Below are 1056212 nucleotides of genomic sequence, written 5' to 3' on the forward strand. Positions count from 1 at the left end.
TTCATGGCTACAGACACGTGAGAAATGGCTAACAGACACATGAAAAAATGTTCATCATCACTAGCCATCAGGGAAATTCAAATCAAAACCACATTGACATACCACCTTACACCAGTTAGAATGGCCAAAATGCACAAGACAGTAAACAACAAGTGTTGGAGGGGATGTGGAGAAAGGGGAACCCTCTTACACTGTTGGTGGGAATGCAACTTGGAGCAGCCACTTTGGAAAACAGTGTGGAGATTCCTTAAGAAATTAAAAATAGAGGGGCACCTGGGTAGCTCAGTGGGTTGAGCCTCTGCCTTCGGCTCAGGTCATGATCTTAGGGTCCTGGGATGGAGCCCTGCATCAGGCTCTCTGCTTAGCAGGGAGTCTGCTTCCTCCTCTCTCTCTGCCTGCTGCTCTGCCTACTTGTGATCTTTCTCTGTCAAATAAATAAATAAAATCTTAAAAAAAAAAAAAGAAATTCAAAATAGAGCTACCCTCTGATCCTGCAATTGCACTACTGGGTATTTATCCCAAAGATACCCCAACATTCATACCAGCAATGGCCACAGTCACCAAACTGTGGAAAGAGCTAAGATGCCCTTCAATAGACAAATGGATAAAGAAGATATGGTCCATAAATACAGTGGAGTATTATACCTCCATTAGAAAGGATGAATACCCAACTTTTGTATCAACATGGACGGGACTGGAGGAGATTATGCTGAGTGAAATAAGTCAAGCAGAGAGACTCAATTATCATATGGTTTCACTTACCTGTGGAGCATAAGGAGAAGGAGAGGAGAAAGGAGTTGGGGGAAATCGGAGTGGGGAAATGATCCATGACAGACTGTGGACTCTGAGAAACAAACTGTGGGTTTTGGAGGGGAGGGGTTTGGGGGGTTAGGGGGTTGGGAGGGCCTGGTGGTGGGTATTAAGGAGGACACGTATTGCATGGAGCACAGGGTGTGGTGCATAAACAATGAATCTTGGAACACTGAAAAAATAAATTAAATAAGTAAAATAAATTTTAAAAATAAAATAAACAAACAAACAAATAAATGTGTTATCTGGGAAGACTTTCTAAAAAAAAAAAAGTTGCTGGAAGAACATACTTTTAGAATATAAAACAATCTGGGATGCCTGGGTGGCTCAGTTGGTTGGGTATCTGCCTTCAGCTCAGGTCATGATCCCAGGGCCCAGGGATCAAGTCCTGCATCCAATTCCCTGCTCAGCAAGGAGCTTGCTTCTCCCTCTGCCTGTTCTGCCTGCCACTCCCCCTGTTTGCATGCTCTTTCTCTCTCTGACAAATAAATAAATAAAATCTTTTAAAAAATAAAATAATATAAAACAATCCCTCCCGGGGCGCCTGGGTGGCTCAGTGGGTTGAGGCCTCTGCCTTCGGCTCAGGTCATGATCCCAGGGTCCTGGGATCGAGCCCCGCATCGGGCTCTCTGCTCAGCGGGAAGCCTGCTTCTCCCTCTCTCTCTCTCTGCCTGCCTCTCTGCCTACTTGTGATTTCTGTCTGTCAAATAAATAAATAAAATCTTTAAAAAAAAAACAAAAAACAAAAAACAATCCCTCCCAACACTATATTGACTAACCTTTCTAAACCACATGTTCCTTACTTTCCCATTTTGCTGCAGGATGGCCCCACACAAGCAGTGGTTTTAGGACTGGTGCTTGGAAGTCACTGTGCTAGAATAAAATGTTCAAAGTGATAAAATTCTGTGCTTCTTGTATCCCATCTTCTCCTCTAGTCCACTCCACACTTGGCATCCAACCAACTTGTTAAATGAACCAATGAATAAATAGACAGATATACATTTCTTCTGGAGTCCAATGAAGAGCTGAGCCTAAGTCTTTTGCAGTTAATTAAAGGGAAGCAATAGGGAAGGCTGAAGATGGGCCAGGCCCATTGTAGGTTTGGGAACAGAGAAGAGAGCTGAGAATCTGTTCTCCACCTCTCCTCTCCCATGTTCCCTGATTTACTGTTCAGTTATCTTACCGAAGCCAGACATATGTGTCTAAAGTTGAACCTTGCTGGAGGGGATAGCCTCAGAGCTATCAGGGTTTAGTTTATTCTGCAGGCCCTGAAAGTGGTGGCACAGCAGGTGGGTCTCTCTCTTCTGCAATAAACAGCTGGCAAATCCACAGAAGGGTTGATGCCCTTTTTCTATTTCATTTTGATTTCATCTTAGAAGATGTGTGTTTCACAAGAAACAACACATGCTGGCAAGGATGCAGAGAAAGGGGAACTCTCTTGCACTGTTGGTGGGAATGCAAACTGGGGCAACCACTGTGGAAAACAGTATGGAGGTTCCTCAAAAAGTTAAAATAGCTACCCTACAACCCAGCAACTACACTGCTAGGTATTGGCCCAAAGAATACAAAAATACTAATTTTAAGGGATACATGCATCTTAATAGTTACAGCAGCATTATTATCAACAATAGCCAAACTATGGTAAGAGTCCAAATTCCATCAACAGCTGAATGGATAAAGAAGATGTGGATAAAGAGATACAATGGAATATTACTCAGCCATCAAAAAGAAAGAAATCTTGCCATTTGCAATGACAGGGATAGAGCTAGAGAGTATAATACTAAGCAAAATAAGTCAGTCAGAGAAAGATAAACACCATATGATTTCACTCGTGTGATAAATTCAAGAAACAAAACAAACGGGGGCGCCTGGGTGGCTCAGTGGGTTAAAGCCTCTGCCTTCAGCTCAGGTCATGATCTCAGGGTCCTGGGATCGAGCCCCGCATCAGGCTCTCTGCTCAGCGGAGAGCCTGCTTCCCTCTCTCTCTCTCTCTGCCTGCCTCTCTGCCTACTTGTGATCTCTGTCTGTCAAATAAATAAATAAAATCTTTAAAAAAAAAAAAAAGAAACAAAACAAACGAACATGGGGTGGGGGGAGAGGTAAACCAAGAGAAACTTTTAACTATAGGAACAAACCAATGATTACCAGAGGAGAGGTGGGTAGGGGTTGAGTGAAATAGGTGATGGGAATTAAGGAGGGCATTTGGATGAGAATAAAGTGTTGTAGGTAAGTGTTCAATCACTCAGTTCTATACCTGAAACTAGTATTACATTGTATTGTAAACCAAATGGAATTTAAATAAAAGCTTAAGAAAATAAAAAGAGGGACGCCTGGGTGGCTCAGTTGGTTAAGCAGCTGCCTTCGGCTCAGGTCATGATCCCAGCGTCCTGGGATCGAGTCCCACATTGGGCTCCTTGTTCTGTGGGGAGCCTGCTTCTCCCTCTGCCTCTGCCTGCCACTCTGTCTGCCTGTGCTCGCGCTCTCTCTCTCTCTGACAAATAAATAAATAAAAATCTTAAAAAAAAAAAAAAGAAAAGAAAAAGAACTGGCAGGTAACAAATGGGACATGGGAGAATAGGACAGGGGAGGCAGGGAGGAGAATGCAGAAACAAAATGAATCAGATTTGTTTGGGGTTTTTGTTTTTGTTTTTGTTTTTTACTACACCTGTGTTTTATTTCAAAATGCATTTTCTATACATTATTTTTAACTTCTGCAGCAGTAAATCACTTTGGGCTTAACTTTTTTTTTTTTTTAAGATTGATTAATTGATTTGACAGAGAGAGAAAGAACAAAGCAGGGGGAGAGTGGCAGGCAGAGGGAAAAGCAGGCTCCCCGCTGAGCAGGGAGCCTGATGCAGGACTTGACTCCAGAACCATGACCCCAGCCAAAGGCAGATGCTCAACCAATTGAGCCACCCAGGCGTCCCAGGCTTGATTTACCATCTTACACAAATGAAAATAACAGAACAGGGACACCTGGGTGGCTCAGTTGGTTAAGCAGCTGCCTTCGGCTCAGGTCATGATCCCAGCGTCCTGGGATCGAGTCCCACATCGGGCTCCTTGCTTGGCGGGGAGCCTGCTTCTCCCTCTGCCTCTGCCTGCCATTCTGTCTGCCTGTGCTTGCTCTCTCTCCCTCTCTCTCTGACAAATAAATAAATTAAAAAAAAAATAACAGAACAAAACTCACAATTTTTACCATTACAAAAAAAAAAAAAAAAAGAAAAAGCAAATGCTTCTCAGAACTTGGAGGGAGAGAATGAAGGGGGGAATCCATTCCTTTACACAAGAGCCCACTCCTCCAGCAGTTAAAACTTTCCTCTCTGGGGTGATACTTAACTCCTCTCACATCTGCCTCTAGCCCTGCTTCCTAGGGTCAAGCCCCTAGGTGCCCTGCATGGCCAGCCTGCCTAAGCCAGTTTACACATCTCCTCCTCACTTCTTCTGCCTTGTCATTCTGTTAGCATGGGGTACCAGTCTGCAAAATGATATTTTTTTAATGATGCCTAAATTTTTTTAAATTTTCACTTTGAAATAATTCAGACTTATAAAAACGTACAAAGTAGCACCAAAAATTACCAATCAAGCTTTATCAGCTGACCCCAAAGATATTATCCCACTGACGTCTTTGTCACCCAGGATACCAGGGTATATTTGGCTGCCATGTTTCCTTAGTCTCCTTTATTTGAGACAGCTCCCGAGCCTTCCCTTGCCCTTTGTGTCCTTGACACTTCTGAAGAACGCTAGCCAGTTGTTCTGTAGACTGCCCATGCTTCCTCAAGATGAATCCACATTGTACAATTTGGGCACGAGTATGTCCTTACAGGAGAAGATGTTGTGCCGGTTCCTCCATTCTTCCCACCCAGACTTAGGTTATTTCAATCTGGGGTTGGGGAAGATGTTTTGCTCTTATGTTGGGGAACCAAGCAATGGATGGGATATGTGTAGCAAGAAGGAATGCACTCAGTTCTGCAAATGAGGGGTCAAGGTGCTGCAGACCTGTTCACATGGAGATAAACAGCAGGACCTGGGCAATTGGGACTTGCCTGTCGTTCAGAATATATTTGAAGCAGTTCTTCAGTTCTTGCCTGGAAATTTGTATTTTGTATTTGTTTTATCCCCTCCTTGCACTCTCTTCTTATTTCCCTAAAATCAGTCAGTTCGTTAAGAACAAAGCTAGAGACTATGATTCTAACTCATTAGATCACAATATGCTATTACCCAGAAATAGTCTTTTCTCATGGCAAACATTTCCTTTGCAAGAAGAGAAATTAAGGATTTTTTTTTAATGGAATTAATGTAGACTAATTCACTCCAAAATAAAATAGCGTTTTGGTGCTTGCTAAACCTCCAGGCCCTGGATCAGACATTCCCTATATGAACTGTTATTTTTATAAAATCCAACTCTTACTGATAAAAGATAATCTTATCTCAGAATATAGATGCATTTGATATGTGGAAATAATTATTGGCACCAAAAATGTTGGCAGCATTTCCTCTCACCAGCTGGTGGGAGAGACAAAAAAAACAACAACAAAAAACCACTTAAATGGATGATTTATGGGTAAAGTAAAACTGAAATTCTAATTATTTAAAACAAAAAATGTGGATTTCTTTTTTCTAATTATGAAATATATATTTATTATAAAAATCAGTATAAAATATGACAAAGTAAAAAAACTCTAACGCTCTACCACTTAGAAATAAGTACTATCAGGGTTTTTTTGTATTTCCTTACATGCATTTTTAATGGAAATACATTAAAGTTTATTTATATGTGTGTTTATATACATTTAAATATGCTTATATAGGGATGTCTGGGTGGCTCAGTGGGTTAAAGCCTCTGCCTTTGGCTCAGGTCATGATCTCAGGGTCCTGGGATGAAGTCCCACATCCGGTTCTCTGCTCAGCAGGGAGCCTGCTTCTCCCTCCTCCTCTGCCTGCCTCTCTGCCTACTTGTGATCTCTCTGTCAAATAAATAAATAAATCTTTTTTAAAAATATGCTTATATATAAATATATATAAACACAATCACATTGCATAAACTCTTTTGAGCCTATAATGTTTTAATAATTATAATTTATTTGTACTCATTCTTTGTTTTGCGCTGTTCACATATGGAAAAGGGAGACTGAATGGTTGAGCAGTGTTAAAGGGAGTGACTTATTTTTACCTTTGTGACATCCTTTTCTTTTTAAGATTTACTTATTTGAGAGAACACACGTATCTTTGGGAGAGGGCAGGAGAGGGAGGGAATCTCAAGTAGACTCCCTGTTGAGTGTGGCGTCAGATGCAGGGTTCGACAGAGGGTTCAATCTCATGACCCTGAGACCTTGACCTAAGCTGAAATCACCAGTCGGACATTTAACCAACTGAGCCACCCCGGTGACCCTCTATGTGACATCATTTTAGCTAGGCACACCAATACCGTGTACATGTATTACGTGAGTAATGAGAAACAAAAACTATTCAAAATCAGAACACAGACTACATTTTTAACTTTTAACAACGCACACTTAAACTGTCTGATTAATAATTTTTCAGCCCATACAGAACCCAGACACGTTGGCCAAAAGTCAAAGTCTAAGGCTGCACTTGGCAATACTGCAGTAAAGTACAGCTGGTTTCTCTTATCTGAAACTCTGAACATGAAGGAAAATAAATTTCCCCACAGGCTTTTTAATGGCCATTAGCTGAAATATTGTCCTAAACAGAATTTTTACTTTTGGATTCAAGTCTCTTTATCTTCTGACTTTTGTTACTTCAGAGAAAACTTGCCCATGCCCCTCTTATCTTTGGGAAATGAACTCCATGGTTCTTTATAGGCAGGGCCACTGATGGGGAGGGTGACACTATGATTTGTTATCCAAATAAGTACACTTCTACTGGGGGGCGGGTGCTAAAATTATTCAGGGATAACAAGGGTAAACCAGATCCATCCCATATGAAGTACCTTGAATAATCATTCTACTTACAAGGCTTTTCAACTACTGTGATTTTTAGGGGACAGGTTTTTTTAATTTCAGTATTTTGGGTTTTTTTTTTAAGATTTTATTTATTTATTTGACAGGGACAGATCACAAGTAGGCAGAGAGGCAGGCAGAGAGAGAGAGAGAGAGAGAGAGAAGCAGGCTCCCCGCTGAGCAGAGAGCCCAATGCGGGACTCGATCCCAGGACCCTGAGATCATGACCTGAGCCGAAGGGAGCGGCTTAACCCACTGAGCCACCCAGGTGCCCCGAATTTCAGTATTTTTGAAACAACAACTAGATGCTGTAGGAAGCAGAAAAAAATGTATGACCCATGATCTGGGCCCTCAAGAAGATTACCAGGAACTTGGGAAGACAGGAGCAGTGACAATGAAGGACATAATATGGGAAATGTCAAGGCCAGTCACAACAACTAACACCAAATATTGCTTTCTTAGTGCCCTGCAAATGTTTCACATTATTTATTTTTCTGCATAACATTCAAGTGAAATTAAATATTACTCACCTTGGGTTGAAGCTGAAAAAAAGTCATAGGATTCTCCCAAAGTCACAAACTAGTAAAAGACTGAGACTAAACCAAAAAATTCTAACATGACCCTAGGTTAATCCTCAGTATCTGCCACTTGTATATATGATATACTATATGGATAAGCAACAATTTGGTTTTAGGGGATAGTCAATATTAGCTTAGCATTTTATACTACATGTGTGTAAGAATAGACAGACATATAGATTAAGAAGTGGAGACTAAGGAAGTCAAGGATGTATGCCAAAGTCAGAAGAATAAGTCAGATGACAGAGGCCATTAAGAAGGCAAGTGCCTGGCTGACTCAGTCAAAAAACCATGTAACTCTTTGGTCTTGGAGTCATGAGCTCAAGCCCCCCATTAGGTGTAGAGATGACTATAAAAAATAAATAAACTATAAAATTAAAAGAAAGAAAAGAAGGCATGAAGAAAAAAAAAAAAGGCGGCATGTAGTTACATGTCTCGATCCACAAATTACTAGGCCTTGCAAAAGAGAAGGGGCACTTCCAAGGGAGGCAACAATCTGACATGGTCAAACTGTCAATCATTCAAGTTTGAGTTGCAGTATGAGTTGCAGTATCAGCACATAATAGGACTGTATCATAAAAGAAAAATCAGATACCAAGATCTGTATGTAGAGAGAAATGTGCTGAGACTATTAAATAAGAATCAACACTGAGTGAACCGGAGTAACAGTGATGCTAATAAAGGGAGAGCAAGCAAGCAAAACAAGTATTTCCTAATGATAAAGGGGCTTGAAAGTGTTGGAAAAGACATCTCCAAACATATATGCCTGAGAAAATGCTAGTAAGTAAAGAAATATGGAGGAGCCCTGGGAAAGCCAGCTTATCACTCAGGTAAATAAAGTATATTAATTTAAAAAAGAAGAAGAAGAGACCTCATTTTACCTTAATCACCTCTTTAAAGACCATATTTCCAAATACAGTCACATCCCAAGGATTTTACACCCTTCCTTCCCAAGGAAGTTGGGAGTTAGGATTTCAACATTTGAATTTTGGAAGGACATAATTCAGCCCATCACAGGAAGAGATGGTGGAGGCAGGGATGTTGGGGGCGGTTTGTGGCTATTTTAATTTTACTCTTATGTAAATTGCAGTGAGATTAGATTATTGAAGTAGAATTACTTAGGAAGCAGTTGGAGATACCCAACAGAATTTACATTCTAAAAGATATTAGATAAAGCTTTAAGACTATGTATTTAGCATGTAATAGCAAGATACCATGCTGTACACTGTACAATTTGTAAAAATGAAGAATATAGTCTTACTCTCAAAAATGTACAATATAGTGAGAAATACACACACACACACACACACACACACACACACACCCCTATCACTTGGTCCTCCCCTAAGATGGGACAAATAAGTACCAAGGGTGTCTTTTAAAGGAAGTCACTTCTTGGGGGGCCTGGGTGGCTCAGTGGGTTAAGCCTCTGCCTTCGGCTCAGGTCATGATCTCAGGGTCCTGGGATGGAGTCCCACATCAGGCTCTCTGCTCAGTGGGGAGCCTGCTTCCTCCTCTCTCTTTGCCTGCCTCTCTGCCTGCTTGTGATTTCTGTCTGTCAAATAAATAAATAAAATCTTTTAAAAAAAATAAAGGAAGGAAGTCACATCAGATGGTGAAAAGGAACAAGCGGAGGGTCTAGGAATGAGGCTTGGGATAGTCTCGTCTATCATTAGTGGTGGCTTTTGCCAGTACTTGATGTTTTCCTTGGATAATCTATGAGGACCAAGTGACTTAACCGAGTACTTGAGAACTGATCATAAATCATTTAGTGTTGGCTTTGAGCAAAGCCAGTAACTGTTGGATCAGACTCAGGGTTTAAACTGGTCAAGATCATGCAGACACTGAGTTTTATTACTTTTTTAAAACATAAGGAGAAACACCTGCAGACCACTTGTAACTATCTTAGGGAAGGGGCGCCTGGGTGGCTCAGTCCATTAAGCATCTGCCTTCCTTTGGCTCACGTCATGATGCCAGGGTCCTGGGATGAGCCCCACGTCAGACCCCCAGCTCAGTGAGGAGCCTCCTTCTCCCTCTCCCTCTGCTGCTCCCCCTGCTTGTGCACTCATTCTCACTCAAATAAATAAATAAAATCTAAAAAAAAAAAAAAAAACCTATCTTAGGGAGTGAGGATTCATTGGAAGTAGTGCTGGAAGCTGCTGCCATATGCAGGCTATGCTGTGGGTTCTTAAAAGTTCCATCTGTGAGGAAAAGCAAAATAGAGTTTTATACATAAAATGGTACAAACATGTAAAAAGTTATGTACCAAATATACTCATATATTGGCCACAGTTACCTCTGTGAGGTGAAGTTAAAGGTTGTTTTTTTTTAAAGGTTGTTTTTATGTTTTCATTTTACACCCTTCTATAACCTCCAGATTTTCTTCAGTGAGAATTTTTAAATCTCATAAGACAAAATAAAAAAATTAAAGAAAAAAGTAAAGAAACAAAACCCCTTTTTTTTTTTTTTAAAGATTTTATTTATTTATTTGACAGAGAGAAATCACAAGTAGGCAGAGAGGCAGGCAGAGAGAGAGAGGAGGAAGCAGGCTTCCCGCTGAGCAGAAAGCCCGACTCGGGGCTCGAACCCAGGACCTGGGATCATGACCTGAGCCGAAGGCAGCGGCTTAACCCACTGAGCCACCCAGGCGCCCCAACAAAACCCCTTTTAAATGCTTACTGCCTTGGGGCACCTGGGTGGCTCAGTGGCCTCTGCCTTCAGCTCAGGTCATGGTCTCAGGGTCCTGGGATAGAGCCCCATATCGGGCTCTCTACTCAGCGGGGAGCCTGCTTTCCCCTCTCTCTCTGTCTGTCTCTCTGCCTACTTGTGATCTCTCTTTCTGTGTCAAATAAATAAATAAAATCTTTTTTAAAAAATTAAAATTAAAAAAAAAAAAAATGCTCACTGCCTTCCTTACTCCGGATCCCTCGATGTCTCTGTGGAACGCTGAGGGTGCCATCCAGACTTCTCAGCATGGCAGATTAGGGGCCTCTGACGTCTGGGCTCTGCCCTCCTCTGCAACCTCATCTCTTGCCTCCTTCCCTTCTGGTCATCCGGAACCACTTACAGGCCCCTAGCCTACCTCGTCCATGTAGGATGTCCTCAATGTGGAGAACCCTTTCCCAAATCCTCCCCTGGTTTAGGGCTACTCACTCCCCTGGCATTCAGCTCAGGACTTCCCTGCCATTCACTCAACCCATACAGCCAGAGTACCATACATTGCCTGCTTTAAGCATTTATTTTCCATTGATCTGTCTCACTCCCTTGTCTGTGAGCTCCGTGAGGACAAGAACTCTGTTATTTTCTACCTTGGATCCTAGCACAGTGCTGGCACAGAGTAGGGCCTCGGACCTTTTCTGAATGACACGAATTCCATTCACTACATTCATTATGTGCCCTCCTGCCCAGAGCAACCCACCCTCTGCTAAGCCCCTATATGCAAAGAGAAACATGCAGTTCTCCAAAAAGGGGGTGGCTTGGGGTGCCTGGGTGGCTCAGTGGGTTAAGCCTCTGGTTTCGGCTCAGCTCATGATGTCAGGGTCCTGGGATGGAGCCCCGCATCAGGCTCTCTGCTCAGCAGGGGGTCTGTTCCCACTCCTCCCCACCACCCCCCCTTGCTGCCTGCCTCTCTGCCTACTTGTAATCTCTGTCAAAAAATAAAATCTTTCGGGGCGCCTGGGTGGCTCAGTGGGTTAAGCCGCTGCCTTCCGCTCGGGTCGTGATCTCAGAGTCCTGGGATCGAGCCCCGAATCCGCCTCTCTGCTCAGCAGGGAGCCTGCTTCCTCCTCTCTCTCTGCCTGCCTCTCTGCCTGCTTGTGATCTCTCTGTCAAATAAATAAATAAAATCTTTAAAACAAAAAAATAAATAAATAAATAAATAAAATCTTTTAAAAAATAAAATAAAATCTTTAAAAAAAAAAAAAGGGGGTGGGGGGGTGCATCCTACCTGGTGTGGACTGATCCAGCAGTCCTGAATTCCTGGAAATTCTCCCCAGGGCACTGCACTTACTGACCCACAAAAGTTCAAAAAACGGTGAGAGCAACTTCCCTAGTAATACCTTAGGCTATTTCCCCGACAGCGTAAAAGCAATCTACCCGTGTGGGAATTGAAAAAGGGCGAAGCAGGGATTTCCTACTCCTCCCACACCGAGGGAATGCAGTTTCCAGAAGTTTAAAAAGAGAGGGACCAGTCAAGTAAGCAGTAAAAATTTTCCAAATCTAATGTGTGGCTTCCACCCTATAAAACCTTTACAGGCTCAAGTTCCTCTTAGGACTTAGAGACATGATTTTATTTTATTCTATTTATTTAAAAGATTGTACTTATTTATTTGACACGAAGAAAGAAACAGCAAGAGAGGGAACACAAGCAGGGGGAGTGGGAGAGGGGGAAGCAGGCTCCCTGCTGAGCAGAGAGCCCAATGCCGGCCTCGATCCCAGGACCCTGGGTTCATGACATGAGCTGAAGGCAGATAATTAACAACTGAGCCACCCAGGCGCCCCTGGAGACATGATTTTTTTTTTTTAAAGATTTTATTTATTTATTTGACAGAGAGAGATCACAAGTAGACAGAGAGGCAGGCAGAGAGAGAGAGAGAGAGGGAAGCAGGCTCCCTGCCGAGCAGAGAGCCCGATGCGGGCCTCGATCCCAGAACCCTGAGATCATGACCTGAGCCGAAGGCAGCGGCTCAACCCACTGAGCCACCCAGGCGCCCTGGAGACATGATTTTAAAGCCAAACCTCTAGTACCATGCCCTCAGTGAGCTGGGCTTAGGTTTCACAGACCATAATTTCACCCCTCTGAATAGCTGAACAAACACCATAAGCAGTCACAAGCAAGTGCCTTTAATGGATGTTCAGGCCATGCTCCTAGGGTCTGGCACAGTGCCCGGCACATACCAGGCAAGCAGTAAGCACAAAACTAATCACTCAATGAATACATACTGTCTTTGTGTTCTTATTTGCTTCATTGTATCAATGTCATTATCACTCGGGGAGGGGGAAAATATTCCATAGAGTTCCAGAACAATGCTGAGGTAAGAGGTCTCCTCGTGTGTATCGCGGTTCATAACTAGGCCCCCTCTCCAACCGCTGCACACCCTTTCCCACCTCCTTCATGGATCCCTTCTCGGCTGAAGCCACTCCCTCACCCACAGCTCCTCTTTTCCCTATAGTCCCCTTCAAACCTCAGAAAACTCAGAGAGGAAAATAAGAACACAGACACATTTCATCCATATATAGTATTATGTCTCTCAGAATGTCAGATATTTATGTTATTGTCAACAAGACATTTTGAAGACAGCTCTTGTCAAAACAATAAGGTTACAAATTAGAGTATAAAGAATTTATAAAATCTTTTTTTCATTTTATCTTTTCTTTTCAGTGTTCCAATATTTTTGATACAATAGCTTATTATTCAAAATAAGACAGTATTGAGGCAATGGAATGAATTTCTAATAATGACACACTGGTGCTAGGAGAGCAGACAACAGAGTAAGGGGACAGGTTTAGAGAACAGACTCTTCCCAGTGTCCTAGAACACAGAGATCCACCTTAGATACGGTCCACAGGCAGAATCTTTCATTCACGCGGGTAACCCACACTGACTTCGAATTCCCGTCATAGTCCCAAGACCATCAACTCCAAGGCCAAGAAGAAGCCGACTCCCAACACTCCCCACCACTTCTGTTCCCAAGGTCACTTGTGCGTTCCTCCAACACTGAGCTGCAAATGTCTCAGTGCGTATGTGGCTCTCCCCAAGCTTCTTGAAGGCAAAGATTCACTCTGTAGCCCCAGCATCCTGCAGAGGGTACCATCTGGGAAGTGTTCAGTGCATATCTGTAGGATGAATAAACCCCTCTCCTTCCCTGGGTGCCTTGCTGGGAAGTTCCACACAAACGGGTTGGACACAGAAAGACTCTGCTTGCCAGAGACCTGGACTCCATGAAGGCAGATTTTTGGCTGTTTTGTCCACTGCTGTGCCCTTGATCAGTGCGGAGCACATACAGTAAACAATATATTTTGATAAATGAATGAATTAATCTGCTCCATTTGAAAGGGTGCTTTCCTGTCCTATTTCACCTGATGTTATTAGCAGTCACACAATCCAACCTCAGAATTATCGTCTCAGGGGCTCCTGGGTGGCTCAGTGGGTTGAGCCTCTGCCTTTGGCTCAGGTCATGGTCTGAGGGTCCTGGGATTGAGCCCCACATTGGGCGCTCTGCTCAGCAGGGAGCCTGCTTCCCCTCTTTCTCTGCCTGCCTCTCTGCCTACTTGTGATCTCTTTTTCTGTCAAACAAATAAATAAAATTAAAAAAAAGGAATCATCCTCTCAGTATTCCTTTTTGTACTATGTCTCTGTGGAGGTGACTTTTTTTTTTTTTTTTTAGGTTTTATTTATTTAAGTAATCTCTACACCCAATGTAGGGCTGGAACTCACGACCCCAAGATCAAGAGTCACGTGCTCTTCCAAGCGAGCCAGCCAGGTGCCCTGAGGGCGGTAACCAGTTGCCTACAATCATATATCTCCTGGAACTCACTAGCCAGCCAGTTCCCATTCCTGCTCCTCAGTAGTCTTCTCCCCCTCTACCTCTTCCTCTCCTGTTCTCCCTTTTGGTTCTCCTCCTCCTCATCTTCCCCACCTTCTCCCATTCTTCTTTTAATCATTTGAGACAAGCAAAAAAAGTATATGGTGATGATCATGTCTCCACCACCATCCAGCTCACCAAGCACAATATTATAGTTATAACTAAGGTCCCTGTATATGTGTCCCCAACCCATGCTCTTCCCTTAAAGTAACTACTATCCTTCACTCTTACAACATATATCTCTATGTGTGTATGTATGTATACATATATACAGTATTGTTTGACACTTTTTTTAACTTTTTATTCATTATATCATACTCAAGTATACCACTACTGAGACTTGCTTGTTTTCATTTGGAAACATGGAGCTCTAGTTCCTTATCGCTGCTGTGTTACAGAGTATTCCATTGTATAAACGTATCACAGTTGATTCAATCATTCTGTGATGAATTGATGTGTGGATGGTTTTCAGTGTTTACTGTTATGACAACTGCTGCTATGGGCATTTATGTTCCCTTTTAGGCAAGGGTGAAGGAGGATTCCATTTGGTCCTTGGGGATAAAGTCCAGGGTGCTTTTTCATGAGGACCCCAGCAGAGCTAGCCACCTCAGATCCAGGACCTAAGTAGCTCAGGAGCAGGAACTATATTGGGTTGGCAGTGAGAGCGAGGAAGAACACATTAAAATTACCATCTTTCCAGAACCTCAGCCCTCCGTCCAAAACCTGACTTTGTAATAGCACCACACTGTCCTGATAGAAGATGCTCCTCTAGCTGCCTGGCAGTCCAAGAGCAGGACTGGAGAAAGCAATATCTGGATTGATCCAGGACCATATTAAATGTTAGAACCAAAAAGCAGAACATACATAATATTTTTAAATTGTGCCTGGGGGGTGGGGCACCTGGTAGGCTCAATCGGTAAAGCATGAGATTCTTGATCTTGGGGTTGTGAGTTCCAGTCCCACACTGGGTACAGATATTACTTTAAAAAAAAAAATAAGAAGATGATAGATAGATAGATAGATACAGATAGATGATAGATAAATCGTGCCTGAGGTAATCTGAAACCATCAGCATGTCCTTTTCTTTTTTTTTTTTATTTTTTTTTTAAGATTTTATTTATTTATTTGTCAGAGAGAGATCACAAGTAGACGGAGAGGCAGGCAGAGAGAGAGAGAGAGAGGGAAGCAGGCTTCTTGCTGAGCAGAGAGCCCGATGTGAGACTCAATCCCAGGACCCCGAGATCATGACCTGAGCCGAAGGCAGCGGCTTAACCCACTGAGCCACCCAGGCGCCCAGCATGTCCTTTTCATTCTAGCCTTGCTTCCTTGCCTCAGCAATTGGCATTTCATTCTGCTTACCTTTTTCCCCTTCTTTCCCCCAAATCATTGCTTTTACAGAGTTACCAAACCACATCTTATCCATTTTGGAGATGATATTGAAAGACTGTACAAATGTGGAAAAATAGATTCTTCACAATGTTGGTGGCCAAAAGACATGATAATATAAATAAGATCTTCATAAATGTCCCAGAACCCAGTGTATTACAATTATTCTTTTTTTTTTAAGATTTTATTTTATTTATTTGAGAGAGAGAGAGATATCACAAGTAAGCGGAGAGGCAGACAGAGAGAGAGAGAGGAGGAAGCAGGCTCCCCGCTGAGCAGAGAGCCCAATGCGGGGCTCTATCCCAGGACCCTGAGATCATGACCTGAGCCGAAGGCAGCGGCTTAACCCACTGAGCCACCCAGGTGCCCCTATTACAATTATTCTTAAAGCTCAATAGAAAAAAATAGTGAATGAAATTCGCTTTCCTACAATGTTAACCTTGACTCTGAGGTAGCATTTCTTTCACCCTTTGTGCACAGACATTTTGATATCACATTATATATATATATATATATATATATATATATATATATATATTTTTTTTTTTTAAGATTTATTTATTTGCCAGAGAGAGAAAGAGAGCAAGCAGGCAGAGAGACAGGCAGAGGCAGTGAGAGAAGCAGGTTCCTGCCGAGCACGGAGCCCCATGCGGGACTCGATCCCAGGATGCTGGGATCATGACCCGAGCCGAAGGCAGCGGCTTAACCCACTGAGCCACCCAGGCGTCCCTCACATTATATTTTTTAAAAGCCATGGTATCTCAATATATGAAAACTTCATGTCCTGAGGCTCAAATCGTAGATATGTTCTGCCTTTTGGTTCTAACATTTAATATCTTTATATCCTACTAAATAGAGGTCACGGGGGCGCCTGGGTGGCTCAGTGGGTTAAGCCTCTGCCTTCGGCTCAGGTCCTGATCTCAGGCTGCTGGTATCGAGCCCCGCATCGGGCTCACTGCTCTGCAGGGAGCCTGCTTCCTCCTCTCTCTCTCTCTGCCTGCCTCTCTGCCTGCTTGTGATCTCTGTCTGTCAAATAAATAAATAAAAATCTTTAAAAATAAATAGGTAGAAAGATAGATAGATAGAAAGATAGATAGTCACGAATTCCATACAGTAATGTGAGCACCACCTAGTGGGCACTCTGGCTACATTCCTGATTTGAAGGAAACCCTAATAGTTTCTCCAGACCAAGGAGGAATGTGAGCCAGCAAGTGCCCCCACCCACTGAAGTGGCAATTTACATAATTCATACAACCTTTCATCCGCCCCCAACACTTCAAAAATTGTTCATAGGGCTATTCTAAATCTCACTGAAATTGCAAAGCCAGAAACAAGAGTGGTTATCCTCTTTTTTTTTTTTAATTTTATTTATTTATTCGACAGACAGAGATCACAAGTAGGCAGAGAGGCAGGCAAAGAGAGAGAGAGAGGAGGAAGCAGGCTCCCTGCGGAGCAGAGAGCCTGATGCAGGGCTCAATCCCAGGACCCTGGGATCACAACCGGAGCCAAAGGCAGAGGCTTTAACCCACTGAGCCACCCAGGTGCCCCAAGAGCTGTTATTCTCTTAAAGCCCAAACAACACTGCAGAGCCGAAAACCATTTTGCTCCTCCTTCCGTATGCTCAACTCCTATAACTCAACAGCCCCTCTTCACACCACACCTAATTCTGTGTGTCTCTCAGATCTTTTCTATGATACAGTTCAACATAATCTCCCTTTCTGCATTTTTCAGTGGCTGGGCTTCCTATTTGTTTTCATTTCTAGCCTTTTTTTTTTTTTTTAGATTTTATTTATTTATTTGACAGACAGAGATCACAAGTAGGCAGAGAGGCAGGGCGGGGGGGGGGGGGGGGGGGGGAACCAGGCTCCCTGCTGAGCAGAGAGCCCTATGCGGGGCTGATCCCAGGACCCTGGGATCATGACCTGAGCCGAAGGCAGAGGCTTTAACCCACTGAGCCACCTAGGCGCCCCTATTTCTAGCCTTTAATTCACAACCTTCTCATGCTCAATTTTTTTAATCACCTCTGGTTGCCTAAGCTATTATTGATTCAAACAGCATATTCCAGTCTAATTAAAGAGAGTAGCTAATAATCAGTGCTTTAAACAATTAGCAAGCCATTTTTATTAGTATCATATCAAAGGTAATTCAAAAACATTCAGTGCCCATTAAAATAAATAAGAAATTAAATTCTTAATGTAAGAAATAAATTTTTTTTCTTCAGAATTTTATTTATTTGTTAGAGAGAGAGAGAACACGCAGAGAGAGCAGCAGGCAGAGGGAGAGCGAGAAGCAGGTAAGGAGCCCGACGCGGGGCTTGATCCCAGGACCCTGGGATCATGACCCAAGCTGAAGGCAGAGGCTTAACCGACTGAGCCACCCAGGCGCCCTATAGGAGGGATTCTTATATCATGGTGAAAAAGCAGTGACTGTCAAGGTTTCTGCCATTAATGAGTCTATAATGGTGTGAAAGAAACCTATCAGATATGTTAAAATAAGAAAACAGAGACCAGGGGCGCCTGGGTGGCTCAGTGGGTTAAGCCGCTGCCTTCCGCTCAGGTCGTGATCTCGGGGTCCTAGGATCAAGTCCCGCATCAGGCTCTCTGCTCAGCAGGGAACCTGCTTCCTCCTCTCTCTCTGCCTGCCTCTCTGCCTACCTGTGATCTCTCTGTCAAATAAATAAATAAAATCTTAAAAAAAAAAAAACAAAACAGAGACCAGCGTTGAAAATTCCACGAGCAGACAAAACCAGCGTAGTCATATTAACAAAGCTTAACTTAGTGTATTTTTCAAGACTAAACTGACCTGAGCCATTTCTTGTTTATACCATTGGAAAGCACAAGCAAAACTTAAACCTGTTTCCCAAGGTCGATATGAGGTATTCACTTACCAATGTCCTGCCATTTAAGAAAATTCTAATATTGGGGGGTACCTTGGTGCCTCAGCTGGTTAAGCATCTGCCTTCGGATTAAGTCATCATTCCAGAGTCCTGGGATCAATACCCGGCTTAGCAGGAAGTCTGCTTCTCTGCCCTTCCCCTGGCTCCTGCTCTCTCTCTCTCTCAACTAAATAAAAAAATCTTTAAAAAAAGGAAGGAAGGAAGTTAGGAAGGAAGGGAGGGAAGGAGAGAGAAAGAGAGAGGGAGGGAGGGAGAGAGGAAAGAAAAAAAGTTACCTGGGTGGCTCAGTTGCGGGGTTGGGGAAAAACTAAAGATCCCAATCCACATGATTATCATGAGAATTAAATGAGATAATGTACTGACCTTCACAAGCAGTCCATAATACTTTTCAGACAGCTTGAATACAAACTTTCATTTACCTCTCTGTAGTTTCCTCCCACTGACCCTGCTTTTACCTGAATTTCTGCCTTTCGGTTTCCAGGTATACAAAGACCCAAAGCCTCCAACTTCTGACCTAACACCTTCTGACCCACTACTTAACTAAAATTTCATTTCTCCAGCTGAAGTCTCTGTATTTCTGCCAAGCAAGGTTTATAGCAATGCTTCCCAAACTTTTTCATGTGGTTAAAAACTCAGAGAAAGTGAAAGGTGCCTGGGTGGCTCAGATGGTTAAACATCTGCCTTTGGCTCAGGTCATGACCCCAGGGTCCTGGGATCAAGTCCCAGATTGGGCTCCCTGCTAAGCAGGGAGCCTGCTTCTCCCTCTCCCTCTCCCTCTGCTGCTCTCCTTGCTTATGCTCTCTCCATTCTGTCAAATAAGTAAATAAAATCTTTTAAAATAAATTGATGGTAAGTGATAAGATATGTACAGTTTTGAGCTAAATGGAGGACCTTGCTTAAAGCCAACATGTTCTGAAATCTCTCAGAGGGTTGAGTGGGATTGAGCCCCCTCCCCCACTACAGTGATGGGCTTATCAATCACCCTTAATGACACTCCTTTCTTGCCAGTCTTAACTTTCCCACTCCTTGATCATGCTTGCTGGGGTCATGTCCCAAAGAAACTATTTGCACCCAAATTCTTATCACATTGTAGTAGATAATATTTTTTAAATTGGCAAAATAGTAGTAAAAATAATATCCAAGCAAAGTGAGCCTTTGTGCATCAAGCTCTGCTCCAAAGCAACTATCAACCAGTAAGGTAAAACCATGTCTTGATTAATTCATGAGGGTAGTGGCTTAAATTCTGTAATTCACTTTGCATCTGGAAGCACTGTATTTTTTTGCAGATTTGTATCAGGACACTTGTCTTTCATGGCTAAGGAGCTACGCCACAAAACATTTAATGACTTCCAAAGTCACATCTTTATCAGTAAATATCAGTAAAAGTGAAAAATATCTAGATTTACTGAGCATTTAATATATGTGAGGCCCCATGTTTAGTATTTTGTACCATTCCACTAATCAATGCAACAGCTTTATGTTGTTTTCACCTTCCACAAATGCAAAAATTGAGGCTTAAAGAGATTGGTTCCAAAGTGGCACCAATCAAAACTTTGGGAGAAATTTTTGAATTAGCAATGAAGAGAAGTTGTGGCAGAATAAACTACTTTTATCCTGTAAGATATTATTTTAATAAAGTCAACCTATACCCTCAACTAAAGTGAAAGATCGGGGCAAGTAACCAAATAATTCAATGCAATTTATGAGGAACATTTTTTCTTTCAAAGAATTTACTTTTAAGTAATCTACTTAATCTACTCCCACTGTGGGCCTTGAACTTACAACCCCGAGACTGAGAGTCACATGTTCTACCAACTGAATCAGCCAGGCACCCCTATGTGGAACATTTCTGGGGTGAATCATCTACGTAGTTGAATCAAATCTGTGCTCTATGTTATATGCTTCAATAACTTCAGACTTTTCTACACAAATGGTCACTGTGGTCAGTCCCCATAAGCAACCATGGCTGCAAAAATTGTCACAGTGATTACTAGATTAGGTAGAACTGAAAGTTCTGATTTTTAGGACTGACATTACTGACATTTAAGTGAAATGAGTTCTTTATCCTTGACTTTGTAAGGTCTTCTGGGTTTGTTTTCTACAGAGATGGAATTTGCACCAAAAGCTAAATACATCAAAATAGTCCTGAGCATATGGCCAAGTTTTTGTGTTGAGATGTTCATCTGCCCACATGAAACCGCTGTTGTCTTCCAAGAAAACTCTGGTTCCTGGGTTTATTTATACTGACCACATTAAGCTATTTGATATTTAAAGTAAAATGGAAATTCTGATCCATTCTACTCAAAAAATCTGCAAATTGCAGATTTTGTTTTGTGGTATCTCATTTATTTAAGCTCCTTATAACAGTCCTGAGCCTGCAAATTAGTTAGGTTTCTGGCCGTTCCTTTTTTTTTTATTCTCCTTTTCTTATAATTTAAAAATCAAAATATGCGACTTAATTCTACTTTTCTAAGAGTGGACAAGAAGCCCATTTCCTGTTCATGATGAGCTGACCATATTCTGACAGGACACTAAGGAAGAATTGGATGACATACTGGCAGGACAAAGTCAACTGGAAAAAAAAAAAGTATACTCGTATTAGGAAAATGAGTCAGTGTTTAGGAACCAACTGCATTCAGCAGAAAAAATTTGCTCCAAATGAGCAAATTGAAAATGCTTCAAGAGAAGCTGCATAATGAATATATCTGGAGCTGTCAGGCACAAAATGCTTCATAAAGAATTCTGTTTAATTGCAATGATATCAATTTCTGGAACATCTCTAGAATAAATTGATAGATTTTCAAAAAGTAGAATACATATGGGGCACCTGGATACCTCAGTCATCAAGGGTCCTACTCTTGTTTTCGTTTTTGTTTTAAGATGAGTGTACTTTTTTTAAAAAAAGATTTTATTTATTTGAGAGAGAGAGCACAAGCAGGGGGAGCAGCCCCAGGAGAGGGAGAAGCAGACTCCCTGCTGAGCAGGGGAGCTTGATCCCAGGATCCTGAGATCATGACAAGAGCTGAAGACAGACGCTTTACTGACTAAGCTACCCAGGCACCCCTGACTCTTGGTTTCAGCTCAGGTCATGATCTCAGGGTCATGAGGTCAGGGTCATGAGCCCCACGTAGGGCTCCCTGATAACCACAGAGTCTGCTGGAAATTCTTTCCCCCCTCCTCTTCCTCCAGCTCTGCTCCACCACACTCCCCCCACAACCTCCCACGGCTCAGGCTCTCTCTAAAATGAATAAACAAAATCTTAAAAAAAAAAAAAAAAAAAACACCTAGAATACATAAATCAAATCACTAATGCATTCAGGACTTTTCTTTGGAACAGCAAAGTCTGCATGCCTAAATGTGTTCTAGTAAGGGGTCGAATGTCTACCCTAAACCAAAGTCACACACAAAAAATTTCTTGGAGGAATAAAATTACAACAGGACATGCCAATACAGCAAACGAGTAACAGATGCATCAGAGAGAATTTATATTAAAGAATCTGAAAAGGATCACCAAAAAAAATCAAGATTTCCCTTCCTTTTTAGCTTAGTTAAAGTCATATTATCCCTTTCCTCCCCAGTAAAAGATGAAGAAAGAAAAGGTTAACACCCAAAACTTGCTGACCTTGAAAATGCTGCAAAATGGCCTGAACATTTATTTGCCCAGATGGCTTAGTAAAGAGGCCAACTCAGGTCTTTACCAGAGATTAAGTTGCTTCTCATGATCACCAGGTCAAATGCTGAGCCAAGACCATTAAGATTGTAGCTGGCATTATTCACAGTGGCATTTGAGAGCATTTACAGCATTGTACAGCTTACAACTGCTTTTGTATACACTAATCACATTATCCTCACAACAATCCTATCGAGCAGGTGATGCGCATTACTTACTTTCCCATTTTATAAAACAGACCAGAGTCCCAGTCTCCAGATAGCCCAGCTTTCTCTCTTCCACTTATTAGTCTCAATCCTTAAATTCTGCATCCTTGAAAGATTTCGAGTGTTTTAACAAGCTCAGATCACCCCTTGCCATGTTAGTATAAAAAACACTGCCTCTGTTCACTGATTTACTCAATGACAAGAAGATGGGGCTGGCTCCGTCAATATATTCTGTGAAATAATCAGTTGGGTATTTAAGATGATGAGCACTCTAGAACCCATGAAAAAGAAAATCAATGTAATAAATCAGGGGACCAAAATAAAGGCCCATCACTCCCCTGATGACAACCAGTTACCAGGCCAGAAAATTAGCAAATGAAACCCATGGCTAGGGCCATCATCACAAATGTACTAAAGAGGGCTCTAGGCACCACATCGCCCTGCACAGCAGGAAACATTAAAATACTTCCATAGCAACTGTAACTAAGGACATCATCAGGATGCTGAAAATGCAAAAGAAGGAAAAAAAAAAGAGAGAGACAGACACATACACAGGACAAACAAGATTGTTTCCCTGGTAGAGTGAAGACCACTATTCACTCTCCGAAAACATAAATATTTCACCACCTGAGGCAGGCAGAAACCATCCTCTTGATCCATATTCTCTCAAGGAAAGATATCAGCCAAAGGGCCAAAAACACAAGAAACTCAAAACTGCACATACTGAGCAGGCAGCGGCGTGCTCAGGTCTAATGGACTGGTTGTGAGTCAGGAAAGAAACCCAAGCATTTAGGAACTACCAAACCTATTATGGCCAGGCAGGTACTGGCAGGAACACAAAAGTGAATCAGAAATACATTCTTGGGGGGCCTGAGTAGCTCAGTCGGTTAAGCGCGTCTGCTTTCAGCTCAGGTCTTGACCCCAGGGGTCCTGATCAGCAGGGAGTCTGCTTCTCCCTCTCCTGGGGCTGCACTCCCTGGTTATGTGCTCTCTCTCTCCATCAAATAAGTAAAATCTTGGGGAAAAAAAAGAAAAGAAAAGAAAAAGAAAGAAATACATTCTGTCCTTGGACTGTTCAATGTTGTGAGGGGAGATAAAAGAAAAATTGCAATACAGGCTCAGGTCATGAACCCAGGGTCCTGGGATCAAGTCCCAAATCAGGCTCCCTGCCCCATCTGCTTCTCTCCCTCCCTCTGCTTCCCACTCCTCCTGTTTTTGTTCTCTCTCTCACGCTCTCTCAAATAAGTAATATCTTTAATTTAAAAAATTATTACACAATCAACTAGAATGTAAGACATAAAAAAATGAAAATTGGTATTAGAGTTCAGATTATTGGAGGATGTTGTGGATTGAATTGTGTCCCCCCAAAATTGGTATGTTGAAATCCTAACCCCCAGGACTTCAGAATGTGATTTTTTGGAACTAGGGTCTTTGCAAATATCATCAAGTTAAAATGAGGTCATCAGGGTGGGGCCTAATCCACTAGGGCTGATGTCCTTCAGAGAGAGCTCTTGTAAAAACCAAGGCAAACCAAGAAGGTAGGAGCAGACAGCAGTGACGCAGCCACAGGCCAAGAGACATACATGGAGGTTTGCCGAGAGCCATCAGAAGCTGCGAAGGGGCAAGGAGGCATTCTTTCCGGTAGCCAACAGAAATGGGATGGCTCTGCTGACAACTGGATTTCAGAACAGTGAGGGAGAAATTTCTTTTGTTATAAACCGCTCTGGTTTTTGCTACTTTGTAACCACAGCCCTAGGAAAGAATGCAGAGGGAGAGAGGACTTCATACTAAACAGATTACAGCAGGCTTCTTGCAAGCAATGTATCTAAATGCAACCTTGAAGAACTGTAGTATAGGATTGGTAGGAAATGGGGTTTCCTATTTATATGATAATAGTGTGGACCCTTTATTGAGACTCCTTTCTGTACCAGTTTTATACTGGGAATGATTTCTGTGTAACTGGCGTAGACACTGGCTCATCAAGGACCCACACACACCTCCCCTCCCTAACTGACCCTCACTGTTTCATCCCACAATGGTTGCTGTGTACAGAAGCTTCAGTTTAGTAAATGGAAAAGGAAGGAGGGCTTGGGGTTTGGCGAAAGATGGTGGAAGTGAGGGAGAGAAAGAGGGTAGAGATGGCAAAGCATCTATTCCCCTTCTAGCCTGGCCATGATCTCCCTCCAGAAGAGACGGCAGAAACAAGTTCCAGAACCTTCTCTGAGTTGTTTTGTTCTCATGTGAAACTAGGTGAGAAACTAGTCAAAGAAACTCTGAGAGGCTCTATATGTTTGGGACTGAGACAGCTCAGAGGCAAGGGAACGCCATTCTCCCGTCCTCTCCACATGGAGGCCTCCCAGGGACTAGACCCTTTGGGAGCACTGAGGGTCAACAACTCCGGCATGGACAGTATTCTGATGATGGACAGTGGCCCTGGGAAAACGTCGGCTTTGGCAAAGTATCGGCTTTGGCAAAGCCTCAGCAATAGCCTTGCAAGCAAATGCTGGACATGTGGGAGCAAAAGCCCGTGGCAACTGCAAAAGAAAGATAGGTTAGCGTGGGAATTTCTTTGAGAACTTCTAGAAATAACTGAAGATACTCTGAATGGAATGAATTTCTTCCAGTCAAATAGGATGGGGATCCACACCACAAAAATTGGAATATAAAAAGAATGTGAGGTAAATACCCAGTAGTGCAATTGCTGGGTCGTAGGGTAGCTCTATTTTCAACTTTCTGAGAAAACTCCACACTGTTTATCCCAAAGATATAGATGTAGTGATCCAAAGGGGAACCTGCACCCCAATGTTTATAGTAATATCCACAATAGCCAAACTATGGAAAGAGTCCAGATGTCCATTGACAGATGAATGAATAAAGATGTAGTGTGTGGTCACACACACACACACACACACACAGGAATACCTACTCCTCCATCAAAAAGAATGAAATCTTACCATTTGCAATGACGTGGATGGAACTAGAGGGAATTACGCTAAGTGAAATAAGTCAGAGAAAGACAATTATCATATGATCTCACTCATGTGGAACTTAAGAAACAAAACAGAGGATCATAGCAGAAGAGAGGAAAAAATAAAAGATGAAATCAGAGAGGGAAAAAAAAACTTGAGACTTTTTTGTAAAGATTTTTATTTATTTATTTATTTCAGAGAAAGTGAATGAGAGACTGAGAACACAAGTGGGGTGAAGGGCAGAGGCAGAAGCGGACTCCTCACTGAGCAGGAAGCCTGATGTGGGACTCAATCCCAAGCCCTTGGGATCTTGATCTGAGCCAAAGGCAGATGCTTAACCAAATGAGCCACCCAGGCACCCCCAAAGGAGACTCTTAATTACAGGAAACAAACTGAGAGTTGCCAGAGAGGAGAGGAGAAGGGGGATGGGGTAACTGTGTGATGGACAGTGGGAAGCGTATGTGATGTAATGAGCACTGGGTATTATAGAAGACTGATGAATCACTGATCTCTACCTCTGAAACCAATAATACATTATATGTTAATTAACTGAATTTAATTTTTTTAAAGATTTATTTATTTATTTGACAGACAGATCACAAGTAGGCAGAGAGGCAGGCAGAGAGAGAGGAAGCGAAGCAGGCTCCCTGCTGAGCAGAGAGCCCGACTCGGGGCTCGATCCCAGGACCCTGGGATCATGACCTGAGCCAAAGGCAGAGGCTTTAACCCACTGAGCTACCCAGGCGCCCCAACTGAATTTAATTTTTAAAAAATGTTAAAAAGAAAAGAATGTGAGAACTTGTTCAGTGACAGTAGGCTTATGAGGCCTGGAACATACCAGTCAGGCACAGATTTTATTTAATCCAACTGACAGCCATCATTATCCCCATCTTGCAGGCAAGAAAACTGAGGCTCAGTTAAATAACTTCCCCAGTCAGTAACCCAGTCGGTATGCAACAGAGTCAAAAATAAAACCATGTCTGTCAAAGAGGCCAGGCTTTTCCCACTAGGCCACACTGCTGATCTAAACAGAGGGGAGGGGCGCCTGGGTGGCTCAGTGGGTTGAGCCGCTGCCTTCAGCTCGGGTCATGATCTCGGAGTCCTGGGATCGAGCCCCGCATCGGGCTCTCTGCTCTCCCGGGGAGCCTGCTTCCTCCTCTCTCTCTGCCTGCCTCTCTGCCTGCTTGTGATCTCTCTGTCAAATAAAATAAATAAATAAATAAAAAATAAATAAATAAACAGAGGGGGAAAGCAAAACACTTGCAAGGAGTTGGAAAATGAATACAGTAGGTCAGGGTATCAGCCAGGATCTTGGCAGGAAACAGAACACAATTGTTCAAATGAAGAGACGTTCATAAAGATACAACTGAGCTAGCTATGGGCAGAACAAAGAGACTCAACAGGGGATAATAAGACACCCAGAAGCCACTGCACCCCCGATCAGTCCTAGTGAGCCTGGAAGCCGTGCAGAAGAGGCCCGCCAGCGGGATCTCCAACAGGGAGAGAGTGGCAAGGGTAGTGGAGGGAGGGCGGGGGTTGTCAGAGAATAATCCGACCTCGCCCCTCCCAATCTCTTGCCTGTGTCCCCTACCACTGCGCAGAACTGGAAACCGGCTGCCAAAGGAGCCTGGATGAGGCCAGTGTCAGGACCAGAGACTCAGAAGCAGCAGAGAAGGAAAACGTTTCCATGGAGAGAAGGCAAGTTGAGGACATAGACTCCTCTGGGCCTGCTTGGATCCACTCCTTGCCCTCCTCTGCCGTCTTCTGTATCACTGAGGATTTTCTTTCCCAGCTTCCTTGCTCTCTGGTTTTGGCCTCAGTTCAGCCAACAGGAGGCTCTGAAGGAATACTGGGAGCAGACAGGGAGAAGCCCGGCCATTTCTCCCCATCTCTTCCTGCTCCAGGCACTGTCTGTGGCAGCGACCCTCTCATCTTCGGACCCAGCTCTCACAGCAAGCCCTGCTGCGGTTCCAGCTTCTGCGTGGTGACCCTAGATCCTACAGCCTCTTCATCTTTAGGCAGTGGTAGGAGCAGGGATGGTGTACTGTCCCACTCTAGGCTCCTCAGTCCTGTCATCTCCCATGTATCCAGTTCCTTGTACTAAATTCTGTTCTTAAAATATAAGGAACTGGGGGACACCTGAGTGGCTCAGTGGGTTAAGCCTCTGCCTTCGGCTCAGGTCATGATCTCAGGGTCCTGGGATCGAGCCCCGCATCGGGCTCTCTGTTCAACAGGGAGCCTGCTTTTCCCTCTCTCTGCCTGCCTCTCTGCCTACTTGTGATCTCTGTCAAATAAATAAATAAAATCTTTAAAAAAATAAATAAGGAAAAAAAAATAATAATAAATAAATAAATAAGGAATTAGGATGCCTGGGTGGCTCAGTCGGTTAACCATCTGCCTTTGGCTCAGGTCATGATCTCAGGGACCTGGGATCAAGACCCACCTCAGCCTCCCTGCTCAGCGGGGAGTGTGCTTCTCCCTCTCCTCTGTCCTCCCCCCTCACTCTGGCTCATGCTCACCTTCTCTCTCTTTCTCTCTCCCCCAAATAAATAAAATATTTTAAAAAATAAAATATCAAAAATATTTCCTAGACCCTACTACAGGAAACACACATCAGAAAACCTCAACCTTCCCACAGGAAACAGCAGGAAAATGAATATAAACACGACTTGTAGATCACAAGTATTGATTATGCTTTTGTTGCACTATCACTGATCTGAGTCTGTTTCTCCCTCTTCCTGGGGCCTCCAGCCAGTCAACCACCAGCGTTCTGATCTGCTCTCTGGCCCTGCCGGCCCTTCTTCAGACCCCCAAAGATGACAGCCAGCCACGTAACCAATATTCTATTAGAACTCTTCATTTCCTGGGGCCCCAGAGGGCTCAGTCTGTTAAATGTCTGACTCTTGAGCTCAGCCCAGGTCTTGATCTCAGGGTCCTGTGTTCACGCCCTGCACTGGGACAACAACAACAACAAAACCCTCTTAATTTCCTCACTGAATTGCCCTTCTGTACTATGTTATTAAGACCCATCCCTGTCGCACCTGGGTGGCTCAGTCAGTTAACCATCTGCCCTCCGCTCAGGTCATGATCCCAGAGTCCTGGGATGGAATCCCAGTGTCAGGCTCCCACTCTCCCTCTCCTCCCCGCTCATTATCTCTCTCTCAAATAAATAAATAAAATCTTGGGGAAAAAATACCCATCTCTGAGTAGAGCAAATTCTCTACTTTCTCAGTTCCTGCTTTTTCTGCAGAAACACTGTGTAGCCAGATGTTTCTTCTGTTGGGATATGCATGTGCTCTGTTCAGTATATCCATAGCGTCCATTTCCACTCATCTCATGCCCATACCTTTCCCTGGAGTCCCTCAAACTCACTAAGGTTCCCATCAGTTTAAAACTGATGCAAAGGAGGGGCGCCTGGGTGGCTCAGTGGGTTGAGCCGCTGCCTTCGGCTCAGGTCATGATCCCAGGTCCTGGGTTCGAGCCCCACATCGGGCTTTCTGCTCAGCAGGGAGCCTGCTTCCTCCTCTCTCTCTGCCTGCCTCTCTGCCTACTTGTGATTTCTCTCTGTCAAATAAATAAATAAAATCTTAAAAAAAAAATAAAATAAAAATAAAACTGATGCAAAGGAAATCTACTAAGAACCAGGGACCGAAAATAAATTTATGACAACATGCCATAATTTCACACATGGAATTGTTTTTAAGATAGGGAAGGGGTTGGGGCGCCTGGGTGGCTCAGTGGGTTAAAGCCTCTGCCTTCAGCTAGGTCATGATCTCAGGGTCCTGGGATTGAGCCCCACATCGGGCTCTCTGTTCAGTAGGGAGCCTGCTTCTTCTTCCTCCTCTCTCTCTCTCTCTCTCTCTCTCTCTCTCTCTCTCTCGGTCTGCCTCTCCGCATACTTGTGATCTCTGTCTGATAAATAAATAAATAAATAAATAAATAAACAAACAAACAAACAAACTAAAAAAAAAAGATAGGGAAGGGGTTTATTTATAAAAATGAAATAAACTGCTGACATATAAAATCCTGACATGGATGAAAATCAATGTTATTAAGACATTTATCCATAAAAAAAACTCACTGCATTTTTACCTTTAGAATACTGAACTTCCGGGGCGCCTGGGTGGCTCAGTGGGTTAAAGCCTCTGCCTTCGGCTCAGGTCACGATCCCAGGGTCCTGGGATCGAGCCCCGCATCGGGCTCTCTGCTAGGCAGGAGGCCTGCTTCCTCCTCTCTCTCTGCCTACCTCTCTGACTACTTGTGATCTCTGTCTATCAAATAAATAAATAAAATCTTTAAAAAAAAAAAGAATACTGAACTTCCACCAAAAACTTGGAATGTTATTCAATCTACAAAATTTCCATTTGGGGGCACCTGGGTGGCTCAGTGGGTTAAGCCTCTGCCTTCGGCTCAGGTCATGATCTCAGGGTCCTGGGATCGAGCCCCGCATCGGGCTCTCTGCTCAGCAGGGAGCCTGCTTCCTCCTCTCTCTCTGCCTGCCTCTCTGCCTGCTTGTGATCTCTCTGTCAAATAAATAAATAAAATCTTAAAAAAAAAAAAAATTTCCATTTGCCCACAACTCTTCAGGATCACCAGCCTTTGCAAACTCAGTTCCATCTCAAAAACAACTCTAGGGGCGCCTGGGTGGCTCAGTAGGTTAAGCCTTTGCCTTGGGCTCAGGTCATGATCTCAGGGTCCTAGGATGGAGCTCTGCATTGGGCTCTCTGCTCAGCAGGGAGCCTGTTTCCCCCCTCTCTCTGCCTGCCTCTGCCTACTTGTGATCACTCTGTCAAATCAGTAAGTAAAATCTTTTTTTTAAAAAAATAGTTCAAGGTCCAGTATTAATGGTTTAAGTACACATTAGTCATTTCAGACAGGGATTGTTTTCTCCAGTACATACTTTTGTTCTACTCTGGGAATAAGTTCAGTCTAGTTGTTACATGCAAAGGTGTGGTAAATGGCACTGTTGATCCCAGATTTCCTATATTCTATGCATACGGTTTCCCACTGTCTTTGAAAATCCTCCCGTGTTGAAGGTTAGATATGCAAGTGGTTAACTACTGAGGAGTGCTCTTGGAAACAGCACTTTTAACAGAGTAAGGGAAGCAAGACGGGGTAAGGGAGAAAAAGGGACCAAGTCAGTTGCAGCCAAGGCCTCAGCCAAACCCACGGGAGGCTCAGGAAGCTGGCATGGCCCTTGGGAAATGTTTCGAATTGAGGAGAGGGGTTGGGTCTCTGTACTGTCACACCTGACCAGTGAATGCATGTGGGTGGCCTACGGGGGCACCCTTGAACCAAACAGTTCCCGGCAGGCAGTGGGGATGGGAGACCCGAGCTGAGGGTGGAAGTGGGAAGATAGGAGTGTTAGGGGGCCTTAGATACGAGGCATCCTCAGCAATAAATATTCCTAGCACCTGAGGGAAAGAGTTCTGAAGTGGGATCAGGAGGTACACCACAGCATCTACTCTATCCCACTGAAGTAGAGTGTGTCTCTTTGCTTCCTGACCTTGGGCTCAGCCTGGTGACTTACCTTGGCTAACTGAACGAGGCAGAAGTGACTATACCAATCTCAATCTCTTAAGTTGGCCTTAAGAGACCTTGCATTTTTCCAATTTCCTTCTTATCCATGTCCAGGCTAACCTGCTGGTCTCAGGAGGAAGATGAGAGAGGCACACAGAGCAGAACCATCCCAGCCAGCCACCCAGGCAAGCCAAACTTAAACACCCAAGATGGCCTGCATACACTATAGAAATGAGTGCTTGCTTCTGTAGGATGTGCTTTGTTTCGCATCGATAGCAAGTCAATGTAACAGAAACAGACTCCGACCCATCCGTCGTCAATATAACAGACTCCGAACCATCCATCCGTCAGATCTGGTTCAGTATCTGATACTTTGATGATTAACTTAATGTATCAACTTGACTGGCTACAGGGTACCCACATTAAACATTACTTCTGGATGTGTCTGCAAGCGTAGCGTATTTCCGGAAGAGATTAGCATTTGAATCCGACTCTGTAAAGCCGACTGCCCCGCCCCAATGTGAGCAGTCACCATTCAATCTATGGAAGGCCTGAATGAAACAAAAGGCAGAGGAGGAAGGATATACATACCTCCCACTTGTTCTGTTTTCTCTGGAACACCCTGACCAATGCACTGACCTCCCTGTGACTGGAACAACCCCAATCTTTTCTTGCACGCTTCAAGCTCACCCTTGATAGAGACACAGTATCTGCTCTCTAATGTTGCTGTGTTTAGCATGGTACACAGCAACTCAGAAGCACTCGATCACTGTAAAACGTAGCCAGTATTCGTATGCTTTAACTGTAGGTGCAAAAATCACGAGCCTAGAAGATGTTTGTGGGTGAAGGAGGGTAGCAAGGGAAGGTGCCGTTCCTACTGCTCTCCAAACCCCTAGGCTGCGCGTACCCTGCCCTCTGCCCTTTAAATATTTAGGTTCTGGCAGTGGAGAAGGGGGCAGAGCTGAGCCCAGCCATGTCAATGGGGAATTGCAGGATCTGCCCTCCGATTCCTGGACTGTCAAGCCAAAGATGCTATCAGGTAGAAGAGGCAAGACAGGGCACCTGGGTGGCTCAGTGGTTAAGCCTCTGCCTTCGGCTCGGGTCATGATCTCAACGTCCTGAGATGGAGCCCCGCATCGGGCTCTCTGTTCAGCGGGGAGTCTGCTTCCCCCTCTTTCTGCCTGCCTCTCTGCCTACTTGTGATCTCTGTGTCGAATAAATAAAATCTTTAAAAATAAATAAATAAATAAATAAAATGGAAGAGGCAAGAGAGAAGAGAGTACAGGTGCCTTCTAGTCCTATACTGGTCTTTTCTTGGGGCTTCCAAGCTCTGGAGCCTTCTTCTCCATGCAGAACATGGTGGTCTGTTACACCAGGAAGAGCCTACGGGGCCCTTATGGGGTAGCCACTCCAAATGTTGCTGTAGGCAGGGAGTTTGTGCTCACTGAAATTCAACTGCCAGGTTTTGGCAGGGTGCTTTACTCTTCCGTCTTCCTTTTTAAACTGACAAGGAAAAATAAAGTGCAGAAATAATGTTAACCAAATAAAGAGACGCTATGATTTTTTTTAAAACCTCATCTGCGTCAGAAAATTCTTCCCCCAATGAGCCATAACCAGATGAGACTGCACATTTCCTAAGTCTTACAAGAGCAAGCTTTAATTACAGACTTCATGTTTTATGACCAGCTGAGTCCAAGCCAGTCCCAAAGGGAGCTGAGCCCAAAATTCCTCACATCTATGCCCCCAAAATCTTAACTATCAGCTTGCTCTTCCCAACCATGAGGTTATTTCATTTTAAACACAAGTGAAACTGAGACTCATTTCCCTTCATTTCCCAAATTCCTTAAACAGCTACCTTTGTTTTTAATGGTGCTGCAAAAAAGGGAAGGAGAAAAGAAAACAGCACATTCCAGAAACATTACGAAAGACCAACAGAAAAGAAGCAAGTGCAGCCCACTGAAGCGAATCCTGGGGAAGGGCTTCTAGAACTCTGGCACCAAGACACCTTAACAAAAAGAGGAGAACAAAAGAATTGCCCTGGGGGACACCTGGAAGCATAAATAAAAATGAAAAGAGCTAACATTAATGAGAGTTCACTCTGTTCCAGCCACTGCTCTGACATTTAACACGCGGTCATCATTTATTCCCATGATAACCCTATAAGGCAGGTGATCCTATTATTCCCATTTTATAGATCAGGAAATGGAGACTCAAAGAGGTTAAGCCACTTGCCCAAGGACACACAGCTAGAAAAAGGTGGAGGTGGGACTCAAAGTCTTGCTCTAAAACCTGTAAGTTTCAACCACAAGTGGCCATCAGTAGTCTACCACCAGCTTGAAATGTCATTAAAGTTTCACTATAAAATGCATGTGGGTATTTCATTCTATTCAGTAATATCTTCACATTTAAGATAAAAATTTCTTTCAAAGATTTTCATTGACCTTTTTTCTATGTCCTACTTTTCTTCAAGCAAATCTTCAACCACGTTTGATGCTCCAGGAAGGCAGACAGTATTTGGAGTGGCAGGGTCAGGGTGAGAAGCACTGGCTGGCCTAGGGCAGCTCCCTTGCCCAAGGAAAATAAAAAAATTTTTATTGTATCAGTCAGAATTAATTTGTCCAATTATAAGAGAGAGGGTTAACTGCTTCCCCAGTGTCAAGGCACCTGATTCTAAAGGGTTGTGGGTAAAATGGATCAAACAAAACAGATTAACTGAGTCATTTAGCAGAAAACAAGACAAACACATCAGTGTGATAGATGAAGTTCACCATGGCTAAACTCCAAATAAGCATAAGGCCTGACATAAGGCAGAGCATCTTACGAGCAGGATATTTTTAGCTTGGACTGAGATATAAAGATATGTGAGAGAGAAAGGGGGAGGAAATGTGTGTGTGTGTGTGTGTGTGTGTGTGTGTGTGTGTGTGTGTGTGTGTGTGTGTAAGTGGGGGAGAAAAAATTTGGGAGAAGGAGCAAAAAGTCTGCTTTTGTTAGAAAAGATAATGAACTTGGGGTGTCTGCATGGCTCAGGTGGAAGAGCATGCAACTCTTGATCTTGGGGTCATGAGTTTCAGCCCCACATGGGGGGGGTAGAAATTATGAAAATAAATTTTTTAAAACTTAGACCAAAAAAAAAGACAAGATAATGCAATTTAATGGGGAAAGAAGTACAGGAATTAGAGTCAATGCAACCATGAATGAAAGAGAGCATTATATGTGATAATCATAGTGAAACTTATTTTATCAAATCTAAGACACCACCAATGATAAGATTCACTCTTTTTTCCTTTTTTTTTTTTTAATTTATTTACTTGACAGAGAGAGAGAGAGCACAAGAAGGCAGAGGAGAGGGAGAAGCAGACTTCCGGCTGAGCAAGAAGCCTGATGTGGGATTTGATCCCAGAACCCCAGGATCTTGACCTGAGCCGAAGGCAGACGCCCAACAACTGAGCCACCCAGATGCCCCTCACTCACTCTTGAAATCGGTATGATACCATATGTGAGCTAACTAGAATTTAAATAAAAATTTGAAAGTTAAAAAAGATTTAAAAAAAGATTAAAAACTTTAACTAAAAAAAGTTTTAAGGGGCGCCTGGGTGGCTCAGTGGGTTAAGCCGCTGCCTTCGGCTCAGGTCATGATCTCAGGGTCCTGGGATCGAGTCCCGCATCGGGCTCTCTGCTCAGCAGGGAGCCTGCTTCCCTCTCTCTCTCTCTCTCTCTCTGCCTGCCTCTCCATCTACTTGTGATCTCTCTCTGTCAAATAAATAAATAAAATCTTTAAAAAAAAAAAGTTTTAAAAAAAGATTCATTCAACTATTCTTTTAAAATGTCATCTGAGAACTGATGAACTGCAATAATTTCTTTGAGTCCCATTTGCAAAACAAAGGTAACACCTACTACAGCCTTGCAGGGCAATGGTGAGGGATAAATGAGGGGACATACGCCTGACATCCGGTAGGGCCTCAGGAAATATAAGTATTATTTCTATTACTTTTTGCCAAAAACAACCTTCTTCGCCAAAATATTTTTATTTTTACTGCAAAAGTTTACATTGTAAAGGGGAGCATTTACCTAACTACAAATGAAAACAATATGCCGATGGATAAAGCAAGACAGTATTTATCCTCCCCAGATTTTTCCATATTTACACAACAAATATATGTGCATACTGATGCAACACATAGGTGATCGATTGCTTTTTGAAATTTATTCATCTGAGAAGCACCTCGGTGGCTCAGTCGGTTGGGCGGCAGACTCGTGATTTCAGCAGAGGTGATCTCAGCAGAGGTCGTGATCACAGGGTCCCGGGATGGAGCCTGCTATCCCGCCCTGCGCTCAGAAGGGAGTCTGCTTGAGGATTCTCTCCCTTTTCTTCTGTCCCTCCCCCTGCTCAGATACACTCTCTCTTCCTAAAATAAATAAATAAATCTTTAAAAATAAATAAAAAAATATTCATTTGAGCACCCTGAAGGTTTTTCACACCACATAATGGACAGAGAATCATCCTAAAGGAGACACAACTTATTAATTCTCTTTCTAAAACCTGCTAGGTTCTATCAGTGAAACTAATATAAATTACATCATCCTTATACTTAAAGACCATTAGAGTCTAGTGGTGTCTGATTCCTAATTGTATCCTCCATGACAGACCTGAAGATTTTTTTCCGATCAACATTAACTAGATGTACTCTCTACATGGTCATGGATTTCTGTATTACACTTCTAACAATAGTGCAATTCTTCTTGTTTCTATCTTATCACCTCAGCCAGTGCCCTGAAAAACAGAAATGACAGGTTGTGGCAATGACAACGGCACTGGTCACTGGAAAGATAAGATAGCAAATAAATTGAGAGTCATTCTCATGATCGATGGTGGGTTCCAGGCTGTAGAGAGACCGGCTAGAAGCTAAGCAAGGAATCAAAGATGAATTAAATAAAGGAATCAGGGTGATCAAGCTCTCCTTGTGTTCAAAGAGTCAGGGGAGTAGCAGGGAGAGGCAAGAACTCTGTGCAGGAGTTAGGGTTACAGAGAAGAAAGGTACAAATCACATCGTATGTGGTGGAAAAGGTCAGAAGAGTGACAAGCTTCAAGCTGTAACTCTCCAAGTGGGTAACAGCAATGAGATTTAAGAGATGAAGGGAAAATCTGTGGACCTGAGGAGGTAAAGACATTCTGGAAGCTCGGATGCTGGAGGGTCCCACAGATGCTGACAGTCCTCAGACAACCTCAGGAGCTAGAGTAGCGGGAAGACAGTAGAGCATATGTCATGGGAAAACTCGTTTTCCTCCTTCTGTGAGGAAAACCCAGCTCCTCCCTGTGTTTCTTTTCTATGAGTCTCCTTTACTTTTGCCCAGAACACTTCACTTCTGGTCACTTCTGGATGTATGGAGGTTTTCCTCCATAACCAAGCAATTCTCCGGGACAAGAGCTGGGTATCTTACAATTTACTCAGTTCTATCCAGAAATAGGGTCACATCCCACAGCTGAAGGCCTCCGTCTCACAGGACTGCCCCCCACCTGCAAAACACACATGTCAGATGCCAGCTACAAGCCCAAGTTATCACCTGGGCTTCTGACAAACTGGCTATAGACTAGAGGTTCCAAAGACCCCCATTTTGGGTTTAATTTGCTAGAACAGCTCACAGAACTCTGGTAAACTTAGGTTTACCAGTTTATTAAAGGATATGCCAAAGGATACAGATGAAGAGTCAGATGAAGAGAAACATAGGGTGAGAAGGTCTGGTAGCATTCCTACTGCAGGAGCTTCAGTCCCCCAGAGTCGAGGTATGTCACCAGGTGTTGAAGTGTGACCCCCTGGAAGCTCCCTGAACCCCATACCACAGGGATGTTACAGATGCTTCCTCATGTAAGCATGATCCATTATTTACTGTTTCTAACCCCTCTTCCCCTCTCTGGAGGAGGGGGGGGTCCTGAAAATTTTAACGTTGAGTTGATCTTTCTGGGGACCATCCCCCATCTTGGGAGCCATCCAGGAGCTCACCCAGAGTAAAGTCAATAGAACAGAAGATGCTCTTAGTGCTCTTATTGTTTAGGAATTTACAAGGGTTTTAGGAGACCTATGCCAGAGATGGAGGTCACAGACAAATATTAGAACAAGAGATGCTCCTAGTGTTCTTATCATTTAGGAAATTACAAGGGTTATAGGAGCTCCAGGGTCAGAGACCAATACATATTTTTTCCATTATCTCAGTGCCATAAGATCTTCTGAGTGTGTGTGTACGGGGTGACTGGAATGTTAGTAGACAAGAGCTACAAGAGAGTGCACAGTAGAGTGTAATGTCAAGGGGATCAAAGGAAGATGAACACTTTCACCAGAGTGAGAGAGTCACAATTTCCAACAGTGATTCTCAGAGTGTAGGTCCTAGACCAGCCATACAGGCACCACCCATGAAACTTTTAGAAATGCAAACTCCAGGCTCCCCTTCAGACCTACTGAATCAGAAACAGAGAATGGGCTCAGAAATCTGCGTTTTAACAGGCCCTATGAGTGACACTGGGGCTTGCTAGAGTTTGACCACTACTGGTTCACAAGGTGCCACAAAGCTGAACGACAGGTCCGCACCTGCCCATTAACCATCACAACCGTTTCTTTTATTATTATCATGTTATGTTAGTCACCATACAGTACATCATTAGTTTTTGATGTGTGTTCCGTGATTTGTTGTTTGCATATAGCACCCAGTGCTCCATGCAGTCCGTGCCCTCCTGAATACCCACCACCAGAAGAAACCCTCCTCCCGCTCCCCCTCCCCTCTGAAACCCTCAGTTTGTTTCCCATACAACCGTTCCTTTGGTCATCTGTGCTGTTTAGATTTCAGTGAAAGCCACAACCTAGAGGGAGCATTATGGAGAAAAGCTGGAGGTAAAGAGTTTATTTACAAGGGAACAAGGTTTCCTGAGGCAGCCCTGAATGTGGACTCTCCTCCTTCCTATCCTAAGCCCTAGCGTGGGCTCAGCCATCCTGACAGAAATTGGGGACAGGAGTATATAAAGGGGCAACATGAATTAATAACTGTAACAGCAGTATCTTTAATAATTATAATATAATACATAACTATATTATATACACACAATAATATTAATAATTACATATAATTAGTAACTATTAATCTGGTTGCAATCATAAAACCCAGCAGGAAGATAAGCTCCATGGTCTCCCGGTGCTGAATGTGGAGCAAATGTTTGCACACTCACAGTTATCAGATGGAGCAGATGTGGCCACACAGACTAACAATTCTTCAGTTTATCCTTAAACTACAAATCAGTCCAGCAGCCTATCGACCAGCCCACAGTGCCCAAAAAGCACTTAAGTTCATGTAGTTAAAAACTCTCTGATGTAAACCCGAAGTCTTATACTCATAGTCTCCTTCTTTGCTGGGATATGAGCCCCTCCCAAAACCACCACCGAGATCATTCTCTCACTACACCACAGGTGGCTTCAGCCCTAAACACACAGGTTACTTCACCCCTAACTACTGTTTACTTCATTTGCATGTTGTTTCTCTGAGGAGACTGAGGAGGGGATCCCGAAATCCAGACACCTGGGAGCACGCCTGAGGAGTTCAATCATAGTTGGACCCTCTCCTCTCCTGACTAAACTTCAGCTTTGTTCTTGGCTCTCTGCACTCGAGTCACAGAAAGGGAAACACTAGACAACCTCATCCTCTTCGTCTGGTCTCTTACTTCCAGTGTGCCCCTTGAAGTAACCGATCTCACATATTCTATTTCTAGTAACTACTAAAACAAATACATTTCTTCAACAAAAGAGATTGCCTTTCTGATCGGGACGACCCAGAGCAGACAAAGCAGGAAGGTGGGATAAGGCAGGCGTCCATCATGAGACGTGCTGGTAACGAAGAGGTACCGAGTTGCCATGGGAATGCCAGTTTATTGTTTATTGATTAATTTACTTAGGAGTGTCAGTACGGTTGTGGTTAAAGCAAGAACTTGGAAACTTGGACTCAAGTTCCAGAATTAGATAAGCTAGTCATTAGCGGTGTGATTGTAGAAATAACAGGCTCATGGGCCTATTATTATTCAACATAATAGTAAAGATTAAATTATAATGCATATAAATGTGCCTAGGGGAGTTCCCTGGACTCGGTGAACCTCAATAAATGGTAGCCTGGAGCTTGCATTTCTTTTTTTAATATTTTATTTTTAAGTAATCTCTACACCCAATGTGGGGCTTGAACTCACAACCCTGAGATCAAGAGTCACATGCTCCACCAACAGAGCCAGCCCAGCACCCAAGGAGTTTGCCCTTCTTATGAATAAACTACACCATCCCTTGGAACAATTAAAAAACAATGCACGATACAGAAGCAAATAATAATTGAATACTTCTTGCCTTCTATAAACATAAAAATATTCCTGAGGAGAGACATATTACTAAATCTTTGAATAGGATTCAGGGAAGAACATAGTTAGCACTATGTTGTGATGAACCTAAAGGGAGAAGACATGATCTTCACCCTCTGTGGGACAAGACATGGAATTTTTTTTTTTTAAGATTTTATTTATTTATTTGACAGAGAGAGAGATCACAAGTAGATAGAGAGGCAGGCAGAGAGAGAGGGAAGCAGGCTCCCTGCTGAGCAGACAGCCTGATGCAGGACTCGATCCCAGGACCCTGAGATCATGACCTGAGCCGAAGGCAGCGGCTTAACCCACTGAGCCACCCAGGTGCCCCTAGAATTTTTTTTAAGACTTAACTTTTTTAAGAAGAGTTATAGGTTGATAGGCCACCTGAATGGCTTTGTAGGTTAAACATCTGACTCTTGACTGCTGCTCAGGTCATGATCTCAGAGTCATGGGATCAAGCCCCACACTGGGCTCCAGAACTGAGTGCAGAGCCTGCTAGTCCCTATCCCTCGGCTCCTCCCCACCATCCCTTCCCCAAATCAATCAATCAATAAATACTTTTTTTAAAAAAATTTTTAGGTGTACAACAAAATTGAGAGGTAGGTACAGATATTTCCAGTATACTCTCTTCCCCTGTGCATGCATGGCCTTGCCCATTACCAATCTCACTCACTAGAATGACACATTCTTTACCAACAGCGAACCTACATAGATACCTCACAACTACTTAAAGTCTGTAGCCTACTTTATTTTTTTTTAAAGATTTTATTTATTTATTTATTTGACAGACAGAGATCATAAGCAGGCAGAGAGGCAGGCAGAGAGAGAGGAGGAAGCAGGCTCCCTGCTGAGCAGAGAGCCCAATGCGGGGCTCGATCCCAGGACCCTGAGATCATGACCTGAGCCGAAGGCTGCGGCTTAACCCACTGAGCCACCCAGGCGCCCCTGTAGCCTACTTTAGAGTTAGCTCACTCTTGGTGTTGTCCATTCTATGGATTTAGACAAAAGCATAATGACATGTATCCATTATTAAAATATCATACAGAAGATTCTCACTGTCCTAAGACATTATCTATGCTCTGCCTATTCCTAAGAAATTATCTATGCTCTGCCTATTCCTATTTCCCTTTTCTGATTCCCAGCCACCACTGATCTTTTTGTTGTCGCCATGGTTATGTCTTTTCCAGAATTTTCTATAGTTGGAACCATATACTATGTAACCTTTTCACAGTGGCTTCTTGCACTTAGTAATATGCATTTAAGTTTCATGATTTTTCATGGCTTGATAGTTCATTTCTTCCTAGCACCACTGTGTGGATGTACCATAATTTACCCATCACCTACTTAAGGTCAACTTGGTTGCTTCCAAGTTTTGGCAATTATGTATAAAACTTCTATAAACATTTATAAGCAGGTTTTTGTCCAGACATACATGTTCAACTCCTTTGGGTAAAAACCAAGAAACACAACAGTTGGTTTCTATGTTAAGAGTATGTTTAGTGGGGCGCCTGGGTGGCTCAGTGGGTTAAGCCGCTGCCTTCGGCTCAGGTCATGATCTCGGAGTCCTGGGATCGAGCCCCGCATCGGGCTCTCTGCTCTCTCGGGGAGCCTGCTTCCTCCTCTCTCTCTGCCTGCCTCTCTGCCTGCTTGTGATCTCTCTGTCAAAAAAAAAAAAAAAAAAAAAAAGAGTATGTTTAGTTTTGTAAGACATTCCCCAGTGTCTTCCATGATGGCTATACCATTTTATATTCCCACCAGCAATGGATGAGATTTCCTGTTGCTTCACATCTTTGCCAGTATTTAGAGTTACAAATGTTCTAGATTTTGACCCTTGTAATAGCATCTCATGGTTGTTTTAATTTGCAGTTCCCTGATGACCTATAACATGGAACATCTTTCCATGTGCTTATTTGCCACCTGTATATCTTCTTTGGTGACATGTCTGTTAAAGCCATTGGCCCTTTTTAATTGAGCTGTTTGTTTTATTACTGCTGAGTTTTGAGTTCTTTGTATATTTTGGATAATAGTCTTTTTTCAGATGTGTCTTTTGCAAATATTTTCTCCCACTCTGTGGCTTGTCTTCTAATTCTCTTGATAATGTCTTTCACAGAGCAGACATTTTTAACTTTAATCAAGCCCAATTTCTCAATTATTAATTTCATGGCTTGTGCCTTTGATGTTTTATTTTTAAAAGCATCACTATACCTAAGGCCATCTAGGTATTTTCCTAGGTTATCTTCTAGGGGTTTATAATTCCACATTTTACATTTAGGATTCATCTTGAGTTAATTTTTGTGAAGGCTGTAAGGCAAGACATGGAATTTTAAAAGCTAAAGATTCATGCTATTCAACTGTATAAGAAAGTTAAGGGTCACTTCATTGGGTGGATTAAGTCATGTAGGATTTGGACCCCAGGAATAATTATTAAGGGGTGGCATTAATTAAGGGGTGGCATTCCTAGTGGAGGTGAAATTTGAAGGAAGTTTCTAATTGAAATGTTAGGAGGGAAGTTGATGAGCTAGTAAAAATAACCTGAATTGCAGGAACTCCAAAAAACAGATCATGTTTACTCTGAAAAGAATGAAGCTCAGGAGAAAGAAGAATGAGTATTTTCTTCAAATATGTGAAGATCTACCTTATGAAGTAAAAATGGCTCCCTGAATAACACCTAGTTGGGTGGTATCTGCCTGGCTCATTTCCCCTTCTGTGTAAATCCACGAAAATAACCATAGCACCATAGTTTGAAGGTTGGTTATGTCCTTAGTTCAGTTGACCTTACCCAAGAAAGCATCTAATCCAAGCTGGGCATTCAAGATTCTCTCTTCTGGAAATTTGAGATGGGTCCAGTAGAAGAGTTGAACACCTAGGAGATGACCGACCCACTAAATGGAGATGACCCGAACTCCTGACTGCTTGCAGCGGAGCACTCCCTTGCCAAAATGCATTAGACTGTGAGCCAGCAAGAAAGAAGCCTTTACTGGGGCACCTGGGTGACCCAGTTAACCAACACCCTTTGGCTCAGGTCATGGTTTCAGCGTCCCGGATCCCCCAGCCCCACATTGGGCTCTCTGCTCTGCAGGGAGTCTGCTTCTCCCTCTCTCTCTGTGCACTCTCTCCCTCACGGTCTCTCAAATAAAGAAATAAGCATTTTTTAAAAAGAAGAAGAAAAGAAAAAGAAAGAAGCTTTTATTGTGTTAGGCCACTAATATTTAGGGGTTGTAACCACGGTTCACCTACCTTGACTAACATAGTAAGCTAGACTAGATCACCCAAAAAATATCCCTTCAAATCTTAGATTCCTTAATGAAAGTTAAGATTTTTAAAAATCTAATCTATAGGGGCGCCTGGGTGGCTCAGTGGGTTAAGCCGCTGCCTTCAGCTCAGGTCATGATCTCGGAGTCCTGGGATCAAGTCCCGCATCGGGCTCTCTGCTCTCTCGGGGAGCCTGCTTCCTCCTCTCTCTCTGCCTGCCTCTCTGCCTGCTTGTGATCTCTCTGTCAAATAAATAAATAAAATCTTTAAAAAAAAAAAATCTAATCTATAGATGACATGCAAGATGGATCCAAGGGAAAGAGAAAATGGAAGCAGAGAGATTAGTTATAAATCTAACACAAAAATTAAGAATCTAAAAAATCACATCACTGTCATGAGAGGCTTTCCTTGACTCCTCGATCTAAATTAGATCTCCCTCCCCATTATTATCTTTCATCCTCCCCTGAATTTTTTCTTCCATAGTATTTACTACAAATTACTATTTAACTTGCAATTACAGGTCTCTGTAGGTGTTTATTTAAAGTCAATCTGTCTCCCTGGATTATAAGCATCATGAGGAAAGTGACCATGTCTCTCTTCACTTCACTTTTTTTTTTAAGATTTTATTTATTTATTTGACACACAGAGAGAGAGAGAGGGAACATAAGCAGGGGGAGTGGGAGAGGGAGAAGCAGAATCCCCCTGAGCAGAGAGCCCAAAACGGGGCAATCCCAGGACGCCAGGATCATGACCTGAGCTGAAGGCAGACACCTAACAACTCAGCCACCCAGGTGCCCCTCACTTCACTTTTTATACCCAAATCCCAACATAGTAAATGTCAATAAATATTTACTGATTTAAGTATCTGATTAAGTCCCAGATATCTAATCTGAAACATTGGAGAAATGTTCCACAGTGTCTGAGTCAGCATTCACATACTGAAGAAACAGCAATATTTGTACAGTCAAATAATTAAACACTTAGGGAATATCAACTGTCTGGTGCAGTGAGCAGCACACCAGAGTAGGTCAATCAACAAATACTAGTTCCATTCCTTCAATTCTCAAGACTTATGCCCCAAACCACCACATGAACCATCTGCCCCAGTGGAACTTACAATGAACTTGGGGACTTGGGGGCACCTGGGTGGCTCAGTCATTAAGCGTCTGCCTTCAGCTCAGGTCTTTCTCAGGGTCCTGGGATCGAGCCCAGCATCAGGCTCCCTGCTGACGGGAAGTCTGCTTCTCCCTCTCCCACTCCCCCTGCTTCTGTTCCCTCTCTCGTGTCTCTGTCAAATAAATAAATAAAATATTTTTTAAAAAAAGAAAAGAAAGGGCTGCCTGGGTGGCTCAGTGGGTTAAGCCTCTGCCTTCGGCTCGAGTCGTGATCTCGGGGTGCTGGGATCAAGTCCCACATCGGGCTCTCTGCTAGGCGGGGAGCCTGCTTCCTCCTCTCTCTCTCTCTCTCTCTACTTGTGATCTCTCTCTCTGTCAAATAAATAAAATCTTAAAAAAAAAAAAAAAAAGAAAGATGGACTTGTAGACACTGGTCTTCCTAATAACAGGGAGGATGTAATAACAGCAGGATGTAATAACTTCCCGAGTGTCAGGCCCATAATAGAGCGACACTCCTCAACGGTAACCAATAGTCCTTTTAAAGCCCCTTGGTCTAGGTTCTCAAACTCAGCATGCCACCTCCAGTCTTGGCCCAACCTTGTGGCTGCAAGACTTTGGCCAGCATATTAACCTGGGTGGGTACACCTGATCACTCATTAGAGAACCTCTATCCCATCTCGGCAAACATGACCCTCCTCTGACCAGACAGACTTGTGCTATTTTTTTAAGATTTATTTATTTATTTGACACAGAGAGAAGTCACAAGGAAGCAGAGGCAGGCAGAGAGAGAGGGGGAAGTAGGCTCCCCTCTCAGTAGAGAGCCCAATCCGGGGCTTGATCCCAGAACCCTGAGATCATGACCCAAGCTGAAGGCAGAGGCTTAACCTACTGAGCCACCCAGGTGCCCCAATTTGTGCTATTTTTTTTTAATTTTTTTTTTAAGATTTTATTTATTTATTTGACAGAGAGAGATCACAAGAAGGCAGAGAGGCAGGCAGAGGGAGAAAGGGAGAAGCAGGCCCCCCGCCGAGCAGAGAGTCCGATGCGGGGCTCGATCCCAGGACCCTGGGATCATGACCTGAGCCGAAGGCAGAAGCTCAACCCACTGAGCCACCCAGGTGCCCCGCAATTTGTGCTATTCTTACTCTCAGTTTAAGACAGTCTAGCTTCTAGACAAGCTGCCCAACTAGAAAAGGACTCCTTTCTTCCACAGATGACCCATTTTTCGTAAGAAAGGATAATTGCTCAGCAAATACATGGGGAAAATGGGCTCTTTGGAAAAGCAGAAGAGGAAAGGAAAAGACAGTTTAGATTTCCCCCAGAATATTTCATTCCTTACAAAATATTTCCCAAAATCCAGGCATGTCACACCCAACCTGTAAATGTTTTGAGAGGACAATTTTTCAAAAATTTGTTGCCATCATATTCCAGCCTTTCAGATTCGCATTTCATAATTGTCCTTTGATCACTGTTGACAGAGTCTGTTTTCCAGTATATTACCGCTGGCTTGAAAAAAGTAGGCGAGGCGAGTGGTAGCCATCAGTTCCACAAGAACAACGTGCTGAGCAAATTGACATAAACGTTATTTGATGAATTCTGGTATTTTCTAAGTAATAACTTCAGGATATTGAACAGAAATCACTAACCCATTGTGAGGCATCTTTTGAAATACTGTATTCCATCTCAAATGGCTAGTAAATGAAAGTTAAAGGAGTACAAGATTGAACCTCACACTGCAAGCTAAGGACAATTAGGTAAGTTAATAGGTGTGATTTATCTCTCTCTATGGATAGCAAAATGAATTTGAAAAGTGCTTTGTAACCCAAAGAGCTTGGCTCCAGTTCAAACTGCTCCTACCATCTGTTTCTGATGTTAATTTGCTGAGTCCCTGGGTACTACTCTCTCCTGACCAACTCTCTGCAGTTACAGTTCCAGCCGTGTGTAACTACACCGGGGTCCATATGGTTCTGCCATGGGAGGTACGATCCACGATTTGGATAGGCCACTTGACATGTAGGATTTACACAGTACAGGATTTTACGTACATTTCTGAATTCTCCGCTTGGTCTCATTCTGACCCTTGGCCCCTGTAATGGATCCAATTATTTTTTGGTTAAATTCAGAATTCCCAAGCATAAATTGAATGACATACTATGTTGACTTAATGTTAACGCACCCAATATCTTGGTGGGTTTTTTTTGTTTTTTTTGTTTTGTTTTGTTTTGTTTGTTTTGTTTTGTTTTGTTTGTTTTTGTTTTGTTTTGTTTTTTGTTTTTTTAGAGGGGGTAGATGGGGAGGGGCAGGGAGTGGAAGAGGGAGAGGGAGACTCTTAAGCAGGCTCCACATCCAGCACGGAGATCAAGACCTGAGCCAAATTCAAGACCTGGCCTGACCCAGTGAGCCACTCAGGCACCCCCTGCTTTTTCTTTTTTTTTTTTTTTTTTTAAGATTTTATTTATTTATTTGACAGAGAGAGATCACAAATAGACAGAGAGGCAGGCAGAGAGAGAGAGAGGGAAGCAGGCTCCCTGCTGAGCAGAGAGCCCGATGTGGGACTCGATCCCAGGACCCTGAGATCATGACCCGAGCCGAAGGCAGCGGCTTAACCCACTGAGCCACCCAGGCGCCGCCCCCCCTGCTTTTTCTTTAATCTCTCTATTCTCTAAAAATTTCAGAAATAATCTCATGCTCACCCACTAGCTAGGGCTACAAATACATCCAAAGTGACAGGATTTATTTTTTAAAAGCTCAAATAGAGGCTTCCATGGCTAGGAAAAATCCTTTCAGTCACACAGAAAGGACTTAGGTTTCTAGGCCATGTCCAAAGAAAAGCCCCAAGATTCTTTAAATCACTACTTAAAAAATTTTAGTATCCGGGGCGCCTGGGTGGCTCAGTGGGTTAAAGCCTCTGCCTTTAGCTCAGGTCATGATCCCAGGGTCCTGGGATCGAGTCCCGCATCGGGCTCTCTGCTCAGCGGAGAGCTTGCTTCCACCTCTCTCTCTGCCCGCCTCTCTGCCTACTTGTGATCTCTGTCAAATAAATAAATAAAATCTTAAAAAAAAAAGTTTTAAAAATAAAAAAAAAAAAATTTTAGTATCCAAATGACATCCTAAGATATAATTTTGATAGTCCTGTGAAACACTCTCTCATACAGACCAACAGCATAGCTAACGTTTTCATTTCATCCGCAGCAGCTAAAAATGAGAATTTATGCTATTCCAGCAGATCTTGCTAGGTCTCATTGGTTTCATTGACATTTATATGGTGCTCAAAATATACCAAAAATAATTCTGCTCTGAATAAGCCTCAATTCTAACACTGTCATTTATTTCATAATACTTTTCTATCTTCCTTCAAAGCTTACTCACTGATGGATATTATTAAGCACTTTTCATATTCCTAACAGTATGTGTGGTATGAAACACAGCCTTGAAATCTGACAGGCCCTAAAACTCATTACACTCTATCCAAGCCATAGAAGCTATGGATAATCTTTCTCCCCCCACCCTTTTTTTAAATTAACATAAAATGAAGCAGTGGATAATCTTATGCAACTCAATCAATGTCATTCCTGGATGTGATGGCAGAGAAGGAGGGCTGGCTTAAAAAGGGCTTTACTTTTCCAGCAAAGTGGGAGAGATGATGAATACCCTAGGTCCAGGCGAGCAAGAACTCCTATCCAGGGATGTCAACCAGATAAGAAGGAGCACATGATCATAAAAGCTGATGCAAAAAACTAGCAGGTGAGAGAATCAGTAGGAATAGTCACCTGGGTACACACCTGCCTAGCACTCCTTGCAGTGGGGAGCTGCCCCTTCCTGTTGCAGCCTAACAGTCCCTGCCAAGGCTTCTTCTCTCGCCATCTGCCACCTGGGCACAGTTATGGATTCTGAAACAGACTGCATAAATCACAGTGCTCATACATTAGGGTTAACTGTGTCCCTGACTTCTGGGCTGGGCTTCCGGACACCAACCTATCTTGAACTCCTGCTTCTACCCCATCGTAAGAACAAGGTATCAGACAGGTGAGTAGAGACTAGAGAGGGGGAGTTGTAGGTAAGATGTGGGCCAGAAGAGGACTGAGCCAGTCCCTTCTTCACATCGAAGCCTCTCTCCATCTGTATCTCATCAACAGCTGAGGAAGCCAAGAAACCAGCAAACCTAGAATAGTATTATTTCTGCTAAAGGAGCCATGTTCTCCTGGCCTCCCGGAGAGAGGAAATCAAATGATTTTTTTTGTTTTTCACTTGAAGATGTAAGAAGTTATAGGAACAACAACAAAAAACTATATATATAGGAACAGAAAGGGTTGATGCCTTTAAAACACAGACCAAGAAAACTCGTACTGAAATAAATTTCCAGGCCCAAGATGGAGCGGCTCCTGTCAGGATGCAGTGTCAGGAAATGGCCACTTAAACAACTTCCGTGTCCCTGTAAATGCTCCTCTTAAGCAGAAGCGCAGGATATCCAGTCAGCCAATCCCCAAACCCAAGCCACGCCTTGGACCTTCTCACCCCCAACAAGGGTGCCTACGTGGCTCCACCCAACCAGATATTTTTATCTGTCTCTTTCTTCTATATTCTATAAAAGCTTCTAGTCTTCTGCCCTATTTGGCAGCGCCCCAACGAAGACTGTCCACTCCATTAAGTGTCAAACCAAGTTTGTTTGTATCACCAAATTTGTCTTCTTTAACCATTGTTTAAGCTGTCACTCATAAATGACCTAGAGAACAAGTAACACGGTTTTCTGTACCACAATTTAACACTGACACAAGTAACGAGGGAAAAGAAGGCATAGAAAATAAAAACTTATTTCTAAAGCAATTAAGATTTTTTATAGTATTATATAGATAAAGAGACAAATATAGATGTGACACAGTAAGTGAGCAACCCCTACAATGGTAGGACTCTTCAGACACCTCAGACACAAAACCAGTACTAGATTTTGTATGTTTTCTATGACACTAGCAATAATATTCCCGTCTTTCTCAATAGTTTGAAAATTATAATTAGGAATGAAAAATTCAATGTTCTGGAGTACCTGGGTGGCTCAGTCAAACACCTGCCTACAGCTCAGGTCATGATCCCGGGGGGTCCTGGGACGGAGCCCCGCGTCAGGGTCCCTGCTCAGCGAGGAGTCTGCTTCTCCTTCTGCCTGCCCCTCCCCCTGCTTGTGCTCTCTCCCTCTCTGTCAAATAAATAAATAAATAATCTTTAAAAATTTCAATGTTCAGTTCCACTACATCCTGTAAAACAGAAACAGTCCTGTCCCACCATTTATATAGTATCTGGTACCTGAGACGCACTCTCCTGTGCCCCTGCCCCCACTCCCCTCACCACCACTGTGTGCATGTGAGCAGCAGGAAAGAGAGAAACTGGGCAGCATGCAACTGTAAGCTCAGCCCCCAGCCCCCACCCCCACCCCCCCATGTATGGCCCGCAGCACAAAGTCAAGGCAAGAGACCAGGCATCCTGGTGACTGGTGTGCACCTATGTGCCTCAGGGTTCCAAAGTGATGAGAGGAGGGCCATGGCAAAGGTAGTAGCAGAAGCACCAAGGGAAAGAGGAAGAAGGAAGAAGAGTGGCTCCACTTGGGGACAGTGCTAGGACCCATGGTGGGAGGGTATCAGCCATTACATCCCCCAAACCAGTCCATCCTCTGAGCGGTTCCTCAGGAACTGGGGGCACAAGTATTAGCTCTCTGATCTGAGGCTCTGGAACAGGAACTGCCAGAGCTCAGGTAGTAAATTTTGTAATTATTACAAAGTGAAAGCATACACATAGATTTTGTGGGCTCCTGGATGCAATTCCAGTGTTGGGGGGGGGTGCTTGCCCTACGCCACCAAGCTTGGTCTTGCAAGACTGTCGCCCACGTCTAACACACAAACACTTCAGATGTCTGCAGCCAGCGCGGGTTGTTACCTGTCCATCTGACCCACTAGCTGTACATCAGAGGGTCCCACAGCCCCTATCTCAGGTTTGATTAATTTGCTAGAGTGGCTCACAGAACCCAGAGAAACATTTTACTTACCAGATCACTGGTTTGTTATAAAAGGAGGTATCTGAGGAACAGCCAGATGGAGGAGCTGCGTGGGGTGAGGTACTGGGGCGCAGAGCTTCCGCGCCCTCTCCAGTCGCGCCACTCCCCCAGCACTACCCCCTTTTCACCAACCGGGTAGCTCTCTGAGCCCCCCATTTTGGCTTTTATGGACGCTTCCTGGCACAGGCCTAACAGATTAAAACACTGGCCCTTGCTGACCAATTAACACCCCAGTCTCCTCCCTTTCCAGAGGGCACGAGGTGGAGCTGGAAGTTCTAACCCTAATTGCAGGTTGGTGCCTCGGGCAACTCAGCCCCTCCCCCTCAGTGGTGCCTCAGTAATATACCAAGTCACCTCAGTAATATACCAAGAGACACCTTTGTTTTCCTCGGGGCTTAGGAAATTCCAAGGGTGGAGCACCTGGCTGGCTCAGTCTATCTCACTGCTGTGAGTTCAAGTCCACCACCTGTTGGGTGTGGAGCCTATTTAAAAAAAAAAAAAAGTAAATTCCAAGTGTTTTAGGAGCTCTGTGCCTGGAATAAGGACAAAGACGAAACATATTACTCATTATAAATCATGATACCACACACAGGCATGAGAATCATGAAGTCTAGATGGACTAAAGTTCATGTTTCTGATGAGGTAGCAGGAGGCTAGCTGAGGACAAAGAAAAAGCTGGCACCTTGCACCCCCTCTCCACCCACTCCCCTCAGTAATATGTGTGACATTCCTCAGGCACCTCTGGCTGAAAACAAACAGTTAACTTGCAGAGATCACAGTCCTGCAAGACAGGAGTCTCCCTTGGTTTACCAATGTCCTAGAGATTTACAACAAAGAAGCTATCTAACAATAGCACAATTTCCAGAGACAAATAACTCAGTTCCTCAAGCCCCAAATAAAGTTAAATTTCTTCTAAACCCAAATCTCACTAACAAGGACACGTGATAGGAGAAATGTGACACTTTATCTCTAGATCTCCAAGATAGTGTCGAGAATCATTCCCAAGCATATGGCCCACTGATATACATCTAAAGGGTCTCACAAGAAGATTTTTACTACTAGTAATGAATAACATTTCTCCCAACAATAACTAGCCCCTCAAGGTCCTGGAGACCTTGCTTCCAAAATTCCTTAGAGACTAACATCACCCGTTTTGTCCTCACCTACCCAACTCCTGTGTATATAATCAGCCACTCCTCAGGATAACAGCGCAGCATCTCCGTCTGCCCACGGGTCCTGTCCCCATGCTCTAATAATCCACCTTTTTGCACCAAAGATGTCTTAAGAATTCTTTCTTAGGGGCGCCTGGGTGGCTCAGTGGGTTAAAGCCTCTGCCTTCGGCTCAGGTCATGATCCCAGGGTCCTGGGATCGAGCCCCACATCGGGCTCTCTGCTCTGCAGGGAGCCTGCTTCCTCCTCTCTCTACCTGCCTCTCTGCCTACTTGTGATCTCTGTCTGTCAAATAAATAAATAAAATCTTTAAAAAAAAAAAAAAATTCTTTCTTAGCCGTCGGCTCCGAACCTCACCCCACTGAACCTCACCTAGGTTCAAGAATTTCATCATTTCGAGGTGCCTGGGTGGCTCAGTGGGTTAAAGCCTCTGCTTTATATAAATAAAATCTTAAAAAAAAATCATTTCAATGTAGTTCATCAGAGGGACACCTGGCTGGCTCAGGGAGGAGAGAATGGGACTCCATCTGCAGACTGAGTTTGAACACTACCTGGGATGCAGAGATTACTTCAAGATAAAATAAAATTTGAAAAGATAATGATCGATCAGAAATGTATCCTAATGTGGGGCGCCTGGGTGGCTCAGTGGGTTAAGGCCGCTGCCTTCGGCTCAGGTCATGATCCCAGGGTCCTGGGATCGAGCCCCGCATCGGTCTCTCTGCTCAGCAGGGAGCCTGCTTCCCTTCCTCTCTCTCTCTCTGCCTGCCTCTCTGCCTACTTGCGATCTCTGTCTGTCAAATAAATAAATAAATAAATCTTTAAAAAAAAAAAAAGAAAGAAAGAAATGTATCCTAATGTGTCACAGCCTATAAAATACTTTTTTCAAGATTTATTTGAGAGAGAAGAACTGCCATGTTGTTGTTTATGCAGTAAAACTTAAATTGACTCTGCACCCCTTCCCCCAGGGGATTTACTTACAAATAAGTTCTGGAAACCAGATCCAGGTAACAAAGCCCAGATACAAGGGTGGTTCAGGCCAGGTGGAGGTATTTAATCAGTGGGGGCACATACTGTCTCCTAGCTACCAAGGAGTATGGGCCCTGCCCTTTGGGCACCTTTTGGCGCCAATTCTAACCAAGGTGATAGGCTGGTTCAAATGTCTACTAGGGTAAATTGTAATTCAATTGGTCACCTAGCATCACTGTACAGCCTTCTCTGTGTGTGACAATTTCAATGGCCACCTGTGTGTGGCCAGGCCCAACCACATGGTCTTTGCTCTATAAAAGTTAGTCTGGAAAGTAGGGAGGGGTTGTCCTCTCTGTAAGGGGCGGCCCCGACCGGTCTATTGGACGGTCGGTTTGATTTTTTTTTTTAAAGATTTTATTTATTTATTTGACAGAGATCACAAGTAGGCAGAGAGACAGGCAGAGAGACAGGGAAGCAGGCTCCCCGCTGAGCAGAGAGCCCAATATGGGGCTCGATCCTAGGACCCTGAGATCATGACCTGAGCCAAAGGCAGAGGCTTCAACCCACTCAGCCACCCCAGTTGGTTTGATTCTTGATGCTTGGCGTGAAATAAAGCTTTGCTTGACCTTCACTTTGTATCAGTCTCACTCCTTTGACCATGGACCCATTATTGGGGGACCCAACATTGGGGACCCAACACTAGGATCAAGCCCTGTGTCAGGCTCCCTGCTCAGCCAGGTTCTTCCTCTCCCTACTGCCTGTGTTCCCTCTCACTATCTCCTCTCTCTCTCAAATAAATAAAATCTTAAAAAAAAAAAGTCAGGGGCTCCAGCAAGCCACCCAGGTGCCCTAATGCTCTTAAGAACTCCAGTAACAGTTGCATCAGCAGATCTCAAAATTTTAAATTATAAAAATATGAGTGATCTTGCATTTGCCAAGTGTGACTGGCATTACTTCCAATAAAGTTGCTAGAAGTATAGATTTTAATGATTTTAATAAATATATTGGTGGGGTCCCTGATCAAAGGAGCAAGACTGATACAAAGCAAAGGTCAAGCAAAGCTTTATTTTGTGCCAGCACCGAAAATCAAACCGATCAGCCGGGACCGTCTGTTAGGGAGAGAGCAACGACGCCCAGCTTCACAGACTAGCTTTTTTCTTTTTCTTTTTTTTTTTTAAGATTTTATTTTATTTATTTGACAGACAGAGATCACAAGTAGACAGAGAGGCAGGCAGAGAGAGAGGAAGGGAAGCAGGTTCCCTGCTTCACAGAGAGCCCGATGTGGGGCTCGATCCCAGGACTCTGGGATCATGACCTGAGCCAAAGGCAGAGGCTTTAACCTGCTGAGCCACCCAGGCGCCCCCACAGACTAGCTTTTATGGGTGAGCCTGGCTAATGAGATTGTCTCTACCTGGCCTGACTCATCCTTGCATTCTGGGCTCTGTTATCTCCACCTGACCTGACCTGTCCTTGAATTTGGGCTCTAATATCAGGGATTGGCCGACCATATTTTACTGGTTTCCCAGACTTGCTCTTAAGTAAGTTGCCCTGGGGGGTAGGGGATGGGCAGGGTCAGTTTAAATTTTACTGCATAAACAACAAAATGGCTGTTTAACCGAGATGGAGTCACTCTGGCTAAGGAGGCCCCTACAATATTTGCATAAAAATGAGTGAGAAAAGCCTTATGAGCAATCAAGATAGCACATTAATCAAATATTATGTATTGCATTAATAAAATTATGACATCAAAAATATTATTTAGAAATTTGTGGTTATGTTGTTACTCACTTATCACTATTTTCCCAGTCACTTTTCATAAGCAATAAAAGCTTTTTTTTTTAAAGGAAAAAGTTTCATGTTTTAGTTCCTTTAATGCCACATTTTCCTTGCTCTTAGCACAAGGGATTCCACAGTTTCATTTTGCGCTGGGCCCTGCCAGTTACGTAGCCAGCCTGGAGGAAGAATTAAACCAAAGAATTGGACCTTTCACAATTTAATTTTCCACATCCCAGAACTAAGGGAGTAACTTTTTTTTTTTTAAAGAGATGGAGCCAAAAAGCCTTCATAGTGTCTCTAAAGTTACATCAGAAGAATGGACTTAAACACCCACTCTGCTTATTCATAATTCCATTTTTAGTGACCTTACTCATATCTCTGGTTTTAAAAAAAAACACAAACTAGGAACAGCTGGGTGGCTCAGTCAGTTAAGCATCCAACTCTGGATTACAGCTTAGGTAGTGATCTCAGGGTCCTGAGACTGAGCCCTGCTTTGGGCTCTGCACGCGTTAGGGAGTCTCTCCCTCTGCCCCTTTCCCTGCTCTCTCTCCCTCTCTAAAATAAATAAACAAATCTTTAAAAAAAAACAAAAAACTACAAACTAATATTCAAAATATGAAAAATAATCCAAGACAATTATGCTTTGGCTTCCAAAGATATTACTACATTTAATTGTTTAATTCAACAAAGTATTTACTCAGTGTCACTCTCAAAAATGTGTGAAATAAAAGGTAAAGTTAAAAATTAGTTAGGAGGGGCGCCTGGGTGGCTCAGTGGGTTAAAGCCTCTGCCTTTGGCTCAGGTCATGATCCCAGTGTCCTGGGATCGAGCCCCACATCGGGCTCTCTGCTCTGCAGGGAGCCTGCTTCCTCTTCCTCTCTCTCTCTCTGCCTGCCTCTCTGCCTACTTGTGATCTCTGTCTGTCAAATAAATAAATAAAATCTTAAAAAAAAAAATTAGTTAGGAGGGGGCTCTTGGGTGGCTCAGTGGTGGCTAGTGGGGGAAGCAGGCTCCCCTCTGGGCAAAGAGCCCAATGTGGGGCTCAATCCCAGGACCTTGAGATCATGACCTGAGCTGAAGGCAGAGGCTTAACCCACTGAGCCACCCAGGCACCCCAATAAATAAAATCTTAAAAAAAGAAAATTTGGAGGCATTCTTGGATGGCTCAGTTGGTAGGGCATGTGATTCTTGATCTTGGGGTTGTGAGTTCCAGTCCCACATTGGATCTAGAACTTACTCAAAAATAAATAAATACTTGGATGTAGAGGTCAAGATTTAGGATGGTATATGAGATATTTAGATATGAGAAACCACAGGAGTTTCTACTTTAATTTTCTTAACTTTTTTTTTTTTTTAAAGATTTTATTTATTATTTGACAGAGAAAGACACAGTGAGAGAGGGAACACAAGCAGGGGGAGTGGGAGAAGGAGAAGCAGGCTTCCTGCTGAGCAGGGAGCCAGATGCGGGGCTCCATCCCAGGATCCTGGGATCATGACCTGAACTGAAGGCAAACACTTAATAACTGAGCCACCCAGGGCTCAGTGGGAGAGGGAAAAGCAGGCTTCCCACCAAGCAGGAACGCTGATATGGGGCTCAATCCCAGGAGCCTGAGCTCATGACCTGAGCTGAAGGCAGACGTCCAACGACTGAGCCACCCACACGCCCCAAGCATCCAAGTCTTGATTTCAGCTGAGGTCATGAGCTCAGGGTCCTGGGATGGAGCCCCATGGAGCTCTCTGCTCATTAGGAGTCGGTTTATCTCTCCCTTTCCTTCCTTCCGCCACTCCCCCCTACACACCTCCCCCACTCTCTCTCAAATAAATCTTTAAATTGGGCGCCTGGGTGGCTCAGTGGGTTAAGCCGCTGCCTTCGGCTCAGGTCATGATCTCAGGGTCCTGGGATCGAGTCCCGCATCGGGCTCTCTGCTCAGTGGGGAGCCTGCTTCCTCCTCTCTCTCTCTCTCTTTCTGCCTGCCTCTCCATCTACTTGTGATCTCTCTGTCAAATAAATAAATAATATCGTTTAAAAAAATAATAATATGGGGCGCCTGGGTGGCTCAGTGGGTTAAGCCGCTGCCTTCGGCTCGGGTCATGATCTCAGAGTCCTGGGATCGAGTCCCGCATTGGGCTCTCTGCTCAGCGGGGAGCCTGCTTCCTCCTGTCTCTCTGCCTGCCTCTCTGCCTGCTTGTGATCTCTCTCTGTCAAATAAATAAATAAAAATAAATAAAATCTTTAAAAAATAATAATAATAATAATAAAATAAATCTTTAAATTAAGCACTGTGATTTCTAGGATCCAACCTAAAAAAGGAAAGAGAATAATTATCAACACTTCTTTGAAGGTATGGTAGATAATTAGTTTCAAATTTGTAGTAGCAAGAATTGGCACTGAATAATTGTTCCTTGGATCTCCTATTACTTAGTTCATTTACTGGTACTTGAAAGTTAAGAAGGGGCACCTGGATGGCTCAATCGTTAAGCGTCTGCCGTTGGCTCAGGTCATGATCCCAGGTTACTCAGATAGAACCCCGCATCGGGCTCCATGCTCAGAGGGAAGCCTGCTTCTCCTTCTCCCACTATCCCTGCTTGTGTTCCCTCTCTTGGTATGTCGCTCTCTGTCAAATAAATAAATAAAATCTTTGGGAAAAAAAAAAAAAGATAGATGTTTAACTGACTGAGCCACCCAGGTGCCCCTGCAGTGCTTAATTTAAAGTTCTATCATTGAGGGGTGCCTGGCTGGCTCAGTGGGTTAAAGCCTCTGTCTTTGGCTCAGGTCATGGTCTCAGGGTCCTGGGATCGAGCCCCACATCGGGCTCTCTGCTCAGCGGGGAGCCTGCTTCTTCCTATTTGCCTGCTTCTCTGCCTGCTTGTGATCTCCTGCTGTCAAATAAATAAAATCTTTTAAAAAATAAATAAAGTTCTATCATGGTCATCCCATTAGTTTGATATAATTACTGCTCCCTTTTGTTTTTTGTTTCCATTTTTGTTTTAATGGTGTTAATCTGTATATGACATGAAGCTTAGATGTATATAGAGGGACTAATTTCTTCATCACTTCCTGACCACAGTGGTTGGACAAGGTGAGTCAACCTGAGCCAACCAAATGTTCTCTACTGTGAGTATGAATCCGGAGAGATTTTAAAAAGTTTGAAGTGCGGAACAAGGATGTGGCATTGTTCAATATGGTTGTTTACAAAAACAAGGTGGGGGTGGGGGTGGCTTGGTTGACTAAACGCCTGCCTACGGCTCAGGTCATGATCCCAGGGTCCTCAGATGGAATCTGCTTCTCCCGCTCCCTTTGCCCTTCCCCCGACTCATGCTCTCTGTATCTCAATAAATGAAATCTTTAAAAAAATTTTTTTTTAAGATTTTATTTATTTATTTGACAGAGAAAGATCACAAGTAGACAGAGAGGCAGGCAGAGAGAGAGAGAGAGAGGGAAGCAGGCTCCCCGCCAAGCAGAGAGCCGGACGCAGGACTCGATCCTAGGACCCTGAGATCATGACCTGAGCCGAAGGCAGCGGCCCAACCCACTGAGCCATCCAGGCGCCCCTTAAAAAAATTTTTTTAAACCTTTTAGAAAAAAGAAAAAGGCGCAAAAGAGCTAACAAAAGGACACACTAATCTCTGATGTTGTTTGTCTTTCCATTTCGGGAAGATTATCATCATGTCTAGTCACCAGATAAGCCGCCATAAACTGATGGGCTAGATTTTGCCGTCTAAACGTAAACTGTGAACAATACTCTGAAAATATTCAATGACAGAATCAATAACTTGTTATTAGCATTAACAACTAGCAAACAAAAATGCTATTATTATGACCAAAATAAGGATAGTCATTGGGAGATTTGCTTTCTGATGCCTGAACACTCTTCCATTTGAAAAAGAAAAGCTCATTTGTTATTACTTATATTTTTCCCCCTAAATCAAAAGTTGATTCATGGCAGTAAGGAACACTGTACTTACCTAAATGAAATGCACAAGAGAACTAATTTTCTGAAGATGTCTTCTTTGTTTTTTGCATTTGAATGATTTGAGATCTGGAGACTTGCTGACCCTGGAGAAATTGCCCTTCCCAGGGCTAGCCAATCCCTAGAGATAGTAAGTCTACAGTCTGCCCCTCAAGCTAACCTTTCAAAGTGCAAAGCAACCAGTCCAGGGCCCTCATCCCCAACTCCCTCCCCTAACAGCTCCCACACTCAGGGCTATGATCCACCCACCCTAATTGCCCCAGGGCCAGCTACCACACAATGAAGGACAGCTCCTGTGTACCAGCACCCACTGAAATTCTTGAAACTAACAAATCCTACACCTGCTTACCCTGCCCAGCCTGTTTCTTCCCGTAGAAACCACAATAAGGGATCTTGATCACATTTTCCTCCTACTCCGTCTGCCTCCTGACTGACACTGCTGCTTCCTGGTTCCCCCACCCCTGGTGGCATAGCATGCCCCTTCCTCTTAGAGGGATCTATGAGTGTAACAAACTATTTTCTATGGCGTTCATCTCCTAATCTATTGGCCTAGCCATACCTACATAATATTAAAACCTATATTCTACAGGCACCTGGATGGCTCAATAGGTCTGCCTTTAGCTCAGGTCCTGATCCCAGAGTCCAGGGATCAGGATGGAGCTCTGCGTGCTCAGGGGGGAGTCTGTCACTTCCTTTCCCGTCCACCTGCTCATGCTCTCTCTCGCTCTCTCACTCTCTCTCTTTTTCTCAAATAAATAAAATCTTTTAATAAACTAAAACCTATATTCTAAAACATTTCTGAAAATGTCCACTGTGATTTCTCATTACTTAATAGGATATTAGAGTTGCGGGCACTATAAATAAGTAATCGAGTTCAATCTGGCTCACCTATTCATTATATTCCAAGGCAAACAAGGGCACTGATTAAGTTTAATAATATGATACAAGGTGGCCTTTGGTTTTCATCTGTCATGGCATGCTTTCCTGCTAAATCCAGATGTGGCCCCAGGACCTCCTGACTGGAACACTCCAGACAGTTTCTATCAGAGAAATCTGTCTTAAAGAGATGAACCTATTTACCACCTATGGACCAGCCCTGCTAGAAGGAAGGCCCAGAGGAGACACAGGACTTCTTTCCACTACTTTAGTCCCCTTTGTGGTATGTCTACATCTCCTTCCTCCTCCTTCATAAAGCAGGGTATGTGGTGGGGAAGAGAAAGTTAATGAAGAAAAATAGATTTGGGGGCGCCTGGGTGGCTCAGTGGGTTAAAGCCTCTGCCTTCGGCTCCGGTCATGATCCCAGGGTCCTGGGATTGAGCCCTGCATCAGGCTCTCTGCTCTGAGCCTGCTTCCTCCTCTCTCTCTGCCTACCTCTCTGCCTACTTGTGATCTCTGTCAAATAAATAAATAAAATCTTTAAAAAAAAAAAAAAGAAAAAAGAAAAATAGATTTTTACTGTTATTTCTCTTTAGGTTCCATGGTACATGAAGCTTAATATTTCAATATCTAAGTATATAATTATAGATTGTTTAAAAAAAAAACAACATTCAACTGAGTTTTTTAATTTTTTCAATTTTATTGAAATATAATTGACATATCCAAATCTTTTCTTCTTTTAAGTAAACTGTATGCCCAACATGGGACTCAAACTCGTGACCCCAAGATCAAGAGTCACATGCTCTACCAACTGAGCCAGCCAGGTGCCCCAACTGAATGATTCATGAATCAAGCAGCATCCAATTTGTAGAGAGAAAGGAGCTCCAAAGAGCTGTACAAAATGAAAGACTTTCATAGGCAGAAGGGAGCAGGGAAAAGGAAGTTATCCTAGGCAAAGAAGCAGATTGGTTATTGCAAGATTACCTTTCTTTAGGGGGTGGCAGGGGTCTGTCAGGCAGATTATGTAACTCGTGCTGATTAGGCGATTCCTGAGTGACTGATTTAAGATTGCATTTCTGGAGCTGAAACTGTAAGTCAAGGTTTGGTGACATGGGGCTTAGCATAAATGATGTCATTTGGAGTCTGTTGTCTTGTTTTTAACAATATAATGTGCATGTACTACATTTAAAGTTAGAAAAAATTTAAAAAATAAAATAAAATAAATCTGTTTATTACATAACATGAAGACTTGATAAGCTATTAAAGAATGCAGTCATGGGGTGCCTGGGTAGCTCTGTCAGTAAGCCTCTGCCTTCGGCTCAGGTCATGATCGCAGGGTTCTGGGATCGAGCCCCACATTGGGCTCCCTCCTCAGCAGGAAGCCTGCTTCTCCCTCTTCCACTTCCCCTGGTTGTGTTCCCTCTCTCACTGTGTCTCTCTCTGTCAAATGAATAAATAAAATCTTTAAAAAAAAAAAAAGAAGAATTCAGCCATAACACAATACACACACATTTTTTACAGTATGGTTCTGTGAATGTATTTTCTCTTCCTTATGGTTTTCTCAATAACATTTTCTTTCCTTTCTTACTTTAAGAATACAGTATATAATACATCTAGCATACAAAATCTGTGTTAACTGTTTTTTATCGGAAGGCCTCTGGTCAACAGTAAGCTCTTAGTAGTTAAGTTTTGGGGGAGTCAAAACGTGGATTTTCTACTGCATGTAGGGTTGGCACCCCAATCTGCATATTATTGAAGGATCAACTATATTCGTGGAGATTCATCTACTATGTGCTAGGCCCCTTACCATACTGGGATAAAACTGTGAGCCACAAAAGATGTTTCTTCTTAGGGTACTTACAGTCTAGTGGGTGAGAATAATAAAATAAAAGGATTATACAAATACATGTAAAATGCAACCTCAAAAAACACTTAGAAGAAAAGAATATAATGGGGAAGATTAGGGAAGTCAAGAAAGGTTTTCTTAGGTGATTGAGGTATCTGTGTTTCCCATTATATTAGCTAGATTCAAATGATATAGAAAGGAATAGCTTGTGACTCTACCACTGGGTGCCTCATTGTGCACCATCAGTTTTAAAACAGAGAGGTTTTTTTTTTTTAAGATTATTTATTTATTTATTTATTTGACAGACAGAGATCACAAGTAGGCAGAGAAGCAGGCAGAAAGGGGGCGGGAAGCAGGCTCCCTGCTGAGCAGAGAGCCCGATGCGGGGTCGATCCCAGGATCCCGGGATCATGACCTGATCCGAAGACAGAGGCTTTAACCCACTGAGCCACCCAGGTGCCCCTAAAACAGAGTTTTTAAAAAAGATTTTATTTATTTATTTGAGAGAGAGCTGAGCTAGAGAGAGGCATGAGTCGGGCGGGGGCAGAGGAAGAGTTTGAAGCAGACTCCCCACTGAGCAAGGAGCCCAACTCAGGGCTCAATCCCAAGATCCTGAGATCATGACCTGAGCCAAAGTCAGACAATCAACTGACTAAGCTCCCCTGGCACCCTTAAAATAGAATTTAACCTCTTCATTTGGTGCTAATACTTTGTTAACGTACTTTCTTAATCTTTATCTTGGGGAACCAGCACCATTCCTTTCCACATCCTTCATCCCTGTTCCCCACTTGTTCATAGCATTCTATTCTGCACTCAGTTCTCTCTACAGACACCACCATGACACACACACACACTCCTTCTCCTCTCCCCACCACAGTTCCTTTTCCTGCTCCCCAGTCAATTAATAAGGGGAAAATATTCAGTAGTGAATGACCACTACCATTTGCATTTTTATCACCATTTGCATTTTCAGAGCATATGTAATACTAACATTTGGAAAGTGTAAAAATGTGAAATGGTGAACTAGAGACTGCAGATGAGAGCAGGCTGAACATTAAGGAACCTTCTAAGAACTTCTGTTTTATAGATGGTTAGCCTTGGTAGATGGTATTTGGTTGATACCAACTGGGAGACATGGGTTTTGGAACGAATGATATCATATTGTTTAAGAATATCTATGAGAGGGCGCCTGGGTGGCTCAGTGGGTTAAGCTGCTGCCTTCGGCTCAGGTCATGATCTCAGGGTCCTGGGATCGAGTCCCACATCGGGCTCTCTGCTCCGCAAGAAGCCTGCTTCCCTCTCTCTCTCTCTGCCTGCCTCTCTGTCTACTTGTGATCTCTCTCTGTCAAATTAATAAAATCTTTAAAAAAAAAAAAAAAGAATATCTATGAGATTCATAACAGATATTTAAAACAGAATTTCTAGAAAGTTCTTTTCCATGAGAAATCATTTCTAAAACAAAACTCAAGGCAAACATGACTGTGAGATTGCCTGCAATCACTTCAGATACAAATACAGATCAGATTACATCATTGCTAAATTACAATGTAAAGAGCCTGGGCTTCTCGGGGCTCTAAATAAAGTCTGGCTGGCAACTTGGTTAAACACACACATGTGTACACACACAAACAGGCACATGGTTTGTTACTAATCTTCCTCTGAGAGTTAAGAAAATACACACCCTAAGATGTCATACAGTAAGAACTTTACAGTTGTTTATACCATATTAGGAAAAAAGCTTATGCTATGATTAACTAGCATGTTTTTCCTTTTCATCTGGTAACCATCATATTGGTTTAGGAAAACATGAAACAATTTAAGTCAATTGTAAGTTATTTGATTTCCATGTTGTAGCTACCCAACTATAATTCTTTTCAGATGTGATTAGAAGTAACCTAATTTATACTATAATAATTCCCTCAAGGAATAGTTTTTAGTAAACAAACAAAAAAATCAAAACATCTCACTTTTTTATTTGTTAACACAATATAGTATTATAATTTAATGGCAGGACATTTTTAACACTTTTATTAGAGGCTTTACTATATTTTGACATGAAGGAAGTTTGAGGTACTTTCATTTAGAGATACTAGAAGAAAGAAATCATTATTTATTGAGCATTTATGAGGTGCCAGACTGTGCTCAGGACAATTAACATGTCAGACCTCATTTAATTAGCATGAACACTGTACCAAACCAAATGAAGAACCAGTTATTGTCAATACTATTATTACTTTTAAAATTTTATTTATTTTTTTTAAGATTTTATTTATTTGACAGCTACACAGCAAGAGAGGGAGAACACAAGCAGAGGGAGTGGGAGGGGGAGAAGCAGGCCTCCCACCAAGCAGGGAGCCCAATACAGTGCTCGATCCCAGGACCCTGGGATCATGACCCAAGCAGAAGGCAGCCGATTAACGACTGAGCCACCCAGGCACCCCACTATTACTACTTTTTTAAAAAAGATTTTATTTATTTATGAGAGTGAGAGAGAGCAGGGGTGAGGAGCAGAGGGACAAGCAGACTCCACACTGAGCACTGAGCCCCACTAGGGACTCAATCTCAGGATCCCGAGATCATGACCTGAGCTAAAATCAAGAGTTTAACGCTCAGCTGACGAAGATACCCAGGCACCCGCTATTATTATTTTTTTTAAGACAAAATTTTCTACTTTTTAAAAAATTTTAGACAGAGTTTGCATGTGCAAACGTGGGGGGTAAGACAGAGGGAAAAAGAGAGAGAACTCCAAGCAGGCTCTGCCCAGCAAGGGGCCTGAAGCAGGGCTCAATCCCATGACCTGGAGATCATGACTCCAGCCACATCAAGGCACCCAGGTGCCCCTGTTAATACTATTCTAAGTTTCCGGCCCCCATCGGGCTCCCTGCCCAGCAGGGAGCTTCCCCAATCCCTCTTGCCTGCCGCTCTGCCTACTTGTACTCTCTCTGTCAAATAAATAAATAAAATCTTTTTTTTTTAAAATATTTTATTTATTTATTTGACAGACAGAGATCACAAGTAGACAGAGAGGCAGGCAGAGAGAGAGAGGGAAGCAGGCTCCCCGCTGAGCAGAGAGCCCGATGCGGGACTCGATCCCAGGACCCCGAGATCATGACCCGAGCCGAAGGCAGCGGCTTAACCACTGAGCCACCCAGGCGCCCCTAAATAAATAAAATCTTTAAAAAAAACACTAGTCTGTTTCCAAGAATTCTTTTTTGTTCTCATAATTTTCCTTTTTTTATTCATCTGTTGTTTCACGGGTGTGTTAGTTTTGTACTATGTCTCTGTCAATGTCAATGAGCTTTTGTGTGTGGTTTTCTGTTTTTAACTTTTATTCACCCTCTTAGTTTCTGCTTTCTCCAAGCTCTAGCTCGCCCTTGGATTTTGTCGCTGTCTGTGACATTGGAGACCTTGTTCACGTATGGGGCTCCTTGACAATGCATTCCCATTTAAGAGTGGGCCATTCAAACCTGACTTCAGGCTGTGTGTGCATGAGCGGCCCTTTGTCAACTAGAGGGCTTTACTACAGAGGGATCTGGTTGAGGGGATTTTTGGGGAGATCCTTGGTTATCATATTTTGAGGCCTTTTCTTTTGGGCTTCTTAGATATCCAGAGAAAGCATGCCCAGTGTTGTAAGTGAGGGCTCTAAGCCTGCTTGCCACTGACCTTGGAGCTGAGTGGATCTAGAGTTTCTCCCTCCAGTGTGTAGACTTGCACTGGCTGCTCTTGTTTTCAGTGTGGTAGCCTCCTCTCAGCTGGGCCTTATACTCCCTCTGGTCCACGTTAATTCAGAAAGCAAACAAAAATCTGCTCGAGTGGGAGAGGGGCAGTGGACCAGCTGTACATGGTGATAGGCAAGGGGGGTTGTAGGGAGATAGCAAAGGCCATCCGGAGTATCTAAATGCTTCTTTTTTTCTTTCTTTCTTAAGATTTTATTTATCTATTTGACAGAGAGAGATCACAAGTAGGCAAAGAGGCAGGCAGAAAGTGGGGGGGCAGGCTCCCCGCTAAGCAGAGAGCCTGATGCGGGGCTCGATCCCAGGACCCTGGGATCATGACCTGAGCTAAAGGCAGAGGCTTTAACCCACTGAACCACCCAGGCGCCCCTACCTGAGTGCTTCTTATAAACACTTTCAAACAATCCTCCTGCTTTACCTTTCTTTTTCAGAAATTCCTGGTTTTTTAAAGTTTAGGTCTTATTATTATTTAGACCAGGAGATAACTGTCATTGAAACGGTAGTTTGTTATTCACCATTTCCAGAATGAAGCCTGCCACGCCACAGAGAGCCACAGGGGAAGCACAAGGGTTGGGCAGATGACAGAGGGAGCCAGGGAGAAACAGCCTTTACAGCAATTTCGTAAGAAGACTGGGAGTGGCCGGGTAAGCAGGCAAAGGATTGGCTAGTTTAAATAATCTCAGCGGGCTCTGGAGCATAGGAGCTGTCCTTAAGTGTCCATACCTGGCCTGGGATGATTGGGGCAGTAGAATATTGACTCAGAATGTAAGAACCCCTTGGAAATGGTGGGGAGAGGAGCCCTGGGAGGGGCTGTCTTCCCACTATCAGTAAAGCCTCAGATGTCAAAACATCAGTTTGAAAAAGTTATGCTTCATACACTTGGCAGTGCCAATTTCTGAGCCTCTGGGAGGTCTGTGAGGCAATATGGCTCCCTTCTGGGTTCCTCCTCTTCCTGTAGATGGTTCTTCTTTTCTGGACATAATATGATTGTGACAAGTGAGGACTTATCCCAATCCATCCACTCTTCAGCTTCCAGAACTTTTTGTTGTTGTTCTCTCCCTGATGCCTGTTTAAACATCCTGTAAGGTCATTTTAATGGAATTTGGAGAGGTAGGGGAGTTGAATGCTTGCATTCAATCCACCATCTTCAACAGATAATCACAAAGTAAGTACCAATACTTTTCCCTCTCACTTTGAAAGAAGGGAGTATTTAACCACTAGACTCCACCTCACCCCACACCTGCCCAAAACAGGATATATACAAGGCCATATAACTATCTTAAAATATTTGAAGGGCTACTGCATAGAAGAAAGAATAAACTTAGCTTGAGCTCCTCCAGAGTCCATAATGAAGAACAATGAATAGACGTTTTGGAAAGATATTTTAGCTCAATAGAAGAAAAAATAATATTAGAGCAGTTTAAAAATGTAATCTGCTGCCTCATGAAATGAAGAGCTTTCCATCATGAAACACATGTATTCACTCACAAGCCTCTATCAAGTGCCCATTACAACCAACACAGTTCCCCCTGATCTCAAGCTGCTCATGGTCTAATGGAAGGGCTGTAATGTCTGAACCTAAAGATTCCTGAAATTCCAGGTCTTCCTGTTATACTTACCATAGAATTTCTATTTCTCTTTTGGAGCACTTACAATTCCTTGCTTAATGTCTGTCTTCTCTTTGGTCTCTGAGCTCCAATAAGGGCAAGAACTGTGTCTTTATTGATCATTACTTTACCACTTAGATTTAGGATGGTGCCTGATACATTACAGGTGCTCTGAAGCGCATGAAAATTTAAATAACAGATTAAGGAGTGGTATGATATAAATATAATCATGTCACTAGAGGAGAATTCTAGAAGTAGAATTAAGTGAGGACACTTAATTTAGCCTGGGATGATAAGGGAGGACTTCCTGAGGGGAGATGTCACTGAAACGAACCTTAAAGAACATTAAAGAGATAGTAAGGTGGGGCGCTGGGTGACTCAGTTGGTTAAGCATTTGCGTTTGGCTGGGGTCATGATCCTGGGGTCCTGGGATAGAGTTCTGTGTCAGGCTCCCTGCTCAATGGACAGCCTGCTTCTCCCTTTCCCCCTGCTCCTCACCACCCCCATAAAGCTCCCCCCACCCCACTCACATGCATGCTCTGGACTCTCTCTCAAATAAATAAATAAAATCTCTTTTTTAAAAAAGTAAGGCAAGGGACGCCTGGGTGGCTCAGTTGGTTAAGCAGCTGCCTTCGGCTCAGGTCATGATCCTAGCGTCCTGGGATCGAGTCCCACGTCAGGCTCCTTGCTTGGCAGGGAGCCTGCTTCTCCCTCTGCCTCTGTCTGCCTGTGCTCGCTCACTCTCTCTCCCTCTGTCTCTGACAAATAAATAAATAAAATATCTTAAAAATAAATAAATAAATAAATAAATAAATAAATAATTTAAAAGTAAGGCAAGAAAGGAGAGTAAGAGAATTCTAGAAGAAACAGAATGATCAAAGTCCCAGAGATTTTAATGACATGATGCAGTCCGTGAACTATAACCTATTCTCTATAGCAGATTAACAAGGAGCACATTGAGGGATATAGAGTGAAGACCAGAGAGCAAGATCAAGGCAAGGTCATACTAACGAGTTTGACAGAATGGCAATGAATATTATGCAAGCCTCTGAAGCAGAAGATTTTATGATTTAATTTAGAAAGATCATTCTGGCAGCAATGTGCAGGATGTATGAGAGATGGAGGTAGAGGCAAGGAGACCAGTTGGAAATGTGGAAGGTAGAACAAAACTAGAACATGAACACAATTCTGCCAAATTCTTTGCCACTTTATAACAAAGATGGCCTTTCCTCTGGTTTCCAATAACAGGTTCCTCATTCCTGTCTGAGACCTCACCAGAACGGCCTTCACCATCCATATTCCTTTCCAAATTACTTGGGTATTCTGTAATTGGATGGAAGCCTCTTCTCCAGCTCTCCTCATTTCTTTGAGTTCTCACCAGAATCAACCTTAGTGGTTCATTCCCAGCAACACGGGGTTTTCTCTCATGCACCTCACAAAAAAACTTTCTCTGCCCATTACCCAATTTCAAAGCCACTTTCACATTTTTATGTATCTGTTACAGCAGCATCCCACTTCTCAGTACCCATTTTCTGTCTTAGTTCTTTGGGGCTGCTCTATGAAAACACCATAGAATCCAGAGGATGAATGGCTTATAAACAACAGATATTTAATTCTCACAGTTCCGGGGGCTGGGAAGTTCAAGATCAAGGCACCAGTAGGTTTGGTGTCCAGTGAGAACCTGCTTCCTGGTTCACGGACAGGCACCTTTTGCTGTGTCCTCACATGGCAGAAAGGACAAGTGAGCACTCTGGAGTCCCCTTTATAAGGGAACAAATCTCATTCATGAGGAGCCTGCTCTCATGACCCAGTCACCTATCACAGGCCCTACCTCCTAATACATCACACAGGAGATGAGGATTTCAACGTATGAATGTGAGGGTGGAGAGGAGCGGACACAAACGATCAGTCATAGTCCGCCATCTATTAGTCAAAAATAGAATCCAACATATCTCTTGCCATGCTATCTGTTCCCTGTTATTATTCATGGAATTATTCTTCACTACAAACCCACAGACTTCTCCAGTGTTATTTCCTGACTCTCATCATTAGCAGACACTCACTGCTCATGCCTTCACCTCCTAGCGCAGTACGATCTGGTTCAGGATGACGGTTTAGCTCACTTCCTTCCGTGCGAACCACTGGCACTAACTCAGCTCATGTCAATAGATGGGCTCTGCACGTTGTTACAGTTTTTTTTTTTTTTTAAGATTATTTATTTATTTATTTGACAGAGAGAGAGATCACAAGTAGACGGAGAGGCAGGCAGAGAGAGAGAGAGAGGGAAGCAGGCTTCCTGCTGAGCAGAGAGCCCGATGCGGGACTCGATCCCAGGACCCTGAGATCATGACCCGAGCCGAAGGCAGCGGCTTAACCCACTGAGCCACCCAGGCGCCCCAACGTTGTTACAGTTTAAAGTTTGATATTTTTTATCACCTAGGCACACAAAATATAGTTGTTTTTTTTTTTAAAGATTTTATTTATTTATTTGACAGAGAGATCACAAGCAGGCAGAGAGGCAGGCAGAGAGAGAGGAGGAAGCAGGCTCCCTGCTGAGCAGAGAGCCCGATGCGGGGCTCGATCCCAGGTCTCTGAGATCATGACCTGAGCAGAAGGCAGTGGCTTAAACCACTGAGCCACCCAGGCGCCCCCAAAATATAGTTTTGATCAAAGAAAATAGCTTCTTTCAAGGTCTAAGCATGACTGGTTTAAAAAAAACGATGTTATTATTTACAGTGTTTGGTATGCAGAAGGCAGTCAACAACTATATGATACATGAAAGGACGTTTCAGGTCAGGAAATCAATACAAAAGGCCCAAGATGGCAAACTGTGGGTATGTTCTAGAAATGGTAACAGTCAAAATACCGGATACAAGAAAGCCCACAGGAAGAAGGTGAGCTAGAGTGAAACGCTGGGGAGACTTTACAATTAGCACCTGAGCATTCACAGAACCATTAAGATTTGGTTATAATCAAATATCTGCTCAGGAAAGATAAATTCCATTTCAGGTGGGTGTTTTCAAATGTCACTGAAATGACCAGTAGAATATAAACATAGCAAAAATTCTGTTTCAGAGATGGAAAAAGGGAAGGTGTAGGCCAGAGCAAATTTCTACAAGACAAAGTGCAATCAAGACCAGAGTGGTGGTGGGGGGAGGGTGAGTAATGAGCAGCCTGAAATTCAATAAATGAAAAAACAAAAGCCTGCTTGGGAAATAAGGAATGGTGTCCATGACAGAACCCAACCCCCCACACGGTGGTAGCAGGGCCCCAGGTCTGTCTGCCAGAGGAGCAGCTCATTCAGCTTGCCCTTGGGAAGAGGAGCACATAGGAGACTGAAGCAGTAAAGCTCTAAAAGGACTGGTGCCTGTTGCCAGGGTGACTGTGGGAAGGTGGGGGTGGGCGTGGGGCAGTACCAAGGAACAGATCTTGAGAAGCAACAGACTGTCACCATCAGTGAAATTCTCTGACAGCTTCCTCCCTACTTCAAACAAACTGTTTATACTTGAAATCTTGCAAAATCCCCAAAGAAAATACGATCTTTTACGCCTTCTTTAAGACCAAAAGATTTGGGGCGCCTGGGTGGCTCAGTGGGTTAAGCCTCTGCCTTCGGCTCAGGTCATGATCTCAGGGTCCTGGGATCGAGCCCCGCATCGGGCTCTCTGCTCAGCAGGGAGCCTGCTTCCCTCCCTCTCTCTCTGCCTGCCTCTCTGTCTACTTGTGATCTCTCTCTGTCAAATAAATAAATAAAATCTTTAAAAAAAAAAAAAGACCAAAAGATTTGCCCAAGGATCCAGATAATCTCCAACACAACTTACTTGAAATCCCAATACTGGACCAATGTAGATATTCTGTTAGGATGAACCACTAGAGAAGTTAACAAATTTCAGGGGCGCCTGGGTGGCTCAGTGGGTTAAGCCGCTGCCTTCGGCTCGGGTCATGATCTCAGGGTCCTGGGATCGAGTCCCGCATCGGGCTCTCTGCTCAGCAGGGAGCCTGCTTCCCTCCCTCTCTCTCTGCCTGCCTCTCTGTCTACTTGTGATCTCTCTCTGTCAAATTAATAAAATCTTTAAAAAAAAAAAAAAAAGAAGTTAACAAATTTCAAAGTTTACTGGCAAACACACACACACACACTTGAGTAAATCAAGTGACACTATGATGTTCCTAAACAGGAAGACTCAGTATGACAAAGATGACAATTCACTCCAAAATAATCTATATTTGTGCACCCCCAACCAAAATCCTAAAGGTTTTGTGTGAAGCATTCCATCAGATTTTCCTCTACTCTCTGAAGACCCGCACTCCTTCCTCAGGAAAGGAATTAGGAGCAAGCCCTACATGGCCTCCTTTGATCTGGTTCTATATATACCATGTGGGAGAAATTCCTTGAAGTTTGTGCCATGTGGATGGTATCTTCATATCCCAGTATTAATGCAAGTTGTTTTATTTATCAATTGATATGTAATACACAACTCCAAAATTTAGCAACTTAAAGCAATAATCATTTTTGCAACTTGGGCGGGGCTCAGTGGGGCAGCTTTTCTTTGCTTCATATGCCCTAGTGAAGTTGGTTTGAATGAGGCTGGGGGATCTATTTCCAAGATGGCTCCAGGTTGGCACTGGCTGACACATGGGAGCTCAGCTGGGACTGCTAGCTGGGGCCCTATATCTTTTGCTACAGGGGCCTTTCTACTTGAGTCAACTTTCTTCAGAGAATGACCACTAGGTTTCAGAAGGAGGAAGCAGAGGCTTATTAATGCCTGGGTTCCGAGATCCCAGAATGTTACTTCTCTGCAATTAGCTGTAGCAGTTATAGGCCCACATCAGATTCAAGAGGAGTCATAAGCTCTCTCTCCTGATGGAAGTAGCTGCATGCAGGTACAGGGAAAGGCAGAACTATCTGGGGGCCATCTTTGGAGACTATCTACTACTCAGGTTGTTCCTTGATTTTATATTCCATTGGCCATTTGGTCAGTTTCCATAAAGGATATCCAAATATTAGTGCTTAAGCCATCACCCTTCTTAGAAGTAGTTCTGAATAATAATTAATTTAAATATAATCATCAAAGCAGCATCATTAAAGCAGCATTTCCCAGAAAAGATTTTTCCAATAATCTTCATTATCTAATAATAAAAACATATTTAATTTTTATTGAGGCACAATTTACAGTGAAATATACAGATGTTAAGTGTATAATTCAATGTTTAACATACCCATATAGCTGTGTATGTACACATACATATGCAAATGCATAGCTGTCTACCACATACCCATATCAAGATCTATCTGCCTTACCCAAGAATATTCTCTGTGCCTTTTTCTTGTCAATGCATTTTCCCAGAGGCAACCACTGTTCTGATTGTTTTAGATTTGCCTACTCTAGAACTTCATATAAATGAAATTATATAGTACATACTCTTTTGTGTTAGACTTCTTTCATTCAGAATTAAGTTTTGGGGACTCATGTTTTATATATTAATAATCTGTTCCTTTTGGGGCACCTGGGTGGCTCAGTGGGTTAAGATTCTGCCTTTGGCTTGGGTCATGGTCTCAGGGTCCTGGGATCAAGCCCCACGTCGGGCTCTCTGCTCAGTAGGGAGCCTGCTTCCCCCCCCTCTCTCTCTGCTTGCCTCTCTGCCTACTTGTGATCTCTCTTTCTGTTAAATAAATAAATAAATCTTAAAAAAATTTTTTTAAAAAATCTGTTCCCTTTAATTATTAGTATTTCGTTTTATGACTATACTATAATTTGCGTAAATATTCATGTGTTGGTATGGGACACCTAAGTGGCTCAGTTGGTTAAGCCGCTGCCTTCAGCTCTGGTCATGATCCCAAGGTCCTGGGATCGAGTCCCGCATCGGGCTCCTTGCTCGGCAGGGAGCCTGCTTCTCTTGCTGCCTCTGCCTGCCTCTCTGCCTGCTTGTGTGTACTCTGTCTCTCTATCTCTGGCAAATAAATAAAATCTTAAAAAAAAAAATATTCATGCGTTGGTAGATATTTGGGGTGTTTCCAGTTTGGGGCTATTTTTATTTTATTTTTTTAAAGATTTTTATTTACTTATTTGGGGGGTGGTGACAGCACGGGGCGGAGTGGGGGGAGGAGCCAGGAAGAGGGGCATAGAGAGAAGAAGACTCCCTGCTGAGCAGGGAGCCCATCTGAGCCCAAGGTAGAGGCTTAACCAATTGAGCCACCCAGGCACAGTTTGGGGCAATTTTAAAGCTGCTATGAATATTCTTATACAATTCTTTTCATACACATAAGACTTTATTTCTCTTTGGTAAATACTCAGAAGTGAAATTTCTGGGTGAAACAGATGATGCATCTTTAATTTTACTAGAAATTGCCAAGGTTTCCAAAGTGATTGAACCAGAGTTCCCGTTACTCCACATCTATACAAATATTTTACTTTGTTAGTCTTTAAACTATATATCACAGCTATAAGTCCTTCGTGAGATAGGATTATACAAATACATTCTCCCAATATATGGCTTATCCATTAATTTTCTTAACTATGTCTTTTGTTGAGCAGAAGTTTTAATTTTTATTATGTACAACTTATTAATTTTTCTTTTACAATTAACACTTTCTGGGTCCTAAGATATACTTGCTTAACCTAAGGTCGTGAAGATATTTCCTGTTTTCTTCTAGAAGCCTTAGTTTTAGCTTTTATTGATTAGGTTAATAATCTACCACAAATTATTTTTTGAGGATAATATGAGGTAAGGCCTGAGATTCAAAATATCTAGTTATTCCAACACACTGTGCTTTTCCCCATAGAACTGTTATGAAGTCTTCGTTAAAAATCACTTAACCTGGGGCACCTGGGTGGCTCAGTTAGTTAAGTGTCTGTCTTTGGCTCAGGTCACAATCCCAGAGTCCTGGGACCTAGCCCCTGCATCAGGCTCCCTGCTCGGCGGGAAGTCTTCTTCTCCCTTTTCCACTCCCCCTGCTTGTGTTCCCTCTGTCAAATAAATAAAATCGTTTTTTTTTTTAAGATTTTATTTATTTGACAAACAGAGACCACAAGTAGGCAGAGAGGCAGGCAGAGAGAGAGGGGGAAGCAGGCTCCCTGCAGAGCGGAGAGCCCGACTCAGGGCTCGACTCAGGGCTCGATCCCAGGACCCTGGGATCATGACCTGAGCCGAATGGAGAGGCTTTAACCCACTGAGCCACCCAGGCACCCCAGTAAATAAAAATCTTAAAAAAAAAAAAAAAAATCACTTGACCATGTTTGCATGGGTGTATTTCTGGATTCTAGACTGTTTCAATGATCTGTGTGTCTTGCTAACTGTACCGATATGGAGTCTTAGAATCACAGAGTCTCAGTTCTTCAACTCTGTTCTTTTTCAAAACTGTTCCGGCTAACCTAGGTTCATCACATAGCTTTTAGATAAACTTAAAACTTTTTTCCAAAAAAAAAAAAAAACCTGCTGGGATTTTGATTAGAATTGTACTGAATCTATAGATCAATTTAGAAAGAGCTGACAACAAAACAATACTGAGTTTTCCAATCATGTACATAATACCTCCATTCATTTAAATCTCCTTTCCTTCAGCAATAAGTATCACACATTTAAATTTTAAGTGTTTGTTTATAATCTGCTCTAACTCATGTAATTTATAAACCTGTATAAAAGCCATACTAGGAAATTTCAAGATTGGTATGACATGTTGTTTTTTTCTTACAGTCTAATAGAAGAGCAAATTATTCTCATAATTTTGAAAGTAGAAAAATTTGAGTAACATTTTAATTAGAAGAGATGAAATATATACACATTTAATAACACAAAGACAGAATATAAGACTTATAGAGGAGTCACACATACTACAATAAAGCAAACTCAGCCTTTGATTTCTCTTAAACAATTAAAAAAATAGGGGCGCCTGGGCAGCTCAGTGGGTTAAAGCCTCTGCCTTCGGCTCAGGTCATGATCCCAGGTCCTGGGATGGAGCCCGGCATCTGGCTCTCTGCTCAGCGGGGAGCCTGCTTCCTCCTCTCTCTCTCTCTCTGCCTGCCTCTCCGCCTACTGTGATCTCTTGTCTGTCAAATAAATAAATAAAATCTTAAAAAAAAAAAAACAATTAAAAAAATAGAAATGTAGGGCGCCTGGGTGGCTCAGTGGGGTTAAAGCCTCTGCCTTCGGCTCAGGTCATGATCCCAGAGTCCTGGGATGGAGCCCCAAATCAGGCTCTCTGCTCAGCGGGGAGCCTGCTTCCTCCTCTCTCTCTGCCTGCCTCTCTGCCTACTTGTGACCTCTGTCAGATAAATAAATAAAAATCTTAAAAAAAAAATAGAAATGTATATTTAAGTGAATCTACCACCTAAATATATGAAAAACTGAATTCCAAGAGATAGAAGAATTAGGAAAATAAAAAACCTTTTTATGACAACTTTTGCATCCAAGTTGGCATTCAGCATGGATAACAATCTTTTTTTTTTTTTTTTTTTTTAAGATTTTAAAGTAATCTCTGCACTCAATGTGGGGCTCAAATTTACAATCCCGATATTGAGAGTTGCACGCTCCACCAAGTAAGCCAACCATGCACCCCTACTTTTTTTACTTAACATTTTCATTTATGGAAATTGCTTAACTTACTTCATTAAAATGATTGCAGCATTTAATAATCATAATAACCAAGCCAAATCCTTCAACTTTGGTCTTTTACTTTGATGAAAAATGGCTGGCCAGGATTCCCTTTACATAGCCTTTTATAATGTACTTGATAGCGGTTAACCTATTCTTTTCTTTATGTACATAATCCCAATCCAAAAGCTTTTCTTCACATTTTTAATTATTTAATTTTTAGGACAAAACTACCAAACATATACCAAAATATGATTAAATTAGTCTTTTAGGATACTTCCCTCCCCATAATTTCATATGAGAAATTAGACTTTGAGTGAAAAATAGTTATTCTTTATTATTTTAATTCTGTCTTTAAAACAATGCATCAAGAAATCAATATTATAATAGAACATTTATAAGCTTAAAATGTTCTTAGCAGTAGTTAATTCCTCCATAAAATATAACTGCATATATAAAGCAGTATCAAATTCACTCATATATATTAGACTGTAAAGTATAATGGAAGATAGCACATCTTTTTATGTCTGGGCTATATAAACATAATAGTTACAAAATGGGAAAGAAAATTGCTTTGTTGCTATTGAATATGTGACTTTGACAAACTTAGATCTTCATTCTCCTCCTCTTTTGAAAAAAAGGGAGGGAATAACAATACTCACCCATTTTTGTAAAGATTAAATTAATGTTTGCAAGGTACCCTGTATAGTTCTCACCTGATAATAGGTACTAAATTAATGGCAACACATTTCATCTCATGGCACTAATTAAGATAAAATATAGTTGATCCTTGAACAACACAGGGCTTAGGGGCACCGACCCCTGCACAGTGGAAAATACAAGTATAACTTTTGATTCACCCAAAACTGAACTACAAATAGCCTATGGGTGACTGATGACATAGCTGTCCACTAACAAATATTTTGTACGTTGTCTGTATTATATACCGTATTATTATAAAGTAAGCCAGAGAAAAGAAAATGTTAAGAAAACCATAAGGAAGAGAAAATACATTTTCAGTACTGTAAAAAATCCGCATGTAAGTGGACCTACATGGTTCAAATTGGCCTTGTTCAAGGGTCAACCGCATATTGCCTTATCTGGGCTACTCTATAAGCTGTGTAATTCACTGGGCCGACTGAGAGGAAAGGAGGGCTGAGGAACCCTGCAATTCGGCAGTTATTCCACAGCTCTCTGTCTGTATACTAAAAACCAGCCAGCTTGTACAAAAGTACAGAAGAGCACAAACAACATCCCGTCGTCTTCCACAGTGTTTTCTTTAGTATCCATTATTCACTACAAACTAACTATCCATTATTCACTACAAAGGTCATTTAAAAGAATTAAGGGTTTGGGGAGGCCATTTAATGTGAATGTTGGAGGTTTTAGAATTAAATTGAGAAAGTATTTAACATATCACTTGTGACTGATTTTCAGACCTACTTAGTTATGTAAAATGACCAATTATGGTTAGGCCTAAAATACACAAGTGCAAATAAAAATTCAAATGTGTAAAAAAAGATCTCTCTTCGGTTCCTATAAAAAGAAAAAAGGACAAAACTAAATACATACAATTATATTACAAATATCAGGAAACTTCTACCATCAACAGTGATTATCTTTTTCCTATAGAAAAGTAACAATCTTTTCCCCACACACATTTAATTAATATGAAACAGAACTACAACATATTACATGATTTTCTGGGGGGGCTACTAAAGACCACAAAATGATTTACCACGAAATATGTTTTGTGCAAAAATTAAAGAGACTGTATTTGAACAGAGCAGAACAGGAAAGAGGAATCATTAACAGGTACCCATTGTTAGGAATGGAGTTGTATCCCCGCAACACCTATCCCACTGCCAGCAATGGGAGTGGAGACAACGATGACAAAAATTAACATTTTACATTACTTTAAAGTAGATAGATGCCAGATTATTTCAATATTATGAAGAGCAAATATTCATTCTTGACCATTTAGCAAGGACATGCACCAGGAAATTCTATTATCTTCTCAACATTAACCTGGACAGAGGGATGGGGATGGTACAGATGGAAGACTTAAAAAGAGAGAGACAGAGAAAACACACAGAGGAAATACACACAACATTATGCATTTAGTACAAATAACGAAAAACGACTTTCATGACACATCTTCCAAGAAAAGATATTTTTACATGTCTTGAAATCCTATAAAAACCAGATATATCACAAGGGGTTAAAAACAAAGTCACTGATGAATGATAATCACTTATTAGCAGAGTTCATGCAATTAATTATCTTAGTTGGAAAGCTACTGTCCCAAGTCAAAAAATGTATGCTCTGCCACATGATGACATATGAAAATCAGTTCTTAAAAGAAATTATTTTGCATTCGGTACTGACAGAACTCTTGAGAAGGGGCTATATAAACTGAAATTTATAGAAATTTTTAAGTGATAATCTTAAAATACCATACAAAAATGTGTAAATGAAAAGATGCTTTAGAGTTGCAGGGCATTATAAAATCCGTAATGCAGATTAAGATAAAAGAACTTCCCTTCTTCATTTAAAAAAATTGTTAGCATAATCTTACAAGTTCCAAACTGCATTTTCAGTCAGCAGCAAAAGGTGCCAGATGCACCAGCACACTTCACAGGCCCCAGGAATGACCGAGGGGGCACTTGACCTTCAGAAGGGTGCGGCCAGCACAAGCTCCCCATTGCTCATGGGTGCACACAGGAAAAAGTTTGCAACATGTCTCACCTGGGAGATACTCTAAGCATTCAAACATTTATACTCCTCTTTTATCTACCCTGTCAGAGAGGAAAACTGCTTTTTAAAGATATAAACAATATAAATTCTGATAGTAAAGCACTGTAAAAATTAGGTATGATATTTTTGGCACAAAGCACTTTTAAAATCTGAGCTCATTTTGCAAAATATATGTCTGGAATTTCTTATTTGAAAATAAAAGCTTTCAACATACACACAATGTGTAAATGATTGTATGAATTAACGAATTAGATTCTAGGTTTCCTTAAATACTGAATATCCCTTCAGTATACTTCAGTACCAGATATCTGCATGCAGACCTCCACATTCCACGCCATACAGATATTGCACAAGTAACATTGCCAAAATACAAACTCATGCAGTCTGCCAAGACTTAGGATTTACCTTTCAATATTATTTTTTTGTACGTATTTGACTTCAGTACCCCTTTCCAGAAAAGCTGTATAACCAATTTCGGAAATACAATGCTTGCTATCTTTCCTGGACAATACATCCTGTACCAATACATTCAGGCATTCCACTTATGTTTTCCAGCACTTAAAATTCAGCAAAACCTGTTTGGGACATTTCTTATAGCATTCCTTCAAAAACAGGAGAAGCGTCGTCTGATGTAAAAGAATTAAAATGAGTCCACAAGGCAGTAATTTTTCCACCAAAGATCTCGCTCCATCTGAAAAGCACTGCAGAACAATATTTAAGTCTGTCAACTTTCACAGAGCCATTAGGTGCAAAGTCTGCTAAAAAAAAAAAAATCTTGTAACATACCATGACAGCTGGATGTGTTTCTTACTGAATTGCACAATATAATTCAACTCTTTTTCCTCCCTAAAGTGTTTTAGGGTATGCTACAGCTGCTAAAAGGATTTCTGTTTTTCTTGGTCCTCTGTTTGTTGGGTCTAAGATTGATGACATCTCCACCATTAAGAGTACCTGAATTCTGACCCGAATGACTTCCAGTAGATGTATTAAAGACACCTGTATAAATTGAGGGAAAACAGACAGAGTGATACTGATAGAGCTCAGGGTTACCAATTACAGATGGTACATGCAGCATCTTAGTAAATCAGTAATATTTTCCATATTTATATTTTCAAGCTTTTGTTTTCATTTAATATATTTTCAAAAAATTTTTTAAAGTAAACTCTAAACCCCCACCTTTTTAAGTAAACATGGGCTCAAACTCACAACCCTGAGATCAGGAGTTGCATGTTCTACCAACTAAGCCAGTCAGATGCCCCACATTGGATTTATTTTTACCAGCAAATATACATTGCTTGTCAAAGTTCAAAGGGTATACAAAAGGGATTAAAGGCTCCCTTTCAAGGGCACCTGGGTGGTTCAGTCATCAAGCATCTGCCTTCAGGTCAGGTCATGATCCTAGGGCCCTGGGATCAAGCCCCACATTGGGTTCCCCACTCAGCAGGAAGCCTGCTTCTCCCTCTCCCACTCCCCTTGCTTGTGTTCCCTTTCTCGCTATGTCTCTGCCTGTCATATAAATAAATAAAATCGTTTAAAAAAATAATAAATAAAAAATAAAGTCTCCCTTTCAAATCACCGGTTTACCTTCCCTAAAGCATGCATGTGTTATCACTTTTCCCACGTATCCCTCCAGAGATATTTTATGCATATTTAAGTAAAAAGGCATAAGCATTCCTTTTCCTCCCTTAATTACCAAAATGGTGATTAACTGTACACACTGTTCTGCATCTTTTCACTAACAATCTATTTCTGAAATTTGGAATCAGTAAATATGATAATTTTTTAAAAAGATTTTATTTATTTGACAGATCACAAGTAGGCAGAGAGGCAGGTAGAGAGGAAGAAGCAGGCTCCCCACCGAGCGGAGAGCCCAATGTGGGGCTCGATCTCAGGACCCTGGGATCATGACCTGAGCAGAAGGCAGAGGCTTTAACCCACTGAGCCACCAGGCGCCCCTACAGTTTCATTCTGAACTGTAATCTCTATAATCTCTAGATTATAGATTAAAGTTAAACTATAATCTTTATAAATCTATCATCTTAAACTATAATCATAAACTATAATCTCTAATTTATAAACTACTTATCATCCATGATACACCAAAGTCTGGCCCAGAGACACGGTCAGCAATACGAAGACGACGAAGAGCAATTCCTGCCCCCAAGAAGTTTGTACTCTCATCAGTGAGATGAGCTGATACACAAATAAGAAATGCGAGATACTCTACCTTAAGTGTCATCAAAGAGACCCAAGAGCCCACAGATGGTTCTAAGGAAGGACCAATTACAGCTACTGTATGAGAAAGGACAAACTGATAAGGAAAGGTATAATGGGACAGCCGGCAGCGCAACGGACTCAGATCTCTCTCAGAAGAAAAGCAGAGTGGCCATGGCTCTCGCTAGATATACAGTGAGCAAAGAAAGCTTTCTAGACAGTCCTTGAGTAATGAATAGTTCTTTGGCAGGGATGGGAAAGAGAGAGGTCATTCTCTCTCTAAGCAAAAAGGAAGAAAACAGTCCTAGAATGTTTAAGAAACAGCAAGACCTCTAGCAGAACTGGAAAACGGGGTCCATGTATAATAGTGGGGCATCAGGCCACACAGAATAGACAATACTGTCTTTAGATCTCAGAATGAAGAAAGCTGCATTTAATATTCTCCACAATATGAATCTATCAAAGGGCTTTACTCAGTGAACTGGAAGAGACAATAATGGAGCCCAGAAGATAAGACCAGACAGAAGCTTATTACAACTGTCCTATTTTGTTTCACAGAGCATTTGAGGTGTCTGATGATAAGAACATATGCAATAAAAATGGCAAAATAACAACGAAGAAGAAGCCAGAACCAAGGGGGAAGGGGAGTTAAAAGAGGTCAAGAAAATAATGTACATGATTACATGTATGTGAAGTCTCTAAGAGACTACAGAGAAGCTTTAGAAACAGAAAATATGGATCTCAACTTCCTGGAAGCCAAAGCAAAGAGCAAGACATGGTGAGTCCTTGTTACAGAGAAGACAACATACTTAGTCTTCAGGAATGTTAGACTTTGTAGGCATTATTTATTTAAAGATTTTACTTAGTTTATTTGAGAGAGAGAGAAATATGAAAGAGAGTCTGTGAGCTGGGGGAAGGGGTAGAAGGAGAAACAAACGCCCTGCTGAGCAGTGAAACCCAATGCAAGAGTCAATCCCAGGACATCATGCCCTGAGCCAAAGGCAGACACTAACCAACTGAGCTACCAAGTGCCTCTTTGTAGGCATCTAACATTACAAAAACAAAACAAAACAGAACAAAAGCCTGTAAAGTGTATGGAGACAGTACAAGTATTCCTCAGAAAAACAAGTGTTAAGACCTCCAGATCTTTATATATAAAGTCTTATCTCTGCTCTCTTTTTTTTTTTTTTAAAGATTTTATTTATTTCACAGAGAGAGAGATCACAAGTAGGCAGAGAAGCAGGCAGAGAGAGGAGGAAGCAGGCAGACAGAGGGGGAAGCAGGCTCCCTGCTGAGCCGAGAGCCAGACATGGGGCTCGATCCCAGGACCCTGAGACCATGACCCGAGCCGAAGGCAGGGCTTAAACCACTGAGCCACCCAGGCGCCCCTATCTCTGCTCTCTTAATACATAAAACAGATTTAGAAAATTTAATGGTTAAAAAAATATTTTAACTCAATATACCTTCTAATATGAGACCTGATACTAAGTTTTAATAATTGCTGATCTAATACTTTCTTTTTTTCTTTTTTCTTTTTTTAAAAGATTTTATTTATTTACTTGACAGAGAGAGACCAAGCAGGCAGAGAGGCAGGCAGAGAGAGAGAAAGGAGGAAGCAGGCTCCCTGCCAAGCAGAGAGCCCGATGCGGGACTCGAACCCAGGACCTGGGATCATGACCTGAGCCGAAGGCAGCGGCTCAACCCACTGAGCCACCCAGGCGCCCCAATCATATGACTCTTGATCTCAGCTCAGGTCTTGATCTCAGGGTTTTGTGTTCAAGCTCAGCACTGGGCTCTACGTTGGGCATGGGACCTACTTAAAAATTTAAGAGATGGTTAAAAAAATAAATAAATATGACAATAATGAATGGAAAATTTATGTAAACATGGGATTAAAATTTCTTGGGTACTTACCAATTTTGTTACTACTTGAATGCATTAATTCTGGATCCTCAGCTATTTGCTGTTTGAGTTTTTGAAGGTATTTTTCAGCCAAATATTTAAAAACTAGAATAAAAACAAAAATCTTACCAGGTCAGTATAATTTACGCATGTAAAATCTGTTATTTCATATCAGTCACTGTCTATTGTATACTTTCTAAAAACATTTATTTGTTTTTGAAATATCTGTATTTTTTCATTCATCCTTACTAAACACATTAAAATTAAATTTGAAGTATACGATCTAGTTGAAAAAATTCAACTTTTAAAAATTATTTGAGCAGGGGCTCCTGGGTGGCTCAGTTGGTTAAGCATCTGCCTTCATCTCAGGTTATGATCCCAGGCTCCTGGGATTGAGCCCCACATCAGGGTTCCTGCTCTTCAGGAAGCCTGTTTCTCCCTCTCCCTCTGCCTGCCACCCCCCCTGCTTGTGCTCTTTTTCTGTCAAAAAAGTAAATAAAATCTTAAAATTATTTGAGCAATACCTAAGTACAATGGTCATAATAAATATATATGGCATTTTAGTAGCAAAGAAATAAAATAATACTTGCAGTTATTACTTTTAGGTACTTGAATAGGGATCCACATTCAGAACACTACACTAACTCAGTCTTGAAAAGTTGTCTCCTTTTTAAAAAAGATTTTATTTATTTTTGAGAGAGAGAGAGAGAGAGAGAGAAAGAGAGAGAATGCATGCATGAGCATGAGCCGGGGAGTGTGGTAGGGCAGAGGGACAGAGGCAGATGCCGACTCCCTGCTGAGCAGGGAGCCCAACGTGGCACTCGATCCCAGGACCATGGATCATGACCTGAGCCAAAAACAGATGCTTAACCTACTGAGCCATCCAGACGCCCAAGATATCTCCTTCCTTTAGGTGAAAAAAACTACCTAGAAGACACTTGAGTAATAATCAAGTTGCAATCTAATAAAAGTAGCAGTTCTAGAACGAGAAAAATAATCGCCTTCTTCTACTGTCAATTTATTAAACTGGGAAATATTACTAAACAAATTAAGGTCAGGCTGCCTGGCTGGCTCAGTGAGTAGAGCATGGGACTCTTAATCTAGGGGTCATAAGTTTGAGCCCCACGCTGGGGACAAAGATTACTTAAACAAAGCAAACCAAAGAAACCCCCCCCAAAAATGAGGGGTGCCTGGGTGGCTTAGTTGGTTGGGCACCCACCTCCTGGTTTTGGCTGAGGTCATTATCTCACGGGTTATGGACTGAACCCCACACTGGGTCTGCACTTAGCAGGGAGTCTGGTTGATAATACCCTCTGCCCCTCCCCTGCTCTCTCTCTCAATAAATAACTCTTTTTTAAAGACACACACACCAACAAATTAAGGTCATTGTAAACATCTAATGGAATATCCTCTACAAAGGAGTTCTCAAACAAGTCAGTAACTTGAAAAGGTATGCATGAAAAACACATGCATGCATACACACTCATATAGATACAGTTATATTTTTAAAGATAAAAAACAAAACGAAACCCACTAAAGTTTTTCTATAGGGAGTAACAAGTATTCAGAGCCATTGGTAATTAGTTAAGGACTCTAAGAAAGGAGCATCATGTCTCTAAATTTTACTTGATTGTTGACAAGAAAATTCTATTCTTATTACATATATGATTTCTGGAAACCACAATAGAAAAAACATAAGTAGAATAAAACAAACTTTCTGCTATTAATTTTTTTTAAAGGCAGTTTACCTTCAGTCACATTTAGATCTTCTTTCACTGACGTTCTGTAGAATCTTAGCTTTAACTTTTTTGCCAGTGCCTCAGCTTCCTCACTATATATTGATTAAAAGAAAAAAAAAGGCACTTATAGAGGTACTTTCTGATAGCCTGTTTTAAAAGATCATTTTTATTACATTTACTGAATACAGCTTGCAGGTGGGGGGTGTCAGACCTTCCAGCCCAGTTGAAAGCTATGTTCACAGTGCTGAGACAGGATTTTTAGTTTTCAGTATTCTTGGGGGATAAACACCACTATACTGTCATTTCTATAGTCATTGAAGTCAAGCCTTAAAATGGCTAAATATCTCTTTTCTTTATATAATACTTAAGTTAACTTGCTTTCTTGTTTTTAAAAACATTTGAATTTAATTGCACTCTGAAAACCCTATGCTGCATTCCTTATTTTACTCATACTGGCTATGAAACTACTTTGCTGCCAAAACCCAAGTCATCATATTAACAACTGTGTCTACGAGAGCATACTCCTAATTTTAGTTTTATTATGACTCCTGATCTGAGTCCACAGTTTTACTAAGACTGTGGTAGCTCTGCTCTAAAATTGTTCCCGAAGGGGGCGCCTGCGTAGGTCAGTTGGTTGGGCAACTGCCTTCAGCTCAGATCATGATCCTGGAGTCCTGGGGAGTCTGCTTCTCCCTCTGACCTTCCCCCTTCTCATGCTCGCTTGCTCTCTCTCTCTCTCTCATTCTCTCAAATAAATTTTTTTTAAAAAGTCTTTAAAATCGTTCCCGATGATTCCACCCTACCCCTACCTTCCTCCTGGTTTTCAATCCTTGTGTAGCCTTTCCTACACTGTAATCAAGGTTAGTCTGTGTGATCAATAATACACAGAAGGGATAGTATCTGACTTCTGAAATGAGGTCATAAGAGACATTATGGCTTCTGCTTTGTAGTCTTGAATCCCCTGACCGGGGGAAGCTGGCTGCCATGCTGTGCCGACACTCAAGCAGCCCCAGGGAGAGGCCCGCATGGCAAGGAACTAAGTCCTTCTGACAACAGCCAAGTGAGGGAGCCATCCCAGAAGTGGATCCTCCAGCCCCAGTCGAGGTTGCCACGACTAAAGTCCTGGGCAACATCGCGACTGCAAGTTCACGAAAAACCGGAACCAGAACCACCTGGCTAATCCACTCTCAAATCCCTGACCCACAGAAACTGAAATGATAAATTGTTGTTGTTTTAAGCCACTAAGTTTTGGGTCCATTGGTTATACAACAGATAACTAATATTAAGAACATACAAACAAGATAAAAACCAAAGACTTTTCAAAGCTAGCAAATACAGATAGAAATTATTCAGATGCTCTGTTCACAAATTTGAATAGTATTTCTGAATATACAAAACAATATGAATCTGAACTACTTATCCCTTTAAACTCATCAACATAGATTAGCTACTTGCTCTAGATATTAAAACATACAGGGATTTTTTCTTAACATTCTTATTAAATCTAGATTTGCTTTAACATCAAGAGCTGGATTTGTGGTATAAGACCTAAAACTGGAATTCTAAAAGAGCCTTCAAAATTCATTTCCTGGGGCGCCTGGGTGGCTCAGTGGGTTAGGCCTCTGCCTTCAGCTCAGGTCATGATCTCAGGGTCCTGGGATCGAGCCCCGCATCGGGCTTTCTGCTCAGCGGTGAGCCTGCTTCCTTCTCTCTCTGCCTGCCTCTCTGTCTACTTGTGATCTCTCTCTCTGTCAAATAAATAAATAAAATCTTTAAAAAAAAAAAAATTCATTTCCTGTAATTTTCTCTACTTATGATTTCATATGAACTTTTTTTTAACCCAAACCAATCACCTAGAACAGCTCACAGAAAATTTAAATTTAAGGCAGTCTCTATAAAGGGTTTCCTAAAATTTTTAAATCCACACAAAAATTAAAACAGGTTTTAACTTTACAGAATTACCACCTCCCCCTCAAAAGTTGACATCTTACTTCTTTATACAAGAATCATCCAAGAGGTCAATCTTGTTTTGCACAAGCACAGTTGGTATATCTCCAACTTCAGCTACTACTTTCTCTCTCCAACTGGAAATTGCTTCAAAAGATTCCCTGTCTGTGGTAGAAAATACAAGCACACAAGCCTGGGCTCCTGTAAGGTCACAAAATAAGAATGTTATTTACATTAATGAAGCAATTCTATATAGGATGAGGGCAACTTTTACCTATTCAAACGATTTTATTTTTAATTGAAGTGTAACTAAGATACAATGTTATATTAGTTTTAGGTTTATCGAAACCATTTTTATGTAAATGAATATTGAGCTCACCTTTGCAGCACTGTGCTTATGTTTTAACATACAAATTCTATTTTCTAATTCCAAGAACCAGTGGTTCTTAAAATTGTGTACATTCTTATTAACTATACATTCTAATTAAGTAATTGTTAAATAAAAGCTTGGAAGAAAAAAAAACTGGACATATTCTTTTTGGAACACCATGAAATAATGATATTGAATATTATAAAAGCAAGAAAGAAGCGTGCCTGGGTGGCTTAGTGGGTTAAGGCCTCTGACTTCAGCTCAGGTCATGATCTCAGGGTCCTGGGATGGAGCCCCATATGGGGCTCTCTGCTCGGCAGGGAACCTGCTTCCCCCCCCCCCCCGCCTGCTTCTCTGCCTACTTGTGATCTCTCTCTCTCTCTCTGTCAAATAAATAAATGAAATCTTAAAAAAAAAAAAAAGGCAAGAGAGAATGGTAAGCTAAGTAAGAATGACAAGCTATTGTCAAGTTCTTCCTATTACTATCTACCATTTGCTTCTGAATTTCTTTCAGCACAAATTTAAGAAAAATCTGAGAAAAATCATAATTTTCTCATTCTATTTACTTAAAAAAAAAACTTTAGGGGCGCCTAGGTGGCTCAGTGGGTTAAGCCGCTGCCTTCGGCTCAAGTCATGATCTCAGGGTCCTGGGATCGAGTCCCACATCGGGCTCTCTGCTCAGCAAGAAGCCTGCTTCCCTCTCTCTCTCTCTCTCTGCCTGCCTCTCCGTCTACTTGTGATCTCTCTCTGTCAAATAAATAAATAAAATCTTTAAAAAAAAAAACTTTATTATTTTATTTTAGTAGCAGAATACCAGTGATGTTAATGAGCATAATTTAATAATCAGTGCCAGAAGGTAAAAAAAGTAAAATAAATATATATATATTTAAAATAGAGGAAAAGGTTTAATTTCATTTTTTATCCTGTTTGACTGCATAATTCCTATTACTCAATGACTATATTGTAATTTCCATGCTGAATGACAATATTTTAACTTTCAATTACCACATTAAGTGGCAACCTTCTGAAAGAAGCCCTTTTATTTTAAGTAGGCTCCACACCCAATGTGGGGCTTGAACTCACAACCCTGAGATCAGGAGTCGCACTGACTAAACCAGCCAGGCACCCCTGAAAGTTCTTTTATAAATGATTAGATGTTACATTAATCAGGCAGCATGGTGACTAAAGCAGATACACAGGCAACAAGAGAAAATCACCCTGGGATCAAGAGGATTTTCTGGAATCAAGGCACCTTTTCTTTTTTTTTTTTTAAAGACTTTATTTATTTATTTGACAGAGAGATCACAAGCAGGCAGAGAGGCAGGCAGAGAGAGAGGAGGAAGCAGGCTCCCTGCTGAGCAGAGAGCCCGATGCGGGGCTCCATCCCAGGACCCCGAGATCATGACCTGAGGCGAAGCAGCGGCTTAACCCACTGAGCCACCCAGGCGCCCCTCAAGGCACCTTTTCTTACTGTTACTCTTTCCTTCCAGATCCCTCAGGCATCAGACTTTCCTAATAAGACTGGGCTGCCTAAGACACTCTATGGCCGAAAAAGGTCTGTGTACCACCAAAGGGAATATTGTAGTAGAAAGCAAAAGAGCATGAAAGAGAAAAACCATCAATTCATTATTACTGTAAAAGCAGAGGCTTCATATGGGAAAACCTTCCCTACTCTAAAACAGGTTTTTAAACCAAAGACTACATTAATTACAAAAATTGTCTAAATTAATATAAAAATGGGGCAGGGGACAAGGTACAACACAGAGAGAAGCACCCTAACACTTTCCATGAATTTAAGGAGAAATAAAACTGACAAGGGATGCCTGGGTGGCTCAGTGGGTTGAATGTCAGACTCTTGATTTTGGCTCAGGTCATGATCTCAGGGTCGTGAGATAGAGCCTCATGTCTGGCTCTATACTGGGCATGGAGCCTGCTTAAGATTCTCTCTCTCTCCCTCACCTCTTTCTCTCTCTCAAAAAAACAAAACAAAATAACCCCCAACACTGACAAGATCACACTAGATACTAGTAAGTAAATTTATATTTACTTGAACTCTAATATTTACTTAAACTATATATAAAATAAATAAAACATTATTTCATTACACTTTGACTAAGAAACTTTTTTTTTTAAGATTTTATTATTATTATTTTTTTAAAGATTTTATTTAGGGGCACCTGGTGGCTCAGTGGGTTAAAGCCTCTGCCTTCGGCTCAGGTCATGATCTCGGGGTCCTGGGATGGAGCCCCGCATCGGGCTCTCTGCTCAGCAGGGAGCCTGCTTCCCCCCTCTCTCTCCCTGCCTCTCTGCCTACTTGTGATCTCTGTCTGTCAAATAAATAAATAAAACTTTTTAAAAAAATAAATAAATAAATAAATAAGGATTTTATTTATTTACTATTATTTATTATAAAACTCTATTAGCTTTAAACCTAGAATTTTAGGGCACCTGGGCGGCTCAGATGGTTAAGCATTTGTTTCAGCTCACGTCATGATTCCAAGGTCCTGGGATCCAGTCCTGCATCTGGCTTCCTGCTCAGTGGGGAGCCTGCTTCTCCCTCTCCCTCTATTGCTCCTCCTGCTTGTGCTCCTTCACACTCTCTCTCAAATAAATAAATAAATAAACAAACAAACAAACAAACAAAACCTAGAATTTTATATCCAGTCAATAGTTCCTTGAGGGCCCATTAGGGTATTTGCAGGGATACAAAGTCTTTAAAAAAAGACAAAGACACTTTAAAAAAAAAATAAAAAACAAGAAACTCTTAGAGGAAGTATACTTTAACAATAATGTATAAAAAAGCTGAGCAGTTGGTGCCAGAGATATGGGCAGCAAGAATGATTAACTCAGAAAAGCAAAATGTTGTTTAAGAAATTCTTTCTTTCCGGGACGCCTGGGTGGCTCAGTTGGTTAAGCAGCTGCCTTCGGCTCAGGTCATGATCCCAGCGTCCTGGGATCGAGTCCCACATCGGGCTCCTTGCTTGGCGGGGAGCCTGCTTCTCCCTCTGCCTCTGCCTGCCATTCTGTCTGCCTGTGCTCGCTCGCTCTCTCTCCTCTCTCTCTGACAAATAAATAAAATCTTAAAAAAAAAAAAAAAGAAATTCTTTCTTTCTAAGATTTCATTTCTAAGTAATCTCTACACCCAACACGGGGCTCAAACTCACAACCCCGAGCTCAAGAGTGACATGCTCTAGGGACTGAGCCAGTCAGGAGCCCCAAAATGTTGTTTAAAAAAATGAATAAACCAACAGATAAAAGAAAAAGTATGTCCATAACAACCCCAGAATTATTTAGTGGGAGACTGAGTGGGGAGAGACCAAAGGAAAGTGGAAAAGTACTTAAGTGCCAGTCTAAAGAGAAGGGAGATGTACTGTTACATATGTTTAAGCAATCAAGGGAGGTAAACACAAATATGGGTAGAGACACCTGAATTTCACCATAGCTGTGGACAGTTCCTGCCTGTTGTTAATATTCTCAAAGCATATGCTGCAGGTGGCACTCAGCATTTTTTGTTGTTGTTATTTTCAGATTTTATTTATTTGAGAGAGAGAGAGTGCAAGCATGAGTGCAGGCAGGGGCAAAGGGAGTGGGAGAAGCAGGGAGCCTGATACAAGGCTCGATCCCAGGACCCCGACATCACGGCCTGAGCCGAAGTCAGATGCTTAGCCGGCTGAGCCACCCAGGGACCCCACACCAGTTTTTCTGAACCTGAGTTTTTTCTGATGCTTCAGAAAGATTCTTGGGCTAGCCCATCCTAAGGGAAACTGATAGCTCTGGGGAGAATTTGAAAGTATGGAAGATGGGATAAAACCTCAGCATCACTTTGGTGGGACTATCTTGAGGCATGGCTACATGGTTCCTCACAGGGACTGATTCTCCAATTGCCTACAGTAATAATTAGCTCATTAGTGCTCCCTTCATAGGTTTTTCTCCATTTTCTCCCCAGTCTCTCACTTCTCCCTGGGATCACCTACCAAATAAACCAGCCCCACCAAGTTGTGCCAAGAACTGTTTTGTGGATTACTTTTGCAGATAACAATAATTCTGAGAAATGATGGACAACTTGTTTTAATTTCCTCTAACTGAATATTATCATCCATACATATAAATACTCTGTGAAATTGTGATGCATTATGGTTCTTTTCTGCTTAGGAACCTCCCTCCTCCCCCCACCAAAAGAGCCCAGTTATATACTTTAAAAAGTTAAAGACCCTTTACACAAAATTTTGACTGAGATGACAATAAAACAGATGACAAATACCAGATTCCAAGTAAGTGTGGAAAGATCATTCTTTGCAGAATTTACAAAGGAAATGCCCATAAATCCATTATACAACTTTGGAACTCCCTCACAGGCACTTCAAGAATTTTTTTTTTTTAAGAATTGAGAAGAAGGGGAAAGGATTTCATTAAGAGGAAGTGCTGGCCACACTAACTCTTCTCTTTCTCTTGTTTTAAAGATTTTATTCACTTATTTATTTGAGAGAGAGAGAGAGAGAGAAAGAGTGAGCAGGGGGTGGAGGGGAAGAGTAGAGGGAGAGGGATAAGAAGACTCCCCGCTGAGCAGGGAGCCCACATGGGGCTCTATCCCATGACCCTGAGATCATGACCTGAAATCAACAGTCAGAAACTTAACCAACTGAGCTATCCAGGTGACCCCTTTCTTTCTCCCTTAAGGTGGGGTGCTATGGAGGAGAGTACTATCATTACCTCCTTCATCTTAATCTAGAAGGAATGGACTTTAGCAAGACTACTTAAGTAGCCTGGGATGTGTTCCTGGCAGTTGGGGGCACTCTGGACTGATGGTGCCTTGATTCAAGCCTGAGGAAGATGCAGTGGCTGGGAACAACAGCAAAAAGGCAAGACCAACAAAAAGAAAAGAGCTGCCTTTGGGAGTAACTGTGCTCCTGTCGATAGCAAGACAAAGAATGCACAGGAATTTCATATGGAAAGAGGTGAACCACATCTCAGAGATAACCTAGCATGGGGTCATTTTTAACTCATGTCCCATAGGACTGCTTATTGGATGATAGGAGTTTAGCATAGAGGGTAGAGGTGGAACGCAACTCCTGCAAAAGGCAGCAAGGAGGAAAAGAAACTGCAAGAATCAAGCATACAGGGGCGTCTGGCTCAGTGGGTTAAGGCTCTGCCTTCAGCTCAGGTCATGATCTCAGGGTCCTGGGATCGAGCCCCGCATCAAGCCACGCATCGGGCTCTCTGCTCAGTGGGAAGCCTGCTTCCGCCTCTCTCCCTGCCTGCCTCTCTGCATACTTGTGATCTCTCTCTCTCTCTCTGTCAAATAAATAAATAAAATCTTTAAAAAAAAATCAAGTATACATGTATGTCCCCAAAATGGGAACCTTGGAGGAATCCAGGACAATCCCTAGAGAAAGAATCATCTTGGAACACCTGCCACCTGGGGGGCCCCAAAATCAAATAATAGCACTTGCAAGAGTGCTCCTGTCTGGGACGACTGGCTAGCTTAGCAGATCAGACTATGACTTTTGATTTCGGGGTTGTGAGTTTGAATCTTATGTTGGGCAAAAAAATTACTTAAAAAGAAAAAGAAAAAGAAAAAAAAAAAAAAAGAGTGCTTAGGTCTCCCAATTCCATTTTCCCCTGGGCATGACTGCAGAGAAGGAAGACACATCTCTAGCAAGTCAAAGAAAAGTGAGAGGAAGGAAGCAACCAAAATTCTCTTCCCAGAGTGCAGATACTAACTGGCCTATTAAAACCCCAAGGAAGATAAGAGATTTAATGCTAAATTATATTTGTAGTTTTGATTAATACACAAGACTGGCTATTCTAACCACCAAAATGGGATAATGTTTATGACCAGAAATAACTATGAGGCAGTTGTAAAAACTACTTAAGAGTGACCAGAGTTGGGCGCCTGGGTGGCTCAGTGGGTTAAGCTGCTGCCTTCGGCTGGGGTCATGATCTCAGGGTCCTGGGATCGAGCCCCGCATCGGGCTCTCTGCTCAGCAGGGAGCCTGCTTCCTCCTCTCTCTCTGCCTGCCTCTCTGCCTGCTTGTGATCTCTCTCTGTCAAATAAATAAATAAAATCTTAAAAAAAAAAAAGTTTCCTTCTATTTATGAGCATAATCTCAGATAATAGGTCTCAAGTTTATAACTTCATTTCCCCATATTGTCAGTCAAAACCATTTTTTCTTTTCTTTTTTTTTTTTTTTAAAGATTTTATTTATTTATTTGACAGAGAGAAATCACAAGTAGGCAGAGAGGCAGGCAGAGAGAGAGGGGGAAGCAGGCTCCCCACCGAGCGGAAAGCCCGATGTGGGGCTTGAACCCAGGACCTGGGATCATGACCTGAGCCGAAGGCAGCGGCTTAACCCACTGAGCCACCCAGGCGCCCCAAAACCATTTTTTTCTTAGAAACAAATCACAGTAAAAAAACTATAATGAAAATGTTTTATACTGTACATAACTTTCTGTACTAAGTATGGTGTCTACTGTCTAGGTAGACTTCTTAAGAATTTAAGAGGAGTCACTTGGGGTCCCATAAGGGTTTCTAACATGATCTGCGCTCTGTTCTTTACAATGTCATGCTTCAACATGTCTCACTATACAATTAATGCAGTATTCTAAGAATATAACGGTGCCTTTAAACAATGGTTTTTTTTTTTTAAGATTTTCTTTATTCATTTGACAGAGAGAGAGAGATCACAAGTAGACAGAGAGAGAGCGGGAAGCAGGTTCCCTGCTGAGCAGAGAGCCTGATGCAGGGCTTGCTTGATCCCAGGACCCTGAGATCATGACCTGAGCCAATGGCAAAGGCTTAACCTACTGAGCCACAAGGGCGCCCCTAAACAATGGTTTTTTTTATATGTAGGTCTTTTAAATGAATTATAATAAAATTTTTCTTAAATATAAATTTTTAGGGGCGCCTGGGTGGCTCAGTGGGTTAGGCCGCTGCCTTCGGTTCAGGTCATGATCTCAGGGTCCTGGGATCGAGTCCCACATCGGGCTCTCTGCTCAGCAAGAAGCCTGCTTCCCTCTCTCTCTCTCTCTCTCTCTGCCTTCCTCTCCGTCTACTTGTGATCTCTCTCTGTCAAATAAATAAATAAATAAAATCTTTAAAAATATATATATATAAATTTTTAAAAATTTTATGTATTTTGAATAACACATTTCTAGGACATAAATCATTAAGTCCTAATTTTATAAGGCATGGTGTTTCCATCAATAAATCGGTATCTTAATGCATTCTTCCCAGCCGTTACATTCTGTTCCTAGTCTTCGTTTCTATTTAATTATATTATCATATTTGAATCTATACTAGTAGCAGATGATTACCCTGTTGCCTAGCTGGCATCCAATTACCCTCCCTCCCTGAGAACACCTCTCCCTCACAGTAGCCATAAGGTTTAGGCAGGATGAACCCACCCTCTTCTCTAGGAGAGAAGGCCCTAAGGGCACCAAGCCAATTAGGGTAATCACATTCCTCTACTTAAAGTGATCCGCTCCAGCGTGATCTCATCAGATAAAAGCTCAGCACTTTTGATCCATTGTTGTGGGAATTAACCCCTACCCCCAAGGATATGAACAAAGCATGTGGCTTCCATTGCTGTTGGTACCAATCTTGCCACCAAGAGGAAACTCAGCATGAGGAACCCCACACAGGGAGTGTGGCAAATCAGGAGAATCAAAGAGGTTGGAGTAAGAACAAACTATAACTAAAAGCTACGCTACTTCCACTTTTCTTCGTACTTTAAGTTACTTTGAGGTTGCTTTTCTCTTCTCAGCAACCAAAGCATTCTGGTGAATCCCAAAGGAAAGCATATAAGAATATTCAATATGTCATTTCCCAAATTTACATATAATTGTCACTGTTTATTACTTAATTCATTTTGGGATGTGATGTTTATTCTTATAACTTAGAAAAAGAAGCTGAAACTTAAGACGTGTCTCAGCATCCCATGCTCTTTGCCATTTTAACATTGTTGACTAAAAAAAATTACATTTTAGAGAGGGTGGTGGGGTTATTGACATTGGGGAGGGTATAAGATATGGTGAGTGCTGTGAAATGCGTAAGCCAGATGATTCACAGACCTGTACCCCTGGGGCAAATAATACATTATATGTTAATAAAAATAATTAATTTTAAAAATTACATTTAAGATTTTTTCTTTTTTTAACATACAATGTATCATTTATTTCAGGGTACAGGTCTGTGATTCATCAGTCTAACATAATACACAGTGCTCACCATCAAACATACCCTCTTAAGAAAAGCTATTAAGAGATAATCTATTTATATCCTTAAGATCACTTTTAAGTTAAAACATTAAGTGTACGGAGGCTCCTGGCTCAGTCAGTTAACCATCTGCTTGGACTCAGGTCATGAGCCTGCTTCTCCCTCTCCCTCTGTGCTCTCTTCCTCTGTCTCTCAAATAAATAAATAACATCTTTAAAAATAAAATAAAATGTTAAGTGTAGGGAAACCAAAGCTGTTTGACGCCTTGTAGCCCAAATGAAACAAAGCAGAAAAAAATTTAAATAGCACCCACAGTAAATTAAGATAAGACAAGTAAATACTAGCAATTATGGGTCCTTTTTTAAGATTCTGACAAAGAATGCTTTTTACAGACATTGTACACACCTAAAAAGTACTAAACAAGAAGCATACAACAAGCCAGATGAGTCAAATTTTAAAAATTAAAAGATAATAATGTTGAACATCCATAGTCTCATGGGATAAAACTTAAGAAAGCATTAATTCCTCAACTACAAAATATTTTTAGCTACCTGGTCTGTTGTTTTTTTTTCTTAAACCAAGGATCCAAGTGATTTACTTAACAGTACAGTTCCAACATTTTCTCTTTTCTATTTACGTGCAAATCAAATGATTTTTGACATTTAACAAGTTTTGCCTTTTTTCAAGTTAAACTTTATTTTGGGATAATTATAGACTAACACAGTTTTGCTTTTATAGATTAGAGATACACATGGCAAATACATTTTCCAAAAATAACCACACTGGTTAAAAAGTAATACTGCCATTCGAATTGTCAAAAGCTTAAAAACCAAGAACCCAAGGGCATCTGCTCATTCAGTTGGTTAAGCATCTGCCTTTGGCTCAGATTGTGATCTCAGGGTCCTGGGATGGAGCCCCACTGGGCTCCTTGCTCAGTAGGAATCTGCTTGTCCCTCTCCCTCAGCCCCTCCCCCCTGTTCTTTCCCTCTTTTTCTCAAATGAATAAATAAAATCTTAAAAAAAAAAAAAAAAAAAAGGAAGAACCCAATCTGTCTCTTTTCCTTACAAAAGAACATATATTTCATAATGAGAATTTAGAGAAAAAAGCTAGGTAAAAACGATGAAAATGTCATGTACTCCTACTACTTTTTTTATATTTCCACTAGGGGTTTTGTTTGTTTGTTTTCTTTCCATGTGAATGGGGTGAGGGGATGTGGTGGTAATAACCCCACTAAGAAAATACAAATAATTTTTTTTTAAGATTTTATTTATTTATTTGACAGAGATCACAAGTAGGCGGAGAGGCAGGCGGTGGGGGCGGGGGGAGCAGGCTCCCTGCTGAGCACAAAGCCTGATTCAGGGTTCTATCCCAGGACCCTGGGATCATGAACCAAGCTGAAGGCAGAGGCTTTAACCCACTGAGCCACCCAGGCACCCCGAAAATACAAATAATTTTTAATCAAGAATTAACTTTAGGGCACCTGAGTGGCTCAGCCGGTTAAGTATCTGCCTTCGGCTGGAGTAATGATTGATTGCAGGGTCCTGGGATGGAGCCCACATCGGGACCCCTGCTCAATGGGAAACCTGCTCCTCCCTCTCCTCCCAACTTGTGCATTCTCCTGCTCTCAAATAAATAATCTCAAAAATTTTTTTTAAATAAAATTTAAGAATTAACTTTGATTTCCAGGCCTGTTAATCAATAGTGTCAATGCTCATGAAATTAATGATTTGATAAAAACGCCATCTAATCTAAGAGCTTTGAGCCATAAGAACATAATTCCTGCCTCACACCATGTTACAGGTGCTCGACATCCAAACTAACATCCAGAGGAGAGCAACTACTGCCCCAGGAAGCCTTAAGGGACACAGTAAACAGAATGAGAAGTAGTGGTAGCATTGTTAGAATGAGACCTGAGAGGCACACCTCTCTTCTCAAGAAACAGAATGTCTTCTTAGAGGAGGCAGTGGAAGTCAGGTTTCTCTGATTCCAAGAAAGACAACTTCTTTGGTTGTTTATATGTTAGTGTAATTATATTTTCATTAGACCTCTGTGGCCATTATTACAAGTTCCTCACATTTTCTAAAGTGGTAAAAAACAATCTATATATGCAAGTGTCAATAGTTTCTAAGGCCACATCGGACTATATGGAGCCTTTGGTTACTTTGTTCTCATTACAATCACCATTAGCAATAAGGCAAAGAAACACTGAAAATGCTGTCATAAATTCCAAAAGAAAAGGACAAAATTTTATAGGAAAATGTTAATGGAAACTTCGGGTTCCATTTAGAAATTTCAGCTTTCCTTAAGGAATTTAACCCCGCATTTTAGACTCGTCAGTGCTACAGATGGGGTTCCTTCCTTTCGCATGTATCTCACACATCCCTGAACTCTTATAGCACCAAGATGGCTTTATCCACGCAATTTCATGCATCTTAACAAAGTGTCATCTTATTTGCAAGGACTTTACTATTTCATACCAGTTTCCACTCTCTGACCATAGAGTCATCTCCATGTGGTCAGAGGTAGGCACTGAACAGTTTCTAACTGATTAGAACTGGGAATGCCTATGTGAGTCATGTAATTCCAAGGCAGATAAGAACTATCCATGGTAGAAAGTATTATTCACCACTCAACATGATCATTAGGGGAATAATGATGACCTAAGAGGTTTTTAAAAATACTGTGAAATTAATTCAAGTCTTCTTAATAAGAAACTCTTCTATGTGGAATTAAAAAAAAAGTGAAGTTCTTTGTTTGGCCAAAAGAATATGCCCAAATAAATGAACCCCACAATTTACCTCGATAGTAGGCTTTTGTTATTGCATCAAATTCCTCTTGACCTGCTGTATCCCACAACATTAGTCTGACATCTTCATCATTGACTCTGAAACAAGAGATGAATTTATTGCATATGTAAAGAAAACATCTTTAGTCACATAGCTTTGTGCATATTTCTATTTTTCAAATCTGAAGGTTTTAAAACTGCATTGCTGGTTTTCACCTTAAAAAGTCTGAGTGCTTTTAAATGCTGATACCACCACCAGTAGTGAAACTAAAGGGGGAAAAAAACATTCCCCCAAAGCTATAACTTCATACATGATTTAAATTTACCTGTCCTGTTTTCTCCTTTAACAACAGTCACAGACAGTGGTGGCCTGATGACCAGCAGCACTGGGAAGAGGATTCTCTTAGGTTAGTACTTGCTCCCTTCTTGCTATAACATTCTAATGGGTCCCGGATAAGAATAAGAAAGGAAAGAAACAAAAAAAGGAATTTAAAAAGGAAGGAAGGGAGGGAGAGAGGTAAGGAAAAAAGAAGAAGCTTGGTTGTCCTACAACTTAAAAATTTACTCTTCTTTTGCCGTAAGTGCATTGTCTGGTTCACGGTGGTTATGTTCTATAAAATCACTGCAAACACTGAATTATCAAATACTGAAACACTGCTCCTAGCGGAAATACAGAGTTAGGTTCCCGTGACCCCTAGTTACATTTTCACCTAACAAATCAATGCACAACCTTGGTTTTTTTGTGGTTCTGTTTGAAGATAACTTATTTAATACATACTGTTAATTCATTAACATTGAACTCAAGGCCAAAAGCACTATAATTCATGTGTAAATGAAGTGTACCTAGAATATATATTTACTATAAGGCACATCATAGCCTTCTTGTACTTAGGAAACCTAGACAGTACTATGCTTGGGGACATTTTAAACAGCGACATCATCAACAAGAAGTAAAAAAAAGTGGCACAAAAACAGAGATGAGAAATCACTGGTTTATAGTGTGAGAGATGAAAAAAGAAGGAAGAGGGTCGCCTTGTTCAATCTAAGTTGAGAATGTGCATGTAGCGTAGCAAATATTTGCTGCTCTGTGCATATCCACAAACGACTACCAAAGCACTAGGAGTATTGACTCTGGGGTTACAAACAGATTTTAGCAAGTAGATCGGTTGCAAATATGGAACCTATAAATAATGAGAACCAATAGTACACTTAAAGTATAAATATGGAATCTACAAATAATGATCAACTATATATTTAAAATATTAATTTGGTTCAGATAACAAATACAAAAATGAACACACCATGGCTTAAAATGAGTCCTCTTAAAATATCTGAGAAAGGAAGTAAACAGAAGTATTTTTAAAAGATGGCAATAGCGGGGGCGCCTGGCTCAGTGGGTTAAAGCCTCTGCCTTTGGCTCAGGTCATGATCCCGGGGTCCTGGGATTGAGCTCCCAGGCTCCGCAGGGAGCCTGCTTCCTGCCTCCTCTCTCTCTGCCTGCTTCTCTGCCTACTTGTGATCTCTGTTAAATAAATAAAATCTTAAAAAAAAAAAAAGATGGCAATAGAATACAAATTAGAAATTGAACAATCTTTAAAACAATGAACACAACTATCTTTAATGCTAATGTCTAGGCTAGTCAGATTTATTTAATGTTACTTATTTCTTTAATACCTGTCAGTTTGTCCTACATTTCAAATATGTTTGGGGTGTGAAAGAATAGGCAAAATGAGTGAAGGGGACTGGGAGACACAGGCTTCCAGTTACGTAATGAATAAGTCACAAGAATAAAAGGTACAGGGAATACAGCCAATGACACTGTAAGAGCATTATATGGGGACAGATACACTTGCGGTGAACACAGCATAACCTATAGAGAGAACTTGAATCATTCTACTGTATACCTGAAACTAATGTTAACATTGTGTGTCAACTATAATGAAATGAAATGAAATATCTTTAAAAGTTCTCAGGACTAGGGGCGCCTGGGTGGCTCAGTGGGTTAAGCCTCTGCCTTCGACTTGGGTCATGATCTGAGGGTCCTGGGATTGAGCCCCACAGCGGGCTCTCTGCTCAGCACGGATCCTGCTTCCTCCTCTCTCTCTGCCTGCCTTTCTGCCTACTTGTGATCTCTCTCTCTGTGTATCAAATAAATAAATAAAATCTTTTTTAAAAAAAAGTTCTCAGAACTAAAAACAAAAATTGTTACTTTTTTTTTTTTTAAGATTTTATTTACTTGACAGAGAGAGAGTGAGCACAAGCAAGAGGAGTGACAAGGAGAGGGAGAGGGAGAAGCAGACTTCCTGCTGAGGTCTGGGTGGCTCAGTTGTTAAGTGTCTGCCTTTAGCTCAGGTCATGATCCCAGGGTCCTGGGATGGAGCCCCACATAGGGCTCCCTGCTCAGTGGGAAGCCTGCTTCTCCCTCTCCCACTCCCCGGGCTTCTGTTCCCTCTCTCGCTGTGTCTCTCTCTGTCAAAAAATTAAATAAAATCTTTTTTTAAATAATTAATTAATTAATTAATTTAAAAAACATAGTCTTAGGATGCTACAATAGTCGAAAACTGTTCCAAGAGACAGATAAGTGTCCTTACAGATAAAGCAGGCAGGCCTTATGTCACTGCACTTCGCTTTACTGTGCTTCATAGAGACGGTGTGTTTTACAAATTGCGGGTTTATGACAACTCTGCCTTCAGCAATTCTATCAGCACCATTTTTCCAACAGCATTTGCTCATTTTGTGTCTCTGTGCCACCTTTTGGTAATTCTTGCAATATTTCAAACTTTTTCATTATTATATTTGTTATGGTGATCTCTGTGAGTGATCTTTCATGTTACTATTATAATTGTCCTGGGGTTCCACAGACGATGGACAACTAAGTGGACCAATGTCATGTGTGCGCTCACTGTTCTACCAAGCAGCCCTTCCTCCATCTCCCTCCCTTTTCTTGGGTCTCCCTATTCCCAGAGACATAGAAATATTGAAATTAAGGCAACTAATAGCCCTACAGTGGCCTCTCTCACTTTAAATCAAAAGCTAGAAATGATTCAGTACAGTGAGAAAAGCATGTTGAAAGCTGAGATAAGCTGAAACCTAGGCCTCTTGTGCCAGCTGGCCAAGTTGTGAATGCAAAGGAAAAGGTCTTGAAGGGGCGCCTGGGTGGCTCAGTGGGTTAAGCCGCTGCCTTCGGCTCAGGTCATGATCTCAGGGTCCTGGGATCGAGTCCCGCATCGGGCTCTCCGCTCATCGGAGAACCTGCTTCCTCCTCTCTCTCTCTCTCTCTCTCTCTCTCTGCCTGCCTCTCTGCCTACTTGTGATCTCTCTCTGTGAAATAAATAAATAAAATCTTTAAAAAAAAAAAAAAAAAAAAAAAAGAAAATGCTACTTCAGGGGCACCCGGCTGGTTCAGTCAGTAGAGCACAGGACTCTTGATCTCAGGGTTGTGAGTTCGAGCCCTAAGTTGGGCGCAGAGATGACTTTAATAAACAAACAAAGAAACAAACAAACAAATTAACGTGCTATTCCAGTGAACACACAGATGATATGAGAGCAATACGGCCTCATTGCTATACGGAGGAAGTTTTGGTGATCTGGAGAGAAGACAAAACCAGCCACACATTCCCTTAAACCAAAGCTTCATCCAGAGAAAGGTCCTAACTCTCCTCAGTTCTCTGAAGGCTGAGAGAGGTGAGGAAGCTGCAGAAGAAAAGTCTGAAGCTGGCAGACAAGGGTTCATGAAGTTGAAGGAAAGATGAGGCCCCTGTAACTTAAAAGTATAAGGTGAAGGAGCAGGTGCCAACAGAGAAGCTGCAGCAGGTTACCCAGAAGCTCTGGCTGAGAGAATTCCTGGAGGTGCTGCCCTAAGCCACAGCATTTCAGTGTGGAGGAAAGAGCCTTCTGTTGGAAGGAGATGCCATTAAGGATGTTCAGAGCTAGAGAGAAGTCAGTGTCTGGCTTCACAGCTTCGAAGGACAGGTTGGCTCCCTTGTTAGGGCCTAATGCCACCGGTAACTTTAAGTTGAAGCCAATGCTTATCTACCATTCTGAAAATTCTAGGGCCTTTAAGAATTATGCTAAATTTACTACTCACATCTGTTTACCTGATGGTTTACTAAATTTTTTTTAAAGATTTTATTTCATTTATTTGAGAGAGAGAGAGCATGAGAGGAGAGAGGTCAGTGAAAGAAGCAGACTCCCTGCCAAGCAAGGAGCCGGATGTGAGACTCGATCTGGGACTCCAGGATCATGACCTGAGCAGAGAGCAGATGCTTACCTAACTGAGCCATCCAGGCACCCGGTTTACTGAATATTTTAAGCCCACTGTTGAGACCTACTGATGAGAACAAACGTTACTCCAAAATCTGACTGCTCATTGACAATGGACTGGTCACCTAAGACCTCTATGGAGATGTACAATGAAAGAAGGTTGTTTTCATGTCTGCTAATACAGCATCCATTCTGTGTCCCATGGATCAAGAAGTAATTTTGACTTTCAAGCCTTACTATTTAAGAAATACATTGTGTAAGATTATCGCTGCCACAGACAGTGATTCCTCTGATGTGTCTGGGTAAAGAAAATTGAAAGCTTTATAGGAAAGATTCAACATTCTGGATGGCATTAAGAACATTTGTGATTCGGGGCACCTGGGTGGTTCAGCAGATTAAGCGACTACCTTTGGCTCAGATCATGATCCCAGGGTCCTGGGATTAAGCCCCCCACATAGGGCTCCTTGTCCAGCAGGGAGCCTGCTTCTCCCTCTCCCTCTCCCTGCTACTCCACCTGTTTGTGTTCTCTTTCTCTCTGTCAAATACATAAATAAGAATTCTTTAAAAAAAAAAATTGTGATTAACTGGAAGAGGTCAAATATCAACATCAATAAGACTTTGGAAGAAGTAGATTCCAGGGGCACCTGGGTGGCTCAGTGGGTTAAAGCCTCTGCCTTCGGCTCAGGTCATGATCCCAGGGTCCTGGGATCGAGCCCCACATCAGGCTCTCTGCTCTGCAGTGAGCCTGCTTTCTCCTCCCTCCCTCTCTCTCTCTCTCTCTGCCTGCCTCTCTGCCTAGTTGTGATCTCTGTCAAATAAATAAATAAAATCTTAAAAAAAAAAAAAAGAAGTAGATTCCTACTCTCATGGATGAGTTTGTGGGGTTCAGGACTTCCATGGAGGAAGTAACTGCAGAAGGGTGGAAACAGCAAGAGAACTGGAATTAGAAGTGGAGACTGAAGATGTGACTGACTGCTTTGATCTTGTGATAAAACTGAACAGATGAAGAGTTCCTTACTATGAAAGAACAAAGAAAGTGGTTTCTTGGCATGGAATCTGCTCCTGGTGAAGATGCTATGCAGACTGTTGAAATGACAACAAAGGATTTAGATTATTAAATAAACTGAATTGATTAAGTAGCAGAGCATTTGAGGGAATTTTTTTGAGTTTTAAATTTTAATTCCAGTATAGCTAGCATACAGTGTTACATTAGTTTCAGGTATACAATATAGTGATGCAGTAGGGTTTAAGAACCGACTTCAATTTTGAATGAAATTCTACCATGGGTAAAATGTCCTCAAACAGCATCATGTGCTACAGAGAAATCATTCCTGAAAGGCAGAGTGAATCGATGAGACAAACTTCACTGTTGCCTTATATTATATACATATATTTTTAAAGATTTTATTTATTTATTTGACAGAGATCACAAGTAGGCAGGGAGAGGGGAAAGCGGGCTCCCTGCTGGGCAGAGAGCCCAATGCGGGGCTCGATCCCAGAACCCTGAGATCATGACCTAAGCCGAAGGCAGAGGCTTTAACCCACTGAGCCACTCAGGTGCCCTCTTGTCTTATATTAAAAAATCACCACAGCCACCCTCACCTTTAGCAGCCACCACCCTGATCAGTTAGCAGCCATCAACATCAAGGCAAGACCCTCACCAGCAAAAAGATTAAGGCTTGGTGAAAGATCAGAGGATGGTTAGCATTTTTAAGCAAGAAAGTATTTTTTTTTTTTTTAAGATTTTATTTATTTATTTGACAGAGAGATCACAGCAGGCAGAGAGGCAGGCAGAGAGAGAGGAGGAAGCAGGCTCCCCACCGAGCAGAGAGCCCGATGCGGGGCTCGATCCCAGGTCTCTGAGATCATGACCTGAGCCGAAGGCAGCAGCTTAACCCACTGAGCCACCCAGGCGCCCCTAGCAAGAAAGTATTTTTAAATGAAGGCATATACATTATTTTTTTAGACGTAACTAACACACCTAACAGACTACAGTACAATGTAAACATAACTTTTACATGCACTGAGAAAACAAAAAATTCATTTGACTTGCTTTATTGTGGTGGTCTGGAACTGAACCTGCAAAATGTCCAAGTTGAGCTTGTAGTGGACAGAAATCTCATTAGAGTCAAGTATCAGTTTGTGTTTAAGAAGTAAGGTAGGGGCCACCGATAAATATAAAACAGATACAAGACAGGAAGGGTAGGGAGGGGCATATGAAAAAAGGAGGGAAAATGAGGAAGGGAAAATAGATGAAAGGTGAGAAAAAGAGGGATAAAGATACATTGTGTTAACTAACTAGAATTTAAATACAAACTTCAGGGTGCCTGGGTGGCTCAGTGGGTTAAGCCTCTGCCTTCAGCTCAGGTCGTGATCTCAGGGTCCTGGGATCGAGACCCGCATCGGGCTCTCTGCTCGGCGGGGAGCCTGCTTCCCCTCTCTATCTCTGTCTGCCTACTTGTGACCTCTCTCTCTGTCAAATGAATAAATGAAATCTTAAAAAAAAAAAAACAAAACTTCAAACATTAAAGAGAAAGGAAAAAGGAAAAAAAAAACAATACACATAGGACTGAGTATTTGAAAACCACCACCAACTATCTCATTAGCCATTGCCACCAGACTGGATCCTAACTTTGGGCTGTACTGAGTTCACAAATCAAAACTGAGGGGATAAAATGGCCAAGTACATACTGGATTTGTCGCTCCAAAAAATCAACTCCAATGGTTTTCTTGTAGTCTTTTGTAAAAATGCCTTTGCAATATCGCTGAATCATACTTGATTTTCCAACTGCTCCATTCCCTACAACCACCATCTTGATGGCCACTTCCATATCTTCCTCCAACATTTTTTCAGTTGAAAAGGTTTCTGAGCCAACTTTAATTCCAGGTGATCAGATCTTCTCAAATCTGTGGTTTAAAATGAAATTATTTTTCATAACATAAAAATTATATAAAATAATTTTAAAGGTTGATTTACGTATCTGAGAGACAGAGAGTGTGTGAGCAGGGGGAGGGGCAAAGGGAGAGGGACAGAATCTCAAGGAGACTTTGCTGAGTGCAGAGCCTGACGTGGGGCTAGATCCCAGGACCCCGAAATCATGACCTAAGCTGAAACCAAGAGTCAGATGCTTAACTAACTAAGCCACCCAGACACCCCAAAAATTGTACAAAATAAGCTATAATTGCTTTATGAAGAATAACTATAGTGCATTGCAAGAATTTTTCCATGATGGAGGTCCCCCTACCACCCTGTTTAGATCATGTAAGTTTGTTGAAAGGAGGAACAATAATATCATTCATTTCTGAATCCTAAATAATTGCACACAACACATGACACCCAGGTATTAATAAATGTCTAGATTACATAGTTCTATCTTTCAGTGAGACTAATACTAAGACTGCAGTGTTAGAGTTGAGGTTTGATGTAAAGTTGCCACTTACTAGTTCTGGGCTAAGTAAAGTTACTGGCTAATCTCTTTAAGCTTCAGTTTACTGAGGATACTTACCTCAGAAGATTGTTGATCAATGGTACATATAAAGCACTTAGCACAGTGAAAATTAAGTATTCAAAAAATGGTAGTTTTAAAAAAAAGGTAGTTTAGTTTTATACAACATTGTAAATCCTCCATAGTTACCACCACATGGGCAATAAATACAAAATCTAAGCAAATTGCTTGTTTGACCTCAGAGGTAATAATTAATATCCCTAGAAAAGAACCCCAAAGAAAAATTGTGTGTAATAATATACAACTGTGTGACAGCACTTGACTCTTACAGTGCTTTACTGTTCAGGTTACAATGACTCCTTTACAAATAATCTTACATCACATATTCTTTCTTTAGTTTCAGACTAGTTACAGTTACTCATATAATGAAAGTAATATAATGCGTACTGTTTGCACTTAAGATTTAAAAGAAGAGAAAGTCAATTTCTTCATATGTCTTAGGAAAATTACTAGTTAAGTTCCTGACTACTATTATATGTTATATTATTATATTCCAACTCCCTTAACTGAAAATCCATCTACACAACCACTACACAAAACAAGTCTGAAACAGGAAGAACATTCCTCCCCACTCCCCATGGAGTTTCAGTAATTGTCCCTAGTGCTTCACAAACTTGCATAATCATAAGAATCATCAAGGAAGATTTGTTAAAGTATAGGTTCTAGGTCTCCACCTCAAACATAATTAAATGATGTAAAAAAAAATAGAGTAACAGAATAAAAAGAATGTGGTAGGAGCAAAAATACAGGTAAATACAGGGGCGCCTGGGTGGCTCAGTGGGTTAAAGCCTCTGCCTTCAGCTCAGGTCATGATCTCAGGGTCCTGGGATCGAGCCCCGAATCGGGCTCTCTCCTCAGCAGGGAGCCTGCTTCCTCCTCTCTCTCTCTCTCTCTGCCTACTTGTGATCTCTACCTGTCAAATAAATAAATAAATAAAAATCTTTAAAAAAAAAAAAAGAGGTAAATACAATAGATTTCTCTTGAGCATTCTAAATTATGTCTGACTCAAACACAACTGTGTGATTTTCAGTATGTGTAAAGAAAATATTTAACATAATTAATTATAAATGGGAGAGGACAAAGTAATGTAAAGGGAGGTAAGAGTTCTAGGCTTCCCTTGAACTGGTAAAATGTTGACACCAACAGACTGTGGTAAATTATATATATGTAGTATACATAGTATAATACCCAGAGTAACTACTAAAGAAGTTATACAAGAGGGGCACCCGGGTGGCTCAGTTAGTTAAATGTTCGCTTTTGGCTCAGGTCATGCTCTCAGGGTCCTAGGATCAAGCTCCTTGCATCTGGCTCTGAGCTCAGCGAAGAGCCTTGTTCTCCCTCTTCCTCTGCCCCTCCCCCCAACTCATGTGCTTGACCTCTTTCTCTCAAATAAATAAAATAAATCTTTAAAAAATAAAAGAAGTTACACAGGAGAGATACTCAAAAATACAATAAAACAAAATGAAAGTCTAATACACAATAAAACTATCAGAATCTAATATATATACATATATATATATATATATATATATATAATATAAAAACAGCAGAATATACGTTTCCTTTTAAAGATTTATTTATTTATTGAGAAACAGAAGGAGTGTGAGCAAAGGGAGGGGCAGAGAGAGAGGGAGAAAGAATCTCAAGCAGACTCTGCATGGAGCCTGTCTCCGGGCTTGAACTCAGAATCTTCAGATCATGACCTAAGCCAAAATCAAGAGCCAGACACTCAACTGACTGAGCCACCTAGGCATCCCAGAATATACTTCTTTTCAAGTACCCATTAAATATATACCAAGATAAAACAGATTCTAGGCCATAAAACAAAACTCAACAAACTTAAAATAATGGGACCACAAAGTAATCAAACTAGAAATCAGTAACAGATAACAGAAAAATCTGCAAACACTTGCAAACTAAAAACACAGACTTCTAAAGAACCTGTGGGCCAAAGAAAGAAGCTCAAAAGACTTTTTTTTTTCAAAATAATCAAACTGAATTAAAATGAAAATATAAAATGTGAAATTTGTGGAGAATAGCTAATGTAGGGCTGAGAGGGAAAATTTATAGCACTTAATGTTCACCGTGGAAAAAGAAGTTGTTTCAAATCAGTAATTTAAACTCTCACCTCAAGAAACTAGAAAAAAAGAGCAAATAAACCCAAGCAAAGGATGGAAATAACAAAAGTAAGCAGAATCAATGAAACTGAAAACAGAAAAACAGGGAAAATTAAACAAAAAAACCACTTTCTTTAAAGATTAAAAAAAAAAAAAAAAACTGACCAACACAGCAAAAAATAAGAGAGAGAGAGGTAAGATACAAATCACCAGTATTAGGAATAAACTTAGGAATGTCACTGTGGACTTTGAAGACTCAAAAGGATAATGTAAGGGGCACCAGGGTGGCTCAGTGGGTTAAAACCTCTGCCTTCAGCTCAGGTCATGATCCCAGCGTCCTGGGATCGAGCCCCACATCAGGTTCTCTCCTCAGCGGGGAGCCTGCTTCCCCCCACCCCTCTCTGCCTGCCTCCCTGCCTACTTATGATCTCTGTCTGTCAAATAAATAAATAAATCTTAAAAAAAAAAAAAAAGGATAATGTAACAACTCTACACACATAAATTTGACAACTTAAGGAAGCCTGGGTGGCTCAGTCCATTAAGCATCTCACTCTTGATTTTGGCTCAGGTCATGATCTCAGGGTCATGAGATAAAGCCCTGCATAGGGGTTTAAGATTCTCTTTCTCCCTCTCCCTATGCCCTTCCCCCTCTTAAAAAAATTGACAACTTAGCTGAAATGGACCAATTCCTTAAGAAGCATTAACTACCACAACTCATTCAATATGAAATCAATGATTTGAACAGTCCTATAACTATAAAGGAAATTGAACCTGTAACTTAAAAACTCAAAGAGGGGCGCCTGGTCGCTCAGTGGGTTAAAGCCTCTGCCTTCAGCTCAGGTCATGATCCCAGGGTCCTGGGGTGAAGCCCTGCATCGGGCTCTCTGCTCAGCGGGGAGCCTGCTTCCTCCTCTCTCTCTGCTTGCCTCTCTGCCTATGTGTGATCTGTCTGTCAAATAAATAAATAAAACCTTTAAAAAATAAATAAATAAAAATTTTAAAAAATAAAAACTCAAAGAGAACTCTCCAGGCTCAGGTGACTTCACTAGAGAATTTTACCAAACTTTTCAAGAATGGATACCAATGATATACATTCTCTTCCAGAATATAGAATAGAAAGGAATACTTTCCAACTTATTTTATAAAGTCAGTATTATTTTGATACCAACATCACACAAAAACAGTACCAAAAAACAAAAACAACTGGACAAAGACACACAAAAGTCCTCAACAAAATATCAGCAAATCAAATCTAGGAATATATAAAAAGAATAGCTAGGACCAAAAAAAAAAAAAAAGAATTATAATTAAGACCAAGTAGGCTTTATTCTGGGAATGCAAGGCTGGTTCAATACTAAAAAAAAAAATCAGTCGATGTAATCTACCAAATTAACAAAGTAAAAAAGAAAGATCTCACCACCCTATCAACAGAAACAGAGGAAATATATAACAAGATTCAACATCCATTTGTCAGAAAAATAGTAAGCAAACTAGAAACAGAAAAAGACTTCTTCAGCCTCATGAATGTCATTTAAAAACTCCACAGCTAACATTATACTCAACTCTGAAAGCCTGAACGCCTTTTTTCCCCCCTCAGGTAAACTCTACGTACAACAGGGGGCTCAAACTCAGGACCCTGAGAGCAACTTTTGCAGGCTCTACTGACTGAGCCAGCCAGGCACCCCTGAAAGCCTGACTGCTTTAAACCCTTAGACTGAGAACAAGGTAAGTATGCTCACTCTCCCTACTCCTATTCATCATACACAAAAGTCCTAGACAGAAACTAGGTGACAAAAAATAAGTAAAACTCTTAGAAGAGAAAGACTAAATAAAACTGTCCCTATTCACAAATCACACGAATGTCTTTACAGAAAACTCCAAAGAATTAAAAAAAAAAATCCTAAAACTAATAAATGAGTTTAGCAAGGACACAGGATACAAGAGCAACACACAGCACTGAACTGTATTTCTATACCCTAACAATGTACAATTTTTCAATTTACATTGTTATTTCTTAAATTTGTTTTATTTATTTAAGTAGTCTCTACACCCAACATGGGACTGGAAATCACAACCCCAAGATCAAGAGTCTCATGCTGTTCCAACCGAACCAGCCAGGCATCCCTGAAAACAAAATTTTTAAGTGACATTTATAAAAGTTCCCCCCAAATTAAATACTTTGGTGTAAATTTAACAAAACATGTATAGGACGGGCCTATATATTGAAAACTATAAAACACTAATGAAACAAAGTCCTACATAAATGAAAAGATGTGCATGTTCACAGATCAGAACACTCAACAAAGTAAAAACAGCACTTCTCCCCAAATTGATCCACGGTTTAATCCAATTCCAAAGCACCAGCAGGATTTTCTGCAGTTGATTCTAAATGTTCTTTCTCTTTACGTTTCTAAACGTTATTTGGAAAGGCAAATAAACTAGAACAGCTAACACAATCTTTAAAAATAACAAAATCTGGGTGCCTGGGTGGCTTCAGGGGGTTAAAGCCTCTCTGTCTTCAGCTCAGGTCATGATCCCAGAGTCCTGGGATCGAGTCCCACATCGGACTCTTTGCTCCGTGGGGAGCCTGCTTCTTCCTCTCTCTCTGCCTGCCTTCCTCTCTGCCTACTTGTGATCTCTGTCTGTCAAATAAATAAATAAAATCTTAAAAAATATATATATAAAGAACAAAATCGGAGGAAATCATACTGGCCACTTTTAAGACACCATAAAACTATACAAGTCAAGAAAGTGTGATACTGGTAAAGAGAAAGATATATAAATCAACGGAACAGAACAGAGGGCCCAAAAATAGACCCACACAAATTCAGCCAAATGATTTTTGACAAAAGGTACAAAAACAATTCAATGAAGAAAAGACTGTTTTCAACAAATGATGGTAGAAAATAGGACATTCATATGTAAAAAAGTAAACATTTACTTAAACCTCATACCTTGTACAAATAATTTAAAATGGATCACAGATCTAAAAGTAAAACTATAAAAAAAATAATAATAATAAAAGTAAAACTGTAGGGATACCTGGATGGCTCCGTCGATAGAATCTGCCACCTGATCTAATGAGTTCAAGCCTCATGTTGGGTATAGAGTTTACTTAAAAATAAAATCTCAGGGGCGCCTGGGTGGCTCAGTGGGTTAAGCCGCTGCCTTCGGCTCAGGTCATGATCCCAGGTCCTGGGTTCGAGCCCCACATCGGGCTTTCTGCTTAGCAGGGAGCCTGCTTCCTCCTCTCCCTCTGCCTGCCTCTCTGCTTACTTGTGATTTCTGTCAAATAAATAAATAAAATCTTTAAAAAAAAAAATTTTAAAAATAAATAAATAAATAAATAAAATCTCAGAGGCACCTGGGTGGCTCAGTCAGTTAAATACCTGCCTTTGGCTCAGGTCATGATCTCAGAGCCCTGGAACCCAGCCTGGGGTGGGACTCCCTGCTTAGCGGGAAGTCTGCTTCTCCCTCTCCCCTTGCTTCTCCCCTGCCCACACCCCACCCTCCACGCTGTGCTCAGGTACTCTGTCTCTCAAATAAATAAATAAAATCTTTAAAAAATAAAATAATAAAAAATAAAACGATAATTTTTAGAAGAAATATTTTACAAGGTGAAAATGTTGACCTGGCATTAGGCAGAGTTCTTAGACATCCAAAAAAATTTCCACAAGAGGAAAAACTGATAAATTAGACTTCACAAAAATTAAAAACATTTGCTCTGTGAATGATACTGTTAAAAGAATGAAAAGACAAGCTACAGACTGTGAGAAAGTATTTGCAAAGCACGTATCTACCAAACAACTTGTATCTGGAACATATGAAGAACCCTCAAAACTCAACATAAGAAAAAAAGAAACCCATAAGAAAGCTAAGAACCCATTTGAGAAATGGGCACTAAATACTCTTGCCCAGAGACTCATCAAAGATTATATATGCCAAAATAAGCACATGAAAAGATATTCAAAATCATTTGTCATTAGTTAAAGACACACTAAAACCATGGGATACCACTATATGCCTATGAGATGGCTAAATTTAAAATTACTGACAATACTAAGTGCATACAAGAATGTGGAACAATGGGTACTCTCCAATGGTGCCTGTAAGAATGCACAATACTAACAGCCACTCTGGAAACCAGCATGACAGTTCCTTATAAAGTTAAACATCCTTTTTATGACCCTGCAATCCCACTCCTAGCAATACCCTCCAGAAAGGAAAACTTGTGTTCACACAAAAACCTGTACACGAATGATTATAGCAGCTCTATTCATAATCACCAAGACTGAAAACACTTCAAATCTCCTTCAGTGGGTGGATGTATGAACAAACTGTGGAACGTCCATCTAATGGAACACTACTTAGCAATAAAAAAAGAAGAGGGGCGCCTGGGTGGCTCAGTGGGTTAAAGCCTCTGCCTTCAGCTCAGGTCATGATCCCAGGGTCCTGGGATCGAGCCCCACATCGGGCTCTCTGCTCAGCGGGGAGCCCGCTTCCTCCTCTCTCTCTCTCTGCCTGCCTCACTGCCTACCTGTGATCTCTATCTGTCAAATTTAAAAAAAAAAAATCTTAAAAAAAAAAAAAAAGAAGAAGAAACGCTTGATACATGCAACAGCTTGGAGGAATCCTAAAGGCATTGCGCTGAGTGAAAGAAGTCAGCATCAAAAGGTTACATATTGTATGATTCCACTTATGTGACATCTGGAAAAGTTTAGTAATTGCCAAAGGTTAGGGGTAAGGGAAGAATATAAAAGGATAGCATAAATGGGGGGGGGGGGGGCGGTTTAGAACTGTTCTATGCCCAGATTGTCGTGGTGACAGCACTAATCTAAAATTCACAGAACTGCACACCCCTTAAAAAGACAATTTTACCATATAATTTTAAAAATAAAATTTAAGGGCGCCTGGGTGGCTCAGTGGGTTAAGCCGCTGCCTTCGGCTCAGGTCATGATCTCAGGGTCCTGGGATCCAGTCCCACATCGGGCTCTCTGCTCAGCAGGAAGCCTGCTTCCCTCTCTCTCTCTCTCTGCCTGCCTCTCCGTCTACTTGTGATCTCTCTCTGACAAATAAATAAATAAAATCTAAAAAATAAATAAATAAATAAAAATTTAAAAAAAATAAAATTTAAAAGAAGAGAAGAGCAATCAGATTTTAACACAGCCAGTCTGGTGATTATCAATTACTACTGCTCTATAGACATAAAGCACTCTATCAAAACAGCTAAGTTCGGGGCGCCTGGGTGGCTCAGTGGGTTAAGCCTCTGCCTTCATTCAGCTCAGGTCATGATCTCAGGGTCCTAGGATCGAGCCCCACATTGGGCTCTCTGCTCAGCAGGGAGCCTGCTTCCCCTTCTCTCTCTGCCTGCCTCCTTGTGATCTCTCTCTCTCTGTGTCAAATAAATAAATAAAATCTTAAAAAAAAAACAGCTAAGTTCTTAGAAAATAAGATAATCCTGAGTATAATAATTAAAAAGCTTACAGCAATGCTTTGCATAAATACTCTTTTCTAAATACCGTTTTTCCCAAATTTAATTTTAAAAAAGTTTTCCAACAAATGCAGTCTAATAAATTAGAAAATGTACTTAAGTACAGGTACGACTGTGTTTATAACACTGAAAAGCTTGTTAGGTTCGATGAAATTACCTAGACAACATTAGGAGTTATACAAAGCCTCAAGAACCGACCCTTTCAGACTCTTTAATGCGCTCGCACACACCCTCAAGTTCTTACGTCTGGGAGCTCCTCGACTCCTCTGTTCTCCGAGTTAAGTAATTCTGTGGCAACCAGTGTCAATGAAATAGTGCAGTCTGGCTCATTCATATTCTAGCAGTCTGAGCAAGAAACTAGGGAAGGGTGGGGCCGAGGGTAAGGAGGGGGCCCCGCCGCAGGAAGGAGGGGGTTCTAAAAGCCAGAGCAGAGCTTGAGACCCCACTTCCGATCAAACCGAACGCGGCACTTGACTCCCCTTGCTGGTGACGGCCCCGGCCTGGGTCGCCCCCTACCCATGTGGGCGCTGGGAGAAGGCGAGAAGCTGGGTGCTCCGCCAAGCTGGAGGCCAGCGCCTCGCCCCCGCTGCGTCTCGCTCCTTCCCGCCCAAGGGGCAATTCCAGGGACGCATACCCTGGGAGCCCGCGCCGCTGGGCGCTGAGAGCGGAGGCCGGGTAGGTACTGCCGCCCACCTCCTCCAGCAGGAACTTGGGCACGGCGCTCTGCGGCTGGGGAGCGGGCGCTCAGCGGCCAGGGCCGGGGGGATGGGAGCCCGGGCCTAGAGGCCCCTGCCCCCCACACCCCTCTACAGTCCCCGGGGTACGGCACATCCCGGGACCCCAGGGAGAAGCGGGTCCTTCCTCAGCCGAGCGGGGGGAGCCCTCAGCCGCTGGACAGAGCGAGTGAGATCAGCGCCGCTGTCCGGAGTGCAAGCCGCTACTCACCGTACCCCGCCGGCCGCGGACCCGCTGCCCTGCGCGACCAGCTCCTCCTGGTCGCGGCGCAACCGCTGCCGCCGCCGCCGCCTCCTCCTCCTCCCAGGGCGCCAGCAACCCCGGCGGGGCCGCCCGGCTGGCTCGCGCCCTCCTTCGCTCTTTTAAGAATGACTATGATTTTTTTTTTAACGAACTTTATTGGCAGCCGGGGCTTGGAACAAGCGCCTTTGCAGCAACTCCGGCAAGGGTGGTGGGCCGGGGAGACTCGACTCCCCACATCTGTGGACCCGCCGCTCTGCGGAGCATGCGCTGGGCTTGGTCTGCGCATGCTCCGCGGGGACCGGGTCCCCCGCCCCGCTCCACCCCTGTTCTGGCTGGCGCCCCACAGGGCGGCTCTTTCGCTTTCCCTATCCCTCCCGGGACCAGCGGCAGTGGGGAGACCGGCGGCTGGCGGGAGCGCCCGGATCGTGGACCCTAGTAAAAAAACTGGCAGACGAAGGTCCGCCTAAGTTTCGCCTACTAAGTGACCGGACTTCCAGAGTACTCAAAGGACCTGCTCCGCCTTGGACACACACCTCATTTTCTTCACCCGATGACATCCAAGGGGTAGAGTGAGCGAAAGTGCTGAGCAAAACCGAGGACGCACTCACAGTCAACACCCTGCGACTGGACAAAGTAGATGTCTTAGATGGTTAACAATTCAGAGAACCAAACCAACAACTAAAAGGTCCCCCCAAAAGCAATCTAAACTTTGCTTGAATTGTTTTTTATTTCAAAATACAGGGCGCCTGGGTGGCTCAGGGGGTTAAGCCGCTGCCTTCGGCTCAGGTCATGATCTCGGAGTCCTGGGATCAAGCCCCACATTGGGCTCTCTGCTCTGCAGGGAGTCTGCTTCTCCCTCTCTCTCTGTGCACTCTCTCCCTCACGGTCTCTCAAATAAAGAAATAAGCATTTTTTAAAAAGAAGAAGAAAAGAAAAAGAAAGAAGCTTTTATTGTGTTAGGCCACTAATATTTAGGGGTTGTAACCACGGTTCACCTACCTTGACTAACATAGTAAGCTAGACTAGATCACCCAAAAAATATCCCTTCAAATCTTAGATTCCTTAATGAAAGTTAAGATTTTTAAAAATCTAATCTATAGGGGCGCCTGGGTGGCTCAGTGGGTTAAGCCGCTGCCTTCAGCTCAGGTCATGATCTCGGAGTCCTGGGATCAAGTCCCGCATCAGGCTCTCTGCTCTCTCGGGGAGCCTGCTTCCTCCTCTCTCTCTGCCTGCCTCTCTGCCTGCTTGTGATCTCTCTGTCAAAAAAAAAAAACAAAACAACAAAAAAAAACTTTACAAAATACAATAGAAAAGGGAATAAAGGAAGACACCAAGTGTTGGAAAAATACTCCCAAGTGAAGTAGGAAATGTTGGGGTTTGGAGCCTATGGCTAAGAAAGAATTATGTGCAAAAAGGTGGTTTTATTAAAGCTTGGGCACAGGAGTGGGCAGAAAGAGCTACACTAGGATCATGAGGAGTGACCCATTATATACTTTCAATTTGGGAGGGGGTTAGGGGTAGTAAGTCTCCAAGGAATTTTGGAAGCAAGGTTTTTAGGACCTTGAGGGGGTTAGCAGTTGTTAGGAAAATGTCATTTATTACCATCTAATAAAACCTCAGTCATCATGAGACCCTTCAGTTGTGTATCAGTAGGCTACATGGTTGAAGGATGGTTGTCAACATGTATTTTGGGGGATAAAGATAAAGGAAGTGTCCAAAGGAATCTTTATATATTAAAGTAGACTTACAGGATCCTGGCAGGAAGGGGAGGTCAGGACAATGTTAAGCTAAGATGGCCTTTTGCCCTGAGCAAAGCATTAACATAAAGGCAGCTGAGTTCCTAGTGGAATGTCACTCTGCCTGTCTCAAGGACTTGTCAGTGAGTTCTAAGTAGTAAGAAAATTTAATTTTTTATTTTGCCTTTGTTTCCCACACCACAAGGATGTGGAGTAACTGAATTCATCTACTCTGCTTTTGGAATGTAAGCTAGAACAACTCCTTTCAGTTTGGTTCTGGGGCACCTGGGTGGCTCAGTGGGTTAAAGCCTCTGCCTTCAGCTCAGGTCATGATCCCAGGGTCCTGGGATCGAGCCCCACATCGAGCTCTCTGTTCAACAGGGAGCCTGCTTCCTCCTCTCTCTCTGCCTGCCTCTCTGCCTACTTGTGATCTGTCTGTCAAATAAATAAATAAAATCTTTTTATTTATTTTATTTATTTTTTTTAAGATTTTATTTATTTTTCAGAGTGAGCACAGGCAGACAGAGTGGCAGGCAGAGGCATATGGAGAAGCAGGCTCCCGCTGAGCAAGGAGCCCGATGTGGGACTCGATCCCAGGACACTGGGATCATGACCTGAGCCGAAGGCAGCTGCTTAACCAACTGAGCCACCCAGGCGTCCCTAAAATCTTTTTTTTTTTTTTTAAATTTATTCATGGACAGAGAGAGATCACAAGTAGGTAGAGAAGCAGGCAGAGAGAGAGAGAGGAGGAAGCAGGCTCCCTGCTGAGCAGAGAGCCCGATGCGGAACTTGATCCCAGGACACTGAGATCATGACCTGAGCTGAAGGCAGAGGCTTAACCCACTGAGCCACCCAGGCGTCCCAATAAATAAAATCTTAAAAAAAAAAAAAATCAGTTTGGTTCTGAAAGGGTCCATAGACAAAAGGACGAGACTGATACAAAGCGAAGGTCAAGCAAAGATTTGTTTCGCGTCAAGCATCGAGAATCAAACTGACCGGCCAGGGCCGTCTCTTGCAAAGAGGCGACCCCTCCCAGTCTCACAGACTAATTTTTATGGAGTAAGGCCATGTGGTTGAGCCTGGCACACACAGGTGGCCAATTGAATTACAGTCTACCCCATTATAGTCATCTAATTCAGCCTATGACCTTGGCTAGAATTGGCGCCTTTGTCTGATGCCCAAAAGGCGGGGGCTCACACTCCCTGGCGGGTAATACCTGCGCTTTTACTTGATTGGACGTCTCCACCTGGCCGAATACGGCCTTGGCGGGTAGGGAGGTATTACGTGCGCTTTCCCTTGATTGGACGTTTCCATCTGGCCGGACACGTCCTTGAATCTGGACTCCGTTATCGGGGACTATTTGGCCGTATTTCAGCAATTCTGTTTCTAAGCGCTTTCCTCTTGGGGGAAGGGGCAGGTTCAATCTAAGTTTACTGCATAAACAACAAAATGGCTCACTCTGGCTAAGTAGGCCCTTACAGTTCTATCTATCAAAGTAGCCTACCCTGTGACCCAGCAAGCAGTTTCACCTCTACAAATCCAGCCAGGAGAAATGAGGACTTAACGGTGCACCAACAAACAGGAATGTTCACAGCTGCATTTTTTTTTAAACAGCTCCCAAATGAAAATAACCAAAAGACCATAAACAACAGAATGAATTAATAACTTCAGTGTTCATAATAATGGAATACTATGCAACAATGAGAAGCCTGACCTAAAACAAACAACATGAAATGGCTTAACTGCGGAAATGTAAATTTGAGCATAGAAAGTAAGGTCCAGGGCACCTGGGTGGCTTAGCTGGTCGAGTAGCCTGCTCACAATTTTGGCTCAGTTCTCAGTCTCAGGGTCCTGGGATCAGGCTCTGAGCACAGTGGGGAGTCTGCTTCAGAATATTCTCTCCCTCTCCCTCTGCCCCTCTTCCCTGCAGATAGCAGGCATGCATGTACTCTCCAAAATAAATCAAAGAAAGGAAAGAAGGAAGAAGGAAGGAGAAAAAAGAAAGGAAGGAGGAAGAAAGGAAGGGAGAGAGAGAGAAAATAAGGCTCACAAAGTACCTACTGACTAAGTCCATTTCAGCACAAAAACAGGAAAAGTTATCTGCTAAAATTTGGGATAATGGTTACCTTGGCAGAAAAGGAATAGTGACTGGGTGAGGAATTCGAAGGTGTTAGTAAGGCTCCCTCTGTTGATCTTGGCCCTGGTTACACATGTGTATTCATTTGTGAAAATTCACCAAACTGTACTCTTATATGTAGATTTTTCTGTGGGTGAATTATAGTTCATGTGCAGTAGTTTATAGAATTAAAACTTTTTAAATTTTAGGGTCTCCTGGGTGGCTGAGTCAGTTGAGCATCTGCCTTTGGCTCAGGTCATGATCCCAGGGTCCTGGGATCAAGCCCCACTTTGGGCTCCCTGTTCAGTGGGGAGCCTGCTTCTCCCTCTCCCTTTGCCCCCCCCCCTTGTGTTCTCTCACACTCTGTTCTCTCTCAGTTAAATAAAACACCTTAAATATAATAAAAAGTTTAATTTTTAATTTGTTTTACCATATAATTGCAATACAGTTTTATAAATGTAAACACAGCGATTATCAACAACAAATTTAGTGTCAAGTAGCCAATGGATTTATTTCCATGATTTGGTTGGTAGTCTCTTTAATTTGAGTAATGTACTCACCCCAATTAAAAGAAAAGGAAAAAAAAAAAAGAAAAGGAAAAAACCAATTAAGAAATGGGCAAATGGGGGTGCCTAGGTGGCTCAGTGGGTTAAGCCTCTGCCTTCAGCTTGGGTCATGATCTCAGGGTCCTGGGATCGAGCCCAGCAACAGGCTCTCTGCTCCACAGGGAGCCTGTTTCCCCCTCTCTCTGCCTGCCTCTCTGCCTACTTGTGATCTCTCTCTCTCTCTCTGTCAAATAAATAAATAAATAAATAAAATCTTTAAAAATAAAATAAAACAAAATAAAAAAAGAAATGGGCAAGCGGACTTAAATACACATTTCTCCAAAGAAGATGTACAAATGGCTAATAAGTACATGAAAATAAGCTCAATATCACTCATTACTAGTAAAATGCAAATCAAAACCACAATGAGATACTATTTCACACCCACTAGAATCGCTGCTTTAAAACAAAACAAAACAAATAAAATAATACGTGTTGGCAAGAATGGTGAGAAATTGGGGGGTGGGAGGGATGGGGTGGCTGGGTGATGGACATTGGGGAGGATATGTGTTGTGGTGAGCACAGGGTGTTATTTAAGACTGATGAATCACAGACCTGTACCCCTGAAACACATAATACATTATATGTTAATTTTTAAAAAATAGTTTTGAAACAAAAAACAAATTTAAAGAGCTTTAAGGGGCACCTGGGTGGCTCAGTAGTTTAAAGCCTCTACCTTCAGCTCAGGTCATGATCTCAGGGTCCTGGGATCAAGCCCCGCATCGGGCTCTCTGCTTGGTGGGGAGCCTGCGTCCTCCTCTCTCTCTCTCTGCCTGCCTCTCTGCCTACTTGTGATCTCTGTCTGTCAAGTAAATAAATAAAATCTTTTAAAAAATAAAAATAGGGGCGCCTGGGTGGCTCAGTGGGTTAAGCCGCTGCCTTCGGCTCAGGTCCATGATCCCAGGTCCTGGGTTCGAGCCCCGCATCGGGCTTTCTGCTCAGCAGGGAGCCTGCTTCCTCCTCTCTCTCTGCCTGCCTCTCTGCTTACTTGTGATTTCTCTCTGTCAAATAAATAAATAAATAAAATCTTTTAAAAAATAAAATAAAATAAAATAAAGAGCTTTAAAACAACCAACAAACAATGGTGAGAAATCTTAACCCCTGTGCACCGTCAGTAGGAATGTAAAATGGTACCGCTATTATGGAAAACAGTATGGCAATCCCTCACAAAATTAAAAATAGAATTACCGTATGATGCAGCAACTCTACCTCTGAGTATATACTCAAACGAACTGAAAACAAGGAGTCAGAGAGGTTTGTACAACTATGTCCATATCAACATTATTGACAATAACCAAAAGGTGGGAGCAACTGAAATATGCACCAACAGATGAACTGATAAACAAAATGTCATATAAACACAATGAAATGGAGCGCCTGGCTGGCTCAGAAGGAAAAGCATGCAACTTTTGATCTGGGGGTTGGGAGTTTGAGCCCCATGTTGGGTGTGGAGATTAAAAAGAAAACAAACAAACAAAAAAAAACTAAGCTAAAAAAACAACAAACATATAATGAAATATTATTCAGCCTCAAAAAGGAATGAAATTCTGACACATAGTACATCATGGATAAAGGTACCTAAAGTAGTCAAATTCATAGATAGTGGTTGCCAAAGGCAGAGGAAAGGAGAGAATGGGGAGTTAGTATTTAATGGGTACAGAGTTTCCATTTTGCAGGATGAAAAATGTTCCGGAGAAGGACGGTGGCCATAGTTGCACGGCAATGTGAATGTGCTTAATGCTCCTGAAACTGTATCCTTAAAAATGGTCAAAAACGTTGAATTTTATGTTAAGTATATCTTACAATTTTTTTAATGGAAGAAAAGAAAAAGAAAATTCTAATGGTAGCAGAGAATGAATGTGAGGATTCAAATCAGAGAAAAACTTCTTGAAGGTCTTTTCCATATCCATGGGATTTTGGACAATCTACTGCAATTAAGCCTACCTTTTATTTGACTCAAGGATATACCCAAGGACACAGTAGAGACTGTAGGGCTTCTTTCAGTGACATAATGAAAGCCTACAGGGAAAAAAATGCCACGGTGGGTAGCAAAAATGGCAATGAAATTAGTCTGAAGGAGTTGGTTTTTTGTTTTGTTTTTGTTTATGGTTTTTATAATGATTTATTTATTTATTTATTTGAGAAAGAGAGAGAGCATGTGCGTGTGAGCTGGGGATGGGGGGAGAAGCTGTGAGGGAGAGAGACAGACAGACAGAGAATGTCCTGCAGACTCCCTATTGGGTGTGGAGCCCATGCAAGGCTCCATCTTGGGACCTTGAGATCATGACCTGAGCTGGAATTAAGAACTGGATGTTTAACTGACTGAGCCACCCAGGCACCCCAGTCTGAAAGACTTTGAAAGAAATTTTACCTGCTGTTGTCTAGAAATGAGTTATACAAAACTATTTAGGGGAAACACTGTAAAAAAGTTATTTAATAAAAAAAAAAATTAAGTAATCAGTACGCCCAAGGTGGGGCTGGAACTCACAATGTCAATCAAGGTCAGGAGCTTCATGTTCTACTACTGAGCTAGCCAGATACCCCTGAACGTTATATTTTTAAGTCATTTACTGATTGTTCAAATTTAGTACCTTCACTGACCCAGCAAAAAGTATCCGTTGTCCTTTGCTAATTTTTCCACTGTGTCTGACTCTAACGAGCTACAAACTTTTTAGAGATCATGAACTGTAGATGAGTGAAAAGAAAAACATTAAAGAAAAATTACATACATGAACAAAATAACCAGTGTATAAAAGGGGCCCTAATTTAAACTGGAGAGTCAGAGAGACCTTTCCAACAAAGTAATATTTCATCAGTTATCTGAAGGATAAATGTGTTAGCTGGCTAAAGAATGGGCAGAAAAGGTGCCCCTGGGTGGCTCAGTGGGTTAAAGCCTCTGCTTTCGGCTCAGGTCATGATCCCAGTGTCCTGGGATCCAGCCCTGCATCAGGCTCTCTGCTCAGCCAGGAGCCTGCTTCCTCCTCTCTCTGCCAGCCTCTCTGCCTACTTGTGATCTCTCTCTGTCAAATAAATAGGTAATTAAAAAAAAAAAAAGCAGATGGATTCGGTTTTAGTTTTGGAGGTAGATTCCATGGGACTTGGCTATGAAACAGGGACAAGAGGGGATGTCAGGAATGATTCACAGGTTTTTTGAATGACCACGGAGATTCTGGCTCCTAATTCCAGTGGATGGGGTTTTTCCCACCAAGCAATTCTTGGACACTAGCTGGGTGTCCTACAATGTAACTCAGTTTTGACACTTTCCATCTAGAGATAGCCCAAGATTCCACAGGTTAAGGGTTCAGTCCTACGAGATAGTCTTCCACCCCCCCACACACACACCTCAGAGGCTAGTCACAAGCTCAGGTTATCACCTGTGCTTCTGACCAACCCATTACAGATTAGAAGTTCTAATGATCTCTTCCTCGGTTTTGATTAATTTGCTAGAGCAGCTCACAGAACTTAGAGAAACATTTTACCTAACTAGATTACCAGTTTATTATAAAAGAATATAACTCAGAAACAGCCAGATGAAAGAGATGGGTAGGGAAAGAGCAAGGAGCTTCATGCCCTCTCTGGGCATCCACTCTCCCCACATCTCCATTGCTTCATCTACCCAAAAGTTCTCTGGCCCAGTCCTCTTGGGTTTTTGTGGAGGCTTCATTACATAGGCATGATTGATTAAACCATTGGCCATTCGTGACTGAGTTAACCTCCAAGCCCTCTCCCCTCCCAGAGGTAATGGTGGGGGGGTTCTGGGGAGCAGGAGGTGAGACTTGAATTTCCAACCCTCTAATCACCTGGTTGGTTCTGCTGGCAACCAGCTCTCCCTCCTTAGGCAGCAAGCAAAATCCACCTCATTAACATAACAAGAGACACCTCTGCCACTCTTAACATTTAGGATATTCCAAAGGTTTTAGGAACTCTATGCCAGGAATAGGAACAAAGACCAAACATATACTTCTTATACATCACAATATCGCATGAACTTGCTGATAGTGGTCACTATGGTACTACCTGTAATCCCTAGCCAATGTGAGTTAGGGAATATAGTCCAAGTTTCTAGATTTCCTTTTTTGGTTGTCATCAGTTGTTCTTGTCTCATGTGGACTAGTCTGTACCATCATATATACTTTTGGGTTTAGGGTGCTTATCAATTATTAGAACATAAAAAAAACTTTTTTTTTTTTTTTTTTTCTGTTCTTCACTGCCAGGTCATTCTTGTATATAAATGTGCTTTTGTTGAAATAGTGTGCTGAGAGAAGTCCTCTCTGAAAGGGGTGTACTATTTGGGCAACTTTCTGATTCCTAGTGTCCTTCCTAGTACAGCTATTGATACATTTGTTTAGACATCCTTCCAATGATCTGGCTGTTACTGCATTTTTTTTAAAGATTTTATTTATTTATTTGACACAGAGAGATCACAAGTAGGCAGAGAGGGAGGCAGAGATAGAGAGAGGGGGAAGCAGGCTCCCCGCTGAGCAGAAAGCCCGATTCGGGACTCGATCCCAGGACCCTGGGATCATGACCTGAGCCGAAGGCAGAGGCTTAACCCACTGAGCCACTCAGGTGCTCCAGTTACTGCATTTCTAAGAGCTTAGTCACAGTCACCATGTTGTTACCCACTCTTTGATTTAAATTCTTAAAATAAGGACGGAATATATAAATAACCCTACATTTAGAAGCAAATGAGATGGATATTATTAAATTTTCAGCTTGTAATTCCCACATCACATAGATAGTATATATTCAGAAGCCACACCCAACGTGGGGCTCAAACTCACAACCCAAGATCAAGAGTCACATGTTCTACTGACTGAGCCAGCCAGGAGCCCCTGGACTTTTCTTATTAGTTGTAGGAGTTCTTTATATGATATTAACCCTTCATCAGAAGGTTTGTAAATATTTTCTCTCATTCTGTAGGTTGTGTTTTCATTTTGTTTATTGTTTCTTTTGCTATACAGAAGGTTTTTAGGTTTTTAGTTTGATATAGTCAGAGATTGTCTTATTCTTTCTTGGTAAATACTTGTCTCAAAAACTCACTGTGAGGGGCACCTGAGTGGCTCAGTCAGCTAAGCGTCTCCCTTCGGCTCAGGTCATGATCCCAGGGTCCTGGGATGGAGCTCCACATCAGGCTTCTTGCTCAGCGGGAAGTCTGCTTCTCTCTCTCCCTCTGCCTGCTGCTCACCCTACTTGTGGTCTCTCTCTGTCTATTAAATAAATAAATAAAATCTTCAAAAAACAAAAGAAAAAAATCCTTACCTTGAACTACAAATAATGATGCAAAAGACAAATAACAAATTAAGAAAAAGTACTCTCAACATTTGACAGATAAATGGCTAATTTCTTTAATATACAAAGAACTCTTACACATCACTAAACCAAAGACCATCAACTGCATAGAAATATGTGCAAAGGTGACAGAGTCAGATACTGGAAAGAAATACAGTAGTCAACTGCCATGAAAGTATATTAATATGTACAATTAAGGAGCTGCAAATTAAACAATAATGATATAATTTTTCTTGTATCTAACTGACAAAATTTAACAGGTTAATAATACTTAAAGTAAATAAAGTTGTGGATGAACAGATATAATATAGTTATTCCCTGCTTTTCACAAGTTTCCATTATGCCACCTAGCTTGTATGGAAGACCTACATTAGCACGTGTTTTCACTAACCAAAAAAATCCAAAGAGGATTTTTGCTTTAACAAAAAAAAAGAGAGAGAGAGAGAAAGAGAAAAAAACAAAACAAAACAAAACAAAACATCTAGCGTTTGTTTTGCAGTGGGCCATTACAGCCCAGCAGCAGACTTGGGGAGCAGAGAGAATGGCCCTGCCAGGCTCCTTCCCTGAGAACCACACCCAGCATCTCAGCATAACCTGCCATAGCTCTGAACTGTGTCTGTGAGCCTCTGTGCTCTATCTCACTTTGTTTTGGGCATCTCTTGACAAGATGTGTTCTAAGAGATCAGAAAAGCCTAAGAGAAGTTATTTTGGGAGGTTATTCTGGGGGGGGTCTGAGGTTGATAAAAAGTTTTTCCATGTACATTAATGGTAATTGCTTCTTTGCTTTATGCCATTTCTGCTTAAGAAAGTTTCATTGGACTGCTCTACTCTCAGGAGAGGGGGAAGCCTCATACGTTGTTGGAAGAGAAATGAAATCAATCTTTTTAGAGAGTGATCTGACAAGATTTATCGAAATAGTGAGCTTGTACTTCCCTGTGTAAAAATTTACACCATATTCTATGAGTCCTTAATAATACAAGTACAATGAACTCAATTACTCCAGAATTTAAGGTCAAATGAATATAAAGTCTGTGGCCCCAGCAAGGTATTTATGCTTTTCTCTCTAACCCAAGTTATAGCTGGTTCCTTCTAAACATATCGGCTAGCTTCGCCATTATGAAGCCTACAGAGATTCAGAAATTCTGCTATTTAGAAAATGATAGTATGTCTTGAATTTCCTCCTAAAATATTTCTCCCTGCTGGGACATTATTCAAATGGGGCAGAAAGAATACGGGACAAAACAAGTGTTGTTGCAAGGATAATGAACTGATATTGAAAGGTCCCCCAATAATGGGTCCGTGATTAAAGGAGCAAGAATGATACGAAGCGAAGCTTAAGCAAAGCTTTATTTCGCGCCAAGCATCGAGAATCAAACCGAACGTTCAGGGCCGTGCCTCTTACAGAGAGGGTGACCCCTCTCTGCTTCACAGACTAGTCTTTAAGGATAAAGGCCATGTAGTTGGGCCTGGCCACGCACAAGTGGCCAATGAGATTGTAACACAGAGAAAGCTACACAGTCATGCTAGGTCACACAAAAGCGACCAACTGAATTACAATTTACCCTATAGTAGACTCTTGAACTAGCCTATCACCTTGGTAAGAATTGGCGCCCAAAAGGCTCCCAAAGGGCGGGGCCCATACTCCTTGGTAACTAGGGAGACAGCATGTGCCCCCCCCACTGATTGGATACCTCCACCTGGCCTGTCCCACCCTTGTATTTGGGCTTTGTTACCTGGGACTGGTTTCCGGGACTTGTTTTTAAGTAAGTCCCCTGGGGGGAAGGGGGGCAGGGACAGTTTAAGTTTTACTGCATAAACAACAAAATGACTGTTTAATCCAAGATGGAATCGCTCTGGCTAAATAGGCCCTTACAGTATGATTATAGAGATACCTGTGGGTGGTTTGAGGTGGTTTCTGGGCCACATGGTGGGTCCAGATTCTACTCCTCAGATTTGTATGCTTAAGAATTAAATTTAAAAAAGAAGAAGAAGAAGAAGAAGAAGAAGAGGGCACCTGGGTGGCTCAGTGGGTTAAAGCCTCTGCCTTCAGCTCAGGTCATGATCCCAGGGTTCTGGGATCAAGCCCCAGGTCGGGCTCTCTGCTCAGCAGGGAGTCTGCTTCCCTTCCTCTCTCTCTCTGCCTCTCTGCCTACTTGTGATCTCTGTCTGTCGAATAAATAAATAAAATCTTTAAAAAAAAGAATTAAATTTTACCAGCTCTCTCAAAGGATAATTAGGGACTGGGAAACCAATCATCTTCCAACCTATATCCACAAAACAGAATGCTAGTTTCATAACTCACAGTAGACTATATACCAAGGGTGGTAAACAGACCTGACATCACACACCACTATCTCTTGCTTAAAAATAGCAGAAGCCTCCATCTTACCTTCCCACCTTTCTCGTTTGACTTTCCTGTTTTTCTTTCTTGTGGGTAGGTGCATTTAGAAGACCAATTTACAAGTCTGAAGGCTGCTGAGCAAGCACAAAGTTAAAGCAATGAAAACTAGATGCTTTTGTGGTTTTTTTTTTTTTAAGATTTTATTTATTTGACAGAGAGAGATCACAAGTAGACAGAGAGGCAGGCAGAGAGAGAGAGAGGGAAGCAGGCTCCCTGCTGAGCAGAGAGCCCGATGCGGGACTCGATTCCAGGACCCCGAGATCATGACCCGAGCCGAAGGCAGCGGCTTAACCCACTGAGCCACACAGGCGCCCAACTAGATGCTTTTGGAAGGAAATTCTAGCACTGAAGAGAATCAGTGAACTGACCTTCCACATTTTAAAGGAATTTCTTTCTAAAAAGCTGGGCCATAAGTCAATAATCAGAACACCTTTTCTCTTCTCAGTGAAGGAGAAATACAGGCACAGATACACTTGAATTGCAGGGGTCCACTGAGAGAGAGAGAGAGAGAGAGAGAGAGAGATTTTTTTAAATAAATACAGTACTGCACTTTAAGTGTAGTTTCTCTTCCTTATGATTTTCTTAATACCATTTTCTTTGGCTTACCTTATTATAATAATACGATATATAATACATATATAATACAAGACATATGTTAATCAACTGCTTATGTTTTCAGGAAGGCTTCTGGTCAACCGTAGGTTATCAGTAGTTAAGTTTTTGGGGAGTCAAAGGTTATATATGGATTTTCAGCTGCACAGGGCTCAGCACCCCTAACCCCCACTGAGAAAGAACCAACTGTCACCTCAACTGCCTCTATTTGACCTTAATCCTTACTCTCTGATTGTTTCATTCTGACTTATCTTTTTTTTTTAAGTTTATTTACTTATTTATTTAAGTAATCTCTACACCCAACATGGGATTTAAACTCACAAACTGGAGATCAAGACATGCATGCTTTCCTGAATGAGCTAGCCAGGTGTCCCTCTGGCTTATGTTTTAACTCAGGCAAAAGACCCAGGAGTCGAAGCATCCTGGGATGGGAACCAGAACTACCCCTCAAGCAATAAGGACTGCCTGATGCCAGCAAGACCCCTCATGATTGACCTCCAGACAATGATCGACCTGACCTTTCCTGCCCACCCGCAGGTACCTACTGACCTTTGTCCCACATTTTCCTTATATAAAAATAGAAGTGTTTTCAGAACTTTGACGACAGTTTTTGGAACACTAGTCCACTGTCTTCCTGGTGTTGACCTCACTGAAATCAATTCTTCTCGTTTCCCCACCACTTGTCTCTCTGCCTTTGGATTTTGTCCTTGGTGAGTGGCTGAACCTGGCCTGTTTGAGACCCTGGGAGCCAGGCGCTCTTGCTCCTCTGCACCCCAGTTATACAGTTGTACAAGGCTCAACTGCAGTTAAATAAAATCAGGCTCAATGATTGCCTTTTATCTGCCCAAAATTGATAGTGCATATGCATTTTTTTCAAAATAAAGTAAAACACTACTGAAAAGAGGGTGAACACCTCTGTTCATCATGGAATGAAGTTAGGTGCTTGTTTCAAAAGCTGGTAATGTGTTCCATGAAAGGGGGTTTATGCAAAATGACTCCAAAGGCAAAAGGAGCAGTAAGTCTGAAGAAAAAGGCTGGCAAGTCCAGTTGACAAGAAACGGTTTACGAAGGGGCTTAAGGACAGAAGCGTGTCTTTGGCAGTAAGACAAGGAGATTTCTGCAACCCCATCTCCTTTTTTTTTTTTTCTTTAAGATTTTATTTATTTATTTGACAGACAGAGAGAGAGAGATCACAAGGAGGCAGAGAGGCAGAGGAAGAGAGAAAGGGGGAAGCAGGCTCCCTGCTGAGCAGAGAACACAATGGGGGCTCCATCCCAGGACCCTGAGACCATGACCTGAGCCGAAGGCAGAAGCTTAACCCACTGAGCCACCCAGGCACCCCCAACCTATCTCCTTTAAGACATGTTTTTATAGCCTGGAGGTTGGGGAGTACACACTGCGGGGGAGGGGCTACCTAGGAGGACTACGCAGGAGGTGAACATTAGGAATAAGTGTCACAGTCAGACCTCCAGGGCAGATCAAAGACATTTTGCCCCGAGGGTGTACTTAAGGGTGTGGTTAACGAAAGGAAAGAATAGTGGGGTTTGGGGTGGGGTGGATTGCTATGTCCACAGAGGCTTCAGGTCACAGAATGCAATGCTTAGAAAGAACTCTCAATAATGTACTTCATTGTGTCTATGACTTTCAAAGACTGGGCTCTTTTCCGAAGACCTTAGAATGGGGAATTGGCCTCAGGACCTAATGTTTCACTTAAAGTGAATGACTTTAATGTAAAATATTGTTAACTTTTCCAAACCTTTGAAACAGTTGCTGGTAACTTGCTGAGGGGCTCCCAGCTATAGATACAGATACTATATCATCAGGGTATCTGTTTCTCTGAAAATAAAATGACTTGCTAGGTAAAAATTTGTCCCACATTGTGCAGTCATCTAATTAACAGGTCACTTTATTCAGTTTTTTAAAAAAGATTTTATTTATTTATTTGAGAGAGAGAGAGACAGTAGGAGAGAGCATGAGAGGGGAGAAGTTCAGAGGGAGAAACAGACTCCCCATGAGGCTGGGAGCCTGATGTGGGACTCGGTTCCCAGACTCTGGGATCATGAGGCAGTTGCTTAACCAACTGAGCCACTCAGGTGCCCCAATTTATTCAGTTTTAACTGTTAAAAATATAATGTGTACTATTGTAATGCTTTAGGATTTACCCTAAAATACATAAGCCTATTATACAAGTGAATTCATTTGCTAATAAAGAATATTTAGGGGGCGCCTGGGTGGCTCAGCGGGTTAAGCCACTGCCTTCGGCTCGGGTCATGACCTCAGGGTCCTGGGATCGAGTCCCGCATCGGGCTCTCTGCTCAGCAAGAAGCCTGCTTCCCTCTCTCTCTCTGCCTGCCTCTCTGTCTACTTGTGATCTCTCTCTGTCAAATAAATAAATAAAATCTTTAAAAAAAAAAAAAGAATATATAGGGGAATCTGTGTGGCTCAGTCTGTTAAGTGGCTGCATTCAGCTGGGGTCATGATCTCATGTTCCTGGGATGGAGCCCGACCGTGGGCTCCCTGCTCAGAGAGGGTCTGCTTCTCCCTCTCTCTCTCTGCTGCTCTCCCTGATCGTGCTCTCTTGCTCATGCACGCACGCTCTCTCTCTCTTAATAAATAAAATCTTTAAAAAAAAATTTGAAACCACAGTGGACTGTGAAATGTCTAATCACCTAACTCCTAGAGAACTGTAGGATTTGGCTGTGATAACTTTTATTAGATGGTGCTCCTTTTCTTCTCTCCCTTGAAATAACTATGATAGGATGTTGGTAAATAGTCTTTTAAAAATAAAAATTTGGGGGGGTCTCATGGGCGACTCAATTTGTTGAGTGTCCAACTCTTGGTTTCAGCTCAGGTCATGCATGGTCTTAGGGTCATGAGATCAAGCCACATGTCAGGCTCCATGCTCAGTGCTGAGTGGGCTTGAGAGTCTCTCCCTCTGCCCTTCTTCCCACTTGTATGCATACACACTCTCTCTCTAAAATAAATAAACTCTTGAAAAATTAAGATAAAAAACTTTGGATTAAAAGGAAAACCAAACTTCTGTATTTTTGTTACCACTAAATAATGCTTTTGTAAATTTGAATGGAAAACCACCTGTATGTATTGCTATTGGGTTGCAGTTATGTCCTCAAGCTTAATTTAAAATATACTACTTAATAAAAATTTCATGAAAGATGAATTCCAATAATCAAAAAATAAATACATTTCAAAGCTAGAATTTGGTGTAATTTATATCAACAGTGTGGAAAATAGTAAATAGTAATAGTAAATAGTAAATAGTAAATAGTAAAAGGTATAATGTAACTTCTTTAAACTTTGAAACATCTTATGAATATTTCATGTTTTAGATACTCTGCCAATATTTAGCATACTGGTTTTATTGATAGTGGATATTTAATGCAATTTAGTAGCACTGTGGTTTAAATAATTTTGTCTTGGAAACAAAGTTTCTTTTCTAATTCTATTATTTATGTATGTATGTAGGTCCCACACCCCAGCATGAAGGTTAGGGTGGGGCTTGAGCTCACAACCCTGAGATCAAGACCTGAGCTGAGACCAGGAGTTGAATGCTTAACTAAATGAATCACCCAGGAGCGCCTGGGTGGTTCAGTCGGTTAAGCGGCTGCCTTTGGCTCAGGTCATGATCCCAAGGTTCTGGGATCGAGTCCCACATCGGGTTCCCTGCTCAGTGGAGAGCCTCTTTCTCCCTCTCCCTGACTCTCTGCCTACTTGTGTTCTACCTGTCTGTCAAGTAAATAAATAAAATCTTTTTTTTTTTTTTAAAGATTTTATTTATTTATTTGACAGACAGAGATCACAAGTAGGCAGAGAGACAGGCAGAGAGAGAGGAGGAAGCAGGCTCCCTGCTGAGCAGAAAGCCCGATGTGGGGCTCGAACCCAGGACCTGGGATCATGACCTGAGCCGAAGGCAGCGGCTTAACCCACTGAGCCACCCAGGCGCCCCTAAATAAATAAAATCTTAAAATAAAAAAAAGTAAATGAATCACCCAGGACCCGTCTATCTTGAAGGAAAGTTTTTCCATTTTGAGTAAATAATAAATTTACTTTGCCTTGTACAAAATAACTATAGAATTAAAAAAAATTTTTTTTTAAGACTTTGTTCATTTGACAGAGAGAGAGAGAGGCAGGCAGAGGCAGAGGAAGAAGCAAATTCCTGGCTGAGCAGGGAGGCCAAGGCGGGAATTGATCCTAGCACGCCTGGACCATGACCTGAGCTGAAGGCAGATGCTTAACTGACTCAACCACCCAGGTGCCCCCCCTTCCAAATTCTTTTAAAGCAATCCTTACGCCCAATATGAGGCTCGAACTCACAACGCTGAGATCAAGAGTTGGATGCTCCACCAACTGAGCCAGCCAGGTGCCCCCTGTCCAGATTTATTTAACAAAGTGTTTTCTGTGAGAGCCGCCATGCTAAGCACCTTGCATACTGCATCTCATTTAAAGTTCTAACTCACAGGAGCATTATCATTCCAACTTTACAGCTGGGGGAGGTCAGGGGTGTTCTTGGGGCCCTCGCCTGATAAGAGCTAGAGTTGGGAGCTCACCAGGTATTTCTTTCTTTCTTTTTTTTTTAACGATTTTATTTATTTGACAGACAGATCACAAGTAGGCAGAGAGGCAGGCAGAGAGAGAGAGGAGGAAGCACACTCCCTGCTGAGCAGAGAGCCCGATGCGGGGCTCGATCCCAGGACCCTGGGATCACGACCCGAGCCGAAGGCAGAGGCCTTAACCCACTGAGCCACCCAGGCGCCCCTCACCAGGTATTTCTGCAGCAAAGCTTAAAGCGGCTGCATGTGTTCTGTCCTAGGGCTGTGCCATCTTTAGACCCGAGGTCTGGTGATTACATTTAGAGATGTATTTATAATACTGCGTGGATCCAAATTCTAGGTCAGTTTTCCAGTGCCAGGTTTTTCAATATTTTCTGACAGCCTTTGTCGAATTCCTGCACAAATTGTGTCCAATTTAGTTGCATATTAAAGCTGGACTAGATACTGAAATTGGCCCTCACCAAACAGCTGTTAGTGAATGCCATCGTGATTCGAATGCCAACTGTATGCAAGTGAAATATGCTTGCTACAATACTTAGTTTAGTTGTTTTTGTTTGTTTGTTTGTTTTGTTTTTTAAAATTTGTTAAGTTTTTAAGTAAGCTCATTACCCGGCATGGGGCTTGAACTCACAAACCTGAGTTCAAGAGTTGCATGCTTTATTGACTGAGTCAGCCAGGTGCCGCCAATACTTAGTGGTTTGAGTTGGATAATTGAAGATCGGTGTGGCCCAATTCAAATTGCTTACTCTTTGGTCATGACTGAAAACTGAAGAATGTGGTCGTGTCCCTAAACAGAGGTCCATTTCATTTGCTTGCTTGTTCTGAGTAGACACAAACAAGTTCAAGCTCACTACTGTCCTTGTTGCCTTTTCTCTTCCAAAATTCTCAGCTTTTGCTTTCGTTTTTGTCTTTGAATAATTGCAAAATCCAGCCTTCAAAAATAGCATTATCACATATGTGCGCTCCAAATGTATCAGCATTTGTCACAGTCAGTCATTTGAAAGGGACACATGCATGGGTATTTGCTACTTAAAAATCATCACATGTAATTGTTTGCTGGATCCTTAACCCTATTACTTTCAGAGGTTGTTAAATTCTTTCATGCTTTGCAATTTTAAAGTGTTGAAGCAGAGTTCTCTAATTAGTTGATCATCTCTTTAGGGTGAATTCTGAGCATTTTGAGTCTGAGTGCTAGCTGCCTCGATACGGAGGCTCCAGTCTGCACTCATCCCATTCCCATTCCTCTGCAGAATAGCTCACTCGGCTAATGGCTAACGTATCCCTGAAGGATGGCATTTATTCCCGTGGAAGACAGTATGAAGAGTGCCCCCTAGAGGATGCAGTACTCTTCGCAACACCAGGAAAGAAGCACAGGGGCAAGGCCCAGGTCACACTCACTACAGTTAGCTCTCTTCCTTCCTTCCTAGCCCTCTGAAAGCTTTCAGGATTTTTTTCCTTCATCTTTTGTTTTTTTTTTTTTTTTTTAATGTCAAGGGTTCCTACATTAAAATACGAGGAGGGTCAATTCTACATTTGTCAGATTTACATGGGCAGCATTGCCATTCTGTCCTCAGTTGATGCTCGTTGAATGTTCTGTCAACTCTTTGGCAGGTCCTGCCAGCTGAAGAAAAGAGCCAGGGTGGGAATGGGGACATTGTCCTGGGAAGCAGTTCTCATGAGGGACAGCAGCAGGGCTACCCTAAGATCATATGCTCCGTTCTAGAAATAGGGTATGAAATTGGAATGGGGCTCTTAGGGAACATGTGACTAAAAGACAAATAATATACTCCGAATTCCATTATAGTCCCAAATTATTATCTATCTAAAAGAAGACAGATGAAAGTAAAGTGTGACTTTTGGTAGTTCCATCATTTAAAAAGAAATTAATTTTTTTTTTTTTTTTTTTTTTAGTATTTATTTATCTGAGGGATGGGGGTAGAGAAAGTGAGCAGGGAAGGGGCAGAGGGAGAGGGAGAGAGAACCTTAAGCAGACAGTGCTGAGCTCAGAGCCAAGGTGCGGCTCCATCTCATGACCCTGAGGTCATGACCTGGTCTGAAAACAAGATTCGGGGGTGCCTGGGTGGCTCAGTGGGTTAAATCTGCCTTCGGCTCTGGTCATGATCCCAGGGTCCTGGGATCGAGCCCCGCATCGGGCTCTCTGCTCGGCAGGGAGACTGCTTCCCTTCCTCTCTCTCTGCCTACCTCTCTGCCTACTTGTGATCTCTGTCAAATAAATAAATAAAATCTTAAAAAAAAAAAAAAAAGAAGAGAAGATTCATATGCTCAACTGTCTGAGCCACGCAGGGGGCCCACTTCCATTCTTATAATAAATAAAAATGTTAAGAATCAACACATTCAGGTCCCTGCTCCTTGATCCCCTTGGCTGTAGGCTAGGGACTGAGGCAGCTTGGAGATGGTAGGTCACAGCTCTTCAGGTCAGTGAGAAAGAATGGCCTCCAATAAAACTCCATTGCAAAAAATGGGAGAACAATGTGAAGAGTACAAAAGTTGAGGAGGTAGAGCCCAAATAGTTTGTGGTAGAAAATGTCCTAGGCTGGGGAGCCTGGGTGGGTCATTCGGCTAAGCAGCTGCCTTGGGCTCAGGTCATGATCCCAGGGTCCTGGGATGGAGCCCCATGTTGGGCTCCCTGCTCCACAGGGAGTCTGCTTCTCCTTCTTCTCCTCCCTGCTAGACTCTCTCTCTAATAATTAAATAAAATCTTAAAAAAAAAAAAAAGGAAGAAAGAAAATGTCCTAGGCTAACATAGAGTGAATGGGAGAGGGGAATATTTCCCAGGGTGGAAGGGATTTAAAGATGCTGACAGTCCTTGAGAACCTGAAGAAAACTTAATTGTTGCTTCTTAATTTTCAAGAAGCTGATAAAGATGGCACAAAAAGAAAACCTTTATCTGACAGTGAACCTGATGATAGCAAATGAGAGTCAACTGACAAATTAAGAGGCTTTGCCAGTTATCAATGAGAATGACTATTTCCCATGAAATGGAAAGATTTAGATGAGGCAGACTTAGCAATGGTAATCAAAACCATAATGTTCTCAGATTGTAATTGCTTTTTATGAAGAGAGACTAATTTGACATTTTTGCCCAGAAAATGAAGCTCAATATTGTTTGCATTGAGAGATCTAAATATATAAAGCCAATCTGGATCTTGACTTTTCTTCCCCCCAGTGTGAAAGAATACCTACATTCTCATGAAGACTGAATTTGATATATTCATTTTTGAAGTAGTATTTGAGGAGCAGTTGAGGTTTCTGTGTATCAACAGCACTAGTTACTTCAAACAAAAGTGTTCTATAGTTGCTTCATGCATCACAGATAAAAGAATAATCCATACATTGTTCAATCTTTTTTTTTTTTTTAAAGATTTTATTTATTTGAGAGAGAGAGAGACAGTGAGAGAGAGCATGAGAGGGGAGGAGGTCAGAGGGAGAAGCAGACTCCCCATGGAGCTGGAAGCCTGATGCGGGACTCGATCCCAGGACTCTGGGATCATGACCTGAGCAGAAGGCAGTCACTTAACCAACTGAGCCACCCAGGGGCCCTACATTGGTCAATCTTGCTAGGAAATGAAATGCAAACAAAATTAAGGTGTTTCATATCTAATGTTAGAAAAATAATGCTCAACTCTGGAAAGCTTCTAGTGAAACAGCTACATTTTAATTACTAAAGACAGTACAAATTGACGTAACTCTCATACAAAAAAATTTGGATATATGTCAGGCCATGAAAATGCATATAACCTTTGACCCTGTAAATCCCACTACTGGGAATTTATACAAAGAAAATCAAAAACAAAAGAAAGAAGGAAAAAAGTCTCTGTATATAAATATGTTGTAGGAATAAGCAACAAATTGGAAACAACCTAAATGTCTAGTAAGGGGAGTGGGGAAGTAAATTATACAACTATACAGAAGAGGTTTTAAAGTTGACAACTAGACTTTATAGCAGCATTTTTTTAAAAAGGCAAGTTACAACATTGTACTTCCGTAATGATTAAAAATTTAGAGAAATGATGTATTTGGAAAAAGATGAAGTGGACATATAGTTGTTCACAGTGATAACATTAGATGTGAATTCTCTCACATTTTATGTCATGTTTTCATATATATCAAGAAATATATTCATATTATCAGATGCATAAATCTGAAATTCAAAATAATTTGATAAAGATGTCCAAAAAAGTGCTTTATGAAAAGGATGATATTGGGAAAGATTCTTATTTTGTGATTCCTTTTGTCCTTCTGAACACACTACTTAGCTAATAGTAGATGAGTGGTAAGTTTGCGTGCTGCTTAAGGTCAAGGATTTCTAGTTAACCAAATGCCCCATGTGCCCAAGTGTCTCCATGCCAGACAAAGCCCAGGAAAGAACAAGAATGCTTTCGGTCCTGGCTGGGCAGTTACTCTCTCCTATATAGTAAATATTCATCCACAGTATAGTAAAAAATATATATTATATATATTAGGTGCTAGAGCCTAATACAAGACAAGAATTCAATCTAAAAACTTCTAGAAAGATAATTAAAATATTTCTAGTTTTAATTGTGTTATTCACAAAACTGATGACACTGGAGTATTTTCCTCATGTGAAACAACAATCGGTATCAAATGTTATACCTAACACAAAGAACTAATGTTTAATCATTTTCATGTCATTATTTGTGAGTGCTCCTCTGTTTCAAAACTAATTAAATTTGCCTTCTGCATTTTGTTGCAGAGTTTTGGAACCAGCTCCTTTGGAATGCTCTAACAGCTTGATGGCCTTGTCAGAGCTTTCAATATTTCTAAGCAGAGTCGCTAATCTTCTCTTAATTTTCTTCTGATCTTCAAGAGCACAGCCGATTACTATGGACTGAAACTTCTGGTCAACAGGCCCAGGTGGCACCTCGGATGAACAGGCACTGTATAGTGACATCAAGTGACTCTTGGCATTTCCCAGATCATCCAGAAACTTACTGACCACCTCATCAATGATCCTGGTGGCATGCTTTAGGGATTCTTGCTGCTGGGGGTTCCTAATTGTTTCTACTGAAACTTCAACGGTGAGGGTTCGTCCCATCAAACGGTTGGCCGTCAGATTTAATTCTTCTCTTTCCCCTAAACGTAGAAAGTTTGAAACAGCCATCAATATAAGACAGAAACTTACCTATGTTGAGAACACTAAAGGCACTTTTTTGTGGCTAAAGCTATTTTCTGTAAGTGCCTCGGCTATGAAATTTTTAAAGGTAAAAGTCAAAATTATATCACATAAGATTAACTGATGAACCGTATTATATTACAGAGAGAGGTTGCAGAATACCTTTCCCTGATGGTCTTTCTTTTTTTATTTTTATTTTTTGAGAGAGAGAGAGAGAGGGAGGGAGAGGGAGAGGGAGGGAGGAAGGGAGGGGGAGGGAGTATGCACACCTGCAAGCAGGCAGGGGAGGGGCAGAGGGAGAGGGAGAGGGAGAGAGAGAATCTCAAGCAGGCTTCATGTTCAGCCTGTGAGCTCAGTCCCATGTGAGACATGGAGACTGATCTCACAACCCCGAGATCGTGACCTGAGCCAAAATCAAGAGTTGGATGCTTAACCGACTGAGCCACCCGGGACCCCTCCCTAAGTCTTTATGCGTGGGATACCAGATGACTTCTCTAGTAGTCACATTTGAAAAAGTTTGGGCAGGTGTGTGCATCTGTAACTGGGATGGAGTTTAAGTCTTAACATAGAGTGAATATTGCACCTGACCAGGGTTTTGTGCTGGTTAGAGAAGACATCAGACATGATGGATGTCTCATTAAGGAGGTGCATGTAGGGGAGGAAAAATAATTTCCCCTGTACCTTTCTGAGTTCTTGGTTGAGAAACCCTGTAATAAAAAGATTAACAAGAAGAAAAGCAGAAGCTTATGGATGTGTATATTTCACATATACATGGGAGATTTTCAAGGACCCTGAGATGGCCCACCTCCCTGAGACGGATGGCCCAAGCCACTACCTTTCTAAAAACCATGTTCATCTAAGGACTAAGACGTTGAGGGAGGCCTTCCCCTCCTGAGTGAGGTTACTGGGAAAAGCAGGATAAATCAGGGTTAAGGTTGTTTTGCAGATTCAGGAGGTGCTCTCTGCAGAGATAAGAGTTTCTTGGATTTACAGTCATCCTTCTCTTCCTGGTACACAGAGGGAGGCACATTTACAAATGGAAATATCCTTTATACATTTGAACTTCCCTTATAAAAGAATAACTTCTACTCTGTTTCCAGAGCTTCTCCTGCGTCTGCAGCTTCTCAAAAATAATCAGCTTGAAATAATTCTTATGCCAAAAAGCCATACTTTGGGGTGGCATATTTTGCATGTGAATCAAATACAAGCCCCAATTTTGGCTGAGCAAACTTAGCCATGAGAGTGGAGAAACAGCTGGCCTCAGAATTAGGCACTGACTTCATCCTTGCCAGGGAAATTTAAGCAGGCCAGTGGTGTAAGTCTTGGCCAGCACAGAGAGGCAATGTGGGAAAAGGGATCCATATTTCATTATTTATATGAAAAAGTCAGCAACCTCCTCTTTGTCCTAGTTCTGTAACTGTCTTCCTAATTCATCACTCTTTGGCCAGGACGGTGAACAGACTGCTAGATCTTGACCCTGCTGTGTATGTCTAACAGTTTAGGGCCTGGAGTTAGATGAACGGCCCACTCATGGCACCAGCCGCTGGCCCCTCAGCTTGTCTTGGGAGGCGCCGGAGCAACCAGGTTGGGAAGAACACTGCCAGTGAGAGGAAACCACAAGTGCCCTGTTCCTCCATGGGCCGTCATGCTTTTCATATAGAAATGATAGCATGTTTTTATATTAATGGGGTTTTACTGGGCCCATAATTTCTTTCCTCTGCATTTTCTCTCCTTCCTCTCCTTAAATTACACCCCAACCCCTCTCTTTTTGTCTTCTCTGCTTTTACAGCTTCTATAGTCCAGTAACTTCTGAGGAAGTGAAGTTAGGAATGTGAACCTGCGGTCAAAGGCATCGCCTTTTACTGCTTGGGGCCACCTCTCCCAGAGGTTGGAGGCTTTTTTTTTTTTTTTAATTTAAATTTTTATTTTTTATAAACATATATTTTTATCCCCAGAGGTACAGGTCTGTGTATTGCCAGATTTACACACTTCACAGCACTCACCATAGCACATACCCTCCCCAGTGTCCATAACCCCACCCCCTTAGAGACCTTTTTGACTATTTCCAACCATGCCCTTGAAGGAGGGGCAGGCCAGAAGGTGCCCTTTGGGTAAGTGGCTCCTGTAATAAGCCAACAGCTGCAGCTGCTGTCCACGCTCATGGGAAATGCTGAAGCCAACTGTACAAATTCCTCATGTTAAGCGAAAATGGACCTAAACCCCATAAAGGAATGGAAAAGATGAGCTCCCTTCTGTGGAAACGCTCTCACCGTCGCTGATCTGCCTCATGTCCTGGCTATTTTGGATGCTGTGGATCATTTCCAGGAGGATTTCTTTCTCTTGCTCAACAGCAGTTGCTGCTTCTCTCAAAGCTTCCACCCTATGCGAATTGGGAAAACAAGTTACCACATGGAAGTTCACTTTTCCTCATCTCATTTGCTCCAACAGTTTAAAGATCACTAGAAATACTTTCCAAAAATTCTTTATCCCTCTTTAAAATTAAAAAAAAAAAATTGTCATTTTATTTTTTAAAGACTTTTATTTTTTTATTTATTGACAGACAGATCACAAGTAGGCAGAGAGGCAGGCAGAGAGAGAGGGAGAAGCAGGCTCCCCGCAGAGCAGAGAGCCCTATGCGGGGCTCGATCCCAGGACCCTGAGATCATGACCAGAGCTGAAGGCAGAGGCTTTAACCCACTGAGCCACCCAAGCGCCCCTCTGCTGTTTTAAATCCCCTGACCCCACTCCCACTTTCCTCCCCGCTCGTATGGCAATCATTCTATTCAGTGTTTCTCTATTTTGTATTTGTTCTTAACAATATCTATATTTGTGTTTTCATCTATTTTCAACTTATATCTCATTGTTTCTTTTTTCACTCAGCATTATATTGTTAGGAACCATCCAGCTTCCTAGCTAAAGATCTAATCAGTCACTTCTGATTACTGCATAGCCTTCCATGAACATTCACCTGATTTTACCTCCGCTCTCCCAGTGGAAACACTCACTTTGTCTCCTCATTTTTCATCACCACAGAAAACAAAACAAAACAAAACAAAACAAAACAAAACAAAACAAAAAACAAAGCAAAAATGCTTCAGCGAATACATGTCCCTTATGGACTTCAAAAAGAATCTCCTTACAATAGACCCCAGGGCAGAAGTGCTAAGACACAAGGTATGTGCACCCTCAATTTAACTCAGTGCTACCACGGCTTTCCAGAATGGCTAGACTAGACCATTGTCAGGAAGCAAGCATTCTCACCCTCCTCCTTAAAGTCCCCTTAGCTGGACTAAGAATCAAATTGATATGAGACAAATTAACAGAAGAAAATAAAACTTAATAGTGTACATATGGGGAATCCACATAGACATGGAAATTCCAAAGACAGGCAAAATGAGGTATATGTTATTTTAAATGAAGGAGAAGGGGGTACGGGTTAGGGTTACACTTCACAGGGTGATAAGAGCAGATGTTTGGTAATTAGATGTTTGCCCTGCCACACAGATGAGCCACTCGGATAAAATTTATCTTTGCTTATAACCTTTATTCTGGGAAAGACCCCTAATTTAGATTCTTCTGTGTGGTTCAGGGAGGGGCAGAAATTTCTTGTGAGTCTGCAGGCTCTCAAGTGCCTTCAGCTCTAAATAACCTACACGCCAAAGTGGCACGTTCTCGGCGGGGGGTGGGCCCTATCCTGAACTCCTTCGAAATATTCCCAGCAGCAAAGCATAGGAATCCCTGTGTCCCCACAGCCCCATCAATACTCAGCATTTTCCAACTTTCTATTTGTTGCCAGTCTACTAAAGTACACAGTGATATGTTCATACTTAATTTGCATTGTCTCTCATTACTAATAATTTTGGACGTCTCTTCGTATTTTTGTTAACCTGTTCATAGCCTTTGCCTGTTTTGTTTTCCCCTTCTTCAAATAGGGGTTATTGTCCTCCTGTTGGTTTGCGTACTCAAGGAATTAATCCCATGTTAGTTATAGACATTATAATCATCTTTTCTTTAACTTTAACTTTTTTTTTTTTAACTTTTCTTTAACTTTATTGCTTTACCTTTTCATATTTATGTCTTAGTCCATCTAGAATCCACCTGTTTGTGTTTAGGTAATGATTTTGTTTTATTTTCTCCAAATAATGAACCATTTTTCCCCAACATTATATCCACCCCAAATCCATCTTTCCTCCAATGATTTATAGACTGTCTGCTCAGAAATCTCCATTCTATCTGCTAGTATATTTGACTCTTCTTACACCAACACCCATTTTATTTTTTTTTTTTATTTTTTTTTTTTTTTAAAGATTTTATTTATTTATTTGACAGAGAGAAATCACAAGTAGGCAGAGAGGCAGGCAGAGAGAGAGGAGGAAGCAGGCTCCCTGCTGAGCAGAAAGCCCGATGTGGGGCTCGAACCCAGGACCTGGGATCATGACCTGAGCCGAAGGCAGCGGCCTAACCCACTGAGCCACCCAGGCGCCCCCCAACACCCATTTTAAAAAAATAGCAATAGCCTTGTAATATGCCTTAATATTGGTAGAACCAGCCCTCAAATCTTTAAAGATAACTTAGCTATTTAGACTTTTAATTCTCCATATTAACTCCTGAGTAAGTTGGGTTTGTCAAAGAAATGGGGTAAATCTGGCATCTTTAGAATATTGTCATTCTATTCAAGGGCATTATAATGTCTCTCCATATATTCGGATCATCTTCTATATTCTTTATTAGAGTTTGAAGTATTCTTTGAAGTATTCTTTTTTTTTTTTTAAAGATTTTATTTATTTGAGAGAGAGACAGTGAGAGAGAGCACGAGCGAAGAGAAGGTCAGAGAGAGAAGCAGACTCCCCGTGGAGCTGGGAGCCCCATGCGGGACTCGATCCAAGGACTCCAGGATCATGACCTGAGCCGAAGGCAGTCGTCCAACCAACTGAGCCACCCAGGCGTCCCTGAAGTATTCTTAAGAGTAGTATTTGTGGACTCTTTTGAGTGCTATGTTTGTGGATATTGTTCTTGTAAGTAATACATTTATTATTTTTTTAAAATGCTTTTTAAAAGCAATCTTTATATCCAATGTGGGGCTCAAACTCATGACCCCAAGATCAAAAGTCACATGCTCTTCAGATTGTCAGCCAGGTGCCCCACGAATAATATATTTTAAATTATAATTTCTCACTGGTTATTGCTGATTAGAGAAATGCTGTTTTTGTAAGGTTCATCTTGTAACTGGTAATGGATTTATTTACTAACTTTAATGATTTGTCTTTTAATTCTGATTCTTCTAGATTTTTTTTTAAAGATTTTATTTATTGATTTGTCAGAGAGACAGAGAGCACAAGCACACAAACAGGGGGAGCAACAGGCAGAAGGAGAAGCAGGCTCCCCGCTGAGTAAGGAGCCCCATGTGGAACTCCATCCCAGACCCTGGGATCATGACCCGAGCTGAAGGCAGACGCTTAACCTACTGAGCCACCCAGGTGTCCCTGATTCTTCTAGATTGATGATCATATCATCTATCAAAATTAGAGTTTTAATCTCTTTCTTTGTATTATTGACTAAAGTCCTCTTACTTTATTAAACAGTGGTGATGAGAGAGAACATCTTTTTCTTTTCCTGAATTTAAAGGAAACACCCCTGTAGGTTTTTGGTATAAAGCCCATATCAAACTATAGAAGCACTACTTTCCCTAATTCCCCAAAGTGTAAACACACATGCACTTACTACACATTCACGTGAACACGTCCAGTCACTAAAGAAAAGTCTGTGGAATCATGAGAGAAAGAGAAAAGAAAATCCTGTATATTTAAAGTGCTTTGTTTTCAGGGCACTTCTTGTTATACGTTACCCCGTATGTAAGTTGCCAACTTTTGCAAAATGAACAGAGACAGACTTATTCTGTGTTGAGACGGCCTTAGAAACATGAGATCATGGAAGATCTAATCCTGACTGCTGCTGTAAGTTGGCAAGGAAGGAGCAACTTCACTAATGTTTGAGCACATGTCCATTCCATTTAAGGCGTCCCTACCCACCCCAACCACACATCTGCCTTTTCCCCAACAGCCATCCACCTGTTATACCCCAAAATAGTACTGAGAGTCCACAAAGTCACAGGGTCTCTCTGTTCATCAAGATACTAAATATATGTTGAACTTTGGTCTATAAGGGCTAGTAAAAGCAAAGAGCTGGTAAGATTCTTACATGACAAATGTGGCTGGAAAACACTATAAAAAAGGTGGTTTTTTTTTTTGTTGTTGTTTTTTTAAGATTTTATCTATTCATTTGACAGAAAGAGACACAGCGACCGAGAGAGAGAGAGAACATAAGTGGCAGGGAGTGGGGTTGAGGGAGAAACAGACTTCCTGGTGAACAGGGAGCCTGACACAGGGCTCCATCCCAGGACCCTGGGACCAAGACCCGAGCTGAAGGCAGATGCCTAATGACTGAGCCACCCAGAACAGTCTTCTGTAAAATAGCAACAATACAACAGCAGGCCCACTTCCAGCACCATCCATTATGTGCTTACACATTTTACATTAGCAAACTCTCAGACAAACTAGGGCCCAGTACAACTCAGAAAGAGACTGAGTTGGCACTAATATGAAATATTTATGCTAAAAACACAAACCATGACTCTAGTGTTTAGATGACACAGATGAATCATGTGATTGGTAAATGAGAGGATGCTGAAAGAAGAGATGAATTTTTCAAGACTCATTGGAGTTTGTACTCAAATGTACAATGATAGAGAATCTAATATTACTCAAAAAAGGAAGGCTTCATTTACAACATGTTATAACAGTAAGTTCAGGGAGTTGTTAACAAGAAAATGGTTTAAAAGAGGACACTCTAGGAAAAAAAATAAGTCTATCACAGAAGGAAGACATTTTGCTATTAAATGAGGCCAAATACAGAATTCATCAGATGGAAATTTTGAGTCTTGTGGTTTTTTGTTTTTTTGTTTTGTTTGTTTTCCCCCAATACTAGAAATTGCCAGGGTATTTTCCCTGTGAAAAACAGATTTCATCTTTTATGGAACTTCTCATATACATTTTTATGTATACCTTTTTCATCTCATAGCAAAGATAAAATGCCATTCTTCAGAATGTAAAGATTTCAAGGGTTTGTTTTTTTGGCTCCATTGACATTTGCTGTTACCTCTAGCTGAACCTAGATCTCTACTTAGTTTATTTAAGTAATATCTGTACTGTTTCTCAGCCACTGAGATCTTTAAATTCATCTCACATATAAATCTGTCTACAACCTTTCCATTTAGTTCTAGAAAATTGTTAACCATAGTATCTTCGAATATTTCCTGTCCTCCATTCTATTATTTTCTTCTGGAACTCTGGTTAGACAAGGTTGGACAACCTCACCTTAGCCTTCATGTTTTTTTAACACCTCATTTGACAACAATTCTCTTGGCGTTAGAAGGGTGGTTATGTTTTTACTAACTGATCCTAGAAGAGCTACATTTCCAAAATTGGTTAAGTATTTCTCCTCATAACAAGGCTGGGCTGAGTTGTACTCCTGGAAAACTCTCTGCCTGCAACTGCAATGAAGCCGGCTTTGACAAAAAGAAATTTTAGTCAGAAAATTCTTATGAGGGCAAAAGTGAAGTGTACACATTCTCAGCTAGTCTTCGGGTCTCCCACACCTCACAAGTCTCTGCAGCCTAGCAATCAAAAGGACACATTGTTGGGGCGCCTGGGTGGCTCAGTGGGTTAAAGCCTCTGCCTTCAGCTCAGGTCATGATCCCAGTGTCCTGGGATCGAGCCCCGCATCAGGCTCTTTGCTCAGAGGGAGCCTGCTTCCTCCTTTCTCTCTGCCTGCCTCTTTGCCTAGTTGTGATTTGTCTGTCAAATAAATAAATAAAATCTTTAAAAAAAAAAAAAAAGGACACATTGTTGAGAGAAGTAGAGGCCTGAGAGCAACTTCACCAGACTGAGGTACTGCGGATCCATCAGCTAACAGCAGGCAGTGAAGCTGTGATGACTCTTCCATCATGCTGTTCAAACTAACTCTGCCACTCACTGGCTGTGTAACCTTGAGCAGTTAAGTTCTCATTGCCTCAATTTCCTTACTTAGGAAAAAGGGATAATGAAAGGGTGGTTTGTGACTGAAGGAAAGCAGGTTAAGAGTTCAACACAATGGGGTGCCTGGGTGGCTCAGTGGGTTAAGCCTCTGCCTTCAGCTCAGGTCATGATCTCAGGGTCCTGGGATCAAGCCCTGCAGGCACCCCCCCTGCTCAGCAGAGGGTCTGCTTCCCCCTTCCCCTCTGCCTGCCTCTCTGCCAAATAAATAAATAAAATCTTTAAAAAAAAATTTAACACAATGACTAACAGCGCTGACTAAAACAATTATATTTATGAGTTGACACGTGTGGTGTGTCTACAATTGGTGCTGGCAAACAGCTTTGTGGTATTTATGACACACTTACCATTACAAACTCAGGCTTATAAATAATAAGAATTTGTACTTTCATAAAAAGGAACGGAACAGGCAAATGCTCCTATCATGAATTTATTTGAAAAAAAAAAAAAAAAAAAATTTTTTTTTTTTTTTTTTTAAAGTAGGCTCCACATCCAGTGTGGTACTTGAACTCATGACCCTAAGATGAACACCTAAGCTGAAATTAAGAGTCAGATGCTTAACCAACTGTTTTCAGGGACTCCTGAAAACATAATTTCTAAAACAAATTCTAAAAATCATAGTCCCACCTCATATTTAATATTTTTATACCCAAGAAACAAGAGTTGGTGAGGATGAGGGAAAAAAAAGGAACCCTCGGGACGCCTGGGTGGCTCAGTTGGTTAAGCAGCTGCCTTCGGCTCAGGTCATGATCCCAGCGTCCTGGGATCGAGTCCCACATCGGGCTCCTTGCTTGGTGGGGAGCCTGCTTCTCCCTCTGCCTCTGCCTGCCATTCTGTCTGCCTGTGCTCGCTTGCTCTCCCCTCTCTCTGACAAATAAATAAAATCTTTAAAAAACAACAACAACAAAAAAAAAGGAACCCTCAATGCTCTGTTGGTGGAAATGCACACTGGTGTAGCCACCATGGAAAACAGTATGGAGCTTCCTCAAAAAATTAAAAATGGGGGCACCTGGATGGCTCAGTTGGTGGAGTGTGTAACACTTGATCTTGGGTTTGTGGGTTTGAGCCCCATGCTGGGTGCAGAGATTACTTAAAAATAAAATCTTTAAAAAATTAAAAATTGAACTACCCTATAATACCCAAAGAATATAAAAACACAAATTAGAAAGGATATATGTACCTTTGTGATTACTGCAGAATTATTATGGAAGCAGCCCAAGTGTCCATTGATACACAGAATATTATTCAGCCATAAAAAAGAATGAAATTTTGCCATTTGCAACAACATGGATGGAGCTTGAGAGTATAAGGCTAAGCAATGTTAGTCAGTCAGAGAAAGATAAATTACATATGGTTTCACTCATATATGGCATTTTAAACTTTTTTTTTTTTTTAAAGATTTTATTTATTTATTTGACAGAGAGATCACAAGCAGGCAGAGAGAGAGGAGGAAGCAGGCTCCCCGCCGAGCAGAGAGCCCGATTCGGGGCCCGATCCCAGGACCCTGAGATCATGACCTGAGCCGAAGGCAGCGGCTTAACCCACTGAGCCACCCAGGCGCCCCTTAAACTTTTTTTTTTAAAGATTATTTATTTATTTACTTATTTGACAGACAGAGATCACAAGTAGACAGAGAGGCAGGCAGAGAGAGAGGAAGGGAAGCAGGCTCCCTGCTGAGCAGAGAGCCCGATGCGGGGCTCGATCCTAGGATCCTCGGAGCACGACCTGAGCCGAAGGCAGAGGCTTTAACCCACTGAGCCACCCAGGCGCCCCCATATATGGCATTTTAAAGAAACAAAACAAATTAACAAAAATGGGGAGAGAAGAGACAAGCCAAAAAACCAGACTTAATTATAGAGAATAAATGGGCAGTTACTAGAGGGGAGGAATGTAGGGCGATGGGTGAAATAGGTGAAGGGGATTAAGAATACACTTACTTTTTTTTTTTTTTTTAAGTGATCGCTATACCCAATATGGGGCTAGAACTTACAACCCCCACATCATGAGTGACATGCTCTGAGTCAGCCAGATACCCCAAGAACACACTTATCTTGATGAGCACTGAGTAATGTAGATAATTGCTGAATCACTATATTGTACACCTGAAACTAATATAACACCAGATGTTAACTATATTGGAATTAAAATAAAGAATTAAAGTAAAAAAAAAAAAAATACTCTTGTGGGATTCCTGGGTGGCTCAGCTCATTGAGTGCCTGACTCTAGATTTTGGCTCAGGTCATGATCTCAGAGTCCTGGGATTGAGACCTATATCAGGCTCTGCACTCAGAGGAGAGTCTTCTAGTCTTTTACAGGATTCTCTCTCTCTCTCACTCTGCCCCTCCCTCTGTGCTTTCTCTTTCATAAATAAATAAATCTTTAAAAAAAAATACTCTTTTATCTAAAGAATGTTACAACGATCACTTATATTCTAGGCAATATAAGATTTTTGAATAAGTTTTCCTAATCATCAGCAAAATATTAAAATACATTCACCACTGAGACCCTTTAATATAAAAATGGAGCTGGTGTTTAATGGGACTGGCGTTAAGAGCTACTCATCACTACTGTGGCCTCAGGCAGGCCACACAATCCCTCTGGACCTCAGTTCCTTCATTTCTAAAGAGATAACATACATGTGCCCTCCTCTACCTCAAAAGATTTTGTAAGGTTCAAATGACAATGTATATGAGAAATGGTCTTTTAAATTATAGGCTGTTGCTCAATATTAACTATGATGCTACTTGTTTTGTGACTCCTGAGACACTGGCACACCCTAAGAAACTTTAAGCAACAGGAAACTTTTGGCCAAATGATCCCTGTCACTCCCGGCCCCAACCTTTCATTCTCTGGCTGCTGAGGAAGTCACAGCAGATGGCTGATAGCAGGCGGAAGGAGCTACAATATGACCAGTTTGGGGAAATTGGTGAACAATCAATCTCCCAATCCTATCATCTTCCCCTCAGCCATCCTTCACAACCCATCTCCCAAACATCTTCGTTACCATCCAGAGCCTTCTAGGAGCCACTCAGTACTTGGCACTCAGTAGGTGTTTGATATTTACTGAATTTGAGAACCAATTTAAATGGAATTTTTGGGGCACCTGGCTGGCTCAGATGGTGGGAGCATGTGACTCTTGGGTTGTAAGTTTAAGCCCCATGTTGGCTGTAGAGATTACTCAAAAATAAAATCTTTAATGGAGAGGAGAAGGGAGTTGAGGGAAATTGGAAGGGGAGGTGAACCATGAGAGACTATGGACTCTGAAAAACGATCTGAGAATTTTGAAGGGGTGGGGGGTGGGAGGTTGGGGGCACCAGGTGGTGGGTATTGTAGAGGGCACGGATTGCATGGAGCACTGGGTGTGGTGCAAAAATAATGAATACTGTTATGCTGAAAAAAATAAAAAATTTAAAAAAAATAAAAAAAATAAAATAAAATCTTTAAAAAAATAAAGTAAATAAGTAAATAAATGGAATTTTCACATCTTCCAGTAAAATCATACATTCATCCATATATGATTCCTACATTTTGAAATATTATAAGCAGGAAGAGTTGGGGATCCCTGGGTAAAGAAAGATACAAATAGCTTTCTTGACATAAGAGTCATTTTAGGCCCCCAGCCATTTGGTGAAAGAATGAGAACAGTCACCACAAGGCCAGAAGACAGCCTCATCATATTCAGAAGTGAAGACAGACTACTTGATACACACTCTGATTATCTCTGTATGTTTTAAACCGCTTTGAGCACTCAGATACCAGACCCACTGGAGCCAGAGAATTGATGATGCTGATCCTTCCCGGCCCTCATGACTCTGGCTTGGACTTAGTCACCCCAGCTCCATGCTGTATTCCCCACTGTGTAAGCATCTTCATGAATATGTATGCACCCTCAGTTAAAACTTCCCCATTTTTGTCGTTCTGGGAGACGCTTCTTTGGGAATGATTCCCCCATGTTCTCCTTTACTTGTTGCAAGTAAAACCCTTCCTTTTCCTATTCTTTGGTTTGGCTGTGTCTTTTGGCTTGACACCCACCAAGAGGCAAAACTTGGTAACAATAAGACACATCTAACTTTAAGAGAATATAGGTGTAATATATCAAGCAGTACAGCCAGTCTTCCTGGGTTCTAGGCTGGGGGATCTTGGACAAGTCATTTAACTTTCTATGCCTCAATTTCCCATTTGGAGAATGGAGGTGATAGTAACTTCCACAAAGGAATGGGGCATGGTGAAGAATCAGTGCTCATTTAATCAATCAATGTTAGCATGTATTATTTATAAATTATGGTAATGGCTAAAAAACTAATAGTAATAAGCAAGGTGTCTTGAGCCTCTGATGAATGCAAAAATCAGACATCATTTAGAATTGGTCAAAAAACTGGGAGAGAGGGGTGCCTGGGTGGCTCAGTCAGTTAAGTGTTGTGAGATTGAGCCCCATATGGGGTTCAGTGCTGAGTGGGCTTGAGAATCTTTCCCCTCCCTCTCACTCCCCCTCTGCTCCTCCTACTCCCACCCTCCCCCACTCCGCTTTCTCGCTCTCTCAAATAAAAATAAAATCTTAAAAAAAAAAACAACAAAAAACTGGAAGAGAAAGGAATCACCTTTTTAGGAGGAAACAAGAAAGCAGATGAGGTGGAGTCAAGAAAGAGAAAAGTGTTAGAAACAAATGGAATTCCTTCAATGACACGTAGAATGCTGCCAAACATTTTAAAGCATTTAAAAATCACGTACACCAGTAGTTCATATTCTAGGTAATAAAGCACTTAGCAATTCTGTCTTCAGTTTCATATGGAAGGAGTTCTACCCCAATTGACAAAATTAATATAGTTGGGAACTACATGTAAACTTTTAAGTATTAAACTACAGTGTTTTATTCTACCTAAATCACTGCTTTAGTGGTCATCCTTAATATGAAATTAAACTATTAGAGCAAAATTACGTAGATGTTTCTTTTACAAATAAATCTTCTAGGCATAATGCTAGTTTTTAACAACGTGGTGCTCTGTGACGCTGCCCATCTGTGTCGTTTCAAAGGAACTTTAATGGATCATCATTAGCATTTTTCTTTATTTTTACTACGTTCTAAAACACTTCTTTTGATGGTGTATCACTTTTTTTTTTCCAAAGGAAGGAACAAAGCTTACAGAAGTCTAAAATTACTAGAGAAGTCCTTGAAATCAGTAATTAGCACACTTTAATCAGTCTTTCCTCCTCAGCTCAAGGGTTAATTAAGCAACTTATAATTTAATCACTCTTACACAGTAATCAATTCACTTCACGTTAATCAAACATTAGCATATACGAATACTCAAAACCAGAGGGTTTCTTTTTAAAGATGAGTACCTGACTTTGTGCCTACCACACATGAGGTATTAATTCAAGTTTGAGAATGACTCAGCTTGAAGAAGGGAGGGGCACTGTCCTCCTCATTCCTTTCAGAAAAAAATCTTTCCTGACTAGCGGGGAGAGAGCCCCGAAATGGTTGAGAACACACCCTCAAAGTTCGAAATATCTGGGGAGATGTGTGACTTACTTGGAATGCTGCTACATAAAAAGAAATATTATTCGTCAGAGGGACTCTACTGATTTTCAGTCTTGTTGCACTTTCTCTGGGGAGTAATGCATCAAGCTCAACCATGGGGAAGCATTACTTTTCTCTTGTTCCATCTGTCTCATTCTGAGCAGAACCCTAGAATGTGGTTTTGGCTCAGGTTTCTCTAACATCCATGAAATCATGGTGCCTGGAGAATTTCTCATCTTCTGACCCTTTTCTCAGGGTAATAATAATAATAATAAATGCCTCAACTGCTGAGATATGCTGTGATTCTTTAGGCACTTTCCTGGCAAATAAACACCTCCACTTGTTTTGGTATATAAATTGAGGGAGATAAAGACACACATGCACTCTTTCTTAAAATTTCTGGCTTACATATTTCTTTGCTCCCCCAGAACCTGGTGAAAACTGTGGGGGGGGGACCCGCTGTAGTTTCAGGGGGTTGTGGGGCCTTAGTAAGATTTTCATTTAACGACATCTGCACACAATCTACACAGTGACTTTGGTGATACATTTACAGGGAGTACATAAAAGTTTTCATACGCGGGGCACCTGGGTGGCTCAGTGGGTTAAAGCCTCTGCTTTCGGCTCAGGTCATGATCCCAGGTCCTGGGTTCCAGCCCCGCATCGGGCTTTCTGCTCAGCAGGGAGCCTGCTTCCTCCTCTCTCTCTGCCTGCCTCTCTGCCTGCTTGTGATTTCTGTCTGTCAAATAAATTAAAAAAAAAAAAAAAAAGTTTTCATACGCTGTTAAGGGAAACAAGTATTTCTAAAATTTATTATACACTATTTAAAAACTGCATACAACCGTAACTCTATATATTATTTAATAAAATCTTATCCAGTAAAGAGTGGGGGGAAAACCTGCCTATCTTACGCTTTCAGGCCAGTGACTAGCACTTTCAAGAAGGTGTCTTCTATGGAAGGAGATACACAGTAAATACTGAGAAACTAACAGAAAGGGTTAATACAGCATGCCGGGTTTTAGGGGAAAATGGAAGCTGCAGGGTCTTATTCCACCAAGCACCCAGCCACCGTTCACGCCGCAGTCCCTCCATCTGTCCTACTCGTCCCTAATCCTTGCTATCGGAGGAATCCTGGATTTATTTTTTGCTCTGCTGTTTTGAGGAAACTTACCACTCACCTCGAGGACCACTAAATTGCTGGCGCTCTTAAAAATGCCTAATAGGAAGAAGAAAGAAAAAAAAAAAAAAACACCTCTGGGAAGACCACATTCTGGCACTCAGAAAATTCTAGAAGTTCTGCAGACCCGAGTGTCACAGTCTTTAACCTCAAATAACGTCACCGTAACTTTTACCTTCTCTGATTTTTTCTCCGTTTCCAAAGGCTCAGGTCTAGTAGTGAGAATGTGGCCACCAATAATATGCTCACAGGTTTTTGTTTAAATCGAATGCGCTTTCTCACGGTCGGAGAGGAAAATCCACCCACAGCCAGACAAAACTGCACCACCTCCGCGGAGAGGAAATCTCCGGCAAGCAACTTCTCCGGCTGCAGCCCCCCGGGAACCGTGCCGGGCTGGCCCGCCGCGCACGGCCTCCGCCCGCGAACCGCTCACCTGAGCTCCAGCTGGTCCATGCTCTCCAGCAGGCGGCTGGAGCGGTCGGCCATGGAGGAGGAGCGGCAGAAGCGCCCCTCGTTGGCTTTCGCGTTGATCTTCGCCTGAGCCATCTGAGCCTCCTAGGCGGGTCAGCCAAGAGGTCACCGGCCTCTCCGGCGGCGACGAGTGGAGAGTCCGGCGGCTGCAGGCGTCGCCGTCACCGCGCGGGGCGCCCGCCTCCCTCTGACGCCCGCGGAGGGCGGCCCGGGAGGACGCGCCGACAAGGCCGCCGCCGCCGCCGCCGCGTGGCCAAACAAGGGCAGGCGCGCCGCCCGCCAGGCTCGGGGCTACCGTGCCTGGCAGGGAGCAGCTGCGGCTGCGGCAGGGAGCTTGCTGGCTGCTGGGCCTCGCGGATAGGCCGCCAGGGGCCCCAGGGCCAGTGGAGAAAAGCCCGGCGGCCTCCGAGGTACCTGGAGGGGTGGACGCGGGAAGGTGAGGACCTAATGTGATCGCTGGATCTTAGTCTCCCGACTCTGGACCAACCCAGTGCCCAGTGCCCAGTGGAGACCATCTACCGCCCCCCCCACCCCCCGCCTCGGGCAGAACAGCCCCCTACCCCTGTGAGCCCTCGACTCTGCAGCCTGAATGTAGCCAGCTCCCCATACACGAAGGTACCTAACGGTAGGCTGTGGTTATTTTTTTAATTTAATTTTATTTTTTAATTTGGCAGAGAGATCACAAGTAGGCAAACAGGTAGGCAGAGAGAGAGAGGGGGAAGCAGGCTCCCCGCAGAGCAGAGAGCCCGATGCGGGGCTCTATCTCAGGACCCCGAGATCATGACCTGAGCAGAAGGCAGAGGCTTTAACCCACTGAGCCACCCAGGCGCCCCGGTAGGCTGTGGTTATTACTCAGTGACGACTTCACTTATTTTCTCCCACTGCCCATAATCCACGGCAAAACCAAAGGCATTAAAAAATCTGTCGATGGGGGAGAAAAGTTTCCTTTATGGCACAGGTAACATTCAAGTACAGCTCCTTGAAGTCTGTACTTGCCTGATCCTGTCTTGTTGCCAGCCCCTTTCCTGAGGTGGAAATAATGAAAGCCTGGACACCACCACTGAGGCTTACAGGGGAAGGAAAGCTATCCTACCTTTCTCTTTCACACCCAATTTATTTAAATCTCCTGTTAATTAAAAAACATGTGGCAAGTCACTAGGGCAGATAATATAAAGGTCAGTAAAAGCGGTACAGGATTGGGAGTACAGATTTAAGTACTTAGAAACTTGTGCTTTGCTCTCATGTCATTATAGCCATGAGCCTCATAGTGCAGGGATGAGAATGTACAGGGCACATAAAATGACAGATAATAACAGTTTAAAGCTGAATCATAACCTTTCATCTGAGATCAAAGCCATTTAAATACTTGAACAGAGATGAGTTTGGATTCCAGTTCCCTCTGAACTTAATCTACATACTAATAAACTATTTTTGTAGGGGATTATTTGACCTCATTAAATATATTTTGTCGTCATCACGACACAGACTTGGAATCCAAAGACATGTTGTGAATGGTTTGAAAGTCTGTCATGTAATTTTAGAATCATCCTGGACTCTTTCTCTCTCCAGTCCTATAGATGCTACCCCTAAGTAAATCCCTTCAGCTCTACTTCTAAAATATACTAGGGTTCTTCTCCCCAGTTCCACTGTTAACACTCTGGTCCCAACACCATCAATTTTCACCTGGCTACTGCTCCACCTTCCTATCTGGTCTTTCTCCTTCTACTCTTGCATCTGGTGCGTATATTCTCAATATAGTAACTACAGATAATCCTTCCAAAACAGCCAAGATCACACCACTCAGTCTCAGAAACACAATCTTTCCCTTCTCTATTTGCCTACATTAGTTACCAACATTGGATATACTTATAATAGTGGATAACACTCTATCCAACCCTCTCTCCCCGTGTCGTGTGTTCCATAAAGGAATGTGAGCTTTGCTTTGCTCACTGGTATATCCCCAGTGCTTAGAACAGTCACTGGCACATGGTTAAGTACTCAATAAATACTTTGTGAGGGAGTGAATGAATGAATAAATGAATGATGTAATGAAAAGATAATCTTTATCAATGTTGGAAACATTTACTTTTGATAATAATCCATTTACCTTTCTGTAATATCATCCACTGATTACCTTAGTGTCCAAATTAAGTTCAAATTATGAAATAATTTTAAAATGATTTTTAATTGCTTAACGAGTAGAAATACAATCAGTGACAATTATTAATGAAAACAGTAAACAACCCAATTATTGTCTTTTTTAAGGGTAATGATGAAATATCCCTTTAGTGTCATATAAAAAACTTCATTTACTCTCTACCATACACACCACAAAAGCTTAACAGAACATCAGTGTATATCACACATGTGTGAGGTACCTCTAGCAAAGAGGTGTTGATTTCTCCTTCCCACATCTGCTTCACCCCTCTTCTTTCTGGATCACCCTTTCTCTGCTCCTCACTATTGAGCAAGATCTTGGAGATGTCTGTAAGGTCCAGCTCATGACTACCTCCTAAAATCCTGCCTGATGACTTTAACATACAAATTAAAAGTACAATGTGGTCGTTTTGGAAAAATGGTAAATTCTCAACCAACAGGTCTGTCTACTTAAAAAAAAAATGCAAGCAGGTAGGACAGAACTGACATCGTAAGAAATAAAAAAACAAACTGGTTTCCAATGTGGATTGGAAAGATTATAGTAATAGAACAAACAGTAATGCTATTTCACACTAAAATATCAAGTTGCAGAGAAAGAAAATTCTAGCCATGATTTTTTTTTTTGTCTTAAAGACAAATTCATATTTATAGAAAAATTTAAGTCTGGTATGTAATTACTACTTAAAATCTTTAGGGAAGACTTTGTGCACATGCACAAAGATAGTATGGCAAGCCCTTCTTCGTCTTCTATTTATGTAATGTTTTTTATTCTTCACAATGGAGCCTGACCATTTAAAAACTAAATGTGTAATACCAAATGTAGGAAGCTGACGGTTTAATTAATAATTAAAATGAAGACACTTCCAATGAAATAAAAATTTTAAAGGTTAAGGAAGATTACTCCTGAGTAGACCATCAACATTATTTTTTGGAAGAATATTATGTTTACACAAATATATATAAAAAAGGACTGTTGTTATTAAAAATACATTTAATTCTATGCAAACATTTTGACATCATTCCCTTTAAACTATAGATAATACAAGTCACATGAAAGTCTAAGCAGGTAAAAGGAATGGAAAAGGTTTCAATAATTTCAAAGAAATTAGGGTTTTTTGTTTTGTTTTGTTTTTAATTACAGCAATGTGGTGCTCCAGTTACAGCAGGATAATACAGCTGAGGGAAACCCACAAAGAACATTGTCCAGTAAAAGTTTTTAATCTGTTTCCATGATCAGTTTCCATTACTCTCTTCTAATAATCATAAACAAAGATCTCAAAGGTATTCTATATTAGTGTCACATAAGAAACAGAATTTACAGAAAAACTGAGCTAAGACAGCTTTATTTATATTCATTTTCACTCCTAAAAAAATAAACTAGAATCATCTGTACAGTACAAATAAAATTAAACAACTAATGCTATTTGGGAAACATATAAACAATAGTCAAGAGCCTCTCTATTTTTTAGTTCTTTTAACCTAAATATATAAATTCAAAGTTAACTGGAAAACTGTGATAACTATATTAGAATACATGATTTGTATCTGCATTAACATGTATTCTATTCTTCTGTACATCTTGCAAAATAGCACAAAAATACAAAGCAAATATCAGATGCAAAAGCAAAAAAAACATGTTTCCAAATATATTTGTACCAACAGATTTCTGGTCTCCTTTAGAAAACAAACTCAAGAATTGATTATCCTGAGTCTCTTCAAGGCCACTTGATGTTGTGTGGTAATAACTTTACAATTACATTTCCTCAAGACTTCTTCTAATAGCTTCTTCTAATTCCACATCTGCATTAACAAAACAGAGAATTTTAATATTTAGGGCAGAAAACTAATAAACATGCTTTATGTAAATCTCATCAACTACATCTGTCTTTTCAAGAAAGGAAGGAAATACAAAGTTGAGAAACCTAGGATGACTTGGCAGTTTCTTCATTAAAGTTGAGTGTTTCAAAATAATGAGAATCTGGATATAACCTCAGATTGAATTATAATATGAGCTTACTAAGGAACTTGCAAGTTATTTCCAGTTAGGGACAAAAGTCAACAAACTTTTGATATCACTGACAATCACTTAAGGCAATGCATATAAGGCTTAAAGTAGAAATAGAGAGGCAAAAGCATGAAATGCCAAAATCTCACAGGCATTAAAAATTTCTTCTTAAGCTTTCTAGCATCTCAGGTAAAGAGTGAAACTCATAGCTATATAATGTCTTGAGAAGCATATAATATATGCATTCATTTAACAAATATTTATCGCATGCCCACTGTATACCAGGCAAAGGAATACAATAGTAAACAAGAATGACATTCTTGGGTTTACAAGTGGTTTCTCCATTTCCTGGCCTTCACCAGCTTCTCACACCAGATTTATTTCATCCCATCCAGTCCAAAGTCTCTCAGAGGCTCCTTGGTTCACGGGTACCAGTGATTTCTCTAAGATGCAGCTACACCTTCCTCTCAGCTGGGATACTGTGTTATGTTTCTGTAATTTAAAATACTACAGGCTAGTATACACTGTATGTTAAATTAAAGCTAGATTCTAGGTCAGGGAGTTGCCCTAAGATGAATTCTAGGGATGAGGAAACACAAAGAAAAGCCAAGATGCTCTTAGCAAAGAAAAACAAGATGATAAGACTTGTAAAAAATACGAAAACTTATTTATAAAGTTATAATAATTAAGACTGTAGTATCAGTTTCTAGAAGATAATACAAGGGAATAGCTTTATGACCTTAGTGTAGGGAAATATTTATTAAACAGAATTTTAAAAAATATTATGGAAAACTGGTAATTTGTAATCTATTAAAATTACTTTTATCCATTAAGAGACACCATTAAATGAGTAAAAAGGCAAGACATACAGTGGGAGAAAATATCTGCAGTACATGAACTTGTACCCCGAAAGAACTAAAAAATTTTCCACGCCCAAAAATCAGTTAAAAAAATCCAAAAGAGGGCGCCTGGGTGGCTCAGTGGGTTGAGCCGCTGCCTGCGGCTCGGGTCATGATCTCGGGGTCCGGGGATCGAGTCCCGCGTCGGGCTCTCTGCTTGGCAGGGAGTCTGCTTCCCTTCCTCTCTCTCTGCCTGCCTCTCTGCCTGCTTGTGATCTCTGTCAAATAAATAAATATAATCTTTAAAAAAAAAAAAATCCAAAAGAGGGGCTGCCTGGGTGGCTCAGTGGGTTAAGCCTCTGCCTTCAGCTCAGGTCATGATCTCAGGGTCCTGGGATTGAGTCCCACATCGGGCTCTCTGCTAGGCAGGAAGCCTGCTTCCTCCTCTCTCTCTCTCTCTCTACTTGTGATCTCTCTCTGTCAAATAAATAAAATCTTAAAAAAAAAAAATCCAAAAGAAACTGTTAAGAATTTTGAAAAGGCACAGATGTAATGGTCAATAAGCCTTATTCATCAGAAAAACATAAATTAAAACCACACACAAAAAATAACCGTATATACCCATCACTAGCTAAAATTAAAAGACTAATTTAAATGACTGGTGAAAATGTAAATCAATAGGAACTCACATATACTACTGGGACCAAGAAAAAAACTGGCAAAACCACTTTGAAAGAACAATTTGGCATTACCTACTAAACTTGAACATGAGTAAGCCCACTCCTAGGTATATATTCTCAGAAATATGCATATATGTTCATTAAGAGATATGTATGAGAATGTTCACAGTAGCATTATCTACAATAGACAAAAAGTACAAAGCAAATGTCTATAAATAATAGATGAATTGTGTAGGTATTAGAAATGAAGAAACCAAAGCTACATGCTAACATCTGGATGAATCTATAAAACAATGTTGTTTAAAAGGCATCCAGGGGTGTCTGGGTGGCACAGTTGGTTAAGTGTCCAACTCTTGGTTTCAGCTCAGGTCATGATCTCAGGGCCTCAAGACGGAGCCCCATGGTGGGCTCCGTGCTCAGCATGGAGTCTGCCTGGAACTGTCTCTCTTGGTCTCTCTCAAATAAATAATCTTAAAAAAAAAAAAAGGCATCCAGACATAAAAGAATACAGACCATTCTCGTGCTTTCCAATATGATAGATACTGACTCTATGTGGCTATTTATATTTAAATCAATAAAAATTAAGATTCAAGATTTAGTTTTTCAGTTAAGCCACATTCAAGTGCTTAACAGTTATACATGACTATTAGCAACCAGGTACAGATACAAAATTATTTTCATCATGACAGAAAATTCTTCTGGACAGTGATGAGTCTGTATGATTCAATTTAAATAAAATTCAAAATCAAGCACTATTAAACTAGTATTTCAATACATGATAGTGGCCACTGACAATCGGGAAGGAGTGTAGGGGAAGTAACTGGAAGAGGGAGTGAGGGGGATACTTCTAAGGTACTGGTTGTTATGGTTGAATTATGTTCCCCCCAAAACATATGTCCAAATCCCTATTACCTATGAATGTGATCTAATCTGAAAAGAGGGTCTTTGAAGGTGTAATCCATTTAAGATGAGGTCACTAGGTTGAGCCCTAATCCAACACAACTGGTGTCCCTATAAGAAAGAAATGCCATGTAAGACACACAGGTAGAAGAAGAAGATGGTCACATGATGATGGAGGCAGAGATTAGAGTGTTACATCTATAAGCCAAGGAGTGCATATGATTGTCTGTTAATAACTAAAAGCTAGGAGAGGGAAAATGGCCCTACAGACAAGAAAACTTCAGTTTTCTAATCTCTAAACACATGAGACAGTAAATTTCTGTTGTTTTGAGCCATCTAGTTTGTAGCATGTAATTATGGGAGCCCTAGCAAATTAATGTGTTGGTGATGTCCTATTTCTTTAACCTGAGGGATGGTTACCAGCTTTGTGAGATGTTTTGTACAACTTTTGTGTGCGTTATACAATACACATATGCACATATAGAACTAAACACTGGAGAATACCAGCATATAAATTGGGAGGAAGAGGATCAAGTAAAGTATTCTAGAGTCCTTTTATTGTTGCATAAAGGCAGACATTTTGGAGGTATATATAAGTCTTTAAATTATATTTTAAAAATGTGGTAAAGGGGCACCTGGGTGGCTCAGTGGATTAAATCCTCTGCCTTCGGCTCAAGTCATGATCCCCATATATATATGCCAATATAACCACAAAACCTGGAAACTAAGTATACAACTTACAAACCAATTAAAAGAATTAAAAGAAAAAACTAAAAATAAAATAACAGAAATGCATAAAAAAATACTGTCTATAGTGAACTTCTAGGAATTAAATTTGGCAATTAAAAGATGATAAAAACAGGGATGCCTGGGTGGCTCAGTTGGTTGGACGACTGCTTTCGGCTTGGGTCATGATCCCGGACTCCCGGGATCGAATCCTGCATCGGGCTCCCAGCTCCACGGGGAGTCTGCTTCTCCCTCTGACCTTCTCCTCGCTCATGCTCTCTCTCACTGCCTCTCTTTCAAATAAATAAATAAAATCTTAAAAAAAAAAGATGATAAAACAAAAACCAATTAAATAGTTCCACTTCTAATAATAGTGTAACTTATATTGGATTAACCCTCCAAATGGACAACAATTATAAACTATTTTATGGCACTGGAGAGCAACAAAAATTAGGTAGAGACAGGACAGAAGCTGATCACCAAAAGAAACAAACTGCACAGGGTTCAATGTGCAGGTTTATGGTTTTGTTGCGTCAGGGCATTCATCAATCCTTTTGGGAAGATAACAGAACTTCATGCAGAAAACCAAACTCTGTGGCTTAAGGCATCATAGACAGAGTTTGTTATCAGTCATAGCCGCTAGAAAGTGAAGCTTGGGGAGGGGAGATTTTGAAAGAAAGGTATCCCAGAAGGAACAACAAAGTAATAGAAGACAGGATTTTCCAAATCTACAAACTCTTAGTGGACTTCTGAATTGTGCATACAAAGGAGAGGATCTAAGATTCTCAATGAAAAACAACAGCTGGGAAGTAAAAGGAGTAAGCAATTTTAGTTGTTGCCTGCTGTGGAGAGGCAGAGTTTGGAGTATAGGTCTAGCAAGGTAACTGCTGAAAACAAAAACAAAAACAAAACATTCCTCAGATAAAAATAACAGAATCAAAAGAATCTGTAATATATATCCACAACATCCATATACATCAAAAAAGGAAAAAGTAACTAAACCGTCAAGAGGAAGACCAGGCAATTGAAACTAACCCCCAAGATTAACAAGCTGTTGGAATTAGCAGAAAACAATTTTATTTATTTTTAATTTTTTAAAAAGATTTTATTTATTTATTTGACAGGCAGAGATCACAAGTTAGGCAGAGAGGCAGGCAGAGAGAGAGAGGGGGAAGCAGGCTCCCTGCCGAGCAGAGAGCCCGATGTGGGGCTCGATCCCAGGACTCTGGGATCATGACTAGAGCCGAAGGCAGAGGCTTTAACCCACTGAGCCACCCAGACACCCCAATTTTATTTTTTATTTTTTTTTAAGGTTTTATTTATTTATTTGACAGAGAGAGTGACAAAACACAAGTAGGCAGAGAGGCAGGCAGAGAGAGAGAGGAGGAAGCAGACTCCCCGCTGAGCAGAGAGCCTGATGTGAGGCTCGATCCAGGACCCTGAGATCATGACCTGAGCCGAAGGCAGAGGCTTTAACCCACTGAGCCACCCAGGTGCCCCAGCAGAAAACAATTTTAGAAAAATTACGTTTTCATAGATTTAAGGATGAATGGATAAGAAATCTCAACAGAGACATCAATCTGTTTTTAAAAAAACAACTCAATGAAAATTCTAGAACTGAGAAATATATTTGAACTGGAAAATTCACTCAGCTCAACAATGGAGAAGCAAGGGGAAAAAAATTAGTAAACTTGATGGCTGAACAACAGAAATTATTGAACAAGGGGGCGCCTGAGTGGCTCAGTTGGTTAAGTCTGATTTTGGCTCAAGTCCTGATCTCAGGGTCCTTCGATGGAGCCCTGCATCGGGATCCATGCTCAGTGGGGAGTCTGCTTGTCCCTCTGCCCCTGCTCCATTTGTGCTCTCTCTCCCAAATAAATGAACCTTAAAAAAATAATAATCCAGGGCGCCTGGGTGGCTCAGTGGGTTAAAGCCGCTGCCTTCGGCTCAGGTCATGATCTCAGGGTCCTGGGATCGAGTCCCGCATCGGGCTCTCTGCTCAGCAAGAAGCCTGCTTCCCTCTCTCTCTCTGCCTGCCTCTCCGTCTACTTGTGATCTCTCTCTGTCAAATAAATAAAAAAATAAAAAAAAAATAATAATCCAACAGAGAAAGAAGATTGGAAGAAAATGAACACACCTCTGGATAAATTTAAGAGACCTAACATATTATAACTAGAGTAAAAAAAGAAAAGAACAGAGACCAAGTGGGGCAGAAAATTGTGAAGAAATAATGGGTGGAAATTTCTAAAATTGGGGAAACAGGGGTGCCTGGCTGGCTGAGTCAGTGGAGCACTTGGCTCTTAATCTTGGGGTTGTGAGTTCAAGCCTGATGCTGGGTATAGATATTACTTAAAAACATCTTTAATATTGGGGGGGAACATAATTACAAGGAGCTAAGAAAACTCCAAGGAGGATATAAATACAAAGATAACTACATCTAGGGGGATTATCGAGAACTGCTTAAATCCAAGGACGAAGTAGAAATACTGAAAGGAGCAACAGGAAAAAAATGACACATTACATACAGGGAAACAATAGTACAAATTATGGTGACTTCTCATGACAAATAATGGAGGCCAGAAGATAATGGAATGACACCTCAAAGTGCCGAAAGGAAAAAATATTTGTCAACTAGAATTTTTTTTTTTTAAAGATTTTATTTTTTTATTTGCCAGAGAGAGAGCAAGAGAGTGTGAGAGCTCAAGCAGGGGAAGTGGCAGACAGAGGGAGAAGCAGGCTCCCTGGGAGGGACTCGATCCCCAGGACCCTGGGATCATGACCCAAGCCAAAGGCAGATGCCTAACCGGCTGAGCCACCTAAGCGTCCCGTCAACTAGAATTCTAATGCTAGAGAAAACATTCTTCAAAATTCAAGGAAAAATAAAGATTATCTTCATATAAGCAAAAAAGAATATACATCACTAGCAAAATGTGTATCACAAAAAAAATTTAAAAAAAAAAATCCTTTTGGCTGAAGGAAGAAAAATGACACTAGAGGGAAACTCTAATCTATTGGAAAGAATGAAGTTTACTGAAAATGGCGCTGTGAATAAATATAAAAGGATATGTGCTTTTTCTTTTCTTTCTTTAAAATTCATAGCACTGGGGCGCCTGGGTGGCTCAATGGGTTAAGCCTCTGCCTTTGGCTAAGGTCATGATCTCATCGTCCTGGGATGGAGGTCTCCATCAGGCTCTCTGCTCAGCAGGAAGCCTGCTTCCCCTCCCCCATCTGCCTGCCTACTTGTGATCTCTCTTTCTGTCAAATAAATATAATAAAATTTTTTAAAAAAATAAAATAAAATAAAATTCACAGTCCTGTTTAAAGTAAAAAAAAACATTTTCTGGTAGAATTTATAATACATGTAGATGTAATACAAACGGCAACTATAGTAGAGAGACTTGGGGCAGGACATAAACTAACCTATGGCATTGGAAGGTTTCTACATTTTTTTTTTTAAGATTTTATTTATTTATTTGTCAGAGAGAGAGCACAAGCAGGCAGAGTGGCAGGCACAGGCAGAGAGAGAAGCACGCTCCCCGCTGGACAAGGAGCCCAATGCGGGACTCAATCCCAGAACCTTGGGACCACAATCCCAGCCGAAGGCAGTGGCTTAACCGACTGAGCCACCCAGGTGTCCCAGAAGGTTCCTACATTTTAGATAGAGTGGAGTATAGTAGCACTCAATACACTATAAAAAGCAAAAACTATACACTGTAATCTAGAGCAACCATAAAAATTAATACAAAGGGCTAAAAGCCCATAGACCTATTAAAAGCAAAAACTGGGATGCATAGTGGCTCAGTAGGTTAAGCATCTGCCTTTGGCTCAGGTCATGATCCCAGGAGTCCTGGGATTGAACCCACGTTAGGCTCCTTGCTCAGCACGGAGCCTACTTTTCCCTCTGCTGCTCCTCCTGCTTGTGCTCTCTCCCTCCCTCTCTTTCAATCTTAAAGAATAATAAATACACAAACAAATAAGATAGTAAAAACTAAATACACACAATACAGTAAAATATAGTACTATAATAATCCAAATGAAGGTACGAAAGTAGGAACTAAAAGATAAAAGAGGGGACAAAGAAAAAACAAAATGGCAGACAAGAATTCAACCATGTGGGTGCCTGGGTGGCTCAGTGGGTTAAGCCGCTGCCTTCAGCTGAGGTCATGATCTCAGGGTCCTGGGATCGAGTCCCGCATCGGGCTCTCTGCTCAGCAGGGATCCTGCTTCCCTCTCTCTCTCTGCCTGCCTCTCCATCTACTTGTGATCTCTGTCAAATAACTAAATAAAATCTTAAAAAAAAAAAAAAGAATTCAACCATGTATGAAATTACATTAAGTATTAAGAGACTAAATAATCCATTCTTTAAAAGTAGAGATTGTTACAGTAAATCAAAAAGTAAGATCAAACTTCATGGTGTCTATAAGAAATATACCTCTCCCTCTCCCAATGCCTCTTACCTCCACCCATATGCTCACTCTTTCTCAAAAATAAATAAAATCTTTAAAAAGAAATTTCATGATTAAAGGTGTTACCAGAGATAACATCTCATAATAACAAATGTGTCAATTCATTAGGAAGACACATCAGAAATACAAAACAGAATTTTCCAATTAAAAACAGAACTTCAAAATATAAAAGTATAAACAGAATTAAAGAGAAATATAATCCACAATCACTGATGAAGAATTCATTATCCCTACTACAATACCTGATAGATCAACTAGATTAAAATAAATGAGTACAGATAAAGATTTGATATCAACCACCTTGGCATAATTGACATTTATAAAGTATTCTACACAATAAACACAGAAAACACATTCTTTTCAAGTGAATATGTAATGTTTACCAAGACAGACTACATGTTGGCTGATAAAAATCTCAATAAATTTAAAAAGATTAAAGTTTTACAGAGTACATTCTCTTACCATAACAGAATTAAATTAGAAATGAATAATAAGACATTCAAATATTTGGAAACTACACAACATACTCCTAAAGAGCCAACAGGTGAAAGAAGGAAATCCAAGGAAAATTAAAATATTTCAAATTGAAATATCTTTCGCTTTCAAACAGCAAAAATACAAGATGTGAAAATTCATGGAACCTGGTAAAAGTAGAGGACTGACAAAGTTGTCTGTGGGCCAAACCCAGGCCAAAGACAATTTTTGTAAATAGTTTTATTGGACATATCCACAAGCATTTGTTTATATGTTGTGTATGGCTGTTTTCACACTATAAGCTTAAGCTGAGTAACTGTAACAGAGACAATGTGAACTACAAAGTCTAAAATACTTACCACCCAGTTTTACAGGAAAAGCCTGTTGACCCTGGCTTAGAGGGAAATTTACACCTTTAAATGTTTATAAATGTATAAATTTAAACCTTTAAATTTAAATTTAATGTATTTTCTCTTCCTTATGGTTTTCTTAATATTTTTATCTGTAGATTACTTTATTGTAAGAATACAGTATGTAACACATATAACATACAAAATATGTATTGACTATTTTTTAAAAGAATAATTTGAGAGAGAGAGAGAGGGAAAGCAAGCGCATGCACAAGTAGGGGGAGGGGCAGAGAAAGAGGGAGAGGCAGACTGTCCCCTAAGCAGAGAGCCTGCCGTGGAGCTCAATTCCAGGACCTCAAGATCATGAGCTGAGCTGCAGGCAGATACTTAACCAACTGAGCCACCTAAATGCCTGTGTATTGACTATTTTTTGTTTTATTTACTGTTTGTTTATTTTTAGAGAGAGAAAGAGTGAGCATATGTGAACTGGGGGAAGGGCAGAGGAAGAGAAATCAAAACAGACTCTGAGCTGAGTGTAGAGCCCAATGCAGGGCTCAATCCCAGAACCCTAAGCTCATGACCTGAGCCAAAATCAAGAGTTGGACACTTAATCAGCTGAGCCACCCAGGTGCCCCTACAAAATATGTATTAATAAACAATTTGTTATTGGAGGCTTCTAGTCAATAGTGGGCTATTAGTAATTAAGTTTTTAATTACTGTGGGTGCGTCAGTGTCCCAACCCCATGCTGTTTAAAGGTCAACTATAGTTTGGAAAAGTAAACAAAAGGACAACTGTAGCCTTCAACAAAACCACAGTCTGGGGAAGAGAGAGAATATGATTTCCAGAGGTACTACAGTATTTGCACACCCAGTTTTCAACAACAAAACACAAAGAATACAAAGAAACAGGAACGTATGGCCCATTTAAAGGGGAAAAAAACGAGTTAAACTGTCCCTGAGAAAACCTAGACATTGGACTTACTAGACTAAGACTTTAAACCAACTGTTTTATTTATTTATTTTTTTTAAAGATTTTATTTATTTATTTGAGAGAGAGACAGTGAGAGAGATCATGAGTGAGGAGAAGGTCAGAGAGAGAAGCAGACTCCCCGTGGAGCTGGGAGCCCGATGCGGGACTCGATCCCGGGACTCCAGGATCATGACCTGAGCCGAAGGCAGTCGTCCAACCAACTGAGCCACCCAGGTGTCCCCCAACTGTTTTAAATATGTCATTTTTTTCTTAAAATATTTTATTTATATATTTCTAAATTTATTTTATTTATTGTATTTATTTATTTTATCTATTTATTTATTTTTAAAGATTTATTTATTTATTTGACAGAGATCACAAGTAGGCAGAGAGGCAGGCAGAGAGAGAGGAAGGGAAGCAGGTTCCCCGCTGAGCAGAGAGCCTGATGAGGGGCTTGATCCCGGGACTCTGGGATCATGACCTGAGCCAAAGGCAGAGGCTTTAACCCACTGAGCCACCCAGGCTGTTTTATATATCTATCTATCTATCTATCTAGATAGATAGATAGATAGATAGATAGATATTTTTTTTAATATCTTCTAAGAGCTAAAGTAAACCACAGACAAAGAACTAAAGGAAACCAGGAAAACAATGTGTGAACAAAATGAGAATATCAATAAAGAGACAGAAATTATGAAAAGCCACCAAATAGAAATTCTGGAGCTGAAAAGTACAACTAAAATCAAGAATTCATTACGGGAGTTTAACAAATTTAAACAAACAGAAGAAAGAATCAGCAAACTTGAAGACAGGACAAGTTATCCAGTTTGAAGATAAGAAAGAAAAATGGAAAAAAGCAAGAAGTTAAAGAACTGGTGGAGTACCATCAAATGCAGTAAGATATACATTATGGGAGTCCAGAAGAAGAAGAAAGGGACAGAATGAATATTTTAAGAAATAATGGTCAATAAATGTCCCAAATTTGATGAAAGATATGAATATACACATCTAAGAAGCTCAACAAACTCCAGGAAGAAACTGAAAGTGATCCACGCTGAGACACATTACAGTCAGCATCAAAAGCCAAAAATAACAAAAGAAGCAAGAGAGAAGCAACTCATCATGTGTAAGAGATTCTCAGTAAGATTAATAGCTTATTTTTCATCAAAGCAGACACCAGAAGGCAGTGAGATGACATAGTTAAAGAGCTGAAAAAAACCCTTGTAAATCAAGAATTCTACGTCCAGCAAAATCAGTCTTCAAGAATGGAGAAATGAAGACCTCCCCAGATAAACAAAAGTAAGGGAGAGTCTGTTACTAGTCTTGCCTTTTAAGAAATGCTAAACGAATCCTCAGGTTGAAATGAAAGAACATTAGACAATAACTGAAAGCTATATGAAGAAATAAATAGGGCGCCTGGATGGCTCAGTGGGTTAAGCCTCTGCCTTCAGCTCAGGTCATGATCTCAGGGTCCTGGGATCGAGTCCCGCATCGGGCTCTCTGCTCTGCAGGGAGCCTGCTTCCTCCTCCTCCCTCTCTCTGCCTGCCTCTCTGTCTACTTGTGATCTCTGTCAAATAAATAAATAAAATCTTTTAAAAAAAATAAATAGGGACGCCTGGGTGGCTCAGTTGGTTAAGCAGCTGCCTTCGGCTCAGGTCATGATCCCAGCGTCCTGGGATCGAGTCCCGCATCGGGCTCCTTGCTCGTCAGGGAACCTGCTTCTCCCTCTGCCTCTGCCTGCCATTCTGTCTGCCTGTGCTCGCTCTCTCTCCCTCGCTCTCTCTGACAAATAAATAAATAAAATCTTAAAAAAAAAAAATAAAAAAATAAAATAAATAAATAAATAATATTTGTGGGAATTTTGTCTGCCTTAATTTCACTCTCTTTGAAAGAGAGGTAATTACAGTAGAATAAGAAAGAACTCAATAGGGGCACCTGGGTGGCTCAGTGGGTTAAAGCCTCTGCCTTCGGCTCAGGTCATGATCCCAGGGTCCTGGGATCAAGCCCCGCATCGGGCTCTCTGCTCAGCAGGGAGCCTGCTTCCCTTCCCCTCTCTCTGTCTGTCTCTCTGCCTACTTGTGATCTCTGTCAAATAAATAAATAAAAAATCTTAAAAAAAAAAAAAAAGAAAGAACTCAATAATAGGAATTAGAATACTTACACATGATTCATGCCCCATCATTTTAAGATTATGAATCTGGAGGCAAACTACTTAAGGTTTAGAAGACTTGTTATGATTAGAGTTTTCTCTTACCCTGTCTTTGTTCTTTAAACTGGCAACAATATGTTTTACTATTTATAAGATTAAGTATAAGATGACTGCTATTATCTGAAGAAACTCTTAGGCAAATGACTGACATTTATAGAAAGAGGGTTTTGAAATGGCAACCACCCACATAATGCTGGTCTTTTTTCTTTTTTAGTGGATTGAGTGAAGATACCTCTAAGTAGCCATTCTCCAGAACAGTCCTTAGATGCAGATAACAGTGAATAATAGTAATGATGATGATTAAAATAACAATAACAGCAGCAGCAACCAATACATATACTGTTTACCATGTACCAAATTATTCTAGTAAGACAGGTATACTAATATTCCAAGTTTTTATTTTATTTTATTTTATTTTTTTAAAGATTTTATTTATTTATTTGACAGACAGAGATCACAAGTAGGCAGAGAGGCAGGCAGATAGAGAGAGGAGGAAGCAGGCTCCCTGCTGAGCAGAGAGCCCGATGCGGGGCTCGATCCCAGGACCCTGGGACCATGACCTGAGCCAAGGGCAGAGGCTTTAACGCACTGAGCCACCCAGGTGCCCCAATTCCAAGTTTTTAAAATGAAGAAGCTGACACACAGTGAAGTTAAAGGACTTGACCAACATTACATAACTCATAAGTAGCAGAGCTGAGTTTTAACCAAGACAGTCTGAGTCCAAAGTCTGCACTCTATATCACCACACTATGTGTCCTCTATTTCCCCTGTCCAGTATACAAAATAGATTACAGAGGATCTTTATGATTGGCATGGGTAGTCAGTATTAATCTACAGAGAAAAAAAAAAAGAATGAAACAAATCATGGTGGTGGGAGGGGAGGGGATATAAGGGAAGTAACCATTCCTCAAGGCAAGAGTCACAAACAGATTTATCCTGCCTTTTGCTACCATTTGTCAGGCATTTACGTGTTGTGTTGGAAAGGAAAGAATGAAAAGAGACTTCAGTTATTTAGCTTTACAACCAGGGCCCGGCAGAATGGCTTCTGCAAAGAAGGGTGGCGAGAAGAGCCGTTGTGCCATTGATGAGGTAGTGACCAGAGAATACACCATTGACATTCAGAATTGCATCAACGGAGTGTTTTAAGAAGCGTGCCCCCTGGGCACTCAAAGAGATCCAGAAATTTGCCATGAAGGAGATGGGAACTCCAGATGTGCATATTGACACCTGGCTCAACAAAGATGTCTGGGCCAAAGGAATAAGGAATGTTCCATACCATATCCATATGCGGTTATCCAGAAAATGTAATGAGGATAAGATTCACCAAACAAGCTCTACACACTGTCACCTATGAACCTGTCACCAATTTCAAAAATCTACAGTTAATATGGATGAGAACTAATCACTGATTGTCAAATAAAGGTATAAAACTGGAAAAAAAATTAACACTTTTTTGAGTTTTGCTATTAGGTTTGGACTAAAATATCACTTTGCTTTCATACTGTAGGGTCAATAAAATACCCACTCTTCTCCCAGCCAAATTGCCTCTATCTTAATTTCTCTGATTCAGCTATAGAGAGGTGGGTCCTGGTAGCTCTAACATGTTCCGAGTTTGTTACAAGTTTACTCTTCAACAAACAATTATTTAGAGCCAAACACTAGGTGCTAAGTGCTATTGAAATGAAAACAACAACAAATATAATCTTACTTCTAAAGGAGATAAGACGAAAAATTTTAAATCTACTTGATATGGTATAGAGGGAGCCTTATGAATGCAGTAGTTAACTCTCTCTAAGATTGTAAATCTAGTACTGACCACCCAAAAATGTCTACAAAATGTCAGTTCTCTATGGTTCAACCTAAGAGATGATATTTGAGCTAGTTCTTACTGGGTGAAAGGGGAAAAAGAAGGGCATCAGAGGAACTGTGGAGGAGTCCTATCCCTTAACTTAACGTGGAACACTGTGTGTTTCTCAAACTTATTTATATAAAGCATCCAAAAAATAAAGCACACATCTAACACTCTGGTTTCTCATACCTCATAATAACTAGTTAAAAGTTTAGAGAATCTTTTCTTGAATTCTTTATAGTAATCCTTTTGCCAATCTAAAGAATCACCAAAATGCAGAAACTTCAAATGATAAAATAACCATAGATAACAAAATGTTAGAAACTCTGGTGCACATTGCATTATACTTATCTCAGATTTCCTGGGTTAGCTAGGAACCATAAAAACTGTGAAGGCTTCTAAGAGTGGTTATTTAAAAGTTATGATTTTGTGTGGCACCTTCCATGGGATTAGTCATGAGTGGCAAATAAAGGTTGCCAAGTCTACTACTTAGATGCTCAATGGTATTTAACTTTTAGTGGCCTTGATAAACTTTTAGTGGCCTTGATAGGGGGCAGGCTATTTATTTATTTATTTAGATTTTATTTACTAAGAGAAAGTGTGTGAGCATGAGCAGGAGAGACAGAGGGTGAAACAGACTCCCTGCCCAGTAGCCAGCCCAACACAAGACTCGATCCCACAACCCTGTGATCACGGCCTGAGCTAAAGACAGCCACTTAGGAAGGCAGATGCTTAACCGATGGAGCCACCCAGGTGCCTCCCCACCCCCCCCCCCTTTTTTTTTTTAACTCACAAAAGTTCTTTCACTTGTTTAACTCATCATTATGTGGCTGCTAAGCAGTGAGCTAGATCTTGAAAAACCATGTTGGGAAAACAAGTTGGTCAAAAAACTTGCTTCCAATTAGGCTGCAGATTTACTGCCAACTTTCTTTAACCACTGAATTTTGGCTATAAGAAAGAAAGATTAGAGTTTTCTACTTCATTGAGTGGATGAATAAATTTCACTGCCAGATTCAAATTCCCAAACTCCTAATAACACAAGGCTTTAGTATGCTCTTAATTAAACTAATTACATTATGTGAGCGATCAAGCAAATACACAGAAAATGAATCAGCTGGGCCATTTTGTCTATGCTTGTTAAGCTACATTTTCCTCCCTATTTTCTAGTCTCCCCATTCCCACTCTCAAATCTCCAACAACAAATACATTATTGGAATGTGTATTAAGGTTTCTATTGTTGTTCTTTAATGTTAAAGGTGCCAGTATAATGGTTTCAATTCTTCAGTGAAACTTAAACTAGTCTCTAAAATCATTTTGTTTTTCCCCATGGTTATTAAAAAGCAGTCTGTTATGCAAAAACCAAAGTGAATAAATGGGCATACAACATAATCAAATAGTGGTACAGCCAGGAAATGACTTGATGTGAGGTTAAGACAAAAGTTCTTTTTAACCTTTGGAAGAAAATAGCTTTTCTTTTAAGAAGGAACAAAAAAATTAATTTATAGAAACAGCCCATTAATATTCACATATAAGTGCTTGTTTTCATAATTCTACCACTTAACTTTTAATATTCCTAATTTAATACTACTCAAAATAAAGAAAAATTTGGAAACCAAAACCTTTTCCTGGCCCAGGTTTTGCAAACTTTTTCTGGAAAGGGTCAGGAAATGTTTTAGGCTTTGCCTCTAACTCATCTTATACGGGAAAATGCAAACTCTCCTTTAAACAAGGAAACAATGTTTTTGAAATTCTGGGGTAGGAGGGAGTAGGTGAAGATGAAGAGCAGGTGAAGAGGCAAGACAGGGAGCAATTAAAAAACACACAGATATAATCAAAGAGAAAAAGGATTAACTTCATTAGGTTACCTTCTGTGGATCTCAATTCTTCTTCTATTGAAGTATTTTTTATACCCAGGTTATCATCACTGTCACATTCTGTAAGGCAGAATCAATAAATGCAAATGTATTTCTGAAAAAGTTATTGTGCCCTAACTTACTTATTCTCAAACAATATTTTTGATGACTTCATCCATACCCAAGCTTACTAATTACAATTCATTAGTATTATACCATTTTCCTTGTAGGTTTGCTTTTTAAAAATGCTTACCAAATACTACTTAAAACAAGGGGGGGGAGCTAATAAAATAAGTCAATTCAATTTTAGCTCTATATTCAAACTATTTGAAAAATTCATTTTAGCACACTGTTGATGAAATTCAAAATTCTATTATTTAAAAAAACTGGAAATTAAGAAAAGCTAGTTTACTTGTTTAAATCTAGCAAATAAATTCCAAAGTTTAATTTGCATGAAATCATCTTAGAAATTTTTAAGAACGGTAAGATAAAACTCTTATTTTGAAAATCATGCATTCATTGCTATAGAGACCACAGGTTTATTTTTTTTATTATTTTTTTTTAAAGATTTTTTATTTATTTATTTGACAGAGAGAGATCACAAGTAGACGGAGAGGCAGGCAGAGAGAGAGAGAGAGGGAAGCAGGCTTCTTGCTGAGCAGAGAGCCCGATGCGGGACTCGATCCCAGGACCCTGAGATCATGACCTGAGCCGAAGGCAGCGGCTTAACCCACTGAGCCACCCAGGCGCCCGAGACCACAGGTTTAAATTAGCAATGCCTCTTTGTGGCACAAACTCACTCACCTGACATCTTATATACTTTCATATTGAAAGACCTAAGTCTATAAAAACAACATTGACTGACCAGGTATTGCAAAATTCACTTAAAAATTTGAATCAGTGACCAAATATTGGATTTATCACTTTAACTACATTTAAATCAATATATACACCATAGTAAGTGATCAGGGTTTAAAAAACTGAATATAAGTCATATGGACATATTTGATTCTGTGGAACATATGTAAAAATTCAAATATACATTTAAAAATTAAAGATTTTTTAAGTGTTTAATGAATGAAAACCACTATATTTCGTTTATATTTCTTTGCTGCAAAAATTTGTTTTAAGTCATCTTTTTGCCTTTTTGGTTTTTTGTTTTTGTTTTTTATAATGTTATCTAAACCTATGAATTCAAGTATTTCAAGCAATGTTTTAGGGAAATAAAACATTGCGCTAACAATTTGAAGAACAACAAAGTAAGCCTTAAAACATTAGGAATAGGGGGAGGGGAAAAAAACAAAAACAAAAACAAAAAACATTAGGAATAAAGTGAAAGTACCCAAGGTTTCTGTTATAATTCAAAGTTAGTGCCAGTCAAAAGCAGCATGTCTTAACTGGACTAAACAGTTCATCATTGCATACAAGGCTAAGGCAAAACTGTAGGTTTGAATCACAAAGATCAGCATGATTTTCAGTTGCAAAAATTAAGAAAGGTTTCTTTTCCCTCAAACAGTAGCCCCCTGTAGAACAGAGAAAATCAAGAATATTCTTTCCTATTTTCATTACTTTAAAAAGAATCATATCATATAGATTTTCAGGATGGGGCCCAAAGTGACAACCTATAGATAGTATCATTAACAGGCTGAAGAAACAACAGGCAGACAGACTTTTAAAATTAAGTTCAACAATTATTTTATATAATGCCTCCTGGACAGAGCATGATGCTACTTCAATCGGCCATATTTTCACAGCATAGCTAATCTTTTATATTCGGTATTAAAGATGGCCTTAAAAATTTGTGTAATTGGTATGGCTCTACGGATACCAACCATACTTAAGGCTTCCTTCCACCCATTCATTCCAAAATGAAGACATAAAGTAAAGAGATTTGACAAAGTCCTAGGTCCCGTCATGTCAAGGGAAAAAAAAATTCTCTTAAAGTATAGTAAAATCTGTTTTCAGTTTGAATTCACTAACTCATAACAGCCTCTGTTCAAGTTCATCCTTGCAATACCAAAGAAAAAATACTCTAGGTAAGTTAATACTTTACATAAAGCTGCAAGGAAGATGTTTAACTACTACAGAATAAAAGCAACTTTTTTGCTTCTCTGCCTACTTGTGATCTCTGCCTGTCAAATAAATAAATAAAATCTTAAAAAAAAAGCAACTTTTTAAAAACACACAAAACTGTGTTTTTAAAAAGAAAATTTTACATAAATCAAGTCAACGTTCTTCAACTAAGTTAGAAGATCTGGCTAAGTTCTGTTGTATTTAAGCACCCACAGAATTTTTCATGTAAGCAATTGTCACCAATGATCTCGTAAAAAATGGTAATGTAGAAATTCAGTCACAGAAAAGTGGGGCTGAGATAGGGGCTTCTTTTATTATGAGATGAAAGAGAATTTACTTCATAGTGCTGACAACTTTCCTTACCTATGTTTAATATAGAATCAGCAATATCAGAACCCATAATCAAATCTTTTTATTTTCTGCCCCTCCCATGCATCTTTAAATGTTATTTAAAAGACAAACAAAAATCCAATTTTTATATTTGGTATCTTTATACAAACTCTGCAATGTGATTACACTGCAGCAAAAAGTCTCTCATATTTCTCAAGGAAATGGTTAGAATCAATGATTCACATTCTCTACATCATAAAATCAGACACTTTTGTCAGTAAAAGCCTCAGCCTTAGCAGAAAATACTGATAAAAAGAAAAATACTTGCAGATAACTTATTTTAACCTTTCTGGACCTCTGCTCCCTCATCTATGAAATGGGATAACCTAACACATCCTACCTCAAAGTGTTGCAAAGAGAAATAATGTGAAAGTTATTCTTTAAACATGTTTTTAAACATCTTCAAATACTACAAATATAAAAAGTAGCTAGCATAGTGGCTGGCACATTATAGGCCTTCAATAAAGATTAGTTCCTTTTGGGGAGTCTGGGTGGCTCAGTCGGTTAAGGGTCTAACTCTTGATTTTGGCTCAGGTCATGATCTCAGGGTTGTGTGATGGGAGCTCTGCCTCGCCTCTGACTCAGCGCTGGGCATGGAGTCTGCTTTAGATTTTCTCTCTCCCTCTGCCCCTCCCCCTTCCCTCTTTTTTTAAAAAAAAGTTTCCCTTTTATTTTTTGATCTTTTTAAAAGTAGGCTCCACGCCCAACCTGGAGCCCAACGCACGGCCTAAAATCATGACCCTGAGATCAAGACCTGAGCTGAAATTGAGCTGGATGCTTAACCAACTGAGCCACCCAGGAGCACCCCCGTCTCATCTTAAAAATACTCTAAGATTTTATTTATTTATTAAAGAGAGAGAGGGAAAGAGGGAGAGAGGGTGTGAGAGCATGCAGGGGGTAGGGGTAGGAACAGAAGGGAAGGAGACGGACAAGCAGACTCCATACTTAGGCACCAACTTGGGGCTGGATTCCATGATCCTGAGATTATGGCCTGAACCAAAACCAGGAGTTGGTAGTTCAACCAACTGAGCCACTTGGGCACCTCTCTTCTTTAAAACATTTTAAGTGACAAGTTATATCCACATCTTTGGAATATGACTCTTGAGTTAGAATGAACATATATATTTGTGAATAAAATGTAAAAGGTCCAAAAGAAAAACTCTACCTGGCTCCTCTGATTAGAATTACTAGAAAGTATCTTGACAAGTTTTAAAACGGGGAGATGTACACTATAAAACAGAAGTAATGAAGAATAAGGGGGCCAAATGTGTAAATTAAGGACAAATTAATAGATGTTTTAATATTTCTGCAGGGATTTATACATTTATCATAGTTGTAATAAAAATGCTCATGCTGGAATCCTGATGCTTAGGAGGAGAGAGAATTTTTATAAGTCAAGAGCCATGACACATTCAATCTCAAACTCAGTCTAAAGGCTTACTTTGCTGCAGAAAGTAAATGATTTATCCTAAGTCAGAGATCTAAAAAAAGCACCAGTAGTAAAGCTACTTGGCTGTTCCCTCCATGCCAAGCAAAAAAGTAATACCTTATGGCCAACTGACTGGACATTCATATATAGAATTAGCCACTCTGAATCTTTTTATCTTTACTGAGATAAACACCTCCTGAAAAAAACCTTCAAATTAACTGAAAAACTGGCAATGACTAAAAATAAGATATCACATAATCACTGATTCTCAGTGATTCCTCCTTGTTTATATAGGAAGCACTAGTTTAATATCACCTTCTGGTCCTAATAATGGAAAATTTCTGAAAAGTTAGCAAAAAATAAGAGGTTCAGGGACGCCTGGGTGGCTCAGTCAGTTAAGCATCTGCCCTCAGCTCGGGTCGTGATCCCAAAGTGCTGGGATCAAGTCCCATGTCTAGCTTCTTGCTCAGTGGGGAGCCTGCTTTTCCCTCTGCCTACTGCTCCCCCTGCTTGTGCACACGCTCTGACAAATAAATAAAATCTTTTAAAAATTAAAAAAAAAAAAGAAGAGGTTCAAACTTCTATCATTTGTCTATGCTATTGAGATTTAAAAAAACTGGAAAATCAGCAGACTGTCTCTAAATCAATGATTAATGTAAGAGAACTTCTCACTGGATGTTACTTACAGTATGAACTTTTGTAATATCATAAAGAGAGTTTTGTGGTATGGTTTGGTAATTAGGAGCCTTGGGACTACAAGTTGCATGTGATATTGTATATACATGTCCATTTTTGAGGAAAGAAGCATAGAAAGTTTTTGTCAGATTCTCAAAAAGGTCCACTAATTCACACTCCAAACCACACAGCCTTAGGAAACTGGTTGTTAGATATTCTATCTAAGATAGGAACACTGTGCTAATAAGCTAAAAGGAAGGAGTTATTCTGGCATTCTTACAGAAACAATGTGTATTTGTGGACATTGAGAAATCTTCTAAGTCCCAAAATATATCAAGTATCATTTCTAAAAAAACACTATTATTCTACTATTTACAAAGCCATTTGTTAGTAAAGTGATGGAATAAAGTCATCCGAAGACTGCTCTTTGATTTTCTGGTTACAAAGTTCACAACTAGGCAATCTGATGTCTTTTTTTTTTTTTTTTTTTTAAGATTTTATTTATTTACTTGACAGAGAGATCACAAGTAGGCAGAGAGGCAGGCAGAGGCGGGAGGTGGGGTGGGGTGGTAGGAAGCAGGATCCCTGCTGAGCAGAGAGCCCAAATGACCTGAGCCGAAGGCAGAGGCTTAACCCATTGAGCCACCCAGGGGCCCCAGCAATCTGATATCTTTAAGTCTTCCATGAGGAAAAAAAAAAATTGTCTTAAACTGAATCTGAACATACTGTGATTCAGTAAGACTTATTTTTTTGAATTTTAGAATTAGTTACAAAAGCATCTTCAAATCTAGGTGTAAATGAAATATCATAATTTAAGGACTGTACCCATCTCTGGCACTTAGTTTTGATAATTCTCATTACTTTAAGAAATGTAGTGGCTATAGCACATGAAAAGATGCTCAACATCACTAATCATTAGGGAAATGGAAATGAAAATCACAATGAGATACCACTTCACACCATTAGGATAGCTATCATCAAAAACAAACAAAACAGGGGCGCCTGGGTGGCTCAGTCGTTAAGTGTCTGCCTTCTGCTCAGGTCATGATCCCAAGATCCTGGGATCGAGTCCTGTGTTGGGCTCCCTGCTCAGTGGGAAGCCTGCTTCTCCCTCTCCCACTCCCCCTGCTTCTGTTCCCTCTCTCACTGTGTCTCTCTCTGTCAAAAAAATAAAATCTTAAACAACCAAACAAAACCTAGAAAATAACAAGTGTTAGCAGAGTGTTTTTCTACATCTTTGCTAGAACCCTTGTACACTCTTGGTAGAGTGTACAAGGTAGGGTACATCCCTACACTCTTGGTAGGGATGTAAAATGATACAGTCTCTATGGAAAACAGTGTAGAAATTCCTCAAAAAATTAAAAATAGAACTGGCTTATGATCCAGCTATTCCACTTCTGGGTATATACTCAAAAGATACAAAAGCAGGGTCTCGAAGAGATATTTATACACCTATATTCATAGCAGCATTATTCACAAGAGCTAAAAACATGGGTATAATGCCAAGTACCCATCGAGGAATAAATGGATAAGCAAAATAGAGTCTATACATATAATGGACTTTTATTCAGCCTTTTTAAAAAGGAAGGAAATTCTGACCTTTGCTAGAACATGGATGAATCTTGAGGACATTATGCTAAGTGAAACAGGCCAGCCAGAAAGAGATAAGTGCTGTATGATTTCATCTGTATGAAGTACTTAGTCAAATTTCTATAGAATGGTGTTTTTCCAGGCGTAAAGAAAATGGTAGTGGAGAATTACTGTATAATGGATATAAAGTTTCAGTTTTGCAAGATGAAAAGAGCTCTGAAAATGGATATGGTGATGGCTGCACAAAATGTAAATGTAGGTAACAGCACTGAAATACATACTTCAGAATGGTTAATTAAGATGGTAAATCTTATGTTCTGTATATTTTACCACAATAAAAACTATTGGAAAGAAAAACTAAGGAAAAAAAAAAGTAGTGGCTTGGAAAACCTTCTTACAGTAGTAATAATAAAAATAGCTACTACTTATTGAGCACCCACAGTACTTTTACATGCTGTGCTAGATACCTTATACATATCACTAATTCTTACAACTTTATAGATATAAAAAGTGAGGGTCTGAAAAAGTTGACTAACTTGCCTGAAATCACACAGTGAAGAAGCAGCAAAGTTAGCCTTGAACCCAAAGCCCATGCCCTTCCTTATGTACTGTACGACCTCTGCATTTCACAAAAATTCAGAATAAGGTACACAGGTGTCCCCCAAAAGCAATAAATTCAAAAGAGCACTGAATATGAATGAATAATTAAAAAAACACCTAGTGTACAGGGGTACTCAGAGGGGAACAATCAGTATGTAACAATAACCTGTATCTTACCTCCAACTCTAATGTACCCATACAGACCTACTTATATGCATCTCTCATTCCAAATAAAATTGGTAAGAGAAGCAAATCCATAATAGGTTTCACAGTGACAATTACAAAAGAGATGTTCCCCAAAGCAGCAGCATAGGAGATGGAAAAAAGGGTTGGCCTTGGGTGGCAAAGATAAAAATTTAAGTATTTTACAGGATATTAAGTAGATGTTGTTAAGGATGGGGAGAGGATGTCAAAAGAGTAAAAGAAAAAGGGATTAAAAAATAAAAAGCAACAACCAAAGATAAGCAAATAGATGACAACAAAAATTACAGAATAGGAAGATAAAATTCAGTACTAAGGCATGATATAAATATGCAAAACAGAGTCAATTTTCCTTTAAAGAGCAGAGTTGGCCTAGTAGATTAATGAGTCCTAATTTTGCAGAAGTATATTCATCTACTGTAATTCAGTGATGACAGTGAAATTCTTCAGAATGGGTTTTCAATCAAATTGTGGCTCCAAAAATGCTCAAAGAAAAAAAAGCTAGGAGGAGAGTTGGAAAACTTAGAGCATGTAGTAAAAATGCCCAAAACAGATTTTCATTGATGTCATTCATCAATATCTCCAAATCTTAGCCATGGCTGCAAACCATGAGGATACTTAAAAATTTGTTTTCTTCTACCCACATTTATTTCAGAAATTATGAAAAAAACTCATCTGAATCCCTAGAATTACATCCTTTCTTAGATACTTGCTAGTGAAACTGAACATAAGCATACCCTTTCACTGAACAATATCAGAAAGTCAGAGAAGAGAGTGTAAATCCAGAGAATAGGACAGGAGGTACCTACTCCTCCCAAGGAATTAAAGATCTCTCAGGACTTCATTTTTGTTCCTGTCAACCTCTTAAAATCATCTTTTTTTTTTTTTGGCCATATTATTATTTATTGCTTTCTAGTTTCACCTATAAGCAATTAGCTTTCTGAAAAAGTGAAGATGAGCTTGGTATTTTTTTTTTTTTTAAGATTTTATTTATTTATTTGACAGAGAGAGAGATCATAAGTAGACAGAGAGGCAGGCAGAGAGAGGGGAAGGGAAGCAGGCTCCCTGCTGAGCGGAGAGCCCGATGCGGGACTCGATCCCAGGACCCTGAGATCATGACCTGAGCCGAAGGCAGCGGCTTAACCCACTGAGCCACCCAGGCGCCCGGTATTTTTTTTTTTTTTTAGATTTTATTTATTTGTCAGAGAGAGAGAGGAGAGAGAGCGAGCACAGGCAGACAGAATGGCAGGCAGAGGCAGAGGGAGAAGCAGGTTCCCTGACGAGCAAGGAGCCCGACGTGGGACTCGATCCCAGGATGCTGGGATCATGACCTGAGCCGAAGGCAGCTGCTTAACCAACTGAGCCACCCAGGCGTCCCGAGCTTGGTATTTTACAAGCAGTGAAAATCTGGATTCTGAGCTTTGCAAAATTGCACTAATGTATTTCAAATCACAAACATATATTTTATATACATGAATACAGATTTTATCTAATAGGTCAGAAAAGGCTCCAGAGGGGTGCCTGAGTGGCTCAGTGGATTGGGCCTCTGCCTTCTGTTCAGGTCATGATCCCAGGGTCCTGGGATCGAGCCCCGCATCGGGCTCTCTGCTCAGTGGGGAGCCTGCTCCCCCCCCTCTGCCTGCCTCTCTGCCTACTTATGATCTCTCTCTCTCTCTGTCAAATAAATAAATAAAATCTTAAAAAAAAAAAGGCTCCAGAAAATTCTAAATCCTAAAGAATAAGAGAAAAAGGGGGCGCCTGGGTGGCTCAGTGGGTTGGGCCTCTGCCTTCGGCTCGGGTCATGATCTCGGGGTCCTGGGATCGGGCCCCACATCGGGCTCTCTGCTCAGTGGTGAGCCTGCTTCCCCCTCTCTCTACCTGCCTCTCAGCCTACTTGTGATCTCTCTCTCTGTCAAATAGATAAATAAAATCTTTAAAAAAAAAAAAAAAGAATACGAGAAAAGGAAAAAATAAGTGAGAGAGTAGTATGAGAGCACGATGCTTTAGTGAGCAGCCAATAGTTCACTAGTGGACAGCAGTTTATTGGTTTCTCTCAGCAGTGAAGTCTCCTCCTCTTGGGCGGTTTGCACTGTGACTGCAGCTGCGTACCTTTGGTGGTATCAGATATGCTATTTAACAAGGCACACATCATATCTCCCTCTAAATGGTGAGGGTTTAGTATATGTGCTGGCCTCTGGGTCTTCTTAAATTGATTCTCTAGCTCCAGAAAACCTTGATCTCCTGAGAGGATGGTGAAAGGGATTTGCTTGGGTAGTTGTTCATCTAGACGGCCAGCCTAAGGTGGAATAAAATACATGTGTTGACAGAAATCAGTACTTGAGGTTTAAATTAAGTTACATCTATTTCAGAATGAACACATAGCTAAAAAGGCGTATTTACTTATTTTAAGATTTTATTACTTTTCTAAAATGAATCTGTATACCCAGTGTGGGGCTCAAACTCAACCCTGAGATCAAGTGTTGCATGCTCCACTGATTGAGCCAGCCAAGCACCCCGACAAAGGTATATTTAGCTTGTGTTCTAGCTCCCACCAAAGTATAAAGATCTCCCTCATAAATAAATGAAATATGCAATGTTTAATCAAATGTAGCCATCAATATCAATGCCAGATATTTTATGTGCCACCAAGAAAGAAAAAAAAAAAAAAGCCAAACATAAACCTGGAATGCTATAAGAGCTACACACTTAATCTAAGGGTAAATAAGAAATAAATTTGCCATAGAGAAAGGGTAAGCAAGGTAATTTGCATAACTCAATCTCAGCACTGATAAAGGGAAAAGGAAATGTCTTATGGTTTAAAATGTAAGCAGCAGCTAACAAGTTTGCAGAGGGGGCACCTGGCTGCTCAGTCAGTAGAGCATGTGACTTTTGGCCTTGGAGTCATGACTTAGAGCCCCATGTTGGGTATAGAGATTACTTAAATAAATAAAAAACTTAAGGGGGTGCCTGAATTGCTCAGCTGGTTAAGGGTTCAACTCTTGGTTTCGGCTCAGGTCATGACCTCAGGGTTGTGAGACAGCTCCACAATGGGCTTGAAGCCTGCTTAAGATTCTCTTTCCCACCCTCTCCACTTGCCCCTCCCTACTCTCTAAACAAACAAAAAAACAAACTTTTAAAAACATACACAAAAATACCAAAAACCAAATTTGCTGAGTAAATTCATGCTATCAGTGTGACACATAAACCCTTAAGCAGATAATTTAATTTAAAATGGGTCTAAGGTTAGTAGCTTCTCTAGGTAACTGGCAGAGAGAGAAGCAAATGCAAACCGCATCTAGGCCAATGGTGATTGTTAAGGTGCCTCCCAATTTCAGAGATGTTAAAATGTGAAAGTATCTTAGCATACATCAAGTATAATGTCATCTCTTGATCATCATTCTATAAATAGTTAAGGGTCTACAATGAGTAGCTGACAGTCTGCTAGGAATTGGGGAAAAGCAATAAATAAGTATAGTATGAGTCCCTCCCCTCACTGTCATAGGTAGAACCTGATGTAGAAGGTTTTATGCAAAAATATAGCACCAAAATATGCTCTATAGCATCATTATGATCCAAGTAGAAAAGATATTCCAAATGGGTCAAAAGTTCACATTAGATTTTGTATAAAACAATCACTCACATGCATACAGATGGCAAAATCAGCAGCATCTTTTCTTTTACTACAACGAGGATGAAGGAAGAAGCATCCAATCCTATTCAGGTAATTATAGATCTTACAGTTGTGTGGAGGCTTCCAATTGGTGTTTCCTCCTATTATTTTTAGAAAAGGCAAATATGATAGTCAAACAAACAAGAAGAACAGAATACTAGATACAACTGAAAGCTCAATCATGAAAAAACACACATTAGAAAAAAAAATAGAAAAAAAAAATACATTAGAGAAAACTTTTTCTAGAGAGTAAATTCTAGATTAGAATGCAGAACTCAATTCGAGTATGGGTATCACCATTTTGTTGCTTTACAATCTTGGCAAAGTAGGATGACTTCAATCTGCCTATTCATCTGGAAACACATAGGTGTATAAGTGAGAATCAAAAGTAGTGTGTGTGAAAAGTCTCTGGTGTAATTCTATAAAACCATATTAATGGTTTTTTAACAAATATGTCAGGGCTACTCAGTGGATAGAAATTATGGGCAATCAGCAAAGCTAAATTTACTAAAAGACTGTACTGGGTAACTTTATCCAGGTCAGTACATTCCTATCTTAAATTCAATCCTCCTCTTTATATGTTGTTCCCTATCAAACATGAAGTTTATTGGATGTTCACTATACCGACTTCCTGTAAATCAAAGAAGTCTCTCTCCCTGTTTGGTCAACAGTTTGTAAAGAGATATTTAGATGAATGAATAGTAAGGATGAACTGAAGAGGCAGTTATGACATGTTGAAAATCATACTAGTTCTGTAGCCATGAGGCCCAATCAAGTTCAAAGGCTAACTCTACTATTTATTAGTTTTATACTTTGGAAAAAAATAAACTTTTCAGCATACTTCCTTATATTTTAAAAGGGAGATAAATATAATAATCAGTAAGCATGGATTAATACCAAGCATAGTACCTGGCACATTGCCAGTGTTAAATAAAGGCTTTTTCAATATGTATCTATGGAGTCACAAAATTTAGGTCACCAAAGAGAGTTCACAGTGACCACAGAGAAATGTGGAAAGAAAAATATTCCAGCAGAGTAGCTATAATGCAAAGTGACAATATTCTAACTATGCCTGTATGTTTTAATCACGGAGGTTCAAGAGCAGTCCTTTAAATGTGAAACATACTCTAAAGGAAAAAAGAGGAGAGGGTGTCATCTCAAATGTTTTCTTTATCAACCATACCTTGAAAACCCCAAATAAATGTTCCTTGGTTAAGATGCCCTGGTAGATGACCAAAAAAGTTTGACCAGTTATCAAAGTCTACAAAGACTATATGAGTCATGGTTCGCAGATAATCCAAATCTGGAAGCTCAACGACTTCTTCATCTGAGAAGATAGAAACATTAACCTGAATTTGTTAAGAATTAACTAAAAACATTTTAATTGCTTAAGTCTAAAGATATTAGAGAGGGGCGCCTGGGTAGCTCAGTGGGTTAAAGCCTCTGTCTTCGGCTCAGGTCATGATCCCAGGGTCCTGAGATCGAGCCTCACATCGGGCTCTCTGCTCAGCAGAGAGCCTGCTTCCCCCTCTCTCTCTGCCTGCCTCTCTGCCCACTTGTGATCTCTGTCTGTCAAATAAATAAAATCTTAAAAAAAAAAAAAGATATTAGAGAATATACAAAAATGTTAATCTTGAAAATTATTAATTTCTAAACCTTTTCATGAAGTCCAAACTTGTACATGACATGGTATAGTAACACCAGATAAAAAGTATTCTGAACATTTCAAAAATTTTATTATTCTTTCTATATATAAATGCCATTGACCCTAAAGCCTGCCTTTCTTTCTCTGATTTTTTAAATTTTTTTAATTTATTTTTTTTTTAAGATTTTTTATTTATTTATTTGACAGAGAGAGATCACAAGCAGGCAGAGAGGCAGGCAGAGAGAGAGGAGGAAGCAGGCTCCCTGCTGAGCAGAGAGCCCAATGTGGGGCTCGATCTCAGGACCCTGAGATCATGACCTGAGCCTAAGGCAGCGGCTTAACCCATTGAGCCACCCAGGTGCCCCTCTCTGATTTTTTAAAAAAAGACATATTTATTCAGTGTCATGATCAGACTATCACATTTAGCAATTAACAGCATGGGTATAAAAAAAAAAATCTGTATTAAAATCCTTTGTTGGAATGCTTTACCCTTTCCATAGAACAAAAACTATAATAACCTGTTATACAATCAGTCACAAATACAGTCCTCAAGTTTTTTGCCCATACACATGAGAATTGTCTAGAACATGTCCTCTTGGGGTGCTTGGGTGGCTCAGTCGTTAAGTGTCTGTCTTGGGTTCAGATCATGATCCCAGGGTCCTGGGATCAAGCTCTGCATCGGGCTCCCTGCTCAGCAGGAAGCCTTTTTCTGCCTCTCCCACTCCCCCTGCTTGTGTTTCTTCTCTCACTGTGTCTCTATCAAATAAATAAAATCTTTTGAAAATAAAAATAATGTACTGGAGAGGCGCCTGGGTTGCTCAGTCGGTTAAGCATCTCCCTTCGGATCAGGTCACAAACCAAGAGTCCTGGGACAGAGTCCTGCAAGAGGCTCCTTGCTCAGCAGGGAGCCTGCTTTTAACTCTGCCTGCTGCTCCCCCTGCTTGTGCTTGCTCTGTCTCTCTCTCTCTCTGATAACTTACTAAGTAAATAAATAAATAAATAAATAAAATCTTAAAAAAAAAATGTATTGGAAGAACTAAAAGACAAAATTTTGAGATTAAATAACCAAAAACTTGTACCATCCATCAAAATAAAATTTCAAGGTTATCTGAAGAATGTCTCGTCCCCTGCCGCCCCGGCTAGAAGTTTGTTCTCTTCCCAATCTAGACTGATTTATTAGTAACCTGTTAAATGAAATAACCAACAACCCTGCTACCATAAAGTGGTGCATAAGAGGTCCTGGTAGCATACCAGCACTTCCCACCATAAACAGATCTTTTTCTTGGTTCTCTTGCATTCTTTCCTCTTCTACCATTTTCTAACTCTTGTTCTCCATCCCTTTCACTTCCTTCATACTTTTCTATTTTATAAGGCCTTGAAGTTTCAACTGGTTAGCAATGCAAACCTTAATATTTTAAATTATTATTATTTTTTTTAAAGATTTTATTTATTTATTTGAGAGAGAGACAGTGAGAGAGAGCATGAGCGAGGAGAAGGTCAGAGGGAGAAGCAGACTCCCCATGGAGCTGGGAGCCGGATGCGGGACTCGATCCCGGGACTCCGGGACCACGACCCGAGCCGAAGGCAGTCGTCCAACCAACCGAGCCACCCAGGCGTCCCTTTAAATTATTTTTTAAAATGACTAGGTTTTACTCTGCCTTAACAGAGACTCCCTCAAATATACTACCGTTATCCCCTCTCATTTCTAAGCCACCCATTTTCTTTTATGTTTTCTTAATATTCTTAGTAATTGTAGGGGCCCCTGGCTAGCTCAGTTGGTGGAGCATGTGACTCTTAATCTCAGGGTTATGAATTTGAGCCTCATGTTGGGTGTAGAAAGTACTTAAAAATTAAAAAAAAAAAAAATTCTTAGTAACTGTAGATTTAGATACTACAATCATTACCAAACACAGATCAACATAATTTCCCAAAAAGTAATTGGAAAAACAAAAGCACAAGAGAACATAAAAACAGTGTAACCACTGCTTTATTGTCTGAAGTAGAGCTGAATGGGTCAGTAGCAGCTCATATAATCATTTCTTACATAAAGTATGCCACGACTAAAGATGATACTGAGATCTACACATGCTATAGAGCAAGACTACATAAACTCAGTAGTTCATAAAAACAGTTAATAAAAAATTTTAGGGGTGCCTGGTGGTACAGCTTAAGTATCCGACTGTTGGTTTTGGCTAAGGTCGTGATCTCAGGGTCGTGAGATCAAGCCCCAAGTCGGGCTCTGTGCTGAGCATGGAGTTTACTTAACTTTCTCTTTCTCCCTCTCTGCCCCTCCCACTCATGCGTGCTCTCGTTCTCTAAAATAAATAAATCTTAAAAAAAATATTTTGGCTAAAATTTTCATATATCACCACTTTCCGTGCTATATATTATATAATTTACAAGGACCTAATATTTGTTTAAAAGAATATACACTTAAAATTATACTTCTAAACAAAATTAAAACATTATACTCTACTGGACTTACTTAGTCTTATCACCTGGTGCAAGAAGTAAAGTCTAGAGTAAGTACAAAGGAATCTATACCCCAATTTTCTCCCTGGTTTCTTGCTACCATTTGTAACTCTTCTTCTTCTTTTTAAAAATATTTTATTTATTTATTTGAGACAGAGAGAGAGAGAGCGCACAAGCAGGGGAAGCAGCAGGCAGAGGGAGAGGGAAGGCAGACTCTTCTGAGCAGGGAGCCCGGACGCAAGGCTTGATCCCAGAACCCTGGGACCAAGGCCTAACCCACCAAGCCACCCAGACACCCCTGTAACTCTACTTCTAATTGCCATTTAACTCTAAGTAATAGTTTTGCTTCCAAGAAAATCCTAAAAAATATATACAAATTCTGAAGTGATCTTTAAGATTTCTCATAGAATAAGGCCAAAATATGAGGATGTGGAGGAAAAGGAATCCTTATACACTGTGGGTGGGAATGCAAACTGGTACAGCCACTGTGGAAAACACTATGGAGATTCCTTGAAAAATTAAAAACAGCGTTACCATATAATCCAATAATTCTACTCCTCAGTAGTTACCCAAAGAATACAAAAATATAAATTCAAAAAGATATACACATCCCCCCTTTGTTAAATGCAGCATTATTTAAATAGCCAAATTATGGACAGAACCCAAGTGTCCACTGATAAATGAATGGATAAAGAAGATATGGTATGTATATGCATTATGTGTGTGTGTGTGTGTGTGTAAACAGAATATTACTCAGCCATAAAAAGTAATGAAATCTTGCCACTTTCAATAACATGGATGGATCTAGAGGGTATAATGTTAGAAAAACAAATACCATAGGATTCAGTCATGTGGAATTTAAGATATAAAGGAAAAAAAGGAAAACAAAAAACCAGATTCTTGGGGCGCCTGGGTGGCTCAGTTGTTAAGCGTCTGCCTCTGGCTCAGGTCATGATCCCAGAGTCCTGGGACCGAGCCCTCATCGGACTTCCTGCTCTGCAGGAAACCTGCTTCTCCCTCTCCCACTCCCTCTGCTTATGTCCCCTTTCTCACTGTGTCTCTCTCTGTCAAATAAATAAATAAATCTTAAACAAAACAAAACAAAAAAACAGATTCTTAAATATAGAGAACTGGTGATTACCAGGGGAATATACACTTAAAATTATACTTCTAAACAAAATTGGTGGATGGGGGTATGGATGAAATAGGTGAAGGGCTTAAGTGTACACTTTATTGGGGTGCTCAGTGGGTTAAGCCTCTCCTTTCAGTTCAGGTCATGATCTCAGGGTCCTGGGATCAAGTCCTACATTGGGCTCCCTGCTCAGCAGGGAGCCTGCTTCCTCCCTTTCTCTGCCTGCCTCTCTGCCTACTTGTGATCTCTGCCTGTCAAATAAATAAAATCTTAAAAAAAAAAAAGTACACTTTATCATAGTAAGCACTGACTACTACATAGAATTGGCGAATCATTAATACTGTACACCTGAAACTAATATGTTAACTACAGTGAAATAAACATTTTTTAAAATAAAATAAAAGGGCGCCTGGGTGGGTCAATGGGTTAAAACCTCTGCCTTCGGCTCAGGTCATGATCTCAGAGTCCTGGGATCGAGCCCCGCATCGGGCTCTCTGCTCAGCAGGGAGCCTGCTTCCTCCTCTCTCTGCCTACTTGTGGTCTCTCTCTCTCTCTCAAATAAATAAATAAAATCTTAAAAAAAAAGTAATAAAATAAAATAAAAAAAGAATTAGCCACAACAAATGAATAAAGTCAAAAAAGGAACAAAAAGAATTCACTTGATTTATCTTTTTTTTTTTAAAGATTTTATTTATTTATTTGACAGAGAGACAGAGATCACAAGTATCAGAGAGGCAGAGAGAGGGAGGGGGAAGCAGGCTCCCCGCCGAGCAGAGAGCCCAATGTGGGGCTCGATCCCAGGACTCTGGGATCATGACCAGAGCCGAAGGCAGACACTTAACCAACTGAGCCACCCAGGAGCCCCTTGATTTATCTTTTTAATGAACCTAAATCTAAATGATAAGAAACTAAATGTTCAGGATAACTTTCAAATCTTTCAGAAAGACTATCAATTTCCTTCATCTCTCAAAATTCCCATGCATTTTGTGAAAGAAAATGTTATCTTGAACACATATTGTTTAAATCTAATAAACAGTCGGGGCACCTAGGTAGCTCAGTCAGTTAAGTGTCTGCCTTCAGGTTCAGGTCATGATCCCAGGGTCCTGGGATCAAGCCCTCCATCTGGCTCCCTGCTTGGCAGAAAGCCTGCTTTTCTCCCTCTTCCACTCTCCCTGCTTGTGGTCCCTCTCCCACTGTCTCTCTGTCAAATAAATATAATTTTACAAAAAAAAAAAAAGCTAATATATACTCTTTGTCCCCTTAAGTTTAGTTGAATATTTATTTATTTTTAAAATTTATTTATTTACTTATTTTTAAAAGATTTTATTTATTTGACAGAGAGAGACACAGCGAGAGAGGGAACACAAGCAGGGGGAGTGGGAGACAGAGAGGGAGAAGCAGGCTCCCTGCTGAGCAGAGAGCCCAACGCGGGATTCGATCCCAGGACCCTGGCATCATGACCTGAGCCAAAGGCAGACGCTTAACTGACTGAGCCACTCAGGCGCCCCTAGTTGAATATTTAAATAAGAATATTCATTAATGCTTACGAATCACATCCATAAAAAGTGTACACAGCACAGTAATTAACTGATCATCCTACCATGTTTCTTACTTCAAAACTGAATCATTATTAGCTTTCACAAAAATGATGGCTACAGTACATGTATGTTTCTCTACCAACATGTGAAACTTGCATAGACATTAGAGTTAAAAAGCCATACCTATATTCTGACAGCTTAGGTCATTCTCAGCTCCTTTCTCCATGTCTGAGTTTTTCGGATAGCTTACTGTCTGTTTCAGTTTTCTCTCTGTACGTGAGGTACTAGCAGCAAACTTGTACAGGCTTGTTTTCTCAGATCCAAAGTGAGCCACACTGGGTTTCCGTAAAAAGCAGTGTTTTCTATGGAAGTGCTGTTGAGCACTCTCAGGATCATGAAATGCTTTAGTGCAGGTGCCACACTTGATCACATACTGCTGCTCCTCTTCCTCCTCACTGTTTTCTTCTCTGTGCACTTGATGGATATGAGTATTAATATCAGCTACGCTCTGTGCTGTTGCTGAACACAAGCTGCAGCGAAACCACAGTTTACCTTTATCCAACATGGTTTGGAGACATCTACTATAATCCTCCTTTCTGTTGACTTTACAGATGTAACTCTCACGGCAACCACAGGTTAACAAGTTACTGGTCTCTATTACTGGAAAATCATTCTCAGTTTTAATCGAAGTTTCAGCTTTTTCAGGCAGAAACACATAATCTATGCTGTGGTGCTCCTTATAATGACTTAAAAATGCTTCTTCCACATTAAAGATAAGATCACAAAGCCCACAAAAGTACTTAACCTTTATTTCATTGTTATGTTCATCTTGGCAATGGCGGTATAGTGTTTCTACCTTGTGAAAAGTCTTTTTGCAATGGGCACAGCTATATCTATGAAACTGGTGACTTGCTAAAGACATGCAATGCTGTTTTACACATTCTTGGGAATCAAACATATCTTCACAAATTCGGCACTGCCATTTACCCCTTGGAGGACTGTTTGCTGGAGAATGATCAATAATAGTAATAGTTGAAGAAGGATTCTTAGCAGTCACATTACTCACCATTGTTGCAGAAGATGATGGCAAAGTTTCACCTTCTACTTCATCAGTCTCGTAAAAATATCTGTGTCCATTATGAAATTCAGTCACATGTGCCATGATAGTCTCTTTTCTTGTTAACTCCTTTTTGCATGTCCGACACCAGAAAAGAAAGTTATTTAAATGTGCCCCACCATGAATCCGGCTCATATGTAAACGGATGACCCCTGAATCTTCACACACCTTTCCACAGACCACGCACTTATAACACATTGTGTTTGCTGAGAAAACATGCTTTTCCACTGCATCTTCACTTGGGAATTGTTGATGACATTCACAAAACCAAGTTTTTACAACTGACTTTTCTTTCTGAACACAAACCATACCTTCATGGCTTCTACCTTCTAAATTCATCTTCTTTTTTGGAACAGTGGTACAATCTTGTGAGCTTGATTCTTGAATAGACATAGTTCTTTTAAGTGATGAAAATTTTGAATGATCTAGCAACAGATGCAAGTCAGAAGAAGGTTTGTTCCCTTCACTGCTGTGGCAATAAAGTAAGACTGATTCTTCCATTGAGGTAATGACTCGGACTTTGTGCCCTGAATTCTGCTTGTGATTTCGGGTACTGGTTTCATCCATAAAGACTTGGTTGCAATTTGGACAATAACCTCGTAATAGGAATTTTTCTGCAACTTGGGCAATGCTCTTCTCAGCTACAGCTACAGGACCAGCATTTCGACAACGAACTCTAAATTGGATAAAAAAAAAAACAACACACTCTTTTGTAAGTACTTCTTCATTTTTTTTTTTTAAAGATTTTATTTATTTATTTGACAGAGTGAAATCACAAGTATGCAGAGAGGCAGGCAGAGAGAGAGGAGGAAGCAGGCTCCCCGCTGAGCAGAAAGCCCGATGTGGGGCTCGAACCCAGGACCTGGGATCATGACCCGAGCCGAAGGCAGCGGCTTAACCCACTGAGCCACCCAGGCGCCCCTCGTAAGTACTTCTAAATACAGTAACTCTACTTTTTACAGGAATTATAAACAATGTATACATAAAACACTAGAAGATATTTTTCAATAAAAATGCAGATAATAGGGGCGCCTGGGTGGCTCAGTGGGTTAAAGCCTCTGCCTTCGGCTCAGGTCATGATCCCAGGGGCCTGGGATTGAGCCCCGAGTCAGGCTCTCTGCTCAGTGGGGAGCCTGCTTCTTCCTCTCTCTCTCTCTCTGCCTGCTTCTCTGCCTACTTGTGATCTGTCTGTCAAATAAATAAATAAAACCTTAAAAAAAAAAAAGAAGAAAGGTATGTCTTTTAAAAAAATGCAGATAATAGAATAATTTCATCTCAAAATACTTGAGTATTACCTGTGTTTTGCCTGTTTCTAATCCACATACAGAATAGTAAAACTAAAATCAAAAGATTAAAAAAATTCACACAAATATTTGGAAAATGAATCTCTAACTCTTTAGACGTTAAGCAACAAATTTCTTTCTTTCTTTTTTTTTTTTTTAAGAATTTATTTATTTATTTGACAGAGAGATCACAAGTAGTCAGAGAGGCAGGCAGAGAGAGAGAGGAGGAAGCAGGTTCTCCGCAGAGCAGAGCCCAATGTGGGACTCGATCCCAGGACTCTGAGATCATGACCTGAGTCAAAGGCAGAGGCTTAACCCACTGAACTACCCAGGTGCCCCAAGCAACAAATTTCTAATAAACCTATGGGTCAAAGAAGAAATTAAAAGGTAAAATTTTTTAAATGAATGAAAATGAAAACAACTTATCAAAATCTGAGGGTAAAGCAATGCTTAGAGGCAAATTTATAACTTTAAATGTTTATATAGAAAAAGAAGGGGGTGCCTGGGTAGCCCAGTGGGTTAAGCCTCTGCCTTCGACTTGGGTTGTAATCTCAGAGTTCTGGGATCGAGTCCTGCACCAGGCATTTGGAATCGAGTCCTGCATCTCTCTGCCTACTTGTGATCTCTGTATGTCAAGGGAATAAATAAAGTCTTTAAAAAAAAATGGTATAACAGGAAAAACAGAGACCTAAAAGACATAGCACCTAAACAGAAAATATGTACAGATTTTGTTTGGATCACGATTCCAACAAATCAAATGTAAAATGTAAAACTTCATGAGATAATAAGGGCAATTTGATAACTGACTAGTTTTTGATGCTATTAAAAATACCAGTTTTTTAAGGTGTGGTAACAGTATTATAGGATTAAAAAAAAAAAGAGTCCCTACCATTTATAGTTACATATTGAAGTATTAACAGATATAATGACATGATTTACTATGAAATAATAATTTGCAGGGGGTGACAATATAAAGAAAAACAACTGTCATGTGTTGATTATTACTAAAGCTAGTTTTGAAAGGTACACTGGGGATTATACATTGCTTGATAATTTCCATTGTAAAGCCAATGATTATTTGCTAAATTTGGCCTTTCAAAGAAACTTAATCTTTCATATGTATATGATACTTTCCATTCTGGCTGACTTAAAGCCAAGGTTCTATTTTAACCCACTCCTCCCCCAGTATACATACTACTCACGCAGCACACAGAAAAAAACAGGCATAGAACCGTTCTTTTACATTCACAGCAATATCAACATATCCACTTTTTCCACACCTTTAACTTCTCTCATTATGCTAAATTTGATTAATTTCCAGACTAATGTACATTCTCGTTTTTATCTATTTATTTATTTTATTTATTTTTAAGATTTTATTTAGTCATTTGACAGACAGAGATCACAAGTAGGCAGAGAGGCAGGCAGAGAGAGAAGGGGAAGCAGGCTCCCCGCTGAGCAGAGAGTCCGATGCGGGGCTTGATCCCAGGACTCCGGGATCATGACCTGAGCCGAAGGCAGAGGCTTTAACCACTGAGCCACCCAGGCGCCCCTACATTCTCTTTTTTTTTTTTTTTAAAGATTTTATTTATTTATTTGACAGAGATCACAAGTAGACAGAGAAGCAGGCAGAGAGAGAGAGAGGGAAGCAGGCTCCCCGCCGAGCAGAGAGCCCGATGCGGGACTCGATCCCAGGACCCTGAGATCATGACCTGAGCCGAAGGCAGCGGCTTAACCCACTGAGCCACCCAGGTGCCCCCAACATTCTCGTTTTTAAAAAGCAAAGAAACATGGAATAGAAAAATATCTGTTGAATCTTCCCTCTGGTAAAGATTATTGGGCAGGATTCCCTTACAGCCAGACTAAACCTATACAAACCTGAAATGGGCAGTGAGCTCCATGTGGGAACGTAGTGTCTGGTGGCAGGCCACACACTTAACTTGAAATGGGACATCTTTGCATAGAGAGATCAGAAGTTTCTTTGCAAAAGATGGAAATAATATTGGATGTGCTATTCCCTGGTCATCTGAAAGACAAAATAAACTATAACTTGCAAAGATTTGAGTAGACAGCAACCCAACCTTCCTCCCCTCTGCTTTTCTCAATATTGGTTGGCATTAGTAAAAGATTGTTATTTATATGATAAAAATCCAAGGGAAGCAATTTTCTAGCCATAAGTACAAAAGATGCTGAACTCATACTCAAAATCTGAGTCTTAAATGCAGAGTAACACCCAACTTCCCAGTTATTATGGATATATAAAAACATCATCCTAAATAAGTATTTTCTTCCCAAGTTTTTCTTCATTCCTCAAGGTAAGTAAATCTTATTATTAGGTGCAGACCAATACTGAGAATTTGTCTTGAAAAATAAAAATTAAGACCGCCTTTCACTTTCATGTTTTCAATCTAATGTGAGGTTAAGTTTTCTCAAGAATTATCTGAGAAGTATGGCAATCAGCAAAGATTAAAGTAGTTCAATAATTTTCAGAAGAGAGTATTAACATACCACCCAGTTTAAAATTCTGACGGAAATGATTCTTTCCAGACATATGCTTCAAACACCCATCCTTGCTGCTAAAAAGAAGGAAGCAATTTGGACACGCAAAACACTGAATAATCTGAGGAAGAAGGCTGTTTTTATGTTCATCATCTGCAGCTTCCTAAAATACAAGGCAAAGCTGTATTATAGACAACTAAAATCAATATTCAATTTTTTAAAATCAACTTTTAAAATTTCTTATTTCTTTGGAATATTCTGTATCAGGTTTTAACATAAAAACTTTTCTTCCCTGAGTGTGAACTATGGAATTTTTATCATACATGAGGTTCCATATGTGAATTAAAACTTTTTTTCTTAAAAACAAATCTTGACCATCTTTGTGACAATATATATACATTTACTTTCTATATGTTTTTCCTTTTTTAATATATACATCTATATTATGTTTTTTTTCCCCCAAAGATTTTATTTATTTATTTGTCAGAGAGAGCGAGGGAGAGAGAGCGAGCACAGGCAGACAGACTGGCAGGCAGAGGCAGAGGGAGAAGCAGGTTCCCCGACGAGCAAGGAGCCCGATGCGGGACTCGATCCCTGGACGCTGGGATCATGACCTGAGCCGAAGGCAGCTGCTTAACCAACTGAGCCACCCAGGCGTCCCATACATCTATATTATGTTAATGGATAAATGTTTTCTTTTTCTAAAAAAATATTTTATTTATTTATTTGACAGAGAGAGAGAGATCACAAGTAGGCAGAGAGGCAGGCAGAGAGAGGGGTGGGGAAGCATGCTCCTTGCCCATCAGAGAAGCCCAATGTGGGGCTCAACCCCAGGACCCTGAGCCAAAGGCAGAGGCTTAACCCACCGAGCCACCCAGGCACCCCGATAAATATTTTCATATCACATACACTTCTTCCATTTTGCTTTATTCTCTCTACTCTGCAGTATAACCTATGTTTATATATTCTTCCATAAATGTCTCCATGCTTAATAATTTCCAAAAATATATAGAAATAAACATATAGGGTCTGACATTGTTTTACCACACGTGGTCATCTTATAGACTCTTCTGCCTCTTAGTTTCTCTTATTCCACAACACCTAAGGGAAATCCCTAAAAATCAACTGGCATATCTCTAATTCATTCTTCTCAATGGTTGCAAACTACTTCAGTTACTAAGACTTAGTCAACTATTCATTTCCAGGCCTTTCTCTCCTTGCTACTATAAACAATGGTATTGTAACCATCCTTAAATACATATCCTTATTTATAGGTGTATTTTTCTCATTATTCAGAGTGGCCCTATTGGGTTAAAAGGTTTAGTACTTGAATATTAAAGGACACCATAGGATTGTTTTTCAAAAAGGCTCTATCAATTTACATATTCCCTAGCAGTGTGTGTAAGCCTGGCACAATAGCACTATAGATAGTTTTTTTTTCATTTTTGCAGTCTGACAGATATTGTGATACTCATTGTTACTTTAACTTTTATTTCCTACTAGTGAGTTTGAGTACTTAATTCATACAATTCTGTGGATATTCCATATTTTGTGGATTGCTTCTTCATAACCTTTTGCTTGATGTTTCAATCGTTTTTATTTTCTCCTCTTCTGGTTGACCTGTATCTTTTCTTCATTAACAAAAGTAACTGTGCCATGCACCATTTTGCAAATATTTTTCAAATATCTATTACTTTTGTATGTGGTCATTTAAAAATTTTGATGTAGTCAATACTCGAGCCCCACATTGGGGGTAAAGTTTACTGAAAAAAAAAATTTTTTTTTTTAAATATTTTTATTTATTTGACAGATCACAAGTAGGCAGAGAGGCAGGCAGAGAGAGAGAGGAGGAGGAGGCAGGCTCCCTGCTGAGCAGAGAGCCCGACGTGAGGCTCGATCCCAGGACCCTGGGATCATGACCCGAGCCGAAGGCAGAGGGTTTACCCACTGAGCCACCCAGGCGCCCCTGAAAAAAATTTTTTAAAAATATTTTTAGTTTTGAAATAGAGGAACCTCTTAACTAAGTTTGGATACTTTTTTACACACTAGGCTCGAATTCATACCCCAAGATTAAGAGTCATGTGCTCTACAGACTGAGCCAACCTGGTGCCCCAAGACTGAAAGTATTTTAAAATATATATTTATATGTATACATATATGTGTATGTGTGTGTGTGCTTGTATATAAATATAATTTAACATCTTGTTAATGGTCTTAAGAATAATAGCCTTAAAAGTTGTATTGTGTCTTCTTAAACGCACTATCATTAACATTAGGGATATAGAAATATTATATATGGGATGCCTGGGTGGCTCAGTGGGTTAAGCGTCTCCCTTCAGCTCAGGTCATGATCACAGGGTCCTGGGATGGAGTCCTGCATTGGGGTCCTTGCTCAGTAGGGAGCCTGCTTCCCCCTCTGCCTGCTGCTCCCCCTGTTTGCGCTCTCTCTGACAAATAAATCTTGAAAAAAAAAAAAAAAAAAGAATAAGAATTTTACATATATATTGAGTGCATGTGAAGCACCACATTAGGGTTCAAAATCTAATAATCCCATGAAGTATTATTTTCATTATTTACAAATGAGAAAACTAAAATTTAGTTTCCCTCCAATCAAGTAAGATAAAACTACCGTTCAGACACAGCCTTATATGTTGGTTATAAATTCTTTGCTCTTTCCACTACTCCCTACACCATGCAGAAGATAACATTCAAGAAGATACTTTGCATTCCAATGAGAAGGTAAATGAGAGCACTAAAGGGATTTCCTAAACACAAATTTATACAAATGTCCCTTACTTGAAGAACGTCAACAAAATAATTTTTAGTTCAATTATAAGTCATAAATGGATTCAATATAAAGCTTGTTTAAAGTGTTTGCTCAATAGAACAAGAACGTGATTCTACATAAAATTTAAATGAAATATACCTATTGCAAAAGTATAGCATATTTCCTTGTACAAACTAGGGGAAGGAGTGGGAAGCAGAATGTCTCATAAGTTAAAGTACTCAATTCCTTTCTACCATTATATTTCTGATTACATTAAAATAAAATACACTATATACATTTGTATACATAAAATAAGTTAAACCACAATAAGATATTATTTCATATCCACTAGGATGGCTGTTTTAAAAGTCACATAATAAGTGTTGTTAAGATGTGGAGAAATTAGAACCTGTTGGGTTGGTGGCTTCGGGAATGCAGGAGGAACAACAGAAATGACCGCTGGGGCCACCATCTTCCAGGCCCCTCTACCCCCCTTCCTTAACCCTTGACTCTCCCACCAAAAGGATGTATGCCCAGGTCACATCTCCATAGGTAACCCGATACCTATGCAGGAAACAAAAGTATCAGGACCACCCTCCGCCCCATACCCTCTGATCACCAAATATCTTACCATGTATGGCTGTGAACCCATGCCCTGCCTTAGCCTGATAAAAGACCCCACAGACTCCCTCCCAGCTCGACTTCCCCGACTCCCCTTGCCAGAGTCGTGGAACCTCCGCTCTCCGCAGTCCTGGAACCTCGCCTGAGAGTGCCCACCTCCACCTGGCGCGACTTTCCTGGATCCCCTTCTCTTGGGCCCTGAAACTTCGCCAGAGTGTGCCTTTAATAAATCTTGCCTTGCGCCTACCTCGCCTGGCGTTGTGTTTACCTCGCCTGCAAAACTTTACAGAACCCACATATATTGCTGGTAAGAAAATAAAATGGTAGTGTGTTGGATAACAATTTGGCAGTTCTTCAAACAAATATAATTACCATATGACCCCAAAACCTAAGTATTTTTTTTTTAAATATTTTATTTATTTATTTGACAGAGAGAAATCACAAGTAGGCAGAGAGGCAGGCAGAGAGAGAGGAGGAAGCAAGCTCCCTGCTGAGCAGAAAGCCCAATGTGGGGCTCGAACCCAGGACCTGGGATCATGACCTGAGCTGAAGGCAGCGGCTTAACCCACTGAGCCACCCAGGCGCCCCCAAAACCTAAGTATTGAAGGCATATGTCCACATGAAGGCCTGTGCATTTATTTTTAGCAGCATTATTCTTTTTTTTAAACCTTTTTTTTTTTTAAGATTTTATTTATTTATTTGACAGAGAGAGATCACAAGTAGGTAGAGAGGCAGTCAGAGAGAGAAAGACAGAAGCAGGCTCCCCACTGAGCAGAGAGTCTGAGACGGCAGCTGGTCCCAGAACCCTGAGACTATGACCTGAGCCGAAGGCAGAGGTTCAACCCACTGGGCCACCCAGGCACCCCTAGCATTATTCACAATAGCCCAAAAGTAGAAATAACCCAAGTATCCACCAACTGATGAATTGATAAACAAAAAGTGGCATATTTCCAAACAATGGAGGATTACTTGGAAATAAAAAGGAATGAAGTACTGAGGTATGCTACAACACAGATGAAACTTGGGGCACCTGGGTGGCTCGGTTAAGCGTCTGCCTTTGGCTCAGATCATGATCCCAGGGTCCTGGGAAAAGAGCCCGCATTGCGCTCCCTGTTTGGTGGGGAGTCTGCTTCTCTCTCTGCACCTCCCCCTGCTTGTGCTCTTACTCTCCCTCTCCCTCCCTCAAATGAATAAATATATTTAAAAAAATGGATAGGGCAAGTGGGTGGCTCAGTCTTTAAGCGTCTGCCTTCGATTCAGGTCATGATCCGGGGGGGTCCTGGGATCGAGTCCTACATCTGGCTCCCTGCTCAACAGGGAGACTGTTTCTCCCTCCCCTTTCTCACCGTCTCTGTCAATTAAATAAGTAAAATCTTAAAAAAAAAAAAAAAGATGAACCTTGACAAAATTATGGCAAATGAAAGAATCTTCTCACAAAAGGCCACATATTCTAGAATTCCATTTATATGAAATACCCAGAAAAGGCAAAACTATAGAGACAGATTGCCTAGGGTAGGGAGGAGAGGCTAACAAAAGGGAAAAAATCACTTTCAATGATCGAATGGCCTAGGAACAGAATGAGAGGTTATACCTATTGACCCACAAGTGACACTGGGGCACACTGGAGCTTACAATATGATCTCCACCACCTCCACACCTCCACCACCACCAAAAAGGGAGGAAAGCAGGAAGCTATCTAGTGGTATACCCATTAAATGGCTTTAATATCAAAATCAAATAGACACTTGTTACGCAAAGCACGACTTAAGAACCAGCAGCACGGGCATCAACTGTAAGCTTGTTAGGTATCTTGAATCTAAAGTCCCCTCTCAGATCTAGTGTAAGAACTTATATTTTAACAAGATACCAAGGCGATTTGTGTGTAAAGCTTAAGCAGCACTGATTGAGACAGAAGAAACTAAAGATGAAAGGGAACGCAGAGGGTAGCAAGGCAAAAATGCAAACTGTGATAATTTCCGGCTCTTTCACTGAAGGATGCCAGCCTTACAAAATGGAATTCATAGGTATACAATCGTCTAGTGACCTCTTCTGGCTGATTTAAGGTAGGCAATTATAATCTAATGCAGACCAGTTTCCTTTAGAGTTCCTGTGATGGACTCTCCAAAGAATAAATAAGGAGAATTTAATAAGAGCTATGTTAGGTCCTAAGTGCTTTATATAGTGGTATACTTTCTCTCATCAATCTCACATGTAACTATAATGATTCCATTTTAGAGACGAAGACATGCAGATGTTGAGTAACTTCTAGAGTACATACAGCTAAGAAAAGTGACAGTAGAAACCAAAGCTTTTGTTCTATTTTACCATCAACCTTCCCAGAAAGCTAAACATCATAAATTTACTTCCTGGAGACAAAGTAAAACAGCACGAAATGAGTGACTCCCAGAAAAAAAAGAAAAAATGAAATTTGGGAAAACACAAATGAAAGAATTAATTTAAAGGTTAAAATGCCTATTCAGATTTACTAAAGATAAAAAGCTAAATATGCTCATTAAAATGAACAAAACACTAATGACCTGGAAAAGGAAAACACACCCTGAAGACTCTTGTTTTGAAAAAAGGTAGAATATTAGTGACCACCTGAAAACACCAAAAAAGATGATCTTTTTCTTTTCTCTTCTCAAACCTTTGTCACAATAGAAATCCCTATCATTTCTTTTGGCTTTACTTTAAGGTCTTTATTCTAAATGCCAATACCTAGGCAAAGCCTTTTTTTCATCTCAAAGTTAAATTACTACAAAAGTCACCTAAACTGGTCATCTTTCTACACCTATGAATCCACCCTGAACACTGCTACCATTCTAATACCACTCCATCTCTTTGGTATCCCTAAAAAAGGGAACTAATTGATTTTAGAATTAAGAATCTTTCTAGCTCTAAAGGTATAAAGCATTATTTTCATCATATCATTGTCCTACAGCAGTAACCTCTTGCCGATATCAAGGTTACCACTTGTGTTGGGAGTCCCCTAGACCATCCCCAGGTTTGATGGCTTGCTAGGGTTCACAACACTCAGCACATAGCTGTACTCACAGCTGTGATTTATTATAGGTTTTTAGCGACCAAGATATTTAAACTGGTATTTTTTTTTTTTTTAAGATTTTATTTATTTGACAGAGAGAGATACAGCGAGATAGGAACATGAGCAGAGGAACTGGGGGAGGGAAAGCAGGCTTCCCACCAAGTAGGGAGCCTGATGCGAGGCTCGATCCCAGGACCCTGGGATCATGACCTGAGCTGAAGACAGACGCTTAACAACTGAGCCACCCAGGCACCCCAAAACTGGTTTTGTGTTTAGTAACAGAAAAATTGAAACAATTAATACATCTAATAGGAAACTAAATGAACTATAATATTGTCAAACAGTAGAATGTTATTGATTTAAAATGTATGCACTGATTCAACAAATATTTAAGCATTCATGTTCACAACACACTGCTTTTCTTATGTAAAAATTCAGATACTTTATCTTATATAAAATATTTATAAATGTTTTTGGTGTAGTCATAAATCATACTGTTTTCCTAAGTTTACTTTCTGCTGCTTCATTATTAGTGTATAGAAATGCAACAGACTTCTATACATTGATTTTGTATCTTGCTACTTTACTGAATTCATTTATCAGTTCTAGCAGCTTTTGGTAGTCTTTAGGGTTTTCTGTATTCAAGTGTCATGTGATCTGCAAATCGTGAAAAGTTTTATTTCCTCCTTACCAATTTGGATCCTTTTTATTTATTTTTTGTTGTTGTTGCCTAATTGCTGTGGCTAGGACTTCCGGTATTATGAAGAATAAAAGTGGTCAGAGTGGACATTCTTGTCTTGCTCCTGACCTTAGAGAAAAAGCTCTCAGTTTTTCACTACTGAATATGATGTTAGCTGTGGGTTTCTCATATATGACCTTTATTATGTTGAAGTTAAGTTCCATCTAGACCTACACCGTTAAGGGTTTTTATCATGAATGGATGTTGTACTGTCAAGTGCTTTTTCTGCAACTACTGAAATGATCATGTTTTTTATACCTTCTCTTACTGATATGTTGATTGTTTTGAAAAAACTGAACCAACTGCACCAAAAACAATAAATACCTAGGAATAAACGTAACCAAAAAGCTGAAAGACCTGTACTCTGAAAACTATAAAACACTGATGAAAGAAATTCAAGATAATATAAAGAAATGAAGACATTACTATATGCTCATGGATTGGAAGAACAAAAATTGTTAAAATTTTCTGTACTATCCAAAGCATTTACAAATTTAATGCAATTCCTACCAAAATAACAACAGCATTTTTCACAGAACTAGAAAAAAACAATCTTAATAATTTGTATGGAACCATAAATGACTCTGAATAGTCAAAGCACTCTTGAAAAAGAAAAGCAAAATTAGAGGTATCACAATTCCAGACTTCAAGTTATATTACAAAGGTACAGTAATCAAAACAGTGTGGTACTGGCATTAAATCAGACACATCGATCAATGGAACAGAATAGAAAATCCAAAAATAAACCCACAATTATATGGCCTTCAACAAAGGAGAAATGAATTTCCAGTGGGAAAAAGAGTTTCTTCAACAAATGGTGTTGGGGGCGCCTGGGTGGCTCAGTGGGTTAAGCCTCTGCCTTCGGCTCAGGTCATGATCTCAGGGTCCTGGGATCGAGGCCCGCATCGGGCTCTCTGCTCAGCGGGGAGCCTGTTTTCTCCTCTCTCTCTCTATGCCTGCCTCTCTGCATACTTGTGATCTCTCTCTCTGTTTCAAATAAATAAATAAAATCTTTAAAAAAACAAAAAAAAAAACAAAAAAAAACAAATGGTGTTGGGAAAACTGGATGGCTACATGCAAAAAGAACGGAACTGGACCACTTTCTTTCACCATACATATAAATAAAATCAATATGGATTAAAGACCTAAATGTGAGGGTGGCTCAGTGGGCTAAAGCCTCTGCCTTCAGCTCAGGTCATGACCCCAGTGTCCTGGGATTGAGCCCCGCATCGGGCTCTCTGCTTGGCGGGGAGCTTGCTTCCCCCTCTCTCTCCCTGCCTCTCTGCCTACTTGTGATCTCCATCTGTCAAATAAATAGATAAAATCTTAAAAAAAAAAAAAAAAGAAAAGAAAAAAAGAAAGACCTAAATGTGAGACCTGAAACCATAAAAATCCTTGAAGAGAGCACAGGCAGTAATCTGACATCAGCCATAGCAACATTTTTCTAGATGTATCTCCTAAGGCAAGGGAAATAAAAACAGAAATAAACTAGTGGGACTTCATCAAAATAAAGTTTCTGCATAGCGAAAGAAACAATCAACAAAACTCAAAGGCAACCTACTAAGTGGGAGAAGACATTTGCAAAGGACATATCTGATAAAGGGTTAGTATCCAAAAATATATAAAGAACATATACAACTCAATGGCCAAAAAACCAATCATCCAATTAAAAAGTGGGCAGAAAACATAAATAGACATTTCTCCAAAGAAGACATCCAGATGGTCAACAAGCGCATGAAAAGATGCTCAACATCACTCATCATCAGGGAAATGCAAATCAAAACTACAATGAGAGATCACCTTACATCTGCCAGAATGGCTAAAATCAAAAACAAAAGAAATAAGAAGTATTAGAGTGGATGTGGAAAAAAAGGAACACTTGAGCACTATTCGTAGATAAGCAAACTGGTGCAGCCACTGTGGAGAACAGCATAGAGGTTCCTCAAAAAGTTAAAAATAGAACTACTCTAAGACCCAGTAACTGCACTACTGGCTATTTACCTAAAGAACAAAAACACTGATTCAAAGGGATACTGAACACCTATATTTATAGTAGCACTATTATAAGAGCCCAATAAGAGCCCTGATTGATGAATAAAGAAGATGTGGAATATAATGGAATATTACTTGGCCCTCAGAAAGGATGAAATCTTGCCATTTGTAACAACATGGATGGAGCTAGAGAGTATACTGCTAAGCAATATAGTCAGAGAAAGACAAATACCATATGATTTCATTCATATGTGGAATTTAAGAAACAAAACAAATGAGCAAAGGGAAAAAGAGTGTGAAACCAAGAGAGAACAAACTGTTGGTTACCAGAGGGGAGGTGGGTCTGGAGATGGGTGAAATAGGTGATGAGGATTAAAGAGTGGATGTGTCATGATAACACCGAGTAATTAAAATAAAAACTTAAAAAAATTTTTTCCACAGTGAACATATTAACAATTAACATTCTGTAATGTTAATAAGTCATTAAAGATATTTCAAATATGATAAACAGTTATTACAGAACTGTATATTACACAGATTTGCATATGCCATGAATCAACTTGTATCCCTTGAGATTTAATACTTAATGAAAGTTACATAAAAGAGCCTTTTTTTAAATACTAGAGTTCTTAATACTACCATTTATAAAAGAATTATTACTTACTACATGGCTCCAACATTTCAACAGGCAATGAAAGGCAGAGGACTTAATATCAAGGTTCTAGTTCTCATTATGAGCATCTTGAACAAGGTTAATTCCACAGAGCAACTCCATCAAGGGAAGGGTTTCTATGATAATCTTTAGGACTGCTGTTATTCACTAATCAAGTTTACCTGTCCACAAACATTTAATGTTCCAAATCATTTTATTCTCCTTAAACAATCATAATTTTGAACCTTATATGTATCATTGGTTATTTGTGATTACAGGTGATTGTAGGTGATTAAAAGCAGCAAGGAAACACCTATATCGAATCCCATGGGTCTCTAGAAAAAAAAATACCTACTCTTAATTTAGGACATGCTCTTCTTACCTTAGCAAAGAGGTGATCCCTATATTGCTGTTGAGTAACAAAATTTTTGTAACATACTACACAAGCAAAGGAATTGATGAATGGTCCATGTAATGTAATTGTTGGATCACATGGAGAGTGATCAAACCTACTCAGCAAAAGAGAGGTAACATTAGAAAAGTCCACATTTTAGGAGCTTAATTTTTAAGCATTTATTCAATTGTATACACACACACACACACACACACACACACACACACTCTTTCTTTCTCTCAGAAATTTACACTTTTCTACTGAAATATCAAATAATGTTCTTCATCTTCAAGAAATAATAAATGGCTCCTTGATACCATGTAATTCCTTCAAACAGTGATCAATAGTTAGCTCAAGATTTCATAAAAGTACCCAACATCCAATAAAATGGATGAAATAAATAAAATGTACCCAAGATCCAATCAAATAGTAAAATTCCAGTTTGAAAATTATAGAGCCATCACCTTTTCCTTTTTACCTTATTTACCACAAAATTCACAAATAGTTGTAAATGAACCAATGGAATAATAATCTCATGTCAAGATTTCTGGAACACACCTGTTTCTTAAAAATGGCTTTTAATCTCTTTAATGTTCATTTTAATCATTTACTAAGTATCTGCCATTTTACAATTGAAGCCTTTTAAAAATACTTTAGATACAGTATGCTACCCAGTTATTTGCAGAATGCTGAAGCTCTCTCTAGGAGCCTTTATAGTACTTTAATGCCTAAGTAGGGTGAGATGGCTGGAAATGGTAATGGCTAAGGGTCCCCAAGCTCCCAACTCCTATCTTTAAACTATCTGAAAGAGAAACTATGAAGGTAAAAATGTTTAATGCCTTTAATATTGCCTTCCCTTGATATTTACTTTCTCAAGCTCTACTATTCAAAAATTCAGTAAATTAGTAAGGTGGTTTCATAAATGGAATTATTTGTTATGAATTTTGCTACCTTTGGTTTGCCTTTAACATTTGTTTTATAACACCGTATTAGCTTTCTTTAGGCTAGATCAAATATCTCTAAGTGCTTTATGTCTCTTGAAATTTGTATTTATGGGGTGGATTTCTCTAAAACGGATTCAACTGCGTATTAGAGTAAAAAATCTGTTCAGAATTTTATGAGACATATTAAGAATAAATACATATTTAAAGGCTACATGCCTTGAAAGACAGAATATCACTAGAAAAAAAATCTGACTTTAAACCTTGTAAGAAACCTAGCTGTATCATAAAAGCACAAAACAATTTGAGTTTGGAATATAAAGCTATGATCACAATGGCACAATTGTATCATGCTTTCATTTTATGCAATCACTTTGTAACTCATTTGCTCTTCCGCATCCACTGTTCTATCATACTCACCTTTTCAAATGTCCTAAGAGAAGGTGCCCGTTATCAAATTCCTTGTTACAGTGCATTATGGGACATAAAATTGGTTTTCCAGACACCCGCATTTGGCCTCCTCTTCGGAATGAACTTTTTGTTCCAGAATTAATTGTTCCTGTTTTGAGTCCTGTATCATTGGAATACAAATTCTTATGTTCCTACTTCAGATACTTGTACTTTTGGACTGGTAATCAAAATTATGACAAAACAGGGGTGCCTGGGTGGCTCAGTCACTCAGCATCTGCCTTCGGCTCGGGTTGTGATCCCAGGATCCTGGGATCGAGCCCCCCATCAGGCTCCTGGCTGGGCGGGAAACCTGCTTCTCCCTCTCCCACTTCCCCTGCTTGTGTTCCCTCTCTTGCTGTGTCTCTTCCTGTCAAATAAATACATAAATTCTTAAAAAAAATTATGACAAAACAAAAAAATTATGATATAGCATCAACTGGGTGATTCTAATTGCAATTAAGTGTTTTCTTTCTTATAAAAGATATTATCACCTAAATATAAACAGGTGTTTGGGAAAGTAAAGCTGTTAACATTTTTAAAGTTTTTTTTGTTTTTTTTTTTTTTTTTGTGAGGAAAAGAGAGAGAGGAGAGAGCGCTCTAGTGAGCTGGGGAGGTTGGGGGGAAGTAAGGGGTTGGAGACGAAGAGTAAGGGAGAATCTTTTTTTTCTTTTTTTCTTTTTTTAGTATTTTATTTACTTATTTGACAGAGAGATCACAAGAAAGCTGTTAACATCTTTAAGTAACATTCTCTTGAGAGAAAAAAATGTGTTTCTTTAAGTTCAATAGCTAACAAATGTCAAAGATCAAATACTGATTAGAAAATCAGTTGCTCTACAGAATCACTACCTCCCTTTTCATTTATATAAACTGGTAAAGATCTTCTCATTCTTTTTTCTCTTTTAACTATCTTAAACATATTAGAAAGTTTAGCTATATTATAAAAGATCTGAGTTCCCTGAAAATTGTTAAAAATGCAACTAGGAAAGGTGGGGAAGAGTGGAGAGTTCAGGGAGGCAAGGAGAGTAAGAGTGGTACTTTCTGAAAAAACCAGGCGTTAATCAATTAGTTCCAACCTGGATATCAAGTAATGCAGGTCTCAGCGATAAATTTATAGAACACAAACCAGAGATTTACTTACTGTAATCTTTCTCTTTTCTACTTATTCTATTTTATCCCTTTTCTTTTTCTCCTTTCAAAGTCTGCCCATCATTACTTTTTCTTTTTCCTCTCCCTTGTTTAAGAAAGCAAACTCTGCACCTACCATAGGGCTGTACAACCCTAAGATCAAGAGTCACATGCTCAGGGCACCTGGGTGGCTCAGTGGGTTGGGGCCTCTGCCTTCGGCTCGGGTCATGGTCTCGGGGTCCTGGGATCGGACCCTGCATCGGGCTCTCTCTTCGTGCTTCCCCCTGTCTCTCTGCCTGCCTCTCTGCCTACTTGTGATCTCTCTCTCTGTTGGGTGGATGAATAGGATCTTAAAAAAAAAAAAAAAAAAAAGAGTCACATGCTCTATGGAATGAGCCAGCCAGGCACCTCTTTCACTAATTTTTTTTAATTAATCTCTCTTTATCCTGGACCATTCTTCATCCCCTTTATTTCTTTATAGTCTTCATCTTTTTTTTTTTAAATTTTTTTAAAAATTTTATTTATTTGACAGAGAGAGAGAGATCACAAGTAGGCAGAGAGGCAGGCAGAGAGAGAGGAGGAAGCAGGCTCACTTCTGAGCAGAGAGCCCGATGTGGGGCTCGATCCCAGGACCCTGAGATCACGACCTGAGCCGAAGGCAGAGGCTTAACCCACTGAGCCACCCAGGTGCCCCTATAGTCTTCATCTTAAAGTGACACAACTCTCTGGCCAAATTTTGTTCCAGGGAAACCCCTAATGCATGATATATGATGTAAAATTTACAGTTACATTATATAAACCATGAAATTTAAAACTGCCAGGATTCTGTTTATCAGGCAGTTATATACAGACAGTTTGATTACTGACTCCATTATATTATTATTATTATTTCTTGTGGATTGTTTCAATGCCTTGAATATTTCATACAACAGAAAACTGGGTATTTATCTTTATGGCAGTTTCTACAAAGCCCCTAAGGATTTAAATAGGATGGATCATTATTCTTTTTTTTTTTTTTAAAGATTTTATTTATTTATTTGACAGAGATCACAAGTAGGCAGAGGCAGGCAGAGAGAGGAGGAAGCAGGTTTCCTGCTGAGCAGAGAGCCCGATGTAGGGCTCGATCCCAGGACCCTGGGATCATGACCCGAGCCGAAGGCAGAGGCTTTAACCCACTGAGCCACCCAGGCGCCCCGGATCATTATTCTTTTAACATCATCTAATTTTAAGATCTTCAAATGATTATTATATAAATTTAAGGTTTCAGCTGTTTTTCTGCCGTTTTAGTTCTTGGCTGGGGGTGGGGTGGGGGTGGGGAAGGCCTCCATTAAAAGCTGCCAAAATGCTTATAAATATGTTCTGCCAACAAACAATGAACAGCATAGCATTAAACATATATTTTTTTAAAGATTTTATTTATTTATTTGACAGAGATCACAAGCAGGCAGAGAGAGAGGGGGGAAGCAGGCTCCCTGCTGAGCAGAGAGCCCGATGTGGGGCTCGAACCCAGGACCCTGGGATCATGACCTTAGCCGAAGGCAGAGGCTTTAACCCACTGAGCCACCCAGGCGCCCCGCATTAATCACATTTTAATCTTAAAGAAGAATTAAATGACAATACACCTTTTCTGTCCTTAATTTTTTAATGTAGTCAAAATAATGAAAGTTTTTTTTACTGTTCATTTACATTCTAGCTATTGCCCATTAAGACTTTTATTTAGCCAAATAAAGGCTCTAGATAAAAATAAAATTGGAGAAAACAATCAAATGAAAGAAAATAACTTTTTCCCATGGAAAGGCAAAATACAGAGATTTTTTTTTTCCAAAGATTTTATTTGTTTATTTGACAGAGAGAGATCACAAGTAGACAGAGAAGCAGGCAGAGAGAGAGAGAGGGAAGCAGGCTCCCTGCTGAGCAGAGAGCCCGATGCGGGACTCGATCCCAAGACCCTGAGATCATGACCTGAGCTGAAGGCAGCGGCTTAACCCACTGAGCCACCCAGGCGCCCAAAATACAGAGATTTAAATAGCCCTTTTCCTTCAATAGTATAGAGAGTGTTGTTTTTAAGTTACTAAATAAATATTCAAATGTATGCAAACTGGCCTAACTATAAAGGTCTACAAAAGATGAATTTCAGGGGGCTGGGTGGCTCAGTGGGTTAAGCCTCTGCCTTTGGTTCAGGTCATGATCTCAGGGTCCTGGGATGGAGCTCCGCATCAGGCTCTCTCTCTGCTGCCTACTTATAATCTATCTCTGTCAAATAAATAAATAAATAAATAATCTTTAAAAAAAAAAAAAAAGATAAATTTCAGTAGTATAATTATAAATAAAGTACTTCTAACCAAAGAGCTGAGTCACAATACTGGATAGATTTAAAAAGTTCCTTAATGCTACTTAGAAGTAGAACCTCACTTTTTATAACTGAAGAGAACAATGGCTCATCTCTGTTTCCCCAGCTATATACCTTAGTCAAACATCCCAGCACTCTCTAAAACTAATTTATGAAATAGAACCATACCAAATATAGCCCAATGCTAAAGCAGCTATTCTAGCAATAGATCCTAAACTTCAGTTTTATAGTGCTGTTGCAGGGAACAAGCAAAAAACTAAAACAATCACATAAAAAGAGCATACTAGACACCTTAACTCCAGGCTCAAGCTTATCAGCCACCAACGAATCAGGTGTGTCCTGAAGATATATAAAATACCAGGTTTTGTCAAGAATCATAAAGACAGGGGCGCCTGGGTGGCTCAGTGGGTTAAAGCCTCTGCCTTCGGCTCGGGTCATGATCTCAGGGTCCTGGGATCGAGCCCCGCATCGGGCTCTCTGCTCTGCGAGGAGCCTGCTTCCCTCTCTCTCTGCCTGCCTCTCTGCCTACTTGTGATCTCTGTCAAGTGAATAAATAAAATCTTTAAAAAAAAAAAAAAGAATCATAAAGACAGGGTGGCTCAGTTGGTTAAGCATCTGCCTTTGGCTCAGGTCAGGATCTCAGAGGCTCAAGCTAGGATAGAGCCCTGCATGGGGCTCCCTGCTCAGCAGGGAGTCTTGCTTCTCCCTCTCACTCTCCCTCTGTGCCCTTTCCCTCCCTCTCAAATAAAATAATACTAAAAAAAAAAACAACAACATAAAGACTAGCTAAATGAGTCATTTGTTCCGACTTGACTAGATAAATCATAAACAGATGCTCATGAATTCATTTTACAGTGATTAAAATATTTTGCCAATCTGGAGGCCAAGGATCAGGCCTAAGGGGTCTAGACAGGACTTGAGGGTGTTAAGTCACATGAGATAAACTATTTGTAGAAGAGATCTTAGAGCTAATAAAGTCTTACAGTTCTACTCCATTTTCCTATCAAAATTACCTAGGAATCTTCTCAAAACTACAGATACCCTAGAATTATTCCTGGAGATGAGGCCCAGGTATATATTTAAAAGCTCCCATGTGATTCTGATGCAGCTGAATTAAGTCATTAACTTCTTCTGAGAACAGAAGGCATCTCAAGAGGGAGTTTTCTTTTAAATACGAGCCTTAACAAGAACACCCGAGGAGACAAAACCATTTACCATAATTTCTAAGTACCTTTTGCTAAAGTAGATCTTGAATGCCAAACAATTCTTTTGATTAGTTGAATGACAGTTACATTTGGAACCCAAGTTTTAGGCTTCTTTTCTGTGTTCATACATAAATGTTTATAGCCCATCTTGGGTAATATTCAAACATTTATTGAGTATGTCTAAGCTGAGCACTCTTCTTAGGCATTTACACAAAAAAAGGATTAAAAAACCTTGGTCTCTGTCTCCACAGAGTATGTAGTCTGATTGCAGAGACATACAAACCTATTAATCCAACATAATGGGAAAAACTGTTTCACAGAACTTTGGAATTATCTTCTCAGTGGTAATCAGACTCAAAGAAAACCCCTCTGAAAACTTATTTAAGATTTTATTTATTTGACAGAGAGAGGCACAGTGAGAGAGGAAACACAAGCAGGGACAGTAGGAGAGGGAGAAGCAGGCTTCCCACTAATCAGGGAGCCCAATGTGGGGCTCGGTCGCAGGACCCTGCGATCATGACCTGAGCCAAAGGCAGAGGCTTAACCCACTGAGCCATCCACGTGCCCCTGAAAACTTTATTTTTAAAGATTTACTTATTCATTTGCAAGAGAGAGAATACAAGTTGGGGGGAGGGGCAGAGGGAGAGAGAATCCTCAAGCCAACTTCCTGCTGAGCATGGAGCCTGATGTGGAGCTTGATCCTGGGACCCAGACCTGAACTGAAATCAAGAGTCAGATGCTTTAACCACAGAGCTACCTAGGCGTCCCTGAAAACTAGCTTTAAAACAACAAGCTATCTATTCAAGTTCAGCAACGCTTGGGCAGATATTTCTAATGACTTTTTGCAATTAAATGTTCTGCTGGATTAAATCCTCAGCTGAGGCTTCTATGGATATCCTAAGCCTTTTAAATGCTCAGTGTTTCTTTCTTGTACAAGATAGGCAAGAAAAGCTGCCATGGTAGGAGTGTCCTACTGGCTCTTAAAAATTCCAACAAAAAAAACAAAAAAATTCCACCAAATTACCTGGTGTGGGGAAAATGTTCCATAGTGACTCTTTTTTTTTTTTTTTTAAGATTTTATTTATTTATTTGACAGACAGAGATCACAAGTAGGCAGAGAGGCAGGTGGGGTGGGGGGGAAGCAGGCTCCCTGCTGAGCAGAGAGCCCAATGCGGTGCTCGATCCCAGAACCCTGGGATCATGACCTGAGCCAAAGGCAGAGGTTTTAACCCACTGAGCCACCCAGGCGCCCCTCCATAGTGACTCTTTTGGGAATCTCAGGTCTGCAGAGTTAGTGAAGAAGCTACCCAATACTTTAGACACCTCCATGTGGACATGTCCTTATAAAATATCTACACAGGCAATACTGATAAAATAAGTAAACACTAATCCTTTAGATCTCATCTTAAATTCCATTTCATTAGAGCAGTTTTCCTGACCGAAAATAAACCCAAAGACACATGCACTATTTCATGTAATAACTATGAAATAACACAAATAAATTAATGAGCAACATCTAATGAGGTTATCAAGGATGATTATAGGTCATCAAGGATGACCTATTATATTTAAAATATACTTCTGTCAATGTGGGAAGACAACTGATAAAGTAGGCCATTACTAAGTATCACTGAAACTAAATTTTAATACTTTATATACTTATTTGCAACTGGATAATACAGATGTAACCCCTTAAGGCTTTAGAGAAGCTCAGTAACCTTAGTGTTCCACTCTCATCTCTAAAGAGTACCTGGCATTTTTAGCCACTGGTCCACACACAGTCTTGCTGCTTCTGTATCAGAATGTCCTCGAATAAATTCCAATTCTTGTAACCCATGAGCATGCTGAAAATCGATTTTTTCCTAAAGGTATTAAGAAGAAAATCAATTAACCTATGATTACTAACCTGATTTCCTTGAGAAAAGGATTTTAACACATCAGCGATCAGAAAATATTGATTATCCTTTATGCCTGTAACTCCACATCTAGACATCTATCCCAAATAGATAAGTCAAAACAAAAGTTCATACTCTGAAATGTTGATCCCAATGTAATCTATATTTGCACAAAGTTCACTATAACTACATCTCCAACAATGGGGTACTATTTAATTATGCATATACATTTCATGAAGTCGATTAGAAACACTAACCAAACTTTCAATGAAGCAGAAATATACTTTTTGTATCAAGTAGGTCACCAAATAGTATTAAACAAATGAGGCCAAATATAAATAAAGATTTATTTCAAGCTACATGTGACTGTATCTGCAGAGAGGGAACAAAGGCTGAAAATACAAAAAAAATCAATGATTATCTCTGGGAGTAAAAATATGAATGATGATTTTCATTTTTAAACTTTTATACATTCTTTTTGAAGTTTCCACATACAGTATGAAGTATACAGAAGCCTATTAAATATTTGTTCAGTGAACAGTATTAATAAGAGCAGATTTCATTAGTACTTAGTATGGGCTGGTATAAAGCATTTATCACCATCTAGATCTAGGGTTGGCCAACTTTTTCCATAAAGGGTCAGTCAGTAAATATTTTAGGTTTTGCAGCTCAACTCTATTGCAACTACTCAACTCTGCATGAAAGCAGCCACAGATAACATGTAAACAAATGGGCATTGCTATGTTCCAATAAAATTTTATTTACAAAAACAGCCAGTAGGCCAATGCCAACCTTGAAACTAGACTTATGCTTTAGACTGTTAGTCTTTAAGTTCTTCTATATATTATTTATAAATCTATTTTCATAATCTCTAATCATGTTGTATCTAACAATTAAAACTTATTAACCACTTACCCCATGCCAGACATGATTCTAAAACCATTTTAGATTTCATTCTTACAATAACTCTATGAAATAGGTAGTATTATTGTTTGCATTTTAGGATGGGAAAACTGAGGTACAGAAAGGTCAAACAAATTGTCTAAGGATAAATAAAAATGTCAAGATTTAGACTCTCACAACTTGATTCTAGATCCATGCACTTAACCAGTACACCATATTGCACCTCAACAAGATTTTGTTCTATCTATCTATCTATCTATCTATTTATTTATTTATTTATTTGACAGACAGACAGACAGACAGAGATCACAGGCAGGCAGAGAGGCAGGCAGAGAGAGAGGAAGGGAAGCAGGCTCCCCGCTGAGCAGAGAGCCCGATGCGGGACTCGATCCCAGGACCCTGAGATCATGACCTGAGCCGAAGGCAGCGGCTCAACCCACTGAGCCACCCAGGCGCCCAAGATTTTGTTCTTAAAAGAAATCACAGTCACAAATTGTAGATTTACAAGATATAGGCCAGAATAATGAATGGCCTAGTTAGCAATGCAACAGGGTCTTCTACTAGAAATGGTAAGGAGGGGGCGCCTGGGTGGCTCAGTGGGTTAAGCCTCTGCCTTCGGCTCAGGTCATGATCTCAGGGTCCTGGGATCGAGTCCCGCATCGGGCTCTCTGCTCAGTGGGGAGCCTGCTTTCCTCTCTCTCTCTGCCTGTCTCTCTGCCTATTTGTGATGTCTGTCAAATAAATAAATAAAATCTTAAAAAAAAAATGGTAAGGAGGGGAACAGGGAGATTCAAGATTTCAATCCAAAATAAATCTACACAATATTGTTCAAAGTACAGGCATAGAATACTCATTCTCAAAAATGTTAACAAGCATTATATATATTTTTAAAATTCTCTATAACCAAATTAAGTATATAAATACTGGTTTTAATACAACATTTTAAAAGTTCCTTTAGTGCAGGACTTCCAAAGCCTTGGAGTGTTAATATGCATATAATAAATATGCAGTATCTCACAAATCATCAAATACTTTTTTATTTAAAGCACATCCTACAGTAGTGTTCCAAATTACATGTTTGGAGAAGCTAGTTTATCCAAAGAAAGCAATATGACAAGAATCTGGTAGACTCTAAAGACATTTCCTAATGTACAAAATTAAACCACTTATCAAAGTTACTTATAAAATCTATCACAATAAAAATTAAAAAAAAAAAAAAAGATTTATCTATTTGACTGTGAGAGACAGCGAAGAGTGGGAACAAAAACAGGAGTGGGAAAGGGAGAAGCAGGCTTCCCACTGAGCAGGGAGCCTGACGTGGGGCTTGGTCCGGAACCCTGGGATCATGACCTGAGCTGAAGGCAGACGCTTAACAACTAAGCCATCCAGGCCCCCCGCAATAAAAACTCTTAAATTAATATAATTAAGATCAAATACTACTCCATGCCAGCTAATAGCTTATTTATCTTAAAGAACTGCCAAAAATTAAAAATAAAGTTTTTTTTTTTAAAGGTTTTTATTTATTTGACACAGAGATAGAGAGTACAAGTAGGCAGAGCAGCAGGCAGAGGGAGAGGAAGAAGCAGGCTCTCTCCTGAGCAGGGAGCCTGATGTAGGGCTCGATCCCAGGACCCTGGGATCATGACCTGAACTGAAGGAAGCAGCTTAACCTACTGAGCCACCCAGGTGCCCCAAATAAACAGGTTTTAAAAAATGTTCTCTGGCATTTTTTACAACAGAATTTGAACTCTGTGCCCATAATAGTCAATGCTCAAAAAACACTTATTGGCTGAAGTCATCCCCAAATTAGCCACCCTTTTCCTTTGTTACACAAAGCTTCTTCCACAAATGTGAGGCATATAACCCTTCTTGCAAGTCATCTTAACGCCTAGGGTATCAATAAGCAAAGCTGGTAGCTGGTCAACTAGTCAACACAACATTATCTCTGAAAGTGATTTATCCAGTGAAGAGGGCTTTTGTTGTTGTTTGTTTAATTTTAAGTAGGCTCTGTACCCAACAGGGCTTGAACTCATGACCCTGAGATCAAGAGTCGCATGCTCTACTGACTAGCCAGCCAGGTGCCCCATATCCAATGAAGATTTTAATAAATTTTCTTTCTTTCATTAAAACCACTCCATCACAAAAGATACAAGATTCACCTTAACAGTAATACATCAATAATTCACAAAGGCCTAAGAATAGTTAGAAGATATTTTCTACTATCCAGTTTTAGTCAGAGTCATCAGCCATTAGAATTCCTCAACAATCATTTTTATTTTAGTTTCATTATCTTCCTTTCTGGACAGTTTGTTTCATTTTTCTTTTCTGTCATCTAGTTTTAAAAAATAAGTTATCCATACAGGAAACCAAATTTTAAAAAATCATGAATGGATAGCAAGCAATGAACTAAGATATCTATTAGTTGGTTTTTCCCTAGTGAAATCTAGATATATATTTATTCTTTACAATTGGTTAAACAAGATTTTCAGAATTTCAAAAAACTTTCTTCAATGCTGAAATAAAGTCATTACTAGAATGAATGAGGACTTACATGGAGGAAGCTGAAACCACCCTGAGAAAAGTCCCAGTTACCATAGTGCCTGTAAGATGCTTTCTTATCTGAACTCACTACAGATGTTTTATTATCTATGTGGAACACTGCCTGGAAAAAGAAGCTAGCATCATTCAGGAAATCTGTGGAAAAGGACAGCTTGTGAACCATCCCTCTCTCAAAGAGATTTTCCCCATAAACAATACACTTAACATAGTTTGGGGAAAGAATCATCCTTAAAATTGAATAGTATTTCTGCCAGTAAAGAAATAATCCTATTTTTTATATTTTTATGCATTAAGCATTTTATTTTAATTTTTTTTTTAAGATTTTATTTATTTATTTGACAGACAGAGATCACAAGTAGACAGAGAGGCAGGCAGAGAGAGAGGAGGAAGCAGGCTCCCCACTGAGCAGAGAGCCCGATGTGGGGCTCGATCCCAGTACCCTGAGATCATGACCCGGGCCAAAGGCAGCGGCTTAACCCACTGAGCCACCCAGGCACCCCTGCATTAAGCATTTTAAACATACAACTAGAATACTATGCTCTCATTTAATTGGTATTACATTATAAAGTCCCCAAACAAATCTAATTCTAAATGTAAAGAATATTCATTTATTCTATACAGGATTAGGAGATACTAAAACAGAGGCTATAGAAATATATGAACTCCTCTATGATAACCACTGGACAAGGAATCAAAACAGAGATGTTAAAATAAAAAAATCATAGTACTTAACTTGGAAGATCATCTCCAACTCTGTCCCTTTAAGATTAAAACCCAAAGTCTATAAAAGATAAGGACCTGCTGAAATCCAAACAGCTGCTGGCAGAGCCATGATTTCAATTTCGATTTTTTTTTTTCAAGTAAGTTTTACACCAAATGTGGGGCTTGATCTCAGGAGCCTAAGATTAACATTGGCATGCTCTAGTGACTGAGCCAGGCACCCCTCAATTTCCATTTTTAAACTCCTAGGATGGGGTGCCTGGGTGGCTCAGTGGGTTAAAGCCTCTGCCTTCAGCTCGGGTCATGATCCCAGGGTCCTGGGATCAAGCCCCACATTGGGCTCTCTACTCAGTGGGGAGGCTGCTTCCCCCTCTTTCTCTCTCTGCCTACTTGTGATCTCTGTCAAATAAATAAATAAAATCTAAAAAAAAAAAACAAAAAACCCCACAAACCTCCTAGGATGAAGGTTATTTACCCAACTCATCAACTTTCTACTCCTAATAAACATCTGTCAGTAATGAGGGATATTGCTTTTTCACTTTTATTTATTTTTTTTAAAGATTTTATTTATTTATTTGACAGGGATCACAAGTAGGCAGAGAAGCAGGCAGAGAGAGAGATGGAAGCAGGCTCCCCGCTGAGCAGAGAGCCCGATGTGGGGCTCGATCCCAGGACCCTGGGATCATGACCTGAGCCGAAGGCAGAGGCTTCAACCCACTGAGCCACCCAGGCGCCCCTGCTTTTTCATTTTTATTTTATAAAAAAAAATCTTTTTAAGTAAACTTTATCCCCACCGTGGGGCTCAAACTCACGACCCCCAGGTCAAGAGCCACGTGTTCTACTGACTGAACCAGCCAGATGCCCCAGTACTAAGAGATTCTTTAAGTAACTGGTCTGGGGCCTTCTAAAGCAAGTGAAGAAAAAGATTTATATCATCAGAGATTCTAAATTAGGCTTCATTTTCCACATAGCAGCTCTTCTACAAACCTGATTCAAATTTCTTCCTTTTAGTAACAGGTTTAATCTGAAGGAGCAGGCTGAAGTTTGAGAAAGTGGCCTCAATCTATTCGGTAGAAAATGACCATTTAACAGCTTATGTCTACAAAAGCACGAATAAACTCTTGTGATACAGAAACCAGAAACCCTGCTATAAAGAAATCCCATGATTTTTAATTCCCTAAAATAAAGTCCACTCAATTTTATTTTTTCTCCTGTATTCATATATGATTAGAATCTAACAAACTAGAGAGAGAGATACAAAAAACTATCATGAAGTACTAAAGTGATGAGGTATCCAGAGTCCATGCTGAACTTGGATTCAATTATATATTATATATATATTTTATATATATATATATATAAAATATATATTATATATTTTGTTGATGACAAATTTGTTACAGTTTTATTATAAGCAATTACATGATTTTGTAAAACACCAATTAAAATAGCCACATACCCTGAATGCTCTATTCTTCTCTTCCTTCTGCTGTTTCTCCACTTCAACATGGCGGGCTAGACGAGCCAGAGTTAAAGCAACTTTATCCTTCTGATGGTCAATATAGTCTTTATGCTTAACATCCTATAATTAAAAAACAATTTTCATTTCTTTTAAATAGCAAAATTAGTTTTGGGATAATGAATTCATTTACCAAAGAGTTATTGTACTAAGGAACCATTTGCCTTTTTTCCCCTTAAGTTTATTTATTTATTTAAGTAACCTCTACCCCCAGTGTGGGGCTCAATCATGACCCTGAGATTAAGAGTCACATGCTCTTCTGGCTGAGCCAGCCGGGTGCCCCAAGGACCGTTTACTTTTATTATCAGCAAATTTCTAAGAAGGTGCCTTATGTATTTTATGCTTTATGTGGTATTTTGTAGGTCAGCCAATTATCCACCAGCATCTGTGGTTTTCAAAAAGTTAGATAAACTAACTGCTAAGACAATTTATCATTTTTATTTACTTTACAATCATCTGAATACCAAAGAGTTTGGTGTTGCTTTGCTCTGAGTCTATAAAATAATGCCATTAAGCCATTAGTCCCCCGCTTAAAGGTCTAACAGTACTGGTTCTGGTTTTTCAGCAATGCCACCAACAATACCACCCTGAACGTGCCTGATCTTATCTGATCTTGAAAGCTAAGCAGGATTGGGCCTGGTTAGAACTTGGATGGGAGAAAATGATGTAAAAAAATAGATCTAACTTTCAGTTTCTGGTCCATCTTGTAAGGAGCTTATAAGTTGCTACTCCATCCTGACAAAAAGCTGAAAAAACCCTAAAGTCAACAACTCTTATTAGATCTCGTTCTTAGACCAGAAAAGTGAGGTGACAGTGTAAACCAGTGCTCCAAAAGAGAGAGAGAGGATCATAAGTTAATGGAGCAGAAACCCATGAGTGGAAACTTCAGCAGGAAGCAGTACTGAGTAAAAAACTTGAACTATAACTGATGAATTGCTGGACGCTCAGTGGGAGAAGTCTGAGTTAAAAACCACAAGATGACCCAGTCATGAAGAGCCCTCATACTTTTGTGAGTTTATCTCCCATAGTTCTACCAGGTTCTCACAGTAAAAACTAGAGAAAAATCCTCATGCTTCCAGGAGGGGGAAAGGAAAAGTAAGCATTTTTAAATATTCCAGAGCATTCTGTTCTTAACAAGGCGTGCCCTTAACAAAAACCATTTTACCAGAACCTACCCTGTAGGAATTTTATCAGAGCCTAACCAACCTGGGAGAATGTAAATAAACGATTCCAAGCCACTCTAGCTATCCTTCCCACTTAAAACAAGGGATTGAAAAGCAGTGCTTAAGGTCACAGTCCAGGGGCATAAGCTCAACAAGACTGAGACTTAATCAGAGGACTACAGAGTGCTACCACTTCCAAGTACCTTACCACTACTTTGTAAAGTCCCATTTACCACAGCCTCTTTTACCTAATACATCATGTCTACCTTTCAACCAAAACTTACAAGGAATACTAAAAGGCAAAAGAAACACAGTTTGAAGAGTCAGAGCAAGCACAGAAAGGCAGACATGACAGGGATGTTGGATTCCGATCAGAAATTCAAAACAATTGATTAACATGCTAAGGGCTCTAATAGAAAAAGTAGACAACGTGAAAGAACACATGTGTTATGCAAGTAAGAGATGGAAATCCTAAGAAAGAACCAAAAAGAAATGTTAGAGATCAAAAACACTAAAACAAAAATGAAGAATGCCTTTGATAGCCTCATTAGTAGACTTCACACTGCTGAGGAAAGAATCTCTATGCTTGAGAATATGTCAACAGAACCTTCCAAAACTGAAAAAAATAACAAAATGATTGAAAAAACATAAGATGGAATATCTAGGAACCGTTATAAAAAATGTTACATATGGGGCACCTGGGTGGATCAGTGGCCTCTGCCTTCACCTAGGGTCATGATCTCAGGGTCCTGGGATAGAGCCCCGCATTGGGCTCTGCTCAGCAGCGAGCCTGCTTCCTCCTCTCTCCCTCTCTGTCTGCTTCTCTGCCTACTTGTGATCTCTGTCAAATAAATAAATAAAATCTTAAAAAAAAAAAAAAGATTCTCTCTCCCTCTACCCTTCTTCCCTCCCTACCCCTCAAAGCTATGAAAAGACATGGAGGAAACTTAAATACATATTACTAAATGAAAGGAGTTGATCTGAAAAGTTCACATACTGCAGGATATCAACTAAATGACATTCTGGAAAAGCAAAACTATGGGGACAATAAAAAAGATCAGTTGTTGTCCAGGGCTGGGGAGAGGGAGACATGAGTAGAGCAGAGTACAGAAGATTTTTAGGTCAGTAAAGTTATTCTGCATGATATATGTCCACTATAAAGGTGGACACCTGGGGCACTTGGGTGGCTGAGTTGGTTAAGCATCTGCCTTTGACTCAGGTCATGATTCCAGGGTTCTGGGAGGGACCCCACATCAGGATCCCTGCATAGCAAGAAGCCTGCTTCTCCCTCTCCCTCTGCCTCCCGTCCTGCCTACTTGTGTGCTCTCACTCTGGCAAATAAGTAAATAAAATCTCTTTTAAAAAAAAAAGTGGGTACCTGTCATAAATTTGTTCAAACCCAAAGAATGTAGAACACATCAATAGTGAACCCTAATGTAAACTATGAACTTAGGGTGATAATGATGTATCACCGTATGCTCACTGAATATAACAAACGTACCATTATGTTGGGGGATATTGATAACGGAGGAAGTTATGCATGTGTAGGGGCAGGAAGTATACCAGAAATATCTGTACCTTCCTGTTTTACTATAAATCTAAAACTTCTCTAAACAATAGTCTATTAAACAATTAAACAACAGTCTAGTAAAAATTTTTCCTCTAGAAAGACTGGGTTACTACCTAAATTAACACTCTTTAGGCAACTCATGTTTGTACAACCCAAATTTTATCTACAGTGGGACAGAATTGCATCCACCATGTCAAACATCAGGTGTGATTTTCCAAGTACAAAGAAGTTATATTGTTGTGACTATATATAAAAAGGCCAAAATGGTATTTTCAGTATAAGGCTACATCTTTGGAATAAAGAATACTCACAGAATTACTCTGGGTAAAAGCAGTTCCAACTCACTTTCTGACTACTTGGTCAGCCTACATCATACCCTTGTACCAGATAATAGATGACATTCTCCTAACTTTAAAATAATTCTTTTATAAGTCACAGGACAATGCAGCTTACTAGAAATGAGTTACAAAAAGCTATTTATCTGAGCTTCAATCCTTTACCTTTTTTTTTTTTTTAAGATTTTATTTATTTTTGACAGACAGAGATCACAAGTAGGCAGAGAGGCAGGCAGAGAGAGAGAAGAGAAAGCAGGCTCCCTAAGGAGTGGAGAGCCCGATGTGGGGTTCGATCCCAGGACCCTGGGATCATGACCTGAGCCGAAGGCAGAGGCTTTAACCCACAGAGCCACTCAGGCGCCCTCCTTTACCTGTCTTAAAAGGAAATTAAATGTACTCCTTGGGAAGACAAAAATATTATCTATTTCAAATGTAGGTGCTAAGTTGAAAAGGAAATTTAGAGTAGATCCTAAAAGAATCTTCAAATTTAAGGAAATTAATAATATTTAAACATGGGCTTATAGTACGTTAGTTTTCCTGACACAAATAGATTTTTTAGGTTTTAAACTCTAGTGAAAGTCATGCTTGGAATGCAAAGTAAACCAAGGTCATAATAACGCATGAGGCAGACAAGGTATAAATTAGGGTTTACCTATAAAAATATGTTGTTGGGGGCGCCTGGGTGGCTCAGTGGGTTGAGCCCCTGCCTTCGGCTCAGGTCATGATCTCAGGGTCCTGGGATCGAGCCCCACATCGGGCTCTCTGCTTTGCGGGGAGCCTGTTTCCTACCTGCCTCTATGCCTACTTGTGATCTCTATTTCTGTCAAATAAATAAATAAAATCTTTAAAAAAAAAAATGTTGTTGGATCACAATAATGTGAATATTCTGGGGGTTGAAAGGTGGCCATGTTCTGGATCAACTAAAGTAAACCTAATCCAGGAAGAACTACCCTTGAATTTATGGCTCCACTATCATTTTACTTTTTCCTAGGCCACCACAAAATAACCATTCTGAAATACTTCTGAAGTTATACTTATTCCAGAAGACATTACATAGTGTTTATTTTTCTTAAAGTTTCCTTTAAAACACAATTAATGGTTCATTGTTTTACATTATAAATTATAAATATGCTCTGGACACAAAACTAAATGAAAACTGAAGTTTGAAACACAGATTATATATTCAATGGGAAAACTTTTTAGTAATCCACTTGTCACAAAATTTAAGTACAAACTTTCATTTTTAAAGATTTTATTTATTGGAGATGAGTCAAGATGGTGGAGAGGTAGCAGGCTGAGGCACTGGGTAGCAGGAGATCAGCTAGATAGCTTATCAAACCATTCTGAACACCTAAAAATCCAACAGGAGATGGAAGAGAAGAAGAGCAGCAACTCTAGAAACAGAAAACCAACCATTTTCTGAAATGTAGGACTGGTGGAGAAGTGAATCCAAAGTGATGGGAAGATAGACTGTGGAGGGAGGGGCCAGCTCCCGGAAAGTAGCAGAGCAATGGAGCACAAAATCAGAACTTTTAAAAGTCTGCTCCACTGAGGGACATCGCTCCAGAGCCTAAGCCGGGGTGAAGCCCATGCGATGACAGCGTGGTCATAGGTCCCACAGGGGCACAGAAGGATCGGGGGTGTCTAGTGTTGCAGTGCTCCCAGAGAGTAGAGCAGGGAAGCCGGCTACAGAGACAGAGCCGAGGAGTGAGCTCTCAATTCAGGGTTACCTTAAATTGTAAACCGAGAAACAGACCACTGATCTGTGAGCAGGGACCCCACAAGATCCGTGGAGACCCCCGCCGGAAGAGTGGAGGGATCTATGGGGTTTGGAGACTCCAGGCGGGGCTGTGTGCCAGACTTGGTCACAGGCTGGGTGAGCTAGGAGCGCAACCAGAAGCCAGGGAGACAGGAGTGATTGAGCGCTTTTCTCCAAGGGCGCACTGAGGAGTAGGGCCCGAGCTCTTGGCTCTAACAGGCTGGAGACTGGGAGGCCACCATTTTCATTCCCGTCCTCCGGAACTCTACGGAAGGCGTTCAGGGAACAAAAGCTCCCGAAAGCTAACCCAAGCGGATTACTTAGCCTGGCCCCTGGTAAGGGTGCTGCAATTCCTCCTCCGGCAAAGATACTTGTGAATCACTACAACATGGCCCTACCCCAGAAGATCAGCAAGAAATCCAGCCAAGACCAAGTTCACTTACCAAGGAGAACAGCAGAATTCCAGAGGAAGAAAAAGAGAAGCATGGGATTCATGGCTTTCACCCCATGATTCTTTAATCTTGCAAAGTTAATTAATTTTTTTAATTTTATTTTTTTCTTATGCTAAAATTTTTTTTAACTTTTACTCTTTCCTCTTTTAACGTTTTTTAACTAGTTTATCTTAACAATACCTCTCATAAAAAATTTTTTTTGAACCTTCATTATTATAGTCATATTTTATACTTCATTGTATCTCACTTTATCTTTTGTATACACATAGGGTTTTTTCTTCTAAAAAAATCGGATACAACTTCTTCTAATAGATCAAATATACCGTAAATCTAGCACAGTGCTTTGTTCTAGTCTCCAGCCTGAGCAAATTCTCTTCAATTTCTTTTTCTTTATTCTCCCAACCAACTTATCAATGACTTTTTTAGAAATTAAAAAAATTTTTTTTTCATCTTTATAATCATATCCCATCCCTTCATCGTGTTTACCCCATATATGTTTTTAATTCTTTAAAATTTGGGGAGGTAGTTTCTTCTAAGAGACCAAAATACTCTCAAAATTAAGTGGGTGACCCTGTTCTATTCACCAGTTTAATATATATATATTTTTTAAAATATTTTTTGTTTTCTTTTTTTAAATTTTTTTCCCCCTGAACTTCTTTTTACCCCCTTTCTTCCCTGCACGACTTGGGGTCTCTTCTGATTTGGTTAAAGCACATTTTCCTGGGGTCTTTGCCACCCTTTTAGTATTTTATTCGCTCCTTCATATATTCTTATCTGGATAAAATGACAAGGTGGAAAAACTCACCACAAAAAAGGGAACAAGAGGCAGTACCAAAGGCTAGGGACCTAATCAATATGGGCACTGGTAATATGTCAGATCTAGAGTTCAGAATGATGATTCTCAAGGTGCTAGCCAGGCTCGAAAAAGTCATGGAACATATTAGAGAAACCCTGTCTGCAGAAATAAAAGAACTAAAATCTAACCAAGTTGAAATAAAAAAAGCTATTAATGAGGTGCAATAAAAAATGGAGGCTGTTAAAGCAAGGATAAATGAGGCAGAAGAAAGAATTAGTGATATAGAAGCCCAAATAACGAAGAATAAAGAAGCTGAGCAAAAGAGAGATAAACAACTACTGGGCCACTAGGGGAGAATTCAAGAGATAAGCAATACCGTAAGATGAAACATTAGAATACTTGGGATTCCAGAAGAAGAAGAAAGAGAGAGGGGAGCAGAAGTATACTGGAGAGAATTATTGTAGAGAATTTCCCTAATACGGCAAAGGGAACAAGCATCAAAATCCAGGAGGTGCAGAGAAACCCTCTCAAAATCAGTAAGAATAGATCCACACCCCGTCATCTAACAGTAAATTTACAACTCTTAGCAACAAGGAGAAAAATCCTGAAAGCAACCCAGGACAAGAAGTCTGTAACATACAAGGGTAAAAATATTAGCTTGGCAGAAGACTTATCCACAGAGACCTGGCAGGCCAGAAAGAACTGGCATGATATATTCAGAGCACTAAACGAGAAAAACATGCAGCCAAGAATACTATATCCAGCTAGGCTATCACTGAAAATAGAAGGAGAGGTAAAAAGCTTCCAGGACTAACAAAAATGGAAAGAATTTGCAATCACCAAACCAGCACTACAGGAAATATTGAAAGGGGTCCTCTAAGCAAAGAGAGAGCCAAAAAGTAGTAGATCAGCAAGGAACAGAGACAATATACAGTAATAGTCATCTTACAGGCAATACAATGGCACTAAATTCATATCTCTCAATAGTTACCCTGGATGTAAATGGGCTAAATGCCCCCAATCAAAAGACAAAGGGTATCAGAATAGATAAAAAAACAAAACCCATCAATATGCTGTCTACAAGAAACTCATTTTAGACCCAAAGACACCTCCAGATTAAAAGTTAAATTAAAATTTAAAAAGTTAAATTAAAATTAAAACAATTTACCATGCTAATGGACATCAAAAGAAAGCTGGGGTGGCAATCCTTATATCAGATCAATTAGATTTTAAGCCAAAGACTATAGTAAGAGATGAGGAAGGACACTATATCATACTCAAAGGGTCTGTCCAACAAGAAGAGCTAACAATTTTAAATATCTATGCCCCTAACATGGGAGCAGCCAACTATATAAACCAATTAATAACAAAATCAAAGAAACACATCGACAATAATACAGTAATAGTAGGGGACTTTAACACTCCCCTCACTGAAATGGACAGATCATCCATGCAAAAGATCAATAAGGAAATAAAGGCCTTAAATGACACACTGGACCAGATGGACATCACAGATATATTCAGAACATTCCATCCCAAAGCAAAAGAATACACATTCTTCTCTAGCACACATGGAACATTCTCCAGAATAAATCACATCCTGGATCATAAATCAGGTCTCAACTGGTACCAAAAGACTGGGATCATTCCATGCATATTTTCAGACCACAATGCTCTGAAGCCAGAACTCAATCACAAGAGGAAAGAACCCAAATACATGGAGACCAAAGAGCATCCTTCTAAAGAATGAATGGGTCAACCAGGAAGTTAAAGAAGAATTGAAAAAATTCATTGAAAAAAATGATAATGAAAACACAATAGTTCAAAATCTGTGGGACACAGCAAAGGCAGTCCTGAGAGGAAAATATATAATGATACAAGCCTTTCTCAAGAAACAAGAAAGGTCTCAAATACACAACCTAACCCTACACCTAAAAGAGCTGGAGAAAGAACAACAAAGAAAGTCTAAACCCAGCAGGAGAAGAGAAATCGTAAAGATCAGAGCAGAAATCAATGAAATAGAAACCAAAAAAGCAATAGAACAAATCAACCAAACAAGGCTGGTTCTTTGAAAGAATTAATAAGATTGATAAACCCCTCGCCAGACTTATCAAAAAGAAAAGAGAAAGGACCCAAATAAATAAAATCATGAATGAAAGAGGAGAGATCACAACCAACACCAAAGAAGTACAAACAATTATAAGAACATATTATGAGCAACTATATGCCGGCAAATTTGACAATGTGGGAGAAATGGATGCATTCCTAGAGACATATAAACTACCAAAACTGAACCAGGAAGAAATAAAAAACCTGAACAGACTCATAACCAGTAAGGAGACTGAAGCAGTCATCAAAACTCTCCCAACAAACAAGAGCCCAGGGCCAGACGGCTTCCCAGGGGAATTCTACCAAACATTTAAAGAAGAATTAATACCTATTCCCCTGAAACTGTTCCAAAAAATAGAAATGGAAGGAAAATGTCCAAACTCATTTTATGAGGCCAGCATTACCTTGATCCCAAAACCAGACAAGGATCCAACCACAAAAGAGAATTACAGACCAATATCTTTGATGAACACAGATGTGAAAAATTCTTACCAAAATGCCAGCCAAAAGGATCCAACAGTACATTAAAAGGATTATTCACCACAAGCAAGTGGGATTTATTCTAGGGCTGTAAGGCTGAATCAACATCCACAAATCAATCAATGTGATATAATACATTAATAAAAGAAAGAACAAAAACCATATGATACTCTCAATAAATGCTGAAAAAGCATTTGACAAAGCACAGCATCCTTTCCTCATCAAAACTCTTCAAAATATAGGGAGAGAGGGTACATACCTCAATATCATCAAAGCAATCTATGAAAAACCCACCACGAATATCATTCTCAGGGGAGAAAAACTGAGTGCTTTTCCCCTAAGGTCAGGAACACAGCAGGGATGTCCATTATCACCACTGCTATTCAACACAGTACTAGAAGTCCTAGCATCAGCAATCAGACAACAAAAAGAAATTAAAGGCATCCAAACGGGCAAAGAAGAAGTCAAACTCTCACTCTTTGTAGATGATATGATCCTATATGTGGAAAACCCAAAAGACTCCACTCCAAATCTGCTAGAACTTGCACAGGAATTCAGTAAAGTGTCAGGATATAAAATCAAGGCACAGAAATCAGTTGCATTTCACTACACCAACAACAAGACAGAAGAAAGAGAAATTAAGGAATTGCTCCCATTTACAATTGCACCCAAAACCATAAGATACCTAGGAATTAACCTAACCAAAGAGGCAAAGAATCTGTACTCAGAAAACTATAAAGTACTCATGAAAGAAATTGAGGAAGACACAAAGAAATTGAAAAATGTTCCATGCTCATGGATTGGAAGAACAAATATTGTGAAAATGTCTATACTACCTAAAGCAATCTACACATTTAATGCAATCCCTATCAAAATCCCATCCATTTTTTTCAAAGAAATGGAACAAATAATCCTAAAATTTATATGGAACCAGAAAAGACCTCAAATAGCCCAAGGAATATTGAAAAAGAAAGCCAAAGTTCATGGCATCACAATTCCAGACTTCAAGCTCTATTACATAGCTATCATCATCAAGACAGTATGGTACTGGCACAAAAACACACACATTCCATAGATCAATGGAATAGAATAGAGGAGCCAGAAATAGACCCTCAACTCTATGGTCAACTAATCTTCGACAAAGCAGGAAAGAATGTCCAATGAAAAAAAGACGGTCTCTTCAACAAATGGTGTTGGGAAAATTGGATTGCCATATGCAAAACAATAAAACTGGACCATTTCTTTACACCACACATGAAAATAGACTCAAAATGGATGAAGGACCTCAATGTGAGAAAGGAATCCATTAAAATCCTTGAGGAGAACACAGGCAACAACCTCTTCGACCTCAGCCACAGCAACTCCTTCCTATGAACATTGCCAAAGGCAAGGGAAGCAAGGGCAAAAGTGAACTTATTGGGACTTCATCAAGATCAAAAGCTTTTGCACAGCAAAGGAAACAGTCAACAAAACCAAAAGACAACTGACAGAATGAGAGAAGATATTTGCAAACAACATATCAGATAAGGGGCTAGTATCCAAAATCTATAAAGAACTTATCAAACTCAACAGCCATAGAACAAATAATCAAAAAATGGGCAGAAGACATGAACAGACATTTCTACAAAGAAAACATCCAGATGGCCAACAGACACATGAAAAAGTGCTCCACATCACTCGGCATCAGGCAAATACAAATCAAAACCACAATGAGATACCACCTCACACCAGTCAGAATGGCTAAAATTAACAAGTCAGGAAATGACAGATGCTGGCAAGGATGCGGAAAAAGGGGAACCTTCCTACACTGTTGGTGGGAATGCAAGCTGGTGCAACCACTGTGGAAAACAGCATGGAGATTCCTCAAAAAGTTGAAAATAGAGCTACCCTACGACCCAGCAATAGCACTACTGGGTATTTACCCTAAAAATATAAACGTAGTGATCCGAAGGGGCACGTGCACCTGAATGTTTATAGCAGCAATGTCCACAATAGCCAAACTATAGAAAGAACCTAGATGTCCATCAACAGATGAATGGATAAAGAAGTGGTATATATATACAATGAAATACTATGCAGCCATCAAAAGAAATGAAATTTTGCCATTTGCGACGATGTGGATGGAACTAGAGGGTATTATGCTTAGTGAAATAAGTCAATCGGAGAAAGACAACTATCATATGATCTCCCTGATATGCGGAAATGGAGATGCAATATTTGGGGTTTTGGGGGTAGGAAAAGAAAAAATGAAACAAGATGGGATTCAGGAGGGAGACAAACCATAAGAGACTCTTAATCTTACAAAACAAACTTGAGGGTTGCTGGGGGGGGCAGGTGGGTAGGGAGAGGATGGTGGGATTATGGACACTGGGGAGGGTATGTGCTATGGTGAGTGCTGTGAAGTGTGTAAACCAGGCGATTCACAGGCCTGTAACCCTGGGGCTAATAATACATTATATGTTAATAAAAAAATTAAAATATATTTTAAAATTTTAAAAGAAGATTTTAGGGGCGCCTGAGTCGCTCAGTGGGTTACAGCCTCTGCGTTCGGCTTGGGTCGTGCTCCCAGGGTCCTTGGATTGAGCCCTGCATCGGGCTCTCTGCTTGGCGGGGAGCCTCCTTCCCTTCCTCTCTCTCTGCCTGCCTCTCTGCCTACCTGTGATCTCTATCAAATAAATAAATTAAATTTTAAAAAAAAGATTTCATTTATTTATTAGAGAGATAGGGTGTGTGCATGGGGAGGGAGGGGCAGAGGGAGAAGCCGACTCACTGCTGAGCAGGGAGACCAATGTGGGGCTGGATCCCAGGACCCTGGGATCATGACCTGAGCCAAAGGCAGACACTTAACCAAATGAGCCACCCAGGCACCCCTTATGTATGAACTTTACTCCCTTCAAACTATACTCCTGGACTTGGAAGGTAAATTATTTAACCCTTTAATCAGCATTTAAACATTTGTTTAGATCTCTTCAACTTCACTCTAAAATTAATCTCTAGCCCTAGAACATTACTCTTTGGTAGTCAAATAAGCAAAACCTATTAATACTACCGTTTGTTAAAATTATTTTCCTCATATTTAGCTATCAGTAGGCCATGTTATTTTTAATTAATACTATGTGGTTATGTTAATAAAAAAGATTACTTCTGTGATTCCCAACTAATTCTGATATATTTAACATCTGTCATGACTCCAAAGAGCTCAAAAGACCTAAAGCTCTGATACTGAATTCAAAAAGACATTCAAAATTAAGTTTGGTCTCCTTCTCTTCCTCCACAGGGAAAGTTTCTATTTTCTTCTTTTTTTTTTTTAAAGATCTTATTTATTTATTTAACAGAGAGAGATCACAAGTAGGCAGAGAGGGAGGCAGAGAGAGAGGGGGAAGCAGGCTCCCCGCTAAGCAGACAGTACGACGCAGGACTCGATTCCAGGACCCTGAGATCATGACCTGGACAGAAGGCAGAGGCTTAACCCACTGAGCCACCCAGACACCCCTCCATTTTCTTCTTAAAACCAAAACGAAAACGAAAACCAAACAACCAATCCAAAACACCCCTCTGGCTACCTATATAGAAAGCACATAATTAGAAAGAATCTGCTAGGAGTAGATAAAAAGGTATGAATGGTAGATCTAGAGAAATAAAGAACTTCAGCTTTGAAATGTCTACCATTTATGAGAAAAATGAAATATTTAAAATAAGAAGAAAAAGTCTTCCCCCTAAAATGGGGAAAAACTAATTATATGAGGCAGGGGATGATACTCATAATTATTTTTCATCACAACTTAGGTTTTTGGGTCAAGATTGCTAGTGAATGCCAGGCACGATTAATGGGTTATTTATGAACACTCACTCTCTCCAGAAGTCGAATCTCTTGGATTTCCATTGTGAGTGATCCAAGATGAGGGGGCAGCCTCTAGATCTTACTAAATTACATACTTCTGTGATTCTGAGCAAACACATACACACTGGAAAACAGAGACCACAGATATTGAAATACACACTAGGATTTTACCTACTAGGTCACAGAAGACCTTATTTTTACATAGAAGTATAATAGGTAATTCAAAGAATCAGTATGTTCAGAAACAAATTTTAACTTATCAGAAAGCAAGGGGGAAAACACTCATTGCAGGACATCTTGTTATTGATCCAACTGCAAAACCAAAGCTATAGGGTAGATGAAAGTGTGTTAAATGTTTCCTGTAGAATTACGATGAAAAGGGGATACCATAGTCTTAGGTTTGGGAGTTTTGCGCTATTCCATTAGTGTTAAAATACTGAAATGTAATTTAATGTGAAATCACAAAATTCTAGGACTGTTCTTCTTAGGTTAGATTTGCCAATCTTCCCCAAAGCCTGTAGTATTAATAAGCATTTAGGTCCTTAGAGCTTTTCTGAGGTCAGACTTTCAGACTGTAAATTCTCAAGCTAGAAGTGGAATTGGCTCTCAGTATAAAAATGGTAAGAACAGGGGCACCTGGGTGGCTCAGTGGGTTAAAGCCTCTGCCTTCAGCTCAGGTCATGATCCCAGGGTCCTGGGATAGAGCCCTGCATCGGGCTCTCTGCTCCACGGGGAGCCTGCTTCCCCCTGTCTCTCTGCCTGCCTCTCTGCCTACTTGCGATCTCTGTCTGTGAAATAAATAAATAAAATCTTTTTAAAAAATGGTAAGAATAAAATGTTAGCAGCTATAGGATTTCCAGTCATTCTTCTTAAAGCACATGCTTGGGTCACCGCGGATTAGCCTCCATATTAGATACTATTAAAGAATACTATTGAGGGGGCGCCTGGGTGGCTCAGTGGGTTAAGCCGCTGCCTTCGGCTCAGGTCATGATCTCGGAGTCCTGGGATCGAGTCCTGCATCGGGCTCTCTGCTCAGCAGGGAGCCTGCTTCCTCCTGTCTCTCTGCCTGCCTCTCTGCCTGCTTGTGATCTCTCTCTGTCAAATAAATAAATAAAATCTTTAAAAAAAAAAAAAAAAGAATACTATTGAGTCCACAGTGATAGCAAATGATCTGCAAGAAAATGCTATCTACTCATTTATTTTGGGGGCGAAGAATAGGAACGTCTTAAAGATACTGGGAGGGGAGAGTCTGTTTACCTCTATTTTAGATCACTCCCTGCATCAGTTTTTCTTCCATAACCCCTCCCCTCCTACTGGGAAAGTTGAGTGGGATCTTCATAGAATTAAGGAGAAAGTTGTGAAGTCAGAAAAACATTAAAAGGAAAATTCTAATTCAGTAACTATGAAAAATTTAAAAAAATGGTTTAAAAAATTTTTTTTAAATAATATGGTTAAGGGGCGCCTAGGTGGCTCAGTGGGTTAAAGCCTCTGCCTTTGGCTCAGGTCATGATCCCAGGGTCCTGGGATTGAGCCCCGCATAGGCTCTCTGCTCGGCAGGGAGCCTGCTTCCTCCTCCCTCTCTCTCTGCCTGCCTCCCTGCCTACTTGCGATCTCTATTTGTCAAATTAAATAAATAAAATCTTTTAAAAAATAATAATAATATGGTTAAAACAACACAGCCTGACACATAAAAAATCTGTGATCAGGAGTTGGAAGGTTATAAAAATGAGGGTGACATGGAGCTCAGAAAGAAAAGCTGTTCCAGAACCTCAGAAGGCTAATATGGCCACTCTCTATGATCCTGTCTGTGCTCACCCTGGATATTATGACTTCTTATATTCACCAATTTATTTACATTTTGAAAAAAAGATTTTATTTATTTATCTGAGAGAGAGAGAGAGAGAGAGAAATACAGTGTGAGCACAGGTGGAGGAGAGGGGCAGAGGGAAAGGAAGAAGCAGACTCTCCACTGGAAGCCCAACATGGGGAATCAATCCCAGGACCCTGAGCAGAAGGCAGCTGCTTAACCAACTGAGCCTCCCAGGTGCCTTATTCTTAATTTTTTTAAATGCAAAACTTGGGCTGTACAAAGCAAATCTGGGTTGTCTCCTAGAAATGGCAGTCATATAAGAATACTGGTTAGGGGCGCCTGGGTGGCTCAGTGGGTTAAAGCCTCTACCTTCGGCTCAGGTCATGATCTCAGGGTCCTCGGATCGAGCCCCACATCAGGCCCCCTGCTCAGCAGGGAGCCTGCTTCCTCCCCCCTCCCACCTGCCTCTCTGCCTACTTGTGATCTCTCTGTCAAATAAATAAATAAAATCTTTAAAAAAAAAGAATACTGGTTAAATCTGAGTACACACACCCGTGGAAGTTAAGCATGTATAGGCATACCTCATTATACTGTGCTTTGCAGATACGGTGTTGGGTTTTTTTGTTTTGTTTTGTTTTTTTTAAACAAATTGAAGGTCTGTGGCAACCCTGCATCCAGCAAGTCTATTGGTGCAATTTTTCCAACAGCATTTGCTCACTTCAGGCCTGTGTCACATTTTGGTAATTGAGAAATTTCAAAAAATTTTCATTATCGTTGTACTTGTTGCAGCAATCTGTGATCTTTGATGTTAATATTATAATTGATTTGGGGGTGCCATGAACTGCACTCATATAAGACTGCATAAACACTGTGTTCTGATGGCTCCATTCACTGTTCATTCCTTTGTCTCACTCCCCTTTCCTTAGGCCACCCTATTTCCTGAGTTATAAATATTGGAATTAGGGTAATCAATAACCTGAGGATGGCCTCTAAGTGTTCAGGTGAAAGGAAGAGCTGCACATTTATCATTTTACAAGCTGGAAATGATTAAGCTTAGTGGGAAAAACACACTGAAAACCATGGTAGGCTGGAAGCAAGGCCCCTTGGGCCAAACAGTCAAGTTTTGAATGCAAAGGAAAAGTTCTTGAAGGAAAGTACAAGTGCTACTCTAGTGAATACATGAATGATAGAAAGTAAAACAGCCTTACTGCTGATATGAAGACAGTTTTAGTGGTTTAGACAGCTCAAACCAGCTACAACATTCTGTTAAGCCAAAGCCCAATCCAGAACAAAACCCTAACTCTTCAATTCTGTGACAGCTGAGAGAATAAGGAAATAGAGAATAAGGAAAAAGAGAAGTTTGAGGCTAGCAGAGGTTGATTAATGAGGCTTAGCAAAAGCTGCCTCATAATATCAAAGTACAAGATGAAGCAGCAGAAGATGATGTAGAAGCTACAGCAGGTTACCCAGAAGCTCTAGCTGAGAAAATTAATGAAGGTGGCTGGCTGCACTAAGCCACAGAATTTCAATATGGATGAAACAGCCTTCTATTGGAAAGGAGATGCTATCTAGGACTTTCATAGCTAGAGAAGTCAATGCCTGTTTTCAAAATTTACAAGGACAGCCTGATTCTCTTGTCAGGGGCCAACGCAGCTGGTGACTTTTTAAGTTGGAACCAATGCTCGTTGACCATTCTGAAAATTCTAGGTCCCTTAAGAATTATGCTAACTCAACTCAGCCTCTGCTCTATAAATGGAGTAAGGCCAAAATAAGAGCACATCTGTTTACATGATGGTTCACTGAATATTTTAAGCCCACTTTTGAGACCTACTGCTCAGAACAAACATTCCTTCAAAATCTGACTTCTCGTAGACAATGGACTGGTCACCCAATGGAGATGGAGATGTACAATGAGAAAAGGTTGTTTTCATGTCTGCTAACACAACATTCATTCCGCAGGCCAAGGATCAAGGAAAAACTTCAACTCTCAAGTCTTAATATTTATGAAGTACATTCTGTTAGAATGTAAGCTGCCATAGACAGTGATTATTCTGATAGATCTGAGCAAAGAAAACTGAAAACCTTCCAGAAAGGATTTACCATTCTAGATGCCGCTAAGAACATTCAGGATTCATGGAAAGAGGTTAAAGCATCAACATTAATGGAGTTTGAAAATAGTTGATTCCAACCTCATGATGACTTTGAGGGGTTCAAGACTCCCATGGAGGAAATAACTGTAGATGTGGTAGAAATAGCAAGAGAACTGGAATTAGAAGTAGAGCCTAAGATGTGACTAAATTGCTGAAACCTCATGACAAAATTTGAACAGATGAGGAACTGCTTCTTATGGATGAGCAAAGAGGTTTCTTGAGATAGAATCTACTCATTGTGAGGATGCTGTGAAGATTGTTGAAGTGACAACAAAGGATTTAGAACACAACTATGCTAGAGAAATCATTCCTGAAAGCTACAGTTCATTGATGTGGTAAACTTCACTACTGGTTTTTTTTTTTTTTTAAAGATTTTATTTATTTATTTGACAGAGAGAGATCACAAGAAGGCAGAGAGGCAGGCAGAGAGAGAGGAAGGGAAGCAGGCTCCCTGCTGAGCAGAGAGCCCGACGTGGGACTCGATCCCAGGACCCTGAGATCATGACCTGAGCCGAAGGCAGCGGCTTAACCCACCGAGCCACCCAGGTGCCCCTCACTACTGTTTTATATTAAGAAATTGCCACAGCCACCCCAACTTTCTGCAACCACCAACCTGGTCAGTCAGAAGCCATCAATATTAAGGCAAGACCCTCCACTAGCAAAAAGGTTAAGACTCACCAAAAACTCAGATGATAGTTAGCATTTTTTAGAATAAAGTATTTTTAAATTAAGGTATGTATTTTTTTCTAGCCATAATACTCCTACACACTTAATATTTATATTATTGCAGTGGTCTGGAACCAAACCCACAATATCTCCAAGGTATGCCTATACAGGAGAAAGCAAGAATTCTTTGTTCTTGAGGACAAAATGTTTAAGTTTTTTTTTTTTTTTTTAATGTTTAAGTTTTAATGTGGTATGGTAGAGTTATAGCAAAAATTCCAAGTCTAGAAGTAGGAAGAGGGCAGGAAAGGAAGAGGGCTTTCTTAAGAGATCTAATCTGGAATGATGGAATTCAATGGGTCAACAGAACTGGGGGCAAAGGGAAAAGGAAAGCATGGCAAAGGATTCCATTATTTTGTCAAGTAAGGGCATTTTTAAAGGAACTAATATCAACGATTACCATCATTTCTAAAGAATAAGGCACAGTAATACCCCAAGGTAATACTTTAAAATTTCCCTTAATAGTCTCATTTTAAACAAATTTAGATCTTTTTAAAAAAAATATTTGTTTATTTATTTGAGTGAGAGAGAGAGAGAGAGAAAATGAGAGAGGTCAGTGGGAGCAGCAGACTCCCTGCCCAACAGGAAGCCCGATGTGGGACTCAATCCCAGGACTCCAGGATAATGACCTGAGCTAAAGGCAGTCGCTTAACCAACTGCGCCACCCAGGCCCCCTAAACAAATTTAGCTTTATGAAATACTAGCTGCACTACCCTGATTTTTCTCTTTGCTACAGACTGATAATACCTCAAACTTGAAATCAGTTCAGCTGAGAGAGCGTGCTGAATCCTAACCACTAGACCACCAGGGAAGTTGAAATCAGTTCAGTTGAACTTAAAATTGGTTCTGACCATAAACTCAAAATCCAGATCATAAAAGAACATCAGAAGTTACATTCAGGGGTGCCTGGGTGGCTCAGTGGGTTGGGCCTCTCCGTTTGGCTTGGGTCATGGTCTCAGGGTCCTCGGATCGAGCCACACATCAGGCTCTCTGCTCAGCGGGGAGCCTACTCCCCCCCCCCCCCCCGCCTACCTCTCTGCCTATTTGTGATCTCTGTCCGTCAAATAAATAAATATAATCTTTTAAAAAAGTCACATTCAATGCAAATTCCACCATTCAGACAAAATTTTCACCAACGTAATACTTTCATTTACTAATCAAGTTTAGTGAGCTAACAAATATTTCCTTAGAAACTATTAGAATTTCTAACATTAATGTGAAACTCATCTACTTTCTGTGTGAACTGTAAAATAAATCATAACGGTATCAACAAATTAATGAAAAAATGGCACAAAATACCACTAATCAATGAAGCTATAATCTGTCTATATTTCAATGTTTTCTTTCCCTCACTAATATTTAAGTGAAAATAATATCATCTTTTATTAAAACATATAAGTAAAACCTAGAAGGCTAGAAATCAAAATGTTAACAATAGTTTCTCTCTGGAGAATTTTAATTTCCATTTCCTAGTATTTCTACAATTAGCATACACAATAAAATTTTTTAACAAAATTTCAGATTTTAACCAACAAGATGGTATAAAGACAAAAAGTATTGAGGACCTCACTCTTTTGTTTCGAAATAATGGATTTGGTTTAAATCAATCCCTTACAAAATGTAAGTTTAACATTTATCCTTCATAAAGGTAGATGGAAATTTTGTATCTAGAAGGAACATAATCTGTTAGTAAACTGTACTTAACGTTTTTTTCCCCTCCAATTTCTCTCTAGAAATCCAATGACTAAGCTACATTATTTTCCAAACTTAACAGAAAAAGATATTAATCATAACTAAGGCAAGTCATATTCAGTTCAAGAACCCTAAATAAATATGGGGAAAATATATTTTACACAGTTTTGATGTCAAACATCATTACTATTTTAAAGTGTTTTTTTGTTTGTTTGTTTTAATTTGACATATAGATCACAAGTAGGCAGAGAGGCAGGCATAAAGAGCAAGGGGAAGCAGGCTCCCCGCTGAGCAGAGAGCGGATGCAGGCCCTATCCCAGGACTCTGAGACCATGACTCAGCCAAAGGCAGAGGCTTACTATTTTAAAGCAAAAAGCATTTAGCTAAAACACACTTAAAATTTAGTATTTTTCTTTAAATACCTATATGCTTAAAACAAACTGCAAAGTACACGTACTCATTTGTATTTTTAAGTGTACTTAAATTATTAAAAGTACAATTAGGCAAATTAAAAATTGAAACTTGAAAATATTAGCTTATTCAGCTATACCTGACTTTCCTCTTTTCCTGTTTGGGACATAAGAATAGAAAGCAAGATTCTTAACTTTTCCAGTGGCCAAGGTAATTTCGCAATGTTTAATGTATTTATTTGCATGGAAGCTAATAATGTCCCAAAAATAAATTTTTACAAGAACTTGAATTTTGGGGCACCTGGGTGGCTCAGTGGGCTAAGCCTCTGCCTTTGGTTCCAGTCATGATCTCAGGGTCCTGGGATAGAGCCCCGCATTAGTCTTTCTGCTTAGCAGGGAGCCTGCTTCTCCCTCTTCCTCTGCCTGCCTTCTCTGCCTACTTGTGATCTCTGTCAAATAAACTTTTAAAAACCTTAAAAAAAAAAAAAACCAAAAAACCAAACTTGAATTTCATAGGTGGGCTTTCTTTTAGAAGTCACCTACAAATGCCTGTTTCTTGAACCATTCACTCTCATCCTACAGTGTATTATGGTTTAAAAAGCCAAGTGCCATATACTTGACAACTCCCCTTTGGCAGTTAAGAACTGGGCTTGGTACTGAATGCTGAGAAAATGGGCTCTAATCTGTTTAACAAAGTTTTTTAGGTCCATGAATAAATTTCTTTCAAATATTAAATATAGGCAGATCTTTCATTTCACCCTTCATTCACCTGCTCACCCAAAAGCTGAGCTTCTTAAGGTCACTTCTCGACTGCCATAACTAGCTAAATCAGTTTTCTAAAAATATTTGCCAAGATCAGGTCAAAGGAAATGCAAAATTAAAGGAATAATTCTGCTTTTTTTTTTTTTAAAGATTTTATTTATTTATTTGACAGAGAGAGATCACAAGTAGACGGAGAGGCAGGCAGAGAGAGAGAGAGAGGGAAGCAGGCTCCCTGCTGAGCAGAGAACCCGATGCGGGACTCGATCCCAGGACCCTGAGATCATGACCTGAGCCGAAGGCAGCGGCTTAACCCACTGAGCCACCCAGGCGCCCTAATTCTGCTTTTTTAAAACAATTTCTAGAAACACAATACTGAAAAAGGCAGGGTTTCACAAATGAAATTATTTTACAATAGCTTGTGGCATTATACCACTGAGCCTTTTTATAATAAGCAACTGATTTTTTATTTTAAAATCACTACTAATCTCTAAGAAGCACTTTAGTTTTTGAGTAACAATCAAATTTGGCGTTATACAAAATTACTTTTTTTTTTAAAGATTTTATTTATTTATTTATTTATTAAAATATTTTATTTATTTATTTGAGAGAGAGACAGTGAGAGAGAGCATGAGCGAGGAGAAGGTCAGAGGGAGAAGCAGACTCCCCATGGAGCTGGGAGCCCGATGCGGGACTCGATCCCGGGACTCCGGGATCATGACCTGAGCCGAAGGCAGTTGTCCAACCAACTGAGCCACCCAGGCGTCCCTAAAGATTTTATTTATTTATTTGACAGAGAGAGATCACAAGTAGACGGAGAGGCAGGCAGAAAGAGAGAGAGAGAGAGAGGGAAGCAGACTCCCTGCTGAGCAGAGAGCCCGATGCGGGACTCGATCCCAGGACCCTGAGACCATGACCTGAGCCGAAGGCAGCGGCTCAACCCACTGAGCCACCCAGGCACCCCCAAAATTACTTTTTAAATGGAAGTATGAATATAGTCAAAGGATCTTCCCCATGAAATGGACTCTCACTTCTGTACAGGGTGATATAAGCTAGGAGAAAACACTCCGCGAAAAGAGTTATCCAGAGAAGTGATCACAACAACCCAGTTCCCTATCTGACTCACCAAAAGCACTTTTCTGGCTACAGAAAAGCCAGTAATAAGGAAAGATTAATTTTGTAGGAGGCAGAGGGGGAGGGATAGCAAGAGGGGATATAGAGAATAATCCAAGGCAGAGGTTTATTTGCTGTTGTTATAGTATTTCCCTGAAAATCAGCTGACACTAGTGAGCAGGGCGTCCAATGGAGATTATTCTGGCCATTATCCTTATCTTCTGTGTAAAGAAGGGAACCCAAGTTTAAAGAAAGCTCAAAGGAGCAACCAACTGTGATAGTGGAATGAATTAACTTTGTAAATCATTAATCATAGCTATCCATCTAACCAGTGCTTTTGGTTTGAATATAATTCCTGAAACAACTGCTTTATTCCACACAAACTCAAATTTCAAAGCCTGTTTATTTATTATTGTCCATCATAAAGCTGTGGCGCATATTTTGCTCTGAAGTTTGCCCTCCCAGAAGTTCTGTTTATCAGAAACCCCTTCTGCCCAACTCATGGCTCAAACCACAACCCAAAATAACATTTTGAAAAGCAACAATTTTTCTTAACTATTTTATATTCAAATACAGAGAGAGCAGAAGGGATAAACACAGCAAAGCAGTACAATATTTATTTACCATCTCCAGCAGCAAAGCTTTGGAACCAGGAAACAACCCTTTTGTACAAAGCAACCATCTTCCCACCCCCAACTGGTTATTGTTTACAAATACAAAGTACACATAACATCTGCTTTATATGGCAAACTTAAAAAACATACATATAGATATACCCCATTCTGTAAAGAACTTTACTCAGTTAAGAAGACTAGTACCACCAAACCTGTTAAATAAGATTCTTCTTCCTGTATTGTCTTTTGGGTAAACTGCCAGTATCTATACACTTATAAAAATCCCCTCCTAGGAAGAATGACTTTGATTCTCCTTCAGTACAGGACCATAAAAAAACCAAAACCACAACAGAACAAAACCACATCTGGAACTTGAGAATTTTTAAGTATCTCTGAAGTTGCAAGGGGAGCTGCAATTTAACCCTGAGTGCCACTGCTATAACTCTGGCACAGCAAGAAAAAGGAATGAATTATGAAAAGAAAAGAGAAAGGTGAAAGTGGCAACAAAACCAAAAAAAGAAACTAAACTCCACAGGGAAAACAAACAGGAAATTGACAAAATGTGTTTTGAGTGCTGCTGGAGATACCACTGGCACAAGGTTCACAGGTCTTTCTTCAATACAACATCTCCAAACTCCAATGAAGCAACATTTTTAGAAATATCTTCATTTCCCCCAAGTCTACCCTCAAATTATCTGTAACCCAATGTACAGGGAAATGAACCACATTTAGCTACACTGAGAACACAATGTCAATAGGAGGTCCTGAAGTATGCAACTGTATACCCATAATGGTTTTGTCACAGTCCACTTCAGTGCCATCATCCTGTTCATCTTCAAAGTTGTTCTCTATTAGTGTCTCAGTTCTTTTTCACTGCTTGAGCTGTCTCTGGGACTAGAGGTACACTGACTGAAAAGCCTTCCTTTGGCTCAGCTCAGGGAAGAAAAAGAATTGCTCTAGCTGACCACAGGGGACTATGGTACAAAGCGAACTCTGGACAGACTACTTCTATGACCTTACACATAACATCTACACAAACTTGGTACATTTTGAATAGATAGGAACCAATACATTTTGGTGGGTAATTAATCCTCTTTCTTCAACTTAATATCTACCAACTGTCCCCCATAAAGTCTGTTCCTTACAATTCTGAAACCAGACACAACGTTCCCCATGCTTTTGTATGCACTGAGTCATCTAAATGCCTGGCTCCTGATACCCTTCTGGTCCAACTAGCTCTTCAATCATGTTGCAAGCCTCAGCTCAAGTATTTGCTAAGAAAATCTTCCCTGATCCCTCTAGAATGGCCCTCTGTTTTGTTCCAACTTCACTGCAGGCATTCCTCTAAACAGAACAGTTACATTGTATTGGTATTTCTTTCTCTAAGAGAATATACCATCTTTTATTAACTCCAGGTTCCTCCACACCTTCCTCAGTGCCTGCCTGTACATAGGTACTGAAAACTATGATAGAAGATTGTTGCCAACATAGACACAAAGTGACAAAACAGGATCCATCAAAAATCATATACACATTCCTACATAACCTAGCTCTTCATTCTACATTCTCTTTATTTCCTTACTGTTTATAATGAGCATTTGTTAGCCTGCACTTGAGAAAAGAGACTATTTTATTTTAAATACATCTTTCAATGACTTAATCCATTGATGAGCTTGTAATATAGCTTAACAGTTGAGCCTTAAAAACTGTAAACAAAGGGAACATGATCTGATGACATGAACCTACTACATGCTATTAAATACACATATTAAAATGTATCTGTATTTATATCCAATACCATTCCACAGTTATAATATATCTATGTGTGTAGAAAAAGCACACTATGAAAGAAAAGAAACCTGTACTGGGCTTTTGAAATTTCAAAGTATTCCCAGGCTTACCTCATTTGAGAATAGGAAAACTGAGGCTCAGAAAGTAGTGACTTGCTAATACTCAGATCAAGGTCTTAGAATTTAAATACCATGTGCTCTGCACCATACCACCTTCCTTCCTACCCAGTATCCTAAAGAATCTGGAAAAAAAAACCTTAAGCGTGTATCTGAAACAAAACGGTGTAACAAAAAAAGGTAGAAGAAAAAGAAAAAAACAAGCAAAAATTGACTAAAATGATTACTGCTGAAAAAGAACAGAATATGTGAAACAAGTCCATGACCATACATAAGAACTGTCTTAGTCCCACACAGTGAAATCTCAAGGGGAAAACAAGAGTTTCTGATCTGACAAGCGAAATGACCAAGAATTAGTTAATGTAAGACATCAAGTACTGAGGAATAAGAATATAGCCATAAACACAAAATTTAGGGAAGAAAAAGATTAGTATAGGTCAAATTAGCTTGTCAGAGAAGTTAAGACTTGAATTGAGCCTTGAAAAATATGAAGAGGCAGCCTAGTAAAATGCTAAACTGAGACTGTGGAGGAATAGTTAATATTCAAAAGCTAGGCTCCACCATTTGAGCAATATGCTTAATGTTTCATTTTTTCTTCTGCAAAATAAGGGTGAATTTCTTCCTCAAGAGTAACTTGTAAATTTTAGCACACAGTGTAGTAAATGTGAGCTCTATAAATGAAAACTCTGTCCTCCACTTGCTTGCCAGGCAGGAAGACAACCCTTAGGCCCAAGACTATAAAGGTGCTTCCAAGATCTCAAAATATATTCTTGCTAAAAGTAAACAGGGGTTGTTATAAGGCATTAGACAAAGACCAACTTGCATGCAACTCTTGCTAAGAATCTAAATGAGGCTAGTTAAACACTGACTATACTTGAACCAAGGAAAAAAGGGTTTCACACCTAACGGCAGGATGTTTAATGTAATTAAATATGTTAAAAAAGAAATGGAACTGAAAATTTGAGACTGTTCAAGTGACTTGGAAAATGCTTCCCCCCAATCACCCACATCATGTTGCCCTAGTAACTAAAAGTGGTACAAATAAAGGAACCACAAACGTAGGGTACTAGTGTTAAATGCACACTAAGTAGTGCGAAACATAGCTATCACAGATAAAAATGTGAGTTGACAAAAGGTCTAATTGTAGTGCTCAAAATTGAATAACATGACAGAGCTACTCTTACAGGCAATGAGAGAAAAGAGAAGGCATAGGATACATAGCTGACAGGAAATAAAGCGTATGAATATAGGTCTTATAAAGAGACTACTAACAGAATTCATAACATTTGAAGCATTTATGATCAAAGGAGAGTTTAAAATACAACTAGATATAAAGCATTTACTTTCACTGCTACCAAGGAATATACTTAGAAATATTAGAAAACTCAATACAAGTTGAGAGATCTCCAGAGTCCTAAAAGAAAATAAAGTACAGACAACCTGAGAATTCTTGTTGAATTCTTAACAAGGCATCAGAAAATCCGAGAGATCATTTGAAATAGACAGTTATCTCAATAAAATAGGTAAAGCCCTTAAGACTTAGAGAAAACTGGTTAATTTTAAGATACAGTTTATGTCAGAGCTATTCTATAACTTCATGGTGATGGGCTTAGAATTTTTATGAGAAGATGCAATTAACCGTAAACCATATGTAGTAATACATTTGTGTGAAACTATGCAAAATGAGAAAAATAAGACTACCATTAAATAAGAAAGCATTAAAAACTGACTGAAGTTCAATAGCCAGGAAATAATAGTTCCAGAGACTGAACTGGCTGCTTTTTTAAAAAAAGGACAAAAGAGAAAACTAGAAAATCTCTTACAATAATTCTGAAGGCATTTGTATTTAAATACACAAATACAAAGCCACATCAAAATCCTGGCTAGTATTTACTGGTAGAATAAAAAATATAATCTACATCAAAGATACTAAGGGAAGATCAGACATCCTTCTAGAAAGAGGTGTTACATTAAGGGGAAGAAAAGATCAATGTAAAGAATGAAGTAACTAATATAACATCAAAAGGAAACGGTTGGACTGTGATCACTTCCAGATACATCCCACCAGAAGCAAACATAATTTCCACTAAAAGATATCTCAATGGTACCAAACATACTATAAAAAAGTTTCATTACTATAAAGTCAAGCAAATGAAACACAAAGTAGTATAAAAATATTATCCCACTAATCAACAGGAGAAAAAAGATTTAATAAAACAATATTCTTGGGGCGCCTGGTGGCTCAGGGGGTTGAGCCTCTGCCTTTGGCTCAGGTCCTGATCCCCAGGGTCCTGGAATCGAGTCCCGCATCCCGGCTCTCTGCTTGCCAGGGAGCCTGCTTCCTCCTCTCTCTCTGTCTGCCTCTCTGCCTACTTGTGATTTCTGTCTGTCAAATAAATAAATAATCTTTAAAAAAACAACAACAACAACAACAATATTCTCATCATTCATCGAGGAAGGGAAATTCCTTAAAAGAATATTTTAATGGCTTACAAAACTCATTATTTTTGGAAAATAACTAAAAGATTTGCATTCAATAATGATCATCATCAGTAAATAATAACTTCCACCTGTATATTTTCTTAAGTGAAAGAAGAATTGATTGGTTTCTGTATCCACAAAATAACTATATAGAATGGACCTGGCCAACTGAAATGACATGCATATATCACAATCAATTACTGGACTAGCCACTAACATTAAGAATGGTAAATTTCAAAAGACAAGGAAACCTAAAACAGTGCAAGTCTGGGCAAATATGTCTCACATTAAAAAAAAAAAAGTTTTCAGTTATTGCATTTTTAAACTATTTCTACAAAGATCTAGTCCATAATTTCTAACCTTCATCAGAATCCCAATAAATTATATCCTCAACAGTGAATGTGGCATTTAACTCTGTTCATCCATGGCATTTAACTCTATCCAGTTTTGTAGCTAGAAGGGATTCTGGATTGTGTCTGTTCCAACCTCCTCATTTTTAGTACCTGAGAGGTTATCCTGATGTACTACTGGGCCCTTAAGGACATTATCAATCAGGTCACTTAGGTATCATTCAGGAAATTATTAGTATAGTACTAACGTAATATACTAAATAGTATCCAAGTATCCCAAAAGAGTTTATGTTCCCCTCAAAATGTCATTTTAAGGGCCAAGTAATCAAAATGGAATTACAAAGAAGCTGCCACGCAGTTAAAAAAAAAAAAAGTTTAAATGCAATTACACTAATAAGGAAGCTGTCACTAAAAAGAAAAGATAAAGTGTCAGCAAATTTACTGCTTTTCCTAATGTCCTTGTTTCTTCTTACCAAGTAAACACATCCACTTATCAAATATAAGTTGTGCTACCATGGCTTAGAACAAGGTCAGTCTGAGACAAATGACTCAATCAGAAAACCTAGAACCTGCAGATAGAAAACAAAGCTGCCTTAATGCTCAGAAACTGAGCCAATCCCTAATAACTAAAAAGAACTACTGTGAAGTTATTTAAATAAAGGGGGAGGGTCATACTCTACAACCTTCTGAAATGGATTGACAGTGCTATAAAGAAAAATTAACATTCAGAAGGAGAGTACATTTAGATAGTGCAATTGTACAGATGATGAATAAACTACAAGATTAAAAAAATCACTATACAGAACTCATAAATATAAGCAACATATGCAAGACATCAAAATGTTAAGTTTTAAACAATAGGGTGAAATTTAAAAAGGCACTTCATATAACAAATGGAAACAATTTCTCTGTACACAGAAACTGCAAGAAATCATAGTCTTCACATATATTTTATGTCTAGTGGAGAAATAACACTTTGAAGAAAAAGGATCATTAGACGCATCCCCACTGAGAATATCAAATCATTAAATTTGCAATTATCCCAAAGCGTCCCAGAAAATCTAGAGATATTTAAACATCTAAGGTTTGCCCAATGGAGAATTCTGTGGCAGGCACAATATGAAAACTTATGTAATTTTGAGTTCCATATGCTTTTGGGGTTGTCTCCCTACATCAGGGCCCCATTTTTAGTTTTATAACACCACCACCATTCAAGTATGCCAGAGAAAGATTTTAAAGTAAACAAACAGGTTAAGAATGTTTCTTCTGCAATCAAGAGACTGATTAATCTATAGCTAAAAGCTGTTCCCATTCTACCGCATTCTGACAGTCCCGACTGAACTGACAAATCCCCTTCAGAAGTTATCTACGGATCAACAATTTGATGATTCCTCAATACCTCTCCACTTTTAGAAAAATTCTCTGGAGATGCTTGAGTTTATCAATCAGAGAATAGTAAAGTAATGTTACTTTAACACTGAGTAACACAAATAACACAAGAGGAAGAGAAGAGCAATGCTGTTTTATAAATATTTAAGGAGGAGCTATACAATGTAAATACAGCTTATACTAGTGAACCGTACACTTAAAAATGTTTAAGGTGGTGAATTTTGTTTTTTCTGACCACAATTAAAAACAAAAAAATCTAAAAGGAGGAGCATATTAAGTGGAAATGCCAAAGTAGTTTCAAAGAATTATGTCTTCAAGCATCATTTTGGTTTGGATTTTGGAAAATAAGAGTACCTCAAAAATCATCACATTTGTAACCCCAGTATCTAATTCAGGGAAAGAAAGGGGAGAAATGGAAAAGTGGGAACAGTCTAAAGTAGCCTTAGCTAACTGGGTATAACTGTGCAGCCACATAGAGCAGTTCCAAGGTCTCTCTCTAGTAGTTCATCTGTGACTAGTCTTTTCATAAAAGAAACTACAGTGCCATGTCAAGGGCACATGAGACTGCCTGACAGATACAATATATATTGTCAACTATAAAAATCTAAATGATTTTTTTAGACCCTTGTTTCTTTACAGGTAGTTAATCAATAATCTTCTGGAGTTTAATATGAAAGAGTTTCTACATCACTGGCATGGACCTAAAAAAGGTAGAAGTAAAACACTGGAAAATATACAAAAATAAAGGTAAATGTTTGCAAGATGATATCCTATATCAAGCCTGTTTTTTAGGCTTAATTTACAAATAGGACCAACATAGTACTCTGAAATTACTGACAAAATAAAATAGCTTCTTCTAAGTAGGTATGTTTACATCTTCAACCTCTAGCACAAATAGGGAGAGGAAGAAAATAGTAAAAAGGGTGCTGAAAATAGTTACAGTGGAAGGGGAATGAGCTTCAACCATCAAAAAGTGGGGCACTAGGGAAATGTCAATCACCACTTGCATAAGAACTATGGCAAGAAATAGAAACCACATGAATCCTAAAACAGTGTTATATTCCATTAACAGTAGAATCAAAATATTTTGATCAAGCAGATGAAATAAATGCAGATGTATGACAAACCAAGTTACAAAATTTTATATCTGTTGATAAAAAAATTTTTTTGGCTGCTAAGCAAATAATACTAGGTGATGTATTCAGACCCCTCAAACTTGACACTTTCTCCATTTCTGAAGTCATGCTGCAAAATCGAGGATCTAAGGGTTGATATACTGCACAGCCACTGCCTTGAGATTTTAAAAAGATACTGTGAGATATACAATTGAGGTATCTGCTGCCAGTTCCAGAACTGTGAAGAACTATTAATGGAACCAACTGGGAGCAAAAAGATAGTCGTCTCTACTGATGAGTCCGACTAGATTAAGGGACCAGTAAACGAAGAACATGTCATTGAAGTCTTGATTTCAGACTTTAAGAAATCTCTAATGGATATCATCATTTAAATAAATATCCAGAAACAGAGCTGTGTGAGATGTTCTCTTTACGACATCCACAGTAATACTGAACACTTAAGGATTCTTAGTATCATCTAGTTTGATGGCATCCCTCTTTATTGCAATAAGAGGACCAGATTGTCAGGCATGTTTGGAATTCTCTTAAAAGAGTTCAGATTTGCATGCCTGGACGGTATAACATCCTTTATATCCAGGACACTAATGTATGTATCTTTTTTGTGATGGATTATCAAGCTCAAGAAAGTCAACTATTTAGAAGGTAGCTTTGTTTAAGGTCATCTTGCTGAAAAGCCCAGAATATCTTGAGAGAACACCATGCCTCGGTCTCACATCTTCTTTATATTTGAGAGCTTGCCAGGTCAGAGACTTAGGTGTGATGATAAAGAATTCTCTCACATGTAGCTCTGAATGGTAATGACACGGCAGCCATCAGTCTCGATAAAGATAGTTACTGTGAAAATTTCTAGAGATGTTACAGGCAGGAAAGTCTTTTTCCAGTTGGTGTCCACAGTAGACCTGTAACATCTAGCCATTCCACTGAAACGAACTGGATTTGGCAAAATTTGATTTGTATTCCAGTTCTTGACATACAACTTCATGATTGATTCTGAAGTCTGAGAGAGCTTGAGAGTAGTATGGACTCTTGGTAAATTGATCATCCTGACATAAACACAGTAAAACTGAATTGTCATTTTGTGAAGATCTGACAAGCTGAAGCCTGAACAAGGAAGCATTGATGACCTAAAATTAAGGATCTAACAGTAGGTTATTTCCAGACCCCAAATCAGCTAGTCCTCAGTTTATCAGTAGGATTTTCCTGAGGAACAGATCTTTATATTTTTCTTTACTCACAAGAGGATTCAGATTCCTGAGTACCCTCATCTGAACTTATTTTGGACCAGAAATAATAGGTAAACCTTTGTCCAACCCTACGTAGGTGAAAGTCTCTATTGCTCACTTGGCCAGTAAGACATGAGTCTTTATTATATATTCCATTTGAAAAGTCTAGAATTTAAATGTTAGCTGTGATAATTCCAGACATGCATCAGTTTCTGACGTGACCTCCTACCTGTATGAGTGGGAGTAGCAGGTAAAATAGGATCTTGGATGACTATGCTGCTGAACACAAACAGGCTATTAATTCTTGTACCCGTGGCGTTCTGGAGATTCTCCCTTTTTTCTGTATCTATAAGGATGGTTGCGAGGTTTGTACCAATCTCCTTTGGAATATCCTCTATTGTGATAATGTGCTTTCTGATCATGACTGTAAAAGTATCGATGTTGGTTATAGTATTTGTTGTGGTCTCTATAGTCATTTTCTTTAATACTGTTTTCTTCTGCAACAACAGCATTCACATCTTGTCCAAAGAGGGAAGTACCATCAAAGGGCAAGTGTGAGATCTTCTCCTGGGTTTTCTTAGTGAGAGATGTAAGTCGGAGCCAGGCTTGTCTTCTGTAGTCTATTGCCATTGCCATAACTCTGACTACGGAATCCATTATGTCTCTAGTAGTACAAAGCTGCCAAAGTCCGGCATCCATACCATCAGATATTATACATCTTGCTTTTCCACGATCAAACTCTGGGTCATGAACCAGATCCTCCATATCTTCCCAGAGTTTACGCTGATATTGAGTCATATAGGCCATGTAGCTAGCAGCTCGGGCTGCAATGGAAGCAGCATGGTAGAATCTACAACCCATGACCTCCATTTCTTTTGAGGTAGAATCTAGAGGAGATGTTGTGCTTCCTCTTTTGCTGTGCTCTAATGCTTCTACAATAGGGCCCTCAGCTGGTGGATTTGGTTGGAAAGGAGAGGTATCCTTGGCCACAGGATATACCCTGTGCCCCATGAAGGAAGAAGGATGGCAATCAGCAGGGTCTTTAAAAACCTCAGTGGTGGCAATTCTCAGAAGAGGATGTAATGGAGGAACCAAACGTTTCTTAGAGGTCACACAATCAGGTTTCCCTTCACATGATTCTGCTTCAGATTGTAATGTTACTCTCTTTATAACACCTCTCTGTTCCATTCTTTTCAAAAGACCTGTGAAACTAGACTGACTGGGGTCAGTTGGCTGCCCTTTGTCATCAGCTGAGGGGGATTTGCAGTCAGTTTCTTCATCAACTGTGGATAAATTTTCATCCTTAGAGGTGGAGATGTCCCATGGCACTGAGGAGTTCTCACTTGGCCTAGAATGATGAAATCTAAAACAGCTCCTAGACTGCAAATCACGTATCACTCGGGACATCTCAGCCACTTGTGTCTGAAGATAAAGGATGGCATCCTGTCCATGCTGTGAAGCTGAAGAAGACTCTATAGGTAAATCCTCCTTGACCTCTGAAGAGGCCAAAGATTCTTGGGGGACCAGAACTGGAGATGAAGGCAGAGTCTGAAAATTTTGTGATGGTTTAAATGTCTCTGTCTCAGAGATCTTAATATCTGAATTATTTTGATCATTTTTCTGGTTCTCCAATGGGTTCTCAACAGAAGAAGGTTGAGAAACTATCCTTTGTGGACTGCTGGTACAACTCCCAGAGGAGGAGCTGCTGTCTCCAATGGGAAGAGGAACACTGCAGCTAGAGCACATTTCTGGGCGATGATTCTCAGAGGATGGCACCTTAGACTCAGGCATTCTCTGGGTTATCCACATGAACAAGAAAACCAAGGAAGAAAAAAAAATGCTTTTAATATGTTAACTTTCAAGTGCAGAGATGCATGTCCAGTAAGTAGAACTCAATTTTTAAAATTATTATAACAACAATGAAAGATGCAATCCACTACAGATCAGCAAGGGGATCAGAGAAGTCAAATCCACAAGGTTTCTACACAAAAACCTAATACCAACTATGGCTATTAATGTGGCACTCTGTCTACGAAAAAAAAAAAGTGAAAACAAGCCCAGTTCAAGTGGTGCCATCCTGGCCTGCTGCTTGGTCTCATGCTAGAATAAGAAGAGGTGGTGAGACTATTGTTGATTAACAATCTTTTTAAAAAAATCCCATTCAATGTATGTAAGCCAACAAGTAAAAGCTAAAAAACAGAGAACTCAAGTTCCACTGAGAACAAAAAATATTTCTAAAAGTTCCCATTGCAGAGTCACTTTTAAGCCCCTTTAAAATTTTCTCCTGTTCACTCTCCAAGAATAACAAAACTTCCCAGTTGCATAGTCCTACTTTATTGTTTGTAGTTTCCAGGAGCTTATTTACATATGTGTTACCTCATTTTGTCCTCACAACAACCCTGTGAGGTAGGTATTACCCTTATTTGATAAAGAAACTAAGGTTAAAGGTTTCTTAATTTATCCAAAATCACAGAATTAATAAGGAGCAAAGCTCAGATTAAAACCTACATATATTGATTCCACGTCCAAGTCTCAATCCCCTGTATCATAGAGAAAGTTTTCTGGCCATGTTGAGAAGAGCCAGGAGTTCTCTAACCCATCAAGAAAATAGCCCATTAATAGAAATTTGGGCTAAGACAAATGAAAGACAAGATTGCTACAAAGGGCTCAGCTAGTTTGATTCTCAGAGTAAGGGAAATATTGGTTTAAGGGTCAAACCCACAACCAAAAAATCACAGGTAAGAGACAAAAACTCTAAATATGTGAGTGATAGATGAGGTTAAAAGGAGTGACGACTGAAGTACCATGCCACCTAAACCCTTTCCCACATTCCATTTCCTAAAAGGTCTTCACATAGCCTTCCTTCCAATGTAAAACAAACTTTCTGTGGCCACGTGGTTCTGGAAGAAAAGAATCCAGTTATACATGGCACTTGAGGAGAGATGGGAAAGGAGAAGGGGAGAAGGGCACAAGGAGCCAAAAAGCTTGCTGTTTTTATTCCATTTTCCTTTTATCAGATACCATCTTCAAGGCTTAGAACTTTCCTGTGTTGTGTTATCCTTTCACATCCTCACTGAAAGAAAAGAAACAAAACTGGAAGTAGGAGATATTTTGGGCCAAGGACTCAATGGACACCTTTTGTGGTTCACTCTACAGAAACGGGCCATTCTCTAAAGTACTATAGATCCTAAAAACAACCATCATTGACTTGATAACGCTCTTTAGACAATGCCTCTTAAATGACAGAAGTGAAAGAAATGCAAATCAAATATAATGTACTTACATCACTATGAGAGGTGCTAGGCTCTTCATCATCACTGCTGACCAGATCAATGTATTCAAGAACAGGTCTTAATGGTCCTTCCTATGAAAGAATTGAGCAAATTGACAAGTCATGTACAGTTATTCAAACTAAACTGGTCGTTCAAAACAATCACTTTTTTCTTGGGATTGGCAAAAATTCCTCCAAACAAGAAGTCTACGGTTGGAGAAAGTAATCAGAACACAGAAAAATATTCAGATACACAAATAAGAAACAGTAAGATCTGAGAGTTTAAAACCTTGGTAGAATATTAGGACAACGGTGATCCTTTGAGGAAAGGATTAAATAATAATAAAGGAACACTGCTACAAGGATACAAATAGCAGACAGTATGATTCAATGCTTTTTAGATGGGATGAGTATTAATTATCTGTTAGATAACCAAGCTCAAAAACATGCAGTTCTTTGACTAACAGCTCAGCTTTATCTCTCACTCCTATAGTCAAACATCAAACCTGATTCTTCATCCTGTTTCCAACCATACTGACTGCATCACAGACTAAGCCTTGAATGCTTGGTCTAAAAATGCCCAGATTTTATTCTACAAGCAAAAGGGAATAAAAACACAGATAGGAAAAACATGAGAGCTGTGCTTTAAATAGATTAATCACACAGACAAGTATGGAGAGTGGGGAAAGCAGGATGATTAATCAATCCAATAACACAAAACTAAAATAATGGCAAAGAGAATAGTGTTGTGGTACACACTCAAGAGAATACATGGGTATTAAAAAAAAAAAAAAAAAAAGACTGGCTATGAAAAACAGCCCCCTCGCCAAATAAAACAAAACCCCAACAATAACAAGGAATTAATTAAGTCCTTAAAGTTTCAAACCTGGGAACTAGAAGGATACTAATGCCATCAGAATAATCTGGAATACAGAAATGGGATGCTGACATTCTTTTAGACATAATGGGTTGATGTAACAGTGGTACACAAAGGTAACTTGGCAGATAGCTGGGAATCCAGGGCTATAATCTGGATGTATGAACACAGCCAGATAAACAGATTTGGGACTAAAGACTAAACTGAAACTGTGATAGAGCCAACAAAGAAAGCAAGGAGGAGAAAAAAGAGATTGAAGAAGGTTCTTGAGAAAATACAGAATTTAGGACTCAGGAAGAACCGCTAAGCAGGAAATCAGGGATTAGAGAAGAATCAGGAATACATAAATTCAAAGCAGCTAGAGAAAACCTCAACAAAAAGTTTTCAATGCTAATGTGGCTCAAAATGCTGACAATCAAAAAAACTGCCACTGAATTTGACAACAAGATTTTTAAAAAACACCTGAGAGCAACTTTTAATAAAGTAGCAAGCATACAGAAGCAAGGCTCTAAAAAATTAAGTAGAAAATGAAGCAATAGGGGCACCTGGCTGGCTCAGCCGGCAGAGCATGCAACCTCATCTTAGGGTTGTGAGTTCCGGCCCCACACTGTGTGCAGAGATTACTAAAAATAAAATGTTAAAAAAGAAAAAGAAAGAGAGACAGTAAAGGCCATGAGTCAAGAATATTCTTTTTAAAAATCTAGTATGTTATGAACAAGAGTAAGGAACACAGGAGGCGAAGTCAGCTAAGGGAAAGATTTCTTAAGATGCAGAAAGCTGACTGTTGGCAAACAGTGTAAAAACTAGCAGAAAAAGACTACAGTCAGGAAACAAAAGCTAAGATCTAGTTAAAGATCCTCTTCCTGAGAAGAGGCATCCAGTCTCAAAGATAACTTGTTTCTCTCTTAGGCTACAACTTCTCCCCAAGCAGAAAACTGCTATCCTTTAGGACAGGTTTTATCAAGCCACTAGGATAAAACCAGAGAGCAGAACTCCTGGGCAGGAATCATGTAATGAACAATTAAGATTTTCACCTGAGCTGTAAAAATGGAAGTTTAAAAGAAGGGGAAAACAGGGACAGAGTATTTTCCAATTATGGTCAACAGAGATCAATTACCTACTTTAAGACTAAAATCAACCAGAGCTATGGTCAATATCATACATTCAATCCAAAAAGAAAGTGGAAGAAATAAAAATATGGTAGCTTAGGGGCGCCTGGGTGGCTCAGTGGGTTAAGCCGCTGCCTTCGGCTCGGGTCATGATCCCAGGTCCTGGGTTCGAGCCCCGCGTCGGGCTTTCTGCTCGGCGGGGAGCCTGCTTCCTCCTCTCTCTCTGCCTGCCTCTCTGCTTACTTGTGATTTCTCTCTGTCAAATAAATAAATAAAATCTTAAAAAAAAAAAAATATGGTAGCTTCTCCTGTTCATAAATCACCTTTAGTTTTCGTCTCTTCAAGAAATGTGCATTTGAGGGGTACCTGGGTGGCTCAGTGGGTTAAAGCCTCTGCCTTCGGCTCAGGTCATGATCCCAGGATCCTGGGATGGAGCCCTGCATCAGGCTCTCGGCTAGGTGGGGAGCCTGCTTCCCCCTCTCTCTGCCTGCCTCTCTGCCTACTCGTGATCTCTGTCAAATAAATAAATAAAATCTTAAAAAAAAAAAAAAAAAGAAATGTGCGTTTGAAACTCTTATTATGTCCATAGAACAGTACATCAAGAAAGTCTCCAGGTTATCAGAAATACACAGAGACAGAAGCAGAGAAAGCTTCCATGAAGAGATAGGGGAAAAGGGAGAAAAAAGGTAACAGAATACAAAACAAAAAGAATGGGAAATAATAAACAAACGAGAAAACCCCCCCCTTGAAAAAAACAAAAGAAAACAGAATAAGGAAAACGGTCACAAATGGGCTTTAAAAATAGCTGCAGGAATAGTAGAAAGGAGGGCGCCTGGGTGGCTCAGTGGGTTAAGCCACTACCTTCAGCTCAGGTCATGATCTCAGGGTCCTGGGATCAAGTCCCGCATCGGGCTCTCTGCTCAGCAGGGAGCCTGCTTCCCTCTCTCTCTCTCTCTGCCTGCCTCTGTCTACTGTGATCTCTCTCTGTCAAATAAATAAATAAAATCTTTAAAAAAAAAAAAAAGAAAGAAAAGAAATAGTAGAAAAGATAAGAACAGGGAATGATGACAGAAGACTATTAGAAACTTACTATAGGGGTGAACCATTAGACCACTAGACCATATGCAACCAACCATTTCTGAACTGCAGAAGAACAGTAGCTTTATATGATTCACACTAATTAAAAGAATAAAAAGAATCAAGACAGAAAATTCAAAAATGAGAAAAAGCGGAAGAGTATTTAAAATACTTATTCACTCAACAATACTTGTGAAGTTATAAGTGAAAGAGTGGTAAAAGATGACAACACGTATTTGAGACCACCGAAAAGGCAGAGGCTGATTTAAAAAGCTAAGAGAAGTAATCCCAAAGGAATATATTACTTATAAGCAAACACTCTACACTTCAGCTAATTTTCATATTGAATATGGGAAAAGTTCCACCATAATGACTTAAAGAACTAAAACATTTTAGTATTCCATTTATTTTACTATTAATAACATTTATCACTGAGCCCTATATAGGCACTGTGCTGAACTTTTCAACACTATTTCATTTAATCTCCAATTACAAGGTGAAATAGTGTATTGTTGCTATTATTCCACTTAACAAATGAGAAAACTAAGTGAGGTACACCTGATTCTCTATATACTTAACTGGCTGTGTGGTCATAATAATTCTGAGGCTAAGTTCAAAGTATACATACTACTATTGGGGGGGGGGGGCTGGGTGGCTCAGTTGATTAGGAGTCTGCTTTCAGCTCAGGTCCTGATCCCAGGGTCCTGCCAAGCCCCCCACTGGGCTCTCCAGGGAGCCTGTTTCTCCCTCTCCCTCTGCCTGATGCTCCCCCTGCTTACATGCTCTTTGTCAAATAAATAAAATCTTTAAAAACAAAACAAAACAAATTTTTTTAAAAAGATTTTTAAGAAATCCCTACATCCAACATGGGGCTCAAACTCACACCCCCAAGATCAAGAGTCACATGCTCTACTAACTGAGCCAGCCAGGCAACCCTACATACTACTTTTATATATCAATGTCTTATTACCTAAGTTTCTGAGAAATACTCTGTATTCCTTCAATGAGACTTCTCACTATTGTACCCACCTCTGAATAATTCGTAACACTAACCAAAAAATAATTTATTAATATCCCCAAAAGAATGTTAATTATATAAATGTCAAACACGATTTCTTAAAATGTTTATAATGATGCTTATGTTCTTAACACGTATAAATGCATATAGTTTTGCAATTAAAGGTGTTTTATTTGAAGCTGCTCCATCCATCAAACAGTAAACCATCACTCTCATCCCTTTTGTACCAATATCAAAATCAAAGGATGATACTCCCCAAGACCATACAATTAGGGCCAGGAGCACAAGTACAAGCAAAGTAATTTAGGAACAGAGCTGAATTAATATTTTCAGTTAAATAAAATTTTTTAGGGGCGCCTGGGTGGCTGAGTGGATTAAGCCTCTGCCTTTGGCTCAGGTCATGATCTCAAGAGTCCTGGGATCAGACCCTGCATGGGCTCTCTGCTCAACAGGGAGCCTGCTTCCCTCCATCTCTCACTCTCTGCCTACTTGTGATCTCTGTCAAATAAATAAATAAAATCTTAAAAAAAAAAAATTTTTAATGACACAAAAAGCTTTCATTCCTGTTATCAGGAAAATGATTTTCATATAAAGTCAGATACCAATTAACTGCTACAGTTGACCTTTGACGAACATCAGGGTTATGGGCTCTGACCTTCCCTCCCACCACACAGAATTGTAAATCTACATATAGCTTTTGATTCCCCCAAAATATAACTACTAAAAGCCTACACTTGACTGGAAGCCTTATCAATAACATAAACAGTTGAGTAACACATATTTTGCATGTTGTATGTATTATATACTGTATTCTTATAATAAAGCCAAACAAAATCATAAGGAAAATACATTTACAGTACTGTAAAAAAATCTTATCTGCATATAAGACCCATGCAATTCAAATTTGTGTTGCTCGAGGGTCAAGCCTAAATGGAAAATAATGTCAATACACTAAGACACAGTCTACAAGAAATGTAGTTTACCCCAGTCTAAAAGAAAAAACTACGGATATGAGCATAGATGCACAACTCTAACCTAAAACCTTAAATATAATGCATGTGCTTTTTTTTTAATATATTTCCATATATAGAAGTTAGGGATATAATTTACTTCTGTAGTCCTGCCCAGTTCAAACATTTTGAATGATTCCCAACTGACTACTTTAAGTTCAAATTTAGTCTATAGTTCAAGATCTACACTATCCAGCCCACCCTTTCCTCTTCTACTTAAAAAATTTTTATCCTCCAGAATTACACATAATCCTCTGCTTTCCCAATTTGATGTCTTCCCTTATTTCTTTTCAAAATGCTCTTTTAAATACAAATACTACAGGGGCGCCTGGGTGGCTCAGTGGTTAAGCCGCTGCCTTTGGCTCAGGTCATGATCCCAGGTCCTGGGTTCGAGCCCCGCATCGGGCTTTCTGCTCAGCAGGGAGCCTGCTTCCTCCTCTCTCTCTGCCTGCCTCTCTGCCTACTTGTGATTTCTCTCTGTCAAATAAATAAATAAAATCTTTAAAAAAAATAAAAAAATACAAATACTACATGTTATTTATGCCAAAAGTCTATTTTTTTTAATAGCACCATGTACTTTTATAAAAGAACTACTTTCTAATAGAACTATTTACACAGTTTTCATCACCTATCTTATCACCCACACTGAAATATGGACACTTATAGGTAGGACGTATTCCAATTAACTCTGCAGTTTCTAGAGTACTTGCTTCATGACTTTGCATATCAAAAACTGCAACATTATTTTCATTTATTGACCTATAGGCCCAAGACATCCAGCCAGAAGATACCTTGGTATTTTTGCTCATGACCCCTTTCTACTGTAAAGTATTACCATTCACATACGTGCTTCTGAAGTTACTTATGAAATTATACTTTTTCCTCACTATTTCTACATGCTCAATGATTTCACATCATACCAATAACCTTGGCTGAAACCTAAATCTCATGTGTTATTACCAAGATTACAATAGGTTGCCTCAGCAGTTTTCACACCTTTGTATCTCAAGTAGAACGGTGAAAATGTCATCAGCTCTTAGCTAAAATAGTTTTGTGGGAACAAATTAAAATATCTGCAGTTTCAAAGACAAAAAGATGGTGCCTGAATAAGGAATTAGACAAGTATTCTCGCTCTCGGAAAGCTTGTGTTCACACTACTTCACTTTAACAAATAACCTACATTAGTACCCATTTTCACTTACTGAAGGAAATTTTTTAAAAAAAATATTTTATTTATTTGACAGACAGAGATCACAAGTAGGAGGGGGTTAGGGGTAGCAGGCTCCCTACCGAGCACAGAACCCAATGTGGGGCTGGATCCCAGGACCCTGGGATCACGACCCCAGCAGAAGGCAGAGGCTTTAACCCACTTAGCCACCCAGGCGCCCCTAAAGGAAATCTTAAGAGGATTTTTTGCTTATACAAAAAAAGGTAAAAAGCCAAACTACTGCACAGTGCTTGTCTCAATGCAAGCCATTATAGAGGTAGCATGCACCCTAAGTAGCAAGAGTAGCACAGCCAAGCTCCTTCCCTGGGAGGTAAACTCAGCATCTCACTGCCACAGCTTTGAATTATCTGCAAGTACCTGTACAGTATCTTGATTTATTTTGTGCAACTGTTAGCAAGATGTCCTAAGGTAGCAAAACAGCCTAAAAGAGGTTATTTTTTTGGTCTGGAAATGCTAAAAATTTTCCCATATAAATTAATGGTAATTACTACTACACTTTATGCCATCTTAGTTTATGAAAGATTTCATAGGTTTCAAAGGTTTCTACTTTACATTAGTGGGGTGTGGGACGAGGGGTGGGTGGAGACATATCTATATTACTAAACTAAACAGAAAATGAGAGCAAAATCTTTTTTTTTTTTAAAGGTTTTTATTCTTTTTTTTTTTTTTTTTTAAAGATTTTATTTATTTATTTGACAGAGAGAAATCACAAGTAGGCAGAGAGGCAGGCAGAGAGAGAGGAGGAAGCAGGCTCCCCGCTGAGCAGAAAGCCCGATGTGGGGCCTGAACCCAGGACCTGGGATCATGACCTGAGCCGAAGGCAGGGGCTTAACCCACTGAGCCACCCAGGCGCCCCGAGAGCAAAATCTTTAAATAAGTTTCTGTTACGGTAACATATTCATTTGAGGTTACTGACTTTGCAAAATCAAAGAGCACACTTACAAACAGGGAGGTTCTCTATACATACATTTCAACAAAATTTAAACGAAAGAACTCATTTTTGCACCTCCACATCTGTATTGCTTTCCTTTAGCATGCTATTTGGTTCCAGACTTTGTATTTTGCAAACCACATAAACACTGCTGTGCCACCATGTGGATTAAAGATGGGAAAATTAGATTAATGAGCATGAACTAAGAAATTCAAACCAGAGTAAATCAAAAAGTCACGCCATTAATACCATTTTTGTATCTGAAGAAATCTTATGCAGAGAACAATGTTATTGTTACTGGATAAGCATTACCCAAAGGAGTCAAGTATAAGATCAGCTTACAGAAAGAAGTAGAAGGCTCTGTCTCTGAATTTATTTTGAAACAGAATTAAGGTTTCATTAATTATCATTTAAGTGTTATCACTAAATTTGTAGAAGAAATGTTATTAATAGGTTTCTTCTAGTATTGTAATTGTACTTATTACATATAATTTACATCTTCATTTCCACTATCAGAACTTTGAACCTTTATTTGCCAAACCCTAGGGAAAAATAGAAGATGTTGGATCTAGATGAATATACAAGACATTGACTGTATTATTTTTTATTCTTCATGCAAAGATATATAGATCCTCTACATATAAAATTTAAATTAAAAGACATTTTAAAAACAATTAAGAATATTTTAAACTTCAGCTTAGTACCTCACTAAGCTTGTTAATCACAAGTTATAATTTTTCATTCCACCAGTACCAAAAAAAGTGTTTTCAAATCTTATTAATTCTATCTGTAATTCTCAAGCAAAGCCCATAGTTTAGAAAGTATATACTTCCTTTATTTGCACAAAATATAAAAATAAATATTCTCCAAATATACCAATATTCAGAAACCTGAAATATTTGCCTAAGGAGCATGGAATGCCATTACCAACATACTTTAGTCCACAGTAAAGAAGGAGAAGGATACAATCCGATTCACCCGCATCCCGGGAATCCTTGTAAGTTTAAAATGAGGACAGAGAACACGTGAAGCTAATATAACAGTGAATGTTAACTATACTGGAATTGAAATAAAAGGACAAAGCACAGTAAACGCTGGCAATGGTGAGGAAAGCCCCCCCCCCAAATCATGTAAAAGACTCCTATAGAAATCCATTAAACTGCAATATGACAATGGATCACCACAATGGCCCTAATGCTCGGGTATGTAGAGGATACCATTTAATAACCACCTTTACAAACTGCCCCAAATCAATAAACACAAATACACATCCAACACTCTATTAAAGAAAAATTATACAACTTTGACAGCAAACCTCAACTAATCACTGGTTTGTAGAAGTTTCTGGCTAGCTACCACTTTAAACAGACCCTTTGCAAAACTTTAGTTTTGGGTGAAAACCATCCCCCAATACATCATGACCCCAGGTCCCCTAAACCAAGGCTTTACAAAGCATGGCTCAGAGTCACATGTCCTTTTGTTTGTTCCAAAGTGAAGATTCCTGGGTCCCACCTTCAAATTCTGATTCAGCAGCTGTGGTGTGAGGCCCAGATATCTGCACTTACACATCCTAATGCTCAGAGACCACTGTCCCAAAGGGAAGACAGTCAAAACCACGTGTGTTCCTGGTGATGCAGGGTCTTCATTATGAACGTCAACTCCTGCATTATGCTGTAACGTGGTGATCTCAGAGGTTGGAGAAGTCTTCAAGCTACCTGCCTTCGCCTTACGAAGCTCCAGAACGCTCCCACTTTGCTTGCAACCCTTCTTGCTTTCTCCTGTCCCTTCCCTCTAACCTGCAGGTCGTGTTTCAAAGGACACTCTTGCCCTGCTTCCAAACACACTCTTAAGAGCGCACGACTTTGCCCACAGGAAGTATAAAGTGGCGCTAATGAAGGCATAAGAAGCGTGATTCCATGTGCAACATGTCCTTTCGGGCACAGTCTTTGTGGTGGCCCCTGCAGGTGCTCAGAGACCCCTTTCGGTAAATTTCCTCATCCTGTGCCATACTCCCCAGTGCCCAGTACCTGCGAGACATCCACACCCAGCTGCTGAATGACGAACGGACAGGCGAGGTATCAGCATCACAGAACGGCTTACCGCGCATAGGTTTGGGATTCTAGGAAACACCCGAATTTCGTTGCTACTTACACTGACAAACTGAATGTCATCTTCATTTTCATCCGGTGTTGCCTCAGATGCCTCAGGCCCAGCTGGAGGGACAGACTCTATCATCTATAAAAATAAGCCAGAATATGCTTATCTACATACAGCCACGTACCTGGAGGAAGAGATTCTTCCCAAAAAGAACGAAAAAGGAAGAGCTCCGTAAGACACACAGCAAGCTCTCGAGGAAACCGAACTGAGCACAACTGCAGGCAAATCCCACCAAGAACAGGACTCGATGGAGTCGGGCTCTGCCTCTGCAGACGTGGAGCCATCCACAGGGAGGGACGCCGAAAACGACTTATCAGACCCTGCGAATTCCCCCAATCTCCTCAAGGAGGAGGGAGGCACGCACACCGCCGAGGGGCGAGCCTGTCTCAAAATGTCGCTCTCGCGGCCCGAGCAGCGGCAACAGGGACCTCCGTGGCCGGCGCACAGGGCCGGGGGCGGCCGGGCGGCCATTGTTACTGCTGGTTCCCCGCTCACACCCGCACCAGGCCCGAACGCCGAGCTCGGCCCGAGACGCGGACACTGTCGGCCGCCGCGGCGGCGGGCGCCGCGCACCAGGCCTCACTCTCAACAAAACACAAAGCCCTTCCCGGCTCGCCTGAGAATGCCGCCGCCCGACGCTCGCCCACTCACCTCCGACCCCGGGTCTCCCATTTCTCCGACGGCCTAACTGACAGCACCACCGCTCCTGCGGTCCCCGCCGCCGCCGCCGTCGCTGCCGTCCCCGCTGCCGCCGCCGCCGCCGCCACGACTTCCCTTCCCGCCCAGCACCGCTTTGCGCCGCCGTGACCCGCCCCTGCGTGAGCGCCGACGCCGCCGACGCCGCCGACGCCACCGACGCCGCGGGCGGAAAGAGGTGCGAAACCGCTTCAAAAGGAGGAGCGACCGGCTCTGGGCCGCTATCCCTCGGAGCCTCTGTCTCTCAATCAGGGCCTGCCTTCCCCGGGCCGCGCGGGAAGCCGGGAGTTGTAGTTCTCGTTGTTCCTGTGAGTGTCCGATTTCGGTGGAAAAGAGAGGAAAAGGACTCCAAAGTATGGCGCATGCGTTTTACGGGGCTGAGGTCAGCTGCAGCTTTGCAGAGCCGTGGGCAGCCAGGGTTCTGTATTATAGTGAAGGGCAGGAACGGGGTTGTGTGGAGGATTTGGAATTGGATATTGTGTGGGTGTGGAAGCGAAGCTCAGCGGTATGTTTTGGCCGTAAATGCGGATGATAGGGACCAAATTCTCATCGTCTTCCTTTTTTTTGTTTTTTTTGTTTTTGTTTTTGTTTTTGTAGCGGGCCTGGAATGAGGAGGCTTAGTTCAATTTTGTGATAAGGAAAGAAATAGAACGTGTCCTTATGTTACCCACCTAGCTTCATTATCTGAGATAGTATGTATTAATACACCTGAGAAGAAAAATTGAAGACCAGACCGCCAGTCACCGGTTGTCCTGAAGAAAACTGGCGAAGCAAGGGAGTCCAGGGCCCAAGACGACACTGGGCCAAGGCCTCACTATCACTAAGCCCTACACTAGTGAAAATAACGTGCTGTTTAAGGATAGTCTCAAATACTACTTTACTAAAATAGCTTACCTTTTATCAGTGTTCACAGCCAAAAAGCACTCTATAAAAATAGTTCACTCATATTCACCTGTGTGGCTTTCTCACTCTGTTGTCTTACCAAAAAGATCTGGCCTTCCCCCCCCCCCCACACCAACAGTTTTGAAAAGGACCTTTTAAGCTGGAAAATTCTTTTAAATCTTATGAGCTTGTTTTTGCCTGTCTATATGCAAATCTACCATTTGAGTGTTTATGCCTATAGTAATTTTCCTTAATACTTGGTATTTCATGCATTTCCAGCAAGTGCTTTATGATTTCATTTGCTTTTCCACCTAAGTTTGAGAATTCTAGGAGCAAACTGAGAATGAGAGACCAGTTACAGGTAGGAGTTAATTGGTAAAACTCTTGGAAAACAAACTTTGTGTGGCTGGAGCCCCCAAATACTCATACTCTTCAATTCAGTCGTCATTGCAAGCTTTTTAAGGACACACATTAATCTGTAGGAAATTTTTTATGCAAATTATTATTTATCACAGATTTTTCTGTAGTAGAAAAATAGGAAAACATTTGAATGTCTAGTGATTGGGAAATGAAATGGTTAAGAGATGGTATGTACTCTATACTCTTGAGTGTTTTTATTTCCATTGAAAATGTTTAGCTAAAATTACTAAAATCCTGTTTTTCAAAAATGCAAGATAATATGATCAGAACGATGTCAAACCACCAAGCCATGCTGAAATAGAAAAACCAGCTATACAATAATAGTAATTTTCTTTGGGTAGGTGAGCCTACCTAATTTTCGTTGGGTAGGTTCATAAGAAAATCCTGTGAAACCCACTAACAGAGTATTAGAGACATGTCTATAGTTACCACAAAACCAGGTTTATTTACCTCTGTGTAGCAAAGGAGAAAAAAAACATACAGCTTAGGAGTCTCTCAGTTTGAGGAAATTAAGAGATTGGGATGGGTGATATTAAGGCCCATGAATAAAGGAGGAAACTGGTTAGATTAGAAAGAAGTAGAGTTGTTTGCTGATTAGTTCAGGGTTCAAAATGGAGACTTTTTAAGTACATGGAAATTTTTTGTGTGACTGAAGAGATTTTTTTTTTTTAGGGCCATGGATCCATTATTTTGCTTTATAAATTAAGACTGTGAAGAGAGGGACGCCTGGGTGGCTCAGTGGGTTAAGCCGTTGCCTTCGGCTCAGGTCATGATCCCAGCGTCCTGGGATCGAGTCCCGCATCGGGCTCCTTGCTCGGCAGCGAGCCTGCTTCTCCCTCTGCCTCTGCCTGCCACTCTGTCTGCCTGTGCTCACTCTCGCTTCTCTCTCTATGACAAATAAATAAATAAAATCTTTAAAAAAAAAAAAAAAGACTGTGAAGAGAGCCCATCACTGGACTTGATATCTCCTCTAATTTAGTTCCTAGACTGTGTCCTAAGTAACATCATAATAGATTTCTAGATATACGTCAGTGATACTATGTTGATACTACTCTTTCAACTCACCATGTAACAGAGATGTATAGGCTTTGACTTTAGTTTTGTTTTCATTAGTTTTCTATTGACTTGCTTTTTTTTTGTTCAATGTTTATTCATAGAACCATCTGTCTGAACATTGGCTGCACAGCAGCAGCATTTAAGATTCTGGAGACCTGGTTCATTACTAAGAGAATGCCACCAAGAGGCAATTTAATGCATCAGAAGGGCTCAAACCCTCAATGAGAATTATCTAATATTGTCATAAATCTACAAAAAGGGGGAAAGAGCACGAACCTGTAATTTACTTAAGGAGAATTCAACTTCGGCAAAAGATTTCATATACACACAGCACCAAATCTTAATATGCTTTAGCAAAAGTACAAATACATCCAATGCAATTCTATTATTAAGAACCATATTTGGTTTAGATTAAATGCTCTGGTTTTAAGACCTGGCAACTGGAATAGCCTCTTCAACAATTTCTAATAAAGAAATTGATTTATAGGCATTTATTCCAAAACAATATTCTTCAGGGAAGAAGATGGTTCTTAGGATAATATGGAACCAGTTGACATGATCATTTTCTGGGAGTTATGGGAGCAGAACAAAAAGCATTTGGTTCTGAAAGAGTATAAAAGACTAACCCATAGGTCTATAAGTGCATTTTCATTGCACATAAGGAAAAGAAGCCTGTTGGAGGGGACAGATGCGGGTGGTTAATTTCTGCGGTTAGATCAGAAGTGCAAGCCTCTTTTCATATTAGAGCATGCTGTAATAAATACTTTAGAATATCAACATTTTCTCCTTCAACCAATGATATATTTGCCTGTATGAGTAAACTGGAGAGTAGTTTTTAGTGCCGTTATTACACATTTTGAGTAATTTTCAAAACTTCCTTTGCCCTTTCTAGAAAAACTTTGAGAATTATCATTTACTGTATTTGCATTGTAGTAACATTATTTGTCCATGAAAAGCCACTGAACAAAACTTTTGAGGTTCAGCTTGTAGTGGGTCACAAGAGGTTATTTATTTATTTATATTAACATATAATGTATTATTTGCCCCAGGGGTACAGGTCTGTGAATTGTCAGACTTACACATTTCACAGGATTCACCATATCACATACCCTCCCCAATGTCCATAATCGAACTACCCTCTCCATACTCTACCTCCCTCCAGCAACCTTCAGTTTGTTTTGTGAGATTAAGAGTCTCTTATGGTTTGTCTCTCTCCCGATCCCATCTTGTTTTACTTTTTCCTTCCCTACCCCTCAAACCCCACACCATGCCTCTCGAATTCCTCATATCAGGGAGATCATATGATAATTGTCTTTCTCTGATTGACTTATTTTGCTCAGCATTATACCCTCTAGTTCCATCTACATCGTTGCAAATGTCAAAATTTCATTTCTTTTGATGGCTGCATAGTATTCCATTGTATATATGTATACCACATCTTCTTTACCCATTCATCTGTTGATGGGCATCTAGCTCTTTCCATAGTTTGGCTATTGTGGACATTGCTGCTATGAACATTCAGGTGCACGTGCCCCTTCGGATCACTACATCGGTATCCTTAGGGTAAATACCCAGTAGTGTGATTGCTGGGTCATAGGGTAGCTCTATTCTCAATTTCTTGAGGAACATCCATGCTGTTTTCCGGAGTGGCTGCATCAGCCTGCATTCACACCAACAGTGTAGGCAGGTTCCCCTTCTCCACAACCTCGCCAACATCTGTCATTTCTTGACTTGTTAATTTTAGCCATTCTGACTGGTGTCAGGTGGTATCTCACTGTGGTTTTGATTTGTATTAACCTGATGCTGAATGATGTGGAGAACTTTTTCATGTGTCTGTTGCCCACCTGGATGTCTTCTTTGCAGAAATGTCCGTTCATGTCCTCTGCCCATTTCTTGATTGGATTATTTGTTCTATGGCTGTTAAGTTTGATAAGTTCTTTATAGATTTTTGGACACTAGCTCTTTATCTGATATGTCATTTGTGAATATCTTCTCCATTCTGTCAGTTGTCTTTTGGTTTTGTTGACTGTTTCCTTTGCTGTGCAAAAGCTTTTGAATTTGATGAAGTCCCAAAAGTTCATTTTTGCCTTTGCAATCTTGCCTTTGATGATGTTTCTAGGAAGAAGTTGCTGTGGCTGAGGTCGAAGAGGTTGCTGTCTGTGTTCTCCTCAAGGATTTGGATGGATTCCTCTCTCACATTGCAGTCTTTCATCCATTTTGAGTCTATTTTTGTGTGTGGTATAAGGAAATGGTCCAGTTTCATTGTTCTGCATATGGCGGTCCAATTTCCCCAACACCATTTGTTGAAGAGAAGGTCTTTTTTCCATTGGACATTCCTTCCTGCTTAGTCAACCTTAAAGTTGAGGGTCTATTTCTGGGCTCTCTATTCTGTTCCATTGATCTATGTGTCTGTTTTTGTGCCAGTACCATACTGTCTTAAAGATTAAAGCTTTGTAATAGAGCTTGAAGTCCGGAATTGTGATGCCACGAACTTTGGCTTTCTTTTTCAACATTCCTTTGGCTATTCAGGGCCTTTTCTGGTTCCATATAAATTTTAGGGTTATTTATTCCATTTTTTTGAAAAAATTGATGGTATTTTGATAGGGATTGCATTAAATGTGTAGATTGCTTTAGGTAGCATAGACAATTTTCACAATATTTGTTCTTCCAATCCACGAGCATGGAACGTTTTTCCATTTCTTTGTGTCTTCCTCAATTTCTTTCATGAGTACTTTATAGTTTTCTGAGTACAGATCCTTTGCCTCTTTGGTTAGGTTTATTCCTAGGTATCTTATGGTTTTGGGTGCAATTGTAAATGGGAGCAACTCCTTAATTTCTCTTTCTTCTGTCTTGTTGGTGTAGAGAAATGCAACTGATTTCTGTGCATTGATTTCATATCCTGACACTTTACTGAATTCCTGTATGAGATCTAGCAATTTTGGAGTGAAGTCTTTTGGGTTTTCCACATAAAGTTTCATATCATCTGTAAAGAGTGAGAGTTTGACTTCTTCTTTGCTGATTCAGATGGATTTTATATATATTTTTTGGTTGTCTGATTGCTGAGGCTAGGACTTCTAGTACTATGTTAAATAGCAGTGGTGATAGTGGACATCTGTGCTGTGTTCCTGACATTAGAGGTAAAGTTCTCAGGTTTTCCCCATTGAGAATGGTATTTTCCGTGGGTTTTTCATAGATGGCTCTGATGATATTGAGGTATGTACCCTCTATCGCTCCACTCTGAAGAGTTATGATCAAGAAAGGATGCTGTACTTTGTCAAATGCTTTTTCAGCATCTATTGAGAGTATCATATGGTTCTTGTTCTTTCTTTTATTAATGTATTGTATCACATGGATTGATTTGCAGACGTTGAACCAGTGTTGCAGCCCAGGAATAAATCCCACTAGGTCATGGTGAATAATCGCTTTAATGTACCGTTGGATCCTACTCGCTAGTATTTTGGTGAGAATTTTCACATCTGTGTTCATCAAGGATATTGGTTTGTAATTCTCCTTTTTTTTTTTTTTTAAGATTTTACTTATTCACTGACATACAGAGATCACAAGTAGGCAGAGAGGCAGGCAGAGAGAGAGAGGAGGAAGCAGGCTCCTTGCTGAGCAGAGAGCCTGATGTGGGGCTTGATCCCAGGACCCTGAGATCATGACCTGAGCCAAAGACAGGGGCTTAACCCACTGAACCACAGGTGCCCTGTAATTCTCTTTTTTGATGGGATCTTTGTCTGGTTTTGGGATCAAGGTAATGCTGGCCTCATAAAATGAGTTTGGATGTTTTCCTTCCATTTCTATTTTTTGGAACAGTTTCAGGGGAATAGGTATTAATTCTTCTTTAAATGTTTGGTAGAATTCCCCTGGGAAGCCGTCTGGCCCTGGGCTCTTGTTTGTTGGGAGAGTTTTGATGACTGCTTCAGTCTCCTTACTGGTTATGGGTCTGTTCGGGTTTTTTATTTCTTCCTGGTTCAGTTTTGGTAGTTTATATGTCTCTAGGAATGCATCCATTTCTTCCAGATTGTCGAATTTGCTGGCGTAGAGTTGCTCATAATATGTTCTTATAATTGTTTGTACTTCTTTGGTGTTGGTTTTGATCGCTCCACTTTCATTCATGATTTTATTTATTTGGGTCTTTTCTCTTTTCTTTTTGATAAGTCTGGCGAGGGGTTTATCAATCTTATTAATTCTTTCAAAGAACCAGCTCCTAGTTTTGTTGATTTGTTCTACTGTTCTTTTGGTTTCTATTTCATTGATTTCTGCTCTGATCTTCATTATTTCTCTTCTCCTGATGGGTTTAGGTATTCTTTGCTGTTCTTCTTCCAGCTCCTTTAGGTGTAGGGTTAGGTTGTGTACTTGAGACCTTTCTTGTTTCTTGAGAAAAGCTTGTATTGCTCTATACTTTCCTCTCAGGAACGCCTTTGCTGTGTCCCACAATTTTTGAACGGTTGTGTTTTAATTTCCATTTGTTTCCATGAATTTTTTCAATTCTTCTCTAATTTCCTGCTTGACCCATTCATTCATTCTCTAGTAGGATGCTCTTTAGCCTCCATGTATTTGAGTTCTTTCCAACTTTCCTCTTGTGATTGAGTTCTGGCTTCAGAGCATTGTGGTCTGAAAATATGCATGGAATTATCCCAATCTTTTGGTACCAGTTGAGACCTGATTTATGATCCAGAATGTGATCTATTCTGGGGAATGTTCCACGTGCACTATAGAAAAATATGTATTCTGTTGCTTTCGGATGTAACGTTCAGAATACAGAGGGTTTAACGTCCTCTACTATTATTATATTATAGTCAATGTGTTTCTTTGATTTTGTTATTAATTGGTTTATAGAATTGGCTGCTCCTATGTTAGGGGCATAGATATTTAAAATTGTTAGCTCTTCTTGTTGGACAGATCCTTCAAGTAAGATATAGTGTCCTTCCTCATCTCTTAGTATAGTCTTTGGCTTAAAATCTACTCAGTCTGATATAAGGATTGCCACCCCAGCTTTTGATGTCAATTAGCATGGTAAGTTGTTTTCCACCACCTCACTTTAAATCTGTAGGTGTCTTTGGGTCTAAAATGAGTTTCTTGTAGACAGCATATCGATGGTCTTTTTTTTTTTTTAATTCATTTTGATACTCTGTGTCTTTTGATTGGGGCATTTAGCCCATTTATATTCGGGGTAACTATTGAAAAGATAGGAATTTAGTGCCATTGTATTGCCTATAAGGTGACTGTTACTGTATATTGTCTTTGGTCCTTTCTGGTCTACTATTTTTAGGCTCTCTCTTTGCTTAGAGGACCGATTCCCTTTCAATATTTCCTGTAGGGTTGGTTTGGTGTTTGCAAATTCTTTTAATTTTTGTTTGTCCTGGAAACTTTTTATCTTTCCTTCTACTTTCAATGACAGCCTCGCTGGATATAGTATCTTGGCTGCATATTTTTCTCGTTTAATGCTCTGAATATATCATGGCAGTCCTTTCTGGCCTGCCAGGTCTGTGGATAAGTCTGCTGCCAATCTAATATTTTTACCACTGTATGTTACAGACTTCTTTTCCCGGGCTGCTTTCAGGATTTTCTCTTTGTCACTAAGACCTGTAAGTTTTACTATTAGATGACAGGGTGTGGACCTCTTTTTATTGATTTTATTGGGGGAGTTCTCTGTGTCTCCTGGATTTTTGTGCTTATTTCTTTTGCCAAATTAGGGAAATTTTCTACTACAATTTGCTCCAATATACCTTCTGCCCCCCCCTTTCTTCTTCTTCTGGAATCCCAATTATTCTAATATTGTTTCATCTTATGGTATCACTTATCTCTCAAATTCTCCCCTCTTGGTCCAGTAGTTGTCTGTCTCTTTTTTGCTCAGGTTCTTTATTCCAGAGTTTGTGTGTGTGTGTGTGTGTGTGTGTGTGTGTGTTTTAACATTTTTAAAAAAGATTTATTTATTTATTTGACAGAGATCACAAGTAGGCAGAGAGACAGGCAGAGAGAGAGGAAGGGAAGCAGGCTCCCTGCTGAGCCGAGAGCCCGATGTGGGGCTCAATTCTAGGACCCTGGGATCATGACCTGAGCCAAAGGCAGAGGCTTTAACCCACTGAACCACCCAGGTGCCCCCCCCTTTTAAAGACTATTTATTTAGGGGCACCTGGGTGGCACAGTGGAAGCATCTGCCTTCAGCTCAGGTCATGATCCCAGGGTCCTGGGATCCAGCCCCATGTCTGTCACCCCCCTTCAGTGGAGAGTCTGCTTCTCTCTTTCCTCTCCCTCCTTCTCCTCCCTTCCCTCTCCTCCTCCTCCCTCTCCTTGCCACTTGGCTCTCTGTCTCTCTCAAATAAATAAAATCTTTTAAAAAAAAAAAGACTATTAGAGAGAAAGCAGAAGGAACGAGAGAGAACATGGGGTAGAGGGGCAGAGGGAGAGGATGAAGCAGGCTCCCTGCTCAGCAGGTAGCCCCATTCAGGGCTGGAGCCCAGGACCCTGGGATCATGACCTGAGGCCAAAGGCAGACACTTAACCAAGCCACGGGTCAAGTGTCTTAATGGGTTAAGACACTTGACTGAGCCACCCACACGTCCCAAGTTTTAAAAACACCATAGACAACCAAAATTATTAAAACTGCTTTATATTCACTAAGGGAATTGGTCTTGTTGCAATAGTATATATGCAGATGTAACTGTAACAATCTTGCTGGCCAGTCATAAGTATTAAGACCTCACTAACTTCCTCTATGATAACGTACATGTTAGAAGAGTTGTCAAAGTCTATTTACTGAAGAGCAACTGTGAAAGAATTTAAGGCATTATTAATATCTGTTTCTTCACACAAGCTAAAGGAGGATGAAAAATCCTAAGCCCAATCAAGACTTCTCTGTATGATTTCACACTTAAAGAAAAATTGCACAAAAAACATTTGTTTTATCATATTCTCTATACTAACACAGAGACACATGGATACATATATATTTTTCTAAATCATCAGAGAGTAGGTTGCATGTATCATGCCTCTTTACACCTTAATGTTTTCAGTGTGTATTTCCTAAAAATCAGGATTTTGACATAACCATAGTACTTGTTTTAGTCTGCTTGGGCTGCTATAACAATTTACTGTAGAATGGGCTGCTTAATCAACAAACCTTTATTACTCTTAGTCAGAAGTGCAAGATCAAGATGTTAGCAGAATTGGTTCTCAGTGAGGGCACTCTTCCTGGTTTGCAGTCTTCTTATATCTTCTCATGATGGAGAGCAGAAAGAAAAGCAGGCCCTCTTGTGTCTTTCTTTTCTTTTTTAAAAGATTTTATTTATTTGATAGATCACAAGTAGGCAGAGAGGCAGGTAGAGAGAGAGGGGGAAGCAGGCTCCCTGCTGAGCAGAGAGCCCGATGTGGGGCTTGATCTCAGGACCCTGAGCCAAAGGCAGAGGCTTAATCCACTGAGCTACCCAGGTGCCCCTTGTGTCTTTCTTATAAGAAACACAAATCCCATTCTGAGGGCTCTACCCTCATGACATATTACCTCCCAAAGGTCCCATTTCCAAATACCATCCCATTGGGAAACAGGGTTTCAACATATGAATTTTGGGGACATAAAAACATGCAGTCCAAAGAATTAGTATTATTAAAATCTGGAGATTTATATGATCCTCTTCCCCCCAATATTCAGTCCTTATCACATTTTATCAGTTGTCTAGTCCAGGATCACATAATGCATTGAGTTATCATAGCTCCAATTTTCTTATTTTGGAGTTTTTCAGCCTTTGTCGTTCATGATATTGATGTTTGTGGAGTATAAAGACCAATTATTTTATAAAATATTCTTCAATTTTGGCTTGTCAAAGTTTTCCTCACAATTAGATTCAAGTTTCGCATAACCAGACAAAACACTGAAAGTGATGTTGAAGTGTTTTAGATTATTGCATCTATAAGTACATGATGTTTTTTTTTTGTTTTTTTGTTTTTTTTTAGAAGCATATGATAGTTAACTGCCCCTCAGTAAGGATTGTAATTTTAATCATCTGCTCTCAGTGTTATCCAGTATCACCACTATGTAGTTTTCCCACTTAAAATTAATAAATAATCTATAGGGGTATACTTTCAGACCATGGAAACATTATGCTCTTTACGAAACTTAGTCCTTTAGAGAGTATAATCTCATGATACCAATTTTTACTATGGTCACAAAATTTAATATTCCAACTCTACTGGGTCTCAACTTTTTTCAGCTGGCATTTTTCTGGGTCTTGCCTCCTCTCTTTTTAAAAATTTTAATTACAAGCTCATTCCCTTTTTAAAAATACCATTCAAAACAAAGCAAAACAAAACAAAAAACAAACAAACAAACAAAAATACCATTCAAGGGCACTTGGTTGGCTCAGTGGGTTAAAGCCTCTGCCTTTGGCTCGGGTCATGGTCCCGGGGTCCTGGGATTGAGCCCCACATCAGATTCTCTGCTCAGCAGGGAGCCTGTTCCACCCCCGATGCCTGCCTCTCTGCCCCCCCCACCTACTAATACAATCTTTAAAAAAAAATACCATTCATTACATGATTTCTTGATGTTTGTACAGAGAATACAGATACTCAGAATCATGCCAAGAGCCTTCCTTGCATGTTACCTGGTAATCACATTAGGCAATAGACTATCAGAGATAATTGATTAACTGCTTTTCTTGTGGGTCTACTTTTTCTACCATGAGAGCTATAATATTTGTTTTAGATGTAGTTTAGCCATGCTATATATTTATGTTGTGATTAGTTTTCCTTTTTTTATTTTTTTTAAAGATTTTATTTATTTTATTTATTTGACAGAGAGAGATCACAAGTAGACAGAGAAGCAGGCAGAGAGAGAGAGGGAAGCAGGCTCCCTGCTGAGCAGAGAGCCCGATGTGGGGCTCAATCCCAGGACCCTGAGATCATGACCTGAGCCGAAGGCAGCGGCTTAACCCACTGAGCCACCCAGGCGCCCCAGTTTTTCTTTTTTTAAAGATTTTATTCATTTATCTGACAGAGAGCGAGCGAGCATAGGCAGGTAGGGCAGCAGGCAGAAGGAGAGGTAGAAGTAGGCCCCCTGCTCAGCAGGGAGCCTGCTGTGGGACTGGATCCCAGGGCCCTGGGATCAAGACCTAAGCCAAAGGCAGATGCTTGACTAACTGAGCCACCCAGGTGCTCTTAGTTTATTTTCTTTTGAGATAAGTTTACATTCACATGCACTCATAAAAAATAATTCATAGTATTTCTGACATGATAGTGTGAGGAGCTATGCTGACCTGTTCCCAAATGAAACTGTTGAACATTATATCTCAAAAACTGTTTAAAGCCTATGGAAGCGGTTCTAAGGAAAAATAGCAAATGAAGGAACATCTATTAAAGAAAATCTATGAAAATTCTGTAACACAGGAAGAGTCTGTAGTATTCCAATCAAGATCACTCCCTACCACTCCCCTCCCACCTCTGTGAGACAGAGACTCCATCCCAGACTGGTGCAGCCAAGAACAAAGGGTTTTCCCTCTACTCTCTAACCCCTAGCTCTCAGAGAGAGAGCTCTTTTCCTGGAAGGAGCAGGATATCAACATTTGTCTTCTTGTCCCCAGCGTACCTGTTGCTGAGGCTAAATCTCAGGTGAGTGCAGTTGAGAGGTAGCAATGCTCCTTTTCCATGCAAGTGACACTAATGGATCAGAAGTTCTACCTTGAACACAGCACACTGAGAAGACTGAGCCCTTTATTACCCTTGACTCACCTGGTAAGACAGTGATTTATTCCAGGAGGGGGAAGACCAGAGAACCTCAGGCTGATGCCTCCACACCTCCACCAACTGTTCAGCTCCTGGAATGGAGTGCCACTAAAAGAGAAGTTTGCCATTGTCCAGAGCCCTTGTTTAGAAACTTTGCCTTGGAGAAAAACCAGGCTGTGAAACAGATAGCTCCTAATGTACTCACAAAAGAGCTGACTTTATTTGCAACAGTGGTGGAGAAGTTCAACCCTGTAGATACTTTCAAGAACAGTGGAAATTGTGGTGAAAAGCAATTGGGAGGACATTCAAGATACAGGATAAACTGCAGGTTGCCTAGTTTTCATGAGAACCATGGAATAAGATACCTAAGAGAACAAAATAAATATCAAACAGTGATCACAAAGACTGTTCCTTCAAAGGAGACAGAATTGGATTGGATTACTCTGTAGAGCAATTGATCTTCCAGCAATTTATCAACTAGCAGGACTTAATGCATTTTATCTGTTGGGTATGATCAGGGAAAGAGTGAGAGAGCCCAACAAAACCAGTGTCATCCCATGGTGACTGTGGGATGTTGCACCTCTTTGAGAAGCAACATAGAGGCGTTACCTTAGGTGGGGGACTTGGACTTCACTGGAATAATCCAGCCAGTCACTAAACAAACGACCAAATAAAAATAATAAGTCCTAGAAGAGGGGGACACCAGTACACAATATATTATCTAAAATGTCTAGTTTCTTACAAAAAATTAAAAGGCAAGCAAAGAAACAAGTCTAATCCATACACTAAAAAAAAAAAAAAGCAGGCAACAAATTTCCTATGAGAACAGATTTGTAAGACTTCAAATTAGCCATTATACAGACATTCATAAAACGACAGGAAAACAGGATTAAAAAGCAAAAGAAGATACAGAATATCAATAATGAGATAGAAATTATAAGAAAAGGGATGCCTGGGTGGCTCATTTAGTTGGGCCACTGCCTTCGTCTCAGGTCGTGGTCCCAGGGTCCTGGGATCAAGTCCTGCATTGGACTCCTTGCTTGGTGGGGAGCCTGCTTCCCCCCGCCGCCACCTGCCTCTCTGCCTACTTGTGATCTCTCTGTCAAATAAATAAATAAAATCGTTTAAAAAAAAAAAGAAATTATAAGAAAAAAAAACCCAATGGAAATTCTGGAGTTAGAAAGTATAATAACCAAAATTTTAAAAACTCATTTGATAAATTAGACTTTGTCAAAATTAAAAACCTTTGTGCTTCAAAGGACCCCATCAAGAAAATAAAAAGACCACCCAATGAATGAGAGAAAATATTTGTAAATCATTTATGTGATAAGAGACTTGTATCTACTGAGGGGGGCCACCGCTCTCTCTGGATCCCCAGCCTCCAAGGTACCAATGAGTGAGGGGGGCAGCACATCAGAACGACTGGAATTTTCCATCCCATTTTGCGTTGACCACATGCCTTGAGCTGCAGCCTCTGATACGATATGATGCTTCCAAAAGTGGGATCCATTAGAATGGAAAGAGAACAGATCTGTGGAAATGTTTACCTTTCAACAGCCCATGAATTCCAGACACAGGATAGAAAGACCACTCCCCAGAATGAGAGCCGGGAAGAGGAGACCCGTGGTGATTGATCAACAGTCCAAGGAACACGGCTCCCTCCCCAAAGTCACTTTGCCTACATCTTCCTCCACCAGGTCATCTCAGCTCAATAGCCCGATGAAAGCCCTGGTCTGTTGTGTTCCTTCAGTATATGGTTTCTGTAGTGAAAAGTGTTAATCCATGTTAATCTTTGTGAAAATTATTGCGTGCAACAGTATTTTCTCGTATACCATTTTTTCCTATGTGAATTGTCCCTCTTTCCTTTTTTATTTATGTCTACTTTTTTTAAAAAAACAAACCAATGTGTTGTAGACCTATATGTAACCTATTCCTTAGTCTCATATTATAGGTATGTTATAAGAATGGATATTTCACTTGGCTTTAGAATGTTTTACAAGAAACATAATTCTTTTTTTTTTAAAGATTTTTATTTATTTATTTGACAGAGAGAAATCACAAGTAGGCAGAGAGGCAGGCAGAGAGAGAGGAGGAAGCAGGCTCCCTGCTGAGCAGAAAGCCCGATGTGGGGCTCGAACCCAGGACCTGGGATCATGACCTGAGCCAAAGGCAGTGGCTTAACCCACTGAGCCACCCAGGCGCCCCAAGAAACATAATTCTTAATTGATCAAGTCCTTGTTACTAAAATGCTTGTGTTTTTCATCATGATGTCATGTGCTTCTAAATTAATAATCATTTTCATTGTAGAAAAATGGAGTGAATTTATATTAGTATTGGAAACCAACAGCATTGTAAATTTATGAGATGATTAACAGAAAAAATTTATAGAAGAATATAGTTATTTTAATTATAATATTACTAACTGTAGGGTGGGTAGGGAGGTCCTATTGTGGTGAACTATGTTATAGCTTGTTACAGTTTCTTTTTGATCATTTTTTCAGTCTCTGATGTGAAACGAGTTATTAATTAAAATTTGTAAACTCACATATGCATAATGTATATGTGTAGAAATGTAATCACACTTTGTCTTGGAATTACATGAAACTGTTTGGAATCACTGTAAAAAAAGAGAGAGAGAGAGACATATCCATAATATAAAGATATACAAAATTATAAAGATATGCAATGACCAGTAAGCACATGAAAATATGCTCGACATCACAAGTTACTGGGAAAGTGCGAATCAAAACCGTGATGAGCTACTACTTCACCAGGAAGGCTAAGATCAAAAGTCAGGTAATAACAAGAGCTGCCAAGGATGTGGAGAAACAGTAACACTCATACATGCTAGTGGGAATGTAAAATTTTGTAGCTACTTTGTAAAGTAATGTGACAGTTTCTCAAATGATTAAGCATAAATGTTACCTTATAAGCCAGCAGTTCTATTCCTAGATTTACATCCAGGGGAAATGAAAACATGTCCATGCAAAAACTTGTCCAAGAATATTTAAAACAGCTCTATTTGTAATAGCCAAGAGGTGGAAACAACCCAAATATTCAACAGTTGAAAATAAAGATTTTATTTATTTATTTAACAGACAGAGATTAAAGCAGGCAGAGAGATAGGCAAAGAGAGGGGAGGGAAGTAGGCTCCCTGCTGAGCAGAGAGCCCCATGTGGGACTCCATCCCAGGACCCCGGATCATGACCTGCGCCAAAGGCCGAGGCTTTAGCCCACTGAGCCACCCAGGCACCCCTTTCAACAGCTGATAAATGCATAAATAAAATAGAGTATAGTCATAGTGAAATATTATTTACCCATAAAAAGAATGAAGTACTGATACATATTACATCATGGATGAACCTTCAAAACATTATGCTAAGTGAAAGACTGTCACAAAATACCACATATTATATGACTATTCATATTAAGTGCCCATAACAGGGAAATCTACAGAGAAATAAATTAGTGGTTATTTAGGGCTGGGGAAGGGGATATATGGATAAAATTTTACTAGGTCTAAAATTATAGTGATAGCTGTACCGATCTATGAATGTATTAAAAAACCTTATACACTTTAGGGGCACCTGGGTGGCTCAGTGGGTTAAGCCGCTGCCTTCGGCTCAGGTCATGATCCCAGGTCCTGGGTTCGAGCCCCACATCGGGCTTTCTGCTCAGCAGGGAGCCTGCTTCCTCCTCTCTCTCTGCCTGCCTCTCTGCCTACTTGTGATTTCTCTCTGTCAAATAAATAAATAAATAAATCTTTTAAAAAAATTAAAAAAAAAACCTTATACACTTTAAATAGGTGACTTGTTTTGTATGTAAATTATATCTCCGTAAAGCTGTTTAAAACAAAACAAAAAAACAAAACAAAAAGAATATAGAGAGATACTCTGTACCGTTTTCCCAGTTTCCCCTGAAGGTAACATTATTCATTATTCAAAACTGTAAGACAGGGGCATCTGACTGGCTCAGCTGGTGGAGTGTGCAACTCTTGGTCTCGATGTTGTGAGTTGGGAACCCCACATTGGGTATGGACATTACTTAAAAATAAAAGCTTTAAAAGACAAACAAACCAAAAAACCTGTAGTACAGTATCACAACCAGGATGTTGACAGTGATACAGCCAAGATACAAAATATGTCTATTACCACAAGGATTCCTCCTGTTGCCCCCTTCTAGCCATGCCCTTTTTCCTCCCTACTCCAACTCCTCCTTAACCCCTGGCAACCACTAATCTGTTCTCTACTTCTATAATTTGATCATTTCAATGATGCTATATAAATGGAATCACACAATATATAACTTTTGGAATTGGCCTTTTTTTTTCACTCAGAATAATTTTCTGGAGATTCTTCCAGGTCCTTTCATGTAGAACCAATACTCTGTTCCTTTTTATTGCTGAGTAGTATTCCATGGTATGGATGTAACACAGTTTAACCATTCACATGTTGAAAGACATGTGGGTGGTTTCCAGCTTTTGGCTGTTACAAATAAAGCTGCTATGAACATTTCTGTAAAGGTTTTTAAGTTAACATAAGTTTTCATTTCTCTGAGATAAATGCCCAAAAGTGCAATTATCGGGTCATATGGTTTAGCATGTTTACTTTTTTTTTTCTCTCTTTTTTTTAAGAAGCTGCCAAAGTGTTTTCCAGAGTTGCTGTAACATTTTACATTCTCACCACAATATAGGACTGATAAGTTTTTCCACATTCTTGCTGGTGTTTGGTATTGTCACTATTTTTTATTTTAGCCGTTCTAAGTGTGTAGAGCTGTCACATTATAGTTTTAATTTGTATTTTACTACTCATAAATAATATTGATCTTTTCATGTGCTTGCCATCTGTATATTCTGTGTGTCAAAATGTCTCTTCATGTCTTTAGAATAATCTTGTGTAAATCTACAAAAGTCTTGCTGGGATTTTGAGTAGAATTGCATTAAAGCTGTATTTCAGTTTGGTGGGAATTGACATTTTACTATATTGAGTACTCCAGTCCATGAACAGAGCTCATTTCTCCATCTATTTAGGTTTTCTAGGATTTCTTTCATTAACATTGAGTAGTTTTTAACATATACTACCGTACTTAAGGTTTTTTTGTTTTGTTTTGGTTTGGTTTTTGGAATGATGATAAATAGTGTTATATATATATATATATATATTTTTTTAAGATTTTATTTATTTATTTGACAGAGAGAGATCGCAAGTAGGCAGAGAGGCAGGCAGAGAGAGAGGGAAGCAGGCTCCTCGCAGAGCAGAGAGCCCGACGCGGGGCTCGATTCCAGGACCCTGAGACCATGACCTGAGCCGAAGGCAGAGGCTTTAACCCACTGAGCCACCCAGGCGCCCCAATAGTGTTATATTTTTAAACTTGGTGTCTATATGATAATTGCTAGTATATAGAAATACAGTCAAGTTTTGTATATTGATCAAGTGTTTGTGACCTTGCTGAACTCACTCCTTTGGTTTTAGCAAGGGTTTGGGGTTTTGTTTTTTGTTTTTGTTTTTGTTTTTGAGGCTCCTTGAGATTATCTATATAGTCAGTTATCTGCCAATAAGAACAGTTTTGATTTCTTTCCTTACAATCTATATCCCTTTTATTTCCTTTGCTTGCCTACATGTATTGGCTAGAATGTCTAGTACTATGTTGAAGAAGAGTGGTGAAAATGGACATCTTTGTTTTGTTACTGATCTCATGGGGAAAACATTTACTCTTATACCATTAAGTATAATGTTAACTATAGAGCTTTTGTGGTTTCTGAGGTTTTTTTTTTTTTCATCACAAATAAGCACTGAACTTTGTTATGCCTTTTCTGTGTCAATTGATAGTACAATGTGACTTTTCTTCTTTAGCCCAGGCGGGGAGGGATGGAGATGAGCACACTGCCTTATAGGCTGTTGAGGGTGGAAATCTAGACTAGACCCCCCAGTCAACCTTTGCTGGCATGCATGATGTTTGGATGGAGTTCTTTGGACCTCAGAAACATTTAGATCCTATTTTTGGTTTCCCTATGTCCATCTTTTCTAACAAAGCCTTAACTGCTTAGGGACATACTAATAAAAATGCTCTTTGGTGTAATTCATGGAAGCCAAGATTTAAATTTTATAGATTAATTCAAAACTTATCATCAAATGTAACTCTGATATGCCCTCTGAAATGTATAATTTCACTCATAATTAAAGTTCCCTAAAGTGCCCACTGTAGTTCTCAATTATCCTTGGTAAAATTGTGCCCACTTGGAAAGACAGGAGCATTAGTTAGGACAGTAATGAGAAAATATATAAGAAGCAAGTGTCCATCCTATTGGAAGGTAGATTAACCCATGAAAACTTAAAGAGATAGTGTTGTTTTTGCACCTTTTGTCTCTGTATACTAACTAATGGCTGTCTGTCATTAAGTCTATGGGCCTGACAACTTACAGTCCTGGTTTTGAACAGGTGAAGATAATCAAGTCAATTCTAAGGGGCACAAAAATGAACACTGAGTTGAGAGTTTTTATAGGCTTCTGAAAGATGACCTAAGGCAAAGTTTGTTGAAAGGATGACATTTTTTTTTTTTTTTAAAGTAGTCTCTACAGCCAACATGGGACTCGAACCTACAACCCCAAGATCAAGAGTTGCATGCTCGGGGCACCTGGGTGGCTCAGTAGGTTAAACCCTCTGCCTTCAGCTCAGGTCGTGGTCCCAGGGTCCTGGGACCAAGCCCCGAGTTGGGCTCTCTGCTTAGCAGGGAGCCTGCTTCCCCTGACCCCCCGCCTGCCTCTCTGCGTACTTTTGATCTCTGTCAGTCAAATGAATAAATAAAATCTTAAAAAAAAAAAAAAAAGAGTTGCATGCTCTACCAAGCCAGCCAGGCGCCCCCAAAGGATGACATCCTAACAAGACTTTCTGTTCTTTAGTCTTCAGGGCTAACTCAAATGATAGGTTCATCAGCTCTATGCTTGCCTTCTCCTCAAAGACTTTCCTATACAGAAAAATAACATAGAAGACATCAAACTGAAAGGTAAAAAGTAACAGGAGACAATGATACAATCCAAATCTAACCAAAAGACAAAATAATACAAATTGATCAGAATCTAACATTTTATTCCTAATTTTAGGAGTTAAAAAAAAAACCAAACTTATGCTGAAAGTCACCATGAAAGTTTAAAGCTCAGATTCAGTTATGAAAGTACCACATCATTATAGGCAAGGTAGTCTTAAGCAGTCTCAGGTAGCACATAGTTACCATGTTGAGGATCCTGGTCCATGATAATAAAGATCTCAACAGAGTCTTTGTGGGACTTCTAAACTGCCAAAGCCCACCAATAAAAGATAAACAGTGACATGCCTAAGTCACAATAAGCCAAGTATGTTTAGCTTTCTACATCAAGGGAGAGCCCCCTCCCCACACACACACACCGGGGCAAAGCTTAGGGGAATCATAATCTAAGGAATTTAGGAAGGGCTTTTGAATGGGTATTAGTATTTCTGTTGAGTGGTTTTAATATAGGCACTGTAATGTGGGGAACTGACTGGACTAGGTGGGGTCGGAGAAGTGAGGTTATTTACTCATGGTTCAGGGTCAAAGCAAGATTTTTCTCTTCTATGTTACAATTTTTTTTGAAGTTTTTATTTAAATTCCAGTTAGTTAACATACAGTGTAATATTAGTTTAAGGTGTACAATGTAGTGATTCAACACCTTTATACAGCACCTGGTGCTCATCACAGTCAAAGCACAATTTTTGATTAAAGATTTTTAAAATTATTTTTTAAAAATAATTTTTATACCCAGCGTGGGGTTTGAACTCATAACCCTGAGACCAAGAGTTGCATGCTCCACTGACTGAGCCAGCCAGGTGCTCCAAAGCAAGATTTTTTTAACTGGAGGGAGATATTTCTTATGGCTTTGCTTAGACCTTGGAGCTATTACTATGGCTTGAGTTAAGACCTTTGAGGGAGAGGCGCCTGGGTGGCTCAGTTCTTTAAGCATCTGCCTTCGGCTCAGGTCGTGATCCCAGCATCCTGGGATCGAGCACAGGGCTCCCTGCTCATTGGGGAGCCTGCTTGTCCCTCTCCCACTCTCTCTGCTCATTTTCCCTTTCTCGCTGTGTCTCTGTCAGATAAATAAATAAAATCTTAAAAAAAAAAAAAAGACCTTTGAGGGAATACTTGGGCCTTGGGTCTGTTATTGTAGTTAATGAGTAAAGATCTTCATTGGGTATATCAGCTTATTTCTCAATCCCCTAATTTACCTTTTGCCCCATTTCAAGTTTTCAGGTATAGGTACATCTCATTTATCTACAGGTAATGATTCTGGTAGCCATTAATCCCTGACATACAATAACACTGGGCCATAACTTTACTTGGATTAATTTCAGCATTTTAAAAATGAAGGCATGGAGGGGCATTTGCTCGCTCAGTTGGTAGAGCATGCAATTCTTGATCTCGGGGTTATGGACTTGAGCCCTACATTGAGTAGAGAGATTACATAAAAATAAAATCTTCAAAAATAAAATAAGGGCACCTGGGTGGCTCAGTTGTTAAGCATCTGCCTCCGGCTCAGGTCATGGTCCCAGGGTCTGGGGATCCAGCCCCATGTCGGGCTCCCTGCTCAGTGGAAAGTCTGCTTCTCCCTCTCTTGCTGTCTCCCTCTGTCAAATAAATAAATAAAAATCTTAATAAAATAAAATACAAACGAAGACCTGGATTCTTTCTACTCTGAACATCCTATGACTTTAAGTTAAAAAGTAAAGGATATGAACAGACTGCTCATAAGAAAAGTAATAAAGGGGCGCCTGGGTGGCTCAGTGGGTTAAAGCCTCTGCCTTTGGCTCAGGTCATGATCTCAGGGTCCTGGAATCGAGCCCTGCATCGGGCTCTCTGCTCAGCAGGGAACCTGTTTCCTCCTCTCTCTCTGCCTGTCTCTCTGCCTACTTGTAATCTTTGTCTGTCAAATAAGTAAATAAAATCTTTAAAAAAAAAAAGAGAGAGAAGTAATAAAATACCTCATAAACTTAAAAGAAAATGCTTACACTTATCCATAAAAAGAGAAATGTAAACCAAAAGTATAAAGAGGTACTATTTTTCACCAATACATATTGTAAAAATAAAATTTTTGTTTAAAGATTTTGTTTATTTAATAGAGAGAGTATAGGTGAGAGAGAGGGAGAGAGAATCTGAAGCAGACTCCGCACTAAGCACAGAGCCTGACACAGGGCTCAGTCCCACCACTGGGAGATCATGACCCAAACCAAAACCAACAGTTGGACGCTTAACCGACTGAGCCACACAGGTACCCCATAAAAATAAAAAAAAATTATAATATGCTGTATAAGCAAATGTGGACAGATGCATCTTAAAGGATTGCTAGAATTATAAATTTGTACATTAATGAAATGTAATTCAGTAATAGCTATAAAAATGTATAATACTCTTTTCTAGGAATTTATCCTTCAGATGTACTCACAAATATTTGTGACACATGCACAGGGATATTCCTAGCAGCATTGTTTGTAACAGTAAAAAGTCAGAAACAACCTAAATGCCCATCTTAAAGTGATATCAAATAAAGTAGGATATACCCAAACAATGGAAATGTTTGCAAAGAAATTAGGATTGGGATGCCTGAGTTCTAGCCCCAGGTTGGGTGTAGGGAGTACCTTAAAAAAAAAAATTGGATACTTAGTATGTTTGGGAAATCGTGATTGAATAGTGCTGTAAGGGACACAAATGACCTTCTGGGATGCTGGCAGTATTAACTGCTGTGATCTGGGTTCTGCTGACATAGGTATGTTCAGTTGTCCAATTGTTCACACCAGACACTTACAACTCATGCATTATTTTATGTATATGCTATGCTTAAAGAAAAAAATGAATACAGCAGTTTTATGTATTTATGTGCAATCATCCTAAAGATACATTGTTAACTGGGGTGCCTGGATGGCTTAGTTGGTTCAGCATCTGCCTTCGGCTCAGGTCATGGTCTTGGGATCCTGGGATGGAGTTCTGCATCAGGCTTCCTGTTCAGGGGGGAGTCTGCTTCTCTCTTTCCCTCTGCCACTCCCCCTGCTTGTGCTCTCTTGCTCTCTGTCAAATAAACAAATACAATGTTAAAAACAAAAGATACTGTTAATTTAAAAAATTATCAAAGATCAGAGTAGTATATGTAAAATCCTGCAATTTGTAAAAAATATATGTGCATGGTTGTACAGACCTGGACAATTTGGAAATGTAGATAGGAAAGTGGTAGGAGTGGTTGCCTCTGGGCCATGTGTTTGGCCTAAGACATTTTTCAATATGTAAGCATTTGGCTCTTTAAATATTTCACTGTGTGCATGTATTACTCATTCAAAATTAATATAATTTATTGATTCAAATAATTTTTCAAAGATTTTTATTTATTTGACAGAGAGAGAGAGAGAGAGAGAGATCACAAGTAGGCAGAAAGGCATGCTCCCTGCTGAGCAGAGAGCCTAATGTGGGGTTCCATCCTAGGACCCTGAGATCATGACCTGAGCCAAAGGCAGAAACTCAACCCATTGAGCCACCCAGGTGCCCCTCAAATAATTTTAAAAAGATTTTATTTATTTGAGAGAGAGAGAGAGAGACCATGGGGAAGGGGGGAGAAGGGGCAGAGAGGGGGAAAAAGAGAGCAGCAGATTCTCTGCTGAGCAGGAAGTCAGATGCAGGGCTGGATTCCAGGACCCTAGGATCATGACCTGGGCCAAAGGCAGACACTCAACCAACTGAGCCACCCAGTGCCACTAAATAATTTTTGTTAGCTCTCTAGAACCCAAAATAAATGTCATTATACAAAAATTATTCTATTGATCATGGGTGGTATCCTCAGACCCTAAGTCATAGCCTATTTACTCTTTAATTACATTAAGTGGGTTTAGTTTTGTTTTCTTTTTTCTTAAGATTTATTTATTTGAGAGAAAGAAAGTGTGTGTGGAGGTGGGACAAAGTGAGAGGGACAAGCAAACTCTGCACTTAGCACAGAGACCAATGCAAGGCTGGCTCTCACGACCCCGAGATCATGACCTGAGCTGAAACCAAGCTTTGGAAGCTCAACTGACTCAGCCACCCAGGCGCCCTGGATTAGTGCATTCTTGAGTCCAAGATGATTATAAGCAACAAATTACCAGAGAGAGAGGAGCTTACTAGAGGTAAGGATACTGAAAGTTAGAGTAAAGAGAACAGCTAGAACGTGAGTGGTAGACGAAAATTAGAAAAAATGTAGATGAAATAACCCACAGGAATAATACAATCAGGATCATTTGGTTAAGGGGCAAATGGCCATACTTATTCAGTAACTTTTGAACCTATGATACAGCAATTGCTGTTCACATATTCCACTTAATTCATAATGATAGAATAAAATAATGCCAAATAGATTACTTTAAAAGTCATGAGGTGTAGCCTTTGCACAATTCTAGTATGATCATAAAGTAGATTTACATGGGAAGCGAAATGATCCTCGATTTGTGCTACCAGGACAGTGTGGCAGGTAAATCCAAGAAGCTAGACACAGTCCCTTTCTTTTCCTTTTCCCTCTTTTTTGCCTCTGGATCCTGCCACTCTCAAATATAAAATGGCCTATTGTTTTTCTCTGAGTATAGAGCTTGATTATCTTCTACAAAGGTCCCAGATATTAGAATATCAAATAATTGTTTTCCTTTAATGAGAATATGCGTGAGATTTGCGCACGCGCGGGCATGTGTATACCTTTTTTTTGCTCAAAGCAGCAAAAGCAAAATACAAATCAGTTGGACACTTGTTAAAGAATGTCTTATCTCACAGTGGCTGGGTGGCTCAGTCAGACATTTGCCTTTGGCTCAGTTCATGATCCTGGGGTCTGGGTATGACCCCGGCATCCAGCTCCTTGCTCAGTGGGGAGTTTGCTTCTCCCCCTCTCTCTGTCTCCCTGCTTGTGCTCTCTCTATCTCAAATAAATAAATGGAATCTTAAAAAAAAAAAAAGTCTTATCTCCAACCAAACCAAGTAATCAGCCATAACAACACTAAAGGCATTCCTATTTAATTGAGGAAGAAAATAAACTTGCCTGTAATTGCTATTCTTATGTCTACAAGTTATAAGCAATGCTCTAAGATAAAGAAGAGAATGAAGCAAAAGTATTAGACGAGATAAAAAGACCATTATTTGAGGAGGAAACCTTTTCCCCCTTCTTAGAAAACTGATTTGAATCAGAAGAGTAATGTGGAGACTTAAAAGGAAAACATAAACACTATTACTCTATATAGAAATGACTAATTGTAAAAATAAAAATAATGTCCCGTTTGGAGTACCAACATATAAAATATACAAATATGAAGTGCATAGGAATTAAATTTGTAAGTATATAGGATCTGTATCTTAAAAAATGTAAGTATTTATTGAGGAAAAGAAAAACTGTAAGTTGCCCTTGTACTTGAATTGGAAGAATCAGTTTCGTAAAGATGTAACTTCTTTCCAGATTTGAAAATTATTTAAGTATAATTCCAATAAAAATTTCAAGGGTATTTTGGGGGATAAAAGGTTAAGGAAGGCCAATCAAATGATTATAAAACTCATCTGGATTAATAAATTTATGAAAATAGTAATGATAGCATTTTTTAAAATAAAGATTTTACTCATTTGAGAGTGCACGAGAGCACAAGAGAGCATAACCAGTGGGGAAGAGCAGGCTCCTCGCTGAGCACTGAGCCCAACACTGGGTTGGATCCCAGGACCCCTGATCATGATCTGAGCTGAAGGCAGATGCTACACTGACTGGGAGACCCAGGCACCCCAACTGTAGTAATATTTTTTTTTAATTTTAAAGCTTTTTTTTTTTTTAAGATTTTATTTATTTATTTGACAGAGAGAAATCACAAGTAAGCAGAGAGGCAGGCAGAGAGAGAGGAGGAAGCAGGCTCCCTGCTGAGCAGAAAGCCCGATGTGGGGCTCGAACCCAGGACCTGGGATCATGACCTGAGCCGAAGGCAGCAGCTTAACCCACTGAGCCACCCAGGCGCCCCAAAGCTTTTTTTTTTTTTTAAGATTTTATTTATTTATTTGAGAGAGAGAGAGAGTGAGAGAGAGCATGAGAGGGGAGAAGGTCAGAGGGAGAAGCTGACTCCCCATGGAGCTGGGAGCCTGATGTGGGACTTGATCCCGGGACTCCAGGATCATGATCTGAGCTGAAGGCAGTTGCTTAACCAACTGAACCACCCAGGTGCCCTTGTAGTAATATTCTTTTTTTTTTTTTAAAGATTTTATTTATCCATTTGAGAGAGATAGAGTGAGAGAGAGCATGAGAGAGGAGAAGGTCAGAGGGAGAAGCAGACTCCCCATGGAGCTGGGAGCCCAATATGGGACTCGATCCTGGCACTCTGGGATCATGACCTGAGCCAAAGGCAGTGGCTCAACCAACTGAGCCACCCAGGTGCCCCTTGTAGTAATATTCTTAAAGAATATTGAGTTACAGGGGTGCCTGGGTGGTTCATTTGGTTAAGCGGCCAGCTCTTGATTTTGGCATGGGTTGTAATCTAAGGGTCCAGGGACTGGCCTCCATCTGGCTCTGCACTCAGTGGGGAGTCTGCTCCCTTTCTCTCTCTGCCTTCCCCCAACCCAATGCCCTGACCTCTCATGCTTGTGTGCATGCATCTGTCAAATACATAAATCTTAAAAAAAAAAAGCTATAATTAACCATCAGATACTATAATTTATAAATATCTAGTAATTAAGGCATTGAAATGGCAGAATCAAAGCATGATTTATTTCATTTCTCAATTTTTTTTCAAAGATGGATGTACAGAAATTAATAAATCCACAATGACAGCAACAGAGACTTTTGGGGGGCACCATCATCTAGAGAATTAATATGAACAGGAGTACCTGGGATTCTGAGAGGTTATAGAACACTAATAACTACCATTTGTAGAATGATTACTTCAAGCTAGGTGCTATTATGCATATTACATACATAAAACTTCATATGACTCATAAAACATCCTTATGAGATATCATTTGGTATTATTTCCTTTAAACAGTTGAGAAAACTTTGGGACACAGAAAAACAGAGTAGTAACTGATTTTACAGGGAAGAGGAAGCAAACCAATTTGCCCCCAGAATACCCAGGAGGGTCTCAGAACTGACACCAGATACAATGGATAGTGGAGATTAAGTTTCCACATAACAAAGAGAGGTTGAGAGACTCGATACAGGAACTGTAAATCCCTCCTCCTAAACATCTCCACATACCTACTCACAAGACATTCTTTGCATTTAGCTAAAAGGAGACATACACAGCCCAGGGCACAAGGTATAGTTGTGGGCATAAATGGGAGCTGAAAAGGTAATTCAGTGAAAGTCTGTTTTTGAAACACTGTCACTTTCAGTCCCTTTTCCCTGTCCTATATGCAAAATATTGTCAGCCAGGAGAACCAAAAGATTTGGAGAGCAACTCAGCACTAAGCACAAGACTCAATATCAGACTTATATGAAGGACGCCCCCCAAACAGATGGCTTTCTAGCCAGTGACTCACAATTGAAGGTCCCCAGGTAACAGATTAAATATGGGGGCGCCTGGGTGGCTCAGTGGGTTAAAGCCTCTGCCTTCGGCTCAGGTCATGGTCTCAGGGTCCTGGGATCGAGCCCCGCATCAGGCTCTCTGCTCAGCGGGGAGCCTGCTTACTCCTCTCTCCCTGCCTGCCTCTCTGACTACTTGTAATCTCTGTCTATCAAATAAATAAATAAATAAATAAAATCTTAAAAAAAAAAAACAGATTAAATATGAAAGAACATCCAGGAACCAAATAGAAAGGCCTTGGAAAGGAAAAGCAAATTTAAGATAATAAGAAAAAGGGATCTTGGGTGAAACAACTAATGCCTAGAACATAATATTTAAAATGTTTTGTTCAGCAGGATAAATAAAGGGAATCCAGAAATAAGCATAATATTAAAAAAAGAAAGGAAGGAAGGAAGAAACAAACAAACAACAGAGAACAAGAAAAAGGTCTTGGAAATTAGAATTCTGACAATTGAAATAAAAAATTCAATAGATGGCTGGAAGTTATATAGCTATGGAAACCTCCCAGAAACAGGACAAGGAAGCCAAGACTTAAAAAATTGTAGAGAAATGATAGAGACTTAGAGATTCAGTCCATAATAACTGAATTCCTAGGGTAACTGGAATTCCAGAAAGAGATAAAATGAAAAATGGGGAGGAATACATGAAATAAAAATTATATAAAAAGTTAATAAATTTTCCCAGAATTGAAGGATGCAAGTATCCAGATTGAAAGGGTCCATCATGTACCCCAAACAATGAATAAGAAAAGATACACAACTGGCACCTTTTTATCCAATTCTAGCATATTGGAGAAGATAAAAAGAGTCTCAAGGAATATGAGGAGATAGGTTCTGAATAAAAGAATGAGAATCAGAGTTGTATTAGCAAAACTGGATGTAACTGGTATGAACACATTGGTAACCTTACTGTCTTTCTCTTCCTCTGAGAAATCAAACAAAGCAAAGAAAAAGTTAGAAACAACAAAAAGAAATAAAGATTTAAAAATATGGCCCTATTTTTTAGCAAATAGCTTTCAGACAAAAATCTATATAGCCCTAAAGAAAGCCAATTAAAATTAAATAGAAAATGCAGAGAACATCAAGGGGCCTCATGAGTGGTAAACTCAGAGTACCAGCAAAAGTATACTTCCTGAAAAGGAGAAACTCATCCAGAAATGCAAATTCTTTAACCTGTGAATCTAACAACTGAGGGGTGAACTTCAAGCAGAAGTCATGAGGTTGGGATGCAGAGAAAAGGCACAGAGTATCTATCTAAGAGGACTCCTAGGAGCAGATCTCAGAAAGATCCAACAGAATCTTACTCCATGAAGGTTCAAGGGCTCATGGTAAATGCAAGGGCTCTGTACTGTTTGCTGCTGCTGGTGAAGGGTCTGGGAATGCAGGGCTAGTGACAGAAATCCTTCCAGACTCAGCCTGGGTCAGAGGACCAAAGGGAACAGGGCTACACAAAATATTTCTTAGAGGGGTCATCGTGGCTGGAATCAGTCGTCTCTATGACAGTGAAGAGAGGGCCTCTGCAAGGTCTGAAGCCTGGCAGGGAACCCTGGCCCCTCTCACCAACCATGAGCTCAAGTGCAAAACGCTGGGCCAGGAAAAGCCATGTCATTATAAAATAAATGTTGAAGAAAGGCTATGGCACAATAGAAGCCAAAGATTTTGTAAGAAAAAATGTGAAAAGAGCTATAGAAAGGACAAATGCATTAAAGGCATTTACAGAAAAATGATATCAGGGAACATGAAAATACTGACCATACTTTCCACCACAAAGTAAAAATCTTCATGAAACTATCATCTCTATGTAGGAAGTCCACAAAATACACATGCAAGAACTCATATGTTAGTTTTTTTGTTTGGCACTTTTGCTGTAATACTTTTATATTGAGAGTTTTAAAACTCTTTAAAGGGAAAAGAACATAAAAATATGTTCCCTTTAAAGAATATAAAAAATATTCATCAATGTTTATTTTTCTTGTATAGCTTCAATTTTAACTCTTTACTCCATCTTTAACTTTTTTTTCTGGAATGTGGTCGGAAGTAGGATATAACTTAAGTTTTTTTCACATACCGATTTTATTTTGGGATGGGGAAATGCATATTTCCTAAGTAAACATACTTCATGCTTATTTGGCTACTGGAAATTCTTCGGTTTGATGCACGGCTGATAATTAGGGTGGAATCTACATGCAGCTTCTTCAGAAAGCTTTTTGCTCCATCAAGAGGACTAGTGATGTTACAAATGTCTCTCTGTGCTTCCAGTCAGGGAGGCTGCAGATTCTCTAACATAATCCAATGTTAGATTTAGAACTGAAAATGTTTTTTTTTCTTTTTTTTTTCTTTTTTTTTTAAAGATTTTATTTATTTATTTGACAGAGAGATCACAAGCAGGCAGAGAGGCAGGCAGAGAGAGGAGGAAGCAGGCTCCCTGCTGAGCAGAGAGCCCGATGCGGGGCTCGATCCCAGGACTCTGAGATCATGACCTGAGCCGAAGGCAGCGGCTTAACCCACTGAGCCACCCAGGCGCCCCGAAAATGTTTTTTTCAAGTACCTATAATACCTATAAAAAGTAAAAAAAATTTTTTTAAGATTTTATTTATTTATTTGATAGAGATTACAGAGAAGCAGGCAGAGAGAGAGAGGAGGAAGCAGGCTCCCTGCTGAACAGAGAGCCTGATGCGGGGCTTGATCCCAGGACTCTGGGATCATGACCTGAGCCGAAGACAGAGGCTTCAACCCACTGAGCCACCCGGGTGCCCCTAAAAAGTAAAATTTTAAAAAAAAGGGCAAACTTGGGGCACCCGGGTGGCTCAGTGGGTTAAAGCCTCTGCCTTCGGCTCAGGTGATGATCTCAGGGTTCTGGGATCGAGCCCCGAGTAGGGAATCTCTGCTCAGCGGGGAGTCTGCTTCCCTTCCTTTCTCTCTGCCTGCCTCTGTGCCTACTTGTGATCTCTCTCTCTGTGTCAAAAAAAAAAAAAAAAAAAAAAAAAAAGTAGGGCAAACTTACGGTATTCTTTTATAATACTTTCAATAATTGTATGTTGTTTTTGTATCTACAAGTTTTTTGCTTAAGAATACAAATTGTTAGTAACCATTGTTCTTGAGGTAAGATAGGAATTGTATAATTTATTAGAATTCTAACTCAGAAAATAATTGAAACATTTTATTTATTTTTATCTTGTGACTTGAAAAAAATTCATTAGGGAAGTTTAAAAACAAAAAGGAAAATGAATTCCCTCCACCTGCCCCATACTCAACATCTTAAAAAAATTATCAACAATTCTGTCATTCTTCAGGTGACATTTATTGACTGCTCATTAAGTGTCTGGAAATTTCCCAAGCCTGTCTTACCTTACTCAAAACTCAAAACTCAAAACTCAAAAAAAAAAAAAAAAAAAACTAGGTCAGTGGCAAAATTAGTACAAAGTTAATAGTTTCCTTCATGGATATCTTCCAAAAAAGGGGTCCCAGCAATATCTTCATGTTTATATGTTTTTGTAAAATTTGCAAAAATGTCTATTTCTACCATAGTCAGTTAAGACCACTGTTTCTTTCCACTCTAGTTGCCCCTTGTTTGCATTTTCCCTTCCTGTTTCCCCTGCCCTGTGGTGGCAGGTAGGCATTTCTGAGATTTTTGTTAAGGATTAACTGGGAAATATTTTTGTGCTTTGCAGTCTCTTCCATATATAACTATATTATTGCTGGCCATCTCAGTTTGGGTTATCTTCTAGGAATACTCTGGATATAGTCAATTCAAAGAACATTTAAGAGCACTCACTCTCTAGTAGATTTGAATTCTTATATGATATCAAACTCAATAGGGGTTTCCCCAAATTTGACAACAGTCCTAAAAATTACATTGCATTACTAACAGACTTGAGAATTTGACCTCTGTAAGCTGTCAAAAATAAATGCTTTAAATTGTATGTAACAGGGTGATCATAATTTTGTGGCATTTTTTCTTGCCAAATTTAGTATGCAATGGGCCCTACAAAACCTGAAACTATTCATGAGGTTATTATTTTTGTTGAAAGGTGAGTAAACTTAAGTTAGATATCAATCAGGGGCACCTGGGTAACTCATTCTGTTGCGTGACCAGCTCTTGGTTTCAAGCCAGGTCAAGAGTCCTGGGATCACCCCACAATGAGCTCCGTGCCCAGCTGGAAGACTGCTTAGGATTTCCCTCCCTCTCCTTCTGCCTCTCCTCCTGCTCATTCACTCTCTCTCTCAAATAAATAAATAAATCTTAAAAAAATATATATCAATCAACTCTCCAAAGTTATGCAAATATTAAAAGGTGAAATATGATATAAAAATCACATTTTCACTTCCAAAAATCCTGGATAGTAAATGCAGAGAACCATAAGATAGTGTTGCTTATCTGTTCATGACAACCCTGTAGCCATGGCAATTTTGTTAACCACCTGAAACTTCAGTTTCATTGTGTACAAAAAAAAAAAAAAGAGAGAGAGATCCCACTAGATCATCTTTTTTTCTTTAAAGATTTTATTTATTTATTGTGTAAGAGAAAGCAGAAGAGAATGCACAAACAGGGGGAAGGGGTAGAGGGAGAGGGAGAAGCAGACTCTCCTCTGAGGAGTGTGGCGCCCAATACAGGGCTTGATCTCAGGACTCCAAGATCATGACCTAAGCCCAAGTCAGATACTTGACCAACTGAGCCACCCAGGCACCCCTAGTGTTGTCAACTATTAATTTTTGTGTGTGAGTGTGTTCCTGGTTCTTAGAATGACAAGTGACCTTTATTGAAACCTAGACATATGGGTTATTATGAGACTCTAAATCATTAACTTTCTACTTAGTTGTTCTTGGACACCACTTTAGGAGCAGAAAGGGGATGTTGCTGCCTTGTTATTCCCAGGTAGTAAAGAAGTCCATGCTCTCTAGTTAGCTTCTGTTAAGACCTGAGGTGGTGAGGGAAGAGTTTCTTAATGCTGGGCAAAGGTAAATTCATGATTCTCCATTAGGCCTCCTATGACAGAGCACCTCAGCGGAGTGGGTTTTAGGGTTAGGGGTATTTCATCTAAGTTGGCAAGGATAGAAGTCCATGTACCCCACTTGGCCTTGGTTGGCTGCCTCGAGTGGGGATGGGTCCCCTGATTTTCCACAGTATTTGCCTGAAGTAGAGACATTATTGTGTAAAATAACAGTTTTCCCCCCAATATTTTTAAAATTCTAATTATTTTTTTTAATTTGTTTAAATTCAATTAATTAACATATATTATTTGTTTCATGGGTACAGGTCTGTGACTCATCAGTCTCAAATAATACTCAGTGCTCATTATAACCCGTACCCTCCCCAATGTCCATCACTCCCCTCCTCTCCAGCAACCCTCAGTTTGTTTCCTCAGATTAATAGTCTCTTATAGTTTGTCTCCCTCTCTGGTTTCGTCTTGTTTCGTAAAATAATATGTTTTGTCTTGCTAGCCTGCCCTTTCCTGATCCTTTGACCATGAGAGAGCAGGCATTTATTTTTCTGTCTGCATCCATTGGCATTTCTAAGTTGCTAGTTTCTTCAGGTTCAAGCCTGAGATATAGGAGGCAAATAGAAAAATCAGGGAACACACCACTGTGTGCTTCTGAGTTCTAAGACCCCTACCTGGTTTGCCTTTTCCCCATCTTTCAGTCTTATGTGTGGCTTTTTTTGTTTATTTGTTTTAAAGATTTTACTTATTTATTATTTATTTGAGAGAGAGTGTGAGCAAGGGGAGGAGTAGAGGGGAGAGGGACAAGCAGGCTCCAGACTAAGCTCAGAGCCCAAAGTGGGCCAATCCTACAACCCCAAAATCACAACCTGAGCAGAAACCAAGAGTTGAACGTTCAAGAAACTGAGCCACCCAGGTGCTCCTTTGTTTATATATATTCAAGGTTTTTAATTATACATAGTAGGAGGAACAGGAACATTTTTCTATCCAGGTACTTTCAACTTGTGATTTTATATCTAAAAGCTATTTTTTGTGGGCAAAGTTAGGTATTACTATTTGTTCATTTTGCCAATCTGCCTTATTTATTAGTATATTTAGACCATTTGTATTTAATATAATTATTGCTACAGCTATATTTAAATCTACAATTGTATTTTGTTTGCCCTGTGTTTTGTTCTTCTGTACCTTTTCCTGGCTTTTTTTCTGAGAATCTGAACATTTAACAAAATTCCATTGATTGCTTTCTTTTTTTTTTTTTTTTTTTAAAGATTTTATTTATTTATTTGACAGAGAGAGATCACAAGTAGACGGAGAGGCAGGCAGAGAGAGAGAGAGAGGGAAGCAGGCTCCCTGCTGAGCAGAGAGCCCGATGCGGGCCTCGATCCCAGGACCCTGAGATCATGACCTGAGCCAAAGGCAGCGGCTTAACCCACTGAGCCACCCAGGCGCCCCATTGATTGCTTTCTTAGCTGTAACTCTCTGAATTCTTTTTTTTTAAATAGTTGTTCTAAGAATTAGAACATACAGGCACCTAGGTGGCTCAGTCAGTTAAGCATCTGCCTTCGGCTCAGGTCATAATCCCAGGGTCCTGGGATCAAGTCCCTCATCCGGCTCCCTGTTGGGCGCAAAACCAGCTTCTCCCTCCCCCACTTCCCCTATTTGTGCTCTCTGTCAAATAGATAGATTAAATCTTAAAAAAAAAAAGAATTAGAACATACATTCTTGGGGAGCCTGGGTGGCTCAGTCAATTAAGCATCTGCCTTTGGCTCAGGTCATGATCTCAGGGTTCTGGGACTGAGCTCTGCATCATGCTTCCTGCTCAGCGGGGAGCCTGCTTCTCCCTCTCCCTCTGCTGCTCCCCCTGTGCGCTCTGTCAAATAAGTAAATAAAATCTTAAAAAAAAAAAAAAATGCAGGGGCACCTGGGTGGCTCAGTAGTTAAGCATCTGTCTTTGGCTCCGGTCATGATCCCAGGGTCCTAGGATCAAGCCCTGCATCGGGCTCCCTGCTTGGTGGGAAACCTGCTTCCCCCTCTCCCACTCCCCCTGCTTGTGTTCCCTCTCTTGCTGTGTCTCTCTCAAATAAATAAAATCTTAAAAAAAAAAATACACTCTTAACTCTGTTTCTTAGTTAATATTGTACCATCTCATGTAATACATCAAAACTTCGCAACTATATACTTCCCTATTCTACCACATTTACTTTTTAATGCTCTAGTACATCTGAAACAATAACTTTTGTTATATTTCATTTAAAAAAATACTTTAAGTAGGGGCGCCTGGGTGGCTCAGCGTTAAGCGTCTGCCTTCGGCTTGGGTCATGATCTCAGGGTCCTGGGATCAAGCCCCGCTTAGGGCTCCTTGCTCAGTGGGAGGCCTGCTTCTCCCTCTACCACTCCTCTTGCTTGTATTCCATCTCTTGCTGTCTTTCTCTCTCTCTGTCAAATAAATAAGTAAAATATTTAAGAAATAAAATAAAATAAAATAAAGTAAGTAATCTTGACAACCAATGCGGGTCTCAAAAAATAACCCCCAAATCAAGAGTTGCATGGCATGATCTACTGACTGAGCCACCAGAAGCCCCACTTTTGCCATATCTTAAAGAAATTAACAAGAAAATGGTCTTTTATATTTGCCTATTTACCATTTCTCATGCTTTTTGGCCAAATCTGTACCACTTCTCAAAACTACTTGAACTTAAAGACTACCAAAGTACACCATTGCCCCATTTTGTGAATGAACACATAAATTACATATTAAGTCTGTTCCTAACCTTTCTCATTAACTCATGACAAAGAAATATCATTTGGGGGCACCTGGATGGCTCAGTGGGTTAAGCCTCTGCCTTCGGCTCAGGTCATGATCTCAGGGTCCTGGGATCGAGCCCCACATTGGGTTCTCTGCTTGGCAGGGAGCCTGTTTCCCCGTCTCTTTCTCTGCCTCTCTGCCTACTTGTGATCTCTCTCTCTGTCAAATAAATAAATAAAATCTTTAAAAAATACATATCATTTGTGGGACGCCTGGGTGGCTCAGTTGGTTGGATGACTGCCTTCGGCTCAGGTCATGATCCCGGAGTTCCGGGATCGAGTCCCACATCGGGCTCCCAGCTCCATGGGGAGTCTGCTTCTCCCTCTGACCTTCTCCTAGCTCATGCTCTCTCTCACTGTCTCTCTCTCAAATAAATAAATAAAATCTTTAAAAAAAATAAAAAATAAAAAATACATATCATTTGGAACCAATGTGCTTGGAAACTAAAACACAAATTTAAGTAATGAAACTGGGTGGCAGTACTGATGTTTGTGTTTTTCACATTATCAGTTGCAATTTCTAAAAAATGCTACATATTGAAATTCTTATTTTAAACAATTTTATTTATTTTAAAAATTTATTTATTTTTAATTTATTTGACAGACAGAGATCACAAGTAGGCAGAGAGGCAGGCAGAGAGAGACGGGGAAGCAAGCTCCCTGCTCAGCAGAGAGCCTGATGTGGGTCTCGATCCTAGGACCCTGGGATCATGACCTGAGCCGAAGGCAGAGGCTTTAACCCATTGAGCCACCCAGGCGCCCCTACATATTGAAATTCTTATTGAAATTCTCTGTCCAGGGATGCATGGATGGCTCAGTCAGTTAAACCTCTGACTCTTGATTTTGGCTTGGATCATGATCTCAGGGTCATGAGATCATGAGTGTGAAGCCCAATGCAGGGGCTTCACACTCAGCCTAATCTACTTGAGATTCCCTCTCCCTCACCCTCTCCCTCTTCTCCCACCTGAGTGCACATTCTCTCTCCCTCTCTTTAAAATAAATAAGTAAATAGATAAATAAATAAAAATTCTCAGTCCAAACTATTAATACATCTATGTTAAAACAAGCAATATTTTGGGGCACCTGGGTGGCTCAGTGGGTTAAGGCCTCTGCCTTCGGCTCAGGTCATGATTGGATTGAGCCCTGCATCGGGCTCTCTGCTCAGCAGGGAGCCTGCTTCCCCCTCTCTCTCTACCTGCCTCTCTGCCTACTTGTGATCTGTCAAGTAAAAAAATAAAATCTTTTTTTTAAAAAAGCAATATTTTAAATTCATTTTAAAGACTACCTCAGCGTATCTTCAAAGTAAATATGAAGTGTTAATTAAGGCATACCAGTATGTCTGAAATTAAAAGCTGTAGAGTATCTTATTTCCCTTAGAAGTCCACTGGGAAATAGAAATATTTGAAGATGTAATCAGTTTATAAAAATGAACTGACATGGGGTGCCTGGGTAGCTCAGTGGGTTAAAGCCTCTGCCTTCAGCTGAGGTCATGATCCCGGGATCCTGGGATCAAGCCCCGCGTAGGGCTCTCTGCTTGGCAGGGAGCCTGCTTCCTCCTCTCTCTCTGCCTCCCTCTCCGCCTACTTGTGATCTCTGTCTGTCAAATAAATAAATAAAATCTTTAAAAAAAAAATGTGAACTGACATGTAGGAAACTTCACATACTAAGATAACTTTCACTGAGCTCTTCCTATGTGCTTGACATTAATAGTCAGGGTTATAGATGCCTTTTTTTTTTAAAGATTTTATTTGACACAGAGAGAGAGATCACAAGTAGGCAGAGTGGGAGGGGGAAGCAGGCTCCCTGCTGAGCAGAGAGCCCGACATGGGGCTCGATCCCAGGACCCCGAGATTATGACCCGAGCCAAAGGCAGAGGCTTAACACACTGAGCCACCCAGGCACCCCATATACTCCTTTCAAGAAACTCACTATATAGTAGCCGCATGACTCCTTATAAAACAATCAGAAAGGTTGAACTCTACTATCTTTAAGAAAGTGAGAAACCAGTGAAGGATTTTCAGTAGTAGAGAAATATGATAAATACCATAGACTGGCTAACCAAATATCCATTCCCTTTTCTCTGCTGTCTACATTCACTAAAGAAACTAGGAAAAGTAAAGGTGTTCACAATCCAAGCCTCTCTTGCAATGACAGATGGTCATGTTGAAAAAATTCCGGTGAGTAAAATACAAATCTACTTGAAAAGTCTTCTGGCAAAGCTTCTGATTTCCTGATGGCTATCAGGGTTTGCTCCACTCCTTGCCTTCTTGACTTAACTCCGGTTATAGCTAAAACTGTGCCAGACATCCTGTAACCCCAAGGGAAAGACCAATAGTGTCCCAGATAACATAGCAATGATGCCATTGAGCTACTTAAGCAAAGCCTGCAGCCATCTCCAGATAAAACCATTTAAGTGACTTAAATTGGGTTTTCTGTTATCTGAGTCTAAATGTCTTCCTAACAAAAGTTGTAAGAATGTGTATTTAAAAAAATTTTTTTAAAGATTATTTATTTATTTGACTGACAGAGATCACATGTAGGCAGAGAGCCAGGCAGAGAGAGGAGGAAGCAGGCTCCTTGCTGAGCAGAGAGCCCAATGCAGGGCTCGATCCCAGGACTCTGGGATCATGACCCGAGCTGAAGGCAGAGGCTTAACCCACTGAGCCTCCCAGGCTCCCCAAGAATGTGTATTTTAGAATGCCATTCCTGAGTTAGTGCAGAGGATGGATTAAGAAGAGGGTAAGTATGTATGAAGGTAGTGAGACTTGTTAGGAAGTTATTAAGGTAGACTAAGGAAGAAAAACAAGGGCCTGCCTGAACGAAGATAACTGCAGTGGGGATATTGAGGAAAATATGGACTAAAGAGATATTTAAAAGATGGAAGAGACAAGGCAAAATGGAGAAACTTTGAAATGTCTTCAAATTTCTAATTTAAGCAAATAGATGGGTAGCTGTGCTGTTCTCTGAGACAAAATAGTGAGGGACTGTTAAGTTCAGCTTTGGACATACTCAGTTTGAATACCTATGGGACAATGCAAAAATGATTAGAAGGCAGTTGACTATGGTTCTTGGAGCTCAAAAGTGAGATCTGGATTGGAGAAATCCAGATTTGACAGTAACCATCATATAGGGTAGTAATGTCCAACAGAACTAATAATGTAAGCCACGTATGTTATTCTAAAATAAAAATAGATAACATTAATTTTACTACTTTAACTCAAAATAACCAAAATATTATTTCAAAATATTATCAATAATTAATGTGATTAAAGTACATGCTAAGTCTTTAAAATCTGATGTGTATTTTACATGTAAGGCACATCTGTTAATCTGAATGCCTTTTTTATCACAAGTACTTGATTTATATATAAATTTCATAAAATTTGTAGCTAAAAAGTAGATTGATATACTCAAATTGTTTCAAACAGTCAAGTTTTCCAATAACTGAAAGAAAGTAATTTTCCTTTATTTACATCCACATTAAAAAAATCCTGTTCATCCTTTTTAAAAAGAATTGATTTACCTTCAGAGCAAAAGCATATCAGTCTGAAGATTTTATTTGTCTAAATAAATGCAATAAATTTTGGGTCATTGTTCCAAATTAATGAGTAAATTTAAAAGCAAATTAACATTTCAAATTTCTTATAAATTTTTATAGTAAATTTATATAACAATGTCAAATACAGTTAAAATGTCATACATGCTGATTCATATTTGAAAAATGTGTAAAATTATTTATTTTTTAAAGTTTCTATTTCAAAATAAATTCTAGTGCTTGTCTAAGTAGGGCACAAATAAGCTTTTTTCTTTTCCTTGGAGCTTCAAATGTAGGTCATTCATATGCAACATATTGGGAAGAAAAGCACCATTTTCTTTCTTTTTTTTTTTTTTAAAGTAAGTTCTATGCCTAATATGGGGCTTGAACCCAGAACCCTAAGATCAAGAGTCACATGCTCCATCAACTGAGCCAGCCACGTGCCCCCACCATTTTCTTCTTGATTATTAAATATTTGGCTAGCATTTCTGTTGTTGCAAGAAAATCTTGAACTAGTGTTAACAATACAGTAAGTTTTTTAGCATTCTTTCACAATTCAACCAACTAACAAAGTATGTAAGATCACTAAATTTCCTTTTACATCTTCCAGCAATCCTATTAGCTGATGTTGATTCATAGCTTTTGCACTCATATAATGAACATTAAACCGTACCCTTGACACCTGTCATAGAGACCATTTTAAAAAACTGACCACAACTATCTTCAAAATGCATCATACAGGTAGAATGAACAAATAAGGGGAATGTTTCATTTAAAAATTTCAAAAAGATCTGACATTTTACCTAACTTACCTAAAATGCCATTTACTGTGACAGAAATAATTTTTTTCCCTCATCTATCTGAAACTCCTCTAACAAATGTAAAAGGTTAAAAAATAGCTACATGAGGCACCTGGGGGCTCAGATCATGATCTGCAGGTGCTGGGATGGAGCCCCACATAGGGATCCCTGCTCAGCAGGGAGTCCGCTTCTCCCTCTGCCCCTCCTCACGGCTCCTGCTATCTCTCTGTCTCAAATGAATAAATAAAAAATTCTTTTAAAAAATAAAATAAGGGGTGCCTGGGTGGCTCAGTGGGTTAAAGCCTCTGCCTTCGGCTCAGGTCATGATCTCAGGGTCCTGGGATTGAGCCCCACATTGGGCTCTCTGCTCAGCAGGGAGCCTGCTTCCTCCCGTCTCTCTCTCTCTCTGCCTGCCTCTCCGCCTACCTGTGATCTCTGTCTGTTAAATAAATAAATAAATAAATAATCTTAAAAAAAAAAAATTAAATTAAAAAATAAAAAATAAAATAAAAAATGGGGTGCCTGGGTGGCTCAGTGAGTTAAGGCTCTGCCTTCAGCTGGGGTCGTGATCTCAGGGTCCTAGGATCGAGCCCCGCATTGGGCTCTCTGCTTCCCCCTCTCTCTCTGCCTGCCTCTTTGCCTACTTGTGATCTCTGTCAAACAAATAAATAAAATCTTAAAAAAAAAAATAGCTATACGGGGCACCTGCGTGGCTCAGTCAGTTGAGGAAACAACTCTTGATCGTGGGGTCATGAATTCAAGCTCCACTTTGGACACAGAGCTTACTTAAAAAAAAAAACACCAAAAAACGAACAAAAAAAAGGCTTCGTAAGTTTTAGGCCATGAATTCAAATTATTGCTTCATAAATGTTTTAAGTCCTATGAGACAAAATGTACTCCAAATTTTGAGCTGCAGCTCTTATATTACATAACTCATCCAAAGAAAAACACTTTTCAGATTCTAAATCAATTAATCTTTGATAGTTAGAAAGGTCCTGTATTCTACAATGTTTGGTTACCTAACTAAGGACTTTGTACTTTCTTAATAAAATATTTCTTGGGCTTCAATTCATAATTTTCTAACAATTTCTGCTACTGAAATATTTTATTATCTATTCAGAACCAGTTCTTTTTTCAAGTGAAAATCCAAGCTGTTTTATAGCTGGCCAAACTTAAAATTAACCTTAAAAAAAAACTGTTTAAGAAATTTTGTTGAACATTTAATTCTAATTTCAAGTGACTGAAGTTCAATTTTTTGACTTTGAAAGATTTCATTCATTATGCATTTGCTGAAACTCAGTATTATCCACTTCTTTACTGTCTTTTTCAAATACCAGCTTTTTGGGGTGCCTGGGTGGCTCAGTTGGTTGGGTGACTGCCTTCAGCTCAGGTCATGATTCTGGAGTGCTGGGATTGAGTCCTGCTTTGGGCTCCCAACTCCACAGGGAGTCTACTTCTCCCTCTGACCTCCTTTCTCATACTCTCTCTCAAATAAATAAATAAAATCTTCAAAAAAACAAATAAACAAACAAAAAACAAACCAGCTTTTCTCTGCCCCAGCCAACTGCAATTAACCATTCATCATGAAATGTGTAAAGTACCTTCTTCCAGTCTGCTTATTGTTCCAGTTGTAATACTAGTTTCTGTATCTCTATTTTTCAGTATGCCTTCATTTTAAATTAAAAAATGTGCATATATTCATGTCTGAACTAGAAAGATAATAATTAAAATAAGTATTTCAATTATCAATTATGATTTATCTAAGTATCATTGTAATTCTTATTGTCTGTATAAAATACTCAGGTAAAGATGCTATGTTACATCAATTCATAGAAAAAAATAATGTGGGGTGCCTGGGTGGCTCAGTGGGTTAAAGCCTCTGCCTTCGGCTCAGGTCATGGTCCCAGTGTCCTGGGATCGAGCCCCACATCGGGCTCTCTGCTCAACAGGGAACCTGTCTCCTCCTCTCTCTCTGCCTACTTGTGATCTCTATCTGTCAAATAAATAAATAAAATCTTTAAAATATACAAGAATGAAAAGATTTAAAAAAAAAAAAAATAATGTGCCCTGAATCCATCTGTTGACACCAATGCAGTGATGTGTTTTACGTAGTATTACACATGACAAGAGTTTGACAGGCATACTACAATAATCATGAGCAAGGTAGCAAGTTAACTGTATTTCTAAAAAAAGAAGTTGTTAAGAATATTTTACACTGCTTTTTTATATTTAAATAAGAAATTCACTTAGTCCTACTGAGCTCAAGTGCTTAATAGCCACAGATAGCTAGAGGTTACTATATTAGCACATACAGAAGTGATTGATAGCCAAAAGGCTTGCAATTTTTATTCCATTTTTCATTTATTTTATATAATTTCCAGGGTTTTGAACTTATCTGGGTTGTTACTCTTGCATTCTTACTAAAAGTAAGGCAGCAGAAATGGAAATGGTTGGATGTTCTCTACAGGACTCCTTATAATATACATCATGGCCTACTCTAGTAGATATGGGCCAATCTCTAAAAAAACTATATAGTTCCTAAAAACAACTAACTTTCTCTCTTTGGAAAATGCCTTTTAAATGTGTCAATGAAAGTTTAACAATGGGGTTTCAAAAAAATTTTTTTAAGGTGGGTAGCACACAATTAACAAATGATAAAAACACATATAATACCCTTTATTATAAGTTCCATATAGCCAAATGATTATCATAGAAGGCTTTTGTTGATTTTTGCCTAACTCTTGTATTGTAGCCAATCTGTGGTTACAGTTTGACCAGGACTTTACAAATGGAGTTGCATCGCAATCTGCAATTTCCCCAATAAATTTATTGTCATTAGATCTGATATGTGATCTATTGTTAAACTATTTCTCACCCTTGTACGAATTATGTTCATGAAATTGAAACCTCTTTCAGCTTCAACATTATTGATGGCAATAGTGTTAACTATCTTTTTAGCTATTTGTATAGTTGTAGGAATTGAAACACTATTAGATTTTATATTATTTACAAATTCCCCAAAATCATTCAAATCAATTTCGTATTTTAAAATTTCACATAGATGAAATAATTTTTTTTTCACCAGCTATCCATGGTGAAGTCATTTCTTCATAAGGCCATGTAGAGGGTTCTAGCAAGTCAAAATAATTAAAATACTTTCATCATGGTTTCTGTCAGTTATAAGATGTAAATGCATGTGTTCAATTATGTTTTCTAGTAACATACACTTAGGAAGAGCATTAAATTTATATATATATATTTTTTTTTCGATTTGGATAAGATTTATTGATCAGATTGTTTTTAGAAAACCAACAGCAAAACACTGACAAGGTACATAAATACAGATTGGACATTTTAGGGTAAATTCACTATTTTTCCTACTTGCTTGTAGGAAACCAGGTAAGGTGGAGAAGCTGTCCTGATCATATGGCATGCACACCGGACTGCAAAAGGACTTCCACACTATTGAACAGGACTGTGGCAAATAGCTTGAAAAGTAAGGCAAGCATCGTGTGTGGCCTAAGCGCACCCTGTACGGAGAGCCAAGCCCAGGCCTGCCCAGAGACTGCATGACAGGTTTCCCTTTTGCCTAGGTTCTTCCAGTCAAATGCTCGTCGGCAGGTGCCTTTACAGGGAGATGCCTGGCGCTGTCCCTGCTCAGACTCTGTGTACAAGGAAGTGGCTCTGGAGAAAGTCAGTGTGTTTCTGATGCCTCCTTTGTATTCTAAATGTGCAACTAGTAAAACAGCAATTACTACACCTTGGTGAACCTGCCTCTGACTCACCCTGTACACTGACTGAGCAGGGCCTTTAAAAAACTTCTAGCAAGTGAAAAAAAAAAAAAAGATAAAATCATGAAAATTAGACTAAAAAGATGGTACCACTTTTGAAGAACACCTCAGAACTTCTTTTTAACCCCAGGTAAGAGAAGAGGTCGCTTACTGGCAAATCCAGTGACCTCGGAAGGGAAACGCCATCGCCGGCACAATCTGCACAACATACACGGGGAGTACGGAGCCCTGCCGAGCCGCCTCAGGCGCTGCCAACACTCCAGGGGTCCCGAGGAATCTGGGGAACCAAAGCACTTGAAGCTAACAGAGACCAGTCTGGGGAGCTCATGACCACGGACCATAAACCCTCATCCGTCCTGGAGCTCAATGCCAGAACAATGAAGAGAAGGAAATGGCTTTTTGTGCTACATCAGAGTGCTGGCAGCTAGACAAATGAATAACGGTGCCACTTTCTAAACATCTGTAAGACCAGGTAAAAACAATCCGCTTTTACAGAATGAAGACCAACACAGACTTCCAGGATAATTCAACCTTTCCTACATGCCAAGCTATATGGCTGGAAAGGGTATTTCCAAAGGGAAAATAAGGCTCCTGCAAGAACAGAGGAAATGCAACTATTTGTCAAGAGCCAAAGAAATGTGTTCAAATGAAGGGATTTCCTCTGCTTCACACCCAGTAGCTGCTTCTTCCCATAGGCGCAGAGAGCTCTTTGGTGGTTAGAGGAGAGACAGCCTCGAACTCAGGGCAGGAACACTACGCCGAAGCAGAGGAGTGAAGAGTTAATATCTCGACTCAGGATTACCACCCGTGGGTCCTAATTCCAACGTTCAACAGCTGTCATCAAATTGACAATTACGGCTAATAGGGCTGCTTATATGCTTGCTGGTTTCTAGCCCTCCGTGATTCTTCTTTTTCATTTCTAACTACTTATTAGCCCCACTCCACTAAAAAGGAGGTGCTTGTGGGAGAGGGCTAGGGAGGAAGAATATAAATGAATCAATTGTTTGATAGAAAAGTTTAAACACTGATTAATTATGAATTTCAATTATCTGTGCTTTACCCTAGCTACCCTGGGTAACCAAAGGTCACCGTTAATAAACCTTTTGCTTAGAAAAGTTAACGTTTATTATTATACGTTTAAATCTATCTATGTAGTGGAAATGAATAATTTAGAGCAAATTTTTACACCAAGTCACTAGGGCGCTGAAAAAAAAATTCTGCCAGTGGAAAGGATTTCAGTTTGGCCCCTGAAGAACAGTTAAAATTTCCATCTACTCTATATTGGTTTATAGATTTTCCAGAATGTGGAAAATACTTTATTAAATGAAGAAAGCATCATTGTCTTCATTTAATAACATATTATGTTCACAGATAAATTAGTATATACATGGGAGAACTGATAGTATTAAATATTAGGTTTTAATTCTCCATTTAGGAAATCCCTTACAGGTAGACTTCTCTTTTTGTGGGCAAAGAAATGTAGGAAGATACGCACATATGAGATAGTACAAAGATGACTGGGGAAAAGTCTCAACTCTGACAAGCCCAAGGAATAAAAAGTCTTTAAGAGTTGGAGTAAGAAAACACAGACTTGAAGATCCAGACTGACCAAGAGTTGGTTTATGCTAGCTGATCACATCTCACATTCTTGATACAAGCTGACTCTAAAGCAATGAGCTGGCTTCCCCAAGGCAGATTAAAAAAGAAAAAAAAAAAAAAAGTAGTCTACCTGCTTTGTAGTTACACCCTATATTATATATATATATTTTTAAAGATTTTATTTATTTGATAGAGATCACAAGTAGGCTGAGGCAGGCGGGGGGGGGGGGGGGGGGGGGAGGGAAGCAGGCTCCCTGCTGAGCAGAGAGCCCAATGTGGGGCTCAATCCCAGGACCCTGAGATCATGACCTGATCTCAGAAGGCAGAGGCTTTAACCCACTGAGCCACTCAGGCACCCCTAAATTTATTATTTTTACTAAATGGAATATCTTAAACTTATCTGACTTAATCAAACCTTCAATTTGACACTCATGCTTTCCAGTACCAATTTTTAAATTTTCCAAGGCTCTTATGGTACATTTGATCAATTTTTGTGCTTTCTGAATGTTAGTTCATCTGGACTGTAATGCAGTTGAAAGTAGTGAAAATTCTTGAAGAATGTCAATCATTAAAGCAAGGTCTTGCAAAAAATGAATGTTAGCTAATCTCTGCCAAACCAGAGTAAAATTAGAAAAATGCATATATAACACAGGATATGCATACCATACAGCAGTAGCAGTTTAAAAACCACATGCCACCCATCTTGGTCCCATTACCCGGCTAATTTTAATAATTTCAATTTCAAGATCTTTAGCTACATTTTCTAAAAGCTTGTTTTGATTTTTATTAGAGTGGTGATAAGTGGAATAAATTTTATCAAGAAGTAGTTTAAAAAGATAGTTGCTTCATTTCAGATATTGAATCATCAAGTGGCAACTGAAATCGATAGTTTTAAACAATTCCAAGTAATGATTTTAGGAAAATTTTCCAACAATCTTGTAGCTACTTCAGACTTTCTTCCCAGAATTGTATTAGCACCATCAGAACAAAATGCAACTAAATTTGCTTTCAAATATTCATTAGTAAACCCACAATCATTTAAAGAACTCAATATTGTATTGAAAATACACTCTGCTGCAGATGACACCAATTCTTTTAAAGCAACAAATAACTGGTGTGGGAGCCAACTGAACTGTGCACTGGAGATAAACCACTAGAGTGCTTTTCTTCGAAACTGTAGATGCCTCATCAATTATGATGCAGATTTTGGCATTCTCTTTTATAATATTCTTAAATATCTTCATTTTCATTTCTTTTCCAATCATGTTCTGCTATTCTTTTTTTTTTTTTTTTTTAAAGATTTTATTTATTTGACAGAGAGAAATCACAAGTAGGCAGAGAGGCAGGCAGAGAGAGAGGAGGAAGCAGGCTCCCTGCTGAGCAGAAAGCACAATGTGGGGCTTGAACCCAGGACCTGGGATCATGACCTGAGCCGAAGGCAGTGGCTTAACCCACTGAACCACCCAGGCGCCCCCATGTTCTGCTATTCTTGTTGCACTGTATCATGTATTTAAACAGCTGACCTCTCCATTTTTCTCTTGTAATTCTATTACCCCCTCAATATCAGATAAAGGTCTATTGTGTTTTACTAAACTGTAAACAGTATTGAAAACTTTTACAGTAGCATCAATATCTTTATTATTTTGTTTATGCACTAAATCAGAATTTGAGTCATTAATTGATTCCTTTAACAAATCCTGAATTTTACCATGAGCTTTAGAAATATCGTGTTCCCTAATTTTTTTCTGCAGAGAAGCCTGTCTAGTAGTTTTATTACTGTGATTAGGGGTTACTAAATATGCAATCTATTCCTTAGACACATGGACATGCTTTTCTGCTTTTGATCCCAAATGCTGAACTATTAAACAATCCTTATATCCTAATTTACCTTATTTTAATTTCAAGCCATTTGTACTGTTCTGTAAACATAAATGCTTTTCATTCCAACACTATGGAAGCACAAGATTATCTGTTTCTTCCTTTGATGAATATGATGGATTTTCCTCAATGATTGGCTGTTCAACATATTTGAAATCTGATTCCTTCGACTTAGACAATCCACAATGATTTTTGCTATTATTATTTTCTGTGTCTGTTTTCACCTTCTTCACATTTAAAAAATGCAAAAAATCTCCTGTTGTTTTGGCATTTTAGGGAACAGAATCTGAAAAATAATTTTACATATATAAGTAAAGTTCTTGAAAGAACACTTTAAGGATTAATGTAAAAACTTCTGTTAATGATTTCTTTACAAAATTTTAGAAATAAATTTTGAATTAAAATACTTACACTGCCGGCACCCGGGTGGCTCAGTGGGTTAAAACCTCTGCCTTCCACTCAGGTCATAATCTCAGGGTCCTGGGATCGAGCCCCACAATCAGGCTCTCTGCTCAGCAGGGAGCCTGCCTCCTCTCTCTCTGCCTGCTTCTCCACCTATTTGTGATCTCTGTCTGTCCAAAAACAAAACAAAACAAAACTTAAATAAATAAAAAATAAAAGACTTACACTGATTTTCAATTTGTACCTATAACTTCAATATGACTTGCTATTTGTTGAAAAATTCACTATCAGTTTTTTTTTATTTTTTTAGTAATCTCTACACCCAATGTGGGGCTTGAATTCATGACCCTGAAATAAAAACTGGATGCTCCTCCTGACTGAGGTAGCCAGGTGAACGTTTTTAAAATTTTATAGCCAATGTCATGAAATCTGACTGTGAATGTTTGATTAACATCTAAGTGAACAGAGAAGTTGCTCATATGATTTACGATTGAGTATAGTTCCAATGTGAAAAGTGGTTAATATTTTCATTTAATAAGAAGAAAAGTGAAAAGATGAAGATGTATACCAAAACTCCACTCACTTATCAATGACATCATCTTTGTGGAATCAAGGAAGAGTTTTCAGATATTACAAGGTTTTCTCAATTGTTCACATAGCACAGAGTCCAGCAATTTAGAGATGTGTCACATTTTTAGGCTTAATCTGCATTAACATTTTAACCACCACTTTCTTAAATTTAGATAATCAGTAAATAATAAATCAAGCCCTGACTTGTAGTTTGACATTTACCTTGGTGTAAATACTCCAATCATGTTGCAGGAGCATGCTGTTATATAGTATTTCTACCACTCAGATACAATACGTATAAATAATCTCAAATTAAGATATGATGAGCTTTGAGTATTTACTACCTTAAATGTAACAACTTATTTCCTTGTAACTTTATATACTTCAAGTTTTAAAATATACTTTAATTTTTAACAATGGTTATGTTTAACAAATCCGCCCACAAAACTCCTGAAAATCTTACAATCAGTTCTTGCCAACCACCTCCAACACACTTTGCACTTAATGACAGAACTGAAAAACCACAAATATACTTACGTCGCTATGACAGGTGCTAGGCTTTTCATTATCACCACAGACCAGAACAATGTATTCAAGAACATGTTTTGATGGTCCTTCCTAAAAAGGAATTGAGCAAATTTACAAGTCATGAAAACCATTCAAACCAAACTTGCATTTACAATTAGGAGGTTTTTGTTGTTGGAATTAGCAAGACTTAGCAAGACTTCCTCTGTGTCTTCCTCTGTTGAGGAAGTCTTGCAGGTGGCACAGGATAATCAGAAACAAAAGCAGCACAGGAGCAGATTTCAGAGTAGATTTCAGAGTAGAGGAATAAGTAATGATGACAAAACCCAAAGAGAAACTAAATCTACATGGAGGAATAAAGCCACATGGATTCCTTTGGAAATGGAAAATAGTACAGGGATTGTATTAAAAAGACACACCAGGGTACTATATTCTTTAACTGGCTGACTATCGATAATCTTTTAGATATCTAAACTCAAAAATCAGAGTTCTTCAATAGCTCTGCTTTATCCTCCATATCCTTACACAAGCAAACATCAAGCCCTTTTTCAATTGTTTCTTTACATATATACTACCTATAGAATACACCAAGCCCTAAATACCTGGGTCAAAACCCTAGATTTTATTCTATAGGTAAATGAACCAGTCAACAGTGCTAAGATGGGAACAATATTAAAGCTGTGGTTCAAGATTAGGAAAGTATGAAGTGTGGAAAGACTAGTAACGAATTAATCCGATAGTAGTAATGTAGTACTAAAATAAAAGGCTAGAACAACAATCAGGAAGTAAACTCTTCTATATGTATATTACAATAAAATTTATAATAAAAGGGCTCCTTTTGTACTTACAAACTTTTATCATTCTTTTAGCATATATTGTGTTTAGCTACGCGCATGCGTATATGCATATAGCAGAACTCAAAGAGGATGTTGTGCTATAATGTAGACTGAAGGCTGGAAAGAGATTTATAGGAAGACTCAGGAATCCATAATAGAGTATGTTAAGTAGAAACTTTTTGTATCTGAAGAACCCTCAAGAAGAGGACTGTACCCAGGAGCATTTCATCTTTAACTGATGGTACTATAAAAAAGAGAAATAAGCATATCCTAGTGGAGCCCAGCAGAGGATAGGGTTATAAAGGTAAGTAAATTCTGTTTCTGAGTATATTCTAAAACTGAATTAAATTATCACTGTTCTTTTCCTGTGGAACAATTTAAAGGCAATGGTGGAGGGGGCACCTGGCTGACTCAGTCATAGGAGCCTGACTCTTTTTTTTAGTGTATGTCCTGCTGAAGCGAGCATGGACTCTTGAGCTCCTGGTTGTGGGTTTGAGCCCCATGTTGGATATAGAGATTACTTAAAAATAAAATCTTAAAATAGATAAATAAATAAAATAAAATAAGGAATATTTTTACTCTCTTCTTTCTGATACTGAAATTCCACTTAGAGTATACAAGCATACCTCTGAAATATTACAGGTTCAGTTCCAGACTATTACAATAAAGCGACTATCACAATAGAGTCAAATGAATTCTTTGGTTTTCCAGTGCATATAAAAGTTATGTTGGGGCACCTGGGTGGCTCAGTGGGTTAAAGCCTCTGCCTTCGGTTCAGGTCATGATCCCAGGGTCCTGGGATCAAGCCCCGCATCAGGTTCTCTGCTCAGCGGGGAGCCTGCTTACTCCTCTCTCTCTGTCTGCCTCTCTGCCTACTTGTGATCTCTGTCGAATAAATAAATAAAAATCTTAAAAAAAAAAAATAATGTCCCATTCATTTGTTTCTAAACGACAGGAGGAACCAAAATTATTTTTCCCAAAGACCCATTAAATATTCCTTCGAAATGCTTTTCCGTACCACCAAAAAAAAAAAAAAAAAAAAAAAAAAAAAAAAGGCATGGTGGCTCTTCAAATTCCACAGCTACATCATTACTCTACAACAAAGGGATGGCAGAACCAGCACCCAGCCTATCTTGGTACCCCCAAATTTAAGGTCCCAAGTGTCAAAAAAAAAAGGGGGAGGGGATTACCATATGTATTGTTAATGGGGAAGAATGTCAAGGAAATATCTTGTAAAGAATTTCCATATGAGGGGTGCCTGGGTGACTCAGTGGGTTTAAGCCTCTGCCTTCAGCTTAGGTCATGATCCCAGGGTCCTGGGATCCAGCCTGCTCCTCCCCCATCCCCACCTACCTCTGTGCCTACTTGTGATCTCTCTGTGTGAAATAAAAAAAAATAAAATCTTAAAAAAAAAAAAAAAATTTCCATATGACCCTACTGGAACAAGAAACAAGAAACATCTTAACACCGCAACGTTTAAAGAGGGGATATTATTTGATTTAGAAAACTGACATTTGGAAAAATGGTTTATCAGGATGCCCTAAACCTATAGCAATTAATAAACATTAAACGGCCACTCATTTAAGGAAAAAATATACAACTTTGACAGCAAACCTCAACTAATCACTGGTTTGTAGAAGTTTCTGGCTAGCTACCACTTTAAACAGACCCTTTGCAAAACTTTAGTTTTGGGTGAAAACCATCCCCCAATACATCATGACCCCAGGTCCCCTAAACCAAGGCTTTACAAAGCATGGCTCAGAGTCACATGTCCTTTTGTTTGTTCCAAAGTGAAGATTCCTGGGTCCCACCTTCAAATTCTGATTCAGCAGCTGTGGTGTGAGGCCCAGATATCTGCACTTACACATCCTAATGCTCAGAGACCACTGTCCCAAAGGGAAGACAGTCAAAACCACGTGTGTTCCTGGTGATGCAGGGTCTTCATTATGAACGTCAACTCCTGCATTATGCTGTAACGTGGTGATCTCAGAGGTTGGAGAAGTCTTCAAGCTACCTGCCTTCGCCTTACGAAGCTCCAGAACGCTCCCACTTTGCTTGCAACCCTTCTTGCTTTCTCCTGTCCCTTCCCTCTAACCTGCAGGTCGTGTTTCAAAGGACACTCTTGCCCTGCTTCCAAACACACTCTTAAGAGCGCACGACTTTGCCCACAGGAAGTATAAAGTGGCGCTAATGAAGGCATAAGAAGCGTGATTCCATGTGCAACATGTCCTTTCGGGCACAGTCTTTGTGGTGGCCCCTGCAGGTGCTCAGAGACCCCTTTCGGTAAATTTCCTCATCCTGTGCCATACTCCCCAGTGCCCAGTACCTGCGAGACATCCACACCCAGCTGCTGAATGACGAACGGACAGGCGAGGTATCAGCATCACAGAACGGCTTACCGCGCATAGGTTTGGGATTCTAGGAAACACCCGAATTTCGTTGCTACTTACACTGACAAACTGAATGTCATCTTCATTTTCATCCGGTGTTGCCTCAGATGCCTCAGGCCCAGCTGGAGGGACAGACTCTATCATCTATAAAAATAAGCCAGAATATGCTTATCTACATACAGCCACGTACCTGGAGGAAGAGATTCTTCCCAAAAAGAACGAAAAAGGAAGAGCTCCGTAAGACACACAGCAAGCTCTCGAGGAAACCGAACTGAGCACAACTGCAGGCAAATCCCACCAAGAACAGGACTCGATGGAGTCGGGCTCTGCCTCTGCAGACGTGGAGCCATCCACAGGGAGGGACGCCGAAAACGACTTATCAGACCCTGCGAATTCCCCCAATCTCCTCAAGGAGGAGGGAGGCACGCACACCGCCGAGGAGCGAGCCTGTCTCAAAATGTCGCTCTCGCGGCCCGAGCAGCGGCAACAGGGACCTCCGTGGCCGGCGCACAGGGCCGGGGGCGGCCGGGCGGCCATTGTTACTGCTGGTTCCCCGCTCACACCCGCACCAGGCCCGAACGCCGAGCTCGGCCCGAGACGCGGACACTGTCGGCCGCCGCGGCGGCGGGCGCCGCGCACCAGGCCTCACTCTCAACAAAACACAAAGCCCTTCCCCGCTCGCCTGAGAATGCCGCCGCCCGACGCTCGCCCACTCACCTCCGACCCCGGGTCTCCCATTTCTCCGACGGCCTAACTGACAGCACCACCGCTCCTGCGGTCCCCGCCGCCGCCGCCGCCGCCGCTGCCGTCCCCGCTGCCGCCGCCGCCGCCGCCACGACTTCCCTTCCCGCCCAGCACCGCTTTGCGCCGCCGTGACCCGCCCCTGCGTGAGCGCCGACGCCGCCGACGCCGCCGACGCCACCGACGCCGCGGGCGGAAAGAGGTGCGAAACCGCTTCAAAAGGAGGAGCGACCGGCTCTGGGCCGCTATCCCCTGGAGCCTCTGTCTCTCAATCAGGGCCTGCCTTCCCCGGGCCGCGCGGGAAGCCGGGAGTTGAAGTTCTAGTTGCGCCCGAGACTGTCCCGCGTCTAATTGAAGAGTGGAAAGGGACTCTGAGCGGCGGCGCTTGCGGTCCTATGGGCTGTTACTGCACTAAAGCAGTGTACTAGATGACCTTTCCCTCTAAATCACTGTTTCCCTCTCCCCACCTTTCTTTTTTCTGTTTTTCCCTTTTCTTTTTATAGAAATATTGGTCTAGATAATCTAGATCAGTGGTGTTAAAATGCTCTTTCATTGTTTGCTCAGATCCTTACCAAATTAGTGGCCGACTTTTTTCTTCTCATTATTTGCACGTGAATGATTGCGAACAGATAGTTTATGAAAACAAATATTTACTGAAGATTTTTTTATAAAGATTTTATTTATTTACTTGAGAGAGGGACGCACAAGCAGGGCGTGGGGGAAGGGGAAGACATCGACTGTGCTGAGCCGGGAGCCCTGGTGAGGCTCATCCCAAGACCCTGGGATGGTGACCTGAATCGAAGGCAGATGCTTAACTGACTGAGTCTCTCAGGCGCCCCCTGGCGATATTATTTCAAACCTTTTCCTCCTAGCCCCATGAGCCCAAGATCACCTAACAAATCTGCAGTCCCACAAAATCACATTTATGAATTTGACTGTGGCCTGCTATGAATGAGATCACACAACAGAGGAACTATGAGGCATGTTACAAGACAAAGGAATAGAGTTATTAGGAAATTTTAAGGAAGGGTAGAGGTAGGTGAAACTTTTGTGAAGCAGTATTTTGATAGGTAGACAATTAGGGCTGTGTGTAAAGAGTTCAAGGTCACATCTAGACTACAAAGTAGCCCCAGAGTCCTGATAACTTGAAAACTACAGAGATAACATAGATAGTGATTGTTGGCCCAGAACCCCCTTATCTGGAGCTCTGCCCTTGGTTTGGTGTGAAGCTAGTTTTCTGTGTCACAGGGATCAGCCAAGGGAGGGATATTTCATTCTTACTAATAGATATTCAAACAACAAAGCTATTACTCCATGATTTTAGAGAACACATTTTCTCATTGTGTAAATAAGAAAGCAGTAGTCACCAAGGTCACCTTGACTCTACAAGTACAGTATTTCTTTGGGAGAAATATTGTCTGTTAATTTTTCAGCTGACTTTATCTCTCTGTTTTTTGAGCCCAGCAGATATTTACTTTCTCATTTGGAGGTCTGTTTTTGCTGGTCTAAATGAGAACATGGCATTTGATTACTTATGTTGGTAGCTAGTATTTGATGGATCTGTTTGATTTCTCCACAGTGCACGACACCTGCAGGTGCATTTGTACCAACTAAATTTGGGACTTGCAGATGAAAGTTGAGAAAAAGAAACATCTGCTAAGATAATAAACCCAAAAGCTGCATGTAAATTAACCATTTTTAAATCTCTTAAATGTCTAGATGAGATTTGAATTTAAACAATTTTTCTAACGTGCTGGTGAGAGTTCCATGGAATATATACTGTGAATGGATGCAGGTGGGAGTCATTCAGTTAAGTTCTTGGAAAACAAACAGTAAATATGTGGCTGTAGCCCAAATATGCTCATGCCTTTCAATTCAGTAATTGTTGCAGGGATAGTTTTCTCTCTTTATCTCTCTTTTTAAGATTTTACTTATATATTTGAGAGAGAGAGAGAGCATGCCCGAATGAATGGGGGTGGGGTAGAGGGAGAAAGACAAGCAGACTCCCAGCTGAGAAATGAGACCACCCCAAGGCTTCATCCTAGGACATTGAGATCATGACCTGAGCTGAAGGCAAATGCTTAACCAACTGAGCCACCAAGATGCCCTTGGAATAGTCTTTTTCATTTTACATAGTCTAGTAGATGCATGGTGATATCACTTAAATTTGCATTAACCTAATTACTAATAATTTTGAAAATCTTTTTATGCATTCATTTGCCATCCATATATATATACTCATTGGTCATGACTTTTAAGGTCTTCTGCCCATTATTTAAATTACTTTCTTTATTGAATTTTAAGAATTGTTTATTCTAGATTCAAGACCTTAACAGATATGTGATTTCCAAATATTTTCTCCCAGTCTGCAGCTTGCCTTCCCATTTTCTTAAAATTGTCTTTCAATGAGAAGTTTCTACATTTGACAAAGTCTAATTTATGAATTTTTACTTGGTCATGCTTTTGGTAGTATATCTAAGAAATCTTTGCATAAGCAAAGTTACAAATATTTTTGTCTTTGTTTTCTTCTAGAAATTTATAATTAGGTTTTAATTTTAGGTCTTTGATCCATTTTGAGTTCATTTTTACCTATGACAGGTATGGATTGAAGTTCATGGTTTTGCATATGAATGTACAAATATTTCAGCACCCATTATTGACAAGATTATCCTTTCCTCTCTGAATTGCCTTTGTACCTTTGCCAAATACCAGTTGTTCATATATCTGTGGGTCTGTTTCTAAACTTTCTATTATGTTCTGTTGATGTATTTCTATCTTGACACCAGTACTATGCTGTCTTGATTACCGTAGCTTTGCAGTAAGTCTTGAAACCAAGTGGTGTTAGTTTTCCTGCTTTAATCTTTTTCAAATTTTCAGTTTTCTTTAACTTCTCTCAGCAACATTTAGTATTTTTCAGTGTATAAATATTTCACACATCTTGTCAGGTTAGTCACTAGGGATTTCATATTTTTTGATGCTATTGTCATTGGTATAGTTCTTCAAAATTCAATTTGACTTTTTAAATGGCTGGATAGTATTCTACTGTGTATATATACCACATTGTTTCTATCCTGTCATTTCTCAACAGACACTTAAATTGTTTCCAGGTCTCAGTTATTGTGAATAATGGTGCAATGAACATAAGAGTGCAGATATCTCTTCAAGATACTAATTTCCTTTTCTTTGCATATATATTCTGAATTGGGATTGCTGGATCATACAGTAGTTCTATTTCATTTTCTTTTTTAGGGAGAGGGAGGGAGTTACAGGGGAAGGCAGAAGGAAAGAGAGAATCGTAAGCAAACTTCACGCCCCGTGCAGAGCCCAATACAGAGCTTGACCTCAAGATCCTGAGATCAGCCAAAAATCAAGAGTTGGACGCTTAACTGACTGAGAAACCCAGGTGACCCTCTATTTTAATTTTTTGAGGAACTTCATACTATTTTCTGTAATGGTGTGCCAATTTACATTTCCACCAAGAGTGGATAAGGGTTCCCTTATTCTCCACATCTTGGCCAATGCTTGTCATCTTTTGAATTTTTTACAATAACCATCTTACAGGCATGAGGTGATTTTGACTCTGGTTTTGATTTGTATATTCCTAATGATTAATGATGTTGAGCTCTTTTTATTTTAAATTTTTTAAAAATTTTATTTATTTATTAGAGAGAGAGAGAGAGCCAGAGAAAGCATGAGTGGGAAGTAGGGGAAGAAGGAGAAGCTTAGCAGGGAACCCGATGTGGGGCTTGATTCCAGGATCCTGGGATCACAACCTGAGCAGAAGGCAGATACTTAACCAACTGAACCACCCAGTTACCCTGAGCCCTTTTTAATATAACTGTTGTCCATTTGTATGTCTTCTTTGGAAAAATGTCTATTCAGGTCCTCTGCCCATTTCTTATTTGGGGATTTTTTTGCTATTGAGTTTTATAAGTTCCTGTATATTTGGATATTAACCTCTTATTGGATATGTGGGTTTATAAATATTTTCTTCCATTCTGTAAGTTTAACTTTTCATTTTATTAATTATTTCCCTTGCTGTGAAGAAGCTTTTTAGTTTGATATTGTCTACTTGGTTATTTTTGCTTTTGGGTTCTATGCTTTTGGTGTCATAGCCAAAGAAATCATTGTCAAAACCAATATCAATGAGCTTTTCCCCTGTTTTCTTCTATTAGATTTACAGTTTCAGGTTTTTAAAAAAATTTTTAAAAATGAAAAAAAATTTTTTTTAAAGATTTTATTTATTCATTTGACAGACAGAGATCACAAGTAGGCAGAGAGGCAGGCAGAGAGAGAGGAGGAAGCAGGCTCCCTGCTGAGCAGAGAGCCCGATGCGATGCGCGGGGCTCAATCCAGGACCCTGAGATCATGACCTGAGCCAAAGGCAGAGGTTTTAAACCACTGAGCCACCCAGGCGCCCCAAGTCTTTATTTTTAATTGAAGTATAATTGAGATACCATATTATTTTAGTTACAAGTGTACAGCACAGTGATTTCTAACTCTACCATCATTCTCATATGTATATACATGTTTAAGGCTCCATGCCCAATGTGGGGCTTGAACTCACAGCCCTACAATAAAAGTCATAGCCTTTATCAACAGAGTCAGTCAGGTGCCCCCTTCCCATATTTTCAATTCCACTATAACAAAGGGTCTTACCTTCTCCCTTACTTTTTGACTTATCCATTATTATGATTCATGGATTTCTATTTTATTTGGTGGGTTATAATTTTTGATTGCTCATTGCTATTGCAGAAATAAAACTGTATTTTATTGAGGTATGGTTGGCAAAATTGTGTATATTTAGGTGTACAATATATTTTGATGTTATACATTGTGAAATGCCACAATTAAGCTAATTAATATATTCATCAGCTTACATAGTTAACGTGTGTGTGTGTGTGTGTGTGTGTGTGTGTGTGTGTGTGTGTATGTGTGTGTGGTGAGAACCCTTAAGACCTCTTCTTAGGGCACCTGGCTGGCTCAAGTTGTTAGAACATGTATTATACTTATAACCCTTGGGGTTATAAGTTCAAACCCCATGTTGGATGTAGAGCTTACTTAAAAAAAAGAAATCTTCTCTTTTAGCAAATTTCAAGTATGTAATACATTTTTATTTTAGTCACCATGCTATACATTAGGTTTCCAGAACATACACCTCTGATAACTGAAAGTTTATTCCCTTGTACCAACATCTCCCCATTTCCCCCATCCCTACAATACCTGGTAACAACTGTTCTATTTTCAATTTCCTTGAGTTCAACTCTTTTACATTTCACATATGAGGTCATATGTGAAAAATATCTGTCTTTCTGGCTTATTTTGCTTAGCATAATGTCTTCCAGGTATATCCATGGTGCTGTAAATGGCAGAATTTCCTTCCTTTTTATTTTATTTAATTTATTTATTTTAAAGAGGTTTTATTTATTTATTTGTCAGAGAGAGAGAGAGAGAGAGAGAGCACACAAGCAGACAGAGTGGCAGGCAGAGGCAGAAACAGGCTTCCCCCTGAGCAAGGTGCCCAATGGGGGACTTGATCCTAGGACCCTGGGATTATGACCTGAGCCAAAGCAGCCGCTAACCAACTGAGCCACCCAGGCATCCCTCCTTCCTTTTTAAATTTAAATTTTCATGTCTGTTTATTCTTCTTTAATTCTGAATAGTTTCTTTCTCAGCCTTTTCTTGTCTTTCATATCATTGACATTTTTGGAGAATATAAGCCAATTATTTTATAGAATGTTCCTCAGTTTATGTTTGTTAGTTTTTCCTCACGATCACGTTCAGGTTATATCCCTGGCCAGAATAATACTTAAGTGATCTTGTGTTGCTTTTAAGGATTCACATTCAGAGATACATGATATTTGTCTGCCCCTTATTGATGATGAGGATTATTGATAATAATCATCTGGTTAAAGTATTGTCCACTTTCTTCCACTTTTTCTGCTGCACATTTAGATTTTTCTCCTTGTAATTTATGATCAATCTGTGATTTAATATGCCGAGAACATGCAAATATCCTCTCCTCATGAAACTTACACTTCAATATTTAGTATCCTCTGATGATTCTTGCCTAATCAATCTTTACTCTGATAGTTGTAAGTAGTAATTTTCTAACTCTACCACCCTTTCCATATTTTTAATTGACATTTTGCTATAATAAAGGGTCTTCCTATCTCCCTTACTTTTTGATTTATCTATTCATTTGTATTATGGATTCATAGATTTCAGTTTTATTCAATGGGTAATAACCTGTTAACGTCCTAATTTATTTTGGTGTTCAGATTGTCCCAGGTTTGGCCAGTTGGAGTCCTTTTTGCAGCCTCACGTGGCCATCATTCTTTGAACAGGCCCTTACTTTGTGGCAAAATATACAATGTTCCACGCACATTTGGTACCTTCTCAGCTCCCGCCCTGGAATCCGCCATTTCTACAAGGAACACTTTATCTTTTGGTGGAAAATGGTATTTAGAAATTAAGATCTGAGAAAAACGGATACAGGCCATCTTTAGCAAAAGGATAAAAGATAGTACCTATACTCAAATCCCAAAGTTTTTTTCTTAATCCTAGGAATCAAAAATAAGCTTAGTGCCAAAAGATTAACAAAGCTCAGAGCTAAGATTCAGTGTAAAACTTATCTCACCATTATGGGTAAAGTGATTTTGAATGGGTGCAGACCCAAAGATTCTCAGATGTGCTCATTCTTATCATATTAAAGAGTATGGAAACTGGGATCTCAGCAGAATCTAGGTAGCCCCTTCAAATTGTTAAAGCTCTAACAATAGAGGAATATCAGTGACCTGCCTATGTCATAATAAACCAAGTATATTTATTTATTTTATTTTTTATTTTTTTTAATATGTGCAATTTTTTTTTAAAGATTTTATTTATTTGTCAGGGACAGAGGGAGAGAGAGCGAGCGAGCACAGGCAGACAGAGAGGCAGGCAGAGGCAGAGGGAGAAGCAGGCTCCCTGCCGAGCAAGGAGCCGGATGTGGGACTCGATCCCAGGACTCTGGGATCATGACCAGAGCCGAAGGCAGCCGCTTAACCAACTGAGCCACCCAGGCGTCCCTAAACCAAGTATATTTAGCTTGCTGCAGCAAGGGAGAACTCCCCACAGGCAAAGTTTAGGAACATTTAATCTGGAAGTCAGGGAGGACTTTTAAAATGAGTAGTAGGTGCTTACAGGGCAGAATAAATGTCTTTTCTTCTAGGGCAAAATAAATAAGTGTTAATACTTGGATCAAGTGCTCTAAGAGGGTTTTTTTTTTTTTTAAAGATTTTATTTATTTATTCGACAGAGAGAGATCACAAGCAGGCAGAGAGGCAGGCAGAGAGAGAGGAGGAAGCAGGCTCCCTGCTGAGCAGCGAGCCCGATGTGGGGCTCGATCCCAGGACCCTGAGATCATGACCTGAGCCGAAGGCAGCGGCTTAACCCACTGAGCCACCCAGGCGCCCCCATCTAAGAGGGTTTTTTAAAAAAATTATTTATTTATTTGAGTGAGAGAGTAAGAGAAATCACAGAGAGAGAGGGAGAAAGAGAAGCAGACTTGCCACTGAGCAAAGAACCCCATTGTAGGGCTCCATTCTAGGACTCTAGGATCATTACCTGAGTTGAAGGTCCCCCAGGTACCCCAGGAAGAATCAGTTTTGTAAAGAGAAATTCCCCCAATGTTACAAAATTACTTAAGGAAAATCCACCCCCCCAAATTTAGCATTTTTGTTTTTGAGAGTAAAAGTTGAAAGAAGGATTTTAAAATTCATCTAGAGGAAGGGTGCCTGGGTGACTTAGTCGGTTAAGTGCCTGACTCTTGATTTCAGCTCAGGTCTTGATCTTAGGGTTGTGAGTTCAAGTCCTATAAAAATTACTCATGAGAAAAATGATGTCATAGAACAGATGAAAATACTGACCACACTGTCTATTATAAGGTTAAAAAAAAAATATATATATATATATATATATATATTTAGGATTCCATCTACTAGGTAAATCTCTCTTTTTTTTTAAACTTTATTTGTGAGAGGGGCGCCAGGGTGGCTCAGTGGGTTAAAGCCTCTGCCTTCAGCTCAGGTCATGATCTCGGGGTCCTGGGATTGAATCTTGCATCAGACTCTCTGCTCAGTGGGAAGCCTGCTTTCCACCGCCCCCACCAACCGCCCCCCCCGCCTCTGCCTACTTGTGATCTCTCTGTCAAATAAATAAATAAAATCTTAAAAAAAAAAAAGATTTTGTTTGTGAGAGAGAGAAAGAGTGTGAAAGACTGTGTACAAACAGGGGTGAGTAGCAGTTTGAGGGAGAAGCAGCACCCCCCGCCCCCCGCCCTGGGACAAGGTGCCTAACTCCAGACTGGATCCCAGAGTTGCAGGATCATAACTCAAGCCAAAGGCAGACCTTCAACTGACTGAGCGACCCAGGGATCCCTACTAGGTAAAAATCTTAATGTAACTATAATGTAGAAACTCATATATTAGTAAGTTTTTCTTTGAGATTTAGGAGTACTTATTGTGGATATACCAAGTCTTTCTCCTTCAGATAACTTAAAAACATTCACATATTTATATCAGTCCAACTTTTGTATTTTTTTAATCTGGAATTCTTTATGAAATATAGTTTGAAGTAGGAACATAATTATTTTTCATTTACCAGTTACCTCAATATCATTTATTGAATAAACCTTCCTTTCTCTACTTATTAAAGGTTCTATTTCAATCATATTCTAAATTTGCATGTATGTGAATATATAACACATGCATACATGTACACATCCATATATATTGATTGCTTTGGGGCACTCCTTAGTTTCATTAGTTTTCTTATTAGTAACTAGGTTTTTTTTTTTTTAAGATTTTATTTATTTGAAAGAGAGAGAGAGAGCACAAACAGGGGGAGCAGCAGAGGAAGAGGGAGAAGCAGGCTCCGCTGAGCAGGAAACCCAATGCAGGGTTTGATCCCAGGACCCTGGATCATGACCTGAGCCAAAGGCAGACACCTAACTGACTAAGCCACCCAGACAGCCCTTATTTGTAACTCATTTAGAACCAGTACATGAAGCTGAATTAGAATGAATATATATATTCTATTATCTATAAAAAATACCAACCCATCTAAAAGTAGAAATTCTAGGGGTGCCTGGTGGCTCAGTGGGTTAAAGCCTCTGCCTTCGGCCCAGGTCATGATCCCAGGGTCCTTGGATCAAGCCCTCATCGGGCTTTCTGCTCAGCAGGGAGCCTGCTTCCTCCTCTCTTTCTGCCTGCCTCTCTGCCTAATTGTGATCTCTGTCAAATAAATAAATAAAATCTTAAAAAAAAAAAGAAATTCTAGTTGAATAATAGTTGTTTTGCAAAGAAAATTTTATTTACATTTAGTTGGCAAAACATACTACAAAGTAGTTATTTTAAAAGGAAATCACATGTATCTCAGTGAAATCACTATTTTTCAATAAAAATGTTAACCTTCCTGAATAGTGTGTATATATCCTACATAGCATACACATTTATCTTGGATATTGTCTCTATATCCTACCTTGTATGGCTCTTTAGAAGACAAGCCAGAGTCACATAGGTCATTATAATGACCTTTGTATGTGTGGATGGAGAAGCAAACAGCCCAGAAAAGGATCATTTTCCTGGACTTTACACCTTAATAAGAAATGAGCAAATACTCTTTTATGTTTCCAATGGGATTTATTTATACTTCAGTAAAAGTAGCAAATGTTCACATAAGTTATTTCCTTAATCATATTTATTTTGTACGACCACATTGTTATCAAGCAGCATTATGAAATGTTCCCTGGGTCCACAGTTCTGAACTTTCCAGCTATTATATGCATCCTCTTTTCCAAGTTTAGACATGACCTTGTAACTGAAGAAGCATGGCTTGTTATTGCAAAGTTGTCATGTGTGACAACCTGACATCACAGGAGAAGCCTCTTGATGAAGAATGTTTTATCTTTCATTCATTTACAAAATGGTATTTTTCTTTTTATGTGATTATACAACCCATGTGATTTTATTTTCAATTTTTTTTTCTTCTGATAGAATGAAATCAAACCAGTTAAAACTAAGCAGTGTAGCAATAAAACCAACCAAATACACAGGATGATATATCTTATATAGGGTATTTTAAAAGATATTTATGTTTTATATTACATATCTGTATTTAATGTACTTGGGCAGTAAAAAGTTAGAAGCATGTAAACAGAAAAAATTTCAATTTGATGCATTGTTTTAATACTCACAAAAACCTGGGTTTATTTCTTTTTCAGGAGTACAGTGAAATAGTTCTACATTAAAATTAAAAGGTCTTGCTGCTTTCATATTTTTTTTCTGGAGATTCTTATTTTATACATTTTTAGGTAACAGAATAATTCTGTAATTTTCATTGAGAAGACGCCATTGCTTGGTTAGATATGATTATCAGATTTTAGGCCAATTTTGCTGCCCTCACGTTCATGAACATTGATTATTTCACTGTTTACTTTTCCAAACATGTGCTTATGTTAAAGATCCAAAAACTTAAATGGGGAGTCATTGGTAATAATAAATGTACAGTGATTGATAAGGACAATGACAGATCTTAGGGGTTGAAGTTTTTGTTATGATGAGAGCTCTATTGTGTTAAGTTAGCTGTGCAGAGAAACATTTGGAGACAGGAAAATGCATTGTGTCCAAGAAACCATATTGCATGCTTAGTTGACTGCTAGAAATTCTCTGGTTTGATGCATCACTGATATTTATGGTGGAATCTACATGCAGCTTCTTCAGCAAGCTCGTTGCTCCATCAAGAGCCCTCAATATTACAGATGTCTCACAGCCTGTTACTATGTGTCTCTGAGCTCCCAGCCAGGGAGGTTGCAGGTTCTCCAACAAAATCCGGTGTTAGATTCAGAACTGAAGGTGTTTTATTTCAGTTACCTACAATACCTATAAAAAGCAAATTTCAAAAAAAAGAGCAAATTTTGTTAGAGTTCTTACTGTACTTTTAATAGGTACATGAGTTATTTTAGTGTCTACTACAAATTTTTGCTTACAAATTGTTTATAAGAACTATTATTATTGAGGTGACTTAGAAATTATTTTATGATCTATTCAGAGGAATTCCAGCATAGACAACAATTACAATATTAACATTTATTTTTATCTCAAATGACTTAAAAAACCTTTGTATTAGGTAAAATTTCAAACCCACAAATTAAAATGAACCATCTCCACATACCCATCAACCATCCTAAGAGATTATCAATAATTCTGTTTGTCATTCTTCAGTAACATTTGTTGATTGTTTAAATAGCAGGCAGTTTTCCAAATCTGGTTTACCTCTTTCAAAATTCACAAAATCCAAGTGAGCTAGGTTAGAGGCGGATTACTATAAAGCAATTAAATTTTGTTTGCATGAGTACCTTCCAATATGTTCACACATATATTTATTTTTGTTAAATTTGCAAAAGTTAGATATTTCAACCATAATCAGTTAAGACAACTGTCTTTCCCTTTCAGTTGTCCCTTAGTCATATTTTCTCCTCTGATTGTAACCATGGAATGGCAGTGGGCATTTCTGAGATTTTGTTAAGGGATATATTTTGTGGTTTGTCATCTCATCTATGTATGGTTATGTTAGTGGTGGCCTTTCCACTTTGCAGTGCCTTCTAGCAAAAATATGAAAATGGTCAATTCAAAGAATATTTAAGAGGATTCACTCCATAGAAAACTTGAAATGCCTTGAAGTCTTATAGCTTAGATGTCAGAGCAACTTAATAGAGGTCTCCCCAAATTTGACGACAATCCTAAAAATTACATTGCTACTGAAGAGTTAAGAATTTGAAAAAAAAACTCTGTAAAGTGTAAAAAAAAAAAGCAATTTTCATCCACTATGCTGCAGGATAGTCCAAATTATTTTTTTTATTCATTCTATTGCAAAGTTGTCAAATGAAGAGGCAGTCAACATGTAAGCAACTCCCCAAAAGTAAGATAAAAGTATTATAGAGCTGTTAGTAAAAGTATTATGTAACTCCCCCTCCATTATGTGACATTTGAGAAATTTGTTAACATTTAAATATTATGTCATTTTGGGGTATCTGGCTGGTTTAGTCAGTAGAGCACACAACTCTTGATCTCAAGGTCTCTGTTGGGCATGGAGCCTATGCAGAGTTGTAATTGATTGTGTATTCATAATTTTGTGTTTCTAAACTGAGTACTCCAAATACTATTAAGCTGTAGGTTCCACAAATCCTGGATCCATCCCTAAGGTAGATAGTATTATTATCCCACCTTAAATTAAAATTCGAAGAGGTCAAGTGACTTTCCAAAGGCCACACATTTATCAAGAGGTGGAGCAGGCTTAGAAACCAGAATTTCTGATCCTAAAACATATAATTTTTTTTTTTTTTCGCTTCCTCACACTGCTTTATTGCAGAATCTGGAAGAGGGGGGAATGAACCAATTCCACCCCTCTGCCCATCTCTGGGCCTAAAACATATAATTTTATATGTCCGCTTGGCTAGGCTAAGTTGTTTGGTCAGACACCAGTCTATATGTTGCTGTGAAGGTATTTTTTAGATGAGAGTAACATTTAAACAGACTTTCAGTAAAGCACACTACTCTCCATGATACAGGTGGGTCTCACCCAAGCAGTTGAAGGCCTTAATAAAAAAGAGGTCCTTTGACTAAGGAGAAATTCTGCCTTCACACCACTTTTTAAAAAAAATTATATTACTTTTTAAAAAATTTTCTTTTCAGTGTAACAGTATTCATTGTTTTTGCACCACACCCAGTGCTCCATGCAATACGTGCCCTCCTTAATACCCACAACCTGGCTCCCCCAACCTTCCACCCCCAGCCCCTTCAAAACCCTCAGGTTGTTTTTCAGAGTCCATAGTCTCTCATGGTTCACCTCCCCTTCCAATTTCCCTCAACTCCCTTCTCCTCTCCATCTCCCCATGTCCTCCATATTATTTGTTATGCTCCACAAATAAGTGAAACCATATGATAATTGACTCTCTCTGCTTGACTTATTTCACTCAGCATAATCTCTTCCAGTCTGGTCCATGTTGTTACAAAAGTTGAGTATTCACCCTTTCTGATGGAGGCATAATCACCTTTGAACTCAAGACTGCAACATCAATTCCCTGGGGCCGCAGCCTGCTAGCCCATCTTGCAGATTTTGGACTCACCAGTCCTTACAGTTGTGTGTGCCAATTCCTTCAAGTGTCTCTTTTATATACATCCCATTTCTGTTTCTCTGGAGAACCATGACTAGTGCAATAAGAAATACAAAGGACTCTGGGGACATACAAAGGATGTATGTCCTTTGTATGTGTATGTATACAAAGGATATCAAAATAAAAAGCTTTGACATAGTAAAAACTATCAGCAAAACAAAAAAGCAACCTACTGAATGAGAGAAGATATTTGCAAATGACCTATCTGATAAAGGGTTAATATCCAAAATATTTAGAACTTCTACAACTCAACACCAAGAAACCCACCAAACAATCCAATTCAAAAGATGGGTAGAAGACCTGCATAGACATTTTTCCAAAGAAGACATACTGATGACCAATGGGCACATGAAAAGATGCTCAACATCATTAATCATCAAGGAAATGTAAATCAAAGCCACAGTGAGACATCACCTGACACATGACAGAATGGCTAAAATCAAAAACAGAAAAAATAAGTGTTGACAAGAATTAGAGGAAAGGGAATCCTCATACAAATTGGTACAAATTGGTAAATTGGTACAGCCACTATGGAAAATAGTATGGACTTTCCTCAAAAAAATTTTAAAAAAGTAGAAATATCATATGATCCAATAATTCTACTACTGGGTATTTACCTGAAGAAAACAAAAACAGTAATTTGAAAAGATATATGCACCCTTATGTTTATTAAAGCATTATTGGCAATAACCAAGGTATGGAAACAAACTAAGAATCCATCAATAGAGGAATGGATAAGGAAGATGTGGTATGTGTATACACACACACACACACACACACACACACTGGAATATAATGTAGCCATAAAAGGACAAGATGATGCCACTTGTGGCAACATGGATGGACCTAGAGAATATTATACTAAGTGAAATAAGTCAGGCTGAGAAAGCCAAATACCATATGATTTCTCTCATATGTGGAATCCTAAAAAAAAACAAAAAATAAAAAACAAAAAACAAACAAATGAATAAGGAAAAGCAGAATCATTCAGGTAAATACAGAGAAAAAAATTGATGGTTGCTAGAGGAGTTAGGGTGAGGGATGGCCAAAATGGGTAAAGGGGTTTGGGAGATACAAGCTTGCAGTTATGGAATGAATAAGTCATGGAAATAAAAGGCACAGCAAAAGGAATAGAGTCAATGGTATTACAATAGGGTTTATGGTGACAGATGGTAGCTACACTTAGGTAAGCAAAGCATAACATATGAACTTGTTGAATCACTATATTGTACACCTGAAACTAACATTAATTTATAATATATGTATATGTAATATTGTAGAGATTAAACTGACCTGAAACTAACATAACATTTTGTGTTAAGTACACTGAAATTAAAAAACTAATAAAAAGATTTCTTAAAAAGATACAAAGAATTATATGCTAGTTGACTATATGCTAGTGTTGACTCTCTAATAGTTACTAACCGTATAATCTCATCAATTCATTTAACCTCCTTAGGGTTTAGTCTTATTATCTCCAAAGTAAGGAAATCATTTTTGATCAAGATTTCTTAATCTTGGCACAGTTGACATTTTGGGTTAGGTAATACTTGTTGTAGGGGAGAATATCCTATGCCTTGTGGGATGTTTAGCAACATCTGTGGCTCCGTCCACTAGATGCCAGTAGTTTCATCCAGTTGGGACAATCGTATCTATCTCCAGACATTTTCAAAAAACCCCTAGTTGAGGGGCAAGGGACAAAATTTCCCCCCATCCTACCTGAGCATTGCTGTATTAGGTCATCTTTAAGTTATAATATATGCATATGTAATATATTGTAGGGATTAAACTGACTGAGGCAACTTTGAAAACTTCAGAAGGCTGTCTGACTAGTGGGATGTTATAGAGGTGATTTTTTTTTTTTAAGATTTTATTTATTTATTTGACAGACACAGCAAGAGAGGGAACTCAAGCAGGGCGAGTGGGAGAGGGAGAAGCAGGCTTCCTGCTGATCAGAGAGCCTGATGCTGGCTTGATCCCAGGATCCTGGGATCATGACAGGAGTTGAAGGCAGATGCCCAGCGACCCAGGTGTCCCCCCAGAGGTGATATTTTAATATTCTGTAACTCTTATAAATAAAGTTTTCTTTAGTTCCTATAAGAAAGAAGCAAAAAAATGGAAAAAGGCCTGAAAGATTGACAACAGAAGCTCTTGGCAAAGTGAGCCCCAGGCAACTTGAGGGGAGTCACAGAAATGAAAGAGAAAAGCTAAAAAGGGGAGAAGGATGGAATTCAGTGCTTATCCTTTCAGAAACAAATCTTAGCTGGGAAATTATTGTTGTTTCAAGTCCAAGCCACCGGTGGCAACCTTGCGCTTAAGCACTGGGTGGAGGGCATAGTCTACCACAGGGCCTGCTTGTGGGGTTGCTAGGCTTCCTGCATGCATGCCTAGGAATTTGTGGAAGTCTCCATGATTTTGTAGTGCATGTTACCTTGCTAATAGTCATGCAGAGAAAGTTATTTTTCCAAAGGATACTTTTTGGTGTGGAGGGAGGAGGGAGAATGATTTGCCTGAGTAAGTGTAGTCATCTTAGGGCTTCTGTTAGATGACCAAAAAGAGAAAAACACAGCAGCATTCCACTAGATGGGGCTATATGGGACTAATTCATACAGCGTGGCTAAATTAGGTTGGATATGACCCTGTCTTTCCCAGCATATTTTCTCAGTCCTTTTGAGATAATTTGGAATTATCAATACTTTAAATGAAAGATACCTGCCAATTAAGAAAATTTTTCCATTCTAGTGTTTATCTCCACTTCTGATTCTAAATATACACATTTCTATTCCAAGCAACTTGTCCACAAAGTAAGGCTCAGGCCCAGAAAGCAACAGAACATTTTGCGTTCTTAGCAAAAGATTTGTTCCTTTTTTCTATTTGAATTAATGCTGTAGTCAGGTGATTAATAACACTACTACTAAGTTGCAAGTAGAAACAGTACTGATATAAAACCCTTTTAACTTTAATCTCTTCAATGCTCGGCTGACAGATAGTCAGAGATGAGTTTTATCCCTACTCTTGGCAGTCTGAGGTATTAAAAAGGCCGAAGTTGGGATATCAAAATACTTCGCAGAGCTCTGAAATATAATAACATGCTCCAAAGGGTAGCCTGATAGAGAAGACCCTTGGAGCTCTGGTTACATGGCATTTAGCAAGGGAACTCGGCTATTATACATCCGGATGACTGGGTAGTCTTATGTCAAAACGAGCCATTCTAATGGCTCATTTAAGCAATTATCTCCTAACTGGGAAGTTGTGAAATTCACAATCTACTGAAATGTTTAATCACTTGGGGAGAAAAAAAGACAAAAAATATCAATCATATCTTGCATAAAACTGCAAGTTGGTCTACCAGTATGGGTGAGCCAAGGGAAAGACCCTGCCCTGCAGTCGTTATAAGTGGTTTTTTTTTGTTATTGTTTGTTTGTTTATTTTAGTATTGGTGACCCTCATCAGAACTAGGCTTCGTTATATAGCAAAATTGTAAGCCGCCCTCAAGGGCGTTGGGGGTGGTAGTCAGGAATGGGTAGAAGATAGATGGTGGGAAATAATACATTACCCAAGGCTCTAATCCCATTTAAAACACAGTAAAAACATAAAAACAAATAAGATGTTTGAAGGTGGCTAGAGTTAGGCAGAGAACAAATAAATTGAAAGTCAAAGATAAAAGTAAACAAAATGGAAGAAAAACCCCCCTTGTGTATTTACCATATACCTCTATGAATAAAAAGATATTAAAAAACAAAATAATGCATTTTTTCACGTATTTTCCATAAAAATAATGGAGAGGAAGGATGAGCACAAGTGAACCAGCCAGCACATTGGGTTGAAGCAAACACAAAATTCCATTGGACAGTTTTGCCTAAGGGCAGGGCCTGGCCATAAAGTGTATTTCCTTCAAAACTCCCTAGGAGCAATTCTTTCTCTTAGTATAATAGAAACATGTTGGTAAAAATCCTTATCAAACCAATACAAACTATAACAACTGATATAAAGATTTAAAGAGTGAGAAGCAAGAGGCAGAATGGTGGAGGGGACACCTCAGTATTTCCAGCCAGCAGTTGGTGCCAAAAACAAATGACTGGAATTTTAAGTTCAGTCCCATTGATGAACTTCAGAGACTTCCCTAGGATCTGTATCTCCCTGTTCTAGAGAAACACTTCCTAAATTATCAAATGTCCCTCTCCTGACTCCTTTCTACCCCCACCCACAAATTAACATGCATTCTGTGAAGAAAAAGCGAAGTTCTTCAGTAAAACACATTTGAAAAACATTATACACTCTATTGCCTTCTTAGAGATTTCTAGAGCACTTGGGCATAAGAGTATAAAATACTCTGAGGAGTTCTGGAGAAGGAAAATCTGTATTTGAATTTAGCATTCCCCCAATTTCAATCCCCTTTCCCGTCCTCACCTCCATCCCCACAAATACCTATTAGCATGTCTGGGGCCACTGACATTCTCTGATAAAAGAGTCACAAAATGCTGTTCCAGGGATCAAAGAATTACATCTTCTTGCCACACAGAAAGGATTGTGAAGATTGAGAGGACTTACCAAAAGGTTCTACTTAATGTCCTGAGAGTTCAGATTTTTGCTTAAATTTGGCTTCTTGGTACAGTTGTTTAGCTTTTGCCCTATCATTCTCCTAATTGAAACATCATCTGTGTTGGGAAATAACTGTTTTGTGACTCCTGTAAAAAACAATAACACATGAAAACACTTTTTGAGGCCTTTGCATCTTAAGGTATGAACTGATATAAAACATCAAGCAATCCACAATGTAGTTTTGTCTCCATTTTGCAAAAGCAGTCCAAACACCAATGAGAAATGGCATATTAAAATACAGAGAGCTCAGATTCAGTGATTCCCTGACTTTTTTGACATTTACAAAAAAATCATTTGATAGCTAGATGATTATATTTGAGGAGATTAACTTAAAAACCGTAAGTAGGACTAAGGAGGACATGTGTTGTAAGGAGAACCGGGTTTATACACAACTGATGAATCACTGAACTCTACCTCTGAAATAACACACAAGTGTTCATTAATTGAATTTAAATAGAAGAAAATAAAATAAAATTAAAAAACACATAAGTAGGAAATTAATCCCTATTTTTCTAGAATAAAAGATAAGGAATCTAGAGCCAAGATAAGAAAGAGAAATTAAGATCTAAACTCTTTACTGAAATTTTGTTTGAAAGGATTTTGGGATGCATTTTTCTGAAGTTACGAATTTATGAATTCAAAGTTTTCAGTGAAATAAAATTTAGCTTTATTTTAGTAACTGTTTTAATGTAAATTTTTCTATAAAATTTACCATATTTAATAAGAGATTTAGGCTATTTTGAGATTTTTCTTTCATAGAAAAATAAACAACAAAAAGACCATGAAAGAATAACTTAACCTTGAGTGGTAAAATAATTTCAAATTCATGTGACAGTGTAATACAACCATATAATACCTATGATTTCTTGAACTTCATTCTGATTCATAGCTGGTTTTACGGCTTTGTCCCTGGAAGTAGAGGACTTGGCTCCGGTCAGGCTGTGTGTGGCCATGTACTCATTTGTATAAAGTACTTGCATTAAATCATTAATAAACTTCTGAGGCTTGCTCTTGTTACAACGGGCAATCTGCCATTTTTCAATCTTGAACTAAAAAATACAACATAATAGTTGAAACTGGAAAAAGGAAAAGAAAGTTGTATCCGGAGAAATATATTGCTAATTGAGTTAAGACATACCAGAAAACAAAATCAACATTCTTTAAGGGGATGTATTTTGCTTTTATTTATTTATTTATTTAATTTAATTTTTTTAAAAAAATATTTTATTTATTTATTTGACAGAGAAAGATCACAAGCAGGCAGAGAGGCAGGCAGAGAGAGAGGAGGAAGCAGGCTCCCTGCTGAGCAGAGAGCCCGATGATGCGGGGCTCGATCCCAGGACCCTGAGATCATGACCTGAGCCGAAGGCAGCAGCTTAACCCACTGAGCCACCCAGGCGCCCTGTATTTTGCTTTTAATATATATTCTACATTTCAGGGGTTAGAGTTAAATGTTATCTTTGACATAATTCCCAATAGTTATGATGTATTTGTTCAGGGTATATCCAAGCTCTTGTCATGTGATCTGGATTGGATGGTTTAAGGATGAGTCCATCCTCAACACCTCCTACTAAGTGTAGTAGGCAGAATAGTGGCCCATTGAAGATATCCATATCCCTGGAACCTGTGAATATGTAACTTTACATGGTTGTGATTAAAGGTAAGTACCTTGCAATGGGGAAATTATCCTGGATTATCCAGATGGGCCCAATTTTATCACAGGATCCCTTAAAGAGGGAAGAGGGGGCAGAAGAATGGGTCAGAAAAAAGAGGCAGAAGGAGGTCAGATTGGAATTGTGAGAGTGGCTTTGCCTCCATGGCTGGCTTTGAAGATGGTAGAATGGCCCATAAACCAGAGAATGTAGTTGCCTCTAGAAATTGCCTCTGGAAGTGGGTTGCCTCTATAGTCAGCAAGAAAATGGGAAACTCAGTTCTACAACCACAAGAAACTGAATTCTACAATAACCTAAAGAAGCAGGGAACAGATTTTTCCATAGAGCCTCCAGAAAGGAATGCATCTGCTGACTCCTTGATTTTACCACACTTCCTATCTACAGAACTCTGAGATAATACATTTGTGTTATTACAAATCACTAAGTTTGTGGTCATCTTCGACATAGCAAAAGGAAACTGACAGACCAATATTCAAATATTCTAAATGTTAGATTGTTAGTATTTAATTATAGCTCTGGAAGGCATATTTTGCAAAGCTAATACCAAATTCTATTGAAACTCTTGTCGTTTTAGCTTCTGTTTCTTGAAGAGAAATTGGGAAGTAGGAAAAAGTTATATTCTTCCAGCATGCAGAAGCTGAAATTTACCTTCACTCAGTGATATAATTTTATAACCCTCAATGCATAGTTACCCATCACTATACTAGAATTTTCTAGTTTAATAACCTCATCATTGACTGCAATTTGACTTTAGTTTTCTAAACTGGATACTTGTGAAACAAATATTTTTTTGATTTGTTATTAATTGTTTTATGTAATTGCAATGTTATGGTCATGATCAAAAGTTACCTAAAGTTACCTGATAAAACAGTGATCATTTTGCAGTCTTTTTAAATTTTTATTGTTTTTTATTTTTTAGTAATCTCTACACCCACCATGGGGCTTGAACTCACAAATCCTTGGATCAAAAGTCACATGCTCCACAACCCAAGCCAGCCAGGCGCCCCACCATTTTGTAGTCTTATCTTAATTTTTGTATTTGCTGTATCCCAGACAAAGATAGGGCAGGCCTTCCAACTGACCTGTTTCTCATCAGTATGATGCTCTTCTTCAGCTTTCAAGGAAATTGGTGAGCTGGAATTAGAGTTAGAATTACTGCACGTTGAGGCAAATGAGTCTGGTGAGGAGTTGTTTGTTGCTCTCCAGAGGGTGGATGCAGATGTGGACATGGTTCCTCCACCCTTAAGCAGGGCTTCTGCCATACCAACCAATTCTTCAAACTGGGTGACTGCTTGTGGTAACACTAAAATGGCAAGAAAAAGTAACACTTTATGAATACTTTTAATAACAGGGGCATATATTCCTATATTTTTTATTGTGTATACATACATATTATATTGCATGTGTAGAAATAGGTGGAACAAATTGTTAACATTTACTACTTTTGGAAAATAAACATGGTGAGAAGAGTGGTTGGGAGATATTTACTTTTTATTATTTAATTTAATAATGGCTTAATAATACATAAATTCAAAAACATGTGGTTGTTGCATTTAAGTGTATATGCATCACTTCATAACTAAAATGAATGGTTTAAAGAGTTGATTCTTTTTTCTAATTGCTATTGGTATTATTTGAAAGTTTTTAATCTCATTTGGAGACATTGTTGATTCCAGCATCATTCATCTTCCAGATACTCACATCAGGCCAGTTTAAAAGACCATTAAATCAAACCATTTCCACTTAAGGTTATTAAAATAAATTTTCAGTGACCATTGTGCATGGTTTTCCAGGAAGTCAAATTTCATGAAATTAAGAAAAATTCATTGCCACGATTCAGAACTATGTTTTCACATATTAAGGATGAATTTTGGTAATCAGCTGAATGTTCTCTTTGTTCCTCTTCTTTTCATTTAAGATCTTATTTATTTATTTGACAGAGAGAGACAGCATGAGTAAGGGAGATGGGCAGGGGGAGAGGGAGAAGCAGACTCCCTGCTGAGCAGGAATTCCCAAGACCTGAGCCGGAAGACAGATGCTTAACTGACTGAGCCACCCAGGCACCCTCTTTGTTCCTTATTAAATGGAAACTCACACATTCAAAGGTTCACGTCTCCATGTAAAATGGTCTTCTCTAGTTATGGTTATATCTAATTTGTTTCCTAAGGACACATAACATTTTTTTGGGGGGTGGAAGTCACTTTGAAGCCTCCCTGATTCAACTCCTCACTCTATGGTTGAGGGTATTGGCTGCTGGAGAAGTAAAAAGACTGAAACGTTTTTCTTTAGCATATTATTAAGCTACAATCTTTGGACTAATATTTGATTTGAGAGTTAAAATCAGTAGCTAAAGGGAGATGAGTTTGACAAAATGATTTACCCAGTTAATGCATACCAACAAGATACAGAACATCTCCATCCTCCCTTCCAAGTCAATCCCAGGACTCACTTTAGAGGCAACCATTGATCCAACTTCCTTGGCCAGAGGTAAGTTTTACCTGTTCTAGAATTACATATAATTTGTTTCAAATGGTATATTCTGTTTTTTTGGATTTTATTTATTTATTTATTTTTTGGTTTAACTTTTCTTTTGCTCTGCATAATGTTTTGAGATTTATTCATGTTGTTGTATCTATCTGTTATTTATTCCTTTTTATTGCTGACTAATATTTCATTATATGGATACTCAACAATTAAAGTTTCATTTACCTGTTGATGGGTTATTTTCCACTTGAAAACATGACTTTAATGGTTCCCTACTATTCTAAGGTATTGCTATTGTATAATTTATTTAAATGTTCTCTTTTTTTTTTTTTCAAAATTTGGCTGCTTCCAATTTTTCTTCTTTCTTTCTTTGAGAGAGGGAGGGAGAGAGAGCAGAGCAGGGAGGGGCAGAGGGAGGAGGGAGACTGAGAGAGATTTTTTTTTTCCGAGAGAATTTTAAGCAAACTCTGTGCTGAGCACAGAGCCCCACTTAGGGCTCCATCCATAGACCCTGAGGTCATAACCTGAGCCAAAACCAAGAGTGGGTCCTTTAACTTACTGTGCCACCCAAACGCCCTGCTTCCAACTTTTCTTTATTACAAACAAAACCCTTGTGAACTGCCTAGCACATACATCTTTGCATGTATCTCTGATAACAACAATGCTACAAATTCCTGAAAGCACAATAATAGGGTCAAAGGTATAAATGTTTTTTGACCTCAACTAATACTGCCCAATTGCTCTCTAGAAAGATTCTTCCAACATACATGGCTACCAGCAATGTAAGAAGTCAACCATTTTGCTACACCATCAACAACAGGTGTTAGTCATTAACAATAATCTTCACTATTTTGATAAGTTGAAATCTTAGTAAAATTTAATTTGCAATTATTTTATTATTGTGAAGTTAAATACATATTTATTGACTATTCGGGCTTCTGTGAATTAGGTATTAGGCTACAGAATATTAGTAGGTTGTTTTTTTGTTTTTTTTTTTTTTTTAAGTAATCTCTGCACCCAACGTGGGTCTTGGACTTATGACCCAGAGATCAAGAGTTGCATGGTCCACCAACTGCCAGCCAGGTGCCCTTAGTATTTTTTCTATTTTTTCAAAAGATTTTATTTATTATTTGACAGAGAGAAAGACAGCAAGAGAGGGAACGCAAACAGGGGGAGTGGGAGAGGGAGCAGCAGGCTTCCTACTGAGCAGGGAGCCTGACATGGAACTCGATCTGAGGACTCCGGGATCATGACCTGAGCCAAAGGCAGAGGCTTAACGACTGAGCCACCCAGGCGTCCCTATTTTTTCTATTTTTAATAACTTAGACAGTGTTTGTAAAATTTTTATAAGGGTGCATAGTGTGTTAGCTACTCTTAATGTATTTCCTAATATATTAAGTATTTTATTTTGTTTTTTAAAAGATTTTATTTATTTATTTAACAGACAGAGATTTAAGTAGGCAGAGAGGCAGGCAGAGAGAGAGAGAGAGGAGGAAGCAGGCTCCCCGCTGAGCAGAGAGCTCAATGCGGGGCTCAATCCCAGGACCCTGGGATCATGACCGGAGCAAAAGGCAGAGGCTTTAACCCACTGAGCCATCCAGGTGCCCTGAAAATGGATATTTTAATATATTTCTACTAACATATAACATATTAAGTATTTTAAACTTTTATTTGCTGTAAGTTGCAAGTATTATCTTTCAGAGTTTTTATTTTATTTCATGATCTTTTGAAAGCATACACAAATTTTTAGTTTTTATTTTAAAGTAGCAGTCTTTTCTTTAGTGTATAATTAATCTATTTTATGGTTAGAAAGTCACTCAGCATTCAAAGCAGTAAAATACTCAGTCATATATTTTGTATAGTTCAAATATCTTTTTACAAGTGAGCTTTTTTTTTTTTTTTCTGCCTGGATACAATTTTTTTTTAACTTCCAAGGGATACTTTTAATTTACAAACAAAAATTGAAAACTCCGTATTTCCAGCCCCCAGTTTCCACTCACAGCCAGTCTTGTTCCATTGATACTTCCGTCCATTTTCTCCCCAACCCAGGAATACTTCAAACGAATCACAGGTAGCATCTCATTTTATCTGTAAATATTTCTATATGTATCTTTAAAGGTAAGAAATTTAAAAAATGCAAGCAAAACACCATTGTGACAACCAGAAATATGCATCAGTAGTTCTTAAATATTATGTTTATTTTTTTTTAATGGTACAGCTATTTTAAGTTTTTAATGAAGTAATCTCTACACCTAACATAGGGATCCAACTCTTTTTTTTTTTTTTAAGATTTTATTTATTTATTTGACAGAGAGACTACAAGCAGGCAGAGCAGCAGGCAGAGGGAGAGGGAGGAGCAAACCCATGCGCCCCTCCAACTCTTTTTTAAAAAATTTAATTTTTTTTCAGTGATCCATAAAAAAACCTAGTAAGTGTCCAAATTTCTCTGACTTTCTCATTGTTGTTTTTACTTTATTTGAATCAGGATCCAAATAAGGTTCACATATTATGAGTAGTTAACTGTCTCTTTTATAAACTATAGGTATTTTTTCTCTCTCTTTCCTAGTTTTTTCCTTGGAATTTATTAATTGAAGAAACTGGATTATTTGTTTTACATGGTTTCCCACAGTGGGATTTTGCTGATGTATCCATGACATACTGTTTAACATATTATTCTGTTCCTTAAATTAGCTCTAAATTGGTAATCAGATCTAAAGGCTTGATTAGATTTGGGTAGGATTTTAAAATTCTATCAGATAGAATTGAATGCATGGTTAGCTTTTTTTGTGATATTACTGATGATCACCCCTTAGATTCATTACATCATAAGGAGTTGCAAAATTGTGATATTCTAATACTTTCCTTTTTCATTTATTAGTTAGAATTCTTATACAAAGGGAAAATTCCTCCCATCAACTATTTGGTTACACTTAGGTTTATTTCCTATAATAATGGCAGGGTAAATGCTTGTTTTTTTATCTGTATTCACCAGTTTTCAGATGACCATTAAGTTTTTTTCTTTTTTTTTTTTTTAAGTTTTTTTCTTTTTTGAATACCATTATGAACTCAAGCATTTAAATATACATGATAACCTGCAGTGGTCATCCTTACTGTTGAACCTCAAATTGTCTCATCTTTGGTCATTGGGAACCTCTTCTTCTTCTTCTTTTTTTTTTTTTTTAGAGATTTTATTTATTTATTTGACAGACAGAGATCACAAGTAGGCAGAGAGGCAGGCAGAGAGAGAGGAGGAAGCAGACTCCCTGCTGAGCAGAAAACCCGATGCAGGGCTCGATCCCAGGACCTGATACAAAAGCAGATGCTTTAACCCACTGAGCCACCCAGGCGCCCTAGGAACCTTTTCTAACTGGCACGTCCATATAGTCTTTGTTAACTGCATTGCTTTCTGCTATGACAAGTTTTTCATTTGGATTTCCTGTTCTAGGCTCCCAAAAAGGCTCATCTCCCACATTTCCTGTGCAAATTCTGGATTCAGCCATTTCTCTAAGGAACCCTAGCTCCTTTTAGTGGGAAGTGTTATATGACCAAATCCAGGTGCTAAGAGTATTCTTTGCTATTGAGCTCTTGCTTTTAGGCCTATTCAGTGAAGAGTATTAGAAAATATATATTAATTTTTAAGGATAAATTTCATCATGTATTTAAACCAGTACTTTCCACTCAAAATTCAGAACATAGGTTTTTTATTTAAATTGCATAGTTATGGGGCACCTGGGTGGCTCAGTGGGTTGAGCCTCTGCCTTCGGCTCAGGGTCCTGGGATCGAGCCCCACATGGGGGGTGGTCTTTGCTCAGCGGGGAGCCTGCTTCCCCCCTCTCTCTGCCTTCCTCTCTGCCTACTTGTGATCTCTCTGTCAAATAAATAAATAAAATCTTTAAAAAAGAAAAAAAATTGTATAGTTATGTTTTTTAGTGTGCCACATGGAGTGAAATGAGAACTTAACTTGAACTTGGATCTCCCATCCCCAACACACACTGCAATATCAGTTTCCCCAGAGCCATTTGCTGAATAGTTTATCCTTTTCCTGATTAACTTGTAGGACTTGCTACATGAAATGCCAGGCTCATTGCAAATATGAAAATGCAGTGCTCTTTGTTCAAAACTTCTTAATAACCTTAATATGGTGACAGTAAAGCCTTTAACTAGTATGTGGGGCCTTTCTAAGAGCAGGGCTCTGACTGCCTTGCTTAGGGCACGATCCATGAAGTTGGGCCTGACGACTTATGATACTGAACAACGTAACAGCAAGGAACTTACATGGCACCTGCTATTGCCAGGTTCTGTTCCGAATGCTTTACATGTCACCCAGGCAAGCACTGTCATTATTTCCAGTTTTGAGATGAGGAAACTGAGGCACAGAGTGGTTGAACAACTTGCACATGGTAACACAGACAGTAGGTGGCAGAGCCAGGATTTGAACCCAAGTGGTTTGGCCCCTCTAAATCTGTACTCTTTACTCTATGCCATAGTGTTTGTAGGATAGTTTCTCTATCATATATGAGGTTCTGACTGAGGGATCTGCATTCTGTTCCAAATCACCATTGCTGATCTTGCACTAGTAACTTTTATTTTTAAAAGATTTTATTTATTTATTTGACAGACAGAGATCACAAGCAGGCAGAGAGGCAGGCCGAGAGAGAGGGGGAAGCAGGCTCCCCGCTGAGCAGAGAGCCTGTCTCGGGGCTTGATCCCAGGACCCCAAGATCATGACCTGAGCCGAAGGCAGAGGCTCAACCCACTGAGCCACCCAGGCGCCCCATAGTAACTTATTTTTAATCATTTGAAATTTATATGATTTATGTTGACAGGTTTTACCCTCATATTCTTTTTTCAGAAGATTCCTAATTGATTTTGCCTATTTTTTCAGGTTAGCTTTATAATAATCATTGTCCAATTTCCAAAAACAAAACAAAACAAAACAAAAGTCATTAGTATTTTTATTGGAATCCCACTGAAAGTATTCGTTATTTGGGGATGAATTGGCATCTTCTCCTTTCATCAATGAATGTGACAAGTCTCTCCATTAATTTATATTTCTTCACTGAGTTTTTTATATTTCTTCATTGACCACATATGTGTCTTATTTAGGTTACTAGTAGCTATTTTATAATTGTTTGTAATTAATGTGACTGGATTCTTTTTTTTTCCCTAAGAAAATAACTAGAAATTTCTGTACTATAAAGAAATTACTGATTTAAAAAAATAGTAGCGGCTACATTTGGGGCATGTATTATATACTATTCTTTTATCAGTTTTGAAATAAAATAAGGCTTATAATGAATAACAGTAGTCTTCTGCTCTATCACTCACCACTCTTGATTACCGCTCTTAGAGATCACCAATCCCAAATCATTTAACTATTTCTTTTGGTACTTATCTTCATACTCTTAAATAATAATGTGCATATACAACTATTTATTGATTTTTCAGATCCATATAATTATTTACTGATTTTCTATTTTCTTTTCTTTTTTTTTTTTTAAAGATTTATTTGACAGACAGAGATCACAAGTAGGCAGAGAGGCAGGCAGAGAGAGAGGAGGAAGCAGGCTCCCCGCTGAGCAGAGAGCCCAATGCGGGGCTCGATCCCAGGACCCCGAGATCATGACCTGAGCCGAAGGCAGAGGCTTAATCCTCTGAGCCACCCAGGTGCCCCTTCTTTTTTTTTTTAAAGTAAGTTCTACATGCAACGTGGGGCTTGAACTCACCACTCTGAGATCAAGAGTGACATTCTCTATGACTGAGCAAGTTAGGCACCCCTGCTTAATGATTTTCAACTATGTAATATGGCAATATTGTTCTCTTTCAACTCCTCTCCCAGCCACGCAGAAATACACATACCTGCTACTCACACGCAAACACACACACACTCTTCTCATCTTCCCAGAATAGTGGTAACACAATTGTTCAATAAATATTGTGCTTTCATTATTATAGTGATGTAAACATTATTCACAATTCCTTTTCTTTAAAACATGATTTCCCCTCCTAGAGTTAATAATTACCTTATTATTATTGTTTTTTACACTATTTCTCTCACCCTAAACTTCTATACATCTCTAAACTTCCTATCAGAGGTGTAAAATCTGTTTATATATTTGGATATATCATGTCAAATGCCAATTTCATATATTTCTTGGAGCTGTCTCCTCTGGAGTCCTCCATATTCCTCCACAGTCTGGGCTAGCTGCTTCTAGGCGACTGTATACTTTTCATCTTGGAGTTTCCCTTCACTATCCTTCAATGACTCCTCCTTATCTCTCTCCTGAATTGGACCACCTATTCCCTGGATGTCATGTTTTTATTTTTCTAGATTTACTCTCTCATTTGGGAGGAGTTTTTCCTCCATTAGCCTTTGAAAAAGAAATCATAGGAAGTACATTAGTGAGATGTTGTATGAAAGTATTACCAGCCCTAACACTTGGTTGATAATTTCACTCAGGTATAGAAGTTTAGATTTACATTCCCTTCGTAATTTAGAAAGCGTTGCTTATTTATCTTGGAACTTCCAGTGTTGCTGGTAAAAAGTCCAAAAACATTCTGATTCCCAATCCTTAGCATGGGGCGTATTTACTTCCTCTGAAAGCTTTTGAATCTTCCCTTTACTTCTGCTATTCTGAAATTTCACAATGTTATGACTTGGACAAGTCTTTTTGCTTTTGGTGTTATCTTTCAATGTAAAAAATTGTGTTCTTCAATTCTAGAAATTTATGGTATTAATAACTTCTCCTTCTCTCTTGTATCTTTTAGGATCTCTTGTCTTTGGTCATTTAACTTCTGGGACTAATTCTTTATTTTGCCTAATCTCTTCTATTTTCCTTTTCTGGGTCTTCTTACTCTAATATCTACAAGATTTTCTTAACTTTACTTCCAGACATTTTATTGAATTTCTAGGTTTCTCCCCCTTGTTCTTTGGATATTCCTCTCTTAAACTAACCCTGTTCTTGTTTTGTGCAAATTTCTACCGCTCCCTGAATTGTCTCTGTTCCCTCTGATCTTATTATTCTCTTTGTTCATTTTTATTTGTGTTCCATGTTAGAGGATTTCCTTAAATAAGCATCCTCCCTCAGCTTGGCTCGGTGTCCCTGAGTTCATAGCTTTGGTTCAACCTCTTCTGAGAGAAAACCTCCATCTTCTACTGCGGTGAAGGGTGGTAGTTGCAGGCTACATAGGGAGAATGTGACTTTGTGGTCCCAAAAGGTCTTTATGTAGGTCTTTCAATGACTCCAGTTTTCACACTACCAGCACTATCATAATCCCTTTCACAGGTACAAATCCTAAACCATTTATAGTTCTCTGGTGTGATTTAGCTTCTTTCTTTTTAATTTCTCTACCTCTACCCACTCTGCACCCCCATCCCAGACACTGAGTTTTCAGATTCTTACAGTTAGTCAGTTACTACTCATTCATCTGCTTTTCACTGTCTAAAATTTTACTGGCATCTTTTATCTGCTGTGGTCTTCTTTACAGTTTCCCTGACCTTGTGCTTTTATGCATTTTATTTTTAGTAGGGTTTCAGAAGAGAAGGGAGAGTCACACACATTTCACTTAAGCATTATGTCATACTTAAAGAAACCAGGGCAAAACTTAACTATTTTTGATTCTTTACTGAAATCTCATTTTTTATGAGAGTTGAATTTTCAGTTGATGCTTTCTTTTTCCCAGGTATACATTCATTCTCTAAAAATAATGACAACTTAATACCTTCTATAAAACAGATATATCACCTATTTCCTTTTATATCTTATGGTGTTGGTCAGTTGTGGTCCACAAGACATGTTTCAAATGCTTAAAACATACATGTATAGCGGACACACATTTGCTATTCTGAATGTCTAAAATGGCATATATATTCTACCATTTTTCCTCAGTAGGTTTTATAAACTGAAAAAGAGCCCTGATTCTTAGTTCAAAATGTTATTAAGAGCATTATTGAGCAAAAGATAAATAACCCTTCTGCATTCTTTTCCCAGACCCTTTCTTATTTGGATTATACATAAAATTTCAACTCTCTGTTATCTTCCTACTTCCCAACTGTAGCTTCACAAGGAGGCCTCCTCTGATCTTGTTATTTAGGACTGTATTTAAGATTGTGTATTTTTTAAAAAAGATTTTATTTATTTATTTGACAGACAGAGATCACAAGTACGCAGAGAGGCAGGCAAAGAGAGAGGAAGGGAATCAGACTCCTGCTGAGCAGAGAGCCCAATGCAGGGCTCGATCCCAGGACCCTGAGATCATTACCTGAGCCGAAGGCAGAGGCTTTAACCCACTGAGCCACCCAGGTGCCCCTAAGATTGTGTTTTTATGCTCTCCCTCAAATCCCAATCTTCTTTTACCTTCCTTATTTTTTACATACTACTATCAGCTAACATTTTATATAATTTATTCAATTATTAATTATTGTGGCTTTTGACTGTCTTGCCCCACTAAAATGTAGGTTCCATGAGAGCAAGGATCTTTGTTTTATATGCTGGACTTTCCTACGTACTTAGAACAGTGACTAATATATAGGAGGACTTTATAAATATTACCGAATGAGTAAATGCATGATGAGTACCACAGCAGCAGTGGGCAGTTCCTGTTGCCTGAAGTCCAGCCAATAGCTAACTCTACAACTTGGTTTCTGGAGGTACACTTGTGTGTGTGTGTGTATGAAGGGGGTAGACAATATTAAATATATAATAGATTATATAGAGATTTATAAGTGCCAAAGAGGAAATGAAGCAGGGGAAGATAAAAAACGTTGCAGAGAGAGAGGCTGAAATTTCATATTGAGGAAGGAGTTTAGGGACAAGATGAATTTAGAGTAAGGTCTTGAAGTGAGTAAGTGGATATCTGGGGGAAGAACATTCCAGCTTGAGGAAATGACCAGTACAAAGACACTAAAGTAAGAACATGTCTGATGTTTTCAAAGAAAACAGAAGTGGTTCAGTGTGGCTGGATCACAGAGAAGGAGGGGAAGGTAGTAGAAAATAAGACCAAGAGAGGTAAGTAGAAGGGAAACAGCCAGAATGCATAAGGACTAAAGATCATAAAAATGATTTCTGTTTTCCCCTGAGTGAGGAGGAAATATACTTAAGGGTTCTGAAGAGAGACGTAACATGAACTGATTTTGTTTAACAGGATTATTCTTGCAACTGTGCTGAGAATAGACTAGAGAAAAGCAAGATCAAAAATAGTGACACCAGCTAGGAGCCACCATAATAATCGGTGTGTGAGATAATGGTGGCTTGGACTGGAGTGACAGTAGTAGGGGTGGTAAAAAGGATTGTATCCCAAAAATGTTTTGAAAGTAAAGTCAGTAAGATTTGTCAATGGACTGAGTGTATGATGTAAAAGAAATATAGAAATTGGTTTTTCATTTGAGAAATTGGAACAATGAAGTTAGCATTAAGCAAGATGAGGAAGAAAGACAAAAACAGGTCAGGAGTGTGGTTTGCACATGTTAGTCTGAGATACATGTCAGTTATGTCATGTACACAGTTGGACAATGAGTTTGGGCTAAAGGGTGAAGTCCAGGCTGGAGAATCGTAGCTTATTGATGGATTTTAACATCATGTAATTAGATATGATCACCTATGAAGTGAGTGTACATAGAAAGAAAAGAAGTTCAAGGTCTGAGCTTGGGGCATCATCAAATACTTAGAGAGTAAGATGATAAAATAAATCAGCCATATGGACTTAGATAGAAAGATCAGCGTGTAAGAGGAAAACTGGTAAATGTGGTGTCCTAAAAGCTAAATGAGGAAACTTCCAGAAAAGGAAAGATAGCCAAATGTCTCAAATGCTGGTCACAGAGCAATTAGATGATCATCAAGAAATGGCTTTTGAGGGGCGCCTGGGTAGCTCAGTGGGTTAAGCCGCTGCCTTCGGCTCAGGTCATGATCTCAGGGTCCTGGGATCGAGTCCCGCATCGGGCTCTCAGCTCAGCAGGGAGCCTGCTTCCGTCTCTCTCTCTCTCTCTGCCTGCCTCTCCATCTACTTGTGATCTCTCTGTCAAATAAATAAATAAATAAAATCTTAAAAAAAAGAAAAAGAAATGGCTTTTGAGGAGCACCTGGGGGGCTCACTTGGCAAAGCATCCTGCCTTGGGCTCAGGTCATGATCTCAGGGTCTTGGGATCGAGCCCCGCATTGAGCTCTCTGCTTCTCCCTCTTACTCTCCCTCTGTGCTGTCTCTCTCTCTCTCTCTCTCAAAAAAAAAAAAAAAGTGGTTTTTGAGATTAGCAATATGGAATGTTATGGGTTAAATTTGTCTCCTCAAAAAGATAAATTGGAGTCCTAACCCCTAGTACCTCAGAGTGCAAACTTATTTGGAAATAGGGTCTTTATATATGTAATCAAATTTAACTGAGGTCATTAAGGTGGGCCCTGATCCAGTATGACTGGTGTCCTTATAAGAATGGGGAAGTTTAGACATGGTGAGAGATAAGCATATGGGGAGAACACCACGGGAAGACTGGAACTACATGGCCTCAAGTCAAGGAACAACCAGAAGCTGGGAGAGAGGGCTTCCCTGGTGCCTTTAGCGGGAGTGTGATCCTGCTGACACCTTAATTTTGGAATCCTAGCCTCCAGAAGTGGGAAACAGCACAGTTCTGTTGTTTAAATTATGCAATTTGTGGTACTTTGTTACCAGTAAACTTATATATGGGAGTTATTAGTGAACAAGAGAAAGAAGTTACAATAGAACAATAAGGAACTAATTGAAGTGGATCCAGAGAGGGTAGAAGGGGAAAAATTGAACACAGTGTGTAGCATCAGATCATTTAGGGAGTTTTTCCTATAAAGGGGAGGAGAGAAATAGGGTGGAAGGTGGAGAAGCAAATAGCTTGGAAGGGGTTTTGTTTTGTTTTTAAAATAATGGTAAGTCTGGTGCTAAGGGGAATGATTCATTAGAGAAGGAAAATTTTATCTTGTGTTGGAGAGCCAGGAGAAGCTCTGGAGCTACATCCTTAGGTGAAAGAGGATGGCATCCGATGCATAGGTGGAGATACTGTTTTTGGCTAGACAAGAGAGTAGGTCATCACGAGTGACAGGAGAGAGTGAAGGATAAGGCATAGGTGCAGGGATAGGGTACTTGGCTGGTTCAGTTGGTAGAGCATGCAATTCTTCATCTTGAGGTAGTGAGTTCAAGCCCTAAGTTTGGCATAGAGCTTACTTAAAAAACAAAAATACAAAAAAAAAAAAAAAAAACAAAGCATGGGTACAGGGAGATGACAGTCTATTTCATATCCTTCAATTTCTCAATGAAGTCAGAAGCAAAGTCATCAACTGAGAGCGAGGATATGGGAGGAGGTGTGAGAAGTTGGCAGAGAGAAAAAATGAAATGGCAACTGAGAGTGTGGGAGGGAGAAGAAGCTTGTCCTAGTGATTCTTTTCACATACTATTGAAACTCATTTGCTACTCACACTTAGAATTTTCTCATCTAAATGTATAACAAAAATTGGTGTAATAATTTTCTTTTGGGGCTTCTATGTATCAGGTTCTGGTGTTGATAAAAGCAGAGACAGTAACAATAATAAATACCATTACTGAACACCTGTCGTGTGCTTTGGGTGAAGCATTTCTTCCAATGATCTCTTCTAATCATCACAGCAGCAAGGACATGATAGGTTATCCCCGCCACCCACCCCCCACCATTTTGTAGATGAGAGGATTGAAGTTGTAGCTGGGGGCCCAGTAAAGTGACATGGCACCAGTTGTATAGCCAGTAAGCAGAGTTGGGATTCAAACCAAGGCCTGTAACTCAAAAATCAATACTTTTAACCAGCAATTTATACTAACTTTATAAACTAGCTTTTCATCTTACTCTAAGTCCTGGAATAGATTATATGAAAATGAGAATGATCTGTTGTTTGAAATCACAAAAACCTCACCAGAAAAAAAAAAAAAGCAAAACATTGGTTATAAAAATTCAATATTTAAAGTAGAAAAAAATAAAGATATAATGGTTTGGTGTTGGAATAAATAATTTTTAGCTGTAACTGCTTCTACTTAAAACTATGAAGTCTTCACTGTAATAAATATTTTTAGGAAAGCATATGAGTCATTACCACAAAATGAAAATCTAGCTCATCACCATGTTCTATCTGTCTCCTATCAGTTCTGCCTCCATAATTATGTAGAACTGTCCTCTTTACTTCCATAACCATTGCCCTGGGCTAGGCTGCCATCATGTTAGTCTGGATGACTGCAATACTGTTGGAGAGTGGCCCTTCCCTGATTTCTTTCTTGTGTTATTTGTACTCATTTGTACATAGCAGCCAGAGGGATTTATTTTCAAAATGGTCTGTGTATTTACTGTTTTACAACAGAATGCTGCCCAACACAAGACATGATTGCCAAATATTCAGCAGCACAAAATAGTGCATGATGCTTAACTGCAAATGGAAAACATAATTTTTGAAAAATAAACACTTAAATACAATATAGGATCCTAAAAAAGACATTATACCAAGTGGTTTTTAATTTGCATAAATTGATCTTTCTCCTTTATTAGTCTTCAGTGGAATGTGACTATTTTCCCAGACTACTTTTCCCAACTCCAAAACTATACTTCAATGTACAGGATCTTTATTTCCAGTGGTTCTATAATGTATCATAATAGGTCCCATTTTCTAGCACCTTCCCTAGCAGAGGGGAATAAGATAAGCACATTATGAACACGATAACTTATTTGTTCTGTCTTACTAATCTTTTCTCTTTGGGGCCTACCACAGTGAGTAACCGCTATTAAATCCTCAATAAATAGCCATTGAATGTTATTAAATGAGTACAACATTTGATATTTTGTAAGAATAATCTAAAATTCCCTAAGCCATAAACTAAGGGCTTAAAGATGAGTGCTTCTGTGTTAAATTATATAATCATAGATTTTCTTAAAATGTGATTTTTTTTTTTTAAGATTTTATTTATTTACTTGACAGAGAGAGATCACAAGCAGGCAGAGAGGCAGGCAGAGAGAGAGGAGGAAGCAGGCTCCCCGCCAAGCAGAGAGCCCGATGCGGGGATCAATCCCAGGACCCTGAGATCATGACCTGAGCCGAAGGCAGCGGCTTAACCCACTGAGCCACCCAGGCGCCCCTAAAATGTGATTTTTGATTTTTTTTCTCTAAGGCACTGATTTGGTTTTTCACTCTTGACAGCTGATTTGCAATAATTTTCATTCATCATATATTTTTCCTTTTATCTAAAAATATCAATTTTATCAAAGTTTACCTTGAAGCATGACCAAAGACTGTCGAAGTCGGCTGTTTTCTTTCCGGGTGTTTGTTAGTTTTTGTTTCAGACTTTTTATTTTCATGCACAATTCCTCCTTTGACAGTTCTGCTAAAGGCTCTTCATCTTCACTGGAGCTCTCACCAGGCAGAAAAGCATTTCCTGAATATGGGTCTCTCTAAAATACAAAGCAGGTACAACAAAAGAAGGTTCAAAGTGACTTTAATGGTTTATCCCATGTTCTATATGCTGAAGGGACTTAATCAGACCTACAAATCCCTCATCTCCCAGGCATTTCTTGCTCCAGAGGAAGGGTTGTTCTACCTAGTGAGCTAGCCTCAGTTTTGTCTTCCCCCCTGCAGGGGAGCTCAGAAAAGGGAAGACATCAAAGTTTCATGCACACATCTGTCACATAGCAGAAATCAGGATTCTGTCTAACTTCAGTGAAGAATATAAAGTAGAAAAATAGTATAACAGAGAAGAATCAACCAGACAGCTATTCAGATCTTTGTAACTCATCTCCACCCTCCATTTCTCCCCTAACTTTTCACTCACAGCCTCTCTGTTGAGACTGAGAAATTTGGGGGCTTACTGCATCAGAGAAAAGAGAGAGAAGATTCACTTAGGACAAAGCATTCCTGCTTTCCTTTTAGTTTTAGAAGTAATTTTTAAGGTCAATAGTAAGACAATAGTCTGAAAATGTATTGTACTTGGGTTGCAAAACCCAGGCTGGATTGATACAGGAAAGGATTTATTCAAATTACTAATCTTGTGTATCTATCTATCTTTCTATCTATATGGAAAATTGGAGTATAGAATGGAATTTATAAAGAGCCAAAAGGCTGGAGTAAAAAGGTTTTTAATTTTTATTTTATTTATTTATTTAAAAATATTTTATTTATTCATTTAAGAGAGAGGGAGCTCCAGTGTGGTGGGGGAGGGACAAAGGGAGAGGGAGAAGGAGACTCCCTGCTGAGCAGGGATCCCAATCTGGGACTTGATTCCAGGACCTGGAGATCATGACCCAAGCCAAAGGCAGACGCTTAACTGACTGAACCACTCAGTCAGTCCTGGAGTATAAATAAACTTTAGAGTAGAAGAGATAAAGGTATGACATAATGTTTAATGTTGCACAGGAAAGGAAGAGACATTCTGGTGCCAGGAGAAGCCTGGGAAAAAAGGAGCTGGGATGGCAGGAAATCAGATTCAAATGTCTTTGCTCTTCTTGACCCCACTGTTTGTGGGGACGGGAGATGGGTCACAAGAATAAGGGTATATGATAGAAATATCCAGATGAATGAGGAGCAATCCTAGAATAACAGGGTTGGCTCCTGCTCCTCAGTTTATTAAAAACTCTGTAAAGAGGGACACCTGGGTGACTCAGTTGGTTAAGTGACTGCCTTGAGCTCAGGTCATGATCCCAGGGTCCTGGGATCAAGTATCACATTGGGCTCCTTGCTCAGTAGGGAGCCTGCTTCTCCCTTTGCCTGCTGCTCCCCCTGCTGGTGCTTGCTCTCTTTCTCTCTCTTTGACAAGTAAATAAGTAAAATCTTTAAAAAAAACAAAACAAAACAACTCCCTAAAGAGTCCCCATGTCCATCATTAACACCAGAGTAACATGGTGCCTCTCTGGATCATAAATTAGAAATGGCCAAAATTAGTCTCTAGACAGCTGGATAAGAGAAAACAGTCAGACTCTCCAGAGTTCTTGAAAAGCAGCTAGAGAATCCAAATCGTCTCTCTGTCCTGGTCAGGATACAGGTAAGTGCTGGGAAACTGGTGAAATAGAAATTGTTAGCGTGAGGACAGTGAGTCCACACAATGCCAGAATCTTATAGAAGATGGTGGTCCTGACCCTTGCTGGCAGAGAGCCTCTTCACACAACTGCACTGAAGGAAGAAGAGGCCAATACTTAACAGCAGAGCACAAGCAACACACATAAGAGATACTCCCTGAAATGCTAGGCCCTGGGGAACAGGGAACACTGCATAGCAGGGCACTATAGGACCTCTTCTTCATAAGGCTGTTATTGTTAAAAGCAAGAGAAGTAGCTGACTTTCCTAACACAGAGAAACAGACACAGAGAGTTAGACAAAATGAAGAGACAGATGAATATGTCCCAAATGAAAGAACAGGACCTAATCATAGCAAGAGATCTAAGCAAAACTGATATAAGTAATATGCCTGATAGATATTTTAAAGTAATGATCATAAAGATACTCACTGGACTTGAGAAAAGAGTGGAGGACATCAGTGAGACCTTTAACACAGAGATAAAAAAAGAACCAATCAGAGATAAAGAACACAATAAATGAAATTCAAAATACACTTGATGGTTGGGGCACCTGGGTGGCTCAGTTGGTTAAGTGTCTGCCTTCAGCTCAGGTCATAATGCCAGGGTCCTGGGATCAAGCCCCACGTTGGACTTCCTGTTCAGCAGGGAGTCTGCTATTCCCTCTCCTTCTGTCCCTCCCCCTGCTCGTGTGTTCTTTCTCCCTCTCTCTCAAACAAAGAATCTTTTAAAAAATATACTTGATGGAATAAATAGCAGACTAGATGAAGCAGAAGAATTAATTAATGATATGGAAGATAAAGTAATGGAAAGTAACCAAGCTGAGCAAAGGAGAGGAAAGAAAATTACGCAAATTGAGAATAATCTTAGGGAAATCAGTGACTCCATCAAGCATAATAACATTCTCATTATAAGGATCTCAGAAGAAGAGAGAGAAAAGGGGGCAGAATATTTATAAGAAGAAATAATAGCTTAAAACTTCCCTAATCTGGGGAAGGAAATAGGTATCTGGGGGAAAGAGGCACAAAGGGAGCCCCCCTCCTCTAATTAAACCCAAGGAGGTCCGCATCAAGACACATAATTAATATGGCAAAAAGTAATGATAAAGAAAAATATTTCAAAGCAACAAGAGAATAAAAGATAGAATAAAATAAAAGATAGAATAAAAGATACAAGGGAAACTCCATAAGGTTTTCAGTGGATTTTTCAGCAGAAACTTTGCGGGCCAGGAGGGAGTGGCATGACATATTCAAAGTGCTGAAAGGGAAAAATCTGCAGCCAAGAATACTCTATCCACCAAGGCTACTACACAGAATAGAAGGAGAGATAAAGAGTTCTTCAGAAAAATAAAAAATAAAGTAACTCATCACCACTAATGCAGCCCTACAAGAAATATTAAAGGAGACTCTTTGAATGGAAAGGAAAGACCACAAATGAGAGTATGAAAAGTAAAAAAATACAAAAGCAATATAAGTAAGTACTTTTGTAAAAATCAGAAAAAGTTATTCATAAAATGAAAGGATGTAGAATATGGCACTATATACCTAAAATGTGGGGAGAAGTGTAAAGGATGGTTTCAAAATTAAGCAGTCATCAACCTAATATAGACTGTTCTATGCAGAAACTATTTTATGCAAACCTAATGGTAACCACAAGTCAAAAACCGAGAAGATATGTGAAGAATAAAGAGAAAGGAATCCAAGTATATCAGGCCAAAAACCATGAAAGAGAGCAAGAGAAGAAAGGATCAGAGAAAACCTATAGAAATAACCACAAAGCAAATAACAAAATGACAATAAATACGTATCTACAAATAATTACTTTGAATATAAAAGTAAAAAAGTAAAAAAGATTTTACTTATTTATTTGAGAGAGAGAGAGAGAGAGAAAGAGAGAGAGAACATGAGCAAGGGAGAGGAATAGAGGAAGAGGGAGAAGCAGACTCCCTACAGAGGGAGCCTGATGCAAGACTTGAACCCAGGACTTTGGGATCATGACCTGAGCTGAAGGCAGATGCTTAACTGACTGAGCCACCAGATGCCCCTTGAGTAGTCAGTTTAGACCCAGAGATAGGTGTTGCATGTTAAGTAAAGTAGACCAGCAAGATAAGAGAGATCCTCAACATTGTGGAGCTGCCATAGTAGTTAGACAAAATGGATCAGCTGTAATCTGATAATAGCAATGTAAGTAGATGTTAAAAACAGTGCTGATGGAAAAATCAGAAACAGATTGAGGTATATATCATGATACCAATGTACTACTAAATGATGTACTAAATGATCTATCCATAAAGTTGTACAATGCAGTGTGATTGGTAAGAAGGAAAAGGTTGGAAACAAGCCATATCCATCATAGGAGACTGGCTAAATAAAGACTGGTACATAGACACAGTGGAATAATATGGAGCTATAAAAGGAGAAAGTTCTTTATACACTAGTGATAGATCTTAAAACAATATTAACTAAAAAAGCAAAGTACAAAGCAGCATATCTGGTAAGTTACTTTTTTGTGCAAAAGAGGGGACAAAATATCTATTTTTATATTTGTTTTATTTGAACAAAGAAACACTGGAAGGATAAACAAGAAAGCAATAAATGTGGTTACCTATAGTGTGTAGGTGGGAGGGGGGGAACAGGGTGGATGGGAGACAGGGACGTGAGTGAGAATTTTCACCATTTACCTTAAAATATATATTTGTATATATTAAAATACATACCTTCTGATTTTTTAAACTCAGAAAAGCTTTATTTTTATTTCTTTAATTTAGCTTTCTGACTGTTCTTGTGCCTTCAACACTTTCACAATAATTTTCTGCTTATTAAAGAAAGTGCACTTAATCCTGTCAGGCACACATTTAGCACATGTGGAACCACCATGGGCCCTGCTGACATGTTTTTAAATTTTAAAAAGCCTCGTAAGAACTTTAAAGATTTATTTATTTATTTGAGAGAGAAAGCATGTGCTTTCATGTGGGAGGATGGGGGGAGATGGAGAGAAAGAATCTCAAGAAGTCTCCTCACTAAAGGAGGAGCCCAACTCGGGCTCAATCTCAGGACTCTGAGATCATGACCTAAGCTGAAGTCAAGAGTCAGAAGTTTAACGAACTGAGCCACCCAGGCACCCCTAGATCCTCGTAAGAACTTTAAGTCTCATAGCATAAACTCCTTAAAGATGGACTGAGAACACTCCACCACAAATTTTGCCAGTTTCCCAATCTTCTTGGTATAAAGGTAAACAGTTCCATTACCATAGTTTTGGGACTGCCTAGTTTTGCTAGGGGCTATATTTTAGAATAACTTATAATAGTGTGTCAAATGCCAGACCATCCTGAATTCCTCTAAACACCATCCCCAGAAGATTAAAAAATATTTTAAACTTAAGAATGTATAGTATGTACTTAAAAAATTAAATAAGAATACATGCACATAACAAACTACATGTATTACAAAGACATACACAAATATATGGACTGCAAAGACACATGAATAAAATGAAACAGGATACACACATTATTGGGTTGTCCAAAGTATAAGAGGACAATGGGAGTGGGGAATTCAGCTTAAAAAGGAATAAATAAATAAAAAAAGAAAGGAGCCCGCACCAAACCAGTGATGAACATGGGCCACAAACCGGGCTAAAAAAGAAGAGAAACAGTAAATCTTAAAGAAGACATAGATATTTCAATTTCTTTAGTACTTTTTGAGAGGAAAGTACTAAAAGTAGTTTCTGACAGTTTCCTCTCTTTCATTTCCCGGAATATGAGTGAAAGTTTGAACAATGGCATAATTGGCCATACTTAAATAGAAGCAGGTAAAAATGTCTTTTGGGTATGTTTCTAACTCAATTTGTTCAACATTACAAAGAGAACATGAAATTTTATTCCCTTGGTTGAACAAAGAATTAAAGGGAACAATGAGTTAATAGAAGAAGAGAAAGTACTGAAGCAAAAAATTATGAAAAGCACTATGGAATTATGCTAGAGCTAGATGATAAAGTTATATGTTGGTAACAGAACACCAACCTGTCCTTTATCCATGTCACTATTTGCATTCTCTGAGTCCATTGTCTCTGTCCTTTTCCGTTTTCCTTTTCTAAGAGCTTGGGTATTGGTAATGTCATCTGTTTGCAAGATCTTCTGCATTTTCTCAAGTAGTTCTCAAAGATTTTCTGAAATCGTAGGAAGGGGGAATGCCCATGTAGATGATACTATTCTTGACGTAGTCCCCAAATTAATGTTTTTCCTTAAAAACAAAAACAAAAAAGGATACATCATGTATATATAACTAAATGATTCATAATTACAGTAGCCACTCAAGTAAAATACTTTTACTAAATGTTTCTTATCTTTCTCCTGCTGACAAATTTTGCACATTTTCATTTGATTCAAAATCTTCCAATTTCATCGTCATCATGAGGATGTCTTGTTTCTAGGATGTGACTGATATGCAGTGAATTGTCACTTATAAAATGAAATAGTGTGAAAAAAACTTTCATCTTTACAAGTTTTTTCTTGTCAGTCAGTTATAAGCAGTCTAAAAACCAACATAGAAACATTATAAATTTATGCAGATGGTATTTCACAGGATCAAAGTTATAAAAGGCATTAATACTAGTAGATCTCATTAGGATAAAAATATTCCAAGGGGGATTAATAAGCAATAAGAATTGCTTAGAAATTTGTTTTGCTTTTTTCTGAAAACTCTATAGTTTTGAGGTGGAAGACTTTTCTTGGTGTAAATTTAAGAATTTACCATAAAGGATAGAAGAAAAATATATCTCAAAGGCAAAGATACAGTTCATAAAAAATTTTAAGGGATAATAATTTTTCAAAACATGAAAAGTAGATAATAATTATTAGGTAAGGTTGAAGTGATCAAATTTAATTTTTGCTATGCACAGATGATATAGCACATTTGGTCTTAACATCCTTATTACTCACATATATTGGTTTGTATCTATGAAAAGATATTAATTATAAATAATAAAACTTTAAATACAGAAGGGGGCTGAACTTAAAGGGACTTTAAGAAATATCTAGACTGTTGAGCAGAAGGTAATATAGCTCCTTACCAAAGTATACCAAATAATTCTTTTAGAAAATATGGCACTTTTACCTACTTTAAGAGAAATTCACCATTCTTTACTCCAAGCATGAAATAATTTGGTATTGTCTTGCCAAAATCGTTTGTTGTGACTCTGAAAGCTTACTTTGGATTTTCACATATATGCATAATATTTGAGCTCACACATGGAATTGAACTGAATTGTGAATCATATCTGACTCACAAACATAAGGGATTTTACCTAGCATCAAGCTTATTAATAATTTTAATAATAAAGCAATCGAGCAGCACAGATCAAGAAGAGAGAGGTCTAGGGCATCCTGCTGGTTTTGTAGGTACTTCCTTTTCAGATCACATAGGTACTCTGTGGTCTAGAATAAGTGAAGCCTTTAAATGATGTTTGAGGGTCACCTCACATAGTGGGGAGTGTTTAAGTTGTAACACATCTCCATTTTATATCTCCATTTATACCTCAGAGTTGTATAGCTTACATGACCTTTTCAAGGAAGTTATAAACCCAGAGGTTCTGGGTATGTTTGCCATAAACGATCCTAAATCAGGGATATATAATTAAAAGCATTTTAGGGGTGCCTGGGTGGCTCAGTGGGTTAAAGCCTATGCTTTCGGCTCAGGTCATGATCCCAGGGTCCTAGGATCGAGCCCCGCATCAGGCTCTCTGCTCAGCAGGGAGCCTGCTTCCTCCTCTCTCTCTGCCCGCCTCTCTGCCTACTTGTGATCTCTGTCTGTCAAATAAATAAATAAAATCTTTTTTAAAAAAAGCATTCTACAGATAAAAACTCCACTCTTAGCCAATATCATTAATCCATCTACCCAGAACAAGGTCAACAAACGTTTTTCTATAAAGGGTCACATAGTAAACATTTTAGGCTTTGTAGGTCAAGAGGCAAAATTGAGGATATTACATAATTCTTATATAGCAAAAAAGAAGTTTTCACAAAATTTTATTCATAAAATTGCAAATATACTATTAATAATCGAATATAACTTTTTGTAAGACAGTTCTGTTCATGAGAATAGAATTTTAAAAAATCTTGTTTAATTGGAGTTCAAAGTTTTCTCTACCATCAAAATACATTGCCCAAGTATTCACTTGTTAATGCTGACCTGCAATGAGATTTTTTTTTAAATTTCTTTTCGGAATAACAGTATTCTGCAATGAGATTTTATGTATTCCATATTTGAAAATGTCTTTTACACCAACAGGCATTGCCATATACTGATATTAATCCATGAGTTTATAATTTTCTTAACTGAGATAAAATTCACAAAACATAAAATTCACCATTTTAATAATTTTAAGTATATGTTCACTGTTTTTTTAGTACATTCACAATATTACACAATCATCACCAAGGAAGTTCATACCTCCCAATATAAGTTAATAATTTTAATTGAGGATATTCATCTTTCAGTAGACTTTTACAGAATTCTATTAAATTCATTTGGTATTTACCTTTTTAGTGTACTATTCCATTGCAGCAGTTAATTATTTCCAATTAAAGGTTAAGAAGAAGTTCCTCATTGCACAGTTAAATGTATTTTTTTAAGATTTATTTATTTATTTTAGATAGAGAGAGAGAGGGATTTGGGGGGCAGAGGGAGAAACTCTTCAAACAGACTCCCCACTGAGTATAGAGTGCAGGAGGATGATGGGCTCAACCTCATGACCCATGAGATCATGACCTGAGCTGAAACCAAGAGTGGGATGCTTAACCGACTGAGCCCTCAAGGTGCCCCCTAAATGTATTTTGAAATAGATAAATTTTCTTTGTACTTACATTGAAGTCTGAAACACAATACTAGAACTGTAGTTTGAACTGGAAAAATACATATAGTGCAAATTTGAGTGGAGATGAACATCTCAATTCTTTTTTTTTTTTTTTAAGAACATCTCAATTCTTGTTATAACTTTTGGCATGAGGGGAAATGTATAAAGCAGCCTGAGACATTACTTATGAGTGACAAGTTAAGGTTATGGAAATGACTTTACCTCAGTGTAATTTTTGCATATAAGTACTTGTGTTGTCTTGTAATTTTGTCTTGTAGATTGTTAATGAATTCATTAAGAAACATTGTCAAGTCTGTTACAAAAGCTAATTTCCATTAGCCATTCTGTGTTCCAAAAGCTACTCAGCATTCCATAGGAGTGGTTGAGGACAGTTCCTAAAAATTTCAGTCTTGGCCCTGAGCTTACACATTTGCAGTGAAACTTCACCACCACTAAGTTATGGAAATGCTGTATAGCAGGGCAAGTCAGAATACTCAACCTCTATTTCTGAAAAAATTCATGGAATTTATGATGGTCAAGTCCACTAGAAGGAAGTTCACCATTGGCACTCTTGGTTCAGTGAAGATAATGATATTTTCAGAAATTGAAAGGTGATCTTAAAATTTATATGGAAATGCAAGACATCAACAATGGCCAAAACAATCTTGAAAAAAAGAAGGAATTTTTAATACTCACATTTCCCAATTTTAAATTTTAGTACAAAGCTACCGTAAGCAAAACCGTGTGGTACTGGCATAAAGACAGACATCTAAATCATTAGAATAGAATTGAGAGTCCAGAATAAACCTTTACATTTATGATCAATTGATTTTTTACAAGGTTGCAAAGACAAGTAAGTGAGGAAAGAAAAGTCCTTGCAACAAATGGTGTTGGAACAACTGAATATTCAATGCCAAAGAGCAAATCCTACTTCACACTATATGCCCAAATTTTTCAAAATTTACATTTAGATCATAGACCCAAATGTAAGAACTAAAACTATAAACTCTTAGAAGCAAACATAGGAGTAAATTTTATAATCTTAGGTTAGACAATGATTTTATAAATATGACAGTGAAAGTGTTCACAAATGAGACCATCAAGAAAATAAAAAAGGTAACCCACACTATGGAAGAAAACATTTGAAAATAGATCTCATAAGAGGCTTGTATAGAGTATATATAAAGAACTCTTACAATGCAATAATAAAAGACAACCCAGTTTTTTAAATGGGTGAAGGATTTAAACAGGCATTATTTTAAAGAAGATACACAGATAGCCAATAATCACATGACAAGATGTCATTAATCATTACAGAAATGTTCATAAAAAGTATGATGAGATGTTACTTCATACCCACCAAGATGGCTATAATAAAAAAAAAAAACAGAAAATAACAAGTGTTGGAAAAGATGAGCAGTACTTTGCTGAATCCCATGGTGGCTCATGGTGGTAAAGATGCGGGGACATTGGAACACTTTATACATTGCTGGTGTGATTGTAAAATGGTATGGGCATTTTGATAAACAGTCTGGCAGTTTCCCAAAAAATTAAACATTAAATCATCCTGGAACACATCAATTCTACTCCTAAGCATATACCCAAGAGAAATGAAAACCTATATCCATGCAAAAACTTGTATGCAAATATGCATAGCTATATTATTCATAGTAGCTAAAAAGTAGAAAAACCCAAATATCTATCAACTCATGAAGAATAAATAAAATGTAGCATCCTTATATTATTCAGCATTGAGAAATAAAGTTCTGATACATGCTACAACACGTATGAGCCTTGGAAACATGCTAAGTGAAAGACACCAGTCACAAAAAACCACACGTTATGTGATTCCATTTATATGAAATGTCAAGAATAACAGCAGATAATTTATAGACACAGAAACTAGATTGGTGAGTTCTTAGGGGTAAAAGATTTTGGGGGTGGGGGTGGAGAGGAGGTATGATTGCTAATGCATATAAGAATGTCCTTTAATTTAGAGAAACAAAGATGTTTCTTAAAAATTGGATTTTGGTTGGGGCGCCTAGGTGGCTCAATAGTTAAGTGGCTGCCTTCAGCTCAGGTCATGATCCCAGGGTTCTGGGATGGAGCCCTGAATGGGGCTCCCTGCTCAGCGGGAAGCCTGCTTCTCCCTCTCCCACTCCCCCTGCTTGTGTTCCCTCTCTCGCTGTGTCTCTCTCTGTCAAATAAATAAAATCTTTAAAGAAGATTGGATTGTGGTGATGGTTGCACAACTCTGTGAAAATACAAAAGGAATATTGAATTGCACTCTTCAAATGGGTGAATTGCATGGTATGTGCATAACAACTCAATAAAACTATTTAAAAAAGATGTAATAAGTTCAAATGTTTTCTGCAATGTACCTGCTGATAAATAACAACATGAATAACGGTAGGCTTTAAACACCTTTTATTTTCACAAGTTTTGTAAATTTGTCTAACTAAACCCTTTTCTGCTCCACACACATTTTTACCACCATCAGCTGTAACACATCTTAGTAGATTCCACTTCAGGTTGTACTCACTCATTGATTTCTCAACTTCTTTGAAAAGATTCTCTCCTACAGTTGCTTCACAGAGACTACTTATAGAGGTTAATTTGTCAGTCCCTCTAAACTCAGCAATTACTCCCAAACAAACAAGAATAACTGAGCAGTATCAGTAGCATCTGTTGACTCATCAAGCACCAAGAAAAACTCAGTCATTTGCCTTGTTTTTAAATTGGTTATTATTTTGTTCCTGGTGTTCTCAGTTCTTTGAGCAACTGTTTTTGCTGGAAGTCTAATGATCTAAGTAAGTTTATTATTTTTTTTTCCCGGGTACATGTCTTTAGCTACTGCAATCAAGCATGATTTAACCAACTCATTATCTATTAATGGTTTTTCTTGCATGCTAACAAATGAACCACTCAGAAACTTATTTTGTATGCATACTCAGTTTCATTTCATTTCATTTTGCTTTGTTTTGTTCGTTTGTTTAGTAAGCTCTATGCCCAACGTGGGGCCTGAACTCATGTCCCCAAGACCAAGAGTCTCATGCTTCACTGACTGAGCCAGCCAGGCACTCCTATTTCTAATTTTTGGGAAGAAATTCTACTGGGATGAGATATTTCATTTTGCATTTTCTATTTTTTTCTGACAGTTGCTGTCCTGTGAATTGGAAATATTGTGGTGAGTGCTTAGTTTGGTAATATTGACACATGTTCTTTTAACATGCCTATAGTGTCACTGGATCATAAACACGATGCTTTGATAACACCTAATGTGATAACAAAATAAGCCACAGTCTACTCTGCTTTAAAAGCATGAAATATGATTTTCTCTTTTTTTGTTTTTTGACAAGACTGGCATGTACTAGTAATGAAAAAATATATAAAATGCCACAGTGTGACAATATGCATGACACTGAAACACCATGAAGTTATTGTAACCACATTACTGTGATTTGTAGGGTATTAAGCACTGGTACAAAGTGATGAGATTGCCTCATATGGTTTCTGTCACAACTACTCAACTCTGCCCTCATAGCATGAAAGCAGCCATAACAATATGTAAAAACGTAAGTGTGGTTATTTCCAATAAAACTATTTAACGGACACTGAAAGTTTAATTTTATATAATTTTCATATATTGTGGTATGTTGTTCTTATATTGATTTTTTTGGACTATTTAAAATGTAAAGAACATTCTTAGCTTGCAGGCTGTATAAAAGAACAGGTAGCAGGCAGATGAGCAGTACTTTGCTGAATCCCATGGTGGCTCAGTTATCATACTTAAATGGAGTTTAAACTGTATCATCTGCTTTCTTTTCTTTCACCTTAATTTCTTTTCCTGCGGAGCAAGCCAGGTGCTTTATTTATTTATTTTTAATAAGTAAAAAATATATATATATTTTTAAAGATTTTATTTATTTACCTGACAGAGAGAGATCACAAGCAGGCAGAGAGGCAGGCAGAGAGACAGGAGGAAGCAGGCTCCCTGCTGAGCAGAGAGCCCGATGCGGGGCTCGATCCCAGGACCCTGAGACCATGACCTGAGCTGAAGGCAGAGGCTTAACCCACTGAGCCACCCAGGCGCCCCAGTAGTTAATATTTTTTAAAATTTTATTTATTTATTTGACAGAGAGAGAGAGAGAGAGATCACAAGTAGGCAAAGAAGCAGGCGGAGAGAGGGGGTGGGAAGCAGACTCCCTGCTGAGTAGAGAGCCTGATGTAGGACTCAATCCCAGGACCCTGAGATCATGGCCTGAGCCGAAGGCAGAGGCTTAACCCACTGAGCCACCCAGGCACCCAAGCTAGGCACTTTAAATTCTTTCTCCTCAGTGCCTTACCTCACTGTACGTTACAATAAATTAAGAACAGAAATTGAGAGACATAATATATAGCAGGTAAGATCTTACATCAAATTGTTACTATTTGATAAAATTGAATTTTGCCAGATTTAACTGATAGGGACCTGTCAAGTATCATTTAGTGATGGTGACAGATGCCAGACTCTTAGGTCACTGGGGCTGACAATAACCCCAGGGTGGAGGGAAGGGGAATAGGGAATTATTGTTTAATGGTTATAGAGTTTCAGTTTTTTAAGATGAAAAGGGTTCAGGACGTGGATGGTGGTGATGGTCACACAACAATGTGAACATACTTAATGCCTCTGAATTATCCACCTTAAAACAGTTAAGATGGTAAATTTTATGTTATTTGTCTTTACCACAATAAGAAAATTGGAGAAAATTAGTTTAAAAAAATGTTGTTTTTGGGGACGCCTGGGTGGCTCAGTTGGTTAAGCAGCTGCCTTCGGCTCAGGTCATGATCCCAGTGTCCTGGGATCGAGTCCCGCATCGGGCTCCTTGCTCATCAGGGAGCCTGCTTCTCCCTCTGCCTCTGCCTGCCATTCTGTCTGCCTGTGCTCGCTCTCTCTCCCTCTCTCTCTCTGACAAATAAATAAATAAAATCTTAAAAAAAAATGTTGTTTTTGTAATATCCCTACCTGTACTAAAATCTTCTACCGCTAATAGGATTTAATTATTGAGCACATCTCAAGATCTTCAAAAACACACAATTCTTTCAAGACTAAGCAGCAGGAACATATCGAACCTCTTTTAGAATGACTGCGTTTCAGTTGACTTCAGACCTATATTTTGTTACAACATCCACAAACAGATGATTCAATGTTTATATTACCTGCCAATTAACAAATTCAGAAAGGATATTGTGAATTTGGTAATGTTTAAACACTCCTCTTAGTTTCTAATAGTAGAGAAAAACCAGGTAGTTATCTTCCCTTCTTTATTTTTTGCTAGCAGAAAGCATTTCATTAATTCCCTATATAGTACTTGTAGGATGTGAAATTAAACATGAACACAGCCATGAGAACATCCATGATATGTGGTTGGTTGGATAATATAAGTCAGCGGTTTTCAACCATTTCTGGCAATTCACGGTAAGAAATACAGTTTACATTTTGATCGAGGAAACACACACACAGAACTAAACCAACACTTCATGAAACATTCTTACCCTTACTACATGTGATGCACTCTCTCAGTTTCTCTGTTGCTCCTAACCTGGCAAGAGAGTCAGGTGCTAAATGACCCAGCTTTTGTCTTATCTGCAGTTAGACAGGATGACCAGCTTGCTTCCATCTTGATATATTCAGGAAGAAGACTTCTATAGCAGAGAGGTATTAGCACAGAAATCAGAGGCTGGGAATGGTGGAAGACAATCTTTACCTGCTCCACAATGTCATTTATCCCCACCAACTGTCTACAAAAATCCTGTAGCCATGTGTGGAATTGTCTGAAAGCTTGCACAAGAAAGTATATGCAAAACTTAAAGAGACTCTGGTCGAGTTTCCCTGTGGTTCTAGGGCCTCCAAAATCTTCTCTAAGAAATATCAGTTTTTGTGAGTAGTTTTTCCTTGGCTGTTTTTCTGCTACTACCTTCCCTGTACTCCCACCAACCCTTGGTATTTATGTGACTTTTCCCCATTTATCAGAAACACAGATGCCAACTTAAGCATAAAGGAAAGTAATAATCAATTAAAAGTTCTATTTTAGAATAACTATAAGTCATGTAAATCATCTTCCATTTCACATTTTTTTTGATTAATGCAGAACAATCTATTCATCTTGAAAGTTGAGGGCAAGATGAGATCATTATGCTTTTTGCTTTAAGTAATCATATTCTAGAACATTAAATTTTAGACCAATTTCTAAAATTCACAAAATGTAATAGTTCTGATGCAAGAATCAATGTCTATGCATGAAAATCAGGATTGATTCAACTTTCAAATGTTAATTTATCAGATCAATTATAACATGAAAGGAGAAACCAATTTCTCTTTGAAATATTTTCCCCATTATTCCCTACATTAATATCATACATTAATGAAATATTTGGTTACCATTTAGATAGTTTCTATTATTTTTGTACTTTCATACTCTCAAAAGTTGAGTTCAAAACATAATTAATGTGCTGAGTCACATATTTCAGATAATTTACTTAATAAATCACCTGAAGTGGTTTGCCCCCTCATCTACTACCAATAATTTTCTCACTCTAATGTTCTTTCATACCATGTTAAAGCACCATTCAAATAAAAAAAAAGGCAATGATTAACTACATTTCACATTTTTAAAATTATTTCCCTACCTCCTATATATAGGTCATTAGAAAAATACATTCATGTATCTTTATGAGAGACAGTGTTTTTCTTCGATAAATTAATAGAATAATGCAGATGGAGGAAATGTAAGGGGCATCTCCTGTTACCTGTATTGCCAGACTGGGTCTGGGTAGCCATAGGGCAAGTCAGGACCAGGAAACTAGTTAGGAGAAAATGCAGGTATTGATCAAAGAAGGAAGCCCAAGGAAATGGAATGGATCTACTTAATTCAGGCGAAGTCTAGAAAGCTACCTAAAGGCAAGGAAGGATAGATGAGTAGAATGAGTTCAAAGTGTGGAAGCCAAACTCAAGGTTCAGGAGTGTCAAAAACCGAGAGGAACAGGGGTCTCAGAGGTGGTGGCATTTGGGGACAATGTTGTGATTTCATGATTCCATAGTAGAGAAATTGCTCAAACAGCCAAGGGGAGGCAGGACCCCAGGCAGATTTACCTCCTGTTCACACAAAGAGGGGGGAGACTAAACTTGTTCTCCTACCAAAGGATTGAAAGATTAGTGAAATACTTTTTTTTGTTTGTTTTTTCACTATGTTGGTCACTGGAGAGAGTCTTCCAGTCTGAATCTTTTGTGAGTATATTAGATGACAAAGCAGGGTTACATAAGTGGTTACAAACACAGGACCTAGAATCAATCAAACTGGCTGGATCCCTAAACATAAATCTAATACTTACTATCCACTAATGTTTCTGTGCCTGTTTCCGCATTTGTGAATAGTAACAGTACACCGTCATGAGTTGATATCATTGCATATTCATTATTTTATTTACTTAGGTTATTTAGTTTATTAATAGTAGTATCTTTATTAGTAACTGAAGGAAAAAGACCCAGATCCCCCTCATACAAGCTTAGATCAAACATGTAGTATGTGTGTATATGTGTGTGCATGGGGGATTGTTTACAAGATGTAGTAGTGGGAGAGGTGTTAAGAAACATAGCTAATTAATCTGGACGCCTATGATGCTATATCAGAAAACCACAGTCAGTCTTACTTAAAAAAATAAAGACAAATTATTAGAGCTATCCATTTTTTTTTTTTTAAAGTAGGCTCATACCAACATGGAGCTTGAACTTAAGACCCTGAGAACTTGAGTTGTATGCTCGCCTGACTGAGTCAACCAGATGCCCCAAGAACTATCCTTTTTAGGAAGGGCAATCAGATGGTCTCTGATAGAGGCATTTTTCCAAAGTGATACTTTGCTTAGTCCCCCAAGCTTGTTTAGCTTCTTGGGGGTGCTGAGTTGAATTTACTCAAATGATAGTGATGGGGCAATGAAATAATAACAGATCTATAATTTTTCAACAAAAGAAGTCTTGCTACATTGAAGGATAAAGTGGTCTAGGCAAATCCTTTACCAGCTAAAGGGGAGAAGCAGATCCCTTGTGTGTTGGGAAACAGCTGATACATTGCTGGAATGTCTGGTTGGCCCTCATTCATCTGGTTTAGGTTAGTCTAAGAACAGACCGAAGAGAGATAGGGTAGGTGCCCAGCAAACTTAACTGGGAGGATTTCCTTTAGAGGTGAGGCTACAGTGGACAGGGAGGCAGCGTAAATGAAAAGCATGCAACAGAAACTATGGTTTTCTAAGTGCTGGAGAGTCGTGAAGGCACTCACCATCTTGCGGGAAATTCTGTATCTCTAAGCCTCAAGGTCCTTATCTATAAAGAGATGAGCAGTACCTACCCATGGATGCTGCGAGGATTAAATGAGTGAATGTAGGTAAAAACATTTAGCAGAAACTGAGCAGAGAGTAGGTATTCAGCACATGTTAGATGCTACTAAAACAACTTGGTGGTCCACCCCAGGATAACCATTCAGTAATGAGGAAGCCCAGGACAAGCTGTCCCATGCTGTTTGAGGGAGAGAGAGAGAGGTGAATAAGATTGTACTAGCCAACTCTCAGGGTGCTGCCGGTGGTGCCCCTTAATCTAGACACTAAGACCCAGACTTCAACAGCTCACAGACGGCAGACTGCCAGGGGTCTGGTACACTAATGGCAGGCTTACCAGTGTCTTCTTAAGGTGGATTCCTGCATTTCAAATGGCATCAAAATGAAATTGTGCAAAGAATGGAGCTCACTAGAGCCAGAGGGGCCTGAGCCACTCAGTATGGCATCAGTTAAAAATCTGTTTCTGTGTGGAACATGTGAATATTGTGCCACTAAATCCTTCACAGCTAGAGCATCAGAAGGGAACTTGGAGGAAATAGAACCACCCAAACTGAGAGATCAGAACACCCTTGGAAACTGGGCTTGCCCACTGGAATGAGAAAGTCACAAGATGAAATAACAAGCCTCATGATGTGATCACTGGGATCACAGTGATAAGACACTGGAACCTAGTGTTCTGAAAATGTGATAGTGGGGGGGGCGAGTCAAGGTTCATAAGTATGGTAAGTGTGGGAAGCGAGAGATATGGGTGGATGGAGCTGAGCACTTGGTATGGACAAGCGGTTTTCCATACTAAATAAAGGAATTATCTTGGTGGGATCAAAGGCCCCATTTACCAAGTCTCCATAGAAGGATGAATGGTGAAAAGCTTCATAGACTGTGGTTTGAGGCAGGATTTAGGAAGAGTAATTGCTACACTCGCCAGGATGTCTAGGGGTAGTTTTGGGGAGCCTAATATTAAGTCCTGTTGCCTTTCTTTTAAGCCTTCAAACTATGGAGTCCTTATAGACTCTGAGCTCAAATCTTAGTACCAGTGTTTTACCTCAGAATGGGTTTATCCATCCAAATATTTAGATATAAATTAGGATGCTTAACTGGCCTGAAATAGCTCAAGAATCAAGTTAGCCCCTTCTTCCCATGAAAGAAGTCTGTGGAAGTGGTCCCAGATAGTTAACACAGGATTCCTTTTCAGGGTTAGAACAGACATCTCAATGAAAGTTAACGTTAGGGACTCAATTGTGTCTTTTCTAATCTGTTCAAAGTTGCAAGAGGACAGGAAACTCATAGCACATCATCTTCAGCTAGTCTCAAGGTGGGAAGCATTCACTGCATTTGGGAGATGTTCCAGAAATTTTATAGGTTAGAGAGTTTTCCTCTGCTTATTCTAAGATACTTCTCCCAGTTTCAAGGAGGGTACCTAGGTGATGTTAGTGTTGATGGATTGAGAGAATCATTTGATACTGCAAAAGCCTTGGTATCTGTATGGAGCTGTATGGTTCTGACGTGGTTCTCTCTCTTTCTTCCGCTCTCCTTCCCTCTCTTCCTTCTTTTTTCCTCCCTTCCTTCCTTGCTTCCTTTCATCCTCTCCCTTTCTCTCTTTTGTTCTTAATAACTCTTTAAGAACCTGATGAAAACTATGGCCCATGTTCTCCAATAGAGACCCACATTTTTATGTATAATTTCAGGACCCCTGAAGTCTTTTAATGAATTGCAGGTTAACAACTCCTGCAGCAGATAGCACAACAAGAACAGGCTTCAGGTTTTTGACTTTTTTCATTTTTTCATTGAAATACAAACTCCACTATATTCTCAGTTAGTGTGTTTGCTGTGTGTTTCCCAGTTTTACTCCAAAAAGTGTTTTGGGATCAACAAAGACATTTTAAGATATACTTTCTTTTTATTACAGAGCTATAGGAAGTCATTAAATTGGGATAATTTCAATAACCTTTGGAATAGTGTGTTATTTAAACATTTTTTACTAATCATCCGTTACTCATTGAAGTTCTCTGTTCTTCTTGGGATACTTGTTACCTTTGCTGTCTTAGTGACATTATTCTTTCAGGCTACCAACATGCTAATGAATTAGCATATAAATCTATTTGCACAAAATATTTAATGCAAAAGTGCTACAAAAATTATAAGAAATGGGGGAAATTTAGCTATTAAATGTTGCTGTCTTTTCATTAGCACAATTTGGCAATGTATTAACACAATGACAATGTAACTATAAACCTCCTACCTTAATTTTTTTTTTTTCACTTGAAAATGTATAAATGCTTAAAGTCCTTATGGTGGAACTGGAAGGCACTAACCTCAGCTTTCAAACTTGCTTTGTAAATTGCCCCTACTTAGAAATGGTGGAAATATTTTACACTACCTGAATAATAATGAACAATGCTGCTTAGTGATTTATAACCCTAAGAGCTTTATAATTTGATTTATGAATAGCTCTCAAATTTTCCATTGGCAGTTCATACAACTATGAGTAAATTTTCTGGCCAAATGACTCAGTATTTTGCTGCATGACTAATCCCACACTCAATGTTAGAAACTACATAAATGAATTCTATTTGCTAGTGGATAATAAATGATTACTTTCCAAAAACTGTCTGCAAAGCATTATAGGGTAGATGAATTCAATTACAGACATTTTTTTAAACTCTCAGACTCAGTAGACTTTTTTGAGAAGCCTGTAATGTTCACAGAAGAGAACATCCCCCTCCACCCCGACAGCATTATTCTGGATTCTACAACAAATAAGACAACAAATTCTAATTAGGCTCTAAAACTTCTAAAATGTTAGAAGAACAATTAGAAATGATTCACTTGAGATGTTTTCTCTTACAATGATGCCTCCAAATTATTTTAAAAGTTTTTATTGTGGTAAAATGAATATAAAGTCTTTTCCCAGGAAAGATTTGCTCAAAGTAAAATTTGCAAATAATAATTATTTTTCCTTCAAGAAACCAAATTTTCAAAAGACAATAGCAATCCATCCACATGATGGCTCCACTAATTTTGGTGGCTGGAAATTGCCTCCAACATTACATTAGATGTTGTAGGTTCTTCCTGATGACGCAGCTCCTTTACCTTTCAATACAAGAGCACGTGCTTTGTTGGCACAGGTCTTGGTCTCAGATTACTATGAAAAACAATTTGGGAATAAATAGGTCATGCAACACATTTCCTTGGATGCCTCTCAATTTTCCTTTTATGCCATTTATGTTCTGAGAGTAAAAAACTTTACCTAGGAACAAGTAGATTATCAGTCCAAACTCAGTATGATTTATTTCTAAAAATTTGTTGCTGGAGCCATTCTTATCTAGACTTTTTGTTTTCAAGGGGGTAATATTTCAATGTAATATCATTGTGTGATTACCAGTCAGGTAATATGCTCACTTTCATTTAGGTTTGTAATAAAATGTTACAGATAATCTGGGCTACATTCCAAGGTATCCCTTATCTTTCCCTAAAAATCATACTCCTAGTATGAGGGTTTGTAGCCAGAGTTAGTGGGGAGGAGACCATGATCAGGGAACCTTCCTAACTAGTCAGGGTCTGTGTTAACTGAAGAGTCAAAGCAGCCAGAGAGCAGAAAGAACCCATCTGGGGGACTGCGGATATATTAAAACAAACAGGTACACCATAAGAAGAATGCCCTCCTCTCCTTTCTCTTTAACTCTTAATTTCTCTGCCACTGCTGGTTCCATCTCTCAAGTTCCCTATAAACTTGGTTAAGTACCCCATCCTGATAAAAAACGAAACAAAACAAAACAAACAAACAAAAACATTACTCAGGTTTTAATCACAATTCTACTCATCCCTTTTAGATAAATTATCTTTTAGAGTTAGAATTTTACAGTCAACTTTCTCCAAAGACTGTGGACAGAGGCTCTCCTGTTTTCACCTCCTACTCCTTCAACCCGTTAATGTCTGGTTTTAGCCTCTCCCACTAGGATGAATCAGTTCTCTGGAAGATTTCCAGAGGTCTCCTAGTCACCAGTTCTCAGTCCTCGCACGCCTTAACCTCCCATTTGTGCCTCTGTTCTAGAAAACCACTAAATGGGAACATTTCCTATTTGGGCTTCCATAGACTTGCATTCTGCTATCCTTCTCCAGTCCACAAATGGAAGTCATCTCCAAAGTCTGATTCTAATTCTTTCTATAATTTCTCTCCCTTAGTCATTTTGTCTATATCCGTGACCTCAACTATAATTCATGTTGATGACTCCCAGTCTGTCTCTCGTTCTGACCTTTCCACCCACATTTCCATGCATTTGCTGGATAATTTCATATGGATATCCTTCTGACAACTCTATTTTAATGGGTGTAAGACTCAGTTTATCATCTTTTCCTTCAGAACTGCCCTTCTACCCTAGCTCAAAGCTTGAGTCATCTTCATTTTTTCCCTTTTTCTCAGTTGGTCTCTACACAGATTAGGGTGGAGTCTTCTTTTCTTTCTGACCCATAAATTAGGAATTTGTGCCACAACTGCTTATTTCTAGGGAAATACTGCAGAGCTTTTCTTTTTCTTTTTTATTAACATATAATGTACTATTTGCCCCAGGGGTACAGCTGTGAATCATCAGGTTTACAGGTTTCAAAGCACTCAACATAACACATACCCTCCCCAATGTCCATAACCCAGCCACCCAACCCAATCCCCCTACCCCCCAGCTTCTTTCTTTTTATTAAAGCCCCTTACTCATCTTACTTTGGCAGGTGAATAACTCAGTGATGGGGGAAATCAGAGAGGACCTTCCAGCCACTAGGGGGCTGGGCTGATGTATGAAAGGTCCCTTTCTCACATAGGGTCCTGTCTCTTGCTCAGTCAAGCTGCAAGCTTCATGGGTGGGACAGTGTCAGGCTCTTTTTGGTTTCTGGTCTTCAGGTAAGAAGTAGTATCCTGGTGCCATAGTGTTGGGAAGACCTGTAGTTTTTCAGCTGTGACTGGTTTGGGATGCAGAGTTAAGGGAAAAGGAATAAGATGTCCCATTTTGGCCTTGAATCTAAGCCATGTTCTTCAATCTGAATTTACCCTGAATAAAGTTAATATTTTAATTTCCTTTTGGTTCTTCATGTGTATTCTCAATTTGCTTAAGAAGCCAAAAGGAAGAAGGGCTACATGAGGGATCATCTACCTCATACCTGATACCAAACACTCTTAACCATTTTTATCAACTCTTTTACTTTGTCTTCCCTTGGGTGACAATGCTAACTCACTAGCATAAAAAGTCAAAAAATTATCTATACTTTTCCATCTTGATTGTTCATTTCTTCTTATGAAACATTTGATCAAGGACCTTCCTCCCCCATGCCGACTGCCAAACCTTAATTTGTGACTTTGATACAATGTCAATTATTTTTTGTAATGAAAACCTAGCAGAAAGAAAATATATGAATTCCACTAAATTAACTTCCAAAAAAGGATTGATTGGCTGATTTAATATTTATTAAATTCCACAATGCATTCGCATCACATAAACACACAGAAGCAATTAATAACATGCCATTATTTGGAGATGGAAATGATAAATTAGCAACAAATCAGAAAATGGCAATGGAACCCAAACACTAAATTCTTTCAATGATTTGGTTTCCTTATTATTAGTATCCTTGAGATAACTGATGTAAAGAACAAATACGAATGCTGTTAAAAAGAAATATCTATAATCCTACTGCACGACAGTTAAGGCATTTGCCTGCCAAGAGAAATAAATGATGTTCTTGTGTGTACTTGAAACTTATAAATGGCTGCAGCAAGACACAGGATGATAACAATTGTGCTAAAGTAATAGCTCAGAAAACCATAATTGCTATTTAGTTGCTTTTTGTTGTTAAAAATGCAGAGTTTGGAGCAAATTGGTTACTATGCTGTGTTTGTGATCTTAGACACCTTTCAAGGATATTTAGGCCATGTTAGCTCACTCGCAAATTTTAGTCCGTGGGAAGTATAAAGTGAAAGTGACCTTCTTAAATTCTCTTAGTTATTTCTGCCAATGGTTGCAGAAGGTTAATTCCATTTTGTTGTTTTAAATTTTTCTACCAGGCCCCTGGGAGTCAACGCAGTAAAGAATTCTTCCTTTCCCAATGTGCCACACATTGCAGACTCTCAGGATTCTCTTCAATAGTCCTGCACAATGGACAGTCTCTCACTGTCTCTCACTGCAGTGGGCTGCGGTAGCAGGAGACCTTTGAGCAATGTGAACATGGTGCAGTGTTACCTGGCAGACCCCGAGTGCCAGGCACCTAGGAAGCCTATCCTGACCTGTAGCACAGCCACTTCTCTGACATTCGACATTCTCACCTTATACAGCATCTGCAAGCAAGATCCTTGCATCGTCAAACCAAAACAACCGAATGTGATGCAACACGTCAACAACGTGAATGTTTATTTTGCTTTAGGAAACAACTTGTACGTAAGAAAATTTCATCCATGGTTTTCCGTGTTTACGAACCTGGCATTTAGGAAAGGCATTAGGCAATGCCTTTTTGAGTTTCCTTTAATGCCTACACATGGTGATATGTTCAAGGCCTTGAAAACATCAATGGGTTAAGCTTTGATGCAGAACTGTACAGTTGATTTTGTATAGTTATAAAACAGCACTGATTTTGAGATCCTACAAGCAAATACAACTTAAGTATTGTCATCTATCCTTTAAATGCTTTTCAGAATTTTACACATCACTTTTTATGACAATTTCTTCAGTGTCTTAAATATTCCAAAGTAAGAGTCCCCCTCAGGAGTTATTAGAAACTACACAAATGCAATAATGTGTTACTTTATGCCACTATAATTGCAGTTGCCTCATGAGAGTAAATAAAACAAAATAAGCAAAATACAGCCTTCCGTCCCCGCCTCCCACCCCTCCCCGCCAGGAAATGCCTGCATTGCCTAGGGAGCAGCTTAACGCGGTACAAGTACCCGGCCGGCCAAGGCCAAAAGATGCCGCAGACTGCAGCCGCAGCGTCTTCCGGGCCAGGTGGCAGTGGCTGTCCGCAGAAAGGCACACTGCAGCGCGCCCGCCACACCTTCTGCGTTGGCACTGCACCAGAGACCACCGTAAAATCTTCTGGCCAACAACAATATACTTTTTGCTGGTCATGAGGAAAGAGGAGGGGGCAGGAGGGAATGTGTGCGTTTTGAGCGTGGCAGGTCATTATTTCCTCACACTCCCTAAAATACTTCTCCTCAAAATATTTACAAGCCAACTTCCTTTATCTGCCCGTTTCCTCAATCTGAAATTGCCTGTCTCTTCAAACGCACTGAATGAGTCAAGGTTTGACGGTAAACGAACGCATGGATTCAGGAGGATCCGAAGTGTCCATTTCTCAGCTGAGAAATAGCACCTAGTTTGGGGGTGTAACAGTTCACGTCTGCAGACCGGAGCGTTCTCCTGAGGGAGTGCTCCCACTTTAAAGAGGGGCTTGGAGAGGGTGGGCCTCCCGTGCCTGGAAAACCCCAATTCCCAGGAAAGGCCCTTCCCGGTGTTCACGCTTCAGCGTGCGAGGAACCCCCCGCAAGCAATAGCTCACCCGGCTGCATCCTCCAAAGCCCCAACTTCGGGGCGGGGCGTGGGGAGGTGGGAGGTGGGGGTAGCACCGCCTGCAGGCTCCCGCCAGCGCCTCACGGTTTTCCCCCTGGCTCCTTGGCGCCCCCTGTCGCCGAGCTCCCCAGCAATTCGGCCCGGGGAGGCTGGATAGGTGGAAGCCCCGGGTGTCGCGGAGCGGAGAGGCGCGGGGTCTGTGCACCCGCGGCCCGCGCGGACTGGCGGGCGGCCCCGCGGGAGGGCGCTGGGCGCTCAGGCCCGGGCGCAGCCCGCGGCCGCCGCCAAAGCCGCCGCAGCCATGTCCGCGCGCCCGCGTTGCCGCAGCCCGGCCGTGATGTCATCAGGCGAGCCCCCGCCGCGGCGCCCCATTCCCGCCCCCCGCGGGCCGCCGCCGCTGCAGCCCGGGCGCCGCGTCCCCGCCCCGACCCACGTGCGCCCGGCTTCTGGGATGCCGAGGCCGGCGGCGGCCGCAAGACGATGCGCGGGACCCGGGTGGCCACAGCGGCAGTGCTGCTCCTCCCAGCCCGCCGCGTCCCTGGCGGGGCTGCGCCCGGGGGCTGCGCACGGACGGGGGCGGGGGCGCCTGGGGAGGGAGGGGAGAGACTCCCCGCCGCCAAGTCCCTGCCTCGTCGCCGTCTGCTGAGTCATGGCAAGCTCTCCCCGCAGCCCTGGATCACTCGTATAGCGCGGCTGGCGCGGGGTGCGCAGCCATTGGGCTGGTCGCGGGGCCGCGAGCGCCGGGCATGACGCGCTGAGCCGCGCTCGCCCGTGCCCGCCGCTTCGTGGTGCGCCCGGCACGGGTGACTGTGCCGCCGCCCTCCAGCCCCGCCGCCTCGCCGCCCCCGCCTCGCCCGCACCATGATCGCCGCGGCTTTCCTCGTCTTGCTGAGACCCTACAGCATCCAATGTGCCCTCTTCCTCTTGTTGCTTCTGCTGGGCACAATCGCCACCATCGTCTTCTTTTGCTGCTGGCACCGCAGGCTCCAGAAAGGGAGGCATCCGATGAAATCGGTCTTTTCCGGTCGTTCAAGGAGCCGAGGTAAGACACGCCGCGACGAATTTCTTCGGGCTGAGAGGCACATTTAAGCCAATTTGGAGAGTGAATTGGAGCTCGGGTCCGTGCTGCGGTCCCTACCCCCATCATCGCCTACTCCGCAAGCCTAGTACGTTTATGTGTTTAAACATCCCTTGCCCGTTTTGCCCTCACCGCCTTCCTCCGGTATCCCCGGATGGGATAGCCACGGTGATGTCCAGCCCTCAGAAGGGAGGCACGGACGCAAATTCTAAGTGTCAGTTTGCTAAGGGTAATAAGAGCGGAATCCGGGGCTGCGGCATCCTCCCTTGACCCATCCATCGCTGGAGCTTAGGGGTAAGAAAGTCAGGCTTGGAGAGTTCGGGGCTCCTCAACTCTCCCAGAACTTTCCCTGAAACTTCTCGCGGAGAACTCACCTAGAGACCGGTGGCCTAGTAACCTCCCCGCCCTACAGTGTGTCCCCACCGAAATCAAGGCGTCTGGAATGTGCCTTCCTGATCCTTGTATCTCACCTAAGTCATTAGTAACTCTGCAGGTGAAGAGCAAGGAGTTAAATGAAATCTCGTTTTTTTCTCTTTTCTCCCCAGATGCTGTTATGAGATCCCACCACTTTCGTTCTGAGGTAATTTATTTAGCGCGCACGCTCAAGGTCAGAAGAAGTTCTCTTTCCTGAGTACCAATATTAATCATATGCGTGTTAAGAAACCAGTAGGGCATTGAATGGCGAGCATGCTGCCCCCAAGCCGAAAGTGACGTTTCTTTTTAAGCGGTTCCCCAACATTAGTGCCTAGCAAACGGACGGTGTTCACAGATTTCTTGTGGAGCGGAGCCGCTGTACCAGAGGGGCAAAGACAGCCCCTAAAAAGCGCTACAGACCTTAGGAAATTTAGCCCCCGGGGTGGATCTCCGTTTCATTTACAGTCTGTAATTTGCCGGTGGAAACTCTCTGGGTGCTGTCGGCTGGCTGTGGTGGTTCCCTTGAACTTGGATAGCCGACGACAGAGAGGAGCTTTTAGGAAGTTAGTGCAGAGCCATTTGATCCATAGGCATTTCATTTTAGGCTTTCAAGCGTACCTTCATATTCACCCATAAAGCTGTCCATGTTTTATTGGGGCCATCTGAGGAATTTTGCAAAGTGATGGCTGGTGATCTGGCTTTATCTGATCGTGTGTGCTGCTCTTTGCTTTCGGAATGTGGACCATACCTCCGTGAGCAAGTGATGTGGGTGCAGTGATGAGGATGGACTACTGTGGGACTGAGCCCCACTGAAGGTAGAGCAAAACAAAAGCACAAGCTCTCCGTGGCCCAGCGTCCCTCTATGAGTTTCCAGGCCAACCCCCACTTAGTGTGAGATAATTTTCTCTCTTTTCAGGAGAATTTCACACAGCCAGGCTGGGAGGTTACTGGTAACAATGCTTGATGTGGTTTACTCATGAAGCAAAGACTTCATAGTTAGACACCCTCCATTTCCTTGACATTTACCTGAGAAGTTATTCCACATTTCGTTTCACTAGTTAATCAGATGTTTTATTGCACCCTAGATGTTTTATTGGGCTCTGGTTGCTTGAAAGCATTAACTGCATTATTAGAACGTCATTATAATGTTGCACAGTGAGTAATCCTACTGCATTGAGCCCTGGAGGGTGCAAACTCCGTTCCCAATTTAGGATACTTAAGAGAAAAAATTAACTAGTCAGATAATCAAGAGATCCTGTTCCTGTCTTTACACTAACTAGCTGTGTGGTTCTGGGAAACTTTCTTAACTTCTCAGCACCTCAGTTTCCCTATCTGAAGAGTAGAACCAATAGTACCTTGTAGAGTTACAGTGGGAGGGGAGATTTACAAGTAATTGTGTAAAAAAAATACTCATTTCATAGTAAATATTCAGTACTGAGTAGCAATCATTACATCTTGTAAAGTTGAATTTAAAAATGTGGAAGAATAAAAATCTTTGCAGAATTTGAAGTCTTAATTAAGCTGACTAATTGAAATTTATGGGAGACAACATAAACTGTGTCTATTATGAAGCAGCATTTTTGGATATCTGATTAATAGACTAACTCCTGACAAAAAATAAACAATGGTCAGGGTGCAAACATCAAAATTTAGGATTTTGATTTTTAAAAGACATTACCAGCTCCATTCACATAAGTGATAGAATCAAGATAATCCTTTTATGGATTATTATATTAGCCATTAGCCATTTCAGCTAAAACACAAAAAATTGAGATAAAAGTATGTCTTGTTTAGTTATCTCTGAGTTAAGCATTTGTCCTGAACTTGCATTTGGTTAGGAAAGCTAGGAGCAGTTGGTTAATGCTTTAACTCATTTCACAAGTCCCTAGTCCGGTTTGACGTGTTGTCTAGACTTCTCACATTTGCCCCACCCGCTAGCCTGTGAGCTCCTTGAGGACATAAATCATGCCTCTCTTGTTTAGGGCCTATCCCAACTGCCGGTATATAGTGGGTCCTTACGAAATACTTATTGAATGAATGAAAAATTTCTCAGTGTGTGCCAGTTCCTGACCAAGAGTTGGTCACCAAAAAAAGTGCACATTCTTAGGACATTGTGTGGAATTCAACATTTGCTGAATCTCTAGCTTGTAAAAATTGCCCTGGAATTTGTATTAAAAATGTAAGTCACTAATTATAACAAAATGGATTTGCTTAGAATATTTTTTCCTCAGTGTGGCTCACTGACTCAGTCCGTGGAGAATGCTGAGTCTTGATTTTGGGGTTGTGGGTTTGGACCCCATCTTGGGTGTGGAGCTATTAAAAAAAAGGAAAAAAAAATTTTTTTCTTGGGAAATTAAATACAATATTGGCTTAATTTGTTGATGGGCTACTTATGTTCCTTTTTGTACCAAATTTCTTTGATAAACTACTTAAAGAATGTTGTTTTATAAGTGAAAATCCTGAAACTGTGTTGTATGAAAGTGTCATATTTCCTCACTGTGGTAAAATATTTCCATATTTTACCACAAATAAAACATCTCCCTATGAAGAAAACATTGGAAATTATTTTTTCTTCTCCCCTTTTCTCAAAATGCCATTTCTAGAAGGATTTTCTCCTTGAGAATTACCTCTGAATATTTTGGGTTTCATCATTTTAAAAAATTAGAATTTGAGCAGCATAATGGATATTCTTATTGCTTTTTAGTAGTAGCTGCTACAAAAATATTTCTCAAAGAAATTGTTTTGATTTTTGACAAGTCATAATCATATTGAACTAAGAAGTTAGGTGCCTTTCTCATTCCAATCTCAGTAAGTAGATAATTCACTTTCAGCATTTCCATAGTGGTCAAATGAGGAAAATGAGTTTAGGATGTGCTGACTCATTTTGGAATGTGAAAGAGCTTTGGGAAAGCCCTTGAACATGTCAAGAAGTTTGTGAGGCCCATGCTGCTTTTCCTGGCAGAGGATAATGCTTCTGCTACCTATGTGCCCAGGAAGGAGTCCAGCTGGACTGGAAATTTCAGGATTTTCCTTCCCAGGTAGTCAGAGAATTACTTGTCCAGGGGGAAAGACCCTGGCATCAGAACCCTCTTTGCTTTGTGAAGAAAGTCACATCTCTCGTCTGAGGAGGTCCAGCTTTGTTTTCTTCACTAAGTATATAATATACACATTTCTTCAATGTGCAGCAGTTTCTTCCTCATGAAGCAATAACTAAATAATATCCATGTTTATAAGATGTTTTGGAACTGTAACCACCTATCAGCCCTTTTGATTTTGATACACTTGTAAATTCATCTTTACTGGCTTGATAGACCTCTGAATTTTAATAATAGCATGTGAGAATGTGAAACTATTAACCCAGCCAAGTAACTGAAGGCTGTAACTCCAGCTCACTGACAGTTATAAAGACCCAATGAGATAGATAGAAATATGTGTTTTATGTATGAATATAAAGAACTTGTGTATTTTGGGGGGGTTTTTTGGTCATAAACAGCTAATGAAGAGAAGTGACTTCACATTGAAGTAGGACACAGTGTAGAAAGCAGGTGTTTAATCTGGGTATCTAAGAAGGGTACTTTTTCTGAGGATTTATGTTTTATGCTGTGACTTCACACAATGGTTAACTGTTCCCCTGGATTCCTGTGGTGAAAATTGGGCAATGACAATCCTGATTTTAAGGAAATTTCAGAAAGTGATATGGGTAATTGAGGTACCATTAGATTTCAAGAAAGAGTCTTGGGAGTACTTCAATGAAGACAATTATAATGCCCTTTGAGAATACCCAGAGTGAACAGTGGTAAATGATCCCTATTCATCAGCTCAGTGGAATAAGGGAAGCCTTGTTTCACATAGGGAGGGGGAAGAGTGTGTTGTATGTCTATCAGGATTTGAGTAAATATCTTCACTTCCCGTTTCAGGTAAAGGAACCAAAAGAGTTAAATTAAGCAGTTCCCAAAGAGTCACATAGCAAGATAAGGACTGAGTAAGACAAGAACTCCCTGGCTACATTTTGTCTGCCCTGTGGTTAACTGTGTCACTCATAGCTCAGGGAATAATATGCCCAACAATCTCAATGAAAGGGGCAAGCTAAGTTGAGTGCATTGTTAATGGACATTTCTTACAAAGCAGAATAGATTAATCCTTTAGGCTTTTCCAGTGATTATCCAAGTTATCCTAGATGAAAGGATGTTCCACATACACTCTCTTGGCCTCATTATATTCCCAGAGTGAACCTTTATCAAAAGATGCAAGAACAGTCTGCAAAATAACCATATTTCATAACTTCTCATTAAATGTGTATATTTCATTGAGAATTACCCAATTTAGCACATTACAGAAAATGATAGTTTGTTATTTAGCTCTCTTTTATAATTGGGTTATCTTTATAAATAAATTCTTTGCCTAGAGTTAAATTCTAGGTCTAAATTAATTTATTCTCATTAAATCAGTCAAAATTGAACTCTATACATGATATGGTATTCATTTATCTTCATGCAATTATTTTGAAAACAAATAAATTTCCTTTTTTTTCTGTATAACATGTGATGTTAGATAGTAGAGCTAACAGAAGGTCTGAGGTATAGCCTCTGCCCTTGACAATTATTTCTAGGTCATTTCCTATATCAGTACTGAAATATTATAGTTGCTAGTTTCTTCTGATACGGTAACTGAACTGCTGTGCTGTTTCCAACTGTGAATCACAAAAGTGGCAAAAGCATCAAAGGCCAGTGTATACAAGTACAGCCAATATATTTGTAAAAAAGACAAATTCACCCTGTTCACAGGGCTTTATTCAGCCAGCATTCACCACTACCATATAATTTATCCTTGCTTTAGCTACATGGCAAATAAAACAGAGTGCTAAAAGGACAAAAAAAAAAAAAAAAAAAAAAAAGAAAGAAAGAAAGAAGGAAGAGAAGCCCTCTTTTCCCCCATGCAATCCAAGCCAATTAAATGCAATCTAGATGAAAGTTGAAATAAGAGTTTTCCAGAGAAGTTTGAATCTTTGTGTAATCTTTTTTTTTTTTTTTAAGATTTTATTTATTTATTTGACACAGAGAGAGATCACAAGTAGGCAGGGAGCTAGGCACAAAGAGAGAGGGGAAGCAGGCTCCCTGCTGAACAGAGAGCCCGACTCAGGGTTTGATTCCAGGACCCTGAGATCATGACCTGAGCTGAAGGCAGAGGCTCAACCCACTGAGCCACCTCGGTGCCCCAATCTTTGTGTAATCTTAAGGTCCACGAATGACTCTTTTTTGAGATTTGGTTTATAAAATAGAACTAGGCTAATTGCGAGTCTTGGTTTAATGAAAGGAATATGAAAATAGAGTTCGAATCCTGATTTTGGGTTTTAGCTGTGCCTCTAACTGTGTGATCTTGGTCAAGTTCTTAGTGTCTCTGAGACTTAGAGTTGGTGTTCACTGGTAACATGAAGATGGTCGCTGAAGCCCTTTCCAGAAGTAACAGGCCATGTTTGTGCTATGTGTGAAGCATCATGCTAAAAAGGCATTATGTAAAGCATGATTCCTGCCTTCTAGGAGATTAAGGCAAAGATGAAGATATAATTAACAAAAATACAAGTTAATTATGTATAGAAAAGGAATGGTTGGGGGAGTAGCCTGGGAGGCTCAGTCAGTTAAGTGTCTGCCTTTGGCTCAGGTCATGAACCCAGGGTCCTGGGATAGATTCCTGTGTTGTGCTCTCTGCTCCGTGGGGAATCTGCTTCTCCCTGTCTCTCTACCCACCCCCCCACCCCTTGCACATGCTCTCTTTCTCTCAAATAGATAAATAAATAAAATCTTTTTTTTTAAAGATTTTATTTATTTATTTGACAGAGATCACAAGTAGGGAGAGGGGCAGGCAGAGAGAGAGGAAGGGAAGCAGGCTCCCTGCTGAGCAGAGAGCCCGATGCATGGCTCGATACCAGGACCCTGAGACCATGACCTGAGCCGAAGGCAGAGGCTTAACCTACTGAGCCACCCAGGCACCCCAAATAAATAAAATCTTGAAAAAAAGAAAAGGAATGGTTGGAATAGTTCTGGTGAAGTGACTGCTTCTAGCTGGGGTGATCAGAAAAGCCTTCCAAGAGGCAGTGATATTTATGCTGAAACAGCAGGTTGGGTAGTATCTGGCTAGACAGAGAGGAATGAGAGCAACCTCCCAGCAGAACGCATGGGGATAGGCAAAGATTTAGGAAGGCACATGGCTGTTTTCAGAGCTCAGAGTATGCCAATATGATTAGAAAAAAAGGGTTCCTAGCTCTACATTCCCTTAAATCTGTAAAGAAATATAAATGAATGCCAGCTATAATAAAAATATTTTTCGTATACTACTTGATAGTTGGTAAAGGCCCTTGACATAACATTATTTTATTTGAACACTGTAGGAGGTCACCTGTTATGAGCCTTCTCAGGAGAAACAACAACAAACAAAACACTTTTTGATTTCTTTTCTGGCAACTATAGTGAAACAGTCCCCTCACTCTTTTTTCACACTTAGGGAGAATGGGGAGTCATGTTCATTACTGCAGAGGTCCTGGGAGAATGACTGGATGTGTGGCTTTCTGGTCACCCTGAAGCTGTGCTTTTGCAGGATACCATGTTTTTCAGGTCCAGTGCTCAAGTATCATTGGGTTGTATTTTTTTTTTTAAGATTTTATTTATTTATTTGACAGATAGAGATCACAAGTAGGCAGAGAGGCAGGCAGAGAGAGAGGAGGAAGCAGGCTCCCTGCAGAGCAGAGAGCCCGATGCGGGGCTCGATCCCAGGACCCTGGGAACATGACCTGAGCCAAAGGTAGAGCCTTTAACCCACTGAGCCACCCAGGCACCCCATCATTGGGTTGTATTTTGACTTCAGACACCATATGTCCGACATTTGTGACATCTGGCTCATGTGTTCAGTGTGGTCATTATGAATTCTAATGCAAAGTATAATAAATTTGTAGGTAATTAGTTATATACCAGGTGGTTTTTATCAGCTTTGATATATATTACATTTTTTAAAAGTATTCAAAATGTGCCTCTGCTTTTAAACTTCTTCCTTGCAAATTTGTCTCCCGTAAGAATTGTTCTAGGTGTTTATTTATGTCCTCCTCAAATTCTCAGGCCTACGCCTTCACCCTTGGCCAGTGACTTCTGTCTGCTAACTCACAGAGAACATCGATGCAATCAAGCAATAGCACTTAGTTTACTATTTATTTATTATTTATTACTTATTTATTCACAAATAAATAATATTTGTGAGAGAGAGCAGAGAGAGAGAGAGAGAGCATGAGCAGGGATGAGGGGGTCAGAGGAAGAGGGACAAGCAGACTCCCCACTGAGCGGGGAACCTGACTTGGGGCTTGATCCCAGGACCCTAAGATCATGACCTGAGCTGAAGCAGACGCTTAACCAACTGACCCACCCAGGTCCCCCAAGCAATAGCACTTTAAACTTTTTGGCTCCTACCAACTAAATGTATCTTAAACTTCCCTCCCAGTCCAATAGAAAAACCCATCTGTCATCCTCCATTCTCATATTTCATTCTTATTCTTGAATTCCTTTTCTTCCCGACTCTTGGAGGTGTTTTTCCATGAATCATTCCCTCCTCATTTATTTTGTCCGGCTCCCTCCTTGAAGGCTCCTTTCCGTAACACATAAGCATCATATGTGCTGTCTTTTTAAACATTTTTAAATTTAAAGTCTATTTAATTAACACATACTATATATTATTAGTTTCAGAGGTAGAGTTAAGTGATTCATCAGTTGCATACGATGCCCAGTGCTCATTACCATCAGGTGTCCTCCTTAACGCCCATCACCCAGTTACCCCATGCCCCACCCATCTCCCCTCCAGCACGTTCCCTGTAGTTAAGAGTTTGTTATGGTTTGTATCCCTCTCTGTTTTTCTTTTATTTTGTTTTTCCTTCCCTTCCCCAATGTTCATCTATCTTGTTTCTTAAACTCCACTAATGAGTGAAATCATATGGTATTTGTCTTTCTTTGACTTATTTCACTTAACATAATACCTTCTAGTTCCATCCAAGTCATTGCAAATGGCAAGATTTCATTCTTTGTGATGGCTGAGTAATATTCCACTATAAATTTGGACCACATCTTTTTTATCCATTCATCTGTGGATAGACATCTAGGCTCTTTCCATAGTTTGGCAATTGTGGAAATTGTTGCTATAAACATTCGGGTGCACGTATCCCTTCAAATCACTATGTTTGTATCCTTTGGATAAATACCTAGTAATGCAATTGCTGGGTCATAGGGTAGCTCTATTTTTAACTTTTTGAGGAAACTCCATGCTGTTTTCCAGAGTGGCTGCTATGTGATGCCTTTTGAAAGCAATACAAACCTCCTTATACCACAAGGTCTCCTCTTGGGGAGAGAAGTTTCCTGAAAAAGAGTCTTTTGTTACCTTCCATTTCTCATCTCTCATTTATTCCTCAGCTTTGTGTAATCTGACTTCTCTTACTACTACTTAAAATCATTCACTCTTAGCTCACCAATGAGTTCCCAATTGTTCAATCAAATATTTCAGTCTTTTTTGTTTTAAAAAGATTTTATTTATTTATCTCGGGAAGCAAGAGAGGGAACACAAGCATGGGGAGTGGGAGAGGAAGAAGCAGGCTTCCGGCTGAGCAGGGAGCCTGACATGGGGCTTGATCCCAGGACCCTGGGATCATGACCTGAGCTGAAGGTAGATGCTTAATGACTGAGCCACCCAGGTGCCCCCAAATATTTCAGTCTTTAACTTAATCACGTATCTTACATTTGACACTGTTGGCCCCTGATCTCTCTGTGAAACCTTTCTCCCAGATTTTTGGACAATATTCTTAATTTTACTCCATTTTCTGGCCATGGCTCCCTCTGTTCCTACAGTGGTTCCTCCTCCAGAATATCCTTGATATTCCCCTGGTTCTGCATTGGGCCCAGTTCTTTTTAACATCTTTATTGAGCTATAATTCACATGCTATACAGTTCACCTATTTAAAATATACTGTTCAGTGAGTTTTAGTATATCTGCAATGTTGTGCAACCATCACACAGTTTAATTTTAGAACATTTTTATTACTGTCAAAAGAAACTCCATACCTGTAAGCAGTCACTCCCCATTCCCCATCCCACTTCCATCCTCCATCCCCAACCTTAAGCACCTACTAAGCTATGTTTTGTCTTAATAGATGTGCAGGGCCTCATTTTTGCCCACCCTATTTCAACTCTACTTGTAGGATCTAACCATACTTACTGTTTTAGTTTACCCACATACAGTGGTTACTCAGAGTTCTGTATCTCAAATTCAGACTTTACTCTTGACCTCCAGCTACAGTTAGCTGCTTTCCCCTCATTTTCACGTGGAGGTACCATAGGTATCTCAGACCGAACATGAACTTGTCAGTCCCAAATCCTATCTGCCACTGTTTTGGGGAGTGGCACTACCCTCACCCCTACCCTCTGCAGCTGCTCAAGCTAGAAATCTGGAAGAGATGGCAGATCCCTTCCTGTCCATCCTGTCCTCTTTTAAATCTCTGGAGTCTGCCTCCCTTACTACATCCATTATGGTTACCTTGGTTCAGACTCTATAATAATAGGTCTCCAGACCAGTCTCTCTGCCTCCCCATTTCCAATCCACATGCACTAATTTAATAAGAATCATTCAAAAATAAAAATTGTTTTTCTTTTTTGTTAAGTAGGCTCCATGCCAAGCATGGAGCCCAACATGGGGCTTGAACTCAAGACTGTGAGATCGAGACCTGAGCTGAGAGTTGGCCACCCAACTGACTGAGCCACCCAGGTGACTCATAAAGTACAAATTCTTAAGACTTTTATTATTCAGGGAGACATTCAGATTCAAGTAACCCCAGCATAAAAATGGATTATTAATAAACAGGGATTTATATCCTCTCACAGCAAGAAGTCTAGAGATGCCGCAGGCTTTGCTTGAGCTTCATGGTTGTAGGATGGCTGGTACGGCTGCAGACATCATGCCCAAATTCAAGGAGGGACGGAGAGGAAGGGATAGAGCTAGCCAAGGAAGGATATTCATCAGGAAATCAAAATTTTTGCCAGAAGCCCTTCCAGCTAGGTTTCTTCTTACACTTCCCTCTGCAAGGGAAGCTTGGGATATGAGCTTTTATTTTTCCTAGCTTCTGTCATAGAGGTATTCAAGGCAGAAAGGTTGGGTAAGCCATATTCCTCCCCTACTTCAAGTCCTTCAGTGGCCTCCCACTGTCTCCAAGGCAATTAAGTTCAACTTTCCTTTTCTATTTTTATTTTTAAGTAATCTCTGCACCCGACGTGGGGGTTGAAAGTACAACCTGGAGATGAAGAGTGCATGCTTCATGGACTGAGCCAGCCAGGTGCCCCAAGTTCAACTTCTCAATATGACATCAGGATGATTCCTATCCTGATGTCCTTTTGATAGTTCTAGTCTGACCATTTGTCCACATTTTTTTTAATTTTCTTTTTTAAAGATTTTATTTATTTATTTGACAGAGAGAGATCACAAGTAGATGGAGAGGCAGGCAGAGAGAGAGAGAGAGAGGGAAGCAGGCTCCCTGCTGAGCAGAGAGCCCGATGCGGGCCTCGATCCCAGGACCCTGAGATCATGACCTGAGCCGAAGGCAGCGGCTTAACCCACTGAGCCACCCAGGCGCCCCATTTGTCCACATTTTTAATTCCCGAACAGATTGTGACCTTTTAGTATTATTCTTTTGTCCATGTTATTTCCAACTGAGAAAGCCTCTTTCTCTTTTCCATTTCTCTCGTTGCCCGCCCACCACCAGCAAAAACAAAAATACTCAGGCACAAAAGGCTAACTCTTGATTTCCCTTTGAAACTTAGCTCATAGGTAATTTCTTCCAGGAAACTTTCCTAGTTCCCTCTTCATAATAATAATTGAGTTCTTTGTTCACCTCTTCTGCAAGATTGTGAATATCTTGAAGGTAGTCTAAATCGCTAGTTCTTAACTCAGTGTCTGGCACTGAATAAAGTTCGGTAAATGTTTGCTAAATGAATGAATATTCGATGTTTTCTTTTTAAAAATTTATTACACTTATTTTTCAAAAGATTATTTATATATTTATTTATTTGGTTGAGAGTGAGAGAGATCCAGAGGGAGAGGAAGAGGGAGAAGCGGACTCGCTGCTGAACAGAGAGCCTGATGCGTGGCTCGATCCCAGGATCCTAAGACTGTGACCTGAGCTGAAAGGAAAAGTTTAACCAACTGAGTCACCCAGGCACCCTGTTTTCCTTTTTTTTCTTTTAAAGATTTATTATTTATTTTAGAGAGATAGAATGGAGGGGAGGGGCAGAAGGAGAGGGAAACTCCAAGCAGACTCCATACTGAGCTTAGAGCTTGATGCTGGGCTCAGTCCCATTACTTTGAGATCAGAACCTGAGCCAAAACAGAGTCAGATGCTTAATTGACTGCACCACGTGGACAACCTGCTATTTTCTTTATAAAGTCAGTTTAATTCTTAATTTTCATGGATTCTGTAACTTTCCAAATATTCCTATATCTCTCTTTACTAAAAGGGAAATAGATGGTTTTCATTTTTTATTTCAGAAATACAGTTTTGCCTTAGTTAACTTTGTGTATTTACTTTGAAAATACACAGATTCAGGCACTTTTAAAAGAGTTGAAAATATTCCCTGACATTTTTATACATTATTGAAGGGATTTGTATACTTCGATGTGAGAGTTTTGAATAAAAATTTTAATATTTAATGTTTTTACTCTAATTTATAATATGAAAAAAATCAATGTAAATTTATTCTGAATTGTCTTGTATCCAATCTACCCTATCACTGGTATTGTTACCCAGTTCTAGTGCCTGAATTTTTGTTTTGTTTACAATCACATTGGTGCCAAGTGGTATTGTTTTAACTATCATGACCTTAAGAAAAAAGGTTAGGGCAGTGTTAATGTGTAATTTATGCATTCATGCCAGGTGAGAGCCAAATGTTGTGGTTTGGTAATCTCTGTACAACTATTTTTGAGAAATGTGATGGTAATTTGAATAAAGAACATCAGGGGCACCTGGGTGGCTCAGTGGGTTAAAGCCTCTGCCTTCGGCTCAGGTCATGGTCCCAGGGTCCTGGGATCAAGCCCCACATCAGGCTCTCTGCTCCGTGGGGAGCCTGCTTCCCCAACTCTCTCTGTCTGCCTCTCTCCCTACTTGTGATCTCTGTCTGTCAAATAAATAAAATCTTTAAAAAAAAAAAAAAGAACATCAGAAATATCAAATACCATTGTAAATATATAATTCCATTTCATTCCTTTTAATTTCTTTAAAATACATATAATTGTTTATTTTTAAATTTTATTTTATTTTGTAAAGATTTTATTTATTTTTTTGCCAGAGAGAGAGCACAAGTAGGCAGAGAGGCAGGCAGAGAGAGAGGGGGAAGCAGGCTCCCTGCTGAGCAGAGAGCCTGATGTGGGCCTTGATCCCAGACCCTGAGATCATGACCTGAGCGAAGGCAGAGGCTTAATCCACTGAGTCACCCAGGCGCCCCATATAATTGTTTAGAGCACAAATTATAACATTGTCTTGTGGGATGTATGATGTATAGATAGAGGTTTGACAACTATAGTGTAGGCAAGTACAGGGAAATAAGTGGACTCCCTGTATGAGCACAACATTTTTACATTTTATATGAAGTAGTATATTAACTCTAAAGTAGAATGAAAAGTTAAGGATGCACATTTTAATTCTCAGAGCAACCAATAAAAAATAATGATATTTTGATTTATTTATTTATAATAGATGAACCCAAATTAAACTCTAAAAGGTATCCAAATGATCCAAAGAAGGAAGAAATGAAGGAAGAAAGGGACAAAAACCAGGGGGGACAGGCTGAAAATAAAATCTGAAATGGTAAACCTAAATCCATATTATAATTGTATTAAATATTAATGGATTAAACAGTCTGGTTAAGAGATAGATTATCAGAGGGACACCTCTGTGGCTCAGTGGGTTAAGCCTCTGCCTTCAGCTCAGGTCATGATCTCAGGATCCTAGGATTGAGCCCCACATCTGGCTCTCTGCTCGACAGGGAGCCTGCTTCCCCTCTCTCTCTGCCTGCCTCTCTGCCTGCTTGTGATCTCTGTCAAATAAATTTTAAAAACTCTTTTTTTTAAATTTTATTTTATTTTATTTTTTTAAAGATTTTATTTATTTATTTGAGAGAGAGACAGTGAGAGAGAGCATGAGTGAGGAGAAGGTCAGAGAGAGAAGCAGACTCCCCGTGGAGCTGGGAGCCCGATGCGGGACTCCATCCTGGGACTCCAGGATCATGACCTGAGCCGAAGGCAGTCGTCCAACCAACTGAGCCACCCAGGCGTCCCAAAATCTTTTTTTTTTTAAAGAGACAGATTATCAGAATGTATACATAGTGAGACCTGACTATATGCTGTTTATAAGAGATATACTTAAAAACCCAGTTAGAGAGTGAATGGATGGGAAAAATAAATCATGCATATGATAAAAGAGGATAAGAGTGGCCATATTAATATTAGATAAAATAGATACCAAGACAAATAGAGATAAAGAGGGATGTTCCATAATGAAAAAAGAGCTGATTTTTCTGGGAGACATAATTATAAATGTGTAGGTATCTAATAACAAAACCTCAAAATACATGGAGTAAAAATTATTGAAATTAAAGGGAGAAATAGGATTTCTTGTATTTCTATTTGGTTGTAGAGATTACTTAAAAAAATAAAATTTAAATCAGAATAGTGGGGTGCAGCCAAAGCAGTGCTTAGAGGAAAATACATAGCTTTAATTGCTTTTATTAGAAAAGAAGAAATATCTAAAATCTAACAAATTTTCAACTTTAAGAAGCTAGAGGATAAAAAAGGTAAGCACGAAGTAAGTGGAAGGAAGGAAATAAGAAAGAGCAGACATTGATGAAATAGAGAGAAAAACATACAATGAGAAAATGAAGAAAGCCAAAGTTGGTTCTTTGAAAATATCAACCAAGTGTTTAAATATCTAGCTAGACTGATCAAGAAAGAAACAAAAAAATTACTGATATGATACATGGAAGAGAGTTTGTAACTATGGAACCTACAGTCATTAAAAGAATGAGAGACTATTTTGTATAATTTGATGCCAAAATACTCAACAACTAAGGTGAAATGGACAAATATTTATTTATAGCCCTTCATCTATTCATCTTGTGCATATTTCATCATGTCTTAGAACTACTCTAACCTCCAAATCTTGAATTCTGAAATACCTCTCTCTATACAATCTCCTGTCTTTTCACCTCATCATGCACTTAAAAAAAAATTTTTTTTTTTAATTTTTAAGTAAACTCTCCTCCACACATGGGGCTTGAACTCACTACTCCAAGATCAAGAGCCACATGCTCTCCTGACTGAGCCAGCTAGGTGCCTCTCATCACACCGTCCTAATGAGTTTCTGTCTTATCTTTGTCAGGACCTCTGGGCCTAAATCGTCCCTGGCTTTCAGCCTATCAGCATTTTCTGACAACTTCACTTGCATTTCTGCTCAGTATAGACCCTTCATCAACTATATAGAGAAGCTTTTACTGTTATTCTCTCTTTGTTCATGCAGTTACTTGCTCTGCCACCAGTGACTTTGATAATTCCCAGACCCGAGTCAATCTCATGGACTACTTTTCTATTTCTATGCCTAGGAGGCCTGTCCTTATTGGACATCTTCATAAAACCCAGTCATTTGGTTCATTGTGTAATCCAGCAGTCATGTGTGTTCTTTTTTAGTATAGCAATTAGCTTCTTCTTTGTAACAAATAACTTGATACATTAACTATTTAGCTCACGATTCTGGGGATTGGCAGCTTGGGCTGTGCCCAGTTGGGCAGCTGTTCTGGTGTGAGTCAGGCTTGGCTTAGACAGCTGGAACTCCCTCCTGTGTCTTTGGTCAGCCTCAGGCAAACTCTGTTTTCCTCTACAGGTCTCTCCTCTTCCAGCAAGGCGACCCAGGTTGGTTCACTTGTAGCTAGATTTGGATTCCAAAAGCAGCAAGAAGGGAATAAGTGAGACCTCTATGGGTTAGGTCCTGAACTTATAAGTACAATGTCTCTGCTTACATGTTGTTTTGGCCACAGTGAGTCATAGGTGTGGGGGGAACAGAGTCATGACAGGAGGAGTTGAAAGTATTGTGGCCACATTTGCAATCTACCATAGAAAATCTTTTGACTTATCTCTGGTGTGCTGATACTACTCTCCTCAAAAGCACTCATTTTAAGCTTTTTCTGTTGCTTTCCCTGGACAGTCTTTCCCAACATCTTGGATTTCATATATATGGAAATTACTTCCCCCCTGAAATTTCTAGCCCTGATTTAATTTTTCCATTTTTTGAGGTATAACTACCAGTTTTAGGGTATTTTCTATTTCCCCAGAAAGATTTTGCATGCCTTTTTACTTTTAATTCCAGTTCCCACCCCTTACCTCACAAAACCACAAATCAATTTTCAGAATCTCTAGATTTGCCTTTTCTGGACATTAAATATAAGTGGAATCATATAATTAGTAGTCTTTTTGCATCTTGCTTTTTTCCTGTGACCTGATGTTTTTGCAGTTTATCCACATTGTAGCGCGTATCAGTAGTTCATTTTTTATTGCTGAATAACCTTCCATTCTTTGAATATGGCCCACTTTGCTTACCCATTCACCAGTTAATGGACTTTGCATTTTTCTCTCCAGTTTTTAGCTGTTTTAAATAATGCTGCTATGGATATTTGCTTAAAATCTTTGTGTGGACCTATGTTTTCATTTATCTTAGGTAAATACCTCGTTTTTTGTTTACGTGATAAGTGTATGTTTGATTTCTAAAGAAATTGTCAAACTGTTTTCCAGAGTGGCTGTACAATTTAATCAATGTATGAGGGTTCTAGTTTCTTTATGTCTTTGGCAGTACTTGTTATTGTTTTTTTAATTATAGCCATTCTAGTGGGTATTCTGTAATTTTAATTTGGATTTCTCTAATGCTTCATGACTTTGAGCATCTTTTCATGTTCAAATGGCTCAAATCGTTGGCCATCTTAATTTTTGTTATTTTGTGAAAATACTGAGTTTATTTTTTTATTTTTAGATTTTATTTATTTATTTGACAGACAGAAATCACAAGTAGAGAGGCGGCGGGGTGGGGGGAGTGGGGGGGGAAGCAGACTCCCTGCTGAGCAGAGAGACAGATGCGGGGCTTGATCCCAGGATCCTGAGATCATGATCTGAGCTGAAAGGCAGAGGCTTTAACCCATTGAGCCACCAAGCGCCCCGATTTTTGTGCTTTTTTTGGCTGGGATATTTCATACAGATTTCTTTATTGGGGCATTCCCTTTAGTTCTCTCATCATCAAAATCATCATCATCATCATCATCATCTTCATCTTCATCAGCAACAAGTTTTACTTTTTTCTGTGGAACATCACTACCACTTCTAGGGGCAGATTGCTTTCCAGATATACTTAGGAGTTTCATATCCCCCTTCCCTTCATCTTTAACAGACATGAGATATATAAATGTTTATTTATGGTCTGTGGTTTGTCTTTTCATTTACTTAATGGTATCTTTAAAAAAAAACATTTATTTATTTGATAGTGAGAGAGAGAGAGAGGGCTCACACAAGCAACGGGGGCAGAGGGAGAAACAGGCTCCCTGCTGAGCAAGGAGGCTGATGCGGGACTCCATCCCAGGACCTTGGGATCATGACCTGAGCCAAAGGGAGATGCTTAACCAACTGAGCTACCAGGAGTCCCACTTAATTGTATCTTTTTAAGTGTAAAATTTTAAATTTTTCACTAAGTCTAACTTATCAATTGTTTCCCTTTATGGTATCATGTCTAAGAACTCTGCCACATCCAAGGTCATGAAAAAAAATTTTTTTTCCTAGAAATTTTATAGTTCTGGTTCTTATGTAATCTTTGATCCATTTTGAGTTTTTCTTTATTTTATGAGGATATGCATTATTGGTATTCTAAGTATGAATAGGGCTCATCAATGGAGCCATATGAGGCCGGTGTTTTCTTTGTGGGAATATTTTAAGTTACTAATTTAAAGTTTAAGTATTTAATTTCTTTACTTTTTATATGCCTATTTGGATTTTCTATTTCTTCTTGAGTTAGTTTGATTATTTGTATCTTTCTAGGGATTTGTTCATTTCATCTAAATTGTTTAATTTGTTGGTTTAATAGTACTTTCAGATTTCTTTTTTCTTTTTCTTTTTTTAAAAGATTTTACTTATTTATTTGACAGAGAGATAGAGAGAGAGCACAAGTAAGCAGAGCAGCAGGCAGAGGGAGAGAGAGAAGCAGGCTCTCTGCTGAGCACAGAGCCCAATGCAGGGCTCGATCCCAGGACCCTATAATCATGACCTGAGCCGAAGGCAGGTGCTTAACCAGCTGAGTCACCCAGGCGCCCCTCAGATTTCTTTTTTCTTATGGCTAGGCAGAAAGTTGGGGCTTTCATTGTTTTGTTCTGTTGCATACCTCTGTGACTATGCTTGCATCCAGGGCTAGGTGGCAGGAAAACATAGGGTATATATTATAGTGGTGAGAGATGACCCCACTCTCTTGGGATCAAAGAGGAAGGTTTCCTACCTAAGAGTTTTGGCTCCTATACTATTGGGACTTCTAATGTCACTGCCTGTGGGATTGCTTGAATGGCTGGGGCTCTGAAGAACTCAGAAGAAAAAATGGGGGATTTCTGCACTCTCTTTCTCACTCAAGTCTGAAAGGACCTTCTCTTAGAATTCTCTCTGTCTGCACCTCAGTACCCAGTTCTGGGTTTTGGACTGTGATGCTGTGTTGCATTTAGTCTGGGGGATACTGATGACCAAAAATGGCAAACTCACGATTGATGTGGTGGTGCTTCAAATTCTGGCCTTTTCATGTCAAGCCCTTGCTACTAGTTGCTTCTTAGAGTCTTCAGAGAGCTATTTGCTCAGTGCATTCTGTTCAGTTGTATAGATGTGTTCAGTGGGAGACATATGCTTATTCTACCTTACTGTACCCAGAACCATGATTGGTTTTTGTTTATTTTTTTTAAAGATTTTATTGATTTATTTTGGAGAGGGCAGTGGTGGGGGGAGTGCAAGTGCGGTGTAGGGGTAGAGGGAGACTCTTCAAGCAGACTACCTGCTGAGTGCAGAGTCTGACTCTGGGGCTTGATCCCACAACCCATTGAGTTCATGATGGGAGCTGAAACCAGGAGTTGGATGTTCAACCAATTGAACCACCCAGGTGGCCCACCATGATCTGTTTTAAGTAGTCTATCCTCCCTCCATCTTGAGCCCATTGCTTTTCTCTTTTTATTTATCTACAGTTTGAAAAATCCTGTAGCATTTTGCCGTCTTGGATGATGCTGGTAGTGACGTGTATTGCTGCATATAACTCCTGCAACACTGAAGATTCCCTTTATTTCATCATTATACTTTTAGTAACCTATTATGTTAATATGTTTCCTTTGGAGAAGTTTTCTTTTCTTTTCTGATCAGTCTCATCATTTTCCAGTTTGATGGCTATTCTGGACTTCCTTTCTAATTTCTGAAAACTAAAAAGACTGGGATTAAAGAACTACCTGCAGATTTTGGAGAAAAAAGTACACATTTTATCCTCTTATTTACAAAGAGAAAAGAATTCTCACATTAAGAATGAGGCAGTAGACCATTAACAAGTTTTAAATAACTAACTGAACAACTTTGGAGAATTATTAACAAACATTTAGTAAATAAATTCCTGCCACTACCTACCCTGCAGTGAGCTGCATAAAGGAGGAAGCAGGCATTCTCAAACATTTCAGACTGATATAGAGTGTAACTGCTGCTTGTTTTGTTTTATTTATTTATTTAAAAGATTTATTTAGTTATTTAAAAAGATTTATTTATTTATTTATTTATTTGCCAGAGAGAGAGAGAGAGACAGTTAGAGAGGGAACACAGGCAGGGGAGTGGGAGAGGGAGAAGCAGGCTTCTCCCTAAGCCGGGAGCCTAATGACTTGGGGGGAAGGCCTGAGCTGAAGGCAGCCGCTTAATGACTGGGCCATCCAGGTGCCCCTGCCTCTTGTTTTAAAAGCTGCCATAGGGACATTCCAAAGGAATTCTAAATATATTTGGCAAGATTTGGTGAAAGTGTCTAGCTTTTAAAAAGTGATGCAGTATAACAGAAATTTGCAATACAAAAAGAAACTTAAAATGTTTAAAAATTAATTTATAATAATGAGGTTTATTTCTACTGTTCTGAAGTCCTCCTATGGGATCTCAACCTTTGAGAATCTTATGAAATCTATGGTCTATCTCTCTAGAAATATTAGGGGTACATAGACATATATACTTGCATACTTTCAAATGCCTGCGGAGGCCCTCTTAATGCGGAGATAGATGTTAGTTAAGGAATTCTGCAGTAAGATGACCAGATATCTTTGTCTAGTTAGGATTGGCATCGTTTTTTGAAAATCTGTACCAGGTGAAAATTTGTGCTGGGTAATGCCTTTGGCAGGGTGAGTTGAGCTTTAGTTCCCACTATAGTTCAGGTGTGAGATGAAGATAAATTCCTGTTATTATTGGTAATACTTGGAGAAATAGTAATTCATAAAGTCGTTCCCAATCCATAGTCTACAACTGGAAATTCTAGCTCAGATCTTTTACTGCTGCATAGAGATTGAAGTGTCTCAAGTTTGTTTAATAGTGAAGAAGTACATCTATGTGGTGCTACAAAAACTACCTGGGGCGTTGCTTCTCAGCTTGCCTTTACCTTGCTGCAGTGAGAGGGATAGAGTGGAAATAACCCTGACTTAGTTGTCAAAAGACCTGAAGTCAAGTCCTGTTTTTTAGCTTAACTTGGGTAAGTGACTTAATATTGGTAAGGCTCACTTTCTCCTTTGATAAACCAGAAATAGCAATACCTATTCTATCTTTTTACAGGATGTTCTGAGAATCAGTGAAAATATTATATATGATTTTTAAAATATACAAACCTATCGATTGAAAGATAAAGGCACACATGGCTATGACAGAATGGAGACTTCATTCATTCACCATGCATTTTTTCATTAGCCAATACCTATAAATCTAACATGCATAGGAAATCTTTGATTTCTCTATTCTCCTGATTGGAAATATGGCCCTAGTATCTCTCAAAAACTTTTAAGACTGTTTGTCTTGTACAGGAAAAAAAAAAAAAAGAGAGAGAGAGAGAATAAAAGGAAGGTTGGTGATAGAGGATGAGGAAGTCAAATATTTGTGTAGTATATACGTTGAAAAAAAATCAGTAATCAAGTAGTTTATACAAGCTCTTAAATTGATAGTCGAAGGAAGCAGGGTGATTTTAGGCTGTTCTGGAAATAGTGAAATCTCCTCCTGCCCTATATCCTGCCCCAGAGATGACCTAGTTATGGGGAAATGCTAATAGCTGCCATTTTTTGAGAACTTTCCTGTCTTTACATTTGTCCTATCTCATTTAATCACTTGCCCAAGGTCAGACAGTCATTGTTGCCAGAGCTAAATTCCAACCCTGGGCCTTTTACCTGCACAGTCCATGCTTACAGCTACCTAGCAGCAGAAAAGTCGGGCCGAGTCTGAACAAGCTGAACTGCCATTTGCTTTTTCTAAGGTTCATAGAGATCACATGTTAATTCACCTTCTTTAACCTTGAAAGCTCAGAGTGGTTACTTTGAGCTTGCTCTCTGGGACTTAGAGATAGAATTGCTGTCTGAAAGCAGGATGGGATTCAGAAGGAATCAAGTTTTAGCTTTAAGCATAAAGATCTCTGAGCTCCACTTTTTAATTCTTGAAATTCTTGAAGAAGTGGATTTCCAATATTTAATCTATTTTCTGAGATTTCCTTTTTCAAGCATATTGGAATTTATATTTCTGAGTTATTAGGAAATATGAAACAGTATGATTATTATAACTTGTAAACACAGTGCATTTTCTCCATTATTAATAGAAAGAAACATGTGCTGGTGTTTTCCCCAGACACAGTCAGATGCAGACTGAGGGGCTGAATTCCCCCTTGGTCTGCTCTTTAAGGAAGATGCAGCTGCTGGTTACATTACTGATGTGGCAGAACAGAAGAAACCAAAGGTTGCATTTTAATAACATTCCTAGTTGTTTAGATTCCCTTAAGATATTCAGAGTATCTAGCTATATGTTTGAATCATATGCTGTCCTGGATGAGAGGTAAAATTAGGAAATTTTGGCTATTGCTACATTATAATTTCTCTAGAAACCTCAAGAAAATAATGGACTCAAGCGTGCCTTCAGCTGTTCTCTGAGAAACTATGGCAACAGGCCTTTTAATTAAAGCTGAACTAGTGTGTGTAGCTTAGAAAAACAGAGAGATACTGCCAACTGATAGGGAGAGTGTATGGGAGTAATCCAGAAAACTAAAAAAAAAAAAAAAAATTCTTTTTTGATATATTTAGATAACTCTTTATTATCTATCTTGTTCAAAGAAACAGTAGGAAAATCTTTTACTGAATATCAATATTTGGTTTTAGAATATGATATTTTTACTATAAGAAAATACACTTTCCTAAGTATGATTTTAAAGATTAATATTCAAATTAATTTGTGTTTCCTGAGTACATGTTAACTGAAGTTGGAAGGGCCAGCCTGGAGACATCTCAGTTGCAGAGGGCAACCAGCCGGGATTTTAGAAGGATGATCTTTTCTTTTTGATGATGGAGACTATATCCGTTATAAGTCACAGTGAAATGCACTGGTGGGCTTTTGATCAACAAATTACTAAGCTGGCCCCCAGCTGAGATGAACTATTTACAGCCAACATGCTAGAATTTGTAAACTCAGAGCTTACCAAAAAGTAATTTAAAAAACAAAAACTAAACAGGAAGTCAAGAGTTGTCATTTTTCTAGGCTCAAAATATGGGTTATGCTAACAACCCCCAGTGATGGAGAGATTTTTATTGCCTTTTTTCCCAGGGAGAATTTGAGTTTATGCCTATTGTTTTAACATCCTGTCTGATTGGTGCTCCCATTCACTCTTAAAAATGCACCTGTTTGGGGGATAAGTTGTATAGTCACTTGGTCAGGGCAATAGCACAAAAGATGAGTAGCCTCTAATGAAATAAAACATAATGGTGACAAATATAAAGCTCATAAACCAGAGATAGTAGAGGAACTGGCTCCTAAAATAGTCTGTTGTCGAGTCTCCTTGGCTCTGGCTTGTAGTTTACCTTTTATTGTATTGTTGGCAGAGTTAGCTATCCATAATCAGATCTGATCTTCTACTCCTTTTGCTTAATGGCATTGCTTACAGAATTAGTATACCTTTCTCAGTCTTAGCTCCACCTTACCTCTAATGCATACGTTAAAAACTCAAACAAGGGGGGATCTGGGTGGCTCAGTGCTTAAGCCTCTGCCTTCGGTTTGGGTCATGATCTCAGGGTCCTGGGATCGAGTCCCGCATCGGGCTCTCTGCTCTGCGGGGAGCCTGCTTCCTCCTCTCTCTCTGCCTCTGCCTGCCTCTCTGCCCACTTGTGATCTCTCTCTGTCAAATAAATAAAATCTTTAAAAAAAAAAAACCAAAACTCAAACAAGGCCTATTTGTTCCATGTTCACCGTACCCTCTGTGTTTTCCTACTACTGCCAGTGCTGGAATTCCTCTACTCTGTGTGTGTGTGTGTGTGTATGTGTGGCAAACTCCTACTCATACTTAAAAACGAAGATGAGGGGCGCCTGGGTGGCTCAGTTGCTGAGCGCCTGCCTTCAGCTCCCCGGGTCATGATCCCGGCATCCTGGGAATGATCCCGGCATCCTGGGATCCAGCCCCTTGTTGGGCTCCCTGTTGGGCAGAAAGCCTGCTTCTCCCTCTCTCACTCCCCCTGCTTGTGTTCCCTCTCTCACTGTGTCTCTCTCTCTCTGTCAAATAAATAAATAAAATCTTTAAAACAAAAACAAAAACGAAGATGAAACATCCCCTCTTTTCTTCCTTTATCTTCCTTTATCTCACAGTCCTTCCTTGATCGTCTCAAACATTCTCCTCTCTGTGACTGGATGAGGGCACCAGATATAGGGATTTATACATCTGTCTTCCCAAGACAGGTGATATGTGCAGTTGACCCATGAACAATGAGGGGGTTAGGGGTGCTGACCTCCCCCCAGTTGAAAATCCATGCATAATTTTTGACTTCTACCAGAACTTAACTTCTGATAGCCTACTGTTGACTGGCAGCCTTACTGAGAACATAAATAGTAGATTAATATTTTTTATGTATATGTATTATATGCACAATCCTTACAGTAACATAAGCTACAAAAAAGAAAATGTTATTAAGAAAATTCAAGGAAGAACTTCTGGCTTCCCTCTAGCTACCATCTTGCATCCCTGCATGTGTGCACCTAATCTCAGCTGGTCTGCCTGAAACCCCCTGAGTGTCAACCCTCGTCCCCTATTTCCACTCCAACAACACGAAAGAAATGATCATGAACCAGGAGAAACTCACCAAACTGCAAGCACAAGCACGCATTGGTGGGAAAGGAACTACTCACCAAAAGAAGGTGGTTCATAGAAAGGGTATAGCAGATGATAAAAAAAAACAACTCCAGTTCTCCTTAAAGAAGTTAGGGGTAAACAGTATCTCTAGTATCAAAGAAGTGAGTATGTTCACAAACCAAGAAGAGTGATCCACTATAACAACCCCAAAGTTCAGGCATCCCTGGGGGTGAATACTTCCACCAGTACAGACCATGCTGAGTCAAAGCAGCTGATAGAAATGTTACCCAGTATCTTAAACCAACCCAATGCAGACAGTCTGACTAGTTGAAGGAGACTGGCTGAAGCTCTGCCAACACAGTCTGTGAACAGAAAAGCAGCACTTGCTCCTGGAGAGGAGGATGATGATGAAGCTTCAGATCTTATGGAGAATTTGGATGAAGCTTCCAAGGGTGAAGCAAACTGATTGGAGTCAACTTCTGAAGAAGATACAACTTGAGGAAGTTACTGGGAGCTGCTATTTTATATTATGACTGCTTTTTAAAAATTTTGTTCCTGGATCTGATAAAATCTAGATGTCTAATATTTTTTTTTTAATTTTTTTTATTTATTTTTATTTTTTTTTTTCAGCATAACAGTATTCATTATTTTTGCACCACACCCAGTGCTCCATGCAATCCGTGCCCTCTACAATACCCACCACCTGGTGCCCCCAACCTCCCACCCCCCACCCCTTCAAAATTCTCAGATCGTTTTTCAGAGTCCATAGTCTCTCATGGTTCACCTCCCCTTCCAATTTCCCTCAACTCCCTTCTCCTCTCCATCTCCCCTTGTCCTCCATGCTATTTGTTATGCTCCACAAATAAGTGAAACCATATGATAATTGTAGATGTCTAATATTTTTAAGCCAAAGGCCTTTGGACACTGCAGCTCTTTTCAGTTTTTACTTACGTACAATTTATTCTTTGTAGCTAATTAAGCTGAAGAGGCCAGGGAATAAAGTTTAAAAACAAGGTTAATAAAGTTTTGCATAGTTTAAAAAAAAAGAAAGAAATTCAAGGAAGAGAAAATACATTTATAGTGCTGTATTTATAAAAAAAAAATCTGTATAACCTGTCAGAATGGCGAAAATCAACAACACAAGAAAACATGTTGGCGAAGATGTGGAGAAAGGGGAACTCTCTTGCAGTGTTGGTAGGAGTGCAAATTGGTGCAGCTACTCTGGAGAACAGTATGAAGGTTCCTCAATAAATAACAGAACTACTTCCTGATCCAGCAGTGGCACTAATAAGTATTTACCCAAAGAATACAAAAGTACTAATGCAGAGGGATACATGGATCCTATAGTAGCGTATCTACAATAGCCAAATTATGGAAAGAGCCCAAGTGTCTCAACTGATGGATGGATTCAGAAGATGTGGTATATGTATACAATGGAATACTACTCAGCCATCAAAAAGAATGAAATCTTGCCATTTGCAACAACATAGATGGAGCTAGAGAGTTTATGCTAAGCGAAATAAGTCAGTCAGAGAAAGACAAATACCATATGCTTTCAGTTGTATGTGGAATGTAAGAAAGAAACAAGCAAAGGGAAAAAGAAAAGGAGAGGGAGGCAACAACGCATCCCCACTCGTGTGTACTTTCTCCCTCAAATAAATAAATAAAATCTTTAAAAGCATTTGTGTAACTGAACCTGTGCAGTTCAAGCCCAGGTGGTTCAAGGTTCAGCTGCAGTTTCTATCTTTTCTCCATAGCCTTGCGAGGGATATGGCACAGAATGGGTCCTTACTCACTATTTGTTAAATATTTGATGTGTGGTAAATATTTGATGAATGGATGAATGGGCTTAAGTGGGTAAAATAATTGGAATCCGTAGGACATATTGAGAAAACGCAGAGTAGTTGAAATTTGGTTCTGCTGTCCTCCCTCTTCCCTCTTTCCCATTCTTCTGTTCCTCTAGGTGCCCACTGCTCTCATGCCGGTTTATTGACTTCCCAGAACACTTTCTTCAGGGTATTTTATTTCCTGGGCTTGCCCTACCCTTCAATTCCTCTCAGCTTCTAAAATCCCTTTTGCCTTTCTTCCCCAAAGTTCTACCCTCATCTCCCATCAGGATGTCATTTTCATACTGAAGAATGCAGCTAGATATAATTAGAGGATAATCACTTCAACTTAATTCATTCCAGGTTATAAAAGACTGACAAGGAGGCAGCAGGAAGTATCTGAAATTTGAATTCCACAATAGAAGGGCTTGTTTGCCTGTGCGGATTTCTGACTGTGTGTATAACCTTCCCTTTCATATAGTATATTAATGCCATCTCTCAACAGGTTTTCATGCCAGGATTTTAAATTATGTCATTCAATCAGGACAAAGGAATATTTTGAGAGCTGCCTGCCTGTAACTAGTTTCAGCATCATTACTATCCTTGTTCAGTGGCATTTGCAATTATTTGGATATTTTATTGCCCTTTCTGTATCTTTTTTGTATAAATGAACGAACATTGGGACAATGACTACTAATGATGGTGATAAGGAAATTAGGTCTCCTACAGCTAATTTCAGGCAAAGATATAAAAAAATTACAAGAGGCAAGAGTCGACTCTTACCCTCAAATGGATACTCACTGATTTTAAGCCCATCTGTAGTCTTTTATTACATACAGAAAGAAAGCAAAAGAAAGCAAAATCAATGAACATGTATGGGAGTCCGGAACTCTGTCCTTTGAGACCTTGTACAAAACAAGAGCTATAATTAAGGATTTAAAAAAAAAAAGATTTTATTTACTTATTTGATAGAGAGACAGCAAGAGAGGGAACACAAGCGGGGGACTGGGAGAGGGAGAAGCAGGCTTCCCTCTAAGCAGGGAGCCCGGTGCAGGACTAGGTCAGGATCTTGGGATCATGACCCAAGCTGAAAGCAGTTGCTTAAAGACTGAACCACCCAGGTGCCCCTATAATTAAGGATTTTTGAAATTTATTTTTAATTTTTTTATAACTAAGGATTTTTTTTTAATCTACTATTGTGATTTCTGGGCCTGAAACCTAAGTCTCTCATGTGACATGTGCACATTTTATTTCTTTTGTGCTTTCACGATAACATTTGGTACAGAGGAGGGGCCACCCATAAAAGGCAAGGAAGATATGCCTGGGTTTCCTCCAGGCCGCCCCTTCATTGTTGTTAACCGTTGCTTTAAATCCTTCTAGCAGCTGGAATCTAATACCTTTGTTGCAACTATTTTAATAGATCCAAGGTCAGGACCCTGCAAAACCAGGCTATGGCATAGTGCCCTGGGCTGGGTATTGAGATTGACAAAATGGGGTCAGAGGTTCTGCAGACCATCACACTTTCCTTACCTGTTTTCCTCATCCATGCAGGAACCACCAGAGCCTGGAGTGCCCCTTATTCTGGGCCATGGATTCTGAAGGGCTTAGTCTTACCAGAAGAGTGAACCCAACTGACTGAGAGAGGCCCATCTGTCAGAGGGTTAAATAGAATAAAATCAAGTTGACTAAGACCTACCCTTACCTTTGCAGAACTCTCCCTCTTTCCTTTATCTTACAGTTGTATGATCTGAGAAGAAATTCATCATTCATTGACGTTGGTGCTGATGTTTCCTTTTTTTTCTCTTCTTTGGCTATACCTGCATTTTCCTGAAAGTCACTATACTTATGCATAGAATCAAAGGGTAAATTGGGTTTGTTATTACTTGTTTGTTTGTTTGATTCTACACATGAGATTTTATTTATTTATTTATTTATTTATTTTTAAAAGATTTTATTTATTCATTTGGCAGACAGAGATCACAAGTAGGCCGAGAAGCAGGCAGAGAGAGAAGGGGAAGCAGGCTCCCTGCCAAGCAGAGAGCCCGATGCGGGCTCGATCCCAGGACCTTGAGATCATGACCTGAGCAAAAGGCAGAGGCTTAAACCACTGAGCCACCCAGGCGCCCCTACACATGAGATTTTAGTAATGGCATTGAGATAGCTGAAAAATGTAACAGGAAGAGCTTTGTGTATGGTGGTATCTCTTCTTTGTAGAAATTAAAGATTTAGTTAGGCAGTATTTGCTGTTATTGCCTATTTATTTTAATTTTAGTTTAGTTTTTGCATAGGTAAAACATTCACATGATTCAGAAATTAAAACCTATAAAAATGAGAAATTCAGGCCTATAAAAAGTGAGAATTCTTTGTGCCATTCTTATCTCTCATATTTAAGGAAATGCTACATAACATAACCACTATTCTTAGTTTCTTGTGAATCCTTTCATTATTATTTTTCTTTGTACAAGGAAATAAAAATATATTTTGTGTTTCTTCTTTATATGCATAGTAACATACAATATACACTGTTCAGCATCTTGTTTTATTCACTTAATGTATCTTGGAGCATCTTCTATAGAGAGTGCTCTACTTCTTTTTATAGGTACCCAGTTTCCTATTGGATGTAAAATATAATTTACCTAACTATCCCATTATTGGTGACATTTGAACATTTTCTAATTTTTATTACAAACAATGCTTAAATGTAAAACCATAGTCTTTTCACATGTGTGCAAATGTACATATCTGTAAGATGAACTCCCAAAAGAAGAATTATGGGGTCAAAGTTTCAAGTATTTCAGTTTTTTTAAAATATTTTATATATATATATTTTTTAATTTTTTTAAAGATTTTTATTTATTTATTTGACAGAGAGAGATCACAAGTAGGCAGAGAGGCAGGCAGAGAGAGAGGAAGGGAAGCAGGCTCCCTGCCAAGCAGAAAGCCCGATGTGGGGCTCGATCCCAGGACCCCTGGATCATGACCTGAGCCAAAGGCAGAGGCTTAACCCACTGAGCCACACAGGCGCCCCTCAAGTATTTCAGTTTTGATAAATAGTATCACATGGCCCTCTATCATGGTCTGTTTTAATTACTGAGGCTTCCTAATACGTCTTCTCTTATTGGAATGCTCTTGGGCTTGGCTATTACTATTTTTTTCTCTTTTATATGAATATTAGAATCAGGCTACCTAATCTAAGTTAAAAATTAGTATTTTTATTGAGACTATGTTAAATGTGAATTTTGTTAAAGGAGAACTGAATCTTTATGATTTTGAATTTTCCTATCTAATAATTGGTATGCTTTTCTATTTTAAATTCTTCTTTTGTGAAAGAGTCGTTTTCATGTATCTCTTCCCACATCTCTTGTTAGGATTATTTCTAGATTTTATCTTTTTGGTTGTGATTAAAAGCAGGTCTTTTTTTTTTCATTATATTTTCTGTTTGTAGTTTCTATATATGAAAACTATTGGTTTCGTTATCTTATCTTTTAATCTGCTAACTTACTCATTTTAATGACTGTAGTACCTTCCAGTGTAATCTCTTGGGTTTTCCAGGTACGTAAACATCATCTAGGGGCACGTGGCTGGCTCAGTCACTAGAGCATGTGACTCTTGATCTCAGCCCAGCAAGTAGGAGCCCCACATAGGTTTAGAGATTACTTAAAAATAAAATCTTAAACAAACAAAACAATAAACATATCTGCAAGTACAGATTATTGTACATCTTCCTTTCCTGTTGTACATTTTCTATTTCTTTCATGTGTAAGTTTGTTTTGGCTAGGACATCCAGCAAAATGTCAAATAATAGTAACAAGAGTAGGTATCGTTTTTCCGGTGCCTGACTTTACTGAGAATGTCTTTGGTATTTCCCCGGTAAGCATAAGTTGGGTTTTAGGTTGACATAAAAAGATTTTTTTAAAAGAGATTTTATTTATTTATTTGAGAGAGAGAAAGAGAGCATGAATAGGGGCAGAAGGAGAAGCAAACTCCCCACTATGTAGGGAGCTGGATGCTGGACTCGATCCCAGGACCCTGAGATCATGACCTGAGCTGAAGGCAAACACTTAACCGACTGAGCCACCAAGGTGTCCCAACATAAAAACATTTTATTATGTTTCAGAACTCTCCATCTGTGCTGGTTATGTATGTATGTATGTATGTATGTATGTATGTATGTATGTATTTTCTGTTTTCAGCTTCACCTTGCCCTTGTATATGATAGCCTCTGGAGTTAGGATGGGATTCTGCAGACTACATCTCCGAGATGCTTTTGACATCTGCTTCCTGTTGGGATCTGTCGATAGAGGGCACTAGAGAGAGCTGGAGGGTGAGAGGAGGGAGAAGAGTTTCCTGTCTCTAGCTCTTCCTGTCAGAGGTTCCCCAGTAAAGGTATCTTACCTCAGCCTCCAGTGTTTTCTGTAGACTGCCAGAACCAGCTTTATCACTTCCCCTCATAGGTGCTGGAAGAAACCAGGCAGTGGTCCCTCCCCAGAGGTGTGAGACCCAACCCAGAGGTGCTGTCCTCCTCTGAGCTCCTGAGGAATGGTAGCTGAGCAGTATGCTTTGTGGGGCCTCTCCTTTGAGCTACCACACTGTTGTAACCTAACCTCTTCCTGCCCCTGGCCTCAACTTAGAGGTGGTAGCCGCGTTTATTATCTCAGTGGTTACCTCTGCGTCCTCTTTTTGCTGTTCTAGCCCTCCAAAACCTGTTTCACCAATTCCCTTTATTAAATTCCCTCCGCTGAGCTTTCTGATGAGCTGATGAGCTGATGAGCTTTCTGCTTCCCTGAAAGGACCCTGTCTATGACTCATCTATTTTTACTTTATTGAATATTGTGATCCAGACTGTTTTCTGAAAAATTTTCCCCAGTGTTTTTTCTGTGCCAATGGGGATGATTGTGTGGGTTTTCCTTTTAGACCTGTGAAATAGAATAGTGGATTTTTCTAACACTGGACTCTTCTTGAATTTCTGTAATAAATCCCCCTTCAGGGGCGTGTGGGTGGCTCAGTCAGTTAAGCATCTGCCTTTGGCTCAGGTTATGATCTCAGGGTCTTGGGATGGAGCCCCGCATTGGGCTCTCTGCTCAACAGGGAGCTTGCTCCTCCCTCTCCTCCCTGCTTATGCTCTCTGTTGCTGTCTCTCTCTCTCTCAAATCAATAAAATCTTAAAAAAAAAAAATCCCCCTTCATCACGTGTTCTTTTAATTGGCTGCCAATTCTTCTTGTTAATATTTTCATTACGATTTTTGTATTAATCTTTATACTTGAGATTGGTCTGAAGTTTTCTCTTTTCAGGTAATCTGTTTTCAGATTATTTCAGATTACCTGTTTTCAGGAATCTCTTCTCAGGTAATCAGGGTTCTATTTCAGTGCTGTTATTTGCTTCATAACATTTTTGGGTTTCCCATGTTTCTTCTAAACTCTGGAACAGTTCATATAGCCTTTTACATCAGGCTTTCTTGGTTTCTCTTGTTGTTTTATGTGGTTTTCGCTTCTTAAGGTTTGGTGGCATCCCCTTTATGAGATTTTCTGGGTCTGGTGCTAGTTTGGTATCATATAGTGGGAGATTATTTTATTAAATGCATCCAGAATGGCTCAAAAAATGTTTGATGCTGCATTAGCTGGGCTAGTTGAGAAAAGGTGGTCCAAAGCAAACTGAAATAGGTAGGGTATCTCTGGTGCCTTTTAGTCCCATAATTATCTTACTGTGTCTTTTTTTTTTTTAAAAGATTTTATTTATTTATTTGACAGAGATAGATCACAAGTAGGCAGAGAGGCAGGCAGAGAGAGATTGAGGGAAGCAGGCTCCCTGCTGAGCAGAGAGCCTGATGCGGCTCGATCCCAGGAAACCTGAGATCATGACCTGAGTCGAAGGCAGCGGCTTAACCCACTGAGCCACCCAGGCGCCCCTCTTACTGTGTCTTTAAGTAATTCTCCCTCTTAGCCGCTCCTCTTTTTCATCCTATTCTGATGCCAGTCCCTGCTGAGATTACCTACTCTGAACTGATACAGTTTTGGATATATGACCTTTCATGTATCACATATTTGCATTTTAATAGTGGAATCATGAATATGGTCATGACAGGATCTTGGGTTCTGGTATGTTATGTTTTGTGTCTCTTGTGTCGTCTGTTCTCCAAGTACGCTTACATCTGAGGTGAGGCATAACTGTACTAGGTTGAGAAGACTGCATCCTTCCACCGACTCAGTCAAACAGGTTTAATAAGCTTTCCACTCAGGAACCTGAGAGGATCTCCTGCCTTCCTTTAAAAACTACCCCAAAACATCAGGATCACCAGCTACCTTGGAGGAAGTAAAGGAAAACTGGAAGAATGCATTGTTCAAGTTTCTGATCTCATCTCTAGTCTCCTAGCTCATCAATTATTTTCAGGGCTTTCATGCATCCTCCTCTTTCTGACCAGTGGGTCTTCTCTTGCCCTTGACCTTATGGAATCCTCACTCATTTTTGAAGCAGTGACTCTGGCTTTTCTTACAGTGGAGCCCCCCTCCCACCACCACACACAGACCACCTCCCCGATAATGTCTCCTGAGAACACTTCTTTATCTTTCCTTCATTGCTTCACTTGCTTTTAAGTCTGTGTTGTTCCTGAGGGTGCATTGGGTCTTCATTTCTGTTTTCAGTGCTTAGTACAGTGCTGCAGAGATAGGAGACCTTAAAAAATACTGGTTCAATTATTCAATAAATAAAACCCAAGGAAAAGTGATGAAAAAGAAAGACGAATGACAAACGGCTAAATGGACTCTAAAGGGACTTCAGTATCAGGTACCAAATGCTAAAAGGTGGGTTTTGAACAATCCACTTACACTGTATGAAAGTAAACGTAATGTTTCATTCAGAGTGAATTTAATTTATATTTGATTTATGTCTACAGTGCAGATGCTTTTCTGGCAACACACCTTTTTCAATATGCTTACTCAGAAGATGTATATCAGAATAAATCAGAAAGTTTTCAAGGCTTTGAAAGTCTACAGTTCTCTGGTAGCTTTATAATAATCCACCTTTTGTATCAGGACGCTTGTGTTTGTTTTTCCTGCATCAGGAAATTCTGTCCTGCTTCAGGAAATGATGATAGTAGAGATAAGACAATGAGTGGGAATAATAAGAGCTGCTAAAAATATCTCCGTTGGGAGAGGAGATGACCTGAAAGCAGAGGATTACGTTGAGGGATTTGAACGAAATTAAAGCTCTTTCCATGGTGCATCCACCTAGAAAGTATAAATATAGAGCATGGGATTATGTTTAGCTTGAATATTTTCCCATCTTGAGCTGCTAGAAAAATTTTAATTGGCAATCTGTGTTTGGATGACAGCGGGAGGATTTAGAATTCTTTGGACCCTCTTTAGCCACAAAAGTTATTCAGGCACATAGAAATATTGTTATCCTTATCTTACTGCTCCACTGATGTAACCTGCCCAAGGTATACCTTAATGCATTAACATATTTATGTACTCTTTATTCTGTACTCTCTAGGTAGAGAGTAAGTTTTAGTTTTCTCTTTTTTCACAGTGTACTAAATTATATTTAGTTGTATTGAATTGTGTAGAGACAGTGGGACCATTTTGGAGAAAAATTACAAATATATCTATGCTTTTTATTGAATTACATTAATAGTTAAAATTAACCACTTTAAAGGGTTTGACATTACCCCAAAATAAGGAAAAATTGTTTGAAAGTGACAGTATAAATTTGCTGACTTATAATCTTACTTCAGAAGTGTTACTTCTTTTGGCAAGACAATTTGGTTTTATCAACTGTGAAATAAGAAGACTGATTCTTACCTGTAAATCAGTATGAGTGTCTTTATTCCTATCCCACAGAGTTAGTTTCTGTTTCCCTTTAGGGAGTGGGGAATGTGGGTGGAGGATAGAAACTGAGGGGAATATATCTTATGGTTTCTCCAGCTGGAGTGTCTTTCCCAGGGAGATGTGCCTCCTTTCCAAAAGCTACACGATGTGGAAACCATTGCTGCCGCCTTTACTTAGAATAAATGCACACTGGATCCCAGTAAAAGTTCTAGAAGTGTAGGGTTTAGCTGAATGCCCCCAAACTCTGGGGAGGCCAGGGCTCTGTCAAGGGTCAGGCCAGACCTCTTGGCCCAGGCTTTTCTATCTCTTTTATTCTTTATCTCTCTCTCTCTCTTTTCTTTTTTCCTTGATCTCTCCACATCCTAAGGGGAGGAGTTTTCTCCTCTTGTTTCTCTGTCCTAGACTTTGCACCCCATCCCTTCCCAGCCCCCACCACTAGGCATCCTGTGAAGGTCAGTGCTTTTCTCCTTTTCTGCCATCTCTGAGAAGGGTAGAGTGAACTTGGATTCGTGATTGCTGGTTTTGCCGGGCTCTTCAAAGTCTAGATGAAAAAGTAATACTCTTTCTATTAAATGCTATTCTGGCAATATGTTTTTTTTGTGACCTGTTGGCCCAGCATTACTATGCTAAGACAGCTTTTTAAATTAGCCAGGCATTAAGGTGTCCAAATCAGTGTTCCTTAACCCCTTTGAAAAAAAGCAGACACACATATGTTAGTTCAATCAAAGTTGGGCCTGAAATGGAATGTTTATTTATTTATTTATTTAGAAGATTTATTTATTTATTTGACAGAGAGATAGATCACAAGTAGGCAGAGAGAGAGGAGGAAGCAGGCTCCCCATGGAGCAGAGAGCCCAACTCGGGGCTTCATCCCAGGACCCTGGGATCATGACCTGAGATGAATGCAGAGGCTTTAACCCACTGAGCCACCCAGGTGCCCCTGAAATGGAATGTTTTAATCTGTATCTTCCCTTACCTCATAAAATTAAATAAGCAATTTTTTTAAAAAGCAACTATTTGTACTTTGGATTTTTCTTTTTTCTTTTCTTTCTTTCTTTTTTTTCTTTTTAAAGATTTTATTTATTCAAGAGCAAGAGAGAGAGAGAAGGAGAGAGAGAATGTGAGCAGGGTGAAGGGCAGTGGGAGAAACAGACTCCCTTCTGAACGGGGAGCCTGATGTAGGGCTTGATCCTGCGACTCTGGGATCATGACCTGAGCTGAAGGCAGATGCTTAGCCAACTGAGCCATCCAGGCGCCCCAGGATTGCATTTAAAACTGCATATAGAACTTGGTAGCTCCTTTGCATACGTTTCCTACAATGCTCCTGGAAATGTAGTTTTCTCTCCTTTGCTGGAGGTGTTCTAACCGCAAAAGGGGGTAAGCAGAATCAAGTCTCTTTCCATCATGCAAGAATGCAGACTCTCATGTTAGCTTACCTTTTATTAAAAAAGTTTTTTATACTATAAATGAGAAGTTATTTAGGAACATTTTAGGGTATGTAAGGTAAAACGAGAGATCTTTCTTGTACTGTGGAAGTAGCTTGTACTTCTGATGGTTAAAATAAGCGACATGTTTAAAAACTAGATGATTTTGTACATTCATTGCTAAAAATGTCTCATTCTCTAGATATGTTTCATTTATTGCTTTTATCAAATTTCCTTCACCATAAAAGGACATTAGTAGAAACCTAAGATGACCAAAGCTGAGATAAAACAATATAAATTGTGTCAGTCATCCTCTCAGATTTTCTTGTTTAAGCATGTTGACTTTAGAAAAAAGAGCCAGCTATTCTGCCAGCAAAATAAGCTTATTTGGGAATAGCAGAGAATGGCAATTCAGCACAAAAAAAAACATAGCAAGTCTGGAGAACAGGAGAGAGGGGCTTGCTTTTAGAGGGGAAAGGAGGAAGCTGAAAGGGGCTATTACAGCTTCTCACTGGCTGAATGTGGCAGTTTCTCATTGGCTAAGCTGTTGCTGGGCAAGAAGTTTTTCCTTCTTCCTGCTGGGATATGTTAAGTAAGCTTCTTCCTTTTGGGGTGTGTGAGGTATGCTTCTTAAGGTGGGTGGTAGTGCACAAGAGCTCTCCTTCCAGGGTTTCTTGACTCCTTTTTTTTTTTTTTTTTAAGATTTATTTATTTATTTATTTATTTATTTGACAGACAGATCACAAGTAGGCAGAGAGGCAGGCAGAGAGAGAGAGGAGGAAGCAGGCTCCCTGCCGAGCAGAGAGCCCGATGTGGGACTCGATCCCAGGACCCTGAGATCACAACCTGAGCCGAAGGCAAAGGCTTTAACCCACTGAGCCACCCAGGCGCCCTCTTGACTCCTTTTTAATGAGCTGTCCTTTGTTTATTTTTCACATTCTCCATACTCCCCTTGATCAAGATCTTTGCTTGAAAGCATTGCTAATCAAGAGTTAGTATTTTGTATTTAGTGGTTTCATACACTAAAGTGATTTCATCCTTTAGTGCCAGGAAGGACCTTTCTTGATTGTCATGTCTCAGTTGGAAGAAAATTGTGCAGGTTGAAACCACTGAGGTCACATGTGAGTAACAAGGAAGGGTAGAAGGGAGACTTCTCAGGCATTTCCCATCTGAGGTTTGTATCTTAAGCATTGTATCTTAATTCATTGATAATTAAGATCGCTTCATTATCTTGAAGCGCTAAGCTAACATCACCCTGCTGGGCATGTCATTTCTGCAAAAGCTTGACAGGCAACAGGTATAAGGCTTTAGAATGATAATACAAGGGGCACCTCGGTAGCTCAGTTGGCTAAGTGTCTGCCTTTGGCTCAGGTCATGATCTCAGGGTCCTGGGATCCAGCCTCACATCGGGCTCCCTGCTCAGCAGGGAGCCTGATTTTCCCTCTCCCTCTGCCTCTCCCCTGGCTTGTGCACTGTTTCTTTCTCTCTCTCTTGCTCAGATAAAGAAATAAAATCTTTAAGAAATGGTAATACAGAACGAGATGAGGAGGAGACATTCTGCAGGGAACCATCCCAGCTTAAAGGAGTCTTTTCTGAAAGCCTTGCAAAGAGGAGTTAGCTTGTTTATATTTGCCTTGGATGCAGGCGAACAGACTGAAGACCAAGGTATCTCCTGCACCATGAACAGATTACAGTTCCTGGTGGCAGATTCAACAGTCAGAAAGTGATAGATTGTGATAGATTGTGCTAAGAAAGAGAGGGAAGAAATACAGTAAGATGCAATAGTGAGAAAAAAGTATATAGGCTTGGTCCACTCATCTTTAATAAGTGGTCTCAGCTCCTTCAGTTGTCTGTGGCTTCAATTCCTAGAAATCTTTATTTTCAGGTCCCCAGTTGGTGTGCAGATCCTGTCAGGATTTGGTGCTTTCTTCAGATGTGACACAGGAATCCAAGAATGTTTTCCTTGGGGTTTGGCAGCACAAGGGTTGGTTCCTTTCCAATGTGGTTAAAAAGTGTCTTTCTGGACATATCTTTTCCAATAGATGAAATCTATTTCCAATAGATGGAATCTGCAACCTGTGATGTTTAAGGTCTTTGTGCCCTGGAAACATACTTTGAAGAGGTTGTTCTACTAAAGCATGGTTATTCTCATTAGAAGCAAATAGGCCTTTACAATATTGAAGTATATCCTCCTTAACCAGCTATGTACGGATGGAAAGAAGCATGGCCCAAGCACACTGGACATCGTGTTTTATCTCAAGAGGTGAGAGTTTATGGGTTCCAAAAAGGGAGACCTGAGGTTCAGAACGACCAATGGCAGTGCTTTTGGCTAGCATACAGATATTGCCAGCTGAGTCTTAATGCTAGAATGTCTTCTGCTAACCCTGAGGATTGCGGGTGAAGGTAAGACTGGCCAAACAGCATAGGCTTGTTGAAGCACTTGACTGGTGAAGTGAGTTCCCTGGTTATGAAGTGTAAGGGGCATTCCCAAGTAGGAATGATATTTTAAAACACACAAACCTTTGCCAAGACATGTTTATACCCACAAGACAGGGTAAACTGTATAAAATCCATCTGCCAAACCTCAAATGGTTTACTGGGCAGCTTAAAGTGTGTAGGAGCAGTGAAGAGAGGTCTTCTTGAATTGTGTTTCAGGCAAGTGGGGCAAGCAAAGTCAACACTCTTTGTGGCCTTATATTTTAGTTCATAAAGATGATCATTTTTTCAGTAGACCAATGATTCAATGATGTTCAGTAGTCAGTAATGGAAATTTTAGAGTCTCTGATGGGCCTGGATTATTATTTGGCCCAAGCCAGAGTTTTCTTTTTTATCAAACTAAGAATTAGATTTCCAATATTGTTCGTCTTTCTCTGGGCTGATTTTTGGACATCTGTAAGTCAGTTCTTCTAGATTATCCTTTGGGAGAGCATCCCTTTAAACTGTGATGGAGATTTGGTCATTGATTCCTTTGAGAGCAGTGTTCTTTGTAGAAATATTTATGAGATTGTTTCCTTTTACCTCCAGAGAGTCAAATTTGGAATGCTCAGGGACTTTGATAATAATTGCTGGACATGAAGACCACTTTGAACTTTTCCCCAGTGGAAGTGAGGGAGCCTCACTGTCTCCATAGTATTCCAAAGTCCTGAGCTACTCCAAAAGCATACCTGTTTCAAAAGGAATTGCAGTAGTATACCCAGCAAATATTTATCATTTTCATCTTTTAAATAAGAACTTGTGGTGAGAGGCACCTGGGTGGCTCAGTGGGTTAAAGCTTCTGCCTTCGGCTCAGGTCATGATCTCAGGGTCCTGGGATCGAGCCCCGAGTTGGGCTCTCTGTTCAGCAGGGGGCCTGCTTCCCCCTCTTTCTCTGCCTGCCTCTCTGTCAAATAAATAAATAAAATCTTAAAAAAAAAAAAGAACTTTTGGTGAGCCACGAAAAGTCAGCATTATCTGGAGGTGATCTGTCATAGAGTCAGGCCAGTCATGAGGAGTATTATGGCAAAAGAGGAAAGAAGAGGGGCAGGGTTTTCAGGAGGGAAAAGAAGAAAGTTAATGTCCTTGGGCAGGGGGAATCATAATGCTCTCCTTTAGGACTTTGTGGGCTAAGTCATCCTGGTCTTCCCAAATAAAAGGGACAGGCTTATTTTTTTCTTCATTTTGGGTTTTGGGAGGTTCATGATGCCATGATCTAAGTGTAGCCCTTGTTCTGAGATGACGCACCACACATATCAAACCTGAGTCTGAACACACTGCAGGTGTTCATCAGAGACTTTGTGTCCCTGTAAGATTAAAAGTTTTAACAGGTAGATGCTGTCTTCTTGCGAAGAGGTCTCAGTGTCAAGGTCAGCCTTTAAATTTGGAAGAAAGAGGAAAGACTTTTTCTCTCCCCAGATAAAGGCAGAGATACTGGCTTGTTTTATCCATGGGGATAGTAAAGGAGGTGTACCTAAATTAATCACAGTGAAAAATAGGTTTCATTGGAGATGGAGGCTAAGTATGGGGATTTGGAAAAGCAGGGTGACAAGGGATATTAGTGCAGAGGACAGTGAGGCATTGAGCCTTATAATCTCTTGTGGGCTTGATGCTTTATGGTCGATCCAGTAGGGACAAATGGTTAATATCTTTAAAATTAGGTCTAGTGTTGTCAGAGATGGAACAAACAAAAGATGTTGAAGCGTCCTTTGATTCAGCTGCTTGGCTATTTTGGTTGCTATCAAATTCTAGAATTATTTCCCCTTTTTAGGAGGAAGAAATTCTGGCATCATATTTCTCTAAGAAATCTTGGCCTAGGGGCGCCTGGGTGGCTCAGTGGGTTAAGCCGCTGCCTTCGGCTCAGGTCATGATCTCAGGGTCCTGGGATCGAGCCCCGCGTCGGGCTCTCTGCTCAGCAGGGAGCCTGCTTCCTCCTCTCTCTCTGCCTGCCTCTCTGCCTGCTTGTGATCTCTCTCTGTCAAATAAATAAAATAAAATCTTTAAAAAAAAAAAAAAAGAAATCTTGGCCTAAAAAATGACCAAGGGCAGAGAAGCTAAGGACCCTTTAGTACTCAGAGGCAGGAGCCATTGGGCTATTTAATAACAGTGAGGTGGAGCATCTAGAGTGTAGTTCTGGCATTGATATGAATTAATTCCCAATCTGGGGACGTCTGGCTGGCTCAGTTAAAGGAATGTGTGACTCTTGATCTGGGGATCGTGAGTTCAAGCCCCACATTGGGTGTAGAAATTACTTAAATAAAATAAAATACTTAAAAAAAGTTTCATTCTAAATTTGGAGAGTTGTTTCTCCAAGATGGATAGAGGAAGTATCAGTAAAAGCCTCTCTAGTTGCTTGGAGTCCCATCACTGAAAGGGCATTGGAAAGGCTGGATAGAGGGCTGAAGGGATCTGCCATGCTTGAGTTTTGTTAACAGTCCTATTTCCAGTGTCCTGGCTTTTTGCAATGACAAAGACCAGGAGGGGTTTGGTTTTATTTAGGGCGGCTGCATTCATTAGAGCTGAAAATTAAGGATTTTAGTGGTCTTCATCTAGACTGTGAATGAGCTGATTTCCTAGATCAACTAAAGCTGGAGGACATGGTTTACTATTCCATCCTTTTCCTTTTAACCAGAAGGGGAAGGTCCTGAACAGAATTGAAGGCTACCTGAGTGGATTCGACATCCATAGGAAGGCCAGAATTTTTCTTGAAAACAATTTTCTTAAAAATAACAGCTATAATAATAGTAATGCAAGGGCTCATTGACTCTTCTTTTTTTTTTTTAAGATTTTTATTTATTCATTTGACAGACAGAGATCACAAGTAGGCAAATAGTAATGCAAGGGCTCATTGACTCTTCTTTCTTTCTTTTTTTTTTTTTTTAAAGATTTTTATTTATTCATTTGACAGACAGAGATCACAAGTAGGCAGAGAGGCAGGCAGAGAGAGAGGAAGGGAAGCAGGCTCCCTGCCGAGCAGAGAGCCTGATTCGGGGCTCGATTCCAGGACCCTGAGATCATGACTGGAGCAGAAGGCAGAGGCTTTAACCCACTGAGCCACCCAGGTGCCCCTGACTCTTCTTTCAATGAACAGGTTTGGAGAAAGCCCTAGGGATTGCCGGATGAAGTGGCTTAGTGATTGCCAGAGCCTGATCCTGTAACAGGGCAAGGAATTGGGTTCCTATCCTCACTTCTAGAGATTTTTCAGGATCATCCCAGTTAGCTTTCATCCACTGGTGGGCTTGCCCTTCACCAACAAGGATGTGAATTAGCAGAAATCTGAAAAGCCTGGTGGATAAGTCTGAATGACTATCGAATTCCTCAGCAAATCTGTGGGGATCATCAGTTACTTTGGGAAATCTTTCACTATGGCTCATAGTTTGGACTTAGTCCAGGGAACATCAGTTTCCTGTTGTTGAATCAGCCTCTATTTATTGGAATAAGCTTTATTTAGTCTTGGAATATTAGTATTTTAACTCACTGCTATAGTTTTGGTAGGATTTTTTCTGGGATCTGTTTATCTTCATATGTTAGATTGGTCTATAGTTACTTCTCTTGAATTTATCAAAGTTTATTTTTAGGCTGTGTTAGCATCTTAAAATGAATTAAGACATATTGTATCTTTATATATTTCTTGGGATACTTTGAGTAATAATGATCTGTTGTAAGCTTAGATAGAACTTAGAACAGGCATAGCCCTTTCTACTTCCTGGAAATGGGAGTGCTAACTGTGTCAGTGCTCTTGGGATGTGTTTCCTGCCAGTGTATGTTGGCAATCATTCTCCTGCCTGAGAGCTGCGCTGGCATATAGCATGTGGGAAGCACAAAATTTTAATTGTTAATGATGATAGCAACTTACATGTATATTTTTAAAGGGATATATATATATAAATATAATATATAATAATTTCATTAAATATATACATACACATATAATTCTTTATGTATATATGTATATACGTATATAAAGGGATATGTGTGTATATGTATGTTATATATAATATATAACTAATATGTAATATATATTAAATGTAATATGATATAGTTGTATTATGTAATATATAATGTAATATGTATTATATATTGTTATAATGTATGTTTTATTTATATAATAGATGCATATATATATATAAATACACACATACATATCTATTTATCTAATATATAGAAGGGGAGATATATATATATAAGATAAATAATTTTTCCTAATGTCAGTGGTTTTTTTATGAACTAATCCGAAGGAATTGATTTTTATACTTTTAAACAAATGGTTCCAAAACTCACTGAAAATCTTCATTTGGGTGATTTTTAAACTAATTAAAGAATTCTATTTTCAATCTAAAAAATCTATAAAATTAGAGCTTTTCTAGATAATAAATTTAGTATTTTTAGGAGAACAAAATCATGTTAGTAGAAATATATTAAAATATCCATTTTCAGGGCACCTGGATGGCTCAGTGGGTTAAAGCCTCTGCCTTCGGCTCAGGTCATGATCCCGGAGTCCTGGGATCAAGCCCCACATCGGGCTCTCTGCTCCTCGGGGAGCCTGCTTCCTCCTCTCTCTCTGCCTCTCTGCCTACTTGTGATATCTGTCTGTCAAATAAATAAATACAATTTTTAAATAAAATAAAATAAAATAAAATAAAATATCCATTTTCAAAACACCCTTTTTATACTACAAATTTAAAAGAGCAATTACTTTTTTATTCATTATTCAAATATCACCTTTATTTGCTTGGTTTGTTTGAAAATACCTGCTACTGTGAGTTTCTTGTTATTACTGGAAGTTAGCAATTTTGGAACTTTGGAATTCTTATCTTTCTGTAACATAAAACAGCATAATTTATTTCTAATTTTGACAACTCATTTAAGTGACTTTAAAGGTAATTGAACTCTGGGGGCACCTGAGTGGCTCAGTCAGTTAAACATCTAACTCTTGATTTTGGCTCAGGTCATGATCTCAGGGTTTTGAGGTCGAGCCCAATATCCACCCCATTTTGAGCATGGAGTCTGCTTGTGATTCTCCTTCCCTTTCTCTCTCTCTCACTCTCTCAAATGAATAAATAAGGTGCGCCTGGGTGGCTCAGTTGGTTAGGTGTCTGCCTTTGGCTCAGGTCATGATCCCGCGGTCCTGGGATTGAGCCCCACATCGGGCTCCCTGCTCATTGGGGAGCCTGCTTCTCCCTCCGCAGGGTTGCTCCCTCTGCTCTCTCTTGCTGTCTGTCAAATAAATAAACAAAATCTTAAAAAGAAAGAATAAGTAAAATCTTAAAGATAAAATTCTATGATACAAAATTTTTTTACATTCATTTTCATAGTAAGAACTATGAATTTTTCCTCAAAATTCAATCTTCCCCTAGTTTTGTAATACGGATACTCTATGCTTATGAGTGGGCATATGGCGAAACAGCTAGAGCCTCCATTTCTCAGCCTCTCTTGCAGTTCTGTTAAGTTCTGGCCAATTGGATATAAGTGAAACTGATGCATGCACATTTAGGTCAAGTCCTTAAAACAGAACTGCTTGTCTCCCACAGTCCCTTTCTTTCTTTCGTGCTTGGAAAGCAGCTGTGGTGGTGGTGAGCCAGTTTCAAATGTGTGAACAAGGAATACCTGAGGGGAAGGCAGAGTAGTGATAGAGTAGGATCCTGGCTCATTGGATGACCTCATGGATCAGAGCCACCTGTCAACTGAGAACTAGCCACAAGAAAAATGAATTTCTATCTTGTTTGAGTCACCGTATTTTTGGATCTATTTGTGATAGTAGTTGGCCTGTATTTTACTATGCTTTTCATTTCATTAGAATGCAGTATGGAGGGGCGCCTGGGTGGCTCAGCGGGTTAAAGCCTCTGCCTTCGGCTCAGGTCGTGATCCCAGGGTCCTGGGATCGAGCCCCGAGTCGGGCTCTCTGCTCAGCAGGGAGCCTGCTTCCCTTCCTCTCTCTGCCTGCCTCTCTGCCTACCTGTGATCTCTGTCTGTCAAATAAATAAATAAAATCTTAAAAAAAAAAAAAGAATGCAGTATGGAGTATATTTCTATTGTTTTTGTCAAAAATTTTGTGTGTTTATATATTATTTTAAAAATAACCACACCAATTAAAGTATAGCAGTGTTCAGATACATATTCAAATATATGTAGAGATTTAATAAATGATAAAAATGACATTTGAGGGGCACCTGGGTGGCTCAGTGGATTAAGCCTCTGCCTTTGGCTCAGGTCATGATCTCAGGGTTCTGGGATTGAGCCCCACATCGGGCTTTCTGCTTGGCAGGGAGCCTGCTTTCCCCTCTCTCTCTGCCTGCCTCTACCTACTTGTGATTTCTATCTGTCAAATAAATAAATAAAATAAAAAAAAATAACATTTGAAATCAATAGAAATGGATTGATAGTTCTTGAAGCTGGGTGGTAGGTACTTAGAGTTCTTTTATACTTTTCTTTTACTTTCTTTTTTATATTTTAAAATTTTCTATAATAAAGAGTAAACACATTTAAAAAAAATTAAAAATGAATAAAATAAACTCTTTAGAAGGAATATTTCAGTGGATGTTATCCACTTGGGTGGAAATAAAATTAGTCTATACCTCACACTGTAGTCAAAAGTTAATTTCAGATGGCTTAAAAATATATTGATTCTAGATAGATTATAAATGTACACTTAAGGGACTTAAGGAAAAGAAGATTTGGGGGAACACTTTATAAATCTAGCAATTGGGAGAAATTTTCTAGGAAAAAAATTTAGAAGTCATAAAGGAGAAGATTGTCAGTTTTATACTTCTGTACAATAAGATTAAAAGACAGGTTGCAACCTACATAAACGTACTTGCTGAATATATAGCAAAGAGTTAGAGTCATATTCTATAAAAAGCTTCCACAAAATCAATATGGCAAATACATATAACTTATAGAAAAATTAGCAAAAGATGTGAACAGATAATTCAAAGAAAAGAGCAAAAAAAAAAAAAAAGGCTTATAAAAAACCTGAAAGGATTTCCAACCTTATGAATAAAAAATTCAAATTAAGAGTAGTTTTTTTGCCTATCAGACTGGCAACAAACAAAAAGGTTGATACTATCCAGTGTTGATAGGGATAGGATTAAACAGGCACTTTCCTAGTGTTGCTAGAAATGTAATTTGGTTCTACATTTTTAGAGACAAAGCTGGAAGTATCTTTGCAATGTGATTTCCTGTGGCCTGGCAATTCCTTCTAAGTAGAGATTTGTTAAAGATACATATGTATCTTATTTATTGCACTGTTTACAGTAGAAAGAAATAGAAATATCCCAAATTTTAATTTGTAGGAGAATAGTTGGCTAAAGCAGGGCATACTCAGATACTAGAAAATTGATCAGTCTTTAAAAAGAATGTACTATCTAATTTTAAATCTATTTATATATTATTGTTAGATGAGAAGAGCAAAGTACAAAACAATATCTACAGCAAGGTGCTATTTTTGTTAAAAATTTTTATTTATATGCAAGCGTAGGGGAAGAGACAGGATGCAATTTACTGACTTTGCAGTTATTACAGTGAAGGATGCATAAAAGAGACATGTTCATTTATATAGTTCGGAAAGAATGTGGTATATACTGTTCGGTGGGTTTAAGTTTCTAATTTGTTCTTTTCTGAAATTTTTAGACAAATCTTTCAAAAAGAAAAAATCAAACCCAGCACACATTGAGAAGCTGCTTGTGCCATATATGTGTAGGAAACGAAGGACAGAAAGGGAAGTGAAGCATGTCACTTGCCTTCATATCGAGGAATGCATTTAGGATAAGTCAAACTGTGATATATACTGTGAAAAAGCCACATTGAAATAAACACCACTTAAATCAATTGTATGGGAAAAGTCGACAGGATCATATGATCTAGGTTAAAAAGTTCATAGCTCTTGCTCAAATAGCTGCAAGTGAGGATAACACAATCTCTTTAAAGCTTTTAGCTGCTGCATCACCTTGGGAAAGAGTCAGTACAAGGTGACCGCTAAAGCAGAGATTTTGCTGATGTCCGTGTGACATATGCCAAAGACAGAGCAGACATGAGCAGTAAAGGAGGTCATCGCCACCCTCTGAATCCACTAACCACAAACATTTCTCTCAGTCCTCTGAGGAACTGTCTTTGTTTGGACCTTGGTCCTGTTTGCTCTCTCCGCTCCTTTTTTTCTTTCTATTTACTTGGTATAAATTATCATAAGATTTTAGGTCATGAAAACATTTTCTTTTTCCTTCTTGCTGATAAGTATGTCTTGAGAGTAAGCAGATTTTGAAGGGCATGTGCTGCCAGAAAAGCATTTAAGACTTGAACATGGATCAAATACACATTCAATTAGTATCCTCAGGCCGAAGGGTCAGCTTTCAGACCGTGGGCAGAAATGGCCAGTCCTTCTGCTCTGTGCATCCTCAGTGGGGGCCATCCAAGTTTTGGAGACATTTCCGATCAGAGCAGTAGTTGCTGGAAGCCTCTGCCAGTGTTGTTTTTAGGTTTGCTTCAAAGGCTTTGTGCCTGGGGACATGATGGTGAGCTTGACAAGCATTCCTCTCATGACTCCTGGCCTGGGGCTCTGTAAATGACTACCCTGCTTTCCTGCTTTAGTCCACAGCTCACCTTTAGGACTGAAATCCTGCCCTAAACTCCAGCCCAAAAGCCTGAATAGCTTTTGTTAACTTTATACATACGCGGGATTGTTGTTCAAAATTCACAATACTTACCAACCAGTAGAAAGTGGGCCCTGAGTAATCAGAACGTTTGACAGCTGAAGGCCTAATGCCTTTTATTTGCTAGATCCTGGGGAAGGTCAAGAATTCAGAGTGGAAGGGAGGCAGGCAACAGTGAGGACACTTAGGGGTCCTGGGGCCTTTACCCCTTTTGGCTGCCCAGGTTCTGCTATGCCTGAACTATCAACAAGTACCTGCCTGGCTTTGAGTATTGGATGCCTGACGCTCTCACGGTTGTGCCAACCCGCTGCCTCCTGCCCGGGACATGCTCGGGACCCTTACCTGGCCCACTTGTTCCTTCTCCCCATTAGCTGTCAGCCGCTCCGCTAATGAGCCCTCCTTCGTCATGTGGTGCAATCAGCCTGAGTGATGATAGAGTCAGCATCAATTGAGGAATTTCTCATAGAAACCATACTTTATTGCGATTGTTGTTGGAATTCAAGAATAACCTACTACTGGAGAATAAATAGCTGGATCGGGATGCTATTGATATTGCATTCTTCCTTGGTATAGAGCATTAGCTGTTCAGTTTGCATACACAGTTGGATCTTTATTTTGTCCTCTCTTGTGTCTTGAGTTGTTTTTCATGCATTCCCTGATAAATTGATTTGATCTTCTTAAAGGCTTTGATTTTGTAAGGGTATTCAGGATGCCTTTGAAGACTTTGCGACCATGTTAGCACTTGGCTCTGACCTGTTGCAAATTAGCACATCCTCCCCCTCCCCCCATATTTTCCTTTCATTTCCTTTCTTTCCTTCCCTGTCTTCACCCTTTCCCACTCCCACATTTTCTCTTGCACAGCCTCAGCAGTCTCCTGTGCCTTTCGTGCTGTACTTTTCCTGTGGCTCCTTTTTCTCTCCTCATACCCCTGTGTGCTGCTTTCTTATGACTGGCCTTGCCACTTTTGCTTACTGAGGCTAATGGCTTTTGCATAGTGTGACTATTTACAACTTTAGAAATCTTGCTGTTTGGGTGGTATTTGGCTTCTTAGCATTTGCAACTGAGAAGTTGTAAACACCTCATAAGACATGATTCCTTATTTCATATTTCCTTGCTTCTTATTTTGCAAAGGACATTGTCTGACATATTCATATTTTAAACTGTGACTCTTTTTATTTTGTAGACATGGCTGTTGGTGATAATGTCTATGAGTGGGTAGCTCGGAAAGAGCTGCATGCAAACAGATTGTGCTCACATTTAAGGAATCATCTATAGGACCCCTTGATCTGCAATTATGAAGGCTGAGTTCTGATTTGTTGGTTGCTCTGCTATTTATAGAGCCTGTCATTGCGCATGACCGTCTGTGCCCCGGGCTGGGGCCCGGTTGCCAAGAGGCGCTGAGCTGAGCTCAGGCTGCAGCGAGAGCAGGTTGCACTGACTGCTCCGGTTTCCCAGGCAGCCTTCCTCTCTTGGCCTCCTTAGCTGCGAGTGGAGCTTCAGCTTCCCTCTAGGACTCTGTCTGCTCCCCACTGGACTTCCCAATGACAGCTGCTTCCACATCCTCTTGCTACCTGTTTTTGATGGATACACTGCCCAGTATTTTGCTGTTACTCTAATTTTTTGTAACGATTGATTTGCTGTCTTCGGGAAGCTCTTTACTGCTGATTCTTTCTTGTCAGTGAATGTTAAATATGGCTCATAAGCGATTGATGGCCCTGTTTAGGAAATCAGTCTCATGTTTGTGGCACGTCAGCTTCCTAAGAAAAGACTTTGAGGTGGAGATTATGTGCAAGGGATTGTATTGGGGGGGCCTGCCCTTGAGAACAACACCTAAATGGAAGGAGGGAAGCAGGATGGCCAGACAGAGAAGTGGAATTGTGATGTATGCGCTCGCAGCAGAGGCCTCAGCTGAGGCCTCTTGTTTCCACAACTTGATCCCACAAGTTCCAGAGCTGAGAGTCCCTTCAGAAAAGTCCCTCACTGAGGCAAGCACTCAGCCTTCCATTGACCAGGATTGGCCCTGGGGAAGGGGGTTGACTGTAGGCTAAGCAGCTAGCTCTCTAGCTGAGGGCAGTTCTCACAAGGGACTCTGGTGAAAGCCAGGAGCTGCCATCACTCCTAGCAGCTGGGGAAATAAGTACCTGCTCATGAATGCAGGATTCGGGTGGTACCCCACAGTGACCACTAAGATGTTCTTGTTCTGGTTCTGCTACTGTGGATGCAGTTTCTACCCTACTTTTGGCTTGATTTTAATACCAATGCAACGTGAGTTCCAGACTCTTGAGGGTCTCTTCAAAGTTGAGATACATATTTTCTTTTTATGGCTTATTTTGGTCAAAAACGTGGTGTTGATGAGTCCTATCTAAGAGAAAGATGAGTGCAGGTCAGTTTCAACAGAAAAAGCCTTGCCTTCCTGGACAGCCACTGCCTACAAAATTCACTGTCACTCTGTGCTGATGGCTTTATCTCTAAAAACTAAAGTGGGAGGTGGGAAGGGTGAAGGATGGAAACCAGTTGTGCCAAAAGCAGCGTGATAAATTTGTACAAACCTTTTGTTTGGTGTGACAGTCCGAATATAAAAAATATCAGGGAGTAGGCATAATCTTTTTAGAAAAATAATGCAAGTGCATCCTTTAGTAATATTGTTTATGTGGTTGATGAAACAGCAGAACAGATGTTGTTTAATCTGCATATGAAACCACAAGCAGATGGGGTAGACCTGGCTGCTGGAGGGAAGTTAGACTGACCTTATATTTCATAGACTAGGTTGTTGAGGGAGAGCACGGATTGTAGACCAAAACACCAAGTCAGAGTTACTTTTTAGTCTATGATGGAAGCAGAGTGCTCAAGGCCCTATAGAATCCTCTAGAGCAGGGGTTGGCAGAGTTTTTCTGTTAAAGCCCAAGTCATAATAATTTTTGACTTGGAGGCCATGTGAATCTTTTGCAGCTATTCATCTCTGCTTTTGTGGCACAGAAGCGGCCATAGATAATACGTACATGAGTGGGCTTGGGGGTATTCCAATAAAACTTGGAAAAATAGTGAGTCAGGTTTGGCCATAGTTGCTGACCCCTGATAGAGAGTATGGGTCAGGTTGCCTGAGTTTCAATCCCAGGGAAATGTCCATTTTCTCATCTGTAAAGTGGACATCAAAATAGTATTTGCCTCCCAGACATATTATAAGAAATAATGAGATCAAGCATGCACGGTGTTTGATACATAGGAAGTGTTCGATAACTAGAAATGAACATTATTTATGCACCTATAAAGAATTAAAATTGAATGTAGTTAACAGCTGAACGACGTTGGGAAAACATGAGATAAACGGAACTCAAATTATGTTTAGCTACGTAGTATGTTGTGTAAATGGAACTCTTTTTGTCTGAGTCTGGCCAGAGGCCCCCAAGTATTGTGGTTGGTAAGGCTCGTGTTGTCAGTGAGAAGATCTAGTCCCCTCCTTGCTGAGGGGGTAGCTATAAAATTGATTTTGCCAATAGCTCTGTGGCAGTTTTGCTATTGCTTACCGATATCTATGCTCTCTTTTTTCTGGGCACAGGACTGAAATACGTTTTTTACCTTCCCTTGCAGTTAGGAGATGGCCATGTAAGTGAGTTCTAGTTAAGGAAATGTAAGGAGAAATGATGTCTGCCATCTATAGGCCTGGCCTTTGGAAAACCTCTCACGTATTCCTGTCTCTTTCTCCCTAAACTAGTAGAGTGGAGAGGATGTTGCTGATTCAGAGGCACAAGATGGAAGGTGCCTTGCGCCCTAAATGACTCCATGGAGCAGAGTACCTCTCCTCTTTGCTGATCCATGATCGAGACATGAACTTTTATTGTGCTGACGTACTGAGATTTTGGTGTTGCTTGCCTCAGCACTTAGCCTATGCTGCCATTTATAATCACCCATCACCAATTTTAGGCTAAATGGATAAAGGCTGAGGATCAAGTTATGAGAGATTAGAGCCGTACTATTAATAGAACCTTCCGTGAAAATGGAAAAGTTCTATTTGCATCATCTAATACTACTAGCTACATGGGATACTGAACAATTGGAAAGTGGCTAGTATGCCTGAGGAACTGAATCTGCAGTTTAATTTTAATTAAAATTTAAGTGCAAACAGCCACCTGTGGCTAGTAGCTACCCTATTGGATAGTTCAGGATTAGAATCTGGAAAGTGACTTAGCAGTGTCCTCGAGGCTCACCCTAAGCCCTCTTAAGCCTTGCGAGAGTGACCTTAGGGAGACCCCTGGGAAAGCTTGACTTGTGTTCTCAGAGTCCATGTGCCAAGGCGGGTGCAGGACCACGTGGGATAATTTCAGAGGACTGGCCTGCTGTTCTAATGGAGGAGCGAGCAGAGTTGGCTGCATGGGAAAGAGCCTGCTTTCCCAGAATGTGTTGGGACAAAGGACGCATGAACATTTCTTATGGATCTCTTGGGAGAAAGAGCCTGGAGTCACTTTAAAGCTCTGTGTAAGAGGAAACCAGGAAGAGTGATAGGAGCTCACTGAAGTGGCCCTGGTTTTGTGACTAGAAGTGGCTAGAAGGCTTCTTAATTATCAGAGAAGGACCAGAAAAACTATAGAGTCCACTCAAAATTTTCTGTAGCAGTGGGAGAAAATGAGCTCCTCATCGCGGCTTTGAAGGACAGTAAGGAGAGAGAATATAGTTGTTTTCTGCGTGTACCCTTAGGATCCCTGCTTAGGTTATCTAACAGTTATAATTTAAAAGCCTTTTAAACTTCTTCTTTCTTTAAAATTTTATTTATTTGACACAGAGAGAGAGAGAGAGAGAGAGAGAGAGAGAGAGAGAGAGAGGTAAATAGATCACATGCAGGCAGAGAGGCAGGCAGCAAGAGACCGGGAAGCAGGCTCCCCACCCAGCGGAAACCCTGTTGCAGGGCTCGATCTGAGGACCCCGGGACCCTGACCTGAGCCCAAGGCAGAGGCTTAACTCCCTGAGCCGCCCAGGCACCTCACCCTTTAAGCTTCTTAAAGGAGATGTATCTCCAGTGGTTTCAGCCTCAACGTCCCCTTTTATTCTTCTCCCTGCCCCAACCGCGGAGGTCATGTTTTGCGTCTTAGGCTCATTTGGGTGCAGTATCAGGGACTGACTGTGTTTTAAGGATATATGTGTCCCCTAATGGAATTTAAGAAAGACCCATAGTAAGGTCTGGTTTCACAGAGATGAATGGAGAGCTGGTTGTGGATTCAAGGCCTCACTCCTCGCTGTAGTGAAATGCCTGAGGTGTAACTCAGAACTACTTCACTGTTCACTGGCTGCTGCTTTTCTTCCTGCTATCAACCTGTTCTCTCCTCACCATGGTTTCTGTGCCTTGTTACTGTTAGCCTATGCAGGAGCCACAGAACTTCTATCAGGCCTTCTCTATCCTTGTTACCCATAGACTGATCTATAGATCAGCGGCATCGGAAGCTTGGGAGTTTGTTAGAAATTCAGAATCTCAGGTCCCACAACCTGCATTTTAATTAGAATCCTTGGCTTTGTGTATACATATTAAAGTTTGAGAAGCTCTGGTATACAGAATGACTATTCTCCCCCGCCCCCAGTTTTAACTTCTGTGCCAAGTGACCCAGGCTCTTGGTATTTCTCCATAAAACTGTCAAGAGAGGAACACAGCCCAAATATCAGGACCCAGCAAGTGTGACCCAGAGGGGTGGGGTGCCATGGTACAAACCATGCTTTCCCAGCTATCAGGAACCGTAGGTGGGACATATGTCAAGAAGGGAATGATTGACATCAATAAGAGATTTTAAAAGATTTCTGTTTATAAAACTGCATTTAAGTTACAATACAATTGAGATTTGGAGGCTGTCACCAACCAAAGCTTCTGATCAGCAGAAACTAGTAACCAGTTAATAGACTATAAGTCAGTATAAAAGAAACACGATAATACTAACCTATGAAAACTTGTCTAAAATAAGCATATCTAAAAGAAGTGCCTGGGTGATTCAGTCGTTAAGTGTCTGCCTTCAGCTCAGGTCATGATCCTAGGATCCTGGGATGGAGCCCTGCATCTGGCTCCCTGCTCAGTGGGAAGCCTGCTTCTCCCTCTCCCACTCCCACTGCTTGTGTTCCCTCTCTCACTGTCTCTCTGTCTGTCAAATAAATAAAATCTTAAAAAAAAAAAGTATACAATTCCTTAGATGTTTTAAAGATTAAAAAGTGACTTCTTGCTATCATCACACTGCTAGGAACCAGTGATCTATACCAAAGAATGATTATTAGAAAATAAGACTTTGAAAAGGTAATATTTTGTCCCATTATCCCTTATTTGTCAGAGAATACCTCCTCTCTGAAAACAAAAATGTAGCTCCAGATAGAGTATTTCTTATCCAGCTGAAAGAGTGGCTTCCGTGGCCATTCTTTTAATACAGGATTATTAAAATCACAAGTGACAAAGTCGCTTTAATCTTGAAGATCCCTCTGCACATAGTGCAATAGGGAACAGTGTTATTATGACCAGAATTACTGACTAATGACCTAGCAAGGGGCAGGAGCTGGCATTACAGCAGGGATTCTCAGTGCAGCCTTGGGATGGCAGCATCAGCGTTATCTGAGGATTGCTAGCGCTCAGCCCCGTCCCAGATTTACTGAATTAGAAGCTCTAAGGGTGGAGCCCAGCAGTCTGTTTTAATCAGCCTTCCTGGTGGCTCTAATTCTTGATTGAGTTTGAGAACCACTGGATTAGGGTAGCTCCCATAGCAAACACAGACTTTAATGGCTCAAACAACATAGAAATATACTTGTCAGTCACTTAAGGGTGTAGTGGGTGACAGGTTGGCAGAGTAGCTTCCTCCATGCAGTTATTCAGGGATCCAGGCTGATAAAGTCACAACCATCTTCAGTATGTGACTTTCAAGTTTGCTCTGAAGGTCATCCCAACCAAAAGAAAGAGCATGGAGAAGTGGCGATGGGAAGTATTCATGGGCTAGATCCAGGAATGGCATACGCTTCTTGTGTCCATATTCCATTGGCTAGGACTCAGTTCTACCTAATGGCCCTATCTAAGTGCAAGGGAGGCTGGGAAATGTCTAGTCTAGCTTGTGCCCAAGAGGAAGAGGCAAGCATGGTTTTTGGTGAGCAGCTAACAGTCTCAGTCATAAACTCATTTCTGAGGTTTTCTGAAATGGGGACCCATTTTATGCCATAACCCTCTTTGGCAGTCTAGTGAAGCCCATGGATTCAGCCTCAGAATGTTTTGTTTTGTTTTTTTAGAGATGTTATTTATTTATTTGACGAGACAGACACAGCAAGAGAGGGAACACAAGCAGGGGGAGTGGGAGACAGAGAAGCAGAGAGCCCGATGTGGGGCTCCATCCCAGGACCCTGGGATCATGACCTGAGTCAAAGGCAGACGCTTAACAACTGAGCCATCCAGGTGCCCCTTAGAATGTTTTAAAATGCATAATCTTATAATGTGTGTGTGTGTGTATAATTATAAAGGAAGTCAATTATATTGAAAGATCAGTATAAATTATTAAAAACATTTTGGACAGAGCAATATATGTACTTCTTTATTAATGAATTAAATAATAAGTTCTAGTGGCAGGTTTGTTAACTACTGTGATTCTGAAGTAATGATGATTATAAATAGTACTTCAAGATGCCTGCAGCCACTCTAATTAAATATATATATGTATTTGATTCCTTTTGGTGGCAAAAGTCACTGATACTGCTAATAACATCAGGTTTATAGCCTACTTTCATAATTGAGTGATATGCTAAATTTCAAGTAGATGTCAGTGACAAAAAAGACATAATTTTTCCCCATCCAAATTAATTGGTTATCCTCTTCATCTGCTTTGAATTTTATCCATGGACCCAAAAACTTCCTCTGTATTCTTTAATTCTGGCCTTGGATGAAGAAAATCATAGAGGTTTTATGAGGTATTATTATCAATTATCATATTATATTATTATGAAAATATCAGCTTATTGAGTATCATAATATTTGTATATGGTAAATTTGTATCTTATATACCTATCAACCTTGGTGTTCTCAGGTACAGCAATACACAAAAGCAATTCTATTTAAATGCTCAATGACTCAATGTGTTAAAAGAACAAAAGTTTCCATTTGTTCAGGTGCTTGATCAGTAAGCTGGATGGTAGCTTGATCTTTTCTAACAATAATTCTTACCTGGAAATGTTAACTTTTCAAATTCTTCTTTGCTTACCTAAATTGTTTATAGACCTTTTCTTGTTTTAATCAACTGCATAGTTTTCTAGGCACTTTCTTGGTGCCCAGTCCTGCAAATATATGTGGAGCACTATCTCTGAATGCATTAGTGCCCTATATATAATCTCTGCCTCATGGCAGAGTGATAAGGGCATTGGTCTTGGCTTGGATTAGGTAGACCCGAGTTCTGATCGGGACTTTTCTAAGTGCAAGTTTTTGCCTTATGTAGATTACTTAGCCCTGTTAAGTCTCAGTTTGCTCCCTTAAGAAGTGGATATAATAGGCTTAGCACCTAAGTAGTGCTTAGGAAATTAATTGCAGTTAATGTCTCTTCCCTTTTTATGCTAATCGACACAACCAGCCTGGTTAAATCTGAGTACTCAACCTATAGGAAAATAGCTAAGCATCTAAAAGCATCACAGAAGAGTATACATTGGGGTTTTTTGTTTGCAGGCCACAGAATCTGTCACAAACCCAAAGAGAATTTATTAGAAATATATGATAGAATTCACAATCAAGACTATCTGGTTAGAACAGGCAAAACTAGGTAGCTTCAGAAGGTCTTTGGTGTAGCCACTAGACTGATGAATTCCTGCTGATTTTTTTCAGTCTTTACATCCCTCCAGGTAGTATTCAGTGTTCAAGCAGAGAAACTTCAATTGGTTGAGCCTTGGCCATGTGTCTACCCATTAAGTGTACAGGTCACTAAGAGGCAAGATCTAGAGTGCGATATGGTGCACTCTGTCTCAAGACTGCATATCTTGAGAAGTTATTACCCCAAAGGCACTGATAAAATGGGGTAGCCTAAAAATGGCAGAAGTTCACTGCTGAGAGACCTCCAGGTGTTAATCATCTATTGGTTAAAGGGGATCCAGGCAAGATCAAGTGAATAGAGAAATGGACATTATACTGACACGATCAGGTCCTGTTAACATCTGTAAGAACCTACTGTTTTAAAATAAAATTTTCTTCTATCAGGTTGTGGCTTTTTCATATTTTTTTAATTCTTATTTTTAAAAAGATTTTATTTATTTGAGCAAGAGAATGAGAGAGAGAGAGAGAGAGCATGAGAGGGGGAGGGTCAGAGGGAGAAGCAGACCCTCCACGATGAGCAGGGAACCTGACGAAAGACTGGATCCTGGGACTCCAGGATCATGACCTGAGCTGAAGGCAGTCGCTTATCCAACTGACCCACCCAGGTACCCCAAAGGCTTTTTAAATATAGCATTTAAGACAAGCAAATACAACAAAACTAGGGCCTATAATTCTGTACATAGTTTAGGAAAATAAGCAGGTGGCTGCCCAGTGATGACTCCATGTGGCTGATGTGTCTGTAATCATAATTCTACGACCCCTGACGGGTGAATTGCTGCTGCAACATCTAGGAAATGAAATAGTGATGATAACGGTGATAATTTGTTGATTACTTATTGTTATATTTGTACTGTTGTGAGTACCTAATGTGGATTATCTCATTTAAACACCATCATAACTCCATGAGAGAGGTATTAGTATATGTATTTGACCGATGAGGAAACTTAGGCACAGAGAAGTAATTTGCTTTCCTACTCCATGATAGAGCTTGTGTTCGAGCCCAGGTTAGATTCAGTCTTTAGAGAGTAAATGCTCCGAATTCTCTGGAGCAAAGAATTCTCTTTCCTGATGGTCAAGGGTTGCTGGTATCTCAACAGTACTCATGTGTATCTGTCAGTAAGGCACACCTGTGGCGTGGCACATTTTCCTTTTATATCTGATTAATAACATGCTTTTGTCTCTAAGAATGGCTTTTATGGGGGGTGCCTGGGTGGCTCAGTGGGTTAAGCCTCTGCCTTTGGCTCAGGTCATGATCCCAGGGTCCTGGGATCGAGCCCCGCATCGGGCTCTCTGCTCAGCGGGGAGCCTGCTTCCTCCTCTCTCTCTGCCTGCCTCTCTGCCTACTTGTGATCTCTGTCTGTCAAGTAGATAGATAGAATCCTTGAAAAAAAAAAAAAAAAAAGAATAGCTTTTATGGGGCACCAGTGGCTCAGTCTGTTAAGCACCTGACTTCAGTTCAGGCCGTGATCTCAGGGTGCTGGGATTGAGACCCGCATCAGCCTCCGGGCTCAGCGGGGAGGCTGCTTGTTCTTCCTCTCCATCTGCCCCTCCCTCTGCGTGCCTGCATGTCTCTCTCTCTCTCAAATAAATAAATGAAATCCTTAAAAAAAGAATATCTTTTATTCATACAGGTGAAATACATAATAACCCTAGCCAACACATATGTATCACTCCACGCCAGATGCACTTCTAAGTGTATACGGTAACCCATTTATTCATCTCCGTAGCCCTTTGAAAGTAGTCCTAGTTTCCATCACCATAGTACAGATGAGGAAATGAAGTAACTATTCAAGACCATACAGCTAAGAAGTGACAGAGGCAGTAGTCGATCCCAGATAGTTTGGCTGCGGTCTGTGTACTATATACTGTAATGTTTATAAACAGTTGTTTAAAAATAGTGCCAGTGTATTTAGCTATAATAGAAACCACAGAGGCTTACATGGTGCTGCTCAGATCTTTAAAAAAATGTGAACGTGTAAAGAAAGCGTAAAGAAAGTGACTGAAATTTAGGGAAAGAAGGATGGTTTAAACTGTTTCTAATTTTTATTATCACAAGTAATGTAGTACCTTAAGTACCTCCACACTTGGTAGAATCTGTTGAGAGTAGATACTCTCTACTCTCAGGATGCAGGTTTCCTGAGCTATTGCTGTCCAGAAGGACTGCACCAACCTGTTTGGGTCTTGATCTTTTTTTGAGGGCATCTCATTAAGGGAGTTTTATGGAGTCTCCCCCTCCCCCAAATGTTTTTAGAATTTGTAGGCCAGTAAGAAATATAGGTAATAATATAAGTTAAACAAAATTCCGTTGCCTATTACTCATAGGAACACAAGAGAAGGAGGATCTACTTCTTACCAAAGACATGTACTCACCTCACCCCAGCATGACAGGAGCTAGTATACCAGCAAATACTTGGTTAATTCTACCAGTGCACACTTTCCGAGCTGGAAAGAATGTAGGGGATGTGGAAGTTAGTGCCACCTAGTGGTAAGACTGAGCTCTGACTCCTGGAGGTTCTGAATCTTCGCAGCACAGGAATACCAGAGGAGCTTGTTAAAAAGAGGTTCTTTGCACACTTGAAACTAATGTGACATTGTGTGTCAACTATACCACGACAAAAATAAAAAAATTAAAGAGGTGGTGAAGTCAGTTGAGCGTTGGACTCTTGGTTTCAGCTCAGGTCATAATCTCGGGGTTGTGAGCTTGAACATGGAGCCTGCGCTGACATGGAGTCGGCTTGAGATTCCCACTATCCTCCTTCCTCTGCCACTTCCGCTCATGCACTTTCTCTGTTTCTAAATTAAAAAAAAAAATCTTTAAAATAAACAAATAAATAAATAGTAAAAGGGAAAAAGGAGAACAACCTCCCCCCCGAAATCCCCAAACCCAAGCCAAAAACTGACCCTCTTGGCCTCACAGCTAGAGAGTCTAATTCAGAAGGAAGCAGAGTAGAGAGAGAGTGTGCGCCGCGTGTGTGTTCAGGAAGGGTGTCCAGGAATGTGTGTGTTTAAAAGGCAGCCCCACGTGGTGTTGGTTCTGATGGTTTGGTCCTAACTCCACTTAGAAGGCATTTTAGGGATTGGCCCAGCTCCCTCTTCCTAATCCTCTTCTCCGGCAGCTGCTGTAGTATCTCTTGATTATGTGGGAATGGTGGGGATCTTCTGACACTATTCTGGGTGAAGAGGTTCCAGCTGAGTTTGCACCCAGAGGAGGGATGGGAACAGGCCCCTGTGTTTGGGGATGAGAGAAAAGCACCGAAGAGTGACCTCAGTTTTGCCACGTCCATTTGCATTTCCTCCTTACTGATTTCTGTTGACCTCAGTGCTCTTTTGACTCTGTGGGTCACACCCTATTTTTGTCTTTTTTCTCCTTCTTCTTGTCCTTCAGCCTGGTATTTGGGGTCTCCATTATCAGACTCCAGACCTTCTTCCATGTCCCTCGGTGGGAATTCCCGTGTGCACATTACTCTCTCAGTATCTCATACTGCTTCTCCCCCTGAATTTCTTTCTCTTCATTTTTTATGCTTTTACGCAGTCTAAAAATTTTTTCAGATATCTTTTAAAGTCTGAAGACCCTTGGGGCCCCTGGGTGGCTCAGTTGGTTAAGCTTCTGACTCTTGATCTCAGCTCAGGTCTTGATCTCAAGGTCATGACTTCAAGCCCCACTTTAGGATGCATCCTGGGCGTGGAGTCTACTTTAAAAAAGGGTCAGAAGACCCGCAACCACACTGAAACCCCCCTTGGAGTCTTTAACACCCTATACCCTCTGATTTCCCACTGTACCTCATGCATAGCTTATATGCTTATCCTAGTATGTCACAAAATAATGTTTCCTATTGGGGATGTTGGATATATTGGATATATTGGATATGTTATCCCCCATCCATTATTTTACTTATTCATTCATTCCTTATGTTGTTTCCCTTGACTGGAATATAAATTCTATTCATTCTTCAAATGCCACCCACACATCGAAGCCAAATATAGACTATTTTCGGTTACATTCATTGATTCCCTCTCTGAGATCTGCGGGCACTGTGTCCTCAACTGCCCACTTTAACTCTTAATCACACAGGTCAGTGTATACAAGAACTGCTGCTCTTTGGGAAATTGTAAGCTACCTGAGGACAGAGACTATTTTATGTGATTCTTCAAGATTTTCCAAAATCATATATTCCCAAATGTGTAATATGGCTTACTTATTTAAAGATTTTATTTATTTGGCACAGAGAGAGAGCACCAGCAGGGGGAGGGGCAGAGGGAGAGGGAGAAGCAGGCTGAGCAGAGAGCACACTGCGGGGCTCGATTGATCCCAGGACATTGGGATAATGACCTGAGCTGAAGGCAGATGCTTAACCCCCTGAGCCACCCAGGCACTCTGTGTAATATGGTTTAACCGAACTTGTACTCTTCTCTTTATGGCATTGCCTCCATTTAGTTTTGAATCTTCACTTTTTGGTGTTTTATAATGTTGCTTTACCTTCCTGCTTTCCTGCCTTCAGAGTCTGCTCTCAGGAACATAGAGTGACACTTTGCCACGTCACAATATTCAGCCCTGCTCCTATACCATGCTTCATGCCGAATTGGAAATACCCTCCTTCACATGTGGTCTGATGTATATACACATAAGTAAAGCAATGTGCTCACCTGCTGTTTTTTTTTTTTAAATATTGTTACTGAATTAAAAGCATTTTTTAATCTTGATCCTTCTTCTACATCCATGCTCCCTTCAGGAATGTAAATGATCTCACTGAGCTGGGTGACTTTCGGAGCTCTTTGTAGAATTAGCGCCACAGACTCACCAGAAACGAACTCAATACAAATCTGGATTTGTGTGGGTTTGTTTTCCACCACAGGGATTCAGAGCGAGCCCTCGGCATCTCAGAAGACGAGCTGCAGCGGCTGCGGCTGCTCGCCTGGAAGAAGCCAAGCCTGTGGTGGAGGTTCACCACCAGAGTGAGCAAGAGATTTCCGTGAGGAAACGAAGAATCAAGAAAAACAGCCGAGTCCAGCCAGAATTCTATCACTCCGTCCAAGGTGCCTCAACCAGAAGGCCTGTGAGTACAGAACTTTTATAAGAATGTTAAATCCATGGCGTAGTTCATTTCGTTCTAGAAAATTGTCAGATGAGATCGTCAGGTTGTTCTGTCCTTATCCTCGGGCCAGTGCTCTGAACCCATACACATCCCAGGAAGGAGTGTGATTCCATAGAAAGCGCCGGGCCAGAGAGTTGTCCAAGAGGCTAGAGCTGTCGCTGCAGGTGGGGTGATTTAAAAACGGGTGAATTCTGAGCCCCGTTAGAGGCAGGGTTGAGGATTAGAGCAGGGGCTGCAGAGTCCGCAAGCTGAGGGGCCAGAATGGTGAGATCAGAGTTGGTCAAGAGGGTTAACAAGACAGAAGAGAAGCAGAGGAGGGAAGGTTAAGGCTGAGGTCTGGGCCAGTAGCTGAGCCCTGCTGGGATGTGGCTCTCGGGCTCCCGAGGCCAGTGCTGTGGTCTATAGCCCTCCAGGGTGACAAGGGTGCTAGCCTTCTTGGCTGTGGCCTTTGTTCTGGACCAGGGCAGCAAGCAGCGTTGCCCTTTTCTGCCCAAGTGCTTGGTGTTGCTGTAGGCTGCAGTGCTGCCTTACCTGGGAAAGTCGGGCTCCCTGGTCTCCACTGCCTGACCACATTGTTCTACGTGCTCTGATATTTTTTCTTGGTTTGGTTCCTCCCCCATGGACTTCTTATGCAAGGTTGTGATTGTTAAGGATTTGGGGCTTAGGAAATGCCACTGTAAAACATTCTCAAAAGCATTTTGTAACTGCAATAATGTTACATTGATTTAGCATTAAAAGGAGGTTTCCCTGTGGTTCATTGCTATGTTTTGGGGAGCATTTCTCATGCTAACCTAGGGGAACCATTATTATTTGGCTTGATAATAGGTTTTTGTAAATTATTACAACAGAACTGCCCTTCTGTGGACGTAACTGTGCCCCAGGCACAGTGGAGATTGCTAGAAGGCCAAGAGAACGTCTAACTTGGTGCACTGGCCAGAGACAATGGCAAGAAGCTAAATTCCCTTACAGGAAAGGTCCTACATGTTTTTGACCAATTGTAGAATAAACTCATATTTCAAGATGAGAGTCTTCTTTTCACAATTTAAGGAAACAAGCTATGTAGAATTTGGTATCTATGTGGTATCTACTATGAGGTGGTAGGAAAAGTTATTCATTCAACAAACATAATAAGCTTTTTTATATAGGAAATAAGGGATACACAGATACATATTCATAACTGATGATTCTTGAGAGCTCACTGTATAACAGGACCCCCTTAACAACCCTATGAGGTAAATGGTATTATTCCCATTTTTTGAATGATGAAACAGTGGCTCAGAGAGTATAAATAACAGTCCTAGGTTTACCTAGCTGTTAGAGGCAGACTCTAGGGTTTGGATCTAGGCAGCTTGCTTCTAGCTTCTTGGCTGTCCATTCTGCTACCTTCCTGTAGTACATGGCCTCTAGGACAGCTGAGTCCGTGGACCGACATGCAAAGAAGTACATGAGATGCATGTCTGTGTTCTGAAAATGCTATTATACAGTTATGAACAAGGCGCCGGGGAAGCACTATAGAGGGCCAGAAAGATTTATAGAGAAGCAGACGCCAAGGATGAGTCCTGAAAGATGAGTTTATCAGGTGGAAAGTGGAGGTAGGTATCTCTGATGAGAAGATCGTGTACAAGAGCACAGAGATGTGGAAGGTCTGGCGTACTCAGCAAGAACTGGAGGTGGTACTTGTAGATGAGGCCAGCTGGGTCAGGCAGGGCTAGATCACCAAGGGATTGTATGTTATGCTGAAGAGTTGGCTTTACCTTCTGGGGTGGGGATCCGCTGAGGGTAGGGTGAATAGGCACGTTGGTTTTCTCACTCAGAAGCTAGCTAACTCTTTGCTGCTTCTAATCTCCCCACGGGGTTCAGGTTGGATAAGTGGTTATCATCACACTTTAGAAACCATCAACCACCATTACTCTCTCGTGAGCACTGTATGTGAGCACCTTGGGTAATAAGATGTATTCCTATTTGACTTTGAAATTGGTATCCAGTTTGTCCTTGAATGCCTAGCTTCTCTCTCTCTCTCTCTCTTTTTTTTTTTTTTAAGATTTTATTTATGTATTTGACAGGCAGAGATCACAAGTGGGCAGAGAGGCAGGCAGGGGGCAGGGGAAGCAGGCTCCCTGCTGAGCAGAGAGCCGGATGCGGAGCTCGATCCCAGGACCCTGAGACCATGACCTGAGCTGAAGGCAGAGGCTTAATCCACTGAGCTACCCAGGTGCCCCAGCCTAGCTTCTCTCTTTGTCTGCCTGGTGAATTACAATTGACTTCTTAAGACTGACTCATGATCAAGCAACTTGTTCAGAAAAGTCTTGTCTGGTCTGTCCTATCATAGTGAGATACCTTTTTTGGTTTGATCTTCAGAACTTTGTATAGATCTCCTATATAGCAGTTATCCAAGAGAAAAAAATCAGGCTCTGTAAGAAAATGGACATGGGTTCAAGTTTGGCTCTGTGTGTCTGGCTAGAAACAGGTGGCATGCTAAGAGAGTTTAACTGAGGAGAGTTTAATGAAAGGACTATTTACAGAGGTGTGGACAGGGCTAAGATGCTTCGCTAACCTTTAGGCGGAGCCTACCCACCTACCCACTCCTGCCCTGAACAGGCAGCAGACGGCACTGGTCCTACTGGATCCTGGTGAGAACTACTGGGGCCATGAAAGAAACTTTCATAGGAATTGTGACTGAGGCGTGCGGCCACAGCCAGAACCTTCGGAGGCAGGAAGGGAGTGGGGGGAGTGCTCTCTTAGCTCCGCTGGGCTTGGGCAGGGGCTTGGGAGACGCACATTGCAAAGATCAGCCTCCCAAGGACAGAGCAAGGGAGAGGTGGGCAGAGAGTATGAGAGGGGATAGGGACAGTAGAAAATAAAAGAGAACATACCAGGTCATCTTTGCCAGATGGTGTAACTCTCTCTCTGAGACTCCAATTTCTTACTGAAAAGTGACAATAATAGTAGCTACCTGTGGAGCTGGGAGGGTGAATTAAACTGACATGGAAGTAGATGGGACAGTCATCTGCTTAGAACCAACAATAAGTGGTAATTCCTTCTCTTCCTTTCCTTTCCTTCCTGTACCTTGACTTATTTGGGGGCTCTATCAGCTGGTCTAGAATAGCTCCTGGCCCATGACATCTGAATGTATTTTATTGAGTAAAAGAATGAATGATATTTACAGATGACATATAGCTTATGCATTATAGGGATTTAGAGAACAGAGAGTGTTACCCTTCCTCCCTGCACCTCCCTCCCTGAATCCCCATAGGGTGGATGGGGGATAACTGCTTCACAGAAAAGATGGGTTTGGGTTGGTCTTTAATATTCTGGCCAGAATGCGGCATCTGGGTGGCTCAGTCAGGTAAGCATCTTCTATCTGCTTAGGTCATGATATCAGGGTCCTGGGATAGAGCCCTGCGTTGGGCGCTGTGCTCCCTGCTCAGCGGTGAGTCTGCTTCTCCCTCTGCCTTTCCCCCTGCTCATGCTCTGTCTCTCTCTGTCTCAAGTGGATACATGTTAAAAATCTTAATAAAATAAAATAAAAGGCTGGCAGGAATGCAATAGGCAGCAGAAGTTAGGTATGACAAGTGGAATAAACAGAAGTACTGAGAATCACTTGACTGGATGTGGGGATTTCCATGAGAGAGAAGTACCAGAGCTGGAAAGAGAGATGGGGCCAAAATACATTCTGGGCAACCCCTGTGTTTGAACTTCATTGTCTGTGCATCGTGGGGTTCTAGATGAGCATGATCAAAGCACAATTTTAGGAAGCTTAAACGTGAGCAGGTCGAGTCAGGGAGGAGCAGGACAGGGGTCGGGTAATAACTAGGGCAGCAATGTGGGTGGGAGGTAATTACGGCTGGAATTTGACCCTAAGAGGTGACACCGTGCTGTCGTCTCGTGATCACTACTTCTGAGGAATCAAAGGATGACCTTTGTTCTGACTTCTTGGGAAGGAATTGGAAGGGAGAGAGTAGAGGCAGGAACTGGCAGGGGAGGCTACTCTGTTGCTTAGGGCAAAAATTCTGGAGAGTGTTCTTTGGGGCAGGTAAAGCTCACCTCCTCCATCTGTCTGCATCTGTTAGGAAGTTGTCAGAGTCGGTGAGGAAGCTGTTGGTACCTTATCTCACATAATTCCTGTGCAGCCTCCTGGAATCTTATGGCCTCTGCTGACACATTCCTGTGTTTATGCTATATGTGGACTTGAGTCCAGGCCTTGCGCCTTCCTCTTCTGTATTTGGTTAGGTGCCGTCGGTAGTGCCTCACCAAGTCCAGAAGACACACACCTAAAGCCTGTGCCTTTCCTGACATATACCTTTGGAGAAAATCAGTGTTGCCACGGGTTGCTATGAGGTCAACTCTGATGGTGTCTTGGAGACTAAATAAAACTAAATCAGCTCTGGTGATTCAGGATTATTTGAATGACTTTATATGAAGCACTCCAGACATTTTTTTTTTGAATACTTAATTTATTTATTTGCGAAAGAAAGAGGAGAGGGACAAGCAGACTCGGCACTGAGCACAGAGTTGGATACAGGGCTTGATCCCATGACCCTGAGATCATGACCACAGCTGAAGTCAGCAGTCAGAGGCTTAACTGACTGAGCCACCCAGGCACCTGTCCAGACATGTCAAATCTCAATCTGAATAATAAACAGGCCTGAGACTGAGAAAGACTGAACTAGGATGTAGCCTTCTGACTTCTAGTAGTCAGAAGCTGTGAAAGCACTGTTTCAGTCAGCTTTCAGTGGGACTGGCCTCTTGATGAAGCAGGCCACGGGCCACATGGAATGCATTATACCTCAGGATCTTGGGCTGCTCTAACCTGTGTACTTTTTCTCAATCCATAATTTATACTCAAATGTGCCTAGATGCATTCATAATAGAGATCACTATTATAAACTTAATTAATAATGTATGTGCATTTTATTTCACTCCTTTGGAATGTTTCTGAAGGTGAGTTAGCTAAAAAAATTAATCCTGATTTTTCTCTTAGTAAATTTGCCTTGGGACTTTTGTTATGACATGTCACTGGAACACTTAAGGAATTTTCCACCACCTTGGAGCAGAAAAGATACTTAATTCCCGATCTCCATTTGTTCTTTAGTATTTTGACAGTACAAAGCCTTTTTTGGGTGAGTACCAGAATCCTAGAGTTTTTAAACCTTCTCAACATCACAATAACACATAATAAACAAGATCTCTCACATTTACTGCTTGCTTACCATGTGGGCAACGCGTGCGCATTGTTCTCCTGTGTTTCCCTGTTTTTTTCTCATTTCATCTCCCCAGCGCTTCTCTGGGGTAGGTGCTCACTTTCTGGAAGGGGAAGCTTGTCATGCAGCTGGTAGATAACAGCACTAAGATTTAAACCCAAGCAGCTTGACTGGAGCATTTTGAGAATGGAGAAGTTCACATGATCGTATTTTTAGTGCTAGATGTTTATCTTAATAAACCCTCCTAATGCATTTTAATCATGTTGAGTCTCAAGTTTTCCTGCCTGCATAGATGGTAGAAATGGTATTGAAAACCATAGATAAGGGGTGCCTGGGTGGCTCAGTGGGTTAAGCCTCTGCCTTTGGCTCAGGTCATGATCTTGGGGTCCTGGGATCGAGCCCCACATCAGGCTCTCTGCAGGGAGCCTGCTTCTCCCTTTCTCTCTGCCCGCCTCTCTGCCTACTTGTGATCTCTGTCTGTCAAATAAATAAATAAGATCTTAAAAAAAAGAAAAAAACCATAGATAAGCTTCAAACCTCATTTTTGCCATGCATTTTACTGACCCTCTCTTTTCGTGGTAGGGAGAGGTAAGAGCCTTTCTATCTCTTGCCCTCCCACATGAACCTGTTAACGTATACCAACACTAAGCCCCAGCAGGTATTTATGTTTGTGTCGGGAGTGGGATGAGGGGAAATTAAAATTTTAGAGCACTTGCGAATAATCAGGCATACTGAGTCCATTCCTGTTACATTTCGCTGATCCCACTTTATACCCTACCTTCCCTTGTGACTTAGAATTCCCGAGATTTTCTCATGGACGTACAAGAATATCTGATTAAAAATTGCTGGTGCGGGGGCGCCTGGGTGGCTCAGTTGGTTAAGCGGCTGCCTTCGGCTCAGGTCATGATCCCAGCGTCCTGGAATTGAGTCCCATACCAGGCTCCTTGCTCAGCAGGGAGCCTGCTTCTCTCTCTGTCTCCGCCCGCCACTCTGTCTGCCTGTGCTTGCTCTCTCTCTCTCTCTGACAAATAAATAAAATCTTAAAAAAAAAAAAAAATTGCTGGTGCTCCCAGGTCACAGCCCAAGCTATAGCTCGCACCCCCTGTGGGCAAAACTTTGGCCCCGGAAGCCACCACCCCTATTAACTGGATTACTGAGCCTGATAATTTTGACTCAGGCGTTAGCCCCTGGTTTAGCACAGATAATTGGTAGTCCTGCTTTCTGAAATGGCGAAAGCTGAGGAAGAAGCAGATCTGGGTTGAGGATGGAAATCAAATTTCCAATTTGGATATGTTACATTAGAATTATCTGCTAGAGGGGTGCCTGAGTGGCTTGTCTGTTAAGCATCTGACTCTTGGTTTTGTCTTAGGTGGGTGAAGTCCTGGGTCATGATCTCCTGGGTCATGAGAGTAAGCCCTGCATCAGGCTCCCACTCCGGGTATGGGAGGTGGAGTCTGCATGAAGATTCTTTCCCCTGTCCCTTTTCCAATCATATGTGCAAGCAGACATGCATGTGCGCACGCTCTCTCTCTCTCACACACATAAATAAATAAATCTTTTTTTTTTAAAAGAAAGAACTATCTGTTAGATATCCTAATGTCTCAATTTCTTGGAAAACATGAGTCTGGATTAGTGGTCATTAGTACAGAAATGTACCAAATTCATGAGACTGGAAGGAATGATTCAGGAAGCGAATGTTAATAGAGAGGAGACTTGAGGACTGAGCCTTGGGGTCCTGCAATATTGGGAGGTTAGAAAGAGCAATAAAGCTCCCTTATAACTTCCAACTCTCCCCTTAGAAATACAGATGGAGAAAACCGATTTGGTGGTTGCTGGAGTAGGGATGTGAGAATAAAAAGTGCACACATCTGAATGCAAGTGGTGTTCTCAGTGACAGAGAAAAATAAACCCTACATAAACACACACATACACACACGCACACGAAATACAGATGCCTTGAGAGATGGGTTTAGGGCCCTTAAGTTTCATTTAAGGGTATTCATCTTAGGCCAAGAAAAGGCAAACTGAGGTAGAAACTAGAGAAAGCAGAAAAGGATTTCCCAAACCCACTCCTTACTCTTTCCTGCTCCTTCTCCTACTACACCAATTCCTTGACGTCACCCTTCTTTGCCTTATGCTGCTAAATTTGGGTTTCCAGTCTTGGGGAATATATCTGCTTTTCTTTTTTAAAAATTTTTAAGTTTTTTTTATTAACATATCATGTACTATTAGCCCCAGGGGTACCGGTCTGTGGATTGCCAGGTTTACACACGTCACAGCACTCACCATAGCACACACCCTCCCCAATGTTCATAATTGTCTGCTTTTCGGATTGCAACTTGACTCATTGTAAGGCTGCAGGATATTTTGGAACATTGCATAGTTTTCTTTTTTTTTTTTTTTTAAATTAGTATTAGCAGGATTTCAGGTCATCTTTGTAGTTGGGAACTTGCTGCAGTGTGGAAAAGCTAACTACACACCCTTGATCTCATTGAAAATATACTAGGATGTGTCTCTGTTCCTTTCCTGCTTAGATTATTAAATGGTGTTCCCTTTCCTTTTGAAATATGTGGGACCAGGCAGCTTTATTTGCATAACCTTAGGACACTTCCCTTTCTGTTGAAGCCTTGACTGTACAGTCTTACTCTGGCTTAATTAATCAGCAAATACAAAGCTTCTAAAGGAAATGTTTGTTTTCTTTTTCTCTTTGGAATCCTAGAGAGTGAACTGAATTAATAAAGTCAGATTTCTTTTACTAACTGCCTTAGAAGGATTTATTGAATTATACCCCTGCAACTTACCGAGTCTGCTATGCATTGCTATGCCTCCCTTACATAATCTTACAAAAGATTTCACTTATTATAAATTTGTGAACAGTAGGTATAAGAATAATTGGTGCACAGCACGCAAGGTAGGTGGATTGCGTTAAATGAGTAGTGCTAATACAGGTAGAATTTAATTTCGCAAACAGTTCATGGAACCAAGATTAGTTTGGTGAAAGGACTCATGCGCATTGCTTGGAGAAAAAGAAGCCCATCTTTCTAACTTCCTGCGTCAGCATTTTGACTACAGCAAGACCTGTTGCCATTCCTTTTAAGTCTTTCTTGTACTCCAGGTTACCTGTTGTCTTAAAAACTTTTAATTCTTTCAGCTCCAAGCAAAGGAAGCTTGAAGAAAACTCAAGCCTTGGAGAGACTCTATTAGATAGCCACTTATCCCTCCAAAGTTTTCATGAACAACCGTGGATCAAAGGACTGAAAAGAAAGCCCATTCAACAGTGGTCTTTAAATGGTGAGGGAAATGTGGGTGGGTATAAATTCCTTTATTTTAAAGTAGGACACACTGGTAGCTTCCTTTGGAAATCTGTTTGGCATTTAACAGCCATCTTTGTCTGAGGTGACTCCTTGATCTTTGTCCTCAATACCATGGGTTACAATAGAAGACCCTTCTCTGTTGTATCCTCTGTGAAGAGGGTGTAGCTTCGCCCACCTGCTGCTGTGTTCCTTTCAGTCCTTGAGAAATCAAAATGATCAAGTTTGAGGGGCTCTTAGAGCTTATCTGATTCAGAGGTCCTTCTAAAATAAGATTCTCCTTTGCTCCAGTCCTTTGAGTGATAAGATCACCCATTGTTAGGTAGCTCTAAAGTAGCAAGTTAATTGTACTTGGAATAAAAAAGCTGTTTGTTTTCTGGGCTTATGGTTCCGTCTCTCTGGACCTTTTCTTCTAGATCGGTTTCTCAACCTTTCTACATATCACCTTCGTTGCACTCCCCCAAACCACCTCCTGGTGAGTGTAAGGATCTGATTTCTTTCAGTAGCTCCTCCCTTTTCCCACTGCCCCCTGATTGTCAGGTGATGAGTATGGTTCAAGAAAATCAAACTCTGGAAATTGAACATATCCAAAGGGAGCTTAGTTTGTGTCTCGGGAGAAGAGAGGTCAGTTCTGGAAATGACAATAGTATTTCAGGAACAGTATTGCTTTGCGGTGGCATTTTGTAGTTAAATAGTACTTCTATTTTTAAAATATTTTATTTATTTATTTATTTATTTATTTATTTGACAGACAGAGATCACAAGTAGGCAGAGAGGCAAGCAGAGAGAGAGATTGGAGGAAGCAGGCTCCCCGCTGAGCAGAGAGCCCGATGCGGGGCCCGATCCCAGAATCCTGGGATCATGACCTGAGCCGAAGGCAGAGGCCTTAACCCACTGAGCCACCCAGGCGCCTCAGTACTTCTATTTTTTAAAAGCATGTTCGTATTCATTATCTCATTGAATCTGCACAACCAACTTGTGCACTGGGTAGGGCATATACCCCAATCTGACAAAGCTGAGTCTCACAGGGAGTAAGAGACTGACCCCAGGTCATCGGTCTAGATAGAGACAGACATCCCTTATCCCTGTAATCTCTTGGATGAGCTCAAACTCAGATAACATTTGGGGAATTCAGTGAGAAATTTCAGGGACAAGAATATAGATTCCAGTAGACTGTAGGAATTATTCATCTTCCAAACCTGATTCATTCCCAGGAGTATTAGTTGTATATCTTCACGAACCTCCTCAGTGTGCATTGTCTATATTGGCCGCCCTAGGGTACCAGTATATTGGCGAGTCTGCTTTGGTCTAAGACCACCTGGCTCATGCCACAGCCTGCACACATCCTGCCCACTGATCAAATGGTCAAATAAGTAATTGACTCTGATGCTGGGAAACATAACTGACTTACTAGCGTCAATTCCCACTATGTGCAGCTCAGCATCACTATGATAAAGGAAAATTAGATACCTGATTTAATCTGGTGTTAAAATTAGGTTGAAATATTATTGTGCGTTGTTACTGAGAATGTAGAATGGTGCAGCTTCTGAGGAAAATAGTATGGCAGTTCCTCAAAAAATTTAAAATAGAATTACCATAGGATCCAGCAGTCCTACTTTTGGAAACATAGCCAAAAGAATTAAAGCAGGGTCTCAAAAAGATATGTGTACTTCTGTGTTCATGGTAGCGTTATTTATACTAGTCAAAAGGTAGAAGCAACCCAAGTGTCCATTGACATGAAAAAATAAACAAAATTTGATATAAACATACAGTTGACCCTTGAACAACATGGGCTTGAACTGCACAGGTCCACTTACATGTGGATTTTTTTCTATAAATATAGTGGAACATTTTTTTGGAGATTTGCAATGATTTGAAAAAACTTGCAGACAAACTTATTGCTTAGAAATACTGAAAAGAATTAAGAAAAATTAGGTATTATTGAATACAACATATAATAAATATAACGTACAAAATATATGCTAATAAACTGTTTCTTATTAGTAAGACTTCCAGTCAACAGTAGGCTATTAACAGTTGAGTTTTTGGGGGAGTCAAGGTTATGCATGGATGTCGACTGCATGGGAGGACAGTGCTTCTAACTGCTGTGTTGTTCAAGGGTTAACAGTACAAAGGAATATCACTCAGCCTTAAAAAGGAAGGAAATTCTGACACATGTTACAATATAGATGAAGCTTTTGGGCATCATACTAAGTGAAACAAGCCAGTCACAAATAAAGAATCCATCCTGCATGATTATTCTTCTACAAAATACCTAGAGTAGCACAATCATAGTGACAGAAAGTAGATTGGTGGTTGCTAGGGGGCTGATGGGAAGAGAGAACGGTTTTAGTTTTGCAAGATGAAAAGAGTTTTGGAGGTAGATGATGGTGATGGTGATACAACAGTGTGAAGGTACTTATAACTATTAAACTGTCCACTAAGAAAGGGTTAAGATGATACATTTTGTGTTTTCTGTATTTTACCACAATTAAAAAAAAAATTGAGTTGAAACAACTGTAGGCAAAGAGACAGAAGAACAACAATAAAGGTGAATGGAATAAGGGCTCCAATGATAAAAACATCAGAGGAGATATACATTGAGCTTATCTTATTTTATTTATTTTTTAAAATATTTATTTATTTATTTGAGAGAGAGGAGGGGGAGGGGGCAAAGGGAGAAGGAGAGTAAGAGAGAATCTCCAGCAGACTCCCCCTCAGATCATGGAGCCTGCTGCAGGACTCTATCTCACGACCCTGAGATTACGACTTGAGCTGAAACCAAGAGTTGGATGCTTAACCTACTGAGCGACCCAGCTGCCCCTATTTAGCTTATTTTATTTTATTTTATTTTATTTTTTTTAAAGATTTTATTTATTTATTTGACAGAGAGAGATCACAAGTAGATGGAGAGGCAGGCAGAGAGAGAGAGAGGGAAGCAGGATCTCCGCTGAGCAGAGAACCCGATGTGGGACTCGATCCCAGGACCCTGAGATCATGACCTGAGCCGAAGGCAGCGGCTTAACCCACTGAGCCACCCAGGCGCCCTATTTAGCTTATTTTAAATGAAACTATCATGAAGTATGAAAGGCACAAGGTAAATAAGAGGTACTTACAAGTAGCAAATGCCAAGAAAAGGACTTAATTGTTAATGGGAGGACATGTCCTTGTGTGCACAGTGTGGGCATGACTCCCCCTGCTTGTGTTCCCTCTCTCATCGTTTCACTCTCTGTTAAATAAATAAATAAAATCTTAAAAAAGGGGATATCAGTTGTAACTCATAAAGAATGTTTTCTTTCTTTCTTTTTTTTTTTTTAAAGATTTTATTTATTTACCTGACAGGCAGAGATTATAAGTAGGCAGAGAGGCAGGCAGAGAGAGAGAGGAGGAAGCAGGTTCCCCGCCAAGCAGAGAGCCCGATTCGGGGCTCGATCCCAGGACCCCGGGATCATGACCCGAGCTGAAGGCAGAGGCTTAACCCACTGAGCCATCCAGGTGCCCTATGAATATTTTCACTGAAAGAAATATTTCCTTGTTCTGTCCACTAAATAGGTCTAGGAACAAGGACCAATCCAGTAGTAATGCCCATATTACAGTATCTTTATATCATTTCTTACGGAAACAAACTAATGCTGTGTCTTTGGTGGGGTTTTCAAACAGAGCCTGAGGAAGGGACATTCTTGTGAAAGTGATTTTTTGAAGGAGAGCTCTCAGGAAGAGAATAAGGGAAGCAGGACAAGGCAGGGGGCAAAAGCTAATAAGCAAGGACAAAGATTGGCTGGAGACTAGTTTCAGCCTGTACTTACACTGGGCTGTGGTGCATGAATTGCACTCTAGAGTTAGTTTCAACTTGAAGCGACCCTTTAGTCTCTCAGTTCAGTTCATCACTGGCCATGGGCTACTGAGATGGGGGTGTGAGGAAGCTGGATTTAGCCCAGGGGAGTTTTTTTGAAGAAGGGGCAGATGTGAGCCATTAACAGTCAACACTAGCAGCTGCTGGGAGTGCACTGGCTGGGGGTGGGAGGGATGGGGGATGCGTGGGGCATCCAGTTGGGACATCTGCAGCAGCCATCATATATTTCTAGGAAAAATGGCTGATCCAGATTTGAAACAAGAAATATAGAATGAACCTGGCGTATCCTGTCAAACCAGAAAGCAAGGACGCATCAAAGATTACTGAGGTTTTGTCAGAAAGACGAGGAGTAAACTTGGAGAGGTTCCTACTGCCTGATCAGTAAGAATAATGATCACAATGGATCAACATACATCAATATATTAAGAATCCATGAATTTATGATAATTAAAAAAACCAACAAACCACCGGATTAGAGTGCCCTTTGGAGAATGCTAAATGAACCAAGTCACTTTTCTGAAAAAATAGCAAAGGGAAAGGAATCAAGCATTATCCTGTCTTTGCTATAAGAATTATTCTTTATGGTAATCGAATAGCTGTTGAGGGAAGAAAGCATGATGAGATTGGAATGTCACCACTTGGCAGACTGTAGCGAAGGAATGAACCAAGCCAGTCATCATCAGTGACTTCTTACCCCTCAAGAGAGGCAGCCACACATTATGTGCTTTATATATAACACTTGAGAAATATTCTTGCAAAACACATTGAACCTACATCAGATCAAACCACTAGTTCTAATTACAGATTTATACAAAACACAGAGGACAGAGGAATATGTTGAAAGATTTCCTGAAGATACAGTTAGTAAAATCCAGACTAGGGGAAACCTTTGGACAAACAGTCCAGTTTCTTCAACAAACACATTATAAGAAACAAAAAAACGGGGCGGGGGGATAATTTATAGATTATAAAAGAGATTGAGGAGACCTATTGATTAAGTGTAATGTGTAGTCCTTGTTTGGATGAACAGACAGGATGCAAAAAAGAAGAATTTTTGAGAAAACGTGGGACTAACCAGATATTTGATGATATTAGGAAATTGATAGTAATGCTTGAGGTTGTTAATGGTGTTGTGATTTTGTTAAAAGTCGTCCATATCTTTTAGAGAGATGTACTAAATTATTTAGTAATGAAATATTAAGATCTCTGGGATCCACTGGGAATCCAAAGAGGTGGAGGAGCAAATGTGGGAAGGAATATAGTCCCTACTACACTGACCGAGACTTGGTAATTGTTGAAGGTGAGCAATGTGTAAATGGTAGTTCCTTAAACTTTGTTATTGTATAAGCCTGAGATATCCCATAACAAAAGGTTTTAGACATTTTGAAAAGTGAAACACATATTTGTGGTGAAATCTATATCATCGATACTTTGCTTCATTAAGTCCCTCTTTTGGCTTTTGTTTTCCAGGGAGTGAGCCTAAATCTTTGTTAATAATACTTCCAGATTTCAGATATTTACTGATAGAAGGGTTTTAGAAAGATACAAGGGGGCAATATTCCCATGGCTATCTTTTTATGCTTTTGATTTCTTTAATAAAGGACTGTTGCTTATTTGTCAGCTTTTTACTGAGAACATTTTATAATAACATGTTAGTGGATGGTGTAAAAAGTGTGCTGTTATTTAAAATTTAACAAATGATGTAAAACAGGTGAAAATTATATAGGCATATTCTTTCATTTTAATATCTAAAAACTGATTTTCACTGAGATTGCTATTTTTGTTCTTTGTAGATTTATTGATATGAAAATAGAACCATAATTAAAACAAACGGACCCAAAAGGCAGCATGTCACCACAATGCTTGACTTTGTCTTGGTGAAACTCAAGGATTCCTAGTCTTAAACTTTTTTCATGGTAAATAGAATTCTTCCACTGCAGTGTTACTTTATTCCAGCAGATTATACTTGTATCTTCTTACAGAGCTCATGAAATTTTGATGATGGTGGAAATGCAAGCTATTGAACTGCCTAATCGATTTTAGTTAATCTTTAATATTGACATCACATTCCATTATGTGACTCTCTATTCAGGAGATGGTTTTCCTGAGGTAGATTCTTTGCTTTCATTTTGCTGCTCAGACGTCCATTTTTCTTTGCTTAGAAAGGCGAGCTAACGATTTACACATTTCTAGCTCTATTTAAAGCTTACTTAAGAAAGCTTGAAACTAGTAGTGTACTTTAAAATTATTTAAAATTTTTAATTTTTAAAAAATTATTTAAATTAATTAAATTATTTTAAAAAGTGAATTTTACTTTTACGTTAGCTCTATTAGAAACAGGCAATGGATAGGGGCACCTTGGTGGTTCAGTTGTTTGAGAATCCGTCTCTTGGTTTTGGCTTGGGTCATGATCTTGGAGTTTTGAGATCAAATCCCATGTTGGGCTCCACGCTCAGTGGAGAGTCTCCTTGAGATTCTCTCCCTTTCCCTCTGCCTTTCCTCCCCACTCTCCTCTCTCTCACTCAGTAAATAAAGAAATAAATCTTAAAAAAAAAAAGAGAAATAGACATGGATAATTGAAAATAAATTTATTTTGCTGCTTTGCCAAATGCAAGAACAAAACCCCTACCAAAAACTCTGTTCACTTTTGCAAAAACTGGATAGCGAGACATGGGTCTTTAAGAAGCCATGGGGTCCTTACAGGACATGTGCTTTTGTGCTATTAATTTTTACAACTTGCAGCTGTAGAAAAATTATTTTTAAATAGCCAGCATAAGTGTTGAAAATGAGCTCCTTTTTCTTAGCTATCAAGATAACCACATCCCTTGAACTGTGATTATAATCAGTTGTGACATATCAATTTCAGCCTTTTCTCCTCCTCCTGCATTCCAAGAAGGTTAAACATTATTTAGTATGACTCTTTGTCCCAAGAGTTCAGAAGGGCAAAAATTATACATTCAGGCTGCACGTATACTTTAAAGTACAGCGCCATGTGTTCATTCAGCTCTTTGGAGTTTGAAGAAGAGATGCTAAGAAGTCACTAGCCAGGATTCTTGGCACCTTGTTCTATCTGTTTGGTCCTTTTTTTTTTTTTTTTTTTGGTGTCCGTGAATCAGACAATTAGACTCCCGTTTAATAAAGTGTGAGCTATAGTCAGATTTGATTTCTTCCACTGATGACAAATTAGACAAATTTGTGATTTTTACCAATAATGGAAACCACTTGGATTCAATATCTAATTGTTGATCTGTTTTTGAGTTGTGATACTATTTTCAGGAGTAAATTACTGAGTACAGTAGGAGAGTTTTAGAATTCTGGGGCTCATGGCCTGCTCCTAAAAATTTAGACAGTTCCTTTTGGGACGCCTGGGTGGCTCAGTTAGTTAAGCATCTGCCTTTGGCTCAGATCATGATCCTGGGGTCCTGGGATCGAGTCCTACATTGGGTTCCTTGCTTAGTGGGGAGCCTGCTTTTCCTTCTGCCTGCCGCTCCCCATCCTTGTGCTCTCTCTCTCTCTGACAAAGAAATAAAATCTTAAAAAAAAAAACAAAACCCATAGATGGTTTGTTTTGTAATATAGGAATGAACCTGTGGTTTGAAGGTGGGAGCTGGGGTGGGAAGATGAGTAAATTGGGTATCAGGCATTCTCTGATACTTTTGACGGTTACTTAGTGTTTGCTTTATATTCTCAGTTATTTTCACTGGTTCTTTTTATTTCCCTAGGCATCTATAACTTTGAGTAAGAGAGTGTTTTATATTATAAGGCACTGTAGGAGAATTTCATTAGTTGGTGTTTTAAAACATCTCTAATTGTGGAGCCAAATAAGTTGAAAAACAGACTAGCACTGCTTTCTTAGAAACGTACTAAAATTATTTTTCCAAAGTCATTTCTTCATAGTAGTTCTGTCTCATGTTCTGACTTTAATAATGAGAAGAATTATGTCCCCCTGAGAAGAAAGAGACTGTGCTTTGTGTTCTAACCCTTAGCCCTAGGGCATTGAGGAATTGCAATAAATTTTTAATAATGAATCTCTGGTCTACTTTTTTTCTGCCCAAGTAGCTGTTGTTTAGCCATCACAGACTAGGAGAAAGTTGTAAGGTGAGAAGTCAGACTGAGAAGGAATACAGGAAAGGGAATTCATAGGTTCAGTTATTGTAGCAAATTGCCAAGTTAGACTGTATTTTATAAATTCAAAACAACTTTTCTTGTTACTCTTTAAAGAGTTATTTATCATGGGGACAGAAAATTAACTTTTTATATCACATGCTGTAAAAGCACCTGGTTTATTAATGGGTTGGGCCCAGTTTAGTTTTGTTAAGACTTAACCTTGGGTCACCTGGGTGTGTGTCTCAGTTGTTAAGTGTCTGCCTTCTGCTCAGGTCATGATCCCAGATCCTGGGATCAAGCCCTGCATCGGGCTCCCTGCTCTGCTGGGAAGACTGCTTTTCCCTCTCCCACTCCCCCTGCTTGTCTTCCCTCTCTCGCTGTCTCTCTATCAAATAAATAGATAAATTCTTAAAAAAAACCTCAACCTCTCCGCAAATATAATAAACAGTATGATGGAGTGGCTAAGAGAGTGTATTTTGGAACCACACTGCCTAGGAAGAGTAAATTCTGGCTTTCACACATATTTCCTCATATGGCCTTTGGGTCCTGTAAGTCGTTTAGCTCCACTGGGGCTCAGAATCCTCAACTGGTGAATGGGGGTCATAACCATATTATGTCGTTATGCAGATTCATCTTTTTAAGGTGCTCAAAACAGCACTTGGTATACAGTGAATGCTTTATCTGTCTATTATTATTACTTATACACAACCTAGGTATGGGACAGGGTTCTAGAGATATGGTGATATGGAGGTGAATAATATAAGGTCTCTGGCTTTAAAGTCTTGTGGAAGGGGACAAACAGATGGTTCCAACATAGTGTTATAGAGGGTGTTCTAAGAGAATATTAGAGAATGACTTATCTCAAAATAGGAAGTTCAGAGAAGGCTTGCTGGAGGAAGTGCTGTGCTGAGCTGAGTATTGAAGGACTGTTGAAGAAATAGGGAAAAGCCTTTCAAGGAGGGGAGCAAAATGTCTTGAAGGAGCAGTGTGAGAGAGAGCTTTGTTCCTTCTGGGGAAGTAGAAATAGTTGCCGATGAAGCTGGTGGAGAGTTCAAGGCTGGGAATGGGTAAGGTCACAAAGGGCTTTGTTTGCCATGCTAAAAAAATGTGGTCCTTCATCTATTGGTACTTGGGACCCCTGAGGACAGTGAGTAATAGAGGGTTGGGAAGATGATTACAGTTTGGAAAGATTAGTCTAGTGCTAGTGTACGAGTTGAATTAGAAAAGTACAGGGTTAGAGTAAAAAACACTAATGCTTTGGTCCAAGTAAGAAATGATTAGGACTTAAATTAAGATAGTTAATAATGTGGATGCAAAGAGAAATTAATTTGAGAGCCATAAAAGATTATAATAAATGTAACTTGGTAACAAATACTATGTGGGATGAGTAAAAAGGAAAAAAAACCCCTCCACAATTATAGATGTATATAGTTGGTTTCTAGCTTTAGAAAATAGGTAGATTCTGGAGTATTACTAAAATGGGAGTAAAGCAAGATGAGAGGAATATGGTGTGATGTGGGGGAGTGGGAAGATACGTTGGATTTTGTATGTGTGTTTGAGGGCTAAATGGTGGAATAGAAAGCTATCAGGATGAAACAAACAGAAGATACAACCAGAGAGGAAAACTAGGGGAGAATGGTGTCACAGAAGCCAAGAGAAGACTGAATTCCAAGAAAGGAGTGGAAAGGATATAAAATAGTACAAGAAGTCAAGAGGGATGAAGGCTGAATCTATACTCTGAATTTTAAGTAGCAACAAAGAGGACATAAGTAGTGGGAGGACATTTTAGATGTATGATGTTGGGCAGGAACCAGATTTCAGTGTATTCAGGAGTACCTAGGTGGCAAGTAGGTAGCTTTCAATTCCTGATTCTCTTTGCCAAATCACTCCAAAACAACAAGGAGAACAAGAAACGGAAAGGCAAAGTCAGTCTTTGATGAAAGTGAGAGACATTTGTAACCTTAAACCATAGTACATGAAGATGAAAGCAAATGGAGAAAGGTAAATGACTTAGCTAAGAAGAGAAAATATGTACAGAGAATCTAGCCATCGCCCCCTTTCCAGCACCCTAGAGTCTACACGGACAGGAATAGGAATCACCTTGTTTTGTTGCAGGTGAAAATGAGGTGAGGATTGCAAGTAGGAATTGTTTGAAAAGCTCTATGAGGAGCATTTTGACTAGGCACCTTTGTAACTATTCAGACATTTTCTTCCTTGCTCCTATAGGAAATGAAAAGTATAATTTCTGGGGCACCTGGCTGGGTAGAGCATGCAACTCTTGATCTCAGGGTTGTGAATTTGAGCCTCACGTTGGGTGGAGAGATTGCTTAAAAATAAAATATTTAAAAAACTTATACTTTCTGAAGAAATTAAATCAAAGAGACTGTGGACTTAGGAACAACAGACTTTGAAGAAGGCAGGGATGAGGTATGGGGGTGAGTAAATCTGATAAGACATCTACACCTCAGCACCCTCATCCCACTACCACACCCCCAGCTCCAGAATGCCAGCATCCAGGCTTATGCTTCCCAGATAGTTCAACAGAAGACTCTTTTCTGAGGAAACTGAACCACCCTGAGGAAGACAGATTTTAGCGGGGATCGTATGAAAAAGTGAACTGCTACCTTATTGCTTGGTAATGAATCCCACCAGTTGACATACTTCATCCGTCATGCTTTGGCAAAGCCCACTAATTGGACAAACCTAAATTGTATTCCCAATTTTTGTAGTGAGCTTTTTAGTATCTCAGTCCTGAATGTGAATGGATGCTGGCTAAACATCACCAGATACTGAAGAAAGCTTCCAACATGAAGGAGAGAAAACAAAAATCCCAGAGTAAAGGGGTAATAAGAGGAACTCAGAGGAAATAGTGACAGTATGGAGAGATGAAAATTCCCAACATCCTCAAAAGGGTAAGAGAAGATGAAATATTTATTTTTTAAAATTTTTTTAAAAAAGATTTTATTTTTATTTATTTGACAGACAGAGATCACAAGTAGGCTGAGAGATAGGCAGAGAGAGAGAGAGAGGAGGAAGCAGGCTCCCCACTGAACAGAGAGCCCGATTCGGGGCTTGATCCTGGGACCCTGGGATCATGACCTGAGCTGAAAGCAGATGCTTTAACCCACTGAGCTACCCAGATGCCCCCGAAATATGTATTTAAATATAATTAAAAAATTAAAAAACAGGACCTTCTATAAATATAAGTTGAGCATATATTAAAGATTTTATTCAACTCATTAATTAATGGGTAGCCTGTCAGATGATAAGATCAATTCAAAGGAGAGTCTGAAGGAGATATAGTCAGGAATGCCAAAGCGAATTTGCTAATAGAGGCAAAACTTGTTAACATCTTATGGATGAATAATATGTAATATCGGGGTTGTCATTTTTGATGGGTGGAAATCAATTGGATCACTGGACAAAATTCATTTGCATTGCTAAGGACAAGAATCGTTTGCTTTATTACAAGTTACCTTTACTCTTACAGGTTTATAAATAGCCTGGTCTAGGGGTTCTCAAAGTATGGTTCCTGATCTACCAGCATCAGAATCACCTGGGAGCTTGTTCTTTGTTCTGATTAAATGAATCAGAAATTCTGGAAGCCAAGTCCAGCAGTCTGTATTTTAGCAAGCCCTCCGATTGCTACTGATAGATGCTTAATAAAGCCGGACAACTACTGATTGAGTCATCTTCTTTTGTTTTTGATTTTCAATTTTTTTTTTTTTTTTTTATTAAGTAGGATCCATGCCTGACACGGGTTTGAATTCATGACTGAAAGATCAAAGAGTTGCATTCTTTATGAACTGATACAGTCAGGAGCCTCCTGCTCCCCCTGGTTTGGTTTTGTTTTCTTTTTAAAAATTTTTTTTGATTTAGTCAATAGAAACTCAATCAAAGTTGCCCACCTCTACAGAATTAGATAATCCCCAGAGGGTTTCAATGGGGTTCTTTAACACTCCTTTGAAAGAATGCCCAATATTCTCTTTTGCCCATTTCCAAGTCTTGGGCAGTTTTTTTCCGACACACCCATGAAACAAAAGCAATGTGAAATTAAAAAATAATGAGCAAAACATAAAAAAAGAATTCTTAGAAATTAAAAATGACAGCATACCCACTCCCTTCCTGAAATTTATAGTTGATGAAATCTTTCAGAAAGTAGAAGACAATTGGAGAGAAAAGATAAGAATATTGTAGAATGGATCCAAGTGGCCCCATATTTCAAAAAAGAAATTGTCAGAGATAAAACAAAAACAAAAGATCTCAAAACTGAAGCAAGTCTTTAGATTAAAAAGACCTACTGATTGGGGGTGCCTGGCTGGCTCAGTTGGAAGACCATGCAACTCTTGATCTCAAGGCCATGAGTCTGAGCTCCATGTTGGGCATAGAAATCACTTAAATAAATAAATAACTAAACAAATAATCTTTAAAAACAACGAGAAGACCTACTGAGTGCCTAACACAATGAATGAATAAAAGATGTATGCTAAGACACATTAGTGTGTGAGCAGGACACTAGGGATAATAAGATGAATAAGATGATCCTAGAAGCTGAGAAAGAGGGAGAGGGAGGGGCAAAAGAGGAGGGGATGAGGGAAGGAGAAAGGAGGGAACGGTGGAGGGATGGAGGGTGGAAGGGAAGACATCAGCATAATGACTTAAAATGGGTATATTTATGGTATGTGAACAATTCCTTAGTAGAACTGATTTAGAAAAAGACAAAATATGAGAAAATAGAGGGTGCCTGGGTGGCTCAGTTGGTTGAGCATCTGATTCTTGATCTCAGATCAGGTCTTGACCTCAGGATTGTGAGTTCAAGCCCTACATTTGTCTTTGGGCTGGGTGGGGAACCTACTTTAAAAAAAAAAAAAGAAGGAATGAGAAAATAGAGTGTTGTTGGACTTTAGAAAAATACTAGAAACTTTAAGACAATGGAGAATTGCTCTTGAAATTCTGAAGGACAATGACTTCCAATACAGAATGTTAAGCCCAAACTGTCAGTGAAGTGTGAGGATAATGACACTGTCATGCAGGGATTCACACAATTTCCATCAAGTGAACCTTTTCTTCCTTGACTGGTAGGAGACATTTCTTTCAAACGATGTAATGAAACAAAATGGAAGAAGATGTGAGATCCAAGAAACTGAGGATTAACACAGGAAAGAGGTAAAGAGAATCTGGAGGACGATCTGCAAGATGGTCCTGAACTCCTGTCTGTGCAACAGAGCTAGCTAATAGCCGGCAGAGACGGGAGGCTGGGAAGGCTCCTGAAGAGATTTCTACAGGACTAACAGAAGGACACATTGGCCATATCGACTATTTACATTGAGAGAAGTAGTCAGAGTGGCAGGTGAACCTCATTTTCCTGGAATGGGTGTTGAGGATGGCACTTCAGGTGGAGACCTGGCACAGAGTCCAAAGCCAGTGCAGCAACAGAGGAGAACTGCAGACTTAGGGCACTGACCACTTCCCTCCATCAGTGCAGCCACTGCTTTCCTGGATGGCGGAAGAATTAGGGTCATCAGGTCCAACGGAGTCCCTCTGGATACTATCCTCTGGCACAGATGGGACAGGTCTGCTCTTACATCCTCGCCAGTACCCCAGTAGGTCCCCTGAGCCTTCTGGGGTCTGGTTGGGCCAGATCCTTCCCTCCCCAGCCAGCCTTCGTACTCCAGCTCCTTGGAGTTGGGGCCTTGGGGTGAGTCTTTCAAATAAGCCAGGAACCATAGAGATTAAAAGAAAGAAAATACAAAGAAATGAGGCAATTATTAACTGGAAGTTTGAATAAGCAAGGAAATTTAATCGGGATATATGCTTGATTTAACAGGGAATGTTATTGTCATAGACTTAATCATGAAATCACTGAATGTGGATTTAAGCAAAATTTATGTAAGAAAGGTATAATCTTTGTCTACCATAATAGAAACTCAATAGATAATATCTAAAATTAATGAATCTAGAGATACACTATGTGCATTTTATGTAGAGCCATGAAAGTCAAAGTGGTAGGAAACAAGGATGTGAACATAGTTGCATCTGGGAAGAGAGGGAGGAAAGCCCAAGACAACCATTTTTGTGTACTCCCTGTTTATTTATTATTTTTTTTTAAAGATTTTATTTATTCGACAGAGAGAAATCACAAGTAGGCAGAGAGGCAGGCAGAGAGAGAGAGAGGGAAGCAGGCTCCCTGCTGAGCAGAGAGCCTGATGCGGGGCTCGATCCCAGGACCTTGAGATCATGACCTGAGCTGAAGGCAGAGGCTTTAACCCACTGAGCCACCCGGGTGCCCACCGTCTGTTTATTGATTAGGATGCAATGAGAACTCAAACTTACTCCTTACCAATCTCTAGTTAAATCACTCTCTGTGTCTAAGGAAAAATATAAAATAGGTTTCACAACTTTTCTGTAAAAATGGGAAGTCTCTGGTTTTTTTTTCCAAACATTAAAGATTTTGGCACAGTCTAGTAATAGCATTACTTCAGGCTGATCTTATGTCTGATCACAACTCCGTATTTGAAGTTAATATTCCTCTTTTCTCTCAGCCTGAGCCAGAGTTGGGGAAGAGGTGAAGGACATGGTTGACTTCTCTTTTCCTTCTTTGTTTTCTTCCATACTGTCCAGTTGTTGCTTCTGACTGCTCTAGGTTGGCCCAAGGAGAAGATGGGAGCCCATGTAGTTAAGATCTGGCATCTGTGCCCTCTTCGTGTGTTGCATTTCCCTTCATGTGGGAAAAATCTTTGTGTGTTCTGCCTTGGCCCCGAGCTTCTGATGATCCCCCCGCTCTAGTTTGTCCCTTCTTCCATCCACAAAGTTCTTTTGAATAGGATCCCTTTGAATAGGCACCTAAGTTAGCTCCCTCTCTCCTGGGACCCATGTTAGGTACCCAAAGGGCTTGTACCTTTGCCTGTCGGGGTGGGTAGCTCAGTCCCAGTCAATTCTTTTCCTCCAACCACATTCTCCACCATTAGATTCTCTTAGTGAGAGTCATATTCTAGTCATATGTGCTCCAACCTCAGGGATACATGCTTAACCCTTCAGGAGATCTGCTTGTACGCTCTTTCTTGTTACAAGGTATAGGGCAAGCACACCGGCCTCTCTTCTAGGAGGAAAATGTATAAGGCATCAGTAGCTTTCTGCCAAACAATCTCTCTTGGTTTCTGGCCTTGTTTGCCTCTCTTGAGTAGATGATGGACTCTAGTTGCTCCAATTATTATTACAGTTACAGCTTAACATGGCCTTCATAGATGCTCCAGTACAATACTTTTCACACATTTGTGGGGAAGATTTTTTTTTAAATTTTTGATCCATTGAAGATCTACATATGGTCCTTTAATGCATGACTGGTCTTTTCATCTCATGTCATGGGTGACTTAACACATGAGCTCAGCAGTGTCTGAAATGGTCTGTTCAACAAGGCGAGTCTACTGACCATTTCTATTTCCAGAGCAATGTCAAATCATTCAAAAAGTTGCTAATTACTCTAAATTTCCATATTTACCTTGTAGCAAACTAGTAAAACAGTTGTCAGGCTGGCAGCATTCCATGGGCATATTTTTAGTTGTGCTGTTCTAGCATTTTCCCTTAGGATCCCTTCAGAATTGAAAGAAAGGAGGACTTAATATCATTCCTGGCCTTTGGGGCATTAGCCAAAACAGACCAAAAAATATATGTATTTTTTGTATATTATAGTTTAATATCCTATTATAGTTATGTCTTGACTAGTTCCACTAAATATATTTATTATATTACATAAACATATTTATTACGTCTGCTCTGACAGAGCCTATAAAAACAGAATGGGTATTCTAAAAAAGGGAGAGACATAGTAAAAATATAACTAAATATATACTATGTTAGGAAATGATAAATGATATGAAAAAATACTTGAAGTAAGGGGGAAGGAAAGGTGGGAGTGGAATAATGGGCTGTAATTTTATGTAGCATACTCCGAGAATATTTTTTTTAAAGATTTTATTTATTTATTTGACAGAGATCACAAGTAGGCAGAGAGGCAGGCAGAGAGAGAGGAGGTAGCAGGCTTCCTGCTGAGCAGAAAGCCTGATGCGGGGCTCGATCCCAGGACTCTGAGATCCCAGGACCCTGAGATCATCACCTGAGCTGAAGGCAGAGGCTTTAACCCACTGAGCCACCCAGGCGCCCCCTCGAGAATATTTTTTTGATAAAGTAACATTTCGTCAGAGATCTGTATCGGGGACAGAACCATCTATCTGCATAAAAGGCTTTTAGGCCAAATGCTTTTGAGCATTATTTGCTCCTTAGCTTATGAGTCTGTCTTACTTTGATAAAAAATAAAAGTAAATTTAAAAATGAATGGGGGAAAATGAATGGGAGATGAGGACATGGAGAGAGCATTTGTAGATTACCTAAGAAGGGAATGAGGAAATTAGGCAGTAAATTAGGGAGGATGTGGGATTCAAAAAAGTCTTTCTTTTTTCTTTTCTCTTCTTTTCTTTTCATTTCTCTTCTCTTCTCTTCTCTTCTTTTCTTCTCTCTTTTAAGAAGGTGAGGAGGGGCAGAGAGAGAGAGGGAGAGAGAGAATCCTAAGCACACTCCATGCCCAGCATGGAGTCCAACGTGGGGCTTGATCTCACGACCCACGAGATCATGACCTGAGCTGAAATCAAGTCTGATGCTCAACCAAGTAAGCCACACAGCTACACCAAGACATGGTTTTCTTAACGTGGGAAGCATTTGAGATGTTTCGGTGAGAAGAGAGGGAGGACTTCCCTGGACCTGCACAAAATGAAGGTGGGGTAAGAGGAGAAACAGATACATTTTGGGATTGGTAGAGTTGGTTAAATAGGAACAGTGCTGTGGGCACTGTGAGTTGGTATTTGATATTTTTACATTTGTTGGGGAATCAAACTGACTGGTTGAATGATATTTTGAAAGCAGGCTTCAGCAATTTAAGCTCAGGAGTTAAGGTGAATATTTTGGCTGATTTAAGATGGAGGATGGAATTGAGAGCTCTAGACAAGGTGGCTGGGATATTGATGTCAAGAGAATGCTTAAAATGACAAAGCATGAGACCAGCTGAGGAAGAAGAGGAAATCACAAGGGCAGGAATACATCTGACAACAACAAATAAGGGTTGGAGGTGTGATTAACTTGAAAAAGGGTGAGAGAATTAACCAGAAATTTGAAGTCATCTTGTTGGAGTAGAATGAGAAGTTTCATAGTTGGTTCAGTTCCAAGTGGTGGTGTCATCCAGAATGAGGCCATGGGTCAGAAGAGGAGAAAAGGTTGAGTTCAGGAGGTTAGGAACTTTTATGATTGAGGTGTTAGATGGCTCATCCAAATGGTGTGGAAATCTTCCGGGATGATGATGACACTCAGTGTGGAGAAGAAGCAGTGTGTCAGATGCCAAAGTCCTCAGTGAAGGAGGGAGTGTGGCCAAAGGTCAGACAATTCAGAAAGGAGACCTGTGGCATTGGATGATGCCGTGGATGTAAGAGAGGGGCAAGCTTTTGATGGGACACACGGGAGAAGGAGCAGCCACTTGTGGTGGGGTACAGGGGTGCCGAGAATGGGCACTTAATAAATGATTAAGGTAAGATAAGCAGTGGAGTTGTCACTTTCTGTGAGAGGGTAGAGCTTGTTGACTGTGAAATGGACGTTCCAAAGGGCACCTGGAAAAAGTTGGCAGGGAAGGTAGTGGTAGAGGAGGTATAGATAGCAGGATGATAGTCTTTGAGAGAACAGTTTCTTATGGGGCTTGGATTTGGGGCAGTAGCTGAGGATGGCAGGGGTCTCAGCCGCTTTAGGGATGGACCTCAGAGGAGCCAGAGGCAGCCTTCTACATCCACACAGTGCAGACCAGGAGGTGTGTCCATTAGACCCCAGTCTCTTTGTAGAGTATGAGCTCCTCAAAGTCTTTTGGAATGACAGACCTAAATATATTATTGATTCTAAAATAAAAAGTTGGGAGCTTGAACTTAAACAGTCTTTCATAAAATGACTACAAAATGTATCATTATTTCAGCTGGGTTGTTGTAATTCAACTTTTATATAATTATACATAAATGAAGTTTAAAATCAATTCAAGAAGTTGTTTTAACAGCATTTATTGACATAATGAAGCTCTTTCAACTATTTAATGAAAAATGTGTTAAATGTATCTGATCATAAGTCTGATGTGATACGGGCAGAACCTCTAAAACAGGATTCTGAATGTCTCAAAACATCTCTGGCTTAGGTTCCAAATATTAGCTCAGGAGGAATTGTGCAGAAGGTTAATAAAGAATGACAAGGCTGTTCATATGGCCTTCTTCAGGTGGCTGGGAGGGCGTCCATCATTCTGAGGATCCTCTCTCAATGGTGTTAGCTTTAGAATCTGCCTTTGTTGATTGGAGAACTAATTTATTATTTCTTTGGGATTTTTTTAAAAGATTTTATTTATTTATTTGACAGAGAGAGAACATAAGTAGGCAGAGAGAGGAAGGGAAGCAGGCTCCCCACTGAGCAGAGAGTCCGATGCGGGGCTCGATCCCAGGACCCTGGGATCATGACCTGAACCGAAGGCAGAGGCTTTAACCCACTGAGACACCCAGGCTCCCCTCTTTGGGATCTTTTAAATGTCATGTGATTTGTCATGGAGGGTGAGAAGGATTAGGAAGGACAGGTTTTCTTCAGGCTCATGTTGGAAAGGATCCAGAACTGGGAGTTTTAAGACCTCAGTTTAAGCTGGAACAATCACTTCATCTCTTTGAGCTATAGTTGTCTTTGATGTAGAATGAGAATAATAGCCATCTATATCTCATAGAACTGTAGGATGAAACAAGATAATATTTTGACAAGGTTTTAGGAGCTCTAAAATGTCCCAAAACTGTAGTTATGATTGACAGAGGTTTTAGGTGACATGATGGTGATAAAGAGGGATGAAAAGAAAGTAAGATATTTAATACCGGACACTCTCATTGTTGGCTCCATGCCTCGCCTGGCTGGTTGTTCTATCTACCTACCTACCAAGCACCCACAACCTACCGTTCAAAACAAAAGCTAGGATTACCTAGGATTTCATCTCTGTCTGACCATATGGTCTCTTCAGACACCTGATTCTCAATACTCAAGGTAACCACCATTCTGAACATTTATATCGTTCTCTTGCTTACCTTTTCACAGTTTATTACATCTCTGTGCATTCTTAGGAAGTCCATATTTTAAATTTTTTAGGTTTTTTTTTTTTTTTTTTTACTTAATAAGAAAGATGATCACACCTTATTTAATTATTTAGAACTCACTTTCAGTTCATATTGCATTGCTACTATTCAACCATGCTGCTGGATGCTACTGTAGTATGTTCATTTGACTTAACTGTGACTGTACCAGTTTATTCATTCATTCACACTCTTGTAGATGGGCATTTGTTTCTAGGCTTTTCCTTGTTCCAGCGCTACTCCGTGTTTCTTGCATAATCCATTTGCTCTGTATGTGTAAGTTTTTCTTGGGTATATGCTTAGCAGAATTACTACAATCGTGCATGAAAGTAAAACTGTAGAAAATAATGCCAAACTGTTTTTCGAAGTACTTGTACCAATTATATTTCCATCGGCCATGGATAAACAAGTATGTGGAGCCATGTTCTTTTCTGCATGTAGTGACTTTAGACTTTAAACGTTTTTGCCAATCAAATTCATGTAATATGTTTTCTCATTGTGGGTTTGGTTTGCTTTACTTTGATCACTAATGAGGCCAAACATCTTTTCGTATATTTATTAACCACATGTGCTTCCTCTCTTGCAAAGTGTGCATTTCATTTGCCTTTTTCCTTGGTTGTTACCTGGTTGCTACTCTTTCTCTTATTGATTTGTGGGAGCTCTTTATATATTTCTGTTCTCCAGGCTTTAATTTAAATTATTGTATTTTTCATTGCTTTGTTATTTTTGATGATTTTTTTTTTTTTTGTCTATGGGTTTTTGTCTTGGGTTTGTGTCTGTGTGTTGTTTTGGTAGTCCCACCAGTGAGGCCTTGTCTCATTATGTTTTGCAACTTTTTAAAAAATTGAGGTGTAATTGACATATAATATACTAGTTTAGTTGTACAACAAAAGAGTCAGTATTTCTGCTTATTGCAAAATGGTCACCACAATAAGTCTATTTAACATCCATCACCTATTTACATAGTTAACAGAATTTTTTTGTGTCTGAGAAATTTTAAGGTTTTTTCTTAGCGGCTTTCAAATATGCAATACAGTATTATTAACTATAGTTGCTATGCTGTATATTACATCACCATTGACTTACTTTATAACTGAAAGTTTGTGCCTTTTGACTCTGTTCTCCCATTTCACACTCCTCCTCCCAATCCCTGTTTTGCAAATTTTTATCATGAGCTTTCCTTAGCTGGAATTTTGTGGAAGTTTTTGAGGCATGGATTGAAGGTTCATTTTTCCAGAGAGGATCTTCTTTTATTTTTGCCAGGCCTTATTAACTGTGGGAAATCTCAAAATAAATTCTCAGCATCAGAGCTTTACATACTGCACAGGTAGTGTAATTGGCCACAAAACACACATGAGAGTCAGCTTGCGGTTATAAAATGTTTTTCCTACTAGGTCCAGCCTCAGGCCTCAGACAGGTAAGTGCTCTTGCTCTCTCAGGGTATTTTACTTTGTTTTTCTAATTCATGCTTTCCCTGGCTTTATTTGTCAGTGTTCTAACCACACGGGCTCCTCTTTGTCTTCCGTCCTTGCCCAGGTGCTTGGCCATCAACGTGAACCGTTAGGTCTCAGGGATCAGCAAGTCATCTCTGTATTTGTGTTTTTGCTTCTTCATCTGCCTGGTTTCTGAGGATTTCCTTAGCACTCTCTTGCCACCTTACTGATGCATTTAAAATATATGTTGTTATTTCATCCAGCATTTTTATATATTGTATAAGAGGAAGGATGAGGATGCCAAATTTACAATATAGCTGAGAAACCCTTGTCTTATTTTTGTCACTAAAGAGGTTCCCCCAAGTGGGTTTTCTCAGGTCAGAGCTATGTGTATCCCAAAGTTCTAGGTTCCATCCCTAGAGCCATCAAAAGTTAAAAAATCTGATCATTATACTCTCCCTGCTCTAGCTAGGAGATCAAGACATGACTTCAAGCATCTCTAGTATGATTTCATTTCTACAGAGGGCTGTGCAGTGCACGGAGCCAGCTGCTTCTCATCTCTTAGACTTAAAGCTGATGACACAGCACCTTCATTTCCCGCAGACAGTAGAATTCATGTGCATGTAGGGTATTGAGAAATACTCTAGTGACTCACTTATTTTTAAGGGTGAAATTTCAGTACATATGACGCCAAGTCAACTTTTTAACTGCATAATATTTTGTTATAATTGAACATAAAATCTCAAATGAGAAAATATTGATGTAATTTTTTAAATCACAAGCAAATCCAGATAAATTATGAACTAGCAATTGTGGTTGTCAGGTTATTTTATTTATTAATTTTTAATTGTTTTTGGTAACTAACAACTTTCTAAGAAAATGTTATAATACAGAATATACTTTTTAGAGGGAAGGATGAGTTATGGGATTAGGAAAGAATTTGTTTCTTTGTTTGTTTTCTTCCTTAAATGTGATACACAGTATATACTAGGTCTAATCCATTAGATTTTAAACTTAGTTCAGGATAAATTTATAGTTCAGGATAAATAAATTTATAAATTTATTTATAAGCAGGCTCTGTGTGAGTTTGAAGGCAAAACATTAAAGATATTGGAGTTTGGGCATTAAAAAGACTTCAGAGATGGACTCACAGACAATTTAGAAATCTCAAGTCATCCAGCTTGGGTTATCACTTTGAGGAAGCAAAGACCAGAAAAATGACCCAAGATTCCCACATCATATGTCCCAAAACCTTCAGAGTCACATCTGGAATATGCTGTATTGTTTCCCTGTTTATATGCCATGTTTTGCTAAGTTTTTCAAGTTTTTTATTTCCGTAAATTTAAAAGACGTATACATTTTGTAAAATGAACTGACTCCCTCCCCATGATTAAAATTAATTTAGAAAACCTAGATATTTGACATTAAAAAAAACCCTACTAATCTTTGGGATTTATGGGAGTATTAAGCAGGCAACGTGGATTTCTTAAGCTTATTTCTAGAGTACGGGTAATCACCATGACTCCAGGCAATCTTGTCTGTTTATTAGAGCAAAAGAATCAGGAAGTCTGAAATGCAGACATTTAAGGATACTAGGGAAGTGAAAAATAACTTCTTCTGAAACAAGAATGCTGCTTTTTATAAACAAATAACTACCATTGTTTCCTGTTTTTAAATCCTATTAAAAACTGTTTGGAAACATCATCAGCTCTGTAGTTCCAGAGATAACCATAAATAAGTGAAACTGTACAAGAAAAGAGGTGATAAAGACATAAACATTTTATGATGACAGCATTTTTTTTTAAAGGTTTTATTTATTTATTTGACAGACAGAGATCACAAGTAGGCAGAGAGGCAGGCAGAGAAAGAGGAGGAAGTAGGCTCCCCGCCGAGCAGAGAGCCCGATGCGGGGCTCGATCCCAGGACCCTGGAATCATGACCTGAGCCGAAGGCAGAGGCTTTAACCCACTGAGCCACCCAGGCGCCCCTGATGACAGCATTTTTATTGTTGCTAATTAATGACAGTAAAAGTGGCTAGCATTTCCTAAGCACTTCCTGTGAGCCAGGCACTGTGCTAGGCAATGGGCAATAGCTCACTTATTCCTAACAACCCTAAGAAGTAGGTTTTCTGTATACATTAGAGAACCAAACTTTAAAAAGGTTAAATCGCTTGTCCACAGTTACATATAGTTAAGAAGTGGTGAAGCTGGACCGGGAGGCATGTTGCTCTGTCATACTCCAGACCTCCTTTCTTCATTTTCCCTCCAGAAGTATGTGTAGCTTACAAGACTGTCACAGGGAAAGGAACGCTGAAGAGTAAATCTCCAGTGGGCAGATTTCAGACATCATGGCACCACTTACTGGTAGATCTTTTGACTCCATCAGATCACATGAAAGATTATGTTCTCCCTGGAGAATCAGGAAGGCAGGTGAGAAGATAAGGCCATCATCTGTCTGTTTGACTCAGCAGAGTGGTGATGAAGAGACTGGACTCTGAACTAGGGAAACAGAGGAGTGGACTGTTGCATTTAAATTAAAAGCATATACTCCAATATTTCTCTTGAGAAGTATTGTGAATTAGGGCCAGGCTGTGTTTCTGTTAGTACTGAGACTCATTTGGCTCCTTGCATTTCTATCCTGTGACAGGCAGAACTAGCTCTAGGAAAAATTGTGATGTAGGCAAAACTTAACTTGCATTACTGCTAAAAGTGCCAATGTTCCTTCTTCTGTTTATTTATTCTTCAGGATGTAGTCTGATGACCTTCTTCACACTAAAGTATAAATGGCTGATATCACTTACTGTTCTCTACCCCTGAGAAGCTTAATTATAAATAAAATCTTTAAATATAAAGAGTGAATCATTATCACTAGAATTTTAGGCATCAGTGTGCAGATGATATGAAGGGAGGTTAAAATTTTTTTCAGGATAATGTCACCAAGATGGTGACATAGGTCATTCCTGACTTTGCTCCCCATCATAAGAAGAACAGTTAACATATATTTCAGAACAAGACACCTCTGAGACAATCCTAGAACATAGGGGTGAGGTTGAAGTCCCCACTACACCTCAGAGACCAAGACAGACACATTAGAAGAGTAAGAGAAGTGACCACATTGCCTTCCCCTAGGTCAGTGAAGTACCACATGGACAGGTCTGCCCTGAGCTTCTAGTCCCTCCGGTGGGAAAATAGAACTCAGTGGGGATAACCAGCTTCTCTTAATACTGAGGGTCATTTTTTAGGAGTGCCTACTCTGATCTCTCACCATGGGGACTGCAGGAAAATCTGCAGTCACTGGGAATCTGACTAATGGAGAAAGGGGAGGGGCTTGTCTCAATCTGCACACAGATCTTAGCCGACTGACTTAATACCTGTATTGCCCAAGTAGTAATCTCAGTCAGCAGTTTTGCTCATCTGCAGCACCAAGCTGGACGTGCACTCTGACCAGGGAACTTGGCATTTGCAGAGCTGCTTGATTGAGATCCCCAAACAAGGAACTGAGCCCTAGAGCTCAGTTTGCACATGGCCAGGCAAGGTGCTCAGCCACCCCACCTGCTGTGGAGAATGCCTTCCAGCTCCATCTGACCAGAAGGCCTAGCACAATTCCTGGAAGCTGTGTAGCCTAGTGGTATTCAAGCCAAGAGGTGGGTGAGCAGAGCAGATCGTTCCCAGAGCAAAGCCAGTACTGGTTGTGGAGCCTTCTTGTGCTACTGCGCAGGTAGGGGGATTGATTCATGGCCAAGAATGAAGATAGCTCTCAGCCCCTCCCAACTAAAGAGCTTATTTGCGAAATTGAGAGTAGCTGGAAGCAGCCCTATCCCCTCCTGTCCACACAAGGGAGCTGAGACAGGGCCCCAGATCTGCCTGATTCAGATTCTCAAATGAAAAATTTTGTTGGCTCTAGAGCCTGGTTTGCACACATGCAGACAAGGTGCTGAATCACAGCTTTACCCACTTGGAGAGTATCTTTCTGTTTTTCTGCCTCATCTGAACCTCTAAGGGCTGGAGACAACTCCTGGAAGCTCTGTGGCCCAGTGCCACTTGAGCTGAGAAGAAGGCATACAGAGCCAAGAGTTTACAGAACAAAGCCAGTGACCTTGTTTAGCTAGGGAACTTGGGGGTGCAGGTCAGCATGAATTAAGATAACAAAAAACTTTACTATTTTTCAGCAGCTTCTCCTACAGTGCTTGGGCAGGGAATCAAATTCGTAATCCCATTCAATGCCAAATACAGCCTTTAGCCTGTGGGACCAGGGAACCTAACCAGAGCACTTGAGAAGCTGTGAAGCCCATTCAACAGTCCCATATAGAGTGACAGAGGGCACAGCCCATGGCTTTCCTTGTCTGCAGAGTGAAACCAGTGGTCTCACCTGACCACAGAATTCAGTGCCCACCCAGACCTGATTCAGGCCCCTAAACAACAAGCAGCAATGCCCTGGGTTCTGCCCTATTGCCCTGCTAGGGAAAGGAAATTGATTCCTAGTCTCATCTATTACTGAATGTAGTCTCCAGTTCTGATGATCTAGCAAGCCTCACCAGAGAATTCAGGCAACTGTGGAACCCATCCTACAGCCTCACTTGGGTAGGGAACCAAACCAGCAGTCCTATCCAACTGTTCTCAGGCAGTGGTACAGTTTCCCATTCCCATCCTCAGAGCTTGAATAGATGCCTTGCCTAAAAATAGACCATAATCTTAGGTCTCTTTTGTCCAAAGACATTAGTAGCAGACACACCCAGAAACCCAAACTGAGCTGACTGGTGTAGAACTGTCTCTCCCAAAGCAGATCTATAGAGTCTGAAAGAAGAGCTCCATTACTCAAATGTGCGGAGACCAATGTAAGGGATGAAGGGTCATGAAAAATCAGGTAAATAAGACACCACCAATAGAAACCAATAAAGCTCCAATAACTGATCCTAAGAAATGGAGATTTAGGGGCGCCTGGGTGGCTCAGTGGGTTAAAGCCTCTGCCTTCGGCTCAGGTCATGATCCCAGGGTCCTGGGATCGAGCCCCGCATCGGGCTCTCTGCTCAGCAGGGAGCCTGCTTCCCTTCCTCTCTCTGCCTGCCTCTCTGCCTACCTGTGATCTCTGTCTGTCAAATAAATAAATAAAATCTAAAAAAAAAAAAAAGAAATGGAGATTTATGGGACACCTTGCTGGCTCAACCAGTAGAGCATGGGACTGTTGAACTCAGGGTTCTGAGTTCAAGCCCCATGTTGGGCATAGATCTTACTTAAAAAGTAAATAAGAATTTTAAAAAATGGAGATTTATGAACTGTCAAAGAATTCAGAATAATCCTCGTAAGGAAGTTTAGCGAGTTACAAGAAAACACAGATAACTACATGAAATAAGGAAAACAATGTGCCAACAAAGTAAGTGGATGGAAATCACCAACAAAACAAAAAATAAAAAACCAAACAAATTTTAAAGCTGAAAAATAAAAAAAGACTGAACAGAAGAATTCAGTAGAGTTTCAAAAGTAGACACAGACCATGCAGAAAAAATAATTAGTGACTTGGAAGATAGAACACTAGAAGTTATCCAGTCAGAGGAGCAAAAAGAAAAACGTGAAGAAAGCCTACTAGAATTACAGGACACAATGAAAAGAAAAAAATATTTGCCTTATGGGAATTCCAGAAGAAGAGAAAGGGAAAGGGACAGAAAATATATTTAAAGTAGTAATAGCTGGGGTGCCTGGGTGACTCAGTGGGTTAACGCCTCTGCCTTTGGTTCTGGTCCTGATCTCAGGGTCCTGGGATCGAGCCCCACATCGGGCTCTTTGCTCGTCAGGGAGCCTGCTTCCTCCTCTCTCTCTGTCTGTCTGCCTCTCTGCCTACTTGTGATCTCTGTCTGTCAAATGAATAAATAAAATCTTAAAAAAAAAAAAAAAGCAGTAATGGCTGAAACCTTCCCAAACCTGGGGAGAGCAATGAATGTCCAGATCTATGAGGCCCAAAGGACCCCAAATAGATTGAACCTGAATAGGGCTACACTGAGACACATCATAATCGAATTGCCAAAAGTTAAAGACAAATAATTTTATGAGCAGAAAAAAGAGAAGTTATATACAAGGGAGCTCCCATAAGATGATTGGTGGATTTTTCAACAGAAACTTTTTAGGCTAGGAAAGAATGGGATGACATATTCAAAATATTGAAAGAAAATAATGGTCAACCAAGATTTCTATACCTGGTGAAGCTGTCCTTCAGAAACAAAGAAGGGATAAGGACTTTCCTAAACTTACAAAAGCTGAAGAGGTTTGTAGCTGCTAAAGCTGCCTTATAAGAAATGGTAAGGAGAGCCCTAACCATTGGGCTCTAAAAGAACACTAATTAATATGAAAACACTAAAAGGTAGTATAAATCTCATTATAATGGTAAATACAGAGAGTCATAGTTAGAGTCTGCAATTTGGTAATAATGGTGCATAATTTACAGCTCTAGCTTAAAAGTAAGAAAAATGAATATAGCAAAAGTATCTGTAAATACAATAATCTGTTATTAGTTACATGATGTAAAAAAAGATCAGTTGTAAAAGCAATAACTTAAAATGTGAGGGGGAAAAGAAAAGTGTTAAGTATATGAATTCTATTGAAGTTAAGTTGTCATCAGTTTAAAATAGGGTTTTACAAATGTAAGATATTTTATGTCAGCCTTATGGTAACTACAAGGGAAAATTTTATAGTAATTATACAAAAGAATGTGATAAAGTCAAACATACTGATATTAAAGACATCGAATACAAAACAAGACAGCAGAGTAAGAAACAAGGAGCAATGGGTCTATAAAACAACCAGAAAACAACTAGTAAAATGGCAATAATAAGTCCTTACCTATCAGTAATTACCTAAAATGTAAATGGATTAACTTCTTTAATCAAGAGACAGAGAGTGGCTGAATGTATAAATAAAATAAGATCCAATAATAAGCTGCCAATAAGGGAATCACTTTCGCTCTAAAGACACAGATAGACAAAGAGTAAAGATATGGAAAAAGTCATTTCAAGCAAATGGTAGCCCTCCCGCCCCCAAAAACCAAACAGGGTAGCTATACTTATATCAGACAAAATACACGTTGAACTAAAAATGGTAAGAAGAGACAACGTCATTTAATAACGATAAAAGGATCAATACATCAAAAAGATATAACAATTGTAAATATATATGTGCTCAACATAAAAACACCTAAATATATAAAGCAAAAACTAACAGAGCTGAAAGGAGAAGTAAACAGTCATACAGCAATAGTTGGGGACTTTAATACCCTACCCTTAATAATGGATAGATCATCCAGACAGAGAACCAATAAAAAACCAGCAGATTTGAATAATGCTACATACCAAATGGACTCAGCAAACATATAGGGGAACTTTTATTCAATGACACCCAAATACCCACTCATCTGAATCACATATGGAACATTTTCTAGTGTAGACCATATGTTAGGTCACAAAACAAGTCTTAACAAATTTGAGAAGATTGAGGTCATACTAAATATCTTGTCTGACCTAAATGGGATGAAATCTATAGATTTCAATAACAGGAAGTCAGTAACAAGAGGAAAACTGGAAATTTCACAAACACATGGAAACTAAACAACACTCTTCTGAACAATCAGTGGATCAAGGAAGAAATTAAAGGGGAATTGAAAAGTTTCTTGAAGACCGAGCATTTGTGCTCTCCACCCAGGATTTCCATTGTGGAACCCTCACAGCGTTGACCACATGTTCAGGGATAAGGAAAATGGCAGCAAATGTAACAGAATCAGAGTGGTACAGCCCTTGTTCTCTGAACACAGGGCAGGTGCTGTAGAAATCAGCACTAAAAAGACTGAATGCCCCTCAGATGATGGAGATGGAGGGTGTACCCTAATGGACTCATGGGTTAGAGAAACAATCTAATGCAGTTTGTGAAATATTTGGACCCGAACAACCCCAAGCTCTCATGGGCAGCAGTGAGAGTGCTGCTGAAAGGCCAGCGTGAGATGTGGCAGACACATAGGGGCAGTGCTGCTGCTGCATTTCCAAACCAGCTGGTAAACAATAGAACCCTCTCCCTCTGCCAGGATCTGCTGTGGCTGGTATTCCCATTGCACCACTTGTTAAATATTTGGCATATCTCCCTGGCTAGATGGAACTTCCTTGCTCCACACATATTTAAAAACAAAATAGATGTAAAATAAAATGACTTAAGTGCTCAGCCCAAGAAAGAGAAATAAAATGAATCTGAAGGAAGCAGAAGGAAGGAAATAATAAAGAGCAGGAATAAGGAAACAGAATCCCAAGGATCAGTAGAGAGGATCCTCAAGACAAAACTGGGCAAAGTTAACACACTCCACTTAAGAGGGCAGGCATCCCCACCTTCCTTGAGGTAACAGAACTTCCAGCTGAGACCAGGAGTCTCACTCGCCATCTTGCAAGGGCATCCTCCAACATGCCTGATGTCCCTAAGTTCCAGCCGATGGGATGAGACTAAGATTGTGAGCTCTGCCCCCTGGGCCGGGTCAAGGGTTCACAGCCACTCAAGCGGGTGGGCAGCAGGACTCTGAATAAATGAGGGAGAGGAAAAACTTCTTAACCTGATGTGGCAGATGCTGAATCTGGCTCCTCTGGCTTCTGTTCTAGTGTCTCTAGTACTTTTGTGAAGCTGAAAGCCTTTTCTAGACTTCCTTGTGACTTAGATACGTGCCCATGGTGGAGCTTCCAGGTGCAACTGCATGCCTGGAGGAAGTGGTGTAGGCAGGGAGAACAGATTTGGGGGAGAGTGCAATGGCTATGACCCTGGTTCTTCAGGGGCAGCTAGATGAAATTTTTTACCCAGTTTTGTGTCCTCACCTAAATATTTGTAATAAACCTCTTCCTGTTTACAAAAAAAGTTTCTTGACACTAACCAAAATGGAAACACAGCATATCAGAATTTATGGGATCCAGCGAAAGTGGTTATAAGAGGGAGGTCCAGGGGCACCTGGATTGCTCAATGGGTTAAAGCCTCTGCCTTCAGCTCAGATCATGATCCCAGGGTCCTGGGATCGAGCCCCACATTGGGCTCTCTGCTCAGTGGAGAGCTTGCTTCTCCTTCTCCCTCTTGCTGCTCTGCCTACTTGTGCTATCTATCTCTCTGTCAAATAAATAAAAAGAAAAATAAGAGGGAGGTCCATAGCAATAAAAGCCTGCATTAAGAAGCAAGAAAGCTCCTAAATAATCTAACTTTACCCCATAACAAGCTAGAAAAAGAACAAACTGATCCCCAAATTAGCAGAAGAAAGGAAGTAATAAAGAGTAGAGCAAAAATAAATGACACAGAGGATAGAAAAACAGTAGGAAAAATTTACCAAATTAAGGGTTGGTTCTTTGAAAAGGTAAACGAAACTGACAAACCTTTAACCAGATTTACCAAAGAAAAAAGAGGACCTAAATCAACAAAATTATAAGTGAAAAAGTAGACACTACAATTGATACCTCAGAAATTCAAAGGGTTAGGAAATGCTACTATGAACAACTATATGCAGTGAAGTGGACAACATATAATAAGTGGAAAATTCTTAGAAACATACAACTTACTAAGGCTCAATCAAGAAAAAATAGAAAATATGAATAAACCAAATACTAGTAAGAAGATTAAATCAGTAACAAAAAAATCTCCCAATGAAGGGAAGCTCAGTTCCATATGCCATCACTGCTGAATTTCAGCAGAAATTTAAAGGAGGAGTAACACAAATCTATCTTAAACTTTTCCAAAAAATTGAAGGGGGGCGGGTAGTGGAAAACAATCCCAAACTCATTTACAAGGTCTGCATTATCCAGATACCAATACCAGAAAAAGATGCTATTAGAAAAGAGAACTACAAGCCAGCATCCCTGATGAATATAACTGCAAAAATTTCCCATAAAATGGTAGTTAACTGAATATAGCATATTACAAGGATCATTCAGCATGATCAAGTGGGATTTATCCCTGGGATGCAAGGATGGCTCAACAGACACAAATGAATCAAGGTGATAAATCACGTGCATTGGATGAAAGAAAAGAACTATATGATCATCTCAAGAGATGCAGAAAAAGCAGTTGATAAATTTCAACATCTCTTCATGATAAAAAGCTCTTAACAAATTAGGCATAGAAGGAGAAGATATCTCAACATAATAAAGGCCATGTATGATAAGACCATAGCTAACATACTGGTGAAAGGATGGAAGTTTTTCCTTTAAGATCAGGAACAAGGCAAGGGTGGCTACTCACCACTCCCATTCAATAGAATACTGTAAATCCTCGCTAGAACAATTACTCAAGGGAAAAAAAAAAGGTATTAGAAAAGAAAAAAAAAGGTATTAGACTCAAGAAGAATTAAAATTGTCTTTATTGGCAGGCAACATAATTTTATATATAGAAAATCCTAAAGACTCAGGCAAAAAACTGTTAGATCTAATCACTGAATTCAGTAAAGTTGCAGGATGCAAAATTAATGTGCAGAAATCAGTGGCATTTCTATATACTAACAACAAAAATAGAAATAAAGAAATTGAAAAAGAAAAAGAAATAGAAAAAGAAATAAAGAAATTGACCCCATTTACAATAGCATAAAAAACAAGATAGGAATAAATTTAAGGAGGTGTTGGGGCGCCTGGGTGGCTCAGTGGGTTAAGCCGCTGCCTTCGGCTCAGGTCATGATCTCGGAGTCCTGGGATCGAGCCCCGCATCGGGCTCTCTGCTCAGCAGGGAGCCTGCTTCCTCCTGTCTCTCTGCCTGCCTCTCTGCCTGCTTGTGATCTCTCTCTGTCAAATAAATAAATAAAATCTTAAAAAAAAAAATTTAAGGAGGTGAATGATTTCTACATTGAAAACCACAAGACATTGATGAAAGAAATCAAAAAAGACACAAATAAATGGAAAGGTATCTTTTGTTCATGGATTGGAAGAATGAATATTGTTAAAACGTCAGTAGTGTTTTTACAGAAGTAGAAAAAATACTGCTGAAATTTATATGGAACCACAAAAGATCCCAAATACCCAAAGAAATCCTGAGAAAGAAGAGCAAAATAGGATATATCACCCTTCCTGCTTTCAGGCTATACTATTAAGCTACGGTTACCAAAACAGTATGGTACTGGCATAAAAGCAAATAGATAAATGGGACATCATTGAGAGCTTATAAGTAAACCCAAGCATGTACAGTCAAATAATATTTTACAAGGGAGTGAAGAATACTCAGGGGAGGAAAGATGGTCTCTTTAATAAACTGTGCTGAGATAATTGGATACATATACATACAAGAGAATGAAACTGGAGCCATATTTTGCACCACTCACAAAAAACAATGCAAAATGCATTAAATACTTAAGTGTAAGACCTGAAACTCCTAGAAGAAAACAGAGGAATAAAGCTCCTTGGTACTGAATTTTTGGATATGACACCAAAGTACAAGCAACAAAATAAAAAATAAACAAGTGGGACTACATCCAACTAGATTTCTGCACAGCGAAAGAAACCATCAACAAAGTGAGAACGACCTATGGAATGGGAAAGACTATTTGCAAGCCTAATATCTCATAAAAAGTAAATATCCAAAACATATAAAGAACTACAACTCAATAGCAAAAACAAACAACCCCCACAACAAAAACAAAAACCCTCAAAACCACCTCCTAAGTTAAAACAAAACAAAACAAAACAAAACTGACAACACACACACAAAAAAGAAAAAACAAAAACCAACCCCCTTTCCTATATAATCCAATTAAGAAATGGGCAAAGGACCTGAATAGATATTTCTCCAAAGAAGACATACAAAGGGCACCAGATACATGAAAACATGTTGAGGGAAATGCTAATTAAAGCCACAATGAGATGTCACCTCAGGCTTGTTAGAATGGCCATCATCAAAAAGATAAGAGATAATAAGTGCTGATGTGGATGCCGAGGAAAGGGAATACTTGTATGCTATTGGTGGGATTGTAAATTGGTGCAGTCACTATGGAAAACAGTGCGAGGGATCCTCAAAAAATGAAAAACAGAACTATCTTATGAGCCATCAATTCCATTTCTGGGAATATATTCAAAAGTAATGAAAACACTAACTCAGCAAAAAGGTATCTTTTTGTTCATAGCAGTGCTATTTCTAATAGTTAAGTCGTGGAAACAAACTAAATGTCCATTGATGGATGAATGGATAACAAACTGACGGTATGTATATACAATGGAATATCATTCAGCCATAAAAATGAGGACATCCCACCATTTGTGACAACAAAGATGGACCTTGAAGACATTATGTTAAGTGAAATAAGTTGAAGAAAAAGAAATACTGCATGGTCTCACTTATCTGTGGAATCTAAACACAAACACACACACACACACACACACACACACACACACACACACACCCAAAAAACCCAAACTCAGAAAAATAGATCAGGCTTATGGTTACCAGGGGTGGTGGGTGGAGGGTGGGTGAATTGGGGGAAGATGGTCAAAAGTTACAAATTTCAGGGGCGCCTGAGTGGTTCAGTCATTAAGCATCTGCCTTCAGCTCAGGTTATGATCGCAGGTTCCTGGGATTGAGCCCCACATCAGGCTCCCTGCTCAGCGGGAAGCCTGCTTCTCCCTCTCCCACTCCCCCTGCTTGTGTTCCCGCTCATGCTGTCTCTCTCTCTCTCTCAAATAAATAAATAAAATCTTAAAAGAAGTAACAAATTTCAGTTATAAGATAAATAAGCACTAGGGATGCCATGTGCAACATGATGACTATAGCTAATACTATAATGTACTGTAATGGTGTACAGAAAAGTTAAGAGAGTAAAGCCCAAGAGTTCTCATCAGAAGGAAGCAATTATTCCCTCTTTATTCTTTTTTTTTTTTTTTATGAATGAGGCAATTTATTAACCCAGCATTTGTTCTAATGCTTCTTGTTGGCATCTGCCACCTGTCCGGCTATTCTGTCCAGATCTCTCTGTCCCTGAGGTGTCAGTTTGCGGCCCCCATCTTGGTCCTTTTCCACCATTTTCAGCCCCTCTAGGGCTTGCAGGACCCTGCGGGCCACGCTCTTGGAGCCTCTACTGAAGTGGCTAGGCATGACCCCGTTTCTCTGGCGTCCCCCGTAGATCTTGGTCATGGAGCCAACCCCAGCGCTGCCCCGGAGGTACAGGTGCCGTGCTGTGGAAGCAGCTCGTGTGTAGAACCAGTTCTCATCGTAGGGAGCAAGCTCTTTATGCTTGGCCAGCTTGACGGTGTCCACCCATTCAGGGACTTTCAGCTTCCCAGACTTTTTGAGGAAAGCTGCCAGAGCTCTGACGAACTCCTGCTGGTTCACGTCTTTTACAGTAACTCCAGGCATCGTGTGGCCTCCGCGCTGCCAGCCAGGGGAAAGGGAGCAACGGGGGCCCCTCTTTATTCTTTTTTTCCTTTTTATTGTATCTGTGGGAGGAGATGGATGTTGGCTGAACCTATTGTGGTAGTCATTTCACACTATGTAATAATCAGTGCTTCATGTTGTATACCTTAAACATATGCCATGATGTATGTCAATTATTTCTCAATAAAGCTGGAAAGATTTTTTCGAGTCCTAAAAACAATACACTTTCTGGTAATGTAACTGTAATCCTTGCTAGTCTATGTACTTTTTTAAAAAAAGATTTTATTTATTTATTTGACAGACAGAGATCACAAGTAGGCAGAGAGGCAGGCAGAGAGAGAGAGGAGGAAGCAGGCTCCCTGTTGAGCAGAGAGCCCGATGTGGGGCTCGATCCCAGGACCCTGGGGCCATGACCTGAGCTGAAGGCAGAGGCTTTAACCCACTGAGCCACCCAGTCGCCCATAGTCTATGTACTTTTTTAAACCTGGTTTTCATTTTATTTTTCATCTTGGAAAGAAATGCTATAAAATATATTGGCTGTTATGTCCTAGGCGGGCCTCATATTAGGTGCTTTACATACATTATCTGATTTTATGCTAACATTGGTGAAGAAAGTACGATCATCTACATTTGGCATATGGGAAAGTTGGGGTGGTTAAATAACTTTCTTATGGTAGTATCAGTGGTGAATAATGAAGGTGGAGAAACCGCGGTAGCCTCCTAACTTGGCCTGATAAAAGTTCCATACAGTCTTTCTTTCCATTAAAGTGTGAAATGTGAATTATAGCCATGAGTTTCTAGTTCCCTGAAATGCAGTAAAGGTGGTTTATAAAACTCTTATAAAGTAATATTGAAGCCAATTGTGTTAGTTAGGATTTTTCAGAAAAACAGACCGATAGAACAGATACACAGGTTTATTTTAAGGAATTGGCTCATGAGATTGTGGGGCTGGCAAATCCAAAATCTGAAGGGCAGGTTGGCAGGACAGAAATTCAGGTAAGAGTTGATGTTACAGGGACACCTGAGTGGCTCTGTTGGTTAAGTGTCTGACTCTTGATTTTGGCCCAAGTCATGAGCTCAGCATTGTGGGATGGAGCCCTGTGTCAGTCTCCTCGCTGGGTATGGAGCCTTCTTAAGACTCTTTTGCTTCCTCTCCCTCTGCCCTTTCCCATTGCCCACCCCTCTAAAAAAAGTTAAAAAGAAAAAAAAAAGAGTTGCTATTACAGGCTGGAAAATCAGGCACGTTTCCTCTGTTGTAGTTTTGAGGAAAAAACTCCTTCAATGATAGGAAATCTTAGTCTTTGCTCCTAAGGCCTTCAGCTGCTTGGCTGAAGCCAACTCACACCCAGGGTCTAGCTAAGTTGACACATAAAATTAACCATCACATACATAAACGCTGATTTTCACTGAAGATATTTTTGAAGGTACCTGGATTCTTCACCGGCCAACTTTCCAGCTGGTTCCTGTGCGTGGATACAGATACAGGACCAGTTCAGGAAGTAATAATACAGGAGGGCAGAAGGGAATGCTCTTTGGTTATTCCACAGTATGTGTGTGTTTCTGATGGAATACATCATATTGTTTTCTGGACGTGGATATACATTTTTAAAAACTCTTTTAGGCTTTAAGTTATTTTTGGAGGAAGCTATTGGACTGGCTGGGTTGAAGGCCCAGTTGAGAAAGGGAGGAGAAAACCTCCTGAAGGAAGGAGAAAGGTCAGTGGGTTGGAACTCACACAAATCCTAGTGTGCAATATGATTAGGGAGGGGAGGGGTAGGCTGGAAAACCAGGGCACGGGATTGTAACTGCTGAGAGACCCTGCAGTGAACACTGGAAAAGAATGGGTGAAATTGCTTACAAGCACAGTGGGAATATTATACCATATTTGCTTGCTGTAGACAATTAAAAGTCAGAAAAATATGGGTATTTCCATTTTTATGTTTTAAGTAGCATAGTATCACTGTTCTGAAACTGTTATGGGAAATGGGTATGTTTACTATAGTATCCTATCCAATTCCTGTGTGAAAGGGGACAGTGAACAAGCTCGCTTGTACACTCTTATTCTCCGTGTGCATGAGCAAAAGGACAAACGAAGGAATGAATGGTTCAGTAGGGCTTTGGTACACTGGCATGCTACTATCTTAGCAGACCCTTGTGTGACCCTGACCAGCTGCAGCTTCTCTTAAGGGGAGGGATTCCCATATCACTTACTAGCACCTGAGGGACCCGGGCTGTAGCTGGAGGGAAATGCAGGTCTCTTGGAGATCGGTGACTAGCCAGCCTTTTCCTTGAAACCAGTCTGAGTCACCATGAACTTGGGAACTTATCAGAGAGACCCCACATCTTGAGCCTCCTTGTATGACTTGCCTGGGGCCCACTCATTTTTCTGCCGCCCTTCTCCGGCTCCCCACTGTTACACTTCTGTGTAACTTGTCAGCTCCTTCTACGTAAACTACCTTACCACCACATCCCAACCTTTCTCTCACTTTCTCTTTTCCAGTCTCCAAATATTTCTCACATTCATTCTCCTTCCATCGCTAATGTTAGTGATTTAGCTCAGGCTGTCATCATTTGTTGGACTGTAACAATAATTGCCAACTAGTCTTGTCTGAGGTTGCCCCCTAGACAGTCCACTCTCTATGGCTGTCAGAGTCATCCATCTAGAAGGACAAACTACTTACAAACCTTCAGCAACACTCTGGCTCCAGCAAGGTCAAGTCCAGGCTCTAGCACTCATGCAAGGCCCTCTGTGATCTCCATTTATCACCTGCGTCTCCAGCCTCATCTGCTCCGTCTCACTGTAAGCTTCCCAAAGCATTCATGCTTTGCCTATGTCTCATTCTGGAGTATTGGTTAGATAACTTGTAGACATCAAATTCCTTTTCCTCTTTCCCCATTATTTTTTTTTAAAAAGATTTTATTTATTTGACAGACAGAGATCACAAGTAGGCAGAGAGGCAGGCAGAGAGAGAGAGGAGGAAGCAGGCTCCCCGCTGAGCAGAGAGCCTGACTTGGGGCTCTATCCCAGGACCCCAGGACCCCAGGACCATGACCTGAACTGAAGGCAGAGGCCTTAACCCACTGAGCCACCCAGGCGCCCCCTTCCCCACTATTTTATTAGTTACCTTAATACTCACTTTTAAAAAAAGATATCATTTGTTTGAGAGAGAGAGAGCACAAGCAGAGGGAGGGGTGGAGGGAGAGGGAGAAACAGATTTCCTGCCAAGCAGGGAGCCTGACGTTGGACTCAATTCCAGGGCCCTGAGATCATGACCTGAGCTGAAGGCAGATACTTAACCACCCAGGTGCCCCTTTAATACCCACTTTGAAATAAGGCGGCAGTAAGCAAGTAAGCAAGCAAGCAAGCAAGTATATTTCCTTCTACTTTGGTTCTAGAGTAATTCAAGACAGTCTTAAAAAGAAAAATGATGCTGGAGGAAGAAGATGTAGGAGGAGATAGCTGCTGTGGTGATTTTGTTGATGGGTTCTGTGTGTTTTTGAGACAGACAGACAGACACTCAGTACATCTGTAGCCCTAGTTGGCAGAGCTTCCTCTTTGAACCTCTACTCCTGTGGGACCCACCTGCTGAAGCCAAGCTTTGAGCCAGTAGATTCATTCAATAGATAGTCACGAGGGGCCCACTCCCAAGAATTGGGATTCTAAAGTAAATATGACACAGTTACTGCCCACACAGTGAGTTTGAATCTTAGGCTATAAACTCTAGTATAACATATCACTTTCTCTCTCTCTCTTTTTTCCTGTCAACTTAGGTTCTGACTCCCAGGCTCCCATTATGCTGGGTTGGATGTTCTTTGCTTCCTCCATCTTGGAGTTGTGTTAATGTTCTGGGTTCTTATAAGATGCCAAAGTGTCATTGAATGGGGGGAATATTTGTGCCCCCAGGTTGTGCTGACACACCCCCTGTGATGGCCCCATTGGGCCCTTTAGGCTGTTTCTGGGCTACTCTCAGGACACAGGGATCTTGAAACGTGAACCACAGGGTTGGTCCCCCTAGCCATATCAGACAGCCATCTCTTTATGAGTCATTTTCTAGGATTTAAGAAGTTCCCTGCTCCAGGATCCACAGATGCTCCCTGTAGCCCAAGAGGGCCTCTTTTAAGGCTGGGCAAAGTCCTTTTCCCCAGAACCCTCTGCTCCTTTCTACAACCCTGTCTCAACAGATTAGGTTTGTGGAAAACAAAAGCCAAGTGTTCTTGCAGTCTGTTTCTGCTTCCTGCCCTGACACATAGCTTCCCCTAGGGATAAAGCAAGGAAGGGGCAGAGCCAGATTACCTTCTGAAAGAGAGTTCCATCACAAAGAGGCAATGAAATCTGAGGGAGCCTTTAGTGTATATGTGGGTCTGCTGAACCACACAGTTGTTCCAGATGGATCTCAAGTGTTCCAAGCGTGGGATGTATAGCACATCTTCAGGAAAACCCAAATATTAGTTAAGGGCCTTTGGAGTGTACTTTGCATTTATTCCCCAGTGGAGAGGCTATGATTGGATTGGGCTACCACCATCCAGTATGAAGAATCTCAGCTGGGCATTTTTCCACCAAATCAGCCCAGGGGCAGCGGGCTTCTTCATGTTCAGGCAGTGACTCATGATTCCAGTCAGTTGTGGCTGATGGTGGCAGGCTTGTTTTCACACAACACACCTGGGAACAAGCACTGTTTTCCTCAGAAAGGGACCGTGGAAGTGCCAAGCACTTAAAATTTCATGTACTTGGCTTCAGTGCAATAATAAGGAATTTTTTTTAAATGAAAAAGTAATTTTTCCACTTAATTTAAGTAGTAACTGTTTGAAGTGAGCGAATAACTATGTAAAAGCTATTATCAAAAGCAATTTTCTGAAGTCGTATTAATGAAGATAGGTAATGAAAATGAAGGTATAAAGACATAACCCTGCTTATGTTTCTATAGGGAAGAATTGAGTACCTATAATTGCCTTTTTTTAAAAAATACTGATGTGTTTGTTCTAAGTTTTGGTTGTTGTTTTCAACAATGGAGATAATGAATTTAAAAGAAACAGAAGAGGACTGTATTGGAAAGATACAAGGATATCCCAAAGAACTGAAATGTTCAACTAATACTCTTGGGAAAGATAGGAAGGAGATACCAAACTACATGGACCTTGTCTGCTGAGAGCTGTTATTAATGTGACCTCATTCCAATAACTTCTAGTCACTGTGTCTCTGTTTTTTGCTTCAAATTCCCTGGACTGATAATCATATTGGCTCAGCTGGACTAAGTCACCTACCCTTAGATCATCCCAAGGTGAATAGGTAACATCACTTAATGCTTAAATTTACTTAATGCTTTCTCCATGTTGGGCATTGCTAAAGCACTTTTCATGTATTGTTTATTCTTCTACAATAGCCTTATGTCTTATGCACTATTATGTTTCCCATTTCTCAGATGAGAAAACCAAAGCCCAGAGAGGCCAGGCAGTTACCCCAAGGTCATACAGCTTTCTCCCAACATTCAGTCTTTGGCACAGTATGCACGTATCTTTAACTTTTTAACAAGACAATATAGATAGTAGTTGGGATTTGGTCTTTGCAAATGTCCTGTGTTTCTATCTTAGGGCCCCATATATGTGATCATAGCCTACATCTTTTTTTCAAACAGAAATCAGAGCTATAACCTGGCTGTTGAAAGTATTTGGTATCAAAACACCCTCCATGACTTACTCAAAGGTAGGAGAAACATTTGGTAGCAGATTTGACCACGGGCAGGGGGTGAGCTGATGGGTGGGTGGGCCCACCAGATTAATGGAGATAATGAGCCAGCATTTACGGAAGTTCATACAGTTTGGTTCCATTTCCTGGATATTGGAAATGTTAACTAGGGTTCTTGGGGATGGAGCAGAATGAGATTAGCACTTGGATGCCAGCAGGAACATGGAATCACCGATTCCTATTTAACACTAATTTAACTGACATATTTTGATAACCCTCTCCTTTTGTTTTGTCTCTTCCTCTCCAGTTTCCTTTTTTAAACTGTCAGCCTATTGATTTACCATTATCCCTTACTTTTCTCACCTCCTTTACTTTCTGAATGCAACAGTGTTGCCTGTCCCTTCCTTTATGGCTTAATTTATGCTAGGGCCACAAACTCATAGGCCAGGTATTATAGATAGATAAATGAAGTGAGCCAGGTAAGGACTGTGTCAGAATGGAAAGCCCATGTCCTTTCCAAAAAGGGAAAATACTGCTAGTCTCAATGCTTCACATCCACATTTTCATGTAAAATTTCCAATTTTTTAAATGTTTATCATTAGTCAGTTTTTAAAAATGAGTAGGCTCATCACAAAGCATCTGTGGGATGACTCTATCAGCAGTTGGCAGTTTTGGACATGATACTGTTGGAGGAATGAGGGAGGTGGGGAACACTTGAATCTCCATCCTGGCTTCTACAGGGACTGTAGATGTTCTAGTCTGTTTTCTGAGTCAGCATCTCTCTACTAATTGGCTTTATATTATTTTTATTTTTTATTTATTTATTTATTTATTTTTTAAGATTTTATTTATTATTTATTTGAGAGAGAGACAGTGAGAGAGAGCATGAGCTAGGAGAAGGTCAGAGAGAGAAGCAGACTCCCCGTGGAGCTGGGAGCCCGATGCGGGACTCGATCCCGGGACTCCAGGATCATGACCTGAGCCGAAGGCAGTCGTCCAACCAACTGAGCCACCCAGGCGTCCCTATTTTTATTTTTTTTTTAAGATTTTATTTATTTATTTGACAGACAGAGATCACAATTAGGCAGAGAGGCAGGCAGTGAGATGGGGGAGTAGGCTCCCCGCCGAGCAGAGAGCCTGATGTGGGGCTCGATCCCAGGACCCTGGGATCATGACCCAAGCCGAAGGCAGAAGCGCCAACCCACTGAGCCACCCAGGCACCCCTGGCTTTATATTATTAATCACATCTTTATTATTTATTTTAAAAAATATTTTATTTATTTATTTGAGAGAAAGTGAGCAAGAGAGAGAACATGAGCAGGGGGAGGGGCAGGGGGAGAGGGAGAAGCAGGCTCCCCGCTGAGCAGGTAGCCTGATGTGAGACTCAATCACAGGCCCCGGGATCATGACCTGAGCTGTAGGCAGGCACTTAACCTCCTGAGCCACCCAGTCACCCCTTAATCACATCTTTATGTATATATTTGCATTATCGTACTGGAAGAGGTTTTTTCAGCCTAACCCATTAAGATGATAATATTTGAATATAAGTTGGCTGTTTTATCTCCTCTACTCTTCCAGTTAGACTTTAACCTCCTCTAAGGCAGAAGACTATGTGTGCAGAAGACATATTTTTAATTGTTGATATAAATAAATATCCATTTAAAATATAAGATGAGGTATTCTCTAGTTAGAGAGATGTTTTTGGTATTCAAGTTTGTCTTCCTAATGTGTTTCTGTTTTGTGGGGCTATTTTCAGTGTTGTGTTTGCTTTTCTTCAAGGCAAATTATTTGAAATGTTCTTCCTCAGTTTTGAGAGACTTTCTGAAGATCCTCAAATGTAGACTAGTTCTTGTCTCTGTTTTTATAATTTTAATATGATTAAATGAAGCTGGACTTGCAAAAAAAAGTCTACTTGTAAGATTTTTACAATTAAAAAATGGTATTTTGATACCTAATATAATTTTTCTTTTATTTGTGATCTTTTTGGGGAGAAGATTTGCAGAGGTTTCAGAACACATAGGACCAAAGCATATTAGAGTTGGGAGAGGATAATAAAATCAATGTTCCACTCAGTGAAGCCTTGGTCTCTTGCAGTGGGAAGATGCTTACTACCATATGAGGCAGTCCTTTCCACTTTTAAGTGGTTGTATATTTTTGTATGGTTTTTCTTCATTGTGAACTGATAGCTGTCTCTCATCATTTCCATCCTTTGAGCCTAGTACTGAGCACAGAACAAGTCTACTCCTTTTGGGCTCCCCAAATACATGGTAAGATCTTTGAGGGCAATATGTTAAGACGTTCCTCTAGTGCCTCACATTTTAGGCACATTTTAGGGCATTTAATGGCATGTGGTTGAGAGCACAGGCTTTGAGGTCAAAGGACCCAGATGGAAATCCTGGCTCTTCTGATAGAATGACTATGGACAAGTTACTTAACCTCTCCAAAGCTCCTTCTTGGGTTGCAGTGAGTATTAAATAAGATAGTGAATGAAAATGCTCAGTACAGTCCCTGACGATGGTCATTCAGTAAATGATGTGTATAGTTAGAACATGCTGGTTAAACTGAAAGGAAGGAAGTCTTGCAGAATGTTTTAATGCTAAGCCAAGACTGCCTCGAATCTGAAGCCATGCTCCTCCCAGAAATGAGTGTTTGATGCTTATCTTGGGGACCTCCTTATACAGCTAGAGGAAAATTATGTTGTGTGATCTTAGTTTCCCCAGAAACATAAGACCAAGGAACACTCTTAACTAATGCATAATCTTTCTACTCTAGGAAGAGTCTGTGTCCAGAATTCCAGTGGTCTTCCTTCACAGGCTTATGAACTGGGGCTCTCCACCTAGAAAGAAACCTTTGACTTCCGTAATTCTTTGCCCAAAGCCTCCTGCTTGAGTGAGATCCAAGAACCTTCCAGCTTCCTTTCCTTCTGACCTCTCTTTCCCCCTAACTCCTCCTAAGCTCTTCTTCCTCTCTCCCCTAAAAGGAGAGAGTGAGGGACAGCTGATGTCTTGCCAAACAAGAAGGCCCTTCCCTCTTACTGTTTAAAGGTGGTTTCCAGGGGCTCCTGGGTGGCTTATTTGGTTAAGCGTCTGCCTTCGGCTCAGATCATGATCCCAGGGTCTTGGGATCAAGTCCTGTGTCAGTGTCCCTGCTCAGCAGGGAGTCTGCTTCTCTTGCTCCCTCTGCTGTTTCCTCCACTTGTGGGCTCGTTCTCTCTCTCTCTCTTGCTGACTGTCAAATAAATAAATAAAATCTTAAAAAAAATAGAGGTGGTTTCCAATGGGACGCTAATTAAAAGTTATTTATATGATGAGAGAGTACTTGAATTGTTCAGCTGGTTTTGAAAAAAATTTAAAAACAAGCACATAGTCCCCACAGTTTACTGTAACTCATTTTCTCTTCAAGGGGTTAAATGCACTTTCTTACATTTTTATTAATTGTTTTCTTCAGCATCTGTTTATTTGTGGTAAAGATTGTCTTCTTTATTATTATTTAGTATTATTTATTTATTATTATTGTATTATTTATTAGATAGTGGGCCCTTGCTTTTTTTACTTACTTCCCAGTAAAAAACTAGGATATAAGTGTTTTTTTGCGCCATACTTTGCATTTTTACATAACATGCAAGAAGCTAGTATTTGTACTTGCCTAGTCAATAGGATTTTAAACAAAATTGGAATCTATGTTTTTAAAGTTTTGACATCTTTCTTTTTGTTTATGTAAAATATAAAAAAAGTGATACTGAACCAACTAGGTTTACTGGGCTATATTTAAATGAATAACAATGGAGCCTATTTTATATCCTTCCATCTAAAACTCTGCTTGGGATTGAGGCAAGCACATCACCTTTCTCAGGGGTCTTGTTGACCTAGGCCACTGCTTTGGTGCTTATCTAATTCTCTACGTGTATACCAAGAAATGTTACAAGAAATCACTCAGATGGATACTATCACTGTGTACTTACAACATGGGATTTTGGTTTTGTGAGAACAGGCCTAGACTAAGCAACACTTAGAGAAACTGAGAAAGGTCGTGCTTATGTGTTTCCCCCAATTCTTCATTTTGACAATATTCAAATGTATAGAAAAGTTGAAAGAGTAGTATAGTGGATACTTATTATTAACCTATTGCTATATTTACCAGTCCTTCTGTTTTATTAAAACAATTGAAAATAAGTACAGATGTCATGAATTTCTCCAGCCTGGAAGGTAAGAATAAAGTGTCCCAAGATAAGACTCTTTCTTACACAACTACAGTATCATTATCATACCTTAGATAATTAATAATTTCCTAATAATATCTAATAAGCAATCCATGATCTATGTTCAGCTGTTCCCAGTTGTTTCTAACATGTCTTTTTGGCTTAAAAAAAAAAAAGTATAGAATCTCATCAAGGTTCATGAATTTGCTGTTATGTTTCACTTGTCTTTTAAATTTAGAACATTCTCTGTTTTTTGGGTATGTATATTTCTTGACACTGACGTTTATGAAGAGTCCAGGATAGTTATTTTATCGAATGCCCCACAATCTAGATTGTCTAATTATTCTTTTCTTTCTAAAAATTTAAATATTTTATTTATTTATTTAAGAGAGAAAAAGAGTGTGAGTGGGGGAGGAACAGAGAGGGGGGGAAAAGAATTTCCAGCAGGCTCTGTGCAGAGTGGAGCCATCTCAGCACTTGGCTCCATCTCATGACCCTGAGACCGTGACCTGAGCCTCAACCAAGAGTCAGATGCTTAACTGACTGAACCACCCAGGCACCCCTGCCTAATTGTTTCTTTACGTGCTTTTTAGTTTTTAACCTTTTGGAAATATATTTACAGACGTGTGCATAAAATATAGATAGGAAGGTTTGTGGAAGTTACCTTTCCAGTCTCTGGGGTCCTAAAAGTCTGGCTCTTTTATAAACCCTTATCTCTGCACTTGTTTCTCCATTGCAGTTAGAGAATGTCTAGTGCAGAGACAATTTCCTGGCACTTTCCTGCAGATCAGGGTACTAAGGCTGGGCGGCTTCCAATTTAGGCAGTTCCATTGTATTTATCTCGGATCCCCCACCGGGGTTTCAATTAGAGAAGTTATTGTTTAGTTCCCCTTCTAAAAATGTTGCATTCTCTAATTATCTTGGCTTTAAGGCATTTGGGTTGTTTTTATACTATGTGAATGCACTGGCTATTAGGAAAGACACTTTAAAATTTGGGTGATCTAATTCAATTGTTAAAACTGCCTTAATAATTAGGTTGTGATAAGACACAATAGAGTGTATACAGGTTCCTCACAACCTGGTGTTTTGGGCTGTAGAGACCCAGCATCGATCCAGAGGTGGTTCAGAGTTCTTTATTAAAAAAAAAAAAAAAAAAAAGAAAAGGCCAAATGTTAAAAATATTATGACCTGGGACGCCTGGATGGTTCAGTAGGTTAAAGTCTCTGCCTTCAGCTCAGGTCACGATCCCAGGGTCTTGGGATCGAGTCCCGCATCAGGCTCTCTGCTCAGCAGGGAGCCTGCTTCCTCCTCTCTCTCTGACTGCCTCTCTGCCCACTTGTCATCTCTGTCTGTCAAATAAATAAAATCTTTAAAAAAAAATATTATGACCTAGGTCAACTTTGTCTTTACTCTTCTAATTACCTTTACCTCTCTTCCTGCATACTCACAGTGCTTTCTTATTTTTCTTGTCTTAACACAAATGCTAAATGGTGATGATAGATGATAGTGTAAATTGGGGTCCTTAACCTGAAGTCCATGGGTCAGTGAACCCAAGAAAATCATATGCAACATCTGTGTATATTTGCCCATGTGTTCTGTTCTGGAGAGATGTTTTTTCCATAGATTGCTTCAACTTTTCAGGGGTGCCTGTGAGCCCCAAGTGGTTAAAGGCACTCGTTAAATAGTTACTTCCTACTAGGGCCTTTGCTATTCTGTCTGGCTGTTGGTATAGTATCTTTCTTTTTAGTAATCTTTTTGTGTGTTTGTTCTGGATTAAAATATTACAAGAAATAAAATTAAATCTATTTATAGTATTAGTCAACACCCAGAGATAACCATTGTTTACATACTGGTAAATGGTTATCTACCTACCTATCATCTGTCTACCTATTTATCAATCATGTATCTGTTTATCCATCTACACACACACACACACACACACACACACATTTTTTAAAGGAATCATTCTGTATGAACTCTTTATACTTTTCTAAGTGTAGATTGATAACACTTTTCTTTAATTGTTGCATTGTAGCTCATTATATAGATATACTGTAATTATCCCATCTCCTATTTATGGACATAGATGTTTATATTTTAATAGGAATCAAACCTCAGGCAAGGTTTGAACAAGGGAGATCTTGGAGCTTTTGCTGGTTGCAAGAGCCCTCTTTGTCTTATCCTTGCTAGCCCCACATCAAAGACGAGGCTCTGGATTTTGGGCCAGAGAACATGTTTGTTTTTTCCCAAAAAATGAGAACCGTACTCTTACATGCCTCTCTCTAGCCCCCAAGATAGTGACATGAATTGGCAAGTCATCTCAAATCAGTAAAGCATATAATAGTCTTATAGGATCAATCGCCTTCAGAGCAGCTTCTTTTAAATCTGTTCTCAATTTTCAAGATTCAAATGGGCCTAATTTTGTATAGTTTACTTACATTTTTAAAAGTGTTTATGAAAATTATTATGGAAAAAAAAAAACAAACCAAAACCCCGAATACTTTCTTAAAATGCTTGAATCGTGTAACCTGGGAGACTTGACCAAAATATAAATATGTATGATTTCCCTGGGTTTCTGTGTCTGTGTCTATATTTTCATATGATATATTGCTGAAAGAGGTGTTGCTGATTGTCTTTTTTTCCTTTTCTCTCTTATCTGTTTACCACTGACACTACCAGATTAGAGGCTGCCCTAGTCAACACCCTTGGGTCCTGGGGTAGTAACTGTTCCCATCTGGCTGTGTGTGATTAATGGTGTTTATGTCATGGCATAAATCACGTCTTGCTGTTCAATCAGCTGAGACTCTGGTCATTAAAAAAAATTACTCTATCTATAAAAATCAATAACCTGTGGTTTTTGGAATGGAGCAGTTCTTTAACAGTTATTCCCTAAGTCTGTCTGTAAAAATAAACAATCAAATTACTATAGTCACTGAAATTGTGCAGGCAACAAGAAATATAATCTCGCAGATAAAGGATGACCTTAAGTAAGGACAGGTTGGAAGCCATTTTAAGGAAGACAAGGCAACCAAAGAAACCCAAAACCCTTTTGAAAGTCTTTAAGAATGTCCCCCTTTTTCATGGATCCAGCTGACAACATCACCTCAGAGAGCTCAAGATGAATTTTCTGAAAAGCGTGGAAAATAAATTAGGTTGATAATAGCATTCTGTGACTGACTTAATACCACTCACAACTCTCTGTGGACTCTAGCTACAATACAGAAAAATCAATTTTATTTATTTACTTAATGTTTATGAGGAGAACACACAAAATCTGAATAAATAAATTAGCCAAGGTGATGAAATGGCAGGTAAAATAAAATGGAAGACCACTTTTTCGGTGAAGAATAGAGCTAAAGATAACCCTTAGACACTTTACTTTGTGGGAGATATTATGTGTACTGTTAAAATGGTGGTGTTGACCGTGTGTAACAACATGCCTGAATAGAGCGAGGCAAGATTAATAGTCCTGATTCACTTATAGTTTGTTTCACAGGCTGTGGGTGAGTGCTTTGGGATGTTGCTCACACAGCCTGTTTTGCTGCAGTAGCCACCACCGCTTTTGTGAGCAGCCCAGTGTTTTTGCTCAAATTGGAGTATGCCTCACTGATTCCTGTCTGCAACTTGCTTCTGAGGAATCGGTGACTGCAAGATACGTTTCAGGAATTCGAGTTGTACCAGTTTTGCCATCTTCACGATGTGCCTCACTTAGCCAAGTGGAATTCTAAATGGGAAAGTGAAGACTTCCCTTTGATACTTTATAACTCTGTTCCCAGAGCCCATCACATCCTGATTTCCACAGTAAGCTGGTGGCTCTCTACAGGATCACAAATCCAACTCCATCAAGAAGGCAGGACTGATCCCTTGTGCCCTTTCCCTGAATGGAAGATAGAATCCTTTTAGCAAGATATGATCCCGCAGATTTGTTCCTACTTGATGAAGGGAGGACTAACCTTCAGGCAAAGTGCTTTGGTGGAAACATCCTGTTTCTCCCTTCCCTGTGGGATGACCAGGAGCTGAGAAGGGCTCTGTTTCCTGTCACTGTGCTGCCATCATCCCCATTTACATTATTGGCAGCTGTTACTTTGTTAGAAGTTTAAATTATCTGAAGAACTCTCAACTGAGTTCAGATGTTTGTTTATTGGTGCTGTCCTAGGCTTCTGAAAACAGTCTTTTGTGTTCTCCCAGCCTTAAGAAAAGCTCTTCTCAGAATCTGTCCTTCCTCCCTCCTTGCTCTTTTCTGGGAACCTGCTTCAATCTCATGAAGCAAATTAAATAAAGAGGACAAGGGGCTTAAAGCTCGTCAGAAAGGAGACTCCAGCGGTGAGGCGACCCGAAACGGAAAGGAATTGGGACTCAACATCCTGCATTTGTGCTTTGTTTTTGAAACTTCGAGTTGGTTGCCTTAATGAATTAACCAGCAGCCTAATGGAAAATGTTTCTCCTGTCCTGGTGGGGGAGCCAAATACTATAGATTTGTAACAGGAAGGCTGTTGATTCTGGCTTCATTGTTGGGCCAGTCATTTGTGAGCTGGTGGCCGGACCGCAGGCCACACACTTCTGTGCACATCTTCCATGTATTGGGACTGCCTGGGTTTTGTTTCTGCTGTCGGAGGCGCCGTGGAGAAAAGATGGTGAGCCCTGGGTTTCATTTCTTGTTTGTGTATCCCTTCAGCATTGAGGATGGTACAGGATGCCAGACTCCGTTCGGGGGCAGGGAGGGGGCTGTTGAAATCGATGAGCATATGTGAGTGTTATGCTGTTAATGCTTTTTTTTTCCCTGTGTCATCCTCTGTAGAGTTCCGGGAACGCATCCTATCGCTGCTCTATGTCTTCCTCTGCGGATTTTTCTGATGAGGATGATTTCAGCCAGAAATCTGGCTCCGCATCTCCAGCTCCGGGAGACACCTTACCCTGGAATTTGCCTAAACATGAGAGATCAAAAAGAAAGATTCATGGGGGCTCAGTGCTGGACCCCGCTGAGAGGGCAGTGCTTAGGATAGCAGGTAAGCGCGTCGGGGAGGGGACGGAACGCTGACGGGAGTTGCGGAAATTCACCCATCTGTGCCCCCGGGAGCCAGAGCTGGGAGCTGATGCACTGGGCAGAGGTCTGTGCTCAAGGTGGGGGGAGGAGGATGACCATGTTTACTTTATGCTTGATTTCCATCGAGAAAGCAGTTTGCCCAGCCTGCTGGTGACTAAGCTGTTTGGCCCTGTCTTCTGGTTGGACGGATTGATACCTTCGAATTGCAAGGGGGATATTTACAGACATCTGCATTAAACTTTCCCTATTTACATGCCCTAGCTGCTGTGACATTCTGAAAGTATTAACTCTGTGATTCCTAGTGTATTTGCTAGAATCTGTGAGAAAGCTCCCTTCATTTCCATTTTTTGCCCAGGGACACTGAGCTTCGCAGGTTTAACTGGGGTGGATTCCTGGTGTTTGGTATCCGGGATTGCAGAGGGAATTCCAGCAACTTGGATGCCATTTTTTTTTTTTTTTTTTTTTTTTTTTAATTGTAGCATCTTTGTCAGAGTCATGTGTCCATAGCAGCTATCCGTCCCTGGTGCTTTTGAAGGTTTAGCCATCATGCATTCCTGATTAATTAATATAGGGGAGGTGCCAATGTTTCTGTTCTGTTACCGGTGTTCCCTTGCACTGGGTGTAGAAGTCGAACCAGAAGGGATGACTTGTTTTACCCAGCTGAAAGCTGAGAACACTGAAGAAACCAATCCTCCAACCTCACAGTGCCTGTGTGGTTTCTTCATATGTGTTCTGTGCACGAGACTTGCTTTCTGGGGTGATTGGTCCTCAGTTCCCTCCACAATTTTCTCTTTCAGAATGGTAATGGGTAGGATGGACTAAGTCTTTTGGGGGGGGGGTGCTTTTGCAAAGGCCAAAGGTCAGGTTTTGTCCCCAGCTGATTTCTGCAGCCAGTGGATCTGGCCTCCTTTCTTCTCCACTCTCGGACATTCACTCTGGGGTGGTGGGTGTGTGCCCACTCAGTTTCTTTTGCCTCCCACTGTAATGCAAAGTTGGTACTTTATATTCCTCTGAGGGGCTGGTGAGGACTAGTCCAGAGCCCAGGCACCACAGCAGCAGAGACTCCCCCTACAGTCCCCCTAGTAGGATTTTCTGATCACAGGAAAAACAAACAGCGTGCAGACAGCCATTCTCTAGTCTGGGTTTCTGGGGCAACAGCCTTGAGCTTCTTCTGGCTGCTGTTTGTGAGATGCTGCCTGTTCTCTTCCAGGCCTTGAGGGGAGGGGTGGAGCAGTGAAAGGGTGGAAGGAGGGAGGGTCCTGGAGGGAGACTGTTTGGGAGCCAGTGAGACCAAGCAGGGGTGGTTTGGGGGAGCTGGAGCAGACCTAGCTCTCACCGCCCTCCTCAAGTATTAAAAAGTGTTTAGTCACTGAGGCCTGACTCCTTGCCTGGTGGAGACACTGCTTCATTCCCCACCCTGCCCCTCCATGAGCAGGTGTGAGGCATGGAGAGGAGGAGCCAGTATGTGCACAGTATCTTCGGCTCAGCAGAAAGGAAAGACAGGTGAAAGGAGGGTGCTGAGAGAATTTGGAGCTCTAGCCCATCAGAACAGGATGCCTGTGTTCCGTCCATTTTGTGGAAGGAAGAAGGTGCTTCTGGCTTGAGGTTTTTGTTGATGTTGACAGAAGTGGATAATTTGCTTTTTGATAGTGCAGGAAGGGGTTATGAGAGAAGGATCGGTCAGGTATTTGTGAGGGGGAATGAGATTATTTAAATTGAGGAAAATGACTAGGCCAGAAGTCCAGAGAAGTTGGGGGGACTAATCATCTGTGTACACTGTAGTTGGGGAAGAAATGGAAGAACTGGGGGTTCTGATGGGGTGCAGTGGACAAGAAGATATTGGTAGATGGTAAACTCACTGAGGGCAGGGGCCATGTTTTATTTGTTCTAAAACGTTCGCTGAGTGGGGATAGCTATAAAGTTAGTGGTTGTTAGTGAACTTGAGACCTCAAAGTCACATACTTTAAAGAGATTAATCAAAAACAAAACAAAACTACAAACAGAATAAGCAGCCCTAGTATGGAAATGTGCTACTGTTTTTAACCAACTGAGCCACTCAGGCGCCCTATGTGCTACTGTTTTTAAAATAAGTATTGGTAAGTTGGCTTTTTTCTACACAAATCATAATAATCATATCTTGGGAGCAAAGACTTGGAGGCCAGTCTTCCGATATCTGTTTAAAAATAATGTAGCTAAAATATGAAATTCAAATACGTTATTTGTTCACCACTGATCACCCAATGGAAGATAAAGCAACAGGGCATCTGAGCGATTTCGATGCTGTGGGTAGTTTGAAAATATACTATGAAAATATTTCAACTTTTAACTTTATTAGACATTTTCACACTCTGCCTGAAACTCACCCATCTTTGAAATTCATCCCTAGTAAGAGATGGGGTGAGGTTCAGAAGTGGTATGAGGATGTCCATTGTGTTCATTACTTAGTAATAAAGGAGTTGAAAGTCCAATATTTTTATTTGTTTTTAAGGTCATAAAAATAAAATTGAACATGAAAATGCCTAGAGTCAAAAAGACCTTATGGTGTGTGGGATAACTAAATTCATTCACATTTAATAAATATTGATCGAATCCCTGGAATAAAATGAAGAAAAAGCACATAGTTCTGCTTTTAAAGAAGTTATAGTCCAATATAACTGGATATGTTGTTAGACTGTTACAACATGGTGTGAGAGATTAGTTGTTATGGCTGTATAAGTACCTAATATGAAAAGAATCCAGAGGAGAGTCTAATTAACATGGACAGAGAATGGAGCCTGAAAGCTTCTGAGGGGAGGTGCCACTTGAAGTGAGAATTAAAGAGCTTGATGGGAATAGGGGGAAAGGGAAGGCCACTTCAGAGGGATGGAACCATAAGAACAAAGGTAGGGAGATGTGTTTATATGGAAATTTCAAGTGCAATGCATAGTAGAACATGGGATTTGGTAGAGAATAGCAGAATGGAAATGTGCCTATGTGTAATACTGAGGAGATTGGACCATTCATGCTGTAAGTGGTGAGGAATTATTGAAAGATTTTTCGGCAATGCAGTGATATAATCAGGTTTACATTTTAGAGAGTCTTATGTCACATGTCTGACACTTGACGATTTTAAAAGTGCTTTTGCACTTACTGTAGTGTTCTCACTTTAAAGTCGGAGACTGTACGCCTTTCCTATGTCTCAGGGTCAATGTGAGAAAAAGATGACCAAGTGTAAGGAATGGGGCTTTATGATATACATTGTATAAATGACTTTTATATAAGAACTATAGATCTGCTGTTCTTAGTTACTGGATATGGTAGGCTGAGTTTTTTATTCTTGAAATGCCCGTAAAGATACACGGTTTGTTGGGAACAGTGCTATTTTAAAATATGGATTTTTGTCCCATGTAAATTCTTTAAAGTTGGAATTGAAGGGTCTAAGCAGAGTCAGACTTTGGACTCAGGCAAACTTGGATTTTAATTCTCCCTCTATCACAAGCTAGTTGTATTTTCTTTGGCAACTTACTGAATTTTTCTCAGCTTCATTTTCTCTATTAAAGGGTCATGGCTGTGGCAAGTAAATAAAGTAGTGAGTGCAAAACATTTTGCAAATTCTTTGGTATATGGTAAATGCTGTATAAATGATAGTTTGCAAATGGTCAGATGCTCTTATTTTTTAGAAAGATTTATTTATTTGAGAAAGAGAGAGAGAGAGAGAGAGATCATGAGCAGGGGGAAAGGCAGAGGGAGAGAGAGGATTTCAACCAGATTTTGTGCTAAGCACGGAGCCCAAAATGGGGCTTGATCTCACGACCCTGAGATCATGACCCAAGCTGAAACCAAGGGTCGAATCCTTAACTGACTGAGTCGCCAGGCGCTCCATGGTCAGATGTTCTTATAAGCATTTACTGTGTTATCTCATTTAGTCTCTGAACAACCTTATGAAGTAGGTATAATTATTTTCTCCATTTTTTAGTCCAGAAATCTGCTGAGAGGGAGAGACTCTTCCCAAGGTCATACAACTAGCAAGTGGTGGATCTTGATCTGAATTCAGGCATTCTTAGCGCCAGAGGGTAGCCTCTTAACTGCTTCTGCTTCCCTATGGAATAGACTATTATTATTAGCAGGTTGACCCAATATTACCATTCCAAGAATGCATGGGGCAAAGGCTATCTTTATAGAAAACCCCAATGCTGCTGCTGTTCATTTTGACTGTCTCCTTAAAAGGAGAGTTAAAATCAATTAAGAGTGCATTGATTATATTCAAAAAACTGGATGCTGCTGGGTTTCAGTATCTGATGGAGGCTCAGACTGTGCCCTCAATGACCGTAGTCATTGTAAAGGAGACAAAAGAATTTTGAGAGAGATTCATGTACGTGTGTGGTCTATAAATGGAATGACTTTTAGGGATCTAATTGTTAACTCTTTCATTTCAAGAAGGTGTCACAGATGATGCATGCTTGTTACTTCATGAACCAATGTGTACATAAATGCATACCAAGTTGCGAGAAAACCATTGATCCTAGGAGCTTGGTGGGACACGGACTCAAACTCAGATTATAAACCAGTGGTCAGGACAGCAAAGAGAGATTCGGTTTTGCTTTGGGATAACAAAAGTAGACCAGTTGCTCAGGAGAAGTAAAGATTTCCAGTTCTAACTCAATTAAGATTTTTTCCAGGAGTGTACAGTTTTTAGGAGTACTCATCCCCATCTAAGAGTTAATGAAAAATGGTCCAGATTCACAACATTGAAAGGGGAAAAAAAACTCATCAAGGACAAAAGGTCAGTACATATGAAAGGAAGAAATAGGGAGGGAAGATGTGGGCAAAAGGTGAAGCTGTCAAGTCAGATGGTCAACAACGCATTGATTTATCTATTAATAATTCTAGCTAACATGTATAAAGCCACAAACTTATAAGGTAGGCACTATTAACCCCATTTTACTGAAGAAGAGAGGCCAGAGAGGGTAAGTAACTTGGCCATGTCACACAGTTAGTAAGGAGGCAGGATGCTGACTTCAGTTAAGTACTCTTAAACACATCTATGTACGCGTCTGAGTACCAAATGGTTCTTGGATTCTTAAAACTCACCCCTTTAGTATATGACATTCCAAAGTTAAGGGAATTGTGTCCATTTTGTTCAAATTCAGAAGATACCAGTACTGTGTGGAATGAATAATGGGTAAAGAGAAGGAGGGAAGGGACAAAGTAAGCTGGAGGCACTGAGAGCAAACCGGCTGTGACCGCCTCCCAGGAGCGCAGCGGCAGATGCTCGGGCCGGCTCTGGGGGGCGGAAGGGAGGGACTGAGGGCTGGTCCGCCGGGCGCGCAGCCGCAGTGGCTTCCAGGCTGTCAGGCCCTGACGCGCAGGGCCACCTGCAGAGGCCGCGCCGCCCCGCCCCCGAGATGTGCCCCGGGAAGGGACCCTGGTCCCTCCCCGCCCCGTGCGGCACTGAGTGACCGGAGTCCCTCTGTGCCTTAAGCTGGGTCGAAGAGTATTTTCCACTCCTGCCCCTGTCATCCTTTCCCGGGGGAGACCTCCGACTGCTCAACCCATTTGGTGGGGGGAGGGGGGGGGTCGGGGGGACGCGGGGGAGGGTGGCTGCTGCGCTCGTCGGTGACCGCGATCTGCGGCTTTGTTTCCCAGGCACCTGTTGTGGGTCCCAAATAGAAACCTCACCCTTGGGGATCCGGGCCGGCCGGCCAGCGTCCGGGGGTGGGCGTGCTTGGCTGTGAGATCGACCCGGGTGGGCGGGCCGGAGAGGGGGCCTCGGGGCGCCCGGCCCTGCCTGGAGAGGGAGGGGCCGAGCCGCGCCAGGGTCGGAACCGAGCCAGCCGGGGCGCTGACCGCCGCGCTTGCCCCCTCCCTTCCGCCCTCCGCCCTCCCCCTCTCCCTCTCTCCGGGGGCGCGGGCGAGTGTCTGCGGCGCGGCGGCCAGGAAATGCCGCAGATGCGCCGCGCAGCATCCCGGGCGGAGGCAGCGCGCCTGTCCTCCCGCACCGCCGCCGCGGCCTCAGCCGGGCCCGCAGCAGGCGCCCAGCGCAGGGCCAGGGTGACGGCCGTGCTGCCCGCAGAGGGTCCCGTCGCCCGCCACCCTTCGCCCATCACCACTGGGCTCCAGGCTCCTCCGCGTGGCGTGGCGCTGCTTGTCGCCGCCCCCGGGCTAGCCGAGATTTGCTGCTGCTGAAACCTGAGAGGGACTCTGGCTCCCCGGAGCAGCGGCCCAGCACCCGCAGCCCGCCAGGGGGCCTGGGCGTTTCCTCTGCTGGCTCCGGCGCCCACCGCCCCTTCGCGCCCCTGGCTCTGAGTCTCCGGCTTCAGCGCTCTCCCCCAGCCCGCCGCTCCTTCCGCTTTTCCAGTTCTCAAGGCTGCGTCTTGCTGACTACGATACTCTCTCGGGTTAGGAGGGGGAAAGGGGAATTGGCCAGTCATCGCTTAGATAAACTTCGGTATGGCGGGGTACCTCTCGCCAGCTGCTTACCTGTACGTGGAAGAGCAGGAGTACCTCCAGGCCTACGAGGATGTTCTGGAGAGGTACAAAGGTATGTGGTCCCCCGGGCTCCGGCGGCGGGGCTTAGCCGCACCAGCCCGGTAACCGTTATCTTTGCTTAATCAGAGCCACTACTGCTTGGGTACAGGTAAACAGGTGTCTGGGCCAGTCTTGGGAATGGACCAGGGTTTTTTGGATGGGATTTAGTGACCTCAACTCAGAGAGAGTGGTGGGGGTGGGCGATGGTCCGGAGACGCCCTTGGATAGGCTGTGGAGTGGGGGGAAGGGGTTTGGGTTTCAAGCACATTGCATTTTCTCTCCCTTGTAGAAGCTCTTTTAAGTACTATGAATACTAAGAATCATAATTCTTCCTGGGAGGGTGGTTACCGGTTAATTCTCCATGGGATTACTAAGGCATTGCTGCTCTTGCTTTGCATGGGGTGTTGGTTAACCCAACAAAAAAAGGTTCTTGGGTTCTTAAATTAAAAAAAAAAAAAAAAGGTTCTTGGGTTTCACCACCGAGAGCATCACCAAATCATTTTTCTTAGAATGATTTTATTTGAAAAAAGTTTGTGGTTTGTGAGTATATACCTATTCTTATGCATCATAAAAATTACTTGATTGTGTGATGGATGAAAGCCTTAAGTCAGTGAGTCTGTTGTAAATTTAAATGTAAAGCAGTATATTTTGAAATGCTTTTCTGCCTATTCTTTATGTTTGGGAAATTCTGTGCCAACCTGATAAATTTTTTTATATTTTAATATTGTTTACTTTGACTTTATAGTTAAATATAGTGTTAGACAAAGTGCATCCTCTCATCTTAAAGAGTCTTTTTGTCTCTGGAAATCATTTTTCAGTGTGTACAGACAAGAGACACAGTAAGGAGACCAAAACACTCCCCACCCAGGACTACTCACGGACCCTTAATATATTAATAGTGAAGAGTGGCCGGATTCATAACTTGGATCCAGAGGGTTTAGTATCTTTTGAATATTTGCTTTGGTCTTAAGAAACTATATCTGCAAATTGAATGGAGGGTTATATAGTTAAAAATGGCATGCATTGTTAGTTTTCTATTAGCAGAAAGTAGAAATATAAAATCCTGAATTGAACAACTAAATTCCAAATTTCCAAAAGGCTCACAGTCTACCCAGGAATGTATTTTATCTCTTTCTAGAACATGTTTTGTTATTGACATTCTTTTAATCCATGTTGAATTTGTAAACAGTGCAATCAGAATTCCTTTGTGCCAAGACTCTATTGTGTATAACGTTGCCACTGAGCAAGTGCATTGATATTTTAGGCTAAAGCACATCGGTAGCATTTATGTGTGCGTGTGTAATACATTCATGTTTATTTCTGTCTTTACATTTTAAAATAAGGTTTTTAATCAGTTTTCCTCAGAACGTGAAAAATGAAAAATATTGCAATACAGATTAGCAAACCTTATTGAAGACTACACACCTGTGCTGTTTAAAATCCAAAAGCAAAAAAGTCTGGAAGTTTTTTCATACTTTTGAAAAAAATTAGTGCTGTGTGAATTTTTGTCTCATCAAGTTTTACCTCAGTGATGTATGGGTGATTTAAGGTGACTTTGGAAACGATAATTGTTGCTTTGACTTGTCTTGAGGAAGCAAGCATTCTTTAGAAGCTTGTTTCTGTTTGCCTTTGGAAATAAAAGGAAAAGATCCGAAGGCCATTGCATTTCTCACTACACTTCATTTTAATTATAGCCTAATGATCATCATTGCAGTTAAATATACTCTTTCAAACCTATAGTCCCAGATTTCACTGAAAAAGTGAGCAATGTTACCTTCATTTTCTTTGTGGCCTTAAAATGCTTAGGTCATCAGTTTGTAGTTGGCTTTATAGATGTCCTATGTTTCATTTAGTTTTGGAAAGGAAAGTAAGAGTATTGGCCAGTGTATTATACGTAAAGCTGGGGACCTGGAAAACTCATTGTTTCCCAGTGTGTTTTGAAGCCAGTTATGATTTCCCATCAGTATCCAATACGATGACTTCACTATAGTGCTTATTAGCCGTGATGACTTGCTATGGGGGCTGATCTAATCAGGAAAGAATTGTAGGCTTTGAATAGGGAGTGTCAGTTCACTAAACTTTCAAAGTACAGTCACTCATTTTCTGAAATCATGCATTGTTCAAACATTTCACATTCCCATTTGAACTTAAGAGAGGTTATTTGGATTTTTATTTCTGACAAAGTTCCTTGGTTACAGAATGAGTTTGCATTCAGCTAGAGTATTATCAGGTTGCTAAGTTATCATATGCCCCAGCTGTTGAATAATGTAAGTGGTGGAGTCAGCTGGAACAAATTCAAAATTTGTCTGTTGTCAGAAATGTAGAATTATAATAATCTATACTGTCAGCAGTTATGAGTATTGGATTTAGAAGCTGAGAGTTTTGTTAGGCTTAGTCCTCAGATGGCCTGTGCGAGGACTTACAACCCAGTCCTTTGTAGAAAACTGAGTAGTACCAAGTTAGTGAGCCCCAGTTGTTTATGATGTGGTCTGTTCTTGTGTCTTGCTTTGGTCCTTTACTTCTGAGTGAATAGGCGTTCGATGATGTGCCCATCATCGATGAACAACACAGAAAGAGCTGTTTGCTGCAGAGAAGAGTGTGGTGCTCTGATTCATATTGTAGTTCTCTTGCTTATAAGATATACTCATAGCTGGAATATTCAGGATATCTGATTAAAAAAAAAATCACATTGCTTCAGCTAATAGCACAGTCAGGGTGAATAAAGGCATTTATTTATAAATAACACATATTTACTTATTGTTTATGCTAGAAACTGCCCATGTCAATGGCTTTCTTTTATATATATTAGATTATCCAGTGTATTTACTATGTAATATGAAACATGTTTAGCTTAGCATAAAGGACAGAATGATCCCTCTTGGTTTTTTGGGGGGGGCAGTATAAGGAAACTCATCTGTATACTGTTATCTTAATTAATTATACATTTTTATATTAATATTAGCTCTCACTTGAATCTGAAATTCTGCTATTTAATTCTGTCATTGGAAGATTTAATTTTCTCAGCACTTTTTGAAAAGGTTGTTAAGTGTGAAAATGACATCATTAATGTGAACCCAATAAATTTTATTTTATACATTTTAGCCTAATTTAGAAAGAAGGCAAATTATTTCAGCCCAAAAAACTGGGTCTTTTCCTATTGATCTGGAAATTAAGCAGTTGTCCCCAGACAGCTGTAAAAAATGTTTCACTATCATTCTCTGTGAAAGGTGAGTGGCAGATTTTTTACTTATCTAGAACATCACTGAAAAATCCTCTTTGATTATTTTGGAAGAAAGGCAAAAAAAATTTTTGTTTTTTGCTTGTTTGTTTGTTTTTCATGGAAACTTTGAGTAATTGCTTTAATCCCTTCTCTCAGGGCTATGTAATTCTGCTTATGTGCTTGGTGACCGAAGGGACTGAGAACGACTACACCTGTAGTTTTCATCTTCACTTCAATTTTATGGCCTGCATAGATGTGTGGTTGGAAAAAATCCTGTCCTTTTGCTGTGTGAGCCGACTCTGGTGCCATTTGGATTGAAAGTTGGAGTGTAAAGTTTTCTGGAACTTCCCCCCACTTCATACTGTGTAGTCTTGGAAGATCTTGCTCAGTGGTTTTCACTTGGCTTCCAGGATTCTACAAAAACTTGATTTCAGATTTTATCTGCTCATGCTCTGCTCATGGCTTAATGTACTAGTCAGTTGTGTAATAAGTGAACTTTAACTTGCTAATGGCGGCATCATGATAGGACTATAGTGCAGCAAGTTATAACAGCATTCGTTTGGGCTTTTTCTTTTAACAAATGAAGTGGGCTTAATCTGGTAATGAGTGTTAGCTAAGGTTGTATTTGGTTGTTTGTAACAGAAAACAGATGATAGTGTTTCTTTGTCTCAGGTACTGAGAAGCTGTGGTAGGCAGGTAGGCAGACCAGGGTTGCAGGGTACTTCTATTTGCCAGTGGGACCCGAACTTCTGTATTGCTGTTTAGCCGATTCTCAGTGGCTGCTTAGCCACTGAGATGTCTTTATCTCATCACAAGATGGCTGTTCCTCTTCCAGCCATTGTGTTTTACTTCCAGATGGAAGAAGGAGAATTGCAGGGGTGCCTGGGTGGCTCCGTTGGTTAAGTATCCAACTCTTGATTTCAGCTCAGATCATGATCTCAGGGGTGTGGGATGGAGTCCTGCCTGGTGCTCTGCACTGAGAGTGGAATCTGCCTGTTTTTCTCCCTCTGCTCCCCTCCCCTCCATAAATAAATAGATAAATAAAATCTTTATTATTATTAAGTTTTAATATTTAATTTATTTATTTGACCGAGAAAGACACAGTGAGGGAGGGAACACAAGCAGGAGGAGTGGAAGAAGGAGAAGCAGGCTCCCCACAGAGCAGGGAGGACTATGCGGGGCTCCAGCCCAGGACCCTGGGATCATGACCTGAGCTGAAGGCAGATGCTTAATGACTGAGCCACCCAGGAGCCCCAGTAAATAAAATATTAAGAAAAAGAGAGAGAGAGAGAGAGAGAGAGAAGAAGGAGAATTGCAAGGACAAAGGACAGAAGGTGAAAACTAGTTGAGTTAGCCTCCTTTTAAAGAGGTTTTTTAGAAGCCCACTTAGCAATTCTTGCTAATATCTCATTGGCCAGAACTGTTAAAGGGGCCACTGCTGTCTACACAGCAACTACGAACATTTGAACAGGGTTGAAGTTCTGTTGGTTAAAGAGTCAGGCAAAATGGTTATTTGCAACCAGCAGTGTCTAGCACACAGAGGGTAAAGTATCTGCCCTGAAAGTAGAAGGTTAAAGTTTGGACACATATTAACATCCCTAACACAGTATATTTGACTTTGCTAAAGTGTAAGAGAATATCTGAAAGATCCGTGGAAATCTATGAGGATTTTCAAAATGACACGGTTGGATGTTTTATAATGTTACACCATGGGTTTAAAAGTCATTTCTTCCCAAATAATTAGGATTTAAATTGGCCAAAGAATTTACTCGTTGCTTCACACTGTAAGGAACACATATCCGTCTAGGAATGTAAGCAGTTGCTAGATATTGTTAGTGAATTTAACTTTGAACCCAAAGAGCAGACTGGTGCTTCTTTAGTTTCTTTTGATAACTACTTTTGTAGTTATCTCAACATTTATTTGCTCAGGGACTTTAAAAAAGCTTTATGCTTTTGAAAATTTTTTATTTGAGCAATTTGGAGGCTCTTATTATCTGGCTCAGTAACGATTGTAGGCAATAAATGACATGGAAGGAGAGGCAGTGGGAACAATTTATTGTTCTATGGCTATTCTGTAGTCAGGCAAAGAAACGCCTGTGTTTTTGTGTTTGGGTCATGTGAGCCCAGGAGCCTGGCTCTTTGGGGAGCTGGACTGTTTGCCCAAAGTGTCTTCATGAAATTGGAGCCTGTAAAAACATCCAAAGCTATAGATGTGACAAAAAGATGGAGTATCCAAGCTGTCATGTGTTCCTTTCTGTTTTAGTTCCACAACTAAGTATAAAAATGTATAAGATACCTGGCTGTCTATGTCTGATGAAAAAATTAAGTGAGAAGATTCATAGTTTAGAATGTTTAGTATTTCTTATTCATTACAAAGAAAGTCGGGTGATTCTATTACATAGGACTTTTCTGTCTCTAATGGCTTTTGAAAAAGAAAGACTTTGGTGTCCATTTCTCAGCTCTTACTAAGTTAGGGGTCAAGGCTACTTGTTTCCAAAGAGTAATTTTAGGCAGATATCTGCTGAAGTACATCATTATTTCTGTTAGAGATCAAACAAGGATTTTATTTATTTATTGGTTTATTTCCTTAATGCAATTTTATTTGCTATTATTTTTCAACCTATTCTTAATCACTTTCGGAAGAGGAAGCAAATAATTCTGTTTGGTTTGGGTGTTGTGTAAAGTTACGTACTTGGGGTCAAATGGGATTTTACCCTGTGAGAAGGTGAAGGTCCCAGGGAGGAAAGCTTAAGAGAAGAGACTAGTGTGACTGTACCATTTCATTAGCATAACCAGAGAATCCAGTTTGAATGTTTGGCTAAAGTTGCATAGTAAGTTTTAGAGATGGCAGTGCATAGAGGTTGTAGGAAGATGGAAATGGGTAAATATGGAGGGTAATGTTGGACCAGATGGAAAAGGGCCTTGAATGCCACACTGAGGATCAAATTTGGGCTTTAGGGGGCGCCTGGGTGGCTCAGTGGGTTAAAGCCTCTGCCTTTGGCTCAGGTCATGATCCCAGGGTCCTGGGATCGAGCCCCGCATCGGGCTCTCTGCTCAGCAGGGAGCCTGCTTCCTCCTCTCTCTCGCTCTTTCTGCCTACTTGTGATCTCTGTCTGTCAAGTCAAATTTGGGCTTTATTCTGTAGGTAGGGAAGGGACCCCTGATGATCTTCAGTGGGGTGTTACCAATGAAAATAGTGTTTAGAGAGATAACTCTGGTAAAGGTATGGAGTACTGAGTGGAAAGGAAGATTCAGGAAGCAGGGAGACAGGTTAAGAGGCCACTGTAAAATTATGGTGCTTGGAATAGAAGGCCGATTCAGGAGAAATGGTAGGAATTGACAGGATGGCTAATTGGTTGGTTTTGAGTGTGGGGCAGGAAGGGGTGCAGTGACTTCCATTGTTGAAGTTATATTGAAGAAGTTTTAAGTATTTTCTTTTTAATTTGTGTAAAAAGATTTGTAGTGTACTCATTAGAAAATGTTTTTGAAATAAACTTTTAATATTAACCATTATTAGACCTTCTTTGGTAATGAAATAGAATGAATGCTGTTTTGCTTGACATTGGAAATATGGCAAGTAGTATGACCTAGAAAACTAGAATGTTCTAGTTAATGTAGGGCTCCTTAAGTAACAGCTTATCAACCTTATTGGGAATCCTCTGAACAGGATTTGTAGTATCTTAGAGCAGAGATTTTGTTTTCTTTAAGCAAATAAAATTACTAGTTTAAGATCCTTTGAGAAGGAACTGTAAATGACTAAAAAACAAATTTTTCAGTGTATTTCAGTAATTTTTTTCATTTGCCTCTTTTTTTCCCCTACATAAACTTGAGATTTGTAGAGCCAGTTTTGTTTGGTAGATAAGGAGTTCAGTGGTTATATGATCATGTAAATTCTAAGCCATCTTTGTTTATGGGTTCAGCTTTTATACACCTACTTATATACTGGACAGTGCTGGGTATTGCGAATGAATTATGTATGTATCATTTCTAACCCTCATAACTCTTTATCTTGGCTACAACTACTACCATTTTACTAATATGAAAATTGAATCTTAGAGAGATTAATTTTCCTGAGATCATATAGCTATAAGTGGTGTCTGTGGCATTTGAACAGAAAGTGTATATTTGACATAAACTATATATAATTTTTTGACATAAACTATATATTTTGAATTTTGTTACACTGACTGGTAAATGTTGCAGAAATTGCTTTTATGAATGTTTTTTATTAGGATTATGATTTTTGATTAATACAATGACTGCTTGAGATGTGTTAAATGGATTCATGAAATTAAGATTAATAGTTTAAAAATGTATAGGGATTTATTTCAATTCAAGTGTTAAATAGACTTTGGAGCTTGAACTTTTATATCTTAGCTGGAGTATAAATTCTAATTATTAGATATCCATGAAAGGAAAATAAAATTTTAGTGTGAACATTTTCAGTGTATATTTTGGTCGAGGAGTTTTTGAGAAGAATTAAGTTTTGTAAATGTCACCAGTGAATGTGGCCACTTTGATACATGCCTGAAATGTTTCCTGGAAAGAATCGTCAAAGGGAATTGACAAAGTCCTGATTTTTCTCTAGTGGGTGAAAATATTTCTCAGTGAATCCTGGGTATTAAAGTCATTATACAAAGATACTATTGTCCCAGTGAATTAAAACATGCCCTTATTTTCAGTGTCAGAGTTTCCCATCTGGCCATGCCAGTGTAACAATTTGTATTCTTAATTCTTGGTATGAAATACTATTACTTGGCGCCTTCTTTTACTACCTTTATTAAGCCAGTGAGGTATGATGCATCAGGTCGACCTCTGGGTACATGATGGTAGGATAGAGTACTGCATAGGAAGTATTTTGAGCAGTAGGGATTGCATGGACCATCAGTGAATGAGGTAGACCCAAGAACTCAAATCCTCTGGCTCCTCTTAGGCCAGTAGTCTTTTTTATTTTTACTTTTTTGAGTGAATAGACTATGAGAGTAGTTTTAGGTTCATAGAAAAATTGGGCAGAAAGTACAGAGTTCCCATATACTCTCTCCCTTCCCTTCACAGTTTCCCCTTTTGATCTTGCATTGGTGTGGTATGTTTGTCATAATTGATAAACCAATATTGATATTTTACTACTAACTCATATCCATAGTTTACATTAGGGTTCACTGTGTTGTAGAATTCTATGGGATTTGACAAACGCATATATCATGGGTTTACCATTACAGTATCATACAGAATTGTATCTCTGCCCCCAAATCCTCTGCATTCTACCTATTCATCCCCTACAACCCCTGAACCTCTGGCAACCACTGTTCTTTTTACTGTCTCCATAGTTTTGCCTTTTCCAGAATGTTATATAGTTGGCATCATACCGTTTGCAGCCTTTTCACACTGGATTCTTTCACTTGATAATAGGCATTTAAGGTTCCCCTGGGTCTCTTCATGGCCTCATAGCTCATTTCTTTTTATTGCTGAATAATATTCCATTGTTTGGATGTACCACATTCTGTTTATCCACTCATCTATTGATGTCCTTCAGGGACATCTTGCTTGCATTCAGTTTTTTCAGTTATGAATATAACTGCTATAAATAGTTGTGTGCAAGGTTTTGTATGGACATACGTTTCCAGCTCATTTGGGTAAATATCTAGAAGTACAACTGTTGGATCATATGGTAAGGCTTTGCTTATCTTGTAATAAACTGCTAAACTGTCTTCCAAAGTGGCTGTACCATTTTGCATTCCCACCAGCGATGAGTGAGAGTGGTGCATAAAAATGATGCATCCTCATGAGCAGTGGGTATTGGCAGTGTTTTGGATTTTAATCATTTTAATAGGTGTGTAGTGTAACAACATGACATGGAACATCTTTTTATATGCTTATTTGCCATCTGTATCTCTCTTTTGGTGGGGTGTCTATGCAGATCTTTTGGCCACATTTTTAAAATTAATTAATTAATTTGAGACAGACTGAGTGAATGCGATCAGGGAGGGGCAGATGGAGAGGGAGAGGGGGAGAATCTCAAGCAGACCGTCCACTGAACACAGAGCCCAACACGGGGCTTGATCCCACAACGCTGAGATCATGACCTGAGCGGAAACAAGAGTTGTACACTTAATCAGAGGAGCCACCCAGGTGCCCATTGCCCACTTTTTAACTGGATTGTTTGTTTTCTTATTGTTGAGTTTTAAGAATTCTTTTTATGTTTCAGGTAATAGTCTTTTATCAGATATGTGTTTTGCAAATGGTTAATTTTTTATACTGGTACCTCCTTTTGATACTTTTAAACCATTGCATATTATGTTATTTAAATAAGGCCCTGATTATTATTATTATTTTTAAAGATTTTATCCATTTATTTGACAGAGAGATCACAAGTAGGCAGAGAGGCAGTCAGAGAGAGGGGGAAGCAGGCTCCCCGCTGAACAGAGAGCCTGATGCAGGGCTTAATCCCAGGACCCTGAGACCATGACCCGAGCCAAAGGCAGAGGCTTAACCCACTGAGCCACCCAGGTGCCCCAAGGCCTTGATTATTTTCTTTCATCTGGTCATACTGTTTTTAAGTACTGCTTTGTTTTGGGTACATGGATTGACTCTTGTAGCTGCTTCGTGGGATTGCACGCAGTAGCTCAGGGTTCAGCTCTCTGACAGTTTGCTTAGTCTCTCTACATGTGCTGCCGCTGCGATTCAGGGTTCCAGCTCATTGGCAGCTATGATGCCTTATAGCACTTGAGTCTAAAATTAGTTGAACTATTCTAAGGATAAACTGAAATTAGTAATCCATGTCCTGCAAAACATGTGAAAGTTAAACTCTTAGGATATTGGATTACTTATTTAAAATGTAATCAGAAGTAGGGTTAGCTAGCTAGTTGTTGGTTTTAATCTTTTTTTTAAGTGAGTTTTTGTTACGGCAATTTGATTATGGCCTGGGTATGATGGTATATGTATCTAAGAACATAAAGTTTTACTTTTGTCTCTTAGACTGAAGACAATGCTTTTACCAAAGTGATCATGTTTGAGTTTTAAAATCACATGAGTTAAGAGGGAGAACAAGATTACCTGATTTTTCCTTCGGCTCATTTTAGAAGAGCCACACACTGAACATTTATGATTGTTGGAACGCCACTGACTACCTTTGTTAGGGTAAAAAAGTGAATGATGAAAGTATTTGGTGGTTCCTTCTGTGATCTACATAACAGAAACTAGAGAATATTGAAAATAGTAGGAGGGGCGCCTGGGTGGCTCAGTGGGTTAAGCCGCTGCCTTCGGCTCAGGTCATGATCCCAGGTCCTGGGTTCGAGCCCCACATCGGGCTTTCTGCTCAGCAGGGAGCCTGCTTCCTCCTCTCTCTCTGCCTGCCTCTCTGCTTACTTGTGATTTCTCTCTGTCAAATAAATAAATAAAATCTTTAAAAAAAAAGAAAATAGTAGGAAAAAAATTGAGTGAAGTTCAGAGTTTGATTTTGTGTACAGTGTGGATTTTATAATCCCCATCAAGTGAGGGCTTATGGTTATGAAGGTATTTGCAATGTGACTTTATCTTTAAGGCAATCTCAGAAGCAATAACAATTTAGCTACTACATATAATTTGTAGTCTTTATATTTTTTCTTTGAAAAATTTTGGAGGGAGGGAAGGAAGGATTGAAGAATTTTAAGTTACAGAAAGCAAAATGCAAGGATACTGTGCTTTCCTTGTGGAAAAACAGATGTACTTAACTTAGTCTCCATCATTTTCCATTTAGAACACTATGTAGAAATTTAAATTTGGCCTCAGTAGAATTAAAGTAATAAATAGAATGAAATACTTTTGTTATTAACATTTCTTTGAGAACATTCGAGCTGCATTGTTTCCATCCTCATATTTCTAATCAGGAATTAATTGATTCCATGCTTGAAGTGACCAAATCACCATTAACATACAGTCTCCCCCATCTTCATCACATTTTGTAATCAGTGTTTATGCCTAGAAGAACTGGGAAGGCATGAAGCGCTTGGGGCCAGGAGAAATTGGAAGTTACCAAATTGGAATATGTGGCTGAATTCTAAGTATTTATTTATGTTTAAAGATTTTATTTATTTATTTGAGAGAGAGAGAGAGAACATGAGCCAGGGCCGGGGGTGGGGGTGGGGCTGTGGTGGTGAGAGCAAAGGGAGAACCAGGCTTCCCGCTGAGCAGGGAGGCAGACTTGGGGCTCAAACCCAGGACCCTGGGACCAAGACCTGATCTGAAGGCAGCCACTTCACTGAGCCACCCAGGAGCCCCTAGTTCTAAATATCTATTGATCATATGATTAAAAAATGTGCAGAGGAACTAGGACCTGCAGAAGGAAGAGGAACATAGAGCTATAGGACTATAGCCTCCCAAAGAGCACAGTTTGGTGAAGAAGGTGGACCAGCTCTATTCATTATAAGTAGTGCTACAAGAAAGGAGGATCTGAGCATCCAAGGGTTTTATTAGCATGGTGTGGGCTATTTGAAGGAAAGCAGAATTTCAATAGGGGTGTTTATAAGTGGGGTGGATGGTGTCAGCGGAGGGTTTTCTTTGCTTTACCATTTCGTCTGGGCAATATGACCACATGTTTCATTCACTCTGCATTGTAGGGAAAGTATTATCATACTGATTTAATCAGTACTTTAATGTTAACCAGACAAATTTCATTTTTAGGATAGCCACTGAATATATTCTGGGATTGGTAGATGTTCATATTTTGGTTTACCTTTTATTTAATGTAAGTTTGGGCTATCCATAATCCATAAACTTTCTGTTTAACATGGTTTTGGGCTGTGCAGAATCCATAAACTTTAGTGAGAAATTCTATTGCTGGCTTTTGAGAATTTGGTTACTTGAGGGAAAACTTCCGTTATCCTTTATTTCCATTGTGAATAGAAGCAGCTTTTAAAATTACAGGGTTTAACATTTCAACAGAAGAACTATCCTATTGACTAAAGGTGTAATTTCTGTAGTACTCAGTGGAAAAGGAAGAACTGTGTAAGTACTTGGGGGAATGTGAATGAAAAATTTGATACAAACTCACTAACATTTTTGGAAAATAAAGAAATGTGCAAAATATGAATAAAAAATAATAGGTAGTTCTGTTATCCAAATATTTAATCTTCAGACATATTTCCTTATCTTTTTCCATTTCTCTTTTTTCCTTAATACAGAACATTTAAAAATTTGGATCACTGTAAAGTTATATATCCTGCTTGTTCATTTAATATATCATGGCATGTTCTAATGCCATTAAATATTACTTCAAAACATTTTTAATGATTGATGCATGTATTCCATTGAGTAGTGGAATAAACAATGTCATGAAACTTTTTAACCAGTTTTGTATCCTGGTGGGTCTTGGTGATTATTATTACACTGATATCTTTTGATGTTACAAACTTGAGAAATAAAAGTTTTCAAGATAAGAAAGAAATCATGGACTATTTAAGTCACTTACCAATTAACTGTTTCTAAGGTACTGCCTGATTAATGATTGAGTGGATTCTTGAGGTATCTATCTATCTATCTATCTATATGGCTCTATATATCTATATCTATTTATCTATCTATCTCTAACTTAAAAATTCCAGTCACTCTGAATTTTAGAAATTTAACAGTAGTAAAGGAAGCAAGGACTAATAATCAGAAATCTGGTTTCCATTCTTGACTCTTGCTAACTAACTAGACTTGGATGGATTTATAAATTAACATGAATGGTCACCAAGATTTCTTTTCATCCTATAATACTGGCTTTAATGAATTAATTCATCATTTATTCATTTAGAAAACATTTATTGAGTGCTTTTGTGTGCCAACAAGCATGTTAGATCCTTAAGGTAATAGACACATTAATAAACAGTAGTCTTGAAGATTAGCACAAGTAATGAAATACAAATGCAGTCAATTTCAGCCTATATTGATAGCCCTGAGGAGCTTTTGAGCACTGTCTTCTGTGTTTTTGTTGAGTTGGAATATATCTCTTTGTACTGATATGATATGTTTATCCTTGACATCACTTTCTGACATATTTTCCATTTACTGTTTATGGCATTGGTCTCATTTTTAATTTTTGAAATTATCACCATAATCATAGTTTTAATTTTTTTTCAAAACCCATTATTGATTCCTTTGAAACCTTTTTTTGTTTGTTTGTTTGTTTTTTAAGTAGGCTCTTGGTCCAACATGGGGCTTAAACTCACAACTCTGAGATTAAGAATCACATGCCCTATCGAATGAACTGGTCAGGTATCCCTGCAAACCTTTTTTAAATGCCTTCAGGGCTTCTGATATAGGTTGAAATTGATTGCATTTGTATTTCATTACTTGTGTTAATCTCCATGACTATTGTTTATTAATGGTACCGAATTAAGCAGTACTTTGGAGGATTAGGTTTATCTGTAATGTTTGAAGTAGAACTTTTGGAAGAAATTCATATTTTTACAAGTTTTTTTCATTCTCATCATATGCATTAATATGTAAACTTGGTATCTTCAGATGTGTACAAATGAGCTCTTTTTGGACATTTTTAAATTGTTATCTGTCGTGTCACTGTGTTGTTCTTGTTTGGCTAGGTCGTGTTTCTTTTATTTTTAGTTAAATGATAATCACATATTATTTTTAAAAAGATTTTATTAGAGAGAGAAAGGGAGAGGGAGCTTGAGCAGGGGGAGGGCAGAGGGAGAGTGAGAAGCAAACTCCCTGTTGAGCAGGGAGCCTGATGTGGGGCTTGATGCTAGGACTCTGGGATCATGACCTGAGCCTAAGGCAGATGCTCAACTGTTTGAGCCACCTAGGTGCCCCCCCCATATCTAATTTTGAGGAAAGGACTAAATGTTGTGTCCTTTGAGCCTCCTCCTTCCATCTCTGGTTAAATGGAAAATTTCTTTCATGGTACTTTTAATGCTTCACTTTAGTAATGAATGTGAACAAACAGGTCCTGGTTGGCCATATTTTGGGTCTGAGGTGGAGCTGCAGCCTTAGGACTAAGGATTGTGGTGTTCAGTTTTTGTTTTTTTTTTTTTTTAAAGATTTTATTTATTTATTTGACAGAGAGATCACAAGCAGGCAGAGAGGCAGGCAGAGAGAGAGAGAGGAAGGGAAGCAGGCTCCCCGCCGAGCAGAGAGCCCGATGCGGGGCTCGATCCCAGGACTCTGAGATCATGACCTGAGCCGAAGGCAGCAGCTTAACCCACTGAGCCACCCAGGCGCCCCTGTGGTGTTCAGTTTTGAAGCATCTTCATTCTGGGGGATTGCTTAAGCTGCTTAGATTTGTTTTTTCCCTTACCTTGTTCTTCCCTGCCTCCCAAGGTACCAGAAATACTGGATAGTTCTGCATCTAACCTGAATTCTACTTTCTTATGTGCCCATCTTTGAGAATTGGAATGGAAAAGGTAGAAACACTAAGTGGCTGATTTTCTGTCCTCTCATTTTCTCCTCGAGAAAACTTATGTCCAGAGAAGTAGGACCAGCACACGGAGAAGCAAGATTGAAGCTGAGCTCTCCTGCTTTCCCATTCTCCACGTTCCTTGGTCTCCTTTTTTATTTTCTGGTAGATAGAAGAGATGCTTTCAGTGGATGAACCTAAGTCACATAATGGAAAAGCCTTGGCTTGCTAGAGAATTAGTAAGGAAAATAATACAGAAGGAATGAGTGGAGGAAGTGAAGCAATAGCAGAAACCATAATGGCATTCTAGACATGCAGAAAGAATGCTGAATTTTCAGTGTTAGATTTGATTTTTTTTAAAGTTTTTATATATTTAATCTCTACACCCAACATGGGGTTTGAACTCACAACCCTGAGATTAAGAGTTGCATGTTTTTCTGACTGAGCCAGCCAGGCACCCCTTATGGTTATATATTTGAGGGACCAGTGTTATGTCAGTGATGGTGAATTGTGTGCAGTGGGCTCATCAGTGTTCTGAGGCTTTAAGAAATAGATTTGGGTTAATGTAAATTGAAATTATAATATGCAATTACAATATTCCTCCATCTTGAAAGGTCCATTGCCAATTTGGCTGCAGCTTTTTTATCAGCATGTGGATATTTGGCTGTTTCCTGGTGGATTGGGGCCACAGAGCACCCCCATTATTTACCCCTTCCCCATAACCTGCATTCTGAGGATTGGCTGGAATCTGGATCCTTCCCTTCTGCTGTGGACCAGGGTTGAAAAGAGGAGAATATGATGCTATGCGACCTCAATTCTAATACATTTAGAGAGTAGGTAGGAATGGCAGTGGAAGGGATGGAAAGTTTGCTCCCACCTCAAATAGGCATATCGTATGTGTGCAAGGTACACATAACAAATGTGTGAGAGAAGGAAAAGAATAGAGAAAAAAAGGACAGGAAGCTTATCACTTGGTATTTCTGGGGAGTTGGGAGATAGAGGTTTTAGATGAATGGTGGCCTGACTCTACTCCTCATCCTTTGAGTTTCCTTACATATATTTTACCTCTCTCCAGCTCCTTCCCTGCTCATATATATTCCTTCTGGATGTCCCAGTGGTCTCAGTTCCCTCTATGATAATAGCAGCTAAGTATATAATTGGGAAGGATGTGATTTGGAAAGTGTATTTCCAATAGGAATGCTCCTGTTGTATGTATTTATTAAACTTAAAAAATTGATCCAATGTTAGATATTTTAATTATTCTAGATTAACTACAAATTGTCAGTGTATATTGTCTATCAATAATTTTTTTTACCATTTTTTAAATTAAAAAATACAGCTTTGTATTAGTCCAGATTATATAATGTTTATTTAAACAACATTTGTAAGAGAAAATGAGTTATAAGTTGGTTGTTTGGAACTTTTAAGTAGATTTCTGTAGCACTGCTCATTGGTTAATTGAAGACAACCGACAAATTTTTGACAGTGGGCAAGTCTGTGGAGAAATTTCAAAGATTTTAGCAAAAAGCTAGAAATAGGGGCGCCTGGGTGGCTCAGTGGGTTAAGCCGCTGCCTTCGGCTCGGGTCATGATCTCGGAGTCCTGGGATCGAGTCGCGCATCGGGCTCTCTGCTCAGCAGGGAGCCTGCTTCCTCCTGTCTCTCTGCCTGCCTCTCTGCCTGCTTGTGATCTCTCTCTGTCAAATAAATAAATAAAATCTTTAAAAAAAAAAAAGCTAGAAATAGTATGTATTTTTAAAGTCAGTAACCACTTGTACTCTTATCTTCCAAAAGCATTTAGTATAACCAGTACTGGCAGGAATATAGGGAAACACTACTCTTGTGCATTGCTCGTGACATGTGATTTGTTACCCTCTTTGGGGAAGGGAAGTTGCTGCTGAAGGCACATTTACTCTCTGACCCACCAAAATTTTAGAATCTTTGCAACAATTAGAATTCAAGATATTTTTGTGACATTATTTATAATAGCAAAATATTGGAGAACCTGAATGACTCTTAGTAGGGGGTAGTTGAATAAAGTTTGATACTTCCATGTTAAACAAAGAATGAGTGAGATCTCTAAGTATTTAACTATAATATTTCTCTGATATATTTTTAAGGAAAATGAAAAGACAGAAGACTAAGATGTATGATATTTTTTATTAAAAACCCTGTATTGGGGCGCCTGGGTGGTCAGTGGGTTAAGTCTCTGCCTTTGGCTCAGGTCATGATCTCAAGGTCCTGGGATCAAGCCCCGCATCTGGCTCTCTGCTCATCAGGGAGCCTGCTTCCACCTATCTCTCTGTGCCTGCCTCTGCCTATTTGTGATCTCTGTCTGTCAAATAAATAAATAAAATCTTAAAAAAACACCCCCCCCCGTATTAAAACATAGAAATATGAAAGATAGAAACCAAACTGTTAATAATGGTCAGCTCTAGGGGGTGAGATTTTGTTTTTCAGTCTCTATAATTAACAGTTTAAAAAAGTATTAATTCTGTATCTATTAATTCTGTTAATTATCTGTTAATTATGTTAAATCTGTTGTCTATTCTGTATCTATTAATTTTGTTAGTACTATAAAGTATCTATTAATTCTGTAGTAAATATAAATACCACTGCAAATAAAGTAGGAAGTTTAAAAGAAGAGAATTCTTAAATATTCGCATGTATATGATGAAACTGTTGGTTTTTTGAGAAAAACTTCCTCCATATGATTCTGACAGGTATAATGTATAAGCAACATTGTGGTTATTAAGTGACATTGCCTTAACAGACCATCTGCCACTTTCATAAACGATTCACAGACCTTCAGTTTGTGTGGTTGTTTATGGCTGAGGTGGTTGATTATGACCTCAGCTATCATTTTCAGCATCTGATTTGATTGTACACTTGTAGGCTGTCTTCTTGGGCAAAATCCACTGGGGCGAGAAGGCACTGACATAAATAGGGCAGAGAAATGTAATAATGGTCTCTAAGAAGTGCTGTCCTTAACCAGAGTTCCTGTTTGTTTTGTTTCTTATCTGGGTTAATATTTTCATTCATTTTAATGAATTATATACAAATTTATTGGGTACTCATGTCATATACAAAGGCCAATGCGCCCTATATCTCTTTGTTTGTTTCATATAGTCTTATTTCTCTAACAAGTAGGAATAAAGAAATTATGGTAGAGCCCTATTACAGTACAATTTCTTTTTCTTTGTATTAGATTATAAACTAACCCCATACTTAAAGTATACTTACTTTAGTACCTAATAGTAAAAGATGATATGGAAATACACTGGGGAGATAAAGGAAAACACACTGCATATTTGTTTATAAGATCATCAAATAAGGGAATATTGAATACTTCTGAGGCTTGCAAAACTAAGTTGGGAAACTGTAGGAAACATTTTTTAAGTGTTTTAAATCTTTCCATGTTTATTATGTTTGGCATATTGTAGACACTAATTTGTGTAAAGATTTATTTATTTATTAGAGGGAGAGGAGAGAGGTGGAGAGCATGTGAGGAGGGTAAGGAGCAGAGGGAGAGGGAGAGAATCTCAAGCCGACTCACCTCTGAACATGGAGCCTGACATGGGGCTTGATCTTACGACCCTGAGATCACAATGTGAGCCTCAACAAAGAGTCAGACACTTGACTGACTGAGCCACCCAGATGCCCTTAATTATTTTGTTTTATAAGTGGTTGGATGAATTAATTTCTACTGAGGATTTTGAGCTTTAGGTTTTTCTGAATTCAGTTTCTTAACCTAACTAGAGTTACTATCTTCAGATTCGTTAACCTTTTCTTTCAGGTGTCCAATCTGCTGAGAATCCAGCCCAGTGTATTTTTCATCCCTAGAAGTTTACTTTGGGTCTTTTAAATTTCTTGTGTCTTCCAGGTCTTTCCTTAATATGGTTTCCTCTATCTTTTTGAACATAGTGGGTATGTTAGTAATAGCTGTTTTAATATCTTTGCCTACTACTTCTATTATTTGTTCTTCTGGGTCTGTTCTTTTGATTACTTTTACTCCCATTATTGGTTTTATTTTCTAGCTTCATTACATGTCTGGTGACAAGTAAATAAATTGTTAATTATATTTAGTTGGGTTCTGAAATTTTTTTAATGGGTTGTTTTCAGTGTTTCTGAGTTGATATAGTTAAGTACTTCGAATAGATTGATCATGTCAAGGGTTGTTTTTTAGGTTTTGGTAGATAGAACCAGAGCAGACTTTAGTGTAGGGCTGATTTTCCCCACTACGGAGGCAGCAGCCTTTTGTGTTCTGCCTGTAGCATTCTGGTGGTTCTTTACCTGACTTCTGTTCGTTTCCTTATGTATGATGTACACAGTATTTAGATGAAGATGCAATCTCTTGCATATGTTTAGAGTGTGTTCTGTGAAGTTTTTTCTGGTTTTCTGCCCTTCAAATTCTAGTTGTCTTAACCTTCTCAGATTAGCTCTGTCTCTTCAACTGAAGGAGACTGGTGGCCTTCTCCCCTCCCTTTTCCCATCTTTGGCTGCACCTACCTCTCCTACACAAATACACACACACACACACACACACACACACACACACTCTCTGTAGCCTGGAAACTCACCACAGGCAGTATGCTGAGGTGACAGTAGAGCTCACCTCAGCTCACCTCATTTGTTTCCCTTTTCTCAGAGGTCATTATTATCTGTTCTGCCCATTGTCTCATGTCTAAAAACTGGTTTCATAAATTTTATCTTTCTTTCTAAAGACAAAAATTGTTTTGTAAAGTGGAGGAATAAATCCAGCCCCTGTTAATTTATCATATCCAGAGGTAGAAGGCCATTCTTTTCTCTTTAATTTAAAAAAATTACAATGAGATGGACTATAGAAATGTTGTAGACTTAAATCCTCAACATCCCTAATACAGTTTATCCACAAGTTTTATTAAGTTCTTTCTGTTTGTTGGAAGTTCTGGACTGAGCTTGGTGAAGGGTATAGAAGGGAAAAAAGCATTGTCCCTGTTCATGCATTTGTCTTTGTACTGGTATAACCCTAAAAATTTAAAAGTTGTTGTGTAACTGGAGCATTAAGACATACATAAGATTTCTATATCTTCACATCAAATGTAAATGTTTCTATTTATGTGATATTTAAATTTGAGTCAGCTTAATAAAACTATGTTGCCATAGTAGGCTAGGCATGGAGGAAAGATTCTTTTTATAGTGACAGCACATTTATTCAGAATAATAGAGCAGAATCATAGAACTGAGATTGTGTAATTTAGCTCCTGCATTTTATGTCTGAGTTCAGAAATACTTAAGTTCAGAAATACTAAGCTCATAGAACTAGTTAGCACCAGAGTTGGAACTAGAGCCCATATTCTGATTTCTAGTTTAATGTTTTTTCCACTTAATCATGCTGCCCTTGTGCTAGGGTAAGGACAAAAGCCCTTGTGCTACTTAAGCACCCAGATAGATGTGTGCGCTGTACTTGGTCCTGATCAAGTAGAGTAAGTCTCAAGGGTCAGCCAACCTGTTTCCTTGGCAAGCTTCATTCTATGCAATGTAAACATTACCACATTTTTAACATAAATCGAAACATTTAGTTGGTCCCTTTGAACACATTATGTTTCTATTGCATTAGGTCCTAATGCATGACATGCAGTGAGCTGTTGGAAGGTGGTTGTGTGCTTGACCGTTATTTTGGAAGTTAATATTTGTGTTTCAGTTTGACTGTGGGCCTGTTTGATATTGACTTGAGTTGCTAAGTAATGTCAGAAGGTCAACACAATTTTAAGAGATGTGTGGACTGTATCTGATGACAGTTTGGCACTTAGCTTTTATCTCCTTAAGGTGGCCTTCATAGTTAACCATGGTAGATTAGCCTTGTTATTTTTGAAGAATACTGAATCTCTCTGGCTTTGGCAGCACAAAAAAGGCAAGGTTCCTGTCTGGTGCAGTTGCAGACAAAGTTATGTGGTCCTTTAGGGACACAGTGTTGAAAAGGAACCGGAGCTTGACAGTCAAGTTTGCATATATAGTAAAAAGAGGGATAAGAAGTAGACAAGAGATAACTAATATATTGATTTGCCAACATTTCTTTTTTTTCCTTTTAACAAGAAATTAAAGATGACTTCCTGTAATAATTGCTCAAATAACAGGCAGGGGTGCATTGACAAATATTTGACCCAGTGCGGGGGTTGGGGGGAGGAGTCTTGATTTATAGCATTTGCTCTTTTCTGTGGTGTAAATACTTTCACCATGGTCAATTTCAGGCTACCAACTTGGCATCATTCACTGCAGATTGAGAAGTAGCACACTCTTATATACATACAATGATGCAATAGATGCAAATAAATGCATGATCATAGATAACAGTAAAATGTAATAAAACAATTAGTGATGAGTTTTGGATATTTATTATTTTTAATGTAGTTTATATAATTGTAGTTTTATCTAATTTATCTAATTTAATTTTTAATGAAGTCTCTGTTTAAAAATTGGCAAACACAGTCCTGAATCAACAGTCAACTCTCACTGAAGCTTTTATTAGCCAGCACTAACGTACCACTGAAAATAGGTAACATTTATTGAGCATGTAGTATCTGCTAGATATGATTTCATCATCCTTGAAGTAATCATATGGATCAAGTGCTTAAATTATCTCTGTTTTGCAGTGAATAAAGTTGAGGCCAATAGAGGTTAAGTAATATGCCCGAATGGAAGTTGGCAAATGAGGCAGAGCTGGGATTCAGAACCAGGCCACCTGGTTCTGAAAGCCTGTGCTTTCAAAAAGCAGCTCTCAAAAAGCCTGTGCTCTTAAAATGTCTCTTGAGGTGAAAGATATTCTTGAATGTGAGGCAGTAGTAGGTATGATAAATTTTAAGTAAATTACTCATGCTTCAGAATTATCTTATGACTTGTTTAAGTAATTGCTTAGACTTTATTTATGACAACTGTTAATATTCTTACTGTATGAAATGTTTACATAAATTGACAAGAAAAGAGATACTCTCTCCAATAGAAAAACAGACCAGAGACTTAGATAGGCAGTTCATAAAGATTAAAAATGGCTTGGGGTGCCTGGGTGGCTCAGTGGGTTAAGCCTCTGCCTTCGGCTCAGGTCATGATCTCAGGGTCCTGGGATTGAGCCCTGCATCGGGCTCTCTGCTCAGCGGGGAGCCTGCTTCCCTCTCTCTCTCTGCCTGTCTCTCTGCCTGCTTGTGATCTTTCTCTCTCTGTCAAATAAATAAATAAAATCATTAGAAAAAAAAAGACTAACAATGGCTTGTAAACATTGAAGGCAAGGACAGAATACATTTTGTTCCTTGCTATATTAATCCAGCCCTTGCATAGTGCCTGACTCACAGCACAACCTGGAGGCTCCATAAATACTCTTGCCGTACCTGTTAATTTGTACATGTCTTAATGAAGCATATATAAAAATTTCTTGACCTTTTGCTTATATAAAGCTATTTCCTAATGTTGTGTTAAGGAGTTGACGTATTTTATTTTTATTTATATTTATTTTTAAAAGATTTTGTTTGTCAGAGAGCGAGAGAGCACAAGCAAGGGGAGCGGCAGGCAGAGGGAGAAGCAGGCTTCCTCTGAGCAAGGAGCCTGATGTGGGACTCGATCTCAGGACCTTGGGATCATGATCTGAACCAAAGGCAGATGCTTCACTGACTGAGCCACCCAGGCGTTCCAAGAATTGAAATTTTTTAAAAGGGGACTTCTGATTGTATTGTTAGAAACATTATTGAAAAACCCTAAGTTCGAATAAGGATGAAGAGGCCTAACAAATTTTTTTTTCTTAATTAATATTAAGAATCAATGTAAGCTGTTTTATATAACTTTGGTAAGTAAAACTGATATTTCCTAAATTTATGAGACCTAGTGGAATTGTGAGAACTTGCTATGTGATTTATAGAACCTTTAAGTTACAAGTAGTAGTGTTTTAATTCATTGAGCTCTTTCTTCTGCAAACCTTTTCTTCGAATGTACAGGAATGTACAGTCTCCCTTGGACTGCTTAGCAACTAATGTTTCACTTTGTGGTTTCCCCAGTTTTCCATCACTTTCTTCTCTCTGGTCAATGTTATTTTGGCCATTTCAGAGCTCACTTATACTTCTGGTGGACATTGTGAAATGTTTTGAGAAATGATGAAACATATCAGAACAATGTTTTTGGTGCTAACATCTGAATTCTGAAGATGAGGAATTTGAGATTTGTGAATGGGTTTGAAAGAAATGTTTTTGTTAATATACTTGTCATCTAGGATTTTCTGTGATATTTCATTCTGGAGATGGAAAAGACAGTAAGGGGGAAGTAGAATGATGACCCAGGATCAGATCCAGTCCTGTGTGTACATGCATTATCATTAATATAAAAGCTTTCTTATGTAGCAGTTGGGAAAAAGAGGTTGGGGGAGGTGGTAGGGAACTGGTTCTTTTAGAAAATATGCAATTCACTAAAAGGTGGTGATGTTGCTCTGTCTTGGTGGTTATATATCAGAGTACTTGAAGCCCTTGGGATTAGGACCCTTCTCTCTATTACAAAAACATCCCAAATAAGGTTGGCCAGATGATCAAGTTCCTTTGTTTTTGGCAGAACTTATATTAACTTACTCTCAATTTTATGTTGATCGCCAAACCTGCTTTACTATACACCATGTCTAATTAAAAAGGAAAATTATTATTTATTAAATGTAATTCATTTGGGAGATGACACACTCTTCAGACCCTGGGACTCATGAAAGGTGAGGCACATGGAATAAAGGGGCATTTAATATTGAAAAGGTTAATTATTGTTGCTCCATTTGGTTTGTCTTATGACTTCTCATGGTGCTGCAGATATATCCATTAAAAGATAAAAACACTCAGGGGACCTGGGTGGCTCAGTGGGTTAAAGCCTCTGCCTTTGGCTCAGGTCATGATCTCGGGGTCCTGGGATCGAGCCATGCATCAGGCTCTCTGCTCAGCAGGGAGCCTGCTTCTGCATCTCTCTCTACCTGCCTCTCTGCCTACTTGTGATTTCTGTCTGTCAAATAAATAAAAAGTATTAAAAAAAAGATAAAAACATTCATGTAAATGTATCCTTTGCTTAACCTTTAGGAGGCAGAAACTTTTCCTTCCTACTCTTTCCTCCCTTAGGCCCTTCCTTTCGTGATAGCATGGTTCTTGCTATAAAAAAAAAAAAAAATTGACAGATTGTCCTAGAAAGAAGTTGTATGAGTTTCCTACTGTGCTATAATACATTAGCACAAGTATAGTAGCTTAAAAAAAAAAACAGATTTAGTATCTTAAAGTTCTAGAGGTCAGAAGACCAGAATGGGTCTTAGGGGCTAAAATCAGGGTGTCAACAAAAGTCTTCCTTCTAGACACTGTAGGGGAGAGAATGTGTTTCCTTGCCCTTTTTGGTTTCTAGAAATTACCCTTATTCCTTGACTCATGGCCACGTCACTTCCACTTCTGCTTCTTTGTCACATCTCTCATTCTGATCCCCCTGCTTTTCCTCCTCCTGCTTTTTTTTCCTTCTTCTTGCTTCCTTATTTTGAGGAGTCTTTTGATTATATTAGATCCACCTGGATGATCCAAGATGTCTCACCCCAGAATCCTTAACTTAATCAGAGGGGTATAGTCCCTTTTGTTTTGTAAGGTAATGTATTTATATGTTCTGTAAGATTAGGATGTTGTGATTACTGGGGGACTTTTATAATGGTGCCACAGAAATTTTTAGAACTTTCTGGTAAAATACCAGATAGCACAACTTTCCCTATATTAGTTGATCATAATGGAGACCAGAGATAATGTCCACTAACCTTTAGAAAAGTCATCATGATTCCCCTCTCCCCTTTTTAAAAAAGATTTATTTGTTTTTTTGAGAGAGTGAGCAGGCTTATGCACCCAAGTAGGGGGAGGCACAGAGGGAGAGAATTTTCAAGTAGACTCCATTCTGAGTGTGGTCTGACCCATGATCCATGAGATCATGACCTGAGCAAAACCAAGAGTTAGTCGCTTAGCTGAGTGAGCCACTCAGGCACCTCCATCATGATTTCCTTTAACACATAAATATGACTTAATAAAAAGTAAAATATGACAAGTTTGGCTAATTTGTACTACTCTGTTTTGAATAAAAATGGGGGAAATAGTCAAAGGAAATATGACTTCATTTCTTGCTATAGAGTTTAGTGATAAAATATTATCACTATTAAAAAAAACCCAAATCAATATTTATCTCACAGTTCCCCATGAAAAGTCTTATTTTCTCAAATTGTTTTTCAAATATCCAACCTGCATACATAAACAATATATATCATTTGTCTTCATCTGAGAAGGAAAATAAAATCAAATGGCTCTTGGATTTTCTTGGAAAGGTTATTTTATTTTCTCAGTTGGTTTAAACTGTGAAGTTGCCTTTAAAAAATAAATTCTTCATCCAAGGAGATGATTAGATCAGTAAGGTTATCTAAGTGAAGTATCTTTAGAAAGGGAAATGCCAAAGTGAAAAGTAATAGTCCTCATTGAAATTTTCTTTTCTTTTCTTTTCTTTTTTTAAAGAATTTATTTATTTATTTGAGAGAGAGAACAGGTGAAGGAGAGAGGCAGGGGGAGTGGGTAGGGAGAAGCAGGCTTCTGGCCGAACTGGGATTGATCCCGTGGACCCAGGGATCATGACCTGAGCTGAAGGCAAGCGCCCAACCAACTGAGCCACCCACGCACCCCCTCATTGAAATTTTCTTTTGGGGAGCCTGGGCGGCTCAGTGGGTCAAGCCTCTGCCTTCGGCTCAGGTCATGATCTCAGGGTCCTGGGATCGAGCCCTGCATTGGCCTCTCTGCTCATCAGGGAGTCTGCTTCCCCCTCTCTCTGCCTTCCTCTCTGCCTGCTTGTGATCTCTCTCTCTGTCAAATAAATAAATAAATAAAATTTCAAAAAAATTTTTCTTTTAAGTTCTTTTTAGGCTTTCTTTCTTTCTTTCTTTCTTTCTTTTTTTTTTTTTTAAAGTGGCTTGAAACAACACCTGTTTATTACTTCAGTTTCCATGGCTCTAGAGGCTGGGCATTGGTTGGTGATGAGTCCCTGTGCAGGATCTTACAAGTCTGCATTTATACTTGGTTTTTAGAGCAGTGTAGAATTATAATTGAGCAAAGACCACAAAGATCTTGGTAGGAGAGACTTTCAAAATTAAATATGAATATAATTGCTAACAAGCCATACTTTATATATGGTGGAGAGAACCTAGAAAGTAGATAAAAAGCAAAAAAAAAAAAAAAAAGTCTGTTTAAAAGTTTATCTTTCTATTTAAAATATATGAAATTTGAAATTAAGGGAGGCATAGATTGATCAGACTTGGACCTTTGAGGCTTGTTGAGTTTTCTCAACTCACTGTTTTCTGCTGACTACCTCCACAACAGCCCTGTGGGAGAATAGGGGAATCTTGCCCTACATTTTTTTTTTCCGTAGATAAGGCGTGTTAATAAACTGCCAGGATGCCTATAAGGAGCAAGCTGAGCAATTACAATAGAGTGCCGTTGCTATGCAGCTGAACCATAGGCCTATAATAATACTTTGGGGACAGAGATAAGTGTCCCTACACATGCCATAGCTCTTGGGTGCCCTGCTAACTCAGCGTACTGGCCTGAGTCTATAAGGTGGTTGCAGCCTCCTCCCCTTACAAAGTGGGATATGTACACGAAAGGGGCTCTAGAATCAGGACTCACTGTTCTCCTGACGGAGTAACAAATGACTTTTTGCATTAGTTTGATTTTTACAGGAAGCTGAAAAATATCAAGTAAGCAGTTTCCTAAGGTTTATAAATTTTCATCAGTTCATTAACACATCACACCCTATAACTTTAGGTTCACCTCAGGTTATGGAATTGAATTCATTAAATTGGGGTATAAAACTAAGCTAAGTCAGCAGGCAGTTTTAGGCAGAAGAGAGTGGGACGATGACATTAATGAGACTGGGAACATACTCCTTTTGGAATATTTATTTTTCTAACCTAAATTTGCCCTTTGGTCAAAACTCAGGGATTTCCTGTATAGACATTTTATAATTTAGAACTCTCAGTTCTCATGGAAGACAGAGGAAGAAAGAGAAATTAAATAAATTACTCAGTTGTAACTTTGTTCAGATCTGGGCTATGTGGCCATAAACTTCCATCATTTTATTATCAAATTTATCTAAATTGTATGGAATAATTGTTGTGTCCTAAATGGCTGTATCTACTTAGACGTTAGTCAATAAATTGTAATACATTTAATATAATTTTGCAGAGCTTTTTATTTAAATATAATAATATTTTTAGGTCACCATTGGCTAAAATACTTAAATTAGAAAAAGCAGGAAATCAGATGTTTACAGTACCTTATAATTTACTTTCAGGGTTAGGTGTTCAGTTTAACCTCATTTGCACTCCTGCTGTCTTCTGAAATGGCCTCAAGCCCAAAACTTGGGAGAGCAAAGGTGCTGGGATTTGGGCTGCAGGGGTATCTTCCAGTCCCCTTTGTGGTGATCGTTTTTAAAGGCATATGCACAGACCTTTCACCCAGTTCTAAAAGTGGAACACTTCCACTGTGCTATAAGCATTTCCTGAATCGGTCAAACTCCTTTTTAGAAAGATGTGGCAAACTCATGCCAGCTAAATACAGTACTTAATTAATTTGGCCAGAGTAGACACCATATACTAAAGGCAGCTTGTCCTGTAAAAATGTCATGGGTATAAATGCCCAGATTTTAACTTTGAATTTTTATACCTTGGTGTAATGGGTAACTACGGCTAAGATAAAATCAAGTCATATATGTTAAAGGGGCTATGTGCTCTGGCCTTCTTTATGGATCCATTTTCTATTCCTGTTTTATTCCCCTCCCACCTTTCCCTTTTAGACCAACATTCCTACTTGACAGGCACTGTTATAAGTGTTTTATATGTGTTAGGTTAATCTGCATAACAACTCCAGGAGGTACGTGTCATCTTCATTTTACAGACGAGGAGATGGGTGTGCAGAGGGGATAAGTGACTTGCTCAGGATGACACAGGGATTATAGTGAGTGGTGGAGTTGTGATTAAGTGCAGGCAGTTAGGCTGTGGAGTCTGTCCCTGCATTCCGCCGACAACATGCTGTCTTTACCACAGTCCCATTTCTTGATTTACGATATCTTGCTGTAATGTGTACGTAACCTCAGATCCTCTTTGGAACACGGTGAATGTAGCAATGAACAAATTGATAAAACCCCTCAGTATATGCTTTGCTCTATTTTTGTTCAATAATATTTTGATTGAGCCAGTTGGACTTCTAAGATATTATATATATGATACCTTGACCGAAATATACTTCTAGATTCAGCTTAGGAGTCATCTCATCGTCTGGCAAATGTCTTAAGAGTAGAGAATTTGTTTTCTGTTTTTCAGGGTTTGCTTTTGATAGTTCTGTTGTGTGGTGCGATTAGGTTTTCTTTCTCTGAAGGCACAGCTGTAACTATTGTTGTGACAAATGGCTGTTAGAGGAAACTGCTCTATTGGAGAACAGGGTTGAGGAGATGGGCTCCAATTAAGTGTTTTCTCTGGTGTGTCATAGATTTGATAGGAGGTCAAATCCTGCTCTGAAGAATTGTTAGTGGCAGGTGCAATTTCTGTCACCAGGATGGTCTCTGCTAATTTTTAATGCACTGACATCCCCAAATAGAAGCATTCTGTCATTCTCTCAATCCTGCCATTTGTGGCAGGATTTTGATCAAAGAGTGCCTTTTTGCTTCTTATTTTTTTAGTGAAACAACAGCATTGTATTTCATATAGAAATACCTTGTGTAATAGTAAAAATAAAATTTAGCAAAGTAAAATAGCTCATTTTCTTTGCTTATTTTTCCCATACTTGAATTTTATACTTTAAAAAGGAAGTTGTATAGGAGCACACTTTCCCCATATAAACTTATTTATATAATAAATGTAATTATAAATATAATGAGTAATTTCATTTGTGTGTTGGTACCATATTATTGCATTCATATTCTTAATTGCTTTCTCTTTGGGAATCAACTTATTTTGAATAAATGATACAAAAAGCATATTTAGGCTCAGTAATTTTTAAAAATGAGTAATGAAAGGTGCTGATTCCATTTATTCTGCTTGTAATCTGGTAAAAGATTGGTTGATGGAGGATAAAAGAACAGGAATATTTTTATTATTTGTAGTTCATTTAGACAAATATATTAAGCAGCATAAGAATTAAATATATTAAAATAGAATTTTAAAAATATTTGCTTCATAAATGAATGGCTCATATGAAATGAGTATAGTTGCATCAAGGATTGTGTAAATATCTATTATTCTGAGATTTGAAGGTGAACGTGTGATTCTTTAAATCCAGTATTTATGGTAGAATTTGAGGTTTTTGATGTGTAATATTTAAAACATTAATCTGGAGTGCCTAGGTAGCTCATTCAGTTAAGCACCTGCCTTCAGCTCAGATTGTGATCCCAAGGTCCTGGGGTCAAGTCCCATGTCGGGCTCCCTGCTTAGCGTGGAGTCTGCTGTTCCCGCTGCCTTTGCCTCTCCCTTTGCTCATGTTCTCTCTCTCTCTCTGTTTCTCTATTAAATAAATAAATAAAATCTTAAAAGAAATAAAACATTAATCCACTTTAACATAAATATCTTAGAATATTAAAGGTTGTTTTTTGGCAAATAGATATTAGTTTAGATCTGCCCTTTGATAAATTTCACCTGTTATAAGACACACCTAAGGATATTTTCTTCTTTTGTGGAATATTGTTTATGTTTCAGGTTTACATTTTCTTCTTTTACACTTTTTTTCTGAAACATTTTTAGTGTAGACTTAGTAAATTCTCATCATAATTAGAATTAGTTATAATCCACTTTGTCTTAAGCAGGTAAAGAATTAAAAAAGTAAATTTTTTAAAATGAATAATAGTATCGAACAAGCAGTTGAAAAGCCTAATTTAAAATTAAATAAGCTGTTAAAAAGATATGCCTCCCATATCTGCTGAGAATTATTGTTAGACTTGTATCAGTTACCATAATCATTAAGAAATACAGCATGTTTGTTTTTGCTTGTCAAGGAGTTGATATTCCTTATTACATCTCTTAGTAGACAAGCAGGTGCTTTCTTCTGTTTTCAACAAGACATCAGATTCTGGCTTGCTGAAGATGAGGAAGACGTTTGACAGGTTATGGTTTCCCTGGAAAGTGGAAAAATGAAGTTGACACATAGTTTCATTATCAGCTTGTAGATCACATTACCCCCTAGCCCCATTTTAAAAGAACAAGGGTCATGTGGGTGGCTCAGTCAGTTAAGCGTCCAACTCTTGGTTTGTTCAGGTCATGATCTCTGGGTCTGAGATGGAGCCTGTATCTGCTCAGTGTGGAATCTGCTTGAGATTCTCTCTCTTGCCCCTCTGCCCCTTCCCCCATTCATATGCCTGTGCATGCTCGCTCGCTCTAAAACAAATAAAAATCTAAAAGAACAACAGTCAGTAGCTAATTAACAAACAGATTTGTTTCAAAGTTTCTTTGTAAATTGGGTTTCAGTACCTCATAGCATGTTTCCCTAACTGCTATGTTAGGAAGCCAAGGCCTCATATTGGTGGCCTCAACATCCTGTGGTTTCCTTTGGGAAGAGTCTATCCCTAGTTCCTTCAGAAAAATGAAACACCTGGATGCATGACCCTTCTTTCACCTTAGCCAACACATTTCCATCGGGTAGCATGGGGAGAAGAGCTGGCTTTCCTCTGGATCCCTCCTTGGTGTCAGCTGAGACTCTTGGCTTCCTGTCTTATACCCTACCAGGAGCTTAATGCTTTCTGCTGGTCTCCTGGGTTGGCCTGGGAATGCACCCTCCATCCTGCTTCCCTCCAGGACATCAGCTCTGCCCTGCCACAACAGCTGCAGGGGAAGGCTGGGCAGGGTCTCTTGTGAGCCTGAGGCTTTCCAGCCTGGGAGAGGGGATTGCCTCTTTTTCTGATTAATGATGACAACATGATGTAGCAGGAAGAATGAAACATGCGGAGCCGGGCCTATTTCTTCACTATGACATCTTGGGCAAATCATTTAGCTTTTTTGTTGTTGTTGAATGTGGTGGTAGTTTGGTGTATCTGGTGAGTGGGTTGTATTAGGTTACTTTTAAAGTTCTTTTCTGCTTTAACATTATACCCAACAATCATGTATTTCTGAATGGGGATTACAAATGATTAGGTTCTTAAAAGATAGCAAAATAGGATTTTTTACCACACCAACTTTTTACCCATCATTGAACACAAATTAAGATGTAGAGTTGCATATATTAGGAATAACTGACATTATAATCTCAGTCTATTACTAAAGAAATGCCATGGTGTCTGGTGGGGGTAAATCATGTTGTATAGAAATGCGATGTTAACATTATATCTGTTTTTAGCAGGTACACACATTTTAGCTGTTTACTGAATATAAAGATTGTCATTCTTTTATTTTATTTTACAACCTAACATTAATTGGGAGCCATATATATAAGAAAGTAAAGCAATATTGATAAATAAAAATGCCATATTTAAAATTCCTAAAAACTTGCAAAATTGAATGGTTCTTGGAATTTGTGATGTGAAAAGGAAGCTGAAAAAAGATTTTTAAAAGTTATACTTATGTGGTTGAAAGTCTATCTAAAATCGGTCTCTTTTCCAGTCTTAGTTCAGGGTGGTAGGCACAACTGATGCTTTAAGTATGTTGCCACAGAGTGAGTCATCTGTGGGAACATTTACTATGATTTTACCAGCTGTCCAAGTGGAAGATGGGAGCTTACATTAACTGTGTGCCGACAGCAACCAACAATTAATTTATATTATTTATAGTTTTTCTTTCAAGTAGAGCTATGAAAGATAGTATATTGAAGACTCTAATTTGTCAGGCTTCTCATGTTTTATTACATGATAATTATAAGGGGACAGTACTTTTTTAAAGATTTATTTATTAGAGAGAGAGAGTATGTAAGTGTGGGGAGGGACAGAGGGAGGAGCAGAGAGAGAGAGGGCGAGAGTGTCAAGCAGACTTCCCACTGAGATGTCCCTGAGATGGCGACTGAGCTACCCAGGTGCTTCAAGGGGGCAATATTTTAAAATTTAATTTATGCTGCCATCCAAATGACTAGGTTCTACAACAGGCTTGTTTAATACACAATTTGAAGTACGTGCACTCCTTTCAGATAGCATCTTCATACCTCAGTGGGAAAAGATGCTAGGAACCATCCAGAAGTTATTCTTTACTCAGGGAGGGGTGGTTGAGGTTTGTTCCCTGAGGCCAGCCCCATTCCATGAATACTTGTGACTGATGGCACTGACTTGGAGGGGGAGAGACTCAAGGAATTTGGGGTGGGGTGGTATCATGGAGCTTAAGGGAGAGCATAAAGGAGCAAATCTGGGGGCAAAAGAGGGATTAGTGTCTTTCAAGAGAGGGTGGGGAGATTTGGGAGGAGTGAGCCAATGGCGTAGGTAGTCCTCACACAATCCTGCCTCCCAGCTGTTCCCTTTGCCATCACATGCTGAGTGATTTGACACTGCAGGCAGCCACAGAGGGCGGTGGGTGGTAGAGAAGGCTCTGCCCCCCATGGGTTCCACACCACACAGTCTGGCATCTGCCATCATGCTAGGCCTCATGTAACAAATTTGCCAACTGACCATTATTCAGAAATTATTGAAATCCTGGTCACTGACTAATAAACACAGACTACCAGCAGGTGGTAGAAAATGTCCAGTTTCTATTATTAGATTGTGCTCCATCTGCTAATTATAAAAATATCAGTGGTTCATTTTTTTGACCTCTTGAATGAAGCATACTAAGGGAAAATGTAGTGTAGAATATTCCTTACTACTTATGTGAAATAAGCTTAATTTGAGTAGCAATAAGTAAAAAATTTTTACTATATATGTATATATATATACACATATATATATATGTGTGTGTGTATATATGTATATATTTATGTTTTAAGTCAGGAAGAGAATGAGCACAAGCAGGGGGAGTGGCAGAGGGAGTAGCAGGCTCCCTACTAAGCAAGGAACCTGATACAGGACTTGATTCCAGGACCTTAGGATCATGACCTGAGCGGAAGGCAGCCACTTAACCGACTGAGCCACCCAGGTGTCCTGTAGTTAGTAAACAGAATGATGTTTCATGCTAATTCTAGTATTCAGTAGTCCATAGTTCATAGTTTTCTTTATTAAGAAATGTTGCTTAGATGTATTTGTGTATAATTTCATTGTTTAATTTAGTAAATGATCAGAAGATACTAGGTAAATGATAGACCATTTCCTACTTCCTTATTATTTTTTTCTCTATAATAATGGCAAACATGCATTTTAAGGGTTTTTTTTTCTTCAACTGTATCAGATTTTGTTAATTCATGACTCTGGTTTTCTTTGTTTTCATTTTAAATCATTCATTTCTCTTTGTCCTTTTTGTTTTTCAGGCTTGCCGGAGCATTTAGTATCAAAAGTTAATTATTACATGTCTTTTTTCTTAGGCTATTAACACTGAAGTATTTAAGAGTAAAGAAGACTAGAGGGTATTATGCTGAGTCAATCAGGGAAAGACAATTATATGATCTCTCTGGTATGAGGAATTTGAGGCGGTCATGGGGGAAATGAAGTAAGTTGGGACTGGAGGGGAGAAGACAAACCAAAAGAGACTCTTGATCTCAGGAGACAAACTAAGGGTTGCTGGAGGGTGGAAGGGGAGGGATGACCCCGGTGGCTGGGTGATGGACATTGGGGAGGGTATGTGCAATGGTGAGTTCTGTGAATTGTGTAAGACTGGTGATTCACAGACCTGTACCCCTGAAGCAAATAATACATTATATGTTAAAAAAAAAAAAGTAGCAGGGAATCATGCATGCAAATTCCTTTCCACAAATGATTTAAAAATTTTATAATTATGTGTAATATATAATGATTAGGTAGATAGATGTAGATAGGAGGAAATGAAGCAAATATGGTAAAATGTTAACACCTCAAGGAATGTGAGTGAAAAGTATACAGAAATTCTTTTGGTATTTTTGTAACTTTTCTGTAAGTATGAAGTAATTTTAAAATTAATTTTACTTGTCTACAAATATAAAAGTATAAGTAATAGTTATTTTTCCATTGTAGGAATCTCTAATGTGAAAATGTATTCTATGAAAATAAAGTTTTTTTGTTTTTTTTTTTTAAATAAAGTTCTAGGGGCACGTGGGTAGCTCAGTTGGTTAAGCATCTGCCTTTGGCCAAAGTCATGATCTCAGAGTCTTGGGATTGAGCCCTGCCTTGGGCTTCCTGCTCAGTGAGGAGCCTGCTTCTCCCTCTCCTCCTGCCGCTCTCCCCTTCTCATGCTCTCTCTCTCTCAAATAAATAAATAAAATCTTAAAAAGAATAAATAAAATTGTGTACAATTTAAAAAAGTTAACTATTCCAATAGGCTGAAGTTAACGTTTTGTATCTTTGGGGGGGGGGGAATCAGTGTGAGAGAGTTCAGTTAATTTCTTTCTTTCTTTTTTTTTTTTAAGATTTTATTTATTAGTTCAGTTAATTTCTTAAAGAGAGTGCTGGTTTTCAAAAATATTGTTTGTTATAGGTAAAAAAAACAGATAAGAAACTTTACCGGAGTTTGGGTGGGTGGCCCAGCAGTTAGTGGGATGTTACTTAGATGAAGTCATTATAGCTCAGGGTTTAGGTTTTAGTTTTCGAAGGTGTAAAAAGACTAAAGTCTTGTCTCCACTCAGGAAGATTGACCTGTTCCAGGTAATATAAACTCTTGGGACACTGATGTATAAACCGGAACAGCAGTTTCTTAATATCTCCTTAAAAGAATGCAGTTGCCACATGGATTAGATATTTGTGCTGGATGGAGGACTAGTGCATTCTCCACCAGAAAAGCTGCAGGAGAAGCCATGGTATGTATGGAAGTGGGGATAACAGACCATTTTGAAGAGGAAAAATTTTTTTATTTTGATGAAGTGTAGCTTATTCTTTTTTTTTTTTTCTTTTGTGGTGCATGCTTTTGATGTCCTATTTAAGAAGTTTTTGCCTAACCCAAGATAATAAAGATTTTCAGGATCACACATTTGGAAAAAAGTTAACAACATTAAATATTGCTGGGAAAAAATATTGCACAAAGGAAAAGTCAAAAGGGAATATAGAACACATTAAGGTAGAAACCAAAATTTAATTTTCACATGCAAAAATACAGTAGCAAAAGTTGCTTATTCTACTTTATGAATCAGCCATGGGGAAATAGTATTTTTATTTGTAAGGGATCACTGATAATTTTTTCTTGGGGGGGGAATCACTGATTATTATTATGAGTTTAGAAGGCTTGCTCTAACAAGATCTGTGGAGGATCTGTTTGGTTTAATACAGTTATGATCATCTCCTTTGTGAAAATGTGTTTAATGGAGCTACTTCAGTGTGGTCATTTGGGCACTATGTCTTCTGCGTTATGTTTCTTGAGAAATGTACTATTGCAGTGGAATTTTAGGAAAATCAGTATTTTACCTTTTCAAATTTTAATTGTCAAAAGAGACTGATGATATATTTTAAAGCCCCAGGATATTGAGACTTTTTGGGGGGGGGGTAAGCAATATAATATTTCATGTATCTTGTCCTTAAATTGGTAAATTAATGGGAAATTTCAGTGGTGCCGAAGCATTTATCTCTGTGTAACTAGAGCCATAACTACCTTAAAGTACCTTAAAGTTTTTTTTTTTTTTTTTTTATAAGCATTTACTTTTCAGCTTGTTTAATGACACATTTTCCCAGAATTGGACTTAAAAGTAATTGTGATGGGGAGCGCAGTCAGTCAGGTATCCTGACTCTAGGTTTTGGCTCAGGTCGTGATCTTGGGGATGTGGGATGAGCTCTGCACTGGGCTCTATGCTGGGCGAGCTTGGGATTCTTTCTCTCCCTTACCCTCTGCCCCTCCCCCTCAACTACCCGCACACACATGCCTATGCGCTTTCTCTCTCTTAAAAAAATAATTGCAGGGGTGCCTGGGTGGCTCAGTGGGTTAAGCCTCTGCCTTCCGCTCAGGTCATGATCTCAGGCTCCTGGGATCGAGCCCCACATGGGGCTCTCTGCTCAGCAGGGAGCCTGCTTCCCACCCCCACCTTTGTCTACTTGTGATCTTTCTCTCTGTCAAATAAATAAATACAAATCTTAAAAAATAATAATTGTAGTAACCTGGTGTTGAAAATTTAGAAATTGTCTAAATCCTTCAGATTGCAGAGTCATAGATGATCTATATCTGATTACCATCCATTTAATCTTTAAGATAAAAAATAATTGTAGTTACAGCCCTTGGCATATTTTGCTACTTAATTCATTATATATACATTAGGGTAGCCTGTATCTTGATAGCTTGATTTCATGAGTGAAATCTAATTTAAATGTGTTCAGACTCATGCTGTGAAGAAAACAACTTAATTGTAATAATTTGAAGACTGAATTTGGTCATATGTTTGATATTCAGTACTGTAGGAGATTCAGTGAAATGGGGTCATGGACCTGGCTTTTGTTCTTTGCATTTGTGTGATGGGAAAACTTTGCCTTTGTTTCCTGTACCATGATCCCCAGTTCAGGAGAATGGGTTACAAAGAAATTGTACCAGTGCTGTCCAGATTCCCCATGAACCACAGAAATTCTGTGGCACTGCATGCTAGGAGTTGTCTTACAACTCTAACGAAAGGAAGGTGACATCTTGGAATACTGTTAAGCAGCATTTGAGCTCTTGCTCTGTTAGAATGAGTGTTGACTTGCTGGCCAGCTTGGTCTGCTTGTAAGGTTCCTACTAGGGGCTATAGGAGAGGATTCTCTTCCTAGGGCTTTCTTGTTGAAAGGGAGTTCTGCCTCTGGTAGTTGGGAAGACGGTTGGTAGACAATAATTATCTAGAAAGAAAATGGCGGTGGTGAATTTAAATAAGAGGTGTTCGCACTCAGATTCAGTTCAAGACTCTCCTAGATATTCTTTATTATATTTTGCAGACTCCTGAATGCTTCAGACTGAAGGTATATTTAAGCAGTAGTGTCCCTATTACAGAGATTAAGGAAATTTTTAAAAAGCTTCCTTCGAAAAATGAAACAATATGGGATCGGGAGGGAGACAAATTATAAGAGACTCTTAATCTCACCAAACAAATCGAGGGCTGCTGGGGGTAGGGGAGTAGGGATAGGGTGCCTGGGTTATGGACTTTGGGGGAGGATATGTGATATGGTGAGTGCTATGAAGTATGTAAACCTGGCGATTCACAGACCTGTACCCCTGGGGCAAATTATACATTATTTATTAATAAAAATAATTAATAGAAAAAGCCTCCTTTGAAAAGCAAAGTATCAAATAAGATTGTAGGATGAATTTTAAAAGTGACATTTTAAACTTGGCTCTGCCGTTTACTTAAGTTTTACTTTCCTTACCTGCAAAATACAGATAGTATCCACTTATAGGATTTTTTGGAAGTGAAATGGGATGATATATGTAAAGCATGTAGTTGAGTTCTTAGCACATAATAAACATCCCCAAATGGCAGCTGCTACTGCATAGATTTTCACGCCAGCTACAGGATTTTGGATCATTTGTCAGTATTGTACTGTATGATATTCTTTCTATGCCTTGGACCTTCTGAAGTATAATGATTTTCCTCTTTTCAAATTGAGTTTTGACCTTTTCAAAAGTCTGGAATTCACTGAAGACAAGGAATTATCCAGGACTCCATGAATGGTGATGTTTATATTGGCTTGGCTGGGGTCCAGGTGGCAAATAACGTTCAAAAGCAGACATAAATTTTTCCCATTAGAAGAAGCCACATGGTGCTCTTTCCCTGCATCAGGCTCCCATGGGTATCAATGGGTGTTATGTGTGTGGAGCAAGGGAAAGGTCTTGCTCCTAAAAACTAGGGCAATGTGCTATATGAGATAAGTTAGTATGTTCTCATGAGCTCATGTTTGTCCTAAAAGAAGTCTTTGTCTTGAGGTCCTCAGAGTCTAGCTAGCAGTAAAGTGTCAATATTGGGTATATTTCTCAGTGGTTGAATGTTACTAGGATGTTCTGAGTTTGTAAAAAATCTAGTGGTATTAAAAGTCCAAACAAAAATATTTGTTAAAAATATTCATTAAAATTTTACATGCCTATACTTTGTTAAAGTGATATTTGCTGAGTTTATTCTTCTTACCAAATTTAAAAGATTGGTTTAAATATTTTTTCCCAAGAGTTGTAAGGCAAGTGGTACTTGAGTCCGTAAAGTTAAGAACCTTTTTGCACACTGTCCATGGAAATCAGAAAATGTAATCCTAATTAGTTATAGAATTCTGAAATTTAAATATATTTCTCATTATGTCATTTAATTTATGTCATGATTCATTGTACTTGAAATGCTCAGTTTTCAAATCCATCTTCTGATTATTCCTTAAAGATAAAATATAATAGATTAATAAAAAAATAAATAAGTAGAAATGAAAGTAGTATTAAGAAATTAGAAATCAGTTGGGACGCCTGGGTGGCTCAGTTGGTTAAGCAGCTGCCTTCGGCTCAGGTCATGATCCCAGCGTCCTGGGATCGAGTCCCACATCGGTCTCCTTGCTCGTCAGGGAACCTGCTTCTCCCTCTGCCTCTGCCTGCCATTCTGTCTGCCTGTGCTTGCTCTCTCTCCCTCTCTCTCTCTGACAAATAAATAAATAAAATCTTAAAAAAAAAAAATTAGAAATCAGCTTTAGTTTCTCCCTTAAGGTTTATTATGTAATGTGCCATTAAGATGAGAACATTTAGCAAGTTTTATGTAATTTCTTTTGACTTATTGTTATGATTCTTTTTCCCCAAGAGTTTCTAAAAAATTTTTATATGTACAAGTCCTTATGAACATGTCAAGAGTCTTTGTTTTCTCCATGTAATTATGAAGGTGAAGTTGCATATTCTGGGGGAAAAGGAGGGTTTTAATTTTTATCTGAATATTTTGTAAGAGGAGAACATTTGTGATCCTTGTCTAGCTTGTGAATAATACATATTAAGCAAATACATACTCCCAATGTAGAAAGCAAAGTTTTTAGGGCCCTTTTATATCATTATTCCGCTGAGCAGGGAGCCTGATGCAGGGCTCGATCCCAGGACACTGAGATCATTACCTGAGCTGAGGGCAGAGGCTTAACTGACTGAGCACCTAGGCACTCCTGAGTAAGTTTTTAAACACAGTCTTTATTTAAACATTATAATATATGAGCATGGTTACAAAATCAAATAGGATTTGTAATGAAGCAGAAGGATTTGTAATGAAAATAAATAGTTTCAGATCTGGAGCTCTTTTCTTTTCCTTGTCCTTGAATGCCATTTAGAATCTTGCTTTTATTTTTCTGGTGGTTACTTACATGTCTCTAAATAAAATGTATATATTGTTACTTTAAAAAATATGTTGTCTGTAGACATGTTCTATTCCTGTTACAACTGATGAAAATGTATGCTACTTATAGAATGCCTTTTTTACAATTTAGTTTTATTTTTTATTGGATTCATTTTTAAATCACTTGCATAATTTAAAAGTGAAATAGTTCTTTAAAACTCATTACAGGGACGCCTGGGTGGCTCAGTTGGTTAAGCAGCTGCCTTCGGCTCAGGTCATGATCCCAGGGTACTGGGATCGAGTCCCGCGTCGGGCTCCTTGCTCAGCAGGGAGCCTGCTTCTCCCTCTGCCTCTGCCTGCCATTCTGTCTGCCTGTGCTCGCTCTCTCTCCCTCTCTCTCTGACAAATAAATAAAATCTTTAAAAAAAAAAAAAACTCATTACAAAAAACAGCAGTCCCTTCCATACCATTTATGCCCACCACCCCAACTATTATTTGCACCCAGAGAAAAGTACTTTAGATTTTTATCTGTTTGTTTTGGTATTTGAATTGCATCATTACATAACCTATTTTTCGATTGACTTACTGATTTTTCTGTTTTGCGTATTGTGTGGTGGAAGGTGAGCATTTAGCCTGCTTTATCCTCTTCTACCATCAGGCATGTCATAATCCCTATCCTAACCACCCCCCCACCCCCCACTGTAGTTGTGCCATTCATTTGTATAGATCAGTGTTCTGTACTCACATTATTGTGTTTAAGTAAATGCTATTTCACACTGAGACATGGTAAATATGACGACTTTTCCTTTGTTGTGCAACTTTTTGTATTCTCTGGAGTTAATAATGATCTTGTTTCTTTGCTTATTAGTTTTCTAGTTACTTATCACAAATCCATCCCCAGATTGTCTGTGTAAGACCTCAGTGTTCTGGAAAAGTTTTTAGTATGTGCTTACCCTTAGTTGCTCATCTCTACATTGAGAATAAATTTTCCTTCAGAATTTTGAAAGTGCTGATCTGGTGTCTTCTGGGCTTTCCCTGTTGCCATTAAGAAAAACCAAAATCGGGGACACCTGGGTGGCTCAGTTGGTTAAGCAGCTGCCTTCGGCTCAGGTCATGATCCCAGCATCCTGGGATCGAGTCCCACATCGGGCTCCTTGCTTGGCAGGGAGCCTGCTTCTCCCTCTGCCTCTGCCTGCCACTCTGTCTGCCTGTGCTCACTCTCCCTCCTCTCTCTCTGACAAATAAATAAATAAAATCTTAAAAAAAAAAAAAAAAAGAAAAACCAAAATCATTCTCCCTCCTCCTCTCTCTTTTTCCTTAGTTTCTGGGCAAATTTAGGACAACGATTCTCAACCTGGCTGATCTTTAAAATCAGCTGGGAACTTCAGCCAAATCCTAGTATGAGAGATTTTGAAATAGTTGGTCTGGAGGGGAGCCAAAACATGGTATTTCTGAAAAGCTCCCTAGGTAGTTCAGATATGCAGTCAAGGTTGAAAACTGCTGTTTCAAGATCTTTTGTCTCCAAACACTTAAATTTCATGATGCTATGCTGTGATGTGCAACTCTTCATCCATCAAGCTAGGCACTTGCTTGTCCCATTAATGTGAAGATTTAGGTCCTTTAATTCTGGGAAGTTTGTTTTTCCACACTAAAGCACTTATAATTGAGGTATTTTTATTTTATGTACGAGTTAGCATTATGGTAGGTGTCTTGGATATCTGCAGTTAAGATAGGTCTCTTGGATGACCCATTCAAGGAAGTTCACTTAGTTCACCTTACTGAAGCCTCTGTCCTTCACATACTGATGGAAACACTGGCTGCACATTTTGAGGCCATATTTCTGGATCAGACCATGCCAGTTTGAGCGGATGTGGCAAGAACAAGAACCCTGGCTGCAGGGTTCCTTGTATGGCACCAGCGGAGCTGCTGCTGACCCCTTGCTGTCTTTTGCAGCGAGGCAAAAGGAATTTGGGGAAGTTTTTGATTTCCTTTCCTCAAGTTCTTCTGTTGTTTGCAGGCTCTCTGCTTGTCTCTTCTGTTTTCTATAATTTTTTCCTTTTGTTTTGGTTTCTAAGTGATTTCCTCAGTTTGACCTTCTAATCCTTCCACTGAATCTTTCTTTTCTATTTTTATTTTCCAAGAATTCACTTCCCCGCATCTTTATTGAGATGAAGATAACATATCTCTTTATGTAAATTTAAGGTATATACAGTGTGATGATTTGATATACGTATACATTGTGATTACCACAATAAGGTTAGTTAACACATCCTTCAGTTCACATAGCACTTTCTTTTTCAAGGTTACATTTAAAATTTACTCTCTTAAAATCTTCGAGTATGCAATACAGCATTAGCTATGGCACCTGTGTTGTACATTAGATCCCTAGAACTTAGCTGTTTTATAACTGAAGGTTTGTAACCTTTTGACCAGTATGTCCCCATCCCCCTAGCCCCGACAACCAGCAGTCTGCTCTCTTGTTTCTATGAGTTAGGTTATTTTAGATTCCACATATAAGTAAGATCATGTAGTGTTTGTCTTCCTCTGTCTTATTTTACTTGGCATAATGCTCTCAGAGTTCATTCATGTTGTTGCAAATGGCCTTTCCTTCCCTTTTACAGTAAAGTAATATTCCATTCTATAAATACATATCACATTTTCTTTATCCATTCGCCTGTCGATGGACACTTATGTTGTTTCCATGTCTTGGCTATCGTGAATAATGCTGCAGTGAACATGGGAGTGCAGATACCTCTTCAAGATAATGATGGTATTTCCCAGAAGTGAGATTGCTGGATCATAAATGGTAGTTCTATTTTTAATTTTTTTAAAGACTTTTTAATTTATTTGACACCCACACATACCCACCCACACACAGAGTACAAGTAGGGGGAGCAGCGGGGTGAGGGAAGCAGGTTCCTGCTGAGCAAGGAGCCTTACTTGAGGCTTGATCCCAGGACTCTGGGATCATGACCTGAGCTGAAGGCAGACACTTAACTCAGCCACCAAGGCGTCCTGAGAATAATGTTTTCAACTCCAGCTGAGGGAACTGGACAGAAGATGGTTGGAGGATGTTCATTTTTAGTATATGAACTCATACTTAGCCTCCTGTCTTATCTGTGTCTCTTGTCATGCAGATTAGAGACCCTGTCTCTGTTTCACTCTCTCCAGAGAATAAACCCTCGCCTTTTGGGGGTTGAGAGATCATTTGAGGGAGGGAAATCTGCTTCCTAGACCTTGCCTTTCAAGGCTTATCTCTACCCTCATTTCCAGAGTTGCCTGGTACCGTGAATTTCTGGTATGGTTTTTAGGGGTTTCAAGGTGTGAATCAGGTTTCTTCTCAGCTTTCCACACATGGTTTAGGATTCAGCTCTCTGTTGTGTCAGGCACCACAAGTTCTTTTGCCTTCTAGCTCCCAAATGTTGGGTTTTTATCACTGCTTTTCCTTTCTCTTTGTTTTTGTGGTGTATCCTAAAACCAACTCCAATTACTGTCAGTGTAATGAGGAGAGAGTAGAGGTAGGTTGTTCAATTTGATCTATTTAATCAGAACCAAATAATGTGATTGTAAGTGAAATATAAAGAGATAGTAAAAGGCCTCAGACTGTCTTGGTTCCACCTTGCAAGTCAGCTCTGAATTTCAGTCCGCTTTCTTGGTATATGTAGTGTCTGCAGAGATCTGGCAATAGTGCGTGTTTGGTGTTCTTTGGTGGTGGATCATGCTGTAATTAGTTGGACTGAAAGTTAAATTTGGAAAAGTTATTTAAAGTCTTCTGCTGCAATGCAGGTTGACAGCCTGTATTAAAATAAAATGTTTAGTTTAGAAACCTTAAAAACACTGTGTTGGTTACAACCAAAAGAGCTTGAATTTTATTCCTTAAATCAGGCAGTGACTATATTAGCATTTAAACATTCTCTTTTCTCAATATCATGTGTACCTCAACCAGATGTCACAAAGGAAACAGAAATTACAACTCATACCGATTTTTTTCATTGTACATTTAAAATATAAACTCTGTAATGTAATGTTTCATATTAAGACTTTATTCTTTAGGGAATTGGTAATAGTTATTTTAAGGAACTATTAATAAAAATAATGGGTTTTTAAAATTTTACTCAGTATTACTTATGATTACTTATACATCAGGGACAGTGTGTACATTCTTCACTGCATATTCATTTAAATTTAGAAAGCTCATCTGAAATTAGGATGTATTTGCTGAAATGAGAATAAGCCAGATTTTTAATGTTACACTAGCCAGAAACTTTCTTTTTCTTTTTGTAAATATTTTTCTCCTCTTCAAAGCACAGTGTTCTATGTCAGAACCTCTTTTGGTTGTTAGAATTCTTTGCAGCTGGGTTGCTTTCCCTCTATTGTTTTATTTTTGAAAAACTTAACATTTATAGAAAAAATTGAAGGAATGGATACTGTTTATACCCTTCACCAGTTTCAATAGTCGCTAACATTTTGGTGCTCTCTTTATTTTTGATTTTAACTGAACCATTAAAAATTAAGTTTGCGCATCATGTTACTTTGTCTCCAAATAATTATATATGTCCTCAGAATAAGGACATTCTCTTACATAATCGTGATACCATTTTCATCCCTAAGAAACTTATCTATAATGTTATTCCCTGAGTTTCTCCAACCTTTAGCCTCCATTCTCTTCCACTCCCTAGGAGTCCCAACATCCAAATAAGGATCATGTGTTCCATGGTTAGTATATATCTTTCATCTCATTTATTCTGGAAAAGCCCCTTGCTTACCAGTTTTTTAAATAGGATGTTTCACAATCTGGATTTTTCTTACCATTTCCTCATGATTGGATTCAGGTTAAACATTTTTGGTAAAAATGCTACAAATATGATAGTGTGTATTTCTTATTGCATTATATCAGGAGGCACATGCCAGTGTATCTCATTAATGGTGGTAAATCTGACCACTTAGTTACAGTGGTATCTGCTAGATCTCTCCGTGGCAGAAGTACCTTTTTTGGGTACTTTTCTCTCTTGTAATAAATGCATTATCTGTGAGTAATTAATGCATATCCTCTTCCCCAATAGCTTTTTACCCAGTGATTAGGATCCTTGACCCTTGCCTGATTCATTTAATAGTAAACCTGGTGATCACCCCCCCACCCATTTATTAGCTGGCGTTCTTCTGTAAAGAATAGCTTTCTTTCACTGCCCTCCCCCCCAACTCCCCGTTTTCTTTTTTAAAATTTACTGTTGACTCATGGATTCTTTTTTTGTTCAGTGTATTAGAATTCATTGCCATTGCTCTTCTTTTGATGTTTAAATTGTCCAAAGTTCGGCTAGTGGGAGCTCCTTGAAGCTGGCTTCTGTGTCTTTTTACTATGTTTTTACTAATCTTTAAGCATTTCTTTGCTTTCTGAATGAGAAGACGTTTCAAGCTCACTTTGTGCTTTCCCTGCTCCACATCTAGAATCAGTTTTTTCTCTAAGGAGTCCTACTTTATTTCAGCGGGGCTTTGTATTTCAAAATCAAGATCTGGACACTAGATTGTGCTTACTGCTACCTGGTTTTATCTGTTTCTGGGTCCTTGTAAAAGAAATAGCTAGGAAATAGATATCTATTTTAAAAATCTTAAGTTTATTACTGATATTCATTATTCAAATCTGCTATCATGGGGCTCTTTGTCCTCTCCTATTCTTTCTCCATCCCAGCAACACTCATGTTTCCCTTAATTGCTCTCTCCTGTGATATGTATGAAACAGTACCTCAGTGTCTGCACCTTATTCTTACCAGTCTTACTTGGTTTCAGGGTAGAGAGACTTCACTCAGGCTGCTGTAATAGGATAAAAGGATAAAGGATTTAGTACAAGGATACATTGTGGCCTTGGATCTAAGGCAACTTTTGGCATTTGCTACTTCAGTCCACCTGCTCTCTTGGCCTTGATTGGTTTTTCTTTGTCATGCCAGGTGTCTCTGCTTCTCATCTCTCACCTTCAACTTTACCAAGTGTGGTAGAATTTGTTAGGTTGATTATTTGCTCTCTAATAAATAGCATTCCTGTTGGGCAGCTTCTGACAAAGTACCTTTGGTACTGTTGGCCAAGGGCAGGGAAATGGCCATTTCTTTTGTTGAAAGTGTCTGGCTGCTTTCTTTTATTTGGTCTTTGTAATCACTGGGTGCTTTTAGGTTTCTTGGCCTAGTACAAACCCATTGTTATTTTTATTTATTTGTCTTTTTAGTTGTGTTACAGATTCCTTCACCCAGAAGTGTGGTTCATGCTGTGTTTTAAGCTCATGAGTAATTTAGAATATAAGGTAATGAAACATGTTTTGTTTCCAGCTTGCTAACTAGCACACGGTAATTTCTTTCTGAACAAATGAAAGTCAAACATAGGGCAGATATATTTAGTTACTGATGATGTATTCTTAGAGGGAACCCAAAAGGAGGAAGAAGGCATGTGTTGTCTGTAGATTTCTGAATGAGAAAGTGCCCAAAGTGTGTAAACCTCTTGTTCTGAGAAGAATAGTGGTTTTTATTTGCAATAGGTGTTAGTGACAGAATTACCAAGAGAATTTGTAAAGTGTAGCATAAAATAGTGAAGAGAATATAAGCTTCAAATTTTACAGACTTAACTCCCAAATTTGGCATGGCTCATTCATATTTTGTGACATTGGGTAAATGACTAATGCATTCTGAGCCTCAGTTTTCTCTTTTGTAAAATGGGCATCATAGCACCTAATATCTGCCATTTTAGACAGTAACTCTAATTGAGAAATCTTAGAGGATTGGACAAAATTTTTTTTTAAACTTTCTGGCAAGTCAGAAATACCAGCTCTAGAGAAATAATGGATTCCAGTGTTAGTAAGTGAGAGCATGGCCAAGGAAGAATAACAGAGGGACAGTCTCTAAGAAGTGTGATCTGAACACCCACAGAGCAGCCTGTGCATACAGAGAAGTGAGGGAGTATCTCCTGTTGGAGGTGGACTGCTAGAACTCTATCTGGTGGAGGCTGGAGCCTGATACCTCTGGAGCTCAGGCAAAGAAGAGTTCCTGTTCCCGGTAGTGACTCAGTGATTCCATGCTCAATATGAGAACTCTGGGGGCTGCGAGGTGGAAGGGGTAGACTTTCCAGTCTCCACACCCTCCTTCACCCTCTGCCCGCATAGTGTGATGTTTGTAAGCCATATAAAGTGGAATTATCCTCTCTTCTTAATGAAATAATTGGAATTCTTTGTGTCAAGGACTCCTGATGAAGGGTTTTACTATGTTTATAAATATTTGTAGATAGGCACAGTAATTTACATAGTGGCACTAGTCATAATAGCCAAGAGGTGGAAGCAACCCAGATGTCCATTCATGGGTGAGTGAATAAACAAAATGTGGTCTATACATGCCGAAGAATATTACTCATCCTTAAAAAGGTAGGAAATTCTGACACATGCCGCAACCTGGGTGGATCTTGAGGACATGATACTAAGTGAAATAAACCAGACACAAGAAGACAAATCCTGTATGATTCCACTTATATGTGGTATCTAGATTAGTCAAATTCATAGGAATAGAAAACAGAATGGTGGTTGCCAGGGTTGGCGAGTTATTGTGGGTGGGTGGGGGCAGGAACAGAAGAGTTGTTTAATGGGTACAGAATTTCAGTTTTGCAAGATGAAAAAGTTCTGGAGGTTGGTTGTGCAAAAATGGGAATATACTTAATACTAATGAACTTATACTTAAAAATGGTTAAGATGGCAAACTTTATGTTATACAGTTTTCTACCACAGTAAAAATAAGTAAAATAAGCACAGTATTTTAACAGATACTGTTTATATAATAGGGGTGTATATGTGTGCTGTGTGTATGCGTTTGTATATGTATGTATACACATACACACACAGATATATACACATCTATATATGTATGGTTATAAAATACAAATTCTTAAAATTATATTTAAATGTATTTCATATTATGCTATTTCAAACAGTATTTCTGCTAATATAAAAATGACACAGCCTTTTTGGAAGACAATGTCTGTATTCATGTTGACTGAAATTTCACTTTTAAGAATTTATTATAAGGGAAAAATAAGTATATACAAAGGGCTAACGAGGATATTGCTTATAGCATTATTTATAATAATAAAGAGTTGGAAGCAGTCGTAATTGTTTAATATTGGGAAATTGGTTAAATAGTTTATGGTGGATCCATAATTTCATTGGAACAGAGCGTTGCAGAAATGTATCTTGACATTGAAAAATACCTTGACTCTGTTAATACTTGAAAAAATATAGATTACATGCAGAAATGACAACTCAAATATCTTAACTCTGCCTATTGTTCCATTGTCACTATAACACAGGGTTTCTCTTGACTGAAAATAATCTCGATCCTTTTTTCAAAAGCTGGATAACAAAAAATAGTGTATCTTATACCATTATTTCATATACTTTTGCTTCTCAAAATATTTGATGAGAAGAATTTAATAGAGCATTTTTCTTTGTAACTGCCATAATTAAATTTAAGTGTTTAGAGTCTGATTTTTTTTTTAAGATTTTATTTATTTATTTGACAGAGATCACAAGTAGGCAGAGAGGCAGACAGAGAGAGGTGGGGAAGCAGGCTCCCTGCCCAGCAGAGAGCCCGATGTGGGGCTCAATCCCAGGACCCTGGGATCATGACCTGAGCTGAAGGCAGAGGCTTTAACCCACTGAACCACCCAGGAGCCCCTAGAGTCTGATTTTTAAGGGTGTTTATTTCATGAAAGTTGTATCTTTTTTCTTTCCTGATACCCATTTTGTCAAGTTAACATTACAGTACTGACTAGTACAGAGAAAGTTATTACACTGTTCTAAGTTAGAATCTCTTAATAGCCATGCTTCTTTTTTTTTTTTTTAAAGCAAAGTCTAGCATTCATTGGGTCATTAATAGTCCCCAAATATGATGACCAAAAAAAAAAAAAAAAATCCATCAGGCGTTAGTATTTTTCTCTGTAAGCTTTGATTTTAATTCCAAAATGTTGGAAGTCTAATGTTACCTTTTGTGGTGTGTGTTACAGTGTTTCATATTTTTCCATGCTAACCCTGGTGAGAATTGCAGCCTATCTTAGGTAATGAAGTACTTCTGTTCATAAAATACCTCAAGCTATTTTGTATCATTTCTCCAGTGTCTAGGAATGCAAAATATTTAGTCTAGTTTGTTTTAGAGATCTTGTACTTCCAAGTCAAGTCTTGGTTTAAGTGGCCTTGGGTAAGTTATTTTATCTCGCTGAGCATCAATTTACTCATCTGAAATAAAAGCAAAGATGATAGTAAGTGGGCACATACTTAATTTTTATCAACAGAATGTTGTATGTTCCAGGTGCACTTACTTTAGGCAAGTTTTAAGATATATGCCCAGATGCAGGTTCCCTTGTACTGTCTCATACTCTGATAGTTTAAAGATCTTGGTGCCTCGCGTCCCTCATTTATAAAATGGAAGGAGTAATTGTACCTACTTCATAGAGTTACTGTGAGATGAAATGAGTTTTACATGTAGATTGCTTGGAATACTGCCTGGCACATGGGAACTCTGTAAAGTGATGTGTTGCTGCTACTGTCTTTGTTAAGTCTGTGATGGCATTTTGTAATTCAAAACTCAGTGTTTCAAGAAATAAAAATCTACAAATTAGTAGATTTTTTTTTTTAAACTATGCATCAAGTCATGGTTTCAGGGAAATTGCACTCTGCCTAGTGATCAGTTTAGATTCTGCTTTTCCAGAGAACTAATTTCCCATTGTAGTAGGCTAAGATCATAGGAAGTACAAGACTCCTAATAATCAGGATTATCTCCAACCTTGGTGTTAAGAATTTAGGCTATTTTCTTATGAATATTCTGGTATCCATACAATGTTTCTGAACCCATTTTCTCAGTCTTCTGTGGTTATGGCAATTGCTATCTACTCCACTAGTACAGGAATGTTAAAAAGGCCAGCGCATGGCCCACCTTCAAGGAATGAATGATTTTCTGTCCCATTATTGATGGACCTTTGCTGTCAGTACATAGGATACTTCATTATTCTTGGGTACATCTTGGGTTAAAAACGTATGGGACTGGAATGCTGGAAGCTTGATGTTAAGGGGAGGAATAATCAGGAACTATAGGGCTTGGTGATAAACACATAGAAACCAGCAAGTAGGACTTTGGCTCTTGTTATGGATGGATCAGGAACTTAAATACTGCAAGAAGATCAGCTGAGATTGGTATTAAATTTTGACGTCAGATTTCCTATCTGCTAGTAGGAAAAGCATGCATTTGTGAAATGTAAGGAATCTTTAAAAAAATGGGGTGAACATGAAAGTTATAAAGGCTACATCTTGTCACAATCTAAGTTTTAGAGGTGGGAGAATGGATCATGTCCTGGAAGCAGGCTCTTGTTTTGTTTTGTTTTTACAAAATTAATTTACATGCACACATACTTACTTACTTTAACTCATGTATGACAGTTCCTGAGATGGGTGCCAAGGATGAGAAGGTGATTTTTCAGAGTCAGCTATAATACAGTGGTAGGGTTCTAGAATGATAATGTTGATATGGGAATATAGATAGATGAAGGGCTCATACTGCTTGGCTTCTTTTGAGTGTAAGAAAATTAAGTTAAGAACAAAAAAAAAAATAAGCAAGACTTTGGGCTTCAGCAGGCTCTCAGATCTATAATCCTTTTGTTATGTTCCTGCCTCAATTCTCTGCGCAGTGATACTGCCCTGGACGATTTTGTTTTATTTTTGTGTTCATAATTCTCGGTGTGGCATAAGGGAGGCAGAGATAAGTTCCTTGGAATCCAATTCCTTGAAATTCAAGTACTTTTTAGATTTACTCAAGCTTTGTGCTTGTATACATAGAATAAATGTACAACAATGGAATAACGAAGTTAAGGAATATGCATATTTAAATTTTATTAAGTTTTCTTTTGTATTTTTTATAATACCTAATATGATGCAACTAAATAAACGTTGGTTATTTCACTCTTTTCTTGTGTGTGCGGGGAATGCTTATTATTTCTGTGATGGAGATTCCCTTAGTGAGGAACTTATGCCTTCTTGTACCTTTTCAGGGGAGTAGAAGTGATTTAATCTGATTGGTGAGTTTGAAAAGAGAAAGCAGGCATATGCAGCCCCCTACTTCTTCCTCTCTCTCCTATGAACAAGCTGCCTATGGCTTAGCCCATGGCACCATGTTTTAAGTTTTGTAGGGACACACTGCCCCATCTCCAGGGTACCATCTACCCGTGACTGGGATGCAAGTCTGTTTAATTATGGGGCTCAGTATTTGGACATTACCTCCTTGTCTATAGTAAGTAATGTTCTCTAATTTAGGTTTTATTGGTAATAAAGGTGACATTTTGGTCTTTTATTTGCTTTCTTACTTCTCCTATCTTATCCATCAATCTAAATTATTTCTTTTAAAACTTACCTCTTTTATCCATTTTATCTCATTTCTCAATTGGTTGGGAGTTTAGTCAGGGAGCAGGGCTTTTGATTTGTTGGATCTCCTTAAGACATAAATGTTTTTATGTCTTTGTCCTTCCTTGTGTTTCTGAGTTTAATTACATGACATTTTTTATTTGCATAGAGAAACCAGGGTTAATTCAAGTGAAGTGTTAGGAACCACTACCAAGTAAAGAACAGTCAGCAATAAAGATAGGTATTTTCATCTTGGCATAGAGATGAGTAATATTCATTCTTAATTTCTAGTAAATTAATTTGCAAGGCCTAATGAGCTCTGCTGGGGTGCCCAAACAGTATTTGTATATGTACTCTACTACTGTGATTATTAAAATTTCAAATCAAGCTGTCACGGTATCTGTCTCCTCAAACTCACTTTCTCCTTGGATTGTCGAAGACCTTCAAGTCTTAATCTGACTGTGGCTTTTACGTACACAGTTTGTTTTGTAATGTTATACCCAATAAAATCTCTAGATGTGATAAGGGAGGTTTGGTGAGCAAGAATTTTTTTTTAAGATCTAAAAAATAAACATGAATAATTTTGGTATAGTACCTGTCTGTTAAAAAAAATATTTTTTTTAGCATAAAGCTTAGGTCCAGAGTAATCTTGTTTTTACTAAGAACATTTTTCAAAATATGGAAACCCCTTGAAATTTTTAAGAATTTTAATTGAACTTTTAAAAAGTTTTTAATTTGTAGGAAAGTTGCAAGATAGTTCCTGAATACCTTGTGCCCAGTCTTCTCTGTTGTTAACTTTTTACTTTAGTATATACATTTGCACAACTAATTGACAGTGGTACATAATACCTTTAATTAAACTCCATATTTGACTTGCATTTCATTAGTTTTTCCTTAATATCTTTTTTTCCATTCCAGGATCCCATCCAGGATAACACATTACAATTAGTTGTCCTGTTTCATTAGTTTCCTTTGGTCTTTATGTGTTTTTGATGACCTTGGCAGCTGGAGGAATGCTGTTTGGGTATTTTGTAAAATGTCCTTCAGTTTGGGTTTGTCTGATGTCTTTCTCATGGTCAGACTGGAATTACAGGTTTTTGCAAAAAGGACCAGAGAGGTGAAGTGCCATTCTTAACCCATCATCTCAAGGGCACACACTTTCAACGTGATTTGCTGTGTGTTAACCTTGAGTACCTCACTGAGGTTGTATTTGCCAGGTTTCTTCCTTCATCTTTCCATACTCTGTTCATTGGAAGCAAGTTACTAAGTGTAGCCCATACCCAAGGGATGAGGAGTTAAGCTTAGCATACTGGAGAGGGGAGTATCTACATCAATTGTTTGGGGTACTTCTGTGAGGGAAGTTTGTATCTTCTCCCCCATTTATCTTTTTTTTTTTTTTAAAGATTTTATTTACTTGACAGAGAGATCACAAGTAGGCAGAAGCAGGCAGAGAGAGAGGGGGAAGCAGGCTCCCCACTGAGCATGGAGCCCGATGCAGGGCTCGATCCCAGGACCCTGAGATCATGACCTGAGCCAAAGGCAGAGGCTTAACCCACCGAGCCACCCAGGCGCCCCACCCCATTTATCTTTTTATTCCTTCAGTCATTTATATTAGTATAGACTTGGGGATATTTAGTTTATACTTTGGATTATAATCCGATACTATGTTATTTGTTTTGTTGCTCCAGTTATTCCAGCACTGGCCATTAGGAGCTCTTTCAGACTGATTCCTGTGGGCCTTTGACAGGCGCCCCCCCTTCCCCCCCCCCGCCTTGCTTTTTTGAACACTTCCTTACTCTTCTGACATTACAAGATGTTCCAGGTTCCTTTTGCATGTTCCTTTCCCCAGCCCTAGAATCAACCATTTCTCCAAGGAGCCTTGGTTCCTTTGATCAGAGACTGGTATTAGAGGCCAAGATCTGAGCACTGGTCCTTTGAAATATTTTGTCATCTATTTTTTTAAAAAGATTTATTTATTTATTTAAGAGAGGGGGGTGGAGGGGCAGAGAAAGAGGGAGAGAGAATCTCAAGCAGACTCTGCACTGAGTGTAGAACCTGACATGGGGTTCAGTCTCATGACCCCAGGATCATGACCTGAGCCAAAACCAGGAGCTGGATACTTAACTGACTGTGCCACCGAGGCGCCCCATTGTCATCTGTTTTTAAGAGTAATGCAGCTATTTTGGAAACATATCCTACAAAGCTTTATCCCTGTTTTCAGTTAATAAGTGAAATACTAATTGGCACCCATTCTGTGCATAATTATGATGGCCACACTTCTCCTTTGAGGTGAGACATGTAAGGTTAAATAAACAAAGCAGTTTCAGATTATGTTGGTGGTGAATGCAGTTATGCACGGTTCCCGTGACGACCAGAGTCATTTAGAGGACCCCTCTTGGTTAAAGAGGGTCGAGAGAGGTTCTTCACTTTGGTGAACCACTTAATCTTCCTAGTCTGGCTCAGATATAACCTAGTCCCTGTAGTTCTTTCTGTCCTTTGTGGAACAGCTCAGTTACCATTGCCTCTTTTTTCCACTTGTTACTTATCACACTGTACAATGGAAACTGTTTGCACCTTGCTTTTCCACGAATCCGTAAACTCCTTGAAGTCAGGGAATAAATCTCACCTTTGATCTTTAGCACAGTACAATAAATGACGGCTTTCTGGTGTTACAGTTTTTGGGTTAACTGAATTCAGTGTATCACAGAGCATTACAGAATAGTTAGTGAGCAGTATAAATGTTGGAAAGCTAAATAAATACATCAAGTTTAAATAAATATTCTCAATCATAGTAAAAGAGTCACTGAATTGATATGTAACTAACAAGTAAATGGATATTTTGAGAGTTCCTTGTTGCAGGACTTCAGAGGGTGGCATAGCAATAAGAGCAGCTTCACCAGAGGAAGTGACGTTTGGTTTGGTTTTATGATATGCGTAAAGTGTGGATGGGGCAGTTGACTGGAGTATCATGAGTGGGACATCCAAGGCTTTTCCTGAGGGTGTTGGCTAGGCTAGTCATTGTCAAAGAATGTTTTAATAGAGCCAAAAGGCTGGAAAGGTAGGTGGCAGTCTTACTGAAGAGGTATGTAAATGCCAGGTTAAATAGTTTGGTCTCAATTAAATAGGTCATGGGTGTCCATTGGAGGTTTTGAGCAGGGGAACCAAGATCAAAGAGAAATTCTAGAGAGGTAAATCTAGAGTAGAGGTTGGAAATTGGTGGTTCACAGGCTGAATCCAGATTATAGGTATGTTTTATCCCATGTACTTTAGTAAAATTTTTAAATCACTATTTCAGAATTGGGAAATTTCACTTAAAAATCCAGAGTTTAGGCCTCTCTTGAAAAAGAGGCCATTTTGTAACACTAGGCCCACATCCTCAAATGGCAACGGTTGGCAGGAGCTGAGTGGAAGACTGCCTCCTTGAGAAGGCTCACACATCCTAACATCCACTATTTCCCACATCCCTATTACCTCATACTTGGTCCACTCTAACTATTTCATTGACATTGTCTGAATGTCTCTTGTTTTTATTGAAATGTGGGATCCCTGATTCAGAGGTGTATAAACCGTAGGCATTAGTGTATAGGTTATAGTGTATAGGTGTATAGGCTTTTATGGTGTTTGTAATAGTAAGATATAAGGGATCCACATCTGGGTGGTTGTAGAAGAAAGAGAAAAGTAAATGTATGGGCGTTGATTATATAAAAGGGTGAAAGAAGAATAAATAAATGGTGACCCATCACATAGAAGGGCTAGGAGGCTCAAAAAATAAAAGAATACTATGGTAGTTTTCTGTAGCTCTGGAGCAGCTTACCCCAAAACCTAGTAGTTTAAAACAACAAATGTTACTGTCACATAATTCCTGAGGTCAGGAATCGAGGAATGGCTTTGCTGGGTGTTTCTGGCCCAGGGTCTCCCAGTAGGTGGCAGACAAGCTGTTGTAGTCATCTCAAGGCTCAGTAGGGGCCGGAGAGAATGTGCTTCCAGGTTCTTGCATGCACGCCCTTTTTGGCTTCGGTTCTTTGCTTGCTTTTGGCCAGAAGCCACAACATACTCACAACATGGCTGCTTGTTTTCCTCAGAGCCAGAGATCTAAGAGCAAGGGGGAGAGAGTGGGCACCCAAGAGAAAGACTCCCTTGTTTATGACTAGTCTTGGAAGTGACATATTGTTTCTGCCGTATGCATTTGGTCACACAGATAATGCTGGTACAGGGAGATACATCCTTACATCTTTGTACAGTCCAGATACATAAGGGTGTGAATAACAGAAGGTGTGGATTATCAGGGGGCATCCTGGAGGCTGGTTACCACAGTGGCTCTGAGGGACCTGTTTGTGGGCCAGCCTTTCTGAGGGACCTACTTCATACATGAAATGTTATTTTAGGGCAGCCTATAATTCTAATCACTTCTGTCCTAATTGGCCCTGACTCATTGTTTACTTTGGATAGACTCATAAATTCAGAGTATATATAATCAAGTATAATTAAGGTTGTTAAAGACCATATAGTTCGTTCCCTTAATTTTACAGTTTTCTCCTAAGAAAATGAGATGCTGAAAGGTAATGCCTTGATCAGAGTCCCATGGCTAATCAGTTGCAGTTCAAGGAATAGATTGAAGATACTTGACTCCTCATGGAGTCCTGGAGTACTGTTTCTGCTGCTCAGGCTCCTGCCCTGTACTACTGTACTACAGAGAATATCACTGCAGTAAAAATGTCAGTTGAAGAAACTTCTTCTCCTGGTTCAGCTAATAAGTAACTTATGTATTTTTTATTCTTATTTTCTATCACATGAAATAATTCAGATGTTCTATTGAAAATTTGCTCTGTATTTTTTTTTAAGATTTATTTATTTAGAGAGAGAGTGCAGGGGGAGGGGCAGAGGGAGAGAGGAGAGAGAGAATATCCTGCAGACTCCCCGCTGAGTGTGGAGCCTGATAGGGGGCTTGATCTCAGGATCCTGAGATCATGACCTCAGTCAAAGTTGAGAGTTGGAGGCTTAACTGACTGAGCCACCCAGGTGCTCCTGCTCTGTATTTTTTATTGCACAACTTTGACATTTGTTTTTACCAAATGATAAAGGCTTATGTAACAAATTCTCTTTAGAAAGTCTGAAATTATGCCTACTTTAAAAATTGAGATTTTGATAGGTTAGCTTTCTTCATGTTACTGAGTCTTAACGTTTAAAACAGCCTGGGCCCCACAGGGTAGGGTGTAAGTCTTCACTATTTTCATGGCAGAGTGAATTTTGTCGGCAGCACTATGAATATTTTCTTTTCTCACTGCAGTATTAGCACTTTGCATAGAAGTCACTATCCCAGTGTCTCACAAGCCATTGTGCAAGTCTAGCAGTCTTGCAGTGGGGTTTTTCTCCATGTTAGAAGTTTTTAAACTGAGGTTGAAAGTTAGGTACTCCCTACATTTGTAGGTAAAATTTTGCCTTCATATGCATGTACTGTGTACATTTGGAAGAAATTCCATGGGTATTACCAGGTTCTTTTTTTTTTTTTTTAATTTTTCAATTTTTAAATTAACGTATAATGTATCATTAGCCCCAGGGGCAGGTCTGTGTATTGCCATATTACCAGGTTCTTAAAGGGACCTGTGATCCAAACTATTAATGACTCCTATTTACTTGTTGCAGTTTTGTCCTGTAGGTGTGATTGGTATGTGCAGTTTGTGTTTATGGCAAACAGTATGCAGATATTTCTAATTTTGGGGGTGGGAAAATGGAATCTTAGCATTTTGCCCATAAGTACTCAAAACCAAAACATATACCTGACTGTTTTGATCCATGTTTTTGTGCTTGTTTTGTGATTATTTGTGCATTTAGAATTGTTAGAAGTAATAATTTTTTATTGTTTAATGCTTTAGAAACATTTTAATACTCTAATTCAATACAGAAAATGATAGTGTCTCCTTAAATGACACCACATTCTTTAACTATTACATTACAGACAGAGCCAGAATGTCAGTTGGACAACTGCTCTTTGCAGACAATTTTAGTCACATACCAGTGTGAGGATTAGCATTAGCCTAAATTGGGGGCCCTGTGTAAAAGAATTTATGAACTTCTGAAGTTAATACCCAGTTTTCTTAGGTAATGTTTATAATTCTTTTCCCCTTTGGACAGTTTCTATTATCCAACAGGAATGTAGTTAAGATATCTCCTGATAATTGTATGGTCAGAGTTATTTTAAATGATAAGCTATTTTAGGATGTGGTAGCTGTAAGATCTGTGTATAAATTGTCCAGAAGAGATACTTTTATAAATAGAGCTTTTCCTTTCTCCAACTCCTACCTTACACCTTGATAATTTAGTTTCCTGGGTGGTATTTGTTTACATTTTAAAGGCAGCAGGTTTTATTGTGAGTCACATGTTAAGGGTGTAGCAAAAACAAGTCTGGGGAAGAGTTTAGTTCATTTTTTGAAATGCTTATTACTTTGCAGGATTCAAAGTGAGCATGGCAGAGTTATGTTCTATGGGCAGTGGACCTGAGCCCCCAGCTCTAGGCACATGTGTAGAGTGAAATAGAGATATCACTCTGGGTTTTAATCTCTAAACAGGGTTTCCAATTAGGAGCAATTGTGATCTTTTTGAGTAAGTTAGGCAGGTTTCCAGCTGAACCACTGAGTTATATTATTGAATCACTACATTTGACAGCCTGACGATAATGTACAGTACAAAAAGTATATCATACTTTATGGTGTAGTGACAAGAACATGGGGCCTTGAAGTCAAACCGTCAGGTTTTGAAATCCTGGCTATGTCACTTTTAAGCTGGGACCTTTCATTTAACTTCTCTGACCCTCAGTTTCTTTATCAAATTTATAGCTGCCTGGTTACTGTTGCATTTCTCACCTTCTTTATCAGCTTTTGAGGAAATCTCACATGAGAGCAGACACTGAGGAAATGATATCTATAAATTATAATTGGGGTAGGTGCTGTGTAAAGGGCAGATCCATGAGGCAGTGAGAGAATATAATGGATATTGATGGAGAGGAAGTAAGCAAAGGAATATTGAAAAGTAACTCTAGCTTAAGTTTTTGGTATAGTTGTATTGTTTTCCTTACACATAGTTTTTGATATTTTATTTCTACTCATACTTTCCATTTTCTATGTGTCATCTTAACTCTATTTTGGAAGTGGTCAGGAATATGTGCAATAAAGTAATGACAATAAGGACTTTGAGGATAGGAAAACATTTCTTATGAATAGACTTTTAGAACAGTTTTAAGTTTACAAACTATTGGGCATAAAGTACAAAGAATTCCCATATACCCCTTCTCTCTCATAGTTTCCCTTCTTGTTAAATTAACATTTTGCCTTAGTGTGCTTCATTGATTATAATTGATGAACCAATATTGATACATTATTGTTAACTAAAACCCATAGTTAAACTCTAGTGTTGTCTTACAGTTGTACATGGGGTGTTGTACAGTTCTGTGGTTTTTGACAAATGCGTAATGTTTAATAACTGCCCTTACAGTATCATACAGATGAACTTCTGCTCTAAAAATACTCTGATCCACTTGTTTGTCCCTCTCTTCCTCCCTTCTCTATGCCTCCTGAAAACTACTGATCTTTTTCTGTCACTGCAGTTTTGCCTTTTCCAAAGTGTCTAATACTTGGAATCATACAGTATATATAGCCTTTTCAGACTACTTTATTTTGCTTAGCAGTATGTCATTAAGGTTCCTCCATATCTTTTTATGGCTTAATAGCTCATATTTTGTTTTTCTTAATTTTTTGTTAACATTTAAAAATTTAAAAATGAATTTATACCCTCAACCCATTTTTTTATTATTGCTGAATATTCCATTGTATGAATTGTAGTTCATTCCTTCATCTATTAAAGTACATCTTAGTTGCCTCCTATTTTTGTCAATTATGAGTAAAAGCTGCTATAAACATCCATTTGCAGTTTGCTGTGTGGACAAAAGTTTTCAACTCATTTGAGTAAACCATCTATGAGGGTGTTAATGGATTGGATGGTAAGTCTGTGTTTAGCTTTGTAAGAAACTGCTCAACTGACTTCCAGAGTGGCTTTACTATTTGCATGTCTCTCAGCAATGAATGAGGGTTTCTGTTTCTCCACATCCTTCTCAGCATTTGATGTTGTCAGTTGTTTTGGATTTTACCCATTTAGGCATTATTGTTGTTTTCACTGTGCAGCTCCCTAATGACATGCAATGTGGAACATCTTTTCTTATGCTTAGCTGCCTTTTGTTAATCTTTTTTGATGAGGTGTCTGTTCAGATCTTTTGCCCACTTTCAGTTAGGTTGTTTCCTTATTGCTGAGTTTTACATGTTCTTTGTATAGTTTGGATAGTAGTCCTTTTTCAGATCTGTGTTCTGCAAGTATTTTCTCTCAATCTCTGGTTCGTGTTTTCATTTCCTGAGCAGAAGTTTTAAATTTAAGTGGAGTCCAATTTATCACTTATCTTTGAAGGATTCTGTTACTGCTATTGTATTTTAAAAAGTCATCATCAAATACAAGGTCGCCTAGATTTTTCCCTGTGTTATCTTGCAGAAATTTTATAGGTATATATTTTATATTTCACTCTGTGATCCATTTTGAGTTAATTTCTGTGAAAGGCCTGTGCCTAGGTTCATTTTGTTTTACATGTGAATGTCCAGTTGTTCCAGCACCATTTGTTGAAAAGATTATCCTTTCTCTGTTGAATTGCCTTTGCTTCTTTGTCAAGATCATTTGGCTATATTTGTGTTAGTCTATTTCTGGGCTCTCTACTCTTTTCCATTGATCTCTTTGTCTGTTCTTTTGCCAATACCACACTGTCTTGATTACTGTAGCTTTGTAGTAAATCTTGAAGTTGAATAATGTCAGTCCTCCGACTTTGTTATTCTTCAGTGTTGGCTATTCTGAATGGGATTAATATTTTATGCCTCAGGGAATAAGCACTTGGTGAATATTCTGTCTTGGAAATCTTTTTTTCCCCCCCAGTATAAAAGCTATAGGGATCTTTTAAAACTAAGTCAGATCTGTTATTCTTCTTCCAACATCCCTCTAGGGGCTTTTCATTTTAGTAGGAGTCAAACTGAAGGTCTTTGAAATGACTTACATAGTCCTCAGTACTCAGCTCTTCTTTTACCTGACTTTCTCTCTTAATGCTCTCCCCTCTGAATCTTGTCCTTCTAGACACAGTGGCCTCCTTGGTCTTACTTGAATACGCCAGGCACACTTCGTATAGGGCCTTTGTGGTGGCTATTGCCTCTGCCTTGAATGTCATTTCTCTCAGATATCTGCCTGTCCGACTTCATCCCTTTCAAGGCCTATTTATTTATTTTCATTCTTTTTTTTTAATTGGATGAATGACTTTTTAAAAACTAACATATAATGTACTTTTTGTTTCAGGGGTATAGATCTGCGATTCATCAGGCTTATATAATACCCAGTGCTCAATACAACACATACCCTCTCCAGTGACCATCACCCAGTTAACCCCCCACCCCCCAGTATATCAGCCTTCAGAAAGGATCAATACCCACCATTTGCATTGACATTGATGGGACTGAGGGGATTATGCTAAGTGAAATAAGTCAAGTAGAGAAAGACAATTATTATATAGTTTCACTTATATGTGGAACATAAGGGATAACATAGAGGACATTAGGAAAAGGAAGGGAAAAATGAAGAGGGGTAATCAGAGGGGGAGACGGACCATGAGACACTATGGACTCTGGGAAACACACTGAGGGTTTTAGAGGAGGGGGGGTAGGGGGATGGGTTAGCTTGGTGATGGGTATTAAGGAGGGCATGTATTGCATGGAGCACTGGGTGTTATACACAAACAGTGACTCATGGAACACAAATCTAAAACTAATGAAGGGGGCGCCTGGGTGGCCCAGTCGTTAAGCGTGGGCCTTCGGCTCAGGTCATGATCCCAGAGTCCTGGGATTGAGCCCCGCATCGGGCTCCCTGCTCTGTGGGAAGCCTGCTTCTCTCTCTCCCATTCCCCCTGCTTGTATTCCCTCTCTCGCTGTGTCTCTCTCTCTCTGAAATAAATAAATAAAAATCTTAAAAAAAAAAAAAAACTAATGAAGTACTACTATGTGGTGACAGACATAACATAATAAAAAAAAAAGTCAAGGCTTATTTAAATGTCATCTTCCCAATGAGGACTTTCAGGTCATTTTATTTGAACTTGAACTTCCTTCCCTCTTCCCTCAGATCCTGTACACTCTTAATCTCTTTTGACTGCTGTACTTGGTTCAGAACCATCACCACTTTTACCATCTGATATACGCACTTACTTGGTTATGTTTATTGTCATTGCTCATTGTCTCTCTTTTTCTGCTGCAATTTAGTTCCAGATGGTAGGGCTCTTTGTGTCTCCAGATCATAAAATGCAACCGGTTTTCAGTAAATATTAATTTTCAACAATGAATGAATGAATGAATGAATGAAAGAATGATTTGGTGACTGATAGGGCATTAGTTGTGTGAAAGGACACTAGGTGCCCATTTAGTTGATCTTACCTGATTCTCAAACTTGTGAACTTAGAAGATAAAGTCAAAATTGAAACCGAACCAAGATGACGTTTGAGAAAATTTACTGATTCCTGACAAGGTACAGCTGTTTGTGGTAATAATAGATTTTCCTTACTGTGGTATTTATGAGTCACTTAAGGTAATCACCCAAGTCAAAATGGAAGAAAAACCACTGACTCAGTGGATTTATAAAACACGAACAGCCCACTTGTGTTTCTTGATTAAGAGAATTGGGATTTCCTTATATAATCTGGACTATTAAAGGTACTACAACAATTGCAGGGAAAGGCCTTCTGTGTCTGAGATGAGAGACTGCAAGCTTTAGAAAGCCAGCAATGTTGTCTTTCTAAATAGCATGACAGCCAGGATTTCAAAGCCAGATAGATCTCTTTTACCCTCCTTTGTATCCCAGTATCTGGCCTGTCACATAGTAGGTGGTCAGTAAGTGTTTGTGGAAAGGATGATTGTAAGAGACATTGTCAGTGAGTGAGTGACATTTGTGATGTGGTAATGTCACAAAACATGGGGGTAATGAGAACCATGCAATTTTTAGAAGAAAATGCTTTTCATACTTAACATAGAAATTGTATTAGTTTGTTTTAATTTATTTGAGAGAGAGAGATAGCTAGAGAGAGCAGGAGCAGGGGGAGAGGGGAAAGCAGATTCTCTGTTGAGCAGGGAGCCCAATGCAGGACTCCATCCCAGGACCCTGGGATCGTGACGTGAGCCGAAGGCAGATGCTTAACTGACTGAGCCACCCAGGTGCCCCTGTATTAAGTTGTTTTTGACTTAAAGACTCAAGCAGGTAAGTTTTAACAAAATGTGCAGCCATATTTTGGGAAATGAGGTTCAGTTGTCACAGCAAGCATAGATGGATTGGGGTTTTGGTCCCATGAAATTGTAGTGTAAGAATGCTACGTTGTGCCTGTGCCTAGTTGAGTAAGATAAATAGTTTTGCTCAGATTTTCTTTGCCCACATACAGTTCATGTAAACATAACGAACCCCAAATCAAACTTGGCAAGTCTTGAGAGGAAATGTTATTCAGGTGTTTTTAGAATGTTTAGAGTGTAAGTGATTTTTGAAGGAACTGATGGCTTTTTCCTCCTCAGGAATATTGAAGAGGAGGCTGTCGTGGCTCCACTCCTGAAAAGTTTGCTGCTGGTAGTTGTCAGGAACTAAGAATTAAAGTCTCACTCAAATCTTTGGAGGCTTCTCCCAGACACTAGTAATTCTTCTGTTTTTTTTTTGTTTGTTTGTTTTTGTTTTTTATTTTAAAGATTTTATTTATTTATTTGAGAGAGAGAATGGGAGCATAAGCCAGATAAGGGGCAGAGGGAGAGGGAGAAGCAGACTCCATGCTGAGCTTGGAGCCTGACAGAAAACTCCACTCTAGGACCCTGGGATCATGACCTGAGCTGAAGGCAGACGCTTTACGCATTGAACCACCCAGATGCCCCGACACTAGTAGTTCTTTAACTTGGGTTAAGCTCTCTGTCAGATGTTGTAATTCATATTTCTCCACTATCCCCATATGCCCAGTCTCTGAGCAGATTGGTTTCTGCTGCCTCTCATTATCTCTGCCTCAAGACTCAGACCTGAGATCAGTCTTGCATGTCTTGACTTCTGCATGTATATTTATTCTCTAAACTTCCCTGTTATGATGTCCTGGCATGCATAGGTTTCCTATGTTATTTCTACCAAATGGTTGGCCAGAATTTGTTCCTTTTGTGGGTAGTTCTAGTTCCTACCTAACATCTTCCTGCAGTGACTTCTTAACCATAATTCTATAAATAATCTACCATAATTCTTAAGAAATTCATAATTTGAAGATAATGCAAGTTCTAAATTACTGATTTCTATGTCTACACCTATGGTGAAACTAAAAATATTTTGAAACATAAAGTTGGGGCGAAATGGCACCCACAGAGATGTGAAAATAGTAAGGGAGGTAGAAGCTTTGCTTTTAAGAATTTCATTGAAAGTGGGTATTTCTTGTGGTGACCTTCACTAGCATGATGATCATTCATATAAGATAGTAAAATAGTAGAATGTACAGGTCACAGAGTCTTAGAGATCATAGACTGTAGTCCAGTGATCTTACACGTGGTGAAACTGGGCCCAGTGAATACACTGTCCATGCTCATAGAGCCGGCTAGTCGCAGGCAGCCATATACAGATTTGCAGGGTCCTTTGCCTACCCCCTTTTTGACACTGTTCCTAACTTCCTTCCTTCTTTACATAAGTATTTGAATATCCTCTCTCTGCTAGGCAGTTGCTGGTTGCTGGGAATACAGAGATAAATGAAACAAGGTCATTGCTCCCATATAGTACCACGAGTAGTGAGGTAGCTGGACTTGTAAACAGGGACCTGACTTTGCAGCTTAGTGGGTGGTGGGGGTGGGGTCTCACTAGTGCAAGTTCAACATCTAAGGCCAAGCAGCATGTGAATGGGACACTAGAAGTTATAGAATATTGACAGTGACCGAAGGAGGTAGAAGAAAAGGCTGCCAGCCAAACAGAACGGCAAATGTTAGTTGCTGTTAGAGTGGTTTGACCAAAAATAGTCTTGGAAACTGCTTGTTGCTTTGCGGTTTGGTGACTTGCATTTTTCAGTTTTGCCACTGGAGAGCGCAGGAAAACTGGGCAGTGATGTTCAGAGGTTCCTGCCCAGGTAGGAGTGGACCAACGGCCCAGGTATCTTTTTCTTGAGGCATCTGGGACTGTGTGTGTGGCACGTGAGCTTGCATGCACACAGGCTGGCAGGAGGTTTGGTGATCAGGAGCAGGTAGTGAGATTTTGGCCAGAGACTTAGTCAACTGTAACTACTGTTAGGTTGGATTATTATTAACCTATATATTTGTGCTGTTTGGCTATATAAGAGGGGAGCTTCCATGCTGGGTACAAAAATATTTCCATACCTTCAGCTAACTGTGTACTTAATCTGAGTACATATTTTTGAAGGTAAAAAATATAGGTGATAAAGCGTTGGAGTTCCTTGTTAGGTCGGACCAGTATTTCTGGAGGTCAGTGGTAGTTTGCAAGACAAATCCTTTGCTTTCTGCTTCTCTTCTCCCCCTTTCTTTCTCTCTTTCTCAATTAATTGATCATAGAGAAAAGCTAGGACATGTTGACTTGATTTAGGCAGAGAGAAGACACCCTTTCACATATTAGGCAAATGATCAGAAAAATGAGGCATGAATTAATGTTTATGTGAATATGCCTGGCATATTTAAGGAGAAAATTAGAACATATGGCCACAGATGCCAAATCTGTAAGGATAAACAAGGAGAAACTACTTTCATTAATTTGTTTTAACCATGATACAGTACATAGAGGGTGTTAAAATAACTGCTTGTTTGTTTGTTTTTTTTTTTTTTAAGATTATATTTATTAATTTAACAGAGAGTGAGAGAGCACAAGCAGGGGGAGCAGTAGACGGAGAAGTAGGCTCCCCACTGATCAGGGAACCCAGTGCAGGGCTTGATCCCAGAACCCTGGGACCATGACATGAGCTGAAGGCAGATGCTTAACGATCTGAGACACCCAGGCACCCCAAAATTAGTGCTTGTTGAATGAATATAATAAACTAATCAAGAAGAAGAAAACTTTTTTGTTTTAATCTAAAAATATGTAAGAGGTTAAAAAAAAAAGACATAAGGAGAAAATAGTTGTGCAACCATTTTACAGTGTTTTTTAGAAAAATTTATCATTATTATTATTATTATTTTAAAGACTTTATTTATTTATTTGACAGAGAGAGAGAGAGATCACAAGTAGGCAGAGAGGAAGGGGAAAGCAGGTTCCCTCCTGAGCAGAGAGCCTGATGGGGGCTTGATCCCAGGACCCTGAGACCAGGACCTGAGCTGAAGGCAGAGGCTTAACCCACTTAGCCACTCAGGCGCCCTTTATTATTTTAAAAAATATTTATTTATTTTAGAGAGAGTAAGCGTGAGTACATGTGAGCACATGCTGGGGAGTGGCAGAAGGATAGGAAGAGAGAGAATCCCAAGCAGACTCTGCGCTGAGTGAGGAGCCTGATATGGGGGGCTCAGTCCCACTATTGGAGATCATAACCTGAGCCAAAGTCAAGACTCAGCTGCCCAACTCACCAGCCACCCAGGTAGCCCTATCATGTTTTAAAAATGAGAGTCTGTCACTTTTCCTATATGAGAAATTAGGACCGAGTTGGATTTCCTATATGTACTGAACTCATCATCAATAAGTCCTTTCTCTGCCATCTTATTTGGAAGTATCATCTTTCTGTAGTCAGAAATCTCATTTTAACCATGATTATTCCGTATCTTCATTTCTGTAAGGAACATGTTTGTAGAGAATTAACTACCCCGTAGTTCTTTTATTTATTTATTTTTTTGGTAATAGCTTTATTGAAAAGATATAATTCACATACTATGCAACTTATCCCTTTAAAGTGGATTTTTAGAGTATTCACAGAATTGTGCAACCAAATCAAATTCAGAATATTTTTATCAGCTTGGAAAGAAACCCTGTACCCCTTAGCAGTTACTCCCTATTTTCCCTATTTGCCCTGGCCCTAGGCAACCACTAATATACTTTCTGTCCTTATGGATTTGCCTTTTCTGGACATTTCATATAAATGGAATCCTGTAATCTGTGATATTATGTAACTGGCTTATGTCTTTATTTCTTCTACCTTTGTTTTCTATGGGAAAGGCAGCAGATTGGTTTCTGAAGACCCAGCTGTTATCACTGTGGCTTCTTAGAAGGGTTGGTCCTTCAGTGAAAGACTGTTAATGTGATGGAAAGACCAAGGATCCAGGAACGGCCTGACTGATGGGTGACATCTGATGTGATGCTCCCTGTTTGTAGAACCAGCTTGTGACTTCATTAGTCATCTTGGTATCATTATAACTGATTCTTTTTTTTTCCTTAAAAAGGTAGTTAGTAGTTTGTATTATACTGGCATTTATTTACCTGGTAGGTAGATTTTGGATTAATCTGTATTTGAATTCTATTTCTGCTATGTTTGTATTCAGAGTGTCTATGTGGTGCATTTTGATTTAAAGTTTTTAGGTTTAAAGTTTCTCAATTACTATTCATTTGAGTTCTTCTGTGAGAATAAAGTTCCTTTTGGAACCCATTCTGTCACAACCGAAAGGAATAGTCGAGGCTCTAGTCTTTAGGTATTTTCCACTTCCTTCTAGATACCGAGCCAGAAGGATGGCTGGGGGCTAGTGTGACCTCTCTTGCAGTGGCTTCTGGCTTCCTTATTGTCATCTTTTCCTTCATCTTCTCTAACTACTTTAGAAATTCAAAGCCAGTAATGTTTGCTTTTCTGGTTGAGCCATTTAGATTAATAGCCATGAAATACTTTCTTTCCTTTTTTAAAAAAAATTTAATTAATTAGTTAATTAAATTATTGAGCACAAGCAGGGGAGCAGCAGGCAGAGGGAGAAGCAGGCTGCCTGCTGAGCAGGAAGCCCCATGTGGGGCTCCATGCAAGATCATGACCTGAGCCAAAACCAAGAGTCAGCCACTTAGGGGACTGAACCACCCTAGTGTCCCAGCCGCGGCAATGTATTTAACTCATTGAGATCCTACATCAAATAAAGAAGTCATGAAAAGAAATTTAACAGATTCCTGGGGAAATCTAAACTCTTTATTTCATGATATGAAGGACGATTTTACTGTTTGAGGCACATGCTGAAATATTCATGGATAACATGATATACTGTGTGAGAGATACTTCAAAATAATTCATGGCAGGAAGGAGTGGGTTATAGATCTACAAATGGATATCGATGAACTGAGGCTGTCTGTGAGCTGATGATTGTTTTAGTTCTGTGATGTATATATGGCAGTTTATTCTATTCTTCTCAACATCTTTTTAGACTTTTTCTGTAATATAAGCTTCTCTAAGCAAGTGATGTTCAGACCTTTCCTATGCAGCTAAATATATCCATGTTGCAGGATCCATGTTGCAGGTGAAGTCTCCTTTAAATTAGTAATAGACATATGTTTCATAAACCACAAACACAACTCTTAATATCACTTGCTAAATATAGGTGGAAACCTGTGAGAAAGATGAACCCCAAGCCCTGTTGGAAGAAACACTGCTCGCATTGCTGGCTGCTATGCTGTCCCCAGTCTGCTCCAGTGGACAGCCCTGACACAGACCTGCTAGGGACCATGCCCGTGTCCAGATGAAACAGTGTTCTGTTGGTCCTGCCTGGGACTGACAGACAAAGACAGTATAGAGAACACAAATCTGTCATCCTTCTCTTGGGGATGTAGTCTGTGTCATCCAGCACCAGCAGCACAGAAATGCTCTAGTCATGGTGCCATTCTAGCAAAGGGGACCTGTGATTTTTCTCTCTAAGTCAATCTCTGCATTTTCCATTCACTGAAGCCCTACACAGTCTTATACTATCTTTTGAGGGTGAGACAGAATATTTTGTGAGTTGGAAAAGAATGTGGAGACACTAGGTGGTATGCATGGTCAGTTAGTGAGTTAGGGGTCCCCGAATCTAAGCGGATCTAACACACACTGAATATCTGCTTTGTGCCAGGCACTGTGTTTAATCCTTGTGGTGTTTCTTGGCATTTGGCTCCATTTTATAGACTTTTGTGACTGAGGCTCAGGGAGGGTAAGTAATTTCATGAGGTCACACAGCTGGTTAAGTTGTGGGACTTGATTTTAACTTAATCTGTTTTAAAAAGACTTTATTTTTCTGAATCCTACATTCATAGATTTTGATATCAAAATGTTTTCCTCTAGGTAGGTATTTCAAAGTAATATGTTTTTTTTTTTAAAGATTTTATTTATTTGATAGACAGTGATGGCAAGTAGGCAGAGATGCAGGCAGAGAGAGAGAGAAAGCAGGCTCCCTGCTGAACAGAGAGCCCGACATGGGGCTCGATCCCTGGGGCTCGATCCCAGGACCCCGAGACCATGAGTAATATGTGGTTTTAAATGTATTTTGAAATGATAAGACTTGCAACAGGTTTTTTTTTTTTATTAATTAGTATGCTCTCAAAGTTTATTTTCTTTTTGTTTTGAGGGGAATGAAGGAACCAGTGATCCTTTTACATGCTTCTTTTGAGTGGATTTGAGGAGGTGGAAATCCCATTTTTTGTTAATTAAAAAAAAAAAATAAAAGGATAATGCTATATCCAGTGTATAGCAAATGATTAGAATATGAAATGCTCCTGTAAAACTCTTAGATCCTCTAAAGCTTCTCTTTGCTGACTTATAAATGCATGACAAGAAGGGCAGGTGGAAGGAGTACTTTACTTGGCCTAGAATAGGGTTTTGGTGGGAGTAGCTGTGATAGGAAAGGCTTTAGGGCCGGTTCAGTCACATCTGCACCGCGCATCTGGAACTCATTGTCTTTCAGGCTACAGTTTCTTGGTTGTGTCAGCATCTTTTTTGTCTGGGCTCAGAAACCCCACAATGCATCGAACCAGGAAGGGAAATCGGCGGCATGCAAATGATAAAAGGATTGTAGTGTATTAGGGGTTTCTGGTATTTGTTAATAATGCTGACTGGAGAAAATATGCCAGCAGCTGATAATATAAAATAAATTATGGGGGCGCCTGGGTGGCTCAGTGGGTTAAACCGCTGCCTTCGGCTCAGGTCATGATCTCAGAGTCCTGGAATCGAGCCCCGCATCGGGCTCTCTGCTCAGCGGGGAGCCTGCTTCCTCCTCTCTCTCTGCCTGCCTCTCTGCCTGCTTGTGATCTCTCTGTCAAATAAATAAATAAAATCTTTAAAAAATAAAAAAATAAAAAAATAAAAAAATAAAATAAATTATGACTACAAGTTCATTCTAGTAGTTATAAAATTAGTTTTTTGAGACAGACATTATTGCTACTTGTGTTTGATGATCTATTGCTGAATATTGGGGTTCATAGTATTCTTTTAAAAATTTATTGTAGAGATCCACAATAACAGTGGCTTAAAAATGATCGCTTTTATTTCCACTTAGGTAACACTCTAGAGGTGGAGAGTCCAGGATGGTATGCTGCTCAGCTCTGTGAGGTGGTCAGGGCTAGTATGACCACCACTCAGACCGTGGTGGTTTTAAAACGTCTTTAGTTACTTAGCTGCTTTTCCCTTCGAAAGGCTCTAGAATCTTTTCTCGTCTTGATCTGGATGCTTGTAAACTGTTAGCTTGTAAAACTGTTAGAGTCTCTAAAGCTTCTCTCTGGTTGACTTACCTGTAACCAGTGGAATGTGGCTTAGTGATGCTACCTAACTTCCCAGAGTTAGGTCAGGAGAGGTGATACAGCTTCTGGCTTGTCCTCCAGAACACTTGCTTTTGGAGCCCTGAATTACTAGGAAAGCAGTTTGACTACCCTGAGGTCACTATTCTGTGAGACAAGTGTAGAGGTCATCCGTGAGTGATCTGGCTGACTACCCCAAACAAGGTCTCCACAGCTAGCATCAACCACTAGATGTGAAGATGCTGCCAAATGAGTCTCGCCTCCCGATACCAGCCATTTGATCTGTTGAGTTTTACCAGGTGAGGCTCAGACATTGTGGAACAAAGACAAGATATCCCCTTGGACTGGTTTTGAATTTCTGACCCATAGAATTCATGAGCATAATGAAATGGTGATTTTACATAGTTAAGTATTGGAGTGGTTTGTTACACAGCCATAGTAACTGGAACAAGGGTCCTTCAGTCATGTTGCTTTGCCATCCTAGACTGTTACCCTCACTGTGTTCCGAGATGTTTGGCCAGCGTGTCTGCATTCCAGCCATCTGGACAGAGGAAATACAGTCCCCGGAAGTAGCACGGTCACTTCTGCTCACATCTCATCCGCCAGAACTTAGCCAGAGCATGGCCTCATCTAACTCATGGAAAACTGGGAGATGTAGTATTTATTCCTGCTGACCATGAATCTAGCTAAAAAGGAGGGCATCTGCTTATTTAAGAGAGAAGGATACATACATAGTACCCTGATTAGACCTAATTCTTTACTTTGTACTTTATAAATGCTGTTTCTCTTCTAGGAAATTTTCTTTTTAAAAGAACTCTCAGTAGCAGGTTTGCTGGAAAACAGGTTAGGTTAGGTGAGCTTCGTTAGGATTAGATATAGTTTATCAATAATATTCCTGTTTTGCAAATTAAAACAACACTGACTTAGAATGAAGTTTCCTTCTCTGTCCTGTAAAAGAAGTACAGCAGGAGGCAGTCCAGGACTGGCTATTCTTGGTCGCATTAATGCTCATTTATACAAATGCTCATGAATACCACCATTGCCAACAACTTAGACTCCTTTTACCTTGCTCCTGCACCAGCCTTAGGTGCTGCCTTGTGGTGCGAGATGAGTGCATGAACTTTATCCATCTGGTTGGCCTCCCAGCCAGGAGGAAGGAAGAAAGAGGGAAAAAGGGATAAGGGGTTCACCACATGTCTTTCATAGAAAATTCCTTAAATTTACTATTCGATGATACTTCTGCTTTGACTTCGTTGACCAGAGATTTTTTTTTTTTGTCAGTTGGCCGTGCTTGCCGAAAGTGAAGCTGGGGAGGTGTCGTTCTTATTCTAGGTAACCATGTGACCTCATCAAAATCGGGATTTCTCTTACTAGGGATTACGGAGAGAGTGGTCAACAGTCTCTGCTCCACACTGTCAATTTGAAAATAACCGTTTGGTCTGACAGAGGTTGGGCCACATTAAATGTTGCAACATAGACAGAAAATGGTTAGAATATTCACAGTAATTTTAAGAATGTTTTGATTGACATCTGTGTTTGCATAGAACTTTCAGCCACTCCTTCCTTATTATTATAAACACTTGGGTTTTTAGGGACATCTGATGTTTATTAGCAGACTGCACATGGCTGTGTGCAGATGGTCACTGTCTTAGTTTAAATTCTCAAAGCCTTTCCTGAAAAAGAACAATCCCATTTCTAGTATAGACATAATAGGGCTGTCACCAATTCTTGGGAGTTCAAAATTGCATTGTTTGCAGTTCCACTTTTCTAAAGGTATAGGTAATTCCCCCCCCACAAGGGATCCCCCTCCCCCGTTTTAAAATTGAAATAGTCTGAATGATTATTTTAGCCATTTCTTGTACAACTAATCGTGAGGCAATGATTCATCCCCGTACCACATACGTTTGGTTATAGACCTTTTATCTTAATACCTCTCTTGAGAAAATACTATGACTCTTTGTTGTGCTCTGTACAAAGCAGCTTTTCTGCCCTGTCATGGTAGGGTTGAAAGATTTGATTCATGATTAAACTTGAAAATGCAAAGAAAATATTTTCTTTAATTTTATAACTGCTCTGGCCATCTTCATGAATTCTTTGTTTTCTGACTAGTTGAGAAAATTACTAGAGTTGAATCTGTTTTAAAGCTTAGTCTGTGGTAATGCTTAGATGTGGTAATTTGAATAGTCTTTCTGTTCTTCTGACTCTGCTTCATAAAAAGGCTTAGTTCTGGTAGATAGCCTCTCTCCCTTCTTTTTCTCTGGGCATCTAGAATTAGAGACGTGGCTTCTGCAATCCGACTTTGGTAGGGAAACAAGATACTCTCACTTACTAGCATCTTTCTCTTCCTTTTTAGTACCTCTGCCTCCTGGGTGATGCCTTTTGCCTGCCTGATGCCTGACACCACTGATTCTCAAGTCAGCAACCAGTCAGCACTGGGCCCATTCTTGTGGCTTAGGCCAGGCCCCGCATTTGCTTGGCTTCCCCTTGGTTCTGCTGGTGCTGCAAACTGTCTGCACTCTGGCTGGGATGCGCCGTTGTTCCTGGCTCAAGTGCTCTGCTCTCCAGCCCTTGCTACAGAGTCCCTTCTTGCTAGGATGATCCCTCTGGCCAGTGCCCCAGACAGACTCAGAGGGACTTCTGTGTCTGGTGGTTTGTTCCAAGTAGAACCAAGGATGGCCCCATTCACAGGGTACTCAGTACAGAGTAGGGCCAAGAGCCCCCTCTGCCTTCTACATCACTTGTTCTTTTTTTTTTTTTTTTAATAATTTTTTAATAAACATATAATGTATTATTAGCCCCAGGGGTACAGGTCTGTGAATTGCCAGGTTTACACACTTCACAGCACTCACCATAGCCCATACCCTCCCCAATGTCCATTACATCACTTGTTCTTGAATGCACCTCTTCCTCTCAGGGCCAAAACCTGGACGGTAGAAATTGGTCCAACCTCTTGACTTTATCTCTCTCCCACAGTATACCTTAGTGTTCCTTTTAACTAGTCCTGTGGCTCTGCTGTTACAGTTGGAAGGGGACTATCTTTTCCATGCCAGAGGAGAATTCTGTGAGCTCCATGGGGTCCCCGATTAAAAGGAGATGGGGATGCGGGAAAGGAATGAAACAATTTGTCAAACTTTCTTTAGATAAACCTGTAGCATGGCTAGCATATAGTGTTGCTGAGTGATCCTATTTTGCAAGTCAGAAGTGATTATTCATCTTTTTTGGTAGCATTTCTGTAATCTTTTTTTTCTTAAGCCGTTGAATACTTTGTGTCAGAAGGCAAAAGACGATGTATGAGTAATTACATCATTTTTGAAATGTTACCCTACTACACTTGCTTTTTCAGGTGTATGAAAATTTTAGTCTTTTTAGATCTGACATCATTGAAATCAGTCTCTTTGCTGGTAGTGTTTAGCAGGAATGTGGGACTTCGTAATCCAAAGACCTGTGTTCAAGTCCTAGTTACTAACTAAGTGATGTTGGATAAATTACTCTCATCTATTAGTGCTTTAGGTTTTTCATTTTTAAATGTGAATAAGTATCTACCTCACAGATCTATGTGGAATAAAGTGGAATGATTATGTGAAAGCCCTCTATAGACTCTGGAGTGCAGTGTGATTTTCTGGATACTAGTTTCCTCATCTCACATTGTCCTCATTCCCATTTGTGTACTTCTGCTATTGTTCCTTCTCCCAAGTGTGTGCAGCTCCTCCTACCTGTCCAAAAGTCTCTCATGAGTACTCAAGATTACCCTGGCCCTGCTGCTCTCAGTTCCCATTCTACATGTGGTCAGTAAGCTTCCATTTTGGGTCAAATATCTATTTTTTGTTTTATTTCCTCTGTTAAATTTGAGATGCCTTTTTTTTCTTTTAAACGTACCCATTTATTTTAGAGAGAGAGAGGGAGAGAGAGAGAGAGAGCGCACAAACAGGAGGGCCAGAGGGAGAGGGAGAGGGAGAGGGAATCTCAAGCAGGCTCCTGCAGTCAGTGTGGAACCTCATACGGGGCTGATCTCACAATGCTGAGATCACCACCTGAGCTGAAACCAAGAGTCAGACATCCATCTTACTGGGCCATCCAAGTGACACAGATTTGAAATGCTTTGATGGCAGAAGCTGTATTTTATATAACTTCTGTCATACCCCATAATATCCCTATATCATGTGTTCCTTTTCGCAGTTCTGTCTACTTATATATTTCATGCTGTTTTAGGTATTTTCTATAGCCTTGGGGCACACTTTGGAGCTGAAAAAAATAAGCATGTTTGTATTACTATAAGCCAGTGAAATAGAAAAGATAATCTAATTATATTTACTTTATAATCCTATTTCCTGTCTGATCCATTTCTGATTCCGGGAAGTACCTAACGTCTGCATAACTTGTAATTAGCTGAAATTATCCAGGACTTATGAAATAAAGAACATGTGTTTTAACTTAAAGACTTTATCCATGTGTAGTTTGACTGTTAGAAAAAATTTTTAAGTCTTAGAAAATATTTTTAAGTCTTAGAAATTTTTCTTGGAACTATGATGTCATTTCTTTTATTATACTAAAATATTCATGTCTCAGTTTGTTTGAATCCAGAACAAGTATATGTGACATTTTGATTTTGGTGAATAAGGGCTGTATCTTCAGTTACTGTAATTAAGCCATCTCAGATTTCACATACAGTTAGCTCACAAATATTCATGAGGCTGCCAGGAGCATGAAACCAGTGATAAAGGAGATGGTCTGTATTCAGAATCCACCAAGTGCATTTATACTCAGGGCCCTGTGGTAGATGACCTGCTAAAGTAAATTAAGTCGGGATCTCTCAGTTAAGAGCACAGACCCTAAAAAGAATGTGTTGTGCAGACCCCATCCGTAGAAATAGAATTAAAAAAAAAATTGTGCAAAGTCAGATTAAAATTTACTTTTAGTATGAAAAGTAAAGTAAGTGTATTTTACTTACATTTTTAAAAAAATACTTCTGTTGAATTAATTTCCCTTAAAAGGTTTCACTTCATAAAAGTTGTTTTGCTTCCACTGGAGATCAGTTGAATTGGCCTATGTCACTATGTAACACTTTAGTTTCTTTCTCATCCCCACTGTTAAAAAGAAAGTCTTATTTCTTTTATAACTGGAAATTACATTATCAGTAGTATTAGGTGGATTTCTGAAATGGTTCATGTAAACAGAAAGTTCTGTTTTAGGAAGCATTATTATCTTCTTTGCCCAGGGCACGTTTTGGAGCTATGGGCGTTCAGTGGGCCATGCTGTTGGATCATAACTGTAACTGGATAGTCAGACTTGGTTTTTTTAGGGTAGCAATAACCTGTGAACAGTATCTAGTTGAACGAGTCGCCATGATACATGTTCTGTTACTTCCAGACTTTCACTCTTTTCATATCTTCCTTACAGATCTTCTCCTGAGAAAATCTGTTAACTCAAAAATGGGTTACTGGAGGGGCATCTGGGTGCTGCAGTTGGCTAAGCATCTGACTCCTGGGTTTGGCTCAGATCATGAGCTCAGGGATGTGAGATCGGCTCTGTGGTCAGCATGGAGTCTGCTTGTGGTTCTCTCCCTCTCCGTCTGCCCCTCCTCCTCCTCATGCTCTCACTCTCTAAAATAAATAATTCTTTAAAAACAAAGCAAAAAAAAAAAAGGTTACTGGAGATCTTATTGAGAAATCTGCAGTCACTGAAGTAGTGTGAGATTAACAGAAACCATCACGGGTGCTTCCGATGTTGCCATCACTTAGATTCCAGTAAATGTTGGAGATGAGTGCGTTGAAATCCATCACACGGCATTACGAGGGACTACCGTTTTATGCTGACCATTCTCTTAGTTGCATAACTTTCATTTTTTCCCCCCTAGCCTCTCTACAAGTGTTTGAAATGGCTGGTATTTTCTCCATTTTACAGATGAAGAAAATAAATCTTAAGGAGTTTTACTAACTTGCTCCTGTCCACAGGGTTAGTAGCCCAGTGGGGATGAGGCCAGGTCTTTCTGCCTTCAAAGCTGGTGTGCTCTAAACCGCCTCAGTGAGATCGTAAGCCAAGCACTTCTGTGTATCCCTTTCAGGGTTCTGTTTCCTCTTCTCTGTTGCATTGCTGTCGGAGTCCCCCTTTCCTTAGCGCGGCATGTCTCTACAGACCTTTTTGTTCTGGCCTAACCATCTGTGATTCTTCTGTGTGCGTCACGTGCTTTATCCACGCCCAGTCACCTTTAATTCTCTGCTCATTTTAGCTTCTTTCCCTCATCTGTTTTCTTTGCCTATCCTATTCATTCTTCCTTTATACTCTCTACCCTTCCTGCTCCCTCACTAAAAACACACACAAATATAAATCAAAGAGTTGAAACAAAACAGAGGAGAGTCAGCTTGATTCATAGTAGCATAAATTGCTATTATATTGGAGAGTATCCAACATTCATCATCAGGTGAGGGAATGAACATCCAATTAATGAAATACCTCTCTGGAATCAAAAGGAACAAATCCTTGATCCATGCCGCAACATGGGGGAGTCTAAGAAATACTGTGCTGTGAGAAAGAAACTAGACTCAAATAGAATCTGTTTATGTGAAACTTTAGAATAAGCAAAATTAATCGGTAGTGATAGAATGCGGGTGGGGGGATGTAGGGATGGGTCACAGAGGGCCACAAGGGGGATGGAAATGTTACATAACTTGTTTTGGGTGCTGGGTATGGGATGCAAATGATTGTCAAGACTCTGAACTGAACAGTTCAGCATTTACTTGTTATATTTTGTTAATTAAACCGCAACTAAAAAAAAAAAAAATCAGGCTCCTTTCACACAGTTCTGCCATAGTTGGTCACAAAGTTTTGCCGTTTGCTTTCGTGGTCTCTTCCCCCTGGACTGAGGCAAGCTGCATGACTCATTCCATTTTGTATTGCTCGTGTTTAGCACTTGCATGGCACTTAGTTGGTTCTCAAGAGATGCTTGTTGAATCAATGGACTGCTACCTTCTGAAAAAGCCTGGCTCATTAAAAAAAAAAAAAAAAGATTGGATTTGGAAATAGTAGGGGTGTCACCGAGATGTTTAATACATAGAGGCATGTAAATCTTAGCTTTTTAAGAGAGGCAGTTCAAGCCATTACTCATTTAGTCACAGATATTTCTATAATTAAAAAAATGGAGTTTGAATTTGTATATTTTTAGTGGTTTGAGTCTTTTGGTCATTAGGTAACAGGTGATGTCTGAAGTTTATTTTATTTTTAAAGATTTATTTATTTATTGGAGAGAGAGAGTATGAGTGAGTAGGGGAGGAGCAGAGGGAGAGGGAGAAGCAGACTCTGTGCTAAGCACAGAGCCAGACTCAGGGCTCGACCCAGGGACCCCGAGATTGCGACCTGAACCTAAATCAAGAGTAGGACATGAAACGAGCCGAGCCACCCAGATGCCTCTGCAGTTCAAGAATTTCTCAGTACCCTCCCTCCACTTTTTCTTTTGGAATAAGTTTGGACTGGAGCAGATCCCTGAGTCACACCTCAGGCCTTAGGGACCTTACAAATACTTCATTTTTGAAATACATTTTAGTTACCAAGGTCATTTAAAATATCCAGGCAGAGGTTGCTGAATGCTCAGTTGGTTTATAGCTAATGGGCCACGTGGTGGTGCCCTGTTCTCTGAGGGAGCTTGGTAGCTTTTCTCTTGGAAAAAATTCCTCAGTATTTTAAATGGCTGCATGAGTCTGGTAGTTCAAAGTTGGCTACATGTGTTCAAAATGACACCAGTAGCAGTTGGGAAAGATAAGGTGTAAGACTTAAAAAAATTTTTTTTTTGTACGAATTGAGGGGTTTTAAAAACGAAAATCTTACAAGAGTGTCTGCTGTACAACCCTCCCTTTCAATTATAAAAAAATTTTTTATTTTATATATATATATATGTGTGTATATATAATGAAATTCTTGAAAAATTCTTGAAAGTTCTTGAAAAATAAAATTCTTGAAAAAATTAGAAGACAATACTGATGTTATAATTGGCATATTCATGCCACTGAGACTTTTAAGTATTTATTAAATGAATGCATAATCATTTTGTGGCTATACCATAACTGACTTGATTATTTTTCTATCATTGGGTATTTAGATTATTTCACATTTTTCTCTTACTAGGTAACTAATAATGCCTTGGTAAGCATTGAGCTTATTATCAGACAATGATTGTATTTAACATTGAAATGAATATTTTCTTGTATTATAAGTTGTAGTCTGAATTTTGGAGTTTCTACAAACTATATTTCAGAGGCAGTGTAGTATCAGGAGTTAGGAGTGTGGATTGTGGGGCTGACTGCCTTGGTTTGAATCCCAGATTCTCCATTTATCAATTTTCAGAGCCTGAACAGATTGCTTCCCAGTGCCTCAGTTTTCTCCTCTGTAAATTAAGAATAAAAACAGACCTCTGACCGTGACGATATAAAATGTGTGGGACAGGGCCACACAGTTAGTGTTATAGAGATGTCAAGCGTTATATTTACTATGTCAGGACACATGAATATTATAAACATTTTAAAAGCTTCTTTATCAGTCTTTCCAAATTTCCACTAGAGTTTCCCATCAGCATTACCTCAGGCTGCCGATTTTTACCACACAGAATTAGCTGTTAGCAAAACTTCCTTGTATGCATTTGCTACTATTGTCATGTCCTTGATATTCAGTTTTTCTTCTTTGTTCTGCCAGCCCTAATCTTCATTTTATCATTTATCTACTCACTAATGAAAGTATGGAAACAAACAAACTAAAAAAAACTGCACTGACGGGTGCCTGGGTGGCTCAGTGGGTTAAGCCGCTGCCTTCAGCTCAGGTCATGATCTCAGGGTCCTGGGATCGAGTCCCGCATCGGGCTCTCTGCTCAGCAGGGAGCCTGCTTCCCTTCCTCTCTCTCTGCCTGCCTCTCTGCCTACTTGTGATCTCTATCTGTCAAATAAATAAATAAAATCTTTAAAAAACAAACAAACAAACAAAAAACAAAAAACTGCACTGACTATTCTTTCCCTGCATACATCTTTTTTTTTCTTTCTTTTGTTTTTGGGGGACTAGAGTGTTCCATGTAATTTTCTCATGAAGATAGGTAGGGTCATGTGAAAGTTTGAGACCGCTGTTGTAACAGGAGAAATAAAGGTGCATAGAGTGTTTTTAAAATGCCTGGAAGGAGGGCGCCTGGGTGGCTCAGTGGGTTAAGCCATTGCCTTCGGCTCAGGTCATGATCTCAGGGTCCTGGGATCGAGTCCCACATCGGGCTCTCTGCTCGGCGAGAGGCCTGCTTCCCTCTCTCTCTCTCTCTGCCTGCCTCTCCGTCTACTTGTGATCTCTCTCTGTCAAATAAATAAATAAATGAAATCTTTAAAAAAAAAAAATAAAATAAAATGCCTGGAAGGATATCTGAGAAGAGTATCGAGTTCTTCAAGATTTCCTTTTGTGTTCAAGGGAAAAAAAGCAGGTGGACAAGGCAAGAGTTCTGTAGACAGTTGAGGCATGGAAAGGTGATGTTCTAGGGAGTAGCTTCGGGAGAAGCTCTCTTCCCCTCTCACTTGGGTCAAAGCCCTCTCATCCCCATCTGTTCCACCCATTGTGTTCTGGGTGAGCTCCAGTTGGGAAAGTGTATCTCTGGCTGAAACAAGTTTGAAGATCTTTTCGCCCTGAGAGGAAATGAAGCCTCAGAGAGAGGTCTCCTGGAACTCCAGACACCGTACTCTGTGTGTCTTTCCTTTTGCTCATCAGCGCTCATGGGTGTGACCGCGGGAAGGGGGTGCCACGTGGTGCCAGAGCCTTTCTGGGATGAATTGAGGTCATGTGCTGTGTGGCTTCTGAAGCCCACTGGGGGGGGGTATGGGTGGTAATGCTGTCACTGAAGCAGTTGCCCCACAAGCTGTAAACTACACTCCAACGCGAAATTTTGGGTGGGAGGTAATCTCATTATAAAACAAGCCCAGGCTGAAATATTTTTCCGGTGGTTCAGAGCAGTTGTCTTGGGTGTTCCCCACCCTTTATCCCTGCTGTTGACTCACTCCATGACTGGTCTGTGTTAAAGGAGGGAAAAGTGCTGTGCTTGTGAATCATCCTGTAGTTCCTTAGACTTGAGAAATGTACCTGCTGAACCTGAAAATATACTCAAATCCTTGGTCAAAGTAAGAGATCACAACCATATAAAAGAAGTTATTGAGACTTCTAGATACCAATTATACCTCTGTTAAAGAATTCTAGGTCATTCTCTTTCATGAAGAATGAAATTTGTTAGATAAATATTAGACCATGTATTAAGTTACTTTTGGTTTTGTTCCGTGGACCACTCTGACAGATTCATGGTACCAGTCAATACTTATCAAGAAAGACTGATTATATTCAAGGTAAACAGAATAAGAACGTTCTATTGTGCAATAATCCAGAACTCCCAAGTTCTTATTTTTGTCCTTTGTATTGATTTACTCTATCACCTTGAGAAGAATTAAGGATTTTTTTCTCTTTTTCTAGTTCACCATATAGAGAGATTTTATGCTGCTTATTTACTGAAGAAGGGATAGTTTCCTCAGTAGCTGAGGACATCTTAATTTGGTTTTTCTTTTTCTGGAATTGGTATGATGAGAAATTAAGGCAATTATTAGTGCTTATTTTAATACATGTATTAGGTATCTAGAAAGGTACCTGATGATGATAATCAGTTTTACAGATGAGGTGATTTGAGTTAACAGAAGTTAAGTCATTTTCCCAAGCTGAAATTGTTTGTTCCTGTTGATGCCAGGATCTGGACTCATGTTTGTGTAGGTCCCTTACCTTTGCCCCATCTCCGAAGTGTGTTCTCTCTTCTTCCCACAGCTACCTTCATAGCCTACCAAGTGGAGCACATAGACAGTGAACTATATAGAGGGACATTCCTTTTATTTTAATTTTTTTATGTTTTAAAGCCTGAAGGCGCCTGATTACTTAACAAACTTACATAAGCATATATTATCTAATTAAGGTATTGGTTGGGACAGAAAATAAATAAGGAAAAGAGGAAATACTCTTTCAGAAACCAACAAGTCATACAAATTGAAAGAAATCTGAGAACACAATATGCATTCATTATAATTTGTTGTTTATATTTTTCTCTGAGCTAAATGGAGGTCTTAATTTTTGAGGTTAACTTGGATTGCTTTGTATTTTAAAGTAAGTGGTTCTATTTTCCTTCCACATGGTAGTAATAATTGTAAAAGTTTTCAAAACTAAAGACTTTAAAACCTCACATGATCTCAGGTACCCAGAATCTTTGTGGATTTATCTCATATATGAATAGTGTGGAAATGATGTTTATTTACTTTGTTTTCACCGACTATCTATAATAACTATGCCCTCTAGGATATATATATATATTTTTAAAGATTTTATTTATTTATTTGACAGAGAGAAATCACAAGTAGGCAGAGAGGCAGGCAGAGAGAGAGGAGGAAGCAGGCTCCCTGCTGAGCAGAAAGCCCGATGCGGGGCTCGAACCCAGGACCTGGGATCATGACCTGAGCCGAAGGCAGCGGCTTAACCCACTGAGCCACCCAGGCGCCCTCTAGGATATATTCTTAACCAGCCCTTTGAATTTGAAAGAAAGGCAAGGATTGAAAACTCTAAAAGAACTGCAATTTCTTGAAGTTCAATTTCTTGAACACAAAGAATTGTGGAAACTTTCTATCCTTAACAGTGATTCAGAACGACAGCAGTTAGATCATAAACAGTTCTTCAGTGTTGTAGCAGAGTAACTGTCATCAGAACTTCATGTTCATATGTTTTTAGTGTGCTCTGTTGGAGAAAGTAGGTTAAAATCAGAGTTTAGGTGTTTTATATTACAGATCTTGGCCAATTGTGAGGACAGATACCAGTAAATTCTTCAGAGCAGAACCCAGTAAGTACTCCTTTGTTCCCAGGCCCCCCTCCCGTGTATCCCAGACTTCAGGTCCTCAGCCACACAGCCCCTGCCCTGGCAGGAAAGTGGCAGGAAAGTACCAGATCTGATCATGGATTGTGGGGAGTGGTGGCAGCAGGGGAGGAGCTGTACAAAAAAGCATTTGTATGGAGAGATTTACAGCTCTAGTGTTCTCCATCATCTCTGCCTCAGCTTACTTAGCACATTTTATCCTTGGCCTGCTTCTGGATTCCCAGTAGAGGAGAGCAGAACCATGACTGTATTTTGTCCTGTGACAATTAAACTTCAAACAAGGGTGCCCTCTGAGCAGGGTATTTCTGAATATATTCTCAGTTATTGATTCAGAGACTTTCAGAGACTCTCTATAGCTTCATCATTTTGTATCCCAGCCTGGGCAATCATCCTCTGAAAAGGTCACCAGCTGAGCCTCCCCTTCTCCCACCCTCTTATTCCCTCTCTCCTACCCCTTTCTTCCCTGCTCTTCCTTTTCTCCTGCAGCCAGCAGCCTCAGGGCAGCCTAACCATACCTGAAGTGTTTAGCTCTGTCTTTGGATCTGAGTGGGGGTACTCTGACCTGTGACTTAGTCTTTTTTCTGTGTCTTCTATAGAGTCTGTCAGAGTATTGAATATATAAATGAATAAAAGAACTTGAGACCCGTTTTTTTCGCACAGTTATTATTCATGTAGTACACAAAGGCATCTTCTTTATAAGAGATTCAGACACTCAGTACAGAAATACGAAGAATGAAATATACATTATATCACACTGATCCTCCCTCTTTCCAGCTTCTACCCTCTTCTGATGAAACTGCTCTTTCCAATTTGACCTGCATCTTATATGTATATTATTTGCTTTTTTTTCACTTAACTATATATATCTTGAATCTTTTTCATGTCACTGTGTATAAGGTTTCTATTACTGATATTCTGTAGGATGGGTGACGTATTTCCCCATGTCTCTGCTGGGCATTTGCATTCCTTCTTTTTGACTTGTAGGCTTGTGTGCTCAAATCATTCATAATTGGGAAAGGGCTGTCTTTTTTCCTGCTGACTAATAGGAGTTATATTTTGGATGTTCTTAGTGTGTATTATATATCTAGCATATATCTCCTTTCACTTACTCATGCTTTATTTTTAACTTCATTTATAGTGTTACTGTTATATCCGTCCTTTGTCAAATTTGTCTGCATTTAATAAATAAATAAATAAATAAATAAATAAATTTTGAGAGGGAGAGAGCTAGAGCACACATTAGCAGGGGTGTGAGGTGAGGGAGTAGGGAGAGGGGCAGAGAAAGAGGGAGAGAGAGAACCCCAGGTAGGCTCTATGCCTAGTGTGGAGCCTGACATGGGGCTCCATCCCAGGACCTGAGCCAGAATCAAAAGTCAGACACTTAACTGACTGGCCACCTAGAAGCCTCCAATTTGTTTGCCTTTAAAAAATTTTTTGTCTGCCTTTGTATGTTCATGTTTTTTGAAGGTTTTGTAAGTCGTTTTGAAACACCCTTCCTACCCAACTATTTTTAAAACACAATTTTCTGTGTATTTCCTTCTAATGGTTTCATTTATTTAAAAAATTCTTTCATTCTCAGAGGGCCTGGCTGGCTCAGTTGGTGGAGCATGTGACTCTTGATCTTTGGGCCTGTAAGTTTGAGCACCCATTACTTAAAAAAAAAGTCTTAAAAATTTTTTTTCTCATTCTCATTTCTAATATTGTATAATTTCTTCATGTACTGCCAGATAGTAAAAATCTGAAGATTTTATTAAAGCTCTATGTTTGAAATGTGTTGTCAGTTCCATGCTTATCTTGAAATATCTCCTTTATAAGTTATTTTCATTTTCTTGGCAAAAGGATTAAGGATTTTTAAAAATATAAAGAGCTTCTTTATGAAGATATGCCAGTAGCTCTTTTTTAAATGTGGTTTTTAATCATACTATCTAGCACAGAAGCAGTAGACTGGCTTTGCTCTCAGCAAGGAGGGACTACAAAAGAAAGTAATGTCAATTTCATTTAGCTTCAGATGTTAACAAATAATGGTCATAAGAAACAAAAGCTGAGATTCATCAACATTGGGAATTTAAATTGATTAAGCCAGTAATAAGAAAGGGGCGACTCCAGAATTTCTTTTTTTATCCTGTTGTTTCTTGTAGAGGAGGAAGAATTCTTTTTAAGTTGTGTGGAATTGAACCTTGAAAATGAAGGAAGAGAGGCTGTCTCATCTATAGTCCTAAAATACTTCTTTGTATCATGCAACAGCATGAGAATCTCCTGTTACCAAAAGTAATTAGAACAGAGGCTGAACAATACTCCTGATTGGGAGATCTGGTATAAGCTTGAAGTATATGGGACTTTGCAGTAGTGACTAAGCTAATAAATTACTGGGAAATAACATTCGTATACTTTCACCCATGGAGTCTTCAACTGTGTTGCATATTCTCTTTTTTATAATGAATAATTCAGTGGCATGATTTTGGTGGAATTTTCCTAATAAGAATCCTGCTTTTAATAAAACAGGGGCGGGCGCCTGGGTGGCTCAGTCTTTAATCATTTGCCTTTGGTCAGGTCATGATCTGAGGGTCTTGGGATGGAGCCCTGCTTTGGGCTCCTTGCTCAGAGGGGATTCTGCTTCTTCCTCTGCCACTGCCTCTGCTTGTGTTTCCTCTCTCAGTGTGTCTCTCTCTGTCAAATAAATAAATAAAATCTTAAAAAAAAAAAAAAACAGGGGCAGGGGGTAGATGTTGGGGCAAAGGCTCAGAGATGTTAAGTATCTTCTTTTAGGTCTGTAGTCCCACAGTTGGGTCACATGGATCAGCGGGGGAAAGATGGATTAGTTGTAGCTCTACACTTACAGAAACAAACCATAATGATATTTTTGTAGGACTATTTGGCAAGATTTTTCAACTAGAATGGGAGCAGGGACTCCCTTGCTCTTACCATTATACCTACAACCTCCAGTCACAGATGATGTTGTCTAGGACCACAGTTGGTGAGGGTCACATCAGGTGGGCAAGGGAGCTGTTACTAGGATGAAGGGCAGAGCCTCTAGGTGGTGATTGGGTACAAGCTGCCAGCTCACAGGTGGCCAGAGGTGGGACTAGGCAGGGGAGGGAGAGGGGAGGTGATGTGTGTCAGGTCTGAACCATTCTTACCCAGCTCCCTGCTCATCAGCTGTACAATGTCATCAGTTTCAGGAGCTGGTCTTTTCTTGATCCCAACTATTTCATCCCGCCAGTTCTCCTTCTATAATGGTAGAAATCTTAAGAACTTTTCCCTTGCAGTTTTTACTGTATTATACTACAGAGCTATTTCTGGGCAGTGGTGGGGAGACTGACCAGATCCATCCCCATAATCTCTACCACCTATATCTTTTTTTCCACAGGACTCCAACACTTTCTTTTCTTTTTTCTTCCCTTCCCTTCCCTTCCTTTCCTTTCCTTCCCATACTTTCCTTTCCTTCCCTCCCTCCTACCTTCCTTCCTTCTTTTTTCTTTCTGCTTCTTTCTTTCTTTTGATAGAGTCTTTTGTAAAATGTTGTCCAGTCTTTTGAAATTCACATCTGAACCTTATTAATAAAACAGAAATCTCATGCTTGCCCTAAATTCTGTTGTGACCTCTTGGTAAAGCTTTGCAATTAGCCTTCCCGTATTCTTGAGAACGACTGATCTGCAGAAGGTGAATTTTGTCTTTTGTGTATCCTCACCACTGATTTGTCCAAGCCTCACTTTTTACTTTTTTTGTTAGTTACCTTATTAAGAAGTTAGCATTTTGTTTTCCAGGTATGAAATTTATAATATCAACTATGCTTTTACAAACTGCATCCTCTCCCTACCCTGTGCCTTTGTAGCTGTAAAACCCTGGGCAAGTTGTTTGACCTATAAGTGCCTCTGTTTCTTCTGTCATTAATAGACATAATCTCACAGGATTGTTGTGAGGATAATATGCAATATATGTGTGTTGTATTTATGTTGCTGAGAACAATACCTGGCAAATAGTAAGTGCTCCCATGTTGTTTGCCACTGTTATTATCCTCCTTCAGTGAAATGGGTAAGCTCAGGCTATTCTGTGGCAGAGGCAGGGACTCTAATAAAACAAAGACAATTAGAAAGATGGAGAAAGGAAGTGAAGGGTACTTACTGAGCACATACTTTAAACTTCTCTGCAGAAGTCGATATATATTTTTTTCATTTATGGTATATTTAGAATAGAGTTAAAGAGCATTTGTGGATATTTCAAAGCATATTGGCAACTACTAATCTAGCAGGGTCTTCTCCCTTGGCATGATCGAGTGTGCTGGTTCCTTATAGCTGAAAATACCTAGTGATCTTTTTGTTGTTTTTTGTCATTTTGAAGTTACAGTTCATACCATTTCTATTCAGAAAGGAGGTCTGTCTGATGTTTCAGACAACATGGGCATTCTGAAGGTGCTCAGTCTGTTGCTTCTTTAGAACAGTGGTTCCCCTTTCTTCCCTCCCTCCCTGTCTTCCTTCCTTTTAAAATTTCATTCATTCATTCATTCAAGTAGTCTCTACACCCAATGTGAGGCTCAAACTCAGGACCAGCCAGGTATCCCAGGGGTTCTCATTTTTTGACATTTTTTCATTCATGCTCAAGCGAAGGTCTTGTATATTGGAGACCCCTTTTTTCCCCTGTATTATTTGATGAGGGGGCCAATTGTTGGATGACATTGAAAAGCTGTGGGTTTTCAAATCAGATTAAAGATCCCACTTAGGCTGTGGAATCTTAGGCTAGTTTCTTAATCTCCCCAAATCTTTTTTTCTATTTTTAAAATGAAGAGGTACCATCCAGCTCAAAGAACTGTGATTGAAGTGAAATTTTTTGTGAAGTGTACATAAACACTTGCTGGTGGAATTGCTCCCGAAGGGTGTGTGTCTGTGTGTATAGCACATACCGCAGGGCTTTCTAAGTCACCTTCATAGCATGCATATCAGGGATGAGTTAAACGAGTTAGGCTGGGTATTGTTTTTTATTCCAGGGGAATACTGCCTGGGGTGTTAGAGAATGTGATGAGCTAGTTCAGCAGTGAAATGGGACATCCTATTGGTTTGCCTCACTGCAAAAAAAGTTAGGAAATCAAAACTCTCTTTTTAAGGGATTTCCTATGAACAGCTTAAAGTTAAAAGGATAAAGATAACTTATTTGGGTTTTTTGCTTTGTTTTTTTAAAAGCAATAGTTGTATATACCCTGTGCAAAATAGTGCAGGAGGCTGGTTTTGCTAATGTTTGTTTAAAAGGGGGAGTTGACTAGTTTTCAGCTTGTAAGTGGGAGTGTCTAGTCAGTGTTGTTCTTTCTGCATAGAAAGTTAACAGGACTCTGACACATCAGAGTTTGTACGGAAAGTTTAGGGGACTCTTGGACACATTTCTCGCAGAATGATGGGGCAGCTCATGAGGAATGATCAAGACTGGAACGCAAAGCTGGTGGGGCTGATGTGCTGTATGGGTTAGTAGTTCGACCTGTAATATCACTTTTATGTTTTCAGTACCGAGAAGGGAAAGTTGCATTACCTGTGGTGTTGGTTTGTGTGGCGGGAGTTTAGCAGTCCGTGGGGCACCCTTCAGAAATCTGGAGAGGCTCACATAGTAACTTCTCAGCCTCACTGGAGAGAACTTTAACCCTCTCGCTGTACATAGGGTATGTGTTTAAACAATTCTCATATTTATTTTACGTATGATTACTAAGTTGATTTAATTTTGATTGGATTTTACTGAAAACCAGTCAGTGTAGGTTGTAATAATAATCAGTGCTGTTTTTGCGCATATATTTTTTTCCAAATTCTGTTATTCTTTGCATTCTGTGTCATTACATATTTTCAGCCAGGTTGTACTTTACAAAATGATCATAGATGTATATTTTTACTTGGAACTTACTCTGTAAATGAAATAATTTTCCAATAGAGGAATGTTCTAAAGCTTCATTCAGAAAAATAACTGGAAAACCTGTAAAATCTGTAAAACCAGTAAAATCGGTTAAAATCTCAGGAGTGGTTTTTCCCTATTTGTTGTCATAGCAACGTTGCCCTAAATATAAATCTCAGTGTTAGACATCCCTTACTGAAATGAAATAAAGAACCATCATGAGACTTGTAATTGGAAAATTAGATGGTGTAATCTGGAATACTCCATTTTGAAATAACTCCCTTTTGAAATAATGCTTCTGGAAAGTGGCACATCACTGTCTCCCTAGACCTAAATTATTCCCTGATCTTAAGCTGCTTTCCTGAAGGAAGCTGAAGCCCTTCAAGTTCACCATACCTCTTTCCTCATTGTTGTGGTGCTGTGGGAGGCTTCTAGTGTTTAAGAAACTGCCTTGGTATACTTGAATGGGAGTCAGCTAGGTTCATCAGGGTTTAAACGAAAAGGTTTAGGTGTTAACTGTTAGAAAACAGTATCAGAATTTATGAAATGTGTGTGTTACTTAGTTAGCTTGCTCTTGGTACCTTACTCATGTACTTTAGTTGTGGATCATAATTCCGAGCTATATTTCCTCGGCATTACCTCAGTATTACCTCACAAATATTTAACTCCCACCTTATATTTTCAGCAGGGCTTTTGAGCCTCTAGCAGAAACCACCACAGCCAAAACTCAGTGATCAAAATAACCTTTTTAGAGTTGTATCATTTAACTGAATCTGTCATCTGTACCAGGAGGAAACTTATTTGATTAAATCACCATTCTTTATATATCATGTGGGTAAGAAATTAATCAATAAGTGATTTTTTAAGAACATATATTCTATTTCTTCATATTCCTTAAAATAGAGGACCATTTTTTGTTAATTTAGAAAATAAGAAATATATTTTACTAGCCATTATGTGCCAAAAGGAGAAGAATTTGTATAATATACATAATTATGTACATAATTATATATTGTATATAACATATATAATTATATATAACATATACATATATTAAATTTAATGAGACAGAATAAATTTGTTCAGTTTATATTGCATGATAATCCAAAAATTTAATAGAATTTTGGAGAATAGTTTACAGGAATTCCTTAATCTCGTATTCTGTAACATGATATGAAAGCTGTCTATCCTTGAATTATGAAGATTTTTAATAAATAATACATTTTAATTTTTTTCTTGATGATTTAAGATTAGGGTCCTGGGTTATTAATTGGATGGGAATAATGTGGGTATTGCCTAAGAGGTAATCTTTTTTTTATTCCCCTACTCAGTTTATTTTTTGCTGGAGGCTTGGAAAAGCAGTGCTGGAAAGGTGGTATAAGTCCTAGACTTTGGTGCAGAGGTTTGATTGTTTGCACTCGCTTGTCCAAAGTTCACATGGCACCGCAGAGCTAGGTTCTTCCGCACCATTGTCTGTGACTGAGATGTGTTCAGCACTTCCATTTGAAAGATGACTGTCTCTTGGTGTAGAGGAGGCAGCTCTGGAGGGAATCACAACACTTCTTATTTTTTTTAAAGATTTTATTTGTTTATTTGATAGATAGAGCCAGAGAGTACAAGGGAGGAGAAGCAGTCTCCCCACTGAGCAGGGAGCACAATGCAGGGCTCCATTCCAGGACCCTGGGATCACAATCTGAGCTGAAGGCAGACACTTAACCAACTGAGCCACCCAAGGCACTCTAACACTTGGGTTTTAACACAGGGCTGGCTTCTGTCTTGCTAATCTACTTCTTTTCCTCCGAGTCCCATTTGACTGCCCTGAGCCGGATTGGTCTTTCTCTCATTTGTGCTTGCTTACATGGTGAATGCTGCATCGTTTGCTCTGTTGGCATGCTTATTACACTGCTTTCATGTCAGGTGCCCTCTCTAGATGATGAACTCCGGAGAGCAAGGGCCAGTGCACTTTCTGTCAGCATGGTGATTCCAGTACCACTGTGGCACTGGGCTCATCATATGGCTTGATAGATGTTGGAATGAATGACTAAATGAGGGATGTATAGAATCTATATTTTATCAGTAAGTAGGACAAGTAGTTGCTTCTTATTCTTTGTTCTTGCCTTATGTACTAGTAATTTAGGTTCATTCTGAACTCTTTAGGAACAAGGCTCAAAAATGTCTAAGATGCCTTTGCTTTAAGAGATATAGTAGTATATCTACCTGTATAGATTTCAGTTGTCCTTTTTGAGGCATAATTAATTCACATTTGGGGTATTTTTATTTGGTAAGTGCATAAAAGCACTCTAACATCTTCTCTGGGATAGACAAAGGTGACTAAGTTATAGATGATACCCTAAAGGGGCCAAGAGAGGAATTAATACATATTTTGTGGATGATAATATTGGTTAACAATTACTTGATTTCATTGTTCTTGGGGAGAGTTGTGCCTAGAGATTTTACATTGGGAATTAGTGTTTTTGTTTTCTCTGGATAAATAGCCAGAGGTCAAATAGTTGGATCAACTACCCTATGGTCATTCTATTTTTAATTTTTTGAGGAACATCCATACTGTTTTATTTATTTATTTATTTATTTATTTATTTATTTATTTATTTGACAGAGATCACAAGTAGGCAGAGAGTCAGGCAGAGAGAGGAAGGGAAGCAGGCTCCCCACCTAGTAGAGAGCCCAACGCGGGGGGGGCTCTATCCCAGGACTCTGGGATTGTGACCTGAGCTGAAGGCAGAGGCTTCAACCCACTGAGCCACCCAGGCGTCCCTCCATACTGTTTTCTATAGTGGCTGTACCAATCTATATCCCCACCGACAGGGTACAAGGGTTCCCTTTTATCCACGTTTTCTCCAGCACTTGCTATTTCTTGACTTTTTGATAACAGCCATTTTAATAGGTGTGCAGTGATATCTCATTGTGGTTTTGATTTGCATTTCCCAGATAATTAGTGATGTTGAACATCTTTTCATACGCTTTTGGCCATCTGGAATTCTACCAGACATTCAAAGATTTAACATCTGTCCTCAAATTGTTTCAAAAATAAAGAGGAGGGAATATTTCCAAATTCATTTTACGAGGCTAGCATTACCTCGATAACAAAACCAGACCATGACACCACAAAAAAAAAATTATAGCCCCATATTCCTGATGAACATAGATGCAAGAATCTTCAACAAAATATTAGCAAACCAAATTCAACAATAGATTAAAAGAGTCATACATCATAATCAAGTGGGATTTGTTCTGGGTGATCTGACATTCACAAATCAATCAAAATGATACACCACATTAACAAAATGAAGGATGAAAATTATATTATCTCAATAGGTGAAAAAGTGTTTTTTATCATAATGGATGTTGATAAATTTCAACATCCATTATGATAAAAACTCAATAAAGTGGGTGTAAAGGCAACATAGCTCAACATAATAAAGGCCATACATTAAACCCATAGCTAACACCATACTCAACAGTAAAACACTGTGTGCTCTTGAACTTTTGTTTGTTTAGAGTTATTTACTGATTCAGTCTCCTTACTAGTGATTGATCTATTCAGATTTTCTATTTCATGATTTGATATTGGAAAATTGTATGTTTCTGGGAATTTACCCATCCTAGGTTTAATTTGTTGAGGGTATAATTTGTTCGTAGCAGCCTCTTCATAATCCTCTGTATTTCTGTGTAATCAGTTATAGCTTCTCTTTCATTTCCAATTTTATTTATTTGAGTTCTCTTTTTCTTTGTGAGTCTAGGTAAAAGCTTGTCAATTTTATCTTTTCAAAGAACCAACTCTTAGCTTCATTGATCTTTTTTGTTGTTTTTGTCTCTATTTCATTTACAGATGGTCCCTAATTTATGGCGATTCAAGTTAGATTTTTTGACTTACTCTAGTGTGAAAGTGATATACATTCAGTAGGAACTATACTTTGAATTTTGATTTTTTTTTTTTTTTTTTTGGCTCCTGATATGTGGTATAAGACTGTCTCATGATGCTAGGCAGTATCAGCTGCAGCTCCCAGTCAGGCATGTGATGACACAGATAAATAACTGCTGTAGTTACAACCATTCTATACCTATAAAACATTCAATATTCCATAATTCAGCAGTTGATAAATTACGTGGTGAATCAGAACTTTATTATAAAATAGGCTTTGTGTTAGATGATTTTGCACACCTGTAGGCCAGTGTAAGCGTTCTGAGCATATTTAAGGTAGGCTAGGCTAAGCTGTGATGTTCTGTAGGTTTGGTGTAACATATACATTATCAGTCAATGATATATTAAATCTCTGATGGGGTTATTGGGGAGTATAGCTCAGGGGTAGAGCATTTGACTGCAGTTTCTGATGGGGTTTTTGGGATATAACCCCATTATAAGTTAAGGAAGAATTTTCCACTCTGATCTTTATTATTTCCTTCCTTTTTCTAACTTTGGGCTTTGTTTACTCTTATTTTTTAGTTCCTTTAGGTGGAAAGTGGGATTGTTTATTTAAAATTTTCCATGTTTTCTAAGGTAGGCCTGTGAACCTCATTGCTGTGAACTTTTTGCTTAGAACTGCTTTTGCTATATCCCATAGATTTTAGAATATTGTATTTACATTTTCATTTGTCCCAAGGTATTTTTTAACTATCTCTTTGATTTTTTTTTTGTTGTTGTTGACCTATTAGTTGTTCACTAGCTTGTTGTTTAATCTCTATGTATTTGTGACTTCTGTTGCTGTAATTAGTTTCTAGTTTCATACCATTATGGTCAAAGAAGATGCTTGATACGATTTTTATCTTCTTAAGTTTGTTGAGACTTGTTTTTTGCTCTAATATTTGATCTGTCCTAGAGAATGTTCCATGTACTTGAGAAGAATGTGTATTCTACTGCCTTTGGATAGAATATTCCATAATATTCCATATATATGTATTAAATCCATCTGGTCTGGTGTATCATTTAAGGCCAATGTTTCCATATTAATTTACTTTCTGGATGATCTATCCATTGATATAAATGGGTTGTTAAAGTTCCATATTATTATTGCATTGCTGTCAATTTCTCCCTTTAGGTCTTGTTAATATTTGCTTCATATATTTAGAGTGCATAAATATTTACAAGGGTTAAATCGTCTTGTTGGATTGTCCTTTTTATCATTATGTAATGTCCTTTGTCTCTTACACAGTCTTTGTTTTACAGTCTAGTTTGTCTGATATAAGTGTAGCTATAGCAGCTTTCTTTTCTTTTCTGTTTGCATACGGTATGTTTTCCGCCCCTTCATTTTCAGTCTGTGTGTATCCTTAGATCTGAAGTGAGTCTTTTATTTGCAGTATATAGATGTCTTGTTTTTAAATCCATTGAGCCAATCTGTGTCTTTTGATTAAAGAATTTAGTCCATTTACATTGAAAGCAATTATTGGGGTATCTGGCTGGCTCAGTTGGTAGAGCATGCAACTTGATCTTGTGGTTGTGAGTTCGAGCCCCTTGTTGGGGCTTAAATCTTTAAAATAAAATCTTTAAAAATGAAATCTTTAAAAAAATAAAGCAATTTTTGATAGGTATGTACTTAATGTCATTTTGTTAATTGTTTTCTGGTTATTTTTGTAGCTCCTCTCTGTTCCTTTCTTCTTTTGCTTCCTTCCATTGTAATTTGATAACTTTTTTAAGTGTTGTGTTTTATTTCTTTTCTCATTATCTTTTATGTATCTACTGTAAATTTTTCCTTTGTGGTTACTGTGAGATTCACCTGTCTCATTCTATATACATAGAAGTCTATTTTAAGTTGGTATTAAGTTGAGTTTGAGCACATTCTAAAAACTGTAACTTTTTTCTTTGCTTCCACCCTGTGTTTTGTGTTTTTGAAGTATCTTAAATATTTTTGTTTACCCCTTAATTTACTATTATAGTTACAGTTGATTTTACTACTTTCGTCTTTTAAACTTCACAGTAGATTTACAAGGGACTAATCTACTACCTTTATATTTGCTTTCCCAGCACAGTTTTTACTTCTATAAATACATATTTTCTTGTTATTAGTTCGTGCTTCTTCTTTTCAGCTTGAAGAATTTCTGTAACATTTGTTGGAAGGCCAGTTTAGTGGTGATGAATACCTTTAGCTTTTACTTGTCTGGAAAACTTTTTTTCTTTCTTTCAGTTCTGAATGATAAACTTCCTGCGTAGAGTATTCTTGGTTGGAAGTTTTTTTTTCCCCCTTTCAGTATTTGGAATATATCATGCCACTTTCTTCTGGCCTATAAAGTTTCTTCTGAAAAATCAGCTTATAGTCTTATGGGGCTTCCCTTTTATGTAGCAAATGGTTTTTCTCTTGCTGCTTTTAAGATTCTCTCTTTTTCTTTTAACTTTTGACAATTTAATTACAGTGTATCTTGGTGTGGGTCTCTGAGTTCTTCTTATTTGGGGCTTTCTATGCTTCATGGACCTGGATGTCTCCTTCCTTCCTTAGGTTAGGGAAATGTTCAGCCATTATTTCTTCAAAAAAGTTTTTGCCCCTTTTCTCATTCTTTCTCTTCTCTTTCTGGGATGTAAATGTTATCCTGTGTGATGTTGTTTTATGAGTCTCTTAAATTATCTCCACTTTTTAAAATACTTTTTATTCTTTTTGTTCCTGTGTTTGGCTGGGTTCCATTGCCTTGTCTTCCAGGATGATCTGTTCTTCTGCTTCATCTAGTTTGTTGTTGAACTACTCTGATGTATTTTTAAGTTCAGTTATGATATTCTTCAGCTCTGTGACTTCTGTTTAGTACTTTCTTAATATTTTCTATCTTTTGAAGTTCATCCATTCTTCTTTCAAGTTCTGTATCTTTTTTTTTTTTTTTTAAGATTCTATTCATTTATTTGACAGAGAGAGAGATCATAAGTAGGCAGAGAGTCAGGCAGAGAGAGGGTGGGAAGCAGGCTCTCCTCTCAGCAGGGATGCTGAGGCAGATGCAGGGCTTGATCCCAGGACCCCGAGATCATGACCTGAGCTTAATCTACTGAGCTACCCAGGTGCCCCTCAAGTTCTGTATCTTAATGACCATTGCTTGAACTCTTTATCGGGTAAGTTACTTACCACCAGTTCATTAAATTTTTTCCTGGGGTGTTATCTTGTTCGTTTGCTTGGAACATATTTCTGGGTTCCCTCATTTTGCTTGTCTCTCTACGTTCATTTCTGTGTACCAGGCAAATCACCTACCTCTCCTCATCTTGAAGGAGTGATTTTGTGTAGGCGATGGACCTTATCATTCAACCTTACCCTAGCTCTTGGTTGTCTCTCAAACTTTTGTGATTGTTTAAGCAGGCTGCTTTATCCTTGGTCCCAGTTGTTGGGATTGTTTCAAACCCTGACAGTGTTCCAAAGGAAGGGAACTCAGTCAGCATTTATTTTCTGGCTGACTGGAAACCAGGCCCTCAGTCCCTTTTAAAGTATGCAAATATATACAGTCCTGTGGGACCATAGTCATAACCTTTCCTGGGTCTGCAGACCAAGTGATTTAGAGATGTCTTCTTGGCAATAGTTGAAAAATCAGGGCTCCAGATGAGTGAATAAGCTCTTTCTGGGAAGTACCTGCAAGCCGTAGTGAGGCTAAGGGAGAGTACAAAGGTGGCCGCCTCTGGCCCATGTTTTCTGAGAGCTCCTCTGTGGTTTGTCGATGTATGGTAAACCTGAAGCCTGCCCCTCTGGCTAATGCTCCAAGACAAGTAAATGCACCTTTTCCATAGGAACACTGGGGGTGTGTTTCAGTCTCATGTTTGTGCTTTGCCCTGGGAGCTGTAGCCTGCCAAGAACTATCTCACCTATTCTAGTTCCATGGAGCCTAGCAACAGAGTCTGCCCTGGCCACCAGAGATAAGGGCTTAAGGGGTCACCCGTGTGTGGACTGCATGTGCCTACTGGCTTCAGTTGACTCCATGTGAAGCCTAGGACTGGGGAATCCCACCACCTTCAATAGTGCTTTGGGGCAGTCCAGGGTGGAACAGGGCTGCCTACTGGCTGAAGTGGGACTTTGGGAGAAGGGGGTGGTGGTGCCGTGGCAGGTCCAGCAGAAGCTTTAAGATTAGCTAATGAATCTCCTTCTCATGTGGTCTAAGTGCTTTTTAAACTGTTGCTTTTGTGCTGGTTCCATGGTTGAGTGAGTCTGTGTGTGAGCCCTTTAAGAGTGAACATTCTCTCTCCCACACAGGCTCCCACACAGCCTTTTGGTTCTCTTGGATGTAAACCCTGTTGTTTTTCAAAGTCAGGTATTTGGGGGGCCCATTTCTCTGGTGCAGGTCCAAGGGTTGTGATGCCTGGTGTAGGGCACAAATACATTCCTCAGGGAGATGCTCTACATTCGTGAGATCCCTGCCACAGTTATTGTGGGTCCCTACATTGGGGGTAGGGTTTTTGATGAGACCATCTCCTACCTATCTCAGTGTTTTGTTGTTTTTTTGTTTTTTGTTTTGTTTTGTTTTGTTTTTGGTTGTTGTCATTGTCCTTTGTCGTGGAGGAGATGTTTGGCTAGTTTTCAGGTCTTTATCAGAGGGAATTCACTCACAGTGGCTATAGATTGGGTGTGTTTATAGAAGGTGAGTTCAGAGTATTGCTGTGCAGCCATCTGAATTCAATCCCCTTAACCGTGTCCATAAATACTTTTAATAAATAGAAAAGCATTTTCAAAGGAACTTCATTTCCATTAAAATAGTTTAAGGGCACTCAGGGATGAAGAATGAGGAGGAAGAGAGTGAGATATAGCCTATCCCTAGGGAATGGATGGAGAATTTCAAACTGTGGTAGAGAAGGAACAAGACCACCAAAGAAGAAAGCACTATCCTAGATACAGAAAGGAGGAAGAAGTGAAACAATTACATAGAGAATTGCTGCCTAGAACCAGGGAGGAGGAAGGTAGTATAGTTTCGAATGTCACTTCTAGATGTTGGAACGTTATGGTTTTCTTTTGTAATAATGATGTGATGAACCAAACTTTCTAGTACTCTTTCTCCTTAAATCACAAGAAGCCTTCCCTCACTCTTCTGTGTACCATGTCTGTGGTAACCATGGCAGTCGTAGTTCTCTGTAGTGAGGATCTAGTTGGGATGTTTCTTTTTTACCAGACAGTTCAAAACCGGGTATCTAGAAAAGAAGAAACATGGTTAGTCATTAAACCAGCGTTTACTTCAACCAAAGGACCTGAATGTGAGTCCTGCCTTTTATCACAGCGATTAAATGTTTTGCTAAATAGTTGTGGACAACCATTTAACCCCTCTAAGTCTTGGTTTCTCCTTCTACAAGATGAGAATGGCACTACCTACCTTCCCTCTTTTAGCTGGAAGACCAAATGGCATTTGGTCAAATGGGATGCCATTTGGTCTTCCAGCTAAAAGAGGGAAGGTAGGTAGTAATATATGGTCGAGTGCTTAGGGAAGTTCAGGGTAAGGGCTCACCTGAAGCTAGAAAGGTTTTTGTCAGACAGCTTCCTCGGAGTGGTACCTGTGACGGAGTTTATGCCAGTGGAATGCGCAAAGGGGTTTGTTTAATGGAGTAACATTGGCAAATACAACCCTGCAAAGAGACCAGCTTGACAGATGGCTTTCTAACTTTCTTATGGCTAGCTGTAAGCTGCCAAAACTTAACAGGAAAATCCAAATGTACTAAACAGTATTTTTTGAAGACCGTATTTTTATTTATATGTACAATCATGATTAAAGTCTCCTCTTCACAGATTTTACCAACCTCATGTTATGTCTTTTCTTCCCCTTACAGATGAACGGGACAAAGTTCAAAAGAAAACGTTTACAAAATGGATAAATCAGCATCTCATGAAGGTCGGTTAATATTATTTTCACATCATGGAATTGTTTAGCATACTTTTAATTTATTGTGCAAGAATTGATTGTATGGCTCTGAAGCATAGCTTTTCAACAGCAAGTTGAAATTTTAAATTCTAGAGCATTTGACATGCATTTTAGTTATCTATAATTATCTGGTGTGTGGCCTCTGGGTAATGATGAAGGCGAGAAGATAAGTACGTGGTGATTATAGTGCACTCTGTGACTTAGTTAAAACCCATTATTACTGGACTCAGTAAAAAGTCTTAGCATATAAGAAGTATGTAAATATTTATGTATTAGGGCATGGAAAGACTTCAGTTCTCAGTAAGATTTTTTCTCTCTTAAGATTGAAACCAATTTCTGGTATCAGATATATATGTGGATGGCCGAGGGTTATATGGGAAAAAGGTGGATTATAGAGACAGATGTCTAGAGTTCTTTAACTTCTTGTATTTGGTATGACCTAGATATTGGTGCTTAGGTGTACATTTCTCTGTGTAGTAAATAGTCGTGGTTCTGAAATTAATATTTCTTTGTGTGCTCTGGGACACTTTGAAGATCTCTGATAAGCTCTCCAGAAAAATACACATACGCATAAAATTTGCATACAATTTCATGGAGTTATTGGTTCCCACTGAAGCCCTTCTATAAATCTTAGCTAAAGCACCTATATGACTTCACAATGAACTATTAATCAGTTTTTTTTTCTCCCTCTTATGGATAGTCCTCAAGTTGGAGACAGGTAACGTTTTAAGTCTGCTGTTTGGGACTTAGAAAGAATTTTCTCATAAAGAAACATTATTTTAAATGAGGTTATATTCTTAAGCTACTCACAAATCCTATTTAAAGCATCATGTAACAAAGGAGTACCAATAATGTGCCAATAAAGTACAATAAAGCATGTAATAGCCTTCTATAAAAGTGGTTCTCATTTCAAGGGGCATATCAATATCACCTGAGAGATGTTTTAGTCCTCTCGCTTTCTCTACCCATTGACAAAATCCTTTTCCCAAATTCTGATGTATCCTTCAGGCAGGCGATGTCACCCACTCTCCAACTGAGAATCATTTCTGTAGGGAGCGTCTGGTACTGCTGGGAGCTGAATCCTTTGTATTTTGGCAAGAGATAAAAGGTTGAGACACAGTGCTTTGTGGTGATTTTGTGAGGAAATATATTGTGAATACTAATGAAGGATACCAACAGTTTACCTACTACCCTCTTCCAATCTTCTGTCTCATCACACAATATTGTGAGTAGGACTCTTCCACAGGATGGGGCAGAGATGATGGGTTGATGTGAGGGTTGTGGTATGAAACTTTGGAGTTGGAGTCTCTGACAGGAGTTCCCCATTTCTGAGGTGAATCCAAGGGAAGCAGAGTTTGTGATGCAGAGTTTCCCCTTTGGTAGCTGATGCCCTAGCAATCTTTGTAACTGTGGCTCTCTTGGTGGGGCATGTTAGGGGACATGAAGAATTGCCCCATGTCTTCTGGAGCGTAACTGCTATGGTTCCAACTGTTGCCAGTGAATACCAGAGAGAAGTAGAAGCAGAAGTGAGGGTGACCCCCATAGGAACTGTATCACTGGCTATTTATTGGGGGCCTACTATGTGCCAGGCATGTTGGACTGGACTGTTCATCTTTTGAGTAGTTCATAAATTGAATGGTCGAGTAAAAGGAGACTTCCTTTGCTAAAAATGTCAAAACACTATTTGAGCTGCTTGAGGACAAAAGCTATATTATTTATACAGTGCCTGGCAAGAGTATTCTCACTGTGTGTAATATACATTGCATACATTAAGTCATTTAATTCTTTTAGCAACTACCCAAGGTGGTTTAATTTAGTGGTTCAAAGTCAGACAGCAAGCATTCAAAGCTTGATTTACCTGGACTATGTGACTACTTTTTTTTTTTTTTTATAAAATGACAGATCTCAAGATTTAAGGCTTACTTCTGCTGCAGCGCAGTAAGAATTGGGAAAATATGTTATTTTATGCAGAACAGCCATTAGATACCAATTCAACTGCTTAGGGTTGTAATCAAATTGGCTTATTTGTTTCTTGAAGTATTTTACAGTGTCAGAGTTTAAAGTTAAGTCTTATTAAATGAGGAGTCACTGGAGGGAGTGGAGGAAAGCTAGACAGTAGAGTCTTGGCTAACTCCCACTGTCGGTTTGCTTACATTCTTGTTCTGTTTTGCTCTAGTGTCAGCTCAAAGTTGTCTTCCCTTATAATCTTAAAAATTGTGCACCGAAATCTCTGGCACAAAACTCAAATATGTGAGAACATAATTTTTAAATCTTTCATTCTTTTATGTCTGGAAGTTATAGCTTTAACCTCAAACATTTAGAGGCCCCAGGCTGTTAAGGTTTATGTTGTTATTAGTTAACCAGAGAAAGGGCAGGCTTCATGTGATCTTTTCAATGTTTTGCTCAAGTGATAGAAAAAGGAATGTGGTACTATGTAGTCAGCCTCTTTCCTTTCACTAAAAAAAGTGCTGGACTCTTTTGCCCCAGGTGGCCATTGGTCATAATCCCATTAGTGGGAAATACAATATAAATATGTGAATTTTAAATAAAAATTTTTAATATTAGAAAGTAATATTTTTTTCTGTATTGATTTTCTTATGTTCTTCATTGAAATGTTGAACATCTTCAAGGGAGAAACAGAGAAAGGAGAGAAGTGGGTCCCATGTCTTTTTTACCTTACCATATTCCTTTTTAAAAGTTTTTTTTTTTTTAAAGGTTTTATATATTTATTTGATAGAGAGTGAGAAAGAGAATGACAGGGGAGAGGGTCAGAGGGAGAGGCAGACTCCTCATGGAGCTGGGAGCCCGATGCGGGACTCGATCCCAGGGTTCCAGGATCGTGACCTGAGCTGAAGGTAGTCACTTAACCAACTGAGCCACCCAGGTGCCCCACCATATTCCTTTTTAGTGAATGAGAGTTATGTTATTTGAAGAGTTTTTTTTTTTTTTTTTAAAGATTTTATTTATTTATTTGACAGAGAGAAATCACAAGTAGGCAGAGAGGCAGGCAGAGAGAGAGGAGGGAGCAGGCTCTCTGCTGAGCAGAAAGCCCGGTGTGGGGCTCGAACCCAGGACCTGGGATCATGACCTGAGCCGAAGGCAGTGGCTTAACCCACTGAGCCACCCAGGCGCCCCTTGAAGAGTTTTTAATAAAATGGGATCATAGGAGAGGATGGCTATGACAAATAAGTCAATAAAATGAAAATGAGTAAAGAGAGAAAAAAATGAGAATGAAATCATTTAGATAATTGGATAATTCTGTGTGTTTTCTTTATGTTTTATCCATTTTAACTATAGTGACAAGTAGTCTTTAACCCATGGGGAAAGGAGGGGGTTAAAGGGGAAATCTAATAGAAGAGAGTAAAGAGGTGAGAGAGGAGGTTAAAGGGGAAAATATGGGAGGAATGGTTGTCTTGTACACTAAGGGTGCTCTTACACAGCCCCACAATTGTGCCTTAGGATGGCCCCATGGGGTTTAGGGTCTAGAGACTCTGCTCTTGGCTCAGCTTCCAAGGAGTGCTGACCCCAGCTAGGGATGTGTTTCTCATCTTCTTACAAATTTTGCCCTTTCTAAATTATTATTTTATTTATTTTAAAATAATATTATATAAGTATTTTACCCTATTTTTTCCAGCACAGTTTTGTCTCCAGGGAGAACTGATCTTAGTAATTCTGCTGCTTTGGGCAATGAGGCCATTGAGAAGTTTAGTCCTGGAACAGATATAACTTTGCTGAATTTTTTCTTTTCATTTTACAAATTATATATTTTGCTAAGTTAGAGCAAATTGTCTTTGAAAGAAGAATGGCTCCCAAAGTTATTAGTCTGTGGCATGTGAACCAAAGATGGGAGGCAACATGAGGTCAGACAGCCTTGTGTCCAGGCTTTACAGTTTATTATTCGTGAGACCTTAATCTTCTTAGGCTCTCATCTGTAAAACAGTGGCAGTGATAGGTTAGTGTGAGGATACAAAAGAGATAATCCAGTTAAACATAAAATATGTTAATTGGCACATTGTGTATGTTGCCTCAGGAACCCTTCTCCTCTCTCATCCAAATCCCTTTTCTTACCTCAGGTACTTTCCCTTTTATTTATTTTTTTTTAAAAAGATTTTATTTATTTATTTGAAAAGGAGGGGGAGAGAGAGAGAGAGAGATAGCAGGAGAGAGCACCAGCTGGCGGGAGAGGGAGAAGCAGGTTCCTTGCGAGCAGGAAGCTTGACCTGGGGCTTGATCCCAGGACCTTGAGATCATGACCTGAGCCAAAGGCAGAGTCTTAAAGAACTGTGTCTCTCCCCCCCGCCCAGCCTGGTGCCCCAGTACTTTCCCTTTTAGTAGAAAAAGCTGAGATTTAGGTTCAGAATCTGTAGAGGTAGTAGATTGGCCTATTGCCTTCTTGCCTTCGTGTCCTACTGGGACACAGAAGAATTATTTATTTGAGGTAATCCTGTTGGCCATACCCTCCTCTCCTCTGTATGCATTGCTCCGCAGTCATTTATGAGTTGACTTTGGGGCCCAAAAGTCTTTCTGGCTCCTCTTTTCCCTCTTCTCCCACACACTCTCTTTGCAGAAAGGGAGTCAGTGCAGGCCCACCAGACTTCTGAAAGGTTGGCCATTTTTATTCCTCAGTTGTGATTGCACTTAGATTCACAGCTGGAGGGCATAGTCCACATTCTCCAATTTGCTTCCTTCCTTTACAGAAGGGAGAACTTTACTGGCAGAACTGTAGTACACGTCCTGAAATGGGAATATAAGTTAGAACAGGGACTGTGTCCAAAGTTTGGTTTCCTCATGCACTGGGATGGGTTGCAGATCTGCCATCAGGGTCCCCTTGGCTAATAGGCTGTGTTTATTTTTCTCTACCTGCACTGTTAACTGCTCACCAATTACTCCCCGTGCTTTAGGAAGTTACAGTTTATGCAGCTGTAGAATAGCGTAGACCAGTGCTTAGGGCATGATTTTAGCATTGTCAGTTTTTACAAGTTTATATGACTGAGAAAAGTAAACATTGTGGAGTTTTTAAGTGACGGCTTAAATTACTATTATATCCATACGTCTAAACATTTTTTTCCTTAGAATATTTGGATAGAGTATTTTTTTGGGGGGAGAAAAACTGTATTAAAAATAATATAGCCTCATTTCATATTCACAGAGCTTAAATTACATTTGTTTAAAGTAAACAGATACTTAATTAAAACTTACATTTGGTGGTGAACGGAGGCCTCTAGCATTTTTCTAAATGTACTTAAATATCAGTGTTCTCATATTTCAGCTGTAGGACTAAGCCTGCCCTTACACTGATTGTTCCAGCAGGAGTGTTTTCCTTTTGGTGCATTATTCTTCAGAATACTTTTGAGAATAAAGTCCAGTTGACACATCAAAGGCTGCTCCCTCTGCACGTCTCTTCACACACTGAATAGACTGGGTTGTTTACCTTGCAGATTGGATATTTAGGTAAACTATCCGTGTTGGTAACATTTATGTATTAGTCTTTAGCATAATTTTAATTACAGGATTAAAAACCATGATCTGGTTGTTCTCAAAAATGTTCATGACTTCAGTTAGGTAATTTTATCCAGAGAATTGTTCTAAGACATAAAATTGATGATAGTCTTTAATTATTTACAGAATTAAAAAAAAATATTTATTTATTTGACAGACAGAGATTACAAGCAGCCAGAGAGGCAGGCAGAGAGAGAGCAGGGGAGGCAGGCTCCCTGCCGAACAGAGAGCCCGACGCGGGGCCCAATCCCAGGACCCCGAGACCACGACCTGAGCCGAAGGCAGAGGCTTAACCCACTGAGCCACCCAGGCGCCCCTACAGTAATTTTTTTTTTTTTTAAAGATTTTATTTATTTATTTGACAGAGAGAGATCACAAGTAGACAGAGAGGCAGGCAGAGAGAGGGAGAGAGAGAGGGAAGCAGGCTCACCGCTGAGCAGAGAGCCCGATGCGGGACTCGATCCCAGGACCCTGAGATCACGACCTGAGCTGAAGGCAGCGGCCCAACCCACTGAGCCACCCAGGCGCCCCCCTACAGTAATTTTTTAATGTCCATTCTACTCCTGGAACTTTATAAACTAGAGGGTCTTATATTATTATTTAGTTTTTGTTGTTACTGATCACATGCAATTCTGTCTGGCTATTTAGAAATCAGCAAGATGGTAGTATAAGAAATGGCACCTAAGATTTAAGTACCTATGATTTAGCTTTTCCCTTACTCTGGGAAAAACAAGAAGGAAGGAAGCCCTTTGTTTTCTGAAGTACTTCAATAGTTACCAAAGATTAGAAAATTCCTTGTATAATTGTTTATTTAGACCTAGAATTAGAACTTGAACTGTGACTGAGAGGCTGTATTTAAGAGGAATAATTTAAGGGGATGAACAGTTTTTAGGACAACGTTAGAGTCTAAAGAAGTCCATATAATGGGCTTTCCTTACCTTGAGTCCATCTAACTGGCAAATTATGGTGGAAATAAATTCCTTTGTACCAGTTGCTATAAGTAAATCTATCCCTTAACATTATATAGTAGGATATTTGGTCTGAATTTTAATTTATTGGTGCATAAATGCATTTGGAGAGGAAGGGACCCTGGATTCCAATATTGCACTATACCCTATGTGGTGGTTACTGCTTGGTTATCACACAGGGGACACCCAACTGACTCTGTTCCATCTGGTCTTTGGAAAGCTTCATTTATTCATAGCCTGGATATCTTTTGCCCACATTTTAAAGTCAATAACTTCATGGCTCTAGTGAATCAATCACATTATTCTTTATTTTCTGATTTGGTGGCTGGAAGGAAATGTATATCCCCAAGCTGAGAGCAGAGTGATAACTTTTAAAGAGTAGAGAAAAAGTTTTAATTTGCTCTATGTTCTTGACCATTGTATACTTCTTGAGTGATTTTACATCTATGGGCATAGATAAGATGGGAGAGTATGTGCAGCATTGACTTCATGAAGGGCTAACGAAGAATATATCTTCTGAGAGTATAAGGCAGTGGTTTGGTTCTTAAAATCTGCAAATAATATATATGTATTTAAAAGACCTTTGGTTTATTTGAGTGGTTCTTAAACTTTAGCTGCATCAAACTCACTTAGAGGGCTTGTTAAAATAGATTGCAGGCCTTACCCCAAGAGCTTCTGATACACTAGATCAGGGATGAGGCCTGGAAATGTCCATTTCTAGCAAGTTCCAGGAATTTGTGTTTCTAACAAAATGCTGAAGTTGCTAAGCTGAGGCCACATTTTGAGAACCCCTATCATGGATAAATGGATGGATATTATAATTAACAATCAGTTTCATTTGATATAACCAAAAATATTTTAATATGTTTTATTGAGCCTATATGCTAGGTACTTTACAATATTAATAATAGCTGCTAATAGTACTTGAGAGGTAACCATGTGCTAGGATCTGTCACTGTCATGTCTTAGTTTATTTTTTAAAATTTATTTTTAATTAAAAAAAATTTTTTTAGGGCACCTGGGTGGCTCAGTGGGTTTGGCCTCTGGCTTTGGCTCAGGTCATGATCTCAGGGTCCTGGGATCGAGCCCCGAATCAGGCTCTCTGCTCAGCAGGGAGCCTGCTTCCCTTCCTCTCTCTGCCTGCCTCTCTGCCTACTTGTGATAGAGATCACAAGATCACAAGATCAAATAAATAAATACAATCTTTAAAAAAAAATTTTTTTTTTAAATTTTTATTTTTTCGTTTGAGAGGGAGATAGAGCCAGTGAATGCACAAGAAGGGGGCATGGTTGGAGGGAGCAGAAGAAGTAGACTCCCTGCTGAGCAGGGAGCCTGCTGTGGGGCTTGATCCCAGGACCCCAGGATCATGACCTCAGCTGAAGGCAGAGGCTTTAACCCACTGAGCCACCCACGTGCCCTAGAGCCCAGTGATTAAAGCTGAAGGAGAAGCTGAGCTTGACATTTAGACATTGGTCTGATTTCTCTACTAATATGACTTGACATTTAAGTCATTTCTGTTGTGATATAATAGTGTATGTAGTAGAGGAAGGGTTGAAAGCATTCTGGGGAAATATCTGGTTTAAAGACCCACTGTGTAGAATTTAAAAGCAAATCAGGGTTTAAAAATGTGAAGAAATGGATGATTTCAAGATAGTAAGAGATACGTGAGTATGAAATGTCTCCATGTAGATGAATAGTAGCTTGGGACTGAGAAATTCTGAATGTCTTCTCATCATGAATAATAATGATACCTTTGTGATAAATTCCTCATCAAGAAAAAAAGTCCACAGTAACACTGTTTACTTTCAACAGTGCCTTATTGAACTTTAGTATAATCAGGACTTTATCTGAAATACAGTTTAGGAACTACTCTGTTTTCATGCAGCTATTTAAAAAAATTTTTTTTAGATTTTATTTATTTATTTGACACACACAGAGAGAGAGATATATCAAAAGTAGGCAGAGAGGCAGTCAGAGAGAGAGGGGGAAGCAGGCTCCCTGCTGAGCAGAGAGCCCGATGTGGGGCTTGATCCCAGGACCCTGAGATCATGACCTGAGCTAAAGGCAGAGGCTTAACCCACTGAGCCACCCAGGCACCCCCTTTGTTTAAAGTTTTTAAAGTGAACTCTATACCCAACGTGAGGCTTGAACTCAGCACCCTGAAATCAAGAGTCACATGCTCTACCAACAGAGCCAGCCAGGCATCCCCATGCAGCCATTTTGTTGGAGATACTAAATACATATATGTAAAACCATGAAACATTTAAGCCATTAGCATTAGGCAGGACAGCCTAGGATAAATGCCAAGTGTGACAACCAACAAGGGTTTTAAGAGATGGGATTTGGGAGGCTTGGGGGCTTCTGAGTAGTTAGGGACTGTGCCAGGGTAAGGAAATTAGCTTAGGCCCTGTATGGAGAAGGAGGGGATGGTGCCGTGGGGAGGGGCACCATGAGTCTGGTGGACTGGATTGCTAGCCTTTGCTGGAAGATGAGATTGGGTAGACAATGGATAGAAGGTGAAGCCAGGTGCAAGAAACAGATGCAATTGGTTAGTCAACGAGGTTTTAAAAGTTTTTGAGGACGAGAGTGACATTATGTAACTGGATTTTAGGAAGAGTCTTGCATTTTATGCACAGGCATGAAGGAATGTTATGTGAGTGTATTGTGAATTCCGAGGCAGGATCCAGTGTGCATTTAGTTGTCCTGTCTCTTTAATCTGCCCTGGGGACAGTTTATAGCCATTTCACAGACTTTGATGACATTAAATTTTGGAGGATACACATCAGGGGTTTATTTGTATAGAATGGAAGATGAATTAATAGCAAAATGCCTTTTGAACTTGAAGTTATCTTACGACAAGAAGACAAACATTTTTTCCTCCCATGAGAGTCATTTAAGCAATCACACGTGATTTTAGTGTTTGTCAAGAATATGCTGAACTACCGGGGTGCCTGGGTGGCTCAGTCATTGGGCGTCTGCCTTTGGCTCAGGTCATGATCCCAGGGTCCTGGATTGGGCCCTGCATTGGGCTCCCTGCTTGGTGGGAAGCCTGCTTCTTCCTCTCCCTCTTTTTGTGTTCCCTCTCTTGCTGTGTCTCTTTCTGTCAAATAAATAAATAAAATCTTAAAAAAAAAAAAAAGAATAAACTGAACTACCTTTTCAAATGAAGAACACCAAAATTTTACTCAGTGATTTCACTAGGTAATTTTAATTTTAATTCCCATCTTGTGATCAATTGTAATTTTAATTCTTTTTGATTTCTTCATTTATTATTATCATTATTCCATCACTGTCACTACCTTTTATTGAATACTTAACATGTGTCACATCCTGGACTAGATACGGAACATAAATGGTCTGATTTAACTCTTGTTTTTACCAGTGAGGAAACAGAGGCTGAGGGAGGCTAAGTTATCTGCTGAGCATGGAGTAGTTAGAATGTGTCAGGACTGGGCATTTTAGTCCTGCCTCCTTCTGGCTCTACAGAAAAATGATGTCATACTACCACATCATGCCACAAGAGAAAGACACAGAATTAAGGAATGATCAAGAAAAAATGAAGACAGAGACGTAGGACAAAAAAGCAATATGTTGAGTTACACTGCCACTTTACTCGGCTCTGATTTCTCTTAGCCATTTCCCTACATACTCTAAGTCTTTGCCGTTATGGCTGGACCTCTTTATATGACCATGAATTTCTGTTTGCACTCTTCTCTAATCAATATACTTTGTAAGAATTAAGAGATATAGATAAAAGTATACAAAGAAGCCAAGCAGCATTCCTGAAGGTGCTTGTTTTAGCTAGAGGAAGGGCATTGATGAAGGCATTTTTTTTTTTAAATTTTATTTTTAAAATACTTAATGTTTACCCAAAGTACGGGTTATCGAGTTTAGGCAACTAGCTATTTAGGAAAAAATGAAGTTAGCTAAATACTTTATAACATACATTAAATGAATTCTACCTGGATTAATTTTTTTTTTCCTTTTTAAAATAATTTTTAAATTTTTTTTATAAACATATAATGTATTATTAGCACCAGGGGTACAGGTCTGTGAATCGCCAGGTTTACACACTTCACAGCACTCACCTTAGCACATAACCCCACTACCCTCTCCTTCCCCCCGCTCCCCTCAGCAACCCTTAGTTTGTTTTGTGAGATTAAGAGTCTCTTATGGTATGTCTCCCTCCCGATCCCATCTTGTTTCATTTATTCTTTTCCTACCTCCCAACCCCCCCATGTTGCATCTCCACTTCCTCATATCAGGGAGATCATATGATAATTGTCTTTCTCTGATTGACTTATTTGATGAAGGCATTTTTGAAGAAGAAAAAAATTACACTTGAATCAGTGGTGCTGACATTTTAAACCAAATTGTATAGGCCTTGACATCAGAAAAAGTATATGCATTCTGTAGTAGGTAAATGAAGGCAAAAGACTTGGTTTATTGTTTGATACTAGACTCTAAGCGACGTGAGGACAGAGTTGTGTCTGTCTGATTAAACAGTGCATCCCTGGAACCAAGCATGGTGTCTGACACAGGACCGTTTTCTTCAGACCTTACTGAGGAATTTGTTGCTTAATGAATGAATATAAAACTAAATGAACCCCCCCACCCCCCCTCACCCCCCCTGCAGTTTGCACAGTTTGTAATATAGATTTATAACTACTATGGTAGGGGAAGTGAAAGGATTGCTTTGAGATAAAAGTTACCTAGAGGAAAAAGAAATTTATAATTTATAATTTATAATCACTTCCTTCCTTTTAGCTTCCTTTTGAAGCTGGAAATAAGGTATAACCAGGTCGCAAACAGGTCATGATTAGCAGAGCCAGACTTTCCATGTTTTGATCCCTTTTCATGTTATTTCGCCTGTGTAATTCAGTTTTTCCACTTATGGCTGGGTAGGAAGTTTACCCATTTTCATAGATGAGGGTAATTTATTTATCTAAAATACTAATTAGCTTTGCTCTACTTATCCACTGTTTTCATTAGTTAAGAATATTGGCTGGAGGGGCACCTGGGTGGCTCAGTGGGTTAAGCCTCTGCCTTCGGCTCAGGTCATGGTCCCAGGGTCCTGGGATCAAGCCCCACATTGGGCTCCCCACTCAGCAGGGAGCCTGCTTCCCCTTCCTCTCTCTGCCTACTTGTGATCTCTCTCTCTCTGTCAAATAAATAAATAATTAAAAAAAAAAGAATATTGGCTGGAGCTAGATACCTTGGGAATTCTCTAATATGTTAATAAAATTGGTAGATTCTCTTGTCTTATTGCATGTGGGAGGGCAAAAAAACCCTTTTCCTTCTATCCTTCTAGGTTCTTAGTTGGTCTGTATAACAGAAAACAGATTAATAAGACTAAAACATACAAATGTATTTAATAAAAGTTTTGGGAAACAAGGCTTCATAAGGAAATGAAGACCAGAAGAAATGGTTAAACCTGAGTGTGTTGGTTTTTGTTTTTTTTTTTAAGATTTTATTTATTTATTTGACAGAGAGAGAGAGAGATCGATCACAAGTAGGCCAAGAGGCAGGCAGAGATGGGGGGGGAAGAGGCTCCCCACTGAGCAGAGAGCCCGATGTGGGGCTTGATCCTAGGACCCTGAGATCATGACCTGAGCAGAAGGCAGAGGCTTAACCCACTGAGCCACCCAGGTGCCCCTGAAACCTGAGTATTTTTATATGAGATTTGATGAAGAGTGGAAAGTCATAGGAAAATGTGATAGGATAAAAGGGTATAATCTAAGGGTAATTGAAAGGAGACTTAGTAAGGCTTACTTGTTCAGTTTTTTTCAGCGTCCCTTTGTCTTTAGAGATAAAGATGCTCTTTTCCTCCAGGTAGAGGGAGGGCACCTCTCATGTGAAGGTCTTATCACCTGCATCAGGAGTGAGGAGATATGGAGTCAGAGAATCCTTCCAGCACTTGCTATTTTTCAAATCCCTTCAGGTTAACATATTCAGTATACCAAGGTGCTGTATTTTGGGGTTGTGTGTCCTGAACCCACCATGCAGATATAGTTAGGTTTCTCTGTAAGTCTGAGATATTCCTTTCCATAGAATCACATAGAAAACCCTGTTTCCAGGACCTAGTCAGTGTTTGCTGTGACTGCGAATCTGAGGGAGAATTCAGAAACTAAAAGGGGCTGACAGGACAAGACAAGTAGCAAAGGAGGTAGAAGCCAGTAATCAGAGAGGGATGAGAACCTGAGAGAACTTGATAATGGAAGTGGTCAGGGTGTCAGAGGTAACAGTGGGTCAAGTTGGGCTTGCCTTGGGGTTTGGAAACTGTTCCATACATTAGAGTCATTTGATCTTAATCTAATATAGACAAAATGTCTCTTTTGTGAAAAAGGATAAGAAGGGTGACTTCAGAGGGAAATTGTTAGAGCTGGGAAGAATGTTGCATACTTCTACAGATGCTGCAGTAAGTGTCTGCTGGTACCGGACTATTGATTTATGGTGTTGATATATTCTGACATCCATGTTTGCTTCAAGAATTTCTTATCAAAATTGTTCAGATGCTCTTCTTTGTCATTTAATAAAACTCTTATGGAAATACATTGCTGGTTTTCAAATAAAGTTTAGGGAGACCATGGCATTCATTAGAAGATCAGTTTTTGATGCTTTATCTGTACAGAGTCCTTAACATCTGAAGGGGGACTCTTAGAAGTCATTTTTGGAGGCCTGAGTTTCACTCTGTGGTTGAAATAGGTGGTTATGCCGGTCTTGGTCTTAGGCTAGCCCCTAGACCTTATCTGATGCATATCCTATTTTACAGATGTTTAAGAGCTCAAGTCCCAATATCAAGGAGATGGAATACACTAGAGGACAAAGTTTAATAGGTTCAAGATTCAACCTCACTCTGGATCTTTGTTCATTCCTTAGAATTACCCTCTTTTTTACCCAAGGGCCCAGTGCATGTCCATATCCTCCTAAGGCCCTATGTTCCAGAGTGTTCATGTTCCATCTTGGACTCCCAGGTCAGTTGGTCTCAGCGAGGGTTAGGAGGAAGGACTGATGGAAACCTGATTCACTGCAGCCCGTGAATGATAGAGCATTCTGGCCTTCCTGCTGGAAGGGAAATCTCTGGTGGAATTTCAGACAATTCAAGAAAAAAAGTTGTGAGTAGGAAGACCAGCATGGAAGTAAGTTGGTCATGCCTGGAGTCTGCCTTGGTTACTTTTTCTAACGATACCTACTTTTTACAGCATCCTTCATTACTTTGTCTCTTTAGAACCCAGGGAAGGTATAGTGTGGGGGTTGAGAGCACAGGCTTTGTTTGGGCTGAGCCACTTGGACTCACATCGTCCCTTGACTACTGGAGATGTGACCTTGACTTTTTCTAAGCCTTTCTTGGCCTCATCTGTAAAACAGATAGTGCTCTCTTCCTGTCTATAGACGTTGAAGATCATCACAAAGCTTACAGTTTGCCCTATCTCCCACAGCAATGATAGATGTGGTCCCGATGTTTGCATTTTTATGGGATTGAGTCCTGCTGTTGCCTGCATATTGCAAAGAGGACACTGCCCAAAATGTACAGCGATAGTGGTTTTATAGTAATATGGTAGTAATGGATGCCAGTTAAATGGTGAATTCTAAATAAAGGAATGTGTTTTTCATGGTCTGGCCAGGGCCCACACTAACACCTTTTTTTTCCTCCATGGGCCTGACAGTTTGAGGTGAGATGCTGCGAGCGTTTGGCAGTTAACCGTATGATTTGTGAGCCGTCACATCACTGTTTGCGTTTGCCTAGATAAAGTACTTCACAGAGCAACAGCCCCATCGTGCCACAAACACAGCTCAGCTTGTGCTGAGTGGAGATTTTGGCACTTAAGTCTTCCGGGAGACCACGAGCAGCTTTCTAGTAGTTCTTAAACAACCGAAACCCCCCCAGGATGTCAAAACCCCCAGAAAGCCATACTGCTTACTGAATTATTGCAGAACAGTATGTAAATCTCATTTCTTAGATGTAGTTACAGTTACACCAGACAGAGAGAATATACTTGTCCTGACAAATTCTAAAAGTAGACCTGTTTCTTATAGATCTGGTGTCCTGAGTGCATGAATTTTGGTCTGATCCTTTTATTTCACAGTTCGCTATTGTTCCTCTTAATCTTAGAAACTAAAACTGCCAGCTATTTTACCAGCAAAAATGGCTTTACTGAGGAAGACCAGAGACTTGAAGTATGGTATAATAAGCCACTTGAAAAACCGAAGGGAAAATCTTGGGCAAGTCCAGAGAGCAAAGGAGAGGAACACTATTTTATAGCGGAAAGGAGGGAGTTGGTGGGGCTGTTAAAAACCAAGTCCCCTGTAGTAACCTGGGAGGTCCAAGTCCAATGGCTGTTCATTGGCTGAGTTATGACAGTTTCCCATTGGCTGGGCTGTTGCTTGTGGCTGTGGGAAGAAGAGACCCTTTTCTTCCCCCAGCTGGGGGGCTGGGGGGCTGGGGTGGTGAAGCAGCAGCTAAGGTAGTGTTGACTTGTGAGGCGTGCCTCTTCTGTTGCGTCTGCAGTTGATTCTGAGTATTAGGATGTGAGAGCTCCCCTTTTTGGTCTCTCAACGCCATTTTCACGAGGTTTCCTTACATTAATTTTCGCAGTCTAAATGTTTTAAATGTTTAACGTTTATTTTATATAAACTTAAGAAGCCATGTTTGCAGACACTTTGATTTTACTGATGTTAAGGAAGAAAAATTCAACTGATTAAATTTGAAGATCTAATTGCCTTTATTAAGCAGTTCATGAATTGGCAGCATGCTATGTGGCAAGTAGAGGGGAGTTCTGAGGACTTGTAAAAAATGCAGTTTTTTTTTTTTTTTTAAAGATTTTATTTACGTATTTGACAGACAGAGATCACAAGTAGACAGAGAGGCAGGCAGAGAGAGAGAGAGGAGGAAGCAGCCTCCCCACTGAGCAGAGAGCTGGATGCGGGGCTGGATCCCAGGACTCTGGGATCATGACCGGAACCAAATGCAGAGGCTTTAACCCACTGAGCCACCCAGGTGCCCCCCAAAATGCAATTTTTATAGGAAGGAGAGTGCAAGGAAATTATTAGCAAAAGAAAAGTAGAGTGTTCCAGGCAAGGTCACTTTACTTTAGGGACAAAAGTGTGTGTGGGAGGGTCTTATCAGGTAGGTTACCTCATCCTCCTTCGAGGGGTGGGGAGGAGATAGAGAGGGCTCCTGTGATAGATTACTTTGTTGGTGCTGACCAGAAAACGCCAGGTAATTTAAATTTTCATTTGTGGGGGAAGTTGAAACTGCATTTAGGTTAGGTATTAAAGCCCCAATTTTGTGACTTGGCCAGGCATAAGTGACTCTATGGGTTTTCTTTTTAACACTGAGCATTGTATTTAGTAGTGAAGTTTTAATGTTTAATCTGGGTTATTAAATTCTAGACTTTTGTCTTTTCAACTTAATTTCTGATTAATACTTTACTTGCTGGATTTAAAAAAGACTAATTTTCCAGAGTTGACAAGATCAACTAAAAACATACTTTTTTTGTAGAAAAGCAATATTTTTCAAATCAGGTCCTCAGGAACACCAGTGTGATGGTGTTGTGAGATGTCCTGGTGGAAAGAGAAAGTTTCGGGGTGCCTGGGTGGCTCAGTGGGTTGAGCCGCTGCCTTCGGCTCAGGTCATGATCCCAGGTCCTGGGTTCGAGCCCCACGTCGGGCTTTCCGCTCAGCAGGGAGCCTGCTTCCTCCTCTCTCTCTGCCTGCCTCTCTGCCTACTTGTGATTTCTCTCTGTCAAATAAATAAATAAAAATCTTTAAAAAAAAAAAAAAAAAAAAAAAAAAGAAAGAGAAAGTTTCCATGGCCGGGAGAGTTTGGAAAGCAGTATTCACTAGTTGAAGAGATTTACGGTATATATTAGCATATTAAAGACTGAGAATGTCTGTGATAAAGAACCCGTTTAATTCAGTGTTTCACAAATTCACTTGGTCATGGATTCTTTTTATCAAAGAGTATCTGTTAACATCCCTTTGGGAATTCCTGCTGGAGAGTTTTAAAGTGACTGCTTTTAAGCAAATATAATTAATCTTGTATTAATTAGAATCCCAGATTTGGACAGGATCTAGTTAATTCGGTTGTCATTGCAGGAATATTTTCTCACAGCCTTTCTTATGGGTCACTGATTTTCGAATTTACGGACAACTTATACTTTTGGTCCATTTGAATTGTAACTGAGCTGTTTCTTTCATTGCCTGAAATTTGCTCACTGTAATTCCACCCACTTGTCTTGGTCCAGCCCTCCCTCCCCCCACCCCCATAGAACCCATATATAGCAGTTCTTAACTATCTGAAGGAACTGTTACGTCCTTTTCTTGTCAAATACTCCCTTTTCCTTTATTTCGTTTTTATGTGATGCAATGTTTATGGCCTACGTTTCCTTTTTTAGAATATTCTCTTTCAGTTTTCCCATTTGAAAGTTTTTTTTTTTTTTTTTTTTTTGTCAGAGAGAGAGGGAGAGAGAGCAAGCACAGGCAGACAGAATGGCAGGCAGAGACAGAGGGAGAAGCAGGCTCCCCGCCAAGCAAGGAGCCTGATGTGGGACTCGATCCCAGGACGCTGGGATCATGACCTGAGCTGAAGGCAGCTGCTTAACCAACTGAGCCACCCAGGCGTCCCCCATTTGAAAGTTTTGAGACTCTTGAGTTGAAAGCAGAAAATGAGTTGAAGGAATTCTACCAGGTCATCAGTTATATAGTAAGAGCACAAGCTGCTGTTATCCACAGAACTCAACTCTGTTTTTATTGTCTACTTCCTTTTCACCTCCCCACCTTAGTACATATTGAGCTGTTTGCCTGTTTATTTACCTTTTTATTTACCTTTCCTTTTTTTCTTTCTCTACTGTAAGATTGCTCCTTTAGTCTTAACTGTTTTCCCACAAAGACACGTTATTGCTTTTATTAGAAAGGACCAAGATAATGTTATTTTGTAAAAACTGCCTTTTCCACTCTTAATTCTCTATAAAAAGAGAAAGTGTTGTATAATTCATCTCCTTTCCAAGAGTGAAGGACCCATAATGATTAATGGGCCCATAGTGCTAAGGGCATTTGCATCTCAACCTGGAACTCCTGGTGGGGGAAGACATAGAGGTCTGCAAACCATCTATTTCCTCAGGGCCAAATCTGGCCATAGCCTATTTTTTGGTACAACTAGTGAGGTAAAAATTATTTTTTAGGGGTGCCTGGGTGGCTCAGTGGGTTAAGGCCTCTGCCTTCTGCTCAGGTCATGATCCCAGGCTCCCGGCATGAAGCCCCGCATAGGGTGGAGAGCCTGCTTCCCCCTCTCTTTGTCTCTGCCTGCCTCTCTGCCTGCTTGTGATCTCTGTCTGTCAAATAAATAAATAAAATCTTAAAAAAATAATTATTATTATTTTTTACATTTTTAAAGAATTGAAAGCAAATCAAAAGAATAGTATTTTGGGACACATTATATGAAATACAAAATTTGGTGTTTATAAATAAAATTGTATTGAAACCAGCTGTTCTGATTCACCTATGTGTTGTCACATCATATGATCCTTTTTTTTTTTTTTTTAAAGATTTTATTTATTTATTTGACAGAGAGAGATCACAAGTAGATGGAGAGGCAGGCAGAGAGAGAGAGGGAAGCAGGATCTCTGCCGAGCAGAGAACCCGATGCGGGACTCGATCCCAGGACCCTGAGATCATGACCTGAGCCGAAGGCAGCGGCCCAACCCACTGAGCCACCCAGGCGCCCACATCATATGATCCTTAAAACAAAAAATATTTACTATCTAGCTTTTGTAGAAAAAGTTTCTTGATTCTGTCTGAGACTAAAATTTTATATGTATTTTGGATCGACTTTTGTGTATATACATTTAGTGGTGAGATGTGTGTACTGTCTAAATGGGATGTCTCTTGATTGGATGGGGACCCCCAAATGTGGAGTCGTAAGCCGGTAGAAGCTGGTGGAGGGAGGTGAAGGAATTCACTTGAGGCAGAACAAAGGAGATAGAGGTTTATTGAATATACTGCAAGTGTATCAAATATACTGCAAGTGTATCGAATACACTGTGGTGGGCAGGACAGCAGAGGACAGGGTGTTTGCAGGAGGCAGTGGGTAAAGGCTGTTTTTAAAGGGGAAGATGAGGAAGTATGACCACCATATTGAATTCTTCCTTTTTTGGTAAATATACCTTGTGTGAGTAACCCATTGGTCATTGGGGGCCTATGGATATTTTGAGGTCCCCTCATGGTCCTGTCTGTATTCAGCCAGGGGTGTTGATACGGGCCCTTTGTACATTCTATCACTTAAGCCTGTTTGCCTAAAAGTGGCCTCTACAGTATGGCCACTTTTGCTTCCTGTGAATCCATATATGAAAGTAGCTTTCCTTTCCTATATGTAAGGCCAACTGTGGCTCTATGAATGTAATTTTTTTTAAAATAATTTTTTTGTAAACATATAATGTATTCTTAGCCCCAGGGATACAGGTCTGTGAATCGCCAGGTTTACACACTTCACACACAGCTACTTTTCTAAATGAGCGTCTCTCTTTGATTTATTTATAAAATGGTATTGAAAAGGCCAGATCAGTATATTGCTTTACTAAGGCAAAATTTTATTTCTGTGATAATCCTCTTTAAGTCAAGATCATCATGAAAGATGTACCCATTGCAAATGCCACTTCAGTTAAAAGTTCAGTGAGTAATGCTGATATAAAGTAGATGATGGGGCGCGTGGCTGGCTCAGTGGGTGGAGCAGACCCACTCACAATCTCAAGGTTGTGAGTTCAAGCCCCTTGCTGGGCATGGAGTCTACTTAAAAAAATAAATAAAATGACGTGGATGAAATGTTACTTCTGTCACTCAAATTAGAGGTTTCCTAACTAGATCAGTAGGTAGTCCTTTATGGCTATTGTGTTACGGAACCTGGACTGGATCCTGGGTGAAGAACCAAGCAGCACTCGGAGACTTTGGGGGATCAGAGGTTTATGTAACACTGGTGGGCTCAGAGGAGACTGTTCTCCAAGGGTCTGAGACCCAAGCACAAGCAGGGAGGGTAATTTATACCCTTTTACTTCTGCATAGTTCGTACTTCTGGCCGTTGTGGGAATCAGGATAAGGAAAGAAGAACCCGGAAGCACTTTGAGACAGGGACTGGAATTCCCTTGATTTGGTTGGCCATCTTAGAGTACAGTTTTTCCCTTATCAGTTGCATTTGCTTTTTGCTCTCTTAATATATACCTCATTTTTGGTTTAAAGGTTTGTAGTCACTGATGTTACCAGCTTTTCCAGCTTTATTAGTATTACAATCAGGCCTTTTGTTTAAGTGTTAATTGATTATATTTAGAACTGTTTTTTAGTAAGTACAAATCATAGGTGTTTTAAAAATGTATCTCAGCTGACATAATAGAACAATCTTAACATCCTGCCCTATATTCTGTGCACTATTATGAATTCTTGTTGAATTGTGATGAGTGTAAACATTTCTCACGTGCAAACATTGCTCCCATTCAATAACTCAAAGGGAGTGTGATTAAAATGTACTTTTTAAGATTTTATTTATTTATTTGACACAGAGAGAGCACAAACGGGGAGCGGCAGGTAGAACGGGAGGAAAAAGCAGGCTCCCCACTGAGCCGAGAGCTCCACGTGGTGCTTGATACCAGGATGCTGGGATCATGACCTGAGCCAAGGGCAGATGCTTAACCAGCTGAGCCACCCAGTGCCCCGAAATTAAAGTATTTTTAAGAACAAGTTTTCTTGAAATATATTTACATACAAAATTCATTGGTTTTAATTGTATAATTGATTTTTAGTAAATTTATGGAATTATGCAGTTATTACCACAATCAAAATTTTTGGAACATTTCCATCACTCCAGCCCTCAGCAGCCACTGATACAGCTTCTATTTCAACAAGATTTACGTTTTCTGGATATTTCACAAAAACAGGAGTCAAATAGAACGTGTTCTTTAGTTTGGCTTCTTCCAGTTAGCATGCTGTGTTGGAGGTTCATCTGTGTTGTAGCACACATCTTCACTTCTTTTTATTGGCAAGTAGTGTTTCCATCCTGTGGATATATCACACTGTGTTTATGCATCTAACAGTTGCGTGGCTTTTGGGTTGCTTCCATGTTTGGCTATTAGTGAATAATGCTGCTGTAAACATGAGCATACAAGTCTTTGTATGGACATATATTTTCATTTCTCTTGGATATTTATTTAGGAATGGAATTGCTGGGTCATATGGTAAACACAGTGTGACATTTTAGGGAATGCCAAGCTGTTTTCCAGAGAGGTTGCACCACTAAATATTTCCCCTACCCTTGGAGAGGGTTCTGATTTCTCTAAATCTTTTCTAGTACTTATTCTTTCTTTTTGATTTTAGCTATCCTAATGGCTGTGAAATGCTGTGTCATAGAATAGTGATTTGTATTTCTTTAATGATGTTGAGCCTCTCATGTGCTTATTGCCTATTTGTGTATCTTTTTTTGTAAAAATGTCTGTTCAGATTTTGCCTATTTTTAGTTTGGGTTAATGTTCTTTTATTACTGGGTTTTCTTTTACCACTTATGCTCTTGGTGCTATAAGTAATTTTTGCCTAACCTGACGTCACAAAGATTTACTCCTATGTTTTCATCTAACAATTGTATAGTTTTAGCTCTTCCATTATTTAGGTCTCTGATTAATTTTGAGGAAAAGGTTGCTTTTGCATATGGGTATTGAATTCCCCAGTATTGGTTTGAAAATATTCAGCACTGAATTGCTTTTGTCCTTTTGTCAAAAGCCATAAATATGTGGGTCTCGCTCAGGACGCTCTATTATGTTTCACTGACCTATATGTCTATTTTTATTAGAAACATTTTATTATAAGATTAATTAAGTCTTGAAATTTGATTTATCTGAACACAACACTAATTTAGATGGGTATGGGAAAATACTTAGAAGGCTGCCATGCTGAAAGGGACGTTTTTCCTCCGTGTGTTAATCCTTCAGCTTTTATTTAGCTCCGGCTTTGTGATAAGACATGATGCCAGGTACAGACTCTAATAGATGCCATGGTAGGCCCCTGGGGCAGGGACAGATTCCTTGCTAGGAAGTGGCCCGATGGAGTTCTTGAATCTGTTTTCTGAATTTCTCTTTTCTTCCTGTAACTGGGCAGGCATTCAAGGCATGGCTATGTTCACAGGCAAGTGCAAATGACTAATCTTTTATTATTGAACAAACCTTCTTTAATATTAACTATATGAAAAGTACTGTACAAAGCATGACACTTTTACAATGAGGAGGACCTAAGACCAGGCCCTGTCCTTTTTAGAGGCTTATATTTAAGTACATTATATGCATAAAACTATTCTATAAGAAAAACGATGATTGCCATTCTGGAATAAGCCAAGGACTATATGAGTGCAGAAGAAAGGCCTTTTCAGTCTGGGTGGAACTGGAGCTTGACCCTGGAGGAAAAGTGAGATTTGGAGAGCCAGAGGAGTGGGAATAGAGCAGCGTTTTTGGGGTAGAGGGAATACCGTGAATACAAGCAGAGAGATATGACAGTGGCAGTTTTGAGAATGGGACCTCAAGTATTCAGCTTTCTTTTCAAATTCTCTTAGCCTTTGGGGTTAGAAGTGAAGCTCTACTCTTCAGGTACTGGGACCTGTATGACTTGCAGTACATGCACAGCTGTGTCCCGTGGTTCACCTTGAGAAATGTGGCCTCTCATTTGCTAGAGTGACTTGGCTCAAGCCTACTCTTGGTGAAGCTTGTTAATTTAAAAGCAAGGGTTCTGGGGCTTCCTGGGTAGCTCAGTTGTTAAGCATCTGACTCTTGATCTCAGCACAGGTCTTGATCTCAGGGCTATGAGTTCAAGCCCTGCGATGGTTCCACAGGGAGAGAGAGTGTGTGCACTCAGAAAAAAGAGAGAGAGAGAGAGAGACAGACAGCGCATGAGTGCTCAGAACTGAGGTGGGGGAGAAAATCACTAATACTTAGGTTTCAGGCTTCAGTGTGAGACCGAAATGCAGCAATACAGCTTCTCCTCTGGTCATGAACAGCTGAGGGGACTAGCTGTTGAGTATTTGTGGTCCACAGCCTTAGGTAAATAAATGGAATCTGGAAATTTGGCAAAACTGTAATGTCATTTAGGAAGTGATCAATTTGAAGAAATTAAGAGTATCTTTGAAACCTTTAATCTTCCTGGAGAAGATATAATTCTGTTGCAGAGATTGAGTTTAACAATAGCTGATAAAATATGTGTCAATTTTTTTGTTAGGTAATTCATAGAATAAACCTGTGTTTATAACTATCCAAATTTATTAGTTTCCTAAATGTGTTTTATAGTGGCTTTATTTTGGAAAATGTCTATCATTGTACTGGGGAGTTAGAGTTTCATCTGGATTTAAGGAAACTTTTTTTTTTTAAACAGGGAAGAGGAGTTAAGCATTAGCATGGTTTGTAGCAAAGGTGGTGCAATCTCATCAGCTGGGGGTGTCTTTAAAAATAGTTTCAGTGTTCCTCTCCCTGTGACAGTTGTCTTAATCATAATCCGGGGTTATTTCAGCAGTTTAATGAGGAGGATACAACCAGTTGTTCTCAGTGGATTGTTTGTAAGGACTTGAGGAAATGGGCTTATGTTTAAAGAAGAGTGACTTAGTTTACATACGGAGTGTAAGAGTATTGTAAAGACCTTAAAACTATAAAATATGCTACTGAGAGACCCCTTAGGTTTTTCCAGCCCTTGATACTTAAAAAAGAGATGAAGCAAGCGCTTGTGTCCTTCCCTCCCTTGGTATCTCTTGCCTAGGGCTCTGAAAAGGACACCAGGAAGTGCGCATGATGGTGTGACCAGGAGATATCTGCCCTTGCCAGCTCCAACTCCCTTGGATCCTTAGTCTCAGGTGGATTTTCTTACATGGCCAGCACTCACCCTTCCCTGTGAGGGCCTTGCTTCCTCCCAGCCTGGAGCCAGACTCATATTACAAGCATTCCAGCCAGTGGCTCCCTGTTTGGTTGAGGACTGGCAGAACCATGCTACCTAGACATCATCTGTGAAGTAGACAAAGTTAGATTTTGGAGGCTCAGGAGTTTCTCTGTTTTTTTGTATGTGTGTGTATGCTGAGGTAGTACCAGATTTTTTTCTATAAATAGCTGAGTTGTAAAAAGTACTTTTTAAATTTTTTATTTCTATTTTTAATTAGTTTTTTAATCCCAGGATAGTTAACATGCAGTGTTATGTTAGTTTAAGGAGTACCGTATAGTGATTCAGCAGTTCTGTACATTACTCAGTGCTCATCATGGAAAGTGTACTCTTTACTCCCCATCACCTATTTCACCCATCCCTCCACCCAACTCCCTCTGGTAACCATCTGTTCTCTGTAGTTAAGAGTCTGTTTTTTGGTTTGTCTCTTTTTTTTTTTCTTTGTTTCTTAAATTCCAAATATGAGTGAAATCATATGGTATTTTCCTTCTCTGACTGACTTATTTCACTTAGCATTAATGCTCTCTAGCTCCATCCATGTTGTTGCAAATGGCAAGATTCCATTCTTTTTTATGGCTTTGTTATGTTCCATCATGTGTGTTTGTTTTTTCCCTGTCATGTGTGTTTGTATGCACACGTGTGTGTGCATGTATGTACATTTACACCACATTTTCTTTATCCATTTGTCAATTGATTGATGGATATTTGGGCTGCTTCCATAATTTGGCTATTGTAAATAAAGCTGCAGTAAACATAGAGGTGCATATGTCCTTTTGAATTAGTGTTTTCATATTCTTTGGGTAGATACCTAGTAGTGGAATTACTGGATCATATGGTATTTCTGCTTTTAATTTTTGAGGAATCTCCATATTGTTTTCCACAGTGGCTGCATCAGCTTGCATCTTTACTAACTCTGCACATGGCTTCCTTCTTCTCCACATCCTCGCTAATAGTTGTTGTTTCTTGTGTTTTTGATTTTAGCCATTCTGACAGGTGTATAGTCATATCTTATGGTTTTGACTTGCATTTCCCTCATGAGTGATGTTGAATATCTTTTCATATGTCTCTTGGCCATCTGTATGTCTTCTTTAGGAAAATGTCTGTTCATGTCTTTTACCCATTTTTATTGGATTATTTGTGGGGTTTTTTGGCATTGAGTTGTATAATTTCTTGATGTATTTTTGGATACTAACTCTTTATCAGATATGCCATTTGCAGATGTCTTCTCCCATTCAGTAGGTTGCCTCTTAGTTTTGTTGATGTTTCCTTTGCTGTGCAGAAGCTTTTAATTTTGATGTAGTCCCAGTAGTTTATTTTTGCTTTTCTTTACCTTGCCCGACCGAGGAGGCATACTAGAAAAATGTTGCTACAGCTGATGTCAGAGAAATCACTGTCTGTACTCTCTTGTAGGATATTTATGGTTTCAAGCTCTCATATTTAAATCCTTAATCCATTTTGAATTTATTTTTGTGTATGGTGTAAGAACAAGGACCTGTTGTAAAAGGTATTTTAAATGGTTCCAGAGGGAAAAGAGGACAATTCTTTTTTTGGGGAACTATCTACTTAATTGTTGAAACACTTTCTAACAAGTCAGCCATTGACACCCTATAGGGCATTTGACAAATGCTCCAAAAGAGATGATTCAATTCAAAAGTATTCAGGAAGCAGGTGCCACAACCAGTACTTTAATCAGAATTGTGAAGCAGTTGACATTTTTATTTGTCACTTCCCTGTATCTTTCCTGGACTCTTCTCTCCCCACTCACCAGCTGCCCAGAGTTCTCCTGCTGCCTTCTCAGTGTTAAAAGCTCTTACTCTGGAATCCTGCAATGCCCCAAACTGCAGTGCTTCCTTCAGACTACACCCGCCCCCCAAACTTATTCCATCTAATCACCAATAATGATAAAGGTTTCTTTGAAATTGATATTAGGTGTTAAAATCAGTCAGATGAAGTGACTTGGTGTTAAGGGGCAAATGACTGATAGGTTTCTTTATCCCTGGAGCTGTCCTTATTTTTCCATGGGAACTGAATGTATTTACCTGAATGCATCACTAATTTCTAGTAATTAATCTGAACCTGATTTAAGACCTTTGTGTAACCTTACCAAAGTCATTAAGTGGGGATTTACTGAGGAAATACACATTTTTTTGAGTAAGTTGTAAATTTTGGTAATGACTGTAATTTAGATAAAACTAATTACAGATTTTTAAAAGTAATTTTATAAGATTTTTACTGGAAAATATGCACAATTCTGCTTCAAGACTTTTTCAAGGGGTTGCCTGGATGGCTCACTTGGTTAAGTGTCTACCTTCTGCTCAGGTTTTGATCCCAGGGTCCTGGGATGGAGCTCCACATCAGCCTCCCTGCTCAGTGGGGAGCCTGCTTCTCCCTCTACCTGCCATCCTCCCTGCTCTTTCTGTCTCTCTATCTCTCAAATTAAGAAAATCTTATAAAAAGAGACTTTTTTAATAGATGCTAGAATTTGAAAATACAGTGGAATCTGTTAAAAATGTTGGTGGTAAAGTATAGAACTTTGATGCTGTAGTTTCAGACTACCTAGATTAAACAGGCTTATTTTATGTCTAATTATTTTTTTTTTTTTTTAGGACTTGGCATATATGAACTCATGTAGCACACCTATTATACTACTGTACTACTATATACCTATTCTACTCAGTTGTCATTATTTGTCTTACTAAATTATTATAGTTACATATTTACATTTATTCAAAATTTAGTTTCTAATGAAAAAATTTAGTCTCATTGACTAGCTTCTTAATTATTCATTAGAAGTGTTAAGTGATTATGACCCCCTAATCCCTAGTTTTCTCAGCTTTTTCTTTCTTTTGTCCAAATTTTGAGAAGGTGAATGGGAAAGAGGTAAGCATAAAAATGCCAGTTATTAGGGGCGCCTTGCTGACTTAGTACGTAGACCACACAACTCTTAATCTTGGGGTTGTGAGTTCGAGCCCCATGTTGGGTGTAGAATTTAAAAGAAAAATGCCAGTGATTGGTTCTTCCTCTTCTCTGTTATTATTGAAAGCTGCTCTTAATAGCTCTTACCATGATTTTTTTTCAAGTCATATTGGTTTAAAGAACTCCCACCCCATTTAAAGAACTACATGGAGTGGATAATGCTGATGTCTTTATAAGTCAGTGCTCATTTGTCTGACGTTGCAATATGGAGGTTATTTAGAACACATCTTTTTTTTTTTTTAAAGATTTTATTTATTTATTTGGCAGAGATCCCAAGTAGGCCGAGAGGCAGCAGAGAGAGAGGGGAAAGCAGGCTCCCTGCAGAGCAGAGAGCCTGATGTGGGGGCTTGATCCCAGGACCGTGGGATCATGACCTGAGCCAAAGGCAGAGGCTTTAACCCACTGAGCCACCCAGCACCCCAGACCACATCTTTAATAAAAATCCAAAAAACAGTGGACAGATGGAAAAAAATATGCAAATAATTGATTTTTGAAATAATTTTTTCTCTTTCAAGTGATATTTATAATTGCTTAGCATAAGAATTAAATAGTTCTCGGGGCGCCTGGGTGGCTCAGTGGGTTAAAGCCTCTGCTTTCAGCTCAGGTCATGATCCCAGGGTCCTGGGATTGAGCCCCGCATCGGGCTCTCTGTTCAGCAGGGAGCCTGCTTCCCCCCCCTCTCTCTGCCTGCTTCTCTGCCTACTTGTGATCTCTGTCTGTCAAATGAATAAATAAAATCTTAAAAAAAAAAAGAATTAAATAGTTCTGCAAGCGATCAAAATCTGCAGGCTGATGGGGAAACACACGCAAAAATGGATTTTTTTTCCTCCATCTTCCCTTAGAGGGAAGAACTGGAAGGAAATGTAGAGGACTCAAACCCAAACCAAAACAAACCAAACCAGAACCAACTGTCCCAAAGCTAAAACAGATTGTTACAGAAAATAGTTATGTGCTTTAAACATTTTTAAAATCGAAAGAGTTTTTTAAAAAGGTTCCTATGACAACAGTGAAACTGTACAAAAGAGACTAAAGAATACATAGGTGAGGGCTAAACTGTTCCCAGATCTTAAAGCATTTATTACTAAAATAACATGCTTTTATTTTATTTAACCACCTGATGTACTACCTTGTAGTGAAAGGCTAGAAAAGATCTTTTGCTTTTGTTTTTATAACTGATAGTTCTATCAACCTGAAAGCTTAAAAGAGAAATCTTCTTTGTCAAAGAACTTTTTCAAAGAACAGATTATTTGTACTGCCCAGAACCAACAGTGATTTGTTTTAAACTCTTCCTTATTTTATTCATTAATACCTTAAGATGTATGGCAGATATCTTTATTTTATAGTTTTATAAAACAGCAAAGGAGATGAATTATGTATGGCCTTGATGTTGACCTATCACTGACTACAAAAAAGCATGACCATCCCATTATACTTATTTGCACGAATTTAGAATTTATAGTAATTTTGATAGAATCCATGCTGTAACTGTAGCTTTATTCTTTCACAACTCTTGAAGAAATAGTACTGAAGTAAACAAACCTATTCAGATAAAGCAACTGATTGATGCAGTCAGGTTGGTCTGAGGACCTAGAGGGGTCCTGTGGGACCAGCAAAGGGGGTCTTCAGCTTCTCACAGGATGGAAGTCAAACATGAGTTGAGAGGAAGTAAGAGCAGAGTTTATTGAAGTCCTAGAGCAGCTACAGACAAGAATGTCTGGGAAACTCTGAAAGGAAAATGAGCATGAATCTTGTCTTTGCTTGGGGGTCTGGAGTTTTTTTGTTTTTAAAGATTTTATTTTTAAGTAATCTCTTTACCCAAGTTGGGGCTCAAAAATACAAACCTGAGATCAAGAGTGGCAGGCTGCACTGACTGATCAGCCAGGCTCCCCGCTGTGGAGGGGTGGTCTGTAGTTCTTATTGAGGTGGGTCGTCTGGTCTGGTGTATGTGTCCTCGTAGGCACCCAGGAACTTGTCCAACAAGGATGAGTGCTCAAGTGTCTTATGTAAGTCACTTATGCCCTGTAGCTTTGGGTTTTGGTGTCAAGCTATTTGAAGTCATTAGTCCTGGAGAATGTTCATGATGACCTTAGATGTGATCTGTTGGGCTGGAAGACTTGAAAGAAACATTAACTCCTTGACTTTTATAAGGAAGACATGCATTAAAGCATGTGTAAGGCGGGCAAGTAGGTCTTAGGGAGAATAGAAACAGGAAAAGAAGCAAAAGAAAGAAACAGCTTTTTCTTTAATATGGTCCCTTTTGTTTCCCTCTCTCATAACTATCCTAAGAGATTACATTGTTTTTAAGTATTTCTGTATATTTAAAAAGCATCACTCATCAGTAATTGATAAGGTAATATTTTGATAGATTATTTTTATTTTTATTTCTTTGAACTAAGATTTCTAAGGCTCTCTCCCAGGAGAATGTGGTAGCTTATTTTTATGAGTGTATTTGCTTGTAGAAAAAAATAAATGCATTGTAAAACATTTTAATTCATAGTTTTCACTGAAGCTGACTGTCCCCTTCTCTCTTCACCCAATTAGTAGGCTGTGAGGCGATCCTATTTGGGACAAGCCTTCTTTTATTATTTATGTTCCTTTCTAAAGATAGCTAGTTGTTTTCCAGAATACTGTATCCTTTAGATGTAGGACTTCTTTAAGAGAGAACAGTGAATGCTTCTTGTGGCTGGTGTTTTGCTCCTTGCTGTGCTAGCATGTGTGCATTTTACCCAAGATTTTCTGATAGCATGCTGTCTCTGTTTTCTCTGAGAGACCTTTCCTCCACTATGGTGTATAGATTAAACCCTCAGCGGCTTTATCTTTGATTTGGGTTTGCTCATGGTAACTATTTATTTTTGTTCAAGATAATACTTTACAAAGAAGCTTTTATATTGGTCAGAAATACTGGGTCCTTGTTCTGCTTAAAAGCCTTCAGTGGTTCTCTCTGCTTAGGAAAGTTCCTAGCTTCCTCTAGTGGCATGTAAAGCCGCCATGTCTCCCAACCCACCTTTTCCTGCCTCACCTTCTGCCTCACGTTTCACTGATTTCCCTCAGAAAGGGCTGCTTTCCTTCCATGGATCTCATGCACCCTTGCGTGCAGGCTTGCCTGTTTTTCTTTGTTCCTGTTCTTCCCTCCTCTTGGAACATTAAGCTCTTTTCTACATTGCTGTCAACTCAGTCTGCAGGCTTTAAGAGGTGGTGCTCTCCTATTATTCCTTTTTTTTTTTTTTTAAGATTTTATTTATTTATTTGACAGGCAGAGATCACAAGTAGACAGAGAGGCAGGCAGAGAGAGAGAGGGAAGCAGGCTCCCCGCTGAGCAGAGAGCCTGATGTGGGGCTTGATCCCAGGACCCTGAGATCATGACCTGAGCCGAAGGCAGAGGCTTTAACCCACTGAGCCACCTAGGTGCCCCTTATTATTCCTTTTTGTACTCTTAGAGGTTAAATGATACTGTGGCATATAATGGATGCTCAATAAACCTTTAGTGACCTGGACTAAACTGTAGCTACGTGGTAACTATAAGTTTAAATATGGGGAGTACCAGTTTTGTGGAATTTGTCTAGATTCACATCAGTCAGTACAAAATCAGGCTTTTGAAAAAGGCAGTCTTAGACGTATTTATTTAAATAAGCAGCTATGTGATCATCTTATCTTCAGAGTTGAATTTGATTTAGTCAATGAAAAACCAAACACTTCTAAGTTAACAAAATAAAATTTTTAACAGTAGTGTTTTTGACCAGTTGAACCATTTGGATGCTACTATAGACTTGGCATAATCTATTCTCTCCCAAAAATGAATGGCAAATTGCCTATGTCATCATCACCAGCATCTTGTTTACAGTCTCTCTCCCTGTGTGCCCTCCCCACCATTTTGTAGTTTCTCTCTTAAGGAGACTTCTTAAGCAAAGGATTAGCGCCCTCTAGGGGTGCATTGCAAATGCAGTGTAGTGCACACATTTTAAAAAGCCCTGCAAAATTCTGGGAGAATTGTATGAAATACAGAAAATGATGCTTCATCCTTATTATGTAATTCAGGTTATGTAATTTAACCCCAGAGTATATCAGAGTGCTTTTACTTTGCTCATCTCTTCCCGCCGGCACTATTTATTCAGACAGAGTTTTGTTCCACAGGGAGAAAATTTCCAAAATGAGAAGAAAGAGTGTTTTATTAAAAATTGAAGCGGAAGGTTAAGACTACTGGCAGTTACCATAGTCATCTGCGAAGGAAAGTTACCAGGCTAAATGTCTATGACTCAGGCTTAGGGCAAAATAAAAAGCTTTTCTGTGTCAGTTTAACTCTCTAATTTCTTTTTTTTCTTCATAAATTGGTTGCTTGATCAGATATTTCTATAGAATCCCAGTCATTTCCACTCATTTCATCCACTACCACTTGTTCCCCATAATGTTAATTTGCTGATTTTTTAATTGTTAATTCACTTTTCTTTCATCCCACTCTTTTGTGGTGAGGAAAATGAGCCAATATTTATAAAAGCCTTTGAACACAGACAGGGTCAGGTACTTAGTAATATAGTTCATTGTGTATGTATTTGTATTTTTCATTGTTTGTTTGTTTTGTAGCCACCCCCCCCCCCTTTTTTTTTTAAATTTCTAAGTAATCTCTACACTCAGCTTGGGGCTTGAACTGACAACCCTGAGATCAAGGGCCGGATGTTCTTCCGACTGAGCCAGCCAGGCACCACTGTATTTATTGTTAATAATGGTAACATTTATTTGACATAGGATGATAAAGATGATGATAATGCTATCTTGCAGTTACGTAGCATTTTTTTAATACACAGAATTTCTTTGAACTCTCAGAATAATCACTAGAGACAGGGAAAATAGGCAGTATTACATGATAAAGCCTCAGGATTTTTTTCAGGCATTACAGAAGTTAAGTGATTCTATTTCTGTATTTTCTCCTAAAATTCTTTTTTTAAAAACTTTATCTATTTTAGAGGATGGGGGAGGGGCAGAGAGGATCCCAAGCTGACTGCACTGAGCAGAGCCCAGTGTGGGGCTTGATTCCACGACCCCAAGATCACAACCCAAGTGAAACCAAGAGTTAGATGCCCAACGAATTGCACCACCCAGGTGCTCCTCCCCTAAGATTCTTTTTTTTTTTTTTTTTTTAAGATTTTGTTTATTTATTTGACAGATAGAGACCACAAGTAGGCAGAGAGTCAGGCAGAGAGAGGAAGGGAAGCCGGCTCCCTGCCGAGCAGAGAGCCCGATTAGGGGCTCAATCCCAGGACCCTGGCATAATGACCTGAGCTGAAGGCAGAGGCTTTAACCCACTGAGCCACCCAGGCGCCCCTTCTCCCCTAAAATTCTTAAGAAATTAAGCCCTAAGACTTAGAAAACAGCTTTCCATTTTACATTTTTTTCAGTTGACACATTGCTTCTTAAAAATGGTAATTTTGTTTTCAGATAATAGAATTTTTTTCTCTAGTTTGAACTAGAGGCCTTGTGTTTAAAGTTTTATTTTGCAGATGAGATGACTGAGATCTAGAGAGTTTAGGGTGTGGGTGCTAGTTCATGAGACCTGTGGCAGAAGCTAGACTAAAATGCAGGGCTCTTAATTATTTTTCCCTTATTACATGTTTTCCTTTTCCCTAACTTGGTTTTGCATGGAATAATATTATGTTTTTTTAAAGACTTTATTTTTTTATTTGAGAGAGAGAGAGAGACAGAGTGAGAGAGAGCCTGAGAAGGGAGATCGGATGGATAAATAGACTCCCCATATAGCTGGGAGCCAGATGTGGGATTCGATCCCAGGACTCCAGGATCATGACGTGAGCCGAAGGCAGTCGCTTAACCAACTGAGCCACCTAGGCCCCTTTCATAGCATAATATTATCATTATCTTTCTCTACACATGCCTAATTCAATTTTTCTTAACTGTTGCATAAATACGATGATGAAAAATGACACCTGGTTTTGGAAGGCTTCCTTGATGTTAGAATGGAGTTCTAGTTCTGTCTGGCAGAAGCAAGTTGTGAGATTGCCTTCCTATGAAATAAGTGTTCAGAATCACACCTCATCTTTAACTGTCTGGGAGTGAGACTGACATAGGAAGTGGATGTGGATTGAAATGTGGCTTTGGCAGGACGTGGGTGGGTATGGTGGACTGGAGAGCCCAGAATTCTCAGCGCTGTGTGTTAGTTACTGTTGCTGGAGGCCTCATCCTGATTGTGTGTGGAGGATGTCAGACCTATACAGTAAAGTAATTTATTTTGTGAAATTAAGCCAGGATCAGGAACTATATAATATTGCTTATGTGAATGTGATCCCTTTTAGGTTCAGGCTCTTTTAGAGCTAGGCAGCTTTCTGGTTATAGTGGAGATACATAGAGAAGTACATAGATTTAGATGTAGTGATGTACATAAATTTATAAGTATAGCTCCTCTGCCTTGCTTTTAAGTAGGCCCTTAGCCTTATAAATTAAACTCATGCTTTGGAATGGGACTAAGGGAATTCTTACGGAGTTCTAATATGTGAGTAGAAAAGTGTGCGTTAGTATTCATTTCACTAAGATGCTTATCTGCATACATATGTGTCCTATGTATGTAGTAGATGTGTTCTTATGAAGATCCTTGAAAATTAATTAATCTCTGAAATATAATTAAGGACTTGAGGGGTTTGTCATTTAATGGTATCCCAGGGTGAATACTCTAATGGAAGGGATAATCACTTCATAACTTTTTTTGATATTCATAGGTTTTCTAAATTAGGACTGCCTAAAATGTGTTATGACATACTCTTCTTTTTTTGTTTGTTTTTGTTTTTTAAGGGAAATAAAGTATTTTTTTAAATCTTATTTTACTGTTGTATCATCTTATGATGTCAAAGATTCAACTGATATTCTTGGGAATTAAGAAATCAAAATAAAATGTCAGTCTGTGAAGATGGGAACACTTGTTTTAATAATTTGACTCACTTTCAGTGTTACTGGCCACTTTTATAGGTACTGTTGATATTAGCAGTTATTTAGAGCTATTGAGCCTAAGTTTAATACTTAACGTTATTTTTACTTAATAATGTGTGTATATAGGTAGTTAACTGAACATTGAAAAGTTCTGTGATTCGGGCAAAAACACATAGGAACTAGTAAATATGATACGAAACTCTTAAGGGAATTTTCTCTTCATTAATCAAAAATATTTTCTGGTACTAGTAAAACTGCAAAACATGTATATAGGCAACTAAGATAATACAAATTTAAAGTTTTTTTAAGATGAAAACTCAACCATCAAAAGTGTCCTTCCACTTTCCATTAGGCTTTTCTTGCTTGTTATGTATTCATATTTTAGATCTTTGTATTATTTTGTGCTGTATACTCACTTGACATTTTGGAAGTGCAAAGAAGTTTGACTCATATGTACAAAACCTTTAAGGGTTTACTACACCAACTGGCAAGCACGTAGGGCGTGTGCCCTTTGTGTGATGTAGGTAGATTTCTGCTCTCTGCCTCTAGACCACTTCCTTGTCTCCTTTCATGAGAGCAGCACAAAGTAATGCAGCCTAGAATCACTAAAAGGTGAGAAAATGGTACCATGCCAACCCCCTGTAGAACAGCCATCTTAATAGTCTGCTCTGACATTCGTCTCTCTAGCACAAACCTTACAGTAGGCCAAGTACTTATAGGAGATACCCTACTTGTCAGACTGAAAGCTTTTGGGAAATCTTTGTTGGTTTGTGCTCTTAAAATCACAGGCTTCAATCAGGCCTGTGGAGTGGAGGAAGAAGCTATTATAGGTTAAGTGTTAACTTTGTGTTGGTGTTAACATGGTTATAAAGACCCTCGGTCACAAGAAGATTAATGTGCAGAGGAAAATTTGGGCAGAGGTCTTCCAAGTTGACACGTGAATTTTTAAAAACTTTTTATTTTGAAATAAGTGTAGATTCACAGGGAAGTTTCAAAAACAGTAAGTATGTAGAATCTCATGGACCCTTCACCTAGCTTGTATTTCTAGATTTTCAAAGTATAGAGTGTGTGTCTCTGACATCCTGGATCTTATGGCACAGAGAAAAGAAGACCAACTCAGGTTGGGGGAAGGGGTGCTCTTCCTGCGAGGGTTGCCCTGGCTGTTATATCAGGAATTATGAAGGTCATTGCCATTGCCTTGTATCTAAAAAATTGTAACCCCATGTGGTTGGCCAAGCCTGTATTAATTGTAGTATGTTAAAAATATAACAATTCTGTTTGTCTTTAGGAATTATTAATTGGAAGTTTACTCTTTTTTAGTTTTTGGTTTTTAAATTTAAATTTAGTTTTTAAGTAATGAGAGAATTAAAATGAAAATATCACTGTGAAAATGAACACCATATGAGGAATGTTTTCTACTTGTCCCTGTTCTTCTTTTTTTTTTTTAAAGATTTTATTTATTTATTTGACAGACAGAGATCACAAGTTGGCAGAGAGGCAGGCAGAGAGAGAGGAGGAAGCAGGCTCCCCGCCGAGCAGAGAGCCCGATGTGGGGCTCGATCCTAGGACCCTGAGATCATGACCTGAGCCGAAGGCAGAGGATTTAACCCACTGAGCCACCCAGGCGCCCTACTTGTCCCTGTTCTTATTTGAGTGTTAAAGATGACCCAAGTTCAGGACCGAAAGTTTAAACTGCTTTTCTCTCTGTAGGTTCGAAAACATGTGAATGATCTCTATGAAGACTTAAGGGATGGACACAATTTAATCTCTCTTTTAGAGGTTCTTTCAGGAGATACCTTGGTAAGTTTAAAATTTCTTAATTTAGTTTGAAGAACATATAATCCTGTCCACATGGGACCAGTGTGTTGTCAGTAGACACTGTTCAGATATGTGACACATTCACCTTTTTTGCACTGTGAATTCTGCCTGAAAACGAGTTCTGGTTAGCTTCCGAATCATTTTCAGACTTCAAATGATGTGAATTTGGGAGATTGAAGCACTTTGATTACTTTGCTTATATAATCAGTTCTATAATTAAACTACTATTCTTGTTTTTGCTTCTTTTTTATCTTTGGGGTTGTTTTTTTGTTTTTGTTTTTGCTTAGCAAAGGTTGGATGCATAATATAACCAAATATTAAAAGACTGACATATAACAAAGAAATAAACATTGCTTTCCAAAAAATGGTCTAATCCATTCCACAGGTGTCATTTTCTTTTTTGTGAACATTACTTCCCCTTCTTGGTTACCTGTTCTCCTTCATTATGTTCTGTTCATGCTCTTCTTTTCATTTCTGGTCTGTCTTGTGTCTTTGCTGTTCTATCTTCTGTCTGTTATATTCATTAGCCAAGGGAGCGAGATTTTTTGAAGACCTTACGATTGGTGAGTGCAACAGAAGCATGCGAATATGAACAGCATGAGGATGTGGAGGATGAGGATAAGGGGGTAGGTGTCGGCCCCCATAACTCGACTAACCTAGCCATTACAGTGCGGTGAGCGCTAATGTGGTAGAGAAGTAACCCACGGGTTTGGGCTCCTTTTTAGAAAATTACAGAAAGGACCAAAACCCATAGTGAGGTGGATGTGCGTGTACCAGAAAACTGGAGAAAGAAATATTTTCTCTTTAAATTTATTTACATTACTGTGCAGTGCATAGTAATTGAACATAGGTGCTTAAATTATATGATGGCATTTTAGCTAAAAAATTTTATACACCTTTTATATAAATATGGAAATCTTGACAACTAGCCTGCTAATTTTTATGCAAATTTGTTTCACTTCTGCAATTTATATTTCAAATGTGGCCACTGTTGCCTTATTTGAACATAAACTTATGAAAATTTTTTTACTATTTAAGTTTATGCTTTAACTCATACTGGCAATAGGCATTTGATGGACATTATGTATTTTCTACATGTCTTATTTAGAAGGGGGGAAGGTGTTAAAATTTGGAGTCCTGGTAGAACCCACAGAGCTGTTTCATCTTCATGACACTTAGTTGACTTCAGCCCACCTTTGCAAGACAGATATGCTTCTTTTGTCATCCACATCCCAAGTGCCCCTGATTCCATTGGAAATTGTGCCTTTTTTGGATCCAATGGATGAATTCACCAACAATATTTCTACCTGTTACATAGAACCTTTTTTCCATTCTGTAGTCTGCTGTCTGTTTCATTATGGTGACTTTGGCTGTAATAACCTATTCATATTTGAGAAGATAAGCTGTCAGTTTTTTTTCTTCCTTTTGGAAGATTTTATGTGGTAAATTTCAACTCCATTCTTTGTATTTTTGTTAAGCATCTTCTCAGCTCTATCTCCTTATGTTTTTCTTCTGAAAACTTGTAGCATTTCTCAAGGAAAACAGCATCAAAAAAAAGAATTATTTATTGTTGGTTTTCCTGAGACAGTAAATAATCATGTCCATCCCTAAGCATTGCGAAACTAATTATTAGAGTCCAAATGATTTTGTAAAAAAGCTAAAATAAAGAGGAAATATAGTATATGGTTTTAATTGCTTTTCTTTCTTCCTCTATCTTGCTAAGTAAAACTCTGTCTTTCTCCCTCTTGGTGATTTTATACTAATTGCATGCTACTTTACCTCATTTTCATTAACATGCCATACATATGTAATTATAAAAATCCGCTTAACAATAGAGTTTATTAAGAAGGCAAAATGGGGAACGGTGTTTAGGTCTTTCTGTGCATCCAAAGCTAATAAAACTGTAGGCTAGAATTGTAGTATAGTAACTATAAAAAGTCTATATGTTCTGTGGTATATTCTCTTTTCCTTTTGTTTAAATAAAGCATATAGAATAAATCATATGTTTAAATAAAACATATTCAAAGAAATACCTAGTTGTTAAATTCAGTTTCAGACAATACAAAATCATAAAAGTATCTTTAAAGATATCTGATGGTTTTACCTGAATAGTAAATACTGTTTTGACATGTTAAGATGAATATAAAGTATATTTATAGGGTATATTTATCATAAGTGTCTTTAGCATGGTCAGTGGTATCAGAAACTATAATGTTTTTTATACCCTGCATTTTTCTATTCTTAGCCCAGAGAAAAGGGTCGGATGCGTTTTCACAGACTACAGAATGTACAAATTGCACTTGACTATTTGAAAAGACGCCAGGTATGATGTTTCTCAAAGACTATAATCTTATAAACATATATGACGGAGTAAATCTACATAGAAACATGTCAGGGAATGAAAAGGTTAAATTTGTGAATTATAATGGTTGAGTTTGTGGTTTTGTGAGACAAATATTTAAAAATATGTTCAAACATTTGCTCCAAAGAAAAGGAAGTTAATAGTAGGTGTAAGCCCAGAGGAATTATAAGTGGCTGCATTTCCATCTGAATAAGAGCTACTGATTTTCCTTCTGCTAGAATTGGAATGCTTTGCCTAGGTAGTTAATGATATTTTAGTAGCAACAGAATGTTAAGAATGCCTATGAACAGTTCTTAGTAGTGGGGCAATTCTTTATTATTTATACTTAGTCTATAAAATTATTTTTATAAAAAATAGTTTATATAATACTTGAAAAAACTTAGTGTAAACATTTTTAATACTTAGTAGTGGTAAGGCAATTTTAAAAATATTTTTTGTAATAGTAGATAATATTGGTAATCAAAAGTAGTTAAACATAAAGCAATATTTCTGACAACAGTTTCCAAGTAGCTTGAGGTTTTAGAAGAAATCATGTTAAGGAATGAACACTATATTGGATGATTTGGTGGCATTGTGGTATTGTAGAGGTATAAGTCAAAGTATTGGTAATTTTTCAATTAGTAGAAAAAAGGAGAAAAAGGCAAATCAGGAGAAAGGAAAATTACTGAAAACAATGAGAAATCAGAGGTGGCAACTTTTTGCTTGTTAATGAAGTAAGGGAAAAAGGAAGGGAGGGAAATAGGGACAGGTAAACATTGTTTTTTATTATTGATTTATTTAGTTTATTATGAACATTAAAATGCTTTTATTTTTAAACTTTGATTAACAGTACTTAAATAAGGTTAAATGTTACTTTTATTTACCTTCTTATTCTTAGTTCTAGTGGAAGTTTCCAGGAGTTCTGATGGTTAATTATGTTTCCTTGTCTGAAATGTTTTTGGCACTGTTTTGTCCAGGAAGTAAGATGTTAGTTATTATCGTATTTAATTCATGATATTTAATTATTTTTATCCAGGATATAAATGATAGGTATCATTACTGCCTTTGGTTACCTAAAATACATAATTTGATAGTTAATAAGCTTTAAGTCCCTGTGTTATTATTATTTTTTATATTTGAGCAGTCTCCCAAATATCCAGTGAAGTGTTTATTTATCTTGATAACACTTTATGGTAGATAAATAGAAAAATGATGCTAGTTTTTTCCCCCCATTTTGTAACAGAAGTATGAGAAAATTACTGAACTATTTTATGGTTCAGAACAGTTTCTTAATGGTAAGAGTAAAATAAAGCTTATTTTCAAGTGACAAAATTATATCTAATTTTAAATTCTCAAGTATTTAAGAATTCTCAACCTGAGTTGCATTTTCCTTTTGAGAAGTGAATGCTTTTAATACTTGTTCTAAAAGAAAAGCCAAAGTAACACTTGTTTTTTCCGTTTTGGTTACTCTGTAATTTGCAGTATAAAATGAATGGATATAGGGAGTAACATTAATTTAAGGATTACTGGTGTTTAGATCACTTCGATTTTTTTTCTTTGTGTAATTTAGAATCACTTTTATGTAGGTAAAGATATTTTGTGTGCTGGTTTGAAAAAGTTGGCTTTATCTCTTCTTTTCATGTAACACAGGTGAAATTAGTGAATATTAGAAATGATGACATAACAGATGGAAATCCCAAATTGACTTTGGGATTAATATGGACAATAATTTTGCACTTTCAGGTAAGCTTAATTTTTCTTCATTGTAATTTCTTTTAGTCTCTCATTGCTGATTTTCAAGTGGTTGATACAAAGAATTAATTATGCCATTTATATCGTATGGAAGAAAGTAAAATTCAGGCTTCTTTCCTTAAACAGTATATTTGAATGTTTCCTTTCAAGTAACTTACTACCTGTGAACCTGGTACCCTTTTCCCCCTGTTATCCATGAGCATATAAGATGATGTTTGTAATCTTGTCGAAAACGGACCTTTGTGCTCAGGAGCTGAAATATGTAATGCGAAGACAAAAGTTTGATTATAGAGATAAACAATAGCTTTATCACTTTGCTGGGCAAAGGACGCAGCAGCAGGCTACCTGGAGGAAGGGGCTCCGGCGTTTTATAGGGAAAAGCAGAATCTTGCTGGTTTCCATGGGAGTTATTGGTACATGTAGCCTGCCACACACATCACGTTTTCAGGAGGGTTCCTGGTTCCTGAAACAAAGGCTAAGAGGGGAGGTGGGGAGGTTTGTGGAAGAGAGTAAAAAAGTTACTTAGTTTAAAATCAGGCCTTGTTGGGGCGCTTAGGTGGCTCATTCGTTAAAATCAGGCCTCGTTGAGGCATTAATGCAGCCATTTTGGTTTTTGTTCAGCTTCAGCTTAAGCGGTTTCAGTCTCAGTGTTGGAAGACAAAGATTTCTTTTTACTGAATGCAGACACATTTCTTTTGTTTATTGGACAGTGTTACTTGACTTAGATACATGAACATTCTATGACTCATTCCTTAATTAGAATGGTTTTTGTTGGCATTCTAGTTTCTCAGTGAGAACTACTTTTTCCTGTTGATAGACGCTAGATGGCAGTATAATTTTCATAAAGGGATCTCCTGAATTAGAAGTAGCCGTATTTTGTGTAGAGCTTTCTCAAACAAGATTTGAGGAGATTAATGCAGATTTTTTTTAAAGGATTTAATTTATTTATTTGAGAGAGAGAGAGAGAGAGGGCATGTGCGCAAGAGCAGGGAGGGGCAGAGGGTGAGGGGGAAAGAATCTGAAGCGGACTCCATATTGAGTGTGGAGCCCGGAAGGGCTTTAGTCCCACTGCTGGTAGATCAGGTACCCAGAGTTTGAGGCTTAACCCTATGAGCCACCCAGGTGCCTTGAGTAAATTCAGGTTAATTTACTATAATCTCTCTAATACATCTATGCTCATTGAGAGCTGATTTGGATTTTTACTTTTTTTTTTTTATAAAATGATGCATTTTGAAACAAATCATCTTTACTTGATTTAAGGTGAATTCTAACTCGAGAATGTGCTTTAGTTCATTACCCATTTTCCTGCTTAAGTAGTGTTCTGTGTGCAACCCAGAGCCTGACCCATAGTAGGCATGCAGGAAACCCTACTCATTTACTGCTGTTCAGTTAGATCTTGAAGGAGGAAGAGGTAACTTACCAGCTTCAGAAAGGAGCTGAGGTTTTAAACCAAATCATGAGGGGAGTAAGACTTATTTCTTAATTTGTAAAAATGTTCTGGGATTTAAGGTTTATAAGGGAATGATGGAAAATAGTGTACCTGGAGCTCATTTGGGAACAGGATAAATCTGACAGGTATGGAGAGCTGTAGGAATTAGAGTCTAGGTAGTTTCCAGGACCTGAACAGGCAGCTGATCAAAATTGCAGTAGTAGGAAATTGGAGGAGATGCTGGCAACCAGGTGTACCAGCCAGACTTTGGGGTAGCTAATACAAGTAAATGTTCCCTCAGCTGGGTTTTTGCTATCAGAGAGATCCAATAATAGGGACTAGAGGCAGGAACCTAAAGATCTGAGAGGCCCCATTAGTAGAGCACCTCTTCCTCAGGGAACTAGGGGACTGAGCACTAAACCAAGGCAGGGATTTGGGCATGAATCCAGACCCTTTTTCTAGAATTGGGTAAAGACTAAGTAGAACTGACTGAAAGCAGATTTCATGTGGAGATCCTCAGCAGCATTCTCAGGGATCCTTTAATCAGTCCTCAGTGGATTAGGTCCCAGAACCTTGAGCAGGGTTGAAATTGCAGGAACTCCACATGGGAAGATTAAAGGCCTATTGGAGCAAGGAGCTAGTCCCATCATTTCTAACATAGCTGTGAGACAGGCTATGTCTGGACTTTGAGGACTGTGGGGCTGAGGAAAGCACCCAGGCTGTGGCAGGAGGCAGAGCTAAGTGTTACCATTGACTCTTATGGCAGTTGATGACATTGGGTACATCACTTAACCAATCTGAACTTGAAAAATAATGTTTTAGGAAACTGCATCTATCAATTTTACGTAAAATAGATTAAATGAGCCAGGTCTGAAGTTAGGGAGATAGAAGCCAGGAAGCTGAGGTAGTAATTTCCGAGTGGGGTGATAAAGGCCAGGACTCAGATGGGGATGAAAAACTGAATCCAAGGGATGACATTTTGAAGAAGAAAGGAATGGACTTGGCAACAGGGCACAGAGGATGAAGGAATGGGATTAAAGATGACTCTGAACTGTTCAACCTGGGATATAAAACAAACAACAAACTAGGAGATGACTGAGACAGGGTGATGGTCAGGGGAAAAAGAATAAAGAAGGACCAACCAAGTGGGTCTGATGGCCTGCCAGGTGTTCTGTGCATCTGTGTGCTGAACTCTTGGAGATACATGAGCATAGATGGGGTGTCAGCTATAGGTAATGCACTTAGAGTTATCAGTATAAAAGTGGTCATTGAGCACTTCGGAGAGAATGGATCTTCAGAGAAGTCAAGAAAAGAGCATGCATGGAGAAGAGCTGAGAGCTAAGGACAGACGTCTGGGGAAGGCCCATGATTTGGGGTGCAGGAGGAAGAAGATCCACCTGGGGAAACAGGAAAGAACAAAATATTTGGAGAGATGGATGGTATGACAAGAAAATGCAGTGTTGCTGAATCTAGGGGGAAGAGAATGTCAAGTAGAAAGGAATGGTGAGCACTACAAAATGGCACTGAAGCGCGTGAGAAAATGAAGACCAACAACTAGTTTTACCTAGAAGGAGGACATTGGAGACCTTGGAAGAAATACTACCAGGCGAGTCGGAGCAGAAACCAGGAAATGACAGACCAAAATGTGAGTAAATGGTTGGGAATTCGATCCTAAGTTTGAAGAAATTTAAAGCCAAAGGTCATTCAAAAAGAATTATGTATTAAGAAACTCGTTGCATTTTGTCACTGGAGGAAGAAAGAAGACCAGCCACAGAACTACTTCTAATAGAATCCTAATGATCCTATGGCATATAGTATGGAATCCAGTGTATTTTAGGACCCAGATGATGAGATACTGTGACTGTTGATTTATCACCAGTATTTAGAAATTAGATCCAGATCTGTTTAAAGTGGAACACAATAGTTTTGGTAAAATAAAAATGTTCCTTCTTATTTAAATGAAATAACCAGGTGTCACCAGCCAGACTGCAGGGTAGCTAAAAGAGGTAAATGTTCCCTCAGCTGGGCTTTTGCTATCAGGGAGATCCAGTAACAGGGGCTGGAGTATGATAATTTCTTAGTAGTATGATAATTTCAGATTAGAATGATTTTACTGGTTATGCCAAAATAGAAGGCTACTTATAGCAGTGGTAATCATTCTCACTCAAAGTGACTGGGCTTTTTTTTGTTGTTTGTTTTGTCTTTATATAAATAAGGAAAGTAATTTCATAAGATCAATTTATTATTTAAATTTATTTTTTAATTTAAAATTTAAAATTATTTAAATTATTATTTAAATTTAAATAAAATAAAACAAATTTAAATATTTGTTTTGAGCATCACAAATTGAATCTCTTTTCCAGTCAGGCTTTCTGAAGGTAAGCATTATCAACACAATAGTTCTCTATCAGTAACTACCATATGCTAGATCCAGAGATGCTAGGGAAATGGAGGATGTTGTTGCGTCTATTAGGAGAATGTTCATAAATATAATCTACTTGTGATGAATCCATTGCAGTATAAATAAGGGATATAGAGGAGGAGTGTTGTGGTATTAGGAAGGTATTAGAGAAATTTTCACTGATACTAGAGATAGACTTTGCAGGATGAATGCCAGCTACCAGGCGGAGACTTAAAGTTGGGCCATTTCTGGGAGAGGGAGCAGTGTGTAATGGCCTGGGAATGGGTAGTTGGTGAGTTTGGCAGAGCTTCAGGGAGGGGTGGATGGGGTGCACATCAGCGGTTGGGCCTTTATCTCACCAGTACAAATACCAGCCATTATGCTTTTATGTTCTCGTCAGTAATGTTCCATCGCCAATGAAGACGTTGAAAATAAAATTAAAAATGAACCCAAATCCAAGACTTTATTTTTGCCGCTTGTCTACTAGGATATTCAGTTTTGCCATTAGAGATGGTTTAATTTTCTCTTTCAGTGATTAATCATCATGCAGGCCTATCATTAACAAGTATTGGCAACATCGCTAACTTGACTGTTTAATTGAATATTCTTATTTAGAAAAGTATAATGAGTTCCATCTTGCGATCAGTCTAAAGACTACCTAGAGAATGGTGATTATCATGTTTTTCTACTTAGTCAAATGATACCTGCTTACGTGTAAGTCCAGTCATGCTATACTGATTTTCTTTTTACCGTATCTATGACTCAGTTTTAGAAATATGCACACCTTAAGTAATCAGGCTCCATATTGATTTACTATTTTTATAGCAAGGCCCTAGTAAAATTACATAATATTTAACTAGGGTACAATTGTGTTACCTACAAAGTTCAGCTACCTTCATTCATGTATAAGAAACACATCTATGTGTTTCTTCTGGCGAAGCATTTCATACTTCAAATCATAAAATTAATCAGTTTGCTTATGTAAAAATCCTAATAACCATATAGGGAAAATGGCTTGGAAAATATAATGGCACATAAAAATGTAATATGAAATATGAAAAGTTCTATTGATATGTAATATGAAAAATACTATAAACTATTTTATGGGGTTTATTATATTATTATTTTTTAAAGACTTTATTTATTTAAGAGAGAAAGTGAGAGCATGAGAGGCAGGGGAGGGACAGAGAGAGAGGGAGAAGCAGACTCCCTCTTGATCAGGGAGCCTGATGGGGGGCTCGATCCCAGGACCCTGGGATCATGACCTGAGCCAAAGGCAGATGCTTAACCAACTGAGCCACACAGGCGCTGCTATGAGATTGATTTTAGAAATAATTTTTATTGAGTATTTAGGAATTTAGCATTTATTATCTCTTCTACAGCTAGCGAATCATCCTGTTTTTGTTTTTTAATGGCTGATGTTTTGAAAAAAATCTTAGTATAATTTACAGAAATTTTTGAGCTCCCCTCTTTTTTTGCAAGTACCAGAATTAGTTGGTGTTTCTTAAGAAAAAAATTATATGTTAGAGACTCTTTGAAACAACATTTGAAAGGCATTTTGCTAAATGACTCCTGACTGGTATTTGCTTTCTGTTTGCTCTCAGATTTGTTGAACCACCAGTAGTTTCAAAGGTTAATGCAAACTTTGGTAGTGTAACTGCATTTCAGAAAACTGAAAGTTAAAGGGAGGGTCAGAGTCTGCTTATACGATAAAGCTAAGGGTTTGCCTTGAAAGCTCATCAGCGTTATAATTTTACAGTGAGCAGTAATGTTTGTCTAAGAGGATTGGTGGCCAGAAATAAGCCACGGTGTCTAATGAGACACAGGGACCCAGCTGGGCAAGATGCCATGGCATTTCTTGCGTGTGCTTTTCTCATAAGCAAAATGGCCTCAGGCTGAAGAGGATGGTCACAAAGTCCGAGGAATTAGAGGTCAGAGTGGAATTTTCAGACTTACTGCAAAAGATCGAAGGAAGCCCTGGATTTTGAAATGAGTGAATCTGTGGAACTGTGATTTCCTACAAATCAAATGGGGAATGTCTGCGGATGTGTCAGAGCCGAGAAAGAAGAACAGTATTTAGATCCTGCCAAAACTCCTTTGAGCCCTGAAAAATACTCTCCCAGAAGAAAATATGTCAGGAGAAAGCCGATCAAGACAATTGTAGGTGACACAGAGTCAGTAGAGCCAAACAAGCAAAATGAAGGCAAGAAGAAGAGTGGTGTTCAGCTCTCAGAGGAACAGCCAGCTCTTTTACCCAGGGGACTGGTACGGGAGGACGCCGTTGTCCCAGACCCCACGCTGGAAGGTGGGATTCCGCATCTGCAAGGGAAGACACAAGTTGTAGTTGACAGTGTGAAACAGAAACTGGTGCCGAGTGCTGCAGGCGGTCTGTCTCACTATGGGGACACTTCTGCTAATGATGGTGACAGAGAAGTAAAAGTTAGTGACCTGGAGGAAAGGATTCCAGAAACGGACAGCACTCCATGTTGTGTAAAGAGGAAGGAACATTTAGATGATGCCAGCAGGAGAGAGATAACATTCCAAAGAAAAACTGATGTTTTAATGTTACCAAAGGCAGCCAGCTTAAGTTCTGTTCACTATGGTACGGAGAGATCATTTGAAAAAAGTGGGTCTTCTGAAGACCCATCAAAAAATAATAGCAGTGTTCAAGGGAAGCAAAACATTGAGAGATTTTGCCCTCGTGAAATATACCATTTTCACTTTGAAAAAAAGAGATGTCATTCCCTCTGTACCATTGTGTCCTCTGCTTCCAGGGACACAGACGGAAATGAGGTAAGTGAAATGTGGAGTCTGAGCTTAAGGTGTAAATAAGGACTCGGGTACTCCTATCTGACTGAGATTCTGTAATTTGTCTATTTTAAAAGTTGTATTCATATTAGTTTATGTGAAAGTTGGAGAGTTCTTGGTGCATTTTGTTATTTGTAACCTTAAGTTCAATTACTATGATTTTTATTTTCTGTGATATCCACATTCTTTGATCGCACTTAAATTTAAACCCCTGTATATTTTTGTTATTGTTGGAAAACTTAGAAAAGCATCACTTTAAGAGAATGCACATCTTTTGAAGTTCTCTAGTTCACGTTTCTTGACTTTTCCTATGGAAGAGCCTTTGGAAACAGGGTGCAGTGTAGGCAAAAATTGCATCAGAAAACAGTCACGAGAAGATAATAGCTTCATGATTGATGTTGGGAGGATACAGTACAGTTATCAGTCAATACTGACTTGCTGGTCCATAAGTTTGGAAAGCCAATTCCAGTTCTCTACCAGTTTTCATGCACAGGAACACTCACATAATTGCTTTTAATTCTGTGTGTGTGTGTGTGTGTGTGTGTGTGTGTGTGTGTGTGTTGGGGTGATTATCACAGATGAAATCACCCAAATCTCTTTTGTCTCTTTGTTATGTGAGTTATTCCCCAGCCCCTTTCTAAAATCAGACATCATTTGGGTGGCATGTCCTAGGTATTTCAGTATGACGCTGACTGCCAGAAAGTTGAGATCTTTATTCCTAACACCGATAGTTAGCTTTAGACAAGTGACTTCTCTGGAGTTTTCACTTGTCTTCTGAAATAGAAGTGAGTATTTATTTACTTGGTTGAGACATGCATTACCCAGACAACCTCTACATGTAACTAGGTGGGAGTGGAGGGCTTTTTCTTTAAGCTCTTTTTCACTTTGTCTTTCAACAAAAACTCTGGACGTAAATGGGGTATGTGATGTTAAACAGTCCTGGCGAGGTCAGCAAGGGTCATCCGCACAGCAATAGAATGAGGTTTTGTCAGGGTCAGTGTGCGTGATCCTCGTGGACCTTAGCTGCAGAGCTCTGGGAAGCTCTTCTGTATAGACACACTACCCCGCCTTGCCAATAGTATGTCAGCCCTTAGATTTACATTTTCCAGGGGTTACATTTTAAAAAGAAAGCATAGCCTCTGTGTCAGTGCAAAAGGAAACTACTAAGCTGTTCCGTGTTTAGGAATGAAACCACTTGTTTTGCTCCATGTTCTCCAGCTGTTTTTTGTATATAATATGGCTTCTTGTAAGCCTTACATTTTTTCAATAATGGAAATTCTTAAAATCTTTTTCCTAAGTGCTACATAACCGCCCCCCCCGACACACACACTTGTTTTATTCTCATGCCAAGGATTTTACCCTTCTAATTGGTATAGATTTTTGAAACTTCAATGATGAAAAGAAGGCACAAACCTGCCAGTTACATTTGTTGAATAATTGTGATATGGGGTACTTCACAAAGCCTCGTATCTTCTAGGGTAAAAGCCAAATGGGGTAGCGTCATTATTTATCTGAGGAGTTGGACATCTTACTTCCTTGCAGTCCAGACAAAGACTCTTCATTCTGGAGCTTACAAAGAGAACCAACAGCTTGGGAACTCTCCATGGGACATTCTCCTGGTTAACCTTGCAGGTGTTTGATTCTGTTTGCTTAATTACCTTTGGTTAGAATTGTGCACAGAACTCTTTATCTTGCATTGGCTTCTGCATTTTTTATTGGAGAATTAAATGCAGATGGGGGTGCTCAGCCCCTTCATTAGCATTATGTCTCAGAAATGACCTGTTAGCCAACATTCCTTCCTTATTTGTTCCTGCAGGATCTTTTTTATGTCTTCCCTGTCACATCCTTTCTTTCTCTTGATCAGTTGTCTGCAGGTTTGGGGTTGAAGACTTTGAGTTAACTTCTGAGCAGAAAAGGGTACAGTTCTCTGTGCTTTTCTTAACTTTTGAATTAGTACAGTCCTCTACTTAAACTTCCCTGGGCCTGTGAAGTTTATCATTTTTGGTATAAGTGACCAGCCTACCTCCTCCTTAAATGCTTGCATTCCTGCGCCGACCGAGAGAGCCCTTCCAGCCACAGAGCCCTGTGGAGGTTACCTAGCGAGCCCTCCTTGAGTGCCCACCGAATAAAATCTCATAATCACATTAATTTTGACTAGGGTCAGGAGTTGTTAAAAAAAAAAAAGAGTATCTTAGATTTGTGTATTGTATTGGAATTGGAAAAAAAAAATGTCAGACACATTGTGTCTTGTATCTTAAGAACCATATGAATATGCAAAATAGTTCTTCTTTTATAGAATGAAGAACTCAAAACTGAGGTTAAAGCATGCCCTTATAGCAACACAGTAAATGGCATTAACTGAGCTGAACTACTCAGCAACCTACTTTGATGAATTGTCAGAGTTCTGAAGGCTGTTGCTGTGAGGTCAGAGCAGGGCTCATGTTTATAGGAGTTGATGTTCATCTGTGAAGGATGAGCATTATAAACAGAGTTGGTAAAGCAAGGCATGTTTGGGGACAGGGAATAATGAGCTCACTGCAGCCCCCTTCTTGAGAGATTTCTTACTTGTCTAAGACTCATGTGCTTCCTGTACCTTGTGATAAGGTTTCCTACCTTTGCCCTTGAGCTTTTCCCACGAAGCACTCCTTTACTTCTTTAGTTTCACAATCCCACCTCTTTCTAGTCTTGTTACATTGATATCAACCAAGCTGGTTGTTTCCTCTGTGTATATAGGCCATTGGTTCTCTAACTGACCACATGTAGGTGTCACCTGAGGAGCTTTCTACAAAATACAGGTGCCTAAAAGTCACCCCAGTGATTCTAATGTAATAGATTAGGGAGGAGTTCCACAGGTGATTCTGATGGCCAAGACTAGGGAACTTGTTACTCTTCCTCACCTACAGTGGTGTTTTTCAAGGGGGACTCCAGAGTCCCTGCAGTAGAATTATCTGGATTGCTTACTGGAAACGCCTTACCCCTGTTTATCTTGATCAGAGTATGCTATGGAGCATAAGAACATGGCATCATGTTTTAGGCGCCCTCTCACATGTTTCTTAAAAACACTACGTTTTGGGAACCAGTATCAGCTTAGCTTAGCATTTGTGTCTCATTCTCAAGGTAGTTTATATTTTCTTTTTTCTTTCTTTCTTTTTTTTTTTTTTAAAGATTTTATGTATTCATTTGAGAGAGAGAGAGAGCACAAGCAGGGGAGCAGCAGAGGGAGAGGGAGAAGCAGGGAGCCTGATGCGGGGCTCCATCCCAGGACCCCGGGATCATGACCTGAGCCGAAGGCAGATGCTCAGCCAACTGAGCCACCCAGGTGCCCCAAGGTAGTTTTTCTGATAAGCAGTGTGGGTTATAGGCCCGGAAGGCAGGAGGTATTGCCCCAGAGAGCTGTATGACTTAAACAGCTCTTTTCATTTCTTTAAGTCTCCGTTTCATTCTCTAGGAAAAGAGGGTATTGGACTAGATCACAATACTACTATTAATAATGATGGTATTTGTTGAGTCCTACTGCATGCCAGACATGCCACCATTATGATATTTAATCTTTGGAGCAAACTTATGAAATGGTTTTATTTTTTGCTCCATTTTACAGAGGAGGATACTGATCCTCAGGAAGGGTAAATAACTTGTTTAAGTGGAAGAGTTTGGATGTCACCCAGTTATCAACCAAACTGAACTCTTACCCGTTACAAGTTACGCACTTTTCCCCATATACATCTTTTTCACTTTTAAATTTCTATGAATTCATGTGCAGAACTGCATACCATTTTGTTTGTTTAGTCTTTTCACCTCTTCCTCCATCTCTTTCTTCTTTTATTTCTCTACCAGGCACTTATGATATACCTGATATATATTGAACCAAAACAAGGCACTCTGAGAGAAATATAATATAGCTCTTTTCTGCGTACAGTATATCCCATTGTTTATTTAAAACAAATGACAGGGACCATGACTTTAAACTTAGTCACCTTAAAGTTAGACCTCTAAGATGATAATTATGAATAACGTTAAATTCCCACTACACTATGTAGCCATATTAACTAATGAAAACGGAACTATTCCTTTGTTCCCTTTAATCCCCTGGTGAATTGCAGTGTATGGTGCAAGAACCCAAGAAGGAAGCCAAGGAGAGAAGGATGATAAATAAGGTGTGTGGATATTGTACAAATTAAGTTAATCTCTACATAATGAAGAGTTTAATTTTTTAATTGACTTTTATATTATAAAAATTTAAAAAAATTGAGAACCATCTCAAAATGTTAGACTACATTAATATTCAAACTCACTGAAATATAATTGATATTTTTTTCTTTAACCAAATCTTTTCTGAATCTTAGGCTACTGAACTCTTAGGATTCAAACACTAGGATAGGGTACTAGGGTGGCTCAGTTGGTTAAGCGTCTGCCTTCGGCTTGGGTCATGACCGCAGAGTCCTGGGTTCAGGTCCCACGGTAGGCTCTCTGCCCAGCGGGGAGTGTACTTATTTCTTTCCCTCTGTCCGCCCCCTCTGCTCATGCACTCTCTCATTCTGTCTCAAAATAAATAAATAAAATCTTAAAAAATAATAAAAATAATTTAAGCACTGGGATAAAACCTGAATGTTTTTCTTTTTCTTTTATTTTTTTTTAAGATTTTATTTATTTACTTGACAGAGAGAAAGATCACAGTAGGCAGAGAGGTAGGCAGTGGGGGGGGGCATGGAGAAGGAGGCTCCTTGCTGAGCAGAGAGCCCGACGCGGGGCTCCATCCCAGGACCCTGAGATCATGACATGAGCCAAAGCAGAGGCTTAACCCACTGAGGCACCCAGGCACCCCTGTTTTTCCTTTTATATGATAGGTTTGGTCTACAGATTTTGAAAACAAAGGTCTTTTGGTTTACAGTTGACCAGCGCATTCTTTTCTGAACAGTTTCATCTTTTTAAATGGAAGTGCCTTACTAATTTTTAAAAAAATTTTACCATTGCTAGTTTTTTGGATTTCATAACCAGTCTGTGAAAATTTAGTTATAAAAAAGTTGCTTAAGGCATCTCTATCAATGCCTTGGTCATTTCAGTTAAATGAAGGATATGTGAAAGTTTGAAACTGTTGCTGTACAAGAAAAAATAGTTATTTTATATTTCCCCCCATATTTGAATAAGAAATAAATGAGCATTTGCTAGGTAGCTGTTAATTTAGAGGATTAGCACTTGAACTTTATCAGCTTTTTGCTTTTATCCTCTATTTAACTCTTCTTTTTAGGGAGGCAGTTTTAGCCAGTTAGAATTTTCAAAATATTTGTGCCATCTTTGCTGTTAAAAATATTTTGTGGAGCATTTTCACACATTTGTGAAACTTGGAAGCACTAACTAAAAATGTGTTGATTACATTAGTTTCTGCCAAAATAGTTAAAACATCTTTGAAGAGGTTGTCTTTGGAAGCAAACATCTTGGCTTGGAAATATTTGTCTGTGTTGACAAACTCAATATGGGATTTTCTTTTGCCTGACTGCAATGTCAAGTAGTGTGAATAAAAGAGTTTAAGGGATAGTCCTCACCATGGTTCACTGTAGGACAGGTGCTATTCCATACCATGTGCATGTGTCATTTTAGTCTCTCAGCACCTCTGTGAAGAGGTACTTTACATGAGAGGAAACAGAGGCCCAGAAAGACCACAGGGCTAGTATGTGATGAGGTCAGGAATTGAACACAGGTCACCACCTTCCAGAACTCTGTGCCAGTCTTCCTCCCAATGTTATACTTTTACTTGTGCAGTAATTACATTAAGAGACTCTGGAAGTAGAAGAATTTTGAGATCCATCTTTTCTAGCCTGCAGCTTTCATTCTTATTCATACCTGAACTGTTGGTGAGAATGTAAGCTTGTGCAGCCACTCTGGAAAACAGTATGGAGGTTCCTTATGAAGCTGAAAATAGAGTTACCCTACGACCCAGCAATTGCACTACTGGGTATTTACCCTAAAGATACAAATGTAGTGATCCGAAAGGGCACCTGCACCTCAGTGTTTATAGCAGCAATGTCCACAATAGCCAAACTGTGGAAGGAGCCTTGATGTCCATCAACAGGTGAATAGGTAAAGAAGATGTGGTACATATATATAATGGAATACTATGCAGCCATCAAAAAGGGAAATCTTGCTATTCACAATGATGTGTATGGAACTAGAGGGTATTATGCTAGGCGAAATAAGTCAATCAGAGAAAGACAATTATCATATGATCTCATTGATATGAGGAATTTAAGGAACAAGACAGAGGATCATGGGGGAAGGGAGGGAAAAATGACACAAGATGAAACCAGAGAGGGAGACAAACCATAAGGGACTCAATCTCAGGTAGCAAATTGAGGGTTGCTGAAGGGAAGGGGAGTGGGAGGGTTGGGCTGGCTAGGCGATGGACATCGGGAAGGGTATGCGCTTTGGTGAGCACTGTGAATCACAGACCTCTACTGTGGAAACAAATAATATATGTTAATAAGAGATATATGAAAGAATTGAATTTCCTTTGATAACACTCTTGTGTCTACCACTCTGAACCAATAGTTATTTTGTGTTCTGCAAGGAAGAATGTTTGACTAGTATCATTTCTATATTTACTGTGTGTCCCTTAAATCAGTTTTTGCTTCAGAGTGCCTGTGTGGCTCCGTTAGCTAAGTGTCCAACTCTTGGTTTTGGCTCTGGTGATGATCTCAGGGTTGTGAGATTGAGCCCCACATTGGGTTCCATGGTCAGCTTGTAGTCTTTTTGAGATTCTCGCTTTCCTTCTGCCCTCCCCTTTAAAATAAAGAAATAAATCTTTTTAAAAATCAGATTTTGCTTCTATAAAATGAGATGGTTCACTGATAGGTAAAGCTCTTTCTGGAATGGTGCAGGAAGTCCATATAAATTTGGTGTAGCAGAGGAAAGAGAACTTAAAAGAGCTTACGTCAGAAGAATGAAATTTAACCCAGGTCTCACTGCATCTGTGAAACAGATTTGTGTGTTTTGAGCATTAAAAGAAGTAATGTGGGGGAGGAGTCAAGATGGCGGAGAAGTAGCAGGCTGAGACTACTTCAGGTAGTGGGAGATAAATAGCTTATCTAAAGATTGCAAACACCTACAAATCCAATGGGAGATTGAAGAGAAGAAGAACAGCAATTCTAGAAACAGAAAATCAACCACTATCTGAAAGGTAGGACTGGCGGAGAAGTGAATCCAAAGCGACTGGAAGATAGACCGCGGGGGGAGGGGCCGGCTCCCGGCGAGTGGCGGAGCAACGGAGCACAAAATCAGGACTTTTAAAAGTCTGTTCCGTTGATGGACATCGCTCCAGAGGCTTAACCAGGGTGAAGCCCAGGCGGGGTCAGCGCAGCCTCAGGTCCCACAGGGTCACAGAAGGATCGGGGGTGTCTGAGTGTCGCAGAGCTTACCGGTATTAGAACAGGGAAGCCGGCTACAGAGACAGAGCTGAGGAGTGAGCTCTAAGCTCGGGGTTACCTTGAACCGGTCGCAGGCTCGGTCAGCTTGGAGCGCGGCCGGAGGCCAGGGTGACGGGAGTCATTGGGCGCTGTTCTCTGAGGGCGCACTGAGGAGTGGGGCCCCGGGCTCTCGGCTCCTCTGGGCCGGAGACCTGGAGGCCGCCATCTTCATTCCCGTCTTCCAGAACTCTACAGAAAGCGCTCAGGGAACTAAAGCTCCCGAAAGGAAACCCAGCAAACCCGAGTGGATTACTCAGCCCGGCCCCGGGTAAGGGCGGTGCAACTCTGCCTGGGGCAAAGACGCTTGAGAATCACTACAACAGGCCCCTCCCCCAGAAGATCAACGAGAAACCCAGCCAGGACCAAGTTCACCTACCAAGGAGTGCAGTTTCAATACCAAGGAGAGCGGCGGAATTCCAGAGGAGAAGAAAGCAAAGCATGGAACTCATGGCTTTCTCCCCGTGATTCTTTAGCCTTGCAGTTAATTTAATTTTTTTTTTCTTTTTCAATTTTTTTTCTCTTCTTCTGCTAAATTTTTTAACTTTTACCGTTTTCTTTTTTTTAACTTTTTTAAATAGTTTATCTAATATATATACTTTTTTTCCTTTTTATATTTTTTATTGGCTTTCTTTTTTTTTAATAGTTTCTTCCTTTCTTTTTTTTTTTTTCTTTCTGAACCCCTTTTTGTCCCATTTCTCCCCCCTCACGATTTGGGATCTCTTCTGATTTGGCTAAAGCATATTTTCCTGGGGTTGTTGCCACCCTTTTAGTATTTTACTTGCTCCTTCATATACTCTTATCTGGACAAAATGACAAGGCGGAAAAATTCACAACAAAAAAAAGAACAAGAAGCAGTACCAAAGGCTAGGGACCTAATCAATACAGACATTGGTAATATGTCAGATATAGAGTTCAGAATGACGATTCTCAAGGTTCTAGCCGGGCTTGAAAAAGGCATGGAAGATATTAAAGCAACCCTCTCGGGAGATATAAAAGCCCTTTCTGGAGAAATAAAAGAACTAAAATCTAAGCAAGTTGAAATCAAAAAAGCTATTAATGAGGTGCAATCAAAAATGGAGGCTGTGACTGCTAGGATAAATGAGGCAGAAGAAAGAATTAGCGATATAGAAGACCAAATGACAGAGAATAAAGAAGCTGAGCAAAAGAGGGACAAACAGCTACTGGACCACGAGGGGAGAATTCGAGAGATAAGTGACACCATAAGATGAAACCACATTAGAATAATTGGGATTCCAGAAGAAGAGGAAACAGAGAGGGGAGCAGAAGGTATATTGGAGAGAATTATTGGAGAGAATTTCCCCAATATGGCAAAGGGAACAAGCATCAAAATCCAGGAGGTTCAGAGAACCCCCCTCAAAATCAATAAGAATAGGTCCACACCCCGTCACCTAATAGTAAAATTTATAAGTCTTAGTGACAAAGAAAAGATCCTGAAAGCAGCCCGGGGAAAGAAGTCTGTAACGTACAATGGTAAAAATATTAGATTGGCAGCAGACTTATCCACAGAGACCTGGCAGGCCAGAAAGAGCTGGCATGATATATTCAGAGTACTAAACGAGAAAAACATGCAGCCAAGAATACTATATCCAGCTAGGCTATCATTGAAAATAGAAGGAGAGATTAAAAGCTTCCAGGACAAACAAAAACTGAAAGAATTTGCAAATACCAAACCAGCTCTACAGGAAATATTGAAAGGGGTCCTCTAAGCAAAGAGAGACCCTAAAAGTAGTAGATCAGAAAGAAACAGAGACAATATACAATAACAGTCACCTTACAGGCAATACAATGGCACTAAATTCATATCTCTCAATACTTACCCTGAATGTGAATGGGCTAAATGCCCCAATCAAAAGACACAGGGTATCAGAATGGATAAAAAAACAAAACCCATCTATATGTTGCCTACAAGAAACTCATCTTAAACCTGAAGACACCTCCAGATTTAAAGTGAGGGGGTGGAAAAGAATTTACCATGCTAATGGACATCAGAAGAAAGCAGGAGTGGCAATCCTTATATCAGATCAATTAGATTTTAAGCCAAAGACTATAATAAGAGATGAGGAAGGACACTATATCATACTCAAAGGAACTGTCCAACAAGAAGATCTAACAATTTTAAATATCTATGCCCCTAACGTGGGAGCAGCCAACTATATAAACCAATTAATAACAAAATCAAAGAAACACATCGACATAATACAATAATAGTAGGGGATTTTAACACTCCCCTCACTGAAATGGACAGATCATCCAAGCAAAAAATCAACAAGGAAATAAAGGCCTTAAATGACACACTGGACCAGATGGACATCACAGATCTATTCAGAACATTTCATCCCAAAGCAACAGAATACACATTCTTCTCTAGTGCACATGGAACATTCTCCAGAATAGATCACATTCTTGGTCCTAAATCAAGTCTCAACCGGTATCAAAAGATTGGGATCATTCCCTGCATATTTTCAGACCACAATGCTCTGAAGCTAGAACTCAATCACAAGAGGAAATTTGGAAAGAACCCAAATACATGGAGACTAAACAGCATCCTTCTAAAGAATGAATGGGTCAACCAGGAAATTAAAGAAGAATTGAAAAAATTCATGAAAACAAATGATAATGAAAACACAACGGTTCAGAATCTGTGGGACACAACAAAAGCAGTCCTGAGAGGAAAATATATAGCGGTACAAGCCTTTCTCAAGAAACAAGAAAGGTCTCAGGTACACAACCTAACCCTACACCTAAAGGAGCTGGAGAAAGAACAAGAAAGAAAGCCTAAACCCAGCAGGAGAAGAGAAATTATAAAGATCAGAGCAGAAATCAATGAAATAGAAACCAAAAAAACAATAGAACAAATCAACAAAACTAGGAGCTGGTTCTTTGAAAGAATTAATAAGATCGATAAACCCCTGGCCAGACTTATCAAAAAGAAAAGAGAAAGGACCCAAATAAATAAAATCATGAATGAAAGAGGAGAGATCACAACAAACACCAAAGAAATACAGACCATTATAAGAACATACTATGAGCAACTCTACGCCAACAAATTTGACAATCTGGAAGAAATGGATGCATTCCTAGAGAACATATAAACTACCACAACTGAACCAGGAAGAAATGGAAAGCCTGAACAGACCCATAAGCAGTAAGGAGATTGAAACAGTCATCAAAAATCTCCAAACAGGATGAAGGATCTCAATGTGAGAAAGGAATCCATCAAAATCCTTGAGGAGAACACAGGCAGCAACCTCTTCGACCTCAGCCGCAGCAACATCTTCCTAGGAACATCGCCAAAAGCAAGGGAAGCAAGGGCAAAAATGAACTATTGGGATTTTATCAAGATCAAAAGCTTTTGCACAGCAAAGGAAACAGTTAACAAAACCAAAAGACAACTGACAGAATGGGAGAAGATATTTGCAAATGACATATCAGATAAAGGGCTAGTGTCCAAAATCTATAAAGAACTTAGCAAACTCAACATCCAAAGAACAAATAATCCAATCAAGAAATGGGCAGAGGACATGAACAGACATTTCTGCAAAGAAGACATCCAGATGGCCGACAGACACATGAAAAATTGCTCTCAGGGAAATACAAATCAAAACCACAATGAGATATCACCTCACACCAGTCAGAATGGCTAAAATGAACAAGTCAGGAAATGACAGATGTTGGCGAGGATGCGGAGAAAGGGGAACCCTCCTACACTGTTGGTGGGAATGCAAGCTGGTGCAACCACTCTGGAAAACAGCATGGAGGTTCCTCAAAATGTTGAAAATAGAACTACCCTATGACCCAGCAATTGCACTGCTGGGTATTTACCCTAAAGATACAAACGTAGTGATCGGAAGGGGCACGTGCACCCGAATGTTTATAGCAGCAATGTCTACAATAGCCAAACTATGGAAAGAACCTAGATGTCCATCAACAGACGAATGGATAAAGAAGAGGTGGTATATATACACAATGGAATACTATGCAGCCATCAAAAGAAATGAAATCTTGCCATTTGCGACGACGTGGATGGAACTAGAGGGTATCATGCTTAGCGAAATAAGTCAATCGGAGAAAGACAACTATCATATGATCTCCCTGATATGAGGGATAGGAGATGCAACATGGGGGGTTAAGAGGGTAGGAGAAGAGTAAATGAAACAAGATGGAATTGGGAGGGAGACAAACCATAAGTGACTCTTAATCTCACAAAACAAACTGAGGGTTGATGGGGGGAGGGGGGTTGGGAGGGGGGTGGGATTATGGACACTGGGGAGGGTATGTGCTATGGTGAGTGCTGTGAAGTGTGTAAACCTGGCGATTCGCAGACCTTTACCCCTGGGGATAAAACTATATGTTTATAAAAAATAAAATTAAAAAAAAAAAGAAGTAATGTGCTTGAAAAGGACTTACTAGACTCTAAGTACTTGATACCTTCTATCTATCTTATTACTATCTCCTGCTGCTATGGAAAGGTGGAAATACTTTGTAACCATCTGCTAAGTAGAAGAGCTATATGTTCTCAAAATTTGTAGCAGGACATTTCTTTCTTTCCTTTGGACAGAAAGCATTCTGCCTAAGTGGAGTATGCTGTCCCCGTCTGTCTCCCCAACTCCACTCATCTTCTCACTATATCTTCAGCACATACTTCCTGAATACTTATTATTTATCAGACAGTATATTCCTCTAACTCCATGATTAGCTTACAGTTTTGTCAACCTTTTAGACCATAGACAACCCCTGGGAATAACCTATTCTTAGAGCTTGTATTGGTTATTTACACCTTAGTACAAGTCCATTTCAGAGACATTGTTGATAGTAGCTCTGGTATGAGATGATAAAAGGACATAATGCTGGAGGCAAAGTGGCTGTTCTGTGGGGTGTAGGCTGTTGTTTGAGGTGTTATGTTTGGTCTAGTGAGGATTATTTTGCAAATGGAGCCCTGAAAGGAATCACCCCGCTATGGGCTACTGACCTGAGGGAAAAATGAGTGTGAATTGTAAGGATTTCTTTTCTTTTTTCTTTTTTCTTCTTTTTTAAGATTTTATTTATTTATTTGACAGATAGAGATCACAGGTAGGCAGAGAGGCAGGCAGAGAGAGAGAGAGAGGGGGGGGGGAGGAAACAGGCTCCCTGCCGCGCAGAGAGCCTGATGCGGGGCTCGATCCCAGGACCCTGGGATCATGACCTGAGCCGAAGGCAGAGGCTTTAACCCACTGAGTTACCCAGGCGCCCCAGGATTTCTTTTCTAAATGTGAAGGAGAAACTTCTTGCTGATTCTGGTCTGAAATTCAAGAGACCTAAATCCACACCCTAGGCCTTCTGCTAGCACACTGTGAGACCCTGGACAAGTCACTTCACTTCCTGTAGCCTCAGCTTGCTCACCAGTGAAATGAGGGGTCCCCCAAATGGCTCTGCATATTTTCAGTTTGAGTTCTCCCAATTCCTTAATCCTTAAGTATTTTTATAGCTTTCTGTAAGCTAAATATCTTAGTTCTCTTAACTTCAGAGATGTTGCCTTTTCCAGTGTTACGCATCGTAGATTATTTAAGTAGCAACTTTGATTAAACTTTTTAATCTTTTCATCAAATTACAACTATTTTAAAAGTTAAAAAAATAAAAGTTGCATTATTTGCCTTGTATAGAAGAATGAAATCCAAGCATTCTTTACAGAAATAAATTGAATCTTTTAGGAAATATCTGATTCAACTTTGCAAGTTGGCTGTTCTTGTGTTCTCAGTGCATGCCAGAACCATGACAACATCTGTAAAAATAGGGTGTTCCTGTCGCCCAGTTGTCTGGTGGCTTTGACTTTGCTCAAAGGACTTTCACATTTACAGCCTCAGCTGACCAACATAGTGAGGCAGTTGCAATTCACCTAGCAGTAAGTAGGTCATCTAGCAGTAAGCTGTGAATGAAAGCAGAGTGAGCTCTGAGATGGCATATGGTGGCTTGTTTTCTTTCATTGGAAGACACTCTGAGGTTATCTGTTTTGTCAGATTTCTGAAACTGCTTTAGAGAAACGATGTGGATGAAGCTTAGTTTCACTGCTTAATGTTGGGCTCTCGCTGAGTGGTCCATGGGCCTGTGCTTGTTGCTGGGTACTTCTGTTCAGCGGTCAGGGCGCTGTATTATTAACTGGAAAGTGAGGCTCATTGGAAACCATTTACTTTTCTAAAATGACAAGTTTTACATGACATGATAGTTTAAAACTCATTCATATCAAATGAAAACATGAACCGTGTTTCTGATCTTCCTTCCTTCCTTCCTTCCTTCCTTCTTCCTTCCTTCCTTCCTTCCTTCCCCACTTTCTTCCTTCCCTGCCCCCTTCTTATTCAACAGATATTGAGCACCTAATCTGTGTCATGTTGGGCAGAGTATGAGGAGACCGTTTCAAGGGGAGAAGTAGCTTGTTTGGAGGACCCTAAGAGAGAGGGAGGATGTGGTCTATATGGTTTGAATTTCATATGGTTTGATCATAGAGTAGAAAGGGAATGGCTTGAGTCTAGGGGGATCAGCCAAGACTGAGTTGGAGTACTGTGGTGGCATAGTCCAGGACATCCTAAACTGGCATTTGAGTATAGCCCAAGCCTTGGTGCAATGAGTCTGGTTAGGACACTATTACTAATCCAGACACTGAAGCTTAGTCCCAGAAGAAGGTGAAAGCTCTCTTGAGCCCAATATTATTCCAGGTGTCTCATGACTGTGTCTTAAGATGTCATTGGTATTGACATTGGAGACTAGAGGTGATGGTCCAGACCAAGGTTAGTAGTTACTGCAACTCAGTAGTTGATAGTGGGGAAAAAAGAGATAACAGGTAATAGAAGACCCTCTTCTCTCCTAAACACAGTTGTGGGAACACTAATATATCACTGTTATTAAGTGCTCATGTCTTCCCTAGGGATGACTGAGCATGAGTGGCAGGATGAGTCAGTACACATGACTGGGTTTCAGAAGAGTTGGAGCAACTCATGCTTTTATTTTTTGAGGGTTCCAGCTCTGGTTTCTTTGGCTCCTAGATCGCAGAAGCAGAAACAGTCTGTTTTCAGGTGTTTATTGTGTCTTCTGAGCTGTTTCTTGAGTCTGTGGTTCACATTGCCTGATGGTGCTCTATGAGGCATTGGGTCCAATGGGCACTATGAAGCTCATCCCTGAGCAGGCACATGCCTGGTTCGACCACAGTTTAGACTCTGTGCATTTGGGTTAGTCTTGATTTCTTGTGTTTGAATTTCCTCCACCTGGACCTCATTACCATCTCCCTCCAGAGACTCCCCTATAGCTGCCAACACCTTCTGTTAGTTCTGATTATTAAGTTCTGATTATCGTATGTTGTCTCTGCTCTGCCAAGAGGGAGAAGGGAAATTAGGTAGTAAAGTATCAGTGTTGTGTCTAAGGGCAGAGGTAACATGGGAAAAGAAACTTGAAGGTAGGAGAAAGTAGGAGAGCTTTGTTTTTTTGATAGCAATTTTTTTTTTTTAAGATTTTTATTTATTTATTTGACAGAGAGAGATCACAAGTAGGCAGAGAGGCAGGCAGAGAGAGAGGAAGGGAAGCAGGCTTCCTGCTGAGCAGCGAGCCCGATGCGGGACTCGATCCCAGGACTCTGGGATCATGACCTGAGCCGAAGGCAGCGGCCCAACCCACTGAGCCACCCAGGCGCCCTTTGATAGCAATTTTTTTTTTAGGCTGAGGTTTTTGGTTTTTGTTTGTTTGTTTTTTAATTTAGGTTTTGATCTTGCTTTTGTAGAGTGAAAAGATAAGACAGAAATGGTGACTTTTTTATTCTCAAGACTCTGGATCCTGAACTATGAAAATGATTTCATATACTTGGCATCTGGTCTTTTTTTTTTTTTATGCCCTACAGGGCTCAAAATAATTTTGCTAAAATATATAGCCTGCAGCCATTTTCCTAATTCAAATGAGTTTGAGGACTTCTTACCTAAATGGTTAGATTTTTCTGAGCATTTGTTCTATTTCCAGTAGGAACAATGCTTTTAGAATCCCTATTGGAGAACCCACTTTCTAATAATGGGACCATGCAGTTTTTGAGCATGCCTTACTGTCACATATTGTTAAACCTGGAACTGTTCTCTGTAAACCAGCTTTTGTCAGGGCTGTGGAAAACACTTGCACTTCACATAAAATTTTTGTAGATTCCTCTTTCTAATTTCGGTTTGAACTATCTTGGAAGAAGAATACACGTAAATAGAATGGTGGTAAAAGGCAAATTGCCCTTTCTTGCTCTAGCCTGGTAGTGTCACCACTACCTTCTGGGCTTTATGGGAAGGAAATAATATTTCTGTGCAGTTCAAGTGAAATAAAGATTTGGCCTACACAATGTATGTATAGTTAGCAAAAAAAATGTATGAAGATTGGGTATTTTTCTATTAATTGACTTCAACCAATTCAGTACCATTTTCATGTGGGAATTGAACCAATTCTATCTGCTAATACTAAAAGTAAATTTAAGCAGAATCTGTGATAAACTCTTCACTGAAATTTCACATTTAAAGCGGATATACTGGAAAAAAGGTCAATGCTTAGTTGAAAAATTAAAGAAAATAATCCAAAACAATAATTTCAATTGTAAGTAAAATAGCTCCTCAGATGCAGACCAGACATGACAGACAGTTCATATGAACTTGAGATTCCCAGTAGTGAGACTCAGTTCTAGAAGAAGATGGAAGCTTTGCTGAGCCCAGTACCATTCTAATGACCTATCATAATTGTGTCTTAAAAGTTACTGTGAGATTGACCTTGGCGTTCATTTGGACTTACAATATAAAGACATTTTAATTCAAACATTTTGACCTCATCTCATCACATTTTTCTTGAACTTGGAGAATACTAGATTTAGGTTGTTTTTATATAGTGCCAAAATAAGTTTTTTGAAAAATGTTGTGAAATGTGTCATTTCTCTTGTGTCAGTAGTAAGCAGACAAAAACCTACTTGGCCAAGTGACATTTTTATGGGTGCCTCAGTGTTGCTGGCTGGAGTTTGTAATTAAGCCTCTCGTTCCTGTGTGGGACCTTGAAGTATATGATGAAGCAGAATGATCCAGCATATCCTGGTTGCCTGAGTGAAATAATTCATATTCCACAGGTGCCAAACTCAGTCACAAAGACATAGTTCACAGGGTATTTACTGTCTATTATGTGCCGAGCAGTGACTGAGTTAGACACTGTAATGAGTAAGACACTGTAAATGGGGTAACTGATGGGGCCATCCTCTGAGCTACAAACACAGAAACAAGAACAGGTTGGAGGAAGAGTGATTAATTTTTCTCTGTAGTGAGTTTGAAGAGGTTGTGGGATAAAGCACAGTGGAGCCAGGCAGATTCAAGTCCAGATTTTACTGCTACCTGTTAGTAGTGTGAGCACTTGAGCAAGTCACATAACATGCTTCGTTATCCTGTGTAAAATGAGATTGTATGTTGGGATGATCATGAGAGAATACTTGGGAAGCGCTTGAGCTCATGGTCTGGCTCATTGAAGTGCTCATTATATGGTTAGTGTTACTGTATTGACAGAAGTGTTCATTAGGGAGGTGGGATTTCTAGGTCTTGAGTTCAGGGGTGAGGTTTGGATGTAACTTAGGGATCCCAGAGTCATCAGTATGGGGGGGCAGTTGAAACCACTGTAGAAGATTAGACTGTACAGGGAGAGTGAGAAGAGAAGGGGGCTGAAGTCCGAGCCTGAGGAACGGCACTAAAGGAAGGGTAGCAGAAAACTGAGAAGGAAAGGCCAGAGAGGCAGGAGGAAAACCAGGAGGGAATGACATCAGGGAAGTCAGGGAAGAGAGAATGACAGGAACAGATGCCTCAGAGAGATCAGGATTAGGAAATGGATGGATTGAGGGGCGCCTGGGTGGCTCATTCGGTTGTGTCTGCCATCAGGTCAGGTCATGATCTCAGGGTTCTGGGATCAAGTTCCATATTAGGCTCTCTGCTCAGCAGGGAGTCTGCTTGTCCCTCTCCCCCATCCCTGCTCATGCTTGCTCTCTCTCAAATAAATGAAATCTTAAAAAATATTTAAAATAAAGAAAAAGAAAATAGATTGGAAAGCAACACTTGAGCTCTTCTGCAGGGTGTTTTTCTGTCATTAGACTGCAGGCTCCATGAGGATGGTTGTAAGATCAATTCCCAGTAGTGGTTTGAGCAGCCATTTGTGAGTGCTTCGTGCATAAGCAAGCCTGTGGAAGAGAAGGTAGTAGATGATTGCTCACAGTATCTTTGAGCTCTTCAGGCGCCATATGACCTCCCTCCTTTTGTGCCCACCACTTCCTCTGTTACATTTCACTGTCTGATTTCCTTTTTTCATTGAGAAAATCATGTCATGAACAGGAACCTCCCTCACTTTCTTGTCTGGTCACAGCTACTTTTAGTTGAGTGGTTGGGATGGAAGCCAAATCACAACAGGTTGACAGGTAAAGATAATAAAGGTAAAAAATACAAAAATAAAATCAATTTTTAAAAAAACATACAAAATAACAGGTTTTTTTTTTTTTCAGTTGTTTTACTGGGCAGAGAGAGAAACAGTGATAAGTAAAGAGGGAATTGAGTTAATGAAGCTTTATTTATTTATTTATTAAAAATTTTTTTTTAAAGATTTTATTTATTTATTTATTTATTTATTTGACAGAGAGAGAGAGAGCACAAGCAGGCAGGGAGGCAGGCAGAGGCAGAGAGAGAAGCAGGCTCCCCACTGAACAAGGAGCCCAATGCAGGGCTCAATCCCAGGACCCTGAGATCATGACCCGAGCCGAAGGCAGTGGCTTAACCCACTGAGCCACCCAGGCGCCCCTGAAGCTTTGTTTATTTTTATTTATTTTAGGATGGAAGAGACGTGGGTATTTTAAGTACTAAGAGCAAAGACCCAGATGAGGAAGGAATGATTGGTAGAGTGAGACTCCCAGGAGGCAGGAGGAGGAAGGATTCTGAGCATAGGAGAAAAGCAGGTCATATGGAAGCCAAGTTTGTGTGTAGCAGGGCAGGGAAGGGAGGGAGTTCTTACTCATGTTGCTATTTTCTTTACAAAGAAGGAGATAAAAAAAAAAAGTGATTGTGAAACATAAGGGGGTGGTAGGTTAGGGAGTTTCTTGCAAATGGTAAAGAATATTGCAAGAGATACTGTGAGGGATGGAAAAACTGGGCAATTGGGACACCAAGAAGAAGTGCCAGATTTCTTAGAGCACTTAGCTGAATTACAGAGCCGGAATTTGTGGTAGCAGCAGCCCACATGGGACTGTGGTTTTCCAGTGGAGCATATAGCATAGGTGGCGAGTAGAGGAGACATATAGCTGACTTGATCAGGATTAGGCTTTGGCCTGGGAATTTCAGGACAAGGAGAAGTTCGTGAGGGAGTTGAGGAAATTATATGAAGTGGTGGATCATGTCGTACAGGCCAGATGGAGAAGGAGGTGAAGATCGAAAAGGGCTCACGGAGTGGGACACAACTGGACAGGTCAAGGCATGTGAGATGTTGATGAAGCCAGGTAAGTGGTTTAGCAGGGGATAGAGAATGAAAGTTAGAAGAAGAACAGGAACTCACTCTCAAAACTTAAAGGGCTGAGGTGGGCTAGTTCTGGCGTAAGACGCTGTGATCAAGAATGTAGCAGCAGGTGTGGAGAGAAGGTAGACTACGAGGGAGACGGGTACAGGCTGAGCTGCGTGTCGGATCTTTGTGGGGGTAGGGGGTAGGTAACCATGCAGGGAACATTTTAAAGGAGAAGAAAGTGGTAGTACAAGAGTGGCCGGTAGTATAAAAATGGATTGGTGGGACATATGGGTCATGGTTGGAAGACTGTTGATTGTGCATCACTAGGGGAGTTAGAATACACTTCACCTGTCTACACGGGCCAGGGGGTGGGTGGGACTTGACCTGGAGCAAGAGGGGCAGACCTGGTTTAGTAAAATGGTAGAAGCAGTGTAAGGTCCTGAAGAGATCAGAGACTTTGTTTTCCACAGAATAGACATTTCTGAAAATCTTGAGAATGGTGTCAAGCCGGGTCAGGAGAGACGAGGCAGGGATGAAATACAGGCATGGATGGCTCAGCGACAGGAAGAGCCTGCAGTTGGGTGGAAGCCAGCAATGACCTGGAGGTGCGGCATGAGGGTTTCGAGTTACCCGAAGGAGCGCAGTGAGAAAGGATTTTGTTTGTTTTGGGGGCTAGCTGACAGATTGTTGGGAAGAAACATTGAGCGGCAAGCACGGCTAATAAAATTGTGGCAGGAGAAGCTAACATTTATAGTGTTTTCTACATGCCGGGCGCTGTGTGAAATGTTTGATGTGGATTTATTTTATGGAATCTGTAGAACCACTCAAGGAGGTAGAAATGATGAGGTCATCATTTAAGTTTTCAAAATGAGGAAAAAGGATTTTAGAGTGATCATGCAAATGGCCCTTGGTCATAATCCCGTTAACTCTTAGAGTTGGAATCTGAGCCCAGGCAGCGTGAATGTACACCTTCTCTGATCTCCGTATTGCCACCAGGATTTGAAGGAAGGAAACTCAGTTACCTCTTGGAATCAGACCTGACCTGTCACTGAAGGAGGATTCGGGCTGATTTGCTGAATGCACAGATTTTAAATTAGGGGCCATCTGTGACGACTACAGACTTAATTTTTAGAGTTTAACGTATTTTTCATTTTGGTTTTGGTTGCACAGTATCATGAAAAGTTTGATATACTCAGAGGTAGTGGTTAATGGTAACGGGACCTTTAAAAAAACACCATGAGTTTCCCTGTCGGAATAATACTCAAGTAATTGGAAATAGCAGGAAAAGCTGAAAACAAGTCAGTGTGTTAAGCAGTCTTTGATATGTTAAAGTTTGGTTTGTAACATTTGAAAATCACAGGTTTTTAAGTAGTGTATACACATGTAACAGTCTGAAATAGTGTGTGTAGGAGTAATAATCTGAAATTCATCCATTGGAACCTTATTTAATAAGACTATATTACTTTCTCCTGGTTGATATTTAGACCGTTTTCATCCTCTAAACTCCCCCTTGCTTTAATATCCTTCCTTGGGTAAAATGCTGTGCTGTGCTCGAACCTGTTAAACTTACTTTGTACTTGAAATTTACAGACTTCCCTTGTGAATAGGTAATTCAGTGACTAGACTGGTGTGGTTCTTGACCCATGGAAAATAGTCCCCGCTCTCTTTAGCTACCTCCTTTTTTCTTTATATAGTTGTAATTACCACCCATGTAGCTCCTGTGGTGTAAGGGTTTCCAGAAGCAGTTGATCTTATAATTTGTAAAGGCTAAGAGGAAACTGTTGTCAGATTTTACCTGGAGGTTTAACTTTCTCATTCACTGTTTCCTAGATTCGTTTTTCTGAACCCTTGTTTTTATAGATTTTGATTTGTTTGAGGCAGCAAATTTTAAAAACTTTGTTTTTTACTTCACTTTATAGTAGGAGAATTGGGAGAATAATAAAACCAAAGTTTTGCTTCCACCTTTGTCAAAATGAATAATAAAAACCACAATAATAAAATCGCTGACATTACGCTGGGTTCGTGTTCAAATTCTCACAATGCAGTGTAATAACAATTACCATCATTATTTTACAAGCTGGAACATCAATAGTGGAGATGGAGTTTAAACTCCCGGGATGTGCTAGAGAGGCTCTCTAGCATAATTTTATTTTATTTATTGATTTTTAAAGATCTTATTTATTAATCTATTTAGAAGATGAGAGAGAGTGTACAAGGTGGGGGGAGGGGCAGAGGAAGAGGGAGAGAGAGCATCCCAAGCAGACTCTGTGCTGAATGCAGAGCTGTGGTGGGGCTTGATCTCAGGACGCTGAGATCATGACCTGAACATAATCACAAGCTGGAAGCTTAACTGACGGAGCTTAACTTCTCTAGCCTAATTTTAGAGTATCAGTTAGAAGTTAGGTGAAAGAATATTGTGACTTTTCTGGTCTCTTTTTCCACATTAAAAAAGAAAAAAGAATTCTTTCTGTATGTATATTCTATATAATGTGTTCATGTATATGCATAGTTCTTATCATGTTGTGGAGATTAGCACAGATTCTCAGGAAAGATGATTAAATTGTGACATTGTGGGGATGCCTGGGTGGCTCAGTCGGTGAAGCATCTGTGTTCAGCTCAGGTCATGATCTCCAGGTCCTGGGATTGAGCCCCATGTCAGGCTTCCTGCTCAGTGGGGGAGTCTGCTTCTCCCTCTGCCTCTGTCCCTCCCCCCCAACTCCTGCTCTCTCTCTCTCTCTCAAATAAATAAATAAAAATCTTTAAAAAAATAAATTGAGACGCTGTCCTCTACTTTCCAATGATCTGTCAAGGAGCATGTTTCAGATTGAGGCTGGGAGAGAGCACCACAGGGCATAGCGGTCTGTGCTGAATAGCAGAGAAAGGGTGTGTGTGGCCCCTGCCGGTGTTCTTAGGAGCTGCCAGGCCTGGTGTGGGCTTTGACTGCCGCACCCTGCACAGGGTCCCGGGTTGGCCATGCCTCTGGCTTTCCTGGCAGCTGGGAAGGATAAAGGGCTTCCTGTTTGAGCCAAGCACTGCTGCGCATAAAAGGCTTTCTTCAGTCTGGGTTTTTAAAATTTTCTACTTTCAGTTACTTGACTCTGCCTGTTTTGACCTCTGACTTCTGGGTTGTATTTACAGTCTCTGAGGAGGACTTTAGACTGAAGAAAGTTTTAAACATGATCTGCTTCTCCTCCTACCTCCTCATTTTATAGATGAGGAAGTTGACTCATGGACATGAAATGAATTATTCAAAGCTATGGGACTAGTGGCCAAGACTAGAAGCCAATCTCATGACTTTACTGATGTTTTTCCTGTTACAAAATGATTTGTGACTCCCTACGAATTGCTTCCAATTCCTTATTTACTCATCCTGATCCTGGCTTCCTGCCTGTCTCCTTGATCCCTTGGCTTTGCCTCCTGCACTGATGGAGGGAACAGTTGTTTGTTGGTGTTAATCCCAGCTTTGGAATCACTGTGTGACCCCTGGTAGAGTCACTCTGTGCCTTAATGCCATTATCAGCAGATTAAGTAGGACCCTATTAGAGAGGTGCTTGAGAAAATGTAAATCATGTGAACTGAAGACCTGTTTTATTTAGTGGAAGAAACTTTTAGAAAATTTAATGAAAACAAATAAAGTATAGGGAAAAGTCAGTTAATACAGATTTCTTGTTGAGTAAGCTGAGCCAAGGACTTGTGAGAAAGTTAAAGAGACTTTAGATCAAATTGTCATGTAATGTAGTGAATTGGAAACATTTTTGATCTTTACACAGAATACCTGTTGGATAAAATCCTCCTCTGGGGGTGGTAATCTAGATTAATCTGTAGTTTATATTTTTGATCTTGAATTTGGAAAAACACTTGGTTGAATTGTTTTAACGGATCTGGTCAATAAAGAAGAATCTCACTGAAAATTAGAATTTTCAATGCTGTGACATTTTGGCATATTAAAAAAACTAGATGTGTGGGTTAAATCCTAATTTTCTATCTGTGAACTTCTTTGAAACTCAGTTTCCCTATATGTAAAATGGGAAAAATATACTTAGCTTTCCCATGAGAATTAGGAGGATCAAGTAAAATAACACTTGGCAAAGTTCTTGGCGCATAGTAGTTCTCTGTCTGAGCTAGCTTTCCTCCTAATGTTTTAATACTTTCTATTATGTTTAGATATCTGATATCCATGTTACTGGAGAGTCAGAGGACATGTCTGCTAAGGAGAGATTGCTCCTGTGGACACAGCAGGCAACAGAGGGTTATGCTGGAATACGGTGTGAGAATTTCACTACCTGCTGGAGAGATGGAAAACTATTTAATGCCATCATTCATAAATACAGGTATGAAATTGGGGGGGTTTCCTTAGACAAATATGAGAAGTGTTTCTTTTGATTTCCAAATTTCAAAAGAACCTTTTATTATTTCAGAAGCAATACATGTGCATGGCAGAAAGTTAGAAAATACAGACGAGGCCTAAGTAGAAACATCACATTTCCACTGCTACGAGATCATCACTCTAAGCTTGTGCACACACACAGACTCTCATAGCTATAACACGCCTTTGGATTTTGCTGGTAACTTGGAAGACAATAAGGTCTGATAATACAGAATCTTTAGGTGGATGAGCACAGTTGTGCATGCAGAGGACTGATGAATGGGAGGGTGAGGGTGTGGTTCTCATTTAGCGCTCACACATATCCAAATTATAGTCTCTTAGGCTCATTACTCTAGTGAGTAGCAGGGTTCAGAAGTGACCAACTTTGGGGTGGTTAAAAGTTTTCTGGTAAGAATTGTTATTATTTTTTTAAGCTTATTTGTTTTATTTATTCATCTCTACACCCAACATGGGGCTCGAACTTACAATCCCAAGATCAAAAGTCGGTGCTCTTCTGACTGAGCCAGCCAGGCACCCCATCTGCTGAGAATTATTAACAACTAAATCCTAGTTAATACTGACATAGCACTTACTAAGTGTCAGACGCTATCCTATGCAGTTTTTACATGTATTAACTTATTTAGTCCTCACAACATTCCTATAGGAATATAATCATCCCCAGTTGACAGACAAAAACTGAGGCACAGAGTAAAACTTGCTTTTAGCCACATAGCCAGCAAGAGGCAGCTTTGAGATTCAGACCTGGGGCCTCTGGTTTTTGACTCCTTGCTTTTATTGTCTTATAAGGAGCTAGATCCCCAGAAAATATTTACTGAAAACAGTGTATTTCTTGATCTTTTCTTAGTTACTTTTCTTAGTTTTGCAAAGATTACATCATGTTGTCAAAGAACTGCCTTCCTAGATGGAGTAAGCTGAAGCTATAACTCATTAAACTAACAAACTTATTTGATAAAAACAATAATTATATAGAGTAGTTACTATTTTGTTACCTGTCTATATGTGAGACATTCTGTTCATTGCTTTCCATATCTTATTTCATTCAGGTCTCCCAGCAGTCCAACAAAACAGGGACTGTTGTTCTCCCATTTTCACAGAGGAGGAACCTTGGGTTTGCCAAGGTTATGCTGCTAATACATTGTAGAGCTGAGATTTTAATCCAGGTCTGCATGATTTAAAAATCCCGTTCTCCTTGTCTCTCTCCCTTTTCTTTCTGTTTTTCCATTCATTCCCCTTTTCTCTCCCCTTCTTCTCTTTTCTCATTTTTATTTTGGAAATTTCAACATTGGTAACACTATAACAGATATCCCAAGCATCCACATGCCAAGCCCCTTTTAAAACACCCAGTAGTCCGCTTCCTTTATGGAACAACATTTTAGTAGAGGTAGGTACAGTCTGCCTGATTAAAAGGAAAAGCCAGAATCAACTTGCCTACACATGCTGAAAATAAAGTATCTGATCTCCTTGAGTAACACAATGCCAAGAGGGTTTAGTAGTTATAGACATTTCAGTGATCACAATGTACTTCTCAAGTGACTTAAAACAGGAGGCCATCAGAAGGCCTGTGTAGTTGGGCACATTCTATACCCAGGATGATAAGATCTTCTTGGCCTTTGAATAAAAATATCTGGATTGTTATACCTGAAGGATTTATGTCATGATGGATCTTTGAGGGTGTGCTCTTCTCTCTTTGAAATGTTTTAAGTAGAAACAAAGCATTTAGAAGCCAGCTATTCTTCTAAAATAATTGACTTTTAAAAACAATGGTCTCGGGGCACCTGGGTGGCTCAGTGGGTTAAAGCTTCTGCCTGTGGCTCCGGTCATGATCCCAGGGTTCTGGGATCAAGCCCCGCATCAGGCTCTCTGCTCAGCAGGGAGCCTGCTTCCTCCTCTCTCTCTCTGCCTACTTGTGATCTCTGCCTGTCAAATAAATAAATAAAATCTTTAAAAATAAAAAAAATTAAAAAAATTTAAAAAAGACTATTGAAAACAAGTTAATCTTGTGTTATTAGAATTTAAAAAAATAAACAAAAAAACCAGTGGTTTCAAGACATTGTCTCTTCAATACTTGTGCAGGAGTAGAAGTACAAATTAGTATACCCATGCTATGTGTTTTTCTCTTAAGTACTTAAATAAGTCACTATCTGTCAGAGATGGTCAAATTTCCTAGGAAAGTTTAATGATTTAGAGCTCATATTGCTTTAGGAGAGAATTTGGATCTCATGAATGTTATTTGTTTTGAACTTGTAATTTGGTGGATTTAAGTGATACTAAATCAGTTAAATTCGGTTTAGAAGACAGTGGCCTTTTTCACTGGAAGAAATCTTTCATGTGTGGAACCGTATTTTGAGCTAAGGTCCTCAGACTTCTCTTTTTACTTAGAAAACAATCAAGTTTTTTTCTTCTAGCATGTGTAGGAATTAAATGGATAGGTTTGAACTACACATAATTTTCACCATTGAATGCCTTAACATACTAAAGGGAAATGAGAAAGTTACAAACAATTGTAAAATCCCTATAAGCAAATTTTTAGATATTAGACAATAGTAAGCACAATTAGTAGTGTCTAATTTATAGTTGTTTTTACTTAATAATTATTTCCACAAATTTTGTGATATATTTGGATTTGCTGTAGGAACATTTCCACTTAATTGAGTTTTGGATATAGTTTTTGGATAAAAAGACTTTTTTATATGAGTTCAATTTGACTTATGTAATAAAAATTATCTGAGGTAGAACACATGTGTTTGGTTTCTACTGAAATACCAGGTCTGACTGTATCGAATACTTGGTCAATAAGGAGCTTAAGAGGATGTGAAGGCTTAGCAGGAAAGAACCTTCAGATTGTTGTTGTGGTGGCTGGAAGGAGGGATGTGGGGCTCCTGAGGGAACAAGTTTGCATGTCCTCGAGAGAATATGAAAGATTTCTCTGGAGATTAGAAGGAAAATGGATACTGTTTGTCATTGAAAAATAAACCAATACCATTTTTAGTAAGTGATCTCATCAGATTTTTATGTATATTCTGAAGATTTAGAAATATTGATCTAAAGTGGAAACAGAGAGAATCCTTCAGATTTTGTATTACTATAAATACTGTCAAAAGTATATGTCCAGCATATATTTTTATTAGTGCTCCCATATAAGAATATTATGACTTTTGAAGTGGAGAGAATGTTCGTTTATACCAGTAAGCAGTACTTTACTAATGTGAAGTAAAAAAGAAGGAAATTAATGAGAAACAACATTTAATTGCATAACTTGGAATTAGCCATCAATGAAAGTAGCATTGCAACAACTCAAAGTACTGAGATAATAAGAGAACATGAAAACACTTAGCATAAGTAAGAGCAAAACCACAAGTGAACTGTTCTATAGTTTTGGTGTGTCATATTATCCTAAGGAATTGGAGAGCATGGATTATGCAATGGCTAATAAGAATGATAAAGTACTATGATTTAGTGGAATAGATTATGAAGAATAGTTCTGTAGTTTTTGTTTTGTTTTGTTTTGTTTTGTTTTGAGAGAGAACGAGGGAGCGTTTGCAAGTGAGGGGACGGGCATAGGGAGAGGAGAGAATCATAAGCAGGCTCCATGCTCAGCGCAGAGCCCAATGGAGGACTCAGTCTCATGACCCTGAGATCATGACCTGAGCTTAAATTGAGTTGGACACTTAACCAACTGAGCCACCCAGACACCCCTATTTGATCTACTTAAATAGGTCAATGATTCAGAAGATAACTGTGCTTATTATGAGGATGGTGTAATATATAGAATTGTAGAATCACTATGTTGTATGTCTGAAACTAATATAACATTGTATGTCAACTATACTTTAATTAAAAATAAATATATAGGTTAATGATGCAAAAACCGTGGTTTTCTATTAATTCTGTCTTAGGAACCTGTTCCTAATTCCTTCTAGGAATGTCTGTCTGTTATGTTCAGTTTTTAATGCAAAGAATTCAAATAATTAAACTGCCATATAGTTGTACTAGTTTGTACTTGTTTGTATAGTTTAAGTTTCTTTAAAGCATATTAAAATCTTTCCACTGAAAACCACAACTGGTAAGAGATCTTGGGTAAATAAGCCTCACTCTTGACCCTAGCCTTAATTTTCATTGAAAAGAATAATAAGGAAGACTGGATTTGATGGACTTGGATCAAAAGGATGTCACAAAAGCATTCGATGACTAAGTAGCTTAAAAACACGAGAAGTAGAATTAACTGAGAATCCACAGCCACGGGATTCTAAGCTCTCATGGATTAATCACTCTGGTAGAGTCTGGATATAGAGGACTTAAATTCCCGTCAGTAGAACACATTCTTCACAGCAGGTGTTCCAAACAGAGGGTTCAACTGATTTTTCTGTGTTCTGATCTAAGAATGTGCTCAAGTATCATAGTACAATTGATTTTTTTCCTTTTTTTTTTTTTGAAAGAAATAAAGCTCTGACTTCTAGCTTGAAATTCAGCCCCCAGCTTTTCTTAATTTATCAGTCACCGCACATAGATATTTGCCCTAGAACATTGATGAAAGCCAAGTTCCAAAACAGCATCGCTCACTGTGAAAACACGTCTGCCTGAGCAGGCATGAACACGAACGTGGGCCCACAGGCCAGAAAGAACAGTGCAAAATGTGTGGTAGAGCCAGGCGAGCCTGAAGTGTGGTAGAGAAAGATGCTAAGTATGTCAGGACTGAAATGCGTGTGTGTTGGGGTGGGGGGATGTGTTTTGCAGAGAGACTGTTTCTCCTTGCTAGCATCTGTTAGTCCTAATCTTGTTTTTAAATTATGCTGCTGTTCATTCATGTAAATTTCCTTTTGAGACCTCTGGCTGCCTTTTCACAAGCAAGTTTTAAGTATATCACTCAGGTAAGACTCAACTTCTCTGAAATAGATGGTATCAGGAGCACACCATTTAAAGACTTTCTAATTAGGCAGCCAGATATTTTTCACCTGTCTGATTATAGTTGGATAGCAGTGATTTTGTTCATTGTTTGCATTTTGAATTAGAATTTATTGGGACCATCATATTTTGTTACAGGAAATGTTTCAAAATGCTGTAATTGGGAAGATTCAACTTAAGGCCCTGGTGGGAGTCTTGTTTAATAGTCTGACCTGGAGGCCTGTGATTCAGCCACAGGCTTGGATTCAGTCACACCTTACAAGCTAAACTGGATTGGACTGGTTTAATACTGGGAGGAGGCCCTTTAGGGCCTGAAATGTTCCCATAGGAAGTTGGATTAGTGGTGATGAGGTGATTTTTTTTTTTTCCCTTCAGAACCAGGTCTGCCCTTAGGCTGCAGAACCCCAAGGTATGAGGGTGTGTATGTGTTTGTGCAAACACCACACAGGTATGGGCGGTGCTTTGTGTGTGACCATGGGCTAGGCATAGACACAGAGCCCTGAAAGTTACTAATTTTTTGAACAATCACAAGTATTTCACCTTGTGAGGCAAAATAAAATTGCTTATTACCTTATCAAAGAAACTCAAAACAGTTGAATTCTCAGAGCTTACTCTGAAAGGCTGGTACATTTTATAGCAATTTCTACAATAAGTATTCCTTGCCACAGCCCTTCTTTTTGTTGTATCTGTGATTAAAAATAAAAAAAAGCAACTAACAGAAAATGTAGTACATTAACATAATAAAAAATTCAAATAAAATAAAAGGGTATGCATTGAAATTTGATTTCTTTCCCCAGATTCCCAGTCCCATTCCCTAGAGGCAGCTGTTCAGTTTCTTTCATATTCTTACAGAAATTTTCTGCGCATATATAATCACTTTTTTTTTGGTGGCGGTGGGAGGGAAGGGTCAACTCTGCTGAGGTATGACTTACATAAGTACCTAATCTTGAGCATTACCATAATCTTCTCTAAAACACAGTTGAGATAATGGCATATATGTTATTTTGCATTTTTCTTTCTCCTTAATTTATTTTAGATATCTTTCCATACCAGCAGAAATAGGTTTCCCTTATTCTTTTAAAATACTGCAGTGTATTCTAATGTATGGCTGTAACATAATTTATTTAATAGCATCGTATTGATGGACATTATGTTTTTTGCTATTAAAAAGTGTTGGGCTTTGTATGTTTCTTTGTGTAGGTGTGTGAATGTGTTGTTTTGATAAGATCCTAGAAGTAGAATTTCTAGGTCAAAGGATAATGCATTTAAAATTTTAAGACCCATATCTGAATTGTCTGCGAGAAGAACAGCATTGGAACTACTCCTTCTGCACTGATTCACCTCCATGATGCCTTTGAGAAGCATTCCCTTTCTTGTTTAATTGCAGTCTAGCAGATCTAAATCCCATTCATTTTTTTTCTGTTCTTTTAACATTTATCATTTTATTCATAATTTTTTAAGCTTTTAAGCATAAAATTGTTTTTTATTTTATTTTATTTTATTTTTTAGATTTTCAGCTATGTGCCACTTAGGTTTGTTTGTTTGGTATGTGAGCTATTTGTCTAAGCATGTATGTGTTAGGAATTTAGGGGGAAAATGATCAAATAAGTTGGCAGATTTCAGAGTGATATGATTATTTAAGAAGTTAGAATGCCAGCAGTGAGGGTTGTCTTGAGATAACATATCAGAACATATCACATAACATAGGAAAAGATGCCTGTCACAATGTCAGAGATTTAGGACGTGTGTAATAAATGTCAGGTTCCTTTCCTTCCTGTGTGCTGCTGCTGACCCACTCAGAACAGGACACATGACCATACAGTGCAAGAGGAACTGGGCTTTGATGGAAGACTCCCTTTCCTTGGAAACCTGACATATACTTTTTCTCTGGGCTCCTGTCGGCATTCTCTTACCCTTCTCTAACACTCAGATTTCCCTTATGTTGTAGGAGTAGCCAACATGTCTGCTATCCATCTCTTTTTCTTTGAGAGGTCTATCTGTTTGCTATCCCCTTTTGGGGGAGTATTTATCCCCTAGTGACTAAGGTTTACTGAAGTTCACTAAAATATAGGTATAGAAAAAATTACTTGTCTATCAGTATCAGTACTGTTCTCTGTATTTGTTAAAGTGTATGAGGCTGTTATGGTGTTAATTGTTCTCTGTTAACTGAGACTTGTAATTCATTAGGGATCTTTTAATTTCCAATGTTAGAGTCCAGTCTTGAAGTACTAACGAAGCTTGCTGTATCATGGTGTTTTTCATTCTTTGCTGTCTGTCTTGTTGGTAGAGATTCATTCTGTAGAAAAAAATACGAAGAAAATTAGAAATAAATTGAGGCATCTAGTTTTGAGAAAAGGGAAAATTACCTTCCTGGCTTTGTTTCTTTGAACAATATGTGCCCAAATATGAGCATAAAGGAATATCTACACCCACATACGAAACTGTGGGTGGATCTCTTACACGCTCACATTTATTTGCTGAGGAGAGGCGAAGGCCATATTACAGGTCTTTTTTTTCTACCGAGGGGAGGGGGCCAAGGTGAGAGGCTTTTTGCACCAATAAGAACAGTAAGAACGTGCTAAGCCTGAACATGATTAATCCCAACAGTCATCTACAGGAATTTGTTATGGCAACTGCTCTGCTGTCATAGGATCAGTGAGGCATTTTAATGCGTATTGTTACTGGGTGATCTATCAAAGAACAAATGTTGAGTGACACACCTGGCTTCTTGCTTGGTGTGTGAGGAGGTGCGTGGTGTTCTGGAGTACAGAGGTTGTTCTAAGACTGATTTCTAGGTAAATGGAGGGTTTTTTTTGTTTTAGTTTTTATTTTATTTTACTTTAATTTCCACAGAATCCCTTTCAGTTCTTGCATGCTGCCGAGGATATACTAGTCATATAATCAGAAAAGATTCGTTTCACTGTGACTCCATGATGACCGGCTTCTAATGGTTCCGACCAGCAGTCTTTTTCTACTCATGTTAACTCACTCCTACTCTCCCTCACACTGCCTTTTCCTCCCTCACTGGCAACTGGTGATCTGTACTCCAGCTCTCAGGCAGTACTGAAGCCAGCTAGTGAGATGTCTTTCTTTTTGCTGCCAAAGACACCAAGCTGCCTTCATTTGCATCTTTCCTGGCCCTTTTTTGCTCCTGTTTGATAAAGCAATGAATCCCCTCTCCCCCATCCAAGGCCTGTACCCCTCCTCCTGTGCTCTGGATCCCAGCTGTGCCATTGCCTCAGACACCTTCTTTCTTGTTACATTAAGCTGTTCTGTCTCCACAAATCTTTCTCCTTCGATTTTAAGCACCCCAAAGCCTCTTTGCTCATAAGACAACAAACAAAGCTTCTCTTTTAACTCTGTGCTTTTTTCCATCTACTGCCTTGCATCATTTCTTTCCTTAAAGGCCAGACTTCTTGAAAGAGTTGTCTGTACTTCCATATTCATTTCTTCACTCCGTGTTTATTCCTCACCCAACTCTAATGTGGCCCCTGGCCCCATAATTCACCCAAACTCTTCTGAGGTCATGGATGACTTCCATGTGGTTAAATCCAGTGGACATTTCTCAGGCCTCCTTTTTCTTCTCAGTCTTTGACCCTACCATCCATTCTTTTCTTCTTGAAACCCCATTCTTTTTCTTCAGCTTTTATGACCCTTCACTGGCCTGGTATCCTTCCTGTCTCATGGGCTGTTCCGCTCAGCTCCGTCTGCAGACTCAGCCACAAGGCCAGTACGTGTCGGGAGTTTTTCAGGGTTGCCTGCTGACCTTCTATGTTCTCTGAGTTGACTCTCATTTGTGCCCTCACCCATCGGGTCTGTGGATTTGACCTCCTAGATAGCACCTGGCCTGTGAACTTCACTCTGCCGCTGCCCCATTCTTTAGCAAGCCACTCTGGTTTCCCTACCTGGATTCTCTGGGAATACTTTCACCCCTTGAGATTTCTTCCACCTCAGATCTGATCGTTTAGTTTCCTGTATTCCTCCTTAATGCATTTCACTGGTTTTCCCTAGTTCCCAGAAAAACATTCAGCATCTTTGAACAAGTTCATGAGATTCTGCATCATCTTGGCCCCTCATCCATCCCGCTGTCTCTTACCATGTGTCCTCCTGCTATGGGCTCCCTTCCCCTGCAGTGGTCCTGTTCTCACACACCCTTCAGGCATGAGCACATGCACACTTTTTCCCTCTGCCTGGGTGCTCTTTCTGCCAGGTTTTCTCCTGGTTTACTCCTGAACTCCCTCTGGAATTCTGAGCTGTCCGTAGACACAGTGTTTAAATTCTTAATGCCTCACTTCCCAGCGCATAGTAGATCCTTATTAAATATTGAGTGAATGAATGAACTTGCTAGTTTCTTGACTGGAAAGAATTACTTATAATAGCATACCAGAGCACCAAGTGAGGCCTTTTCTGACATTTTTATTGCATTGCTCTTTACATGCCAGTGAATGCTTTTTAACCACCCGTGTATGTGTATTCATTTCACAAGTACTTTCACATGAATCTTCTCTTGAGACTTTGGGCAAATCAGGTGGCTTCTTAAGAGCTCATGGCTATGGCAGCCCAAATGCCCTCCCTTCACCCCCACACACCTCAAGATACTCCCTAAGGGATAACTGGAATTCTAGATGATTCTTGTAGTTCCTGATTTTCTCTGATTCCTTATTTTCACTTTTTGTAGAAGAGAATTGAGACATAGGTTTCTGGATGTGTGTTCACAGTTCAGAGAGGAAGTTAGGACTTAATTACCAGACACCTGAATCACAGCCCTGCCACTTTTTTCTACCTCAGTAGAGCCTTTTCTCTCAACTATGTAAAAATTGTCTTCTAAAATTTTTTAACGTCTAAAAAACTGTGGGAAAATAATGCAAAACATAACATTTACCATTTGGTATGTTAATACATTGTTAAACCATCACCACCATCCATCCTCAGAACTCTTCCCCTTTTCCCAAGCTGCTGGCAGCCATCGTTCTACTTTCTCTCTCTCTCTCTTTTTTTTTCACTTGAGAAATAAAATTGTTGCTCAGTGTCCTTTCAAATGATCAGTTATCTCAAATCACAAAGTTTACATGGTTTTGATTTTGATTAAAAAAATCTGATACCAAATGCAGTCTTTTCTAAACTTCATCATTTTACAGTGTATTCCAGAGTTAGGCCGCTGTGAAATGTGTCTCCATCCTCCCCTAATCCTAAATAGGTTTTTTCCTCTAGATTTAAGCAATAAGAATCAGTACAGGACAAGAGGGAAAAGGTTTGCTGTATTGTAGTGAGAGTCTAAGGCAGTAGGCATGTTTGTGTTTGTGTCTGCTTTGTCTTGGTCTTGATACATAATTATCTGATAGTATGGTGGATTTTTCTTTTCCTTTCTTTCTTTTCTTTCTTTTTTGCCAGAGCAGAATATGGATAATTTTGAAAGAAAATGAAAGATATATTAGAGACAAGAGGAATTTTAAGATGATTTAGTTCCCAGACTTGTCTGAAAAAAATCACCTGGGGGAGGGGAGAACCTTGTTAAAGTATGGATGACCAGGCCTCTCCCTATATTCTCTCAGTCTAGATTAGGGACCTAAAACCACGCCAAGTTTGGGAAACATTGGTGTCATATATATGGATGAGTACTGTTGTGTTAACAGTCTGGAACTATATCCCATTCCTCACAGTTTGTTTTCCAGAGTATGTGGGTACACACTGACACACATACACACTCCCTTGTGGTTATATTACCATGATCAGGATCATCCTCCCCACCAGTAGAAGCATACATCCTTCGGTGTTTCCTTTATCTTGAATTTGCAGCTTCAGGGTGCATGTTTTCAGTTTATAATGCCAGCATAGTGTAGTGAATTGCCCAGGCTTTGTGTTGAGACACACCGGGGTTTGAATCCCGACTGTCCCTTATCAGATTGTGTTCCTATTTAAGTTGTATCATCTCCTTGTTGAGAAGAGTGAGATAATGCCTTTGAAGGCTTCACTGCATTGCCTGCCACATAGTAGTTATTGTTACATATTAATCCCAGTTGTTTATTGTTATTTTATTAGTCATTCCAACTGGCAACTTTACCAGTTGCTGAAGCTGAGGGCATATGGGAGCATTAGAAGGGAGGACTCACACCTAGAAGCAGTAACGTACGCTTTTTGAAATTTTATGATATATCCCTTGCTGGTTGTTTTCAGTGCATGCCTGTTTTCCAGATTGTTTTCAGCAGAGAAAGGCCTTTAGGAAACCTCAGGAAGATGTGTGTTTAGTTCATGGAGAAGCTATGACATCGTGTCCTATTCTTTGTGGATTTTTACAAGGATTTGGAATCCTGATTGGAAGCTATAGGTGGTAGCTTTGTCTGTAGAAATTAATGAAAAGGAAAGGAAAGGAAAGGTACAAACCTGGGATGGAAAATATCTCCAGGAATTTGAATCAGTGGTATCAGATGGTACCTTCCAGCTCTCAAAGCTCTTTCATTTCTTTATTATATAACCATTTCTCAAACATTCATGTGCTGAGCATTATACTAGATATTAAAGCTATAAACATGGATAGAACACAGACTATGCCTTCAGGCAGTCCACTGTTCATTGTGAGAGGCAGACACGTGCATAGTTGTAACAAATTGTAGTAAATGGTCCTTTCAGCCATTATCACATTTTTGGTTCAGAATTTGTTACTCTTGTATCTGCACTAATGCATTCTTCTCTTAGCTAACTTTTATCAGTGTCCTATTAATTTCCTATTAAGGCTCCACAAAAAGGAGATCTTAAACTGAAATAAAAGCTTTTCAAAGAAAATACAAACCTTCTGTAGGTGGAAAGTAGCTGAAGTTTTTAAAGGTGATATGATCCCAGTGAGACGGTAAGGAGGAAGGAACGTAGAGACATGTCATAGCACAAGCCTCTCCCAGAAGCTCCGGACACAGAGTGGAAAGGCAGATTGGAAGACTGAACATGACTGAAGGCCTAGGATGTGAGCTCAAGGAGGGACAGAATTTTGAGAGCTTTCAGGCTGTTAGTTTTTCATGGTGGTTTTACAGTTTTTTGGTTTTTTTTCCCTTTTGCTGACTTTTGTCTCCTGTGTCACAGAGGAACACCACTTCGGTTTTTGCTGCATTAAAGTGTTAAATGTCACGATAAAAGAGGTGACTTATCCATACTCAGTGTATTATACAACTGCCTTTGTGCTGAAAGGACTATGTCATGCTGAAGGAAGTTTTATGTTTTATTCTCTTAGTCAAAAACTTGATTCTTCAATTACTTTATTCATTCCCTCTGGGATTACTCAGTGTTTACGTTCTTGCTAATGGCAGGGTTCTTATAACAACGAGCCCTTTCTTGTTGGGAGGTTTGATAAACTCAGAAAGGCTGGATTTTATTTATTCAAAATGTGTGAATTTTACGGAAGCAAAACAGTTTTTTGAACTTCAGGTATTTGTTTTTGTCTAGACTTATATTCACCTGTTTAGTAATCTTGAGGTGGGCAGATTCTTCAGAATGCTTCTGTGTGAATAAAAAACATTGTTTTTAGAGATATGTCATTTACCTCTATTGCTGTCAGTAGATTTACTGGTCCTATAATAAATGTAGGATCACTTTTAAGTGATCATATTGGTGCCTGTGAAAAACATTAACGAATTTCCTAATAATTTCCCAGGAAATAGGTAGGTAGATCATGGTAGTTAGGTCTCAAGGGTATGCACAGTTTTCAAAGTGCTATAAAACTATAAGTAGATTTCTTTGGAGGTCTGCTTTCTCAGCAGATAATAGAAGACTACAACTTGCTGCTTACCTTCCTAAAATTGACAATATATTTTCAAAGAGTTTTTTTCTGTGAACAGCTTTCCAAGTAGTATTCAAAATAATTTACATGTCAGTCCTCCCCCACGATCTCAGAGTCCTCCCACTCCTGTGCAGTTCCCAAATGATTATTTTGAGCAAACCAGAATGTCTGTGGACTTTGTTGAGAGCTATCCTTAGAACTTGATGAGCTGGTTCTTAGTCAGTGATTTTGGGGTGGGGACCACTCTTTTTGAGTTTTACAATTTCTACATCTGTTTTTGCATCTTTTAATGCTTTGTCTTTGAGAGGAATGTTTTCTGACTGGCTTTTGGCCTTGTGTTAATTTTCCAACCAACTGCTTTGCCTCTTTCTCTACAAGGAGTACTCGGGAAGTCTTTTCCAATCTTGTATATAAACAGAGCTAGCTTTAAAGTATCCCTGTAGTTTAGAGTATCACGGGAGTCTCACAAATTAGAAAGAGTTGAAGTCTGGCATATGAGAATGTGTGTGTGCGCATGCACACATGCGTGTACACAGGCGTGCTCATATGCAGTCTGGGGAAAATACAAACTAGTGCTTATTTTAGTCTTTCATTTATGACTCAGAATTAACCAACCTGCTTACCAACTTATCTATAGATATATACTGTCTACTAATTCTGTGCCACTCTGTCTCAGCAGAAGGATAAAATACGAAAGTTTATTATTACGTAGTTCTTGCTGACTGAGAGGTGAAAAGCAAGATATGCATGTACATTAAACAGTGAATTAATAGGGCAAGGAAGTATGTGATTCTTCTAAATGTCAAATCGATGAGCATCGGCCCAAGAGTGTAAGGAATTCAAGGAACAGAAAGAAAAATGAGGTTGGGGAAGATTAGTGAGGGCTTCATGAAGGAGGTGGAGCTTGATCTCTGCTTCTAAAGATGAGTGAATAGTGAGAGGACAACAGTGACAGGAAAGGGCATCCTGTCCATTGGATGGTGGATGCCACTGATGTGGCATTGAACTAAAGCATAAACCTTCGTGTTTGGGGAGAAACATAGGATGCTAGTTGGATTGGAAGGATGCTCTTGGAATAGTGGAGCTTACATAGGTTGAATGGGACAGATACTCATATATATTTGATGATGAGGAATTCATAGACTTTGTAAAAAATCATACACATTCTAATTTTTACAGTTTCCTCCCTGTACTTGGTTTTGGCATCCACGAGTTTCTGAGAGAAGTCAGCAATGTTAAATATTTGATGAAAATCTCTGTATTTCAACCCAAGCTTAATATTAGTATTTGCGGAAATGTTATGTAAATAGGTCAACATGTAAGTGTAATGTTGAATTCGCATGTGAGAAAACTTAATTAATTATGGTGAATTTTTTTCTAGGCCGGACCTGATAGACATGAATACTGTTGCTGTTCAAAGCAACCTTGCAAATTTAGAGCACGCTTTTTATGTAGCAGAAAAAATTGGTGTTATAAGACTTCTGGATCCTGAAGGTGAGCTGTTGTCCTGACTAGGTATAGACTGGCATGAGAGTCTGATTAAAAGGAATCTATCAACATTTGAAATAATTTTATGTTGCTGCTTATAGATGTTGATGTCTCCTCACCTGATGAAAAATCAGTAATAACTTACGTGTCATCTCTCTATGATGCATTTCCCAAAGTCCCTGAAGGTGGCGAAGGTATTGGTGCAAATGTGAGTATTGGTTTTTCCATCCTAGAAGCTGCTGATTCAGTAATGACCAGTTGACTGAGTTATTTGATAAAGCTTTTTACAGTATTTAAATATCAAGTATTCTTTTTTAAAAAAAAATTTATTTATTTATTTGAGAGAGAGAGGGGGAGGGAGCACAAGCAGGGGGAGGGGCAGAGGGAGAAACAGGCTCCGTTCTGAGCAGGGAGCCCCACATGGGACTCAATCCCAGGCCCTTGGGATTATGACTTGAGCCAAAGGCAGACACTTCACCAACTGAGCTACCCAGGTACTCCAATATCAAATACTCTTTAAAGAATTTGAGTTAAGATGCTATTTAATAAGCCAGCCCTGTTTGCATTTTCATGACACTATTCCACCATTTTAATTAAAGCATAACTCCAAAACAAAATTTGTTCTTTGTCATAAATAAAGTAGGCCATACATATTCTTTTATAAATGAAAGCTCTAAACCTGGAGTTTTTCATTTTTAACCTGCTGCTGTTTTACATTGGCAGTGTTTGATATCCTTCTGTGTATGCAGAATTTCTCAACTTCTGAAATCACTTTTAATGTTATCGACTCTCATAATCTCATGAAATAACTTGGCTAGGAATTCTTTCTCTGATTTAAAGGCGATATTTAGAGGAAGATTATTTGTCTTTGCCAAACTACCAGAGCTACTTAGTAAGCAGGGTGGGATGGCCAGTATAGGGAGTTTCGGGCTCCTTATATGTCTACTGTTTCCCAAAGATTTGTGTGATTCAGCTCAACCATGTGTGTTGTAGTGGTTTTATGAACATGTACTTAGGCATTTTTGGAAGAGAACAGGAAACCCTGTAGGGGTTATGAATTTGAGGATGAACCCCTTTACCCTGAGCTTCTCCCCTTCTCTCAGATTTCTTCTTCTTCTTCTTCTTCTTCTTTTTTTTTTTTCCTATTTTACTTTGAAGATTCTGGAATTCATCTTGGTGAGCTCTCTTTTCAGTCTCTTTCTCACCTCTGTGTACTCTTGTTTCTAAATTTATTTCCATTCTCTTCATCTTCTTCTTCCTCTCAGGGCTTTATCCTCTCCTGATCCCTGAGTAACCTGCTCCCATGCTCATCCCCTGCTGTGATGTCTGCCAACAAGTCAGTGTCAAGTGTTGCTTGAGAGGGTTTCTTGCGGCCGTTCCTTGTCTTACCTTCTCATTCCCTTCACCCTGTTCCTAACTCTTACCCCTTCACACTTGGACTAGGACGACAGCTCTTTGAGACTTTTACATCTCCATCTCTTCCCATTCCCAACAGTACTGCACATAGTCATCAAATTGATCTTCCTGAAACGTTTTGTCTTTATCTTGGAAATTTTCAATGATTATATATTGGCTTGTAAGGTGAAATCCAGTCTAGTCATTCTGACATTTAAAATTCTGCGTATGCTGGGATGCCTGGGTGGCACAGTCAGTTAAGCCTCTGCCTTCAGCTCAGGTCATGATCCCAGGGGCCTGGGATTGAGTTCTGCATCGGGCTCCCTGCTCAGAGGGAGCCTGCTTCTCCCTCTGCCTGCCCCTGCTCGTGGTCTCTTTCTTTCTCTCTCTGTCAAATAAATAAAATCTTTAAAAAAAATTCTGTATATATTAATTTGCTTACCTACTTTTTTAGCTGTAGTCTTTCAACACAGACTGCTTGTAGTCAGGGCATTTCTTTTTTTTTTTTTTTTTTTAAATTTTTTTATTTTAGTCAGGGCATTTCTATCTAGTTCAGAGTCGTGACTCGTGACTCACTCGGGACTCCCTATCTTTTATCCGCCCTCCTCTACCCCACCCCCTGCCCACCAAAGAATTACTTAGTGGTTGTTACAGAACTGCTCAGGGACTGCCTTTCCTGAGAATCCTTTGGTGACCTTTTTGAGGCACATTTATGCTTACCCAATTATTATCTCAACCCTTAGTGTATATTACCTCTTTCAGGTATTTCAACACTTAATTAAATACTGCTTTTCATTTTGATTAGCTGTTTATATTACGACTCTCTTGCCTCCCCATCTAGACAGTGACTCTTTGGTAAAAGGTATTATTTCTTAAAGTATTAAATTCTTATTGTAACACTTAGCACAATGCTTTGAATATAATAAACACTCATCAGATACTTAATTGAACATAGCAGGTGACAGCCTTCCAAGTTTACTCCATTTTTAAAGTTTGTTTAATGAGTAATCCTATCATATACATTTCCTATAGTTTTCATTCCTACCTACTTTCCTACATTCTATATAGATCTTTGGGTTTCAGATAGTGGATTTAGATCTAGACAATGGCAGCTAACCTGGCTTGTCCACACTATTACTCCCTCTTCCTGGGTGCCCAGAAAACACCCCAAAATGATCGCAGTGTTCTTCCCTGATGCATTTGGATGCAGCTTCAGAAGCCTTCTTAACACAATGCCCCAGTCAGCCATTATCTCTGGATCAGAAGTAGCACTCATTAGGCTACTCTTCATTGTCAAATGTTTGCTAGCATGTTTTTAAAGCTGTTTATGTGGGACTGGGTAGAGAGTGAGAAGACGTTGAGCTGGTTCTGACTGTTCTGCTGAAAGACATAGAAATTCACAGAATGACCTCTGACTAAGTTGTGTTAGATATGACTGTTATTATCTGCAGATATGGATCTTTTCTGTCATTTTGTTGTTTTAGGATGTTGAAGTCAAATGGATTGAATACCAGAATATGGTGAACTACCTCATTCAGTGGATTAGACACCATGTGACCACAATGTCTGAGAGAACATTTCCTAATAATCCTGTGGAACTAAAGGTCTGTGTCACTGTAGAAGTTACAAAGGATTGAGTTGATTATTAAACTTTTTTAAAAAAATATTTTTATTTTACTTTATTTTATTTATTTTCTTTTAGAGGGAGAGAGAGCATGTGAGTGGGAAGGGGAGCAGAGGGAAAGAGAAAATTTTAAGCAGACTCTGCACTAAGCATGGAGTTGGATGTGGGGCTCGATCCCATGACCCTGACATCATAACCCGAGCCAAAATCAGGAGTCAGATGCTTAACCAACTGGGGCACCCAGGTGCCCTGATTATTAAACTTCTAAATAATGTTATCATAATTCAATAATTCCAGGAGTTCAAGAGAAATTGCCCTTGGCAAGCCACTAGTAAATAAGCAATTTTTAAATTTATTCATCTCCTACTCAGAGAAAACAGAGGTAAATGTTAATAATCAAATTTAATAGCAGCAAAAACATCTTAGAGATTTATAGTCCCTTAGCTTTGAATTGTTGAGAGTGATAAGATACAATTTGAGAGACCCTGAAACTGACATTGCCAAAGTGTTCTTGGTGCATGGGGAGGGCTGGAACCCAACCAGATAGACGGCTGTGGCGGAGGTGGGGGGGTTCTCTGGGAAGCTGGGACAAGTTTAACAGTGGTTGGGAATGTGCCTGTGGTTGAACCCTGTTAAAAACTGCTTCACAGGCTTCATTTTGTGTAGCAAGAGATATAAACTTTATTTCACCATGGAGTAAAAGTATGAATGTGACTTCCATTATAAATGAAATCGTTTAATAAAAACATTTGCTACTGCCTAAAAACAGGTCCACCTCTTTGATGCAAAGACATTATAGAAATATAAAAGAATTATAGACATGTACACTTACTGAAGAATATTGTCTCATTTTATATATTTGGAATTTTAATAACAAAGTAGTCTGCTTTATTTCAAGAAACTGATAATGTGAATATTAACAACAAAGTCTAATTCCTTAAGTCATAGGCTTTTTTTTTTTTTTTAATCAAACTAGAATTGCAAAAATTGTAATAACCCAGGGTGGATCCTGTTGAAGTTATTCGTTGTGTTCATGCATCAGTGCAAAGCATCTGTCGAACAGTTTTTATTCACATTGCCATGGGGAGTTGGTCCTTGGCACGAAGTTACTTGGCATGTGTTGCTGTGATGATTTTTAAGTGTTCTAAAGTTGTTTGTGTGATGTCTCCCTATGTGGATGCAAACCTTTCCAGGGCCAGAAAGATTTCCCCCTTCTCTCACGCCAGCCACCATGCATGGTGTGTAGCATATAATGGCATCATGAACTTATTTTCTAATGGACTTCCTGAAACATTGCATTTTGAGTTCAAAGCAATTTTCAGATTTCAAGTTCAGCTTACTTCCAGATGGATTCCTATTGTCAAGACATTTGGGTAAATTTGTACTGGCTTCTGATGAATGTAGATCCTTAAGGATTTGGAAGAATTTTGAGGACTATACAGATTACTTGCTGGTGCCTAGGATAGCACATAATACACAGAAGAAAACGTCATAGGAAATGCCAATAATTTCATTAGCCAATGAAACATGGATGGGAATCCTTCATAAATGTAGCTGTCTGAGGTTTGACAGGGAATTTTTTTGGGGGGGGGAATTTTTTTTTTAAACAGCATGAATTAAAATGAAATAATTAGAACATGCTTATTAAACTTGGATAAGTTTTATCTACATAATTTTTACAAAGGTCCTTTTTAATATAATAGGTTGTATTTAGGAGATTTTCAAATAGTTTCTATAAACCAGATAATTTAATTATATGATTGAAACTTTTATAACAATAACAGCAGCCAATAACATCTGTATTTGTTTATTAAAAGATCTGTTTAACTTGGCCAGTGGGACGTTGAAACCAAGGCTTAGCTATGTGGTGAGAATTCTGTGTGATAGAATTCTATTTTCAAGGATAGATCTATGATACAAAAGAGAATAGTTTTTTCCTTTATAGGAATTGCATCAGATTATTTTTCCAAAAACTAAAAGCTAAAGTGCAGCATTTGGAAAGAACATCTTTTAAAGTCTATGTTTTCTTGTTTGTATGAAGAGAGATGTTTAGTAGAGCCCTGCCAAGCACTGCCACAGTTTATTATTACCCAGATCCCCTCATGGCATATGTTGATGCACGGTTCACGGCAGTAATTACACCCTTGTCAAATCTTGCAAACTGTAAGCTAGTCACTGATTAACTGGGAATTGGTATTGTCCTTGAGTGTCAGTTTCATAAAGGAATTCCCCTGAATGCATAAGACACGGTAAATATCATTTGAAGTGGTAATGTTATGCGGTAATGAAAATAGGTCTTTGAAGTTTGGGCCTTCATTTATTTTTTCCTTTCATTTTAGGCACTTTATAATCAGTATTTACAGTTTAAAGAAACAGAAATTCCACCAAAGGAGACAGAAAAATCAAAAATTAAACGCCTATATAAGTTATTAGAGGTAAGCAGAAATTTCTGTTGTATTGTCAGGCACAATCTTTATTTTTATTATTTTTTTTATATCCTTGCTTCATTTAAATTTTTTTTTTGTTTTCTCAAGATTTGGATAGAATTTGGACGTATCAAACTACTGCAAGGTTATCATCCAAATGACATTGAGAAAGAGTGGGGGAAACTCATTATTGCCATGCTTGAGAGGGAGAAGGCCCTTCGCCCAGAAGTAGAAAGGTAGGCTGGAGGTGTTTTCTGCTGTAGGTATCAGGCTGGGTGTGGGGAGGTGACTTTTTGTTCTCTTGGAAGGAACTTCAGTTTTGGAGCCAGGCAGACCTAGGACTATCATTTATATTTTTCATGTCCTTGGCTGTGTGACCCTGGATAAGTCACTTAGTCTTTCTGATTCTTCATTTTTTTATCTGGAAACTCTTCCAAGAGGTTTGAGGAGTAATGAGTGAAGTAATGTTTAAATAGGGACCTGATAGACTGGGTTGATGTGTGAAGTCTCATCTAATAATCTAAATTACCTGTGAGAATTTCCCATACTGAGAATATAGGGCCTGGATTCAGAAGCTGATATGTAGTTAGCAGTTAACTTACTTTGTTTCTTAGTATTTTTGTTATGGCCCTTTTTCCGTGGGACAATGAGAATAAGACTCCAGTCTGTCTCCCCTTAGAGGGCAGTGAAATGGCATCTAGAAAACACTCGGGAAATGTTGGTTCAAATTCTCACTTCTACAGATGCCTTTATTGCATGAAATCATCACTGACTGTTACCATTCTCTCTCCCACTATACCTGGTTGCCCGGGAAAGCACTGCTTAGACATGAGGAGACATTTGTTGAGTGGATTTGTCTCCATTATAGTACTTACCTCACAGCCTGACTTTGGCACTTGGGAAGGGAACTGTGATCTCTATTCCTCATGAGCTTCCAGGCCTCCCAATAGAAAGCCTGTGTGGTCAGGTGTGGCTCTCTCGCCGCCTTACTCGACACCGTCCTTGCTCTCAGTGGTGTAGCCACACTGACTGCCTCTCAGGAGCCCTGATGTGCCAAGGTCCCGCCTTCCTCCATACACAGGATCTTTGCACTATCTGTTCCTTTGGCAGGGAAGTCTTCATCCTCACTGTCTCTTCACTCCTGATCAAGCTCAGATCCCGGTTCCAGTGTTACTTTGCCAAGAAACTTCCTGTGGTCTCCCAGGCTCATTCAGATGTCTTGGCTTTAACTCTCCTATTTACATGTATTGTTCTTTCATATCTCAGTTGTGATTTTGATTTATTTCTGTGATCATTTAGTTAAGGGCTGCCTGTTCACAGTTATGAGTTCTGAGAATGTGGAGATAGACTTGTTTTTGCTGTCTTTCGTGTTGCCAATGTTGAGTGCATTGCCTGGGACACAGAGAGGCACTTAGTACGCTCATGTTCTTTGTGTTCCACACATGACTTTCCACACTGTTGAAATAGGAAATAGTGCATTGAAGATATAAGAGCAAGTCCTAACTTGTCAGTTGTTTATGAAATTACTGATTACATTCCTGTTACAGTGTAAGATTCTGTCTGCATAACTGGATCTAGATCCAGAATAAGCTTGAAATACCTAGGATGGACCTTTTATGGAGGAGATAATTTTGGGTGATTAAAATGATACACTAAGCTAATTATCGGAAGTAATGGAAAAGTATGTCTGAGAAAGGATAGGGAGTAGATTTTTAGCTGTCAGAATAGTAGCTGGATTTTAAGGCAGTGGTCAAGAGTTCAAGGTCCAGGAGCTAGTGAATCCTGAATAGGATTTTTAGCTCAACTTGCTAGTCAGGTATTCTTAGGCAAGTTCATTGACCTCCCAAACCTCAGTTTCCTCATTTGTAAACAGGCTGTAATAGTACCTACTACATTTGGTAGTTGAATATGAGAAGAGGTCATACATGTAAAATGATTATTTCCTGGCGCATAATAATTGCTTACTAAATGCTAGTGCTGCTGTTACTATTTGACACTTCTCTATTTACTAACACGATATTCAAAAATTTCCCCTTTCTTGCTATCTAAAAAGAAAAATACCTACCTTTAGAGTGGAGAAGCAACAGTTTGGCTTCGTAGTGTTGGGAGTACAAAAATGTCCTACGAACTTGGTTGGATAAAGGCCTTCATTTTTCTTGACGCAACAAGTGTTTTGGCATTAACGATTAATTGCAAATAATAACTGTGTGGCATGGGAATGGGTAAAAGATAAATGAGAAAGAACCAATGTTCTTTTGCCATGTAATAATCTATTGAAAGGAAAAACAAGCACAGACAAGTTGAATTTGCGAGCATTGCATCGATAGTCTACTTAACACGTTGGCTTTTAAGAATCTAAAGTGACTGCAAGGATGTTGGTCTTTCTCATGTTGCCAGTCAGAGGACCCTTGATTTCCTTCTGGACTATCTAACCCTGACTGAAACTAACTCTATTCCATTATTAGTACATTCCAGTTAAGCAGAGATGAAATTTTAATAAACTGCAATTCCTGTTGTTACAAAAAAAAATGTAGAATGACTATAGTAAGATTAGAGGTAACATTCCTGAGAACATAGCATACAGAGAAAGGCCACTTTTCCAGTTAACTTAACCTGATAAATGACATGGTGGTTAAAATGGAAATGTCCTTTCTTTCACATCAAAGTCATTTGTTTATAGATGCTTCTGAGTACCAGTTTTTAGCCTTGTGTTAGTCGGGACAGACCTGGCTCTTTACAAAAGTCAGGCTGTGTTTTTAAGCTGATGATTGGTATTGCCTGAGTAGCCTTTACTAATTGTACCTGGGCTTCAGGGAGGCATCTGAGTTGTTTTTTAGGTGGCTGTGATGGGATGACTCTGGATGAAAATATTTGGCAAATCTTTTCCAGTGACGCCCTGATCAGCCTGCCTTGTCCGTACTTGTAGAGTTTTAATGCGGGCTACAAAAGGCAAACCTCAGCTAGCAAACGCCTGCCTTTAGGCAAGATTCTTTTGAATAGTTATCAGCATATTATTTGCTGCGTGTTAAATATGCAGGTTGGAGCATATTTAAGGAGCCGTTACGGCAGTGACATTTAGCTGCTGCTTTTCACCGTTAGAAGTAGAGCTTTCAGCAGACCTGCTTTTTTATCTGCTTGGAATGGTCAGAGAAGGAACATCATTTCAGGACTAAAAATGCACAGTAGTAGTTACAGCTACCGAAGCAGCGATTCCGTGTTTAGTAACACTACTAGCACCCGGACCAGTCTGGATTCAAATGAAAACTTTCTCTCGGTTAATTGTGGCCCAACACTAATCAACTCCTGCATTACCTTCGGCAATGAGTCCCTTGATGGACACAGGTATCGAATCCTTGTTGTAGGATTGTTTTGTCTTTTGGCAGGGAGACGTTTTTTTCAGGGGTGGTAAACTCTGTGACTTCAAAGGGAGAGGCTTTGCTTTATTCTGTCTCTTCTTTTAGGTTGGAAATGTTGCAGCAGATTGCCAACCGAGTTCAAAGGGACAGTGTCATCTGTGAAGACAAACTGATACTTGCCCGAAATGCTCTCCAGTCTGTAAGTTAATTTTAGGAGCCATTGGGATTGTGGTGGAGGGATTGTACCTTTGGATGAACTAAAACTTCTGTGTGCCATTTGGTGGTCGATTCTTGGTATTGTCTTCTGTGGAAACTTGAAGCTTTTTAAAGATTGTGATCACTGTTTGCTCTCTTGCGGAACGGTGTGCAAAGAGAAAACCCATTTTTGAACCAAAAGGGAAAACAGAAAAGACCCAAGTAGTTTTTTCATTACAGTATTTTGAGTTTTATATTTGAGTTTACTTTTGAAACTTGTTTCATGGAATTAATGTTGAGTTCTTTTAAAACACAGGATTCTAAAAGATTAGAATCAGGGGTGCAGTTTCAGAATGAAGCAGAAATTGCTGGGTATATACTTGAATGTGAGAACCTTTTACACCAGCATGTAATTGATGTACAGATTCTCATTGATGGAAAATACTACCAGGCAGATCAGTTGGTGCAGAGGTAAGATTCCTGCTTATTCGTGCTCTATCCTTCTGTGGAATTGCTTCATGGACACTTGTGATGGGAATGTAGACTGTGGCAGTTTTATAAAATATATTTCTTAGGCTCTTTTTAGTTGAAAATGTGTGTCACCTTAATTCTGATATATTTTGATATATTAAATAGGTATTCTTCAAAAGTAATAGGAACAATATTTTATTGTACATATAATATTTAACACTAGTAACTAACATACTTCGAGTTAAAATATTTGTTATGACATTTGAAAAAGGGAAAATATGAAGTTATAACTCAACTTTTAAGTTTTCTATTTATCCTATCCTGAAAATGTTTATAACAAAATGTTGGAACAAATTGTATCTATGAAATTGTCTATCTCAGAGAAGTGGGTTTGAAGGTAGACATGGAACCTTCTCAGGTTGTAGACTATATATATCATAAATATATATATCAGATATATATAAAGCAAAAATTCTAAATGATGCTTTGATCTAGTAATTTCACATTTAGGAATTTATAATAATTTTAAATATAGTAAACTTATGAATAAATATAGAAAAAAGTTTTGTTCATGTCAGAGATATTTTATAATAATAAAATTTGGAAATATCCTACATGTCAAGCAGTAGAATTGTGTAGTAATTATATTCATTATAAGTGATAGTTATAAAGTGTAGTAATTATGTTCATTATAGTATAATAATTATGTTCATTATAAGTGATAGTTATAAAGACTTTGTGATAATATGGAAAGTGCTTACAGCACAAAGTTCAGCGAAAAAAATTGTGATGCAAAATTTTATTAATATGATTGTAGTGATTTTTTTTTAGTAGACTGTTTTTTTGAATAGTTCAGGTTTACAGAAAAATTGATAGGAAAATACAGGGTTCCCATATGCCCCTTTTTACCCCCCTCCCCAGTTATCAACCATCTTGCATTAGTGTGATCCATTTGTTAAAAATTGAGCCAAAATTGGGGTGCCTGGGTGGCTCAGTGGGTTAAAGCCTCTACCTTTGGCTCAGGTCATGATCCCAGGTTCCTGGGATCAAGCCCCACATTGGGCTCTCTGCTCAGCAGGGAGCCTGCTTTGTCCTCTCTCTCTCTCTGTCTGCCTCTCTGCCTACTTCTTTTTTTTTTTTTTTTAAAGATTTTATTTATTTATTTGACAGACAGAAATCACAAGTAGGCAGAGAGGCAGGCACAGAGAGAGGAGGAAGCAGGCTTCCCACCGAGCAGAGAGCTGATGCGGGGCTCGATCCCAGGACACTGGGATCATGACTGAGCTGAAGGCAGAGGCTTTAACCCCCTGAGCCACCCAGGCGCCCCTCTCTGCCTACTTCTGATCTCTGTCTGTCAAATAAATAAGATCTTCAAAAAAAAAATTGAGCCAATATTGGTACATTATTGTTAACTAACTAACGTCCATAGTTGCCATTAGTGTTCACTCTTTGTGAAAAATGCATTTTATATTATAGTTTATCCCTTTTGGTTTTTCTTTTCAGGGTGGCAAAACTGCGTGATGAAATTATGGCCTTAAGGAATGAATGTTCCTCCGTGTACAGCAAAGGACGCATGCTGACAATGGAACAGACGAAACTCATGATATCAGGAATTACTCAAAGTTTAAACTCAGGATTTGCACAGACCTTAAACCCCAGTCTGAACTCAGGGCTGACCCAGGGTTTAACGCCCTCCCTGACCCCTTCTAGTTTGACATCAGGCCTGTCATCAGGTCTGACTTCCCGCCTGACTCCATCTGTCACTCCGGCTTATACACCTGGTTTCCCATCAGGCGGATTAGTTCCAAGTTTCAGTTCAGGAGTAGAGACCAATTCATTGCAAACTCTGAAGTTGATGCAGATCCGAAAGCCCCTTCTAAAGTCGTCTTTGCTGGATCAGAATTTAACAGAAGAGGAAGTCAACATGAAATTTGTTCAGGATCTTTTGAATTGGGTTGATGAGATGCAGGTAAAAGAATGTTTATTCTACCCGAAAGCTTCAGTCTTTACTGCTGCCAGTTTGTTTTCTAACTCTGGTATCTTTCTGTTTAAAGGTGCAGCTGGACCGCACTGAGTGGGGATCGGATTTGCCAAGTGTTGAAAGCCATTTAGAAAATCATAAAAATGTTCACCGAGCTATTGAAGAATTTGAATCTAGCCTTAAAGAAGCTAAAATCAGTGAGGTATATGAATTTAAAATCTGTATGTATTTCATTTTAGCTTGCTGTTGTTTTGCTCTTTTTAAATAAAGATCCTGTAACAAAATAATAGATGCAGTGAGCATGAGTCAGAATTCCTTGAGATCCCTAAACTCGATGTCTTTTTATCCCATATTATAGATTCAAATGACGGCACCTCTGAAACTAACTTATGCTGAAAAGTTACACCGATTAGAGAGTCAGTATGCAAAACTCTTGGTAAGGCTTTTTGTTTTTTGTTTTTTAAACTTCATTTTTTTACTTTTACTAAGAATTTCCCTTAACTCTCCTTGGTTAAAACATGATTCTTACAATGATTTTTCTTACAAAGAATACATCCCGGAATCAGGAACGGCACCTTGATACGCTCCATAATTTTGTAACTCGTGCAACTAATGAACTTATTTGGCTGAATGAAAAAGAAGAAGAGGAAGTTGCTTATGACTGGAGCGAAAGAAATACCAACATAGCTCGGAAAAAAGATTACCACGCTGTAAGTATAGTCTTTGTCATTGAATGCCAAAGTTGTATCTCAAGTTTAGGCCTTTTTTCTAACCTTGCTTCTTTATTCTTTTCTTACATTAGGAATTAATGAGAGAATTGGATCAAAAGGAAGAAAATATTAAATCAGTTCAGGAGATTGCAGAGCAGCTACTTTTGGAAAATCACCCAGCCCGACTGACGATTGAGGTAAGCCAGAAAGTATAATGGTCATGGTTGAATATTGACATTTGATGATTACTCTTCAGATTCTTTTACTGCTGATAAATTGAAAAATACAAACAAACTTTTATTACAGCATGGCTCAAAAATCACATTTCCGACAAATCATCATGATTCTTGCCTTTAACTATCGCTTTCTCTAAGTGTGTCACCCACCCATCTCTTCCCCTAAAGGTACCTTTGCTAACTCCCATGGCTAAAGAGATCTATTACAGTAACTATGAAGGCTCTTGACTTAAAAACCTTTATTTTATTCCTGACTGTGATATTGTGTACCTGATGTATCCTACTTGCTTCCCTCACCTGTCCAAAATGGGGGCAGTCCTTCTAAGCCATAGAGCTGTGTGAAGAATGGGACAAATAACATACTCTTACTTAGTACAATTCTTGGTACACATGTTCCCAGGAAATATTTGTTACTATTACTTAATAATTTTATTCATGGCTGGTTTTGTGGAGTATATTGAAACAACAACCTGGCAAAGCCTTGTGGCATAGCGGACACATTGCAAATCCAGAAGTGGAGAACTGGAGTGGGATTTACCAGGTCTCCCATGTGGTAGTGGTAGTCTATTTACTTTTTAGTCCTGTTATATACTAAGTAGAGTGAGTAACTTTCTAAATGTAAAGGGGGTTATATAGGAGCGAGAGAAATGTTAAACTCATGGTAGATTGCCAGAGGGAATAAATGGGGCTATGCTTACAGTGTGAGCTGCTTCAAGCTCTCACAGTGTAGGAGAGGCATCTGATAGTCTTTGTTCACTGACACTGCCATAATACAAAAGATGACTGAAATTCTAGACCTCCACAGAAAGTTTTGGGAATGTTATACTTGACCTTCTTCATAGATAACTATAATCTTGCATGCCCATGAAATGCCATATGGGAAGTTAAAGACAGAAGAGTAGGGGGAACAGTAGGGAAAGCAAATTAGAATACTGAAAGGTGTATATACTTTTGTATGATGAGAAACTAAAAATAGTCTTCTTCAAGGTGGAGATGAAAACTATTAGGGAATATGATTATAGGCTAAGTATTTTAATGGGACTGGGTAATGTGAATGTGAACCTGATTACTTTTATGTAGAGATGTTAATCTAATTAACTAAAAGTTTCTTGAGGGATAAAATTAAGCCCGAGTCATCTTTACTATTCCATTGGCCTATCCAGTGTCTTGTGGGTACGCGGATAATATTTAGTTAATTATCAACACTATTTCATATGTTATATGAAAAAAGAAACTAATAATCTAACAACACACAGTGATATGTCTTTTATAGCCAATTTGCTGGAAGTAGCTTAATTTGAGGCCAAGGTAATATGACTGTGATATGTTGCCAGGTTTCCAGTGCTGCATTGTATATTCCATTCCAAAAGCCTGCTTGAGCGTAGCTCCACATGAGTGAGATTTTCCAGAAGGGGAAGAATGACAGGCTTACTTAAGATAGTCATTAAAGCATCTAGATCTCCCTCTTCTGGAAGTCCGTGAATTGCATCTTAAATATAAAAGCGTGTCTTACGTTTTCTTTAGGAAGTAGATGTTCTTTCTGTTACGTTTTGCTCTTGTGAGAGATTTACATTGTATTAAAAATTCAAGTGAAAATATTTTAAATAAAAATTCTTAGTACTATGAGAATTACAATTCCAGAATTACAGTGATAAGGAATTGCACCCTCTCTTCTCCACCCTCCCCAAACCTGCCCCTGGCAAAAACAAACATCTAAGTCACCCCACCTCCCCGCAAGAATTTCTAGTTTTATTTCTAGTTTTAAAAACAAAAACAAAGAGAAAACTACAGAACCATTTATTTTGGTCTGTATTTTTACATTTTTATTTTTATTTTAAATTTATATTTAAACTTTTAGGACTGGCTTTGTGCAAGTAAGAACTCTTACATAGAAGGGGCACTTTGCTACCCTAATTTTCACATCTTACTGTTACAATAATCTCATCATCTGTTCAGATAGCAGAGTTTTTAAGCCTTTAAAAGCTTTGCTGTGTATGTACGTCATCACTCTTCAGCTGGTTACAGTGGCTGTGTTTCATCCTGAAGGCATACCGAGCGGCCATGCAGACGCAGTGGAGCTGGATCTTGCAGCTGTGCCAGTGTGTGGAGCAGCACGTAAAGGAGAACACCGCATATTTCGAGGTATACGAACAGAATCACAATGTCCGCTGTTGGTATTGTGATTTTGGTCTATTTACAGAAAGTGTCTTCCTGTTTATTAAGGACATGTATGTAACGTGTGGGGGAAATAAACTGAAGTATTTTCTTTGTAGCATGTATGGGACATAGGTCCTATAGGATCAATTGAAGCCATCTTTTCAGGGGGAAATCCTTTCAAAACCTTTAAAAATGTCAGAAAATCTTGATTTTATAGATGTCTTTTTTTTTTAAGATTTTATTTATTTATTTGACAGAGATCACAAGTAGGCAGAGAGGCAGGCAGAGAGAGAGAGGAGGAAGCAGGCTCCCTGCTGAGCAGAGAGCCCAGTGTGGGGCTTGATCCCAGGACTCTGGGATCATGACCTGAGCCGAAGGCAGAGCTTTAACCCACTGAACCACCCAGGCGCCCCTATAAATGTCTTTTATAAAGAAATGTTTCATTCCAGAGAGCTCTTTTTTTTAATTTTTAGAAGTTTTAAAAAATTGTTGGAATTTCTCTCCTGCTTAAAAATTATTTGGACCCTTAAGTAAAATAGAACTTCACCCAAAATATTATAGGGCCAAAACACAATATAGATATAAAATTTAGATGCTTAGTGTTTACTGATACTCACCCAGATTTAAGAGCTGTTTGGGTAAAGGAGTAATGTGACTGTTACGTGGTCTTTTGATGTTATTCTCTTCTCTCTCATGAGGGGTACGTAGGACTCTGGTACTCCAACTGGACAACTGTCTGCTTTACTGGCATTTGATATACGCTAACTGTCAGTTTTCATCTTCTTACAGTTTTTCAATGATGCCAAAGAAGCTTCTGATTACTTAAGGAATCTAAAGGATGCCATTCAGCGGAAGTACAGCTGTGATCGATCAAGCAGCATTCACAAGCTGGAAGACCTTGTTCAGGAGTCAATGGTACTAGTACAGAAACCCATGCATTTCATCAGCTGTGTATAATCAGGATTAGATTAGTATTTCTTTATACTTACATGTGTGCAGAACTTTGTGTTTTTTTGGTATTCCTGATATTTCCATCTCATTCAATTAAACATGCAGTTTTAGTATTTTTTGGTACCAAGTACCACAAAAGTGTTTTTTATGTGATTGCCTCAATATTTTAAATATTTTGACAGTGGTGTGTGTGTGTGTGTTTGAGTTTAGTCATTCACTTCACAAATAACTGAAAGCACTTTTATATCCTAGACACTGTTTTAAGTACTGGAGATAGAGCAGTGAGGAAGACAGACAAGAATCCCTACCTTCCTGGTGCTTACATGCTAAAGGGGGAGCAGATTATAAACATAAATTAGTTAAATATGTAGTATAGTGGTAAATGCTAATGAGGGAAAAAAACCATCCAAACAAAACAAGGGAAAAGAAATCCAAGAGAAGGAAGAGGGGAATTGAATGTATAGACCAGCTAGGTTGTCAGGGAAGAATTTTATGATGAAATTTTATTTGTGTAAAGCCCTAAAAGAAGAGAGAAGTCTTTACTTTTAAAAATCTGTCTTATTTATTTCTTAGGAAGAGAAAGAAGAACTTTTACAGTATAAAAGCACAATAGCAAGCCTGATGGGGAGAGCAAAAACAATAATTCAGCTGAAGCCAAGGAATCCTGACTGTCCACTCAAAACTTCTATTCCGATCAAAGCTATCTGTGACTACAGACAAATTGAGGTATTCTAGAAATAAACCAGTTTCTGTCATTATTCTTAGCTTTTTAAAAATGAAGTCATATTGCTGACCAGTGGTAAAGTTTTCTACCTCAAAAAAACAAAACAAAACAAAATCCCAAGACTGGGTATGGTAAAGGGTTTGTCAACAGTGATCTCATTTGTTATTCTTTTCTCCATTTTAAAACCAGATAACCATTTACAAAGACGATGAGTGTGTTTTGGCCAACAACTCTCATCGTGCTAAATGGAAGGTCATTAGCCCTACTGGGAATGAGGCTATGGTCCCATCCGTGTGCTTCACAGTTCCTCCACCAAACAAAGAAGCAGTTGACTTTGCCAACAGGTTTGTATGCATTCACTAAACACATAGAGCTGGGTTTGGAGGCTCTCTGAAGGTTAAAGAAACAATCAGTACTTTGTCAAGGCCCATAGGATCAGAAGGATCTGGAACTAGTAAACTCAGGGTAGTTTACAAACAGGAAGAAAAATTATAGCATGTTTTCAGAGGGAGTGAAAAGGCTTAATCAAGTGTTTGGTTTGTTTGCTTTTTTCATGTATTTCAGAATTGAGCAACAGTATCAGAGTGTCCTGACTCTTTGGCACGAGTCTCACATAAACATGAAGAGTGTAGTGTCCTGGCATTATCTCATCAAAGAAATTGACAGAATTCGAGCTAGCAATGTGGCCTCAGTAAGTATGAATCTACACATCAGCCTAATCTGTCCAAGAATGTGGGGCACTCTGTGGGTGCAGTTTGTATTTGTTCCAGAATAGGATGGAGTCCAGCAGATCCATGCTAATATTTATCCATTTAATAAATATTTGTTACATACCTGCTATATATAAGGCACTTTCCAAGAATGGGGGAAATCTGGATATCCCATATTTAATTCAGTGCTTATTACATTTTGGTAGGGAGACAGGATATAGTGTTTGGACTTACAGGGATGGATATAGTTTGATTTCATTTTTTGGTGTTTTATAGTCTCATTTTTCCTTATCTATTAAAACTTGCAATTGTTAATAAAAATAACAATTTCAAATCTTTCTTCTATATATGACTACTAATATGAACTAACATACATCAGAAGACTCTAACTTAAGATCTGTCCCATTTACATTTAGCTCTTAGTACTATAATCACTTGCTTACATGGATCCTTGATCTTCTTTAGATAAAGACAATGTTACCTGGTGAACATCAGCAAGTTCTCAGTAACCTACAATCTCGTTTTGAAGATTTCCTGGAAGATAGCCAGGAATCTCAAATATTTTCGGGCTCAGATATAACACAACTGGAGAAGGAAGTTAATGTATGTAAACAGTATTATCAGGAACTTCTTAAATCAGCAGAAAGAGGTAAAGCATGAGAATCCTTGCGTTTTTTTCCCCCATAGGTGTTTAGTCTAGGCTCTTTTCTGCTCAGTGAGCATCAGTCTTTGGTGTGTTATGTTACTCTGCCTATGATAGGAGGACATGGGTGCTAGAACATTAGAAGCACTTGTGAGGTAGGAAGCTGCAAGGAGGGGTTCATTTATTTCTAAATGATCAATTAATAAAAAGATGCCAACTAAATATTATGTGACAAGCTGTGAATTCTCAACACATCTCCTTTTCAATATTTTCACTGTTTTGCAATGTAATGTTCAGAATGATCTTTTAGTTTTTGAAAAGATTCAGTTATTTTTCCATGTACCAAACCTGGGTTTTTTTTTTTTTTTTTAAAAACACTTGATTTTTTAGAGCAGTTTTAGATTCACAGCAAAATTGAGAGGAAGGTACAGAGATTTCCCATGACCAAACCTGGATTTTTTACAGAGGTTAAGTTAAAGGAGAATATTTTGTCTAGTTAACTTTTGTTAAATTATAGTTTATTCTAGACTCTTTTGATATTATTCAGGAATAAAAATTTCATTAGTAATCTATTTTAAAAAACTCTTGAACATTAACAAATTCCTTACATTTCATTTCTAAGCATTTTTTTAAATTTTAAAGATTAATCTGCAGCTAATGTAATTCAAATTTTTGTGAACATATAACAGCATAATGTATTACTCTCCTTGGACATCATAAATCAGAAATTGACACTTAGAATAGTATTTGGGAAATTTTATTAAATGTTAATAAATTGTAAGGTCAACTCTATTAAGGTTCATGTCCTTAGGGTGGGATTGTGGTGATGACAGGTAACCTTAGTTTGACAGCAATGTCCAGAAGACAGAAAACAATGTTTTCTCAACATTCTATTTACTTTGACAGAGGAGCAAGAGGAATCCGTGTATAATCTCTACATCTCTGAGGTCCGAAACATTAGACTTCGGTTAGAGAGTTGTGAAGATCGGTTGATTAGACAGATCCGCACTCCACTGGAAAGAGATGATTTGCATGAAAGCGTGTTCAGAATCACGGAGCAGGAGGTGAGATTTGTAAATGGGTTGGGACAGCATTAACTGAAGGTAAATGACTGTCTCAGTGACCTTCATTGTTAACTCCAGTGACTTCTCATGTGCTCAGCTTTGCCTAGTGGTCACTTTATGAGTTCTGGTTATGTATTTATTGCTTATCATGATAAGCAATAAATACATACATAATTCATACATTCATAATACATACATAATTCAATGCATAATACATACATAATACATACATAATTGCAATATAAGGTAAGGTATACCTTACCTTATATGCAATACATACATAATTCAATACATACATAATTCAGTTCTGCCTTTGACTCAAGTAAACGCAGAAATGTGCACCCTTTCACCCACTGTGATGGAGACTCTTGAGGTTTCTCACAGTGAAAGCGGGTATGTTTGTTGATCATCTACTGAATGCAGAAGCCCTAAGTTACATGTTTGTGCCCGAGGACATGGGCAGTAAAAGAATTACTGATTATAAAACTGGAATGCTGTGGCTTAGCTTCTTGATAAACAGAAAGTAAAGAATATATAGCTTTTTAAGTCAGCGATTATAATATAGATTGTTTTTTTTTTAAACTGTTTTAAGAAAGATACCCCATCTGGAACTATAGCCTAATACCTGTTTATTCTTTACTTTATAGAAACTGAAGAAAGAATTGGAGCGACTTAAGGATGATTTGGGAACAATCACAAATAAATGTGAAGAATTTTTCAGTCAAGCAGCAACCTCTGCATCAGTTCCCACCTTACGATCTGAGCTCGGTGTGGTCATTCAGAACATGAACCAAGTCTATTCTATGTCTTCTACTTACATAGAGAAGTATGCTACCTCTGTCGTAGTATAAATTTGCTTCATGCAACTGTCACATTCATGTGTCCATATAAATATAGATATGCTGTTCATTTAAAAACATTCATAAAAGTGAATGTAATTTTCCCTTTTTTGTATTAATAATATTATTTCCATGGAGTTATTATGCTTCATGTTGAAAGGAAATGGGTGTCAGAGATTAGGGCATCTGTATGATCTTCCCACATTTTGCCTGTGGTGTTAGTCCCTCAGCTGTTGTAGCCTGGTGGATTGGTCTAAAAAAGGGTTGAAAAAAGAACACCTTACCCTGAATCTCTTGCAGAATCTGCCGGGCAGGGTGTGGATTAAGAAGAGACTTAGCTGAATGTTAATCTGGGAGTAAATGTGTCTGTGTTCCAAAACCAAGAAAGGGCTATATCATGCTTAGTGATGTGCTTCAGGACTGCATTACTGGAAGATAAACAGTTAAACTAATAGGAGACTATTGTTGCATTCTCTTTTTTAGACTGAAAACTGTTAATTTGGTGTTAAAAAACACTCAGGCAGCAGAAGCCCTTGTAAAACTCTATGAAACTAAACTGTGTGAAGAAGAAGCAGTTATAGCCGATAAGAATAATATCGAGAATCTGATAAGTACTTTAAAGGTATGTCCCTCCCTTACGGCGGTGGCAGTTGCTCAGATCATACTCTAGTAGTATTTCTCTAACACCTAGATCTTTAGACATGAACTAGCAAATATCTTAATTTGAATACATTTATATCCGTTTCATTTCATATCTCTACATAGCCATAGCTCAGTGTAAATAAGTCATTTTTAGGACAGTTCTCCTTATTTGAAATCTGCATCTCTTTGTAGATAGTAGCTTTTTATAATCAATTCATGTCAGCAAAAGGAGCTGAAGCTCAAAGTTTCTTTTAATGGATTCTCTCACTGAATGAGGTGGTTATTTTAAGACATCAAGGAAGTAAGTAGAGGAGTTAATTCAGGAAAGGAAAAAGTCTGGTAGTTGTACTCATCTTTATTAACATTTCTACATATAAAGCATTAAGTATGAAATTATTGCAAAGTTGAGAAATTATCTCATTGATTTTTAATTCATGTATTCATTTTTAAACAATGAGATTAGTAGATGTTTAAGAAATAGGCAATTAAAAAGACTGAGGTAGCAAACTTGCTCATGAATATATTTTGTTTTATTGTTATGAAAATTCTATTAGGCTGAACTTTATAAAATTGTTTTTTTAAGATCAAAGCGCAGTCAAAAGTTGACAGTTTCATATGGTTCAGCCTAATATATTGTTTTTGTATATGAAAGATAGTCTTTCCTTTATCTGATTTTATATCAGTTATTTGTAAATAAATTGTAAAATTAGGTAAATAAATCATGTGTTTACATAGTGAGTGGTTGATGCATTTTATAACATTCACCAATTAATGTATTTTAGCAATGGAGATCTGAAGTAGATGAAAAGAGAGAGGTATTCCATGCATTAGAGGATGAGTTGCAGAAAGCTAAAGCCATCAGTGATGAAATGTTTAAAACATATAAAGAACGGGACCTTGATTTTGACTGGCACAAAGAAAAAGCAGATCAATTAGTTGAAAGGTGGCAAAATATTCATGTTCAGATTGACAACAGGTTAGTATCCTTTTTTGTTCAGTTTCAGCAGAGAGTTGTTAATGTTTATCCTTGTATTCTAGGTAAAATCTAAACTTACTAGGTTTTATAAAAACTCCCATATACAGTTTATATATATATATATATATATATATATATATATATATACCTTATATTGCAAGATATAGTTACCTTATATTGCAAGAGCTTTACCTAATTATATTTCTTTCTGATAAAGGTGGACTTTAGCAAGACAGTAAACTTCAAAATAATTATTTTTCAACTCTGTGTTGTTCAAACTATTGATGTAGTCTGACATTTGTATAGTAAGTCTACTTGCCTTTTCTGCGGAAAATTGTAACCAACTTAAAATATTTAACTAACCAAGATTTAGTAAGAGCATGGATCCTGTGTTTGAGAGGGCTGTTTAGAGCAATCTGTACTAGACCTAAGAATTGTGAAACAATTGAAATGACCTGATGTTCATTTTAATTGAGGATACAAGAGGGTTGAAATCATTCATCCAGTGACCAAAATAGAAAAGCAAAAGGAAATGGGATTTTTTGTGCTCATCTTACTCATTTTAATGTTTATTTTAATGCAAATAAAATGCTTTTCTAATATAGTGCCATTCTTAAGAAGTAAAATTATGTTCAAATATATGTTATTAAATCTCTGTCAAATACACGTTATGTAGATTTAATGTAGTGGTTTTAAAATCACAGAAACTGAGATATTTTCATTTAATCACAGTTCCAGGAAGTAGTCTCTGAGTCCGCATTGGACCCTCTGTTGAACTACGTTGTCATTATTTCAAAAGTAAACTGCCATTTGATACAAGCTTTGGGTATTTAAGGCATGCTGATAGATCATAATTATGGTCAAATTTCCAATTTTCCTGATTTTTAGCTAGTCTCTTAGGCTTGAACCTGGAATAATCAGTATCACTAAATTGCATAAATCCAGGAGCAGAGTATTTATATGCAACTTCAGCCAGTATGGAGTGCCCTTGGGCCTCAGGGAGCTTAAGCCTAGAATTCTTTCACTTATCCCTGTTGTTACATTGAGTCCCTTGCAATACAGTCATCTTGTCTTTCCTCTTAATGGATACTGTTGGAAATTGTGGCTCTCTTGTTTTTATTCTCTAAGGTTACGGGACTTAGAAGGCATTGGCAAATCACTGAAGTACTACAGAGATACTTACCATCCTTTAGATGATTGGATTCAGCAAGTTGAAACTACCCAAAGGAAGATTCAGGAAAATCAGCCTGAAAATAGTAAAACTCTAGCCACACAGTTGAATCAACAGAAGGTAAGTAAAAACGGTTTCTTATATTCAGGTTTTGTCTGCATGTGGTCAGTCATCATCCTTATCTGCCTTCACCTCGTTAAAAGAAAAAGTCTGCAACTATTTAGAAGAAGGTAAAGAGTAAATCATAAATATTAAAATCCTGTAATTCAAATTCATCACATACTTCGATTTCTTGGAAGTCAGTTTTGAAAGTATAAGAAATAAGAAAATAGCATGTTGGGACAGTGTTCAAATTTCTAATGGTCATTTAATCATAGATATGGAAATCTTTTTAGTACTTTGCTGGCCACAATAGTTTTGCAGGATCTCAAATAAATAAAAACAGTAGTGGTAGAAAATTGGACAGCCACATTTGACAAAGAATTGAATTCTTTGAGATTTTTATTCCATCCTAACGAGACAGTAGTGTCTAGTTTTGCTTTGATCAGGAGTGGGTGGGGGCCAAGGCCTTCAAATCTACTTTTGGATAATTCCTGTGGAGTTTAGTAATTTCTGTGTTGGAAGCCACCTGAGGGTGGGTCACTTATGTGGCTTAATTCAGAAGTTTGTCATTTGCCTTATTACATATTAAGTGCAAAAGGCTAAGGAGCTTTACTGTTAAAGGGCGTGGCTATTTCTTAGTTCCTGAGTACCTTAAGTGACTAAAAAGCATAGAGTTCCTTTGTTCTTTTTCTTCCAAACTTTATGTGTTTGTAGATGCTGGTGTCCGAAATAGAAATGAAACAGAGCAAAATGGATGAGTGTCAAAAATATGCAGAACAGTATTCAACTACAGTGAAGGTAAGAAGATTCAGTTACTTCCATCAAATTTAATATTCAGATATGTGATTTGACAACATACTTAGAAAAAAGGAAGTTTCTGCAAGTCACTTGACTCTGTGAAACAGTGAAAACAGAGAATCTTCCTGAGAGCCCTGTGACACTTACCTCCTAATTCTCTGTGACATGTGAGTCACACGTCAGCCTCTGCTTCATTCATCTCTCTCCATCACAGACGTGCGCAGCCGCACACGCACACACGTCAGAAGAGATGCGTAGCTCTGAAATTGGTTTCTTACCACTTCGTGTGTGCTTGTGTATCTCTCTCTCTCTCCTTTAGCATCGCTAGAGTAGTCCCTGGAAGAACTTGACTTTCTTAGGAGACCGTTCACATGTCTAAAGCTGTTGGCCATTGGTTGGGCCTTAGCCATTCCGTTGTCTAGCCCGGCAAAAAGGAGGCTGAATATAACTAGCATATTGTAACTAAATGTTTCTGTGAGCTTCTAAAGAGACTTAGGAAACTTTTCTGACCACCCTAGATGTTTCTGATTTTTATTGCCACCTTGGAAACATCCCAGGATTAGATAGTTTTCTAAGAATGTAGTTTTGTAGTAATTTTTAAAAGTTACTTAGTGACAATGAATTTTGGAACACTGAAAAAAAAATTAAAAAAACACATAAAGAACAAACTGGTGGCTGCCAGAGGGGAGGTGGGGAGGGGATGGTGAAAAAGATAAAGGGGGGGCGCCTGGGTGGCTCTGTGGGTTAAGCCGCTGCCTTCGGCTCAGGTCATGATCCCAGGTCCTGGGTTCGAGCCCCACATCGAGCTTTCTGCTCAGCAGGGAGCCTGCTTCCTCCTCTCTCTCTGCCTGCCTCTCTGCTTACTTGTGATTTCTCTCTGTCAAATAAATAAATAAAATCTTTAAAAAAAAAAAAGATAAAGGGGATTAAGAGTACACTTATGATGAGTGCACTGAAAAATGTATCAAATTATTGAATCATTATGTTGTACACCTAAAACTAAAATAACACTGTATATTAATTATATTTCAATTTAAAAACACCAACTGGAAATTCTAGAACTGACAAAACACAATATCTGAAATTTGAAAAAAAATGAAGTGAAAAGAAAAGTTACTTAGTCAGTGACACTTGGGTGTCACGGCAAGGAGCATGGGGCTCCTTGCTCAGCGGGGAGCCTGCTTCTCTCTCTCTCTCTCTCTCTCTCTCTGCCTGGTGCCACCCTGCCTGCTTGTGCTTGCTCGCTCACTCTCTATCCAACAAATAAATAAATAAAATCTTTAAGGAAAAAAAAAGTTACTTAGTGAAATCAGGTTCAGTTTCTGTGCATCAAGCCACTGTAGAATGAAGCATTAATGCTTTGCTTTAATTAATTTAATTTCACCAACTCTGTTATACAGGACTATGAGTTACAAACAATGACCTACCGGGCCATGGTAGATTCACAGCAGAAATCTCCAGTGAAACGCCGAAGAATGCAGAGCTCAGCAGATCTCATTATTCAAGAGGTAGTTAAAGTGCAGGGGAGAAGAGAGGGGATATAGAAGAGAGGAACAATACCTAAAATATTATATTTATATATTTGTATTGTGGTAGAGTACACATAATAGGAAATGTACCATTTTAACCATGTTTAAGTGTGCAGTTCAGTGGCACTTGGTGACTTTACAGTGTTGTGCAAACCTGACTGCTGTCCATTTCCAGAACTTTCTTCCTTGTCCCAAAAAAGAAACCCTTACCTAAACAGTGCATTTTATTGAGGGTTGTAAAAAAATCCTTGGAAGAGCTTTATTCAAGATTAATTATTGAGGGACTGGGGGGCGAGCCTGGTGGTGGGTATTGTGGAGGGCACATGTTGCATGGAGCACTGGGTGTGGTGCATAAACAATGAATTTTGGAACACTGAAAAAAAAATTAAAAAAGATTAATTATTAACTGCAGAGAATAACAAATGTACTTTTTCAATTAAATTTAGAGGAGAATTGTTATTTAATATGGTTTGCACAGCAGTAAGTAAAAAGCCCATTCCTACCTTTTACCATCACAAAGGCTAGTTAATGTTACGATTATTAATCAACGTTCATTAAACTCATTTAGAGCCACTGGAGATTATGTTTTTATTGTTTATTTCATTATTTGCAGTTCATGGACCTAAGGACCCGATACACTGCTCTGGTCACCCTCATGACACAATATGTTAAATTTGCTGGTGATTCATTAAAGAGGCTGGAAGAGGAGGAGGTAACAGTTAACTATGAACCACTAACTTAAAGGAACTACAGTGTGTTTGGGAAAACAAAAAAAGTTTTCATGACAAATTTACATGGATGATAAGTTATTATTTAATTAGACAATTACAGTGAAAAAGAGTAGAGGCCTAGGATTGTTCCGTGTATTTTTGATTCTCTCCAGCAGAAGAACATTGTTTATTTTCACTCTAAGATGCAGATATTATTAAAGTTAATGTCTGAAATGGCTCTATTTAAATCATGAAATGTTGGCAGTTTGGCAGGATTTTTTTCAGTTTTCCTATATTTGAGAAATATACTTCTTTTGAGTAGTATAGTTACTACTATTAAGATGACTACAGAAATACTACTTAAACACATTGGTTTTATACATTTTAAAGTAATTTACATTTCCAAGGATTTAAAACATAAAAGCCATTAATTTAGAAGAGGCAGGGTTTTGTACAAAATGATAGTACTTTTAGAATTGTGGAGTTTTTTGTTTTGTTTTTATTGTTTCCCAAAAGGTATGCTGTATGGTAAAAGACTGTTTAAGTACCATTATAATTTGGAGGATTTCTGTGCTTTAAGTCTATATTTTAAAAATATGTTTAGAAATAGTTATTTATAAAAATATATTGTCATAAAAGGCTGTTGTATCTAATTTTGAAGAGGTCATACTGTGCTTTATTATCTTGAAATGTTTCTATTCCTAACCTCAGAACAGACAAAAATAGTAGACAGAATGCTAAAATAAGTAGATTGTGAGGCATTAGCCACTTTAAATTAGACTGTTCGTGAACTTCTGAAGATGATTATACTTAGAGTAACTTCATATAACGAGAGAACTAAAACAGTAGTGGTATCTAAAAGGTGTTAGCTTTCTTATTTTCTACCTGAGTCACTATTTTAGTCTGTTCAGAATTAATAGTTTCCTGCAATGAAATCACTAACCAAGCTAATTGCAAGTCTTTATAACAAGATTCCTTTGTGCTTAGAAAGGAGAACCAGAGTATCTGTGATCAAATAATTGCTATACATCTTCCACCTGTAAAAGAGCATCTGTAATTTTAAAAATATTTTTAGTTTCTGAGATATATGATTCCACTTAAAATGCTATATAGGTCTTTTAAATTCTGTATTTAAAAATATGCATTTTCAATTGTATATTTAGTTAAATATAAGCTAAGTCCTTTCCCTCTCTTATAGTGTATCTCTGGTTGCACATAAATGAGCCACTTCCCTTAGTTTATCTGATGAGGTAATATACTAAAATTGATGGAACCAAGAGCTTTTTTAAAAAGCCTGGTATATATAAAAATTATGCTTTTCATCCTTTGAAATATAAAAGATTTATACTGAATTGAAACTCAAAACAAGACCATGCAGAGACTATAACTTAAAATATATAAGAAAACATTACTGATTGGAAATTCACCACTAAAAGATCATATTAATGGAATGTCTCATATAAAGATACATAGCTCAGTTTTCAGACTCGAGAGTGGTATTCCTGAAACTGAGTTTGTGAAGACTTATATTGGAAATCTTGGTCTGAGAGCAGAATTTTTAATTATAAACATAAAATCAAAGAGGGATACAAATTAATTTGAGAAGAGGAAACAATTATAAAAATGGTAGTAGAGTATCTGTAATGGCTGTTAGATGGATAGATTTTCTAATCTGTGATGAGAGAAAAGTACATCAAAAATTAATTGATGAGATTAAAGGACAGGGTGTTTTTCTGGGGGAATAGTTAGAGAAAACTTGAGAAAGTTATTTTTATATGAGTAAATTTGAGATCTAAGAGAGAAAATCAGCAATAGGATTAAATTACTTCTAGTAATTTGTGTGGTATTTGCTAAAACATTCAGATTTACCTAGACAATGTGATTATTAACAATCACTAAAATGACTGTAATTAAGTACTGAGGGTTCAGTAACAAAAATTTTTTCCTGAGAGAATTTTCATTTTTCTAACCTCACAACATGAAAGAGAAAAAGAGGACTCAAAACCTTAGTGACAGCTAAGTTTTAAGGGAGTTTTGATAAGCAATTGAGAAAGACCCAATTAGAAGTTATTTAAAAAAAAAAACTGAAAATATAATGTTTAAGCAGGTAAAATGCTTCAGTGTCACCAGGAGTTCACCCTGATAACAAAATAAAATAGAGCACTAATTATTGCAGGTTGTGATGAAATTTGTTTTTATATGAACTCTTATTATGGGAAACCATATTTAGGTTAGCAAAGGAAACAACTGAAATTCATACTGAAATTATTGGGGATCAAAAAGTTAGAAGGAGCAAAGTAAGGTATATAGTCTGTAGTATAAATTAAGTTCTTGAAATTCACCAGAACCTCTCAATGAAAAAAAAAAAATCTGCTATCTAGAATAATTTCTCTACTCCTGTTTACATGGTTCTAATTATGATGATCTTGAGTTGGTGTTATGAAACTAATAATCTTACGGTATTAATAAAGAAATTATATTGGAATTCTGTACTAGCCCTGATCATGTAATCCTCTAGTCAATGCAGTGTGTAGTCCTCCCAGCTGAGATTGATTCTTCTATCAGTTGAAAAAAATTTTTTCTTATATTTTATTCTGTACATTGGAGTTGACTCCTTAAGTATATTTTTACAAAGATTCATGTTTAACAAATATCTTTATATTTATGGAGTATTTAAAGGTACTTGTCAAAGTGGATTTGTATGAGGCATATCATTAACAACAACAACAACAAGATCTTTGAGTATATGAAGCACATCTTTTCTAAAGTGCCCAGGGACTATAACTGCCTTTGCATTAGCAACTCTGATTATTATAATTGTTACAATATGGCAAGTATAAATAAATAAGGAATTCAACTTTAGAAATTACACTTTTTTTTTTTTTTAAAGATTTTATTTATTTATTTAACAGAGAGAAATCACAAGTAGGCAGAGAGGCAGGCAGAGAGAGAGGAGGAAGCAGGCTCCCTGCTGAGCAGAAAGCCCGATGTGGGGCTCGAACCCAGGACCTGGGATCATGACCTGAGCCGAAGGCAGCGGCTTAACCCACTGAGCCACCCAGGCGCCCCTAGAAATTACACATTTTTATATAATTTCCCTCCTTACCCATATGAGGTATTATTTCTTGATTTGACTCTTTAAAGTGGTACCAAAATTCTATATTTTGTTTCTTTAACTAAATGAAAGAGATGTATCATTTTATTTTTATATATTTTTTTAAAATATTTATTTTAGAGAGCGAGAGAGTGAGCATGAGTGGGAGGGATAGAGGGAGAGAGATTCCTCAAGCTGCCTTCCCACCGAGCACCTACCTGAAAGCAGGGCTGGATCTCACCACCCTGAGATCACGACCTGAGCTGAAACCAAGAGTAGAGTGCTCAAATGACTATGCCACTGAGGTGCGCCCCCCCTTTTCAAAGATTTATTTATTTATCTTAGATAAATATCTCTGTTGGGCTAAGTATTGAAAATTGAATTTGTAAGTGTCATTCGGTTCCTATATGTTTTTAGCTTGTAAGACTGAGTTGTGTGGGAAGGCAGGAAGGGAGCTGCTGTGAGTTTTATTCCCCATTGGTCCCTCACCCATTATGTGAGATTTCAAAACTATTTGACCTCTCTGTACCTCAGTTTCCTCATCCATAACAGGTTGGGGTCCTGCTGTATCTTTTGTAAGATCCCTTATTTCTTGCTGTCAAATTCTGAGCTAGCTAATTCTTAAAACAAAATTATTCCTGAGACACCAAAAAAAAAAAAAAAAAGATCATTTGGCTTAGCCAACATGACACAAAAGGGGTTTTTGTTTTGTTTTGTTTTGTTTTGTTCTGTTTGTCCTCTCCCACTGCTGAATTTCTGAAGCTTCATTTCTGAAGAAGGTGGTGGTGCTGGTGGCAGTGCTGGTGATGGGAGTGGTGATCGTATTTGTTCTGCTTTTGGTTTCCCTTGTTTTTATAAGCATTTTCATGAGCATTGTTTCAGGTTTTTAAAGATAAATTTGAACAGGACAGGTTTGATGCTTGTAAACATCTCTTGTAGATTAAAAGATGTAAGGAGACTTCTGAACATGGGGCATATTCAGATCTGCTTCAGCGTCAGAAGGCGACAATGATTGAGAATAGCAAACTGACGGGAAAAATAAGTGAGTTGGAGAAAATGGTGGCTGAACTAAAGAAACAAAAGTCTCGAGTAGAGGAGGAACTTCCAAAGGTCAAGCAGGCTGCAGAAAATGAATTGAGAAAGCAGCAGAGAAATGTAGAAGACATTGCTCTGCAGAAAATCCGGGCCGAGAGTGAAGCCAAGCAGTACCGCAGGGAGCTGGAGACCATCGTGAGGGAGAAGGAGGCTGCAGAGCAGGAGCTGGAGCGGGTGAGAAAGCTCACTTTGGAGGCCGAGGCCAAAAGAGCGGCGGTGGAAGAAAACCTTCTGAACTTCCAGAACCAGTTAGAGGAGAACACCTTTACAAGAAGAACCCTGGAAGATCATCTCAAAAGAAAAGATTCCAGTCTCAATGACTTGGAGCAACAAAAAAATAAGTTAATGGAAGAATTGAAGAGAAAGAGAGACAATGAGGAGGAACTCTTGAAGCTGATAAAGCAGATGGAAAAAGACCTAACGTTTCAAAAACAGATAGCAGAGGAGCAGTTAAAAGAAAAGCAGAAGATCGAATCGGAAGCAAGAAGAAAAATAAGTGAAATTCAGTATTCGTGTAGAGAAAGTGCGTTGCCACAGGCCATGTCATACAGAGGAGTCGCAGATCTTCAGAGAGAGCAGGACAGACAGAAAACAGAGGAACTCAAGCAGCAGGTCGATGAGCTAACAGTCGCCAATAGAAAGGCTGAAAAAGACATGAGAGACCTGAAGTATGAACTCAGTGCCCTTCAGCTTGAAAAAACTTCATCTGAGGAAAAGGCACGTTTGTTGAAAGAAAAATTGGATGAAACCAATAACACGCTGAAGTGCCTCAAGTTAGAGTTGGAAAGGAAGGATCAGGTAGAGGAAGGGTATTCCCAGCAGCTCAGAGAACTGGGTAGGCAGTTGAACCAAACCACAGACAAAGCTGAGGAAGTCATGCAAGAAGCTAATGACCTTCGGAAAATAAAGCACAATTATGAAGTGGAATTAGAATCTCTTCAACAGGAGAAAGGGAAACTGCAAAGAGAAGTAGACAGGATCACTAAAACCCATGCTATATCTGAGAGGAATATTCAGCATTTAAATTCACAAGTTAATTCTTTCCAGGCTGAGAAGGAATCCTCTAATGAAAGAATACGATTCTGCCAGAGAAAGTCAGATCATCTCAAAGAACAATTTGAGAAAAGCCATGCACAGCTGCTTCAAAATATTAAAGCTGAAAAAGAAAATAATGAAAAAATCCAGAAGCTTAATGAAGAATTGAAGAAAAGTAATGAGTGTGCAGAAATGCTAAAACAAAAAGTAGATGAGCTTACTAGGCAGAATAATGAAACCAAGTTAATGATGCAGAGAATTCAAACTGAATCAGCGAACGTAGTTTTGGAGAAACAAGCTATCCAGCAAAGATGCGAAACCCTGAAAATTCAAGCGGATGGTTTTAAAGATCAGCTACGCAACACCAACGAACACTTGCATAAACAGACAAAGACAGAACAGGATTTCCATAGAAAAATTAAATGCCTAGAGGAAGACCTGGCCAAAAGCCAAAATTTAGTCAGTGAGTTTAAGCAAAAGTGTGACCAGCAGAACATCATCATCCAGAACACTGAGAAGGAAGTTCGGAATCTGAGTGCGGAGCTCAGCGCCTCCAAAGAGGAAAAGCGACTAGGGGAGCAGAAGGTACAGCTACAGCAAGCTCAGGTGCAGGAGTTAAATAACAGGCTGAAAAAAGTGCAAGACGAACTGCACTTAAAGACGATAGAGGAGCAGATGACCCACAGAAAGATGGTTCTGTTTCAGGAGGAATCGGACAAGTTCAAGCGCTCGGCGGAGGAGTTTCGGAAAAAGATGGAAAAGTTAATGGACTCCAAAGTTATCACTGAAAACGATATTTCAGGCATTAAGCTTGACTTCGTGTCTCTTCAGCGAGAGAACTGCAGAGCTCAGGAGAACGCTAAGCTCTGTGAGACAAATATCAGAGACCTTGAAAGACAGCTTCAGCAGTATCGCGAGCAAATGCAACAAGGGCAGAATGTGGAAGCAAATCATTATCAGAAATGTCGGAAACTTGAAGATGAGCTGGTAGCCCAGAAACGTGAAGTCGAACGTCTGAAGCAAAAGATGGATCAACAGATAAAGGAACACGAACATCAATTAGTTTTGCTCCAGTGTGAAATCCAGAAAAGGAACCCAGCCAAAGACTGTCCCTTCAAACCAGATTTTGAGATGACAGTAAATGAGTGCCAGCACTCTACAGACGTGCCCTCTAGGACCACAGGGCAGCTTCACCCTGCGACCCGGTCTCCTCTGCTGAGACGGAATCAAGACCCACAGCAATCGGAAGAAAAATGGCAGCATCGGGGTGTTGAGCAAATACCAAAGGAAGTCCAGTTCTGGCCATCAGGGGGTCCACTTGAGAAAGAGAAAAGCCAGCAGTGTTACTCTGAGTATTTTTCTCAGACAAGCACCGAATTACAGATAACTTTTGATGAGACAAACCCTATTACAAAACTCTCAGAAATTGAGAAGATAAGAGATCAAGCTCTGTACAGTTCCAGACCACCGGTTAGGTATCAAGATGGCAAGTGTGAAATGGACCTGGCGAAACTTTTGGCCCCCTTGGAGGTATACTCTGGATTCTGAGACCTTATTGGCTACCTCATGCCAAGTTTCCTCTCTTATTTCCTTTCTCAGCTAGACTAAAACTTTTTTAACCATGTTTAAGAGATTGGCTCTTTGTAGTTCTGACAGAAAATTATGCTGTAGTTTCCTAGTGATTGGCTTGAATCTTTACTACAAATTCTCATTCTTTAGTTTTTAAATGGCTGAGATTAAATACATAGATGTAATGGTGTTACAGTTATATTTATGGTATTATGTTCTGAAGAATTTTTTTTTTTCAAAGCTAGAGAAGCTAAGCAGTTCACTTTAATTTCTAAAGTTTCTTTGGAGAAACTTCATCTCAAGTCTTTTTAAAATGTACCTTTAAAAAAAAAAAAGATTTTATTTTTAAATAATCCCTGTACCCAATGTGGGGCTTGAACTTACAACCCGGAGATTAATTTACACATGCCCTACCCACTGAGCCACCCATGCGCCCCTAAATGTACCATTTTAGTATCTTAATTGTCATCTAAAGTAGACTTCAGACTCTCAAAATACCATTACTTGTCTCTGACCCCTCTTTGGTTTGAAAATTTTCCTCTTTCTACTTAACTTTCATTATTGTAGGAATTACATTTGGATTAAGGATGGGTAAAGTGAGGTAATGTTTTTTAGATGATTTGTAATGTCTCATAAATTCCTGTTACAGATAGCTCAGAACAAGCAATATGATATGCACACAGAAGTCACCACATTAAAACAAGAGAAGAGCCCAGGCCCCAGTGCCGAGGAATGGATGCTTGGAGGGTGCAGAGCACCTGGTGGACTCCAGAGAGATTTGCTTAAGAAAGGCTCAGAACCAGAGACCTTCCAGAACGTGGATGGCGATCACACGTGTTCAGTTAGGGATGATGAATTTAAATTCCAGGGGCTCCGGCGCACTGTGACTGGTAGGCAGTTGGTTGAAGCCAAGCTTCTGGATGCAAAAACGGTTGAGCAGCTGCGACTTGGTCTCAAGACTGTTGACGAAGTTCAGAAAACGCTTAGCAAGTTTTTGACAAAAGCCACCTCCATCGCGGGGCTTTACCTAGAATCCACAAAAGAAAAGATTTCCTTTGCCTCAGCAGCCAAGAAAATCATAATAGACAAAATGATGGCTTTAGCATTTTTAGAAGCTCAGGCTGCAACAGGTTTTATAATTGACCCCAATTCAGGTCAGACATACTCTGTTGAAGATGCAATCCTGAATGGAGTTATTGACCCCGAATTCAAAATTAGGCTTCTTGAGGCAGAGAAGGCAGCCCTGGGATATTCATATTCTTCTAAGACGTTGTCAGTGTTCCAAGCTATGGAAAATAGAATGCTTGACAGACAAAGAGGTAAACACATGTTGGAAGCCCAGATTGCCAGTGGGGGAGTCATTGACCCTGTGAGGGGCATCCGCATTCCTCCAGAAGTTGCTGTGCAGCAAGGCTTGTTAAATAATGCCATCCTACAATTTTTACACGAGCCATCCAGCAACTCAAGAGTCTTTCCTAATCCCAACAACAAGCAAGCTCTCTATTACTCCGAATTACTGCAAATGTGTGTATTTGATGTAGATTGCCAGTGCTTTCTGTTTCCCTTTGGGGAGAGGAACATTTCCAATCTCAATGTAGGCAAAACCCATAGGATTTCTGTAGTAGATACTAAAACAGGAGCAGAACTGACTGCATATGAGGCTTTCCAGAGAAACCTAATTGAAAAAAGTACCTACCTAGAGCTTTCAGGGCAACAGTATCAGTGGAAGGAAGCCACGTTTTTTGAATCCTACGGGCATCCTTCTCATATGCTGACTGATACTAAAACGGGGTTACAGTTCAATATTAATGAAGCTGTAGAGCAGGGAACTGTGGACAAAACCTGGGTCAGAAAGTATCAGGAAGGACTCATCACACTTACAGAACTCGCTGATTCCTTGCTGAGCCGGCTGGTTCCCAAGAAGGATTTGCACAGTCCTATTGCCGGCTACTGGCTGACCACCAGTGGGGAAAGGATCTCTGTCCTAAAGGCCTCCCGCAGGAATTTGGTTGACCGGATCACTGCCCTCAGATGCCTTGAAGCCCAAGTCAGCACAGGGGGGATAATTGATCCTCTCACTGGCAAAAAATACCGGGTGGCAGAAGCTTTGCATAGAGGCCTCGTGGACGAGGGGTTTGCCCAGCAGCTGCGACAGTGTGAGGTAGTAATCACAGGGATTGGCCATCCTGTCACTAACAAAGTGATGTCAGTGGTGGAGGCTGTCAATGCAAATATCATAAGTAAGGAAATGGGGATCAGATGTTTGGAATTTCAGTACTTGACAGGGGGGTTGATGGAGCCACAGGTTCATTCCCGGTTGTCAATTGAAGAGGCTCTCCAAGTGGGCATCATAGATGTTTTCATTGCTACGAAACTCAAAGATCAGAAGTCGTATGTCAGAAATATAATATGCCCTCAAACGAAAAGAAAATTGACATACAAAGAAGCTTTAGAGAAAGCTGATTTTGATTTCCACACAGGTCTTAAACTCTTAGAGGTATCCGAACCTTTGATGACTGGGATTTCTAGCCTCTACTATTCTTCATAAAAGGACGTGTTTAAATAACTTTGCGCAGGGGTGATGCTCTCCCCTTCATGTGATCTGTCCAGAGCATGACAATATCAGTTAAATACACAGCCTAGCGATTATGTCACCTACTCAGAGCACTGTTAATTTCTTGAGGCCTGGAAATAGGTGACTGTTTAGGAGAGAGAATAATTTTTAAATTGAAAGTAACAAATTATTTACTGTTCTTCAAAATGGTTTCCTTTAGCTTTTAGGTTAGTGGTTTTGTTTTGGTTTTGTCTTGATCTTGCCTACACTAAAATAAAGGTATTTTACCTAGAATATGGAGTAAGCTTGATGAACTCCAGCAAGTTTATAGCATCCTTTCTTCAGAATTCTTCATTGCGGAATAGATCCAGCCAGACGTTAGGGCTCACATTTTTAAAATGATCCATTACATTTGCTGAAAGAGTACTTCAGAGGGCACCATGGAATCAAAGAGAAGGATGTAAATTTGTCCCCTTCGCCCACCTCATCTATGAAGCTACAGTGTTTTTCTCCTTGAAAAGGGAAGAAGTTTCCAGTTTTTCTTGCATTATAACCTTTACATAATAAATGTTTACCACAATCTCCCATTTCCTCATAGAGTCTATAATTAAAAGTAGCATTATTGTGTGTTAGAAGAAGGGGAGAGATATTTCTTCATTCTGTATATTTTTCATATGTGTGTACACATTCATGGTTCTTTCCGATTTCCATTTTGATACTTCTCTGTCTAGACCACTGTGATTGTAATGCTAATGCAAAGGCAGCAATTCCAAGAACTTCTAGTGCTTCATGAATAAAATTGAGGTTTTTTTATTTGTCTATATTGATAGACCAGCTGGGAGGTTAGACTGATCATTCTGGAGTGTCACAGCTTTCTTTGCTACCATAAACATTGTGGAAGTACATCTGCCATGTGATGTGATAAACATGGTTCAGTGAATGAATAAAATGCTCAGTATACTGTGTGTGATTAAAACATACTTTTACATTCTTATTTTCTGTGGAAAGGTCCATTTAACAGCTCAAGCATTTACCGGAATATATCTTTTTTTTTTTTTTTAAACCACTCACACTTGTCAGAGGTCATTGGAAGAAGAAAAGAAAGAACATGTTGAAAAAGCCAAAGAATTGCAGAAATGGGTATCAAATATCAGCAAGACATTGAAAGATGGTGAGAAGGGTGGAAAATCTACCTTCTCTAAACAAAAGGTATTCACTGAGGTTCTGGTTAAATAATAATAATAGTGGGTAGAATTTACTGAATTGACACAACCTAAAAAAATTGTAGGCAGTTATAATGAGGGTCAGAGAGGTTAAGTAACCTGTCCAAGGAATCACAGTTTGTAGCAGAAGGAAGTATCTCTGCTTCCGGAGCCTAAACTCTATTAGTCTTAACTGTTGCTGCTCCTAGTGGTTAGATCTGCTTCTTGATTATAGCGAAGAGAGTTGCTAAGGCACTGAGTCGTTCTGTTTTGTGCCCAGAGTAAACCCATGCACTCTTTATAGTAAAACTATGTGGTCTCATTCTTAAAAAGGTAAACAAAAATGTTCAAGAACAAAAGAAATACAAAACGGGGTTATTAACATTTTTGAGGATTTCATGTACTTTCCGGGGTCTTTGTCTTTTACAAAAAGTCAATCACTGGAAATTCTAGATTCTTTCCCTTACCTAAGTGAATTCTTTCACGCTGTGGGCTCTCTTCTGTTCCCCAGCTTTCTGGCCGCCATTGGGTAGCCAGCTTGTGAGATGTTTGTGCCCCGTGATGTCCATTGGACAGTACCGTGTGAAGGTCTTTGGGCGTTGTTGAGCTAAGGTCCAGTGTTGATGCTCACCAGTAACAGCACTGGAATTGAGGCTGTACTAAAAAACAATAAGTTTCCACTAAATTAAGCAATATTTTTCCTCAAATACTTTTCCTACACTTGCCCCCCTGCCTCTGCCCTGACTTTTGGAAATAATGGGGTCATCATTAGCTTCCTTTTCTCGCTCTGCATCAATGTTCACGTGTCATCAGTTGAAACAGACATTGTTGACATAATTAAATAGGGGGAAACTTCAATGTCTTGTCTAATTTGGGCTGTGATATCAGGCAGATGTAACTGATCTGGGCTCCCCATTGGAGAAGTTCATAGACCTGAGTGTATACTTGAATTAGTATTCAGTTGAAATAAAGCCATATTAGCTCATAGTCCTATATACTATATTTCCTATTAGTGTGGAAGAAATCAGAAGTTGGAAAGCAATTACATTTGGTGTTTTAAACTCCAAACCTTCAAAGTAACTTTGTGCCAGTATTTAGTTTAAAATACCCTATCCGTCTTACCCCCACCCCATCAGATAAGGCAAGAACTAAAATAGGGATACAAACTTTAGCAAGGATTTCTTGGGAGAACAAGTTTCTTTTGAGAGATCTAGATTACAAAGCTTGGTATTTTCTTATTCTGCAGTTTTATAAATTTCCCAAAACTTTACTAAATCCACTTTAAATCTAGGAGACCTAAAAGTAGACAGACACTTTTAAAATGCAGATCATCACCTAAATTATAAATCTCTAATAAATGCTTGATGGCCTTTCTATTAAGTGAAATTTAAGGTACTTTGATAGAATAATGTGTGTTAAAAATCAGTATGGCCTTATGATTACCTATAACCACGAAAAACAGACTTTAAGTTGACTCTGTTCTAAATGAAGTCCTTTGGGGGAAAATATACCTTTTCATTTGCCTATCACTTCCTCTCATTTCTGCTCCTCTAAAAGGGTGGCAGTCAGTTTCTGAAATAGAGTATTCAGAACTGATACGTTGAGACATTAGGAGAAAATGTTACAACTTCTTGCTTTTCCTCAGATCAATTTCATTCCCATGTCACCAATGAATTTTGCAAATTTTAGAAATGATTTAACCTTGGTCTGCAGATCTACAGATTCATGCTTTCACCATAATTTTTTCAAAAGGAGCAGGGCATGCAGGAGCTTGGGGGAGGCCAGATAACTCTTATGGAGCAGTGGCCCATGTTCATGGGTTTTTGAGTGCTGCACCACACAAGAATGACACTGGGCCAGTGAAGAACCTCTGGACATGCGGGGTAGTTAGGGCAGCCTTTATTCACAGTTGGGCTGTGACAAATGCAAGAACCACGTACTGCTGTATTACCACTTCCTAATGGAAATGGGGGGAATTATGGTTAGAGAGAGAGAGAGAGAGAGAGAGACTTCTCTTAATCTTTATTCTAGATAAACTCTTCTTATTTAGGCTTGTACACTGATAATAACTGATTGGTTATTAACTTGGGCCACCCAGAAGTAGACCCATCACTTGGATCTTAATTAAAACCTGATTAGTTTTTAATAATTACTATTTTCTAGTCTTTATGAGGGGAGAGTTTGAGTACGTTTTCTTAACCTTGCAGATTTCCAGTGAAGAAATATCAACCAAAAAGGAGCAATTATCTGAAGCACTTCAAACCATGCAGCTATTTTTGGCAAAACATGGAGACAAGTATGTTGGTTTTCATTAGCTCTTTTATTCAAAGTAGAGAAGTTGTCTTCATGTTAAGCAGAGCAAAAGCTGGTAAATTTTAATTGAGATTTTAAAAATCAAACTCAGAAATTTATTTAATATACAGTTATAAACTTAGCAATTTAATAGTTACTTTTAGTCACTTATAGTCTTTACCAAAATCCTAAAATGTACCTATTATACGCATATATTAGTGATAAAAAAAACAGGCTCCAAGAGGCTAAGAGTGGATAGCTAGTGAGTGGTAAAGATTCGAAGCCAAGTTTTAATTCTAAGTAGTACTTTCTATGACTCTCTATGACTTTAGTTTTTGGAAAATATGTATGAATATCTTCATTTTCTTTGCTGAGACTTACGATAACCTGGTTTCTCATATTTTGGTCTTACTTTTTCCAACAAGGTACTTCATGTATTTCAGCCAGTGCCTCAGGCAGGAAGAAATCTATCCTTTTCTTAAATCCTTTTTGGGGCTGTCCCCAAGATTATGCCACAATGACTTTGTATTGTACCTTAGAGAATCAGGTTAATTTCCTTGTTAATTTCGTCTTTATTCATGCTTCAGTTTGAACAAGTTTCATCTTGAGTCATGCTATCATTCTGTTCCCACTTCCATGTTGGACCTAACAATAGAATATTTCCTCCTGTTGGATAACAGTGTTGTTATTTTAGAAATGTGTGTGTATGCTGGAGAAGTGCTCATGTGTTAGTTTACGACCTTCTCTCCGTCTCTTTCTCAGGCGAGGGAAGGATTCCTGGATGTGTAAGGGCCATCCTTAAATTTTATACACATTCTGAGACTTGAGCAATCTGTAAATGAAGTTTTGTTTTACTTTATGATCATGTGCTTGTTTGGAAAAGGATTTTACTTTACAAAATCATTGAGCCTAATGTGTTGTCCGTATCACTTGGAAGACTTGCATTCCTCTTTTCATGTTTTCTGGTTACTTTAGAATGACAGATGAAGAAAGAAATGAATTGGAAAAACAAGTGAAATCTCTTCAAGAAAGTTATAATTCTTTCTTCAGTGAATCTCTGAAACAACTACAAGAATCACAAACCTTAGGAGATAAAAAGGTAGAGGAGAAGGTAATATAATTTATTTAAAACATGAAGCTGTTTCAAGAGTCTTAGTTTTATCGCATGGTTGTAGAAATGTATGTCAGTGATAAATGCCCTTGAATTTGTGTACCTGGAAAAAACATGGATGGAGTTTATCTAAGTATTTAGAGATTTCAGTGTTGTTTATTAAATGCAGTCTTACACTTGCTGTCATCAATTTCTGTGACATCTTAATCTCTGCCTTGCATGGTAAAAGAAAAGAATCATTCATTTTTCTAACTCTTCTCTTTAAAAGCCATTCTTCTACTGCTGTATTAGGTATTTTACTATATAAATATGATGTTATAAAATAGCCTCGACTCATCTTTAAAGATGACACTAGAGTGTTATGCACTAGTTTCATTTTCAGAGATAACCGTGAGATTTACTGGGGGAATGCTGGGCCATTTGTTATAGTGAGGATGCCCTAGCATCTTCTTAAAATGTAACAGGAATCACTTAAAATTTGGCCTGTCTTTAAACTTTTGAAACTCGACAATACATATTCACAATATTCAACATAATATTCGGTGTTGAAAAAGTTATCTTTGTATTCAATTCCCTTACTCCCTGGAATACTATACACAGTATTTGTCACATTTTGGGGGTATGTAACAATTTTTCTGGTTCATTGGTTTTTTGCTGTCTGCAAAGAAGTCTGTATGCTGTAAACATCAATAGCATGGGGTTTGGTACTCTCTTTCATGTCAGTCAACTAATCTCACCCAATTGCAGAGAGCATGATTTGCCTTCTTAGGTATGTGTTCTGTTTTTCTCACTATCATCATTTACTCTGTTGTGTCCTCACTAACCTTGTTAATGTACACAATATTAAGTTTTCAATTCACAGATGCATGTTGTTTTCAAAGCTTTTATCACATCCTGTGCTGTTGAATAGATCACTGACATAGATCACTTGTGCATTTGAGCTGCCTAACATTCACAGCATTGCTGCGCCTTGGTAAGTAGAGGATTTTTATGTTGAAGTGTATTTATTTCTTAAAAAATGCAAACTAAGTTTCATGAAATTCTGCCCACCCTTGCGTCACCGACTGACCTGAGAATTTTCTGTTCTCTTTTCAGCTGGATAAAGTGATTGGTGGCACCGTTGATCAGACAACTGGAGAAGTACTTTCCATCTTTCAGGCTGTTTTAAGAGGCCTTCTTGACTATGACACAGGAATCAGGTTGCTTGAGACACAGCTAATGATTTCTGGTCTCATTTCACCAGAATTAAGAAAATGTTTTGACCTCCAAGATGCTGCAAGTCATGGCCTTATTGATGAACAAGTTTTGTGCCAACTCAAAGAACTAAATCAAGCGAAGGAGATCATTTTTACTATGTCTTCTCCCACAATTCCAGTGCTGGAGGCTTTGGCTCAAGGCATGATATCAGAATCCATGGCCATCAGAGTTCTCGAGATACTGCTTTCCACAGGCTTTCTAGTCACTCCAGCCACAGGAGAACAGTTGACCCTGCAGAAGGCTTTCCAACAGAACCTGGTTTCCTCAGCACTATTTTCTAAAGTCCTGGAAAGGCAAAACACATGTAAAGATCTTATTGACCCCTGCACCGCTGAGAAGGTGTCTTTAGCAGATATTATACAAAGAAGTATTTTACAGGAAAACACTGGGTTGCGGCTTCTACCTGTGAGACCGCAAGAAGGAGGCAGAATAACATTAAAATGTGGAAGAAACATAAGCATTTTAAGGGCAGCTCATGAAGGTCTCATAGACCGTGAAACCATGTTTAGGTTATTAGGTGCACAGCTTCTTTCTGGGGGTCTCATCAGTTGCAGCTCTGGTCAGAGAATGACCGTTGAAGAAGCTGTGGCAGAAGGGGTGATTGACAGAGACATGGCTAACAGTATTCTCACATATCAGGTTCAAACAGGTGGAATCATCCACTCAGACCCTCCTAAACGTTTGACGGTGGACGAAGCGGTCCAGTGTGATCTAATTACTTCAAGCAGTGCTCTTTTGGTCCTAGAGGCTCAGCGAGGCTATGTTGGACTCATTTGGCCTCACTCTGGTGAAATATTTCCAACGTCGTCTTCCTTGCAGCAAGAATTGATTACAAATGAATTGGCCTACAAAATCCTGAATGGCAGGCAGAAGATAGCAGCTCTTTATATTCCAGAAACTTCTCAAGTCATTGGTTTGGATGTTGCTAAGCAGCTGGGAATTATAGATAATAACACAGCATCGATTTTGAAAAATATAATGCTGCCTGACAAAATGCCAGATTTGGGGGGTTTAGAAGCTTGTAAAAATGCCAGAAGATGGCTCTCTTTCTGTAAATTCCAACCATCCACAGTCCATGATTACAGGCAAGAAGAGGATGTTTTTGATGGAGAAGAGCCGGTGGCAACTCAGAGCTCAGAACAAACTAAAAAATTATTTCTGTCTTATTTGATGATAAATAGCTATATGGATGCAAACACAGGGCAGAGGCTCTTGCTGTATGATGGAGACTTGAATGAGGCTGTTGGGATGCTGCTGGAAGGCTGTAGTGCAGAATTTGAGGGCACACCCATCAAAGAATGTCTTGATACCTTAAGACTCCCTGGTGTTTTTCTGAATAATGCTCCAAGTGAAGAAAAGAATGACAGGATAGCTTCGCTGAATAGTTTTGGTACATGTCATTGTAGAGAACCTAAGCATAAAGAAATCCCTGAAGATAGAAAGCATGCCATAGATGAAGAGTTTAATGAAATGGGAAATAACATTACCAGTAGTGAATTCTGTGAGTCAGAAAACCTGGCAAATAGAATAGCAACTGATCATATAGTCAAGACTTCATCCAGTGTGTGTGTTTCCAATTCTGCATCCTATTCAACACAGCCTGAACTTGTAGCAGTTGGCATGCTTAGACAAGACTCTGAAGACATACTTAAAAACAGTGAAAATCAAGGTCAAGTTGGAACAAGTGAACATGTTGGTGAATATAGTCATTCTAAAAATATTCAAAACTTTGCAAGTGATTCGATAACAAATCCTATTATGAAATCAAAAACTAGTAGGATCTGTGACTTGAATGAAAAAGAGAATGAAGGTAATATAAGCAGGGATTTGACAATCTTTGACTATTCTCCCAGGCTGAGTGCCTTGCTAAGTCATGATAAATTGAGGAATGACCAGGAAAGCCTAAATGACATACCTACCCTAGAGAGCAATGGAAATAAATGTGAAGACTCCACATCGCCCCTCAGTGACCAAACCAAGCTGTCAGGTCAACAAATGGGAGAGACTTTTCAAGAGCAGTTTCTGGGAATTGCAGCGATCAATATCAGTTTACAGGGAGAACGCTCTCAACAGAAACCTGTGAATATAGGTGACAGTCCTCCTCAGGACCAGTCTCGCAATGATAAATGTATTTCAGAAACTTATGGCGAAGAGGAAAAATTGTGTGCTGCTTCTTCACAGAAACCTGAAGACAAGCCATCTGGGTCCAAAATGGAAGAGGACACCTGTGCCATGACCCCACAGGGCGCATCTCCTGTCTGCAGCCCACTGCTGCTTGAAGGAACCGTCGGTGCTGGCGACTATGAAACATCACTCCTGGATGATCAGCCAAGTGTGACAGAAACAGACACTGACAGTGAAGATGATTTTTATGATACTCCCTTGTTTGAAGATGACGACCATGATTCTCTGCTTCTGGAAGGGGACGATCATGATTGTTTACAGCCTGAGGACTATGCCACACTGCAAGAGGAAACTGATGGGGCTGCTCCCTCTGGGGATGGGTTTTATGATATTTCAAGAGAGAATGGAAGTTCTGTGATAGCCCAGGGGGCACTGGTCGACAGCCTAAGTGTGAGGGGAAGCCCAGAGTCTCCCCAGGGTGTTCTCATGGCTACCGAGAATGCTGGAGTCGATCTTGGTGAGAGAATCCATTCAGGTTCAGTTGGCTCACACGAGGGCAACAGACCATTGCTGGAAACTGTATCAGAAAGGGAAAGCTCAAACAGCCTTGAAGGTGATGAGTCTGACTCATCGACTGATTATGAAATTGGAGAAAGAAAAGAGAGCTTTAGTGCCTTGTTAAAATTTGATGACACTGGGTGTTGGAGAGGGAGAATAGAAGAACATATAACTGGACAAGAATTTACATCTGAGACTGAGCAGTTAGATTCTATGCAAAGTGAAGAAAGTTATGGGGATTATGTATATGACAGTGATGATGACGATGATGACGATGATGATGGCAATGATGAAGAAGGAGTAGAAGGTGACAGTGAGGAGCCCTGGTGCCAGGATAAGCCTGCAGATACAGATAGCCAGTTGCATGCCGCTGCAGTAGGTGAAAAGGAAAACACTCAGGACAGTCAGAATGTTAATGAAAGAATTCTCCTGGATAGAATGCACAACTGCAGTTCTTTAGAAAACCAGCAAGGTGTAAATGCTTTACAGCTAGAATCAACTAGTAAAAGGAGCTTGGTTATGGAAAGAAGCAACCTTCAAGAATATACAACTGAGGTTGTTGGAAAAAGCCCAGAAAATCTGTTGAATCATGAGCGGGCCCTTAAGGATATATTGTTGCCGATTACTAAAGACGCTGAATCAGAAGACATCTTTGGCTCGGTAGCTATTTTACATAATACTGATACCTGTTCAACTTCTGAAGTAGATAACGATCTAATGAACCTGAAGATTAAGTTGAACGAAGGGCCAGAATCTACTGACTCTGAGAATGTGACCCTTGCAGTCTGCTCATCTTTTGATGCTGTCATTTGTTCTGAGCCCAATTTAATAGGAAAGCCTGCTGAGGAAAGCCATTTGTCATCCATAGCCTCTGTAACTGCCAAGGAGCATCAAGGAAATGAAAGAGGTCTAACTGTAAAGGAAGGCAACCAAAGCAGTATACTAACAGAAGATGAAATATCAGTTCATAAAGTGTGCTCAGGGAAAGGAGAGGTGCGAGGAGAAGGTCTACAAGAAGATAATAGGTATCTTGGACTTTTGTCTAATGAAAGTACTATGGGGAGTCTTGCTTTAGGTAATGATCAGTGTCCATTTCCACAAATCACAGACAGTGAAGAACATAATCAGAAAGGAGGCCTGAAAAAAGTAACTGTAACTCTTAGAGATGAACCAGAGAACCTACAGACAGTGGTACGTGAAAGTCCTGTTCAGTTTGAGAATCTTGAAGAAATATTTGACTCCTCAGTTTCCAGAGTGATTGGTGCTGACATGACTTCAGACATTCTGTTGTCCGAAGGGGATACAAGTACTGAGAGAGATTCATTCACTGATGGGCCTGAGAAAGACTCTGACCTGTTCACTTATTTAAAAGATTGTGCAAAAGATGTAAAAGCAAAAGGTGTCTCGAAACCCAGTGAAGGTATCCCAAGCTGTGTTCTTATAGCTTCCCCTGCTGTGAAGGGGCACGTAGAGTTTGGAGTAAATGATGCAAAAGAGAAGATAGCTCTTATCCAGGAAATCTCACCTCTAAATGAGATGGCCCGACAGAGTGGTCCTTGTACTAAAGAAAGTGCCTCAGAAGGGGGAACAGGAATTGCTCAGTTCACACCAGAAAGGAAGGAAAGCACACTGTCAATCTTACCTCTTAGAAATGTGGAAGACCAGGGGGAAAATAACAATTTTGTGCCACCAGAACTCTGCACAAATGGAATAAGAAATGGTAACTCCAGGAGCCCTTTAAGCACAGCCTGCTCATTATCAGAAATTAACAGTAAGGTGGAAATAATTGAGCAACAGCAGCAAAAGCAACACGCCTTGTCTCTAGGACTCCAAGAAAAGGAGGTTCAGTTTCCTGAGTTATCTCAGGTATTTGTTGAGGATGTAAAGGATATCTTAAAAAGTATACTGGAAGAAGGCCCTATGAATCCTCAAGAGGTTGAAGAATCTTCAGTCTGTGCAGACGCCAAAACTTTACTTCAAAACTTAATTAAAAGAGTTAGCACATCACAGTTGGCAAATGAAGCATCTGGTGTGCCCAGTGACTTTGAAGTTGGTGTCTGTTCTGGGGTTTCCCCTGTGAATAACTCACCAGAGCTGAAAGCAGAGAGCAGCGATGATCTGTTCTATATTGCAAATCTGAAGTCTGAGCTTCTCCTTGATATACTTAAGCAAAATCAGCATAGGCAGAAAATTACTGGAGCATTTGAATTGATAAAAGAATTAACCCAGATGGAGTATGAGCTAGAGAAAAGAGGTATAACCTCTAAAGTAGCTCCATTGCAACTTGAAAATATTTTCTACAAGCTGCTGGCTGACACGTACTCAGAGAAGATAGAACAGGTCAGTGACTTGAATCAAAAATTACCCACTACTCCTGAGATGGTGGATGAAAAGTCACACATTCTTGATGATCTTAAAAGCAAAGAAGGAAACCACTGTTCCCTTAGTTCACAAAATATAAAAGATATTAGACTAGAAAGTTCGACTGTGTGTACATCAGCATTGCCAAGCGATGAGAAGCTGGGGGAGCTATGCAGTGATACCCCAGACCATTTGGAAAGTATTTCAGGGTCAAAAGGAATGACGTCTGGAGATAGCTCAATGGAACAAGTAAGTTGATTTTACATTTTTATATGGCAGTAGCTGCATGAAACATTTGGGAATAACCCCATATATTTTATTTGCTTTAAAAAACAATGTAAAGGCTATTGAATTAAAATGTCCAAATTTGTGTTTAGTTTTCCACTGAATTACAGCAGTGTTCACAGCACACATCAAAATGCATGAGTATTTGGCTTTACTTCAAGATATGAAGCCCCCTTTAGACAGCCAGGAGTCTCTGGATAATAATCTGGAAGCTTTGAGGAACCAACTTAAACAGTTAGAGGTAAGAACTATCCACTGCCTGTTACGAATGATTGTCAGCTGGTGTTAATTTGGAAAAATGAGCATTGGGCTTTACTCGTACATTTAGAATGGATTGTGATTGGTATTTTCACTGAATGGTTCTGGGATATCTGTTTTTCGCAGACATTTGAATTGGGATTGGCTCCAATTGCTGTTCTTTTAAGAAAAGACATGAAGTTGGCAGAAGAGTTTTTAGAGTCTCTTCCCAGTGACTTCCCCAGCGGACAGCTGGAGGAATTGAGGACTAGCCACCAAAATTTGCAGACTGCTTTCTCTTCCCTCAGCAGTGTGTCTTCAGAAAGAATGAAACACGTCATGCTTGCGATTGACTCCGAAATGGTAGGCATCGAAGCATTTCACGCCAAGTCAGAATTTGAGTTTTGAAGAAAATTTGATTATTTGAAAATTTAGTCATGAGATGAAGTCTTTTTTGTATTAATACTTCTAGGGCCTTGAAACAGAGCCAGTTTCTGTAGGAATTTGAAATTTGGTAATTGAAATGAACACATGATTTTATTTTCTAGTCTAAACTAGCAGTTTCCCATGAAGAATTTCTACAGAAACTGGAGTCTTTCTCACATTGGATATCCGAGAAGAGCAAGTCTATGAAGGATATTGAGACTGTGAATGTACAAGACGCTGAACATGTGAAGAGAAGTTTGGAATTTCTCAAGGCAAGTATCAAAATAAATGAGATAAAGTACATTTAAAAACCTCCAGGTTTAATATAACAACTATTTACAAGAACAATCATGACTGCTAAATCTGAAAGGATTATTTCTTTCCTTGTCTCTAAGAGATGTTTGTTCATAACTAACACAACCATAAAATAATCACAACTTATGGTTATCATTCTGATGTTTCCCAACTGCCTTATCAGTGTCTTTTTTTAAATTATTTATTTGACCGAGAGCACAAGTAGGCAGAGAGGCAGGCAGAGAGAGAGGAAGGGAAGCAGGCTCCCTGCTGAGCAGAGAGCCTGATGCGGGACTCGATCCCAGGACCCCGAGATCATGACCTGAGCCGAAGGCAGCGGCCTAACCCACTGAGCCACCCAGGCGCCTGCCTTATCAGTGTCTTACCACCACTGACATCTTAAGATTTATATTCATGTATTAGTCACATAAATATGTAATTGTTAAATTAGTCTTAAAAGCACATCATAGTTCTTAACTTGAATAGCATGCCTCATGAATGATGTTTAGGCTCCTGGCCTGAGTCAGAAAACTGAAATTGTAGTTCATTGAATTTATGTTTCAGATTCCCCATTGGCTTATTTATGTGAAACCACAATTACATGGATATTGTAAATATTAACAAGTAATATTTTAATGCTTATTTTCCCCTTTAACATGCCAAATCTATGTAAGTTTGGGTTTTTATCTTTTGTTAGAGTTACATTTTAAATGTGATATGGAGGCAAGATTAAAGTATTAAAATATTAAATATAAAAAGAATAAAATATTCTTAGAGGAGGGGCACCTGGGTGGCTCAGTCGGTTAAGTATCCGACTCTTGATTTCGGCTCAGGTCATGATCTCAGGGTTGTGAGATCGAGCCCCTCTTTGGGCCCTGCACTCAGCAGGGAGTCTGCTTGAGATGCTCTCCTTCTCCGTCTGTCCCTCCTCCTGCACACTCTCTCTAAAAAAGATATTAGACTAGAAAGTTCGAGTAAGAGTGAAGACTAGTAAGTTAGAGAAATTTAAAAAAAATTCTTAGAGAAATTGTCTTCCCATATAATATTAAGTACCATAGTATTTAAATAATTTCATCATTACCATCCACTATCAGGTGCTGAATAGATTTTTGACTAACCGAATCATGAAAACATGTCAGTAAAACCTTGTTTTTAAATATTGTCAATGCAAGTTTTATATTATGGCTTACTTCCCATTTTATAACTTGCACTATTTTGTTCACAGAACGTGTTAAAAGACCTTGGACACACCAAAGTGCAGCTGGAGGGTACTGCCCTTGATGTGCAGTTCTTCATTTCTGAGTGTGCGCAAGACCTGTCTCCCAGCCAAAGCAAACAACTCCTGAGGCTCCTAAATACCACTCAGAAGTGTTTTCTTGATGTGCAGGAATCAGTAACTGCCCGGGTAGAGCACCTAGAGGCTCTGTTACAACTAGAACAAGATTTTGATGATCAGAAGGTTTGCCTTTCTTTGTGGAGCTGGAATTCTTCGTTTTTAGTTCTTTTGTGTGAAACCTGTTATGTGGATACCCCAGGATCTGGAAAGGCAGTTAGTGGACAGGGTATAATGGAGAGATGCTGGAATATATAAGAATATTGTTTTCCACAAGAATGCTATAGTTTATTTTAATTTTTATGACTCCCTGAAACCACCGTTTTCAAGTGGGAGTCTTGATTTTTGGGGGGGAGTAGGAAATATGGATGCACTCAGATTTCGATAAATTGAAGAACATATGGACAAAGAAGGGTAAGGTATCTTTTCCCACTGGGAGGAAGGAGGGCACAGCAGCATGGAGCATGGGCTCTGGAGTCAGAGTGGCTGAGCTCACCTCCTAGCTACTCTCAGTCATGTGTGACCTAGGGCACATCGCTCAATCATGGTTTTCTCAGTGGTAAATATGAAATAGTAACTGTGCTTACCTGGTAGTATTGTGAGCACTAAAAAAAGAATGACTATAGAACACATAGTACTTTACTTGCCTGGCATGTGTTAGGCTTCTAGGAAAACATGATCAGTGGCTATAAGATGCATAACTAGTGTATAAATAGTAGGAAAAGGAAAGGTGCAAGTATTAGTACTGATTTACCAAATTAATCTCTTAATAGAGTGAATTATATTAGAGTGCTACATCTAATAGCAATAATGAGCAGAGGGGTGGCAGTGGAATTAGGCATAGTGATTAAGTAAAAACATTGCATGCAGTGCTCCTTTTATTATTTCTTGAAGCCCCTAGGCATTGTCTTTCGCATGATAACCTAAGTACACATAGCAGATACATTAACAGACAAACCACAACTAACTTCTGTTTTGGTATCCTTTTGCAGAATTAATTGTGTGTGTCGCAGGTTTCGAGAGCTTAAGAACATGGAATGTTCCTTCCTGTGGGTCAGAAGCTCCATCTCTTACCTATATGCATGGCCAGTATTCTCCTGAGCAGTTTCATCCGAATATGAGCTCCTTCTTTGTATACGGGACATGCTCTTACTTTCTGTGTCACCTTGCTCCATATGTACCCCACTGCTATCATGTTTACAGCATACACAGAAAAACTTGCAATATATGTTCTGATTTTGCAGTTAGAACTCGTAAAATGTGCAGAACTTGCAAAATGTGTTCTCATAAGGAGGAATCACAATAGTGAGTTTATGACCACACATCTAAGGTGCTTTGATTTTGCCCTGTTTAGATCGTGGCAGAACGTCAGCAAGAGTACAAAGAGAAACTCCAAGGAATATGCGATCTCCTCACCCAGACTGAAAACCGCCTCATTGGTCACCAGGAAGCCTTCGTGATTGGAGATGGCACAATTGAGTTAAAGAAGTATCAGTCCAAGCAGGAGGTAAAATTTGGTTTTGCATCAGCAGCTTTCTGTTGATACTAATAGTATTATTAGCAAATCATGTCAGCTATTCTGAGCCAAGGTGAGCTTTCAACTTGATACTAAGAGTTACATTTCCAGCTTCAAGAAAGCCAATAATTTTCTTGACTGGTGTTGGTGAGATATTGAGGGAAGGCGCCATAAAGGAGGTTGCTAATGGAAATACCTTGTGTGAGGAGTTAAAACTTGTCTCCCCTTAAGGCCAGTTCACTCAGTTGTATAATAGCCATTTGTCTGGGTTCTTTCTCTTTCTTAATTTCCTATTCCTTTCATTTTTCTCCACAATTTGTCCCTCTTCATCAAATGAACAAAGAGTAAAGAGAGGTAAAGATAGCCTGATTTTGGTGTCAGGAGAAAGGACATTCTCATGATAACTAGATAGCTCTTGGTTCAAATCCAAGATACTCCACACTGTTAGCTTTATAAAGAACCTCTTCAAGCCTTAGTTTCTTTGTTGGTCATACCTCACTGATTGTAGGAGTTAAGCAAATGCTGTGTGTTAATTAAGTGACTAGCACAGTTAATGGCACAGAGTAGTGGCTCAATAAGTAGTATCTCTTTCCATTCAAATACTTAGAATGATTTGATAAAGCTTAAATTAAAAATACAGAAAAATATTGCGAAAGTTCAAACACAGTATAATTTGGAGAATGAAAACACAAAATAAAGGAGGAAAAGAAGAGAAAAATTCCATAGAGAAATCTAGATGGAGGGAAGCTATAACTGCTGAGGAGACATCTTAATCTTGAGCTTCCTAGCAACTGTGGCAAAGAAGCAAACATTGCATATTAGAGAGCCTTGGGGTTTAGAAGAAGTTATCTTAGTTCACTGGGAGAATTTGTTTTTATCCTGAGTAAATAGATATATATTAAAAAATAAATGTTGGAGGAGGAGGCAAGATGGCGGAGAAGTAGCAGGCTGAGACTACTTCAGGTAGCAGGAGATCAGCTAGATAGTTTATCTAAAGATTGCAAACACCTACAAATCCAACGGGAGATCGAAGAGAAGAACAGCAACTCTAGAAACAGAAAATCAACCACTTTCTGAAAGGTAGGACTGGCGGAGAAGTGAATCCAAAGCGACGGGAAGATAGACCACGGTGGGAGGGGCCAGCTCCCGGCAAGCACGGGAGCAACAGAGCACAAAATCAGGACTTTTAAAAGTCTGCTCCGCTGAGGGACATCGCTCCAGAGGCTTAACTGGGGTGAAGCCCACGCAGGGTCAGCGTGGCCTCAGGTCCCGCAGGATCACAGAAGGATCGGGGGTGTCTGAGTGTCGCAGAGCTTACAGGTATTAGAACGGGGAAGCCAGCTACAGAGACAGAGCCAAGGAGTGAGCTCTAATCTCAGGGTTACTTTGAACCGGTCGCAGGCTCGGTCAGCTCGGAGCGTGGCCGGAGGCCAGGGTGACGGGAGTAATTGGGCGCTGTTCTCTGAGGGCGCACTGAGGAGTGGGGCCCCGGGCTCTCGGCTCCTCCGGGCCGGAGACCGGGAGGCCACCATCTTCATTCCCACCCTCCGGAACTCTACTGAAAGCGGAAAGCGCTCAGGGAACAAAAGCTCCCAAAAGCAAACCCAATCTGATTACTCAGACCACCCTGGGTAAGGGCGGTGCAACTCTGCCTGAGGCAAAGACACTTGAGAATCACTACAACAGGCCCCTCCCCCAGAAGATCAATGGGAAACCCAGCCAGGACCAAGTTCACCTACCAAGGAGTGTAGTTTCAATACCAAGGAGAGCAGCAGAATTCCAGAGGAGGAGAAAGCAAAGCACGGAACTCATGGCTTTCTCCCCATGATTCTTTAGCCTTGCAGTTAATTTAATTTTTTTTTCTTTTTCAATTTTTTTTCTTCTTCTGCTAAATTTTTTTAACTTTTACCCTTTTCTTTTTTAACGTTTTTTAACTAGTTTATCTAATATATATATATATATATATACATATATATATGTATATACATATATATATATATTCCTTTTTATATTTTTTTCTTTATTGGTATTATTTTTTTAATTGATTTTTTTTTTTTCTTTTTCTTTCTGAACCTCTTTTTATCCCCTTTCTCCCCCCTCATGATTTGGGATCTCTTCTGATTTGGCTAAAGCATATTTTCCTGGGGTTGTTGCCACCCTTTTAGTATTTTACTTGCTCCTTCATATACTCTTATCTGGACAAAATGACAAGGCGGAAAAATTCACCACAAAAAAAAGAACAAGAGGCAGTACCAAAGGCTAGGGACCTAATCAATACAGACATTGGTAATATGTCAGATCCAGAGTTCAGAATGACGATTCTCAAGGTTCTAGCCAGGCTCGAAAAAGGCATGGAAGATATTAGAGAAACCCTCTCGGGAGATATAAAAGCCCTTTCTGGAGAAATAAAAGAACTAAAATCTAAGCAAGTTGAAATCAAAAAAGCTATTAATGAGGTGCAATCAAAAATGGAGGCTCTCACTGCTAGGATAAATGAGGCAGAAGAAAGAATTAGCGATATAGAAGACCAAATGACAGAGAATAAAGAAGCTGAGCAAAAGAGGGACAAACAGCTACTGGACCACAAGGGGAGAATTCGAGAGATAAGTGACACCATAAGACGAAACAACATTAGAATAATTGGGATTCCAGAAGAAGAGGAAACAGAGAGGGGAGCAGAAGGTATATTGGAGAGAATTATTGGAGAGAATTTCCCCAATATGGCAAAGGGAACAAGCATCAAAATCCAGGAGGTTCAGAGAACCCCCCTCAAAATCAATAAGAATAGGTCCACACCCCATCACCTAATAGTAAAATTTATAAGTCTTAGTGACAAAGAAAAGATCCTGAAAGCAGCCCGGGAAAAGAAGTCTGTAACGTACAATGGTAAAAATATTAGATTGGCAGCAGACTTATCCACAGAGACCTGGCAGGCCAGAAAGAGCTGGCATGATATATTCAGAGTACTAAACGAGAAAAACATGCAGCCAAGAATACTATATCCAGCTAGGCTATCATTGAAAATAGAAGGAGAGATTAAAAGCTTCCAGGACAAACAAAAACTGAAAGAATTTGCAAATACCAAACCAGCTCTACAGGAAATATTGAAAGGGGTCCTCTAAGCAAAGAGAGACCCTAAAAGTAGTAGATCAGAAAGAAACAGAGACAATAATCAATAACAGTCACCTTACAGGCAATACAATGGCACTAAATTCATATCTCTCAATACTTACCCGGAATGTTAATGGGCTAAATGCCCCAACCAAAAGACACAGGGTATCAGAATGGATAAAAAAACAAAACCCATCTATATGTTGCCTACAAGAAACTCATCTTAAACCCGAAGACACCTCCAGATTTAAAGTGAGGGGGTGGAAAAGAATTTACCATGCTAATGGACATCAGAAGAAAGCAGGAGTGGCAATCCTTATATCAGATCAATTAGATTTTAAGCCAAAGACTATAATAAGAGATGAGGAAGGACACTATATCATACTCAAAGGAACTGTCCAACAAGAAGATCTAACAATTTTAAATATCTATGCCCCTAACGTGGGAGCAGCCAACTATATAAACCAATTAATAACAAAATCAAAGAAACATATCGACAATAATACAATAATAGTAGGGGACTTTAAACTCCCCTCACTGAAATGGACAGATCATCCAAGCAAAAGATCAACAAGGAAATCAAGGCCTTAAATGACACACTGGACCAGATGGATATCACAGATATATTCAGAACATTTCATCCCAAAGCAACAGAATACATACACATTCTTCTCTAGTGCACATGGAACATTCTCCAGAATAGATCACCTTCTTGGTCCTAAATCAGGTCTTAACCGTTATCAAAAGATTGGAATCATTCCCTGCATATTTTCAGACCACAATGCTCTGAAGCTAGAACTCAATCACAAGAGGAAATTTGGAAAGAACCCAAACACATGGAGACTAAACAGCATCCTTCTAAAGAATGAATGGGTCAACCAGGAAATTAAAGAAGATTTGAAAAAATTCATGAAAACAAATGATAATGAAAACACAACGGTTCAAAATCTGTGGGACACAACAAAGGCAGTCCTGAGAGGAAAATATATAGTGGTACAAGCCTTTCTCAAGAAACAGGAAAGGTCTCAGGTACACAACCTAACCCTGGAGAAAGAACAAGAAAGAAAGCCTAAACCCAGCAGGAGAGGAGAAATCATAAAGATCAGAGCAGAAATCAATGAAATAGAAACCAAAAAAACAATAGAACAAATCAACGAAACTAGGAGCTGGTTCTTTGGAAGAATTAATAAGATCGATAAACCCCTGGCCAGACTTATCAAAAAGAAAAGAGAAAGGACCCAAATAAATAAAATCATGAATGAAAGAGGAGAGATCACAACTAACACCAAAGAAATACAGAGAATTATAAGAACATACTATGAGCAACTCTATGCCAACAAATTTGACAATCTGGAAGAAATGGATGCATTCCTAGAGACATATGAACTACCACAACTGAACCAGGAAGAAATAGAAAGCCTCAACAGACCCATAAGCAGTAAGGAGATTGACAGTCATCAAAAATCTCCAAACAAACAAAAGCCCAGGGCCAGATGGCTTCCTGGGGGAATTCTACCAAACATTTAAAGAAGAACTAATTCCTATTCTCCTGAAACTGTTCCAAAAAATAGAAATAGAAGGAAAACTTCCAAACTCATTTTATGAGGCCAGCATCACCTTGATCCCAAAACCAGACAAGGATCCCAAAAAAGAGAACTACAGACCAATATCCTTGATGAACACAGATGCAAAAATTCTCACCAAAATACTAGCCAATAGGATTCAACAGTAGATTAAAAGGATTATTCACCACGACCAAGTGGGATTTATTCCAGGGCTGCAAGGTTGGTTCAACATCTGCAAATCAATCAATGTGATACAACACATTAATAAAAGAAAGAACAAGAACCATATGATACTCTCCATAGATGCTGAAAAAGCATTTGACAAAGTACAGCATCCCTTCCTGATCAAAACTCTTCAAAGTGTAGGGATAGACGGCACATACCTCAATATTATCAAAGCCATCTATGAAAAACCCACCGCCAATATCATTCTCAATGGAGAAAAACTGAAAGCTTTTCCGCTAAGGTCAGGAACACGGCAGGGATGTCCGTTATCACCCCTGCTATTCAACATAGTACTAGAAGTCCTAGCCTCAGCAATCAGACAACACAAGGAAATTAAAGGCATCCAAATTGGCAAAGAAGAAGTCAAACTATCACTCTTCGCAGATGATATGATACTATATGTGGAAAACCCAAAAGACTCCACTCCAAAACTGCTAGAACTTGTACAGGAATTCAGTAAACTGTCAGGATATAAAATCAATGCACAGAAATCAGTTGCATTTCTCTACACCAACGACAAGACAGAAGAAAGAGAAATTAAGGAGTCCATCCCATTTACAATTGCACCCAAAACTATAAGATACCTAGGAATAAACCTAACCAAAGAGACTAAGAATCTATACACAGAAAACTATAAAGTACTCATGAAAGAAATTGAGGAAGACACAAAGAAATGGAAAAATGTTCCATGCTCCTGGATTGGAAGAATAAATATTGTGAAGATGTCTATGCTACCTAAAGCAATCTACACATTTAATGCAATTCCTATCAAAGTACCATCCATTTTTTTCAAAGAAATGGAACAAATAATCCTAAAATTTATATGGAACCAGAAAAGACCTCGAATAGCCAAAGCAATATTGAAAAAGAAAGCCAAAGTTGGTGGCATCACAATTCCGGACTTCAAGCTCTATTACAAAGCTGTCATCATCAAGACAGCATGGTACTGGCACAAAAACAGACACATAGATCAATGGAACAGAATAGAGAGCCCAGAAATAGACCCTCAACTCTATGGTCAACTCATCTTCGACAAAGCAGGAAAGAATGTCCAATGGAACAAAGACAGCCTCTTCAATAAATGGTGTTGGGAAAATTGGACAGCCACATGCAGAAAAATGAAATTGGATCATTTCCTTACACCACACATGAAAATAGACTCAAAATGGATGAAGGATCTCAATGTGAGAAAGGAATCCATCAAAATCCTTGAGGAGAACACAGGCAGCAACCTCTTCGACCTCAGCCGCAGCAACATCTTCCTAGGAACATCGCCAAAAGCAAGGGAAGCAAGGGCAAAATGAACTACTGGGATTTTATCAAGATCAAAAGCTTTTGCACAGCAAAGGAAACAGTTAACAAAACCAAAAGACAACTGACAGAATGGGAGAAGATATTTGCAAATGACATATCAGATAAAGGGCTAGTGTCCAAAATCTATAAAGAACTTAGCAAACTCAACACCCAAAGAACAAATAATCCAATCAAGAAATGGGCAGAGGACATGAACAGACATTTCTGCAAAGAAGACATCCAGATGGCCAACAGACACATGAAAAAGTGCCCCATATCACTCGGCATCAGGGAAATACAAATCAAAACCACCATGAGATATCACCTCACACCAGTCAGAATGGCTAAAATGAACAAGTCGGGAAATGACAGATGCTGGCAAGGATGCAGAGAAAGGGGAACCCTCCTACACTGTTGGTGGGAATGCAAGCTGGTGCAACCACTCTGGAAAACAGCATGGAGGTTCCTCAAAATGTTGAAAATAGAACTACCCTATGACCCAGCAATTGCACTGCTGGGTATTTACCCTAAAGATACAAACGTAGTGATCGGAAGGGGCACGTGCACCCGAATGTTTATAGCAGCAATGTCTACAATAGCCAAACTATGGAAAGAACCTAGATGTCCATCAACAGACGAATGGATAAAGAAGAGGTGGTATATATACACAATGGAATACTATGCAGCCATCAAAAGAAATGAAATCTTGCCATTTGTGACGACGTGGATGGAACTAGAGGGTATCATGCTTAGCGAAATACAACTATCTTATGATCTCCCTGATATGAGGGAGAGGAGATGCAACATGGGGGGTTAAGGGGGTAGGAGAAGAGTAAATGAAACAAGATGGAATTGGGAGGGAGACAAACCATAAGTGACTCTTAATCTCACAAAACAACTGAGGGTTGATGGGGGGAAGGGGGTTGGGGGGGTGGGATTATGGACATTGGGGAGGGTATGTGCTATGGTGAGTGCTGTGAAGTGTGTAAACCTGGTGATTCACAGACCTGTACCCCTGGGGATAAAAATAATATGTTTATAAAAAATAAAATTAAAAAAAAATAAATGTTTAGAAACTGAATAAATAGTAGTGTCATGTCTTTAAAAGCTCCTATAAATGTGTTCATATAGTGTGATAATATCTGGTGTGTGCAAATTTGTATAGATTATATTATTAAATTCATTATTTTCTCTTCTTTTTGAAGATTTATTTATTTATTTTAGACAGAGCAGGAGGAGGGGCAGAGGGAGAGAAATCCTCAAGCAGACTCCCCGCTGAGTGTGGAGCCCAATGCCGGGCTTGATCCCAGGACCGTGAGATCATGACCGAAGCTGAAACCAAGAGTTAGCCACTTAACCAATTGAGCCACCTACATGCTTCTTAAGTTCATGTTCTGAAACATAAATTTTTATGTTTTGGAAACATGAAAATCTCACACTTTCTTTCTTTAATGCTGTTTGAGAGTTCACATTAAATTAAATATTGTGATTTAAGTAAACCAACTCAGATTGACTATGCGTTTTCAACCTATAAATAAGTGTTCGATTCTTCTCTGCTCACTCCGTTTTAGAATTACAGCTCTCAAAGAATTAAATAGGTAATATTTAATAAGAGTTTTTTTTTTCTTTTGTGTTATAAGGAATTACAGAAAGATATGCGAGGAAGTGCACAGGCTTTGGCAGAAATAGTGAAAAATACGGAGAAATTCTTAAAAGAGAATGGCGAAAAGCTATCACGAGAAGATAAAGCTTTGATTGAGCAAAAACTCAATGAAGCCAAGTTTAAGTGTGAACAGCTTAATCTAAAGGCAGAACAATCCAAAAAGGAGCTGGATAAAGTTGTGACAACAGCAATCAAAGAAGAAACTGAAAAGGTCCTCATTCCAATATGTGGTACACTGTTGCTTTGTTGAAGATGATTAGTGTAATAGCTACTTGAAGTTTTAAGTGGTATCAGGTGCCAGTAAGCAATGATTAGTACCAGAGACGAGAATGATGGGTTTCCAGTCATATAATTGGCCAAATATTATAGAAAGTTTGAAAAACTCGTTTTAACTTTAAAATAAATTTTTTTAAGTGGGATTGTCAGGCTTTCTACTTGGGAAATGCATGAGACTTGATCAATTGTAGTTAAAATTTCAGAATGTCTTTTTTTTTTTAAAGATTTTATTTATTTATTTGACAGACAGAGATCACAAGTAGGCAGAGAGGCAGGCAGAGAGAGAGAGAAGGGGGAAGCAGGCTCCCCGCTGCCCAGAGAGCCCGATGAGGGGCTCGATCCCAGGACCCTGGGATCATGACCTGAGTTGAAGGCAGAGGCTTTAACCCACTGAGCCACCCAGGCGCCCCTCAGAATGTCTTTTTAAGGACATCAATTGTAGTTAAAATTTCAGAATGCCCAGTAACTACCTGTGACTCTAAGGTTTAATTTCACTGTGTTCAGTTTTCAGTGTGTGTCCATTTTTAGTATCCCCACTCTAATTTTAAATGATTTTAAATATTTACTTTTGGAATGTCTTAAAACTAGTGCCTCAGCCAGCATATAGAATACCTCCTGTGAACTTCATCTCTTCAGGTGGCGGCTGCGAAGCAACTGGAAGAGAGCAAAACCAAAATAGAAAACCTTCTGGACTGGCTGTCCAACGTGGACAAAGACTCTGACAGAGCAGAGGTCAAACAGAGACAGGTCATCGAACAGAACGGAACTCATTTTCAAGAAGGCGATGGCACGTTGGTGATGGAAGAGGAGGATGAGGTTAATGGTAACCTGTTGGAAACTGTTGTTGATGGACAAGTTGGAACCACTGAGGAGAATCTGAACCAGCAGTACCAGAAAGTTAAGGTTTGTTGTTTTAAACAGAGTGATATTGTCAAATTCTGTATCTTAGGTCTGTGGAAATGGGGCACCTGAGTTCTCTCTTGAAACCTTAATGACCACTGACAATAAAGTCCCACTTTCTAGGTGCATCATTGTGTCAGATATAAGTTGCTGTGAGAACTCTAAGCAAGAAACAATGAGAACTAAGTCACGAGATGTGGCATTCTTCTAATGGGAGCAAATTTGTGAGGAATTAATAGAAATAATGATAGCTGGTATTAATTAATAGCAAATAGATAACAGTTATGGTGGACCCTGCAGGCTCCTTTCTCAGCTCTTCCCATCTGAACACCCTGAGTCCCCCTGGCCCCCCGCTCCCTCGGAAGCCGGGGGCTACATTCTCATTTCACAGGTGGGGAAACTGGAACGTACAGAAGTGAAGTCACTTGTCCAAGTGTACACATCTAGTGCCGGAGCAGAGGCAACTTTTGAAAACCTTTTTCAGAGTGTCACATAACTGATCAATTTATTTCAGCATGTGGCTTTTGTTGTCACAAAATCAGATGACTGGACTGGAGGCCCCTTTGCAGTTTTGGGAGTTTTCCTCCATGTCTTTGTCTTTGGAGTCCTTGGAATAGAAGGTTTTTATAGTCTAGGAAATATAAGTCAAACCAGAAGAAGAGTGGAAGTATTTATTGTATTCATAGTTTCCAGGGGGCTATTCCAGAACCTTATCGTAATTATCTCTTAAAATGAAAAATTTAATGAATTCCTTTAGGAATGAGTCAGCTACAAAGAAGTCAGGAAAGGTTAGCAACTTGACCCAACGAGTGAAAATACCAGTGGGTGGATTCAAACATAAAGAGGCCTTGTAGGAAAGCTCTTGTTTTTAGCCACAGCATGATGTTTGCCTTCTGATCTTTTTGCTTCTAAGGATATGGGTCTCTGAAAGTGCTTTAGGAATTCCTAATGTCCTGACCGAGTGCAGAGACAGCCCAAGGGCCTGGCCAGAGCTTCTGTTTCCAGTACTTTCTAGTTGTGCCACATGTCCTAGGCCACATGGTTTCTTCCCTCAACCCAGATTTCCTCATTTATAAAAGGAAGGGGATGGATCAGATCATTTATAAGGTGTTCCATATGTCTGTCTAACCTCCCATGTGCAGAGGACCCACTGGAGGGCAGTCTATGGTTATAGCTCAAATGTCAAAGACATAGTCTGTGGGAGAAAAGTTCTTTGGACAAAAATATCATGTGTCCATGATGTGGCAGGCATTGTTATAGACAGAATACAAATATTCATGAGTCTGTTCTCAGCTGACTGATGGGGATCAGACTTGTAAGTGAACAGTATCCTACAACAATGCTTCTCAGTCCTGTTTATTTCATAGCATAGTTATTCTTATTAGCCCTTGGTGCTAACACTGTTCTAGGTGCTTGGGATTTCCCAGTGAGCAAAATACATTGCCTGCCATGGTGCTTGCCTGTGAGGATAGTGAGGATGATAGTTATTTATTAATAACCAAATTTTATACAATATGGGATGTTAGAAGGTGATGATCTTTTGCTAAAAGAAATAAGTTGAGGGGCGCCTGGGTGGCTCAGTGGGTTAAGCCACTGCCTTCGGCTCAGGTCATGATCTCGGAGTCCTGGGATCGAGTCCCGCATCGGGCTCTCTGCTCAGCAGGGAGCCTGCTTCCTCCTGTCTCTCTGCCTGCCTCTCTGCCTACTTGTGATCTCTCTCTGTCAAATAAATAAATAAAATCTTTAAAAAAAAAAAAAAGAAAGAAGTTGAGTTGGTGTGGGTGGGTGAGCATGGGGTCAGGAACCACTTATCAGCATTAAATAGGACCATCTCTGAGCAGGTCTCCCTGAGACGATGAGATTTGTGTGAAGACTTAGAGGGGATGTGTGCGAGAGATACCTGAGGGAAGAGCTGTTACCAGATGAGAAGACCTGGGGAAAAAAGCCCCTAATGTGCCTCACGAGGTGGGGGTGGAGGTAGTGGTTTGAGACACTGGAGTTCCTGGAGTGGGGTTGGGAGTGGACCAAATAGAGAGCTCTGAGGTAAGTAATGTTATCATTACCTTGGCTCCCTGTAAACCATTATGAGAAGTTTTGGAAATTACCTAAAAGGATTCTTACCTTTTTTGCCATAGTTGTATGGATATTGGTGTGAATGGAAGCAGCTGCTGTGGCTGGAGAGAAAGAGACTCCAGCTACCTGACACCGCCCAGCTGCCCTGAATGTTGAGGACGCAGTAGCTCTGCGCACCTGTTCTCTGCTTTCAGAGTGGATTTTAATCCCTGGCATGTGCCGGGCTTGCCAGGAAGTAGTCTGCACGCATGATCTCATGTACTTGTGTCGGCAAACCTAGGATGTGTAGGGCTTATTGTCTCCCTTTTCCTCATGTAGGAAGCTGAGGCCCAGTGAAGCCCTGTAGCTCCAGTATTCCCTTTGATTGTGTATGTTCCTCTAACTTTCTCTGGGCTTCTCCGAAGGTGTATTGTTCTTGCTTAATTGTTGTCCTAGTGTTTTTTATAGCCTTCAAATTAACAAATTCTCTTTTTCCTTAAGTGTCTTCTCAGGATCATTTCTTAATAAAAATGTTGTATTTCTTTGCTCAGTAATTAGCTTAAGACAGGAGCAGTCCCTTCGGGATGGTTGTCAGGAAGCAATGACTAGAATGAGATCAGACTGTAGGTGCTTGTCTTTCAATTGGAAGAGATATTCATCACGTTTTCCCCAAACTTCTGAAAATCAGTACTTATCTTCTGTGACTATCTAAGGGCTGTTTTAGAAAAGATTAGAAAATCTCCATAAAAATGAAATTAGAATGGTCAAGTCTGCTCTTCTGAAATGCGCCCACATGAGGGAAATACTTTGCACCTTGATGAGGTCAATGAGAATCCAATCACTGGCCTGTGGCTCATTTAAGTCTGTCCATCCTGAGGTTACTGGGGTTGGGGGGACCCCAACAGCCTCCTCTGTGTAACCCTGTCACAGCTCTGACCTCCCGGCTGATGTGTTCTCACGCAGGCCCGACACGAGAAGATCGCCTCTCAGCACCAGGCCGTCCTCGTGGCCACGCAGGCTGCACAAGCCTTGCTTGATACACAGGGCCACCATCTGTCTCCCGAGGAGAAAGAGAAACTGCAGAAGAACATGAAGGAACTGAAAGCACATTATGAAGCCGCGCTGGCCGAGTCGGAGAGGAAGATGAAGTTGACTCACTCTCTGCAGGAGGAACTGGAGAAGTTTGACACCGACTACAGCGAGTTCGAGCACTGGCTGCAGCAGTCAGAGCAGGAGCTGGAAAACCTGGAGGCAGGCGCAGACGACCTCGGCGGCTTGCTGACCAAGCTGAAGCGGCAGAAGAGTTTCTCAGAGGATGTCATTTCTCACAAAGGGGACTTGAGGTACATCACGATTTCTGGAAACAGAGTGTTAGAAGCGGCCAAATCTTGCAGCAGGAGAAGCGGCAGTGGCAAGGCTGCCCAGGAAAGCATCGATACTTCGGCGACCCACAGAGAAGTCCAGGGCAAACTGGATCATGCCACCGATCGGTTCAGGTCTCTCTACTCGAAGGTAATTTTATTTTTAAGGGGAGATTAGCCTGTGACTATAGTTTCGCTCTGTCCTCTCCACTTTGGTTTTTGGAATTAGAAGCGAGAAATCGAAGAACTGAAGCAGAGGACATGAGGTGGTTTCATCTTCATTCCCTCTTTCTTACTCATCTGCTTTACCTCAGCAAACATGTTTGAAAGTTAGGAGCCTCAAGGTATCGATTTAGGTTTTTTTGCGAGTGGTTTCCAGACGGCCTTAACTCTAAAACGCCAATATCCGATCTGACCACCAGGTGGCGTTTGTGTTTTAGTTCCGGACCTGAAGCGTGGCTTGCTGATTTGCAGCCTCTCAGCCTTGGAACCAAACTTTCACGTCAGATCATTTTCCCTTCACACTTGTTTGTTTTGCAGGTGTGGTTGATCAGTACGTTATTGTAATGCTTCCCAGTTAACAGACTGTTTCAGCTTCTCCTTGTGCATAAGCAGAAGGCTTTTGTTTAAAAAAAAAAAAAACCCACAAAACTAAGACATTTCCTTCCTCACAGTATAAGCTGAACAGACTAACCAAGTCGCACAAATGGTTTGAGGAGCATCATTGATTATTGGCCTTTGCTCCATTCTGCTTTAGATTATTTGCCCTGCTTGTGCAACTTCAGTCTTGGGTGACATAGAAGTGATTTATAAAGTACTTTGAAAACTTTTCCATCAAATACATAGCTATCCATGTGGTATATAAAACTTGGAATGTGTCTGGTAGGTTAGTTCCCTTGGCGATTGATACCCGAATTCTCCATTCGGTGATGAGACCCAGCCCTGTAAACGTGTTTTTGCACTGGTATAAATCTAGGACTATCTCTTTGTTTTTATGGTTACTTTTTGAAGATGGTTCTTCACATGAAGAAAAATATCTTAGTCCTATCATTTTTCCCTAACTTTGGTTGAACTCTGGTGTTTTCCAAATTGCCTAACTCGTAGGTCCTATGGTTTTTAACACATATACAGTAGGATTTTAATCCCCCACCCTTCATTTCTTCTGAGTTTTCATTTTTATTGTTTTTTAGTGCAATGTCCTTGGGAATAACCTTAAAGACCTGGTGGATAAATATCAACACTATGAAGAAGCTTCATGTGGACTCCTTTCTGGGCTCCAGGCCTGTGAGGTCACAGCGAGCAAACACTTATCTGAACCCATCGCTGTGGACCCTAAAAATCTGCAAAGGCAGTTAGAGGAGACCAAGGTAAGAGAAAGAGACCGAGAAGGAGAGACAGAGAGAGAAAAGTGAGCGATCCAGCCCTTCGGTTGTCTTGAAAGCATTCTGCTCCCCCACACTTTTGTGATTGTTTTACTTTGGAAATGGAACAGAGGATGGGAAACATACTTCTCTTTCTAATTCACAGTCCATTAATTTCTCTTTCTAATGAGGTTGTGTTTTCCACTGTTGTGAATGGGTTTGACACTGCTGTTATGGCTTGCATCCCACCACTCCCTCCTCTCTAAAGAAAAATCTGTATTGCCCTGACCAAATAAGTATCTTTATACTTACTTATTTTGTTCATTGTCTTTCTCCTCCATTGGAAGTAAGTTCCATGAAGGCAGGTGTTTTCTCTCTTTTGTTCTTTGCTATCTCTCCAGCACCTACAAGACTGTGTGTGGTCCAAAGGTGGTACTGAATAAGGGTGTGTTCAAGAATGAACATGTGGAAAGGAGGAAGGGATGTCATTGTTCCATTCTGAGGACCAGGACTGGTGTTTCTGTTGAGGGTCCCCATGATTCTTAGAGGCATAAACTGCCGTTATTGCCTGGCACAGTTCTCAAGAAGTCTGCCCGCTCCTTCAGAAGTGCAGGCTTGATGTCAGACTTGAATAATTGAGGAACTCTCAGCACACCCACAATGGCAGAGAGAGTCTATCTTAATTTAAAGCACATTTTAGAATCTTAATGTGGTGGGAGATCATTTTTGAAGTATTTTGCTCCTGTTCCATATGACCAATGATTTTGAGTTTGGAAGTTTCATTTCATAAATCAGTTCTGTGTCTCCTTTTAGCAGGTGGGTAGCAGTCATTGCTGCCATTGCTAGGAGGTCATCACATTATTGCCAGTTAGACAGCTGCCTTCCAGAATTCAGCTGCATCTGCGAGTTACAGAATCAGAAACCATTCTCATGCTGTTACTAGGGAAAACAGGTGCCTTGTCAAGGGAGCTTAACATTAGGTATTGCCTGAGACTGGCCGCCTGTGGTTGGAAGAAAGCGAAGTCGTAGCCTAGAATGGAGGGTACTGCTTCTCTCCTGGGCTGCAGCGTTTACCCAGTGTCACCTAAGGCTCCAGGGAGAGGTCCTGCTGTAGGTGGGCACCCCAGTGGGGGCGCGGGCTCCCGGGGTGGCTTCCTTCCTTTGGGTGTGTGTTACCAGTCCTGGGCCTTTTTGTTTGTGTATATTCTTTCCACAAGCACAAGAACAAGTCTGTCTTAATTAAGTTTCCCGGTCCCACTTGATTACGTGTCCAAGAACAGAGTATGTGGTAGGGGCAGAGGACAGACTGTGGCATAAAGGCCAAAATTTTGGTAGAAATTGCCAATAGCTTAAAATAATTATTAAGATTGTCTACATGACATTTAGTTAAGAAGTCAGGTATTTTTAATACAGGAAGGTGTATACTCTAAAAACAACACATTTTAAGTTAAGGTCTTTATCAGGAAACTGAGTCCACCTTATATGAAAGTAATTTTTCTATAACTAGAGCTAAAAGAAAAAGAAGAACCCAAAAGGATGCTGTAGTTTAAAGTTAAACCAATACCTGGATTAATTGTCAAACAGAGGAAAACTTTTTTGGTATGGGCCGCGGGAAGAAGACTCTTCTAGTCATCAGGCAGCCAAAGGAACATTGAAGAGGAGAGCAACATCTCAAAAGAGAATTAATTCTAACTAAGCCACAGCGTAATTTTAAAAATTAAATGTGCAATTAAAATTGTTCTTGGCATATGTTCTTATTTTCCTCACAGATGATCTCAGTGTGTAGCAAGGATACATTTTTAGGAGGATTGGGCACTTTTCATTTCTTTCATTTTTATTAACATTTAAAAATTATTTTTCTTCAGCAGTAATATAAACACATAAGACTACCACAGAAAATTCAGTTTTCTCTACACTTACAAAACTAGCATATTCTGTTGGATAATAAATGTAACTCGGGGGGTATCCAAGTTGGTTCATTTGACACATTACTGTCCAATAGCACATTGTTATTAGCGTTATTATTCAAAGGACTGGTAGCTGTGTTGTCAGCACTCTGATACCACTGAACTGAACTGTAATGACTCTAAGCTCTGCTTCCAGAAAGATCCATGGACAAAAAACATTGTGGTTCCATACCAGGCACAGAAAGACAGGATTTGGGGACCAGTTTAGAGGCCTAGGTTCGGGACTAGGCGTGGAGCTAGGTCATGTTGACTGACAGTGTCAACATTTGCACTGAGCTCAGGGATGTTGTAAGCCAGGTGTCTCCTGTGTCTTGGACAAGTGCCCTTTATAAGTTTCACACTTTTCTGGTCCAGGGGAGGAGACCAAGGTCATAATCTCTCAGTAGCCCCTTGTCGTAGATGCTTCTTTATGTTTTGATTTCATTGAAATCCATTAAAAACTACATATGGTACATATTTCAATTTGCAATTTTATTCTGAAGCTCTGTTGTAAACCTCTGCCCTCATTAAATTATAACCTGATACATGTTAGGGATTAATAATTGTTGACTTGAATGTAATTATGGAGAGAAAAAGGCATGGGATGTTTTGAAAAGAAGAGTTGAAGAAAAAAGTGCTTCTCTTGTGATCCATTTCTAAGTTTTAGGATGATAGGTCGGGCCGACGTTGGTACTGAACATTTTGTAGAACCACGCTGACTTTCACATGTATCTATCCTGTAGACGTTTATGTGCTAGGCCTACTGTTAGGCTTTGTGAAGACACAAAGGTGTTAAAACTCTGCCTCTTCCCTTGGAGAACTCATATTCTAAAAAAAAATTTTTTGGAGGTATTCATAACCTTATTTCATCTCTTAAATAAGTATGCAGTGCCAGCAAACTGTGTCTGTGGCTGAAGTCCCACTTCAGCCTGGTTCTAGGTAGAGTTCCTGTCATGAGGAATTGTCCTGTAACTAAACCTGTAAAAGATTTTCCTAGACAGATCCACTCTGATACAGAGTCTTTGGCCTCTTGGGACAGTTTTAGGATCTGGTACACAGATCACAAATCCCACTTCGGCCATAGCTTGCTGGGCCTTTTGACATATATGGGCTGCCTGTACGTCATTTAAATTACTTGAATCTGAAAATTAGTTGAGGAAATATTTGCCATTGGCTGTAGGCATTTGTTTTAGTCTGAAATGAAGGCAGAAATAGAAGAGGATCTTTTGGGATCTTACATCTGATGTTTTTACTTATTTACTTTTCATCCATTTACTTCTTTTAGAAACTTTTTCAGTGTCCCAAGCACTGTGCAGGGCAGTGAAAAGGAAGTGGAGTAGAATAAATTCCTTGTTCTCAAAGAAGTTAGTTTAAGAGACAAATCCAGTATTATTCACAGGGTACTTATGGGAGCCCCTGGGGGGAGTTTTTGCAAACTAGGGGTAAAGAGAAAGTTAGGGGGTTTCCCAGCTGACTGTTAATGGGTGAACAAGAGCCAGGCTCAGGATGATGGGGGGATAGGTAGCGTGAGAAGGTTAACATATAGAGATGTTAAATGTTGGGTCTAGCTTGAGCAAATAGTTACGAAACAACTGTGTTTTTGGACATTTTTGGAACAGGAGGTGGAAGATGATGAGATTGAAGGTAGAATTAAGGGATAGATGTCATTGTAGGCTCAAATCTGTTGTTTTTATAACAGCAATGGGAAGCTACTGAAAGATTTTAAAGAGGGGAGCGATATGGTCCAGGAATGTATTGTAGGTAGAACACACTGGGGGAAGCTACGTTGGGGAAGAGATTGGAGGCAGGGGGCTTGGTAGGATGCTTTTCTCAGTTGAGTGCAATGATCCAGAAATACAGAGCAGCAGCCTGCTTTTAAAAACACGTTAAGCAGGTAAAATTGTCAGGGCCCGGTGGTGGATTTGCATGTGGAAAGGAGGGTTGAGGGGGTGTCCCGAAGGAAGCTCAGAGTTACTGCTTGGGTCATGAGCTGCAATAGCAGGAAGAGTGCAGGTGTAGGGGTGAGATAATGAGTTCAGATTCAGTGTTTTGAGTTGGAGGTGACTGTTTACACCCAGATGGAAATGATCAAGAGGCAGTTGGAAACCTGGGCCCATGGCCAGGGATGAGTTCATCTACAGTTGGGCATATGGGAATTTGAATTTGAAATCCGAGTGTGAGACTGAAAGAGGAGCTTGAGTAGCTCCAGTGAAGTGAAAGCCAGGCACGGGGCCTGGCTGGACAGCCCTTTTGGACATAGATGCGTCAGAGGTGTTAGGAATGCGGGGCCAGACTTCTGGAAGACTCTGTGGTTCTTGCCTCTACCTCTTGTCTCTTTGTTGCAACTGTTGAGCCACATGTACTTAGAGAAGTGGGGGCCTCAATTCAGCAAATCCAGAGTTCCGGTATCCTTTCTGAAGCAAACAGCATTGTTAACCTTTTCCATTTTCTCTCTTCCTGTAACCTCTGGGGACAGAATTATTCCAGTCCCATTTCCACCTCCTTGATGACATCTGTTCTTTTTTCCTTCTCAGCACATACATCTAAGATCCTGTTCGTGATTCCGCCTGGCCTCCTCCTCTAGTGCCTGCAGCTCTGGCGGTCTTGCTGTGGGGCTTGGCTTCCAGAGCTTTATGTCTAGTTCTAGCCTGTGTTCAGAGTCATTCCACTTCCAGCTTCACTGGTTTTTTTTTGTTTGTTTTTTTCTTTCTATGTGAGGATCCTAAGAGCTCTTTGAAGTCATAAATTCCTAAACTCTCCTTTGCTCCTAAACTTGCTCCCACTTTTGCTTATGAATTCCATTTATTGCCTAGGCTCAAAAACACTGGATGCTTCTCTTGTCTCTTCTTTTTCCTTATTCCTGCCTCCTTAAGCAGTGATATCCCGTAGAACATTCTGTGACCATGGAAATGTTCTGTAATGTCTCCCAACATGGTAACCACTCATTACCCTTGGCTACTTAGGACTTGAAATATGGTTAGGACAACTGAAGAATTGAATTTTGAATTTTATTAGATTTCAATTAATTTTAAATTTTGAAAGTTCCATGTAGTTTGTGACTACTGTATCTCAAAGCACAGCTTTAGATAACCAGTTATCAAGAGACCCTCCCTAACTTTGTAACCAGTTTTGTCTTCCCAGCCCAGAAGGGGCTCTCTCCTTTGTTCCTGCTGAAATTGCTCCAGCTGGCTTCTCTGCTTCATTTCTTACTCATGTCATATATCCCGCACAGTGCTACTAATTTAGCCTTCTCTTAACACAGCTCTGAGCTTGTCAACCCATACTCAGAATCCTTGAATAACTCTCCATTGCTGCAGGATGAAATGTAGCCTCTTTAGCTGGGCAGTCCTGTTGCTCTTTATTCACCCAGACACATTTTCTACCTGGTTGGGACCCTCCCCTGTCCTGTGATATTTCAGTCCCTATCTTTGTCCACTCTGCAGGGACATGTCCTCCCTACTTCTACCTTCCATACTTTCCTCAGGACCCAGCCCAGTACCACCAGCATGGAGAACGGTCCTCATTTCCCTCTGCACTTAGCCCCCTCTCGGCTTCCAATAGCACTTAACGAGTTCCTGATATAGACCATATGATCCCTATGGGTGAGCTTTGTATCTGTTTGCTTTTGTATTTTCACAAATGCAGCAAGATTTTTTTGAATTTGTTAGATGTTAAGTAACTCTTGTTGAATAAGCAAATAAATATGACTTTGTATAGAAACGAAATCCTTATTTCCTTACCTGGAGTCAGAAATAGTCCTAAAGGTGGTTTTGTTTTGTTTTTGGCGTTAGATTGGTTTTTGTTTTTGTTTTCTGGTGGTTACTCAGGGTCTCATCCAGGATGATACCCTGAAAGGGGGATGAAGGGAGATCTCAGGTTACGGGGAGAGGGTTGCAAGATTAAGAACCAGGCCACGAGTCATGAACGTATGCTCAGTGGTTTATTTCAAGACTGAATTTATATTGTCCTCACTGGTTGATGACTTTGCTAACACCACTTTATAACTGGCCTTTTTCTAAGGACTCTGGAGTGAGTTGATAATGATGAAAAGATTTCTATGTCCAATATTACCTTATTGTACTAAAAATAATTTTTTTATTAGAAATACATCATTTAGTACTATTGAGTATAACTGAAGCATTCGATCCTCCAGGCTCTGCAAGGACAGATATCAAGTCAGCAGGTTGCTGTAGAGAAACTGAAAAAAACAGCTGAAGTGCTTTTAGATGCTAGAGGATCTCTGCTTCCAGCCAAGAATGACATCCAGAAAACACTGGGTAAGTGTTTATTTCCCTGCTTGCTTTCTCACAGGTAGATTCTCCATGAAGGTGTTCTGATACGGAGAACACATTCATGGGTGCGTATGGTGTTGCTTCTGCCCTTTCCCTGCGAAATGGCGCTTCCCCGTCTCGGAGGAGGCGTGCCTTTTGGGGCAGGTATATTGGGAATGGGGGTTGTATATTTTGAGAAGAGTTTGTTTAAAGTTTATTGTTATATTTAGAAAATGTAACAAAAACTCTTCCTTTATGTAATACTCACCACAGAAAGCAGGACATGAGATTCTTTTGATGGAAGGCATTGGGCAGAGTTAGACTCTAAACCTATGGCCAAAAGAGACTCACTGAGGGCTCTTTATAGAAAGCAGAAGCATGGCTGGCATTAAAAGATGTGCTTTAAAACAGTGTTTCCACCTCTCCATTTTCTGGAAGCCTTTGAGTGGTCTCACAGGACTCTGATTACCCCCGTTTTCTCCTTTGATATTAAAAACTTGTACCCATTCATACTGGCGCTTCTGTGCCCTCTCACGTTAGAGTCGCTATCTCTTGAGAGAAGAGCTATTGCGTGATTGTATTTAGTTTAGATTAAATGCACAGTGGGGTATCAATAAATGTTTGCTGCCTTATTGTATTTTCTGTGTTGATTTGCTAATGTGTAGTTCAAGGTTGTTACATATTTCTGTGCATGAAATGAAAAGCATAAGTTTTGTAAGATGATTGGACCTGTGTTTCACACCAAAGCATGTGTGAGTTAAAATCTGAGCAGAAATTTTAGATGAGGAGAAGGATGAAGCTTTCCTTTTCTAAAACCAGTCTATGGAAGGAAAACTTTTTTTTCATTCTTAAAGATGGCTTAACTTTTTGAGCATGCATCCCTGTCAAAAGAATTTCAGCATATACCCCATGTATACCTGTGTATTTATAAGATACACTATCTTATCACATTATGTGTGTTATAATTATAAAGCACAAGAACATATCATTTAAAAGCATAAGATAAAAATATGAATGGAAGTTCTAGTATTTTGTTCCTCATCCCAGAGCACCATCTTGTCATCCCACATTGGCAACCACTGCTATAAGGACTTGGGCATGGAGATTTGGAGGAAAAGAAAGACTATTATATATATGTGCTTCTGTTATTTGAAGAGGCATTTTCCCCATTGTTAAGGGTACAGAGTTTGGTTTTTATTAGCTTAAAAATCCACATGTTATACATTAAGACTTTAAAACTTCTATCTGGCATAAGTTTCTAGGACTATGTGAAAATACATTTAAGATATAAAGGAATTTCTCTAAGCTCTATCTGACCTCTAAGAAAATCAACCACTTAAAAAAATAAGTCTTAGAGTAGATTTCATTTTGTACCTTTTTCTTCTAAAATAATAATTACTTAGTAAAAGCAAGAATTCATTTCAGTGACAATATTTCATCACTAAGAAATACAAAAATAATAACACTCAAAACGTGCCCATTCAATACAATAGTTGACTTTGCTTGGGAAAGCACTGCTCAAGGCTAACTAGATTGCTGATTTACCCTCCGACACAGCAGAATTGCCCACCTGAGAGGCAGCTCACCTGCTAATCCGTCACCTCCTGTAATTCAGAGTATTTTCTCTGTGACTTCCAAAGAAGGGCTTATGTTTGAACTTGCTTCTTGTTTTGTCTGCTGATAGCATATTCAGTGCATCCCCCTGAGACCCCCTGCCCCCCGCCCTGCTCTGCACTTTCCCGGGCTTCATCCTGTTCTCTGACAGGACCATTGACTATTGCCTTAAATTAGCTTATCTTAACCTCTCAATTCAGTGAAAATTTGTCAAAGTGTTTTTTCATGATACACTAAAATAATCAAAGACAATACTGCTTCTATAGATTGTGTTCCATGGGCCAAACACAGCATGTAAAATGTTTTCATTCTCAGGTCTTTGCCGTCAAGACTTTTCTAACTGAACATACAATATATCCAACTAAAGCATTCATAAATAATTAAAATGTTTTTCAAATTATTGGACAATAAGTAATAAATTGATGATTTATTCCAGAGAGAGATTAATACATGAAAAATCACTGTTCTTTGAACTTCTCATAGGTCTGCAGTATAAAATGTGGGATGTTAAAGTATAGAACTTTGTGTTTGAGTGAAAACTAGGCTAGAACAGCATGTTTAACATCTTAAGTCTTCAGAATTGAAAATAAGGTTAAGCTCATCTGAGATAGGTCAACCTATTAACCTTACTTATTTTTCCCTTTGGTCTACTGTTAAACTTTTCACATAAATTCGACTTATATTTTAGAATCGTAATCTCAACCTTTCTTATTTTCAGTGGATTTTCCTGATCTCTTTTCGCATTGTATATATCTGTTTTCTCATGTGTGCATCTGTCAGTTTCTGTGCTTTCAAGTACTTTACTTAGACTGTGAAGGTTGACAAAAGCTTAAGTGTGTGTGTGTGTGTGGGAGAGAGAGAGGAAGGAAGGGAGAATGTATGCTATGCACAAGGGAGAGATAATTTTTATATGTAAAGGTTAATTCTTGATAAATTTTTTTATAGCTGTGTATTGTCCTTGAGAATAGCTGTGTATGAGTGTCACCTTTTTCTTTTTTCCATGTAGTTATCTAATAGTATGGCTAATTTGAAAATTTCAGATTGAGAACCAAAGATTGGCTATTTAGACTGTTAACATTTTTCTGGGGCACTTCAAATGTTTGTGCATCCCAAAAGCTCTTTTTGAATGCAGATGACATATATATCAACTATTTTCTTAAAAAAATACTTCAGTTTTTTTATATTTCACTGAGATCTTTTTCTTCTTTTGTTAAGGTTTTAGATGGTGCCCTGATTTCACATTTTGAATTTATCATTTAAACCTCTTTTCTTTTCCATTTTCGGTGTGGAAATTGTGTGAACCACCATAGTGTATTTTTGAAAAGGAATAGGGCAAAGAGAGCTTTGTGGTTAACACTTTCTGATCTTTCTGGGCTAGATGACATTGTTGGGAGATATGATGATCTATCCAAGTCTGTTAACGAACGAAATGAAAAACTGCAGATAACCTTGACCCGCTCACTGAGTGTGCAGGATGGCCTGGATGAAATGCTGGACTGGATGGGAAGTGTGGAAAGTTCTCTGAAAGAGCAAGGTCAAGTGCCCTTGAACTCTGCTGCTCTCCAGGATGTCATCAGTAAAAACATTGTAAGTGACATTTGACAAGAAAAAAAAACTAAGATGGGAAAAAAAAAAACAACCCACTTAAATAGTCCCAAGGATGGGTAAATTAAAGATAAAAAAACTTAAGGATAAAGAAAAGAAAGTTTCCTGAATATAACTGTGAAAAGCAGTGGTTGCTCTGAGACACATGTGTGAAACAGTTTTTTTCTCAAGAAGTAGAGAGAGTGCTTCGTATACTTTCTCACAAATGTAACTCATTACAGGGGCTTACACATACCCGAGGCCTATCTTGTTTATCACAGCTTCAGCCAGCTGCACACGAGGTTAATCAGATCAATCCTGGTGTTGTCTAGCCTTTTAAAAATTAGGACTTTGGATAATCCCTAGGCTCCGTTAAATCCCAAGGGTTGCGGAGTAGCAGCCGTCTCCTGCCTTGCCTGGGCAACTCAACAGCTGTTCGCCACTCTGTCTTGAAGAGATTTGGGATGGTGTTCCTCAAGGGACAGATCAAACTTGTCAGTCAGCCCCGACACTTAACTTTCCTTAGTCACAGGTTGTTCAAGCTCATGTGGTTATGTATGGTCATTTTTTAACACTGTCTGACATTGTTTGTAAACATCATGATAAAACATACGCAATATTTGGTTCATTTCAGATGTTGGAACAGGATATCGCAGGTCGTCAGAGCAGCATAAATGCCATGAATGAAAAACTGAAGAAATTCATGGAAACCACAGATCCATCCACTGCCTCCTCACTGCAAGCCAAGATGAAGGACTTGTCCGTCCGATTTTCAGAAGCAAGTCGTAAACAGAAAGAAAAACTTGCCAAAATGGAGGAGCTAAAAACCAAAGTAGAACTCTTTGAGAACCTCTCAGAAAAGCTCCAGACATTTTTAGAAACAAAAACTCAGGCTCTCACTGAGGCTGATGTGCCAGGAAAAGATGTTACTGAATTGTCTCAGTATATGCAGGTATGTCTTCCTTAATATTCACGAGGTTGATAAGCGTGTGAACACTTCAGACCAGCTCACACATATATTAGCAACATGAAATTAGCAGTCATCATTTTCATTGCTGATGGATTGGTAAGGATCTGTCCTTACCAATCTGTCCTGTCTACTTCAAAAATCCCAAACCCCATCTTCTCCTTAAAGCCTTTGCTCATTGATTAGAAATGAACACTGTTTCTCATACATATACTTCCCACATATTAAAGATGATGTAAGTATCATATGCCAGAACCCACAAAGAGACAGACTATAATGGATTTTTAAATTAAATAAATTTACTTGTGTTCTCTTCCAGACAGCCTAACTGCCTGTCTATTTATATTTAGAGTACTGACCATAGGCAGGATCATTCTGTGAAATTCTGAGTAGAGCCATTCCAGTCCTATACGTACCTCTTGATAGAATGCCATCCGGAGATCTAACAACATCTTAAATTGATTAAATATCCATATGCTTTGTAGGAATCAACTGCTGAATTCTTAGAACACAAGAAAGATCTTGAAGTTTTACACAATGTTTTGAAGGAGATATCTAGCCATGGCTTGCCAGGTGATAAGGCTCTGGTTTTTGAAAAAACAAATAATTTGTCAAAGAAGTTCAAGGAAATGGAGGATACCATCAAAGAAAAGTAAGCACCACTTAAGAAATTGGATTTTAATCTACTTAAAACTTAAAGAATGAAATATTTTTATTTGCTTATGTAGAAACCTGAGACAAAACTTGGGAATAAGCATAGGGCTACTTTGTAAGTGCTTTTATATTATTTTCCTATTTAAAATTGAGTGCATTTTTGTTAGAATATTTAGGATGGGAATTTGATAAGTCTAACCTTAAAGTAGAAAGCATTATGTAGAAAATAGTGGTGGTCGTGTATTACTGAAAATAATTTAAAATCAATGTGGTCTCTGAAGCCTTTGGCAAATACCACAATTTTATTTGCAAAAGCAGAAATAACCTTGAGAGATAGCTCATGGTTCATTGCTTTTGGGGCTTAATTCAGAAACTGCTCAATTTCAATATAGTTTCTGATGGCTTTTTTCTTTTTTTGGTAAAGTAGTTTATTTTTAAAGAATTGTAGGTAAGAAATGACTCCATGAACAAGCAAGATAAGAAACAAGAGAATGCACCTAAGTTGAGCTAAAAAGCAGTACAGGGATAAATCTTGTAACTAGACTTCTCTCTTTCTGATCTCATATTAGTGTAGAGTATACCTCTGATTTTTCTATAGACCCCACAAAGATAGAAAATAGTTATCTTTTAACTCTTCTTTATTTCTTCAGAATGCTCTGCCTAAAACTTTTGAGCACTCTCTACTACTATTTCCAGAGCTACGTTTTTCATCTTGTCACATAATATTTAACTCACATCACATGGAAAGTATATTCTTGGTTTTTTGAGGTGAACTCTGGGTGGTTTCTTTTTCCAGAAGGGTCCAGTTTTAAAACCACATAGTCATCAGTAATTAGTCCAGCTGCAGTGGACCCTTCTGTGCCAGTATTCCACACACGTGCACTTGGGCACACGCCATCCACATGCCACTCACATGCCACCCACCTACCAAATGGATCTGTCCTCATAGCTGTTCATGTGCTGGGCATGTGCCCTCCCTCCATGGTGCTTAATATGCAGAAAGATCCATATGGTTCACTGTGGAGTTTTCTGAGTATCTGTCGGGGAGGCAGTCATTAACATTCTTTAGTCCCTTGGTCTCACCTCACGTTTGAAGAGTTCAGTCTGGACTCTCTGAAGCACCTGGTTTATCCATCTGCTAAAGTGACTGTAGTGTCGTGTAGAAACCACTAGGTGGCGGCATTGTTTCCTCAGATTGGTGATTTGTAAGTGTTTCCCTGCTGGTTCTGTGCCTGCTGGCATTAAGTACCATGTAAAGTGGACAGATCAAAGCTTGCTGAATCTAAATAACGTTAAAACTGTTTATATAGCCCTAGAGTTTATGTAGCATTATAAAGTGCCATTACTGTATGGGTTATGGATTTCTTAACTGCTCCTATCTTTGTCTATGGATTGTGCCTAAGGAATAAAGTAGTTGATTTCACTTGGTTCCTATGAGACATCTCCTCCTTTTATCCAGGGTTAGAGTTTGCATGGGGGGAGTTTTTTTCCCCTTAATTGTAGGGCCTGATACAGGAATAATAAATTTATTTATTAGTAATTATTCTTTTGGAGTATTTTCTTTCCATGGCTTAAATTCTTCAATAATTTTTGTTATCTAGAAAAGAAGCGGTATCTTCTTGTCAAGAACAGATGGATGCTTTCCAAGTCCTTGTTAAGTCACTGAAGTCATGGATAAAAGAAACAACGGAAAGAGTTCCCATTGTGCAGCCTTCTTTTGGTTCAGAGGATTTAGGAAAATCTTTAGAAGAAACTAAGGTGAATTGTTATCTACTACTAATTTCTTCTTTGTCCGTGTGAGTAATGGGAGGTGAAAAGACTATTAGTTCTTTCCCTTTATCTAACAAGTTAGATCCCCATTTTATCTTTGGTATATTTTGGTTATATTTGGAAATCATGACATAGCTTTAATCCTTTGGAGGAAGAGCACACATTTTGAGTTAATCTGCTTTTTAAAAGAGATGTGTTAGTGAGTTGCTGACTGTTTCAGTACCCAAGTTTTCTTCCCCACCAAATCTCTACTTACTTTCAGTGAGTTTTTTAATACCGCTTCTCATAGTGTTATGTAAAGGATCTTGCTCTTCAAGTCAGTGTTTAACTCTAGCTCCAGTATATCCCTGGAACTAGTATTTGAAGATAGAAGTTGTTTGACTCTCTAGTACAGATACTGCACAAGTCTTTTGTCATCTGATCCAAGTCATAAAACTTATGACCAGTTATGGTAGTTCTCCCACTCTAACCTTATGGAGATGCATGCTGTTAAAAATTCATTGAAGTTTTGGGGATTAAAACTCACTATTAAATAGAATTCTGAATTCCCTTTTTTTTTTTTTTTTTTTGTAAATCATTTCTGGCACATTTCTTCTTGTAACTTGGCTGGTACCAAGTGCAGTTTTCAGACTGACAGTTGACAGTTAGTTTGGAACCCATGGCAGCTAGAAATAGCCTGACTTGCATTGTGGCTAGGAGCAGAATGTCGAATGGACCATACCTCACTTCTCACCGCTAACAGTGTTAACAGTCACCTGGGCTGTTGGAACACCTAGGCATGGTGCCTTTTTTTCTATCCACTCCCCCACAAATCAGGACCCACAGTCATCATTGCTTTAAGATATGTTTAAGAAATTGAATTATAATGTGTAGCTTTGAAAATATTATGAAGATTGAAATATACTGTGTTTTTATATCTCAAGAAATTACAAGAAAAGTGGAGTTTAAAAACACCAGAGATTCAGAAAGTAAACAACAGTGGGATCTCACTATGTAACCTAATCAGCGCTGTGACTACCCCCGCGAAGGCAATAGCAGCGGTGAAATCAGGTATGTGTTTTGTTTATATCCATGGCAGACCCTCTAAGAACTGGGTCCACCCATGTTACTTCTGTTTCCCTTAATTTTTAAACTAATGCATAAAATAAGCTCAGAAATAAAAGGGAGAGTGACAAGAAAGATGGCATCTATACATGCCCTAAAAGTATGTTCTGCACATGGAATAGTATCTGTACTAATCAAATTTCAAATCCCTCTTATGGTTCATTTTCATAGAGACTACAGTTAAAATGTAGCCAGATTAATGAGTAAGAATAAGGAGGATTGTATTGGGGAAGAGGAAAGATCAGATTCCAATTTGTTTTCTACTTTAATTAATGGGGATAACTCAAATTCTACTTGAAATATTTGATCAATGAGTATAGTTTCCTGGGAAAAGAGAGGTGAGGGAAGGAAGCAGCTCTTTTCTGTAGAGTAGATCTCTGTATTTTGAAAAATCGCCATCTATCTTATTTTCTACAGTGTTCCCAAAGAAAATTATGTAATGGGTTAGCCAGCGTATCTAAATTGGCACGATTGAGCCACTCAACAGAAGTGGGGAATTAGTAATGATTCTTTAAAATTAATTTAAGATGTGGATATGTTTTTAAGTTTAAAACATTTATATTGTTAATATCAGGGGTTTTTTTTCCCCAAGAATAGATGGAGGCAGATCACATATCTTTATTCTGAGAGTCTCTGAGTACCCTCTGTGGTTTTTCTGCTCTGCCCAGCCCTCCATCTGCCCCTATTGTGAGACTGGTGTTGCAGCTGGGCCTCTTGCAACCGTTTATTCCGCTCTATTAACCCCATTTCAGAGCGTACTTATAGTTATATGGCGTGATGATCTCTCCTTTCTCTTCTAATCAGATTTCCTGAAATGTCAAGTGTTTTGTTTTTTAAAGAAAAGGAATTCTATTGTGTTTTTAGTTCTTCATGTCCACTATATATTTGCAATAAGTAAGGTTTTTGTTTCTGTTTTTCCTCCTACCCTTTTTTTTTTAAGATTTTATTCATTTATTTGACACAGAGGTCACAAGTAGGCAGAGAGGCAGGCACAGAGAGAAGGGGGGAGGAAGCAGGCTTCCCGCTGAGCAGAGAGCTCAATGCAGGGCTCGATCCCAGGACCCCGAGATCATGACCTGAACCGAAGGCAGAGGCTTAACCCACTGAGCCACCCAGGCGCCCCTCCTCCTACTCTTGATAACTACCAAGCACAGTAGGAATCAGTCTTGACTCAGGATATTTTCACTTTCAACTGAAATGCCAATGTCTGTGATTTTTTTTTTTTAAGAGACAAAACTCAGATTAAGATTCAGATATTTAAATATTCCTGTTTTAAACTTGTCCTCCTGTGGCTAGTTTTAGGAAATGTCTTTGTGTTTTGTAGATCAGCAGCCAATGCATACTTGCCTGATAAAGTCTAATTGAGTATTTTAATATTCTGCTTATGAAAAAGGAGCCAAGGCTAGATGTTTATATAATTAAAGAGAAGTACTAATTACTACTTACTGAGTAGTTCCTATTTGCTAGGCCATCAGTTAACTGTCTTTAATACACCATGGTGGCCTCAAAAGTTAGGTATTATTATCCCCACCAGTGTGGTGGGGTGGTGATTAATTTGTCCAGTCACTCAGCTAGTAATTAGTGGGGCTGGGATTTAAATTCAGGTGAGTCATAGACCAAAGTCCATGCATTCCTAACCATTGTGCTCTTCTCTCTCTGTGTTGACAGAATGTGGGTTTTAGTAATAGGATTTGTTTGTTTGTTTTCCTTTTAACTTTTCATGTCTTTGTACCTCTTTCTGCTTCCATTAAACCCATAATAACACTGTGTAACTGTACCAGACAATTTTCAAATCCTTAAGTAAGGGTTTGTCAGTCATTTATGCTTCATGCAACATGCACAGTGAGCAACTTTTGAGCTTCAAGGACTTTATTATTAAAAGTAGCAGTAAAACAATGCTCTCACAAAATTGTTTAATACTTAATGATGAATGTATATAATCTAAACTTATTAAACTCTAATGTTTAAGGTGATCACATAACCACTTTAAGAATGAATGTTATGTCCTTTAGGTTCTTTTTTCATCTTTGAATTCCCTGTGGTAATAGAGTGCTTAAGATAGAGGAAACCCTCAAAAGTATTCATGGAACTAAATACATAATGCTAAATTTGCTGCCTAAAATCTATATAAATGAGTCATATATAGCCATTTTATATAATTCAAATTAAGTTTTTTCACAGTCCCACAGTGTATCAGTGCTGTGTATAAGTGTATTAAACTGGGAAGTAAGTTAAAAAAAAAAAGAATGAATGTTATATACCAGAAAGGATCTATAAATAATGGACCTTTGTTTGATTTAGACATTGAATCAATATTTTATATTTTCAAATAGTAATAACATTTTTAAATGATTACTGTTTATGGGGTTTGACTTAATGCCATCTACTTACTATTAATGTGTAGAAATACTATAGAAATCTATGACTTCTTCAGTGTTACTATTTTTACAGGTGGAGTAATATTAAATGGTGAAGGAACAGCCACAGATACTCAAGATATTTTGTCAAATAAAGGTGAATAGTAACTTAAGTGCTTACGATTACAGTAACTTTGGTTTTGCTTTGATTTTTTTTTTTGAGAGAAAATCTTTTTAGAGATGAACAGTAGTTATATTGAAATGTCAACTTTGAATTAAAATGATACTTTTTTTTTTTTTTTTAAGATTTTATTTATTTATTTGACAGAGAGAGATCACAAGTAGATGGAGAGGCAGGCAGGGCGGGGGGGAGCAGGATCTCCGCCGAGCAGAGAACCCGATGCGGGACTCGATCCCAGGACCCTGAGATCATGACCTGAGCCGAAGGCAGCGGCTTAACCCACTGAGCCACCCAGGCGCCCCGATACTTATTTTTTAAAAGAGAAGGAGAGAAAGTGTGATTGGGGGAAGGGAGAATCTCAGGCAGAGTCTGCACAAACTGTGGAGCCTGTCTCGGGGCTTGATCCCATGACCCCAAGTGAGCTGAAATTGAGAATCAGACACTTAACTGACTGAGCCACCCAGGGGCCCCTAAAATGATATTATTTTATATCATAGTCATTTCCTTATAAGTATATTTATATAACATTCCATGTAATTTTGTTCATCTCAAGTTAGTGAAATCTGGTAGTTTAGTTTGGTATTTGGTTGTGTTTTTCTTCTTTTTCTTTAAATAATCTAAGATATTTTGTCACTTGGAATAATATTCTTTGAGGTATTTTCTTGAGTTTGATTCCTAAGGACTTAATACATAGCATTTTATGGCTTTGGTTTCCCATTCCATTGAAAAATCTCTTTTTCATTTCACTTGTATTATGCAATGTACCTAAATCGTTAGTTATTAAATAGCATTATAAGGTAGTTCTAAAAATTCTTTTAGGGTTTTTAACCCTTTAGTTCTAAAAAATCTAGGACTTTATCATAGTAGGCTTAATATGGACAAAATAGAAGGGAATATCATGTAAAGCAAACTTATATTTCTAGAGCTTTCCTCTAAACATCTTGAAAATGTATGTGTCTGATTTTATCTTATTTTATTTTATTACTTTAAGGATTGACGTCCATTAAAAAGGATATGACTGACATAAGCCATGGTTATGAAGATCTTGGCCTTTTACTTAAGGACAAAATAGCTGAACTGAATACTAAACTCTCCAAATTGCAAAAGGCTCAGGAAGAATCCAGCGCCATGATGCAGTGGCTCCAGAAGATGAACAAGACTGCGGCCAAGTGGCACCAGGCACCGACACCGACAGACACAGAGGCTGTGAAGATGCAGGTGGAGCAGAATAAGGTACATCCTGCAGATACATTTCCTGAAGACCCGAAAGAGAACAGACCAGCATCCAGATTGGAGTCCTGGGCATCAGGACCCATGTTTTGATTCCCAGTCTATAACCTTCAGCAAATAACTTGCCAGTTTTGTTTAATGTGCCTTTCTGTAGAAAGTGGTGATCACAGTCACCTGTTTTACACATACATAGATTATAAGATGAGTGAACTATTGGGGCATAAGCACCTTTGCCACCTTTATTTTTTAAACAGTTTTATTTTTAAGTAATCTCTACACCCGATGTGGGGCTTGAACCCACAACTCTGAGTTCCAGAGTCGCATGCTCCACCAGCTGAGCCAGCCAGGCGTCCCAACTTTGCCACCTTTAAATCAGGTTAAGTCTTGGATTTTAACCAGTCAGCTATTGGAAAATATTTATTTAGGTATATTAGGGATTTGTTCTGTCCAACATAAAATAGGATAGCTCACACTTTCCCTTTGTTTAATAGGTGGCATTTCTTTCTCCATCTGTCAGGATTGGGGAAATGATTTTACACTGTGACATCAGTGGCAAAAATGTCTATGTTTGAATTCTATAGCATGTTACCGAGGACAGTGTTGTTTCACTAGTAGATTCTCAAAGCTGGCAGCCTTTATCAAGACTGATTTTCTTATCAGTTACAATATTATTGATGTCATCTTCCTTTTTTCCAGAGGGATTTGTTTAAGAATAACAGGAAGTTCTTCCCAGCTCCTGGGGACTAGAGTCATTTTCTCCCTAGCTGTAGCGTTCCTCTTTCGGATTCCTTTATCAGATGGTTGAAGGCTGCTTCAGAAAAGGAGAGGAGAATAGTTAACTGCTGAATTCTGGTCCCTCACCCACTTCAGCACTCACAGTGGATATTTTCATCTATTACAATTGTGTTTTTGTCTTCTGATGTTGACATACTGTAACAGAGTTTTCTTCCCCTTGTTTAGACATTTGAAGCTGAACTGAAGCAAAATGTAAACAAGGTACAGGAATTGAAAGACAAATTGTCAGAGCTCTTGGAGGAGAACCCAGACACTCCTGAGGCCCCCAAGTGGAAACAGATGCTGACGGAAATTGGTATGTCACGTCACTTATCCCAGAGTCTGTGAATGAGGAGCACAATCATTTTTAAATCATAGACTTTATCAGAAAAAAGTATATCCACCAGCCTCATTTATTTTGAATTTGCTTTAATGTTTCATGTTTAAGATGTTGCAAATTTTAAAATGCCGTTTCAAATTATAGTATGCTGGAACTGGGCATATCCTGTATTTATCTTGCTAAACACCATAACAAAATTTATTTTTATGAAGAGTGTAGATACTAGTGAATAAAATGCTGTGCATCAAGTACCATGTTTTTGTCATTTTTTTTACTTGATTTTTAGTGTTTCTATTTTTTATGCTTTATTATATTTTATTATATTTATATATATTTATATATACTATTATATTTATTATATTTATATATGTATAAATATTATATAAATTTAAATATTCCTTTTAAATGTATTTTTTTTTGTCTGGAAAAGGTAAGCTCCCTTCTCCTCCCTGGAGTTCCTTCAGGGGACTCATTTGGCCCCTGCTTTATGTTCTTCTCTTCCCCAGTCAGGGAAAGGGTTAAAAAGTAGCTCCCCACAGAAGTCTGCTAGTTTCCATTCTTCATCCAGAGTTATCCTCTCATCTCCATCCTGTCCCTGTAGAAACTGTTTCTCATAAACACGGAATTCTCTTCACAAGTCCTTTTAGTTTATCACCCCTTCCCATTATGATGATAAGGGAAATGCATGTAAGACAATGGTAGTAATTTTCCCTACTTCATAATATTGTTTGGAAAATTCAACGAGTTAATGTGTGTACAGCTCAGACAGACTGTACCTGGCACATAATAGGTGCTGCATGTTCACTATGATTATAATGGTTATTTTACTATCAATTGTTCCATTATGTTGAGCTAAATATTGTCCTTCCATTAGAGTCAGATATGCTATGATAAATTTAAAAATCAGTAAGTATGTTTTAGTTTGAAAAAAGGTTATCCTAAGGAAACTTAATGTTCAAAGGTATAGTTAATCCAACCATAGACTCCTGTTGCATTATAATTTATTTGTCCCTAATTCAGTGGCTCTCACCTGGGATAATCAGAATTACTTGGGGGACAGTATTATCAAGGCATTTTAAAATAGGAGTTGAGAGTAAAGAGTATTTCAAAAAAGCTTCCTGATAAGATTTTGGTATTTCTCCCTCTCAGTTCACTTTTTGAATTGCATTATTTTTGTTGTTAGATTGTGTTTGATTGTGTTGTTGTTGTTGTTAGATTGTGTTTAACATACCATATAGAATGATGTCATTAGGTACGTTTTAACAGATTGGTTGTATTAAGAGCAGCCATTTATTGTATTGTGCTACATGAACAAAATCTGTCTCATCAACTAATCACGCTCATCAGTGACTATTTATTGAGTGACTAATACGTTCAAATGCTGGTCAGTAACTCTTGGCTTCAGGAAACAAACTGTCTTAAGGGTGGGAACAGCAGGAAAGGATTCCTAGCAGAGGCGTAAGGTCTAGTGGAATTGTGACAGAAAGATTGAGCTGGGATACACAGGGAGTAGAGTGTGTTAGGTAAGGGCTGGTGTAAGCAGAAGCCTGTTTGGATGATAATTGTAAGATCAATAGGACTCAAGAGTTTTCATCTCAGGATCCAGACCCTCTAATATTACTAGACTAGGGTCAGTTTTGTGGGAGGTCTTGAATGTGAGGCAGAAGTCTTCATATTTTATCATCTACGTGGTGACAACTTAGTTATTAAAGGATATCACAGAAGTGACATATTTATGTGATTGTTTTAAGGAAGTTATTTTAGAACCAGATGGGTTGCAGCTGAGAACCACTAATTAATTACAAGGAAACCAGTGAGAAGGCTAGTGGTCTAGGATGATAGTTCTCAAAGGTGTGCTCTGGGGAGCAACAGCATCAGTATTGCTTGGGAACTTTCTAGAAATGCCAAAATTTCAGGCCCCTCTTCAGCCCTATTGAGTCAGAAATTTGGGAGATGGGGCCCAGCAACCTGTGTTAATCCCTCCTAGTGATTCTAGTGCAGCTGAAGTTTGAGAACCACTAGTCTAGGCAAAACATGAGGAGGACCAAAATGGAGTTAGGGCACTAGGAATGTAAGGGATAGGTTTAAGGTTTTATGATCAAGAAGACAGGAGTTAAGAGAATCATGAAAGAACATTCTGAATTATTGAACTTCAGTGATATGGAAGAGAGAATAACCTTTCAAAGAACTCTAAAAATCAGAAGAATCCACCAGTTTTGATAGGAAGAAAAAGTTGTTTTTTAGTGTTTAAAGGGTTGATGAGATTTCCTAGTGTTGTGACTTCCAAGCAGCTGGTTGTCATTGTGTGATTTGAATAAAAGAGAATTGGTGTAGATATACAAATGTGGGAGTCATTTGTCCAGCACTGATCATTGAAGATTTGCTATTCAAAGAAAGGATTAATGTTCCCTGTTCTAGTAGGTCAGTTACAGTTGAACAGAGAGACTCTATAGGACTTCTAGAAGAAATGCGGGATCTCTGGATCCTGTTTGCCTAAAGGAATATTCCATATTCTACATACTCTTCTAAGGTCAGATTCAAATTTTTCTTTACTTCAGTTGACGCACAGCTCCAGGACCATAAAATCTGTATCATTAAATGCAATTAACTCTTAGATTAGGCTTTAATCAACTATGTAAGAAGCGTTACAAAGACCGAATGATAGCCATTATGTATCATTTTGAGTCATATCCTACGGTATTCACATAGACAGTGGTGTCAGATGTATAAATACCAAACACCAGTTTCATCTTTTATCTTTTTCTTTTAGATTCTAAGTGGCAAGAACTCAATCAGTTAACAGTTGATAGACAACAAAAACTGGAAGAATCCTCTAATAATCTAACCCAGTTCCAGACTGTAGAAGCTCAGTTAAAACAGTGGCTTGTGGAAAAAGAACTGATGGTCAGTGTTCTTGGGCCCTTGTCAATTGACCCAAATATGTTGAACACACAGAGGCAGCAGGTGCAGGTGAGTGTTATGTGACTTAACAAGACAAATGTTTTCATTTCATTACATTCATTTCATTACGTTAGCTTTGGATGGGTTTGTGCTTAAACTGCCTGGAAGTGTATTTGTAATGCTTCAGATACCCATAAGATACCGTCCTGAGGTTAGAGGGAAACCCCCAGAGTACCAAAGCCAGGAGGCATCCCAGAACAGTCTCCTGAGCCCATGAGTGGGTCAAGTCTCTTGAGCATTTCAGTCATCTTGTGGTTTGTGCAGACCCTGTTAAAAAGGGCCTTCTTTGAAATATTAATGTGATTGTGTAAGTAATAACATTTTTATGAGGAGTTGGTATGTGCTTTTTATTGTTTAGAAATTACTCCTTTGAGGTTTTATTCATTTTGATTGTGGTAGAAGATAATGAAACTTGTAAAACTCCTGCAGTATGCCCCTGAGGGGGTGGAGAGACAGAATAAAAAGGGGAGAAAGAAGAAGAAAAACAAAGAGGGAAGCTTGAACCACACATGGGTTAGACTGGTCTAATTATAAAGTGGATGAACCCACGAGGAGGAAAAAAAAAAATCCCTGAGATATAAGTCAGAGGTAGAAGCAAAAGCTCCATCGTGGTGCTAGGCGGATTTCCCTGCGTCTACTATGGTCTCAGAGCCGTGTGGCCAGTCCTGTGTATTGAAAATATGAAGCAATCTTGTTCATTGAGAGTCAACATGTCCTAGCTCATGTATGTTCTTAATCTGAAGAGAATGGAAGCAAAATATTTAAGTATCTGGGGAGAAATCATTGCCCCTAGTCTTGGTAGTCTCCCTGAGAGAGATGAAATGTACTAACAAAGGGAAATTTCTGGATCACTCATTGTATAATGAGAGTCAGAGCTGAGCCTACATTCTGAGCAACGTGATTTATTGGCTAAAATTTTTATAATAGAGACCACTCCTCTTTGGATTAATTTAACATCATTGCCCTGCCCTTGAAATAAAAACTAGGACAACAGTAACTAAAAAACAAAAGCAAAAACTGGATAGATAAATACCATTTCTGTCTGTCTAGAAATGTAAAGTTCCGTTTTCCATAATCAATCATCCAATAACTTGGGTGTTTATTTGCCCTCGTTACCTCTTTGCCTTAGATTCTGCTGCAAGAATTTGATACTCGGAAGCCTCAGTACGAACAGCTAACAGCCGCTGGCCGGGGCATCTTGAGCAGACCTGGTGAACACCCTTCTTTCCATGGGATCGTGAAAGAGCAACTGGCAGCTGTGACCCAAAAGTGGGACAGCCTCACGGGACAATTGAGCGACAGATGCAGCTGGATTGACCAAGCCATTGTTAAAAGCACGCAGTATCAAAGCCTGCTGAGAAGCCTTTCTGATAAACTGAGTGACTTGGATAATAAAGTCAGCAGCAGTGTGGCTGTGAGCACACACCCTGAGGCTATGAACCAGCAGTTGGAAGCAGCCCAAAAAATGAAGCAGGAACTAGAGCAGGAAATGAAGCAGATAAAAGTGGCCCAGGCCCTCTGTGAGGATTTGTCAGCACTGGTGAAGGAAGAGTACTTGAAAGCAGAGCTTAGTAGGCAACTGGAAGGCATCTTAAAATTATTTAAGGATGTTGAACAAAAAGCAGGTTTGTCCATCTTTGAATACATGGATTTCCCGGAAACGGAGATTAGTGCCGTGCCTCTTTCCAGGAGGTGGCCCCAAATCTAGGACCCTGAGGGGCCTCTGCCCTTCTTGAGAGCGCAGAGGAAGGAGGGGCTGCTCTGCTGAGCGCAGACACAGCTGTGGGGGAAACGCACAAACAATAGGCAAAGTCACTTAACCGTGGAAATGTCAGGTATTTCAAACCGGTCTTTAAAAGATGTCCGTTAATGTTTTTGCTGCATGACAGTTTCATTGCACCAGAGGAACAGATGAATACACTTATTAAAAATGCTTCGAGTCCTTTTCTTACCTGTGGTGACTCTGTTCCGTCCTGTCACAGAAAGCTTTTCTAGAGAAATGTGTGAAAGAGAAGCATTGGGCACTAGGTTCTTCTCTCACCTACCATGGCCCTGATTATGTGACAGATGTGCCCATGGGGCTCAGAGGCAGCAGGAGTGAGTTCCTGAAGAGAGCACAGTTGGCTACTGTGTTTGTTCTGATTGAAAAGTAACACTAAGTGCCTTGCAGCTAGTAAATACTCAGTTTATATATTTTTTAATTGATTGGATTTGCTTATTGATTGTAGCAACTGTCTCAGACCTACTCCTTTATTTTGATGGGATACTGGTGATGTTAGCTATGATGATGATGAGATGATTGCAACCACGTTCCCATGACAGGCATGAAGCTGAGAACTTTACATGTATTATCATTTAATTGCCATAGCAGCTTCTATTAATTTTGCCAGTTTATACTTGGGGAGATGAGGCTCAGAGGTTTAATCATCCACCCAGGGTCTAACAGCTCTTGAGGGGTTAAGCCAGAACCCAGACCCATGCAGTCCCTCTGTGCTGCTGCGTGGGGCCTTCATGATATGTAAAAACCGCACCAATGAACAAGTCATTTCCCTTTTAGACGGTTCTGTCCTTATTTGGTGGTTTTTCTCTTGGCTTTTCATAGATTAGATTACATTTTGATGTGAAATAAACATATCTGTGATTTCATTTTTAGAGAATCATGTTCAGCACCTTCAGGCAGCCTGTGCAAGCTCTCACCAATTTCAGCAAATGTCCCAAGATTTCCAGGTTTGGCTGGATACGAAGAAAGAGGAGCAAAACCGTTCTCCCCCAATATCAGCCAGACTTGATGTCTTGGAGTCATTAATTAAAGACCAGGAAGACTTTAGTAAAACTCTCTCTGCTCAATCTAATATTTATGAAAAAACCATTGCAGAAGGTGAAAATCTCTTATTAAAAACACAAGGGTCTGAGAAGGCGGCCTTACAGTCACAACTTAACACAATTAAAACCAATTGGGATGGATTTAATAAGCAGGTGAGAGAACGAGAAGACAAGGTAAAAGATTCACTGGGAAAAGCCCGCAAGTATAAAGAACATGTAGAGACTCTCCGGCCATGGGTAGACGAATGTCAGAATAACCTGGAGGAAATAAAATTTTGCTTGGATCCTGCTGAAACTGAGAATGCTATGGCCAAGTTAAAGTCTTTGCAGAAGGAAATGAACCAACACTTGGGGATGGTTGAACTGCTCAACAACGCAGCCAACAGCTTGCTCAGTGTCTGTGAGGTAGATAAAGAGGTTGTTACAGATGAGAATAAATCACTGATCCAGAAGGTAGAGATGGTCACTGAACAACTTCACAGTAAGAAACTCTGTCTGGAAAGCATGGCTCAAAAGTTGAAAGAATTTCAGGAAGTTTCCAAAGAAACTAAAAGGCAGCTTGAGTGTGTAAAGGAACAGCTGGATGCCCATGACTCCCTAGGACCCCAGGCCTACAGTAACAAGTACCTGACCGTGTTGCAGACCCAGCAGAAGGCACTTCAGACTGTAAAGCATCAGGTAGATTTGGTCAGAGGACTTGCCCAGGACCTCGTGGTAGAAGCCTCAGACTCAAAGGGAACCTCTGATATTTTATTACAAGCAGAAACCTTAGCTCAAGACCATAGTGCACTGAATCAGCAGGTTGATGAAAGGTGTTCATTCTTGGAAACAAAACTTCAGGGCATTGGGCATTTCCAGAATACCATCCGAGAGATGTTTTCTCAGTTTGCAGAGTTCGATGATGAATTGGATAGCATGGCCCCGGTGGGAAGAGATGTAGACACCTTGCAAAAGCAGAAGGAGGCTATTCAAGCCTTTCTGAAGAAACTAGAAGCCCTCATAGCCAGCAACGACAATGCTAATAAAACCTGCAAGATGATGCTGGCCATGGAAGAGACCTCACCTGATCTTGTTGGAATCAAAAGGGACTTGGAAGCTTTAAGCAAACAATGCAACAAGTTACTGGATCGAGCCCAAGCCCGGGAAGAGCAGGTTGAAGGGACAATTGGACGTCTTGAAGAATTCTATAGCAAACTGAAGGAATTTTCTTCTCTGCTTCAGAAGGCTGAAGAACATGAAGAGTCTCAAGGCCCTGTTGGTATGGAAACAGAGACAATTAACCAACAGCTTGACGTGTTCAAGGTAGGAATTCTCCATTTTTACTGTTTTTTAAAAAAAAATTTTTTTATTTCATATTTTCATTGTGTTTTATTAGAAAAACAATTTCTTTTTTATTTTTAAAAGAAATTTGTAACTGGTACAGAAAGGAGATTGCCTTTTTTTTTTTTTTTTAAGATTTATTTATTTGACAGAGATCACAAGTAGGCAGAGAAGCAGGCAGAGAGAGGAGGAAGCAGGCTCCTTGCTGAGGAGAGAGCCTGATGCGGGGTTCGATCCTAGGACCCTGAACCCTGGGATCATGACCTGAGCTGAAGGCAGAGGCTTTAACCCACTGAGCCACCCAGGCGCCCCAGATTGCCTGTTTTGTAGAGCCTTCTAATATAGCTATCATACAGTCTTTGAGCCTGAATGCACACATGTGGAGGTAATTTCCAGGCATGTGGAGATTTCCAAGCCTTCTAGGGATTTGGGCCCTTGTAGGGTTAGACCTGAGATAATATCAAGAGGTCAAAGGGTGCTTGAAAAGTTTTAGGTGAGCCTGAAACTAACATTGTAGGGTCTGTCTCTGATGTCATTCACAACTGACACCTGGAGTGACCAGAGCCATGTTTTAAACTCTCCTGCAGAGGCCTAACTATAACATAAAAAGCTTGTTCTCTTCATGTTTGTCTCCCATCATTTTATTTAAATGGTGAATTATAGTCTTTTCCTCTTTTCCTTCTTATAGTCTTCTTATCCTTTTTAATTTAATTTCTTTTGTAAACTTTTTCTTCCAAAAGTTCATATTTTGAAAGGCAGAGTGGAGTTCCATGTCATAATCCTGGTTTTATAAAAACAAATATTGGGCTCATGCTCCAGAGGATTAGGAATAAAATATTTTTGATGAACGGTAAGTTCCTCAGTGCTAGAAATGTCTGCCACTTGATAGCTTGGAGTGAGCTTAATAAATAGAACATTAGATAAAAATGGTGGGACCATGTGCAATGTCACTGGATTTGACTTCATTTATGATAGTAAGGGCAGAAATTGCATCACCACAATGGACAAAGACAGGTTTAACCCTGTACAGAGGGGCTCCTGCATATCAAAAATTTACTGCATGGGACCAATATGAATCTGGATGGGTCTTGTTCTATTCATGAGGTGCATTTTACTTTGCAGTAAAGACCGGTATGACAATTAGTCCCACCATTTGCACATAAAGGATAAAAATAAGACCAAATAAAAGTAGCATTTGCAAAACTGTGAATTGTTTCCCATGAGAAATGAATAAGAATCAGATGTGCTATCAAATTCTGTGCTGTTATATTTGACATAGTATCTCTTTTGTTCAGCTTTAATAGCATTACTTAGGGGACTGAGTTTTGAAAAATAACTTCTTTTTCTTATTACTATTATGGTTATTTGTGGATTATAAGATACCTTTAAGTCCCAGTTCCTTCAGGGCTTAAAAATCTCTGAATCTATATCGACACTGATTTTTGAAGGTGAAGAAAGTGTTAACCTTAAAAAGTAAAACTGCCAATTATTTTACCAGCAAAAGATTGACTTATTAGAGAATTGCAGGGTGGGACGAGCAAGCTGGGGCAGAACCATAGACAAGTCTGGAGAACAAAGGAGAGGAACATTCTTTGAAAGAGGAAAGCTAGAATTTGGGAAGGCCGTTATAAACAAAATGTCCATTGGAGTAAACTGGGATTTGAAAGGATAGTGGCTTCTCACTGGCTGAGTTGTGACCGTCTCTCCTTGGCTGGACTGTCATGGGCCTTAGGGAGGAGGAGGTAAACCTTTCTTGCTCCTGTCTGTGCAGCAATGAAGTATTAGTGTCCACTCGCAAGCTCTGTCTCTTCCGCTTGGATTTCAGTTGAGGACTGAGTGGTAGGCAATGAGAGCTTCCCCTCCTGAACTTCCCAGACCCATTTTAGGGAGGTTTCCCTTAATTAATTAAGGGAAGGCTATCATACTGTTGATTTTACTTCCTTAATTGGTCTGTCAGACTTTCCTGTTTTTGGTTTGCAAAGTTGAGATTTCACATAAGAGGATTTGCTATTAGAAAAACAAAGTTCTCTGGCAATGGCTGCCTCAGAGACTTGGGGAGAGCTTGATGAGTGAGTCTCTGGAGTTTTCTGTAGAACCCTGGCAAATTTTGAGTACTTGAATGACAGTAATCAAGTTGCCTTCTTCCTAGTGAAATTGAAGCATGTCCAGTGCCTTTGTGAAACATTATTATTTCTCTGGATTTTCTGTGAATTTGTGTAGGGGAAAAAAAAAAAAAAAAAACTACTTCAACTACTTATAAGAAAATGGGCCAAAGTAATAATATTGGTGCTGCTGCTTGTAGATGCCTCCCTCTCTGTGTTCCCAGTCATGAGTACATTGAAAAATGTGGCTCTCTCTAGAGAAAGTTCTTTTGAAAGTAAGAAAAAGCAAAGGTAGGTGGAACTCTCTCACCAGTGCATTGAAAGTGTTTTGTAAACTCAAAAGCACTAAGGCATCATTACCATTAATGGCTGCAGAGATTGTTTTATTTGATTGTGAAGAGAAATAAAGTGGTCATTTCTTCTAAAATAAACCACTTATCATGCTGTGTTGTCTCTTTTCTGATTACTTTGGAAGGAGTTGATTGATTTTAATGAAATTTAGTAATAAAGAATATCTTGACATAACTTCAGTGTCTTGAGACCCAGTGACTAAAATAAAAGTTTCCAAGTGGACAAGTCGTCTACATTTAATATATTCCAGGACCAGAGGGGGAAAATAATAAGAATGTTATTATGGTAAATAAAGATGGTAGTGTAGACAATCACTAATTCTATTTATGTGTGTGTGTGTGTGGGTGGGTGGGTGGGTGGGTGTGGGTGTATGTTCTAAAAAAAGCAATTACAACAGTTAATATTTATGGAGGGCTTACTACCTGTCAAGCATTACTCTAAACTCTGTCTTTAATCCTGTTAACAGTCCTGAGACATGGATGCTATTATTATCCCCATCTTAGTGCAAGGAAGCTGAGAGCCAGGAGTTAGGTAGGTGACTTGCCCAAGGTCACACAGGTAGTGAGTGTCCCAGCTTGGATGTTTTGTTGGAAATAATACAGCCTTTTGTGTCAAGTTGATTCATCATGATGCACATCTGGTATTTTCTCTGGGAAATTTTAAAACATCTCTGTTCTAGGGGCCCCTGGGTGGCTAAGTGGGTTAAAGCCTCTGCCTTCGGCTCAGGTCATGATCCCGGGGTCCTGGGATCGAGCCCCGCGTTGGGCTCTTTGCTTGGTGGGGAGCCTGCTTCCTCCTCTCTCTGCCTGCCTCTCTGCCTACTTGTGATCTCTTGTCTGTCAAATAAATAAATAAAAACTCTTAAAAAAAAAATCTCTGCTGTAGCCAAATTTGGGTGGCCTAATTAACAAGCCATTGTTCATTTGAATCCAAAGACTAGCAATACCCTAAGTGTCCTATAAAACCGGCTGCTATGAGAAAAATGAGATAAATGTGTGTGTAGATGCTGTAATGTTGATGGTGATGATGTTGATACCACTGCCTCTGCGGCCAACGTAGACCAAACATGTCATTGTCTAAGTGAGACTGTCTTTCTTGATTCAAGTGGCAGATCAATTTGTGAACCACTCAGATCTTAATTTGGTTTTTGTTGGGCAGGCTTTTGTTGGACATTTAGTTTTAATATAAAAAAATTTTTAAATCTTCCTAAAATATTAAGTAGAATAATCTGTATTATTAATATAATAATAATAGTCTGCTAATAATAGCTATTTTTATAATTTCTAAATATAAAACAGAAGGAGCACTGAAGTACTGGGTCTATTTTTTATTAGACTTTGAGATGTAATCCAGTTTGACATTACTCTATCAGGTAGCTTTAGTTTAACCTAATATCATGGATAGAATCTTATAACCATTTTTCATAATATAAAATTCAGAGTAGGACTGAAACTTAGCTATTTCTTAGCCATTCAGTAAAGTGTGCCTTGTAGTCACTGGAAGGGTAATGGATTATTTAAATTAGGTAAGACTTCTCTGCTTCCATTTTTTTTTTTCTAAAAATTAACCTAAGAAATGGCAGTTAATATCCTTGAAAGTTCAAAATTAATTCATGTTTAAGATACTGACCAAAACATAATGATTAAATACATATGCTATTCTGAACCAAAAGTCCTCATTCACTGTCTGTGAAAGCTATTCCAAATTTTTGAAAATAGGTTGGTATTACCTTTTGTGTTAGCTTAAAGTTTTAAAATTATTTGCATGAGTTCTGTTTACCATATATTTTCTGACTTTTAAATATTAGTCACTGGACTAAAATGTATGAAACGTGAGGTGTTTTCTCTTACTGATGATAATTTAAAGTATCATTTTTCTACTTAAATTGTCTATATTACATTAAATTCTATGCACATCATCGTAAATTCCTAGGCAGAAAAGAAAAAATTCCCTTTGGTGTTCCCCCATCCCTGCCTCCTGCTAAAGATTTCTAGTGTAACATTATCTTCAAATCTAAACTGCATTATTAAGTGATATTAATATTTCCACATTTTTATTTATCAAAGACACATGTAACCAACTGTATACAAGGAACATGTCCCAGCAGTTCTGTGATGTCATCAACAGCCAGTCAGATCTTCTGATCATCATGAAGTAATCACTATCACCATATTGAATTGATTTAATTTCAGTGAAGATCAAAGAAACCTGATGTTTTAGTGAACATATACAGTCACATCCTAGCTAAACATGTACCCTTCCCACCTCTGTAGAGGCCATGGTAAAAAGGCTTACCTCAGAACCGCTTTACTGTTTATTTCTGTTGCTGCCCCAAGTTGTAATTCAGTTTGTCCCCACAAATAATGTATCTCTAGTACAAAGTCTCTCTAAACTGATTTGTTTTTATTTTCAAAATTGAAATAGAATTACATAGAGCAGAAAATGTTTAAGCCAAACCAAAACCATAGACTGAGACCAGTACACCTGCCTCATACACTGGGATACATGTTCTCTGGTCCATGTGAAGGCATTGTGTAACCCAGGTGTCTTCATTTGAATAGTGGTCAGCTAAAATGCCAGGTATCTTGAGGCTGCAGAAACCAGGCAGTTGGAGCCCTATTTGTAAATAGTATTGCTGAAATAAATCACTTTCCAAATACTTTCCTAAGGTATTTATGATATGATCCTAAAACAACCTCTGTGATGTCACCATATTTTTAAAGATAAAATTGAACTGTCCAGAGAATGCTTTAACATAGTGGGTTTTAAGTGTGCCCATATTGTTATATAGAGGCCTGTGGCGAATTGTTCCCCATTTTAGTTGAGAACAGGAGGACATGAAATGAAGCTGTTGTAGAAGAGGTTTTTCTTAGGGAAAACATTTCTTACCTTACTTGACTGGATTTCTGTTCACGTGACTTTATTAGCAAGGCAGTTGCACGATATCTTCCTCTGGTATTTTTAAAAAGTGAAAATATTTTCACTTTAGAAACCACAACTTGATGCATGGGCCTTATGGGAAGGTCACATCATTTAATCAGCTAGCATCAGTGTGGCACTTAAGATTTTAGGAAGAAAAAAATATCATACATGCTGGGCAAGACAGAAGTCCCACCCAAGCAGAGACCAGGACTCCAAGCTACAGAGAGCTGACACTGATCTGCTGTGTGGTGTCAGTAAAACCTCGTAATTCTCATTCAAAAACCAGCAGAACATGGGTGCCCTCTCTCCTACGTCAAACACAAGGATCTGCTACCCTGGAAGGGTCCTCTGAAGAGAACTTGGCAACGTGCGATCTCTTTCTGCTTTTGCTAAGTAACGCTGTCAGTCTCTAGGCTGCATGGTTCTCTCTTCTATTGCTTTAAGATTGAGAATTAAAGTAGGTTTTTCAGAGGGCAGTTTTAGCCAGAGATTTTATGTGCCAGGTGTGGGGGGAGGAGGGAAGGATTTTTTTTTTTCTTCTCTCTCTCTCTCCTTATTTTTTTTGATTTTGTTGTTAATGGGATAAAACTGTATCACCATTTTAAAGGGATTTTCCACCCTCCCCCAGTGCCAGATTATCACATCTATTGTCATTATCATATAGACCTCCCATAGATAAAAGGTGGTCTACATAATTTATTAATGTGGAAAGTTGCTTAAAGGTGTGGGTGTGTCTGTGTGTGTGAGAGAGAGAATTTGGTTTGTGGTTATGGAATTATACATTGGTCTCTTGTTAAGAAAATTTGACCTATAAATGTTTTTTAAGTGCTTGCCTAGGACTGTAATCATTAAGTAATGTCTCAGGGGCATGCTGTGGTTATAAAGTTAACTGAAAAGCTTTTGGAGCTGTGCAGGAACCAGGATACCCTGAGAAAATGTCTGTGCTCACATAATCCTGTTGCTCACTTATTAATTGCCTTAATTTCAAGACTACTTCGTTTCTTTTAGTAGTGTCTTAGTATGAAAAGTGTTTTCAGGTTTTGTTTGGTTTTTGGTTTTCTGAGGGAAGTTGAACATTGAGACATTGGTTTTGCTTAACTTGCAAAAACTTTTTTAAGTTTAAAAGTTTAAAAAAAAACTTTAACTTTCAGAAGTTATATATGCACATATGCCTATATTTCAATTAGCAGTGTTATATATAGAATCACTTTCTGTTACACAGAGTATTTTTTATCTGCTATCATCTGAAAACCATATCGAAGATAGAGGAAAAATAATATTGTAGTTACTTACAGGAAAAATAGCAAATGCCTATTAAAACTATTAACTTAGCATTCACATCAACATAAATTCCCATCAAGATCAGACAGTAAGTCTGTTAAGTGTTTTTGAAGTTGTTTGCTTTTGTGGTGGGTTATCATATCCTACTTTTTTTTAAAATATAAACTATTTCTATTAAAATAAATAGCTATTGCATATTGATCTGATAAGTATCCTTGAAAATCCTTTATTTATGTGAAGATGTTTATTATTTTTGGAACTAAAAACATGGGATTCTTTCAGTTTTCATTATCTAGTAGTGTTTATGTTTTAGAGAAAAACAGAAATTGTTGCTCCAAAGGCTTATTTTTGTGTCATAGCAGACCATATTCTCCCCTCCCCCACAAACCATATATCTCTTTTTTGGCTTCTGATCCAGATTTCAGTAGCTAGCTGTTGGGCCAGGAAAATACTCTTGTCCGTTTTCGTGGATAATACACATTCTCTGCTTACTGTACATTGACTTTCTCAATATTACCAATCCTTCAGACCTAAAAACTGCATGTTTTAGTTGGTAAAAGTAGCCTTTAGCTTTTCTATGAAATGGATTGTTGCACTTGGTGGTAACACTTTTGAAGAACTTTATTTTTCAATGACTTAATTTCACTTTAGAAATAGAAAATGAGAAAGTTGTACTAGTTTGCTATTATGCAGTTAGAATTTGTTTACTTTTCCAAAATCATCTGCCTTTAGGAGATACTTTAGCTCACGAATACCTAGTAGGCAACATCAAGTAAGCAAAGTCACATTTTGGGAACATTTAACATTTTGATTTCTGTATGTATGAAATAATAGGGTTGACTGTTTTTCAGAAGAACTTTGCTCATTTTATTCATGTGTATTATGAAAATGTGAGAGGTCTAGATATAATGATTAATATTTAACAGTTTAACATATCTTTATTATATATTATATAATATATCTTGATTTTATTAACATTAGAGACTATAACATTTAAAGTAGCTTTATAAATAAAATTTGGGAAGGGAAGATAAACCAGTCTAGTTTTGCTCTAAAAATGTATGAGTTCTTTAGTTATCCAGATACACCTTTGGAGTGTGATTTTTTTTTTTTTTTTTTTTTTTTTTGAGGGTGGGGAGGGGCAGAGGGAGAGGGAGAGAGAGAATCTTAGGCTCCACATTCAGCATGGAGCCAGACACTGGACTCAAAGTCACAACTCTGAGACCGTGACCTGAACTGAAATCAAGAATCGCATGCTTAACTGACTAAGCCACGCAGGCACCCCTGGAATGTGATTTTAAGTAACAAAGATATATACATACATGCATCATGTATACATACATACATATATACACACACTATAATTATCATAAATACTAATATAATATCAATAGCTCAGATTTTAACCTGAATCAGAATTATTAGGATTATCATTTGTAGACTTAGTTGAAATTAGTTTAATAAAATAGGAATTCAGTTATTAAATAAATGGCATATACTTAAACATAATCACCAGAGGGCATTTTTCCTTAACACTCCTTAGTTCCAGACTGTGTATTGTGCCCATTTTCTCACCCATATTCTCCTCTGTACTCTAAGTTGTATAAGGACAGTGGTACTGAATCTCTTTGCACCAGTGTTTTGCCAGTGCTTACTGTGGTGTTTGGTAGATAGTACTTTTTTTATGAATGCTTGAATTTATAAGTGAATTATATATGTAGTTTAAAATTTTAATTTTAAAAATACACTATCCACCTCAAATGTGAAAGTTACATGTTGCTCTTCTTAGGTTTGCATAAAGCCCAAATAATATTGTGATAATGATTCAGAGTAAGATTCTAAGGAGAATAAGGGCCATTCTTATGAAAAGTTCTATGAGAATCTCAGGATGTTTAGGGAAAGGTACTCATCCATATTCACGGAAACTTGAATATTAATATTGCCATGAATAAGTACTTTTCAGTCTTAAACATATCAGGATGGGGGCAGTTGGGAATAAAACCCTTGGTCTCTCATAATTCTCAGTCTAGTGCCCAGTCTACTATTCAAACATGGTAACTGTGTGCACTTTTTTCTTTTTCTTACTATTAGTGCCCCAGAACAACCTCTGTGCTCAAGCACCAGAAGATCAAGGGCTTATTGAAATATTTCACTACTTGACTATGAAAAATGGGCATTGATACTGTGATATTAATAGGTACTTTTATACACATTTTTTTAAAGATTTTATTTATTTATTTGACAGAGAGAGATCACAAGTAGATGGAGAGGCAGGCAGAGAGAGAGAGAGAGAGGGAAGCAGGCACCCTGCTGAGCAGAGAGCCCGATGCGGGACTCGATCCCAGGACCCTGAGATCATGACCTGAGCCGAAGGCAGCGGCTTAATCCACTGAGCCACCCAGGCGCCCCCACATTTTTCTTTATAGATGGCTATATATGTATATATTTTTCTTTTCCCAACTTAATGGTGGCCACATACTGAATTGCATCAAATAATTGTTGAATGGGTGTTATTACCTATAGAGTTCTGGTTAGAAATAAGGTTTGTTTTTTTTTTAAAGGTTCAGTTCTTAAGTTTATAAGAATAATTTTGGAATAATGTTTTCTCACTAAAAGTACAAAAGTTCCCAGCCACATCTTTTCTGTAAAATTACCAGAGAATGTATATAAGGTTATTATTCTTATTCTTGGTTTTTTTTTTTGTTTGTTTGTTTGTTTGTTTGTTTTTACCATAACTGCCTTCTTTGGGTCAACACAGTTTTGTTTACGTTCAAATGATTATTTTGTGAGATTGAGAAAAAAACAATCCGCCTTAATTTGTAGGTCTGTCTGCTACTCTAATAGTGTTGCTTATTTCATAAAATAAAAAATGGATAGATTTTATTTATCTAAACAAAATTATTAATTTTTCCTGCAAAGGTTAAGGTTTGTCTTGCTGAATTTATTTTCAGTGTTTTTAAAGAGTGTTCCATCGATAACCATCTGCGGATGTGATTTTGTTTATTAAATATCCAGTCACTGGCTGCCCTTGATCTTTGCCTGGGCCTTGCTTTAAGCTCCAGGGGCCTGTGTGGTTATTAGTAACTACCGATATTCATGTCAGCAGCGCTCAGGGCTGTGCCCACAGGAATAATTTACTCTGGAGAACAGTCAGACTTGAACTTGGGCTTTAAAAAGCAATGATTCACCCACGGACTCAAAGTGGTCCGCACTTTGCATTGCAAATGCTACTGAAACAGAGTCTGCAACGGCAGCGCCTGAGGTGTGGTTTGAGGGTGTGGTTTCATCTGGAGGGTAGGGACCTGAGTAGCCCTTTCCCCCTCCATTTAATATTCAAATGAGCACGGCTACGGGCGTTCACCAAAGGCTTTCCTCAGGGAGTCCCTGGAGTCAGGCTCTACCTCTGCAAGCCTTCGGATCCCTCCCCAAGTTGAACCACGTAGTTGGTGGGATTTCGGGGATCTCTGAACCGGAACTGCCCCTCTCCCCGGTGCCGGGAGCGGGTCTGATGGACACTGATGTCACCACCAAGCTGTTGGACTGCAGCCTCCCGGCCTCTAGGTACCTCCCCCTGAAACAGCAAGCCGGCTCCCGAGAGGAGGCCAGGAGTCAAAGAAAAAGATGACTGCGAAGTTAAGTCGCGGGAGGGCGTAGCAGCGAAGCGCTGGAGCTGCCGGCCGGGAGCGTGGCTCAGAGAAGGGACTAGCCGGGGCTGCCGGAAGAGAGAGGGCGTTGCTGGCGGCGCCCTGGCTCGGGAGGATGCCTGCCGGGGACCGCACTGCCCGGAGGAGTTGGGGAGAGCGCAGGACGTCCCTGCTGGAGTTCCTTGTCTCTCTGCCTCCCCCACCGGCCACCTCTGCCTCTCTCCAGCTGTAGCTAAAATGAAAACCAAACCGCGGCCACAGTGGGTCAGTTTCAAAGGCTAGAGTAGTCTCGGTTTTCAGCTGAGTGTGAATTGCGCTGCTTGTGCCTTAGAGGAAACCCGGAGCTCTTCTCTGCCGCAGTTTCCTCAGGTGGAATAAGCCTTAAGGAAGATCAGATAAGACTCTTTGGAAATGGCTTTTTTTTTTTTTTTTTTTTTTGTAAAGGGGAGTTTATAGTACACCTTGCTTACTGTTTACTTTAAACGGTTGATGGATTGTCCTGGCTTGGCTGTCCAAAAGTCTATTTTTTTTTCTTTTGGGTAGCCTCGAAGAAGCTTAATATGGGAAGAAAAACTGCCTTTTGAATCAAGATTATTTATAGCTACACCCAAAAAAAGTAAAAGAAGATTTTAACTTTCGTAACAGCATTAGACAACTTATTTTTCTCTGAAGATTTGATTTGTGCCTTGATCTGAAAAATACATGGCCCCTGTGTTTGTCTTTTAAGTTTCTGAAGCATGGTTTATTTATAAAGGAGATGAAGTTTTGCAAGCCATCCTTAAGTGGATTACAGTTAAACAGAGTTCTGCGGATATTAACATTCAGCCTGTTAAAAATGCTTGCTCATTTGGAAATTTTAACCTGGAAATCTCAGATGCAAAATTAGACTAAAAAGGGAAACGGACTGATAATGGAATGTTTTGATTGAGCCACTGTTAAGTGTGTGTTTGTTTTGTTTTGTTTTGTTCTGTGTTTTGGAGTGTGTATTAGGGAACTTGGGGAACTGGGGAAGGGGGAGGAAGGAGATTTCTGTTCTGTGTTCTTGATGCACTTTATTTTTTAGACTCATTTCAAAAAGAACCAGGTAAAAGGATAGTTGCATTTAGAGTGATGCACTGATGATGATGACCTTAACACCTCATAGATCACAACCTGTTATTATTTGAGCATATGTCTTTATGCTGAGGACATTTTATAACTCTGGTCGGAAGTACACTTTTTTGAAAGATGCTTTACCTTCTTTCTTATTTTCTGTGTCAAGAGCTGCAATATTTGTTTTAACTATCTACAAAATGGGGAAGCCACTCAGCAGACCAGACTGTTTACGTCAGAATCCCCCATGTGTAGGGAAAGGTGAAGAAGAAGAGGACCTAAATATCGAAGACTGTTATGTCCCACAGCGGTCAATCTATGACACTGTCAGACTAAATGAACAGATAGACTCTGGTTCAAAGGGTAGCCTGTCTTCCAGGCATTTTACAGATCGGACTTTACCCTACAGTCACAGAACACTGGATGTTAGTTCTTTATGCTCTAACGGTGCCCTTGCTTCTTCCAGTGTATTTGAGCTGAGAGGTCGTGAAGCTAACAAACTAGATGAAAAGATGATCTTTGATGCGCTCAAACTAAATAGTGATATCGTTCGAACCACAGGATTACCCAAAGCCAAATCCCATGCAGAAAAGAAAGAACATAGACGGTCCTGGCGTATGTTTGTCCCGGCCAATTTTATGGATTATGCAAACAAAAGTGAAAGCTCTTTTGTTGAACCTACTGATATGTCAGATGTCGTTACCAAGGACAGCAAGTGCAGGTGGGGTACTAATTCTCTAACGTCGGAGGAGGATGACTCTGGGTTATGTAGCCCTCCAGCAGAGAGGGAAGAAAAACAGGGCATTTTAACTGAAGACCAGTCACGAATTAGAAGCTTGTCTTCTGCTGAAGATATTCATATAGCAGAGCAATACAGACCATTCTTTTCTGTTTATTCCATTAGTGAACAGAAAATCCCATTGCTTTCATGTAGAAGCGCCCACCCTGATGAAAATTTCAGAATGATTTTACATGATGTTTCTCCACTAGAAGAAACAAAATGTGTAAGAGGTCAAAGGGAAATCCGTGGGGAAATTGCTGCCTGCAGAAGGGTTTGAAAGAGGGCGCGGTTAAGTGTGATCCCTTAATGACCCCAAGAGATGGAGAAAACCAGTGTATTTCTAATCCTGGAGAGGAAGGGAAGACATACGGACCAGGAGGATCTCCAGTCACAGCGCCAAGTAGGGAACTGGTGGAAGAGTCTTCTGAGGTTTTACATCTCTCTCTCACAGATCTGGAGGGAAATGATACAGGTTGCGGTGGCACAAGTTTAGTAAAAAATGGGACTCTGTTGACACCATACGATCTGGAAGAATCCAACATAGCATCTAAAGAGGAAGTGGAAGCACCCCTTTCTGCCCAGGAGACGGAGATGGTCCACAGGAAGTGTTCCCAAAGTTCACACCAGTAAGAAAGCAAGCAGCTCCCCGAAAAGCAAGGGCCCAGGCAGGACTATTGGACCCAGTCTGTAATGGCTTTCAGGCAGTTCAGGTAATTAATGGGAATGTGAAATTCTGCAGTGCCAACCCCTAGTTTGTGGGTCTGTTTTAAAGTGGTCACTAGTGTTTCTAGTAAGGCTCAAATCCAGTCTTTTATTTTGGGGATGTGCCCAGTACCCTCCAAGATGCCAGGTAGGGATAAATCTATCATTATAACAAATTAATTAGGACCTTTTTTATAAGAAGAATAATTATTCCCAGCTGGTTAGAGTCCTGTTGATTGTGGACATAGTACCTGTTCCCTGCATTTAGAATGCTACCCCTGGGAGTTTATGTTAACATTCTTAGGCTTTTCCACAAATTGTGATTTAAGACACTGCCATTTAAGGGGAGTTATTTTGGATTTGTTAAGGTTGAACAGGCCTCGTCACAAAGGTACAAACACATAGTATTTTATTGTTGTGGTCTGCGAAGTAGTCTGCTCAAATTAAGGACATTTTAAACGTGCTGAAAATCTTCTCTCAGTTGCTCTGAATGTGGAAGTAGAGAAGTTGTGCTGTGTTTTACAGTCATTAGAAGCTCCTAACTTCTTGTGAGCGGTGAATGGGGTAAGAAAGTGAAGGGTGCAGCCTTGTCCTAAGTAGGGGTTGTTTGTCAAGCCTGTGATTATTTTCTTCCCACTCAGATTGAAGTTCAGCTATTTTGGTATTTTTACTAAGCTCTTCTGGTAAACTTTGCCTCAGAGGTAATTTTATTTTATTTTAAACTTCGCGTCTGTGTGCTTATGGGTTAGATTAGGGGGGAAAGTCTCTTTTCCTAGGTATTTGTTGCCACTGAGAGATAAGGAATTTAGACAGTATCAGGAAAGGTCCTCTTCCCAGTCTACGAAATAATTGCTCCCATCAGCGTTACCCTTTCCTTGGGCACATGTTAAATGGCATACTAGGTTAAAAGCTTTAAAAGTACTTTTTAATGTAAAGGGTTTTGCACTTTATTTGTAGAAAGTAATTAAGCTCTTAGGAATATATAGTTCTCTTTTTTAGCCCATAGCCCATTTTTTTTTTGTAGCACTTTAGAAAATTACCAGACTCACCCAGACCTACTCTGATGTGCAACCCTAAAATTAATTTCTTTAAAACCAAGATCAGAGGTGAAGGCAATTTATTAGAACATTATATTAAAATTTTTTTGTCCTGAATGTTATCTGAGAAGGGAGAGTAGAATTTTTCCCTGGCACATTCCTGGAATTATGAAGGAGCAGTTTTCTTACCAGTCCCCCTTCTTTTCTGTAAGTAGTAAAACATATCCATAGCAGTTAGTTCCTAGAAATCTTAAGGAAAAGAAGTAGAATGGTAGTAACAACTTCTGTTTTCACCACCTTGCTGCAACTTTGTATTGACTTATTAGGTAACTTAATAACCTTTTAAAAAATTATGAAAGCTTATTTTTTTTTCTCAGTGATTTGTGTTCTCATTTCTTTGGTTATGTGTAATTGACTGTTTATATTTTTGTACTGTTATATAGAAGCAACGAGCCAGTGTGGAAATTGTCTGTAAGGATTTTATGTAGAAGAAGAAACTTGGGCTTTTAGCTGAGAGGAGACTTTTAAGGGAAATGATCATTTATTTGTTTGCTATTTCTAAACTTACTCATTCATGCAGTAACACAGAACTATCTTGAGTACCTTGTTGTCCCAGGCCAGAGTTTGAAGAGTTTCTCTTGTAGCCTCTACATCTTTAAAAATTACTTTCCATAAGATGTCTGTAATTTTTTAAGTCCTAATTTATTTTTCTTTTTAATGTTTTCATATAGTCTGTTAATTGTTCATTTACTTGGACTATTGATATATAGTGTCCTGTAGTATAATGACCCACACCCCAAACCTCGTCTTGTCTGAATATCTAGCGAAACTTTCCTTCCTTGGTTACGTTAATTTTTGTTATGGCATCCATTAGGCCCTATATTTAAAACATTTGTATCTCTGTAAAAAGAGTTGATAATTATCAGCATAATCCCTTTGCGAGGTTAATGTCGTCCACGCCAAGATGTAAATATAATTTTTCTGGACTGATACTCATCGGCAGATAATTATGGGGTACGTATTACATGCTAGGTACTGTGGTAGCTCCGGGATGTAGAACCACTTAAGGAAAACAGAAATTTCTGCTTTTGTGGAACTGGCATTTTACGCTAGCTCATGAGATTTTTTTGCCAGTTATAGGCATTCGGGGACCATAAATTGGATGGGACTGAGAGTTGGGGGGAGAGTTCTGGCAAATGGCTGGCGTTGCATGCAGTGACCAGAGAGTACCCAGACTTGCTGTGCCAGAGACAATGTGTGAGCACATCGCAGGGTGAGGGCTCCGTGCTCTTGCAAGGTCGTCGGCACCTTGACAGGTGTGGAGGGGGCTGGGCAGGGTGGGACCCATTCTATTACCATGCCTGCCAACATCCCTTCTCTTTTCCTGGCTCTGTATTTTGGCCCAGCTGGCAAGCTATAGATTGGCCTCTTGGCTCCTCTCAGCACCTTGCTCTTTACCTTCACTTCCAATTTGAGTCTCAAACTTCAGCGTTTGCCAGCTAACAGCGGGTGTCCCTGGAGGAGCTCATAAAGCCTAGTAAGGCTCTTTTGGGGCCCATCTTATCCTTTCCCTTTTTTACATTTTCCATACTTTTTTCTACAAGACTTAAAACTAAAATGATAGAAACTATCTAGTGTTATGCTAATGAAGCAATAGAGAGAGGACAGATAAACTCTTTTTTTGGTTTTAGAGGTAATCTGATTAAAGGTACTTAGAATATCATTCTTTAAAATTTGAGTGGTTTTGATAATATTATGAATTTGTACTTAGTTTAGTTTCTTACCATTACTCATAAGGTAGCTGTGACGTAGGAGGAGTGACAAAAACAATTCTGGGGCACCTGGGTGACTCAGTGGGTTAAAGACTTAAAACTAAAATGATAGAAACTATCTAGTGTTATGCTAATGAAGCAATAGAGAGAGGACAGATAAACTCTTTTTTTTTGGTTTTAGAGGTAATCTGATTAAAGGTACTTAGAATATCATTCTTTAAAATTTGAGTGGTTTTGATAATATTATGAATTTGTACTTAGTTTCTTACCATTACTCATAAGGTAGCTGTGATGTAGGAGGAGTGACAAAAACAATTTTTACCTTTAATACTGGAAAGCTGATAATTGAGCAAATGATGTATTTGGTGTTGTTAGATAATTTGTGTAAATGATTGCTCTTCTGACTGCAGGTATTCCAAAAAGAAGAGATTGAACCTTTGCAGGTTAAACAGCAAGACGTAAACTGGTTAGGTCAAGGCCTTATTCAGAGTGCGGCTAAAAGCACCAGCACACAGGGTTTGGAGCATGACCTGGACGATGTCAATGCCCGCTGGAAGACTCTCAATAAGAAGGTAATTTCTTCATCTTTTTCGTTGTGGTTTCTGTTGACTATTATTCTCTAGCATTTGTTGTGACGATTAATCATATTTTTAGTAGCTAAGCTTCCCTACACATGCCCACCTTTTTATATTGCTGTAAACTGGATGGCTCAAACTCAGATGCTCGCAGGTGGTCCGTGGGCAGCATAAATGAAAGAAGCTAGCTGGGTGAAATTGGGTCTCCTCCAGCCATTCTCGACTTCGACAGAGATCCTGTCGTGCCCGTGTGATGGCAGGGGGCCCATGATCCATGAGCTCGTGTTGAGGGAGCACACACACTTCAAAGGTACAGTCGGTTCTTAGCCTCCAGGAAATCATTGCGTGTACAGACTCTAGGTTTACTGTTGTCATATGGTCTACTTTCTTTCAAAGAAACCTGGAAAATCTCTCCTTTTTTCATGAAACCTAATTTTCAGATGTTGGCAACTAACTCCCCACTGTGTAATAGGTCACACTGTGCAGGTAAAAGCAGCTCTGTCTCTCTGTCAGCCTTGGACTAAAGGGTTTGCCACCCTCGCTGTAGACTCTTTTAACTCTAAATATTATTTTACTTACGAGATGTAGATCCCACCTCTTTCTAAATATCCATGAGGGAAAACCCTGGAAAATAATGCACTGATACCTTAAGGAGATAATGCTGAGACACAATGGCAGCCCTTCACATGATGTAAATCACCAGAACATTGCTGTGGGATGGCTGTGCTTGTCTGGTGCTGGTGGTTTTTGTTCTTGCTGTTTTCTCTGCTCTGAAATCTTAAGCAATTGTTGCCTGATCTCAGAAGTACATTTATCATCCTTTAAAGCCTGACTCGTATTGTAGTGCCCTTCAAACACAGTTGGAATGTAGTGTCAGGTGTAAATGTATTCCATGGTACTTGAAATATCTTGCCAACTACTTTTTCAGTCCTGAAGGAAAAGATCTGTGAGAAGGGCAATAGGATATCTCTCTGTAGGACACAGAGACTCCATTTACTAGAATACAAAGGCCCTGGTTTGTCAAAAAAAGGACTCTAGGACTTGGAGTTGGCAGAATTTAATCAGATACTTTACAGGTATTTTGCCTAGCAAAATGGAAATCTGTTTCTCTCTACTATCAATTTTTTTTTTTAGCTTTGTCTAAAGCTAAAAGTAGGAAATAAAAAAATGAATCAGAAGTATACTGATAAAAATGAATTAGGCATTGTTTCAGTAACCTTATAGTACTCGAATTATTCATGGCTAATCATAACTATGTTTGGTATCTCCAAAATCTCAAAGATTTCATCTTTTACATTATTGTTTGGAATGGAAACCTTTTCTTCTTGGCTTGGCTTGCTAGACTTTGACTCCTTTCCACCACAGTCCTGCCCACTGTCAAGGCTTTGGGCAGATTTTAAGTGACAAGAAAAAGAAAATCTGTGACCAGATGGGAAGATGAGCATGAAACATGGTGGCTGGTGGGCCAATTTCATTTTTCATGGAAACAAGTTGATTCAACGGCAACTTTGCAGGTGGCTCAGCGAGCAGCCCAGCTGCAGGAGGCCCTGCTGCACTGTGGGCGGTTCCAGGACGCCCTGGAGTCCCTGCTCAGCTGGATGCTGGACACTGAGGAGCTGGTGGCCAATCAGAAGCCCCCGTCAGCCGAGTTCAAGGTGGTGAAGGCCCAGATACAAGAGCAGAAGGTAAGTCAGGGATACTGTTGTGTCATGCGTCATGTCATATCATAAGGAGAGTAAAACATTTCTTCGTGACTCTCTTTGTATTAACGAAATGTTCTAGTTGACTGGTTATTGGTGCTCTAAACCTTAGTTTTCAGTCATTCAACAGGGATTAATTGGATATCTGGCATGGGTCTGACATTGTTTCAGGTGCTGAAGAGGAAAGCTCCTCATTGAGTTGGAAGGTTTAGTGGGCGGGAAGGAAGAGGGAGAGACAGTAAAAGTAAGTAAATTGTGATAAGTTAGCAAGTGATAAAGCAGGGGTGGGAGATAAGAATTAGGAAATGCCAGAGCCAGGAAGGAAGGCAGGAAGTGGTGGGGTGGAGTTGGGGTTGTGTGTGTGCGGTTTCCAATAGGGTAGTTAAGGTAAACCTCACTCACTGAGAAGGTGACTTTGGCAGAAATTCCATTCCCTTATATATTAGATCGATCTATTTGAAATTGGCTTTTTTTTTTTTTTTAAGTATAGTTGACACCCAAAGTTCCATTAATTTCAGATGTACAATATAGCGTGATTCAACAAGTCTACATGTTATGCTACGTTCCCCACAATTGTAGCTCCCATCGGTCACCCTATGGCACTGTTACAATACTATTGACTATATTCCCTATGCTGTGCCTTTCATCCCCATAACTTGTTCACTCCATAACTGGAAGCCAGTATGTCTCACTCCTTATTTATAGATTAAATATTTTTTGTGACTCAGCCTATGTCACAAATATTTTTTGTGACTCAGCCTATGTGCTAAGGAAGCAAATATTTGATTCGTATATGCCAAGGAATATGTGGTTGTGTGTTTTGACACTACCAGTACAAGACCAAGTTGGAAAGAAAGACACACTTGTTAAAGGGATGATAACATGCAAAAAAATGTTGTGCTCCCGAGGGTGGTGGTCAGTTAGGAAGCATTTAGTGCATTTTCAGACAATTTGTTAGCCATGACTTACAATTGCATATGGGAGGGGCCTAGCACACAGCACGTTGGTAAGGTTTTTTTCCTGTATGGAACTTTAAAAAGATGAGAATGGATAAAGAAGTTTAATTTAGTTTTGACATTCAATACTATCTTTAAAAATTCTTTGAAGACTCTAGGGTATTGGGAATTAACCTATTAGAAATAGATTTAGAGATAAGGATTACAGAAACATAACAGGAAACATTGCATTTGCATGATTTTTAAACAATATATATGTAATATATAAGATGTAATAATGTTAATATTTAATATTGTTAAATACTTATTAATATTTAATAAGTATAATATGATGTTGTATACAATAATATAATTGCTCCCATTCAGTATTTAATTAAACCTTTCTTACACTCCCAAAGTCAATGAACTATGTTTAGCCAACAAAATGTATTTATTGATTTTGCTTTCTTAATTGCTAGAGGCTTTGCTATTAAAGTTTATCAGAAGTAATCCATCTAATTACTTCTCTTTACTGCCTAACCACCTGTTGTACCTTGATTTTATAATGACTGTACCCTGTATCAAGAGAGTTTGCATGTTTCTCCCTTCTTTTTTTAAACGTGTTCTTCTTACTGCCTGATTTGGTGGTCCCAAAGTGAAAGGGAGAGGATACTCTTTTAGCTTCTTACCTAGAGGTAACTGTGCATTTTTTTAATCCTTAACTATCAGTCAGGATCATATTAAGGAAGCAGTGAAGAAGTATTTAGCTTTTCTTATACCTGTGCCTTCCTCACTTTTATTAACACAGTCCCAGTGCTTAGCACTTGCTCATGAAATAATCGTTCTGATTAGATTAGAGCAAGGTAATCCTGAGTTCTGGCTACTTCTGTCAAACATTCCATCCTAGGCTTTTTGAAATGTTTGCTTAGAATTAAATTGGATTTTATTCTGCTGCTAAGTCCTGAAATGCTGGTCTTATTTAGCTAGCTTTGGGGATTTCTTATTCCATCCTCTGTTCCTTTTGGAAATGATATTTAGAGGCCCTTTTTTAGTTTCTGGCCTCATGAAGGGATTTTAGGGGCTAGTTCCACCTAGTAAAGAGAGGCAGGAGCCTCCAGTTTTAGCCCCACTAGCTTGTTTCCCTGTCTAGAATGGTTTGTTTAGCATGGGGAAAGGTATTGAAGACAGTGATGACTTCTTATTATCTTGTCTCAGTAAAACAGGTGATTGTTGAAGGTGTATGGTATTCCCATTTCGTTACAATAATGGGGATTTTGTGCTTTCAGTGTTGTGGAGTTACCCTTCAGCAGCACCTTCTACCCCATTATTTTATATTAAAAAATTAATAATGAATGGGCTTAATGGTCTTATCGATATTAGTTTTGTCTGCTATGAAAAGCCGCAGTCAGTGTCTGACACAATAGCAATGAATCACCAAACAAAATGAGTTATTTTTAAAATCCTACCTCTTTTTTATATGACTCCATACAAATTACAATTACAATTATTCCTTTACCCCACCCCACCCCTTTTGCTCTTGGTATTTAATGTTCCGTCTGAAGCTTCTCCAAAGATTGTTGGATGACCGCAAATCTACAGTGGAGGTAATCAAACGAGAAGGAGAAAAAATTGCTGCAACAGCAGAGCCTGCAGATAAAGTGAAGATTTTGAAACAGCTGAGTCTCTTGGATAGTAGATGGGAGGCATTGCTTAATAAAGCTGAAACGAGGTAACTTAAATACTTCCAGTCTTTTGGAAGAGTAGCAAAGGCTTTCGTACTGATAGTTTGCATGTTGATAATGCTTTTCTTCAAATCATCATTTTCCTGTGTTTACCGTGTACGTGAACAGGGAGCAAGGGCTGTGGGGCCTCTCTCTTCGTTCCTCTAATGGTAAGGTCTTAGAGTCATAAATAATTTCAACTCTTTATTTTAACAGAATTAATTCCCTTAGGAGTAAGTTATTTATATCTATGGCCTAGTGACTGCCTGCCTGCTGGGCGTCAGGCACAGAGCAAGGCCTTGGGTTGTAGAGGTGAGCTCTCCTCAAAGAACAGTCTAGTAGAGTTTCATAGCCAATGGAAAGTAATGACAAGTGTAATGTTCCACAGCAAAAACATAGGGTGTTGTGGGAACATATAATAGGAAGAATGGAGCCTGGGGGCAGGGAAATGACAGTTTTGTTTTTAAAGGAGTAGGGTTAGCTGAGACACGAAGTAGATGGTAGGATGCGGTGATGTTTATGAAGGCTAAGAGGTCTGGAGCATGTATGCTGGGCATGCAGTCAACCTGTTTTTTAGTTGTATTTTTTCATTGTCCATGTTGGCATCACATTAACCAGTGCTGAATAGTAGCCACACTGAAGTGTAACCATAGCCACATAGACTGTTTGAAAATAGACGAACCCCTGAACAGAATGATTATTTCCATAAATTGCTCCGTTCTTTGGAACTACAATGGTGAAGAGAAGGATTTGTCTCATCTTGAATATTGAGGTAGAATTAATTATAGTTGTAGGACCATAGAATAAGATGCTCCTAAGGAGGCTAAAAGCTTCATAACCTTTAATATGTTTTAGGAGATCATTCCTTCTGTGTAATGCCTAGGACATTGTGCCCTGGCTGCCATGGGGATACTCTTAGTACTTTTTAAAAAATAAATTAGTGAATGTCTAGGTCCCTGATTTGCTACCACATAGCTTTCTTGTCCTAAACCTTCCTCACAATGGTATTAAGTGGAAGGGTACTGGTCGTATTAGGATTCCTACACAGTTTAATAAAGTCACTCACAATTTAAGTCACAGTAAACTGAACTTAGTCACAAAATAATTTATTTTCACTGATTCTAGATGATTGGATATTTGAATTTAGTGATAAGTCAGAAGTCAAAAATAGTTTTGTCATTTTATTCATTTTTTAAAGATCAAATATATTTCATCTGAAAGTTTTAAGACATATAGGAATATGTAGTTTATGATAAAATGATACAGAAATTGTGTTCAGTCGCACGTGCCAATTTTCTAGAAATCCTTTGGTCTCTGTAGGAAGCGAATTTCTTAAATCACATGATTCCCTTAGAATTAAACAGGATAAAAAGTTATGACAACAATCCTTCGTCCCAGGATTTGATACTGAATCAGGTTCTCAGTATAGAGACCAGCACAGTCTCTGGCCCTAGGTGAAAACTGAGGACGAGGGAAGTGAGTTTTCACTTCCATGGTACTTTTTACACGGAGGAAACAATAGGTTTTCTAGAAGCATTTCAAATTAAAGTGTATTTCAAATAAGTCAAAGTCTGAAGAATATTTCTCTTCTTTTGTGGTATCTTAATCCATAAATATTAACTGTTGCTTTTGGGAAATATACCTGATGCTGTACTTGGGGTGGGGGGTGGAAATACACCTGACACACTACTCTAGTAGGAATCCCTATTCATTCCATGCGGGATAGCTATAGGTGGTCTTCAACATGTGAATCCAATTTTGACCAGTTGATTAAGGCAATCGCAGTAACTAGTGCTCTGATCGAAGTTAATTAATATGTAAAACACTTAGAACAGGGTTTGGTGCAGACTATGTGTTAAGTAAATTTTTTTTTACTGTCATTATTATTGCTGCTGTTGTTATTAAAACATTTGCTCTTATTATTATCCAGCTATTATTATAAGTATTGCAACCAAATTTCTTCAGAGTTTCTTAAGATTTAGGCACTTGGGATTGGTCTGTGGTTTACTTTTAATTTTATTTAGTAGGAGAACTATTTTAGCGTGTCCTTTAAATGTGAGAGATCTTAACTTTAACCTTAGATGTTTTCCACAAAAAATGTTTCAAATGCAAGAGCATGAGTAAAGGCTTTTGTTGAATATTTCACACATTCTTCATCCCTAAATGACCTTTATCTTGGCACTTGTGTAGGAATCGTCAGTTGGAAGGTATCTCGGTGGTAGCACAGCAATTTCATGAAACCCTAGAACCATTGAATGAGTGGCTTACAACCATAGAAAAGAGGCTGGCGAATTGTGAGCCCATAGGAACCCAAGCGTCAAAACTTGAGGAACAAATTGCACAGCACAAAGTAAGATACCCATTGCACATTAGTAAGATTCCATTTTCCATCTCCTTTGTGGTTTTATGTCATAAATTTGAGTTATATACTGTTGTGTTACGCATGATTGCAGCAGCCCATTTCAGGTGTCATTCTTTCGTTCTATTTATGTTTTCATTTTTATTTGCACATCCTTTTTGTTTCTCTCTTTTTTTTTAAACTTTATTTTAGGCCTTAGAAGATGACATCATCCATCATAATAAACATTTACACCAGGCTGTTAGCATTGGCCAGTCCTTAAAGGTTTTGAGCTCCAGGGAGGATAAAGATATGGTGCAAAATAAATTAGACTCCTCTCAAGTGTGGTACATTGAGATTCAAGAGAAAAGTCACAGCAGGTCTGAGCTCCTCCAGCAGGCCTTATGTAATGCTAAGATTTTTGGGGAAGATGAAGTTGAGCTGATGACTTGGCTGAACGAAGTGCATGACAAACTCAGCAAGCTCTCAGTCCAGGACTACAGCACTGAGGGGCTGTGGAAGCAGCAGTCTGAACTTCGGGTATTTTTATTTATGTTCTTTTTTCTTTTCAGTTGTCATTGTTTTCTCAGTCTTCCTTATTTCTGTATTATTTTATGTTCTTATGATTTAGGTGAATTGCTATACCCCAAAAAGACTTTGTCTGTGTATACAGATTACTTCTGATGAAGTCACCTTCAGAAAAGATTGAATTTATCCACTAGCCAGATTTTTCACTTTTCTTTTGTTGTTTTAGGGTTGTATACAAAGACTCGTAATTAACTAGTAGTCCAGTATTTTCACAGAAGCTGTTTTATGAAACAGAGTGTGTGAATTAGGGTAGCTGAACATGAGACCTGGGCCAGATGGTTTAGAGAGGAGGGAGAGACGGGGGAACAGGAATGACTAGTTGAAAATGGGAGGCGTATAGTTAAATCTCTATGAAACACAGAGTTCTCTAAGATTAACCAAAGCTAATTGTTATTTAAATCCCCCCCCCACATAAAAATGATACCTGTGTTTTTAGGTTCTGCAAGAGGACATCCTACTCAGAAAACAAAATGTAGATCAGGCATTACTAAATGGCTTAGAACTACTAAAACAAACAACAGGTGAGAATCTTTCAAATCAACTCATCATGCAGTTAGCATTTTTGCATTGCTTTCTAAATATTTTAGGGAGAGGGGGAAAAACAGTATTTTGTAATTTTGGGGCCACTCCAAGACTTCATTCTGCAGAATTCTTTTGAAGGCTGAAACCCAAGGGGGTTTGGAATATGATCTCACTTTTTTTCTCATGATCTCATTTGCGTTCTTAATGGAAGTTGTGCGTATTACTCACACAAAGCACTGTGGCATAGGGGATGGTCTGGGAAGCAGAGTTACGTGGGTTTTCCACTTGCGGGAGGCGGTTTGTACTACATGAGTGCATAGGTGGTAGACACATTTTTCCAGTGTTAAGCTAGTTTGCGTTCCATGATACACACACACACACAAACACCCACCCGTGGCTACCCCCAGGCTTTGTTTCTCATCCTTAAACCCACCAACAAAACAAAACAAAACAGATACAGACTGACTTGTGTTGGTCATTCCTTTGGCCATAGGAAAGTTCCGCTCTACCCATGTCGCTGAGCGTCGGTACTGTGGTATGGGCAAGTATCACTCACTATGAGTTGGAGGATTCAATATAGTATCTAGAATCTTATCTAGATTATTCTAGTATCTAGTATCTAGACCAGTATTCTGGTATCTAGGATCTTGGACTAGGAGTCTGAAATCCGGGACACAATTTCTCTATCTGAACATGAAGTAGAGTCGAGTGAGGACCTACTGAGACAGTGCAGATGAGTTTATTATTTTTAACATGTATAAACATGCACACACCACGCATATGTCCCACATACACACACACATGCATGCATACGTACACATAGTCCAGGCACCGCTCTAAACACTTTGCAAATAAGCTCATTGAATTTTTATCATGACCTTATGAGGTGGATTTCTGTTCTTACCCCTATGTAATGATGCATAACCAAGGGAACAGAGAGGTTCTTACACATGGTAACAAGCTACAGAGCCAGTGTTTGAACCCAAGCAGTGTTTAGCCCCTCTGCTTGAAAACCAAAAATTCCATGTAGTTAGATGCAAAGATGATGCCTTCATGTAACTGAGGTGCTGTAGCCCTTTCCAACTTTATAGTTGTGTTTTCAGAGCTGTTGAGATTTGCCAAAAGTCCTGGGAAAAAGATTAAAACCTGGAAAAAGGTTTCTTTTGGGTCAGATCATCTTTGGGAAGATATCCTGCCTTTTTTTTTTCCCTCCCTAGAAAAATCTCATCAGTGTACAGTAATATCTGAGGAAACTCTCTCTCTACCTTTTCTTTCTGGAGATCTAACATGCCTTTGAAATTTTAGGTGATGAAGTTTTAATAATTCAAGATAAATTGGAAGCCATTAAAGTGAGGTACAAAGACATTACGAAATTGAGCACGGATGTAGCCAAGACTCTGGAACAGGCCCTGCAGCTCGCGAGGCAGCTGCACTCCACGCGTGAGGAGCTCTGCACCTGGCTGGACAGAGTGGAGGTGGAATTACTTTCCTATGAGACGCAGGTCCTGACGGGAGACGCAGCAAGCCAAGCACAAGCGAGGCAGAAAGTACGCTCTCATCTATGCGTTTTGATCTGTGGGTTCTCTTTTGGGGAGATAGTCTTGGGTCATTCCTAACAGACTGGAGGATGCCTCCACGGGTGAGGACCCAAGAGAAACTGGTAGCAAATCAATGGTTTAGAACTTTCAGGAAACCAGAGAGGATCACAGTGCATCGTAATTTGTTTCAAGTCTTATGGTTGGGAGTATAGTTTATTACACAAGAGACAGAATGATGAAAACAGAGAGGAAGAAAAAAAAGAAGGAAAATGATTGTTTTAGACATACACGTAATTGCTTAGAGTAACCATATTTTTCTAAGATAGATCCATAACATGAAGTAGCTTTTCTCCTTGTACTGCAGAGGTTGTGTTCTGTCATGGTAATGGTTCTTCTCTTCAGAGAGAACATCTGTTTTTTGTTTTTTTTTTTTTTAAAGATTTATTTATTATTTTATTTGACGGAGAGAGAGAGATCACAAGCAGGCAGGCAGGCAGAGAGAGAGGGGGAGAAGCAGGCTCCCTGCTGAGCAGAGAGCCCGATGCGGGGCTCGATCCCAGGACCCTGAGATCATGACCCGAGCCGAAGGCAGAGGCTTAACCCACTGAGCCACCCAGGCGCCCCGAGAACCTCTGTTTTTATCAACCCTGAAGTTGATAAAGGAAGTGTGATCACGTGGGGTGAAAGGGAGTTGTGGAGGTCAGGCTCACAGAGCCTGTCGTGATTCAGCTGGAATGATGTAAAGCCAGTATGTTCTCATCTTGAGGGTCACTTCACTTCTGGCTTGGACTTTCCTCTTTATTTTACTTTTCTGGTACCTGATTACTGAGAAGTTACCAGAAGGCAAAGAATAATACATGCCATCTTACTTGGTTTTGTTTCCCAAATTTTAAACATTTATATTAAAGTTCAAAGATAAAATCTTTGCCATGTTGACCAGTGAATTGTTCTTTGGAACTCCTCAGGAAACACTTTCCTTTTTACAGAATAGCTTTAAATAACAAAGGTTTCTAGAACTTATCTGGGCAACCAGGGCCTGGCCCTATTGGCTTGCAAAGGACTTTAGGGCCAATGACAGGGAAAGGAAAAGCCTGTTCACTCTTGAGCAGTACCCCCAGATTTGTATGTTTTCTTAATTCTGTTTTCAGGAACTGAAAAAGGAAGCAAAGAACAGCAAAGCCTTGTTGGACTCCCTTAACGAAGTGAGCAGTGCTTTACTGGAGCTGGTACCATGGAGGGCAAGGGAAGGACTTGAAAAAATGGTGGCCGAGGACAATGAGCGCTACCGGTTAGTGAGCGATACCATCACTCAAAAGGTGGAGGAGATCGATGCCGCCATTCTGAGATCCCAGCAGGTAGGGACGCATAGTTTGTTGTCCCGGCAATAAATTCTCCCTAGTTGTTCTCCGAGCCTTTACCTGAACAAAGATTACTGTTCACAGTCTTCCCACTCATTTGTTCTGCTTCAAAAATGAAAGGAGGGGTTTGAAAAGAATTCAGGTCCCTTGGACCTGTGAGTGCCAGGCAGGGCACTGCTAATCTGTACATTGTTAACAGCCATCTGCCTCACTGTATCCCAGACTTAGCCTTTACCAAATCACTCGCTGGGAAGACCAGCCCCGCTTTCCAAACAGAGTGCTTTTTGCCTCCATGTATGTGAGTTGCTAATGCTAATTTTATGCCTTGACTAAGTCTGATCTGTCTGTGAGTAAATATTTTGAGTTTTCATCTAAGTCAGTATTAGCTGCTCATTTCCATACAGCTATGGCAGAGAAAGGCTACATTCTTTCTGCAAAGGAAGCAGTGGTGTGTTGGTGATGTGTGTTTTTTGGAGATGACTGGAGGGGGAAAACAACAGTTTCTGACCTGTGTGTGACTCATGCAGAGTCTGTAGTTCTGGAGAGTTTTATGGGCACCCGGCCCTCACCCCAGCTCCCTCGGAAACCTGTGGGCAATGAGTGGGGTCCTGGAGACAGAAGTTTAGAAGACATGGTTTGATGAACTTCTATGGAGTATCCAGACTGTTGACCTTAAGTCATCAGAATCTCACTGCGGACTTGCTGTGGCAGTGTTAGTGCACTCTTACATTGTACTGTAGAGCAGAGCTGTGGAAGGTCCGTAACTAAGCTTCTCCTAATGCGTGCCAGAAGCAAGAAATGCAAATCATGCAGATTGTGTGGGAGCGTCCGGAATTAATTTCTGAAGGTTGCTGTAAAGGTGTAACTTATATATTGTTATATATCATAATTTATGTGGCACAATGCTTCCCTCCTCCTGTTCGTGCCATGCTCTGGAGTCACAAAAGCTGATGAAAAACCATGACAGCAAAAGGCCTGCCTAAAAAAGTTTTTGTGAGGGAGAGCATTCATGCCTGAGGAATGTATCTGCATGACTTCTGTTTTCCAAGTTTGGCATAGTTTCTGTGCCTCCTTATGACAGGAAAATAAATGCATTTATTTGTGAAGTTATTCAGCTATAGGAAAATACTGAATTTTTTTTCACCAAAACTGATATCAGTATTTCAGGATTGGCACTGAAGATTTCCTAAATAGCAAGACAAATATTCTGTACACCTGGAGTATGATTTTTCTTGAGAAGTTGACTATGGCTGGTCAGTTCTTTGAAGTAAGACCGTAATGAGGGCAAGATGGCAGGTGGAGCTTTATTGGTTAGTAATCTTGGTGATGTGCCAATGTCATCAACTGTAGTTCAATTCTTTTCAAGGTTAGCAGGTATTTTCTGAAGTAACCAAGTCAGTATATGTCCCAAACATATATCATTTGGGAAAAAAACAGTTACTGTTTGTTTTTTTCTTTTTCTGATAAAATCATTTGCTATAGAAAATTTAAAAATTTTCTGAAAGAATACAGAAAACTCTTGGAAGGAAGAATGTGTGTAAATAATATGATCACTAGCTTTCTAGTCTTCCTTCTGAGAGAGAGAGAGAATGTGTGTAGTAGTAAGGTAGGTCACACAGCTAAAGTTAATGCTGTTTTCTCATTGTTCGCACGTATTTATTCTGTATTCATATGTGCATTCCTTTGAAATGCCTGCAAGTCTGTCCAATGGAATACCTCCAGCAGTAAAGAAAATCTGTAAAATGTACTTAAGCCATCAAAAAAAAAAAAAAAATTGAAATCCTCCCGCTATGCTGAAGAGACATGCTTTTTGAGTGGGAAGAACATGTGCAGTGAAAGGACTTGCCTGTGATCCCAAAAGCTGGTACATGCTGGAGTTGGACCCAGATTTGATCCAGATCTCATTCTACTCACTGTGGTGCCTCCTAACAAATTATATAGAGAGGAGAAATCCTGAGGGGTGGTGTAATTTTTTTCTATCCTCCTCCAATAATCTGAAGAAAGGTGCCATTATCACAGCAAAATGGAAGTATGCAATGAGAACATCTCCGCCTACAAGGACCGAGAGCCAGGAGAGTACAGTGCTGACAGGATATGAAATTACCATTCTCTGGGAGAATTTAAAAACAAATTTGGTACCTGTTTTTCTGGTTTGGCGAAGGTTTAGTTTTGTACCCAAAAGAATGGTTTCTAAACTTATAATTTTCAAGTTTATAAAGGAGCTAATAAATCACTGAAGTCCTTTCGTGACTTTGCCCATTTATAAATGTTTGGAATTAGGACCAGAGTACAGTTGATACTAAAATATTTCTTTTCTGTTTACGCAATGATAATACATCCATGCAATATAAGAGATGATGCAAAAACATCTTGAGACCTGGATGTTAGCCACATATTTTGTACTGTTTTATGGCGTATACAAAATCATGTACTGTTCTATGTTTCTCCTCCTCTGAAACCCTGGACATAATCTAACCACCGTCCATCTTTTCGGACATACCCATAGTCACATACAATTGGTTTTAGTAATAGCTAATCCTTTCCATGTCCCTACCCTCAACATACCCACACCCACAGGTTAATGGGGTAAGGATATGTGTCTTGAGCATGACTTGTTCATTTTTAAATGTATATATTTAATGCTTTGCTTCATAATAAGCTGGCTAGATTAACTAGATTTTAAATAACTGAATGTTTTGTTTCCAGGCAAATTTCTATTAAGGTGTTTCACCCTCCCCAGGCATTAAGGCTGTTTATGTTCAGATCTACCTCCTTTATAACATTATCACCTGCTTTTTGGAATTCAGCAGAAATATGAAGACTTTGTGAGGTATCAGGCCACTATTGCAGAGTATATTGACTTCCAGACACCCACAAGAAAGATGTCCAGGAAAACATGGAAAGAATTAGCTTGAAAAGGAAAGGGAAGGATACATACAGATACCTGCTAATTAGCATGACTTTGTAACAGCCCTCTATTAATATAGTTTTTAAGAAAAGTTCTGATTTGATGTGGTTAGTTGTTTTTTTTTTTTTTAATGTTACTCCTATATCATGGTAAGTTTTGAAAACATTTGTCACTGAATTTTGAAATCTTAGCGCCTGATGGTAGAACTCTGTGTAAATGTGAGTAGTATTTATTGCTATTTGAGAAGTAATCAAACTGCCTCAATTATGGGCTAAGGAGCAAGGACTGTATCCATCTGACTCTACAGATTGGCAGGCATTGACCTTCTGAAGAGAACAGTCTTTTTTTTTTTTTTTTTTTTACAATTTCATTTATTTATTTGAGAGAGAGGGGGTATGCAAATGGGTGGGGAGGGAGGAACAGAGGGAGAGGCAGACTCCCTGCTGAGTATGGAGCCCAGTACAGAGCTCCATCTCATGCCCCTGAGACCCTGAGATCTCGACCTGAAGGGAAACCAAAGGTTAGATGCCCAACTAACAGAGCCACCCAGGCACCCCGAGAGTATTCTTTTTTTATAAGAATTAGGCCCATTCATTATTTTTAGGAAAAGTCTGAGCAGAACGAGGCAGCTTAGTGAATAGTGGTGGTGAACTTTATAAACAAAGCGGAACATCTGCATCCTTCTCATAATACATAAGGTCAACTGAGTTAGCACCTGTATGTGGTTTTGCATGTTAAACCTGTGTATAGTAACATATTTTTGTTGCTTTTTTTTCTCTGATATGCAAACTGAACCAAATGAGCGAGGTGGTAAAGGGAAAAGGCACTTTCATTTAAAAGATATACAGACCTGTAGCCTGAAGTCAGACCCTTATCATTGTTCAAACCTCAGAGCAGTTCATTGTCCTTTGCCTCTTATCAATATGCACAGTTGTCAGAAGTTGCTAAAATGGGTGCATTTCACCGGGTCTGGGAATCCCAGGCATTCTTCAACAGTTCTGATTGCTCGTCTTATTTTAGTGGCTGCAGTGACCCCTTTATATTAAAGACACGTAGGTTTGTGATTTGGGGGCAGTTAAAATAAGCAGGTCATTGGTTTATTAGGAATCAGCCTTGGAGAAAAATAACACCTGTTTATTTCTTCTAAAGAACTAGAAGGAAACCTCCCCCACGGAAGTGAGATTTGTTTTGACCCTCCAGGTGTTGGGGATGGGAAAATCTGGGCTGTGTTATGAATAATGCAGAGCAAAATGAAAGGAAATGCTAATGAAAAGAAAGTGATCAGATCCTCAGCCAGGAGAAGGGAGTAGAAGATGTCCTGGGAGTTAAGGTTCACTTACATTTTGCCTTTCTTAAACCTCTTCCCACTTTAGAGAAAGTTTCTAGATAAATACAAAAGCAGTTTGTCAGAGATTGGAGAAATATTTAAAGAAGAAGTTAAAACGTACTATTGACTTAGGGTATTTGGGCCATTTTTGGTGAAATCACATGAATATTTTGAGTTCACGAAGCCCAGACTGTAGACAAGCACAAGTGCTATACATAACATGGCAACTAGAAGCACAGTCCCTGGGGTCAGGCCACCTTGCTTTGAGTCCCAGATCCAACATTAACTAGCTGGATAATCTCTGGAAAGTCAGATAGCTTCTCTCTGCCTCAGTTTTCTCAACTGTGGATGGGGTTAATGGTAATGCCCAGCTTATGCCATTGTGTCAGGATTAAAGAGGATATTGAGGGCGCCTGGGTGGCTCAGTGGATTAAGCCGCTGCCTTCGGCTCAGGTCATGATCTCAGGGTCCTGGGATCGAGTCCCGCATCGGGCTCTCTGTTCAGCAGGGTGCCTGCTTCCCTCTCTCTCTCTCTGCCTGCCTCTCCGTCTACTTGTGATCTCTCTCTGTCAAATAAATAAATAAAATCTTTAAAAAAAAAAAAAAAAAAGAGTTGGATATTTAAAAAAAAAAAAATAAAGAGGATATTGAGTGTGAAGCACTTAGCGTGTTCGGTAAAATGCTGGCCATTATTGCTTTAGACTGTTTTTCAGGAATATTTAGAGATAGCCAATTAAAATATCTCTTACTATCAGGGCACCTGACTGGCTCAGTGAGGGGTGCATACAGCTACTGATCTTGGGGTTGTGCGTCCAAGCCCCACAATGGATATAGAGATTACTTAAAAAATAAAAATCTCTTAAAAATTGTTTTTCATTATCTTGTTGGAAATTCCTGAACTACTAGTTCAACTGTAATAGGAGTTAGAGTACGTTAGTGGTTAGACTCCACTAATAATACCTAATAAAATATTTCCCAGAATGCAATTATGGATGGTAAGATTATCCCTAATGTATTTGAAGTTAATTTTTGCTATTTGAGTAAGCTGTGAACAAATTTATTAAAATTTGGTCTAGTAAACTTGCTCTCCATATTGCTCACATTGTAAAATAAACAGCTTTTATGGTCTATTAGAAAAGCACACAGAGAGTCATTTGAAAGATTCATAGGCCTAAATAAAATGCCTTGCTTTACTGCAGATTGCTTCGTGAAGACCCTGTGGCTGTTCTGTTTGTTGCTGGACAATAAATATTTGCTAATTTAATGAAAAAAATTCTCAAATGACAGAAGGGAAATCTCTGCTTGAAGTCTTGTTTTCTTTTAGCAGAGCAAATATTTGCCTTGGTCGAAGAAACAGTGTTTGAGTTTCAGCTTTCCATTTTGGCAACTTAGAGTGTATCATCACACTGTTTTTCACTGGATCCCCCCTTTTTTAAGGAGAGAGAGAGAAAAATAGATTTAAACTAATATTGACACTAACAGCCTGACTTTATTTCTTAGGACTGTCGTATAAGTGCTAAAAATAGCCTGATTACAAACAAGCAGGGTGGTGTGTCACTTTATTTTTTTAGGGGTCAGTAGAGAAAAAAAACTCCTTACTGTTAAATTTTATTCAGGTTATTTTGCAGCACTTGCACTCAGGTACAAAGGCCTGTACTATTTTGCTCAGTTTTGTACTCTTTAAGTGAATCACATAATAAACTTTTATTTTGAAGTTTCATCGTGTATGGCTTGAAAGCTAGTGAACCATTCATAGAAGACCCTTGTACTTGTTTTTCATGAGGATTTCTTTTTCTGCATCTGAAGCTTCCAAATTAGTGGACATTTTTCTTCTTCTTCTTCTTTTTTAAGATTTTATTTATTTATTTGACAGAGAGATAGAGAGCACGAGGGACTCCCTCATGGGACATGAGGGAGAGGGAGAAGCAGGCTCTCCGCTGAGCAGGGAGCCCGATTCGGGGCTGGATCCCAGGACCCTGGGATCATGACCTGAGCCGAAGGCAGCTGCTTAACTGACTGAGCTACCCAGGCGCCCCTATTCTTTTATTTTTTTATTTTTATTTTTTTTTACGATTTTATTTTTATGTAATTTCTACCCTCAGTGTGGGGCTTGAACTCACAACCTTAAGACCAGGAGTTATGTGCTCCACTGACAGAGCCAGGCAGGTACCCCTCAAATTTTTTTCTTTTTCACATTGATATATTATTGCTAACTAATGAGTAGTTCCATTTGAAACTAAGCAGCATTGTAAAAATTAGTGATGAAGATAGAATTTTTTAAAGAGGGAGAGGTGGGGCAAAGACAAAGGAAGAGAGAGAGAGAATCATAAGCAAGCTCCATGCCCAGCATCCCTGAGATCGTAACCTGAGCCAAATCAAGAGTCGGATACTTAATCAACTGAGCCACCAAAGCACCCCAAGATAGAATTTTTCAGGTGTTTTTCAAGATTCTTTCTGGAATCTACGTTGTTCTGATTTGTCCCAGTAGCAGAAAAAGTAATGAATCAATGAAAAAACGTATCTTAACACTACTGTCTACAAAACCATGAGCCCCTTCAATAAATTTTATGGAAAATGTGGCTTTGCTAAAAAAAAAAATTGCATAATATTATGGGAAATACAGGAAAAATAAATAATTCTATTGGAACATACACATGTACACAGTCGTTTCAGAAGTACTGCCCTTTTAAGGGAGCTTACTCTGAAGGCTAAAACTCTGAATTTCTATCTGGAGCAACGTTAGCGTGTCAGTGATCCTCTTCAGTGTGTGACACTTGAAGGAGAATTCTGATCAGCAGGTATGATAGTGTGACTGCTGCCAAGATACTATATTTGTCTTAAAGCAGCCTGACTCTGCATTATTTTTTTGGGAGATGTTGGTTTATATTCAGATTTTGTGCTGGTAGCATGTATAGAGATTGGGAAAGGTCTGTTAAGCCCTATTTTCCCTTTCATATCCTTATGCAGTTGAGTTTTTAAGGTAAATGTAAGACTTATTTTTACCCCTATTAAATGTCTGGCTTGGGCCCATTATTCAAATGGTTATCTGAAATTTTTTTCTATTCTGAATTGTTGACTAAAAGAAACTGACCTGCAAATAGCTTCAGTATTTATTTACTTATTTGCAAATTTATTTAACTCATGTCGCAAAGGTGAAAACAAGTGGGTCCATGGCATATAGAAAAAAAACTGTAATAATAACATATTATTATTATTATTATGTATTCTTTACTTGTATAATTTGTTATTTTTTCTTATAAGATTGAAAGCATAATAGTACTCTTAATCAGTGCTATTCATGTTTGTGCCAGTTCATGGCTGGCGGGTTATTTCCTTATAATGAAGGGAAGTCCACTGATAAGCTTGGCAAATATTATTAAAAAATAAATTATACCCCATGGTGATGAGGGTACAGCAAAACTCTCCTTGTGGGATTATAAATTGACACATCCCATCTGAAGGGCTGTTTGGTGTAGTATAAATCTAAAAGAAAATGCGAATAAGAACTCACAGATGAGAGGTTCACCACACAGAATTGTTGTTGTTGTTTTTAATTAACTTTTTTAAAGATAATTATAGATTCACATGTAATTATAAGAAATAATGTAGAGATGATCCCATTGTACCCTTTACCTATTTTCCTCAAGGGTAGTATTTTGCAAAATTATAGCACAGGATCACAAGCAGGATGTTGACATTGATGCAGTCAAGATACAAAAGATTTCATCACCACAGGACTACCTCATGCTGCTCTTTTATAGGCTCCCACCTCTACCCTCTCCTTACTCCTGGCAACCACAGACTTTCTGCACTTCATTTCTAGAATGGTTGAGTACTTTTTGGGACAACTTCTTTCTCCTCTCCTTCTGGGACTCCAGTGACAGGAATGTTAGATCTTTTATTGTAGTTCCACAGGTCTCTGAGGTTCTGTTGATTTTTTTTTTTCTCCAGTCTATTTTCTCTTACTTAGATTGGGTAATTTCTGTTCTGTCTTCTGCTTCACTGACTCTTTCCTCCATGCCCTTCATTGATCTCACCCACCAAGCTTATTTGTTATTTTAAATTTAAGTTCTAAAATTTCCATTTGGTTCTTTACATTGCCTCTTTTCTTTGCTGAGACTGTTTTGTTGTTAAGGTCTTCTCTAATTTTTCATTCATTTCAGCTGTGTTTGAAAGTGCTCAGTGAGGCATTTTTATCATGGCTGCTTTCACATTGTTGTCAGACAGTGCTAACATTTCTGTCCTCTCTTTACTGGTGTCCATTGATTATCTCTCTTTAGTTCCGTTGTAGGTCTTTTTAGTTCTTGCTGTGAAGTCATGAATTTTGGGTCTTAATTAAACTTTCTGTTTTGACTGATTAAACTTTCTGTTTTGACTGACTTCCTCTGGCACCACTCTGGCAGAAGAAGGCAGGGGTGCTACCAGGTGGAAGTGCTCCAGGTTCCTCACTCAGCCCCTCATGATACCTAATGGGGGTGTTCCTCATATCTGCTGGCTGGGAGTGGGAGTTGGACTTCAGTTCTCTGAGCAGCCTTTCCCACACCTCAGTGGGGGTGACTACGTTAACCACTAAGTGGTGGTGAGAGTCCTGACTCTCCACTAGGCCTTCCCCGACACCACACCAGAGGAGACGGAGAGGGGCAACTCATTACTGCGTGGGGGCTCCCGACATCCTTTCAATGGATAGTCAGGGCAGGAACCTTGTCAATTGCCAGTGGGAACTAAAGTTCTGGCTCCCTACTTGGCCCTCTCTTGACATCACCAGCAGTGTCCACAGCTTGTCCTGTTGCTCGTGAGGGTGAAAATCTAGGCCTTTCTTGGCTTGATTGTGGGTGGGACCACAGCTTCTGTTCTGTGGTGTTTAGACAGAGTGGCTATTGTTTAAATGTTCTCTTGCTGGGGTGCCCCTTTCCTGGTCATTTGGCTGAGAGAGCAGTCTTTTCTTGGGGTTTTTGTCTGTGCCTCTCAGTGTTTCTGGGTTGCACTTTCTCCAGTATCCAGTGCAGGATATGTGAGGCAAGAAAAAAAAAAAACCGAGAGAACTAACCACTGTGTTGTTCCTTGAGCAACAAGGCCACAGCAGTTCTGCTCTCTTCTCTTTCCTTTCAGTCTTCTCATGTATGTTTCGTATGCAGTGTACACATGTGTGTAATGCCCAGGATTTTTAGGTATACTTACAAGGAACAGGAAAAGTACATCTACTCCATCTGCCCAGGAGTCTGCATAGTGTCGCAGAGTGTTTTAAAAGTATGGATTATTTTCCAGTCTAGTATCTTATCTCTACCCTTCTCTCTCCTCACTTAGTTACCCCCTACCCCTGTCTAGATTTCCAGGTTCTCTTGACATATTAGAGAATTGAAAGCTCATGATGTCTGTTTCCCATGAAATCCTCCAACTGATGCCACCGTTAGTTACCATTTCCCACTGGTGCTTGTGGGGGCACTCACCCACTTTGCTCATTTATGATAACTTCTTGCCTGGGAGGCACTGGCTTCTATCTGATGCAGGTATCAAAAATGTTCATGCTCTCTGACTTGGTACTCAACTTCTAGGAATCTATCCTAAGGAACTAATTGGAGATGCTGTCAGAGATTTCTATTTATTACAGGTTTGTTTATGTAATAGCAGAAAATACAGTGAGCCTAGATAAAAATATCCAAGTATGCTAGAATACAATGATATTACTTAAAATTCACATTTAAAAGACTATGGCATGGCAAGTGTTCATAATAAATGAAATAGCAGGATATGAAACTGTTTATACAGTCTTATCCCAGACTTTCATAAATCTTTTTCAACTTTTGGAATGAAATTCACTAAAATTCCAACAGTATTAACTCCAGGTCTTAATTTTCTTCTGTATATTTTTCTGTACTTTATGAATTTCTGCCATGAATTGGTAAGATCAGGAAAATGAAACCTCTTAGATAATTTAAGAATACTCTTGGAAGTGGTTTTTGCTGTTCTTAAATGAGAGGTAAAAAAAAATTATACGTGAGATATTTGGGGGTTTACTGTACATAAAGGAACATACTTTGCACGTACATTTACGCACACATAATATGGTAAATACATGCGAATATTTCATGAGTTTTGCTAGGAGTCCTGTATGTGGAGAGCAGGATGCCGCCTGCGTGTCCTGTGGATTAAAGTGATGGGCGCCGTGCTTGATGCAGCTATTGACTTCTGGAGCCGTTCAATTTGGGTAGCACTCTTAAGGAGAAGAGTCCTGGTTACCAAAAAGAAGGCAACAGAGAGCGCTCCTAAAGTCATTAACGCTGTGTTTGCATCCAGTGCCTTTGAAGAGCTTGTGTTTCATTACTCTGCTGGAAGTTCGCCTTTCTTTATGACTTCAGTCATCCTCACAAACTGTTTCAGGATGCCACGAAGAGAGAAGCTCAAATTTTCTGCTTGTGTCAGAATTAGGATATTTGAAAGACATGTAGAGAGGTATTTTTCCGGCACCAGTTACAGGAACTTACTGACCTAAGTATTTATCTCTTATTTAGTTTGACCAGGCAGCTGGTGCCGAGTTATCCTGGATTGCTGAGACTGAAAAGAAATTGATGTCTCTGGGTGACATCAGGCTTGAGCAAGAGCAGACCTCTGCTCAGCTGCAGCTTCAAAAGGTGAATTTCCAATTATATCAGAATTATTTGTTAGCGTGGCCCCAAGTCTAGACAATGTGCTTGTATGATTTACTTTGCAAGACCCCTCTAGCGTAGCTTGGTATTTTTAACAACTTTGCCTGATTGTTTTCATTTTAGCCATACACTCTCTCTCTTCTTAATCTTTATTTTGGTAAATCACAGACATTCACCATGGAGATTTTGCGACACAAGGATATTATTGATGAACTTGTTAAATCTGGACATAAAATCATGGCCACATGCAGTGAAGAGGAAAAGCAATCAATGAAGGTATAATCTTGTCTGTGTGACTGGTGGTGAGACTCTTGAGTAAATGGCCTGCGTTAAGCTCTCAGTCCTAGAGAAGCACATTTCCTTTATCCACAGCTGCCATTTAGACAGCTAAATCATTAGTTTTAAATAAGGCATTTTTCAAGCTTACAGAGTGACAGTAAAAGGAATATTCCTTAAGAGAATCACCATGGGGACTTTTTTTTTTTTAAATAGGTGCTAATATTAAGGTTTGTGTCCTTGCATGACTGGCACACATTAGACATTCGATTAATGTTGGCTGTATTACTTACATTACTATCAGTATAAACTGTTACTAGATATGTCAACTCTTGTTTATATGCTTCAGAATACCTCGTTTCGCTGAGATCCATTCTGTATAAAATTTCAGTAAGTTGTATAGGAAAAACAATGAGCTGAATAATTAAGAAAGCATCTACTTTATGCATTTTTAATAATCTTTTAAATTGATGAAAAACCAGCCACAAGTAAAAATGTTTAGTTCCATTCAAATTCAGACATCTGAGCAGACTAAAGAAATTAATGTGTATGAATGCTTCTGGTAGGAAAATATCCCACAGTAAAAAAAATTACACAAAAGTCTGTGCCTAAGATCACATTTCAGAGTAGGTGTTGCTTTTAAGGTATAGCATAGACAAAGGAATAGAATGTAACTGTATACTGGTACTTCTTCTGTTTCTTCTGGAAATTTGCTTATTTGTAATTTAACCTTTCCTTTATTATTTTTACAAAGATCTTGACATGAAAAATGCTGGTCATGATGAAATAATTTCTGTGTCATTCTGGAGTTTATTAGATTACTATTGTGCTCTATCTTCTGCTCTTGGTTTATGATGTGAATTTATGCCATAATCTAGATCACTGTGACCAGCCCACAAAACATAGTGTATAATATAATGTTCTACTCTGATTCTAATATATGTAATTAATTTTGTTGATTAGTAGTTCCTCTTACAATTTCATTTGTGAAAGATAGTCCTTATTTTTGGCTACAAAGTAATGTTAATGTTGCTAGACTCATATGAGACCTGTTTTCCAACCTTAAAGGACCAACAAGACCTAGAAGGATAGTTGAAGAATTTTGTTAATTATGTTTGGGAAGCTCAGTGTCTTATTCATAAACTTGAGGCTATTTATTTGTTTATATCTTGAGTTTTGTCACCTAGTGTTTGGAGGTGGGGGTGGTTCTCTGTCATTAAATCCCATGATTTTTGATGATGACATAAAAATCCATTGTATGAAGATACCATAATTTATTAGCTTAATCTCCAATTGTTGTATTTTAAGATGTTTTCCACGTTTTTGCTATTTTTACATATAGGAAATTTTTTTTAAATTGTGGCAAGAACACAACATTAGCATTTAGTAGAATATTATTCAACCATGAAAAGGAAGGAAATCCTGCCATGTACAACAATATGGATGAACCTGAAGGATCTTTTTTTTTTTTTAAGGTTTTATTTTTAAGTCATCTCTACACTCAACATGGGGCTCAAACTTACAAACCTGAGATCAAGAGTCACATGCTTTACTGACTAAGCCAGCCAGGTGCCCCTTGAAGGGTCTTTTTAATTCTAATTAAAATGAAATTTTATACACAGAACTGATTACAATCTAAACAGGCTTTAATGATTTATTCACTAAACATACATTTATTGAGTACCTGCTTTGCACTAGGCATTTAATGCTAGAAAAAGCATTTAATGCTAGAAAAAGCATTCTGGAGTTCCTGAGGTCTTGGCCAGCTGAACACATTTCATTCTCTTATTTTCTAGAAAAAACTGGACAAAGTGTTGAAGAACTATGATGCCATCTGCCAGGTAAACTCAGAGAGGTATCTACAGCTAGAACGGGCACAGTCCCTGGTTAACCAGTTCTGGGAAACCTATGAAGAGCTTTGGCCGTGGCTGACAGAAACACAAAGAATCATCTCTCAACTTCCTGCCCCAGCCCTTGAATATGAGACTCTAAGACAACAGCAGGAAGAGCATCGGGTAAGCTTGATATTAGAAGGTTGTTGTAATCCCCATTAGAAGAGAATCGTGACTATGATGGTGTTTTTCAGTACATGTGCTGCCAAAGGGAGAACTGTCATGGTCATTTTTAATGCAGTTCGATGGAGATTTTAGCAATATCCTATTCTGGGTCTGCACAGTTGTTTTCCTCAGAGTTGCTTACCTATTGTTTTCCAGGGTTACAGTGAGGAGACTCATTGTGTATGTCATTAATTGTATCACAGCTTTCCTAGAGTGAGTGGTATGAAGTATAAACCATTCTGGTACAAACTAATTTCCCGTTTTAAAATGTTAGAGAAATATGCTTTTGAAGTACTTCCCATTTATGCGTGTTGAATTGTTTTTAATTTACATATGTTGGCTTAGTTTTATACTTCATATGTATTGGTTGGAGCCATCTAGAATATAAGCAAAGAGTAGGAATATATCAAAGCAGCATCATACAGACTAGACCACTGAGCTCGGAGGAGATGAACAATGTAACAATATGTCAAAGCACAAATAATGTAAAAGCTAGCTCAATGAAAAGGAAAAATGCTGAAGTATGAAGACAAGTTGTTTCCCCTTTTTTCTCACTGTTTTGATGGTTTTTGCTCCTATAAGTATATATGAGTAAACTAGAGAGTGTATTTACATCTATAAATGCCTCATGTTTTAAACATAAATAAAATGGCATTACGAAGCCCTCATTTTAGCAGTTACTTAAATATTAACATCGCTTGAAATTTGGGAAGGGTTTGAGAGAGGGCTCAAGACTATCAGAAAAAATCTGGAGTTCTTGCTGTTTATAGACTTAGGAACCTAGTTGCTGTCTCCCAGATCTATACAAATTGTACTCTGAGACTGTTCGTGTGTGTGTGTGCGTGCGGAAAGTTTAACTTGGTATATTACATCATTGTTTGAAGGACATGACACGCTTCTTATTAATTTTGTTTATTGACTTTTTTAATCTACTGCCATTGAAGAATATCTCTAACTATTTGTTTACAAGAGCTTTAGTCAACACTTTAATGTAAAATGGAAATTTTACTGAGTTCTATCTACATCAGCAGGAGAAAGGCTTAAAAATTATGAAGAATTGAATTTAATTTTGATATAGAGGTTTATTTGTGGCAGAAATCCTGATGCCTATCCACTGAATAACTTCTAATATAAAATGTTCTGCAGATTCCTTCTATTCTGAAGGGGGATTTGAGTAGCTATGCTTCTCTGTAATATCAGATAATGGAAAGGTTATTACTGAATTATTATTAAATTTCAAAATTGAGTTTACTTTCCCTTTTTAGCATAACCTTTCAGCTGTCAAATTTACAGTTTCTTATATAAAGGAACTACAAAACTTTGTAGCCAAGTCTTCAAATTATTCAGCAAAATTATTCCTAATATTTACAGCCTTCTAGAACAGCATTTCTTCTGTAGCTCCACAGCTTCATCTTGAGCTTCATTCTAATCAGGAATAAAAAATGGCTCCAAGAGCCAGTTACTCTATGGTAGGTGTATTGAGGCCACACTAAGTACGTGTAACGTGAACGTGACTGGCACGTTACGGAACGATGTTGCCAAGAATCATTTTGTTACATATGAGGCAAAAGACATCTCCTACTGGGCTCTTTCTCCACGCGCACACCCAGGTAGACATCTAGTACTACTACACATCTAGAAAAGGAATGGCCTAAAAATGGGTCATCTCAGTAAGTCCCAAACTAAGGTGTCCTTTGGTGGTGCTGCACAAATGAGACCTCCCTAGATGCTGGGAAACTCAGGAAATATCTCATTAAAGATCTCAAATGAGCAGAGATCTCTCATTTTACCCAAGAGTCTCTTGATAACTCCAAGCATAATCATTTGCACCATCCAACGATGCCTTGCTGAGTATTGAAACCAGAACATGTGTACACATTCCTTTTTTGTGGGACTGTCTATTGGCTGATACTACCCTTACCACCTCCATTCTTTAAGGCAGCATGACTAGATGGTCTAATAACAGAAAACAAAAATAAGAACATCTCAGCCTGGACCCCTCGGGAGCTAGATCGCAGACATGACCCTCCCACATTCTCATGGGCAGCAGGTTAGATTTGGACCACCCCTGTTCCCTTTTTTTTTTTTAATTGAATTTATGTTTATTTAGCCTTTTTTCAAGAGTTTTGAGACAGCCTTCAGAAAAACTTCAAAAATAGTATTGGGGATTGTTGGTGATGTAATGTACCAATTTCCATAGGGATTTTCAAAATAATTTATATGACTGATTTTAGTGAACACTTTAAATAAAAATCTAGAGTTATGTGGCCATCTTGGTGATTCTTTTTGATGAATCATAAAAATGAAACTATTTGCAGGAGAAGATTGGTAGCTTTTTTCTAGGCTATCTCTCCTGAATATAATTTCTCTCAGAGAAATTTTTGGTGGGGTCTGAGTAGCAAAATAGAAGGAGATACACCTTCTGGTGAGGGTAAGAAATTTCTGCTTATGGAACCTAATCACTAACATGGTACAAATGGAAGGTTCCTCAGTGCCACAGGGAAACCTGGAAGCAAAGATGGATGTGGCTTTGGATTTGGCCCAAGAGAAACTACTCAGTGGAGGCCCCAAGTTCTATGGAGTTTATTTATTCCAGATTTATTTGTCTCCCTATAAGAAATGGGGGCTCCACCTGGATTACACACACTCACTAGTGTAAATATCATTGTATCTCTTAATTAGATGACATCATGCAAAACGTGTCATGTATTTTTCTTTAAATGCGCTTTACAAATAATGCTCATTATATAGCTGTGTATCTGATAGATTGATTACCCTGTAGCCTTTAGCATTTTAAAATAAATACAGATAGATTCATTCGTATGTATATATCATACATATCATATATGTACATAGAATAGATTTATACTTAGGTATATATAATGTAATGCATATGTGTACATCTTGTATTAGTTTAACTATATATAATTACAATGCCCTGTGGGCTTATATCCCCTTAACTTAGCTTTATGTATAGTTTTTTTCTCCCTGCATTATGTCTACCCTCTGCTGAACTTCTTTCCTTTTCCTTCCTTCTCTTTCTTCCTTCCTCCACTTTAAATTTTTGCATTTATCCTGAGTGTATAGAAAGGGACTACCAAGAATTATGGCTTGGTCACTATAGGTTGGGGACATAGTGATTTCATAATTCTTTTATGTAATATGACTCTTGACCAAGTGTACTGCTCTTCATGGGAAAGGCAAAATGAACTGCGATTCAGTCAACCAGCATTTTTGTATGTTATCCTTAAAGAGACTTTGACATGACCAGACTGTTGTTTATTCTTTCTGTCAGGGCATCTCTTGGGGCCAAGAGCAGTATGAGGCATCCTGTGTTAAATGCCTTGTGATGGGGAGGGTGTTTGGTGTTTCTTGCCAGCTGGATGCATTGGGCATGTAGACAGCTGTAATATGGAGGCGTGACCCTGAGATACTGAGAAGCTGTTTGGTTTGTTATAGCAACTGCGAGAGCTGATAGCCGAACACAAGCCTCATATAGATAAGATGAACAAAACTGGGCCACAGTTACTGGAATTGAGCCCAGGCGAAGGCTTTTCTATCCAAGAGAAGTACGTGGCAGCTGACACCCTTTACAGTCAAATTAAAGAGGATGTCAAAAAGCGGGCCGTGGCGTTGGATGAAGCTATTTCTCAGTCTACTCAGGTAATCATTTGCACCAGAAAGATGATTGAGCTCTTCCAAACAGAAGAGCATGGAAACACATTTTCTTGGATCTTCTGATTAAAGTTCAAACAAAATTATTTCACTTAAATCTGAGTATGGATGTTCTCGCTCCTCAAAGGTGGTATTTGGTTGGTCCAGTCCTTATATTTCTTTGCCTGCTTGTAGATACAATACAAAATAATTCTCAATGACTTAAGAAACATACAGTCGTCGTCATTGCCCAGATATTTAAAGAAGTGTCCATCCACAGTAGATGCCTCTGGGAGAGCTAAAAGAAAATGTTATTATCATTATTAACGAGACACTCTCAAGAAGGCAATAAGAAGAAAGACTGTGTGTACTGAGTAAGAAGGAAAAAATATGAAGTTGGAAACTGGTATTTTTCCCTTTTGAAAATACTTTTTTTCAAGAAGTTGAATTTGAAATTACCAACAGATTTTCCCTTTTCAGAGTTGGGCTTTAATCGTTAGATGCACTAACATTAGAGTGGTCTGTTTTATGGAATCCTGAGTGATGATTCCTTTAATATTGAAGGTAGTGTAGAACCTGAGTGAGTTTTTATAACTTTGCTTTATTGTCTGTGGTACCTTCGCAGACAGATCTTTAAAATGCTTTCATGAATTTGATCATGTGTTTGAACATGAATGAAGTTCAAACTTCTTTTACAGTATCAGGGAGGCTTTTGTTTCTGTTTCGTTTTTCAACGTTTTTCAATACAGGAAATTTATAACTTAAGAAATAGCTTTATTCTCATCAAAAATGTTCATGAATCTTATACTTAATAATATAACTTTTTAGGATATCAAGTAATAAGTAAAAAACAAAACAGTTTTGATAGAAAAACACACAGTTTATTGAACTTAATTTTTAAAATTCATTTGAATATAATAAAATGAAGTGATGGGTAAGACACTGATATCAGGTTGTCCAATTATACATTAACCCATCCTGTTCGGTAACAAATACACTCAACTGGGTAGGTGTGTTAACAGAGGATCGAAGATCTAACTCATGATTGAGACATTAAATAGATGGTTTTTTTTCCATTTAAATTTCATTTTTGATAGCACAAGTCTTTTCCCCATAAGTGATCCCTTTGATTTACTTCTAGTTCCATGACAAGATAGACCAGATCCTTGAGAGCCTGGAACGCATCGTGGAGCGTTTGAGGCAGCCACCTTCGATCTCAGCTGAGGTGGAGAAGATTAAGGAGCAGATCAGTGAGAATAAGAATGTGTCAGTGGACATGGAGAAGCTACAGCCATTGTATGAAACTCTTAAAAAGCGGGGAGAAGAAATGATCGCAAGATCAGAGGGCACTGACAAAGACATATCTGCCAGAGGTAATAATTTCAGAATAAGGAAACAATTGAGCTTTACTTTTAAAATAAATTTAAATGTTCATGCTGTTTACTGACAGTAAGTTGCATAATAATTTTAGAAAGGGTATTACCCGTGGGGTTGAAGGGCTGTGTACATAAATCCCTCGTTTGTGTTTTCCTGTGTTCGTGGAATCAGTTACAGATACAACGTGCCGTTATGCAAAAGCCATGTGTTCTCTGGGACTTTTAAACCAGATGTTTAAAGGATGGTGCTAATAACACCAAATCTAGGGTTTTTTTTTCCCTCACTACTAATCACACACTATGTTACAGAATGGGTACCCCAGAATGGGTAGTCTCATAGCTGCAGAAATGGCAACCACGACCTTAGCCAGCCATCTTAAAGATAGGAGCTGGGTGGGTCGAAGGAAAGGCGTACACATAGATTAGTGGAAGTTTATGATAAGAGTACTCTAGAAACAAGCCCAAAATACATATCCTACATTGTTATATTCCTAGAATTGAACAGACATTGTTATTCCTGATTTGGAGAGCTTAGATGGTTATGTCATTTTCTTTGGAATTAAGGTCAGCCTTGGTGAACTTGAAACTTGGTAAACTTTGGTCTACTCTGAGCTCACTTGACTTTGAGCATCTGCTTTTGTCAAAAAGAGCCTTGGTTCGGGAGGGGTAGGATACCCTGAGGTCTTTCATTTGGAATATGTTGTGTTGGGCCTAGCATTACCCAATAGACTGGGGTCAACCAAAATTGGATACAGTTTTGGATACTTAGGAGATTGAATCACTGTTGCCATGTGAACTAAAACATTTGACTTTGTTGCTTATATGGCACTAACATGATGCCTTTTTGATACTATGTTTTGTTATAGCTGTTCAGGATAAGCTTGACCAAATGGTTTTCATTTGGGAGAACATACACACACTGGTGGAAGAAAGGGAGGCCAAACTACTGGATGTAATGGAATTAGCAGAAAAGTTCTGGTGTGATCACATGTCATTGGTAGTAACCACTAAAGATACACAAGATTTCATCCGGGATCTAGAGGATCCTGGAATTGATCCTTCAGTAGTTAAACAGCAACAAGAAGCAGCAGAGGTAAGCAGATCTCCTTTAAAAATAAAATAAGTTGTGGTGTAATGAAACCTGGATTCCTCTGATAAATATTCAGAATTGCTCTATTCAAATTTATATTTCATTCTGAAAGTGGAATGCTTGGTGATGTAGTAGGATATAGGTTATACCCACAGATTTCACTTAGTACATATTTTTGAAGTTTCTCTTCATCCCCACTGCCTCTGCCTTATTTCAGGGCCTTTTTAGCTCCATCTTTGGCTTCTGAAGTCCTCCAGAGTTGTGGCCCTACCTGCGGAGCTCTTTCCTTGCCAGGCCTGCAGGCTTGCCATCAGTCTTCTCTCCAGATCCACTCTCACCGGATCGCTGCTTCAAAACCCTCAGAGACCTCCGCGGCCTCTTGCAACAGTGGACTGGCCTCTCGCATCCTCGCGTGGGCCAGCCTGTGTTTCCGAAGCTGTTTTGTCCTGCTGCTCCTTCATTAGAAAGGGGCTCCCCCAGCACTGGGGTGTGCACCTTCTGGTCTCTGTACCTTTGCATATTCGTTTCCTTGAGTGGAATGGCCCTATCCATTTTTATTTGTACACCCAATGCCCAGTTTAGGGCCTGTTTATGCTTCTTAAGTGTTTCTCAAACAAATAAATATATTTAACCAAGAAAATGAAGGCAAAAGTAAAACACTGCATTTTCCTTTCTTTTTTTTGTAGCTTACAAGTCCTAGGGAAATGACGTAAAATTTAATCCAGAGCTAGATTATCCTAAATCTACTAATGAGTATGTTAATTTGTATGAAGTTTTCAAACTCATACTTTACTTATATCTATTTTGTTCTGTGATTTTATTTTATTCTTTATGATTTACTCTTTGCAACTTTCACGTATACAGCACAGTAGTATTAACTACAGTCACCATTATATTTCCATGACTTCTTTCTCAAAAACTGGAAATTTGTACATTTTGACCCCCTTTGCCAATTTCTCCTTCTCCTGTCCTCTGACTCCAGCAACCACCAGTCTGTTCTCTGTATCTGTAAGCTTGGTTTTGCTGTATGGGGAAGAGGTAGGGTTTTTTTAGATTTTTCTTTTTTTTGATCACTTAACCTCCATGTTAAATGAATACTGCCAAACTGCTCTGTTTGAAAAACAAAATATGTTTCTACACTTTTCATTGTTATTAATATTTAAAGGAGCTGGTTTGTGGTATTTGTTACATAGAATTAATTCTTTAAATGTTTTCATGACAAACATTTGATGTCTGTTACAAAGGACACTTTTTTCTTTAAAATATTTCTCCTTATTGAAAAAAATATATTGCAGAAGCTTGGAAGAGAGAAAGAAGAAAATTGATCATAACCCCACCTCCTAGAAATAAGTCTAATTAATGTCTGTGTGTATCTTTTTAGTTCCAGTGTGTTTTTGCTTAAAAAATTATTTTTTATTGTAGGCCATAAAGGAAGAAATAGATGGACTACAGGAAGAGCTGGATATAGTTATTAACTTGGGTTCTGAACTCATTGCTGCATGTGGGGAACCCGATAAACCCATTGTCAAGAAGAGTATAGATGAGGTACAACTAGCATATTTCCTTCTCTTGCTAGAATGCATTTTTAAAGAGATCTTGTATAACTAAAGCATATTTGATAGAAGTTGTTGAAAACTTAACAAATGATACTAAAAGAGTTCTAATATTTATGTTTTAGTTAAATTCAGCCTGGGATTCTCTAAATAAGGCTTGGAAAGACCGAGTGGACAAGCTCGAGGAGGCGATGCAGGCTGCCGTCCAGTACCAGGACGGACTGCAGGTAAGGGGGTCAAGGCGGGGCTGCTGGTGGGAGGAGGCCTGTGACTGAGGTCTGCAGCGGCCCACATAGACACTGCCCTAGGGCTGCCAGTGTGTGCAGGCAACTGCCTCGTCTACTGTCATTCGTGGTTTGCCTTCTAGAAGGTAGTTCTTGAGATCTGTGTAGATGTACAGAGACATCTAAGCATGTTTATACACATGGCGAAATTTGCTTTGAAAAGAAAAATTTTACTGTTTAAAACATTGTAATGGTTTAGCACCCAGACAGTGAGATGGAACCGCGTCAGAGTTCTGTTCTGAAGTTGAGTGGAGTAAGATGAAAGGAGTAAACACTATCTAAAAATATCACTAAGTTTAACTAAAGTCAGAAGTAAAGAAATTTGATTTGAAGCCAGTGTTCCCCATGAACTAAAATAGATTTCTGTTTTATTAGCTCATAATCTGTTGTGTAAAATGTAAAATGCTATTCTTCCTTTCCATATACATAATTCCTTTCCATAGTTGTTGTTCACATCCTGTAAGGGCTCTCCTTCAGTTTATTAACCATTTTTAAAGTTTTTTCTTTTTTCTTTTTTCTTTTTTTTTTTAATGAAAAATCGCCTTGTCAGATGAGGCCAGCTCAGGGGCATGTCTCTCCCTACCTTCTTCAGTCTTATTCCATTTCCTAATAGGCTGGCCAACGCTGAGTCTGTCAGTTCTCCTACCGTATGGAAAAAGCCCTTCTGCGTATTTCCATAACCAAGTGAATATTATTTTTAAAGCTCAGATGAGAACATCTTTTCCTTTTTCTTGTGCCATTTCATTTCTATATTTGTAAAAATAAATATCACAAGCCAGGCTTTATGCCAGCTGAAAGTGTTTTGAACTTTGGAAATGTATGAAAAAATTCACTACAAATAATATCTTATATAACTTTACTCCTTCCCCCACTTTTTAACCAGAGAGATAATTTATTGGTTAGGTTTCAAAGGCCAGTAACTAATCAGGCTCCAGCCCTCAGTTTGTGAGACCAGGTCATAATTTTCCTGACCTACTGGTAAGTGACTGAGTTGTGCCCTCTCCATGGCTAAGAGATGGCACTGCTGCCATTTGCAGACTGTTGGCCTCCGGAGCCATTAGCCAGAGGGGTCTGGCTAGGCACCAGGATTCATACTCTGTCCTTATCCCTGCTAGAAAAATAAGACCCACTGGAGGTTAGTAGCATCACCTGTGGGAAATGAAGGGCCACTTGATTTATTAAATAACTGGGGCTAGCTAGAGCTAGATCTTAAAGGTCCAGAAGCTCTAGACATTTCAGGGTTTGATTGTGAAGTAAAATAAATTTTATTTCCTGGTTTGCTGCTTAAGTTCTTGGGTTTATTAATGATAACCAAAAATACCAGATAGTTTCCTTCTATATGGTCTGGCAATGTTGTTAAAGTCTATTATGATTTTGTGTGTTCAGTATCTGAAAGAAATGTTAGTTGTGCCTTTCTGAAATGTTTGTATTACCTAACAAGAACAGGAAAAATAGATTGTGCAGTCTGTGCTGTAATTCAGAGTAATGGTCATAATATTAATCTCTGTAGGCACAGGATTTTAATGCTAATCTAAATAACATGTCAGGCTTTAGTTGGGCCAACTATTTCGCTCAAGTGCTAAACAATAACCTTTTTGCTAATTTGAATAAGCAGATGGATTTGAATCTTTTTCTTTCAGTATTTTTATATCATCTGCCTCTTAGACATAAGAAAGCATGGAGAATTCTATCTCATGTGTTGGAATTTCTAAAACTTTTTTTTCAGATGCATGTGTTTGAAAGTTCTTAGTATTCTAAGATTCTATTCAGAAAAGAATTTCCTTTGCAAACTTGGATGCAGAATTGGAGGTTATGTCTATTGCATATTTGGGACAACTTTTTCAGCATATTGTTGCTTTTATTTAGGTGAACCATCTTAATTGGTAAAATGGGCTCAATTCTTAATACCTGTATAGATTTATGATTGTACTTTTCTGTAACACTTGGGATGTTATAACAATTTCAGACGTATTGATAACTCGTGGACTAATGTGTTTTTCAGGCCGTGTTTGACTGGGTAGATATTGCGGGTGGTAAATTAGCTTCAATGTCACCAATTGGAACAGATCTTGAAACTGTCAAGCAGCAGATTGAGGAGCTAAAGGTATGTGTGGACTTCATTAATTTCAAAGACTGCATTTTATGTTCTTTATTCATAAGATTCTTTATGCAAATTTATTTTACGTAATTAGTTAACATTTTGATTGTGAAACTGGTTTAATAAGGTGCTTGTACAAAATGAGCAGCATGTAAATGCTCATTAAATGATAGAAAATACCAGTCTTATTATTAAATCAGTCCCTGTCCATTATAGAAAAGTCAGAAAATACAAATGAGAAAAAAAAAAAAAAGTGGCTTTTTTAAAGCCACCCAAAATGTTATGTACCCAGAGGCAACTACTCTTAAGATCTGATTTCTAGGGCGCCTGGGTGGCTCAGTGGGTTAAGCCGCTGCCTTCGGCTCAGGTCATGATCTCAGGGTCCTGGGATCGAGTCCCACATCGGGCTCTCTGCTCAGCAAGAAGCCTGCTTCCCTCTCTCTCTCTCTCTCTGCCTTCCTCTCCGTCTACTTGTGATCTCTCTCTGTCAAATAAATAAAATCTTAAAAAAAAAAAAAAAAAAGATCTGATTTCTAGCCTTTCAGATATCCTCCTGTTGGAAATGCAGTGAGGAGGGGGAGGTGCGGGTAGGGTGTGGGGGGTGTGTTTTATGCATATGTAGCTCAGACTATAGGGATTTTCATAACTTCATTATTCAGGAGTGTTTCATTGCCCTCAGTACCCATATAGCACCATTTTTGTTTTCTTCAGGGGGTCAGAGTAATCCATTTAGTCTAACAGGCTAAAGAAACATCCGTGGTCTAATAGTATTTCCCAAAATGTTTGTTTTGTAAAAATGTTTGTTGTTTTCTATCTGCTTTCCTCTGTAATTTTTGCTTTTGTGGTTCTTGATCTCCAGCTGTGAAAATGGCTGGACTGTTTCCTCTTTGAATTCCTCTGTGCTGGTGATGATTTATCCAAGTGGGATCAGCTGTTTCCTTCCTAATTTCAAGTTTCCATCCACAGAGACATCACACCATTTTCAATGAACTCTGCTAGATTTTTTTTATATAGTTATTACCTGGGTTTAAAATTATAGCATTTTCATCTCTGAGTAAAATTTAGAATATTTCATTTAGAAATTATTATGGTTGCCATCATTAGATTGCAGTTTTTTTAACTATATGTGATCATGTAGTAAACATATGATATACTTTGTGTACTTTCACAGGTGTACACTTTTGGATATTTACATATATCTCAATAGTTTTCATACAGCAGGCTGCTTAAGAGTGCTTTCTCTGAAATTAGATTGTCTGACATTACATCCCAGTGCTTCCACTTAGCCAGATACCCTTGGGACAGTTCTCTAACTGGTCTCACTTTTATGCCCTTAGCTTAAATTGAGAATAAAATTATTTTCTTTACAGGCTTGGTGAAAAGAAAGCACGTATTCATGATACCTTAGTTAGTATTTTGTAATTATTATTTTTATGCTTGAAAGGAATTAAGGGACTGTTTAGCCATTAATGACTTACTATTTAATTATTTACTATTATAGATTAAAAATAAATATTTTATGAAAGGACAATCTCCTACAAACAACCATTTGCTAACCTGTGTTGGTTGGCAATGCCAAAATTATTAAATACACGTTTAGTGAGTGCTGGGAGAGAAAATAATGTTATTCTGAGTCAGCAGTGGATGAGGTGTAGGAATAACTATTAACACAGCACAGCTATGGAAAACATAAAATGTTCAGTGGATACAAGATGTGTATATGTTTTTGAGCAAGCAATGTTAACCTGGGTTTCTTAGAGATATTTTGGGGGAGTTTTTATTTTTTATTTTATTTTCTATAATTTCAAAGCTTACATATTGAGTATATGTAGACATTAGAAATAAGATTAACCTTGTAATTTCTTACTTTTTTTTTTTTTTTTTTTTTTTTTACCGTAGGGGACAAAAGTGTGAAATATCAAAATTATAAATAGAAATACCTTTCCATCATAAAACATTGAATAAAGAAAAAAGACTTCTCATCTTTTTCAATTTATAATTCTTTTGTGTTAGATTTTTATTTCTCTTCACCTCCCTGAGTATAAGAAGTACGAATTAGAATAAATATTGAATCCATACAATTTTTTTGTTTGAAGTTTTGATTTAAAACAAATTTCCTTTATATCTTTTTTTTTATAATAGCAATTTAAGTCTGAGGCCTACCAACAGCAGATAGAAATGGAGAGACTGAACCATCAAGCAGAGCTTTTGCTGAAGAAAGTAACAGAAGAGAGTGACAAACACACTGTTCAAGACCCATTAATGGAGCTGAAATTGATATGGGATAGTCTGGATGAAAGAATTATCAACAGACAGGTAAACCCTGACACTTTCATTAAGAAGTTAGAAAAGTTCAAGTTCATATATTAAGGTAAAATCGTTATTAAAAGAAATTAGATAATTAAGTACCTAAACTTTCAAAGCCCCTAAAGTCTTATTTTATTAGAATTCTTCCTGTTTCTCACCTGACTTTTTTAACCACAAGGGATTTCAAACTGGATATGTTGATTGGGCTTCATTGGATATGCTTTCAATTGATTTTTTTGCCTTTGTTACTTTTATAAAGGTATGTCATTCATAATATCGAATTCATATGGCTTTTCTTTCCTCTTCACTTTCTTTGTAGCATAAGCTGGAGGGGGCTCTGTTAGCCCTGGGCCAGTTCCAGCACGCCCTGGATGAGCTGTTGACCTGGCTGACGCACACCGAGGGCCTGCTCAGTGAGCAGAAACCTGTGGGAGGAGATCCTAAGGCCATTGAAATTGAACTTGCCAAGCATCACGTATGTAGCTGCGTGTCGTGTTTCTCTATGCATTTTTAGTGCCATCAGATTGTTTCTGGTAGGTTTCCTCTTGATGGATTTTTCAAGTTTATGATTTTAGCACAGTTCACATTTGACGTTTGTAACGGACAATTAAGCTACTTAAAACACACTTTTTAAAAGATCATGATCAAAATTTTTTCTCTGTGGTTCAAGGCAGTCGTCAAGAACAGCAAGGGTGGGAAATTTCTGATGAAGTTTTAAGGCTGCATGGCAAACATTGGTTTAAATCCCTGACCGTCCTTGTCACTGGATTGACATGGGCTAGTTTTAAAGGTTGTTGGGGAAAGCCTACAAGTCATAGCCTTGAAATGTTCCACTGCAGGCTGTGTGTGTGTTTTCCCTCTGGTCACCCTTATCTCCGTGTATCTCACCTGCTGCTTGTTTGGCACATTGGACATCTTTTCTGTTTGCCTATATGTCTCTCACTAGGTGGGAGTTTGCTCCATAGTCTCCATGTCTCCCTTAATTCCCACTGGCTTCCTGTGTCTTTAATCTTTTTCTTTCTGAATCAGTCTTTAATAATATTTATTATGTTTACAAGGGTTTTTATATGTCTGCACTTGTTTAAAGCTTTAAATTAAAAATTTTAATCTTGAGATACATTCAGAACAACTTTATATTGTCATCTTTGTGACATTTGGTTGACAGTTCTTAATAAAGAAAATTCCCTATCTCCTTAGAGCCTGAGGGGTTTAGGGAACAAGAAAGCATGGAGCTGACCACAGTGGGCCCCGAACTGAAAGCAGGAGGCATCTTTTGGGCTTTAGATGATCTCCAGCCTAGGTCATCAGAGCAGACCTCACAGGGGTTGAAGGCTGATCTCTACCTTATTATGATAAAGTTCATTTGTCTAGAAAAATAAATCCTGAGACCCAGTTGTTAGAATCTTTGTGCAAATGACCAAAGCTATTGACTTGGCCAAGAAAAGTGAGATACATAATTTTTTTTTTTTCAGAGAAAAAAAAGAAAAAAGAAAAAAAATTTTTCTATCTCTTAAGTCAGTAGGCTTAATGAATAACAGGTTATGCTCAGTAGAGTTTATCCTGACAGTCAACAGTCTTTCATAGAACTTTAGCATTCACATTAATAGAAGCATCTTATCTAAGGTTAGGTCCTAAATTCTGACCATATATAAGTTTTCCTTGATTATCAAATAGTAAATGTTTAATAATTTTACATGTTTATTATATTAAAATGAAAGGTTTTTGACACTTTAGTGTCACGATAAACAGTTTTTTAGTATTCTTGGTTCAGTGTTCCTTCTTTCATACATCTCCCTATAGTAATTGTACTCTAATTTAAATTTCTCTCCTGCTTGGGGTGCTTGGGTGGCTCAGTCAGTTAAGCATCAGCTTGGTTTCAGTTCAGGTCATGGTCCCGGGGTCCTGGGATCACGCCCCATGTCAGGGCTCTGTGCTCAGCAGGGCTCCTGCGTCTCCCTCTGCCTCTGCCCCTTAGCCTCACACACTCTCTCTTCCTACATCTCTAAAATAAATAAATCTTTAAAAAACATTTCTCTCTATGCGGTCTATATGGTCATATATAGTCTATATAGTCATTGCCCAACCATATCTGATTAGGCAGTTAGGACTTATTTTGAATCATTAATTTTTTCTTAATTATTTAATGTCTGTCTTAAACCTTTGTTAAAAGCAGTAATGACTAGTCAGACTGTCCTGCATGAAAATGTGTTTATTCCCATGGTGTGAGTTTATATAGGATTTACATTTTCATAAACTTAGCAGTTGTCATTAAAAGCAACGTATATCGGTGACAGGAATTTTCTAGAATATAGTAGCAGTGGGGACATGACAGACCCTGATGCAGTTATTTTGGCAAGGTATAAGTAGGGATCTTTTAGTTCTGTTTATCTATCTGTGAGGAGTTAGAAAGGTCTCCTTCTCCCTTCTCCTTCCATTTCTTAAAGGTCAGAAGTGAAAGGGCTTAAAATCACCAGCCCAGTTGCAGGAAGAAGGGAAGGAATGTTTCCATCCCTCTCCTTCTTGCTTCTCTGGTGCCTAGGCTCTGCCTTATGTAGCAGGAGTTTGACCATTCAGAAGAATGAATTTTATAGATCTACCTTTATACTTTGACCACAGGAATATTTAACTCTTAGCTCTGAAAGTGATTAGTATTGTTAACCTATCAAAGTACATGCTTTTTATAAAGATCCCTCCTTTTTAAAAATTATTAAGACATGAAAAATAAGTTCAATTAGAATGACTATGAATCAAATGAAAACATATAGAACCTTTTAATTATAATCTCCAGATATTTAATGTCCTCAATTTGCAAGGTTATCCTAATGCAAAGAACTAACAAAATGTTCTTACATAATCATTTCAGGAGCTATTGCTAGACTAAGGGTATATCCAGGAAAGCTGCAAAATTAAGGGAAAAGAAGGCCACCATTTTAACACTTTCTTGTATTAAAATTCTCTGCATATGTTTTTGCTTCAGAATGTTTTATACTCAGCAAATTAAAGTTGCATGAAAAGCGATGTTAACATGTGATGAGCTAGTAAACATAGTGTTATCTTAATATTTTCAGGTGCTTCAAAATGATGTATTAGCCCATCAGTCCACAGTGGAAGCCGTTAATAAAGCAGGAAATGACCTAATAGAATCAAGTGCAGGAGAAGAAGCAAGCAGCCTTCAGAACAAGCTAGAGGTTTTAAATCAACGCTGGAAAAATGTTTTGGAAAAAACAGAACAAAGGAAGCAGCAGCTGGACGGTGCCTTGCGCCAGGTGAGTAAGAGTAAATTCTCAAACGTTCATTGTCCTGCAGGACCAAAATAGCATGGAATTCTGGGGCTCCTGGGTGGCTCAGTTGTTTAAGCATCCACTCTTGATTTCGGCTCAGGTGGTGATCTCAATGTCTTGGAATGGAACCCTGCATCAGGCTGTGCATTCAGTGAGGAGTCTGCTTGAGATTCTCTCTCTCCCTCTCTCTTTGCCCCTCCCCCACCCCCCATGATTTCGCTCTCTTTCTCTCTCTCTTTCTGTCTTTAAAATAAATAAATAAGTCTTTATAAAAAGTAGCCTGGAATTCTTTGATTGGTTTGCAGACCCTCATTTGATTTTTATCCCTCAAGGAGAGGAGTAAAAATAAGTGGGATAAAGAACAGAGCAGATGAGAAGACAGCCCTCTGGTTCTTAGTGTAATAGTCTTATCTGCTAGGGCTCTCATGAGGAAAGGCAGACAAATCCATTTGCACCTGCCTGTTCTTAAGAATGAGTGGAGAGGCTTAGCAGGCCGGGATTGTTTAAACCTTGTTTTCTGCTAGAAAGTGACAATGTGTTTACGGCCCAGACTTAAAACTCTCTATCACTCCAGGCCAAAGGGTTCCATGGTGAGATTGAGGATTTGCAGCAGTGGCTAAAGGACACAGAGCGTCATCTGTTAGCATCCAAGCCCCTGGGAGGTTTACCGGAAACAGCCAGGGAGCAGCTTAATGCCCACATGGTAAGTCTATTATTTCCTACAGCTGTGGCCTCCAATTAAGACCCTGACCAGTTGGTGTGGGCCCTGGTGCTAAATAAATTGTGGGAGAAGGTTTAAAGGATATACAGTTTTATAGCAGAAATCTTTGTGTGTAAGTGCTAGAAAAACCATTTACTGATTAAAATTTTCAAGTCAGAAACTATTCTTTATATCAGAGGTTAGTGCGTCAGTATATGAAGAAAGGTTTTCGAAGTCTAGACATTTTTTTAGAAGCAAGCTTTTCCCCATAAAATGATGAGCTTGTATGGATAGTAACACAACATAGTGTAAATCTAAACTGTTGTATCTTGAGTGAAAAGAAGAATTCCTAAAGTAATTAGAATTAACTTTAAAGCTACTGCTGTAATAATTATACTCCCACTTCATTGTCTGGAAGGCAGGAAAGTATGTTCTTGTTCTATTCAAGAGTTACTTATTTGTTGTAATGGTGTTCACACTGTATCTTCAACTTCACACCTATAGTAGCTATGGACCAACAGGAGGCTTCTGCTAATTATCCAATTGGAAGCATTGTGCCTGTGGGCTGTTCCCACCCAGATTCTATGGCACTGTCAATTCTTAAAGATAAGGATGAAAAAAATAATGAAACTCGGGACTCTGGCTTTCTTTCACAGAAATGTGGACTGACAAATTAAATTTAGACTTCAATTTATTGACATTTCCTATTCATTTACATTGTAACTCAGCTTTAGAAGTTCTGAGAGAAAGGAGTCTATTTCAGATTTTGAAAACTAATCGTTTTATGTACTTGTGAATTTGCATCAGAAAAATTTTTTAATATTCGAATGCTAATAATTAGTATTTGGGAAATAAAGTACAGGTACTTAGGAATCGGGCATAAGAAATGGGCCATTATACATTAAAGCCTGTCGTCTTTATTGGATGTAGAGTGTTGTTGTAAGAGCTTATTGAAAAGGCACTTGGTTGTAAATAATTTTGAATTTGGTGCTTTGGAGAGGAAGTAACCGTCCTTGTAGGTATTGTGAAGAAATGCGACAGAGGTAGCATCTTACTCAGTTGCTATGAGCAGTTAAAATCAATTCTATCAATCCAGTATAGAGTTTCCTAGAAACCTTTAATGTATATTCATTGTTCTAGAAAATTACTGTGTATGTGGTTTTGTTGTTGTTACTGTCATTTTTTTGGTGCCACAGGGGACCCATTTGTTTCATTGAAAAAATAATTGACTAGTAACTTGGCAGTGCTTGTGTTTTCCTTTTCCATAAAACCTAACTGACTTTCAGATACTTCTTACATTCCTGGAACTACCTTCATAGTTAATCAGGGACAATGTCCATTAAGTAGACGTTTAATGACTTCTTAAACTAACATACTTGGGATTATTCTCTAATAACAAATAGTTTTTTAATGTTGATTTAGAAGAATATAGTAAAAAGGTGGAAAGCAAAGAGCTTATCTTAGAAATACTTTACTTTTAGAAAAATATTACTGTACATATCCACTTATTTGGTTTGAGTGAGGTATTGAAAATGAGTTTGCTTAACCCAATAGAGTTGTAAATTCCATGATTTAAGGAATTCTAAACATTTACAGGTACTTGTTGATATCATTTTAGTAATACTCTTTTGATTTGGTTGTGTTAGAAATGAAGGAAACTAGAAAACCTGGAATATTACAGTTTCCTGAGATTTAGCTGTATTTAAAAGTTTTGCTTTAGGATTAAAGGCTTTTGGTAGGTGATATTATAACTATGTTTAGAAAGTTTTTTGGGTTTTTCTTTTTTTAGGGCTTAAGAAATTACAAAGTTTTGAGAAAATAAAAATGTTTTGGAATTAGTAGTAATGCTTGCACATCTTTGTGAATACATTAAAAAACACTGAATTATGTACTTTAAAATAATGAATTTTATGAATTATATCTCAGCTTTAAAAATTATTGAACTATGTTAGTTGAAAATGTTGAAAATATTAGACACAGGATGTATTTTTTAATAGGAGCTGTAATTTGACCCATGTTATAATTGAACTAACGAAAGAGAGCTGGTCTTAGGTTTTTACATGAATGTAACTCTTTTGTGTTATTGATACTAAATTCTGAATTTGCCTCCATAATTTTTTAATATTCTCTGTAGAAGTAACACAACTGCATTGCAATTGAAAGCTTTAAAAATTCTATAAATGAGAGTAGTATCCATAGTACCACAAGTTTGTCTTTTTTAATTCCAAAGTCTGAATAACCGGCTTCAAATCTCTTACTGTATTGGGTCTCTATTTTCTATTCATTGTTTGTCTTCTGAGCACAGAATTAACTTATACTAAAAATTATTACAGCCATTGTATCACAGTCTGAGGAGAGACTTAGAAAATCCATTTTACAGAGGAGGAAACTGAGGCCCAGAGAGGTTAAATTACCCACTCAGGGTCACAGACCTGATTGGTTACAGTGCAGTGAAATCTTTCTGGAAAACATTTAAAACATTACTTCATAAACTTTAGCATGCTGGAATGGGCCGATAATGATAGCACCATTTCTGAGCTTTCTGGCAGACAGGATTATGTCTACAGGTTTAGGTGTTGTTTCAGTACAGTGAAAAATTTGAATGTCAGGGTTATTCTGGGTTGGATAGAGGTGAATATAGGATAAGGGGCTTGGGATTGATGACCTCGAAAAAGGAACTCTTGGATTTTATTCTCTTAAAAGTGATATAACTTGGGGGGATATCTCAATTTAGGAAATCTGTGCTGCCTTTGATGTTAAAGAAGAAACATACAAAAGTCTGATGCAGAAAGGCCAGCAGATGCTTGCAAGATGCCCCAAATCTGCAGAGACAATTGACCAAGACTTAAATAACTTGAAAGAAAAATGGGAATTGGTGGAAACCAAGCTCAATGAAAGGAAAGTATGTGCTTTAATTAATGTCCTAGAATGATCATTTTAGTTGTTTTATTTTGTGGGCTTTACTTTATCTCTGAGTAGAATTATCAGTGGAACTTTTAATGATCCGTGTTTAAATTTTCTTTGTATACATATGGAGGTTTCATGGGGTCAGTTGGAAATAATATTCTCTTTTAACGTGGGAGAACAGAGTTAAAGCAGTCTAGTCAAACAGATCATATATCAAGTGTTACTAGGTATATTTTTAAATTTGTGAACCACACTGATTCTGGATAGTTAAATAATTCTAATCACACTTATTTAGGTATGTAGTGGGAAGAGAAAAAAGGAGGGCAAGAGAGCGATTTGATTGTATATATAATAAGCACTTCCATAATAAAAGTCATGTAAAGGGATTAAAATTATCAGTGTTTAATGCTATCAGAGAAATGATAGGCTAGGAATACTAGATTGTGTGCCCTCACTGACAGAGCATAATGTGCATATATTTCTTAGTACTTTGACCCCCAACATTAATCATGTGAATGTCAAGTTTTCTTTCTACAGATTCTGTTTAGTAATTATGTTCTGTGATATTCTGTGGTTAATTGCCCCCAAATCACAATTTTAGTTTGTATTAGATTTTTTTTTTTAGCTGCAGTGAGATCTTCTCACTATACTGAAGGGAGTTTGGTTTGACAGTATTTTAGTGAAAGCCCATTACATTCATAAACTGTTTAAGTAATACAGAAATACAGATTAAGTACAAATAAAGTGTGGATGGGAAGGAAATCTGCCAGAGAGTGGTTAAACTGGGGCAAGGGAGGGGGAATTAAATATCACCAAATACTAAATAATCTGTCTTCGCAGACTAAACTGGAAGAGGCCCTCAACTTGGCAATGGAGTTCCACAATTCTCTCCAAGACTTCATCAACTGGCTAACCCAGGCAGAGCAGACCCTAAATGTAGCTTCTCGGCCAAGTCTTATCTTGGACACCGTCTTGTTTCAAATCGATGAACACAAGGTATGTTGTACTCACACGGCTAGCATTCTCATTTCAGGCCTTTTTGGACAACACACTGTTTTAATGTCAGAAGCATGAACTTGGTGGTTTGAAAACTTTATTTTATCCTTTAAAATGGTTTGAGCTTTTGGTTTGACACCAAAAGCATTTTTAAGATAAACAGTTTTGTTTTGTTTTTTTAAAGATTTTATTTATTTATTTGACAGACAGAGATCACAAGTAGGCAGAGAGGCAGGCAGAGAGAGAGAGGAGGAAGCAGGCTCCCCACTGGCAGAGAGGCCGATTCGGGGCTTGATCCCAACACCCCGAGATCATGACCTGAGCCAAAGGCAAAGAGCCACTCAGGCACCCCAAGATAGAATAGTTTTTCATTTGTTTCTAATTCTACCTTTTTTTTTTCCCTTTGGTAAAGGTCTTTGCCAATGAAGTAAATTCTCACCGTGAGCAGATAATAGAGCTGGACAAAACTGGAACCCACCTGAAATATTTCAGTCAGAAACAAGATGTTGTCCTAATTAAGAATCTATTGATCAGTGTCCAGAGTCGATGGGAAAAAGTGGTTCAACGGTTAGTAGAAAGAGGAAGATCTTTGGATGAGGCAAGGAAGAGAGCCAAGCAGGTAAACTTTTATAAAACTCTCTGAACTTGGCAATCAATCAGTTCTAGGTGTTGAAATACATATCATGTTGTTAAAAGTACTTTTGTTGCAAGCTGTATTCGTTGTAACAATTGTGGCACAAGGCCAAGGCGTTTATTTCCTAAAAGGGCTGTGGCCTGAGTTTCAATGGTGACGTCACTCTTTGCCCTGGCAGCACCTTCCGGTCCTGAGGACTGATCTTGAAAAGACTGATTATAGCTTGGCTTCATAGACTAACTGTTATCATTAAGGTCCAAAAAGAGGCTCATATTTTTTGCTGTGAGTTCGGTCTGTTGGTTTTTCCCTTTGTTCTTGCAATCTCTACTCTCATACTCAGACTAAATCATTATACTTTATTAAATTGCTACCTTATGTTTAGCTTCTCAGCCAGACTTTGTCCACAGACTCTCAGGGCCGAGAGGGGGACGCTTGACCCTCTAGGCAGCTTCCTGAAAGGGCAGATTCTGTGTCTGAGCTGGCAGGTTCTCCTCACCTCTCTGAATCTGTACCCTTGTTGACAGGCTATCGTTTCTTCTCTAGTATTTTGGTGCAGTTCCACACTGCTTTTAATTTAATTGTCTGAAACTTTTAGGGCTGTTTTATTTTTCCTTTTTTGCTTAAGCTAGACAATCTGGAAAATCTCACAAGAAACGCCCCTTCCTATCTTCCCCTGTTATTAATATTCCATTCCTAGACTAAATACAGAGAAGAGGTAAAATTCCGTGTCTCTGTGCTCCAGGGAAGAGAGAGATGCGCCTGCCTTGGTTGGCATAGATCTTTGAATTTTGCTAGAAACTCAGTATAATGTTGAGGCTGAATTTTCTAATGACTCTTTTTGCCCCATTTAGTTGCATTTTTCTGTAATTGGCATTTCACTCCATTTTTCTGGGGAGCCAGGCTCCGTCGGGTGATATAGAAGATGTCATGGGAGTCACATGTTTCAGTGTTTAAAGCTCTCAGCACACAAATTTGTTAAAAGCTTTAGAAATGACAAATGGCATTGTTGTAGGATTACATGCTGTATTGCTTCTTTTTGAGGGGGATATATGATGTGTTCAGTGTTATCAGTGAGTCTGGAATAGAATCAGTGCCTTACTGTGTTTTTTAAGACAGTATTAATGATAAGCCTGACATCCTCCTCTCCACCAACATAGCAGTATCCTCTGTGATGGGGGCATTGCTTGACTTACAAACATCTAGTTTATAAAAGTGTCCTTTCTCCATGCTGTCAGTTCTGTTTCCTCATTTTGTTTAGTCTGTAAGTTTTTTCTGCTCCTTTTTGGGTGCAAAAGTATAGCATTTCCTCTATTTCTGTGGCTTAAAAATAGTTTTTAAAGGAGGACCAGCCTTAGAATCTGTGCCTTTGTACCATTAAACTTGCCATCTGTGATAGCAAGACTACCAAACACTGTGACTATTTCTTTATTTTTTATCATTCTAACATCTTAGTTTGGGTTCGGATGTGGATCATAGTCCTCTGACTTTGGCAGTTTCTGTGCCTCTTCTGGCCTCTGTATTTTCATTTTTAAGTTGATCGGAGTTGTCGGAAGGATGTGTCGGGGGATAGGTTTGCAGGGAGGTGACCTCACGGGCCCTGTCAGCCTTGTGATCCTGTGCTCTTTTTCTTTATTGCTGTGTCTCTTTTTGTTATTCCATTATTAATGTGCTTTGATATAAAACAGACTTTATTTTGATGACATCAGTTTTTGTTATGTATCTGTCCACTTAAGTTTATTATGAGAAATTACTTATGACCAGTCTCACAATTTGGTATCCCAAAATAGTATTCACTAGTTCTCTGTGATAAACAGAAAAGAGACCATGGCTAAAATCAAGTATACGTAGCCCCAGAATAGTGCAAGGTCATAGATGCCAAGGAGAATTACGTTTTCTTAGAATTCACGTACGGTGGGTGCTCTTACATATAAACCAGTACATGAGGCACAGGCATGAATTTGAGGATTCTGATAGCAGCAGTAAAGGTACTGAACTCCCTTTGTATTAAGTAGGAATGGTAAGGCCTTTGTTGTTGTTGTTCTTGTTACTTTTTAGGACCGATTTATAAACTTTATCTTTCGTCCCTCCCTTTTTGTTCCTTTTCCTTAACATGGGAGTGAAATACCTTAGAAGTAGACCCAAATCTGTCAGTGAGGGCAATGGACAAATAAAATTCTCTTGACAGTTTATGTTAATTACTAAGCAAAAGGAAAGGGAGGTAAGTTCTCCCTGGTGTTTGCTCATTTCTGTTTTTGTTAAAGTTTATGTGTTTGGATGAGTTACAACAAAGTGACCATGGTGGGGTCACAATCACAGAAGTCAAGAGTTAATAAGACATTTGTAAACCGATGAAGGTACTGTTTTCTTCTTTTTTAGGGGAAATTTGAATTAATTTTAACATTTTCATTAATTTCTATATATTGTAAGCATACCAGAAAATTTTCTGGACAGAAATGTACATTTCTTTTACAGTTTCATGAAGCATGGAGTAAACTTATGGAATGGCTAGAGGAATCAGAACAGTCTTTGGATTCTGAGCTGGAAATTGCCAATGATCCAGACAAGATAAAAACACAACTTGCACAGCATAAGGTGGGTCTGTAATTAAGAAAAGCATATATGCCATTCTTTATCTCAAGATCACTTTTAAATTCTTATTTGGTTGTGTATTTATTCATCACTAGGGCGAAGAAAAGGCCATCCAATATGGACCTCCATTAAATTTAAAACCGATTGCTGTTCACATTGGTCAAGTGGCAGTAGTATCTTTTCTCTCTGCTGACCATTCCCCTATGATTCTAGTGTCAATTGTTAAAATAAAATATAGAAAATTAAAACTGGAAGTGTTTTATAACCTATAACATAAAAGATTTATAGGAGTTCAAATGTTGGCATTTTAGTTTTTCACATGTCTGTCTTGTAATTTCTTTCGTAGGTCAAATGCCATGTAGAAGATAATTTTATAGCAGAAAGTACTGTAATTTTTGCCATTAGGTTCTCTCAAACAATTTAGTGGGGTAAATTGGTTGCCTCTACATAAACTGATATTTTATTATATATATGTGGTATATGAAAGTCCATCCTTATCCTCAAAGACTTGGTGGCTTCCTTATGTAGACTAGAAGGTATAGAAGCATAGTATTTTATATTTTCTACCTTTTTTATTCATACCACATGGCATTCAAAGAACATTCTCATTCTCCTCAACTCTTTGAATTTGGGTCTGTCATTCTGGTTATAAAGTGATATCAGCCCTCAGGGTAAGGATATGGGTAAAAGAGAGTGGGTCCTGCAAAAACACGTTTATCATTTTAAGTGTCTACATATATTTTATTGCTTGAAAACGTGATCATTTTAAAAGCTGAGAAAAATTGGGGTGATGTGGGGCTTATCATCCACAGAGAATTCTAGCCATCCTCTTCATAAAGGTTGGTTGCTTCTCTGGGTGGTTCTAACAGAACTCAGGAAGTCATGATCCTAGGAGCACAGAAGGAGACATTGAGCACCTGTTCTCTGACTAGATGAGGACAACTGAGTGGCTTGTTCTGCTGGTACTCTCTGCCCTTGAGCTGCCGCATTCAATATTGACAGCACAATGACAGTGAGCAGCATCTTTTCTTCCCTTCGGATGGAAAAAAGAGAGGCTCCCTCTCAAAATACAATGCCTGTTTGAACTTGAACATAGTTGTCATGTCATGTAGTCTTATGAAAGTGTATTGTGTATTCAAGTTGGAGAATCCTAGAAATAAGAATATGTGAAGAACCCTGGTAGATTGTCTGTTGTTCCTAGTGTGACTTGTTGCCAAAGTCAACTTTTGTCTGAGACAAAGGTACAAGGTACATTAAGCCAATTTTAAACATCTTTTCTGTTCATCTTTTAGGTATTTTTCTGTTTTTAAATAAGTTTGATCTGCCTTGTATTCAGCTATAACATTATTTATGTATCTGTTCTTTTGGAAAAAATCTTTCAGTACAATGATTCTAAAACTAACATCCTGTTATTGGATAACAAGAAAAAAATAATTACAGAAAACAAACTACAGAAATAGTGTGGTATTGTAATGGTGTTTATTGCTTAAAAATTCCCAGATGAAGTGGCTTCCTATTATAAGACAAACTAAATATCTTAGTTCTGTTAAGAAACTTAGAGTGTTTAGCTTTTAAGGGAAATAAAAGCTTGTTAGGTAATTATAACCAAGGTTATTTTGGAAAATTATACATTTGCATAGCATTTTATTGTTTAAGGTGATTCTCATGTGCTTATCAGGGTTTAGAATCACTGTGGTGGTGTTTCCCTGATATATTATGAGCTTGTTAGGCTGACCTTCCTTCCTTCCCATCCCTGAAATTGTATATTCAATAGCAGCTGTCTCATTCTTGCTATTAGACACTTACAAACACACATGAAACATAAGGTGATAATGAGATGCCTGCAAAGACAATGTCCCTGCCCTAGAAAAGTTTGTACCTGAGTTGTGTACAGAATATAATCCATCCCTCCCACACATACACATTTACATGCACAAACATGCAGATTAACAGTGTAAAAATGGCAAAGTATAGATGTCACATTGGCAACATGGCTATTTGGTACTGGAGAAGTAATCTGTAGATCCTGTGAGACTTTTGGAAGGCATCATAGAGGCGAGGAGGAGAGGGGTAGACTTGCCAAGGGGTGTGACTGGAATGAGCAGTAGGTCAGAATGCAGGAATCTTGAGATGTGGTTCTTCTTTGTCCCTCATCCTGGCTCACAGATGAAATTATATGTACCATCATTGTGAACATCCAATGTGTGACAACAGATCTCTCTGACCAAAAACCAAAACTCTAGTAAATTCACAGATTATGAGTCACTCTGTGTCCACCATAGGGCCTTCAGTTACTCATTGAGTGTTAACTACTTTTTCCTTTCCAAACTCCTGGGTTTTTTAATAGGCGATTAGCAATTTCATTGTATTATAACTCGTGTACTGTTTGTGGTTTATAGCTATAAAAGATTCAAGATTTGTTTTGCTTTAAAATTACTGTCTTCATAATAATAGGTACTTTCAAAGCCACGTGGCTTCTGAGAAAAGTAAACTCTTCAGTTTATAAGGATTCTTTTCCACCCTGGTGCATTCCACTGTCTGACTTGATCATTTGCTGATGTCTTCCTCTATTAAGACTCCATTTATTAGGGGCGACTCTCTTAACTATTTCTTAGCCCCAAGTAGAAATGCACACTGTTTTCTTGTTAAATGTATAGGAGTTTCAGAAATCACTTGGAGCCAAGCATTCTGTCTACGACACCACCAACAGAACTGGACGTTCCCTGAAGGAGAAAACCACCCTGGCTGATGACAACCTGAAACTGGATGACATGCTGAGTGAACTCAGAGACAAATGGGATACCATCTGTGGAAAATCTGTGGAAAGGTAACATGTCCTGTAGGGTAGTCTGGTTACCTTGTAGGTTTCTTTCAAGTGTACAATAGTGATGCTTTGTAGGAACATTCTAGGAACCTTAAATACCTCCTTTGCCTGGGAACTTCTGGTCATCTGTAATACCCAACTTACACAGTGCCTGCGCCCAGAAGGCTTGGTTGTTCATTATTATTTATTTTTAATTACTTGATTCACTCAAAAGTGGTATTACTCTCCGAGCCTGTCATCTCATACCTGACTTCTCTCAGGTCTCCCCAGGTCTGCTCTTGTCCTCCTTAATCCAGTTTTCCCATAAGTAGGAGGACGGTCTTTTTAAAATATGAATGGGGTCTTGTCATTGTCCTGCCTCATACTTTTTAGGAACTTAATACTGAGTGTGAACCAGAACACAGGCTCCTTAGTGTGACGGGCAAGGTCCTCCCAATCTGACCCTGGTCTTCCCTTCCAACGAACATCCATCCCTTTCTAGTCTTCTTTCTCATTATACTTGAACCATAAAGACCCAAAACTAATTTCTAAGTCTTTAAGGATTTAGAAAGTACCATTGTAGTAGAAGAGTTCAAATATCTTAGAAATGTTTTCAAACAATTCATAGATCCTTGGTTTAATTACTTTTGTCAGTATCAAGATTAAATAGAATATTCTAATAATAAAATTATATTAGAATAGAAAATTAGAATATAGTCTACAGAATACATAGGAAGAATATAGGAATTTTGCTGTTTTTAAAAATCCTTAAAACCTTCCATTTCAAAAGGTTATATGCTTTTTACAATGTCCTATAAATGATTTCATGGCAGGCAGACACCCAAATGCCAGAGGTTGGAGATGGGGCAGGTTGTGATTACAGATAGCATGTGGGAGGTTTGGGGATGACGAAACTGCTCTTTCTTAATTATGAGATGGTTACATAAATCTCTACATGTGTTACAATTCATGGAACTGCACACTCAAAAAAGTCAAGTTTACTGTATGATAATTTAAACCAAAAAAATTTATGGCTTTTTTTTTTTAATGAAGAAACTGAAAGATCACTGATTTCTAGAGGTGATAATGAAGGAATTTTCCAAGAACAGATACGATCTACTTAAGGACTAAAAAGGAAAATTTGAGAAAAGTTTTGTTATTTTCTAAAGAAGGCAAAGAAACGCACTGAATATACCTGTATATTATTTTTTTCTTTGACCACTGCCCAGCCTTTATAAATGGAATTTAGATATTCGGGTATTTGGGTGGCTTTTCTGTTACTCAGTCTGATTTTTCCACCTTTTTCCCCAGACAAAATAAATTGGAGGAAGCCCTGTTATTTTCTGGACAATTCACAGATGCCTTGCAGGCCCTCATTGATTGGCTGTATAGAGTTGAACCCCAGCTGGCAGAAGACCAGCCTGTCCACGGAGACATTGATTTAGTGATGAATTTGATCGATAATCACAAGGTATTATTAACTGGGACATTTTATTGATCTCATTTGATTATCCTGAATTTAGAGGAAACTGTAACCCCTTATCTTAGCCTTTTAAAATCTAGAGACTATATATCATAATATGTAACAGTCTTTAGTACTGATATATGTGTGCTTTGAGCAGAATCAGGAAGCCAACTTTAAAAGTGATACAGGAAAATTAGTATCAATGAGATACTTTTTTTTTTTTTTAAACAATATCCAGATCTAAAATCTTTTAGAGTTCTCTGGTGCTTTAAAAACATGTTCCAAGAATGTTTATAGTGTTTATTATTCATATAAATAATTATGTAATTTAAAATCACTCCCTCAGTGACCTGGAACTTGATCATTCCATAAGTGTATGGATTTTTGACATTATCTACAGGAGTGAAGATAGGCTACTTTTCTGTTTTTAAAGACCATTTTATCCTTGCCCCTTGAACTCTAGCAATTTGTGAGATATCAGCATAGGCTCTGAGGGATTCGATTATTACTTTAGTCAAGTGGTTTCCTGGGAAACTCCTGAGATGGATTTAAATTTTTTGTGCCAATCAAAGGGAATATTCAAGACATCCCACTGATATTGAGTGCAAGGTCCGAAATTATGATAAAATGTTATGTTACAACTTAAAGAACCTCAAAAACAACCTGAGGCACAGTAGTAATGTGGGTTGGTTGTACCAGAGTAGACTTTATATACAAATATTTTACAGCACTGTATTTTACAGCACTGTTTTATTTCTCCTCTCTTATGTTTGAATTAGAAAATTTATTTCATTTTAAAATGTTTTCTTCATATTTGTCTCGTTATGCTGTTTTGATCTTAACCTGTTCCTTTTTAAATAGTTGGTGCTTTTGCATATTTATTTCCCCTTTTTTAGTTCTGTTATCTGATTATGAAAGAGAGTTTGTTACATTTAAGTATTATTTACAAATCAAAGAATAGATGAAGAACCGTGACTGGGCCTACAAAAAGAAAAAAATTTGAGTTTTGTTGCTTTGCCTGTATTGAAACAAATGTTTTGTGCATGATTGGTACACTTTTTCATTCCTTGGCATTCATTCAATGAGTAATGAATAGTGTAATGTTACTTTTTACATAAATGCCATTTGTATAAACTCACTGTCTAAATATTTACTCCCTTCAGCACTTGCCAGGTTTTTTTTATATATTAAAGGTTATCAAGAATGAGTTAATCATTCAGCATTAGTAATACAATTGGAAGGCTCAGAAAGTTTAAGTTCACCAAGTACATTGGAAAGTCAGCTCAGGACTATCGGGCAAGTCCTATCACAAACAGATTAAACAGATGCTGTATTTTTGATGCCTGTGTGTGTGTGTCTGCAGGCACAACTCATTTAACACCGCTAGAGTGAAAGCAAACAAAGAATTTATTGCACTATGTTTGGACTGTTTTTGATGGGCTCACTTTTATGAAGGATTTGATTATCAGAACAGAAATTCATCGATAGAGCCAAAATGATAAGATGTGCTTAGTAATATTCATTTGTAATCATCTTTTAGAAAAATAAGGTAATCTTATTCTATCCATAAGCTTGGTTAATTTGAAAGATGTAGTTGCACACCCTGACTCTTGGATCAGAAATGAAGTACCCTGGGCTCATTTTTTGGGATTAGGTCTGTGGCCAAAGGAAGCCAGTCTAACTCCTGGCACATCCAAGTTTATCAAAATTAGGCAAGAGGGGGAAAAAAAGCTTTTCTTGCAAAAGAACAGATAAGGATGTAAGCCTCTAAAATTTGACATTAGAGGTTAGTTCTCAGGATACTGTGAAAGCTGAAGCCATGTTGCAGGGAAAAAGACTGCAGGCCCCCTCCCTGTGGGCTCCCCTGCCATTCCCAGTACCGTCATGCAGACCCCAGGATTGCTTAGTTCTTCATTAGTCTGTTTGTCTATTAATGAAGAGGAATGAGGTAGCCAGCACATTCTTGGCACTTACACTGAGGATTTGAGAGGAATTGGAACGCCATAGTAAAGAATTGTAGGAAAAAAGAAAACGTGACGTTTTCACTTGTGGAATTGCATTTGAGTAGCCACCATTATTTAAATCCAAGGCGTCGTTTAAAAATTAAGGTTTTATTGCTCAGGAGGATGCTAGAAGATTGAACAGCTTTACAGCTCTGTTAGGAGCAAGCATGTCATGACTGAGCTCCTGAAGATTCTGTGAGAAGTATGGCTCATTAAACTGTAAGTCTTAGAGACTGGTGCATGAGGTCATGTACACATATATTCCACACTGTGTTTTACGGTTTCATTTTGTAGTGAAAAATCAATTTTTTATGAAAATATGGTCTTTCTAGGTTTTCCAGAAAGAACTGGGGAAGAGGACCAGCAGCGTGCAGGCCCTGAAGCGCTCGGCACGAGAGCTCATCGAGGGCAGCCGAGACGACTCCTCCTGGGTCAAGGTCCAGATGCAGGAACTGAGCACACGCTGGGAGACCGTGTGTGCACTGTCCATATCCAAGCAGACCCGCTTGGAAGCAGCCCTGCGGCAGGTGACAGTCTTGTAAATTGCAGCTGGGGGTAATGAGAAAGGTATCAAAGCCCAGAGCTGCTCTGGTGGAGAACTGTTTCACTCCTCCTTTCTTAACTGGGACGGTGATGGAGAGGGAGATTCTTAGAGGATCCTTGCCTTGCTCCTCCCCCCAGGAGTTTTAAATTACTCACAGAGGGAAGTTTTCTCATCGTCACACAAAAGTGCCACTCTCGAAATTTTTCACCTCAGACGTGTAATGGGCTGTCATGGCTCTAACATCAGATTGTTAAAATGGTGAAGTAGTCTTCATATTGGCCTTTTTGATATATTAGAGGTCTTAACATTTATAAAGTGTAGCAACATGTATCTTTATCTTTTAGTGGGCATAATGCGTATCATTAATCAATGTAAATTTAAGACTTTTTTTTTCGTTGAGAGGAGGACTCTATACTAACAAGCATCTTTGGGGATCTTCTTTGTGCGGTGTGTGTGTGTGTGTGTGTGTGTGTGTGTGTGTGTGTGTGTGAACTGTTAGGCAGAGGAATTTCACTCAGTGGTGCATGCCCTTCTGGAGTGGCTGGCAGAGGCCGAGCAAACCCTTCGTTTCCATGGTGCTCTCCCAGATGATGAGGATGCCCTTCGGACACTCATTGATCAGCATAAAGTGAGTTGTCTAAATGCTAAGTAAACTAAATGAGAAAATCCAATAGGTTCATGATTGTAGATATCAACTGCATGCATATTTCCCTTTCTGAGAAGTAATTAAAGATCTAGCACATTTGAGAATTGCCTTTGTCCTCTTTGCTTACTTTGGTGTGTCCCCACGCCCCCAAATAAGTGGAGTCATCTCTCCATGATTGCTTTGTGAAGAAGGTGGTTATTCTAAAGTGAGTCACCATCTCCTCTCTTTTGGATTGATCAAAACATTGATTTTTCTAGGAGGTTATCTGGCTTCTGACCAAAACTGGTCAACTTCATTGTACTTTCTTGTGCATTTCAAAGATGAAATTTCCTTCATGAGCCTTTGGCAATTATAAACTTATATCATTAGAATTGTAAATTAATAAGTTTGGTCTTAGTAAACAAGACAAACAAGTAATTTAATAACTGGTCTTCAAATTTTATTTTTCAATATCTGCCAGTTATGGTTTTATTTTATTATTATTATTTTTTTTAGATTTTATTTATTTATTTAACAGAGAGAGACCCAGTGAGAGAGGGAATACAGGCAGGAGGTGTGGGAGAGGGAGAAGTAGGCTCCCTGCTGAGCAAGGAGTCCAATGTGGGACTTGCTGTGGGGCTTGATCCCAGGACCCTTAATGACTGAGTCACCCAGGCGCCCCGCAATTCTGGTTTTAATCAAGATCCACCTTAAATTCTTATGAGAAGTAGCTCGTAGTATAAATTATAAATTAAAAATGAATTTTGTAAGTAAATATACTGTTGGATAGTTAACCAAATAAAAATCTGGCTACTGAGTCAATATCTATTTTGCAACAGTACCTAGAACTAGCAAAACCCTTAGGAGAGTGGTCTGGATACCTCTTAACACTTGTTTGTTTGTTTGTTTGTTTGTTTTTTAAACCTTTGTCTTTAAAAAATAAGAAATTTACAATGCTAACACTCAATGCAGTATCCAACATTGCTATTTAAAAGATCTGTTTAACGCCACTAAAGAAGCTCATCTTCCAGGTTCAGGTTGGAAGGATGTCAGTAGTTCCATTGTGGCATGGATTACATCATCTATGGAGACTTCTTATTTGTGATGACTGTGCTCTCTCAATGATGGGCTGCTTAACTTATAGCAATGAAATACTGCCTTGTCCTTAATAAAAGTGATATGAGCTTGTCTAACATTATCTGGAGGAGCGGAATGCTCCATAAACCATTTAAAGTTGAAGTTAGAATGTAAGAGGAGGAAAATGACATCAAATTTATTATAAATTTTGATTCAGCTCAGTGTTTTGAAGAGCTATTATATTACTGTTGGCTGACCCATCAGCCAGCATTGAGTTCCACTGATAGAGTTGGGTCTCAGAGGAGCTTCTTAGATATCAAACATCTTACGGTAAGGTGCCCACTTAGGGTATCAGCACCCTCAGAGCAGGAGCAGGAAACCCCCAGAAGCATCAGGAAGCAGGGTATCCAGAGCAGTGGTAGTGTTGTGGGGTCTTTTTGTTTTGGTTTTTGTTTTTACAACAAATTACCTTTAAATATTTTTAAGTTGTGTAAAATTACATGTAATTTCATACAGGCTGCTTAGTACTAATAATTTGCCATAACATCATCTGTTCTTTCTTATTTCCTCTGCTTTCTTCACACACTGAGCAAATAAAAGTAAAACAAAATATTTAATTTCTTAGCCCCAGGACCAGAGACTTCTCAGTATAGTCCACTTTCAAAAATGGCAAGCTTTCCCAGGTGAGCATAGAATGCAAGCAGGGAGTTGACCATCCAGCCCATGGCATTCTGGGCAGGACTCCGGCACTGTTTGGTTAGGGGTGATTAAAAGTATACGGTCAAATCCCCTGTCCTTGGGAAAGCACAGCTGTTACTGACCTCTGGTTTTCTCTTCCTAGTAAAGCTCCCCCCCGCCCCTTTCAGTTAAGCAGATCTGTATTGGGGGAAATGAAAATAATTTTTAAAAGTAGGTGATGATATTTTAAAATAGTCATGTTAGTGGAGTATACTATTAATCAAACCTTGACATGACGGCAGTAAAAATGTGTAAATGAGAGTTAAAAAGCACTTATTCAATCACAAAGACACACGGTCTTTTGATCTTGTGGACCTTAACGTCCAGTAGGTATGTAAGGAAACATGGCAACATGCCAGAATAGGAGGTCTAGGACAGAGCTGCGGCACAGAACCCGAAAAGAAAAGGTCACTAGACATTCTAGGAAACACATTCTCAGATGATCACCCTGATCACATGGCATGGATAGTATGGGGTGTCAGCTCAGTCTGCAGCCTTTGCAGCCTTTGTCCATGTTACTAAGGAATCCCTCCCTCTTAGTGCTGGGGTCCAGACTGGGGTGAAATTCACTCTGAGGTTCTGGAAGCACAAGACCTTTTTTAAGGCAGAGGTCCTCATTTGTGGCCACGCTTTCAGAGTTCTGTGACTCATGTATCTATGAATACAGTTCTGATGGTAGAAAGTACAGTTATGTATGTGAGACATTTGCAGAAAAGTTGATTTGAAAGCATTTTAGAGCCCGTCAGGGCTTCTTCATCCCACCAGAGCAGGGGATGCCAGTTTCTGGCTGTCAGGCCCATCCCCTTCATGCTCTCCCCAACTCTTTCCTGCTGGACATTTGAGCCCTCTCTCCCTCAGCCCCAAACATTTATAGTTCCCTGCCCAGCCTTCTATCTTCCTTTTCAGTACATATTCCTCTCATTCCTGGCACACAGTTCATGCTGTTTTAAATATACAACCTCCTAGTCTTGTGAGGACATTTTTTTTTCAATCAATATTATTTTTGTCTCTGGTGGTACTATCTCTCCTAGTCCTGTTTTCCATTACTATATGTACACTCTATCCAGATACAGAAAAGTGTGTTTTTTTGTGTAACGTATCTTGTAAAGCGTGAAGTGTTACCTAATACATGTATTCAGAAAAATACCTGTTAGAAAGTGCCTCATTTCCCATTGTTGTCCCTTCTCCTCTCTTAATTCCCCAATTAGTGAATTGTTTCCAGCAGTGAATAGTGCCGGTGAAGTTCTTGTGTACTTGTCTAGCTCTGACGGTCACAGGCACGTCACTGGAGTTTTATTTTCAACTAGTGCCAGCAGCTGATCGAGGTCTTTGTTTCTGCTCTAGGAGTTCATGAAGAAACTGGAAGAAAAACGGGCCGCGCTGAATAAAGCTACCAGTATGGGAGATGCCGTCCTGGCCATCTGCCACCCTGACTCCATCACCACCATCAAACACTGGATGACCATCATCCGGGCCAGGTTTGAGGAGGTCAGTGGGTCTCAAGTCATCATTAGAGCAGTAACAGAACTGAGATACATTTATGACCCAGGGAACAGGAGGCCTCTGCAACCTTCCTCTGTGCATGACCTGTCTCTGCAGTCCACTTTTATTTAAAAATGTAAAGCCATTTTGCAGCTATGTCCCTGAAGCATGAAAAAGCAAATATTCGGTTCCCTGTATGACTTTTTGTCCCATTTCCACATTGTTGAATAACCCAGCACCCAAACTGTACTTCAGAGAAGTATATGCTTGGGGAATGGATTGCATACATGAACTGGATTCTGCATTTTAAGATTTATCTATTTCTATTCCACTCAGTGCTTCATGGAATAAGCATTCTTGAGCCTTCAGAGAATGTGTGTTTGAACTCAGATTAGAAATCTAAAGGAAGCCTGGGTGTTTTGACACCCCGTCTGTAACTATGGGGGCAAACATCAGAAGGGCTTTCATGTCCTCTGCAATCTGGGTCTCGGTACCACTGATGGAATCTAGAAAGACTGGCAGTGTTATGATCCCAGGCCAGGATGATCTGAATTTACATTTAAAATGTTGTGTATTTTTACATCAGTTATTAACTAGGATAGATGAAATTGAGAGACATTTGTTTCCCCAACAGGTGCTGGCCTGGTCGAAGCAGCATCAACAGAGATTAGCAAGTGCTCTGGCTGGGCTCATTGCGAAACAGGAATTGCTGGAAGCTTTGCTGGCTTGGTTGCAGTGGGGCTGAAACTACACTAAGCGACAAGGACAAAGAAGTCATCCCCCAGGAAATCGAAGAGGTGAAAGCCCTCATCGCAGAACACCAGGTAATATAAATATCATCCTAACCCCGTCTTCCTCAGATACTGTTTTTATTTCACTGACATACTTCTCAAGAGATTGCTTTGTGCTGGTTACCGTCACTTCCTGAAACACCACTCCTCAAGTCCTTCCTTACATTTTTTGTCCGTTTGACCCCATCATTCTGCTCCGTCTTCTGGCGACCTCACTCTGCCGGGCTTTATGCCTCCATGCTTGCATATTCTACTGTCTGCTGCCATGCATCTCCCACGATGACCATCAGTACTTCAGACACACCCTGTCTACAAGGGAACTCATCGTCTTGCTCCAAAAAAACAAATGACTTCTCTGTCCTGCCTGTTTTAAACTCTGAAATGATGGGCCTCCCACTGACTCTGATTTATTTGTTTGTTTGTCACTTTGATACACATTTATAAAGGGAAGCATTAAAATGGCAGCTTAGTTGACTAAGCAGCTAGCACTGCAATTATTTTTTAATAAATGTATGAGCCATTCATGTCCATAACGGCCCTGAAGTGCCTCACGTCGTGTTCTCTGTGATCAGAGTTCTCCAGTGTGGCAGATATTCCAGACATGTGTTTCTCTATTTTTCACTTTTATCCGCCTCCTCTTTTTCCATCCCTTTTCACCACAGTCTCTGTCTTTGCTGCATATTCCAGATAGAGGATCTCTAAGTCACAATAATAAGCCTAAGGAGACAAGACAAGAAGTAGCAAGATAGTCAGACCTCTTAAACTGGGAACTTTAACCTGAATAATTTTTATCTCCCTTGGCATAGTATTGTATAAACAGAAATATTTAAAATACATACATATTTAAAATGTATGCCGTATGTCACTGTATAGCAAAGCCATCTGAAGTATTTCAAATACATTAGTGAAACGTGCTGCAGAGACATCCGAAAGACCAGCCCATTTATTGCTTTGCAGATAAATACTCACTTTAAGATTCTTCAGGAAGAGCTTAGAAGCTCTGGAAGATCCTGGTTGATGCACAGATAGGTTATATTAATTATACAACTGCTCCCATGCATGGTCATCAAGCTAAAACAAATTACTGTTACAATGCTCTAATTACTTACTAGGTATATATAACATTTTATATTGTTTAGTTGTGAGTAAATGCTGTGTTATAGTGGCTTACAATTTTTTGGCCACTAAAGATATAACAAGTTGGTTCATGTTTTTTTTTTCCCCCCAGAATGAATTTCAGAAATAATAGCATGGTCCTTTTATCCTTTGCTTTTAGTTCCTTTCTAAAGGTAGTTTTCTGTGGCGTACTTAGATTTAATTGACTTTGACCTTTCAGACCTTCATGGAGGAAATGACCAGAAAACAACCTGATGTGGACAAAGTTACCAAGACCTACAAGAGGAGAGCGGCTGATCCTTCCTCCTTACAGTCCCACATTCCGGTCCTGATAAGGGGCGAGCAGGAAGTAAGCAGTGGCCAATTTCTTTAAAATGCACATGGCTAAAGCCAAGGAAGTTAGTTCTGAGTTGTCGCTTGAAATTTCAGAGCAATTGGTGATTCTGTGAGCTCTCTCTATCATAAAAGTTTTCCTTGAAAGAATACCTGGGCTCAAATATTGTAGCAGCTTATTTAAAAATAAAGAAAAAAATATATCCAGGCCTCTCTATGTAATTTTATTTGCTTGAAGGGTATCTTTTAGATTAGCTAGAAGAAATTGGCAAAAATGTACAAGAACAGAAACCATCATCCCCTTTGCTTCTGTTATATGAATAACCTTATGGGATATAGCAGAAATGACCATGACCTGGATATAGTTCATGACCTAACTGTTCATTAGTGACTGGCAGTCTGATAGATTTTGCCCATGTTCATATGACTTCAGGCTCTATTCTTAGTCTACTTTGACTCCACGAAAGGAAGTCACAAAGTGGCATTAAAAACAATAAAGCAGGCTTGGAGAAGATTTAAAAGAAGCCCAATTTATATCTGAATAGTGGTAATTTGATACATTTCTTAGAGGTGCCTTAATTTAAAAAAAATGATTTCAGATCTTTTGTAGTTGCTGTATTACCCAAGGGGGCAAGGTAACAAAGTGGTGGTTAAGAACTCTGGAGGCAGACTCCTTACCACCTTGGAAATATAACCTGGGACAAGTTACTTAAACTCTCTCTGAGCCTCAATTTACACATTTGTAAAGGGGATAATTATAACCTCACTGGATTTTGGTGAGGATTAGATAAGCTAATGTGAACAAAGTGCTTAGCATACTTCCTGGCTGGTAGTTAAATGCTCAGTAAATATTTTTGTAGAGCCTCGTAGGAGTGAGGAATTCTGGGCAAATCCCAGCTTGGACACTCTTCCTACGTGACTTTAGGCCAGTAGTTTTTCCAGGCCATGCTCACTCATTTAGTTAGATGAGAAAAATGCATTGAGACAACTGTTCTGTGATGTTATAGAAACTTGTGAAAAATAGCCAGAAAAGAGGGAGAAAAAATTAGTAAAGGAAGTAAATTGGGTTATGAGACTATGCACAGGAAATGTGCAGTCTCTGTGGAAAACAAACTTGGATGAAAGCTGGAGTCATACACACACGTCCTTATTTGATCAGAATTTGTGAAGTATCTTACTGTGACTCAAATGAATGGCCACTGTCTCCTGCCCTCACCTGCCCTCCTTCCAGCCTTCTTTTCTAAGAAGGGCAGCTGGGTTTGGGTAGCTGATTCTAAGATAAGTCTCACTGCCCTGAGAGATTTATTTTATCATGCCTTAACAAAAGAGAGGCTCACAAGGTACTTCTTTGTCATTGAAATGGCATGGATTTTAAGCTGGAAAATGTTTTAAACATAATTTTATAAAGAGAGCTTTTCAGTATTTAAATGCCCATTGGGTATGTTTCTCTGTTTTATATGAAAAAGAAAAGTATGTGATCCTTGGTAAGTAAAACAGATTTGAACTTGAACATTATAAGATCTAAGTAAGATCTTTCTAAATAATTAAGTTGATTCAGTTTTAGCTAGGAACAATAAAGGCCACGCCTTAACATATTTCAGAACCCTGGAAACCACCCTCCTAACTAAAGTTGCATTTTAACAGGAAAACGCTTTCCGGCGTCAAGCTTATATCCCTCTGGATCACAGACACAAATCGAAACCAAGAATCCGAGGGTCAATTTATTGGTGAGCAAATGGCAGCAAGTTTGGCTCCTTGCATTGGAAAGGAGGAGGAAGCTTAATGACGCCTTGGACAGACTGGAGGAGGTCAGAGAACTCCTGTGTTCAGCACTCCTGATAATATGGGATGTGGGTTTAGGGAATCAATAAAGTAAACTACAGTTGACCCCTGAACAACATGGAGTTAGGGGCACTAACAGCGCCCCCCCCCACACACATACCACATAGTCAAAAATCCACGTATAACGTTCGACTCCCTCAAAACTGAACTGTTAATAGCCTATTATTGACCAGAAGCCTTATTGCCCTACCTATAAGAAGCAATTAACAAAGTTGTATGTGTTATATACTATATTCTTATAATAAAGTAAGCTAGAGAAAAGGAAATGTTATTAAGAAAATCACAAGGAAGAGAAAACACGTCTTTTTTAAAATTTTGTAAAAAACCTGCATGGAAGTAGACCCACACGGTTCAAACCCAGTGTTGTTCAAGGGTCCACTATAATATGTTCTAACATAATCAGAACCTGACTCCATAAGAGAAGATGCAGCTTGATGTATGTTTGCTTGGTATTACCTGGGCAATATAACCACTGATAATTCAGGTTTTTTCATTACATATATATTCTGTGGTCTGAGATTTAGAGTTTCAGATTCTGAAACTGGGAAATTTTTAGAAGCCTCGAGATGGTAGAATGGCAAAGAGCAGAGAGAGAGAGAGAGCAGAGGTGAGAGCTGCTGAGATGGGCCTGCTGTCCAGTAGGCACAGAACTTACCAGTATTGTTTCTTTGGGGCAGTTCACCTTTGTCACATTGGCACTATCAGAAATTGTTAGTTTGACTTTTTGAGGAGCTTTGTATGTTTCTTTTATTTGAAAAGAACAACCAGTGACAGTAGTGAAATCATAGGAAAGATGTTTCTGTGCTCCCTTTGCAAAATGAGACCTTATTTTTTTGAAGTGGGAAAGATCTGTGCATTATCTGGAAGGTCATTAAAAATAGCTTTATTCATAAAGTAGGAGATATCGTTTGTGCACCGTATGAACCAAAAATACCTTTTGTCCTTTCCAGCTGAGGGAATTTGCTAACTTTGATTTTGATATCTGGCGTAAAAAATACATGAGATGGATGAATCATAAGAAATCTCGAGTGATGGACTTCTTCAGGAGAATTGATAAAGATCAAGATGGGAAAATAACCCGACAAGAATTTATTGATGGAATTCTTTCCTCAAGTAAGTCCCAAGAGAAGTGACTGTAAATGATGTCATTTTTAAAGAAAATAAGCACACTTTAAACTTGTGTTACTAATAAGGCATCGCCTTTAAACTTGGCTATGAAGTCATACCTTCAGGGAAGTGTCCTTGGTGAAATGCGTGGTTTTGGGGTCAGGCTTATTTCATACTCCTGTAACCACAGTTGGTATATTCCTTGCTCCCTGAAGCTGTGTCCTCATTAGTATAATAAAGTTAATAATATTTGATTCTTAGATTGTTTTGTCCGACCTGTAATGTGAAATCAGTAAGTTCAAGTCAGCCTCTTCCCTTTTTTGTTCTCATTGACACCTGATCATTGTCATTAGCGGGAAATTAGAACTCTATGAAAATTCTTAAGGTATGTGTCACCTTGTTTGTTGGTTGAGTCATATGGATGTGATTTCTTTTTTTTTTTTTTTTTAAGATTTTGTTTATTTATTTGACAGACAAAGATCACAAGTAGACAGAGAGGCAGGCAGAGAGAGGGGAAAGGAAGCAGGCTCCCTGCTGAGCAGAGAGCCCGATGCGGGACTCGATCCCAGAACCCTGGGATCATGACCTGAGCCGAAGGCAGTGGCTTAACCCACTGAGCCACCCAGGCGCCCCTGGATGTGATTTCTTGGGAAGATGTTACTGGAAATAATGCTTAAAGTAAATTTAATATAATCCTATGAGTGTATATATGATATGAATTCATATACATAAAATTCATATATTCCTTAAATAAAGTGGTAGTTGAACCATATGAAATTTGCTAATTTTAAAGTTTTCAACCAAGAAAAACAGCAATTTTAAATGATTCATCCTGGTAGTAATTAAAGATAAATGTAGGTCCTGTATATTGTGGTTTCATTTGTTATAATATAAATCAGTTTTTAAGAGGATTTTAATATATTTGATGGCCCTGATAATTTAACTGGCTACATTTAGATAGAAATAATACAACTGAGTCAGAATTAGCAAGGTATACTACTTAACATTTTTTTTTTTTTGAGATTAAATCTTTTTGTAAAATGTTATTATAAACTACAGGTCTTAAAAACTTTGAGAATATAGTATGGCTTATTCTGAGAGTATCTTAATTCGCATTTATACGTGGAATCTATACACAGTGAAACTCACAGTGTAGAAAAGAGGTTGCCATGGGCTGGGAGGTGGGGGAGATGGCGACAGCCTGGAAAAGGGTACAAACTGTAAGATGAGTAAGGTCTGAGGATCTAAAGTACAATGTGATGGCTACTGTTGATAACACTGGATATTATGTAGTTGAAATTTTCTGAGTAGAACTTAAATATTCAGGAAAAAAACAAAAAGATAACTGTGAGGTGGTGGGTGTGTCAATTAACTGGATGTAAGGACTCCTTTCATAATCATAATATGTACAAGGATCAGATCATCACGATGTATACTGTTCATTATTTTACAATTTTATTTTTCAGATGTACCTCAGTAATCATACTTACTATTATTTCGAAAATTTTAGAGTTTCCAACCAGCCGCCTGGAGATGAGCGCGGTGGCAGACATCTTCGACCGAGATGGTGATGGATATATTGACTACTATGAATTTGTAGCAGCTCTTCACCCAAATAAAGATGCATATAAACCCGTCACCGATGCGGACAAAATCGAAGACGAGGTACTCCATACCCCGACCCCCTGCAACAGCAGCAGCGGGCGCTGCCCGGACACCATGCACAGATTCACGCCGCCATTTTATTTCCATCTTGAGTTGTGTTGAGGTGTTTGTGGACTCTGCAATGTCATGTTAACCTTGAAATGGACATTTCATCATTGTTTTTGGCAGGTGACAAGGCAGGTAGCGAAGTGTAAATGTGCAAAACGATTTCAAGTTGAACAGATTGGAGACAACAAATATAGGGTGAGTTTTCAAAAGTTAACTATTTAGTTCTCTTGAAGGATAACAATGGGAATTTGTATACAATTTGAACTGCATTGCTTTCCAGGAATGCTAATTATTTATTTTTTACCTGACATCACAATAGAATGGTATATGAAATTCCAGCTTTTGTCATTTTATTTATTTTTTTTTAAAGATTTTATTTATTTATTTGAGAGAGAGACAGTGAGAGAGAGCATGAGCGAGGAGAAGGTCAGAGAGAGAAGCGGACTCCCCGCGGAGCCGGGAGCCCGATGCGGGACTCGATCCTGGGACTCCAAGATCATGACCTGAGCCGAAGGCAGTCGTCCAACCAACTGAGCCACCCAGGCGTCCCAGCTTTTGTCATTTTAAATGATGTAGAGATAGCCTGCATTTTGTAAACTAGGATATATCTCTGACACGCATTTTACTTTGAGGAGGAAAACACATCCCACATACTTAGGTTGCTTCCTGTGACTTTAAAATGTATTTTATTATGATTACAGGTAAGTTTTTATATTTCTAATAACAAAGCTATTCCAAGCCAGAACAACAAAGTTAAAAATGTTGAATCATTTTTAGAAATACGGAGAGGCAATGTTTTCCACTTGTGTAGTTATTTTTCTTTTTGTTCAAAATCTTAAAAGCTCAGTTCACCTTCTTCTAAACAGTTATTTGAACACCAGTGTGACTTTGTTACTCCTCTATCTTGTTTTCTCTTTTTTGGAATATCTCTTACATGTAGTAGCTAGATCGGAAATGTGCTGAGTTTCCCTAATACAGTGTGTTACTTACAAGCAAAATTTCTTTTTGATTTTAGTTTTTGTATTTCCATATTGGAAAATATTCATCAGCATATTTGAATTTCTAACCTAAATATGAAACCCAAAGATTAAAAAAAAAACTTTTATAGAAAATTTACTGATTATATGGTTTACGTTTGGACCAGCAGGTACCTGCACATCTCTAAACTAGATACTATATCCAGGAGCCCAGAGTGTGACAGATTGTATGTGTGTGTTCTAGAGTCATACAGAAAGTTTCCTATTGAACTAATTGTGTCTTTCTTCCATTTTTCATTTTTTTTTTTTATCAGTTCTTCCTGGGAAATCAGGTATAAACCAGTGGAATGTATTCTCAAGTTCCCAATGATTTTTTTTTTTTTTTAACTTTAATTCATAGTCATTAAAGCTTGCCATGGCCAATCTTTCCCATGCTGTTGCCCTAGCTACTACATTGTTGGTTGGCGTGGTGTTTCTGTAAACGCTGTAAGGGTCCTTGATCCAGGATTCCTTTTTGCTGTGTGTCTCAAATGAGGAGATTACTTTTAAGCAAACCAGATAATAAATTGCAGCTTGACTGGTCACAGTGTTAGAAATGCCATTTTTAGTTCCGGTTTAATAACACTGCTAGCATGTGTTTTATGCAAATACTTATTGGAACACAGATTTGATTCTGCACACATCTCTTTGCTGTGTTTAACTATTGAGGTTAAAAAACAAACAAACTCTGAGGTCCTCAGGTCAGCAGTAGCTAGAGAAGGATCTGCACTGGGCAGTGATGTGGGAAGACAGAGTAGTGAGAAGTCTCTCTGGCACTCAGCCACAAGTGATGCGTTCTCTCCAAAGCAGAGATTGTTGCATTTGTCCTAAACCACTGATTCAGGGCTTTCTATCTTCTGAGCAGGAATTTTAACTCTGCAGGTCTTAACTGGTATCAATTTCTTTTGAGGAAATGTATCTCTGATAACTTCTGTGAAATCTTAAAATCATACTTTAACTCATTTGGCTTTACACTGAAGTCAGTATAAACTGTCCAGTGGCCCTGTGTCATGATCACAATTTTTAGAACTAAAGATAAGGAAAATTGTGTTTTGATTTAAACAAAGGAGAAGGGATTTTCACTGTATGCTTTTGGAAAGAACTGTACTATTTTTAACACCTGATCATACATATCATGTCAGATCTCACTCTGCTGCTCGGTTTTTAAGCCATATTACCTCTTAGGTTTCAAATTCCCTGTTATCCCCATTCATTGCAAGCACATAACTTTTTTCAAATAGAAATTTTCAGCTCCTTTGAATAGATGTCTTCAAAACTTGGCATTAGTTATAATAAAAAAAGATGTCTTTAAAAACTTGGCATTAGTTATAATATATAAAAAGTTACTGTTCTGATCCCTTCTTGTTATTTTCTGAGTCAACATTTGGGATAGTATTTTTTATTTGTGGAAAGGATGAGAAAAATGCTAACTTTAAAAGATTTTATTCACTCAAAACACTAAAAGCAAACATTAGTCTCTTTTTCTTGTCTCACGATTTGGCTGTTAGGAAAATTAGGGGAATTCTGAAGACAATGTTAGTTGTCTAGGGAATACCCTCAAAATAAAAATTTAAATCATATTTATTACAATTGAAATATCTCTATAAAATACATCATCTCCTGAAAAGTTTTGCTTTGAACATAATCTTGGACCGAAAGTATCTGGTCTAATTATCTGGTTTCTTAAGGGTAATTTTCTTTAAATCCCTTCCTTTTCCTTCGCTTATTAGCAGCACCAATTTTTTTCTAACAAAATAAATATATATTTTGATTTTTAAATTTTAATTTACATTTCAGGAACTGGTTCAATTTATAAGAAAGTTTAAATCTCAAGACTTGAAAATGGACTTAAAAATAGCAATAAAAAAAGGGTTGATGTAAAACACATGAATTCCTGCTGGTGCATTTTACATGCTTTTCATCCAGGTCCTTTTGAGTTTCAGGGTCTTGAATGGTTGGCTTTGTTTTAGGGTTCCTTTCCTGAAACTCAGTGTTAAAGTATATTGAAAAGTGGCAAATTTTGTTTCTACTTAAAATAAAGCTTTCTGATTATCCATCATGAGCCAGCACAAATAGTCAAAGTCACAACTGTATCTTACCTGCCTTTAAAAGAAGCTTTATTTATGTTTACTTGACTTTTGATTTTGCTTGGTATCTGCTGGGTTGGCAGGCATGAAATTTGGGTTTGGTGATTTTTACAAGCTGAACATGAGCCTATTAGAAATGATTCAAAAGTACAAAATTATTTCTCATGGGCTTCCAAAATAAATTTTACGATCAGAAACTATGTAGTCTAGACATTTATTCAGAACTTGCAGAATTTATAGCATATCCAAGTGATTGGAGATCCATTGAAAGGGTAAGAACACGACTGCTTATTAGTGTCAATAATTATGGTACAAACACTTTAAGAGAAAGCCTTTTAGATTTGAAAGCTGTATCATTAGTAATGTGTCACTGGCTGTTCTAATGTTACAGTAATCCAAAATGGCACATTAATCCAGCCTTTAACAAATTGGTTTACCAGATCATTAGTGATGCAGAAATTTTAGTTGACTGTGAAATTTTTGTTGGTCATGTTCATTTACTACATTTAATCTCTCTAAATCAAAACTGCTCTTAGAGAAAACAAAATGAGTTTATGGAGATTTCTCTCACAGATTTCTGTGGAAAACAGCTTTAGTAGAAGAGGAAGTTTTAATGAAGAAGAATTAGAGTTTATTAGATTTTCTTTAGGATCTTATCTTGTATAAGCCCTGGGCTAGTACTCCTTTACTTATTTTCATGTCTGTGTTTGATTTCTAGAAATATTTGTCAATTACTGCCTTACTAATGTTGTTTCTATCATAAAGAAAAATCGTTTTTTGAACAGAGCTTCAGTATCATACATGATAACCTTTGTTAGCTTTTTCCATACTGTTTCCTTTGGGCTAAATCAGCATGCAGCAGTCTAACGCAGATCATTTCAAACCCCCTTTCCTGAGATTTTACTAATCGCTGTGAACTAAGCAAGAAATTTAAGTTGGTTGCTTAAGCTACTGCAGACTGTACATCATCCTTTAGCATAGACTTGCCGTTGACAATTAGAGGTTCTTTCTTCCTTCGTCTTCACAGTTTGGAGACTCCCAGCAGCTGCGACTTGTTCGGATCCTACGAAGTACTGTGATGGTTCGTGTCGGAGGTGGATGGATGGCACTTGATGAGTTCTTAGTGAAAAATGATCCTTGCAGGGGTAAGGAGATGCTATGTTAAGATAGTAACACCATGAAAGTGTATCAATTGTGTACTATTTTCCAGCATCAAAAACATGCTGGGTATAATTTTGGTCATTTATTACAATAATGAATGTTTCACATTGGTCTCTGTCAGCCTGAAGTTCCCAAAGAACTTGTGGCAGTCATGTAAACCATGTTCTTCTCATTTTTTTTCCTTACATCTTCTGGATAAATATGAGACTGATAGGCAGGAAATACGAGAATAGATTTTTTTATCTTTAGGGAAATGCTCCCATCTGAAATTTTCAAAATGAGTAATTACACCAGCTAGGGGAAGGATGTCACCTGTCATTACATAGCAACATAAAATGAAAGCAGATTGAGGTAAAGGAGACTGAGCATGCTGGACAATAAAGGTTTAAAAGTGGAAGTTTTTCATATTGGGGGGAGGTAAGGAAAGTTAATACCTAAAAGTTTTGAAAATCATCATTAACTGCCAACTTGACTCTTACTTCAAAGCTATAGATGCGCATGTTGAAAATAGAAACAAATGATACTATAGCTCACACCATACCTACCAGCCAAAGAATCCTTGATTATCTTTCAATTTTCCTTATTTTTCAGATCCTCTAGTTAATTGTGGAATTCTTAATTATTGACCTTACAAGTGGCCATTTGATTGCAGTGTCTAGTTAGGTCCCATTTACTTTAGTTGGCCCATTTTTCCTTAGGGAAAAAAAAACAAAAACAAAAACAAAAAAAGCAATAACATTTTTGTGATTTTCTTTAACCTGTGAGCTCATTTCAATCCCCTTAAATGAACAACAGCAAATGTCCATGCTGATAGTATTTCGGTTACCAAGTGGGAGGCCGGGGTTCTTCCAACGGGGCCTCTGTTAATTTGATGCGGGCATCTGACTGTGCAGGTACATCAGAGTGAGTTTCTATGGGTCAGCAGGCCGCTCTGCTAAGGACACCCGGGATCGTCCTACGACCCTACTCAGTAGCTCTGCTCTCTGCAGGTCAAAGATACACCCGCCAAAGGGTATAATTGCGATGACTCCTTCTTTTAATATTTTGGAAATACCGCAGCCTCCAATGCTATAGTTCCACTTAGGAGCCAAAGCAAATAGAATATGTAGTATCCTGTTGACTTGCTGCTTAGGAAAGTTAGTGTGACTGTGGCCAAGTCTTCCAAATACGTTTTTCTTGCTGAGTCAAATCTTTGAGTGCTTCTTTCCCTGATGCAACTTTTCTTCTAAAATGTGTGCTAAAAGCCGGATCTGAGCACCCCTTTGCATATTCAACTACTGTACTTTGTTTCTTCTCTTGCTAACAGTATTCTTTAATGTGATTGGTATCCTGTGTCATTTTTTCTAGTTCATCATCATGGGAGTAAAATGTTACGTTCGGAATCAAACTCTTCAATTACTACTACTCAGCCTACTATAGGTTGGCAACCCCCGTCTTTACCTCTCCCCTCTTGCCTTTTCTCTTTCCTACTTTACATTCTTGCTTTAATCATTTGTTTTAAGATAACACGCTTCATCCATCGCGTATGGCTTAACTCATATCCAACTGAGCTGGTGCTTCCAAATTTAAATGCAGAACCGTTGGCACACTGCCAGTGTGCCACAAACATAGGTGCTCTCTAAGTGATCGGACACATGCTAACACGTTGCTCATCGGGTTCTTGTGCAGTGTTCTCCGTGTGCATATGTGTTTGTATGAGTGTTGCATCACTGATTACCTCATATCCTTGGGTCTGATGTTTGTTACTGCATGTCGGTTAAACCGAGTTTTCCAAGGCATAAAATAAGAATACCGGTTGCCTCATTTAAGTGAAAAACCTGAGAGTTTATATGTTGTCCTCATGATTAACGAGCCATCTCTCATTCTGTGTAATCCTGTTGTTTGGTTAATTCCAGTGTTAAAATACTGGCATTCTCCTTACCTCAGTAGTACATGCAAAAGCCACAGTCCCTGCCTTACTGGCTTGTCTTCTCAGTGTGGGGGAGGGGTGACGAACCATGTGGGCATCAGTAGCTGGTGGATTAACAATATTTTAGCATGAGCTTTCCATTTTCATGCTGACTCTTTCTTTAATAGTGGTTATTCTTGCTGGTGTCTAGTGTTAGAATAAACACACTTTTTTTTTTCTTTCCCAAACTTACTTGTATCCAAAAGGAATGCATTGTAAAGGAATGCATTTAACTTTTTGTTATGCTGCGTTGGAGTTGGCATGGCAAAAAGCTTTTCTTGAACTCCTCAACATGGTCTGTGGTGCCAAGCTGTTGTTCTTCCCGTAAGTGATTGAGCGCCTCTTTTTGTCCCCTCCTCTTCTGTTTGCGTGCCTTGCTGTGTGTGTCACATAATCCAGCTAAAGGAAGGACAAACATGGAGCTCCGGGAGAAGTTCATTTTAGCAGATGGTGCCAGTCAGGGTATGGCTGCCTTCCGACCCCGGGGCCGAAGATCACGGCCTTCATCACGAGGAGCGTCACCCAACCGATCAACTTCTGTATCCAGTCAGGCTGGCCAGGCAGCCTCGCCACAGGTCCCTGCCGCCAGCACACCCAAGGTAGGACTCAGATAGGAAGTGTTGTCCTTCTCCTATGTGATCACTGTCTCGAGGGTGCTTTGGAGTGTTTGAGGACCCGAGAATTTGTGGGGCCAGTCTTCTCCATGTGTATCCCTTCTCAAATATGACAGATGAAGGATTAAATATGTGTTGTGCCTATGTGTATATATAGATGTATATATGGATGTATATAGAGATGTATATGCACATAGACACACACACGTTTGTCTTGTGGCCCATATGGAGACTATCTGCTTAGGAGCTTTAGTTACCTTTCAGAGTGGTTTTCTTTTTCCCTTTTAAATAAAGCTTTATTTATTTATTTATTTATTTATTTATTTGGTGTATATGATTTGCCATCAGATCTTTCCATTTATTTTTAATTATTATCATTTTTACTGTGAAATGTTACTCTTGGCTATGAGTATCTCTTTCTGTGGTTGTTTTTTATCTGCTATCTTTTACATTTGATTTGCCATTGTTTCATACAGATTCTCCATCCTTTAACACGCAATTATGGTAAACCATGGTTGACAAACAGCAAAATGTCAACTCCTTGTAAACCAGCAGAGTGCTCAGACTTTTCCGTGCCATCTGCAGAGGTATCGTAAGGCCCCAGATCCTAGTCTAACAGTCTTCTTTCATTGAAACTGTCACGCACTAACATTGCTTTACCTCTCCCTTAACACACGTACTTCTGACAATACCTTTTCTTTTTATAGACTTCTGTAAGACAAGTATCAACTCAGCATTTCTGGAAAGACATCAGAGTAAGGGGTTCATAGAATAGGAATTCATAGCTTTTTGAATGGTGTCAGCTGAGCATAGTGACACCACTTTGCAGGCTCCGTGTGCCTCTTTTGTTTTGTTGTTGTTGTTGTTGTTCTCTTCCTCATACTTAACTTGACTTTTCTCCCTTGGGAGAGTGACCCACAGAAGATTATATTTAGGCCTAAGTGAAATTTCTTTTAAAGCCCCTAGTATGCTCATGCTTCTAACCATAATTTGGGCAAGAAATGCAATAATCCCCCTTTAAGTAGGGTGAGAGGCACTGTCATTTGCAAGAGAAATTCACTTACATTGAAAGAATGTTTATTGAGTGTTTCTTATGAACACCGTCCTTCCAAATGTTTGTTACATTTGTTTCTGTTGGAGAACACTGGGTGGGTAAGCCATAAGCCTTTTAGTTATCAGTACCATGGTTGGGGGGCTGAGGTATGCAAGATGTTCTCTGCCATTTTCAATAGGTGTGTGTCTTTATTAGACCTTAAAGTTTACTGTTTAAATATGCTTCAGCTTTTTAATATGGCCTGATTGATGGGGATGAGATATCTAGGTCATATAAAATTTGCCAAGCTAGCTCATCTATCAGATCATCTACATTCAATTGGAAGTCCACCACACAGATTTGAAAGAAAGTTCTCTGTAAAATGATACACATAGGTATCAAATAATCACATATTTGATTAGAATCACAATAATGGGATGGGGTGGGGGGGAGTCCCTCAATGATTTGTCTGGAAATGAAGGGGGGATTTCATGTTAAAGGCCAGGATCCTTTTATGAAAATGCTATAGTACCTTTAAAAAGCCTTTTATGCTTTTCAAAAACTTTGCTTTTCTAATCTATTATTTAATCCTTGGATGAATAATAAGAGGTAAGCAGAGAAAATTTTATTACTCTCATGATTCAGATGGAAATGATGCAAAGAATCCTTGCTGGAGATGGTAGAATTGAGGCAGAAACAACGCCTTCATCGTCTCTTCCTCCTTCCCTAACCCCTCATGTCCACCCCTTCCCTCCAGTGAAAGGGGTTAGTATCATGTGTTATCTGGAGACACCTGCCACTTATGATGGATCTGTTGTAGCAAAAACTGAGAAGGTTTTTAAAACTTTTATTTAAATTCAATCTAGTTAACATATACTATATTGTTAGTTTCAGAGGTAGAGGGCAGTGACTCATCAGTTGCATCTAATACCAGGGCTCATTCTATCACATGCCCTCCTTAATGCCCATCACCCAGTCACCCCATCCCTCTACCACCTCCACTCCAGCAACCCTCAGCTTGATACCTAGACTTAAGAGTCTCTCATGGTTTACCTCCCCCTTTGATACCATCTTATTTTATTTTTCCTTCCCTTCCCCTGTGAAAACTGAGAACAATTTAAGGAACCTCAAGTGGCATGTGTGTTTTAAATTTTGGGATTCTGCTATTGCGTTAGTTCAAGAGACTCCCCCGGATTAGAGTTTAAGTATGTTACTTTAACTACTATAAAATTATGTTTCATTTCCAGTAGCCTCATAGACAAAATAGCCAAACAGAGAAAACAATAGTATACTTCTGTGGAGGGGTCTGTAAGAGAACTAGGTAGGGTTTATGACAATAAAATAAGAACAGTCAGGGCGGGGCGCCTGGGTGGCTCAGTGGATTAAGCCTCTGCCTTCAGCTCAGGTCATGATCTCAGGGTCCTGGGATCGAGCCCCGCATCGGGCTCTCTGCTTGGCAGTGAGCCTGCTTCCTCCTCTCTCTGCCTGCCTCTCTGCCTACTTGTGATCTCTCTCTCTCTCTGTCAAATAAATAAATAAAAATCTTAAAAAAAAAAAAATAACAGTCAGGGCTTTCTTTTTTTTTTTTTTTTTTTTTTTTAAGATTTTTATTTATTTGACAGAGAGAAATCACACGTAAGCAGAGAGGCAGGCAGAGAGAGAGGAGGAAGCAGGCTCCCTGCTGAGCAGAAAGCCCGATGTGGGGCTCGAACCCAGGACCTGGGATCATGACCTGAGCCGAAGGCAGCGGCTTAACCCACTGAGCCACCCAGGCGCCCCCAGTCAGGGCTTTCTGAGAAGAATGATTTGGGTCTCACATGGCAGTGAATTCTGGCACCTTGAATGATATATGTCATAATTTGGGGGTCCTCACTCTTTTCATGGATTGTTAAGATTCTTTTAAAGCTAGGAATTTAGCTTGATCACAGTTGCCAGATCTTGGGCAAATCACAGCCCTTTTCAGGCCCTCATCTTTCCCATTTGTAAAAAAGATGTGATTAGGTAAGTGTTCACACACACATTATCCTGATATGTTTGAAAAGTATTTTGAAAACTTAAGTTTTATATGTCTACAAATCACATACAAATTCCATTCTTAAATGTATGCTAGAATACATATGTAAATGAATTTCAAATATGACATTTATATTAAATTGCAACTCTGAAGTATCAAAAGGTTGTATATATGCTCTATTAAACATTCACAACTAATAAGGGAAAAACTAATTAAAACACACACACACACAATGTGTGTAGATTCCTTTCCACCAAACAGCTCTCGGTAAGTTATTGAGGCAAAATGGCATCCCTTCTATTTCTTGGGATTTCTGTTTATTTTTTTAACTTCAGGAGATTTTTCAGAATGGTGTAGTGATCTGGAAAAAATGCAGTGATTTTAGACTTATAATAAAATCTCATAGTCGTGATTGCTTTAGGCATTCTCTGAACTCCTTAAGAATTTTTTAAGTGTTCTTCCTAAGCATCACCTCCATGTTTCATGTGGAAGGACCACAGAAGGTATTGGAAGTAGGTACAGTAGCATGGTACCAAGTTAGAAAATGTCACTGCATGTATTTTTCAGCTAAGTTTGTTTAAATGGTGACTGATTAGGCCTTGTTTACTTATTGTCCTAATTCTGTCTGTTCTTTTCTGCTTGGTTACCTAAAAGCTTTGGAGGCCACAGACTATCCAAGCACAACTTTTTGGAGTCCCTCACTCTCTCTCTACCGTGTGCTCCCCATCCTTCTGGCAGGACTCTCCTAACTCTGTAATATTCGCTGACAACCTGGAAGATACTAATGTGCTCACGGTTTAATTCGCTTTTTTTTTTCCCTTGCTGTCATTTGGGGATCTCTATTTTTGTGTTTTCTCTTCAACATGAATTCCTTTTGAATTCAGGGAGAGAATAAGAAATGAGGAAAGTGAGCAGTGAGAACCCCAGGTGGCACTTAATCAATAAATGCTTCCCCCTCTCCCACTCCCCCTCCCGAAGAGGGTTTCTGCCCATCCGTAACAGGCTGTTAGTGGAAGATCACACAGCAGGAGCAATTTCTTGAAATGTCCTTTCACTGATTAAATACAGGGCACACCAATCCAAGGAAGCAAGCTTCGGCTCCCCGGCTATTTATCAGGGAAAGGTTTCCACTCTGGGGACGACAGTGGCTTGATAACCACAGCAGCAGCCAGAGTCCGAACACAGTTTGCTGGTGAGTGTGGCGCAGGTCCGTCTCTAAGGGCTTCTGGCAGTTGGCTCGGCAGACTCGAGCCTCTGCTCTTCTTCCTTGGGGATGAAATAATGAATTGATGATTCTGTATTCTTTTGAAATGACACTTAGTCCAGTCCTCCCGCTGTGGTAGGGGTTGAATGAGTCATGAGACTAAGGGACAGGAAAATCAATTTTGGAAAGTACCAAAGAAAGGTGAACATGGGAAGCACCACAGCCATGTCCTTCCCATGTCCTGTGCTGGAAGGTCTGGGCCCTTCTGCCTGCTCAGAAGTTGCCCTGGTCTCTGTTCTTGGGTGGTTGGAAAAACCCAACCATGCTGGGCCTTATGCCCATGGCACTTCTACTTCTTCACAGAATAGTGAACCCAGTCCCTGGGGTTGTGGGCTCAGCTAGCAGGAAGCATCTTTCAAGTTTCAAGTCTTCTCTTTTAAATTCCCATGTGTTTTGAATCACTTATCCTCAGGCAAAACTTACACCTAGGGGTTTGCTCTGTGTTTGCTCAGCCCTAGGTACACACGCTGAACTTCAGAAAGCATAATTTTAAACTGTAGGGATCTTCCTCATATTTGTTTGTAGTCAGTGGAATCCTGTTTTCAGTCACTCAGCCCAAATGTACTTTTAGTTTGTGAACCTATCTCTACTCAGAGTGAGGCTACCTTCCCTAGTGGAATGTAAAAAGGCCATGAATCCCCAGGTCTCTTGAGCACCTACCAGGCAACAAGAAAAGTTGTGGAGATTAAAGGTGGCATTTGTTTTAAGAATGTGTTGCCCGTGGACCCAGTACTAATAAAGTGTGGTTCAACCCTGTCCGTCCTGTCTCCTCAGACCCCAAGAAGACTCCCAGCCGACCCGGAAGCCGAGCCGGAAGCAAAGCTGGCAGCAGGGCCAGCAGCCGCCGAGGCAGCGACGCATCCGACTTTGACATTTCAGAAATCCAGTCCGTGTGCTCCGACGTGGAGACTGTGCCCCAGACACACAGGCCTACCCCCCGAGCAGGTTCTCGGCCAGCCACAGCCAAGCCTTCCAAAATCCCCACGCCCCAGAGGAAATCACCTGCCAGCAAATTGGACAAGTCCAACAAGAGATAGTGCACTTGGTTCCACCACGGCCCTTCCTTGAGCATTTATTATTTAAGCTTGAAAGATGTAAAATATGATGTAGAAATTATTGTGAAATAATTACGAGAAGTGAGTTTAAAATTCTGCAGATGGCCTTATTTGTGTATTTGTCTTTTTATTTTATCTGTAAAATGTTTTGTCAGCTATTCTGGGGTCAAAGTCACATGGAATGTGAGGGGGGAGGAAGGCGGTCCCGCGGCACGGACACGTCCACACAGTCGTGCGGAGCCCACACTAGAGCCCGTGAGCGTCCCCGCAGGTAAGTCCACCGGTGCACTGCGGCCGCGGCCCACGGATACCTCATGACATCTTCCTGCTTCTGTAGAAACTCTGAAAAGCCAAAAGACACACACCCGGGATACATTTTGAGATGACTTCACTGTAAAGAAAAGATGGAGGGCAGACAGCACGTCTACACACACACACACACACAGTCGTTTAAGCAGTATCTGACCGACGCGCCCAGGAAGTTCTTTTAGGCCCCGCCGCTCCGGCCGGCGCTGGGACGTTCGAGAGCCCGGCCGGGATCCCGAGCAGCGGCTTCCCGAGAGGCCAAGAGGCATCCTGGATACTAGACCTATTTTACTGTAAGAATATAATTATAAAGTGCATTCATAGAAATGTGAGGTTTTCTTTTGCTTGAGTGGACAGTAGCACCTGTATCATTGAACTCATTTTGTATCAGAGCAATTTTGCTTGCAGAAAGCTATGAAATAAAACATGTCCCTTAACTACATTGCTATGGAATTAATTTTTTTCCCCAGGGAAAATCCGTGTATTTTTTTATGAGCAATATCAATTTGGAGTGACCAAAAGATACTTACAAATGGGTTTATTTTGATTTCTCATCTGAAATAATCATGTTCTGGTATTATATCTATATTTAATAAATATATACATTTTAATTTATTATGTATACTCACATACTATAGAAAGATATTAGTATGCATTTAATAAAACATATTCACTTGAACATATGGAATACCTGATTATTTAAAGAACTTTTTCTATCGTTTGTTTGCTTTGAATAAAGGTTGTATGTATGATGTATTTTTACTAATAGAGTGACAGGCTGAGTTTGGGGGACATCACAACACAGGGATATAAAATAGAATAAGTATGTACTAAGAATGACGTTAACAAATATTTAATATTCTACAAAATATTTTTAGTACCAACTATGTGCCAGCCACTATTTTACCCTGAGGCTGCAGGTTCTTTGCCATCTTATATTCAAGGGAGAAACAGTTAATAAATTAATAAGCAAATCGCTAAAAAAACATGACATAAAACCAGGGGATGTGTGATGAGGTGACTACTCTTATTAAGGTAATCTAGTGATATTCTTCTGGCCTGTGTGCATTTAAAAATCAAATGATCGGGGGCACCTGGGTGGCTCAGTGGGTTAAGCCTTTGCCTTCAATTCAGGTCATGATCCCAGGGTTCTGGGATGGAGCCCCACATCAGGCTCTCTGCTCAGCAGAGAGCCTGCTTCCTCCTCTCTCTCTGCCTGCCTCTCTGCCTATTTGTGATCTCTGTCAAATAAATAAAATCTTAAAAAAAAAAAAAAATCAGGGGCTGCCTGGGTGGCTCGGTGGGTTAAGCCTCTGCCTTCAGCTCAGGTCCTGATCTCAGGTGATGGTCCTGGGGTCCTGGGATCAAGTCCCACATCGGGCTCTCTGCTAGGCAGGGAGCCTGCCTCCTCCTCTCTCTCTCTCTCTCTACTTGTGATCTCTCTCTCTCTGTCAAATAAAATCTTAAAAAAAAAAAATCAAATGATCGAATTTTCCCAAATACAGGAATGGCATCAAATATAACTAGAAGTGGGAGCTGAGTGGCTCATTCGAGTTAAGCAGCCGACCCTTGGTTTCAGCTCAGGTCAAGATCTTGGGACCCCGGGGTTGGAGCCCCTCTGTTGATCTTCGTGCTCAGCGGGGAGTCTGCTTCTCTCTCTCCCTCTGCCCTTCCCCTCACTTGTGCACTCTTTCTCTAAAATAAATAAATGAATCTTTAAAATGTATAATTAGAAGAATGTCAGATTGTTATTTTGGGCATGACAGGTCATAACTTTTCCCGTAACTCTGTAAATGTATTTTAGCCAATGGCAGTTGTGGTATTCAGGCTCAAGGGGATAGTATTATGTTTTCCCTGCTTGGCCTTTTTTCATGGAGACAAGCAAGCAGTGAAAAGCCCAGAGTCTCCATGGACAGGAATTAGGGGCCACTTTTAAGTGATGGTCCTTTTTTCTCAGAGATGGTTCCTTTTTTCTCAAAGCATGGATCTCAGGTGGGAGCCATTGATAGAAGGGGTAATTCTAACCTAATAGATCACGTTATAATTCATGCATTTGATTATAAATGTGTCACCTGAGAAAGCAGTTGAAATGGTTGTTACTCCTTTGGCGCTTTTTGTATGATCACATTTCCACTTCAAAGACAAATTTAAAGAGAATGATTTTATCTCAGCCTATTTGAAAGCCACCCCCATTAAAGACCTAGGGATTTTGCTCTTTTTTTTCTTTTTTTTTTTTTTTTAAGTAGTTAAATAAGCCTTTGAAGAAAGATAAGTGGTTTAAGATATTTCAGAGAATTCCTAAGGAACTGCTCCCAGTTATCAGCAGTTGCCCTCATGAGGAGCTTTTCAGACTTTGATGCCGGATACTTGTTTCCTCCCAAACTAGTCCTTGAGCCTCAGGCTGACTTCTAAAGAGTCCTCCAAGAAGTTTCAGGGAATGTGGCACACACACCTCTTCCCACCCCCCCACACTCCTACCTTTTCCTTTCCTTCTTTTTCTTTAAAAAACAGAATATTGAAATGAATCTCAACTCCAAAAATCTTAAAGCTTGTTTCTGTTAAAAGATAAACTAAGGAATTTTATTAACATTTTTAGGAGTTTATTTGAGCAAAATCTATTGGAAGCAGGCAGCACCAAACCGGAAGTGGCTGGGTGCCCTCCATGGACAGGAGGAGCTCAGGGAAAGAGACCGAGAGTAAGCAGAAGCAACATAAGGGAGTGATTGATTGGCTAAGCTTAAGGCCTAGTTGGCTATTTGTGATTGGTTGTCCTTGGCATTTTGATTTTTAACGTGGAAGTGTTTACAGACTTAGGTTTTGGTTGCTAAGGTAGAACACCAAAGTGTTAAAATCACAGTTCTTAAACATTAGGGTATTATGGAGTAGATTTTTTGTCTTAAAAATCAACACTACCAGTTTTCATGTACGTTTACTATTATATTTTGAAATAATGGCACATCCTCTTTGATGGCGGTGCAGAAGTAGATGGGTTTGGGCAAATCTCAGATCTGGTTCTTTCCATGGTGAATTCTGGTGGAAGGGCTTGGGGCGTGCTCTGGGTGGAGGTGCTGTCCTCCCAAGGACAAGAACCTGGGAAAGGATCTTGTTCCCCTTTTTTTTTTTTTTAATCACTTTAAGACTTGTTTTAGGGGGCATCTGGGTGGCTCAGTGGTTAAGCCTCTGCCTTCGGCTCAGGTCATGATCCCCGGGTCCTGGGATCAAGCCCTGCATTGGGTTCTCTGCTCAGAAGGGAGCCTGCTTCCCCCCATTCTCTCTGCCTGCCTCTCTGCCTACTTGTGATCTCTGTCGGTCAAATAAATAAATAAAATCTTAGAAAAAAAAAAAAGAGTGGTTTTAAATGTTTGCAAGAAGGGAAACTAATGAGTGTGGTGATTTACTCCTTTTTTGACAGGTGTTTTGAAATGTGTGTGCTTTATTGCCAAATGTGTGACCCGATAACCATCCAACAGTACATGCCCCAGTGCCCAGGCTGCCATGTGTGTGTCTGACAACACTGCCACTCGCCATGAACTTACCTTTGGGGTCCCACAAAGGAGGCAAGGATAGATACTGCAGTCGTGTTAGGGATTGACTTAATGGTCACCAAAATCTACTGGAAAGAGAATGGTGTCATGAGTGACTTGTTTGTGCAATAGTTCATATGACTAAAGTCTGACTTACCTTACTGAATTGTACAACTTTGGTTGATTTTATATAATTTCAGAGTCTCTGGTAATACTGAATATCTAGTTAGGGTGAAGAACAACAAAAATAGGGACTTTTTCATCCTTCTGCCTCGAATGTGCTAAGAATATATGCAAAGCAAAATAGGTTGAAAGGAAATTTGTCTTAGTTTACCCATACTACTATTATACTCCATTATTTGCAATTAAAGATTGCATAGGATATGAGAATAAAATAGAGATTAAGAAGCTTTCAAAAATTATCCTCAAAAAGATGGGAGGGAGGGAGGGAGACAAACCATAAGATACTCTTAATCTCACAAAACAAACTGAGGATTGCTGGGGGGAGTGTAGTAGGGAGAGGGTGATTGGGTTATGGACACTGGGGAAGGTATGTGCTATGGTGAGTGCTGTGAAGTGTGTAAACCTGGCAATTCACAGACCTGTACCCCTGGGGCTAATAATACATCACATGTTAATAAAAAATTAAAAATTAAAAAAAACTATCCTCAAAAACAAACCATTCTTTTAGAATGCTACTAATCTTAAAGCATAACTGCTTTTACCCTAGGGCAAAGGCTAGGATATTTAGTTCCCACGACCTTACAATCTAACTTCTATGCCAGAGTTCCCCAGACCTCTTCCGGGGCATATTTCCATCAATAAGAGATTGTTGAGCAAACCTATCCAATGTATACCCTATTAATTTCTTATGTCTTTTATTTGCGTGTATTTTACCATTAGCTAATTTCCCAAGGCTCCATACAATGTTAGAGTGAGATCTTTACAACATCGATGTGGGTATAGGTACATATTTTAAATAGTCTTGACACCTTTTTTGGGCAAATTTTTGTCAAGTCTGAGGAGAGCCTCCTGAACGCATCTCATGATGTGGCTGATGAAAGGGCTTGTTCCAGAAGCTCCATCCCTGCCACTTCCTTGTTTGTTTATTGCATCTTAAGTATCTTAAATTCATGGTTTCTTTGCAGGGATCCACGTAAGCCACATTTTGTAGAAAAGAGATAATCTCTGTAAATTCACCCAGCTTGGCATAGGTAAACTGCTCTCCACTCTACATGCTGAAAGCAAACTGAGGAGTTTGGGAGCTGTTGGGACTCCCGCCCTGTCCTCATATCACCTCAGACACAGATCATAAGAGGACACTGAGTGATGGGAAGGCAGGCACAACTGTCAGTCTGTAGTAAATGTTCATGAAGGTTAATTTCCTCCTCTTCTTTTAGACAAAATAATTATAAGTAGACATCTTATTTTCCCATATCCTATGTGATCACCTTGTGAGATCAAGGTGTTCTCCACTGTTCTCCACTGTTTTCTTCTGCCACTTCTCAGCCATCTTTTCAGCAGGGTAGAAGTATGCTATGAAGTTCCTTTCCCGTCAGCTCCTAGTTATGCAAGGTTGCACTCCTTTGCTAGTGGTTATGTGTAATTATAGCCCGGTTAGCTATTCTCCAAAAATTTGGGGTTAGGGGTTTGGGGGAATATATCAATATTCCCAAAGCCACAGTTTTCTTCTGGCCCTTGTTATCTCACCTGTCCTCCTACAGCCGTCACGTGTTTATCTTCTTACTTACTTACTTCTTACTGACATCCTGATGTTGGAGGAGTTGGCCTCATGGGTAGAGACATACCTTTTTGAGGTGAAGAAAGAATGATTGAGATGGGACAAGAGATGTTAAGGGCGTTACTCTGCACTGACTTCTCTCAACACATTAGAAGATATAGTGTCCTCCCTTAAGGAAAAATTTATAGGTTAAGATTTTGGAGTTGAGCAAAGAAGGTTTGAAATATCTGAGACCATGCATGGGTTTATAGTTACCCTGATCTGTGGGATGTGACCTACTGTAGGAACAGAGGAGACAGAAAGTTAATTGATCTACAGCTGGGCTTCATCCAGTCAAGTTCAACAGGAAGAGCAAAGGGTTAGAGCACTGGAAGGAAGCAGAGGACAAAGGATGGTTTTTTGTTTTTTGTTTTTGTTTTTGTTTTTTAACTTCAGAATTGGGTTTTAGGCTCCCTAGAAGAAAGGGTTTCGGAGGAAGGCACACTGTGAGTGGTGTTTGGATCAGGGCAGTGGAAGGCTAGAACAGTATGAAAACACAGGAGCAGATATATGACTGAGAAGGACTTATATTTGGGACATTGTCTAAGGGTTGCAAGAATGTGAATTTTGGTGGCCTCAGCATTTTGTTAATAACTCTCAGCTGTCCTATGTCTTCATTGATTTTTATTGCTGTTTATAGAAGTATCTGCATGGAGAAAGCAATGATAGTCACCTCCTAGATTCAAGGAACAGATGGAAGATTGGAAGCTGCTGCATTTCAGCTCGGGTAGGCTGTGCGTCGAAGTCCCAAGTAGGCTTGGGTGTGTGTGTGTGTGTGTGTGTGTGTGTGTGTGTGTGTGTGTAGCTCTCACTTGTCAAGAAGGGAGAAGTCTCTGGCCTCAGGAGTATAGTATGTTGATATACACTTAGTAGATCTGGCTGTGGGTTAAAAATGGGTTGCCATAAAGACTACATTTTTTAAAGGGGGACCAATGATGGTAGAAAGACATAACATGGCTATGTTTTTAATTAGTAGCACAGAAAGGTTTGTTTCAAAAATAAGCAATTGTGGAAATATGTTCTGGTCAACAAGTTAGTCCCAGTATACCTATGTGGGAATTAACCAGGGAATTCAGAGAAATAGAACAGGTTTGAAGCAATGTCTTCAGATCTAAACTCTACAATGTCTGGTCATAGATTAATTTGGAGTTGTTTCTCCTGGGAAAACTTTTGCTCCTTTAGGTACTTGATTATGTCCATATTGATGTTTTAGTTTTAATATTTGTGTGTCAATTTGGATTTATAAAGCTCTTCACACAAATATATATGCTATCGAGGTTCCCAACCAGTCGCTGAAATAGTAAAGTATTATTTGCACTTAGTGAAGAATTTAAGTGAAACTAGAGGGGTGGTTGTTTGTCCAAGCTTACACAGCTGAAAAGTGACAGAGTAGATAAATCTTTTTATGCTGGGGGCGCCTGGGTGGCTCAGGGGGTTGAGGCCTCTGCCTTTGGCTTAGGTCGTGATCTTGGGGTCCTGGGATCGAGCCCTGCATCAGGCATTCTGCTCAGTGGGGAGCCTGCTTCCCCCTACCCCCCTCTCTCTGCCTGTCTCTCTGCCAACTTTTGATCTCTGTCAAATAAATAAATAAAATCTTAAAAAAAAATCTTTTTATGCTGAGACCAATAGTTACTCCACTACACATCACCATTATGTCAGGGTCTACACATTCTTTTCTCAAGATGGTACCTTCATAAAGAACACATGATCATGACCTCTCTCAGGAAGCCATACCATCTGGACTTTCCAGAGCAGTAAACTTCATCTTAAGATAATTGGAGTGTTGGAAATGCCTTACGTTCCATAACTAGGCTAATTTTCCATTGTTTCATGTCTCATCAAATTATCTGGTTCCAAAAAAGTAGCAACCTTTTAAAATCAGTTTGCTGAGTAAGATGGTCTGTTTTGAGACAGCTGATATTTAACATCTCTTTTCCCTCCAATCATTACAAGATGCGTAATGAGTTCCCCTATAAAGTTGACTCATCTCTTAGCTACCAGAGTCCTGATTCCTCCTGATACCAAATAAGTATCCTAAGTGAATTACTTGAATTGAACCTAAATATTCTGCATTTGCTTAAGTCCATTGACAATGTATATGGATAGATGTTGGAACTCTTCTCTGACCATGTCATGGTGTGGTATTTCAAATCAAGTGTTATTCAAAAATTAATTTCAGGTGTGGAAACTAAATCATGTGACCTAACCAAAAAATACCTAATAAAGATATGTAAGGAATGACATGCATTCAGATTTCCTGTTTCTTTTTTGCCTAGTTTGGCTATAGGGCTTTACAAGGTGGTCTAAGGCATTTATCCTGATTCTATCACTCCGATGTATTTCAAATTATGTTCATACTTTCATGCATATGTTCTTTTGCTCACTCTTACTCTCACACTACCTTGAAAATATTTCTTAGATTTATTTATTTATTTTAGAGAAAGAGTGAGTGAGCAGGGAAAGGGGCAGAAGGGGAGGGGGAGAGAATGTTGTCCTGAGCAGACACCTCCCTGAGCCCTGTGCAGGGCTGGATCTCACAACCCTAAGATCATGACCTATGCTAAAACCAAGAGTCAGATGCTTAACCAACTGAGCCACCCAGGCATCCCTGAGAATGTATCTTTTATTATACTTATTTTTAAAGATTTTATTTATTTGAGAGAGAGAGAGCATGAGCAGGGATAGGGAGGGGCAGAGGAAGGGGGAAAGAGAGAACATCGAGCAGACTCTGTGCTGAGCAGTGAGCCCAATGCGGGCTGGTCCCAGGACCTTGAGAGCATGACCCTAGCCAAAGGCAGATGCTTAACTGACTGAGCCATGCAGGCACTGCTGAAAATGTACCTCTTAAATGTTAGTTTAATATATCAGTGTCAGAATCCTTTGCTTTTGTCAAACCATGTTTAAAAGGTAGTTAATTCAGTGAAGCACATTTATTTAGTATATTCCTTTGATTTATATTGACTGCATTTTGCAAGTGGGATTCTTAACATTCAGTGATACATTTCATTATCAATTTCTATTATAAAATTACACTTGTTAACTGTAGAAACTTTAGTAAATGCATAAAAGTACAAAGAGAAAAATAGCATCACTCATCACCCCAGTACTCAGAATAAATCACTGATAAATTTTGTGGGTGATTGTTACTTTTTAAAAATTTTTCAAAGTTATATTGTATGTACTTCCTTGTTGGTATCCCCAGTTACATATTTAAACTGAAAAAGGCCAGAGACACTGTATATTTTTTATCTGTAGTTATTTTAGTCTTTAAAACCAGAAATAAGATGACACTTGCATTGCTTTCCATTTCTGGACAACAATTGCCCTAAATCTTGGTGATTTCAAACAACCTATCTCAGAGTTTCTGTGTTCAAGAATCTGGGCAAGCCTTAGCTGGGTCTTCTGCTTCAGATATCTTACGAGGCTGCAATCAGGGTTCCCACTGGGCCCTCAGTCATCTGTGTCACAGTTCATCTGGGACATGATCCACTTTCAGTTTCACTCATTGGTGGGTTGGTTGGTTGGTTGGTTGGTTGTCAAGATTCCATCCCTCATAGGCTTGGGACTAAGGGTCTCATTTTCTTACCACATGGGCACCTCCAACATGACAGTAGAGTCCAACAAGATGAAGTCATAGTCTTCATAACCTAAACACAGAAATGACATTCTATCACTTTTGCCATTTTCTATGAGAAGCCAATCACTAGGTCTAACCCATACTCAAGGGTGTGACTACCAAGAGACAGGGGTCACTGAAGGCCATCTCTGAAGGCTGCCTACCACTATACTACATCATAATAGTTGTATCCTAATCCCTTAGTTTCTTTATGTAATGAAGAAAGTGTTTTAAAAATCTCTAAAAGTCTCAAAATCCTTTTTAATCACACACGAAGAGTATGACACATCAAAATCCAGTTGCTGGTTCAGCATTATCTAGATTGGAGGAGGAATGTTTCTTCAAAACTTCACTTTACTAAAAAGCTATTTGTAATATTGGGAAACAAACAACAAAGACATCCAAGCAAAGATTGTCTACTCCAGGCCTCCAGAGTGTTGTCTGACATTAGCAACAACAACAAAAACAGAGTACAATGAGTACTGATGTTTCCCTAATAGGTACAAGAGAGGTTAAAGGAAGTTAATGAACAAACATTTTTTAAATAGGATGAGAGGGCTGATGAGGTAATGATTCTAGGCTGGGAGTTCACTAGAACCTACCTCACTTCTTCTTGGTTAAATGTAGCCTTGCCTCAATTTCCTTCTTTTTCATTCCCTTTCCTTTGTAACCCTGGAGGCTCTAGGTTGCTGTTATATGGAAACATTAGAATTTTACTAGAGAACTCCTAATTTTCATGGCTGTGAACATATACTTGTCACTGGCCCCAAATGCTTCTTTCTGGTCTAGGAGCTTCAAGGAATTAACAAGCTGGGCAGAGTTAGTATCTCATTCAAATTTTTTTTCCAAGGGAACTCGCATTTGCAGTGCATGAATTGTGAAAGACCTATACTCTTTTGTGAAGCAGGGGGGAAAGTTTGGCAACAAATAAAACATATTTTTATGGTCCTTCCCTCCTTTGTACACACATCTCAGTGTGGTTTGACATTTTGGTTGGTGTCAGTAAGATCACTTTTGTAGTCAAGGAATGGCTTCATAGCATTCTCTAGAAAAATGAAGTGCACAAAACACCTCATGAGGAGGCACTGTTTTGTGGACTTTGAACTAAAGTTTATCCAAGGAATGTTATATATAAGGAAGCAACACTATTTAGAGTTTTTTGCAGCAGGCATGAGCCAACTTGCCTTTCAGTCATTGTTAAACAACCCAGAAACAATCTAGATCAAGCCCTGTGATGGCTCCCCCACTCAGCATGGAGTCTGCTTAAGAGTTCAGATTTTCTCCCTCTTCCTCCACCCACCCCCCAACCCCCTCTGTGCATTCTCTCTCCCTCTCTCTCAAAAAGAAAGAGAGAAATAAAGAAAGAGAGAGAGTGAGAAAGGAAGGATGGAAGGATGGAAGGAAGGAAGGAAGGAAGGAAGGAAGGAAGGAAAGGGCAGTTATCCCAAACTGCTGGTAAGGAATTTGGTGAAGCTGAGGCTGTGAGAATTACATGCTCAAAGTCCCCTAGTTAATAAGTAGAGGAATCCATGTTTAGGAGCCAGTTCTTCCTGAACCCAAAGCCTATCTATTGTCTCTCTACTATACCATGCTATTTGTGTGAGCGGTTATTGTTCAGAGTTATTTTTTGGTGTCCTCACCCACATCTTATTCATCAGTCTCTTGCTTATCTGTTCCTAATTTGAGTGTTTCAGCAACTTTAAAAAAAAAAAGAAACAAAAAATATTCTCCCCCATTCTGCTTCTCTTGCCAACATCAAGGTGAAATAAAGCGCATATTACAAAAATAGAATTCATTTATACAAACATTTGTATAACAAACATTATACAAACGTTTATACAAACATTACTTACCGGAGAGCTAAGTGTAGGGAAAAGAGTAGAGAGAGATAGGCTGGTGGGTTTAAAATGACAATTGGAAAGCAACAAGAAATGTGGTTCTTTCACATTGTGATGTATATTCAAAATGCACCATTGGTTTGTGCTCAGCTTTGGAAGGAAATCCTTAGCTTTAGAGGATAATATGTAAACATTGTTTAGGATTAAGCTAAATTATGGCTCCAACTGGATGGAGGGGTCCATCTTTTGCGCCAAGAATCAGTGATCTTGGCGTATGTTTAGCTGCCTCTTATCTCTGGTATGTGGTGCTTATGTCTCTTAAGATCAAGGATGGGCTTTAGAGAGAAGCCCACTACCAGATAGAAAGCTGTTCCCAACCTAGATACAGAACTTTAAATGACAAAACTAAATTATGTGATCTGTATCTACCAATAGGTTTGTGGGAAAATATTAAGGAAAAATGATCACCTGATTCTTTTTTTCTTCAGTGGGCTTCTGCATGGGGCCCAATGCAGGGATTAAACTCGACCCTGAGATCAAGACCTGAGCCCTGATCAAGAGCCACAAACTCAACTGACTGAGCCACCCAGGCACCTCAAACACCTGATTCTAGAACACATGTTTAAAAATGCAAAATAGGGGTGCCTGGGTGGCTCAGTGGGTTAAAGCCTCTGCCTTCAGCTCAGGTCAGGATCCCAGGGTCCTGGGATGGAGCCCTACATCGGGCTCTCTGCTCCGCAGGGAGCCTGCTTCCTCCTCTCTCCCTCTCTCTCTGCCTGCCTCTCTGCCTACTTGTGATCTCTGTCAAATAAATAAATAAAAATCTTAAAAATATATAATAAAATAAAAATGCAAAATAAAGTTTATCTACTTTCTGTTAAGCTCAGAATATTGCGAAGACCTGCCATCATCTTTTTAATTACCTTCCTTTCATGGCCTTTCTGTTAGATACATACCTTAGAGTGATTAGCTATCTGGTCACCCATGTCTGTTAACTGGCCTGAACGATGGTTACCAAGAAATTGGTTGTGAGAAAAACCTCTTCCCTTTGATATAATGCTACACAGAAGGAGTCTTTTTAATTTTTAAACCTAAGATTCTTCTGTCATCTTGTCTCAAAGCTTGAGTTTCTAAATCAAAAAGTATTTTAAAAACAAATACAAGGTTACAAAAAAAAAAAACAACAAAACGTGTTGCCTGTGACCACCATCAACAAAAAAATAAGTAAATGGTAAAGACTGAGAAGAGTACAAAAAGAATCTGGATATGCTAGATTTGCAACCTACAAATAAAAGCTAAATTTTAACAGGTTTTGTAAATTCGGGAATGAGGAAACCAAAGGCAAAGTATAAGAAATTGATCCACCGCATATCTAAGAACAAAAAGTCGTTGTAGTTGACAGCTTAGTGGAAGTCAGTTGGTGATGTGCCAAATGAACTTGTGCTTTGTTACTAAAAATACAGTGTCCAGCACAAGAGAGGAGAAAATCCTGCTCCACTGTGGTACCTCATCATAAGATGTGGGCAATTGGCTGATTTCTACAGGTGAGGGACCAGGAAGCAGCTCAGAACTATATTGGAAATCATTATAATAATATGGAAGAATAAGATTGTATGGTATGTATTTAGTATAAATGCCTACGAGTTAATTAATTCAAAGAAATTTATTTTTACAAGAGAATCTGCAGTTTGTATCCTTCTTACTTTAATTATTTTTTAAAATATTTTATTTATTTTTTTGAGAGATAGAGCATGAATTGGGGGGAGGGGCAAAGGGAGAGGGAGAAGGAGAAGCAGGCTGCTCGCCCAGCAAGGAGCCTCATGTGATGATTGATGCCCAGCTCAATCCCAGGACCCCAGGATTACGACCTGAGTCCAAGGCTGATGCTTAACTGACTGAGTCACCAGGAGCCCTGGACTTTAATTATAATAGATCAGTGAAATCACAGTTAATAGGTGACTTATCACAACTTAAACTATTCAATGGAACAACAACAATTATTTTCCACAACTATCATTCATTCTCTATAATGAACATAGTCTATATAATGAATCATAGATACAGTTACTGTAGTTGAGAAATAACTACTAAAACCTGTGAATACCTTAGAAATGCTTTTCGGACTTTTGAGACAACAGACTCAGGAGCCCATCTTCATGATGACTGGATACAGACAATATGTTATCAGCGGATAGGCATTCTCTGACCACTCTAAACGTTCTCTAACAGATATTCCCCTTCATCTCCCAGGAAAGGGGTAACAGCAATCTTCATGCTGTATCCTTGTGAAAACAGTCTTCTCTAAATTTCCGTTAACATTACTCAGAATTGTGGCTGATTTCAACCACCACTCTGACTAGGCTGAACAACATTACTTGGGGCTTCTAAGAGCTATAATAATAATGGTTTCCCTGTAGAGATGAGAAAACAGAGAGTTTAAAGAAACTGCCCAAGGGCACAAAGTAACAAAAGTAAACCCAAGTCTGTCTGACTTTGGTGCTTCTATAGCTTTCTTTAAATATCTGAAGGACCACCAATGGGTAGTAGACAGATTTTTATTATTATGAGAAAGAGGTCTTCTTCATTACAGCTGTTCTAAGGAGGCTGCCTTGGGAGTAGGGTTGTCATATGAAATATAGGACATCAGCTAAATTTGAATTTCAGATAACAATGAAAATTGCTAGTCAAAGTCCCAAACATGGCATAGGATATTCTTTTATTAAATATTCCTCATTGTTTATCTGAAATTCAAACTTAACAGAGCATCCCATATTCTTATTTGCTGAATCTGGCTACCCTGCCTGGGAAAGGTTCTATTTCCAGGTGCTGGTGATTAAAAACACTACTGATCCCCTGTAGATGCAATATTGAGGATCTGAGGGTCAGAAGGAACTGGGGTGGTACGGAGAGTGGAGTCCAGATGTCATCATCTCCACGGGCTGTCAGCTGGAGAAGAACCAAAGGACTCTGTAGTTCATGCCTTGGAGGAATGATGGCATTTTTTTTTTAAATAAAAAATTTATTTGGGTGCCTGGGTGGCTCAGTGGGTTAAGCCTCTGCCTTCGGCTCAGGTCATGATCTCAGGGTCCTGGGATCAAGCCCCGAATTGGGCTCTCTGCTCTGCAGGGAGCCTGCTTCTCCGTCTCTCTCTCTGCTTGCGTCTCTGCCTGCTTGTGATCTCTCTCTGTCAAATAAATAAAAAAAATCTTTTAAAAAATTATTTATTTATTTGAGAGAAAGAGCATGCACGCATGAGCAGGGGGGGCAGAGGGAAAGAGAATCTGAAGCAGACTCAGTGCTGAGCACAGAGCCCAACGTGGGGCTCTATCTCATGACCCTGAGATCAGACCTGAGCCAAAACCAGAGTAGGCCACTTAACTGGAGTTACCACCTCAATGCCCCCAAGGAACAATGGCTTTTTATGGCCTTTCCATTTTCTCTGTTTCTCATTCCTTTGGCAGGTTCATCTCACTGCCATCCAGCCCCTGGTAGGTACAGGGAACAATGGAGAATGCAAAAGAGAACAACATTTTGCTCCTTATTAATATTTCTTGAATGTATTGGTGGTGGAGATCCTTGGAAATAGATTTATATGGAGGGTTGGGTTCCTACCAGGAATTCTGGAATTTTCATGTCCAAGATGCAGTCTATCCAGTATATTTGGTGTTTCGTTCTACCCAAGAATAAGGCACTGGGAGTATTCTTCCTAGAGGTGGGGATTAGAATAAATAATTTCTGGCAGACTCCCCAAATCACATAAGAAGATAAGTTAAAAGTTGGCCCTATTTTGAAGTCGATGAAACCATTGCTTTGGAAACCTTTCTTAACGTTTCTGAATGAAACCCTTTAGGAGGATTCTTCCTTAACGGACATCTTCTGGCCCATGGTATTAACGACCTGTCTCGTGAAATCTTTAAGTAGCTTCATGCCGATAATTGACAAATAATGAAAGTTCAACTGAGGCCCCTTTCACATTTGATTCTCCCACACGGTGTAATCTGTTTACTGGAAACTGTTGTTAAGACTGCAAAACAATCTCTGTCCGGCTTCCAGAACAGAACGCAGGCTGCCCACGGCACAGAAACTTGCTTGTGAGTATGCTCGGCGGTAGCAACATTTCTATAGATGTATTTTTAGGTTACAATTATGAAAAATACTTGCAAATGCCCGTAGAGAGGCAGAAACCAGAGCCATAACGTCTTGGGGTGGGGGGAGGACAGATATCCAAAAAAAATGCCCAGTTTTATGAAATGTTTTCTTTATTTTAACTGGTAGAAACCTACCTTTCCTCAAACTAAGATTCTGTTAAGGTACCCTACCAAAACCCAAACAGAAAAAGCCTGACAATATGAAAGAGCATTTTAAAAAAAATATATAATTTTAGAGTTGGGGAAGCCTTTCTAAGCAAGACTCCAAATCACAGGAACCGTGAAGAAAGGCGGATAAATCCCCACCCATCAAAAAGCTACACAAAATCAAAATTTACTTTATTATTTTTTTAAGATTTTATTTGAGAGAGGAAAGAGAGAGCATGAGCCGGGGAGGGGCAGAGGGACAAGATGACTCCCTGCTGAGCAGGGAGCCCAATGCAGGGCTCGATCCCAGGACCCTGAGATCATGACTTGAGCCCAAATCGAAAGTGGACCCTTAACCCACGGAGGGGCCCAGGCACCCCTAAAATGTTCGTAAAGGACATGAAAAATACAATTCACAGTAAAAGAATGCAAATAGCTAACTCTACTTAAATTTAAGAGTTATGAGATCACATTCGACCCCAGTAGTTTGGCAAGCGCAGAGAAGTCTGTGCACAATGCTGGCGAGAACATGGTAGAGCCGGGCCTCAATGCGCGCTGCCGCCCAGAGTGAAAATGGAACAGCCCCTTTAGGAGACAATTTGGCGATATGTCTCAGACCCTTACATGCACATACGCTTCCACCGAACATGTATGTTCTGGAAACGTACCCAACAAGAATGAGGGCTGCCCCAGAGCAGTTTTCCAGGAAAAAGAATACTCCCTTTACCAAACCTGCTTTGCTTGGCCAGCCTGGAGATCAAAGGGGTGAATTAGCATTGCCCCATGGGGGGGGCCAGGTGGGGGCGAGGGGTGGGCGGGTGGTTGGTGGAAGAAGGAGAGGGAAACACAAAGAGAAGATATCCTGGGTTTCAAGCCTGCCAGGACGCTGGTCAAGCTCCGCTGGGGTCCAGAGTGAGTGTACAGTGTGTAAACTGAGTTTCCACTGAGAGAACTAAGGCCTCAAGCTGAGGCACCCTATTTGCTTATAGGGAGAGAGGACCCCAAGGTACATCAACTTCCCCCGGAAAAGTGGCATTTGAGACATTCCAGGATTCTTCTTCTGTGAATTCTGCCCAATATATAAAGCTTATTTTTTGCTCTTTCCCTTTTGAGCCCAATGTTCCTTATTTCTCCAGGGTGACACGGCCTTCCAGCCCTCCTAGGACTCTGGGTCCCTGTGTATATAATATACAGCTTTGTTGTGGGGGTTGGTGGTGGCATTTCCAGGTCCTCAATTCCCTGGTTCCTCCTTCTCCAGTAAGATGCTGGGCCTTCTGCAGTCGCCGCAGGGGCGTCCCCTGCCTCTCACTCCAGAATTCTTAGGCCTTTGCTCCCTGTCTCCTAGCAGAGTTCCCTTTATTCTCCCACTTGTCTCAGCCCAAGACAAATGTGTCCCGCAGACACTTGGAATAAAGCCACTATTGATGTGTCTATTAAAGACTAGGCCCCAAGAGGCCCACCGAGGATCCACCCGCGCTCCTTTTCCATGTCCTCGGCTTTGCCTGGGCTTGGATGACTTGGACAGTTTAATTTTAATAGACAATGCATTTACTTGATTCAAAAGTCAAAACCATTAAAAAGGTGTCACAAGAAGTCTGAGTCCCACTTCCCTCCACCCCATTTTATTAGTTTCCTACATATTCTTCCACTGGTTCTTGGTATGAATATAGGTGTATATATAAATATATACATATATGTACACACACAGACACACAAACATGTACATACATAAATACATATACACACAAGTAAAGCAAGAAATAAGAGAAAATATTTTGATTCTTTTTTTTTAAAGATTTTATTTATTTGACAGAGATCACAAGTAGGCAGAGAGGCAGGCAGAGAGAGAGCAGGAAGCAGGCTCCCTGCTGAGCAGAGAGCCCGATGCAGGGCTCGATCCCAGGACCCTGAGATCATGACCTGAGCTGAAGGCAGAGGCCTTAACCCACTGAGCCACCCAGATGCCTGCCCCCTTTGATTCTTATTCTTTAGCCAAAAGTATATGCATATTATAGAAACTACACTGTACCTTGCTTTTTCTAACCTAAAAGTAACTGGTTATATGTATTTTTATTTTTAACTGTGGCGAAATACATATATCCTAAAAGTTACCATTTTTATCAGGTCAGCAGAATCATACAAGATCGGTCTTTTTTATGACTGGGTTATTTCACTGAGCATAACGTCCTCAAGGCTCATCCATGTTGTTGTTTTGATTTTTAAAAAATATATATGCAGAAGTAGAATTGCTGGATTATATAGTAGTTCTAGTTTGAATTGTCTGAGAAATTCCATACTGTTCCCCATGGCAGCAGCACCTTCCACATTCCCACCTGCAGGGCCCATGAATTACGGCTTCTCCACATCCTTTTGTTTTGTTTTGTTTTGTTTTGTTTTTGATAGTAGCCATCTTAATAGGTATGAGGGGAAATCTTACAGTTTTGATTTGCATTTCCCTAATGATTAGTGACTTTCAGCATCTTTTCATGGTCTTATTGGCCATTTTGTGTCAACTTTTGAGTCTTTTAGACCTTGAACAACTTACCAGCTTTCATAGCCTCAGAAACACTGGGGCGCCCTTCTTTGGGCCACCTGTTTCTGTGCAGTTGTGGGATATCCCATAATGTTTCATTTCCCTATTCCTTTCAGCCGAATGTTTGAAATCGTCCTCTGCTTCTGAGGTTAGCCCTCGCCCTTCTCTGCTAGTTGTAACCACACGCTGAGTCGCGGGTTTGTTTTTTTTTTTTTTAAAGATTTTATTTATTTGTCAGAGAGAGAGGGAGAGAGAGCGAGCACAGGCAGACAGAAAGGCAGGCAGAGGGAGAAGCAGGCTCCCCGCCGAGCAAGGAGCCCGATGTGGGACTCGATCCCAGGACGCTAGGATCATGACCTGAGCTGAAGGCAGCTGCTCAACCAACTGAGCCACCCAGGCGTCCCAGTCGCGGGGTTTTTATTGCTTCAACTCCTTCCATTCCGTCAGACACGCTCTTCCGGATTCCGCCTTTTGCGGGCGCCGCAGCCAGGGAGAGATGAAGTCAACAAATTCTGGGTTCGCTGACAACCTCCACAGTTTAAACAAACCCTGTGGACTGCAGGGATAGTTGCTCCTGGGGCCTAGCTCATTTGTCTTTTCTGCTGCTTCCCGCCTGCCAGCTCTCACCTGTACCTGGCACATTCCCTTGGAGATAACGGGTATTTCGCCCTCCCCAACTAAAGCTTGAATATGAAACTCACCAAATAGTGCGCAGACTCACCTGTGCTGATCTCCTCCAGTTTTCCTTCTCAAACCTGCCTAGATCAGGGGTTCTCAATGTTGGCTGCACACTGGAATCAGCTGGGGAGCTTTTCAAAGAACTGATGTCTGGTTCCCACCGCCCAGAGGCTTATACTTAATTGGCTCAGTTGCAGCCTGGGTATTGGGATGCTAATAGGCAGAGTCAAAGTTGGGAGCTACTGATTTACATTTTATAAACAATCTTACTAATGAATGTTATTAATAAATTTTAAGAGCTCTCTGTCTCTGGGTAGTATCCTAGGTTGGGCTCTCCCAGCGGAAGTTGTCTTGGTTAGCTCTCAGGGGTTTCACCCTCTTAATTATCTGCCATATCCTAGGCTTCCTCTATGATCTAATCACAAGCCCCCTTTCTTAATTCCACTTATGAATGGAACTGCCTGTCAGGAACAGAGTAGAAGTAAATATCTTCTCTAACCCACCCCAGAACCCCTTCTACAGGCAGGAAGGCACAGTAGCAAATATTAGTTTCAAGACCTGTTGGAAAACCTTGGGAGCCTGTTTCTACGATTCTAGAATTCTGCTAAAAGCTACTTATTTCTGACTATACCCAGCTGGCCTCTGTTATGTTAGAGAATACATATGCAAGGCGAGAACAAGATACAAAGGCAAGAAACTTTCGCGTCTAGCAGGAAAATGGTAGAAATAATACATGAGGAAGATTGGCCATCTGAATGCGTTGAAATCAAGTCAATTTATCTCTCTTTGGAAACTTCAGGATTTTTTTTGCTCTTAGGTCAAGTCATGTGATTACTCTGAGGTGTGCCACCTGTAGAATCTGTGACTGGTGGAACGTTCATTCTTTAAAGTCAAGATGTCACTGAAAGTCATCCAATTATTCTACTATGAAGAGGTAAGCACATTATTCATTTTTCTTTGGTATTAATTAGGGTGTGTGTTGTCTGCTTACAGGTAAGAGCCTGGGGGAGGACCTTTTCTCCAATGCCAATCATACGAGCTGCTTTGTGGAAGTCCTCCTTGCTTTAATTCCCAACAGCAGCACTGTTTTCATGCTGTTTGAGCCCTGCAAAGACAGAAGGTGTCACAATAGGCATGCCTCTAGGCAACGAGTCATTGGGACAGACCTCTCTCAGGAGTCAGGTCAATGTGTTCAGCAAAAACCTGCAATCTGTCAGGATGCAACTAACATGCCAGCTGGAGCCCTTCCTTTCCCGAGAAGGGGTGAAGGATTGTCTCATTGGCAGTGTCTGCCATGACTTCGTGAGGCCCTTGTCTTAGGTGGCTTGGGCTGCTGTAACAATTTACCATAGACTGGGTGCCACAGACAGCAGACACTTCTCACAATTCTGAAGGCCAGGAAGGGTTCCTGATGAAGGCCTGCTCTTGGTTCGCAAACAGCAGGTCCTTGTGTCTTCGCCTGATGGAGAACGGAGAAGTAAGCTCTCATGCCCGTTCTAAGAAGGGCAAGCATGAGGGTTGTCCCTCATGACCTAATTACCTCCCAAAGGCCCTGCCTCCTAATACCACAAATAAAGAACTCAAATCACCCAGACATGTTCAATTATGTTTATTTACTGAATTGACAAAGTCCAAAAAGCGTACCTATCAATGTTATAAACATTTTTAGCCTAAATTAACCAGAAAACTCAATATGTTCTGGTACTTTGTACCCTGGGCAATTTAAGCTACTCAAGATTTTGCTGTCTGTGAAGTTTTTTTTAGCTGTGGCATTATCAAAATGTTTTTTATGATAATGTAAGTAAGCTGGGCACTATAGGTATGTGTCACTCTTAACCTCTGATCAGTATCAGAAAACAGTGTCCACTTACTGGGTATATAGTCTCAGAGGTTCTCCTGGACTTTAACAGTGGGGCCATTTTCCTTTCCAGCAAGCCTCTACAGTAGCATTTCTAAATCTGTGTTCCGTAGACCACTGGGACCCACAGACACTCCAAGAAAAGTGGAGTTCCATTGTAAAATAAATTTGGAAAATATGCTCTCAGTTAAAGTTCCCTCTTAGAGGGGCACAATGCCATACGTAACTAAGGGTCTGAGACATCCTGCTGAAATGAAATGTGTAACATCTGTTGAACATTGTTTAATCCCATGTTTTCTCCAAATTTCACATTTTGGAGAATACAGTGAACATGTATGTATTAGTATAGGGTTGGGCCTATACAAGAAACAGAGGTCAAAGTAGCATAATCAGAGATGAGATTGCCCAAGAAAGAGAAAAAGTTCAGGCTTTTAAGCTGTAAGGGCTGCACATGTGTTTTAAAAGAGCGGAAGGTGTGAAGAGACATGTACATTATGAGTCTGATTCACCAGAGTCATGCCCTTGCCTGGAAATAACCATTTGTATGCTTTGTCATGTACCAGGCAATTTATATGTATATAAACTTCTACTCAATCCTCAGATTAATCCCATCAAAATAAGTGCTACTCTATTTTGAAAATGAGAAAGCTGACCATTAGAGTGGATAGTGATAGCCCTTAAACAGGGGGACACATTGCAAAGAAAAGAGCAAGCCAGGATACTCTGCCAAACAAACAAACAAAAGGCCTTTTTCAGGTAAGTTTGGAGAGGCACAACAGACCCTTGAACATTCTAAAACATCGTCATAGACAATCTCATTTACCTTAAATTTCATTTAAGTTGGCTCATTAAAGTTCATTTAAGTTGGTTGGCATTTGCCAACCCAATTTGCCTCCAACAACATTTTTTTAAGGTTACTTTTTTCTATATTGATTTCCAATCAACTTTCCGTGGAATATACTTTGAAGATGGCACCTCATTCTCGTAAGCATAGGTTTCTTACTGGCTGAAGATGAGAATCATCATGGCCATACCCCTCACATAAAATCAGGGCTCATTAGTCAGGCTAAATGACACAAATCAACGAGAACTCCTGGAACTGGATTAAAGTTTTCCTTTGTGGGTTCTATAAAGAATGCTCTTGCTAAGTAATTTATATCTGTCTGATCTCCCTCCCCACTGCAATCTACCCAAATTATGTGAATGTGACTTAGCTCATAGGGGCTTTGCTGTTGTAAGTCCTTTCCAAGAGCTGAACCAGGTTGACGCCTGCCACGGGTTGCTTCAAGCATCCGGAACCTAATACACCTTCTAAAAAATAAATGGGAAGCATGGGCCAGACTTTAAAAATGAATATTCCAGATGAAAACAAACTGATAACCAGGCCCAGATGTTAATTCAGTGAATGCATCTCATGTGGTGCCATTGTAATGGCCGGGTCCAAGCTTTTGGTGGGCCAAGGTGGGAAACCTTTACAGTCTGCCTGACTCCAGTTAAAAGCCACATGTCCTTTGCTGGGCAGGTCCTACTTCTTTCAGTTGCCGTATTTAATTAGAGCAGTCTCTGAGCAGTCTATTAACAGTCTATATAAACACACGGAAGGATAATTCCAGGAGAGGTACCTCACAGCATACTGCGAAAACGCACAGACAAAAAAGGCCTATAAGCCACAGACTTCACCCTGAAAGCAGTTTTGGATAGGGAGGGAAAGTTAATGCCAATTAACTTTTTCTTGATTCAGTCATCCTCAATGACTGACTGAACAGAAGAGCAGTGACTTCTAAGGAATGTTTACACCCCTGTTCTTTTCAACCCCCCACCCCCAAGTTTACCGAGATATAATTTACACACTAACATCGTGCAAGTTTAAGGCGTACAGAGTGATGATTTGATATACTTCTATTTTGCAAGATAATTACCACAGTGGGGGTGGTTGACATCTCCATCACTTCCCATAATTGTCTTTGTGCCCCTGTGTGTGTGTTTGTATGCGTGTATGTGTGTGCATGTTTGTGTGCGTGTGTGTGTGTTTGTGTGTTTCTGTGTGTGTGTGTGTGTGTATGTGTGGTGAGAACATTTAAGATTTCCTCTCTCAGTAACCCTCATTAAAAACTACATATTGTTAATTATAATCATGTTGTACTTTAGATTTCCAGAATTTATTCATTGACATAGAAAATTGTATAAGTTGGAGGTACTCAGTGGGATGATTAGTTTCTGACAACAAATTTTATTTAAATAAGGGTTTGAAGACATTATGTAACATTAAAACTGAAAGAAAAAATAAACTGAAAACCAGTCTGTTACTTCCCATGCCATTGGGCCACTGATCCTAGGAAGTGGCAAGCCCTCCAGGGAGCTATGTGGCTGATCTATCAGTTGGAAGTTTGCTCCCCTGACAAAAGTTTCACTCTGACAGAAGGTTGGCTTCACATTCTGGTGTTTGGACACCAGTAGCTAGGGTTATGTTTGGTCGAAAAGTCTTTGATGGCAAGCCAGATGTTCCATCACTCCTCACTAGAGGGAAGGTGGCCGCTCTGAGCTCTGCCCCCTGGGTCACGTTGGAGATACCAGGGATCTTCCTTGACCTCTAGCAGCACACCCGCGGGTGTTGTCTGACCCCATCCTTTCCTCTCAGCTTCACGTGGGCTCTTCAGGTGGTGACATTCTCTTAGGGCAGGGGACTCTGAGGAGGGAGAGCTGAGGAACTTGTGGACAGACACAGCTGGCTGCGATCTTGGGGCTCTGGGCTCGACTGAAACATCTCGCTACTCTTGGTTTCAGGCCAGACACTGCCAGGCGCCTATTGCTTGACCTCTGTTTAAATGACGGACTTCAAGACTAGACAGCATGACTCTTTCCAGTTTATTGCATGAAGCAGTTACATTCGTCCAAATGAAAAGCAGCCCTGAAATGGTTCCATTATACAAGCTGTGGGGTATTTAAACTGGTGACAAAGGACAGAATGGGAATTCTACTCATGGGAAGGAAATCCTCACTTAAGCTTCGGTGAGCCAAAGTACTTAAAGCGCATGAACTTCCAGCTGCTCGTCCTTAGCCAGTCCAGTCTCTGCGAGGGAGGAGCTGGCCTATATTCTTGTGCTAGTTGTCCTGTGAATTACGCCTCCCTGTTCTGGAAGCTCAAGCACAACACCATGGCAGGCAAACTTCTTTTTAAGCACCTTCACTAATTTCTTTTCTGTGTAATCATCAGCAAGTCTCTGGACAGTAGTAAGGGTCTTCTGCCATTTCTCTGTTGAATTCCTCCATGGATATAACCTTCAATGCCAGCAGAAAGCAGAGCATTACCCTTACTTGCATCAGCAAAGGGATCAAAAGAGTGCAATTTCTGGAGAGTGGACATACTGCAGGGTTCCTGTTCCTCAGCGGAAATGGAGGAACGTGGTGGGAGAAGGAGGGCCTGGAGATGGAGCTGTGGGCAGCCGGGAGCGCCAGGGGGAGGCTGCTGAGTCCTCTGTGGGCTGCAGCTCTGTGACTGGGTCCTTGACTGTTTTTTAATCAGTTTGGGTTTTGTTTATGTTTTCGTTTTTTTTTTTTTCTTTTGAGTTGGTTGAGTTCCTTACATATATCAGATATAAGATTGACAAGTATTTTCTGAGTTTTTTCTGACCCTCTGTAGGCTGCTGTTTCATTTTGTTATTTCTTCTGTTGTGCAGACACTTTTTAGCTTGGTGTAGTCCTACTTGGTTTTGTTTTTGTTGCTTGTGCTTTTGGAAAAATCTCAAAATAATTACTGCCAAAGCCAACGTCAAGGAGCTTTTTTCCTGGTTTTTTTTTTTTTTTTCCTTTTCTTTTCTTTTCTTTTTCTGGGTGATACAGTTTACCGTCTTCTGTGTAATTTCCATGAGTTGTGTAAGATAGGGGTCCAATTGCATTGTTTTGCCTGTGAACACTCAATTTTTCCAGCACCATTTACTGAAGAAACTAGCCTTTCTCCATTGTATGTTCTTGCTTCCCTTATCAAGTGCTAGTTGACCATAACTGTACAGGTATATTTCTGGGCTCTCAGTTCTGTTTCTTTTTTGGGTTGTCTGTGTATCTGGTTATATGCCTGTGCCATATTATTTTGATTACTATAGCTTTGCAGTATGGTTTGAAATCAGGAAATATGATGCCCCCAGCTTCATTCTTCTTTCTCAGGATTGCTTTGACAACTTGGGGTCTTTGGTCGTTCCAAACATACTTTAAGATCATTAATTCTATTTCCGTGAAAACTGCCTTTGGAATCTCCATAGGGATCACCCTGAATCTATAGATCACTTTTGGTAGTATGGCCATTTCAACAATATTAATTCCCTGATCCATGAACATGAGATATCTTTCCATTTATTTGTGTCTTCTTTAATTCCTTTCATTAATGTCTTACAGTTTTTGTCTTACAGTTCCTTGGTTAAATTTATTCCCAAGTGTTGTGTTGTTTTTGGTGCTCTTGTGAGATTGTTTTCTTCATTTCTTTTTCAGAGAGTTCACTGTTAGGGAATGGAAATGCAACTGACTTTTGTAGGTTCATATTATCTCTTGAAACTGTACTAAATTCATTTATTCTAACAGGTTATCTTTTGGTGGAATTGTTGGGACCTTTTATGTCATCAGCAAATGAAGATGATTTTACTTCTTCCTTTCTTTTTCTGCTTCGGGCACAGTGAAAGCTGGAGGCACATAGTCCTGGCCTCTAGTTCTTGGCCCTGGGCATGCACGCTGGCATCCAGGCTGGCCACTGGACTTGGTTAGCAGGGCGCAGGCGCACGGCTAGCTGCACGCGGGCCCAGGAGTGGAGGCAAGTGACAAGACAGGGCTAAGGCTGGGCCCAGGAGCAGCTGCAGACCTGTGTACAGCAGGGAGGCTGGTGTTGGGAGGCAGGGCAAGGGCGTGCAGGCGCACAGCTAGAGTTGCTAGCCTCAAGCACGCACTTGTGAGTGAAGGTCCACCATGGGGGCTGTGACCTTGCATTTTGTATTTATGCAGCGATAGAGGCTTGGGGGTTGCCCATGGGGATCCTGGGCTCTGGTGGGTGTGGAGCAGGCTAGGAAGTGGAGAAGAATTCAGAGGGCGGGCAAATGCCCGTGGGGTGAAAACCCAGGAAAATCTGCTCTGGGGCTGTGTGATGACCGCACTTGCCATCGCTTTTTTTTAGTGGGAAGAACTGCCGGGCTCCTCTCAGAGCATTACTGGGAGTTACTGGGAACTCCCCGCTGCCTGGCCCCGTCTGGTCACCCCTACTCTTCTATCTTGTCACTGACCATCTCCCTGTATCTCAGCTTTGCTGCTTTAGGTGGAGTGACACGGAAGCAAGTTTCTGGAAAGGCTCCAGAAACTGGTCAATCATGGGCTTTCCCTTTCGCAGGAAGAGAACTTTCTCAAGCTAAGGCGCTCCCTCTGGGCCTAGAAGAATGCTGGCCTGGGAGCGTGAAACGATGGAGGCCACATGAAACTGTTCTTCCTTCCCTTTACCTGCCGTTGTGCTCCAATTTTTTTTCTCCTGTGTTGCTGAGGTTGCTGAAGTGCACTCCAGAACCCCCACCCATCCCCACCCTGACTTATTTTGGTTTGTGGAGAGACATGGAATTGTTGATCTTTGCGGGGGTGGGGGACGCAGAGGCTGAGGTCTCCTACTGCACCATCATGGTGATGTAACCACCTAAATGTTTTAGAATAAAAATCCATTGAGCTATCATTTCTTTCTCTCTTTTCAGCCCTTGTCTCCCCTTCATAGGTGACAAAGGCAGGACATCACTTTATTATAAATTCCCTCAACTTCTGTAAGCCTCAGTTTTCTCATGCCTAAAATGAGAGGATTAGATGTATGCCAGGCCCCTCTGCTTCATAATTTTGGTGAAGTTTCGGGTCCATGATGGGTACCTGATAAATATCTGTTAAATAATTCTGGATATTCAGCCACATATTCTGACCTCTACCAAGCACAAGGGTTCTGCCATCTGGCAGACTCATGTTAATACTGTGGTTCCACAATTTGTTAGTTCCGTGAACTTGAGCCAATGATCTTCTCCACGTCCTTGTGGCCGTATCTATAGTATGGATTAAAATGTGCCCACACCGTTGGGTTAGCAGAGGGTGATGTGAAGCAGTGTCTACAGCCCTCAGCATCATGCCTGGTACAGAGAAAGCATGCCACAAATGGTTGCAGCTATTATCATATTAATAGGCACTAATAAATAATTATCGCTAACAGTAGCTCTAGGGGAATTTCCTGAACGCCTTGACTAGAACAGTTCTCTTTACGGCTGCTTGTCATCTCACTTGGCATCCATTACACTGGGAAATGTGTTCACAGTCAAAAAGTCCTGATAGCTCCCTGTTCCTAGTTTCTAGAATTCTCTTGCCTCATTATGAATGCTCTGAGTTCCCCACTTCCACCCCCACTATCTGCCCCATCATCCAGGCAGCTCCTGGGTGCCCCACTCTCTGCAGCCTTGCATCCTGCTCCCTCCTGATCACAGCACTCTCTCTCTCCCTCCGCCACTCTTCTCACTCTCTACTGAACATGAGCTGCTTGACCATCAGGATTGTGACATTTTATTCACAAGAATCTCCAAAGCACATAAGAGGTGTACCGCAAATATTCGTTGAACAAACAAATTACATATCCACCGCTATTCCTGATTTCAAGAAAGCTTGGTCCCAGATGGATGTTTCAAAATAGAGATAGCCAGGTCTCAAATCTTCCCATTGTGAGAGAAGTTCCTGGCGTGAATTAGCCAGAGATCACATAAGTGGTTCAGAGATAAATGGTCAGATCTTCATTTCCTCATTCTTTTCTTTACTTCTACTGGCTATGGCTCAGCAGTTGTTCGCTCTGATTAATACACAGCCTGTTTTCTCCTTCCATTAATGAACTAGAGGCTGGATAAGCATCTGAGCTTCAAAGGCTTGCCTCCTGTGTTGTAAAGTGATATGAAGGAATTCCAAAAGTCTTGAAGTAATAACTTAGGTGAAACTTATGTCGATTTTGCAACATTTGTTAAGGGACAAGAAGGCTGAATGTTCTTGTTTACAAAAATTAGCTGAGAGTAATATGCAAAGCCAATTTGTTTAAAATTGTTTCCTTTACTTTGGCAACGAGAAGTTTCATCTATTTCTAAGTCTGGCTCTGCTGGTTGTTAAGCCTGATGCTTTCTGAGAATAAGCATCATCTTTATTTGCTTAAAATCACTGTAACCTCCTTTAATCTCTGTGTGTAATAAATCTCCATCCTTTGGAAATTACATTACGAAATCAATTTTTCTAAAAGCTAATTGCCATAGAACACATTTTGGTTTGGCTCATCTTTAATATAGTAAATAACCTAAAAGGAATCTTACCTCTACTAATATCTTATTTTCAGATGTTATTATCTGGAGATATAATATGCAAGCCAAGTTTATCAAAGCTATTAATGTAGGTAAATTATTTATGCAATGGTGAAATTTAATTTAAGCAGGAGGTCTGTGCAACAGTCTGAATGGCTCTTAGAAATTTCTAAGAGTGTGGATTTTGTCAAGGGACAACGGCTTCATTCATTCACTCTGTTAAGCTGCTACTTTTGTTAGGCATTGCACTGTATTTAAATAATTCAGTCATTCATTTATAAATTCTTTTTAAAATTAGGCATTAAGTAAATATTAAATAATGCACAAGGTACAATTCTAGATGCTGAGTATGAACAAGTCAGAAATGGTCCCTGCCATCAAGAAGCTTATATTATGTGCTAAAGGGATATGGAAATACAGATGAATAAGAAACATATACTTTAGACTAGATCATCTTCAAAGAACAATATTAACACAGATAGTTAACTTTTCAACAATTGTGGAAGTAGGAGTCAGTGGAATGATATTTTTAAAGTGCTGAAGGAAAAGCAAAACAAAACAAAACAAAACAAAACCCTGCCGATCTAGAATTCTGTCTTCTGGAAAAAAAAAAAAACTTTCAAAAATTATGTCAAATTATGGACATTTTCAGACAATTAAAAGCTGAGCAAGGTTGTAACCAGCAGGACTTCAATATGAGAAATCCTAAAAGAAGTTCTTCAGGGTAAAAGAAAATGATCCCAAGAATCTGCAGGAGGGAAGGAAAATCCCCAGGAAGGATAACTGGGGGATAAATATGGAAAAATATTTGTGAATTAAAGCAACAACAATAGTAATGCTTCATGGGGATTGTAACATTTGTGAGAGAAAAATACTCAAAAGCAATGGCACAAAAACAGGAGGAGGATAAATGGAATTCAACTGTTTTTGCTTTACTGATGAAGTGGTGAAAGTACTAATTTAAGGTAGATTGTATTTAGCCAAGAATGAGAAGCATATTATAACCTTTAGAGTAACCACTAAAATAATAATATGAAAATGATTAAATAAAAGCTGACAGAAGGGTGCCTGGGTGGCTCTGTCAGTTAAGTGTCTGCTTCAGCCCAGGTCATGATTCCAGGATCCTGGGATAGATCCCCACGTTGGGCTCCCCACTCACTGCAGAACCTGCTTCTCCCTCTCCCTGCTTGTGCTCTTTCTCATTCTCACTATCTCTCTCAAATAAATAAATAAAATATATTTTTTAAAGAGATGACAGGAGGGATGCCTGGGTGGCTTGGTCATTAAATATCTGCCTTTGGCTTAGGTCATGATCCCAGGGTTCTAGGATCGAGCCCCGCATCAGGCTCCCTGCTCAGCGGGAAGCCTTCTTCTCCCTCTCCCACTCCCATTACTTGTGTTCCCCCTCACTCTCTGTGTGTCTCTCTGTCAAGTAAATAAAATAAAAAATCTTAAAAAAAATAAAAATAAATAAAAATAAATAAAAATAAAAAGCCAACAGAAAAGATAAAATGGAATACTGAAAAATACTTGATTAGTTGAACAGAAATTTAGAAAGCAGGAACAAAGGAACAAAACCCCAGAAGGTTAAACAGAAACAAAAAGCAAGAGAGACTTATACCCAAATATGTTAGTAGTTACATTAAACATTAATGGACTAAATACTATGATTAAGAGACCAAATTATCCCAAACAGGGCACCTGGGTGGCTCAGTGGGTTAAAGCCTCTACCTTTGGCTCAGGTCATGATCCCAGGGTCCTGGGATCAAGCCCCACAACAGGCTCTCTGCTCAGCAGGGAGTCTGCTTCCCCTCCTCTCTCTCTTCTTGCCTCTCTGCCTACTTGTGATCTCTGTCTGCCAAATAAGTATTTAAAATCTTAAAAAAAAATTATCCCAAACATTTCTTGTCTGTAATTCACACATTAAATATAAGGATGCAGATAGGCTGAAAGTAAAAGGATGTTCACTATGATATGCCGTGCTAACACTAACAAAGGGATAGCTGGTAAGACTGTGGCTATCAAAGCACACTTTAAGACAAGGGAACTGGAGATGGAAAGAGGGATAGTTCATAATCATGCAAGGATCAATTCAACAGGAAAATATAATTCTAAATGTGTATGTATCTAATATATACTTAAAATATATAAAACAAAAATAACTATATAAATGTATAACCATAGATGTAGATTTAACAGTGAATATTGGAACACTGAAAAAAATTAAAAAAAAAAATAAATTAAAGTACCTCTCTCAGTAGCTGATAAAATAAGAAAAAAAGTCAGCATTTCCAAACTGCAGGGTACATGTTACCAAAATAGAACATGTGTTGGAACAAAACTCAAGTTCCAACCAATTATAAAGGATTGAAATAACATACAGTATATTCTCTGGCCAGAGTGGAACTGAACTAAAAGCAAAAACAGAACTATAGATTCTTTCTTTAAAAACAGAAAGCTAGATTTCAGCAGAATGAAAACCTCTAATTGTCTAGAAATTGGGCAACAGATTTCTAATTAGCTCATGAGTTGAAGAAGAAATCACAGTAAAAATTAGAAAATATCATGAAGTGAATGATAGCAAAAATATGGCATGTTTATGCAGCTAAAATCGTGCTTAGATTTATAGCTATAGTGCTTAGATTTATAGCTAAAATAAAATATTAGAAAAAAAGAAAGGTTGAAAATTAACAATCTAAGCTTCTGTTTATCAAAAATATTTGATAAAGAACAACAAATTAAAGCCAAAGAAAGTAAAAGTAACAAAATCATACAGATAAAAGTAGAATCAGTCAAATGTAAAGCAGTTGTAAACAGAGAAGATCAACAAAATAAAAGTTTGTTTCTCTGAAACAAGTGATAAAATTGATGAACACTGATGCATGATTAATCAAGGAAAAAAGGAAGGAAGGGAGGGAGGGAGAAAGGGGGCAAAGGAGGAAGGAGACACAATTTACCAAAACTGCCCCCAAAAGAAATGGCCAATCAGAATAATCCTACATATATTAAAGAAATTAAATCTGTAGTTTAAAATATTCTGGGGTACCTGGGTGGCTCAGTGTGTTAAAGCCTCTGCCTTCACTCAGGTTATGGTCTCAGGGTCCTGGGATCGGGCCCACATCGGGCTTTCTGCTCAGTGGGAAGCCTGCTTCCCCTTCTCTCTCTCTCTCTCTGCCTGCCTCTCTGCCTACTTGTGATTTCTCTCTGTCAAAATAAATAAATAAAATTAAAAAAAAATATTCCCACAAGGAAAACTCCAGCCTTAGACAGCTTTGCTGATGAATTCTTCAAAAATATTTAAGGAAGAAATCATACCAATTTTAAGCATAATTTTTTAGAAAACAGAGTAAGAGGGAACACTTTCCAACTTACCCTATGAGGATAGTATAACAGTGAGGACAAAATCTGACAAAAGAAATAAAAGAAAGGAAAATTATAGACCCATACAGCTCAGAAACATAAAAATCTTAAACAGAATAATTAGCAAATGGAACCCCTGATAAGGAATTATGACTAAGTGGTGTGTATTCTAGGAGAGAGAGAGAAAGGTGGTTTTACTCTTCAAAAGTATGAATCAAGGTAATCTACTACATTAACAACTAAAAGGAGAAAAAACACATGAACATCTTAGTAAATGTAAAAAAATCATATGATAAAATTCAATACCTGTTCACAGTAAAGACACTTAGCAAGTCTGGGATAAAACCTGGAACTTATATATTTACAAGAACCCAACAGCAAGTATCCAATTTAATGGTGAAATAGTGAATGCTTTCGTCTAGAAGTTAGGAACAAGAAAGAGAGGACCTCTATTCCCACTGCCATTCAACATTGTTCTTTAGGCTTTATCCAGGGAAAAAGGTGAGGAAAGGAAAGAAAAGATAAAAATTGGAAAGCAAGAAATAGCATTCATATAATTCATGTATAATGTGATTGTATAGAGAATTCAGAAGAGTGTATACATTGTTAGATTTAATCAACACAGTTAGCATATTTGTTGCATTGCCTTTCTATGTACTAGAAACAAACTAAAGGAAAATCAAGTATTAAATAAAAGTATCTTTTACAATAGCATCAAAAAACATTAACTACTTAGGAATAACCCTTATGAAAGATTTGAAAGATCTCCACACTAAAAACTACTAAACACCACTGAGAAAAATTCCAGAAAGTCATGTGTAAATGGAGATATCTACCATGCTCATACATTAAGGGAAACATGGCCGTTCTGCCAGTTCTGCTCAACTCATCTAGAGACTCAGTACAGTCATATTAAAAATCCCAACAGGGGCGCCTGGGTGGCTCAGTGGGTTGAGCCTCTGCCTTTGGCTCAGGTCAAGATCTCGGAGTCCTGGGATAGAGCCCCGCATTGGGCTCCCTGCTCAGCAGGGAGCCTGCTTCCCCCCCGCCCCCCGCCCGCCCTCTGCCTGCCTCTCTGCCTACTTGTGATCTCTGTCTGTCAAATAAATAAATAAAATCTTTAAAAAATTTTTTAAAAATCCCAACAAAGGGTTTTTTTTTCCTTTAGTAGAAATGTATAAATTGAATTTAAAATTTATATGGAAATGCAAAAGTCCTAGAATCCTAAGACAATTTGAAGAACAGAATTGGAGGACTTGTATACTACCAAACTTTAAAATTTATGAAACTATAAAACTATCATAATTAATTCAGTATGGTAGTGACAAAGGATAATCAAATATAGCAAAGGAACACAGAGGGACTATTACAAAGTCCAGAAACAGATACTCATGTACAGGACAACTGGTTTATAATAAACTTACCTTTGCAACTCAATGGGGAAATGATAGTCTTTTCAATAAATAGTAATGAAGCAAGTGGATGTATATATAGAAAAAAATAGCTGGTCTCATAGTTCATTCCATACACACACAGAAATGTATTTGACATGAATCATAGACGTAAGCATAAAAAGTAAAACAATAGAACTCTCAGAAAAAAAAAACCCAAAACAAAACATAGAAAAATATCTTTTTACCAAGTGTAAGAACTCATAAAACTACTTGATAGTGATGGAGGTTGGAGAGGAGCTTAGTCCCCTTTATGGGATTAAGAAGAGACAAGGGGACCCTCTGGGATGCTAGAATGTTCCTTCCAGCTCTGAATCTGGTGGTTATGAGCAGTTATGCATATGTAAAATGTGTCATGCTGTATACTTGGATTAGGGCACTCTATTCAATAAAAAGTAGAAATAAAATTAATAAATGCATCAAAAAAAGAAATCCCAGTGGAAATGAGAACACATTTTGGTGTTTGTTCTATCCTACCTCCCATTCCTGCGCCCCAAGCCCATGTGGACATTTGTCAGCTACTTTTCTCCATATTGACCAAAACACTTCTAAAAATATTTGAAGTACTGGGGTGCTTGGGTGGCTCAGTCAGTTGAGTATCTGACTCTTGACTTCAGCTCCTGTAATGACCTTATGATCATGAGATCAAGTCCTGCTTCCCATTCTGACTCTGAGTGTGAAGCCTGCTCTCTGTCTCTCCCTCTGCCCCTCCCCCTGCTCACGTGACCATGTAGTCTCTCTCAAAAAAAATTTATTTAATTTAAAAAAGCATTTCAGTACTAAATGTGAGTTTTTGCGAGACTTCCTCTATATTATAACTCTAAATAAACTAAAAAAAAAATCTCAGATTATCTAGTGACTTTTCAAAAGCTCAAAATTATATCAACACTGATGAAGGAGTTCCTTGAGTAAAATACTGACATCAAACCAAAGCAAAACCTCTTAGAAGTATAATCACTGTCACGTATTCCAGGAGTAGCACAGGCGCTACACTGGGCCCAGGGAAATCCATAAAAATGGATGCAGCTTCTTTCTCCTATGGGCTCACTCAAATAAGAATAACTAAAGTTTATATAGCTCTTCTTGTGTAGAAGGAATTATTCTAAGTACGTTAACCTGCAAATTAATATATTTCATTCCCCCAAGAATCCAGTGAGGTGGGTTGCCCCTCATTTTCCAGATGACAAAACTGAAGCACTGAGAGGTTAAGTAATTTATCCAAGGTCACAGAGCTAATAAATGGCAGAGCTGGATTTGAACACAGGCATTCTTGTGCTATTCCATGTATTCCCTTGGTCCTATGTGAGAACGAATTTTTCTTCCCCTTTAGGGTTAGGTAGGAGTATTTTGGGAAAGAACCCCTCTTTGGGTCCTTGAAAGCCCAAGAGAACTCCATGCCAGGGCCTGTGCAACCAGGAAAGGGGTCACCATCGCAGTCCTCTGGAAGCCTGGTCTGCAGGAGGTAGTCTCCACATCCATATTTAATCTCTAAAATAGAATGGGTATTCCTGAACCAGGCAACCTGTCTGCCCCAGATTTAGAAGTCATGTTTTATCTTAGATGGAGCAGTATCTCATTCTAGAACCTCAGCTCCGTAGCACGCAAAGAGGGCTAACTAACAAATTTTCCTTAGAGAATTTCTGGGGGAGGCTGGAAATTGAATCTTCTTCCTTCCAGCACACCAGCACTACTGAGAGCATTTGCAAAATACCTGGTAATTAGATTAATTTGCCAACACTGCAGATTAAAGGGGTATTTTCAACTTGATTTCATTTTGCTGTGTATACTTTATTTCCTTATCAGTGTTGTGGTTTAATTTATTTTTTTTTTCAATTTTACACAGGCATTTTCCTTGAAGAGTCTGACACAGACTCTTGCCTTAAAGAGTTTCTATTCATCTCTGATTTTTAAAAATTGAGTTATATTTGGTATAAAACATTGTATAAGTCTGAGGTGTATGACACATAGATATGATACATTTATGTTGCAAGATGATCGCCAATGTAGCATTACCTAACATGTCTATCATGTCATATAATTATTATTTCCTCTAGTGCTGAGAAAAATTAAGACCTAGTCTCTTAGCAAGTCAAATGTGTATAGTTCATTTGTGTTGTCTGTAATCACTGTACTGTGTATTGGGTTTCCAGGACTTATTTATCTGCTAGATGCCCCTTTGATTTTTTTTTTTTTTTTTTTGTACAGGGTTTTTTTCTTCACATTTTTGATAACAGGGTTTCTCAGTCTCAGCACTCTCAATATTGTGGGCAATATAGCTCTTGGTTGGGGGGGGTGGGCTGTCCTGTCTTGTGCATGGCAGCATCCATGGATGCCACTCACCTGATACTGGTACCATCCCCACCCCCAACTGTGACACCAAAACTGTCTCCAGACATTGCTGTATGGGGAAGAGAGAATCAACCTAGTTTGAACCACTGCTTTAGTCCACGGTTTACAACAGCAAGAAAGCCAAGTACAGTCAGTTAGAAAGTTCCAGATATTTCATATGTAAGGAGACACTGTAAGCTCCTGTCACTGGCTCACTGTGAGTTCTCAAGGCCCAGGTTCAGGTAGCTTCTAGCCCTGGGCTGACCCATATCCTACAGAAAATGTTTGCCGGATAAATGAAAAAAGTCAGTGATGACTGCAGCAAATTTCTTAATGTTATAAATTTGAGGCAACTGGATGTCAAGTAAGCCAAATACTTTTGGTACCAGTTGAGACCTGATTTGTGACCCAGGTTGTGATCTATTCTGGAGAATGTTCCATGTGCACTAGAGAAGAATGTGTATTCTGTTGCTTTGGGATGGAATGTTCTGAATATATCTGTAATGTCCATCTGGTCCAGTGTGTCATTTAAGACCTTTATTTCCTTGTTGATCTTTTGCTTAGATGATCTGTCCATTTCAGTGAGGGGGTGTTAACCTCCCCTACTATTATTATATTATAGTTGATGTGTTTCTTTGATTTTGTTATTAATTGGTTTATATAATTGGCTGCTTCCATGTTAGGGGCATAGATATTTAAAATTGTTAGTTCTTCTTGTTGGACAGACCCTTTAGGTAAGATATAGTATCCTTCCTCATCTCTTTATTATTATAGTCTTTGGCTTAAAATCTAATTGATCTGATATAAAGATTGCCACCCAGCTTTCTTTTGATGTCCATTAGCATGGTAAATTATTTCCACCCCCTCACTTTAAATCTGGAGGAGTCTTTGGGTCTAAAATGAGTTTCTTGTAGAGAGTATATCAATGGGTCTTGTTTTTTTATGCATTCTGATACCCTGTGTCTTTTGATTGGGGGCATTTAGCCCATTTACATTCAGGGTAACTATTGAAAGATATGAATTTAGTGTCATTGTATTGCCTGTAAGGTGACTGTTACTGTATATTGTCTCTGTTCCTTTCTGGTCTACTACTTTTAGGCTCTCTCTTTGCTTAGAGGACCCCTTTCAGTATTTCCTGTAGGGCTGGTTTGGTGTTTGTAAATTCTTTTAATTTTTGTTTGTCCTGAAAGCTTTTATCTCTCCTTGTATTTTCAATGACAGCCTAGCTGGATATAATATTCTTGGCTGCACATTTTTCTCATTTAGTGCGCTGAATATATCATGACAGTCCTTTCTGTCTTTCCAGGTCTGTGTGGATAGGTCTGCTGCCAATCTAATATTTCTACCATTGTATGTTATAGACCTGTTGTCCCATACTGCTTTCAGGATTTTCTCTTTGTCACTAAGACTTGTAAGTTTTACTATTAGATGATGGGGTGTGGACCCATTTTTATTGATTTTGGGGGTTTTCTCTGTGCTTCCTGGATTTTGATGCTTGTACCCTTTGCCATATTAGGGAAATTCTCTATAATAATTCACTCCAGTGTCCCTTCTGCCCCCCCCCTTTCTTCTTCTTCTGGGATCCCAATTATTCTAATATTGTTTTGTCTTATGGAATGACTTATCTCTTGGATTCTCCCCTCATGGTCCAGTAGTTGTTTGTCTCTCTTTTTCTCAGCTTCTTTATTCTCCATCTTTTGGTTTTCTATATCACTAATTATCTCTTCTGCCTCATTTATCCTAACAGTAGGAGCCTCCATTTTTATTTCACCTCATTAATAGCTTTTTAATTTCAACTTTGTTAGATTTTAGTTGTTTTATTTCTCCAGAAAGTGCTTTTATTTTTCCAGAAAGGGATTCTCTAATATCTTCCATGCCTTTTTCCAGTCCAGCTAGCACCTTGGGAGTCATCATTCTGAACTCTAGTTCTGATATATTACCAATGTCCATATTGATTAAGTCCCTAGCCTTTGGTACTACCTCTAGTTCTTTTTTTTTTTTTTTTTTTTTTTGTGGTGAGTTTTCTGCCTTATCATTTGAATGAGAGAATAAAATACTAAATGGGTGGCAAAGACCCCAGAAAAATGTATGCTAACCAAATCTGAAGAGATCCAAAACCAGGGGGAGAAGAAAGGGGGAAAAAAGGAAAAAAAAAATATATGTATGTATTAGACTGGTGAATAGAACAGGGCCACCCACTTGATTTTGGGTGTATTTTGGTCTCTTAGAAGAAACTACCTCCCAAAAGTTTAAATAAAGAAAAACTTATATATATATATATATATATATATATATATATATATATATATGGGTAAACACAATGAAGGGATGGAATATGACTATAAAGATGAAAATTTAAAAAGAATTCTAAAAAAGGAATTGATAAGTTGGTTGGAAAAAGAAAAAAAAAAAAGAGGAGGGAATGTGGTCAGGCTGGAGACTAGAACAAAGCCATGTGCTAGATTAGGGTATATTTTGATCTATTAGAAGAAATTGTATCCCAAAATTTTTTAGAAAAAAAAACCCCCAAACCCTATATGTATACAAAAAATAAGGTTAAATACAATGAAGGGATAAAATAGGACTATAACAATGAAGGTTTAAAAAGATTTTTTTTTAGAAATGTATTGTTTAGATAAAGTAGTTAAAAAATGTTAAAAGAGGAAAGAGGAGAAGTTAAAAAAATTAGAATAAGAAAAAAATAAAATTAAAAAATTTAATTAACTTTGCAAGACTAAAGAATCATGGGGAGAAAGCAGTGAATTCTATGCTTTGTTTTCCCCTTCTCTGGAGTTTCACTGTTCTTGATCAGTGAGCTTGGTTTTGACTGGATTTCTTGCTCATCTCCTGGGGGAGGGCCCTGTTGCAGTAATTCTCGAGTGTTTTTGCCCGAGGAGGAATTGCGAGGCCCTTACCAGGGGCCTGGCTAAGTAATCTGCTTCCATTTGCTCTCAGGAGCTTTTTTTCCCTGAATGCTTTCCGTAGAGCTCTGGAGGACGGGAATGAAAATGGTGGCCTCCCAATCTCTGGCCTAGAGGAGTGGAGAGCTTGAGGTTCCACTCTTCAGTGCGCCTTTGGAGAAAAGCGCTCAATTGCTCCTGTGTCCCTGGTCTCTGGCTGCACTCTGTGCTCACGCAGCTTGTGACCGCGCATTTCTGTCTCTGGCACACAGTCTCATCTGGAGTCTCCAAACCCAGAAGATTCCTGCCATGCTGCTCTTCCCAGAGCAGGAAGGTGAGTCTTCCCTGATCTTCTACTTCTGGGGTACCTGCTCAAAGAACAGTGGCCCTAGTGTGCCTTGGTTCTTGGTTTAATGTAACCCCAAGCTGAGTGTTCACTCCTTGGCTCTGTCTCTGTAGCCGGCTTCCCCGCCTTAATACCTGGGAGCTCTACCACACTCAGACACCTCCAATCTTTCTGTGGCCCCTTGGGACCTAAGACCACAATGTCCCCCTGAGGGCTCCACTTCCACTTAGCCTCTGGAGCAATGTCCCTCAGTGGAACAGATTTCTAAAAGTTCCAATTTTGTGCTCTGTTGCTCTGCCAATTGCCAGGAGCTAGCCCCTCCCTCCATGGTTTGTCTTCCTGTCACTTTGGATTCACTTCTCCACATGTCCTTTCAGAAAATGGTTGATTTTCTATTCCTAGAATTGCTGCTCTTCTTCTCTCTATCTCCTGTTGAGTTTGTAGGTGTTTGGAATGGTTTGATACCTAGCTAGCTGAACTGCTGTGACCTGATGTCATCTCAGTCAGCTACTCCTCCGCCATCTTTCCAAGCGTGCTCGATCTGACTTCTAAATAGAACTTGTATAATGCTCCACTGTCAGATGGCACAGTCATGGGAGGAGGGCATAAAAGAACAGACTAGCAACAACAACAACACATAATAAAAAGAAACTGAATTCTTTCCTGCTATCTCTCCCAAAAGATTGAGTTGTTTTGGTTTTGTTTGAAGAAAACAAACAGGAAAATGAGGGTTGAGGAATTTGTGGTACTTTCATAAAGCACAGGGAAACTTCTTGGAACTTCTTTTTCTTCATCTTATTCACATCCAAGTTCTTTACTACTGCAGCTGGTTCAAAGTCTTCTCTTTTCTCACTCCAGACTTATCTCCAAAATTGGCTCCTCTCAACCCAGTTGATGCAGACTCCCTCTTCCCTCCCTCATCTACCCTGGGTTAACTCTCATGTAATGTTGATTTCACCTTCCATGTATCTTTCAATTGCTATTGGCTCTCCCACTCTCCAGATTCTGTACGATGAACAGCCCAGAGCTCATCAAGCCAGTCAACATCATTCCTACTTGAGAGTGTGGGATAAGGAGAGTAGAAGAATGGCCTAGAATCCTCCTTAGGGATTGATACAGGGAAAGAGCTTACACATATGCATTGAGTAATGGTTTTGGATCCTGTTTTAGAGAATGATTAGGATTGAATCTTGAAAGAGAGAAATTTGATGGAGTTTCTCACATTAGCTAACTTTTTTGTGATGTGTGTACACAGGCAAGGGAGCTGCCTGCCTTCATTTGAACTGGGAGATCATACTGGCACTTTGGTCTGTTGTTACATTGACAGTGCCTTCCTGTGACAGACCACCAGGAATCCACCTGTGGCAGAAGAAAGTTTGGGCTTATCAATTTGTTCCTGTGATGGCAACCTCACTCCTCAGGGAATTGTGGGGTATCTCAGTAAGAAGGAGTTAGAAAGACTTATTGCTGGATTTGCACTTGTGGTAGATGACTTTGATGAGGGTTGAAGGAAGCAGGGTTTTATTCTGGATTAGATGCCGTCAGGAAGCAGAGGTAATTCTCTGATTAGGTATAATTCCTGTCTAGGAGGCATGGAAACCACTGCTCAAGACTCTGGTCACTTCCAGCAACTAGCCCTTTGCTACACAAAGCCATCAACTCCATCACAGAGAAGAGTCTTTTAATTAATGTTTTTGGAGGTCCTTTTAGATAATCCTTATTTCAACACTTGTCCTGTAAATAGAAAGTTAAGTGGTGCTATTTTCTTAGTCTAATGAGACTCACCACACAATAAAGTATCTGGTTTTTCATGGAATATTTTTCCTATTTTTAATTTTTAAGAGCCTTTCCAGAAAGTGATAAATTGTCTTCCTGGGCCTGGCTGCAGTTTGCCTCCAGACACAATTTCATGGCTTACTGGGTAAGTTTGTGGTCGACTGGAAAGTAAATGAATTGCTTGAGCAGGGGCTTGTTTTTCAGGGCTCCTCCATTTGCAGAAGCTGTGTGACTTCTCTGTCACCTTGGGGACTCTGACCTAACTCAGAGCTACACAAAGTTCATTTTCATCTGTCATCTCAGCCCATCTCCTTCTGAGTCAAATACTTATTTGTAAAATTTTCCTTCTGTAAATACTTTGTAGGGTGTCATGGATCCTTTAAACACCAGGACTGCCAACACGATTCTCCTCAGCCTATAGTCGTCCTTTAACAAAAATACACATTATGCTTTCCACAAATAGACTGTAATTGAGTGGTGTGCACTGCATGGCTCTTGACCTCCTCTTGAACTCATTGTCCAGTGTGCATTGCGTGTCTTTGCCAAGGTTACCCTGCACAGCTCTGCTATTCTGAGACTTCTGGCTGTTGGAGGAAAATGGTTCTTGAGGGGGTCTTGGGCGTCTGTCACCTCATATCCCCAGGGAATTTTTAGCCAGATCTTGTCCTCTCAAGGGTTCAAAAGTTCCCTGGACTCATGGGTATACTTTCAAGGCAGAGGGCAATGGAGTATTTTAAAGTTTTTATATGTTTTTAACATTTAGAGGATGCCTAATACTTTTGTATCTTTTAAATAACAGTCCAAGAAGATTTAATAATTCTCTCCTCATTAGCTTTTTTACCGATAAATCTATCCCATGTGACACCAGATGATTCTCTCTGGCTCTTAGTGAGATTCCTTTCTAAAACTGTAAGGATTGCAGTCACAAGCAGTTCCTTGATGAATAATACTGCAGGTCAGAGACGCTTGACACACATCCTTGGCTTCCTAGGGCCCCTTGGGGTTTGTAACTAAAGCTGGAGCTCCTCTAGCATGCAGCTCTTAGGGGGAAATCACAGAGAGCTTGCCGGCACCAGAAGTAAGAGAGGGTCTGAGTCTGCAGCGTGAGGATGAGAGACTGAAGATACAAAGGGACAATAGGTAGAACTTTGTTTTGCAATAGGTAGAAAGGTAGAACTTTGACCCCCAATCTAGAGTGACCTCCAGGAGGCCAGCTGACAGCTTGAACTTCCCCTCCGGTGCAGAACTCTGTTCAGTTTACCATCATTTCCATCTGTAACCATCAGAACCAGCTATAGCTAAGGAAGAACGTTCACCTCCACGACCTTATGGAAGGGACAGTTCTAGCAGAGACTTCTGTGGATGTAGGCATGTTTGTTCTTGGAGCGTGCTGTGAAAAGCTTCTCACCAACCCTTGAAAGAGATGCTTTTAGACTACAACGCTTCCCTAAAAACCTCCTTTATGTTATCCAGCAGTCAGTCTAAAGAAGTAACAGTGCTAACTAACCACGACTCCATCACCCTGGGTAAATGTTTTAGTAACTAAAGAACCTCGGAGAATGGAAGGCATAACAGGATCAGCAGTCTGGACAAAAGTCTGCAGGGGGGCAAAGTACAGGGGTGGGAAGAGCGGGAAGAGTAATTTTTTTTAGATTACTTACCTGAATTGACCTAGGTAAGGACAGGTCTTCCTCCTGAGGAGAGGACTCCCGCTTCTTTTCCTTTCTCCCTCTGCCTCAGCTGTGTCCCCTCACCACTGACCCTTCCTTATATAGGATTCAGGTATGTGTGGACCAACATGGGCCAGAACCATCAGGAGATTCATAGCTGTGAGGTTTTCTTCTCACCCTCACCTCCTGCCCAGGAAATATGTGTGGTAAGTTAAAGAGAAGGGAAAACACCAGGCAAATGACAGAGCAGCCATGTTTGTCTTTGGTGTTTCCAAGTCTCTGGGGGCCCTCAGCCTGATGCTGCCTCCCCAGGGGGAGAACTTCACTCTACCCAGGACTGTCTGTCATTGCAATCTTGTCCCTCCCTCCCAAAAGGAGCATCCTATGTCCCATATTATCCGAACACTCTCTCTTCATTTCTTTTTTTTTTTTTTTAGTATACATGCTGCCGAAGTGAGCACTCTCTCCCCATTTCTAAAATAACAAGTGGCTAGGCTTATGACTAGTTGGTGTTAAATTACCTATTTGGATTTGTTACCCAAATCAAACACATTCTAAGATGATACAAAAAATAGCACACTAATGGTGGTTCTCTAATGTCCTAGTATGTACGATGCCCTGGATATGACCAACTGCTAGGCGGGGAGATCAGCCTGGATCCCTCTTCAGTCACTCTGGGGAGGGAGGTGATTACTAACCAGCTTTGCACCTTGGACCAGTTACTCCTCAGGGCCCCAGTTTTCTCATCTTTAAATTTGTTGAAGTAATAGTAATATGTAATCTTTATCTAATAGTCTTTGTCAGACACTGTTGTAAGCATGTCATATCTATTAACTTACTGAAACCTCAAACAAATTTAGCTTCAGGCTTTGTACTTCATTTTCCCAAGATGTGTGTGTGTGTGTGTTTTAATCTGGAAAATATAATTTTAACAACTCTAAGAGTTGATGTAAGTATTCAAGTGAAAACAAATGGAATATGCCCTGCACATAGTGAATCTGTGTGTGATAAATGGATATAAGGAGTTCTGTGATGTTCATTGTTCTTTTCTGGATTTATGGTAAATGGAAAATCCACTCCCTCACTTGAGAAATACATCAAAGTAGACTAATTTTTTTCCCTTCATGAATTAATAAACTTTCCCCATGCTGTTAAGCAGTCACCTATCTCAGTGTATTAGATTTGGGGTCTGAACTCCTTTCAGTAATTATTTAAATCACCTTCCCTAATGCAACATGGAAAAACTAAGCTATTCGCTATTGATGGGCCCGTAACTCAATGGAAATATGAAAAACAGTTACAACGTGTTTCTGAGGATTTAAGTACCACATAGACAGGGATTTTGTCCCTTTCTTTTTCCCGTTGCTCTATCCCCAGTGTTTAGAACAGCACCTGGCACATTGTAGACAATGAATACTTATTGAATGAATGAATGAACAGGACAGCAAACATGAATGCATACCCCTGTATTCTTGTAGAATTGTTCTAAGCAGACTTGTAAGAAGCTTAGGCTTGTTGTTGTTGTTTTTTTTTAATCAAATGAAATAATGCAAATGAATGAATGCTCTTAATCAAATGAATGCCCATTAAATAATTTTGAAAGCTATAAAGCAGTTTTCAGAGGTTGAGGGCGTAAATACTCTTGTTTCTTGCTGGGTAAGTTTTTGGGAAGAAGAGTTTCTTTAGGAAACAATAACAGGCTTTCTAAGTTTGCTCGAAGTTTATTTAAAGAAAATGCATGTAAGCAATAACTAGAGTGCTGTATTCTATTTGAAAACTGAAACGGGTCCAAGAAGTAAAACATGAGGGAAATCTGGCTTCTCTGATAGTTTGCTGAGTGTGTGGCAGATGTGTATGTAATTCAGCATAATTGTTTTTCCACCGAAAGCCAATACTAATCTTTTAACAGCTTCTTACCACATTAGACTCAGTCTTTCACTTTCTATCGGTTCCATCTGAAGAGTCAGTTCTGTTTAGAAAACAAAGCAGAAGGCCGTTCACCCAGATGTCGCAGGGAAGTGCAGGGAGCTCCTTGGATCACGGTCCTCTATTACTAACTCAATGTGTTGAGTGTTACCCTCTTGACTAGCTAAAGCCCATGGAACTGGAACTGTGGGGCCTCTATTCCCTGTTCAGAGTTCATTTAATAAAACCTTGTTGTCCATGTAAATTGAGGAGATCCTGCTCTCTGCAAGCATCTCTCCAATGTCCAGTGGCCTATTTATACAAGTATTAATCATAGATTTTCATGCTGATGATATACCACCAGTGATGAATTTGTTATTTGCCCACATCCATTGGTAATTTTAAAATATGATTTATTTAGAAGTGAAATATTTCAAGCAAAGTATATGAAGTTCTCTTGGCTGAGAAAAACTTGTCTTATGTTACATTTGCTTCCCCCCGCCCTGTCCGACCCCAGTTTATACCTCCCTACTTTATCCTTATTTCTATGACTTCTGCAGAGTGCTTTGTTTATTTAGGAATTAGTTGTCACTTTTTTCTTTAAACCCCCAAGATCAAATGGTTTTTGGGTTACCGCCCACAGGTTCACTCTGCCCCCATGCTACTCTGTATTATCAGCAATTATTATAACTTAGTTTCCAAACTTTACCCAAAGGTATATCTTGAGATCTTTTCAGGAAACGTGGCCTATTTTAAATGATATTAAGGGGAATTTTATGAGTGTTCTGGTCTATGAATGTTTCTCTCTTTGATTTATTTAACTATTTATTATAACCTGAGAGTGGGAGTTGTGAGAATATTAGCAAATAAAAGAGTAGAGACCAAAAGGAATATTCTTGGGGCACCTGGGTAACTCAGCTGGTTAAGCATCTGTCTTAGGCTCAGGTCCTGATGCCAGGGTCCTGGGATCGAGCCCCCATAGGGCTCTCGGCTCAGTGGGGAGCCTGCTTTTCCCTCTGCCTTTGCTGTTCCCCCTGCTTATGCTCTCTTGCTTTCTCTCTGTCAAATAAATTTTTTAAAAATCTTAAAGAAAAAAATAAAAAGAAATAGTCACTTGGTGAAGGTCCTCTGGATTTACCCTCTGAATATGTTAGGCTGCAGTCTGTGGAAAGGATCAGAAACCCCCGACCTGACTCTCTGGAACAGTAAGGGATCCATTAATTCAAATTGCAGGATGTCTTGAGGTTAGGCAGGTTTCAGGCATAATCTGTTACACTGTCTTTGCTTCTGCGTGACCCCCTCGTCCCTACCGCCCACCGAAGGTTGGCTTTATCTTTGATCTGGTCATGAGAAATGACAATAATCCTCAGTATCACCTCCAGACATTACAACGTTCCCTGAGAAAGTATGGGTCTTTTTTTTCTTTTTTCTGCTTGTCTTTTTAGGCGCACATCTTTCCCACGTGACTCCCAGTGGACCTCCCTTGGTGAGTGAGTGGCCAAAACTGCATTACAGAACTAGTCCTACCAGTTGATAGAAAGGGAGAGGTCTTGTGGTAGAAGAGCATGGTGAAGCCTTTGGCTTTTTGGAGGAAGCAAGTTATTCAGATGTAATCAGGGTTTAGGGCAGGCAACCAAGAGCTTCAGCTGTGCCCTTGTAGGGCAGTCGAAAAGATTCTTGAAAGACAAAAAAAATGTAAATACGGGGTTCTCGACTCATTGTAGGTGTTTGTATATGGGTCCAAAAGGCACAAAGCGGTCTCTTAAATATTTGAAGTAAAGAGGAATTAGGAAAGACTTTGGAGCACCGGGGTTACAGAGCTAAAGTAGATTCATATATTTGGTCATGCCATCCAGGAGAGAGCTCTAACTCTAAGGTGTGATAGGCCCATCTATCTTCCAGTTAGCAGCCCCGTGAATAAGACAAGCAGGGGGAAACTTGGGTGGTTAGGGAGTGTTAATGATAGGAATGCAAAGAGAACTTCTTTTTCCCTTTTTAAAGATTTTATTTATTTATTTGACAGAGAGAGAGATCACAAGCAGGCAGAGAGGCAGGCAGAAGGAAAGGGGGAAGCAGGCTCCCTGCTGAGCAGAGAGCCTGATGTGGGCCTTGATCCCAGCCTCGATCCCAGGACCCTGAGACCTTGACCTGACCTGAAGGCAGAGGCTTAACCCACTGAGCGACCCAGGCGCCCCTGTAATATACTGCCTTCTGCGGGGCCACAAAGAGAGCTTCTGAGTTAGTGAAAGATTTCATCTACTTGTCTAATTGCCATTCCTCATTATTTAAAAAGTATTGTTAAACATCTCTTTGCAAATTGTCCTGTCCAATAGGTAGTGAGGTAGGTCAGTAGAAAAAAAAGAAAAGAAAAGAAATGGATAGAATTAAAAATGCACTTCTAGTTTGCATTCGATTAAGGCCAAGTGGGCTGGTGAGGTGGGCTAGGGAGATGGCATGTTTGGGTAGAGACTCATAAATTCCGAAGATCCTGGTGATTACAGGGAATGGGCCTCTTAAAGTCCTCTCCTCTAAACTGCCATTAGAGGTATCAGCTCCTAAGTGCTGGATACTTGCTATGTCTTTGATTGTATCCATAGGATTCGTTGCATGTGATTAATATTTTTTTTTTCAAATTTTATTCTTAATTCTCATTTAAAAAATCTCTTTTAGAGTCTTTGTTTATTTTCATTTCATGTGGAAAACGTATAAGACCAGCCCCATAACTGATAGCGAAAACTAATTGTATTAAATTTTCCTGTTCACGAGGGCCTTTTTTGGAAAGAGCAAAGAAACTGAGAGGACTTTGGTGAAGTCAATTGAACAAAGGCCCAAATATGGAAAATAAGTAAGTACTCTCTGAGGTAGCTTTTACGAGGGGTTGGGGAGAGGATAGCTTTGCAATTGACCAGCTCTAAAAAGGCCGAAAAAGAAAAAGTGTCTTTTCTTTTGTGTGAACATCTGACAAACTCTTACTAATTTCTTTTGGGTAGGAGGCCTGCCAACATGAAGAAAAGAGCAACTTAAATTTTCTTCTGCATTTTGTAACTAATGCTATTTGGCACCCTTGTAATTTGGCAGCTGCATGTGAATCACAGATTACTGAATGGAGGGATTGGTGGAGGTCTTACTCAACAGACAGTCATTGTACAACTTGTGAAAACTCACTGGTTCAAAGCCCCTACAAACTAAAACTTTACCTGAGGCTTCTTCGTTTAGTTGTTCAGTTTTTTGTTTCGTTTCTGTGCATGTCTTCTATAATACGTCTCAAAAACCCTAAAATGGACCCCTCCAAATGACTCGAAATCTGGAAAATATGCTTCCCTGGCCAATTCTAGTTTGCCTCAGTAGTGTTTTGAAGACTTTCTATGCTAAGTGCAAACATTCATATACCAAATTCCATGGGGCCTTCATCATTTTTAATGTGAAAAGAATCTGGTTTTGGTTTCTTTAATCTTTTACGGCCAAATTGGGTCCAGAAGATGAAACTGTGGCCCTACGTTTTCCAACTAAACAAAGCTTTGCTAGTAGACAGGAAATGTGTGGAGACGCTATGCAATCAAATCTCCCAAGAAGGCTTTCTTTTAGTTTTGAAACAAAGAGATCTATTTAACATACAAGAAAAACACTGTCCTCTAGTCTTAAAACCACTGAGAGCAGGAAATAATCTCAGAGGTCTGAAGCCCAGCGTTATTTGAAATCCACTTGGAATAGGAGACCCGTGTGGACAGTGCAATGGCCCACCCTTTGCCTGTGATTACAGCTGCTTTTATGAATGCTACTCAGGTGAGTAAAGAAACCCTTTTCGTGTGGCCCATTTCAAGACTTTGACATTTTATCTGTATATTTATTATTTTCTCCAGAATAAGGGTCCTTCAATTGTGATATGTGGATATCCAGAAGATCTATGGATGAATTCAGGAAGTTTGAACTCTCTGGTGTCTTGAGCTCACTTTTCTCGTAGAGAGATCTTAATTTACGTCGGATTCTGAAAGGAGTCACTGATCACCCTCAAAAGTTAGATACAACTTTTTAAAGAGTTTTATTCATGATATTTTGAGGCTATGTTTTAATATTTCTCTTTCCTGGGATGTCTGAGTTGCTCAGTTGGTTAAGCATCTGCCTTTGGCTCAGGTCATGATCCCACACTCCTGGGATCGAGTCCTGCATCTGGCTTCTTGCTCAGCAGGGAGCCTGCTTCTCCCCCTGCCTGCCAATCCCCTTGCTTGTGCTTGTGTTCTCTATCTGACAAATAAATAAATAAAATCTTAAAAAAAAAAGATTTCTCTTTCCTTGTAAAGATTTGAATACTGAATAACAGCTAGAATTAAGTGAATTCTGACTATATAAGTATACTTCTACATTTCTCTTATAAAAATTATATTTTTATTTAAGTTCTATACATTTTCAGAGTCAGATGGTTCCACAATATTTATTATAAAAATATAGCATGACTCACCTGATTTCTGCTTCCCATAGGAAACCATTTCAACTTTCTTTCTTTCTTTTTTCTTTTTTTTTTTTTTTAACACATGATGTATTATTTGCTTCAGGGTACAGGTCTGTGAATCATTGGTCTTACACAATTCACAGCAATCGCCATAGCACATACCCTCCCCAATGTCCATCACCTAGCCACCCTATCCCTCCCCCACCAACACCCCACAATCCTCAGTTTGTTTCCTGAGATTAAGAGTCTTTTAGGGTTTGTCTCCCTCCCCAGATCCATCTTGTTTCAGTTTTTCCTTCCCTGCCCCCATAACCCCCTGCCCTGCACCTCAAATTCCTCATATATCATACGATAATTGTCTTTCTCTGATTGACTTATTTCACTTAGCATAATACCCTCTAGTTCCATTTACATTGTTGCAAAATGTGGCAGGATTTCGAGGGTTTTTGTTTTTTGTTTTTGATGGCTGCATAGTATCCCATTGTATATATACCACATCTTCTTTATCCATTCATCTGTTGATGGACATCTCGGTTCTTTCCATAGTTTGGCTCTTGTGGACAAACTGCTATAAACATTTGGGTGCACGTGCCCCTTCGGATCACTGCATCCGTATCTTTAGGGTAAATACCCAGTAGCGCAATTGCTGGGTCATAGGGTAGCTCTATTTTCGACTTTTTGAGGAACCTCCATACTGTTTTCCAGAGTGGCTGCACTAGCTTCCATTCCTACCAACAGTGTAGGAGGGGTCCCATTTCTTGACACATCCATGTCAAGATCTGTTGTTTCCTGACTTGTTAATTTTAGCCGTTCTGACTGGTGTGAGGTGGTATCTCATTGTGGTTTTGATTTGTATTTCCCTGATGCTGAGTGATGTGGAGCACATTTTCATGTGTCTGTTGCCCATTTGGATGTCTTCTTTACAGAAATATCTATTCATGTTTTCTGCCCATTTCTTGATTGGATTATTTGTTCTTTGGGTGTTGACTTGGCAAGTTCATTCATTATAGATTTTATATGAAGCCTTTATCTGATATGTCATTTGCGAATATCTTCTCCCATTCTGTCAGTTGTCTTTTGGTTTTGTTGACTGTTTCCTTTGCTGTGCAAAAGCTTTTGATCTTGATGAAGTCCCAATAGTTCATTTTTGCCCTTGCTTCCCTTGCCTTTGGCGATGTTTCTAGGAAGAAGTTGCTGTGGCTGAGGTGGAAGAGGTTTCTGCCTGTGTTCTCCTCAAGGCTTTTGATGGACTCCTGTCTCACACTGAGGCCTTTGCTCCATTTTGAGTGTATTTTTGTGTATGGTGTAAGGAAATGGTCCAGTTTCATTTTTCTGCATGTGGCTGTCCAATTTTCCCAACACCATTTGTTGAAGAGACGGTCTTTTTTCCATTGGACATTCTTTCCTGCTTTGTCGAAGATTAGTTGACCATAGAGTTAAGGGTCCATTTCTGGGCTCTCAATTCTGTTCCATTGATTTATGTGTCTGTTTCTGTGCCAGTACCCTACTATCTTAATGATTACAGCTTTGTAATAGAGCTTGAAGTCTGGAATTGTAATGCCACCAACTTTGGTTTTCATTTTCAACATTCCTTTGGCTATTTGGGTCTTTTCTGGTTCCATATAAATTTTAGGATTATTTGTTCCATTTTTTGAAAAAAATTGTTGGTATTTTGAGAGGGATTGCATTAAATGTGTAGATTGCTTTAGGTAGCATAGATATTTTCACAGTATTTGTTCTTCCTATCCATGAGCATGGAACATTTTTCCATTTCTTTGAGTCTTCCTCAGTTTCTTTCATGAGTACTTTATAGTTTTCTGAGTACGGATTCTTTGCCTCTTTGGTTAGGTTTATTCCTAGGTATCTTACGGTTTTGGGTGCAATTGTAAATAGGAGTGACTCCTTAATTTCTCTTTCTTCTGTCTTGCTGTTGGTGTATAGAAATGCAACTGATTTCTGTGCATTGATTTTATATCCCGACATTTTACTGAATTCCTGTATGAGTTCTGGCAGTTTTGGAGTGGAGTCTTTGGGTTTTCCAAATAAAGTATCATATCATCTACAAAGAGTGAGAGTTTGATTTCTTCTTTGCCAATTTGGATGCCTTTAATTTCTTTTTGTTGTCTGATTGCTGAGGCTAGGACTTCTAGTGCTATGTTGAACAGCGGTGGTGATAGTGGACAGCCCTGCCATGTTCCTGACCTTAGGGGAAAAGCTCTCAGTTTTTCCCCATTGAGAATGATATTCGCTGTGGGTTTTTCATAGATGGCTTTGATGATATTGTAGTATGCTATCCTCTATCCCTCCACTTTGTAGACTTTTGATCAGGAAAGGACACTGTACTTGGTCAAATGCTTTTTCAGCATCTATTGAGAGTATCATATGGTTCTTGTTCTTTCTTTTATTAATGTGTTGTATCACATTGATTGATTTGAGGGTGTTGACCAACCTTGCAGCCCAGGAATAAATCCCATTTGGTCATGGTGAATATCCATTTAATGTACTTTGGATCCTATTGGCTAGAATAGATCCTATTGGTGAGAATTTTTGCATCCATGTTTGTCAAGGAATTGGTCTGTAATTCTCCTTTTTGATGGGGTCTTTGTCTGGTTTTGGGATCAAGATAATGCTGGCCTCATAAAATGAGTTCGGAAATTTTCCTTCCATTTCTATTTTTGGGAACAGTTTCAGGAGAATAGGTATTATTTCTTTAGATGTTTGGTAGAATTCCCCTGGGAAATTTTGTTTGTTTGGGAGATGTTTTTTATGACTGCTTCAATCTCCTTACTGGTTATGGTTTTGTTCAGGTTTTCCATGTCTTCTTGGTTCAGTTTTGGTGGTTTATACATCCCTAGGAATGCATCCATTTCTTCCAGATTGTCAAATTTGCTGGCATACAGTTGCTCATGATATGTTGTTTTAATTGTTTATGTTTCTTTGTTGTTGGTCATGATCTCTCCTCTTTAATTCATGATTTTATTAATTTGGGTCCTTTCTCTTTTCATTTTGATAAGTCTGGCAAGGGGTTTATCAATATTATTAATTCTTTCAAAGAACAAGCTTATAGTTTCATTGATTTGTTTTACTGTTCCTTTGGTTCCTATTTCATTGGTTTCTGCTCTGATATTTATTATATTTCTTCTCCTGCTGGGTTAAGGGTTTCTTTGCTGTTCTTTCTCCAGCTCCTGTAGGTATAGGCTTAGGTTGTGTACTCAAGACCTTTCTTGTTTCTTGAGAAAGACTTGTATTGCTATGCAGTTTCCTCTCAGGACCACCTTTGCTGTGTCCCAAAGATTTTGAACAGTTGTGTTTTCATTTGCATTTGTTTCCTTAAATTTTTAAAATTGTTCCATAATTTCCTGGTTGACCCATTCATTCTTTAGTAGGATTCTCTTTAGCCTCCATGTATTTGAGTTCTTTCCAACTTTCCTCTTGTGATTGAGTTCTAGCTTCAGATCATTGTGGTCTGAACATATGCAAGGAATGATCCCAGTCTTTTGGTACTGGTTGAGACCTGATTTGTGACCCAGGATGCGATCTCTTCTGGGGAATGTTCCATGTGCACTAGAGAAGAATGTGTATTCTGTTGCTTTGGGATGGAATGTTCTGAATATATCTGTGATGTCCCTCTGGTCCAGTGTGTCATTTAAAGCCTTTATTTCCTTGTTGATCTTTTGCTTAGATGATCTGTCCAGTTCAGTGAGGGGGATGTTAAAGTCCCCTAGTATTATTGTATTATAGTTGAGGTGTTACTTTGATTTTGTTATTAATTGGTTTATAAAATTGGCTGCTCCCATGTTAGGGGCATAGATATTTAAAATTGTTAGCTCTTCTTGTTGGACAGACCCTTTAAGTATGATATAGTGTTCTTCCTCATCTCTTATTATAGTCTTTGGCTTAAAATCTAATTGATCTGATATAAGGATTGCCACCCAACTTTCTTTTGATGTCCATTAGCATGGTAAATTGTTTTCCACCCCCTCACTTTAAATCTGGAGGAGTCTTTGGGCCTAAAGTGAGTTTCTTGTAGAGAGTATATCAATGGGTCTTGTTTTTTTTTTTATCCATTCTGATACGGTGTGTCTTTTGATTGGAGCATTTAGCCCATTTACTTCAGGGTAACTATTGAAAGATATGAATTTAGTGTCATTGTATTGCCTGTAAGGTGACTGTTACTGTATATTGTCTCTGTTCCTTTCTGGTCTACTACTTTTAGGCTCTCTCTTTGCTTAGAGGACCCCTTTCAGTATTTCCTGTAGGGCTGGTTTGATGTTTGTAAATTCTTTTAATTTTTATTTGTCCCAGAGGCTTTTATCTCTCCTTATATTTTCAATGACAGCCTGGCTGGATATAGTATTCTTGGCTGCACATTTTTCTCATTTAGTGCTCTGAATATATCATGACAGTCCTTTCTGTCTTTCCAGGTCTGTGTGGATAGGTCTGCTGCCAATCTAATATTTCTACCATTGTATGTTATAGACCTATTGTCCCAAGCTACTTTCAGGATTTTCTCTTTGTCACTGAGACCCATAAGTTTTATTATTAGATGATGGGGAATGGACCTATTTTTATTGATTTTGGGGTTCTCTGTGCCTCCTGGATTTTGATGTTTGATTCCTTTGCCAAATTAGGGAAATTCTCTATTAGAATTTTCTCCAATATACCTTCTCCTCTCTCTCTTTCTTCTTTTGGGAGCCCAATTATTCTAATATTGTTTTGTCTAATGGTATGACTTACCTTTTGAATTCTCCCCTCGTGGTTCAGTAGTGGTTTATCTCTCTTTCTCTCAGCTTCTTTGTTCTCCATCATTTGGTCTTCTATATCACTAATTCTCTCTTCTGCCTCATTTATCCTACCAGTAAGAGCTTCCATTTTTTATTGCACCTCATTAATAACTTTTTTTTATATCAACTTGGTTAGATTTTTGTTCTTTTATTTCTCCAGAAAAGGGTGTTATTTCTCCAGAAAGGGATTCTCTAATATCTTCCATGCTTTTTTCCAGCCCAGCTAGCATCTTGATAATTGTCATTCTAAACTCTAGTTCTGACATATTACCAATGTCTGTATTGATTAGTCCCTAGTCATCAGTACTGCCTCTTGGTCTTTTTTTTTTTGTGGTGAGTTTTTTTGCCTTGTCATTTTATCCAGATAAGAATAGATGAACGACAGAACAAAATACTAAAAGGGTAACAACGGCCCCAGAAAAATATACACTAACCAAATCAGAAGGGACCTGAAACTGGGTGGAGAAGAAAGGAGGGAAAAAAAAGAAAAAAGAAAAAAAATATATGTATGTAAAATACTGGTGAATAGAACAGAGCCATATGCTTGATTTTGGGTGTATTTTGGTCTGTTAGAAGAAACTGCCTCCTAAAATTTTAAAGAAAGAAAAACATATATATACAAAAGTAAGGGTAAATATGATGAAGGGATGGAATATGACTGTAAAGATGAAAATTTAAAAAGGTTCTAAAAAAGTTATTGATAAATAAGAATTTGGTTGAAAAAGAAAAAAAAAAAGAAAAGAATATGATGAGGCTGGAGACTAGAACAAAGCCATGCACTAGATTTAGGGTGTATTTTGATCTGTTAGAAGAAACTGTATCCCAAAATTTTAAAGAAAGAAAAACCTACATGTGTATAAAAAATGAGGTCAAATACAATGAAGGGATAGAATATGATTATAATGATGAAAATTTAAAAAGATTTTTAAAAAGATGTTGATGAGATAAAATAGTTAAAAATGTTAAAATAAGAATGAGGAAAAATAAAGAAATAGAATAAGAAAAAAATAAAAAAAATTAACTTTGAAAGATTAAACAATCATGGGAAAAAAGCCATGAATACTATGTACTGTATTCCTGTAGTTCTGAAGTATTGCAGTTCTCATTGATCGGTAAACTTGGTTTTGGCTGGATGTTCTTGTTGATCTTCTGGGGGAGGGGCCTATTGTACTGATTCTTAAATATCTTTGCTAGAGGTGGAATTGCACCGCCCTTGCCAGGGGCCAGGCTAAGTGGCCTGGTTTGGAGAATGAATCTGCTCGGGTTCACTCTCAGTATCTTTTATTCTCTGAACGCTTTCTGTACAGCTTTGGAGGAGGAGAATGAAGATGGCAGCCTCCCTGTCTCTGGCCCAGAGGAGCTGAGAGCTCAGGGCCCCACTCCTCAGTGCGCCCTCAGAGAAAAGCGGTGAATTGCTCCTGTCTCCCTGCACTCTGGCTGCACTCCATCCTGTGACCAAGCATTTCTGTCTCTGGTGCACAGCCCCATTTGGAGTCTCCCAACCCAGCCAATTTCTGCAGCATGCTCCTATGCCACTCCTCCCAAAGAAGGAAGGTGAGTCTCCCTGGACCTGCCTCTTTGTGGGGTTCCTGCTCACAGAGCAGTGGCCCAACTGTGCCTCACATTACAGTTTAAGGTTACCCTAAGCTGAGAGCCCACTGCTCGGCTCCCTCTCTGCAGCTGGCTTCCCCACTCTGACACTTGGAAGCTCTGCCACCCTCAGACACCCTTGGTCTTTTTGTGAACCTACAGGTCCTGAGACCACACTGTTCCCACAAGGATTAGCCTTTGGAGTGATGTCCCTCACTCTACCACTTGCTGGGAGCCAGTCCTACCCCCCCGAGGTCTATCTTCCCATATATCACCTCAGATTCACTTCTCCACATGTCCTACCTTCCAGAAAGTGGTCACTTTTCTGTTCCTAGAATTGCTGTTCTTCTTCTCTTTGATCTCCTGTTGATTTTGTAGGTGTTCAGAATGGTTTGATAACTATCTAGCTTAACTCCTAGAATCTGATGATATTTAAGTCTCCTACTCCTCTGCCATCTTGCTACTCCCTCCAACTTACCATTTCAATTCTTAGCTATTTCTTTTAGAGTTTCCCTCCATATTTCTAAAGAACCTAAGTATACTGAGAGTTTGGTTTTTGAAGTGTTAGGTATTTGCTATTGATTTCCCATTTACAGAGAGGATGTATCCCTCTTAGCTCCCTCTCAAATAGAAACTAGGACACCACAAGTGCTACACATGTAAGTATATATGCATTCACACAACTTCTTCTCCCCTATTCCTTCCATATATTTATATACTATAATAATAGCTCAGTACTCGTTGCATATATGACTACTCTCATGTAAAATGTATCCACAGCTAAGTCACATAGTCACGTAATATGTTATGATTACATTTCTTATTTTGTATAACTTTGGTTTCTCTTGGAGCTAAAAATTTTTTTAAATTGAAGTATGGTATGTTAATAGAATATTATATTGGTTTCACATGTACAACATAGCAATTTGACATTTCTATATGCTACTCAGTGCTCACCACGTAAGTATAGTCACCATACATTATTACAGTAGTATCCCTAAGCTGTATTTTTCTTCTCTGGAACTCATTTATTTTATGACTATAAGTTTGTACATCTTAATCACTTTATCTATTTTGCCCCTCCCCTCTGGAAACCACCAGTTTGTTCTCGTTTTTAAGAGTCATTTTTTAAAAATTTTGTTTTTGGATTCCACATAATAATATTTATAATATTTTTCTAGTGTTCTAGAAAAACACTCCAAAAATCTTTTTTTTTTTTTTGCTGTTTTTCTTCTTATTTATTCACAGACTGTCCTCCAGAAGCATAGATCTTCTCTTAAAATATCCTTACCTATCAAACTGTCCATCATTATCACCATTTCTTGGAGGATAGCTCCTAGAGTCTTCTGTCCCAGTGGCTGTTCTTTGGGCATGTAGCCCCTGGGCTTGCTTTCAACATCACCATGGATTCTTTCATTTCTCTTCTGGTTGGATCACATGCTTGATGGATTTACACTTCCCTTTTTCTTGGTTTGCTCCCTCCTTTTCTTAGAACATATTCTTTGATAACTTCCCAAGAAAAGCTGCTTGAATAATAAATGTTTTGAGAGCTTATATGTTCCAAAATGTCTTCATCCTACCCTCACAACTGACTAATAGCTTGGCTTATTATAGAATTCCAAATTGGAAATTATTTTCTCACAGAATTATTGAAAATATCTAAATAGTAGTTTTTTTTTTATTTTTTACTGGAAAAAATTAGTTTGATGGCTATAAGATTATTATGTAAAACAGTGTTCCCATAGTACATTTTTATAGGTAGAAATTAGTAATATCTTGGTAAAATAACATACAAAATATAATTAGCAAAATCATTTTTCTAGTTTTAGGAAGCAAAGCAAAAAGTAATTTAAAATATGTAGGTTCCCATATCCCCATAAACATTATTAAATGTTAACTTTTTCTGAGTAACAATTTTATTCAAATGTCACAGGGGTTAGTGTATACGTGGTAATTTATAAATACTCTTTTAAAACATTTTTCTCTAATATAATTAACAGATGTCAAAATAATGAGAATAACTGATCTTCTATGTAGTGTGCTGAAATCATAGGATACCTTTGCTTGGTAAGAATGTGAAGAACACAAATAAAATATTTTAATAGTGTTCCTAAAGGCAAATGATAAAATGTTGCTTAAAAGCAAACAGTGTCCCATTTGACCATTTATAGTTATTTAGTGGTAAAGACACAGTGTTAGTGAGAAACTTGAATATTTTTGAAATATTATACCTTCAAAACTAATATTTTTAATTATTTTTCCCTGTTCTGACCAAATACAAAACAAAAATCTCACCTCATCCTTAAATCAATTTTTTTCAATTCCTACACCTCCCCCCAATGAAAGTGAAAATCTAAATAAACCAACACCCCCTGCTGTCTTTACTCCACTCATTTTTTTTAATATATCAATTCTGATTTTGAGTCTGTAGAAGTGTTGAGAAAAAGCAAACATTTTGAACAACTCCCTTATTAATGTACTATAGTAAGACATTACAAAGGTAAAAATGAAGATTAAGGCCACACTTTGCACAAAATGGATAAGAATAAGTAACTTTGACCCTTGGAACCCATTGACTATCAATGTGATCTGGCATGGATTTCAAATACATTCTTGTACATCATATGAGAAATGTGTTACTCAAACTGAAGGGAATGACAATGGGTGACAATGGATGAGATGATCTAAACACAGCACAACCATCGTTACTAATCATATTCTTTTTTTTAAAGATTTTATTTATCTATTTGACAGAGAGAGATCGCAAATAGGCAGGGAGGCAGGCAGAGAGAGAGAGAGAGGAGCAGGCTCTCAACTGAACAGAGAGCCTGATGTGGGGCTCAGGACCCTGAGATCATGACCTGAGCCAAAGGCAAAGGCCTAACTCACTGAGCCACTCAGGTGCCCCTACTAATCATATTCTATCAGAAAGCTATTCCCAAAGGAAACAGTTGAAGTTTGAAAGGCCTAGCCAGAATGAGGGCTCCATTTGGCCAACACCACAGTGTCTGAAATCTCAGAGTCTCATCCCAGACGAAACTGATGTCTGTAGCTGAGGCTGAGCTTGCTTTTCTTTTTTTTTTTTTCTTTTTAATAGAGAGCACTTGTGTGGGGGAAAAGTGGGGAAAGAGGAAAGAGGCAGAGGAAGCGGGAGAGAAAATCTTAAGCAGGCTCCATACCCCTTGCAGAGCCCGACTTTCTCTCAGGACTCCGAGATCATGACCTGAGCTGGAATCAATGGGCGCTTAACTGACTGAGCCACCCATGCACCCCCAGGCTGATCCTTAAAATGGCTTTTGAACAGTCTAATTCAGACTTCAAAAAATGTCTTTAAAAAGAGAGGTTATTTTCCAATTTAGTAAAAAAAAAAAAAATAATAATAATCTTACTGACTCTCATTTTGTAGGTAAGAATCCTAACTTAAAATCCAACTGCTGGACCTTACAGGCTGTTTTTCTCTGTAACATAGTATAACCAAGATTAACTTTCTAGGGATAGACATTTTAGAAAACTACAAATAAAAATGGCTTATAATGCGTTCACTGCAATTACTTTAACTTTTAGTTATTTGGCATCAGAATCTAGAGGACTTTAAAAAATTACCCCCAGAATTCTTTTGTTTATTTCTTTAAAAAAAAGTTTTTATTTAAATTCAATTAGCCAACATATAGTACATCATTAGTTTCAAATGTAGTATTCAATCATTTATCTCTTGTAACACCCTCTCTTGTTTTTTTCAAAGCTCTTTAAATATGACCATGTGTCTCACTATATTGTTCTCCACTGTTCTACTTGGTGAGGAGATAAATGTATAGGTGAATTATCTGTATTGAATAGTAGCAAAAACTAGTTTTCGGTGCTGTGCTAATATATATAAACCAAGAACAATGAAGTAAGAGACTTGAAGAGGGACTACTTACTAAGTAATGAGCTCATTGTTGCCTCCATTAACTCTTCTTCCTGTAGATACCCCAGTAGATAGGAGATCTACCACTCAAAAGCATCTTAGGTAAAAGTGAATTTTTCCTTGATATGAATCAATTCAATGATTAGCTAATTAGGCCTATTGATCTCAGAGAAATTTATTGTTAGTCATACTTGCTAAGCAGACTTTGAAAACCAATTCCAACATTCCTGGTTAAAACGGAAGGAGAATGAAAATAAGCCATTTACAGCACAAATAAAAGCCACAAAAACGACAAATAATTTGAAGTCCTTTTTAGGAAAAGTTACAACACAAGATGAAGATAAAACCAAAATAATATTCCATAGGAGCTTAGGGTGGGCATTCTCCCAACAATCTCAGGAAAAAAACATACAACCAAGTTCTTGCTCTGGCATGTTTTCTCTTGCACGTGCTCACAGACAGGGCCATTGCCATGTCTGCCCTACCTCGGCATCCATGCTTGAATGCATGTAGTTCATGGTATTCATCTCTTGTGTATGACAAGCATTTCTGGCCAGGTTCAGTCTTTTTTCACATCCTTACTTTTCACTTTTCTGTTGTTTCCATATGAACATTTTCATAGTGGAAGTCCAGGATTACCCCTCAAGCTTTGCAGGTGAGTGATGAGTGCTGCTCTCAGCCATGGTCATTTTGTTCTAGAGTCTTTATGCCCACAAAGCCCTGTAGAGAGTGATGGAGACTTGCCACTGACTTGCATCAATCCACTGGATCCTACCTCAAAAACTAGAGCCCTAGACTTGAGAGAGCACAGTGTGATCTTTAAACTCCTTACCATCTTCATCTGCTTCTGATTCAGGTAAGTGATAAACTTTTAGAAACAGTGACCTGCTTCTGATTCAGGTAAGTGATAAACTTTTAGAAACAGTGACAAAGGTTGATGTTACATTTTTCGATTTCATCAATATTCTGTTTCTTCAATTGCTGTCATTTTTTCCAAATGAGGTTGTTAGCTTTTGTAGTGATAGGTACAATAATTCATCTTAATATGGATCACCGTTTTAAACTTATCTTCTAAGGATTCAAATTCATGCTCAAAAAGTGAAGTAGAATAAAAACAATACTGCCCTGTGTTCTCTGTGATATGACCACTTATTCAAACCACTTTTATCATGCAGAGATCATCCTAATGGACATGTGGGAGATACCAAAACAAACTCTGTGGCTGATTGGTCACCACATCTTGGTGTAACCACTGCTAAAAATCAGTTTGACTTGCTTTAATCTTAACCCTTAGAGCATCAATTTGGACAGTTTTTTTTTTCAATATTATCTGTTCTCCAACTCAAAATAATTTTACATAGATCAGTCAAAAATAGACTATCTATGTATTTGGGTTTTCAGTCATACCATGAACTCAGAAATCATTTCACTGGATTTAATTAGGAATATTTGTCAATCCAAAATAGCCAAGAATTTCTGGATTAGTAAATTGAGCAGGCTGCTTGGACATCTTTAACAATATTTGGTCAATCAACAAACAAGACAAAGAACAGATGTCAAGTGAAAGTGTCATAGACCTCACCCAGCATCATGACCTGTGGTCACCTCTTCACAGTATTTTAAAAAACAACTTTATTGAGGTATAATTCAAACACCATAAAATTAACCCATTTAAACTATACAGTAAAGTGGTTTTTAGTATATTCACAGAGTTGTGCAATCATGACCACTATCTAATTCCTGAATGTTTTCATTACCCTCAAAAGAAAACTTGGGGTACTTGGGTGGCTCAGTGGGTTAAGTTTCAGTTCAGTTAATGATCTCAGGGTTGTAGGATCAAGCACCGCAGCAAGCATGGAGTCTGCTTGTCCCTCTCTCTTTCTGCTCCTCCCCTCACTCATACTCTTTCTCTAATAAATAAATAAATAAAATCTTAAAAAAAAAAAAAAAGGAACCTTAAACCATTTGTAGTCATCTCCCATTCCCTGAGTCCCTAGTGATCACTAATCATCTTTATGTAAGGATATAACAGTTTTGCTTATTCATTTATCAGTTAATGAACATTGGATTATTTCTACTTTTTGGCTATTACAAATGTTGCTACTACGGACATTTGCCTACACATTTTTATGTGGATATATGTCTTCAGTTCTTTTTTTTTTTTTGTCTTTAGTTCTCTTAGGTATAGACCTACGAGTAGAATTATGGGTCATATGGTAACTATATTTAATAGTTTGAGGAACTACCATCTCTTTTCCAAAAGGGCTACCCTATTTTACAATCCTTTCAGTGATGTATACAGGTTCCAATTTCACCATAGCCTTGTGAACACTTGTTAGTATCTATTTTTTGTTTTTTGTTTTTATTTATTACAGCCATCCTTGTGAATGTGAAGTGGTATCTCAGTGTTGTTTTGATTTGAATCCCTTAGTGGCTAATGATGTTGGGTGTCTTTTCATGTGCTTATTGGAAATATTTTTTTGGGGGGGAAATGCCTATTCAAATTCTTTTGCTGATATTTTATTTGAGCATTTGGCTTTTTATTATTGATTTATAAAAATTCTTTTAATATTTTGGAAAAAGTCTAATTAGTTATATGATTTCAGATACTTTCTCCCATTTTTTGAGTCATTTCCATGGAAATTTGAAAGTACTTTTTCATTGTCTTGTGGTCAGGTTTGTTATTGAGTGCTCCAGCACCATTAGAATTCTTGGTCCTTTTTCACATGACCTATTTTCTCTCTCTCTCAGCTTTTAGGACTCTCATTTTGTCTCTGATATATACTAATTTCTGGATATTGTACATTAATGATAGTGATAAAAATCCATTGTGTTTGGAATAAATGTTTTATTATAGTAGTTTCCAAATATAATAAAAAGTAAAGAGAATACTGTAATGAATACTTGCATATAATCATGTTTAACCATATAGATTAAACAATTATATTTTCCAGCTTTACTTCATCCATTTCTTTTTTTAAAATTTTTTTTGCTAAAATATGTTAAAGATAATACAAGGCATCTATTATTTCACCCATAAATCTTTCAATACATATCTCTAAGAGATAAGTTTTTTAAACATACTTATGATGTCATTATTACCTTGGTAAAAATAAATAATACCTTAATATTACCCAATTTTTCATTCATGGTCACATTTCTTCCATTGCTCAAAAGTGTTACTTATAACTGGATAACATAGTTTATTCAATCATTCTCCTATTGATAGACATCTGGATTATTTTCAGTATTTTGTTATTATAATAAATAAGTCTATAATAAATATCCTTGTGCATATGTCATTTGGCATATTTGCAAGTATCTCTTTTGGATAGAGTCCTAGAGTAGGATTTCTTGGTCTGATGGTAAATACATATATATTTTATCTGATACAGCCCAATATCTTTACATGAGTGTTGTGTAATTTTGGACTGTCTTTGTGCAAACATTAATCTGGAAACACATGTCCTTTTGTCCCAGGAAACCTACTGAATTCCTTTAAAAATTATTTCTTTTATCTTCCCAGAATTCCCAGAATTGGGGTATTTTCCCTTTTATTCTAATCATTCAATTTTGTTATCTTTTGTCTCCTATTTTCATCTCTTTGGCTTTCCCTTATATTTTCTGGGAGAATTTTTTCTACTTTAACGTCAAACTTGTCTAATAGATTCTAATTCCAGCTGTCATATTTTAATTTTCAAGAGCATTTTAGTTTTGTTTCCTAACTCCTCTCCTTTATAACCTTCTGTTCTTCTTTCTCAACTTATTTTCACTCAACCATGCATTCAACAATATGGAGCACCAATTATTATGTTCCAGGTATTCTTGAGATGTTATTCTTGAGAAAGGAGAAGCTATAAAATATTAATCTAGGAAAGTAGAAGGGAAAAGGAAGAGGAAAATGTTTGGTGTGGCAGATCAGCACTGAAGGCTCATGTGGGATTATTGAGCACAAATTTAAAGTAAGGTCAGTCAGCATGATTGCCTGATTTTTTTTCCAGTCATGTTCAGCTGCAAAGGTGCATGTGTGGAGTGGGAGGAACTGGGCTTGGCTAAGAGGGTTTGGCAAAATGGAAGAGCTGATCACGCGTACAATGTAGTAATGAAGGACTCTGGGAGCTGGTGGGCTCCAGAAAAGATCACTGGAGGAGGGCAATTCAAGGAACTGAGCGCCAGGATATTGGATTGATCATGTGCATGTTGATGTTGCCAAGTGTTACAACTGAAGCAGCATACAAACTAGATGCCAGGATCTTCATGGAATGAGAAGTGATCCACAGATACAGAGAAATCTAATAAAGATGGTGGATAATAGAGTGAATATAATTGAGCTTCAGAAGAACTGAGGGTTTTGGAGGAGGAACAGATAGAAATGGAAATGGTGATGAGAAGCAGAGGGGTGAACCCTCTTTCCTCCAGGTTCTTTGGTGTGTGGGGTGTGGGAGACAAAGAGCCACTACTTGCATGGGGCACAAAGGAAGCTATGGCTTTAAAGGATTTCTCTTTTGGGGGACCAGAAAGTGATGAGAATTTTCAGAAAAGAATTTGAGAGTGGAGGAGTTTTGCTTTTGATTGAGTTTGTATTTGATTCTATATTCTAGAGGTCACAGTAGACAGGGCGTGGGAAGAGAGCAGTTGGGCTAGGTTAAGAGAATACAGAACCATTGGGTGGAGATTCTGGTCTTGTTTTTCTCAGTCACAAAGCAACACAGGTTCAGGCCTAATGGTGGAATATGGGTAGCAGTTTCTGCCATGAGCACACAGAACTTTGTGGAAATCACCTATGGCAGTATGAAAAGTGGTATTAATGGGGCATGTGGAATCTCTTGAAATGAGATAGAGATGTTATTACAAGGAACACAAGGAACTCTGAGGGAGCACTTTTATTCAAGCCAATGGTGCTATGTACGTCAGGAGAGAAGAGTTACTGGGAGGGGATGAGCTCTGTTAGATCTCTTGGCAATATCTCCTCCTATCTCTTTCTCCTCAAAGAATATTATTTACAATGTGGTTTTGTTCTTTGTTTTTAACTGTTCCCTATACTGTCTGTGTTCCTCAAGATTAATTTTTTCCTGTTTGTTTTAAATTCTGTTTGTTGGACCTGAGGCAAGAATACAAATGGAGATACACATAATGTATCTCTGTAAACATAAAAATTATAAGTAAAGCTAACAAAATGTCAATAAAGTATGTTCAGTTATTTTACTTCAACAACTATCACCTTCATAATAACCTGGAAATCCAGGGTTAAATTTTTGGCAGTAATCATATTATAATATATAAATGTAGCAAATCGATATCTTGTACACTTTAATGCTCACACGATGTTATATATCAACTATATCTGAATTTTTTTAAAAATAAAATTTAGAAACCTATGGGGAAAGGTGCCCAGGAAATCACCTTGAGTATAGATCTCTACTAAGGCCCACTTTTTTCCAGAACTATATCCCTATACTCAGCCATGCCTAGGGTCCCCATATTCAGGCTCCTTCCTTCTATCTCTTCAGTGACTATACCTCTAGTCTTCTACCTGAATGCTGTAAGTTTAGTCTCCAGACTACTCTAGCTTGGCAGGCAGGTCTGGACATCTATGTACTCCTCTGCCTAACTTTTATCATATTCTTCTGCTTTCAGCCCCACATGAATTCCACTGGGCACCCCTAACCTCTCATCTATTCTGCTTTGATCTGATTTGCTTCTGGGTCCCACAGTCACTGCTGGCCCAGTTTTCACCTTTCAAAAATCTTGTCCATCTGCTTTCTAACTTCCAAATCTTTTTCCTGTCATCTCTTCTATGATTCTCTTTGTGCTAGCAAGTTTATGCTTAAAAAATATTTTCAATGTAACTCTAGTAGACTTTGGAAGATGATATAAGAACACTAATTTTAACTGAAATTATTAACCCTTGTGTTTCATTGGTGCTGGTCTTGTCATAGTGATGACTATAGTGAGCTCCTGCATTGGTGTATATGATGACAATGATGACAACATACTGTTTGGACAGAGAAATGTTTGGAGTCTATATTTCAACACAAGGCAAGTTTTCAAATGTTTTTCACTGATCTGATTTGCTGACCAAATCATTTGGTTTATTTGAGTGCAGTAGATGAGTAAGAAGATTAAGAGGCAGATCTGGTTTGGGAGGATGTTTTATTCTGCACACTACCTAGGGAGTGTAATGGATATTTATTTTGTGTATTGGCCCATTATACACCACCATTTTCTGGCAATTAATTTGATTTTTCCTCTGGGAAATACCCCTCTCCAACTCTCCGTCTAAGTTTTTGGATGGGCCTGGATCTGGGAGATACACATAACCTGGCTTGTTCAATGAGTACACTCTCTGGCCATAGTGGGTGGTTCAGAGAGATCACGTGATTCAAATCAGTATACTGTGGTACAATCTAGAAATTTCACTGTAACTCTTCAGGAAGAAATGGTCTTTCTCACTGTGTTCATTGAGATGGCATGATTTATGGTCAAAGGTGTTGCTGGCCATCCTGACCTCCTGACCATCCTACCCTAGGCAAATGCTTGTGCAAGAATGAAGGATAGGAGAGGAGAGATTGAGACTGAAGCCTAATGAGGTTGCTTATTGCTAGAGCTCTTGGGTTTAAACTAGATTGTGTTGGGTTTCTGCTTTGTACAACCACAGAGGCCATAACCATAGAATAATATTTATAATGTCTTAGATGTGCTATATGTGTATGTGTGAGAGAGAGGGAGAAGGAAAAGAAAGAGAGAGAGAGAGAGAGAGAGAAATCAAAAGAAATCGTGGACCCTTCTCACTTTCTTAAATATAAGTATGATGCCATTGCGCTTATAGAAATAAGTAAAGCTAAGTTGCTCATGTGAATATGGACATTTTATGTGTGAAGAAAACAAGAAAGCATGATGCTAGAGGTATAACTCCTTGAAAAAGTTCCTTTCAAAGCCTTTGAGGATGATTTCATCTAATGCTAACAGCTCATAGGGGCACTTCAGAGGTTAAGACAAAGTGAACATTACATGATTCCACCAGATGTGGGATAAAAGAATAATTTTAGAATTTAAATAACTAAAAAGTGCCTCTGGTGTGCCTCTAATGTTTCAGTATATGCAAATTAGATTTTATATAATGTATCTCATAATATGGCCAACAATGGAATGAAATTGAACTTTAATTGAAAGCAGAGCTAGAGGAAAGCTGGGGTTGGGAAGCACAATTTTCAGTTCCAACAAAAGCCATTTACACTGCATATGAAAAATAGGCCATAATTTTAAACAAAATCAGAAATAAATCAATAGGAAGGAATCCATTCCAGAGAATGGAAGCAGATTGAGAGACACAGGATAAAATGCTATATATTTGGTAATTATTCAAATGTAAGTAAGAGAAATTATTATATACATTTTTTAAAATTGTCCATAGCAAAGTAATTAATGGGGAAAGGAATGAAATAATGCTAGACTGAGAAGTACAACTGATATAAAATACTATATAATACACATCATTTTGATGTGACTCTGTGTTCTTAAGTTACTTTTTAACTACATTTTTTTTAGCTTTTGCATTAAATATCAGCCTAGAATCATAATCCTAGCAAACATAACACTGAGACCTAATTGTAGGACTCTAGAAAACTTCCGCTTCCCCCATACAATACCAAAGGCTGATTTACAACAGTTCCTTTTATCCTGTAAGTCATGCTAGGCTGGCAGAAAATATTTTAAGACTTCCAAAAGGCAAAATACAGTTTAAGGAGACAGAACAAGCATCCAAAGCAGACTCATATATGGCAATAGATGTTGGAATTATCACACTGGGAATTTAAAAAAAAAGTATGATTAATATGCTCAGAGATCTAATGGGTAAAGTAGACAGCATGTAAGATCAGAGGGCAATGTAAGCAGAGATGTGGAAATTCTTTTTTTATTATTAAAGATTTTATTTATTTATTTATTTGAGAGAGAGAGAGAGAGAGAGCACATGCGTATGCATGCACACAAGCCAAAGGCAGGGGCAGAAGAAAGAATCTCAAGCGGACTGTGTGCTGAGCGTGGAGCTCGATGCTAGGCTCAGTCTCACAACACTGAGATCATTATATGAACTGAAATCAAGAGTCAGATGCTGAAGCAACTGAGCCACCCAAGCACCCCGAGATATGTAAAGTCTAAGAATGGACCAAAAAGAAATAACAGTGATAAAAAACACTATAATAGAAGCAAAGAATACATTTAACAGGCTTATTACTAGGCAGGATATAGCTAAGTAAAGAATCTCAGAGCTTGAGGCTATATCAACAGAATGCCTAAAAACCCAAAAGCAAAGAGAACAAGGACTAAGAAAAACAGAACAGCATATCCAAGTACTGTGGAACAACTCCACAAGGTATAATATGTGTGTGAAGGGAATGCCAGAAGGAGCAGAGAGAAAGAAACAGAATATTTGAAATAGTCATGACTGAGAATTTGCCCAAAAGGTCAGACACCAAACTACAGATACGGGAGACTCAAGGAATGCCAAGCAGGATAAATACAAAATAAACAAACAAAAAGCCACAAGTAAATAACCCCCAAACTATAACTAGACATATTATTTTCAAGTTAAAGAAAATCAAAGATTAAGGAAAAATCCTGAAAAAAGCCAGGGGTAGGGGAATATTTTATCTATAGAGCAGCAAAGATAAAAATCACATCTGACTTCTCAGAAATGTTACAAACAAGAAGAGACTGGAGTGAAATATGTAAATTGCTGAGAGAAAAAAACCCCACCAATTTAAAATTATGTACCCTGTGGAATTATCCTTTAAGAGTGAAAGAGAAATAAAGATTTCCTTGGACAAACAAAAATTGAGGGAATTTATTGCCCATGGACTTGCCTTGCAAGAAATGTTAAAAGTTCTTCAGAAAGAAGAAAAATAATATACATCAAAAACTTGGATCTACATAAAATAAGGAAGAGATTCAAAGAAGGAATAAGTGAATATAAACTAAAACCTTATTATTCTTACTCTTAAATGATCTAACAGATAATAGATTTTTGTTTGTTTTGTTTTTGTTTTGTTGTTGTTTTATTTCTAAATAATAGTGACAATGAAATCAGAAACTTGTTCTTTGAAAAGATCAATAAAATTGATATACCTCTAGTCAGCCTAACCAAGAAAAAAAGAGAGAGACAATACAAATTACTAATATCAGAAATGAAAGAGGGGACATAACTACAGATCCTATGCACATTAAAAGATAATAAAGGAATACTATGAACAACTCTATGTCCACATTTTTGATAACCTAAATGAACCAAATCTTTAAACACAAGCTGCCAAAAGTCATACAAGTAGAAATAGACTATCTGAATAAAACTATATCTACTAAAGAAATTGAATCAATAGTTAATAATCTTCTAAAACAGAAAGCACTAGTCTTAGGTGGATTAACTGGTGAATTCTACCTAACACTGAAGGAACAAATTATACCAATTCTCTACAATTTCTTTCAGAAGATATAAGCAGAGGACATACTTCTTAACTCATTCCATGAGGCCAACATTACTCTCATATCAAAACCAGACAAAGGAATTACAAGAAAAGAAGACGATGGGCCAATATCTCTCATGAACATAGAAGCAAATATCCTCAGAAAATATTAGTAAATCAAACCCAGCAACATATATAAAGACTTGTATGCCAAAACCAAGTGGGGTTTATCCCAGGTATTAAAGGCTGGTTGAACATTCAAAAATCAGTTAATGCACTCCATCATATCAACAGACTAAGAAAAATCACATGTTTATATCAATAGATTTAGGAAAGACATATGACAAAATTCAACACCCATTCATGATAAAAATGCTCAGTAAATTGGGAATAGAAGGGAATTTTATCAACTTGATAAAGATTGTCTATAAAAGACCTACAGTGACTATCACACTTAAGGGTGAAAAACTCAAAGCTTTCTGTGCAAGACAGAGAATAAGTCAAGGATGTCTGCTTTTACCATTGCTTTTCAATAGCACACTGAAATGTTAGCTAATACAATAAGATAAGGAAAGGATATAAAAGGTATACAGACTAGGAAAGAGGAAATGAACCTGTTTGTGATGACACAATTGTGGAGAAAATCTGAAAGAAATGACAACAAAAATCCTGAAACTAATAAGTGATTATGGCAAGTTATACAGCTAGTGTACAAAAGTTAATAACTTTCCTACATACCAGCAATGAACAAGTAAAATTTAAAATTAAAAACACAGTACCATTTACACTAACAATCCAAAATGTAAGATACTTTGGTATAAATCTAACAAAATATTTACAAGATTTATATGAGAAAAACCATAAAACTTTGAGTAAAGAAATCAGAGAACTAAATAAATGGAGATATATTGCACATTCATGGATAGGAAATCTCAATATTAACAAAGTGTCCAATCATTCCAACTTGATCTGTAGAATCAATATGTTGCTAATCAAAATTCTGCCAAATTATTATGTAGAGATCAATAAATTTATTCTAAAGTTCACATGGATGACAAAAAATTCAAAATAACCAACACAATATTGAGGGATAGGAACCAACCAAGTTGGAGGGCTGACACTACTGATTTTAAAACTTTGTAAAAAGCTACAGTGATCTAGACAGTATAGTATTGGTGAAAGAATAAACAGGTAGATTAATGAAATAGGATAGAAAGCTCAGTGGGGGTACTTGGGTGGCTCAGTCAGTTAAGTGTCTAACTCTTGATCTCAGGGTTGTGAAGTCAAGTCCCACATTGGGTTCCATGCTCAGCTGCCAACACCAAATGCTTTAAAAAGGTAGGAAAAAGAATAGAAAGCTCAGAAATAGACCCACATAAATATAGCCAACTGATCTTTTGCAAAGGAGCAACTGAAATATGATGGAGAAAAAAAATTGTCTTCTCAGAAATTGGAGCTAGAACAACTGGAAGTCACATTAACCAGACACTGAAGAGATACACTTCACCAACATGAACTCAAAATGAGCTGCAGACCTAAATATAAAATGCAAAACTATAAAACATTTAGAAGGTAACAGAAAATCTGGGTGACCTTGGGTTTGGCAAAGACTATTTAGATACAATACCAAAGGTACAATTCATGAAAGAAATAATCAATAAGCTAGATTTCATTAAAATTGCATATTTCTGATTTGCAAAAGACACTGTTGAATGAAAAGACAAGTCACAGACTGGGAAAAAATATTTGCGAAAGACCCATTTGACAAAGGATTGTTACCCAAAATGTGAAAAGAACTCCTCAAACTCAACCATAAAAAAAAACCAAAACTTATTTAACCTGGGTCAAAGAAGATATGCAGATGGCAGAAAAGCACATAAAAAGATGACCTCACATTATATATCACCAGAGATGTGCAAAATAGAACAAGGGGATGCTATAACACATGTATTAGAATGTCCCAAATCCAGAACACTGCCAACACCAAATGCTTAGGAGGAGGCAGAACAGCAGGAACTCTTCTTATTCATTGCTAGTGGAAATGCAAAATTATACAACCAGTTTGAAAGATAGTTTGATGGTATTTTACAAACTTAAACATAGGCCTATTATATAGCAATCATGTTTTGTGGGATCTAGCCAAAGAAGATGAGAATTTATGTTCACACAAAAACCTGCACACAGAAATTTATAGCAGCTTTATTCATTGCCAAAACTTGGTAGCAACCAAGATGTCTTTCAGTAGGTGAAGGATAAATGAACTGTGGCACATCTAGACAATGGAATGTTATTCAGTGCTAGAAAGAAATGAGCTATCACGCCATAAAAAGACATGGAGGAAACTTCAGTATATATTACTAAGTGAAAGAAACCCATCTGAAAATTCTATATACTCTGTGATTACAACTATGGGACATTCTGGAAAAGGCAAACCTATGGAGACAGTAAAAAGATCAGTGTTTCCCAGGGGCTACTAGGGAGGAAAGGAGAACAGGCAGAGTACAGATAACTTTTAGGGCAGAAAAACTACTGTTTTTGATACTATAATGGTGAATATATGTCATTTCACTCTGAAAATACTCTGTTATTATAATGATATATATTATTATACATTCGTCCAAACCCTTAGGTTGTACAGCAAGAGTGAACTCTAACATAAACTGTAGACCTGATAATGATGTGTTAATGTAGGTACACGGATTGTAATAAGGGTACAACTCTTGTAGGGGATGCTGACCATGCTGGAGGTTATCATATGTGGGGACTGGGGGTATATCTTTGTATCTTCTGCTGAATTTTGTTATGAACCTAAAACTCTTCTCAAAATGAAAGCCTCCTAAACAAACAAACCTAGGACATTTGTGTAGTAACTGCTCAAAACCTTAAAAATATATATCCTTTTCATCCAGAAATTCTATGTTCATGAATTTATCAAAAGCAAGTAGAGACTTCTGTCCTAGGATGTTAGTCATAGAGTTATTTATACAACAAAGTAAAAAGTCTACTATTTATCAATTGGTAACTGGAAATTAGTTGCATAAATTATATGTCACAGTGCAACCTTTAAAATTATACTGTAAAAATATCCACTGGTATAAAAAATACTTACGCCTTGCTTAATTTATTCAGCCAGCAAATGTTTATTGCCACAGAAAGTATGCATTTTCTTTAATAGGCATATTTCACGAATGAGATGAGCTATAATGTCACACAGAGGAAACAGATGATTAGTGTTAAAAGATTTTTACAACCTTTCTCAGAAGTGATTCAGCCTTCCCTATTTATTTACTCAACTATCCATTTTACTAAGTTCCCCAGGGGGTTTAAAACATGTTCAGAAACTCCTGGATACTTCCTCCAAGAAGGTGGATTTGTTTGTGTTCCCCATGGGTCTGGGCTGGTTCTAGTGACTTGTTTTAAAGAAATAGAATGTGGTGGAAGCGAGGCTGCATGCTTCCAAGCTGCATGCTTCAAAATCATAAAAGATGGGGGCGCCTGGGTGGCTCAGTGGGTTGAGCCTCTGCCTTCGGCCCAGGTCATGATCTCAGGGTCCTGAGATCAAGCCCCACATCGGGCTCTCTGCTCAGCAGGGAGCCTGCTTCCCCCTCTCTCTCTGCCTGCCTCTCTGCCTACTTGTGATCTCTGTCAAATAAATGAATAAAAATTTTTAAAAAATCATAAAAGATAATATTATCCCCTTGTCTCCTCTGCTCCCAGCTGTGCACAAGCATTGGGAACCCTAAGTTGACATATATGAAGTCCAGCTCACCCAAGGTTACTATGCTGGAGACACCATGAGGAGAGGACAGAGATCACAGAAAACAAAAGGTGCTCAAGGACACCCATCTGTCCACTCAGTTCCTCCAGGTGAGGCCCCAGGCACACAGATGAGAGAACCTTCAGGTGATGCCAGCCCCTGCCTTTGAGCTGCCTGGTGGACACAGAGTGGTCCCCATCAAATGCTGCCCAAATTGTGAGCTCCTAGATTTGTGAGCAAAATCAATGCTGCTGTTTTTAAAGTCACTAAGTTGGGAGGTGTTTTGTTGTGCAGACTTGGATAACTGGAATGTATCCCCACCTGCCAGCCAGGTTAAAAACACGTGTACAAAGGTATAAAAGTAGGGGTTCTCTCTCTGTCCCTCATGAAAAGACACCAGAAGTACCTCAACCAAAAACATACCGATAGGATAATATTTGGGTGGTGGAATTACACAGAGCTTTTGGCTCTTCCTTTGTTCTTTTCTATAATATTATATAATTATATAATTATAATTATATATATAAAAATAATATATATAATATATAAATATATAAATAATATATAAAAATAATATATAATATAAATATAAAATATATAATATATAAAAATATATATTCTATATAAAAATATAGAATTATATAATTATCCAAAATTGATAATTGAGGTTTTCCTTCTATGGTTAGAGAGTAAATCAATACATGAATAGCTGAATAAATGAGTAGGGAAGAACAAATCACTTCTGGAAGGGTCATGACAATTTTTTTGAACACTAATCATTGGCTATGGGATGACACATTATATCCCATCTCATTCTCATTATGTGCTTATTAAAATGTACATGTTCTGTGACCTTCTCAGTGTGCTGAGCCATCTGGCTTCATAGAGGCTGCGTTCATTCACAACTTAGGAAACATGACCTGGAAGGAGAGAGACACAACTCCAGGTGGCTGCCCAGTGATTTGTATCCAGATTGTCTCTGGGTTCTAGATATATCCTTCATATAATGACTCAGGGAGACGACGTCCACAAAGCTCAGATGCATGTCTTGACACCAGCATAGGCTGATCATTGGTCGAAAGTGAGCTCCCAGCATACCAATGGCAGGAGAAGATTGCTGGGAAGATAATAATTAGTGTTACCTATACACATTTCAGGTGCTCCTTGTATAGAGGGGAAAATGTGGGAATCGCTGGTCAGGCTTTGACTGTGTGCAGTGTTTGGTAGGTGATGACATTTGCATTCTATTTCCACATCGAACGCGGCTGTCAAACATGCTGAGGAAGCTGTGCTTAGTAAAAAATAATTAACATTTTCATGCCCAGGGAAAGATGTCGTGGACACCTAGGCCTCCATTTGGTCTAAAAACGTCAGGCAGTTAATGTGGTAACCTGAGAAAGTGTGTTGTGCCTTATTACTGTGTTAGGATGAGAGCAAAGACCAGACAAACGAACAAATTTATCTTTACTTTCAGAACCTAGGAATGTGTTCATTTTAATAATATTTGAGGTAAGAATGAGCTGGTTTCCCAGCCCAGCTATAAATAACTTGCTTTTTGGTCCAAGTTCAAGCTGCAAAAGGTCTTTGGGCATCCTTTGGCCAGCTGTGCCCACCCTTTTGACATCACAGCAGTGGTTTTCCCCCCTTTTATTTCCTTATATTGTGAAAATGTTGGCTATAGTGTGACATCAAATGCCTTGGGGAATGAAAGCATTCACTTTCACTTATTTAGTGATTAGTATGTGCCAGGCATGAAGTGTTATGCACGTATTAAATCCTTACTTATTCTCATGATAGCCCTGTGAGGTATCATCCTCATTTTGTAGTTGAGAAAACTAAAGGAAAGAGAGAACCCTACCCAAGATCAGCCAGCTAGTATACAGCAGAGCTGAGATTATACAGAGAAATAATAAATATGCTATCAGATTTTCAGCACTAATTATGTAGCAGGCTCTGTGCTAAACGCTTTATGTGTATTAAGAAAAATTATCCCAAACTTGGAAATAGGGCAAAATGATGACTGCATGTCTTACCATGCTGGAATATTGTCTGACAGGACAATTCAAGCATTATCTAATTGTCTAGGAATACATCTTTGAATTTCTGTGTACTCCTGATTCAGGCCCAGATGGCATTAGATGAAAATTTCTAGCAGATTGCAAATTACATTACAAATAATTTGTAAATGGTGGGGATGCAAATAATTTCTGTGGAAAAGATCACTTAAGATCCTACAAGATAGTAACCAGTTTTAGAAATAATGTAACCATCCTTTTCCAACACTTTTTCATTTTATTATGTGTACCAACTTCTCCTGTTCTCCTTTGTGATTCTGCTGGCTTACTCATGAATGAGATAAATAGCTCTTTGTCTCAAGTTCACTGTAAGTTTGGAGGATAGTCATGTCTTTAACATCTTGAGAATTACACTGTTTAACTCCCACAAAATCCAATGAAGTAGACAATGTTGTTTTCTCTGTTATACAAAGAGCCTGAGAATAGAAGAAATCAAATAATCAGTCCGAGATTTACCTTAATAAGGAAAGTTGCTGGGACGTAGACCGAGGGTTGCCTGAATCCACAGACTGTGTTTGAATCAACGAATTCATCTTTCTGTTTGAGTCATTGAAGGCAGGACCTTGCTCTATATACTTATATAAAAGAGCCTATTGTAATAGACACTTGGTACATTTACATACCAAAATAAGTTACAGAAATAATATCACACCTTATTGGAATAAGATAGGGTGTAATATTTTAAAAAGCTAATAATCTGGGAAATCATCCCACTCCAGATGCAGTATCTGTAAATACTGCTTTGAAACTCTCATTTCTTCTAAAGGCTTAAAATATTGGAAATGTTAGAATTTTCTTTAAAATTATTTGGCATTGGGAAAGTTAGTCATATTCAGGACAATGTTTTTACTAAGATAATGTTCTTACTTAGTTCTTACTCATGGTAAGAACTATTTGGCCACTAAGTCCTAGCTTGGAGTCCTTGCTCTTGATTTTAGACTAGCAACAATGTCTCTGTTAGAATATGAAGATACTTTCTCTTCTTTTTATTTCCCACGCTTGAATCTGCCTGGCTAGGTTGTTGTTCTTTCCTTACTGCTTTTGAGGGTGTAATTGGTTTTCAATTGTATTACTGTTCTCAGAGTCCCTCTACTAGAATCAGCTGCAGCACTGTTAGAAATTCAGTTTTCTGAGTTTTACCTCAATTGTTTTGAATCAGAATGATTAGAGTCAGGAATCTGAATTTTTAAGAAATTTCTAGGTGACTCTGATAGAGACTCTGTAATTGGTTTGGTTAAAATTCAGAAGCTCTGCCTTCTAGTCCTTTATTTTCTAGACAAATTACTGCTGAATTCTGGCTTTAAATTTTTATGTTTATTTAAAACAGGAATAATGGCATTTGCCTTAAAGATAATAGTTGTAGTATGAATCTAAAGATGCTGACTGACCGTCCATGAACGTTGGTAGAGACAAGGTCCAGAAATCTCTCAGGATTCTCAGGAAATCTCACTGGGGCTCAGGCTTGGGACCTCTGAAAGGCAGAACAGAATTGCTGGGTTTAGGAAAAGAATCTGGCAGGAAGTGATGTAAGAACTATTATATAAACCCACTAGAGGGATTCAATAGGATATTTTTGCTGGTTGGAGGAAAAAAATCAGCAGACTTAAATCTAGATCAGTAAAGACAGTGCAATCTAAAGAATGGGAGAAAATTCATCAGAAAAATGTGAGATAGCATTAGTTGAAAAATAATGTTAAATTATGGGATTGATATAATGGGGATACTAAAAGGAAAGAAGAGAGAAGAGGCAGATAAAACGTGCATTGCTAGCAGACTTAGCTTACAAAAAATATTAAAGGAAATTCTTGATGCGGAAAAGAAATTAAACCAGAAAGGAATTTGAATTCATATATTAAAAAAACATAGTGTGCTAGTAAAGGTAATTATGCAGGTAACTATAAAAGAAAGTAGTACATATTTCTTAACTGATTTAAATATTGCATTGAAGAATATCTATGAAATTATACTGGTGGACCTATAACACCTAGGTGTAATATATTTGACAAGAACAGTACGAAGGAGCAGGGGAGGAAATGAAACTGTATTAGAGTAAGAAAATGAAATCAGATGGTAACTCAAATCCCTAGGAAGATATAAAAAAATCAGAAATGGTAAATAAGACAATTAATACAGAAAAACCTCTGTATATAGGTTTTTTTCCCTTTTATCTCTTAGATATGATTATATAAAATAATAACTACAGCACTATATTCTAAATCTTTATATCTTATAGAAAATGAGTTAGTATAAATCTGAAGTAGATTCTAATAAGTTATTATGACCTTAGAGCAAACATGAGTAAAATCACTCAAAAATAACGCAAAAATTGTTAAAGACTAAAATCATACACAAGAAAATGTCTGTTTAATACACAGAAACACAGAACACAAATGAAAGATGCGAAAAATGAAAAAACAGAAAAACACAATGACAGACATATAGAAACTATAGAGTAAAATGAGGCTCCTGGGTGGCTCAGGCAGTTAAATATCTGCCTTTGATTCAAGTCATGATCTCAGGGTCCTGAGATTGTACCCCACGTCAGGCTCCCTTTTCCCTCTCTTCCCCATTCGTGCTCTCTCTCACTCTCTCTCTCAAATAAATAAATAAAATCTTTTTTTAAAAAGAACTATAAGATAAAATGAGACATAAATCCAACTATATCAATAATAATATTAAGTGTGAAGGAATAAAATAATCCATTTAAAAGGTGGTGACTGTCAGACTGATAGAAAACAAGATCCAGCTATCTACCATCTATAAGATTCATGCTTTAGTTTCAAAGATGTAGGCAGGTTGAAATGAAAAGATGGTGTGCATTTTTTGGACACCAAATCTGTGTTTTTCCCACACCAGTTCAGTTCTCTCACATCAACTGGATGTACGACCCGGTCCTATTCTGACACTATCTACCCGGTGTTAACATCAGACCTCACAACTTAAAGGACTTAGTCCCACAAGACAATCAGATGAAGAGGTACATAGAGAGGGTCTGGAAGGGTCCTAAGCTTAGGAGCCTCTGTCCCCCATGGAGGCAGAGTGTGCCACCCTTCTGGCACATGGATGTGCGCACCAGCTCAGGCGCTCTCCATGCCCCATCAGTTAGGGTTTTTTTTTAATGGAGGTTTCATTATGTAGATATGCCTGATTAAATCGTTGGTCATCAGATAATTGAACTCAATCTCCAGCTCCTCTCTGCTCCCCAGAGGTTGGAGGTTAGGGCTTGAAAGTTCTAACACTCTCCTCAATGGTTGTTTTCCTGCCAACTAGGCCTCATTCTGAAGCTATTTATGCCCCCCTCCCCACCTGAATCACTATCCACCTAAAGACAGTAAATTCCAAAGGTTTTAGGAGCTCTGTGCCAGGGACCTGGGATGAAGACCAAATATTTATTTTTTATTACACCACAGATGGAAAAACATATTCAAAGTAAACAGCAACCATAAGAGAAATGGCGTATTTATAGTAAGATGAGAAAAAATAGACTTGAAGATGAAAAATATTGCTAGAGACAAAGAGCAACATTGTATAATCCCCTAATATCATCCAATGGGGAATTGGTGGATGGGAAGAAAAGGAGGATCAGAAGTTATAAGGCTTGCTTCCCCCTATAGGATAGGTTTGGGAGCTGTGGTGGGCCTTAATACGAGCAGGGCCCATTAGGGTAAAAAAGTTCTAGGTATATTAGCTGTGCCAGAAGAGATCAGGACAAGAAGACATTTTCTCTAATTCCTTTCCTCACGGACCTCGCAGTTTAACCTTTAACTTTGGTCATGGCCTCTCTACGAACCCTCAGTGGAAACGATTTTATGATCAGGTTGAGTCCTAGAAAAATGTACATTTTCTATCTTATTAGGAGTAAGACTGAGAGAATATAAATTACTTGGCAGGATGGTGATTCAATTTAATGGTTGAATGGAATGTGTGCCTTGAAGGGGACTCAGTTAAGGGAAAGAAGTGATGAATAATTGTGAACAAATGGGAGAAAAGCACTTGGGAAAATGAAAGATGTTTTAATATAGCTTAGGAAGGGCAAAATTCTCCCATTCTTTTGCTATTTTAATGACCTAGTGATAATAAAAGCCAAGGATTCATCCATCTTTTAAAAAAGACAGTTTAACAGTGACCGGGCAGGTTTTGCGTAAAATCTCAGGTGGCCATCATAGCCCAAGGTGTTTTTGTTTAGCGTTAACACACATGATAAAATTATCACTTTTATCTTTTACAAGTGAGTACTGTTCTTGCTTATTGGGATTATACCACTTACATTTATTTATGAATTAGATTCATTCCTAAATTTTTAAGAGAAGGCTTGTATAATGAACAATTTTCTTTTGATCCATTCCTAAATTTTTAAGAGAGGACTTGTATAATGAACAATTTTCTTTTGATCCATTTATAGCTTTGAAGAAGTATTCTTAATAAATCTGTTTTGGGTCTAATCAAATCAGGTCTAAATTTTAAAATATGCCAAATCTGGTTTTTTTCTGTAAGAATAGACAAAACCAGATCCTAAAGTTGAGAGAATTGTAAATTATAAAATCTCTTCATCCAAATGTAACCGTGCCCTTCTTGTCAGAGAATTATGCTATTTTAAAATAAAACTTTTATGCCTTTATTTGGGAATTGGAGCATTGACTTATTTCCATTGTGTAGATCTCAAAAAATAATTTCCATTAGAATCCATATGCCCCCGCCCCCCCCCCCCTTTTTTTTAAAAAGATTTTGTTTATTTATTTGAGGGAGAGAGAGAGAGAGCATGAGAGGAGAGAGGTCAGCAGGAGAAGCAGACTCCCTGCCGAGCCCGATGTGGGACTTGATCCCGGGACTCCAGGATCATGATCTGAGCGGAAGGCAGTCGCTTAACCAACTGAGCCACCCAGGCGCCCCCTATATTCCCCTTTTGATAGGACAAAGCCTTACTCAGAGTGACAAGGCCTTGGCATTTGTGGGTTGTTATGTGAGATCAATGACTGATATTTAGAGGCTACATTGGCTTAGATTAATTACCTAAATTAATCAACAATTAAGTTTAAATAATTAAATTGTTTCCATTTAAATTTTATCCTTTCTTATCTGTCCCTGCAGTGGAGAAGGGCTTATTTTTAGAAGCAGTTAATATATGTGTGCATCAACAATTTTGAGAAGCCCTGAGTAAATTTCACCTCATAAACCTCTTTGATATTTGCAAGGTAAAATCACTCTGAGAAAGAATGTTCATGCAGGGAAGCACTTTGGGTCATATAGCCCACCCTCTCATTTTATGGATAAGGATGATGGGGGCATTTTGACTTCTACTTGTCCTTGAACTGCCACTTAACTGGTCCCTAAATTCTGACATTTTTACTTTCTAAGTATTTCTCCAATTTATTTCTCCTTCTCTTTCCCTACTCCCATTTTTTATTTCTGACCCCATCAGATTTAGTTTGGAAAACTCACTTTACTGACTTCCTTTCACTTTCTTTTAAATCGGTCTTTCACACAACTTTCCAGTTCAGTTATTTGAAAAACAAATCTCGAAAAGATACTTAGTATGAGCAGTCATTAAGGAAATGCAAACCAAAACCACAATAACACCACCTCACACCCGTAGGTTAGCTATATGCATACACACACACACACACATACACACACACACACACACACACACACACACACACACAGACACAAAACAGAAAATTGCAAGTGTTGCCAAGGATGTGGAGAGATTGGAACCCTCGTATTTTTTGTTGGTGTTTATGTGACATGGTGACGCTATATGGAAAAGAGGTTGGCGGTTTCTTAAAAACTTAAGCATAGAGTTATCATGTGAGCCATTCGTTCCACTCCCAACTATGTATGCAAAAGAACTGAGAACAGGCACTCAAACAAACATTTGTACACAAAGGTTTATAGCAGCACTATTCATATTAGTTAAAAGAGGAAACAACTCAGATGCGCATGGAAGGGTGAGCGGATAGACAAAATGTGGCATATTCATGTAATGGAATGTTGTTCGGCCATAAAAAGGAATAAAGTACTGATAGATGCCACAGCATGGATGAAGCTGGGAAGCCTGCTGAGCAAAAGAAGCCAAACACAAAAGGTCACATATCCAATGATTCCTTTTATACGAACTCTCCAGAACAAGTAAATCTATAGAGACAGAAAGCAGATTAGTGGTTGCCAGGAGCTCGGGCTTGGCTTGCTTTCGCTAGCTTTGAAGATGGAGGAAGGAGGTCATAAACTAAAGAATGTGGCCAGCTTCTAGAGGCGGGAAAGGCAAGGAAATGGATTCTCCTCCACTAGAGCTTCCAGAACGGAACTCAGGCCTACCCATACCTTGAATTTAGTCCAGTGAGACCTGTGTCTCTGACCTGTGGAACTTTAAGATAATAAAATTGTGTTAAGTTGCTTAACAAAAAAAGAAGCAAATCTTAGCATACCACCTCTTCCCCCAAAGCTTCCCAGGAGCCTTCATGGCTATTAGGAGACAATACAAGCTGCACTGGGGTTTGATCCCTGCCAAGCTCTCCATGATCCTCATACATCACTGCCTCCTTAGTGCAGCATTTCAAGCACCCCTTGGCCTGCATATCATCTCCTCCTGCAGGACTCGGCTCATACTGCTCCCCCACTCCCAGGTCGTGTTAGGCTCCCTTTTTTGGCATTCCCCTAGCATCTCAGGCATGTCTCTGTCCTTGCAGTTGCATCTTTTTGGTTTATGTGCTGACTATGTGCAACTCGAGGTCAAGGCCTATCTTCAAGCCCCAAGACTTATACCGCACTCATCCCAAATTCCTGCAGAGAGTAGGCCTGTGAGAGTTTGTTGACTGCATAAACAGACAAAATTATTTCCAGAGAGGCAAGTGACTTATAGGAAATTATTAACAGTGCAGGGGAGTGAGTCTTCTTCCCAGGCTGGTGTTGTTAGCAGCTGCCTGGTAAGACCCAGCAAGGAGAACTTGTCTGTCATTGCACCAGATCCTTCTATTTAGGATCTGTTGTTTGGGGACCAGGATAACTGAGTAAAATATTGCTTTTTCTCTCTCTACTTTCCCTTTCCCATTTCCCCAAGTGTAACCTTGCCTTTTGATGTTCTTTTGGCGTAGAGAAAGTTTTTGTTATTGGGTGGGAAGCAGAAGTCAGTGAGATAGTACTCTTCCTGGCTTTTGTTTTTCTAAAGCCTCAGCTTTGACAAGTTTATGCTAAACTCCTTTAAAGGACAATCAGCGGAGGAAAGATTTTTTTCTTTCCTGCCATAGATCAAGTCAGAAGGTCAAAAAATGAGAAGTGGGTACATGGGTGGTGCAGAAGCAGAGATGTCTGCTTAGGAAGGCAGTGTGGGCCTGACCATGAGGCCGTGGGGGAGGGGAGCTTGGGGGGAAGCTGATCACTAAGGGGCTTTTCCCCAGTTTTCAAGCACCACCTAGCCTTTTCGATTCTGGGGTGAGTGCAAGCTGAGAAGGAGCTCTGGAGAGATGGATGCCACCCAGATTAGCACAAAAGGGGCTGAAAGTTGTATTTAGTTTAAGAAAAGTATTTTAAAATAGGTATTTCTCACGTTGATACTCATTTAAAAATGGATAAATGGAATAAAGCATCAAGCTACAGGGAGGTGGTCTAAAAGATTCCCTTACTCTCTAAGATCTCAGTTCTGGCAACCTGCTTCGGTATCTGAGATGATCACATTTTAACTTTTTTTTTTTAATGTTTCTTTTTTTTCCTTTTATTTATTTATGTATTTGAGTGAGAGATAGCAAGAGAGAGTCCAAGCAGGGAGGAGAGGGAGAAGCAGGCTCCCTGCAGAGCAGGGAGCTCTACATGGGGCTCGATCCCAGGACCCCAGGATCATGACCCTGGCCAAAGACAGCTGCTTACCTGACTGAGCCGCCCAGGTGCCCCACATTTTTTAAATTAAAAAAAAAATTTAAAGTTTTTTAAAGTTTTTAAAATTTTAAAAAATTTTTATTGCGGTGAAGTTACTGGAAGAGGAACGGGGTATGCTGGAAGGACTCCTTCATAGGAAGCCAAAGACCCTGACTGTTTCCCACGAGTACTGGGTGAGACTGTGAAGGAGGTAGGTAGATGGCCTTCAGTGTTAACTTTTGGGGGGTGCTTCTGTGGCCCTCCTTCTTCTGCTCAGTTTCAGAAGGATTGTCAAGTTTGTTCTGCCCTTATCAAAATCTGCAAGGTAGATATGGACAGGTTTCAGGAAACCTGCTCTGCTTGTAGGAACCTAAGGGAGACATGAAAGTGATATCAAATCACTATCAGACATTGACTCCATAGCATGAAGCAGTTTATTGGATCAGTCAGTCACCTACATATGAAGACAGGACTCCAAGGGAACAGATGTCAGAAGCAAGGTGTTGACTAACTGGGGGGAGGAGCAAGTTGGTGGAAAGGTTAGGAGGTTAGGACTGTGGGTGCCATTGAGGTGGGGATGGGGGACAGTGTGGGGACCTGTGTGACTGCACACAGGCTATTGAGAACCGACATGGAAGCAGCGGGCCCCAAATCAAGGATAAGGAGTGTCTTAGCTTGGGCTGCCACAATGAAACATCCCAGGTAAAAATACAGGTATTTATATTCCCAGAGTTCTGAAGTCCAAGATCAGGATGCCAGTGTAGCTGGTTTCTGATGAGAGCTCTCCTCCTGGCTTATGGCTGGTCACCATCTCCATGGGCGGATGTGGGGGGGTGGGAGGGTATGCAGCCTTTTTGGGGTGCATATGCATAGAGAGAGAGTCAGAATGAAGAGCTATTTCTCTTCTTATAAAGCCACCAAGCCTATTGGATTAGGCCCCCACCCTTATGACCTCATTTAACCTTAATTAGTTCTTAACAGTTCCATCTCCAAATATACTTACATTGGGGGTTAGCGTCTCAATATATGGATTTTGTGTCAGGTGGAAAGGGAGAGCAGACAGTTCGTTCTTTTGCAGGTAGAGAGAGAGGAGGGGGTTGGGGGAGCAGAGAGCCTACTCCTGATGATACTTGCTTCTTCCTAAAGTGGTCTTCTTTAAGACAACAACAAATTCATGTGATTTTTCTATATAATTATGGGGCTGTGGGGACAATACAGTTCTTTTGTATGAAAGACAAGTGTACTTTGGAATAACCAGTGGTTAATTAGGAGGGAGGATGTGAGCATTCCCAGTTCCAGGGCTCTATAATTGCAGGATTAAATTACCAACACAAACATTCAGTGGTGCCATTCTTCCAGGTCATGCATGGTAAAGTTCATCAGCTCTGACATCCCTAGTGGTGGTAAACTTGACCACTTATCAAATCAGGTGCTTTTGTTAGTCTCCTTTTTACATTTCTATATGCATGTCACCAGGAATAATTTGCAAGTAGGTCACAGATTCATACCTATTGCTGAAGCCAAATTACTAGCAGAGAGGACTGTGGGCAAGGAAAAGCTTTTTCATGGAGCCATTGTGGGAGGGTGTTGGTATCAGCATCTGAAAATCAGCTGTTACCTGAGATTTGACAAGCTGAGGTGCTAGAAGTGTGACTTCCAATTTAGAATCAGTGTGTCACTTTCAGGTTCTTTTAAATACAACTTGGGGACTTTCTTTGGTGGTAATTGACCAAATATTCCTCATTTCGCTAGAAGGTAAGTCTTCATTCTTTTGGAGATGATTCCAGGCCAAATTGACTAAAGGGAAAGCTTTATTATAATTGCCCAAAGCAACTTTTATAGCTTATGTTGGGGAAAGGAGAATGTGACACCAAAAGTATAATAATATTCCTACTGCGAATTTTGTAGAAACGGAAGTGACCATGTTCATGCATCTTTGTAACTGAAGCCATGGGTTCATGTCATCCTCATATAAATATTTCAAGGATAAAGTGAAATGGCATCCCTGGAAATCTAATTGCTTCCCTTTGAAGTAACAGACATATCATCTCTCTTTTCCTCTCTATCAGATAGGCTTATATGAGTGGATGGAGAGATAGCTTGTTTCTGCTCGGGCAGAGCTCCACAGACCAGCTGGCAGGTCACCCCCCGATTCAGGTGTTTATTCCACTCATTCTTTTTTTCTCTTTTCTAACTAAATCACAATAGCTGGAGATGTAGAGTAAACATCACTTCATAAATATGACCACATTAAAAAAATATATATATCCTTGCTAAAAAATCAAAGTTAAAAGAGAAATGGCAGGCTGGGCACAGTAATTGCAACTTGTATCTCAGAGAGTTAATGTCCCCAATGGTTGTCACTATTTTCATTAGTTATGTTCTCTAAAGTCACTGTGAACACTGAATGAGCAAATACAGAATCATTGCTTCTAGGGGAAATGCAGGAGTAGTTTCCTCTTAACTTTGGTCACAACATTTTTGTCAGCCAATCCATACGTGATGCTTTTTTATGCATGTTTCTGTAAGATGCCTTATGTCATATAGCCAACAGCACCATCAACACATGCCTGAAAGAAGCTAATCAAACATATGTATTTCTCAGTAAAACACATCCTAGCCTTCTTGCTCCTAGGAACACAACAGAGCACTTTAGCACGACGGTTGGGGATAGGGTGTATTTAAAATAGCCAAATAAGGGTGCCTGGCTGGCTCCATTGGAAGAGCATATGATTCTTGATCTCCAGGCTGTGACTTTGAGTCCCATGTTGGGTGTAGCCATCACTTAAGTAAATTTTTAAAAACTTAAAAAAAAAGAGAAATAAAATAGCCAAATAACCAATAAAAACTCAAAAATGTGAAAAATATGGTGTGAAGTAGACCATGAAAAGACACTTGGTTTACAGAATGGGAGCTGGAACAAGAAGGCAGAATATGACCTTGTTTGACCTATGCTGGGAACACGTGTGCGGGATGACTCAGATTTTTGCCTCTCTATGTCTCTGGGGATGATCACGAAAGCACTGTGAATATTGATTTGGGAATTACAAATACATTTTAGTAAGTAGGTGAATTGACAAATATGAAACCCCTGAATAATGAGGATCTACACTCTTTAATAAAAGAGTGTATTAAAATCAGTAAGAAAAAAACACAACTTCCCAGTTGGAAAATGAATGGACAAAGGCAATGATTAGGCAGATCTCAGAATGAGAAATGACTCCTGAATTTGCACAAAGATGCTCAGTCTCCTCATATTAAGAAAATGCAAGTTAATTTAAAATTAGATTGAGATGTCATTTAAAACCTATCAGATTCATGAAGATAGAAAATTTTATTAAAGTGCTGTGCTGGTGAGGTTGTGAGGAAGTAGGTGCTCATATTTTGCCTGTGGGAGTGATATTAAATACTAAGTCTCATGCCCTTTCACTTAGCAATTCCACCTCCAGGAATTTATTCTATAGATAAAATTGTTTTTACATAAAATGACGTATATACAATGTTATTTACTGCAACACTGTTTATAAAAGCATGAGTCTTGAGAACAAACTAAATGTGTATCAGTAAGTCTTTGTTAAAGAAATAATGATATATGAAGATTATGAAATATTATACGGCTTTACAAAAGAATGAGACAGCTCACTGAGATATATTGAATTAAAACGGTATGCAGTATGTTATCACTATGTGTGTGTGTGTTTCTACCATCCAAATGGCATTCAAGGTTTAGCATTCTTCTAACTTCCAGTTGATTTTATGTTAGCCAAGGTCACATTTGGGTACTTGAGGATACTGGAGTGTTCCCCCATCCCCTCCTCCCCTAAACTTAATAGTTTTTTAAATGAATTTAAATTTCTAGGGAGGAGAGTTGGTGGGGAGAAAGTAGGAAACTGAGGAGTACACATTATCCTGCCTTAGCCTACTTTTCTATATATTACCTAACTTCATCTACATCAAATCTATATTTAATTTTCTTCCTGCTGGTGGACACCACACACTCCTTCCCACAGGTCTTTGATTATAAAAAATTTAGGTCATTCATCGTCCGCCTCCAGCCTCAGAAGATTTCCATGTACCCCTCCATTTTTTTTTTCTCAAACTATTCAAAATCTCCTGAGACCCCATCCTACTTCAGTGTCTCACATGCCTTTTAATTTACTGAGAAAACTGAGGCCATAAAGTATATAATGTCTCAACTTGTTCTCCCTAAGAGATTTACCTATACATCCACTCATCCTGATTTTCCCTGCTCTCCATGAAGGCTGAAGGCCTTGATATTTAAGTTCAACCTTCTGGAGCCTGCCTCTCCTTGGCCCCTTGTAGGGTGAAACTCTCCCTCTCTACTGATTTAGTTCCCCCTGCGGATAAAGGTTCTCATGTTTCTTCCATTAAAAAAAAAAAAAATCCCCCCTTACCTTCTTCCATCTCTGGTGACTGTCATATCTTACACTACTTTGTTTACTCCTCCAAGTCTCTATGTTCTGCCTCCATGTCCTCTCCTTCCTCTTCACTGGGGATTCCCAGGGAGCTGGTGTCCACAGTCCCACTCTGGAAATTACTCTGTCGAAGGTTATAACTGTCTCCTCAAATGTTGCAGCCAATGCATAAATTTCAGTCACTATCCTACAGATCTTTTCTTAGAATCACTGATAATTCAATTCTTTCCCTTTAACAGCCTTGCTCTGGACACTTGAGTGACCTCCCTCTCCTGGCTTATCCCCCCTTCCTGACGGCTCCTTGTCACTGGCCACTCTCCCTTTTATCCATTAAACACTCACGTACTGGGGAGCACATCAGTCGCTGGCAGCATTTCTTGCCTTTTTTTTTTTAATTTAATCACTTTTGTGGAGGTATAAGTTTTGTCCAATAAGTAATGTCCTCTTAAAGTGCCCAATTTGATGAATTTTGACAAATGTATCCACTCATGAATCTACTACTACAAACCAGACACAGAATAATTCCACCATTCCCAAGTTTTCCTTTTCTGTTTATCCCTTCGTCTGCTTCCTGACTCCAGCAACCAATGAAATCTTTGTTTTGTCACTACAGATTAGTTTGCCATTTCTAAAACTTTATATAAATAGAAACATACACTATGAACTCTTTTGTTTCTGGCTACTTTCACTCAGCATAATGTTTTGATTCATAATGTTTCTGAGTGTATCAGTAGTTGGTTTCTTTTTATCACCGAGAACTACTTTGTTGTGGTTCAAAATAGATCATATTTTCTTGATCCATTCACGTTTTCCAAACCCTATTTTGATTTTTTTTTTCACCAAATCTTGTTCATAGGGCCACCTGGTAATAGTTTCATGCCCTTCAACCTAAGTTTCATTCATCTTTTGTTGTTTATATGCTAGGTGGATATATAGTTTCTTTATACACTACAAGAAAACCAATCTATGATTAAAAGTTTATAAAGGACATGTATATGTAAGTGAACTTATCTAGGATTTTTTTTTGAAGTTTTGAATTCTTAATGATTTCTTTCCAAAGGCAATTGTGTATAATCAAGGATATACTTTTCCTCCAGAGGTCATTTTTGTCTGTGGGCCATTTTGGCACTTTGACAGCAGCAGTGATAAGGTCTCTGGAGAAGTCTACATTTGAGTTATACAAGAGGTTGGAGCAAAAATCTTCTCACAAGGCATTTTCTTGGTTCAAAGAATCACTACATAATATTTACAGGGACTTCAGTTATAAAAGTTGATAAATGAAATGTAGGGCTTTCTATCTGTTCCATTTTAGCTCTTTGAGACTCTCATTAGTTTTTTTTTTTTTTAAATGACAATCATCCTTTCTCACCCTGTTGTTGTTTCCTGAACCACTTCATGTACTTCTATTGTTTTATTTACTACTCCATGTGAATAATTCTTAAATCTCCATCCCAAAAAATGCACCCTGCACTCTCATTCACATACTTGACATCTCTGCTTGGATCCAGTGTAGGAATGTGTCTGAACTGAATGCAACACATTCACTACCCTCATTCCAATTCTGCTTGTTCTCTCCTTGCCTTTGAATTTATCCATTTTCTCTCCCTACCACCTACCCCAAGCTGCTGTGGTTAAGCGTGGAGTCTTTCCAAGAATGTTTTGATTTTGCATTGGTCACAGTCCCAGCAGGAAACTGAGGGCATACTCATCTGACGTGACTAAGAGGTATGAAAACCGCTGTGTAAAGGGACCATTTACAACATGTGGGTTGGTTTAGGAAAACCAACAAGGGATGGGTCAGTGTGCTGGGACTAGGGCAGAACAGATTGCTTCCCACCCTTGTCCTGAGAGGGCCTGGGGAAGGGGCAGTGAGCAGAACTGGAGTGAGTGGCCTAGAGAGAAGATTGCCTGATGGGGGCTGTGGTCTTCTGTGGAGAAAAGCAGAAAAGTAAAATTTCAGACCTCACTTTCTTCCTATGTTTCTGTCTTCTGCCGGTGCCTCCTGCTGGCTGAACCCAGCTAGGAGCAAGCAGAGGGACCATCAGTGTAGTCCGCACGGCTCGGCCGTCTCCGTCAGTGAACAAAGTGGAGAGGCATGGAGGGTGGACCTGGAAAGCCAAATGGAAAATATTCCACACAGACTCTTTCTGCAGGGACTCAGCGTACAGCTGTTACTATTTATATTAGGGTTTTGCTGACCTTGATGCAATTTCATACATGTTCCCCCTCTCATTCTCTGACATTCTTTCTATCCTGTTCCCTCTGGCACTGCTGTTTCCTCACTTTTCTTCTAAACTGGCTTTCTGCCTCCAGCTGAGCCCTACTTCCCAAGAGTTTTGGCAATATGTGAGACTCCTCAGCACGGGGTGGGTCTCCTGCTCTCTGGGATGCAGCGACACTATGTAATGATCGAAGCTGGTTTTTTTCCCCTCAGCAAAGACTGGTTTCCTGGCAAACCTCCACCAGGAAAAATCATCTTCCCATAGACTGAAGAACCTCCCCATGTTCTAGGTGCCAGAAATGGAGAGATAATTAAAAGAGAGCAGGCTGGGGACTTTGTTTAGGAGAAATTATTTCCTAATGTTGTCTAGATGTTACTAAACATCTTTTCTACAAACTTCCCAAGGTTTGGAGACAAGAAAACATAGTGTGTCTTATTTTGAGAACGTCCACACACAAGATACTCCCTACTTATCCTATTCCCTGGCTTTTTTACTTTAAGGTGTCCTATTTTATTCTTCTGAGGAGGGAAATAAGACTTGTTCTCTCAATTTTTTGAGGTTTGGTGTCTGTGAGTTGGTTTTGTTTGGTTGTTTGTTTGTTTGTCTTAGAGAGGGAAGGAGGAAGGGCAGAGGAAGAGAGAGAATCTTAAGTAGGCTCCATGCCCTGCACAGAGCCCCACAGCAGGGCCTGACATGGGGCCCTAACCCTGAGATCATCACCTGAGCTGAAATCAAAGTTGGCCAGTTAACCAGGAGCCCCATTGTATTTATGAGTTTTAAAATTTTATTTATTTGTTTGACAGATCACAAGTAGGCATAGAGGCAGGCAGAGAGAGAGAGAGAGGAGGAAGCAGGCTCCTCGCTGAGCAGGGAGCCCGATGCGGGGCTCCATCCCAGGACCCCGGGACCATGACCTGAGCCGAAGGCAGAGGCTTTAACCCACTGAGCCACCCAGGTGCCCCTATTTGTGAGTTTTAAAAGACTGGTGAATAAGTAGGGAAAATTCTATATAACAGGAAAGTATTTATCATGGACATATATGTTCTTTGGGAAATGTCACCTCTTCCATTCTGTAAGATCCTTGTGAGTTTCTTTCATGAGGTTCACTGTCCTTGGCCACAGAAATGGACATTTCACACAGCTGGGCCAATCAAAGAGTCCCATTCCTCTAGCAACATGCTTGGGGAGAGTTGTGTATGTGCTCCCCAAAAGACTGTTAAGAATCCCTGCCTGCACTGATATACACACTTAGAGAAGCTCTTTTTCAACTGGAGTTGTTAAACTGAGATGGTGTGAATTTGGGGCAGCTGTTTGCAGTCCTGTTCTTATATGCAAGCAATAGAAAACCATTCTGGATGATTTAAATAGAAATAGGTTCCTGGGTAACAGAAGGAATCTCTGGAATGGCCAGAGAATCAGGGACTATGTTCAACAACCAGGAATATGGCCCTAACTTATGCCTCAGGATGGGTCCAGCGAGGACAGCATCACCATTGTGGTAGAGCACAAAACTCTCCAGGTTCCAGAGCTGACACTGTGCGAACAGGACCCTGGAAACTGTCACAGTGAAGCCACCACTGTCCCAGGAACACGAACTTGTCAGGGAGACCTTGGAGTTTTTGCTCTTTTTTTTTTTTTTTTTCTTTTTTTCCTTTGCTCTTTCTTTGGTTTAGCTGCATCTGGTTCCAAATTTAGGATAGCTGTGTTTGATTGGTGTTGTCTGGGTTACACGCCTGAACCCCAGCTGCAAAGCAGTTTGGGAAGACAAGCATTTGACATTTGCAGCTTCCACAATGGGAGAGCACGTGTCCCACCAAGACTTATGAGGTGGGAAATTCCCTAAACTGAGAGAGGAGTTCCAGATGCTGTGGAATAGAAGAAAGACCAAGACATTACAGTAACCACCTTGGTCAGTCATGGAAGGACAGGTCTGCAGAAGTAAGCCAAGGTAGGGAAGGAAGAGAAGGCAAGAAATGAAGAAACAGACAAAACCCAGATGATAATATTGAAGCCTCTGAATCTAGATGTGCCTGAGACTTAAAAGAAAAAACAACACACACACACACACAACAAAACCCTGGCCTATTTATGTGAGCTGATAAATTCTCCTTTTTGGCTTAAGTTAAAAACTCCCTTTTAGTTGAGCATCTGTCACTTGTAAACAAGAGACTTCTGCCTTTTATGGTGCTGCTTTCGTTATTAATGTTGAAATCATATTCTTGTTCTTTATTGGGCATTTTTACTGAGTTTCTTCTGCCAATACTTGCTGAATACTCTTGGCGTGTTGGGACAGGGATCAACCAGGGTGAGGAGAGAGAGAATCCCCATGCCCGTCAGCCAACCTTATAGACTGGGCCTTATCCTGTTTCCATGCTCCCTCAGATAAAACTCCCCAGCTTAGGGGCGTCCGAGTGGCTCAAGTTGGTTAATTGCCTGTCTTTGGCTCAGGTCATGATCCCAGGGCACTGGAATCGAGCCTCTCCTATGCCTCCCTGCTTGGAGGAGAGTCTGCTTTCTCCTCTCCATCTGCCCCTCCCTCTGCTTGTGCTCAATCTCTCTCAGATAAATAAAATCTTAAAAAAACCCCCAAAGTTCCCCAGCATTTCTCTAATTTTACATCTGTCTCCTGTATTTTAAAAAATATTGTTTCCAGCTGAAGAGACTGAGAGCTAGTGTCCAGCTACAGGGTCCAGGTGTCTGCTTTGATTCTCTCTACGATTTGTGGCTTTGTACAGCGATCCATTTGTAAGCATGCCGAGGGATGAATCTTCCCCTTCCGGAAGCTGGTGTACCTGGGGCCCTGTGGAATTAGTTTTCTGGTATAGAACACACCCTGAGGACTTATCGTTTGGGGGAATGGTAAGTCTGTGGGACTTGGGACTGTCCCCACAGTCTTCAGAATAAAACACTTGTAAACTTCCCCTCTTCATCCTCTCACCTATCTCATAGGCTCACCCTGGTCACAAGGGACTCACCTCAGCTTCACAGAGCAGGGGTTTGGGGATGGGTGCTGGATACTCCTGCCTGCCTGCCTGATATCTCTCTTTCTCTGATGGTCCGGGGGTAGGCTAAGGCCCTAAGGGCTTTAGCCCAGCAGAAAAGAGTGAGAGGTCAGGAACTTAAGAAATGGAAAAAAGGGAAGTCTCCTGTCTTCCTGGCATCCAAAAAGGTGCTCCTTGTTCCTGAATGACTGAGACGCTCCTATGGAGAATGTGGTTCTCTGAGCTGACTTCTCTGGGAGGCTGGACTGGAGATTTTGCATGTCTCTAGAACTTCTTGGGTTTGTGAGAACTGGCCCCTCAACCTAGGGAACCATGATGAATTCCAGGCTACCAAGGTGGGGGGAGCAGAGCAGTGGATTGAGGCAAGGATGATCAGGGCGGACGGGTAGGTCTAGATTGGAGCTTATCTCTTGTCACCTGGGAGTTCTTGAACAGATGGGGCGCTTGGACCCTGACATGCCTGTGAGCTGAGAAGGCATTGTCCCCAGGAGGCAGCAGGTTGACCACGATGCCTCATCATCCAGCCAAGCCAATGCCAAACAACTCTTAAGCCGTGCCTCATCTTACACTATCTAGGTGTGCACATTTACCCTCTAAATCCTCTTCGGCACTAGGATTTACAGGGAATCTACTGAGTAAATAGCAGATACCGAAGAACTCGGCGGTGAGATGTTTTTAACTTTTCAAACACGGTTGGCATTTCACCTCTCTTGAAGCTTCCAGACTCTGGAATAGGTCATGGTTGTGGGCTGGATCTCCCTCTGAACTGGAGGTTTTCGCAGACCTGAGTAACTGGTGAGCAGAGCCGGGGGTCAGCGTGAGCTGGAGATCCCGGAGGAAGTGAAGGCAGGATTTTTAAACGACTGTTCAATGCTTTCAGGCATTTCCTTTTCCATTAAAAAAGAATTATACATTAACCTGATTTGGAATATGTAAATAAGCTGCCTCCTTCCTCTTATTTTCATCTGCTGCTTTGCAAAATCCATTCTTCCTCTGGAAATGGAAGGAACTGATGTAATTGTTCTGTGGGGAAGACAATGAGGGGCTGTGTGATCCTGGCCAAGTCCATTTCCTGCCAGCGCTGCTCCTTCGCTCCGTTTAATTATGAGCGATTGTTTGGGCTGCGATGTGAAGAAATATTAGAGAATGGAAAAAAAGAAGAACAGAGCTCAGAATATTCTGCTGCAACTGATTCATGTTTTGGCAAGAACTCAACTCGATTTTATGCTTCAGCCTTGCGACGGTATCACAGGGAGCAACCTTGCCATATAAGCACATAAAGTCCAATTCTATGGTTTATTTTGAAAAGGTCCAAGTAAAAGCATTTGAAAAATGTGGGAATAACATCAGCCATCGGGTAAAGTATGTGTTAACCGTGTGCAGTGCCCTCATCCTGGGGACCAAAGTTATTTTAAACTGGACGTGATGAGCTCTTCCTACAGTTAGAGTTAGCGGCCGTGTCACATCTTACTGTTTAGTTTTCGTATATTTGACAAATCTCACATTTTACAGAGAGGCTCTGATTAGTTCTCACTGTATGTGCTCATGGAGGGACCTAAAGCCAGGGGAACTTGAACCCTGAGGAAGGCTGGGAACGGAGAGTTGGGTCTTTTTTTGTTTTTGTTTTTCCCCAGATCTGGATCTGAATCAGGCAGTTCTGAACAGAAGTATCCTCAAGGGGCTGCTCCTGGGAGAGTGAAATCAGACTCCACAGGGGAAAAAGCAGGCATTTGTGGTTTCTGTCTTTTGATTAATAAAGTAAAAGATGAATATAGAAAGGCATAAAAAGAAATTGGAAATAGCCTAGGACCCCATAACCTAGGGATAAAATCCTGTGAGACTTGAAGTCATTTTCTAGGCATATATTTACACATAAGCATATATATGTGAAAGTGCCAATGCCCCCTCCTTATCGGTGGTTTCACTTTCCGTGGTTCTTGCTACTGCTACGTCACAAGGCCCACGTCATTCACCTCACATCATCTCATCCTGGGGGCACGTTATTCTCTCACATCATCACAAGAAGGCTGAGTGCAGAACCATCAAATATTTTGAGAGAGACCACATTCATATAGCTAGCTCTTCTCACAGTGTATTGTTACACTTGTTCTATTATCAGTTATTGTTGTTAATCTCTTACTAATTTAGAATTAAATGTTATCACAGGTACATATGTATAGAAAAAGGTATTGGGGCACCTGGGTGGCTCAGTGGGCTAAAGCCTCTGCCTTCGGCTCAGGTCATGATCCCAGAGTCCTGGGATGGAGCTCTGCATCGGGCTCTCTGCTCCGCTGAGAGCCTGCTTCCTCCTCTCTCTCTGCCTGCCTCTCTGCCTACTTGTGATCTCTGTCTGTCAAATAAATAAATAAAATCTTAAAAAAAAAAAGAAAAGAAAAAGATATCATATAGGGACATTTCAGGACTATCCATGGATTCAGGCATCCACTGAGGGTCTCGGAAGTATCCCCTGCGAGTGAGGGGGTGCTCTAATTACAAATATTCGCCATAAACTGCTTTGTAATATACTTTTTCCTGAGCATTTTTCTTGCTTTTAATTCCAAGGGAACATATTTTTGTAACTGGCTAAGATTGCATTTAGCAGTGGTATGATCACTGTGGATATTAGACGGTTTTCTGTGAATTGATATTGTGGTTGTTTTAACTTGTGTTTATTTATCAGTGAGGTGGAGCTTTATTTTCCAGATTTATAGCCATTTGGGTAATTCTGGTGTCTTCCCATATTTCTATAGGGTGGGAGCATGGAATTCATCCTAAATGATTTGAAGGATCTCTCTCTGTTAAACCTACAACTCCTTTTATCAAACATTGCAAAAAGATTTCAGTTGTTTGCCTTCTTACTTTGTTCGAGATTTTCTTTTTAATGGAAAGATTTATATACTTATGCAGTCACATACACCAAGTTTTTTTTTTTTTCTTTGTGTTTTCTTCTGCTGCTTTTATGCCCAGAAAAGCCTCTGGGCCCCAAGATCAAATACTTTTCACCCATGTTTCCCTCCAGTTCTTTCACGGATGCAATTTTACATTTAACTCCCTCTTACATCTGGTATTTCTTTTGCTGTGTGATGTGCAGGATGGTTTCTGATGGTGCTTGCATTTGTCGAGTCTTCTTTTCTGTTTTGAATTCCTTTGTCTCTTCTCATAACATTGCCACAGTGATTCCACTATTGTAACTTCATTATATGACTTCAGATGTAAGGGTAAGACTTCCTTCTTTTTCACCATTGCTTCAGAATTTGCTTGGCTATTTGTGCCAGTTTAGTTTTTTTGGATAAATCTTAGGCTCATTTTGTCCAATTGCCTTTGGAAAATGTTCCCGTTCAGGAACATAATGTTTCTATTTACTTAAATACACTTTTATATTCTTCTGTGATAATTTGTTGTTTTCCTCACTCAATCTTTTTTTTTTTTTAAAGATTTTATTTATTTATTTGACAGACGGAGATCACAAGTAGGCAGAGAGGCAGGCAGAGAGAGAGGAGGAAGCAGGCTCCCCGCTGAGCAGAGAGCCTGATGCGGGGCTTGATCCCAGGAACCTGGGATCATGACCTGAGCCAGAGGCAGAGGCTTTAACCCACTGAGCCACCCAGGCGCCCCTTCCTCGCTCAATCTTAACACAGGTAGTTTGTGGGGGAAAATTTTCTCAATTTAGTATTTAAAAAAATCAGCTTTGGATGAAAATAAAACACACTGGCTGGTAACTTCTTATTCTGCTTGCCACTCATGCCTTATTGAGATATTCTGAGCACTTGTAGAAGAGAGAATTATTTTAAATATCTGAATAATATCAAATCCAAAGTTATAAAAGATTTCTCCCTTTATCAAATATGTTCAATAAGAGGATATGTTAAAAGCATTCTGTAGGACACCTGGGTGGCTCAGTTGGTTGAGTGACTGCCTTCGGCTCAGGTCATGATCCCGGACTTCCAGGATCAAGTCCCACATTGGGCTCCCAGCTCAATGGGAGCTGCTTCTCCCTCTGAACTTCTCCCTCTGAACTTCTCCTCTCTCATGCGCTCTCTCACTCATTCTCTCTCAAATAAATAAATAAAATCTTAAAAAAAAAAGCATTCTATAATTTGATATGTTTCTACTGGAAAATTTCAAAAGATTTTAACCTATGATCTTGTCTACCAGAAAGTGAAAACAATCATTCTATTAACTAATTAGTCCTTCTTTACAAAGTCATCGATGATTAAAATACCTTCTTTGCTTAATTGAATGTTTTCAATTGAACCAAGGGTCTACTGATTTTAATTAGTAAAGATGACCAGAGCAACTGTATTTCGATATTCTAAAGCTAAAGGTAGATATTCTGGATTCATACCTAGGACTTATTTGCAATGACTTTTAAGTACTTATTGGCGACGTAATCCACCTAGTTTGTTTCCAGAGAAAAAACTGTGATGCCCATGCTACAGATAGAGTCTCAGCAAGGAACATACTAGATTTATACTTGAGAAATCCTGTTAACATTTTTCTACAAAAATAGTCCCGGTTAAATGAAATGAATGGTATACCGGCACTTACTTGACAACTGCTGTGGAGGACTGAAAGTCAGAGACCACTGAGAGTTTCTCTTCCTCAGGACTAATGAGAACAGGAACAGGAAATGCCCCAAGTGACACTTGCTGACAGGGAATTAATGGTAGGAAGTGACCTTGAAGCTTGGCTCCCAAGAAATATAAACGGACTTTCCCTGGCAGCTAAAGGCAGATAATTCTGAAACAAGGGAAGTGTAAATTAATTTTAATGGGAGAGAGAAGAAGTGAGTGTGGAGTGAGGACCAGTTTCCAACTATACAATACCAACCGGAATTTGCATCAAACCACAAAGTAGCCACTGCCTTTCATGTTCACTTTTGTACGCTTCGCCAAGCTTCCCTTCAGCTACAGAGAAACCAAACTGTTCAATATTTTGTTTTCTCCACTGCAAAGAGTCAGGTTTTGTATTTCCTCATTAATCTAAAATCACTATGGGGAAAAAAATGTCATTTTCTCTTTTTGAGATTATTCCAAATACCTACAATGTCTAGAGATGTAGAGCTTTAAAATTTTATTTTTGTCTAGTCATGAATCAAGATCATAGATCAACAAATGAAAGAATAACTTAAAAGGCTGAGGTTCTTCTAGAATGATTTATTTGTCTTAATTTTTAGAATTATTTGTATAATATGGACATGCAAATATGCTGCAGATACCATTCCTGATTCCTGCCTTATTGAGTCAAAAGAGAGATTGTTGAATAATTCCTGAGTAGAGCATTGAGATTAGTACAAATTTGAGATGCTTGATTTCGCAGCATAGTTTTTTGAACTAAAGCAATCATACTCAAATGCTTATGAGTATTTACAAGGAACTTTAAAAAATTATTTCACTTCCAAGTAATAGAAAACTGGATAAATGGGCTTAAACAATGAGTTTATTTATTAGTTCATGTAACAAGAAGTGCAGAAGTAGACACTCTAAAGCCAGCCAATTTATTGGCGCCATCATCTAGATTCTTTCTCTTGGCTCTGGTATTCTCAGGGTATTGTGAGAGACTGATTACCTCTCCTCTTCATCTCAAAACATCATTTCCAGACACAGCATTGTCCTATAGAAAAATGTGACTGTTTTTTCTTATTTCTTTTCTTTTCTTTTTTTTTTTTGGTTGTTGTTTTTTTAGAGGGAGGACTTTTTTTCCAGAAGTCCCCAGAAGACTTCCCTTCCCATTTCATTGGCCAGATGTGGACCACATGCCCACTCCTAAACTAATCACTGGCAAGGGAAATAAAATAACCATTGTGAATTTAAGCTAATCAGATTTATACTCTGAATTAGATGGGGAAGGGATGAACAAACAAAATTGGGATTCTACCAGCAAGAATGAAGAAATAGGCATTAGAGATTGGTTTCCCCATCTATCACACATATAACCAATGAATAATGGCATTTTGAATCAGTTCTAAATATTTTAATATTGATTCAACTAAAAGGGAAAAGCTACTAAATTTTCATATTCCTGATGTGCCATTAAACTTTGTATTTATTTGTAAAATCACAGAGACATCATATAGTCTTGAAATTTTAAACTTCTCATGTCGATGTAACTTTGAGGCAATTATATTTTTGTTGAGTAGATGAAGGTAGCGTGTATACAGATATGTTCTAAATAAGAAAAAGAATACCCCCAAAACCTTACAGGTGCTGTTAGTCTTCCATGGTTGACCAGTTCTCCCTCTAAACACAAATTGGCCCAGTGGGAATGAAATCTCTTATAAGCCATTGCTTCATCAGTTCCTAAAAGCACTGTGCTTTTTCCCGCCATAAAACAATTTTCCACTCAGGGTACTGTGGGAACACTCATCTGGAAGAAACCTGCATTTGTCCTGTTGAGAGGTGTTGGCTTAGAGTTCAAACCAAATCCCATCAACCTAATTGCTCCTACCACACAGCCTCAGGAGTGAAGAATTCTGCCTTTGTTCACAGCCTGACAGAGGGGCAGAGTTCCACAAAAATATATAACTTGCAAGAAGAGAGAGAAATATGACTTTACATAACATCCTCCTCCCAGTTAGTTGCTTTTTTTTGGCTCTCCTTGGTTATACATTTGGATATTGCTGCATTAAAACACACACACACACACACACACACACACACACACACACACACACACACACCCCAATATACTTCTTTTCAAATGGGAGCAGCCTGTTTTCATTCCTGATACTCAGCTTCTGAGAATTGACATGATCTCAACCAGACGCTCGTAAGATTTTCCTGTTGTAAGACTTGGCCATCGAAGCTAAAAGCCTGCCCGCACACAGCTCCGGTGCCTCTCCAATTTGTAGAGAGACATGTCATGGGAGGAATGTGAGCACCGCACAGGCTCAGCCTTGGCAAGGCTGTGCCATCACCAAGGTTTTGTCTGTTGAGCCATACTGTCTCACAATCGGGTCATGTTTGCACTTCCATGATCCTTTCTGCCGCAGCTTTTGTATCTTCAGCCTTTTTTTTTTTTTTTTTTTTAAATCCCTTTCCTTCTATCAAAATGTGATCTCAGAAAAGGAACCCAATAAACTCAATAGTATACAGAGTAAATGCCATAAGGATAGAGACACATTTGTATTCATCCTTTCCTTAAATTTTCAAGTGATACAAATCTCTAAATCAAAGGATGCATCTCTAATTGTGACATTTCAGTCTTTAGCAAAAGCCAGTAAGAAAGGTTCTCTTCTATTTTTGTTTTCTTTTTTCTTTTTTTCTTTTTTTTATTTTTTTTAAAGATTTTATTTATTCATTTGACAGAGATCACAAGCAGGCAGAGAAGCAGGCAGAGAGAGATAGGAGGAAGCAGGCTCTCTGCCGAGCAGAGAGCCCGATGCGGGGCTCCATCCGAGGACCCTGGGATCACGACCTGAGCCGAAGGCAGAGGCTTTAACCCACTGAGCCACCCAGGCGCCCCTGTTTTCTTTTTTTAGAGGGGCTGTTGGAATTCTTCCTGGGGACTTTAAAATTCCCCCCATGTGCTGAGGCAGCTTCCTATATTAAGAGAGGGATGTTGTGAAATGAAAACAGACCTTGAAAGAAATATCTGTTACAGAGGATGTAAAAGTTCAGAGTCAAATCCATCAGATGAATGAATGATTCAATTTGCTAAGCAGCTCACCCCCCTCTCCATCTGTGAGGCTTTGGCATACAAGGATTGTGAGAACATTTTACCACCATGTTAAAACTCATGGTTTTATGACCTTGGGTGGTGGTCTAGCTTTAGTGAACTGGATAGACTACTGGGAATAAATATGAGATTAGGAATATTTTAGAAAATCCTAAACACTATATTGTACCAATAGCCAAAGCAGAGGGGAGGCGGCTTGCTTTAACACATCTTAAGCAATGAGCTAGCAAAACCATTAAAACAAGGGGGAGAAAAGAAGATTCAAGAACCAAGAAGTTAAAGGGTAAGAGTGGTTTTAATATTAAACTATTTGATTTTTATGTTAAACTATTCTTAGGAGCATAAAGAAGTTAGCATTGACCTTAGACTCAAGAGACAGTTGAGGGGTACCAATCTCATTATCTTCCTTGTCCAACCAGTAGGAAACAGAGAAAAAAAATCCTAGCTCTCAACTCAGGAAGGAAACTATCATGTGGACTTTTATATGGGGAACATTGGACAATAAAGAAGATAAGATGATTTATTACTGAGTCATTTTGGCCAGGTGTAGATAGCTACTTACAATTATTGGAGATTTGAGAAGGTTGGGGAAAGGTTTTGATGAGCTGTAACTGTTTTTTTCCCGATAAATTTGACTCTTGACTGTTTAAGATTCCCGAGATTAAAGGAGGTACCTGAATCTATTTTAGTTATCTCAATAAATATGTTTTCTGGAATCGTTACCTATGAAACAGAGTTCTAGAGAGAGAATATGAGCATCCTGGCATCCTCTCTTGGGCAAAGACTTTTACACAACACCACGGCACTTTTAGATAATCCAATTCTCCAGTGACTCAGAAACAAAAATGGAACCAAAAATACTTTCTTGAAACCTGTATAGTCCCCCTTGTATAAGCCTGAAAAGTGCCCAGTCACAGCTGTGGTAAATGATTGTGCCATCTGTGAGAGAGAGCAGACCGCTTGCATTTCTGAATCTTTCTTTCCGGGCTCTTTAAAGAGTGAGATAACATCTAGCAAATTGGGTAGAATAAGATCAGAGTTGCTCTTGCCATGGAATCGTTACTCTAGGCCAAGCAAATTGTAGCCCTGAAGCCATCCAAGAGAAAATGAAAGGCACCTACTTCAGCCGCCTGAGAACCAGGCAAGGCTCCTGATGGGAAAAACAGCGCAGCACAAAGCCCTTTTCACCAGCTGCTTGTGCGATTCTGATGGTTCGCTATGGATGGAGATAAGCTGGATTTATGGGAGGGGTCTCCCACAGGCTCTAGCACACAATCCCCTCTCCTAGTCATACAGGAAAGCTCATTCATCTGTTAACAACATCCAGGAGAAAATGACCCTTGAAGATGGTATCTCTGTAAAAGCATTGTGTGCTGGTAAAAGAAACGACTTGTTTCCATGGCGGTGGGGGAATCATAGAGGCTTCTAATTCTTCTCTGTCTCTTTTCTGTAAGGTCACTGCTTAGCTTTTCTCACTTACAGCACCTGACGCTGCTACTTCTGCCAGGGTCCATTAGTACTCTCTCAATGGCTCCCTCTGCCAATTAGAAAGAATGTAGCATTAATGAGGGTCTGGGACACCAAAGGACTTATCATCGCCAACTCAAGGGACTACTGAGAGAGACGCAAACTCTGTTAAAGATGTAGATATTGGTTTTTTCCATTCTAATGAAGTCACACCACACTCATTATGCTCATAATGCATTTATCTTGGCAGCCAACCCATTGAGTGCTTGTTGATGACATCAGCCATCAAATCTGATGTTCAGTACAAATTCCGACTTAGTCTAGGTCAGCGCAGTTCAAATTATCTGGCCTGTCTAGTAATTATTTTCCTACCGATATAATTATTGTTTCCAGTTGTCACCTATTAGCGATATGGACCCTGCTTTTAAATCAGACGTTCTCAGACTCCTGCGTTCTCATCCTGGGAAGGCAGAGTCCCTCCAGGAGTGTTTGAAAATGTGTGCAGGCATTTTGGATGGTCTCAATCAGATTTTAGTGGGCAGCGATCAAGAAGGCAAAACACCCTGAAGCATACAGGACTGCCTCATGCAAAATGTGCAAGGTGAGTACAAACTGAGAAATATTGCTTGACCTCTACCTTTCAGACCCAGGTTGGATTCTCCTAGGATTCCTTTTTTCCATCTGAAGCAAATCTCCTGAAACAGGTGACCAAACTCAAAACGAGTCCCTTGGTGAACTGTGATACAGCAGAGACTCTGTGGAATGGAGTCAAATGACTTGTATTTCAGTCCGTCTCTAACACTTGCCAGCGATGTTACTGGTGCTGAATGTCTTAACCTGCGCAAGCCTCAGTTTCTGAATCAGTAAAATGAGGGTTATAAAAACTACCTCGGGGCGCCTGGGTGGCTCAGTGGGTTAAGCCTCTGCCTTCGGCTCAGGTCATGGTCCCAGGGTCCTGGGATGGAGCCCCGCATCAGGCCCTCTGCTCAGCGGGGAGCCTGCTTCCTCCTCTCTCTCTGCCTGCCTCTCTGCCTACTTGTAATTTCTGTCTGTCGGGTAAATAAATAAAATCTTAAAAATAAATAAATAAATAAATAAATAAATAAATAAATAAATACCTACCTCACACAGCTGTCAGCATTAAAATAGTTGGTGACCATGTGATCACAAGATACCTGTTGTGTCTCTACACCTGGTGCTTCTGCTGTCTGGGACATGGACTTAGGAAAAAGAGACTGAAGCCTTGTTCCCAGAAGGTCAAGGAAGTGAGTTCTTGGTCTCCCAAAGCACGCATTCATTTATTCGTTTAGGGATGACAATTTGTTTCTCCTTTCAGGGTAACATATAACAGGGTCCAGCCATTCATATTTCATGAACGAATGTCCCAGAGAAGTTACTGAGTGGCCGTTGATCTCCTTTGGCCTTTGGTCAGGCCTGGCCCTAATAGAGATTCAGAGTAGAAACATGTCAAAAGAAGTTGAAATGAGCTGAATGAGCCCCTGGGACTCAAGGGGTAATGTAGGGCAGGGTGAGGGTCAAGCCTATTCCGTCTTGAGGAAGAATCAAAAAACTTCCCCAAAAGCATTGATCTGGGAGCTTTATGCAACATACAAACTCCTGGACACTTGCACAGAAACCAGGGGAGGCTGCTGGGTCCTTTGTGAAGGGGTTAGGAAGCTGGGGGACTGAGAGGTAGGATATGGTGAAGGTGGATCCTTGCTTATAAAAGTCAGCAGGAATGGGAGAAGCAGGCCCCAAATGGAAAGTAGAGAAAAGTGTTTTGATAGTAGATGATGGGAAGAAGAACATTCCTTTAAGGAAAGACCCTAGATGCGATGCTAGTGGAGTGAATGCCAAAGCTGGCCGCCATTAAACACAGGGCCACGTGGGGGCACCTTGGTGGCTCAGTCAGTGAGCATCTAACTCTTGGTTTGGGCTCAGGTCATGATGTCAGGGTCGTGGGATCAAGCCCTGTGTTGCTGTGGAGCCTGCTTAAAATGTTCTCTCCCTCTCTGTCCTCACATCCCTGCTAGCAGATGTGGTCTCTCTCTCTTTCTCTAAAAAAAAAAAAAAAAAAAAAAAAAAAAGAAAGAAAAGAAAAGGAGAAGAAAAATACACAGGGGCACCTCAGTAAGTTTAGTAAAAATCCCAATATTTTAACCATTCGATCCTTTAGAAAGCTATTATTTATAAATTTACACTTATTTATAAAAACTTATGAATATGGGTTCTAATATGGGTGTATTTATAGCTATGGGATCCTTAGTTGTTGGCTTGATGAAATTGACAAAATAACTCTTAATCATTTTGTTTAAAATTACAAAATAATACATATTTATTACAAAATATTTAGAAAACAGAGATCAGCAAAATAAGAAAATTGAAGGCACTTGTAGTCCCACCACATGGAGATCATCACAACTGACATTCTGGTGAATTTCCTTGTTGTGTTATTGCTGTTATAATTTTTAAACTAAAAAACTGGGATCATGCTTTACAAACTTTTTTCTTTTTTCACTTGCAAGACTAGTTTTCTAGTTTGGCTGACTTTGCTACTTGGCAGTGGTTCCTCGTCTGGTAAAATCAGATGGGGCCTCTGCTGGTGTGAGGTGGGGGACAGGTCAAGGGGACAGCCTGGCCAGGGTTTCCAGGGGCAAGCAGTCATTGTGTTCCATTAACCTGGAGACCTGATTCATATCCTCTCAGAGATCAGGAAGGTGGTTTTTCTTGCTGGGAGGCCAAATGGCCAGTGAGCCAAAGGAAAAGGTGATGTCTGCTTGAAAACAATACCCAGTATCCTTGCAAATGACCTGGGAGCACTCTGAGTTTAGGTTCTTTGCATGGCTTCAGTAGAGCTAAGACTTGTGGAATCTCCAAAAAGATATCAGTTGTCTTTGCGTTATTTATGTTGTAGAAAAGCATGCATAGACACAGACACACAGACACACACACACGATACAAAAAATCACAGTCCTACAGATCTGCAACTGCTGTCAAATTTTTTATTTTTTAGTCTTTCGTTCTTAATGTAGATGAATCCTGCCAGCCAGAGATGTACATTGTTAACACTTCAGTGTCATTTTTTAAAAAGTGTGATCAGTTTGTTTCACAGCGTCCTTTTCTCCCTGTGATAAGCTAGTATGAGCATTTCCTGCAAATCGCTGGATGGATGAGCTACATCATTCCAAACAGATACCTCAGAGGCTGTTGATGTATCATAAATAATGAAAATATCCTTCCAAGGAGCATTTAGCTTATTTCCAACTTTAGACTTGTTTTCACATAATGTTTATCATATTAAAAATAAAGTTAGGCAAATAATTGTGTAACATGCAGTCAAAATCATGACTAATCAATGCTGTGGTTATTCATGTAGAAGACAGAGCAGGAACTGGAAGAAACTCAGGAGATAGACAGACATTTGCCTGGCTCTGTTTTTGAGGGATGCAGTATAGTCTGACCTGTTGTTTTACCCTGTGGGAACCGTGAGTCAGCAAAACCAAACTACCTGTCTGAATCACAGAACAGGCAAATAATAGAAATGACAGGGTTCTGACTTCCTGCCTTGTATCCTTTATCTCGCTAAGATTTAAGTTCATTTCCTTCCTCCCTCCCTCCCTGCCTACCTTTCTTCCTTCCCTTTTTCCTTTTCTTTTCTTTTTTCTCTTCTCTCCTTTCCTCTCCTTCCTTTTCTCTCTCTCTCTCTCTTTTTCTTTCTTCTTTTTAAAAGGATTTTATTTATTTACCTGAGAGAGAGAGAAAGAGAGCGAGAGAGAGCACAAGGTGGGGGTAGCAGAGGGAGACGCAGACTCCTCACTGAGCAGACTCCATTCCAGAACTCTGGGGTCATGACCTGAACCAAAGGCAGGTGCTTAACTGACCGAGCCACCCAGGGAAACCCTAAGTTCATATTCTTAGAATTAAAAATTAAGAAAAGAAAAGGTAGGGGTTGCTGCTAGTAATTCCAGCATTCTCTCCACCTAAAGCTTCTAGAAGTATGTATTTGTTATCCAAATGTATTTCTATTTGTTTCCCAGGAATGGTGCCCTGATAAGGTACTGTGGCTTTTTGCTCTCCATTTTTATTTAAAACCCTTTCAATGCCTTTTGGGTTCACACTGCCAGCTTTTTGCCAAGACATTTTTACCTGTTGCTATTGTGTGGTTTTATCCCCTGCTATTTTAGTTTCGATCTCTGTGAACTCTTGCCGCCACATCACCTCCGTTAGCTCTCAGGTTCACAACCCTTATTGTGACAGGGATTTCTTTCTTTTTTTTAAATAAAAGGCCCTTGTCCTGTCTTTCATCAGTTTTGCCATAATCCCATGCATGTCTCTAGCCTGTGGCATCTGTTCCCCCTGACGTTGCAATTTTGAATTCTGCTATTGTCACCTTCAAAGTGGTCCACGTCGGCACAGCAGTGTGAAGCTGAAACAGATGCTGTGGCACAATGCAACTGGCTTTATATTCCCTTTTCGTGCATGTAACACACACCCTCCCAACCCTCCCCTGCCGCTTTTATTAGTCTCTGCTGTCTGCTTTCACATCACCATTGTATTTAGAGGGACTTCTAATTCCAGGAGCATGATTTAAAATCCTATGAAAAAGAATCAGTGCTACAATCCCACTGTTTGTCATTCTCTTTAGGATAATCAATAGGCATTCTTTATTTTGTGGTTATTTATTTGCAGTGCAAATAAAATTATTATTCAGCGGTGTTCCAGACACATCATATCTCACTAGTTTATTGTTCCTCCGTTTGCTCTGACTTTATACTTAAAGAGAGCCACAAATTAGATTAAGGAATACATTTCATTTCCTTTGATGTAAGACTCGGATGAGACTTGAGAGGCGCCAGCAATTCTCCTTTGTCTTGCTTTTCAGACTCACATAATAGAACATCAATCTTGCAAAGAATCCTTCTGCCCAAATCACCCAGTTTAATTTAATATGCTACTTGGTTAAAACTGGAAGTCTTTATCTTTCATTCTGCATTAATATGTCAATCCTAAACACTACTGAAAAATGGGAATATTACTTATAAGGAGAAATTTGGGGGTGTGCCTGGATAGATCTTTAAGGAAAATCAATGACAAATGTCCTAATAGTTCTTATTTTCGGGTTTAAAAAAAGTAACTTCGTTAATATTAATATGATGAAAGACTTACAAGACTTACAAGACTTACAAGATACAAACCAACACCCTAATTCCATGATCCGATTTGGTGAGCTAAAAAAAAACAAAACAAAACAAACGAAAACAAAAACAAAAACAAAACAAAACAAAACAAAACAAAACAAAACAAAACAAAACAAAAAAAAAAACCTAAGGTAAGGTATTATGAGGTGCTTTGCTGCCCTCTGGTGGTTGATCATCTCAACAACACAGACCTGGCTCTGGTTCATTTTGCAAGCTTTGTAGGGTGAAACCAGCACGTGGGTTCCTGTGACTGGTCCAGACTACATGAAACAAAATCCCACAGGGGTGTAATTGGAGATATTTGTGATAAGGTTACTGGACATTTTGATACATATATTGTAGTGTACATTATGATATGATATTATATATCATATATATATATATTCATACATTTGAACTAGCTTTTGGAAAACACCTGTTACCAGAAAAGTTCTTCCACAGAATAATTTTGATGCAGAATGAGCTGACATATTCTAAGATAACTTTTGACAGAAAGTTACATTTTGGATTTGAATTAATAATCAAAATTCTTATTAAATATTATGGAAGTTTTGAGAAAAATTATTTAGTGTGTTATAGGTAGAAACCTTAACACTGATAATTTGCTTCAGGCAAACATCTATTGAATGGAAGTCTTGTCATTTATATGAAAGAATATTTCACATTTTACTGTTTGTATAAAACAAAGTTTCCATTATACATACCTACATCTGTTTATCCATTTGCCCATAACAGGTATTTATATACAACTAAAATATTAACAAATGTGACTTCTTTTCCTAGGATATTTGGAGATTTTTAGATCTTTTCTTCTTTCATTTATATTCTTTCAATATCTTTCCTGACTTAGGTCCATGTTTGGGGAAATTCCACACTCAGAAACCATTCCTTTCTTTAATTCCTTTAAATTCCCATGAAATTTAATCAAAAGTACGAGAAGCTTAACAATGTGCAGGATTGTTATGGGTGTGCAAGCCAGTGGGTAAGTGTGGCTTGATTTTGAGTTCTCTCACTCTGCCTGCCCTCTGATGTGTTGGGCTCTCTGCCACATGGACAAGATAACTAGAAAAAGAGTGTAAAGGAGGAGAGGATTGAAATTATACTCTGCAATTGTTATTTGAGGATGTAAATTCACCAATGAAATCATAGCTTAGAAAGGACCTCGATGTTTAAGCTATTTTATAGAATCGTCTCTATGTACCTGATCTGGGGGATTTTTTTCATAGAATAAATTTGTTTATTCTCAAATATTGTCTCTCGATTGGGCCAGATTTGACAACTATAAAGTCCTAGAAACAACAACGTCTACTGTTTGTTGATAACCAACTAGATGTGAACCAGGCTATCGGCCTTCTCTGTTATTGTGTTTCCTCAAATCTAAAACAACTATGATGTATGCTATCATTTTATGTATCACTAAGGAAAAAAGTGTGCAATTAATTGTAGAATTTTTGTTGTATACCTGTTGAAAGGGCTCTTTTGGGCTTAGCTAAATTTTTTTTTCATCATATATCATTTTGTGCATATAGAAGGAAAGTCTGAGCAAATTCAATTGGTTAAGGAATTCCTGAAGGATTTTTGTTGCTATTATTGTTTGTTTTTTAGGTTTTTTTGTTTGTTCGCTTTGCATTCAGACTCTTTTGAATCACTTTTTGACTCAGGACTGTTGAGGTTGTTGTTTCTCTACACAACACCTTCTTCTTTACCTATGAGAATGGAGGAGACACAGCATTTCTTTGAAGGGGCTCCCTTGTACTTCTGGGGTTTCCCTCCACAGTGCTGACCCCTGATTTACAAGGTTTGGTGTGGTGCTTTGTTGAAGTGTCAGCAGAAGGTTTTCAGACAATAACCAAGACCCATGCTCCTTCCTCAAGTTCTGAAGTGGTCTGTTTACCGACAGTTGGGTAGTCGCCCATCATGCCACAAGGCCAAAAAGTTAGCATGTGGGTAGGTGAGGACAGCGGGATTGTGACTGCTCCCTGACCGGTGGAGAGTTAAGAGGCCGTAGATTGCCAGATACATTCCCATTCTGCAGATGCTCAAAGGTGGGGGAACTGCATGCTTTTTCAAATCAGTGAGGTATGGTGCATTACCCTTTAATCTTTGTTATTACCCTATGAGGGAAGCTGTTGTTTTTCTTTGATTTACAGATCAATCAGTGATACTACAGCCTTGAAGGAAAATTCAAGAGTACAGAAAACAGACCTCATAAGAAGTAAGGTTACTCCTTTCATAAGTAACTGAAAGGAATGAAAAGTGATTGTACCGGTTCACGTTACTTGGCTTCAGGTACCCCATTTGTAAAGAAACAGGTTTATTATGTCTGGCATGTTCAGAAAACCCAGGAAAGACTTCCCAGCATCCTGTAGGGTTTGCAGTAAGTGGCCTTTGCTTGCGATTTCTGAGAAACAAATAAAGAGGCTTTCCATAACATTTTTTGCACCCTATCCCAAACCCAAATCATGGATGCCGCCATGATTGTTTTGGGATCATGAAAATTGGGCTGTTGATGTTAGTTTTGTAAATGGGCAGCAAGACTCCTCTGTGGAGAAATTTTAATCATCTACAGCAAAGACACAAAAGCCTCTTCAGAAGGAAGTGGCCCCCAGCAGGACTTGGTGGCCAAGGGATTCATCCTCCTGAAACAAGAATGTGTCAACATATTTCCCAAGGCGTGCTCCAAGGCACTGCTTGAGGAATTTAAGTTGCTAGTGAGCTGTCAACATGTGGCCACCAAGGGTACCTTTTATGAGGAAATCACATTGTTATTCCATAAGGCAGTCATTATTCTATGTTGGCTGCATTTCAGGCAGCACACCCCTCTACTGTTATTATGAAGACATTGGGTAGACGGGATCATTTTGTGCCCCCCCTGGGGGACATTTGGCAGTGTCTGCAGACATTTTTGACTTCCATGGCTGGTGGTACAACTAGCATCTAGAAGCCAGGGATGTTGTTAAATAACCTACACGTCACAGGACAGGCCCCCTCCTCCACAGAGAATTATCAGCCCACAAATGTCAATAGCGGTGAGGTTGAGATGCTCTGGTCTAGTCCCTTGTGGTTCTTCAGTTCCCACAAGTAGCATGTCTTCTGGGAAGCTTTTCTGGGTGCGTCTTCTGTGGGCTGTAGAGTGTCTTGTGGTCACTCCCTTCACAGAGCTTATCACTCTGTTCTGAAATCAACCACATTTTCGTCCCTGTCTTCACATTGTACTTTAAGCTCCTTGAGTGTGGGGACTATGGTGTGGTTATATAATGTCCTTAGACCATGGCCTTGTGCCCAAGTATATGAAATTGTTCCAAGTGAATAACTCTCAATCAGACTTGGTTTACACAAAATACAGAATCCTGGAATAGCTGAAAAAGCCAACTTACGCAAGGACCAGGGATATAGCTGGAGATCAGGAACACTAAACGTTGGCAAGGCTCTTTCCCTGTTTCTTGTCTATGCTCCACTTCCTATGTGACCTTTAGTCCCTCGCATGGGGAAATGGGGCCATGGATAGTTGCTGAGATTTTAGTCTTATGGCTGCCTCCCTTAAAGAGGAGGCACCAAAAAAAAAAAAAAATAGGGCTATTTTTTGTGTCTCTAGTCAAAAAAGTCTGAGGTTTTTCTTCTTTCTAGGTTTCCTTCATTGGGTACCTTGGGTCAGCTGTCCACCCTGAACTATTCAGTTGAGGATCAAGTCAAGAGCAGGGGCAGTTTCTAGAAAAAGAGGACTCCTGGACAGACAAAACCTAGGTATCTACTATTCTGGAAATGGTAGACACTCAGCAATTATTTGTTCAGTGACTGACTACTGAAAAGCTCAGAGGAATATAATATGTGCTAATCTACTTATAATAACATCCAGGAACCTCTAATTTTGATATGAAATGAAATCTCTTTTTAAAAATTATTTTTATTAACATATAATGTATTATTTGCCCCAGGGGTACAGGTCTGTGAATCATCAGGCTTACACATTTCACAGCATTCACCAGAGTACATACCCTCCCCAATGCCCATAACCCAATCACCCTCTCTCCAACCCCCCCGCCACCCCCCAGCAACCCTCAGTTTGTTTGTGAGATTAAGGGATGGAATGTTCTGAATATATCTGTAATGTCCCTCTGGTCCAGTGTGTCATTTAAAGCAAATATTTCCTTGTTGATCTTTTGCTTAGATGATCTGTCCATTTCAGTGAGGGGGATGTTAAAGTCCCCTAGTATTATTGTATTATAGTCAAGTTGTTTCTTTGATTTTGTTATTAATTGGTTTATATAATTGGCTGCTCCCACGTTAGGGACATAGATATTTAAAATTGTTAGCTCTTCTTGTTGGACAGACCCTTTAAGTGTGATGTAGTGTTCTTCCTCATCTCTTATTATGGTCTTGGCTTAAAATCTAATTGATCTGATATAAAGATTGCCACCCCAGCTTTCTTTTGATATCCATTAGCATGGTAAATCATTTTCCACCCCGTCACTTTAAATCTGGAGGAGTCTTTGGGTCTAAAATGAGTTTCTTGTAGACAGTATATTAATGGGTCTTTTTTTTTTTTTTTTTTAATCCATTCTGATTGGGGCAGTTAGCCCATTTACATTTAGGGTAACTATTGAAAGATATGAATTTAGTGTCATTGTATTGCCTGTAAGGTGACTGTTACTGTATATTGTCTCTATTCCTTTCTGGTCTACTACTTTTAGGCTCTCTCTTTGCTTAGAGGACCCCTTTCAATATTTCCTGTAGGGCTGGTTTGGTGTTTGCAAATTCTTTTAATTTTTGTTTGTTGTGAAAGCTTTTTATCTCTCCTTGTATTTTCAATGACAGCCTAGCTGGATATAATATTCTTGGCTGCACATTTTTCTCATTTAGTGCTCTGAACATATCATGACAGTCCTTTCTGTCTTTCCAGGTCTGTGTGGATAGGTCTGCTGCCAATCTAATATTTTTACCATTGTATGTTATAGACCTGTTGTCCCATACTGCTTTCAGGATTTTCTCTTTGTCACTGAGACTTGTAAGTTTTACTATTAGATGATGGGGTGTGGACCTATTTTTATTGATTTTGGGGGGGTTTCTTTGTGTCTCCTGGATTTTGATGCTTGTTCCTTTTGCTATATTAGGGAAATTCTCTACTATAATAATGCTCAATATATTGTCTGACCCTCTCTCTCTTTCTTCTTCTTCTGGAATCCCAATTATTCTAATATTGTTTTGTCTTATGGTATGACTTACCTCTTGAATTCTCCCCTCGTGGTTTAGTAGTTGTTTGTCTCTCTTTTGCCCAGCTTCTTTATTCTCTGTCATTTGGTCTTCTATGTCACTAATTCTCTCTTCTGCCTCATTTATCCTAGCAGTAAGAACCTCTATTTTGTTTGCACCTCGTTAATAGCTTTTTTAATTTCAACTTCGTTAGATTTTAGTTCTGTTATTTCTCCAGAAAGGTATTTTATTTCTCCAGAAAGAGATTCTCTAATATCTTCCATGCCTTTTTTGAGCCCAGCTAGCACCTTGAGAATCGTCATACTGAACTCTAGTTCTGACAGATGACCAATGTCCATATTGATTATGTCCCTAGTTGTTGGTACTGCCTCTTGTTCTTTTTTTGTGGTAAGTTGTTTCCCCTTGTCATTTTATCCAGATAAGAATATATGAACAAGAGAATAAAATACTAAAAGGGTTGAAAAGACCCCAGAAAAATATATGGTAACCATATCAGAAGAGAACCGAAACTGGAGGGAGAAGAAAGGGGGGGAAAATTAAAAAAAAAAAAGAAAAAAAATATATGTATATATATTTTAGACTGGTGAATAGAACAGAGCCAGCCACTTGATTTTGGTGTATTCTAGTCTCTTAGAGGAAACTACCTCCCAAGATTTTAAAGAAAGAAAAACACACACACACACACACACACACACACACACACACACACACACACACAATGATGAAGGGATAGACTATGACTGTAAAGATGAAAATTAAAAAGAGATTCTAAAAAGGGAATTGATAAGATTAGTTGGTTGGAAAAAGGAAAAATAAAAAAGGAGTGAATGTGCTCAGGCTGGAGAGTAGAATAAAGCCATGTGCTAGATTTAGGGTATATTTTGATCTATTGGAAGAAAGTGTATCCCAAAATTTTAAAGAAAAAAAACCTATATGTATACAAAAAATAAGGTTAAATACAACAAAGGGATAAAATGTGACTATAACAATGAACATTTAAAAAGATTTTTTTTTAAAAAAGGTATTGTTGAGATAAAATAGTTAAAAACATTAAAAGAGGAAAGAGGAAAAATTTAAAAAATAGAATAAGAAAAAAATAAAATTAAAAAAATTTAGTTTTTAGTTTTAGACTAAAGGATCATGGGAAAAAAGCCATGAATCTTATGCGTTGCTTTCTCCTAGCTCTGGAGTTCTACTGTTCTCGTTGACTGGTGAACTTGGTCTTGGCTGGATGTTCTTTGTGATCTTCTGGGGGAAGAGCCTGTTGCAGTCATTCTTAAATGTCTTTGCCTGAGGCGAAATTGTACTGCTCTTGCCAGGGGCCAGGCTAAGTAATCTGTTCGCCTTCACTCTCAGGAGCTTTTGTTCCCTGAATGCTTTCTGTAGAACTTTGGAGGATGGGAATGAAAAATGGCGGCCTCCCAATCTCTGGCCTGGAGGAGCCAAGAGCTCAGGGCCCCACTCTTCAGTGTGCCCTCAGAGAAAAGCAGTCAATCCTTCCTGTCTCCCTGGTCTCCAGCTGCACTCCGAGCTCACCTGGCCTGTGAACGAGTGTTTCTACCTCTGGCACACTGCCCCCTTTGGAGTCTCCAAATACAGGTGTTCCTGTGCCTCTCCTCCCGGAGGAGGAAGGAGGGGAGGGGTCTTCCCTGATCTGCCACTTGTGGAGTCCCTGCTCAAAGAGGATAATGATTTAAGGTAACCCCAAGCTGAGAGCTCACCCCTTGGCTCTGTCTCTGTACCTGACTTCCTCTCTCTGATACCTAGAAGCTCTGCCATACTCAGACACTCCCAGTGTTTCTGTGACCCCACAGGTCCTGAGACCACACTATCCCCCTGAGGGCTCCACCCCCTCAGAGCCTCTGGAGCGATGTCCCTCAGTGGAGGAGACTTCTAAAAGTTCTGCTTTTGTGTTCCGCTGCTCTACTGCTTGCCTGGAGCCAGCCCCTCCCCCCATGGTCTATCTTCCTGTTACTTCAGATTCACTTCTCCGCATGTCCTATCTTCCCGAAAGTGGTCAATTTTCTGTTCCTAGAATTGCTGGTCTTCTTTTGTTTTATCTCTGTTGAGTTTGTAGGTGTTCGGAATGGTTTGATAGCTATCTAGCTGAAATCCTGGGATCTAATGATATTTCAGTCTGCTACTCCTCCGCCATCTTGCTTCCTCCTCCGAAATGAAATTTCTGATAGGAGGTAGCATGGTTGCTTGGGAAGCCTGCAATGGAGGGAAGGCTTCCATTAGTTTGTGTTCTTTAGCCCCAAATGGCTAAAATCTGACTTTAGTTAGCTTATCCATACCAGAAAATTTTGGCTCACGTAACTCTGAATTCTGGGGGTAGCTCAAACTTACGGGCATGATTAGATTCCAGATCTTGAGCAAGCTATACTCTCTCTTTGCTTGGTCTAATTCTGTATGCAGATTCTATTCATATTTTGGAAAAGAGAGTCACAGAAATCTCTAGACTCACATCTTCCCAATTTAGCCATGAAAAAGAGAATTGTCTCATATGTCAATATTTGAAAAGGTTCCAAGTGATCTTTTTGTGTTTTAGGCCCAATTTTTTTTGGGGGGGGGGGTTAGGCCCAATATTGATCAATTCCTATGGGTAGGTGCATAGGGATGTCTAACTAGTATGTGCATGTCTCATGACCACTTGTTGATATAGACTGAGTATGTGAATGACAGCTCACCAGGAGCCACATGGAGTCAAGGAGGAGTCTCTTAAAGGTGCTAGAAGGCATGCTAGAAAGACAAAGGTAGGCTATTACAGTTCACTGCATTGCTCTGCTGTTTTTCACTCACAGGACTTTGGAGAAAGAAACCTAATAAGTCTGAGGCTATTACTTATTAAAATAAAAATAAAGACTGCTTATTAAACATGAATCATAAGAATAAAATTGAAAACATTTTAGTTAGTAAATGCTTAGTCTCACACAATTAATTGCCAATAGTTTTGGCTTTGACATTCTTTTTCAAGATAATGGCACCTGGTGCTAATAGGCCAGGAGAGGAGGGAGATGGACCATTACACAAAACCCCATGCATCCTCTCTCTTCCTCTGCTTCTGTGCCTTTCCTCCTCCACTCTTTGACAACTCCTACTTGGTGCCAAAGCCCTCAAGTTGAGGTATTGTAGGTTTAGGAGCATCAGCAGTGTTTTTTGTTTGTTTGTTTTGTTTTTGTTTTTGTTTTTTAAATAACTATAATACATGAGATGAGAAAAGGCCTTTATATTAAATAGAAAATTGCAAGCAAGAGCAGAGAGAGTCGTATAATGGACCCTTGAGACCCATCATCCTGCTCAACAGCCATCAGCTCCTGGATTTTACTCCTTCATCATACTGGTGCCCACTTTGCCCGTCTACCAATCACTCTAAAGCAAATTTTACCTGAACTTCATGTGTGTCTCCTAGAGATAAGGACTTTTTAAAAAATCACAAAGAAAATATCATACCTAAAAAAAAGAGTAATAAATTTTTTAGGGGCACCTGTGTGGCTCAGTTAGTTAAGCATCCAACTCTTGATTTTGGCTCAGGTCATGGTCTCAGGGTCCTGAGACTGAGCTCTGCTTTGCGCTCCTTGCTCAGCAGGGAGTCTTCTTGAGATTCCCTCTACCTCTGCCCCTCCCCCAACTCGCTCTATCACTCCATCTCTTTCTCAAATCAAATCAAATCAATGTTAAAAGAAGAACAATAATTTTTAAATAACATTGAATAGCTACACAAGGTTTACATTTCTCTGATTGTCTCATTCATTTATTTATATTATTAATTTGTCTATCTTTTACATTTTTTGAGGGAGGAATTATGATTCCACTAACATCCAGACATTATAACTGGTGGATATGATTCTTAAGACTCTTTTAATCCATAGGCTTCCCTTTTATCCCTCTTTTTCTCCTTTTTGGCTTTTATTTTTCATTGAAAAACTGGTTATTTTTCCTGTAGAATGGTCCCATCATCTGGATTTTGCTGACTGACTCCCTGGGGTGGTGTTTAATGAGCTTCTCTGCTATGTATCTGGAGATTGGCAGCTGTGTTTAAAGGTTTGGTCACATTTGGGTTCAATCCCCTGAGCAGGACCATTCTGTAGGTAGTGGTGAATGCTCCCATCGTGAGGTGTGTGATGACTGCTTGTCTCTTTTTTATGATCTTAATATCCACAGTGCCATCCAAAGTATAAGGGATTGCAAAGTGATGATCTTTTAGTGCTATCATCCTTTCAATTTGTTTAACTAGAATGATCTATAAAGAGAAATCCCTTCACCAACTCCTCAGTTCCTTTGAGGTTTAATTTGTACAGGAATGGTATAATAAAGCCCTGATTCTTTCCCTTATCTTAAAGTAATTAATTGGTTTCCCATCAGTGTCTAGGGTAATCAATGGGGACTGCTTTTTATTATCATGGACTTAAACATGTTAGATATGTTTTATTTATTGCATTTATTATTCTTAGCACTCAATTTAGGTTGTCCTATAGGTGGCCACTAAGAATCTATACAAGTTAGCACATACCCTCCCCAATATCCATAACCCCACCCCCTCTCCCAACCCCCTCCCCCCATCAACCCTCAGTTTCTTTTGTGAGATTAAGAGTCACTTATGGTTTGTCTCCCTCCCAATCCCATCTTGTTTCAATTACTCTTCTCCTAGCCCCTCAACCCCCCATGTTGCATCTCCTCTCCCTCATATCAGGGAGATCATATGATAGTTGTCTTTCTCCGATTGACTTATTTTGCTAAGCATGATACCCTCTAGTTCCATCCACGTCGTCGCAAATGGCAAGATTTCATTTCTTTGGATGGCTGCATAGTATTCCATTGTGTATATATACCACATCTTCTTTATCCATTCGTCTGTAGATGGACATCTAGGTTCTTTCCATAGTTTGGCTATTGTAGACATTGCTGCTATAAACATTCGGGTGCACGTGCCCCTTCGGATCACTATGTTTGGGGAGGGTATGTGCTATGGTGAGTGTTGTGAAGTGTGTAAACCTGGCGATTCGCAGACCTGTACCCCTGGGGATAAAAATATATGTTTATAAAGCTGTAAAAAAAAAAAAAAAAAAAGAAAGAAAGGATGAATACCCAAGTTTTGTAGCAACATGGACGGGACTGGAAGAGATTATGCTGAGTGAAATAAGTCAAGCAGAGAGAGTCAATTATCATATGGTTTCACTTATTTGTGGAGCATAACAAATAGCATGGAGGACAAGGGGAGATGGAGAGAAGGGAGTTGAGGGAAATTGGAAGGGGAGGTGAACCATGAGAGACTATGGACTCTGAAAAACGATCTGAGAATTTTGAAGGGGTGGGGGGTGGGAGGTTGGGGGCACCAGGTGGTGGGTATTGTAGAGGGCACGGATTGCATGGAGCACTGGGTGTGGTGCAAAAATAATGAATACTGTTATGCTGAAAAAATAAAAAAATTAAAAAAAAAAAAAAGAATCTATACAAGTTAGGTCCTGAACCATTTTTAAGTCTTGCCTTATGATATAAATACAGGGACTGATTTTAATCCCTTAATTTTTTAAATGAGCTTTTAATTGGCATAGAACATATATGCAGAAAAATGCATAATTCCTGAGTGTAATAGCTCAAATTTTCTTGAGGCGAAGGCACCTGTGAGCCTAGTGCCTACACTAAGAAACAGGAAATGAGCAGCATGTCTTGGCCCTTCCTGGTCTTTCCCCCTTCAAAGACATCCACCGCCTGACTCTTAGCTCCAGAGATTCATTTTGCCTGTTTTTGACTTTGTGTAATGAAATCATACAGTATGTTCTCTCTCTTTTTCTTTTTCTTCTAAAGATTTTATATATTTGATAGAAAGACACAGCGAGAGAAGGAACACAAGCAGGTGAAGTGGGAGACGGAGAAGCAGGTTTCTGGCTAAGCAGCCCAATATGGGGCTCGACCCCAGGACTCTGGGATCATGACCTGAGCCGAGGTCAGATGCCCAACCACTGAGCCACCCAGGAGCTCCTACAGTATGTTCTTTTGTATTTGTTGTCTTTTATTCAACTTTTGTGAAAAGCATCCATGTTCTTTTGCATGGTGATAGTTTCTTCATTCTCTGTCATCAGATGTAGAGCCTCTTGGATTGATTTTCTACCTTTTTAATTCTTTTTCCCTCGAACATTAAAAATTTTTGTGTTCTACTTTTTGGTATATTTTCTCAGACTTGTGTTCAGGTTTTCTTCTGTTCCCTGCATTGTCTCTCTCTCTTTTTTTTAAACTTTATTTTTTTTTCAGTGTTCCAAAATTCATTGTTTATGCACCACACCCAGTGCTCCATGCAATACGTGCCCTCCTTAATACCCACCACCAGGCTCACCCAACATTGTCTCTTTTTGTTCAAGGTTCCTTTTTTTCTGATTGTGTTGGTCTTTGCCTTTTATTAAATAGCTTTCCTGAGATGATTTGTGACTGGTTAGTCACATTTATTTATTTATTTAAGATGGATTTTATTTATTTATTTATTTGTCAGAGAGAGAGAGCGAGCGAGCATGCACGAGCAGGCAGAGTGGCAGGCAGAGGTGGAGAGAGAAGCAGGCTCCCTGCCAAGCAAGGAGCCCGATGCGGTACTCGTCCCAGGACCCTGGGATCTTGACCTGAGCCAAAAGCAGCAGCTTAACTGACTGAGTCACACAAGCATCCCTGGTTATTCATATTTAGATGTGAAGACTAAATAGCCATTTGGAAGCAACTGTGGGATAACTGATGGGAAACCACAGTTTTACTTGGGAGAACTCCAAATGTCATGGTCCTGATTACCTTAATTGCTTCATAAGAAGCCACTCCAACCTCAAGGGCAAAACCCAGCAATGCTCATATTGTTACTATCTCTGGTGATTTGGGGGATTAAGTGGTCTCAAATATGTGATCTCATCTGGGGGCTTTCATAAGGTTGCTGTCCAAGTGTGTGAGTCTGAGGTCTTCTGGGAGCTTCTGCACTCATATATCTGGCTCCTGGGCCAGGAAGACTCCAATAGTTGGAGGCTAGAACTCCTGGGACTCTCAGGGCATTTATCTTACTGTGGTCTCTCTGGTGTGGCAGCTACAGAGTAGCTGGACATTTTACATGGCAGCTCAGGGTTCCAAAGGCATGTGTCTCAAGGTAGAGTGAGATGAGAGCCATAGGAATGGCCTCTTTTAACCTAGCCCAGGAAGTCATGCAGCATCCCTCCTGGAGCACTGGAGTCACTATAAGTGAGGTCCTAAGACAGTCCATAGTCCCAGGGAAGGAAATTAGACTCTGCTTCTTGATGGGATAGATGCTAAATAATTTGTAGACCTGTTTTATAACCACTGATGTTAATATCTGCATGTCTTTTCTTTAGGATTCTTGGGTTCTTCCTAAGATGAATTATCTAGGCTACTGTGAGGAAGGGAGGTAAGTCAGTGCTGGGTAAGCCCCTCTGTCGGTATTCTTAGAACAGGGTGCAGGAAGGAGATTGCAGTTTGCTGGTGGGGGTGCCCCTGGTTCAGCATGCAGATTTTCATCTCACCCTCCCTTCACCAATTGTATTTTTTTTCTTACCCCCAGTTTCTTAATTCAGTTTCCCTAGGAGCTCTGGTCTGCTGGGGAGAGCCGGGGAGTCTTACTGCTCCTTGTAAACCTTTTCAACCCATCCTCGTTTTCAGATTTATACCTGTCTACCTTTGTGATACATGGTGTCTGCCATACTTGAGTTTTCCTCGGGTTCCTGGATAGCTTCTCTTTGCCTCTCTGGATTTGCTTTCCATCCCTCTCTGTTCTCTTGGGAACTTTGGGACACTGACCATATAGAGTACCTTAGGGAGCTCCTTTCCACTGCCTTCCAGCATCAGTAATGGTGCTATGGTGAGCCATATTAGAGCTTGATACAAGAGGAAAAATCAGCAATATTGATCCTGTCTTTATTTTAAATTCTGATATTTTGTTCATCGTAGAATTTTTTTGCATCCATTCTGACTCTTTTAGACCTTGTGATAAAATATCATTTATCTTGTTACTGAGTCTTTTGGTCCCCCTCTCTCCTTTAAATTTTGCACCCAAAGCAAGTGTTTCATTTACTTCATCCGAATCCCATTACTGCCATTCAGAATACTTGGTGGCAAGACTCCATGTCCTGTTAAAATCATCTGGAGAATATTGATTTTTTTCCCCTTTATTTTGTTTTACCACGTGACCAGCCTATGGGGTTCAGACTGCCAGTTCGTCTCACCTTCTTTCAGTGATGCAGATTTCAAAGGCTTTGCTATGCTGTGGGGTCTGCATCTGGCCACACAGGGTTTTTTTGGGACTGGGTTATGGCCTGTGTTGTAGCTCAGTTCTCAAGGCCTTTGCTCTGCTCCTGCGGGTATAACAAATGCACGTGCCGGTGAGGGAGATCCCAGGACTCATGTCAGTTCATACATAGAATTAGGGGACCGCTTTCTGAGATTTTAGCCATCCTCCCCAACTCTAGGTCCTGGTTGTTGGTTCCTTTCTCTAGAATGATGAGGTTTCCTCTGAGTTTCAGCCTCCTGTGCATTTACAAGTGAATGTTCCTGCCTCAGAAGAACCTGTAAGAAGCAAGAGAAAGGGAAAAATAATGTGTATTTCCCCCATTCTCTTTTCATAATAAGGACCCCTCTTCTTGTATCTCTCCTAGCACTGATCACCGTAGAGCAAAAATACTTACATTTATCACTTTCTTCTGCAGGGGCCTCCAGGGATTACAATAAAGAACCCAAAGGGAATTTAGCAGAGCTACCAAAGTCACAGAGAGCATAAGCTCTTTACATCAAATTGGGCATCTAATTAGAGATTCTAATGTGTAAAATCCATAGTCCCTGCTAGGTTGTCAGCTTTGTGCCTGGCAAGACGGCGTTCTAACCCAGGGCACAGACAGGGCTGGGTGCAGAGTGGGTATTCAATAAATACTAAGTGGTCCAGTGACAGGCTTCACATAACTATTCGAAGTTTGACTACAGAAAATTGTATTTCCAAGCTTTTAAAATAATGAATGAGCCAATATCACATTAGGTAAGTGTCTCTGCTGTCCAAGACTGAAGGCTGGGGCCTCTGTGGCTGGGTTACTATAGGAACAGATTGCCCTGAGGCTGGGGTATGTCCTTGGGTGTGGGGATTCAGCAGTAACTCCTGGCCTGGCCCTGCTGTGCCCTTTCTAATCCATAGCCCCAGGGCAACAACTTGGGGCAAGAGGACCCGACTGGTCATGCATCTGAGAATACAGTTCTAGTATATCCCCAGCAATATTTATATCCTCTACTGCTAGATTACTAATTAAATTAAGTCATCTGGAAGAGAGCTATGAGAACTTCAAGTTCTTTGACAAAGGCTCAGAAAACCAACTAAAATGAAATCACAGATATTCTTGGATGATATTTCCCTGAAATATATTTTAGCTTGCCTTTGTTTAATCATTTAGTGACCCATTGTTTAATGCTCATTTTGTGAGAGACAACATATAATACATGTGGATAGAGGAAGAGAAGCTCTTATTTAAAAAGCTAAAGAGATGGGACACCTGGGTGGCTCAGTGAGTTAAGCATCATTGGACTCTTAAATTTGGCTCAGGTCATGATCTCAGGGTCATGAGGCCCATGTTGGGCTTGGGTTGGGTGTGGAGCCTACTTAAGATTCTCCCTATCCCTCTGCCCTACTCCCCTTGCACTCAGTCTCAAAAAATAAATAAGGAAATAAATAGAAAAGATGAAAAGGCCTTGCTCTGCTCTCTCTTCTCCCTACCAGTTGACATTCTCCTGGAGGACAAAACATCTAAGCACTGATTATAACACAAGTGCTCTTGGAGTTTGCCAGTCCTCCCCCAGTCATCCCTGCCTGTCCTTCTCATTGCTCTTTCTACCTGGCCAGACTCTCATCTCAGGGAGTCCCAACCCTGCTGAGCTGGTGGAAGGTCATGTGATCCTCAGCACATACTCCACACCCCAGGTTTGGAGTGGACCCAAAGTGCATACTTGATCCTCGCTGGCCAGTTAGATTCCTTCTCCTGATAATTTTGAATTGGGAGCCATTTTTGAATTGGCTAGGCTTTCATGCTAGTGTGGACTCAGATGGGAAACCACCATCTTAAGCAGACCTTTGGGGCCACGTGACTAAGGAAGTATATTGACGTAGACTGTGGAAAGAAAGGGTGAGTGTAGAGAGGATCCGACCAAAGAATCCATGTCAGCATGTGAGAAACATGGAGACAGAATCCTGCTTGGCTCCTAATGGTGTCCCAAGACCCCCAAGGCCAGCTGTATCGCTGCCCTTGGAGTCCAGAAGATGCCCTGATTCCTTAGGATAAAACTCCTTGTAGTACCAACTCAAGAGGATTTCTGGATTGTTTTCTTTTAACAAAATGCTTCTTGATTAAAATTTAAAAAATGAAATGAGATACAAGCTAAATAATACACAATAATGGAAAAGAAGAAATAGCAAATAATTCTGGCTGATTAATTCAAAAGATAGGTATATTATTCCATGTCTCCACTAAATTATTGCTATACTCCTCATCCCCACATGCCTAAGAATAAAAGTGAAAGTTGATGTCCTGAAATTTTAATTATTTTATTTCTGATTGATGATTTTTAGAAGTTTATCACTTTGGTGATAGCCTTAGCATCTCTAATTTCTTTGGTCAAAAACCACTTGCTGGCAAGGATGCAACTTGAGATAATTATGGCTTTTGTGCTGAGTGTGTTTTTTAAAGGTTATTTTGATTTATGGTGACTCAACCCCTCAGTCTATGTGGTTAACTTTTTTGGATGGGGTAGAGGTCTTCATGGATTCCCAAAATCTGTCTGCAAAAAGCGTGAAACTTAAGGAACTCTAGTTTGTTTCTTACCTCAGTTCATTTTGCTGTCTCTGGGGTGTTTGGTATGAAGGTGTCCAATAAGAAAGCATCTGTCTCATTTAACTGGTAATTACTAGTGTAGTGGATTATTTTCAAGGATCGTTTTCTTAGTGCCCTAGACAAGGATTAAAAGAACGCCTTTTTAATTTCTCTTCATCAGAATCAATTCTCCAATTTTTTCTCTGCTTTAGGAACATATCCCCCCTGAGGGAACATTCCGGAAAGTGAAAGTCTATTTTCCTTTCCTCTTTGAGTGACAGGGACAGGTGTAGCCTCTTTAACTTCTGACATAACCAGTCTAAACTTTCACATTGGTTTTTTATCTCCTGCCTTGCTCTACCTGCTGCAAATTGAGTGAAAACTCCCAATCCTTTTGTCTCTCGGTGTTTCATAGATGACATGAGAATTTTTAAATCCTGGCAAGAAAGTCCACATCAATAGCAACAACAACAAACAACAAAAGAAAAGTCCACAACAGGAGAAACTATAGGGTTGTAAAAAACCACTTTCCTGCCTTCCCAAAGGACAGCAGTTTCCCTGTTTTCCAGTCTCAAAGTGTCTAGAGGGAGACTGGCCCGGTCTGAATTGTAAAGAACAAATTGTTTTTTTCTGCCTCCCTCACATTTCTTTCTTTCTTTTTTTCTTTCTCTCTCTTTTTTAAAGATTTTATTTATTTGTTTGAGAGAGAGAGCATGAACAGGGGGAGCTGAGCAGAAAGCCTGGACGATGAGGCCTTCTAACTCAGGACTCCCAAGTTCTGAGCCAGAGGCAGACACTTAACTGACTGAGCCACCCAGGCACCCCCTCTTTCAACTTTCTGACCGAGTTTCTTGGTTATTTTCAGTGCTCAACTCTTTCTGGTCTCCTAGCAAGTTGTCCTTCCCTACTGGCCTCTCTTACTACCCTAGGGTCCTACTCAGCACACCTGCCCATTCTATGAGCCAACCTCTCCCTCCTTATCTTCATTCTTCCTCAGACCTTACCTTGGCTGGAAGAATTTCCCATGACTGAGGCAATGGCTCCTGTGCATGGTCATGTGAAAAGTGTCTGTGGAAGCAGGATTGGGGGTGTTGGGGAAAGTGAAATATTAATAAGGGAGATAGAAAGTGGGGTCTGCCCTGAGCTGGACCTCACATCTCATCTTAGAACTCTCACAGAGTGTCCTTACACACATTGCCCCTCACACTTATGTGCCTTAGGTCCCTAGTTCAATATCACTGCCTTCTCTTCTAGACTCAGATTATGAGAAGAGATCAGGTTTCTCCACCTGCCCTTCTTATACGCTAAAAGCACATGACCCTAAGTAAACAGTTAGTAAATATTTGTTCAGTAAATGAAGAGAATCCTCTCTTGTTACTCCAGTCATGATGTGCAAGTGACTGTTGATTCATCCTCTATATAGTGCTATGGCGCTGGTCCCAAACACTCCTTTGTGGAGTCATGTGGACCATAGTAAGTGAATGCATGGATAAATGAAAAAAAATGAAAAGAATATGGGGATGATATTTTGAAAATATTAAACTGATTTTTAAAAAATTCCCTTAATCGATAATATCCCTCATCTCTCCACACCTGGAATGGATGGGTTTTGTTATTTCCGGGAAATAATAGGTACTCTCAGTCCCAAGCAAAGAAGTCATTTGTTGGCTTTGGTTCTCAGAGCTGACATTCTTGAGTCTTTAGCAACACAATGTCTTACCATCAAAAAGAGATTTTCTAAATCCCAAAAGTTTCTCTTTACCTATCAAGAGTTAAGCCTCGCTGACTCAAATCAGAGATTTATTGTCACCAGTGGGTTCTGACCCTGGTCGCTTATCAGAATCACTTGGGGCACCTTAAAAAAATACTAATGCCTATATTCTATTTCTAGAGACTCAATTCAATTATTTTGTTTAAGATAAAGTTCAGGTACTGCTGTTTTTAAAAAAACATTTCTTAGCAATTTTAATGTGCAGTGCTAGTTGAGAACACTTCTGTAAACCATAGTTTTTGAAGGCAGATGGAATGACTATGGGAAGACCCCATCACAAAGGAGAGGGAGAAGTGGGAGAACAGGACAAAGAGATCAGACAGGAATGATTTGGCTCCCTCGTGAGCGCTGAACTCTGGCTTGTGGGTGGGCAAGGGTTGGCAAGGAAAATCCAGAAAGGTTGGGAAATACCTGGTGTGGGACTTAGTCCTAACTTCTCAAATGTTTCACAGGAGAATCCCAAGCCCTGTAGGTAGGTCTTGTGTTAATCATGGTGCTGAGCATGGGCTGCTCAGGTGGTATTTTAGGAATATCTGAGGGATCTAAGTTGGTGGCCAGAAGTCCCCTGGAGCCCATCAACCTCCAGTTGGGTGTGGCAAAGGCAGTTGAGAATTTTGGGAACCCAAGAAGGATGCAGATGTAGTGTCAGATCTGGTTGAGATGGGGAGACTGCTGAGTATTAAAATCTCTGGCAGAAGGTGCTGGTGGGGACTGGTGAGTGCTACAGTGAGTGGCATCCTAATACACAAGGGACTTGACTTTCAGTGGGCAACAGACAGCAAAGACCTTGAGGGTGGTTTTTGTCTGAAACCCCACCTTCTGCTGCCTTGAAGGTAGGAACATCTTCCCCTCCATCCAGATGTGAATCTGGGAAGACAGAAATAGCCCTCATTGGGGGTTGGAAACTTGAGTTGAATTAATATTCACTCCAAGTCAATTTGGACCAACATACATTGTTTTCAGCCAGAAAACAATGGGTTATATTTAATTGTCATACATATGTTGTTCTTCTGCTACCAGAGAAAGTAGGAACAACAGGGAAAGATGAAAATGGTTATAGATAATATTATGTGTTATTATGTATCTTGTATGTCTGGGTGGTTGTATCTACATTTTTGAGATGACACAAAAAATATAAAGTATGAGCTCAGGTATTGACCAAGTAGATCTAATAATTTTTCAGTAGTATTTCACATAAAGTACAATGGAATAGTACTCAGCAATAACAAAGAAACTGCCGATACATGCAATAATATGAAAGAAATGCAAAAATGGTGAACAAAAGGAGGCAGACCCCAAAGAGTACATATTAATCCATTAATATGAATTTGAGGAATGGGAAACACAGTTGATGGTGATGGAAGTCAGAATAGTCATAATAGTGGTTATTGACCAGAAAGGCATGAGGGAAATTTTGGGGTGATGGGTATGTTCTCCATTTTGATCTGGGTAGTAGACTTAAAGATGTATACATAAGTAAAATGCCATTGAGTTGTCCACATAAAAGTTGTATATTTTATTGTATGTAAATTATAAATTTAAAAGTACTAGAAAAAGATAGGGGAGTAAATGAAGAAAACAGTCCTACTCATTTTTCATCCAAATACTTGAGCTAAATTGTCAGAATGCAAAGCCAAGTGTTGAAAAGTGCATGGTGCCATATAAAAATATATGTGGTGCTTAAATTTGCCAGAGGTTGAGTCAGTCAGGCTCCTGGAATACTATAGAGAGGACAGAAGGTTTAGACATGAGCAAAGAAGAAAATGTGTTTTTACCAAAAAGCCCCTGGCCTTCCTCTGACAGTTTCTTTTTCTCCCTTGGAAATTTTTAGATGCATTATGTTACCACAGCATTTTTCCAAAACTCTCCTTCTGGAATTGATTTGTCTAGAGACCCACTGGCTTCTTTAAAATCAAAACTAAGCTGTCAACACATCCTAATGGCACTTTTTGGGAGGGAAGATTGGTGGCATAAATGGCCTGAAGATGCAGGGATCATGCATGTGTTCAGAGTACTTAGGAATGTCCCTTGTTTTCATTGTGGTGTAGTGGGGAGATTTTGTGTTGATTTCGACATCAAAAAGATGTGAGGTCAGCACCCAGCTTCACCATTTCCCATCTGGGTGATCTTGGGAAAGTGGCTTAATCTTTTAGAACCTTTGTTTCTTCACCCGTGAAAAGGAGATAATAGCTCCTTCACAGATTGTGCAATGAAGATTAAATTTGATCATATATCGGTGATTGGCATAAGATAGGCTCCCAACAAATGAGTGCTCATTATTATTGTTATGAAAGAATTGCCAAAAGTCACCTACCCAGACATTATCCTCATCAATAATGGACCTTAGTTCACACACTTGTGTTCTTTTCCAATTCTCTTCCTCTTTCTAATCTCAACTCAGATGCTATCTGCCTTAATTCATATTCTGCCTTTTTGTCTCCTTTGTTACCTTATAAGGTACTTAAAGGAAGAGTCTCTCCTTTCTTCACCCATACACTTCACAGAGGGGCCAGCACAGTGATTTACATAGGAAAACACCTAATGTTTGTTAACCTGAAGAATCCTTTTAAAATACAAATGTTTTAGCAGAGAAAATACATACTATTGATGTATCTGCAGTATTTTACATAGTAACCTCTATCAGTTTATCATATCAACTGCTTATGAACTCCCAGAGTGCATTTCCTGAGGTTAGGAAGAGGATATTACAACAAGTACTTTATGGGACAAGATGGTAGTGTCTAGGCACTTTTAAGAGTTTGGCTGATAATAAACCTATGTAATAATTACCTATTGCTGTGTACAAATCTCCCTGAAACTCAGTGACTTAACACAATGATAAATCATTTATTATGTCTCACATGCAATGAGAGTCAAGAATTTAGGAGCAGTATGGCTGAGTGGTTCCAACTTGAGGTTCCCCATGAAATTGCAGGTAGGTGTCAGATGGGGCCACAGTCATTTGAAAGCTTGACTGGGGCTGAAGGTTCTACTTCAAGGTGGTCATGGCTGTCAAGTTTGTCCTGGATGTTGGCAGGAGACCTCCTTTCCTCTCGTAATGTCCTCACAGCATGGCCACTGACTGTCCAGAAGGCATAATTTAAGAAACCAAGCAGAACTTGCAATGCCTTTGTGGCTCAGCCTTGGAAGTTAGGCAATGTGACTTCTGCCATATTTTATTGGTAACAAAACCTACCCTGATTCAGTGTGAAAGCAGACCATGCAAGGGCATGAATATCATGAAGTGAGGAATGTTGGCGCCATTTTGGAAGTAAGTACCATATTCTGGCACTAGAGATTAGGTAAAACTCATTCCACTTGCTTCCTGCGGGATGGTGGGTTGTACTACATTTGACTCCACTCACAGGACTGCTGTGTTGTGCAGCTATGGAGGTGTTGTTGGCATTTGATCTGTGTGTGCTCTTGAGTTGGAAAACAAAGCAGCCCACTAGAAAGCCCATCTAGCCCACTAGAAAGCCAGTTTTGGAGAGACTTTTTGGACTAGAATAAGGGGACTAGAAATTTAGAAAAGCAAAGGATGACATCAGAAAATACCTGCTTATGGAGCAAGCTTCCTGAGGAGGGATTTTATCCTACTTGTTCACAACTGTATCCCCAAATTCAGAACAGTGCCTGACATATGACCAATGCTCAAAATATATACATGCGATAAATAAATGCATGAGTTTGAAATCTGTTTAATAATCAATCTCGATGGGACCCGCGTGGCTCAGTGGGTTAAGTGTCTAACTCTTGATTTTGGCTCAGGTCATGATCTCAGGGTCATGAGATCGAGCCCTGTGTTGGGCTCCATGTTCAGCAGGAAGTCTGGTTGAGATTCTCTCTGCCCTCTCTGTCTGTCTCCCACCTCTCCACCCGCTGCACTCTCTCTCTTTTTCTCTCTCAAATAAATAGATCTTTAAAAAGTAATCGATCTCTAGTACAACTTATTATAAACAAACTGTAGGGACCTTAGTTTATTATGTAAATATACATATGATAAGACATTCTTAGTTATTAATGTTCAGAAAAGGTCATTTTATAGTTTGATGAGTATTACTTAAATTTTTACTTAAATAGCTAAAAAATTCAGTTTTTTTTTAAAGATTTTATTTATTTGGCAGAGAGAGATCACAAGTGGGCAGATAGGCAAGCAGAGAGAGAGAGAGGAGGAAGCAGGCTCCCTGTGGAGCAGAGAGCCCGATGTGGGACTCGATCCCAGGACCCTGAGATCATGACCTGAGCTGAAGGCAGAGGCTTAACCCACTGAGCCACCCAGGTGCCCCTAAAAAATTCAGTTTTATAAAATTATTGTAAATGATCTTTTCTTCTGAAACATCTCTCTTCTTTTTATTTGTATATCGTCATGAAAGGAAATAGGGAAATAAGGAAATTGTAATTCTATTGGAAACATTAATTCCAGAAATCAAGTATTTATATTTTGACTATAATAGTGAATAGTGAATTCAGTTTTTCTGTGTCAATGACCACAGGAAAAATAATTTTTGCTTGGATCTCTGTGATATTGAGAAATATATTTTATTTTAATAACTAGCCACAAAAATAGAATGTAGGAAAACTCTGAAGGCAAATTGAACTCTGAAATTGGAATTGCTCTTCACAATAAAAACTGACTAAAATCAACAGTCAAATACCATTATCTACCATACTCTGAACTTCCCACTGGTTTACCATCAGTTGTTATTGTGAAGGTGATTTGCTCCTAAAATAGAGGGAGGCATCTGAGACAGGCTGAAGTAACCTCCAGCCCCATTCCAGTCAATGTGTAAAGAGCCATGGGCAAAAGCAGATAAACAAGGCTCCCCTAACCAGAAAAAACATGTCAAAGAGTTAAGTTTCAACATTTAAGTTGTGATGGACGCTGACAGGTTTTGCTTCCATATGCAAGAAAAAAATGCAATTTTTAAAAGCTTGGCATGAATTATGATTAGGGTTCCTGGAGGTTATTATAATGACAGGCTAGGAAGGTAGAGGGTAGCTCTTCAGGCAATGGGACGAGAGTGGCAAGCCTTAATGTGGGCTGGTGAACAGCTGCTCTGTAAGGCAGAAAGCAAAATATATTGTGGGTCTTTTCAAACATCAGGTATTGACGTTTAGTTGCTTATCAGAAGGTCTGCTTTGTCTTTTTGAGTGGCCCCTATGGTGGATTATTTTTAAAGGAAATCCTTCCTGTCAGCCCTGGGGATGTTTCATAGGTGAGTCCATAGGAATTTGGGAATATCACTTTCCTGGAACTATTTTGAGAAACATCTCAAAGTTCTGTTTATAAACTGGCAATGGAGTCCTTCCTTTAGCAGCTTCCACCTTAAAATTTCATTTGACTTGATCAGCTATGAGTCGTTAGCCTTGGGTCCTACAGTGCTGAGCTAACCGAGAGTCTCTTCCTGCTGGGGGCCCAGGAAAGTTCCGGTAAGATACATTCTGCAGGATTCCCACCCCTCCGAAGGGCTGAGAACTGAAAATGGAAGACCCCATCAGCACAAAACTTTCGGTGTGATATGTTGGCAAAAGTATGCATGTGCAAGAAAGGAGCTTCTGACTTTGCTTCCACTAGTCTTGTTAATTTGCACAGTGACTTGAGCTTTATGGTTTCTATGTCTCCATTTCTCTTTCCATTAAAAGGAGATAATATTGGGACGCCTGGGTGGCTCAGTTGGTTAAGCAGCTGCCTTCGGCTCAGGTCATGATCCCAGTGTCCTGGGATCGAGTCCCGCATCGGGCTCCTTGCTCGTCAGGGAACCTGCTTCTCCCTCTGCCTCTGCCTGCCATTCTGTCTGCCTGTGCTCGCTCTCTCTCCCTCGCTCTCTCTGACAAATAAATAAATAAAATCTTTAAAAAAAAAAAAAAGAAAAAAGGAGATAATATTAATTTTAAATGTCTGTTTTCCAGTTCCAGTATGTAGTAGCCAAGCCACTTTGGGTAAAACACGTTTGAGTGTTTTCCCATCTGTAAAATAGAAGTAGAAATGACATATAAGCTAGATGGTAAAATTCTAATATATGTGAAAGCACGTTCTACGGTGCAAAGTTAGGTGCACACATTGGTTTTGTCTAGTCAGTGTATCCAGGTGGTCAGCACAAGTCCGCTGCCGTCTTCCCAGGGGATTCTTTTGCTCACTCCTGTGAAGTTGGAGCTAACGGCAGTGCACATGACTGAGCTTCCTCCTGGGTCAATGGGATTAGTGCAAGAAGAAATAATGTGGACGTTAGAAGGACCTGAAGGGAAATGATGAATGCTTAGGTGGTCTAGATGGAAGTCAGTTAAGCTGTAATGATAATCTAGGATGTTTATGGCATGGTTTTCTAAGACAAACTATGTATATGCCTGTCTGGAATCAAACATTTATTTTTCCCAAAGTTTGCTTGCTCCTGACTTATCCTCTCCTTCCCCACGGTACAGCAAACCCCTGTTACTCCTTTTCTCATTTTCAAACCCTAGAACCACAGATTAGAATGTAAATGCAGAACTTCTAAGCCAGAGTCCAGCGGAACTTGGTTTAGCATTGAATATGCAGTTGTTTACTGTTTGGAACTCAGTCATAGAATATTTGGAACGGGAAGGGAAAATGACCATTTTAAAACTGAGTAACTGTTAATGACACTTCAAGGGAAGAAATGATCATTAAAGTGAATGTGAACGAATTTTAATTAATTAATTAATTTAGAGTATGAAGTGGTAGGGACAGAGTGAGAGAGAGAATCCCAAGCAGACTCCGTACTGAGTGTGGACTTCAACACGGGGCTCAGTCTCATGACCCTGAGATCATGACCTGAGCCGAAATCAAGAGGTGGATGCTTAACCAACTGAGCTACCCAGGCACCCCGGAGACTAATTTTGTGTTAGTCTGGACTAGAGAGAACTTAAAAAAAATTCCAGTATAATTAACATGCACTATATTTGTTTCAGGTGTACAGTATAGTGATTCAAGAATTCTATATGTTATTCAGTGCTCATCACATGTGTGCTTGCAATCCCCTTCATCTTTTTCACCTATCTTCTCCCCCCCCCCCCACCCTCTGGTGACCATCAGTGTGTTCTCTATACTTAAGAGTCTGTTTTTTTGTTTGTCACTTTTCTCTTTCTTTGTTTTGTTTTTTAAATTCCACATGTATTTGTCTTTCTCTGACTTATTTAATTTAGCATTATACCCTCTGGATCCATCTATGTTGTTGCAAATGTAAGATTTCATTCATTTTTATAGCTGAATAATATTCTAGTGTATATATACAGCATCTTCTTTATCCACTCATCTATTGGTGGAAACTTAGGCTGCTTCTGTAATTTGGCTATTGTAAATAATGCTGCAATAAGTGTTGAGGTGCAAATATTTTTTCAAATTAGTGTTTTCATATTCTTTGGGTAATACTCAGTAGTGGAATTACTGGATCACATGGTGATTCTATATTTAATTTTTTTGAGGAAACTCCATACTGTTTTCCATGGTGACTGCACAGTTTGCATCCCCCCTTAGAGTGTATGAGGGTTCCCTTTTCTCCACATCCTGGTCAACACTTGTTGTTTCTTATATTTTTGATTTTAGCCATTCTGACAGAAGTGAGGTGACATCTTACTGTGCTTTGATTTGCATTTCCTCGATGATGAGTGATGTTGATCTTTCCATATGTATGTTGGCCATCTGTATGTCTTCTTTGGAGAGATATCTGTTCATGTCTTCTGCTCATTTTTAATTGCATTATTATTTTTGTTTTTGTTTTGAGTTGTCAAAGTTCTTTTTGTATTTTGGATACTGACACTTTATTGGACATGTCACTTGCAAATATCTTTTTAGATGGGACTTTGCAATTTTAAGTGCAAATGACCTCAAATTAATGGGATATCTCCAAAATGAAGTTAAAGGGATTTGCTGTAGCATATTATGAAGGCAGCACACAGAAAAAAGGAAAACTCTTTCATGTTTGTATTCCGCTGAGTTTAGACATATCAGTTAGCTGGTTACATGTGCATTTATCTTCACTACATTCCACAGACATTAAACCTGAAGCCCAACAGACCCAAGATCACATGGCAGGGAGTGGAATGTGTGATTCCAGAGCTGAGGCCCTGACCAGCTCTGGTTAGGTGGTTGGTGGTTGAGAGCAAGAATTAAGAATCACAAAGGTAAAGGTTCTCAGTGTGGTATAACACTTTCACATAAGCCAAGCATAGTTTATGGGCAGGACTCCTTACAGAGATTATTTGATTTCAGAGGAAAAATCCTTTCATCCTCCAGCCTTGCAGGGTGGATATGAGGGCTCTAGGACCTTGGAAAATCTCAGGCCTTCATTAAAAGTAGTAGTTGTTATTGCTATTGTTATTTTTGTTATTATGTAGTGGAACCCTTGAGAAACCCACTGTAAATAACGAAGAGGATGACTGTGTAGGAAACTTTTAAAACTCAGGTTATACAATATTGTCATGTCTGCTCATCATAGTTATGTACCAATGTACATAGGTGGAGAAAAAGATCCAGGAAAAGTGAGTTTGTAGAGCATGTTTGAAAGAGAGAAAGAAACGAGATGATAATTTGGAAGAATAAGCTAAGGTCTAGCTAGGAACAGTTCCATGAAACAAGGGTGGCAAAGGAGAATTCATGGGGACTTAAATGTGGAGAAAGACATAGAAAGTATTTACTTAGTCCAAACAAAGCAGCTGAGGCCATACTGGTTTTGCCAAAATAACTGGATGGAAAATGATCTACCCATTGTTTTGGACTAGATGGTACCAAATAGCTGGTGTGATACATCTCTTTCTCCCACTACACTGACCAAAATTTTGGCATGGAGTGGACACAACTTAAATCAGAGGGCAGGGAGAGGTGCCAGGGGGATTGCCTTACAGGTACTCTTATTGATTGTAGCTAACAATAATGGCAGTAACTTGAATTTGTGCAATTCCTTAAAAAGTATTTTCACATAAGTGATCTCATTTGTTTGAGACTGATCTCAGTTTGTGTTTTTTGGTAATTTACTGCTACATAGCCTTAAGGAAAAAGTGGTTACTGGGAAAAATAGCTGGTCTTGGAAATGTATTCAATCCCTTAGTCTGGCGCCCCCCCCCCCCCCACCCCGGGCTCTGGTGGGTAAAGTCTTTAATATCAGAATATTTTCTTCTCATTTGCTTTTCCTTACTCCATTTTAATTATTTAACATCTCATAAAGTGAATGTGTCCATATAGACTAATTAGATAATGAAAATTGGAAACTTTTTTAAAAAAGATTTTATTTACTTATTTGAGAGAGAGAGAGAGGTGGGGAGGTGCAGAGGAAAAAGAGAATCTCAGGCAGACTCCTCACTGAGTACAGAGCCCAATGTGGGGCTCGATCCTAGGACCCTGACATCACCACCTGGGCTTAAAGTGGAAATTAAAAAAAAAAAGATTTTATTTACTTATTTGAGAGAAAGAGAAAGAGGTGGGGAAGGGCAGAGGAAAAAGAAAATCTCAGGCAGACTCCTTACTGAGTGCAGAGTCCAATTGGGGGTTTGACCCTAGGACCCTGAGATCACCACTGGTCTTGAATTTGGATGCTTAACCAACTACACCACACAGGTACCCCTCTGGAAACTTGTCACATCTTCTCTCATAACTAGAGAGGCAGTATAGAGAATCAGACTGCTCAGGTTTCAACCCAACCTTTACTTCCTTTCTAGATGTGTGAATTTGGACAAGTTACTTAGCTGTCCTGTGCCTCAATGTTCTTATCTTTTTTTTTTTTATGATTTTATTTATTTATTCAATAAAAAGAGATAGAGACAGCAAGAGAGGAAACACAAGGAGGGAGAGCAGAAGAGGGAGAATCAGGTTTCTTGCTGAGCAGGGAGCCCGATGGGGAACTCGATCCCAGGACACTGAGATCATGACCTCACGCGAAGGCAGAACCATAATGGACTGAGCCACCCAGGTGCCCCTCAACGTTCTTATCTTAAAATGATGTGAATTAAAATGAATTCATAGGTATTCCAGTGGCTCTCAAACTTTGGCAGCATCAGAATCCCCTGGAGGGCCAATCAGTACGTGGGTGACAGGACAGAGAATTTTCAGTTCTACTAAGTCCTCAGGTGAGGCTGATGCACTCTGAGAATTCTAGCATATTCCATGAGTTGATTTTGTGATCAAAGTGTTTATCAAAGGACCTGGCACGTATTCAATAAATGCTAGGTGTTATTATTCCTATTGTCCTCCTCGTCCTCATCCCCATCATTGTCATCATTACCACTGTCATCGAATATATGATAGCGCCATGAATCAATAACAAGGCAGTCCCAAAACTCTCCCAGTTAAAATAATAAAATTTACACACAATGGAGGCATTTTTCAGCATTCCTGAGCAATTACTAAGGAAGAAACTAAACCAGTATCTATGGCAGGCCTCCCTGTGGGCAGCTCAGCCTGGCTTATCCATACAGCTGTGGAAATAAACCAAGACCAATCACGAGAAAAGCGAAGTCTGTTTATTCACCACTTGTGTTTTGGCAGACTCAGAGGCAAAAAGGAAAAAAGAAAGGCTTCAGGTCTGCTGGGATTGGCTGTTGGCAGGGGAAAGCTGGAGGCTGCCTAAGTAGAAGTAGGGCATTTTGGGTGATTGGTTAGGGTGGGTATTTGGCTTTTTCTGGTTGGTCCTAAGCTTGAAGCTGTCAGTTATTAATCAAATCCTGATAGTTTGGGGCTGATTATCACAGAGTTATTGTTCAGCTCCCTGGATTGTCACCAGAGATAGCAATCTGGCTCCCTGCACTTTTGACTTACAGCTGGGCTGGTTTCCGGGGTTGTTTATTGCAGATAAGGAGATTGGTTTCCTGTGTCGATTAGGGCATGTCGTGAGTCAAAGTTCAGTTTTTACATATGGTCTGGCTGTTGTCTATTTTTACGTTCTGTCTCTCACAGTGCAGGGACAACCTGCAGGGAGAGGAGGTTCTGACTACGTTGACTAGTGATCTAACCCATGTGGTGCTTAGGATCTTTATTACAGCTCACACACTGGCTCACTTCTACCTCAGTTACTTGGAAGCCTGGTTAGTGTTGGTCTCTTAGCATACTAGCAAATCAAGGCTTGGCAAAACCAAGGAGTAGATTCTATAATTTACTAAATTATCAGCTAATGCCACTTAACAAGCTTCTTGTTGGCCATGCAGCCATTCTTTCATGGGCAACAACTCAACTTCATCGTAATTTATGTCTAACTTGTGCCTATTTTACTCTGTACAGCACCTTTAAGCCACCGCACCAGGGTCTAGAAATAATGATGACAATTGTAACTCAAAATTATTGTGTTTTGTGTGTCAGACTAAAGTGTACAAAAGCGCTTTCCATATGTCATTTCACTTAATCTCTATAGCGATGCTGTAAGGCGGTAAGTGATTCAATTGCTCATTTCCAACAAGTGTGTGGGGATGGGTTTCCCCCACACCAACAGATAATTCTAGGGACACCGGCTGGTGCCTAACAATTTCACTCAATTCTGACTCTATCTACTCCATGATAATGTCATATCCCACGGGGTAAGAGGTCAGTCCTACAAGACTTCCTCCCCACCCGCAAGCTTCAGATGTTAGTCACAAACCCAGGCCATTACCCATACTTCTGACTGGCTATAAATCTGAGGTTCCCATGACTCCCTCCTTGGATTCTATTCATTTGCTAAAGTATCTCACAGAACTCAGAAACATTTTACTTACTAGATCACTGGTTTATTAAAAAGGGTGTAACTCAGGAACAGCCGGATGGAAGAGATGCATAGGCTGAAGTAAGGGGAAGGGGCAGAGATCTCTCATGTCCTTTATAAACACACTGCTCCCCAGTATCTCTGTGTCTTCATCATCCTGAAAGTGCTCCAAACACCCTCATTTTGAGTCTTTTTTTTTTTTTTAAGATTTTATTTATTTATTTGACAGAGAAAGAGAGATCACAAGTAGGCAGAGAAGCAGGCAGAGAGAGGGCGAAGCAGGCTCCCTGCCAAGCGGAGAGCCCAATATGGGGCTTGATCCCAGGACCCTGAGATCATGACCTGAGCAGAAGGCAGAGGCTTAACCCACTGAGCCACCCAGGTGCCCTCATTTTGAGTTTTTATGGAGGCCTAATTACACAGGCATGATTGATTAAATCATTGGCCATTGGCGATTGACTCAATCTCCAGCCCCTTTATACTCCCTGAACCTCAGAGGGGTGAGGTTGAAAATTCTGACCCTTTAATCTCTAATCACGTGGTTGGTTCTCCTAGCAACCAGCCCCCTCCTTAGGTGCTTTCCAAAAGCTACCTCATTAATGTTACAAAAGACACCTATAGGGGCACCTGGGTGGCTCAGTGGGTTAAGCCTCTGCCTTATGCTCAGGTCATGATCTTAGAGTCCTGGGGTAAAGCCCCATATTGGGCTCTCTGCTCAGTGGGGAGCCTGCTTCCTCCTCTCTCTCTGCCTGCCTCTCCGCCTACTTGTGATCTCTGTCTGTCAAATAAATAAATAAAATAAAAAAAAGCACCTATAGTTCTCTTATTACTTGGGAAATTCCAAGATTTTAGAAGCTCCATGCCAAATGGGATGAAGACTAAACAAATCACAATGCCACAAGTGGGTGATAGTTATGTTTGTTATTATTATTATTATTTTTAATATTATTTTGTAAGTAGGCTCCATACCCAAGCATGGAGCCCAACACTTGACTCTGAGATCAAGACCTAAGCTGAGATGCTTAACCGACTGAGCCAACCAGGTGCCCAGTGTTAAGTTCGTTATCTTGATGGGGTGTTGGTTTCATAGGTTTATGTGTTTGTAAAAATTTATTAAATTGCACACTTTAAACTTGCAGTTGATTGTATGTCAGTTATGCCTCCATAAAACTCTTCTGAAAAATTAAAAAATGAAACCATAAGTTGGAGGAAAACATGGCAATTTCTGATCTCAGAGTGGGAAGACCTTCTTATACATAAGTGCAGAAGAAGTACCATAAAATGAAGAAAAGTTTAAAAGTTTAACTTATATGAAAATTTAAAACCTATTAAGGAAAACACAACAGAAGAAAATTAAAGGCCAAATGGCAAATTGGTAAAATATCGATCAGTATGTCTAGATACACGTCCTTAAGATTTTTAAAGTATAAAGAGTTTTTACAGAGAAATTAGAGAACTGAGAACATACCAATTGATTAATGAGCAAAGGGCATGAATAGGCAATTTGTAAAAGGAGAAATACAAATGGTTAAGAAACATCTAGAAATGTTTTCCTAATCCCATTAATTCAAATTAAAACTGAGCAGGGTGATGATGTCACTCTCTACCTAGTGAATTAACAGAAACTTTCAAAAACTAATATAACCTGGTGTTGAGAATGGTGATAGAGAAAGAGACACCTTTGGAGGGCAGTTTGGTGGCAGGTATTACAAGGTGCAATCTTTTGGGCTAAAAATTCCACACAAGTAATATATCCTAAGAAAATAATTCCTGTATAGGAAAAAGTGTTTTACCAATTCACAGCTAAGTTTGATAAATTAATGATTTTTTGAGGATTCTTCTGAATATCCTACCATATTGTTAATTGTCTGAGATTGTTCTTCCCAGCTAAGAACTTGTATTGTCAAATTTAAGGAGTAATTGCTATCAAATGTTATGTTTCTTGATGATTTTACATAGTTAGATAAAGAATGTATTTGCTATTACTGTTAACTGATGCTTTTTTTTAAAAGAAATGTTAACCCTATATTTTCTCTGTGTCCATTTTGCAAATAGTTTTATTTTCATAATGCTGCAGTTAATTTGGTTTCTTCTAAAAATCCAGCTTAATAATTTCCAAATTTTTTCCAAATAATTTTAATTTTTAACATTAACATTTTCAATTTAAATCAATAAATTACATTTTCTTAAAAATGAATATTTTGAAATCAATATATGCATATATTCAAAGAATTGACTTTTTACAGTATAGCAAACCAAATATCCTTCTCGACTTCCAGTGGTTTTAAGGTTCTATCCGCGAAAAAATTTGCTTTGTGGTGTTTATTCATACCATGCTGAAATGACAGTGGTCTAGACTATCCTAAGAAACACTGGATATGCATATTGCACAGCTTTTATTAAACTTAGCTCAGGAGTCTGAGCCCCCCCCCACCCCCATACCCCACTTATGATAACCAGGAGACTCTCTGAGATTCAGCCAAGAGTTTTACACGTTCTGAGTTTGTGACAGCGTTACCTAGACCTGAGACTTAAGTTCCTGGAACTAGTTAAGCAGATCTCTCCATAAATAGCTTTTGTTGGGTGCACGTTCTCAGCTGCATAAAGAGAACTTACTTCCTGACAAACCACCGTTTTCATTTCCTCTCACTAAACGGTTGTCGAGATAGAGAAAAAAAAAATCAGCTGCCCTATATTATTCAGGCAGTAATAATAAAAATTAAGATAGGAAATGGTCCAGTGTGGTTGTCCAGATTTGGCTTTGACTAGCTACTAATGTGAACGACATTTCCTCACTTCCTCCACGCAGACTTCCTGGTTTCCCTGTCTCCGCCCCTACGGCTTTGCAACTCGGTTGGGGCTCACAGAGCCAGGGATCTGGGTTCGTCATTATCAGACGTGTGTGCGTGTGTATGATTTTATGCACACAAAAATATTAAGAAGTTAGTCCTTACAGTGAAAGATTAAGTGAGTCCTCACAGTGAAAGATTCCTTGAACTTGAAGTGGCAGTAGATGGGAGTCCTGTAATGATGGTTGCTATAATAGCTATTGTTTTTGAGTGATACTGTGTGCCTCACAATGTGATAAGCTGTTGGTAAACAGCTATTGCTTTTATCATTTTGAAGATGAGATTAGAGAGGTTAGATCACTTGCTCTAGGTTGTACAGCTAGTAGGCAGTCAAGCTGGGGTTCAAACCCCAGGTTCGTACTGGTCTTGAGCCCAGGCCCAGAACTAGACGGTCTTTTCTTTTCAGAACTGGGTCCACGAAGCAGGAGTCTTGTTGTTGGTGGAGGATTTGGATTCATCCACCCAAGTGATTATGCAGTAGCGGACTGTGAGCTCAGTGAGCAGAGTTTGCTGGTTAGTATTGTTCTCCCTCCTTACCATTCAATAGTATGCTTCTCATTTATATATTGCAAAATAGTAGGTGGGAAAACATACAGGAATGATAGAGTTCAATCTTAAAGAATTACAGAGAACTTCTTGGAAGAATTTGAGGGTTTATTTTATTTTTTTTTTAAGAAAATAATTGTGAGGGGCACCTGGGTGGCTCAGTGGGTTAGGCCGCTGTCTTCAGCTCAGGTCATGATCCCAGGTCCTGGGTTCGAGCCCCACGTCGGGCTTTCTGCTCAGCAGGGAGCCTGCTTCCCTTCCTCTCTCTCTGCCTGCCTCTCTGTCTACTTGTGATCTCTCTGTCAAATAAATAAATAAAATCTAAAAAAAAAAAAACAAAAAAAAAACAAAAAAAAAACAAAAAAAAGAAAATAATTGTGAGCCTTTATAGTTATCAGTTCTGCAAGGGGATTTTCTTAGATAGGCTCTAAAGTGTTTCTGCCTTTGACATGATTGCAAATGTATAGCTTTCATAAAATTGAAAGAGGGTTGGTCTTTCTGTGACTCACGTTATTGCTTCACTGGTGACTTCTTAATTCTACAATATTTCTTGGGCTTTGGGGATTTGGTGAGAAACATGATAAGCAGAGTCTCTAATTGATTTTTCTTCCAGTGTAATTACCTCTCTTGAGATTGGGAATATGTTTTAAAATTAACAGCAAATAAAGAGACAGTTAACACTGGCTTTGGTAGCACAAAAGCTATTCTGTGCTGTACTTAGAATTCAGTATGCATAGTAGGATATCAAATTTGATATCCTATGGGATAGATTTTGAAATATTTAAGAGTCTTTAACTGAGAAGGACTCATATTTTAAAAATAGTTGACCTTAGAAGTATTTGAAGCTGTCACTGTGAAGACAAGTTTATATACTTGGTGTTTGTAGCTATCAATTTGTTTTGACTCATGTAATTAAAGATCTGAGAAATTAAAGAATTAGGGGTGGGGGGAGGAAGTAAATTGGAAGCCTTTTAAAATACAAACATTTAAAATGTTCCTAAAGGGAAAACACGAGGCACACTTTTTTTTCAGAATGTCAAGTGTCTGCAGCTAATTAATTTAATTAATTATTTTTCATATTTAATGTTGAAAGTTGGAGGATAAGAGACGAAAGGGGAGTTTTCACTGGTAGAAGATAAAGAGGAGCATTTTGCCAAGTGGGATGCCCGAGCTATGTTGAATCTGTGTTGAGAAAGGTATGCGGCTGTCTTTCTAGATGAGAAGTTAATAAACCTTGTTGTCATGCTGGGCAGTTCACAGAGAATTAGGGATCTAATGAGATGTTCAGGCCTTTGGCAGAGGAGGAGGTTGTGACCTTTGGGAAGCATGTCTGCTTAACTTAGAGCAGGATTTAAAGACATTATATAGTTAGGGCTGTTAGAAAAGATGACTCATACTAATTTTTCAGTCACTTTCTAGAAACCATGTGATTATGAGTCATAGAAAATGAATTATTGGAGTAATGGTTTGACTATAACCAGAAAGTAGGTTGGACAAATTTATATATTGTAACAACTACTGGGTTGTATTTCCAAGTCACTTTTGCCTGTTAAATGGGAAAACGTGGTTTTTTATTTTTAAGCAAGTAGCAAATAACCCAACTCCTAAGTGCCCAGTGGGCAGCCTGACCCCACATTTATGAGATTGTACTCTGTCTTCTTTATATTCTCTAAGATAGTAAGTTGGTTCCCGATGACCAATTTCCCTCTTCTTCACCTGACCCTTCCCAGCTGCCTGTGCTGGATTGAGGCCAGGCCTTGTGCTAAGTGTATTATGGTTGTTTCCTCACAAAGGTCCTGGGAGTTAAGTAATGTGATCATTTCCATTGACATTTTGAAGAAACGGAAGCTCTTAGGACAGTAACTGGCCCAAGAGTATCTAGTTACTAGCTGGTGAAGGCAGGATTTGAGCATGGGCCTGTTGGATTTGTTGAGTTCACCCTCAACCACCATTCCAAGATGGCCATAATTCTCTGAAATTTTCCAAGGGCCTCATTGACTTCAGACCACCCCTGTCTTGCCTGGGACTCCTGACCTAGGGGCTTTTGCTGCTGACCTGTTACCTGATGTTTTTTCTTCACCATGGGTTGGCTTCTGGAAAAATACCCGTTCCCTTGTTTTTGAATTCCTTACTTTGGCTTCTTTCATCCCTGAGGACAAACTGTTTTATTCTAGTACTTGTTTTGGCAGCACATATACAAACTGTTTTATTCTATTATTGAAATTCACTGCAGACCATGTCACACGAGATTCTCATTTTCACTTACTTTTAATGAAATGGGATAATAATTTTTTATTTCTGCTCATACATATGCCCAAATTTCTGAAACCCTGAGGTCATCTAAAGCTGTCAGAGTTTTAAATATTTATACAACTTTAGAACATTTAAAGAAAAGATGTAATATGAAGAGGTTCACAAAAATAAAATCAAAGTAAGGAAGTTTTATATCATCTACTGCAAATTAGGATGTTTAACTTGATCATATTGGTTTATATAAAAAGGACAAAATTTCATTCTAAAGATACATGTGTATCCACAAATCATTTTCTAAATATGTAATTAGAATGGAAGAATTTCCCATATTCTGTTAAGATCTTCCTCTCTCAATCCCAAGTGTCCAGTAGGAGTAAGTTTTAGGGGTAGTTCTAGATGTGCCTGTCTAGTCTCAATTAAAATTAAATCACTTGTGTATTGATTATCATTGTTCCTGATCAAGTCAAGATAGAAATATGTGTTTTTAACTGGACAGATGAGTTGCATTTTAAAAAAAAGATTGTATTTATTTATTTGAGAGAGAGAGAGAGAACACAAGCAGGGGCGGAGAGTGAAGGGAGAAGCCCAACAGACATGGGGTTCCATCCCAGGACCCTGAGATCATGACCCAAGCAGAAGGCAGATGCTTAACCAACTGAGCCACCCAGGTGCCTTAGATGAGTTGCATTAATAGTCATTTTATGAAATGTTTTTCAAAATTTCCTGTCCAACTTAATCAAAATAGTTACTTTGCTAGCAATACATGTTGATACAATAAGATTTTGAAGAATTCTTAGAATTGTTTCAACTGATCACCATGTGAGATTGTTAACCAGAGAGAAAGACAGGGCTGTCATTTTGATTTGTGATGCAATATCACTAAATTACAATTAAATTAGTTTTTATAATCTTTCCTCGGGCAAGATTCAAGAGCCTAGTAAAATGAGGAAGAAGGTAGTTTTATGTAAGGGAAAAAGATTGGTTATGCTAGAGCCCATGTTGCAGCTACTTCCTGAGTTGGGGAATTGTGATTATCCTGTTGCTTCTAACTCAATACATTTCTATAATTTCCCAGGTTTGAATTAATATATATGAATTGTAACTTATATTTTTAATATAATAAATTTAAGCTAACTGAAGAATCAGTTATTAAAAATACTGCCATTGATTACTTTCAGAAAGATCAAAAGAGTTTCAGAACTTAATTATCTTTTCATTTTGATATATATGTACTTAATTAAAATGTGTGAGGAACTTTGATAATGAAAGATAACATATCTAATAAAATATGACATTAAAATACAATCATGTGTTTCCCCAGATTGCCCTTGACTTATGTTAAAATTCTTAATCAGTTTTCATAACTAATGGTAACTGAATATTTGTTAGGAGAATGACAAAGTCATATAGAATATCTCAGTTACTATATTATATGATATATTATATTAATATGATAGAGGTGGGTAGGGTACCATTCCATGGTTGTCCAGATGTGGTGGGACATCCGGTTCTGCCTCATTTTCCCTTGATCAGGTATAAGGTTGGGTCTGTTTTCCATACTACTGTCATTTACCTGTCCAAGTGTCTAAGGCCATGCCATGTTCAGGTCCAGTGAATGGAGAGATTGTCCTCCTAGGGGAGTGCTACGTGATGTATTAGCTGTAGGAACTGGAGATGACTGTTTGGGCTAAGTTCATAATTATCTGATCCTTGAGCATTTCTCTTCGACATAGTGTTCAGTCTCTACCACTTTGAGGAAAGTATAAAGCAGTCAACAGAGTTCCAAGCATCATATGGTAAAGGGATTCAGTTTCCAAGTGGCAAAGCAAGCTTTTCCTGTCCCTAGACTAGATAAAAGAGATCACAGGCTAGTAGAGGGGGGAAGCCACTGGAGAAGAGAAAGGACAAGAGGTCTTTATCACTACAGGCATAAGCACCAAATCAGTGCCCAGTTACCTTTTCCACTGTAGTCCAGGGAGCAGCCTGAGTGTCACCTTGGTTTGTCCAGTAGCATGACACTCCTCTGTGTCTCATCACATTGCTTGGGGTTTACCTGGCATCTTGGGTTAAATATAAACATGGGCAAAGGATTAAGTCTTTCATCTGTTGCCAACTACCTAAGTTATACAGAGAATTAAGGGATAACTAAATGGAATATCTCTGGTAAATTTAGGGATTCTAAGAATCAGAGACAGAAACTTCTAGAATTCACTTGGTGCACCTGGGAACAGTAGTATAGTATCTGTGAAGAACACAGAGGGGTCTGAGCTCTTATCTCCTTCAAGCTCACAAGTTAGCCTGCCACAATTTCGGTGACGGCAGAAGGCACTTCTAGGTCAGAGACAAAGGAATTTATTACTCAGAGCACAGCAAACAGTATGTTTGTGTTAGTTCGCTTTGCCCAAATTTCCCTTGGGCCAGTGTGTAGGGTCCAGATTGGTGCCTGGACATGTGGTAAGTTTCATTACAGGAGAGAAACCCTGAACTTAGAAAATCCGCTTTTCAGAAAATGGGCAGCAAGCACATCTACCCTTTGTTTTGGAGGGAGGTACCATCTCTAATTTCTAGGACTGATCAATATATAAATACTCATGAAAATATAGTCTGGAACAAAGGCAGTTGGTGTCTCTGCTCATAAGATGTGTAGAAACATGAGAGACCCATGGAGAATTGATTCTTAACTATGCTGTTATGAAGCTGGTGGTTTTTGTGTGTGTGTGTGTGTTTAAGATTTATTTGTTTTTAAAGTAATCTTGATACCTAACATGGGCTCAAACCTACATCCCGGAGATCAAGAGTCTCATGTTCCCCTGACTAAGCCAGCCAGGTGCCCCGAAGTTCCTGTTTAATTTGAAGTTTTGCAATTTCTATTATTTCTGTACTCCGAGGCGATGAGCCAACTAATGTACTGTCTGTAAAATTTGGTTTCCTTGGTGCAACATTTAGTATTCATTCAGCTAATATGTATTGAATGCTCCCTGTGTCCAGGCACATTCTAAGCACTTGGCATAAAGCAGTAAATCAGATGCAAGTCCCTCTCCTGTGGAGTGTACATTTTGCTAGTGTGTAGCCATGGTTTTAAAAATCCAGAAGATGTCGATGCTCTGGGAAAAAAAAGAAAACAAAGCAGAGAAGGGGGAAAGAGAACCCTGGGTGGAGCGATGGGAGAGAATGCATTGTTCTTTTAGAAAAGTTTGTTAGGCTTTTCTGATAAGGTGACAATTGAATAGAAGTCTAGAAGAGGTGAAGGTACAAGCCATGTGGATATTAAAGGAAAGAGATTTCCAGGTAAAGGAGACCCTGAGATGGGTCCTGATTGGTGAGGTGCAGAAATAGCAAAGAGGAGGTGTGGCTGGGGTGGAGGGAGAGGAGGAAGGAATAGGAGATAATGTTTGGGAGGTGTGTGTGTGTGTGTGTGTATGTACATGTGTGTATGCATGTGTATGTATGTACACATGTGTATGTTGTGTGTACATGTGTGCACATGTATGCGTGTGTGTGCGCGCACATGTGGGTGTGTGTAATTTCAGATATAAGTATAGACAACTTCAGAAGTTTTATTGAAAATAGGGCAAGAAATAGGATAATAGCTAGAGGGGTCAGTACTAAATATATACCTTTTAAAGATGGGAGCAAAATTTACAGCATGTTTGTATGTTTGTCTTTTCTAATCCATTAGAGAAGGAAAAATCAATGATGTCAGAAAAGAAATGGCTGAGAAGGTAAGAGAGAAAGGATCTCGTGTACACAGGGGAAGGTTGCTAGTTAGATACAAGACCGGCGGTAACAGGAATGAAGGCAGAGAGTGTGGGCACTGGTGCAGGTTAGATGGGTGGTGGTGGTTGTGAGAGAGCATGGAAGTTTTCTCCTGATTTATCTTCTCTTTTCCTCTGAAAGGGAAATTGGAAGTGTTGTCCTCAACTGAGAGTAAGGAGGCAGGGGAAGATGTTGAAGGTTTGAGGACCAAACACTGATGAGGAAGAGTTTGGGGGAATGGGAGAGAAAATGTGCTAGCGAGCATACTTGGATTTCCAGGTAACACTAAGTACTAGTGGACACATACTTAATTTAAGAGCCATTAGGGTGACTGAATATTTAGTCATGTTTGGATTCACAGGTATGGGGTTAGGATTAGGCAGAGCTAGATTTAATCAGAGTGAGAGTTGTACAAAGAGAGTATAATGAAGAAGGTATGAGACTTAAGGCTCCATGCAAGGTGTAATTTTTTTTTGCACTTGTTTTTTTAATTTAATTTAATTTTGTGTGTGTGTGTGTGTTCCAAAATTCATTGTTTATGCACCGCACCCAGTTCTCCATGCAATATGTGCCCTCCCTTAACACCCACCACTAGGCTCACCCAACACCCCCCCCCCCCAAAACCCTCAGCTTGTTTCTCAGAGCCCACAGTCTCTCATGGTTCTTCTCCCCCTCCGATTTCCCCCAACTCACTTCTCCTCTCCATCTCCCAGTGTTCTCTGTGTTATTCCTTATGCTCCACAAGTAAGTGAAACGATATGACAATTGACTCTTTCTGCTTGACTTACTCACTCAGCCTAATCTCCTCCAGTCCCGTCCATGTTGAAACAAATGATGGAACATGGATATCGAAGAAGGTGGATGATGAAGGCAGCAAGGAACAGTGGAAGCTAGAATTAAGGGATTGTGTATCTGTTGTCATTGAAGTGTTTTGGGGGTGCAGAAGAGCTAGAGGGATTGAGCTGGAGCGATAGGTGGTGGTGGTCCAAAATGCAATTTTGAAATCGAGATCATGGAGAGATTCCTATTTGTGATGACAAATAAGCCATTGATATTACCATGGGGGTAGGGAATTGAGATCACATGGAGGATTGTGGTCAATTATGGAGAGAACAGAAGTCGAGAGGTTGAGTGTCTGGAATATTGCAAGAGTCATCTACATAGATTTTGAGATTTCTAGAAGTTATGATGGGAGAAACTGATGTACAAGGAGCTAAAATCCTCACACAATGAGGAGGACTCACCCAGGATTTTGCAATCTGGTGGCAACAAAGAGGCGTGTTGGGGACGGCAGCAGAAAGCCATAGTGTTATTGGGAGAATTAAAGACATGGATGCTTATAAAAATAGTTTGCATGGTGTCAGGCTCATGGTAAAGCTCAGTAAGTCATCTTTGAACTTGTAGTCTTAGTTCTGACATGGAAAGAGCTTGGAAGTCATCACTCCCATCTTTACAACAAGAAAAAGCTAAACAAACTGAAAATCAATGACTTTTCATGATTCATCAGAGAACTGAGCTTTTGGGGCAAAAGAGACAGCCTGAGATATAGAGAGAGGTGAATTCAGACATTCACAAGGGAATTGATACAGTTGCTTTCTGACAGTCACAGCTGAGATCAGCTGAACTAGAGCAGAAGCCTCTAAAGCCATAAACTGGTAGGAACACTTAGATGCTCATTTTGATGAATTGCTGGAGGTTGAGTGTGGACTAGTATGACAGTGAGAAACTCCGGGGGGGCTGCAGTCTTCAAATCCTACATGACTCTTCTGGAGAAGTCATGTGCCTCAGTAACTAGAATAGACTTCTTTTTTTTTTTTTAAATAAACTTTTTTTTTTTTAAAAGATTTTATTTATTTGACCGAGAGAGATCACAAGCAGGCAGAGAGGCAAGCAGAGAGAGAGAGAGAGAGGAGGAAGCAGGCTCCCCGCAGACGGGAAAGCCCGATGCGGGACTTAATCCCAGGACCCTGAGATCATGACCTGAGCCGAAGGCAGAGGCTCAACCACTGAGCCATCCAGGTGCCCCTAGAATAGACTTCTAATATGGGTACCCTGCAGCATAGTGTGCTGCTCAAAATTTTTAATGTCAATTTTTAATGTCTGTATTTGTATAATGCTATAATTCTTTTTTTTTAAATAAGAATAATCTATTTGAAAATGTGTATTTTTAATTGAAGTTTTTCTTAGCAAGCATGTAACAAACTTATGACCCTCTTTGCAGTTCAAGGATCTGCTCATGAAATTGTAAGATAGTAACATTTCGAGTATCATGTGCAAAAAGAAAATTGGTTAGCAATGACATAGCAGTTATTGTGGGTGTGCTTTTAAGCTCATTTTTCAGGGGAAGGAAAAACGATCCAATTAGCCTAATTCAGGTAATTGAAAAGTTCTATGTGCAAAAATAGAGAAAGATGAAGTCAGAGAGAAGAGAAGGGAAAGAGGAGGAGAGAGAGGAGGGAGAGAGGGAGAAAGAAGGGGAGAGAAATCTCAAAGGAAGCTAGGAAAAACTTCTGAAAAACAGGAACTGTAGTTTGGAAATGGGAAAGATTCAAGATTCAACCCAGGTTTAAAGATAGTCCTTTCTAACGCCCCCTCCCCCCTCCAGCCCCCACCAGCAGGCATCCAAGATCATCACTCTTTAGTTTCCTACATATATTCCCGTAATCAACAGACGGATTCTCTCCAAGGGTGTAAATTTAAATTTCAGAATGAGAGAATCTTATTGGTGCAACCAGTAAGCCCTGGCCGCGTTTGTGCAGAACTTTTATATTACACTACCTCATAGTTGGCTGGTCAGGCTATGGGTTACCTCCTTTTGTGATATGCAATCAAGGGGAGGAAGGTAGGCCTGCCAAGGTTTGGGGGGGCTGTCACAGGTGGAAGACACTGGCACCCTATTCAAGGAATAGGTCAGGGCCCCTTCATGAGGCTGTATCCTTTAAAAGGAACTGAATGTAGCTGTCTTGTATTGTATAGTCTGATATCTGGATAAAAAGGGCAAGAGTCCATTATTTGAATTTATCTTCATGCATCTGCCTTGTTTATAATCAGTTAAAATGTCTACATTAATCATCATGCTGGCATTAAATAATTCCCAGTTGCACTGTTTTTGTTGTTGTTGTTGTGTGTTTATTTTTATTTATTTATTTTTGTTTGGTTTTAGTTTGTATTCTGTGTTTGCAGTAACATCCCGTAATACTGGCAGTGCTCAGAAGTTCTTACATCACGTTTATAGGAGATCACTATAGGATAAAATGGTTAGAATCTATGTTACTGTACTGCCCTCTACTGGTGTACTCTTGGGTTTACAGTTATTGTATTACCATATGTAGAAAGCAACTTTGTGCACTAATTCAAAGTTATAAGGGAAAATTTTGTTTCTATTCCATTTAGAGCCGAGTACAAGCCATAATATCACAGAATCTGTCTATTTTTTACCTTGGGGAATCACAAACTAGCCTCATCAAACTCTAATAGAAGATCTCAAGTTGGAGACTATGGAAGTGGAGTGTTTTAAACCTTAGAAAGTTTTTTGTATTGTTAGAATTATATAATGTTAAGAATGGAAGGAAGTTTAAAACTGTTAAATCCAACCCAGTCATTTCACATTTGAGAAAACAAGCTTTAAGATTTAAATATATTAGCCAAAGTGCTGCAGATAGTTTAAAGTAGGATTGAGCCTAGAATCCATGTTTCCTGCCTCCCAGGCAGACAATCTTTCTTTCATAAAACCCACATATTATTTACATTTATCCAATGTGGAGAGGGCCCAAGGTCTGAGCTGTTGTCAAAAAAAGGTGTGAAATTGGAAGGGGAGGTGAACCATGAGACTATGGACTCTGAAAAACAATCTGAGGATTTTGAAGGGGCGGGGGGTGGGAGGTTGGGGGAACAAGGTGGCGGGTATTGGAGAGGGCATGGATTGCATGGAGCACTGGGTGTGGTGCAAAAACGATGAATACTGTTACACTGAAAATAAATTAAAAAAATAGAAAAAAGAAGTATTAAAGTGAGGTATTAAAGTCCAAAAAAAAAGGTGTGATATCTTAAAAATGAAAATTAATGCATGATTTACTTGAAAGAAGGGGAGGCTATATATTCTTTCTATTTTGGGAAAAGAATACAATTTTAAAACTTAATTCTTTTTACTAATTGCATAGCAGTATTTCTGGGCAAAGCAAGAGAGAAGAGAAAATAGGCTGGATAAGGCAGAGGTAGGTGGGGGAGGATATACAGGAATGCCTCTATCCATGTTTCTGACCTTAGATGCTCATTCTTATCCAAAGAATAGGTTATGTGGGTGACTAAGCTGGGGTAGCCATTCCCATTTTATCAGCGATCTGAATGGCTATGCTATGCACTGAATTGCACCCCTCTCCAAATTCACACATTGAAGCCCTAACCCCCAGCATGTCTATATTTAGAGACAGGACCTATAAGGAGGTAATTAAGGTTAAGTGAGGTCACAGGGTGGGAGTGTAATCTGATAAGATTCTCTTCTTATATGAATAGAAAAAGAAAGAGAGAGCGAGATATCTGTCTCCCCATTATGTGAGGACACAGCCCAAAGACACTATCTACAATTCTGAAAGAATTCTCACTAGAACCCAAGCATGCTGGCACCTTGCTATTAGTATTTCATTTTAATTTTGCAAATTTTGGAAACTAAGGCTCAGAGGGTAACTCGCCATCCTTGTAAGTGGTGGAATAACAAATCAAGTTTTGCGTGATTCTGGAACCCCAAATCTTCCCAGTGTGGGAGGCTGTGAATTCAACGTCCTTACTGACTTCTCTGATGCTTTTGCCACTTGTGGACCATGACTTCCTTGTAAACCTCTCTTCCCTTTGTTTCTTTGGAACCCATTTATACTGGGTATCTTTTTTCCTACATAACTCTTCCTTCCTTTTCCCTCAAGGGCAACTCTTTTGTCCCTTTATGTACCTTAGTGGCATTGATGTGCCCCAAATAGTATTGCTGTTTCTTGGGGGGTAATCTCATGTCCTATGTATTATTTTATTTTATTTAGTGCCACTCATATTCTTTGATTGTCCAAGTAGCTTTCTCTTTCTTTCTTTTCAGTCCTGAAATCTCTCCTGAACTTCAATTCCATATATCAAGCTGGATATTTCTATCTGAATCTTTGACAGGTACTTCAAAACAAATTATACATTTGAACTTAGACGTTTTCATTCAATGAATACACTTGCTCAAACTCATCATTCCCTAACAAATACCAACATCCTTTCAGTCATCCAAGCAAGAAAGCTGGGAGTCAGTCTCAATTCTTTCTTCTACCCCCTCTTCTGTAATCTAATCAATCATTAAATTCTGTGTTTTATCACCTCAATGATCACAGACTCCAACCCTTCTCTTTCCCCTACTGCCATTATTCTAGTTCAAGGGCTCATTGCTTGCTTGCATTAACCTTGTAACTCATTTTTTTTGCTTCCGTTGTTTACCCACGTACATCTTCCATACAGCAGATAGACTGAATAATCTAAAAGGCAAATATGACCCGTTGCAAAAGAGAAAGTTGTCTCTAAAACAAGGTGCCTCTGGTCCTCATAATCTAGATGCCGCCTTTCCTTCCAGCCTCATCTACCATCACCATCACAACACACATCATATTCCAGGTTTGCTAAGTTTGGTCTAGTTGCCTGTTCACATAATTTTGCTATTGGTTCATTATAGTCTTTCCTCTGTGCAAAACCCATTACTCTTCCCACCTCTTAGCCCTCATCCTCACTCAGAAAGAATAATGTCTATCATGACTTGTTTTTTTCAAGACACAGTTGAGCTGTCACTCCCACTAAGAAGCCATCCTGATATCCCACTAGACTTGGCGATTCTTCTCTGTGCTCACATAGAGTCCTGAACTTCCTCTGCCATTGGATCTACTACTGCACTTACATGCTGTCTTCCTTATTTGCTTCTCAGTAGACTCAGGAGTCAGCGTTTAATGAGTCTTCCCAAGTGTTTGTTACACTGAAATTTTTTAAGGGCAAGTTTTTTTTTTTAGTCAGAGCCTTCAGTGTCAATATCTTGTGGTTCACTAATTATTTTTATAGACACATTTTATTTTATAGACACTTATAAACAGATATGCATATGTTATTTTAATTATAATTATTGATTATATAAGATGATTAATTTATACATACACACATGTATATGTATGTATATATTATAATGTATGTATTTACACAGCTATAGCCATGTCGATCAGCTTTTATCTTCAAAAGTAGAGTAAAATGTCCTCATAAATTTTTAGAGCTGTACGGTGGGTCCATTCGAAGGAAAATTATCTTGTTGAGATCTAACCGTCTCATGAAAATAAGGATTGTAATTTTTCTTAACTCTGACTGTGAAGGGTTCTAGCAGCATTCTTCTCGATGTTCTTTCTCCTTTTCATTGTTTATCTGATAAGGGGCTAGAGAAGGCATAAAAATAAGCAGGGTGGCACTGCAGGGGCCCAAGTGAGTCCCTGCCAAGGGGCTCTGATCTGGACCGCTCCCATCATTATGCCAGGAACACATGTTTCCAAACAAATGTTCTAATGTAACAACTCATATCCTGGAACTGGTCTCAGCTCACTCCTCCAAGAATTGTAATCTCTGGTTTATTCTTTTTACTTACAATCTTTGTACTTTTGTCTTGGCCAGGAAAAGTCTTTGTATTCTGTAGAGCTAGTGTTTGATGTGCTGGCACTAAGAGTTTTGGAAATTTTCTCCTTATGGAAATGGTGCTTTTAATTCTAAAATATATTTAAATATAATCAATATTATTAATATTGATACAATCAATAATATCATATTAACTTTTATTTATTTTAGAGGAGGGTAGGGGCAGAGGGAGACAGAGAACCTTAAGCAGGCTCACACCCAGCTCGGAGCCAGAGGTGGGGCTCGATCTTCCAGCCTGAGACCATGAACTGAGCTGAAATCAAGAGTTGGATGCTTAACCAGCTGAGCCTCCCAGGTGCCGCTGTAGTAACTTTGTAAGGTAACAGATAGTAATTAGACTTACTGTGGTGACCATTTCACAAGGTTCAACAAATGTTGAATCATTATGTTGTACACCTGGAACTAATTGAATATTATATGTCAGTTATACCCCAATAAATTAAAGGAAATGCATTGGCATGTCACTGCTAAACCCACATTCTATCTTTCAAAAACTGATAGCTGGACAGTGGTTAAAGCCATGCAGCCAGCCCCTCCAGAAATATCCTGTTGCCCATCAGCCCTATCACCTTGTTCTCTAGCAACATGGTCCAGCAATGTGAGACTTTGACTTTGACGCTGGAGTGGGACATCAGTTCTCATTTGGCTAAGCCACAAGTCCCAAGTACCGAGTCCAATAAAGGTGCACAACAACTAAATTCGGATTTGACTCCTTTCATCTCCTCTTGTCTGGAACATAAGCATGATTAATCTAACATATAATTTCTATTATATGTTAACTTATATAATTATATATATATTATACCTATAACATATATACGTTATATACCTATTATACCTATAACATATATATGTTATATATATATATAAATATATATAAGAACCCCATAAGTGATAGTTGTGTATGATTCCTGGATTTTGTAAGTTAAATCTTTCTTAATTTGTAACATCTATGCCAGGTAAGAGAATTCATATTTTATTTTTATTTTTTTAAAGATTTATTTATTTATTTGACAAAAAGAGCATACAAGCAGGGGGAGCAGGAGAAAGTGAAGCAGGCTCCCTATTGAGCAGGGAGCCTGATGCAGGGCTCGATCCCAGGACTCTGGCATCATGACCTGAGCCAAAGATAGACACTTAACCAGCTGAGCCACCCAGGTGCCCTAGAACCCATGTTTTAAATGTCTATTCCCAAAGTATGTTCATGGACCAAATAGTCAAATAGATTTCTGGTGAAAGAAAAGAAAATTAACATATATATAATATAAATATATTTATATAGTATATTTTAAATATTCTAGACTATAATAAACATTAGTAATGTTAAATATGTAACTATACTAATGAATACATATTTCTTCATTTGTTCTGGACGTATCCTTTGGCATTAGATGGTAAGCATTGTGCCCTGAGACTTACTTAACTAGTTAGACAAGTTATTTGGCACCAATTATGTATTGTAAGTGGCCTCCAAGTAACTTCGATGAGAATAAAAAAGAAAGACCTTTCCAATACAAGTACTTACACTTAAATAAAGTTATTGCTCAGTCATAGTCCTAATTAAAGAGTTTTCTGGAGAACATTAAGAATACTGATCCTCAGACTCTCCTAGAGATTCCTGTTCAGTTGATTGGGATGGGCTTGGGCATCAGTATCTTTAAAAACTCCCCAGTGTATTCTGTTTTGCAGCCAAGATTGATAATGAAAAATTGAGCATGATTAATCAGCAATTGAAGTTGAGATGGAAACCTCTGGGTTTGCCCCATTCCTGTGCCCTCCACCCTGGCATATCATATTCCAGGGGAATGACAGAAGTTAATGCCATTCTTTTTTTTTTTTTTTAAAGATTTTATTTATTTGACAGAGAGAGACGGTGGGAGAGGGAGAAGCAGGCTTCCCGCTGAGCAGGGAGCCTGATGCGGTGCTCGATCCCAGGATCCTGGTGCTTAAGGACTGAGCCACCCAGCTGCCCCGGTTAGTGGGATTCTTAGGGATCTAAAGTCAGGCTGCCCAACAGAATTCCCAGAATGAGGGTAATGTTTGAAATCTACCTGTCAGATAGTGTACCCAGTAGCCAGGTGTGGCTATTAAGCTCTTGACATGTGGCTGGTGCAACTGAGAAACTGAATATAAAATTTTGTTTTTAGTTCTACTTTCAATTGAGTCTCATCTGTTTCGTGGTTACTATACAAGGTGCAAAATTGTGAAAGGGTGCAAAATTGAGACCTCTGTCATAGTTCCATTTAATCTTCTTCAGAAAACTGTTGCTGATGTCTCTGGGCAAAAGTAATCTTGTTCCTGTCTGTATGTTTCCTATAGCTGCTGTAACAGATCACCCCAAACTTAGTGACTTAAAAACACAAAGTGGCTTAAATGAACACAAATTAAGTTCTGGAGGTCAGGAGTCCAAAATGGGTCTTAAAAGGCTAAAACCAAAGCATTAGCAAGGCTGTACTCCTTCTGGAGGCTCTAGGAATGAATCTGTGTCCTTGCTAATAATGCAGCTTCCAGAAGTCACCTGCATGCTTTGCCTTGTGGCTCCTTCCATCTCAAAGGCACCAGCACAGCATCTTCAAATCTCTGCCTCTGACTTCCTGTATCACTCTTCCACTTACAAGGACCTTTTTTTTTAAACATTTTTTTTTCTTATTTTATTGCAGTGGGTTAACCTGGATGATCCAAATACTCTCCTCATCTCAAAATCCTTAATTTGTTATTTTTTTAATTTTTCTAAAGATTTTTATTTATTCATTTATTTTGTGAAGGGGAGAGAGAAAGAAAGAGAGAGAGAGCGAGTGCATGAGCAGGGGGAGGGGCAGAGGAAGAAGCAGGCTCCCCTCCAAACACAGAGTCTGATGGGAGGCTCCATCCTAGGACCCTGGATCATGACCTGAGGTGAAGGCAGACCCTTCACTGACTGAGCCACCCAGGTGTCCCGTAATTGCATTTTTTATAACCCCTCAAAATCCTAAATCTAATCTCACCTTCAAAGTACCTTTAGTCATGTAAGGTAATATATTAAGAGGTTCTGGGGATTAAGATGTGAACATTTTGGGGGAACCACTATTCAGCCCCCTCTACTATGGTACTTGTTCTGGCTTATCTTATAGTTTTCCATGTGCTTTTCTATGAGCAGCAAATGAGTCTTAGTAATTTATTTTTTAAAGAACCAGATTTTATTTTATTTGAAATTTTTTTTCTTTTTTAGTCAGATGAGAGAGAGAGTGAGCACAAGCAGGGGGAGCGGGAGACAGAGAAGCAGACTCCCTGTTGAGCAAGGAGCCCAATGTGGGGTGGAATCATGACTCGAGCCAAAGGCAGCTGCTTAACCTACTGAGCCACCCAGGCATCCCGAGTCTTAGTAATTTTAATCCCTATGTTAAAACTGTAGCTTTCACACTATATGTGCTCAAAATATATTTGTTGGAATGAGTTGATTAAGGTTAAAAAAACGAAGAGAGAGTATTTGATAGGTGTTGACTGAGTGAATAAAGCATCAAGGGGGGGGGGGTCCTAAGCTAGCAAATTAATTTTGAGCATCTGCACGGATTGAACATTCACCAATCCATCAACCCATAGAATAGATTTTGGAGCAGTGTTATCAATCACCAACCAACTATAGACTGAATAATTGTACCCTGGTCTGTTCATTTTAGCTCAATGTGTTTTGGGCTAATGAGAAAGCAATGGGAGGCCAAAGCCTGTGTGCATGATTCTGTAGGAAATAAAAGCAAAAAAAAAGTGGAATGACAATTATTGGCTTATGTCTGATAAATGCACTCCAAAACATCACCAGAATATTTTAAGATTAATGCATTATTTGGTACGGGAAGTTAGTGTATGAAAATCAATGGTTATTAAGCATTTGTATCAAATGGGTGAAAAATTTTCTTGTTTGGGTTTTTAAAAAAAGACATTCCGGGTTAAAAGAGATCCAGTTTAATTATTTAGAAATTAGGCATTTAGTATAACAGAATAATATTTTATTCTACAAAATTTACACATACACAAAAATAGAGAGGATCATGTAGCAGACCCCATGTACCCATCACCCAACTTAAACAACAATCATCCCCTGATTTGGAGTATTGTTTTAATCAGTACTCTATTCCCCACCCCCTATCCCCACCTCCACCCCCAACCCTCATTATTTTCAAGCAACTTCTAGAATCATATCATATTATCCATAATTTAATCATGCATAAACACATCTGGGCAGGTCTGTTAATGAATTTCCTCGTATTCATGTTGGCTTCCTGCATGCTTTGGCGGCTCCATAATCTTTCTGACATTTACTGTCTTTTCTTTACCCTATGTGGAAGTTTGTTCTGAAGGACAAAATATAACAACTAAATATGGAAAATGCTAAGCTGGCCAGACTTGTTTAATTTTCCTATTACTTTGATTCATATTTTAGGAAATAGCATACAATGTGGAAATATATGAAATTGCAAGCAAAATTAAAACAGTATTTGCATTTTTTTTAAAGAAAGGGGAGCTCTTAACCACAAGGGAAATATGAGTTAAGAACTTCCAAGCTCTACTCCTCTTATTTTAAGAACATATTAAATAATGTTAAGGTAAGACATATATGCCCTAGTTTGAGAGGAGCTTAGAGAAAGTCCAGGATTAGGGGACATTCTGAGGGAAAATCTTTCATGGGAATAATTAGGTGCAGCCCACACCGGAACTGAGAAATAAGATATTGTTGAAGATGAAAGTCTGATCAGAAAGTATTAAGTCACATAAAATATGGTTTATAAAATATAAAAATTTGAAATGTTTCTTTTGGGAAAAAAGTACTATCTTTCCATATATGTCTGTATACAGTGATTTTAAGTGGGCTTCCTCAGTACATGGTATATATTAAAAGGACACATCGTCAGGGTTGACTGGGCTGGAGGAGGATGATAATTTTATTATTTAAAAATCACATATCATTAACAGTTGCCTCTATCTTTATTTCTTTCTGCCTTTTTTTTTTTTTTTTTTTTTTTGGTCTTCACTGAGAACCAGAGCTAATTTATTCATTCAGTGCATCTGACTCATGGTACTTTCTTCATAAATATACAAGTTAAATATTTGGAGGAATACATAAAACAGATTTCTAATTTTTTTTTAATTTTTTTTTATTTTTTATTTATTTATTTGACAGAGAGAGATCACAAGTAGGCAGAGAGGCAGACAGAGAGAGAGAGAGGAGAAAGCAGGCTCCCTGCCAAGCAGAGAGCCCAATGCGGGACTCGATCCCAGGACCCTGAGATCATGACCTGAGCCGAAGGCAGAGGCTTATTAACCCACTGAGCCACCCAGGCGCCCCCAGATTTCTAATTTTTCAAATCCAAATTTAGCATTCTAAAATTTATCAAGTTGAAATTCCCTGTTAAACTGTTGTTCCAAAGCAGAAAACTTCATAGACTCATAAAGATTTTTAGCAGACTAGAATCTATTGAAATGATCTAATTCAGCCCCATGTTTGGGGCTGGAGGTCTGTGGATCAGATGAACTGCCAAGGGTCACATAACTAAAAAGTGTCAGTTCAAGACTCTCTTCAGCAGCACAAATACTGAAATGGGAACTGTGCAGAGAAGATTAGCATGGCTTCTGCACAAAGATGACATGCCAATCTGTGGAGGATTCCACGAAAAAAAAGTGCCAATTCAGAGATAAGAAAGCAACATTCTTACCTTCTAGGTTGGTGTCCCCCTCCCAGAGATTACAAAAGATGAGAGTTTTTATCTCCAGTGACAAATGAAGAAAATTTTTTGATTCTTTTACTTAACGATGTTATAGAATCCTGTACTTTACTACTATGACCATGAATACAAGTCCTTTCAAGGAGGTATGTGATTTTTAAGGTTTCGTCAAGCTCTAAGATGATGGATTTCTAAGAAGAGGCTCTGGTTTGCATTTTTTAAATTGAGTACTATATTTTTGCATAAACTAATGTTATAAAATGATGCCAAGTATTTCAAAAAACAAATATAAATGCAAAGAAGAAAGGGTTAGGTGCCCACTTCTGTCTGTTGTTGATGTTAGTGAGGGTGATGTTCTGTTCATAGATGTGCTGCAGCAAAAGAGTTCTAATAACAGTCACCGTCCCGCATCCTCAACTTCTTCTCTGAAAACTTTCTTTACCTCCTTTTCTTAGTTCAAACTTGGTTCTACCTTGGACTATTATCACCTACTCACCAACCCCTAGCCTCAGGGGTGGTATCCTTCTCACTCCTCACTACTGTTTTCAGAGTATTTCCCCTTCTTCCTCAGGTCATATCTCCAGCATCTGATTGCACATAGGTTTCTACAGGCATACAAAGCCAACTGCTCTAGACTCCCATCCCTCCACCACCCTACTGCCAAGTCTCCTCCATGTCCTATGCTCACTGTCCCACAGAAAGACACCTTAAGTTTACAACTGCCCAAGACAGACACCTGGGAACAACATTGGACCCCTCCATACTTTCCCCAGTTAAAAGTCAGTTTCGGTTGATGTTACCCGTTAAATACATCTCCAGTCTATTTGCTGTTCTCCAAACCTGTTGACTTAACAGTAGTTCTACTCACCATCATCTCCTTCCTGAATTGTGGTCACAGCCTCCCTTGTTAGACTCGGCCCCTTCTGATCTGTTTGTGCTTGATGACAACTGTGTGTAAGGTATTTTTTTTCTGTCAGCATTCATATTGCCTCCAGGACAGAAACCGAACCTCAGGAAAACCGAACAGTTGGTTCACACAAGCACAACTCTCGAGTGTTAGAACCAGATACTCTGGCTCCTTACCAGGTAGGGTCTTACTAACTTCCGGGTGCTCCTTTTGCAGGTCTGGAGATGTGTACACTTCTGCAGAACACGCAGTGCAGAACTGAGGCCTCCTCAAGGGTAAAATAATAGAAGGCTCTCAGCTTGTAAGCCCTAACTGTAACATAATGTTCTGCTGTTCAAAGGACACATTCTGAGTCATAATAATGGCATTTGGAGACCATCAGTCTACTGCGTTGTAACCTTTTGAGAACCATAGCTTTATTGTGTGTAACTTGTTCCTACTTTCCAACATCTCATTTTATTATCATTATAAATCATGTGCATTTTTTGAGGACTTTAACTTTCAGGTTGCCATAAAAAAAAGAACAACAACAAAAAGGACCTATTTTTTGGAGTTATAACAACCAGTGGCCCATGAAGTCAAATAAAAAGAAATTATAGTCAATGAAAGAGCATAGTAAATATCTTAACTATGCTTGATTACTCTTTCCCAAGATTAGAATCATTTCACAATATGAAAGAATGTTAAGCAAAGTAAAAATGTTAAGCAAAGTAAAAAAAAATATGTATATTGGCTCACATACTGGGCCCTGCCCGTCTTTGTAAGCCCAGATGGCTACTGATCACATTTTAAGGTCAGTGGAGAGTAATCTCAAGTTTCACCTGACTTAAGCTGCAGAGAATAAACAGAACAATGAGTAAGTAGAAGGAAACTCTGAAATATGAAGGTTTGGAGGAGGGATTTACTGAGATGACTTTGAAGGGTAGAGAATGACAGAAACTAGTTTTCACTTGTCCAAGGTTGTTTTCATTCTGCGTAATGCAGGTTTCTTGTAACTTGATCTGTATTCAGTCATTTTTCTATCAATATATATTATCATTTTGACTTATTTTTAATGCCCCACTCTCTTTAAAAATTAGAAAATACCTGGGCTCCATATTGGATCTCTATGGGAGAATAGCAATTTAATATAGCAGTAGGCTATGTTGCAAAGCTGCCTGGAGAGCTCGGTTGACTGTGAAAATTCAAGAAGTGAGTTCATGGTCAAAGGGGGTCTCAGATATCTCATGGATGATAACAGCCTACACTGAGCCTTATTCAAGTTTCTAGACATATCAGTGACCAAGAACCTAAGGATAGTAATTTTGGAAACCTATCCACAATTTGATAAAATGTGCCATATTTTCATTCCCATAAAATGTTTCCTATATTTAGTGCCTGCAGTAAAGCATTTCTCAAGTGTTCTACAGATACTTATGAATACTTCTGTGAGAATAAAATGTAAAAGTGGCTTATTGTTCTAAAGAGTTCCTCTTGGTGGTTAGTATTGTGCGACTTTCACATGAAATTTTCATTCTGACCATCCATGTGTTGGTATATTCTTTCCCAAATGTTGGTTTACCATAATAGAAACAGTCCAGATATTGTCTCAAGGAGAAGTTTGGCGTAATGTACAGTGTATCTATAAACAATCCAGAGCCAGTGACACAAATTACAAAACTGCCTTTGGATGTTTATTGCCCATGGCACCTATGATTGTATCAAGAAAATTAGAGGGAACATAATAATAGTTTTAAAATACCATTATATGTGTTGAGGTAATTGGAGACATAGCTGGTGTCACAGACAAAATTGTGAAATCATTAGTATACATAATGGTTTATTTTCTTTCTTTCTCTCTCTCTCTCTTTTTTTTCCATAATGGTTTAAAGAAGTGATTTTGACCAAGAGGATTGGAGGGTTATTTTGTTTAAATACAGTTTTGATTCAAGACTGGAAAATGCCATTGCTATTTATCTACACTCACTGGAAGTTACTTGGATTGATTGTTTTTATCTTCATTTGAGAATATGATTATGTTGGATATACTCTTATTTTAGAAGTTTTAGGTTAGAAAAGAAGAGATGACATATTACCCACTGTTGCTTTAAGGCCGACTTTTTTTTACTTAGTTTGATCCTGAAGCATACTAAAATTTACATTAACATAAATCAAGATCTTAGCAAACTGGGAATAGAAAAGAACATGTTCAACTTGATAAAAAAAATCTACAAAAAGCCTATAGCTAACATTGTACTTGGTGGTGAGAAAGTAGATGTTTTCCCACTAAGCTCAGGTGCAAGGCAAGGATGTCCTTCTCACTACTCCTATTCAACATTGTGCTGTGAGTCCTTGTTAAAAATAAAAAAAAAAAATCAAAAAATAATTTAAAAAAAGGACGTCAAAGGTATACCATTTAAGAGGGAAGAAATAAAACTCGTTGTCCATAGATGACAGGGTTGTCTATGTAGAAAATCCTAAAGAATAACAGAAAATTTCCCAGAATTAATTAGCAATTATAGAAAGGTTACAAGATGCAAGGTTAATAAACAAAAGGCATTTACTTTCATATATACCAACAATGAACAATTGGAATTTGAAGCTGAAAACACAATACCATTTACATTAGCACAGAAAAAGAAAAGGAAAATAGGTGTAACAAAATGTATCTAAGATCCATATGAAGATAACTAGAAAATTGTGATGAACAAAACTGAATAAGATTTTTTAAAAAGATTTTATTTATTTGCTTGTCAGAAAGAGAGAGAGAGCACAAGCAGGGGGAATGGCAGGCAGAGAAGCAGGCTCCCCACTGAGCAAGGAGCCCAATATGGGACTCCATCCCAGGATTCTGGGATCATGACTTGAGCTAAAGGCAGATCTAAATGACTGAGCCACCCAGGTGTCCCAAAATCAAAGATTTAAATAAATAAATAGATATTCCGTGTAGATAGATTGGAAAACTCAATATTACTGTCTGTTTTTCCTGAGTTGATCTATAGATCCAATGCAAGATCAGTTGAAATCTGTTATTTTGTAGATATTGACAAACTGATGCTAAAGTTTATGTAAAAAGGCTAAAGGCCCAGAATGCCAGTAAAATATTGAAGGAGAAATACAAAGTTGGAGGATTAACACAATGAACTTTAAGATTTTCAACAAATGGTGCTGGAATAATTGGATATCTACATGTAAGAAAAAAAAAGGTTTTAGACACAGAGCTTCACAAAAATTAAATCAAAATAGATCATAGAACTAGATGTAAAAGGAAAAGCTATAAAACCTCGAGAAGATAACGTAGGAGAAATCTAGGTGATCATAGCTTTGGTGATGACTTTTTAAATATTGCACCAAGGCATGGTCCATAAAAGAAAAAAATACAGACAGAAGTTGGACTTCATGAACATTAAAAACTTCTGCTCTGTAAAAGATATTTTAAGAGAATTCAAAGATAAATCACCAACTGGGAAAAATTCTTCGCAAAACATATATTTGATAAAGGGCTGGTATCCAAAATATACAAAGAATTTTAAAATCAATAATAAGAAAACCAACAGTTTAATTTTTAAAATGAGCAGAAGATCTGAGCAAACACTTCACTAAAGAAGATAAACAGGGAGATTACCAACGTCATTTGTCATTTAGGGAATTTTAAATTAAAACAATGAGCTACCACCATCTACCTATCAGAATGGTTAAAATCCAAAACACATTAACATCAAATGCTGGTGAGGATGTGGAGAACAGGTGATGGGGATGCAAAATAATACAATCTCCTTGGAAGATAGTTCAGCAGTTCCTTAGAAAACTAAACATAGTGTTAATCATATGATTCAGCAATTGTGCTTTTCAGTATTTACACAAAGGAGTTGAAAATTTATGTCTACATATAAGCCTGCACATGAATACTTATAGCAGCTTTTTTCATAGTTGCGAGAACTTAGAAGTGCTAAGATCCTTTAGTAGGTGAATGTATAAATAAACGGGTATATCCAGGTAATAAAATATTGTGTAGTGATAGGAAGAAATGAGCTATCCGGCTACAAAAGATATAAAAATGCATATCGTAAGAAAAAGAAACCAATTTAAAAATTTGCGAACTGCATGATTACAACTGTAAGACATTCTGGAAAAGGAAAAGCTACACAGACAGAACAAGGATCATGGTATTTTAGGGGCTCAAAGAGAGGGAGGGTGGGATGAATAGGCAGAGTACAGGGGATTTTTAGGGCAGTGAAACTCATCTGTGTGATACTGTATTGGTGGATATATGTTCTTTAAATACTTTTCCAAACCCATAGAATGTACAACACAAGGAGTGAATGCTAATATAAACTTTGGACTTCAGTTAGTAAGGATGTATGAATAATGCATCAATTGTACCAAATGTAGCACACTAATGGAAGATATTAATAACAGGGGAAACTACTTTCTGCTCAATTTCCTATTAACCTAAAAAGAAAGAGTGTGAAATTACTTTTTATTTGAAGATGCATAATGTAATTTTTGAATATTATATATTGTTTCTTTTTTTAAAAACAACTTTATTGAGGTGCAATTGACGTGCAATGCTTAACGGGTATAATCTGATGAGTTTGGACATATCAAACACCCATGATACCATCACCATGGGCAAAGTAATAGACCTATCCAATGCTTCCCAGATCTTCCTTGTGTTCTAAATTTTTGTGTGTGTACAGTAAGAACACGTGACATGAAATCTACCTTCTTACTAGGTTTTGAAGTGCACAGTACCATATTGTTAACTACATTGGGCACTGTGATGTACAGCAGGTTTCCGGAACTTATTCATTTATTTATTTAAAAAAATTTTTTAAAAGGTTTTTTATTTATTTGTCAGAGAGAGAGAGAGAGTGCACACATAAGCAGGCAGAGTGGCAGGCAGAGGCAGAGGCAGGCTCCCTGGGGGGCAAGGAGCCCAATGCGGGACTTGATCCCAGGACCCTGGGATCATGGCCTGAGCCGAAGGCAGTGGCTTAACCGACTGAGCCACCCAGGCATCCCTGGAACTTATTCATTTAACATAACTGAAACTTTATACCGTGGAACTGTGCCCCGTTGTTGTCCAAAATATATCAGGAACTCCTACAACTCCACAGCAAAAACAGCACAGAACAAAACAAATGGAACCTATGGAATGGGAAAAAATATTCACAAACCATATATCAGATATGCATCAGACCCTTTACAAAATCTTGTTCTGTGGCTTATTGATTGATTTTTCCTTTTGACTGAAATAGCCAAAAAAGCCCTCAAACATTGTAGTGAGCTCAAAAAAGTAGCAGAGGATCACTACCTAATTCAATCATGCCTTTTTATAGGATTCAACATCAAAATGCAATTGTAATGATAGCCTTATTTAGTTTAGTAAAGTGAAGATAGGAGTTTGGAATGATCTTGATTGGGAGAGTAACAAAAACAATTCGGGTCCAGTTCTGGTTCAACTAAATTGCCATTTCAAATCAATTTTCTAGTCTTACTTTAATTGAGTTTGACTCACCACATGCAGTTTTTGCTGTATGCACTTTGCAATGAACCACGATAAATACCAAAAGGAGCTGGTGCATCTCAGCTGTTATAGTTCAAGTTCAGTTGAAACACACACAATAATAAGCTTTCCATCTTTTCATAATTGTTTCTAATGCCTGTATGCATTTTGTTATAATTAGCCAGCCATTTGGAAATTGTCATGTAACTTCTCGTTTATTTTAATGAAATTTAGAGAATCCAAATAGCCAGTTTTCACATGTCTTCTCTATCTTCTGAAACTTCTCTCAATGATTCTTAGATTTCTAGAGATAGGTTTTTTAATCAAGAGCAGAATTTCTATCATATGTTTGCTAGCAATTGAGTCAGAGCTGCCTAAGAAAATGAGATTTTCAGAGAGTCCTTATGATATCATGTTTTATTTCATTAATCATCAAAATCAATAATAAATTCATAAAATTCAGTCATTCAACACTGGGATTTTTGTTTCCCTTTTAATATAGGAATCTGGTCTTTTAGTTTCTACATAGTAAATATATGATTCTTAGGAGTTACACTTCTTTGTTGTTCTTTGAAGAATGTCCTATAATACTTTTATCAACCTATTTACTCATCAATTTACTCATCCACACTCAAATAGAGTAATCCCTAAATGTCACATGTCATGGGTTGTTTTAAAGAACTTAAAAAACTTAGAATCCATGGTTGATAAAGCATGTGAGACAAACCACCCTATACATAAACCAAAGCAATCTTATAAAATAAAGTTGTTTTGGCAGTCCTGTAACACACATGTGAACCTTTGAATCAAAATAATTGACACTTTCTGTGTTACTAATTTTTTTTTAATTTCATGTGAAATTCTCAAAAAAGAATTTATAATGTTTGGAACTAAAAACTGAGCAGGTACATATATATGGAACTGTGATCCTCTTAGAATATTTTTAAACTATGAAGAATCTTCCCACATGTGAAAACAGGTCATTTTGTGTGTGTACACTTTCCTATGAGCTGAGATCTTATTATAAAAGCATACGACACATTTCCATTTATGTAAAGTTGAATATGTATTCACATGTAGTTTACACTTGCCCACATATTCCATTTTAAGCGAGTTTCTAATACGTTTATTAAAAGGATTGGCAGTTTTAAGAAACAATTGTGCTTAAGCTTTGAATAAATTTCAAATGCTGGACTTTTGGATTCTAAGCGTAGGAGTTAGGAACGTCCACTGAGTGGCAGGAGCGTACCAGGAACGTTCACAAACAGCCCTCCTCCCCGAACCCGGCCCCTCGCCCTGGGACTGTGCCCGCAATGCCAAGGTGATGCTGGCGAGCAGAACATGCTGATGCTCTGAAGGAGGACATTTGCTGACCAGTTATTTTCTTCAGCTGTGTCCATGGGTGGGCACCGCGCCGCCGTGCTCTCCCACCTGCTCTCTCTGGTGGTGAGCAAGGCACATTTGCCAGATGCCTGCTGGAGTGAGAGGCTCCTATGCCAGCCTCTCCGGCTACTAGGGCTTTCTCTGAGGGAGGCTGAGGCGGCCGTGTGGGAAAGAAATACTCAGTTCTCAGAATTACTGGTCCCCTGGAGAGTGAAAGCGTCCAGAGTCTCCTCGAGGGGTCCTGTTTTGTTGGTATTAATTGCACAGTGGAAGTTTTGGATTCTACTTAGCCATTTAAGGAAGTATTAGGAAACAAAAGAATGCCAATTTGCTTTTGTTTGTAATCCTTTGAAACAGAAGGGGGGGACGGGCAACAGACGAGGAAATACTTAACTTTGAAGAGAACACAGAGACCGGATTCATTTCTTTCTCCCTTGACATCTAAGGCGACAAACCACAATAAAGCAGTGGTTTGTGTCACTGGCATTCGGGAGCGGACTGGGGGTATCTCAAGTGGAGGGTGCTGCCAAGCTGCGGGCTTCTTTAGAAGTCGGGATGGATCAAAGACGCGACCGGCTCGAAAGCAGGGCTTCCTACACGGCAACGTGCATGGGAATCCCCTGGGGGTCCTGCTAAAATGCAGATTCTCCATCAGACGTGCCGTGTCTGTGGTTAAACTGTCACCGGCTTTCAGCTCCAAACCCACCCTTTCAAGCTCTGCTGGGCGCTGAAGGGCGCTGAAGGACTCTGCAACCGCCTTTGTGCTTTGCCGGCGGGCTCCGCGCTAGGCTTTCCCCGATGGGGCGCTAGGGGGCGACTGCGAAGCCGGAGGACAGAGGACGACCCGCCCGCTTGCGGCCCCGATGGGCATCCCCCCTGCAATGCTCCTTCCATCCCCCAACAGCAGTACTTTCCACTTGAGGCAACTTCCAGTTTTCAGCTTTTCCAACACTGTCAAGATGAACTTCATTATGCCCCTCAGAACACCCCGGGCCAAGCAACGCCCCTGTCAGGGATTCCAACCTCTTTCCTTTCTTTCCTGACCCCAATGGTGGGAGCTGCTCTCTGCCATTGTTATCACCCTAATATAGTAGAGCTTTATTTTTACTCTTTCAATGACCTAGTTGATTACTTTAATAACTTTACTTGGTTACTAATTTAAAAACATTTTTTATTAAATTTTTAATTTTTTAAATAAACATATAATGTATTTTTATCCCCAGTAATTTTAAAACATTTTTAGTGACTTTTTTTTTAAAAAAGATTTTTATTTATTTATTTGATAGACAGTGATCACAAATAGACAGAGAGGCAGGCAGAGAGAGAGGAAGAAGCAGGCTCCCCGCTGAGCAGAGAGCCTGATGCCCGATGCGGGGCTCGATCCCAGGAGCGTGGGATCATGACCTGAGCTGAAGGCAGAGGCTTTAACTCACTGAGCCACCCAGGTACCTCAAACATTTTTAATTGAAGTGTAGTTGACATACACTATTATGTCAGTCTCAGGTTTATAACCCAGTGCTTCAACATTTATATACATCATGAAGGGATCACCACTAAGTCTAGCTGTTACGCGTCATCATACAAAGTTGCTACAATAGTAACTGTATCCCTACTGCTGTACAGTATGTTCCTGCAGTTTAATTATTTTCTGACTGGAAGTTTGTACCTTTTAATCTCCTTTTTGCCTATTTTGCCCATTCCACCCCCATAATCCCCTACTCTCTGATGATCTCCAGATTATCTGTATCTACGAGTCTGTTTCTATTTTGTTTTGTTTGTTGACTTGTTTTGTTTTTTAGGTTCTGCATTTAAGTGAAGTCATATGGTATTTTTTTTTCTGTCTGATTTATTTCACTTAGCAGAATACCCTCTAGATAAATCCATGTTGTTGCAAATGGCAAGATTTTATTCTTCTTTTTATGGCTGAGTAATATTCCGTGGTGTGTGTGTATGTGTATGTGTCATAGTTTCTTGGTCCACCCATCCACTGGTGGGTTCTTAGGTTACTTCCATATCTTGGCTATTGTTAGTAATGAACACAGGGGTGCAAATATCTTGTACCATATACAAAAATAAATTCAAAATTCATTTTGGTGTAAGAAAGTGGTTCAGTTCTATTGCTTTGCATGTATTTGTTCAGGTTTCCCAGCATCATTTATTAAAGAGATTGTCTTTTCCCCATTGTATATTCTTGCCTCCTTTGTTGAAAATTAGTTGACTATATAAGCATGCATTTCTCTCTGGGTTCTCTTTTCCATTCTTTTTTTTTCTCTTTTCCATTCTATTGATCTATGTGTCTGTGTCTGAGCCCGTACCATACTATTTTGATTGCTACAGCTTTGTAATATAGTTTGAAATCAGGTGTGTGATGCTTCCAGCTTCTGTTTTTCCTTCTCAAGACTGTTTTGGCTATTCACAGTTTTTTTGTGGTTCTGTATGAAGTTTTAGATTATTTGCTGTAGTTCCCTGAAAAATGCCCCTGGTATTTTTTTTTTTTAAAGATTTATTTATTTTGGAGAGAGAGGGAGAGAGTGAGTGCACAAGTACAGAGGGAGGGGCAAAGGAAGCAGGAGAGAGAGTCTTAAGCAGACTCCATGCTGAGCACAGAGCCAGACATGGAGTTCAGTCTCACAACCCTGAGATCACAACCTGAGCTGAAACCAAGAATTGGATGCTTAACCAACTGTGCCACCCAGGTGACCCCCAAAATGCCACTGGTACTTTGATAGGGATTATGCTGATTCTATAGATTGCAATATTTTAACAATATTAATTCTTCCAAGCCATGAGCACAGTGTATCTTTCCATTTATTTGTGTGTCTTTAATTTTTTTCATTAATATCTTACCAAGTTTTCAGAGTTTAAGTCTTTCACTTCCTTGTTTAAATTTATTCTTAGATATTTTATTCTTTAATAAATTATAAATGGGATTATTTTCTCAATTTCTCTTTCTGGTAGTTTGTTATCAGTATACAGAAATGCAACAGATTTCTATATACTAATTTTGCATCCTGTGATTTTACTGAATTCATTTATTAGTCCAAGTAGTTTTTTGGTGGGGATATTTCTATATATAGTATCATGTCATCTGCAAATAGTGACAGTTTTGCTTCTTCTTTTCCAATTTGGTTGCCTTGTTTCTTTTCCTTATCTGCTTGCTGGGCTTGGACTTCCCACACCATGTTGAATAAAAGTTGTGAGAGTGGGCATCCTTGTTTTGTTCCTGATTTTAGAGGAAAAACTTTTAGCTTTTTGTTATTGAGTCTGATGTTAGCTGAGGGTTTGTCATATATGGCCTTTATGAGTTTGTATCATAAATATTGCATTTTATCAAATACCTTTTCTACAGCTATTGAGATGGTCCTATGATTTATGATTTTCACCCTTCTTTTTGTCCATGTGGAACATCATGTTGGTTCATTTGCAGATATCAAACCATCCTTGCATCCCTGGAATAAACCCATCGTGATTGTGGTGTATGATCCTTTTAATGTATTGTTGAGTATGGTTTGCTAATATTTTGTTGAGGATTTTGCATCTGTGTTCATCAGAAATATTGGCCTATAATTTTCTTTTATTGTGGAGTTTTTGTCTGCGTTTGATATCAGGATAATGCTGGCCTCAAAGAATGACTTCAAAAGCAGTCCTTCCTTTTCAATTTTTTGGAGTAGTTTGAGAAGGATAGTTATTAACTCTTTAAATATTTGGTAGAATTCACTTGTCAAGCTGTCTGGTGCTAATCTCCTGTTTGTTGGGAGTTTTTGATTATGGATTCAACTTTATTAATAGTGATCAATTTATTCACATTTTCTATTCCTGATTCAGTCTTAGTAAACTGTATGGTTCTGGGAATCTTTCCATTTCTTTTGGGTTGTCTTAATTGTTGGTATATAATTATTTGTAGTAGTCTCTGATGATCATTTGTATTTCTGTGGTATACATTGTAATTTCTCTTTCATTTCTGATTTTGTTTATTTGGGGGCCTTTCTCTTTTTTTCTTAATGACTCTGGCTAAAGGTTTATCTGTTTTGCATATCTTTTCTAAGAACCAACTCTTAGTTTCCTTGATCTTTTTATTTATTCATTTAGTCTTTATTTCATTTATTTCTTCCAGGCGTGATGAGGCAGGGAGCTGCTGGAGAAGGGCTCTGACTGGAGCAGGTGGGTTGGGCAGGGTGAGTGGGCTGGGGAACTTGGGGGCGGAGCCAGAGATGCTAGAAGGGCACATGGAGAGTGTCAGACATGGCTTCTACCAGCACACTGGTGCCAGGTCAGGTAGATGGAAGGGGAGTTTAAAAAAAAAAAAAAAAAAGGTACCTAGCAGACCTTCTATCCCCAGAAAATGTTAGAACAGATCCCTGCCTCTTTGGCATGTGCCCTAAAATTTGTCAGTGATTCTCCTTCATGTGTATCCCAGGTGCTTTTCAAACCACTGCCTCTGCACTGGGACTTGGACTGAGTGAAATTGCGCATGTGCCCTTGCAGAGCAGAGTCTTGGTTTCCCACTACTCTCTAGCTCTCCTGGACATAAGCCCTGCTAGTCTTCAAAGCCAGACATCATGGGGTCTCATCTTCCCGGTGCAGCTTCCCTGAGCTGGAGAACCCCGAGTCGGGCTCAGACCTCTTGTTTGTCAGGGATGGCCTCTACCATTGTGATGGCCCCTCATTTGTATGTTGCTGTGCCAGCGGTGTGGGTCCTGATTAGACTGTGTCTCTGCCTCTCCTGCCCATCTCAGTGGGAATTTTCTTTATATCCTGAGTTGTGTGAAATCTTTTCTGTTGATCTTCAGTTTTCAGAGATAGCTGTTTTGTATGTACTTGTAGTTCTGGTTTGTCTGTGGGAGGAGGTGAGCTCAGGACCTTTCAACTCGGCCATCCTCACCTGGTCGCTAGTTAACAATTCTTTACAGGAAATTCTGTTTCAGTAATTGGTGTGGTTTCTGTCTCCTGCCTGGACTTTGACCAGTACAGTATGTCTGGGATAGAGCCCAAGATTTTGCATTTCTGACAAAGTTCAAGATAATGCCCAGTTGCTTATCCATGGACCACAGTTTTTTTATTTTTTATTTATTTGAGAGAGAGAGAGACAGTGAGAGAGAGCATGAGCAAGGAGAAGGTCAGAGGGAGAAGCAGACTCCCCGTGGAGCTGGGAGCCCGATGCGGGACTCGATCCCGGGACTCCAGGATCATGACCTGAGCTGAAGGCAGTCGCTTAACCAACTGAGCCACCCAGGCTCCCTGGACCACAGTTTTAATAGCAAGCAGCTAGAGAAGTGATTCTCAACATTTGGCTGCATATTCAAATCACCTGAGAGCTTTGGGAAACTACCAATGACTAAATAGCCACCCTGAGTGAGTCTGACTTAGTTCATCAATGATGTGGCCTAACCATTGGGTATTTATTTTTTATTTATTTATTATTAATATTTATTGTGTTATGTTAGTCACCATACAGTACATCATTAGTTTTTGATGTAGCGTTCCATGATTTGTTGTTTGCATATAACACCCAGTGCTCCATGCAATCCGTGCCTTCCTTAATACCCATCACTGGGCTAACCCATCCCCCTGCCCCCCTCCCCTCTAACACCCTCGGTTTGTTTCTTGGAGTCCATAGTCTCTTATGGTTCATCCACCCTCCAATCCCCCTGCCTTTTCCCTTCCTTCTCGCAATGTCCTCCATGCTGTTCCTTATGTTCCACAAATAAGTGAAACCATATGATAATTAACTTTCTCTGCTTGACCACTGAGTTTTTAAAAGTCTTCCTAAGTTATTCTAAAGTGCAACCAGAATTGAGGACCTTTGTTCCAGAGTGGTGGTTCTTAACCAGAGGCAATTTTGCACACCCCACCCCCCCCTTTTAGGAGACATTTTTGATTTTCGCAATTGATGGGTGCGACTGGGATCTGGTGGGGAGAGACTGCACACACAGTCCCCTACAAGAAAGGATTATTCACCCAAGATATCAGTAGGGTTGAAAAAAAAAAATCCTGATCAAAAGTGTGTGACAAGGTCAACCCAGTTCATCTCTCTTTATCTGTTTACTCATTCATTTATTCATTCATATATATTTATTGAGCATCTACTGTGGGCTTACCTGGGTGTGGAGACTACAGAAAGATTTGAGAGCCACATATTCTCAGGGAGACTATTAGGAGAACCTTAGAGAAGATAGTCCTATAATGTGCTTTTTGGGTAAAGATGTATGTTTTGTTTGTCACTATAAGTCCTGAATTTTTAGCTTCATGTATCCAGGGTCTGAATGTTAGAGTGCAGACGTTGGGTGGGGGCATTATTCTTCCTACAATGGGGCCATAATGGAAAAGAGTTTGAAAAATGCAGCTTTATGTTAAAACATTCTGCTTCAAATAGATCAAGTAGCCTCGAAGAGCTTACATGTGGTGGCAGATCAGGTTTAATGGCGTGTCTCCCATGTCTTTAGGCCTCCGTCTGAGGATCGTTTTTTGGTTCCTATTAACATGGAAATCCATTCACAGACTTGAAATGTCTGCAATAATTCTGCCACTTACTATTTATTCTTTCCCTAAGAACAATTAACATGATACTGTAACACGGAACAGTAAAGTCAAGTCAGCATCATCTTTAAACACATAAAAGCCAAAAAAGAAATGAAGAAAGCCTAATCTTTTCAGAAAAGAAAATCTAAACTTCCTGCTTCTGAGATTGTTCCATCTCTCTCCATGAACATCGTTCTCATCTCCCGTCTTATTTTACGTAAAGATTGTGAACACTTATCAGATTTGCCTTTCCCTTTACAAAAGTGCATGAGCTCAAGGATTATCAGACTTGAGCACCCCTGTAACTCTATGAGAAAAGTAGGGGTTATTTGCAGTTTTCATTTAGGAAAAACAAAATATTAACTTGTATAAAGTAGGCCAAATGATTAGTAAATTTAGACATACCAATGTAGAAAATTATGTAAACATTTTGAATTAACTGGTTATCTGTTTAGTATGTAATATGGGCTTAGCCCAGTGCCAAGTACTGGGGAAGAACATGCATAGAGGACAGAGTGCCAGCCTCATGGAACTTCGAATTTTGTTTGGGTGGTAAGATGTGAGTGTGCAAATGTGTGCATGTGTGTGCATGTCGTGTGTGTATGGGCATGTGCAGTTATATATGAGTAGTATAGCTGTGTGTGTGTCTTTGCAAGTGTGTGCAAGTACATGTCTATGTGCCTCCATGTGTATGGGCATGTGTATGCATGTGTGCACATGCGTTTGTGTGTGCACATGCTAGTGTGTGTGCATGTGTGTGCATGTGACTGACCTTCAGTGGTAGCAGAGTGCTCAAATGCATGCATCTTTGAATCAAATTAACCTCTCTTCAATTAATCTTTTATGGATATCCTCATCTCTCACTTGTTTTGAATAAGTCCAGTTTAAACTTAGCATGAAATCATACCTTGGCATGGTTATTAGCATAAACACTAGGATAATTTCTGATTGGCCAAGTAATTAGGACTTATCAAGGGAGACTTTAAGTCCTTTGCTCTTTTTGACTTTTCTGTTTCCTGAAACAGACTGAGCTAGTGGAAATCCACATTTAATTAGCTGTCAATATAAAAGCCTTAGGGAAAGTCCCCCCTCCCCAAAATCAGCATTGCTGTTCCCTTCTTATGTGAGAGTCAGGAAGGGAACAATGTGTTTGACAGGAAGAAAGAGTAAGCAAACTGTGTTTGGGAGATTAACAAACTTTATTGCAAATAGTGCTTTTGGGAGAAGGTGGGCTGAGGAGGAGAGTGGGGTTGCGGGGAAGCATGGCTGTGGAGGGAAGGTTTAAAGGGTAGGAAGAGTGCTTGGGTTTGTGCAATAGAGAATAGGAAACTTCAGGAGTTTTCAGTTAAATACCACATCACATGAGTACTTGAAAAGACTTTACACTAATTTAATAGATGTTACTTTTTTAGCATGTGTTTCCTTCTTGTTTTAACAGAAATGAGAAGATTTTCTCCATATATATATATAATTTTTTTTCCTTCTTTGAAGGAAATGTTGTACTTACATTTTAAAACTATGGATTCCTTGGGGCACCTGGGTGGCTCAGTGGTTTAAAGCCTCTACCTTCGGCTCAGGTCATTATCCCGGGGTCCTGGGATCGAGCCCCACATCCGGCTCTCTGCTAGGCGGGGAACCTGCTTCCCTTCCTCTCTCTCTGTCTCCCTCTCTGCCTACTTGTGATCTCTCTCTCTGTCAAATAAATAAATAAAATCTTAAAAAAAAACAAACTATGGATTCCTTGTGTTGTATGAGATAGACTGCTCAAAAGAAACTTTATCCTCAGAGTTGTGTCCTAAAGACAGCTGAATCTTAAGATCCTTTCCAGATCTAAAAATGCAAACTTAGTGTCATGCTAAAAAGAAGAGCTTGACACCTTAGCTAATTGATGCTCTTGAAGAAGAAGCTATTTAAGATCATGAATAAGAGCTGGAAAACACTTGTGGTGATTTCAGTGAACTATAACATATTTTTATTGAGTTTTTATCCTGTGCCAGGGTATATGCTAGGCGCTGGGTGGGCAGGAAGAAGAAGGAGGAGGTCAGATATAAAAATTAAGAATGCCTGGCACAGGAAGACACATAGTAAACATCCACTGGATGAAGGAATGAATGAATGGACAAGTCCCTGCTATTTATCAATTCAGTTTGTTGGAGATGGTGAGGGGTGGTTCTAGGGGGAGAGCCACAAAAATAGAAATGAACAGAGGCGAGATAAATGGTTTCAACATGTGCAGCACATTCAAATCGCCTGGGGACTTGAAACAATTCTAATGACCAGATGCCACTGTAAGTGAGTCTGACTTGCTTCGAAGGCAAAGAAAAGGGGGAGGAGAGAACACCCTGCCCTTGGACCACAGACCTTGGAAAAGTAGGGCATACTATGGAAAAGGGTAAGTGTTTTGGAATGTTAAAATGTAGGGTAAACTGATCTTAGCCAGAAGATGGAAATTTTGGATAGAATATAAATAGGTTGGTGGCGTTCAGTTCCTGAAAGACCTGGGTTGCCAGAGTCATGAGATGGGTTTTATTCTGTAACCATTGAAAGCTAAGGAATTAGGGCCACTCTTGTTCTTTTTACTGTTTGATCTCTCTCCCTCTCTCTTCCTAGCTGGAGAGGTCCTGTATGTGTGTGTGTCCCTGCTCTGCCTTCCTGAGACTAGATCTCTTATTGGAATTTTTGAATTTCGGCACACTGTTCAGCAAGCCTTCTTTATTTAAAACATTGGTTCCTGCTACAAATGGCTACTCATATTTTTGTATGGTTTTCATTTGTCTTTTGGAGACTGGACTTCTTTCCTTATTTGTGGTCCCCTCACACACCACCAACAATCATGCCTCTTTTCCTATCACTGAGCAAGAATGACAGAAACAATTTTGGTCCACGTCTTCCTTTAAAAAATCATACATGTTCATTGTAAATACTTGTAAAATATAGGAAAGTTGAAGGAGAAATTAAGAATTTTTCATAATAGAGTTCTTACATTATTAGTATCTTGGTATATTTCAAGGATGCATTTGGTTCATGCCTATACTTACTTATGAAATTAGGAGGTGGCTTACCAGTGTTTTTATTCTTCCTCTTAAGTTTTTTTCTCATAATCTTGGATTATAAGAATTTCTCCACATGATTAAATTATTTGTTAAAAACCATTCTAATGACCATGTATTGTTCCAACAAATGGATTGATAATAACTTTTTGACTATGGTCCTGTGGACTTTGTTTTTTTCACTTTCATAAATGATGCAATGCTGAGAACCTTGCCCATAAATCTTTATGTACATTTTGACTTCCCTGGGATAGATACTTAGGAGGAAGATTTTACCAGGCTCAAATCTTTTATCTTTGAAAATCTTTTATGTAGATTGCTAAATTATTTTTTTGTAATACATATATTATTTATTACTTTATGCAGATTGCTATAAAAATTTTGAGTATATTCATTGAGCGTAAAATAAATTGTTTAACTTACAATTGGTCGAAATAGGAGTTTCTCTTGACCTACGCGGAAAGTTTTTTAAATAAGAAGGGTTTATTCAAAAAAGTATATCTTTACAGAGAAAGCCATGGGAAGAAAGTTCACATGAATAGGCTATTATGTAGACTGCTAAGTGGTTACAGCATATTCTTGTTTTTTATAGTAATGAAGGAGATCATTGATATAAATAATTTTTAAGAACCAGAATTCATGAGCTCAGTGGCCCTGGAGTAGGTCTGCAATATGATTTTAGGTGGCAAGGAGTCTTATTATTCACTGAGTAAGGAATGATCATTTTTGTTGGAGGAACATTATCACCCAGGTAGCTTGTGCACAGACAATAACCTTCTTTGCAAGATAATTAAAACCAACCTATACATTTCCTGGGAAGCCTTTCTCTGTGGAGCATTGTGTGAGGTTAAACAAGTTTCTGGATTTGATTTATTTAATTCAACACACAATCAATGCATCTGGAAGAAGGCTTCATGCTGTGCAATGTTCTGCATGCTGGTCTGACCACAGAGGATCTTTCCCATCCTAAGTTTGTGCTGGACACACTTTGAACCATTTAGATCATGTATCTGGCATCCAGGGCCCTTCTCTCTGCACATGTTTCATAATAATAGAAGAGTAGAAAAATGGCTCTAATCTTTGTACCTTTGTAATTTTCTTTTTTTCTCTGGGAATACTTGTTCTAAAATTATTTTCTCTTATTATGGAAAAACCATGTGTGTAAGAGATGGTAAAATCCTATTTTAAAATGAAATTTACCACCAACCCCCCAGTAGGAGCTAATGTCTTGTTTACCCTTTCCAGCCAAAAATTTTCCATTTTTTTTTCTTCTTTCCTTCAGGGTCCCATCAAAATCTTCATTGATCCCTATAATTGTAATACAATCTCTAGGGTAACCGATATGAAGGCTTTCTGAGGTGCTTCTCTAATCTGGGAACACAGACTTTTTGTGTGTGATCCCAATCAACAGTTGCTTATTTGGCATGCCTGGAACTGTAATTTGAAGGCACCAGGGCTTTTAGAATTCCTCCAAAAATACTTAGAATGGAAACTTACCACTTAGAAAACAGCAATTCTAAAAACCCACTCACGTCATCTTCCAAAACAACAGTGAAGTTATTCAGTTTTAAAGATTTTCTAAGAGTCTCTAAATTCAATATCTCTCCTTATTGAACTCCCAGATTGTTATTATTATTTTTACCCCCTCCTTCTTAATGACAATTGACTCTTTCTTGGAGTATTGGAGTTATTTAATTAGAGGCTTTATCTGTCAAGTCTAGGTGCCATCGACACACCTGTGCTCAGCCTCCCAGATGTTCGTGATCAATAAATACAAGGACTGGGTACAGATTTTGTTTCTTCACTTTTCAATCTGGAGACCACCAGTCAACTCACAGGCCCTGGAGGGGCTACTTCAGATTAGCTGCATGAAGGTAACAGTGATAAAGAAGGAGACAGGTCAGTTAATAGAGCAGTGGTAAAACCTTCTCTTGGCCCATAAGGAAGAAGAATATTAGCAGACTTGGACATTTTATTTTTATAAAATTCTGAAAGTATTCTTGAAGTCTAAAGGTCACATGATGGATGCTTGTTTAGGTTGATGATGATAACATTGGTGATGTTTGGGGGTGAAGTTTCTTTTTCTCTCATAAAGAGCTTCTCTCTTTCAAAGATTTTATTTATTTATTTATTTTCTTGGGAGGGGATAGAGAGAGAGAGAGAGAGGGAGAACAAGTGAGGTAGAGGGAGAAGCAGACTCCCTGCTGAGCAAAGATCCCGACTACGGGCTTGATCCTAGGACCCTGGGATCATGACCTGAGCTGAAGGCAGTTGCTTAATTGACTGAGCCACCCAGGCAGCCCCCACAAAAATCAGAATTTCTAAGTATACTCCCATAGTATTCACCATGTGTGCTTTAAATGATAAATAACCATATAAACTGTAACTTTGTCACTGTGATTTGATCTTGTGATTATCCTTACAAAGGTAACTATCTTCCAAGATGTATGAAAGCTCCCATTTTCTTTCTTCCTGTCAAAACTAATGTGACAGCATGTGGTCCCGTGTCTGAAGTCTCCCCAGCCAGGAGTGCCTGGAATCTGAAACCTCAGGGACTAGAGAAACAGGGATGTTGAGGCACAAGGACCATGGGAAAGTCCAGTGCAGAGGAATGAACATGGGCCTTATGGTCAGACACACTTGGGTAAGTTCTTTCACCCTTCCGAGCCTCCGTTTCCTTACCCATAGAATGGTGATCATAAAATCTTGTGCAGAGGCAAGATCGTAGGTCTTAAGTGCCTTGGAGACTGGAGGCTCCATGAGTGGCGGTCATGCTGAGCTGCATTCAGCCCTGTAAAAGAATCCACTATAACACCAGGAGTTTGGAGAAGAGCTGAGAAACTTGGAAGGAAGTAGAATGAACTAATAAAAGCCTCATCCTGTGCCACCTACTTAAACTTATCTCTTGATGTTGGGGCTTAGTCAATACCTATTCAACGAATGATACTAATGAGAGCATTTGTAAGTGAACCCCACAGGGAAGGTATGTGGATTGAGATGAGCTGACCTAGCCAAGAACTTGGTACGTACTGGACATTGAATAAGAATTCACTGAATCAATGAAAAAAGTGATCAAGTGAAAGAAGACATGCATGGATGGTAACTCATAGATGCTAGTTAAGTAAGATAGAGTATTTGAAAGGTAACGAACGTAATGGAAGGTGGTAACCATTTGGATGCCATCTACATTATGCATGTGTGTTTGGGTGTGTGCATATGTCCACAAAAGACACAGAGAGAAGGAGGGACAGAGGGAAAGGTTGAGAAGAAGAAGGGGAGGGAAGAGGAGGGAAAATAAAGTGTGTTCAAATGAACATCTGAGGGATTGAGTGGTTTATCAGGCTTAGTTTCCTTTCATTGCTATTAAACATTAATTAGTGGAGGAGTTTGGCGGTCTTAGAGATAGAAGGGAAATTCTCATCTGACTCATATAGGCAAAATATAAGGCTATTTGACTTTGCTGGAGCCAAGGGCATCTTGGTGTCCTGGCTCATACCTTCTGCTGGTTCACTTCTCATTTGCAGACTGTATTGTTCACTAGCATACTCTAAGACTCAGAAAAGAACCTCCTTTGGTTTTTTTTTTTTTAAGCAGTTACATGAACATAGCTTTATCTTGCACCTGAGGTGTGTGAGTCACCCTTGAGTGTTTCCAGTAATTTTCCTGCACAACCCTGGATTTATCAAATCTGGGAATAGGAACAGGATGGTTCTCCAGAGAGCTGCATCAGAAAGGAGTGGTCTCAGCTTTGTTGCCAAGGAAAAAGACACTCCTGGCCTCTGCTGCTGTGATCCAGGACCGGCAGGGGGCCCAGGCAAAGACAAAGGAGCCACCCAAGGCTACAAGCAAGTTACTGAGTCCATGTCAGCCTCATTCTACCGCCACTAATTCCTAGCTCGGGGCTGGGCAACTTCCTTCTCAGGCATGAGCATCATTTATTTCAGGACTAGGAGGTTAAAGTAGTTGATGACTATTTCCAGAGAAAGAAAGAAAAGAAAAGAGAGAGAGAAGGTGCAGAAGGAGGGGTTTAAGGACCCCTGGTGGAGATTAGAGGCAGGCTGAGTTAGGCGCCAGGTTTGGTGTGGAGTGTGATTGCTATCACTCCTAACTGAGCCTCAGTTTCTTCATTCGGGTTGTGACCATGCTCCTAGTCAGCCAGCAGGGAGAGGGTCTTGTTGCACTAGAGATCAGGGAAAAGTGATTTGGGCAGACTTTGTAAACTGAACAGTGTTGTATGCATGCACAAATGTATGGTTTATATTGTGGCTATCCGAAGGAAGAGGAAAAGGGAAAGGGGAGAGGGGAGCCTTTCAGCCTGTTATCAGGAGTTTGGCTCCCTATGGGGAATGGTGGGCATTGCAGTGTTTATAGACTCCTCAACAGCCACATATGGAGAGAACGAGAGGACAAAGAATGACATTCTTAGAAAAAGGAGCTGCTTTTCCTCCCCATCTCCAACCCCCTGCTATCAAACCTCCTGCTCTCTTTTGGCTTTTATGTAGGGATGTGTCAGCTGGAATACTTGTTGAGATCATTAAGTGTAACCCCCAGGCAGTCATTTCACAGTTTCTCAAACATTCCACCGTTGTATTTTAGCCTAGTTCCATAAACTAAATAAGGCCTATTTAATGCTCAAGGGAGAGGATAGTGGTGGTGGGAATTCTTATGGGGAAGAGAAGATGAAAGTTTCTAGTGCTTGTTTAATTCTGTGCTTGCCAAGTAGAAAATATACAAAAGAAAATTGCAACGTAAGTGGCACACAATATCCAAAATTGTTTTGGAAATAAAGTCCAGATTTGAAGGACATAATTTGCCACTTTCAACAACATTATTATTTCATGTTCCAACAAATAAAAGATGCCCAGAGGTCTTTAATTTTGACCAGAATTTTTAAAAGCTTATGGAAATTAACAAATAATAGATTGAGTAGGATGTCGTTGCCTTTGTATAATTAGTGCACATACCACTTTTTGATCACTTTTCTGTCAGGAGTAGAAATAGAAATCTGTGGCTTATTAACACTTCACATCTCATCTGAATTCACAAACCATTACTGGCATTATTATAGTTCATATGCTTATCTGTAACTTATTCCATATTCTTTGGTTTTTATTTTATATATATTTTTAGATTTATTTATTTGGGTGAGAGAGAGAGAAAGAACGAGCACACGCGTGGGAGGGACAAAGAGAGAGAGAGAGAACCTCAAGCAGACTCCATGCTGACTGCTAAGCCCAGCGTAGGGCTTGATCTCGTGACCCTGAAATCATGACCTGAGCCCAAACCAAGAGTTTGGTGCATAACTGACTGTACCACCCAGGTGCCCCCAGTATCCTCTGGTTTTAACAAGAATGTTTACTATCTGAAATGACTTACCTAAAATGTGATAAAAAATTTTATGGGGATTTCTAAGATCAAGGAGTTTCAGGACATTCTTAAGAATCTCTTACACATTTATAAAATATCTACCTGGGTTAGCATATTTTTATAAATTAATGTGCTGATCTTTTTTTTTTTTAAGATTTTATTTATTTATTTGACAGAGAGAGATCACAAGTAGGCAGAGAGTCAGGCAGAGAGAGAGGAGGAAGCAGGCTCCCTGCCAAGCAGAGAGCCCGTCGTGGGACTCAATCCCAGGACCCTGAGATCATGACCTGAGCTGAAGGCAGAGGCTTAACCCACTGAGCCACGCAGGCGTCCTAATGTGCTGATCTTAAAATTACAGTGCGTATGGTAGGCATTACATATACATAGTAGTACCAATACAAATACCTTTTGATTAAATAACAATGCCCGTTAGAGTCATGCTAGCTGTGCTAACAAGCAAGTCTCCAATGTATAATGGAGCAAGAATTATGGAGGTTAATTTCTCACTCATACAAAGTCCAAAACGGGGAATATTGATTGACTGCAGGGTCTCCTGCAAACTGCGATTGGGGACCCACATTTCTTCCATTGTCCATCTTCCCCTCCTTAACAGTGGTTTTTCAGGTTGCTGGCTCATCTGCTTCAAATCAATGAAAAGGGAAAGAGAATGGAGGATGGTGCACCAGGAACAATGCATTAGTTGAACCTCAGCCCATGTCCTTAGAAAAGAAGCAGGGTTGATGAAGAGCCAGACAGGCTTGGCTACACTAGCACATAGTTAGCCCTCAATAAGCATTGGCTATTAATATTATCATATTGAATGTCAATATACAGCTCTCATAACCCTTTTGTATTTTAGGTGATATGAAAGGTATTTTTTTTTTTTTTTTGTTAATGTGTGTTGTATTGAGACTCAAGATTAGTAATCTAGACCCATAGACCCCTATTTGGAAGTGAAGCCAAAGAAGATGTTTATAATCTGTTCCTCAGACTTAAGCTTAAATTAACTGAATTTTAAAGATACTATGTACATTCGGCCTGAACCAAATGCTAAGGAAAATATATAGATGTGACAGGGTCAATATGTGCTATTAATAATTAGCTGAACAAAGGAAAAGAATGGTAAAATTATTTCCTTTTCTTAAGCATAGTTTGAAGTAGATAATCTTTGTCAAATATGTTCTCTAAAGAGGAAGATAATTCTTAAAGTAAGATTAGGAAAGCATTTTCAGTGTCCTTTTTTTTTCCATTTCCTTTAGATGCTATGATTGAAAATATTACATGTAAGTAAAACTTCTCTATCATCTATCGTTATTTATCATCATCATCATCATCATCATCATCTAAGTGAATCCTACCAGAAAGGGTTCAGGTACTCAGGTACTTTTCTTTCAAAGAAGAGCAGCCTTTCTAGCATAACTAGAGGTAATGCATTGCCACTAGAGCAGGAGTTAGCACATGTTTTCTGTAAAATGCCAGGTAGCAAATATTTTAGCCTTTGTATGCTATACAGTCTCTGTCACAACTACTCAATTGTGCTTTTTTGGTGTGAAGTCCCCTGTTGACAGAATGACGTTGTCTTCCATAAAACTTTATTTACAAACACAGGCAGCAGCCTGGATTTGGTCCAAGGGCTATATTTTTCTGACTCCCAGTCTAGAATGTTCAGTACCTTCTAAAAAGGGTACATTCTCTAATTTTATATTAGGTGTTTGTGATATTTATGAAGCTGATTTCTCTCTACAGAGTTTGAAATTTTACTTTCAGTTTAATTTTCGGTGGGAAGAGTAACTGTGACCTAAGATATCATTAACTAAATTCACTATGTCTTTTGTCGTCAGCATGAATGAAGCTATAAATCATAATTGCGTTGGCATATTTTGTTAGACAACGGGCCTATGAAAGCTATTAGTGACCCAGGGAAAACAACAACAACAACAACCCCCCCCCCCCCCAAACTGCTTCATTAAAAGCACTTGGAGACAGGCTTTGGCGACTGCAAAAAAAGAATTCATAAGGCCTTTGTCTTTAATGAAAGTTCTGTTGTGTGTATTTCCTTAATTTTTCTTCTCAGTAGATGGAATTTAATTTTTGTACCTCAAAAGCTTTGCACTATGAGACTCCAACTAGCATAAATAATTGTACTTAGCATTTTTAAACTAGGAGAGGATTGTTTCCTAAAATGTCATTAGCAAGTAGAGTGCAAATATAAACAGCAATCCTAAGTACCAAGCAGAAGCACATAAGGAGACCTAATTAAGTGATAGGGAGGGAAGCAGGCCTCCTGTTCACTGAATTAAGATGTGATGTGTCACATATGGGAACCATGAGATGTAGAGTCTTCTTTAAGTACAAGGATTTGGAGTGATGATACCTCCTGCATTTATCTATGAAACAAGTGTTTTTGAAGTAGGATTTAGACTTCCTTTGCACTGGGGGTGGGGAGTGTAATTGTTTGTCCTTGGATCAGGCCCTTCTGGTAGGTGGGGTAGGGAGGGAAGAAGGGAAAAGGACAGTGTCTCTTTCTTGGTTGGCTCTGTTACAGTCCTTGAGTTGCTAGTTCCTGCTTTTTTTCGGACTAACACTGACTAACCTTTGGTGATGCATATGCAAAAGGCATCCAAATTCTGGCTCTTCAAGAAGAATTTGCATCACCTCTTTCAACTCCCCACTTAGCATCTGCACTGACAGTCTCCTCCAGAGGCTCTTGTGCCTGGGATCCCCATCAAGAGTTGTGGGACATTATCTTGATGCATGGCAAAGGCACACATTCCTGATTTTTCCAAGTAGCAAATGGACTGCTTCACTGCCAGCCCTGTCTCAGCCCTGCCATCTCACTCCAGCTACCCTCTCCGCTTGCTCAAGTAAGCACAGTGGGCAAATCCATAAGACCTCTAAGTGAGCAGATAGCCACTGTAGACTGAGACGCCAGTCTCCCCTTTCTGTAGGCACCTCAATCCTCTGAACGACTCTTTTATAGTTTCTCCATCATCGGATTCTAAGAGGCACCTTTTCTTTCCTGTGGGTAGAGAAGGGAAAAGGTTCCATCAAGAACCACTGATGGCTTCTGGGCAGCAAAAAAGTCCCAATCAACATCCTGCTTTAAGATCTTGTGCTAGGCAAGTGGTGATGGTGAAGGATAAATGTAGAGAGATTAGAAATATTGAGGAGATACTATTTACAGGACTTGGCAATTTGATTATATTTGATTGGATACAGGGATTAAAGGGAAAAAAAAGATGCAAGAAAAACATTAGAGTAGAATCAGTTTGGGAGTTCATGTATCACAAATTCAGTTTTTAGTAAGTTGAGTTCTAGATGCTATTCAGATGTCAATGTCCCATGAGAAATGAGTTACATGTACAGTGGACCCTTGAACAACATGGGTTTGAACTATGTGGGTCCACTTATATGTGGATTTTTTTTTCAATAAAAACAGTAGAGTACTATAAATGCATTTTCTTAAATTTTTTAAACATTTTCTTTCATCTAGCTTACTTTATAAGAAAGTAGTATATTTTATATACACACACACATACACACACACATATATCATACACGGTGTATTTTAAATGACTATATACAATAGTAATTCTTCTGGTCAACAGGAGGCCATTAATAGTTATGTTTTTGAGGAGTCAAAAGTTATAAACAGATTTTCAACTGTGTGTGTGTGGATTGACATCCTGAACCCCAACATTATTCAAGGGCCAGCTGTGCTTCAACAGCCAGGTCTTGAAACAGGTGTAAATTTGTGAGTCTTTTTTTTTTTTTTTAAGATTTTTTATTTTTATTTATTTATTTGACAGAGAGAAAGCACAAGTAGGCAAAGTGGCAGGAAGAGGGGGAGAGAGAAGCAGGCTCCCTTGGAGACTCCCTCCCAGGACCCCGGGGTCATGACCTGAGCCGAAGGCAGACACTTAACCAATGAGCCACCCAGGCACCTCTAAATTTGTGAGTCTTCTGAATAAAATCTTGTAGGGAGATAGTGGAGGATGAAAAGAAGGAGGTGTTTAGAATTGATCTTTGAGGAATGCTGATGTTTAATGGTAGGGTGGATAGGAATACACATTCCAAGGACTGCTGAGAAGCAGCAGCCATAGAAGTAAAAGGAAAACAAAGAGGTGGTTTCTGAAGTGCATAAAATGCTTAAGTCCAAGGGAAGTGATGAGATAACGAGTGAGTGGCAGAAGGGTGACTTGTGGGTTATTCTATTTATGTTGCTCCTACTGATGCATGAAGACATTAACCAAATGGAAATGCGAATGCAAATGGAAGCATTATGAAACTCTCGTAGATGGATTTGGAATGTTCATGTTGCTAAATAAAAATTTATCTCGGTAATTTGCTTCCCATGTGTGTTATAATCCGTTCCAGAGAGACTTCATTTATCATAAAGGCAATGCTTTATATATCGCAAGGAAAACATTATAAACTAAAGGTTTCCCATAAAGGAATATAATTTCATTCCTTACAGATTTTTAAGGGTTTGTGTCTAAAGGCAATGTTATTATCTGTTTTTTCTTCTACAACTTCTTATAATATCTCTTATGCTGTATGCTAGGTTAATGCTCAAGTATAGGAAAATGTTTAAATAACTGCTTGAATTATATGAAGCTTATTATAAAGAGAATGTTACACAGCTGTTTTCCATTTATCATGATAGAAAACAAGAACACTGCTTCATCTTTAGCCATTGAGATGTGGGTAACAACAAAATGGAACTTCTGCCTGTAAAGAATGAACAATGGACTGAGGGTTGATGGGGGGAGGGGGTTGTGAGAGGGGGTGGGGTTATGGATATCGGGGAGGGTATGTGCTATGGTGAGTGTTGTGAAGTGTGTAAACCTGGCGATTCGCAGACCTGTACCCCTGGGGATAAAAATATATGTTTATAAAGCTGTAAAAAAAAAAAAAAAAGAAAGAAAGAAAGGATGAATCCCCAAGTTTTGTAGCAACATGGATGGGACTGGAAGAGATTATGCTGAGTGAAATAAGTCAAGCAGAGAGAGTCAATTATCATATGGTTTCACTTATTTGTGGAGCATAACAAATAGCATGGAGGACAAGGGGAGATGGAGAGGAGAAGGGAGTTGAGGGAAATTGGAAGGGGAGGTGAACCATGAGAGACTATGGACTCTGAAAAACGATCTGAGAATTTTGAAGGGGTGTGGGGGTGGGAGGTTGGGGGCACCAGGTGGTGGGTATTATAGAGGGCACGGATTGCATGGAGCACTGGGTGTGGTGCAAAAATAATGAATACTGTTATGCTGAAAAAAATAAAAAATTAAAAAAAAAAAAAAGAATGAACAATGGTTGGTTCCTAGAGAACAGACTAAAACTGGCTTAAGTGAACCATGAGTTGGAGATATTCTGGGGCATGGTCTTGGCTTCCTTGGTCGTGGGCATTGCTACAAGTGGAAATGTCTTTTGGAATGTACAGTTTTCAATTTCTCTCTGATTGAAGCATCTTGTGATTGAATATGACAAAGCTTTCACAATTTGATACCAGTGTACTTTTTAAGCCTTATTTCCCACCACTCCCTTATTTTGACTCTCCATTTCAGTAAAACTATAGTCTCTAAATATGGCCTTTTTGCTACTGGGTCAGTTTTTCTCTAAATCTTTAAAAAATCCAGCTCAGATGTCACTTCTATCATGGAACCTTCCACAGCACTCCAATAAAATACAATGTCTTTCCTACTGATTTCTTTAGCTCTTCATGAAATGCCACTTATTTAAAATAAACTTATTCATTCAATAAATATTTATTGAGTGTTTACTGTGTGTCAGACTCTATATTTGTGATAGGTGCTGGGAATAAGGCATTTCTTGTTTTTATGGAATTTGCATTCTTGTAGCAGTATAGTGGTTGAGACCACATATTCTGGGGCTAGTTTTCCTGGGTTTACATCCTGGTTATATTACTTTCTAGCTGTGTAAACTTGTTTAATTGTTATGTTTCTGAGCATTAAGAGCTCCAACTAAAAGCTGGAAATAAAACATAACTACCTGAACCAAATGTTTTTGGCTTGGATTTGTAGATCACCCCAGACCAATGTTTTTCCCTTTCTTTCTAGCTGGAGCAGTCCTTGTCTTCTTCTCTTGGTCATGAAACCAGGCTGTACCTCCTACAACAGACCCACTGTCTATAGAACAGCTGTGTTTGGTCTAATTGGAGATGGGATGAACTTTTCAGAGACTAGTGCTTTTCTGCCTCTCTACCTCTTGATTTCCTGTGAGCAGCTAGTATGTCACAAACCTGTGGCCAGCTCTATATCTCAGTTCCTTACCCAGGTTCCCCTTCTTTCCTGCCTGATTGCCCTCTTCTTGCCCTCCACCTTCCCTGGGATTGCCCACCAAATACAGAGCTAGTGTGTATGCTATTGGTTCAGGCTCTATTTTCTAGGGAGCTTGGACTATGACACTACCTCATTGGCTTATTGTGAGGATTAAGTGGAAAGTGCTCAGGACAGTACCTGGATCAGAGTAGATAATAAAATGCTAGCCATTATTAATGTGATAAAAGTAAATGAGAGCACAGAGAGGGGTCTAGGTTAAGAGAGGGAAGGTTATCTCTCTTGGATTCTTGGAAGAAATGCTATTTAAGCCAAAACCTGGAGGTTGAGCAGCCAAGTGTAGGATTTGACAGTAGGGTGTATTTGTGGTGAATATGCCAGGCAGAGGGGACCTAATGTTTTGAATCCTAAAAATAAGAAGAGCACAGGTTTAAAGGATTGCATGCATTGGTAACTAAAATTCATATCTGTTGCATTCAGTTGTAACTACATATGTGTGTGTGTGTGTGTGTGTGTGTGTGTGTGTGTGTGTGTGTGTGTGTGTGTGTTTGGTGGAAACAGTAAAATTTATCGAATATTCTATTCTCTTCCCTATATTTCCCAGTCCTCTTGCAGTTCTGGATAATGAAATGTGAAGGAAGTGACATGAGTCACTCCAGGACTGAGCCAGGGTAAAGTCTACATTCTTCCTCTGCTACAGTGATCAGAGACCACATGTTCTAGATAGATGGAATACAACATGATAAAGCTGCCATCACTCAGTTCCCTGAGTAATTCCCAGGCAAAGCAGAGGTTCCTGCTGACCTGCCTGTAGTGAGAGCAAGAAGTAATTCTTTGTTGGGCTAAGCCCACCGGAACTTGGGATTGGTTTGTTATTGCAGCATAACTTAGTTTAACCTGGCTAATACAGCGATTAATCTTCCTGAATACAATGTTAACTACAATGTTAATCTTCCTGACTACAATGTTAATCTTCCTAACTACAATGGCCCTGGATTAGGGCCATGACCAGGGTTAGGCAAGAGAGATGCCAGAGGTACAAAGTTGAAAGAGGCACTCACTTTTAGGTTTATGCAAGTGACGACATTATGAACAAAGCAGGATGAGTGGGAGGGAGAGTGGTAAGAGAGAAGGTCTGAGAGGTTGTGGCTTTGAAGACCATTGGAATATCTTTGGATATGTAGTGGAGTTATTTTTTTTTCCTTCAAAAATCTAATTGGCTTCATTAAATGATTCATGAATCAGGCAGCATCTTATCTAGCAAGAAGAGAGATGCTCCCTATAGTGGAATTATGGTTAACTCCTTATTTTCTATAAAATAAGGCAAGGAAATTTCAAGAAAACCAAAAGATAGAGGAATTCATTTAGACAATGAAAACTGGCTTTCATTATTTAAGACAAAATTGTGCACCAAAAACCCTGGGATCATGACCTGAGACAAAGGCAGACACTTAACTGACTGAGCCACCCAGGTATCCCTTTTTTTCTTTTTCTTTTTCTTTTTTTTAAAGATTTTATTTATTTATTTGAGAGAGAGAGAGAGAGCATGGGAAGGGGGGGAGGGGAAGAGAGAGAGGAACAAGCAGACTGCCTACTGAGTGGTGCCTGATGCAGGGCCAGATCCCAGGAGCTGAGGCAGAAGCTTAAACAGACTGAGCCACCTCGGCACACCCCTGAGACTTTCTTTTGAGTGAAATCCATGGTTACAGAAAGATCACTCTATTGGGTTTAGAGTCATTTCTTGAGGGAGAATAAAAAATAATTCAGCTTAAGCTTAGGTTCCTAAATAATAGTCTCTTGTTAAACTAGGCTTCTTATTTGGTTCGAACTCTGTCTTTTCACACTGCTGTTGAATTGAAACACGCTATGTGTGTACGTGGTGGAGTGGCAGTGTGTTGCTCCTACTGGGTTAGAATCCAAATTGTAATGTGAAAAGGAATGTCATGCTTTTCTTCCTTGATAAAATGACTTCTCTGAAAATGGCCAGAACAAATCCAGAATACCATAATGCGGTTTGGAAACCAATAAATGCTGAACTGGCCTTGTGTTTCTTTAAGCTCCAGTTATAAGGGGCACGTATCTATAATCTGAAATAATAGGTTTCATGAAGGGCGTCCTAACCAGCAGCAATATCCTATTCTGTATCCTTTGTAGACTGGCTGTAGAAATTTGCTTTTGGAAAAAGTACATGTTTTTCTAAGAAGCTATTAGATGAACGGAAATTTAATGCATAACTGTCCGTGGTGATTGGATATTTGAAAGATATTGCCAAAAGAGAAACAATGAGATGCATTCAGAGAAGATTGTATATTGGATGTGCTCAATTCTTAGAAAAATAAATGTGGGAACATCTAATCTCATCACAGTTGGATACATATGTTTTTGCAAATGGAATGTAATTTTCTAAAAATGTCAGCTGTGTGTGTCTCATAGATACTGAAAACATATGCTAATTTTTGGCAGCAGCCAAGGGAAGCTATGGTGCTTTTAATTTAAATTTAAATACACAGTTGGTGAGTGAGCACTCAGCAATGATGGGAATGCACTAGAGTGATAGTGCATGTGGTGTGGAGTCAGGGAGATTGAGAGAGAGAGGAGCAGCAAGTGGCAAAGGAGGGAGTTGAAGACCCTCAGAAGTCTGAGAAGAAATGCACATGTTGGCCGTGCTGTAGCAGCTGAGAGAATGTGGTGGAACATTGGCCAGAAGGTACCAGATTCAGAGTCTGAGACCATTACCTTCCAATGCAAAATGATTTGAGGGACACTAGAGCACATCACTCTCCCTGCCCCCACTTTTCAGCTCTTCCATTGGCTTCCAAGAGTGTTCCTTGGGAACACTGCTTCTGCTCAATGTTTTTGATATTTATGCGTTTCTATTAAAACAAGGTGCAAAGACAGGGAGGAGGTGATAAAGAGGGAAGCTGCAGGTAAAGTTTGGGATACAATGAATTAAACAAGTTAAATGGGTTGTCTTTACTTTCAGACTTTGTAAAGCTTTTAATACACACATGCTAATAGGAATTGGAAGTCTCATAAGGGGAAAACAGCAACTCTCAAAATGACCTGAACACACATCTTATTTTTCCCTTTGCAATCTCTCATAAGACAAGTATTTGTAAAATACGCTTGGGAAATGTTGGCTGGGGATTCCTGAAATTTGTCTGTCAGCTAATTATTCAGTTGAGTTAAGATATTAAGATATGAGGGACGCCTGGGTGGCTCAGTTGGTTAAGCAGCTGCCTTCGGCTCAGGTCATGATCCCAGCGTCCTGGGATCGAGTCCCACATCGGGCTCCTTGCTTGGCGGGGAGCCTGCTTCTCCCTCTGCCTCTGCCTGCCATTCTGTCTGCCTGTGCTCGCTCTCTCTCACTCTCTCTCTGACAAATAAAAAAAAAAAGATATTAAGATATGAACCCCACTTTTAAAATAAATATAAAGATATTTTTGGAGGTCCTACAGTGTGAGCCATTATCTAGTACATATGCTGCAACACTGACACAGCAGGTGATCGTTTTTTTTTTTTTTAAGATTTTATTTTTTATTTGACAGAGAGAGAGAGAGAGAGATCACAAGTAGGCAGAGAGAGGGGGAAGCAGCCTCCCTGCTGAGGAGGTATCCCGATGTGGGACTCGGTCCCAGAACCCTGAGATCATGACCTGAGCTGAAGGCAGAGGCTTTAACCCACTGAGCCACCCAGGCACCCGATGGGTTGCTTGTTAACTGACCAGGAGACAATAGCAGGTGAGCAAGAGATAAGGGAATGGGATGCATGCATGTGGACTTGAAGTGGTGAGCCTCTGAGATTAGAGGAGATGTATTTGAGACGCAGGTAGGGGGAAGTGGTTGGAGGTATTACCACATCAGTATGGAGAGCTGGGGCAGCCTGCACTTGCTAAATAGCAGAGAAGAGCTGAAGGGTGCACCCAGGTGGGAGGGGAATGAAAAAGTAGGGGAGACAAGATTCTGACTTTGAGGCTAAGATCTAAGTACTTAAGTTTAAAAATTATATGCCCTTAAAAATAAATGCTTGAGAGCTTCTGTTTGCAAAAACAGTGCTTTTTAAATGTTATTGCTGAAAACCAGGGTGAGCTTTGTCAAGAATCTCAGAAAGTCCAAAATTTCTCAGGAATGTTTAAAGAATGAGAAAGATATGAATCCCTTAGCCAGTAAAGTTATTCTTAAGATATCATTTTAATCATGGAATAACATATACTTATTGTGGAAAATCCAAAAAAATACAAAATAAAGAGTGAAAGAAAAATCATCCATATCACCCACAATTTCTCAGTCTAGAAATAACTACTATGTCTATTTTAGCATATTATCTTCCAGTCTCCCTGGCCTCCCCTTATTCCTTCCTCTTCCAATCCCTCCCAAATTGTGTAATTTTTTCCCAAATTGTGTAATTTTGACTGATAGTAAATACTGAACATAAAATTTTAATGAGGATACTATAATTAAAGCCAGGGGTTGGAAAATCTGGTCTGTCACCTGTTTTTGTAAAACCCATGAGCTAAGAATGTTTTTGACATTTTTAAATATTTGAAAAGAATCAAAGCAATAATATTGCATGACATCTGAAAATTATATGAATTCAAATTTCAATGTTGATTAATAAAGTTTTATTGGAACCCAGCCGCACCCACTTACTTAACTATTGTTTGTGTTGCTTTCACATCGACAATGCAGAACAGTACTTGTGACAGAGAAAGCATGGTCTACAAAGCCTAAAATAGTTACTATTGGGACTTTTGCAGAAAATGTTTGGTGACTTCTTATTTAACAAATCCACAGTTTTGGAGCATTTTTGTTGTTGTTGTTTTTATCCATTTTAAATAATGTTTTAACTGGTAACTTTGGTCATAAATCTTTGCCTACTTTTCAGATTATTCTATTTGGGTATTTTCCTAAAACTAAAATTGCTGTGTCAAAGGGCGTGAATATTTTAAGGCCTCTGATTCATAATGCCAAATTTCTTTCCAGAAAGTTCAAACTAAGTTCTACTCCCCCACAAGCATACAAGAACTACAGAGATTTTCTTTTTGGCAATACAATCTCTATACTACCCTGCCTTAACTATTTTAAATTCAATAATAAAACAGTGTTAATCAAATCCAACCTTGCTAGTAATAAGGATTTGCTGGGGCAGTAAGTTTCATACGCTCTATAATTTTTATCTGTCCTTTAAAAACTGCCCTGATTCTTACAGCTTCTGTTCTTGACCCCTCCTGTCGTGAGACCTCGTAGAACATGCCTGCTCCTCAGTCATTGTAAATAGGAGTATGTCATGGAGAAATACCCTCCTTTAGTATGAGAAATAGAAGATTCATCAGAGTTTGTACCTGATTCTGTATAAATCTGAGAATAGGGCTCACTTGCTTACCTACATGAGTTGTATTTTGAATGTCCGATTTTAGACTTTACAAATTCTAATTGAACCCGTCACACTCATTTCACCATCAGCTAATCAATATATTTTCCTCCTGAATGGGGAAGCATTGTTGGTTTCAGTTCCATGTGAGACTAAAAAGGGTAAGATTTGCACTTCAAAAGAGCCTTGAAACTGTTGTTTTAATGTTATTTGGTTGGTGGAGTTGGAAAATAGATATTTAAGGCTTCAAAATCTTAAGTCTAGATTTTGCTCCTCCCTAGTGTGAAACGAATTTATGTTAGGGAGGATATCTTTTTGAATCTCTTCCTGTTTGAGGCTTTACTTCTGACACTGCACCAAAACGATGTCTTGGTTCTGATTCTGAATATTTGTTTGTTAAGTTTTCAAAGATCTAATTGGACGCTTAAACTTTTCATTTTTTTTCTATTCATAGGGAAAATACATTTTTTTAAAGTAAGAAACTTTTCCTGACACTAAACTTGAAAGTGCAAGAAGTAAGTTTCATTTGATTAGGGTTTAAGGGAAAATACAGTGGTTGCTTATGAGTACTTCCCATCTCTGTCCACGTTCCTGCCTCCGCCAGAAATAAAAGGGCTGGATCTGAAGCCCTGTAAGTCATCCTCAGTCTAAGCTTTCCAGATCCTTAAGGAAGAGCAAGGTGAGAAGGACTGGGGCAGAAAAGTGATATGAGAATGTTGAATTACTTTTAATTTAGCCTGGTGTTAGGTTACTTGGCATCTAGAAAACTTCATGCTTTTATTCTGCAACCATTTAATGGGTTAAAGTCCCACCTGAAATATTCTAGGGGCGCCTGGGTGGCTCAGTCAGTTAAGCCTCTGACTCTTGATCTCAGCTCAGGTCTTGATCTCAGAGTCCCGGGACTGAGCCCTGTGTGGGGCTCCATGCTCAATGCGGAGTCTGCTTGTTCCTCTCTCTCTCTGCACCCCCCCACCCCCTGCTTGTGCTCTCTCTCTTTCTCTATTTAAAAAAAAAAAAAGGTCTAAAAAATACTCTAGAATCTGTTTTTTTTTTTTTTTTAGGAAAAAAAAATCAGAAAAACTAGTAGAGAGATTCTATAGTCCTTCCATCTTTAGAACTCATCAGTCACTAGAAGAGAACCTTGGGTGAGGATCTTCAGCTGAGCCAAGCAGACCTCCCAGAATGGTCCCTGTTCACATTTGGAAGAGTGCAATGATTACTCTGTGCTGCCCTTCTCCCAGAGATCAGCTATGGTGAGAGGTAGGCTGGTATTCTCGCTATACACCTTTTTTTTTTTTTTTTTTTTTTTTTTTTAAAATCAGGTGTATTGTGGGGTTCTTGAATTCAGGCTTAAGGACTTTATCCAATGTGAGCTCCCAGAGGCTGAGGGGAAAACCACATCTCTCCTGTACACAGATTCTAGCAGATGACTCTGTTACAGCTAAGGGACTGCTCTTTTGAATAACTTGGCATCTCTGCGAGGTCGGCATGTAGCAAGCCAAGGCATTCATCCCCACCCTTTACTGCTGCACTGAGGATTCCCGAGTATGCTTTTGGCTGGGAAAAACCTTGGCAGAGCCGGGGAGATATTTCTCTTCCTCTTCCTTACAACAAGATGTCATGCAGGCAGGTGGCCCAATTTATGATGGCAGGTTCTAGAGATAGCCTCTAATAAAAAAAGAGGCATGTATATCCTTAAGAAAAGATTAGTTTTATAAGGCTTCCTGCAGTTAGACCGGGGGGAAAAAATCCATAGAAAACACTAAGTACACACACACTCTCCCTTTTAGGAACCATGATCAATCTAGAAGGTTCAAAAGGAAAGATTTTATACCCAGAATTGAAAAAGAAGGCGATGAATCTAGAGGACACTTGATTCAATTAGCTCTGATTTACAGAATATAGAAAGTAAGAAAACAAAATGCAGGTTATAATGTATGACAGTAACTGTGGCTTGCCTGTCCCACAGAGGTTCAAGCACTTTACATCTGGAAAGGGACCACGGACATAATTTCAGCAACCATCCCAATTTTTCATATGATATATGGTGAACTATCTCTTAAATCAGGTCAAAGCAACTTTTATAAAACCAAAGTATTGGGAATTAAACAGAATTGAAATAGAAGGGAATGAGTGCTGAATCATTTACCTTGGGAAAACATGCATTGGATAACAAGTGACTTACTATGACAGAAAAAATCTAGGATTACTACCATGAATTGGGAAGCCAAAAATACAGGATTGTCTTTCCTTTTTTAATGTAGGCAGCACACTGTGGGATGTCTTCTCCAAGTGGTCATCACTGATAATATCCTACATGAACCATTATCCAGGGAATTATACTGCACTTGAAGCAATCTTGAAGTGTTAAGAAAGCTCTTAGAGGAATGAAATATGACCTTTAAGAAAAGTTAAGGAACTGGGATTGTTATAGATTTTAGAAAACTATATTAAATAACTTCAATATCTTCAAATATTTTTCATTTTCCCCCCTCCCTACATGCATGTGCATACATGCACACAGATCCATTGGAACTTGAAGTAATTAGCTTTTTATATATATATATTTGTTAACTTTGAAGTTAATGGGACTTGGACTTTTTTTTTTTTTAATCTATCCCAGTCCATTACTAACCATGTCTAAAAAGAATTCAGGGACTTGGAAAATCCTTGTTGACAGGTCTCTCTTTCCAATTTTTAACTGTAAATCAAAGGAAAACCAGTACTGAATATGTGTTTTCACTTTAGATACAACATTTCAATCATAAATGAATTAACCAACAAAGAATTTATTTTCCTTTTACTTTTAATGATGCCTGTATATAAATGACTTCAACACAAAGGCCAGTTGCCTCTTCCCTCCTCACTCCACTCCAACCATAATGAAGCATCTTTTGGAGAGTTTCTGTAGGTAGGAGCCTAACAAGAAACCATTGCTATAGCTGGTTAGAAATAGGGTAGTTCCTCATTTCTATGTTATGGGGGGTTCAAGGCTAGGAAAGTTGAATTTGCCTTTCAGCCCCATAAAAAAATGTAAGAAATGTGACCCAAACCCTGGGGAATGTGAATTCATTCAGTATTCTCTTGGCCAGAAGAAATTGGGACTCTGATAGTGAGAAAAAGAACTATGAAATGGAAGAATTATCTCTAAACTTTTTCTGACTTCACATTTGGATATTTTTGGTTTTTTTTTTTTTTTTTTTTGCATCTTTACCTGCTAATTTGGGTGTCTCACATTTGGATTTAAGGACATGCCCTCAGAAATAAGAACTAAAGATTATCCAACCACATAAGAATGAGTCATTTTGTCTTAGACTTTTGGACTTTTAAGGGGACTTATAAAAATATTCATTATTGATGTCAAACTCTGATATTAAGAAATGATTTGCTGTTTAGCATTTCAAGCTATAAATTTAAGAACGATTTAAGACACAAAATGATTTTATATTGACATTCTGTTTTCTTAAGTTTCTTTCAGCTTTGAAATTGATTTTGGGTGTTCAAGTTAGGGCCCTTCTCATTGAAAGGAACAGAAACCCAATTCAAATTAGCTTAGACAAAAAAGGGATTTATTGACCAAAGGAAAAAACATCCAGAAGGAGGCCTTGTTTCAGTAGTGGCTGGATGTAGATATTCAGCTGGTGTCTGTTGCTTGTTCTCGTTTTCCTATAGTTCTGCCATTTTCTGTGTTGGCTTCATTTTCAGTCAGCTTCTTCTAAGTAGATTTAGGCTTACATGGTCTTTCGGGTTCAAAATCCAAGAAAAAACAACAACAACAAAAACTCCTCTTTCCCACCTTTCCAAAGTTCCAGAAAGATCTCTGACTGGCCTAATTTGGGTCATTTGCCCATCCTAAACCAGTCCGTGTGAATGATTCTTTCTGTGGATTCTTTGGTCCAGGGATGTTATCATGGGAGCCATCACCAGGGACTATTAGAATCACTACTGAAAAATCATGGACCTCAGGCCTGTGAAGTATTTTCCAATTATTTCCACAGTAGGGCTATCATAAGCCATATCTTTTTAGATAGAATACAGTTAGTATATATTAACCCTTTGGATTTAACCATCAAACTGGAAGTGTGTCTACAATCCAAGAATGTAGGTGTTGAAAGGAACAGGAAGTGGCCTCCATAGTTGGTTCTGAAGAAATCCTAAGGAAATGGCATCACTTTCCTTTCTCTGTAGTAGCTGTTTTATTTTGTTCCACCTAGCACTCATTCCTTCTTTTTATGGTAACAGCATCCTGATTTCCTTTGAGGGTTTCTTCTTCTTTAGGCTTCTTGAATTCAGACTTAAAGGCTTTGTCAAATGTGTTTCAGTAGGCCAGTACAATTAGATGCCTTGTTCTCTCCTAATCTAAGGTCTTGGCTGGTGACCCATGCTAGCTAGGCCAGTGAAACTCACTATCCTTATACACTGAGTAGATTAATATATGAATGTGAAAAAAATGTTGTTCATTTCTACAACTGGTGATATCCTTTTAAAAATGCTGAATAGTTCCTGTTATCTCTGCAACTTTATCTGGTTTTCTTTTCCCAGAAGTAGTTTTCCAGCCCTTCTGTGAGCTACTCGTATATTTCCAAAGGATTCGTTTTCCATGTAGATTGGAAACAGTTCCTGTTTCCAGACTGGTTGCAGCCTGCAAAATGAAATGGCAGAAAGCCTGATACTCTGGTGCTCTGGTGTTCTGGAGCCTCGGATAGTTGGAAAAGCCAAGTTCTCTGCCTAGTAATAAAGCTAGTATGATCAATACTAGGAGGAAGGTAAGAACCACAGAAGGAAATAAGAAGCTGGCTCTCTGGGACCCGTGCATACACCTCTTGTTATGAAGTGTCTGATTGTCAGAGGAGATAATGACATTTACTGCAAAAATGCATTTGGGCTATAGTTTGGGGTCCAAGGTCAGAATGGGCAAGTCTCTCCATCCCACATCCCTGTTTATAAATGCTTTAGGTGGAGGCTAGGGAGATGGTCAGAACACTGAAGCTACTGCCTGGAAACCAGACTCCTCAGTAGCTGTTTAGATTGAAGGACATGACTAGTTACATTACTGACCTTTAGTTTCTAGTCTCTGAAATTGACCAGAAGCCTCCTAGAGTTTAAAAGTCTTCCCAGGTAGACCTCAAACTTGACAACAATGTCCTATGCTCAGTGGTCAAAGGACATCCTCCTAGAGGGCAGATTTAGGGGCTACCAGTGGGCTGACCATCCTTTCATGCATCCCACCATGTTTGTCACTCTATCCTGCAAAACAGAAAGAGCCAAGACTGTTCCATGGAAGAGAAGTGAGTTCCTGATCAGCAGTTCCCATGTGAGGAATATCCATGGTGCTGACTGCTTCAAAGTTGGCCACCTAGTAAAGCAATGTCCTTATAACTTTGAGAACTACATAAGTCCACTCTGTATTTTAAAGAGTGCCACTAGCACAGAGCTGATTTTATGGTCAGATTGATGAAATAATACCTAATTCCTGGTTGTCAGCTGGTATACAAGGTTTAGATGTTTCCCCACCAGTGGCTTTGGGTCTGTCAGTCCTCTAGCTAAGGAAGTGTGCATGTAAACTAAGCCAAGTTAAATGGACTCTTTCTCTGGACTTTGGTCTTGGACAGAGTGCAGCAAGGGCAGGAAAAACAGATGCAGTCTATTTTCTCAAGCTGTGTTGCCTTTACAAGACTGTTGAGCAATAATCGCTACACAGAATCTGGTCCTACACAGACTATCTTTCTCTAAGCCTGGTTTCCCAGCCTTCCTATCATTTCTACGGCCAGTATCTTTCTAATAAATTTCTTTTGCTGTTGAACTCAACCAGAGTTGGTTTCTGTGACTTGGAGCCCCAAGACCATCAGGTAATGCACCCTTTCCTTTTCCAGGCTTCCTACTGTACTTTTGAAACTTCTCATTCCCTTCACACATACCCTTGATTTAAAGGGTGAGGAAGGACATAATAAGATTGGCATGGGATGATTCTGCCCACAATCCTAGAGAGAGCATTTGAGAACTGACTGCCTTTGTGAATAGTGTATTATTTGAGGATGATGTTAGCTACTTGTGAGGGAGGACAGGGGCTTGTTTTGTTCACAGCTCTGTCCCCAAAGTCTAGCCTGCTGCCTGGAACAGCATCAGTACATTCAGTATATATACACTAAGGTGGTTCTCCTTTGGTCTTGTCACATTAGCAAATTTGTTCATTCAATAAATATTTGTTTATTGTTCACATGGGAATATAATAGTGAGCAATACAGATATGACACTTGTTTTCCAGTGATACTGACTTTTAACTGTTCATCTGTTTGGGTCAGCTGTAGTACATTGGTTAAATATGCTTTAGTTGTTGAGAATTGGAGACTTAAAATGCAATAATATAGCAATAATATAGACTTATTCTCCTGAAGAATAGGAAGAATTATTATCTTGAGCAGGAGGAAGCCCTGAATAGTCAGGGCAGAAGACATTTCTAAGAAAGAAGTATATCAATTATGGGCAATCCTTTTGTAACACAGCTCCTTCTATATCCATAGCCTGGGTTTGGATATTTTTAATTTAAATTAAAAGTTTTAACATTTAAATGTGTGTACACACACACACACACACACACACACATATACACATATACAGTGTTATATATAATAACTATTATTGAGGAATAAACTTAGCAGCTTAAAATGACATAAATGAATTATGTCTGAGTTTCTGTAGGTCAGAAGTCTGAGCATGGCGGGTCTGAGGCAGCAGAAGTTGAGGTATGGCTAGGGTTTAGAGGATAAGAGGGGGAGGAGGTGGGGAGGAAGTGGCAAATCCTGAGGGTGGAGAAGAAAGAGACTTGGAGACATTTTAAGGAGTTCGGAGCTTATTTTAAGAGCAATGGAAAACCATGTTAGCATTTTAATTAGGAGAGGGTCGTATTTATTTTAGAGTGAAGAATGAGGCAAAGTCCCATCTTAAGCAATTGGTTGAATGGTAGTGAATTTGAGAAAAGCAGGGAAT

The 1056212-nt window shown here is 39.4% G+C and overlaps 8 protein-coding genes, 1 long non-coding RNA gene, 1 other non-coding gene and 2 pseudogenes across 17 annotated transcripts; 5 read left to right on the forward strand and 7 right to left on the reverse strand.

Annotated features, from left to right (window-relative positions):
- Positions 1 to 73964: 73964 nt before the first annotated feature.
- RAB23 (RAB23, member RAS oncogene family) lies at positions 73965 to 112449 on the reverse strand. 4 transcript variants are annotated; one of them, XR_007128216.1, is made up of 8 exons: positions 112154 to 112447; positions 102786 to 103001; positions 95845 to 95930; positions 84505 to 84661; positions 82523 to 82605; positions 80787 to 80879; positions 77445 to 77654; positions 77243 to 77359 (listed from the first exon to the last, which is right to left on the reverse strand). XR_007128216.1 is itself a non-coding variant. In XM_047734445.1 (7 exons), the coding sequence occupies exons 2-7, from the start codon at positions 102938 to 102940 to the stop codon at positions 77250 to 77252; spliced, it is 738 nt and encodes a 245-aa protein (XP_047590401.1). In that variant the 5' UTR covers positions 102941 to 103001; positions 112154 to 112449; the 3' UTR covers positions 73965 to 77249. The 4 variants fall into 4 exon arrangements, 3 of the variants coding, with proteins under 3 accessions (XP_047590401.1, XP_047590400.1, XP_047590402.1); XM_047734445.1 differs by lacking the exon at positions 77445 to 77654 and having other exon boundaries at positions 73965 to 77413; positions 112154 to 112449; XM_047734444.1 differs by lacking the exon at positions 77445 to 77654 and having other exon boundaries at positions 73965 to 77416; positions 112154 to 112449.
- Positions 112450 to 131965: 19516 nt separating this feature from the next.
- Positions 131966 to 132652, forward strand: LOC125101592 (chromobox protein homolog 3-like; annotated as a pseudogene).
- Positions 132653 to 133170: 518 nt separating this feature from the next.
- Positions 133171 to 150099, reverse strand: BAG2 (BAG cochaperone 2). Its single transcript, XM_047734701.1, has 3 exons — positions 149887 to 150099; positions 136942 to 137051; positions 133171 to 134631 (listed from the first exon to the last, which is right to left on the reverse strand). The coding sequence occupies exons 1-3, from the start codon at positions 149997 to 149999 to the stop codon at positions 134219 to 134221; spliced, it is 636 nt and encodes a 211-aa protein (XP_047590657.1). The 5' UTR covers positions 150000 to 150099; the 3' UTR covers positions 133171 to 134218.
- Positions 150100 to 153060: 2961 nt separating this feature from the next.
- ZNF451 (zinc finger protein 451) lies at positions 153061 to 259497 on the reverse strand. Of its 4 annotated transcripts, none has more exons than XM_047734659.1 (15): positions 259184 to 259339; positions 258527 to 258610; positions 249138 to 249218; positions 215533 to 215655; positions 209747 to 209858; positions 203287 to 203437; positions 201914 to 202040; positions 191727 to 191880; positions 191097 to 191244; positions 187002 to 188611; positions 181215 to 181358; positions 180002 to 180132; positions 178471 to 178657; positions 169416 to 169484; positions 153061 to 153881 (listed from the first exon to the last, which is right to left on the reverse strand). In XM_047734659.1, exons 1-15 carry the CDS (start codon positions 259202 to 259204, stop codon positions 153835 to 153837), a joined length of 3189 nt encoding a protein of 1062 aa, XP_047590615.1. In that variant the 5' UTR covers positions 259205 to 259339; the 3' UTR covers positions 153061 to 153834. The 4 variants fall into 4 exon arrangements, with proteins under 4 accessions (XP_047590615.1, XP_047590616.1, XP_047590617.1 ...); XM_047734660.1 differs by having other exon boundaries at positions 153061 to 154578; XM_047734661.1 differs by lacking the exon at positions 169416 to 169484.
- On the forward strand, positions 166582 to 167110 carry LOC125102540 (60S ribosomal protein L31-like; annotated as a pseudogene).
- Positions 259498 to 299945: 40448 nt separating the features above from the next.
- KIAA1586 (KIAA1586 ortholog) lies at positions 299946 to 310978 on the reverse strand. The gene is given in 17 exon segments (XM_053447855.1): positions 299946 to 300684; positions 300687 to 300749; positions 300752 to 301013; positions 301015 to 301092; positions 301095 to 301186; positions 303696 to 303719; positions 303722 to 304161; positions 304163 to 304218; positions 304220 to 304439; positions 304441 to 304595; positions 304791 to 305216; positions 305218 to 305261; positions 305264 to 305464; positions 305467 to 305491; positions 306715 to 306795; positions 309989 to 310072; positions 310646 to 310978. Coding segments are annotated over 17 exon segments (2340 nt in total). The 5' UTR covers positions 310667 to 310978; the 3' UTR covers positions 299946 to 300616.
- A 9354-nt stretch (positions 310979 to 320332) lies between these two features.
- BEND6 (BEN domain containing 6) lies at positions 320333 to 370718 on the reverse strand. 2 transcript variants are annotated; one of them, XM_047733082.1, is made up of 8 exons: positions 370434 to 370718; positions 351700 to 351919; positions 348111 to 348146; positions 345887 to 346064; positions 331243 to 331463; positions 329344 to 329536; positions 328437 to 328573; positions 320333 to 321591 (listed from the first exon to the last, which is right to left on the reverse strand). In XM_047733082.1, the coding sequence occupies exons 2-7, from the start codon at positions 351817 to 351819 to the stop codon at positions 328446 to 328448; spliced, it is 876 nt and encodes a 291-aa protein (XP_047589038.1). In that variant the 5' UTR covers positions 351820 to 351919; positions 370434 to 370718; the 3' UTR covers positions 320333 to 321591; positions 328437 to 328445. The 2 variants fall into 2 exon arrangements, with proteins under 2 accessions (XP_047589038.1, XP_047589039.1); XM_047733083.1 differs by lacking the exon at positions 348111 to 348146 and having other exon boundaries at positions 370434 to 370716.
- A 425-nt stretch (positions 370719 to 371143) lies between these two features.
- DST (dystonin) lies at positions 371144 to 858312 on the forward strand. Its single transcript, XM_047733080.1, is given in 107 exon segments — positions 371144 to 371486; positions 372068 to 372102; positions 431212 to 431412; positions 488556 to 488763; positions 591815 to 591876; positions 626931 to 627020; positions 627566 to 627664; positions 629284 to 629361; positions 631030 to 631122; positions 660902 to 661068; positions 675173 to 675285; positions 675381 to 675487; positions 678159 to 678278; positions 680638 to 680733; positions 680833 to 680960; positions 684186 to 684279; positions 684592 to 684746; positions 686250 to 686715; positions 686801 to 686929; positions 687086 to 687163; positions 687276 to 687437; positions 687530 to 687634; positions 689720 to 689815; positions 690620 to 690745; positions 691355 to 691507; positions 691695 to 691849; positions 692070 to 692196; positions 692681 to 692864; positions 693765 to 693922; positions 694570 to 694748; positions 695245 to 695383; positions 696186 to 696379; positions 697508 to 697670; positions 698367 to 698450; positions 699851 to 699958; positions 700593 to 700691; positions 711117 to 711245; positions 713446 to 713534; positions 714506 to 714641; positions 715737 to 721190; positions 721319 to 721352; positions 721355 to 721467; positions 721611 to 721826; positions 722012 to 722161; positions 723409 to 723642; positions 724871 to 725023; positions 732867 to 733100; positions 733802 to 734068; positions 737081 to 737629; positions 738669 to 738845; positions 744939 to 745062; positions 748049 to 748257; positions 748889 to 749206; positions 749707 to 749873; positions 751477 to 751633; positions 752569 to 752695; positions 755201 to 755263; positions 756279 to 756520; positions 757478 to 757607; positions 760402 to 760601; positions 761722 to 762217; positions 763246 to 764717; positions 780830 to 780991; positions 782509 to 782679; positions 785192 to 785358; positions 787541 to 787700; positions 787902 to 788228; positions 788713 to 788797; positions 790104 to 790345; positions 791485 to 791691; positions 802439 to 802558; positions 802742 to 802849; positions 804646 to 804864; positions 808366 to 808569; positions 809702 to 809933; positions 810803 to 811029; positions 812449 to 812571; positions 812705 to 812806; positions 814866 to 814967; positions 817104 to 817277; positions 817588 to 817743; positions 820337 to 820534; positions 821124 to 821252; positions 823984 to 824151; positions 824997 to 825152; positions 825565 to 825771; positions 828259 to 828378; positions 831033 to 831202; positions 832490 to 832649; positions 834979 to 835173; positions 835690 to 835818; positions 838975 to 839118; positions 839747 to 839851; positions 839853 to 839936; positions 841240 to 841345; positions 841348 to 841368; positions 842997 to 843160; positions 844145 to 844307; positions 845812 to 845966; positions 846135 to 846209; positions 847306 to 847323; positions 850145 to 850262; positions 851626 to 851697; positions 852626 to 852825; positions 853317 to 853427; positions 856956 to 857079; positions 857926 to 858312. Coding segments are annotated over 107 exon segments (23415 nt in total). The 5' UTR covers positions 371144 to 371305; the 3' UTR covers positions 858189 to 858312.
- Positions 473372 to 473900, reverse strand: LOC125102202 (40S ribosomal protein S19-like). The gene has a single exon (XM_047733084.1). It carries the CDS (start codon positions 473856 to 473858, stop codon positions 473421 to 473423), a length of 438 nt encoding a protein of 145 aa, XP_047589040.1. The 5' UTR covers positions 473859 to 473900; the 3' UTR covers positions 473372 to 473420.
- Positions 486957 to 495413, reverse strand: LOC125102203 (uncharacterized). The gene is made up of 2 exons (XR_007128067.1): positions 495261 to 495413; positions 486957 to 488682 (listed from the first exon to the last, which is right to left on the reverse strand). It is a non-coding gene; the product is annotated as an uncharacterized LOC125102203 (long non-coding RNA).
- On the forward strand, positions 774772 to 777307 carry LOC125102200 (uncharacterized). The gene has a single exon (XM_047733081.1). It carries the CDS (start codon positions 776214 to 776216, stop codon positions 777183 to 777185), a length of 972 nt encoding a protein of 323 aa, XP_047589037.1. The 5' UTR covers positions 774772 to 776213; the 3' UTR covers positions 777186 to 777307.
- Positions 858313 to 1014690: 156378 nt separating the features above from the next.
- On the forward strand, positions 1014691 to 1014795 carry LOC125103421 (U6 spliceosomal RNA). The gene has a single exon (XR_007128411.1). It is a non-coding gene; the product is annotated as a U6 spliceosomal RNA (small nuclear RNA).
- Positions 1014796 to 1056212: the final 41417 nt, after the last annotated feature.

The sequence above is a fragment of the Lutra lutra genome, chromosome 6 (assembly GCF_902655055.1).
Source record: "Lutra lutra chromosome 6, mLutLut1.2, whole genome shotgun sequence".
NCBI lineage: Eukaryota > Metazoa > Chordata > Mammalia > Carnivora > Mustelidae > Lutra > Lutra lutra.

What these genes read in the sequence shown, in the direction of transcription:
- RAB23 (XM_047734444.1), bottom strand. Translation starts at nt 102,940, where the DNA reads ATGTTGGAGGAAGATATGGAAGTGGCCATCAAGATGGTGGTTGTAGGG. An exon ending in AACAAAAGCCTACTATCGAG is followed by an intron (nt 84,662 to 95,844) that starts GTAAATTGTGGG and finishes GTGACCTTACAG; the next exon opens with GAGCCCAGGCTTGTGTGCTT. An exon ending in GATGATTCTTGTATAAAGAA is followed by an intron (nt 82,606 to 84,504) that starts GTAAGATGTCAA and finishes ATCAATATATAG; the next exon opens with TGAGGAAGCTGAGGCACTGG.
- BAG2 (XM_047734701.1), bottom strand. Translation starts at nt 149,999, where the DNA reads ATGGCTCAGGCGAAGATCAACGCGAAAGCCAACGAGGGGCGCTTCTGC. An exon ending in ATGGACCAGCTGGAGCTCAG is followed by an intron (nt 137,052 to 149,886) that starts GTGAGCGGTTCG and finishes CAATTCGCATAG; the next exon opens with GGTGGAAGCTTTGAGAGAAG. An exon ending in CATGAGGCAGATCAGCGACG is followed by an intron (nt 134,632 to 136,941) that starts GTGAGAGCGTTT and finishes TTCTACGTTTAG; the next exon opens with GGGAAAGAGAAGAATTAAAT.
- ZNF451 (XM_047734659.1), bottom strand. Translation starts at nt 259,204, where the DNA reads ATGGGAGACCCGGGGTCGGAG. An exon ending in TGGGAGACCCGGGGTCGGAG is followed by an intron (nt 258,611 to 259,183) that starts GTGAGTGGGCGA and finishes TTATTTTTATAG; the next exon opens with ATGATAGAGTCTGTCCCTCC. An exon ending in ATTTATTTGGGGTTTTCAAG is followed by an intron (nt 180,133 to 181,214) that starts GTATGGTTGATA and finishes TAAAAATAATAG; the next exon opens with GAGGAAACACCAATTGGAAG.
- BEND6 (XM_047733082.1), bottom strand. Translation starts at nt 351,819, where the DNA reads ATGCAGAAGATCTTGCAAACAGATGACATTACCAATACCCAAGCTCTT. An exon ending in GTGACATGGATAAAGGACAG is followed by an intron (nt 348,147 to 351,699) that starts GTTGGTGTTCTG and finishes TCTGTGTTAAAG; the next exon opens with GTCTCACTGATGTCCTCCAC. An exon ending in ATCATACTGATGAGAAACAG is followed by an intron (nt 329,537 to 331,242) that starts GTCAGTTGGAAG and finishes TGTATTTTTTAG; the next exon opens with TTCAAGATTGAAAAATGGCA.
- LOC125102202 (XM_047733084.1), bottom strand. Translation starts at nt 473,858, where the DNA reads ATGCCTGGAGTTACTGTAAAAGACGTGAACCAGCAGGAGTTCGTCAGA.
- LOC125102200 (XM_047733081.1), top strand. Translation starts at nt 776,214, where the DNA reads ATGCTGAGGACATTTTATAACTCTGGTCGGAAGTACACTTTTTTGAAA.